This window comes from Lepus europaeus, chromosome 1, assembly GCF_033115175.1.
Source record: "Lepus europaeus isolate LE1 chromosome 1, mLepTim1.pri, whole genome shotgun sequence".
In the NCBI taxonomy this organism is placed as follows: domain Eukaryota; kingdom Metazoa; phylum Chordata; class Mammalia; order Lagomorpha; family Leporidae; genus Lepus; species Lepus europaeus.
Genome location: NC_084827.1, coordinates 101369635 through 102442492, shown reverse-complemented (window position 1 = coordinate 102442492; position 1072858 = coordinate 101369635). Strand labels below are relative to the sequence as shown.

Here is a 1072858-nt window from a genome sequence, read left to right as displayed (position 1 = left end):
GATCAAATGACAAACACACTAGAGAGCCTTAAAAACAGAATGAGTGAAGCAGAAGAGAGAATATCGGACTTAGAAGACAAAGCACAGGAAAGTATACAGTCAAACCAAAGAAAAGAAGAGGAAATTAGAAATCTAAAAAAATATTGTCGGGAATCTACAGGATACTATTTAAAAACCCAACATTCGGGTTCTAGGAGTTCCTGAAGGCATGGAGAGAGAGAAAGGATTAGAAGGCATTTTCAGTGAGATACTAGCAGAAAATTTCCCAGGTTTGGAGAAGGACAGACATCCTAGTACAGGAAACTCATAGAACCCCTAATAAACATGACCAAAAGAGATCCTCACCACGACACGTTGTAATCAAACTCACCACAGTGAAACATAAAGAAAAGATTCTAAAATGTGCAAGAGAGAAACTCAGATTACTCTCAGAGGATCTCCAATTAGACTCACAGCAGACTTCTCATCAGAAACCCTACAAGCTAGAAGGGAATGGTGAGATACAGACAAAGTACTAAGAGAGAAAAACTGCCAGCCCAGAATATTATATCCTGCAAAGGTCTCATTTGTGAATGAAGGTGAAATAAAGACCTTTCATAGCAAACAGAAATTGAAAGAATTTGTTGCCACTCATCCAGTCCTGCAAAAGATGCTTAAAGATGTGTTACACACAGAAACACGGTCATCAATATGAAAGAAGGTAAAGGACGGAAACCTCACAGCAAAAGATCACAGAAAGTGATCTAAACTAACTGATAGAATAAAAAAAGGAGAGAACGATCCAACATGAGAAGCAGGATACATAGCAGACTCATAGAATGGCAGATGTCCTAAATAGCACTCTGGCCTCAGAATCAGCCCTTAAGGCATTTGGATCTGGCTCAAGAGCCCATGAGAGTATTTTAGGCATGGAAAGCCAAGACACTCTGGGAAAAAAAAGGACCTAAGTGAAAGATCTCTGTGAGTGAGATCCCAATAGAAAGAACAGGGCCATCAATGTAGGAGGTACCTTTCTCTGAAGGGAGGAGAGAACTTCCACTTTGACTATGACCTTGTCTAAATATGATTAGAGTCGGCGAACTCAAAAGGCTTCCATAGCCTTGGCAACTCATGACAAGAGCCTAGGGTGATTACTGACACCATAAACAAGAATGTCAATTTGTTAAGTCAACAACAGGAGTCACTGTGCACTTACTCCTCATGTAGGATCTCTGTCCTTAATGTGTTGTTCAATGTGAATAAATGCTATAACTAGTACTCAAACAGTCTTTTACACTTTATGTTCTGTGTGGGTGCAAACTGTTGAAATCTTTACTTAATATATACTAAATTGATCTTCTGTATATAAAGAGAATTGAAAATGAATCTTGATGTGAATGGAATGGGAGAGGGAGCGGGAGAGGGGAGGATGGCGGGTGGGAGGGAAGTTATGGTGGGGGGAAATCATTGTAATCCATAAGCTGTACTTTGGAAATTTATATTTACTAAATAAAAATTAAACAAAAAATAAGAGAGGGAACAAGACAGGAAAGAGGAGGAAGGATGGGAACATGGGCGGGAGGGAGGGTAGGATGGGAAGTATCACAACATTCCAAAATCTGTATATAGGAATTATTGGAAATTTATTGACTTTAAAAAATACAAAATCAAAAAAAGAAAATAAAATGTGCTAAATATACACTATGGAATATTATTCAGCCATGAAAAGAAATGAAATCCTGTCTTTTACAACAAAATGGAAGCAAGTAGAAACCATTATGCTTAGTGAAATAAGCCAGTCCCAAAAAGACAAATACCATATGCTTTCCCTAATCCGTAGTTACTGAGTATAAAAAATGTAATTCATGAGCAAAATTGACATTCTGAGATTTGATTATTGTTTACAGCTCTTGTTTGTACTGTTGAAGAATAGTGCTTTTTGTTTTTCATTTTTCTTCTTACTATTTGTTGAATTCTTTATTTAGTGGAAGGTTAAGCTTATGATTATAAAATAAACTGAAAGTATGTCATTGTACAAATTAAAGAAGAAAGGAAGGAGGGATGATTGTGAGAGAGTGTTTAGAAGGAGAGTAGGGTGGGTAGTATTATCAAGCTCCTAAATCTGTGTATATGAAATACATGAAATTTGTTCACCTGATAGAAATTAAAAAATAAAAAAAGCAAAAGTGTAGGAGGAAAAGATTAGAGGAACTACAGATTGATGTCACCTTCCAAATCCTGTTCCCTGAAAATCTGGTAAATAGGCTGAAGTCTTGTAAGCTTCCAGTCGCCAGCTTGGGTGTGTCCGAATTTAAGGGAACAGTGGTATTGCTAGACATCAGCAGTGGGTTGCCGTCTCTGAGGTCACAAATCCAATATCTTGTAGAAACTCAAGTGCAGTGGCTCCTTACTGTCCAGTTACTTTTCTAGTGCCTCCCAAAAGAAGCGAATCCAACTCATGGAGCAGGGGACACCCCATCACCAGCTGGACCAACTCCTAAACCATGACTTAATCTTTAAATCTCCAAAACAAATACTTTGGGTTTGAAAGAATGAAATGGCAATAGGCTTGATGATCCTGATGAAGCAGTAAATTCTGCAGTCCCTATCCTGTTCTGTCCTCCAGTTGGCCCTCTGCAGCAGTGCCCCATGCTACGGAGCCCATCTCTCTCCAAGTCCTCACCTCCTGCGCCCCATCATCCCGCTGCAAGCTGCACCTGCTGCCAGCTCCCTACTCGCCAGAGGGAGAGGGGCCTCCTATTCTCAAGTCAAAGCACTGCTGAAATGTGATCTCCATGACCTCCTTGTCCCGCTCACCACCCTTAGTTCTGAACTTGAAATTTCATCCCTTGCTTAAGCTTCCACAAGCCCTACCCACCCTAAATGCCTTTTCACAGCCTTTGGAGGACTCACCTCTAGCCACATTCCATCTTGAACTGTAAAAGCTCAGAAGAGGGGCCATGGGGCCGGCGCTGTGACTCAGTTGGTTAATCCTCTGCCTGTGGCACTGGCATCCCATATGGGCGCCGGGTTCTAGTCCCGGTTGCTCCTCTTCTAGTCCAGCTCTCTGCTGTGGCCCAGGAAGGCAGTGGAGGATGGCCCAAGTGCTTGGGCCCCTACACTCGCATGGGAGACCAGGAAGAAGCACCTGGCCCCTGGCTTCAGATTGGCGTAGTTCCGGCCATAGCGGCCATTTGGTGGTGAACCAATGGAAAGAAGACCTTTGTCTCTGTCTCTCTCTCTCACTGTCTATCTGTAAAATAAAGAAGAAGAAGAGGGGCCAGTGCTGTGGCACAGTGGGTAAAGCCACCACCTGCAGCACCAGCATCCCGTTTGGGCACTGGTTTGAGTCCTGGCTGCTATGCTTCCAATCCAGCTCCCTGCTGATGTGCCTGGGAAAGCAGCAGAGAATGGCCCAAGTCCTTGGGCCCCTGCACCCATGTGGGAGACCTGGAAGAAGTTCCTGGCTCCTGACTCTGGATCGGCCCAGCTCCAGCTGTTGCAGCCATATGGATAGTGAACTGGCACATCAAAGATCTCTTTCTCTGTCTCTGTCTCTCTGTCTCTCTAACTCTGCCTTTCGAATAAATAAATCATTCTAAAAAAATCAGAAGAGTTCTGTCCTCTTGACTTTTGCCCCTTGTTTTTTTTTTTTTAATGATTTATTATTTATTTTACTTGAAAGTCAGTTACAGAGAGGGAGAGGCAGAGAGAGAGAGAGAAGTCTTCCATCTGCTGGTTCACTCCCGAATTGGCCACAATGGCCGGAGCTGCACTGATTTGAAGCCAGGAGCCTGGAGCTTCTTCCAGGTCTCCCACATGCGTGCAGGGGCCCAAGGACTTGGGCCATCTTCTACTGCTTTCCCAGGCCATAGCAGAGAGCTGGATCAGAAGAGGAGCAGCCAGGACTAGAACCGCTGCCCATATGGGATGCTGGCACTTCAGGCCAGGGCATTAACCCGCTGCACCACAGCACCAGCCCCCCCCTGCCTCCACTTTCAATCTAGCTTCCTACTAATACACTTCCTGGGAGACAGCAGGTTCCTACCACCCACAGGGAGACTCAGATTGAATTCCAGGATCCTGGTTCCAGCTTGACCCCAGCCAGGCTGTTGTGGGCCTCTGGGGTATGCCCTAGCACATGGAACAGCTCTGTTTCTTTGCCTTTCAAATTCATGACAATAAATACAAATTTAATCTATATATAATAAGCTTAGAACAATATATAAAAGATTTAAATGCAACTCAAAGAATCATTGTGAAATGAATACTTTTCTGATCCCCACACAAATCAGGAAAGTTTGTGGCCACCTCCATAGACCTTCCCCATTGCTTCACAATCACAAACACCTCTTCCCACGCAGCAAGAACTCCTCTGCAGACTCTATGGCACCCACTTCCTTGATATTATTTTTATTTTACCAACTAAATCTGAATCCCTAAAACAGACTGACTTCGTCTATGTTTGAACTTTGTGTAACTGGAATCATGCATTAAATATTTTGCTGTGTCTGGCTATTTCTGCTCAGTATTATATCCTTAAGTTTTACTTGTGGTTTTTTTGCATCTCTATTTTTTTATTTTTGTTGTTGTAATAGTATCCCATTGGATACACTTTATTGTTGACAGATACATGAGCTTTTTCTAATGTGTAGTTATTATGGGTGTGCTATGATGTCCATATCTCTTGGTACATCTGTGCATATATTCCTGGAGGGTATATGTGTAGAAGCAAATGTCTAGGTCATGGGCTATGCATAGCTTCAGGTGTCACAAAATAAGACCAACATGCTTTTAAAGCAGTAATCACTGTTAAGGTCAGATGAAATAACTTGCTTTTGCAAAGACACCTCTAGTTGACACATAAAGAGCAGTATTCAGAGCCTAGTGTGTTAAAGGGTGAGTACTGGCAAAGCTCAACAGTGAGCATGAGGGGCCGGCGCCGTGGCTCAACAGGCTAATCCTCCGCCTAGCGGCGCCGGCACACCGGGTTCTAGTCCCGGTCGGGGCGCCGGATTCTGTCCCAGTTGCCCCTCTTCCAGGCCAGCTCTCTGCTGTGGCCAGGGAGTGCAGTGGAGGATGGCCCAAGTGCTTGGGTCCTGCACCCCATGGGAGACCAGGATAAGCAAATGGCTCCTGCATTCGGAATAGCGCGGTGTGCCGGCCACAGCGCGCCAGCCGCAGCGGCCATTGGAGGGTGAACCAACGGCAAAAGGAAGACCTTTCTCTTTGTCTCTCTCACTGTCCACTCTGCCTGTCAAAAAGTAAATAATAATAATAATAATAAAATAAACAGTGAGCATGAGGGGAGTCCACATAGGATGGGGTGGCTCTGGGCCTAAACTATAACCAGATCAATGGCTTCCCGTGTAGAATTGTGTTGTCTTTGTGCTTGGAACACTGAAAAAGTGCTTCCATCCTTTTTTGTGAGCAGAATAAATTGGGTTTAGCTAAGCAAGGGTGTATTTCATGGTTAGGGAGCTCTGAGGCCTCAAATGTTGTTGCACTGGCTTCCACAGATGGCCAGGGTAGCGGGGGAGCTGACAGGATGCTCCAGAGCCAACCATTTGCTCCCCATCTTCACTGGTGCCCTGGGCTTCGCGGTTTCTCTCGCATTCCTGGCCTGACCTCAGCCATAATGTGTTCCTCAGAATCTTGACCCTTTGAGCCTAAAGAAGAGCTTTCCAAGGCTGGTGTTGCCATTGTTAAGGGAGGCATGGGCTCTCTTCCTGCTGACCTGTCCCTCCTGCTTCACCAACAGACTCAGAGGGCGTGCAAGTGGGTGAGGTAGTGCTTCTGGGGATGATTCTGAAGTTGAGGTTGTAGGGGTGCCTGTGAATCTCCCTCCTCCACTATATTGAGAAGTTGGGGTTAGGTCTCAGTCTTCACTGGGTTCTTCCCTTTGCCCAGCCCCACTCCTCGTGCCTCACACTGATCGGTACCTACCCTGCCACTTACTCAGAGAACGCACTTTGTTCTTGGAACTTTTTCTGCTAGAAAATGGTCAGAAAGACCAAAAACATCTACAAGGGTTATGTGAATGGTGCCCCTGGCGTTGTACCATGCACATATGCCTCAGGCTGTTTGATACAGAGAATCCAATGCTTATATGTGTTTTTGCCAATAACTAAAACTCTCCAAATGGGGTTACCAGAAGGACTAACAAGGAGCGATGATCTACATTAATACTACATTGTTACTACCTTTTTGTGGAAAAACCGCCAAAGCATTCTCTTTTTAAAAATTTGAGATACAGGGTCAAAGAGGGAGATAGACAGAATTGCTATCTGCCTGTTCACTCCCCAAATGCCTGTGCCAACCTGGTCTGAACCTAGGAGTCAAGAACTCAATCCAGGTCTCCACATGGGTGGCAGGAACCCAACTATTTGACCCATCACCACCACATCTCAGGGTCCACAACAGCAAGGACCTAGAATCAGGAACTGGAGCAGAGAATTGGACCCAGTGCTTCAACGTGGGACGTGGGTTTCTTATCGGCACCTGAACCACTAGGCCAAACATCCACGCTCCAGATATTTCTTGAGGTTCAGGTCAGCTAGAAAGTGTCAATCAAAGGGGCTTTAATGATGGAAGAGAACAGATAGTAATAGATTTGAATTTTGCAATGGGTTAATGAAAATTTTTCCATGTGGAACTAGAAGGCTTCTTATTTGCAGAATATAACCAACACAACATCAACATTTGTTGGAGGTAAGCATTTGAAGTAGTGATTAAAATACCACTTGGGATACCTGCATCCCATAGCCGAGTACCTGGATTTGAGTCCTGGCTTTGCCCCCAATTATAACTTCCTGCTAATGTGCATCTTGGGGTGCATCACATGATGATTTAGGTAACTGGGGCCCTGCTACCCACATTAAGAGATCTGTGCTGGCCTTGGTCTAGATCAGGCCCTGGCCTTGGTCTAGTCCAGCCCAAGCAATGCAGGCATTTAGAGGGTGAACCAGCAGATCAGAGATCTCCTCTGTCTCTCTATCTCTCTCTGCCTTTCAAAGAAATAATAATTTTTTAAAGTGTCTTTAACTTTGCGCATGATAGAGAGCTAGAGAGAGGACTGGCAGAATATTGGCTATCAATCAGAAGCCATCCTCAGGGTCACACACCCTGCATTTAACCGAGGAGGACAAATGAATTCACCACAGGCATCCAAAAGCCTATTCAACCCAACACAAGTCATCTTTTTCTCATCTGCCCACAGGGACTGCCTTTTTCTAATTCTCACCAAGACTGGTGCGGTGCAAGATGTTTAAATGGGACCACAAAGCTGAGTCTCACAGCAGCAGTTCCCTGAACTGGCATCTCTCGTACAATCCACAAAACCAATTGTCACTGGCTCGTTCTGACCATTGCTTCTTGCCTTCTATGTTAAATCGTTCGTAACCCTACGAGTCGATGAAGTCTGATGTTCAGGTTCAACATAGTGATTCTGTGAGCTGGGTACTCTGCTGGCTCCTGTAGATCATTCTCTTTTCCTCCTACATCTCAGGACATGGCCTTCAGGGGTGGCATCACGCAGACTTGCTGGCTGCCAGCTGTCATGGGGTTTAGGCCCAAGGGAGGTACTGGCAGAGCAGAAGCCAGTACCCAGGTTCTTCTCTATCGGCCATGGATTGGCTATGTCCCCCTCAGATTCGTGTGCTGAAGTCCTAACCCCCAGTATCTCAGAATGTGATTTGTCTATGAACGTATTTGGAGATAGGCCCTCGAGTAGGTAATTACCCTGTGATTAGTAGGTGAGGCCTTAATTCAGTATGGCCCAGTGGCCTTTTAGCAAGAGGGAATTTGGACATAGATACATGGACTGAGGGAAACCAGGTGAAGGCACAGGGAAAAGACAGTAAGTAGACATACTGCAGAAGAAAACAACTCTGTAGCCATAAAATAGACCCTCTACAAAGTCACTGCTGCAGGCTCTGTTCCCTTGTCTTGCACCCATAGTTCTCCCACCTGGTCACCTCCCTTCCCCTAACCCCTTCAGGCACAGAGACAAGTAGTAAAGGCTGCCTGAATTTACTTACCATCACTGTTGGTTTCCTCTACCTGTACCCATGCTTTGTTAACTGCTTTTATTAGATTTCCTTCAATTACCCTGTCCAAGTGCACCGAGTGTTGCTTGCATGAAGTTGGATACACTCATTTCACTCACAATGTGCCTGAGCTGTGCCTGCAGTATATTCCTACTACATAGCTGAAAACCAGAACTGCTCCTCAGGTTAGCCCCTTCAACCACATTACTGCATAAGTAGCATTTTCTAGAATTCCCATGCTGTCAAGAAGCTGTTGGATATCTAACCTAGCAGTTTAGCTCTGCAAAAATTTCTGACCACCTAAGGTGAGAGACATTACATGGTCTTCCCTCCACACCTAAGAGAGATTGTTTCCAGGATGCTGGTGGATACCACAGTATAAGGGTACTCCATGCCCTTAAATACAAAGCTGCAATATTTGCATAAACTCTACACATACACCCTGACTACTTTAGATCATCTTTAGATTACTTATAATGCCTCATACAACGTGGATACCATTGAAATAGTTGTTATGCCATATTGCTTATAGTGACAAAAAAAAGCCTGTACATGTTCAGTACAGATGCAGTTTTTCTCCTAATATTTTCAATCCACAGTTGGTTGAAACCATTTATGTGGAACCCATTGACAGGGAAGATTGAGTATACTAAGAAAGTGACTCCTCTGAGAGAGTAATCCATGCTATGGGGAAAACACTTTGAAGGTTTATATTCAGATCTGTTTCTACCACTATATAGATTTGCCAATGAACACACCGATATCTCTAATAAAAACTTGTATGTCTATATTTTTCTGAATGGCTTAGAAATATTCCAGGTGTGCAAGTTCAGAGCACTTTTGACCATATCTGCCTCTCAAGATCTCATCTCTGTCTATGTAGAAACAGTGCACACCAGACTTTGTTGCCTTCTAACTTTCTCTGGGTTTGGACAGTGGGAACCACATTTTGATCAGATTATAACAGCATTTGATGGATGCCAAAGCAGATGGAAACATACCAGTAAGCTTTCAACAGAACCTTTGAATAGATGATGGATGTGACTGAATCATGACTTAGTAACTATGGACAACAATGAGCTTCTTGCACGGTCTCTACAGCACTCTTTTTAGCTATGGCAGTCACTAAAACCAGGTATCAAAATAAAATAAGCTTAGAAGAATTTAAATCATATTGAAAATGTTATCAAGCTTTAAAAATGACAAATGTGGAATTCATTCCAATATAAAATAAAACCTTAATGGGATAGTAAAAAACAAAAAAATGTTTGTATCATCAATAAAATCAACAACTTGGGTCTTCTGGGAGTCAAGATGGCAGCAAAGTAAGTGGATCCAGCAACAATATGAACAGCTATTTGCACACCAAGTCACCTTCACTAGAGCTACAGAAGCCAGGTGAGACACCACGGTACCTTTTCTTGTTGTAATCACAAGTCACAATGAAGAAATCAAGATTCAGAAAGTCGGGGTCAGCTCTATGGCACATTGGGTTAAAGCCACCACCTGCAGTGCCAGCATCCCATATGGGTGCTGGTTCGAGTCCCAACTGCCCCTCTTCCTATCCATCTCCCTGCTATGGCCTGGAAAAGCAGTGGAAGATGGCCCAAGTCCCTGGGCCCCTGTACCCACATGGGAGACCTGGAAGAAGATCCTGGCTCCTGGCTTTGGACTGGTTCAGCTCTGGCAGTTGTGGCCATTTGGGGAGTGAACCAGCAGATGGAAGACACCTCTCTCTCTCTCTCTCTCTCTCTCTCTCTGTATCTCTACCTCTCTCTCTCTCTCTCTCTCTCTGTATCTCTACCTCTGCCTGTAACTCTTTCAAATAAATCTTTAAAAAAAAAATCAGAAAGTTGCCTGTGTCACCTCTCTCCCAGCTCAAGAGACACAGTGTGGAAGAAGACACCCCCACTTGGAAGGAGAAGAGCAAACTAAATCCCAGTGCCAGGCCCACTGTGAAAAATTCAGTGGGCGCCGGCACACCGGGTTCTAGTCCCGGTCGGGGCACCGATCCTGTCCCAGTTGCCCCTCTTCCAGGCCAGCTCTCTGCTGTGGCCAGGGAGTGCAGTGGAGGACAGCCCAAGTGTTTGGGCTCTGCACCCCATGGGAGACCAGGAGAAGCACCTGGCTCCTGCCATCGGAACAGCGCGGTGCGCCGGCCGCAACGCGCTACCGCGGCGGCCATTGGAGGGTAAACCAACGGCAAAAGGAAGACCTTTCTCTCTGTCTCTCTCTCACTGTCCACTCTGCCTGTCAAAAATAAAAAAATAAATAAATAAATAAATAAATAAAAATTCAGTGGGACTGAGCACCCTGCCCTGGTCCTCAAGCCCATACCTGTGGAGTAAATATTTGCAGCCTCCACAGCCAAGTCGCCTCTGGCACTCTTCCCCAACTGCAGGTAAAAAACAAAACTCTAGCCACACAAGAAAAGCCAGGAGAAGGGGCTTTTGTATTTCAGAGCCCAGAGTTCAGTCTATGGTACTTAGCCCCATCACCTGATGAAGCCCCAAGGCCTCTAGCCCTGGTCAGTACTCATAGGCTGAGCCTCTAGACTTGCCTGGCAGCAGGCAGAAACCTGAGCTCTTGACCAAGGCCAGGGTGGGGTGGGGTGGGGTGGGGTTGCTGTCAGACTCATTTTGGTGACTGTCACTGCTGGCCCCTGGTGAGCTGAACCACCCCCCTCCCTTGGGAAGTTTCAGGGACCTGTGACCATGGGAACCAGGTTTGACCAGCCCAAGGTTAGTCTGGAAGGCTAGATGGCTGACTTTATCATTCTCCTTCAACCTTGGGCAGACAGCAAGGGAACACAGGACTGTATGTTGAAAGCAGTGCTGGCCTAGTAAGGCCTAATTCTGGGCAAATCTTAATGGTTTCCACCCTGAGGCAAGTGCCTGTGGACAGTCTATGGATTTACCCTGTACCAGGCGCCTTAGTGAGACAGACTTATTTTGGTGTATAATCACCTCCAGCCTCTGACAGGCCTACCTAGCGTGCACTCCCAAGATTGCCCAGAGCCTGGTGACTATGAGACCCAGGTGTGACCTACCTAGGAGGTTGCCTGATTAGCTGACTCTACTACGCCTCTTACAATCTTGGGCAGACAGCAAGGACTACAGGACTATTTTGGGACCCAGTGCCAGGCTTGCAAAACTGAACATCCAGCAGATCCTACTAGTCTCGGTCCCCAGACCAGAGCAGCAGGCAGAGCCTCCAGACCTGCTTCAGTGCCCAGCAGTCCTTTGGTTCCAGTTGAGCAGTCCTCTACCAGAGCCAACATTACAGGTGGCTGACAGGTGAGTCAGAAAGCAGCAAACCTGCCTCAGCAGCCAACAGACCATAGCTGGAATGAGCTTTGGTCCTACCCCAGGCGGCGCTGGTCTTGGTGAGCTAAGGTATTTAGATGTGATCTAGCATCATAGCATGGATGGACACAGGACAGGGAATCTAAGCCTACCTCAGGCCCTGGAAGAGCAGGAACTACTCCTTTTTAGGCACTTTCTCAGGTCATACGGAATAGCACATCAACTGCAGAGTTGGAAAAATATTTTATTTTGGGGAGTATTATAAGGCTGAATAAATAAAAATATGTCAACAAAGGACCTAAGCAAACCACAACTTAGGGTGCTGTCTAGTGCCCCAAAAGCAGCCATGTCCACAGACTCAGAGAAAACAAAGACTCCCTAGAATTTCCAGGAGGACAACCACAAATGGAGACAAGTTGCCGTAGTTAATCCTTCCATATGCAACGTTGTACATCACGTATGAAAAACCAACAAGTACCAAGAACTTCCATGGAATCATGGCCTCATCTGAAGAGTCAATTAAATGGCCAGAAACTAACTATCAAGAAATGAAATTTCCAAATGCTTGAATGAAGATTTCAAAATAGCTGTCTTAGGGAGACTCAACACAATGCAAGAGAACACAGAGAAATGATTCAATATTCTAAGAGATTTGATAGGGAGATGGATGTAATTAAATCAAATCTAGGAAAAATCCTTCAATGGAAATGTATGCTAAGTAAAACTAAAAATGCAACAGAAAGCATCAAAGTAGAACAGACAAAAAGAGAAGAATCAATGAGCTCTAAGACAGGAGATTTGAAAAATACACAGTTGGGAGAGATAAAAAAAAAGAGAGGAGTGAAGAACGTTTATAGGAAATATTGGATAGCATGTCAAGATCAATCATTGAGGGTATTAGGATTCAAGAGAACCTTGAAAATATCAATGGTATGGAAAACATACTCAGAGATAACGAGGGGGAAACTTCCTAAACCTAGAGAAAGATACAACTATCTAGGTACAGGAAAGTCAAAGGTCACCAGACAGATTCAACCCAATAAGTCTACCCCAGATATATTATAGTCAAGCTCACCAAGGTTAAAGATAAAAGATTCTCAAAGCTTAAAGAGAAAAGAAGTAAATAATAAATAACACAAAACCACACAGAGAAGTTTGCCTGACTGTAAACTTCTTAGCAGAAATGTTACAGGCCAGGAGAGGGTAGCATCAAACTTTCACAGTACTAAAACAAAGAAAAAGATTGCCAGTCACTGGTGCGTCAGCAAAGCTACCCTTCAGATATAAGGGAACAATAACGACATTCCCAAACAGAAGCTGAGGGTATTTATCACCACCAGACCTGTGTTACAAGAAATGCTAAAAGGAGGTCATCAAACTAAAGGAAAGAGATACTAGAAACTAAGAATATTGGAAGGTACAAAACTCATTAGGAAGAATAACCATATGAACAAACTCATAATGCTCTAATTCTGTAAACATGGCACATAAACAGTTTATATCTTTACCATAAAAGCAAAAAAAGTCATAATCACTACTAAAATGCTAAAAAAAAAAAAAAAACAGGCAATAATGAAAGAGGTCAACTGTGACATCCAAAAATTGGAAATATAAGGAAGAATACAGCACTATTGTAGGGTTTTTGTTAGGACTTCTTATCTCTGCTTTTTGTTGGTCTCTTATCTTAATAATCAATGTTAAGTTGTTACCTTTTTCAGATAGCTTGTTATAGCCAAAAAAGTTTTTGTAAGCTCCATGGTAACTATAAAGCAAGAACCTTTAACAGACTACCAAAAATAAGCAAGAAATCAAAGTATACCACTGGAGAAAATCACTTGACCACATGAAGATTGTAAAACAAGAGGGAGGGCCATTATTGCACTGCAGTGGGTTCAGCCACCGCCTACAATGCCAGCATCACATAGGAGCATCATTCAAGTCCCAGCTGCTCCGCTTCAATCCCACTCCCAGCTAATATGCCTGGGAAACAAGTAGAAGATGGCCCAAGTGCTTTGGTTCCTGCCACCAGTGTGGCAGATTGGGATGGAATTCCTGGCTCTTGGCTTCAGACTGGCGCAACCCGGGCCATTGTAGCCATCTGGGAAATGAACGAGAGAATGGAAGTCTCCCTCTGTGTTTGTCTCCTCCCTCCCCCGCCCTCCATAACTCTGCCTTTCAAATCAATAAAATAAGTCTTCAAAGAAAGAGGGAGAAAGAAAGAAACAAGAAAATATAAAACAAATGTCAAAATGTTAGCAGTAAGAACTTACCTATTTTCAGCTACTGTGGAAGACAGTATGGAGATACCTCAGAAAGCTGAATATAGACCTACCATATGGCCCAGCCATACCACTCCTGGGAATTACCCAAAGGAAATCAAATCAGCATATGAAAAGGGTGATCTGTACCACCATGTTCACTGCGGCTCAATTTACAATAGCTAAGCTGTAGAATCAACCCAGATGTCCATCAACTAAAGCCTGGGTAAAGAAATGTATACATATATACACTACAGAATACTACACAGTTGTTAAAAAAATAAATCCTGTCATTTGCAACAAAATGGATGCAACTGGAAACCATTATAGTTAGTGAAATAAGCCAGTCCCCAAAAGACAAATACGATACAGTCTCTCTGCTTTGTGCTAACTAATAGAGTACCTAAAAGGCAATCTACAGGCACAAAACTGACACTTTGAGATGTGATGATTTTGAACAGCCCTTGTCTTCACTGTTGAAGAACAAAGGATTTTTTGTTAGTTAAAAAAAAACAAAACAAAACTGACCTATTGATAATTACCCTATTAAAAGATAGAGTCACTGAATGGATTAAAAAACAGGATCCAAGTATATGCTTTAAAAAAAAAAAAAGAAAAGAAACTCACTTCATCTCTAAGGATACATATAGACTGAAAGTAAGAGTATGTAATGAGGGGCCTGTGCTGTGGCATAGCGGGTAGAGCACCACCTGCAGTGCCAACATCCCATATGGGCACCAGTTTGAGTCTCGGCTGCTCCACTTCCAATCCAGCTCTCAGCTATGGCCTGGGAAAGCAGTAGAAGATGGCTCAAGTGTTTGGGCCTTTGCACCTGAGTGGGAGACTCACAAGAAACTCCAGGCTCCTGGCTGTGGATCAACTCAGCTCCAGTCATTGCAGCCATTTGGAGAGTGACCCAGCGGATGGAAGACCTCTCTCTCTCTCTCTCTCTCTCTCTCTGCCTCTGCCTCTCTGTAACTCTTTCAAACAAATAAATATATCTTTAAAAAATTTTTAAAAAGTATGTAATGAGATATTTCAAGCAAATGGAGCCGAAAGAAAGCAGGAGCAGCCATACTTCTGATGAAATATATTTTAAATCAAAAGTAGTAAAAAAAGATCAGAAAGATCATTATATAATAATGAAGGGCAATGGGTCCCTTTGTATATTTCTGGAGCAAGAGGAAATAACACAAATATAAATGCACACAATATTGGAGTATCCAAATACATAAAGCAAATATTAATAGGCATAAAGGGAGAGAGAAACTAATACAAAAATAGTAGGGGACTTTAGAATCCCACTTCCAGAAATGGACAGAAAATTAACAAAGAAATAGCAGAGTTAAATTTTAACCGACATCAGTTAGACCAAATAGACATCTACAGAACTTTCCATCCAATAGTTGTAGAAAACACATCCTTCTCAACAGCACAGGGAACATTTTCCAAGCTATCTATATGACACATCACAAAACAAGTCTCAACATATATAAAATAACTGAAATTATTTTGAGCATCTTTTCAGAACACAATGCAGTAAAACTAGAAATGAGAAAAACGTTTAAACTTCATAAAACATGAAATTCACCCCCCAAATGGCTGCTGCGGCCGGCGCGCTGCGCCAATCCAAAGCCAGGAGCCAGGTGCTTCCTCCTGGTCTCCCATGGGGTGGAGGGCCCAAGCACTTGGGCCATCCTCCACTGCCTTCCCTGGCCACAGCAGAGAGCTGGACTGGAAGAAGAGCAACCAGGACAGAATCCAGCGCCCCGACCAGGACCAGAACCCGGTGTGCTGGCGCCGCAGGTGGAGGATTAGCCTAGTGAGCCATGGTGCTGGCCCCTCCATTAAGCTTTTAAGGAAGAATTAAACCAATCCTTCTTGAATTATCTCAAAAAACAGAAAAGGAGGAAATTTTCAAATTTATTCTATGAGGCCAGAATTACCTTGATACCAAACCAGAAAGGAAACACAAAAAAAGGGAAAGTGACAGGTCAGTATTCTTGGTGACTATCAATGCAAAAATATTTAATACAATAAGTAGAATCCAACAGTACCTTCATTACAATCAAGTGGGGTTCATCCCAGGAAAGTAAGGATGGTTCAACATATGCAAATCAATACATGTGATGTACCCCATCGACAGAGTGAATGACAAGAATTATTTCATTTAAATAGTTGCAGGAAAGGCATCTGATAAAAATCAGCACCCCATTCAAAACAAAAACTCTGAACAAATTAGGTATAGATGGAATATACTTCAATGAAATAAAGGCCTTTTGTAATAAGTTAGCAACTAAAATCATCTGGAGTGTGGGAAAAGGTAATGCTCTCTGTAAAATCTCACACAAGAATCCCCACTTTTATCACTTTTGTTCAACATAGTACTGGAGAGCCTTGCTAGAGCAATTAGGCAAGAAAAAAATAAAATGCATCCAAATTGGAAAGTAGGCAGTCAAATCATAGCTGTTTGCAGATGACATAACCTTATATAGAAAGAACCCCAAAGAATTCATAATAACACTGCTAATAAACAAATTATTAAATTATTAAAATAAACAAATTATTAAAGTTGCAGGAACAAAGTCAATTCACAAAAATCAGTAGCATTGTTGCACACTTACAGCAAATCATCTGAAAAGCAAATCAACAAAGCAATCCTATTTCTAATAGCTACAAAAAATTTTACCTGGGCGTAAATTTAACCAAAGAAGTGGAATCTCTACAACAAAAACGATAAATCATTGATGGGATTAATTGAAGAGGACACAAAGAAATGGAAATCCAGAGGTCGGCATTGTGGTGTAGCGCCTGCAGTCACAGCATCCCATATGGGTGCCAGTTCGAGTTTAGGCTTCTCCACTTCCGATCCAGCTCTCTGCTATGGCCTGGGAAAGCAGTAGAAGATGGCCCAAGTCCTTTGTCCCCTACACCTGCTTGGGAGACCCAGAAGAAGCTCCTGGCTTCAGATCAGCACAGCTCCAGCCATTGTGGCCAATTGGGGAATAAACCAGCTGATGGAAGACCTCCCTCTCTCTCTCTCTGCCTCTTCTTCTCTCTTTGACTTTCAAATAAATAAATCTTTTTTAAAAATGGAAATCCAGGTTAACAGATTGGAAGAATATAATTAAAATGTGCTTACCATCCAGAGCAATTTAGAGATTCAGTGCTCTCCCTATCAAAATACCAATATTTTTTCACACAAGTAGAAAAAGCACTACTAAAATTTGTATGGATCCACAAATGAAACAGAATAGCCAAAGAATCTTACGAAAAAACAAAGCTAGAGGCATTACACCATGGGATTTTTGAAAGGTTTTTTTGTTTTGGTTTTTGTTTTTGTTTGGCAGGCAGGCAGGCAGAGTAGATAATGAGGGAGAGAGAGAGACAGAGAGAAAGGTCTTCCTTTTTGCCGTTGGTTCACCTTCCAATGGCCGCTGCGGCCAGCGCATCGTGCTGATCCGAAACCAGGAGCTGGCCTCCCATGTGGGTGCAGGGCCCAAGGACTTGGGCCATCCTCCACTGCCTTCCCGGGCCATAGCAGAGAGCTGGCCTGGAAGAGGGGCAACCGGGACAGAATCGGCGCCCCAACCGGGACTAGAGCCTGGTGTGCCGGCTCCGCAAGGTGGAGGATTAGCCTGTTGAGCCACAGCGCCAGCCTACACCTGGGGATTTTTTTTTAAACTTTTATTTAATGAATATAAATTTCAAAAGTACAGCTTATGGATTACAATGGCTCCCCCCCCATAACTTCCCTCCCACTCGCAACCCTCCCCTTTCCCGCTCCCTTTCCCCTCCATTCACATCAAGATTCATTTTCAATTCTTTTTTTTTAAATTTTAAGAATCATGTATTTGAAAACACCTCTTAAATATCTAACATGGTGTAGTTTGTTTAACCAGTAAACTTAAGCACAACCATATAAAATGTTTTTAGTTTCTTTCTACCAACAAGTTTAAAACATGATACACAGATTCAGGTCACACAAATTAAAATGTATCTTTGATTGATTTTAGCAGCTTAAATTTATGGACAATCTTATCTATAAGCCATTTAAAATAAAACTCTTAATAAAATTTCCCCACGTGGACATACAATATGTACACACATATAACATAGCATAATAGACCAATATAGCAATTTTAATAATAGCTTTTAAAATCTTTAACTCTTTTTGTAGATTGCCAATTGATTTGAATTGCTTTTTGTTTTTAGTAACCTCAGTTAACCATACTTTCTCTCAGCTGGCACTGTTAATACATTATTGGCTTCATCTGTTTACAAAGCCATCCCAAAGTACTGAATACAATAGAAGTGGCTGGAAAAAGTCCATAGGAACCTATAGGAGGACAGCTAAACACAGAACCAACAACACTTTAGTTTTATGAGCAGCAAATCATATATAACTGTGGATGACAAAAGACTTTAAGTCGCCATGTTTAAAATTATAAACTCATCAACCAACAAGAGGCACTTGCTTACTTCACAGTATTTTTGAAAGCACCTGTAGGATTTTACAAGTATTTAACCCTTTAGGCCTCTGGGGCTTTCTCATTAAGATAACTATCATGTCTAGTAACACAAGATCATTAGACTTTTTAATTCTCAAACATTTGTATTAATAGCATTTTCCATTATAGAAACTTAAAGTTTGGTACCACGTCACATCTTGACAGTACTTCTAATATAATCCAAATAGCCTGATTAGTTGGTGTCTCTATAAGATGAGAGTCATAGGTCCTTCGATTTTTTCAGTTGGGCCCAAACTGGAAAAACCAAAGACCAAGATTTACTGGAAATTTTAGAGTCCAGATTATTTGAAACTTTGATTTTTTGAATGCCTGTCAAGAATGCCAAGAAGGCTCAAAATCCAAACTATCTGGTTGAAATAAGATTCCTTAAAATCATGACATAACATAGGCCAAATTTGATCATTGTTACAAGGTGATTATTCAAATCTTTGAAAATAAGCACATATTTAAATAACCCATAGCTCTTAATAAAAATTCAGCTGTTTTTGAACAATTAGAATTTAACAGACATCAAGAGAACATAATAGATTACTTTAACACATTGCTTTAACAGAGCATGAGTTTAATTCTATGTCAAAGAGAAATTGAGCTTTCTGTGATCTTTTGCTGTGAGGTTTCCTTCCTTTACCTTCTTTCTTATTGATGACCATGTTTCTGTGTTTCTGTGTGTAACACATCTTTAAGCATCTTTTGCAGGGCAGGATGAGTGGCAACAAATTCTTTCAGTTTCTGTTTGCTATGAAAAGTCTTAATTTCACCTTCATTCACAAATGAGAGCTTTGCAGGATATAAATTCTGGGCTGGCAGTTTTTCTCTCTTAGTACCTGGGCTATGTCTCGCCATTCCCTTCTAGCTTGTAGGGTTTCTGATGAGAAGTCTGCTGTGAGTCTAATTGGAGATCCTCTGAGAGTAATCTGACGTTTCTCTCTTGCACCTTTTAGAATCTTTTATGTTTCACTGTGGTGAGTTTGATTACAACATGTCGTGGTGAGGATCTCTTTTTGGTCATGTTTATTAGGGGTTCTATAAGCTTCCTGTACTAAGACGCCTCTTTCCTTCTCCAAACCTGGGAAATTTTCTGCTAGTATCTCACTGAAAATGCCTTCTAATCCTTTCTCCCTCTCCATGCCTTCAGGAATTCCTAGAACCCGAATGTTGGGTTTTTTTAATAGTATCCTGTAGATTCCTGACAATATTTTTTAGATTTCTAATTTCTTCTTCTTTTCTTTGGTTTGCCTGTTTCCTTTCCTTTTCTCTGTCTTCTAAGTCTGATATTCTCTCTTCTGCTTCACGCATTCTGTTTTTAAGGCTCTCTAATGTGTTTGTCATTTGATCTATTGAATTCTTCATTTCATTATGATTTCTTGTCACTATCACAGTTTCTTGTTCTACTAGTTGTTTCATTTCATTTTGATTCCTCCTTAATATTTCATTTTCATGAGAGAGATTTTCTATCTTGTCCATTAAGGATTTCTGTAGTTCAAGAATTTGTTTTTGAGAACTTCTTAATGTTCTTATCAATTGTTTGAGATCCGCTTCTTTCATTTCTTCGATCTCATCATCTTCATAATCTTGAATTGGGGTGTCTTTTTAATTTGGGGGCATCATAGTGTCTTCCTTGTTCTTGTTACCTCGGTTTTTGCGTTTGTTGTTTGGCATGTTGGAGATATTTGGTTTCTTCACTGTGGTGTTTTTTCTTGTTACACTATGGCTCTATATTAAGTGGACTATCTACTTTCGGTGGAGCCTTAGAGGCTTGAGATGAGTGTGGCCTGAGAGCTGTGTTTGGTTCCTCAGGGTTGAGGATATGTCAAAGATGACACTCCCAGGTTAGGCGTGGTAAATCTCTCTTTCTTTCTTTTCTTTTTTTTTTTTGATTCAAAAGGGAAGTAATTCCACACAGCTGAATGTAATTGGAGGTAGTTAGCAGGCGAATGATATACCCACAGGAGCCAGAGATCGGAAGCTCTTTCCCAAGGACCACACAGGGAACCTGTGCTGCCCTCAGTGTGGGCTCCAATTCTCCTGCAGTCTCCCACTGGGTTGCCAAGTTAGATCCTAATCTCCTGTTATTTCACCCCTACCCCCAGAGTCAGGTTTTTCTGCTAGACTCAGGGCCGGTGCAGACCTGAGGTCGCCCTGCTTATGACGTATGTCCAAAATGGCGCCTGCTCTTTGTTTTGCTCGCCTTTGAGGGGTGAGCGGAGAGAGAGAAACTCGTGGCCGTATCGGTCACTTTTTTTTTTTTCCCCCTCTCTCTCTTCTAGTTAGCCTGGTGAACTTTTCCCCACGGAGTTTCAAGCCTTGTTCCCTCTAGCCTCCTCTTTCCGCTTGCCTGCTGGTATCTCGGGCTATTGAGGTTCGGCTCACCTCGCGTTCCAGCGCTGGTGTGTTGAGTCTGCTGCTGGTGTCCCGAACTTGGGCTCCCACGCTCTCCATGCAGGTCCACTGTGAATCACTAGTTCCAGAAGAGTTTCCTCTGCTGTTTCTTCCCCTACTCTTCCTTGACCCTGCAGTATCTCCACTTTTATTAACATGTGTCTTGCCGAACTCTCAATGCATTCCCTTCCTATTGCACCATCTTGCCGCTCTCCAGATTTCTCTTTTTTTAAGGGAAAGGGTTTACTGGGGGAAACCTGACAGACTGGAGGGAAGAAATGAAGAAGGAAAAGAGGGAGAAGGAGAGCATAAGAGAGAGATCCAGAAACAGACAGAGATCAGGAGACAGAGAGAAAAGGCATTTTCTTCTGTATATAAAGTAAAGATTTCAACAATTTGCCCCCACATAGCAACACAAAGTGAAAAAATACTGTTGGAGTACTAGTTATAGCATTAAATAACAGTGTACAGCACATTAAAGAGAGATTCTACATGATATTTTTTAAAAATTAATTTTCTATGCCATTTCCAATTTAACACCAGGTTTTTTTTTTTCTTCATTTCCAATTATCTTTATATACACAAGATCGATTCTGTATATACTTAGTAAAGATTTCATCAGTTTGCACCCACACAGAAACACAAAGTGTAAAAATACTGTTTCAGTACTAGTTATAGCATTACTTCACATTAGACAACACATTAAGGACAGATCCCACATGAGATGTAAGTACACAGTGACTCCTGTTGCTGACTTAACAATTTGACACTCCTGTTCATGGCGTCAGTAATCTCCCTAGGCTGTAGTCATGAGTTGCCAAGGCTATGGAAGCCTTTGGTGTTCGCCAACTTTGATGTTATTCCGATAGGGTCTTAGTCAAAGTGGAAGTTCTCTCCTCCCTTCAGAGAAAGGTACCTCCATCTTTGATGGCCCCGTTCTTTCCACTGGGATCTCACTCACAGAGATCTTTCATTTAGGTCTTCTTCTTTTTTTTCTTTTCCATGGTGTCTTGGCTTTCCATGCCTACAATACTCTCACACCATGGGATTTTTAAAATATTATGAAGCCACAGTGATTTTTTTAAATGAATTTATTTTTATTTTTAAATTTTTATTAGTTTCTAACAGATTCAATATAGAAAAGCTACAGTAATTAAAACAGCATGGTATCAGCATGAAAACAGATTAATAAACCAGTATAACAGAACAAAAACTCTAGAAGCAAAACCACACACTGCACTCAACTGATCTTTGACAAAGTTGCTGAGAACATGCAGTGGGAAAACATTTTTTCCTAAATAAACGGTGTTGGGAAAATTGGATATCTACATGCAGAACAACATAAGTAGACTAATATCTTTTGCCATGTAAAAAAAAAAATCAACCCAAAATGGATTAAAGACCTAAATACAAGACCTAAAACCTTGAAATTACTAGAAGAAAACACTTCAGAATATTACAATGGATATGGATGCTTCAATCAAACCCCTGAACCACAGGAAATAAAAGCAAAAACAGACAAATGGGATTTCATCAAACTAGAGGGTTTTTGCACAGCAAAATCAACTGAGTGAAGATATAACCTAAAGAATGGGAGAAAATACTTGCAGATGACAAAGAGGTTAATATTCAGAATCTATCAAGAACTCAAGGCCAGAGAGATCCAAGATGGCTGCTGAGTGAGAAGTTACACTGACCTCAGTCACAGGAGGGACCATGTTCCCAGGAGAAACAGAAATTGTCAATGGAAAAGTGACAGAACAAAACAAAGACCCTATGGGATGGTGAGGAAGAGGACAGACACACTGCCATGGACAGCCACCCTGACTCACAGCTAAGAAATAGCATCTTGCCAAGCCAAGGTAGGAAGAAGTTGCCATGGTCTCCCAACACTGGCAGCTTTAACCGAAAGAGAATTCCACAGTCGCCCCACTGCCTGTTTGTCCAGCCTGGAGAGCTGACTGGGGTCTCAGTGACTTTGCTCTAAAAGGGAAACTACATTACCTCCCTCCTCTCTCCCAACTCCCAAAGCGCCAGACTCATTTGGCTGTGAGAGTCATTACTGAACTCTGTTCTGACACAGCAGATAGCAAGCTGGTCCTGCTGCTACCAGAAGCAACCAGAGCCAGAGTCAAGGCAAGTTACAGGGCAGAACGTGTACGCCCTGCATCCTGCAGCTGTGGCAATTCTGGGCATAAGCCCTGGAGCTGTGTTCACTCACTCTGTATGATCTAGGCATGTTTCCCCTCAGTTTCTTGAGGCTGGCACCAGCAGCATCCCATAAAATATCTGAAATGGATCTCAGGAAGTTCCCTTTGCACCTCATGGCTCATGGTCCTGGGAGCCCAGGACACAAGCCCCAGCATCACCCTGCATGCCATGTAAGAGCAAAGAGTAGTTCTCTCTGTGCCTGGCAAAACCAGGACTGTTGATCTTGATATTGCAATCCTTGGAGAGACTCACACTCGTGGTATCTGGAGTGTTCCATCTGCTTCCGTCAGGTGTCTACCACCATCCTCAAAACCTGGCTCACACTGGAAGACCTGGGTCATGACCCCACCATACCCTCTAACACCAGGATTCTAATAACCAGTACTAATTTATTTGTCAACGCCCCCTCCCCACTTAGGTATCTACTTGGTGGCATCTAGGGAAGAACCTGCCTACATTCCACTTCTCTGGATCTACATCTGCTGGTACAAAATCTCCTGTATACATGTAGTCCCCTGTAGGTCTGGTTCAGGATTCATATCATATTCCCCAGGCTGGAGACTAGTGCTTTTGGTACTCTAACACCAACACCCATCACATTCTCCCAGATGGACCCGGGAAAGACCCTCACCACATCACGAGCCTAGAGCCACAGTTACAGGTGCCACAAGTCCCAGCATCACTCGGGCTTCCCATGGTCTGCACTAATTTTAAGTTCAGCCTGGGAAGCCAGCGGGGTGCTCCATGAAGGGAAGCCATGTTGTTTCCTTCTCTTATCCCCGCCAAAGCACTAGAATCAGTTTGCTAAGGTGATGCTTCAACCGACCTCTGTTGAGCTCTTGCTCCAGGGACAGGCCAGCCTGCAGGGCAGAGAATGGATCTCCTGCACCCTGTGATGGCGGGAATCCTGACAGTGTGAGTTCTACATAGGCCACAGAACTAAGAATGGAGTGGGGAGTGACTGGGTTTATGGGCACTCATGCAGTCTGATTCTGGAAGCTCAGAAGTCCCCTAGTGCTGTGAAGGGGACTTTTGGAGGGCTTGGCACTCACACTACAGAGTTCTGTGCAGTTTGTGTACCTGAGGGTGTGGGGGGTGCAGGCGTGTGACTCACTCTAGGGAGTAAACCATGGCACAGAAAAAGGCTAAAGCTGTGAACATTCCAGCCAGCGTTAACTTCCCTTCCCTCTATTAAGGACAGTCAGAGATCTACCACACCCAAGCTGAGTGTCACTCTGGACTCCTGCCACACACACAAACACTGGCCAGAGATCCCTGGCCCTACTCAGCATATACCTCTGGATATCCACTGTAACCCAAAGGTTCCCCCGAGCCACAGAGGCACACTTCTAAGAACAAAGCCTTCAAAGGAGATACCAACAAGTCATTCCACAGATACACAGAATTAATGTAGAAATACAAGAAACATAAACAAGGGGGACAATATGTCTCCCGAAAAGGAACACATTAATACATTGATTTTGAACTGTAAAGATGGGGAGACAGATGAACTGCCTGAAAAGAAATTCAAAAAAGAGTGATTGTAAGATTACTCAAAAAAGGCCAGTGCTGTGGTGTAGCTAGTAAAGCTGCCACCTGCAGTGCCAGCATCCCATACGGGTGCTTGTTCGAGTCCTGGCTGCTCCACTTCTGATCCAGCTCTCTGCTATGGCCTGGGAAAGCAGTAGAATATGGTGTAAGTCTTTGGGCCCCTGCACTCACATGGGAGACTCCTGGCTCCTGGCTTCAGATCGGTGCAGCTCTGGCCATTGCGGCCAACTGGGGAGTGAATCAGTGGATGGAAGACCACTCTTTCTCTCTGCCTCTGCCTCTCTGTAACTCTGCCTTCCAAATAAATAGATATTTTTAAAAAAAAAGATTACTCAAAAACAGAGAAGCAAATACATGAAATAAGGAAATGTATACATGACATGGATGAGAAATCCTGCAAGGATATGGCGATATTGAAGAAAAAAATCAAACAAAATATTAGAAATAAAGAATTCAATGTCAAATAAATTTAGTGGAAACCATCATAACAGACTCATTGAGGCAGAAGAAAGAATATTTGAGCTATAAGACAAGTTTTTTGAAATATTTCAGTTATACAAAAAAAGAAAAAATTAGAAAAACTGAAAACAGTATTTGAGAACTATGGGATATCATCAAATGACCAAATGTATGCATCTGAGGAGTTCCTGAAGGAATGACAAAAAATGGCTTAGAAAACTTATTCAGAGAAATAAGAGCAGAAAATTTGCAATTTGGAGAAAGATACAGATGTCCAAATACCAGAAGCACATCAAACTCCAGATAGGCATGATTGGAAAAGATCTTCAACAGGACAAATTATAATCAAACTTCAAAAAGTAAAACAAATAAAATATCCCAAAATGTGCAAGAGAGAAATGCCAGATTAAGGGATTTCCAGTTAGAATAACAGATTTCTCAACAGGTACCTTACAGGCCAAGAGAGTAGAGAGATAAAGTCCAAGACGTAAAAAAAAAAAAAAAAAAAAAAAAAACTTGACACACCAGAATACTTTACCCAGGACAAGCAAAATTGAAAGATTTTGTCACCACCTGGCCAAATTTTACATACTTAACGATGTGTTACACACAGAAACAGAGAAAGAGAATCAACACCACTAAAGAATGTGAAGGCAGAAAACCTCCTAGTAATAGCACAAAGGAGGTACAAAATAAACCAAAGGAATATTTACAGAAAAAATGGCAGGACCACGTCATTGCTTACCAATAATAACATTCAATGTAAACAGCCTAAACTCTCCAATTAAAAGATATCTGTATGCTGCCTACAAGAAACACACCTCACTAACAAAGATACTCACCAACTAAAAGTGAAAGGATAGAAAAGGACATTCCATGCAAATGGAAATAAAAAATGGGCAGAAGTAGCTATTCTCATATTAGACAACATAGACTTTGAAGCAAAAACTATTGAAAGAGACAAAGAATGGCATTATATAATGATTAAGGGATCAATTAAACAGGAAGATGTGACTATAATAAATGTATATGCACCTAATGCTGAGGCATGTAGATATTTAAAACAAATACAAATAGATCTAAAGTTAAATAGATCTAATATGCTCAATACTATAACAATGGGGGACTTCAACATCCCACTTTCATCAACCAGACCAAAAATAAATCAAAGAAATAACAGAGGAAATCTACCCTATCAACTAAGTGGAACTAATTGACATCTATAGACCATTTCATCCTACAGCTGCAGAATACATATTCTTTTCATCAGTACATGTAATATTCTCTAGGACAGACCATATACTAAGCCATAAAACAAGACTCAACAAATTCAAAGAACTGAAATCGTACTGTGTATCTTTTCTGACCACAATGGAATGAAGCTGGAAATGAACAACATAAGAAACTCTAGAAAATATATAAGCACAAGGAGACTGAACAGTATGCCCCTGGATGAATAGTGGATCATGAAGAAATCAAAGAGGAAATAAAAAAATCCTTGAAATGAATGAAAATGACAATACAACACATCAAAACGTATGGGATGAACCCAAAGCACTATTAAGAGGAAGTTTATAGCAATTAGTTCCCACATCAAGAAATTGGAAAGGAATCAAATAAATGATCTAACAATGTATCTCAAAGACCTAGAGAAACAAGAACAAACCAAACCTAAAATTAGAAGGAAGAATGATATAATAAAATACAGTATTGGATGTTTTAGCAAGAGCAATTAGGGAGGACAGAGAAATAAATGGCTTCAAAATTGGGAAGGAAGAAGTCAAAATATCCATGCATTAGACGATATGATGTTGTACACGTAAAAACAAACTAACCACAAAAAAACTATTAGACATGATAAACCAATTCAGGAAAGTTGCAGATTACAAAATAAACATATCAAAAAGTACCTTTTGTTATATATCAATGATGAACTCACTGAAAAATAAATTGAGGGATCCCATTCACATGAGCCACACACACAAACCCAAATCTTTAGGAATAAATTTAACCAAAGAAGAGAAAGATCTCTACAATGAAAATTGTAAAACACTAATGAAATAAATCAAGGACACAAAAAATGGAAAGGTATTCCTTGCTCATGGGTTGTTAATATCACTGTATTACTTATACTACCTAAAGCAATCTACATATTCAGTGTGATCCCTATCAAAATACCAATAACAATCTTTATGGAATTAGAGAAAAAAAATCCTAAAATCCATATGGAATCACAAAAGATCCAGAAGAGCTCAAGCAATCTTGAGCAAAAAAAAAAAAAAAGAAAAAAGAAAAAAAAATCAATTTGGAAGCATCACAACACTTGGCTTCAAAGCTTACAACAGGCTATAGTAATTAAAATATCATGGTATTGGTATAACACATAGAACAATGGAACAGAATAGAATGCCCAGAAATTAACCCACTTACAACCAAGTGATTTTTCCAAAAAGTGCCCAGACCACATAATGGAGAACAGATAATCCCTTCAATAAATGGTGCTGGCAAAACTGGGTGAATATAAACAGAAGAATGAAATCAGACTTTACCTCTCACCATATACAAAGATCAACCCAAGATGGATCTAAGACCTGATACCATGAAGTTCCTAGAAGAAAACGCAGGGAAATACTTCCAGACATTGGTGTATATGATGACTTCTTGGGTGATTCCCGAAGCACAGGCAACAAAAGCCAAACTAGACAAATGAGATTATATCAAACTCAGAAGCTTCTGTACAGCCAAGGGAACTATCAAGAGTGGAGGAGACATCTGACAGAATGGGTAAAAAAAAAAAATTCAAGCTACTTCTATGACAAAGGATTAATAGCCAGAATATATCAGCAACTCAAAAAACTCAGCAGCAAAAAAAAAACAACAACAACAACAAAAAAAAAAACCCACAATCCAGTTAATAAATGGGCAAAGGACTTCAATAGACAACTCTCAAAAGAAATGCAAATAGCCAACAAACATATTAAAAAAAACTCAACATCACTAGCCATCAGGGAAACACAAATCAAAACCACAATGAGATTATTGCCTCTCTCCTGTCAGAAAGGCTATTATCCAAAAGACCAAGAGCAAATAATGATGGTGATGATGTGGAAAAGCATTGAAGGGAATATAAATTAATGAAACCATTGTACAAAACATTATGGAGATTTCTTTAAAATCTAGAAATAGACTTGCCATGTGTTCCAGTAACCCCACTACTGGGTAAATACCCAAACAATGTGAACTCATTGTATCAAAGCGATACCCGCTATAGCAGCACTATTCACAATAGCCAAAATATAGAATTTACCAAGATGTCCATAATCAGATGAATGGAAAAATAAAATGTGATTATATACACATGTAAAATACATACACACAATATATAAATATAAATATATTATATATATATATATATATATATATATATATACTCCATCCATTCCATATTCAGCTATTAGAAAAAGAAATTCTATCATTTGCTCTAAAATGGTTGCAACTGGAAGACATTATGATGAGTGAAGTAAGCTGGATACAGAAAGACAGGGGCTGGTGTTGTGACTTAGCAGGTTAAATCTCCACCTGTGATGCCGGCATCCCATATGGGCGCCAGTTCAAGATCTGGCTGCTCCACATCTGATCCACCTCCCTGCTAATGTGCCTGGAAAACCAGAAGTACATGGCTCAAGTGCTTGGGCCCCTGCACCCATGTGGAAAACCTGGAAGAGGCTCCAGGTTCCTGGCTTCTGTCCAGCCTAACCCTGGACGTTGTGGACATTTAGGGAGTGAACCAACAGATGAAAATAGATCTCTCTTCCTCTTCCTCCTCCTCTTCTCTGTAACTCTGCCTTTAAAATCAGTTTTTTTAAAAAAAGATTTATTTGAAAGTCAGAGTTACACAGAGAGAAATAGAAGCAGAGAGAGAGAGAGAGAGAGAGAGAGAGAGAGGTCTTCCGTCCACTGGTTTACTCCCCAAATGGCCCCAACTGCCAGAGTTGTGCCAATCCGAAGCCAGGAGACAGGGGCTTCCTCCAGGTCTCCCATGTGGGCGCAGTGGCTCAAGGATTTGGGCCATCTTCCACTGCCTTCCCAGGCCACAGCAGAGAGCAGGATTGGAAATGAAGCAGCCAGGACTAGAATTGGTGCCCAGATGGTATGCCGGTACTGCAGGAGGTACCTTTACTTGCTACACCACAGCACCGGCCCCTAAAATAATTTTTAAAAAAAATAAACACTGCATGTTGTTCCTTAAATGTGAGAACTAATATTTTTAAAATCAAAACACAAAAAGAAAAAAATGAAAAATGCTTATATGTATCAATTTTGCTGCAAATATGGTATCCTGTCAAGCTTTGTTTTAAATCTTTGTTAAATTGTTAAGAATGATATACTATATTACAGTTTTAGCAAAGGAAAGAAGTCAAACCCCATTAAAAATAGTCAGTAGATATAAACAGATGTTTCTCAAAGGAGGGCATAGAAATGACCACCAAGTACATGAAAAATGTGCAACATCATTAATCATCTGGGAAATGCAAATCAAAACCTCAATGATTTATCACCTCACTCCAGTAAGGTTGGCAATTATCAAAAAGGCAAAAAGTAATAAGTGTTGGTGAGAAAGTGAAGAAAAGCAGACCCTTACACACTACTGATAGGGATGAAAATTGGTACAGGCATTGTAGAAAGCAGTATGGAGACTGCTCAAGTAACTAAAAATAGAACTTCCATTTGATCTAGCAATCCTTCCGCTGGGTGTATATCTAAGGGAAACGAAATCTAAGGGATATGTGCACTCTCACGTGTATTACAGCACTATTCACAGTATTCAACAAATGTAAGCCACCTAAGTGTCCATCCACCAATGAATAAAGAAAATGTGGTACCTATACGTAATGGAATGTTGCTCAGCCATAAAAAAGCTTGAAATTGTGTTATTTGCAACAACAAATGGATGGAAAAATCACTGTGTTAAATGAGATAAGCCAACCACAGAAGAACAATATTGCATGATCTCACTCATATGTGGAGTCTAAAATATAAGTGATCTCATAAAAGTTGAAAATAGAGAAGTGGTTACCAAAGGCTTGAGAGGGGAGTTGGGGGAGGAAGGAATAAATGCTTGACTGATGGGTTCTAGGTGATAGCTAGATAAGAGTAAATTCTGGGGTTCTGTTGCACAGTAGGGTGACTATAATGTTAATGTACTGTACATGTCTCTATTTTAAAAAATACAACAAAGGATTTTGGGTGTTTTCACAATAAAGAGATATTTAATGCCTAGAAGGACAAATATATTTACCTTGATATAGTATAACAATATGTACATATAATGAAACACCACATAATACCCAAAAAATAGGTACCATTTCCATATCTGTTAATGTTTTAAAATAAAAAGGAAATGAAATTAATACTATGTCATGTTTACCTTTTACACTTTCTGTACCTTAAATTTTCCTAAAATCAGTTCAGTAACACATATATATATATATAATTTACAAGTCAATAGCAAGTATTGGAAGAATCTAGTTAAAATTGGTTACTAATTTGGATAAACCTTTCAGAAGGCCTACCTTCTGTTTTTTTTTTTTTTTTTTTGATATCTTCACAGGATGGACAGAGGCTTTTCCAATTCAAACAGAAAATCACAAGACATATCCAAAGTCCAACTAAGGGACACATTGCCATGCTCTGGACTTCCAAGATCACTACAGAATGACAATGAAACCTCATCTATCTCTAAAACAACTCAACAGGTAGCTACTGCTCTAGGAGTTTCTCATCATTTCCACACCTCTTAGAGACCTCAGTCATTGGGTGAAGTAAAAAAAGTTATTCATAGTCTTACAAAAAGCCTAGCAAAGCGTTGCCAAGGAACCTCAGAAACATGAGTTAAACTATTGCCTATTGCCCTCCTCAGAATGAGGATAGCACCTAAGACCGCCCTAAAGCTTAGTCCATTTGTGATGCTGTATGGGAGGCCCTTCCTCAACTCTGACTTCTCTTTGATTCAGAGACTCAAGATCAGATAAAGTATATCCCTAACTTAGGTCAGGTACAAAAGGTTCTGATGGAGTATGCTAATAAAATTCTCCCAGTGTCAGATCTCGAGTCATGAGCAGCCTATCTCCCCAGCAGACTTAGTTTTATTAAAGACTTAAAAGGAAGGATCCCCATCAGATGAACTGCAGCCTAAATGGAAGGGACCCCACCAAATGCTGCTGAGCAGGCCTACTTAAGTGAAATTATAGGGCATCCCAGCTGTGTACATTTGTTAAGGATTAGACTTCTACCTCTTGAATCTTTGCAGGTGCACACAGAAGGTAAATCTGCCTACTCCTGTGAACCAATCAATCAGAGATCTCAAGTAACTCTTCAAAAGGCAAAAAGAAAGTGAGGCCTTTGCTTATGTCATAACAAGGCTGCTGCACTTTAAGGCAGACATATCTCACCTACATTTTCTTTCGATTCTCTATGGATGCTGCTACTGGTAGGAAGACTCCATAGTGAGTTCTATTATAATACTAGAGGATCCTGCTTTGTCACATTAAGCTAATTTTAAAACCTTGAACATGACTTAGGGTAACCAGGCATACGCCTCAGATCAACTTTTACAAGTACCCAAGTCCATGGATACTCTAAGGTAGTTATGGACAACCAACAGTCCTTAGAATACATACTGATAGGGGCTGGCACTGTGGCAAAGGGGACTAAGACTCCGCCTGTGGCATCAGCATCCCATATGGGCACCAGTTCTAGTCCCAGCTGCTCCTTTTCTGATCCAGCTCTCTGTTACAGCATGGGAAAGCAGTAGAAGATGGCCTAAGTGCTTGGGCCCCTGCACCCATGTAGGACACCTAGGAGAAGCCCATGGCTCCCTGCTTTGGATCTACCTAGCTCCGGCCGTTGTGGCCATTTGGGGAGTGAACCAGTGGAAGGAAGATCTTTCTCTCTGTGTCTACCTCTCTCTAACTCTACCTCTCAAATAAATAAAAAAATCTTTAAAAAATACACACATACTGATAGAGCAAGGAGGTGCGTATGCACTGATTAATGGAAGCTGTCACCTTTACTCTAACAGTAGTATGTTCACTGACAGAGACATTAAAAAATCTCTATACTCAGCCTAGATGCTTTACCATCTATACAGAGTTAGTCTGTCAATACCTACTATTTAGGAAACAATAAAATATTCTCTTCTTAAAGGGCACTCCGCTTGCCATTTTTTTCCCTAATTTTGTTCATAGTGATTCATTAACTTGTCTGTTTCAGAATCCAACAAATTCTCAAAGTAATGATGACTATGAGGGAGACAAAGCCGTTGGCAGTGACAGAGAATTCTCTGACTCAGAAGTCAGATCTGCTAGATGAGATAGGAAGATTTCCAAACCCAGAGTAGGAAGAGTCTATGCCTCTGGTCAACAAGAAGTAGATACAGAAGACATGATGCGTCTGTGTCCTTCAGCACTCCCTGAAGGTTAAGGGTTGGATGGAAGCCCAAGACTGGATGGCTTCACTGCTGAATTCTACCAGACTTTTAAAGAACTAATTCTAATTCTTCTGAAGATATTCAAATCAATTCATAGGGAGGGAAGCCTCCCAAAATCCTCATATGAGGCCAACATTACCTTAATTTCTAAACCTAAAAAAAGACACACCCAGACCAAGTGGGATTTATACATAGTATGTAAGGATGTTACAATATATACAAATCAATAAATGCAATCCATCACATTAACAAAAGAAAGAATAAAAACTGTATGATTATCTCAATAGATGAAGAAAAGGCATTTGATAAAATACAGCAGCCTTTAATGAGGAAAACCTTAAGCAAATTGGGTGTAGAAGGAACATTCCTCAACACAATCAAGACAATTTATGGCAAACCCATAGTCAGCATCTTTTTGAAAGGGAAAAAGTTGGAAGCATATCCACTAAGATCTGGAACAAGAAAAGGACGCCCACTTTCACCATTGCTATTGAGTAGGGCCCTGGAAGTTTTAGTCAGAGCCATTAGGCAAGAAAAAGAAATCAAAGGAATACATATTGCGAAGGGTGAAGTCAAATTATCCCTATTTGCAGAAGATATGATTCTATACATAGGGGAGCCAAAAGACTGCACCAAGAGACTGTTGGAACTCACAACAGAGTTTAGTAAAGTGGCAGGATATAAAATCAACACACAAAAATCAATAGCCTTTGTATACACAGACAATTTCATGGTTGTAAAAGAACTTTAAGATCAATCCAATTCACAACACCTGCAGAAAAAATTAAATACCTTGGAATACGTTTACCCAAGGAGCTGAAAGATCTCTGTGATGAAAATCACAAAACATTAAACAAAGAAATAGAAAAGACATCTTCCATGCTCATGGATTGGAAGAATTACTATCATTAGAATGTTCATACTACCGAAATAAATTTACACATTCAATGTGATCCCAAAATACCAATGACATTCTTCTCAGATCCAGAAGAAACACTGAAATTCATATGCAAACACAAGAGACCCCAAATAGCTAAAGCAATCTTATACAACAAAAAGCCAGAGCTATCATAATACCAGATTTAAAGACATACTACTGGGCTTTATAATAAAAACAGCCTAGTACTGGCACAAAAATAGACACATAGACCAACAGAGCAGAATAGAAATCCCAGAAATCAATCTGTGCATCTACAAACAACTAATCTCTGACAAATGAGCTAAACTCAATCCCTGGAGCAAGGACAGTCTCTTCAAAAAATGGTGCTGGGGGCTGGCACCGTGGCTCAATAGGCTAATCCTCCGCCTGCGGCGCTGGCACCCCGGGTTCTAGTCCCAGTCAGGGAGCCAGATTCTGTCCCAGTTGCCCCTCTTCCAGTCCAGCTCTCTGCTGTGGCCCAGGAGTGCAGTGGAGGATGGCCCAGGTCCTTGGGTCCTGCACCCTCATGGGAGACCAGGAGAAGCACCTGGCTCCTGGCTTCGGATCAGCATGGTGCGCTGGCCACAGCGCACCAGCCACAGTGGCCATTGGAGGGTGAAACAACGGTAAAGGAAGACCTTTCTCTGTCTCTCTCTCACTGTCCACTCTGCCTGTCCAAAAAAAAAAAAATGGTGCTGGGAAAATTAGATTTCTGCATGCAAAAGTATGAAACAAGACCCCTACCTTACACATTATCCAAAAATGGATCAAGGATCTGAATCTACAACCTGATACCATCAAATTACTAGAGAACAACATTGGGAAAACTCTGCAAGGCATTGGCATAGGCAAAGAGTTCTTGGAAAAGACCCCAGAGACACAGGCAATCAAAACCAAAATTGACAAATGAGATTAGATTGAGAAGCTTCTGCACTGCAAAAGAAACATGTAGCTAAATGAAGAGGCAACCAAGAGAATGGGAGAAAATATTTGCAAAGTATGAAACTGATAAAGGATTAATATCCAGAATCTGCAAGGAGCTCAAGAAACTCAACAACAACCAACAATCCAGTTAAGAAATGAGCAAAGGACTTGAATTTTCAAAAGAGGAAATTCAAATGGCCAATAGACACATGAAAAAAATTCAGGATCACTAGCCATCAGGGAAATGCAAGTCAAAACTATAATGAGGTTTTCCCTCACTTCAGTTAACACAGCTCTCACACAGAAATCAAACAATAAATGCTGCTGAAGATGTGGGGGAAAAGTCACCCTAATCTACTGATGGTGGGAATGTAAACTGGTAGAACCATTGTGGAAGTCAGAATGGAGATACCTCAGAAAGCTGAAAGTAGATATACCATATGACCCAGAAATCCTACTCCTGTGAATTTACCCAAGGAAAATGAAATCAGCATGTCAAAGAGTGATCTGTACCCCCATGTTTATTGCAGCTCAATTCACAATAACTAAGATATGGAGTCAACCCAGATTCCATCCACTGATGACTAAAGAAATTATGGGATATATTCACTATGGAATACTACTCAGCCATAAAAAAGAATGAAATCCTGTCTTCTGCAACAAAATGGATGCAAGTAGAAACCATTATACTTAGTGAAATAAGCCAGTCTCAAAAAAGACAATACCACAGTTTCCCTTGATCTATGGTAACTAGCAAAGTACCAAAAATGTAATGCATAGGAGCGAAATTGACATTTTGAGCTTCAATAATTGTGTACAGTCCTTGTCTCTACTGTTAAGGAACAGTGTTTGTTTCTTCTTACTATTTATTGAACTCTTTACTTAGTTTAGGGTTAATTCTATGAGTATAAAGTAAACTCAAAGTTTATCAATATAAAAATTGAAAGAATAGAAGAGGCAATAGGAGGAAAAGTAGGAGCATGGACAGGGGGCAGAACAAGGTGAAAGGCATCACTATGTTTCTAAATCTATATACATGAAATTTGTATATTTTTAATGAAATTTGAAAAAATCCAAATGCTCAGAATCTTAAGAGCAATATATATATATATATATATATATATATATATATATATATATACATACACACACACACACACACACACTTGGAAATCTCTGAAAGAGATTGATATGGAATAAGGTAGGTAGCTAAATTAGGGCCAGGAGCTGGAAGCCACACCTCCCCCACCTTACGTAATCCTATCAGCCTACTTGTTCCCAGGATGCACTGCCCCCCACCTGGGCCCCGAGGGTGGTATCACATAACCACTCCCCTTTCCAGCCTCATACCATGCTGACACCTGGGAGGTGCCCTCTCCCTTTTTCTGCACATGAGCATGAAACAGGGTGCGGCAGCATCAGCTCTGCAGTTCCCAGCCCCACCTCCTGGCGCACTCAGTTTCTAAACAATGCCCACATACATGTGTGTGGTGTGTGTTTTCTTCATCTTTTCAATAAAGTTTTCCACTGTGTGCATCATGAAAACCAACCAACCACAGAGCACTAAACTGTAAGGGGCCCCATGGCACCCAGAATCTTAGAGATTCAGATTCACAAATTCTGCCTTGTTTAAACTGACTTAAAGTCAGCACAGGCGGGAGGTCAAGCAGGACTGGCTAGCACCACGCAGTCTTCCCACATCGGCCACAGCACTGCATTCGCTTGGTTGAGGTGCAACCCCAAAGCAAGTTTTGGAAATATTTGGAATGTAGTAGAGCTAAGAGACCTCCCACAAGTAAAAACCCAAAGGAAAGCCTTCCAAAGACAACAGAGGGCAAGCGGGGGGTGGGGGGAGTGTCAGCTCTTCCTGGCCAGCGCTGAGCTGGGCAGTACAGCCACATTATCCAATGCTGCTCCTGAGCATCACATGGGGCTTCGCATTGGGAATGAACGTGACCACAGCACGCAGGATTTGGATGTGACAGAGAACACTCCAGTCACATCAGACAGCACAGCCGTCCGAACTAGATGGGGGAGGAGGGTGGAATACCCCTGCGAGTTTAACTGTTCACGTCTTCTAATGTCCCCAGTATAACAAGAGCCCAGCTCCAGGCAGAGCTCTGGATGATACGCTTATGTATTGTCTGGTCTTTCAGGCGAGTGGTCATGAAAATATGTTGGTGCGGAGAGGCGATGTCACTACATAGTTTTAAAGTCATAGCTGCCTCTAAACACTGGCTACTAAACAAGGGACCTGTGGGATGTTCAGCTCTCTGCTTCTCTGCAGATGTGTCCGGCTGCCTCCAGCTTTTCTCCTTAAAGGCAAGGTGAACCCAAATCACCGCCTCAGCACTGCAGGACACACCAAGGCCACCCCATATCTCTACAAAAGCCTCTGGCAGGGATGGCCCAAAGACTTGAAACCAGCCACCTTCACCATTGTCTGAAAGGAACTGGGTGATGCTAACAACGCATTCTTTCTGATAGACACACTCAGAATTCTATCTTTGAAAACTAAAAACTGGCGATTTGTTGCTTTGTTTTTTATGTCTGTTATAGGGTGGGGGGTGATTATGTAATGAGATTTTATAATCCGGGCCAGTAAACCCAGCCCTGGGCTTTATCAATCCCCATCATTCCGCCTACTGCTCAGTTCCCAATGGACCTCCTAACCACCAACATCCCCCAGCTGCATGGAAGCACCAAGGGCTCTGCCCCAAAGTTACTCCCTGTGGAACTGATACCGGCAGAACCTGCCACTTGATGACTGTGGCCTCCAAACTGTGGTCTCCTTCTTTGGCTTCCTACAAAGGGGGCACGTGGCCCCCAGTCATTTTCCCAAGATGACCTTCCACATGCTCAAGTGACAAACATGGAAGTGTTTGTCACTTATTCCACACACCCTGCTCTAGCCTGCTGTAAAACCAGTCTGCCTTCTCGCTGCAAGGAATGACGCACACACATTTAATCCATTGAGTTCTTTGAAAAATGAGGGTGACGCCTTGATTTACTGTGGTTTGCCTACCCTACTCTATAATGCCAACAGATTATTGGACCTGGTGGCAGCCTTGTCCATCATGTTTTATGGCTGGGGCCATTCCTGTCCTGGCTGGGGAGCTAAGAGTGGAATTTTAACTATGAATTTCCTCATGTTTAATAGGCTCAAGTCAAAAGGCCAGGTTCTGCCTTCAGATACGCATGAACAACTTCCAACTGGAGCTACCCATGTGTATCTGAGTTTAGTTAAACTGCTCCAACACCAGGCACTACTAAATCACATGCCTTTTTTCTTTTTAAATCTTTTTACTGTACATGTGGGAGGGTGAAACAGCATGTGTTCATTAATCAAAATTATTCACTCTTTTTATAGAAATGTTTGATTTTTAAGGGAATGAAGCCATTTAGACAATTTAATCTCCAGTTCTTCTTGGCCATTCCAGCTTTATACAGACCAACCACCGAGCCTCTCCAAGCTTATCTTGAAGGGCTCATTAGCCTCGACCCATCCTGCACAGAGGGACAGCTCTGGAAGGAGGAACATATGACAAGCCTGGATTCAGAAGAAGCAAGGGCAAATTCCAGCTCTGATAATTGTAGTCATTTCATCCTCCCTAGTATCTATTCATCTGTAAACCGTTGACTCTGGAAAGTTATTGCGTGAATCAAATAAATTACAAGTGTTAACTTTCTTTTCCAAGATTGTCTACTGTCCAAGTAAAAATGCAAACAAACAGAAACCCAAAAATGATGGAGACAGAATGGAGCAACCTACAAACAATGGTAGTGGAAGTATAAAATGGTTCAAGTTCTTTGGAAAGCATTTGCAATGAATGTTGATAATATTGAGTCTTTAAAATTGTGCTCTTTGATCCATCAAGTCCACATACAAAAATCTGTCATAGGAAATAAAATAAGGGGGAAATCACTAAATGTAAAGATTTTCTTGTAACACTTTCATTGTGGAAAATAAGTGGAAAAAACATAAATGTTAAGTAAACAAGGGAATGTTTATACATGCTATTATATTCCCTTAACAGAATGACAGCTTAAATTATTATGTTAAATGAATAAGAATTGGGGCCAACGCTGTGGCACAGAGGGTTAAAGCCCCAGCCTGCATTGCCGGCATCCCATATGGGCACCAGTTCAAATCCTGGCTGCTCTACTTCTGATCCAACTACCTGTTACATGCCTCAGAAAGCAGCAGAGGATGACCCAAGTGGTTGGGTCCCTGCACTCATGTGGGAGACACAAAAAAAAACCTCCTCAATCTTGGCTTTGGCCTTGCCCAGCCCCAGTTATTGTAGCCATTTGGGGAGTGAACCAGAGGATGGAAGATCTTTCTCTCTGTCTGTACCTCTCTGTAAGTCTGTCTTTCAAATAAATAAATCTTAAAAAAAAAAAAAAAAAGAATTGAAGCACAGTGTTCTGTATGATCACATCTTTGCAACAAAACCAATAAAAAAGTATAAGCATTGAAAAGGAATGGGGCCCGGTGCTGTGGTGTAGTGGGTACAGCCACAGCCTGTAGTGCCAGCATCCCATATGGGTACCGGTTCGAATCCTAGCTGCTCCACTTACTGTCCAGCTCTTAACTATGGCCTGAGAAAGCAGTAGAAGATGGCCCAAGCCCTTGGGCTGCTGCATCCACATGGGAGACCTAGAAGAAGCTCCTGGCATTGGATCAGCACAGTTTGGGCTTACTGCAGCCATTTGGGGAGTAAACCAGGAGATGGAAGGCCCCTCTCTCTGCCTCTGTCTCTGCCTCTCTGTAACTCTGCCTTTCAAATAAATAAATCTTAAAAAGAAAAAAGAAAAAAGAATGGGAGGAAATAGAGGAAAATCTTCAACAATACTTGATTGAGGAAAACCAGAAGATGCTTTGGGTAGAAGCAGTCTATGAACTTTTGCCCCCTTTGAATGTATAATACTATATACATTGGAGGCACTCAGTGTATACTAAATGACTCCTTATGAAGTGTTTTGCCTTTTTTCCTAATTAGCTAGGATAACCTCCCCAACTCACTTTCCAATTGATCAAAGCTTTACCCGAATTACCTCTGCAAAACAGTTTTGAAATATTTTTTCCAGTGGTTTTACCTTATTTTTCCACCCAGTTATCTAAGATCATATTTAGGGTAGCACATTTGGCATTTGGTCAAATAGCAAAAGCTTGGGTTTAACCATTGAATGTTTCAAGGCCCAACATCAAAGGCATTTTCTAACACTGCTCCCTACATACAGCATGGCCCATGTCATTTGATCCTCAAGAATGCAGAGCAGCGGAGAGGCTATGCGTGGTTGGAGAGCCAATGTATGTATTTCCATCAACAGGACAATGGGTGCACGCCAAACAAGCAAGTGGTGGTCCTTCCCAGAGTAGACAGCCATTTTCAGGGAAAGCTCATGGGCCTATTGAATTTTAAATAAATAGGGGGCTACAATAAATAAACTCATTAACTTACAGAAGTAGAACAAAGCATACAAAACAGGCAACCACTTGAATATTTGGTTTTCTCATTCATTGGATGGAACCTTTACTGCCTTCATATGAAAGCAACTGCAGTTGTTTTCTTTTGTGAAGATATTATGAAATACCATTTTTCACTTCTAGCATGTCCTACAGTCCTCTCCATGGCTCACTTAGGAAGGGGATGTTGTACTCAGCACACAGCGGAGTCATCCACCAGGAAAACCAAGAGACTGTGCCAGGGCAACCCACATAAGGTAGAATCTTACAGGGAGGCCTAATAGCTCTACGGCAGAAATTAACTCAGTGCTTGAATTTCACATGGAAACGTTTCTTCACATCTGAGTTCACTTAAGGAGCAAAAGGCCAAGCATGCACCTCAATTACAGGAAAATTAAAAGCTCCGTGAAAGCTCATGAAATCAAAGGTTAGAAATGAAAAGCAGTTTTAAAATCTAATACCCCACAACACACACGCATACACTTGCCCTTTTCATACATGAAGAGATGGTTCAGAGAGGTTCAGAAATTTTCCAAGATCACACAGCCAGTAAGTGCTACAGCCAGAATTCAAACCCAGGTATCTTGGTTCTTTGTTGTTCTTGCCTCAATACCCACCAGACACCACAGGGCTTGCAAGCTGCCAAACCTTGATCGGTTCTGTTCATCAGATGTCCAAGAAACAACGGGACATGATGGAAAAGGCTTTGGATTACATGGGAGTTTAAATTCTGATGTGGTCACTCATTACTGTGCAATCTTGGACAAGTGAACTGATGTCCCTAAATCTCAGGTCCACCTAAGATGCAAACAATCATAAACCCCACCTTGTGGTATGGTGGTGATGAGTCAATGTTTGTCAAGCACTGATCAGGAGGGGTGCACATCCTAGGAACTCAGTGAACAGTATCCATCCTTACTATCACACCACTGCCTTGAAGGCAGACCGAAATTTCTGAACTTTCAGCCTCACTCGGAAAGAGCACGGTCCAAACAATTCATCCTTGACAGACACTGAATGGATGCATCTCTTCTCGCACAGTTGGAAAAAGTCTAATTCTACCTGGGCCATTTAATGCTTGGCACCATTTTTAATACTAATCTCATCAGTTGTTGTTTTCAGTTTCTAGTTCGCACAAACACGCCATTTTTAGATGCTAGTGGCTTTAAACCAACGCACCCAGTAAAACAGACTCCTCTTGAAGATACAAGGATCCTCCGAAGCAAAGTCAAGATAAACACACCCGGGACACAGCAGTGATTGTTAAGCATTTGATCACTGGCTTGGACATGAACCCAACTGAGAAGTCACCCAGTACTATCTGGGGGCATTAATAACGATACGTGCTCACTCTCGCGGCACCCTGCCATCCACGAGGTTTCAATGTCCTTTATGGAATGAACTTGATCCTCCTGTTTCACTTTTGGTCTCTCTCCAGAGAAGTGAAATGCACTGGCATAGTTCTGCCATTTGTCAGCCAGAAGTCTGGCTACACATTTGCTCGTCAATCTAAACCTAACCTATTCTCATACGAGCACTTGGGATTTCCTGTAAGTCAACCAGACGTTCTGTCATTCACCGGCAATATCTCTCCCTAGGACGCTACACCCATGTGCCTTCATGAAATATCTCACTATGCCTGTGGAAGAAATATTCAAATGAAGGTGCTTTTTCAGGGATGGTGACACCAGAATGTTTTAAATCCGGTCATTACCACCGCAAGGATAAATGGCATTTCTGCCAAAGACTTGATAACGGGTGCAGTAACACACGTCAGCACTTTCTGAAATTAAAGATTCTGCCCTGAGAGGTGAGTAGTATAATGCATGGCTAATGAGCGCAAACTGCAATTTCCGAGCCGAGTGTTTGTCAGTGTCATTGATCGTTTCCAAAGCCTCTGCTTGGGGGAGTTCCCAGTGTCATTTCTACTCTGTAGACATTAATGTCCAGGTGAGTCTGACCCCCAGGTTTGCATAAGGACAGATCATTATTAACCTTTAGCATGCTCTATAGTGATTTTTATTCTACATTCAGTTTCACACTTGCTTTTAACAGCTATATTTCAAAAACAAATCTGGTTTAAGGACAGTATTTCATGAAAAAACTAGTAAAATATTTTCATAATCAGTTGAATAATCTCTTGTTAACATTTTAAAGTATTTGTTTCTGATTGTAGCAATTTACTTATTATTTAAAATATTGGTGATGAGACTCTGGCTTTATAAATCTTTTGGCATTTTCATGAGGCACAGCACAAAGGGACTGAGGAACTGGGAATTTCAACAAGGAAAACCACCATCAGTTCTCAGACCAGTGCATGACACTGGGCCAGCCAACTTCCTTGTCTCTGGATTGTTCAATGGTGTTTTCCTGTAACGATGAGAACTATGGAGAAAATGGGCAGAGGTGGGCTTCAAAGAGCGCATCTGATTCTCACAAGGGTCTGAAAATGTCATTCTATTCCTATTCCCTGTGAAAACGCCAAGGGTCATCACCAGCCCTAAGAATCCTGTGTATCTGTGAAAGGTGATTCATCCAAACGGTGGACCCTCTGACAGCAGCGTCTCACAGACAGAGCTGGACTGTATCGGCTTTCAAAATGCCCAACGTGGACAGAAAACATTTTCTGGTCAGAGAGCAATAGCTCTTCTCTAGTGTTTTGGATTCTGAACAGCCTCAGAGATCATGGACACAAATTGCTAATACTGGATTTTACATCTAGTCACTTTCTCAAGTGCCTGTGAGATTTTGTCGCCAGGAGATGCAGGCCGGCCCTCTTGGTCACAGTCCTCTCCTGTTCATTCCCATTCATTCCCATGATAGCCTTTTTCTTCTATCTGACTTACTCCCTCTAGTGTTCCCTGGAAGAAGCACAGTATCTGAAGTTCAGTTTACACACACAGTAATACCACTGCAATCTCTGGTTTCCCCAGTGACCGTACACTGGAGCAAGCTTACTACCAGATGTTTCGAACTGAGCTCTCAGTGACAGCAAGAATTTTTTTATCTGAGAGTCTCCAAGTTAGCGGAATCTCATATTTCCAATTTCAGATCCCCAGGGGTGGCATTTACTTCTGATTGTTAGGGATAGATTCCTTCTCTGCCTTTGAATCCTTGTGCTCTAATTTACTTTTATTGTGATATGTAGAAGGCGAAAAGATACTCTAATGAACTGAAGCACGCAAGCAGGCCCTCCTTGAGCCTATTTCCCAGGGGTAGAACTTACACTTTGATTCTTCCGAGTTACCCGAGAGGTTCAAGGTATTTTGACTGAAGCAAAAAACGATTTTTTAAATGGCCTTACAGAAACCATAGGCAAATTTCCAGCCGCAGGGCTCTTAGTCTAACTGGGAAGGATAATCACTTGGGAAATGTATTGCTTGTGGGCACTTTTTCTTTGGAGGAGAAAATACACTTCCAAAGCTGTCAGCTGCTATTGCTGCTACTTTGGAACTCAGCCACCGGCGATTGTGAGAGCTAACTTTAGGCCAAGGTCATCTGGGGATCCACCCAGCCTGCTTACAGGGATGGCACCCACACGTAGCCACAGAGCACGGGCCTGCCGATCTGGCTGGGCCAGCCCCGGTTGCTATTTTTGGTTGGAGTTCCCAACAGAAGGCCCTTGACTGTCCTTCAAGCTGCTGGCATTCAGTTTCACACTGAAGCGCTCTGAACCATTATCTGTGCTTCCTCCTTCCCTCTGCCCATTTTCCCCATACCTCTCATCATCACGCTGCTTGAAAACACCATTGTACAATCCAGAAACAAGAAGTTAGCTGGCCCACCATCTGCCTCTTGGGGGACCGCCACAGGAGGTTGGTGGACAGTGGATGCCTAATTGTAATTTTACACTACATCTTCTGCTTAGCCACACAAAGCTCACTCTCACACACAGCTCTGCTGTACCAAATTCCCTCAATCAATCAGAAGCCTGGGCAGGAAACCTCAGGCTTGTGCAGCTCTCTTCACTGCTGTCATCCCTCCGTCTCTAACCACTGCCATGCCATGTCCACTCTGAGTCACAGGGTCTGTGGGTCAGCCTCTCCTCTTCAACGTTCATTGTCCCTAGAGTTCATTCTCTTACCTCAACTTCTTTAACAGCTTCCCAGCTGACCTCCTCACCTCTGAGTCACCAATTTCCTAGCATCCATTGTCTTTCAGAACTACGAATCAGAACGTAACTCTCGTTTGTTTAAAAATCTTTCAAGGGTTGCCATCCCTTACAAGATTCCCAAGTGTTTAATTCCCTAACATCATAGTCCATTCTATGCTGCCAAATGGATGGGATTAACATGAGCAGAAATGTATTGGCTTACAGCTGTGGAGTCCAAGATCAAGGAGCTGGGATTTGATGAGGATCTTTGTCTGCATCTTCCCATTATGGAAGAGTCAAAGATGGCAAGAGAAGGCAAAAGGGGACCAAACTCATCCATTTATAAGGAACGCATACCAGTCCCATGATGACGACATTCCTCTCTCTTTCTCTCCTCTGTTCATAAAAATTCCCAATTGAGACATAAACTGAAACTGATAAACTTGACTTCAAGGTCAATAAACAATACAGTTCCTACCTTTGTCCTTCCTGGTTACTGATTTCCACACACACCCTTTTATCAGAGGCATGCATACAGGCAGAGGACTGACTTGGGGATGCAGGAGGAAGGAACTGGTACAGTATCCTTGCACTGAGTTCCTGTGACTGCAGAAGTATCTTTCCTATGGAGCTGTGTAGACATCATTTTGTTTGCATTGAGCAAATTGATACCAGCAAGCAGAATCTGGCCTCCTATTGGGTTGTGCAACATAGTGTGTTGTTTTTCTGTTGTTTTTCAAGCAATGATCATTTATTAGTTCAAATTGTGGCTGGCAATTTGGGCTGGACTCAGCTGGGCAGTTTGTCTGTAGGTCTCCTTTGGAACAGATTGTAGGCCTAGAACAAGCCACATTGACAGAGCCTGGCAGCCAATAGGCTGTCTGCTGGAGTGTGTGCCTCAGTTCTTCTTTCTATGGTATTTCTAGAAGACTAGTTTGAGCCTTTTTTTTTTTACAGGCAGAGTTAGAGAGAAACAGAGAGAAAGGTCTTCCTTCAGTTGGTTCACCCCCCAAATAGCCGCTTCGGTGGGTGCACTGATCCGAAGCCAGCAGCCAGGTGCTTCCTCCTGTCTCCCATGTGGGTGCAGGGCCTAAGCACTTGGGCCATCCTCCACTGCTTTCCCGGGCCACAGCAGAGAGCTGGACTGGAAGAGGAGCAACCAGGCGCCCCAACTGGGACTAGAACCCGAGGTGCCAGCGCTGCAGGCTGAGGATTAGCCAAGTGAGCCGCAGCGCCGGCCAGAGCTTATTTTTACAGTAGTCCCTTGCATCTAGTGTGGTAGGAGTTGGCAAGCTTTGGTGTACAAGTACTTTTCAAGACTTGACTTATACCATGCTTGTTAATAGCCTAATGGCCAAAATGAGTCACACTGCCAAACCCAGAATCAAGGAGCACAGAAATAGACTTCTTGATGGGAAGAGAAGTAGAGAAGCCAGAAGACAAGGAGGGGAGGCGCTTGCGAACATTTTGCAATCTGCCATGGAGACCTTTTCAAGGGTATCAATCTGTAACCCGGCTGTCACTTTGTAGGAACCACCTGCTTCCCTTAATCATCAGTACTCATGCATTGGTGCCCTGTTCTATGTGGCTTTGACTGTACCGTAGGGAGGGGTCTGTTCTGTCCCAGTGAGCCTGAGAATGAGACCATATCACTGCCCAGCAGCCGTGAGCAGGCAAAGCTGGAAGAACCTTAGCCTTCATTAAGAGCCTCCCATCCACTTGGGGGGAAAGGAAGAACTAAACAAACCTAAAAGAATCTAAGGGAGAAAAGTTACAATACCTCCCAAGATGTATTTGGGGAAGTACACGGTTTTAGAAGAGTTTGAAATCATATAATCAAGCTCCCATTCGCACGCAGCAATGAAGCAATATGGTGCTTAGCAAACAACTGCTCTCTCCCAATGGCCCACAAGCTCCCTACTTGGACATGGACCCATCACTTCCCTGTAGCGCTCCCCATGGTGCTTGCCTGGCATTCAGCTTGGCACTTACCCTACTCTATAGAAGAATCAAGGAAGATATTCTCACCTCCAGAGAGGCCAAGGGGACTCCTATTTCATGGAAGAAAGAATATTCCTGTGCTAAGCATGCATTCCTGTATTTACACACAAGGAAAATGTGACTGTGTAATGAAAAGAATGTGGACTAAGGCGCTGTTATGATGCAGCTTTGTCCATTCACTCACATTGCCCATGTGTTCACTGGGCACCATTGCCATTTCAGTTTCCCACTCTTTTGATCTTTTAAAGATTTATTTATTTGAAAGGCAGAGTGACACAGAGATCTTCCATCTGCTGGCTCACTTCCTAAATGGCTACAACAGCTAGGGCTGGGCCAGGCTGAAGTCAGGAACTCCCACATGAGTAGCAGGGGCCATCTTCTGCTTCCTGCCCTGGTGCATTAACGGGGAGCTGGATGAAAAGTGGAGCAACAGGAACTCAAACTGGCACTCCCACAGGGGATGCTGGTGTTGTAAGCAGTAGCTTAACCCACTGGCACCACAATGCAGGTCTCAGTTTTCCACTCTTCATGAACAACTATCTTATTTTCCAAGCTAGGTTCTGGATACCTTACAAGATTTTATTTCTTGTTGTACCATTTGTACTTCATGCAAAATTGGGAGGGAAGTGCAATAAATATTTGATTGACTAATTGAGAGCTTGAGTCAAGTTCTGGAAGAAGACAAATACTAGTGAAAGGGATGCCATTCTTCATGTGAATAATATTTGGCATGAGCCAAATGGCCAATTCACAGTCAATCATTGCGTCTTAACCAGCGACAGCTGGAGCTTGCTGCTTGCATCCCGCCTTATCATCTGTATTCCTTCTACAAAGGCAGGAAACAGAGAGCTATCCACTCAGCAGTCACGGACACTCAAAGACAAACCACTGACATGGGAATTGAACAAGAGAAGGCTCCCAGGTCCACGGCTGGCTTCCGGGAGACAAGTTCAAGCATACGCCAAATAGCGCCATCAGCAGCCTTGCTCTTCAATCCTTGGGGGTGGGAGAGACAGGGAGGTTAAGGAACAAGACTGCCTTAGTTTGCCCACAAATGACCTATTTCAGTGAAGTAAGAAAGGAGGAGCAGGTATGCGGCCGTCAGTTATATGCCAGGTTGTAGCGGTGTTAGTATTTTACGCCAGTAATTCTGTCTAACAGAAACTCATCCTGGCTTTCTTCCACTCCTCTTAGCAAGATTGCAGTTGTAAATCAGCAGGAGTGTCCTGGAGGCTGCTTCAGGTGGGTTGTCTGGAGGAAGAATCTGCAGAATAATTTAGGACATGAGTCTAAGAGGGAAGGTCAATTTTGCTATTTAGAACCAGAGCACTGTGCCAAACTCGGCTTTAGAGGGATGCTTTAAATGTCAGTCTTGGAATTTGAATTTAGAATATCTAAAAAACACAGTAATTCATACTTCTACTTCCATAAGGCTGAGCCCATAGTCTCATCTCTGACCTCTGCACAGCCTCTAAATTGGAGAGGCTACTTCAGTTATAATCCACTTTGGATTGGTAAAAATCCATTTTTGCTCATGCAACCATTTCAGTTGTCGCTCCAGGAGGAAAACAGGCTGGTTGTCATTCTGATCTGACAAGCATTATGAACAGAAATGACTTGAAAGGAGAATGCAGGTCCTGGTCCTACCTCCTAACAACCGTTAAGCCTTTTTTTTTCCCCTAAAATTAAGAAAATATGCTCATGACTTAATTAACTCTTAAAGGCCCCATCACCCCTCAATATCATTACACTGGCAATTAAATTTCATCCTGAATGTTGGCAGGGACAAACCACATTCAAAATATGTAGCAGAAACGATAGTGCAAGGAGATGAGTGGCCGAAGTTCCCCAACCAGCAGATGTAGAATCAGGGCTAGATTCTACCTTGAGCCATGTGCCATGACAGCATGCAGCCCAGCACTAGCTGACTTGTTAAGTGAACGCATACATGTTTTCCTCTCTGGTCAGGCCCCCCGAGTGAAGGATTAGATTGATATTAGGCACGAGTCAAGTATAGCACAGAAGGCTGGAGCCATCCACTTCCCAGAACCCTGGTTGTCTATGCTGGAATCTCTGCCAGATCTGTCTACCCCTAGCAAGTCACACGCACAGGCAGGATTCAGCAAGTGCTTATCAATGCAAAGAATCTGGAACAGGAATCTGTGGCCCCATTGCATAGAAACAACTCGTAGAGAAGACAGAGGTTGTTGGCTTGAGTGCAACTGCCTCTCCAAAGCTTTTTTTTCCCCTCAGCATAGTTGCTCCTTTCTTGGGCACCTAGGAATGCTTCCTCCTCACTACTGAGTGACACCAAGGACTACCCTCCCTTCCATCACCACCACATTCATTTCTGCTTTCCAGTTCCTCTGAACACTGCCCAACTGTCTGTGGACCCAAGAGAAAGAACATGCACCCTAGGGGCCAAAAACCAAACCTCTTCCTCCAAAGCACCATTCTTGGCCAGTCCCACACTAGCTTCCTCCTGTAAGAACTTACCAGGAAAGAAATCAACACCCCAAGTAATATTTAACTCTGATCACACTGTTTGCTTTAATTATTAACATTTGGCAGCCAAAGAAAACAGCAGGACTTAACCCAGACACTTGAGAAAGAAAAAGGGGTAGCTCCTACCCCAGCCTTTATAAGGTGTTTGAACAGTCATGTTGGATGGGTACATGCAGTCTTCACACACGACAGCAAACACTCATTTGGTAATGGCCGATTCATTCCTTTTACAAAATATTTATTGAATTAGCAAGGTTCTAGTTGCTGAGAATACATCAGTGAACAAAACAGACAAGAAGCCCTGTTCTTGTGAAACTTATACTCTACAAAGAGGTGGAGGAGGCACAGATTTAATAACAAATATATAATAAGGAAATGATATGGTATGTTAGAAAGTAAGAGAGGAAAACCCAGCAAGGTACAAAGAATGTGGGTGCTATGGGAGAGGGGTGGTCAACCAAAGGTCTCCCTAAGACGGAGACATTGGAGCAATGTTTCAAAGGGTGAGAACAAGTGAGCCAAGTGGACATCTGGAAATTGATGCTACAGACAGACTGCACAGCCAACGCACAGGCCCCAAGGAGGGAGCATGCTTGGGGTGTTGGTGGGATACTGAGGGAGCCGTGTGCCTGCAACAGAGGGAGAGGAGGAGCACAGCAGGGGAAATGAGGCCGTAGAGGAGACAGTGGTCACATGGGTAGGCCCTCAGAGGCTGATCTGTATATACTTAGCTATCTTTTAGAGGGATGGGGGCCAATAGAGTGTGGGGAGCAGAGTGACGGGATCTGACTCAGTGTTTAACAGCCGGGAGATTTCAGTGTACGCTCAGAATGAGTCCAGAGGGGTAGGCCATTTGCAACGATAACCACCACGTCACTTCTTTTCCCGCAAGATCGAGATCTCAGGCTGTCAAGACAGCACACTAGCATCCCCCATGGAACTCAACTCTGCTACGGTCCCCATTAGGAGTCCCTATCCCGTGGGAGCAAAGTTCCATCATCTTGAATCCTGGCCTCATGGGAGGTGGACAGAGAACAGGAAGCATCTCCTTGTTCTCTCTGTAGCAGAATTCCCAATAATTCAGACTCCACTTAGCAAGATCCATTAGAACTAAGTAACGACCCTCCTTTCAGGAGGTGTCTGTTCACTAGGACTAACTCTGGGCCAGAGACAGCAAGCTTGTTCCATTAGGGTTCTTTTTTAAAGTTATTATTATTTCAGCTTCGAATACTGGCATGAACTGCAGGTGAATTTCTGAAGTCATGTTACTTAGCTGTCACAACTAGTAATAGGAAAATTCAATTTATAAAGAATTAGGAGAGGCAGGAGAGGCACGCTCTTGGGTCTAGAACAAAGGAGATCAATCGTGACACAATGGCAGCATGACATCTGTGGACTTTGAAGATTCCAGGCTTTCTCTTCATTAATTAAGAGAGAATCAAGAGTTCTGGTCGTTAATTATTTGCAGAAATCATGCTCTGCAAAAGCAGATGCCAACTCACGCCGGCCACCTCCAGCTGCAGCTCTGCATGATAAGTAAACTGCACGTCAGCCCCGAACCCAAGCTGCTTGGCAGATAAACACTCAGATGGTCACTGCCATCACTTGCCATTGACCACCCATCAGGTGTAGATGGGGTGGTAGGACCTCCCGGCACAGAAACTTAGCAAGTGGAAGCTGCCCTGAGTGCATTATCCTGCAGAGGGAGTGCTTTTAAAACCAGCAGCAAGAAATGGAAGAGCCAAGTCACCTGTAACCTGCTGACGAGGTGCTTGCGTGCTGGGTTGAGGGCATTTCCCTGCCAGGGTCAGTTGGTGCTCTGTGTTGCTGTTGCTGTCAGGGCAAGTAATCAATTATCTTAGACGATAATCTGGCTTTTAATGTCTAATTACAAAAGGAATATATATTCTTGGTATCAAAGTTACACAACAAAGAGGTGTATAATAGAGAAACTGAGGGTTTCTCTGTGCCCCTTCTAGTCCCACCCTCCTGAGAGACACACTAGGTTTGAGGCCATGCATTCCAGACTCTTCTTAGGCTGCAAGTTGCAGATTTTGAGCTCTTTTCTGGCCAGCCAGATTCTGAATCTGATCATGACACCTTAGCAGCCATGTTTTCTGTACCCATGAGTACCTCGGCTCTCCTCAGACCCTGTGCTCCTGCAAGAGGCCACAGATTTACCTATGACTGCTGCCCTAGGCTTGGAGTCTTAACCTTGGGTTTGAGTGCACAGACTGGTGTGTGAATGCAGGGACCGTGTGCTTCCTTGTATAGTCTTCCTGTCTCTATGCAGAAAAGAGGAAGGAGGGAGGTCCAACACCTCCATCATGCTGTAAGCAACGGATCTGCGACTAAATTTCTCAAGGCCAATCTTTGACAGATATGGCTGGAGAGAAAACTAAAAAATAGGTGTATCGGAAAAGCCGTCAGCACGGCTGAAGTAAACATAGGCCTCCAGGCTGCTCACATCTCCCAGGGGAAAGGAATCGGGACGCAATGCTCCCCTTCCAGAAATAGAAATGCTGCTGAGGTTGGCCAGGGGCCTCATTTGCCTGGGTAGACAGGCAGTAGACAGAAAAGAGGCAGGAACCTGCCCCTCCCAGGCATCCATTTCTTTGGGATTTATCTCCACGACTTCAGATTAAAAGCAGGACAGGGCCTGGAGCTTCTGACCAACACGCAGGCTGACTTCCAGGTCTTTCCCCAAACACCCAGGTCACCTGGAGGTGCTCTGACATTTGTGGCCATTGGGACCCCATTTATTTAAAGATCTTGAACTCTCTCCATAGAGTAGCTAAGGTTTTAATAATAGCCTGGCTGACGTCACACCTTATCTTGGGTTACCAAGGTCATTCTGAACACTTCTAGGTTACCCAACCCTAAACAGCAGTAAGCAAGTTTTGTTTACCTCTTGGTTATACTACTTATTACAGCAGCTGTTAACTATCAGTCTGCCAGTGTGATTCCCTCAAAACTAAGTTACCTCCTTGATGGCAGGCACAGTGTTGTGAGCATTTTGGAGCTGGCACTCTGAACGGAGGCCAGCTGTCTGTGATTGGCTTTTTATTCTGTAGTTTCTTTGGTGGTAGTTTTTTTTTGTTTTGATCATAGTGGTTATGGTGGCCATGTCTACAGACATAATTTGATGTGGGATGTTATAGTTTGCTTTATGTCACTTTGGCTAGGTTACAGTTACTTAATGAAACACCAATTTAGGTGTTCTGTGAAGATATTTTGGATGTGATTAATATCTACAATCAGTTGGCTTTAAGTAAAAAGCTTTATAACTTAGGTGGGCTCAGTCTAATTAGTCCAAGGCCTTAAAAGCAGAGGTTTTCCAGAGAAGAAATTCTAACCTAAGACTACAACACCAATACTTGCCTGCATTTCCGGCTGCTAGCCTGCCCTGTTAATTTTGGTTTTTAGTTTCGTTTTGCTTTGTTTTGTGTTTTTTAAATTTTTAATTAGCTTTTATCAAATTCAATGTGATTTGTAGATACAAGAAGTTTAACAAGTGGAAGACCCTAGTTTCATGGGGATATAGACAACGGCTATAAACAAAAATAGAATGGAAAAGTGACCACATTACCCATATACAGTAAATTTTAAAGTAATCACATATCATTAAAACTATAGAAGTATAACTTTTTTTTTTGACAGGCAGAGTTAGACAGTGAGAGAGAGAGAACTTTTTCCGTTGGTTCATCCCCCAAGTGGCCGCTATGACCAGTGCCTTGAGGCCGGTGCACCGCGCTGATCCGAAGCCAGGAGCCAGGTGCTTTTTCCTAGTCTCCCATGCAGGTGCAGGGACCAAGGACCTGGGCCATCCTCCACTGCACTCCCGGGCCACAGCAGAGAGCTGGACTGGAAGAGGAGCAACCAGGACAGAATTCAGCACCCCGACCGGGACTAGAACCAGGGGTGCCGGCGCCGCAGGTGGAGGATTAGCTTAGTGAGCCATGGTGCCGGCCGAAGTATAACATTTTTAAGCATTAGATTGATTAAAGGTATAAAACAAAGTTTTACAAAACTATATTTGCTGCAATACCAATACAGACATTTCTTTTTTTTGTTTATTTTTTAAATTTTAGCTCCCATATATAAGGGAGAACATGTGCTAATGTCTTTCTGGGTCTGGTTTATTTCAATCAACATAATATGATATCTCCCATTTGCATCCATTTTGCTGCAAATGGTAGGACTTCCTTATTTTTTAAATAGATGATTAATATTCATATATACCTACATTTTTCTTTAGCCATTCATATGATGATGGACACCTTGGCTGATTCTAAATTTTGGCTATTGTGCCCTACAGATTTTGGATATTCCTTAAGATACCTGTCTCTGTGACTGCCTCTATCCAACCTGATTGGTCTCGTTTGGAGAACCTTGACACAATACTCACAACTCCACATAAAACACTTCATGCTTTCAGTTGATGCAATACTTATTTTCTGAGTGCCTACCACATGCAAAGCATGCACTAATTGCTAAGAATAATGGTAGGAAGAGGCAGTCCCTGATCTCTAAGAGCTGTTTGCTTTAAGGCAAGTCCAGGGTACTGGTGGAACTTTCCTAAAAAAATAAAGCCAGCCTGCTATCTACAGGAATGAGACTGAGATGATGAGTCACCTGCAGCTGCTGTGGCCCAGGGCAGGGACAGCCTGGATTGGCATGGAGCCAGGATGAATCAAACATATTTGCCCAAGAATCCAGGGCACCTACACTTCATTGCCAACAAGAAATGAAGCAAAGCTTGTGGGGACAGAGATAGTCCAGGAAGTATTCCTGGCTACAGGCTGAGAAAGCTTCCTTCCCTGCAGGTACCCATTCCTGAGAATTCCCCTCCTTGATGCAGTGCTATGACTTCACCATGACCTCGCTTCCTTTCCGGGAAGTCCTGGAAATTTCTCATCAGGCCAGCAGCTTCAGGGAAGACCTGTATTTGGGCCCACAATCAGACCGAGTGGAGTAGCTGGGGAGGGGAAGAAGAGCTTTGCTCTTTGTGAATCATCTTTTAAAATCAGCCTTTAGGAGTTTCCAAGATGGAGGAATCAGGAAGGTATTTACTGCTTTAGGGGAAGACAGTTTAAAAAAAAAAAAAACAGTGGATAGAATGCAATCTTAGGACAGAGTTAGGGAGAAAACTGAAATGGAAGCTCCATGAAAGGAAGAGGGATGCTGTGGCTCTGTGTGGAGAGTGTGGATGGGCAGCATGATAATGACACAATACTGGACCCCAGCAGCTGAGAGCCTCAGCACCAGCTTTGGAAAGTGAGGTGAGACCAGTCTGCAGCAACCCAAGCCACTGGCAATATAGCTCAGGGCTCCCTGATAGGCTGGGGTGGGTCACTGTGGTGGGATCCTTGCTCACACTGAAGACTGCACAGATCCTTTGTGTGATTCTTATGGCAGAACAAATGAATATTGTACCCAGTGGGGCTAGCACATGGGCATTGGTTGCCTCGAGGAGAGAATGTGAGGGTGAGACTATACAAACAGAGCTGATCAAACTCTCCCCTCTGATAATAAAAGAGATCTGCCATGCCTAACCTTGCATATTACCCCCACCCTGGAGCACTGAACAGAGCTCCATGGCTTCACCCAGCACATGCATCTGGGTATTCACTGAAAGAGCAGACACCCCACTAAGCCACAGAGGCATATTCCATCAGAGGGGAAAAAAAAAACTGAACAAGACTCTCCACAAATGCCTAAAAATACATGCAAAAATTTAAGAAAAAACAATAAGGAAGACAACATGACACCCCCCAAAGGAACACAACACTTCAGTACTAGAATGTGAAGATGAAAAGATTGATGACATGTTGCAAATAAAATTCAAAAGATTAATCATAGGATTACTCAGAAGCAGTCAGAAGCAAATCCATAAACTAAAGAAATCCATACATGACATGAATTAAATTTTTCCCATGAAATTGACATTTTTTAAGGAGAAACCAAAATGAAATATTACAAATAAAGAATTCAATAGGTCAAGTAAAATATGAAGTGGAAAGCCTTAACAAGAGACTCAGTGAGGCAGAAGAAAGAATATCCAAGTTAGAAGACAAATCTCTGGAAATTTTACAGTCATACCAAAAAAAAAAGAAAGAAGAAATTAGAAAAATTAAAAACAGTGTTGGAAAACATCATACTTAGTGAAATAAGTCCAAAGGGACAAATTGTCCAAAGGGACAAATACCATATGTTCTCCCTGATCTGTGACAACTAACAGAGCACCTAAAAGGAAACCTGTAGAAGTGAAATTGACACTGTAAGAAGCAATGACTGGAACAGCCCTGGTCTTAACTGTCAAGGAACAGTTTATTACTTTTTTTATTATTTTCTTTTTCTACTTAATACCATCGAACTTTAAAAAAAAAGATTTATTTTATTTATTTGAAAGAATTATAGAGAGAGGTTCTAATACCATCTTATGTATTAAAGTGATCATATTAACTGTGTAATTGATATATAGATAGGATGAAGTGCTAAAGGGATCACATAAATAAGACCAACTGTCTGATAATAACAGAAGATAGAATTAAAAAGGAGAGAATATTCCAACACGGGAAACAGTCCACACACACATTCATAGAATGACAAATGCCCTAAACAGCACTCTGACTTCAGAATCAGCCCTTAAAGCATTCAAATCTGGCTAAAAAACCCATGCGAGCATTTCAGGCATGGAAAGCCAAGACACTGTGGCAAAAAATGATCTACATGAAAGATCTCTGTGAGTGAGACCCCAGTGAAAAGGAGGGACCATCAAAGAAGGATGTACTTTTCTCTGAAGGAAGGAGAGAACTTCCACTTTGATTATAGCCTTGTCTAAATAAGGTCGGAGTTTGTGGACTCAAGAGGCTTCCATAGCCTTGGCAGCTCATGACAAGAGCCTCGGGTGATTACTGACATCATAAATAAGTGTATCAGTTGTTAAATCAATAACAGGAGTCACCGCGCACTTACTTCCCATGTAGGATCTCTGACCTTAATGAGTTGTACTATGAGAATTAACTGTAAAACTTGTTTTCAAACAGTACCTTATAGTTTGTTTATGTGGGTACAAATTGTGGAAATCTTTACTTACTATAGAGTTGGTCTTCTGTATATAAATTTAATTAAAAATGAATCTTAATGATGAATGAGATGGGAGAGGGAGTAGGAGATGGGATCGGAGTGGGGATGGGAAGGTGAGAAGGGGGGGTAGAAGAACCACTTATTCCTAAAGCTGTACCTATGAAATTTGTATTCACTAAATAAAAGCCTTTTTTTTAAAAAAAATGTTTATACAAAGAAAAAAAAAGTGTTGGAGAGTCATAGGATTCCAACATATGGGTCTTCCTGAAGGCATGGAAAGAGAATGGATTAGAAGGCCTCTTTAGTGAAATAATTATAGAAAATTTCCATAATTTGGAGAAATAAAGGGGCATCCAAGTACAAGAAGCACATAGATCTCCTAATGAACATGAACAGAAAAGATTCTCACCATGACATACTGTAGTCAAACTTTCCACAGTAAAACAAAGAAAAGATCCTAAGATGTGCATGAGAAAAATGCCAGATTACTTTCAGAAGATCTCCAATTAGGCTCACAGCAGACTTCTCATCAGAAACCCTACAGGATAAGAGAGAATGGCGAGATACAGTCCAAGTCTTAAAAGAAAAAAAACTGTCAATCCTGAGCATTGCACCTTGCAAAGCTCTCATTTATGAATGAAGGTGAAATAAAGACCTTCTATAACAAAGAGAAATTGAAAGAATTTCTCACCACTCATCCAGCTTTACAAAAGATGCTTCAGAATGTATTACACACATAAACATAGGTATCTCTATCAAAGAATTTGAAGGCAGATAATCTCCCAGTAAAAAATAAAAAGGAAATCCCAAGTAAGTAATAGGAATATTTATGGAAAAATGGCAGAGCCAAGTCATTACTTATCAGTAGTAACTTCGAATGTAAATAGCCTCAACTCTCCAATTAAAAAATACACCCTGGAAAAATAGATTAAAAAACAAGACCCATCTATTTGTTGCCTACAGGAAACACACCTCACCAAAGATATACACATACTAAAAGTAAAAAGATGGAAAAAGATATTTTATGCTAATGTAAACCAAAAAGAGCTGGTGTAGCATCCTAATATCAGAAAAAATAGACTTTAACACACAAACTAATAAGAGAGACAAAAAAGTGCACTATGTTATGATTAAGGGATCAATTCAACAGGAAGATGTGACTATTATAAAATGTATATGCACTTAATTACAGGGTGCCTCGCTATTTAAAAGAAATGTTAATGGATCTAAAGGGAGACATGGACTCCAAAGAAATAGTAATGGGGAACCTCAATACCCACTTTCAACAATGGACAGATCAACCAGACAGGAAATCAGCAAAGAACAACAGAGTTAATTGACACTATAGACCAAATGGTCCTAGTGGATATCTACAGAATGTTTCATCATACATTTGCAGAATGCACATTCTTCTCATCAGTGCGTGGAATTTTCTCTAGGATAGACAACATGCTAGGCCACAAAGCAAGTCTAAGCAAATTAAAAATAAATTGAAATCATACCATGTATCTTCTATGAACACAATGGAATGAAGCTGGAAATCAACAACTCAAGAAATCTCTAGATTTGCAAACACATGGAGACTGAACAATATGTTTCTGAATGAACAGTGCATCATAGAAGAAATCAGAAGACAAATCAAAAAATTTTTCAAAATAAATGAAGATGACAATACATCATAAAATGTATGGGATACAGCAAAACCAACATTTAGAGGGAATTTTATAGCAATTGGTGCCCACATCAAGAAATTGGAAAAGCACCAAATAATACATCTCAAGAACCTAGAAAATCAACAACAAACCAAACTTAAAATTAGGAGAAAAGAAATAATTATAGAATAAACACAATTGAGACCAAAAAAATACAAAAGTTCAGTGAAATGAAGAGCTGCCTTTTTCTTTTTTCTTTCTTTCTTTTTTTTTTTTTTTTTTTTTGACAGGCAAAGTGGACAGTGAGAGAGACAGAGAGAAAGGTCTTCCTTGGCCATTGGTTCACCCTCCAATGGCTGCCACGGCTGGCACATGGTGCTGATCCAAAACCAGGAGCCAGTTGCTTCTCCTGGTCTCCCATGGAGTGCAGGGCCCAAGGACTTGGGCCATCCTCCACTACACTCCCGGGCCATAGCAGAGAGCTGGCCTGGAAGAGGGACAACCGGACAGAATCCAGCACCCCAACCGGGACTAGAACCCGGTGTGCCGGCACCACTAGGCAGAGGATTAGCCTGTTGAGCCACAGCACCAGCAAGAGCTGCTTTTTTGAAAATAAACAAAATTGATACACCATTGGCCAAACTAACCAAGAAAAAAAAGAGGGAGAAGATCAAATCAATAAAATCAGAGATTAAAAAGGAAATGTAACAACAGATACCACAGAAATAAAAAAAATCATCAGGAAATATTACAAAGAGTTGTATGTCAACAAATCAGGAAACCTAGAAGAAATGGAGAGATTCCTGGACATACAACATACCAAAATTACGCAATAGAGAGACAGAAAATCTAAATAGACCAATAACCAAGACAGAAATTGAATCAGTAGTAAAGACCCTCCCAACAAAGAAAAGTCCAAGACCAGATGGCTTAAGTGTTGAATTCTACCAGATATTTAAAGAACTAATTCCAATTCTTCTCAAGCTATTCAAAACAATTGAAAGGGAAGGAAGCCTCCCAAACTCCCTCTATGAAGCCAGCATCACCCTAATTCCTAAACTAGAAAAGAAACAAAGAAAGAGAACTAGAGACAAATATCCCTGATGAATATAGATGCAAAAATCCTCAACAAAATACTAGCTAATCAACCCAACAATACTTCAGAAAAACCATTCATCTCAACCAAGCGGGATTTCTCCCTACTACGCAAGGATGGTCCAACATTTGCAAAATCAATCAATGCGATATATCACATTAACAAATTAAAAAGCAAAAATCATATGATTATCTCAATAGATGACGAGAAAGTATTTGATAAAATACAGCATCCTTTCATGGTTAAAACCTTAAGCAAATTGGTTATAGAAGGAACATTCTTCAACATAATCAAGACAATTTATGACAAACTCATAGCCAGCATCTTTTTGGATGGGAAAAAGTTGGAACCTTTTCCACTAAGATCCGGAACTAGACAAGGATGCCCAGTTTCACCAATGTTATTCAATAGGGTCCTGGACATTAGGCAAAAAAAAAAAAAAAAAAAGAAGTCAAAGAGATAAAAATTGGGGAGGAGGCTCTCAAACTACCCCTATTTGCAGATTACATGACTATACACAGGGAATCCAAAAGACTGCACAATGATACTGTTGGAAGTCATAAAAGAGTCTGGTAAAATGGCAGGATATAAAATTAACACACAATAATCGATAGCATTTGTAAATACAGACAATGCCATGGGTGAGAAAGAACGTCTAAGATAAATCACATTCATAGTAACTACAAGCATAATAGCTAAAGCAATCTTATACAAGAAAAACAAAGCCGGAGGCATCACATACCAGATTTCAAGACATACTAGAAGGCAGTTATAATTAAAACAGCCTGATACTGGCACAAAAATAGACATGTAGACCAATGGAACAAAACTCCAGAAATCAACCCATACATCTATAACCAACTTATTTTTGACAAAGGAGTTAAAATCAAACCATGGATCAAAGACAATCTCTTCAACAAAAAGTGTAGGGAAAACTGGATGTCTTCATGCAGAGGCATGAAACTAGACCTCTACCTTATACTTCATACAAAATCTACTCAAAATGGATCAAAGACCTAAATCTATGACCTGATACCAACAAAATACTAGAGAACATTGGAGAAAACCTGTAAGACATTGGCATAGGCAAAGACTTTTTGGTAAAGACCTCAGAAGTACAGGCAATCAAAGCCAAAAGTGACAAATGGGGTTTACATTAAATTGAAAAGCTTCTGCACCAGAAAACACTAAGGAAAGTGAAGATGCAACAGAATGGGAGAAAATATTTGCCAACACTGCAAACTATGCAACTGATAAGGATTAATATCCAGAATCTAAAAAGAGCTCAAGAAACTCAACAACAAAACAATCCAGTTAACAAATGAGCAAAGGACTTAGACATTTTTCAAAAGAAATTCAAGGCCAGTGCCGTGGCTCACTTGGTTAATCCTCCACCTGCGGCACCGGCATCCCAAATGGGCGCTGGGTTCTAGTCCCGGTTGCTCCTCTTCCAGTCCAGCTCTCTTCTGTGACCTGGGAAGGCAGTGGAGGATGGCCCAAGTGCTTGGGCCCCTGCACCCGCATGGGAGACCAGGAAGAAGCACCTGGCTCCTGGCTTTGGATTGGCGCAGCCCGCTGGCCGTAACGGCCATTTAGGGGGTGAACCAACAGAGGGAAGAGCTTTCTCTCTGTCTCTTTCTCTCTCTCACTGTCTATCTGTCAAATAATAAAAAAAAAAGAAGAAATTCAAATGGTCAACAGACACATAAAAAATGCTTAGGATCACTAGCCATCAGGGGAATGCAAATCAAAACCACAAAACCACTTCACACCCCAGTTCGAATGGCTGTCATACAGAAATTAACAAATAACAAATGCTGGTGAGGATATGGGGAAAGAAGGTGCGCTAATCCACTCTTGGTGGGAATGTAAACTGGTAAAGCCACTGTGGAATCCAGTACAGAGATACCTCAGAAATCTGAAGATAGACTCACCATATGACCACGCCATCCCACTTCTGGGAATTTACCCAAAGAAATTGAATCAGCATACGAAAGATTGATCTGCACCCCCATGTTTATTACAGCTCAATTCACAATAGCTAAGATGTGGAATCAACCCAGATGTCCATCATCTGGATTAAGAAATTATGGGATATTTACACCATGAAATACTACACAGTAGTGTACAAAAAAATGAAAACCTGTTTTTTTGCAATAAAATGGATGCAACTGGAAAACATTACATTTAGTGAAAGAAGCCAGTCCAAAAAGACAAATACCATGTGTTCTCCCTGATCTGTGGTAACTATTAGAGTACCTAAAAGGCAATTTATTGAAGTGAAATTGACACTTTGAGATGTGATGATTTTGAATAGCACTTGTCTCGATTGTTGAGGAATATTTTTTTTAAAGATTTATTTATTTGCAAGTCAGAATTACACAGAGAGAGGAGGGGCAGAGAGAGGTCTTCCATCCACTGATTCACTCCCCAATTGGCTGTAACGGGCGTAGCTGCACCGATCCGAAGTCAGGAGCTTCCTTCAGTGACTCCCATGTGGGTGCAGGGGCCCAAGGACTTGGGCCATCTTCTACTGCTTTCCCAGGCCACAGCAGAGAGCTAGATCGGAAGCGGAGCAGCTGGGTCTCAAACCGGTGCCCATATGGGATGCTGGCACTTTAGGCCAGGGTGTTAATCTGCTGTGCCACAGTGCCGGCCCCAAGGAATAGTTTTGTTTTTTTTTTTTTTAATACTATTTGTTGAAGTCATTCTTAGTGCAGAGTTAATATTATGTGTATAAAGTTAATTGAGAGTAGATTTTTGTGAAAAAATAATGGGAATAGGAGAGGGAGGAGGAAGAAGGGTAGGAGTGCAGGTGTGAAGAATCACTTTCTAAATTTGTATATGTGAAATGCATCAAGTTTGTATACCTTAAATAAAAGGTTTCCAGGTTTAAAAATTATTTTTAAAAAGGCAGTAACAGGAGTATGTTATCCTGGTGTTTGTAAACTTGAAAAGAAATACAAGAAAGCAAGGTGAAAACAACAGAAACCAGAAGATCCACAGAAAACGTGAAGGCTTACGACTCAGCCTTTCTTCTAAGCTAGTCGGCGCGGGGCCTGCCAGCCCAGAATGGCTGTCATCGAGCTCTCCTCCTGAGCACGAATGTGGCCACCCCTGTTCTCTCAACCAAGGGAGTAGTAACAAGAGGCTCCCCAGCCACCTCGGATGCTGGAGCAGCTCAGGGCTCATGCAGTACTAGGTGTGTCCAACAGCATCATTTATGCATGGAAAATAAAGTCACACTCTCCCAAGGCACTGGGCAGCTATCTGCCATACAAGGGTCTTAATCAACATGCAAAGCCATGATGAGTACGATTTCAAGACTGCCCTGACGGCGTTGCAAGGTGCAACCATGCTTGAGGGGCTGGGAACCATTTACATTTCCTCTTCAAAGCTCCAGGATCATGCCCTGGCCCTTTTTTTTTTATCAGGGAGCTGCTGTGTTGGCACTTTACCCTGTGATCTATCACGAAGGTGATTCTAAGCCTGCAATGTCTCCCCCTACGTGTGCCAGTGACCACCTGGGATTTCACCCATGCGCACTTCACAGCTCCACAGTAGGGGCAGGTCTGACGTGACACTGCTGGAAATTCATCAGTTCTGCTCTCTCTCTCACCCACCTCTCCATTTCTTCCCTCACAGGTTCAGGCCAAATGTGTGTAAGTCAGCTGTAACACCTGTTTACAAGTTTGTGGTCCTCACAAGGGTATGTGACTCCAGACAGGGAGCCACGTCAGCTCTTTCTATCCTCCTCATCTCCAATTGTCCCTAGCACTTGATAATATTTAATGTTAACATAACTCCTTGGTTAATATAAGGCAAGCAGCTTTTACAGTCATGAGCAAAGACCAAAAGGGTTCTGCTGGAGTCCCGAGTTCCGTGTGCACCCAGGATATCTGATTCAGACAAAGTGACCTCATAATTATAATATCTTACACTTACAGCACTTCACAGTTTACAGAGGCTACATACGGATACCTCACTGGATCTTTGAAACCGCTCTGAATTATTGCTAACATGCAAATTGCACAGTGGAGAAACCCCAGGCTCACAGAAGACAATAAAGAAGTAATAGAGCTGCCGTTCAAATCAGCTCAGCTGGCCTCAGAGTCCAGCCTTTTCCTCACCCACCAAGGCTGCCCTGGGCTGAGCGTGATTTTACAAAAGGCACCCACAGGCCCAGATCTCCCTTCGGAGCAGAGTTTAATCCCCATGGCTTTCCATCGAGGGCCTCCCCAGGAGTCATGTAGCTCTAGCGCTGTGGACATCAATGCTACACACACCTGCGACCCGTGGAGGACTGCTCCAGGTTCCCTTGATCATCTGACTCTTGCCTGCAACTTTTCCTCGAACTTCCAGTACAGTTTTTGACCCACAAACACCAGTACGCAAAACATGTCATCCGCTGGAAAAGCTGTAGCCAATTAGGATGGTGTCCCGTCCATCAAGAAGGCAGAGCAGACTGGACGTGCAGACCCAGTGACCCTGCTGCACTCCGTCCTCTGGGGATCATCTGAGGGATGCAGATGCCTGGGAGAGCCAAGCCCCTCCCCAACTGCTCTGGCCCTGGCCTGGCCACGTGGACACCACCATCCTCCCACAACAGCCTGGGTACTCGGCACACAGACCCAGAGACACTCTCTGCCTTAGTCCATTCATATCGCTCTAACCGATACCTGGGAACAGCTACTTTATAAAGTAAAGAGATTTTATTTTGGCTCACAGTTTTGTAGGTTGGAAGTCCAAGCTTGGGCAGGAATGTCTGTGGCGGTGTCACAATGGCACCTCGCAGGAGCTTGGCAGGAGCGGCCAGCAGCATACATCGAGGGCAGTCACATGACCAGCAAGCGAGGGGCGGCACCAGCCTCCCTTAACAACGTTTCGCTCTCATGGTCACTAATCCAGTCCAAGACCTAACTCACCTGAGCAAAGTCGGCATTCATCTCTTACAAGGGTGGGGCCCCGTGGCCTAATTGCAACCCTCGCACCCCGGACTGCCGGCTAAAGTCTCTACCACCTCCTAGTCCCGTTACATCAGGCACCAAGCTCCCATGGGGTGCGTGACCCTTTGGCAGGTGAATCACAACCAAACCACAGCACCTCTCCTCTCAGCCTTGCCTCTATCAGCTGGACTCGGTACCATGATCCTTTGGAGAGAGCTGGAGAAAAGGCTCACCTCTTCCTCCTCCCACTCTTCCGTTATCGGCCTGTTTGTGTGGGCTAAGGTAGAGGAGAAGCCTGTGGCAGCTGTGAGAAAGACTTAACGCAGGTTTAGGTAGGGCCCCTCTCCTAGTGCAGCAGGTGTGCAGCCATTAGCCTGCCCCTCTCTCTTGACGAGCCCGTGATACTCAACAAGTCCCACCTGCACTGGTCCACAGACCCGTTCCGATTTTATGCCTGGCGTCACAGCCTTGCTCATCACAGGGAAGACAGGCTGCTTTGATGTATGAGTGCCTTTAGGGACGCTGCCTTCGCAGCAGTCCCCAGCCGAGGCCTTGCCTCTGGGCCCTTTCCCCAGGCTTCTGAGGGGGGCTGGTGAAAACGGGAAGCCATATGGAAGCTTAACTCTTGACACATGATCGGGAGGGCGCTAACCAATCCTGGGACCATTTGTGAGCATACTCGGGAATAGAAAGGCAACATGCGGGTGGACCCCTCACTCACTCACTGCGTGGGGACTTCAGATGTTCATTATAGTTCTAGCTCCCTGAGGTTACTGAGAACTTAACATGGAAAGATGTGAAGTGCTGGATGCGTAGTGGGTGCACGGTGCAAGCTGGTTTCCTGCGCTTAGAAAAGTTTCATTAAAGTGCAAGTTCAAGAGCAGTCTGCAGGGTGTGCATCACTAGAGTGGGGCGGCTAAAAGACATCCCCTGAGTCTGCGGCCCTCATCTGTGACTTAACAGCTCTGGGGATTCAGCAGTTCTCTTGGCAGCTCTGTGTCTCATTTCTCCGCCTGTAAAATGGCCCTGATGAGGGCAGTACTTTCCTCATCGAGGTTTCTGGAGGATTTGATGACCTCTAAAGTAGTACCAGGTTTATATAGGTAGCATATCCATGTGGTACTGTTTACTATCTGACGTTATTACGCTGGTGGTTATCAATCTTTCTCTACATGTGCATGAATTGTAATGCTATCTGCAGGTCACTCAATTTCCTTCACAAATATTCTTGCATGTCACCCAGGAAAACACTGTGCAGAACTATAATTTCTCAGAATATTAACAGCTCTTCCGTGCATCAAGTCTGCTCTGGCCAGTAGACGAACAGCTGCAGGATGCCTATGCTGACCACGCTCCAGGCAGAAGCCTTGTCCCCCACAGACCCTCTCTCAGGATCCCTTGTCACCAGGACATGCTTTGGGAAATGCTAGCTTCAGATCTGCTCAGTAATTTGCATAGAAGTCGATGCAATTTTCTTCCCGGGCATGGAGGCACGTGAATGGGGAAGGCAGGGACAGAAGGACCCGGGGGGAGCGTCCAAGGGCAGAAGACAAGGAAAGCAAGGCTGGAAAGAACTTGGCAGGACTTGCCTGTGAAGGGTAACAGTTACATTGTTGTGAGTCCCCAGCGCCCAAAGGCAAATCAGACAGTAGCTCAGTGTAAGTGACAGAACACAGGGAGGGCAAGGAGGCTGGGATACCTTCCTTTCTTTCTTTTTAAAGATTTATTTATTATTTGAAAGGTAGAGTTACAGAGAGGGAGAGGCAGAGGCAGAGAGAGAGAGAGAGAGAGAGAGAGAGAGAGAGAGAGAGAGAGGTATTTAATCTGTTGGCTCACTCCCCAGATGGCCACAATGGCCGGAGCTGTGCCAATCTGAAGCCAGGAGCCAGGAGCTTCTTCCAGGTCTCCCAAGCTGGCGCAGGGGCCCAAGGACTTGGGCCATCTTCTACTGCTTTCCCAGACCATAACCAGGAGCTGGATCAGAAGTGGAGCTGCTGGGACTCGAACCGGCATCCATATGCGATGCCAACACTGCAGGCGGCGGCTTTACCCCCTCTGCGACAGCACTGGCCCCTACTTTGCTTTTAATACCTCCGTCCTCCTCACTCTGAAATCAGCTCTGGCTGAGCCCTGCTCTGCCCCTGGCACTGGCCTTGCTGCCGCATGCCTTGCGTGCCCAGGAATGCCAGCGCACCCAGAATGGAGCCAGGCTGAGCTGGGGCAGGACTCCACAAAGACAAGAGCCGAGCAAACCCTGGGCACCAGAAAGGGAAACATGCTTCAGGCAGGAGCCGGGGAAAACCCTCAGAAAGGGTACACTTGGAGCTGAGTCTTGAAAGAGGCTTTTGTCAGGTCAGGTGGAGATGAAGCATTCCGGGTCCCTTGAGCTGAAGTGCGATGGCACTGGTTAGGGTGGGGACAGGTGAGCAGGGAATTTGTTTAGTGTCCAGGGGGCAGGGCAGGGATAGTCATAGATTAGGGCTGGAGGGTTTTATCCAGACAAAACTACAGAGGGCCTCCAAGGCCATGTCTATATACTTTATTTATTTATTTATTCATTCATTCAATAAATATTTAGTGAACATCTACTAGGTACCAGGCACTAAACTAACTGCTTAGGGGATATAGAACAGTGATAAAGAGACGAAACTCCCACTCTCATAGAGCTCTGACTCTTGTATAGAGAAGCGATAAACAAGCAAGCATAGGACACCATATCAGGGGGCCCTAGGTGATACAGAGAAAAACCAAGCAGGTTTGGAAAATAGAGGGAATGGGGGTGCTATGTCTGGTGGGGTGGTCAGAGATGACTCAAAGGACGGAACACTCGAGCAGGGCCCCAGCCCTTCCTGGGGAGGGCAGGAAGAGATGGGCACGAGGTCAGAGCTTTTCCAGTGAACCCAAGGAGAGACTCTGGGCTGGGATGAGGGCAGTGGGCTGGAGCGAAGGAGATGAAGCCAACTTGATCCCCTGTGCTCATCCCTCTCAGTGAATGCACACTGGCGCTGCCCCCAACTAGCAGGGAACAGCATGCTGCCTGCCAAAGAGATGACCACCTTTGGGACTTGGGGGGCTGGTTTGATCTGGAGGATTGATCTGCATGGAGATAAAGAAAGCTGAAGAGCAATTTCTATTTGATGGGAGAACAGTATCGGGGGGGTGGAACCAGGCTCCTTTCTTTCCTCTCTCTGCTTAGGGCACATATTCAATGCCACCTCCAGGACTTCATTGACTACTATCTTCCCCTCACTCCACCAGCCTCACTCTTCTCCTCTGTGTTGACTGACTATACCAGACAGGCTCCTACCTCAGGCCCTTTGCACCTGCTGTTCCTTCTGCCATGAAAGGGCCACCTCAGATATTCATGTGGTTGGCCCTTCTCTGCCTCCAGGTCTTCCTCCAAATGTCCTCTTTCAATGAGGGCTTTGGAGCGGCTCTCCATGACAGTCCCAGTCTCCTTTTCTGTATCACCTCTTCTCTCCTTGACCCTTTTCACTACAGAAAATGACGCACTTTGATTTTTTTAAATTTTTAAAATTTTTTTATTGTCCATGAGAGCAGAGACTTCGGCTTGTTTTATATCCCCAGAGCCTGCATTAGTGCTTGGCATAGTGGGGCCTGCAAAGGGACATATGGAGCAACACAGGGCTTTTCCCCCTACAGCCACTGTCACAGGGTCTAGGGCCAGCTGAATAATGGATTACAGAGGGTCTGCACTGTGCAGAGCACATTTGGTGTGGCACATGTGCTGCTGTGAAAATGATTTCTGAAGCCTTTTTTTAGAGAGGCAGAGAGAGACAGGGACAATACTTCCACTTGTGGTTCTTTCCCTAAAGGCCCATGGTGGAAAAGGCTGCAGCTGGGAGCTGAGGACTCCATCAAGGTTTCCCCCATGGGTGGCAGAGACCCAATCACTTGAGCCATCCCCTGCTGCCTCCCACAGTCTGCCTTAAAAGGAAGCTGGAATTAGGAGCCACCATTGGGAATTGAACCCGGGCACTCCGACATGGGCATTGAAACCACTGGGCTAAATGCCCACTCCTGAAAATAATTAGTTTTTATCTTGATTTGTTAAAACACAAAAGCAGGGCCCAGGTGCTGTGGCGCAGCGGGTTAACACCCTGGCCTGAAGCACAGGCATCCCATATGGGCGCCAGTTCGAGACCTGGCCGCTCCATTTCTGATCCAGTTCTCTGCTGTGGCCTGGGAAAGCAGTGAAAGATGGCCCAAGTCCTTGGGCCCCTGCACCGTGGGAGACCCGGAGGAAGCTCCTGGCTCGTGGCTTCGGATCGGCACAGCTCTGGCTGTTGTGGCCATCTGGGGAGTGAACCATCGGATGGAAGACTTCTCTCTCTCTCTCTCTCTCTCTCTCTCTCTCTCTCTGCCTCTCCTCTCTCTGTGTAACTCCAACTTTCAAATAAATAAATAAATCTTTAAAAAAAAAACCCACAAAAGCATATGCTAAACAAAGTATGTCAGTGTACATGAATATGTGACACTTCCTTTGAGAGTGGCACCCCCGCTGCTCTGATTGGCCAGTAGTTTGCAAGTCACTGGGGTACAGTGAGAAATGAATCTGATAACAATGAGTTCTGTCGTTTGCTAGTTCTCACACTAATTCTAATTTGCATAACGTGCACTTGCATCTCACCCCAGTGTGCCACTGCACTTACCGACAGCTTCCAGCTAACAGACAAGTTGTATGCTTAAACTCACTTGCTTCAGTCACTGGAACACATTATCTTATAGATCCTGTGTGATATATGGAGGGGAGTTCCTCAGGCTGGGCCACGAAAGTCCCTTTAAGAGTAAAGCAATTGACACTGCCTAGATCTGAGCTGAAACATGTACGAAAGACCAGTGTTGGGTTACTGATATCAAACAACAGATGTATATTGAGTTAGAAGATGTGTTTTGTTTATTTATTTATTTGAAAAATAGAGTTACACAGTGAGAGAGAGAGAGAGAAAGGTTTTCCCTCCATTGGTTCACCCCCCAAATGGCCGCAATGGCCGGAGTTACGCCGATCCGAAGGCAGGAGCCAGGTGCTTCTTCCTGGTCTCCCATGCGGGTGCAGGGGCCCAAGCACCTGGGCCATCCTCCACTGCACTCCCGGGCCACAGCAGAGAGCTGGACTGGAAGAGGAGCAGCTGGGACTAGAACCAAGCGCCCATATGCGATGCTGGCGCCTGCAGGCAGAGGATTAGCCAAGTGAGCCATGGCGCCGGCCCCCCAGAAGATGTGTTTTTAAAATATAGATAAATGTATTTGAAAGGCAGAGTGACAGAGAGAGAGAGAGAGAGAAACAGAGGGGGAGAGAGGAGAAAGAGAACTTTGATCTTCTGCTTGCTCCCCAAATGGCCACAACAACCAGGGCTGGGCCAGGCTGTAGCCAGCAACCCAGAACACCATCCAGGTCTCCCACATGAGTGACAGGGGCCCAAGCACTGGGGCTATCATCTACTGCTTTCCGAGGAACATTAGCAGGGAGCTGGTTCGGAAGCAGAGCAGCCAGGACTCTCATTGGCGATCTGATATGAGATGCTGGTGTTGCAAGTGGCAGCTTAACCTGCTATACATCACTGGCCCCAGAAAATATGTTTTTATAGACCTTGCATGACTATGCTTGAGAGAGAATTTGAAGATGTTGGCAGACTCTAGATTTTCCCAGGGGTGCCAGCAGTCTCCATTTTGCTTCAGTGACCTCACGTTTGGTCCCATCCTGGTCCAGGGCCCTCTTCCCCCATTCCTCCTCCCCCTTGTCCTGTCTTTTCTTCCCCATTTCCCTTTCTCTTTCCCTTCTACAGGCCACACCCTTCTGCGTCCACCCCTGCCTTGGCTCTCTGACCGTGGACGCCTCTCCCATCCTTTTCTTGAGCTCTATAGCATTGCAAGAATTTCTCTCATCTTTACTTTTATTTTTACTTAAAATAGGAAAAGTGTGACAGGGAGAGCTTGTCCAAACCCCCTGGTTGGTTGCTCCTGTTGAGAAGAATGTGTCCACAGAGGGAAGACCTTCCTACACTCTTCAAGGGGACTGGGAATTGTGGCAAACTCTTTAGTCTTATTTACGTGGTTTTGGTGATTTGATTATTTACAATTCACATGATAAGCAACCTTTGTGACTTACACTGATAGCAACATCAGTGTGAAGGTAAATATCAGGAGGTCTGATGTCACCCCCAGATCATCTCAGGCAATGGGACCTCGTCTTCTGTTGTCATGGGGTTCAACTGTGTTTGCGAAGGAGCTGAAATTTCTCACGTCCTCGTCACCTAAAGTACAATAAAAATAAACGTCTGTGGGGCCCAGGAGACACTCTGCTCCTGTCGCCCAGGTGAGTCACAGAGTCACTCCCAGGAATCCACATGCTCATGTTGCACACAGAGACAGCGCCCTTGCTCTCACCATCTCACTAGACCGTTAACAGGGACTGACAGTAGAGCAGAAACGAGACTACAGTGAACACTGAAAGCTCCCAGAAACCACGGCGCTATACATGATCAAGACGTTAACTTTGCCCCTGTCTGCAAGGTTCTCATAACGTGGGTAATTATAAAGGCCCAGGCCTCATCAATAACCCAGGAAAGTTCCACGGTTTAAACAAGAGTCGAAGTCATGCAGAATCTGACACTTGTTTTGGAATAATTATCGATAACGTAAGTAGGCCGTTTAAGAGCTCTCAAGGTCTATTTGCAGAAGGAGAGGCAAAGAACAAATGCCATGCTGAGCAAATGCTCCCTTCCATAGCTGCCTTTTTTCTGCCGACTGGGTTAGGCCACTGGCGCTTTAGAACGCATTTGAGTGTCACCCAGACGGAGAGCTTCCTGTGTCAACTGCAGACTAAGGAAACTTGCTGCCCTGGGGCCTGGCGCAGGTGTCCAGAATGCCCATAAATAACAGGCGCGTTCAGCACTGCGGTTATTGTTCTCCACCTGGGTTATTTAGGGATTTTGGGTCACTCCAGGTAAACGGCTAGTGGTGTGTCCTTGTCCATACACGCTACGATGTGTGAGAGAGATTCGTGAGGGACAGCAACCATTTGGGCCATTCCCCTTGTCACGCAGAGACCAGGGTAGGCACAGCACGTTTTGTTTTCAGAGCCACTGATGCACCCAACAGAGTATTTCCGCCCACGGAGAGCCCTCCTGGAGGCAAACGTTGGGGCAGCCTGAAGACACCATCTGCCCTTTTAAAGGCTCTGTCACAGAGCATAGGAGGTTGATCTTGTCGTAAGGGAGTGATGGTGTGATTGCGACTGAGCCATCTGTCCCTTCTGGGCCCCAAATCCCATCTACAAAAAGAGAGGACTCTTCCATCTCCACAGGTGTCACGAGCCAAAGCCAGTGTGATAAGCACTATGTGTCCAGTTTACCCCATCTCACCAGGTGGGCCTTGGTACAAAGCCAAGGCCGAATGGGCCAAATTAAACTCTTAGGCAGACTTTATAGGCCTTTTTACAATGCTTGTTAAAAGTTTTCACTTCATTGAAAACCAGGGGATAACACGTAAGAAACAAGATTTCTGGCTGCTCTTGAAAAATCTAAAGATCTGTCCACATTGGGCCCAAATTCCAATATGTCAATGATTAGAAAGTGCCAGGTGGTAGCTATTAGCTTTGAATGAGGCATGTACTATTCAGTTGCCATATTCCTCACCATTCCCTACTGCCACCTATTCCTGGTCTACTTCATAATGTTCTCTCGGCCCCTGCAGACATTTGAAACTGTGACCCCTACCTCACTATCTCTCACCAATCCAGGTATATTATTCTCCATGATCAGTCCCCTTTCTAAAAGCAGACTTGAGAGGGATTTATACCTTGGCATGAAGCAGATGAGCAAAACACTGAATTCTAGACAGAAGGATCTTGGAATCCTTGTGAGAAAAAGGGTTGAGAGACCAGAGAAACTTGGGAAGAAGAAAGTATTAGGTAGTGCAGTTCTGTCCTAGAAATGTAATGCAAGGTACAAATATAGGCTACACATACAACTTAAAATTTTCTGGTAGCTACACTACAAAGAAACGAAAAGAAATAGGTGAACTATTCAACTTAAACCACCCCAAATATTTTAATTTCATTTCATCATGTAATCAAGTTAAAAAATGAGAGACTATTTTGCATCTTCTCTGTTGTTCCTCACATTAAATCCCTAAAACCCAATGTAAATTTTTTATGAGTAGCACATCTCCATTTGAGCTAGTGTAGCCACAGTTCTTGTGTTCAATCACAACATGTGATAGTGGCTGCCATATTGGACACACAGGGATAGAAAATCAAGAAATTGTTAACCAACTGACTAGTTGTGCCTAAAGTCCTCAATAACTACCTTATGGGATTTGGAAGGGAACCACATTTATTGAGTAGTCACTGTGTACTCTGTGTAATATCAACCTAATTTTAGTTGAGTGTCCCACTGAAAAGATAGCTAGAGCAGAAGTAAATTCCATCCAAATGACCCCAATATGCTGCCGCAGCTCTATTTCCTACTATCACGTGCCATTGGTGATTCTTAGCCTCAGTTTTCTCACCTCTGCAACTGGTAGTAATGATATCTACATAAGGAGACTATTGTGAAGTTCATGGAATTGCTTTAGAGCATGTACAGGTTTAACAAAGAGAAAAACAGCTGTTTATCACTGAATGCCAGTCTCTGTGCTAAGAATCTTGAATGTGTGTCTGTTATCTTTCTAGTCTCTCTATCAAATGTCATTATTAATCATATTTTAAAAGGGAATAAACTAGAGCCTATAAAATTTAAGCATCTTGTGTAGTCACATAGGCAGTAGTTGGCAGAGCCAATCCTGGCTTTGAAGACAGGTTATATTATGTTTGGGGAGCGATTCCAGTTACAGAGAGAACATGAAAGTGAGAGTTAGAAAGGGTCTTGTACCTTTCTGAGTTATTTTTCAAAAATATATTTCATTTGACAGGCAGAGAGACATACATAGAGTTCACATCTGTTGGTTCATTTCCCAAATGCCTACAACAACTGAAGCCGGGCCAGGACTGAAGTCGGGAGACTGGAACTCAATCCAGGTATCTGCGTGGGTAATAGGAATCCAAGTACCTGAGCCATCAGCACTAACCTTCAGGGTTACCTTAGCAGGAAACTGAAATCTGGCTCTGGAGCCCAGAACAGAACCCAGATACTCTGACATGGGATGCAGCCATCTTAACCATGAGGGTAAACACCCACTCCACCTTTCTGGGCCATTTTGATAAGTGTTTTAAAGATGAGGAGACTGAGACATTTTACCACACATATTGTAAATTAACGGCACAGGTAGACTTGGGATTGAACACTCTCTAGGTTTGTCATTCTATGTTTAAGTCCACAGAACCTCTGAGCTGAAGCAATCTCCTGATTATTGAGCTTATTTTTTAAACTCCCAGATAAAGAGCTAATCCCGCCAAGGTCAAACCTCTTCAAGGATGGAAATTAATGCATAAACTGGTAGATAAATTCATTCTCATTTGGTGACTCTACCTCCCATTTGCTCAAACAGCTTCAATCAGTACAAGGGATTTTCAAAAAGTTGACGGAAAATGCATACTATGAGAAACTATTCATTGATTTCAACAGTTTTTGCATCAAAATAAACTTATCTTTTAATTCAATTTTCCCACAAAATTTATGCAGTATCTTCATATTAGTCCATCCCAATTTCTCTTCCTATTTACCAGTTCTTTAATAAGATTTATCTTGAACTTTCCAAGCCTCAGCTAGCCTCATGCAAATATAGATAAGAAAGATTTGTAACCAAGTCCCTTCACAATTGCACACAGGCACAGTATGATCTAAGACATTACTGCCTCCAGAAAGATTTCACTGCTGTGCCAGCAAGTGGCACAATTTGCATCTACATTTTCTCAAGGTGTCCCCACTAAATCCCTCCAAGGGGCCCACGTGCTGCATGCACATCTAATCCTTCCCAGTGTGACATCTTTGTATGTGCTCTTCCCACTTAATGCAAATCCTTGTCCCTTGGTCTCTTCCATCCAAATCTTGCTTGTCCTTCTAGGATCATGTAGCTGAGGTCGGGGAACTGTCTATTTCAGGCACAAAATAGTCTTTGACTTCCAAGCACGTGTTGTCTGCACCTCTCATTTGAACTCATCTCACATTCCACCTTGTGCTGTTATTGAATTTGTTCATATGTGGTTTTGACCCAACTAGAAAAAAAGGTTCCTTGAGTACAGGGCCCTTCAAACTGTAGTGTTTTGCATATCAACCATCCTTGAAATATTTGATTGACTAAAGGTATGAACACACCTATTCTGTATAACAAGGCTGGATTTATAATAGGTATGTAAGAGCTGTGGAATTAAATAGATTTCAGCTGAAAAGCATGCAGATTCTTTCCGCTGGAGGTAGCAAAGCTCATTCGCAGGCTCAAAGTTTTTAATTGTCTTATTCTCCTTTCCTCTCTGCTTCATCTCTATAGCCCTTGAATGGAGAGTCACTGAATCTTCCTGGACTTCAATTTTTTTACATCTGTTTAAGAGCACTTTGATAATGCTACTCCCCACTTACAATCCATATTATTCATATCCTCAAGCAAAAGACTGAATTATCCTGCAAAGTGTATGATCAGAGTAACACGGAAAGCAATAAAATTAGTATGGATATAGAAAGACTTTGCTCTAGGTGAAATTGAAGACTAATTGAAAACTATGACTCAGCCGTCTGTATTTTTCCTGCTTTAACAAAGCAGCATAAAAAGTACAGTGGCCGTGAGTAAACTCTCAATGCCCTTTAAGGTAATGAGTAACCACGTGTGACTCAGACAGAGTGGAAAGAAAGTCTCAGACTTTTAATAAAGAACTTCCCACACCTGGCCAGGCCCGGGTACTCCCAGTTCTGGGAAGGATTATCATTTGTATCATCAACTTGAGCGACACTGGCACTCTTCTTTGTCAATAAGAACCCCTAAGAAATAGTGGGGGTCTTTAATTTCAGAATAATGACCAGGATAAAATGCAGGGCTCTGCCAGCTCCTTGGGCTCCTAGAGGGTCGTGTCTCTCCTGCTCTCACCCTTTGATGGGATGTCTGGGAAGTCAGCAAACACGGGGCCTGGTGCACGTTGGCAAGCAGACATTCCTTTAGGGTCTGGGTTTCCAGATGCTTGAAGAGTAGACTGGGCAGCCAGCTTCCATGAGAACGGGCACTCAGGTTGCTCTTTAAGTAAAACAAATTAAATTCCGATGTGAAGACTGTTATTAGAAATGCCCAAGCCCCGCCCAGCTCCTGAACTCTCCCTCTGCTGCCAGGGGCATTTCAGCAGGTAAACAGAACTGTGGGCCACTTTCATGTACTATACGAGCCTTGGGCTATGTTGCAGTTATTTGACTTTCCAGCTTGTGGAATTGGCTGTGGTTTGCTTTCAACAGCTGCCTTTTGAAATATCTGAAACTGATTCCCCCAGTTGAGTTCTTCCCAACATTTCTCCAAGTCCTTGCACATGATAGAAAAGCAGAGCTAGAATCACAGAGAGAGGGAGAGAGAAAGAGAGAGAGAGAGATTGCCAATACCCCTTTCTCCTCCCATGGAACAAGTCACACTCTGCAGCTGCCTTGCCCACGCCGCCTGCACACCAAGCCAGTGGGTGGCTCCTGGCTTCTGCTCTCACTGTCTGGAATTCCTGTGCTCTTCTCCTTTCCTTACTCTCCACCTCCAGTCAATCAGCAAGTCCTGTCAGTTCTGCCTCCAGACAGCCCAGATCTGCCCAAGCTCTCCCAGCCAGACATAGTCGCCCTGCCCAGTCCCATCCTCTCATCTGTTCTACCTCATCAGATTCTGGCCAGGGTTCGCTACTGCCTTTCTCGGGCCACTAAAATCCATTCCTCCTGGAGCAGCCTACGTTCTCAGAGCGTAAACCAAATGTTACTCCCTGTTCCAAACTCTTCCCTATATGCTTAAGGAAAAGAGAAGGCACCTCCTGCCTTACCAAGCCCACACTATCTCAGGCCTCTGGACTAACCCAGCTCTCGTGGTACCACCAGCTCCCTCCCCTAGACTCTAGCATCAGAGCCCAGCAAGCCTCCCACGGCCTGATATTTTCTTGTTTATGTTCACATTTTTTTAACCATCATCTTTTCCTCACTAAAATATCTCTGTCTTATTCATCTCTATCTCTCCAGTGCCTAGAACAGAGCCTTTCATGTAGCAGGTGCTTAGTAAATACTAATGAGTGCTAGGTCAAGAACACACGTCACGGCCACTGTTACTCAGCAGTGGTGTCTGCTGAGCATCGATGGTATGCCAGACTTAACGCATGGGCACGGCCATTGGCAATCTAGGTATAACTTTCACCACATTGTCTTATTTGACCTCTATGAGAAACAGTGTGAGGAAATCAAGGAAAAGGAATCCAGTACCTTGCTTGCCAAGCTGTAAACTGCTTTCTGTCGAAGGCCAGGAAAGAGTAAGACATCTGCCAGAGACTTGATGTTTTTGTTGTCCAGTGCTGGCTGGACCTAAGCAGAGATGAGACATGTGAGGCCCCAGGACCACACAGAGCCTGCACGCATTTCTTTGCATGGTTGATCTGCGTCATCTTGTGTTTTAGTGGCAGGAGCAAGGAGTTTAGTGGATGGGCGAATGGACACTAGGGACAAATTGGGAAGGGGTATGTACAGGACGGTGGAGGGAGGCCCATGGAGCTTGAGCCCCTGTGGTGAATCAGGCCAGAGGAGAAGGTGAGGGCTGTTTGCATGAGAGGAGTTTGGGTCCTCAGGCATAAGCAGAACAGCTTTGGGTTGTCAACTATAAAAACTGGCCCAGGGCACAGAGAAGGTGTTGTCCTCAGCTCTGCAAAGGATGGTCATGGTTGATGCATAAAGAGGAATGTGGGGTCCATAGTGCTCTGTGGAACTTTGCTGCTGGAGCAGAGGCCAAGGGCCAGCTTTGTGCCACTGGAAGACGGGATGCCACTTTATGACAGCAATAGAGAGAAGCATGTTGGTGCTCTATTCTGAGCCATGCCAACGTTGCAGTCTACCAAACACATCTCCAGGTCACTGGAGAGTTCTGCATAGATATAGCCCCTGAGCACTCATGGAGGCCACAGCCAGCCCTTGAGTCGCCTGGGCCAAGTGGGGCTGTGGCAGAGATGTGGGTCCTGAGCAGAGGAGTTAGGACACAGGGCGTAGACAGAGGGGCAGCTCCAAATAGTTGCCATGCCATGAGCAGCCAGGAGCTACAAACTGTAAGCATTCTTGATATGCCCTGTGGACTCCACAAGGAGGAAGAGAGACTTTGAGAAAAGGCAGGCTTGGAGGGTCAGAGTCATGTGGCACCTGAGGGAAAATGTGATCTAATTGGCAGCCTCAGGCTGAGGAGGCCTGGGGTAGGTTTGGCTCCATGCCTGCCCAGGAGGCTCCGCAAACAAGTCCCGACTTATCCAGCTGCTAGGCAATTAAATACCGAGGACAAGGAGATGCCAAAGGCAGCAGTGGGCAGGACAGCAGCCCGGTGATGGCACCCAGGCCCCCACAGGCTGCTGGGATGGTGCTCCAAGCCCCCCAGCCACCTTGCTCCTGGCATGGTCTGGTCATCCTTAATCACCAGGAGCTCTCTCTGCACACATGCACAAAACATGGGAAAGAGGTCAAAAGATGTGTGGGAAAAAGGGTTCCTTTGAGATTGGATCTCTGAAGGAATCTATTCCGGAGTTCAACATAAACACACAGAACTTGTCTTTCATGTTGGGGAAACCTCCCCTCAACTTTAAACTTGTCCAGTCTGATAGCCTGCAAAGCCCTACTGGGATCTCGCACATAGTAGGTCCTCAGGCTTTGTTGCCTGAAAGAATCCAATTCCAAGAAGAAATGTGTGTTCCCGCTGATTCAGGAGTTCATCAGCAGACAGAAAACTGGGGAGTGCGGCGCGAAGGAGACTCCTTCCTAGTATCACAGAGGGAATCCGCTCCATTCCCATTAACTCTCCCAGCAAACATCGAGCAATTCTGCTGAAATGCAGCCAAAGTCAAGTACAATCAGAAAGTAATGAAACAATTCTACCTCTTGTCATGGTCCAGCTGGCCCCACGCTGGAAAAGACACATCTGGTTTCATCCTGCTTATTGGAAACCTCAGTGCACGCATGTGTGTGTATGTGTGTGTGTGGTGTGACAGGTGTGTGCACACATTGTGTTTGTGTGCTGTGTTAACAGAATGACAGAAAGCGCTATAGTCTGTGGCCACAGTGGTGAGCACTTGGAGTGCTGCTGCCAATGCAATAGAATAAAAGCTCGTTGGTGGGTAGCATGGAGCCTTAAAAAAACAACGGGCTATTTATTAGCTATTGTTCAGTAATCCAGGAAACTCCAAACAGTTGCAAAACAAAAAAGAGCCCTGAGTCAATGGAAGGGGTAGGAAGGCAGGAAGGATCTTGGTGACAAAAGATGAGGATCTTGTTCACAGGGCAGGTAGATGGTGGCCACAGGAGGACAAGGAGCTTGCACCTGCATTGACGCTCCTCTCTGGGCCTCAGCAATAGACTGGCTGGTCACATTGGTCCATGTGGAATCCAGGCAGCATCACCACCAGCTCTGGGCAGCCTGCCAATCTCAAAGCTTGATGCCATCAGATGGATTCCCCAGGAGCTGTCAGGCACTGTGCTCAGTGGTTTGGGGATTGCACCATCTTGGCGCGAGGTGGTCATACTCTGATGGCCACTGGAGCACCATGCCAGGTGCTGTCACTGCATCCTTCAGGGAACACATCAGTCCTTAGGCTGCAGGGAGCCCTTCTAGATCATGCGGGCTGCCCAGGCCCCTGAGTTGGAATGTACATGACGTGTGGCATCTGTGCATCCAGGTTTCCTAGGACAGCAGTGGTCTCAAGTAACCTGCTGCCCTGCACCGCGGGCTTCACGGGAAGCCTTTGTCGGGGTGTGGTGCTTGCTTCACGTCAGGTGTGCGTAACTTCCTGTTTTGGCAGCAAAACTTTGGCTCCTTCCATCAAAATGAGGGTGACTCACCTGTCCTCACTGGCTTCAGAGGTGAACCATCAGGGTGACAGAGACAGCCACACAGACCTAAGGTCTTCAGGTGAGGAATGAAAGCCCGAGTCCCACATGACAGGAACAAACCCCAACTCCTCAGCCACCCTCCCTGAGCTGGGCCCTGCTAAGCCTTAAATACATTTAATCCAGTTTTTTTCCCACCACTTTTCATTTTTATTTATTACTACCCATTGAGCTAGCAGCCAAATAGTCAAAACACTTCCAGGGAAGCTGAATTTTCAGGGTATTTACAGTCAGCCTGGACACAGCAGGAAGTGGGATTTATAGATCTGCATTACCAGGCAGGCAATTTCCCACCCCTCAGCATTTGGACTTGTTTTTAATGGAATAAATGTGCAGGCTGTAATGGGACCAGATCTCTGAGTCCCTGGAGGGCTCCCCATAAATTGAGATGAGATCCTCAACCTCAAGGTGTTTGCATTCCCCCAGGGAACATGGACAGGTGGGCGTCGCAGAGCGAGAGGAGGAGGACTGGAGCGTGAAGCCAGTCCCTGGGAGGTGGGAGAGGGCTGGCACAGGTAGTGCTAGCCCAGGGGTGGGGGTGGGGGTCCTCAGGGCATGGGGAGCTATTCCAGCAATGGAAGGGCAGCATCAAGGAGTAATAAAAGCATGCTCAGGTGAGCGTTTGGCCCAGTAGCTAAGACACCGGTAAAGATGCCTCTGTCCGATATCACAACTCTGGTTTCTGACTCCAACTTCCTGCTAATGCAGACAGCGGGAGGCAACAGTCAGTGATGGCTTAGGTAATTAAGTTGCTGCCACCCACGTGAGAAACCTGAATGGAGTTCCCAGCTCCTGGCTTTGGCCTGGCCCAGCCTCAACTTCTGTGAACATTTGGGGAACAAAGCAGTAGATGGGCTTGTTTTCTCTCTCGCTCTGTCAGTCTCGCTCTTTCTGTCTGTCTCTCTAATCCTCAAAAAAAGTCTATTTTCATTTTAAAAAATTGAAAAGCACACACAGCCAATCCTCCAGCTTCTCTCTAAGTCCATGAAATTGGGGCAAGGACATGGTGAGTGGCAGGAAGGTCCTGCCTGCCAGGTGTCAGCTTGATCATTTACAGCCCAGAGCCACTTGGAGTAGAAGGGAGGGCCCTGGCTTGTGGCACAGGGCAGCCAATTGAGGCCCAGGGCTGACCGGCATAGGCCTTGCCCCTCTCCCACATTCCACTAGGCCCAGCCTATCCCATTGCACAGGTCCCCACATGGGACCCGCACAAGACTCCAAAGTCTGGAAACCAGGTCTGCGAGGACAGACTGTTTGCATTGCTCTGTTTGATTTGTCTGAAGAAAGGCATTCCAGTTATGGAGCTAAGAGAAAGCACACAACACTGGATGCTTGCCTCATGGAGGTCTGAGTGTCTGTGTCCTTCCCCGACATAGGTGCCACACCCTGGGCAGCTCCCAGCAGCTCCCGCTGCCTGCCTGCCACCCCAGCTCTTTTCTCCTGAACTCCCTACTCCTCCCGGGGAGGTGGAGCAGGCAGAGCTGCAGGGGGGTTCCTGGGAGCTGAGGCCTGAACTCACGACCTGGCACATGTGGGCATCCGTTTCTTTCTCCCTGCAAGGCTGCACTGATGCTGTCTACCCTGGCCACTCCTTAGGCCTGAACTCACGCTCAGAGGATGAGGGAAGGAGCAGGCCCTGCACCAGAGCTGTCTGCCAAGTGACAATGTGCACTGAGACGCCGGGCCAGGCAGGTTGTGAAAGCCAGTGGAGGAGGGAGACTCAAAACGGAGCAGAGACCGGGAGCAGTTATGACCAGGGTCACAAACTCCACCGGTTCCTTCAACAGAAAGAATGAAATGGGAATAATTAGGATATGAAGTTGCCAATTAAGCAAAAGAAAGCCTAAAAATATCAGGCTCAAAAGCCACCACCCCTGAATTACTAAAATGTCCAGCAGAGGAGGGTTCCCTGGGCTGGCATGGGCTCACTGGGTGGGCATGCAGGGCTGGTTCTGCAAGTGTTGAAAAACCAGCAAACTGGATTCAATTATTGCTACTGGAACGAGTCTACTGCCAGGGCCAGGAGCATTGCTGAGACTACTAGAACAGGAAGACAACAGGAAGCGGACAAGGGGCAGCTCCCTCCTCCCTCCTCAGACCTGCAGCACCCTCCCTGTCCCCCGACCCCCACTGTGGCCCCTGTTGGCAGAGCCTAATACGAAGCAGCTGGCAGGCAGCTGTGGTGTGCAGAGTCCCAGTGTGAGCACCACAGAGCCGTGTAGGGGGGCTGGGGCTGGAGTTTGGAGGCAGTAACTCCCAGTTAGGGCTAAATGTGTATGAAATGTTCCGCATGGTGCCACAGGCACAGGACCAGGGTAGATGCTAAATAACTCTCATCATCATCACCTCATTACCATCATGGGCTTGGCAGTTAGATAAAAGCAGGTTCTGTGATAGGTTAATTGTGAGTGGAGACTAATCTCTCCACTTTTTGCAAGGTTTCATTGAGGAGATGAGATTTTAGGCCTAATACAAATGACAAATGCGATATAAAGGAGCGGTAAGTCTGTGAATTAGTCATGTGACTCTGATCTCTAAGACTCAGCTCTTCGTTCCCATGCCTGCACTAGGCCACGCCCCCTCCCCCCTTGCCCTGATTCATGAATACGCCCCTCCTGTCTCCAGCCCATCTAAATCACTGCTACCAGTCCCATTTTCATTCCTACTGCACAGCTCTCATTTCATGAGAGTCCCACCACCTGCAGCTTAAAAGCTAAAACCCTGGTGTAAACATTTAAACAGACAGCAGTGGTTTGGGGAGCCCTGGAGAGACTACTTCCCCTAGGGTCTTGTACCCTTGTGCTCGAATCAGGGTCAAATACAGTCTTCAGGAGTGGGTAGAAGTCAAGGTAGGCCTGACTCCCAGGGAATCTCCCATTGGCTATCCTAATACTAGCTCTAACACGGAATGTCAAGAGGAGGATCACTGGGCCCTGGGCCCACCCCCCCCCCCTTTAATGGGGTCCTCATCATTACTGGGGTAACATTCTAATACCCTGAGCTCACATGGGGCTGCTGTCCTCTTCCTCATCACATCCTCAACGCCCTTCTCTCGCCTTTAATCTTCTGCATCCACCCGCTAAGGTTTAAATCAGCTGCAGTAACAATGACAAAACCTCCGTGGGTTTCGGTGGCAATGTTTACTACCCACAAATGCCGTGTGTTGGCTGTGGGCCAACTACAGCTCTGCTCTACACCCTATTCTCCAGGGCCCAGGTTGAGGAAACAGCTCCCATCAGAAACATTACTAGCTTCATGGCAGAAGGAAAAGAGGGTGGTGGGACCTGGAAGTGGCTCTTACACCTTCTGCTTGAAAGTGCCAAGGATCACATCCACTCTTATTTTGTTGGCTAAAGAAAACCATGAATTGTTATGAGTTCAAGAGGAAGAGGCTCATGACAGTCTTAAATGAAGGCACTGCAAGGCACTGCAAGCCTGACATTGGTGAGCATGAATCCTCTTGGAGATATTAGATGAATATCTTACTCAGACAATCTACCCCACTGTCCTATCACTTCAGATCTGATTTAGCAAATCCCACTGTGTGATGAAGCCAATTTAATCTGGCTCCAATAGAGATTAGCTCAGCTGGGGCCTCCCTGCCTAGTGTCTCCAAATTATGTAGATAGTGGAGTAGCTGCCATAATGTAATTTCCTATTATCATCTTGTCATCCCGTGCTCAGAACCTTCAGCAACTCCCTGTTGACTTCAAGTCTACAAGTTCTGCAGCCTCGTGGCCAAGGTTCCATCAACAGCCCTTGCTTTCATGTCCGGCTGTAAATTCACCCAAATCCTCAGATCCAGTGAGGAGTCTGAGAGCTTTCTTCACAACTGCTAGAAGCTTTTTCTCATGACATCTCTTTGCCAACTAGTGCACGTTCCCTAATTTCATTGAGCGTTGTCTCAAATCTCATCTTCATGAACATTTCCTTGAATAACTGTCCTCCCCACTTTAGACTCCTCAACAGAACTTATCTGTCAGCTCTTGTTTTATTTTCTGTTTCTAGAATCATTGTGTACTACGTTTTCAATTCCACACACATCACCTCCCTCTCATTTAGATGTGAGGAAATTGGAATTTAGGGAAGGAATGAGAATAAAAGTCATGTGCATTTATTGAGAGGCTAAGTTGGGAGGAGAATTAAACCTTCTAGCTCCTTGTAAATTGAAGCTGTCTGTCCAGAATCAGAGAGTCCTATTTTCCTGAAATACATATAAAAGTGAAGGTTACAAGGGGGCATGAGATGAGGGGGCACAGATTCTCTTCCAACCCCAGCTTATCATTTCCATCAGCTTCCTGGGGTGTGCTCTATACACGTGTTTACATCTTGTAGTTATTCTTCTCCTACATCAGTTTGCCTCTTTAAATTTATATCTATTAACCCAACCAGATGATAAGGTACTATAGGGTAGAGTTGCATCATTACAATATTTAAAACAAGACCCTTGACATGCATTATCTCTAGCAACATCCTTGCAAGGTGGCAATTATTCTCCTCTTACCAATGAGAAGCCTAAGGGTTAGAAAAGTCAAGAACCATGCCCAAGATCCAATACTCATTAAACGAAAAAGCTAAGATTTATTAAACACCTACTGTGTGTTTGTAGTTGTGCTAACTCTCAAAGAAACTGGAAAGCCATTTACTTAAAGAATAAATGCCAAAAATTCAACATAGCTCATGATAAGTACCAAATGAGTGATGTATTGATGTATATCAATGAGGGACATTCATATAGGGCAGACATTGCCGCCTAAGGTACAGGACAAGTGATTGGATGGGAACCTGGCAATAGGCATGCATAGGACATGTAACCTAAACAGATATGGTAGGTATATACAGAAACTTCCAACAAGGATAAGCAAGTGAATAGAGGCTGGTAAAAAATAAAATAATAAACCAAAGTAAAATAAAAATAAAATACAGAATGTTGGGCAATGGGGGAATATATGTTTGGCAGGAGACATTGTTTTCATAGGAGTATCATGCATTGTAAGTCACAACAGAAGATTGGGACAAAGTAAGAGAAAGCTTTGACAGCTCAGTCAAGGGATATGTATTTTGCTCTGTAGGTTATAGGCAGTCACAAGACATGGTTGACTTATAAAAGGAGTCTTTTATCCTGTTGTATAATATGTGAGTGGAAGAAAAAGGATTGTGAGATGAGAGACCACTTAAAGGCTGCTTAAAGTGGATTAAATACCACTTTAACCAGCCATTCATAAACTGAGAAGCTTGGCATGGGGGTGGGCAGGTTTATGGGGTGATAGTTAATATATTATTGGTGTTAGAATTATTGCTGTCATCTGGGGAGGTGGAAGTTGGAGAAATGACATCTAAAAATTTAAGCTGTCTGTTCAGAATCAGAGAGTCCTATTTTCCTGAAATACATATAAAAGTGAAGGTTACAAGAGGGCATGAGATGAGGGGGCACAGATTCTCTTCCAACCCCAGCTTACCATTTTCATCAGCTTCCTGGGGTGTGCTCTATACACGTGTTTACTTTTGTCCTTTTCATTGATAAGTTCAGTCAAACCAAATGTGCTTTTAATTCAATGACTTTCAAGTTATAGCATCTCTTCTTCTCACAAATACTGTCAGCACATTTATTTTTCCCATCTCATTATCTGAAAAAGTAAAACTTCATTTAACAAAACATTCCATTTATTGCCTGAACTTTGATAAAGAAAGATGGCATTATTCCCCAGAAGTGTGGCCATTCAGAGCTATATATATTGCCTCAAATTTAACATGCTCACTCATCAACTGGTGTAGGGAAATTCAGGTAAGTTACTGATGTTATGCCTTCTAGGAAGGAAAAAAGTGTGGGCTGAACAAAAGCTAAATTTATGATGTACTCACAATTCAATATATTAATTAGATGTTTAAAAATTCTCTAAATCCTTCCTTAAGATGTTTTGGTTTACAATCTTGGAACCATTGTTAGGACTCATTTCTGTAACCTCTCAAAACTAAGTCTCATTTCACTTTGAAGTTCAGAAAGGTCTATAAGCATCAGCCTAACCAACATCAAAGAGTCAAAAGTTGACCACAGTATTGCTTCAAATCCTTTTCACCCCAAAGGAAACTCAAGAATTCAAGTATGTTAAATGGGGAGGAGTAGTATGAAAGTCTTGTGCTTGTGTGCACACATCCGGCTGTGTGTCTGTGTGTTTAAACATGCAGATATCCATATTACTTGCACTTTTTTGATCTGGTAAGGCTAAACTTCAAAAGACACATCATACAAATGAACCCCAGGGCTGAGGAATTTATCTACCTTTAAAAATTGACCACATAGCCCCCAAATACTATATCCTACTCTGAAAATCCCAGGTTATGCTCATTTTCCTTTCCTTGGAACCAATTCATACAATTAGGTGATCCAGGAACAATTATGTGGCTTGCATTGTACAGCATGTATCTCAATATCACTTCAATGATAAGAGGATGAAGATTTCAGAAGGGGCTTGGGGTCTGGCAAAAGAGTCTTCAGAATCCTTTCCTTTCTTCAAGTTCTGAACTTTTCTTGTGTGGCACAGACCCGTTTGGCAGCATAATGAAGGGTATAGAACTCTTTTCAGAAAAAAAGTTTTAAAAGTCCTAAAATATATAATGCAATGAGAAAGAAAGTTGAAAAGATCAAAACTCAGTTGTAAAATACTGAAAAACAGAATTACGTTATAGCAACACATGAACTTGGCTATTAACACTTTAAACAACAAGGTCACTGGTAGATTTAATGACTACATGATTTTGACATGGTGCTGAGTGTCAAAATTTTGAGATCTATGCAACAACTACAAAGTGATAGGAAAATTTCATGTCAAGTGATTCCCCTTCAGTGATAGTTCCAGGTACTGCTAATCTTGCAGTGGTATATTGCTAACATTTATAATAGAAGGAAATGTTTACTTTTCTTGAATGAATATTCAATTCATTTTTCTTCAATGAATATTCTTCATTCTTTTTGAATGAAGATTCAATTCAAAATTATTTTTCCCCCTCCAAAGTCACAGATACCCCACCCCACACCCAAGTTCTGTCAGTAGATAGACCTCAGGATAAGAACATATATATTAAAGGATTGTTTCTAGATAACACACAAGCTATCAGCACTCACAGGAGACCACACAGACATCTACACAGGCTCTGTCAGCTCTGGGAGGAGCCTGTTGAGAGTGCTTACTACCAGGGCTGGCCCCTAGTATCATGCCTTGCCAGAGTAGATGTTCAGTGTGTGTCTCCCCAGCAACTGTTTGAAGAAAGGAATGAAGAGACAATGGGGTGGGGCTGGACTTGGCCATCGTTGTAGGGTGCTTCCTGCCTAGCATTCGGAGAGTCCGTGACAAATGCAGAAGGAATTTACCGAAGCCAGCTCAGAGTTCTGTGGCTGCCAAGAGTGACCGCAGGAGACAGCATAGGCAGGGGGTGGAGCAGCAATGCAATGTGTTGGGGTGGGGCAGAGGTTGATGCTGAGCTCAGGTTGGAATTCTGCCCTTCCAGAAAGATCCTAGGCAGAAAAGGGGAGTGCTGCATCCAGTGACCACAAAGGGTAACCAAAGGGCAGAGAAACAGCTGAGGCTGCCCAGCTGTTTGGTCTGCCGCATGTCTATCAATGTGGGCGATGGAGAGGCAACTCATTCGTCAGGACCCTGGCCTGATGAGGACTTTCTAAGCTGAAAGACCTTTTGTGTCTTTGACACATGTCATTTGCTGAAACTGTTGCCTGGGGATGGCACCCTCACCCCACTGCCACCACCAAGAAAAAGGAGAAGCGGGGCTAAATTCACTCAGCCTTGTGAAGTTCCTGGCAGGGCCAAGTGTTCAGTCCAGAAACTGCCAAAGACCATGGGAAAAAAGCATTTATCAAGACTAAAAATAGTCAAATAGACTGTGTTGACTGTCATGTTATAATCTGGCTAAAAAAGGTTAAATAAATTGGGCATAGGTGAATGAATTTATTTTATTGGGACATTTACTCTCTTTTCCATTGGGAGACTTCAAACAGAACAAAAGAATAACGATAAAAAGGGTCGTTATTTTAAAAACATGCCGACCATGCAGGTACCTTACGTAGTTTAACTTATTTTGAAATCCTCAAACCAACTATGTGCATGAGTAGGCCTTGAGTGAGTGAAATGATGATTGCATCCAAAAGATATATCTACCTCACGAGGACATGTGGATGGACTCTTATTTGGAAAAGGCTCTTTGATGATATAATTAAGGATCTTCAGATCTCGGACTTTTTTTTTTTTTTGATGAGCTGTAAATTCAGTGAAAGTATTCTTCTATGAAGAGAAAAACAGAGACAAGAATGTCCCAGAAGGCAGTATGAAAAAGAGGCATCATAATGATGTGTCTAGAAGCCAGAGTATGCCAGGGACCCAGCAGCCTGGAGAGACGTGGAACTGGTTCTCTCTCAGAGCCTCCAGATGGAACCAACCCTGCCAGCTCCTTGCTTTCACACTTCCAGTCTCTGGAACTATGAATCAGAGGATTAATTCCTGCTGTTTTAAGCCACTCAGTTTCCTTTGGGATCTCACCAAGGCTCTGAAAAGCAGAGGATTATTATTCTTTTGTTGAACACCACCCCTGTGACTCCGGCCAGCCCCAGACTACCGTGGACCCAGGTGCATCAGGTGTGCATACCACTCTGCTATGCTGCTGGCTGAACTGATAAATAAGTTGATCCAAGTTGAAAGAGCACTATCAGGTTAACAAGAACTTTGCCCAAAGGTTAGCCACACCTCTACACTCAGACTGCCTGGGTTGGAGGCCAACTTTTACATTAAATAGCTATGAGGCCATGCGCGAGTTATCTAACCTCTTTCTCTGTCACATTTTTTTTTTCTTCTGTAAAATGGGAAAATTGAAGAGGAGCCCAAGCAAATCTGACAATAAATGCAATGTGGTATCTTGCATGGGGTCCTTAACCAGAAGAAGGATATTAGGTAAAAACCAGGGAAATCTGAATGAAATAATAGGCTTTGGATAATAATGTATCAATAGTGCTTACTTAATGAATAATGTATCAATAGTGCTTACTTAAATGAAATAAGTATACCATACTAATGTAAGATGTTACCACTAGGGTGCAGGGTCTATGGGTTCTCTACTATTCTAAATCTGTTCTAAAACATTGTTTGTTGAGTGAAGGAAAAATCCTTACCTCACTTCAGAATGCAATAAAGATTCAGAGTAGTGCCTGGCACATGGTATGATTGTTTTAGTGCTATTATCAAGACCCAAGAATTTATATTTGCAATAGTTCATGAATCAGGTTAATTTCTTAAAAGTGAGATGACACTATAATAATAGATTATCTGAAAGTGCTATTGTAACTGTAACTTTATCTCATTTCAAAGCAAGGTATAGCCAAATAATGTCACTAGACATTGTTCCATACCACAGTATTTTTTGGTCTTTAAGTCTTTTCAGACTGTGATTTCTGACTACCATCCTACTACTTGCATACAGTTCAAGTGAATGAGATCTAGCTGATTTATCTGAGAAACACACACACACACAGACAGAAGACTTGCAAATTAAAAATATACCTTTGAAATTTATCTTCATTTGTTTCCTTCTCCCACCCCTTTCTGCTACTGGGTTCAATTTTTGAAAACATCTACACCATATTTTACTTTTTCTTGGAAAACCAAGCAGAATGGGTTGTAGTAACTCTATTCGATGTTTCACAGGGTAAATAAATATATTTACTTCTATTTCCTTGACAATGAAAGACTCACATATTTGATAAAATTGGTCTGTGTAGGACATGGAGAATTTTTTTAATGAGGATGCTGTTGTCAAGAAACAGATCCAGAATCAAGTATATTGTTCCTACCTTGCCTGATGCTAGCTGAGAAAGCAGCAAAATAAAATAAAAAAGTAAAATAAATAAACAAAAGTTTGAAACAAAATGCTGCCCACTTTGTCCCCTGAAGAGATGCTTCCAACCCCAGGCGAATGCTCCTGTCTTTGGAGAGCTGCTCTCTGTACCTTCTGCAAGGAGACAGGTGGATGGGCAGATGGTCAGATGAGAGCTGAGGATGGGCTGCCATCCCCAAAAGGCATAGGCCAAGGGCAGATGCAAGCAGCAACATCATGGGAAAGCCATGATCAAAATGCATTTCACAAGGGAAATTGCCTAGGTCATTCAGTCCTGAAACAGTAGATATCTGGGATTTTTTTTTTAAACTTTTAGTTAGTAAATATAATTTTCCAAAGTACAGTTTATGGATTACAATGGCTTTTTCCCCCTGTAACTTCCCTCCCACCCGCACCCCTCCCATCTCCCGCTCCCTCTTCCGCTCCCTCTCCCATTCCATTCACATCAAGATTCATTTTCAATTATCTTTATATACAGAAGATTGATTTAGCATGTATTAAGTAGAGATTCATCAGTTTGCACCCACACAGAACATAAAGTGTAAAATACTGTTTCAGTACTAGTTATAGCATTAATTCACATTGGACAACACATTAAGAACAGAGATCCCACATGAGGAGTAAGTACACAGTGACTCCTGTTGTTGACTTAACAATTTGACACTCTTGTTTATAGCGTCAGAAATCTCCCTAGGTTCTAGTCATGAGTTTCCAAGGCTATGGAAGCCTCTTGAGTTCTCTGACTTCGATCTTATTTAGACAAGGTCATAGTCAAAGTGGAAGTTCTCTCCTCCCTTCAGAGAAAGGTACCTCCTTCTTTGATGGCCCGTTCTTTCTACTGGGATCTCACTCACAGAGACCTTTCATTTAGGTTTTTTTTTTTTTTTTCCAGAGTGTCATGGCTTTCCATGCCTGAAATACTCTCATGGGCTCTTCAGCCAGATCCGAATGCCTTAAGGGCTGATTCTGAGGCCAGAGTGCTGTTTAGGACATCTGCCATTCTATGAGTCTGCTGTGTATCCCACTTCCCATATTGGACCGTTCTCTCCCTTTTTTATTCTATCGGTTAGTATTATTCAGACACTAGTCTTGTTTGTGTGATCCCTTTGACTCTTAGATCTATCAGTGTGATCAATTGTGAACTGAAATTGATCACTTGGACTAGTGAGATGGCATTGGTACATGCAATCTTGATGGGATTGTATTGGAATCCCCTGGCACATTTCTAACTCCACCATTTGGGGCAAGTCCAATTGAGCATGTTTCGAATTGTAAGATGTCTGGGATTTTTAAGCAGCCAAAGTCAAGGCCTGGTTCTGAGTCTAGAGATGTATATTAAGCGGCTCACTAGGCTAATCCTCCGCCTTGCAGCGCCGGCACACCGGGTTCTAGTCCCGGTCGGGGCACCGATCCTGTCCCGGTTGCCCCTCTTCCAGTCCAGCTCTCTGCTGTGGCCAGGGAGTGCAGTGGAGGATGGCCCAAGTCCTTGGGCCCTGCACCCCATGGGAGACCAGGAGAAGCACCTGGCTCCTGCCATCGGATCAGCGTGGTGCGCCGGCCGCAGCGCGCTACCGCGGCAGCCATTGGAGGGTGAACCAACGGCAAAAGGAAGACCTTTCTCTCTCTCTCTCTCTCTCTCTCACTGTCCACTCTGCCTGTCAAAAAAAAAAAAAAAAAAAAAAAAGAATCATTACCCCATGCGTATACCTAAACTGTCATTGAACCAGACATGCCCTTAGAGAATTTTCTCTGGGAAAACCCATCCTGAAAAGTCTTTGAATTGGACAATTCATTCAAAAGGCAGCAGACATGACTCCATGTCTGATGTTTCTTCAGAAATCTGGCTATAGTATCACCATGGGGCAACTTGTACTTGATTCTGGGTCTCCTTGTCAGTATGCTAGGTAAAATTCATAAAACTCTCAGTATATCTGTTCTCTCCTCTACCACCTCTGAAACTATATTAGGTGAAAATGGATGCAATCAGCAGATGAAGAAAAAAGTCCATCCCTATGAACATAGATTTGTCTGATCATTGCTATGGTTTTGATGGGATTTGTCATCTAGGGTTCATGTGTTGGAAGCTAAGAGAGGTGATAAGAGATGGTAGTAGAATCTTTAAGAGTGAGGCATGGGGGAAAGTCATTGGGTCACTGGGGCACAGCCCTTAGAAGGAATTAAGGTAGTGATTTAAAAAAATTTATTTTTATTTATTTGAAAGGCAGAGTTACAGAGAGAAGTAGAGTCAGAGAGGTCTTCCATCCACTGGTTCACTCCCCAAATGGCTGCAACAGCCAGAGCTGAGCCAATCCAAAGTCAGGAGCCAGGAGCTTCTTCTGGGTCAACCATGATGGTGCAGGGGCTCAAGGACTGCGGCCATCTTGTACTGCTTTCCCAGGCCATAGTAGAGAGCTGGATCAGAAGAGGAGCAGCCGGGACTTGAACCGTGCCCACATGGGATGCCGGCACTTCAGGCCAGGGCTTTAACCCACTGTGCCACAGCACTGGCCCCTTAAGGTAGTTCTTGTAAGACCTTGAATAAGTTTTTGAGAAAGCAAGATGCTATAAAAGAGTAAGACAGGGTTGGCATCGTGGGGCAATGTGTTAAGCAGCTGCCTGTGATGCCTGCATCTCATATGAGCACTGGTTTATGTCCTGGCTGCTCTGCTTCTAATCTAGCTCCCTGCTAATGTGACTGGGAAGGCAGCAGATGGTGGCCTAAATACTTGGGCCCTTGTCACCCATGTGAGAGACCAGGACGGAATTCCTGCCTTCTGGCTTTGCCTGGCTCAGCCCTAGCCACTGTGGCCATGTGAACCAATGGGCAGATCTCCTATCTCTGCCTCTCAATCTGTGGCTCTACCTTTCAAATAAATGAATAAATATTTAAGAAAAAGACTGGCCTGTACTCTCTCGGTCTTCCACTTTCACCATGTGAGCTCTCTCTCTTTCCTTCTCTCTCTCTCTTTCTCTCTGCTCTCTCTCTCTCTCTCTCTCTCACACACACACACACACACAGATATACACAAGCTTGTTCCCACCACTGTGCTCCCATCTGCCAGAAGGCTCTCACCAGAGCCAAATTGATGCTGGTGTCTTGCCCTGAAGTTTCCAAAACTGTGAGCTAAATAAAACCCTTTTCTTTTTAAAGTGCCCCACCTCAGGCATTTTGTTATAGCAACAGAAAGCAGACTAATGCAATTGTTACGCAAAGATAAGCAATTTTCTTCCCTATGGGATCTCTTAAAGTGTTTAGTAGATTAATGAGCATTGTGAATTTCTGGTAGGGGATAATATATTGAATAAGTATAGGAACATTTCATTATCAAGGTAAAGATTCACAGCTCTCTTCAGAAAAGAGTTTAGAAAACCATGCTTCTCCTCCAGCAATGCACATAACAATAAATCATTCTGTTAGCTGAGTTAACATTTAACTCATGTCCTCTTAATCCCTGATTGCCTGAAGTTTAAGCACTAAACCACTTCAAGACTTATATAGTGCAAAAATGTCCAATAATCCACCCAGGCCTGGACTGAGATGAGGAATGTCAACTGTGTTTTTCAGGCTATTGGGCATTGCCCTACTGATGCCCAAGATAACTTAATCTCATCATTTCTGAGAAATACCTCCCCAATACTTCCCACATATTTGCAAATGACAGTAATTTTCTTCCGTAAAAATTTTATTTGTTGTGCTTTGATTGGAACTTTAAATCTTTGAACTCTTTGACATAAGGAAAATGATTCACTTTAATAAAGCCGGAGTTGAACACTTTGTTACACTCTCACCTGCTAGGGGGCGCTGAAAGGGGGCCGCAGGGATTATCTGCAAGCAGGGTTCCAGCCAGAGTAGCCACCGCCAGGCAGCAGAGAGGCAGGTGGTGTGCATACTCCCTTAAACAAGGCTCTCACATCTGACAAGCTCATCACGGCCACTTTTCCTCTGTAAGTAATTATGACGAACCATATAGAGATTCAGCACTTCTGTCATGCTGTATAAATCCAGCCTGCCAACTTTAATTAGACGCCTGCTGGATTTGCTTTTAAAGGCTTTTCTTCCTTTTCCTCTTTCAGTTCTTGAAACATCACCAGATTAATGACATTTTGATTAGCTTGTGAGAATAATTCATTGCTTAGCCTTCTTCATGATTAGGGTGTTCCCGTCATGCACAATCCTTTATTCTATGATTTTGTGTAAACTTACTGACAGGATTCAGTGAGTGGGCATCAGAAACAATCCGAAAAGTCCATAAGATGTCAGCTGAGAGTAATACATCCTCAGCAGACCTCCACAGGGGTGTTCCCCGGGATCATCACGGCCATCACTTCTCCCTGCTTCCTAAAGGACAGCGACCCTCCCCAATTTGAAGCCACACACATTGCATCCAGAAGGTCGAGAGAAGCCTGACATTCTGCTTTGCGAGTTTTTTTTTTTTTTAAAGTAAAATATTCCTGTCTTACCCACCTCCTTACAGTGACCTAATGAGAAATACATTTTTTATAAAAGAATCTATTAGGGGAGACTTACTATGGAAAATGACCTCACTTCGCCTACCAGGGCAACTAGTGAGGACTATAGGATCAAGGGGATTTTCCAGGCTGTCTTTTGCTCCCCAAGTGCACAGTCATGGGGAATTCCAGAACAGAAGATGCCGGCTAATCAGACTTTCATCGGGCTACAGGAATGTTAACACAGCTTGGCAACAGGCTCACCGTGGAACACTTGCCTGCAGAGTGTCAATTTTTCAGTTTGGCCATGGAGTGCCCTCAGTAGAGTTTGACACCTCATGATGCCACAGATGATTAGAAAAGACTAAGACCCATGGTGTCTCAGATGACAGATAGATATTACATCCTGTCTCCCTGACACAGCTGAAGAAACCTGTTGGTGATGGTGGGGTTATCAGATAGAACCTCTGTAAGTCTTGGAGTCATTGCAACCTTGATTTCTCCCTTCCTTATCAGCACTCCATTATTGCATCCTGTTTATCTTGGAAGAATATCCGTGATCCAGCTACTTCCCACCATCCCCCTTGCTTCTACCAAATCTTCATTACCTCTGGCTTCCACTGCCTCTCCCCCTGGAATGTAAGACCCAAAAGGCCGAGAATTTACCAGTTTTAATCAGTAGAGTGTTTGTGCCCAGAACAGTGCCCAGCATGGGGTAGACTCTCAGCAGATGGTGGTTGAATGAGTGAATGAATAAATGAGTCAGAATCCATTTCTACTCGTTCTACCACCACCCACTGGAGTCCCAAAACTGAGATATTGTACTCATCAGAAAAATATTGGCTATGGGCAGCCTTTGGCGCAGCATGAAGATGGCACTGGAGAGGCCCATATTCCATTTCAGACTGCCTGGGTTCTAGTCCCAACTCTGTTCCTCTTCCAGCTTCCTGCTAATGTGTACTCTGGAAATTCAGCAGGCAATGACTCAAATACGTGGCCATTCATGTGAGAGACCAGGTTGGGTTCCAGAATCTCGCTTCAGCCTGGCCCAACACTAGCTACTCCCACAATATTTAGGAGGTGAACTACTGCATAGGAGATGCTTGTCTGTCTGCTTCCATCTTCCTTTCTTTCTTTATGTCTGCCTTTCAAATAAATGAAACTTTCTTTAAAAAAAAACATTTGCTCAAAACCAAGGAATCCCAACCCTTGATGGATTGCTGAAATTAACTTTTAAAATGAGAAGAAAAGGAATGCTTTGCTATTTTGCAAACTGTGTGTTACAGAATCACTTGTCAATCCATGTTTGCTTATTCACGGGAACTTGTGACCACGGCAAAACCTTGGCTTCATAGACAAGACAGGAAATAAGCATAAAGAGAGTCTCATTTTCAAAAGACAATTTAGAATCAACTCATACTTGCTGGTATTTTCTGAAAAAATGTCATCAGAGTTCAGTTCTTTGGAGTCAAAATAACTTCCGAGCCTTGAGGTGTGAGGGGCTTCTCACAGAGGCCAAGTGCACACACACATTTTCCTTTAGCTGGGACTGTGACCATGGGGCTGCAGTGGGAGGTGAGCCTGGTGAAGTAGAGATGGTGGCTGCGGCCGAAGGAACAGCAGCTAATCCTGAGTCACTCCAGGTGCACAAGAAGTGCCCGTGGCTGCCCTCATCTGCACCCACTGCCAGACCTGGCTCCCAACCAAGAGTTCCAGCTTCCCCTGAAGGGCCTGGCTGCTTGTTTTGTTTGACATTGTTTTTAAGTGATTTGTATTGGACTTCAGTCAGAGCAGCAATACTGGGGGACTCTCCGGCCCAGGACCACAGCTCTTTCTCATTTTTGGTGGTGAATGACCCACAGGATGAACCATATGGAGATCCAAAGGACACAGGGAAAAACAGCTAGAGGTAGACAAATGGAGACCAAAAAAGTTCGTTGTAGAATTTTATTCCTTGTTGATGGCTTTTTTAGGATTCCATGAACATCTCTTATGAACTCAAAGGCACTGTGCACAGTGATTCTGAACCCAGCTCGGGGGGTGGGGGAGGGGCAATGGCCTGTCTCCAGGGCTATGCTTCACTGGTAAGCTGTCTCTCAGCCTGGTTCTGTGCCTCAGTCTCCCCGTGCAAATGAAAGTGAAATAGTCCCAATTTTATGAGCATAGGGATTTTGTGAGAACAAAATAGAGCAAAACAAATAAGATATTTAACAATGCCTGACCCTGGGTTTTTGTTTGTTTGTTTGTTTTAAGTCCTCATAAGGTTAATCTCAATAAACATGAGCTCAGGTGAACCTGAGGGAGGTTTACCAGAAACCAGATGCAGCCTTAGCCCAGGCTCCAGACTTGCACAGGTGCCTGGCAGTGGTTGGAAGCTGCAGGGGGCTCTAGGTAGGGATAGAAAGCCAGATGACCATCAGGAAGCATTTCTAGTAAGCTTTTCTAGTGAATGGCTCAAGGTGATGTCAAGAAAAAAGAGATTGGAACTTCCAAGCCTTCAAGGATTTTTTTTTTTTTTTTGCCAATTCGTACCTTATTTTCAATTTTGCATTCTTTTTGTTAAGAAGAGTGCACCAAATTATTTAATCTTCAGGTCCCACAAAATCTGGATTCACCTCCAAATAGTGTAATTAAATATTCACTGAAAGTTGGATATGATCACTACTATTTCCATCTAAAAACTAAAGTGTTAAGAGAAATGCAACCCCCATAGCTAGACAGCAGGAACTCAAAATTTCCCTGGTACATTCAAGTTCATGGGCATGATGACAGCTTTAAAAAGTAAGCTTCAGCCTCAAACAGTTATTTATACACCAACATTCACAGCAGCACTATTGATAATAGCGAGGAGTGGAAATCACCCAAATGTGCCTTGACAGATGAATGGATAGACAGAATGTGGTCTATCTACACAATGGAATTTTATTCAGCCACAAACAGGAAGGAAATTCTGACACATGCTACAGCTTGGCTAACCTTGAGAATGCCATGCTAAGTGAAGTAAGTCCATTATAAAAGGCCAACTATTATATGATTTCACTGAAGTGAGGTACCTAGCATAGACAGAGGCTGTGTTCATCTGTGCTGTTATAACAGGATATGTGATACTGGGGCACCTATAAAGCAAAGAGGTTTATTTGGTTCCCAGTTCTGGTGGCCAAGGGTTCAGATGTATGGCATTGGTGTGCTGGAAAGGCTCCTTTGGCCATATCACAACCCCACAGAGAAGCGGAAAGGGCAACAGGTGCATGCAGAGGGGGTCCATGTGGTAAGAGGAGCAAAAAAGTAGGGGAGGGGGCTGGCTCACTCTAACCATAAAATCTCATTCTCACAGGAACCTATCCATTCCTGCCAGACCCAACCCACTCTCCAGAAACGGCACTAATCCACCAAACAAATTCGGTGAAGGCAGAGCTCTGTCACCTAATTACTTTCCACTGTGCCCCACGTCTTAAAGTTTCTACCACCTCAACACTACCACACTAGGGGCCAAGCTCTTTTTTTATGATTTTTTATTTATTTATTTGACAGGAAGAGTTACAGACAGTGAGAGAGAGAGACAGAGAAAAAGGTCTTCTTTCCGTTGGTTCACTCCCCAAATGGCCGCAACGGCTGGAGCTACACCGATCAGAAGCCAGGAGTCAGGTGCCTCTTCCCGGTCTCCCATGCAAATGCAGGGGCCCAAGCACTTGGGCCATCCTCCGCTGCCTTCCCAGGCCACAGAAGAGAGCTGGACTGGAAGAGGAGCAACCAGGACTAGAACCCGGCGTCCATATGGGATTAACCTAGTGCGCCACAGCACTGGCCCCGGGGCCAAGCTCTTAATACATGAAACCTTAGGGGACAAACCACATCCAAGCCATAGTGATGCAGAGACCGACAGCAGCATGGTGGCTGCAGGAGGCGGGGGAAGGAGGGGTTCAGAGTTAGGGTTAGGATTAGGGTTAGGGTTAGGGTTAGGGTTCAGGATAAGGGAGAACTTCTGGAGAAGTTTTGTGGGAAAGGTTGCACAACCATATGAATGTGCTTAATGCCACTGAACCACACACTTACATATCATTAAAATGGTAACTTTTCTGTTTATGTATGCTTTATTACAATAAAAGGCTAAGAAAGGAAATTTTAGCCTAAAATGAAACGCCCAGGTCACAAAAGAATTTCTCTAGCATTCATTATATCATAGTTATTATGCACTAGGATGGCAGAAAACTTAAGAACAAAGCATAAACAAAGGTATCCACTTCCAGAATCCTTGCTTCTCCAGTTACACATATCCACAAGTCAGCTGCAGAATTCTATAAATAACCCATGGTACAAGACATTGCACACAGTCACCCCAGCGTCAGACCCAATGACAAAGCACCTATGGATGCTGTCTTGTAGCTACTCACTCTAGAATATTCTCATAGAAAGGACAGCTGGAGGGAGGAGGCTTGTCACTGGTCCTTGAACCCAAGCAGGTAGCACCATAAGGCCTCCCAGGAGCTAACCTTGGTATGGAGATCCCCAGGTTCCAGCTGGGTCCCAGCCAGGTTTATTAAGTGTTTCCTCTCCCAGGAATATTTTTGAGGTGCCCTGGGGCTGGCCCAGCTGGACCCTAGACTGTCATTCTTTGTTGCAGGTGAGTGTCTGGGTCTGAGAGACCAAAGTTAAATACAGTGAGTCAGATGGATTCATACAATCTCCGGGAGCCAGGGATGACCAAAGAGCATGCTGCTGGGTCCCCCAAGGATTGCAAGGGTGCTGTTTCCCCAGGCTCGGTACTGCTCCTTCCCCTCCACCTGCCCCTTGACTCAGACCCCAGAACAGGGTCATACTCCCAAAAATCCAATCTGGAGAGTAGGATTCTATCCTCACCAGCCAGCCTGCTTGAAAATGGAAATGATGTAACAGGATCTTTCAATTCTAAGCAATCTAGAGACTCTCCACCACCCAGGAGAAATGTAAGAAGACACATTGTTCTACAGAAACAAGATTCTGGTGCGCGTGAGGAAGGGGTGAGCTGCAGAGCGATCCGGTGCAGAAGGGGCCTGGGCTCCCGGCCCTTGCCCTCTGCCCAGTGAGTCTGTGCCTCAGGCTCCAGTGTACCCCAGTTCATGTCGCTCAGAGCCCTTCTGCACTCATTTCACTTCTGCTGCCCTGGGCCCACCACCGCGTCTTCCATCTAGCACAGCTTTCCTCTGCTTCCACACAAATGCTGATTCCTTCTAACGCGGGCTCCTTGCCAACGCACACGTTCCCTCCCACCTGATGTCCGGTCACCCTTACTTGTCGTTCCCAAACTCCTGATTTTTCACCTGTATTTCCCAGCGCAAATTACACACGCAGCAGCCCTTCCTTCTCCACAGTTTCACATTCGATGGTTTCTATTTCCTGCAGTCAATTGCAGTCTGAAAATGTAAAGTAAAAATTCTGAAAATATGGGGCCGGCGCCATGGCACAGTAGGTTAATCTTCTGCCTGCGGCTCCAGCATCCTATATGAGTGCTGGTTCTAGTCCCGGCTGCTCCTCTTCCAATCCAGCTCTCTGCTGTGGCTTGGGAAAGCAGTAAAAGATGGCCCAAATGCTTGGGCCCCTGCACCCATGTGGGAGACCAGGAAGAAACACCTGACTCCTGGCTTTGGATTAGCCCAGCTCCAGCTGTTGCGGCCATTTGGGGAGTGAACCAGCAGATGGAAGACCTTTCTCTCTGTTTCTCCCTCTCACTGTCTGTAATTCTACCTCTCAAATAAATAAATGAAAATCTTTTAAAAATTTTCCAAAAATAAACAATTGATAAGCTTTGAGATGAGTGCCATTCTAAAGGTCTGATAAAATTCCATGCCATTCCCCTCTGTCTGCCCCAGGATTTGAATCATTCCTCTGTCCAGCGTATCTGTGCTGTATACGCTACCTACCTGTTAGTCACTGAATAACCCTTGGAATTATCAGATCGATGGTCACAGTATCACAGTGTTTGTGTTCAAGTAACCTTTATTTTACTTAATAACGGCCCCAAAGTACAAGAATAGTGATGCTGCTGGCAATTCAGATATGTCAAAGAGAAGCTGCTTCTTTTAAGTAAAAAGGTGAAAGTTCTTGGCTTAAGGAAACAGAAAAGAATTCACATGCTGAGGTTGCTAAAATCTATGCTAAGAATGGATCTTCTGTTAAATTATGAAGGAGGAAAAAGAAATTCATACAAGTTTTGCTGACAGAAGCTACAAAAGTTATACACACAGAGCACATGGAAGGTGCTTGGTTGACATGGTGGAGGCATTAAGTGTTTATACACATGTATGAGAAAAAACAGTGTTTATTAGGGTTTGACTCTATCTACGGTTGCAAGTACCCATTTAGGGTTTTGGACCACAACTCCTGAGAATAAGGGGAGAACTCCCTATAAGGATAAATCATCCAGCTGGGCTGTCTAGGAGATACATTTTTCATTTGGGGCACTTTGTAGGGTGCTGGCAGTGAGTGGGTTGGCTAGTCATGGGCCTCCCAGGGCTGTCTCCCTCCACAGTATGTGAATGGGGTAATTACCAGGAGAGGGCACCAGGCACCACACCTTCAGGAAATGAGAATATATCTTCCCTATGTCTTAGTACTTGGTACAAATTGTCCACAGCAGCGCCAAAATGAGAAAGAATAGACAGATATTTTCCTGGAACACTATTCTACTTTATCTGTTTTCTTCAATTCCTCCACCTTGCATTTTAAGCCCATTCTCAACTTTCAACCCAATCCAAGGAGGAATACATTTTCCCTCTCCTGATTGCATTACTTACTTTATTAAATTCATTTACTCATCTAATGACTTAATGCCATTGCATATCTGCTTTGTAACAGGTGACATGCTACCCAATGAAGACGCAAAATTCATCCACCTGCTCTATCAATATTTGTTGCTTACAAAGTCCCACACATAGAACTGCTTGCTGGAAATAGAAAGATAACTAAGACACAGTTCCTGCCTGGAACAGAGTGAGAGTTCAGTACTTCCTTGTTGAATAAATGAGTGTCTTAAAGGAACTCACAGCCTTGTTGGGGGAAGGGGGTAGCAAGCATTCAATAATTATAAGCAGAGTCAAAAAGGGTATCCTGGGAAATGGCTGCAGGAAGGGAGGCCTTGAGAGACCAAGACGTTGTTCCTGAAGACACATCTGCACTGAGACCTGGATCGTGAGCTGAGTTAGCTGAGTGGGCGCTGTGAGTCAGAGGTAAGGTTCTGTAGGCAGCACGGAGGGCATCTGCGACATGGAGGACGTGGGGAAGGGAATGAACACTGGAGAGGCTGCAACTGGGGACAGAAGAGAAGTAAATCAGTGTAGTTAGGATTAGAGGGACTAAGCTGGAAATTTCTACATGGGATAGAACGCAGATCAAGTTGGGTTATGGAGTTCTAAGATCTTGTTGCTGTCTGCCTGCATCATTAGAGGGCCATGAAGCTGGTTTGGAAATGGTGTACCCTACCCCCGTTCATATTCCATTGGCAAGAACTAATCATTGTGGTTCTATACACTGCAAAATAGCCCAAGAGAGGTAGTTTAACTGTGTCCCCAGGAAGAAGAGATTTTTTTTCTTTGGTGATGGCTAGAACCCCAGAGTTTTTAGTGAGTGGGCAGATGGAGAACTGGGCAGGCATCTTTGTTCCCAGCTCATCCAATGTACCACGCAGTGGCTTCCAGGGAGGTCTGTGGCAGACAACTTGGAATTTGGGAAAACCTCTGGAACAGCACTGGTCAGCCCAAGGTACTTCAGGCAATCTGTAGGATGCAAGATCTTTTCTTCCCAAGGAGGTGTGGAAGTTGCATGTTCAGATTATAGAAAGAATTGGGTTTTGAGTTAGAGATTGTCAAGAACTATGAAATATCTGAGCTTTTCACCTTGCTTGCAGGCTAAAACATCAACTTGTTACAGATTCATGGATACCTATAGACAGGAGATGTCTGGTCAGAGATAAATGACTGTATACTTCACAGCAACAGCAGTGGCCAGAGTGTCAGCACTTATTGTCACCAGTTCTCCAATCTCGGCTTCCACAGGATGACACTACAGGGAAGAAGTGACACCTGCTAGTGTAGAACGTGGATTTAGGGAACCTGAGCCTTTTATAAGGGGCAGTAAACATTCTTACTCTTTGTTCTGGAGAATGACACTATCCCTTTTTTCCAAAGCGGGAAGTCATTTTCTCTTTGCTCTGAAGAGAGTCACTATCTATTATCAAGAGTTATTCGCTTACCACATATCCTCAAAAAGATAGTCTCAAACAATGGCATCTAAGCCTCTCTGCTTGCAAGATGTACAAAAATGAGAGAGACACTTGGAAAACCACCATCCAGCAAAGACAGGTTCCTTTTTAGCAAGACAGAACATTCTTTAGACAGCAGCTCGCTTTGCTCGACTGGACCGGACCCTTCTCCTCCTGCTCTCTGGATACCAGTAGCCCCAGGGTTCAGTCCTCAGAGCATTCCCCAATTTACACTTACTTTCTTGGGTGATTTCTGTCAGCCTTGTATCTTTGAACACCATCAGTCTCATATTGTCAAATACATGCTGATGATCCCTAAATTTAGTTTATGCTTGGACATTGCCCTCATTTCCAGTCTCGGATAAAAAACTGCCTATCTGGCAACTTCACTTGCTGACTTCTGAGCCATCTCAAATTGATTGTGTTCTTGATTCTCATCCACGTGAAGCCTGCGCCTTCATCTATCAACCCCCTTCCAGTGCAGAGTGCCATTGGCTCAGTTGCTCAGGCCCAAACCTCCCTCTCTTTCATATTCACAGGCAACCCCTAAACATAGTCTTTTCTAAATTCATCCTCAATCTGACCTTCTTTCTCCTCCTACATCACCAACATCCTGGTCCCAACTACCATTGTCTTTGTCCTTGCCAATGGCCATAAATTCCCATCTTGCCCCAAACAACTGTAACGTATAGAGCAGTCAATTATTCTTTTAAAACTAAAACTAACTATCACTCCTCCTTTGCTTTCAGCATTCCAGTGACACTCCCATGTGTCTAGAATAAAATCGAGGTCAAGATTACATATGATCTGACCTCTGCCAAATCAGATCACCACCCCTCTCCCTTCTTATACTCTGCTTACTCTGAAAATGCCTAGCATTGGGTCTTTCTCAGGGCTTGTTCACTGTGCTTTGCTGTCCATCATTGAGAACTCTGTCAGATGACAGGGAATGAGGAAAAGCCTCTTTGACTATCTTAAATAAAACAGCAACAATCCCTACCCCTTTCTTTTTATTTGGTTTTGTTATGAGGATACTTCAAAAAATGTGTGGAGAATGAAACTAAAAATATGAGTTTATTTGGCACAAAATAATTTGAATCCATGCATACAAGAGGTCTTCAAAACTTCATGGATAATGTATATTATGGGGGAAAGAGTACGTATGTATTTCCAAAATTTTTGCACCAAAATATCTCTAAATTCTATTTTTCTACATAATGTTTGAGGTATCTATATTTTTCATAACACTGATTACTGTCTGATTTTCAGTCTGATCTCTCCCATTGTCCTCCAGCCTAGATATGCTACATAAGTCAAGAACTTGATTTTGTTTGCTGACAAAACTTTCTGCTTGACAAATTATATTGAGCACAAAGTAATTGCTGAGTAAGCACATGTTGAATGAATAGATGAGTGAATGAATAAATAATAGCTAATAATAGATTTAAAAATTGAGACAGTATCAGGGACACAAATAATGTGTGTCATAATCTTTCTTGTTCAAGCTAAACAGGCTTCATATAACTGTATTTCCCTCCCAAAAGGTGTATTTTCTAACACATTAATTAATTTTGGATTCTCAAGACAGGATGATTCTTGCCATATTCTTCCAGGTTCTAATGTATCATGGAGCTCAAAATTGAACCTCAGCTGCTGAGAAGAACTTACACAGTCTATAATCAGTTTTCTTCTCTGCAGGTTTCATGTGTTTGTCTAGAAACACACTTTTAAAAGATAATCTCCTAGGACATAAGTGCAGCCACAAAGAGGCTTGTCTAAGATCAGACAGTTCAGAAAACAACCAAGTGAGTACTGGATTCTTACCTATTTGCAGTTTCTACAAATCCCAAAACAACTTGCTGAATATGCTGGGATGGGGGAAGGAGCTAAAGGGGTGACAATAACTGTATATAGATTTTTGAATGGTAACTCTTTTATTTAACAAATAAATCCCTATCTCCTATGTGCCAGGTACCCATGTGAGTTAGAAGCTGTAACAGCACCTTGGAAAGAGAATTTGGTCCCTATACTGAGGGATTCAGAATCTGAGAACCATTATTTCTGTTTCCAAACTTGCTGTTGTGAGACTATCTTATTCTGATATAATTTGATTTTCACGTATTGTATCTATTTCCAATATCACTTTTTAAATTTATTTAGTTATCTTTAATTTATTTGAAAGGCAGCAAGAGACAGAGACAGACACAGAGAGATATTCCATCCTCTGGTTCACTCCTCAGATGACTGTAGCAGCCAACGCTGGGCCAGGTCAAAGCCAAGAGCCTGGGTCTCAATTGAGTCTTCCACATGAGTGACAGGTACCGAAGTACTTGAGCCATCACCTACTGCCTCCCAGGGTGTGTATCAGCAGGAAACTGGAATTGGGAGTGGAGCTGGGATGAGGACCCAGGCACTCAGTAAAGGATATGGGTGTCCCAAGTGGCCTCTTAACCATTGTGCCAGTGTCTACCCATAATATCACTTTTTAAATACAAATTCTATACTTATGGGAAAATATCTTTCATCCAATTTGAAAAATAAAAAAAACCCAGTGTTTTGCTTTCCCTAGCCTACCTTCTAATTTGATCGTAAAAAAATACATTTTTTATTTTTCAGGGTTCATTTCCGTTTTCTGCAAAAGATTTAACAATGGAATACAAAAATCTCAGGTATTTTCATTTATGAGTTCCTTACATATAACTTAAATACTTGAGTTTCACTTCACATAGTTACTATTTACATTAAATGAAAATTATTGTAGAAACAATCATACTTGATTTGCTCTGACATTTCATTAATCAATATTTCACTACAGATCTTAAACTTTCTCTGGACTACAGAGAGACTAACAGAATTTACACAAAAATTTCTTCTGAATGAATTTCCCCACCTTCTTGGTGATCGTACACCTGCCTTCCTTATAAGGAGAACAAGGAAGTAAATCATGTTGAAGTTGCTTTCAAACACAGCTTTTCTTCTTTACCTGTCCAGGTAGCCTCTGTTTTCATTTCAGTCTTAATGAAAACTTCTTAACTTACATCTCAAGTTTCTTTTCAAAGCAGCGTAAGTAGTATTTAAATTTTGCACTTCAAGAAAGAAAGACTTTCACCGATATTCCGCTTTAGTCTTGTAACGTGGAAGGTAATTCATTTTTTAATCTGTCTGCACAGCGAGAACTGAAGCGAATGGGGATTGAACTGCTTTGCCTGTTCTTTCTATTTCTGGGAAGGAATGAGTGCGTACAAGGTAAGACCTGAGTTCTCTGCAATGTTGCTTTCGTGGTGTGCTTGACAAACCTGTCATTTGGCTCAGAAACGAGATCAGAAGTCATTTTTTATTTGATCTGTTTGACTGCTCTTTTGCCACCGAGAGAACACTTTAACAAATTGCAGGCAAACACCGAGCTGTTCCCACAGTGAATGCTCCAGGCTTAAGGTAAATAAATACAAAGGCTGCATAGGCATTTTAATGAGGAGAATTAAACAGCATTACTGCACAATGAGACTTCTCAAAGCCACCGTGACAACCATTTTGGAAACGTTTCTAGTTTATTGTACAAGCCTTTTCACTTAAGAGTAATCTTGCGGGACAAAAAGGATTTATTTCAAAAGCCGAAATATCATGTTTAAGAGTGAAGTGCGTTTTATGAGTGTAAATAATTTTAAAAATTTATGTGTCATAGAGTGAATAAAAATAATTAGTATTCTGTACTTGTGAATGCTTATATATTTACATACTATAAGAAAAAAGAATATTTTTTCTCCTATAAGACATAGTTTCAATGGGATAGATATAAAATATAAACTCTCACGTGAATTGCTAATATTTGGGAACTGATCTGTAAAGACTGAAACAGACTTTGTTATGGTTTTATTCAAATAATTTAAGAGGGGTAAGTCTCATAAACAAAATGAATGAAAGTGTTCTTAACCCCTTGTTTCTTGCTGGGTGGAACACAGGTGGCTGTGCCCTGGGAGGTGCAGAGACCTGTGAGGACTGCCTGCTCCTTGGACCGCAGTGCTCCTGGTGTTCTCAGGAGGTAAGACAACCGACCTCAACCTGTTTTTAAAAATTATAGTTACACATATGTTAATTTCCTCAGGGATGGCTCTGCTAATGTCCTGCCTATTGGAGGATTATATGGGAAAAGCAAATCAAGAAAGGACAATATAAGCATTGGTGGTTCAAAATGGCATTCATACAATCACTTTGAAAACCTATTTGTGGAAGGGGTGGATGTCATGTTATTTTGAAAAGGGACTTAACTCAGAATTCTTTATTTAAAAGAGGTTCCTCCTATTATTTTAAAGCCATTTCTAACTGATTATATCTTATAGTGAAACCCTCTAAATAATCAGAAATGATGGAGGTGATATTTTCTAAAGTCAAACACATTTGACATCAGTACTATATATAATATTATATATTATTGCATTCCATCTCATAAGCAAGATCCTTCCTGAACCATTGCTAAGTTCGAAGAGAAGTGTTTGGGGTAAGCATTACTGTTCAGATATGGTCTACTTCTTTTAAAAATTACATTTTCACAACCTGAGTGACTATATCACACAGATAACAAAGCCCCAAACAGCCATTCCTTATCTGGTCAAACTGAAAACTATGTGAATGTAGTTTGAAGTTGATTGGGAAATATATAACAAGACATCCAAAGTCACTGCCTGTCCCGTTACCCCATAGAGCAATTTGTCAATGATTCATGGAAGAGGGATATGCATTAGCTTTCTGGATCTTAAAACAAGTCTCTGCCCACTGGATCTCATAAACAGAATTGAAACATAAATCAAACCATACAAATGCCAAGTTCAGCAAGAGCTGAGTAGCATGCTCAATGGGAAACAAAGCTAGACCTGGCTCCTACCACACCAATGCCTTGACTGCCGGGGCTGCAGAATTCAAGGAAAGTGTGCTTTTGTGAGCTCATATATCAAAAGCAATATATTAAAACATACAATGAGGACAAAATTCACATCTGAGGGGATATTGACTCCCTTAAAAAGACAGAATGGAGTCAAAGACATAATACGAATCAGCCTAGAATTTTATTTAAGTGCACTGTTTTAGCATTCATTTAAGAGAGGGTCCTGTGTTATCATGGAGAGCTTTACTTGCAGATGACACTTGAGAGTCAAATTATGATCAAAATTTAGGTCAGATTATTGTAAGAAGTCACTCTAAGAGTCAAAGTAGCTATCAGCATATTAACTGAGATAACTGGAGCAAAAAGCAGATTAAGTCTGTTTATAGCAGATAGAAAGTAAATTCCTTGGTTAACATCACCTCTGATCCTTTGGTAAAGGCTGTGAGTGCAAGGTCACTGTGGTGAGGGGGAGTCTCAGGCCTTGAGCAGCCATTGTTGGCCTCTGTGACACCCTGGGAAGTTGGAATTCGCCATGCCTGCCCCAGAGCCTCAAATATGCATAGGCAAAGACCAATAAATAAGTAGTAGTCTCACAAATCAATTTTAGAAGAGATGTTACTTTTCTACTCAGTGAACAGCAAGAGTAGCTTAGAATTCTAAAGGGTAAGGAAAAAAAACAGACACATTGGTTTGGTTCTCTCTAAGCGTGAGAATCCAAGTTCAACTTTGCCTTCTGCCAATCCTAGGGCAGCCCTGGTTATCAGATAAGACAGCATTTATCCCCCAGCTCCAGCTCCAGCTCCGTGGTCTGGGTATCGCAGAGTTGCAATGGCCATATCTCTGCTGGGAGACACAGTATCTCACTGCTCCTGCTATCCAGGTGGATCAAAAGGGGCCTGGGAAACCCCTGAGTCCTACCTAGGAAACGAGACTTTAAAACCATCTTCTCTTTTACTTCCCGTCCGTACTTCCAGAACACTTTATGACTTTGAGTTTAAAGCCCCCAAGAAGTCAGTTGTCGTGAAGTAATACTGTCACATGAGGGTAGCGCGCCAAAGACCCAAACTGGTACAGAGAGCTCGACAGGGAGATGTCCCAATCCCTGCCGTAAAGGAACACGCAGAACGTCTCTTTGTCACTAGCTTTTGTAGCAGGCACACTAGAGAGCTTGGATAGTCTCAGAATCCCAGTGACCCACAGATTGTCCTGAACAGACGCATTCACAGGGTGACACCAACTCTAGGAACCCAGTGATCAAGGATCTGACTCCACTTTTACTCCCAATTTTACTGGCATACTTCTCTGGGTATTCAGCCATAACTTCACTTTGGACCTATAAGCAATGTCAGTCATGGGAGGATATGATAGTACGGCAAGATGCATAACCAGCATATCAAAATATGTAGTTGCTGGAATTCTTTTTCTCTTTACTGTATTTTTTTTCTTTTTTAGAACTTTACCCATCCATCTGGAGTTGGTGAAAGGTGTGATACCCCGGCAAATCTTTTAGCTAAAGGATGTCAATTAAGCTTCATTGAAAACCCTGTCTCCCAAGTAGAAATACTTAAAAACAAGCCTCTCAGTGTAGGCAGACAGCAAAATAGCTCTGACATCGTTCAGATTGCACCTCAAAGCTTGATTCTTAAATTGAGACCAGGTATGTTATAACAGAAGAAAGGGGACCTCTATTCTGTGTTGGCTCATGTAAATCAATCTAATGTCTTCTGTGGTAATACTTGCTGCTATTACACCAACATATCTTGTACCATATTACACACCATTGATTATTATCACACAAATTTCTTATTCTTAGGAAAACATAAAATTGCTTGGTTAACTTTTTTTTTTAAATTCACAATGGCCATTTGCACCCAAATATGTTACTAAAGAAGTCTTCTCTAGTGGGAACCATTTGAATTACTGAAGTGTTGTTAAGGCTTGCCTTACTTTCCTCAAGAGCTGTAATGTAGATTTTAACTCCCTCTTATTTGGTTCTCTTTTTCTCAAACGACACACAAAAAAATTCAGCTTATCTCCCATCTAAATGGATGCTAGTTCTCCCAAGGAGATATAAAATGTCCTAACTTATACCTCCTTCAGGTATGCTAAACTCACTGCTGAAATATTGTCAGCGGCTCATTCATGTCTAAACTTCTTCATGCTGTTCGTGAAAGTGCATGGATTTTTTCAGTAAGTTCTAATTGAAATGAGACAGCCAGCTGACCCAGGGATTGGTTAGTCACAAATATATATCTCAGTGGGTTTTTATGGATTTGCTTTTCCTGCTGGGGCCTTGCAGGTGGTGAGCAGACTCTGCAGGTGCAGGTACGCCAGACTGAGGATTACCCAGTGGACTTATATTACCTCATGGATCTCTCTGCCTCCATGGACGACGACCTCAACACAATCAAAGAGCTGGGCTCCCTGCTTTCCAAGGAGATGTCTAAATTAACCAGCAACTTTAGACTGGGCTTTGGCTCTTTTGTGGAAAAGCCCGTCTCTCCCTTTATGAAAACAACACCCGAGGAGATCGCCAACCCTTGCAGGTAAGTAAACGATTCCTTGGCATCTCTGTGCACTGATTTTCTGCAGAGATACCCTGCTCTGAGGGCACTCGCCAGGAACTTGCTACCTCCCTGGCATTTCCCTCAGCTGTTTGGGTCTCAGCAGTTCTTTGCAGCCAAGATGGGGTCATTTTAACTCTATGGCTCTGCCCTTGTGTTCTCCTAGGATCTGCAGTGTCTGCCTCTGTGCTGGCTACAATGGGCCAAACCAGGGTTTTCCTTCCATAGACCAGGGAACCCAGTCTTTTGCTGTCGGTTCACTGGATTGTGCCCAGCCCCCAAGCCCTTAGATACTTCCTGTATTTAATGACTGTGCTTTCTGAGGCTATTTGACAGTAACCTACACTTTCTCATTGTCTGTCTCCACTGTCTGACTTCTGCCAAAATAATAATTGTTGCAGCTTTCTCTGACGTACTTTGGGAAATGTGGGTTCTCTTATTGCTTAGACAAGGGCTTTGCAGCCTTCACCACTATTAAATTCAAAAGGAAATGAGGCACTTGCTCCATTATAACATGCTATAATCAGCTATTAACACCATGTATTATGCAGGTGATGGTTGAGGTAAATTGCTTTGTGATGGCTTACCTGTACATCAGTGATATGTTCAAAATCAAATTATTTAATAATGTTCTATTGAAAAAGAACTACCATTTGTTCTGTGCCAGACCCTGTGCTCAAGGCTCTACATAAGATGGCCTCATTCAGCCTTCACTGTCACAGCAGGCTAAAGCAGGTTTCATGAACCCTATATTCAGAGGTAGCAACAAAAGTTCTGAGAGGTTAGTAATATGTGCAAGGCCGCATGACTCTCCAGTGATCTGTATTGAGATTTGGCTTGATCCAAAACCAAGCCTGGTATGTGCGAAGTGTATAGGAAATGATTTTCCAAATACATGCTAGCTTTTCATAATTTTATAAGCCAAAGGCATCCACCTGTATAATAAAAAAATAAAGTTGTAACAATGTCTTTTAAAAATATTTCAGGGCAGTTCCCAACCATAATCTAGCATAACTGAAAATAACTAAGAAAGGAATTTATCCCTGATTCTAACTCTGAGGGGTTGTGTTTAGTTACAAGTGGCTTAGAGAGATGTTTTTCTCTCATTTACATCAAACAAGTCCACAGAAAGGCAATTTAGGACTAGCAATTCAGCAGTCTTCCTGGACCATAAAGATAAAATCTAAGTGCCAACAACAGGCGGGGCCCTTTCTACCACTCAAATTTTATCTTTATGATCCAAGAAGTCTACTGGGGTGCTATTATCACTTCTTCATTCCTGGCAGGAAGAAAGGAGGAAAGGGGAGATGAGACAGACCAAAAAAGGGGCACCATCTTTCTCCCCCTCATGAACTTTTTTGATGTTATAATTGACAAGCCCTAAAGTGCACACAGAAGTGTTGAGTTTGATGAGTTTTGGCAATTGAACACACCAATGTAATCCACACTCAACACGTGATGTCCAATGTTTCCTCACCTCAGAAACCTCCCTCATGCCCCATGACAGTCAGTTCTACTTCTTCAGAGGCAACTATGTTCTGCTTTCTATAATTAAGACTGAATTTACGTACTCTAGGATTTCACATAAATGGAGTAATACAGTGTGTAATACCTTGTGTCTGATTTTTGCTCAGCATAATATTTTTTGTATTTATTCATGATTATGTCTGTATCAAGAGTTTGTCCCTTTTTGTTTTAATTGATACTCTATTGTATGGATTTACTACATTCTGTTTTTTCATTCTTCCATTGATGGACATTTGGGTGTTTTCTGTTTTTTGCTATCATGAATAATGCTGCCATGATCATTTGCATATAAGTCTCCATACAAAAATGTTTTTAATTTCTCTTACATAGATACCTAGACTGGAACTGCTGAATTGTATATGTCCTTTTCATTTTTTTTAAGATTTTGCTTATTTAAAGATTTATTTATTTATTTATTTGAAAGTCAGATAACACAGAAAGAGCAGGGGCAAAGAGAGAAAGAGAGAGAGGTCTTCCATCCGATGGTTCACTCCGAAACTGGCTGCAATGGCCAGAGCTGTGCCGATCCAAAGCCAGGAGCCAGGAGCTTCCTCCAGGTCTCCCATGTGGGTGCACGGGCCTAAGGACTTGGGCCATCTTCCACTGCTTTCCCAGGCCATAGCAGAGAGCTGTTAGAAGTGGAGCAGCCGGGTCTTGAACCGGAGCCCATATGGGATGCTGGTGCTTCAGGCTAGGGCGTTAACCCTCTGTGCCATAGCGCTGGCCCCTCTAAGAATTTTTTTTAAATATAGTCTGGATATAAATTCTTTGTCAAATATGTTTTACAAATGTTTTCTTCCAGTTTATTTCTTGTATTTTTATTTTGTTAGCAATGTTTTTTATCAAGTAAAAGTTTTTAATTTTGATAAGGTACAATTTATAAATGTTTTATTTTATGCTTAGTAAATTTGTTGTTTTAAAGAGTTTTTGCTTACCCTAAGGTCACAAAGATCTCTCCTATGATTTCTTCTAGAATTTTATGGTTAATGCTGTTACATTTAGGCCAATGATTTCATTGGCTTTGTATTTGGAGTAAGGGGAAAAAATTATCTAGGCTAATTTTCTGTTCCAATATAGCTATCTAGGTGTTCTAGTACTATTTGTCAAGGAAGAATTTCCTTCCAACATTGAATTATCTAGATGTCTTTGTTAAAAAGCAATTGAGTGTTTACACGTGAGTCTAATTCTGGACATTCTGTCCTATCTCACTGATCTGATGAATATACCCATGTAACTACTACTACCTCCCTGTTTTGCTTACTGTTGCTTTACAAAAATCCTGCAATCTTGTTCTTTGTGTTGGGTATCCTCGATCCTTTGCATTTCTATATAAATTTTAGAGTCACCTTGTCAATTTCTTCTAAAAATAAGCTGATATTTTGATTATGAGTTCATTGAAACTGAAGACCAATTTGGGGAGATTGGGCATCTTGAACATATTGAACCTTCAATTTATTTCACATGACAGGTATCTTCATTTAGTTAGACCTCATTTAATTTCTCCAATTGATATTTTATTGTTTCCAAAGAAGAGTTCTAGTGTATATTTTTCCCCTTATTCCTAGGGATTTTTAAAATTTCATTTTCCAAAGGCTTGTTGATAACATGAAAAATGTAATTGATTTTATGTTTGCTTTGTATTCTGCAAACTCAAAAAAATTCTCATTAATTCTAGTCTGATTTTTGTAGACTCCTGGCTGTTTTCTATGTACAAAATCATGCTATCTGTGAATAACAACCTCCTTCTCTTCAATATCTATGCCTATTTTTCTTGGTTGCCTCATTGTGCTGGCTAGGACCTCCAGTGTAATTTTAAATAGAAGTGGTGAGAGAGGACAGCCTTGTTGTGTTCATGATATTATGTTCACTACTCTTCAATCCTCACCATTAATTTATATTGTTAGCTGGTGTTTTTTTTTTTTTTAATTTCCTTTGTAAGATCAAGGAAGTTGCCTTCTATTCCTTATTTTGTTAAAGGTTTTTTTAAAATTATTAATGGATATTGAATTCTATTTCCCCAGTTCAAGCAGTTTTGCCAGAAAGTTTACCCAGAGTCTTAGACTTGATTCTTATTGCCATTGCCCCAAACTAAGTTACACCTGACTGCAGCTAGTGGCAAAGAAAATACACGCCGCTCCAAAATTCAGGATTTGTGAGTAAGGAAGGAAGGCAGATACTAGAGAGGTCTCCAGCAGTTTCTACAACACTGAACACAGATTTCCATCAAGTGTTTTAAGACTTGTACCCTTGAAAATACTGTATAATAAATAATAAGGTTTGATTATTAACTATTATTTGATTAATTTGTAAAAGGAAATAAGCTTAGTTCTTTTCTTTTTTAAAATATGATCCTCCCCTAAGGGAGTTTCTTTCTTTCTTTTTTTTTTAAGATTTATTTACTTATTTGAAGGCAGAGTTAGAGAGAGGCAGAGGCAAAGAGAGAGAGAGAGAGAGAGAGAGAGAGAGAGGTCTTCCATTCTCTGGCTCACTTCCCAGATGGCCACAATGGCCGGAGCTGCACCAATCCAAAGCCAGGGGCCAGGAGCTTCCTCTGGGTCCCACGCAAGGGTGCAAGGGCCCAAGCACTTGGACCATCTTCTACTGCTTTTCCAGGCCTTAGCAGAGAGTTGGATAGGAAGAGGAGCAGCTGGGACTTGAGCAGGCACCCATATGGAATGCTGGCACTGCAGGCGGCAGCTTTACCTGCTATACCACAGCGCCAGCACCTAAGCTTGGTTCTAACAACCTCTTTATTATCTGATATAAAAGCAGTTTTAAGGTTTCTTGATCTTTTTAAAATAATAAATAGTGTACCTGTCTAAAATGCATATTTATTACTTTGACATAGTATGTGTCCTTCTCCTGCAATGAACTTCAGTATGAAGACAAGAACAATTCCATCTAGAATGACAAAGTGCTACCTCTGCCTCAGGGTGTGTTTAAAATCATCCTTCCTGTTACAGGTACAGATAAGATGCAGTGCAATAACTCCATGGGAGACAATCAGTAGAGAAGGTTATCAGGAAAAAAAAAATTAAAATGAACAAGGTTGGAAAGCTTTGCAAAATTGGCAGCCCAGCATCTTGGCTTAATGGTGAGACTCTGTCCTTAATCAAATTTTAGGAAGTAAATCAGTAGATGGAAGATCTCTCTCTCTCTCTCTGTTTTAAATGATAATAAGCTTATTAATCAGGATTCTAGAAAATGAAAGCAGTATGGCTCTTATTTCGCTGTCTGTCATTCATTCATTCATTGGCTCAACACTAATTTACTGAGCAGCAACTATGTACCAAGCATTGGTAGCACAAACAGAAAGATCTGGTCCGCGTTCTCAAAGGAGCAGCAGTTTTCTGGGGGAGCCAGCACATGCCATGGCAAGGGGGTGAGTCCCAAGGGGCTTCAGAGGCAGCCCTGGGTCAGGCAGCCCTGATTCATCTGGGCACTCATCATGCACCTGCGGGTGGATTAGTTCACCCCTCAAGTGTGCAGTTGCTTCCTTTATGCTTTTGGAATATCTAGACTGATCACACAGAGTAACCGTGAGGATTGGCTGAGACAAGGAACAGGAACATCGAGCACTGGGCCTGACCATGAATGATGAGCTCTCAGTAAACCGTAGGTGCATAGCAGCAACAGAGTGTGCGTGCGGAGAGCAGAGCGTGGCACAGGGTGCAGCATGCGGGGACCCAAAGGAAGATCACGTAGTTGATCTCTTGGAGGCTCAGTAAATGCTATTTCCAAGAGTGCTCCTTTCATTCTTGCTGGCAAAATTTACCTTCAGAGTTGCTAAATCGCAAGGTTTATTTTTGTTGTTTTTTTTGTTTTTTTGGTTTTTTTTTTCTGCATGGTTATGTTTTCCTTTCCCCTGTCTGCCCTAATTCTCTCAGTTTCTCTGTCCAGATAGCACCACTCCTCCCACACAAGCACACACCGATCAAACTAAACCCCAAAAGTCAATCTTTTGATCGAACTAAACTTTATAATTATAACATAAAACCGTCTGTATTAGGAAGACAGTGAGAAGTCAGAGGGAAGAGCCACGGAATTTTTGTGACCTGGGTTTAAATCATAATCTTGGGCAAACAACTGGTTCTTTGAGCTCAGTCTCTTTCCCTATAAATGGTCATGATAGTGACCACCTCGTCCCCAGGGAAATCACAAAAGATGAATGACTCAGGATATACTAGAAATTCAAAAAAAGTATTAGTTTTCTTCTTTCTCTCACTAACACTTACTAATGTTTCCCTAGTTGCTGGAATCCAGGGGTCCTGAAGCACTTCACATCTCAAGCCTGCCTTACACCTAAAATTAAGCTCTGTTTACATGAGTTATACTCAAGTATAACTGTCAATAATCACCGTATTAGACAGAAAAGCTGAAAGCAAATGGAAACATCTGTTGATTCATCTAGTAATTAAAATCAAAAACCCATTGCATACGACTATAACATGCTTTTAATGAAAAATAACTGTTTTCTAAACAAAACACAACTTAGAAAGTCTTCTGTTCTAAAATAGGGTTGCACTCACATTTTCACATTTTTATAAATCTTTTAAGCATCTGCTTTAATAGAACATAACTGGATCTTGTATCTGCTTCTGCACTTAAATCCGTTGCAATCATTTTTATTTGAATTCCATGAGGAAAGTCAAACCTCACATAGAAATTTAGTTGGAAAAAAGAGAAGCATCTAATAGCTTTTTCCAATGACTAAGGACATTCTTCTTTGATATTACACTAAAACAAGACAGGTAAAAGTCAGCTTTAATGTGGAATGGAAAACGATATCAATGAATGCTTCATACTCTGTTACCTTAACATCCATCGCCCTGTCTGTGTATGCCTCTTTTACCAGTGTTTGATTTTGTAATATGATGCTTTGGTCATTTGGAAAATATCAGCTCACAATTCAGAATGTCCAAATTCCATGATCCAATATTAAAAGCTCAGATTTATCAATATCACCACCAATCTCATCAGAAAAGTCGAAGTATTGGGAAGTACTGGGCATATTGTTAATTGCGTGAGGAGCAGATGAAAATTTTCCAAAGTTATAATTTTGAGTCACCTTGAACTCTATCATTGGCAGCAAACACTGGTAGGTGTTTACCTTGAATGACAGTCTCACTTTGTTCACGTGGAAGAACACGTATGCCCAATACTTAAGCCGGAATAATAGTATGGCTGTCAATCATTCTTTCGTATTAAAATGGTGCTTTGTGAAAGAACCAGGTCAGCCCAAGCAATCACATGAATGCTTTTTTCTCTATCAACTTTGTACTTTGGTGTGTGACACAAATGTTCCGTGTATTTTTCCCATGCATGGGAAAAAAAAAATCCATGCATTCAAAGATGCAAACTTAATACAATTAATGACGTTTACTGCTTCATCAAGGATAATCAAGTGAAACTAGAATTTGTGTTTATTATGGTGAATTCTGGCTGATAAACAAAGAAGAGGACAACGTGTACAGTTTTGCGCTAGTACAGTTTAGAACTCCTGTTTGGTTTGTGCTGAAGCACCAACAATTTCACTCACTGCAGCTTTTGTATGGTTAGTGCAAGCGACAAGGGAAAGGACAGCTTAGCATTGCTGTGGAATAATTTGGACTTCAAGGCCTCCAGTGAGGTCTCAGACTCCCACAAGTCTGCACCACACCCTAAAAACCACCCTTTTAATCTAATCTCTAACACCTTTGGAACAGCTGGTTTCTTTTCTTTTTTTTAAACTGTGTTTTATTTTATTAAGATAAACAAATTTCATGTATTTCACATACGTAGTTTAAGGAGCACAGTGATACTTCCCACCCTCTCCTCCTTCCCACCCATGCTCTCACACTTCTCCTCCTTCCTCTCTTATTCTGTCTCTTGATTTTTTTTCTTTTTCTTTTTTATTTCATAAATGTGAATTTACAAAGTGCAACTTTTGTATTGTTGTGGCTTCCCCCCCCCAACTTCCCTCCCTCCCGTGGCCCTCCCCTCTCCCTCTCCCATCCGCCTTTTATCGAGTTTCATTTTCAATTACCTTCATATACTGAAGATTAACTTAGTATATACTAAGCAAGGATTTCAACAGGCTGCACTCACACAACCACACAAGGTATAGGGTATTGTTCAACTAGTAGTGTTTTTACGTTTCATAGTAAAACACATTAAGGACAGAGATCCTACGTGGGGAGCATGTACCCAGTGACTCCCGTTGTTGATTTAACAATTGGCACTCTTATTTGTGACGTCAGCAATCACTCGAGACTCTTGCTATGAGCTGTCTAGGCTATGGAAACCCCTTGAGTTCACCGACTCTGAACTTGTTTAGTCAAGGCCTTATCACAGTGGAGGTTCCTTCCTCCCTTCAGAGAAAGGCGCCTCTCTCCTTGATGGCCTATTCCTTCTGCTGGGGTCTTGTTCACCAGGATCTTTCATTTAGATTGTTTTTTGCCGCCATGTCATGGCTTTCCATGCCTGTGAGACTCTCATGGACCTTTTAGCCAGATCCGAATGTCCCAAGGGTTGATTCTGAGGCAGGAGTGCTGTTTTGGGCATTTGCCATTCTATGAGTCTGCTGGAATAGCTGGTTTATTTTCATTGCACAGGGAGTCACTAAAAATTGATTTCACCCTGGAAGAATGCTGAAAGTGTTTTACATTTTTACTGCTGTCCAAGACACAGAAACAAGCAAAAATGTTTTCTTTGTTTTATATTTTTACATGAGTTGTAACATGCCTTTAAAAATATTTAATAGAACAAAAATTAAATTTTATTCTTCTCTCAAACATTTTGAGGAATTTTCTTAAAACACCTTTCCACATACGCTGTGGTGTTTGTTTAGATTTCAAGGCCAACAGTAAGGGATTCACTGTAGTTCTGCAAAAGAAGAAACTGGACATCAAATGCTAAAGTGGATTTCCTGCATGTACACATAACAATATGAGTAAACTATAGTTTTTTTTTTATTGCAACTAGTAAGTTCATGTGAAAACACAGACATAAAGAAGAAAATGGAAATCATTTCTAACCCCACTCAGAAGAAGATGATGTTAGCTTTTGGTCTATATCAGTATAGCTTTATTTTATAGATTTTTTTCAAAATTATAACAAAAACTGAAAATGATATTCCTTTATATTTTGTTTTCTAATTATCCCAAATTTTAAATGCAAACCTATTGTCTAGGGACTCAAAATCAAGTCATTTGGTGAGAAACATCTACTTCCTTCCATTGCTATACCAAGAAAGCATCAACCAAAGATAAGCATGTGTTAGAAAAAGGACTGTGACTAAAACAGGGGCTGTCTCCACTCAAAATTCCTCCTATGACCCATCTCAGACATTTTGCTTTGTTCTAGCTATGGGCTTCCATCAGATGTTTATTATAATTTCATATCCCATTGAGTTATATTAATATAATTATAATTATCTTATTTACAGATGCAAATTTCTTACAAAAGATAGATAGTTCTTTAGCTCTGTGTTATTCTGGTACAATGTGAACCAATAGTCCTGAATAAAAGATAGAACAATTTCCAAGAATATTTGGAACCCAAGGACAATGGCACACTGAATGCAGTTGTATACTTTTTATCTCATATACTCTTCCCAGCAACTTTGTGAAATAGGTATTATTGCTATGCCCATTTTATGTATGAGGCCACTGAGACCCAACAGTGTTAATTCACTTGCCCAAGGACAGATAACATTCAGTCCCTCTATTCTAAATATAACACATTTCTACCACTCTACATCTACTTCAAGCTCTTTAGGGCTAATTGGAACAAATGCAAAATCATTGCCTTTATTAGGCTATTTTTAAAAAGCATTAGACTTCTTCCTCCTATTACACTTTAAAATAGCTCTCATATTTGAGGATGGGGGGAATTTGTATAAAATGTATTCAAGGTGCATATCCAAAAACATTGTAACCAAAACACATACTACAAAGACAAAATTAATATGCTGAGTTCATCAAATTAAATTAGAGAATAAAAATTATCCTAATAAGAAAATGAACAAAGGATATGAGCTGGCAATTGACAAAAATGGGAAGCATAAATCGGCAATAAATACAGACAACAGCTCAATATTAGTAGTAATAAAACAAAAATTAAAAATAACATTCAGATGCCATTTTAAACTAAGCAGCTGGCTCAGTTTTGTCTAAATGATGTAGTCTTAACCACTAATCTCAGAAATGGCAACCAATGCCAAATTTTGGCGAAGAAGTTTGTTAATACAGGTAAAATAGTAACTTAGTTGTCCTCATCAAAGAGTTTATGTTAAGCAAAGATATGGAGTACTTTGCACGGACGTATGGAGAGGGATCAGTATATTATTTAATTACAGAAAGATTTTCAAAATAATTTTCAGCAATAGAGAGATGATGAAAACTATGATACATCTCACAAGCATCAAAATGGGTATTTTAATTTTCACTTGCATACTTTTTATATGCAACCCAAATTTTCTTTAATGAACATACGTTATTATTTTAATTAGCAAAAACCATATGATTTCAGGGCTATCATCAGCCAAATCCATTATCTGTCCTCAGCTCTGTGCGAGACTCTGTGTGAAGTGAGTTATGTAAGAAACGACACTAATGTTTATTAAGCACTTACTCTGAAAAGCTCATTACACTGTGTGCTTTGCATATTTTATCTCATTCAAGCCTCACAATAACTGCACTATTAGATCCTATCTGTGGCTGGCTCTTTAGATTTTCAGTGAAACTTGATGTCTGACATTAAAAATTTCAGAATAAGATTGCCTTCTGAGAGTTATAGTTATGAATAATGAATCAGATAAGAAATATGAAAAGTGACCTGGAAGTGACAGGCTCGCTGCTGAGCTGACTACACCAGATAGCTGAACAGCTGAAAAACAGACAGTCTGGTGGGTTAGAAGATGGCAGAGAAAGAGGGGGTCATGCTGGCACAAGTGTGGGACACATCCATCCAGGAGCCTTAGGAAGGCACTGCCAGAGTTCCCGGACCTGCTGGCTGCCAGAGCTTCCGAAACTTCTGTTAGCTGGGGGAGTCAAGTGCAGGTAGAGGTTCAGGGGGTCTAGCTAAGGCCCCGAGCATGCATTCTGCAGGTGGCTGTCTTCGGACATCTTGGGGTGTGCCATTCAGGCACGAGTCCCCCAGCTCCCCCTGTTCTGAAACTTGGGGGGGGGGCATATTGGATTCTGACCTGACAGGAAGAAAATGACTACCATCACAGACACCAGCATTCTGGCCCCAGTGGGAGCATCATCACTCGGTGTGAAAGAATCCACAGCCATTCTGGTTACCATAGTCGCTTCTCATTATGCGGTAATCACAGTCCATAGACTCCAGGCGCTGAATTACCAGAAATTGAACCAATGCTCCTAAGTGAAGTGCAGGATTCTGCTCCTGCAAGCCTCTGCACACATCATTTTCATCAACCAGTCAAGATACAGCCTTGTTTTGTATGTTTCTGGTTGTAGATAACCTTATAGACAGATATTGTCCTTTCATTAACATTGGACACTCAGACAAGAGCACTACATATCATGCCTGAACAAAGCTTACCCCACCTGTATTTTCTCCATAAGGCATATCACAGACTTCTTAGGGACACTAAAGAGCACTTCAGCATTATCCTTGGGCAACATTTTAATCAGTGAGATTATCAATAAAAAGCAGAAAAATGAGGGCCGGCATTATGGAGTCGGAGATAAAGACACCACCTGTGATGCCAGCATCCCCTACGGGCAACAGTTTATGTCCAGCTGCTCTACTTCTGATCCAGGTCCTTGCTTGATGGCCTGGGAAAAGTAGTGGAAGCTGGTTCAAGTATTTGGACCCCTGCCACCCATGTGGGGGACCTAGATGAAGCTTCTGGTTCTGGTAGAGTTAGATTCTAGAATCAAGAGCCCTAGTTTGATTTGTGGTTCCTTGGCAGGTAGGGCTGGGCATACAGGAGGGAGAAGAGAGGTTCCCCTCTTTCCTTGCTAAAAAGTGGCTCATACTTGGTGACAGCTTGAGGTATCAGAGTACAAAGTCATTGTTGTCATCATGTATACTTAATGATGGATTTTGTTTGGGAAGCAATAGAAGGTAGTAATTACACACACACAGGAGGGGGAGTCTGACCACCTGATTATCTGTTACCTGAACTGGAGCCAGGAAGTGATAGCTACTATGGTCTAAGTAAGTCATCTGTGAATAAGTGTTGCTAGTCCAGTCAACACCGAAAGGATGAGAGAGAGGTAATGACAATAACCTTAACAATGTGGTTCATGGCTAATTTACTGTGAGGTCCTTGGGAAAAATTAATCTTCATTTATGGAAATATTGCTAGGCTCTCAGATCTACTAACTGTGTGTACATCATATTTTACCCAGAATATTTTTGTCTTACTTTGCAGTAGTATACCATACTTCTGCTTACCTACATTTGGATTCAAGCACATTTTGCCATTGACCAATGATGCTGAAAGATTCAATGTAATTGTGAAGAATCAGAAAATTTCTGCTAATATTGACACACCCGAAGGTGGATTTGATGCAATTATGCAAGCTGCTGTGTGTAAGGTATGCTGCGCACAGCAATGTTTCATGCTGTGACATAAATTTCATCTCTTATTAACAAATCTACTTAGAAAAATGTAGTGAATTTTACTTTCCCTTCAATCACTATACTTCTAAATTTGTTATTTTTCTTAAAACACAAAACCCCAGGGCAAGCATTTGGCCTAGAGGTTAAGACACCCATGTCTCACACTTGAGTGCCTAGTTTGGATTCGAGGCTCAGGCTCCTGATTCCAACTTCCTCATAATGCAGCCCCCGGGAGGCAGCAGCTGATGATGCAAGTAACTGGGCTCCTGTCACCCACGTGGGAGACCTGGATTGAATCCCCAGGTCCCAACTTCGAAAATCTTCATGAAATCATTGTTGAGGCTGTTGTGAGCATTAGGGGAGTGACCAGCAAATGGGAGTACTATCTGTCTCTCTGCCTTTCAAATAAATAAATAGCTATTATGAAAAAAACCTGAATTTTAAATTCAACCAAATTGTAATGGAGACCAATTTTTATGGCTAATATTTGAATAGTCTAAAATTGTAATAGTGTTGGGAAAACTGTTGTGTAAGTAATTTTTAAAGACAAAAATTGGATTAATTTTTGGCTTATACATGGTAAAAAATAAAGAGAAGAACATTAATGAAAAAAGTTAAAATGCACGGAATTAGTATTATACAGATGATTATATATCTAATGTTTTGAACCAATGAAATAAACATCAGAAGTCATCCTATCTCTACAATATCACAGGAACCCTTGACTATCTAACAAGTATCCACAAGAATGATTTCCTTGTCTTTAAACAATAGCTCTTCATAGTTAATATCAGGAAACAGAGCAGAAGCTCTGAGAAGGTAGGGGGAGGGGCAAAGAATTAGAGGAGGAAGGAAAAGGATAAGGTGGGATGGAGCAGCCAGGATGAGCTTCTGCCCAACTAGTTCCTGGACTAATCTTAATTAAAGGGAGAGCTCTGCTAAGGCACAGACAGCAGACAATCTTAATTAGCAGGACCTTGGAGCCATCCTTTGATAAACAATTCTTATCCTTGTATTAGGTTTATAATTCTTGGATGACATCATCAGAAAGAGAAATCTATGCCTAAATGTTGGGCGACATTTTAATGAAACAAGCTTCCCTCGAGTTTATTTTGCATTGCATTCTGACTCACTTTGCTTCAGCTTGCATTTGGATTTATCTGCGACCTCCTTACCCCTTCTTCTCATTTTTTTGGTAATTGAAAGCTGGACCATAGAAATAATTAACTATGTAAAAGCTAAGATCAACTGAATACTGATTATAGTGGAGCAATTTTTTCTGAAGTGTAAATCATCTGAAAATGTTAGCTGGGAAAAAGCAAATGTCACAGAATTTCATGTTTTTAATATATTATTATCATCAACTCATATTAGATTAAAAAAAGGCTAAAATAGATAGAACAGCAATATTTTTTAAATAATCTGAATGTGTCCAAGCATAGTTGACCCACACTTAAGAAATACCTGCCTGTCCTCAGTGCAACTTGGATGCTTCTTTCTCACTGTAGGAAAAAATCGGTTGGCGGAACGACTCCCTCCACCTCCTGGTCTTTGTAAGTGATGCTGATTCTCATTTCGGAATGGACAGCAAACTGGCAGGCATTGTCATTCCTAACGACGGGCTCTGTCACTTGGACAGCAAGAATGAATACTCCATGTCAACAGTCTTGGTGTGTATAACCTGCACTGTGTGCTGTTTGGGGGGTCACGGGGAGGCAAACATTGCTGTAACATAACAAGGAATACACACTTGGGGAAAGTGGTGCACATATTCTAATCTGGAAAGAACAAATTGCTCCTTTCTCAATTTTCACCACATTAGAGGTTCCTCCCAGAGCCCAGGTGGGTGGTAAGGCTATGAGAACTTTGAATCTCCTCTGACTCATGCCATCCCAGAAACTCCAAAACTTCTCAGAGGGCATGGGGCCAGCAAATAGCAATGCAGGCAGCTCATTCTGTCTGAACCACAGCCCAAGAAGGATGGCCCAGAGCAGGACAGTAACACCGAAGGGCTGCCATCAATGGTGATCCTGAAATCATACCATGCTTCCATGCACAATGGGCTTCCATGGGAAACTAGCACTCAGGTACTGCTGGGTTGGTGCTCAGGAACATTTGGCTTGTTTTCTGTCATTTAAAAAATGCCAGTGACATTCCAAGAAAAAAGCCCATCTGACTTTTGTAAAACAAGGTATAAATTCCGAGCTCCCTGGCTGCCTGATCTCCTCCAGTTCTCAGTAGAACCCCAGGTAGCCAGGCTTTCCCTAACAGATTAGGAAGTCGCTGCACTGGTGCACATCTATTTCCTCTGTCTGGAACACCCACCCCTCCCACCTGCTGGGAAACTCTTAACTGTCCTTGAAAACCCCGTTCCGTCATTTGTCATTTCTGCCTCCAGAAAGCCTTCCTTGGCCTCCAACAGGCCCCGGTGCTTCCATGCATCGCTTCTTCACATACACCCATAGAGGTCCTCTTGAAAATCTCTGTGCGGGAATGTGCCAGTGACATCACCTGTGTTTCTCTACCGCACACCCCTCAGGGCCACACTGGTTGATCTGTTTCCTGATAGCACAGTGCATGGAGCTCAGTGGGTGTCCACTAGTGTTTGAAATAGAAATGAATTATGAAGCAGCAACCTGGGAAGGTCATATTATCCCTCACATTACACTTGGGAAAATAAAGTTCATAGAATTTGTGACTTCTTAAAATGACTCTCTTGTAGAAATACATATAGGAGGGAGAGAGAGACTCAAACTTCTTTTTTATTTATTTTTATTTTTTATTTCATAAATGTGAATTTACAAAGTGCAACTTTTGTATTGTTGTGGCTTCCCACCCCAACCTCTCTCCCTCCCATGGCCCTGCCCTCTCCCTCTCCCTCTCCCATCCCGCCCTTTATCGAGTTTCATTTTCAATTACCTTCATATACTGAAGATCAACTTAGTATATACTAAGCAAGGATTTCAACAGGCTGCACTCACACAACCACACAAGGTATAGGGTACTGTTCGACTAGTAGTGTTTTTACGTTTCATAGTAAAACACATTAAGGACAGAGATCCTACGTGGGGAGCATGTACCCAGTGACTCCCGTTGTTGATTTAACAATTGGCACTCTTATTTATGACGTCAGCAATAACCCGAGACTCTTGCTATGAGCTGTCTAGGCTATAGAAGCCCCTTGAGTTCACCGACTCTGAACTTGTTTAGTCAAGGCCATATGAGAGACTCAAACTTCTAATGCCAACTGGAAAAATTATTCCCTCAAACTCTAATAGTTTAAAAATTACTATCATTCCTTGACCTAAATTTCTAAGTTTCAACTAGAATATTTTCCCTTAGGTTTTCATCAGTAGTATTTTCCAAACATTAAGTTCTTTAATCACATAATCTGCCTTTTTGTATTACAACATCAGTAAGGATAGGCATATTTTGTCTTTTAATCAAAGAAGGGCAGGAAACTGTGAGAAATGGCTTGCTCTCTCATGATTTTTTTTTTTTTTTTTTTTTTTTTGGTTTGCAACTTGTCAAATATCCTGTAAAACACCTCTTGAAACCAGCAAGATCATGGAAGCCAACACTTCTACTGCCTAACGTGATCTTCCCATCTAGTAAACAAATCAGGGTTGCTACAAGTGGACAGAAGCCATGGACCCTTTCTGTGCCTCCCTGGATTCTTTGAGCACTTTCTATGTACTCGAAACTAGGCTAGATTCCAGGAGCCACCAAATATTAGGACAAGGTTCCTGGTCCTGAACTTACAATGTAATTGCAGGGATCAAATGGACAGATCTGATTCAAATAGAAAGGCAAATGTTAGGTGAATTTTGTGGTATAATCTTGGCCACCCACATACAGAGAGAGAGAGAGAAAGTTGAAAGGTGCGGGAATATGTGGAGAGCAATGGCCAGCATCAGAGGGATTTAGGCTTTGGGTGAAGGATGTTTAATGTTTGGGCAGTTGGAAAGCAGAGGCAACTGAACATGTCAAACTCAGGAAGATGTACAGTATCTGATGTCTCTCCTAATAAAACCCAAATGTGATGGAAAGCACATATTACTCAGCCACAGGTGCAGTTGGATAACCTCCCTGAGTATTTTAGGTAAAATTATGCCTGTCTCTTCACTTGAACTTTGCACTTAAAGAAGACTTTGGATAAGGTATGAACACCACATTAATGTACAGGAGGGCTTCTTTATCAGTGTCCCTTTATTTTGGCTGACTTTAGTAGTGACTGACATATTCATAGTTTAATTATTTATAGGTCACTCCCTTTTTATACATTATCCACATTTGGACTCCCGTGATGACAAATGTGCTCCATGCTTTCCAGACGTGGAAAGTGAAGTCCATCTTCAAATGTGATAATCAATGACTTCATTCTTTAATTTCTTTCAGTTGGCACAAATGTGCCAATGGGATAGAAGAGCAAAATATTTTCAATTGTCTCATGAAAATATCACAGGAGCCTATACAAACAATTTGAGATATTAAAAAGGTGATAAGGCCAAACCTGAGAACAAATACAGGAATAGCTCACACCAGACAATGGAAATTGTATCAGTGTCATTGCTCAGCACACTGTCCTTCCCGCCACCTTCATGCCTCCTCACCCAATTCCAGGATGAGTTTCAGAACTGCAGGAGTCACTTCCGTGGCATACATCATGGTCTGACGGCCCCTCCCTCAACTACATTTCTAGTCTGCTGATAAGGACACCTACAAGAAGAAGCACTCCTCTACCCTGGGAAACATGACACACTCTAAGTCTTTAAATACATTTCAAGTCATCTGCCTACAACTGACAGAGCTTAATATGTCACTTGGACAGGAACAGACTCTTAAGACTAGGTGGACTTACTGGATTTAGGAAATAATTATTAAACCAACTAAATGAATAAAGATAATTCTACAAGTAATGCCTGTGAGCACTGAGATGCCAAACTCAGTGAAATATCTTGGAAATAAATATTGCTTGCTTTATTTTATTTTAGGAATATCCAACGATTGGACAACTCATTGATAAACTGGTACAAAATAATGTGCTCCTGATCTTTGCTGTAACCCAAGAACAAGTTCATCTGTATGAGGTAAGCAAACATGATTTGAGAAATTCCTTCAGGGAGATTATGTGTTGTGAAATTTTAAGGCTAGCTCTCTGAGCTGAACACACAGGAAGGTCTTTAGATAATCACTACACATATCAGATGCACTGGGCATGTGGCAAAGTGGATGCATTTACTGCTTGCAATCTAGATCATAGTCATGAAGGTGTTGTGGAAAAAGAATGGGGGGACAGATATGGTGGAACAAGGAATAATTATTATGGAAATGAGAAAGATGAGTTGGAAGACAGTACCAATAAACAGAGGGCCATCTACTTACAGGAAAAGGAGTCTATCTCCTTTTGATAGTTCATCTGATGAGAAGGGAATCAAAGGAACACAGAGAAAATGAGAATGGAGGGAGAGAGAATAGATTTTAAATTCTCTGACATTTGCAAATTAAATACATAGAAATGACACATGTAGAGGCACAACTCAAGCAACTGAGAAAATCAAAGGAAAATCTTTGTTAAATTGGGCCAAATAATGATTTCTCCATTAAAGTAAACTGATGTACAGTTTAGGAGTCTGGAAAGAAACACCCATTGTCAAGAGGGCACTGTTCCATGAAAAGAAATGTGTGAACCACACTGCATAAACTGTACAGGGAAGGAGCAAACAGAAGACTTCTATGGTTTCTTCCTAGCCTATCAAAGTTGATACATCAAAATGCTATGGGTCGGGCTACTCACAAATAATCTACCCCTACCCACTGTTCACAGAGAAGTAAGGCGTCATTAGCATGGGCCCTACAAAATGTAGAGAAATGCAGTGGTCTGCACTCCTATTAGAAGCTTCAAATACTCTTAAAGGCAGTCTGCTCCCCCATTGCTTTTAAAAGGCCCTCTTCACTTGTTTGGTGACTTTTTCAGTGCTCATGAAACTCAGATTATTTCACAGAAGGCTCTGATTAAATGCTACTCACTGCTAAGGACAGTGCAGCCCACGGACTTCAATCAAGTTCTGTGGAAAGGGTCCAAGAGGAGATGCTATCTTGCATGCTTAATGAGAGGAGGATATTGTACCCCCAGGTGCCTTCTGTGCAAACCAACCAAGTCCCCTACAGTCCAGCTTCACACTCGAGGCCTTTGTTCTACCCAGAGATCATGTGGGTTCACCTGAGCTAGGCGTTTTCTCAAGGCTCTTTAATATAGGATACTTGTTCCCAGTAGTTTTTAAGTAGTAGAGCTGCAGGAAAGATTCAAATAAAAAACACCTGCAAGTACAATAGCCAGCCTATTCTGTCTTTGATCCTTATGGCTGGAGGAGAGGACCCCAGGAGTCACAACACCTCCTCCACAGCGGCGATCTGGCTTGGAGTGGGAGGGAGAGTCACACGGAACTTTTCGAAGGGCAGTCCGGGGAAGCTGACCGATGATCAAGAACACACACCCCCATAACTCACTCTGTAATTGTCTTGAGACTCACAACTCATTTGTACGCCTCCCTCAAACTGCTATTAAAAAGGCAGAGGAAGATGAAAAATAACTCCGCGGCAAAACAGAATCCGTTGGAGGTAAGCTGTTGCATCCGCAGTACCCCGGTGCTAAAGACAGGATCGTTTCCAAGGAAAACGCCAGATTAAAGGCTGCCTCTAATGTTACAGCAGGGCATTTATTCTGCCTGCCTACTAATCTCATTAGGAGGCGACTCTATGTTCTGTCGTGATCCATGGTCTGTACCAAGCAGGCTCCACTCACTTCAAAGGGACATTTTCCGGGAGCCGTGCAGGGGAGCGGGTCAGCAGCTTCTCTCTGCTCTGGTCATTTCGGTATTTTATTTTTTGACGGGTGGGCTCCTCATTGCACCTGCAGCAGCGAGGGCAGGCGGCAGCCCAGAGTGAAGGTAATGACAGCAACAGTGCATTTCCCTGCGGGCTTCACGCAGCCTGCAAATGCTGATCTCTTGTTTCATTGATAATGAAAACCGAAAATAGACCAAAAATGGCTTGTGCTGCCTTTCCATTTAAAACTCATAGAAGGAGGCCGTGGTGTGCTGGGATCCTCTGCAACCCGATGTTTGGAGAGCTATGATATAAGGAACGTAACTACTGAAGAATCATTGAAAAATAAAACCAGTGATAGGAAAAATAAAGTAACTGAGTGGTTAGACCTAATGGATATTCCAGAAGGAAAATTATTCACCAGAGTTGTGTGTTGAGCCCGCTCAGCAGGCAGTAGATGGGTTACGTTCAATGTCAGCCCTATGTAGAAGCAAGTAAGATTCATGTTGCATGCTCACGGCATGCAGGGCAATTGAACTTTTTTTTTTTTTAAGTAATTTGGTAAAATGCTGTAGACAGCCCAGGTGGGTGGTGGTACTGTTGTAACCAAGATGCACAAACAACAGAAAGCATAAAGTAAGCAGTTCTGCCTTCGGTTCAGTGTGACTACAGTGTGCACCCCAGACTCCAGCAAAGACATGATTTTCAACAAAGTTATTATTATGAATAGCTTCCTGTTTGTCCAATTACAGGGTTCAAAACATAATGATAGATAATCGGCTGAGCAGTGGGTAGTATATTACATTCTAGTGCTAAATATCATTTTGAATCAGGATTCAATCACGCAAGATAAAAAAAAAAATTGTATCTCCTCTGTTGTTTTTAAACGTTGACTGCTCATTTACATTAAGATAGTATCAGGCTACTAACTCCCCACTGTCTAATTTGACTAGTCTTTCCTTTCCAGGGAGATGGTGAGATAAAAAGCAAGGTTCCTCACCATACTGTTAAGCCCTATTATTAATCACCTTGGGTTATTTGCAAAAACTTTAAAATACCCTGTATCTTTTCAAAATGTTTACATCTGGCTGGAGAAGACAACTTTTGTGAAGTTAATTACAATAATTATGATAAGACCTGGTATTTATGATGTCATGCTGAAACACAGCACTTAGAAAGTAAACAAAAACTAGATCCGTGGGGATACTTCCAGTGTACTCACCAGTGTCTGCGACCACTGAGTGATGTCCCCATGGTGAGTAGGACAGCATGGTGCAGTGACAGCACAAAGGCCAAGGGGAAAAGCAGGATTTTATACCACCACGGGGGCTTTTCCTCTGGAGACAAACACCCTTAATTATTAGCTCTTTGAGGAGATCAGTGGGTTTTGCTCAACTTTCTTTTCATCTTTTAAGCCAATTACTGATCACAGTAAATTCTCAGGAAACATTTATTATTTCTTCAAATCTAAAAATTTCAATATTTATTTATCTGAAAGGCAGAGAGGTAGAGAAAGGAACAGAAACAGACAAAAAAAAAAAAAAAAAGCCAACTTCCATCCGCTTCCAGTCACTGCAGCAGCCGGGCCAGCCTGAAGCCAGGGGCTCTGTCCTGCTCTTCCACGTGGGTGACAAGGACTCAAATACGTGAGCCATTACCTGCACCTCCCAGGGTGCACATTCGCAAGACATTGGAACTGGAAGTGGGGCTGGGACTCGAACCCAGGCACTCCAATGTGAATGCAGGCATCTCATGGGGCATCTTAACCACTATGCCAAATGCCTGCTCTACTATTTATTGAATGAATAAAAATGTATAATAAGAGCACCTCATCTTTTCTGAAACTGACATTCTAAACAGGGACTTGGAGTTCTGTGTTAAAAATACACTTTAGGGTTGAGGAAGGCCATTCACAGTGAGCAGGTGGAGCCGGAAGTGGAGCAGCTGGGATTTACCAACAGGCACCCCTAGGAGATATCAGCGTCCCAGGCTGCGGCTTAGCCCACTGCTCCAGGAGACCACGCCTCTGGAGGAGCGCACAGCCTGCTGGGTGGGCCCCGAGAGGAAACGCTGAACTACTTGCTCCTCTGATTGACTGATGCTTGTTGGACCTAAAAACAAGCATAGAGAGCAGCGGTGACGTGAAGGAACTTCAAAAAGATCGTGGGAAATGATTAAAGTATCTTTATTTTGGTGAAAAATCTTTGGAAATTGATCCTAAAGTCCCTTCATATGTAATAAGCCTGATGTTCTTGTGTGGCTTGTGAAAATATACAAGTTTCAATTTCCCAATATCAATAATCCAGTTTTTAGTTGGCTTCTTTTTTCTTCTTACTCTTTTGAGCCTTTCACTACAGCAAGAGAGGAAAGGAGGCAGGGAAAATAAGAGGGAGAAAAAATAAAAATTGGACCCCTTTGCTATTTTTAGCCTATCTCTTACTATTTTATTTTATGTCATTTGTTTGTTTGAGAGAGTGGTCCCATCCACTGGTTCGCTCCTCAAAGGCCCACAGTAACCTAAGTTATATCAAGGTGAAGCTGGAGCCCCAGTGTCTGTGACCCAGGAGGGTCTCCACGGACATTTAGTTAGCTGACAAGTAGCCAATTTTAGGGAACGGTCTATGAAGTTGTTATTTATCCTACCAACCCCAACCTGTAATGGGATATTCCTAACTCAAGATTTTTGTGAAAATAAAATCATCTGGGAATGAAAAGACTATTTCTGGATTACAAGACATTTCCAGAGACTTCCTAAATTGCTCTTAATTCAAATGTAATGGAAAGGATTTTTATTTCTCCTTAAATGATGGTATCTGGGAACAAAGGCAGGACAGCCCACTGCCTACACCTTCCTCATTAATGAAAATATCCCTCTGAGAGGCAGGACCTGGAAATAGAACCCATGCCTTCAGAATATCAGGTAGAGTTATTAGGAGACTTTTCCAGACTAATGAAGAAATCTCAACCATGAAGAATCAGCAATAGTCACCCCACAGATCACACCCAGAACTTTTCTTCTAGAGAACATAAAGAAAATAAACTCAAAGGGAAACAGGGCCTTAATGAGATGCCTACTGGGTCAACCCAGGTAGAAATATAAAATGGAATTTCGTGACTACAAGATCTACATGTTTCAAGATTCACACAACACCTGCAGTTCCTAGAGTATGCTACTGATTGCATAGTCATTTATTCATTCATCAAACATTTTATGAGCAACACTCATGAGCCAGGCCAGAGTTTGTGACCATGGAACAGACTAAGACACAGTGATTTCCTCAAGACATCTCCTAGAGCACTAGCCGACTGGCAAATAGGTGATTTGCCTGAAAACCAAAATGGGTGTGTTCTAGAGATTGTGTTCTGGGAGAGACCCCCGGGCAGAGTTTTGCAGAGGGGCCAGGATTTTCATGGCTGCTGTTGTTTGTACTCATTTCTCTTCAACGTCTTTGTTAGAGGGAGCAGTCAATTAATTTGCAATCCAATTTGATGCTAACAGTATCACAGTGTTGAACCAAATTCTTCACTTCATTGGGGTGAAAACTGACAGCCAGGATGATCTGCAGCCATGACAGCGATAGCAGTGGGGTAACAAGGAAAGTCAGCCAAGAGCTTGTTAGGTGGCAATCTGGAGCTTAATGCTACATGCTGATTTTATCACGCAATCTCCATCTCAGGGCTGCAGATCCCAGGGAAGCGAGTTGCTTATGAGAGGCAGGATTTGAATTCTGACCATCTGAGTCTATAACCTCAACACTGAGATAAGTAGTAATAGATCTGCTATCACGAAAGAATATGTAATGGATCTGCTATCATGAAACAATATGCTAATGGCTAACCATTAGACCACCAGAGAAACAGCCTTTTAAATAAAGGAACCCACTTTAAAAAAATTCCCTTGGAATGCCTAGACCAAGAGTGGAATGGAGCTGCCTGAAATAGGAATCAATAGATGAATTCATTTTGTTCTATTTTTTTTTAATCAGAGTCACACAGAGAGAGGGAGGGATGGAGAGGTCTGCCATCCGCTGTTTCACTTCCCAGAGGACCACAACAGCCATTTTTCTGTGTTGGTCCAGGTTGTCATCCGAAACAGTTGCATCAATTATGCTCCCATCAGCAATGCAGTGCTGAAGTGTGGTCAAAGCAAAACAAAAGTTTGAATTACTCTTTTTCTGATTATAAAATTAGTACATATTATTTGCCAGAGGGTGGGGGTACAAAAGAACACAAGGAAGAAATCAAAGCTCCTAAATTCCCCACTCAGACTTGGTAGCTAACCACTGTTGACATTTGAGCACAGCATCTCCTCTGTCTTCTTCCTTTTCATACAATTTACATATCTTAATGTATTCAGCATCTTACTACACATTCAAAAAATTTTTAATTTGTTTATATAACTTTATAATCTTAAAAGTCATAAAAATTAAATTACATGTAGTTTTACAACAATTTTATTGACAAAAAATAATGTTAGATGAAAGCAAAATCATCCTACAAAATTCTGAGCCCCTGCTTGCCATATTTATAGGATGTCTGCTTTAAAATAAAAGCAAACTAACCCACATCCACAAGCAGCCCTCAGACTTGCCCAAGTTACTATCTTTTAACCTGTCGGGTTGCTTTTTCTTGCATATCCACATGCTGTTTGGTTATTGTTTTCCATGTTCATGTTACGACTTTAATAGGACCCACACGTGATTTCTAGTAGTATTTCCTTATCCCCAAAAGCAGCCTCTTAGGGAGCACTGTGCATTTGTGAAGACTCCTCTCTGGACTGCAAAGTGCTCAAAGCTGTGCAACCCTTCTGGCCGCTTTCTCCAGGTCCTGCAGGACAAAGGGAGTCTTCAGTCACTCATCTGGCCCCGGGATGCCTTTGCTGTGCTGCCCTTTGGCCACCTGGGTTAGTGCCTTTGAGGATGACTCAAAGCACAGCTATGCTCACAGAGAACTCGCTCCAGCATGGCTCACCACACAGGAGCAGTATCGCAATCCAGCATTTTCCGCATGGCACAGTCTTTTCAACACTATTGATGGCATCAAGGCACGAGGGACAAGTTACACAGACAGCCACAGGACACGAGAAGAGTTGGGGAGTATGATATATGTTAATTTTATGCCTCGTTATGTGAAAGAATCCAAAATGTGCTATCAAGGGGCTCGTAGTAATTGAAAGACAGCTTAAAACATTTTACTGCCTCTGAAATATTGAGTCTTCAGAAAGTAAATAATTTTGGAAATCATTTATTGAACTTGAGCAATTTGCGCACATTTCATTCATGAATTCAGGAGTTACTGGTTTGTTTGTTTTTATCTATAGGGTTGCCAGATTTTACACATAAAAATACAGGATGTCCAGTTAAATTTAAATTTAAAATAAATAAGAGTTTTTAGTGCATGTTTATCCTATGTAACATTTGGGATATATTCATACCAGAACTTTTTCTTTTTCTGAAATTCAAATCTAACTCAGGCAGTGAGGGTCTTGCTGCTCCCTGTGGCATGGCGAAGGCATCAGGTAGGGGCATGAGGTCACACAGGGGCATGGCAAAGGCGTGGTCTTCCAGTTCACAATCTAATCGATTTTAGCCTGTATGCCTGCCTACTTCATTGGCTTGAGCCTGAACCTGAACCAACCCCAAGCATTTCAGACATCTAGGGGAGTGAACTAGTAGATGGGAACTTACTCTCTCTGCCTTTCAAACTAAAGATGAGCAAACAAAAAACAACAAGAAATCTCAGGCTTTTTGTCTAAAGGTACCTTTTTAAAAACTACCACTTTGATCTAAGTTTATGTGTCCCAGGTGTATGACAGGCAGGAAATCCTGTATGAGTTGTGATCATATAGATTTTTTTTGACAGGCAGAGTTAGACAGAGAGACACCGAGAGAAAAGTCTTCCTTCCGTTGGATCACCCCTCAAATGGCCGCTACTGCCAGTGTGCTGCGCCCATCCGAGGCCAGGAGCCAGGTGCTTCTCCTGGTCTCCCATGAGGGTGCAGGGCCCAAGCACTTGGGCCATCCTCCACTGCCTTCCCGGGCCACAGCAGAGAGCTGGACTGGAAGAGGAGCAACCGGGACAGAACCGGTGCCCCAACTGGGAGTAGAACCCGGGGTGTCGGCGCCGCAGTTGGAGGATTAGCCTAGAGAGCCGTGGCGCCAGCTGTGATCATTTAGATTTAAAAAACCTAATGCTTTTAACTTTCCAAATCGCCACAGCCCCTCCTGGACATAACATACTCTAGCAGTGGTGCTCACTATTAGATTTTGCTAGAGGGCTTTTGGAGGAAAAAAAAAAGTAACTCAATGACCAGATTGCACCCTGATCTCCCAGGTGCCAGTGGTGTTTAAAATCTCCCCTGGTGCATCCCCTGGAGATCTTGTTGAAATGCAGACACTGATTCAGAAGATCTGGGTGTGGCCTGAGATTCTGCATTTGTAACCAGTGCCCAGGGATACTGGTGCTGCCAGTCCACTCCAGTGTCAAGGCTGATGCGCTCTTCAGCAATCCTCGCACATACACCTGCCTGCTATTTTCTCGTCCCCTTCCTCGCCTTCCTGCTCGCCATCCTTCAAAGTTTTATTACCTGCCTTTTGGCCAGCAGAGCACATGGGCTGCTCCTGAACCCCTCTCTGCTTGCCATTTTAAAAGAGCTTTCTAAAGCTTTGGGGCTCTGCATTTCCCAGCCAAGGTCCTCGGCTGCCCTCTCTCCAAAGGCAGGGTAATCTTATTAAGAGAAGATCTGTAGTATTCTCAGGAACAGATACTCCACGAGGTCTCTTTGTTCTCCCCATTTCCATTCTCAATGCGTCCCCATGCATTTGTTTGTCTCAGAACAGTCACGCACCGTGGGTCCATTCGCCTTTCCTGATCACCCTGTTAGTGCCGCTGAGCGCTGTTCAGCTGTGTGCTACGGCTTTTTGGCTGACAAGATAATTACATTCAGGGCAGACCCGGAGAAAGACAGGTAGTGCTCAAAAGTTCTGAAGCCGACTACCTAGTCATTGCTAGTACAGACTTCAAGATTGAGCAGCTGATCTAATTAGCACACTCCCATCACTACCTGCCTGCCTGCGGAATGCTGACAATTGAAGCCCCAAGGCAAAGCAGATTTCATGCAACTCAGACACAGACATTCTTGCTCCCCCTGTGCCAGAAACAATTACATGGTCTTTTTGGAATCTTGGGTGTCCTAGTAACACAGTCAAGCCTAGGGGTAAACTTTCGCATAATACTAGGAGCCCTGCATTTACTGATAATGAACACGAGAACCAGCGGAATAAAACCCCACAAGAATGAAAGACCTCACGGGAAGAAAGCCTTCTGATTGCCTTCAGAAGCAGGCCTGATTTCAGTAGGCGCAGCCCGCCCCTAGCTCTGGAAGAAACACCCCCGGCTCCACCAAAGTGTGTCTTCCGCCAGCAAAGAGCTGTTTTCCTTTGACCGCATAAATAGCATGCAACAGTCCCCTGGGAATTTTATTTTACGGCCTTTATGTTTTTGCTATTTCCTACATTTCTTTCAAGATGCAGCCTTTGAGTTTGAAAGTCATTACAGCCACAAACCTTTTTTCTTCCTTTCTTTTTGCTCTGGGTAAGAAAGTTCCTATATGAGGGTCTTCAAAAAATTCATGGAAAATATGTGTTATGGTAAAACAGTAGTGCATGGATTTCAAAAATTTTACACCAAAATATACTTATCCTTTATGCCAGATCCATAAACTTTTTGAAGTACCCATATATATGTATTCATATATCCACATATATATGACATTATCATCTTAACTTTCTAATGGGACTGTCACCCTCACTTGCTGTTGGCATTTGCACCAGCTCCTCTGCAGGGACCTGGTAGGAAATAGCACTGGCTTTAGATTCAAAGCCTATTTCTTTTCTTTTTTTAATATTTATCTGAGAGGCAGAGTTATAGAAAGAGAGAGAGGAAGACAGAGAGAGGTTTTCCATCCTCTGGCTCACTCCTCAAATGGCTGCAAGGGCCAGAGCTGGGCCAATCCGAAGTCAGGAGCCAGGAGCTTCATCCAGGGAGCTGGATCAGAAATAAAGCAGCCAGGACTCAAAGTAGTGCCCATATGGTTTGCTGGCACCACAGGCAGAGACTTAACCTACTACAATATCATGGCGCCAGCCCCTCAAGACCTGTTTCGATCACTCATTACTTCTGTGACTAAGCAAGGTACTCACTTGTCCAGTCAAGCTAAGGGATGAAGGTTAAAGAAACCGAAAGATTCCTAGCCCAGTGTTATATGTTGAATCATGTCACCCAGAATCACGGAATTTGTCATTGTGGATATAAATTATTTAATGTAATATAAGGTCATACTGGAGTAGGATAGTCTATTATGACTGGCACCTTTATATGAAAAAGAGAAGAAACACAGATACATGATGTGGGGCACTGTGTGACAATGGAGGCAGATTGGAGTGGTGCCTGGAGGGACACAGGGATTGCTGGCATCACCAGAAGCTAGGAAGAGGCAAGGATGGCCTCCACCGGGTTTTGGGAGGCGTGCTGTCCTGCTGACACCTTGAACACCTTGAGTTCTGGCCTCCAGATAGTGAGATAATATAATTCTGAGGTTTAAGTTATCCAACTTGCAGTTGGATTTCAGATCCAAGAAAATGAACATTCCCAGTCTCTGGCTTAATTCATTAACCTCTCTCAGACTCAATGATGACATCATCAGGAGACCCACAGAGCCATTGTCAGGTACCTAACATGAGTCATCTGGTTGAGAGCACCAATGTTAGGGACAAGGATGCAGGTGGCATCCATTCTGCTACATTGTGGAGGAATGACCTCAGGCAAGTTCATGAAGTTCTCTGGGCCTCAATATCATGAGGCCCATATACCCCTGTCCCATACATGTATAACCTCCCTCATTATCAATAACTTCCCCTAGAGTGGTACCTTTGCTGTAAGTGATGATGATCCCATATCAGTATTTCATAGTTTACATTAGAGTTCACTCATGGTTTCACACATCCTATGCATTTGGACAAATATATTATGATATGTGTACACCATTATGGTGTCATACAGAGTAATTCCACTGCCCTAAACATCATTCACCTATTGGCCCCCATACCCTTCCCCTTCAACCCCTGACAATCACCGATGTTTTTACTGTCTCCATAGTTTCTACCTTTTCCACAGTGTCAGCTAGTTGGAATCATGGAATGTGAAGCCTTTCCAGAGCAGCTTCTTTTACTTAGTAATATGCATTTAAATTGCCTTGATATCTTTTCATGACTTGAGATCTGTTTTATTTTTAGTACTACATAACATTCCATTGAATGAATGTACCACAATTTATTTATCCATTTACCCACTGAAGGACATCTGGGTTGCTTCCAGGTTTTGGCAATTATGAATAAAATGGGCATTTGACTGCAGGGTCCTGTGGTCATGTAGTAAGTGCATGTGTAGTTTCGTAAGAAACTGCCAAATGTCTTCCTCCGTGGCTCTATCATTTGCATTCCTACCAGCAGTGCCGGAGAGTTCCTTTATCTCTACATCCTTACCAGCATTTGGTGTTCTCAGAGATCTGGATTTTGGTCTTTCTAATAAGTATATTGTAGTACCTCATTTTGTTTCATTTACATTTCCCTGATGACATATGATAAAAACATCTTTCTTTATGCCTATTTGCCATCTATATATTTTTTGTTGAGCTGTCAATGTCTGATTCACCTTTTAATTAATTTATTACAGTTGTTTTTCTTATTGTTGAGTTTTAAGAGTTCTTTATTTCAGATCACAAACTTCTATCAGATATGTCTTTTTTGTTGTATTCTTGGAATTGTACCTATGAAGTTAATGAAATCTGTTCTCTCTATATTAGTAAATTGAAAAATGTAACAATAAAAAAAGTAGTGACATCAGTGCTATATTAGTGAGGCTTCAGAGAAAGAGTTAAGAAGCACAGGATCTAAAGAGAAGTAGCTGGTTGCTCTAAGTGTTTGATTTTCCAAATTCTCCATTAACCTATTGTTAGGGTCTTGCATTTGATACAGCAGTGAAGATGTCACTTGGGACCCTCACATCCCACATCAGAGTTTGAGTCTCAGCTCTTCAGCTTCTGATCCAGCTTCTTGCTAATGCACACCTTGGGAGGCAGCAGGTGTTCACTCAAAGACTTCCCATGTGGGAAGCCTGGTTCGAGCTCTAGGCTCCTGGTTTCAGCCTGGTGCAGCCCTGACTCTTGTGGGGAATGAACCAGTAGGTGGAAAATCAATTAATCCCTCTCCTTCTCCCTCCTCCTCTTCTTTTTTTGCTCCCCCCAGTCTCTCTGCTTTTCAAATAAAACTATTTTTTTTAAAAAGAGGAAAATTAAAAAATATTTTTAAAAAATGGCATTAGCTGATATGTGGCAAGTCATCTTTGGCTGTTCTACCCTCTAATGAGGGGCCTGGGTAGTTCGATCTCTATAAAATGATGGCTAATGAGATCTAAGGTAATGCAGAGTCTATGAGACTCTACTAGAAACGTCACAAGACTAGGATATGTGGGTTCAGACTGGAGTCACCATCCGAGGCAGAAACCAAATCAGATCCCCAGCAAGCACACAGTTAATACTAAGCAGCCAGACTCTGAAGAGTTAACTAGCAGGAAAGAGGTCCTATCAGGAGTTGTCCCTTCCAAGGGTGAGGAGGCAAAGGGAGCATAAAAGCCAGGGAGGGTCTGCCAGGGTCCTCAGCCAGAGTCTCTTTGAAGAGAAAGCCAACCAGCAACCTTCTGCAGGTAAGGGAGGCAGCAGGTGTGTGGCTGCAGGTTCCCCTGCCCTTAGCCCAATAGGAGCGCACACCTGACAGCTGCCTCTGGCAGCCAGACCCTGAGCTCCATGAACTTGGAGACTCCCTGGGAGGAGCCCTAGTGTGAGCTGTGAATCCAGGCCCCCTCTGCTGTATCATTTGATGCCTGCCTGCTGAATGAGCTCCTGTTCTCTGTCTCACCCTCTCTCCCTGACAAGAAGGAGATGTGCAGGGAGCAAATGCAGACAGTCGGACAAATAAGAAATCATGTTTTGAAACAGGGCAGAGTAAACAAATAAATAGGCTTGAAGAAGGATGTTCTGAAAACTAAGGTCATCAGAAAGAATGCGAAAAGCAACCTCAGGAACTCCTGGGTGGCATGGTAGGGAGGAGGGGAGAAAAATCCATAATTAGGATAATCCAAAGAAAGATAACAGAGAGCTCAAGCCCAAGCACGGGAGCTTGTGTTTCTCATCAGCTCATGCAGCATCATGTTTACAGGGTTGACGATTTCTAATATCCAAGCGTCATCTTTTAGACTTACAATGCTATCATTCATCCCACCCGGGCATGCAAAATCATCCTTTTTCTAACATTAAACATGTTTCATCATGGCAATTTATAATAGCACTTTAGGACTTTAATGAAAGGAAGGCATTTGATACACGATATTTGCAGTAATCATAATACAAGGTTTAAAGCATATTTTTACAGTGCTAGATGAGAAAGCCACAATGCCTATGTTCTTAGTGAATTATTTGAAATGCTCTTGGTGAGGATCAACATCCAGAAATTAATTAATAGCAACTGTCAGTGTTAAAACTGGTTACTGCTACTGACTGCCAATTCCTTTATACCCTCACTCTAGTGGCAATCATCAAATGCTATTAATGTTAACCACTTGTCCTAAGAGCCAAATGCCAAATGTCATACCACATGCAGGACCATAATTATGCCTGAGCAAGTCGATGGATTCAGCTTTGTTAGCCAATAATTAACCCCAAGTTTGGAGGCCACTTGAAACAGTACTTGCAAAAAATACCCCATGATGTCTCATCCTTGGGGATATCAGGATGGTTTTCAAGGATCTTGGCGGTTTCATACAAACCTGAGAGCCCCAAAATACTTTTTCAAAAGGACCTCCACCTTTCTTTGTCAAGTTCCAAAGGTTCCCTCTCCGTTCCCTTGTGGAATCAGTCAAATTTACACACATTCCAGCTCCATGTGAGTGGAATTCAAGTTCCTCTTTAGGTATTCACTGGTAACCACAGGTTGTATGCTTCACAGCCCTTTCTGACATGTGTTTATTTGAAGAGTAAGTCCGTGAACCAGGCCTTCCTCAGACTTTACAAGTTCTACCTGGCTCAGGGAAGCAGAGGGGCCCTGTGTCAGCAGGCCGTGCCGTGGCGCATGCAGTAAGGTGAGGAAAGCTACCTGGATTTCTGCCTACGGCCCACTCAATGAGAAAACACAGAGCCAAAGCAGAGCAACATCTGACACACTTAAGAGTTCAGATTTCCAGCAACTTCAAACTTAAACAGGATCATTAACACTGAAATAGGGAGAACATTACAAAACTGACAAATCAAAAACCAAAGCTCATTTTTTTCAGGAGAGGTATAGAAAGCTTGGATATACCCAGAAGCCCTTCTTGTTCCATCTCATGCTCTAATGGCACCAAAAGTCTCCCTGGCATCACAAGTTCCTCCCCTGGGTTCCCTTTGTCCTGATTTATTTACTTAATATCACTATCACAATGAATGACAAGTATTAATGCTAATTTAGTTTTGTGAGTTTCTAATCCATTTAAATCTTTGAAATAAGAGAGGATATCAAAATGTTGTTTGAACTATTGCAGATGCTCTAAATCCTTTCGTCAAAACCCCTTTGCTCTTTTCTGCATACAATTTTAATGAACTCAGTCATGCAATTTCACAACACACAGAAACTTAGAAGGCCACAGCTGACAGAAAAAGCATAGTCTCTTATTGATACAGCACCGCACATGAAGCCTACCTAATGGATGGTGTTGGATGCAACAGTAAATGAATAAATGAGTAATTAGTGGGCCAGTGATACCTTAGTGCTTAACAAGGAGAAAGTTGAAAGTATTTAAAAACAAATGCAAGAAACAAAAAGCATAGCAATCAGGGCTTATTTGGTGTAGGTGTGACCTCTCCGAGGCTTTTCACAGCCTTTGATGGCTATAGAATGATAGTTAACATTAATAAGTATAGCTCTATGCCTTCAAGAAAAAAAATGAAGTATTCCTGAGAGTTTAAGAAGACAGGGATGCGTATTTCACACTTTACAAAACTCGTCATTTGAAAATCAAGTTTCAAAACCTAAAGTTTAAGAGACGGGCGATATTCAGCTGTCTGGAGAAGTCCTCTGCTTTGCAAAGCTTCCTTCCTAGGTCATGCTCTGGCTCAAGACCTTGAGCCTTGAACTGATCCTGTGAGTTCTCCCACTGGAGAATGCAGACGGTTTAACTCAATTAATCATGATGAGGTTGAGAGCATCCCAACCAGCCCCACCATGGTGCTGACAGTCCTGGTAGGAAAGGGAGCATTAACAGCATGCAGCCCATCATTCACTCCACTTCTCTACCAATAGATTAGTCTTTAAGGCCCCCAAATTGGAATGACTTACAGAGCACCTGTTCCCTCACTGCCCATACATGCCAAAGCACAGACTCCAACATTGCAAATAAAAAGAGAAATGTCTAGATACAGCCCCCAGTTTTTCGGACAAAAGACACTCTAGTAATGCAAGATGCTATATAGATGTTATTATCTGAGAATTCTGTTGGGATCTCAATCCCAATCCTAGACGAAGGCAGACACAGAGAGTAGATTTCCCCAGTGGCAGCTGGGGCAATCCATTGCCCCCTTGAGGCAGGAAGTGGCATGATGTATGGTGTCAGCCTTTAGGAGAAACATCATATTATTATCTGAAGCCATTGCCCACCCCACTGCACCGCACCCCACCCCACCCCCCCAGCCAGTGAAACGGAGAGGATCCGGGCAGCAGGCTGTGCCCGCCACTTTCTCAAGCCCCTCGAATGAAGACTGACTTCCTCTTCCTTTGTGTGCACAGAACTACGCGAAACTGATTCCTGGTGCTACCGTTGGGCTGCTGCAGCAGGATTCCGGGAACGTCCTCCAGCTGATCATCTCTGCGTATGAAGTATGAAGCTTTACAGCCTGCTTTTGTCTTTTTGTCTTATTTTTTCCATTCCTCTGGTTTTCAGAAACTAAGATGTGTTTCAGGCAGTGAAATGCATTCTCATTTGTTGGTACAGACCGTGTTTATCCAAAGAAAATGTCTCTGTGTTAAGGCAGCCAAAATATACATTATAAATTTTGGTTACATCATTTGTAGATCTTCCACCTGACAGGTAAAGCAAACAGAAGGTAGAAAAATCATGAACCCGGTCCTTAATGGAGATTGTTTTTATAATAAGAACCAACAGCAGCACTGTCCTTGGCAAAACTTTAATTTGACTGAAAAGGCTCCATGAGTCATACAATTAAGCTCTCTGTCTGAAAAAAAATTAAGTTTAAATTACCAGTGAGTAAAAGAGTTATGTGGAGAACTCACTCTGCAGGCTTAATGAGATGAGATCTTAATGAAAGCAAAAATACAAGCATTGGCTACACACCAAAACACTCACAGCACACCAGGCACACCATGTTTTAGGATCTCTACTTTGGGGAACCAGGGAATTTTGCCCTTGGTTTTATGAGTGTTTGTACAATCTTTTGCCTTGATTTAGTGAATTAATGCCCAAGGACAGAATTCCTCCTTAAAATAAGACCCATATCTGCAGGTGACTATTTCTTTGTCCCCATTTCATAATTCAATTAGTCACTGAAGGAGGGCCAACTGCCAACTCTTTTGTTTCCTAAATACCATCCCTTTCTTTGCCCTTATTTACAAAGGAAGATAAACAACCACACACAGAGAGATAAAAATGAAGCACTGAATTAGGATAGGCATGCAAAAAGTAAATTTTTATAAAGCAATAAACTCTAGCATTTGCTACAAACATTTGTTACCTAATAATGAATGAAATCCTCTTAATCTATGTTTTAAAATTATAAATAAATGATCCAAATGCAATATATGCCAATACTTAGCATACATGCACCAGTGTTCCCTAACTAAACATCAAAATCATCTGCGGAACACTTTTTCCCCCCTAAAGATTTATTCAGTTATTCGAAAGGCAGAGTGACACAGGAAGAATTACAGAGAGAGATAGAGAGAGGAATCTGCCATCTGCTAATTCACTCCCCTCATGGCTGCAACAGCTGGAGCTGGGTCAGGCTGAAGCCAGGAGCCTGGAACTCCATCTGGGTCTCCCATGTAGGTGGCAGGGTCCCAAGCACTCAGGCGACATTCCACTACCTTTCCCAGGCACATTAGCAGGGAGCTGGATTAGAAACAGAGCAGCTGAAACTCAAACTGGCACTCATACAGGATGCCAGCATGGGGGTGGTTCTGTGGCATAGCAGGTAAATGCCTGCGTCTCATATGGGCGCTGGTTTGAGTCCTGGCTGCTCCAATTCCAATCCAGCTCTCTGCTATGGCCTGGGAAAGCAGAAGATGGCCCAAGTGCTTGGGCCTCTGAACCTGCATGGGAGACCTGGAAGAATCTCCTGGCTCCTGGCTTTGGATCAGCTCAGATCTGGCCTTTGCGGCCAACTGGGGAGTGAACCAGAAGATGAAAGACCTCTCTCTCTCTCTCTCTCTCTCTCTCTCCCTCCCTCCTTCCCTCCCTCCCTCTCCTCTGTGTAACTCTGACTTTGAAATAAATATTTTTTTTTTTTAAATAAAGGTTCCTGGCTTCTGATCTGCACAGCATGCCAGCACCGCAAGGGGCCACTTAACTCATTGTGCCACAATGCCTTTAAAAAAAAAAACAGGTATAAAAGAGGAAAGGGACATTTGGCCTAGTGGCTGGGATGCAGGTTAGGACATGTGCTTCTCACATTGGGACATGTACCCACAGGGGCAGCAGCAATGGGTCGAGTTACTGGATCTCACCTGGCAGACTTTGACTTAGTTCTCAACTCCTGGCTCTGACCTGGCCCTGCTCTGGCCATTGAAGGCATCTGGGGAGTGAGGCAGCAGATGGGAGCTCTCTGTATTTGTATCTCTCTCTCACTCCCACTTCTGTCTCTCTCAAATAATTTTTAAAAATACATTTTAAAAAAGGCATGCCCGGAGTCCTCTTGTAGATGTCTTTAGAGAACTTCAGGGGAAATGGGAGCTATTGATTTGAAAAACACAAAACTTGCTAATGATGCTGTTTTTCCCCTCATCACCTGAAGGGGGAAAAGCAAGGTGTTCCTTCTCCAATATTTCATTTCCTTAAACAATAAAATACCGATGTGCCCATTAAAATTATAGGAGGGTGGGGTCTTTTAATACCACTGATGCCCTCAGAAATTTCTGTTTTCTCAGCTCGCATCAAAAATCAATCCCCACATTATCTCATGCTTGAAATTCTTCTGGACAGGAGAGCTTGTCAACAAAATACTGCAAAGACCTTTCTCCCTCACATGTAGTCATTAAAGTTTCAACGTGTAGAATCACTGAATTAGAACACACTCCACTTTCTCTAACTTGATACTCTGATACCCTGCAAAGTGTTGACCACTAACATCGTCAAAGACAGTAAGCGAATGCATCATCAAAAATATCTGCTCTTCTGTCTGACGAGCTCAGTCAGTGCCCCTGCTCGCACCGTCAGAAGCTGCAGCTCATTTGATGGCCCCAGGTCACTCATGTGATTTATGGGGTAGTTGAAATAAAGGCACTAAACATCGGAATAGAATCTTGTGACTTTATTTGCTATCACAAAATACGAAGGACGGGCATTTGGCATAGCAGTTAAGACACAGGTTGTGGTGCACACATCTCAACTCTGAGTGCCTGGGTTCAAATCCTGGCTCTGCTACCAATTCCAGCTTCCTGCTAATATGCACCTTGGAAGCAGCAGATAATGGCTGTGTGAGATGTAGATTGAATTCCCCACTCTGTCCTCCGCCTAGCCTGGGTCTGGTCACGTGGGCATTTGGGGAATGAACCAGCAGATGAGGGCATCCTGTCTCTCTCTCTCTGCCTATCAAATAATAAATGAATAGATTTATTTAAAAAATAAAAATACTAAACAAGTGTCCTTTGTTGTTAAACTAAACAGTTTTACTCAAGTTACCTTTGGAACTTGATGATTCAAATGGTGACATATGCAATAGATTGTGGCAATGTATTTTCTACTTTTTTTTTTTTTAATTTTTATTTTTTTGACAGGCAGAGTGGATAGTGAGAGAGAGAGAGACAGAGAGAAAGGTCTTCCTTTTGCCGTTGGCTCACCCTCCAATGGCCATCAAGGCTGGCGCGCTACGGCCAGCGCACCGCGCTGATCCGAAGGCAGGAGCCAGGTGCTTCTCCTGGTCTCCCATGGGGTGCAGGACCCAAGCACTTGGGCCATCCTCCACTGCACTCCCTGGCCACAGCAGAGAGCTGGCCTGGAAGAGGGCCAACCGGGAGAGAATCCGGCGCCCCGACCGGGACTAGAACCCGGTGTGCCGGCGCCGCAAGGCGGAGGATTAGCCTAGTGAGCCGCGGCGCCGGCTTTCTACTGTTATTTTTAAATGTATTCTAAAAAGACTTGAAAAAATTGGAACCCATTGAGTTTCTTTTCAGTTACAAAAGATAAAGGTAAGAAAATATACTGAGAAAAAAATCTAAAATCCTTCTTCTACCAGGGGCTACAAACTTTAAGTTCTTATCTTACAGTGCTGTATCAAAGTTTTTAAAAACTGGGACCTGTGTTGTGGCATCGGCTGTATCAATATTTTTGAAAACTGGCACCTGTGACACTGGTATCCCATATGGGTGCCAGTTGGAGTCCTGGCTGCTCTGCTTCTAGTCCTGCTCCCTGCTAATTTGTCTAGAACAGCAGTGGAAGATCGCCCAAAGACTTGGGAACATCTGTCCTGGCTCCTGGCTTTGGTCTGGCATAGCCCTGGTTGTTGCAACCATCTGGAGAGTGAACCAGGAGATGGAAAAATCTCTCTCCTCTTCTCTCTGTAACTCTTTCAGACAAATAATGTTTTAAAAAATTTTCACACCTTTAGTGCTGCCTATGTGTTCATCTGACCCTCGCTCACTCATTTCCTTCTTTCCCTAAGTACGCAGTAGAAGATGCTCAAAACTTAGGATTCCCATGGTAAGCTCTGCTGTTGACCTTTACATCCAGGACGGCACTGATTGGCTGGATTTGCCTGACTTCTAGGAGCTGCTCAATGAGTGGATAAAGACAATGATGAAAAATACAAGTTAACATTTCTATGCTTTCCTTGGGAACTGTATTTTAAAATACTCCTGGTTAAATTGGCAATTTGACGCTATCAGTGCCAAGGCTTTCTCCATGTAAGATTATGTCACTCACTGGTCTCATTATTGCTGTCATCTACAGACTTTCTGGTCATACTGCACTTGTCTCTTTAAGCTCTGAACCCGCTGTTCCATGGCCTCCAACATGCCTGTCATAATTCCTGATGATTTTAGTATGAATAGAATTTGGAGGACGTCAGGGTCCTTTTGCTATGGGGTGGGCTAGATCATACTTATGGAAAAGTCAAAGCTAAATGTGTTTAACCATGCCAACAGCATCCTCAAAACTTTTTAAATGAATTGAAGTATAACTTAATATTATTCTAACTTACTTTTTATATTAATTTGGTTATATCCCCCTAAAATACACTTTTATTTTGTAAGTGAACAAAGGATAGTAAAAAGTTAGATGATCAGCTTTTTTTTTTTTTTTTTGAGGGAAAAAATCCGGTCTTATTATTTCCCCAGAACTGACTCTACACTAAATGAACAAAAGGTACTAAATACATCCCAACAGCTTCCACCCACATTTCGACATCTGTAGAACTGGGATCCAGCTTGGAGTTAGCAATGTCTCACAAGCACCGTCTGCCAGGCGGCAGTCATGATGGAGCTTTCATTGACAATGTGATTGTCGTCACTTCCATTTGTTAAACACGTGTTGCTGCAAGAGTTAAGTTTAATGTATTCAAAAAGTGTCTGCCGCAATTCTATACTCAGATGAAAAGTGATGTATGCAGAAACGTACCGACACAGAGCAGCAGGGTGTAAATTTGATACCAGTGAGGAGATAGTCACTGTTGAAGGAATTACTGCCATTCTGCAGTCCTTCCAAAGCAACAACCAGCTGCGTTATGGGACCCGAGAAATGGTAATACTTACAAGTAAAGGAAGATGTTGTTTTATTTATCACTGAGATAGAAGCCAAAAAAAAAAAAAAACCTGCCTTTTATATGCCAAGCTGTGCAATTCCGGGGAGGAGAATTTGCCAAATCCCTCAGAATGGATAAAATAATTTTCAAAGCTAAATTGTTTTAGACTGATGGGTATAATTCATATATTGTGCAGAACTGTCTCCAGGTATCTGTCATAATTTAATTGTCATAAAATAATAGCAAATCTTATAATTGATGGCATCTTCGATTTGATAAAATATGAAATATATTGATTGCTCACTTTCTTGCTTGAGTAATGACACAATGAATTTATTTCAGACCCTATTTAATTTTATTCATTTTTAGTTTAATGAAGATGATTCACAGTTCCTTCTTCTGGCTGTATGTTATGGTTGTGACTTCATTTAACTCTCTGTACCTTAACTAAAGGAACTTCGGTCAGAAGTGGAACTGGAAGTATTAGGAGACACGGAAGGACTCAACTTGTCATTCACAGCCATCTGTAACAGCTCCCTCTTCCCACACCAAAAGAAATGCTCGCACATGAAGGTGGGAGACACAGTAAGTAGAGAGCCCATAGACCTGAAATAAATAGGCCAGGGTGTGAGAACTCAGCTGAGCTCACTGAAGCTTTGTATTCTTTCAAGGCTTTAAAAGATCTAAGGAGCATCTTTTTTGCAAAGCTGATGGATGCAAAGCTTGCAGCCTGGTTTCGCCTCTTGCCCGCTGGTGGCTGGAGGAAGCAGATCGTTCCTATGTTCTCTCGCAGGCTTCCTTCAACGTGACGGTGAGCGTAGCCAACTGCGAGAAGAGAAGCCAGCACATTGTCATAAAGCCCGTGGGCCTGGGAGACGCCCTGGAAATCCTCGTCAGTCCCCAGTGCAGCTGTGACTGTCAGCAAGAAGTGGAAGTAAACAGCTCCAAATGTCACAATGGCAACGGCTCCTTCCAGTGTGGGGTGTGTGCCTGCCACCCAGGCCACATGGGTCCTCGCTGCGAGTGTGGCGAGGACATGCTGAGCACGGACTCCTGCAGAGAGGCCCCCGGGCAGCCCTCGTGCAGCGGCAGGGGTGACTGCTACTGCGGGCAGTGCATCTGCCACTTGTCTCCCTATGGAAACATTTACGGGCCGTTCTGTCAGTGTGACAATTTCTCCTGCGTGAGACACAAAGGACTGCTCTGCGGAGGTAGGCTATGCCACGTCTCAATCTGTATCAGGCAGGGGCTTGGCATCATTTGCTCCGGCCACAGTTTCCTGGGCATAGCAGGTGCTCAGTAAACATTTGTTAATCAATTGAGTGACTTTATGTTTAGGCTGAGGGTTACTGAATCTTGCTTTGTTGTTGTTGTTTTCCTAGCTCTAACATTTACTCAGGGTAAGATCTCAGCCAACTGAATTTATATTTCTATTATAATTTCCCTAAAAGTAAGTAAAAAATGGCAGTATCTTCTCCCTAGCCATCCCCTAAACCTTGCAGAAATGCCTGTAATCTGAACTCCATTACCTTCTAGACCTTTCTGGATCAAGCCACTGAATGTCCCAATTCTTAAATGCCTATTACTTTGGAAAAATAAAAAGCTAGGTCACTAAACAGGTAATGCTGCCAAGGTCAAGGAGCACAGAATTACGCAGTGGACTTTGAGGGCCTTCGTTCACTGCACAGATATTTACTAAGCACCTGCCAAGTGACAGACATAAAGCTAGGGGTGTAAGAAAGATGGGTGAGGACAGGTGGGAAGCAGCCAATGGAAAGGATGCAATGAAAAGCTACCTGGAATTTCTAGAGAAATTTGAGAAAACTTAAAAATAGGAATATTTATGTTTTAATATTCTCTATACATGTAAAATCACTGTAGTTTAAGAATATACAAGGAAACCTCAAAAAGTTCATAGAAATGCTAAATTAAAAGAGTTTTGGGGCAACGAATTTTTAGTTTTTTCATAATACACATTTTCCATTAACTTTCTGAGGTACTCTCATATTACATATAACATGATGTACAATCGTTCTGGTATGTAGAAATATATATTTAAGTATAACCTTTTAGGCTATTATTATGTGTATGTTAATATATTTTTTTAATTGATTGATTTACTTATTTGAAAGGCAGAATTACGGAGAGGCAGAGGCAAAAAGAGAGAGAGAGAGGGGGAGAGAGAGAGAGAGAGAGAGGTCTTCTATCTGCTGGTTCTCTCCTCATATGGCTGCAATGGCTGGAGCTGCGCCAATCCGAAGCCAAGAGCCAGGAGCTCCTTCCCGGTTTCCCACATGGTTGCAGGGGCCCAAGGACTTGGGCCATCCTCGACTGCTTTCCCAGGCCATAGCAGAGAGCTGGATCAGAAGGGGAGCAGCCAAGACTCAAACTGGGGCCCATTTGGGATGCCAGCACTGCAGGTGGTGGCAGTGCCCGCTAGGCCACAGCACAGGCCCTAATATGCTTTTAAATGATAGAAATTTGTGCTACAATAGCAATAATAACTGCCGAATCTAAGCTGTAGTATCTCTGTTTTTTAGTCTGAAAGCAAACAGATCTTCAAAACCAGAAAGCCATTATCTTTATAGAAAAACTCAGCAGGTTGTATTTTCAAGCCAGCATCAGGAATATAGAAAAGAGTCTAATTTTCAGAAAAGAAAGACATGAGAGAACGAAGCATCAAGGAACTGCACGCCTTCTGAGCGCCAGTTGATGCCCTTTCACTTCCTCACTACCGCTGTGGCTGTGCGAAAGTGTAGGCTCTTCTGAGCAAAATCTGCCTTTTCCTGCCTTACTGACGGAACAATCTAGGGTCTGGCCCACCGGAGACCACTCCTCTTCCCTCTCACTCAGAGGTTTCTGTGCTGATTTATGGAGTGTATTTCCAAACCCGTATCAGTTCTCTTCCCACCTGATGGAAACAAGACCCAATCAGGAGAGCAGAAGCCAGCTCTGGCCGGCCCCACACCATAGAAAGCATCCATGTGGGAAAATCCCACATTCCATTTCTAGCAGAAGTCTTTTTTTTTAAAATAGGCGTTAAAAAGCATTTGAAATTATTTCCAAGAAAACGTAAGTGGATTCCAATAATAAAATAGTGTTACTAACATTATCTATGTTTCCCCCTTTAAATCTTGGCTCAGACAGATCTGACAGTATACATGGCTGAACTGTGTTTAGTAGTCTTTCATTCTATTTTGTACCATGAAAGAAGAACAGAAACTCAAAAAGAGATAACTCACTGTGCACTGCAGTTAGGAAAGTCTCACAATAGAGCCTTTCTTGGAATCAGATGCAGCGATTGCTACAGAAATTCCATTTAGAAAACACAATGATTTCTTCAGCTGGACTCACAAAACTTCACTCATGCCAGTTTCCTTCTTTCAGGTACTTTATGATGCTCAATTGGTCCTATTTCTCCCAAGCTGCTTTGCTTCCTAGCAGCACCACAAAGGATGTTATTCTATAATTAGTAACCTTCTCTTTAAAGTTATAATAACAGTAAGTGCAGTTACTCAAATTCAACATATGGTTAGGGAAGACCTACTATGTGCCTGGCTTTGAGCTTTGGAAGAGATAAAAACTGCCTGGGCCGGCGCCATGGCTTAACAGGCTAATCCTCCGCCTTGCGGCGCCAGCACACCGGGTTCTAGTCCCAGTTGGGGCGCCGGATTCTGTCCCAGTTGCCCCTCTTCCAGTCCAGCTCTCTGCTATGGCCCTGGAAGGCAGTGGAGGATGGCCCAAGTCCTTGGGTCCTGCACCCGCATGGGAGACCAGGAGAGGCACCTGGCTCCTGGCTTCGGATCAGCGAGATGGGCCGGCCGTGGCGGCCATTGGAGGGTGAACCAACAGCAAAAAGGAAGACCTTTCTCTCTGTCTCTCTCTCTCACTATCCACTCTGCCTGTCCAAAAAACAAAAAACTGCCTGGCACTGTGAACACGTCTGATGCTGCTGCTCCTAGTGTTTTCAACAGCAGGGCTAACGGTGCGGTCTCTTCACAACTTGAGTGGATCTCACTTGTTTGAAAACTAATAGACTCAGCATGTGCTGCTTTTCTCAAGATCTATTATCACAGGGTTCTTCATACAATTTCTTTCATCCAACTGTAAGCACTCAAAGATATAGGGCTCCATTGATTTTCTTTTTTCCTTGCCCAAATTCCATTAGTGTCTTCTATTTTGATTCAAAGAGCCTAGAAGCTCTAACAGGCAAATGACATTAGAGAAGAAGCTTCCTGCCATTATGCACTTACACCTATTGTCAAAGGCACCCCAGAAAAGAGCCATCCCTCTGAAAAAGAGCCTGGTAACTTCTTCTTGATCTTCGGTTATCACCTTGCCTCTACCTGAAGCCAGCACGATTGTGTTGCTGTGTGAACAGGTGTGTTAGATAATTGGTTGCTTGAGGATATCAGTTGGCAACTTCTACGATCAGGTTGATGCTTCTGGAAGGCTAGCAGATAAGATTTTTGTGTCCTGAAAAAGGGGTCCTTCCTGCTTGCACCACGCACAGTCCCTTTCTGCTGCTTCAGGCAGAGTTTCCTAAATTTCTGCCAAGTTATGCTCACAGGCAATGACAAGCTGGGGCATTCACAGAAACGTCTGGAAATACACATTTCATTTAATAATATTTATAAATCATATTAAGTTTTCAGAATAGACTATAATATAGAAGCTTCTATCATGAAAGTAACCTTCTCCTTTGCTGAGGAAGGGGAAAAAGACATTGTAGTTTAGAAGATTACTTACAGATAAAAATGAAATTAATGGCTTTGGCCCAAATGCCTTGGTTATTCTTGGCTTTGAATCAATTAGTTCAATTATGAATGACCCAGGTTCTGAAATGCAGTTGGACTATGTCTTGATGTCATGGATCTGGATAAACTTCATTCATTTTTCATTAGAGAAGAATGTCTTTTTAGTGTATAAACACACACATATATACAAGAGGATACCTCAAAAAGTTTGTGGAAAATGGAATTAAAAGATGTCTATTTTGGTGCAAAAAACCCCCAAAACCCATGTATATGATGGAATCTTCAAGACATTTGTGGAAAATGCATATTATGAAAAAATTAGGCATGGATTTCAATTTTTTTTGTACCAGATACACACACACACACATTCCAGGAGTAATCAGAATCCAACTTCAGATCCTTTGTGGTTGTCTTCTCTGTTCCGTGATTCTTTTTTTAACCAAACAGAGGATTAGGCCAAGGATTCTGCTAGTCCAAGTCCATTAAAATTCAGTCATGAACACTGAAAAGTAAGCAGTTACTAGAACAAAAATTATAAGAGAAAATCCAGAACCCTTTCAACAGTGAACTTGGCAGTGTCTCCTATTAATGGAAACCTGCCTCATTTGTGATTATTTTTACTTCTGCATTATTTTCAGTAAAACTATAGAAATTTTGATACTGATGGATAATTTTATTTATAGATTTTTCCCACTGGACATGTTTTGGAAGTAATTCTAGTAAGTTAAACATACGATGCTAACTTATGGCCAGGCACAGTTACGAACATGGTTCAAGTCATCTTAAATAATCCTAAATTGTGCTGGAAGAGCAAACGTTGGGAGGCAAAATGCTTCAATGCACATTTCTTCTTCTGAAGGAAAATATCAGTTATGAGAGTTGGTAAATAAATGTGATTTGTTCAGAACAGAAAGTGCCTATTTTAGTATTTTGGGCATGGAAGGCACCCAAAAATTAAGATAGAAAGAATGTACAAACCCATTTCCTGAAACAATTCATGACTTTAGAGAGTTTCACACACCATTGAGCGGCCAGATCCAAAAGGGACCCGTTCGGATTAGATATTTGTCTGCAGTGAGTGTCCACTTGCCTCCTTGTGGGTTTTTTTTTTTTTTTTTAGATTTATTTATTTATTTGAAAGTCAGAGTTACACAGGGAGAGGGAGATAGAGAGAGCGAGAGAGATCTTCCATTTGCTGGTTCACTTCTCAGATGGCTGCAACAGCCAGGGCTGAGCCAGACCAAAGCCAGGAACTAGGAGCTTCATTCTGGTCTCCCACATTTGTAGCAGGGGACCAAACAGATGGATCAACTTCTATTGCTTTTCCCAGGTGCATTAGCAGAGAGCTGGATTGGAAGTAGGACAGCCAGGACATGAACCAGCACCCATATGGGATGTTGGTTTCACAGGCGGTGGCTTAACCAGCTATGTCACAATGCTGGCCCCATATTCCTCCTTCTTTCAAGCTGTCTGTTCCCCAGCCTTCTGCAACATCACTCCTGTTCCTCTCCTACCTCTCAGTCTCTTCTATAAGGATCGTTTTCTCTGATTACATTTGCAATGTATGTATGTATGTATGTATATATGTGTGTATGTATTTGAAAGACAGCATTCCTGTCCCAAATTCCCACAACAGCTAGGGCTGGACCAGGACTGGAGCCAAGAACAAAATCCAGGTTTTCCAAATGGGTGACAGAAGCACATGTTCTTGAGCGTCACCGCTGCTTCCCAAGGTCTGCATTGGCAGGATGTTGGAGTTAGGAGCCAGGGCCAGGAATCAGACCCAGATATTCCAATGTGGACACCTTTTTCTGATGTCTCCAAAACCCACAGGTGCTTCCAAACCAGTAGGGACACAAGTGAGTGCATCATCTTTTCCATCCAAAGTTGTTTTTCCTCTCATGCTCAGAACCATCTGTTTATTTCAACAGCTGGGCTCTTCTCTGTGCTGAGCACTGGGGATAGAGCACTGACCATGAGCCAGCTTCCATTCTAGGTCAACGAGAAGCCACACCATCCACCCAGCTGTCCAGTCTGGTCACCTGGAGAGAATTCTGTCTCTCTTTTCCCAAATTCTGGCACCAGTCTCACCCATGCTCTGAGCATGCAGTCCCAGCATTGCATTGCCTTCATCTCCATTCCCCATGCTGCTACTATAGTTCACTGTCTCATCTCCTCACCTCTACTCCTGCGGGTGCCTCCGAACTAGTTGTCTTTTCTTTCATTTGACCCTGTCTACTATGGCTGGGGTATCTCTAAACATGTATCTATCTGTTCACATCTCTCCCTTACTTAAAATTCCATAACTTTTGGGATAAAAATTCCTCCTTTGGCCCGTAAGCTTTTTCATAATCTGATTTCTGACTTTTTGATGACTTTCCACCTGCCCTGCCATATGCACTGGGGACCCATTCATATGAACCTTCCATGGTTATTAAACAGGTCATGTGATCTCACTCTGCTATCATTGACCGACACATCTTTCTCTGCCTGAAACACATGAGACCCTCTTCTTCTATCTTCTCTGTGTGTCTTCCAAATGCACACCAGGTGTCTCATCCTCTGGAAACATCCTCCGATCTCCAGTCTAGTTTAGAAATTCTTTCTCTGTGCATGTAGCCCCTTTCACTCTGCACCGCATTTCTTAGTCCAGGAGTAGAATTTATTGGCCTGACTCCTAAACTGAGTCATAAATTCAGTGATCTTATCTTGTTTAATTTTCTATCCCCATGGCTAACACAATCATTGGCACATAGTAAATACTGAGTTTGTTAAACAATGAATTTGTTGAGTACTCACTGTATGCCTATGGGATATCATTACTAGAAAAGCAACACTGGGTAATTGACACATTATTTTATCTGACTACAACCAAGTGAAGTAGATTTTACTCCCTCTGTTTCATAGATAAGTTTTCATGAATGCTCAGCTTGAGTGAGGCAGAAGGCTGGGTATTAACCTAGGTCTGTCTTCATCTCAGTCCTATGGCACCTTAATTAAAAGTCCAATAACAATTAAATATACATGGGTACTTCAAAGGTTTTATGGGAAAATGGAATTAAAAGATAACTATTTTGGTGCAAAAATTTCTTAAACCCCTTCCTATTAGAGGTTTTCAAAAAGTTCATAAAATGCATATGATTAAAAAGCAAGGTATGAATTCCAAAATGTTTCCAACAAAAGAGGTTTATCTCTTAATTCTAATTTTTCACACACTTCTAAAAATCCTTTCATATACATATATGGATGCACATATACACACTGAGTGGCTATTATGGGCTTTCTGCATTATACCATTTCCTCTAGTTATAAATTCTGTTTCATATAACAACAGGTCATCATGTGGATCTTCAGGTACCAGACCAGATCAGTAAATACCGACAATTAGCAAAACACATTCAATAAAATAAAGCTCACCACTTCCCATCCTAACCCCAGACTTTTAGGGTTCATTTTTTTCTTCAGTCTTTTGGATGGTGTCTAATGACAAAGGGAAATGATTCTACACACACACACACACACACACGCCCTACATGTGCAAGTGGTTCTGGCCATGACAGGACCCGGGCTTTCTGTGTTGCAGACAATGGTGAGTGCGCCTGCGGGGAATGCGTGTGCCGGAGCGGCTGGACCGGCGAGTACTGCAACTGTACCACGAGCACAGATGCGTGCGTCTCCCATGACGGAGTGCTCTGCAGCGGGCGAGGGGACTGCGTTTGTGGCAGGTGTGTCTGCACCAATTCCGGAGCCTCGGGACCAACCTGTGAACGGTGTCCCACCTGCGGTGACCCCTGTAACTCGAAACGGTAAGAGCTGCCCTGTCTTCAGTCCCCTTGGCGGATGGATAGGTTTCACGTTGATCCAAGTTAGAATGACATTTGTAAACTCACACTGTGCATTGCTTTTGTGGGGTTTGGGCTCGTGGCATCCATCAAAATGCACAAAACCCAAGGCCCCTGTGATCCTCAGCTTGGAATGTTAGTCTCACTTGGCCTCTTTCTCAGTCCTGATCACCCAGAATCCTGATATGTCACTTTTCTGTTGGAGACTGGCCTGGGGACATGGAGCTAATGCCCTGCACTGATAACATCAGATGGCCTCTGGGTTACAACACCAGCCACACGGAAGGAATGCCCAGAGGGAGACTGGAGACACCCATGTGGTCAGCACTTTTCAGGGGAAATAGAGAGGCTGCTGTCTTATCTAGAGGTGTACAGGAGGGCAGCAGCAGAGACAATCTTAGCCTTCAGTTCTCACTCTCCTCTAAGCCACGCCCGCTCTTTGGTGCCTTCCTTTGGTTGTCATTCAGCTGTTGTGCATTTTCTTTTAGATCACATGAACAATAGCGACAACACAAAACCTCACAGTGTCTTATTTTCCCATAAGAAAACTCTCTGTGGCTGGCTGCTAATTTCTTTATCGAATGAGGAAAAATTCATAGATCAGGTGGAACAAGTCTCTAAAACAGCTGTGTTATGCCACTGCAGTAGATATTGTGTTATGTAGCAAATACGTTTAAGCACTTTGTATTTCTATTAACTCTGGTACCCACAAGGGTGAGAGTTGTATTTCTGATGTAAACAGGGTGAGAAAATCACTTCTTCACTCAGTGGCGTGTCACCATTCGTGTGTCAAAATCTCTCATAGTTCCTAGCAAACTAAGGAATATACTAAGAAGTCTGGGGATCTGGTTAGAATTATCGGCATAGAATTTACTGTAAAATAACATTTCAAAACTATTTCTTCCATCACTGATTTCATCTTTTCTCTAAATATGGTTCAATCTTAAATCAGAGTTACAAGATATGAAATTAACAAAGTAGTTGGATTTGGAAATCAGGTGGAATGACCTCCTTAGTGTTTATGTTAATTGTGAGACTAGTCCATTCTTTCATTTATTCCTGCATTTATCAAACAGATAATTAAGCTCCTACTGTATGCCAAGGATCATGTTAGGTCCATGGGCATGCAGAAAAGACTGAAACAGTTATAATTCCTGCCTTCGTAAGTGCATAAGAGTCTGGTGAGAAAGAAAGACTTAAAAGAATATTACAGTGATAACCAGGCTGACAATTGCGATAAGGCATATAGAAAGTTCGATGAGCTACTCTTTCAGGGATAGACAAGCTGTGCAGATGTCAGTGAGAGGCACAAAGGAGGAGGTGCTTTAAGGGATTCCATAATCTCCACCAGACCCCTGACAAGCCACTCCAGATAAAGCCCTATCTACATAAATGCACTCCAGTTGCCATACAAAGGCCACTTGAAGGCAAAACCTCTATTTTTCCTGTGGGCCTTCCACTGCAAGAGAACTAATAGGCCCAAGAGTGAGGGAAGGCTTGGCCTAGGAAGTGCAATGGAGCTGAGATTTCCCAAGGCATGATGGGGATGTTCCTGAGCACTTGAAAGAGCATATATCTCCATGACCATGGGAGAGAGAGGCAGCATGATGTGTGCCCACAGTAAGAAAAACTTCCTCCTTGAGTTACTCTAAACACAGTCTACTTGTACAGTGATTTTCAGCATGAGATGAACTCAGCTTCCAAATTTTACCCTGCTCTGCTCTATAGCCATCTTAAGAAAAGTTTCGGGCCAGCGCCACGGCTCACTTGGTTAATCCTTCGCCTGCAGCGCCAGCACCCTGGGTTCTTGTCCCGGTTGGGGTGCCGGGTACTAGTCCCAGTTGCTCCTCCTCCAGTCCAGCTCTCTGCTGTGGCCCGGGAGGGCAGTGGAGGATGGCCCAAGTGCTTGGGCCTTGCACCAGCATGGAGACCAGGAGGAGGCACCTGGCTCTTGGCTTCGGATTGGCACAGCGCCAGCCGTGGCAGCCATTTGGGGGGCAAACCAACGGAAGGAAGACCTTTCTCTCTGTCTCTCTCTCTCTCACTGTCCACTCTGCCTGTCAAAAATAATAATAATAATAATAAAAAAAAGCTTCATTCCTGACTGAACTATGTTCTTGGAAATAACACTTTTCTATAAGAAGCCATATTTTTAAAACACTTGCAGTCATGAGAATCTAGGTTCTAATCTTCAGTTTTTGGAAATACCCCATCAAGTCTTGGACATATTCAAAAGAGTTACAGAAACGTGAAAATTTTGAATGATTATATATGTCATATATGAAAACCACTAATGGTTCTTGGAATTCTGGTTACCATGTGGACCATTTGTGTTAAGAAATTCAAAGATTTGTCTAATCTTTAATTGTATTTCAGGAATATAAGTTCTTCCTAGGAAAAAAATAAAATGAAAATAAAGCTAGATCAAATATAAAAAAAGTTATTTTTGCTTAATCAATCAGTAGCAATCATTAGAGATAGGTAAACATAGTAGCTATTATCAAGGCTGGCATAAGAACATTGATGATTGAGTGGAATTCAGAAAAATTCAATGTCCAACTATCACTCAACTCTTTCTGAAAGTAACAAAAGACAACATCATGTATGAGACACTCCTATTAGCACAAGTTGCAACAACAGTAGTAAAGCAATAGTCTCGCTGCCTGTTTTCCATGAACATGAACTGATCAACTGTTGAATACCGTCCGCAGGAGCTGCATTGAATGCCACTTGTCTGCAGATGGCCAGGCCCGAGAAGAATGTGTGGACAAATGCAAACTTGTGGGTGCAACCATCAGTGAAGAAGAAGGTTGTCCTTGTCTTAAATTGCTTCTCATTTCCTTTCCATAGTTCTTGGGCAGAACCCCTGTGAATCTAGGGCAGTAGCTCAGCCTCATTTGCACTAAGGCACTAGCTCTCTCACATTCATTTTTTTTTTTTTTTAAGAGTCAGTGCCTTCCATAAGGCTAAAAACTTGATGGATTGACATATAAGCAATTTAGTCATGGCAATTTCATTTGACTTCAGCTCTGTTGACAAGTTCACTCTGCTTAACAAATACCACTAGAGAACTCCAGAATGCTGTATTTTCCAGAATAGAAATGGAAAAATTGAAGACATGGCTAAATGTTCACCCTCAAACTTGAAATAATCCTATTGTTGGATTACCTTATTTCAAGATAAGATAAGACCAATTATAAAACAGTGTTCTTGATAGCAGCTCCCAGATACTGGGATGTTCCTGGTCATTGGTTATTATCCTGCCTTTTCCCTCCATATGTGTCACTCTCCACCTCCCAAACAGGGTATTACATGCCTGCCCCCACCATCACCACCAGATCCCTGTTGCCTCACCCTCAAAATATAAGAAGAGCCTATTGTTTTAACTACTCCGCAAACTCTGCTCTTGCTTTCATCTGTCATGATAAATTTCATTACTTAAAACCAAACTCTTCCTAATGATGAAATTTCATCTCAAACATTTAAGTAGATTGTATTTTAGCTGGGAAGAACGTTTAGAAAATAATTTATGAACTCTGAAACAAAAAAGATGGCTGACTCTTCCTAAAAGAACAATCTGGGGCAATTTGGTTTTAGATCATCACAAACTCTGCCTTGTCAAACTGCTCATATGGAATTGCTACTCTGTGTGCATTAGAGATGTAAACAAGATGTATTACAAGTAAAGGGAAATTATCAAAGTAATATTTTAAGATGCTGTAGAATATATACCTGGAATAGTTAGAATTAGAATATGGAAATTAAATCCTTTCCAAAATGGAACAAGTTAATAACATTTATATCCTTGTGAAAATTATTGACCTGGTTTCAAAATTCAGAGTTCTGACTGTGCACAATGGAATTACTCTATGCAGGCATGATTAGTGATCATAAAACCTCCCATCCATACATTTCTGGTGACCAAAGATAAACACGCCAAACAGCAGTAAATGGGATGAAATAGTGTGTCCCTTCCACTAGCATGGAAGGTAAGATGCATTAAGGCGCTGAGTGAATCGGCCTCTGTGGGCTGTCATTAGTAAGTAGTCCAAAGTCTCAGCATGGCCTTCTGGTTCACTTCACAGCAAACAGTGGGTATATTTACCGCATAATTCTGAGAAATGAGTAAAGAGGACAGGAAATACCTTGCAAATGACTCAAAGCCAATTCCCTAACAACACGCATAGTCTGAGTGCCGAGAGGAAAGAGAGCACAGCCCGAAGCATGTAAACCACAATGGCAGTCACTGTATTAACATACAGTCTTCCAGGTGGTTTATCACAGGTGCTTGGCTTTGAGAGGAGGGCTAGGCACAGTGGCATCTAAAACATGGACATTACTGTGGACTGCAGTCAGTTATCTTCTGAGGAAGGGAATGTGATGATTTCTCACTCAGAAATTGAAAATAACAACTGAATTGCTAGTATCATCCAAATACTAATCTAGATGAACTTGAGAGAAGAAATATACATATTTGTCAGCCTGTGAGTTCTAAAGCCACCCTTCTAATGAGCCTTCTCATAAGTCCTCACCCAGTTACGTCATTGATCAGACCACCTTAAAACTATCACATCATTTTTGCTCATCCTCAAGGTCTTTCAGCGACCTACCCTTCTCTCAACAAGGACACAAGAAGTGAAACAAAAGAGGCCTAAGTCTGTAATTCATATGAATTAATTCTCACTGTGCCGTGGGCACATCTCAGGACATGTGGTTTAATGGTCTTCTTTTCATTTTAAGGGAAGATTTGTTTTGAATGTACCCCAACACTGTGTACTCACAGCATCTTTATTCAAAGTTTGTTCCGTGGAACACTAGTTGTGAAAGCATTAAATGGGAAAAAAGCACCTTGGGTCCTATACCTTTTGGAAATGGGAAGCTAAGTTATTTTTTTTTTCTTTGAAAGACTTCTGAGAGGTGTCTGGCACAGTGAATTAAACATGCATTGTGAATCATCCGAGAGGCCAGAGAAAGAATTATAGTAAAGGAGGGATTCCCAAACTTATCGACCATAGCGCTTTTTTTTTTTTTTTTTTTTTTTTTTAGTTCCTGGAAAAACGGTTTTCTTTGAAAGCTGCTAACTGACCCTCGTGCTGGGTCTTAAAATCCATGGTTGTCCTGACTCAGTCGTGAAGTTCTGATTCCTGCATCCTCCGGGCCCCTTCCCAGACTCCATGGCTTCGCCCTGTTCTCGCCTTTCTTGCTTCGCTGAGTAGGATTTCATGGACAGCCTGGGATCTCATTTTCACTGTATTATTCTAGAGCAGCACCGTGAGAGCTCCCACAGGAGGGTAGAAAAGAAAGGTCCATTTTTTTTTTTATGAACAACAAAAGAAAACCTTAGCAGCTAATTATGCAAATCTTTCATTGCATATTCGATAATAACGTTTCTATACTCAACACTACAAAACAGGCTACATCTATAGCTGTAACCGTCATGTATAGGAGTAGGGAAGTAATTAAAGCAACACAGGAGTTGGGACTCACAGATCATATTCACAGTTCCATTAAAACTTAAATAATCCTGGCCACATAAATTAAGCCTCCCTGTGCTTCAGTGCCACTACATAAAAGGAAATAAAAACGCAGGATTAATATTACTGAAAGGGGGACGATAAGCTGTCCACATTTTTTCTACCTGAGAACAAAGTGTTCCGTGAAGTATTTTCAAGAGGAGCTGAGCAGGCCTGTGCTGCCATGGCGGAGGGGGGAAGGAAGGAAAAGAGCACTCCAGGGAGAAAAAGCACATTCCCCCAGCCTTCAGGAACGCTAGTAAATTGGAGGGAAAGGTCAGAGGAGGGGTAGGGAAGGCCATCTAAAAATGACCAAGCTATGAATTATATATGCAATGTCATTTGTAATCCAGCCCACAAAATAATACAAAGTTTACTAATTAATCACTGCTTGGAGATTCCCAAATCTCTTCATCAGAATCACCTTATTAAAAATGCTTATTAAACGGTTGACCAGAAGGCCAAGTTCCTATGTACACATCCAGACTCTCAAGTTGGAATACCTGGAGTGGATCCCCAGAACTCACATTGTCAAATCTGGACATTTGGATGATAGTAGGCATTCTCAAATGACCAGAGGAAAATGATTCATGAGTATATTTCTTAATATTGCTATATAAAGTGATACGTCTACACTTGATCTTAACCAAAAGGCTGAGAAATGATACAATGGTACTTCTAATCAGTTAAAAATACTTTGAGCACTTAAATCTATCACCTGAAACCTTATTTATAGTGCTAAATGTTTAACTAGTCTTTTCACAGATGAGACAAAAAATACTTCTCACAGATACTGGCAAGTTTTTCTCTTAAAATTAAATGCAAAAACAACAGCAAACAGGAATTTAATATTTCTAACTTTGTATGAAATAGGCTATTTAGTTTTTCTTTGTTAGAATCGGAGAAACACAAGTAGATTCTGTTTTATTAACACCTTTTTATTTTTAGGCTAATGAGAGATAATAACTCTTGGAAGAGTATGTCCAGGATAATCTGGGACAGTCCCAGTTTTAATATTCTGATGCACCACATGACTACATGCTAATGACGGAACCACATCTATGTCTTCCAAATTTGCATTAAGAGAAAATAGTCGTTCTGCTTAAACAGTGTTTGTAACAATATCATGGAAAAGTCTGCAAGTTAGAATAGAAGGGGACTGTTAGGCAAGTTTCTGTTTTGTTTTGTGTTAAATAGGAAAAGGCTACGTAATTTTGGCAAAGGAGCTGAACCACTAGAATTTCTGATACATAGTACTAACATCTGAGAGTGGCCATTTCACTCTACTTTCCATTCCTATCATGACATTCATTTTCTACCTCTTGAATAAGCTTGACAAGGAAAAAAATTCCATTTGGAAAAGCTTTGAGAAAAACTGATTTTTATTGTAAAGAAAGGAGCTGTTCTGGATGATGGGCAAACTGTCATTCTGGATTCCTTTTAATATGAAGTTTACCTTTATCTTGCTGGTCCTGAGCTAAATAACAGCTCAGTTTCAGCTTCCTGGTATTAACTTTTATTTACTGCTGTGACAATACATGACCAGCAATCTTGACTATGCTTTTGAGAAAAAGGCCCATTTTAAAGTATCGGAAATGGGGCAGGCCAATTTGCCCATGTTTAACACACCAGTTGGGATGCCCTCACCCATGTCAGAGACCCTGGGTTTGCGTTCCAGCTCTACTTCCCATTTCAGCTCCCTAGGCATGCACGCCCTGGGAAGCAGCAAGGGATGGCTCCAATACTTGGGTTCCTACCACCCATGTGAAAGACCCAGACTGGGTTCTGAAGTCCTGGCTTTGGCCTGGCCCAACACCAGCTGTTGCAGACATTTGGAGAGAAAACCAGTGGGTAGGAGATCTCTGTCTCTGCCTTTCAGGAAAAAAAATGTCAGCTGGGACATCTTTTCCATTGCTGTTAGCAAAGAACATATAGCCCTCTCATCACCATAATCGCCCAGCAATGGGCACCTGCCCAGTGGTCCTTGCATTGCATTGAAATCCCGCCCACAATAGTTTGAGAGGTACACTGATGGGCTGTTCTTCTGAAATTGAACTGGAACCTCACTTGGTGGGAAAAGGCCTATGGCTTTGCTATTCCCATCCTACAATACTGATGATTCTTATTTGCATATTAAAACTCAATGCTACTTTGCTTTAAAAATAATCTCCCAGAATCTCATTTAACCTAATGAATGACTCTTTTATCTGCAGATTTCTCGAAGGATAGTTCTGTTTCCTGCTCTCTGCAAGGAGAAAATGAGTGTCTTATTACATTCCTAATAACTACAGATAACGAGGGGAGATCCATCATTCACAGCATCAATGAAACAGGTGGGTGGCTTGCCTTGCATGGCCGGTGGCACGTGATACTATACAGGCAAACAGACACAAACAGCCAGGCACTTTGGGTAGCTTGCCAGGAAAGTCATTCCTAAACTTCTCTTGGGAAGTTTCTCTACTTTCCTGTGAATTGAAAGTTACCCAGTATGAGGTTTGGTATGTTCCAATGTCTTTTTTGAAGACCAGCTAAAAGCTGGCTGGTATTTGCACCAATCATCTCTCTTTAGGTTGGCCTATGACTTGAGGAAAGGTGAACTGATTAAATGAAACGTAACAAAGGGTGTGTCTTCTGGAAAAACTAGCAGGGAAGAAGGAAGCAGTTTTTAACAACAGAGTTGAATCAGGAGACTTGGATTCAAATCCTGCGCCACCATTCCATCACTGCCTGACATTCCAGAAGACACTTGCCTCTCTGAGTAACTACTTTCTCATCTACAAGATGAACAAAGTAACAGTACATCCTTCTAAGTATTGACTCAAGGATGAACTGGGAAATCGCACATGAAGTGGCAACACATATAAGTTACAGTAACGGGTCATTAGAAGATAATGCTGAACCAGAAAGGACATGGAGCAGCCAATTAGGAAGGGTGTGGTCTGAAAAAGACGTCAGCATCTGTTGCTTCTAAGGATTTTCATCCTCATCGGTTTCTGGGAGTGGCTAGAGGACTCGGCTTCTCCCACTAGGACTAGGGAGAAAGAGCCTGACGCTCAGGGGCCTGGTGTAGAACTTCCCTGCAGCTGAATAATCTGTATCTGGGAACCAAAAGGAGGTACCGCAGCTCTGCTAATGACAGCGGGAGAGGCTGAGCCTATTTTACCTTCAGCCTCTTCCTTGAGGCCAATCTGCAGGAGTCTAGTGTGCATTACTGGACACATGGATGGACTAGGAGGGCTTTGCTGACTCACAGCCTTTGTGCAGGCTGGGCCTTTGGTTGAGAGCATTTTTTTCCTCCAGATAGCTCCCCGACTGGCCCCTTTCCTCCTTTAAGGATTCAATGTCAAGTCCCATTCTTAGCAACCCATGCCTTTTGCACCTTCTTGGTCCATAGTTATTGTCTGTCATAATGCTTCTTCATTTTCCTCCTCATATTAACCAGAATTTGAAATTATTTCTACAAACTTCTTTCAAATTTCATTTTCACTGGGACTTGGGAATCCCTCAAATGAAAATTCATATTCAGTGAAAGGGAGAGAGAGGTTGTAATAGAAAAAAAGTAGGGGAAACAGTATTTTTGTGGAGTTTCCAAATTTTAGTGAGCATCACATTTACTTGGGACCTTCTTAAAGCTTCCCAAACCCTGAATCAACAGACTTGATGTGTGGCCGAGGACTCTGCATTTTACCAGCTACCCCTTGGGACCTTGACAGTGATGGTCTCGAGATCTCTCCATGAGCAACAGCCCTAACGGAACTCAGAAACTCCCAGGTGCCTCCTTTTTGCTGTCATCAATTAATGAACGGCCCTCCCTGAATGGCTCTTGCACAATGACAGCTGCATCAAATCAGATCTTGTCAGCAACCTCCCTCCTTCCCCAAAAGCTTGGATCTTAGCTTCTTCCCCAGTCATAGCAAGAACAGGCTACAGGGCCAGTATGCTTATCCATGTGCTGATCAAATATTCAGTCTTAAGCGTGAAATGAAGGGTGTCAAACTGGCACTACTTAAGAGTGTGAAATTCAAAGCAATAAAGCAGTACCAAGTAACCAAAAGTAAATTTTAGACATTACAATCCAATCCAGAAAACACGGTCAGAAAACAGGACATCACAGCGCTGAGGGGGACAGAGGGTAGAGTTCAGCACAAACCAAGAAACATGAAGATGACTATGAACTTGGCCTTGAATCTCAACTGGGAACAGTGAGACTTGCTCTTAAACTTTTTTACGAAAATAAACTTTGAAATGCACACATGAAAAGCATCTTGTGGCCATTAGTTAAGGATCCTGCTTTGTCAGGAAGAACTACTTTATAAGACAAAACACCTGCCTCCTCATTATCTGTTCTATAAAGTCAGGTTCCCCAACTGTACCCCCAACCCCTGCCTGTGACTGTGGCAGTGGCTTTCATAAGTTGTCTTGAAACCAATACCATCTCATCCTTTATAATACTGATATTGTTGGAAACATAAATTCCCAACAACAAAAACAAGTATGCAGAACAGGCTCTTTTTTAAACTCAGAGGTTTTGTGTCTAGGTAGTGTGATTTGTTTCTATTTATTTGTTTTGTTTTGCTTTTGTGAAATGTGCTTTTGGTTGATAACTGCCCTCTCATTACTGAACAGCTGTCTATTTTATTCTTCCACACCTTGTGAGTGGCGCACGTCAACACACTCTTCAGCAGACACCCGGGAGCCCTGATACCTTCTTCTTGTGGTGTTTTTATTTTTATTTTTTTTTACCCCTATGCTTTTTGCAGTAGGAAAAATAACCTCTCTGAGCCTTAACAGATGTTACCTTAGAGCTCCAAGGATGTCTCTTTCTCCACAATGGTTGTATTCCTGGGTAGGCCTGGCGCTTCCAAGAGCCCAGAGAGCAGACCCTGGAAATCAGCGGTCCCTCCCCATCTCACGGCTTGAAGACCAGAGAAGTCCAAGGCAGCCAACTGAAGGTTTGAAAGAGGCAAAATGAAAAAGCAGGAAAGGAGGGGAGGCCAGTGGTTCCCAGTATCCTCCCAGCAAACTGGAAAAGGAACCAGGTGAAGAATCACTTCCTGAGCGCCTGTGGGCACAGGCAGAGTGGCCTTCATTTTCTTTCTTGCTTCTGGGAGAACTTGAGGGCCTAAAGGCCCCATCAGAGTCAAGGCAAGATGGCCGGGAACTGTTCCTGGCTGGAAGGTATCAGCAGGCTCCAGCCAGGAGGTTTTAGGCCCTGGGGGGTCCCAAGGATAGAGAAGGGGGAAGAATGCATTGGTTATAATGATGGGAACAGTAAAACTGATATAATAGCAGCTCCCATTTATGGAGCTATTATTCTATTATTATTTGCATTTTACAGGTAAAGACAACGAGGCACAGAGACGTTAAATCATTTGCTGGGTCTTGTAGTAATGAATTGCTACAGCTGGTTTAGGAACCACTGTGCAAGCACTGTGCTATACTGCCTCCCACTGGCTATACTAGCATAATAAACACATGAATTGCAAAACATGTTAGATAAGTGGAACTGTTCCACAAACCATATATGTCATTTAAAATTTTCTAGTGACCACAAAAAAGTAAAAAGCAACAGAAGACATGAATTTTATTTGCCATTATATAAAATACTGTCATTTCAGCATGTAATCAAGATTTAAAATTGTTAGTGATAGCTTGGTTTTTTAAATTATTTTTGTATTAATATGAAGAGAACAGATTCCATGTATTCAGTAGGTACAGTTTCAAGAAGACAGTCATACTTCCTCCCCTCCTCTCTCCTCCAGTCCTCCTTACCTCCCCCCCCCCGTTTTTTAAAGATTTATTTATTTATTTATTTGAAAGTCAGAGTTACACAGAGAGAGGAGAGGCAGAGAGAGAGGGAGAGAGAGAGAGAGAAAGAGATTGAAGTCTTCCATCTGATGGTTCACTCCTCAACTGGCTGCAATGGCCAGAGCTGTGTTGATCCGAAGCCAGGAGCCAGAAGCTTCTTCCAGGTCTCCCACGTGGTGCAGGAGCCCAAGGAATTGAGTCATCTTCTACTGCTTTCCCAGGCCCTAGCATAGAGCTGGATCGGAAATAGAGCAGCTGGGTCTCAAACCAGCACCCATTTGGGATGCCGGTGCTTCAAGCCAGGGTGTTGACCCACTGCACCACAGCACCGGCCACCCCACCTCTCTCTTGAATTATTGTGTGTTTTGCACTTCCAGTGTGAGCATAACCTAACTTGGAAAAGCCACATTTCAAGCACTCAAAAGCCACACACGGCAGAACTTCTGGATTGCACTGTGCAGCACTATCAGCACTCAGGACCTTAGAATTAAATGGAGCCCTGGCCCAGGCTCAACAGGTCACATTGCATACAGTGACACAAGCAATCCTCTTCCCCCACCTCAAAACACATCTTCAGAAACAACTCAGGGTGTTACTAACCTATTAGAGGCAGCCATGGTTCATTTGCTATGCTAGGATATAGTCTTCAGATCTCTACACTGTAGTAACTGTGTCATTAGCTCCTTGACTCATTTCTGCATAATCTCCTTCCACGGTTTTTTGGTCAAAGAACAAAAGTATGTGAAGCCATGCCTCATGCTATGAGGGGGTCATTAGTCTCACTCAAATTCAGATTGTCTATAGAGCCTTATCTTAAACTCAGCATCACTAGTCCTGTGTGTGTAACTCTTTTTATTAAATCTGTAAAAGCAGTATGTTAGGAAAAACCGAGCATCATTCATTTCCTCCTCACAAGAGATGATGTTTCTCATCTCTTGCAGAGGAGATGCAAATATTTATTGATGATTTTTGTGGCATTTTTTCTACAAAGGTCAAAGGAGAGCTTAACTATAATGTTTCATTCAGAAATATATCATGTCTTGGGTATACTGCAAGAATTATTAGTCATTGTGTTGTCAATGAGGGAGGGTAATGTATCATTGCACAATTATATTAATTCCAGCAGTACAGTAAAAGCAACATTTTTAAAAAGATTTACTTATTTGAAAGTCAGAATTAGAGAGAGGGACAGACAGTGGGGGAGAGATAAATCTTTTATCTGGTTCACTCCCCAGATGGCCGTAATGGTCAGAGGTGGGCCAGGTCAAAGGCAGGAGCCAGGAGCTTCTTCTAGGTCTCCCAGGTGGGTGCAGGGGCGCAAGGACCTGGGTCATCTTGCATTGCTTCCCCAGGCACATTAGTAGGAAGTTCGATCAGAAGTAGAGCAGCCAGAACTTGAACTGGTACCTATATGGGATGCTGGTGTCACAGATGGTGGCCTAACCAAGTACGCCACAATACCAGCCCCAGAAAACAACATTTCATAGAATATTCAGGTTGAAAGCACCATACAGAGCATCTAATTTCCCAAACTTCCCTGAAGATAAGGATGATTTGGAATACTTTAATAATAATAACAAAGCCTAGGGCCTCATCTAAAACCTACTGAATCAGAAACCTGGGAGGATCTAAGAAGCTGTGTGGTAGGCATGAGCTTATCATCAGGAAATTAAAGGGGACATTGAACTTTGTGGTACAGAGGAGAGATCGAGGGGCCTGATGGAATTCGCACAGCTACTCTGAGGGAATTGGACCCACCTCTCCCAACTCTAGTCCATGAACTTTCCCAGAAAATACAGCACTGCATTAGGGTTAAACACAATAAAACTGGAAGACATTGTTGTCTAAAGGACTTGTGGCACTTTTCCCCTCCTGTGCTTCCTCCTTCCCGCTCCCAGGCCCACATCCTCCCTATTGTCCAGATCCTTGGTGCCTAACCAGACCCTTCTCAACTCCTTGCAATGCAAAAGGCAAAACAGATAAGCTGCACAGGGCAGCTATGAAACAGATAAGGGGAAAATTCCCCGGAGACTTCAAAGAGCCCCCCCACCTACCCTTCTGCCAGCTGCCTTCTACAATCCCCCCCCCCCCCCCCCCCGCCAAGTTCCCTCCTAACCAGATAAAACCTGAATCCCAAATGTGCCCTGGGCGCAATCTCTTCTCAAGAAGACTGTCACCAACCTTTGCTTCCAATAAAGCAACCTGTCTCTGTTGAGGTCGATCTCCATCTCCTTTTTTCCATCTCTCCTTTCTGGGAGTACGAAAGACCAGAACCCCCAGCTATTCCAGACCTAACATTGTCTTCTTTCTATAAGAACTCAAGAAGCAAATACTCAACTTTTCAGGAGCTGGTTTTGGTTTATGTTTGTTTGTTTGTAATTTCTAATACAATCTCCTAGACTGCTCACGATTCAAGAAGTTCCATGAAAATTTAACTACATGCACCAAACCCACATATTCTATTTTTCTTTATCGTGAACTCAGAAGAGACCACCTTTGGGAATTAAGCCATAGTGTTTCCCATGGCCCTTTAAATATTTCATGTTCATTCATTGCTGCTCTTTTGGGTTCTAATTCTTGTTAAATTAGTCACCAAGTATGTAACCACTTACCCTTAATAACTGAATTTCTCCTTTATCTTTTGTTGTACTCCAAAGGAAGAAATGAAAGGCTCTCTGTTCACAATTTATTTTTTTAATTCATTCAGACAAGAAGGTGTCAATATTTACTCTGTACTGCAGAAAAAAGTGGGGATGGAAAATCCAGTGAGCGATGTCTTTCCTACCTCAAAATGTTGATTATACTACCTCTTAATGTAACTTTCGTTGTCTCCCCAGATTGCCCCAAACCTCCAAACATTCCCATGATCATGTTGGGGGTTTCTCTGGCTATTCTTCTCATCGGGGTTGTCCTCCTGTGTATTTGGAAGCTCTTGGTGTCATTTCATGATCGTAAAGAAGTTGCCAAATTTGAAGCGGAACGATCAAAGGCCAAGTGGCAAACGGTATGTGAACACTGGGGGCCACTAGTGGTCCAGAAAGAGCTGGCTGCAGGAGACAGGGGAAGGAGGGCTCAGCTCTCTTCTGCTCTAATAGAAGAGTTTCAATGGCAGGCTCTCTCTCTACCACCCTCACCATGACCCCCGCAGCTTTGTTTTCTGTTCTGCTGGGGGACAAAGGCACCTGTGTCCATTATCCAGGCCCAGGTGGGTGACATATATTTGTCTGTCAGTGCAGTGAGGATTTCCAGCACTCTGATAGCTCATGAAATGTGTGCTGTAGCTACTTAAAGACATCGAGGAAGAAGACTTCATTCAGTTCTTCCTCAGCACCACGCAGCTAACATGCAGGTGCTGTATTCAACATTTTGTAAATTGATGTGCTCTAGCTAATGGAAGATTGCTCATGAACAGTATGTCAATTCATGACAATTTCCATAGAAATGCTTGTTACTGAGAGAAGATTACAAAACAAAGTTGAGAAGACTTTTTAAATAACATGCAGTTCATTTTTCTGAATAACCTAAATTTTAAACAGCTACTTAAAAAAAGCATTAATCTTTAACTATACATATTCAATAAATATAATTTTTAAGGCAAACAGAAAACAGGACAACAGTTTTCTGTATTTCTTTTCCATGGGAGAAATAATTACATTTCTAGAGACCCACAGAAGCAATTTCATGGTTTTAATTTCATCTTTGTGTCTCTAATAGTGTGCCCAGCAATCTAATAGCAATTAGCTTACATTGCTGATTCTAAAACCAGTGTTATGACTGGAGAAAACATAGGCAAATACAATGCTCCTATAACTTTGCCCCAACAAATTGGTGTTAATGGTTTTTTTTCTCTAAATCTATAGTGATATCTTTAATTCCTAAAGCAAATGGAATTTTACATTGTGGATAAATTAATCTTGACAAAATATGTTTCTATTTTATGCAGTTATTCCAGACTAATTATATATTTGGTGCAGAACAATGAACATCAAAAATTTTCTTCTACTTGATCTTCCCATTAAAAACACCTTGAGACACAATCACAAATGCAATGGGTGGCTCTTGGCTGGACCCTGATTTGTTCAGTCTGAGAGCAAATATACAGTTGTGAGACAACTGGAAAAATATTAGTACATGGCCGGCGCCATGGCTCAACAGGCTAATCCTCCGCCTCGCGGCGCCGGCACACCAGGTTCTGGTCCCGGTCGGGGCGCTGGATTCTGTCCCGGTTGCCCCTCTTTCAGGCCAGCTCTCTGCTGTGGCCCAGGAAGGCAGTGGAGGATGGCCCAAGTGCTTGGGCCCTGCACCCCATGGGAGACCAGGAGAAGCACCTGGCTCCTGCCATCAGATCAGCGCGGTGCGCCAGCCGCAGCGTGCCGGCCACAGCGGCCACTGGAGGGTGAACCAATGGCAAAAGGAAGACCTTTCTCTCTGTCTGTCTCTCTCTCACTGTCCACTCTGCCTGTCAAAAATTAAAAAAAAAAAATAGTACACACAGGGTATTAAAATGATAACAAAGAAGCATGAAGTATGGTTAGTTTGATTAGGCATGATAATAACATTTGATAGAAAACACCCATTTTTTTAGAAATGTATACTGAAGTATATAGGAGTAGGGGAAATGAAGGCTGAGGTTGGTTTGAAATAATTCAGCCAAAAGAGGGAGTGAGAGGATGGGGTAGTTGAAGTAGGTATGGTGAAATATTGGCCTTGTTGGATCTGGGTGATAGCTTTATGGAGGTTTGTCACACAGCTTTCCTCATTTTGTGTGTGTACAAATTTTTCATACTAAGCAAAGTTCTTCAGCAAAGTAAGTTGCAGGTTTCCCATGAGTATATAACTGAGCCCTACTCAACCATGTGAAATGTAGCCTGACGGGTTACCTGGGTGACTTAGAAACTAGTGCTAATGAGGCCAAAGTTGTGGGCCAGCTCACTTCACCTGATCCCATGGCCACAGATGTTATTTTTAACTTTCACCAACTATCAAACAAATGCCTAGCCATGGTCAGAAGGTAATCAGGCAAAAGACTCTGCTTGCAATGGCACAAAGCAATGGCAACAATTAGTTGAGCAGTCATCAGCCCTGGGAAGTGGTTTTGGTATTCCCATTTTGAAGGCAAGGAAACTGGGACTCAGAGAGGTCAAGGGGTTCCCCAAACTTTGGACAAATGGTGGGGCTAAAACCCTGATAGCTCATTGTTCATCTAAGCACACCCTTTGGTTGACCCTCCTAGCAATAATAAGCAGGTGTTCCACAAACTAGCACTTGGGCAATTATGTGATGTCTGTCTACCAACCAGCACATTTTCATGTTCTCATACAAAGGCAGGAGTGCTGACAAATGATTAATATCTTTAAAATAACATTTTAATTAATGGTTAATTTCCCCCAAACATGAATTGTTCTCCCTCAGGATGTAGAACATGACTGAAATGCAAATGCTGAATCTTTGCCCATTCTTCTTCTAAAATGGGACAAAAACATGCATTAAACAGATAAAAGCATAAATGAAAAATATTATTCCCTTGTTAAATTGAGTTTCTTTGAATAACAAATGTTTGATGTTCCTGACTAGATAATGACTGGGTAATAATTATTCACTGGGAGGCAAAAGAGGTTTAATTCAAATAATTCAGTTCAAATTTCACTAATATAACTTTTTTCATACTGGAAAAAAATGTTGCTCAGTCAGTGCATACATTTAGGAGTCTTCTGTTTAATTCAGTTTTTATCTAAAACCTCTTTATTCTTCAAGAGGTGAGTTTGACTGATCTTCAAAACCCAAGGGACCTCCAGGGACAGTAGGACCATCATGCCTGTAAAGAAAGGTTACCTTTTTCTTGTGCTTTAAAAAACACCCCCTCCCTCTGCATATTCTTTATGAAAACACAAATGCAAGATATTTAAATTCATCTTTGATTAGACATTTTTTTCCCAAGATGACAAGTCATTAACTTGAGGCAAAAAGTGTTCAGCCTGACATTTCTTGCCGTCATGGATTGATTTTGTACTGTGCTAAGCAAATCAGGTCTGCGTTTGGCAGTTAGGCAATCATTAGGAAGCTGTGGGTCATGACAGGGAATGTTCTTATTATCACTTTTTCAAGCTTGAAAAATGTGCCATTGCATTCACCAAATCCACAACCTAAATTAGCAGCCACAGAGCCCTGGGGCGGGATCAGCCTCATGCCCCAGATGGTCAGGGGAAAACTGACCTTGTCTGAACAGTGCAGCACAGATTTGCCCAGAACAGAGTGGGAGTCAAGCCTGTGTCTCAGCAGCAGATCTTACACAGGGAGCTTGCCACCCAGCCGGTGCTACAGGGGACATTGCTGGACGTGGCCATGCTTCATCCTGCCAACTCTGAGGGCATGCTCGTGAGCTGTGATCCTCAGATGAGGTCAGATATAGCCTCCTGCTTATACCCCCAATGGCAATCTATACATGCTATTCCTCCCCTTGTATGTGTCTGCCTTACCCTCTTTCTAGGGTGGAGTTTGCTTGATCCATCACACCTCTCAGCAGTGCCTAGGTCCTACACAGAGAGCCCCCCAAATATGGAAGACCTGAATAAATGAAGCTGCTTTAAAACACAGAAGAGAAACTACACAATCAAAATGAGACAGTCAATGAAATATATACAAAATGGCATTGTGTTCTTCTGTCGATTGCAACTCAAGTCACCCCCTCATCAGTGCATAAATGATGTGGATTGCATTTTAATGCATTTAACATGATGAGGGGTGGGGCCCACTAAAAAGTACCTGGCCTGACCAAGATCAAAGCTGGCCCTGCTCATAGTCCATTTACTCATTCACTGTCCGTCACTAAGCCTCTCTCTTCTTCCAGGATCAGCTCCACTCCTCATTCTCAGCCTATACCTCTTGTTTTTGCAGTTGAGTCTTCAGTTGCATTCCTATTCTTCTTACCCACTAGCATCTGGTCTCTTAATAGAATTCCATATATTGTTTTTGTTCTACATAATTAGAAGACCATACCATTCTGTCCTTCACCCTCAAACCCCTAAATTCTTACAGCAGCAGGACCGAGTTCCCTCAGATCTATCCAGGTCGAGCTCAGAAGTAGGAGCAGTATGGAAACTTGGCCTTCAGCCACCAGCCACCACCAGCCAAGGAACAGCTTTTCTATTTGTTTTCATGATGCAGATAGCATCTCTCGAGAGAGATGAACAAAGGTAACATGTCACTCAGGCAGAGGTCAGGCCACTGGCTCTGAGTAACACGAACAGGTGCAGGTGTGAAGCCTGCTCACAATAAAGGCATCATGGCAAATCCAAGGGCCATGAGCAGAACAGGACAGGAACTGTTTTTCAACTCTGAGAGCTGAAATAAATGTACTGGGAAAGCAAATACAATCAGTATTTTTCAAATGTACATCTACAAGTTCCTACCACTACAATTCGTGGAATAAGAAGAGCGAAGTCTAGGATTTAGGAACACAGACAGTCACAGGTTCTACCTGGGCTCTACATGTACCCAGAAGTCAGCTTGGAAATACTAGTAGCACCAAAGTCCTAGAGGAAAATGTCTTCATAATCCTTTCTAGAACTAAAAGAAAAGTAAATCCCAAATGTGAAGACACACTATATGTAACAATGCGTAAGAAGAGGCCTTCACCCCTCAGATGACACAGGTACTTTGTTAACACAGATCAGGATACGAAGCTTTGGAACTGCTTCAGTGAGGTCATGCCATATAGTCGGATTTGAGCTCTGTCTGATGCCCAAACCTGCGTGGTCAACCTTGAGAAGCAGAAGAGAAGAAACTACCCCTTACCCAGATCACTTGCACTTGCCTAGAATAATTAGAGAGGCCTGGCCTTTGGGCCACAGCAGCACTCCTGTTGGTACAGGGAAATACCTCCGCAGCCCCAGTAGCACAGCTGAGCTCTCCGGGCTTCGGCACACAACTGCCCTCTGCCCAAGGCAAAGGGCCTGTGCCCAGCTGGCTGTGGGACCTCCATTGCGTCCTGAACCCAGAGTCCCACACTCCAGTCTCTTGTGCTGCTCTGCTTCCCTCAGTTCTATGTAGTAAGTAAAAGCTAACTGCTAAGTGAGAGCTGTCCAGGGCTTCCTTCCTGCTCCTCCATAGCAGCCCGTCGCTACTGTCTCCCTCTGAGCCTTGATCTCATTGTCCCAAGATTATCTGTGCCCCTGTCTGATATCACTCACCAGCAACACATTTCCTTTTTTTTTTTTTTGTCTCTGCTTTGTTTGTATTGACACATAATAACTATACAGACTATGAGACACAATATGTGCATTATATTTTGATATATCATTGTGTAATGATCAAATCAGGGAAGTTAACATATCCATTACCTTAAACATTTATAATTTCTTTATGGTAAGAACAGTAAAATGCAAGATTCCACATGAGTGAGATTGTACAGTGTTATTAAAGGCAAATATTATACAGCTCATTTCACTTCTCTACATTTCACTTCTGGTTCACCTATCAACATGCATTCTACTCATTCAATAAATACTGAGTGCTTACCATGGGCTATAGGCACTATCTCCATGCTGGGAAAACCACAGTAAACAAAACAGCTAAAGTCTTATTTTCTACCCTGAATTCGTACATTTCCAAAAGGGGTAAGAGTTTTAAAAATATACATAGGGGATTGGTTCTGCATATTTTAAGAAATAAATTGAAGACATAAAACTTAACATGCAGAAATCATGAAATAGTAAATGAATGGAAAACTATCCCAATGGTCTCCAAAGCTGAAGTTGACTCTCCTCTTCCGATCTGAACTACCTTTAAATTATAATAACAAAATGTACACACTTTCATTTGAACTTTTTTTTTTTTTCAGGGAACCAATCCACTGTACAGAGGCTCAACTAGTACTTTTAAAAATGTCACCTATAAGCACCGAGAAAAACAAAAGGCGGACTTTTCCACAGATGGATAGAACTGCTTTTCTGCATGGGAGAAGTCCATCTCGCTGATCGGAGATGTTAATGCACTATTGTATTTTTCCTTCTTTGTTGCTTCAAAATGCGGTTGGTTTAAGATAATAATAGGTCATTTGCAGATTAGTCACTCTCTGTATGAAGGTGAGAGACTATGTTGGCAGGTTCAAAAATAATCAAGAAGAGCAATATCCTTAGCGAAGAGGTGACTTTGGGGATCATTTGAGGAATACTAACTCTGTTGCATTAATGTTTCAAAAAATCATCAAAATGATTCATGGGGTCCTGATTTGCATTTGAAAAATGTTTGAAATTAGAATCTCATTTGTTTCAGGAATACAGCTACCTGAAGTCTGTCTCAGCAAAGTCACAAAGCCCATACGCTCATGTTGTATACCCACACTTGCCAGTTAATTCTCAACACATTGTAAATCTGCCCTGTCCTAAAGGAAGATTCTTTTTTTAAAAGAAAAGCCATTAGAAATGGTATCCTGATGCTATATAAGCCAAAAGGATGCAATCCTTCAAAAGGTATCTCAAACACAAGATTGAGAATTAAGTGTTGTTAATGCCTATGAATCGGTATGTACCTAAATGTCAGGTATAGAAATATTTCATTTTACAGTTAAAGAAGTAATTTTAAATGAAGAGGTCAGCAGTAAGAAACAAAAATAACCTCTCTCATTTAGCTCATTTTTAAATTACCTGAAAAAAATAATCTGAGTTTCCTTTTTGATCCTGACTTTTCAATTACTTCTCCCACATTTCTCAAGCCATTTTACCCAGTTGCACAGTCTTCTAAAACCCTATAAATTATCAGGAAGTTTTTCATTTCTTTTTTTTAAATTACTTTATATAGCTTGTTCAAAGAGAGGCCCAATAATACAAAAAAAGGAGCATGAGTTAAACAGAATAAAAATTTTAAATAAGACACATCAAGAGTACACAAGTCCCTCAATGCATTACAAACATTTCAATCTGTATTCTCTTCCCAACTTGCACATTTGAGGATGCAGTTACTTTAAGGAGTAAATTTTACTCCCAAAATACATGCAGGCAACTAGGCAGTTGATTGAAGAGATGGACTCTGTAGAAGGTTATTTCTTATGGTCACTACTGCTTTACAAAGCGCTTTCATCTCATTTGATCCTCATAGGAAACTAAGGCTTAGAGAGTGACTAGAAGAATTGGGTTCAGAATCTAGATCTTCTAGCTCCAAGTCATTTCCTCCTCCCACTGCACAAGACTGTCTCTTTTTCTCAGTGAAATGATAGATTGTATAAGTTAAAAAGTAATTGTCATTTGTTTTTAAAATGTTCTGAGAGTAAGCAAATGGCATTTAAACTGTTGGAATACAGATGAGATCCTGTACTTTAGTGCAACATGTCTTACCCTTGCCTAAATTATGATGTGATGCCTTTCACTGCCTGAATAGTTCAGTAGGTGGGTGGTGGAGGCCTTGTGCCTGTCCACTGACTGGTCAAAGCATTTCTTCAACTTTACAGGATGTATCTATGACACGTGGACACTTGGAAACATTTTCTCTCTCTGTTTCTAAATAATTCAGGTAAATCAGACATTTAGGGGTACACGGACATCCAGAAAGAATTATTAAACAACGGCCTTGGAAATCTGAGGGCTGGTGTACCCTCTTCGTGTCTGATACCCAGAACCTGGGAAAATCTAGAACAACATACAAGTTGCAACACTGATACACAGCAGGAGTAGTCACCTCTATTGGACTTTTTGTGGTACTATTCTATTATTACTGGGATGGGACTTAGAAAATAGAAGTTTCCTTTGTGTGCATTAGGGAAGGTAGAGAAAAATCTTCTGTTTTCTCTGAATACTGTTTTGACCCCAGGCAGGACCTTGGAAAGGCCAAAACATTAACAGTAGTACTTCTGTTCACTGAAGAGTTATGTTACATGAAGATAAAATGGTTTTTGTATAGATTGTTTTATTCTATTTTGTGTTGACATAAATAAACATGGTAATTTAAACAATGAACCCTAGATGGGTGATAATTTCCTTCATTTATTTGGTACAAAAGCCTCTTCTTGGGTTTCTGGATCCTGTTGGGACCTGCTCTGTCTTGTTGGACACAGTGTGGAGCCAAGGAAAGGAGCAGAAAGAGACGGGCACAGAAGCAGGAGGCAGCAGGGAAAGGGATGGGGCATGCTGCACGGTCACCAGACCTTTCCAAGCAGGCCTGGCCATCAGCCACATTTTGTCAAATCAAGTTCCTGAGGGTTCAAGGCGGCCTTGCACACAACCTCCTTCCTCCACTCCCCAGATTCATGTCTTACCCCTGGTATCTTAGAATGTGACTGTGTGGTTAGGAATAAGACCTTTGAAGGATTAATTAAGTTAAAATGAGGTCATAGGATCAAGCCCTACCCCAGTGAAGAGGAGATTTAGGACACAGACATGTGCTGAGGGGAGACCATATGAAGACATAGGAGAAGGGGCCGGCGCCATGGTGTCATAGACTAAGCTTTCACCTGCGGTGCCAGCATCCCATACGGGTTTGTGTCCTGGCTGCTCCTCTTCCAATCCAGCTCTCTTCTATGGCCTGGGAAAGCAGTGGAAGATGGCCCAAATGCTTAGGCCCCTGTGTGGGAGAGCCGGAGGAAGCTTCTGGTTCCTGGCTTTGGATCAGCCCAGTTCCAGCCATTGCAACCATCTGGGTTTGGACCAGAGGATCAAAGACCTTTCTGTCTGTCTCTCCCTCTCTCTGTCTGTAATTCTGCCTCTCAAATAAATGAGTAAGATTGTTTTAGAAAAAGAAGCACATTTCATTAATTAAGATACACACAGATTGAAAGTAAGAGGATGGAAAAGATATTCCAGGCAAACGGAAATAAAAAACAAATAGGAGTAATTATATTAATATCAGATAAAATAGACTTCAAGATAAAAAAAAACTGTTAAAAAGAGATAAACAAGGTCATTATATAATGATTAAGGGATCAATTCAACAAGAAATCGTGATTACAGTAAATATATATGCACCCAGTGCCAGATTACTTAGTTTTATAAAACAAATGCTAATGGATCAAAAAGGAGACATAAACTCCAATACAATAAAGATGAGGGACTTCAACACCCCATTTTAATCATTGGGCAGATAACCAGACAAAAAATCAACAAAGAAACAACAGCTCTAACCTACACCATTAGACCAAATGGAACTCAGTTATCTACAGAACACTTCACCCCACAGCTACAGAATACATATTCTTTTCATCAGTGCATGGAACATTCTCTGCGATACACCATACTAGGCCATAAAACAAGGATCAACAAATTCATAAAAATTGAAATCATATCATGTATCTTTTTTAACCACCAAGAAATAAAGCTAGACATTAGCAACAAAAAAAATATACAAACACACGGAGACTGAACAACATGCTCCTGAGTGAACAGTGGCAGAGACACAGATCGGGGTGGTGGGTAGAGTCCAAGTTCTAAAAGACAAAAAAAAAATACAAAAATACTTTACCCATAGAAGAAAGCAAAAGGGAAATAAAAAAAATTCCTTAAAATGAAGGAAGATGAAAACACAACATATCAAAACTTACGGCCTGCGCCGTGGCTCACTAGGCTAATCCTCCACCTGCAGTGCCGGCACCCCAGATTCTAGTCCCAGTTAGGGCGCCGGATTCTGTCCCGGTTGCTCCTCTTCCAGTCCAGCTCTCTGCTGTGGCCTGGGAGTGCAGTGGAGGATGGCCCAGGTCCTTGGACCCTGTACCCATATGGAGACCAGGAGGAAGCACCTGGCTCCTGCCTTCGGATCAGCATAGCTTTGGCCATAGTGGCCATTTGGGGGGTGAACCAACAGAAGGAAGACCTTTCTCTCTGTCTCTCTCTCTCTATTGCTAATTTTCACTGTCAAATTAAAAAAAAAAAAAAGAACGTATTAAGATCAGTCTCATTCACAATAGTTACAAAAAATTTAAAATATCTGTGGATAAGCTTAACCAAGAGTGTGAAAAATTTGTACAATCAAAATTTCAAAACATTAAAGAAATAAATAGAAGACACAAAAAATGGAATGACCTTCCATGTTTATGGATTGGAAAAATTAATGTCATCAAAATGTCCGTAACACCCAGAGCAATTTACAGATTCAATGTGATCTAAATCAAAACACTAGGGACAGCCCTGGCTGTTGCCATTTGAGGAGTGAACCAACTGATGGAAGATCTCACTCTCTGTCTCTCCCTCTCTCTCTAACTCTGTCTTTCAAATAAATAAATAAATCCTTAAAAAATAGAGAAAATCTAAACAGATCATTAAAAAGCTGCAACATTGAAACAGTGATTAAAAGTCTTCCACCAAAGAAAAATCCAAGACCTGATGGTTTACAATTAAATTCTACAAAATTTAAAGAATTAACTCCAACATTTTTACAACTATTCAAAAGTATTTTAAAAGATGGAATTCTGTCCAACTCTTTTTACAAGGTTAGCATTACTGTTATACCAAAACTGAACAAAGACACAACAGAAAACTACTTACTTTATAGTAATTCCTGATGATTCTTTTTATTTCTTTTTTTTTTTAAATTTATTTATTTGACAGGTAGAGTTACAGACAGTGAGAGAGAGAGAGAGAGAAAGGTCTTCCTTCCATTGGTTCACTCCCCAAATGGTCGCCACGGCCGGTGCTGCGACGATCCGAAGCCAGGAGCCAGGTGCTTCTTCCTAGTCTCCCATGCGGGTGCAGGGCCCAAGCACCTGGGCCATCCTCCCCTGCCTTCCCGGGGCACAGCAGAGAGCTGAACTGAAAGAGGAGCAACCGGGACTAGAACACGGCGCCCACATGGGATGCCGTTGCCGCAGGCAGAGGATTAACCAAGTGAGCCAAGGCGCCGGCTCCAATTCTTTTTAGGGAGTCCCTATGGGATGCCAGCACTGCAGGCGGTGGCTTCAACCTGCTATGCCACAGTACCAGCCCCCATAATTAATTTCACAAATAAGGAAATTGAGGCATAGAGATGTTAAGTAACTTCGGCATCCCATATGGGCGCTGGTTCGAGACTCTGGCTCCCCACTTCTGATCCAGCTCTCTGCTGTGGCCTGGGAAAGCAAAAGAAGATGGCCCAAGCCCTTGGGCCCCTGCACGCTTGTGGGAGACCTGGAAGAAGCTCCTGGTTCCTGGCTTCGGATTGGTGCAGTTCTGGCCATTGCAGCCAATTGGGGAGTGAACCAGTGGATGGAAGACCTCTCTCTCTGTCTCTCCTTCTCTCTGTGTGTAACTCTGACTTTCAAATAAATAAATAAATCTTAAAAAAAAAAGAAGTTAGTCTCCTACTTCCCACATAGACTGAAAGACAGGGGCTCTTCAGATGTGGATTGGAACAAGTAGTATTCTTTTGGTAGCTTTGAGTTTCCTCAGTCAGGTACTTTAATAGGGTTTATAGGGTCATTCTGTGTATGAGGTCTTGAGCTGTTTGTTGAAGTCTTTCTAGGCCAACAGTGAGGTCCAAATGAGAAGAGGGCTCAGAGGAGCCTGAGTGGAGTTTGATCAAGGAAAGAACCTTTGTCAGGAGCTAGTATTTAAAACCAAATAGCCTAGATTTGGAATGCATGCTCTGAACCACTGTGCTATACTATCTTACAAATCCCAGGTAAACACACAGTGATCACAAAGCCACCACATGCTGACTGTCTGCTATCACTGGCCTTATGAAAAGCGTATTGTGTATCTTAACACATCTATTTTTCAGTCTTGTATTGTTTTCCTCCACTCTTGGGAAACTGAGATTCAAGAAGCCTGAGGGATTTGCCCAGAGTTACTGAGTCTACAAATGACTGTGGTGAGGTGAGATTTCATTTCATTTCAATCATAATAATACATATGTTTCATTCCATTGTCCTCAGCCTTAAACCCTGTGCCACCCTAATGGTCCCTGGTAGGGCTCACCTTCACTGTGCCTCTTCTGAATACACAGGAAGGTGCCACCTCTAAGCTGTCCCAGTAGGATATGTCTTAAGTTGCTTTCCCAGATGTAGTAATAATGAAGTAATGTAAAATTATAATGCCATCTAGCTATGGGAGCAGGTGTTCAGCTTACTAGTTAAGATACTTGTGTCCCATATTAGAGCACCAGGGTTAGATCCTGGCTCCAGCTCTTGACTCCCGCTTCCTGCTAATGTGCATGCTTGGATACAGCAGTGATGGCTCAGTTAATTGCGTTACTACACATGCAAGGCCACATTGTGTAAATGCCCTGAATTAAAGTTTGTGAAATGTCTTAAACCCCCCAAAACAAAATCCACACATTTTAATGCTACTAATAAACTTCACATTTATTTCATAATTTTCCTTGACAAATAACTATTTTCCTTTATATTCTATTTTTTAAGTAAAAAATGTTATGCTTATTTTGCTTACCTCCTTCTGTCACATATTCTACTATCTTCTCTGCAGACTACTATTAGTTTTATAATGTTGTAGGATCATGAAAATTTAAATTAAATATACTGTTAAATGTATTTTATTTGGTTTCAGTATATTAGATTGATTCCAAAAGTGTACCATTTTTGGAAGCTTTTTTGCTAATAAGAGGGAGAGAAAAAATAAATAACATTGAAATCACTGAACATTTATAATAAAAGTTATGAACTTGTCACAGAGACAAAGGAAATCTACAATGTTTTCCTCTGAGCTTTCTGTCTTAGCCATATCATGTTCATTCATTGCTTGATTTAATCTAGCTTAATATTCATTTTAAGAGATAACCAACCCATGCCTTAATAAAATTCTATGATTCATTCAAAATCCTGAAAATGTTTTCAGTTCCAGATGGACACAGAAAAGCATGCATTGTCATTTTTATGTTTGGTTGCAGAGTAACTTTCTCCATAAGCAAAACTATCATTTAATATTCCAGGCTTAAAACGAGTCAGCACCAGGTTGTGAATGATTCACTGTGTCTTGACTTCACACACTGGGGAGTTCACAAGGAAAAGAGAGCAACCTGACTGACGGCTTACTTATGCTCAACCCAGTTCTACCCACATTTCTACTGCATCTTTCCCCATCGCTTCCCTAGGGTTGTTGTGAGAATTCAATGAAATAATATATGAAAGCATTTGTCACAGTATTCCCCCTAAATGGTAGCTGTGTTCTTTAACTGAGTGCCTCCAATAACCATCTTCTTGAAAAAACAGCAAGGTTGGGGTCTAAGTATGAGTGCAGGACTGGGATACAACAGCAGACAAGTTTCAAGGAAGAACAATAAAAATGTGCATGAAAAACTCCAAAGAAATGTCTCCAATGCCATGGATCACAAAACTCAAAACACTTTTAAGGCAATAAATTTTAAGAGGAGAATGCTGGATCTGTGCAAGTGTGAATTGTAAATGAGTAATATATACACTGGCCTGATCTAAATGCATGGGTCCCAAGCAATTCCATTGCCAGGGCTCTTTGAGATAAGGAGATCAGAGAAAAGAGGAGCTGCTTCCAAACAGCAAAGCATAGATAGATGGCTCATTGGCTTAGAAGACAGAGCATTTTGCAGTGGAGGGGAGGTGGGTGGCCAGTGGCACGGTGTCCCCTGCTGCTGGCTGAGCAGCACCTGGAGACCAGCAGCAGTGGGGAATGTAGTGAGTAATGGGAACTTTAGTGGGGTCCTGGAGGCAGGCCCCAGCACAAGTAGTGGAGTGTGGTGCAGCTTTCTGGGCCCAGGCATGGGACTGTGGAGGTTGCAATGGGACAGCCACCTAACTGAGCACCAACAGGGTGCCATGATGCAGTTGAGGTACTCCGAGAGGACCCCCAGATACTAGAGTGCAAGTAACTCTCAGAAGGGGCCTCTCAAGATCTGGCAAGTGGCATGGTAAGGGCTGGAGTTCACAAAATTCAGGCCTAAATGTTAAAAAGACGTTATTCATATCCACTGGGTAGTGACGCTTGGAAAGTTTTGGACTTGAAGGACAGATATATTTAACATGAAGATAGACAAAGGAAAAATAATTTTAAAGATTTATTTTCTTTATTTGAAAGGCAAAGTTGGAGAGAGAGAGAAAGAGAGAGAGAGAGAATCTTCCATTGCTGGTTCACTCCCCAAATGGCTGTAATGGCCGGAGCTGGGCCAATCTGAAGTCAGGAGCCAGGAGCTCCCACATGGGTGCAGGGGCCAAGGACTTGGGCAATCTTCTGCTGCTTTTCCAGGCACATTAGCAGGGAGCTGGATCAGAAGTGGAGCAGCTGGGACTCAAACTGGTGCCCCTATGGGATGCTGGCACTATGGGTGGTAGCATTGCCCACTACACTACAACACCAGCTCCAGGAAAAACATTTAAAAATTTTTTTCAAATTAACATCTGCAGATCCTTAGAGCTCATTGCTCAATTCTAAGTAATTTCACAATAATGTACTATACTCTGTCCTTTCCCTAGCCAGGCATTCCAGAGGGAGAGTCCACAAAATAGATGACAGATTTTCTGAGGAATAGGTTGAGCTGGGAAAACCGGGAGACAGAGTGAGGAATGGTAGAGGTCATGATGACCTACTGGCAAAAATAAGAATGCTGATGGGAAGAACAAAGCCACAACTATTTATACTAAGTAGCGAGCACAAGTGACAGACTTCAGATTTTAAGAAACTCAAGCAAACAAGCTAGGACCAGTTCAGATGCAAGTTTAGTCGTACTTAAAAATAACAAACAGGAATTTACCTGAATAGAATGCACAAGTTAAAACATAGATTTAGTTAAAAAGGATGCACAGGTTTTCTTAGGGCACGTGGGTGAGTCACATAACCCCTCTGGGAAGACAAAGGACCACGGAAAATTCCAGAAGGTGGAGAATTCTATCACAGCCAGGGAATGAGATGGTTAGGAAGTCAGGCCTGGGTGAATTGGTGTAAATGCAACTCATCACAGAGTAGAAGTGCTCCCTGCACAACCCCTGATTTGGAAATTCAATTACTTTGAAAGCAAAATTACCCAGAGTGAAAAGTCAGCACAATTAGATGTCATTAACTATTCATTGAAATAGCCCAATAAATCATTTTTTTAATACATGATTCAGGGAGATTTGGAAACCCACAAGCAAAATTCTGGCAACTAGAACAGCACTGAGATATGGTTTCTGCAAGAATGCTCCAAGACAATTGGTAGGATTTTCTACCGTCTGGTCTGAGGAAAGACAGTGTTCATGGAAGGCAAACAGTCTTCATGGAACCCAGGAAAGGAAAGAAGTCAAGATCTGGACTAAATGGAGTTTATTCTGGGAATGCAAGGTTTGTCAAACATGAAAAATCAGGAAATAGTTCACCATATTAACAAAATAAAAAAACATATGATGTTTCATAGAACCAGTAGTAAGTAGCTGATGACAGATGTCTGCTGTTCTACAGCATAGTAGCGTGATGATAGCTAATGATTTATCATGTTCCAAAATACCTAGAAGATTATGAAGGTTTCCAACACAAAGAAATAAGTGCATGAGGGGGAATAGACAAGCTGGCTACTCTGACATGATTATTATACATTACCTACATGTGCCATAATATCACACTGGGGGCCGGCGCTGTGGTATAGCGGGTAAAGCTGCTGCCTGCAGTGCCGGCACCCCACATGGGCACTGGTTTGAGTCTCAGCTACTCCACTTCCAATCCAGCTCTCTGCTATGGCCTGGGAAAGCAGTAGAAGATGGCCCAAATCCTTGGGCCCCTGAACCCACAAGGGAGACCTGGAAGAAGCTCCTGGCTCCTAGATTCGGATTGGCCCAGCTCCAGCCATTGCGGCTGTTTGGGGAGTGAACCAGCAGAAGGATGACCTTTCTCTCTGCCTCTGTAACTCACCTTTCAAATAAATAAATAAATCTTTTTTAAAAAAATCATAAAAATGTTTAATTATTTTGTGTCAATTTTTAAAAATCCATTCCTGGAGGGGGAAAAAACTCTCGTAGATATACAAGGGTACTTCTTTAAGCTAATAAAAGACAACTCCCAAGCCCCACAGTTAACTTAATGGTAAGAGACGCAATGAGTACCCCCTAGGATGATAACCACAACAAGGATTTCCACTCTGAACCACTTCTCTTCAACATAACAGTTCTAGTCCTGGAAGTTATAGATTGTACAACCAGGTCAGAAATAAAATAAAAGGCTTCCAAATGGACCTTTGACCAGAAAGTAAAATCTAAAAATATAAAAAAGGTGGTCTCTGTAACCATGGGTTAGGCAAAAATTCCTTAGACACAAAAGCATGATCCATAAAAGAACAAATTGATAAAGTAGGGCTGGCACTGTGGTGTAGTGAGTAAAGCTGCTGCCTGCAGTGCCGGCATCCCAGAAGAGGATGGTTCAAGTCTCAGCCACTTTACTTTAAATCCAGCTCTCTACTATGGCCTGGGAATGCAGTGGAGGATGGCCCAAGTCCTTGGGCCTCTGCACCCGCGTGGGAGACCCGGAAGCTCTTGGCTCCTGGCTTCAGATCTGCATAGCTCCACCTGTTGTGGCCATTTGGGGAGTGAATGAGCAGATGGAAGACCTCTCTCTTTCTCTCTCTGTGCCTCTGCCTCTCTGAACTCTGCCTTTCAAATAAATAAATAAATCTTTAAAAAATTTTTTTTTTGACAGGCAGAGTGGATAGTGAGAGAGAGAGAGAGACAGAGAGAAAGGTCTTCCTTTTTGCCGTTGGTTCACCCTCCAATGGCTGCTGTGGCCAGCACATCTCGCTGATCCGAAGCCAGGAGCCAGGTGCTTCTCCTGGTCTCCCATGGGGTGCAGGGCCCAAGCACTTGGGCCATCCTCCCCTGCACTCCTGGGCCACAGCAGAGAGCTGGCCTGGAAGAGGGGCAACTGGGATAGAATCTGGCGCCCCAACCGGGACTAGAACCCGGTGTGCCAGCGCTGCAAGGCGGAGGATTAGCCTATTGAGCCTTGGCGCCGGCCTACCCTATTTCTAAATAAAGTCATATTTACATGCCCTGGGGCTTAGGTCTTCAACAGCTTTCAGGGGTACACAATTCAATCCATAATCGGGAATACAAAATTATGCAACTGTTTTGGAAAACAATTTGGTGTTTTTTTAATAAAGTTTCTGGTCCCAAGAATTTTAGACAACACAAACTCTTTATTGCCAGTAAACCAAACTATTATTAAACAAACTACTGATGTATGTAACAACATTGCTGTATCTCAAAATATGCTAAGAGGCCAGATCATAAAAAAAAGACTGTGTCCCATATGATTCCACTTGTAAAAAATTCTGAAAATTACAAATAAATCTGTAGTGACAGAAAGCAGCTCAATAATTGGTTGGGTTTGTGGTAGGAGGGGTTTGAAGGAGAACCTATTATTTATAATTTATACTTTTTTTAACTTTCATTTAATAAATTTCCAAAGTACAACTTTTGGATTATAGCAGCTTTTCCCCCCATAACCACCCTCCCGCCCGCAACCTTCCCATCTCCCACTCCCTCTCTCATCCCATTCACATCAAGATTCATTTTCATTTATCTTTATATACAGAAGATCAATTTAGTATATACTAAGTAAAGATCTCAACAATTGGAACCCACACAGAAACGCAAAATATAAAGTACTGTTTGAGTACCAGTTATACAGTTAATTGACGTAGTACAACATAAGGACAGAGATCCTACACGGGGAGTAAGTGCACAGTGACTCCTGTTGTTGATTTAACAATTGACACTCTTATTTATGACATCAGTAATCACCCAAGGCTCTTGTCATGAGCTGCCAAGGCTATGGAAGCCTCTTGAATTCGCCACGTTCAATCTTATTTAGACAAGGCCATAGTCAAAGTGGAAGTTCTCTCTCTCTCTCTGGCTGGTGCCGTGGCTCACTAGGCTAATCCTCTGCCTGCGGTGTTGGTACTCCGGGTTCTAGTCCCGGTTGCTCCTCTTCCAGTCCAGCTCTCTGCTGTGGCCTGGAAAGGCAGTGGAGGATGGCCCTAGTGCTTGGGCCCTGCACCTGCATAGGAGACCAGGAGGAATCACCTTGCTCCTGGCTTCGGATCGGTACAGTGCACCAGCCATAGTGGCCATTTTGGGGGTGAACCAATGGAAGGAAGACCTTTCTCTCTGTCTCTCTCTCACTGTCTAACTCTGCCTGTCCAAAAAAAAAAAAAAAAAGTGGAAGTTCTCTCCTCCCTTCAGAGAAAGGTACCTCCTTCTTTGATGGCCCATTCTTTCTGCTGGGATCTCACTCACAGAGATCTTTCATTTAGGTCAGTTTTTTTTTTTTTTTTTTTTGCCACAGACAGTGTCTTGGCTTTCCATGCCTGAAATATACTCATGGGCTTTTTAGCCAAATCCGAATGCCTTAAGGGCTGATTCTGAGACCAGAGTGCTGTTTAGGACATCTGCCATTCTATGAGTCTGCTGTGTATCTGCTTCCCATGTTGGATAGTTCTCCCCTTTTTAATTCTATCAGTTAGTATTAGCAGATACTAGTCTTGTTTATGTAATCCTTTTGACCCTTAATCCTATCATTATGATCAATTATGAACTGAAACTGATCACTTTGACTAGTGAGATGGCGTTGGTACATGCCACCTTGGTGGAATTATACTTTAACACAGCTATAACAAAGGACTGATAATTTTATAACTCACTGGATCACTAGCAGTACAGATTATCACTCACCCAAAATCCTTGTGAAGTGGGAGAGATGGGATTTAATTTTAATCCAGGTCCTTGCCTTCTACTTAGAGAAGCATTCTAAATACAGGCACATATGCATTGCACAAAGAGGTAAAGTTCATCTAAAAGATGAGAATACACATACACATGTGGGCACAGTTGAAGAGTAGAGTGGGAGAAAAGGGGTAGAGGAGGGAATGTTGAGAGAGGGGCACCCTCAGTACCACTTCTCTCCCTGGTCTCAAAGCAGAGCCTCTCCCAATTGTATAAGGTTGGAAGGGGAGCAGTTGAATGGCACCTCCCATGTCAGGTTTCTGCTGAAAGAAGAGATAGGTACTGGGAAGAGGGCTATTTGGCAAGTAGGCAAGGGGATTATACAGCATGGGGCCTTAGGGCTTTTAGTTTGTGGCCTTAATCTAATTATCCCATATCATTTGGAAGCAAAAGAGTTGCAGATTTGAAACTTGTTGAATTGGGAATATTTGCAAAGACTTTGCTAACTGCGAATGCCTACTCTGAAGATCTGAGATCTGAAATATTCCAGCTTCTGATTTCAGAGCATTTGAGATTGCAGGTTTTTGCCTAGGGATGTTCAACCTGTATACTAAAGTTTTTATTTAGTCCATCAGTGCTGGTTTCAAAGGCTGGGGTTTCTGGCCTTTTATTAATAAATTGCCTTTTTTGTAGCATCAAATGTAATGGAAGCCATTATGCAGAAATAAAACTATACATTGATGGACAAGTTTTTTTAAAGATTTTATTTATTTATTTATTTGAGAAAGATAGAGAGACTTACAGAGAGAGGGAGAGACAGAGAGAAAGATCTTCCATCTGCTGGTTCACTCCCCAAAAGGCCATAACAGGCAGAGCTGGGCTTATCCAAAGCCAGGAGCCAGGAGCTTCTTCTGGATCTCCCACACAGGTGCAGGGGCCCAAGTACCTGGCTCATATTCCATTGCTTCCCAAGGCCACAGCAGAGAGCTGGATTGGAAGAGGAAGAGCAGGGACATGAACTGGGGCCCATATGGGATGCTGGCACCACAGGTGGAGGCTTAGCCTACTAGCCACAGCAACAGCCCCTTAATGGATAAATTTAACACAAGAAACAACAAAGTAATATTCATGGATTCCTGGTTCTTAGGTTTTGGGATTTTTAGGGTTCCAAGAAGGCAAGGAAGCACCCAGTTTAAGTAGAAAGGACTGTATTTCAGGGGGCTCAAAAGGGGGCTAAAGAGAGTGGGGTTGCAGCCTGCTCAGACAGAGAGCAGGGGTGTTGGAGCCAGGCTTCCTTCTGTTTGGGCAGTAGGCAGAGTTTCTCCTTAAGTTGCTCCCAGGGCAGGTGCAGAGGGCCACATGGACCCTGATAAGGTGGGTATGGGATGGGCAGAAAGGCTCCTTGTTCAAGTTTACAATGTTTATCTTAGCAGTTCAGAAGGTCCCAGGTGAGGGGCTTTCCTGAGCAATAAAAATGCCACTAGCATTTAGATGATCTGCACCCAAGTTCATTGGTTTGGGGTTTAGGCCTCAGAAGTTCTGTGTTCCCTTAACCATCTGCATTTTCCTCTTTTACAAAACTCACACATTTGACACCACTGTGATTCCTGTTTTTACTTAGTGAAAAAGCTAAGCTATGGAAAAGCTCTGTAGCCTGCCCTGGATGACTCCTCAAAGAACCACAGATAGAATGTAGATTTGCCAATTCTGCGGTGCTCTGCTACTTAGCTTTGTAGATCGTAGAAAGCTACACAGAACTTCTTTTTTTTTTTTTTTTTTTTTTTTTTTTTTGACAGGCAGAGTGGACAGTGAGAGAGAGAGAGACAGAGAGAAAGGTCTTCCTTTGCCATTGGTTCACCCTCCAATGGCCGCCACAGCCAGCGCGCTGCGGCCGGCGCACCGCGCTGCTCCGATGGCAGGAGCCAGGTGCTTCTCCTGGTCTCCCATGGGGTGCAGAGCCCAAACACTTGGGCCATCCTCCACTGCACTCCCTGGTCACAGCAGAGAGCTGGCCTGGAAGAGGGGCAACCGGGACAGGATCGGTGCCCCGACCGGGACTAGAACCCGGTGTGCCAGAGCCGCAAGGCGGAGGATTAGCCTGTTGAGCCACGGCGCCGGCCTACACAGAACTTCTTTAACCAGTTCCACTAAGAAGAGCTTTGTGTACAAGTTTCCTTTCATAGCCCCATGACTATCTTATGTCTGATCCCTATTATCTTGGCTACCCTAAGCATTAGCATTTTGAATTGCTTAGAAATAAAACTTGACAAAGTCTGGGGCAAGATAAGACAAGTGTGCACATGTGACATGCTCCTTGTCCCCGCTCCTGTGGGATAACTCCTTCACTCACCAAGGCTGGGATGTTGTTCTAGGGGGCCTGCTTTCTCCTCGCATCTTGGCTCACAGTATTTCTCCCCTTAAAACCACCCTACAAGGCAAGTTTTTATTGTCCTGCATATAGAGGAGGAAGTTCATCAAGATTATGTAATCTGACCCAGGTCACACAACTGAGAAGTAAAGGGAGAAGGATTGTTCACTCACCAGTTACACCCGCCTCCTTCTCCCCTTACCTACTCCTTCCAGGTGCAAAACACCCACAGATCCTGCTTCTATTTTTTAGGGGATACTTTCGACAAAATCAAAAGATGCTACCCCTGAAATTTTATTATTTTTATTTAAAAAGAACACTGGTAGGGCTGGTGCTGTGGTGTAGCGGGTAAAGCTGCCGCCTGCAGTGCCGGCATCCCAGCTGCTCCACTTCCAATCCAGCTCTCTGCTATGGCCTGGGAGAGCAGTAGAAGATGGCCCAACTCCTTGGGACCCTGCACCTATGGAGGAGACCTGGAAGAAGCTCCTGGCTCCTGGCTTCGGGTCGGTGCAGCTCCAGCCATTGCGGTCATCTGGGGAGTGAACCATCAGATGGAAGACCTCTCTCTCTCTCTCTGCCTTTCCTTCTCTCTCTGTGTAACACTGACTTCCAAGTAAACACACAGATCTTTTTTAAAAAAATGAATACTGGTGGTTATAAAAACTATATATTTTTCTTACAATTCAATGGAATGGAACATCTACATCACCAGAAAATGATTATCAGGTATTAAATAACTATTGGCTCACACTTCAGCCTGAACCCCTAAGTTCTAGGACAGGTGTAGATCCTGCAGGATAATAACTACAGATGCCATGCCTGGGAGCTTGGGTTCCCAAAGCCTTTTTCCTTCTCTCTTCGGAACTGTGACATAGCCAACTGGAAATTTTATTCTAAATCCAGCCCCTCCACCAGCTGACAGGCTTACTCTTGTTCTCCTTTCTTTTTGGTCCCAAGTATTACCTCCCCGCCCTTCTCTATCCTGAACACAGGACTTCAGAGCACAGGCCCAGCCCTTTTCCACCTTGCAGCAGTTAAATAAATAAATGCCAAAGCCTGTGCCCCTCCCTAGACCCCCTGGAGCAGAGTCTCTGGGCTGAGGGCCTGCATCTTGAGGGAGTTTCAAAGCTGTGCAGGTGACTGTGGCCTCAGAAAGGGCTGAACACGGCAGGGCCGACACAGATCCCAACAACATATGCTGCAGGTGCACGTTCTCTCCGTGGCGGTCACTCATTTCTTCTACAGATGCTTGCTCTTGGCCTGCTTCCCATCTGTACCCTCACAAATACCCGAAACAGGAGGGAAGGCAGGAACAAGCAGAAATCAGGCTCTGCCCATTGGCAGGCACAGAAAGACATCCTGTGCAAACGCAGGCAAGACACTGGCTCGAAGGAGATTTCTGAGTAGAACTTTCTTTCCAGCTAAGTACTTTGCATGGGGAAAACTGTTAATTAAATTAAATGGATATAAATTGCTGCTTGGACTAAGGTGGAAAGCTAGTTTATTAATTCACTACTGGCATTGGCCCTTAGCCCAGTGAATTTTCACTTCTTTTCACTCTTAGCACTCCAGCCACTGTGGGTGCTATTAGTTAAAATATCCTGGTGCTGCTAAATCACAACATAAAACAATATTTTGAACACATCCAGAAGTGTTACATAAATGGCTCAGAGAGAGCTGCTAAATATATGTTCCAAATAGGTTAGAAAAATTCTCTTACATAAACTCACATTCTCTTGTATCTGTGGCAGGGTTCTTTCTTATTGAAGTGGCTACTAGAGGAAGTTAATGGGTCATTCAAGGTCACTTAGCCTCTCAAGTGTCCTTATCAGTAAATAAAGCCTTACTAACACATCCTTCATGGTGTCATTGTTATGGGTATTATCTAACATAGTTACACTCACCACTTGCTAGGGTCTGGATGCTTCCCACACATTATGTTATGGGATAGATACTCTATTACCCCATTTTACAGAAAGGAAACTGAGGCTGGGCAGGTTGCAACGATTTGGCCAAGGTCATAGAGCAAATTCCCACCCAGGCAGTCTCACCTCTCAACCACCACAGCACACTGAGAGCATGATCTACACAAAGCCTGGCACATTTCCACACTCTGGGCATGGCAGCTAGTGAGGACAAGGATAACAAAATCAGGCTTTCCTCTCTCCCTAGCAGTGAACCAATTCAACACCTGTTCTTTATCTGTAAGATATTTGTTATTTGTTTTAAGCAATACCAGTGCATATTAAAAACTACCTTGGGTGGGTATTCACTGTGTCAGTCACGGTTTGAAGTACTTCCTCGGTATCCCCACAGTCAGTCTCCACATCAAGCTAGTGGGACAGGTGTTATTACCATTATTCCAATTTTGCTGATGAGGCCATGAAGCCAATTTTGCTGATGAGGTTGAGCAACTTGCCCAAGTCACAAGCCTGGGTCTGACTCAGCCTGGTCCCAGAGCCCCCCTCTGCCTGCCACCACTTGTCCATCTGTGTTGATAGAGCTGAGTCCCCTGAGACCCACCCCCAGGAACAATTATTCCCCTACCAATAGCTTCAATTTCCTGGTGCATACCATCCTGATTGGTCAACTGCAATGGCCTTCTGCACACCTTTCCCTGCATATAAAACAACACAAGCCACTGAAGAGTCACTGATCCCAGAGCACCTCTGGGCCTTGTGATTCCCAGATTTCTGAACATGTTTCCCCAGCAGCTCTCTCTGTTGTTCCATATTGGAGTCAGACTCACCCACTCCCCTCAACTCCAGTTCTCTCCCTCATTCTCAGCCAATGAACTTCCCGTGACGTCACAGAGAAACTAGAAGCTAGTAGACGAAAGAACTCAAAACTACCAGCAGGTAACTGACTGAAGCTCTGTCCACATCTATTATTGCCTTCATTCTGCTCTATGAGAGGCATCGTCTTCCTTTCTATAGTGGATTCTCTTCCTTTTTGTCCAGAAATTCTGCCTCCTCAAGGACCTTACACTGTGAATTTTCTCAGAGTATCTTTGACTTCTTCTTCTCAAATAGATCCTCTCCATCAGCATTGAGGGGTGCTCAAGCCTCTCACCTCATACAGCACCAGGACAACAGTCACAGCCTTCTGAGCTTCCACAGCCTCTGACTTGATCTACATACTTGCAACCGAACATTCTACTGTGTCCCCAGATACATGCCCATGGCCAGGGCAGCCTTTTTCCCCCACCCTGTTGAGGGAAAGAGTTGTCTACCTCTGCTGACTTGGCTCCTGGTCATTGTCAATCACCTGTGTATCTTTTGTCCCAGTCATTAAGAGCATTCTCCTCAAGGTCACAAGGACTTACCTTCTTGTCCCAAATCCAATGTACATTTCTGCCCTTGAATCCTTTGATGTTTCCTGAGCATATGAAGCTGTTGATGGTTTTCTCCCAGCTTGCAGAACACCACACTCTCCAGCTGCACTCTCCTACCTCTCTAAACTCATCTTGCCCTGCTCTGCAGCTGTCCCTCAGGTATTGTTGTCCCCGCTGATTCTGTTCAGGTGTCTCCTCTTCTCTTTCAACTTACACTCCCTGTGCAATTTCATCTACTGCTATGACTTTAATGATCAACAAGATAACCCCCAAGTCTGTGTTCATGGCCTGTTTCTGAACTTCGGAGCTATTTGTGCAATTTCCTCGTGGATATCTCTTCCTGGCTATCACCAAGACACTAACACAACCCACATTCACATTTCTTTTTCAGTGGATGGAGCCACTAGGTTGGCCATGAAATGGGACCTCATGCTTGACAACTCGCTGTCACCCCAACACACTTAAACACTAAGTCTCAATGATCTTTCCTCTCAAATATATTTTTAAGATTACTTATTTATTTAGATCGGTGGCAGAGAGAGATAGACAAAGAGAGAAAGTGAGCTCCCAAATGCTGGCTAACCCCCCAAATGTCCCCACAATGGGTAGGTCTAGGTCAGGCTGGGCAGAAGCTAAGAAGAAAAACACAATCCAGGTCCCTCACATGGGTGGTAGACAATTACCCGAGCCTTTGTCTAGTGCCTTCCAGGGTCTGCATTATCAGAGAGCTGGAATCCAGAGCTGCGGGTGGGTATCGAGCCCATATAAACTGATATGAGACATGGGCATCTTAACCTAGGTAGGCCAACTACCAAATACCCACCCCCTCTAAAATATCCTGAAATGTGTATTCACTTCCCTCCATCTCTCCATGCCTCCTTCCTAGTCCAGACAATTGCCATCATTTTATCCAGACACTGGCAGCAGCCTCCTGACCCTAACAAATTGCTCATCTCTGATCCATTCTCTGTACTATAGCAGGAACATTCTTTCTAAAATGTAAAACACAAATCCGGTCACATCAAGATTTTCAATTCTCTTCATATACAGAAAATCAGTTTAGTATATATAAAGTAAAGATTTCAACAGTTTGCCCTCACATAGCAACACAAAGTGAAAAATACTGTTGGAGTACTAGTTATAGTATTAAATCACAATGTACAGCACATTAAGGACAGAGATCCTACATGATTTTTTTTAAAAGTTGATTAATTTTCTATGTAATTTCCAATTTAACACCAAGTTGTTTTTTTTTTTTTGTCATTTTCAATTATCTTTATATACAGGAGATCGATTCAGTATATACTAAGTAAAGATTTCATCAGTTTGCACCCACACAGAAACACAGAGTGTAAAAATACTGTTTCAGTACTAGTTATAGCATTACTTCACATTGGACAACCCATTAAGGACAGATCCCACATGGGATGTAAGTACACAGTGACTCTTGATGTTGATTTAACAATTTAACACTCTTGTTTATGGCGTCAGTAATCTCCCTAGGCTCTAGTCATGAGTTGCCGAGGCTATGGAAGCCTTTAGGGTTCGCTGACTTCGATCTTATTCCAACAGGGTCATAGTCAAAGTGGAAGTTCTCTCCTCCCTTCAGAGAAAGGTACCTCCTACTTTGATGGCCCTGTTCTTTCCACTGGGATCTTTCATTTCAGTCTTCTTCTTCTTTTTTTTTTTTTTTCCAGAGTGTCTTGGCTTTCTGTGCCTAAAATACTCTCATAGGCTCTTGAGCCAGATCCAAATGCCTTAAGGGCTGATTCTGAGGCCAGAGTGCTATTTAGGACATCTACCATTCTATGTCACTCTTTCTTTTCAAAGGCTGAATGGTATCTATGGGCAAGGACCCATTCTGCCCCATCGTCTGTGGGTCCTCAGAACCAGGACAAAGACTGACAGAAGGAACTTATATTGGATGTTCTCTGCTTCTCTGGACACACTGCCTGAAGTTCTCCATGTGGTTCTATGCTCTGGGAAGCCGACTTCTGCAGACTTCTGCCCACTGAATTCCTGCTGAGCTTGGTCAGTGGGAAGGGATCAGAGGGGAGGAGAAGACACACGGAGAATTCATTCTCTTCGCTTCCTTCTTCAGGCTTCAGTTGATAGTAATTGCTCTTCTCCTGTGCAGCCAAGGATTTGGTTCTCACCGGGCTTAGGCTACCCAGTTTGTCACCACTGCCTGCCCCGGTTTCTTCAGGCCTAGGTGTAGTAATGGCCGCACCCAGCTCTTGCAGATACAGGGTGTTTCACTCTTGTTTTGGTTCCCTTCACTCTGCCCATGGTTACATCTTTATTACAAACTAGGGTCTCACCCTTTCTTCATTCACATAGTGCTGAGAACATTTGGTTAATGTGGACCCTCACCACAACCCACATATTAAGTGAGTTATTAATTCTTGAATTCTCTTCACTGTTTTCATTCCACACAATTCAGGTTTCTAATATTTTTCTCAAGTTTCAAATGACTCCAAAACATTATATTCCTTTCCACTTCCTTCCTTTCTTCTCCCTCCATCCCCTCTCTCCCTCCCTCCTTTTCTTCCTTCAGCAGAGAATCTAAGCACTTACAAAGCACCAGGAAGTGTGCTGCCCTGGAGATCCAAAGATAGGTAAAATGCCATTGATTGTCAAGGAACTCACAGTCAGGTGAGAGATAAAAATTAAAAAAAAAAAAAAAAGATAAGTAGTGCACTGGGAGGATGGCCAAGGGCTGTGCACCCAGGGCCCTCCTGCTTGGAGCCAGGAGACACAAGGCCCACCGGCCAACACTCATGCTGCCTCACCACTCCTCACATACTCTCAGCTCCCTGAAGCGAATCTTCATAAAATGTCACTGTGCTAAGCGCGCCACATTCATTAACTCACTTAACACAACACCACTCCAAGTACTAGCAAACACTTAGCAAACAGTAGCGTCCGCACTGACACAGAAGGCAACTGAGGCTAGAAGAGACTAGGAAGGTAACCTGGTGATGTGTGCGTGGCGTGGCTAGACCTGAAACATGGTAAGACCAGATTATACATAATGGTCATTTGCCCGAAGGCTGCAAAGCGCTCCACCTCCGATTTCCACCTCGAAGCTGCAGTGCTGCAGGAAGACATGAAAGCCCGTCGCTCTTCTCCAAGACCTCTGAAGGCAGGATGGGAGATGTGCTGTCGGAGGGCCAGGAAGCTGTCCTCACCTCTCTTCATTACGCTAATTGCTCTGGAGATGAAACACGGCGGGTTTCCCCTCTCCTTATCCTTCCCGTGCTCACAGCTCTGCTACTTCAGAATTGTGTCTGCTGTGGGTAGGCAGAGGCTTTGTTATTTTGTCCTCATTATACAGAAGATAAAACTGAAGCCTGTGGCAGGTGCATGACTCGGCCAGGTCCCACTGGCAGTGGGAGGTGGCCCAAGGTCCCAGGGACTAATGCGCTAACCTTTGCATTTTTTTTTCTCCCAACTTTGCACCACGCTAGAATGACCACCTCCTAGCCCCCACCTATCTGAACACACTTGACCTTCTGGGCCCACTCCAGCTCCTCCTGGCCTCTTGCACCTTTACTCTCACTGCCCTGCTCCTCACCAGAGATGATCATCAAGGCCTCTCTCTGTGACCTAATTATGATGCATGGGCTGCGCTTGCCTGCTGCCAGTGGTAAGTTTTGTACTTAGGGGATGTTCTCTAGCAATGCAATGGTGAGGCCCTTCCAGGGAGCCAACCAGTGGATGGAGGACCTTTCTCTCTGTCCCTCTGTCTGTGGCTCTGCCCCTCAGGTAGATAAGTAAATTTTTTTAAAAGATATCAACTGCAGAAGTACCAGAAAAAAATAACTCCTTTAAGGTCCTGCCAGCTCTCTTTTCCCTTTGTTTCCTTCCTTCCTCTATGTTTTATTAACTAACAGCAAGGTCCTATTTAGGGTAGGTCTTAGATTAGCCTATTCTCACGAAGATTAAGAGAGAGGTTCCAGGGTTCCCCCACTATTTCAAGGGCTGCAGTTGCAAGGACTACATTCTAGTTGGGGGGGGGGGGTTCTGCTTACTGGTTTAGGGAGATGACTGTACTGGCTGTACTGGATTGAAGAGTAATTTAGGGGTAGGGAGTTATTTTTTTTTAAACAGAAAGGGCAGGCATTGAGCAACAAAGTCACACCTGGACCCACATCCAGGTTGATTGATTCCCCAGACCGGTTCACCGGTGGATTCCAACTCCTCCACCCGACTCCCGCCCCAGTGCTGACCCTGGGAATCCTCAGTGTGGGCTCAAGTAATTGGGTTCCTGCCACCCACGTGGGAGACCTGGATTGCTTCAGCCCTGCCCAGTCCCAGCTGATACTGGCATTCAGGAAGTGAAACAGGATGGGAAAGCTCCGCTCTCTCCCTCCTCCCTCTCTTTCCTTCTCCCTTCCCCCCCCCCCATATACACCCCCCACTCGGATATTAAACATTTTTAAAACACACAGAAAAGCTCAAAGGGAATAACGTCGAGATTACTCTGGCGAGGCGGGTGGGGACGGCGAGGCGGCCCCCTAGGGGTCTCACGTGCGCCACATTTTCAGAGCCAGAGTCCCGGAGGCCCCCAAAGCGCCTGGTTCGCCGAGCAGCTCGGTTGACTCCCAGCTGCCCGAAGCCAAACCCTCAGTGTTTACCAGAATCGGAGGGTTTGCAAACCCACATGTCAGACTTCCTGTCCTGGAGATTCTCAACTCGCTCATCCCAACTCTTTCCTGGCTTTCCCCAGAAAGAAGAGAGCGGCGCTGAAAGCGGGAGGAGCCCCAGAACGCGCACACCCGCAGCCTCCCCCCTCCCCTCTCCCCACCCGCGAGGCAGGAATTTCTGGGACGGGCAGATGGGCCACCCCTTCTTCTCCTTCCCCAAGCCCGAGTAGAGAGGGCGGAGAAAAGCTCCCTGCTCGGCCTTCGCCAGCCCCGCGCACAGCCTGGAGCGGCTGCACACTGTGGATTGGGGCGCAGCGGGGGCGAGGTCTGGGACCGGTGCCGCGCGGAGGAGGCTGCGACCCCGCGGGCACGAGAAGGGGCGCGCGGCAAGCCCAGTGGTTAGCGATGCTGCTGTCGCTGCTGCTGCTGCTGGGAGCGCCGCGGGGCTGCACCGAGGGCGCGGAGGCAGCGCTCTCTCCCGAGCGGGTCCTCAAGTGGCAGGGTGAGTGTCGCCAGGGCGGGGGTGCTCGAGCGAGAGCAGGAAGGGGCGAAGCTGGGGTCTGGCCGTGTTTTGGGGTCTCGTTTCTGGATTCCCACAAAGGCCCCTTGCGGCTGGGGCGGTCCTGTACCGCCAGTGCGGCCCAATAAAAAAAGCCTCCCGGCCTCTGCAGGGGCGCGGCGAGGGGCGAGGCTGGGTCTCTGGCAACCAGGACGATTCCAGCACGGGAGAAGAGAAGCTGTTACAAAATGAAAACGGACTTGTTTATTTGCGATCCTCCCAAAAAAGATGTCTCCTTTCGTCCCCTCCCAAAGCAAGCACACGGGATGTGCGCAGCCACCTGCGGAATGGCCCCAGGTCAGGCCGCCCCTCTCAGCCCCTTCGGGACACAAAACAAGACTGTATGAAGGCCCCTCTGAGGTGGTGGGAGCAGAAGTGGGGATGGGACAGGGAGGACCTCTGCGGCCCCCGAGAAGCTAGGGGAATGGCGCAAATGACCCCTTTAGCGCAGTTTCTCTGGGCACGGCACACGGAGCGCACACTGATCAGCTCCCCTTTTACTGCGCACCTACTAAACATAAGCCCTCCGAAGGGGTGGGCAAGGAGCCCTGGTTTCTGGCCTGCAGGGGCCTGCAATCAGCGATGGCCACCTGTGAGGCAGAAAAGCCAAGTGTCAGGGCAAAAGCCCCTGTGTGAAGGGAGGTGGGATGCAGCGGGGAGGCAAATAAACCTGGAGGAGCACCAGTCCTCTTCCATCCTCTCCGTGTTGGGAGAAAGGGCCTAAACTAGTGTGATCCGTGCCTGTGCTCACTTCTTTGCCTTTCCCAGTACTCTGTGTGCACACTTTTGAGGTGGTCTTTTCTAGACCCCATTTCCTAGCACGCCTTGGAGGTTTAACAGGGGTCAGGTTTGACACCATCCTTAGTCTAAAGTAACCAAAGGTCAGACAGGCTCTTCTCTCCTTGGTCAGGTCAGTAAAAATTGTTTCTGTGGGATCACATCTGACCCCACTGTGTGGTACATTCCCACCAAGAGTTTACCATGCAGTAGCTCTTCCTGTGTATTTTAAACTCTGGGCCTGGTGGCCAGCAGCTGCCTTGTGATGCTGGCATCCCACTTGAGCTCCACTTGGAGTCCCAGCTAATCCACTTCTGATCCAGCTCCCTGCCAATGCACCTGGGAACAGCCGTGAATGGTGGCTTCCCTACTGAGGTCCCTGCCATTCATGTGGGAGAACTGCATGGACTTCCAGGTGCCTGGCTTCAGCCTGGCCCAGCCCTGGCTGTTGTGGCCATGTAGGGAGTGAACCAGCAGATGGAAGACCTCTCTCTGAAATTTTACCTTTCAAATATATAAAAATAAATCTTAAAAAAGAAGCAAAACATGCTGGCCTGATAGGAAGGCGGCAGGACAGAAGCTGAAACTGGGCCACACGGAATGCGTGCTGGTGACCCTCTGAGCCAGCAGCTGATGGGCTAATCCTTTCTATATCCAGCACACCCAAATCCTGGCCCACGACAGCTCCTAATCAGTGCCTGTTTTTAGACATTAAGGATACTCTGAAATAAGAACCGTCTGCTACCTCCTGTACCCTCCAGGAGCAGTTTGCAAATCTGAAGGGGGCTCACACGTCTGACGTGGGTGATTTTTTATTTATTTATTTATTTATTTATTTATTTTTTATTTCATAAATGTGAATTTACAAAGTGCAACTTTTGTATTGTTGTGGCTTCCCCCCCCCAACCTCCCTCCCTCCCGTGGCCCTCCCCTCTCCCTCTCCCATCCCGCCCTTTATCGAGTTTCATTTTCAATTACCTTCATATACTGAAGATTAACTTAGTATATACTAAGCAAGGATTTCAACAGGCTGCATTCACACAACTGCACAAGGTATAGGGTACTGTTCGACTAGTAGTGTTTTTAAGTTTCATAGTAAAACACATTAAGGACAGAGATCCTACGTGGGGAGCATGTACCCAGTGACTCCCGTTGTTGATTTAACAATTGGCACTCTTATTTATGATGTCAGCAATCACCCGAGGCTCTTGCTATGAGCTGTCTAGGCTATGGAAGTCCCTTGAGTTCACCGACTCTGAACGTGTTTAGTCAAGGCCGTATCACAGTGGAGGTTCCTTCCTCCCTTCAGAGAAAGGTGCCTCTCCCCTTGATGGCCTGTTCCTTCTGCTGGGGTCTTGTTCACCAGGATCTTTCATTTAGATTGTTTTTTGCCACCGTGTCATGGCTTTCCATGCCTGTGAGACTCTCATGAACCTTTTAGCCAGATCCAAATGTCCCAAGGGTTGATTCTGAGGCAGGAGTGCTGATTTGGGCATTTGCCATTCTATGAGTCTGCTGTGTGTCCTGCTTCCCCCGCAGGATGACATGGATGATTTAGACATGAAAATGCTGCTACTGAAGTCCTAAATAGCACAGAAATTTTGTAGCGATCCTCACGCAGGCTCCCCTCCCTCACTCCCTCACTCCAATCTCCCACACCTGTGGACTTTCAGGTGTCATCTAGCCAGCTTTGAAATCAGGTTTTCATTGCGCATTCAAAGATGAAAACCAACAAAATCTTAGCAGTGGAAAAGGCTTGAGACACTTGACTCCCATCGTCCATTCTTCAGATGTGGAAGCTGAAGCATGCCTACCACAGAGCTAGCTATGTTTCAATACTTCCGTTTACCTTGAGCCATGGTGGGCATCCATGGAACCACTGGGAGAAAAGTGCACACTCATTTTAGCTTCATATCCACTGATACTAGGTGTGTAATAATGCACAGAATATAGAAACAGTATTTTTCATCTGAAGTGTTTGACATGTATTATTTAATGTGTATTGGGAGGCAGATGATGGATTATATTGGATTCTATTGTGCTACATTTTCAATATTTATCAGTTTTATATGCAGAAATCAATATGCAGTGTCATACAGTAATTAAGTTCATGAGTTTCAGAGGCAGACTGTCTGAGTTCACATCCTGCTATGCCACTTACTAGCTGCATAACCTTAGGCAAGTTACTTAACCTCACTGTGCCTGTTTTCCTCATCTGTAGAGATGGGACTTACCCAAGTGTTGTATTTCTGTGGCACTGTCACCATGGCACCTCCTTCCTCTGGCAAGCCCAGACCATTTGACAGGTTGACAGGCTACACCAAGAGGTTTCATTGTGGCTTATTTTCCCTGATCTAGAATCTGAGCCCTTCTTCCATCTAGCTCTAAAACTTGACACTTCACTCAGCACTTCAGATACTGGAAGCATAGTAGGAGAAGGACGAAGAGGCAAGCAAACAGGTGAGAGGGCACATAGTCATCACTCAAGAAAAGTGAACTAGGGGCAAGGCAAAAGGTTTTGAAGATACAGCAAGGGCTGGAAGTCATGAATAGGAAATGACCCAACCAACCTGGTAGGAGAGTTTCCTTCTACAGTGCTCAGCTGGGCGGAGGCAGAAGTACAGAGAGGCCAAGGCTACATCAGGGTAGGCTTCCCTGAATGGGCAGTGGCCAAGGGAAGTGAGAGTGCTGATGAACCTGAAGTCAACATACTTGACCTGCAGTACTATCTGGAGTGAAGAAAGTGAAGCAGGATGAGGACAGGGGCCATCTCTTGACTCCCTATGCCAGTGAGAAGGGAGTGAGGAGCTCATGGCCTCAGCTAGTCACTCACTCTCTGTCAAGCTGAGTGCTGTGTGCTTTATCTCCGGTGCTAACTGGGTTCATCCAAGGCAGTCTCTGAGACAGGCATTTATTTAGGGGCAAGTAGTTTCTTTGGGGGAGGATTCTAGAGAACATGGTAAAGGGAGGGAGGAAATGAGGCTGAGAAGGGAAGAACTCCACTTTGAGCTACTGGGGCTCAAGTTCACAAAGGACCTTCTAAGGCACTGTTAGAACTCAGTCCCCCAAAGGAAACAAGCTGAGGTGCTGATCCGCAACCTCCCACCACCACATTGATTGAGGGATTGCTTTCCTTTCTGGGCCACTAATTCCCTGGTGTTTGTGGCCTCCTGAAATACTCTTAGCAGACACAGAAAGTCACAGTGCATAGGAACTGTCTGCAGGTGAGTGAGCTCCAGGTTCAGGGATGTGAGTAGGCAACCAACAGAATGTGCCACTCACTCTTAGGTTTGGGAGGTGAAAACAAGAGTAGTATATGACCCTGTACAAGTAGCAGAGCATCCAGAGACAGATACAGAAACACAGTTACCTAACAGTGGGTAGGTGTTGTAATAACATGGGATGCAGAGCAGAGGCTGGCCGGGGGAGCCGGAGACTTACAACAGGGCATTTGTTTTCTTGAAGGATGAGTAGGTAGCTGTCATAATACAGAAAAAAAAGGACACAGAGCATTCCTGGGAGATCTCTGAGCTTGTGCAAAGGCAAGAACCACATACGGAGCAACAATAACATTTGAGTGAGCTGACCGCTCTGGTTGGGTTCTTTCGGATGCAAAGAAAAACTCTCCTTGGAGGTCACCTACGCAAATGTGGGGCCAGTGGTAAGGGTTCCAGGGTTTTAAGGAGACTCAGGAACAAGTTGTCTTGTGCAACCAAGCCTCCTGGGAACTGACCACTGGGATGCAGCAGCTACTTGCTCTGTCCCTCTCTGGGAGTGCATGGTGGTCCCTGTTCAGGACTCCTTTGTACTGACTGGTTTCTTCTGTTTTGACTTGTAGGACCCTTCTTGTGTTGCTCTCACAGTTTCCTGGCAAGAACCCTTTCATGTACTAAGAGAACAATCTGGTTACCTGCCCCATATGCTGGCCAGTCCCTGTGCTCTGCACTCGAGTCAGAGACCTTCCAATGGCTAACTGGCCATTGTAGGGATATAAGGCACACACTGTGGATGGGATAGATCCCCAGAGTAGGTTCACAGGCAGGACAGGCGGAAGTGACACATCTATATTTGGAAGCATGAGAGACATGAGGAAGTAAAAGTTTGCCTGGAGGCCTTCTGCTTTTAGAAATCAAGTCAAGTTGAATGAATTGAGCATTGCTTTTGCTTTTGGATAAAGAAAATCAAATCATACACTAAAGTTGAGGAAATGCATGGTCAATTTTGTATTTGAAGAAGGGAATTCTGAAAGGTAGCAAAAGACCACCTGGAAGGTTAAGGCTGAGCTAAGTCAGTTTCAGTAGAATATTTCAGAGCAGGAAGTTTTGATTCAAGAAATTTCAAAGAAACTTTTACAACAGTAGACTCCATGAAAGTTAGAAAGTGGGAGAAGTTGCAGAATAGGAGGAATGGTAGTTATATGATGGAAATCCCAAGTTTGGGCAATGGGTCTGTTCTTGGTAGTGATCAGATTCAAGATGTGGTTGTAGGAATGGTTACAAAAGTGGGAGAACAGGTGAAGCTAGGCCTCATGGAAGAGGAGCATGAAGAACCAAATGTCAGAGCAGTGCTAGGGCCAGAGTAGAGTGCAAGACTCTTGTCAATGAGCCACAATAAGACATACATTTTACATAACACTCCACAGTATTCCTATGTGCGCCCATACACCAGTGTATCTCTGAAATTAAAGTTTTGTGTAAAAATATCCTTACATAAAGTGACATGGGGCTACTTTTCTATTCTGTCATTCAGGGCTGGGCATGATACACTTAATTGATTTCATGACCTTTAATGGACCACAAGCTGCAGTGGAGAAAGCACTAGACAAGAGTGTTAAGTCATCTGTGTGGAAGGTCAAGGCTTCGGGTAGGGGTGGGGAGGGAGACAACGGGAGCCTGCTGCTGTCCAAGCCATTGTGAACAGCAAGGAACAGCTGTTCCAAAGTTCACCCCATGGCTGAGGAAGGAAAGAGAAGGTGCCCTGCAGACAGCACTGGGGAGGAGCTGTGGTCCTGAGATTCTCCCCATAGTTTCCATTTATTTCAATACAAAGGTAAAGTGTCCCTCTCTATTGCTCCAAACATTTTCTAATGTCTGGTAAGTGGTTATTCTGTGCTGTTTTATATCAACACATTGAATCCTCACCATACCAAGGCAGGTAATATTAATAGATAATCCTTCTTTTACATATGAAGAAGTGTTAAGGAACTTGTGCTACAGGGGATTCAAACCACACACTCAGCACTAACTAAAAAAAGGGTATCTGGATGGTCTTGTGACCCCATGACCTATCTCTTTCACATCCCCCTGCATGATGGAAGCTTGCAATTTGGTTTTTGCAACAGGAGAACCAGGGTGGCAGCCTCCTGCTCTCTGGAACTCCTCCTTTCCAAACCCCTACACTTCCACATGTGGGGCTGAGTATTTTCATGAGGCTGAAATGTGCAAAGCTATTGATTTATTTCTTGTTCTAAGCACTTCCTACATCCTTAGGCAATGAGCCATTCTTCTAATGTGGAAATGTGGAATTTAAGTGAAGACATGGTCAGTGCTTAAGCTGCCAACTATCTGGACTTATTCTCTTGTCTTGCCTTGCCTGTCATCCCTCAGTTTCTCTTCCACTCCCAACTTTTCTCATCCCGTCTCCTCTGACTGGCTCTTTTTCTCAAAAGCCTTTGTGCATAGGCATGGATTTCCAGTTTTCCTGGTCCTTTCAACCCTTTCTCAGTAAGCTTCTAACCTCTTTTCCTATTATTGTTGATAAGCTGCCAAAAGAACTGATACCATACGTGCTGCTTCCAAGCCCATGGCCAGCAAGGTCAGTCCACAAAGATAGGTCAGTTATGTCTTGAACTCCCATTCCTTGACTTAACACTTGGCTTATCTACATCTGGTTTTCTGAGGAGATGGCTCCTTTAGGAATTGACTCTTCTGAACTCATTCCTTTTAGGCAAATCCTCATATAACCTATCATATATCTGAGACATTAACAGAGGCTTCCCTCCATTTTCTGTCAGAAATTATCCTTCAAAGACTTTTATGAGACATCCCAATGCCTAGCTAGGAACATAAATTATTGTTTGAGTTGATCAAAGTGAAAGGAATATTGTTCAAAATTGAAACAACCAAAAGAGTTTCTACTTCTGTGTGTGGCCATGTGACTCTTCAATTAATGGCTCTTTCCAGAACACTACTGTTAAGAAATAGTGCTAATATAGAAATTTTGCTATTTCTGGATTTTACCATCTCTTTCCAGTGATGAAAATACAAACAGGAAATTCAGAGTGATTATTTTGCTTATTGTGCTTTTTTGGGCATCATCTGTGTTCAGTGATAAGGTTTGCTCTTACTATTATTAATATTTATAATTGTGGCTGATGCAATCCTTACCAGGGTCCTATGGCACCGACACCATTACAAAACCCACCATGCAGATGAGGACACCAAAGCAGATTCTCTTCTAGCTTTAGGCACTTCTGCCCTAAGAGATGGGCTCTGCAGCTGGCCACAAGCTTTTTTCCATAGCAAATAAGAACAGGGAGAGCTTCCAGGCACGGAACCAGCACAGGCTCTGAGGGCTCAGAAGGACCTCACACTTAGGGTTTGATCATCTGTGGCTTGGCGTGTTCAGATTCCTAATAATTTTTGATAATTGAATTTGTGTGTTAAGCACAAAGTCCAACGGGACAGTGAAGCGTGGGCCAAAGGCTTGGTGCTTCAGTTCAAGTTCAGTTATGCCTGGTATCACTTCCTCAGCTCTCTGGAATGGGTTCTCAGCTGTCTCTTCCCAACTCCTGCCTGACTACCCTTGCTGCCTCCTACCCACAGTGCACGAGAGGATGGAAGCCTGGGGCTGGGAGTGGAGGCCTGTGGTGTCTCAGGTCAGGCATGGCAGCAGTTGTCCCAACTGGATTGGTAGCCCCACTGCATCTTCTACAGGGACTGAGTGGGAAGCTGTCACCTGTCCTAATCCAGTTACCCAGTATTATTCTGAGCCTGGTATGGCACAAGAGATGCACTCTTTCAAAGGCCAATGGGAAGGGAAATGTAATTTGATTTCCCCACATCCAGCTAGTGCCACACATTTTAATTTTACCTGGACCCTACACATTTTGTGGCCACCAGAATTAAGACAGATAGATGGGGCCGACGCTGTGGGGCAGCGGGGTAACGCCCTGGCCTGAAGCGCCGGCATCCCAGATGGGTGCCAGTTCGAGTCCCAGCTGCTCCACTTCCGATCCAGCTCTCTGCTGTGGCCTGGGAAAGCAGTAGAAGATGGCCCAAGTCCTTGGGCCCCTGCACCCACATGGGAGACCTGGAAGAAGCTCCTGGCTCCTGGCTTTGGATCGGCGCAGTTCCGGCCGTTGTGGCCAATTGGGGAGTAAACCACTGGATGGAAGACCTTTCTCTCTTTCTCTCTCTCTCTCTCTCTGTAACTCTGACTATCAAGTAAAAAAATTAATAAATCTTTTAAAAAAAAAAAAGGCAGATAGAGACTGTTAGGAATTCAGTTGCATGCTTCCACCTACCCCAAGCTCATATGTTGGAGTTCTAACACACTGTGAAACCAGAATGGGAACTTACTTGACAGTACAGTCTTTACAGAGAAAACCAAGTCAAAATGAGGGGATTAGGGTAATCCTAATCTGACTGAAAGGGAAAATTAGACACATAAATAAACAGAGAGAATAGATGATGTGAAGAAACATAGGAAGAAGGTGGCCACCCCCCAGCCAAGGAGAGACGACTAAGATCTCTCTCTCACAGTCCTCAGAAGGAACCAACCCTGCTGACGCCCTGTTCTCACATTTCAGCTTCCAGAATTGTGGGGAAATAAATCTCTGCTGTTCAAGTCAGTCTGTTATGCAACCTTTGCAAATTCATACAATAAATATATGATAATAATAAATGTACCATTAAAATATGTTTCACTTTTTAACAATTTCTACCTTATATTGGAGTACATGTCGTTTTTAAGGGGCACATTCTCCAAGTGGTTCCAGTAGGGAGCGCAGAGTCAGCACTTCTGCCTTCAGTGATGTCACCCCATTTCCAGAGCTGTTTTGGTTATGGCAGAGTTGTTTTCTGTTTTTGTTTGGGTGACCTAGTCTTTGAATCATTTCCACTGGGACTTCCACATTCAGGCATTTGTAGGGGAGTTGGACAGGGCCTGTCTTTGTGTCTTGCCATGACTGGCTCTTTGTGAGAGGGCTCCCTGGTACTGAGACCATATGTTTTCAGGGCAGTCTATAACATAATAGCCCAGCCACTGTGAGTAATAATGTTTGCCCCAGCAATGACTCATAGATACTTTCCAAGTAAATCAAGGGGAAATGATTCGGGAATAGACTCAAAGCCTAAAGGGAAATAGTCTTCAAAACTCACTGGTAAGAAAAGGCAATACAGCAAAGCACCCCAGGAGAGGTTAGATCCTCTGTAAGGGCTGTCAGCGCCTGCTAAATGAGAAGGGCAGAGAGGAGGCACTGGGGCGGGACAAGTGGCCTGGACGGTCCGAAAGGGTTAGCTACCTATAGGGGGTTGGTCACTGGCGATTTGAAGCCACACAAACTGCAACCCCATGAAGCTGATTAAGCTGGATTTCATTTTTCCCACATGTGAGCAACAGTATTCAGTGTCTCGTGGAACTTGGGGCGGCGATTTGGAGACTGAAGACAAAGCAGAAGGGACCACGTAGAGATTGAGCAGGGGCGTCCTGCGGGCCCGTGGGGGTGGTGATTGCCCAGGTTCAGAAGCTGCAAGGGACAAGGATGACTCAGAGCCAGGGACCGATGGCGTTCTGACAGGTCAGAGAAGGAAGTCCTAAGCCAGGGGGAGGAGATTTTTTTTTTTTTTAAATGTACTAAGGTAACTTTTTTAGTTGATTCATGGAAGGCAGTTCATGAGAACCCAAAGGCTTCTGATTTTAAGGGTCATACACTAAAACTCAGATGATCTGAGATGCAGGGTACCTCTTCATGCAGAGAGGTAGCAAGGGCTGGCCCCCTTCTCACTTTGTTCTATGGATCTGTTCTTTAAAGAACTCTGTTCAGGCAGCTTGTACAACATGGAAAATTCCCCCATTACTGGTCTGGAAAGTCATATTAAGTCTACAGATTCTCTGCATCACTCAGCCATGAATAGCAGCTCATGGCATCCCTTCCTGCTCAGAGTAATCTTCGGAGCACAATCAGATCTGCTCCGTTGTTCACTAGGTGGGGAAGACAGAGACAACCCAAATGTGTGAAACGGCAGAAGGTCGACACAGCTCCAGAGGGGTGAGCTGCTCCCTTCAGACTGGTTCCAGAAGAGAGATGTCCTCCCCTACTACCTCTGGACAGCCTCCTTTCCACAACTGAAACAGAATAGCAAGAAAATGGCCGAACTCAAGAGATGATGCAGGAAGTGGATGAGCCCAATGCTAGTAGTAGGGTGGATAAAGCTTTCAAACCCAAGGGCCTAGGGAAGCATATTGAAATTGGATTGCAGTGTTCCAGCTGTGGGTTAAACATTGCACTTGACATGAACTGTGCACTTGAACTTTTCCTTCTAGACCCCTCAGTATAGAGCAGTACAGAGGCCGACTTCATGTGTGTAATTGCATTGGATGATCATCATGGTGTAATTTATTAAATACCAGAAAGTCCTTCGTGAAAGCCAAAAATGCCACCTTAAAAAAAGAGTACTTCTTTGGTAATTGTTCTATTTTTGAGTGCTTTTTAAAGTGCAAAAGCCTCACTCAGACTTAACAGTTCAAACTTTGTCATATTCGCTTAATAGTTCAAACCTTCATTCAGCTTTGTTCTCAGAGGAGAGCTGTCTAAAGCAGAAGGTAGCTAGATAGAAGGCAGGTGGCGGTGATCAGAAGGGTTCTGAAAGTCAAGTGAAATGGCCTCAGGAGACTTTGTAGTGGTACCTCCAGTGGACACTGTCAGATAGACAGATCAAGCTGTCCAAATAGCCCCAGGTTTTACACTTCAAACTTAACGGCTTTCTAGGGATGGGCCACAGGCCTCTGACAGCCATTTGAATACCAGAAGCCAGAAAACCACTCATTGTAACTTCCTTTCCCAGAATCCTCACATTCCATCCATCACCTAATTCTGCCCTTTCTTGTCCCCTTGAGGTCTCACTCTATTGACTGCAGTCTAAGCATTCCCTCTGCATCACCATTGATTGACGCCAATGCCTTCAGTCCCTGCTCTGGTCACAGCAATAGTCTGCAAACTGTTCCTCAGGTCCACTCTTGTACACTCATGCACCATCTCATCCCACCTAAAAGAGATCTCCATGCGAGGCTTGGTGATGTGTCTTCATTTGTACCATCACCTAAAATAGCACAGTGGGTACCCAATAAATGTTTCTGTTGAATGACTCACCATTCTGATTCATCTTCTATGCCACTGGTTGTGTCTCCTCTTCTTCCAAAGCTCTCTTTTATCTAAAGAATCATAGACAGATTTTTGAGTAAGATGCAAGTCCTTCATAAAATGGCTCTGAATCACCTCTTTCCAACTCCATATCTTGCTATCACTAAAATCTTTAGCCAAGCCATCATCACCCCAGAGCTGATTCTTTTCATCATGTCTGAGCTTTGATGACATTCTCTATAAAGAATGTCCCTTCTCCACTATCCACAACACAGTGATGAGTACAGGCATCCATGCCTGTCTTGACCACTAGTGTGCTCCAATTCTTCCAAATGATAGGTCCCTAATATCTATTTGTTGAATAAAAATGTGGAAGGGAATGTTGAATTCTCTGACTGTCTAGAGTAACTCGACCTCTTCTATCCCTAGCTTTACTTTATTGTGCTTATATCTCTTATATCAAAATATGTTGTGGCATTAAGTTACAACTATTTCTTTACGTTTTAGTGATCCCCAGGAAGAACATGAGTTCCTTGAAGGCAAGCCTATGACATAAATATCTTCCTGCAGGATTCCAAACATGTCATGTGAGGCTTTCAATGACTGCTTATTTGAAATTTTACCTCCTACTTCAAAACGCTTGTCAATAATTCATAGCTGGCCGGCGCTGTGGCTCAATAGGCTAATCCTCCGCCTTGCGGCACCGGCACACCGGGTTCTAGTCCCGGTCGGGGCACCGGATTCTATCCTGGTTGCCCCTCTTCCAGGCCAGCTCTCTGCTGTGGCCAGGGAGTGCAGTGGAGGATGGCCCAAGTTCTTGGGCCCTGCACCCCATGGGAGACCAGGATAAACACCTGGCTCCTGCCATCGGATCAGCGCGGTGCGCCGGCCGCAGCACGCCAACCGCGGTGGCCATTGGAGGGTGAACCAACGGCAAAAAGGAAGACCTTTCTCTCTGTCTCTCTCTCACTGTCCACTCTGCCTGTCAAAAACTCTAAAATAAAAAAAAAAAATTCATAGCAGTTCATTTTCTTCTTACCAGGTTGTAAATGAATATATGTAAATAAAGTTAGACCTACAGTGGATATCATTCTTGCTTAGTTTGGTACGAAATTATTAAGACAAAATGGATTTGTTTAAAAAAAAATCTAAAGTTCATGTTCTAGATTCAGTTAGTCTCCTCTGCCTCACCCTGATTCCTTCCAGCTCTGGTCTGTTTGACCACCCTGGAAAATGGGTGAGTATTTATGTGTGCACCCATACTTCCCAGTCAGAGAGTCTGATGATACCAAGGAGTCCTGTCTACTCCCATCTGCCATCAGATGGGGGCCCAGTCAATTGTCTTATTTTCTTAAAAGATTTATTTATTTATTTGAAAGTCAGTTACACAGAGAGAAGGAGAGGCAGAGATAGAGGACTTCCATCCCCTGTTTCACTCCCCTGTTGGCCACAACCACCGGAGCTCTGCCAATCTGAAGTCGGGAGCCAGGAGCTTCCTCTGGGTCTCTCATGTGGGTGCAGGGGCCTAAGGACTTGGGCCATCCTCTACTGCTTTCCCAGGCGATAGCAGAGAGCCAGATCAGAAGTGGAGCAGCTGCAACTGGAACCGGCGCCCATACAGGATACTGGCACTGCAGGTGGCAGCTTTATCTGCTATGCCACAGTGTAGGCCCCATCAATTGTCTTAAAGTTTGACCCATTTCCCTGTTTTTTCTTATTTATTTTTAAGGAGTTATTTTAAGTGCAATTATAATATTTTCTTTGGGACTGATGGAACTCTTCCCTTAGGCAGGAAAATTCCCATGATTCCAGTAAAAATAGATACGGTTTCATAGGACAGAAATTTAGGCAGATAATTACCCCTCTCCCATTGCCTTACAGAGTGTCACCCACTTAACTGGCACCCCAAATAAATGCTCATTGGTTGGATGAATGAATGAATATTCCACTTGAAGTTATGAAAGAAGTGTCTTACTCTTCAGTTCAACAATTAATCAAGGGACATTCTCCTCTCATGCCTTTCAAGAGTATGTGTTATTTTATTGGGCCAAAGAGTGGGTCTGAAATGATCTGCTACAATGAACCAGGGAGGAGAAAGTAGAATCTATTGGCCATTGATTTTATCTTTTTATAAAATGGATAGCTATTAGCTTATAAGTTACTTCTAGTAAATCAATCCTTTTTGTCCCCCTGAACTTATAATTATAAAGGGAAATATAATAACATTTTCCTGCAAAGAGATTTAGTAATTCTGGCAGTACTTCATTAATCACTTAATCAGTGTTCAAGCAGAACTGATGTCCTTGAGATATACAATCAATCTTGATTCCTCCCACATTTGATTTTTATCTTTCATGAAATCCAACAACTATACACACTAAGGACTGGCAGCTTATTTTCACAGTATGGTCTTGTTAAAAACTATCTGTATGGGCATATAAGAACAATCAGAACATTGACACTTGCCTTGAATTGCCTCACAGTCCATTTAAAAACAATTGTTTTCAATGAATTTATGAATATTATCAGTGCTAGTATCAAATTTTATTATAACTTAATGGGAAAAGAGGCTCAGGTAATTTTTTAGCTTAATATAATTGGAGGTAGAATTTTTAAAAGATTATTTATTTGAAAGTCAGAGTTACAGAGAGAGAGGGAGAGGCAGGAGATAGAAAGAGACAGGCAGACTTCCCAAATGGCCACAATATCCAGGGCTGGACCATGCCAAAGCCAGGAACCAGATCATTTCTGGGTCTCCCAGGTGGACGGCAGGTGCCCACACACTTGGACCATCTTTCACTGCTTTTCCCAGGCCATTAGCAGGGAGCTAGATTGGAAGTGGAGCAGCCAGAACTCAAACTGGCATGTATATGGGATGCCGGCATTGTGGGCAGTGGCTTAACCCACTATGCCACGATGCTAGCCTCAGCAAGTTTATTGTTATGAATAAACCACAGCTATTGTTTATGATACATTCTAAAGAACTTCTCCAATGCTACATCATAATCGCAGCTGGCATGAAAATGTAACAGCATGGAATTGGGATTAATATCTTTGCTTTGGAAAGGTCTTTTTATGATCATGAATATGATCAATGAGTTCAGATTCTTTACTCTTTTTCTATTCATTCTTCCCACATCTTAGTGGTGTGTCATTCCCACGTCTGCTTCTTCACAGAACATCCATTCCCCTATCAGCACGCTGCTTGTCAACATCATGTATTTTTCTCTTTCCTATAAAAGAGCAGCAGTATAGACTTCACAGGTGGGCAGTGTGAAAGATCAACAGATAAAGACTTTTAGCTCATAATTGCACATGTATTTGAACAACAAGACAGGATTTTGTGTTCTGGTTGTTTGGAAGGTATTTTTTCTCCCTAAAATGTGATAGCATGGTGTTTCAGGATTGTTTATAGATAAAAGGTATGTACCTGCTGTGTGCTGCAGAAGTTAAAGTAACAATAAGCTTTTGTGCTAATAATGGAAAAAGAGAACTTTTGGGGAATGCTCATATTAGCACTAGATCTACAACTATATCTCCAAGAATCAGGAAGCCTAAGAGATACTTGGACCAACCCATATTTAATGGTATCTTCCTACTTCCCATGGTAATGTGGGGTGTGCATTGCATGAGTTATTTAATGGAATATCCTTAACATCCCTGAGAGATCAGTATCCATATGCAGCAGCTTTGCATTACTTTCACTAAAACACCTGAGGGGAGTTACATAGGAAGGAAGAAGGTTTATTTCAGTTTACACTTTTAGTAGTTCCCAGTCCAGAATTGGGCAGCTCATGCAGAGGGAGGATCATATGGTGATCCAGGCAGTGGAGAGAAACTGAGCTGAACATATATACATATATATATATATATATATATATAATATACACATACACACACACACACAGCCTCCTGGGAGAACTACCTTCTTAGCACAACACCCCAGTGAACTGAGTAGGCCTACCTCCCAGACACCATAACTGGATCAACCCTCCAACCATTAATCCTTCAACCATTAACAATAATCCACTAGAGACCAAACCCCCACTGCATTTACTTTTGGGGCAACCATCAAAATATTATCAAGACCATAATAGGATTATATACATCCCCAGTTCAAATTGGACAAATAAGGTTCACCAAGATCAAGCAGTCTCCCCAATTTTACACAGCTGGTCTGAAATCACTCTACCTAGTTCCAGAGCTCTTAACAACTAGCCAGGGCTACTCACTGATCTTGGGTGCATAAGCTGAGGCCCAGTTAGTAGGTTGCAGAGCTGGGTATATTTGAATGTATGTAATAGATAGAAGCTGAACTGCAGAACCATTATAGTAAAATAATTATCCTTTAATGAAAAATTAATGGAACTCTGGGCTAGCCAGAAAGTAATTAGTGGATTACAACAGAAATTAAGGTTAACATTCTACCCAAGCATGAAAAGGTGAAAAAGAGAGTTGGCAAGAAGGTTAATTATCAGAGTCCATATCACATTGATGAGAGGTAGATTTGATTTTGAATGACTATTTCTAATAACCATACAGACATGGCCTTCATTAGGAAAACAAATTTCCTGATCTTAATGAAATAGCCTTAAAACCATTCATTTTCCCCCAACCACTCACCCAACTCCTTTCTCTTTTACTCTGATGTATGGTGATTAAAGAAATTTTCTGACAACTAATTCAATTCTTCAAATACATGGCTATAAGTAAGGTTATTGATTATTAAATGAGGTATAACATTCATTAATACATTGACAGTCTTTTTAAACAGTGTCTTAAGTGATTCAGGCTACTGTAAATCAGTTCTCTTCAGCCTAACTTTGAGGAAACCAAAAGAACCAAGATGAAGGACTGTTCCCTTGCACTGATACCTGAGGAGGCTCCTTCTGCACTGTCCCAAGTCTCTCAGAGGCCCCTGCTCTGCCCCTACTGCATGGCACAACTTGCCCTAGACCCCAGCCATTTTTTATTCTTTGTATTTGAAAGTGAGATGGAAAGAGAGTAAGGAGTGGGGAGAATAAATTAGGGGGGGGGGAAGCAGGGAGATGGCAAAGAGGGGTGGCAAAGGGGAATTCTCCTGCTGTTTCACTTCCCAAATGCCCACAGAAGCCAAGAGCTGAGAACTCAATCCAGTCTCCCACGTGGGTGGCAGGAACCCATTTATTTGAGCCATCACTTGCTGCCTCCCGGAGTGCACATTAGTGGGAAGCTGGGGTTAGGAAAAGAGCTGGGACTCAAACCCAGGCATTTTGATACAGGACTCAGGTATTCCAAACAGCATCTTACTCAATGCACCAGACATCCACCCCAGCCATTTTAAGGAAGCCTGATAATGGACCTTCAGAGTTTCGACAACCAGGCAGGGACAGTGAGTTGTAGCACAGCTACCTGCAACCCTGGCATCTCCTAAAGGCACTGATTCATATCCTGGCTGCCCCACTTCTGATCTAGCTCCTTGCTAATGGCCTGGGAAAGCAGCAGAAGATGGCACAAGTGCTTGGGCTCCTGTACCCATGTGGGAGACTCAGAGGAAACTCCTGGTTCCTGGCGTCAGCCTGGCCCAGCACTGACCATTGGCAGCCATCTGGGGGAGTGAACCAACAGACGAAAGATCAATCTTTCTTTCTCTGTCATTCTGACTCCCAAAATAAATAAATAAATCTTTAAAAATAAAAAAAAGAATACACAGAAGTAAAACCTAAGAGAGGAGCCTCACCAGTGGGAGAACAAAAGAGCTCCAGGACCTCGCCAGACAGCTGAGGCAATAACAGGGGCCAAGCAGCAGCTGTGTTCAATCAGCCTCCTGCCAAGTGGTCAGTACCCTCTGTGCTTAGCTCACAGAAACAAGATGTAGCTCCATCTTCAAAACACCTGTGACGAAACAAATTGGCAACTGGTGTGTAATCAGTGTCTTCCAAGCCCGCAGATTGAGGTAAAGGCCAGGAGCAGGTAGGGGACTAACATGAACTCCCTGGTGCAGTCCCACCAGCTTTTTCCACAGGAGCCTCCCCCAAGTCACCCCTCCTGGCTGCATGGGGAGAGCTCAGGGAGATTTCACAAAATGCCTTCTTTCTCCATGTTTCCATGGGACCACTAGTTCCACTGCATGTCTGGAGCTGGGGTCTCAGCTGGTCTCAGCTGGTTCCTCGGGCATCCACCTGCCACTGCCAGTCCCGACCTACAGGGTTACTCATCCTATGAGTCCATCCCCAGTGACAAAGTGTGTCCATATTTCTACTCCCAATGGATGCAGCACAGACAGCCGATGTGGAGAAGCCCAGTTTGTTCACCAGCCTTCAATCCTCCGTGAGGATGCAAACTCAACTTTTGTCCCTTTGCTTTCCCACAGGAACTTGGTAGGAGAGATTTTCATTTCAGAGCTCTTGATGCAGCTGCTATGTGTCTAACACCCACACAGCTGTCTGAAGAAAACCACATCCCCAGCCACCCAGTGTCTTTCCTATTGTTACCAGCGCTCACCATATCTGAGTAGACTAACCAGGAAGCCCTGGTTCTTATATGGTTAAGGTGGTTATGTTTGTCCACTTCCTGTTGCTATCAATGAATACCACAGACTGGATAATATTTTCTTAAGATTTAGTTATTTACTTGAAAGGCAGAGTTACAGAGAGAAAGGGAAAGACAGATCTTCCTCCACTGGCTCACTCCTGGCTGGGCCAGGCCAAAGCTAGGAACCTGGAACTCTGTCCTGGTTCACCCATGTGGGTAGCAGGGACCCAAGTACTAGGGCCATGTTCTGCTGCCTTCCCAGGAGCAAGAGCATGGAGCTGGATTGGAAGTGGAGCAATCAGGACACAAACTGGCCCTCATATTGGATGTTGGTGTTGCAGCACTGGCTTTTAACCCCACAATACTGGCCCCAGGCTTGGTAATTTCGAAAGAGCAAAGGTTCATTTAACATACGTATCTGGAGGTCGGAAAGTCCAAGAGCATGGCACCAGCATCTGCTCAGCATCTGTTAAGGATCTCCTTGCTGAGTGAGGGTATTGCAGAGGGTGTTCACGCGGTGGGAGGGCGTATTCCAGAGATGCAGCCAAACCGGCTGTTATAACGGACTCACTGTCGAGTTAACGTATTATATATACCCCTAATCACCTCTGCAAGGCTCCACCTGACCGCACCTGTTATTGTCTCACATTGGGAATTAAATTTCACTGTGAGTTTTTATGAGAACACTCAAGCCATAGCAAGGTCTAAGGTCAGAGGTCTCGTTAGCTCTAATAAGTCCTTTCGTGCTTTGCAACAAACTCCTCTGTTTTGTGCAAATAAAGTCCTTCGTGACCCAACCAACTCCAGATCTGACCAGAAACACTGGCAGCTGCAACACAGCAAAGCTTACACCCTGGGATCCTCATGACACTCATAACTGTAAATGAAAATTTCACACCACCCCTTTTCTTGTTCTGTTGCAGAGAAAGGGATGTTCATCATCCAGAGTGAGAGCCTTAAGACATGCATCCAAGCAGGCAAATCTGTCCTGACCCTGGAGAGCTGCAAACAACCAAACAAGAACATGCTGTGGAAGTGGGTTTCAAACCAGCACCTCTTCAACATCGGAGGCAGCGGCTGCCTGGGCCTGAATTTATCCAATCCAGAGCAGCCCTTAGGCCTGTATGAATGCGACTCCACCCACGTTTCCTTGAGGTGGCGCTGTAACAGAAAGATGATCACAGGTCCCCTACAGCACACGGTCCAGGTGAAGCAGGACAACACCATCGTGGCCTCGGGGAAGCGTCTTCATAAGTGGATTTCCTATATGTCAGATAATGGAGACATTTGCCAGCATCTGCACAAAGGTAAAAATAATCTCAAAGTCCTCCTGGAGGGAGGGGTATATTGTCATTAAGAAGGATGTGTAAAGCATTGTGTGGAAGAAGTACATAGAACATCAAGGAACTTCTGATGAATACATTTGAGTTGCTTCTTTGATTTTGGTGAAAGGATTCCTGGAGTCTTGGGATGGACGTGCTTAATTTCGCTAAACAGAGCATCTCAGGATGTAAAGGCACTGGAGGAGAGACATCCAATTAGTTTTGGGAATCAATGGAAAAGAGGAGAGGGGAGAAGGGTGGGAGGAAACAAGGACGGTAGAAGAAAATGTTCTTTGTGGTGAAGACTGTTGTCCACACAGATATAATAACCTCCCTGCCACCGCTTCTCTCATTGTTGAAACTCATCCCCTTCTATGGAGGACTGTCTGCAGGCCACTGCAGATGCCCTGATGCCTGACTGGCATCCATGTGACAGTCATATCCCAAGGGACTTGAAGATGAAAGACAGACTACTCTCAGGGGTTATTTGGTGTGTGCCAAGCATGGTTTGTGGGGAAGCTCAGTTTGGGGGTAGGTGGGAGAGAAGGCTTTCATTTTCAGTACCTCTGCTATTTTGGGCACCTTTATGCAGAAAAAAATACCAATAAAATTAAGTCACATAGTTACATTCTATAACCTCAGACTTGTCCCCCAAGGTTTATTTTGCAACTTCTTTCACCCATTTACCCATCCTCCGTCCCTTAATCCATACACATTTATGGAGAACCAAATGTGCATCAGGTCCAGTGGGAGGCACTGGTTTACAAAGGCCAGCATGCCAGACGTGGTGCCTCCCTGCAGAATTGTGCTTCTGTGAGGACATATTCTCCTAGGATGCTACACTGTCCTACAAAGCCAAGCAAGGGACTTCTATGGTCCAAGGCAACACTTTCTTCTATCACCACAAGGAATGAGTGAAAAGAAAGTTGAGAGCAAGACATCTTCTAGATTCACAATAAATCAAGGTTGCAAACCAGTACTCCAAAAAAGCTACAGCTTCAAAGATGGACTTTATATGTGATGTTTTGCTTTATGTTAATGTCTCAGCTGTTGCACCCACAATGCACGCAGAGCAAAACTCTGGGCAACATATACTTCTGAGTAGAAAGAAGTGGGTACAAAAAAAAATGTGTCCTGAAATGCCTGTAGTTCCTAAGTAGCTCTAACCACTGAGGTTGACAATATGTGTGAGCTCAGTGCAGCCCATGCCATTGGTGGTAAAGTCATGGGAATCTTCACAGTTAGCCATTTTGCCCCAAGACCTATTGCCTTAATTGAGGGAAGCCCTGATCGCTTTATCATAGGAAGCCCCAGTTGAGTGATGAAAATCTGTTCTTGACCCTGCTTCAGGCCACGATGACTAATTATTACAATATACTGAGAAGGCAGCCAGTGGGTCACCTGTGCATGGTCATTTCTCTCTAGACTGCTGTGGAAGTAAGCCAGCCAGCCAGTCTGGCCTTTTTCCCATATGGGCTGTTTACCACACTGCACAGTGAGTGATTCTTTAAAAGCAGAACTCTGATCTTGTCACTTTCACATTGAAATTCCATCAGGACTTCCCACCACTTTGAGAGTAAAGGCCAAGAGGTGGTCCTGTGTGAGTGGCGGCTCTGCACTTCTGTGATCCCCTATCTGGCGGGGGTGGGGGGCTTGCTCTTCCTCTTTTTCTCAACATGCATTCTCGTCACAAGAACTTTATACTTGCTGTTCCTCTGCCAGACAACTCTTTTCCAACAGCTTGTACCTTTGTTTCTCCCAGTTCTTGTTCAGAGAAGTTTATGCTGACTGCCCTACCTAAAATAGTGCCCCTCTACCCATTCATGCACACACAGCTGCAAACACACACATACACAAACACAATCACACATCCATTCTGTCTTCATGCCCTATTTTATTTGTCTTATACCCCTTACCACTACCTAAAATCATGTTTATATGTACTTTTGCTTTCTCTTTGTCCCCTCAACATTAGAAGATGTACACAAAAAGTAGCTTCCGTTGGTTTGTCCACTACTTTATCCCCAGCTATGGGTACCTTAAAAGCAGCACAAATATTTGCTGAATGAGTAAATGAATAAACGCCTATGTTGAGGTTTAGATGCTGATGGCTGCTTTATTGGGGTGAATGGAAGATATTTTAAAGGATAATCTCCATTAAATTTTTCTTCTTATACATTCACAAAAACACATGCTAGTGTAGTAAATTCTAGTGTAGTAAAATGCTGTAGTAAATTCGCAAGTAAATGAATACGTAAAATAAAACCACCACCACTTTCTCTGAGTGCAGCACCTGGCCTAGCACTCAGCCCAGCACTCTACAGAGGGATGTGCCTGCCCACAGGGATTTTCAATCCATAAAAGATACATTAACTCTATGGCATTTTCCAAAGATGAAGCTGACGTCATGCTTACCTGACTTTGCACACTTCTTTCTCCTAGATCTGTATACACGCAAAGGGAATGCCCACGGGATGCCGTGTATGTTTCCCTTCCAGTACAACCACCAGTGGCATCACGAATGTACCCGGGAAGGCCGGCAGGATGACTCACTGTGGTGCGCCACGACCAGCCGATATGAAAGAGATGAGAAGTGGGGATTCTGCCCAGATCCCAGTAAGAATAAATACAGTCTTCTCTGTTTTCATGAATGAATCAAGGACAATTAGAAGTTATCTGTATCCAAAAAAAAGCACCAGCATTGATAAATTGAAATCTGGATAAGCACTCTGATTCCATTAATCCAGATTTTGATTTGGGGTTTGTTTTGGCCTTGAAAAGACAATTCTGATGTATATTCCTATTTACTTTATGTTCAGTAGATGTTAATTAGCAATTCTTCATTAGGCTCAGTGCATAAGGATGCTTTAACTGGAGACAAATTATAATGCCGTGTGATCTCATTAATCCCAGCTTCCCAGCAGGATATGTCAAATCAAATCTGAATGCATATAAAGCCCAGTTACCCTTCCAATCCACCACCTCTTATAAGCTGCCCTCATGTCTCCACATCCAGACTGCTTGTCTAATCCATTGTCAAGTCCTGCATCAGCTGGCCCTTAAGGCTCTTTCTAAAATCTCAGTTGCCCTTATTATCTTTCCACAATGGATTGTCATCTTGACTCACTTTTCTCACTATTCACTTTCCAGATCTAACCTCAAAATCTTTTCTTAACTTGATTTTCAAGGTTTTGTGATAACTCTAGTGTTCTTTTTTTGTTTCAGTTACTGCTCCATTTATTTTATTTTCCTGTAAGTCTTCCAATTGTTCCAAAGTATTGGGGAATATTTCTATACACCCTCTACTGTCTATATTCAGTTTTCTTTACCTTGTTTCTGGTGAGTCACAGAGTATAGCTTTTACAATTTCTTCATCTTCCATGCCTACCTCCCCTCCGCATATGTGATAAAATGCAGCAAACAAATTTGAAATGAAAGCAAATTGAAGAGATCACTTCCAAACAATCAGATTTATAAAATTATCTGAAAATTTGCCTTCTAATCTAAAAATCATTATGTCTTAGTAAAATATGTCTGTCTTGAAATCAGAAAAACCAAGAAGAGAATCCTACCACCTCCCAATAATGAGATTCAGAACACTCCCTCCATTTCTCTAAATCGCAGCTTCCTATGTCATCAAATGGAAATCAGAGCAGAACTACTTGGGTTGTTGTGTAAGTTCAATTAGATGATGCACAGAATACATCTATCTTGATACTGATTCATGGTAAACATTGCTCATCATTGTCTTCATTCCTAATTTGTCTTTTGAGCACACGCTTTTGAATCAATGGTCCCTCTTCTTCAGGGAACAAGCACGAAGCTAGACATAGCGGTGAATACAAAGAGTTTTAGGACTTAGGATCCTCCCTTCAAAGAACTTGGCATATAGATAGAAGACAGGGCAGACAGATTCATTCTGTGCCAGAAACTGTAGAGTGTATTTTGTAGGATACTCCAGAATCACCTAGGAGATGGCAAAAAAATGCACATATTTCCCAGAGATGCAGTGGGTGTGGATGTGGGACTCAAACATCTGCATTTTTGACAAGGACCTCTGTGACTAGTGATGCAAATTATTCTTCATTAGGCAATTTGTAACATGCAGGTAATTCCAAATAACATAAATCTACATATTTGGTTGAAAGTTAGCTTTGAACAGTCAATGTGACATTGTCTATTGACAATCCTAGTGGAAATCTTGGTGTGCTGGTAGTAACCTTTTAGCTGCTAGATCAGGTTAGGAGATGGTGCAGGGAAGTCTGGGGCAGCAGGGGGCACTCTAAGAGTTCAGGACTGTGACTAGTCACCAGTTAGCATGAAAGCATTTCATTATTTTATAGTTATCAAATCACCAACCTTCTCTACCTGAATGTGATAGGTCTAGGTGTATGTCCATGTGAACCCCCACAATCCTTGGACTCCTGATCAGGTCTTGTTTTATTTGCATCATCTTCTCTGTGCATTTCCATCTCCAATGATGACATCATTAAAAGTAAATGAATGAACCAATGCTAATAAAATTCACAGTGTTTTATGTGAACTCTAATAATAATAAAGCTTTCTTTAGAAAGCTGCATCATTCTCTTTAAGGTTCTGAGAAGAGCCTTGTCCCCATCCTCTGTCATTTGTAGCCACTTACGGATTTCCCCAGTGGAAGCCTGGATTTGGTGGTGCTCTGGACTGTACACTCCCTAGACTATCTATTTGTTCAGCTTCCTGGGCTTGTCAGCTTGCCAGATCCCAACTCTCCTGACCTTTACCATAGCCAGCAGAAAGCATGTTTATTTGTACAGAGGTAAATTACAGTTCCAGTTTTCTGCCTTTCTTGTTACTTTTGGTTCCCAGTAGCCAACATAACTCAAAATGATGTGTCAGAGACTGAACACGACGAGAGTTTTTTCCTTGGGGGTGTCAATGAGTGGATAGGACAGAGAAGAGTGAAGAATGAAGTTAAGGTTTGTACTGTGTATCTCTTCCGTGGAAATTTTTGTAATGTCACCATGTAAAATCACGCTGTTTTAAAAAAAATTGTTAGCAAATGAGCAAAATTGAACTTTAGTACTAATAAACAGAAACATACTAGCAGTGAAGGATGTCATATGACATCTCCAGGAATAAAGATGACATATTTGGGTTTGTATAAGACAATTCTGAGCCAGACCAAGTCTCTCTTGCTTGTTGGAGACTCACACTTAGAGATAATGCTAAGATAGCAACCTCTGGAAGGATTTCATTGTCCCTGCACCTTATTCAGTTGGTGTAAATGTAAGTTAGCAGGCAGATGAGTATCAATACAAATGTGTGATTTCCAGTTCCCCTTTGCTTCTGTGTGGATTGACACAGCTGGTGTGCTCTCTTGACATGCGACTCTCACTCCCCACCAGGACCACCCCAATCTCCCTATTCTCCTCTAATGTCAAACCATACCCTCTCCCCTTTCTCCCTCCTGATTCTCATCAGATAACCTCAATTCCCACTTCATAATGAAAAAGGATCCAATCGCAAAAGGGAAGTTTCGACAACTTGCAGCTCCCTAATCTTTAAGCCTACCTGGGTCTATACCTCTGGTTCTTCCTCTCTCCTACATGAGAGAATGTTCTTCCTCCCCTGGGTTCCAGAGCTACCCCTCCAACCTCTTTTAAGTTGCATCTCAGTGATTCTCAAACTGCAGCATCAGCATTCCCTGGGAGCTTGCTAGAACTGAAAATGATCAGAAACACCCCAGAGTACTCCATTAGAAATTCCGGACATTCAGCCCAGCAAACTATGTTTCAACAAGACTTGTACATGTTTCCAATATGTATTTCCTCTCTGCTGGGTCCTTTCTTTAGCAGTTAAACCTGTTCTAGGCATAAAATAACATCCTAAACATAACAGAATTCCTTAAATTCCATGTCTGTCTCTTGAAAACACCCATCTCTCTCATTTACCATATAGACAGACTTCTCAAAAGATCTGTCTATACCTCCTCACCTAGCTTTCACTACTCAATGTACTATTTCTTCCCGACCTCTATGAAAATTAATGACCTCCAATTCTACAAACCATTCACTCATTCATCAAATATGTATTGAACACATACTATGTGCCAGAGACTCTGCTGACTGCTGGGGCTATAACTGAATGTCAAAGATCAAAGTCATGGTGCCTACACTAATGAAATTCACATTAAAATATAATAATCAAACTAATATATAACAACAGTTTTTGATAAGATCTACTTTTAGGAAATTGGTATTGTAAGGAAGAAACCAAATTTAAATTTGACACTCAAATAAGACTTTCCTAAGTAAGTTGTATTTAAACTGTAGCCCAAGAGTTAAGCAGGAGTCATCAAGATGGAAAGTAAGGGAATACATGGTGCCAAGTGCCAAGCACAGAGTGAGGAAATGATCAGCACTGGATGCAGGACATTTAGGGACTAAATTATTTCAATAGAACTGAAAAATAATGAGACCAACTAAAGGTCAGTCTGTTAGTGATTCATCATGCACATGCCTTAACCATCCTAGCCAATGTCAGTGATGAAATACTCCCACTTGTCCAGGTTGACTGATCCCCACTTCATCCAACACTATCCTCTGCATGCCACTGGCCAGTGACTCAAGACTTTGAGGAGGGAAAGGGGTGATTTCAGTTTAGGATAGTGTAACAAGGGTGCAGTGAGTGAGGGAAAGAGGAACAGAAGCTTCTGGGGAAGTAGACAGATGTCAACTTATGCAGAAACTAGATAATGTAGGGTGTTATGAAGGTAAGGATTTACTTATTTTAGAAACAGAAGAAAGCCATAAGAAGGTTTATAAGCACAGAAGTGATAATTATTTTAAAAATGGTAATGATTACTTTGGCTCCTTCTCAGCAAGTGGCTTAGGAGGGAGTTATAGACAGATCCAGGAGACCAGTTGCAACAGTCAGGGCCAGGAATAGATTTAGATTTGGTGGTAGCAAGGGAATTGGAAAAAAGTGGACACACTGAAGATCTCCTTTGGAGATAGACTGAACAGGACCTTGTTGTCAGACTTCAGCTGTGCTGGAAAGGAAGAAAAGAAGGAAAAAAGAGAGAGTGGAGTTGTTAGGCGATAGAGCAGCTGATTAAATCAACAAGCAAAAAATGTAAGCATTAAACCCTTAATCATTGTTGTAATAGGATAAGCAGGAGTCTAAAACAATGCATTCAGCCATTGGTAGGATTTAAGGTCAGTATAAAAAATTAATTGTGTTTTTATGCAGTAGCATAGCAATAAGGAATACAGAAAAGATATTTTAAAATAATGCCATTTATAGTGGCATGAAAAACAATAAAATATTTAGGAAAGAATTTAACAACATTAAAAATTTACACTAAAAGTTACAAAACATAATGCAAAAAAATTAAACACCTAAATAATGGAAAGATATCCCATGTTCATAGATTGGGATACTTAATATGGCTGAGATGGTGCTACTTTACAGCAATCCCCATAAAAATTTTGGCTGAATTATTCATAGAAATTGACATGTTCTAAAATTCATATGATAATTCAAAGGACCAAAATAAATAAAAACAAATACAATGAATTTTATCATTAAAAAGAACAAAGTTGCAGAATTCACACTTTCCAAATTCAGAACTTACATAAACTTGTGGTAATCAAGACTAGAAAAATATATCAGAATTGAGAGTTCCTATTTATGTTCAGTTGATTTTTGACAAAGATGCCAAAACAATTTAATGGAAGAAAGAATCAGTTTTTCAATAAGTGGTACAAGGAAAATTGAATATCTACACTCAAAGCCATAGAATTGAAACTATCTCTTACCTTATAAAAAATTAACACAAAATGGAACCTATATGTAAATGGAATTGATAGAACTATGTAACTCTTAAAATATGGATAGGGTTAAAGTTTCATGGCTTTGGATATGACAATGAATTCTTAGATATGATACCAAAACACAATAATAAAAAAGTAAAAATGGATAAATTGGATCTCATCAAAATTAATAACTTAAATAAATAAAAATTAATAACTTAAATAAATAAAAATTATTAACTTATATTTTAGAGGATACTATCATGACAAATTTATTCTTTATTCTAATACTTACATATTTATGACTCTGTTTATCCAATTCTCTGCTGTTGGAAATTCTTTCTTCAGTCTTTCACTATTACATTTTTACCCCCAGAAACTTCTTTATTTAAGGAATACAAACTTCATACATTTCATAATTACAACTTTAAGAACATGGAGATTCTTCCCACCATATCCGCCTACCCATGTACTCTCCAACCCCTCTTCCTCCTCCCTCTCCTAGTCTCATTCTTGTTTTTTTTTTTTTTTACTAAGATCTATTTTCAATTAACTTTACACACATGTGATTAACTCTATGTTAACTAAAAAGTTCAATAGTATGAAAAAAAAAAAAAAAGCCAAACTGTTCTTCAAGTCAAGACAAGGGCTATTCAAAGTCACTGCTTCTCAAATTGTAAATTTCACTTCTATAGATCACCTTTTAGGTGCTCTGTTAGCTATCACAGATCAGGGAGAACATATAATATTTGTCCTTTGGGACTGTCTTATTTCACTAAGTATGATCTTTTCCAGTTTCATCCAATTTGTTGCAAATGATCGCATTTCATTTTTTTGTTTTTTTCTTTTTTGTTGCCTTTAAAAAAATTTTTTTTACCAGTGTGTAGTATTCTGTGGTGTACATATCTCATAATTTCTTTATGCAGTCTTTGGCTGATGGGCATTTGGATTGATTCCAAATCTTAGCAATTGTGAATTGAGCTGCAATAAGCATGGGGGTACAGATAATGCCTTCACATTGCTGATTTCATTTCCCTTGGGTAAATTCTCAGCAGTGGGATCAGCTGGGTAATATGATAGGTCTATATTCAGACCTCTGAGGTATCTCCATTCTGTCTTCCATAGTGGCTTTACCACCAACAGTGGATTAGGGTATCTTTTCCCCTACATCTTGCCAGCATTGGTTGTTTGTTGATTTCTGTATGAAAGCCATTCTAACGCATGGGAGGTGAAATCTCATTGTGGTTTTGATTTGCATTTCCCTGATGGCTAATGATCCTGAGCATTTTTTCAAATGTCTGTTGGCCATTTGGATTTCCTCTTTTGAAAAATGACTTGGGCCATCCTCCACTACCTTCCCAGGCCATAGCAGAGAGCTGGCCTGGAAGAGGGGCAACCGGGATAGAATCTGGCGCCCCGACCGGGACTAGAACCCGGTGTGCCAGCGCCACAAGGCGGAGGATTAGCCTGTTAAGCCACGGCGCCGGCCGATTACAAATATTTTCTTTGCTGAATGTTTATTTTGCAGTGCAGAAGTTTCTCAACTCAATGTAATCCCATTTGTCAATTTGGCTTTGATTGTGCTTCTGGGGTCTTTTCCAAGATGTGTTTGTCTATGCTAATGTCTTGCAAGTTTTCCCAATGTTTTCTAATAATTTGATGGTATTGGGTCATAGATTTAGATCTTTTGTCCATTTTGAGTGGATTTTTGTGTAAGGTGTGAGGTAGGGGTCTTGCTTCATACTTCATAAAACATGGAGATCCAGTTTTCCCAGCACCATTTGTTGAAGACTGTAAGTTTGGGGAAAATGGAATTAAAATGTATTTATTTGAGTCCAAAAGAAGTGAAATCCATGGATATGAGATATTTTCGTAAGGTTCATAAGAAATGCATATTATCAAAAATTTTGCTGGATTTCAAAAAATTTTGTATCAAAATGAACTTACCTTTTAAATCCAATTTCCCACATACATTCTGAATTATCCTCATTCATCTATCAGTTAGGAATCTATAGAAACTTTAGATTTATATGTGATTTGATAACTTCTGGTTAACTAACTGGGTTCTGGGGAATGTTTGTTGCAATAAGACATGAAAATGCACAGTCCACATTTCCAGGGGAACCTTTTAAGTATTTTTGGGGAAAAGAAAACCAATGAAAAAATGTTATTCTCAAGTAAATCTGAAGTATGGTGAATTAAAATTATACATGTTTCTTTACTACAAAATGTCTCATAGCCTTCAACATGAAGAATCTTCATAAATTCATGAGAAATGAATATTATGAAAGATATATATGTGAATTTTGTATTTCATAAATGTATTAATCCCATTCCAAATGAGTTTTTTGAAGTACCCTTGTATGCTAATGTGCAAATCTCAGAGGGTGCTATCCAAGTATATTCATCGTGTTCTGGATTTTCTTGGGGAGCCTCTTGAAGCTGTCTGACTCCAAGCAGTTCTCTTTGGAAAAGGCTGTTCTAGATTTCAGAAGGATGCCTGTCCCTAAGTCACAATCATACTGTACGATGGTTCATACTTCCCATACTTCTGAAATTATTTGGCTAAGTTTCATTTCTGGCATTTAACTCTGGCTTTTAGTTCACTATGAGATATAATTTAAATTTTTAGCAAAAGCACTTAAACTAACTTCTGATTTTGTGATATTTTCATAAACTTATTATTTTTCAGATCAAGATTTCATCCTTTATTAAATTACTTTTAAGCATATTATGCAATCTTTGACCAATGTCTTACAAGTGGATTTTATATTTTTTTCCTCTTGGTTGAAAGAACATTCTTAAACTGAATTAGCAACACTTTTGTGCTAAATATCATTTTGAAAACTTGTGTTCTTTATTGACATATTTCTACTGTATCCTTTTTATTCAATTGAGCATTTCAAATTTGGGGATAAAAGGCTTTTGAAACAACATTTGTGTCTCAGATATTTAAATTCACACAATTTTCAATGTAAAGTTCTAAATGATTACTTTTAAAAGAACAGATGGTATTTCCACAAATAATTCACTTCTATTTCCTTCTCTTTAAATTTGTTTCTGTTATTTTACTGGAAAGGATCAGATCTTTTTTATTGGCAATTTCTTGAGTTTCCTAAGGTAAGTCATGAAAAAGCTTAACAATAGGTGTCCGTGGGATAACAATGCAGATATCACCACAAAAACTCATGAAGAATATAGAAAACACTGAAGCTTTCAGGGTTGCACATTGGGATAATTTCATTCAAACTCATCTGAGAAATACGTTGCTGTGTAGGCACAATAAGAGAGTAATGGATGTTTACAATGAATTTTGATTTCAGCCTCTGCAGAGGTGGGTTGTGATGCTGTCTGGGAGAAGGACCTCAACTCACACATTTGCTACCAATTCAACCTGCTTTCCTCTCTCTCCTGGAGTGAGGCACATTCTTCATGCCAGATGCACGGAGGTGCTTTACTAAGTATTGTGGATGAAGCTGAAGAAAATTTCATACGAAGTAGGTAGATGGTGCATAATAATATTGATGTAATAAAATGGTAAAAATTATATCAGTGTATGAAAAAATGTATTGTGGAAAAAAAAGTTCCTTATAAAATATTTTTCTTTTTTAACATGACTCAAATTCTACCTAGAATTTTCACATGACCCATAAGCCATTCTATTTGACACCCATTCACGTCATCCTTGATGTTTCCGTCTTATAGAAGAGAATCTGAGGCCACAAAAAAGCACCCCATGCAAGCTGCAGCTCCAGTGGGTTGATCAGGGAGAGTCTAAGCTCAGGACTAATTCTTGCCCTCTGAGGGATCTTAGCTACACAACTTCCATTTATAAGCAGTTTGTGTACTTTATTAGTTAAACCTCATAATATTTATCACTCACTTTGTGCAGGTCTGGGGGATGCCAAAGAACTCAAAATTTAGTGGGGGAAAGAAAAGAACATAATATGTTAACAGGATTTGCTTAAGATATAGTATAAGATGTCAAAAGAATTGTGCTAGTACATTGGTACTTGCATTTCACCCATCACTAAACTGCCTTCTTCTCCTTTATAGACTAAATGTACTTTTTATATGGTATAGAAATGACTCTTTAAATGTTTTTGGTACATTAAAAATTGTCACAAAATTAGTCACTTTCATTAAAACTTTCTGACACTAATTTTTTCAATTTTTATTACACATGTAGTACATTTTAATTTTAGAATAATTTCTTAAATTCAGGTATACAGAGACAAAAATGAATGGATGTTCCATAAGTCTACAACAAAGAGATAACTATATTTTCTGAAAAAATACATAAAAGCATATGTGTACATATGTACAATGTATAAAAAAAGTAAATATTCTATGAAAACATGAGGTGCCTATTTCACAGTGGTTACGAGCAGGAACTGGAAAGCCACCCATCCAGGTTTGATTCCCACCTCCACACCTACTATCCAGGGTTACCCTAGCAAATGTCTTAACCACTCAGTACTCCCAGTTTCCCCTTCTACTATGTGGAAATAGTAACATGGCCTACTTCTTGGTGTGGGTTATGTTCCATAACTTATATGAAGTCTTAGGAAAGTTCCTGATACATGCAACACTCAGTATGTGCTAGCCGTTTGACAACAGTTATGCATAGCTTGGTAATCTGCTTACTTCATTTTCCTGCCTATAATGAACATCTGACCCTGTCTGTAAATATAAATATGTATCATGATTTTTAATGGTAACTGAGTAGCATAGGTTGACAGTAATATGTCCATCTAATCTCTTTCCATTCAGGATAGATGGAATTATTGATTTTGCTTTGTTTATTTATTTATTTTTACTATTATAGACCATCCTTGCATATATCATTATGCATGGATTCTAAATTATTTCTCTATATAATTGTAGAATTGGATTCACTGGATGGAAGACGAAGGATATTCTAAAGCTTTAAAAGTTATTAATTCCTTCCAGAAGATTGTAACCAGTGGGTGAATGGTGTAAGAGTGCCCTTTCCCCAGTCATGCAAAATATGGGAAATATCATTGAAACCAATTTGACTGAGTCATATTGCAGGAAAAATACCAATTTCTAAAATCATTCTAATCCTGTAATCATTTTTAGATAAAAATCTGCATACAATTTATGAATTTCAGTTATCTACCTTACATGCCAGAATTTCTCATGAGAGAGTAAGGACTTCCTCATCAAACTTGAGTAATAATTTATAAAGTAAGTTTGATTTAAATACCTCAATTCTATAATTAGCTTTTGGGGATTATTTAGGAAGATAACAGTTTTTTTTTTTTAAATAAAGATAGAAACCTATTCTGACCAAGATATTTTTAATGATGAGAATAGCCTAACATTTACTGCTGATCACTGATGAACATTAATTATGATATAAAGAACAATTAAGCTGTTGCAAGTACCAAGAAATAGCCAACAGTAATTAGGTTTAAAGTTGTTATTTCAGTATTTTGGGTAAATTTGGTTGTAAAGAAAAATCAATGTTTTATACATCTTTAAATACAGATTATAAATTACACAATTATTTTTATGTGTTATGAAAACAATTGGATTTCAAAATAACTCTAAGATGAGAATAATTAATATTTTAATTATGTTATTTAAAAATATCACTGGACAAATACCTGGATTTTAAATATAAAAATTTCTTGCTGTCTTGTCAATCCATGTTTCATTTTTCCTGTTGTCATCATAAATCCTGTTGGGTGATTTAATCAAATGATCTTAGGAAGAGACCCATGGCTAATGCCACAGGAAGCTGGAACTTTGAGGCCCATGTGTGTTATGCTGTTACTGTTAAATCATTTCTGGGGTCTCAAAATTATAAAGCAACATATTCTGTTTCCTTAAATGGGTTCAGTTTTTTCCATTCTCCGCTAATGTACTGAAATGTCCAACCACTGGGGATACTCCAGCCTTGTTATGTAAATCCACTGACCTCATAACCTGGGTAATCATACAGTCTACCATCTACCCTTAGACTCTTTGACAGTAAAAGGCACAGCAACTGATGATTATTCTGGAACTATCATGGTAAACCATGGGTTTTTTCAGGCAAACTAGGTCATACCTTCACCCTAATTTTTACTCTTATCTGTCAGGTTTTCAATCTCAGGGTAGGCCCCTGTATCTGTCTCAAAATAAATTGGGTTCTGAAACAAATGAACCATTAGAGAACAGTGCTCTCCTTTATAGATTAGATAGGTAAGTGGCAATATCTGAAAGTGTCATAAAATTTGCCATTTTTATAAAATGTTTCTGACATTTGTGTTTTTGTCCAAATTTTATTGCACAAGTCGCTCATGTTTTTCTAGTATAATATTTTAAAATTCAGGTCCATTGAAAGAAAAGGCAAAGAAAAATTGCTAATAATTCTACAGTTTCCATAGTACAAACCTGTCAATGCAAGTGTTTTCTCCTAATATCCATAACAAAATGTGTATCTTCATTTATTTTTATCAGGAAGGCAGAGACAAAGTTCTCTCAATTGTTAGCTTACTCCCAAGTGCTCCCAACAGCTAGGCTCACGAGCTCAGAATTCAATCTGGGTTACCCATGTGGGTAAGCACCCATGCAGCTACCTCCCAGGGTGCATATTAGCAGGAAGCTGGAATCAAGAGCCAAGCTGACCCTCAAATCCATGCAGTCTGATATGGACTGTGGGCATCCCATGCAATACCTAACCATCTGCTAAAAACTTGAGTTAAAATATGAGTGCTGGAGCCGGTGCCACAGAGCTAGCCTGCCATAAACCTCCCAGCCCAAGTGGTAAACAGCCTTGAGTTTGCCTCGCACTTGGCCTTGCTGTGAGGGACCTCTCTGGGTACTCTGGCCCCTTGGATTGGGCTGCCCCTCTAGACCAGATGGCCCCTACGGTTGTCACACTGCACAGCCCCTTGGCTGCTCTGCCCCTGTAGGCTGTCCTCACCTTTGAAAACGTGTGCTGTTCACTTTCTGAGAGTTCCTCTCCACCTTCCTGCACCCTCTAAAACCCTCAAGTGCATGAACTCACATAAAGAAGCCGGTTTAAAATCTGTGGCATCCTTAGACAAGGTTGCCAACCATTGTAAGACAACATTTCTGCATACTTGGATGAAGCACTTCACAACTAAACTGCAGTCAGGGGTCTTTAGGGGACTGCCTTGTTCCTCCAAATGGTGAAGGCACCAGGGTGACTCTGTGCTCCAGGAATAGGAAATCAAAAGCATTGCATTTTTTTTTTTTTGAAACTTCATGATGTCCATTTCAGAGCAGGTAAGCGGAGAAGCAGTGGAGCTGTGGACAGGTCTGAATCAGCTGGATGTGAATGCTGGCTGGCAGTGGTCTGATGGGACACCGCTCAGCTATCTGAACTGGAGCCCAGGTACCTCAGCGTTTTATTGACCTTCCACAAGCGGCATGGGAAATAGCCTTTCTGGTGCAGCCATGTTGTTATAAAAGTGGTTTATAAACATCTGAAGCCTTGCTGCATTCCTGCAAGGCAAGCTTCCCCAGACCAGAAGATGGAGACCAAAAAGGTAAGTTACTTAGCCAAGCTTGCAGGAAGGTTTGGGTCAGAGCCAAGACCGCAGTCTGCTCTCTTAAAAATAGCAACAAATTGCAAAACATTTCCCTACTATATAACAATAAAGTTGGCTCTTTTATAGCCTTTGGGAAATCACTTCATTGCCATGCCTGGACTTGACCTGCGAAATCATAGCTGTTAACAGTTCACTCTCCATGTGGAAGGGAGACTCCTCAATGCCCAAATCACCTTTCACATATATTAAACTCTCATTAACACACATGTTGTATTTTCAGAGATAAATTTTGAACCATTTGTTGAATATCATTGTGGAACCTTCAATTCATTTATGCCAAGGGCCTGGAGGAGTAGAAATTGTGAGTCCACCTTGCCTTATATTTGTAAAAAATACCTAAACCACGTCGATGATGAAATAGTTGGTAAGTGTTATTATTTTAAGTGACTCTCATATGTTGTTTGTCTTTTCAACAGATAAAAATTCCTTCACTTTTTATCTTAAAAAATCATACTTAAAACCTAGCTAAGTCTTGTTTGTATTTTTATGAATAAAAATGTATAACTATAAAAATCACTATTGTAAAGCCTCTATGAATCAAACATGCCTATAGGTTTTTACCTATTTTTTTTTTAATTTTTAAAAAATATTGCATTTTAGTCATTCTGTTTTAGAAAAACAACTATGCTCCCTTTTCTATTCTAGTTCTGAATTTTAGAGTTACCCTAGAAAGTAAGCATAAATTAGAGAACAATTTTATGAACTTCCTTACTTCATTGACTTTCATTGTTTATTAACTTTTTAAGCTGACACATAATTACAAACATTAGGCATACACCATGATGTTTGGACCCAGATATACCTAGTGTAATCATCAAAGCATGGTGATCAGCTTTGTGGTCAGAACACTCAAAGTCCTCTCTTCTAGCTACTTAATCACCCCCGCTGCACAACAGAACCTCAGAAATTTCCCTCCTAAGTGTCCATTTGTTCCATAATTCATTGATTTTCTAGCACACCTGTATCTCTTATTCATAACACATCCTCCCTGATGAAATAACATTCAAAACTTTTAGATGTCACGAAGGCTTAAATCATACCTAATTATAATCTAGTGCCTGAAGTCCAATTATTTCTGTGTTTAAGGTCTACTACCTCTTTTAGTCTCTGAGGGAGTTAATGTCTTAACAGAAAGTAGAGATACAAACATAGCCATCTTTTAAAGAATCGTTCCAAGAGTAATTAGAAACAACTCTAGATTTAAAATAACAAGCTAAATTAGCTATTTTGAATATTGTCCTTAACAAGTAGATCTTAACTTTTGTCTACTTTTAAGAAGCCATGCTTAGGAGTGTCATTGATTATGGGGTAGAGATTTTTCTACCATTGTGAGAACTCACTGGAATTGCTACTGGCTGTTATTGACCACATCCTTCTATTTTTGCCTTCTGTCCACCCTCCTTTCTCCATTTGTTCCTTCTTTCTGTTGTTGTTGTTGTTACTTTACTCTCCAGCATGCCCTCCTGCCACCTTTCTTTTATCCTGTTTTATTTATTCCTCTGACCGACTAATTGAAGTCAAAAGACCAGAATTGGGGGTTGTAGCCCTCAGCCTGTTTGGATTCTTTGTTGTTGCTTCAGCAAATTCTTTTGAAGATTGAGGCCAGTGCCTTCACACTGTGCTTCCAGGATCTCAAAATCCTTGCTTGTCCTGTCCTTGCTGAGGTCAGACCAGTTTCTCTATCTCTGCATCTCTCCTTTAGAGACTGAAAATTTCACCTTTAGAGAGTTCTATCGCTGATTTTTGTTAGATTGAAAAGTACAGGGGCAGATGATAACTCAGTGTTCTCACAGTCTTTATGAATCTAGTTGCTGTCAGAGTCCCAGAAGCAACTTTAAAAGGAATGTTTTGTTTTCCAAATAGCAGTGAATTCTTATCTAACTGAATTAGTTCTTAAGAGAGGCACTTAGCTGTGATTAATAACATAAGATTTTTAAATGCTGTTAACAGTTTGGGAACAAGCTCTTGGATAAAGAATGCCAAACACTGGCATGCACACCACCGTTTGCCCTTCCGGTGCCCAAAGCACCATGGCTTCAAGTTCCTGTAAGGGCAGCTCAGGGTCACATCAACCTAGGGTGATACCACAGGCAATCAAACCGACCTTCGATGTGAAACCTATTTGTCAGCCCTGCTCTGGAGGAAGTGCAGGCTCTTATCGGCTGACGATGAATATCTACCCATCCACACACTGTGTGTAAAGTCCATGCAATATGACTTAAGTTGTGTTCCAAAATGCTACTCCTTCTGCCATGTGAAAAGACTTCATAAATAGAAAACTATTCAATTTTGTATCTGGTCCTGACTTTCCATGTTCATTGTATGACTTTTGCCACATCCTCTACCCCTTCTTGCCTTAGATTTTTCATCTGGAAACAAAGTGCTGAGATCCATTAGACCCTAGATCTAGAACTAAATCATACATTAGACCTTTCTGAGTGCAGAATTTCTAGAATTCCATGATTCATTTCAGAGCTTTCTATTTTCATATTTTAAAGTAATCATGTTGATGATAATTTATATAAAGGCTATTAAGTGATGTTAAAATAATTGTGGAAAATGACATTGTCTTTTGTTGATTTGAAAAGAAAAAGATGCTTGGAAATACTACGCCACCGACTGTGAGCCTGGCTGGGATCCCTACCATCGTAACTGCTACAAACTTCAGAAAGAAGAAAAGACCTGGAACGAGGCTTTGCATTCCTGCCTCTCCAGTAACAGTACATTAATAGACATAGGCTCATTGGCAGAGGTGGAGTTTCTTGTCACTCTCCTTGGAAGTGGTGAGTGCCAACTTTGGCTTTGAGTTAAAAAATCTGAAATAGACTACAATAGCTATTTTTATTAGTAGAGTTAAAAATATTTAAACTTAAGAAAACATTTACCAGAAGGTCCAATGCCTTCTATAAATTTTAAGAATCATGTATTTGAAAACACCTCTTAAATATCTAACATGGTATAGTTTGTTTAGCCAGTAAACTTAAGCACAACCATCTAAAATGTTTTTAGTTTCTTTCTACCAACAAGTCTAAAACATATGATACACAGATTCAGGTCCCACAAATTAAAATGTATCTTTGATTGATTTTAGCAGCTTAAATTTATGGACAATCTTATCTATAAGCCATTTAAAATAAAACTCTTAATAAAATTTCCTATGTGGACATACAATATGTACACACATATAATATAGCATAATAGACCAATATAGCAATTTTAATAATAGCTTTTAAAATCTTTAACTCTTTTTGTAGATTGCCAATTGATTTGATTTGCTTTTTCTTTTTAGTAACCTCAGTTAACCATACTTTCTCTCAGTTGGTACTGTTAATACATTATTGGCTTCATCTGTTTACAGAGCCATCCCAAAGTACTGAATACAATAAAAGTGGCTGGAAAAAGTCCATAGGAACCTATAGGAGGACAGCTAAACACAGAACCAACAACGCTTTAGTTTTATGAGCAGCAGATATTCAAATTTTTGAAAAAAGCACATATTTAAATAACCCATAGCTCTTAATAAAAATTCAGCTGTTTTTGAACAATTAGAATTTAACAGACATCAAGAGAACATAATAGATTACTTTAACACATTGCTTTAACAGAGCATCAGAGTTTAATTCTATGTCAAAGAGAAATTGAGCTTCCTGTGATCTTTTGCTGTGAGGTTTCCTTCCTTTACCTTCTTTCCTATTGGTGACCATGTTTCTGTGTTTCTGTGTGTAACACATCTTTAAGCATCTTTTGCAGGGCAGGATGAGTGGCAACAAATTCTTTCAGTTTCTGTTTGCTGTGAAAAGTCTTAATTTCACCTTCATTCACAAATGAGAGCTTTGCAGGATATAGTATTCTGGGCTGGCAGTTTTTCTCTCTTAGTACCTGGGCTATGTCTCGCCATTCCCTTCTAGCTTGTAGGGTTTCTGATGAGAAGTCTGCTGTGAGTCTAATTGGAGATCCTCTAAGAGTGATCCGACGTTTCTCTCTTGCACCTTCACTCAGCCCAACTTCCAAAGTGACCACTGCAGCTGAGGGGATGGTCAAGTAGGGTCAGCAACATTGCAGGCAGAACTGTAAATTTCTTGTTAGAGATGCCCCCTGCCTTTACCTGGCCAGCTCTCCTCCCAGGCCAGCCAAGTAATGAAAGTCAACAGAGTGCCTTCCCCTAGGAGGTTCACACCTCCCTTAGGATATACCCCATGTGAAGAGATAGGTAGGTCTGGGCCTCTGAATTTACAAGGCCTAAAGCCCACCAGATTATTATCAAGCCCCTTCTATCAGGTTCTATTTGCCTCTCAATCAGAAAACTTCATTGTAGCTTAGACAGCACCTTTCTTAGCTCCTCTAATAATGACTCTGTCCTTTGTTCTAGGCCCTGTCTAGTGCACTTGGGCCTCATTCCTTTGTAATCATAACCTCTACTCTACCACCAATGGCTCTACTCCCAACATGTATGTACTGATGGTCCTCTTCCCCACTTAATGCTGCATAATTGTTCAAACCTGGTAAATGCCACTCTTAGGATCATTGGTTACTATCCTCACTGTCTTTTATGACCTTGTCTAAATATGATCAGAGTCGGTGAACTTGGAAGGCTTCCATAGCCTTGGCAATTCATGACGACAGCCTAGGATGGTTACTGGCGCCATAAACTAGAGTGTCAATTTGTTGGGTCAACAACAGGAGCCACTGTACACTTGCTCCTCATGTGGGATCTCTGTCCTTAATGTGCTGTACATTGTGATTTAATGCTATAACTAGTACTCAAACAGTATGTTTCACTTTGTGTTTCTATGTGGGTGCAAACTGTTGAAATCTTTATACTAAATTGATCTTCTGTATATAAAGAGAATTGAAAATGAATCTTGAAGCAAATGGAAGGGGAGAGGGAGCGGGAGGGGGGAGGGTTGCGGGTGGGAGGGAAGTTATGGGGGGGGGGGGAAGCCATTGTAATCCATAAGCTGTACACTGGAAATTTATATTCATTAAATAAAAGTTAAAAAAAATAAAATAAAAAAAAATATTTAAACTATTTAAAAGTGCTTATTTATGGCTCATAGGTTTGAAGTTGCTAAATAATATGCAAGAGTACAAATTCATTAAATTTTTACAAAATATGTGTTCAGAAACTTTGTAATGTTTTCACACATGCCAGATATTTTTAATTTGTTGTTAAAAAGCAGAGGTCATTTTCCAAAATTATAATTATAATAATAATAATTTTAAAAACCCTAAACCTGTAATTTAGCATTATGTCCACTAGATAGCAGTAATCTGTGGAAGTGATATAATGCAAGTAATAAAGGACATTCCTCAGCAAATGACCAAATTTAAATAACTGTGATTAGTAACCAGTGGATCGTTTATCTGGTGCAGTGTCCTCAGGCTGTGCCATGTTCAGAAGTTCCAGGCTGCTGCACCTCCACCAGATTTAGTCCATCTGAGCAGGTCTGCTTCTCCCTATGATGCACGTTTAAAATGCAAGTCTGCTGAAAACCATTGAAACCACTAGCTACATATTTTAATTTTTAAAAACAAAAGAAAACTCCCCAGACTCCATTTTGATGACCTTTTGAATGTTAGAGTTTAGTCTGGAGGGGAAACACAAACCCTTCTGTGTCATTTTCCCCAACCCTTTGCATTTGGGATTAAGATAATCCTGAGTCTCCCTTTATTTCAATAAGAGCATCTGAACATCTCTCCCAGACACCTTCTCATCCTACCTTGGCTGTCAAGCTTGAGTTTCCTTTCCAGAAACCCCATTGCTTCCTATTTCAATTGCAACAAAATGGGGGGAAAAATAGAAAAGGGCTAGCAAAAACATGTATTGTGAAGATAAGACTACTAGGGTCAGCGCTGTGGCATAGTGGGTAAAGCCACCGCCTACAGTGCTGGCATCCCATATTGGCACTGGTTCAATTCCCAGCTGCTCCACTTCCAATACAGCTCCATGCTAATGCACCTGGGAAAGCAGTGGAAGATGGCCCAAGTGCTTGGGCCCTTGCACCCATGTGGGAGACTCAGAGGAAGCTCCTGGCTCCTGGCCATTTGGAGAGTGAGCCATCAGATGGAATATCTCTTTCTCTCTGTCTCTCCATTCTCTAACTCTGCCTTTCAAATAAATAAATCTTTTTTAAAAAGCTAGGCTACTATTAAATGATTTTTTAACATGCCCTTTTCATAATATAGTGGAACTTCCCATTTTCCCTTTCTCTAGACAGAAGCAAAATCAGACATTTCAGGTCAACTTTATCTACAGTAGCAGGAACCAGAGTCCCAGGAATCTGATTTGCTTAAGTATTGCCCTTGCATTGGCTTTAGCTCACATTCTGCCTCACTTATAATGCCTTCATTGAGCCAAACTGGATGTTATGGGAGGGAAAAAGATTTAGATCTGTATCATATATTGAGACTTAACCAGATTTCATCACATGAAGAAGTAAAGAAGAAGTTACATGCAAAGTAGTATATTTGGGTAATAAGCCCAGTACAATATCTCCTTTGCAAATGTTAAGATCTTGCAAATAATTTACATTTATCTCTTACAGAGAATGCATCAGAAACATGGATTGGTTTGAGCAGCAACACATTTCCGGTCTCCTTTAAATGGTCTAATGGCTCCTCAGTCATCTTTACTAACTGGCACACACTTGAGCCCCAGATTTTCCCAAACAGAAGCCAGCTGTGTGTCTCTGCTGAACAATCCGTAAGCTGATTCATTTGTTCAGTGCTCATTTTGTTGGACTAATACTGAGGGTCACTTGTGCCAAGGACTTGGGCTATGGCAGAGACTAAGACAGGCACAGTTCCTGCTTCTCATGTGGCTTTTATGCTGGGCAGCAAACAAGGACACACAGAAAAAAACATGGTAGTTATTGTTGTGATGATTGCTCCAACAAAGCTGGTGCCAATGTGGTGAGAATCTTGGTTGTGACAAATACTTCAGAGAGATGGTCACTTCTGAAGAGGTGACATTTAAGCTGGGGCTTAAACAAACAAAAAAAAATCTTTTGAAGAACAGGGGAAGAAAATCCAGGCAGAGGGCAGCAAGTGCAAAGGCCCAGAGGCAGGCCCAGACTTGCTGTATTTAGTAGAGACCAGCGGTGAGGAGGTGGTAGGGGATGGGGCAGGAGAAATATGTAAGTGCTGGGCTTATAGACCATGGAGTAGCAGCCACTAACATGCTTCAGGGAGCCAGAGGGCATGATCTGAGGGCATGAGCTGACTTACGTTTCAAAAAGCAAAGGGGTGCTGCCTAGAGAATGCATTAGAGAAGGATAAAGTGGAAGCAGAAAAAACTAGTTTGAAAGCTTCTCCAGGGTGGTATCTTTGAAGAGAAATGGACAGATTCAAGGATGCTTTGGAAGACAGGACTAGTTCCTAAATTAGATGAGGGATGGGAGAGAGGTAGATCTCTGACTTGAGCAACCATCACTTTGGTGGATGGGAGTGCCTAGACCACCACGGCAATGTTGAGGAAGAGAGCTGAGGGTGGAAGATTACCCTGGGGAGTGATGATGTGTATGCTTACTATCTTATTAAAACCTAGGGTCTGAAAAGTATGGGTAAGCTCTTTGAAAACTCTGCATCGGTGGCAAATTTTGCTCTTTTCTTCACACAAATGGAATGGTCCCAGTGGTCTTACCTTCAGACTTATCCCCATGTTCCCATCTTTCATTTATCTAAATTCTCAGATTATACAAAATTAGTTTAATCCCAATCCACAAGGATAGATTATTATATGTTTAAAATAGATTTAATCTCCTTGATTTGATAGATAGCTGCTGATCGTACCAGGTGGATATTGTTGGGATTTGATGGACATCTTCATTCTTTCTAATGACAGGCAGAGTTAGACAGAGAGAAATGTCTTCCTTCCATTGGTTCACCCCCCCTAAATGGCCGCTACGGCCAGCGCACTGCGCCAATCCAAAGCCAGGAGCCAGGTGCTTCCTCTTGGTCGCCCATGCAGGTGCAGGACCCAAGCACTTGGACCATCCTCCATTGCCTTCCAGGGCCACAGCAGAGAGCTGGACTGGAAGAGGAGCAACTGGGACAGAACCTGGCACCCCAACCGGGACTAGAACCAGCGCCGCAGGCGAAGGATTAGCCAAGTGAGCCGCGGCGCCGGCTGATGACCAGTATTCTTACAAAGTCAAGTTCCCCCAAAAAGAAGTTTATGAAATGTAACTAAAGTAGCTTGACAAAGTAATTGTGCCAAACAAACATAGAAAATTCCTGACACTTAGGTTAGTGATACATTTCATTGTTTTCTCTCTTCAGGCTTTGTGGGCACACATAATCACATATGCAATTAGACGGTCTCTAAGTCCCATCTGAGGACGGAGAAACAATGGCCTCCCTAGATGTTTTTTTTGGGTTTGCTATGCAATCCACCATAGTTCATTCTGCAGTATTTGATGTTTTATTGATTTGTGGGTTAAATCCAGGTAAGGCAGCCTTCATCTCCTGTGGACAGACAGGGATATCTCACTTAGCATATTCACAGACCAGGAGCCAACATTTGGACAGAGTGAAAACAGGTATTAATAATTGTGGATGGGTCAGGACATCATACTATAAGTATAATGTTTTGGGGTTCCTTTTTAAACATTTTTTTTATTTTATGTGAGGGGCAAAGAGAGACGGACGGACAGGGTTCCTATTTGCCACTATACTCCCCAGATGCCTACAACAGCCTGGGCGTAAGCCAGGAGCCCACAACTCAACTTATGTCTCCCATGTGGTTGGAGAAAGCCCAATTACTCTAGCCATGACCTCTGCCTCCCAGGGTCTGCACTGGCAGGAAGTGGAAGTCAGGATGTAGAGCCGGGTATCAAACCCAGATACTCCAACGTGAGATGCAAACATCGTTACTGCTAGGCTAATTGCCCGCTCCACTGTGGCTCCTTTATTGGCGGCTCGGTGGCTCCTGAAGTAGTGGATGTGTACTAATTAGTATTTATCTGTATGAAGTGGAACTTAGTATGAATATAATTATTATAGTTAACAAGTTACCACATCCTGGTGGACACCTAAATTTGAGCATGAGAGCTAGGAAAGGGTTCGTTCTTCCCTCCATGTGACAGTTATTAAGCAGCTACAGTATGCCTGACACTATCTTGTAACTGGATAGTTTACTGGAAGACTCTATGGCAGACGGATGTGGGCTTGTGAACACAAGAGGTGTCATACCCACCTCCATGTAGTATGGTTCTGAATATCATGGCAGGGCTCCATATTTATCTCAAATCCTGGATGCCTCAAATACCACCTGAAATTCCACACCTAAATTAGGTGACTTTAGTCTAATGTTCTGATTTATGTTAAAATAAAAAATCCTTTTGAATAATAAAATTTTAGACTGTTGGCAGTTATGGTGTTATTAATGAAGGTCTAAGAGTAGCCTTTGGTAGAACTAGGAAAAGATATGGAAGTATCTGCCTACCATCTAAAGGGAACACGCTCTGAAGAAGGACTTTGGGAGTTGAACATGACTGCCAGCTATGGGAGTGTTATCTAGGATGATGCATGGTAGCTTCCAGGATCAGGTTTATACAGGAAAGCAGTAAAGCGTTCAATTGAACACAAAGAAGTGGCTGAAGAGAGGAAGTAGTCTTCCTTGATTAGAGGGATGGCTTCATCCATGTGATTCTCCAAGTATGGCCTCTGAGCCTGCGGTATCAATGGCACCTGAAGACTTGTTAGAAATGCAAATTCTCACATCCCATCAAGGCTGGGTCACTGGCTTCTCAGCTACCCCTCTGTGTGATTCTAGTGCATGTAGATGGAGAACCACTGCTTTATCCTGTCTGTAAAAGAAAATTTGAGAGCAGCTTCATAAAAAGCCAGCTTAACTTTCGTATCAATCCTTGCCCCTATTTTTGCTGTCTATGGGAAATTGTGCAAAATATGAAACCTAACCTTCAAGATGGGAATGATAATCCCTACCTCACAGGATCATTGAGATCACATGTGGAAAACACCCAGCATTATGCTTGGCACATAGCAGTCAAGAACATCTGTGTCTCTCTGTTTCCTGTCCACCCAACTCTGGATTGCATGCCTCAGATCCATGACACACTTGGGATGACTTCCTCCCTGCTGGAAGAGTGTCAGCCCATCCCATGGCAAGGCAGGATGCTGACACATCACCCCACTGGGAATCCCTTGTCACTGGTCATGTTTGTGTTCAGAAGCAATGGGCTCAGCCATCAGGGGTCAGTGTGGAGCACAGTCATTCAACTTGTGACATCTTTCTCCTTAGGAAGGACACTGGAAAGTTACAGATTGTGAAGAAACTCACTTTTACGTTTGTAAAAAGCCAGGCCATGTCCTTTCTGATGCTGAATCAGAATGTCAAGAGGTAAGTGTTGTTAATATTGGAAGACCCTGCAATTTAGATTCAGAAACTACATAACTAGAATAACACTTGTATATCTGTCAGTAATTTTAAGTAAATGTTCCTCTCTTGTCTTCTCTCTCTCACTCTCACTCTTTCTCTCCCCTCTCTCTTGCAGCACCCTCTCTCTGCACCTGTCCCTTTCTTCTCTCCCTTCCTTATTCCCTCCCTTCCTTATTCCCTCCCTCCGTTTCTCCCTCCCTCCCTCCCTCCTTTCCTTCTTTCGTCTCCCCTCTCTTGCTTCTTCCTCCCTCTGTTTCCCCTCCCTTCCTTCCAGCCCTCCTCTTTTTGTACTGAATGTGGACTACTCTTGACAAACCAATTATCAGCCACAAACACCTGAATAATGTGCAGCCTCAAGAAGGATCATTGTCTTCTTGTCCTCTTGGACCCAAGACTACGATTTTTGATGAGATAAAGTGATCCTGTACACCATCTGTACGGACACCTATTGTCACATGGTGCCCTGTCTCATATGTGGTTTGCATCATTCTCAAGTGGGATGTCAGAGAGAGAACGAATGCACTCCTTGGAGTCAGGCAGTGAGCCTCTGTACCCAGCATCTTGCCTGCCGTTCACCTTTCTTAAAATGAAATATTTGAGTAGAATACAATAATGGTGAGAAGTGCATGTTCGTAACATATTTATTATTTTGGAAAGATAGTTAAAATGCTTTATTATTTTTCTCTTCAAGTACGATTATTTATGCTCAAGCTAGATAGTGATCTATTTCATCTCTCTTATCTCTGTTCATTAATCAAGGTGTAAACCTATGAGCTACTATTCATACTCAAGCTGGACAATACAAGTGCCATAGCTGACATGTCCCTAAACATTTTATCAAATGATTACAGTTCCAGAATTAGTTATATAATCTCTAACTGATAAAAAAATACTGGGGGAGGGGCATGGAATTTATCTTATTGTGGCTTTCAAGGCAACTTAACATGGAATATGGTTGATTTTTGTTGGAAGAATAATTAACTTCTTACACAACAGAAAGGGAACTGGTGCTCTGTTCAGACTTTGGTCTGCTCCCTCCCTTTTCTGGTCAGCATTACCAGTGTTTAATGGTAATGGATTCCAAGTTCAAAGCCAGTTCTCTAGCTTTATAGGAAAATCCTCATTAATTTTATTGTACCTGAGTCAATGAACAAGGCTTCCAAAGTTTTCTTTCTTTTAGCCAGTTGTGCAATGCCAGTCAATTATTTGAAGGCAAAAAAAAGTGATTATTTTTCCTGCTAAGTCACATCTTTTAGGAGCAATTCCTTCAGTACTGTTATCATTACCCTTTCATTGAAAAATGAAGCAGTACCTAGTGTACAAAGGGTTAACCAATATGATCAATTATTCTTGCCAGTTTGATTTGTGATCATGGCCTTATAATAAAGAGTTTGTTTTTCTTAGCTACTAATGAAGGAAGAACATCTTAAAGGTCACAGTGTCAGCCCCTCTCTCTGCCTGTTCTTGCAAGCACAAAGCAATCTAATCTTCCTATCCTTGTCCCAGGGTGAGGCAAGGAGGGTCACTGTCTTGGGCTCCTGTTACTTGCATGGAGTGGATGGGGAATGAGGTAATGGCAAGTGATCCTGGGTAGCTGCATAAGGGAGCTCTTGTGAGCTGCATCTCATTCAATGATACAATTTAAACTACACTAGCTGATTTCTAGATTAAGGTTTTCTTTAATTGACTATGAGACTGAGACCTTTTCCAAGAAATATACTAGAAATCATTTTACCAGAGCAAAAGCTAGCAAGTATTGATTGACCTGGCAGTGAATGAAGTCCATTTGAAAGCCAGTGAGTGAGTAAAAATGGATAGATATAAGTGACGTGGTTCTGTGATAGTGTAAGAAAAAGAATGAAAACCACTCAGTTGAAATACAAAAGACTAAGGAGTGCATGTCTCTCACACTGCATGGTTTGAGAGGATAGAGCCACCTTTCTTTCCGCCCAGAGTTGAGCCACAGAGTTATACGTTTCTCATTTTAATCTGAGTGCTAAAGTTTGCTTTCTTTTTTCTAAAAAGGCAGGCGGTTCATTTAGAAATACTCTTCCAGAGAGAGTATTTGACACAGTGGTTAAACCACTACTTGGAATGTCCACATTCCATGTCAGAGTGCCTGGGTTCAGCTCCAAACTCAATTCCTGATTCCAGCGTCCTGTTAATGTGCACCTGGGGAGTCAGCAGATGATGGCTCAGGTGCCTGGGTCCTGCCACCCATATGGGAGGCCCACACAGACTTTCTGGCTCCTGGCTTCAGCCTGGCCCAGCCCTAGCTTTAGCAGGCACTTAAGGAGTCAATCGGCAGATGGTTCTTTCTCTCTCTCTCTCTCTCTCTCTCTCTCTCTCTCTCTGTCTCTAAGCCTTTCATATAAATTTTAAAAATAGATTTTAAAAATTAGAAATACTCTGTGCCATATATATCTATATCTATATATCTATATCTATATCTATCTATCTATCTATCTATCTAACTTTATCTATTGGCTGTTCTCTATTTGGAAGACCATCCTGGCTTATAACAGACTTGTGTTCCAAGCCCAGCTGATTCACTATTTGATTACTTTATCTAAGTCCCTAACCCAAAGGAATTCCAGTGGGATAACATAAAAGAATCAATAAGAAAGAAAGTTGAGAAAGTATATAACATTGTTTAGATCTCCATGTCCTCTTGATCAGACTTGGTCCATAGCTCTATTTTAAGATCTCCACTGCATTCTGTCCCTTTGTTTCTCATAGCAGCCCTGTGGATACTATTATTGTCCTCATTTGACAGAAAAGAAAAAAAGCCTGCAAAGATTAAATAAGGTCACGTGGTCCTGCAATCAGGTTTCAGACCCCTTCTTGCTGACTCCAGGGCCAGCATTCTTAACTTCTACCCTCCTGCAGGTGCGATTTGTATGAAATTCTGACAGTCTGGGGAGAGAGAGACTGATTTTAAGTGAGTCCCCTTTGTTTTCACTTGATTTGAAAGTTCAAAGCTAATTAAAATTTCTAGGTTTCAAAATAATTGACTAAGGGCATTATCAGGTTGAATAAATATAAAGATATGAAGACAAAAGTTTGAAGAGTTTTGAGTGATTTGGAGGAAAAGCTATGTAAGTGGTAAATGTGAATGTTCAAAATAAGTCCTTTGGTATTTAACTAGATTACACTGTGACCTTAATTTCCCTTTTCCTTTTTTCAAGGGGTGGGAGAGACATGGTGGATTCTGTTACAAAATTGACACGGTCCTTCGAAGCTTTGACCACGCTTCCAGTGGCTACTACTGTCCTCCCGCACTCGTGACCATTGCAAACAGGTGCATAAAAGTCTCTACTGGAAATGTTAGTGTGTGTTGATACGAGGACTCTTGCAATCTGACCATAATTAGAACTTGTCAAAACCTAAGGCATGCTGTACATTAGAGTATTGGATTATTTAAAGTAGTTGTCCAGATTACCTTAAGCCATTCTATGTTATTCCTAAAATTTATTTTTGAGTGACAAATAGTAAAATTTAAGGTATATTTTACTTTCCATACGAATTGAATTATCTAGCTTGGTCAAAATATTCAGTCATGTTGAGACTTTTATCTTCTAACTACTTGTACTACTTGTAATGAAAGTATGTTTTTTTAATAATTCAGTATTATTCTTTAATGTGCTCAAGCTGTGTAGGGATATTTTTAGCAGAAAAGGAAGTATAACTAAGATGTTGATGGTGTTCAAAGGCTTCACCATGGCCTCTTAGGTCTAATTTGTTTAGATTTAGACTTCTCCAGACACTGGTATCTTCCTGAAGGTGGCAGAGAGCCTGTGTGCATCTCCCAGTCCTTACAATTTACAAAACGCCACAGATGTGTAATAGGGGATAAAGGTGACCTTGTGTCACTACCAATGCCGCAAAGAGAGTGAGGTGGGGAGACTGACTTTTCTATGCTGAAGACTGAAGAGAACCAAACTCTTCAGCATCCCCACAAGAAACTACACTTGCAAAGCAAGTCACTTTTTTGCCTAGGTCATTGCCTTTGCAAATGTCTACTGATGGCGGGGTTTGTGGTGCAAAGGGTTGAGCCACCTCCCGGGACTCCCACTTCCCATATCAGAGTGCTGGTTCAAGTCCTGCCTGTGTGATTCTTTCTTTTTTTTTTTTAAGATTTATTATTTATTTGAAAGACAGAGTTACAGAGAGAGGTAGAGACAGAGAGAGAGGTCTTCCACCCACTGGTTCACTCCCCAGATGGCCACAATGGCTGGAGCTGCGTCAATCCAAAGCCAGGAGCCAGGAGCCTCCCCCAGGTCTCCCATGTGGGTGCAGAGACCCAAGGACTTGGGCCATCTTCTACTGCTTTCCCAGGCCACAGCAGAGAGCTAGATCAGAAGAGGAGCAGCTGGGACTTGAACCAACACCCATATGGCCAGGGCTTTACCCTGCTACACCACTGCGCCGGCCCCCTGTGTGATTCTATAGAGCTTCAGTGAATGATCCTGAAAATGTAGCAGATGATGGTCCAGGTATATGGGTCCTTGCCCTACTTCTGGCTCCTGGCGTCAGCCTGCCTACTTATAGTTGTTTCAAGCATTTGGGATTTGGGGAGTGAACCAGTAGATGGAAGATCTCTCCCCCTCTTCAAATAAATAAATAAATAAATAAATTTTCCAAATGTCTACTGAATACCAGGAAATAGGACAAACGGTGCTATGGTTTCTGTTTAGAGACTTTTCACACCTAAGTCTAACTGGTAAAATAATATGTGTCCTTTGTTCTCTCCACAAAAGTGACCAGTATTTTCTTTCTCCTGTTATCTTTTATTTTCCTACTTTCCGTCCCAGCCTTTACTCAAAAAAAAAAAACAAAACAAAACAAAACAAAAAAAACACACACAAAAAAAAAACCACAAAAAGAACAGGATGTACACACACACACACAGAAGAATGGATGGATAGCATTTGACAGACTAAATTGCCCCTTTCAGAGAATAGCAGTACCATTTTTTAAAATGCTTATTAATTTGAGAGAGAGAGAGAGAGAAGAGAGATCCCATCTGCTGCTGGAATCTCCAAGTGCTCACAATGGCCAGCACTGAAGCCGAGAGTCAGGATCTCAGTACAGGTCTCCCATGTGGATGGCAAGGATCTGACTTCTTGAGCCATCACCCACTGCCTCCCAGGATCTACATTAGGAAGCTAGAGTTGGGAGCTAGAGCTAGGAATTGAGCCCAGGCACCCCAACTGGGGTGCAAGCATCCTAACTGCTAGTCCAAACAGCCCAACACTACCTTCGGTGTATTTCAGTGTTGTCTTGAGTGTTTCCCTTCACCTTCCCAGGTCTAGTTACTAGGCTGAAAGAAGCCTGTAACCCCTTCACTTGGCTACCTACCCAAAGGGTTCATGAGGACATTGGGTTCAAGGGTCTGCCAATCAGGGAGTCAACATTGGATAGTACAGGGACCTGATTAGTCAAACTCTTTTATTAATTATAAGTTAAATACATTTTCCCACTGAAGTAAATAATCCTTTCACTTATTTTTTATGTCACTCTTTTTAAAATATATATTCTTTGGGCACCTATTACACAGATGACACTGTTAATTGCTTTTCATATGTCATCTGACCATGCAAAAATTAATAGTTAAGAGTTTATTAGAAAATTATTTATTGAATGTCTATTTTGAGAGCCACGATATTAAGCACGGCATGCCCTAGTAAAAAAGGCAAAGGCATGATGTAACTGCCCAGCATCTTTTGCAGCACGGTAGTCAAAAACAAAGGAAACAAGAGGATATGATGCAATCAATGAACATGTTAATTTCTAATCCAGATTCTTGTCTCCCACAGATGTAAAAACACTAAGTGGAGACTAGTACTGTGTGCAAATAGGATCAGAATTTATTTAACAGAGGGGGAATCAACGCACATTCATGTGTGTGTGTGGGCCACCCTACACAGAAATATTCAACATGAGTGGACCAAAGAGTTTCCTATAAATGAGAGAAAAAGAAAAAAAAAATGAAACAGTATCTGTAAGTGAGAATGGGAGAGTAGGATAAGATTTCCCAGACCAGTACATAGCAGAAAGAGAGAAAACAAGAGTGGTATGTCTGAGTGCATTCTGTACTGGAAAAATAATTCTCTCCTGCCTTCTACCTCCTTTTATGAGGAATAAGGTAGCACCCCAATTAGATAAACAACTGGGGTGGGATTGGAGCATGACAGGAGCATCCTGGGATGGTGGGTGTATAAAGCCCACCATCAAGGAAATAAGGTTACCCTACAGTGCTACAAGAGTTCCAGCTCACCTAGACTTGAACTCACTGTCTACTTGCACCTATCAGACAGACTAGCACAGTAAATGGCTAAACACAAAGTAACATTATAAGACAGCCCATAGTGCTAAAGTGACCCAAGCAAAGACAAGAAATCTGTTAAGAGTTCAAATGTTTGTTGCTCTACAAACCCTTTAGGGACATCCTACAAATGACAGAAAGTGTGGGGAAAAATCCATTTCATTTCCCCCAAAACTTGATACAAGATTATACTGTGAATAGAGCTGACTTTGAACAGCATGAGTTTGAACCGCACAGGTCCACTTACATGTGGATTTTTTTGGTTTGGGAAATCTGTGGCAACTTGAAAAACCTCACAATCCACATGATCTAGAAATATTGAAAAAATAAGTGAAACGTGTCATGAACATAAAAACTATATATAGATAACACCCTATGTTATCATATACTATCATAAATATGTAAATCTATTATAAAAGGTTAAAATTGATCAGAACTTACACACATACACACACACCATACATAGTATAATTTATAGTTGAGAAAAATGTTAACAAACACATGTAGTGGTAAATCATAATTTCATAAAATTAACCTTACCACATAGTGTACTACTGCCATAAGTTCTTAGCCACCTCCGTTGCTATTATGGGAAGTCAAAATTATGCACAGATGTTCCACGGCCACAGGGGCTCGCACCTCTACTTCTGCATTGTTCATGGGTCACCTGTAATTTATATTTGTTCTCTGATAAACTGGATTCAATAGGCAACACTCAAGTGTGAGCCAATTCTAAAGCAGAATTATAGTGCAGGTAAGTTTATTTTTACCCCAACCTCAGCCTCCTCAGTGGGCCCAGGTTGCCTTATGGGGCAAGCTGCCAGGTCAAACCCAAGCCCTGGCAGGACTCAGCATCATCAGCGACATGTCCTCTCTCCTTGTCAGTTGACACTCGAATGTGTGGAAAAGTGGATTTTAAAAAGGAAGTTTATTTTGGTGAAAAACATTTTTTAAATCCATGCATACTTTTTTTATAACACACATTTTCCACATACTTTTTGAAGCCTCCTTTTCTCCCCCGCACAATATCTACATCCAAAATAGTGACTCCAACATAGGACTTGCAAGTGGGGGAAAGGAAGAGCCCTGCTCTTGGTTTGTATTGCTCTCTGGTTGACGGGACAGCATCCTCTCACCACAGCAGCTTTTGTCTAAGAAGGTTCAGAAGTAGGTGGAAGGACTCCTTAGATGCTGGAGTGTCCACCAGCAGCCTTGGCAATCATTTTCTACCATTACCGATTTCCTGTTTGAGCTCAGACACTCCTGTCACTCTTCAGTACCCAAGCTTGTAGCTGCTAATTGATTTTCCACTCTTGTGCACAACTGAGTGACAGGTTTGATGGGCACAATTAGAACCACCTGCTACAGATTACTTATTTCTTTTGTTATTGGGCAACTGCTCCTAGTCTAGGACTTTAACACTTTGTAGATTAGAGAGGGTAAGAAAAACAGACCCTTCCTGCTAAATAACAGATATTTATTTGCATACCAAATGTTACAAAACTATTTCAGGCCTAGCCTCTTAGTTTCCAGACAGAGCAGGAACACAACACTTGAGTTTATGAGTCACCATGGATAACTGTCTAACTGCCTGTATATCTTATTCTTGAATCAATCAGCCATGGACTATTGAGCACCAAATAATATAAATAATATTTCATGTTGTGAATTTTGCTAAAAGTGATGAGAAATGTTAGGTTTAAATGTATGTCATTTTCCTTCAAGCATTTTACAGGTGTTCCATTTTCCTGCAACTGCCACATCCCTCAAAACATTTTTGCAGTTAACCTTTTTTTATTATGGTAAAATATCTGCAACTTAAAATTTATCATTATAGTGTACAGTAACATTAAGTGATTTTACATTGTTGTGCACCTACCGCACATATAAACTAATTAACAGATAAATTGCAAAACAACAGCATATTAATCGCAAAAACAATAACAGCTTATTTCCTGCACCCTCTACCCCTTCATCCCCTAACAACTACCACTTTGTAGAAAGTTTGGGTCTTCTGGATACCTCCAATTATTGGATTCATGCAGTATTTATCTTTTTAGTGCATGGTTTGTTTCACATAATATTTTCAAGATTTATCCATGAAGCCTATATTAGAATTTTCTTTCTTTTTAAAACTAAGAATCCATGGTCCATATATACCACTTTTAAAAAATTATTTATCCATAGATGGACATTTAGGGTACTTCCACCTTTTGGCTTTTTTGAGTAAGGCTGCTACAAACATGAGTGTGTGGGTATCTGTTGAGTCTCCGCTTTCAGTTCTTTTGGGTATATGCCCAGAAGTGAAATTGAGGGATCATATGATAATTCTATTTGTAATTTTTTGAGGAACTACCATACTATCTTCCATAGTGGTTGCACCATTTTACATTCCTACCAGCAGTGCACAAAGATTCGATTTCTCAACATTCTGGCCAATACTTATTTTCTTGTTGTTTTGACAAGAATCGGCCTACCAGGTGTGAGGTAGTATCTCGCTGTGGTTTTTGCTTTGCATTTCATTAAAGATTAGTGATGGTGAGCATCTTTTCACGTGCTTATCGGCCATCTGTGTATCTTTAGAGAAATGTCGATTCAAGTCCTTTGCCCATTTTCTAGTTACGGTGGTTGTTTTTGCTGTTGTTGAGTTACAGGATTTATATATATATATAGATATATGTGAATATATATGTATATGTATTTATATGTATATATATAAATACTTATATAAATATGTTTATATAAACATGGATTTATATAAATATAACCATGGATATATTCTGGATATTAATCCCTTATCAGATACATGATTTGCAAGTATTTTCTTCTAGGTTGTGGGTTGCCTTTTTATTCCACTGACAGTCTTTTTTACTTTTTATTTCAGAATAGTTTTAAATTTACAAAACAAAATTTATGAAGCAGTACAAAGAGTTCCAATATACCCCATACCTGCTCCCCCCACTGTTAACATCTTATGGTGGTATGATATATTTATCACAAGCTACAAACCACAGCCAGTTCCCCCGATTATTATCATCTCATATGAATGTAATATAATTATCATAACTAATGAACCACACCTGGCTTCCCCTTTTTGATAGTGTTATTTGATGCACAGAAGTTTTTCATTTTGATTAAGTCTGATTTATCCTTTTTTTTTTTATTATTAAGCTGCTTTGTTTCAAACTTGAACATTTCTTAGACCCATTGCTATAAATATCCCAGATTATAATTAGCCTACAGGATTAACCAAACTTTTTCAATTATTGAACAGTGCAAAGACGGTTTTGAAGTTTTTATTAACATATAAGCATTGTTTATATTTATGAGATGAAGTCTGATATTTCAACACATATATACAACACAGTGGTCAATCAGGGAAATTAGCATTTCCATTTCTTTATTGTTATTTTCTGTTTGGATCCCTATCTTCTAGTTTGTCATACAAATAAAATGTGCTCCCACTATGCTTTAAAGCACTAGAAATTATTCCTTATATCTAATGGTTTTGTTTTAAATTTTTAATTAACACGTAATGTTGTACACTTTTATTACAGTAGAGTATTTCAACACGTATAGACAATATAAACTGGTCAATTCAAACAGTTAACCTTTTCATTTTCTTATCTTTCTTTATGTTTGGACCCTAGTGGCTCCTCTTTTCTAGTTCTTTACACAGTGTATAATAAATTATTGTGAACTCTAGTCAGCCCACTATGCTGTGGAGCACCAGAATCCACTGCTTCAATCCGGCAGTTTTTTGGTTCATGTTATCCAATCTCCTCTTCATCCCTTCAACCTCTACTAATCCCTACTCTAAGCTCAGACTGACTTTTTAATTCACATTTAGTTTTATTTTCTTGCCTGTGCTTTTGGTGTCATATATTTTAAATCATTGCCAAATCCAATGTCATGAAGATTTTCCCCTATGTTTTCTTCTAAGAGTTTTATACTTTTAGATGTTATGTTTAGATCTTTAATCTACTTTGAGTTCATTTTTATACATAGTACAAGAAAAGAGTCCAATTTCACTACTTTTACAAATGGATATCTAGTTTACCCAACACCATTTGTTGAAAACTGTCCTTTCCCCATTTAATGGTCTTGGTATTTTTGTTTGAAATCATTTGGCCATATGAAAAGGTTTATATCTAGGCTGTGTTGTATTCCATTGGTCTATATGTTCATCTTTCTCCTGGTACCATATTGCTTTTATTACTGTAGCTTTTTGGCAAGTTTTGAAACCAAGAAATATTAGACCCTCAACTTTGTTCTTCCTTTTCACAATCATTTTAGATATTCATATTCCCCTGAAATTCTGTATGCGTTGCATGCATTTTAGAGCAAGTTTTTCTATTTTTTTGCAAAAAAATATCATTGGGATTTGATAGGTATTGCATGGAATATGTTGACCATTTTGAGTAGTATGGATATCTTACCAGTATTAAATCTTCCAAGCCATAACCATAGGAATTCTTTCCTTTTATTTGTGTGCTCTTTCATTTCTTTCATCAGCATTTTGCAGTTTTTAGTGTGTAAGTCTTTCACCTCCTTAACTTAAGTGTTTCATTCTATCTGATGCTATTGAATTTTTTTTATTAATATATATATATATATTTCCTTTTTGGATGGTTCATTTTTTTTTTTTAATTTGACAGGCAGAGTTAGACAGGGAGAGAGAGACAGAGACAGAGAGAAAGGTCTTCCCTCCATTGGTTCACCCCCAAAATGGCCTCCACAGCCCTCACTGCGCCGATACGAAGCCAGGAGCCAGGTGTCTCCTCCCAGTCTCCCATGCTGGTGCAGGGGCCCAAGCACTCAGGTGGATGGTTCATTTTTAAAGTATAGAAATATAGCTGATTTTCCTGTGTTGACTTTGTATCCTGTAGCTTTGCTGAATTCATTTGTTGGTTTGACACAGGGTATGTGTGTGTGTGTGTGTGCGCACGCATGTGTGTGTCTAAGGCAGTTAACTGGTTTTTTTAAACACATTTTATCCTCTTTAATATTATACAATAAAAATTCTCACTGTTTCAAATATAAGTAAATTGGAAGAAAATATTCTAATAAAATGAAAGTGGCCCCTTGGTCCCTCTCCCTTCCACTCCCAGTTAATCCCCTTCCTCTCCCAAAGGAAACTGCCATTCAGATTTTGGAATTTGCTCTTCTAGTTTTATTTTATTGTGTTTATATTAAGTATATTTTCTAAGTCTGTATTTCTTTCATAATCTTTTGTAAGAAAAAAATCCAAAAAATTAACATTTCTGAGGAATTTCACCAGAAATGTGTGCCATTAATGTTCATTATGTATGTTTCCCCTTTTAAAAACTACTGATATTTTATTTCCATTCTTTATTTAGTGGAAAGATATTCCATAGCAGAGAACCTGGGTTTGAGTCCTGGCTCAGCTTCTGAATACAGCTTCCTGACAGTGCCCATTCTGGGAGGTAGCAGGTGAAGGCTGAAGCACTGGGGTCCTGCCACTCACATGGGTGACCCAGATTGAACTCCTGGCTCCTGGATTCAGCCTGGCTCAGCCAAAGCTGTTGTAGGCATTTGGGGAGTGAACTAGTAGATGGAAGAAGATCAATTTGTGTGTGTGTGTGTTTCTTTGGATAAAGAAATTAATCACTTTTATATTAGTTGAACAACTAAGTCAGTTATTATATGAGCAAAAAGGCCATTCTGAAAATTGATTATTGTTGATAACTCTTGTCTCTACTGTTGAGGAACAGTGTTTTTTTCTTCTTACTATTTGTTAAATTCTTTACTTAGTACAGGGTTAATCTTATCAATACAAAATAAACTGAAATCATGTTATTTTAAAAATTAAAAAAAAAAGAAAATAGCACCAAAAATGTTAACAATCCTGTTTTTGGGAGAAATCCAGTGCAGTTACTCCGATTAAAGCTGAGCCTTCCTAACAGGACCTCCAGCCTCCTCATTATATTTAAGAATGTCCAGTATTTTTTCATCAAAATTGTTCTCAAGCAAAACTACTTCCAATGTATTACTCTTTGAATCCTTTGTTTTATTTGAGGTAATACAAGCACAGTCATTATAGTATAGTCTGTTAAGTATTGTGTTGTTCACAGACAAGAAACATCTTTTTTTAATAACATGTCTTTAGCTAAATCATTTTTTTAAAAACCAACACATGTTCAATTAGACATTAAGTATAAAATAATATCTTTCTAAGTGTGCATTTTGATATGTAAAATGTTTATTCTGAAATAAAAAATTGTCAATACATGCTTAAACTATATATTACTGTAAGTTGCATTTTTAAATTAAAATTTAAAATTTACATTAAAAATGCATTTTGATTTCTTAACTTTTTTTTAAGATTTTTATTGACTTATTTTAGAGGTAGAGTTATAGACAGTGATTAGGAGAGACAGAAAGTCTTCCTTCCATTGGTTCACTCCCCAAATGGCCACAGTGGCTGGAGCTGCACTGATCCGAAGCCAGGAGCCAGGAGCTTCCTCCGGGTCTCCCATGCGGGTGAAGGGGCCCAAGGATGTGGGCCATCTTCTACTGCTGACCCTAGGCCATAGCAGAGAGCTGGATTGGAAGGAGAGAAGCTGGGACTAAAACCGGTGCCCATATGGGATGCTGGTGCCACAGGCGGAGGATTAACCTACTGTTCCACGACGCCAGACCCAGCTTTCTTAACTTTTTAAAGGACTTGATTAGAAAGTTAATTTTTTTCTGATTCCAAGAATTATTTTCTTGTAAAGTTTGATTTTGTAAGTAGGTGCACATAAACAAAATATTTTCTTTAAAAAACAAACAAGTAATGCTTATTTTACTGAGCTGGGATAACAGATTAACATGCTATTCTGGTTATAATAATATAAAATATTTATACAAGGTCATTTCCGTTTCCTGAAATCATAACATTTGAATTAAACAACCACAGTGAAATCATTCAAAAATACCCAATATTGTGAAACTTTGAAATGTTCTCTTATGAATAATCCTAAAACACAGAGCCAGAAAAGACTTTGGAAGTCATTTACTCTATTACCATAAGTTAGAGTTTTTATAACACTTTCAGTGTTTGAAACCAAATAGCAAGGAGTAGTAGATATGAAATATCTTCTTGTTTCTTTACCTATTGGAAGCAAACCTGCAAGAAATTGCATGCTATTACCCAGACTTATTTTTCTTCTTTCTATTTTTTTTTTCTCATTTGAAAGGCAAAGAAACATAGCAACAGGCAGGTCCCTCATCTTCTGCTTTACTCCTCAAATGCCCTCAACAGTGCCAGGGCTGGGCCAGTCTGAATCCAAGAGTTAGGAACTCCATCTGGACCTCCTACATGACTGGCAGGAACCCCAACCACTTGAGCCATTACCTCACTTCCAGCCTCCCAGGGTGCACATTACCAGGAAGCTGGAATCAACAGGACAGCAGGGACTCAAATCCAGGCACTCTACCATGGGATGTGGGCAACCCAAGCGGCATCTTTACCAGTACACCAAATGCATACTTCCAGACTTATTTTCTGAGACTGTTGTTTAGAAGAAAGATACACTTGCTAAACTTCCTTACTAACAGGTGCCATCCTCTAAACTGGAACAACAGAAATAGAGTCCTGTTTTGATATCAGAGTTTTAGGATGTAATGCATGAGTATTATATGCTACTACTTAAGAGCTATACTTGCAAATCAAAAAACCAGAAAGTTTCCTTTGTTTTAAGCAAGAACAAATGGAGATAAAATAGAAATCTCAGTGGACTCAAAAGATGTACAACCAACAGGAGGCACAAGCAAGATACTGTAATGAATAATAATAACCAAGGCTAAGTTCACAAACAGCATCATTTCCCAGCCCTATCCAATAAATGCCATAATAAAAGGTAATGGAAGAACTGGCTTAGCACAGCGAGTACTGGTCCTGACCATAGCACCTGTGGTTCAATGCTTCGCTGGCTTACACCACAGTAATTTCAGGCACCAGCCGTGCCACTCTGCCTTAGAGGGGATCAGGAAAGCAAGCAGTACATTATGAGAGAACAAACCAACAGAAGTACATAAAAACAGCATCTAGGCAATTCAGTTACTACTGTCTACCTTGCTTTGGAAATACATTTGCATAAGGTTTTGCCAGTGCAATCTGGTTAAAAAAATGTTTCTCATTTCAATTGTATACTATATAGATCATTTATCAGGAGACAATATTTACTAAAGCATTATGAAAAGTTCTATGCACTGGAAAGATGAGCACCTTGGATGCCTAAGACCATTAAATGTTGCCACTGATATTCAGAAAGCAACCAAACATTTTATTTCTTTGTATTTTTTCTCTTTTCCTCCAATATTTCCTTGGAGACTCCGCTATTCTGGAATGACCCCATTGCTTTGGCTTCCCATAGCAAGTTAGGGAAAGATGATAATAACAAACAAATCGAAGAGTGGGTTTTAAAAGTCTGACTTGCTTTCTCCTTTTGTTTTCCTGGGTAATTTCATCAGACTTCCTTTCCCATTAACTCAGCAAGTCTGACCAGAAGTCACCACTGGTTAAATGCATGTTTCTAATTTCATATATTTTGAGAACTGATTTCTCAAGATGGCTTCAAATTTAGCTTAAAAGTTCGGCACTAGTTAAAATTTAATACTTGGGTTTCTCTTAGTAGTAGTGCATATGGAAACACAAGTTTTCTGGATTCTGCTTTTGCTGCGTTCTTGTTGGGAAGGTCACCAAACACTGACCACTAATTGAGTCAGCTGTTTGGGGGTGAGTACTGGTGGGTGCCCCACCTTGGGCAGTTCCTAGGGTTTAACTGTATCTTCAGTGAGAAGCAGACTTGAATACAGCTGAATAAGCCAAAGATTCCAGGTACCTGTGAACAAAATCGTTTGGGAGACACAAAGTTGCTACTCTAGTTCCTGTTCCTTTCTCACCAGGCAAGGGTGGTGGTTGGGTACATGTGAACTCCTCCTTGGTCAATGCTCATTCAGAAAAGCATAATGTCCCTATTCCACCTCTGGCCCATTGAACCCTATGTGTATTCTGGAAAGTGTGTGGTGTGTGGCCTGATTCCAATCATCCTCCTCTAAGAAATGTTTTGCTAGCTGTGTGGACTTTATCACCTACACTCTGAAACTGGATCTGGCCTCTATTCCTTGAAAAAATTAAGTGTGTCTATTTGAGTCAAATTCTCCTCACTAATGTATTTATGGGAATTTCACAGGCATTTGGTATTTATTAGTAAAGACCAGGGTCTTTGGGTATTTGTGCTCAGTGTTTTAAAGAATTAATGAGAAATGCTAATCTTGGTGCCAGTCTGTGCACTTCATTATGTTTTAATGGCACTTTTTATTGCCCAGAAATTTCACATAATCCTTTCCTTTTTCCCTTTCTAAGGTTTGAACAGGCTTTTATTACCAGTTTGATCAGCAGTGTGGTGAACATGAAAGACAGTTATTTTTGGATAGCCCTTCAGGACCAAAATGACACAGGAGAATACACGTGGAAGACAGCGGGGCAGAAGTCTGAGCCGGTGCAGTACACACACTGGAATGCACATCAACCCCGTGAGTAGGGTGGACCGTGAGAGGCTGCCTCTGTGCACCTCGTACTTCCATTTCTCTATAACCCAAATTTCTTCTAGCCCTTGTCCCACCTCTTCTGACTCTTTCTTAATGTTTTCTTTTTTTTTTTTTTTTTTTTTTTGGACAGGCAGAGTGGACAGTGAGAGAGAGACAGAGAGAAAGGTCTTCCTTTTGCCGTTGGTTCACCCTCCAATGGCCACCGCGGTAGGCGCGCTGCGGCCGGCGCACCGCGCTGATCCGATGGCAGGAGCCAGGTGCTTATCCTGGTCTCCCATGGGGTGCAGGACCCAAGCACTTGGGCCATCCTCCACTGCACTCCCTGGCCACAGCAGAGAGCTGGCCTGGAAGAGGGGCAACCTGGACTGGATCGGTGCCCCGACCGGGACTAGAACCTGGTGTGCCGGCGCTGCAAGGCGGAGGATTAGCCTAGTGAGCCGCGGCGCCGGCTTTAATGTTTTCTTAATGCCTAAATTAACTAAAATGATCATCATGGGGTCTTAGAGAGTTAATTTATGGCTACTCATTTTGTTAAAATTTTTCTTGATTAGCATGTAATACTTGCTCATTTCTAGGGATACAGTGTGATATTTCAACACATGTATGCACTGTAAACTAATAAAATCAGGCAACATGCATTTCTATATCCTTATCTTTTGGAACCTGCCAGCTCCTCTCTTTCAGTTCTTTATACAGGATATAGTACACTATCATGAATTTTAGTGACCCCCTGTGAGAAGCTATTACCTGTATCTAACTGTATTTGCAGGCATGTAGGAAGGAGCACTGTGGCCTAAAAGTGGAAATACCACTAAAGCATTATCAGTTTACATTCTCATCTAACAAAATCTGAGAGGGCCAGTTTTCCCATGTTTTGGTCAATACTGAATATGACAATCTTTTGCCTTTTTACCAGATAAGACATGTTTTATTATTATTTTAATTCATAGTTATGTTTAATAATTTGAGAGATTTTTCATATTTTCACTTTACATTTGTTTGTGGTTTTGTTTTGCTTTTCACCTTAGTCACCTGTTTGCAAAATTTTCTCACTTTCTGTGTTTATTTTGGACACCTTCGATTTTCTCAGTGATTTGTGGAAATTTTATTACATTCTGAAAATAAAGTCATAGGGTGAGTAACTTCTAAACAGTGGAAATGATTTCTCCCAGCTCTGGGTGCTGGACATCCCAGAACGAAGGCTCTGTCAGGTTGGGTGTCCAGTGAGTGCCGCCTTGCTGCATCTTCCCAGAGCAGAGTGAAAGGGCAAAACGGGAGCAGCGCTCTCCTCCAGCCTCCTCTCCAAGAGCACAAATCCCACGCCCCCACGACTTAATAACTTCTCAAAACACCCCACCTCTTAATAGGATCTCATTTGGTATTAGGTTCCAAAATAGGAGTTTTGGAGGGCAACATACAACCAAGTCATAGCAATATATAAGTGATATCAGAAGTACAAAACCAGTTTTTTTTAAAGACTTATTTATTTTATTTGAAAGGCAGAGTTACAGAGAGGGAAGGAGGAAGGAAGGGGGAGGGAGGGAGAAATATGAATCTTCCAACTGTTGGTTCACTCCCCAAATTGCCACAACAGCCAGGGCTGGGTCAGGCCAAAGCCAGGAGCCAGGAGCTTAATCCAGGTCTTCCAGTGGGGACAGGGGCCCATGGACTTGGCCATCTTCCACTGCTTTGCCTTGGCAAATTAGCAGGGAGCTGGATTGGAAGTGGAGCAGCCAGGAATTGAACTGCTGTCCTTTTGGGATGCTGGTGTTGCAGGCAGCAATGCCACAGTACCAGCCCCCAAACCAGTTTTCTGACAGTTAAAAGAAAGAATATCAATTTCCATTGGAGTTAAAAAAAAAAAAAGTCCAAGGAGAAAGTGACATTTTACTTAGGATTTGAAATGTGGTAGGATTTGAAGGACAAAGAACTAAAAAGAACTTTCTAAGCATGAGTGAATATATGTAGTAAAGGAAACATTGATTAGCTTTAAGTAACAGTAGTTCTGTGTACCAGAAAGGAGGATATATAGGAAGGAATTACGAAAGATAAGGAGAAAGAAGTGTATTGAAATCAGTTAATATTACAAGCTAAAGAGTTCCCACTTACTCTCCAGGTGTGGGATTCCATTGAAGGGTTTGGATCAGGAAAATATTAGGATCAGAACTGCTCCTCATTGTGGCTGTGCAATAGGCTGATGCTAAGAGGTATGAGACCACACTGCAGGACATGTGCATTGAGCACTTAATGACTATCAAGTCAGATTCAAATTCAAATCTCAGCTGTGTGACTTTAGAGGGGTTACTTAATCTCTCCATATCTATTTCTTCTTACTGTGAAGAAAGAGTATTTGTCTTTTGCCTAAAGCAACCATGAATGTCCTTGTTAGGCTTGTGGGATTCCTCACCTATATATCTTCTAGGATGTATGACATACCCTGTGCTTGCTTGCTTTTTTTGAAATGCACACAAACAGAGACAGAAGGAGACTAAGGGATAGAAGGACAAAGAGGTCTTCCATCCACTGGTTCATGCCCCCAAATGCCTGCGATAGCCGGGACTAGGCAGGACAAAGCTAAGAGCTGGGAACTCAATATGGGTCTCCTAGATGGGTGACAGAGATCCATCTACTTGAGTCTCACCCACAGCCTCCTTTGTGCACATGAGCCGGAAGCTGAATGGAGAAAGGAGCCAGGTCTTGAACCCAGGCATTCTGAAATAGGGTGCAGGCACCTCGAGCATTGACTTAAATACTGCACCAAACAGCTGCCTCTCATGCCCGCTTTCCAACAGAAATATTCTATGGCATGCTAACAAGCATCAGAGCCAGAGTTAGATATGGCAGGAGTGTTGGAATTATCAGGCAAGCACTTTTTAAAAATTATGATTAATGTTTTCAGAGGCTTAATGAAAACAGTAGCCAATCTGCACAAACAGATGGCTACCATAGCAGAAACATGGACATTCTATTAAAAATCTAAAGGACCTGCTGGAGATCAAAAACATAATAGCCAAAAGGAAGAATGCTTTTGCTGGGCCTCAGAGTGGAGCAGACACAACTGAGAAAAGAACCTCTGCGCGTGAGGATATAGAAAGAGAAACTTCCCAAACCGAACAGCAAAGAAAACAAGGGCTGAAACCACAGAATGGAAAATCCAAGAACTCTGACACACAGAGAAGTTGTAATGGAAATACAAGAAGGAGAAGAGAAATGGGAATGACACCTCAGTTCTCAGACACCCTGCAAGCCAGAAGCAGTGGTGTGAAATACACAAAGTACTGAGAGGAGAGCATCACAAACCGAGAATTCTACACTCTGTGACATTACCCTTGAAAAGTAGAGGGGAAATGAAGGTTTTATCAGATGAACAAAAATTGACGGAATTTGTTGCCGATAGATCTGTCTTACGAGAAATGTTACAGGAGGTTCTTCAGAGAGAAGTGACATGGCATAAAAACTGATGGCTACATAAAGGAAGAGCATCAGAGGACAAATATGTGACGGCAAAATAAATCTTCCATTTTTCTTATTCCTATGTTATCTAAGGGGCCAGTGCTGTGGCGCAGTGGGTTAACGCCCTGGCCTGAAGTGCCAGCATCCCATATGGGTGCTGAGTCGAGACCCGGCTGCTCCTCTTCCAATCCAGCTCTCTTCTATGGCCTGGGAAAGCAGTAGAAGATGACCCAAGTCCTTGGGCCCCTGCACCCACATGGGAGACTGGGAAGAAGCTCCTGGCTCCTGTCTTCAGATCAGCGCAGCTCTGGCCATTGCAGCCAATTGGGGAGTGAACCATCGGATGGAGGACCTCTCTCTCTTTCTCTGTCTCTCCTCTCTCTGTGTAACTCTGATTTTCAAATAAATAAATAAATCGTTTTAAAAAGGTTATCTAAAGGGGCCAGCGCCATGGCTCACTTGGTTAATCCTACACCTGCCGCGCCAGCATCCCATATGGGTGTCAGGTTCTAGTCCCAGTTGCTCCTCTTCCAGTCTAGCTCTCTGCTGTGGCCCGGGAAGGCAGTGGAGGATGGCCCAAGTGCTTGGGCCCCTGCACCCGCGTGGGAGACCAGGAGGAAGCACCTGGCTCCTGGCTTCAGATCGGCGCAGCTCTGACCGTAGCAGCCATTTGGGGGGGAAACCAATGGAAGGAAGACCTTTCTCTCTCTCTCTCTCTCTCTGTCAAAAAAAAAAAATTATCTAACATAATAGTATGTTCAAAATCATAATAAATAATATATCCGTAAATATAAATGCATATATATTTGCTTTTGTATATGTGAAATGAATGACAGGAAAGATGGATGGGATGAGAAGGACTTTGGACTGCTGTGGTGTGTCGATGTAAGTTTGTCAGTTTTAACAAATGCACCACTGTGGTGTGGAATGACTACAGGAAGGAGACTGGGAGCAGAGGGAGGTATTAGAATTGCGGCGCCGGCACACCGGGTTCTAGTCCCGGTCGGGGCACCGTTCCTGTCCAGGTTGCCCCTCTTCCAGGCCAGCTCTCTGCTGTGGCCCGGGAGTGCAGTGGAGGATGGCCCAAGTGCTTGGGCCCTGCACCCCATGGGAGACCAGGAGAAGCACCTGGCTCCTGCCATCGGATCAGCGCGGTGCACCAGCCGCAGCGCGCCAGCCGTGGCAGCCATTGTAGGGTGAACCAACGGCAAAAGGAAGACCTTTCTCTCTGTCTCTCTCTCACTGTCCACTCTGCCTGTCAAAAATTAAAAAAAAGAAACTCTGTACTTTGCAGTCAGTTTTGCTGTGATCTAAAATTGTTCTAAAAACTTAAATTTATCAGTTTTCTTTAAAAAGTTACACTTGTTAAAGATACATGCAAAGTGAAACTAAGACAAATTCAATTTCCTATCTATAAGCATCAGTTTAAGAACTCTGTTAAGAAACCAATGACTTTCCATAGCTCTAAATAAGTGGCATCACAATTTACTCAAGAGAACAGTCTCCTTGTTCTACAAATCTATGAATATTATTAAAATGCACAGTGTAGGAAAGTTCCATGTCACACTATATTGCATAAAAATAAAAGCTCAGGTATTATTTCTATGTACTCTGGAATTTGGTTAGGAATGTCTATACCTGTCAAAATAAATTAACACATTGTGAATAGACAAAATCCTTGGATTTTAATGTTAACTTCCTTGGGGCATATTTGGAGGTCTGAAATCTGGAATTGAAGCAGAGCTCCTTGTCATTCATAAGTTTCGGCTGTAATTTATTTGAGTGGCACTACTCTTTTTCTCTTTTCCCTGAAGCAAAAATAATGCCATGATGCTCAGTTTGGCTGCTCATGCTGACTGACACTGAGTAAATTGTCTCTGAATAAGATGAAAATGTAAATCTTTTTTTTGAAGAAAATAGCAATATAAAAGCTCCCGTGTTTCCCTTTTTCTTTTAAAATGCAGCCTGCAGAAGCACCACCCTAAATCACATTTTCCTCCCTGCCTGTCTCAGAAGAATCCATTAGCGTGGGCCCTCTGTCAGAATCTTAATCTAGCATAGACTGTGTGAATTGACCACTGAACAGGAAGCCTCCTTATGTCACCTGTCCTTATGTCATCGCAGCAAAATATTCAGCTTGTGGTGCAATCACAGTTCTGCCACCTTTTTCAACATTGCATTATGTTCATCAGATAGCATAACGGAGCACTGTGCGTCCTTCATCACGCATCAGCTATTTTCAGTCCATGGCAATCTTATTTGACCTATACTCCTGCCCTCTCCCCATATTCTTTTCATAGAAAATCCCAAACAGCATATTCTTTCATCCACAAATATTTCAGTATTACTTTTTAAGTAGACTTTAAAAAATCAATATAATTGTCACATCCAAAACTAATTACAAATCTGTAACTTCAAGTCTTCAGCTAATGATCAGATTTCTCAGTGACTTGTAAATATTATATATTTTGCAGTCTTTTTTTTTTTAACCAAGACCAAATGAGGTTCCCTTATTGCAATTTGTTGAGAGACCTACTGAAGCTCCATTTCAATCCTTAGGTTTCTTGGACCCTGCCCCATCTTTTATATTTTCCTAAAATGTAATTGTTAATGCAAGCTGATCGTTTGTGCTATAAATGTTCCTATAGGTTCTGTTGATTGTATCCTCATCATGTTGCTTAATATGTTACTCTATGCTATTTATTTTCCACAAAGTTGATATTTTTATTTAAAAAAATAGAATAAGCGGCCTGATCAGAATTCAGATTTTAATATTTTTAGAAGCAGATTTGTTAGGTAACTTTGTGTTCTGTCTGGAGGCACATACGTTTGTTTTTCTCTATTTTGTATTTTTAGCAGCTTTTGATGATCAATGCCTAGATCCATTGATGGGCTTGGAGTTTCTTCATTTAGAGCTATATAGCTTCGTTTATATTTCTATAAAAAAGCAATTTCCCTCAATTAGTGTTTTGGTTTCCCTGTGGTATGGGTTTTATAGGGAAAACAAAATAAATTCTGAATTCTTTCCCTTTACTAGTTTTCAAAATTATTGCCCCCTCATTTCCATTCTCCAACTGCAAAAAAAATAGGGCTTTTGTTTAGCATTTTTTAGGAAGTAAGCATTTCAAACATGTTTCATAGGTTTTAACCCACTGCAGTTACTCTGTTCATACTAAAACTGCCCCATCTTCGTGATGGGCATCTCTTCCAGGACGGCTTCCTGAGTCCTGCTGACGACAGGAGTAGCACTTGTCAGTGTCCTTCCTGTCTGGAAAAGCAAAATGTGAAGTTTTGCTCCAGATGTAGAACCTTGTGTCTCATTGAGGAACCCAGGTTCCTTTGATGGGATGTGGTATTAGTTCGGTATCACAATCTGGGCATTTGGTGCTCATTGTTTGTTACTGGTTTTTTCTAGGCCATTTCAGTGGACAGATCCAGAAAGTTTGTGTGTGTGTGTGTGTGTGTATAAGATGAAATACTTTCAATCTGAATTTAAACCTAGCAGTTTTTTACTTAACATTTTTTCTGTATGTCCTTTCTTTCATGCCAAAATTCTCTGTTGTCCAAACACCAGATAATTCCACTATTTCAATTTAAAAAACAACAAAAAAAGGAATTTGTGGCCCTCGGTATTTTAGAGAAGTAAAAATTTCAGGTGAAACAAGAAGAATGGTTTTGATTCATGCTAGCCATTGCCGCTGATTAAAGAGAAGCAGGATGAGTTAGCTTCTCACACGTAGGAACTAAAATGTGCTTTGTACTTAGATGAAAGATTTGATAGAAATGGAAGCTGTTTTCCAGGAAAGAAAATAGTTGAGTACAAACGTGGAAAGACGTTCAAAATCACTGCTCCCAGTTATGTTAGAGATCCATATGTGTCTAAAAAGAAACATTTGAGATCTCTAGTTTGCAGCCATTGTTGACAGAGACTCTGTGACAAAAGTTTTGCTTCTAGATACCGCTTGCAGAAGATGTTAGCTTCACTCCTATGGGATGGAATCCAGGGCACGTTTGCCCCAGATGTTCCAAGTCAGTGGAAACCTGCCAGTGGTAAGAAAAATTGGATTCCACTAGAGCAAGTCAGATTTGTTTTCTATTTTTAATTTTTTTTTTTTATTTGAAGGCAAGGACACAGAGAGATTCAGGCAGGGACAGATAGTAATAGAGATGGAGCTAGAGCTAGAGACAGAGACAGAGACAGGGATTTAGTTAGAGATAGGGATAAAGAGATAGAGATAGAAAACTCTCACCTGTTAGTTCACTCCCCATATGCCCACAACATCCAGTTAGGAAGCTGGGAACTCAGTCCAAGTCTCCCAAATGACTGGTGGGTTCCCAACTACTGTGCTCAGCACTGCCCCCTGAAGGACCTGCATTAGTAGGCAACAGGAGTCAGGAGGTAGACAAGTATTGAACCCAGGCACTCAGATGGGAGACACTGGCAGCTTAACCACTAAACCAAACACTCATCCAGATTTGTTTTCTTGGAAACGTCCTGCATATGGTGAGGAGTAGAAAGCTTTACAGTCAGCAGACACAACTAGACAGACCAGTCCATTTGAAGGCTCACTAGAGTTCTGAAATGAACCAGCACGTAAATGGGGACAAACTCAATCTTATTTCTGAGACTCCCTTGGACACTTCTATATCTTTTCATAGTCATGTAAGTAACTGTCATACAAGATAAAAACAAGATAGTAGATCTTTAAGGAAACTCTGTAGCCACGTGAGAGCAAGAGACGTGACCAAGGGAATGAGAGAGCTCCACGGAAAAGGAGAAGCATCATTTGAGGGGAGTTCATTCATTCATTCAGTGGTTTCAGTGGTTTTTTTATTGAGTGGCCACCATTCTGGACCTTGCTGTCATCTCACAATCGAATTATAGATCTGATTCCAAATCCTGAACCAAGTCCTCACTAACTGTGTGTCCTTTGGCAAGTTACCAAACCTCCATGCCTCAATCAAACCATCTGCAAAATTCAGATGCAAATACCTGCCCTTGAAGAGCCTTCGCTGTTAAATAAGGAAAAGACTGTCTACAACGCCTAGCACAGTTCCAGGGAAAGCTCACCTTCCCTGCCTGTGGAAAAGGAAAGGAAGAGGAGGAAGACGGGGTAGAGAGGGTGGATGTCTTGAGAGGGCTGTTGCAGGGAATGGGGAAAAACCAGAGACTGACGTAAAATCATTGTACAGAAACACTGAGGGCCCATACCATAGCCTTCTACCTTGACGCTGCAGGTAGCTTGGATTGGTTGGTTTGTGTTTAGGTATTTGGCCAGAGAGGTAGAAGGTGGAGCTTGCCCAGCTGAGCCCATTTAAAATGTCAAATGGAAGAGACTAGAATAATGAATTAAGAGTTTCTCAATTGACAGAAAGTTTTCCCAATCATGTTTGAGGGAAAGAGTGAAGGGGAATGAGTTGTAAGACAGCAAGGTGAATCCGTTGAACTGTGAGATTCACCACTGAGACATAGGCTGATGGGTTTTCTTCTCCAGTGGGCAGTGAGTTGTCAAATGCAAGAGCAATTTCCCTGGGAGGAAAACACATGGCCCTTGTGTTTGGCTTTGCAAGCATCCCCATGATATAGGCTTATAAATTCAGTTTATATCTCCCTTAGCCCAGTCTCCCTTTATTACACCACTTTACTGCTTCTTTGGGGCTGAGATTCTAAAATTTGGGTCAAATGTTTCATTAAGCTAACCACGCTAGAATACCAATAACACTCCTGCAGCACTTTTCATCTTCATAGTGGTTCACAAACATCTCCTTCTTCAATAATGAAGATGAGTTGAATATCTATAGCATCGAAAACCAAAGCTATTTAATCACTGTCTGATGTGAGGAAGTGAAATAAACTGCAAGACCAACAAAAAAAAAGTATATTACATTTTAAACTTGCTGATTCGAGCTTTAAAAAAAATTTTGAACATGCAGGCAGGCAGAACCCATGCCACAAACCCCTCATTTTTGTAATGAAAATGGCTATAATAAGAATAATAGCAACTTCTTCAGAGTGTTTTTAGCTCCTCACACTTTATAGAGTGCTTTTCTATACATTGTTTCATTTAATCTTCATGAAAACTCATGTGAAAGAAAGGAATAGGGATGATTAGCCCCATATTTTAGACAGAGATTATTGTGATTCAACAACATGCTTACAGTTCAAGCCACTAGATATTTGCACTTGGCCGAGAACCCCAAATGTCCTTTTCCAGGGACACCTGGGCTGTGCACTAACAGGAGGTCCAAAAGGACAGGGGATTAGGGCGTCCAGGGGAGCGCATGTTTTCCTTCCTCCTTCAAACAGAACAGCTTCATGATTCTAGGACATGTTGGACTTCCATGTGGATTTCCACGGTTCAATTCCATTGCCCAGAGATGACATCATCTCTACTGCTCATGACTCACCTACGTTGTGAGTTGCATTCCCAGATTCTATTCCTCCGTCCTGCAAAGCTCTGTTCCCAGCCAGGGTGACTGCGTACTAAAACCTTTCCCTGCCCCTTGATTGCCTTCTGACCCTCCACCTGTAGCACTAATTACCTGTTCCGGGCCAATGGAGCCATCTGATGGCCTTTGAACCAACTGCCTCTGGACTTCTTTCCTTCTATATGAGCCATATTGATGGGCTTCCTCCTTCATGACTGGCTACTTTACCCTGAGGGGCCTGCTGATGCTTCGGCACTGAGTGGCCTGCAGCAGGGAATGCCCCATCACCATGATGCCCATTGCCATAGGCCAGGTGTGCACCTAGGTTTATAGAAGATACAGGAATTCATTCTTTTTTTTTTTTTTGACAGGCAGAGTAGACAGTGAGAGAGAGAGAGACACAGAGAGAAAGGTCTTCCTTTGCTGTAGCTTCACCCTCCAATGGCCTCCGCGGCCGGCGTACCGAGCTGATCTGAAGCCAGGAGCCAGGTGCTTATCCTGGTCTCCCATGGGGTGCAGGGCCCAAGCACTTGGGCCATCCTCCATTGCACTCCCAGGCCACAGCAGAGAGCTGGCCTGGAAGAGGGGCAACCGGGACAGAATCCGGTGCCCGGACTGGGACTAGAACCCAGTGTGCCAGCACCGCAAGGCGGAGGATTAGCCAATTGAGCCATGGCGCCGGCCTAGGAATTCATTCTTTAGCTCTGTATTCTCCCTGCTCTTCCATCACATTCTTTTCCATTCCTCCAGGAGTTCTTTGCACATCTTCCTCAATTCCCCTCATTTTCATTCCTCATTGTCCTTCTCTTTGGTCTTTCTGGGAGCATAAAACAATCAAAATCGGTAGACAAAGATAATGCTAGTGAACTGGTGCCTAAAATAATTGGATCCATTGCTTCTTTTTTTTAATTTTTTTTGACAGGCGGAGTGGACAGTGAGAGAGAGAGACAAAGGTCTTCCTTTTTTCCGTTGGTTCACCCCCCAGTGGCCGCTGCGGCTGGTGCACCGCGCTGATCCGAAGCCAGGAGCCAAGTGCTTCCTCCTGGTCTCCCAGGCGGGTGCAGGGCCCAAGCACTTGGGCCATCCTCCACTGCCTTCCTGGGCCACAGCAGAGAGCTGGACTGGAAGAGGAGCAGCTGGAACAGAATCCGGCGCCCCAACCTGGACTACAACCCGGGTGCCAGCGCCGCAGGCGGAGGATTAGCCTATTACGCCGCGGTGCCAGCCTCCATTACTTCTGAAAGGAAATTACACCAGACAAATATCTAGCACCAGAGCTTTGAACACATCTTTACCATAGGACTTTACACATTATGTTTATTGCAATTGATTGTTTACGTGTTTGTGTGTTGCACTAAGAGTTGCTTTTTGTTTGTTTTGTTTCATTTGTCCTCTCCCTACATCAACTAGCTGGACTCACTGCAGGAGCACTTTATTGTTGTTGCCAAGTACTGATTTAATTAATTGAATAATCATCCTGGATTCCAGGAAAAAAGTGCAATATTTTTCCATTTTTATTCTGTTGTTGGGGGATTGTGTCTTACTGTCCTTCACTGAAATTTGGAGTGTATTTTTATGCCATCCTATGAACTGTATAGATTTTGCTGACAAACTTAAGAATCTTAATTTATTGTTTCTGTGAAAAAATGTACTTAATCCTCCAAAACGCTCAGACACAAAAGAATGGAGTTTTCTCCATATGTAAACAATCTATAACCTTTTCCAATATTTCACATAAATTATGAAAACAGTGGGGGGAAAATCTCTATACTTTTGCTTGTCATTTAAGTCTTTCTCTCTCTCCCCCTTCCCCCCTCCCTCCCTCCCTTTTCCCTGATGTCCACCCTGGTCTTTGTCTCTCAAGCTTTGCCTCATTTGGAGAACGTAGCTCATTCATTCTGTTTTCCCATGGCTTACAGTTTAGTTTTCCAGTGTGTACCTTGCAGTCTACCTGGAATCCATTTTTTATAAAAGTATTTTCCCCATTCAATGTAGTAGTCAGCGGCTGAGCACTATGCATTTTTCATTGATGATTTTTCACAGTGGGATTTCAAAGCTGGGCATTGAGCCATGGGAAATACTTGGGTTTGGTGTGGGAACAGCTCCTGAATTTCCATCATTTGCCATTTGAGCTCCAAATAGACAATGTCCAAATTCCAGAATTCACAGTCTTTCTTCTTGCACATTTCTCTCTTCTATTCTTTTTCCAGAGATAAAGAGAAATGAGACAATCATGTCGATAAAGCAGCCCTTTTCATCCTCATTCTTCTTGCCTGGGTGCCTCATTAGGAAATGTCGACGACAGAGCTGTCTTCTGAGCACAGAATGTTCTCGTTGGCCAGCATTTGAAGTGCTTGTGTTATGCTTTCAGGCTCTAGTGGCGGCTGTGTGGCCATTCGAGGAAGAAATCCTATTGGACGCTGGGAAGTGAAGGACTGTGAACACTTTAAGGCCATGTCTGTGTGCAAGCAGCCAGTGGAAACTCGGGAGAAGATGGAACATGAAGAGAGATGGCCCTTTCACCCCTGCTATTTGGACTGGGAGTCGCAGCCTGGTCTGGCCAGTTGCTTCAAGGTAATACAAGAGTTGTATGGACATTCACAACAGTACTAACAGTATTTACTAATTTATTACCAACATCGAATCCATGTGTCCCAAATTCCTTTATTCTAGCACCTTTTTTCCAGAACAGTACTGGCACAACAGTGCAGGCTGAATCAATGTCTCAGTCATTTCACTTACATCCCAAAGAATGTTTAAGTCAAAAATCAGCATATCTCTGGTGATACTGAAGGCCTCCTTGGGAAGACGTATATCTGTTAAGCAGAACACGTAGCACAGGTATTAATCCCTGACAGCGGAGACCAATGCACTGGTTATCAATCCTGCGGGCGCTGGGGCGAGCAGGGGGCTGGGGCAGCCTCTAAACACCTGATCAATTTCTGCTAGGGTTCCTGGTTCTGCTGGGAGGCTTGGCTCAAACTCAACTGCTAGAGTATGAGTGCAGTAAGAGTTGTCACACACGTCAGGCAGAGCAACTTCATTCTGTCTCTCACAGACAGGCTGCAGGAGGAAACAGAAGCCCAGGTCCGGGGCGAGTCGGTCCCCAAAGGCTCAGGAAAGTTGCCTGGAGCAAATGGAGCTTCAATGGCACAGGCCCCACTTGCACCACAGCCCACACTCAGGGATGCTGACAGCTCTGTGAAGTGACTGTTATAAGCACAGCACCCCTCGGGTTACTGAGTTCAAGTGCTGTGGGACATCCTGTTCTAGGAGGAAAAAGGACAGTCTCTCCTTGTCTCAGGAGGTTCCATTTTCAGTGCATTCTGTCCAAGAGTTGCAAGCAACAAGGTGAAGAGCTAGAACATTCCAGGTCATTCAGGTACCTGTCGTGCAAAACCAAGGGCCCCGTCAGCATTTTCACTGTCACGCTAATACCAAATGAAGGAGGCAGACATTCACTGGATATTGAAATGATACATTCCCTATGACTTGTAAGCCAGAGGAATAAAATTTTCATTACAAAATAATACAGCTCTATTCCTAAGGTTAGCTTTTACAGCTTGCCAGTAACTTGAGGACCAAACCGGTTAATACCAATTAATCAGGAAAATAAATGTATGTATATGTGTATATTTTATAAAATATTTGAAAAATGTCTGTTTGCAAATCAACTTGAGAACCTAGATTTAAATCAGTTCCCACAATCTTGTCAGAAATCCATTTTTTGAAATGTGATGTGGTTTTGTATGGTGGTTTTGTCTTGGTTCATTTTACAAATAGAGACTCCCCAGGTCTGGGAGAAAGTGCTTCAGCAGCTGGGTGCACGCAGAGCAGGGTGAGGACTCCAATTCCGAATGTGCTGCCATCTCATAGAACTTGTAAACACCTGTGAAGGCACTCAATTTCAGTGCACACATGTATACTCCTACACTAAATTCACACAATAACAGGCCCAGAAGTGACCCCACAGAGCAGTAAGTTAAACCTTAGAAATGAGTGAACTGAGGCCACGGAGATGAAGTGATTTGCCCAAGATCACAATTGCTTATTAACAAAAGTGGAATGTATCCCTGGTCTTGGGACTCCTGGTCCAGTGCTTTTTCTGCAATGTATCACCCTGAAGTGTCAACAAATACATGGTGTGTCTGCTGGGCACAGGGGTAGGATTTATGAATTTAGAGTGATTCGGAAAGAGGTTCCCAGAGGAGGTGAGTTTTGACACATAATTTAAAAGATGGAAAGGCTGTGCTGTGGTCCACAAAGTTTGGAAAGCTATGCATTCTGGTCTCAGCAAATCAGAGCCTGGTGAAGGCTGCCTACGCCGTGTTCCTGCCCGGCTTCAGAGGTTCAGGCTTAAGGCTGAGCACCTCAAACAGAGGGAGGTACAGAACCCAAAGATCAGGAACTTTGGGTCTTCAGTCCCTTACCCCACTTTTTTTTTGACAGGCAGAGTTAGACAGTGAGAGAGAGAGAGAGATAAGAGAGAGTTATAGACAGTGAGAGACAGACAGAGAGAAAGGTCTTCCTTCCGTTGACTCACTCCCCTAATGGCTGCCACAGCCAGCACTGCGCCGATCCGAAGCCAGGAGCCGAGTGCTTCCTCCTGGTCTCCTATGCAGGTTGAGGGACCCAAGCACTTGGGCCATCCTCCACTGCCTTCCCGGGCCACAGCAGAGAGCTGGACTGGAAGAGGGGCAACCGGGACAGAATCCGGCGCCCCAACCGGGACTAGAACCTGGGGTGCTGGTGCCGCAGGCAGAGGATTTACCAAGTGAGCCACGTCGCCGGCCCTCACCCCATCTTAAAAGCCAAAAATAGACCCTCCATCTGACTGACTGCTTCCTATGACCATGAGGACAGTGGAGAAGTAGTGAATTTACACACAGCTGATCTGCTAGCTTAGCTAAGGCCCTAGACTCTAGAGATACACCTGCCCTAAGTCCCCAGTCTCATTTCTCATTTTCTGCCACAGGCCAGCCAGATTCCTAATCATTGAGCACTCTGGTGGGGTGGAAATTCATGGACTCCTGAAGCAAGGAATCCAGGGTCTAGTCCCAGCTCTGCCCATTGGTAGCTGTGTGATCTGAAGTTCTCAGCCTCTCTTATCCTGACTTTCCTCATCTCGTGACAAACATTTGTTGAGAAACAAGTATTCGGTAGTCACAAGAGATTGGGGGAGGGGGGTAGTCCTCAAAGAGCTCATATATAAAATAGAACTTATCATATATTTGTTAATTTGTTGGGAAGATAAAATGAACTTATATTTTATCATGACTAGACACATCGTAGTTCAATAAATGCTATTTTCCCCAAGTCCAGCTATTAATAAAGAATGACAATTGTATTAATGTTATTTTCTTGAGTAGAATTAAACACCCTCACCTCATCCATAGCTATGTTAATTCTCTTTCTTACACAGGTATTTCATAGTGAAAAAGTCTTGATGAAAAGAACATGGAGAGAGGCTGAAGCGTTTTGTGAAGAATTTGGAGCTCATCTTGCAAGCTTTGCCCATATTGAGGAAGAGAATTTTGTGAATGAGCTTTTACATTCAAAATTTAATCGGTAAATACTTGTTAATTTTGAAAAACTTACAGTCAAATATTCCATCTCCTTGTAATGACTTTTTGGAGGTGAGTACCCAAATAGTTGTGTTTTTTTTAAAGATTTATTTTATTTATTTGAAAGAGTCACAGAGAGAGGTAGAGACAGAGAGAGAGGTCTTTCATCTACTGGTCCACACCATGACCAGGGCTGGGCCAGGCTGATTCCAGGAACCAGGAGCCAGGAGCTTCTTCTGGGTCTCCCATGTGGGTGCAGGGTCCCAAGGACCTGGGCCATTCTCCACTGCTTTCCCAGGCACATTAGCAGGGACCTGGATAGCAAGTGGAGCTGCCAGAATTCGAACCAGCATCTATATGGGATGCCAGCACTGCAGGCCGGAGCTTTTTAAGCCACTGAGCCACAGCACCAGCCCCAAAATAGTTGTTTAAAATTCTAGTATTTGTTTTAAGCCTAATACCAGCTAGCCATTAATTGTGAAAGAAAACACATTTACACATTTGGTTTTATATTTCTATTGCACTAAATTCTCATTCCATAAAACTAAGAACAAAGTTATAATTATTTTGCTATTTGAAATCTTTCTTTGTTCCTCAAATCAGATGTTTAAGCTCAGTACTTTTCCAAGTATTGTCTGAGGATCCTGAGGGGATGGAGCCCTAGGGGTGTGAGGGAGATAAGAGAAGGGACAGGGCTCCAACCAGCTCCACTGCTAATTATTTTGTATATAATAGGAGTTCATGTCAGATTTTGTTTGTAAAAAGAATCCCAGTGATTTGTTTTTAATTCTAATCTAGCCCCTAATTTTCCATTTGAGGAAACAGACATTCAGTTATCTGGGCCCATCTAGGAAATTTACAGAATGTTTCAGAATCAATTAAGTTTACATTGGAAGAAATCCAAAAGTTCTTGTGGTACATCCCACCCACGGCAGAAATTCCTTCTACCACCTTCTCATGGTCACCCAGTGTTTGCATAATTCCCTCCAGTTGCAGGACTTTCCTTAGTTGAAAGAAAGCTCATTCCACAGACAGAGTAGTTTCAGTGTTCCGCTTCCTAGTAAGCCTCAAGTCTGCGTCCCCTCAGTGTGGAGCTAGAGCAATGCGGAGCTCATCTAGTCTATTTTCAAAGGAGCAATTCTGTCTCCTGTTTGTAAGCCTTTCTATCCCTTGGCCTCTTTCTCTAGAATGTTCTTGTCAGTCAGCATCTATCTGGGGAGAGACCCAGTCACGCAAGAGACAAAATCCTGCCCCTGAGGATATCTTAGCTGAAGGGCAGCATGGCTCCGTGGCTGCAGACCTTCATCTAATGAAAAGAAACATAGGCCAGGAACTCAGTGTCAAGCTCTGGAGCACTGGAATCTCCATGAAACACTCATTTGAATCCCAGAGAAAATAAAAGACTACTTTGAGGAAAATCCTGGCCTTTCCCCATAAATGTCCTTACAGGGTGAATATATAATATTCATCAAGTTATTAATTCTCAACATCTACAAAATGATCTTAAAAATGGAACTTCTTGACATCTCCCAATGTGGGTCTTATGAGGTGTTCTGTGGGGTAAAGTGGAGGGGAGGGTGAGTGATTAAATATGACTTCAAAATGTACAATCTTGGCAATTTGTCATGTACATTCTCACTGTAAAGTCCTCTGGAAGGAAGCTCTTTCGCTGACTATAAGACCCTTTTCTTGAGAACACATTTCAATGTTCCTTGGGACTGCTGGTCACTGTTCGATACTGGCCTGAGACCATGGCTGCAGAGCCTGGATGCTCATCATAATCACTAAACACAGAACTCCCTGGGCTCACAGCCAGAAGCACACTGTCTGAGACTGAAGGGACATTTAGGAAGCTTCTTGGTCAAGTGGATTATTCTCCAGATGCAGGGCCAAACATAAAGGGATACGTGACAGTCTCCATGGTTCTAGGTTGCATTTGGCTTCATTACTTTAACCTTTAGTGAGGTTTGCTGCAGCAAACAACCACATGCAAATTGCTTTCCAAAGATCGAATATTAATTTTATAAAAGTTTTAGTCCCAAAAATTAAGGTTGGATGTGATTATGTCAGTTCTATTTACATAAATTCTACTCTTGAACTTTATAGTAGAGTTTAGTGCCAGGCATCTGTGAAATGATTTATCTTCAGCTTCTAAACATAAAAGCTACCAAATGTGTGTTACTATTTGCCTGCACAACCAGGGAATTCCATCAAATCATGTGTGTGTGTGTTTATTTTAAAATTATACAAATTTAGGAAATTGATGGCAAGAAAATAACTACCAATCTGTCATCTAGGAACCAGTATATAGCAGGAAAAAGGTAGAACCCTCAATTCAGTGAGAGAAGAATGACAAAACTCTCAGTGCAGAGATTTCCAGTCTTCCCCTGCAGATTAATGTGCCTGGCTTAACCTCCAGGTGCTCATTGTCCCCCTACACAACCTTCAGTGCAAATTGTCGTCACCACAGTGACCAACCAAGCACCTGTGGTGGCTCCAATTTTTGAGGTTGCATCTGACTGTAATTTGTATCGTTCAGGCAGAGGAACTCTGATACCTGAGCAGTGATGCTTCCGAACAGGCTGGCTTCCTGACTAAGGAAAATAAAGCATCTGTCATGACTTCTGAATCTTTTAAATCTTTAATTCTTCAAAATTATACTCAGAAAATTATCCTAGTGAGATGGGTCATTGTACGATTAGGCTTTATTGCTTGATTTATTGAGTACTCTGTGGTTTGACATATTTGTACTCTGCCTAATAGGAGGGAAGATGATTCTCTGTGGAGCTTCTTGCCAAGGCTAAACCAATGGTGATTTCTGAGGTTAATCTACCATGCCTTAGGCTGATTTGCTGTCGAATGATTTGTGTTGGAATCTAAGAAAAACCCCAAACCTTTTGTATACTCTTTATTATTAAGTAAAGATGGTGATGACTAATTTTCAGAAAAAAATTCATGAACATTTGACAAACTAAATCACTATAAACTAGTTTAAGTCATATGGTGGTAAAGTAGTAAATACATAATAAAGTGGTTTAAAAAAATCCTCTAAGAAGAAATGTTCGAAAATCTCTTATCCATTTACTAGCATATGTTCTTGTTTGGACCAAAAGGCATTGCCATTCCTGATGAGAAACTCATGTTCTCAGTATGCATTGACTTTTCCCCACATAACTGATGAACAAGTCACACAATGTAAGAGAAATAGGATGTGAGGCTATGTCTTCTCCATCCATTGGATAGCACTTCAAATATATCCAATAAATAGTTGTTGACTTGATCAACCCTGCCTGGTAACATCAACTGTTTCCTGCTTACATAAATACTTTAAAATATGTTTTGACTATTTTACATAAAGTTGTGTATTCAAAGGGGAAGGAATTATTTTTATTTCTTCTCTCTAGGTCAGAAGAAAGGCAGTTTTGGATTGGATTTACTAAAAGAAACCCACTGAATGCTGGCTCTTGGGAATGGTCTGATGGAACTCCTGTAAGTCTTTCCAAACTGGATGAAAGGAGGCAAACTCAAAGCAAGTGGCCCTAGAACCAGCACAGAGAACCTAGAAATAATGACCATATCTCCCATGACAAAACTGGGCCAAGAGAGTAATTTTGGAAAGATCTTGGAAGGCCTTTGCTAGTCAGATGGTTCTAAAGCCACTTTAGAACCTCATCCTGAAAAGGAATCAAAATTTCCAAAAACCACCCCCAAACCATCTCACATGTACACAGGCCCTCTGGCAGAGAAGGAGCTATTCTTTCAAATAACCCCAGGGTTCTTTACCCCAGCCTCCCTCTCCCACATATGGCCCTGATGATGGGAGAGAGGACCCTTGTCTGTGTCACAATGAGAAGCAAGCAGTTTATCTCACTCTAAAAGGACACAGATGCCAGCCTTACAGATAGCACCTTCTTCTTGGCCAGAGCGAGCTTTTCAGAAGGAAAAGACGTTTTGCATTTTCATTCAGCCTCATCCTTGGAAACATTTGTGAAGGAGACAGGGAACTCACTATTGCATTTTTTTCTCCATGTGCAATGAGAAAGTCTCCGTTTTTTCTCAATATGACAGAGAAAATAAATTGATGCCATATTCCAGATTGAAATGGGATCCAGCCTAGGGAGTGTGCAAAGACATCCAGGTGGTCAGCTTCACATGTGAGATGGGGACCAGCCAATGCCAGCAGGGAAAGTTTAATCAGTTCCTAGTAACTCAGCCGTTAATATTCCAGGCACACTCCTGTGTGCTTCTAGTTCATCTGAATCGTAACTTAGTGCAGTGGGCATTAGAATGATTAAGTAGTTTGTTTAAAACAGCACATGGCGGAGCCAGCATTTGCACACAGGTTGTTTGATTCCAAAGCTGCAATATTATAATATCTCCCAGTTGGCAAATTATGAGCAGCCAGACTTTGAAATAGTAAAGATCAATAGAGAATTACATAGATGGCTGCAAATTTGTGTCCAAAGGGATATAGATATATAGATATAGATGATATAGATGGCATAGAAATGGATGGATAGATAGATAGATAGATGCATAGATACAGACATAGATTGCTATATGCATATAATGGGAACAAAAATAATGATAAGGGCATGCTAGTTTTTTTAAATAAGAACATTTCCTTTCCAATACAGCTTGTTTGGAAAGAGTGTCAGAATCAGAGTGGGAAGAGATCTTAGAGATCACTCAGTCCCTTCCACCTATTTGCTGATGAGGAAACCAAAGCCAGAAAATGAACAGGCAAGGCAGGGACAATTAACCCCATAGATGGCAGCCACAGCACAGCACAGTTGGGTAGTTAAAGACAACGATAAGAATAAACAAATTGGTTCAGATTAAATGAGATAAGGCCATAAAGTAGTGGACTGAGTTCCTCTCTACCCACTCTGGACAAAATGAGTTCAAACTCAAGTTATTCTCTGAACCTGAGGATATACACATTTAAGTTAGCCGAATTGTTGAACAATTATGTTCACATCTAAGGAACAGTATAATATAGCGTTCAAAGATCTTCTTTTGTGCTGTGCATTTGGTGATGTAGTTGAGATGCTGATTAGGATATCCACAACTCACATTAGAGTACTTGGGCTCAAGTTCCAACTCCACTCCCAATTCTAGCTTCCTGTTAATGTGTACCCTGGGAGGCAGCTAGAGATGGCTGCAGTAGTTGGATCCTTGCCATCCATGTGGGAGACAGATTGAGTTCCAGGCTCCTGGTTTCTTCCTGGCACAGCCCCAGCTGTTGCAGGCATTTGGGGAGTGAGCCAGCAGATGGGAGCTAGCGCTTTCTCTCTCTCTCTCTCTGAGTTTGATTTTTAAATTAAATAATTATTTGTAAATCCTCTTTTTCCTAAAGTTTTGTTCCAATTTTACTTGCAGTCTATCCATTCTTCTGTCAGGTAGTTATTAAATAGTAGGGAAAGTTGATTCTTTAATGTTGGGGTGCACAAGTGAGAGAAGAGACAGGATACGGGAACTTTTCTTCCAAAAAGTGCCAGTGGGCCAACCCAGTGTGTTTTCTTTATTGATAAGGATTACAACAGCCTATTGTACAGGGCATGCATGTGAACATGTAACTCTAAGGTTTCTCTGTAACATGTTTAGTAAGACATATTAGTTAAGCATGTTGGGGAAACCAGCTGCATGTCCTTGTGAAGCCAACGTTCTCATAAGGGCCCAATGCTCTTCTTGTTAGTAGGTCATAAACTATCCTTAACCAGTCCTTGTGGTCACACTCTCTATTATAGGAAGAAAATATCTTCACTAAGAGTGCATTGGCAGAAATCTTATTCTCCACATTTCCCCCCTTTCTTGTTTTATAAATGTTTATTAGCAATATAATTTTGGCAGAAATTTTATTCTCCACACTTTAGTGCCTCTGTTTGCATGAAGTATGTGAGTTATGTGGAAAGTGAGGGATAGTTTCCTAATGAAAGGTGGCTACAGCTTAGAATTTAGTTAGCACAGACTAACAGTTTAGCATGTATGTAAAAGAATCCACATCAAAATTGTAACCAGAAAGAGAAACAACAGAAAGAGAGCTACAGACCAATATCTCTGATGAACATATATGCAAAAATCTTGAACAAAATACTAATTAAATCCAACAACATATTAGAACGATCATTCACCTAGAACATATGGGATTTATCCCCAGTATGCAGGGATGGCTCAACATTCACAAATCAGTAAATGTGATACATCACATTAACAAACTGAAGAACAAAAATCATATGATTATTTCAATAGATGCAGAGAAAGCATCTAATAAAATACAACATCCCTTCATGATGAAAACCTTAAGCAAACTGGGTATACAGGAACATTCCTCAACACAATCAAGGCAACTTATATCAAATCTACAACCAGCATCTTATTGAATGGAGAAAGTTAAAAGTATTCCCACTGATACCTTGAACCAGATAAGGATGCCCACTCTCACGATTGCTATTCAATATAGTCCTGGAAGTTTTAGCAAGAGCCATTAGGCAAAAGAAGAAATCAAAGGCATACAAATAAAAAAGGAAGAATTCAAAATATCCCTATTTGCAAATGATATGATTCTATATATAGGGAAACCAAAAGATTCCACTAAGAGACTACTGGAACTCATGAACGATTGCTAAAGTGGCAGACTATAAAATTAACACACAAAAATAAAAAACCAAACACACAATGCCATGGCTGACAGAGAACTCCTAAGATCAATCCCATTCACAACAGCTACCAAAAAAAATTAAATGCCTTGGAATAAATTTAACTAAGGAAGTCAAAGATCTCTATGATTGAAAATTATAAAACATTAAAGAAATAAATAGAATAAGACACAAAAAATTGTTAAAATCTTCCATATTTGTGGAATGGAAGAATTAATGTCATCAAAATGTCCATACTACCCAAAGCAATTTACAGATTCAATGTGATACCAATCAAAATACCAACAACATTCTTCTCAGATCTAGAAAAAATTACGCTAAACTTCATATGGAAACACAAGAGACTGTAAATAGCTAAAGCAATCTTATACAACAAAAACAAAGCCAGAGGCACCACAATTCCAGATTTTTAAGACATAAAACAGGGCAGTTATAATCAAAACAGCCTGGTCCTGGCAAATAAATAAATAAATAAACAAACACACAAACTAACATGTAGACAAATGGAACACAATATAAACTCTAGAAATTAATCTATGCATACACAACCAACTTATCATTGGCAAAGGAGCTAAAATCAATCACTGGAGAAAGGACAGTCTCTTTAACAAATGGTGCTGGGAAAAATGGATCCCTGTGTGCAGAAGAAGTATTATACAAGACCCCTACCTTACACCTTACACAGAAATCCACTCAAAATGCATCAGGAACCTCAGTCTCTAACCTGATATCATCAGATTACTAGAGAACACTGGGGAGACTCTGCAAGATATTGACATAGGCAAAGACTTCTTGGAAAAGACACCAGAAGCACAGGCAATCAAAGCCCAAATTGACAAATGGGATTAAGTCAAGCTGAGAAGCCCTCTGCACTGCAAAAGTAACGTTCAGCAAAGTCAAGAGGCAACCAACAGAATGGGAAAAATATTTGCAAACTATGCAGCAGATAAAGGACTAATATCCAATATCTATAAAGAGCTCAAGAAACTGAACAGCAACAAAACAAACAATACAGTTTAGAAATGGGCAAAGGACTTGAATGGCCATTTTGCAAGATTTTCAAGAGAGGAAATTCAAGTGGCCAACAGACAGATGAAAAAGTGCTCAGGATCACTAGCCATCAGGGAAATGCAAATCAAAACAACAATGAGGTTTCACTTCATCCTAGTTGGAATGTCTCTCAGACAGAAATCAACAAATATGAATGCTGGTGAAGATGTAGGAAAAAAGGTATCCTAATCCACTGTTGGTGGGAATGCAAACTGGTGCAGCCACTGGGGAAGACAGTATGGAGAAGATACCTCAGAAATCTGAAAAATATATCTACCATATGACCAAGCAATCCTGGGAATTTACCCAAATGAAATTAAATTGGAATATGAAAGAATTATCTGTACCTCCATGTTCACTGCAGCTCAATTCACAATAGCTAAGATATGGAATCAACACAGATGTTAATCAACTGATGATGGTATAAAGAAATTATAGTTTATATTTACATATACTATAGAATACTACTCAGTGATAAAAAAAATGAAACCCTGTCTTTTGCAACAAAATGGATGCAGCTGGAAACCATTATACTTAGGGAAATAAGCCAGTCCCAAAAAGACAGATACCATATGTTTTCCCTGATCTGTGGTAACTAATAGAGTTCCTAAACTATAATGTATAGGAGTGAAATGGACATCTTGAGATTCAGTGATTATTCACAGCCCATGTCTTGACTGTTAATTTTTCTTCCTACTATTTGTTGAAGTCTTTACTTAGTGTAAGATTAATCTTATGAGAATAAACTGGAAATAGATCTTTGTAAAAATTAAGAGTGGGAATAGGAGAGGGAGAAGGAAGAAGGGTTGGAGCATGGGCAGAAGGGAGGGTGGGGTGGGAAGTATCACTATGTTCCTAAATCTGTATATATGAAATACATGAAATTTGTATACCTTAAAGAGAATTTTTTTTAAATTCTTATTCACATCTGACACATCCCTGAATCTCTAAGAAGGTTACCCAGGACCTTCCAGCTAGACTTATCCTGTCAGTCAGAAAAACACTACAAGTTCAAAATGAAGCTTGCATCTGTTTTATTCCTTCTGGAGGAAGAAATAGCACACTTTTAAGAAAAAGCATCCTTGAAAAACAATCCTAAGTATTTATTACCTGGTTCTTCCCAAATATGGAAGAACCACTAATTGGAGTTCTGAAGCTTCCTCTGGAAGTCTATAATGGTTATGGGCAGGGCTGCTTTCTGATCTTTTGAATATTTTTGTGGGGATCATCATTAAGGAATAATGAACTTCATCTGCTGCAGGTTATCTCTTCATTTTTAGACAATAATAATTATTTTGGAGAAGATACAAGAAATTGTGCTGTGTATAAGGCAAACAAAACACTGCTGCCCTTGCACTGTGGTTCCAAACGTGAATGGATATGCAAAATTCCAAGAGGTAAAAATAAGGTCTTTCCTATCTATCTGATTCCTTGTGTAGCATGTCCCCATTGAAGAGCTTCAGAGATATAAAATTTAAGTACCCTGAACCACACAATTCCAACAACCTGCCTGATGAAGCAAATATCAATACATTAGTGAAGAGTGTGTCACAGGGAAATGAGAAATAACACCAGTGCAGTGTGCCAAGTTCATTCATTGGGAATGAAGGGAACAAGCTAACACTGAAGAATAGTTCATTGCACATATACATTCTTGAAGATATGTCACTTTGACTTTACAAGCAAACAGGATGACTTGTAAAATGCGTACGTAGAAGCACCTGGCACAGTGTGTAGCACCAGAAGGCCCTCAAGGATTGTTCATGGCCTTCCTTCTTTAACCCAAAGGCTTTCTGGTTCCTTCTCTTCCAGTAGGAGGACTTAACCATACAATAAAAACAGCACAAAATACCCAGTTTTTTTCCCAATTATTTTTTAAAAGGTAGAGTATAAAATAGTGTATTAGAGCAAAAGTAATTCAGAGACAATTCACCTCTGAAGAAAGGTCAATCAAGGTGATTTGCTTTTACTTTGCAGATGTGAGACCCAAGATTCCATCCTGGTACCAATATGGTAAGCACCATTCTTGCAGTTCCTAAATTTCTAATTATACACTATAAAAGTGCTATGAGGTACCATTATTGTGTTATTACATTCTTCCAATCAAGTCCCTTTCTCCTTATGTTCAAAGTAATGGTTAAAAGTCAAAAAATAAATTAAATAAGTGTTTATTAAATATGATTGAGGACTAATATCATAATTTACCTCTATTTTCCTGATGTGATTTTAAAATATCCTTGATCTTTTAATCTTTGAAGCTTCCATGTATGAGGAAGACTAAGGAAAATCAGCAAATTATGTAATTATTTGTGTGTGTGTGTGTGTGTGTGTGGAGATAGAAATTTAATGTACATTTTAAAATGCCAAGTGACCAAATTACAAACTGAGATCAAACACAGCATACCTTATTTAAAGTCTGCATTCTCTCTCTCTCAATAGTTTTGGCATCATTTGTGGTGGTTTTTTTCTTTTTTATTCAGATGCACCCTGGCTCTTTTATCATGACGCAGAGTACCTTTTTTATCCGCATTCCTCGGAGTGGTCCTCCTTTGAGTTTGTCTGTGGCTGGCTGCGCAGTGATATTCTCACCATTCATTCTGCACATGAGCAAGAATTCATCCACAGCAAAATAAAAGCGGTACTCAAACTCAGCTCATCAGGATAAAGTCAGAATGTAGCATATCTTCTGTCCTGAGGAGGGGGAGGGGGATGGTATTTGATGTTAGACATTGGTTTAATTTTCCTTAAAAGCCACAGAATTTTCAGAATTGTTTTAGTTCCTGTTCTAGAGATAATGAGAAAATAACAGATACAGGTTTACTATGTTGCATAGTCAGTTCACTTCTCTTCATTCTTTATTAGCAACAATGGTGAGTAAATCATTTTATTTTGTGAAGTTCATTTGCTCGTTCCACATGTATTTACTGAGAGGCTTCTAGGGATTAGGGTTCTATCAGTGATTAAAACAGACAGAAATTCCTGCTCTCATGGACTTGACAGTCTAATCTGGGAAGAAAGACCATAATCAATACATGTAAATAGAATTATATACTATATTAAAAAAAGGATAAATAGTCAAATGCTGTGAAGGAAAATAAAGCTCATGTGAGCATATGCAAGACTAGCAATACCTGGATAGGGGAGTAGTTTTAAAGTTTCAAATCTTTCTTCCTTTTAAATTTGTAGATACTCTATACAGAAAATGCTAAGTAGTTTTCCATTTCAAGTTCAGATAAAGGCTAGACTTAATCTTTCAAGAAACTAGGCTAATAAGTAAGGATTATTATGCAAGACCTGTTAAAATCACATACACTGCCAAGGAGTCATGTAGTTTTTTCATTGTATCCCTTCAATAAACATTTGTAGAGCATCAAGTACATTCTTGGCAATGTGATATTTGTTGAAAACACAAAAATGTAGGAGACACATTTTCTGCTTGAAATAAAGCTGGATATACTGATTTGAAAACATGTTGTACATGGTAAACACATACAATTTGATCTGTCAATTTTTATTTTTATTTTTTTAGTTAAAATTTTTTTTAATGAATGCATTTTTACATAGACACAACTTTAGGAATACAGTGGTTCCTTCCCCCATGCCCCCTACCCCGCTCCCATCCCACCTCCCATTCCCTCTCCCATCTCCTTCTTCATTATGGATCATTTTTAGTATGTCTTTATATACAGAGGACCAACTCTATGCTAATCATAGATTTCAACAATTTGCCCCCACGCCCACACACAACAGATAGAGTACAGTGTGGGGAGAGAATCTGCAGTTGATTCTCATATTGCAATTCAATAGGGACAGAGGTCCTACCTGGGGAGCAAGCGCACAGTGACTACTGTTGTTCCTTTAACAATTAACACTCTTTTGCTCTGTCAATTTTTAAAATAAAAATTGTTAATTAAGGAGTTAGAAATAATACACTCTTCTATGGTGTAGTAAATAAAAAAGGAGCCATGGACAATGATGACCTCACTCCCAACTTTCCTCCGAAAACTTTGAAAGCAAGAAAAGCCATTTTCTTTTTCTATTGTTTAAATATATGTCATGAACTCTAAGTTCTATTATCTTTTCATAACTTTGTAAGTTGATTGTTAAAATGAAGCTCTGTCTTGAAGCATCCAAGGCTTGTAGAGAAATAAACATCTGCACTGGCAGCTCATGGGGTTTCATCATCTTTGTATCCTTTTTCTTATTCATTCAGCCCACGAGGTTGATGCACATGAGGGCTCCTACCACATTTTGATGGAAAAACTGAGAAATAGAGAAGTTAGGTGACAACCCCATTCTCCCACAGAGACTCAGTGGCAGAACATCCTCTAGGATCCAGGATGTTTCCTACCCTCAATTCATATTCTGTTTTGCCACCCTTCCACTCCTACAAATGAAGCGCTCAATTCAAAATGAATGTTCACTATCAACAAATTACACCCTAGGACATCAGAAAATACATTGTTTCTTCAGCCTGTTGCTAAACTCCTCCCCTTAGGTGGCAATAACAAGAAGACAGGTGAATGGCTGAAAACAAGTCCATCAAGGTGCAAAATACATATCCCCAAAAGAGCTGCTACTTGGCCAATGTTTGCTGTAATCATGTCAGGCACTGTGCCAAATGCTAGCATTTAATCCCATTACTCTTTCCAAAAACCTTCTGTGGGAAGTCCATCATTAGTACATTTTATAGATGAGGAAGCTAAGACTCTAAAGAGCTTGGTTACACAGTAGTTAAATGGTTGAATTTGGAGGGGAAGCCAAGCCATCTGACTCACAAGATGATTTAAAAACCCCAAACAGTGCTACCTATGAGAGCAGAACATATATGTTGGGAGTATGTAAGAGTACAACGCCTTCTTTATATAAAGTGCTAGTTTGAAAATCCCTCCCCAAACAATGGCCGCCAACATGAACAATGAGGGGCATCTTTGATCTTTCCAGCAGCACTTAGCTCTCCTCAGAACCTCTGTAGATCTTCTCTTCACTTTTCCTCTCAATTTGCCTCCTTATATCTGAGGTATGGGAAGCCACTGGGGATAGCAGAGTTCATACTCCCTATAAGAGAACAGTAACTCTCTGTGGATTTAGCCGTTGGGAAGGCATAGCCAGTGACATGATCTAGCTGAGGACTATGACCTCAAATCAGACAAACCTTGTGGTGTCTTATATAGCAAAAATATTATTGAGCCTGTGACCAAGTTAATGTAGACTATCTGTCAGTGTTCTAGATGAACTGCTAACTGATCTAATACCCACTGTGCTACTAAAGAAAATTATTGGAGGGTATAGAATGTGCAGACTGAGAAAGGGCAAAGGGACTATATTAATCCATACCATAACCTGGGTGGCATATAAACAACAGAATATATTTCTCACAATTCTGGAGGTTGGAAGCCCAAGACCCAAGTGCTGGCAGATTGGGTGTCTGGTGAGGGCTCACTTCCTGGTTCAGACACAGGTGTCTTCTCCCTATGTCCTCATATGGCAGAGGGGCAAGGGAGCTTTCTAGCGTCCCTTTTATTAAGTGCACTAATCCCACTTGCAAGGATTCTTCCCTATTGATCTAATCACTCCCCCTGCTCCAAAGGCCTCACACTTCTCCTAATATATCACCTTGGGGGTTAGGATTTCAACATGTGCACTTGGGGGAAATACAAACTCTCAGTCTATAGCGTGGTTAAGGGGAAAGGGCATGAATTTATAAAGATGAAAGCTGTAGATGTCCAAGTTGTTGATTGTGCATAATTTGCGGCTATGTTGGGCACTTTCGGTTGTAGGTGGTAATGGTGGTATTTATGGTGTGCATTTACAGCTCATCAGTAATACCATTATTAAGCATATCATCCTGGAGTAGGGTCAGGTCAGGGGGAGGTAAGAGGAGCCAAATGAATAGAGGCCATGCTACTCACGTATATGACATGTCCATCCTGTACATGTAGGAAGACTTGGATAAAGTAATTAAATGTTTTAAATTATATGTATTTTGTATAGCACTCCTATGAAGAGTAGTGGCTAGAATTGTGAAACAGGAATAACACTTGGTTGAAGTGAAGAAGAGTTAATTATGAACAAGAAATCTGGATATGGTTTTGAAAATTTAAAGTAAAAAATGTTAACAAAGTGCTCTATTTTGGAAAAAGAATAAGTCAGTGTTTATTATCCAATTCTGAATAATAAAAGACCATAAGGCATGATCATAGTGAATTTTTTTTAATACAAATGGCCTCCATTTCTGTGGGTTTCTCATCAGATGATTAAACCAAACACAGATCAAGAAAAAACTGTTTTAATGGCACCTAGTACCAAAATGTACTGATTTTTTTTTCTGATTATTCCCTGAAAAATACAGTATAATGAAATTTACTTACATTGCATTTACATTGTATTATGTATTATAAGTAATTTAGAGATAATTAGAAGTATACAGAGGAGTGCCTAAATGATATATGAATATTATACCATTTTATAGAAGAGATTTGAGCATCTACTGGTTTTGGTACCCATGATACCCTGCAAATACTGAGCAAAGACTTTTTTTTCTTTTGGCTATCTTAGAGCAATGCTAAAAAAGTAAAAAGCAAAAAGCAAAAAGGAGATGTTATAAACTACTAAACAGTTAGTCCACTTGGCTAACATCTTTATACTATATTATACAATATTTGCACTTTGAAATGACAATTTACCAGTGTTTTTAAATTTCATTTTAAACACTTCTAAAAATGTGCATCAAATTTGTTAGTCCTCCTCTAAAGTCAAATATTTAAAAGCCTTAAAACAACTTGGTTTTTGTCATTTTTTGAGGGAAACAATGAAAAGATGATAGGTTGTTCTTCCTTACTTACATTGCTTAGTATTTTAATATATTGTCTACTCCGTTTTATTTCTTTCTGGTAAATGTTCATCCCACATGATGCTAACTATCATGACTGTATATAAAAAACAGAACTGATGTTATAAAGTGTATCTTCATATTGCTTTTTCTATATGAACACTTTTTTTTTTTTTTTTTTGGACATGCAGAGTTAGACAGTGAGAAAGAGAGACAGAGAGACAGAGAGAAAGGTCTTCCTTTTTCCATTGGTTCATCTCCCAAATGGCCGCTACGGCCGGCGTGCTGAGGCCAGCGCCGATCTGAAGCCAGGAGCCAGGTGCTTCTCCTGGTCTCCCATGAGGGTGGGAGTACTTGGGCCATCCTCCACTGCCTTCCTGGGCTACAGCAGAGAGCTGGACTGGAAGAGGAGCAACAGGGACAGAATCCGGCGCCCTAATTGGAACTAGAACCCGGGGTGCTGGTGCTGCAGGTGGAGGATTAGCCTATTGAGCCGCAGCGCTGGCCTATATGAACACATTTTAATAAGCTTTCTATTGTGTGGCCTTATACCTAAGTTAAAATTTAAAACATTGATTTTTCCATGGTATGCTTCAGTCCGGGTGCCTTGTGGCCTGTGCCATGAAGTTCTGTGCAATATTGCAACAGGTTGGGGTGTGCTGTGTAGAAGATTACCTCACCATAATTGAGGTGGTAATAAATCTGCCACTTAAGTTGTAGTAGTTGTAATTTGTCTTTAGCAGTCCTTAATTAGGGCAGTGAGCAGTCAGGCCACGATTTCCACTTCTGTTGCACGTTAAACCTCTTTACATTGAATGAAATTGCTGTGGTTCTCCCACTGAGTTCACAGTCGGTCTCAATGGACCCATTCCAAAGCCTGACAACAGAAATCTAAGTTTAGCATGTAAGAACATGTCCATGAAACAACACCTCAGGGATCCAAAATTACAGTTCTTCCATACTGTTTTATTCTCAAATTGCTGATATGGCTGACAGCCACGCTGTTTAAGGCACAAAAATACCTGTGTATAAATTAGAGTGTTAGAGAGCTATTAGATTCTGCTGTGTAATGTCCTGAAACTCATACGGGAAAATAATGTATCTTAAAATGTATTCTCAGGTCTTATAGAAGAAATGAAAGTACAAGCTGAAATTTATAATGCCTCCAAATTAACAAATCTTTAGCATAGAATAATTGTTACATTGTAACACAGACACACACGAAGAGTACACACATCATAAAATATATTGATTTAGAGGAGAGGTTTCTTTTTTTTTTTTTTTTACAGGTAGAGTTATAGACAGTGAGAGAGACAGAGAGGAAGGTCTTCCTTCCGTTGGTTCACTCCCCAAATGGCTGCTACAGCCGGCGTTGTGCCGATCCGAAGCCAGGAGCCAGGTGCCTCCTCCCGGTCTCCCATGCGGATGCAGGGACCCAAGCACTTGGGCCATCCTCCACTGCACTCCCAGGCCACAGCAGAGAGCTGGACTGGAAGTGGAGCAACCAGGACTAGAACCCAGCGCCCATATGGATGCCGGCGCCGCAGGCGGAGTATTAACCAAGTGAGCCACGGCACTGGCCCCAAGGAGGAGAGGTCTTAAAGAAACTTTTACTTCCTCTTCCTCCTTTATAGTTAAAGAGAACATTTCAATTTCCTGGGTCATAAGGCCAATATTACATCTGCTCTAATTCATGTATGTAGAGTGTGTGCACGCATGCATGCATGTTTTTGTTTTTCAATTTTATATTTTACTGTACCTAGTTCTGAATGCTTAGTAATTGTATAAGATTAGTGAAATATATAAAGGATAGTTTTTCATTCTTCAAACCCTGGGAATTCTGAGGTGTTCTTTAGTCTCATATTATGTCTGTCTATTTGAATGCTGTTCAAAGCTTTACAATCAAAGTGATAGCTAAAATTCAGAATCTTTACACACTCCTCAAGTCTTTGTACATTGGATAGTGGTTCAAATAGTTGTGACATCCGCAGTGAACTTCCATAAATAACTGAGAGGGTAAACTGCCATTCTGTTTAATCAGAAGGGAGTCTGGGGTGGGCATGCGGCACAGTGAGTTAAGCAGCCGCTCTGAATGACCACATCCTATATCAAAGTGCCTGGGATTGAACTGTACCTCTGCTTCCAACCCAGCTTCCTGTGGGAAGCAGCAGTTGAGAGCTCAAGTATGTGAGTCCCTGTGACCCACACGAGAGGCCAGGATGGAGTTTCTGGCTCCTGGCATTGTCCGATCCAGGCTGCGCTGTTGCAGACTTTTGGAAAGTGAACCTACAAATGGAAGCTTTTTCTGTGTCTTTGTCTTTGTCTCTGTTTCTCTCTCTCTCTCTCTCTCTCTCTCTCTCTCTCTCCTTCTCTCTGTTTCTCCCCCTCTACCTCCTCCACTTTTCAAATAAATAAAAACTGAATAACATGTTTTAAAAGGAATCCATCTTCTATTTTACTTTTCAATTCTTTTAGAAAAATTACTTTTCAAATTCTATGAACCTAAAAATTAGTTTCAGTGTTTGATTCCAATTTTCCTTCCAAATGAGGAGGGAATGTTTTACAATAACAAAGCATTAGGCTTTCACAACTTGCTAGGCCTTAGTTACTCTTCCTTAGGAAATCAGGTAAAATACTGAAGAATAGAAAGTTATTTGCAGCAACTCCATTCATCTTAGTAGTGAAAAAGGAAAACAAGTAGAATAAATGCTGCCATTTTCTTTTCTTTAATAGCTCTCTAAGTATGGTGCAAATTGGTGGATTGGACTTCAGGAAGAAACAGCCAATGATGAACTGCGGTATGAACCTGGATTAATTTGCATTCAATATTGTTTGATAGGTTTTATTTGCAAAATGACTTCACTAGATCTTAGTCATCATTTTGTTAAGTAGCCTTCAAAATTCTCTTTAACTTATAAATGTTCATTTCCCTAACCAAAGATATGAGTATTTTTAAGTCTACACCAAGGAAACCATCTCTACAATCTATGCTTAATCAGATCATCACCTCCAAATCTCCCCCCCCCACTTTATTTATGCATTTATTTATTTTTGTAATAAGAATATTGAAATTAAATCCACTTTCTAAGTTTTTAAGTATACAATATTGTTAATTTTATTGCTATTCTATGCATAAGGGCTTTTTATTTTATGTGAGGTTTTAGTCCGTGTATACATTATGTTATGTCCAATCAGGGTAATTATATGTATATTTTCAAACATTTCATATTTCCTTATAATGAAAGCATCCAAATCTTATCTTCTACTTTGTTTTTTAATGAGTATTTTTTAATTCAATAAAATAGTGTGCCTTCAACCCAAGGCTCAGAACTCCAGGGATGGTGTTAGAGATCGAACATACAGAATGAGAGAAGACCTTAGACTATTTTGTATTCCCACAGCTGGAGAGATGGAACACCAGTCATTTACCAGAACTGGGACAAAGAAAGAGATAGATTCATGAATAATCAGAGCCAGAGGTGTGCCTTCATTTCTTCCATAACAGGTTATTTCATTTATCCATTCGGGGTTTATCATACACACCACTAACTCTGAGGAGGCTTGACGTCTCCCTTTCATTGCATCAGTTCTGTGAGAAGGTTCCATTTTTTTCACTTTCCTTTTCAGTTGACTATGTTCAATTTTATTAGTTTAAGGCTTGAGGATGAGCATCCTTCTGTTTAACGCATGCATTTATGTTCCTGAAGCTAATTTAGATCTGGATAAGTCCTTCTTCATGAACCAAAACAGCACCAAAGTAAGCCTATGGAAAAATATGCCTGGGTGGGCCTGGCGCTGTGGCGTAGTGGATAAAGCCGCCACCTGCAGTGCCAACATCACATAGGAGCACCCCTTGAGTCCCAGCTGTTCCATTTCTGATCCAGCTCTCTGCTAATGGCCTGGGAAAGCAGTAGAAGATGGCTTAAGTCCTTAGGCCCCTGCACCTGCATGGGAGACCAGAAGAGGCTCCTGGCTCCAGCCATTGCAGCATTCTGGGGTGTGAACCAGCAGATGGAAGACCTCTTTTTTTTTCTCTCTCTCTCTCCCTCTCTTCCCCCCCTCTTCCTCCCTCTCTCTCTTTCTCTCTCTCTGCCTCTGCCTCTCTGTAACTCTGCCTTTCAAATAAATGAATAAATCTTAAAAAAAAAAAAAAGAAAAATATACCTGGAAAATACTATTCTCTATGAAATTTCAGTATGCACTTATTTTTTTAATTTTTTCCTAGTATCTAACTTATAACTAGCTGGATAAAATTTATTTCATTTTCACATTTAATATTCTTACTCAATTTGGCATTCTTTTTAATACTTGGCATTAATTGCTGCTTGCCTTAGATTAGCAGCTCTTTGCAAATTGGGTTTAGAAGCATATTTAGGTTGAAGTCAAGTCAGTACAGTGTTCTTTGAGTGGCCCATTTATGCTCACCTCACTCTTTCTAGTCAATAAAAGGTAATGCTAGCCTTACTCTGACAGATTCTTAACCAATGTGTGCCCCGAGTCAGGAGAGGGATAAATATGGGAAGCTATCCACGGTCCCTCTGTAGCAAGTTAAAAAAGGAAAGACCATGTGCTTAATCAGCTTGCTTTTGCCAGCAGGTGTCACAACAGCCTGCGGAAATGGCTGTTTTGAGCATGCAGGAGAATCTGCATTGAAATTGGATTCCAGCCCCTCTTTCAAATCCAATATCCTTTTAGTTCATACTCATGATGCTAGAAAACTGAATCTACTCTTGCAATTTCTATGCACCCTGCCCTGTTCTGGAATTTATGACTTGGATACTAATGAAATACATTCTGTAATTGTTAGCCTAAAACTAGAGCTTTCCTAAATTAAAAAAAAAAAAAATACAAAAGATTGGCTTTAAGAGGCTAAGAACTTGAGGATATATTTTACTCAGGGCATGGCTATATGTGAATCTGTTTCATTTAACCATTATTATTGAGAAATACCACTTTCTTAGAAGTTACAGAGTTAAATCTTTTCAAAGATTTATTTAATTTATTTGAGAGGCAATGTTACAGAGAGAGGGGGAGAGACAGAGAAAGAGATCTTCAATCTGCTGGTTCACTCCCCAAATGGCACGAATGGCACGACTAGAGCTGAGCTGATCTGAAGCCAAGAGCCAGGAGCTTCTTCCGGGTGTCCCACATGAGTGCCGGGGTCTAAGTACTTGGGACATCTCCCACTACTTTCCAAGGCTGTAGGCAGAGAGCTGGACTGGAAGAGGAGCAGCCAAAACATGAACCAGTGCTCATATGGGATCGTGCCGCAGGCAGAGGCTTAACCTACTAAGCCACAGCACTGGCCCCATAGAGTTAATTTGTCTAAATTACATTTTCTGAAGAATTAAGGTGTGGAAATGATCACCTATTTATTTATTTATTTTTTTGTGACCATCTATTTAGAATCTTTTCTCCCCTTTCTCTGTGTACATTGAAGCTGATTGCTTTCAAATAAAAATGCTCTACAAAGAATCATTTAGCTATCCAATTCTTAAGACTTTAATCAGTTCTGCTATTTCAATTGCAGTATTTGTTTAGATGTTTTTGTCTTGACATTTGCAAAATTTCTACATTCTTAAATTAGTATTACTAACTTGGTGCCTGGCCCAGTTAGCTGTTGCCACTAGAGAACTCCATGGTCAGTAAAGTTTGGTGATGTAAAAAAATAAACATGAAAAAACCAGAGCAGCTTTAAAAATAGTGGCCCATAGAGAATGCCTACAAAGAGTCACCATTGTTTCTAAACTTCTTCCACCCCGTTTTCTCCTTTAGGACTCTGGGACAGAGAAGAGTGTTCAGTTTCTATGCCCAGTATTTGTAAGAGAAAAACATTTTGGGTCATAGAGAAAGAGAAAGATACTCCAAAGCAACACGGAACATGCCCTAAAGGATGGCTATATTTTGACTATAAGGTAAACTCCTTTTCAAACTGTTGCTTATGTTTCTCTCATAGATGTTCATTTTGGAAAGTAATCAAAAAGTGGGGGTGGCTTTTAGAAAAAGCATGAGTTGTTCATAGGACCTGGAATTTTTTTTGTCAGAATTTTCCAGTTAGGAACCAATGTTTGGGATACAAAGCTTTTTATCAAAAATGCCTTGACATCACCTCTCATTTGTACATACAGTTTTTACCACTGGCACAGTCATTCATTGCACTAGATGAATGTTACACTAGGTATGTGTGGTCATGTGGGGGGGGGGTAGGTGGGGACTGGAGGAGAAAGAGAGAGAGAGAGAGAAAAGGAGAGAGAGAGAGAGAGAGAGAGAGAGAGTATATGCATGTTTGGCAATGTACCCAGCTCTGCTCCCAAATGAACTGTAAACTCCAGAGGGCCAGACTCCATCTTCTTTTGGGTCTTCCCTGCCTGCAACTCTGCTGACCTGCACACTGGTAGACTAACAACTTAGCTAGGTCAGTGTCATCTTGAACCTCCCAAAGCTGGTTCTTCCATGCAGACAGCAGGGATGTTGTAAACCAGTATTATTATTTATGACTCTATTTCTAGTAAGGCCTAGACTTTTTCCCCACTCTTTATGTTTCATAATAAAATATCATTATAGGCCAAAGTGGAAGTAATTAGAATGTATCCCAAATTATAATTGCTTAACTCCTAGAGAATTAAAAAGCTCAGATTGTGTCTTAATTTCCTAGACTAGTATGAAATTGTTCTTCAATTATGGGCAGGCTATTTTCAATCTAAATGTTCAGTTATGCTGGCAGGGCTTTCTCTCCTTCTTTGAAATCTTTCTCCCATTGTTAACTTGTGAAATGAAATCACTTGGATTGAGCACTTTCCATGTGGCACTGATTTTTTTTTAAACTTTTATTTAATGAATATAAATTTCCAAAGTACAGCTTATGGATTACAATGGCTTCCCCCCCCCCATAACTTCCCTCCCACCCACAACCCTCCCCTTTCCCATTCCCTCTCCCCTTCCATTCACATCAAGATTCATTTTCAATTCTCTTTATATACAGAAGATCAGTTTAGTATATATTAAGTAAAGATTTCAACAGTTTGCCCCCACATAGCAACACAAAGTGAAAAATACTGTTTGAGTACTAGTTATAGCTTTAAATCACAATGCACAGCACATTAAAGACAGAGATCCTACATGATACTTTTTAAAAATTGATTAATTTTCTATGCAATGTCCAATTTAAAACCAAGTTTTTTTTTTCATTTTCAATTATCTTTATATACAGGAGATCGATTCAGTATATACTAAGTAAGGATTTCATCAGTTTGCACCCACACAGAAACACAAAGTGTAAAAATACTGTTTCAGTACTAGTTATAGCATTACTTCACATTGGACAACACATTAAGGACAGATCCCACATGAGATGAAAGTACACAGTGACTCCTGTTGTTGATTTAACAATTTGACACTCTTGTTTATGGCATCAGTAATCTCCCTCGGCTCTAGTCATGAGTTGCCAAGGCTATGGAAGCCTTTAGGGTTCACTGACTTCGATCTTATTCTGACAGGGTCATAGTTAAAGTGGAAGTTCTCTCCTCCCTTCAGAGAAAGGTACCTCCTTTGATGGCCCCGTTCTTTCCACTGGGATCTCACTCACAGAGATCTTTCATTTAGGTCTTCTTTTTTTTTTTTTTTCCCAGAATGTCTTGGCTTTCCATGCCTAAAATACTCTCATGGGCTCTTGAGCCAGATCCGAATGCCTTAAGGGCTGATTCTGAGGCCAGAGTGCTATTTAGGACATCTGCTATTCTATGGGTCTGCTGTGTATCCCGCTTCCCATGTTGGAACGTTCTCTCATGTAGCACTGATTTTTTAAAATTTTTTACTTGTAGTAAAATACACATAGCACAGGCTATACCATCTTAAATGGTTTAGGTATACAGTCCATCAGTGTTAAATACTTTCCCAGTAAATCTCTGAACCCTTTTCAGCTTACAAAACTGAAAACTCCATAATTACACCATGGAACAAGAGCTGTTTGTTCTTCCCCCTACCTTCCCCCCAGCTCCAGGCAAACACTGTTCTATCCCTATGAATTTGACTACTCAGATAAATCCTGTAATGGGAATCATACAGTATCTGGCATTTTGTAACTGCTTTATTCCACTTGACACAACGTCCTCAAGGTTCATCCATATTGTAGCATGTAGCAGGATTTCCCTCCTTTTAAGATTGAATGACATTTCATTTTATGTATTTGCCACATTTTGTTTATCCATTCATCTATCAATGGACATTTTGGTTGCTTCTACTTCTTAGCTGATTTTGCTGAGTGATTTCTTTTTTTTTCTTTTCTTTTTTTTTTTTAGCCAGGCAGAGTTAGACAGTGAGAGAGAGGGAGAAGGAGAGGGAATGGGAGAGGGAGAGGGGGAGAGAGAGAGAGAGAGAGAGAGAGAGAGAGAGAGAGAGTTGTAGATAGTGAGAGAGAGACAGAGAGAAAGGTCGTCCTTCCATTGGGTCACTCCCCTAATGGCCGCTAGGGCCGGTGCTATGCCAATCCGAAGCCAGGAACCGGGTACTTCCTCCCCCAGTCTCCCACGCGGGTGCAGGGGCCCAAGCACTTGGGCCATCCTCCACTGCCCTCCCAGGCCACAGCAGAGAGCTGGACTGGAAGAGGAGCAACCAGGACTAGTACCCAGTGCCCCAACTGGGACTAGAACCGGGGCTGCCAGCGCCGCAGGCAGAGCATTAGCCAAGTGAGCCATGGTGCCAGCCGCTGAGTGATTTCATATATATTTCTTATTTCATTGAATTTTTATATATATACAAAATTATCCCAATTTTGTAGAGGAGAAGATCAAGTCTAATAAAATTGTATGAATTTTATGAAAGTTCATAGTAAGTAACAGGTTGAGAAGCAACATCATGTTTCCTATCCCAAAATCTGTCATCTTGTCTCCTCTACACCTGCCACTTCATAGAACTTAGGGATTGCTATTCTGAAATGACAAATAGAACAACACTGAGCTACTACCACACATCTATTAGAACAGCCAAAATCTGGAACACTGACACCAATTTGGTTGATTGATGGAGAGTAGCAAAAGGTACAGCTACTGTGGAAGACAGTTTGAGAGCTTCTTACAAAACTAAACATACTCTTAACATACAATCCAACATTCACACTCCTTGGTATCTGTCCAAAAAAGTTGAAAACTCATGTCCTCATGAAAACCTGCACAAGGATGTTTAGACCAGCTTTATTCCTAATTGCCCAAACCTGGAAGCAACCAAGATAGGCTTTAGTAGGTGAATGGATAAACAAACAATGGCACCTCAGGTAGTGAAATATTATTCAAAGCTAAAAATAATTCAGCTGTCAAGCTATGAAAAGACATGCAGAGCCGGCGCCGTGGCTTAACAGGCTAATCCTCCGCCTTGCGGTGCCGGCACACTGGGTTCTAGTCCCAGTTGGGGCGCCGGATTCTATCCCGGTTGCCCCTCTTCCAGGCCAGCTCTCTGCTATGGCCCAGGAAGGCAGTGGAGGATGGCCCAAGTGTTTGGGCCCTGCACCTGCATGGGAGACCAGGAGAAGCACCTGGCTCCTGGCTTCGGATCAGCGCGATGAGCTGGCCGCGGTGGCCATTGGAGGGTGAACCAACGGCAAAAAGGAAGACCTTTCTCTCTCTCTCTCTCTCTCACTATCCACTCTGCCTGTCCAAAAAAAAAAAAAAGAAAGAAAGAAATAAAAAAAAGAAAAGACATGCAGAAAATTTATACGCATATAAACAAGTGAAAGAAGCCATTCTGAAAATGCTATAATACTGTACAAATCCAGCTTTATGACATTCTGGTAAAGGCAAAACTATGGAGACAGTTACAAGATCAGTGGTTGCCAGGGGCTGGAGGAGAGAGAGTGACAAGAACACAGAGGTAGCAAAAACACCCTGTTATGGGTACGACAAAGAGGGACACATGTATGCTTGACCAAACTCATAGAATGTACAACACCAAGCTTGAGCCCTAATGTAAATCATGGTCAAATTGGGTGATTAGGATGCGTTAATGTAACAAATTTATCGATCTGGTGGGAAGTGTTGATAATGGAAGAAGCTATGAATGTGTGGGGCAGAAAGTATATAGGAAATACCGTACCTTCCCCTAAAACTTCCCTTAAAAAGTCTAAGATAATAAAACTCAAGAATTGCCACACATAGTCCCGTGATATGGTCAGCCTGGTGGCTGTGTAAGATACTGTCCAGGATAATATCATGATTCCTTAAAACTTTACTATAGTATTGAGATACATGATTTTAAATAGTTGATATTTCCCACTTCCCATTTTCTCAAACTACAAAATCTTTCTACCAGCTGAAAATTAATTTGACACCTCAGTGTCATAAACTTGTAGCTAATACCAACAAAACTTTGAATACTTTCTTTTATTTAAATCTTTGACAATTAGTTTTTAAAGCTTCTTCATTGTAGTAAATATATACAAAATATGTCACTTTAACCATTATAACACATACAAGTAAGTGGCATTAATTATACGCACAATGTTACACACTCATCATCTCTACTGATGTTTCCTAAACTTTTTCATTATCCCAAACAGAAACTCTGTAACCATTAAAAAAAACTTCATATTCCCCCTCTCCAGGTCCTGGTAACTTCTAATTTATTTTCCATCTCTATGAAGGCACCTATTCTAGATGTTTCATATAAAGAGAGAAGAAAATGAGTATTGTTCTTCTCTCTGACTTCTTACACTTAGCATGATTTCAAGGTTCATCCAGGTTTTAGCATTATCAAAACTCCATTCATTTTCATAACAAAATAATACTCAATTTATTCTTTCATTTCTTGATGGACACGTGGATAGTTTCCATCTTCTGACTATTGTGAATAAAATGCTGCAATGAACACTGACATAAATCTCGATTAGAATCTCTTTTCAGTTCTTTGAGGGAAAATATCTAGGAGTAGAATTGCTGGATCATATGATAATTCTATGTTTCACTTTTTGAGGAATTGACAAACGATTTTACACAGTGACAAAACTGCTTTACAGTCCTACCAGCGGCATATGAGGGCTTCAGTGTATCAGAGAAAGTGTTGTCTCTGTTCACACCTACCCTATGTTGAATCTCAATATCCAACATAGTTACATGAATGAATGAATAAACTGTGTGTTTGAAACCTCAGATAGTACCAAACCCTAACTATAGTATGCTTTTCCCTATATATGTACTTATGATAATGTTTATTTTATAATTTAGCACAGCAAGAGATTAGCAACAAAAACCAATAATAAAATTGAATAGTTATACTAATATTACTAATATACTGTCATAAAAGTTATGTTAAGGTGCTTGCTTCTTCCTCTTTCAAAACATCTCATTGCACTGTAATCACCCTTCTTACTGGCTAAAATAACTGAAACTGCTGAAAGTCAAAGCCAGATGAGGAGGGCTCATTTTTTTTTTTTTTTTTTTACAGGCAGAATGGACATTGAGAGAGAGAGAAAGAGAAAGGTCTTCCTTTGCCGTTGGTTCACCCTCCAATGGCCGCCGCAGCTGGTGCACAGCACTGATCCAAAGCCAGGAGCCAGGTGCTTCTCCTGGTCTCCCATGGGGTGCAGGGCCCAAGGACCTGGGCCATCCTCCACTGCACTCCCAGGCCACAGCAGAGAGCTGGCCTGGAAGAGGGGCAACCGGGACAGAATCCGGCGCCCCGACCGGGACTAGAACCCTGTGTGCCGGTGCCACAAGGTGGAGGATTAGCCTATTGAGCCGCGGCGCCAGCCGAGGAGGACTCATTCTAATGAATTCATCAGGTTATTAGAAAAGTTGGCAACAGAAGGGTTAATGGCTGAGAGGAGCAGCAAACCCTGAGTGGATGGTTTTCTTCCACTAGCACATAAAGCTACAGAAGGAAAAGCAGTAGATGAAAACCAAAGACCTAATTTCACAATTCTCAATGAGTCTCAATTTTATGTCCCATTACATTTTGCTTCCTCTTTATTAATTTCCTAGTACTAATTTTTATGGTTATTTCTAAGCAAAACAAATTAACCATTTAAGAGTTTTAAAATCCAAGTAGGGGCCAGTGCTGTAGTGGGTAAAGCCACTGCCTAAGGTGCCGGAATCCCATGTGGGCGCCAGTTCGAATTCTGGCTGCTCCACTTCCAGTCCAGCTCTCTGTCATGTCCTGGGAAAACAGTAGAAGATAGCCCAAGCCCTTGGGCCTCTGCACCTGCATGGGAGACTCCCGGCTTCAGACTGGCCCAGCTCTGGCCGTTGCAGCCGTTTGGAGAGTGGACCATCAGATGAAAGACCTCTCTCTGTCTCTGCTTTTGCCTCTCTGTAACTCTGTCCTTCAAATGAATAAATAAATCTTTTTTTTAAAAATCCAAGGATATGCCAAACTTAAACATATTTCCTTAGGTCTCATAAATAATTTTCTCCATGCTTGATGATATGGAAGAGGCTTGACCATAGTTTTCTCAAGGAATAACGAGTATTCTAAGACATTTGTCCTAGCAGACCTGTGGAAGAAATTCTCTGGGCTTGTGCGCATGTGTATGTGATTAACACTTGAGCTTCCACTTACAAATTTTTATTCAAGAACTTGATTGAATGCCAGTGGCTGCCTTGCACCATCTGGTTTGGAATTATCCAACATTTTATTTTATGCACAACATAAGTTTTCCTTAAAAAACTCTTCTGTTTTTGGAATTTAGTCTGATCTTAGCACTGTATTCATCCATTCATTAAACCATGTTGAAAACTGAGAATTCAGTGGTGAGGGAAAATGGACACAATCCTTTCCTTTTTGGAACTTATAGACTTAGCTTACAGACTTTGGAGCTTACAGGAGAACAAACAGCAGTAAATCAGTCAGGAAAATAACCACACAACTTAAAACTGTGATGTATGAGATAAAGGAAAAAATCATACAATTCTGTAAAAGTGTGTTAACAGGAGAACCTTGATTTAGATGGTGAGAAGGGCTGGGATCATTAAAAGTAGGGGAGCAGCATGTGCTAAAGTCTTTTGAGAGGTAATAATGATATTTAAGAAACTAAAGGAGGCCGGCGCCACGGCTCAATAGGCTAATCCTCCACCTAGCGGCGCCGGCACACCGGGTTCTAGTCCCGGTCGGGGCACCGGATTCTGTCCCAGTTGCCCCTCTTCCAGGCCAGCTCTCTGCTGTGGCCCGGGAGTGCAGTGGAGGATGGCCCAAGTCCTTGGGCCCTGCACCCCATGGGAGACCAGGAGAAGCACCTGGCTCCTGCCATCGGATCAGCGCGGTGCGCCGGCCGCAGCGCGCCGGCTGCGGCGGCCATTGGAGGGTGAACCAACGGCAAAGGAAGACCTTTCTCTCTGTCTCTCTCTCTCACTATCCACTCTGCCTGTCAAAAAATTAAAAAAAGAAAAAAAAAAAAGAAACTAAAGGAAGCATGGAGAGTTAGAATAATGAAAAGTATGACAAAAGAAGCTAGAATGATATCATGCTAGAGTTTCTGGTTTTTATCCTAAGAGCAATGGAAAACCCATGATGGGTTTTAAGGTGAAGAGTGACATGATTAGCCGGCGCCGTGGTTCACTAGGCTAATCCTCCGCCTGAGGCACCGGCACCCTGGGTTCTAGTCCCGGTTGGGGCGCCGGATTCTGTCCCGGTTGCCCCTCTTCCAGGCCAGCTCTCTGCTGTGGCCCGGGAGTGCAGTGGAGGATGGCCCAAGTGCTTGGGCCCTGCACCTGCATGGGAGACTGGAAGGAAGTACCCGGCTCCTGGTTTCGGATCGGCGTAGCACCAGCCCTAGCGGCCATTAGGGGAGTGAACCAATGGAAGGAAGACCTGTCTCTCTGTCTCTCTCTCACTGTCTATAACTCTCTCTCTGTCTCTCTCTGTGTCTTTCTCTCTCTCTCTCTCTCTCTCTCTCTCTCTCACTGTCTAACACTGCCTGGCAAAAAAATAAAAAAAGAAAGAAAAAGAGTGACATGACTATGACCAAATTTTGAAAAGCATCACTCTAGTTTTGGTTTTAAGAACATATTGAGGTTGGTGCTGCGGCTCACTAGGCTAATCCTCTGCCTGCGGCGCCAGCACCCCAGGTTCTTGTCCCAGTTGGGGCGCCAGATTCTGTCCCGGTTGCTCCTCTTCCAGTCCAGCTCTCTGCTGTGGTCCAGGAAGGCAGTGGAGGATGACCCAAGTGCTTGGGCCCTGCACCTGCATGGGAGACCAGGAGGAAGCTCCTGGCTCCAGGCTTAGGATTGGTGTAGTGCACCGGCCATAGCGGCCATTTGGGGGGTGAACAAACGGAAGGAAGACCTTTCTCTCTGTTTCTCTCTCTCTCTCACTGTCTAACTCTGACTGTAAATTTAAAAAAAAGGACATATTGAAGGAAGGCAAGGGTAAGAGCTGTTAGGAATCTATTACAGCAGTCAAGGAAGAGATTAGTGACTTGGACTAAGATGGTGGTGGCAGAGAACTTGGGGCAGTGGTCTAGGGGGAGTCAGGGGGTGCTCTTTGAGAAATTGGATGTCCAGATGGTGGAGCTGCAAGGTGGACAGAGTATAAGGGTGAGGTTGCCTCCCAAGTTTCAGGCTTGTATCACTGTGTGCTGACGGCAGCCATTCAATATCCAGAGAATTCTGGGAAAGGACTAAGCTTGAAGGAAAGATCATGAAACCTACTTTCAAGTGTAGACCTAGAAAAGACAAGAGGAATTTTATATTCAAAGCTTGTTTGAAGTACAGTAGGCCTCCTTAATTCACAGTAATAATTAGAGATGCATTATACTTAATCACATTTTGTAAATTACTAAGTAAATAAGCAAGTTAAAATTAAGGATGCTATATTTCATCTTGCTAACTTTGCTTTAATTATTAATGACACCATTTAAGAGTGTGTTTGTAAACATGTGATATTTTTAGAAACAATGAAGTTGTAAAAATGGAAGTCCACACTTCCATCGTGTCAAGCTAGTAAGTCTTGGCTGAGGCAAACATGTTGCAAGAGCAGGAGACAGAGTGTTTTTCTGGGTTTATTGAGGTAGCTGAACCAATAAGGTTCATTGGTATTTATGAATGGTTCATTAGTGTGACTATCTGAACACAAGGTGAATTCACATTAAATGATAAGACTTCCTAATAATTAGTATGTGCCACTCTTTGGAGTTTGTAATTAGAGAAAAAAGGCAAAATGAAAAGAAATAGATAAAAGCATAGTTGTTATAAAATTAAACTCTTTAAAGCCAATTTGGTTTCTTTGTGAAACAAACAAGGCAAAGAGGCCCAGACAAATGGAAAATGTTATTTCCTTTCTTACTTGGTAACTCTACTTCAAGCTATATCAGGGTTTCTGGTTTTCACGCTAGAAGCAATTGAAAACCCCTAGAGGGTTCAACTAAAGAACATTATGAGCAGGACTGAGTTTTGAACAGACTTACTTCAGCACTATTAATAGCTGGATAATTTTTCTCTGTGGGGACGTGATCTGACCTGTACAGCATAAAACTTTCAATAGCATCCCTGGTCTTTATTTGCTAGAGACCCTACCATTATAACAACCAAAATTATCTCCAGAAAAAGTGTCAAAATATCCCCCCAAGTGGCAAAATTGCTTATCTGAGAACAAATGGGCTAAATCTAGATTGCCTGAGTATGTTATTTGACAACCATTTTAGGATCCATTGGCTTTTATTTTGTTCCATAAATGTTTATTGGGGACTTTATGTGGTGTGATGTTCACAGACTTAGTCTCTCTGCTTTTAAGGAATATATGATGGTGAAGAAGGGGTCGGAACTAACAAATTCATAAGTTAGAGAATGACGGAGAAGGATGTCATCCCAAAGTAAGACAGGGAAGGATGACCTAGAATTATTCTGTAGCTGGGATTCTCTCCATGGCAAGATCTTGAGATCTGACCTGTCAATGACTAGGGCTGTCCTTGTTCAATGATAAGAGACTTGAGTGTGAGAGGAAACCCCAGCAAATTCCAGGTGAATTCCCTTTGCATAAAGTCTCTCTTGGCTTCTGGAATTTTCCTGATCTGTTATCACCTTTCTCTTCTATCGCTACCTCTTGCCTAATTCCTTATGGTCCTACTGGCACATTTTAATTTCACTGAGCTTTAAGGCTAGGAAAAAAATAAAAATCTTAGCTTCAACTCTGCTTGCTCTGCCTAGTATGGATCATTGAATTTCTCATCCTATCCCATAATAAAGAAATCTCTGCTTTGTTGTTATTCTCTCTTCAGTAACAGTCAACTCTTATCGCTCAATCCCACAGCCTCCCTTTGTGTGTGAGTTTAGAACTGATGGTTGACCTCCCCATTCATTTCTCCTCCTTTCCAGATTTCCTTGGTCCTGCTCTTGCTTCTTCTCCCACTGGGCTCCTTTTTTCTTTTCTGCTCTTCCAAGCAGACTTAGTGACTAAATGGCTGACTCCAAATAATTAGTGAACTTAAATACCTGGTGTGATTTGATTTCCCAGTATTCCTCTCACAGCTAAAGTGAGGAAGTATGTTTGTAAATAAAATCAAATGAAGCTGCTCAATGCACCCCCAGAATTGTTGTCTAGATTAGATCTTCCATTGTGAACACTGCAATCAGACTGGCAAGAATACTACTTTTCTTTGAGCGGAAGATATTATTCTTTTTTTGTTTCTTTGTTGTTTGTTTTTCTTGTTTATTTGCTTTATTCTTTTTTTTTACTTTTATTTAATGAATATAAATTTCCAGTGTACAGATTATGGATTACAATGGCTTCCCCCCCCCATAACTTCCCTCCCACCCGCAACCCTCCCCTCTCCCGCTCCCTCTCTCCTTCCATTTGCATCAAGATTCATTTTCAATTCTCTTTATATACAGAAGATCAATTTAGTATAAAGATTTCAACAGTTTGCACCCACATAGAAACACAAAGTGAAACATACTGTTTGAGTACTAGTTATAGCATTAAATCACAATGTACAGCACATTAAGGACAGAGATCCCACATGAGGAGCAAGTGCACAGTGGCTCCTGTTGTTGACCCAACAAATTGACACTCTAGTTTATGGCGCCAGTAACCATCCTAGGCTGTCGTCATGAGTTGCCAAGGCTATGGAAGCCTTCCAAGTTCGCCGACTCTGATCATATTTAGACAAGGTCATAAAAGACAGAGTGAGGATAGTAACCAATGATCCTAAGAATGGCATTTACCAGGTTTGAACAATTATACAGCGTTAAGTGGGGAAGAGGACCATCGGTACACACAGGTTGGGAGTAGAGCCATTGGTGGTAGAGTAGAGGTTATGATTACACAGGAATGAGGCCCAAGTACGTTAGACAGGGTCTAGAACAAAGGTCAGAGTCATTATTAAGAGGAGCTAAGAAAGGTGCTGTCTAAGCTACAATGAAGTTTTCTGATTGAGAGGCAAATAGAACCTGATAGAAGACGCTTGATAATAATCTGGTGGGCTTTAGGCCTTGTAAGTTAAGAGGCCCAGACCTACCTATCTCTTCACATGGGGTATATCCTAAGGGAGGTGTGAACCTCCTAGGGGAAGGCACTCTGTTGACTTTCATTACTTGGCTGGCCTGGGAGGAGAGCTGGCCAGGTAAAGGCAGGGGGCATCTCTAACAAGAAATTTACAGTTCTGCCTGCAATGTTGCTGACCCTACTTGACCATACCCTCAGCTGCAGTGGTCACTTTGGAAGTTGGGCTGAGTGAAGGGCTTTTCAGCTTAGAGCCAATAAGATCTGTGGCTCTGACCTGGGCATCCTTCGACTCCAGGGCAGGTCCATTTCCAGTGATCCAACTCTTGGCAGAGCTGCCAGGGCTCTTCACAAGCTGACTTCTGCTGAAGCCCAGGCTTACCACATTGAAAGCCACTGCAGTGGACTGGCCTGCTGGGTCTCCTTGAGGGCAGATCACTGTACAGATCAGCCATTAATAGGCCTGCCACCCATTGCTTCTGATGCCTAGCTTTCTTTTCCTCCTGGTTTGTGTTAAAGCAGACCAGAGGATGCAAGTCAAGGGAGTGCCCGTGTCCCATCTCTAATCTTCGGTGGCCTGAACTACAAGTCTATAGTCACAGGCATGTTCTGTAGTAGTTTTTCTAAGGTAGACAATGCCCATGAGGAAAATTATATTCTCACTTTAAGACTTTCTTTCCCTTTGGTCTGAAAGGGAGGTTTTTTCTGCTTACTGTATACTTTGCTGATGGCGAAGTGAATCTAGCTATGAGATTATTATTTAAGTTCTTATTTTGGCTATGCTATTACAGAAAAATGTTAGCCATCTCTTTTATAAGGTCTAAAGATTAAATTGTGCATCCTACAGATTCCTTCATAATAGAATTAGTTTCCTACCTTGAAGAGAATAGAGAAATGAAAGAACAAGTTGGGCTTAGAATAGAGAAATGAGGGAGCGAGTCCTAGATCGCTTGCTGACAATAGCAATATCACATGAATACTTAGCAAACAGTTTCAACCATTAGATAACAACTTAAGAAAACATTTACCAGAAGGTCCAATGCCTTCTATAAATTTTAAGAATCATGTATTTGAAAACACCTCTTAAATATCTAACATGGTGTAGTTTGTTTAGCCATTAAACTTAAGCACAACCATCTAAAATGTTTTTAGTTTCTACCAACACGTTTAAAACATATGATACACAGATTCAGGTCACACAAATTAAAATGTATCTTTGATTGATTTTAGCAGCTTAAATTTATGGACAATCTTATCTATAAGCCAATTAAAATAAAACTCTTAATAAAATTTCCCCATGTGGACATACAATATGTACACACATATAACATAGCATAGTAGACCAATATAGCAATTTTAATAATAGCTTTTAAAATCTTTAACTCTTTTTGTAGATTGCCAATTGATTTGAATTGCTTTTTGTTTTTAGTAACCTCAGTTAACCATACTTTCAGTTGGTACTGTTAATACATTATTGGCTTCATCTGTTTACAGAGCCATCCCAAAGTACTGAATACAGTAGAAGTGGCTGGAAAAAGTCCATAGGAACCTATAGGAGGACAGCTAAACACAGAACCAACAACGCTTTAGTTTTATGAGCAGCAGATCATATATAACTGTGGATGACAAAAGACTTTAAGTCGCCATGTTTAAAATTATAAACTCATCAACCAACAAGAGGCACTTGCTTACTTCACAGTATTTTTGAAAGCACCTGTAGGATTTTACAAAGCATTTAACCCTTTAGGCCTCTGGGGCTTTCTCATTAAGATAACTATCATGTCTAGTAACACAAGATCATTAGACTTTTTAATTCTCAAACATTTGTATTAATAGCATTTTCCATTATAGAAACTTAAAACTTGGTACCACGTCACATCTTAACAGCACTTCTAATATAATCCAAATAGCCTGATTAGTCGGTGTCTCTATAAGATGAGAGACATAGGTACTTCGATTTTTTCAGTTGGGCCCAAACTGGAAAAACCAAAGTCCAAGATTTACTGGAAATTTTAGAGACCAGATTGTTTGAAACTTTGATTTTTTGAATGCCTGTCAAGAATGCCAAAGGCTCAAAATCCAAAATATCTGGTTGAAATAAGATTCCTTAAAATCATGACATAATATAGACCAAATTTGATCATTGTTACAGGTGATTATTCAAATCTTTGAAAATAAGCACATATTTCAATAACCCATAGCTCTTAATAAAAATTCAGCTGTTTTTGAACAATTAGAATTTAACAGACATCAAGAGAACATAATAGATTACTGTAACACATTCCTTTAACAGAGCATCAGAGTTTAATTCTATGTCAAAGAGAAATTGAGCTTCCTGTGATCTTTTGCTGTGAGGTTTCCTCCCTTTACCTTCTTTCATATTGGTGACCATGTTTCTGTGTTTCTGTGTGTAACACATCTTTAAGCATCTTTTGTAGGGCAGGATGAGTGGCAACAAATTCTTTCAGTTTCTGCTTGCTATGAAAAGTCTTAATTTCACCTTCATTCACAAATGAGAGCTTTGCAGGATATAATATTCTGGGCTGGCAGTTTTTCTCTCTTAGTATCTGGTCTATGTCTTGCCATTCCCTTCTAGCTTGTAGGGTTTCTGATGAGAAGTCTGCTGTGAGTCTAATTGGAGATCCTCTGAGAGTAATCTGACGTTTCTCTCGTGCACATTTTAGGATCTTTTCTTTATATTTCACTGTGGTGAGTTTGATTACAACATGTTGTGGTGAGGATCTCTTTTGGTCATGTTTATTAGGGGTTCTATAAGCTTCCTGTACTAAGATGCCTCTGTCCTTCTCCAAACCTGGGAAATTTTCTGCTAGTATCTCACTGAAAATGCCTTCTAATCCTTTCTCCCTCTCCATGCCTTCAGGAACTCCTAGAACCCGAATGTTGGGTTTTTTAATAGTATCCTGTAGATTCCCGACAATATTTTTTAGATTTCTAATTTCTTCTTCTTTTCTTTGGTTTGCCTGTTTCCTTTCCTATTCTCTGTCTTCTAAGTCTGATATTCTCTCTTCTGCTTTGCCCATTCTGTTTTTAAGGCTCTCTAATGTGTTTGTCATTTGATCTACTGAATTCTTCATTTCATTATGATTTCTCGTCACTATCACCGTTTCTTGTTCCACTAGTTGTTTCATTTCATTTTGATTCCTCCTTAATATTTCATTTTCATGAGAGAGATTTTCTATCTTGTCCATTAAGGATTTCTATAGTTTAAGAATTTGTTTTTGAGAACTTCTTAATGTTCTTATCAATTTTTTGAGATCTGCTTCTTGCATTTCTTCTATCTCATCATCTTCATAATCTTGAATTGGGGTGTCTTTTTCATTTGGGGGCGTCATAGTGTCTTCCTTGTTCTTGTTACCTCGGTTTTTGCGTTTGTTGTTTGGCATGTTGGAGATATTTGGTTTCTTCACTGTGGTGTTTTTTCTTGTTACACTATGGCTCTATATTAAGTGGACTGTCTGCTTTCAATGGAGCCTTAGAGGCTTGAGATGAGTGTGGACTGAGAGCTGTGTTTGGTTCCTCAGGGTTGAGGGTGTGTCAAAGATGACACTCCCAGGTTAGGTGTGGTAAATCTCTCTTTCTTTTTTTGATTCAAAAGGGAAGTAATTCCGCACAGCTGAACATAATTGGAGGTAGTTAGCAGGCAAATGATATACCCACAGGAGCCAGAGATCGGAAGCTCTTTCTCAAGGACCACACAGGGAATCTCTGCTGCCCTCAGTGTGGGCTCCAATTCTCCTGCAGTCTCCCACTGGGTTGCCAAGTTAGATGCTAATGTCCTGTTATTTCACCCCTCCCCCCAGAGTCAGGTTTTTCTGCTAGGCTCAGGGCCAGTGCAGACCTGAGGTCGCCCTGCTTATGACGTATGTCCAAAATGGCGCCTGCTCTTTGTCTTGCTCGCCTTTGAAGGGTGAACGGAGAGAGAGAAACTCGTGTCCGTATCGGTCACTTTTTTTTTTTTTCCTCTCTCTCTCTTCTAGTTAGCCTGGTGAACTTTTCCCCACGGAGTTTCAAGCCTCGTTCCCTCTAGTCTCCTCTTTCCGCTTCCCTGCCAGTGTCTCGGGCTATTGAGGTTCGGCTCACCTCGCGTTCCAGCGCTGGTGCGTTGAGTCTTCCGCTGGTGTCCCGAACTTGGGCTCCCACGCTCTCCACACAGGTCCACTGTGAATCACTAGTTCCAGAAGAGTTTCCTCTGCTGTTTCTTCCCCTACTCTTCCTTGATCATGCAGTATCTCCACTTTTATTAACCTGTCTGTCCCCCAGACTAATCGTGTGCTCCGTTCCTATTCCGCCATCTTGCCGCTCCCCGGAAGATATTATTCTGACACTGCACATGGCAAAACACATCCTCCTTTTCTGCCTCATGCAAATGAAGGCAGGTCACTGCCTACCCTGAAACCTGCTCCTCTGTGTCTCATTTTAATGTCTTTAGTGCTGTTGTAAGAAAAACGAGTTCTTTCTGCCCAAGAAAAGCATGAAGCATGTTCAAGCCTGATCCCTAGTGTCTTTGGGAAACTTTTAATTCATTCAGGAAAATATGAAGTGAACACTCTGCTTTGACATTTTTTTATAGTGCCTTTTGGTGAATGTCCCCAAAGACCCAAGCAATTGGAAGAACTGGACACAGGCTCGAGATTTCTGTGTTGATGAAGGGGGGACACTGGTCGCCATTGAAAGTGAAGTGGAGCAAGGTAGAGAACTCAGTGTTCAACCACTTTTATTCTAAAGTAGCTGTTAAAATATTCCAAAAAGTTCTGACATTTCCACACTGACCTTTAAAAGACTGTATTTTTGATGACACAAATTTTATCCCAAATTTTCAGTTTGATCTAGAAGGTTTTATGTCATGACGTCGTAAAAGCATAAGGCATTGCTGATAAACTCTGAGCTTGAAAGCCTTTTGTTTCACCAGTAATAATAAGAAGGCAACATATTTATGGTCTGTATTTTGAAATGACTAAAATAATCTCAGGTATAGACTATATAATTGCATGGTATATTTTTAGATCTCTTTAGATTTATTTATACATATTTATTTATTATTTAGACAACTATATACCTTACTTTAAATGTAGGAGGTACCTCTTTTTTGTTGAGGGAGGCATTGACTGAATACTGGAAATTGTTTTGTTAATGATGTGATGAAATCTCAAGTAATCTAGCTAATTTCTCTCTATTTAAACTGAAACAAAAGGGAAAGAAACTGCATCACCTTAACAAAGACATACTCAATTCCTACAATTGATTCATAATTAAGTTTTGTTATCATTTAAATACAATCATAGTTATAAACAAAATTCAATGATTACTCAACTAGTTTATATGTAATAAATTAGATAATGGATTCCTCTTTTTCAGCTTTCATTACCATGAATCTTGTTGGCCAGACTACTGATGTGTGGATAGGGTTACAAAATGATGATTATGAAAAATGGCTAAATGGAAATCCTGTGGCATATTCTAACTGGTCTCCGTCTGATATAATAAATGTAAGTTTACAGGTTTACTTTTCAAAATCGTTTTAACAAGAGATCTCATTCAATATTTGTTTACTAGGCATTTTTTATTTCCTATATTTTGTAGGCATAGATTTATATTAGTTTGATAGTAATATATTAATTTTTAATAGTGTAATTTCATCTGTTCATGTGTTCCATAAATATAATTACTTTACTCATCACAGTAATTGTTTACTTTGTAGGTTATAAAGTGATTTGTGAAGTTTATTAAATACAAATAAAGGAATGAGGATGTTTTAATTTGAAAAATTATATCCTTTGTAAAAACTTCAATGTTATAATAATGTTATATGTTCCTTTATTTTTTATAACATATGTGTTTTTTAAAGATTCCAAGTTACAACACCACTGCAGATCAAAAACCCATCCCTCTTTGTGCCTTGCTGTCAAATAATCCCAACTATCATTTCACTGGAAAATGGTATTTTGAAGACTGTGGAAAAGAAGGCTACGGGTTTGTTTGTGAAAAAATACAGGGTAAGAACTGTTTGTTTGTTTGTTTGTTTGTTTTTTAAGATTTTTTTTTTGAAAGTCAGAGGTACACAGAGAGAGGAAGAGACAGACAGGGAGAGAGAGATTCTATCCACTGGTTCACTCCCTAAATGGCTGCAACAGCCAAGGGGGTAGGCCAGGCCAAGGCCAGGAGTCTGGAGCTTCCTCTGGATCTCCCATGTGGGTGCAGGGGCCAAAACACCTGGGCCATCTTCCGCTGCTTTCCCAGGCACATCAGCAGAGCTGGATCAGAAGTGGAACAGCCAGGTCCTGAATCGGCACCCACAAGGGATGCTGAAGTCACAGGCAGCAGCTCCACTCACTACACGCCAACACCGGCCCCAGTATTTGGTTTTATTATTCCTTTCATTTCCATGGCTCATCCTTCTCTTTCATATTTGTTATACACCACATAAAGCTAACAGCTTCACAGTTTGCAGTGTGAGCTTCTCACTCTGACTTTATATGTATTGATTCACTTAATCTCTTCTACCAAAGACTATGTCCTTCTGAGGGCTCAAAAGACTGCAGAACCCATTGAGTGATGACTGAGTTTATATATCCAGCTTAGTCATGTTTAGTCAAATTCTGCTTTGTTCTGAGATTATGTGTCTTTTTGGGTTTTGTGTGTGTGTGTTGTTGTTGTTGTTGTTGTTAAATCACTTAGAAAATATTGTAGAAGGATCTGGGAAATAAACCAAGTCATAAATGCTCCTTTCTTGGAACTCTAAAAAAGATCTCTGTGGCTAAAGATGGGATGCTGAGCAGACCCCCTTAAAGGATTCTGGTATGAAATACAAATGCCATTCTATCACAAACAGCCAATAGAGTGAAGCAGAAGTGCAATGCATGCTAAGTGGCATTAAGTAATAAAACCACCACCACAGCTTATGCTTTTACTGAGTGCTAAGCATCTTGGCACCATACCACCACAGAAGACCAAGATTTGTTTCTGGAACTGTATGGAACTGAGCAGCCCAAACAGGAATGCAGATGCTGATCTGGAGCATGACTTGTGCTCCTTAGTATCACACACATGTGAACTCTTTCATGATACTAAGTGGGGCCAACACTGTGGTGCAGCAGGTTGGGCCACTGTTTATAATGCCCATATCCCAATATCAGAAAGTTTGAGTTCTGTATGCTCTGCTTTTGATCCAGCTCATAGCTAATGTGCTAGGTAAGCAGAAGGTGATGACCCAGATGCTTGGGTGCCTGCCACCCATGTTGGGAGACCTGGATGAAGCTACTGGCTGCTGGATTTGGCCTGTCCCAGCCCTAGCTGCTGTGATCATTTGGGGAGTAAACCAGCAAATGGAATATCCCACTATGTGTGTGTCCCTCCATCACTCCCTGTCTCTCTGCCTTTCAAATAAATAATATTTTTTAATTTTTATTTAATTTGATGTATTTACTTGAGAGGTAGAGCTACAGAGAAAGAGATAGAGAGAGAGAGAGACAGAGACAGAGAGACAGAGAGGAGAGAGAGAGAGAGAGAAAGAAAAACAAAGTTCTTCCATCCACTGGTTCACTCCATAGATGGCCACAACAGCCCGAGCTGAGCCAATCCGAAGCCAGGAACCAGGAGCTTCTGGATCTCCCATGTGGGTGCAGGGGTCCAGGCTCTTTGGCCATTTTCCACTGCTTTCCTAGGCCATAGGCAGAGAGCTGAATTGGAAGAGGAGCAGTGGGGCATGAACTAGCGCCCATATGGGAGACCAGCATCACAGGTAGAGGCTAAGCCTACTATGCCACAGTGCTGGCCCCATAAATAATATTTTTAATGATACTAAGTATCAAACCATACTCAGAAAAGCAGTTCCAGAGAAACAGTTATCACTTGAGCATAATGGTCAGGAACTGAAATAAAAAAATAAATCTGTAATAGCAAGAGAAATACAGTAAATGTTGAGCTTGCTAGAAAAAGCACTGTTGTCAGTAGACTATGTACTTGGGTGGTCATGAGGTACCTGGCATTGTGACTTGGCTTTATGAGCATTATACCATAAAATTTTCATGATAATTTGTGAAGTAGGTAAAAGTTTCCCCATTTTACAGCTGAGAAGCTTGAAGCTTAGGAAAAATAAGTAATACATTCAAGATCTCAGTTAAATACAATGATTCTATTCTGCTTCCTTGATATGGGTTTTTTGTTGGAGTCTACCCTTGGATCATTTTCTTTCTTTGGTATTTTTAGGACTTCCCATGTTGATGTTCTTTGGCAATAGTATAGAGTAGGTGGAGTTGAGGAGATAGGACATGGAGGGCCCACCCTAGATTGATTCCCATCCCACCCCTAAATAAGTTTTAGTCAAGGGACTTATCTTCTATGAGATTTGATTTTTGCATCTTTAACATGTTGTAACTATCTTGGATGCTTTGTATAAATGCTTAGCATAGTTCCTACCATATGTTTAACAAATGATGGAGTTTTTAATTATTGTTGCTTGTGAAAACAACTTGTAGCCTGAGTGAATGCCCAAGTTCTGGTCCTCTTCTCTGTTTATCATATAAATATGTGCTTACGTGCACAGAGAATATCAGCTACTTTAATTATACTAATTGCTATTACTTTTAAATATTTACTTTGGTATTATATTGATTTTGCATGAATTACTGGGGACAAGGCACATAGACTGGCAAACAGACTTCTAACAATGACTAAATTGGTAATAAAAGTATGAACCATCACAATTTAATTGCCAAATGTATTAATTTCTCTTTGGTTTTATAATATATGTTACTGCTATATGAAGGTAACAGTCTTTAGTAAAAGTTAAATTCTAACTTCACCATTTTTACTGGGGGGAGTATAACCAGAGGAGGAGAAAGAAGCAATCAGCAAAATTTATTGAGCACCTGCTGTATCCCAGATACAATAGAATGCACCCTGTGTAGATATCTCATTGACTTCTACCCACCTTTAAGGGAGGCTGATCAATCTCTTCCAGAACAGAAATTTGATATTTAGAAAGATTAATTTGTCTGAATCACCTTGCCAGTTAAGGCCAGGAATTGGATTAAGTCCAGGTGTTTGCATCTAGCCACACTTCACTATTGTCTTCTCCAACCCCAACTGTAATTAAACTAGTACATGGAGAGAAATTTAAGTTACTTCGGACCAAAACATGGAAACTTGTGTTAGGTTTTCTGGACTTAGGCTATCCTAGTACACAACACAATACAGAACAAAGAAGCAAAGGTACATATTAAAGAGGACATATTGGGATATAAGACACAGGCTAGATTAGCATGAACAAGCAAGCACCAATGACCATATTGCTTTTTAATCTATAAATATTTTTTTTAAAAATTATTTATTGTATTTGAAAGGCAGAATTATAGAGAGGCAGAGGCAGAGAGAGAGAGAGAAGAGAGAGAGAGAGGTCTTCCATCTACTGGTTCATTCCCCAGATGGTCGCAATGGCTGGAGCTGTGCTGATCCGAAGCCACAAGCCAGCAGTTTCTTCCAGGTCTCCCATGCAGGAACAGGGGCCCAAGGACTTGGGACATCCTCTACTGCTTTCCCAGGCCATAGCAGAGAGCTGGATAGGAAGTGGAGCAGCCAGGACTCAAACCAGTGCCCATATGGGATGCCGGCACTGCAGGTGGCAGCTTTACTCACTAGGGCACTGTGCCAGCCCCTATAAATCTTGATTCTGACAATTTATCTATTAATAGTATCTACTTATAAAAATTTTGTGTATTTCTAAGCATTTACTAACCTAATTTTAAAAAATCCTTTTATAATTTGTACATGTAAACATTGAACATAATAGTGACTATCATATTCTCAAAAAGTATAATAAAGCATTTTATCTGAGAATATGTACTTGCAAAATTAGGGTGAGTATTTGGCCTAGCCATTAAGATGCCTGTATCTCACATCAGAGTGCCTGAGTTTGAGTCCCGGCTCTGGCTCCTGATTACAGCTTCCTGCTGATGGAGGCCCTGGGAGGCAGCCATGATGGGCTCCAGCCACCCATGTGAGAGGCCTGGATTCATTTCCTGCCTCCCAGCTTTGGCCTTAGCCCAGCCTCAGCCATTGTGAGCATTTGGGAAGTGAACCATCAGATGTGTATGCCCTCTCCCTCTCCCCCTCCTCCTCCCTCTCTCTCCCTCCTTGAAATACTTAAAATTTTTTAATAAAATAAAATTAGATTTCTAATGTAGTATGTGATTACATAATGACTCAGCAGTCTATTAACAAGTATTCATTTCTCCCTGAGCAGTGCGTTAGGGACAGTGTAGCTAGTAAGGGCATTATCATCTATTCTACCCAAAAGTGATCAATCTGATAAAGGATGGTCAGAATGGGAAGTCTTCCAGAAGTGGTCCAATCTATGCTTAAGTTTTTGAGGAAACACCTTCATTAAATTTTCCAAGTGTTCTAACTTATTAGCATCACCTATACTTTCAGGTAGTGTTCTCACTCTGAAATAGCCAATTTGGAAAGAAAAACTCTGATCAATATGGATCCATGCTAAATTTTGCCTCTTCCTTTCTCATCTAGATGCTACAAATGACTTTTGTTGTGTTCTTGTTTTAGATTCTTCTGGACATGAAGTAAATACATCTGTCATGGATCCAATCCCCAATACCTTAGAATATCAAAACAGAACTTACAAAATAATCAATGCAAATATGACTTGGTATGAAGCAATAAAATCCTGTCTGATGCATGGAGCAAAACTGGTCGGCATTAAAGACCAGTATCACCAGTCCTTCCTCACTGTTATCCTCAGCCGGCTAGGACACGCCCACTGGATCGGATTGTTCACTATAGATGTAGGTGTTCTAAGACCCTTGGACATCTTTGTGTTTCATGTCTAGCTCTTTAGTGACATCACATCTAAAATTAAAACAGGAAGAAAAAGTCCCAGAAATAATAGTAAATGTAACATGGAAGTAATTGGTTGATACAATAACTACTGATCAATTCTATGAAAAGCCTATGGCTATGAAATAGCGATGTACACCTTTTTTAGGATAAATTTCCACTAGCCTAATTCCTGGAAATACCTTTGAAAGGTTCCCTGAAATTTTCCAAGCCCCCCCCCCCCCCACTTCTGCCTCATGTGTGCCCTGGAACACATCTTAAACTGAAGCACTGTGTTTGAGTAATCTGTTGCACTTAAAGAATTCTCCAAGAAAAATTAATCATACTTCCTGCTTAGAAATTTAACTATTCATTAATTCAATACTCCTTGAAATTTAACACGTGATGTTCCCCCCTCTCCCCGCTCTGGAGATGTGATAGGGAGAATAGTATTTTTTTTTTTAATGAAAGTATTACACACTCAAAGTAGTGAGATGTAAACTCTGTTCTATCCCAAACCCTAGTTCTATTCCCCAGTGTTAAACCTTGTACACAGTTTCTTGGTATCTAGAAATTCTCTACATATACACATTTATATACAGATGATGAATGAATGCTATATAGTTTTTAAACACAAAGGAGATCATACTATATATTGCCCTTAAACTTGCCTTTTGATTTAATATATCCTTTACAGCTTTCAATGTCAGCACATAAAAATCTCACACATTCTTTGGAACAGCCACATAGTAGGATATACTCCTGCTTATTAAACCCTTCTCCTGTGAAGAGACATTTAGGTTCTCAGCGTTTCATGGTTACAAACAAGGTACCACAAATATCTTTGTGCAAATAGGACACATTCCCAAAAGTGAAACTATTGAGCACACTTGAAATTTTAACAACTATTGACAAATTGCCCTTCAAATGTTTGTATCAATTTATATGCAAACAACACAATAATGAGAGCATCTAGATTTTTCACTTCCTTGCCAACACTGAGTATTATCAAAATTTTGCTTGTGAGATGGATGAAAGAATGGTATTTTATGATTGTTTATTATATTTTCCTATTTTACAGAATGCTTTAACTTCAGTTGGTTTGGCTTTAGGCCTTTGAATTTTGGCATATAAAACATTTTAGCCAAGTTTTCTTTGATACTTACATGTTTCAATGTTATATTTGGTCAATTCGAAATTTATATCGGTGTAAAAAGCAAAATATTGACCCTACTTCCCTAGGACTACTTACTGGGAAATTATGATAACAAGAAGCCAAGAATTCCTTTTTAAAAAGGATATTATTTGTGGCATATACACCTATTTTTCAGGAAATATCCACAAACTGTCAAGACCTCCTGAATAAGGGGGTGGAAATATAAATCTGTGTGGGAAATGTGAGATGCACAGACAGCGTGGGGTCAAGCCACCAGCACTCTTGCAAGGAAATGATGGCTCAATTTCCCTCCACAGGATGGTCTTCATTTTTCCTGGATGGATGGCACCAAATCCTCTTTTACCTTTTGGAAAGATGAGGACTCTCCCTTCCTTGGTGACTGTGTTTATGCTGACACCAGTGGACGCTGGCATAGTACAGACTGCGAATCATTTCTGCAAGGTGCCATTTGTCGTGTGCCCACTGGTAGGTTCAGTTCCATTCAGTTCAGGAAATACATCCTGTGAAGATACTGCATACAAGGCAATATACTAGGCTAGGGGTGTGAGACTGAATAGTAACAAGTCTACTCTGAGAAAGTCTCTGGTCTGGTTGGTGATGTAAAGATCAATAACTGTTACACCAAGCAGGGCTACCAAATGATCTGAGAGAGGTAGCAAGTATTGCAGGGGTTATCAAGGGAAAGAATGTAGCATATCCATTTGGAGTAAAGTACAAAGGCCTCTCTTAAAAACAAAAAAGGATATATTTATTTATTGGAAAGGCAGAGAGAGAGAGAGAGAGAGAGAGAGAGAGAGAGAGAGAGAGATCGATCTTCCATCTGCTGGTTCACTCCCCAAATGGCTGCAATGGCCAGGCCTGGGGCACAGGCCAAAGCCAGGAGCCTCTCCCAGGTCTTCCACGTGGTTACAGGGGCCCAAATACTTGGGCCATCCTCACTGCTTTCCCAGGTGCATTAGCAGGGAGTTGGATTGGAAGTGGAGGAGCCAGGACTTGAACCGGCACCCATATGGGATGCTGGCACTGGAGGCAGAGGTTTAACTTTCTATGCCACAGCACTGGCCCATGAAAAGGCCTCTTGAAGGATGCAACATTGAAGATGGGCCTTGAAGAATGAGTTGGATATAAATGGGCAACAATAGGACAGAAATAGGCCTTCAGATGAGAAAAGCTGGGACAAAGCCACAGAAAGAAGGCAGAACTGGGCATGTGTGGGACAAAGCTGGTGCTGAGATTTGCCTGCGTCACAGGTGAAAAATCAAACTAGCAACAAAGGTAAGGAGTATGTGTGGAGGACCTTGACGGAGAATTTATGTTTAAATCAAAGACTAACAGGATTCCAGGGCCATGGATAATCATAGCTGACACTGTCTGGATATTTGCTATATGTGAGGCCCTGCGTTTTGCATAATACTCATATCTTCTTTATACTTACAGTTCACTGAGCCCGATCATCTCTTTATTGAAAACTAAAACTCAGAACATTAACAGTTTCCTAAGGATCTCACAGCTCTGTCAACAGTATGAGGATGGGAAGCCAGGTCCCCTCCCTCCCTGATGCGGTTTACCCCATTTCATCAGGCCCCCTTTCCCTAACCTGCTATCATGTGCTTGACAACAGTTCCCTAACTCTAGCTGATCTCTTAAATCTCTCTTTCAGTAAAAGTGCATGTGTTTACCTCCATTGTGAGTATTATGTCAAATAGCACACACATTAGGTAACCAGATCAAAACAATTTAGGAATAAACATAAATGACAGCCATATACATATGAAAAGCTAGTTCTGCTTCTAAAATACCATGAGAGCTCTCCTTTCCTTTTTGATAGCAGTGCATTTATTGAGTGCTTAAGAATCGTCAGGCCCTAACTCACTTAAAACATCTCAACATCTATCTTTTAGAGAGAGAAATGCAAGTGGAGGGTACCATGCCAGGACACGCAGCCAAGAAGTAGAAGGGATCTCTGACTCTTACACTTGCTCTGTGAAGTAAATTCCCTCCCCAATTTTCCTTATTCACATTACCTTGTGATACTTTGTTAAATGCATTATTTCATCTCAGAAGTTTATTAGCAGGTAAGGGTTTTTTAAAAATCTGTGATAATCAGCATTGCATAGAACACATTTTGTACATTTGTAGTCCCCCTTTGCTATCGTCATTTGCTGCCACTCTTTCTCGGAATCCCTAAATGACATCCTCCAGTTGTTCCACCTCTAGGATTCTCATTGCAAACATGAGAAAAGCCACCCTCACCAGGCAGCACTCAAACTAAACCTACAAAGCTATGGATTAATATACCCTGTTATGTTATGTAAAGATTACTTCTGCCAGAAATGCTATCAACTGATCCTAGTTTTATAATCATTTACATTAAACCAAATCTTTCAGAGTATTACCATGAAAATCTTATTACATATATTTATCTTGGTCTTTCATGGAATGCAATGTAACATTTATCTCAATAAATGACTCAGTCACCACCCTGAAATTATAATGGGTTTTTCTTTACAGAAACAAGCCCATTTGAAGACCCAGGGCTGTGCTCAGAAATATCTATTCCCTGGTTACAATTTAAAAGTAATTGCTACAGTCTTTCTACAATCGAGCACAGTGCAAGTTTTGAGGCTGCTCATGAATTTTGCAAAAAGGAAGGTAATTCTTATGTGATGGTAAAATGTTTTCATGTACTATCTCTTGACATTTCAGTAAACAATGTGTTTTTTTCATTTGTCTGATTATTTAGTGACTTTAGGAGAAACAAAAAGTACAGAAAAAGCAAACACTATTGAATCACTTCTTTAGGGGGCAATTAATGTATGAAACTCAAGTCCAATGTAGAACTTGAGAATAGAAGATATTGTCTCAGCACACTGGACTTCCCCAAGAAAATGTTGCTTTTTGAATGCAGCTGCATTATGAATATTTAATGTTCCTTAAAGTTAATATTCTATGTTTTACCTTCCTAAGTGAAGACTTGTGTCCTTTAATAAAATTGGTTTTACTTTAAAATTTTTAATCAAAATTAATTATTAATAATTGATATTTTTACCTTTCAAAGCCTGAGCTTTACAAATAATGGCATAGGAGATACTTTATAAATTATATTTATATATAAATACAAATATTTATTCACCCTCCACTTGTCTCTTCTATAGGAGCAAATCTTTTAACAATCAAGGATGAAGTTGAAAATTCTTTTATCCTAGAAGAGCTTTTTCCTTTTGCTGATTCTGTCCAGATGGTCTGGTTGAATGCTCAGTTCGATAGTAAGTGATTTGGGTGAGAAGAGGAGAGGCTATAAATAAATATAGTTGTTAAGGTTTGTGATAATGGCATCTGTGAGCCAGAAAATCCTCCTTGGGTACATTTGCTGTGGACACATGGGGCAGGGAAGCGTGAATTCTAAAGCCATTTCTTCCAAAAATAACATTTACTACCCTTTTCCATATACTCATATCCTTTACAATAATCCCAGAATACCAACAATTAAAACAAACAACAACAACTTGTCCTTAACCTTATTGTGAAGATGCTTGGCTGCACCTTTGTTGACAAGATTTATTCCAAAGATACCCAAACCATATTGTCTTGAAAATACCCTTGGTTCCTAAATGTTAGAAAATGGAACAATAGAATTACAGAAATGTTTCAGTGATAAACAATGCTGTTAGAATTTTTTTTTTTTTTTGACAGGCAGAGTGGACAGTGAGAAAGAGAGAGAGACAGAGAGAAAGGTCTTCCTTTGCCGTTGGTTCACCCTCCAATGGCCGCCGCGGCCGGCGCACTGCCCTGATCCGAAGGCAGGAGCCAGGTGTTTATCCTGGTCTCCCGTGGGGTGCAGGCCCCAAGGACTTGGGCCATCCTCCTCTGCACTCCCAGGCCATAGCAGAGAGCTGGCCTGGAAGAGGGGCAACCGGGACAGAATCGGTGCCCCGACCGGGACTAGAACCCAGTGTGCCGGCGCCGCAAGGCGGAGGATTAGCCTGTTGAGCTGCTGCACCGGCAGCAAATAATAATTCTAATTCTTGCAGCGCTGGCACACCGGGTTCTAGTCCCGATCGGTGCACCGGATCCTGTCCCGGTTGCCCCTCTTCCAGGCCAGCTCTCTGCTGTGGCCAGGGAGTGCAGTGGAGGATGGCCCAAGTGCTTGGGCCCTGCACCCCATGGGAGACCAGGAGAAGCACCTGGCTCCTGTCTTCAGATCAGTGTGGTGCACCGGCCTCAGCGCGCCGGCCGCGGCGGCCATTGGAGGGTGAACCAACGGCAAAGGAAGACCTTTCTGTCTCTCTCTTTCTCTCACTGTCCACTCTGCCTGTCAAAAATTAAAAAAAAAAAGAAATTATTATTTGTTATTCATCAAAATCAGAGTGTAATGCAATGGAAGCAGGCTATTCTTTTCATTATTTAATTGATGGCTATCAAAAAGTACTTGTAAAGAAAATTATTTTCATTAGTATGAGGAGCTTGTTACAGTGGTGTACCAAGGTGGGCAGAGAACCTACCCTTGTGAGGAGGTGTATTTAAATCCCTGAAATTGTGTAGAATTTCTAGCAGATGGAACTAATAAAAAGCAGATGGACTTTTAGTTACTTTTATCGTTAATTTTAAAATTCTTTCCAGACAATGCAACCCATTACCTACATAGGGCATGTGCTTTCCCACTGTCCCTACATGATGGGTTCATGACTGGCATGCTATTTAAGAAACTCAGTGTAAATTCCTTTAGAAAATTAGAATCTTGTAATGAATGATATAGATATTAGAACTTCAAAGGATCTTTCATTATCTTGGGTAGTTTAGCTTATTGAAAAATTCCTTAAATTGATGATAAACAATACGAATATTCCGAAATTCAAACTGTTTCATTATGAAAGATGATTTCCTAAGAGAACTAAATTAGAACACTCTCTGTAAAGTAAATGAGAGATTGTTTTAAAGGCAACATTATTAATACCTACTTTTTATGCTGAGTTCATAATTCTGTTTGCAGAGTTAAATACAACAGGTAAACAGAAAGTCTCACTAAATTCAGAGGCTGCTTTTTATGCCTCATTCCAGTCTTGGAATGCTTGATAACATTGTACAGGATTCCTAATCAATCAGCATTTTTTTTCCAAAGATGGAACAGTCAAGTGGTTTGATGGGACTCCAGCAGACCAGTCAAACTGGGGCATTCGGAAACCAGACATGGCGCACTTTGAGCCCCATCAGTGCCTTGCCCTGAGGATCTCGGAAGGAGTGTGGCAGTTCTCCCCGTGTCAAAAAAAAATGGGCTTTATTTGCAAAATGAAGGCAGGTGGGTGAAATCAGAGAATAACTCTTCACTTGGATTCTACCTTGACTGATGTTAACCCCCCTTGTTAGCAGTTATGGGTCTTAAAATCCAGAATTCAAAGTATTCAGATAGCTTCTCACATTATTTTTGTGTTCAATATCAATCAAGTCAGAGAACATTTCAGATTCTTCATTCTCTGATATGAACAGAAAAAAATCATTTTAAATGATCTCAAAGATCCTATAACTTTCTGTGTCACTCTGGCTATTAACCTAGTGGGCAAAAGGAAAAAAAAAAGTGGTTTACATAAAGAAATAAAATTAGAAATGTAAACAGAAAATTCCTTTCTGCCAACTGCTATGCAGAATTTTTAATTTTTATCTTTGGCCTCAGGAAATATAATCTAGGCCAGTGTATATTTACTGTAGACAAACAGATAGGATTCTCCATTACAATCATATCATACAACTCATTTTAACTTAATCCTGAGCAACATACTTAGTTTACAGTGACAAAAAAATTATTTTAGAAATGTCAGAAAATTCAAGTCAGTTGCAAACAATAGGAGAAATTTTTAAGGTACAATGTCGACAAAGAGTCCTGACAATAGGAAGGTGTTTATGATAATTACAACAGTTTCTAGATTCCAGTTGTATAAAAAAGAGGTCCATGTGGCCTGGAGGAGGCTTCAGAGAGATGAGACCTTGAGATCTTCAAGGATGAACAGAATTTTAGGAATTGGAACAGAACACAATAAGCCCACTATAACTAAAGGCAGCAACTGAGAATGAACTGAGGTTGGAGTGGAGTTCTCAGGGAGTGATGGGATCCATTCACAGAGAGCAAAAGACTCAAGAGTTGGCCTTGGTGGCCTTGGTGCAGGGTCCCTCTTGTGCTCTGCAGACATCCACAGTGGAGTTGCACTTGTCCAGGTGTTAAGGGGAGTGTTTGTAATTTGAGTGATAGAACTAGGAACAGAAAAGGAAGGGAATAGTGGGAAAAGAGAATCATCATTCTTGGTGACTGAACAGATACTGAGATGAAGGAGAAAAGCTGAATGAAGGGATGGACACCAATGTTTGAAATCTCCGTAGTGAGTACCAACTCTTGGGGCACACATGACAAAGTCTAATAAATAGCATGCCCAAGTTATCACCAGCATATAAGTATCTAAACAAACCAGGGAGTGGGTGTGTGGCATAGTAGTTAAGTCATCACTTGGGAAGCCCACATGCCACACTGCAGTACCTGGTTTGAGCCCTGGCTGCTCTGCCTCCAATCTAGCTTCCTGCTAATGCAGCAAGTGATAGCTCAAGTACTTGGGGTTTTGCCATTCATATGGGAAACGGATTGAGTTCTGGGGTCTTGGCTTGCTTGGCTCAGCCTGGCTGTTGCAGATGTTTGGGAATTAAATGAGGCAGATGATCTCTCTCCATCTTTATCTATCTATCTATCTATCTATCTCTACTTTCAAATGAAAATAAACTAATAAATTTTATTTTAAGAAGAACAAACCAGAAACACCTTATATCTGAATAGGACTTTAAATTTCCTATAACACATGACACTTCTTTGATCCTTCACGGCAACTTTCCGAGGTAGCAGAGCAGTTAAAACATTTCTATTCTACAGGTCAGCAAAATGCTTGCCCAGATTGAGGTTTTAAGGAGGAGTTCAAATTTTCTAAGTATTCCTTTTACATCTCTCACTGTCTCTATCCTGGGAATAAGTACTCTTTGATCATTTTTTAAAGAATATTTTCAACCACACCCACAATAATAGGGGTTTTTAATAATTTAATAGAAAATTACACATTATTTTTAAGTTACAAAAACAAGATTTTTTAATGTGATTTTGCTATCATTAACTACATTAATGTTTCTGTTAAGTCTATCAGAAAGATGTGCAAAAGACAGACACCAAGGCACTTCCTCCGTTCACAAATCCATTAACTCTTCTTCCTCTGGATCATTCACTCCATCTGTCTCTGGATCTTTACTTAGGAAAGTTGTTAGGGCAGGCATAGAGCATAATAGTTACAATGCCAATTGGGATGTCCACATCTCACACTGGAGTACTTGGGTTTAATACCTGGCTCCAAATCCTGATTCCCACTTCTTGCTAATGTGAACTCTGGAAAGCAGCATTGATGGCTTCTTGCCATTCATTCGGGAAACCTTAATTGAGTTCCCAGCTCCCATCATTGGTCCCTGACAAGCCCCAGTCATTACAGGCATCTGAGGAGGCAGCATTTGGGAACTGGAGTGCTCTCTTGTTCTCTCTCTCTCTCTCTCTCTCTCTCTCTCTTTCTCTCTGCCTCTCAAATAAATACTTTTATTTTTTAAAAAAGTAGAATTAAAATTTTGAGATAGTCTACTTGAAAGAGATATATTTTAACAATAGAAAGTCCTAAAACAGGAACCCCCTAACTTTTTGAACAGAGGAACTTTTGTTCATTTCCTAAGATCTCAAAACAACAAAGTTGAGAAAAATTGGTTGTAAAATCTTTGTATAGAGGCAGACAGGTTATCACTGCTGTACAAGCTCTGTACATCAGATCCCAACCAAACTGTGAGTTCTTGGCATGCAGAGCCTGCATCTTACTCTTATTGCTATTACCGACACTATGTTGAGATTGGATGGGAATTCTTCAGCTCAAAGAAGTAGTAGTATATGTTTGTAAGCATTAATAATGATGATTACCATAAATCAGGGATCCGCAAACTTTTCTTATACAGGACAGTAAATATTTCAGGTTTGGGGGGTGGCATGTGATCTGTGTCACACCGCCATCACAGCATGGAAGCAGCCATAGGTAATGCATAAATGAATAAGTGTGGTTGAGTTCCAAAAAACATTACTTAGAAAATATGCAACCAGATTGGATCCATGGGCTACTGTTTGCTGATCTCTGCTATAAATAATAGAATGATTTGCTGAAACAAAGGAGAAACTTCATTTATTTATTTATTTTTTGTATTTGGTTTTAGATATTCACACCGTAGAGGAGCATCCAGGAAAAGGTAGGCTGGGAACAGGAAAGATTTTATTTTTCTTTGGAATAGTAAAACAAAAAGCAGCTATGTGGCAATATCCATATCACTTCCTTGTCATGGAAGGCTTCCTTTTTCTCCTCTCTTTTTAGGACCAAGTCACAGTGTTGTGCCCCTTGCTGTAGCACTGACACTGGTGGTGATTCTGGCCATTATCACACTGTCCTTCTACATATACAAGCAGAACAGGGGATTCTTCAGGAGACTTGCAGGGATTGGGAATTTTTACTATCCTACAACCAACTTCAGTACCATACATTTGGAAGAAAATATTCTCATTTCTGATCTTGAGAAGAATGACTAATAAATAATGACGCCAGAGAAGGCTACAGCCATGAGGATGAGTGGAGAAGACACCAGGAAGTCTCCTCTGTGTTTGCACTGATACACCAGAGCATCTAAAGTGAACTGGGTCACTATTTCACTATTTTAATTATTCTTACAGCGATTATTGGCTTTGAATTGTAACCAAATCAGATTGGTTTTGATTTATTCATTTCCCTAAATTGCAATGTATCCTTTAAAAAGAGAATCTATGTAATGGTTATTATTCAGAAGGATAAGAAGTATTAAAAGAAACTCTCTATGGAAAATTCTCAAAGCAATGTAAATAATAATTTTTGCATTAATATTTTTCTACTAAAATTTCTTGGGAGTTGCCTATTCAGACATTTACTCATAGTTTTTCTATTAAGAGAGAAAGGCAGGATAAGAAAAAAATTAATCATGTTTATTAGAGGAAAAAGATAAGCTTCTGAGAGGTTTTGTTCGATTTTAGTTAAATCATTGTTAATAGCAGGGTTTGGAAAAAACTAGCTTCTAAGCTTAAAGCTCACAGTTCTGGACTCTAACAAATATTTAAGGTGATATTTGTCTTGTTAGTTCTGAAAAAAATATCTTTGTTTAAATAGTAAAGATTTAGGTTAGCAGTAGACTTTCAAAAGCAACCACCTCATTAAAACGTGGCCTGAAATTTCCTATAGCTAAATCATGACCAAGTTGAGATTTTAAAATACAGATGAGCTTACAGGAGTATACTGAGATTTTAGTACTATTAAAACACAGGGTATATTAAAAACTAAAGATATGCAATAATATATAATTCTGTTAACAAGAAGTTATAAATATATAACTTGAATTCAGAGGGAAAAATTGAAGATCTGAATTATTATCTCATTAGAACTAGAGGATATATTGAGAATAAATTATCTTCCAGTAGTAATCTAAGTGCCTTTATCATATTAGTAAGTTGATTTTAGGTGTTTTATTTAATAAACTATGATTTCTGGGAACCATATCCTCTCATACTACTAGTTAGTGCAGTTGGTAAACAACCATTAAAAGTATGATACTGGGCTGGCACTGTGGCATAGTAGGCTAAGCCTCTGCCTGTGGTGCTGGCATCCCATATGGGGGCTGGTACATGTTCCATGTTCCAGCTGTTCCTCTTCCAATCTAGCTCTCTGCTAATGGCCTGGGAAAGCAGTGAAAAGTGGCCCAAGAACTTGGGCCCTTGCTCCCACGTGAGATACCCAGAAAAAGCTCCTGGCTCTGTGCTTCAAGTCGGCTCATCTCCAGCCATTGCAGCCATCTGGGAAGTAAGCCAGAGGATGGAGGACCTCTCTGTCTCTCCCTCTCTCTGTAACTTACCTCTCTTATAAATAAATATTTTTTTAAAAGTATGATATTTCCTGTAAATAAGAAATCTCAGATTTGCTCTTCCTTCATGAATATCCTATAAAGGAAAATGGCTCCATAATCAATATTCAGAACATTACTCATCACAGAAATGTTTATTGAATTCAAACTATGCACAAGTTTATGAACTTGGGGTATTAGCGTGCCAGTGAGGTTTCTATTCTCATTGTACTTATTTTCTGATTAGGGAAACTGACAGTGACCCAGTACAGAAATGCGTAGTCAAAAATAGCAGGTGGTTATGAAAATCAAGTAAAGTCTCACCGCAGAGAAACAGGAGGAGCCTCAGGGCCTCCCTGAGAGTATGTTAATTACAGCCTCAGCCTCCACACTGGTGGCCACTAGTCACAAGAGGGAGCTCCGGGAGAAAGTATGAATGAGCATGGAGGTGGCAAACCATCACTAACAGAAATACAGTTTTAAGAAAACACCCTAAGAATAGAGTCTTTGAGATGCAAAAAGTCCCTACAGCACCCAGAAGCGGGTCTTTGCTACTGCTCTGTGGTTTATACACTGGGAGAATCTACTGCCATTTAAAAAAAAAATCTTAGAATTTCATTTTTTAAAAGGATACTATATTATGTGGCAATTAAATCATTATGACTCAAAAGAAGAACTGACTTGAACTAACCAGACAGTAGAAAAGCCAAATTTAGCAATCTGTTGGGTGAAATTAAAGTTCTGCTCTTTTCAGTAGACTTGGTAAAATCTGGTAACCAATTAGCCTTCTAGTCAAAGTACAAAGCCACACCTCACAGTTCAGCAAAGTGTGTCATTAGGAAAGTGATTTTGCAGAAAGAAACTCTATTGCTTGTCAATTCTCTATACTTTGATAGTTAATACTGAACTGTATCTCCAGACAATCTCTCCTCATGAACAAACCTTGCACTTCTTCCATTACTGAAATTCCAGAAATAAAAGGTACAGACATACTTTGCTTTACTCATTGATGTGTACTTTGTAAAACTTTTTTCTACAACTATTTTTAATCTGAGTTGATTTCATAGCTACAACATAAAAAGAAGAAAAGTAGCAGAATCACAACCTTACCCATAATTAAAGTGCTCCTCCCAAAACATCAGTTATTTTCTATGGCTGACCTGAGTCTATAGACCCTGGGTATTACAAAATCTTGGATTTTCCAATTAATGGTACCTTGTCTCTTCCAATGCCAATAATCTTCTTTCATGGTAAATCTTTCTTCATTCAGTTTCACTCCCTATCCAGGGTAGATTGGTTTATCTCTCTGGATAAACATTCACTCTTGGAGTTTCCTTTCCTTCCTCAAAATGGTTGGACGTATGAGAGCCTGCTGTGTCCTTGTGGCGTTGGGAGAGAAGTTCAAGGCTGCCTCTGATGTGTGTGATGTGAACTCCCCTGAGAGCAGCTGTCTGGCCCCATTCCTGGGAATTCTGGTGGCAACCACTGTAAAGTCTGTGGGTAGTGTAACTTCTGGTCTGTTCTCTCTGATTAGGACCTATGCTGGCTCTCTCTGGTACTGCCTTGTCTCCTGAGAACTGGTCATGACTCCCATGCAATTCTATCACTAAACTCTGTAGTTCTTGGTTATAAGGCCACTTAACCCCTGCAATGTTGAGACACTATCTAGCACGGGAGGCAAAAGGTGTGTTTCTCACCCTATCTACATGGGCTGGCAAAAGGATTTTTGCTTTATTCTACTATTCAAAAAGCCTTGAAGTTCTCCAATGAGTCTCCTACCCGTGGCAGCAGAAGTTAACTTAAGATCTATCATTGATGAAATAGGTGAGGTCTTCAAAAAGTTTGTGAAAAATGTGGTACTATGAAAAGTTTTGAATGGATTTCAAAAATATTTGCACTAAAATAAATTCATCTTTTTAATTATTTATTTATTTATTTATTTATTTTTGACAGGCAGAGTGGACAGTGAGAGAGAGAGAGAGACAGATAAATTCATCTTTTAATTCCATTTTTCCATAAAGTTCTTGAAGCTCCTTGGTACATAGCTTCTATGGACCACTGAAATACATTTTCTAAGTAAACAGTCTTCAGACGGGGGATACGTCCCCTAGGGTGCATAAAGACTTCCAGAGAATACAGAGCAGTGAATGTATTTTTAGGGAACTCAGTTTCTAGAGTCTTTAAGCTTCATGTATGTTCCTTCATAGACTGACTCCTAAGAACATCCCTGTGATCAAGGTATCATGCTGGCTCTTCTTTCTCACCTCTCTTTGCACAGTTGCCTTTCTCCACCTTAACAACAAATGAAATGACTTTTCACTCCAACTCTTACTGTGATGCCTTGAGAAAATGTTCCATGGAACCAAAGAAAAATATTCAAAATATTTATTTTACTGAGGCTTCTTTTAATAAAGGAATCATAAATCATAAATGTAGAACTTCATGTCTTGCCATGTGTTCAAGTATTTTTCTGTTAAGGATGAAGTGGTGAGGCAAAAATGAATTATTTTCCCCATATTCATATTCTGAATTAAGATGTATTATACAGTGTGGGACAATAGGAGTGCTAACTACCTTTGAGTTCTTATCTCGTTCATGACTTTAATAGGTCAAAGAATATTTCTAGAGGGGAAATCTGGGGAAAGCAAGGTGAAGGCAGGGTAGATGGGGCTAAGAACTTGATCTCCTATGTTATCCAGGGGAAATGTGCATGACAAAAGCTCTGTGCTTTATTTCTTTTGGGTTTCTAAGTGAGTTGTGAGGATGAATATTAATATGCTTATTTGAAACTAAAAAATGACATTAGATTTTTTTCTGAACATTACCTTACTTCACTTATTGATTTGGTAATAAAGCTTGGCTTTACAAATTAAGATTTATGATGAACCTTTTATTAACTGAATGGACTAAAGTGAAAGAGTTAACAGCATAATGAATACTTGTTTGAAAAATATTAGCAAAGCCTTTTCATTTTACTTCTAGGAAACTGACCAGATGAAATCCCTTTCATTACTAGGTAACAATAGTTTTGCAAGTTCAGTGTTTCCAGTTCTTTGCTTTAAGCAGAACTAAAGAAGGGGTGTATTCAAGTGGTGAGATGATAGAATGAAGAAAAATAATTTTTAGCTTCTGCCTAACAAGTGAAGAGATGACCTACCAAATGGGAAGAAGTATTTGAAGTTATACATCTGAGAAGGGTTAACAGCCAAAATATATAAAGAACTCAAAAAGAATTCAATAGCAAAAAGAAACAAAATAATCCAATCCAATTTAAAAATGGGAAGTGGATCTAAACAGGCATTTCTCAAAGGAAGACATACAAATGGCTAACAGGTACATGAAAAAAATGTTCAACATCACTAATCATTAAGGAAATGCTAGTCAAAACCACAATGAAATATCATCTCACTCCATTAAAATTGGCTATTATCAAAAAGACAAAAGAGGGAACCTGCGCATGTGAGTGAGGAAGGTCGGGTCCAGAGACTTTGGCTCTTTACTGCCCATAAAATGTCTTCACTTTCAGAATATGCCTTGGACATGACTTGTCTGAGTGCCTGGATATTTGGTGAAGTTGCCAGGCCCACTGATTCCAAATCCATGAAGACGATGAAACTGTTCAGCGAACAGCCTTTGGCCCAGAGTAAGGAGGCTTATGACTGGTATCCCAATCTCAACATGTATTTTGAGCTCATTGGGGATATTCTATTTTCATGGCCTCTAAAGAGATGAGCATCAGAATTTTAGGGAGGAGTGAATGTATCTAAAGAAGCTTCATAAAAAGAGGAAACCAGGCTGGCGCCGTGGCTTAACAGGCTAATCCTCTGCCTTGCGGCGCTGGCACACCGGGTTCTAGTCCCAGTTGGGGCGCCGGATTCTATCCCGGTTGCTTCCAGGCCAGCTCTCTGCTATGGCCCGGGAAGGCAGTGGAGGATGGCCCAAGTCCTTGGGCCCTGCACCTGCATGAGAGACCAGGAGAAGCACCTGGCTCCTGGCTTCAGATCAGCGAGATGCGCCGGCCGCAGCGGCCATTGGAGGGTGAACCAACGGCAAAAAGGAAGACCTTTCTCTCAGTCTCTCTCTCTCACTATCCACTCTGCCTGTCAAAAAAAAAAAAAAAAAGGAAACCGAGGAAGGGAGAAGGAAAAAGAACAACAAAAAAGAAGTAGTGCTGGCCTGTGGAGAGAGAAAACTTCTTCCTCAGTGATTGAGGGGGGAACGTGTATCTGCTGTCTTTGCGCATGTTGGAAGGCTGTCCTCTCTCTCAGTGAAGCTTATTTGGAAGAACAGTCATCTCTACGTTGAAGCTGAATCCAGTTAAATTCTGACTGGCTTCTTAAGCACACTCTAATGCTGCAAAATTATTCTGGTATTATTTTGCAATCTCATGTTTACCTAATTCTTTAATGAAATGGATACAGAAATTATTGTCTGATGACTTGTCTGGAGTGGGGATGGGATATTGGGGAGTAGGGGAGAGCCTCATTAAATGAGTGTTGGCATTTCCTCCTCTCTTCTCTCTTCTCCAGTAACTTAACCCTAAACTTTCACCTCAGGCCATTCAGCCACTGTCTCCACCACCAAGCTCACAAACTTTCTGTGCTTGTCCACATATTGCTTTGAGAATACATAGTAAGATAAATCTGTGGAATTAAAGGCTACACCTGAAGAAGAAAAAAAAAAAGACAAAAGATAACTGGTTTTGGTAAGGATTTGGAGAAAAGGGGACCTTTTCACAACAGCCAAGAAATGAAAACAACCTAAGTATCCATCAACTAACAAATGCATAAAGAAAATGCTGTATATATTCCCAATGGAATGTTATTCAGTCATCAAAAATGATAAAGTTTTGTAATTTGCAGCAACCTACAAGGAACTGAAGGCCATTATGTTAAATGAAATAAACCAAGCAGAGAAAGACAGGTACCACATGATCTCATTCACATGTGGGATCTGAAAAACTGATCTCACAGAAGTTAAAACAGTAATTACTAAAGGCTGAGGAGAGTAAAGAAAGAGAGATGGGAAACCTTGATTAATGAGGACTAATATATAGTTAGAAGCAAGTTCTGGTATTCTGACACACAGCAGAGTGGTTCTAGATAACGATGATGTTCTGTATGTTTCTCTAGAAGAAGAAAGGATTCTGAATGTTTTCATTGTAAGAAAATATTTAATATTTGAGGAGATAGATATATGTACCCTTATTAGACATTTTACCATATTTACATCAAAACATCACATGGTACACCATAAAAGTTTACAATTAGGGTGCCAGTTATTTTTTTAAAAGTAATTTCCAATGAAGTATTACTGTAATTTTGGACACTTCTGAGAAGGGAATTAAAAAACAAAGTGAGGTGGGGGCCGGCGCTATGGCGCAGTGGGCTAAAGCCCTGGTCTGAAGCGCAGGCATCCCATATGAGTTCTGGTTCTACTCCCGGCTGCTCCATTTCCATTCCAGCTCTCTGCTATGACCTGGGAAAGCAGTAGAAGATAGCCCAAGTCCTTGGGCCCCTGCACCCACGTGGGAGACCCAGAAGAAGCTCCTGGCTCCTGACTTCGGATAGGCACAGCTGCAGCCATTGCAGTCATCTGGGGAGTGAACCAGTGGATGGAAGACCTCTCTCTCTATCTCTACCTCTCTCTGTAACTCTGTCTTTCAAATAAATACAATAAATCTTTAAAAAAAAAAGTGAGGTTGCTACAACAATCCTTGTTTCATTCCTACCTACTTATTTTATATGAATAAAGTTTCTATATTAGTCATGATAGGTTAGTGTATGTACTGGAAACAAACAAAAATCCTGTAATTGCAGTGGGTAAAATAAGACTCAAAAGTTAATTTCCTTATGTATGTATATAATTTCTTTAAATATGTACATATAATTAATATATTTATATACTTTAAGAGGCAAAAGACAGAGAGTATATATTTGTTCCCTTCTGCTGGTTCACTTCCCAAATGCCCACAACAGTCAGGGCTGGGCTGGAGCCAAAGCTGGGAGCCAGGAACTCACCCCAGGTCTCCCACGTGTGGTGACACTGACCTGATTACTTGAGCCATCACCATTTCCTCTCAGGGTCTGCAATTAGCAGGAAGCAGGAGTCAAAAACCAGAGCCAGGAATCAAACCCCAGGCACTCGGGTGTGGGATGTGGGAGTCTTAACCAGCATCATCTTCACTAGATTACCACACTGGCGGTATACAGCCTGTCATGGTTCCACGGAGTCTCCACAGTAACTCACTTCAAAGCAGTTACAGACCCAGGTGACATTGCACCTCTGAACACGGGACTCCTACCACTGATATGGCAATAGAGAACTCTTAAGTTCCTGGGTTTAGAAGCAACAAATGGCACTTCCACACACATATCATTGGTCAGAACCAGTCACAAGGCCTAACCTAAGTGCAAAGAAGTATGGGAAGTCTTCCAGTGAGCTTAGGAAGAAGAGAATAACTGACTCTGCTTGGCATCAGCAGTCTCTATCTGACTTCCTAACATGACCAGTTATAAAAATAAACAAAGGAATAAAATTGATACTGAACCCTGACTCGATCTAGCAATTTGTAGTTAATATTAATTTTTACCTATGGTACATCCATTTTGTTGAGAAATGCATTTCATATAAATTTTAGTTTGACAGAAACTAATTTTTTAGTCTTTGTAACACATTTATATTGTCTTGATCAACTGAATTTATATTGTTCTAATAACAATTGAACTGACAATTCAATATAGAACAAATTTATAACAACCCATGTTCACAGGGACTTTTTAAAAATCATTTTAATATCACTATTTAATGCACACTGGTTCTAGAAATATCAATAAAACACCATTTCTTCCCTCAAGGAACTCAGTCTCAGGGGGAGAACAAGTAGGTGTGATGCAATGTGATACAAATAATCACCAGAAAAATAGAGTCAGAAAAAAAAAGAGTGGCATTTTGATAATAATAATAAAAAGTACAGAAAGAGACCAGGGAAAGAGATATCTATTTAACAGTGAGAAATTTTTGTTAAGCAGCTTTCTGTGCTATCTTTATGAGTTAGAAGGCAAGTTTTTAGTTTGGGGCCAATAACAAAGAAAAGAAGGGTCAAATTTATGTGCAGTTAATTTTTTAATCCTACGAGAAAAAGACGCATGTTATTATCTTTATACTGCGGTTAACCCCATTTAAAGCCAGCTTATTTCTAATGATTTCTAGTTAGTACTGGAGTCAATTAAAAAAGGCAAATAAATCTGGACTGTTTGATCATATACATCATTCAAATATTAACCTACATAAATAATTTCATTTTAATCATATGCTGTGGAGCAACATGATGAATATGTCTTTTGGCTCTCAGCATTCTTAGACATAAAAAATAATGGCTTACATTAAAAAACTAAAGCTTTTGTAACTGGACATTAGAAATAAGCTAATAAGAGTGGTGTCAACTTTAGAAATACTGACTTAGCTGGTTATAGTTCTCTAGAGCCTGATGGAACTTTTGATATCTTGGATTATTTACAACATATTCACAACATTTAGACTTTTATTTCCATGTTTGCAATTCAATACAAAGTGATCAAAATTCATGTTTGTTAATTCTTTCTGTGTAAAGTTTGAAGTACATACAATAGTTAATATGCAGATTTTATAATTCATCTACAATATGAGTATTCAGGCTCAGAAAAAAGTCAATATTTTAGGTTTACTTGTAAATCTGTTATACAGTTGTTTAATATCATGTCAATTTCATTATTTTATTGCACATTAAAATTTTTTAGAGAAAAATCAACAAGTGCACCCAAATCTAAAGTTCTGAACGTAAACATGAAAATCTGTACTTGTTTAAAATGCCCAATGATGAATTGTAATTGCAGAAGAAAAATCTATAACTAAAACCACAAACTAAGCCCTATGTAAACCAGTGACCTTCTTTACTCAGAGTTAATTAACACAAGCGCTTGCTTCTTGCAGAGCACTTTGCTGTAATTTAGAATAAATTAAGGGAAAAAAATCTTTCAAGTGCTGTTTTCTTCACACCATGAAGTGAGCCTGATGGACCAAAGTTAAGTCATTTAAAATATTATCATCCATTTCTTCTAATTATGAACAGCAATGCCATATCTTTTTTTAGGAAAAAAATAGACATCCTGCTTAACGTTATTGTTTCCTGTGCTATTAATGGAAATCGATTCTCAATATAAAATACCATTTTCTGTGTGTCTCTCATTAAGTCTTTCATTTACATTGGATTTAATGCATAATTCTTTTGATAGTTTTCAAATATATGTATTTTAAATTTAATATGAAAAAAAAATGAAAGGATCATTTTTATTTTCTCCTATGTCTTCCCCAGACCTGAAATTGTGACTTTATTATTTTCTCTACATGTGGTTTGGGAATTGACTTAAACTCTTTGAGTCCTATGAGATCGTGGCCCCAAAGGTTATTTAAACTTTACTCTTGGCCTTCGTAAAAGATAGAGCTTGGTAAGCACCAGAAATCCAACTCAGCAATGTAGGAATCAACAGAGCTCTTCTCCATGTAGAAGGTGGAACCTGGGGGGAGGTAAGATCATGAAATCAAAGGCAGAATAAAGAAAACTCAAAGAAAGGAGTAGGATAGGGTGACACCTAACAGAAATGTTACCTCGCGCCGGCGCCGTGGCTCACTAGGCTAATCCTCCGCCTTGCGGCGCCGGCACACCGGGTTCTAGTCCCGGTCGGGGCACCGATCCTATCCCGGTTGCCCCTCTTCCAGGCCAGCTCTCTGCTGTGGCCAGGGAGTGCAGTGGAGGATGGCCCAAGTCCTTGGGCCCTGCACCCCATAGGAGACCAGGAGAAGCACCTGGCTCCTGCCATCGGACCAGCGTGGTGCGCCGGCCGCAGCGCGCTACCGCGGCGGCCATTGGAGGGTGAACCAACGGCAAAGGAAGACCTTTCTCTCTGTCTCTCTCTCTCTCACTGTCCACTCTGCCTGTCAAAAATTAAAAAAAAAAAAAAAGAAATGTTACCTCGCTGAGTCACCTAAGACTTTGGAGTCCTGACTCAAACTGTGCTTGTATGGAGGCTGCTGAGAGCCAAAACTGGGCATGACTTAATAGATTTTCCCAAGCCATTGGTACTTGCAGTCTTTAATCAAGGGCTCCTCTGACCAAATAAGAAACTGTTTCATCCCCTTTTATTCCAGATGACACCCAAAGGTACAAAAGAAACCCATTCTCTGCACAATACCCAACAGTGCATCCAAATGCAGCAGTGCCTCCTGGCCCTGGGAAAGTATCACAGAGCTCAGTGAAGTGGTCATGTATTCACAGAAGCTCCCTGGAGTTGGTACTCCAACTTTACACTTTCCAAAGGAAGCATAGAGGAAAAAAACAGATATTAAGAAGGCCTACTGCCGGCGCCGTGGCGGCACCGGCACCCTGGGTTCTAGTCCTGGTCGGGGTGCCGGATTCTGTCCCGGTTGCTCCTCTTCCAGTCCAGCTCTCTGCTCTGGCCCAGAAGGGCAGTGGAGGATAGCCCAAGTGCTTGGGCCCTGCACCCCAGGGGAGACCAGGAGAAGCACCTGGCTCAGCGCGGTGCACCGGCCACAGCAGCCATTGGGGGGGTGAACCAACGGCAAAAAGGAAGACCTTTCTCTCTGTCTCTCTCTCTCTCTCACTGTCCACTCTGCCTGTCAAAAAAAAAAAAAAGGCCTATTTGTTTATGTATTGCTTTAGAAGATAACCTGTAATTGCATATTCATAAGCAAGTTACAAAATGTAGTTTCATGCATGGTAGCCATTACAATGATTACATGGTCATTCTCATTACTCAACACTGCACTTGAAATGCTCTAATTTAACTCAGTTGTGAATCAAAAGAAGTCAGTTAAAGCAAGGAATCATAAAAATCAGTAGTTATATACGTAGCGTAAACACTTTATTTTCTTTTATATCATATAAATATGCGATTATATACTAATCTTTTAGTGTAGGGACAGTGCCATTCATTTTAATATTGCTTCCTGTTGATCTCATGCATAAACCATAGTCAATCTCCAGTTTCAGTGTCATTTACAGGTGAAAATTTAAACAGGGATGTCAACTAATCTGAGTGCAAGCCTTAAGTTTGTAGCATTTCCTCCATTATGTGTAATTGCCATGCTCAATAGCAGAATTTTTAACTATTCACATATATTGCATCTGCAAAGCTTCTAGAGTAGTTTCTATAAAGGAGTTCTCTTTTCATACTCAAACTTTACATTTTGTAATTAAAGTGTAAAGTTACAATAGGGAGTGCAATTGGCATAAATGGATTTGGAAACAAACACAGCTGACTGGTGTTCCCTCTATGAGCAAAACAGCAGGCAGCAGCACAGCAGCCCAGCCCTCTGTGCTTCCCTGGGCTTGGCTCATCTGGCAGAGCACTCAAGTCATAAGCTGCTTCTTAGCTGTCAGTGCTTGCAGCTTCCTCCAGAATTTTCCCTCGTGAACTTTCCTCTGAATCCTCTCAGAACGGACCTTTGTATAAGAAGCAAAAGAGAAGAGCTCCCCAGGACACCTGTGCAGGTTGTGACTTGATGAAATACGTCTGCAGAAGGAAGGTGGGGAGGGACAGAAGCAGCTCCTATGGAGGGAGCTTCACAGAGGGATGTCCTCCACAATCCTGGGGGAAGGGAACTTGCACTCCCAAAGGCAAGGCTTCTGGGGACATAGCCAATGGGTTTTTGGGCTCCAAGGACATCTCTGCAGCGACATGGATGCACGAGCAGACCACCTCACGTTCTTCCATGGCATAACTTCCTTTGTTCTACTTCCAAGGTCACCAAAATCTGTAGTTAGGATTTTGGGCCTCTGTGTAGGTCTGCCTTGGGAATGTCTGATCTCCCAGACGTTGAGCATATTAGGCCTCTAGGAGAGTGACTGCCTATCATAAAGGAAATGGCTCATGATTGTGATTAAATCTTCCATGCAGCTTATGAGAAGGTTAGGATTGTGGCCAATGTTCTTGTACTCATTTTCTAATTGTAAATTGGTAAGTTGGCATTGCTATGCCTACTTCAGTCCAATGGATGAATTTGTTGCGGTAGTAGGAGGTCTGGAATGTTACTGGAGATGGCACAGGTGTGGGCAACGTCACTGGAAAGGTGGCCTAGACCCAAGGAAGTTGTCCTGGTGCAGGGATTCCAGAACAACTGCATAGCCTTTACTTAGATGAGAGCATGACCATACACTGACATCATAATACCTACTTCAGCTTTTATGTATGCTTTGGGCCAGGACATGACAACCTTTGGCCCTAGAAAAAAGTAAGTTTCTGTGGCTTAAAACCATGAACTAGGTCCTTGGACATAGTTGTGATCTTCAAGGTCCAGTTCATCACCATCAACTTTGCTTTTCTTTGAAAGCAACTAGGACATTTCGACCAGCTCTCATTCTACTTATTTCATATTAGTATTTACAAAATCACTAATTCAAGCACCATTTTACAGATAACAAAAGCAAGACTTTGAATATTCTTTGGTTTTATCAGTGCTACATGACTAATTTCCTATAAAGTTGGAATCAGAACCTAATCTCACAATTCCCAGTTTCAAGCTTCTCACCAATGGTCTGTGTTGCCTGCAGTACAACCGAGCACAGAGCGCCATTAAGAAAGGTGCGTGTTCTCTGATCGCTGCACCTGCGGTGGAGATAAGTCACCAGCTTCGAAAGGTTTCTGATCTAGAAGAGCTTACCCCACCAGAGTGTCTTTCTGACCTTCCACCGTTTTCAAGGTGTTTAATAGGGATAATAATAAAGTCTTCAAATGTCATCAGGTCGTTTTTAGATGAGCTAAAGGCCTGTGTGATTTCTGATGACGTTGAAGGCATTGTGTGCCTCACAGCTATTCTGCACATTATTTTGGTTATTAATAAAGGTAAACATAAAAGTTCAAAAGTGAAGGAAGTTGTAGCCACTGTTCACAGGAAGCTGAAGACATTCATGGAAATTACTTTGGAAGAAGACAGCATTGAAAGATTTCTCTATGAATCGTCCACTAGAACTTTGGGAGAACTTTTGAATTTATAACTAAGCCAACATCTTTGGATATGTAAAAACCGGGAGAAAAGACTCACAGAAAGTTGAATACATGTGTATTTTCTTAGTGTTTTTAATGTTAATAAGGAAAGGATGAGACTTCTTGGGGGTAGGAGTGAGTTGAAAACTCAGAAGTTCTTAAATTTTTGCCCAGTGCCTACATAAATAATCTATTTAATATAAAGGTTTCCAGGTTATCCGTGGTACAGAATCCATGGTGCAAAGGAAAACAAAACCAGTTTTGTAGCAAACATGGTTGTTTTAAAGATGACTTTTATATATGTCATATTGCATGTAATCTATGAGTAATAAAGCAGTGACAAGACAAAACAAAACAAAACAAAAAGAAAGGTGCGTGTTAAGAGAAGCAAGGGTCATGGTATACAGGAATGACAAAAGCAGCCATGCTATTGGGCAAAAAATCAGGGAAGGGCAAACCAACTTTTCCCCTAATTTAGACACCTGGGAAGGTAGGATGTAGTTGCAATTATGCTTTGGAATCCAAAAAGGTCTGGGAAGCAGGAAAGGAGCCCGAGGAGAGCTCTGAGTGTGGTGAATTGAAATAAGGAGGTAAGGGATTGGGAATCACAACCCCTAGAGGCTTGTTCAGCACACCTGACAAACAACAAACAGCCATGTTACCCACTTGTTGCTTCAGTTTTTTAATTTATTTGAGAGGCAGAGAGAGAGTGTGTGTGTTCTCATCTGCTGGTTTATTCCCCAAATGTCCACGACAGCCAGGATTGGGCTGTGGCTGAAGCTGGGAACCAGGAACTCAATCCAGGGCTCCCATGTGAGTGGCAGAGACCCAGTCATGTTGCCATCATCACTGCCTCCCAGGCTCTGCATTAGCTCAATTCAGGATGCGCGCATCCAAATGGGCATCTTAACCACTAGGCCAAATATCCACCCCATATTTTCTTTTCCTGATAAATCTTATGAATGGCTAAACTTTCTCCCAAGAATAGGTTGGTCTCCCCCCTCCTCACTGTTCTTATAGCTAATGCATTCTTATTAAAAGCTGCTGAGTTGCATCCCAGTCTGGTTACAGACACACACACACACACACACACAACTTTGAAAGTTACATAACCCTAGGAGACAAAGAAAACTGTAAAAGAGCCTTTTTTATTAGTTTTGACTGGAAAGCAGGAAATTTGGAACCAGAGGATCACTGAATTTAGATCCTCACTGGTCACATGCATATCAAACCAGCTTGTGAGGCCGGCGCTGTGGCGCAGTGGGTTGACCACCACCTACAGCACTGGCATCCCACATGGATGCCAGTTCGAGTCCCAGATGCTCCACTTCCAATTCAGCTCCCTGCCAATGACCTGGGAAAGCAGCAGAAGGTAGCCAAAGTACCTGGGCCCCTGCACCTATATGGGAGACCCAGATGAAGTTCCTAGCTCCTGGCTTTGGCCTGACTCAGCCCTGGCTGTTGCGGCCATTTAAGGAGTGAACCAGTGGACAGAAGATCTCTCTCTCTCTCTCTCTCTCTCTCTCTGTGTGTGTGTGTGTGTGTGTGTGTTTCTGCCTGTCCCTCTGTGCAACTCTGCCTTTCATAAGTATATCTTAAAAAAAAAAGAAACAACTTGTTAATGCCAAGTCATTTAGCTTCAGGGCCATTCATCACTCCTCACTCCCCGTCTCACATGTGTTCTGGCTATGCCCCCATGACTCTGTGTCTCACATGTCTTCCCTTGAATGTCTTTGCCCTCTAGCTTTGGTGGGGTCCAGCCCCATGGGATGTTGAGAGAGGAGATTCGAAGGTATAAACAAGGAGATCCTGCTAGCCCCTCCTCACCTTGCTGCAACCTAGCAGTGGTCACATTCCTCTTCTGGGGCACAGTGCCTGTCACTCCTCTCCCACAGCTACAGCATTTCCCAGATCCTGAAACACCAAACCCACTTGGCTCTTGAGGCCCGGGGTGATACAGCCCCCCTGCTGCATGGAATTCCCAGCACAGCCTCATCAAACTCTGCTGCTTCCCCTAACCTTCTTAACCTTTATTAACAGTCCCTTCATTACGCTCTCTTCAATTACCACCACTACAGTGAGAGCCCAATCCCAGTAAGCTTGCAAACTTAGACTATGCTATTGATACCAGAATGGTTCATTATTTAGGAGTCTTTTTTCTCCAGCTTTCAATCTGATGTTTGCATGGAGCTCTTCCAACACAGCATAAAATTTCAATGGAACACATGTTCAGCCCTACCAGACCCTACAAGCAAGCATGGTAAATCACCCCCCAGTAAGCCATTCTTGAGCTGAGAGTGGACATCATCAAGGCAAAACAAAAGGTTATTATAAGCCCACATGGTTAAATTATACTTTCATGACTGAACACAACTGTAATCCATATTATTATTTTAAATTACACTATAAAAAGCAGTCATTCCTCGCCTTTCCAAAACATAGTGATAATATATTACCAAATTATCAAGGGTCCTTCATTAAAGCTCTTGAATTTGATTTATAATGCACGATGTAGCTTATCCTTGAGAAAGATCTACTAAAAGGTATACTTAGTCTTAAAGCCAGTGAAATAAAATCTCTCTCTAATCAGCTGCCAGAAAGCTTCCGCTTCGATGCTTTGTTGATACTGCTGTCAGCAGGACATTAAAAGCTTGAAGCTTTTTATGTTTGATCAAATACCAACATTATGCTGAAGCAGAAGTATTAATTCATAGAGAGAAGCTTCTAAAACCTCTGCAGTTCTCCTTCATCCCTCCTTCCCCCAACAAAAAGGTCACTTCAGATCAGATATTTGGGGACAAAAAAAGAGAGGGGCATTTTGTGAGGGTTTGAGATACACAAAACCAGTCTAGAACTCAAGAGAGAGAAGTGCTAAAATATCCTTTTGTAGAAATGCCAGTCATATCTAAAAAAGGAGGAAGTAACTGGTGCTGGCAAATAAGGTGACCTGATTATTATTCTCATCTTATAATGAGGAATGGAGCACCAGAATGGGTCAGATCTTCGCCCTGAACTTTCACCTAGTGTTTGGAGAATCTGATATCATTGTCAATCTGACCATAATACTACGGCTCCTTGTCAAATAAGATCTCTCAACAAAGAAATTGGAAAGCTCCAAGGTTAAATGGTGGGAAGAAGTCATTTTTTCCTACAACTTTAAAATTTTTGCTTTGATTCTGGGTCTTCTAAAAGAAAATTTTTATTATACTACGAGTTTCACAAAAAAGTGGTCACAGGAAGAGACTGAATTTTAAGTGTGTCTCAGAAACCTGCAAGAAAGTGTCAGCAATATAAACGATGCTCTCAGGAGATTATTTGCAAAAAAGAACCCAAAATGTATACTGACACCTATGTGGTTGCTATAAATGCTAATTTTAATAATCTTTTATTTAGATCTCTCCCTCTCTTACATACACAATACACCAAAATTTAGAATTATTGCCCCCAGTAAAGCAATAGACAGAATGCAATCTGTAAGATGCCCACCATCATTGTAACACTATTAAGACATGTCAGACCCTAAAGAGATTATTTGATTTTTTTAGAATACTATTGCAAAAATCTGAGAGTTAACACCATTGCTTCTAGCAGGTATACAGGGGAGAAGAGCTTGGAAATTTCACTGCTGACATGGAGAAGCTCATGTATGTTGCAGAAAAGGGTGGCATGCACAAGAAAGGTCACTTGCATGTCTCTGAAAATTGCACATCAGAGAGTTGAAGAAACAGAAGTTGTCCACTTCTTATTGCCCAAATCCTTAGTGCCATAAACATGTGGACAATTCTTGGCACTATATGAATAATAGCACCAGACCAGACAGGAAATAGAATTGACTATAACATTATAACCAAATGTTATTCTTAATGAAATGTGGGATATGGGGAATATCTTTCTTTATGTTCCAGAATAGATTTTATATATATATATATGTATATATATGTATAATGTTTATATATAATATATATGCATATAAAGGAGTGAGGTATTATATATATATATATATTTACATATATATATATATACATACACAAATCCATACCTCATGCCTTTATTTTTTTACACTCTGCATTCCCAAGTCAAAGAAAATTTTTTTCCTATAACTGATCATCTTCCTTGTCAATACTGGCATGGCTTGAAATTTGGCACACAAGTATTCAGCAATAGGTACCTTCTCTCAGGTTAAAGATTCTGGCTGGTCCGTTTACAGAAGTTGTTGACATTTGACATATATGTGGCCACCTATCATCTTTGAACCCTCTCCTGACAGGAAGCTCACTTCCCAGCCTCTTCTGTGGCTCAGAAGCAGGCATGTGACTGAATTTCCACCAGTGAGATATGTATAAGCGACACTTTCACTGGGAAACAAGCAGCATGGTCCTAGGTTGAATAATACCCCCAATGAGATTGGGTCCTAATTTCCAGTATCTGTGAATGTTATATGGTAAAGTCTTTGCAGGTATCATTAAATTCAGGGTGCTGAGACTGGGGAGGTTTTCCTGCATTATCCCAGTGGGTCCTACATACAATCACATGCATCCTTAGAACAGGAAGGCCTGGAGGGATTCTCTCTCTCTCTCTCTCTCTCTCACACACACACACACACACACACACACGAGGAGGTGGCAATGTAAAGATGGAACACAAGGAGTTTTGAAGATGTTGCCCTGTTACGCAGCCACAAGCCAAGGAATGCCCATAACCCACAGAAGCTGGGAGAGAATGAATGTGTTATCCCCTTCCCTACAGGCTCCCTGCCAACACCCTGGTTTTGGCCTAGAGATACCTGATTTTGGACTTCTGGCCTCAGAACAATAAGAGAATAAATTTCTGTTGTTTTAAGCCTCCAAGTCTGTGGTGATTTGCTACATACTGCAAGTTAGTTCAAGCATGAAGAAGTAGGCCACACCCAGAGTCCATCTGGTGAGGGGGGCGGCAGACATAAGCAGCTTCCAGAAGCAGCAGCCACTGAGGGGCCAGGACTACCTTCTGGGGCACACTGGCTTGCAGAGCCTGGGCCCAGAGGCTGTGTGACTCTGCAGGGCTCTGGCACAATTTTTCCCTGGCTATTGCTGTGCAGTCTCTTAGCCTCTCAACAATCTTGTAAATTCCCCACTACACGTCCATAAACTGCTTTTCAGCTTGAACTAGGTTCAGTATTCTGTAGCTGAGAACCCTGACGAAAACCATCATTAAATTAGCATTCTCTTCAACACACTGAGCCATCCTCATTTACAGCAGATCCCATGTGGTGCATCCCCTCCTCCCCACACAGTTACCCACGGGAAATCCAGTTAAACTGAGACTAGGGGTGACCTCGGGGTGGAAAAGAAAAGGAGGTGAAGTCAGAAGCACATTCAATTCAAGTCCAACAAACTGATCAAGTCTCTGTATTCAACCAAAATAAAAATGCACAAAGCCCAGGCCCTGTCCTTAAGGAGACAAAATGAATACACTGAAGATTGCGGAGTATTGTAAATGAATCCTACATAGTTCGTGCTGTGGCATCTTGCCTATTGTTCAGTAAAAGAGCATGCCTCTCTCTAGGGACTTGCTACTCCAAGTGAGGTCCAGTGTGAACTACAGAGAAAGACACTCCAATTAAAGAAAATACTCGGGGCTGGTGCTGTGGCATAGCAGGTAAAGCCGCCAACTGCAGTGCTAGCACCCCATGTGGGTGCCGGTTCGAGACCTGGCTGCTCCACTTCCAATCCAGCTCTCTGCTATGGCCTGGAAAAGCAGCAGAAGATGGGCCAAGACCTTGAGCCCCTGCACCTATGTAGGAGACCTGGAGGAGGGTCCTGGCTCCTGGCTTCAGATCAGCGCATCTCCAGCAGTAGCGGCCAATTGGGGAGTGAACCAGCAGATGGCAGACCTCTCTCTCTCTCTGTCTCTGTCTCTGTCTCTCTCTCTCTCTCTCTCTGTGTGTGTGTGTGTAACTCTTTCAAATATATAAATAAATCTTTAAAAGAAGAAAATTCCCTAAGCAAAGGCATGAAGGTGAGAAAGCTTGGGACACAATCAGGCATCACGAAGTGTTTAAGACCCCCCCTACATACAGGCCAAATAAAAGGTTAGGATTAGACTGTGAGGGTCAAGTCTTAGAACCCCTACTTTAGGCTGAGACATTGAAGGTACATGAGGGGGCGGGAGGAAGGATTATTCCCCAGAACTGTGTTTCAGGGAAATTTCATCTGACCACACATGTTGTCAAGTAGATTCAGGGGTATGACTAGTGGCTGGAGCTCAGTAAAGAGCATACAGCTATTGTTCATGCAAGATCTAACTGATGACAATATGAGAGAAAGAAATAGCAGGGACCAGGAAGGACAGGATAAACAAAACCTGGCAGTCTGCTCCACAATGTAAAGGAGGGAGTGGACAGAGAAATGGAAAGTCTGGTTATCCAGAAAGGGAGAAAGAGAAACTTGGAAGAGAAGCAGATGTAAGAGCAAGATGGGAGCTGGTGAGTCAGAGTTCTAGTCTTGCTGATGTTGACGTCTGAAGGACATTCAGAGGATGCCCCTTTGGAAATGTGAGGTTAAACCAGTGCTTGAGAGAGGCAGCCCCTAGGGAAAGATTTGGGAGAAACTGACACAAAAGAGATAACTGATACCCAGGAAACAGATGAGCTTCCCCACAGAGAGAGGGAGGATGGAGGGAAAAAACGACTCCAAGAAAAGACCTGTCAGGAATATCTGCTCTTCGGAGATGGAAGGTGAAGAAAAGAAAATGCACTAGCCAGGGATCTTAGGAGCAAGCCACAGAGCCCAGTTGGCTCAGCCAAGCAGAAAGGGGGTTTACTGATAGGGTAGAGGTTTGCTCACAGATAACTTAGAGCTGGAGAGCCAGGCTCAGAAAACAGGAGGAAACCTCAGCGGGCAGGCAGCTGTGAGCTGGCCAAGTTCCCGCAGGCCACGGGTAACCTTTGATGACGACAGCAGCACAGCGCTGCCTGCAGGGGGCGCTCGGGGGCCCAGGCGGAACTGGGATCTCGGTGAGAGGGTCCCGAAATGACTGCCTCCTGCCCCACGCGGGAGCCAGCCCTGGGGGAGGGGGAGACACTGCCGCCACTGCCTCCACCCACGCACCATGAGTTCTGCTCTGCTCCCCGCCGCCACAGCCCCAACGACTTCCCCAAAACAGACAGAACTCTGGAAACTGGCAAATATCTGCTAAAGCCAGAAGGAAGGAAAGGCGGGGCAGAATCAGCGGTACAGCTCACGGGAGGGCAGCGCGCAGGGTCCACGTGGTCACCGTGTCAAACACCACCAAACACCTAAAAGGATGCCGACAAACCGGTCAGGGGCCAGCCAGTGAAGTCCCCGGGGAACCTGAAGAGGAATAAAGTCTGTGCAGTGGAAAGAAAGTAGAAGCCAGAATTAGAGACAAATAAAGAGTAGAGAAGTAGAGTGAAGGGGCAACAGGAGAGCTGTAGCCAACCATTTCGCAGTGTGGAAGTGGAAGACAGGAGAGCAGGAAGCTTTCGTCAGGATAGGGAACACGTGAGCATACTTCAGGCCCGTGGGCAGCAGTCTACAAGGGTGACTGAAAATCCCTGGGAAAAAAAGTGAAATAAGAGCCCAGAGGACATAGGAAATGTGGGGATCACGGAGGAGGTGGAGAGGAAGGGAGGTGTCAGGAAGAGAGAGGGGAAAGGGGACACAAAATCAGTGGTTCCTTTGTTCCATGTAACTAGCAAGACTGACGTCCTACGCAGGTATTATTGTGGAAACTCTGGGGCATATAAGTGTGGGTAAGGCAGGTCCTGAGCTAGTGCCCCATAGATTAGATGACCTTTAATGTTCGTTCATCCTCCAATATGCTAGAGCATTCATACTTGAATTGCAAATGTCAATGAATGAAAGAGGTGAGAATGTACTAAGATCAAGCAAGAAATAAATTACTATGGGAGTTCAGGGCGGGAAGCAAATACTTCCTACTGGAAGATTGCAAAGAAGAAGCTGAATCTAGGGACAGTGAACATTTGGGAGGCTAGCCGGGGAAAACAAAGGGTATCCATTATCACACACACACACACACACAGCGCATGTTAGAATAGACATTCCTGGGCCGGCGCCATGGCTCAATAGGCTAATCCTCCGCCTTGCGGCGCCGGCACACCGGGTTCTAGTCCCGGTCGGGGCACCAATCCTGTCCCGGTTGCCCCTCTTCCAGGCCAGCTCTCTGCTGTGGCCAGGGAGTGCAGTGGAGGATGGCCCAAGTCCTTGGGCCCTGCACCCCATGGGAGACCAGGAGAAGCACCTGGCTCCTGCCATCGAATCAGCGCGGTGCGCCGGCCGCAGCGGCCATTGGAGGGTGAACCAATGGCAAAAGGAAGACCTTTCTCTCCGTCTCTCTCTCTCTCACTGTCCACTCTGCCTGTCAAAAAAAAAAAAAAAAGAATAGACATTCCTGAATTTCATGGCTTTCCCTGAATCTGAATCCCTTGTTTGAGTTTCCTCCATCTATGAGGCAGAGCTATTACTCTGAACACTGAAGGTCAGATGTCAACTTTCACTGCCACCTCCAAGCCTAGAGCACAGCGGGGCGTGGCTTAGATCTATCTATCAGGCACATTCACCTGAGTGCAACAGTGGCAGTTGCTGCATCAGTTTTGCACCATGGTTTTGTCTGTGTCCCATCTACTGCTTAGATTCCTTCTCAGAGCCTGGTTCACTAGCCCTCCCAGCAATTACACAAGCTACTTAAAATTCTTTCCAAATGAGTTATGTTTTCTTTCTGTTGCTTGCAATGTAAAATCCTAACTGATACAGATGTGATAATCCTGACCAACAAAAACATGGTCATGGACAAGCTCACAATCCAGCTTGATTGAAGAATTGAGGGAGTGCATTAGCCGAGGTTATTTCAGGAAAACAGAAAACTAAGTGTGTCAGGTAAAAAGCGACTTAATATAGGAAATCAGGGGATTGCACACTCTGGAAAGTCCAGGGGAGCAAAGAGTCTATCCACTCTTAGAATTCAAGAAATTCAGAGTTGCATGGGTTATAGAAACCACTACAGGGATCTCTTTCTACACCACCAAAGGAAGTAATTCTCAGGAGGATGCCTGGGAGTCTGGGGCATCTCTGTGCTTTCTCATGCACTTGCCCATAGCTGCACATGGAGAAAAACGGCAGCTCCTCTCCCACGCTGCAAATCGCACACAGGTGTCCCTCACTGAAGGAGTCCAAACTGAAACTCTACTCACAAGGCAGTCTAAAATAAGTAATTTGCAAATTCCAGGTCCTGCCATAAAAGGGAAAGTTTGCCAAGATGACACCTGGGAAGATGGGAGACTATTGTTCCCCTTCTGAAGGTTAACATGTCTGGATCCAACTCTCTGTTTCCTTCCATTTCTTCACCCTCATGCTCCCCCTGTCAGCCAACCCAGTCATTTCATTGAGGCTTCCACTTCCTCCAGTCTATCAGTTCCCTCTCCATTTCTGGCAATCTTCCAACCATTGTCACCTCAATCTCCTTGTCTTCCAACTATTGTCTCCCTACACCCTGTAATACACAAACATTGTATCGATCTACCTGTTTGATTCTTAGGTTCAGGCTAGCAGGAAACACTAAGTTCAAGAATCCTACACCTTGGCTGCCAGTAATTTACAGCCTCTAACAGATCCCAAGTGAGGTACAGCTCCCATTCCCACAACTACAATTTGAAGCCTAATAATACTCCTAGCAACTTAGCTCATCTCCTCCCCTTCCCACACATTTGCTAAGCAGTGGCCTTGTCTCCTACAACACAGCAAAAATAGCAGGAACTTGGAATTTCCCACGTCTTTCTTCTCCAATTCATCACCTCCCATTAAACCTGCATATTTAGCCTGTTTCTAATCTGGGCACTTTCCTTATCCTCCTGCCCCAGGCAGAATTGACCTGTGCTACAGGTCCTTAAGGACCTTCTTAGCATTTATCATTTCTCTTGCCTAATTGCCTCAAGCTCTCTCTCCTGCCTCATTCCGTACATCATAAAGAATGCAGCTCATTGTTAAATTTAACTTTATCTATTTTTTAGGCAAGAGTCATCTTCTCCAAGTGTTGGGCCAGCACTATTTTATTAGGAGTTGTAGTTCTGTAGAATTTTGACAGGCAACAAGCATACAGTCCAAAAAAGAAAATACAAACAAAACTAATAAGAGCATAACAAATCAAGTTTGAATCACAGAACAATAAACAGGGTTATAACCCATTCACAGGTGTATTGCAGGTTTAGGTTGACTATTTGCATAAGTGCAGCAAGAAAAGTAATTTGTCATAGAGTAATCATAGATTTTAAGAAAACTCTCAAGGTTAGGAAGCCAAACCAAGTTTGATTTTATAGATTTTTACCTGTAGTTCCTAATCTTTTGAAGTTTAAGGGCCTACTCAAAAGTGACTATTTTATTTACTTGTTATAAGACTGAGAATCCTTAAAGTTAGGCATTTAGCCTATATTTTTAAGTATGCCATGTTTTCCATTGTGTCCTATTATGAAGAAAACAAATTTTTACTGGACTCATGTAAACACATTGCCATTGAAAACAAAAATACTAAACAGTTTTTTGAATTTTGGAGAAAGTAGGGAAGCAAAGGAAAATGCTTCTATCTATGTTTATAAAAGTATACTTTACTGAAGTGTTATAAACCATAGAAATCTCAGGGGAAAAAAGTTTTTCTTTTTAATCTTAGAAGACAGAAACATCTAACTATAGGCCGGCGCCGTGGCTCAACAGGCTAATCCTCCGCCTTGCGGTGCCGGCACACCGGGTTCTAGTCCCGGTCGGGGCACCGATCCTGTCCTGGTTGCCCCCCTTCCAGGCCAGCTCTCTGCTGTGGCCAGGGAGTGCAGTGGAGGATGGCCCAAGTCCTTGGGCCCTGCACCCCATGGGAGACCAGGAGAAGCACCTGGCTCCTGCCATCGGATCAGCGCGATGCGCCGGCCGCAGCGCGCTACCGCGGCGGCCATTGGAGGGTGAACCAACGGCAAAAGGAAGACCTTCCTCTCTGTCTCTCTCTCACTGTCCACTCTGCCTGTCAAAACAAAACAAAACAAAAAAAAAAAAAAAAGAAAGAAACATCTAACTATAGACTGAACAATAAAATAAAAGACAGAAACTACCAAGTATTTTTAAAATTTATTTTATTTATTGGAAAGACAGAGTTACAAAGAGAGGTAGAGACAGAGAGAGAGAGGTCTTCCATCCACTGGTTCACTCCCCACATTGCTGGCAACGGCCAGAGCTGTGTCAATCGAAGCCAGGAGCAAGGAGCTTCTCCCGGGTCTCCCACGCGGGTGCCGGGGCCCAAGGACTTGGGCCACGTTCTGCTGCTTTCCCAGGCCATAGCAGAGAGCTGGATGAGAAGAGGAGCAGCCGGGACTAGAACTCGTGCCCAGATGGGATGCTGGCACTTCAGGCCAAGGCTTTAACCCACTGCGTCACAGCGCCGGCCCTGAAACTGTTACCAGTGAGTGGCAGGGTTCTTCTCGCAAGAAAGAATTCAGGCGTGAGACAAAAAGTAGTGGAAAATAAAATAGCGAGGTTTATCAGGGTAGGGACATCCGTGAGAACAGATGGGCACCTCTCCAGACAGAACCTGAGAGAGAGTGCCCAGTCGCTCAGACTGGGGGAGAGCAGGGTTACATGGTTGAGTGGAGAGAGTACACCTGGGCAAGCCAGGTGGGCGGCTCAGCAGAGAGGCAGAGGTTGAGGCTGGGAGTTTTTAAGGAGATGGGTCTTTGTCTTCTCACATCTCCTGAAACAAAAGACTTTATGGGTGTAAATACTAGAAACTCCTATCTGAGTTTTTCCCCCAGAAGTTATCAGACAGGAGGAAACCTAGCTGGTGCCACCCTGGGTTTAGAGGACAAGTGAGCAAGACCCTCTGGAGGATCAGGATCCCAGTAGGATATTTGAAATGCAGATACTGGGCTGCATCTGGAAGATTATCAGGCAGAAGGGGAGGGGACCCCCACCTGGCAGGTTACTGGGTAGAAGAAGCAGGGCAGGATGCAAATACTGGGCTGCCCCTGAATTGTTATTTGGAATGACTTTGAGATGCATATGCTGGACCCAAATGTCTCCTTAGGCCTTTGTCACACACACATAAGCTCATATCTGACTTCCTACCTAACAAAACCATCAAGTATTATCAGTTCATTCAATCTCATGTAATTCTTGTCTTTTTTGATCTCCATTAGCAGTTTTATGAATCCACCAGTTTCTTTATAAGGATACAGGAATGTTCATTTAGTCTACTGATCTTAAAGTTATCAGGAACTTGTATATTTAAGTATACTTGTTAGGGGCTGGCATTGTAGCACAACAGGCTAAGCTGCCACTAGCAATCAGAGTGCCAATTCATGTACTAGCTGCATGTTCCTGGGAAGACAGCAGAAGATGGCCTAAGTATTTGGGCCCCTGCCACACATGTGGAAGACCAGGATAGAGTTCCTGGCTGTTGCAGTTATGATGGAAGTAAATCAATGGATGGAGGCTCTCCCCTCCACACCCACTCTCATTCTCCCTCTATCTCTGTCTCTGTCTCTCTCTCTCTCTCCCCTCCTCCCTCTGTTGCTCTGCCTTTCAAATAAATAAATAATTATTTTTAAAAAGAATACTTGTTGGAATCTTTTACATGAATTGGATTATAAATATTTTTAGAGAAGAATAAGAATCCAAGTGACAAAAAATTTAGGATAGTATGGTTAAAATGTTGGTAAGAGCTGCACAATTGACACAGAAATTTAGGTCTTTTCATTGTATATAGCATTCTAGAAAGCACCTTGTGGTCTTTTACGAAGTGATTCCATCCTTGCAGGCTTCTGGACCTGTGAAGGGAGGGCAGCCTCAAAGGTCTCTCAAATGCTCTGGGCTTTTTTTTTTTTTTTTTTCCAGTTAGGTAACAGTCATAACTGATAGTGTTAGATGAGGGCTGCCAGACTTTTCTACACTTTTTACATAATCCCCAGACTATTTATATCAGCAACATATCTGTAGTAGCATATCTGTAGATAAACATAACAAAAAATGTTTAGCCTCATTTCACAATTTGACAGTGCGTCCCATACTATCCAAATAAGCCTAATTAACTATTATCTCTACAAGATGAGCAGTATATCTTTTGAAGATAGTCAGGGGCCCAGCTGGAAATCTCAAAGCGTACAAAAATGGGGAGGGAATCAATTTAGAATTCTGATCCTTAGACAGCCTGCCCAAAGATATCAAAAAGTTTAAAACAGCTGGTGAAAATAAGAGCCCACATCGTGGTGAAATAGTGCTTCTGTATTTAATTTAGAAGATTTACCTAGAGTTATAGATTAGCCAATTATAAAATGATCATTTAAAACATTTAAAAATAAATGTGTTACTAAGAATCAGATTTTTCAAGCAACCAAACCTAAGAAAGCAGGCATTTAGCCTAGCCTTTAAGACATCCCTGTCCCACATCAGAGTGCCTGAGTTTGATTCCAAGCTCTGGACCCTGATTCCAGCTTCCCGCCAATGCAGACCCTGGGCTGCAGTAGTGATGGCTCAGGTATTGGATTCCTGCATGGATTTTGTCCTTGGTTCTTGGGTCTAGAACCAGCCTAGCCCAGCTGATGTGGGCATTTGGGGATTGAACCAGTGGGTGGGAGTGCTTTCTCTCTCTCTATGCCTCTCAAATGAATTTTTAAAAATTTAAAACCGATAAAGACAGCAAAAAACACAAGAGAGTAATTTGACACACACACAAAATCTTGGTTTACCTGGCCAGTTACCAAAGAGTAAAAAAGTATTTTAAAGAAACCCATAAGAATAATTAGCAATTGCTTTAGATGAAAGCAATTTTAATTTTAATTAAATTCAGATAGAAATATATCAGCATCTTAAGTCATTTAGGTGTAACTGCTAATTTAAATTGGGTAAAGGCAAATAAATAAACGGGTCTAAATGTAAACTTTCATATACTCAGCATGTTATATTATATAAAAAAACTATTGGGTTAGTTTATAAACTGCCTATGAAAATAGTTCAACACTGTTTAAAGCAACTCAGGCTGAAATTTAATGTGTTACCTTAATCTTACTCTGGAGATTTTTAACAGGTTATTTCAAAATGTAAATCAAGGACAGTGGCAGATGGAAAACATCACAAGTATACTAATCTGTTTCTCTTTGACATAAAATTAAAATCTGATTCTACGTTAAACCAATGTGTTAAAATAATCTATTATGTTCTGTTGATGTCTTTTAAATTCTAATTGTTTAAAAACAGCTGAGTTTTTATTAAGAGCTATGGGTTATTTAAATATGTGCTTATAATCACCTTGTAACAAGGATCAAACTTGGTCTATATTATGTCATGATGCTAAGAAATCTTATTTCAACCAGATATTTTGGATTTTGAGCCTTCTTGGCATTCTTGACAGGCATTCAAAAAATCAAAAATCAAAGTTTCAAACAATTTGGACTCTGAAATTTCCAGTAAATTCTGGACTTCGGTTTTTCCAGTTGGGGCCCAACTGAAAAAATCGAAGGACTTATGTCTCTCATCTTGTAGAGACACCAACTAATCAGGCTATTTGGATTATATTGGAAGTACTGTCAAGATGTGAAGTGTTACTAAATTTTAAGTTTCTATAATATAAAATGCTATTAATACAAATGTTTGAGAATTAAAAAGTCTAATGATCTTGTGTTACTAGACATGATAGTTATCTTAATGAGAAAGCCCCAGAGGCCTAAAGGCCACAGTTTTATATATAATTTGCTGCTCATAAACTAAAGCGCTGTTGGTTCTGTATTTATCTGTCCTCCTACAGGTTCCTATGGACTTTTTCCAGCCACATCTATTGTATTCAGTTTTTTTTTTTTTTTTTTTTTTTTTTTAATTTTTGACAGGCAGAGTGGACAGTGAGAGAGAGACAGAGAGAAAGGTCTTCCTTTTGCCGTTGGTTCACCCTCCAATGGCCGCCGCGGTAGCGCGCTGCGGCCGGCGCATCGCGCTGATCCGATGGCAGGAGCCAGGTGCTTCTCCTGGTCTCCCATGGGGTGCAGGGCCCAAGGACCTGGGCCATCCTCCACTGCACTCCCTGGCCACAGCAGAGAGCTGGCCTGGAAGGGGGGCAACCGGGACAAGATCGGTGCCCCGACCGGGACTAGAACCCGGTGTGCCGGCGCCGCAAGGCGAAGGATTAGCCTGTTGAGCCACGGCGCCAGCCTGTATTCAGTATTTTGGGATGACTCTGTAAACAGATGAAGCCAATAATGTATTAAAGGTACCAACTGAGAGGAAGTGTGGTTAACTGAGGCTACTAAGAAAAGAAAGTAATTTGAATCAATTGGTAATTTACAAAAAGGAATTCGATTTTTAAAAAAGCTATTATTGAAACTGCTGTATTGATCTATTATGTTATATGTGTATACATATTGCATGTCTACATGGGAAAATTTATTAAGAGTTTTATTTTAATTGGCTTATAGATAGAAGATTGCTTATCAATTTAAACTGCTAAAATTAATCAAGATACATTTTGATTCGAGTGACCTAAATCTCTATCATACGTTTTAAACTTGTTGGTAGAAAGAAACTAAAAACATTTTATATGGTTGTGCTTAAGTTTGCTAGTTAAACAAGCTACACCATGTTAGATATTTAAGAGATGTTTCCAAATATATGTATTCTTAAAATTTATGGAAGGCATTGGACCTTCTGGTAAATGTTTTCTTAAATTGTTATCCAATGGTTAAAACTGTTTGCTAAGTTTTCATTTGATATTGCTGTTGTCAGTAAGCAATCTGGACTTGCTCCCTCATTTCTCTATTCTAAGCCCAACTTGTTCTTTCATTTTCTATTCTCCTCAAGGTAGGAAACTAATTCTATTATGAAGGAATCTCCAAGATGCAAAATTTGATTTTAGATCTTATAAAAGAGATGGCTAACACTTTTATGTAATAGCATAGCCAAAAGAAGAGCTTAGATTATAATTTCATAGCTAGATTTACTTCGCCATCAGCAAAGTAAACAGTAAATAGAAAAGACCTCCCTTTCAGACCAAAGGAAAAGTAAGTTTTAAAATAAGGACATAGCTTTCCTCATGGGCATTGTCTACGTCAGAAAAACTACTACAGAACATGCCTGTGACTATAGACTTCTAGTTTAGGCCACCGAAGATTAGAGGTGGGACTTGAGCACCCCCTTAACTTGCATCCTCTGGTCTGCTTAAACAAAAACCAGGAGGAAAAGAAAGCTAGGCATTAGAAATGTAGAGGTAGGTGGCAGGCCTATTAAAGGCAGCTTTGTACAGTGATCTGCCCTCAAGGAGACCCAGCAGGCCAGTCCACTGCAGTGGCTTTCAATGTGGTAAGCCTGGGCTTCAGCAGAAGTCAGCCTGTAAAGAGCCCTGGCAGCTCTGCCAAGAGTTGGATCACTGGAAATGGACCTGCCCTGGAATCGAAGGATGCCCAGGTCAGAGCCACAGATCTTATTGGCTCTAAGCTGAAAAGCCCTTCACTCAGCCCAACTTCCAAAGTGACCACTGCAGCTGAGGAAATGGCCAAGTAGGGTCAGCAACATTGCAGGCAGAACTGTAAATTTCCTGTTAGAGATGCCACCTGCCTATACCTGGCCAGCTCTCCTCCCAGGCCAGCTAGGTAATGGAAGTTAACAGGGTACCTTCCCAAGGAGGTTCACACCTCCCTTAGGATGTAGGCTATATGAAGATATAAATGAGTCTGAGCCTCATAATTTACAAGGCGTAAAACCCACCAGATTATTATCAAGCCCCTTCCATCAGGTTCTATTTGCCTCCTAATCAGAAAACTTAGTTGTAGCTTAGATAACACTTTTCTTAGGTTCTCTAATAACAACTCTGTCCTTTGTATCCAGCCCACTTATGCCTCATTCCTTTGTAATCATAACCTCTACTCTACCACCAATGGCTCTACTCCCAACCTGTGTGTACTGAGGGTCCTCTCCCACATTTAATGTTGTATGATTGTTCAGAATTTCTCTACAGACAAACCCCTCTACCTGCAAAAGTTGAGTGGCCTTTTTCCCAGTCTCGGCTGGGATCAGCTTTAAACCACATCCATCAAACTGTCCCCACAAGGGTCCATAGACCCCCCCCCCCATTTCCTTTCCTCTAAGAAATCCTCTCATTACCTGATTAATGCTACTCTTAGGATCATTGGTTACTATTCTCACCCTGTCTTTTATACTACAGTGTCTGTTTCAGTGCTTCCAGCAGGTGATAATGGAACAAACCAAGGACTTCAGCAACCAGGCCATCAAACAAATGCTGCTACAAAAATATACTCAGCTCCCCACCCAGGAGACAGTGGCTTGAGACATCGCCCCAAGCCATCGAAGAGTACCTCGTTGCCCCATGTCAGCAGGAAGTAGCTCTAAAGAAAGATCATCGTCCCTCTACCCTTCTGGACTTTTGGGACTAATGTAATCCCATACAAATCCTGCTTTATAAAAAACAAAAGGGGGAAATGTTAGGAAACTGAGGCAGTTTTATCTATGGAGCAATCTACACCCTGATTTACATCCAAGCTCTAGCCCCCTCCACCATTCATGGAAGCCAGGTGGCCACATGGCCCAACCTCTGTGGTCAAGCTCTACCCCTATCCTAATGGGATTCACTGCTCCTGCTTCCCTGCCCGCCCTCGGGCAAAGTTTTAAAAGGACCTGTTCCTGAACACGTGGCTCTCTTGGCTCTCTCTCTTGGCTTTCCTCTCCTGCTCTCTCCTCTGCTCTTATCTCTCTTCTCTCTGCTCGATCTTCTCTTCTCACTATCGCCTCTCCTCTCTCTATTTTTTTTTTTTTTGACAGGCAGAGTGGATAGTGAGAGAGAGAGACAGAGAGAAAGGTCTTCCTTTTTGCCGTTGGTACACCCTCCAATGGCCGCTGCGGCCAGCGCATCGTGCTGATCCGAAGCCAGGAGCCAGGTGCTTCTCCTGGTCTCCCATGCGGGTGCAGGGCCCAAGGACTTGGGCCATCCTCCATTGCCTTCCCGGGCCATAGCAGAGAGCTGGCCTGGAAGAGGGGCAACCGGGATAGAATCCGGCGCCCCGACCGGGACTAGAACCCAGTGTGCCGGCACTGCAAGGTGGAGGATTAGCCTGTTAAACCACAGCGTCGGCCCTCTCTCTTTCTTATACTCTCTCTCTCTCTTTTTCCTTCGCCGCCCCACCCCTCCGGTCTGTTGGGTGTTCCCCAATAAACTCTTTCCCTTAAAAAAAAAGAAACGCATAAGCAATTTTAAAATCATGGCCAGCATGAACACACATACAAAAATTTTACATAGAATTATAACTTAGTAACTCTAATGCAGTCATAAATTTGTTATATACAACAATGTATAAAAACATATTAATAGATCTAAACGCTACCTTTTTTTTTTTAACTTTTATTTAATGAATATAAATTTCCAAAGTACAGCTTATGGATTACAATGGCTTCCCCCACCCCATAACTTCCCTCCCACCTGCAACCCTCCCCTCTCCCACTCTCTCTCCTCTTCTATTCACATCAAGATTCATTTTCAATTCTCTTTATATACAGAAGATCAGTTTAGTATATATTAAGTAAAGATTTCAACAGTTTGCACCTACACAGAAACACAAAGTGAAAAATACTGTTTGAGTACTAGTTATAGCATTAAATCACAATGCACAGCACATTAAGGACAGAGACCCTACATGAGGAGTAAGTGCACAGTGACTCCTGTTGCTGACTTAACAAATTGACACTCTTGTTTATGGCGTCAGTAATCACCCTAGGCTCTTGTCATGAGTTGCCAAGGCTATGGAAGCCTTTTGAGTTCGCCGACTCTGATCATATTTATTTATTTATTTATTTTTAACTTTTATTTAATGAATATAAATTTCCAGTGTACAGATTATGGATTACAATGGCTTCCCCCTCCCATAACTTCCCTCCCACCCGCAACCCTCCCCTCTCCTGCTCCCTCTCCCCTTCCATTTGCATCAAGATTCATTTTCAATTCTCTTTATATACAGAAGATCAATTTAGTATAAAGATTTCAACAGTTTGCACCCACATAGAAACACAAAGTGAAACATACTGTTAGAGTACTAGTTATAGCATTAAATCAAAATGTACAGCACATTAAGGACAGAGATCCCACATGAGGAGCAAGTGCACAGTGGCTCCTGTTGTTCACCCAACAAATTAACACTCTAGTTTATGGCGCCAGTAACCACCCTAGGCTGTCGTCATGAATTGCCAAGGCTATGGAAGCCTTCCAAGTTTGCCGACTCTGATCATATTTAGACAAGGTCATAAAAGACAGAGTTAGGATAGTAACCAATGATCCTAAGAGTGGCATTTACCAGGTTTGAACAATTATACAGCATTAAGTGGGAAAGAGGACCATCAGTACACACAGGTTGGGAGTAGAGCCATTGGTGGTAGAGTAGAGGTTATGATTACAAAGGAATGAGGCCCAAGTACCGCTAGACACGGTCTAGAACAAAGGACAGAGTCATTATTAGAGGAGCTAAGAAAGGTGCTGTCTAAGCTACAATTAAGTTTTCTGATTTAGAGGCAAATAGAACCTGATAGAAGACGCTTGATAATAATCTGGTGGGCTTTAGGCCTTGTAAGTTAAGAGGCCCAGACCTACCTATCTCTTCACATGGGGTATATCCTAAGGGAGGTGTGAACCTCCTAGGGGAAGGCACTCTGTTGACTTTCATTACTTGGCTGGCCTGGGAGGAGAGCTGGCCAGGTAAAGGCAGGGGGCATCTCTAACAAGAAATTTACAGTTCTGCCTGCAACGTTGCTGACCCTACTTGACCATACCCTCAGCTGCAGTGGTCACTTTGGAAGTTGGACTGAGTGAAAGGCTTTTCAGCTTAGAGCCAATAAGATCTGTGGCTCTGACCTGGGCATCCTTCGACTCCAGGGCAGGTCCATTTCCAGTGATCCAACTCTTGGCAGAGCTGCCAGGGCTCTTTACAGGCTGACTTCTGCTGAAGCCCAGGCTTACCACATTGAAAGCCACTGCAGTGGACTGGCCTGCTGGGTCTCCTTGAGGGCAGATCACTGTACAGATCAGCCATTAATAGGCCTGCCACCCATTGCTTCTGATGCCTAGCTTTCTTTTCCTCCTGGTTTGTGTTAAAGCAGACCAGAGGATGCAAGTCAAGGGAGTGCCCGTGTCCCATCTCTAATCTTCGGTGGCCTGAACTACAAGTCTATAGTCACAGGCATGTTCTGTAGTAGTTTTTCTAAGGTACACAATGCCCATGAGGAAAATTATATTCTCACTTTAAAACTTTCTTTCCCTTTGGTCTGAAAGGGAGGTCTTTTCTATTTACTGTTTACTTTGCTGATGGCAAAGTGAATCTAGCTATGAGATTATTATTTAAGTTCTAATTTTGGCTATGCTATTACAGAAAAATGTTAGCCATCTCTTTGATAAGGTCTAAAGATTAAATTATGCGTCCTACAGATTCCTTCATAATAGAATTAGTTTCCTACCTTGAAGAGAATAGAGAAATGAAAGAACAAGTTGGGCTTAGAATAGAGAAATGAGGGAGCGAGTCCTAGATCGCTTGCTGACAATAGCAATATCACATGAATACTTAGCAAACAGTTTCAACCATTAGATAACAACTTAAGAAAACATTTACCAGAAGGTCCAATGCCTTCTATAAATTTTAAGAATCATGTATTTGAAAACACCTCTTAAATATCTAACATGGTGTAGTTTGTTTAACCAGTAAACTTAAGCACAACCATCTAAAATGTTTTTAGTTTCTTTCTACCAACACGTTTAAAACATATGATACACAGATTCAGGTCACACAAATTAAAATGTATCTTTGATTGATTTTAGCAGCTTAAATTTATGGACAATCTTAACTATAAGCCATTTAAAATAAAACTCTTAATAAAATTTCCCCATGTGGACATACAATATGTACATACATATAACATAGCATAGTAGACCAATATAGCAATTTTAATAATAGCTTTTAAAATCTTTAACTCTTTTTGTAGATTGCCAATTGATTTGAATTGCTTTTTGTTTTTAGTAACCTCAGTTAACCATACTTTCTCTCAGTTGGTACTGTTAATACATTATTGGCTTCATCTGTTTACAGAGCCATCCCAAAGTACTGAATACAATAGAAGTGGCTGGAAACAGTCCATAGGAACCTATAGGAGGACAGCTAAACACAGAACCAACAACGCTTTAGTTTTATGAGCAGCCAATCATATATAACTGTGGATGACAAAAGACTTTAAGTCGCCATGTTTAAAATTATAAACTCATCAGCCAACAAGAGGCACTTGCTTACTTCACAGTATTTTTGAAAGCACCTGTAGGATTTTACAAGTATTTAACCCTTTAGGCCTCTGGGGCTTTCTCATTAAGATAACTATCATGTCTAGTAACACAAGATCATTAGACTTTTTAATTCTCAAACATTTGTATTAATAGCATTTTCCATTATAGAAACTTAAAGCTTGGTACCACATCACATGTTGACAGTACTTCTAATATAATCCAAATAGCCTGATTAGTTGGTGTCTCTATAAGATGAGAGACATAGGTCCTTCGATTTTTTCAGTTGGGCCCCAACTGGAAAAACCGAAGTCCAGGATTTACTGGAAATTTTAGAGTCCAGATTGTTTGAAACTTTGATTTTTTGAATGCCTGTCAAGAATGCCAAGAAGGCTCAAAATCCAAAATATCTGGTTGAAATAAGATTCCTTAAAATCATGACATAATATAGACCAAATTTGATCATTGTTACAAGGTGATTATTCAAATCTTTGAAAATAAGCACATATTTCAATAACCCATAGCTCTTAATAAAAATTCAGCTGTTTTTGAACAATGAGAATTTAACAGACATCAAGAGAACATCATAGATTACTTTAACACATTGCTTTAACAGAGCATCAGAGTTTAATTCTATGTCAAAGAGAAATTGAGCTTCCTGTGATCTTTTGCTGTGAGGTTTCCTTCCTTCACCTTCTTTCATATTGGTGACCATGTTTCTGTGTTTCTGTGTGTAACACATCTTTAAGCATCTTTTGCAGGGCAGGATGAGTGGCAACAAATTCTTTCAGTTTCTGTTTGCTATGAAAAGTCTTAATTTCACCTTCATTCACAAATGAGAGCTTTGCAGGATATAAATTCTGGGCTGGCAGTTTTTCTCTCTTAGTACCTGGGCTATGTCTCGCCATTCCCTTCTAGCTTGTAGGGTTTCTGATGAGAAGTCTGCTGTGAGTCTAATTGGAGATCCTCTGAGAGTAATCTGACGTTTCTCTTGTGCACATTTTAGGATCTTTTCTTTATGTTTCACTGTGGTGAGTTTGATTACAACATGTCGTGGTGAGGATCTCTTTTGGTCATGTTTATTAGGGATTCTATAAGCTTCCTGTACTAAGATGCCTCTTCCCTTCTCCAAACCTGGGAAATTTTCTGCTAGTATGTCACTGAAAATGCCTTCTAATCCTTTCTCCCTCTCCATACCTTCAGGAACTCCTAGAACCCGAATGTTGGGTTTTTTAATAGTATCCTGTAGATTCCTGACAATATTTTTTAGATTTCTAATGTCTTCTTCTTTTCTTTGGTTTGCCTGTTTCCTTTCCTGTTCTCTGTCTTCTAAGTCTGATATTCTCTCTTCTGCTTCGCCCATTCTGTTTTTAAGGCTCTCTAATGTGTTTGTCATTTGATCTATTGAATTCTTCATTTCAGTATGATTTCTCGTCACTATCACAGTTTCTTGTTCCACTAGTTGTTTTATTTCATTTTGATTCCTCCTTAATATTTCATTTTCACGAGAGAGATTTTCTATCTTGTCTGTTGCCGTTGATTTCTCAACAATGTTGCAGTGTGTTCGTTTCTGAGAGGAGCAGCGTGGTGGGGGCAAGAGGCGCAGCGTCAACATACAGACCCTGGGAGTCGGGTGAATGCAGGCTTGAGGCGAGCAGCCCGCAGACTCGTTTATTACAGTTGGTACAACAGCTTATATAGCCAAGACCAGCCAATCTGGTCAAGGGGTGGTCTATGCCCCAACCAATCACAGATGTTGCCCAGGCAGTTTCCAGAGCCATCCAATCACAGCCTGTCGCTAGGCAGTTTCAAATCCATCCAATCACAGCCTGTTGCCAGGCAGTTTCCAAAGCCAGGTGGGTTTCAAAGCCATTCCTGACTAACTGACGCTCACTTGCCAGTGGCCACCTTCGCATGGCCTTCTCATTCCCCTACACTTGTCCATTAAGGATTTCTGTAGTTCAAGAATTTGTTTTTGAGAACTTCTTAATGTTCTTATCAATTTTTTGAGATCTGCTTCTTGCATTTCTTCGTCTCATCATCTTCATAATCTTGAATTGGGGTGTCTTTTTCATTTGGGGGCGTCACAGTGTCTTCCTTGTTCTTGTTACCTCGGTTTTTGCGTTTGTTGTTTGGCATGTTGGAGATACTTGGTTTCTTCACTGTGGTGTTTTTTCTTGTTACACTATGGCTCTATATTAAGTGGACTGTCTGCTTTCGGTGGAGCCTTAGAGGCTTGAGATGAGTGTGGACTGAGAGCTATGTTTGGTTCCTCAGGGTTGAGGGTGTGTCAAAGATGACACTCCCAGGTTAGGCGTGGTAAATCTCTCTTTCTTTCTTTCTTTTTTTGATTCAAAAGGGAAGTAATTCCGCACAGCTGAATGTAATTGGAGGTAGTTAGCAGGCAAATGATATATCCACAGGAGCCAGAGATTGGAAGCTCTTTCCCAAGGACCACACAGGGAATCTCTGCTGCCCTCAGTGTGGGCTCCAATTCTCCTGCAGTCTCCCACTGGGTTGCCAAGTTAGATCCTAATCTCCTGTTATTTCACCCCTCCCCCCAGAGTCAGGTTTTTCTGCTAGGCTCAGGGCTGGTGCAGACCTGAGGTCGCCCTGCTTATGATGTATGTCAAAATGGTGCCTGCTCTTTGTCTTGCTCGCCTTTGAGAGGTGAGCAGAGAGAGAAACTTGTGTCCGTATCAGTCACTTTTTTTTTTTCCTCTCTCTCTCTTCTAGTTAGCCTGGTGAACTTTTCCCCACGGAGTTTCAAGCCTCGTTCCCTCTAGTCTCCTCTTTCCGCTTGCTCGCTGGTGTCTTGGGCTATTGAGGTTCGGCTCACCTCGCGTTCCAGTGCTGGTGTGTTGAGTCTGCCGCTGGTGTCACGAACTTGGGCTCCCACGCTCTCCACGCAGGTCCACTGTGAATCACTAGTTCCGGAAGAGTTTCCTCTGCTGTTTCTTCCCCTACTCTTCCTTGACCCTGCTGTATCTCCACTTTTATTAAACTGTCTCTCCCCTGGACTAATAGTGTGCTCCCTTCCTATTCTGCCATCTTGCCGCTCTCCTGGACTCTGATCATATTTAAACAAGGTCATAGTCAAAGTGAAAGTTCTCTCCTCCCTTCAGAGAAAGGTACCTCCTTCTTTGATGACCTGTTCTTTCCACTGGGATCTCACTCGCAGAGATCTTTCATTTATTTTTTTTTTTTTTTTCCAGAGTGTCTTGGCTTTCCATGCCTGAAATACTCTCATGGGCTTTTCAGTGGGATCCGAATGCCTGAAGGGCTGATTCTGAGGCCAGTGTGCTATTTAGGACATCTGCCATTCTATGAGTCTGCATATCCTGCTTCCCATGTTGGATCGTTCTCTCCCTTTTTTTATTCTATTGATTGTATTTTCAGACACTAGTCTTATTTATGTGATCCCTTTGACTCTTAGTCCTATCATTATGATCAATTGTGAACAGAAATTGATCGCTTGGACTAGTGAGATGGCATTGGTACATGCCATCTTGATGGGATTGAATTGGAATCCCCTGGTATGTTTCTAACTCTACCATTTGGGGCAAGTCTGATTGAGCATGTCCCAAATTGTACATCTCTTCCCTCTCTTATTCCCACTCTTATATTTAACAGGGATCACTTTTCAGTTAAGTTTCAACACTTAAGAATAACTGTGTATTAATTACAGAATTCAACCACTGAACGCTACCTTTTTATAGACTTTAAGAAGCCAATGTTTAGAAACATTTGTCTCCTTTATATTTACTTATTTTACAAATACATTTAGATTACTTATGAAAACTGAGATGTTAGTTTAATTTATTTTAAAAGGAAAAATCCTAGAAATTGGCATTTCATGCAGTGCTTAAGACATCCCTTGGGACAACCACATCAGCGTGCCTGGATTCAAGCTGGGACTTAGCAGGGCTCTGCTTCCTCCTACTGCCGATGATGGGTCAAGTATTTGTGTTCCTGCCACCTACAAGGAAACGTAGATTGAATTCTGAGCTCTTGGCTTCAGCCTAGTCCAGCCCTAGATGCTGCAGACATTTGGGGAATCAACTAGTTGATGGAAGACTTTGTCTCTGTGTCTCTCTGTCTCCCTGCCTTTCAAATAAAATTAAAATCAATAAAAATTTTATATGTGAAAAAACCCTAAAAGCTAAATTGTTGCACTGTATATGCAGGAAGCAATGGCCACTATAGTGTACTTTTATCTTCATTGTTTGTTTTAGGTCAAAACTATATTTTTATGATTTTAAATATCTAACAGAGATAAGTACAATTTTGCTTGACTTGCAAATTCAGAAACAAATCTATGTTAACAATTTTGGAGACAATTTTACTTTGTTTTTACTAACTAGTTTAAAACAGCTTATTTATCAAAGATACACTTAAATCACATGAGCCAAAAGGCAGTTGAGTTAATTTAACAGTTTTTACTTATGTGAGAACTCATTTATCTGAGTTTCAGACTAAAATGATTAGTGAATTTTTGGATATTTCAAATTCATAAAATAAAAAAAAAATTGATCTCTTCTTAATTCTTGCCTCCTCCTGAACCTCTTACTGTGCCAAATGGGATCATCACCTGCCAGTTGCCATCTCTCAAATCCCACTTTACACTTCTGGATATTATACCTTTCAATAGCTCTACAATATGTCACCTGCTTTCCTTACCTACCACTCCTGTTCTGATTTTGGCCCTGACTGAAACAGAAAATATGTTATGTTAAAGGCCAATAGCTCCATCTACAATGTAAAATTAAAATGAAAAGATAATTTGCATCATTAATGTATCATGCTAGAGTTACTGAGATCAACAAAATGGTCCAAAACAAAGACATCTGCTGTAAGGGGCATGAGCCAGGACTCAACACAATATTGTTTTAAGCTGATAATTACCTGGGATGCTGAACTGATTTTTTTTTTAATCTCATAATTTGGTATCTAGTGACTTAAGTATCTGGCTGTTAGAGAAAATCCCATTACTACTTGGCACACAATTTCAGACTGGATTGATTAACCATGAAATGAATGCAAGTGATTTGCACAGTTTAAATATGCACTTAATAGTTTAAATATGAGATGACATTGACAGCTTTCCAAATAGTGCTGATATTCTAATAGAGCAATTCACCAACACACATCAGGATAATTCTTACATATTACCATTTTACCATCCCATTTTTTCCTTTATACTTCCAGGATTTTCCATTCTTATCTTAACTGTTCCTAAATTCTTCATTCTGACAACTTTCAGGAACCATAAACCATGGAAGATGAAAGTTAAATTACAATGACCATCAAGAGACTGATGAGTTTATTCTCCTCTTCTAATACTTACAATGAGAATGGAGACAATTTAATTGGAAGGTGCAACAAAACTCAAGAACACAGTATACAATTTTAGAAAAATGCAAAGAATCTCAACTGTGGGGCCGGTGTTGTGGCATAGTAGGTAAAGCCCTCGCTGCAGTTCTGGCATCCCATATGGTTGCCAACTTAAGTCCAGGCTGCTCCATTTCCAATCAGCTCCCTGTTAATGTGCCTGGGAAAGCAGCAGAAGATGGCCCAAGTCCTTGGGTCCCTGCACCCATGTGGGAGACCCAGAAGAATCTCCAGGCTCCTGGCTTCCAGAGCCCAGCTCTGGCCATTGCCAGACATATGGGGAGTAAACCAGCAATGGAAGACCTCTCTTTCTTTCTCTTTCTCTGCCTCTCTGTAACCCTGCCTTTCAAATAAATAAATCTTTTTTTAAAAAGTGTCTCAATTGTACATGGATTGACAATTATTAAAATGAGAAGTTTCTTTAGAATCATTGGGAGGGTCTTATTGCATCATAAATACGTTATATTCCTAATCCTTTCAATAGCAGTTTATTATATTCCATGTCTTGAAAAGATCTTCCTTATCTTTTCTTTCCCTTCTATCCACATCTCCTGCCTAACAGCTGTTAAACTTTCCCTATCAACTTTAAATTTGTCCACAACAGCCAGAGCCATCTTATTGTCTTCTAAAAATGTAAATCTGATGTAAAATGTAAAGCCACTGTTTTGTGTCTTCATGACATCATAAATGCAGTTCCCATTACTGGAAGGGCCTTTACCCAACAGGGCAAACCCCGTATCCCTCAGTGTCAATATACTACCCCATTGCCTCCTACTCTGGAATATCCCCTATGACTGACCTGAGCAAAAATTAGTTACCCCCTCCTTTAAGCTATGAGCCTGGCTCTAACAAGTCTCTATTGTTGCACTGACTCCTACCCATCCATAAATGCTCTTTCACATGCTTCATTTCCCATTAGCTTCAGAGCTATTTGAAGAGAAGGACGATTTCTTGTCCATTTCTTCTATCTTCAATTTCAAGTTTAATATATAACAATAACAATATCAGTTATTATACACTTAAAGTATATTTCAGATAGTGATCAAAACACTTCCTTCATTTAATACAATAACCTTATGAAATAGACATTATTATTAGCCCTATTTTGTACATAAGAAAAATAAGACAGAATACATGCTCAGTAAATGCTAATAAATATTGTAAAAAATCAAATGTATTCATTCATCATGACTTCTAAGCGCCTAGATACTATTACAACTGGTAGTTGATATCTTGGTGCAGGTAAGGTGTATGCAATGACATGAAACAGCTTTTTGGTTTGGAAGGAGCTAGATTATCTGCCATTTTGAAGCTCCACATATACTAGGCTTCAAGATTAAGTGCTTTGTTTTTGTTCTTATTTTTGTCTTCATGTGTCGTACTGGTTTTGCAAACCACTTCTCCCTCCCTAATCTCATTTAAATCTGACCATTTTCTACATGAATGGTTAGCCTAGTTCTATTTGTACATTTCATTAAAAGGTCAGACACAGAGATAAAGTTCCTAGGCCTGGGGAGAAAAAAGTCTACCTCAATACACTAAGTGGGCTAATTAAAAGTTTACCTGGTTAGTCCTCTCTCCAGCAAGTCACATATGAAAGGGCACATTTGAGAGTTATCCTGGATTACAATACATAGTTGCCCTATAGAACCATAGTTTGGGGGCTGATGCTGTGGTGTAGCCAGTAAAGCTGCTGCTCATGGCTCTGACATCCCATATGGGCACTGGTTTGAGTTCCAGCTGCTCTGTTTCCGATCCAGATCCCTGATAATGTGTCTGGGAAAGCAGCAGAAGACAGCTCAGGTACTTGGGCCTTTGCACCCACATGAGAAACCCAGAAGGAGCTCCTGGCTCCTGGCTTTGGGCCAACCCAGCTCTGGCCATTGCGGCCATTCAGGGAATAAACCAGCAAATGGAAGATTTCTCTCTCTGTCTCTGTCTCTCTCTGTAATTCTGCCTTTCAAATAAATAAGTCTTAAAAAAAAAAAAAAGTACCATAGTTCTTTTGCTACAACATCACATACACTACATGAGATTAACTAACACGGATTATTAATAGAAAGCATTTGCATTTCAACAACTCCTATTAACATGCTGAATGTAAATGCATAACGAATGGGACAATTGCAGAGGAGGTTGAGAGGCTGGGTACTTGCAGTCCAAGGATTAGTGCCAAGTCATGGTTTTGTAAGCAACTACCTACGGCCGGCTGGGGTACTTGCAGTCCAAGGATTAGTGCCAAGTCATGGTTTTGTAAGCAACTACCTACGGCCCAAATGAAACTGGCTCTACCAGTAAGATAGAGGAAATGTTACAAGCACCTTCAGCTTCTAGATTAACTTCATCAAAGCTATCCATTAACACTCAATGAAAATCATAGAAGGCTGAGTGCAGTAATAGTCCAGTCAGTCCTCCCAAGCAGAATCCATCAATGCATATGCACAGGCACGGAAGAGAGAAAACACAAAGAAACAGAATAATGAAGTAGTTGAATCCAACCAGTTTTGGGGGGATAGTAGTGCCTGTTGGCCTTCATTTGGTCATTGCAAAAAGCCATGACAGAATAAGTAAAGACCGCTTTCCACAGGAAGTGAAATCACAAAACTCACTCTGATACACAGACTGTGCACTTTTTCTTATTTTCTATTATATTTTGTTATTTTCAACTCCCTCTGCTTCTTCTTGTCCCTGGGCCCTACTCCATCATGAATTCTTACTAATTCTCTGTATATCTTACATCTAGAATCCCTAAGAGAGAGGATCTGTTTAGTTTCATTCATCACAATAGTCCCTGCTGAGTGACAACTCATACTGGGCCTGTAGAACCTGATGGAAAATTCTGTGCAGATCCCCATTGATTGCTGTGCAATGCTTGTGCCCTTTTCCTCTGGTATGCTTTTACTCGCAACAACCAGCAAATGCAGCTCTTTGTTGGAAGGTTGCCTTCAGGTAGCATGAGGCCACCTTTCTCTGTATGCAGAGAGCAGACAGTGCCTGGAAATTTCTATGCCCCAGGTTCAACCCTTAGCCAATGATTGACAGGTATGAAAATATACATACTCTCAGTTCCATTAGCCCTTTTGGGATTGGTTGTAATGCAAACCATTTCTCTTTAAACCCAACCTTTCAGAATCGAGACAAAATTATCTTCTGTGAGGTTTCACTTGAGGTCCCACCTGCGTTAGTCTCACTTTTCTTCCTTGTCCATGTCACCCTCTACTCTAACAGCTTTTTTCCTGGGAAAACTTCCAGCCTCAAGGAGCCCTTTGTCGATAATACAAACTCCCTAGGCTTTATTTGTGAATTCTCTTCACCAGCGTATTTTCACACAAATCCTCCTCGGGGGAACTCATCCCAGAAAAGGCTACTCCAGATTTTTACTAAGCAGCCCAGACACTGCCTTTAAGATGGGGGCCCATCCCTGATCCCATCAGCAGTGATTAGGGTTGCAGGCTTGTGCAGAACAGAGCATCATTCTGACATTCACAATGAATGTATTCATTTTTGATGCAGGTTCTTGTGCCTAATGTCATGTGCACACAGGAACAGAGTTTATTTGGCAGTGAGGGAATAAATACACATTCCCACGTGAGCATGAACTGCCCCCAACAATGCGACTGGGCCAAAGAACTGACCATAAACAAGAGAGAAAAAAAAGTGTACCTATAACTTGGAAGGTCCATCGCGAGTGGGAGAGTGGAAGAGTAGGGAGGCCCCTCCAAGACTGCTCCACAATAGGAAGAGCACACACAATAACGAGATGTCCAACTGTGTTCTGCAGTGGAAAGAGAAATGAAAGCAGTACATTTAAGCAGGATCCATGGTGGAAAGAGAGCTGTCTCCCCTTCCATCTCTTTTTATAAGAAAGAGGGTGGTATCTCAATTGGAAATAGACACAGGGTGGGGTCCTCGCATTCCTTGTCTAGGAAACGACCAGTGCATCCTGGGAAAGTGGGTGTGTCAAACCAACAGTTAAGGAGATAGAGTGTCATGTCAGGGATATAGGAGTTCCAGCTTGCCTAAACTTAACTAACTGCCTCCTTACACCAGATCAATTTCTATACGTACCTTCTCTGAGGCTCTAGCTATGGGCCTGCGCAACCTCTTGGAAAATGGGAAGCACAAACCAGAGCTTTCTCCAGAAAATGCATATACGTGTGGGTAATGTCTGTTGGGCATAACTATGGCAAGGTGAAAATAAGTGAAAGCAATAGTTGTGAACAAATTGCAGAAAGTCAAGTGCTCTCTGTGCCCAGTGTGTAAACAGCAGTGTGAAATTTGCTATCACAAAGCAGTACTTTAAAATATGAAAGACAAGAGAAGATATTTAGAGTCCCAGTTAATGTTCCAGCTGAGATGCTTGCATCCCATATCAGAATGTCTAGGTTCAATTCCCGGCTCCACTCCTGATTCTAGTTTTCCGCCAGTGCAGACCCTGGGAGGCCGAATGTGATGGCTCAAGCAGTTGGGCGCCTGTCCCCTACGTGGAAGATTTGGGCTAAGTTCCTGGCTCCTACCTCTGGCCCAAGCCATTGAAGGCATTTGCAGAGCTGTCAGCAGATGGAAGCTCTCTCTTGGTCCTGTCTGTTCTTTCTTTCTTTCTTTCTTTTTCTATTTATGTGTGTTTGCCTCTCAAATAAAACAATGAAAGAATAATATAAGAAATAAATCTGGACATATTGCTTCCACTGAGAAACACACATAGATATTTACGTATACAGAAAAAAAAGAGAAAGAGAGAGAGAGAGAGAAACTTCAGAAATCAACACTTCTCACCGAAATTCAATATGAAATTGAATCACACTAAAGAACCTGCACAAAATCTCCTTAATTTTCCATTAACTCACAGTGGTGGTCTGACCACCCCTGGAGCAGAAACATATTATAGCTATTTATAAGCTAGCAACGGTCTACCTTTACTTATGGTTGCATTCTGGCTTTCATTTTTGCATTGTTAGGTATCAACCTTTCCTCTGTAACTGGCATAGAGTAACCTGGTAGGTGGCTTACAGATTAAATTATTTCACCATAAGAATAATATAGCACTAAAAAACTTTTAAGCTCAATAACTAACTCACACACAGATGTCATAATATTCTAGTAACACTGTCAAACAAACAATGAATGAAATCACAAAATATGTAAGGAATCCTTGAGGGCACTGAAGAGAAAAATATATATAACTATTCTACCCAAATTCATGTACAGTAACCTCACATATCACAGGGGTCCAAACCCTACCCCCACCCTTGCAAAGAAGAAAAACCCAGTGTCCTTTATGGAATAAACAAAAGCATTCACTTTTATTTTTGAATTATCATCAATTATTGCCTAACAATATTCTTTCCCTTGAATTGAAAGGAGTTGTGCCAGACAGTAGGGAGTAAAATCTGAAGACGTGGTTCCAGCTCCCAGGGGGGTGATAAGTCTGTACATCATTATACCACAAAGAAAACCTATCACGCAACCTCATTCTGAAGGCTGGCTTCATGGAAGGGCTGCACTACAGGAAACAACACAATTTTCAGGCCGGCGCAGTGGCTCACTAGGCTAATCCTCCGCCTGCGTTGCCGGTACCTGGGGTTCTAGTTCCGGTTGGGGTGCTAGATTCTGTCCCGGTTGCTCCTCTTCCTGTCCAGCTCTCTGCTGTGGCCCGAGAAGGCAGTGGAGGATGGCCCAAGTGCTTGGGTCCTGCACCCCATGGGAGACCAGGGGGAAGCATCTGGTTCCTGGCTTCGGATCGGCGCAGTGCACAGGCCGTAGCGGCCATTTGGGGGATGAACCAATGGAAGGAAGACCTTTCTCTCTCTAACTCTGTCAAAAAAAAAAAAAAAAAAAAAAAAAGGGAAACAATACAATTTCCAAAACAAGAGGCCATGAATAAGAAGCTCTAAGGGCTTACTCTGGTGGTTGCAACTTTCACTGCCTCAGTGAAAAGTTGAAGCGACCACTCCAAGTCTTAGTGTCTTTGTCTTTCAGATCTGCTCATTCATGTGTCTTTAAGCAGAGAAGCAGGAAGCCTGTCTGAGTCTTCTTCCAAAATTGAGTAATATTTTGCCTCTGAAAAGTCACCCACAGCTATCTTACATGCATGACCGCTGCTATCACTACAATTTAGACTTCCATTATCATTCCCCTAGACCTCTGCAAGAGTCTGGTCACTTTGTCTATCTTTAGTCTCCAATCAAATTTTTACCACTTTCAGGCTAATATTATTCAAACAAAGCTCTCTTGATGTCACTCTTTCCCCTAAGAAACCTTTAATGAGTTCCAGATAACTGCCACCTCAAGTACCTATCTCCCAGCTTAGCATGCAAACGGATGCCAAAGACCAGACTGAAGAAAAAGCAATCTCATGTTCTCAAAGAAGGGAAGACCAGTGTCATTACAATGTTCTCACTCTCCAAATTAGTCCTTACATTCAAGGCAGTTCCAATGAAACTTGACACATTAATTCCTAAGTCTATTTAGAGAAGTAATGCAACAGGAATAGCAAAAATAATTTTGAAGAGGAAAAACAAGTGAAATGTCTTATCCTACAAGAAATTAAGACTTATTCTAAAGATATAATATACAAAGATACTATACTACTATTGGTGCAAAGATGTGAGAAAATTATGAAGCTATCTAGACTCAGAACATAGTCACTTTCCTATGAATTTATGGTGTATATACATGGCATAATTGGCACTATGAATCAATACAAATGGGATAATATTCAAATATTTAATTAAGCACAGATTTAAATTATTCCTATGTCTCAGCATACAATCAAATGTACCCCAGGTGGATTAAGGAAATAAAAGTACAAATAAAACATTTTTTATGCTTACAAGAAAATTTAGAACAGTTTTGTGATCTTCAAGCAGAAAAGAATTTCTTAAATGAGACTGAAAAGGGGCTGGTGTTGTGGCGTAGCAGGTAAAGCCACTGCCTGAGATACCAGCATCCCATAGGGGTGCCAGTTTGTGTCCTGGCTACTCCATTTCTGATCCAGCTCCCTGATAATCGCCTGGGAAAAGCATCAAAACATGGCCCAAGTATCTGGACCTCTGCCACCCTTGTAGGAGAGACCTGGATGAAGCTCCTGGTTCCTGGCTTCAGCATGACCCAGTCCTGGCTGTTGCAGCCACCTCAAAAATGAATCAGGAATAGAAGATCTCTCTCTCTCTCTCTCTCTCTCTCTCTCTCTCTCTCTCTCTCTCCCTTTCTCACACTGTAACTCTGACTTTCAAAGAAATAAATAATCTTATAAAAAACACATTCATCACAAAGAAGAAGATGTATAGGGGCCAGCACTGTGTTGCAGCAGGTTAAAGCCCCAGCTTGCAGCACCAGCATCCCATATGGGCACTAGTTCAAGTCCTGGCTGCTCTACTTCTGACCCAGCTTCCTGCTAATGCACCTGGGAAAGCACCAGAGGATGGCCCACGCCCTTGGGCTCCTGCACCCACTTAGAAGACCCGGAAGAAGCTCCTGGCTCCTGGCTCCTGATCAGCTCAGCTCCAGCTGTTGTGGCCATTTGAGGAGTGAACCAGCAGATAGAAGAACTTTCTCTATGTCTCTACCCGTCTCTGTAACTCTTTCAAATAAATAAATCTTTAAAAAAAGAAAGAGGCTTATATATCTGAATAAAATATCTGTATAGGAAAAAAATTGATAAGCCTCAAATCTGGAAAATATTTTTATAATACACATATAACTGACAACAGCATGATATCCAGAATATATAAAAAAACCAAAACTCCCGAAAACTAGTAAGGGCAAACTGTGAAAATACAAAGGTGGGAAAAAAAAAAAAGAATATCAACTCAAAATACAAAATACAAAAATGTAGGCTCTGCCAACAACAACACAGAGCACTAGGCCTAGGAGTTTGAATTGGTGCAACTCTGGTGTGAACAATTGGCAACATCATCCTTAATATCCAGTACACACATGCCTAAGGATCTAGCAATTTCACTCCTAGCTGTACATTTTAGAAAAGCTTTTGTGTATGTGCCCAAGGAGTCAGATGACCACCAGTATCCCCATCATGTGTTCACTAAATAATAACATATCTCCACTGCTTTGTTTCATGCGGAGTTCTTCTAGTCCTCACTCTTCTCTGGGAGTGAGGCTCAGCAGGTGTGAGGGAAAGGATTGTTAACTGTCAAGTTTGCCCTGCACATAAGTATTAGAGTTAAGAGAAAAATTTTGTAGTGGCTCTTAGGGTCTTATCTTACTGAGTCGTAGCTCTGCCACTTGCTAACATCTGCTTATGGGCCAATTGTTAAAATCTCTCTAAACCTCACTTTCCTCATATGAATCCAATTATTTGCGACCCTTGTACTTGATAATAGCATACCCATGTTAATGAAGGCATAAGACATTAATAGCTACCATTTATGGTTCACTTACTTTGTACTAGGTAATTTAAGGTTTGAAATAATCCTATGAACTAAGTGATTTTTACCTATTCTTTTTTAAAGTGAGAAAAATACACTCAAAATAACTATCTGATAAGTGGTAGGGCAAGGGTCCAAACCACATGTGTCTGACTTCAAAATCCATGATGCAAATAAGGACCAACTTACTGAGCAAGAGTGCCCCAAATGCACAGTGTGGTTTCTAAACACCATTGCCTGCTAAAAAGAGGCAAAGATTCCTAAAGGAATGGCTTATTTCAGATCTGGGAAGGAAATACTCAGTTCGAGGCTGAAATACCTTCTATTCCAGGTGACAAGGAAATGATGGAAAGCTCCTATGGCCATGTCTGTGTTGGCCAAATATGGAATAGCGGGAGAATCAGTAAACACAGTAACTACAAGGAATTGAAACACATCAAATATGTCTAAAGGACAACACAATATAAAGATTTAATTGGCCACTTTTGGCTGATCATAGGGCATCACCTTCTTATTTTCAAAATATAGAAACAAATGGAAAGAATTCATCATTTTCCTATTTTTCCTATATGAGCTGTACCTTGGAGTAATCAAATAGTTGGCAAAGGACAGTTTGTCTCTAAAGAAGCATCCAGGATACGAGGGCGATCTGGCTGCAACATGTGTCACTCCATTGATTGCCTGGGCTGATTGGGCTGATCTGGTTGGCTGGGCGGGTGTCCCTTCCTCCCTCACCGCTCCGTGTGCATCCCTCCTAAAGCTGCGCTTCAGCTGAAGAGGACGACCTTCCCGGTTAGAGGAGGACTAGTCTTCAGCCAAGGGGATGAGGAGCTGCACTCCCCTGCTGGACCCTCCAAACAAGCTTTAAAGAAGCATCCAGCTAACAAATGAAGAAAAACTGATAGGATTAGAATGTTTATATTCCAACTCTTAATGAACTAATTTTCCCAGCTATGGAAATTGATGGTTGATGGCTATGGAAATTGATGGAAATTGATGGTATGACCCAATGAGAAAATATATGACATGATGTACATTCTGAGAGAAAAAGAACACATACAAAATAGTACTGTCAAGGGTAAATTGAATTTGAACCTCATAAAAATTAGTATAAATTCATAAAAACTTACCAAAATCAAAAACTTATCAAAATCAGACTATGAGAAACTCTTCAAATGAGCTGGTCTCACACAGAAAGATAAGGCATCTAGAGATTAAGACACACCAGAGACATATCAACGTGAAAACCTTACTCAGATTCTGGTTTAAACAAACTATAAAAACAAAATCTTTATAAGTCAGGAAATATGAGCACTGATGAATATTTAACAGTATTAAGGGATTATCATCATAACTTGTAGACAAAATTACATACTGTGATTATGAGATTCGTATATTTATGTATTTGAAAGGCATAGAAGTTCCTGTTTCCCGGCTTCAGTATGGCCCAGCCCTGGGGAGCCACTTGGGGAGCGAACCAGAGGATGGAAAACACTCGCTTTCTCTCTCTCCCTCCCTCCCCTGTAACTCTGCTTTTTAAATAAATTAACTAAATCTTCCAAAAAATAAAATGTGAAAGCTGACAACACATTCACGGTCTCTCTTTCTCTGATTCATGGGGAGGGAGAGGCTAGAAAGCCTGAGGAGGGAAGGAACATGGCTGGGAACACAGAAGACCTCTGTTGAGAGTGTGGGACTGGTTCTCCCTCCAAGGCAGAGCAACAGAAGAGGTGACCAACACAGGGAGACAGGGAACTCCATACCCGGAGTGAAGTCAGACATGAAACTGAGCTCCGAAGAGGAAAAGACTTGGACCATCCACTGTTCATAGGTATTAATGAGTCCACAAAAGGTCAGAAAAAGGTAATGTTGATAAAATGCAGTGTTGTCCTAACATAATTCTCAGTGATGAAATTTCTAAGCAGGAATTTTATTGTGCCCTTCATAAATGTTTCTAAGAATTAAGAATCTAGAATTGTTCATCTTACCCTTGGGCCAGGCACTGTGGTGCAGTGTGTTAAGCTGCTGCTAGGGACACCCACACCCCATTTAGAGTGTCTAGGATTGAGTCTGCCTCCACTTCTGATCCAGCTTCCTGCTGGTGCACACTCTGGGAGACAGCAAATGATGGTGTGACTACTTGGGTTCCCATGTGCCACCCATGTGGAAGATGGGGATGGAGTTCCTAGCTCCTGGCTTCAGGCTGGCCCAGCTCCAGCTGTCATAGGAAATTAGGGGAATTAATCAACAAATGGAAAATCTCTCTCTCTCTCTCTCTCTCTCTCTCTCTCTCTCTCTCTTTGTGTGTATGTGTGTGTGTTGCTGTATCTTTCAAATAAATAAAAATAAAGACAAATAAAGAAAATTTACCTTAGCTAACAGGTTAGGTGGTCCAGAACCTTGTGCCTAAGTTGCCAGTCAGTTTTGTAGAGGGTCACATCACACTGAATTCCAAAAGCTTAAAAATAGGGCCTTTGCTATCTTCTGCTAAAGTTGGGAAACTATTAGGGCCAGCGCTGTGGCAGCACCAGCATCCCATTTGGGCACCAGTTTGTGTCCCAGCTGCTCCTCTTCTGATCCAGCTCTCTGCTTATGGCCTGGGAAAGCAGAGGAAGATGACCCAAGTGTTTGGGTCCCTGCACCGGAATGGGAGACCCAGAAGCTCCTGGCTCCTGGCTTGAGATCAGTCCAGCTATGGCCATTGCGACCATTTGGGGAGTGAACCAGCAGGTGGAAGACCTTTCTCTCTGCCTCTTCCTCTCTGTGTCTGTAATTCTAACTCTCAAATAAATAAAATCTTTAAAAAAATAAAAGGTTGGGAAAATGTTTGTTCTAAAGTGCAAACCTGATCAGTTTCCCTGAGGGTCAAAGACTCCTGGGCTTTAATTATTTCTCATTCTAACTGTTGTTTTCTTGGAACAGTTTTGCAATGAATTTCATTAATCCTGAGGAAAGAGCCTCTAATTACATAAGCAAAAAGTCAAGCACATCACCTCAGATCCTTCCTCTTTGTGTTTCTGTCCAAGTCAGAACTTGTCCCCTCAGCACATTTCTCACACCCAAAAAATCATCTTTGAAATTGTTTCCTTATTCGCCAAGGTGTGCACATGTGATAAGCATTTCCTAGAGAATTCCCACTGTGCTGGAAACATTACACTCGTCCCCTAAACACACTGCTGATGCTTGTAATAGACTCCTACCAATACCTACATTCTCCTGATCAAGACCCACCCTTATATGCCCAAATTTCACTCTGCCCTATCAGAAGAGGGCAACCAGCCCTAGGGTGCTCTCAAGGATATGTCTGGACTCTTCCCATCAATCTCAGGGGCCTGCATCCAACCTGTCTGATGCTTCTCCTGTGCACAGTGGTCACGGAAGCCTCTGAGCCACAGCTTCCCCATCTGTAAAGGAAGAGGACAAAGAATGGGCTCCATGGTCTCTATCAGCTCTTTAACTCTGCACCTCTTGGTGTCTGTGCATGAAGCTAAGCTAATTAAGTGAGTAAGTCAGCCACACCCCCTCCTTGTCCTATTTCCTATGTCAATACTTTGCAGCTAACCCAGTAGGACATTTCCTCATCTAAGAATTCCACAATTCTGTGACGGAAGCTCAGGTTACTTCTGATAAGATGAGCCCTTTAATTTTGTTTTGTTCTTTAAGTGGTTGAGTTAGAACCATACGTTTGTCCTTTGGGGTCTCCCTGCATCTATGACTATAGTCCTCAAGAGTTTAGTTATGATCAGGAATAAACACAGATCTCCATTATTGTGGTGTAGTGGGAATTGCCTAGAATTTATTTTTAGGCCAAACTCTTATCTGAGCCTTCTGGGTCCTTGTTATATATCTGGGGCAAATGTGGGCATCATAACTGCAGTTGTGGCTCTGTTTATGCCACAACTCCTCATGCAGTTGAAAGTGTTTTATAGTTTTACTTATTTGTATGTAACTCAATTTTGATCCTGTCTAAGTAAAACTTTTCTTTATGTTGAATCAGCATCATCAAGATCCAGTGAGGAGAATAAAATCCATGCTAAGTAGTTTGACTGACGAAATTTAAATATATGTAAATACCGAAGTGTTGGAAGAACTCAATTTAAGTGCTAATAGAGTTACATAGAAAGTAGTAACTACAAGATGCTACTGCCACCCACGGGACCTGAGGGACAAGGAAGGGATGATGTTATCAGTGTAGGAATCAATGTAGTTACCCTGTGGGAGCTACAGCCTTGGAGAAGGTTCCAAAAGGAGCTAGAAGTATGGTGGGGCTCTCCTGATGGGAACTGAGGCACAGAGAGTGGAGCTTTCTGGGAGGAACTAGAAACACAGTAGAAAGAGCCTCTGCTTGATAAGATTTCCAAAACAGAAAGAAACACTCTGGGTTCTTCCCCTCCCAAACTCGCATTGCATGCCAGGAACTCCCATTGGCTGAACCTAACAAGAAGGCAATGGGAAAGGGATTCTGGGGAATGCAAGATAGCTCCTTGGGATTCAAAGCTGGTAAGGACAACGAATGGATCTAAGAGAAAACAGGCAAATAACTTATATAAGAATAGGAAGAGGAGATACAAGTAACCAGTAAACATAGGAAAATATGCTCAACTTCATTAGTAACCAGGGACATACAATTTTAAACAATAATCAGATACCACTTTACCTCTTACCAAAATGTTTAGATGTCAAATGTTGGTGAAGATATTCAGGGTAGTAATGCTGGTGCACATGTATGGGAGTGTAACTTGGAAAACACGTGGGTGTCATCTAATAATGATGATACTAAATCTATTCTGTGCTCCAGAAATTCCAGTTCTAGGAGAATTTCTGATAGTTGCTCAGAAAACTGTCACAATGTGCACCAGGAGAAGGCCCAAAAAATGTTCACAGTTGTACTGTGACAGGCAGTAAACTACCTACATGGAAACTACTCAGTTGGAAACTACTCAGATATATACCAACAAGGGAATATGCAAAGTGAGTTTTATTCTTATAATGGAACACTACATAAAAATGAACGAACTACAGCTATACACACCAACACAAATATATGTCACAGACATAACTTCGAACCACAAAGGCAAGTAGAAAAAAAAGCCAACCTTGGCATTATTCCATTTACATAAAAGTAAAAACCATGCAAAACTATTTACACTATTTAAGGAAAGAATTATATGTGGGAAAACTGAAAAGAAAGGAATGATAAGTAATTCAGAAGAGTGGTCCCCTCTGTGTGGGAGTAAACTGGATATGATTAGGAAAAGACCCACAAGCATAGCTACTCTTTTTTTTAGGTATGGTGTATTTTCGGATTAAAACCATGATTTCCAAAACTTCAAAAGCTTCCCCATCTTCCATAACTTTAATTGGGAAGACAATACTATCAACAGTCATGCAGTTCTAAATTTCCACCATGGCACTATCCTTACTTGCAACCATTAAGCTTGCCTAATTAATCCTGTTTCTTAGTTTCCAAAACTGAACAAATGAGGATAACAGCGCTACCTGGTTCAAGGACGATTACTAAGCAAGAAAACACATAGAAAATGCTTAGCACTGTGGCCTGGCATCCAGTGGGTGCCAGGTATCTAATATTTAGTTCACACTATTGCCTCAATGTGAAGTATCCCTCTCACCACCATTGTCTATTGAATGTCACTGATTCAGGGACATTCAGCCCAGTGCCTAAAGACTCCCTTCCTCATGAGCAAATTTCCCCCTCTTTTTAATGCGCAGGCCTCCTGTTACTTGCACCATTTATGAGGCATCTACCATATACTTATTTATTCATTTGTCTAGTGAATCACATGCCAGGTACTGGAAACACAGAAGTGAATAAAGCAGACATAGTAATTGCTTTCATGGAGTCTGCATTCTAATGAGGAAGACAGACAAATGAGAGCTAAGCACATAATTATATTTCACCCAGCTGTGCATGGTACAATCAGGGAAATGTGTGGGATGCCTTGAGAATCTGTCCGTATAAAGGAAGCTCACCTAGACTGTAAAGAAAGATGATTTCTCTGAGAAAGTGACATTCAAGGTGAGACCTGGAGGACACACTACTTTCTAATGTCCTATAGACAATAAATACAGATGGAGGATCTATAACCTAGATGGAGCATCAGGGCACCTGTCCTTAAAGAAAGACTATCAGTAGGAGGTAATACATGGTAATACCAAATGAAGATAATATGCGGGATTATATAGGTGTTTGGAGAATGGTTAATCCCCACAGCTAGGACCCCTCAGAGAAACGTTTTCTGTAAAATGTGAGAGTTTAGCAGAAACAGTATGGAAGGATAGAGCTAAGACAAGGGAAGGGATAACAAATATTCAGGATATAAATATGTAGGCAGAGACAGGAAAAAGCAAAGTTCAGACAGATTGCTTGAACCAAGGAGTCATGTGGGAAGGAATTTAACCAGGTTATGGAGGACAAAGCTTCAAGGAAGGCAACTCCTCAACTGGGCCTTGTAGGGATTTAATCACGTACATCTGGTGGGAGACAGTGACAGAATAGAAGCCGGACAATGCAAGACAGGGCCAGAAGACAGCCAAGAGTCCATCGTGGCACACTGTGGGGTGGGCAGGGGACAGACTGATTGATCTTGGTGAGGGCGTAAGTACAAATGATAGCATTTATTTTTGATAGAGTTTTCTTTTTGTATCATGGACTCCTTTGAGCCTCTCATGAAAGCACCAAACCCTTCCCCCTCAAAAAGTTGCATACAACTTATAAAGTTGCAAGAAATTTCAGGGATTCACAATACGTCTGAACACTCAACTAGGAAACCTTGCTACAAGCAAGAGCACTAAAAGGACTTGAATAGAATGGTGATGTGTGTGTTCCAAAGCATCTAGAATATCTTCCTGAGAGGATCGTAATTGTTGGCAGTGAGGGCATTTGAGAAATTATTGCAATAGGGCATAATGCAAGCAGGAGCTCCTATGACCCTAGGATATGGTGATAACTGTAAGAATTCAGTCATTAATTAAATCAACATTTACTTAGAGTTTAGTCTGGGACAGGCCCTCTGCTCGGGACTGGAAACATGACAGCAAACAAGACCAGACCACTTCCCTCAAGGACCTCCAAGCTGGCCAGGGTCAGAAAAAGGCAGGGAGCTACTGATGCAGTGGGCATCAGATCACTGGTAGGCTCTTACTTGGGGAACATCAAAGTCTTCAGTATCACAGTCAAGGTCCTTCAAAACAGCCACCTGTCATTTTTGGCTGTCATTTCCTCTTAGGCCTCAACACAATCTCTCTCTGCCTGTACTGTGCTGTCTTCTGCTCTTGTCTTGCATTTTCCTGCCTCTGACCTGTCACTGTTTCTCCCACCAGCTGTACCTGCTCAAATCCTGACCCCTTTTCAAGGCCCAGTTGAGATGTTTGCCTTCCTTGAACATGTGTCTGCTCTCCCATTTACTCTGCTCCGTGTTACTCTGTGTGCTTCAGCCTCCCTCAGCACCCACTAAACCCCAGCACCCACTAAACCTTGTTACTCTATTTCATGAAGTATCTAGTTCCTGTGATGGTAAATCTACTGAACTGTAAGGCTAGAGCCCGGGACAGCACAGAGCCAGAGTGGGTTTGGGAGCCATCAACGGAACTCTGGAATCAGGTAAGACAAGCAGACCATCACATCCTCAAGGACACTCACTCCTGGGGAACAGGGCTGGGACCACCTCTACTATACATGATCCACTCGGAGACTGCAGGGTTTAAATATACAGGACAGTCACCTCCACGCAAATTAGGTCATTAGGGATTCGGAGCATTTACAAAGATAGCATGCCCGCAAAGGAGATGTGGGACTTGCACCTTCTGGTTCTGGTTGTAGACTTCTACATTTCTCCTGGACGTAATAATGTGTTAAACTGTTAAGCAAAGCGCTTACTTAAGTGGTTATAAAAATGAATCATCCTTGCAAGTGTTACAGCGCCGCTAAGATAACTCTTGGTTTTAATTCTTCACAATCGCAGGTCAAACAGGAAGGTACCAATATCTCACCTGTGTTTGCGCTATCAAAATACTCCAGACGTCGCCCATGACGACTGAACACTTCGCCTTGGCTGCAGCCGCCACAGGCCCGGCGTGCATTTCCTCGTCTGGGGAAGGAGGTGATGTGGCGACCTTTCCAGCCCGGCAGTGGAATGAAAAAGTCAGCCTGGCCTGCGGTGCCCTGGGCCGAGGGCAAGGTCCTAAACTGATGAACCCACCCACCTGGGTGGTGCCAAGTCCCCACAAGCTCCGAGTCTCCTCAACTGTGCCGCTGAAGAGGTGAGGGCAGGGGTCACAGCCCCCTACCCCCGCCCCCGCCCAGTCCAGAGCCCTGGGCCGCTCTCTCCGGCGCCCTCGACGCCCGCTACGCCCACTTCCCGCTCTCTCACGCGTCCACACGCGCAGGTGTCTGCCGCGTCCTCCCCCCGCCCGCTCCCCGGGGCCGAGGAGACCGCGTCTGATTGGCCGAGGGCGGCAGGGGCGGTGCCTACGCCCCGTGAGGTCGGGGGCCAAGGCGCTGGCGCGGCAAGCCGGGCGCACCAGCAGCGGTGGGCGCAGCGTGCGCCCGAAGACCCGGTGGCACCGTCTGGGCTGGCTCAGGATGAGGACGCGCTGGGCGACCCCTCGCTGCGCTGCGGGGCTCCTCGCGCTGCTCCTCCCGTGCCTGGGGCTGGCGGAGCCCATTGGCCGCGCAGGTAACCGCGGGCGCGTCCGCCCGCCAGCCCGCTGGGGGGCCTCGACGCTGGGGGCTACCTTTGCCGGGGTGGGGACCGCTGCTCTCTGTCGGGTCGCGGGCCGGGAGTCGGGAGCGGGACCTGGCACCGACGGGGCGGGTCTAGGCGGACCTCGGGTGCCTCCGCGGTGGGAAGGAGGGCGCGGCGGGGCGTGGGAGGGCAGGGCCTCTCTGGCGCTGAGGGGAGGCAGAATGTCTCCCGAGTGTGTCCCTCGCCCCTCCCTCGCAGCCTCTGAAAAGCTGCATGCCTGGAGGATGGAGTTCTCCATCTCCCCCCTACAGTCCTGTCCGGCCCGTTCTCAACCCCCTTGGACCCCTTGGTCCTCTCACGTCCCGGGGCGCTTCCGCTCCTAGCGCCAAAGGTTCCCAGTGATTCCCAGGCTTCACCGCGCCCATGGTGCGCGTCAAAAAAGAAGTCAGGTTAAGCCATCTGCTCCAAAAGGGACCGCGACCAAGAACCAAGATCGGCTGTGACGCCCTCCCACACCACCCGGAAAAGCGACCCTTCTCTGTAAATGACTTTGCAGCGCCAAACGACACCCCCACCCCCACTCCCCGGCAGGCTGACAGCCTTACGCGGAAGCGCAGGTCGCTGACTCGGGGACCTGCCAGCCTCTCACCACGGAACCAGAGCCCGGACCGCACTTGACTAACGCGCAAGGCGGTGCCAGCCCCGCCAGCCCCCTGTGCAGCCACCGCATCTTGCTTTTACTTTCTCTTTTTGCCTTGACACCAGATGTGCCGAGGACTTTGTTTCTTGGTCGGCTGGCCCAGTAGTCAATCTATGGGCCACCTCCATCGACTGCTTCTCTTATCCTGCCCGTTATGAGGAAGGAACAGGCGGTGAGGGCCGTGTCTGAAACACAGAAGTTGTTGGTGGCTCTTCTTTGCTGCCAGGCTGTTACTGTCTGGTTCCGATGTTTATCAGAGAGTGATTGGGAAGAGGTTTTCCCGGAATGTGAGTGGCACCATCCTACTTGTGTCAAGGACCTAGTCACGGATCTTGCTTTCTCTCCCAGTTCTCCATTCTTCTTTGCCCCTCCGGCTTGGGAACTACCTAAAGAGCCAGTACTAGTACAATCCCTTATTGCTGTGAGAAGTCCATTCTGCCTCCCCGACAACCCAAGGAGAAAATTTCACGACAGCCCCTAACTACGGTGAAAACGCTAACCTTGAGATCACAAACCTCCTGGTTTATACCTAAATCGACTCTAGTCCTATATGTTTATTCTCCTGCACAACATTTCATATTTCCTTAGTTCTGGAAGCCTCCACAGTCCCCATCCGTTCTCTGTCTTCCCCAGAGTACCAGGCTGAACTAAGCACCTAGCACTAGGGTCCCACAGCTGTTTGTTATCCTACATCCTTCCTGGCTGCTCTGGGCTGCTCTGGTCAGCTGCCTTACCCAAAACCAGACCAGACTTGTAGCCTTCCTGGGAGGAGCCCTGGAATGGTGAACACCCAGCCATTGGGGTCACTTCTTTGGCAGTGCATCAGCTTCAAGATGCTGGTGATGGCGTGCCCCGGATCAGGTGTGCACAGCTAAGTTTGGTCCAAATGCTGAAGGAGCGCGTCTGTGTCCTTGGAGAGATGCCATATTTACTTACTGAGTTTACATTTTTTGCCTGCTTTTAGAGTTAACAGTTTGAAATGAAACAATCTTTTAGGGATTCCTGAGGTTCTTAACAGCCCATGCCAGTCAATCTGTGCTGCATGATTTTCTGATTTCAAGATGACCACCATGGACCGAAACGTTACTCCAGAACCTGTTTTTGAACTAGGAAACCCAGACTTGATTCTCACCTGCTGCACCTGTGCACTCTGCACACATGTGAGAGATTCCACAAAGGGCTTGACAGTGTGAGCTGTGGACATTTCTCTGAAACTATAATTGCTGCAGTATTCATCGCTCCTGGTTTCCCAAGCCATTTCCTTCTTCACTGGTGTGTGGTTAGCTCTTTGGTATAGGATTCATAAGACAGGAGTTATTTTGTAACCATAATATGCAAACACTGGGAGGTAGTTTTCCTTCAACAGATGTAAAAATACTAAAAATTCACTTTCAATTTATGATAATGCTACTTAAGCCATTTTCTCTTAACTACCACCTGAGTATTTGTATAAAATGAAGCATAGTGAAAATGCTTCTGGGGTAATGAGGCACCTTTTAATCTGCCTCTGCCTTTGAGGTTTGTCCCAATATTGTGTTTGGAGCATTAGAACTTATTGGAGGACTAGTGTGAAGTTACAAAATGAACAGATGCAGTATGAAGTGATCAGTAAGCATCTCTTTCTCTCTCTCTCTCTTTTTTTTTTTGCATTTCATAAATACAACTTCAAGAACCTAGTGACAGTGATTCTTCCCACCATACCCACCCTCCCACCCAGCCCCCTGTGAAATCCCCCAGCCAGACTCAGGCATCTCCTTTCAGCTGGTTGCTGGGTATGCAGGCACAAGCTGGCGCAGCTGTTACATATGTCCAAAATGGTGCCCGCCAGCTATCAGCTAGTTACAGGACACTGGTGCTGGGTGGTCAGGGAGGGAGAAGTGTGTCCCCTTTTTTCCCTGTAGATTGGTAGGTAAACTGACCCCCACAGGGCTCCAAACCAGACTCACACCAAACTCTTCCCACAGCTTTATCACCAGTGCCATGGGCTGCTGCAGTCTGGTCTCACCTTACTCTCCAAAGCTGGTGTGGAGGCTCTCAGCTTCTGGGGTCCTGAATTGTATATGTATATACCCTCCACATAGGTCCACAGTGTCCCTCTAATTTGTGTGGAGTTTCTTCTGCCATTTTCTCCCTAACTCTTCACAGAAACTATACTCTCTCCATGTTTTTTTTTTTTTTACTAGCTTCCCCTAAACTAGAGCAGTAAGCTCCCTCCCTATTACACCTCTCCGTGTATCTTAGAAATAGCTCTGTAATTACCTTTTCAAAGTTTAATACACCTCTAAGATAGTTTCTGTAACCTTTTGCATCAAATTTGTGAAGGAATTATTTTCATACTTTTCCAATGCTGCTTCCCACCATCCTGCCATCCCATAGGGTCATAAGACTGAAGCCAACTGAACAGCACCTGCTAGGGGTAAAAAGGATGTGGGGAAACACTGTGAGAAGACAGACTCTCCCTAGCTAATGTATTACATGTGAATGTTTATATATACATTATATAGGGAAGGCCATAACAAGTTACCTGAAATAATTTTAATATCTGTGCTAAGTGACCACTCTAAGTGTTAAACATTGATTTTGCATACTTGGTTCAAATACAAGTGTAGTCTGAGGCAAGAACTACATTTACAGGTGTTGCAATTTGTTAAGAAGTTGGGCAACCCCTCTTTAGCATAGCTACTCTGTGCTACCCATACTTCCCCTATAGTCTTTCAGAGTTCCTGCAATACTATAAAGACCACAGGTGTTCCAGAAGCAAAGTGTGTGTAGAAAAGAGGAGAGTACATTTTTCTCTTCCAAAGTGTGTTTATAAAGCAACACTGTCACTTCAGTGCACATGCCCAGTACAAGTGAGATTAGAATAAACCTGAAATACCACCAGCAGAAGCATGACACAAAATTGTGGACATCTGTTCACAGTGAGCTTGCCAAAGTCTAGAATAACCTGAATGACTAAGGACACTGTTACCTTGTGGAAACATAGAATGTTAACCCTGAAAGTGCCTGAGGTATCTTTAATTCTGCTGCTTTCATCTGTCATTTGGAGCTATGAAGACCCTGGGAGACCAAATAAATGACTTCTGCAAGTTCTCCCAGCTAACTGAGAACAGAGGTTGGTTTTCAGTATAGGACCTCCAACTGCTTGTCTCACTGCTCTTTTTGCACTATACGTGGTTGTAGTGCAGACTTCTTTTTTCTGCTGTCGTTCCTGACACTTTGAAATACAAGGTTAATTTTGGGCTGGCGCCGCGGCTCAATATGCTAATCCTCCGCCTGAGGCGCCGGCACACCAGGTTCTAGTCCCGGTCGGGGTGCCAGATTCTGTCCCAGTTGCCCCTCTTCCAGGCCAGCTTTCTGCTGTGGCCCGGGAAGGCAGTGGAGGATGGCCCAAGTGCTTGGGCCCTGCACCCGCATGGGAGACCAGGAGAAGCACCTGGCTCATGCCTTCAAATCAGCGTGGGGTGCCTGCGGCCATCGGAGGGTGAACCAACGGCAAAGGAAGACCTTTCTCTCTGTCTCTCTCTGTCACTGTCCACTCTGCCTGTCAAAAAAAAAAAAAGAAAGAAATACAAGGTTAATTTTGGAGAGGTGAGGCAGAATTGCTTGGAAGAGAGAGCGAGCAGGGGTACGACTGGTTATTGACTATGTGGAAGAAGGACATTAGAGAAAGTGTGAGTGATCATCTCTCAGTAAATTTTCTTTCTTCTTGCCTATCCCCCCAAACTATGTCTGTCAAGAGGGGTGCAGGATGGAGGCTGCTATGGCGACATACAAAGCTGTACTCTGTGGATCTTCTGAAATTCAAATCTGAGCACAGAAATAAAGTGTAAAGGTGTTTTCTGTTGTTATTCCTGTTGATTTTCTTTTTGCTTCTGTTCTTTTAAACAAAAGCCAAAAAAAAAAAAAATCCACCAAAGTTCAAGCTACAGTCAGAGTTAATTTTATAGTCATTATTTACATGATAAAATTTCCCCTTAAGTTGCTGGCCTCTAGTATGAAAATTTTTAAAAACCCATGAATTATTACTAGAAAAAGTGTTCAGTGTTAGTAAAAGCAGTGATAGTAAATTGTCATCAAAATGAAACTGCCTTTTGGGAACCAAAATTTGTTGTGTCTTTCTGCTGAACTCTGCTTCCCTGACATTGTTTAAGCTTGTCTAAAATATTTCAGCTTTCTTCTCATTAACATAATGATCTGTGCAATTATATTTTCTGATTTTTTTCCTTTGTAAAAGAACTGACCAGATTGTTCAGTTATAGTTTGTTATAACAGATGTGAATCTTGCGTCACAAACTCAGGTGTGCAAGAAACACTGCATTACTTTATTTTCAGAAAATCAAAAAATCTGATTTTGAGTTCCCAGCCAGGCTGACAAGACTTCAGTTTCTATTATTATTTGGGTCTCCTCCAGCTCATGCAAATTGTCACAGGGACATTCATGGAGATTTCCCTTTAGACTTCAACTCCCAGTGGTTACTTCTGAGTCTCCTGTCGTCCAGATCTGTTAGATGTTGACTCTGTAGGCTCATGGGATTCCAAGAGCTTAGGTGATCCATGCAGTCAACCCTCCAAGCCTCTCCCCTTCCTACAGGTAGTACTCTGGAGCTGGCTACAGGTCTCCCATACTCTCAGAACCAGATCCTGTTTCTGCTCGTTCCTTTACTCTTGTACCCTTTGAGAAGTCTCCGCATCTCCTGAGGTACCTCAGTGAATTCAGCCTTCCACAAAAGGTCCAAGGAGAGGTGGTCTACAAGAAAATTCTCCTTTTGCCTGGCCACACTCACTTGCCTAGGGTCGAGGCACACAAACACATGACTACATGCTTGGATCAGGAGAAAGGCACATACAGTGAGAACAAAGAATCAACTTCCTATTTAATGCATCTTCCTGCCACTGTAGCTAAAATGTAAGAATTGTACCAAGTAGGCACAGGACATTTTTCACTGCCTATAGACTACCTGCCTAAGGAAGATGAAAACTAAGGAGCTTCTTTATCTTACTAAACAAGAGGGAAAAGATCTTCCTTGCAATAGCAATAACACATACTGCTCTTTGCAGGTGCTTTGCAGGTGTTAGCTCATTCATGCTACATACTCTGTATAAAGTAATGAGAAAACTGAAGCCCAGGGGTTATGTGTTTTTCACCAAACACATGGCTATTAAGTGGCTGAGACAGAATGTGAGCCTAGGCACACTGGCTGCAGAGCCGATGCCCCTGACCCATACTAAACGGCCTTTCCAGCCACTGCTATGCCCCTGCTTTGCACAGGACTTTACAGTTTACCAAAGTCTGAGGGTGGAAACAGTCTGGGGGTATGCACCTACTCCTTAGCAAGCAGGGAGCAAGGCACATTGGCCACGTAATTCAGAATCCTGAAATGTCTTTCCTTCACTATCCATCTTGACTCAGGTAATGAGCCATTCACCATTGTCAACGAAAACACAGGCAAGTGCATCAAGGTACTGGATGACTGGATAGTAGCAAAAGATTGTAATGAAACCGAGGACATGTTATGGAAGTGGGTGTCGCAGCATCGGCTCTTCCATTTGGAGTCCCAGAAGTGCCTTGGCCTAGATATCACCAAACCCACGAACTCTTTGAAAATGTTCAGCTGTGATTCCCAGGCCATGCTGTGGTGGAAATGTGAGCACCGTCATCTGTACGGTGCTGCCCAGTACAGGTTGGCTGTGAAGGATGGATATGCCATAGCGAGCACAAACGTGTCCGATGTCTGGAAGAAGGGAGGCTCGGAGGAAGGCCTGTGTGACCAGCCTTACCATGGTGAGTACTGGGGAGGGATTTTGACCTGTTTTTCATTGTGCCTATTAAATGTGACAGTAAATATGCACAGTTGCATAAAAATAAAACCAGAGCGGTAAGGCCAGCCAAAAAGCCATGCAGTTCCAGGCACTGTGCCGTGACTGTGAACCACACACCTGTGAGGGCAGTCACATCTGCCCCTCCTCCCGCCCTTTACAAGTAAGGCAAGGGGAGGTTAAGCGACTTGTCTGGGGTCACACAGCAGTAAACTTAGCCTTTCAGATATTCTGGAATCTGAGCACATTTAGCTCCTCCATTAACACTCTGCACTCTGGAAGAAAGGAAAGGTTAGAGTAACAGGAAACTTACAGGCCAAAGGTCAAGAGGTCGAAAAAATGGATCTTAATTCTAAGTTAAAAAGAAGAAAGAAATGGGTATTTTTCCTTGTGTACAATTTTGATATAATGAGAACATCTTAAGCATCTCATGTGGGCTTGTTATTTTCATTTTTGGCATGTTTATCACACATGAGGTTTCTGTTTATGATTCAACATTTTGAGGGTGGACTTATCAATTGCTTTCAAAAATAAGTGTATGAATATTGCCTTTGGAGGAGCAGACCATGAACTATACTCTGAATCAAGGAACTGGATTGTAATGAATTTCCATGTTTAAAAAGAATGAGTAGGATGGCGCCGCGCCTCACTAGGCTAATCCTCCGCCTGCGGCGCCAGCACCCCAGGTTCTAGTCCTGGTTGGGGTGCTGGATTCTGTCCTAGTTGCTCCTCTTCCAGTCCAGCTCTCTGCTGTGGCCCGGGAGTGCAGTGGAGGATGGCCCAAGTGCTTGGGCCCTGCACCCCATGGAAGACCAGGAGGAAGCACCTGGCTCCTGGCTTCAGCCATAGCACCCACTTGGGGGGTGAACCAACGGAAAAAGGAAGACCTTTCTCTCTGTCTCTCTCTCTCTCTCACTAACTCTGCCTGTCAAAAAAAAAAAAAAAAAGAAAAAGAATGAGTAGATTTATTTTTCAAACACTAAATGTAATCAGCTGTTACCCCAGCAATCCTTTTGTTGTATGTCCTAAATTATACCAAGTGTTTATATATCTTATTTAAGTACTATTATTTTGCCTTTTAAAAAAAGATTTATTTATTTGGGAGTCGGAGAGAGGGAGAGACAGAAACTTCCCATCTGCTGATTCACTCCCCAGATGGCCCCAACAGCCAGTCAGAAGCCAGGAGCTTCTTCTGGGTCTCCTTTATGGACACAAGAACTTGGGCCATTTTTCACTGTCTTCCCAGGCACATTAGCATGGAGCTGGATTAGAAATGAAGTAGCCAGGACTCCAAACAGGCATCCTAGCACTACAGGTGGTGGCCAGCCCCCTTTACTTTCTTTTTAAAACTTATATTATTTTCTGAAGGTTGTCCTCTTAAATCTCTTTCAAGCTAATTTTAGCCTCAAATTCAGGATAGCTGCTTTACTTCCCACTATTTGCAGAGGTTTTCCTCCTAGTGAAAATGCACAAAATCTGAGAATGTCAATATATCCTGTTGCAGAGGCCAGTGCTGTGGCTTAGTAGGTTAAGCCTCCCCCTGCAGCAACAGCATTCCCATATAGGCACCGGTTCAAGCCCTAACTGCTCCAGTTTCAATCCAGCTGCCTGCTAATGGTCTGGGAAAACATGGAAGACAGTCTAAGTGCTTGGGCCCCTGTACCTGTGTGGGAGATCTGGAAGAAACTCTGGCTCCTGGCTTCACATCAGCCATGCCATTTAAAGAGTGGACCAGCAAATGGAAGACCTCTCTCTCAAATAAATAAATATATAAACCTTTTAAAAATGTACTGTTGCAGACATATATTAGAGAATTGCAGGTGGAACTGACCTTTTCTTTAATCCCCTGCCTACCTGTAGTTCAATAAATCTGCCTCTGTTGGCCAGCTTCCCCCTAAATTTAATGTGGTTGCTTCAACTTAAAACAATTGCTTTCTTTAAAAATAAAAGGAGGGGGAGTGCAGAGGGCAGCGCTGTGGCATAGCGGGTAAAGCTGCCGCCTGCAGTGCTGGCATCCCATATGGGTGCCAGTTCAAGTCCCGGCTGCTCTGCTTCCAATCCAGCTCTGCTATGGCCTGGGAAAGAAGTACAAGATGGCCCAAGTCTTTGGGCCCCTGTACCCATGTAGGAGACCCGGAAGAAGCTCCTGGCTTCAGATTGGCACAACTCTGGCCATTGCGGCCAACTGGGGAATGAGCCAGCAGATGGAAGATCTCTCCCTCTCTCTCTGCCTCTGCCTCTCTAACTCTTTCAAATAAATAAATCTTTTTAAAAAATTATGTATTTGAAAGGCAATTAGAGAGTTTCAGAGAGGGAGAGAGAGAGAGGTCTTCCATCTGCTGTCACTCCCCATATGACCTCAATGGCCAGAGCTGGGTCAATTTGTAGTCAAAGCAGGAACTTCTTCCTGGTTTCCCACCTGGGTGCAGGGACCCAAACCCACTTGGGCCATGTGCCTCTGCTTTCTCAGGCACATTAGCAGGGAGTTGGATCAGAAGTGGAGCAACTGGAACTTGAAATGGCACCCATGTGGGATGCCAGCACCACATTTTACCCACTATGCCACAGCACTGGCCCCAGCAATTGCTTTCTTGATACCACTTAAGGACCTTTAAATTTCTTGCTACAAAACCTGTTTATAACATGGCAACCAAAAGAAAACATGGAACCAGACAGAATGTCTTCCAAACTGAATTTAACTTGTTTCATTGTTTTTTTCAGGGACCTTCTTGACAGGATTGTTTCTGTCTCCTGCCCATAGTTCTTTTGAGGGATGTGGTTTATTATATTCTTAATCACCTGTAGTTGGCAAAATGTGTTCATTTAATAAAATATTAAGTCCTGAGAGTTCTACTTTTTTAAATTGATGTATAGTCCTTCCTGTTCTTAGGGACTGCTGGCTCAAGTCAGGGACTTTGTCTTGGACTGCTCTGTCAGACTACTGATACTGGTCCTTACCCTCCTTTCTTATCTAGCTGTATATAGAGATAAGAAATATGAGACACCTGAATCCCAGCAAGTGAAGTTCAAGGTTACCCAATTTATTATAGCAAAGCAAGGGCTCAAAAATCAAGATTCCTTTCCCCAAAGATGGCTTCTTTTTTCTCCCCTGATTTTTGCAATGTACAAAAATATTTCTAATATATGGACATTTATGTATTGTTGAGTCTTAGTTGGGTCATCTTCATTTTAGGGAAAAACTTTTTTGGGGGCCGGCACCATGGCTCACTTGATTAATCCTCCGCCTGTGGCGCCAGCATCCCATATGGGGGCCGGGTTCTAGTCCCAGCTGCTCCTGTTCCAGTCCAGCTCTCTGCTGTGGCCTGGGAGGGCAGTGGAGGATGGCCCAAGTCCTTGGGCCCCTGCACCTGCGTGGGAGACCAGGAAGAACCACCTGGCTCCTGGCTTCAGATCGTGCAGCGCCGGCCGTGGAGGCCATTCTGGGGGGTGAACCAACGGAAGGAAGATCTTTCTCTCTGCCTGTCTCTCTCTCACTGTCTATAACTCTACCTGTCAAATAAAAAAAAAATAAAACTTTTTCAGTTTTGTACATTTTATGAGTGAACTACTTTTGACCAACACTCACATATTCATTTATATCATTATTATATCTTGGTCTCAATGGCAGTTTTCAGATTTTGAATGTTTGGTGAATCATGCAGAGGAAATGGAACTATCTGAATTTTGGGGCAACTCCTAGAAGGCTGCCTATCTCTTCCACCATGGAAGCTTTTTGACTCATGTTCTGAAGAAACTAGTTTGTTTTCCACAGAAGCACCTCATCTCACGAAACGTTGCCTATTGCATAATAAGCTGTTGCTTTAAAGATATTTGGACCACAAATTCACATGTTCAGCTAAGATTCATCTTGAAAAGCCAGTCTAGCTAAGGAAACTCATGGGAGTTAGGAGGTCCAGCAACAGCAGAGAATGTGTGGGAATAAAAGTCTTAGTGAACACTTAGCATAGCTTAGCTGCTTCTGTTTGTGATTGTTGTATGTTTATCATGCTTCAAAGCTCACTGTGACTGAGAGCCTTCTAATTGAAGCCTAGCTTTGAGCTAAGAATTGAAACCTGAGAAAGCAGCCACTGATGTCAGAAATTGCCCTTGTGTGTCAAGGCCTCTAATCAGAGAGCCTGTTCTCAATCCTGTCACTTACAGCTGAGTGACCGAGTAGTTCACTTAACTACTCTGCAAAAAGAGTTTTTCACAAACATGTGTAGCAGTTGCCCTACTGACCTCACAGGTTAATGGTTAAGAGCAAGTGAAAGAAATGTGTGTAAAATCACTTTGTATTGCAGAAGTAAAAGGTTTTCCAGGAAAAAAAAAAAAAAAAACAAACAAAAAACTAATGGTCCTACAAGTAACAGTATTCAGGGACTGTCTTCTTGGTGTTGTAATAAAGGAAGGGAAATTGGTCACGAACTGTTGAGACTTTCAAGTGTGGTAAGAAACAAAGCAAGAATTCACAAAATAAAAACAGAAGTACTAAATTCAAAACTATTTTCATGACATAAAAAACAAAACCAGTGGTCCATAAAAGATTGCTTGCAAAGAAAAGTATCCCCTTTTTCTTACCTTGTGCTGAATGGTTGCTTATAATGTTCCAAACTGTTAAATTAAATCTCACACTTCAGTTAGATGAATGCTCGAGAATAATGAACGATATAGAATCAAATACTGTCTTAAGCACACTTTTAAGCAAAGTCGCGAGACATTCTGAGACTCTAATAGACTTGTGAAAGATGATGAGATTGATTACTGTGCTTTACCTAATAGCCTTGATTTTATCTGATGAGGATCAGGATTTTAAATATACTGAGGGTATAGAGAAAGGTAATAGGAATTGATGCAGGGTGAGCTGTTCTATTAAAACACCATTGGAAGAAAACTATGGACAAAAATATTGAACTATGGACAAAAATATTTGAAGTTGGAATCATTTTTCAGTGGCCCTTTGTGTACCCCAGAAAAGTGACTAAAATGAGAAGCTCAGTCTGCTCGCCCACTGACCACCAGCTGATCTCCTGACTGCCCCTTTGAAGACTTTAGGCTCTCATGTTCTGTATTACCATGCCCTGCCCCCACCCTGTTTCTTCTCACTTCCTCAAAATCCAGGCCCCATTCTGCCTCTGGTTTCTGAACAGCAGACTCTTTAACACCGGGGGTGTTCCCAAAGCTCACACTCACCCTCAGTGACTCCATGGTATTTTTCTAGCCCCACACTTACCAAAGAAAACAAAATGTAGGTGAGTTTAATCTCAAGGCACCTCTATAGTGAAGTTCTCTACCACCCACAGTAGTCAGTCGATCCTTACTTGATCAAGCCAGGATCTTTCAGCTTTTCATCACACCACGGTAAGTGAAGCTTTATGTGCACTTTCTCACTGAATCATCACCAACAATCCTTGTGATAAGTATGACTATTCCCAATTTTCAAATGCAGAAACCAAGGCTAATGGAGTTTAGACAGATAGCTTGCCCACAGCCACGGAGCCAGCATTCAAGCCCAGACCTGAGCAGTCAGCGTCCCTGCTCTCAATTTCCATGCTATGCAGCCTACTTGGATAGAGGTGTTCTTGTGAATCAAACAGTAACCTTTCTTTAAAAAGTTTTAGAAGTTTGCTGACTGAAGCTCATTATCCAGCTTGTAACTCTGTTTTCCTCTGCTTTCTTCCCAACGCACAGAGATATATACCAGAGATGGGAACTCCTTTGGGAGACCTTGTGAATTTCCATTCCTGGTTGATGGGAAATGGCATCATGAATGCATCGTTAGTAAAAATCATAGTGGGCCATGGTGTGCCACCACCTTAAATTATGAATATGATCAAAAGTGGGGTATCTGCTTAAAACCAGGTATGTATGGGCTGCAAACTATGTATAGCACAGAGAGAGTACTATATATGTGAGGCAAAAGGGAGAAGGAAGAGTTCAGGATGACTCAAAAGTTACTATAGCCAATACTATTCCTAGATAAGAAGTATAGGCTTGGAGAAAGAGCAGTAATGTGTAGTTACGTATTTGCTTTCAGAATCAGGTCAGGAAGGAGAGACCTGAGACAGGTTATGTCATGGAAGACAAAGGAGAGAGGGTGTGATAGGTAGCCCCCGTAGCTCAGAGAAGCATGAGCAGTTGGGAAATTGCTGCTGACCTTTAGCAGAGCAATTTCAGAACATTAGTGTGAGTAGAAGCTGGGTTAAAGTGAACCAAAGTATGGACAGGAGAGTGAACCCTGTATGAATCATGGAGAAGAAAAAGAGTGATGGTTACCATGAGGGAAAATGGATTGCCAAAAAAGTTCTAGAAAGGTGGTGAAGAGTATGCCGAGTGTGGAAGAGAATGGAGAAAGATAGGCCTGGCCTTCTCAAAGTGAGTGGCGTTGTTTCCCCTGCCATTCCTGTGTGTTAGTGCACTTTTTCTAGTGGCTTCTTACTAGAAGCAAACCACTCAAGTGGTGCTGAAGAACTCACTCTTCCTTATAATGAGAGGTGAGACCAAGGCAGCTGTTGCATCATTATCTGGAAAGTAGCTGAGACAGTTTCTCCCCAATTAGGTGAGAGTTATAGGGAATCACAGACCTGACAGGTGATAGGTACTTAAGAAGTATTGTTAAATGGGTAATAGGTTGAAAGACTTTGTAGCAATGATAAAAGAAAGAGCTCCAAACCTATGTAACAGTAGTTAACACTTACATGGCCCTGCAAGATGACAGGTACTTTTCTAAGCTCTCAATGAGTGTTAACTCATTCAGTCATCACAGCAACCCCATAAGATAGGTAACATAATTTATTTCCATTTTGTAGATGAGCATGGTGAGGCATAGGGGAGCTACCTAAGCTGCCTAAGGTCATACAGCGAATAAATATCAGGAAATCCAGCTGTGAAGTTCTTTTCCTAAAGAGCTACACTATTCTGCCTCACTAAGTAGCCAGCCTGGTGGTATTCATAAACTAATCCTCCGTAAAGGAAACTGGGACTTTAAAATACAGATTGCTAAGCAACTTAAAGAGGTGATACTGGACCAGTGGCTTTCTAACCCCAGCATTCCACAGAGTTCCCAGGAGGGTTTGTTAGGATGTAGGGCCCATCTCTACAAATTCTGAATCAGTAGATTTTGGGCAGGTAGGAGGAAGCATGAATTTACAGCAAGTTTTTAGGTAGTTCTGATGCTGCTGCTGTGGGGAACCATGTCTTGAGAAGTACTTACCTAGGCAGAGGTGTAGATTTTTCAACACCTGGAACCTACTGAAATAGAAAAAGCCAGTATTTGCTTTAGCTGTAATTGATAACAAGCAGCATTTGATCAAGCAGGTACAACTGTGGTTTGTATCAGAAGTCTCAGATGTAAAAAGGAGTTTAGAGGTTGTACAGTACAAAGACCTATTTCTCAGGTGAGAGGCAGCAGGTGCAGGTTGATGGAATGACCTGTCAGGGCCAGAGCACATTCATGGCAGATCTTCATTCCCCAGCATATTTACCCAACTCCACCTTGCTGCCTAATTTGGGATTATCCACCTTTGGGTAGTGAGATGTTAATGTATTAATGTTGACCCTAGAGGCAGCTTTTATGGAAGAAGCAAGATTGTGAGTTTTGGAAGCCTGACAGCTGCTAACCCATGAGGATTGTGTTGCATGGCAAACACACTGCTATCCCACTGGAAGCTTCTGGATTTACAAGTGTAGGGCCTCAGTAGTAATGGTAAACCTTCAGGAAATGCCTGCAAATCTACCCTTTTTGTTTCCACCAAATGTCACCATCTCTGTTGTTATCTATGCCATAAAAAAGAGGCCATTCAGAAGACCAAGTCCAAGCTCAGAGATCAGTGATCTGATTATAACTCAGTCACAAACACGTCTAGATCTTTGTTCCCATCTCTAAAGGAGAGCAATAGACAAGGTGATTTCTAAAGACCTTTCCAGTTTATAGGTCCAAGAATCTAGCATTTGATATGTAACTGGTCATGGGAGGCCATTTGAAAAATCCCTGAGTATCCTGTGTTATCACACTTGACAGGCTACATTGGTTTCTCCCTTCTTGTTAGGAGTGCATGGGAGGCTCTGAGTGTACTTAAAAAAATTTTTATTTGTTTATTTGAAAGGCAGAGTTACAGCAGAGAAAGAGGAGAGACAAAGAGATATTCTATTCACTGGTTCACTTCCCAAATGGCCACAACAGCCAGAGGTGGGCCAGGCTGAAGCCAGGAGCTTCTTCTGGGTCTCCCACGTGGGTGCAGGGTCCTCTGCTGCTTTCCTAGGTGCCTTATCAGGGAGCTGGATTGGAAGTGGAGCAGCCAGGACTCAAAACAGCAAACATATGCAATGCCAGTGCTGCAGGCCATGGCTTTAACCTGCTGTAACACAGCACCAGCCCCTGAGTATACTTTTGAACTAGTTATCTGAACACCTCAACACCTATCTCATCCAGAAAATAGCCTGAAGATTCTTGGGAATTATATATGCTTTTATATAGCTGTTAAAGAATATAATGTGTGCATTAAAGTACATACATGTTTGTAAACATATGAATATATAATGAATATATAATGTGAATTATATAATGTTGATTATCTATCATAAGTTCAATCATCTGCTAAAATGTTAAAGAGAAACCTGGGCTTAGTTCCCCAAATTTGGTAATCCCTTGAGCTCTGTGTCTTGGCCATTTCAGCAACATGTGTGCACACACATACCAGGCGTGGTTTCTCTGCCAGATCTGAGCAAACCCTCTGCAGTTGACCACTATGTTCAAGTTAGCTTGTTTTCCTCTGGCTCACTGCTCAACGACCTGTGCATGTTGAGACTCCTACCTTCAGGCCAAGGACAGGCAGGATCATTGGTGAAAATATCATATTGTGGGGCCAGCATTGTGGCATAGCAGGTAAAGTCACCACTTGTGACACCAGCATCCCATATGGGTATGGGTTCAGGTCCCAGCTATTCCATTTCTGGTCCAGCTTCCTACTAATATGCCTGGGAAAGCAGCAGAAGATGGCCCAAGTGTCTGAGCTCCAGCCACCGATGTGGGAAACTCAGATGAAGCTCCTGGCTTCTGGCTTCAGCCTGGCCCAGCCTTGGCTATTGCAGCCATTTGGGGAGTGAACCAGTGAATGTAAGATATATTCTTCTCTCTCTCTCTCTCTCTCTCCTATAACTCTGCTTTTCTAATAAATAAACCTTAAAAAAGAAAGAAAATACAACTTTGTAATTAATAAGGGTTAAAAGAAAAGCAAAACATAAAGGGAAATGGAAGTTTTAACTAGACAGTGTCATTTGGTGTCCTCTGATTTCAATTTCATTGTGTAACCAAAGGATCAAAATGTAGGCTAAAGAGCAAGAGCAGCCTCCATTTTGGAATACCCTAAGTCTATGCACATTGAATTGCAGTACTTGTAAGCATTCCATGTAATAGAAACCATTATGCCCTTATTCTATGATCACTAACATATCTTTTTATCAACAGAAAATGGCTGTGAAAATAATTGGGAAAAGAATGAGAAGCTTGGAAGTTGCTATCAATTTAATATTCAGGAAACTCTTTCTTGGAAAGAGGCTTACATCTCATGCCACAATCAAGGAGCTGACTTACTGAGCATCAACAATGCTGCCGAATTAACTTATCTCAAAGGTAGGTTTAGCTTGCATGTTGTCGGCAAATTGCTGAAATTGTAAAGATGCTATGAAGGTGTGTTCCTGTTTTCATACCCGAGTATGTTATTTTGTGTGTATCTTTTCTGGGTTCTCTTGAAATTTCAGCACTGAAGCCCACAGGCAAGAGTACTTAATGTAATCTTTTTCTATCCATTGAAAATGCATTGTGTGGTAGAGAATAGAGAGAGAGGGATGTTCAGAAAATGAGGTAGGGTGGCATGGTTAAACTGCTACCCTAATCCCAAGTGAAAGGACTTGGAGGAAGGTCCACCACATTAAGTTCTTTGAACATTGAAAAGTAGAGAATTCAAGGAAGCTAAAGCAGATGGCTGAGTCATACCAAACGGCCTCAGTAAGAAGTCCCCACGCTGGAATGGAGTGCAGTCCTCTGGAGCAAGGACAGTGTTAAGAAGTCTTAAAGTGGATCTAATAACAAGGACTTGTGGAATGCATAGGATTTTGTTTTGTTTTGTTGGCAAGGTAGTAGTGATCATTTTAAATGTCTTAAGTTATCAAATTTTAAATCACATAGGCAAAAAAAATAACTTTAAAGAGACCATTTATTCTTCAATATGATTTTAAGGAACCACCCTTCAGTTCAGTGAAAATCACTATGGAGGCTTTGATTGGAATTGTATTGAATTATTATTTAATTAGGAAGATATTCCTGTCTCTACATTGTCTTCTCATCCTTGAAAATTATATGCCTTTCTACTTTTTTAACAGTCTCTGGTGGAGAGCAGTGGTTCTTTTTTTCTTTTAAATATTTATTTATTTTGAGGCTGGTGCTATGGCGTAGTAGGTTAAGCCTCCGCCTGTAGTGTCAATATCCGCTATGGGCCATGGTACAAGTCCTGGCTGCTCCACTTCTGATCCAGCACCCTGCTGATGGCCTGGGAAAGCAGTAGATGATGGCCCAAGTCTGTGGGCCCCTGCACTCACCTGGGAGACCCAGAAGAAGCTCCTGGCTCCTGGCTTCCAGTCGGCCCAGCTCTGGCTGTTACAGCCATTTGGGGAGTGAATCAGTGGATGGAAAACTTCTCTCTGTCTGTAACTCTGCCTCTCAAGTAAATAAATAAATATTTAAAAATCTTTATTTACTTGAGAGGCAGAGTTATAGAGGGAGGAGGAGAGACAGAGACAGAATCTTCCATCTACTGGTTAATTCCCCAAATGGCCTCAACAGCTAGGGCTGAGCAAGGCTGAAGCTTTCTGGCCAGGGCTGGGCTGGAGCCTGAAGCTTCTTCTGGGTCCCTCACATGGGTGCAGGAGCCCAAGGACTTGGGCCATCTACTGCTTTCCCAGGCCATCAGCAGGGAGCTGTATCAGAAATGGAACAGCCGGGTTGTGGGTTGTGAACTGGCACCCATATGGGATGCCAGCACTGCAGGCGGAGGTTTAACCTGCTATGTCACAACGCCAGCCCTGACCTCTCTGTTTTTTAAGAACTTCTTTTATGTACTCAGTAAAATAAATAACTTTTTCTATCAGTCTCACAGTCTTTAAAAAAAACTTATACACAAGTGTTGACTTTTCTTTTTAATCAAGAGACCTGAGCTACTGGGACTCTGGTGGTTTGTTCTCTGAATGAAAAATATAAAAGCACTATTTCAAGGGGTATTTGAAGAGGTCACAGGAAATGTGTATTGTGAAAAAAATGTATGTGGATTTCATTTTTTTGGTCCGAAATAAAGTTACTTTTGAAATACTATCACAGTAATGATGTTGTTCCAGTTAGATTATTAAATGCTTTTCACGCACTAAGTTAATCTCATATAACCACTCAGTGAGGCAGTTATTACTAGCATATTCACTTTTTACCTGAGGAACTTGAGGCTCAGAGAGAAAATGTAACACGTACAAAGTCACTCACAATTAACGAAGCCTGCATTTGAACAGTCTGACTTAAAGCAAATTGTTTTGGGAATGTACCTGGATTGACTTTATAAGACTGTTAAGTTCTTTAAAGACAGAGATGAGTTTAATGGGTTGTTTTGTACTTTTGCCCAAAAGTGTAGGCATAATTATTGCATATTAAGCAAATATATATTGACTATGATGAATAAATCCTGTCACACTGTATTGTTTATATGATGTCAGAACTATGAGGAAGACACTATATCTCTAGAGAAATAAGTTAATTAGCACCACAGCCTCATAAGACTAGTGTAATCCTCCCTTGATAACAAGGGAGGATTGATTCTAGAACCTCTCATGGATACCTACATGTGTAGATGCTCCAGTCCCCTGTATAAAGTTGTGTAGTATTTGCATAGAACTTTTGCACATCTTCCAGTATGCTTCACATCACCTCGATATTACCTATTAAACCTAATACAATGCAAATACCATGTGAATAGTTGTTACACTATATTGTTTAGGAAATAATGATGGGGGGAAAAAGGTCTGTACATATTCAGTACAGACACAATTTTTTTTTTCAAATATTTTTGTTCCTCAGTTGGTTAAATACAAAGATACAAATAAGAAGGGCTAGCTGTATTTTCATCTACACATAAGGAAATTGATCAGGAAACTGATGCTTTCATCATACAGCTATGGAATATCAAATTGAGATTTGAATATTAAAATACAAAACTGCAGAATACTTTATTTCTTATTATACTACTTGCTCTTCTTACATATCTTTCTTTTTTTCTCAATCCTGCTAACTTACAACTTTGCCTTTACAAAAATTTTTATTTTCATTTTTATTTGAAAGGCAAAGAAACAGAGATAGAGACAGAGATCTTCCATCTGCTTGTTCACTCCCCAAATACCTGCAATAGTCAAGGCTGTGCCAGGCTGAAGCCAGGAATCCTGGACCTCCATCCATGTCCCCCATGTGAGTGGCAGGAGTCCAAGTATTTGAGCTGTCATTAGCAGGAATACTGAAATCAGAAATAGAACCAGGACTCAAACAAGTGTATCAAACAACATCTTTACCCCTGTGCCAAATGCCTGCCTATAACTACTTTTTTCCTGTGTTGATCAAAGCTTACATAATCAGACCCTAGAATAAGAATCTGTCAAAAGGCCAATGGGCTGATATTTGGCAATAGAATTCTATTCTGACCCTAAGGAAGCCTTGTAGAAAATATTGTTCAGAATGAAAGCTCCAGTGTATTGCAATCCTCTAGAATATTGACATTTGGAAAGTGATGACTACAGTGAAGTGTCAAAGTGCAACTGTTAACACCCTACCAAACAATCTAATGATTCCTTTTGGTTTTAAAGATTTTATTTATTTATTTGAGAGGCAGAGTTATAGACAGAGAGAGGGAGAGACAGAGAGAAAGGTCTTCCATCCACTGGATCACTCCTCAAATGGCCTCAATGACCAGAGTTGGGCTGATCCAAAGCCAGGAGCCCAGAGCTTCTTCTGAGTCTCCCATGTGGGTGCAGGAGCTCAAGCACTTGGGCCATGTTCTATTGCTTTCCAGACCATGGAGAGAGCTGGATCAGAAAAGGAGTAGCTGGGATTGAACCGGTACCCATATGGGATGCTGGTGCTGCAGGTAGAAGCATAGCCTACTATACTGCAGCACTGGGCCCTAATGATGTCTTTAAAGGAATGCATGGTACATGATTCTTTATACATCAGTTTTCTTCAATAATTCATAAAAGGGAAATATATTGTTAAGAATCTTATTTTTCCCCTATTCCAGGCCAGCCATTTCCCACAATTTATGCACATCAATACTTTTAGAGGTTCTATTTGTCTGTTTCTAATGTTCCAAGCTCCTCTTTCAATTTGAAAGTTGTTTAGGCTTATTAATAGGCATAATTGCAAATTCTGTTTTCCTAAGACCCAAGAAAGCTATGAGTTAACATCTAAACTCAGAGTATCTAAATCTTTTTTTTTTTTTTTTTGGACAGGTAGATTTAGACAGAGCGAGAGAGAGAGAGAGAGAAAGGTCTTTCTTTTTCCATTGGTTCACCCCCCAAATGGCTGCTATGGCTGGCACACTGTGCCAATCCGAAGCCAGGAGCCAGGTGCTTCCTCCTGGTCTCCCGTGCGGGTGCAGGGCCCAAGCACTTGGGCCATCCTCCACTGCCTTCCCAGGCCACAGTGAGGAGCTGGACTGGAAGAGGAGCAGCTGGGACAGAATCCGGCACCCCAATTGGGACTAGAACCTGGGGTGCTGGCGCTACAAGCGGAGGATTAGCCAAGTGAGCCGCGGTGCCAGCCGAGTACCTAAATCTTGAACAGAAATTTCTATTCAGCATCCTTTGAAAAAAAAAAGATTTATTTGTTTATTTGAAAGAGTTACACAGAGAGGGAGAAACAGAGAGATCTTCCGTCCAGTGGTTCACCACCAATTGGCCGCAACAGGTGAAGCACCGATCCAAAGTCAGGAGCTTCTCCTGGTCTCCCATGCAGGTGCAGGGCCCAAGGACTTGGGTCACCTTCCACTGCCCTCCCAGGCCACAGCAGAGAGCTTGATCGGAAGAGGAGCAGCCGAGACTCGAACCGATGCTCACATAGGATGCCAGCACTGCAGGTGATGGCTTTACCTGCTACACCACAGCACCAGCTCCTATTCAGCATCCTTTTACTGAGAACTACCATGTGTAAAATTGGGCCAGGTGTAGTGAGGCCAACAAGAGTGAATCAGACACAGATTTAATAGCCAAAGTATTTGATCTAGTTGGATAAACAAGAGTTGAACATAATATGGAGCACAAAGGAGAATATTATTTACAAAAAAAAAATCTTTGGATTAGCTAGTTGTTGATTGTGACTAGGGAATATTCTGCCATAAGTAAAAGCATACAAAACCTCCTTGAAAATAAGTCTCATGTAGTCTAAACGAGCTTTGTTTTTCCTTTCTGCCTACCTTGTACTTGCTTAGTTTTCTTTTTTCTTTTGTTTTTACTAATACAAGGGCCTAGAGATCTAAACTGGTATCTATGTACTCTCTGGCTTGTGTTTGGAAATCAACCCAGGCTGTGGTCTTTCCAATCCATCTAAGACCTAAAAAGAGACTCAGCAATCTCCAGAGCAGAAACATCTCATTTCCATTCTTCCTTATTCGCGTCTATCCTAAAAGATTAATCATTTGAATTCACTTTGACAAGTGTCCCAAAGTGAGGATGCTTCTGGGTTAGGGTCTCCACTGGCTTTGGCTTTTCCTAGACACATGACTGTTATCAGACCCTGTGGCTTCTCATTGTGGGAGAGGTATAGAAGCATAGGATCAGATCTGAACACTCAAGCAACATCTTCCTCAGTGGACTCACTCTCTTGATTTAATTTGGGGTTTTTTTTTTAATTTTTATTTATTTATTTATTTTTTATTTTTGACAGGCAGAGTGGACAGTGAGAGAGAGACAGAGGGAAAGGTCTTCCTTTTGCCGTTGGTTCACCCTCCAATGGCCGCTGCGGTAGGCGCGCTGCGGCCAGCGCACCACGCTGATCTGATGGCAGGAGCCAGGTGCTTCTCCTGGTCTCCCATGGGGTGCAGGGCCCAAGCACTTGGGCCATCCTCCACTGCACTCCCTGGCCACAGCAGAGAGCTGGCCTGGAAGAGGGGCAACCGGGACAGGATCGGTGCCCCGACCGGGACTAGAACCCGGTGTGCCGGCGCCGCAGGTGGAGGATTAGCCTAGTGAGCCGCGGCGCCGGCCTTAATTTGGAGTTTTATGTTATCAACCATTTGTCTCTTGATAAAGATAAAATGTAAAGAAAAAAAGTCTAGTTACAGATTGCCCATGGCATTTAAGAAATCTCTGCCCCTTATATTTACCAAGCAGGACTTCTGTCCATTTCCCATTCACTTCTACCTGGCAAACACACTTAAGAAACATTCATATTTGCCAACACAGTCACAATTTCAGTCTTATGATTCCAATGAAGTCTTCAGTCAAGTCACAAAGAACACTAGAATGAAGCAAAACATGAGGAGTGTCAAAGCTACAGTTTATTCCATTATAAATGTGTACCTGCAGTGCACAGTAGTGATAGGATGTTCAAAGGGATCAGAGGGATCAGTTATTTCCTACTGGAGGCGATCTGGAAAGGCTTCTTGGAAGGGATGGTATTGAATTGGGGAGGGAGTGGACAGATTTGTCCTCAGTACTATCTCCAGTAAAAAGAATCACAAGAATTATGAACATCAGGGTATGGTTGAGTCTGGAGTGCCCAAAATATGTCATAGTTTCCAGGCTTCCTTAGGGATGCCCGAAAATCATTTAAAGAAAAACTTACATTCAATTAAATCTGCAAAGTCTTCGTATATCAGTCCTGGCAGCCCTTGCTTCTATTTAGGAGATGAAAGAGAAGGATAAATCCAAAGTTTCCTTCAGTGCTGTCCTCACCCTTTTTTTCTCAGCATCTAGTGCCTTAAGAAAAGTGATGTGAACCCTGGTTTCTCATGCCCATACTTAACAAATTTATCCTTATCATACTGTCAATCCTAGTTTCTTCCTGGTTAGCTCCTTCCCCCAAGCTCTTTGTATCCATGTCAGCTGTTCTTCTCCTATATTTTCACCTACACTTACTCCCCCCTCACTCCTCCCCATTTGGCTATAAACTTGTTTAAATGCTACCATTAAAAAATAGACATAGGTGGGCCAGTGCTGTGGTGTAGAAAGTTGGCATCCCATATGGGTGCCAATTCCAATCCCGGCTGCTCCACTTCTGATCGAGCTCCCTGCTAATGTGGCTGGGAAAGCAGAGGAAGATAGCCCAAGTCCTTGGGCCCCTGCACCCATGTGGAGACCCAGATGAAGCTCCTGGCTCCTGGTTTCAGCCTAGCCCAGCCCTGGCTGTTGTGGCCATTTAGGGAGTAAACCAATGGATGGGAGATCTCTCTTTCTCTCCTCCTCTGTATGGCTGCCTTTCAAATAAATAAATAAATCTCTAAAAAAAGAAAATAGATGTAGGGATCGGGATTTGGCCCAGCAGTTACAATGCTGCTTTGGATGCCCGCATCCCAGGCCAAAGTATCTGGGTTCAAATTCCACCTCGGGTATCACTTTCAGTTTCCTGCCAACATTGCATACTGAGAGACATCCAGTGATGGCTCAAGTAATTTAGTTCCTGCTACCCATGTAGGAGACCTGGATTGAATTCTGTGCACAGCTCCATTGCAGGCATTTGGGGGAGTGAGCCAGCAGATGGGAACTCACTCGCTCTCTCTCCTTCTCCCTTTCTCTCTCTCTCTCTCTACCTCCCTACATCGCCCCTCTCCTTCCCTTCTTCCGTCCCTTCTACCCTGCTGCCTCATCTCAAATACAACTTATTTCCTGGATCCTGCAGCCCTACCTCTTTCTTTCACAGCCAAGCTCCTTTGCAGTCCTCTCCCAACTTCACATTTGCTGCTTAGTGGAGCAGTAATTACACCTCTGTTCCCACCATTCCCTTTCAAGACTCCTGCCCATCCTTTAAAAGTTGTTCTCCAAGTAGTAGCTCTTGGTTTGTTACTGACAATGACCAAAAGAAACCAAATGGCACTCGAGGCTTCGGGAGCAAAGGCACACAGTTGATTTACACATGCGGGTTCAGTTAGACTTGTGCCCTCTTTCTTTTCCTACTTTTATATGCTAAATTTAGCAAGGCAGGAACGATGCAGTTTTGAGGCAGTTTCAGGGCAGTTTGGGGGATCACACTGCTACCTTACGCCCACAGGGATTAACAAGTCACAACTGCAAGGTAAGATAGTTTTAAATATGGGAATGGGTGAATTGTAGCTTAAAGACAGTTTCAGGAGGCACGCAAGTATCTTATCTTAGGTAGCAGACTGGGACTTTATGGCAGGTGTGTAACCAAACTGGTTTCTAAGTCAGTACTGATTTGCTTAGACCCAGCTGGCCCTTTGATAACAAACAGGAAGGAGTCTGTAGCATGCCCTTGAACCGGCTCCTTAATGCCAAGCAGGAGGGCATCTGTAGCAGTTTCTCTGCTGCTGCTATTTTTCTTCCACCCAGGAAAGCCCTTCCCTTCCATTCCCTGGGTTTCAGTTTTGGTGAAGTCAGCTGTTTTATGCATCTGGGTTCGAGAATCTGCAGTAAGGCAAGGTTGTGTGTAGCAGAATTACTCTTGGAAGCCGTTAAAGTATGGACACAGTTTTCTGTTTACATACTACACCATTCATACACATAGTAATAGTTTTCTTCATAATACATGGTTTCCACAAACTTTTCGAAGACCTTTCCTGTGCCTGGATTTCAAAACTTTTTTTATTGAAAATAAACTTATCTTTTAATCACATTTTCTTTGAACCTATTGAAAGGTAATGCAATAGTATATAATTTGTAGGAAGGATTTAAGAAACTGTTATCAAGTGCTTTACTTCTGGGAGTTTTTCAACAGATTTATGAAGATTTCAATCTGTTAACTCTTCCTGTTTATCAGCATCAAAGCTGTCCTTGGTAATCATTTCACCAGTTGTTCTATCTCTTAATTATTATTATTATTATTATTATTATTATTATTATTTTGACAGGCAGAGTGGACAGTGAGAGAGAGACAGAGAGAAAGGTTTTCCTTTGCCGTTGGTTCACCCTCCAATGGCCGCCGCGGCTGGTGCGCTGCGGCTGGCGCACCGCGCTGATCCGATGGCAGGAGCCAGGTGCTTATCCTGGTCTCCCATGGGGTGCAGGGCCCAAGCACTTGGGCCATCCTCCACTGCACTCCCTGGCCACAGCAGAGAGCTGGCCTGGAAGAGGGGCAACCGGGACAGAATCCGGCGCCCCGACTGGGACTAGAACCTGGTGTGGCGGCGCCGCAGGTGGAGGATTAGCCTATTGAGCCGTGGCGCCGGCCCCTTAATTATGTTTTTAAAAGATTTACTTATTTATTTGAAAGGCAGAGTTACAGAGAGGCAGAGGCAGAGAGAGAGCAAGAGACAGAGAGGCAGAGAGAGAGAGAGGGGTCCTTCATCTGCTGGTTCACTCCCCAGAGGGCCACAATGGTTGGAGCTATGCCTATCCGAAGCCAGGAGCCAGGAGCTTCTTCTGGGTCTCCCACGCAGGTGCAGGGGCCCAAGGACTTGGGCCATCTTCTACTGCTTTCCCAGGCCACAGCAGGGAGCTGGATCAGAAGTGAAGTAGCTGGGACCAGAACCCGGTGCCCATATGGGATGCCAGCACTGCAGGCAGTGGCTTTCCCTTCTATAACACAGCTCGGACCCCATGTCCCTTAATTAATTTTTTAATTCTCCCTTTGTGTTGATGAGGTCTTCCAGGTTCCTGTAGATTGCTGTTGACTTGCTTTAAAAGTGTTGACATTTCTTAGAATCATTTGCACATTTTTTTCATTATTTTTCCAATATACATGGACCTTTACAAGCATGATTGCATCTGTTTTTTGTGGGCATATGCACATTGAGTGACATATTGGCAATTGGTCTTGCTATTTAAATTATTTCTGCTTTTCTATCTTCCCATCTCTTTTTTGCTGATGGAATCTGGTTGTCAAATAATAAATTGGAATGATCCATCTCCACTGTAGCACTTGTATTTATGTGTGCCAGGGGAGGGGAGCCTCATTTTTTTGTTTTTAGCCTAAATGTTCCTTTGGACCCTAGAGCCACATATTCCCTTGCCTACAAAAACCAGCTCCTATACATTTTTCTGACCCAGTACCAAAAATACTGTACCATTCAGGGATCTGTATCTGTTTCTATTACATTGACATTCTCCTAAGGACAGGGACTTTGTCATTTTGGTTTTTATATCTCTAGTACCTGACAGATAATATGTGCTTTACGAATTTAAACTATCAGTCTGTCATATAATCAGGTCTTCAAAATCTATACATATACATTGGGAACTAATTTTGCTAAGTCTTCAAGATCAGTATAAGAGGTTAAAAATAGTGAAAGAACTTCACTGTATTCTTGGCTTAGAAGAAAAGAAATTGGACAAGCCAGTAGGAAAGTAGAATTGAATTAACTTATCAGCCTTAGGGATTCTCCATAGTCTGAAGTTTGATGTCCATCAACATCAGCTGCCTGTGTTGCATAGACAGTTGCCAAATGAGCTCCTGCCTTAAAATCAAGCCCTTCATGTTTTTGCTTTTGGTAGAAATCTAGGTTTGATTTAGATAGTAACAGATAATTTTGTCATTTTTTAAATTATGTGATTTTTCCAGAAAAAGAAGACATTGCTAGAGTTTTCTGGATTGGTTTAAATCAGCTGTACTCTTCTAGAGGCTGGGAATGGTCAGACCACAAGCCATTAAACTTCCTCAACTGGGACCCAGGTAACTGCTTCTTTTCCCACCTATTTTGCACAGAGCAAATGTTTCAAAAAACAAAACCTCCCACTTACTGAGAGTTTATAAAAGCTTCAAGTCTTTTTTTTTATTTAGTAAATATAAATTTCCAAAGTACAGTTTATGGATTACAATGGCTGGCCCCCCCATAATTTTCCTCCCACTGGCACCCCCCCATCTTCCGCTCCCTCTCCCATTCCATTCACATCAAGATTCATTTTCAATACTCTTTATATACAGAAAACCAATTTAGTATATATTAAGTAAAGATTTCATCAGTTTGCACCCACACAGAAACACAAAGTGTAAAATACTGTTTCAGTACTAGTTATAGCATTACTTCACATTGGACAACACATTAAGGACAGATCCCACATGAGAAGTAAGTACACAATGACTCCTGTTGTTGACTTAGCAATTTGACACTCTTGTTTATGGCGTCAGTAATCTCCCTAGGCTCTAGTCATGAGTTGCCAAGGCTATGGAAGCCTTTTGGGTTCACCGACTTCGATCTTATTCCAACAGGGTCATAGTCAAAGTGGAAGTTCTCTCCTCCCTTCAGTGAAAGGTACCTCCTTCTTTGATGGCCCTATTCTTTCCACTGGGATCTCACTCACAGAGATCTTTCATTTAGGTCTTCTTCTTCTTCTTCTTTTTTTTTTCCCAGAGTGTCTTGGCTTTCCATGCCTAAAATACTCTCATGGGCTCTTGAGCCAGATCCAAATGCCTTAAGGGCTGATTCTGAGGGCAGAGTGCTATTTAGGACATTTGCCATTCTATGAGTCTGCTGTGTCTCCCGCTTCCCATGTTGGATCGTTCTCTCCCTTTTTGATTCTATCAGTTAGTATTAGCAGACACTAGTCTTGTTTGTGTGATCCCTTTGACTCTTAGACCTATCAGTGTGATCAATTGTGAACTGAAATCGATCACTTGGACTAGTGAGATGGCATTGGTACATGCCACCTTGATGGAATTGTATTGGAATCCCCTGGCACAAGTCTTTTTTTTATGGATTTATTTTATTTATTTGAAAGACAGTTACAGAGGTAGAGAGAGAGAGAGAGAGAGGTCTTCGATCCACTGGTTCACTCCACAGATGGCTGCAATAGCCAGAGCTGTGCCAATCTGAAGCCAGGAGCCAGTAGCTTCCTCCAGGTCTCCTGTACGGGTGCAGGGGCCCAAAGTCTTGGGCCATCTTCTACGGCTTTCCCAGGCCACAGCAGAGAGCAGGATCAGAAGAGGAGCAGCCAGGACTAGAAACATGCCCATATGGGTTGCCGGCCCTTCAGGCCAGGGCTTTAACATGCTGCACCAAAGCACCAGCCCAGCTTCAAGTCTTGACAACTATTCTTGTGGTTATTTCTCAAAAGAATGTTTTCTTAAGTCGTCCTTAATTTTGCTATGGTTACAGCCACCTGAAGCATTCCAAAGGCAACTGATCATTTGTCCCTGACCGTTAGAGCAACCTTGCACTTTCAGCTAAGAACAGAACGAGCCCCACTGCTTGGCCAGGAGCCAGCCTGTCCTGTAGGAGACTTGACACACCTATGATTTGCCCATGGCGTGTCTCATCTGCTGCTTAATCCTAATGCAGACACATTTCCACATTCTCAAACTCCAAGGTCTCCCCACTGTATCACCCCCAAATTACTGACAACATAAGGGTTTTATTTTCTTACACAAATAAATACCTCAAAGTAGATCTGATGGTGAATAAAACAAAATTTCTACTTAAATAAATGAATTTTTCGCTAAAAGAAGGGATTAGGTACCTTTTAAAAAATAAAACCTTATGCTTCGGACAGATGTAGAACCTAAAAGTTAACATTAACTTCAGTACAAAAATATTCTGTACACATAGAGGAAAAACAAGTTGTGTTCAATAAAATACTCGTTAGTAATTTTAGTTAATTAAATTTCTTCATTGATAAATTATTACTCTAATATTTCAGTGAATAGGATCTTTCAAGTTAATTTAATCTTTAAATCCTTAATGGCATTTTAGAATAATTAATTATTTTACTGTATAGAGTATCAGATTAATGGCTTCTTATCACAGGATATGACATGGATGTTGTCTGGGGCAGAGGTTTGTTTTTTGTTGTTTAAATTAACTACAATATGAGTATATCATAGTGCCCTCCCAATATCCTGTATTTTTAGAAGAATTTAAGCACATTGTTGTCTATAAGGCTTTGCATTTCAACTTACTTAAAAGTTTAAACTATACTTTGAGTTCCCATCAAAGCAGAATTATGAATCTGAATTATTTTTTGTAAATACCAACCTGGTCCTAACCTTGTTCTTCAAACTGAAAATCCTTCCTCTTAAGACAAGCCCAGTGCACCTACATTAGGTGGGTCAAGCTGTGTGAAAATGGATGCTGAGTCCGGTCTATGGCAGAGTTATTCCTGTGAGGTTCTACTACCCTACGTCTGCAAGAAACCATTGAATAACACCACGGAGTTAACAGGTATCTTTCTCATAACAAACAGATAAATCTTAATTAAATTCACAGTGTTCTGAAGTCAAGTCAATCTGTTTCGAATGTCTATTCCCATCTTTCCTTTACCTGATATTACCAGTGTAGAACAGTCTTAAATTGTTGACCCCGGGACAAGGTATTAACAACTTCACCCAAATAAACCTTTGGCTGAGACACTGAAAATATTAGGTAAAAAATGCATATATGTCATAAGAAGGCAGAGATGTTCTAGATAAGAAATACATTTCTATTCACTGGTATCTCTTTTTCCTCTAAAGTAGTTGTTTTCAATGTGTGATCCACAGAGCACAGCAGCACCTATGCCTATAGAAATGCAGATTCTCTCATTTTGAAATTCAATGATTGTTCACAGCCCTTGTCTCCACTGTTGAAGAACAGTGTTTTATTTTTCTTCTTACTATCTGTTGAACTCTTTACTTAGTGTAAGATTAACCTTATGAGTATAAAGTTAACTGAAAATCGATCTTTGTAAAATTAAGAGTGAGAATAGGAGAGAGAAGAGGAAAAAAGGTGGGAGAATGGGCAGGAGGGAGGGTAGGGTGGAAAGTATCACTATGTTCCTGAATCTGTATATAGGAAATACATGACATTTGTATACCTTAGATAATTTAAAAAAAAAAAAAAGAAAAGAAATGTAAATGCTCAAGACCTACTCAGATTTCCTGTATCCTGAACTCCAGGAATGGGTCTAAAGATCTGTGTTTCACAAAGCAATCTGTGTTTTCTGATACAGGTTCATGTCTGAGAACCACTGCTATAGGAATAGGGCTATACATACTGTACGACTCTGTGATGATTTGAAAACTGTGGATGCAAATGTATTCCCAGGCTCCCCCCCAACACACACACACAACACCTGGCTATTCTGCACCCTTCCTTGTCAGGCTGGTTCTTTAGGTCTTTAAGTTGAACAATTAGGTAGAAAAGAAGTGCAGAACATTGTATGGACAAGGAGGAGGCTTTTCCCAAGAGCTTGGAGGTGAGAGCACAAGCAGAGCTGACGTTTTTGAGGAGCAGAGAAGTTTGAGGAGTTTTTGCAAGAATAGAGAAGAACAGGACTCAGACTGTCAAGGACAGAGCCTGATGTATACCTGGGATTCCAGTGAATCTCCATGGAATGAGAAACTGAGAGTGAAATAGGTGAATCTAAATGTCCTGCTCTAAAGAACTATAGAGAAAGAGAATAAAGCATCCAAATTTCTTATAATCCAAAAAAGGAGCATAAAGCAACTTTTAAAGAAAAAAAAATAGTTGTATGTAATAAAAAATGTAGAAGGATGTTTTAAAATAATGGAGGAAGGAAACATTTATCTTCCAAGTTAATTCAAACCTAATTTAATCCATACAACAAAAGTCATAACATAAGAGACAGCACAAATGAAAATAAAATAGAGTGACTACTGAAAGATTAAGTATATATCTCACAGTAGTGATTATTAAGTAAATCATGATGTTTCCAAATGATTGAATAATATGCATTTATTAAAATAACTGTGCCAGCAGGAAAATACAAAGAACAGAACAAAATGATATGCCTACTTATCATTTTAATCTTGTGAAAATATGTATCCTAGAGATAAGGACTAGAATTTGAAAATGATTAAGTTTGATTATGTGTGATTTTCCCTCTGTTCCTTTATCATACTTGTAAAATACGTCAGTAATAAAAAATATTATTTCAGAGCTTTAAAGTTAATTGAGTTATCTTGCAGTTGTGAACCTGGATTTTATCCTTTAGTAAAAAACAAACTTCCCAAATCTTTAAGAATTTGTGTTTGTTTTCATACAATGAACTATCCAGCTGATTCTGAGCCAATGAATAACTAAACCACTTTCTGGTTTGTTAACAAAAGTAGAAGTGTGTTGTATGGTTTTACGCCTGACCCTTCCTGTAGACTAGAAAGATTGGACCTTCCCGTTGTGTTCATCATGGTCAAGATGAAGAATCTAGTCCTATGATGTCTGTAGGTATAGCAAGAGGGCATGAAGAGGAATCCCAGATGCCTTTTGGTCCTTTCCCTCTGAGCTGCCATCTCTTGGGTGTGATTGTATAAATGTCTATTTTGTTCCTTAAATCTCTGCCTGTCATTTGCTCAATAGTAGGCATTAGTGCGCATCTCCTTGCTAAGCTCACCATGGAACAAGAGGGTTGGCCTCATAATCTTCTCAAAGGCAGAGACTGGAGGGGAACCTAACAAATTGGATGCCCAGGAAAAGATTTGTCAGCAGCTGGTTCACTCTACACCTTCCTTTTCTCTGTTAGGACCAGGGGCAATCTCTCCCTACATGGTGTCTGTGCCCAGCTGTGCAGCACATTTGCATCCCATTAAAGTCACATCAGTATCTGAATCTCTGCAGGATTCTTATGATGCCATGTATGCAGGAGGGACTACATAGATTGATGTCGCTGTTGTATCTGGTAGCCCATCCCCCAGTGTTCCAGCAGGCTTATGATTCAAGAAAGAAAAATTTGCAGTGTTATTGATTCAAAGTAAATATATCTTTACTGGAGTATAAATAGCCGCTTTTCTGGCAGATGTTTGGACATATTCAGATACCCGCTGTGATGCAGACTGGCTGCCAAATAATGGATTTTGCTATCTGCTGGTGAATGACAGTGACTCCTGGGACAATGCGCATACGGAATGCAAAGCCTCCAGTAGTGACCTCCTGAGCATTCATTCTTTAGCAGATGTGGAGGTGGTTGTCACAAAGCTCCATCATGGAGGTAAGTTTTAAAATTTATACTCTATATGAGGCTTAAGATATTGTAAAATGGGCCTATTTTCAGACTCTTGGTGGAATTGAAATTTGATCCAAAAATCAGCACTGTCCCTTAGGAGTTTCTGTGGTGCTGGAACTGTTCACCAGCTACATGTGCAATTGAAATGTAGCTAGGGCAACTGAGGCACTAGACTGTCACTTTATGTGGTTTTAATTAATTTACATTTGGGTTTAAGTAGCCACATATGCCCAGTGGCTATTGACATTGTTCTGTATTGGCAGTACAAGCAATGATCAAATAATCTCCCTGTTCTCATAAACTAAGTTCTTTAAGTTCCTCCAAAAGCCTCAGTGATGATTTTACTTTTCTAATTATTTGGAAGCTAAAGACTGGTAAACCAAAATATACTAGACGACAGTATTACGACCTATTCCTTGGATTCACTAATAATAGTAAGTGCCTATTCTGTGCTGCCATGGTGCTAACGTTTCATTTGTGAAGGCAGCAGTGGATTGTATTTCTGTTCTAATTGGAACATCTACAGTTGTATTCATAGAATTCCCTAATTCCTTTAAAGCCAAGTTAATTTACACTAGATATCAAGAACACCACTCTACAAACCATAGTGTAACTGCTATAGCTGTATACTCTGTTTGCATAAGTGACTTGAAAGGCCTTCACCACACAACCTGCCTGCTTTATCAACATTTTAATAGGCTAATTAAGAATACCTTAAAGGCTTTTAAAACTACATCAGAATGTAAAAATGTACTTAGTGTGTCACTAAGTAAAACTAAACAAATGGGACATTTTTCTTTCAGATGCCAAAGAAGAAATATGGACAGGCCTGAAGAACATAAACATGCCAACTTTGTTTCAGTGGTCAGATGGCAGTGACGTGACTCTAACATATTGGGATGAGAATGAGCCAAATGTTCCCTACAATAAGACTCCCAATTGTGTTTCCTATTTAGGAAAGGTAGGAAACCTCCCTGGTTTATTTCTATTCTTATTGTAACACCTAATGATAATACTTCGATTGGGATATTTGTATATGAACAAGGAAAGAATATTAAGAACCTTGTATATGATCTTTATGGCATCTTCTGAAAAAAAAAAAAGTAAATTACAGCAGTTACTAAATAATCTGCTTCCTGCCTGAGCGCAGAGAATCCCTTTAGAACTCAGACCCTTGTGCCAAACTGGTCCTAATAACCTGTTTTCTCATAGGACCAAGGTCTCCATCCTGCTTCCTACCATTGGTGTGATATTTGTATGTAGCCATAATCTAACCTAAAAAAAAAAAATCCCATTTTACGGGGCTGGCTTTGTGGCACAGCAGGTTAAGTAGTTGCCTGCAATGCCAGCATCCCATATAAGCACTAGTTCAAATTCCAGCTTCTCTCTACTTCTCATCTAGTGCCCTGCTAATGTGTCTGGGAGAGCAGCTGGGTTCCTGGCTTCTGGCTTTGACCTGGCCCTGGCCCACCCCCGGTCTTTGTGGCCATTTGGGAGTGAACCAGTTCATGAAAGATGCCTTTGTCTCTGTCTCTGTTTCTGTCTTTCTGTAACTCTGCTCTTCACATAAATTTTTTCAAAAAAATCTTTATGAATTTATGTTTAGATCAAGTTTATATTAATCCTACTATGAGAAGTGAAAAAAGTGTGTTTAAAATTAGATCTGAATTTGTTCAAAATGCCTAAACATTTATTGAACATATTTTAAAACCAAAATATAGGCAGTATCTTGATCAGGTTGGGCACATGTCCTTCTGTGTTTTATTTGTATCAGTCTCCTGTGGGCAGTTGTCTCTTAATTGGTTGTGTGGGTGACTGTGTCACCCAGCCATCTGAAAAGACACAAGTGGGAGCAATACACAGCATATGTATTTAGAAGAATTTCCATGATAAAGATGTGTTTAGAAAGGTATCACATTGGTGCTGTATTTAAAAGAATGTGCAAAATGCTTTTTTAAAAAGAGTATCAGAATGGAAATTAGGTGCTATGGGGAAGAGTGAACTAATGCCATACCTAAACAGCATCCTAGTGCTCAGAACTGCCCCTTCTCATGCCTTATTTACTTAAATTTAACTGGTAGAAAGCACAGTGATTCAGCCAGATAAGCAAAATTAATGTTAAGCAGCATATTTGAAAGAAAACGTTCAAGTCTTGGCTGAGGTAGAGTTGAAAGAAAATTGTGGTCTAGAATTCATGGAGCACAGCTGTTCTACCATCATCACTTTACATATGAGGAAACCAAGCCAAGGAGGGAGTTGACTTCCAATAGTTTTAAACTGGTCATGTCATATGGAAGATTGGCATACTGGCTGAGTTCTTCCTTCAATGTCTTTACCCAGAGTCCTATGTTGATTTTATTGTTGGTCTTACAAGAAAAATGAAATTCATCCACAGTGTGACCTTCAGGTGATGCTGAGATAACAGGCTATGAAACACAACCATGCAGGCCTGTTTGCATTTTCTGAGAGTGTTTTCTCACAACCAGTTATTCACTACGTTCTCTTCCTCTCCTTCTTCCCAGCTCTCCCCCAACCCCAGACCTTTCTCATAGTTTTTGTGAATTCAGTTCTAAATGTATGGCAAATAATTTCTTTTGTGAGCAAATATGTTTGTCTCTTTTAAAAGCTAGGTCAGTGGAAAGTCCAATCTTGTGAAAAGAAACTTAAATATGTATGCAAGAAAAAAGGAGAAATAATAAGTGATCCCAAGTCTGACAAGCTATGTCCTCCAGATGAGGTATGTAAACTCACTGTGTAAAATATCCTAAGCTATAGTGCACCTTCTTGGTTAGAAATGATAGTTGAGACTTAAACAACTTAGACCTGTGAAATAGAAGAAATCACTACCTATTGTTCATTTACATGACAGCAAACCAGAAGGCAGTGAATCATAAAATATTTTCATACTTGCAGAAGAAAATGTCAATTTTTTCATGAATTTTTATACAAATAAATATGATTACTATCTATGATGCTGATTTTTTACTTCCCCTACTATTACTGTTCAAAAATAACTTAGCTTACATACTTTTATGATGAGCCAGGCACTAATTTAATTGTCTTTAATTCATCCTCTGTGAGTCCACACATGTGATCAGGGTGGGAGGTGGAGTTTGCCACGCTTATCACATGTATGAGTTCACTGGTCATAGCCTCAATTTCCACAAGTTGTAAGATGTCATCAGTATAACAGAGACTTGCTTGTCAGAGAGGAACGTCATCAAGTCTGGAAAGCATTGTGACAGCATCTCTTCTCGGATTTAGGGCTGGAAGAGACATGGAGAAGCCTGTTACAAGATTTACAGCGATGAGGTCCCCTTTGGAAAGAACTGCAATCTGACTATCACCAGCAGGTGTGACTATTAGTGCATTCTTAACTCTCAGCTCTTTTGTGAAATAATTTTCCTTAGAAAAAAGTATATCTTCAAATTAATCCAAACATTGGAAAACATTTGTACATTTGATGCTTCTTTTGTAGTTTTGAGCAAGAATTTCTAAATGACATGATGAAGAAGTATGATAAATCTCTAACAAAATACTTCTGGACTGGCCTGACAGATGTAGATTCACATGGAGAGTATAGTTGGGCAACTGTTGGTGGAATAAAGCAGGCTGTAACATTTTCCAACTGGAATTTTCTTGAGCCGGGTGAGTGTCTTGGCCTTTCGTGTAGCAGAATGGAGTGGCTAGTGAATGCAGCATCTTTCCCAAAGGTGTTCTTCACTTTTAAAATATGTAGGAAATGATCTTCAAGGATCTCTCTCTTTGCAACCAAAGGTAGAATCAGAGGCAATGTCTTTCCTACTAAATCCTTGGGAATAATCCATGAAAGAAGTTGGAAAACTCATTCCCCAAAGCTACCATCTAACAGCATAGAGCTAGAATCACCAGTATGGGTTTTTTCCTCTTGATACGTATGTCTCAAACAGAATCTAGCAGCTTTTTGTGTTTCACTTTACATATTCAACTCACTGCTTATCTTCTTTTTCCAAAATTAAGTATGTTTCTTGTCTTCTCGATGGTTAATAATTAAGCAACATATTAAAGATAGTGTTTAATCTAAAAGTTAGTTCATCTGTCTCCAAAAATCCCAAAGCATCAGCCATGATTGTCTGTAGAATCAGAACATTTTTTAAAACTTTTATTTAATAAATATAAATTTTCAAAGTACAACTTTTGGATTACAGCAGCTTTTTCCCCCTATAACCTCCCTTCCACCACAACCATCCCATCTCCCATTCCCTCTCCCATCCCATTCACATCAAGATTCATTTTCAATTATCTTTATATACAGGAGATCAATTTAGTATATACTAAGTAAAGATTTCAATAGTTTTCACCCACACAGACACACAAAGTATAAAGTATTGTTTGAGCACTAGTTATACCATTAATTCACATAGTACAACACATTAAGGACAGAGATCGTACATGGGGATAAGTACACAGTGACTCCTGTTGTTGATTTAACAATTGACACTCTCATTTATGGCGTCAGTAATCACCCCAGACTCTTGTCATGAGTTGCCAAGGCTATGGAAGCCTCTTGAGTTTGCCAACTCCGATCTTATTTAGACAAGGTCATGGTCAAAGTGGAAGTTCTGTCCTTCCTTCAGAGAAAGGTACCTCCTCCTTTGATGGCCCATTCTTAAAATCAGAACATTTTGGCCAGAAAGGTTATCAAAAGTCCCTTCCAATTTTGGGGTTGGGAAAATGGAAGTTTGGAACTGTGATTTACTTAACAAAGGTCATCTGTTTATTTAATTAGTAAAATCAAGATTTTCTGCCGGCGCCGTGGCTCAACAGGCTAATCCTCCGCCTTGCGGCGCCGGCACACCGGGTTCTAGTCCCGGTCGGGGCACCGATCCTGTCCCGGTTGCCCCTCTTCCAGGCCAGCTCTCTGCTGTGGCTAGGGAGTGCAGTGGAGGATGGCCCAAGTCCTTGGGTCCTGCACCCCATGGGAGACCAGGAGAAGCACCTGGCTCCTGCCATCGGAACAGCGCGGTGCGCCGGCCGCAGCGCGCTACCGCGGCGGCCATTGGAGGGTGAACCAACGGCAAAAGGAAGACCTTTCTCTCTGTCTCTCTCTCTCACTGTCCACTCTGCCTGTCAAAAAAAAAAAAAAAAAAAAAAAAAAAAAAAAAAAAAAAAGATTTTCTGATTTCCAAGCCAATAATTTTTAGAGGAGTTTGGCTTTGAATAAGACATCTGTTATAAAGCATCACACTTTTCTCCCCTTTGAATTATTTACATTTTTGTGCATACTTTGCTAATGTAATCACGAAAATATATTTTGGAACACATAAGTTGGAGTGTGTGAGCTCATAATTGAACCCAATATTTGAAATAATGCCCACAAAATTTGTAACACATGGTCATCACCACGTGGCATGAGTGGTGTGGATTGTAACAGTTATCTTTTTACTTGCAGTAGAGAATACAGATGCTAATCTTGGTTAAATCTCATCTGAGATTAGAAATATTTTAATAGATAAATCACACAAATTTCTCTAATAGTCATTCAGATAACTTAGGGTAAATGTCACACGCTTTATGGATAAGCCTTAGTGATTGGAGGGGTGATGAGGAAGTAGCAACTGTGGCTACCACTTCAGTTCTGTGATCCAGGCAACTGCCAGTGAAGTGTCTTTACCATTATTACTCCCAGCATCAGCCAACTTGGGCTACATGAGCAAGCAAGCCATGAATAGGAGCACAGAACAAGGGAAACAACAGCATGCCTACCCAGGGTAGCATGGCCTTAGTTTCCCTCATCCCTTGTTCTCCTTGCTGTCCACACATAAGACATATGGCTTCTGCATTTGGTGGGGTGGAAGTTGTTCTCATTATTTTCCACTGTGCGTGACTCTTCTTGTCTCCTGTCTACTTCAGGCAGTGTGGCATAATGGAAAAGGAGCATGATTTTTTTACAAAACAAATTCTAGTTCAAATCCCAACTCCATCACTCCCCAAGTATGAGCATGGGCAGGTCACTCAGTCTTCATCAGGAAAAAGGATTGGATGGTACAAACCACCTTTTAGTGTTGTATGAATAAGTAAAATTGTAGGCATCATAAGATAAATAGTAAACAAGTATGTGTTACCACATATCACCTTCTGCCTTTATGGTACCAGCCCTACCTTTGGGTCTGAATCTAAGAGTTTTGCCTTGAAGTTTACTTTTAACAGCTTCTCAAAGTTGTTAACCTGACTTGAGCCCCTGTCCTGAGGAGTGTAGTGGCTTAGGATGCTATACTAAGAAGCAGCCTACATGGATTTAAGTCACTGAATACTTATTGTACCTCAGTTGCAAAAGTAGAATCCACCCTATATCCTTGTTGTAAGGATTATTTAATTGAATCCTTTTAGAATAGTCTCTGACAAGTTGCACACGCTTTTGTATATTACTCACCCTTATTATCATCATGATTATTCTGAATAACATTTCTTTTTCTCCCTTTTCTCCATTTTGTTGCATATTCTGTCTGCCTGCCATGGCTCAAAGTAAAAACATGATTGAACTTTAATTTAAAAATTTAATTTTTTTTAACTTTTATTTAGTAAATATAAATTTCCAAAGTACAGTTTATGGATTACAATGGCTTCTTCCCCCCCCATAACTTCCCTCCCACCCGCACCCCTCCCATCTCCCATTCCCTCTCCCATCCCATTCACATCAAGATTCATTTTCAATTATCTTTATATACAGAAGATCAATTTAGGATATATTAGGTAAAGATTTCATCAGTTTGCACCCACACAGAAACACAAAGTGTAAAATACTGTTTCAGTACTAGTTATAGCATTACTTCACATTGGACAACACATTAAGGACAGATCCCACATGAGAAGTAAGTACACAGTGACTCCTGTTGTTGACTTAACAAATTGACACTCTTGTTTATGGCGTCAGTAATCTCCCTAGGCTCTAGTCATGAGTTGCCAAGGCTATGGAAGCCTCTTGAGTTTGCCAACTCCGATCTTATTTAGACAAGGTCATAGTCAAAGTGGAAGTTCTCTCCTCCCTTCAGAGAAAGTTACCTCCTTCTTTGATGGCCCATTCTTTCTATTAAACTTTCCAATTAAACTTTCCAATTTAATCCCAGCTTCTCCAGGTGGGTGTGTAGCTATGTCTACTGGGAAGTCTCTTGGAAAGTGGGAGGTGAAGGACTGCAGAAACTTCAGAGCACTTTCAATTTGCAAGAAAATGAGTGGACCTGTTGAACCTGAGCAAATAGCTCCCAAGCCAAGCGACCCCTGTCCTGATGGCTGGCATAGTCTCACCTCCGGTCTTTCTTGCTATAAGGTAAAGTAACCTTGTCATTCACTACTTCAGCAAAGTTAACTTTCTACTCTCCTCATTTCTGTCTTTGTACAGATTATGTTCTTCCTCATAGACATTTGTAATCTAAAGTGTTGGAGCCAGGGGTCTTAATGGGCATGAACCTCAAGTGGCAGGTGGCTCAGTCCTACTCCCTGCACAATACTGTCTGAAACAGAAGCCAAAGCCACAACGGAGTTATTTCCTTCTGGGAAGTCCGATAAGTGGCATGCCATGATGGTACTCATCTTGGAGCTCTCAGACACTTCTTCTTTTTTTGTTTTTTGACAGGCAGAGTGGACAGTGAGAGAGAGAGACAGAGAGAAAGGTCTTCCTTTTGCCGTTGGTTCACCCTCCAATGGCCGCCGCGGCCGGCACGCTGCGGCCGGCGCACCATGCTGATCCGAAGGCAGGAGCCAGGTGCTTCTCCTGGTCTCCCATGCAGGTGCAGGGCCCAAGCACTTGGGCCATCCTCCACTGCACTCCCGGGCCATAGCAGAGAGCTGGCCTGGAAGAGGGGTAACTGGGACAGAATCCGGCGCCCTGACCGGGACCAGAACCCGGTTGCCGGAGCCGCAAGGCGGAGGATTAGCCTGTTGAGCCACGGCGCCAGCCCTCAGACACTTCTAATGCTTGTTGTCAGATTAAGAATTCTATCACTTCTTAGAACAAAAAAATTTATTTTCATATCTGTATCCATCAGGTAGTCTCACAAACCATTAGATACCACCCCAAAATTCAATGGCAATGACAACAGTCTGCAGGTCAGTTGGGGTTTCACTAATCTAGTTCAGGCTTGAATGGTCAGCTGTGCTGGGCACCAGGCCATGACGTGAGATCTGTTGCCATTCAATCATGGGATGAAGTTGGGGGGTAGCTGCTATCAGAGGCTTGTTTTTCTTACAGTAAATCAGTGAAGCCCAAGAAGGTAAATCCAGCCACATAACCCCGTTTCAGACCTCTGTTCACTTCACAGCCACTGTTGTGCTGTTGGTCACAGCATAAGGCACATGGTCACTTACGCAAGCCCCATAGTGAGGTGTAAAGGTGTGTATTCACCCAGCAGGAGGCCAGGACAGTGAGGTATAAAGGTGTGTATTCCACCCAGCTGGAGGCCAGGACAGTTATACATTATTACATCCTAGGAACTGAAGACTTGGGACCAGTGATCAGCTTACCGTTATGTCATCTTCTCTTCCTGCACCTCCCGTTTTACCACCGTGGTTCCTTTGGCTTAAAATTAATCATCACAATCCAAAGAAACAGTCCAAAGTAGTAGGTTTTGTTTTGCTACCTTCTGTCAATGTTCATACACCAGAGCAAATTGCTCTTTCTCTTTATCGGAAAGTAGTTCTGTTCTTGTGTAGGTCTCAGTGGCATATACTCAAAATCATACTGTTAGAACATTATTGTGCAGAACTGTCCCAAAATATTCATATGCATTGTCTTCCCTCCTAGTTCATTTCAAGTCCTAGGAACATGGGAAAACACGGTATCTTGCTGGAGCAATACCCAGCCTGGCTGAGGAAGGTCTTCTCTGTGACAACAGTGGCTGGCACCTGTGTCAGCCTTTAGTTGACATTTTAAGCAAGAATTAGCTGTGTCTCAGTACACATATGCACTTATTACACTTGTAAGAATGTATTTCAGGGATGCACACATTTAACTCTAATTGTCTTTTTTAATTTAATTTTATTTATTTGAAAGACAGAGTTACACAGAGAAGGAGAAATAGAGAGAGAGAGAGAGAGAAAGATCTTCCATCCACTTGTTCACTTCCCAAATGGCCGCAATGGTCGGAGCTGGGCTGATCCGAAGCCAGGAGACCCATCCAGGTTTCCCACGCAGGTGCAGGGGCTTAAGGTCTTGGGAAATTTTCTACTACCTTCCTAGACCATAGCAAAGAGCCGGATTGGAAGTGGAGCAGCAGGGACTCAATTTGCGCCCATATGGGTTGTCAGCAGTGGAGACTGGGGCTTTAACCCACTGTACCACAGCACTGGCCCCTGTAATTGTCTTGGAAACTATGAATACTTTCAGATTGTATCAGAAAACAAAATAACATTTTATTTTGTTCAGGTATTCCATATAGAAAGAGTTGTGAGAAAGAGGAACTGGGAAGAAGCTGAAAGATTCTGCCAGGCACTGGGAGCACACCTCGCTAGCTTCAGCCATATGGATGAAATAACTGAGTTTCTTCAGTTATTAATGGACCAGTTCAGGTAATACTTCTAGAATGAGAGCTTCTGTGCTAATTGATGTCCTCCACATATTTAAAGTGAACAGTTTTTGTTATCTAGAAGGCCTTTCAGTGCTTAGCATTGTGTAACCTCATGTGCTCTTATGTGCAAGACTCTGAAGGATCTGGAGAGTGAGATACCATCCCCACCCTTTGTGTGCAACAAGGTCCAATGGTGGGGATAAGAAGAGTGGGACCCAAAATCTAGAATGTAGTTAAGGAGGCGCCTTGGGAATTCAGAGGCGGGATGAAGCGTTTCTGGGAAGTGTAATCAGGGGAATACCATGAAAAAGGTGGATTCTCGGAAAGTAAATTATATGTTTAACGGTACACTAGGAGAAAGTACCAGAGAAAACGGAACATAGGCAAAGGTTCTGAGACCAGAATGTTCAAATATGGTAAAGGAGAAATGAGTTTAGCTATAAATGGAATTTAGATCCAGAATTGGAATGTCCCTGCTTGCCAGGGAAGGAGTTTGATCACAAGTCAGGAAGCAGTCTTCTATGTGCAGGATATATTCCAAGACTCCCAGTGGATACCTGAAACTGTGGTAGCACTTAAGCCTATATAGAATAGTTGTTCCTGTGTATATATATACCTGTAATAAAGCTTTATTTATAAGTGGGGCACAGTAGTATGTTAGCAACAATAACATAATAAAACAGAACCATTGTAATAATACACTGTAGTAACAGGGATGTGAATATGCTCTTCATCTTACACTGTCTTCCCCCTCTTGTGATGACATGATCGATTCAGCACCTGTGTGATGACGTGACCAGAGGTGAACTGTCCTAGGCATTGCGATACAGCCTCAGGCATCTGTTGACCTTTCCGTGATATGTCAGACGGAAGATCAGCTGCTACATTTCAGAGCAGGACAGCCTAAGATAAATGCTACTCAGAATGGCATATAGTTTAAAATTTAGGAACTGTTAATCTCTGGGATTTTCCATTTAATTTTTTCAGACCACACTTCACCGCTGAGACCATGGAAGTGAAACTGCAGATAAAGATGAACTACAAAAGACGCTTCAAAAAGTTCATGTAAAATAGAATTAAAAGATGAGTTCATTTTGGTGCAAAAAAAAAAAAAATTGGAAATCCACACATAATACACATTTTCCATGAACTTTATGAAGATTCCTCTGCATGAATGTCATTTTTTTGGCTCCAAAGTAAGCTTATGTTTTAATTCCATTTTACATGAACTTCTATAGACAGGGAGGATTAGTAGGGAGATGCAGGACAACTAACTTGAAAGGTCTTAAAGCTGCTTTGGTGAAATACTACATTGAGGAATGGCAGTAAGAATCGGAAAGTTGGAAGTGATCAGAGAATTAGAGAAGTGACAGCCATTGAGACTTTGCTGTCAGGGTGCAAGGAGGCTCCCTGAACTATCTTCTGATGTTCTTAAAGACAATATGGAGGGGCCGGCGCTGTGGTGCAGTGGGTTAACGCCCTGGCCTGAGGCGTTGGCATCCCATATGGTCGGCTGGTTTGAGACCCAGCTGCTCCTCTTCCGATCCAGCTCTCTGCTATGGCCTGGGGAGGCAGTAGAAGATGGCCCAGGTCCTTGGGCCCCTGCACCCATATGGGAGACCCAGAAGAAGCTCCTGACTTCGGATCGGTGCAGTTAGGCTGTTGCAGCCAATTAGGGATTGAACCATCAGATAAAAGACCTTTCTCTCTCTCTCTCTCTCTCTCTCTCTCTGTAACTCTGACTTTCAAATAAAGAAATAAGTCTTTTTTTTAAAAAAAAAAGACAATATGGAGAGATATGGGCCAGGCGCTGCAATCATAGGAGGAAAATCTCTCTGAAGCTCTAGGAACAATCAGAACTGTGAGGAACTTCAATTATTTTTCTCTTCCCTCACTTTTCTGCACTGAAAATAAAACTCAAAGCTATAAATCACAGATTCAAGGAAAAAAATATAAAAAAAAACCACCACCTGAGAATATTCTAGTGAATCTTTTCCCCAGTCATTTTGAACCCAACAAAAACTTCAAAGAAGAACAAAACAATTTACGAAACATAAAGAAAATCTAACTATCTTTTTTTTCTCTGGGACATTTAAGGAAGAAGTAAGAAGTTTGAGCTCAGAAAAGTTTGCTATGTTTCAATTTTAATAACCAATAAATTTCATTTGTGTTGAGAATAATTGATATAAACTACCTATGTTTATATGAGTTTTCAAACATATATTGCAAATGAGAGGTGGATTTAAAAAAATCAGGAGGCCAACATCATGTTATTTGTGATGCTGGTATCCTATATCAGAGCGCAGGTGCCAGTGCTGGCTGCTCTGGTTGTGATCCACCTTTTTACAAAAGAAGATGACCCAAGAACTTGGGCCCTAGCCACCTATGTGGGATGCCAGGATGGAGCTCCTGGATCCTGGCTTTGTCGGGCCTACCCCTGGCTGTTGTGGCCATTTAGAGAATGAACCATGGATGGAAGATGGATCGATTTCTCTCTGGCTCACACTCTCACTCTCTTCCTTCCCCCGTCTCTCTCTTTCTCTCTCTCTCTGCCTTTCAAATAAATAAATAAGCTAAATGCTTTTTAAAACTTCAGAGCACTTGAATAGGTAGTCTATTAGAAATGAGTTGGAAATAAGTATATAACATGAAAACATAGTCCCAAATCTAAATAATTATAATATATATAATTATAAAAGTAGAACATATCTTAAATCTTGAAAGAGAAATATAAGCATTTTTAATAAAATCAGGTGTTTAACTCATTTAAAAATAAAAACTGGGATGCGGAAATACAAAATAATTGCAAAAATAGAAATATTAAATAACTTTCTCATTTTGCCTGGAAACCAAATTTAACAATACAGATTTTTTTTTTTTTTTTGAGAGACAGAGAGACAGGAAGAGAAAGGCAGAAAGAGAGCTTCCATCCATTGGTTCAGTCCTCAAATTTCTGCAATAGCCAGAGCTGAGCAGGGCTGAGGCTAGGGGCTAGAGCCATTAGTCTGGAGTGAAATTCAGGTCTCCCACATAGGTGGCAGGGGTGTAACTACTTAAGCCATCACTGCTGTCTCCCAGGATCTACACTGGTGGGAAGCTGTTGTTAAGAACTGGATCTAGGAGTTGAACCCAGGCACACAATTGTGGGTTACAAGCATTGTAATTGCTAAGCTAAATGTCCCCTCTTTTGTACATTTTTAAAATTTTGTGATAACATATAGAAGAATTTAAGAGAATATTTTTCATCTATTGAATATGCAATGGATGAGGGAAAGTCCATATAGAAAATTATAAAGAAATAAAATAAAAGGATGAATTTCAGCATAAAGCAAATCATCAAAAGATCCATCTTATCTGTTATCAGGTTTTATTAAGTCCAAGTCTGCAAATTTGTTCAGTAATGAAATCCGACTGTATGCTGTTGAAAAGACTTACAAGTCTTGCCAGTTAGTACCTGTCCACCCCAAAGAGCATGATGTTTTCTCTCAAAGGAGATATTAGCCATGAAGTATTATAAAATTGAAAAATTTCAATAAAAATACATCTCTTTACAAATTAAAATAACTAGTAACATTTTCATGTTGCAGCAAATAAAGGTAGTGCTGGGAAGCTGGTGGCCCACTCTCCAGTTTGCTGTGGTCACGAATTTACTACTTGACCTGTTTCACTTGCTCAATTTGCATACTTCTCCCATGTTAACTCAAGCAGCAGTACCATATGATCACCTTAATAGATGCTGAAAGTGCATCTGGTAAAAATCATTATTCATTTCTGACTAAACATATAAATATAGACTTGACATATGTAATGAATAGAAATACTATGTAAATTCTTAAATTAAGAGTAAAAGAATAGGCCGGCGCCACTGCTCAATAGGCTAATCCTCTGCCTGCAGCGCCGGTACCCCAGGTTCTAGTCCCGGTCGGGGCACCAGATTCTGTCCCGGTTGCTCCTCTTCCAGTCCAGCTCTCTGCTATGGCCCAGGAGTGCAGTGGAGGATGGCCCAAGTCCTTTGGCCCTACACCCGCATGGGAGACCAGGAGAAGCACCTGGCTCCTGGCTTCAGATCAGCGTGGTGCGCTGGCCGCAGTGTGCTGGCCACAGTGGCCATTGGGGGGTGAACCAACGGTAAAGGAAGACCTTTCTGTCTCTCTCACTGTCCACTCTGCCTGTCAAAAAAATAAAATAAAATAAAAACCAAAAAGAGTAAAAGAATAGGTTAACCAATAGATTGTCATGCTTAATGATGAAGCATTAAAAGCACTTCCATGAAAGTCAGAAAAAATGTAAAGATCTCTATTGTCAATCACTATTGTTGATCTTTGGAATTTAGTCCCAGTGCGTTAAAATAACAATAATACTATAAAGTGCAAGTGTTTATAACATATTTACTATAGGCAAAGGCAGATTATAAATGGGTAAAATATACTATTTACATTAAAATTTGACTGCAAAAATGCTTCAAAAAAGGTAGTGATTGTTACCTTTAAAAATTGAGTGATTAAGAAAAATGTTTAAATTTTCACATTTTCCAGATTTACTTTAACATAGCCACAACCATGTTTTTCTCATTAAAGAAAGTGGTCTCACTACTGCATATTGGGAACCTGATATAAAATACAATACCTGTGTTCCATAAATATTCATTTATTAAGCATCTATTGTAGAGTTTCGAATATTCTAGACTTCAATACAGATTGATCTAAGCCAACTTAGAGATGCTAACTCTCAGGTTCTTTTGAAATGAGTGTTAGCTACTCTCTTACACCCTTGAGAACATATTATAATGAATATAAAATTGAGCCCAGATCCTTTCATAAAAAACACATTTATTACACAATCATGGAAGCAGGTACAAAATTTTTCAAACAGGTTGTTTCAGGAAGTTGACAGCATCCCAGCAGGGTGTCCCTTTATGTGTTCTAACTACTACCTTGCATTGAAGGTTCACTTTAGGTAGATGTGAAAATGTTCCAGGGACACAATTCTGTCAATGCTATAGTTGGCATCAGCCTGTTTGAATCACTTGATCTGGTGCCTGGATGTGGGTCCAGTTAAGGATGGAATTCTAGATGACATTTCAAAAGATACAGGCTGCCAAACTCACAGGCTTCTAGTATCCCTTCATGAAGAGTGAGAATTTCTCTAAATGTTTTAGCTAATTCTCACATCTTGAAAAATTTACATTTCACTGATGAGAGTCCATGTCTGACATCACAATGATTAAAAAGCTTCTAATTTCACTGGTAGAAACCCATGTCTGACATTCACTCTACTAATGGCCAAAGTCTCCGTGTGGCTTCTGTGTTGGCCACCTCTGGAGCATGGCCTTCTGATGACTGCAGTCTCCCTGAGGGGCGAATCTCCAGCAGGCGACTTCATGGCCCCTGCATCTCAAGCTTGACACACACACTGTACAGTCGAGGTAAAGTATTTTAAAGTAAAATGCTGATGTAACAACCTCTAGATTCCAAATAAGGAGAAGTAACTAACTGAAACAGGAAGCTATGAACATATACAAAGCAATGAGGTTATAGATATTTGTGAGAATCAATTATGAGAAAGTTGAAATATCATATGTGATAGATATGACCACTTAGAGCATCTATGCACAGAACAGGTTATACTAGGCAACAAAACTAGTAATTAAGGAACTTTTCTTGATTAATTTCTTTGTTTCTGAGCATACTTATTGAGCACTACCACATTAAAGAAATCAATATGAGACTGGCGTTGGCACAGCAGCTAAGATGCCACTTGGAACACCTGCAGTCTGTATCAGAGTGCCTGGACTTAGGTCTTGGTTCCACTCGTAAATCCAGCTGTCTGCTAATGCCCACCCTGGGAAGTAGCAGCGATGGTTTCAAGTACTTGGGACCCTGCTACCCATGTGGGAGACCCAGATTGAGTCTAAGGTTCCTTGCCCTTTTTTTTTTTGACAGAGTTAGACAGTGAGTGAGAAAGAGACAGAGAGAAAGGTCTTCCTTTTTCCATTGGTTCATCCCCCCAAGTGGCCGCCACGGCCGGCGCATTACGGCCGGCGCACGCCGATCCGAAGCCAGGAGCCAGGTACTTCCTCCTGGTCTCCCGTGCGGGTACAGGGCCCAAGCACCTGGGCCATCCTCCACTGCCGTCCTAGGCCACAGCAGAGAGCTGTTCTGGAAGAGGAGCAGCTGGGACAGAATCCAGCGCTCCAACTGAGACAAGAACCCGGGATGCCAGTGCCGCAGGCGGAGGATTAGCCAAGTGAGCTGCGGGGCCGGCCTGGCCATTTTTTGATCCAGCATTGGCTATTGTAGGCATCTGGGGAGGGAACCACCAGATGGGAAATCTCTCTCTGACTTTGTGTCTATCTCTGACTTTCAAGTAAATAAAAATAAATAAATAAAATACAAGTACACTGTGCTCAGTGTTTAAAAAATTTAATGCAAGGGGCCGGTGCCGTGGCTCACTTGGCTAATCCTCCGCCTGCGGCACCAGCATCCCATATGGCCACCAGGTTCTAGTCCCGGTTGCTCCTCTTCCAGTCCAGCTCTCTGCTGTGGCCTGGGAAGGCAGTGGAGGATGGCCCAAGTGCTTGAGCACCTGCACCCACGTTGGAGACCAGGAAGAAGCTCCTGGCTCCTGGCTTCTGATCAGTGTAGTTCTGGCCATAGCGGCCATTTGGGGGGTGAACCAATGGCAGGAAGACCTTTCTCTCTGTCTCCTCTCTCTCTCAATGTCTAACACTATCTGTCAAATTAAAAAAAAAAATTAATGCAAGTTCACAGTGTAAAATTTGGAAAATATAAAAAAAGAATAAAGAAAATAAAAATCATATCCTGGCTATAATATATGATATATATTATAATCTAGTTAATATTTTGTGTAAACTCTTTTGCATTTTTTCTTGTCCTATACTTGTAAATTTTGCAAAATTTATTTTTCACAGAGCATACTGTTCAATTTTCTTCTGATCACAAAAGTAATCCATACTGAATTTAGAAAACAGGACAGCAGAGGGAGAAAACAAATCTGCATAATCCCTTCACTCATAGGAACCATGTTTTATTTGTTCTCCTATCCCAGAAATTAGCACATTACCATAATGAAGCAGACTGTGTTGTCTGTTAATTAAGTGCTCTGTTAAAAAATAAGAGAGATAATTTGCCTCTGCTATGCTAAGGAAGAGAGTATATCCGAAAACTAAAATTGAAGCCATGGCTTAAGAGAGAGAAGGAAGCACACCCATTTGTGTTAGAAAATGACTCTAAAGCTTACTGCTTCACAGTTTAGCTTGTCATTGCAGGAGCTGACCCTTCTCAGCAAGATATCCACTTCCCAAATTGTGTATTGCATGCCAAGGAGTTAAGTCAGATTACTGCTATACTTCTCAGAATCTAAATTCCACATCTCTATTTGTATTTCAATGAAAAGACTTCATGGTGCACCAAGTCATTAAGGCTCTGGGATCTTTGCAACTCTTAATGGCAGCCCAACAGGGAAAGCCATTGTAGAGCAAAAATAGCCATGGGATTAGAGAAGAAAGCCTTGTTTGCTGTGCCATGTTGCTGTGTACAATCCCTCCTGTGATGTGCATGAATGGATTTAGATGTAAAGCTAAGGCTTTGCAGACTCAACACGCTCATCAGATAGTATTTATTGGAGGTTATGGCTGAGGTGCTCTTCTCCTTAGCAACAAGATGCAGCAGGAAATTTTATTGAGAATAAAATTTTTTACACAGTTATACATATTAACTTTTTATGCAATGTCTTCTTAACCTAATAGCTTTAAAATCATATACTTAAGTGGTTGGAGTAGGTGAAATCTATAAAGAAAGAAAAATTCCAGCTTAACTTGATTCCCTCATTATGATTAGGTGCATTTTTTTCCCTACAAATTTTCTAAAATTGGAAGAGAGTAGTGATTAATGTAGCTTTCAATTTTTTCTTCTCGTTATTTGTCTATAGCTAAACCAGGTCAAATCAGCAACAGATAAAGTTCAGGAAATCATTTTAACCTCTGACCACACACACTCAAAAATTGCCCACCCATAAGTAGCTACGATTTTCTGTGTTCATGACACACAAACGAATCTCTTGAAATGAAGCTGAAAACTGTAAATTTATGAATTGAAATGAAGTTTAATCTAGTGGGGATTAGAAATGTTAGACAGGCAAACTTTCCTCTGAAAAATTGTTCTTTGAGGTGCAGCAAAAGAGCCAGAAATGGGCTTGGAAGCAGAGAAGTGAGGGGCTGGCATTGTGGCATAGCAGGTAAAGCCGCTGCCTGGACACTGATGCGGGCATCCCGTATGGGTACTTGTTCAAGTTCCTGCTGTTCCACTTCTGATCGAGCTCCCTGCTAATGGCCTGGGAAAAGCAGCAGAAGATGGCCTAAATGCTTGGGCCCCTGCATCCAAATGGGAGACTGGCTCAGCCCTGGCTGTTTAGGAGAGTAGAAGCTTCTTTGGGCCTGAAATACTCACAAGAAATGCCCTTTCACAGTATGAATCTTTAGAAAAGATGCAGATTCATCATTATTAGTTTAATTCTACATTGCAGCCACTTGGGGAGTGAGCCAGCAAATGGAAGATCTCTCTCTCTTTCCGTGTCTCTTTCTCTGTAACTCTACATTTCAAATAAATAAACAAATCCAAAAAAAAAAAAAAAAAAAGAGGAAGAAGCAAGCAAGTTTCTAAGAGGAAGGAGGGGAAACCTTTGGTTAAGAGAAGACTGGGTAGGATCCTACAAAAAATCTGCCAGTGGGAGCCTCTGAAAGGCTAGAGACAGACATAGGATCTCTGATCTCTGATTGTCTTTCTGGTTGTATTGCTGATTGTGTAAAGAAGAAAAACTATCTAATGCTTACTTTAAGAGAAACACAAAAGTCTATACACAAATTTCCCAGCCCCAAATAAATAAAAGCTTTGGATGAAATGAAGTTGTATTTGTAAAAATGAGAACGGAAACGTAACCTCCTCTTTATTTTAGTAATCTGATTTTAACTGCTGTGTGGCAGTTATCTAGGCCCTGTGGTTTAGAGATTCAGCACTCAGAGTGATACCTTCAAAAACAGGAAAGTTCTGATGAATTGAAGACACGAACTGCAAATTCCTGTCACAGCTACTACTGAAACTGGATGTAATTGCCTCCACTGGATTTTTATTTTATTTTATTTCTTTGACAGAGTTAGACAGTGAGAGAGAGAGAGAGAGAGAAAGGTCTTCCTTCTGTTGGTTCACCTCCCAAATGGCCGCTACAACCGGCACTGTGCTGATCCAAAGGCAGGAGCCAGGTGCTTCTCCTGGTCTCTCATGGGGTGCAGGGCCCAAGGACTTGGGCCATCCTCCACTGCACTCCCGGGCCATAGCAGAGAGCTGGCCTGGAAGAGGGGCAACCGGGACAGAATCTGGTGCCCAAATGGGATGCCGGCACCGCAGGCAGAGGATTAACCAAGTGAGCCACGGCACCGGCCCAAATTTTTATTTTAAGTCCACAAATTGGTGAGCATTTTCAATGAACAGTGCTAAAAACCAAGTAAAACAATAAAAACCAATAAGTTATGGTCCTCATATTTCATCATTGCAGTAAGTCGAAAAACTTGAGTTTGAAATGATGAAAAGGTACTTAAAATATGAGGGAGTGCTGCACAAAGGAAGAGATAAAGCAATTATTTTATTAAAAAGAGAGAATAATTTCAAATTTAGTCTGGACCAACTTTTGGTTCACTAGTAAATTCTGTAAAAATGCAGACTTAATTCTTTCCCAGTAGTATGTTCCATATAGTCCACTAACTCTGTTAAGCCTGAGAGTAGGAATTGTTCTTAGATCTGAATCCTAACCCTCCTCTAATATGCATTGTTTATATGTATATTGCATTTGTAAACATGTTATGAAGGCATATGTATACTGACACACACATACACACACACATGCACTGATCATCTATTCATGTGCCAACAGAGGTTAAATTATATAGAATAGAGTTAGTCTACTCAGTAAAGCCTAAAAGGTGTAATAAAATTTAGGAAATATTTACAATTGGAATTAGAGGCAGAGGCAATTTCCTTTGGATGTATTACTTCTATTTATGCTGCATATTGTAGATTCCTGGCTAGAAAAAGAAAAGGATCACTAATGTCATGTCCTGCCTCCATGTGTGTAGCAGTGTATTCTTGGAATGCCTGTCCCCTCCTAAAGGCCAGTCTGACCCCTGGCACATGGTGCTCTCGGAAACACTCACCACCCTTCGAAGGCTGACTTGTGCTGCTCCTTTCATAAAGCGTTTCCTCACGTCCTGCAGTCCGTAATGACCTCTCCTTTCTCTGAACGTTTATTACACTTAAGATTTATATGACTTACTTGATAGCTTTCATAAATAATTGTGTCATATTTTCTTTGCTCATATATATTTTGTTTCCATAACTATTTTATAGTCCACTTGAGGATGGATATTAGATCTTATACTTCTGCATATTGTCTTTGCTACAGCTCAGAGTCTTGTATATGAAAGTATAATACTTATGAGTGTTAAGTATAATCATTTAGGTGGTTGCTTACTTATAATTCTCTGGTATATTTCTTTGGCACTTAGAAAATATTCAAATTCATGTTTAGTTTAAGCATAATGGACAGTATTAATTAAATAAGTGTTAAAACCTTATTTAATGTAAGTATAGCCAGATAGTTTGTTTTTCATTTTAAAGAAACAAATTCAATAGTGTTATGGACACCTTTAAGTAAATGCTATTGCTGTACTTGGATATATCTAAAAACATTGTCTAATATTAAAGCACTTTAGTGAAAGTTTTAGAATAATCACAAATTTTATTTCCTCTTAAGATTTAAACCAGAACAGCTCTTGTCTCTCATATGAAGAAAATAACTTAAAATTTAGTTTTTAAAATGATTGTTCTTTTTCTATAGGTACTCCATATTAAGGGTCTAGTTTCATTTCAACACTTCTTTATATGGATTGAAACAGTGTTCTTCAGTTAGTGACAAGATCTGAATAAATTTACAAGTCTGAAGCACTTTAGACATGTCAGTGATAAATATATTTACCCAGCATTCTTCTCAAAAAATTTTAATACTTTTTACACAGTGATCATCGATGGCTTTGGGTCGGTTTGAATAAAAGAAGCCCAGATTTAGAAGGATCCTGGCAATGGAGTGATCGTACACCAGTGAGTTGAAACTTTCTTTTTTGGGTAACATAGAAAAAGTGTTTGTTTAAGTAACAAGTAAATTGATTGTTAAGTAACACACTCATGTAAAATTCCTGTAGAATCACAAAAGACCATGAATAGCCAAAGCAATCTTGAACAAAAATAACAAAGCTGGAAGCATCATATTACCTGACTTCAAAATATACTGCAAAGCTATTAGAACCAAAAAAGCGTGATACAAGCATAAAAACAGATTTGTGAAACAGGGAACAGAATAAAGAGCCAGGGCCAGCACTGTGACATGGTGGGTTAGGCCGCAGCCTGCGACACCCCCATCACATATGGATACCAGTTCATGTCCTGGCTGCTTCACTTCCAATCCAGCCCCCAGTTAACGGCCTGCAAAAACAGCTGAAGATGGCCCTAGTACTTGGGCCCCTGCATCCCATATGGGGGACCCAGATAAAACTCCTGACTCCTGGCCTTGGCCTGGCCTAGCCCTGGCTGTTGGCAGCCATCTGGTGTATGAACCAGAAAATAGGAGCTATCTTTCTCCTCCTCTGTTTCTCTCTCTGGGTGTAACTCTTTCAAATAAATAAATAAATCTTTAAATAAATAAATAAAAGTAGAACTACTATAAATGAACTAGCACTCCCAACTGTTGGGAATATAGCCAAAGGAAATCACATCAGTATATCAAGGAGATGTATGTACTCCCTTGTTTACTGCAGCACTATTCACAATAGGCAAGATAGAGAATCAATGTTAAGTGTCCATCAACAGATGAATGGGTGAAGAAAATGTGGCATATGTGTATACAATGGAATACTTTTTAATCATTAAGAAGAATGTAATCCCATCAATGTAAGCAACATGTATGAACCTGAAGGGCTTTATAAGCCAGGCACAGAAGGATGCCAGTGTTCCCACTCACAAGTGAAATCTAAAAAAAGATGATCTCATAGAGCTAGACACTAGAATGGTGATTGCTAGGGACTAGTGCAGTAGCAAAGAGGGAGAGATGTTGATCAAAGGATGCAAAATTTCAGTTAGATAAGAGGAGTAAGTTTAAGAAATGTATTGTAAGATACTGACTGTAGTTATCAATATATTATATTCTTAAGAAATACTGAGGCTCAATATATAGTTTTCTTGCCACAAAAATAGTAACTATGTGAGGTAATGAATAAGTTAGTTAGACTTAGTCATTCCATAGTATATATATACTTCAAAACGTTTTATGTGATATATACATATAATTTTTTCTGAAAATTTTAAAAATAAGATTAATATATATGCATATCATATAAGCACTAAATTATACATTTTTATTGAAATGGATTCACATGTTTGTAGTTGGGAAAAATATATGTAGTAAGGAAAAACAAGTTATTAATATTTTTTATTTAAAAAGAAAATATGTATATAGTCCAAAAAAGAGAGAGATATGAATATGATGGTTGTCTTTGTATAGTACAAATGATTTTTCCCCAAAAGGGGTTTTTTGTATTGTTTTTAAATGTCCTTTTAAAAAAGTAATGTGAAACTTTTCCCTTTTTATATAACAACAGTTATATGAAAAGAAACCATCTTTATCGAGGGAAATAATTTGTTTGGATAACCTTTAAAAATTCTTAAATGTTATTTCAGTTGTTTATATTATCCAAAAGGGAGGATTCATGTAACACTTTTAGGAGCAAAATGATTCTGGAATTTTCAGTATTTGTTCTGCCACAGTACTGTCAATTCATTTTGTGTTCTTTCTAAATATAAGACTCCTTGACTTTTATTTTCAAATTACAACATAAATGAGATTAAAAAAACAACTAGCACTTCATCACATGTAAAACAAAAATATCTTTCCAAGCTCTTGATTCTGTGACTCTAGTGATGAATTTCATACACCATTAACCTCTACTTCGAAACTATGTCTTCCTTTGTTTGGATACTTATGACATTTTCTAAGTCCTCTCATGATTTAGCATCCTGGTATAAAAATGAGATGAAAAGGTTTTCTTTCTGTAGCATGTGAACATGCTTGAATTATTAGAGCTGCTTAAATTACATCTAAATTGCAAATATTTATATGTCAGTCTTAAATTCTCAAGCCTCTCTCTCTTTTCAGGTGTCTACTGTTATCATGGAATATGAGTTTCAGCAAGATTATGACATCAGAGACTGTGCTGCTGTCAAGGTCAGTACAATGCCAGAAAGTCTGCATATTTAAAAAACAAATCTGGCATCGTATGTGGTCAGGCAGCAGATCCGTGGGTGCCTTTTGTGTATGAAGCATAATGTTAGGTGCAATGAGTGATAAGCACATTCCTGGCCTTACCAGCCTAACTTGTACTTAATTTGAAAGGATAAAACTTATATTCAAGAAAGGCATTTATGAAAATAGTCAAAGGGTACTGGGTTATTGGGGAAATCATATAGTTTAGGTTTTATTCCAGTCTAGCTGTGAGATATATCACATAGTAAGTTGAAATCAAGACGCAGGAATTGAAGAGGAAAATGTATATAAAAAAGAACAAGTATGCAAGAGCTGGATTTGGGGGAACTGCTAACATAAAAAGGGAATGATGATGAGAAAGGAGGCTGCTAGATACAGCTTTACTTTGTATCCCAAGAAAAAGATTCAAGAAGACCAGAAATATTACAGGAAGGGTGCGGCAAGTAAGAACTGACAAAGTCATCAGAATGCGCTTTTCTCAAAGTAACTCTTCTAGTAATAAACCATAGTGTCCTGCCTTTTAACAGAATTTCCAGGTTAACCCTAAAAAGGTAAAAAAAAAAAAAAAAAAAAAAAAAAAAAAAAAAAGTCTAGTGAAGCTCATGAAGCTCTTAGGAGTCCTTATAAGTGGAGAGACTTGAAAATTCGCAAAATTAAATAAATAAGGCTGGCACTGTGGCTCAATAGGCTAATCCTCTGCCTGCGGCGCCGGCACACCGGGTTCTAGTCCTGATGGGGGGGGGGGGGGTCGGATTCTGTCTCAGTTGCTCCTCTTCCTGTCCAGCTCTCTGCTGTGGCCCGGGAGTGCAGTGGAGGATGGCCCAAGTGCTTGGGCCCTTTTGTAGATTTTTACTCAGGCATTACTGTGTAAACATGCTGCTCATTCATGTGTTCATTTACCAGATATCTTAGGTACTAAAGGTAAAATGGAAACCAAGGCTCTAGGGCTCACAGTTTAGTGTTTCCTAAGCACTATACCAACTGCAAAATATTTTGCCATCGTTCTCTTCCTCTAGGTCAATCAAAGGCCCTGGCGAAGAAGGTGGTATTTCTATGATGAGAGAGAATTTGTGTATTTCAGGCCTTTTGCTTGTGATACAAAACTTGAATGGGTGTGCCAGATTCCAAAAGGTAAGTGATGTGATGGTTAATCCTTTTCACAGCTTTCTTATGTTCTTAATTTTAACATTGTTTATATGTTAACAGTGTGAAAGACTATGAAGATGCAGTTAATATATTAAGTACCTCCCTGTTTGACTTCTGCTCTTGATAGAAGGCTACTTTATTGAAAATTTATGCTACCTTACTCTCTGATTGTGGAAGAATTTGTATAGAAGATAAAATTTAGGTTCAGTGGGGCAGGCACTATGGCATAATGGGCCCAGTCCACCTGTTGCAGCCAATTGGGGAATGAACCAATGAATGGGAGACCTTTCTGTCTCTCCCTCTCTCTCTTTGTAACTCTACCTCTCCAATAAATAAATAAAATCTTAAAAAAAAATTAGGTTCATTTACAGAGACTAGATTGTAGAATGAAAGATTATTTTAAGTAAAGGGAGAAATGTCATAGAAAAGAATCATTTTAGTTTTTTTTAAATAACTTTTTTTTTGACAGATAGAATTAGACAGTGAGAGAGAGACAGAGAGAAAGGTCTTCCTTCCGTTGGTTCACCCAGCAAATGGCCGCTACGGCTGGAGCTACGCCAATCTGAAGCCAGGAGCCAGGTGCTTCCTCCTGGTCTTCCATTCCCAAGAATCATTTTAGTTTTAATTTAGATGCAAAATGAAGATAATCTTGGAAGAATGAGGCAAAAGTTTAGAAATCAGAATGTGGCAGTTCCTGTAAAATTCAGAAGCAATTTTCAGTGAACTCCAAAATTGCAAATATTTTAGATAAATCCAAATTCTAGAAACTAGTTAGATTGATAGTAGAACCTTTGATTCCAAAAAGGAGATGAAAAAAATCTTAGCGTTTTACTAGGAGACTATTAAGGAAATAGTAAGAAAAGTATTGCATGAGTTATACTTACAAATTATTTTAAGCAGCAATTGGGCATATTAAATTAGTGGCAAATACACAGGAAGTTCTAAAATGAGTTTAAGAAAAGAGGGAAGGAGGGACGGTCGGGTGGAAAGTTTATTATGCTCGTAAACTGTATATATGAAGTACATGAAATTTGTTCCCTTTTTATAAATAAAACAATTTTTAAATTAAGATGAAATGAGTTTCTGAACTGAATGTAAACAGGTCATTGAAACAATGGGTATATATACTCCCACAGATTCTCAAAGAACTCGTTTTATGTCATGGAAATGCCAGTTAGAGGGTTGTTCTTTTTCCTAAAAAAAGTGTCTATCATGTTACCTTTAAAGGAGTTCCAGGGGTTGACATTGTGCCATAGCAGGTAAAGTCACCACCTGCAATGCCAATATCACATATGGGCACCAGTTCAAATCCTGGCTGCTCCACTTCTGATCCAGCTCCCTGTTAATGTGCTTGAGAAAACAGCAAAGATGGCCTAAGTGCTTGAGTATCTGCCACCCCTATGGGAGACACAGAAGCTCCGGGCTTCATTGTGGCCATCTGGGCAGTGAATCAGCAAATGGAAGATCTTGCTCACTCTCTCTGTCTCTCTGTCTCTCCCTCTATCTGTGTACTCTGACTTTCAAATAAATAAATAAATAAATCTTACAAAATTAAACAGCTTCTGATATTCTATCAGGTACAGTAACTGGTGAGTCTCTCCCAAGGTGAACTGTCAAGCTGCTAGTAAAAGGGAGTCAGGGATTCAGTCCTAAAGGAGAAATATGGCTGAGTTATTCCTGATTATTTGATTAAACCTTAAAAGGGGGCAATGAAAAACCAGTTTGGATACTGTTAGATAAGTGGCATAATAACTCATGCATATAATTCTTTAAACTTTTCTCTTTTTTTAATTTTATTGATCTGTTTGTATTTATTTGAAAGGCAGAGACAAATCTTCCATTCGCTGGTTCATTCCTCAAATGGCTACATTAGCCAAACCAGAAGCCCAAAATTCCATCTAGGCTTCCCACATGGGTGATAGGAAAGCAATTACTTGAACCATCACATGCTGCCTCCCCGGGTGCAATTAAGAAGCTGGACAGGAAGCAAAGCAGTCGGAGCTCAAATCGGGCACTCAAGTAAGGGGTACAAATGTTAGATATGGGGCCGGCGCTGTGGTATACCTGCCACCTGCAGTGCTGGCATCCAGTATGGGTGCTGATTCGAGTTCCGGCTGCTCTACTTTTAATCCAGCTCTCTGCTATAGCCTGGGAAAAGCAGTAGAAGATGGCCCAAGCCACCTGCGTGGGAGACCTGGAATAAGCTCCTGGCTTTAGATCAGCACAGCTCCAGCTGTTGTGGCCAACTGGGGAGTGAACCAGTGGAACTCTCACTTTCAAATAAATCAATAAATCTTTAAAAAAAATGTTAAACATGAAATCTTAACCACTGTGCCAGGGACCTACCCTTTGTGTGTATAATTTATTCAGACTGTCCCTGGTTTGAAGTATTAGTGTGACCCTCCTATCACTTTGCCATTTACTAGCATGCCACAGAAAGTGTCGTTGCTCCCTCTAACGCGCCCTTGTTGGTAGCTGCTTCTTCCTTTGAGATTAAATTAAGGGCAGCCTTAGAAATGACAAACCTGTAACGACAGGAAATAGTATGAAGAGCATATGATTTTTCTTGTATATATACACGGTGTTTAAATTTTTTATTCATTCCTTTGGGAGACAAAGAGAAATAGAGAGCTCCCAAATACTGGTTCACTCTCCAGATACCACCACAGCTAGGACTGAGCCAGTAATAAACCAGGAGCCAGGAACTCAATCCAGGTCTCCCATGTGGCTGGCAGGAACCCAATTACTTAAACTATTACCACTGTCTTCAAGAGTCTGTGTTAGCAGGAAGCTGTAATCAGGAGCAGAGCCTAGTATCAAAGCCAGGCACTCCAATATGGAATGCAGGCGTCTTAACCACGAGGCTAACCACCTGCCTGTATTTATCAAATTTTAAACTAAAGAGACTGAGTCACAAAATAAAAATCACTTAATCAAAGAAATACATTTTCTAAATAACTGCACCCCCATTTCCCCAAGCAGAAACAAGATAAAAAACTAAACTACTCCCTATCTGAACCTCATCCCAGTCATTTGAAGCAATCAGTGATTGCTTGATCCGGGGCCTAAATATTACATTAACTCCCCTTTGACAGTACCTAAATTTCTAAGTTGCAATGTGTCACATTCACTTGGTTGTATGTTTCCTTGATTATTACAGCAGCAAAAGTCCATACTTTCTGGTTTTCTTAAGAAAATTTGCCTTTTCTGTAGCCTAAATCACCACTTCTTGGGCTCTTGTCTGTTTATTTCATTACTATTATTTTATTTTACTATTAGTTTCCACTTCTTTAAAGTGAATATTTTGCAAAACATATAAATTTTTAGTAGCCACAACCACTACCACTATATATACTTTTAAATATGCCTTTTATGATTGAACTATGTAAACAATAAAGGTCATAAAAAAAGTTTTCAGTAAAATTACTGTTACATAGCTACCCAAACACAGCTGTGTTTATTTATGTCTTGATTCCTCCAACATACAAATGATCAGAAGTTTTTGTCAAGATTACAGACAAGACACTACATTTTTAGTGGGCTTGCAGCATTATCAATGGAAATTATCCAACATAAAGGGAAGTGGCTGAGAGAAACCAAAGATACTGAGAATGCAGGCAGTCCTCTGAGTAGGATCTTCTATGCCTTAGGCTCTGATACCACAGCAAAATTAAAAGCAGCTATTCTGCCCAGTGATTGCTAAGATTAAGTGAGTTATATGTTCGACTTAAAGCCAGTGTGCCCTGGGGCCAGAATGAAAAGGGGGAGGAATACAGCTGGGATCCTGGGAGGAGCTGTCTAGGTGCTTCCTTAGAAATGATCACATGATTGCCATGCTTCCCTGTGAGTTCAGTGGTAGGGCCTCATTTGTATAGAGTAGAAAATTGAACATCAGGGAATTAAGTAACTCATCCAAAGTACCACAACAGCAAAGCAAATGAAGGCATTTGGACCTTGGCCTCACATCTTTGAAGCCCATACTTCTGTGTAACATACCTTATTTCCTCCATTTGCATCCAGGAATCCTGAGGAATTATTTTTTCCCCAGTTTTCTCATATTCTCCAAAAGTTCAATACTGAGATGTCGAATATTTTTTCCAGTGGCTTCTTGGAGGGACAATAAACTCCACCAACATAGATTTACAGAACAACCACTCAGATTCCACTGGATGGAGAAGTCATTCTTAGATATCCTCATCCAACAAGGAGGATTATCTTGGTGCATATTCCTTAGTGATTCTTTGTAATGCATACAATGTTTTTTACTTTTTATTGTTTTCTAATGATTGCATTTTATCCATCTGGTACTTCAGTTACAACTTTTATGATAGCTAAAGGACTGCTGATAATACTGGTAACGTTTTATTCATGATCACTAAAGCAGTTTTAGCATAGGCCCCACAAAATTCAATTAGGGGAACATAACTTGAAATGAAATGATTTGGCTAGATACAGATGAACCTCAGCAATACTACAAGTCCCTTTACACTACATTAAAGGGCCTATTTATAGTTTACCATGATCTGTAATTGCATATTACATTTAAGTTACTTGCTTTCTTCCTAAAACAGGTCATACTCCAAAAACACCAGAATGGTACAACCCAGGTGAGTTAAGAGAAATGAAATTTAGCTGAAGTGGTTTTTTTGTTTTTTGATACTGTACAAGATAATTGTGTAAGTACCAACTTCTTGTCTATCATATCTTCAAATGAAACACACATACACACACACACACACACTACAGCAGCAAGCAGGGAAGGTGGGTGGCTTGTGTGGGATGAGGGGGTGAGGCTGGATTTTTCCCATTCTGTGAATGGCTCAGGAACCCTTAGTTCTTCCCATCAGTACTGGTCCAGCTAGAGAGATCTACAGTCCGGATTAGTTACTCTTCATAAATATTTTAGAACATAAACCTCACATTCCAAGAGTAGAGTTTGCTTTGCACAACCCTAACTCCAATCTTCTTGTTCTTCTTTAGAGCGTGCTGGAATTCATGGACTTCCACTTATAGTTGAAGGAAGTGAATATTGGTTTGTTGCTGAGCCTCACTTAAACTTTGAAGAAGCTTTCCTGTACTGTGCTAGCAATCACAGCATTCTTGCCACTATCACATCGTTTACAGGACTGAGAGCCATCAGGAACAGAATAGCCAATGTAATTTCAACGAATGCATTTTAATATAATTTTAATTTTTACATTTATTCCATTAAAATAACAGAAGGGGTCTTCAAAAAGTTCATGGAAATGTGTATTATGAAAAAAAACCTGTACATGGATTTCAATTTTTTTGTACCAAAATAAACTTTTTTTAAAAATTTATTTGACGGTAGAGTTATAGATAGTGAGAGAGACAGAGAGAAAGGAAAGAGAGGCCGGCGCCGTGGCTTAACAGGCTAATCCTCCGTCCGCCTTGCAGCGCTGGCACACCGGGTTCTAGTCCTGGTCGGGGTGCCGGATTCTATCCCGGTTGCCCCTCTTCCAGGCCAGCTCTCTGCTATGGCCCGGGAAGGCAGTGGAGGATGGCCCAAGTGCTTGGGCCCTGCACCCGCATGGGAGACCAGGAGAAGCACCTGGCTCCTGGCTTCGGATCAGCGAGATGTGCCGGCCGCAGCGGCCATTGGAGGGTGAACCAACGGCAAAAAGGAAGACCTTTCTCTCTGTCTCTCTCTCACTATCCACTCTGCCTATCAAAAAAAAAAAAAAAAAAAAGAAAGAAAAGAGAAAGGTCTTCCTTCCATTGGTTCACTCCCCAAATGGCCGCTACGGCCCCTGCTGCGCCAATCTGAAGCCAGGAGCCAGGTGCTTCTCCTGGTCTCCCATGCGGGTGCAGGGGCCCAAGCACTTGGGCCATCCTCCACTGCACTCCTGGGCCACAGCAGAGAGCTAGACTGGAAGAGGAGCAACTGGGACTAGAACCCGGCGACCATATGGGATGCCGGCGCCGCAAACGGAGGATTAACCAAGTGAGCCACGGCGCCAGCCCCCAAAATAAACTTTTAATTCCATTTTCCATGAACTTTTGGAAGTCTTCTCGTGTTTCAAAAATTTTGCCAAAATATACAAAACTTAAATGTTCCTCTAAGATAAGTTTTGCTTCACAACATCCAAAATTCAGTGTTTCACCTTAGAAATGTTAAATAGAATTGCTTGTTTTAAAATATGTAAGATTAATAGTAGGTGTAAATTTATGAGATGAATATTAGTAAGATAAATGATCCTTATCCCTTGTCATATTTTTAATAAAGTTACATGTCTAGTTAACTTAAGTTTGGGTTTCTACTAACTAATAACTGCAAAATAAGTTAATTCATTTATTTTTAAATTTATCACTTAATTGTAATAAAACATTATGTGTCCAGTTGAAGTGTCAGTCCAATTAATAATTATTTACTTATAGTAACCATATTTTCTGTTCCAAAATAAGACTATTGAATATACAAAGAATTTTCAAATTACTTATTTTGGTGAAAGTGCTTATTTGTGTAATTTTGAGACCAAAGTAGTAGTATATCTGGAAATTTTATGGTGCGTAGTTATAGTAAGACAGGTGTTTACTTAGAGAATGCAGCACATGTAAGGATGGATGTTTGGTTTGTGTTTCAGATCTCTGGTGATGAACAGAAGTGGTGGGTGAGAACAGATGAACGGCTAATAGATCATTCTTTTTCACTGTATGTAATGTACTGATTCTGCCTTTGTAAAGTTGCCCCTTAAAGCAGTATAATTTTCCCTTTACTGAATGTACAACTATTTATAAATAATTTTGAACATTAATCTATAAATTGTCTATATGAGAAAAAGCCAACTCTCTTTGTATATTAGCATCAAGAAAAGAGTGGTATAAAATGCTATCATTATTGAATTAAAATAATAGTAAAGAGTGGAATAGAATATCTAATGATATGATGAATTGTCAATCTCTCGTTCTCTTTCAGCTCATATCATCGATGGCACTACTTTCCTATGTTTTGGGAGGAATGCTTGTACATGTCTGCCAAGACTTGGCTTATGGGTAAAGCTAATTCCAAACCCTTTACTGTTGATTGTACACTATGTCAGCTCTAGGTTCAGTTACAATCTTAATCTTGTTTTCCTTCTGATCATTTGTTTGGTAGCATCATCTTATGCTGATTTATTGTTAATGATAACAGCTCAAATTCCAAATGCAAATAAAGGTGATTTTTACTGTGAATACTTTAACTTCCTTTATCCTAAAGCAGTTACTTAGAAATGAGCTAACCATTATCATAACTGATAAGCTTATTGACAAATTTACAAAGTTAAGCAGGTGGTAGTTCTAAAATACATAGTTTAGGTCCTTTTCTCCCTTATTAAATCTCCCCTTTGATTTGCTTCCTGTTTCCTGTCATCACTCCTTGGATGATGTGGTAGCCAGCTCAAATATGTGCTTTTTTATAGGCAATGTTTCCTATGCTACAGCCTACTAAATGAATACTAATAGATGACTGGAATGGAAAGGGAATATATTTTACCATTTGGGAAAGATTGAGTTAAAGCCTTTCTTTACCACTGGATTATTTTTTAAATGTGCTGAATGAAAAATTCTCACCATAGTAATTCTGCTTTTCATTTTTCAGACTTAAATAAACCAGCAGACTGTAATACCAAGTTGCCCTTCATCTGTGAAAAATATAGTGTATCTTCATTAGAGACATTCAGTCCAGATCCTACAGCTAAAGTACAGTGCTCTGAGAAATGGATTCCTTTTGGGAATAAGGTAAAAGAGAATTGCTTCATTGTGCACACAATGATTGCTTTCACCTTGCTTGTATGGCCTAGTGGAGAATGACAGCCAGTCAGACAACATCCCTAAGATCTCCTCTGCATACTTGGATATTCCACATGTCACTGTTTATTGCCAGAAACCATGGGTGGAACTAAGAGTTAACTCTCAAGCTAGTCATGTCCACAGATAGGTCTTTCAAAATGCGACATTTCTATGCCCTTGCTACTAACACTGAAATTGCTAAAGTGGTTGGCCATTGGATGGTAATCCATTGAATAGTCAGGACTGTCTCTGTATGCAAATAGGAAGCTGAATTAATTTCTAACTGAAGTTTTCTTTCCTCCATCAAGCAGAACATCCAAGCAGTACCTTCCAATCAAATTGGACCAGCATTTCCCAATCTACCTTCTAGGGACTCCACATATGCTACGAAATGTTAGCCATTGATTCTGTCTCCATATAGAGGTTTTATGATTAAGTAGGTTTGGGAAATGTTGCATTCTCTATCTGCCTCTTTGAGATGCATAATCCATATTGGCATATGTATCTGTTAGGAAATGCATTTGGCTGCTAAAGAGAAATTGCCACAGTATGTTAAAACATTTATTCTCTTGCATAAAACAAGTGTGAAGGTTAGCAGAATGTGCTGGTGTCTTCCAAACAAACTACATTTGTTTCTATTCTGCCATCTTTAATATAAGGTTTCCAAGCTCAATTTCAAGTTGTTCTTTATCTAGAGTCTTCTAGAAACTACCCAGTGACTTTCTTGGTATCTCATAGGCTTCTTAAATCTGTAAGAAGTCTGAAAAAAATTTGTAGGGTGTTTCAAGGAACACAGTTTAATATGTACTATTTCAAAGATGGGTGATTAGTGTAGTGGGTAAGTCTTCACTATCAGAGTACTTGAGTTTGAGTCCTGGCTTCTGGTCCTGTCCCCAGATAGGTCCTGCTGATGTAGTTCGTGGAAGTACTTCTGTCCCTGCCACTCACGTGGGAGACTTAGATTGAGATCCTGAGTCTTTGCTTCAGCGTAGCACAACCCAGGCTATTGTGGGCATTTGGAGAGTGAAACAGCAGATGGGAGATGTCTGTCTGTCTGTCTGTCTATCTATCTCTCTATATCTATTTCTGTCTATTTCTCTGCCTTTCAAATAAGTAAAAATTTTTAAAAGATATACCATTCTATACTAAACTAATCAAAATAAAAAGGGAAAAGAAAGCTGCCAGCTGTAAACATCTATAATAAAGCATGTATTTTTTTCTCTTTAAAATTAGGAAAATTTTTAATTCCCCAAGATACAAAGATTCTTAATTTGCATAATTAATATACATGTTAACTAAAATATTCTGCCAAGAGATAGAGAAATGATTTTTTTTTTTTTTTGACAGGCAGAGTGGACAGGGAGAGAGAGAGACAGAGAGAAAGGTCCTCCTTTTGCCATTGGTTCACCCTCCAATGGCCGCTGCGGCCGGCACACCGCGCTGATCCGATGGCAGGAGCCAGGTGCTTCTCCTGGTCTCCCATGCGGGTGCAGGGCCCAAGCACTTGGGCCATCTCCACTGCACTCCCTGGCCACAGCAGAGAGCTGGCCTGGAAGAGGGGCAACCGGGACAGAATCCGGCGCCCCAACCGGGACTAGAACCCGGTGTGCCGGTGCCTGAAGGCGGAGGATTAGCCCACTGAGCCACGGCGCTGGCCGAGAAATGATTTCTGTTAAAATGTAGGTTTTTTTAAAGATTTATTTTATTTATTTGAAAGGCAAAGTTACAGAGAGAGATCTACCATCTGCTGATTCACTCCCCAAATGGCTGCAACAGCCGATGCTGGGCCAGCCTAAACCCAGGAGCTAGGAGCTTCTTTCTGGTCTCCCACAGTGGGTACCGAGGCCAAAGGATTTGGGCCATCTTCCACTGCTTTCCCAGGTGTATTAATAGGGAACTGGAAGGTAGTGGAGCAGCCTGGTCTCAAACCAGCACCCTGCATTGCAAGTGGCACCTTAATCCATCATAGCACAATGCTGGCCCCAAATTTTGTTTCTTGATATAATGAGGTAATGATTAAGAGCAGACATTGAAGTCAGATGGAACAGAGGCTTGAATGCTAACTGTACTACTGTGTGGCTACTTCACTTATGGAGTAAGTTATTTAACTGCCCTGTGCTCCAGTTTCCCCATTTGTTGTGAGAATTAGATAGCACTATACAAATTGCTTAGCATGGGAATTACTCAATAAGTTGAAAATGTACACACAAATATATACTTCAAAGGATTCATGGAAAATGAAATTAAAAGATGAGTAATTTGCTACGAAAATTCTTGCATAGTTCTATCATAATATGAATTTTCCATGAACATTTTGAAGAACCTCATATCATAGTTTGATAACCTCCCTTCAGTCGTTTAAACTAAAGTATATAAACCAGAATTCTTTAAAAGTTTTTATTTATGTTAAAGAGAGAGAGAGAGAAGCAGAACGAACTTCTCTCCACTGGTTCATTTCCTAAATGGCTGCAACAGCCAGGACTGGTCCAAATGATAGGAGTTGGGAACTCCGTCCTGGTCTCCACATGGGTGTCAGGGGCACAAGTACATGGGCCATCTTCCACTGCTTTCCCAAGCACATTCAGCGGTGGAACTGGACAGAAAGCCAAGCAGCTGGGATTCCAACCTGCACTCTGATAAGGGATGCTGCCATTGCAAGTGGGGCACAATGCTGTCCCTAAGCCAGAATTCCTGTCGTACTACTTTGTACATTTCCATATCTCATAGACTGAAAATTAGAATCTCTCTAAGAGAAAAGACATTTACCTCTTTTGTGAACTTTCCCTTGTCTGTAATCTTATGCTTAATTTATGTCTTTGTTTGCAGTGTTTTCTAAAGATCACACCCCAGTTTCTTACATTTTCTCAAGCCAATGATGTCTGTCATTCCTATGGTGGCACCCTTCCTTCAGTGTTGAGCCAGAGTGAACAAGGTACCAGAATTGTTTGGGAAACACATTTTATTTTGATTTGAAATCCAAGTTTGCTTGCAGAAGCTGTGGGGGATTAACATATAATCTTATTAAACTACTGTTTTGCAGAGTAGGAAAAAGGCTATCTTGATGGATAAGCAAAAATATTCAATGACATCTTTAGTATATCTTTGAATAAATCAAATATCTTTTTTAAAAATCTCCTTTTAACAGATTTTATTACATCCTTGCTTCCGGATTTGAAAAGTACTTTATGGATTGGTTTGCGCTGGACTTCACAGGAAAGGATAAACAAATGGACGGATAACAAAGAGCTGACATACAGTAATTTTCACCCATTATTGGTTGGTCGGAGGCTGCAGATACCAGCAAATGTAAGTTTTCTAAAAATCAGCAATGTATATAACTCTGTGAAATTCCTAATCCTCCATAAGTTATTAGATTAAGAACAAAAGCCTATTGCATGATTCCATTTATATCAAATGTATAGAAGAGACAAATCTGTAAAGACAGTCGCTAAGTAGTTTCTAGAAGCTAAGGAAGGGGGCCGGCATTGTGATGCAGCAGGTAAAGCCAGTTCCTATCCTAGCGGCTCCACTTCCCATTCAGCTCCTTAGTAAGGGAAAAGTATCAGGAAATGGCCCATTGGCTGAAGCTTCTGACTCCTAGCTTAAGCCTGGCCCAGCACTGGCCATTGCTACCAGCGTGTAACAGAGGTTCTTTCTCTCAACCTCTCTCTCTCCCTTCCTCTCCCTCCCTCCCTCCTTCTCTCTCTTTGCCTCTCCCTCTCTTTCTGTAACTCTGACTTTCAAATAAATAAATCTTAAAAAAAAAAAAAAAAGCTAAGGTGAATGAAGGGGTTGAAGGTAATGGCTACTGGTTCTGGGGTTTCTTTTAGAGAGAGTGAAAATGTGCCACAGCTGATTGGGTGTTTGTTATACAACTCTTGAATACACCAAAAACTATTGAAATGTGTCATTTGAATTATAAGTTCAATAAAGCTGTTACAAGAAGAACATGTGTTTCTCCACCCTTCAGATAGTTGCCCTGGTTTTGCATCAGATTCCATTGTAATTATTTTATAACCCTCAGGTAGTAAGTTGTAAATAGGAGCTTAACATGTATGAGCTTTGAATTGTTAGCCTCTGTATCTTAAGCAAAAAAGTACGTAATTGGTGATTGGAGATTATATTTTCCTAAGAGTGGAACACAAAAAACTGTAGGAGAGAAGAGGAAATTGCACTGACGATACTTAGGTTGACAGCATGTTATTCCCCACTGCGTGTGTCTTTACTGCTTTGTTGATGCAGAACACCTTCCACACAAAGGGCAGTGACTAAGACATTAAAAAGACAAACTCCACTAATATGTCCTAGATAGTAAGCAAGTGGTGTTCCTAGTACAATGTTAGTTTGCTCAAGATTGGTGTTGGGAGCAAAGGGAACTCTGAATCATGTGTAACCATATACAAAGTAGACAAAAATAATACTTGGTTATCATAGAAAATGTGGAAGCTGTAGAAGACTAAACACAAGGGCTTGGAGCTGTACTGTAGTAGACTAAGCCTTCACCTACAGCACCAGCATCCCATATGGGTGCCAATTCGTGTCCTGGCTGCCCCTCTTTAGGTCCAGCTCTCTACTTAGAGCCTGGGAAAGCAGTAGAAGATGGCCCAAGTGCTCTGCAGCCTCCTGGGAGACCCTGAAGAAGCTCCTGGCTTCAGCTCCAGCTGTTGCAGTCATCTGAGGAATGAACAGCAGAATTTGAGGAATTTGAGCGGATGGAAAACCTTTCTCTTTCTCTCCCTCTCTCTGTCTGTAACTCTACCTTTCAAGTAAATAAGTAAAATATTTAAAAAAAGAAGACTAAACAAAACAAAAAGTCAACTTTAATCTCTCTTAAACTTCCAACAAAGGCTTTTAAACTTCCTTTCTTTAAGGTTTTATTTATTAACTTGAGAGGCAGAGTTACAGAGAGGGGGAGGGAGGGGGTCTTCCATCCACTGTTTCACTCCCCAGATGCCCACAATGACTGGAGCTGAGACTATCTGAAGCCAGGAACCAAGAGCTTCTTCCAGGTCTTGCATGTAAGTACAGAGGCCCAAGTTCTTGGGCCATCTTCTAAAGTTTTCCTCTCAGGCCATTACATAGAGCTGGATCAGATGAGGAGTAGCTGAGACACGAACCAGTGCCCATAAAGGATGTCAGTGCTGCAGGCAGAAGCTTAGCCTACTAGGCTACAGCACCGGGCACCAGGCTTTTAAACTTTTAACAGTAGGGCTGGTGCTGTGGCTTAGTGGGTAAAGCCGGCATTTGCTGTGCCAACATCCCATATGGGCTCCGATTCAAATCCCGGCTGCTCCACTTCCCATCCAGCTCTCTGCTATTGCCTAGGAAAGCAGTAGAAGATGGCCCAAGTCTTTGGGCCCCTGTACCCACATGGGAAGACCTGGAGGAAGCTCCTGGCTCCTGGCCTCAGATAGGCGCAGCTCTGGCTGTTGCAGCCAATTGGGGAGTGAAACAGCAAATGGAAGACCTCTTTCTCTCTGGTTCTCCTTCTTTCTGTGCAACTCTTTCAAATAAATAAAGCTTAAAGAAAAAAAAAAAAACGTTTAACCATAACCTATATATAGTAAGAAATACAATTAAATCACTAGCCAGGAGATAGACAAATATAATATTAAATTGAACTAAGAGTTTTAGGAAAAATAATTACTCTCAGAGATTATCCACACTAATATTTTCATTCTGTTCCATTCCATTCTTCTTTGTTATCCTATCTTATCCTATTCTGCTCAATTTCATAATCTCAAATATTAGACAAAATCTGCTGAATTAATTTCATGACCTACTAAATGGGTCTTAAGCTATTTTTGAGCTCTGACTCAGGCAATCACAATGAATATTTCAGCATTTTTTTTCCTAGAACTTTCCTATATGTTGTTTTCGTGACATAGATGAGATCATAGTATATAACTAGAGTACTCTACTTTTCTTACTTAGTGTTTTCTTGCCTTTTTACTTTTTATTTTAAATAGTTTAGATAATATAGAGAAGTATAGAGTTCAGTGAGCATACATAGATTTAACAATTTTTAACATTTTGCCATATTTGCTTAATACATAAATATATGCACTATTTTTCTTGAAAGCAATGATTCAAATACTTTTAGAGGAATTTTTTTTGGAGATTTATTTATTTGAAAGTCAGAGTTACACAGAGAGAGAAGGAGCAGCGGAGAGAGAAGTCTTCCATCTGCTGGTTCACTCCCCAGTTGGCTTCAATGGCTGGAGCTGAGCCGATCCAAAGCCAGGAGCCAGGAGCTTCTTCAAGGTCTCCCACGCAGGTGTAGGGGCCCAAGGACTTGGGCCATCTTCCACTGCTTTCTCAGGCCATAGCAGAGAGCTGGATCGGAAGTGGAGTAGCTAAGACTCAAACGGGTGCCTGTATGGGATGCCAGCACTGCAGGCAGCAGCTTTACCCACTATGTCACAGCGCCAGCCCCTGATTAAAATATTAATGTCACATAATCTGGGATCATGACTGAATTACATTCCTTACATGATAATACAGCCAGGGGCTGGCGCTGTGACATAGTGGGTTAAATGTTAAATAAAAGAGCAAATAAGGCTGTATTATCATGTAAGGAGTGTAATTCAGTGAAGACAAACATTTATAAATATCTACATAACAATAATAATATCTACATAACAAAATATATGTTCATCACACATTTTATTAACTTCTACATATGAGAGAAAACCTATGATATTTGTGTTTCTGTGTCTGGATTATTTCACTTAGCATAATGATCTCCAATTCCATCCATTTTTCCATCAAATTTATTGCAAATGTCAGGATTTCAAATCCTTTCAAATAAATAAATGAATCCTTTCTTTTTTTTTAAAAAAAGCTACTTTTAATTGTTACACAATATCTTTTGAGCTAACCCATCATTTACCTAACATGGTGTATATGAAGTTGATCTCAGCTTTATACATTAAGAGATACTGTGGCCATGAGTGTCTTGGTGTATAATCTTTGCTTATATTTAAATTATTTTTTACTTTTTTAAATCGTGAAAAGTCATCTAGCCAGATTAAAGGTTATAAGTAGTTGTAAAACTCGGTTACCAAATTGCTTTCTAGAAAGACTCGCAAGTTTGTGTTGCCGTCAGTAGTTTATTGCCCATCTGTCCTCACCAGCACGTTAATAATTTTAACATCTATTAAGCAGTTAATGTGTGGGGAACTCTCCTAAAATACACATTCATTATTTCATTTAATGTTCATTATAGCTGTGAAATAGCCATGTTACTCTTACCCTACCTTAGAAATGTGAAGACAGTCACAGAGAGCCAGGTCACTTGCCAGAGAGTGTGCAGCCCACATGTGGAGAGTGGGGATTTAAATCCAGGTCCCACAGTCTGCACAGTTCTCTCACCTCTCTACTCCATTGCCTGCAATGAATATTAGCTTCTTAAAACTTGCTAATTTCCCACTTTAAATGATGTGTTTTCAGTGATATTTCACTAATTTCTTCTCATTTTAAAACATCTGTTTATTTGAAAGGCAGAATGGCCAAGAGAGAGAGAGAGACAGTGGGAGAAAGAGATCTCCCATCTGTTGGTTCACTCCATAAATGGCTGCAACAGCCAGGGAGGAGCCAGGCTTTATAAAGCCAGGATCCAGGGACTCCATCTTGATCATCTACATATGCAGCTCTTGGGGTGTCCTCCACTGCTTCCCCATGTACATAAGCAGTGAGCTGAATCAGCAGTGGAGCAGCCTGGATATTGGATGCCATTGCCATAGACAACTGCTTAACACCTGCTGCACTACAACATTTACCCCACACATTTCTCTGGTTTCTAATGAAAATAAACTTCCATAGGTTATATAACAATTTTTATCTCATCAAACTTGGATGTTTTTGCCTTTGTATATTTATCTATCAAACCCTTCATGTATTTTTATTGATTTCATGACTTTGAAAACAATAAATATTCTGGCCCCATGTTTCATGTGTTTATTACAAATATTTTGCTAGCTTTTTTTAAAAAAAATGTTCAAATATCAGAAATATTACAGGTAAGAGATTTGGCTCTTTTTGGAATATGTTCAAATCCATTTGTTTCCCTTTTTTTTTTTTTTTTTTTTTTTTGATAGGCAGAGTGGATAGTGAGAGAGAGACAGAGAGAAAGGTCTTCCTTTTTGCCGTTGGTTCACCCTCCAATGGCCGCTGCGGCCGGCGCATCGTGCTGATCTGAAGCCAGGAGCCAGGTGCTTCTCCTGGTTTCCCATGCGGGTGCAGGGCCCAAGCACTTGGGCCATCCTCCACTGTACTCCCGGGCCATAGCAGAGAGCTGGCCTGGAAGAGGGGCAACCGGGATAGAATCCGGCGCCCCGACCGGGACTAGAACCTGATGTGCCGGCGCCGCTAGGCGGAGGATTAGCCTGTTAAGCCACGGCTCTGGCTTATTTCCCTTTTTCTATCACCTGTAAGTTAGAGAATTTATCATGTAAATGTTAGTTAAGAGTATAGCTATATTTTCTGCTAGTTCAGTTTCATGGGTGCCCTTTGTTTTTCTGATAGTGTGTTATATATTTCAGCATATGTATGTACTATCAATGAATGCATAATCCTTTTGCCTAATCCTAGCCACCTGTTCTGGTGTTATTTATTGCATATATACTTCCATTTGTTGAAAGTAATATAGGATGGCCGGCGCTGTGGCTCAACAGGCTAATCCTCCGCCTGTGGCGCCGGCACACCAGGTTCTAGTCCCAGTCGGGGCGCCGGATTCTGTCCCAGTTGCCCCTCTTCCAGGCCAGCTCTCTGCTGTGGCCTGGGAGTGCAGTGGAGGATGGCCCAAGTACTTGGGCCCTGCACCCCATGGGAGACCAGGAGAAGCACCTGGCTCCTGCCTTCGGGTCAGCGCAGTGTGCTGGCTGCGGCGGCCATTGGAGGGTGAACCAACAGCAAAGGAAGACCTTTGTCTCTCTCACTGTCCACTCTGCCTGTCAGAAAAAAAAAAAAAAAGAAAGAAAGAAAGAAATATAGGAACTCTCCTTTATCATGTATTAAGAGTGTGTGTGTGTGTGTGTGTGTGTGAGTGAGAGAGAAAATAGCTACCACAGTGATACATAAAATAGTACCATATTGCCACTTTTTATTTATTTGAAAGGCAGAGCTACAGAGAGAGAAAAAGAGAGAGAGACTTTCTTTCCTCTGGTTCATTCCCCAAATGGTCACAATAGCTGGATCTAGAACAGGCTGAAGCCAACAGGCCAGATCTTCAACCAGGTTTCTCAAATGGGTGGCAGGTACTAAAGCGCTTGGGCCATCTTCTGCTGCCTTCCCAGGTACATTAGCAGGTAGCTGGATTGGAAGTTGAGCAGCCAGGACTTGAATCAGCACTCTGGTATTGGATGCCAGTGGCACAAGAGGCAGTTTAACCTACTGCATAACACTGGCTCCAATTTGACTATGTTTTAAAAACTATAAAAGGGGGCCAGTGCTGTGGTGTAGTGGGTAAAAGCTGCCATCTGCAGTGCCAGCATCCCATATGGGCACTGGTTCAAGTCCTGGCTGCTCCACTTCCAATCCAGCTCTCTGCTATGCCCTGGAAAAGCTATGGAAGATGGCTCAAGACCTTGGGTGCCTGCACACACATGGGAGACCTGGAAGAAGCTCCTGGCTCCCGGCTTCAGATCCGCGCAGCTCCAGCTGTTGCAGCCAATTGGGGCATGAACCAGTGGATGGAAGACCTCTCTCCCTCTGCCACTCCTCTCTCTCTGTAACTCTGACTTTCAAATGAATAAATAAATCTTTTAGAAAAAACTGTAATAGGATCAGTTGTCCTTTATTATATGCCTTTGAAAAAATGTTTTACTGTTCTTATCCATTAGTTCCAACCACTACAATTAAATTTAAAAACTCCTGATGATGACTGGACTACATTTTCGGGATAACTGTTATTTTTTTTTTTAAATTTTCTAATTCAAGTATGTGCTCACATTATTTCTCCATTTGTTTGAATCATCCTTTTGATTACTCTCTGAAGTGCTGTAACCTCTTTCTCACTGCTTTTGAGAATGGCAGCCTTTTTCTTGATTTTCTTACTGGTATATGGGAAGGCTATTGTCTAGGGAATTCATATACCTTTTTCCATAAGCATCATTTTACTAAAAGTTCTTACTGCTCTTCAGCGCTATTCATTAGATTTTCTTGGATTTTTTACTAGGCTAACTGTAGCCTGCAGATAACAGTGGCCCCCATTTCCACAGTTACCTCTGTCATACTCATTTTATGCCTCACTTCACATGCGAGGACTTTGAGAACCATGGCAGACACCAGGAGCAGTAATCACCATCCTGACTGCACCCGAACCTTCGCAGTATCCTTTCCAGTCTTCCCTTGTTGAATATTATGTTGACTCTGTCTGTGATATATCTCTCTTGGATTTTTAAATCAGGAATAACTACCAGACTTAGTTAAACTTGTTTCATCTGATAAAGCTGTCATACAGTTCCTTTTAGGCCTATTGATATGTGCTATATTACAAATACATTAGTAGTTGTTATGTGAAACTATCTTTTTATTCTTGTCATAAAATCTGGTTAAGTGTGCATTATTATTTTGCTGTTGAGTTCGGTTTATTTCATCTCTGCCAGAGAGTTAATTTTTTATGCTGTATTGTCAGATTTTTTCTGATCACTCTAGCTTTGTAACATGAACTGTGTGGACTTCTGGCTTTTCTATGTCCTGAAATTATGACTCAGCTTGGGGAATGACTTTTCACTGAAAGTTTGGAACAATTACCTACAAACTGTTAGAGTTTGTTTTAGAGATCATTACTTAAAAATAAAGATTTGGGGGCAGCCATTTGGCACAGCAGTTAAGATGCCACTTGGGATACCTACATCCCATATTGGAATGCCTCGATGAGTCTCCCAGCTCCTCTGCTTCCTGTCTAGCTTCCTGCAATGTGTACCTTGGGAGGCAGCAAGTAATGCTCAAGTGCTTAGGACTCTGCCACTTGCATAGGGGACATGGGTGGATTTCTGGGCTCCTAGCTGTGGCCTGGCCCAGCCCTGGCTGTTGCAGGCATCTGAGGAATGTACCAACAGATGGAAGAACTCTCTCTCTCTCTGCTTTTCAGATAAAATAAAAACAAATAAATAGGTATATGCCATTGGTTTTGTCCATCCTCTTCTCTGTCACTACTCCTGTTGCTTGATGTAAGTTTGTGAAAGCTACTTCTGTATTTTCTATCCTGTTTTTCTTAGTTATGACATTTTGGCATTGTCAGATCTATATTAAATTCTTAGTTCACTTTTCCTTTAAAAAAAGAAAGACACAATAATACACATTTACCTTCTCAAAAAGTATTACCCATATACCTTTTTCTGTATTTCTGATCTTATTTTCTATAATTATTTTATTTCAATGTTCATTTAATATTTATTGAGTAATAAAGTAGTGTTAGCATTTTCTATCTGTAGTTCCTATGGTAAGCTAACTTTTCTTATTTTTCTAAGTGTGGTATGTCTCAAACATAGAGAAAAATACAGGGGCAATATACATTGAATAAATTTTTATGTCTGATATTGATTTGTGATCAGAAAATGAATCTAGATGCTTTTATTTTAATATAATATAAGGGGTCCTTTTCTAGTGACTAGTAAATATCAGAGCTTTAAGGTGTATTCTCTGTTGTGTCATTATAAAAAGTTTATAAACATCTAAAAAGTTGGCTTAATAATTATATTTTGCTGACTTGAACTATCAAGGCTGATCACAGTGTTAAATATTACTGTAGTTGTGTTTGTCTTATTTGTGGTAATTTTTATGTTTTAAAGATATATTTATCAGTCTTGCTACTGTGTTGTTGTTTGTTTCTGAAGTTAATTGCCCTTTCACCAGCTTTGAAAGTTTGTCAGAATTTCCTTAGGAATGTCATGATTATGTCCTACATTGGGATTGTTTTTACAGGGGAAATTCCAATCTGGAAACTAAAATTTTCTTGCCAGAATCTTCAGGCCGCTAGTTCCCTGATTATTTGTACTGGTTTGTCTCTTGTTTAGATTTTTGAGGAAGATTCCCACTACCACTGTACTATTATGCTCAACCTCCAAAAGTCACCTTTTGTTGGAACGTGGAATTTTACTTCCTGCAATGACTTCCATCCTGTCTCTCTCTGTCAGAAATATTCAGGTACCAATTATTATCTAGATGACTATGTTGTTAAATGTATATGTTTCCTTTACAACGAAATCTTACAAATGAATTCATAAGATACAGCTTAAAATTTTGGCATGGATCAATCCACATTGACTCAGTGAGTCAGAGAGTCTCAAATGGAGTGTGATTATTTTCAAATATCATTGCCACACGTAATATTAAAAATTAAGTAATGGAATATGTTAATTGTGGTTGTCTAACGGTAAAACTGTGGTTGAATTTTGTTTTCCTTTCAATTCTGGCATTCTTCATCACTGGAAAAGGGAAAAAATGATTAATATTTTTAAATGAGTCCAATATAAACATTCACTGTTAGATTTAACACTAAAAAAATGAGAATGTAAAGCATTACAAATGAATCATTGTCTGTGCCTTTCTGTAGTACAAATAAAAGTGAAATAAGTGTTTAAAAACAGAAACCATCTATTTGATTAGGAATCATATCCATTTGAAAACAATATTTTTAAAAAGATGTTACATTGTTTCATTGACCCTCAATGAATTTTAACAAATAATTATGAAAAAATTATTTGCATAGTGAGAACCTTAAGTAGATATTTCATGTGCTGTAGCAGAACCTTTTTGCTAGATTAATCTTTATCCATTTATCCCACACTTTTTAGTTAAAACATTATCCAAGAAGTACTGCAAAACAGTGAGTCAAATATATCCTCTTGAGGGTGGCTTTGTGCACTTTTTCATGGTAGTTCTCCCAGATGAAAATTTTATAAGGGAGCATGGAAAGCCTTCCCTGTCGAAGCAGTGCAAGTGAAGGGCAGTTTGGCAGCCACCGTGAACTGGCAATCATATCGCAGGCTGTTCACCTATAGCTTCCCTCCTTCCCAAATCAGATCAGCTGGACAAAATTTTGTCCTGATTTTAGAAAACAAATGTTGCAGCTCTCATATTTTACCTACAATATACAGTAGGACATACCTAATTCTCCCACCTCCAATCTAAAATAAATAAGTAGGTAGATAATATCTAAAGTAGAAAAAATTATAATATAGATTAGCATGGGGAAGAAATTATAGAAAAAACATCCCATAACCTGCAGAGTGGGGAAGTTTTTGTGTTGTTGTTTTCTTTTATATACAGAAATTAAAGGCAACCAGACCTTGCAGAATACTTCAGAAACTATAAAGTATCAAAATAACTTATACAAGATAATCCTGAAGAGGCTGACTTGGGAACAGGCTCTGATAGAGTGTCTGAAATATAACATGCACCTGGTGAGCATCACGGACCCTTATCAACAGGCATTCCTCACCGTGCAGGCAATCCTTCATAACTCCTCCTTGTGGATTGGGCTCTCCAGTCAAGATGTAAGTTTTTAGCACTAGCTGCTTGACCTGGGTGATAGAATGTGACTGTTTTTATTGCACATAACATCTCTCTCATCAAGCTAAAAGAAACCAGAGATTTTTTTTTAATTTGTTTGCTTATTTTTATTTTATTTGAAAGAGATAGAGGCCAACACACAGGGGGATTTTTCCTTCTGCTGGTTCACTGTCCAAATGCCTATAACAGCGGGGGTTGGGCCAGGCCAAAGCCAAGAGCCTGGAACTCAAGGTGGGTGTCAGAGACTCACATTACTGCCTCTCATGTGACATTAGCAGGAAACTGGATGGGAAGCAGGACTCAAACCAGGCACTTCAGTATGGGGTATGGGCATCCCAAGCAGTGGTTTACCCACCGCACCAAACATCTTAAAACCAGAGATCTTGGCTGGCGCCGTGGCTTAATAGGCTAATCCTCCGCCTTGCGGCGCCGGCACACCGGGTTCTAGTCCCGGTTGGGGCGCCGGATTCTATCCCGGTTGCCCCTCTTCCAGGCCAGCTCTCTGCTATGGCCCGGGAGTACAGTGGAGGATGGCCCAAGTGCTTGGGCCCTGCACCCGCATGGGAGACCAGGAAAAGTACCTGGCTCCTGGCTTCGGATCAGCGAGATGTGCCGGCCGCAGCGGCCATTGGAGGGTGAACCAACGGCAAAAAGGAAGACCTTTCTCTCTGTCTCTCTCTCTCACTATCCACTCTGCCTGTCAAAAAAAAAAAAAAAAAAAAAAAAAGGCCGGCGCCGCGGCTCACTAGGCTAATCCTCCGCCTTGCGGCGCCGGCACACCGGGTTCTAGTCCTGGTCGGGGCGCCAGATTCTATCCCGGTTGCCCCTCTTCCAGGCCAGCTCTCTGCTGTGGTCAGGGAGTACAGTGGAGGATGGCCCAAGTACTTGGGCCCTGCACCCGCATGGGAGACCAGGAGAAGCACCTGGCTCCTGCCATTGGAACAGCACGGTGCGCCGGCCGCAGCGCACCAGCCGCGGCAGCCATTGGAGGGTGAACCAACAGCAAAGGAAGACCTTTCTCTCTGTCTCTCTCTCTCACACTGTCCACTCTGCCTGTCAAAAATAAATAAATAAATAAAAAATAAAAATAAAAAAAAAAAGAGATCTTAGAATTTACCCTAGGGACTGACATTGTGGCATAATGGGTAAAGCCACTTCCTACGATGCTGGCATCCTATGTGGGCACAAAGGTTTGAGTCCCAGTTGCTCTACTTCCCATCCAGCTCTCTGCTGATGTGCCTGAGAAAGCAGTGGAGGATGGTGCAAGTCCTTGGGCCCCTGCACCCATGTCGGAGACCCCAAAGAGGCTTCTGGCTCCTGGCTTCAGTCTGGCCCAGTTCCAGCCATTGCAGCCATCTGGGGAGTGAACCAGATGATGGAGGACATCTCTCTCTGTCTCTTCTCTCTATTTGTAATTCTACCTTTCAAATAAATGAATTAATCTTATAAAAAGAGAGAAAGAGAGAAAAGAAACTTATTCCAAAAATTCCAAAAAAGCTCATGGAACATGTGGAATTTAATTATCTTTCCACTGTTGAAAGGTCTGCTTTATTGTTTAAGTGAAGAAAAGTTTCTGGGTGGATATAGATATTTGAGCACTTATTTTTATTTATTCTAATTAAAGATGGAACTAGAAACAGGACTAGCATATCTTTTTAGCAAACAGAAAATGAGAAGGGAAAGTCAGATGGAGTGGCCATTTGAAAGCATTGTAGATGTTATTGAAGAATCCTTTCCATTCCTTTCAAACTCATCAGGGTGAGATTAAGCTGTTCTAAACCGGGATTAGAATAATGTTTCACCACATCTCAAGTTCTGATCCCGTGTAGATATCCTTGGTACTTATTCATTTTTTAGCTCAGCAAGGAATGCAAATCTCCTATTAATTCCTATCACTAACCCATGCACACGTAGCACAACCAGGAATAGTTATGTACCTGAAACTTTTGGCTGTAATTAAATAGGGATGGATGGATGGATAGATAGATAGATAGATAGATAGATAGGCAGACAGACAATCTGTCATTTTCTTCTAGACAGTGTAGGACATGTTTGCCTCTTTTCTCTGCCACAGGATACCACAGTACCAAGATGGGTGTGGGACTGCATGGAGAAAATGTGATTGAAGACAATTTAGTCTTAGCACAAACTGAGAACTGAAGTAGAGAGTGTATGAAAAAAACAAAATTGTTATCAGAAGGTCAATTAAAAGTAGCATCTAGAAATGGCTTGAAGAATAGTCTCTCAGACCCTCTGGCTATTCTGCGATTGACTCTAGAGCAAGCCAGGTGGTCAGGAGTTGCTCACCCAGCCCTCACAGTATCAGCTTGTTCATAGTGTCACTTTTACTTGCTTGCTCTTCAGCATTAGGTATTCTGCGAAACTCATCTTTGTGTCCACGGTGAGGGTCGTGATAACTTATTCTGTTTCCTGGTTTCAGTCACCCTAATTTTCTTGAAACAAAGCCAATATGATCACTGTAGAAATTTGTAAATTCTTGTAACTTTAAAGAAAAATATTAAAGTCACCTGTAATACAAGTATCTAAAAACACAGTTTAATATTTGGTATGCATCCTTCAAGTTATTTTTCTACATACATATACTTGTTTTTAAGATAGTTGGGATTATACTGTTTGTTACTTTTTTCTCCCCACTTAATGATTTTGGTCTTACTTCTTGCCCTACTATTAGTGTTCACCTATGGTTCTCTTTATTCCTTTCACCCGTAATGTTAACATATTCAGGGTAGCTATTTACTGTGTATCTTCCTAAGCTGCTTTAAGTCTTTGGAACATAAAAGGATATTTATAAATAATACGTTACATCAAGTGCAGTGGGAAGAGGTTGAAAGACTTTAAATAGAATAGTAACAATATACTATTTTTACTTCAGTAAAATGACACTGGGTGGGGAAGGAACCAGGTAGAGATAGTTATTTTAATATAAATGCATGCAGGAATTGGTGTAAGCCTGAAATAAGGCGTGTGTACAGTATGTGAGGTGCAGCAGTTCTGGGTCTACCAAGTCCAGAGTGTGACTGTGGCAGTGAGTTACTCAAGCATGTAGGAGCAAAAGTGCAGAGAATTAGAAGAGGTCAAAAGGCTTGGGAACAGGGTGGGTCCTCCACATGAACACCAGTGATCATAATTCAATGATAGGGCTAAGCAGGCTGAGCAAGACTTGGTACATCTGCTTAGTGAATGTTGCAGGCAGACAAGGATTCTGCCTGTTTGCAGTGACAAGAAGGGAGTAAACCTCCTAGGAAGTCACTGAGAGATATGAACATTCCTACTACCTACTTCTTAACAACCCTTTGGCATCTTAGAGTGGAAGAACAAATGGCCTTCCCTCCTGGGTGCTGAAAGTGGATTATTTTCTTAGAAAAGTTAGGTCAAGAATTTTAATAAAGACCAAAATTAAAAAAAAAAAAGAATTTTAGAGGCTGGTGCTGTGTTGCGGCAGGTAAGGCCACCACCTGTGGTGCCTATATCCCATATGGGCACCAGATTCAAGTGCTGGCTGCTCCGCTGCTCCACTTCTGATGCAGCTCCCTGCTAGTATGCCCAGGAAAGCAGCAGAAAATGGCCCAGGTGCTCAGTCCCCTGCACCCATGTAGGAGATAAAGCTCCTGGCTCCTGGCTTTGGCCTGGCTCAGCCCTGGCTATGTTGCAGGAATCTGCTGTGTGAACCAGCCAATGGGAGATATTGTCTCTTCCCTCCTCCTCCTCCTCTTCCTCCCTCCCTTCCTCTGTCTGTCTATCCTTCTGTGACTCTGCCTTTCAAATGGATAAAATAAATTTTTTAAAAAGAATCTTAATAAAGAGATATTTATAGTCTTAATGAAGAGATGCCATATTCAGTAAAGAGACAGATATGGGATGATTTATCTACAATGAAATGGAAGTTTCAGAGGTCCAGGGATGGGGTTGGTGGTAAATGCAGCAAAGGAGAAGGAATCCAGGGCAGTGCAGATAAGAATGCAGGCAAAATCACAAAATCACAAAGAATCAGTCTCCAAAGGGTCACATTTCAGACCACAGCAGGTTAGGGATTACCTGGTCTAAGAGGACAAGTAGAACTCTGGTTGAGAGCATTTCAGAATGAGACCTGGTACTCTGCTGGCAGAGTGGAGAAACTCAAACAGGCCTGGACCCCACAACCCATTCTCTGGATTTGTGCACCTCCGCTGTAAGCCTATCTCAGGATAATGGGGTGATCCAGTCCTTGTTGGAATGAAAAGATAAATGTTTACAGACTTCTGGCACACAACAGCATACATTGAATGAAAAAGCCTCTCCCTCAGACAAGTGTGAGAACAGCAGTGTGGGATCTACCAGGCCTGTGGCATTAAGAAGAGGGAAACATATATTCATGTATCTGTGTGCCACTCAGCCCCTGGGTTATGCATTTTGCATATGTTATACCATTATTCCAGTCCCATTACATTAAGTGTCGGGCCTATTGAACAGATCAGTGGGTGGAGAGAGAGCCAACAGATTAAAAGCCAGTAGCAACTTGAACCAGGCTCCTAAACCAGGTATGCTCAGCTCCAAAGCCCATGTTTTCTCCACTATGCCATGATGTCTCCAGTTTAATCAGCACTTATAGTAGTCCTTATGCCATTTAGCTTTCTGGTTTCTAACAACCAGCAGTTCCAATTATGTGTGAGGCAACATAGCATAATGGTGAAAGCCATAGTCTCTAGGAACTGACACCCTTGATTATAGTTCCAGTCCTGTGGTTTAAATTCTGTGTGACCTTGCACACATTGTGTGTCTTCATTTTCCACATCTGTACAATGAAGATACTAATAGTACCTATCTCGTGTGGTTGTGATGAGTTAAATAAATTAATATTTGTAAAGCACTTGGAATGACAGTAAGTGCTATGAAAAGTGTGTTAAGTATAAAATTAAATTATAGGGGCTGGCACTGTGGCATAGTGGAGTGGAGCCACAGTCTACAGTGCCAGCATTCCACATGGGCACCGGTTAGTGTCCCAGCTGCTCTAGTTCCGATCCAGCTTTCTGCTATGGCCTGGGAAAGCAGAAGATGACCCAAGTGCTTGGGCACCTGTGCTCATGTGGGAGACCCGGAGGAGGCTTCTGGCTCCTGGCTTCATATCGGCCCAGTTCTGGCCATTGCGGCCATTTGGAAAGTGAACCAGAAGATGGAGGATCTCTCTCTCTGCTTCTGTCTCTGCCTTTCTGTAATTCCATCCTTCAAATAAATAAATCAATAAATAAATCAATCTTTAAAGCCCTGGCCTGAAGCACTGGCATCCCATATGGGCACTGGTTCTAGTCCCAGCTACAAAATGTGTTGCAAAAATTCTAAATCTTTAGGTTGATCATGAGGGTCAAAATAATTCAAAAAGGATAAGATGAAGATTGGCACTTGGGATGTATTTCTGTCCCTTACAGGATGAACTCAACTTTGGTTGGTCAGATGGAAAACATCTGCATTTTAGTCGCTGGGCTGAGAATAACCACCAGCTTGAAGACTGTGTAATGTTAGACAAGGATGGATTCTGGAAAACAGTTGATTGTGAAGACAGCCAACCGGGTGCTATTTGCTATTATCCAGGAAGTATGTAAATTTCAAATATTTTGATTCTTAAATTACCCGTCTCATGAATAGTAGAACTGGAGGGAGTGGTTTTTTAAAATCTGGTTTTAGAATTGTGAAGAAGTTATAGTAGTGTCCCTTTTGCAAAATGTGTTGCAAAAAATTTATATTCTAGTAGAATTGTTATTTCAAATATTTTGTGATTAATTTTCGGTTTTGGACATGTTGGCTTTTTATGTCAGCTGACAATGGAGATTGACACTTAAAATCCCAATGTTACTAGCTTCATTTTGCATAGATTTCTTATTTGTATCATTATAGATAACTCTGGTGGCTTGTCTTTCCTGGATCTTAACAGTAACAACTAACATTATTTTTAAGAGTCACTGTTATGATTCAGTTGGTCACAAGTGACAGCAACCAGTTCAAGCTAGCAAAACCCAGAGGGTGGGTCAGAACCCCAAAAGCTTGGAAAGAGCTGAGCCCCCTGGAGAATGGACACTGGGGATCCTGAGGCACTGTCCTCCCCTGTCGTTTCTGTTCCTCTCCGTACATGTGCGCTCTTCTCTGGGTACTTCACTCCATACATGGTGGAGTACGGTAGCTCAGCATCCCCAACTGGATATGCGCTGTCAATTTCTAAATTCCACTATTCAAATCTTAGAAATTGATGGACTCAGCCTGAATCAGGTCTGCAGTCCGTAGCCCCCTCACTGGAAGATGGTTTTACAACTGTCAAGTTTGTGGTGGAAAGTCAACACTCCTTCCCAAAGGGGCTTGTTGTGCTGGGAGACACACTGGGTGGTCCTGGCCACATACTCAGTCAGTTTGATCTATCTTGAGTAGAGCTTATCTATATTTGCATCATCTTGAATCCATGACCTTTTCATAAGATGAAAAATATCAGATTTTTTAGATGCCATGTCTTAAACAGTATTTCCATCTGATTTGGCTAAAGCAATAGCTTATTTAGAATACCAGCTATTTTATTAAAATGAGCCTTTAAAATCAGAGACATCAGTAAGCAGAACCTTGAAAATGAATTTTCAAAGTCACAATTAGTGCCTATTATTAATTTATATGTTCATACAGTTTGTCTGAGTTGGCTCCTTGTACTTGACATTTGCTAATGCAGGAAGACAGAAATTGCATTTAACCTCATTTCTTACATTCCTTCACTTCACAACAGGAGTAAGAATATTGTGTCAAATAATCCCTTTGCTATAGAAAGCCAGCTTTCTATCCACTATGTATATTTGTATATACATAGAGAACACACCTCAGCAGGGTGTTACTTGTTGGGTCCCTGAATATTTCCTACAAATCAAGTATAATGACTAGAAACAGCATTTAACATTTATATCTGAAATTAGAATTCTTATCATTACTTCTTTTCTAGATGAGACTAAAAAAGAGGTCAAACCAGTTAACAGTGTTAAATGTCCATCCCCTGCTCTAAATACTCCATGGATACCCTTTCAGAACTGTTGTTATAATTTCATGATAACTAAGAATCGACACATGGCAATAACACAGGATGAAGTTCATTCTAAATGCCAACAACTGAGTAAGTATATCATACTATCATTAATATTATACGGTAATTTTTTAACATCTCATTTGTGTTACATAAATATTTCTAATTAGCACAAGTAACTAGATATCAGAAACATCTGTCTTCTAATTTCTATATTATCAATGACAAAGTATTAAAATTTTTGTTAAGTCAAAGTGGAATGTATAGGAGTGACCTCTTTCTTTACATGTCCATTCAAAAACTAGTCTGTCTGTATGCATGTAAGCAAGATGGTTCTCCTTCACAAGCAAAGGAAGACCAGAAGGCTGATGTTAAACCAAGCAAAGCTGCGAGTAAAGAAAATAGGTTAGTTTGAGTGTTTGAAAGCTTAGGTATGCCACTAAGAAGCAACTATGCTGAAATACACATTTCACACTTACAGCCCTCAAGACTCTTCACACATTTTCTAGGAAATCCACCAAAAATTTGTGACTTCTGAATGACTGATAGAACGATGAACTTTGTGGAAAGTTCCTACAGAAAATATCAAGCTATTATTTCAAAGTGTACTCTGTATAACACTCGTCTTGAGAGGTGTTCTGGAAAAAAAAAATCCTTAGAAACAGAACAGGTTTGAACAACACTAGACATGATAGCCTCCTATTGGACATTATCCAGTGTACACTTACCTATATTTTAAGCAATACTGGCATAAGCGAACTTTGTATAACTTTGTTTAATCTATTGTTTGCAAACTTTTTATCCATGTAGACCTTTTCTGAGGCACTCTCTATTAAATAGGACATATTGAACTTTTTGGCCTCTAAAATAATAGTAACCACTAAGGAAAAGGAACATCTGTCTTATAGCCCATCCAAGAAGTTTTACTTATTACACAATAGTCTTGGAGAATATATCATTAATATGAGTGGATTTGTGTCAACCAACAAGGATCTTTAAGTCGGGAGGTGGGGGAGTAAAGTGAATCAGTGTTTTACATTTTCTATTCAGTTACTAGTTTTCTACTAGAAAACCAATTTAAAGTAAAAATATTTGAAAATTTCTTAACCCATGCATTTTAATACAAGGAGATAGTGTGAATTCATGTTTTTCTAACTTTCCATTCTTTCAGTTTTAGAATAAATTGAGAATAACACTTTTGAATCTGTTTACATAAAATATTTTGAATGACTATTAAAATTATTAACTATTTTATATAACAGATCCAAAATCACAAATGCTAAGCATTCGAGATGAAAAGGAGAATAACTTTGTTCTTGAGCAACTTCTACACTACAATTATATGGCTTCATGGGTCCTGCTAGGGATAACATATGAAAGTAAGTTGGGCATTGCCAATTTTCTCTGTGTATATTCATACTTTATTATAAATATTTATCAAACCCCAAAAGTTTAGTTTTTCAAAGGATATGTTTTTAATATATAAAAGTGAAATTCTGCAGTTAGTATAATATAAACACCAATACAATTTTTGCATCTCTTCTCTGCCATTAATATACCTTTACTATCAAGCTTTAGTTAAATAGAGGAAAATAATTTCTTTCTGCACTCTGCCTTCTAGCAACCCAAAACTAACCAAAAATGAGTACTCCTGTATAAATCTCCAATACTTACTTTATATCTTATCTAAGTATATGAAATGAATGAGCACACAATCACATTTCTATTAATATTCTACCTTTGACTTGATGTATACATACATAAGCATAAGAGAAATGAGACAGGGCCAGGCATTGTAGTACAGCAGATTAAGCCAACTTGGGATGCCTGCATCCTGTATTGGAGTGCCGGTTCCCATCCTGAATCCTCCACCTCCAGTCTAGCTTCCCTAATGCACCTGTGAAAGCAGCAGGTGATGGCAGGTGTACTTTGCTCCCTGCTATCAACATAGGAGACCCAGATGGAATTTCTAGCTCCTGGCTTTAGCTTAGCCTGGCCCCAACTGTTGTGGGCATTTAAGGAGTGAACCAACAGATAAAAACCACTTCCCTCTTATATTCATTCATTCTCTCCCTCCCTCCCTCCCTCCTCTCTCTCCCTCTCTCCCTTCCTCCTCTTTCTCCCTTTCTCCCTCCCTTTTCTCTCTCCCTCTCTCCCTCCCTCCTCTCTCTCACACATTGCCTTTCAAAGAAGTAAATAAATCTTCTAAAATTTAAGAGAGAGAGAAAGAGAGAGAGATACATTGTATGACAGTAGAGTAGAATATTTGAAATTTGGACTGAATTTTACAAATCCAAACTATTACTGCTATGAAAAAAATTTTAAACGTAGAGTTTAATATAGGAGAAATGAGACCATTTTGAAAGATACTCAGAAATGTCTTGAAAATCAGCAGTTTTGAAATTAGAGAAAAGAGAATCAGTATGTGAGCATAAAGCACCGAAAGCAGACATTTATCTTTTTTTTTTTTTTTTGACAGGCAGAGTGGACAGTGAGAGAGAGAGACAGAGAGACAGGTCTTCCTTTTTCCGTTGGTTCACCCTCCAATGGCCGCCACGGCCGGCGTGCTGCAGCCAGCGCACCTCGCTGATCCGGAGGCAGGAGCCAGGTGCTTATCCTGGTCTCCCATGGGGTGCAGGGCCCAAGCACTTGGGCCATCCTCCACTGCACTCCCTGGCCACAGCAGAGAGCTGGCCTGGAAGAGGTGTAACCGGGACAGAATCCGGCGCTGAAAGGTGGAGGATTAGCCTATTGAGCCGCCACAGCGCCGGCCCAGACATTTATCTTAAAAAGGATTTAATAAGGGGCACTGGACAATGATAGTGAGAAATGAGGTAAAAAAGCAGCTCACTCCCTCAAATGTGACCAGTTTAAAAATAGGATTCTCCTTTGTTGTCTACCCTGTTTCTAACGGCTGTCAAGATTTTCCTTGAATGTTTATCACTAACAGATTAATTAATGAAAATTGAACTATCAAGCAATAGGTAAGGCTTAGGTTGTCAGTTGAGGGTGAGTTCATCATACTAGGAGTTAGTTGGCCCAAGACTTTTCTCCAACGGTACTTGAGTGCCCTTGCATTTAATAGTGGAGAAAAATAGGGTGGTAGTAGTAAACTTCCCAACTTTACTTGAAAGTGACTGAAGAAACCATGATCTTGTCCTGATATCTAAGACATAGAGATCTGAATTTTACCCTGTGAAATTACCAAATTACCAGGAAAATGGGCATGTGTAGTTAATGATATCATTCTTTGTACCAATTTTTAATTTTAAAGGCTTAGCAAAACTTTTTTTTCAAAAGCTTTACTGAGATATATTCCCATACCAAACAATTCAACCATTTGAAATATATAATTTAAGGGGTTTTAGTATACTCACAGGTTGTGTAACTATCACTAAGAAACACAGTGCCCATCAGCATTCCCTCCCTGTCTCTTACTCTATTCCTAGTCTTTAGCAACTACCTACTTTCTGTCTCTCCAGATGACCTACTCTAGACATTTCATACAAATGTGATCATATAATAAGTATGATACAATATGAATGGCTTCTTCAATTTAACATGAAGATTTATTTCAAGATTCATTCATATTATAGCATAGAGTAGTATGACATTCCTTTTCATGGCTGAATAATACAGTTTATGGATATATGACATGTTATTTATCCATTGATCAGTGGATAGAATTAGGTCGTTTTAACAGTGGTTACTATGAATCATGCTTCTCTGAATGTATATAAACAAGTTTTTTGTGGTGAACCTATATTTCCATTTCTCTTGGGTATATACCTAGGAATGAAATGGCTAAGTTTTTAACTAACAAATTTGAAGAACTATCAAATTGTTTTCCAAAACAGCTGTACCATTTTCCATTCCCACCACTAGTATATGAGAGTTCCACTTTCTGTATGTGTATGCCAACATTTTTTTTGCAGCAGCCATAAGTAAAGCTTTACTGGAACACAGCCACACACTCATTTTTTTAAAAGATTTATTTATTTGAAAGTCAAAGTTACACAGAGAGAGAAGGAGAGGAAGAGAGTGAAGGAGAGGCAAAGAGAAAGAGAGGTCTTCCATGTGCTGGTTCACTCCCCAGTTGATCACAATGGCCAGAGCTGCGCCGATCCAAAGCCAGGATTCAGGGGCTTCCTCCAAGTCTTCCCACATGGGTGCAGGGGCGCAAGAACTTAGGCCATCTTCTACTGCTTTCCCAGGACAAAGCTGAGAGCTGGATTGGAAGTGGAGCAGCCAGGACTCGAACCAGCTCCCATATGGGATGCCAGCACTGCAGGCAGCATCTTTACTTGCTACGCCACAGTGCTGGTGCACACACTTATTTTAATATTGTAAATTTTTGTTTTCAAGCTCCAGTGGCAGAATTGAGTATTTGTGACAGAGCTATATTTGTCTTTGTCTTTTCATTATACCCATCCAGTTAGGTGTAAAGTGATATCTCATTGAGGTTTTTATTGCATTTCCCTATAGCTAATAATATTAAGCATCTTTTCATTTACTGACTATTCATAAATAATCCTTCAAGAAGTCTTTATTCAGAACCTTTGTCAATTAAAAGAATTTTCAAAGATTTATTTGTTTATTTGAAAGGCAGAGTTATAGAAAGGAGGAGGCAGAGGTAGAGGTAGAGAGATCTTCCATCCATTGGTTCACTCCCCAGATGGCCACAACTGCTGGAGCTGGACCAGGAGTCAGGTGCTTCTTCTGGGTCTCCCACATGGGTGCAGGGACCGAAGCACTTGGGCCATCTTCTACTGCTTTCCCAGGCCATAGCAGAGAGCTGGATCAGAAGTGGAGCAGCTGGGACTCAAACTGGGGCCCATATAGGATGCTGGCACTTCAGGCAGTGGCTTTACCCGCTACACCACAGCACTGGTCCCAATTAAAAGAATTTTTTTAAAGAGTTATTTATTTGAGAAGCAAAATTACAGATATAGAGAGGGAAATACAGAGAGAAAGAGAGATTTTCCATCTACTTGTTCACTCCCCACATGGCTGCAATTGGCATAGCTGGGCTGGTCCAAAGTGAGGAGCCAGGAGCTTCTTCTGTCTTCCACATGACTGCAGGGGCCCAAGCACTTGGGCCATCTTCCACTGCTTTCCCAGGCTATTAGCAGGGAGCTGGATTAGAAGTGGAGCAGCCAGGACTCGAAGTGGCACCCATATAGGATACTGGCACTACAGGTAGAGGCTTAACCTACTAAACCACAGCACAGGCCCCAAAGAAAATTTTTTGAGAAACAGGTAGGAAAAGAATGAGGGTGCTCCTTCCCATTAGTTTATTCCTCAAATGCCCATGATGGCTGAGGCTGGGCATGGCCAAAGCTGGGAGCCAGGAACTCAATCTGGTCCTCTCACCTGGGTGACAGAAATCCAATTACTTAACACACCACTCTGCCTCCCATGGTCTGCATTAGCAGGAAGCTGGAAGCAAGAGCCAGAGCCAGGCTTGAACCTATGTTTGCCAATGTATGATGCAGCGTCTTAACCAGAGTCTTAACCAATAGGCTAATTGACCCTGCATCTTTAATTTTATTTATGACTGGGAGACAGATGGACAGAGCGCTCATCTACTGGCACAGTCCCCAAATGAATTCTGGGGCTGACTTGGGCCAAAGCCAGGAACCAAAAGATTAATACATATCTCCCACATGAGTAACAAAAATTCAACTACTTGAGCCATCATCTTCTGCCTCCAGAGTGCGTATTACCAGGACTCTGTAATCAAGAGCAGAGCAAGGACTTGAACCCAGGTGCTCTGATATGATATGTGGGCATCCTAAGAAGTAACTTAGGCTAAATACCCTCCCCTGCCCATTTTTAAATTTGAGTTGTCTTTTTATTATCAAGTTGTAAACATTCTTTATATATTCTGAATAGAAATCTCTTGTTGGATAAATGATTTTCAAATACTTTTTCCCATCACTTTCCTGTTAGCATAAATTTTTAACTTTGATGAAAATCGTTTTTTTCTTTTGCCACCTGTGCATGTCTAAGAAGGTTTTGCCTATCCCAGGGTTATGCAGACTTTGACACCTATGTTTTCTTCTAAGAAAACTGCTTTTACATTTAGATCTATGATCAATATTGAGTTGATGTTTGTGTATGGCGAAAGAAGGGGGACCACCTTCAACTTTTGCATGTGGACATGAAGTTTTCCAATACCATTTGTTGAGCAGGGTTGTTCTTTTCACACTGAATTGTCTTGATGATTTTAAAAGTCAGTTGACCATGGGGCCAGTGCTTTGGCGAAGTGGGAAAAGCCATTGTCTGCAATGCTGACATCCCAGATGAGCACCGATTCAAGTCCCAACTGCTCCACTTCAAACCCAGCTCCCTGCTGGTAGCCTGGGAAAGGCAATGGAAGATGGCTAATGTTACTCATGTAGGAGACCAGGAAGAAGCTTATGGCTCTTGGCTTCAGCCTGGCCTCATCCTGGCCATTGCAGCCTTCTGGGGAGTGAACCAATGAATGGAAGACCTCTCTGTCTCTTCTCCCCTCTCTGTATGACTCTGACTTTCAAATAAATAAATAAATCTTTTTAAAACTTGGCCATGAGTATGCACAGTGTGTATAGTTTAGGTCCAGAGAAGAGATTTCTGTCACTAATTTTTTAATATGCCAATTTTAATAACATAGTTATGTTCATTTCCAGTTAAACACATAAACAAATGTAAATTTGATGAAAAACAATAAAATCTTATTGAAGAATAACATTAGCCTTTAATTTTCATGTTTATAATTTGTGGTTTCCAAATGAAAAATAAGCTTGATTTATTGTTTTACTCAGGAACTATTTTGAAAGGATATTAATAATCATACAGTCTTTTAGAAAGTACGGAAAGGCACAAGAAAACTAGTCAAGTTTGAAATAACTGGAATTCAAGCTTTGATTTAATCTTTAAGCATAGAAAAAATGTGTATTCTCTAGATAATTCTCTTACGTGGTTTGATAAGACTACGCTGTCATATACACACTGGAGAGCAGGAAGACCAGCTGTAAAAAATGACAAGTTTTTGGCTGGCTTGAGTACTGATGGCTTCTGGGATATTCAGACCTTTAACGTTGTTGAAGAAGCACTTTATTTCTACCAGCACAGCATTCTTGCTTGTAAAATTGAAATGGGTAAGTATGCTAAGGTGGAGTTTCAACTCCAGGGAAAGAGAATATAAGGCCATTAGCTTCACTAGTGGCAGTCATGCTGTGTGCGTGTGTGTGTGTGTGTGTGTTTAATGCTTCAGTCCTGTGTGAAGTCTACAGAGGTAGGAGCAGGCATGGTCCCTAGTGTCATGGCCTTGGCCTCAAGGAACAAAATGTATTTGAGGAAATAGCCTTAAATCCCTATCTTATGTAGGCTAGCCTTAGATTATTAGGTACAGACTTGAATATATAGAGAAGTAAAAATAAATTAGGGAAATAAAGAATAATGAAATAATGAAAACAAATAATGCCTTCAGAAGAAGGTGAAACTTGGCTGGACCTTAAAGGATGGAGATGACTTATATGAAGAAGAAAGTGTATTTGCTTATCATTTCAACAATCCAGGAAAAATGAATGTCTCTCCAACCTTGACTAACTCTGAAATAAATCTATTACAATCCATGTTAGTTTTTAAGACTTTTCTAGCCTAAAAATGGTTATTACTGCCCATCTTTACAAAGTCTTCAGTCACCAGAGCCCATCACAGTGACATCCAGGCTGATGGCCTCCCCTCACAGGGCTACAAAATAACCATGAACATCATTCACTATTTTGCTCAAATTGTTCCAGGTTTGGCCATTAGGAGCTCTTTCACTTGGCTTCTGTGTCCCTTTGAAACACCCTCATCATGGTTATTTTATTGTTTGTTTTTAACACTTCCTTACTTTTTGGTTACTTTATTTATTTTTAGTCTTAATTTCACCTAATCCTAAAATCTGGTTTATCAAACAGACTTCCTGACTCCTGTATTTCAGATGAATCTCTCTTCTACTCAAACTTACATATACTAGTGGTTATTAGTTTTGCCATCATTTCAGATATAGTCATTGTCTCCAACTAATATGTGAGCTCCCTTAATATAAGACTGTGTTTATACATTTTAATCAACCATGCCATTAATATTTAAGAGCCTGTTACATATGCTGTAACAAGCAAAAAAGGAAAATGTATATTTGACTTATTTGATAATGAATCTAGTTGTATTTAACTTATGAAATGATTGTATATCATCTTATTGAAAATATATAAAATAAATTTAATCACTAACAATTTAAATATTACAGTGGATTACAAAGAAGAATATAATACCACACTGCCACAGTTCATTCCATATAAAGATGATATTTATAACGTTATTCAAAAAAAGGTAACATGGTATGAAGCATTAAATGCATGTTCTCAAAGTGGAGGTCAATTGGCAAGTGTCCATGATCAAAATGGCCAGCTCTTCCTGGAAGATATTGTAAAACGTGATGGATTTCCACTGTGGGTTGGGCTCTCAAGTCATGATGTAAGTCTTGCTTTGTTTTCTAGAAATTTCCTAAATCTGTTAATTTGAGGTTTAGAAATTTGAGCATAAAATATTAATTCAAAGTGCAACACTACATTAAGTCCTGAATCTCAGTTTGCATAGCATGGTGCTTTTATACTGTTTACAACACAGAACAAATTAAAAACTAAATTTGTAGAATGCAGTAGGCTACCCGAGACCAGTGGTTTAATATTTCAACAAAGCCTCTGAAGCCTATTCGGGGTACACATATAGAAACTAGCAGAGAATCAGAAAATCCTGAGTTTTAGCAGTAGCAGCAGGTCTCCTATTTACTTGTTGGGTAATTGTGAGCAAGTTATTTAACCTTTGCAACCTCATTTCCTCACCTGTAAAATCAGATAACAGTATTTTGTTGAGATTTTAATATAAAATTTTATGTAGGATGCCAACTGAAATTTTAACAAGCTTAGAATTCATAAATGTGTAAGGTCTTCCTACTTTTCCTCTAGGAATTAGCAGTAGTTAAAATTAGTCTTCTGCTGGCAAACATTCTTCTGTGTCACTACTTGAATCTCATTAATGAGTATATTTGTATAGTTATAATAGTGCTTGGCATAAAAAATCAGCTATTGAAATTAGAGTTTTAGGCCTAATTTAAATAGTCTTAAGAACAAAGGATGGAAAATAAACAAAATAAAGGATAGCAAGTTAAAATTCATCTTCTCATTATGAGTTCCTTGGGAAGTATTTTCATTTTCTAGTCTCCTGCTGTTTGATGTCCTCTGTCATGTGAAAGTTGTAGGCAGAGACTCAACCATAAAACTATGAACTATAGGAAACAATATTCAGAATACTGTGAAGGTTGGAACTGTAATTGTGACAAAAGGAAGCCACTTGACTGTCATTTAATTTCAAGTGTTACATAAATTCATGATTAAAGGCCGGCGCCGCGGCTCACTTGGCTAATCCTCCACCTGCGGCGCCGGCACCCCGGGTTCTAGTCCCGGTTGGGGCGCCAGATTCTGTCCCAATTGCCCCTCTTCCAGTCCAGCTCTCTGCTGTGGCCCGGGAAGGCAGCAGAGGATGGCCCAAGTGCTTGGGTTCTGCACCTGCACGGGAGACCAGGAGAAGCACCTGGCTCCTGGCTTTGGATCGGCGCAGCGCGCTGGCTGTGGTGGCCATTGGGGACAGTGAACCAACGGAAAAGGGAGGACCTTTCTCTCTGTCTCTTTCTCTCTCTCATTGTCCACTCTGCCTGTCAAAAAAAAAATTCATGATTTAAAAACATAAATCTAAGGACAGAGGATAATAACTCTATTATAAAGTTTAAAATCTTTATTTAATTATGGCAGAACAAATAGATCAGTGCATCTACAATACTTGTAAGCAAATAAAACTAATTCTCTATTCCAATATTTCTTAAAGTATGTATGTTGTTCCTTGTGTTCTTTTTGAATTCATACGTCTGCATTCAGCTTATCTCTTTACTCTTGAAACAGGGCAGTGAATCAAGTTTTGAATGGTCTGATGGCAGTGCATTTGACTACATCCCATGGAAAGGCCAAAAGGCACCTGGAGATTGTGTTGTCTTGGATCCAAAAGGAATTTGGAAACATGAAAAGTGCAGCTCTGTTAAGGATGGTGCTATTTGTTATAAATCTACAAAATGTATGACTTCATTTCCAATAATTATGTTTACTAAAATATAGTATAATGTATGCACATGGTTAAATACTTAATGGAAATTTTAATAGATTTTAAATGCAGTTGATCTACAAGTTATATAAAAATAATTTTGATACTTGGTTAATAGAAACAGATACAGTATGTGCACTCAGGGAATTTGTTCCCAAAGACTTTCAATTATTGTAGCACCAAGTAAATTTTACTCCTGACAGACAGAGAAGAGGTTTTGTGGCAGACAGGAGGCAGGCAGAGATCTTGCATCTGCTGGTTTACTCCACAAATGCTCACAACAGCTAGAGCTGGGCCAGGGTGAAAGCCAGGAGCCTGGAACTCAATCCAGATCCCCACATGGGTGGCAGGGACCCAAGCACTTTAACCATAATCTGCTGCTTCCTAGGGTGCCCATTAGAAAGAAGCTCGCCCAGAAGCAGAGTAGCCAGGACTTGAAATAGGCACTCTGATATAGGATGTGGGCATCCCAAATGGCAACTTAATGACTGCACCAAACGCTTGCCTGAGATACTCCTTTAAAGAAACAGTTAATAAACTGACTTCTTAGTGGTTAGCTACTTGAGAAAATGTAATTTTTTTCATGAATACATGAAAAATCTGATCAGGCATGCAACAATGAAGAGCACATGTGTCTGAGGCGTCACAGGATGAAGGAGAATGACACCACGTTCACACTCGGGCTGGGCTCTGTGCTGGGTTGAACAGTGTCCCCTCACCCCAATTCTGTTTACCTAGACCCTCCGAATGTGACCTTATTTATAGAGTATGCATGTGTAATTAGTTGAGATGAGATCATACTGGATTCGGGTGGGCACTAAATCCAATCACTGGTATCCTTACAAGAGGGAAACACAGGCACACAAAGGAAGGAAAGCCGTGTGATGACAGAGGCAGACTGCAGGGAGCTACAAGCCGAGGATTACTAGCAAACCCTGGGAGAGAGCAGAGAGGCATGCAACAGCCCATCTCAGTGTCAGACTCCTGGCCTCCAGAACCATGAGGGGGCACATTTCTATTGTGTTACGCTGCCAAGTTCATGGTAATTTATTATGGCAGTCCTAGGAAACTCGTAAGAGTCAAGTTGAAAAGTGGACCTTCAAAAGTAACACAGTTGATGAGGATGTAGAAAAAGTGGAACCTTTCTGCATTGTTGGCGGAAATATAGAAAAATATACAGCCATAGTAGAAAATAATATGGCAACTCCTCAAAATGTAAACCTAAGATTACTAATATGATCAGTAATTCCACTTCTGGGTAAATATTCAAAAGGCTTGAAAGCAGGCCCTCAAATAGATATCCGTACAAACATGTTCATAGCAGCATAATTAATAATAGCCAAAACAAGGAAGCAACCCAACTGTCCTCTGATGGATGAATGGATAAGCAAAATATAATACGCTAACACACAATGGAGTATTATTCTACCTTAAAAAGGAGGTTTTGACACAGACTGCTACCTGAATGAATCCTTGAATACAGTATGCTAAGTGAAATAAACCAGTCCCAAAAGGAGAAATGCTATATAATTCCACTTATATAAGGTACCTAGAGTTTTCATATTCACTGAGACAAGAAGAGTAGAATGGAGGTTACTAGGGACTAGAGGGAAGGAGGTATGGGGAGTTGTAGTTTAATGGCTTAAAAGTTTCACTTTTGAAAGATGAAAAGTTCTGGAGATGGATGGTGGTGGTACGTGCATATGAATGTACTTAATACCTCTAAACTGTTCACTTAAAGTGGCAAAGATGGTAAAGTTTACCACAATATAAAAATTGGGGGGCAGAGTGCTAGCACAGCAGGTTAAGTTGCCACCTGCAATGCCAGCATCCCATATTGGAGTGCTTGTTTGAGTTCTGGCTGCACCACCTCCCATCCAGCTTCCATGGCAGATGATCATGCAAGTACTTAGGACCCCACCACTCATGTGGGAGACCTGGATGGAGTTCCGGGCTTCAGCCTGGCTCAGTACTGGCTGTTGTGGCCATTTAGGGGAAGTAAACCAGCAGATGGAAGATCTCTCAGTCCCTCTCTGTGTCACTCTGCTTTTCAAATAACTATTTTAAAATTTTTTTTTAGATCTTCTTGAATAGTAATATAACTTTACCACAATGTAAGCCCTCGGGAGAAAAAAAACCAGAGGAGTTGAAATCAAAACTTCATGAAGAACAGGAAGGAAAGAAGATATATGCACCTTAATGCAGCCCAGTTGCAGATTGTAATAGAAACAGATTTTGATGATAAAGTGTCTCCATAACATCCTAGTGCAATAAAAATCTCCAAAAAAAAAAAAAAAGACCACATCATTCAGGAAAGTCCATCATCAGTGAGACTGAAGTAGCCAGTAATCAATGTATTTTGCATCCCATGGATTACCACACAATTAAGCTCAGTGCAACCATGCAGTAGTCAGCAATATTCCTTTTGCAAACCAACTATTTTCATAAGATGAAAAAACAAGGACTTGGTAGTAAGATCTCCTCCCACTGGCAGCATCAAGAATTTATCAGAAATTTAATAGACTTTGCAGATGAATTTGGAAAATAAGTTTTTTTTTAAAAAATATTTATTCAAAAGGCAGAGTTATAGATAGAAAGGAAGAGATGGAGAGAAAAAGAGATCTTCCATCCTCTGTCTCACTCCTCAAATGGCTGCAATGGCTGGGGCTGACCCAGGCTGAAGCCAGGAGCATGAAACTCCAGCCAGGTTTCTCACACAGGTGGCAGGGGCTCAAGCAATTGGGTCATCTGCTGCTGCTTTCCCAGGTGCGTTAGAAGGGAGCTGGGTCAGAAGTGGAACAGCCAGGACTTGAACTGGTGCTCAGATGGGAGACCCAGGGTGCAGGCAGCAACTGTGTTACAACATCCGCCCAGAAAATAAGTTTTGATCAGCAGCAGCTGGGAAACTTAGGTAGGCATCAGCTGCTAAACTAAAGAAAGACATAGAGGTCAAATTGGTTGTGGAAAGAATGGAGTCAAGAGCCAATCAAATAACTGAACTGTGAAAAGACCAAACCTGACTTCTAACAGAAGGCAGTCATAGGAGGAGGAATTACGGATCACTAGAAAAGTCTCTCAGGGAAGAATGAAATGGCAGCAGCCATCCTTCTAGAATCATAGAGACCACAAGCAAGTGCTCCACAAAACTGAGACCAGGAGAATAGAGCAGAAGAGTCTTCAGTTCCTGATGGGCATATGGACCTTTGAGTCAGATCACCTGTACCTCACCATTAGGATGCTGGCAATTTACTTTCCAGTTCTTGGATGCGCTTCTGCTGGAATTAATAACAGGTGTCAGGAGACACAAGCTTCATCATGCAGGCTTCTTGTGTTACTCAGCACAGTTAAAATTTATCAATTTCAGTAGGAACCAGGGCATTTTTAAGAAGCCATACCTATTCTGTATTTGTTTGTGAGAGATTTTGGTTTGTTAATATAGTGCACTTTGTAAAACAAATGAACAATATTCTGCTTGAAGGTAAAATCTTTAAAAATGGCATCTTGTATGTCTAGGTGAAACTGATTTAAACTTTCAGAATAAAAGGGAATCCAGAGAAATAATTTTAGTTATTATTTCAGAGTACTTTCAGGTCTACCTGACTGGTCTTTGCTTCTTTTTCTGTCTCTCTTTATATTTGTTTTTAACTTTAGTCTGAATATTGTCTCGTTTTTAGAATGATATTCTTAGATCGTAAAGAGACTGTATGGGCTGTGTCTTTCTCTGGTTATGTAGTGAGTGAAGTGCTCTTTACCCAAAAAAGCAAGAGTTTCAAATAAGAGTATTTAATGATATTTGGGAAGGTAGTCATTTTTCTGTGCATTATTACAGCTGTGTCTAACTTTTTATAGCTAAAGAGCTGTCCTCTTATACATACTCACCAAGATGTCCAGTGGAAAAAGAGAATGCATCACAGTGGATCCAATACAAGGATCACTGTTACACTTCTGACCAGGCACTGCACAGTTTCTCAGAGGCCAAGCAGTTGTGTTCAGAACTGGGTGAGTTAAAATTCATTGATTTTTCTTTGACTCAATGATTTACTTCTTAGAAATGCTTCCTAAAGAAATAATCTGAAATAATGATTGAATTTTGAAAATATTTTTAAAGCACTCACTCTTTATAATAGTTTTATAATCTAATTTCCCAATGGTAATCACCCACTGTAGAAATAGTTAAGTATTTTATGACAAAGGAGCTCAGTGGAATTTTGGGATAGCTGTTAAAAGTTATTACTGTAAGAATAAGTACATGGAGAATGAAAGGGGGAAGAAGTATCACAGAAGAAGCTAAGTGAACTGTTAAGTAAAAATACTGACAAATGAATTGAAATGGCTTTAAATATAGCTAGATATGCCTAAATGATGAGGTAAAATTTTTATAAAGTTAGCTAAATAGTATAAATAAAATACAGATTTTCATTACCTAGTTACTGATCAGTAATCTTAGCCTAACCAAGGCAACAAAATTAAAAAAGCATGGGCACTAAGGTTTCTGCATGAAATTAACCCATATCCTCTGGACATCAAAAGGGACCAGGCTTTTTGTCTTCAGATTTTACTGTTTTAGAGAAAGCAGCAGTGATTGGCTCTGGCCCATGATAAATGTCTCCTATAGCCAAACTATAAAGTGACCTCTAAACAACCCATCTAGAGTATTTCAGAGACCCAAATTGTTCACCTGCCTCCTCAGCTAGTAGTTTAGCCAGACAGATGCCATTTATTTATTTTGCTAAGTGTGATTAAAGTGTCCTAGTTATTGCAGAACTACACAGTGGGAACTGTTGTGTGTTATGCCTATGCTCCCATGATGGCCACACATATGTATGTTCCTCCTAAAAGAGCAAATAGAAAGGTTTGTTATAAATACAGTATATGGATTAAACACTGAAACCTTTGAAGCAGGAAGGTCTGGGTTCAAATACCAGTCCCCACAGGTCCTAGCAAAATGACATTTACATAATTATTTTGCTTTTCTCATCTGAACCATGAGAATGAAAAGAGCCCTTCCTTCCAAGGTTGGTGGAGGCTGGGATGTTGTAATGAAAACAGATACTGGACACTGTGCCCTGCAAATAGTGAGCTCTCAAAATCTTATTAGAAAGGTTGAGCTTGACTTTCCGTTTCTGTAACTGGCTAGCTATATAAATGAACAACTTACTAACACACTTGAGTTTCTGTTTTCCTCAACTGTAAGACAGTGATGATACCATCCCCTGTAGGGTTGTATGATATTAAACAAGGTTTATAGAAAGCATCTGCACGGTGGTGGTCTGGAAGATGCCCCACACCACAAAAATGACGGTTCAAATAAGGCTAAACTTTTTGCAGTTGAAGACTATTTGATTCCACCTGTGATTGTCTTCCAAGTCTAGTTATTATTTTATTTCTATTATATATCTCATTCTGGTGAAAATCCGTATTTTCTCTAGATTTACCTAGCGAACTCCAAGAACACTCACTCACTCACTCAATTCCATACTATCTTAAGGAACTTACAATGGTCCTAACCAAGTTTATTTATGTGTAAGTTAATACTAAAAGGAGGGCATCCCAAACCTATTGGCTTTTTAAAATTTATTTTTTGACAGGCAGAGTTAGACAGTGAGAGAGAGAGAGAGACAGAGAGAAAGGTCTTCCTTTTTCCATTGGTTCACCCCCCAAGTGGCCGCCACGGCCGGTGCGTTGCTGATTCGAAGCCAGGAGCCAGGTGCTTCCTCCTGGTCTCCCATGCGGGTGCAGGGCCCAAGGACCTAGGCCATCCTCCACTGCCTTCCCAGGCCACAGCAGAGAGTTTGACTGGAAAAGGAGCAGCCGGGACAGAATCCGGAGCCCCGACTGGGACTAGAACCCGGGGTGCTGGCGCCGCAGGTAGAGGATTAGCCTAGTGAGCCACGGCGTCAGCCCCTATTGGCTTTTATTTTCATTTACCATCACAGGTTTAAAACTAAGTAGTTAGACAAAAAAGAGCTGTTGAAGTGAGAGTACTGAAAATCCTTAAGATACACTTTTTCATCACATATTCTCTTTTATTATGACTAACTTTTCAAGCACAGAGGTCTCACGCTTAGGCAGTGCCAAGATCCAAAACTATTGCCAGATAAATATTTTGAAAAAAAGCAGGGAATTTCTTTATATAAAGTTTTAACCTGGAAATATTTCTAACTTTTTTTTGGAAGTACTTTTAAAATTTTGGTATGAATGCCAGTCTTTAAAAGCAGACGCTGTGTAAAGCTTGAATTTCTGAATGATTCTGTTCATAATATTTTTTCCATGTGGCTCATTAAGAATAAATAACTTTCCTAGTTTTCATAAAGCTAATTAATTGGTTTGTTTTCCTCCAGCAGATCATTCTGCAACTATTGTTACCATAGAGGATGAAGAGGAGAATAAATTTGTGAGCAGACTGATGAGGGAAAATAATAATATTACCATGAGAGTCTGGCTTGGATTATCCCAGAGTTCTGCTGGTAAGCGACACATTAGTGTGCACAGTTAAAAGAATTCAGACTTGTCCCAAACACCAAGTCAGTCCTACTGAAGAATGTCAGGTAGTTGTCTGCTCTTACTGATAGCTTCACCAACTCTACCAGCTGTTCTAGAAGTCTATCAATTTTAAGTGAGTATAAACTTATTAGTGATGCTAGAGACCACTAATGAAATAGGAAATCAGGATAAGTCCATTGGAATTGTTGGAGGGGTTTATTTCTAAGATCTTTGGATCAACCCCAGGATTTTTTTCCTCTTCCGAAAATGTCTCTCTTGCCTGTCTACCCACAAGAAACCCATGACTGACTTCCCTTACAGCTCTCATGGCTGTCACCCCATAGTTGTAGCTCATAATTCTATTATTTGAAAAGTTACCTTCTTGTCATCCCTTTATCTCTCAAAATATTTTTACCACAGATAAAAATTAAGCCTTAGTAGAGCTTTTTTGTAAACAAGCTTAGTTAAATCACAGGAAATTAACTCAAAGGGAATTTATGGGAAAATTTTCCAGTAAGCAATAATAGATATTAGACTGAACTTGGAATTGATAATGAATTTGAGTATAAATTTGATAGAAGAGTGGGAAATATTTTATATTTTGTACAAAATTTAATTTAAATAATTTAAATATTAATTCTAAAATGTTATAGACTTGTCAAAAATGATTGAGTTTGAATTTGGCCAACTGAATGAATTAAAAATTGCGCTTATTCTATCACCACAAGGTGGTGCCGTCTCAACCAGAAAACAAAAATGGAGCCATGGAGGGATGGGGGCTTACCTTCCTGGGCCACTCTAGACCCTTCTTGTTCTGCCAGTATATCTAATTATATGAGTCTTTTAAATGGAGAAGAAAGAGCAAGTCCTTAAAAATCTATCCCTGTAGGGCTAGTGCCATGGCTCATTTGGTTAATCCTCCGCCTGTGGCACTGGCATCCCATATGGACACCAGGTTCTAGTCTCGGTTGCTCCTCTTCCAGTCCAGCTCTCTGCTGTGGCCCAGGAGGGCAGTGGAGGATGGCCCAAGTGCTTGGGCCCTGCACCTGCATGGGAGACCAGGAGAAGCATCTGGCTCCTGACTTCGGATTGGCACAGCGGGGACCATGGTGGCCATTTGGGGAGTGAACCAAAGGAAGGAAGACCTCTCACTGTCTGTAACTCTACCTGTCAAATAAAAAAAAAAAATCTATCTTTTGTAATCCTCACTTGAATTGAAATACTATGTTCTATGTCAGTGCTGTGCAGCAGAATTTTGTGCAAAGAAAGAAATGTTCTATATTTACCCTGTCCAATATAATAATGACTAGCTACATGTGACTTTTTTTTAAAAAAGATTTATTTATTTATTTATCTTAAAGTCAGAGTTACAAAAAGAGAGAAGGAGAGAGAGAGAGTCTTCTATCCGTTGGTTCATTCCCCAATTGACCACAATGGCTGGAGCTGCACCGATCCAAAGCCAGGAGCCAGGAACTTCTTCCAAGTCTCCCACATGGGTGCAGGGGCCCAAGGACTTGGGCCATCTTCTACTGTTTTCCCAGGCTATAGCAGAGAGCTGGATTGGAAATGCAGCAGCTGGGGCTCAAACTGGCACCCATATGGGATGCCAGCACTGCAGGCAGCTTTACCCACTATGCCACAGTGCCAACCACGTCTTTTTAAAAAAAAAAAAAAAGATTTACTTATTTGAAAGGCAGAGTTACAGGGCGGGGGGTTGGGGGGAGAGAGATGAGAGATGAGAGATACCTTCCATCCACTGGTTCACTTCCAAAATGGGCACAACGGCCAAAACTAGGAGTTAGGAGTTTCTTCTGGGTCTCCCACATGGATGCAGGAGCCCAAGCACTTGGGCCATCCTCTGCTGCATTCCCAGGTGCTTTAACAGAGATCTGGATCAGAAGTACAGCAGATGGAACTCAAACGGGTGCCCATGTGGAATGCTGGCACATAACCCGCCATATCACAACACCATCCCCCAACACATGACTCTTGACCACTTGAAATATGACGAGTGCAACTAAAGAACTGAGTACTTATTTAAACTTTTTTCCCTTTTTAAGGAATTTCATTTTGGATAATGGCTATCATATTGGACAGTACAGTTCTAAGTAAAATTTAGTAGTTTTGTGGCAATAGATATAGTAGTATTTAATTTGTTTGTTCAGATCAATCCTGGAATTGGTTGGATGGATCAGAAGTGACGTTTGTCAAGTGGGAAAATAAAAGCAATAGTGATGGTGGAAAATGTAGCATTTTGTTAGCTTCAAATGAAACTTGGAAAAAAGTTGAATGTTCTCCTGGCTATGGAAGAGTGGTCTGCCGAGTTCCTCTGAGTAAGTATGTAACCTGTCCTGAAGAAAGCTTCTTGCAGAACAGGTCAGGAAATAAATGTGCAGTCCACTTATATGCAGAATACTGTACTTGGCCCTGAAGTCTTTAGTCCTGAAAGTGTATCCAAACACCTGCATAAAAATTATACTGCAAGAGACAGTAAACGTAGAAGATGTCCAAAGCTCCCAAATGAAACTATTCAACAATCTAAACTTTGGATAGTTCTTTTCTGACTATTCTAGATTAAGTTATTAGGGAAGATGTATAAGAGCAGAAAATACTGAAGCTGAAAACTGAAAGGTCATCTAAATAAAGATTAGGGACAGGTGGAGGTACCAGTTGGCGCAGATAACCTTTAGTAGATGGAGCTTACTGAGAGCTGAAGGAAGAGCAGGAAGGTGGGCAGCTGCTAGCTACACAGTTTTTGATGCAAAATCAAGAGTTCTGGTTTTTTCCTGAGAGGCATGAAAAGCAACTGGAAAAAGTAGGGGGTTAGAGTGGTGTATTTCAAGAGTTCTGTTTTGTCCATGTGGATATGAGAGAACCATGTGGAGATGCCTAGTGTGCAGCTGACATAGAGAAGGGAGATCAGCTCAGAGGTGTTAAGTCACAGTGCATCTGTGCAAAATGCAGAGAAAGAGATGGGACCGTGTTTGCATTTGGATAGCTCAGGACTAAATTATGTCATCCAAGGGCTTAAATCATTTTAAAGCAAATAATACTCTATTTGTCCCTAGCCAAGTCAAAGACATTTACAGCTTTAAGCAATTTGCTATCAAGTTAGGAGTAATATTCAAAAAGTGATAGTCCCAAAAGCATGTTGGAAGGACAACTGAGAATAATGAAAATGCTTTAATTTATTTGGAGGAAAATTCTTAAGGCAGTGAAGAGAATTTTAATGGAAAGGAAAACATTTTAATTCGAAAAGAAAGCACTTGGGTATTTGATGATGATTTTGAAGCTATGAAGCAATCCCTTTTCATTGTATCTAATTTGTACACAGCTTAAGGCTGTGTCACACGCTTCATGTATGAAATTAATAATAATGATTACTTTTGCATTCTCCCTTCCAATGCCAAACCTTTCCCCGTTCCAGGCCCTGACTACAGAGGAATAGCCATCACATTTGCTGTGCTCGGTGTCCTAGTGCTTGTCAGCGGACTGATTTGGTTCCTCTTCCTAAGAAACCGTTTCCACTGGAGAGGCTTCTCATCAGTTCGGTATGAACAAGGAATGAATGAAGAGGAGATTGTGCTTCCTTCTTTCCATGACTAAATTCTTCTGGAAGTTTGCTAATTTGCACTAATGTGTAAGAAAAAATGAGCCACTTAAAAGTGTCCCAGTGTCAGTATTTACTCTGCTCCAAAGTACAAGTCTGAAGTACTCTTCAGTGGTTCAGTTGCTGTGCTGGTATCCACAAGCAACTGGCCACCAAATGCCATGTTTACAAACTCTACTTAAATAGAAAACAGGTCTCAAGCTGGAACTAAAGTCTGAATGCTTTGTAGGGTAATAAGTCTAACGTGCATCTTCTCTGTGAGTATGTGGTGGTAACCAGGATGATATACTTTAGTAACATTTTCAACATGTCGTGGAAAATTTAAACAGGCATAAGTACTAGGTTATCCAACTACCTTCTAATTTTAAGAGCATCTGGCCAAATGCAAACTTAGAACCTCAAGATAAAAGCCCAACTGTAAATAATATTGATTTTGTTTCAAAAAAAAGCCATTTGTAGCATTTGGGGAAAATTATTGAACAATAACATTTTCCTTTTGTTTAGGAAAATGATGTCTTATACTATTGCTTCTTATACTATTCCAAAGATATTTTATACCAGTGTAATCTAAAGGCAAATATTTTTATCCATAATTCATAATAAAACAACTTTTACATATTTAAAGTGAGTATATTATTGTTAGCTTGCTTAGGTACCCTGTAGTAGTGTATTTTGTCTTTTCTGATGTCGGACATATGAGTATTTGTTTTCTAAAGAGATTCAATGAGGATAAGAATGTTTGAAAAGCTCACAATTTATATGCAAGGATTTCAAAAAGTTTGTGGAAAATGCCTATTATGAAAAAATTATGCATGTTTTGTGAATGGATTTAAAAAAATTTTTGGCATCAAAATAAGCATAATTTTCAATGCTATTGTCCACAAACTTTTTGAAGTATCCTCACTTGACACAACCTGCCAACTTTTGACCAAAATGTTTTTATTACTTTGTTGCCTTTTTACATGAAATAAACAGGAGAGCAGTCCATGAAGGAAATTGTTTATGTAACTTGCACTTGTAAAAATGAGATTTTTTACAATAAATCTCTAAGCCCTGAAGTTACTACTAAAATATTTTAAATTATGAAAAATAAAACATTGTTTTGTAATTATCACTTTAAATTTTACCACCTAGAATATATTCTTAATAATAATAATAAGGGAGGAGATGTACAATTTGGGATATGCTCAAGCTGAGTTGCCCCAAATGGTGGAGTTAGAAATGTGCCAGGGGATTCCAATACAATCCCATCAAGGTGGCATGTACCAATGCCATCTCACTAGTCCAAGTGATCAATTTCAGTTCACAATTGATCATAATGATAGGTCTAAAAGTCAAAGGGATCACATAAACAAGACTAGCGTCTGCTAATACTAACTGGTAGAATAAAAAAGGGAGAGAATAATCCAACATGGGAAGCGGGATGCACAGCAGACTCATAGAATGGCAGATGTCCTAAACAGCACTCTGGCCTCAGAATCAGCCCTTAAGGCATTTGGATCTGGCTCAAGAGCCCATGAGAGTATTTTAGGCATGGAAAGCCAAGACACTCTGGAAAAAAAACAAAAAAAAACAAAAACAAAAAAACCTAAATGAAAGATCTCTGCGAGTGAGATCCCAGTAGAAAGAATGGGCCATCAAAGAAGGAGGTAACTTTCTCTGAAGGGAAGAGAGAACTTCCACTTTGACTATGACCTTGTCTAAATAAGATCGAAGTTGGTGAACTCAAAAGGCTTCCATAGCCTTGGCAACTCATGACTAGAGCCTAGGGAGATTACTGACGCCATAAACAAGAGTGTCAATTTGTTAAGTCAACAACAGGAGTCACTGTGCACTTACTCCTCATGTAGGATCTCTGTCCTTTATGTGTTGTTCAATGTGAATTAATGCTATAACTAATACTCAAACAGTATTTTACACTTTATATTCTGTATGGGTGCAAACTGATGAAATCTTTACTTAACATATACTAAATGGATCTTCTGTATATAAAGAGAATTGAAAATGAATCTTGATGTGAATAGAATGGGAGAGGGAGCGGGAGTTGGGAGGGGTGCGGGTGGGAGGGAAGTTATGGGGGGGAAGAAGCCATTGTAATCCATAAACTGTACTTTGGAAATTTAAATTTACTAAATAACAGTTAATAATAATAATAATACCAACTGGACATGATGAATGCTTTATTCAGTGTTTATATTTGTACTTTAGAATATTTTTCTATAAAATTCATAGCTTTATTTTAAATTTAGTTTTTATACTACCATAAAGTTGTAAATAATTTTCTAAGATAGCTTTAAGGTAGCCTACAATTCCCTTAAGTATTTTTCATTGAATTTGTTAGACTAGTTCTTTTGCCCTGTGATCTGTAAAATTTTAGTCATTAAGATGTAAAGTTTTATCTTTTAAGTAAACATGTTGCTGTTGATCCTTATTGAAAAAAAACCTCTGGATTGGGCTTCATTATTTTAGGCATACAGTGTAACAAGAAATAAAGTGCCCAGCTATTATAAGTAGAACATTGTTTAGAGAGTTTGTGTTTATTTAAAAAAATTTATTTGAGAGACAGAGAAACAGAAAGAGCGAAATATCCCATCTGCTGTCTCATTCCCCAAATGCCCACAACAGCCAGGGGTGTGTCAGGCTGAAGCCAGGAGCTAGGAACTGCATCTGGGTCTGCTACACATAGGTGGCAGGGCCAATTACTTGAGCTATCACCTGCTGCCTGCCAAGGTGTATAACAGGAGGCTGGAATAAGGAATAGAGCCTGGACTAGAAGGCAAGCACTCCAAAATGGAATGCAAGCATCCCACCCAGTGTCCACTGTGTGCATTCTTTAAAGAATAACTATTATCATCCCTACATTGTTGAATGTTTGATTGTAGTTTCCTTTCCAGATTCCTGTTGCTCAATATATCAGGTTCAGCATGGGTCCCATCTAGGTTCTACTTTTTTCTCATTCTTCATGCTCCTCTTAGAAGATATGTCCACCCTTTCACATCCCTTCCAAGGCATTCAACAACCATTTCTACACTCATAGTTCAGACATACAGTTCTAGGATCATACTTCCAACTATCCATTGGACATGAGAGTGCCTCTCAGCCTGTTCAGAATTTCTCATAGTGTTTTTCTGTCCTCATTTCCCCTGTTCCAGATGTGTCAGGAGAACTAGAGACAGCCCATTTCTGTTTTTCCTAACTAATCCAGCTATTTCACATTGACAGAATTCATCGCTTAAAACAAGGCAGCAGGGCTGGGCATTGTGGCCCAGTAGGATAAATTGGTGCTAGGGATTCCCGAATCTCATATAAGAGTGTCAGATTGAGCACCAGCTACTCTGCTTCTGATCTAGTTTCTTGCTGATGATTCCTGGAAGGCAATAGATGATGGCTCAAGTGCTTGGGCCCCTGCTACCTCCATCAAGCACACAGATGGAGTTTTGGGTTTCTGGCTTTGGCCCGGCTGTTATGGGGATTTGGAGAGTGAACTGGCAGATGAATGATATTCTCTCTCAGTCTCTCTCTCTGGCTGTGTATGTATGTGTATGTGTGCCTTTCAAAGAAAATGAAAATAAATAAAATTTTAAATTTATTTGTACTCTAATTATATATACAACATTTTTTTAAAAGACAAAATGGCAAGTAGACCTAATGATGAAGTATAGGGACAAATATAGAAGTGGTACCAATAATCACTCATCTTTTTCCTTCCTCCCCAATTGCCTGTCCCCATCCTTGATCCTAAGACTAGATATTTTCATAATTTTGGGTATTTTCTCCTAAAAGTGGATACTGCAGTCTTAGTAACCCCAATTTTCCCCCCACTTCTGAGATTATTTTTCTGGAGATAGAAGTTCAGATTCCTTTCACTTTGGCTCATTTAGTCCTAAAAACCTCTTATAAAAGCAAAGATCTAATTGTTATTCATTGGTCAACACTTTATCTTTCTTCAGAAGACAAATTCTGACCAGTTCTCAAAGTCTTTTTGACTAGATCTTATTATCTGTGGTGTTATCTCTAATTCCCTATATATTGTAAATTAAATTAAACTGTAAACCATATCTACATCTCAACAAATTTAGGGTACAAACATGTACTTCTTGTTTCTCTCAAGCCAAATTAGTCACAAGCAGAACTTGATAAGTTTATTTCCTATTACCACTACCACTTCTTCTTTTATTCTCTTATTAGGAAGAAACTGCATCTTCCTTGTCTCCCAAGCTAGGAGTCAGAAGTCATTGTCAAATCCCCTTTCCCTTCTCCCAAATCCAGCCATACTGCCAATTCAATGTCAGATGCCTCACAAAGCAGGTTTTTGCCAATGTCCATTTTCAGGTTTTCTTAATCCCCCCTCCATTATTTGTAACACCTCTCACTTTAGTGGCCTTTCTCTTTCATCTGTTTCCTGCCTCCTGGACACAGGGGAGCTGAGATACACAGAGGAGAACTCCCCCTGTTTGGCTCTAAAGTCATCTTGGCCTCGCTCTCTCAGACCAAAGATGTGTTCAGCAATGCTAAGCCCAAGGGCCTTTCTCAAAGATCTTACATAAAGGCTTGGTGATCACCAAAGCTAAGAAATCTTGGGGCCTTGGTTCCTTGGCCAAATGCCCTTTTGAAGCCATATAGGCTCAAGTCAAGATTGATCTCACTGCTTAACAATAGAGAGGTAAAATCTCAGATAAAACTGCGCTCTAGAAATTAGGAAACCACTGGTTATCTCAGCTAGTGAGAGTGCAGCAGCGCAGAGCAGCCAGAATCCAGATGGGAGTGAGCCAAAAAACAAAAGAATTATGAACATGGGGAATGTGAGATTTGGAGGAGGATGTGGAGAGGGAAGGAGGGGGTGGAATGGGGTCACCTCCGGAGGGAAAAGGGGCACTGATGAAGGGTGTTTCCCCAAAAGAGGGAGGAAAGAGGCTTAAAGGTTTAGAAACTGAGAGGAAAAACAATAAGAGCAAGCAGTGGGGAGAAGTTGATGAATCAGGGCAGACAGGGCGTCTTTAGTGGAGGAAGATGAGACAAGGGGTTAGTTTCAAGTCCACAGAAAAAGGAACTCAGGCTTGCATGGGATGGGGAAGTTCGCCTTCCTGTGTGAAGCCACTAAAGGATGACCTGCCTGAAAGAGAAAGGAGAGCAGATCAGTATTTGAAAACATTTATTTATGCCCAAGGGTCCCACTTTTCTTGTGGAGCAGAAGGTGAGGTCTTCTGTTGAGAAAGACAAAGCCAAGTGACAGGGTCTCAGCTCAAAAAGAGTAATAAAAGTGAATTGTCTTGGCCAGCGCCGTGGCTTAACAGGCTAATCCTCCGCCTTGAGGCGCCGGCACACCGGGTTCTAGTCCCGGTCGGGGCACCGGATTCTATCCCGGTTGCCTCTCTTCCAGGCCAGCTCTCTGCTATGGCCCGGGAAGGCAGTGGAGGATGGCCCAAGTGCTTGGCCCTGCACCCGCATGGGAGACCAGGAGAAGCACCTGGCTCCTGGCTTCAGATCAGCGAGATGTGCCGGCCACAGCGGCCATTGGAGGGTGAACCAACGGCAAAAAGGAAGACCTTTCTCTGTCTCTCTCTCTCTCTCACTATCCACTCTGCCTGTCAAAAAAAAAAAAAAAAAAAAAAAGTGAATTGTCCAATGAGAGGAATAGGTAAGCGCAATAAACAAGATTAAATTAAGTAAGAGGGTCACAGAAGAGGTACACCAGGGCCCAGATGAAATGAAGAGCTGTATATTTGTAGTGACAACCATCAGGAGAATTCATTGATTTCCTCTACACATCAGTAAAGTTGAGGAAAGTAGACTGTGAAGAAGCAAGAAGAGACTCCAGGCTCAGGGCTGGTCTGCTGGGTGCCCTGGAGAGAGAGAGGGATGGAAGCTTCCAGGCTGGACTGAGAAGGGAGAACAAAAGGCTGGGGAAAATGAAGTCAAGGGGCTGGAGGCTGGAATGAGACCAAAGCAAGTTGGAGCAAGAGTGAAGTGAAAATCTAAGGTCTGACCTGTGATTGGAAAGAGGAGTATCATGAGCTTTTAGTATCCCATTATCCCATATGGAGGGTAAGTAGCGTGTTTTAGCATCTTAGCATAAAAAAAGAGTCCACAGGCACCAGATTAACAATGGAAAAAATAGACTTCTCCTTAGTTCACATGACTTAGAAAAATAACACTGTTGAAGTGGGGCATTTGCCTGAAGAAGATTGATGCGTTAGGGTGCCAATTCTATGGTAAACCTGAGAAATAGTTTAACACGATGTAAAACACATTAATAAAATATAGTTTGGTGCGTGAAGTAGGGATGAAGAAGACTTTCTCAACTGCATGGAACTGGTCATTTTATTTGTATAGTTGGCAAGGCAAAGGAGAACTAAGCTGTCACAATCTTTGTTTATAAACAAAAAGTACCTTTGCAAGGATTCACTTTGGGTCTGGGTTTAGTATGTAAACTCATTGTTGAAAGTTTGAAAGGAAGAATGGAAATACATGAACAAGACCATAAAACTGGACTCTGGGAGAGTCCAGCAGAAGACCTGGGCTATGGTTCTTTTTTCTTTCTTTCTTTCTTTCTTTTTTTTTTTGGCATTTACTGTGTGCCCATGAGTAAGTCACATTCCTTCTGTGTGTCCCAGTTTGCTTATCAACAAATGAAGATGCTCCCACCACCTCTACCACTCTGCAACTCTCATTATATAGACCCTGTTGGTCACATTTCCATTTTAGACTGTCAAAGACACAGAAAGGGTTTGAACACATTCAAAAGAGTTAGAGTGTTAGAGACTAATCTTTGAGCAGTTTTAGAAAACTTTAGTTTATAGAAAAATTGAGCAGAAAGTAAAGAGAGTTCCGATGTACCTGCTTACACATGCAGCCCCAGCTTCCCCTATTATTAACATCCAACATTAGCATGGTGCATTTGTTAATGTACTACGAGCCAATAACAATACATCATTATTACTCTAAGCCCAGAGTTTACACTAGAGCTCATCTGTTTTGTACAGTCAGTGTATAGTGATACACAGCCACCATTACAGGACCGTACAGAATAATTTCATTGCTGGAATAATATACTCTGCTCCACCTGTTCATCCCTCCCTTCTTTTTTGTTCCCAACCCCTGGCAATCACTTGTGTTTTTACTGTCATAGTTTTCCCTTTTCTGAAATGTCATATAGTTAGAATCATACATTATAAAATCTTTTCAGACTGGCTGCTTTCACTTAGATGTGTCTCTTATTGGCTCGATAGCTCATTTATTTTTAGCACTGAGTAATATTTCCCTACATAGAGGTACCACAGTTTGTCCTTCACTTGTTGAAGGTAGTCTTGGTGTTTCCAGGTTTTGGCAATTATGAATAAAAACTGCTGTAAAGCAGTTTTTCTGTGCGTGTAAGTTTTTGACTCCATTTATGCAATACTAAGGAGTCAGATTGCTGGATCATATGATGAGAATATGGTTAATTTTAGAGGTGAGGACTGTGACAAAGCCATCAAGCTGCCACTGCGGATGCCTCCATCCCATATCTCGGGGCTGCAGTTTGAGTCCTGCCTCTGCTTCTGATCCAGTTTCCTGCTAATATGCACCCTGGGAGGCAACAGTGATGGTTCAAATACCTGGCACTCATGTGGGAGAATCAGCATTCCCAGCTACTAGTTTCATCCTGAAACATTCCTGGCTGTTGTGGGCATTTGGAATTTGAATCAGTGGATCAGATTCTCATTCTCTCTCTCACTCTCTCTCATTCTGCCTTTCAAATAAACAACTAAGTAAAATTTTAAAGAGAATGTTTACTTTTTTGTTTACAAAGCAGCCAAACTGTTCTCCACAGTAGCCCAATCATGCTGCATTCCAGCCAGCCATGAACAAGAGTTCTTATTGTTCCACATCTTCACCACCGTGCATTGTCAGTATCTGAGTTTTGGATCATTTTGATAGATATGTAGTGTTATTTCATCTTTAATTTGCAGTTCCCTAAAGACATACAATGTTGAGCATCTTTTCCTATGATTTCCCATCTATATATCTTCCTTTTTGAGATATCTGTTCAGATTGCCCATTTGTTAATTGGGTCATTGTATTCTTGTGTTTAGACTAGATTTGATGGAACTCTTGCCAATGGCATGAAGCTAAAACAAGCCAAGCTTTGTCTCTCTCTCTCTTTTTTTTTTTTTTTTTTTGACAGGCAGAGTGGACAGTGAGAGAGAGAGATAGACAGAAAGGTCTTCCTTTTGCCGTTGGTTCACCCTCCAATGGCCACCGTGGCCGGCGCGGTGCGCTGATCCGATGGCAGGAGCCAGGTGCTTCTTCTGGTCTCCCATGCAGGTGCAGGGCCCAAGTACTTGGGCCATCCTCCATTGCACTCCCGGGCCACAGCAGAGAGCTGGCCTGGAAGAGGGGCAACTGGGACAGAATCCGGTGCCCCGACCGGGACTAGAACTCGGTGTGCCGGCGCCACAAGGCAGAGGATTAGCCTGTTGAGCTACGGCGCCGGCCTAAGCTTATCTCTTGTCTGGTTCCAGAGGCTCTCAGGGGCTAGGTTACAGTTGTATGGTTCATAAAGACTTTTTTTTTTTTTTTTTTTTTTTGCTGTGATCATGATCACCTTTTTCAGAATAAATTAAGATATTAAATAGTATTTTACATAAAGCACTAAAAAGTACAACCATTCAAATTCAAAAATCTTCCAAATTACCATGACTATTCTACTCACCAAATCCAGGAGCTGGGGACAGAGTCCTAAGAGGAATGGTCGAGAAGGGAGTTTCTGGTGGCCAGACACAATGTCACCAGAGATGAGACGTAATGACAAGGCGTCTCTTATGCACCGGGCACATGGCTTCTGTGGCCCTGTGGCCAGAAAAGCATGACCCGAATCCGATCCGGAGGAAATATCAGACACCCTCAAACTGAGGGGCACGCGACACTACCACCGGCCAGCACCCTTCCGTCGTGTTTAGTCATGAAAGCCAAAGAGTGACAGGGACACGTCCAGGGTTTGAGGAGACGGAGCAAACTCGGTACCTCAGTGCAGTGACTGACCCTGGGTTGGCTTCTGAGATGGAGAAGCCGTAAAGGAGGGACCACCGGCAAAAGTGCTGTGGGCTGTAGATGAGTTTAGCGGTGCTACACCAGCGCTGATTTCCCGGTTTTGATCTTTGGACCGGAGTTACATAAGATGTTAATATTCAGAGACGCGGTCTGCAGGGCTACGGTACTGCGCTGTTTTTAAGACACTTTTAGAAAGTCCGGGATTGTCTCAACTCAAATAACAAGTTAGAGACGTTGAAGAGACAAGTTCCAGAGGGCCCGCGCCTGGCCCAGCCGCAGACCCCGGCCCCGCTAGCGGCGTCCGCCCTCCTCGGCCCGGCGCCAGCGCCCGCCCGGGGCCGCGGTGGGAGGGGTCGGCCCCGCGCTCCGGACTTCCGAGAAGCGCCGCCCCCGGCCCGCCGCCGCCGCCCGCCGCCCGCTCTCGGCGCCCGTCGCAGCCGTCATGCCCCGGGCCGCGCTGCCCACGCTCCTGCTGGGCCTCGCTGCTGTCGCCGCCGCGGGTAAGCTGCCCTCGCCGTGCCCGCGCCTCGGCCCGCGCGCGGCCGTCGTCGCCCCCTGCCTCGCGCCGGAGGGGGCGCGCGGGGTCCGCCTTCCGCCTCCTGGCCGCTGGCGCAATGCGCCCCCGCGGGCCCCGGAGGTCTGGGGGCGCCCGCCTGCACCGGGGCCCCCTCTTTCTCTCTCGCACCACGTCCCTGGGCGGGACCCCAGAACGGGACTGAGTGCGCGGAGAGAGGAGGGCTGAGTCCCACGGCGGCAGTGGTGTCCGAGCCCTGTGGCGGTGACTGGAGGAGCGAGGAGTTGGCCCCGGAGGGCTCCGGGCGGGCGGGCGGGCGCGCGGCCGGGGCGGGGGGCTCCGGTGGGGCCGAGGCGGCGGTGTTTGTCCGCCTGGTTGGTGGTCAAGTGTGGGACCCAGGAAAGCAGTTCAGCCAAATAACGCCTGAGGCGAGAGGGACGTGAGCGGGCGAGGGCTCGGGTTTCGCTCAAGTCGTGGGGTTGGAAAATCCTGGGAGTGTGGTGCCAGCTGCATCCGAAGAGACTGCACGACTAGTCATGTCCACTCCTGAGGAAAACAGTTCTACCCGCGTTTCCTGTGAGTATGGAAAACAAAACAAAAACAGGGTTTCCACACACGCGTGTCAAAACGATGACGGGGGCACTCTGGGGAAGACTTCCATCCAAAAATTCCGGGAATTAAAGAGCAAAGTCAACAAGAAGACCGTGCTGGAACAAAATGATTGTGCAAGCCACTTTCCCCCGCGTCCCTGGCAGGTGATGTGCGCTCCCGCTGGAAGCCTGCTGCGGGGCGCGCGGGCGTGGAGGCTGCGCGCTCACCACCTGCCCGGTGCCTGCGCGCTCTCCGCGGCTCTCCTGGACGCTTTTGCGGACCCGCGATGATGACCAGTTGTGCCATCTGCTGCCAACTGGAGGAGCAGGATGAAGACGCGCTGCTGCTCCCGCCGTCTAGACTGAGCATCTGCGTTTTGTCCAAGACAGGACTGGCCTCAAGGCTGGGCAGGCTGAGCTGTTTCTGGAGGGTATGCGCTCCGCTTATGCACCCCCCAACCTCCCTCCCCTGCTATAATGGGAGTGCCTATTTGACCTACCCTCTTGGCTGCCATGCGTTTGTGCTTGAGGCTTGTGGGAAAAATACCAGTTTCTAGATTTTTTGATATCCCTCTTATTCAGTGAAGCTACTTTGAGCAGCAGAAGACAGACTTTTCTGTGGAAAGTTTTGTTCTTTTCCTTTTCTGAGTTCATTGTGGATAAATGGGCGTTTTAAGGGCTTTAGAAGAAGTGCAGACATTGAATAAATTAATGCTGTTAATCGCCTCCTCTTGGTCAGGGGGCTTTAAAGATTAATTTAGAAAGCACATGAGCTTTGGCCTTGCTAGTTACCCAACTCATCTCCACTTAAGTACAATGGATATAATACTCACAGGGCTTTTGTGAGCAAGCATTAAATCAGAAGCCTGTGTCTGGTACCTTTTTCAGGCATGCTGTCTTGGTTTCCATCCCTTTGTTCTCTTAATACAAAACGAGAGGAAATAACTGCAGCTAGAAAACTTGAGTACCACTGCATGTGTTTTGGATGTTGATGTTCATTGGGCATCACGTGCATGATGGTATAGGGGCTGAAAAACTACTTATATGTTTTTATCATGGTATCTCACTAATAATCTATCCAGACAAGATCAGGAGTCAAGAGCTTTATTAAGGTTATCATGAAATTAGCTGAATAGTGAGATCCTTTTTTTTTTTTTAAGATTTATTTATTTATATGAAAGAGTTACACAGAGAGAGAAGGACAGGCAGAGAGAGAGAGAGAGGTCTTCCATCCGCTGGTTTACTCCCCAGATGGCCGCAACAGCTGGAGGTGCGCCAGTCCGAAGCCAGGAGTCAGGAGCTTCTTCTGGGTCTCCCACACGGGTGCAGGGATCCAAGGACTTGGGCCATCTTCTACTGCTTTCCCAGGCCATAGCAGAGAGCTGGATCAGAAGTAGAGCAGCCAGGGCTTGAACATGGTGCCCATATGGGAAGCTGGCATTGCATCACTGGCCCTGAATAGCGAGATCTTAATACAAAAGCTCTTATTGGAATTACTTTAAAAAAAATCAGTGTTGAATTGGAAATCATCATTTTTGTTCTTTATTACTTTGGAGTTTATTAGTGAAAATGATCTTACGTGATCCTGAAAATCACAGTGGACAAAACTTTCTTTAAATTCCTTGAGTAAGATTCCATTGCATGTTTTTTTTTGTTGTTGTTGTTGTTAGTTTTTTATCTTTTTAAATATTTATTTGAAAGGCAGAGTTACAGAGAGTGAGAGAGGTCTTCCGTCTGCCCGTTCACTCCACAGATGGCCACAATGGCAGGAGCTGCGCCAATCCAAAGCCAGAAGCCAAGAGTTTCTTCTGGGTCTCCCATGCCATCTTTTACTGCTTTCCCAGGACAGAGCAGAGAGCTGGATCGGAAGTGGAGCAGCCAGGACTTGAACCAGCGCCCATATGGAATGCTGGCACTGTAGGCAGTGACTTTACCCATTACGTCACAGTGCCAGCTAGATGGTCAGTACGTGTTCATCGGGTTAGTGATTTCCTGTGGGTTAGCTGGAAGGAGTGAATCGAAGCATGTTTAGACTACATCTTCATTCTGTGGTCATCTTGTAGATGAGAATCCAGGTATCTAATTGAACAGCTGGAAGGTACAGCCATGGTTGGGTACCCCTGCCTTTCTCCCTTATCTCATACCTTACCACCCTTCCTGCATTTTCTCTCTTCATCCACACAGACCTTCTGAGCACATGAACACCTGTTGGACCTTCTTCACAGACCACATGCCCCACCCCCATCATTCAGATCATTATTTGTGGGTCACCTTCTGGGGCTGTGCCTGAACCCCACAGGCCTTCTCTTTCACGTCTCCATGTTTTATCTTCAGAGTACTTCTGAGAGCATCTTGTTTGTTCATGTGTCTTCTGGTGTGGCTCATCCTACCAAGAGGGAGCCCTGAGGCAGCAGGGATTCTACTTTCTTGTGGAGTTTTTTTTTTTTTAATTTTCACTTTTTTCTTTCCGATTATGTTACCTCTCCCATGAACTCATCTCATAATTGAAATCAAAGCATTAAATCCTTTCAATCTTTTGATGTCACTTTCTCTGACCTGTGTGAATGGCACAGCTATGTTGCAGGAAAATTATTTCAGATTAAATATTGTGTTTTTTTAAATTTTGAAATTTGTCTATTTTTCTTCCAATCAAAAAGCAGAATTACAGTTAGGTATTATTTCAGGACTTTTTTCGCTTTTGAGATACTTTTTAACAGTTTGCATATGTGTTGAAAACTAGTTTCATAGTTTTTCATTGTAAATATTAAGTATTTCATTTCTTTTGTGGATTATAGATTTTGAAGATAAATCTCGGGACCAAATCTGTAAAACAAAGGGCCAATGATGTCCCATGAGAAAGTTGCAGATGAGCACTGGCATGCTCCTCTATGGGTAAATATGACAGCTGTCTGTAGGGAGAAGAGGGAGGTGGACATCTTGGAAGCTGGGTGGGGAAAGGTGAGGTGGAGACTGTCAGAGAGCTCCATTTCCTTGAAACATGGGGAGATCTCACAGCCTAAAGTAGCCTTAGAACCTTCTGGATAGTCAGGGATTTAGAACAGCTAGCTACAAACATAGTATGTGCATATCCTATACATAGTAAACATAATGAACAACTCTCCTTCTTCCTGGGTCTCTGCAGATGACTACTGCTATCGTTACGGGAGAGGAGCAAAGGTCTTAGTATTGACAAGGAAAAAGAAAATCTTTGCCCTTTGTTAATATTTAGAACAAGTATGTCCCAAGGATCACTTCCTCTTGTGCTGTGCCTGCTGGGTAAAAAGAAGAACTTACAACAGAACAGCAAGTTCTATTAGATTTATCTGGTCATGCAAAATATGCCTGTGATTATGACATTTTATTCACTTAGCACGTGGTAATTTTAGGCAGCAGAGCTATATAGAAACTTTAGGAGTTATGTTAAGTACAGCTTTTAAAATTTTTATCAGACTCCTAAATTTCTGTACATATTAAATTAATAGAATTATGAAATTATAAATCCCTAAAGAGTCACTTAGCTGCATTATTAATAACAACCTATATTTTAGGACTGCTATGAGGAAGTAAAAGCAATAGAAAGTCACTTTGTAGAGAGTTTTGTGGGTAGGTTTTTAATCATTTCAGGGTTATAGCAAAGATACTTAGCTTTGTAGACAACATAGTATAGCCTTCCACTCACAAGATGCAGGAACTGCAACAGCTTTCCCCCAGGAGTTCTACAGCTTCTATTTCAACGCTTGTCTTCTCAAGCTAAGATGGATCTCCTTAATGGTGCTTAAAGCCTGTTTCTGGGGCACACACTGTGATCTGCAGCATGCCAATTCGAGTTTCTGCTAATGCTGAAATGAGCCTAAGGAGAAGGCAGTTGAAAGTGTTGGAGAAGGGTCTACAGTCTGGTGTCTGTTTTTCTGCACATAGCCTTCTTTTTTTTTTTTTTTTTTTCATTATGCAACTTGTATGAAAAAATTGACAAGTCAAAATGAACTATACACAAATTTGATAAAATAGAGTTTTAAATTTATTTTAAAATTTTATTTTATAGACTATTTTCTTTTTCAAGGATCTTCTACTTTAATTAATTAATTTGTTACTTATTTGAAAGAGAGAAAGAAAGAGAGAAACACAGAGAGAGAGATACACACAAACACACACAGATGACAAAGAAGTCTGGCTAATTCACTTTCCAAATAGCTCCAAGTCTTGGGGTCGAGTCAGCCCAAAGCCATGACTCAGAAATATAGCCAGTCTCCCACAAGGACAGCAGAGACCAACTTCTAGAACACTCTGCTGACTCCCAGAGTGCATTGCAATGGAAGCACAAATCAGACATTGTATTACAGGATGTGAATGTTCCTGAGTGGCTTCTGAACTGCTGTGCCAGACGTCTGTCCCTTAAACAGTATTTCTTCTCACATACACTTATTCAGCTATTCAGCAGTGGTCTTGTTGCTAATCATTGTCATTGTCTCATTATCTCCCTTGCCAGGGGTCTTGTGTTTGCTTTTCCTTCCGCCTGACCTATCTATCTATGTGACTTTTTCCTTCAGCTCCTTCACATCTTTTTCTTTCTTTTTTTTTTTTTACAGGCAGAGTGGACAGTGAGAGAGAGACAGAGAGAAAGGTCTTCCTTTGCCGTTGGTTCACCCTCCAATGGCCTCCGCGGTAGGCGCGCTGCGGCTGGCGCACTGCGCTGATCCGATGGGAGGAGCCAGGTGCTTCTCCTGGTCTCCCATGGGGTGCAGGGCCCAAGCACTTGGGCCATCCTCCACTGCACTCCCGGGCCACAGCAGAGAGCTGGCCTGGAAGAGGGGCTACCGGGACAGAATCCGGTGCCCCGACCGGGACTAAAACCTGGTGTGTTGGCGCCACAAGGCGGAGGATTAGCCTAGTGAGCCGCGGCGCCGGCCTCCTTCAGATCTTTATATATCACCTTTGTAATGAGATTTTTCCAAGACATCATTGTAAAATTGCAACCCTAACCCTGGCCCCACACTCAGTCTTTCTTCTCTGGTTTTTCTCAACACTTACTAGTTCCTGTGGTTGCCAGCCTCTGTGATGACCACATACTCTTGTGTAGACCACTCCCACATATAATAGGGCTGACCTGCGTAATTGGGATGGCTGATTTTATGTGTCAGCTTGACAAGGCTTAAGAATGCCTGCAAGACTAATAAAGCATTATTTCTGGATGTGTCTGTGAGGATGTCTCCGAAAGAGATTAGCATTCAAGTCAGAGAGGCTCCGTAAAGAAATTCCACCCTTATCAGTGTGGGCAGGCATTATCTATATAGTCACTTGAGGTGCTGGGTAAACCCCCAGGCTGCCAGGTTCACTCTCTCTGCCTCAGTGGAGACATCCATCTTCTCTTGCCCTTGGGCATCATTGCTCCTAGTTCTTGGGCTTTTAAGAACAGAGCAGGAAATGATGCCTTACATAATCCAGTGAGGCACATAATCCAGTGAGGCATCTTGCTTGCATCTTGCTCTGGTTTGAATCACTAACTCTGGGAGAAGCCACCTGCCATGTCATAGGGACCCTCAGGCACCCCTGTGGATGAGTCCATATGGTTAGAAACTGAGGCCTCACCATGCGTCTGAGTGAACTTTTTGCTGGCGGATCCTCCAGTCCCACTTCAGTTTTTAGGTTCTGCAGCTCTGGCCAACATGTTGAATACAACTTCATGTCAGACCCCAAGCCAGAATCACCCAGCTAAGCAGCTGCTTCCAAATTCCTGACCTAGAGAAACTGGGAGATAATAGGTCTCATTTTAAGCTGTTAATTTGTTACATACCAATAGACCACTTGTACACCATCTAACATACAATTTTGCTTCTTTACCTTGCTTTTGTGTATCTACTTTAACTAGAATATAAGCTCCAGGAAGGCAGCAATTTCTTTTTGTTTACTGTGGAATCCTGGCACCCTGGAACAATTTTCTCATCACTCTCCCTCAGATAGGTACTAGTATTATCCTCATTTTACAAATACAGGAAATTGAGGCATAGTAAAATTACATAACAACCAAAGATCATGTTGTCCAAACCAGACTTTATTTCACAGTCTAATATACTTAACCACAGCCTTGTACTGCCATACATTTATTCATGTTATCCTGTGGCATGATTTAAGATAGGAGGATACTTTTTATTAAGGGTGCAGTTAGGGGCTGGCACTGTGGCTTAGTGGGTAAAGCCACTGTCTACAGTGCTGCCATCCCATATGGGTGCCGGTTCAAGGCCTGGCTGCTCCACTTTCAATCCAGCTCTGTGCCATGGCCTGGGAAAGCAACAGCAGATAGCCCAAGTCCTTGAACCTCTGCACCTGTGTGGGAGACCCAGAAGAAGCTCCTGGCACCGGGCTTTGGATCGGCGCAGCTCTGGCCATTGCAGCCATTTGGGGAGTGAACCAGTGGATTGAAGACCTCTCTTTCTCTCTCTACCTCTGCCTCTCTGTAACTCGGCCTTTCAAATCAATAAATATATCTGTTTTAAAAAAGGGGGAGGTGAACGTCGTCTCTTTTGTCATACAGTTAACAGTCCAATTAGGAAAACAAAACAAGTCAGCTACTCTGTAGAGCAGGGTGTGATGAGGGCTATATGAATGTATTTGTGTCACCAGAGAACAACACAGCCTCTTTCCAAGAAGAATGGCTACCTATGGGTCTTATGCATAGTTCCTATGGTTTGCGATATATTGTGAATACTACCCTAGGCAAAATAAGGATAATTTCCTAAATCAGAAGCTGAGAAGGAATTGCCAAGAAAGAAGAACAAACCTGAAAGCACTTTACTACTTAAAAACATACTACAAAGCTGTAGTGACCAAAGCAGCTTGCTGCTGGCATGAAAACAGGCTCATTCAATAAGTAGAACAAAACAGAATCCAGAAATAAATCCTCACATTTACAGCCAACTGATTTTTTTTTTTTTTTTTTTTTTTTTGGACAGGCAGAGTGGACAGTGAGAGAGAGACAGAGAGAAAGGTCTTCCTTTGCCGTTGGTTCACCCTCCAATGGCCTCCGCGGCTGGTGCACTTTGACCAGCGCACCGCGCTGATCCGATGGCAGGAGCCAGGTGCTTTTCCTGGTCTCCCATGCGGGTGCAGGGCCCAAGCACTTGGGCCATCCTCCACTGCACTCCCGGGCCACAGCAGAGAGCTGTCCTGGAAGAGGGGCAACCGGGACAGAATCCGGCGCCCCGACCGGGACTAGAACCTGGTGTGCTGGTGTCACAAGGCGGAGGATTAGCCTATTGAGCCACAGCGCCGGCCCAGCCAACTGATTTTTAAATTTTGAGAGAGAGAGAAACTTACAGATCTCCAGTTTGCTAGATCACTCCCCAAATACTTCAACAGCTACATGAGTGGCAGAGACCCATTTTCTTAAGCCATCAGCTGCTGCTTCACAGGGTGTGCATTAGCCAGGAGCTGGGATTAGGGTGGGACCTTGACATGAACCAAGCATTATGATCTAGGATTCGGATATGCCAACCAGCATCTTAACCTCTACAGTAGCAGATGCCCACCCCAGCCAGCTGATTTTCAGCAGGCAGCAAGTGTATACATTGAAGAAAGAGAAATCTCTTCAGTAAATCATGCTGGGAAAATTGAGTACCCATATTCACAAGAAAGATAACAGACCCCTATCTCTTACCATAAACAAAATGGATCAAAGACTTAAGTATAAAATCTGAAACTTTGAAACTGCATTAAGAAAATATGTAAAAACATTACCAGCCATTGATCTGGGAGAAGGTTTTTTTTTAATACGATCCCAAAACACAGGATACAAAAGTTGACAAATGGGATTACATCAAAACCAAAAGTTTCTGTAAAGTAAAGCAAAGCAAACTAAAGAGACAGCATACAGAATGAGAGAAAATATTTGCAAACTATTCAAACAATAAGATGAATTTTTGAGATATTAAAAAAAGAACTCAAAAGTAAAAAGAAAAATGCAATTAAAAGGAGAAAATAACTTGAAGATATTGTAACCCCAGTTAGAGCTATTATCAAAAGTAACAAATGGAGGCTGGCACTGTGGCATAGCAGTCAAGCCACTGTCTGCAGTGCCGGCATCCCATATGGGCACCAGTTCAAGCCCTGGCTGCTCCACTTCCAATCCTGCTCTGTGCTGTGGCCTGGGAAAGCAGTAGAAGACGGCCCAAGTCCTTGGGCCCCTGAACCCACGTGGGAGACCCAGAAGAGGCTTCTGGCTCCCGGCTCCAGATCAGCACAGCTCTGGCCATTGAGGCCAATTCGGGAGTGAAGCAGTGTATGGAAGTCAGTCTCTCTCTCTCTCTCTCTCTCTCTCTCTGCCTTTCCTTCTCTGTGTAACTCTGACTTTCAAACAAGTAAATAAATTTTTTAAAAAAAAGTAACAAATGCTGGCAAGGATGGGGATAAAGCCACTATGGAAGTCAGTCTGGAGATTCCTCAGAAACCTGAATATAACCCTACCATACAACCCAGCCATCCCACTGCTTGGAATTTACCCAAAGGAAATTAAATTGGCAAACAAAAAAGTTGTCTGCACCTTAATGTTTACTGCAGCTCAATTCACAATAGCTAAGACCTGGAATCAACCCAAATGCCCATCAACAGTAGACTGGATAAATAAATTATGGGACATGTACTCTATAGAATACTATACAACAGTAAAAAACAGTGAAATCCAGTCATTTGCAACAAAATGGAGGAATCTGGAAAACATGCTGAGTGAATTAAGCCAGTCCCAAAGGGACAAATATCATATGTTCTCCCTGATTGGTGACAACTAACCGAGCACCAAAAAGGAAACCTGGTGAAGTGAAATGGACATTATGAGAAACAGTGACTTGATCAGCCCTTGTCCTGACTGTTGATGTACAATTTAATACTTTATCCCTTTTAGTATTTTTTTTTGTTCTACTTAATACTATTGGTTGAACTCTGTAATTAACACACAGTTATTCTTAGGTGTTTAAATTTAACTGAAAAGTGATCCCTGTTAAATATAAGAGTGGGATTAAGAGATGGAGGAGATGTACAATTTGGGACATGCTCAATCGGACTTGCCCCAAATGGTGGAGTTAGAAGTGTGCCAGGGGATTCCAATACAATTCCATCAAGGTGGCATGTACCAATGCCATCTCACTAGTCCAGGTGATCAATTTCAGTTCACAGTTGATCACAAAGATAGGTCTAAGAGTCAAAGGGATCACACAAACAAGACTAGTGTCTGCTAATACTAACTGATAGAATCAAAAAGGGAGAGAACGATCCAACATGGGAAGCGGGATACACAGCATACTCACAGAATAGCAGATGTCCTAAATAGCACTCTGGCCTCAGAATCAGCCCTTAAGGCATTCAGATCTGGCTGAAGATTATTCTTATCCATTGTATATATATGTATTGAAGTGCCACACTGTACTCCTTAAATATATATTATCACTATCTGTCATATATACATATATACTGAGCATATATATATACACACACATATATATATATATGGGGGGGGGAGGTATTTAGTCTCATTTTAAGATGCCTGCATCCCATACCAGAGTACCAGGACTATTGAGAGGGTAGATTTTTTTTTCTTTTCTTTTTCTTTCTTTCTTTTTTTTTTTTTTTTTTTTTTAGTTTATTTGAGACAGAGAACTCCCATTAGTTGGTTCACTCCCTGAGTGTCTTTAACCTGGTAACTGAGTTCTCACACATAGGGCAATAGAATGTCCAGTGGAAGTTCAGAGCAACCAGAGACTCAGGAGGGTAAATGTTGCACACTTCACTGAGAATTGATGTATGAGCTGCCACTGAAACAAGAGTGAGCGTGGATCAGTAGCTTAGAGGTCAGAAATCATTTTAATGTAAAAGGCATAAAAACTACAAGTGTACAAAGAAGTAATGTAAAAATTTTGCTTAAGTGTTGATAATTTTTGTGTGTGCTTATTAGGCTTTATTTCATACAAACTATTTTAAACATTACTCATTTTTGGTATATTCTTTTGTCTATAGCACTGACTAGGAATAATACAAGAAAGCATTTCTCAACCCATGGTTCAGGAACTTCAATGATTTTAAAAGTGTTTCTGCTGTTGTTAAATATGGTAATGGAGACTGTTTCCATTTTATTTTATTTTCTCAGTTCCATAAGACTGAAGAAAAAAGAGCAACATAAGGAATCAAAAGAAAATAGGAACGGTGGGAATTTGGCTTAGAGGTTTAAGGTGCCACTTGGGACTCCTGCATCTGCTATAAGATTACCTGAATTTGAGTCCTGGCTCTTCTCTCCTGCTACTGCACACCCAGGAAGGCAGCAAGTGATGGTCCAAGGATTTGGATCCCTGCCAGCCAAATGGGAAAACTGAATTGAGTTCCCGACTTCTGGGTTTGTCAGGCCTAGCCTTTGCTGTTGCGTGTATTTCAGGAGTGAACTAGCAGATGAGCATTCTCTCTCATTTGGTGTTTCTCTAATAATTAAAATAAGCGTTGTTTTTTTTTTTAAGTAGAAAGGAAAAAAGTAAAATAATAGTCAAAGCTTGCACTTCAGATTTTCTGCCTTTATCACATTCACTTTCAGTTACATTCTGGAAATGCTTGTTTTTGCTAACCTGTCCCAATATATAACATTTTCTTGAGATAGGGAGGCAATAGGGGGAGAAACTTGCCTTCATATACTGTATGCTTTATGATATTCCCTCTTTCTGGGCTCTTTCTGTATGGCAAACTCTCATTAGTGAAATGTACACGTTTACATTTTAAAAAATGGTTTTATGCACCCCATGGGAGACCAGGAGAAGCACCTGGCTCCTGCCATCGGAACAGCGCGGTGCGCCGGCCGCAGCGCGCTACCGCGGCGGCCATTGGAGGGTGAACCAACGGCACAAAGGAAGACCTTTCTCTCTGTCTCTCTCTCTCTCACTGTCCACTCTGCCTGTCAAAAAAAAAAAAAAAGAAGAAGAAAAAAAAAATGTTTTTTTTTTATTTGAAAGAATGACAAAGAGGGAGAGACAAAGATTTTCCATCTTCTGGTTCACTCCTCAAATGATCACACTGGCAGGGCTGGGCCAGGTAAAAGCCAGAAGCGTGGCACTCCAACCAGATCTCCCGTATGGGTGGCATGAGCCCAGGTACTTGGGCCATCTGCTGCTGCTTTTCCATTCTTGATGATGGGGCCTCATAGCCTAATCACCTCTTAATATTTATTATTTGAAAGTCAGCATTACACAGAGGAGAGGTCTTCCATCTGATGGTTCACTCCCCAGATGGCCATAACGGCCGGAGCTGGGCTGATCCGAAGCCAGGAAGGAGCCAGGAGCTTCTTCCCAGTCTCCCACGTGGATGCAGGGGACCAAGGACTTGGGTCATCTTCTGCTTTCCCGTGCCATAGCAGAGAGCTGGACAGGAAGTGGAACAGCTGGGTTGAGAACCGGCCTCCATATGGATGCCGGCGCTTCAGGCCAGGGCATTAACCCATTGTGCCACAGTGCCAGCCCCAAGCATAATCACCTCTTAAATGCCCCACACCATCTCCTAATATGTTACAGTGGCAATTATCTTTCCATGTAAGTTTTGGAGGGGGTTTCTCAAACTACAGCAGGCAGTAATCCACTTCTAGATGAGAATACATACATAGAATTTTCATAGTAACATTCATTGTAATGGTCATGAACTAGAAACTACCTCAAGTATTTAATAGAATGGACACATTTATAGAATAGCAGATAGCAATGAGAGAAAAAACCAGCAAGTACTCACTAACTATACCTTGAAAAAAGGATATATTGGGTATGATTATATTACTGTAAAGTTCAAAACAGTTAGAACTAATCTGGAGTGTTAGAAGTTAGGATGGTGATTACCTTTGGAAGGGAGTGGTGACCAAAAAAGGATCTGTGTTTTGTTTTCTTCATTTGTTGATTACTATATGGGTATGTCCATTTTATGAAAGTACACCAGGCTATTTGTTTATGACATGTGCATTAGCCTATTGAGCTGCGGCGCCGGCCTGGATGCTCCACTTATGATCCACCTTCTTGCCAATGAACCTGGGAAAGAAGCGGAAGATGGCCCAAATACTTGGACCCTTGACACCACATGGGAAACCTGGATGGTGTTCTGGGCTCCTGGCTTCAACTTGGCCCAGCCCTGGCCGTTTTGGCCATCTGGGAGTGAACCAACGGATGAAAGATTCTGTCTCTCTGTCACTCTTTCCTTTCAAATAAATAAAATATATTTTTGAAGATAAAGTTTGCCTTTTAAACAATATACCAGTAAAGGCATTAGATTCAGCAGCAGGTGAATTTAGTTGTGTTGTGAATTCAGAGTATTGTATATTCAGATATAAGAAACTTAAGATGCTTCAAGGAAGAAGTGATGGATCCTGTAGAGGAAAGGGATTAAGATGCTGAACAGGTGATAATTAAGGTACTTAAAAATGAAGAAAAAGACTCAGCAAAATATTTTAAGTCCCTATTATAGTATAAGAGCTATCTGAGGTATTGGGGTTCCCAAGAGCAATAAGATTCAGTCCTTATTTTCAGAGTGCTCACTGTCTAGGGGAGAAAGATACCAGGAATCAAGGTGGTTACTCAAAGCTCCGTATTTGGAGTTCTTTACCCTGGGAACTGTGCTGTACAGTTTTGCAGCATTTCTCCTAATTTTTATAATGACCCAGTGAGATAGATACAGGTATTATACCTTTATTCATGAGGAAACACAAGAAATAACATATACTATCCAAGGTCTCACCATCAAGACACAAACCCAAATCTGTCTCACTTCAAAGCTGTGTACTTCCTGGTCATTCACCACTGATGATAGCTTTGGAGAGAGAACTGTATGGTGTCGCTTCAGGCAAAAGCTGAAGTAAATTCAAGTGGTGAGTTCTTGGACAAGGTGTAGAGACAGAGGTCTGGACTTCAAAGGATAAACAGAACATTTGATGATCTGTTAGTGGATTCGAAGAAATGGAAATTGTTCCTCTGAGTAAAGGCCAGGCTTTCAAAGAAGGTGGCAGAAATGTATAGTGCACCTGAGATGGCTGAGTGCTTTTCTCAGGAAGAGGATACGAGGATGCAGCTGCTTCATGCACAGGTTTTGGATTAAGAGCCTTGTTTTCAGGGTGTTTGAATCTACCTCCTTAATCTTTTTGAACTTTCTTGTGTTATGAATATTGGAAAATTATTGCCCATTTTGTTTACTTATTTGGAGGGCAGAGAGAGAAACAGAGAAAGCTCCCATCTTCTGATTCACTTCCTAAATGCCCACAATGTCCAGAGGTAGTCCACACCAAAGCCAGGTAGTGGGAATTCAATTTAAGTATCCCAGGTAGGTGACAGGAACTTTGAGCCATCACCTCTGCCTCTCAGAGTCCACATTAGCAGGAAGCTGGAGTCAGGAAACAGAGTTGGTAATGGTAGGTATGGAACTCAGGTACTCCAATGTGGTGTGGTCATCTTATCCCACTAAGCTAAATACCCACCATAAATACCCATTCTGCGCATTCCATTTTATAGCTAGGTTTTCTTCCTTATTATTTAATTGTGAACATTTTCCCAAAGAAAGTGCTTGTTACCAAAATGTCTCTATTTGGCTAATCTTTATGCCACCATACTGTGAGAGTTCTGGGTACTTGCCAGATTTTAAGCCAATGTAATCATACATATAATGCAAGTGTTTTCATAAAACTGCAGGAAAGCAAAACACCTACAAATGAAGTAAATTGTATCTTGGGCCATCTACACTTACCCCAGTACATCTTGGATAGTTTAGCCACTAAATGTGGTAGAGTGAGATCAGAGAAAGCTCACATTTCACACTGTGGCATAATCTTTTTTAAAGATTTATTTATTTATTTGAAAGTCAGAATTACACAGAGAGAGGAGAGGCAGAGAGAGAGAAAGAGAAAGGTCTTCCATCCGATGGTTTACTCCCCAGTTGGCTGCAATGGCCAGAACTGCACTGATCCGAAGTCAGGAGCCAGGAGCCCCCTCTAGGTCTCCCATGTGGGTGCAGGGGTGCAAGGACTTGGGCCATCTTCTACTGCTTTCCCAGGCCACAGCAGAGAGCTGGATTGGAAGAGGGGCAACCGGCGACTATATGCTTCAGGCCAGGGTGTTAACCTGCTGCGCCACAATGCCGGCCCTTCTGGCATAATTTTAAGTGGCATGTTGTATTGATTACATTATTGGTCCAGCTACTATAAAAGTGATCTGAATTAACAATAGCTTAACAGTATAGTTTATTTTTCTCTCTCATTATGATCTGAGTTGATATGACTGCTCCACCTAGGATTCTTCCCCTTTTGTTGTCCTGTTATTCTGAGAATGTTTCAGTGCCCACACAATTAAAAGTGGTTAATACAGTTTAACCAGTAGGAAAGGAGAAGTGTGGTGTAAGGAGTATGTGCTTTCCTTTGAAAGGCAAGATCTGTATGATGAACATTTTGTTTCTGCTAACACCTCATTATCCAGAAATTCCCACAGGACTGGGAAATCATCTAACTTGGTGGCCTTGTGCTCTGTGCTGTGAGAAACCGAAGTCAAGCGCTAGCAATAACTATTCTGAGCTTAGTAAAACCAAGAGTATCAGGAAATTTAGATTAACATAGCTGATTGGTATATTCTGATCTTTGTAATAGGGCATGCTTCTACTTGCTTTTTATTATTATTATTATTATTATTATTATTAAAGTTATAATATAGACAGAGCTTAAACACCAAAATGTAGGGCTGGTGTCAGGGCCAGTGTGTGGCACAGCAGGTGTAGCCTCTGCTTTTGGCTGTGGCATCCCATATCAGAGTGACAGTTCAAGTCCTGTCTGCTCCACTTCTGATCCAACTTCCTGCTAATGTGCCTGGGAAGGCAGTAGATGATGACTCAAGCACTTGGGCATCCTCACCCATGTGGGAGACCCAGGTGGAGTTCCTAATTTCTGGCTTCAGCCTTACACAATGCTGGCTGTTGTAGGATTTGGAGACTGAACCAGCAGATGGAAAATGTCTTTCCCTCTCTGTTGCTCTACTTTTCAAATAAATAAGCAAGTTTTTTTTAAAATGAAATAAAACTATGTAGGTAAAATCACTGAGATAGGTAAGAGCACTAAGATTTTGTCTGTATAAACCTAAGAGAATATGGAAGCTTAATTCTTTGTGCTCCATTATTCACTGGGATTAAGTTAAATCCTCTTCTGCTTCCTCTTTTTTTTTTGCCAGTGAAATTAAGCTCTTGCATACCTATGCTTATAAACTATTAAAAATTCCAGGGATCGGCATTGTGGCAGACTACGTAAAGCTGCCACCTGCTACTCCTGCATCCCATATGGCCACCAGTTCATGTCTCATTCGCTCCACTTCCAATCCCTACTGATGGTCTGGGAAAAGCAGCAGAAGATGGCCCAAGTGCTTGGGCCTCTTCCACCCACCAGGGGAACCCGAATGAAGCTCTTGACTCCTGGCTTTGGCCTGGCTTAGCCCTGGCCATTGTAGCTGTCTAGGGAGTAAACCAGCGGATGGAAGATCTCTCTCTCTGTCTCTGTCTCTTTCCCTCTCTCTAATGGCTCTGACTTCCAAGTAAATAAATAATTTTTTTAAAAAAAATTCCAGATTGTTTGCTTAAAAATGCACATCATCCTAATGAACAAAAGACAACCAAGGTAGAAATGATGGAGACACCCTCTGCCTTACTCAGCAGAGGAAGAGTTCAGTGACAGGAGTAAGTTGAAGAGTCTCCTTTGATGAGGTGTTAAGGACATTCACCAGAACACCAGCCTTACTTTTCTGAGCTGTGTGAAAGTATCTGACGATTCATAATCTAACAACTTGTTCCCCTCTCTGTTCTTTGGGGTATCACTTGAAGGAAAGACCTTCTAAAACTCTCAGACCTTTGAAATGATACACTGCAAAGACAACCTTCAAAGAGAAGCCTGGAATTCTGATGGTCTCTCTTCCTTGTTTGTTTCTTTGGTAAGAGGGCTGTAATTTATGTATCTGAATTCCTAAAAAAAAAAAAAAACTTATTTGAGTCCGTAGCTTTGCTCTGTCTGGTCAGAATAGAGTCATTTCCACATTTCTCTTTTCCACAAGTATAATGGATAGAGACAAGTTTGCATTACACTGATTTCTTGTTTTAACAACGATTTAACAAGGGAAACTGCGTTTTTGTGTGTGGGGAAATTTAGTGTCTAATGTCCTTATCTTCAGGAATTTATGTAGTTCCTACTCTGAAGTTAATGAATGGTGTTTTTCTGTTTCCATGTAGACTGTCCTTCTTCCATCTGGGTTCAGTTCCAAGACAACTGTTACATCTTTCTTCAAGAAGCCAATCAAGTAGAAAGCATAGAGGATGCCAGAAACCAGTGTACTCATTATGGTAAGGGAATTTCTCTTCTTTGTTTTTTCCCCAGTTAGTTACTGATGTTCACTGATTTCTTTTTAAAAATAGTTCTCATATCTCACTTTAAGTTTGGTCCTTAAAATTAATGTAGAACTTTTGTTCTACAACACAAGCCACAAGCAGAGAGAGAGAGGGAATATATCATCTACTGGTTCATTCCCTAAGTGGCTGCAACGGCTGGAGCTGGACCGGGCCAAAAAGTCAGACTAGGGTTGGTATACTGCTATGTATAAAAAAAAAGCATAAGAAATACTAGAATATTTATATTTGGATAAAATCTTCACCATCATATAAAATCATATCTTTTTCTAAAAAAGATTTTTTTTTTTTTTTGACAGGCAGAGTGGACAGTGAGAGAGAGAGAGAGGCAGAGAGAAAGGTCTTCCTTTGCCGTTGGTTCACCCTCTAATGGCCGCCGCGGTAGCGCGCTGCGGCCGGCGCACCGCGCTGTTCCGATGGCAGGAGCCAGGTGCTTCTCCTGGTCTCCCATGGGGTGCAGGGCCCAAGCACTTGGGCCATCCTCCACTGCACTCCCGGGCCACCGCAGAGAGCTGGCCTGGAAGAGGGGCAACTGGGACAGGATCGGTGCCCCAACCGGGACTAGAACCCGGTGTGCCGGCGCCGCAAGGCGGAGGATTAGCCTGTTGAGCCACGGCGCCGGCCAAAGATTTATTTTTTTGAAAGGAAGTTACAGAGAAAGAGAGAGAGAGCTTCCATCTGCTGGTTCATTCCCCAGATGGCTACATTGGCCAGGACTGGATCAGGCCAAAGCCAGGAGCCAGGAGTTTCTTCCAGGTCTCCCACATGGATGGCAGGGGTCTAGATACTTGGGTCATCCTCTGCTACCTTCCCAGACCAGTAGTGGGGAGCTGGATCAGAAGTGCAGCAGCTGGGACTCAAACCGGTGCCCAAATTGGATACTGGCATACCTGGTAGTGGCTTTACCCACCATGCCACAATGCCAGCCCTACAAAATCATATCTTAAAACTACCATTTGGCTACAGAAAATAACTGTATATAAATATTCCCAGTACTTTGTGCCAATTTATTTGATGTGCTAATGTATTTATTTATTCCTTTTAATTATTCATGGGGCTTGCACTGTGGCACAACTGGTAAAGTCAACGCCTTCAGTGCTGGCAACCCATTTGGGCGCGGATTGAGTTCCAGCTGCTCCACTTCCAGTCCAGCTCTGCTATGACCAGGAAAGCATAGAAAATGGTGCAAGTCCTTGGGCCCCTACACCCACGTTGGAGACCTGGAAGAAGCTCCTGGCTCCTTGTTCCTGGCTTTGGATCAGCACAGCTCCCGCTGTTGTGGCCATTTGGGGAGTGAAGCAGCAGATGGAAGACCTCTCTCTCTCTCTCTCTCTCTCTGCCTCTGCCTCTGTCTCTGCCTCTGCCTCTCTGTACTCTGCCTTTCAAATAAATAAATCTTTCAAAAAATATTACTCATTTGAGAATGTAATTATGAGATGCTAAAATTTTTCTTATTTTGTAACATTTACTTTTTCTGGTATATAAGCCATGCCACTAGGCATAAAGAGAATTAAAGACCCAAATTGAATCGTAGTAGATAATGTCACTGGTAGTGCCTTGTAAAAAAGAAAGAAAAAGTTTTCCTGAGCACTTGGCATTCTTTGGGGATTTATGCTGTTGTTTGTTCAAGAAAGTAAAAGTGTGTCTTATTTGCCTGACATCACAATTTGAGTCTATAAGTATTTAATTAGATTACAGTGTCAAAAATCATTAAAGTTCCATTGGTTGCCACAAGGTCAGAGAACAGGATACAAAAACCACCTCAATTCTAGATACAAAAGCCTAAATTATAATCTGGTTATATACGAGGGTACTTCAAAAAGTTCATGGAAGTGTATTATCAAAAATCTATGCATGGATTTTAGAATCTTACTACAACAAAAATAAACTTCTATTTTGATTACATTTCCTATGAACTTTTGAAGGACCATCTTACTTCCCTTGAGGATTTCCCCAGAATAGCAATTTGATCACATTTCACAATTAAGTACTACGGTAAAACAGATTAAAATCGCTATGACATTTAACAGACAAGAGGTAATAGCAGCTGGAACTGATTAAAAAAAATCATAGCATTTTTAAAAAATAGAGAACTGACCCAGAGAAAGAACCTTGCTGAATTCTGACTTTGGACTAATTAAAATATTAAGTATTTTAAAGGTCAATCTTATTTTGTAAAGATTCTTCCTGCACAATGCATGATCACTGTGGAACATTTAGATCACATAGGCAAATATTTCAAAAATAAAACAAAATCCACCCTAAATTCCAGTACCCTAAGTTAATGATTAACATTTTGATAACTATGCTTCTAGATTTTCTATGTAAAAGTATTTTAATAAATCTTTTTAAAAATAAAAATGGGATAACACTAGGCCCACTGTTTATAATCTGCATTTTTGCTTTAAAAGTGTCTCTCTATGGCAGCAAATAGAGAATATATATTTCCTAGTAACCGTATGTTATCCAGCTATCCAGCTGAACCTTAACTGATTAATTAGGACTCTTAACACTGGTTGTTCCAGTGTTTCAGTGTCACAACGTGATGATTGGGCCTGTTTGTGATTCGTGGACACAAATTTGTATTTGTGAACATGGGGTTAATAATTGTGTCTGTTTGAGTATAGAGCCAGTGATTACCAATTAGGAGGTAGTGATTACCATGAATTGTTAAGGATTGATGAGTCAAAGAATATGGGATTTTTAAAGTATTTTGCCAAATCCTCTCCAAGACTACTGATTTTTCACTCTGAATAACTTATTAGATCCTATTTTTCTACTCTGAAGGCCAGCACTATTTGATCTGCAATTCTGAAAGTCTACTTATTTCAATTTTTATCTTTTTACCAGTAAGATTGAGTTTTTCACACATTTTTAAAATTTCTTTTTATGAGGATGAATTGCCTTTTAACAGTCTGAGACCAATTTTTTTTCTTTATAGTAGAGCTATTAAAGTGTCTTCAGTTTGTGACTTTCTACTTAAACAGTACATGGTGTATATGGGGGAAATTTTTGGTACTAATGTTTTCTTTTCCCTTATTAAATTGGAGTTTTTATAGGTCTCTTTTTAAACATATTGTATGAATAATAATGCATAATTTTTGAGTAGCTCATGATTTTCATTGATTCTGGAATATGTTGGCTTTTTTCTCTTTAAAATAATTTCAGGAGCAGATATGATAAGCATACATAATGAAGAAGAAAATGCTTTTATACTAGATACTTTGAAAAAGCAATGGAAAGGCCCAGATGATATCCTACTAGGCATGTTTTATGACACAGATGGTAAGTGACATTTATCTTGTGAAACATGACTTCTTTCTTTTCCTTTCCTTACTATTAGTGGTAAGTCATGGCTTTTGGAATTTTTAATTCTCTATTTCAAATTCAGCTTGCCTGTGGCCTCTATTTACTGCATTTCAGTATGCACCTACTCGTACCATACCTTTTCCCTGAACAGCAGTGTTTCACAATGAGAGCCACAATTGAGCCTCTTTTCTGGATTAAAATGTGGTTCTAAGCTCACTGTTTTTGTAATATGGCATAGTAAAAAAATTAGTGTTATTGTCAGCAATTAATAGATGAATTATAAAAGCTATATTTATGTAAATGTGTTTAAAATCAGTATAAAAAACTAGAAACCACATATATGCATTTTCAAATGGAGTGAAATTACTAAAGTTACTATTAACATTTGAAATTTTTCTTGTCTTTTTGCCCATAAAAAATGCTTTTTACTTTACATACAGGGGATCTTTTTAAGAACTCTCTGAAACTAATGATTTGTGATGATTTTCCTATTCACATATATTCCCTTCCTAATTTTAATACTGCAAGTTTAGACCAGACATACTTTAGTAACATTCTCTTTAATCCTAGAACCTTTGCTTTGACACCTTTTTAAATTGTCTTCTTTCATTGTGAACATGTCATTTTTAATCTTTTTAAATTTAAATTCTAAATTTATTTCACTTCCAGTTGACATTATGCCCCCCTCTTCCCCGAAACCTCTTATTTAAAGTATGCAAACTTCATGCATTTCATAAATACAACTTTAGGAACATAGTGATTCTTCCCAACCTACCCACATTCCCACCCTTCATCCTCCTCCCTCTCCTATTCCCATTCTTATTTTTTACTAAGATCTATTTTCAATTAACTTTATCCACATATGATTTTCTCTATACTAAGTAAAGAGTTCAACAAATAGTATGAAAAAAGAAAAAATCATTCCTCAACAATCAAGACAAGGGCTGCTCAAAGTCATTGCATCTTGAAGTGTTAATTCCACTTCTATAGATTACTTTTAAGTGTGCTATTAGTTACCACAGACCAGGGAGAAATATGTTATTTGTCCTTTTGGGACTGGCTTATTTCACTAAGTCCTAATGTCTTCCAGTTTCATCCATTTTGTTAAAATGACAGGATTTCATTTTTTTTAACCATGGCATAATATTCCATATTGTACATATCTGATAATTTCTTTATCCAATCTTCAGATGACAGACATTTGGGTTGATTCCTTATCTTCTTGGCTATTGTGAACTGAGCTGCGATAAATGTGGTTGTACAGATAACTCTTTCATCTGCTGATTTCATTTCCATTGGGTAAATTCAATTTCTAGGAGTGGAATGGGGTGGGTCATATGGTAGGTTATATTCATATTTCTGAGGTATCTCCATATTGTCTTCCACATTGGATATACCAATTTATATTCCCAACAACTGTGGATTAGGGTACCTTTCCCCCCAAATCCTCACCAGCATTTGTTGTTTGTTGATTTCTGTATGAAAACCATTCTAATGGGGGTGAGGTGATACATCATGTGGTGTTGATTTGCATTTCACTGATGGCTAGTGATCCGGAACATTTTTTCAGGTGTCTGTTAGCAATGTAAATTTCCTCTTTTGAAAAATGTCTAAGTCCTTTCATAACTGGGTTGTTTGTTTTGTTGTTGTGGAGTTTCTTGATCTCTTTATATAATGTGGTTATTAATCCTTTATCAGTTGCATAGTTTGCAAATAATTTAACCTATTCTTTTGGTTGCCTCTTTTTGCTGAGTGTTTCTTTTGCAGTACAGAAGCTTCTCGATTTGATATAATCCTATTTGTCAATTTTGGCTTTAATTTCCTGTGCCTCTGGGGTCTTCCCAAGAACTCCTTGCCTATACCAATATCTTGCAGGGTTTCCTTAATGTTTTCTAATAATTTGATGGTATTGGATCATAGATTTAGGTTTTTGATTGATTTTTTTTGTCTTTTTTTAAAAATTTTATTTAATGAATATAAATTTCCAGTGTACAGCTTATGGATTACAATGGCTTCCCCTCCCATAACTTCCCTCCCAACCGCAACCCTCCCCTCTCCTGCTCCCTCTCCCCTTCCATTCACATCAAGATTCATTTTCAATTCTCTTTATATACAGAAGATCAATTTAGTATAAAGATTTCAACAGTTTGCACCCACATAGAAACACAAAGTGAAACATACTGTTTGAGTACTGGTTATAGCATTAAATCAAAATGTATAGCACATTAAGGACAGAGATCCCACATGAGGAGCAAGTGCACAGTGGCTCCTGTTGTTGACCCAACAAATTGACACTCTAGTTTATGGCGCCAGTAACCACCCTAGGCTGTCGTCATGAGTTGTCAAGGCTATGGAAGCCTTCCAAGTTTGCCGACTCTGATCATATTTAGACAAGGTCATAAAAGACAGAGTGAGGATAGTAACCAATGATCCTAAAAGTGGCATTTACCAGGTTTGAACAATTATACAGCATTAAGTGGGGAAGAGGACCATCAGTACACACAGGTTGGGAGTAGAGCCATTGGTGGTAGAGTAGAGGTTATGATTACAAAGGAATGAGGCCCAAGTGCACTAGACAGGGTCTAGAACAAAGGACAGAGTCATTATTAGAGGAGCTAAGAAAGGTGCTGTCTAAGCTACAAGTAAGTTTTCTGATTGAGAGGCAAATAGAACCTGATAGAAGGGGCTTGATAATAATCTGTTGGGCTTTAGACCTTGTAAGTTGAGAGGCCCAGACCTATCTATCTATCTCTTCACATGGGGTATATCCTAAGGGAGGTGTGAACCTCCTAGGGGAAGGTACTCTGTTGACTTTCATTACTTAGCTGGCCTGGGAGAAGAGCTGGCCAGGTAAAGGCAGGGGGCATCTCTAACAAGAAATTTACAGTTCTGCCTGCAATGTTGCTGACCCTACTTGGCCATACCCTCAGCTGCAGTGGACACTTTGGAAGTTGGGCTGAGTGAAGGGCTTTTCAGCTTAGAGCCAATAAGATCTGTGGCTCTGACCTGGGCATCCTTCGACTCCAGGGCAGGTCCATTTCCAGTGATCCAACTCTTGGCAGAGCTGCCAGGGCTCTTCACAAGCTGACTTCTGCTGAAGCCCAGGCTTACCACATCAAAAGCCAATGCAGTGAACTGGCCTGCTGGGTCTCCTTGAGGGTAGATCACTGTACAGATCAGCCATTAATAGTCCTGCCATCCATCGCTTCTGATGCCTAGCTTTCTTTTCCTCCTGGTTTGTGTTAAATCAGACCAGAGGATGCAAGTCAAGGGAGTGCCCGTGTCCCATCTCTAATCTTCGGTGGCCTGAACTACAAGTCTATAGTCACAGACATGTTCTGTAGTAGTTTTTCTAAGGTAGACAATGCCCATGAGGAAAATTATATTCTCACTTTAAAACTTTCTTTCCCTTTTGTCTGAAAGGGAGGTTTTTTCTACTTGCTGTTTACTTCGCTGATGGCAAAGTGATTCGTGCTATGAGATTATTATTTAAGTTCTTATTTTGGCTATGCTATTACAGAAAAATGTTAGCCATCTCCTTTATAAGGTCTAAAGATTAAATTGTGCATCCTACAGATTCCTTTATAATAGAATTAGTTTCCTACCTTGAGGAGAATAGAGAAATGAAAGAACAAGTTGGGCTTTGAATAGAGAAATGAGGGAGCAAGTCCTAGATCGCTTGCTGACAATAGCAGTATTACATGAATACTTAGCAAATAGTTTCAACCATTAGATAACAACTTAAGAAAACATTTACCAGAAGGTCCAATGCCTTCTATAAATTTTAAGAATCATGTACTTGGAAACACCTCTTAAATATCTAACATGGTGTAGTTTGTTTAACCAGTAAACTTAAGCACAACCATATAAAATGTTTTTAGTTTCTTTCTGACAACAAGTGTAAAACATATGATGCAGAGATTCAGGTCACACAAATTAAAATGTATCTTTGATTAATTTTAGCAGCTTAAATTTATGGACAATCTTATCTATAAGCCAATTAAAATAAAATTCTTAATAAAATTTTCCCATGTGGACATACAATATGTACACACATATAACATAACATAATAGACCAATATAGCAATTTTAATAATAGCTTTTAAAATCTTTAACTCTTTTTGTAGATTGCCAATTGATTTGAATTGCTTTTTGTTTTTAGTAACCTCAGTTAACCATACTTTCTCTCAGTTGGTACTGTTAATACATTATTGGCTTCAAGTGTTTACAGAGCCATCCCAAAGTACTGAATACAATAGAAGTGGCTGGAAACAGTCCATAGGAACCTATAGGAGGACAGCTAAACACAGAACCAACAACGCTTTAGTTTTATGAGCAGCAAATCATATATAACTGTGGATGACAAAAGACTTTAAGTCGCCATGTTTAAAATTATAAACTCATCAGCCAACAAGAGGCACTTGCTTACTTCACAGTATTTTTGAAAGCACCTGTAGGATTTTACAAGTATTTAACCCTTTAGGCCTCTGGGGCTTTCTCATTAAGATAACTATCATGTCTAGTAACACAAGATCATTAGACTTTTTAATTCTCAAACATTTGTATTAATAGAATTTTCCATTATAGAAATTTAAAATTTGGGCCGGCGCCGCGGCTCACTAGGCTAATCCTCCGCCTTGCGGCGCCGGCACACCGGGTTCTAGTCCCGGTCGGGGCACCGATCCTGTCCCGGTTGACCCTCTTCCAGGCCAAATCTCTGCTGTAGCCAGGGAGTGCAGTGGAGGATGGCCCAAGTGGTTGGGTCCTGCACCCCACGGGAGACCAGGAGAAGCACCTGGCTCCTGCCATCGGATCAACGCGGTGCGCTGGCCGCAGCGCACCTACCGCGGCGGCCATTGAGGGTAAACCAACTGCAAAAGGAAGACCTTTCTCTCAGTCTCTCTCTCTCACTGTCCACTCTGCCTGTCAAAAAAAAAAAAAAAAAAAAAAAAGAAAAGAAACTTAAAATTTGGTACCACGTCACATCTTGACAGTACTTCTAATATAATCCAAATAGCCTGATTAGTTGGAGTCTCTATAAGATGAGAGACATAGGTCCTTCGATTTTTTCAGTTGGGCCCAAACTGGAAAAACCAAAGTCCAAGATTTACTGGAAATTTTAGAGTCCAGATTGTTTGAAACTTTGATTTTTTGAATGCCTGTCAAGAATGCCAAGAAGGCTCAAAATCCAAAATATCTGGTTGAAATAAGATTCCTTAAAATCATGACATAACATAGACCAAATGTGATCATTGTTACAAGGTGATTATTCAAATCTTTGAAAATAAGCACATATTTAAATAACCCATAGCTCTTAATAAAAATTCAGCTGTTTTTGAACAATTAGAATTTAACAGACATCAAGAGAACATAGTAGATTACTTTAACACATTGCTTTAACAGTGCATCAGAGTTTAATTCTATGTCAAAGAGAAATTGAGCTTCCTGTGATCTTTTGCTGTGAGGTTTCCTTCCTTTACCTTGTTTCATATTGATGACCATGTTTCTGTGTTTCTGTGTGTAACACATTTTTAAGCATCTTTTGCAGGGCAGGACGAGTGGCAACAAATTCTTTCAATTTCTGTTTGCTATGAAAAGTCTTAATTTCACCTTCATTCACAAATGAGAGCTTTGCAGGATATAATATTCTGGGCTGGCAGTTTTTCTCTCTTAGTACCTGGTCTATGTCTCGCCATTCCCTTCTAGCTTGTCGGGTTTCTGATGAGAAGTCGGCTGTGAGTCTAATTGGAGATCCCCTGAGAGTAGTCTGACATTTCTCTCTTGCACATTTTAGAATCTTTTATTTATGTTTCACTGTGGTGAGTTTGATTACAACGTGTCATGGTGAGGATCTCTTTTGGTCATGTTTATTAGGGGTTCTATAAGCTTCCTGTACTAAGATACCTCTTTCCTTCTCCAAACCTGGGAAATTTTCTGCTAGTATGTCACTGAAAATGCCTTCTAATCCTTTCTCCCTCTCCATGCCTTCAGGAACTGCTAGAACCTGAATGTTAGGTTTTTTAATAGTATCCTGTAGATTCCCAACAATATTTTTTAGATTTCTAATTTCTTCTTCTTTTCTTTGGTTTGCCTGTTTCCTTTCCTGTTCTCTGTCTTCTAAGTCCGATATTCTCGCTTCTGCTTCGCCCATTCTGTTTTTAAGGCTCTCTAATGTGTTTGTCATTTGATCTATTGAATTCTTCATTTCATTATGATTTCTCGTCATTATCACAGTTTCTTGTTCTACTAGTTGTTTCATTTCATTTTGATTCCTCCTTAATATTTCATTTTCACGAGAGAGATTTTCTATCTTGTCCATTAAGGATTTCTGTAGTTCAAGAATTTGTTTTTGAGAACTTCTTAATGTTCTTATCAATTTTTTTGAGATCTGCTTCTTGCATTTCTTCGATCTTATCATCTTCATAATCTTGAATTGGGGTGTCTTTTTCATTTGGGGGCGTCATAGTGTCTTCCTTGTTCTTGTTACCTCGGTTTTTGCGTTTGTTGTTTGGCATGTTGGAGATATTTGGTTTCTTCACTGTGGTGTTTTTTCTTGTTACACTATGGCTCTATATTAAGTGGACTGTCTGCTTTCGGTGGAGCCTTAGAGGCTTGAGATGAGTGTGGCCTGAGAGCTGTGTTTGGTTCCTCAGGGTTGAGGGTGTGTCAAAGATGACACTCCCAGGTTAGGCGTGGTAAATCTCTCTTTCTTTCTTTCTTTTTTTTTTTTTTTTTTGATTCAAAAGGGAAGTAATTCCACACAGCTGAACCTAATTGGAGGTAGTTAGCAGGCGAATGATATACCCACAGGAGCCAGAGATTGGAAGCTCTTTCCCAAGGACCACACAGGGAATCTCTGCTGCCCTCAGTGTGGGCTCCAATTCTCCTGCAGTCTCCCACTGGGTTGCCAAGTTAGATCCTAATCTCCTGTTATTTCACCCCTCCCCCCCAGAGTCAGGTTTTTCTGCTAGGCTCAGGGCCGGTGCAGACCTGAGGTCGCCCTGCTTATGACATATGTCCAGAATGGCGCCTGCTCTTTGTCTTGCTTGCTTTTGAGAGGTGAGCGGAGAAAGAGAAACTTGTCTCCGTATCGGTCACTTTTTTTTTTTTTCCTCTCTCTCTTCTAGTTAGCCTGGTGAACTTTTCCCCACGGAGTTTCAAGCCTCGTTCCCTCTAGCCTCCTCTTTCCGCTTGCCCGCTGGTGTCTCAGGCTATTGAGGTTCGGCTCACCTCGCGTTCCAGTGCTGGTGTGTTGATTCTGCTGCTGGTGCCCAGAACTTGGGCTCCCACGCTCTCCACGCAAGTCCACTGTGAATCACTAGTTCCGGAAGAGTTTCCTCTGCTGTTTCTTCCCCTACTCTTCCTTGACCCTGCAGTATCTCCACTTTTATTAAACTGTGTCTTCCTGGACTATCAGTGTGCTCCCTTCCTATTCCGCTGTCTTGCAGCTCTCAGGTTTTTGATTGATTTTGAGTGAATTTTTGTGTAAGGTGTAAGATAGGGGTCTTGCTTCATACTTCTGCACGTGGAGATCTAGTTTTCCCAGTACCATTTGTTGAAGAGACTGTCCTTGCTCCAGTGATTGATTTTAGCTCCATTGTCAAAGATAAGTTAGTTGTAGATATATGAGTTGATTTCTGGACTTTCTGTTCTGTTCCATTGGTCTATCCATCTGGTTTTATGTGTACAAGGTTGTTTTGTTTATAATTGCCCTGTAATATAACTTGACATCTGGTAGTGTGATGCCTCTAGATTTTTTGTTGTGTATGATTGTGTTAGTTATTTAGGGTCTCCTGTGTTTCCATATGAATTTCAGCATCGTTTTTTTTTCTATATCTTAGAAGAATGTCCTTGGTATTTTGATTGGTATTGATTGAATCTGTAAATTGCTTTCAGTAGTATGGACATTTTGATGATATTGATTCCCCCAATCTATGAACATGGAAGATTTTTCCATTTTTATGTGTGTCGTCTTCTCTTTGATTCATTTGTAAATGTTTTGTAATTTTCATTGTAGAGACATTTGATATCCTCGGTTATATCTATTCCAAGGTATTTACCTTTTTTTTTGCAGCTATTGTGAATGGGATTGATCTTTCTCAGCCATGGCATTGTCTGTGTACACAAAGGCTATTATTGATTTTTGCATGTTAATTTTATATCTTGCCACTTTACCAAACTCTTTTATTAGTTCCAATGGCCTCTTCTGGATCCCCTATATATAAAGTCTTGTCATCTGCAAATAGGGATAGTTAGCTTCCTCCTTCCCAATTTGTATCTCTTTGATTTCTTTTTCTTGCCTAATGGCTCTGGCTAAAATGTCCGGGACTATATTGAATAGCAGTGGTGAGGAGGGCATCCTTTTCTGGTTCTGGATCTTAGTGAGAATGCTTCCAACTTTCCCCCATTCAATAGGACACTGCCCGTGGGTTTGTCATAAATTGCTTTGCGTGTGTTGAGGAATATTTCTTCTATACCCAATTTGCTTAAAGTTTTCACTATGAAAGGATGTTGTATTTTATCAAATGCTTTCTCTGCATCTATTGAGATAATCATATGGTTTTCATTCTTTAGTTTTCTAATGTGATATATTATATTCATTGATTTGCAAATGTTGAGCCATCTCTGCATCCAAGGGATAAATTCTACTTGGTCCGACTGAATGATCTTTCTGATGTGCTGTTGGGTTTGATTGGCTAGTATTTTGGTGAAAACGTTTGTGGCTATGTTCATCAGGGAAATTGGTCTGTAGTTTTCTTTTTCTGTTGTATCTTTTTCTGGTTTAGGAATTAAGGTGACACTGGCTTCAAAGAAAGAATTTGGGATTCCCTCCCTTTCAATTGTTTTTTAATAGCTTGAGAAGAATTAGAGTTAGTTCTTTAGATGTCTGGGAGAATTCAGCAGTGAAGCCATCCAGTCCTCGGCTTTCCTTTGTTGGGAGGGTCTTTATTACTGATTCAATTTCTGTCTTGGATATTTGGCTGTTTAGGTTTTCTGTGTCTTCCTGGTTCACCTTAGGTAGATTGTATGCGTCCAGGAATCTATCCATTTCCTCTAGGTTTCTTGATTCATTGGTATGTAGATTTTTGTAGTAATTCCTGATTATTCTTTTTATTTCTGTGGTATCTGCTTTTATATTTCCTTTTTCATATGTAATTTTATTGACTTGGGCCTTTTATTTTGGTTAGTTGGGGCCAGTGATATGTCAATTTTGTTTATTGTTTCACTGATCTTTTGTATTTTTTTTGTTTTCATTTTGTTTATTTTTCATAATTTTAATTACTTATTTTCTCCTACCAATTTGGGATTTGGTTTGTTTTGGTTTTTCTAAGACCTTGAGATGCACTGATAGCTCATTTATTTGGTGCCTGTCCAATTTCTTGATGTAGGCACTAATTGCTATAAACTTTCCTCTAACACTGCTTTTGCTGTATCTTATGTTGTTTAAAGTTATTTTATTTATTAGAGAGAGTTACAGAGAGAAGTAGAGACAGAGAGAGGTCTTCCATCTGCTGGTTCTCTCCCCAAATGGCCGCAATAGCCAGAGCTGAGCCGATCCGAAGGTAGGATCCAAGAGCTTCTTCCAGATCTCCCAAGAGAGTGCAGGGGCCCAAGGACTTGGACCATCCTCTGCTGCTTTCTCAGCTGCATCAGCCGGGACTTGGATTGGAAGTGGAGCAGCTGGGATTTGAACCAGTGCCTATATAGGGATGCTGGCGCTGCAGGCTGGGGCTTTAACACACTGCACCACAGCACTGGACCCTCCTATGTTTTGATATGTTGTACTGTCATCTTCATTCGTTTCCAGAAATTTATTTATTTTTTTGATTTCTATGACCCAGTGTTCATTCAGGAGCATGCTGTTCAGTCTCCATGTGTTTGCATATGTTCTAGAGATTCTTGAGTTGTTGATTTCCAGCTTCATTCCATGATGGTCAGAAAAGACGCATGGTATGATTTCAATTTTTTTGAATTTGCTGAGACTTGCTTTATGGCCTAGCATGTGATATATCCTAGAGAAAGTTCCATGCACTAGTGAGAAGAACATGTATTCTGCAAACTGTAGGATGAAAAGTTCTCTAGATATCCATTAGATCTATAATCTCAATTAACTCTGTTGTTTCCTTGCTGATTTTCTCTCTGGTTGATCTGTCCATTGCAGATTGAAGTAGGGTATTGAAGTCCCCCATTACTATTGTATTGGAGTCTGTGTCTCCCTTTAGATCCAGTAACTTTTCTTTTAAATAGCCAGGTGCCCTGTAATTAGGTGTATATACATTTATTATAGTCACATCTTCCTGTTGGGTTGATTCCTTAATCATTACATAGTGCCCTTCATCTCTTAACATTCTTCATATTAATGTCTATTTTGTCTGATATTTAGGATGGCTTCACCAGCTCTTTTTTGGTTTCTATTAGCATGGAATATCTTTTTCCATCCTTTCACTTTCAGTCTGTGTATCTTTGTTGGTGAGATGTTTCTTGTAGTCAGCAAATAGGTGGGTCTTGTTTTTAAATCCATTCAGCCACTCTGTATCTTTTAACTGGAGAGTTGAGGCCATTTGTATTCAATGTGACTATCAATAAGTAATGACCTGGCCCTGCCATTTTTCCATAAATATTCCTATTGTTTACTTAGGATTTCCTTTGTACTTTTACTGGGAGATTTTCTGCCTTCATGTTCTTTCATTCTTTTTTGTTGTTGTTTTTCCCCAGAAACCTTTTATTTTGGGAACACAAACTTCATGCTTTTCATAAATACAACTTTAGGAATATAGTGATTCTTCCCACTTTACCCATCCTCCCACCCACACCCTACCCCTCTCTCCTCCCTTGCCTGTTCCCATTCTTATTTTTTTACTAAGATCTACTTTCAATTAACTTTACACTCATAATTAACTCTATACTAAGTAAAGAGTTCAATAACATCAACAACAAAACTATTCTTCAACAGTTGAAACAAGGGCTGTTCAAAGTCATTGCATCTTGAAGTATTAATTTGACTTCAATAGATTACCTTTCAGGTACTCTAATAGTTATCACAGATCAGGGAGAATGTGTAGCATTTGTCCTTTTAGGACTGGCTTATTTCACTAAGTATTATGTTTTCTAGTTTCAACCATTTTGTTGCAAATTACAGAATTTCATTATTTTTTTAAACCACTATGTAGTATCACATTCTTTCATAGTGATGAGTATGTCTATGTTAAGCATCTTTTGTAATTCTGGATGAGTGGTGAAAATTTATTTCCATTTATCTTAGTTATGGAAGGTCTTTATTTCACCTTCATCCGTAAATAGGAGCTTTGCAGGGTACAGTATTCTTGATTAACATTTTTTTTTTTTCCTCTTAAGACAAACCTGTAGGGTAGGGTTTCTGATGAGAAGTCAGCTGTGAGTCTAATTGGAGACCCTCCCAAAGTAATCTTTCATTTCTCTCATGCATATTTTAGAATGTTTTATTTATTTCTTTTACTGTAGAGTTTGACTACAATATGTGGTGAAGATCTTTTCTGTTCATGTCTATTAATTCTGTGTGCTTCCTGTACTTGGACATCCCTTTCTTTCCCCAAATTAAGGAAGTTTTCTGTAATTATTTCACTAAAAAGGCTTTCTAATCCATTCTTTTTCCTCGCCTTCAGGACCTCCAAAGACCTGTGTATTGGGTCATTTGATAGTATCCCATAAGTCTCCAGCACTTTTTTTTGGCTATTCTTTCTTCTCCTGAGTCTGTCGTGTTGTTAAGGTTTTCCACCACATTTTTTAATTTGTTCTATTGAATTCTTTATTTCCAGTATTACTTTTGATTTCTCTTTAATATCTGTTTCACAGGAAAATTTTTCATTCATGTCATGTATTGATTTAATTTGTGGATTTGTTTCTGATTACTTCTAAGTAATCCTGTTTATCAATTTTTTGAATTCTGCTTCTGGCATTTCTTCAGTCTCTTCGCATTCTAGTATTGAAGTGTTGTGTTCCTAAGGGGACATCACGTTGTCTTCGTTAGTCTTGTGTCTTGAATTTCTGTGTTTATTTTTAGGCATTTGTGGACATAGTTGTTGCACTCCCCCCCAATGGCTTTTAGCTTTAGACTATGCCTCTGTGGCTTAGTGGAGTTCTGCTCTTCCAATGAATACCCAGAGGCTTGTGCTGGGTGTGGCCCAGAAGCTCTGTTCAGTTCAGTGCTCCAGGATGTGGGGAGTATCAAGGTGGCACCCAGGTTGGGCATGGTAAATTTTTTTTTTTTTTAACCAGAGCAGGGAAGGTTTGATTAGCTCTGTTGGCTTGGTCCCACACTCACCTCTTCTCCAAGGAGACCAATTCCCTGGGAGCTAGCCCCAGTGGGTGCAATATTCTTCTGTGCTGCCACAGAACCACACAAAGGATCCATGCAGTCCTCAGTGTGAGCATGGGTCCCACAGCAATGACCCTCACCAGGCAATCAGAGAGCCCTGATCATGTGGAGCCACCAACAGTGACTGCTCAGAGACCCAGCCACACCCTGCCCCCTCCCATGTAGCCACAGTGTTTTCACAGTCCATCCCATACACGAGGCTCCCACAGTCACAAGTGCCAAGCCCCTATCAATTCTCCCAACTAGACTTAGGCATTTCCTCTTAGCTGGTTGCTGGGCACACAGACACAAGCTGGCACAGCTGTTAGATATGTCCAAAATGGCACTCACCCTCTCAGCTAGTTACAGACTACAAGTGCCAAGTGGCTGGGGAGAGAGAACTGTGCTCCCCCCTTTCTTTCCCTCTATGTTGGCAGGTACACTGTCCCCCATTGGGCTCCAAGTCAGACTCAGTCAGGCTCTTCCCGCAGCTTTATCACCAATGGCTTAGGTTGCTGCAATCTGGTGTCACCTCACTCTCCAAAGCTGGTGCTGGGGCTCTTAGCCACTGGGATCCTGAATTGTGCACATCCTCACCCTCCGTGTAGACCCACAGTGTCCCTCTAATTTGTGTGGAGTTTCCCCTAGCCCAGAGCAGTAAGCTCCCTCCATATTCTGCAAATCGTCAACAGAAATCTCTTAAACTGTCTTAATGTTAATATTCCTTAACTGACAGATGCGAGTTTCAAGTGGTTTGACAATTCAGATATGACATTTGATAAATGGGCAGCCCAAGATGACGGCGAGGATCTAGTTGACACCTGTGGTTTTCTGCATACCAAGACAGGTGAATGGAAAAAAGGAAATTGTGAAGTTTCTTCTGTGGAAGGAACACTTTGTAAAGCAGCTGGTAAGTGTGACTGAAAATCTTTTTCCATTCTAACAAGAGTGGGGAAAGGGGGGCTGTGTTTCAGATAATTCTCTTTGAGGTTAGTGTGCCTCATTAAACAGAGGGAGCAAGGCTAAAGATTATTTTGCTCCCGGGTCTTTTGGAAGTCAAATATGTAATTCTCAGACTTCAGAGTTAGGGTCAGTTCATGTGAATGAGGCATGATTTTATTCTGTCTCATACAAGAGATTCCAAACACTTCTGTTGTGGAAAGGGATTATCTTAACTTCTTTATATGTGCTTTGATTGAACAGAAGTGGTAAAGAATAATCATATGTCATTTCAGAATTCTAATGTTACTTTAGAAATAAGATTCTCCTCCAAGGATATCTGCTAGGCAAAGAAAAATTACATTATGGTTTACCATTTATTCTAGATTAAAATATAAATTTTTTTCTGACCCATCCAAATGTTTTTTAAAGAACAAAATTATCCTGGTCCACAACAATATTTTGATGTAATTTGTTAAACATTACACACAATCTTGTTCTTCTAAATTTAGATACTAAATGTTTTCTCATTAAGGAACTTACAGTTCCAAAATATGAATTTGGTATGCTTGAAACATGATACAAACAGCCATTTTATCTTCTTACCTCTTTAGTATCTTCCTCTTGAACTCTAAAATAAAACTATACATCTAGCTCTGATTATTTCCTCTATTTACATCTGGAATACACTTAATTTATCTATATTTAAGCTATATAGGCAGGTAGAGCACTCCTACCCAAAACTATACATCTCACTCCAATTATTTGCCTTCTTGTCTGGAATTATATCCATCCATCTGTACATGCATTTATTTATGGCAAGGGTCCTGACTGCACTTAGTTTTACAGTGATATGTAAACATTTCTCAATAGATTTTTAGTAGTTGCATACAATTTTAAATATCTGAATTTTTAAAAACTGGTGTTTTTTGTGCACTGTGCCTCTCAGAGTATCATTATATGAATCAAGTTTTTAATTAAACAATAACACCAAAAGATCAGAAAGTATACACAGCTCCATGTTAATGAGCTAAGGCCACAGGTGTTTAATTTTACTATTTTTTTTCTACAGACTGCAACCAGAATCATCTTACTGCCTTACTTTGATTACTGTTCTTTTTCTTGAATTCTCTTATTTTCCTACCAACAAGCTAATAGATTGTATTTGATATCTCTTTAAAAATTAAGTTCAAAGTAAGTATAAAAGCAACAATATAAATATTAAGCTACTGAAGTGTTCATTTTTAGTAACTTTAAAATCCAGTTAAATTTATTAAATTTATTTTTACTTTCTTTTGTTTTTAGTACCATATGAAAAGAAGTATTTATCAGGTAAGTTAACAGTCTGGTCTTAAAATTATTTCCACAATTAAAGATATTTTAAAATTCTGATGATAAAATCTACTGTAAACCCTTTTCAAAAGTTAATTATCAGGGCAGGAACACAGCATTTTTTCATTTTATTACCTTCTAAAACTATGACTTTTTGTTTAGGTTTATTTGAAAGACAGAGAGAAAGATAGAGGGGTCTTCCATCTGCTGGTTCACTCCCCAAATGACTGCAACAGTGGTAGCTGAGTTGATCCAAAGCCAGGAGCCAAGAGCTTCTTCTGGGTCTCCCACATGGATGCAGGGACCTAAGCACTTGGATCACCCACTGCTGCTTTCCCAGGCACATAAGCAGGGAGCTGGATCAAAAGTGGAGCAGCTGGGACTCAAACCAGTGCACATATGGGATGCCAGCCCTGAACTATGACTTTTTTAAAAAAAGATTTTCATTTGTTTGAAAGAGTTACAGAGAGAGGAGAGAGAGGTAGAGACAGATTTTCCATCCTCTGGCTTACTTTCCAAATGACTGCAACAGTGGTAGCTGAGTTGATCCAAAGCCAGGAGCCAAGAGCTTCTTCTTGGTCTCCCACAAGGGTTCTGGGGCCCAAGCACTTGGGCCATCCTCTACTGCTATTCCAGGCCATAGCAGGGAGCTGGATCGGAAGAGGAGCAGCCGGGGCCAGAACCAGCACCCATGTGGGATGCCAGCACTTCAGGCCAGGGCTTTAACCCGCTGCACCACAGTGTCAGCTGAACTATGACTTCTTTTTTTTTTTTTTTTTTTTTTTGACAGGCAGAGTGGATAGTGAGAGAGAGAAACAGAGAGAAAGGTCTTCCTTTTTGCCGCTGGTTCACCCTCCAATGGCCACTGCGGCCGGCGCATCGCGCTGATCCAAAGCCAGGAGCCAGGTGCTTCTCCTGGTCTCCCATGCGGGTGCAGGGCCCAAGCACTTGGGCCATCCTCCACTGCCTTCCCGGGCCATAGCAGAGAGCTGGCCTGGAAGAGGGGCAACCGGGATAGAATCCAGCGCCCCGACCGGGACTAGAACCCGGTGTGCTGGCGCCACAAGGTGGAGGATTAGCCTGTTAAGCCACGGTGCCAGCCTGAACTATAACTTCTAAGCTATGTACAAGTACACTCCAAGGGGAGGGAGAGTATATATAAATTAAAATGTCTAGAGAAAACAGCAGATAGGTCTTCAACTCCCCAAAACTGTCATTAATAGTTGAAAATCTGGGAGCACTTGGCTTTTAGATTCCAGGAAGCTTGAAACTCATTCAAAAAGTAGATATGTAAATCTGCAGTACTTAAATGTGTGTAGTGACTACGTGCCGAGATTTCTTCTGATGTGAGACACTGAACACAGAGCAAGGATTCTGCTCTCAAGCTCACCTTTTAGTGGGAAGGGTCAAACAGCAGCCATATAAATACATGTCAGGCACAGACATGTACTGTTGGGAGAAAAACACAATAAGGACATACTGAGTACAGGAAGGCCAAGGCCATATTTGAGAATGAAGACCTAAACAGAGTGAAAAGGATGTTTCAAAGGCTGTCATAAAGCAAGGGTTTAGGCCTTAGGGAATAACAATAATGGCTTGAAGCAGAGAGGTGACAACAGTTTAGTGTAGTGAGGATCCTGGCTAACAGATCCCTTTCATACAAATGCAAACTGGAAGACTCCCTTGAAAAGAACAATGTCAAGAAAATGCAAAGGTGTATTCATGTGGTAAGCACACAAGAAAGGTAGCCCAAGCTCACTTCATGGCATTTATTTGCAATGATGCAGGGTTTAAATTTTAAGGGTAGATAGGCATTAGGTAGGAGAGGAAAAGCCATGTAGGCAAATGAATCAGCATTAATGAAGGTGAAGGGTTGGTTTGTCCTGTCACTAAATGGACTTGGGCATCACATACAGTTGGCATGCCACAAATTAACCAATCAGTGGTTATTCTAAAAGGTACTATGTAGTTTCTATGAGGAGCATTATGTAGTTTGGGGATCAGATGATCAAAATAATGTCTGATGGTGGCAGGAAGGTGGTCACTCAGCACAGAAGACGGACTAGAAAGCATGTGCAAATTTGATGACTCAACAGCAAATGCAGAGATCTGGCTACTCATCTGCAGAATTCAGGAAGAATTTGGGAGTAAAGTGGGGAGAAGCACTGGCTATAAATATACACATCTACAGATGTACACAGACTTCAATGGTCGAGGTCCACCATGCAGTTTTGATTCACAAATATGATTTAAGTGCTCTGGAGGCCAGCGTTGTGGTGCAGAGGGCTAAGCACCATGTATACTAGCATCCCATATGGGAGTGCTGGTTTGAGTCCCAGTTGCTCTGCTTCCAATCTAGCTTCCATTGGGAAGGCAGTGGATGATGGTCCAAGTACTTGGGCCCCTGCTACTCACATTGGAGACGTAGAAGCTGCTCATGGCTCTCTGGCTTTAGCCCAGCCCACCCCCTGCCACTGCAACCATCTTGGGAGTGAACCAGCAGATAAGAGCTTTCAACCCCACCCCACCCCCCCACGCACAGACACACATTAAGGTAAAAATCATCTAAAATATTGCTATTCCTTGGAAGGAGAAAGGGAGTATTTTATTTAATGGACTATATTGAACCTGTTAAAACCTAAAAAATGAATAAATAAAAATTTGAATCTGCTGTTCCTGAAGAGAGCAGTAGGTCTGAATTTATAGTCTTAGTTCAGGAAGGAAAAGACAAGACAAATAGGATTGTGGTATAGTTCCATTTTAGGACGCTCAGTACAGAGAACTCCAAAATGAACTTGGAATTCTGAAGCACAGCCACTTTTCAAACTGAGAAATACAAGTCTTGAAAACAAATATTTTTCTCCTCAATGTGGGAAACTCTTGATATGATATACTTAACACAATGAAATTACAATTGTGTACTCCAAAAGTGCAATATTTGCAGCTTGTGTACCCTGACCCCCACATATTTTGTCTTTTCCTTTTCAGATGACCACATTTTAATATCAGCTTTGGTGATTGCTAGCACAGTAATTTTGACAGTTTTTGGAGCAATCATTTGGTTCCTGTACAAAAGAAGTTCTGAATCTGGTTTCACCACAGTTTTTTCAACGGCACCCCAATCACCTTATGATGACGAATGTGTTTTAGTAGTTGCAGAAGATGAGTGTGCTGTTCAGTTTCACTAACTTTTTGATAATCTCAGACTAAAACAACAAATGCCTTGTAAGTGGTTCCTGTGCAACATCTTTTAGTATGAAACAAGGACATAAAAAATTATAGGTTTATGGTATCCCTTATTCCAATAATGGTATTTTCATGTACTCATTGTTAAAAATTAATCTTTTGATTCATTATAAAAACTGGTTTTAGAAAAGGAATTATCAGACCTAATTTAGTGGTTATAACCACTCTTCAAATGCAGCACCTTTCATGAGAAGGAAAGCTAAACAACAAAGTACGGTAGATAAAACTCCAGCCTGCTTTACTTGCTCTATTTTCCCTTCCATGTAGTTTAATTACTTATTCCTCGTGATAAGAATAAGCCTAATTTTTAAGTAAATACTATACATTTAAATATCCTAGATACTGGTTATTTTGGCAGGTAACAATTCCTCTCCTATCTGTATTTTCCTTTAAGATTTAGATAAAAATTTCACAAATTTTTAACAGCCTGTACTATATTAATTTTACAGTCTCACTACTTTGGTACCCCATTTTGAATCACATGTAGTATTTGGTGCTGATCAAAAGTGGTTACATTTTTAATAAAAATTTAGGCTGGTACCGCAGCTCACATGGCTGATCCTCCGCCTGCAGTGCCAGCACCCCGGGGTTCTAGTCCTGGTTGGGGCACTGGATTCTGTCCCGGTTACTCCTCTTCCAGTCCAGCTCTCTGCTGTGGCCCGCGAAGGCAGTGGAGGATGGCCTAAATGCTTGGGCCCTGCACCCGCATGGGAGACCAGGAGAAGCACGTGGCTCCTGGCTTCGGATCGGCACAGCACGCAGGTAGCGGCCATTTGGGGGGTGAACCAACGGAAGGAAGACCTTTCTCTCTCTCTCTCTCACTGTCTAACTCTGCCTGTCAAAGAAAATAATAATAAAATAAAATTTTCTAAATTTTTTGAAATAAAAAATAAAGCTGTATCTGGGAAGGCAGAAGGCTGGCCAGAAGGTTAAGAACTTGTTCTCTTAGCACCTTTTTCTGTACAACCTGTCTCAGGCTCCCAAAGCATTTATAAGTTTTATACCTAAAGACATGAGATCTGTGTAAGCAAAGACTAAAGAAAACCAGTAGGTATGACTACAATAATGATGCTCTGAGTTTTCAGTGTGTTTATACTGTAAGGCAAGGTGAAAATAATCATTTAAGAAGCAGAGAAAAAGCAAGCTGAAACAAGTGATTTTCTGTAGCATCTTTCATAGCTCATTAACAGTATTTTAAAAGATAAAGTGCATAAATTACCAAAAAATTATTTAATATGCCTGAATATGTAAATAATCTGTAACTTGCACCTCATCAATTACATTATGAGGAATTTTCTTACTGGGAAATGGAACTCTAGTTTGACAAATGGCAGCGGAAATCAGTTTTTTGCCATCTGTTTTCACTGATAGGAATCAAAAGCATCTCTTCAAAATTAATGGCATTATTAAAGAAACAATTATAAAATGGTGACAAAAAACTAAGCAGTATGGCTATGTTGTATTATATACACACATCATACTTTCCAAGAGTTTTAAATTTGAGAATCTGTATTTAACTGACACATCTATTTTACTGTTTATGGACTATAATAATGCCAACAGTGGACTTTAGCCTGAAATTCCTATTGCTCTTCCTACTCAGATTCTACCACTACTTTAATAACTTACCACTTCCCTAAAAACAGTTATCTCAAATATCTAGAATTACAATATCCAGTTAACTATTAGCTACGTGAAGATATCCTAAGTTAAATATAGTTTAAAATTCAGTTCCTCAGTTAAATTAGTTACATTTCAAGTACACAAATCACAAGTGGTTAGTGGTTACCATATTGTACAGTGTACCATACATGCATTACAGAAATTACTGGAAATTGCTGCTTTAGACTATCCCCTTCCACGCAACTAATTTTCTTCTATGTCTTTTGACAATCTCTTAGTTAATGATACCCCTCTCAGAAAAGGTGTTTTAAAGTTATTTAACTTTAGGCTGGTGCCGTGGCTTAACAGGCTAATCCTCCGCCTTGTTGCGCCAGCACACCGGGTTCTAGTCCCGGTCGGGGCGCTGGATTCTATCCCGGTTGCCCCTCTTCCAGGCCAGCTCTCTGCTATGGCCCGGGAAGGCAGTGGAGGATGGCCCAAGTGCTTGGGCCCTGCACCCGCATGGGAGACCAGGAGAAGCACCTGGCTCCTGGCTTCGGATCAGCGTGATGTGCCAGTCGCAGTGGCCATTGGAGGGTGAACCAACGGCAAAAAGGAAGACCTTTCTCTCTGTTTCTCTCTCTCACTATCCACTCTACCTGTCCAAAAAAAAAAAAAAAAAAAAAAAAAGTTATTTAACTTTAAATATTCTATTTCATCTTCAACAGGTTTAAAGGCCATAGTCACCAAGTGCTAAATCACATTTACATTTCAGATTGTCTTATTATTATATTTAGAATACAGAAATTGCTTTCTTTAGCATTTTCATTCTAGGTAATGATGACAATATAATTCTTATGTTTGGCAGGTACCTTGGAAAAAACATTTTAAGGTACATTTTCTTAGGAATTTGTATGGCATTTGAAAGTGATAACCAATGAAAGACATTCCTCTTCTGTAGTGTCACATTTAAATGAAATCACAAGCTAATGACAAGTGGGTCTATGAAACTACAAAAAAATTACCTCTGTCACATAGCATTTAATGACACAAGTAAATATAAATAAATCATACACACAAGTTTCCTACAATTTAGTCAACATTTTAAGTTTAATTTAAATTTTTTGTTAGGCAGAAGACTTTTCATATTGAATTCTAAGTAATTCAGAGCATCCCTTAGGATCCACAGAAATATACTGAAATTTTTTATTTGTTTTAAGTCAGGCAAAGACAGTCAAGAGCTGAACAAATGTTTTAGAAGTATTTATATTCCTGTATGAAACAATTTGCAATTTTAATAAAATTCTTGGCTATGAGGTGTGACGGCTTCTTTGGGCACCAGTTTAAAAGGAAACATTTCAAACTGTAACATAAATTAATCAGTATGTACTTTATTTCAAGCCAGGGTTTTACATAAGACCAACAAACTAAGTGTGGGCAAACTGTTCATTCACATTTGAGAAATAACACGGTTTCTATTTAGGTTCTGAAAAAGTAGTTTGCTGCCATAACATTAGACTTTATCCTAAAACCACCTGAAAGTGTTTTAAGTGTTTCTTAAGGGTGTCGACAGAGGGGAAATACAGTGTTACGGAAGTACACACATCTCATGACCATGGTGTAGGCCCATTCATGGTGAATAGGTAATATTCATCTGTTCTCTGAAGACAGTGAAAAATATTAATAATCACTAAATAAATGTTCAGAATTACCAACGAACAGTTAAAAACAACCAGGATCCAAACAAGTTATTTATATCATATTATCTATAAAGAAGTGACAACACTAAAAAACACATTGAAAACCAGTGTTTTAAACTTTGAATGTGGGATTTAAAAATATTCCATTAACGTGAGATTGCAATAATTTTTTTTAACCAAATAGCATTTGACTGCAATTCGGATCTAATTTACAGCTGTAATATTCCTAAAAGGAATATCTACATACTATGGTCTAACAAATATAATCTCCATTTTGCAAATCAATACAAAAATTTAACCATCATTTTTACATATTATATTTTTTAAAATTAGATTTTATTGCTAAATGAATTTAGAATTCAAATTAAATTTGGAAACCTAATACAGTGCTCTCTATGACCTCCCCATTCTTTAAAAATTTTTTTCTGAAACACTGGAAGAAAATGATTATCAAAATGTGACTGCAACTTAAGGCATTTTAAATGGAAAAATAATTAGATACTATTTGGCATTTTATTTCAAAAGCAAGTTTTGTTCCACTTTTCTCACTAGCAAGAGACTAACACGAACCATTTTTCATAAATATGACTACGGTAATCAAAACACAAAAAAGGGCTGATGGGCATTGTTTAGATCTTTAAAACAAGGGTAACACTTTCCCACCCGCCTAAAAGAAAAAACTTTTGATTACCAGTTTATAAACATCAGATTTGCTGGCCATGTTAAAAGGTCCAGCGGATTTTAATTAAGCAACACTGGAGAATAAATATACATACACACATGCACATACATATATATGTGTATGTGTGTAGATATATTCATTTTATATAGTCAATATATTTAACAGGCATTCCCCCACAAAATTAAATCACACTTAATTGCCACTTATAATAAACACTTGTTCACAGACCATCCATTTGTCTTATATGAAGTTAGGCAATATCAAATGTTCTGTTATGATCTCCATCTTCTTCGGACTCATCCTCTGAAGCTGTTGAAAGAAAACAGGATGATCAAGAATGATTTTAAGGGGAAAGAGAACAGGAGGTATAAATATGAAGCCAGAACAGCAATGACTTGTAAAACAAAATTCCCAATTTAGTATATTGTTTGGTCAAAATGATAAGCTATCATGACAGGGTTAGGGTGGTTTGATTGTGGGTGATGCTGATCCACAATGCCCCCGCCCACACACCATTTGTGATGTTATTTATAGTTTTATAAAAATGATAATGTTTAAAAATGTGGTTCAAGAGCATGTTCTAAAAAGTTTCTGAGATCAATCTGTGTTCATAGTAGCTAATGATATACACACTAGAGAAAAAGTGAATGTAAGGCAAGTGCTCTCACACACCTGAGTAGAATCTGGCTTATTACCGCTGCATGTTTGATGCATCCGATGAGAATGAAAAAAAATGTACATAAAATAATAGGTTATGGGTGTTCTTGCAATTTACATCAAAGCTATGTCTATACAATGCCAAGAAAAAAATCGATTTAGTAAATCAAAAAAAGCTTTATATAGACACAGCCTAAGTTAAAATAATTGGATTCAGTGAAAATCTTATTCTCCACTTATCACCCTGTAACATCTCTGACTTCAAGTTTTTCAAGAGTCATTAGTGGTTCAAAATTTAGAATAAAGCATCCTAGAATGTTTGTATGAAGGACAGAGTAAAGTATAAAACTATATATTCTGTAGATTGTTTTGAATGTGAAGAAAGCTAAACTAAACATTTAACCAACATCTTCCCTATTTCTAAGTAAAGAAAGATTTAATGTACTCTGCTTAAATTAGTATTGGACAATTTAAGAGTATCCAACAAATGGAATCAACCTAGCAAAGCACAGGAAAAGTATATGCAACATTTATAGATGTAGTTCATTTCTAATAAATATCAAGCATACGGCCTAGCTTCTAACTGAAATAAATTCTATCTAAGTTTTACAATAGATTGTGGAAATATATCAAACTAAAAAAACAGAATAGTTTTTTAGGGAACTTCTGTTTGCATAAAGGAGAGGAAATTATCAGGTGGAACCAGTTTTCAAAATGTATTAACGTTCTGGTAATTGTGTGTTAAATGGTAGCACCCTTTATCTTTCACTGTCAGCATTTACCTCCTCCTTTTCCCTCTCTCATACTTTCAAGGCAGACATTGTTGTGGTTAGGGAACCCAATGTTAGTTTTGGAATGTTAGTTTAAAAAAAAAAAAAAAGAAACCTGGGGAAAATGTAAACCAAAACATTATTACTGTCATATCTGACAAAGCATAAATTATAATTAAAAAAAAAAGATGAGGGGGCCGGTGCTGTGGCACAGCGGTTTGTTAAAGCCCCGGCCTGAAGTGCTGGCATCCCATATGCGCACCGGTTCTAATCCTGGCTGCTCCGCTTCCGATCCAGCTCTCTGCTAGGCCTGGGAAAGCAGTGGAGGATGGCCCAAATCCTTGGGCCCTTGCACCCACGTGGGAGACTTGGAGGAAGCTCCTGGCTCCTGGCATTGGATCTGCGCGGCTCTGGCCATTTCGGCCATCTGGGAAGTGAGCCAGCGGATGGTAGACCTCTCTCTCTGTCTCTACCTCTCTTTGTAACTCTTTCAAATAAATAAAATAAACCTTTAAAAAAAAAAAGAGAGAGAGACCTTTGTATTAGCCAATATAAGTGATCTGAGCTAAGAAGATATAAAATACTAATTAACAATGTGAAAATGTGTTGTCTGGTTTTCTCTCAAATCCCTTTGAAAGTTAAAAGTAGGAGAAACTTAAGGACAAAAATCTTTGTCTTAGAATATTCAAGGAATTAAAAGGTTCTTACATGAAGTCCTCAAACTGACTTCAAAGGAAACTGAGCTTTCTCTAAAGATAAAATTGTTAGGCTTAACACTAAGAATTCTGAAGATGACTATACAAAGTAAAAGAATACATATTAAAGGACTTCTCAGAGAGTGCTGTGGAGTGGGAAGCCTATTGCTGTGGTTGTAAAATTAAATAAGGGTTGAGTGGAATAATCTCGGATTCCCACAAACTGCTCTAGAGCCATTATTACCTGTGTGCCCATCTGGATGAAGCACCTAAGATTGGAATGTAAATAATACTGCAGCTGCTGGAGGAGCTGGCTGCTTATTAAATCAACCTATAGCAAACCTATTAAAGGTCTTTGAAGATCTGAATAAGGGGCAAAAAAAAAAAAAACAAAAACAAAACCACCAACTACCACCACCAAGGAAACATCTATAGCTCCTGCTATAGATTCAGGACCCTTTCTCCTCTACTTTCCTGATACCTTACACAAGCCCAGGAAAAACATGTTATGATCTCACAAAAGCTGAAAAAAAGTATTATTTCTTAACAAAAACAAATTTAAAAACCCCAGAACTAATAGATTAAGAAGTGTGGTTTGATTAGTAGTTAAACTTAGTATCTTTCTAATTACAAGTGCTAAAATCAAAGTGAAACAATTATGGTTAAAATTATATCCCCTGTATCAAAATAAATTTGTTTGCAAACTATGAGTCTTTTAAAAAATTCATGTCAATTGCCCAACCCATATTTCCCAAGTCAATCCTTTTGCTTTACTAAGCCTATAAATGAACCTCTAATTTGGCAGAAAAGAATATATATACTTAGATTGTACTCTGTGGGTTTAATTTGCAAGAGTAAATTCAACAAGTCTGGGGAGGGGGAATTCCACCTACTTTCGAGATCTTCCATATGTGCCTGAAGCGTTCTTGCAAGGTTAATAAACTAGAAACAATGCAGAAAGAAATACAGTAGTTTAAATGTTGCAAATGGATCTAATGATAGAATCAGTATAGGAGATTTCATTTCCACTAAAGTCAAACACCATTTTAAGCCTTTAAATAGGGGCCTTTCTCCCCTTACCTCAAAAAACTAGAACCTTAAGGGTATTACAATAAAAATGTTCTATATTATCATCATTAATCATGTAAAACCAATTTCTTGAAATTAGAAGCAGATACAATAGAGTAATTTTATGTCGTTGTATTCTATCTTTTTGTAAAACACTTAAAAAAATTATGGGGGGTGGATCTTAACCCATGCTATTGCAATTTTAATGGTGAAAGGAAAAACAACCAAGTATTTTCCTGTCTCAATTTGTAGAAGTGTAGGAATATGCATTTAATATCAACTTTCTTATGGAGGCATGAATTCAAAAGACCTTATATCCTTTATAATTTACTCAATCATTTACTCATTCTAAAGAGTTAAGATACCTTTTTAGAAATCGTTCTGTGGCATTCACTAAATTTAGAGGCTGCCAATTTGTAAAATATGCAGAAGTCAAGAGATCTGCTCAGATTCTGAATGCTTTTGATAGTCTGTTTTTTCTCAAAGATAATTATCTGTCAATTAGTTCACTGTTATGTCCACAGCATGATAAAATATAAAAATACAGCAAAGTATTTTACAACCTTAGAAGCACTTTTATTTTATACCTTATTTATTTTATACCTAAACTGCAGCTGTTTCAATATTCAAAATAAAAACACTGTACCTTAACATGAACTCTACTAAATTTATCAAAGTGAATATTTATATAAAAAATAATTTGAAGAGTACATTTATGAACACGTATAAGGATAAAAAGTGTTCATAATGCTATAGTAATGACAGATACAGGCTCAAGCTCATGCTACACAAAACAGCCAAGCCAGCAGAGCAGAAAGTTTCCTCTTGTACACTAAAGAGCATCATTTCCTTACACGTATGTAACAGCTAATCTAAACCAACTAGTTCGTATTTTAAATAGTTTGTAATATAGACACAAAAAAATTAGTATATCAGTAATCTATAGGACAGAAATAACTAAAGTTAATTTCTCTTTCTCTTTTGGCTTTCAGTGTTCAATTTCAGTTTTCTAAACTTTTAACAGTGAGGTGGAGGTTTTTGGTTTTTATTTAAAAGAACATTTTTTCCAATTCTGTCCCTATTTGTCACTGAAATATATTACAGTAACCTTTAAGAGCTAGTCAGTTACTTCTTTAACATAGCTTCATGAGAAAATTAGGCTGCTTGTTATAGAAGGAAGACAGAAATCTCCCAAGACAGAAATCTCCCATTACATCTAAAGTATTTTTATTTTTAACAAACATTTTAAAATAAGAGCTCCCCAAAAGAAAAGGATGTGAACACAAGGAAATTGCTTTCTGAGGCAAGCACTGGCTACATCACACCCACCCCCTCTCTCCCACTCCAATATTACTTACTCGGACACGTGTGCTTGGTTCATTAGTATTTCCCATCATGTCAGAAAAGCTTTGTTCACACAAGTGCAATAACACAACTAGGTAGAGACCAGAGCTGATAAACTCATACTCAGCCTTCAATAGGGAAGCCAACAAAAGAAAAAGAGAAATAGAGAATAAAAAAATTAGTAGGATAGAGATTGACATTCATAGAATATTGATAAGCTAGAGGAAATGTACTCATATCTGGTTCCTTGAATGGGATATAGTGCTATCTACTAAAATAAGAAAAGGCTGTCCTTCATAAATTCATAAAAATCTTATTAATGTCATATAATGAATCCACATAGGTGTGACTATCCATTCTCACAGTTCTCCTTTATGTAATGATTTATATAAAAGTGGAAAATTTAAATCATTTGATAATGCTTTTTCTACAAAGCCAATATTTCTTTTTACAAAGAGCTGTAGCTACATGTTTACTTAAAAATTGCCATTTTATTTACAACTAAATAAACTATTATAGCTAAAACCTATTCTGATAGCACAGGTATTTCTTGTGTAATACAGTTAACCTAAAGGCAACAGTAAACACAAGAATGAATCAATAAAAGTAACCTAGTGGCCGGCGCCGTGGCTTAACAGGCTAATCTTCCGCCTTGCGGCGCCAGCACACCGGGTTCTAGTCCCGGTTGGGGTGCCGGATTCTATCCCGGTTGCCCCTCTTCCAGGCCAGCTCTCTGCTATGGCCCGGGAAGGCAGTGGAGGATGGCCCAAGTCCTTGGGCCCTGCACCCCATGGGAGACCAGGAAAAGCACTTGGCTCCTGGCTTCGGATCAGCGTGATGCGCCAGTCGCAGTGGCCATTGGAGGGTGAACCAACGGCAAAAAGGAAGACCTTTCTCTCTGTCTCTCTCTCTCTCTCTCTCACTATCCACTCAGCCTGTCAAAAAAAAAAGTAACCTAGTAACTCCAATCATCCTCAAGAAATTTGTAATTGGTAAAAACAGTACTATAGCCCACAAGTGCTCTGCAGTTTTAAAGCTATGAATACAAAGGCACTAAAAAATCTAATCTGTCCTATAATTTTTACAAAGTAACTATCTAGAAGTTCTACTTTTCTTGGGTAATTAACTCATCTAAAGTTAAGAATTATACATTAATTATAACCTTACTGAGTACTATGTATTCCAGAAATTTAAAATCTATTGTTTCTTTAAATGCTTCATACTTAATTTCAATTAAAAAAAATTTCAGAAAAATTTAAAAACTTAAGTTATCACCTTAAGATGATACCACTGGATAACAAAGAGAAAAACTACACTGAACTAATAACTCAGAATGAGGGTAGCTTATAGGCCACTAGAATCCATGACTCACACAACAAAAACAAATTAAGGGGGCCGGTGTTGTGGCCCTGCGGGTTAAAGCCCTGCCTGAGTGCCAGCATCCAATATGAGTGACGGTTCAAGTCCCGGCTGCTCCACTTCCAATCCAGCTCTCTGCTGTGGCCTAGGAAAGCAGAAGATGACCCACGTGCTTGGGCCCCTGCATCCGTGTGGGAGACCTGGAAGAAGCTCCTGGCTTCAGATCAGCTCAGCTCTGGCATCGTGGTCATTTGGGGAATGAACCAGCAAATGGAAGACCTCTCTCTCTCTCTCTGGCTCTACCTATCTCTTTGTAACTCTTTCAAATAAATAAATAATAAATCTTAAAAAAAAATAAAAGCCAAGAAATTTAATTAAGGGTGTCACTAACAAGTGCCAGCTAGTATTTCCTAACACTTCAAAATTGTTGAAGAATGTGGGCCTTTAAAGGCTTGAAAAACAACAAAAACACTCCTGGCTCAATTGAGGGGGGGAAAAACTGCCTTTCAGAGACAGAATTAAACAACTAAGGGAAGACGGCCAGAAGAAAAAATGCCCTTAAAACCTCTCATTTTAGAGGACAATATAGATATGTACTTTTTTTCCTTTCCATACTGTTTCCTCTATTAAGATTTTATTTATTTATTTGAGAGGTGGAGTTACAGACAGAGACAGAGAGAAAGGTCTTCCTTTTCCATTGGTTCATTCCCCAAATGGCCACAACTGCGCTGATCCAAAGCCAGGAACCAGGAGCTTCTTTCCGGTATCCCATGCGGGTGCAGGGGCCCAAGCACTTGGGCCATCCTCCACTGCTTTCCAGGCCATAGCAGAGAGCTTGACTGGAAGAAGAACAACCGGGACTAGAACCGGTGCCCATATGGGATGCCGGCGCTGCAGGTGGAGGATTAACCTAGTGCACCACGGCGTCGGCTCCCTCCCCTATTCTTAAAAATACCAGTGCTCAGTGTTCTAGAGACTATTTGAATATTTAAGACATCTCCTAGCTGAAATTGATAGAATAAAACTTCCTAATAATTTAACATAATTTAGATCAGTGACTCCTAAAAGCCTGGCGCTAAGTAATTAGTTTCAAGGGATATAAGAATTCCTTCTAGAGTTTTTAAAGGTGTGCTTTCTAAGATGAGTCCATACTTTTTAATCAGATTTTCAAAGGGTATCCATTATTCCCACATTTTAAAAGTAAAAGCTGTTGACAAAAGATGATACATTATGTATGATTTCATTTATATGATACTTAGAATAGATAAATCTATAAAAGCACAAACTGGTGCACACTAGGGACCTGGAGAAAAACAAATGGGGAGCAACTGCTTAATGGATACAGGATTTTCTTGTGGAGTGATGAAAATGTTTGATTATAAAATGGAAATTAAAAACTTACAGCTCTGGGGAAGTAGGCTGGCATGCCTAATCTGGGACTACTTCCCTAGGCTTACATGGTGAATTTTAAGTCTAAAACTTTGACTTGCTTTTGTCTTTCATTCAAAAAACAGAAAAATAAAGATAAATTATAAAGGACCCAGTGCAGTAACAGATTATGTTAAGAACACTATTATTATTTTAATGCAGAGTTTCTGACCATGCTTCAACCTTTTCTTCAAGAGCTGTCCTTTAAGCATTGAATAGACACTTACCAAATTAGGCAAAATATACTAACTTGTTCATTTGCATGAGCTCTATGTAGTTCATGAATATCAAAATCCTCCAGGTTAAGCTGCAACTTTTCTTTACAGAGTTCACAGGTGGTTACGGCCTCTAATGAAGAACCTGGTAAAAATTAAATTAATTAAATTACAAATCAAGCTCAGCTTTCAATGTCTTCACATTTTTCTATTAAGTTTTCAGCTTAAAACAGAGAAAATCCTACTGAATAAGAAAAAAGAGACTGTATTATTATTCCAGTAACCAATCATATATCCTAAAAGAGCAACCAATAATACACAATGACCATGTCAGGTCATACCCTATGGTATTTAGGGCTCTACCCATCATTTAAGTACAAATTTTCCTCCCACATACTCACTTTGCATCCTGGATTGTGGGAAGCTGACAGAGGCAATGGAATGTCATCTGTACTTCCTACTATGGCATAAAAACAATGTTTAATCATAAAACAACTCAACTAAGTTACATATCCAGGCCACTTTATTTGCTGTGACAGCGCAATACCTAAGACTTTGGGAATCTAAAGAATGTGCCTGCCCTAAGGGTTAGGAAAGTAAAGAAAAAAAGGATCTACCTTTTAGTCCAGATAAAAGCAATTCCTTCCAATCATGAAAAGAATTAGTCCTGATAGATACTAAAACATACCTGAACCTTGAAAACATTGTGCTCAGCAAAACTATTCCAGGGACAAAAGGACATAGTTCATGATGCAAAAGAACAAGTAGTATATGAAATATCTAGAATAGAGGCCGGCGTTTTGAGTTAAGCAGCACAGGCCCGACTGTTTCACTTCCAATCCAGCTCCCTGCTAAAGAGCCTGAGAGGGCAGCACAAAATGGCCCAGGTGCTTGGGTCCTGACACCCACATGGGAGACCTGGAAGAAGCTCCTGACTCCGGTCTGGCCCACTTGGGGAGTGAACCAGCAGATGGAAGATTCATTCTCTTCCTCTCTCCCTAACTCTGCTTTTCAAATGAAATAAATCTAGAACAGGAAAATTTAAAGAAAAAGTAGACCAGAAGTTGCCATAGACTGGGGAGTTACTGCTTAGGGGGTATAGTTTCTGTCCAGGGTAATGAAAATTTTTGGAAATAGACAGTGGTGATGGTGCACTACATTCTGAATGTACTGAATTATGTAATAAAATATAGTCAATATGGTAAATTTCATGTTATATATATTTTACATTTCATTATAGTTTGAGAGGCAGAATAACAAGAGACACAAAGAGAGCTTCCAACTGCCAGTATACTCCCCAAATGCCCACAACAGCAGGAGCTGGGCCATGCTGAAGCCAGGAGACAGAACTCCATCCAAGCATCCCACATAAGTGGCAGAGATCTAAGTATATGGCGGATCATCTGCTGCATCCCAGTGTGTGTATTAGCAGGAAGCTGGATTGGAAGCTAAGATCGAATTCAATTCTAGGCACTGTAAAATGGGATGCAGGCATTCCAAGCAGTATCTTAACCTACTGTACCACAGCACTTGCTGCATCTCTGCCCCCCTCCCTTTATAAAGAACTTCAGTTTAATATGCATTCAACAATTGATTACTTGTAAACCTGGTTCTAATATAGTAGGTAATAGTCTTTTTCTTTCCTGTGTTTATTTTTAGATTTAGCATCAAAGTGAAAAGCGTCATAACCATTAAAGTTGTGTGAAAAACAGGCTAGAATTTAAATTCAACTGTTGACTGACTTGTATACACCAGGCAATAATTAAAGATTCTGGAGATTCATAAAAGAATTAACTAGTAGTAGCGCCTGTCTTTAAAGAACTCATAAAACAAAACCAGTGTTATTTAATAACAATTTCTTTAAATGAGTAAAGTCTGAGGGCTAGCACTGTGGCACAGGGCTTCTCAAGCCACCACTTGGGACAAGCGCATCCCATACAGGAATGCCCAGGATCAAATGTCCAGCTTCCGAGAGGCAGACAATAGCCGAAATACTTAGGTTTCTGTCACCCACATGGGAGACCAGGATGACTGGTCTCTGTCCTGGCTCTTGGCCTCTGTCTAGCCCAGTACTTGTTATCCTGAACATCTGGGGAGTGATCCAGCAAATGGAAGATCTCTTTCTTCCTCTGTCATTCTGCCTTTCAAATAAACTAAAGATTATTTCAAAAAAAATCCTTTTAAAAGTTTGACATGAAGTCCAAGACAGCACTAATACCTATGTGCATTTCCTAGAACACAGCTGAAAGGAGAATGAGTTCTGTTCCTAGGAGCCATGTTGTTTCAAAAGTTGAACTATACCAGATTTTCACTAAGGTCATGCACTAAATTTAGGGCGGTTCAAGGAGCCAGTGCTGTGGTGCAACACATTAAGCCACCGTCTGCAGTGCTGGCACCACATATGCACACTGCTCCAGTCCTGATCCAGCTCCCTGCTAATGGCATGGGAAATGCAATGGAAGATGGCCCTTGGGCCCCGCACTGATGTGGGAGACCTGAAAGAAGCTTCTGGCTCCTGGCTCCAAAAGCCCAGACCCACTCCTGGCTGATGAGGCCATTTGAGAAGTGAACCAGCAAATAGAAGAGCTCTCTAACTCTGCCTTTCGAATAAATAACTCTTAAAAAAAAAAAAAAAAAAAAAAAAAAGGGTTGTGGGGCCAGCGCTGTGGTGCAGTGGGTTAAAGCCCTGGCCTGAAGCACTGGCATCCCACATGGATGCCAGTTCTATTCCCGACTGCTCCTCTTCCAATCCAGCTTCTCTGTTATGGCCTGGGAAAGCAGATGGCCCAAGTCCTTGGGCCCCCACACCCACGTGGGAGACCCGAAAGAAGCTCCTGGCTTGGGATTAGTGCAGCTCTGCCCGTTGCGGCCATCTGGGGAGTGAACCAGTGGATGGAAGACCTCTCTACTTCACTCTCTAACTGTCTTTCAAATAAATAAAATAAATCTTAAAAAAAAAAAGGTGGTAAGACAATGACAGATTGCATGTATTAGAATGGTCTCTTAAGGCTACAATGAAGCTAAAACATTCACATTGCCTAATGACACCCTAGCCAATATACATAGCATCAATGCAATCCATCACTCATGTATCTGTGGTAAGCTGGTGTAAAAAAAAAAAAAAAAACAACCTTGCACTACCAAACATACCAAATATAAAGGTATACAGAACATGCAATTATGTACATAATACCTGATAAAGATATGAACAATTATCTTATTGGTTTATGTATTTACTATGTATGTTCTCTTGCTTATATATTTAAAAAAGTTTACTGTAAAACCATAGTCCCTATTATGGCACCATCAGCTTCATGTATCTGTGCTTACAGCCCATCTTGAATGCACCATGTTCTTTTATGTCTGATTTAATCTCATGTTGTTTTGTTCGCTGTGGTCTCAGAGCAGTATACACATACACCAAACAGCCTAGGGGCAGAGGGGGCTCTATAGAAGTTTCTGTAAGTATACTCTATGATATTCCCTTGCTGATGCAATTGCCTAATAATGCATTTCTCAGAACACATCTCTGTGCTGTGCAATCGATGACTGTATTTCAAGTATGAAGTCAGTTTCTTTTTTTTTTTTTTTTGAGTACAAATACATGAAGATTAAAAAGAAATTAAAATGCATTTGGAACATTTTCTTAATTACCACAAGTCACAATTAAAAATCACTGAACAAAATTCAGGACAAATCCATGTTATGATCTGAGAAAAAATGAGAGAGATTTTAAACTATTCTCAGAAGCAGGAAAGTATTAATAATCATAAAATAAGAACTTCAGAGATCACTTTAGTACCATTCATTTTTATCTTAGGGCTTCATTTTTCTCTTCCATGGAATGAGAAACCTACCAAAGGTCATTCAAAAAAGGTCATCACAATGCTATAACTAGTACTGCAATAGTATTTTTTCACTTTGTGTTGCTATGTGGGGGCAAACTGTTGAAATATTTACTTAATATATACTAAACTGATCTTCTGTATATAAAGAGAATTGAAAATGAATCTTGATGTGAATGGAAGGGGAGAGGGAGCGGGAAAGGGGAGGGTTGCGGGTGGGAAGGAAGTTATTGGGGGGGGGGCATTGTAATCCATAAGCTGTACTTTGGAAATTTATATTCATTAAATAAAAGTTAAAAAAAAAAAAGCATGCTAAATACTTTACATGTACTACATCTTAAACCCTAGGGCAATGAACGATAAAGCCTATGTGGCTACCACCAATACCGCATAGCCAAGAAATAAGCTGTTGCAAGTGAGATGGAATTATCACAGAGCTTTGGGCTTAGCCAGGCTTAGAAAAAACAAACTGCTTCCTCCCTCACATCCCAAATGAGTCTTATGCCCATACCTGCACCACATCACTGGAAACAGCAGAAAACAGTTCAATCACATTTAAGTAGATACCCATCACACAGATTATGAGAACAAAAATCAGTGCCATTATACCTCAACATATTTGCCTATGTCATCAGCCCATAATTATCAGACCTTTAATCTCACATAATCATGCACATTTACTAATCTTACCTAGTTTCCCACCTTTCTTACCCTATTAGTCATTCCCACTATATCCTGTGGCATTCATGGTCTACATATCAGTAAATTCTTCTAATAACATGACTTTTAAGTTTATTTTTTTTTCATTCTTTTTTTTTTTTAACTTTTATTTAATGAATATAAATTTCCAGTGTACAGCTTATGGATTACAATGGCTTCCCCCTCCCATAACTTCCCTCCCACCCGCAACCCTCCCCTCTCCTGCTCCCTCTCCCCTTCTATTAGCATCCAGATTCATTTTCAATTCTCTTTATATACATAAGATCAATTTAGTATAAAGATTTCAACAGTTTGCACCCACATAGAAACACAAAGTGAAACATACTGTTTGAGTACTAGTTATAGCATTAAATCACAATGTACAGCACATTAAGGACAGAGATCCCACATGAGGAACAAGTGCACAGTGGCTCCTGTTGTTGACCCAACAAATTGACACTCTAGTTTATGGCGCCAGTAACCATCCTAGGCTGTCGTCATGAGTTGCCAAGGCTATGGAAGCCTTCCAAGTTCGCCGACTCTGATCATATTTAGACAAGGTCATAAAAGACAGAGTGAGGATAGTAACCAATGATCCTAAGAGTGGCATTTACCAGGTTTGAACAATTATTCAGCATTAAGTGGGGAAGAGGACCATCAGTACACACAGGTTGGGAGTAGAGCCATTGGTGGCAGAGTAGAGGTTATGATTACAAAGGAATGAGGCCCAAGTGCGCTAGACAGGGCCTAGAACAAAGGACAGAGTCATTATTAGAGGAGCTAAGAAAGGTGCTGTCTAAGCTACAAGTAAGTTTTCTGATTGAGAGGCAAATAGAACCTGATAGAAGGGGCTTGATAATAATCTGGTGGGCTTTAGGCCTTGTAAATTCAGAGGCCCAGACCTATCTATCTCTTCACATGGGGTATATCCTAAGGGAGGTGTGAACCTCCTAGGGGAAGGCACTCTGTTGACTTTCATTACTTGGCTGGCCTGGGAGGAGAGCTGGCCAGGTAAAGGCAGGGGGCATCTCTAACAAGAAATTTACAGTTCTGCCTGCAATGTTGCTAACCCTACTTGACCATCCGCTCAGCTGCAGTGGTCACTTTGGAAGTTGGGCTGAGTGAAGGGCTTTTCAGCTTAGAGCCAATAAGATCTGTGGCTCTGACCTGGGCATCCTTCGACTCCAGGGCAGGTCCATTTCCAGTGATCCAACTCTTGGCAGAGCTGCCAGGGCTCTTCACAAGCTGACTTCTGCTGAAGCCCAGGCTTACCACATTGAAAGCCACTGCAGTGGACTGGCCTGTTGGGTCTCCTTGAGGGCAGATCACTGTACAGATCAGCCATTAATAGGCCTGCCACCCATTGCTTCTGATGCCGAGCTTTCTTTTCCTCCTGGTTTGTGTTAAAGCAGACCAGAGGATGCAAGTCAAGGGAGTGCCCGTGTCCCATCTCTAATCTTCGGTGGCCTGAACTACAAGTCTATAGTCACAGACATGTTCTGTAGTAGTTTTTCTAAGGTAGACAATGCCCATGAGGAAAATTATATTCTCACTTTAAAACTTTCTTTCCCTTTGGTCTGAAAGGGAGGTTTTTTCTACTTACTGTATACTTCGCTGATGGCAAAGTGAATCTAGCTATGAGATTATTATTTAAGTTCTTATTTTGGCTATGCTATTGCAGAAAAATGTTAGCCATCTCTTTTATAAGGTCTAAAGATTAAATTGTGCATCCTACAGATTCCTTCATAAAAATCAATTGGCAATCTACAAAAAGAGTTAAAGATTTTAAAAGCTATTATTAAAATTGCTATATTGGTCTATTATGCTATATTATATGTGTGTACATATTGTATGTCCACATGGGGAAATTTTATTAAGAGTTTTATTTTAAATGGCTTATAGTTAAGATTGTCCATAAATTTAAGCTGCTAAAATCAATCAAAGATACATTTTAATTTGTGGGACCTGAATCTGTGTATCATATGTTTTAGACTTGTTGGTAGAAAGAAACTAAAAACATTTTATATGGTTGTGCTTAAGTTTACTGGCTAAACAAACTACACCATGTTAGATATTTAAGAGGTGTTTTCAAATACATGATTCTTAAAATTTATAGAAGGCATTGGACCTTCTGGTAAATGTTTTCTTAAGTTGTTATCTAATGGTTGAAACGGTTTGCTAAGTATTCATGTAATATTGCTATTGTCAGCAAGCGATCTAGGACTTGCTCCCTCATTTCTCTATTCTAAGCCCAACTTGTTCTTTCATTTCTCTATTCTCTTCAAGGTAGGAAACTAATTCTATTATGAAGGAATCTGTAGGACTTTTAAGTTTATTTTTAAATTTATTTATTTTGAAAGTCAGAGTTACAGAGAAAGAGGGATACGGAGATATCTTCCATCTGTTGGTCTACTCCCCAGATGGTCACAACAGCTAGCACTGGGCCAAGCAGAAGCCAGGAGCTTCTTCAGGTCTCCAATGTGTGTGTCATGGGTCCAAACACTTGAGTCATATTCTGCTGCTTTTCCCAGGCCATTAGCAGGGAGCTGGATCAGAAGTGGAGCAGCCAGGACACAAGCAGATACCCATACGGGATGCCAGCATTGAAGGTGGCAACTTAACCTGTCACACCACAATGCTGGCCCCCTCAGTATTTTTTTAGCATTATGTATAAACCACAGTGCCCCTGACTGATTAGATACTCTGACAGCCATGTTTTTCCAGTCTCTCTTACCTCAGGAACAAGAAATAGGTACACCTCCCACCCACCCTTTTCTGTTTTCAAACCTTAAGTACTCCCTCATCATTAATGACTTTACCAACTTATTTCTACTCCCTTACCAATTTATTTTGTGTTTATTTCAACATCCATACAGACCATTCACTTTGGGTCCTTTCTCTATATCCTTGCATTCTGTATCACCCCCACTCAGATACCCATTGTAGGGTCATACCCTTGATCTTGTCACAATTTACTATACTACCCTGAAATCTGTATTTTAAGCAACCTTTCCTCTTGTAACTACAAATTACCACTGTAGCTTACCCACTCTGATAAGTGTGCATCATCAGTGAGTCTCAAAAATACTAACTTTTTCATCATGCACATTTGCTGTCCTTACTACCTTCCTGATTTTAATTTCCTATAATCACCACAATCATGTCTTTACACTCTTAACTCTATGACATTTTCTTGGCAAAGGACTCAAGTCCACCAAACACCAATGCTTATCTGTATCCATGTTTCTGAAAAGTGCTTTGAAAAAAAAAAATGCATGTGTCTCAATTTAAAATCACTTTTACAGACACTAATATGACCTGGAAATCCTACCATAGGAGTTTTCAAAGTTACTGGAAGATGCATATTATGAAAAAACTATGCTTAGATTTCAAAATGTCTTCTGCACCAAAATAAACTTAGTAAATTTCCATTTTTCCTCAAACTTTTGAAGTACCCTTATAAATCCTTATGTTATTTTCCTTATACCTCAAAACCTCCTAACTTGTCCTAATCAGCTAAATTTGTTTTTAAGAAAAGAGAACCAACTATATAAGAAGCTATGCATCTTCCCATCAATGTAACAACTGATCCACAACTTGCATCTATAGCTATCTGCAGGTGAAATGTCCTTTATCCTATCGAAAGGTTAAGTAGTCAACCAGTGCTCTGGATCCCTTCTTTTTCTTTCTTTCCTTAGTTTTTCCTCTTCCTGATCTCTCAAAAACATGTCTAGGAGTAGACATTAAGCCTGGCAGTTAAGACAGCCACATCCCACACTGGAGTGCCTGGATGTCATACTGCAACCTCTAGTCCTAGCTCCAAGTTCCCATCAATGCTGATCCTAGAAAGCAGCAGTGATGGCTCAGGTAATTGGGTACCTGCCACCCACAGAAACCAGTATTGTGTTCCCCACTTTGGCCCTGGTCACTGAGAGCATCTGGGGAGTGAACCTAGAGATAGGAGCTCTCTGACTGTGTCTATTTGTGCAGTAGTGTAGCAAGTTAAGCCATGGCCTGCAATGCAGGCATTATATGAGTACTGGTTTGAGTCCCAGCTGCTCTGCTTCCCCAGTTCCTTGGCTAATGTGCCTGGGAAAGCAACAGGAGGAGATGGCCCAAGTGCTTGGGTCTCTGCTACCTATGTGGGATATGTGGATAGAGTTCCAGCCTCTGCTGTCACTGCCATTTGAGAATGAACCAGTAGATTAAAGATATCCATCTCTCCTTCTGTCTCTGTAACTCTGCCTTTCAAATAAATAAATCTTTTTTAAAAAGCCTTAAAGTTTCATACTCCCAAATAAAACGTCCTTTGAACCCACAAAACTCTCTAATTTCTGCCCCCATCTCTAAATTCACTGACAATAAAGTTTGTTGAAAGAGGGGCCTAAGTTGGGGCCCCCCTTTTTACCTCACTTTTCTTCTTAATCCAGTCTTACTAGGCTTATGAATCCACTTCACAGAGATAGAAGCCATCAAGGATATCCATGCTATCAAATCCAATCATCATTTTCTTTATTATTATCTTACTTCTCAGAGGTACAGAGTTGTTCACACCTTCCTTAAAATATTTCATTCTTTTAACTTGTACAATATAACATTTTCTTACCTTTTTCCTATCTCACTGCATGTGGAGTCTGCACTTTAAATCTTCTTTTCCCCTCTCACTAAATGTTTAGGTGCTACAGGGCTGTGTCCTGGGTCTATTTCTTTGATATGTGATCTTCTTCTAGTTGACCTTGTTTAGTTCCAAAGCTTCAATTGTTACTTCCATTTTCATAATTCCCAAGATTTCTCCCAAAATACCAGGCCTGTCCAGCTAACAGACTATGTAACATTTATGGTCATCTAATAAATAGTAAGTTCAAATATAGCATGTGCAAAACCTATCCCATTTCCAGCTTCCTTATTTCAGTAAAAGGCACTACCATTCACTTAGCTTCTTAAGGAAAAAAACATTAATTTCCCTATCATGTTCCTTCTACACTATACCACATCGAATCCATTGGCAAGTCCTATAAGAATCCACCTCCAAAACAAGGAAAAATCCATTTCTATTGTCACTAACAGCAACTCAAAGAAGCACTACTATAATATAATAGACTTCTAGTTGGTCTCCCTGCTCCCACTAATCCGTTCTGTATAGTTCAGCCAACTATCACTAAGAACACATCACATCCAGCTTCCAGTGCTCCCTACACTGCTTCTCCCCCAACCCCCACTTCAGTGCCCTCACATCACACTTAGATGAAAATCTAAGCTTTGGACCTTGGCTATAAAATTCTTCCATGAGCTAGCCTCTGCTAATCTCTCATCTCAACTGTATCACTCCTTCCCCTCACCCACTAATTATGTACCAGCCACACTGTGCATCATTCAGTGTCACAAATACACTTAACTCATTCCCACTTTGAAGTCTGCATTAGAGGCTGGCGTTCTAGCACAGTGGGTAAAACTGTCGCCTACAATGCCAATATTCCATATGAATGCCAGTTCATGTCCTGGGTGCTCCACTTTCAATGCAGCTCCCTGCTAATGGCCTGGGAAAAGCAGTGGAAGCTGATTCAAGTGCTTGGGACCCTGCCATCCATGTGGGAGGCTTGAAAGAAGCTTCTTGCTCTGGCCAAGCCCAGAGCTGCCCATCACAGTCATCTGGGGAGTGAACCGGCAGGTGGAAGATTTCTATCATTGTTTTTACAATAAAGAAGTGAATCTTAAAGAAAAAAATCTTTGCACCACTGTTCACTCTGCCAGAATGTTCTTCCTATTATTTAAGAATAGCTAATCCCTTATTGATCAGCATGAAAGTCCTCACCTCAGAAAGGCATTCGCCTAATAACCTGTAAGCCAATGCCTTGTCTGTCTTGTTTACTGTGCTATATCCCACACATGAAATTGTACCTGGCTCTATAACAGGTCCTCAATGAACTGAACATCTACAATAGATGAATCCTAATCTGCCAGATAACAAACAGCATCAGAAGCAATTTTCTTTCTAAGGACACAAAGCAGACAAACACTGTCATTTTTGCGATTCAAAAGGATTTTTCATGATATGCAAAAGAATTTTGCATGATATAAGGATGATCAATCAAAAATACAATTATACAATGTATGAAGTAGTTTGTAGGATAATAAAATTTGGGAAATAGCAACAAATTTATGAAACAAGATTACTGTTTAATGCTTTTGTTTGGACTTCAAAAATGATCAAGGTGTTTTGATGAGTCTAAATTTAATAATCAATAAATTATTACAAATTTATCAGCCAAAATGCATATATATATGCATCTCTTAGAAAAATTCTGAAAACAAAACACAAAGGTAAAACTTACCGGAGTTAATTTTGGCCTGTAACCACTTTTTCATACACTCTTGGTGGACATACTGTAAACTTCCAGTGCACTTGCATGGCTCTATCAGTAAATTAGATGATGATGCAGCTGCCATCTGACAAATTCTACATAAGTCACCTTCTTCTTCTTCAGAGTCCTCTAACAGGAGGCTGGAAAAGAAAGCACATTTTCCAAACAGAGCTATTATAACTCATCCTGGTTGATTATTTACCATCATATAAAATCCCAAGATGCTCTTGTTATTCCTACTTACACAGTGAGTAGAAAAGCAAAAAGTAACAACAAATAGCAACCACCATGAAAAGCCATGTCACTGAGAAGAAAAACTGTAAGTATTTTAAAGGTAAATAAACTATTCTATCAGTTTTCTTCAAGTGACTTTATTTTGTCTTCCATAGCAGCGCTTAAGTTCTGTATTTTTCACTGTTAAGTACACCTAAGAAACAATTTCTATAGTATCTCAGACTACTTCAAGTCCAACATTATAAAGATTAACATCTACTCATCACTTTTGTCCCCTACCTCCCAACTTAACGACTCTATAGTTGAACTAAATACATCTTGATCTACAGTTTCTCCTTTGGATGTTATCAGAACCATATTTCAACTTACCAACTTTTTTTTTTTATTAGATCACAGCAAAAAATTAAAGATTAGACTTTTTAATAGTCCCTTCACTTCAGCCCCAGCAATCTTATTAAATCATCCTGATTTCTATAACGTAGGATTTTGACGTGTGAAAACTATTTCCACTAACCTCTGTCCTCTACTTTACAGGTCAATTTGAACTGATTAATTTAAACACAGGAACAATAGTTATGTAGAAAGCACAGTACTCGTGTTAAAATCCCTACTTTGTTGGTCCACAGCTGGCATGAATATGGCACTCAGTAATTTAATAATAGTGAATGCTGAACTGCTAATGAAATAGAACTTGAATTACATGGATTCCTAAATAAACTTAACAAAAGATTTGTGGAAAGATACAAACTAAAACACAGCTGTTGGGTGACTTTCATGCTTAAGCTTAATCAGAGACATGAAGTTAGGCACAAATATTTTGAAAGACTGAAAACATGGTATTTATGTCTTTACTTTTCTTCACTTCATAAATTCAATTGAATTTTATGTGGCAGATTCAATTTTATATATCCTAATTAATTTTACTGTGTAATTCTTAAAATCTTCATGTGTGAGACAAAATACAATAAAAGAATATACACACATACACACACAAACTCTATGGCAAAAAAAATTCAGTGAGTGCTATTTTTAAAAACTCTAACCAAACACAGTTTTGTTGGTTTTATCTGTTTTTCTTTAAAGATCACAAAGCTCATGTTTTGCCCCTGCTTACACTACTGCACTCATATTTCCCTAAGCCTGACAGCAGGAAAAGGTATTATTTACTACATTCCTCAGCAGACAGGTTATAATCAGATGGAGTTGCTATAATAAACAACCATTAAAGCTAACTCTACCAAGGTAGAGCAAATCTTTTAAAAGAAAGCAAAAATATTGAGCTTAAAATCATGAAGAGAACAGCCTAAAGGTAAAATCTATGCTGTAGAAGGCAAAATGGGAATATAGAATCCTGATGCCCAACATCACAGAAAACATGTCAAGCTTCCTTTATCACCAGAGTTGGAAGCAAATATTTCATTAAAGCATAAAAATATCCAAAATTAATCATAACTCTGTCTCTCAATAATTCTATTAGGCATTTTATCGAAAAATATTTTTAAAAAAACCACTCTACAGGGGCCAGCACCCTATATTGGTGCCGGTTCAAGTGCCAGCTGCTCCATTTCCAATCCAGCTCTCTGCTATGGCCTGGGAAAGCAGCAGATGGCCCAAGTCCTTGGGCCACTGCACCTATGTGGGAGACCCAGAAGAAGCTCTTGGCTCCTGGCTTCACACTGGCTCAACTCCAACCATTACGGCTATTTGAGGAATAAACCAGAAGATGGAAGACCTCTCCCCGCCCCTGTAGCTCTGTCAAATAAATGAAACAAATCTTTAAAAAAAGAAAAAAGAAACTGTTGGGGAATGAGTGTGAAAAAACACTCTCCAACTTTAATGTCTTTTCTTCACATTTAAGCAAAAAAGTTATTCTAATACCCTGGAACTATATTAATATGATAAAATAACCAACCAAGTAGGGAATAAAAACTGGTCATTCATCTTCTTTGCCTTTGTTTTCTATATTCTCACTCTTACCAGTGAGTTTTACATAAAATTTAATTCTACAAAAGATTTTTCTTTTAAATTTTATTTATTTGAAAGACAGTGTTACAGAGAGGTAGAGACAGAGAGAAAGGTCTTCCATTTGCTGGTTCACTCCCCAGATGGCCACAATGGGTGGAGCTGTGCCGATCAGAAGCCACGTGGGTGCAGGGACCCAAAAACTTGGGCCATCTTCTGCTTTCCCAGGCCATAGCAGAGAGCGGGATTGGAAGAGGAGCAGCCAGGAAAAGAACCAGCACCCATATGGGATGCCAGCGCTTTAACCCACTGCACCACAGCTGTGGTCCCCCGAAAGATGTTTTTATGAAAACATTCTAATGCCTGAATTTAACTGGTATTTCTGTCAAATAATCTTAATATAAGGAATATTCAATATTCTGATTTTTTTTCATTCCATAAAATACAAGGTAGGGGCCAGCACTGCAGTGCAGCAGGTCAAGCCACCGTCTGCAGTGCCGAAATCCTATACGGGCACCAGTTGAGTCCCAGCTTCTCCACTTCTAATCCAGCTGCCTGTTAATGCACCTGGGAAAGCAGCGGAAGAGGGCCCAAGTCTTTGTGCCTCTGTACTTTTTGTAGGTGACCCAGAAGCTTCTGGCTTCTGGTTTCAGCCTGGCCTACCCTGGCCATTGCAGTCATTTGGGGAGTTAACCAGCAGATGGAAGATCTTTCTGTCTTTTCCTCTAATTCTTTCAAATAATAAATAAATCTTAAAAAAAGAAAAAAGATATGAGGTAGGGCAGGCATCTTACACAATGGTATAATGCCACTTAGGATACCCACATCCCACACAGGAGGGCCTGGTTTCAAGTCCCAGATCCACTCTTGACTCCAGTTTCCTGCTCACACACACCCCGAGGGACAGCACTCGATGGCTCAAGTCATGTTCCTTGCCATTTACATTGAGATTCAGATTCAGTTCCTGGTCTAAACCCAGCTGTTTTGAGCATCTGGAGAGTGACAAGATAGGAGATCTGCCTCTTTCCCTCTCTGCCCTTCAAACTTTTAAGATTTATTTACTTAAAAGGCACAGTTACAGAGACAGACACAGATCTACAATCTGCTGTTTCAAGCTCAGAATGGCCATAAGGGCCAGGGCTGGGCCAGACCAAAACCATGAGCCAGGAGCTTCTTCCAGGTTTCCCACGTCTGGGCAGGGGCCCAACCACTTGGGCCATGCTCTACTGCTTTTCCCAGAGGCATGAAAAGGAAGCTGGATCAGCAGTGGAGCAGATGAGAAATGAACTGGCACCTGGCATCATAGGTGGTGGCTTTACCTGCTATGCCACAATGCCAGCCCCAATCTTTAAAAAGATTTGCACTTAGAAATAAAAAAAATAAATGGCAAATAGATCATGTTACTAAAGGCTAAAACAGATGTAGTGATAATCCACGATGACTTGACTTCTTTTACCAATCCCGCTTAGCATTAGTCTACCAAAGGATAGAGTAAGAGACTAAGATTTTTGTTGTTGTATGTGTATATATCCAAAGTTGGTTAAAAATGACCTTTAGATTATTTCTTGATGCATTCACAACCCCAGTGCCTGCCTCAATTGAAAATGTTCATCCATTTATCTCTGGGTGAGACACTAACATCATGTTAGATATAAATATGACAGAAAGAAAGTTCAGCATATATTCTAAGAAGTCACTTTAGAAAGAGTTCTTCTTTCTGCTCTGGTGCGGGAGTGCAGTGGAGGATGGCCCAAGTGTCTGGGCCTTGCACCCCATGGGAGACCAGAAGCACGTGGCTCCTGGCTTCGGATCAGTGCAGTGCGTCGGCCAAAGTGCGCCAGCCGCAGCAGCCATTGGAGGGTGAACCAACGGCAAAGGAAGACCTTTCACTCTGTCTCTCTCTGTCTCTCTCTCACTGTCCACTCTGCCTGTCAAAAAAAAAAGAAAGAGTTCTTCTTTAATCCATTCTTGCTTTATAGGCTTAAAACAGGTTATTCAAAATTTACCTCTCTTTAATTTTCTGCAGTCTTTCTGGATCTCTGGAAGATGCACTTTTAGTTTTTTCACTTTTCCCATCAGCTGAATTCCAACCTGAAGGAATAATATCTACAGTGATCATAACATTGTCAGTCAAGTTACTTCCAAGTGACGGAGGGACTGCAAATCGGAATAAAGAACCAGGAAGAATCCCTGTTATGCCAGTATTTCTTCCACTTTGAGTAGAATCTGATGTAGAGCCACCTGTGGTAGCACTGCTCGATGCTGCAGTTGCTTGTGGTCTGTTGCCAGCAGCCCCAAGAGGATCATTCTGTGCTTCCAGGTGAACTACTTCATTTGATTCTCTCCTAAAAATATGAGACCTAGATGGTATATCAGAGGTAGATATCCTTGAAGATTCATCTCTTCCTTCTCGCCTCCTTCTAGAGAACAAGGGAGTACATCTATTTCTAAATGAGGAAGATAACCACGGTCCTGTATTTCTACCTTCAGATTCTTGGTTAAAATTTTCTGAATCTGGTTCAGAGCTATGATTTTGGCTAAGAGATGACAAACCCCATCTTCGCCTAAGAAATCGAAATCCCTGAGGAGCTTCAGACGACCTATTATCAGGAACTTCAGAAGTAGATGTTGCAATACTACGAGATTGTGAAGTTGTCAAAATTCTTGGAGACATATAAGAGTTTTCAGAACTCAATGACCTTGTATTCAAGGAATCCTGACTAGATCTTCTTGAAAAAAATGTAGATGACATACTAGAAGCTATACGTGATAGCAATCTCCTCGTTGTACGCCTACCTTCATTGTCAGAAGATTCTTGAAATGATCTTTGAGATGAACCAACCCTTTCTGAACTGCTTATAGTTGGAGTTTCATCTCTGCTTGGAATAAAAGAAAATCCAGACTGTGTACTGCTTCGGGGAGATTCTGATTCTCTTGAAGAAAAATGTGACCTAAAAGAATTTCTGCTGTAGTCCCTAGAACTTGGTATGGTTTGATGTTCAGAAGGCAACTGGTGGTGGTTTGCGGACGATGTATTCAACTGTAAAGCGCTCAGTGAGTTCTCTTTTGGTCTTGCTCCCTGTGAATATGAAGAAGGAACTCTGTCTTGAGCATCTATTTTTGAAAGGAAGGAAGAGTAACCAATTATAGGAAATAAATCTCATTAAACTTGCATATATTAACTACTAATTATTGTCAAAATGAAACATTAGATTCAAAGTGTGTACTGTTACATTTTAAGTATAGGATTTAGCTATGATTATAGAAAAACACAAATGTATTTTATCTACCTAGTCACACTGGTAAAATCCAGTACTGCTATATAAAGTCAATACTACAAATTCAAAAGAAAGAAATGTATCATGAACTTTTAAAAAGCAGAGAGCTGATGAAGATAAACAGTTGAAAATTAATCAGAAATAAATGTGGTAGATTAAATATCTAAACAGAGAATTTTAAATAATCTAAATAATACAATGTAAATGGTTCTTAAAATGACTGAAAGCAATACCATCCTAGGGAGACTGTTTTGGAGATTTTTCTTATTAATGGAAATAAGTATAAAAGTGATTTTATGTAAATACTAAATGCTTATAATTTTATGGCAAATCTTGCTAACAGTTAAAAGTTTTTCCAATCTTTTTTTTCCCCAACCGTAATTTTTCCAATCTTCTATCTTAACAACAGTGGTTCTTATTTCTGCTTTCTCGTTAAATATACTATAGCATATGGATTGGGAGATATGAATCAGAATATAGCACTGGCATCTGCATTTTTCTTTCTTTCTTTTTTTTTTTTTAGTGGGAGGTAAAATAGCAAGGTTTATTAGGGAAGGGACATCCGTAAGGACGGATGGGCACCTCTCCAGATAGAGCCTGAGAGACTAGGGGCAGGGGGGAGGAGCGGAAGGAGCGAGGTTACATGTTGAGTGGAGAGATTACACCAGACCAGGCCAGGCGGGCGGCTCAGCAGAGAGGCAGAGGGCTGAGCGCGCAGTCCGGTTGAGGCCGGGGGTTTTTAAGGAGATAGTATATGTGCTACCGAAGCGAGCACGGCATCTGCATTTTTCAAAGCGTACCATAACTGGTGTTTGAGTCTTCAAATGGAGTGAGAAAACACTCAGATTCCTTTGTGATGAAGATATCCATACTTTTAATGTAATAGCTACGCCTCTATTATAACAATACATGGAGCCTCATGAACAGATAAAACTATTAGAGTGTAAATCTTATTTCTTTCCTATACTTTTATATTCCAAAATATCTAGAAGCTAATGATACTATTAAACCTCCTCTACCAAAGCCAAGCACATACAAATATGTTTTCATTTGTTTTAAAGTCTTACTCCAAAATAACTTAAACCTTTAAAAACAAAATCATTTTCTTCATGTAAAACAAATTCCACTTTGTCTACTATATTACTGAACTTCAATTAGCACTTCTTTCTTCAGTTACTTAGGATAGCTTTATGATGCTTACTTTTGGAAATCTTAAAGTTATGTACTTTGATGGAAAATTGTGTGGTTCTTTAGACCAACTTAATGACAATGAAGGTGCTCTTGTAATATTAAAAGTATTTCTAAATTATGCCTTAAGAGGATGATTTCAACCTTCAGTTATTTCAAAATTTAACTGAGTATTTATTTTCAACATTTGGTTATTTCAGAATTTAATTATTTATTGAACTATATCCCAAGCAAATTATGTAACAGCCATATTTAGCAGACTTTACACAGCATATACTTTATATAACATATCAAGTACATTCCTCAGGGAAAAATGCAAGTAAACAATTTTAAAAGCAAAATCTAGACACTCATGTACATCTGTTTTATTTTTAACTATTTACTTTTTTTAATGCATAACATCAAATAAGGTATCTGAAACCTATCACAGTATTCTGAAATCTTCATCTGGATGTAAGATTCACTTCATTTATTCCTTTGTATTGCTATTTTAACAACATGAATAAAGAAGAAAATGTAACAACATTAGATGAGCTACACTTAATAAGGTGGTTTATACATACATGATGAAGTTGTAAAATCACCACTTCGGTGACTATAATCCATAAGATTACTAATAGAGGAATCCGTTCTTCTCTCCAAATCTCTCCTCTCTCTCATTAAGTCTGTTCCAAACGACCCAAGTACCACTGATGAAGACCTGGGGACTTGACTATGCCTCCAAGAAGAATCTTAAAATAATTGAAGAAAACTTATTTCAAAGAAAATTTAAGGTTTGTGATGGTAATACATCTTCAGCAACACAAAGCAAGTTTATTTTTATAACAGGAATTCCCAGTTACATATTGCCAATCCGAAGTAAAATTTAGCGAAAAAACAAAAAAAAAACACAACAAACATGTTCACTAATAAACTAACCACTTCTAAAATAATTTCCTACCCAATTATTGACACTAAAATCTACCCACCCTAAAAGATGTTAATGTCTTAGTCACTTCCCCATAAAAATCTGACCATACAATGTAAATAGATATAAAGTAACTACAAAGCAAAACTAAGTCTTGCCAAAGATGCAGAATTTCACAAAGTCAATGAGTGATGTGGTAGTATTGTCATGACCAAAATCAAATGGAAGATGCTTTGTATGTTGTAATACAATTTTATCAAAAATATGTTTACTACTACCACATTTGGCTCACTGTATTCTAAAAACTAATACACTGTTATGATTATCTAAATTTTATTAGATATGATTTCACTTAATAATAAAGTCTCAAACTTCTTTTCCTCTTACTATTTATCTTGAAATTTTGGCTCTTCTTTTCCTAGTCCCAATAGCCTTAAAAATTCCTCTTCATTAAGAGAAGTGGCCCAGTGTATTTTATACTAATCTTTCACATAGCAGAAGAGAACAAAAATATCTCTGCACAGTAGTATTTGTCTACAAAGTTAAGGTCAGTCTGCTCTTACCCATCACACTACTCTTAATATCCTTCAGATGGGCAGTGTCTTTCCCATGGTGGTCCTGCCTATCAAAATAGAAAGGAATCGCTTACACTAATTCAATTGGTAATACATACACATTTTAAGAATTTTATCTCCAACTGTTATCATCAGTTTTGTCTCCCTTTAAAAATATTTCAAGCACTGGCTAACATTTCATTTGAGAAGTATAACTAAGGGGGAAGTGGTTAAGTCATTTGCACAATGCCAATCATCTAGTTAGAACACTAATTCCTTGCATAGAACTCTACTGGAGTATCAGCAATTTTTTTTTAATTGAAGAGTTTCCGTATTTTTTGAAAATAAGTATAATATACCAAAATGCTTATCATTTACAAATATTCCTAGGAAATATTTGCAACATACATGAGATTTGGATTTCCTAGTAATATTTTAAAAATTCATCTCCCACTATAATCAAAATTGCTTTTATCATTTTATTATCATATATACCAGTTTAAAATCTAATTAAAGTCTAATAATATTATTCTGTGTAGGACATTAGTGCCAAATACAGAGCAAAATGCAAAAGGAAAGTTAATTTAGTTCGAGTAGTAGTTTAAAGTAAGATTTTGGAAACTGTACTACATTTCTGACTCATTGTCTTTCATGCACTCTACCTGTTTCATCCCAAACTTAAGCACAATGATGCTACATCTTAGGTAAGGGGCTTTGGTACAAAGTACATTTACAGTGACTCTTACAGAAATTTCTTACCTGATACTGTATTTAAACCATTTCCAACATTTCTTGCAGCTGAGGTAGATGTACAGTTTGTACAGGAAAGTTTAGGTCTTTTTGAATCATGATCTCGTTGTTGGTTCTGCGATCTTGAGCGTGCTCCCTGAGTTAACTCAGACTCACTATACCATGTGGATTGAAATGGTGATGCAGATGCTGATGCAGACTGGAAGTCAAAAAAATTTTTAGTGAAACAAAAAAGTGCTTGCATTCAATATTAAATTAAGTAGCAATGCTTTAGTAAATTCCTAAGGCTGGTTTATTCCTCACACGTATCAATTCTTCCCCTTTACGGTTTTTTCTTAATCTTTGTTCCCTTTGGCCATCGGTCCCTTTACTATCTATTATTATGATTCATACTTTGCTAGGTTTTCATTCTGGCTGAGACTAAGTATTCCTTGTAAGTACACATAAACATTTAGCTGAACACTAAAGGGTGTCAAACAACCATTATGAAAAGATGTACAAACTACTCTGTCACTGGATTTCTTCTAATACACTACTACTTACACTGTCTTCAGACTTCAATTATGAGAAGGACATTGCATGCATTCAGGGAATGTATTTGATCATGGTAACACTGAAGAATAAACTTTGTATGTATATGGAAAACTATTAAGATGCACCGTTGAAAAACAGAAAAAGGCTAGACTGGGATTTCACCAATATTTGGCCCAGGGAATATTTTAGAAATTGAATACAGCACTCTTCAGCTTAGCACTAAAGTTGGCCTTACAAGCCCTCTCTAACGAATACTTCGTGGAGACTCAATAAATTGGAGCCACTCTAAGAAATAAAACTTACTAGGTATTTTCAGAACAAAACTGTTTTATGTGAAATTATCAGGGTATTTAGGTATCTTATCTGACAGGCCAGTGGTAGTAAGACTTTTGGATGCCAGAGAGCAAAATCAAAAAAGTCTTAAGTAAAATAAACCTTTAGATGTCACTTTTGACCAGTAGGATATCTGAAATAGCAAATACTACCTAAACCTGTCCCCCCCCCCTTTTTTTGGGGGGCAGCTAGACAGAATTTATTCAGAAAAAATAAACTTGCATAGGTGGACCAACTGCCAGTGTGTACATAGATCCAACACGTGGCAGAGGGTCCAGAAGATAGGTAACCAACTGCTGGTGGGCACAGACCCCAGTAGGCTGAGCTTTTTTATGTCTTAGGTGGGCTAGGGGTTGGGGTGGAGGGCTGTAGGTGGGGGTAAGCTTCTCCATGCTAGTTTTTCAAGTTTGGTTCACTGGCTCCCAAACCTGGGGAAGACAGTTGTGGGTGGGGTGGGGAACAATACGGGGTATGAGATTGAACTGGTCTCTTGATAGAAGGCAAGGGTAACAAGAACCTAAAATGGCTGAGGCTTATGTCCTTGTTCTATCAATCCTGACTCTGAGTATAGAAAAGGAGATGGGGCACCAGTTTCTTTCTGGCTACTTCCTGCTGATAAGAAGCATTGACACAGGACGAGGTTATCTATATTCTGGACCAAACTGACTGAAGAGCAGTCTTGTGTTCCTGCACGATTGCTTGGGATACAGCAGCCATTCCCTCTTCGAGGATCTTTGGAATAAGTTAATTATACATGGTAGAAATAGGAGCGCCATGTTTATGAGGATAAAAGGAAATATTAGAGACATTGCCCAGGGTGGAAAAGATGGTCAAAAAGACAAAGGGAGAAACAGGAAATCAAGAGTCCTGTCTGGCCCGCTTCTAGTCCTGACCTCCTTCATTTCCTCCCTCTGCTTATGGAAACCCTGGCTGCTGTCAGGGGTTTGATCAGAGACTGAAGCTGAATTCTTCAAGCTGAGTAGGGATGGAGTAGAGATCCGTGGTCAAGACAGGGTTCCAGTAGCATAAACCTGTTTTGAATTTTAAAAAGGGCATTTAATTTACTCCCAATACTTAAAAGACATCAGATTAACAACTTTAAAGAAAGACACTTAGAATAGCGTGGGAGATAAAATGGGTAGAATGAACACAAAGTAGGAAAAACAACCAGTAAGCCACTGGACTAGTAAGAGAAGTTCCCATGACAAAAATGATGGGAATAGACAGCAACTATTAAAGATAACTAGAGATGTGAGAAATGAAGAAAAAATGTAAAATCACTTCACATTTTTTATGCAATGGCTAAGTCATTTATTAAAAATACTGACTACAGGGTCCAGTGTTGTGGTACAGCAGGTTAAGCTGCCACCTGAAATGCCAGCATCCCATAAGAATGCCGGTTCTAGTCCTAGTTGCTCCACTTCTATCCAGCTCTGTGCCAATGTACCTGGGAAAGCAGTGAATGATGGTCCAAGTACTTGGGTTCCTGGCACTCATGTGGGAGGCATGGATGGAGTTCCAGGCTCTGGCTTCAGCTGGGTCCAGCCCTGGTGGTTACAGCCTTCTGGGGAATGAATCGGCTAAGAGAAATATCTGTGTGTGTGTGTGCGTGTGTGTCCTTCCTGCCCTCCCTATCTCTGCCTTTCAAATAAATAAATAAAAAAACTTATAGATAGATAACAGTGAAAACAGCTTGTCATTAAAAACTATCTTTCCACTCACATATGAAAGCTCAAATTTGGGAAATTTATAGAAACAATGCAATTAATGGTTGCTTAGCACCAGCTAGGGGAAAAGGGGATGGAGTTGGTACTGTGACAGCTAAAGATTTAAGGTTTCTCCTTGAAATAAGTGCAGAAACTGTATACAACTTTGTGAAAACTAAAAATCAATTAACTATACATTTTAAATGGGCAAACTGTATGGTATGTGAAAATATAACTCAATAAACTATTTTTTTGAAAAAGAATTAATGATCATTGCAAATGTAATCCATCTTATCTCCTAGGAAACACTTAATCAAGGGAAACCATGTAACGCCCAATAACTGAAGCAAGCAGAGAATGACATGTTTTTCTTAGGCTATTATTTCCATGAACCCCTTTCCTGTGATGAATCCTACTTTGAAAATTTTCCAGATCAAAATTTTACCTTAGCCAAAGCAACAACTTGGAGCTTCGAACTTTTCATTGTTTCAGATATTCATGTGGTAGAGGATTCATCATCACACTAATGTGGAAGAAACCTATATTCTAGATTCTAATCAGAATGGGTGGTGCTCTTAATTTTCATGAGAAAAGACAACAGCCAATCTTAGGGGTATATGGGTCCATTCATGCCAACTTTGAGAAATCTAGGTAAGAAACCTTATACTTATAGAAGATGGAAGGACTTGGGAATCTAACTCTCAAGACAAGTATAGTCTCTGGATTAAGAGAAGACTACCAGAAAGGTAAGTATTCAGAAAATTGTAAAGAACTGTTTGTGCTGAGCTATATTTTGGCATTATGGCCTTTACTTAACAAGTTTACTAAGACAAAGTTTCACTAAGCATATATTAACAGGAGGTATGTTAACTGAGGACACTACCCACTTTATCATTTCACTGTCCACTTTTTGACCAATCATCGTACTTTGCTGCTTCTTTTCCTTATGAGTAACACACACACATTACAGAGCTGGCTATGCTTTCCTGTGATATTCTTAATATCCAAAGAAGAGTTCAAGTTTAACTTCTGAAACACTTCAGGGTTTATGTAGAATCTATCAAGGGTACAATCTAGACACATTCTCAGTCTTTTTTCTTAACTGTATACGTGCACACACACACTTACATATATTTACTTAATTCCTTCAAAACTACTTTTATATAGAGTTACAAAAAAAAAATCACTGTTTCATAAAAAAAGCCTCCTGTTTTATTATTTCATATTAAAAGTAACAAATTCTCCTACGAAGTAAAAAAAGTAACAAGTAACATTGGACCAGTGGTTGTTTAAACTACAGAAAAATATACAAAAGTAACACAAAAATGTACATATTCATAGGACACTTTTAACACTGAATCTAAAGAACTAAAAATTCTTTTCAAAATAATCTAGAATTTTTCTTACTACTACACATAATGATTATACTTTTTCAGCTATCAAATTATAATGATGCTGGAGTTGCAAGCAGTGCCTTAACCTGCTGCACCACAATGCTGGCTTTGGTTTTAAGCTCAAATATATTACATACTAATTAAAGTACAGAAAATCATTTATGTCTACAGATTTTAGATCCTTACCTAAAAAATGATGCAAGCATCTGTCAGCTAAACTTAAAAGTGAAAAATGTCAACTGCTATTAAAAAAGACATTTCTATATTATTTAATCCACAACAAAACTGAAATCAATGTAGCATGTCCTAGCCCTGACACACTTTGTTGAAGTTTCAGCTTCACTAACTGCCTGGTATAAGGAGGGAGTTTTTACAGCTTGGGACAGTTACATGAAAGTTTCAGTAATTTTTTAAAAAATGCTACTTTTGACATTTAGGTCTCTTTCATTCAATAAATACTTTTGCTAAGTAACAGTAAGCCTGTCAAATAAAATTAGCATTTGCAATATATAATTTAAATACTCAGACAGCATGATACTATCTCCCTAGGATATTACCTACGTAAAGCAACACAAAGCTAGAAAATATAACGGAAGACATAATCATCATAATTATATTAATTGTAACATCTCAACCTTTACTATGTTTCACAAACTACTGTTCCAAGTACTTCACATATATTATTTCTTCAAATCGATCTTAACAATAACTGCATGAAGAAGTCATTATTACTATGACCATTCTATGTTGGAGGAAACAAGAGTGATATAAAATACTTTGTTTTTTTTTTTTGACAGGCAGAGTGGACAGTGAGAGAGAGACAGAGACAAAGGTCTTCCTTTTCCTTTGGCTCACCCTCCAACGGCCGCCACGTACCGCGCTTATCCGAAGCCAGGAGCCAGGTGCTAATCCTGGTCTCCCATGCGGGTGCAGGGCCCAAGCACTTGGGCCATCCTCCACTGCCTTCCCGGGGCCATAGCAGAGAGCTGGCCTGGAAGAGGGGCAACCGGGACAGAATCCGGCGCCCCGACTGGGACTAGAACCTGGTGTGCCAGCGCTGCTAGGCGGAGGATTACTCTTGAGCCACGGCGCAGGCCAAAATACTTTCTATAAGAACACAGGTGTTCCATTTCTAAACCAAAACTAGAAAACTAAAGTATGGTAAGAGTTAATAGATAATTGAAGTACTCCCACAATCCAGTAAAAAAAAAACTGCAAGGAATTTAAAGCGACTGAAAAGCCTTAAAGAAATACTTCAAAATTTACAAAACTTTTTTTTAAATTTTTTTTTTTTTTTTTTTGACAGGCAGAGTGGACAGTGAGAGAGAGAGACAGAGAGGAGAAAGGTCTTCCTTTTGCCGTTGGTTCACCCTCCAATGGCCGCCGCGGTAGCGCGCTGCGGCCGGCACACCGCGCTGATCCGATGGCAGGAGCCAGGTGCTTCTCCTGGTCTCCCATGGGGTGCAGGGCCCAAGCACTTGGGCCATCCTCCACTGCACTCCCTGGCCACAGCAGAGAGCTGGCCTGGTAGAGGGGCAACCGGGACAGGATCGGTGCCCCAACCGGGACTAGAACCCGGTGTGCCGGCGCCGCAAGGCGGAGGATTAGCCTATTGAGCCGTGGCGCCGGCCAAAACTTAAGAGTAAAAAATTTTATTGGTTTGGTTTTTGGATATTGGCAAATCATTTCTAGATTTAACTTTGGTATTTATTATATCAATATTATATTATTTATATTTCACTACGTTAAAATTTTTGGACAGAAGGAACAACAGTAACAGGCTCCTACCACATTTTAGGTGGAGTCATTTCATGATAATTAAAATGCAATTTAAGTGATTTTTTAATGCTTGTATTAAACAATGCAAAATGAGATTTCTGTGATAATGAACAAATTTGGGAGAAAAGTAGAATAGTTTGAAAATAGATCTATCTTAAAATGAATGTCAATAAATCTGGCAAATATATTCAAGACTAACACCTAAAATATTATTGTAACAATCACTATAGTTACAATAAAAATACAACAATAGCTAATACTTATATAGTGTTTATCATATGCCAGAAACTATCCTTATTCTACATAAACTAATTCATTTAACTGTAACAACCAGAGCAGGGTAGATGATATGAAAGGATAAGACAAGACTTGTAATTTGTCCAGGTTCACACCACTACAAAGTAGTGGGATGGGACTTCAATCAGGTGATTTAGTCTGGTTTCAGAGTCTATGATCCTCATTAATAGGCTATATGAAAAAAAATTAGGCCAAGTCAGCAGAAAAAATTTTGTAAATACAGAGGGAAAAAAACAATTCTGTGATCTTTGTCACAGAAGAGTTCTACAGAATGCAAAACTGCATTACTCTGTTGCCTCTGTTAGGCATATACTTATAAATTAACAAAATAAATAGAAAATCAGTATCATTCAACATCTAAAATGAGACTAAATAGCTCTTATAACATCAATGAACAAGAGAGTAGTAGATATTGTAAAGAAATTATTTTTTACTTCAGTCTTTGAAAAATACTTATTACTACACAAGGATATTTATAAATAAGACATTTATCATACATTACACCACAACATATAAATAACCAGAAACCTTCACTGAAGGGTTCTTTACATTCAGTTACCTCAAAACTAAACTTTTCCAAATGATGCCATTTAATCAGCTATTCAGCCAAAAACCCAATGAACTCAAATTTCAAAGATGAGCAAAAATAAACAGCATTATAGCTACAAATCAGGATGTCTGAGATTTACAGTTTCATACTGAAAGTATTATGTTACAACACTAACAAGTCATTTCAAAAAGCAACAAGCTGTCGGTCCTAAGGAAAACCAGCTACATAAAGAAGGAAGAAATGAGTGTAAGCTTATTATTCATCATAAAAAATAAAAACCAAAATTCATGGAAAAGGCTATTAGTAATGTGCCTTCATAAAAAGTTTGTTAATCATCCAACAATAAAAGCAAAATTCTGACAATTTGTATTCTCAAAGAAAAACACTTAACAATCATTATTCCACCACTGCTTTGTGTACAATCAGAAGAAGGATGACAGTGTGACAACAGAGGAAAAGGATAGTTTTTGATCCTTTGATAAAACCACCCACAATGACTGGTTTGGTCAAATTTATGCTTAGGAGGTTTCTGGACTAGCTATGAGATGTTCACATACCACAACAAAGTACCTGGGCTCAGCTTCCAGCTTCTGCTACCACAGACTGGGAGGTATCAGTGGTGCCACAAGTACTTGAGTTCCTGCCACTCATGCAGAAGACCTCAACTGACTTACCAGCTCCCAGTTTTAACCCTAAATCCCTTGAACTGTTGCAGCCTTCTGGAAGTGAACCAGCAGATGAGAGCTCTCTTTATCTTCGCTTTCTGCCTCCTAAAAGGTGTTTCTTTTTAATTATGTTTAAGTTGATACTAAAACTAAAAACTTGTTGATATTTGGAAAGTATAGTTTAAGACCACAACTCCTGATCCGTAACTCAAATTCAAAAAGTTCAAAAAACATTAGCCATTTGACTACAATTATCACAATGTTTTAAGAAAGTCAAGAGGGCTTGACACTGCAGCACAGAGAGCTAAACTGCCACCTGCAATGCTGGCATCCCATATCACAATGCAGGTTCGAGTCCCAGATGCTTTGCTTCTCCATCCAGCTCCCTGCTAACGTGCCTGGGAAAGCAGTATACTTGGGCCCCTGCTATCCATGTGGGAGGCCCAGATGGACCTTCAGGTTCCTGACTTCAGCCTGGACCATCCCCAACCACTAAGGCCATTTGGGGAGCCAAGCAACAGATGGCACATCCCTCTTTCTACCCTTCAACTTAGTATTTTTTTTTTAAAAAGGGTAGATTAGCAGAAAAAAAGAGAAAAAGTGCCCTGAACTTGCTGGTTCACTCCCCAAACCCAAATCCTACAACTGGGACTGGGCCAAGCTAAATCCAGGAGCCAGAAACTCAATCTAGGACTCTCATGTGGGTGGCAGAAACCCAACTACCAAAGCTATCACTGCTGCTTCACTGGATCTACATTAGTAGAAAGCCAGAGGGGCCCAGTGCTGCGGCGTAGCAGGTAAAGCCGCCACCTGCAGTGCTGGTTTGACCTGGCTGCTCCACTTCTGATCCAGCGCTCTGCTAGGGCCTGGGAAAGCAGTAGAAGATGGCCCAAGTCCTTGAGCCCCTGCACCCGTGTGGGAGACCTGGAAGAAGCTCCTGTCTTCTCCCTGGTCCAGCCATTTGGAGAGTGAACTAGCAGATAGAAGATCTCTCTCTCCTTCTCTAAAACTGCCTTTCAAATACACAAATCTTAAAAAATAAGAGACAGAGAATGGCATAAGTGTTGCTGTCAGTAGAAAATAGGACAAGGTTGAGGACTTAAGTACTTAGGAAGTATAGTAACACAGAAATATGGGACCTGGTAACATACAGGCCCTGCCAAAGCCAAAGATTCCTCTTTGGCATATTTAGTCATGCAATTAAAAAAATGAAATCATTTATTTATTTAATTATGTGGAAGCAGAAGACACACACACACAGACACAGAGAGGAGAGAAGAGGGAGGGAGAGGGAAAGAGAGAGCGGGAGAAAGGGGGCAGGGAGACAGAGAGAGAGAGAGTTCTTTCATACAGTGCTTTACTTTCCAAATAACTACAACAACCAGGGCTGGACAGGCCCAAGTCAGGAGTCATAAACTTCATCTGGGTCTCCTACAAAGGAGAAAGGAACTCAAGATCAAGAACTTGGACCATCATCTACTGCTTCCCATTGTATCTATTAGCAGAAAGCTGGATTGGAAGCAGTGGGAGGACTCTATCTCAGGCATTCTGATATAGAAAGTGGATGTCCCAAGAGGTGGCTTAATCCAATGTGCCAGAACACCTGCCCAGCTAACATTTTTTTTTTAATCCAAAAGGATTTTTAAAAGTCCCAAGGATTTTTAAAAAGAATATATACATATATTCCAAATCAAAATGTTACCTGATACTCAGAATCCAGTCTAAATGAAGAATCTCTTGAGTGATAGGCATCATTAAAACTACTTCCTCTGCTTCCAGACATCATCCTAGCGCTTAAAGAGCTGGAGGGCTGAACAGAAATTCTTCTTGGAATCCTTGAAGGTTTAGACTCCATTCTTAAGATTTCCTGTGAAATGCAAATTTTCATTAACTGCCTTTGGGGAAACATGCAAGCCTTTAATTCTTAATCCTTCTTAATCAGCAGCTCAAATCAAGAATTAACCATGCAAATTAACCATATCTGACAGGGTAAACTGTGAGACTAACATCAGCTTTCTTCTGCAAGGCAAAGGTCTCAAGTTCATCAAGGGTTTCCTATTGTCCATAAAATGAAGGAAACAAAAGTGCAATGAGAAACTGTGAGGTCTATTGTTTCCAATGCCTGGGCCTTTTTCTTTATTCAAAAGAAATAAAATCCTACATGAGATTTGCTCTTGACTCTCTTGCTATTCTTCTCTATTAGTGTTCAATGCTCATACCTACTGTACTATTTGCATAGCCTATACTATCTGCATATCAAGTAACACAATATGCTTTAAGAGGCCTTTGTACAGGAATTCTACATACTCTACATACAATTCCTGGTCATCAGTTTAAACACAGGAATCCATCCTTCTTTCCTGGGTTTCCAATTGGTACATACTTTTAAGATACCATACGATCTTACACTGTAATTTGTTTACCTATTTCCCCCCTCAGTCATGATTTCCTCTAGATCAGTATCACTTCAAAACTATCCCCTAGAATACTAAATAAACACAAGTTAAAATATAATGAATGAATGAAATGTATTTACCTTTTATTTATTATTGACAGGATCTCTTTAATTTTAACAACAAAAATAACAATAGGAGCTATTTATTGAGGGGGATAGGCCTTTTGATTATTTAGTTCACTGAATCCCCAAACCAATTCAGTGAGGTAGGTACTACATTATCCTTACTTAACAGGTAAGAAAACTGGCACTGAGAGATTAAGCAATTTACAAATGGTTGCCTAGTTATAAAATACCTCCTGGAATGTTTCCAAAGAATGTTCATTACACAATTGGAAAATGTTAATATATTAAGTGGAAAACTAATTTATAAAACTATACATATGGTATTATTCTAATGATGTTAAAAAATCAAAGAAAGGAAGAAACTTCTAGGGAAACAAAAGCTAAATTTGGCTTAGAGAAAATATGAAATTCAGTTCCCAACTCTTTATAGAAGAGTAATTTTTAATTTTTCTTCATTCAACACTTCTCAACCCATGACAAGAGTAACTATTAACTAGCTATGCCTGAGTATTAACTATACGTAAGTGGAATCATATAGTAGGTACTTGTTGTGTCTGGCTTCATTTGATCAAACTTATATTTGTGAGATTCATCCATGTAGTTAAAAGCAATCATACTAAATTCACTCTCTAATTTGTGGGAGTGTACATAATTTACTTTCTTATTCTACAGTGAATGGACATTAGATTGTTCAATTTGGAGGCTATGGTAAACAGCACTGCTATAAGAATATTATTTTCACAAATTAAGAAGACTTAAAATTTTCTGGGGCAAGAATTTTGAAGGTCCTCTCTGAATAACTGAGATGTTATCAGTCAACAGAGCAGAAATACAAGGAAGATTAAAAAGATATCAAAACAATCTCTTCAACGTCTAGTCACACATTTTTCAAAGCCAAAAATTACTGATTCCTTTATTATTATATGGGTGCAGGTTCAAGTCCCAGCTGCTCCACTTCCGATCTAGCTCTCTGCTATGGTCTGGGAAAGCAGAACATGGCCCAAGTCCTTGGGCCCCTCCCACGTGGGAGACCAAGAAGAAGCTCCTGGCTTTGGATCAGTTCAGCTCTGGCCATTGCGGTCATTTGTGGAGTGAACCAGCGGATGGAAGACCCCTCTCTCTCTCTGTAACTCTTTCAAATAAATAAAATAAATCTTTAAACAAAGAGAGAGATATCTATAGTTAGTTTTGCTGTTTTGTTTTTTTCCAACAGCAATAATGCTCCTTAGTTATACATCTCATAATTATACTCATGTTCATATTCCGTTCCTACTTGCAGAATAAAACTAACCTAATAGGAAATCTGCTTAAAACAAACCTCTTAGGAGAGGCAAAGAGGCAGAGTCCTCTGAGAGAGATAATTTGATATTGTATGAAACTATTTTTGGTAACTCCTCTACAGAAATTGATTGAATTTTGACAATGTAGGTGTTGCATGAAACCTTATGTAATTTTGTTACATAAGCTGTAGGTCATAAGCACAAAAGACAGTGGAAAATAAATGTGAAGTCCTTGAAAAACTTCTACCAGACCACTTGCAAGGTTTTGAGGCATCTCAAGTTCAGTAAGACATTTAACAGATAGTTTCTTAGATACTTTCTGAACATACAGAGCCGGCTCCTACAACGACAACTAATCTAATGGGCAACACATGCTACAAAAAGAACAACATTTAAATAGTTATAAAATTAATAAAGGAAAAAGTGTAAGCAAAAATAACATACTACAGTGGTAGGCAAAAGGTCACTGAAGCTTGCTGCATTTAACCAAGACTTTTTTTTCTTTTTCTTTTTTTTTTTTTTGACAGGCAGAGTGGACAGTGAGAGAGAGAGACAGAGAGGAGAAAGGTCTTCCTTTGCCGTTGGTTCACCCTCCAATGGCTGCCGCGGTAGGCGCGCTGCGGCTGGCGCACCGTGCTGATCCGAAGCCAGGAGCCAGGCGCTTCTCCTGGTCTCCCATGGGGTGCAGGGCCCAAGCACTTGGGCCATCCTCCATTGCACTCCTTGGCCACAGCAGAGAGCTGGCCTGGAAAAGGGGCAACCGGGACAGGATTGGTGCCCCAACCGGGACTAGAACCCGGTGTGCCGGCGCCGCAAGGCGGAGGATTATAGTGAGCCGTGGCGCCGGCCCCTAACCAAGACTTTTTTAAAAGAGTACTGCACAGCACAAAAATAAAGTTTGCAGGCAGTCTTTCCTCATTGGCCAACACAGCTCATTCAGTGTTCTGTCATTATACAGTGTTTCTTTAAATTCAGATTTGATTACACCACCAGGGCTGGTTTCAAATGTGATGGAACTGCACTTCACTAAAAGCTCTGCTGTCCAGCACGAGTACTGGCCTGGCAGTAAGACACCAGTCAGAACACCTCCATTCCATGCCAGCCTGGGTTCAATGCCTACATCCAAAACTTGACTCCAGCATCCAGGTGATACAGACCTTGGGAGACAGAGGTAATGGCTCTGGAACCCTGTCACCCAGGTGGCAGACCGAAGTGCCCAAGTCCAGTTATAGAATGAACCAGGGGACAGAAGCTCTCTCTGCCTCTCAAATAAGTGAGTCTGGGAAGGGGCTTGTAGCATACCAGGTTAGGCTGCTGACTGGGTTGCAGAATGCCTGGAATCAAGTCCTGCCTCTGCTTCTATTCCAGCTTCCTGCTAATACACCAAGGGAGACAGTACTTGGATTCCTACCACCCATGTGGGAGACTTGGATAGAGTTCTCAGCGCATGGCTTCAGCCTGGCCCAACTCTGGTTTTATGAGCATCCGGGAAGTGAAACAGCAAACAGCTCTCTCTGTGCCCCCATTTTAAACAAGTATCTTTAAAAAATTAAAACAAAAAACAAAAACCCTCTGCTGTTACCTTGACGTTTCTTATAATTTTATCTTCGAACTTCTGTTTCATAAGTTACCTCTATATCTAGCAGAGAAACAAAATTTGAGTTTACTTTGAGTAGGCCTGATAGCCAACTGTATACTTTCTATCTGGTCAGCCTTAGCATACCTACCTCTCCCTCCCACGTACTATTTCTAATTAGAATCAGGAGTACCATAAAAAAGTAAAACTTCATGCAAAGTAGAAAAATACCTCAAATGGGACAACAGAACAAGACCCTGGGCAGAGAAATATGTGTATCAATGCTTTCCCACTCAATCTGCCTACAGCATTCATCACTGTTACCCAACCTTCACAATACAATTCGTATTCTCTTTGAGACTCACAGAAGATATGAGAGATCCACTGGAATTTGATGCTTTGTGGTCCTCATCAACACATCTATGACAGTAAGGGCAGGAGGTACTTCAGAGCTCTAAAAGGACACTTTCTGCTCTCTAGAAACTGCTCAGCATGTATAAAAAATGAGTCAAACAATCTTAAGATTAATATTTGGGATTTTCGTTTTACTGAACTTTTCAACTTCTGAGATGACATCTATGGATGAAGGTTCTCTGAAGGTGCTATTTACCTAACCAGCTATACTTTACTCTGTCAAGTGTACCCTTACTTTAAGGCATTTTAATAGTGGCTGACAAGAGTAACAAGAGTAGAAAACAGATATTCATACCAACTTCACAATTTATGTGGTCTGTTCATCTTACAAAACTGTGGCTTGCTTTAACTACTTTAAAAAAAAATTAACTGCTTATTTTATAGGTAATTTCATTCTGCCAGGCTTCCTAGGAAACCCTGAAGGGCTCTTTTGAGCAAATTCATGTTTTGGGTGGCCTGCTGAACACTACAACGATATTCAGATTAAAAAAAGTTTTTCTATCCATGAGCTGTATTCACTCAGTAAGTGGAAATAATCTTGCCTTAATGTTTCTTTTAGTCCAGGTAGGAGGCCTAAAGGAATTGTGTCCTAACTGACACGTAAAATTCTGAAATTAATTCTGCACCTGATATCAAGATCTCTCAGTCACCACTGAAAAACTCAAATTTTCCTAGGATATAGACAAATCTAATTTGAATTTTACAACGTTACTCAGCAAGGCTTTCCTTGGGCTATATATCAGGCCTACTCAAAGTAAACTCAAGTTTGTCTCTATACTAGGTTTAGTCTAAAGAGGAATTCATCATTAATAGATATGTTTCCTGGGGCTGGCGCTGTGGCTCACTAGGTTAATCCTCTGCCTGCGGCACTGGCATCCCATATGGGCGCCAGATTCTGTCCTGGTTGCTCCTCTTCCAGTCCAGCTCTCTGCTGTGGCCCGGGAGGGCAGTGGAGGACGGCCCAAGTGCTTGGGCCCCTGCACTCGCATGGGAGACCAGGAATAAGTTCCTGGCTCCTGGCTTCGGATCGGCACAGCACAGGCTGTTGCAGCCATTTGGGGAGTGAACCAACAGAAGGAAGACCTTTCTCTCTGTCTCTCTGTCTATAATTCTACCTGTCAAATAAAAATAAAATAAATTTTTTCTTTTATATTTCATCCTTCTGTGAATGGTTCCTCTCCCAATCAAACTTTCAATTGCTTTCCATTTTATTAGACTATTATAGGTTGAATGTGTCCCACCAAAATTATGTGTTGGAAACTCAATCCCCAATGTAACAGTGTTAAGGAGTGGGGCCTAAAAAGGTATGCTTAGGTCATGAGGACACCATCCAGTGGATTAATGCCAATTATAAAATAGCTTTGAGTTCTCTCTCTTCCCTTCCTGCCTTTTACCATGGGATAATATAGCAAGAAGCCCTCATCAGATGCAGTGCTCAATTCTGCAACTGTTAAGAAATTATCCAGTTTTATAACTGTTATAAATTATCCAGTTTTAGGTACTGTGTTAAAGCAGCACAAAACAGAATTAAAACACAGCATAAGGCCAGCATTGTGGCACAGCAGGAAAAGTCACCACCTGTGATGCTGGCATCCCATATGGACACTGCTTCGTCCACTTCTGATCCAGCTGCTCCACTTCTGATTCAGCTTCCTGCTAATGTGCCTTGGAAAAGGAGCAGCAGAAGGCTCAACTACTTGGGCCACTCACTGCCACCCATGGTGGAGAACTGGATGAAGCTCCTGGCTTCAGCGTGGCTCAGCTCTGGTCATTGCAGTCATCTGCAGTCCGCAAGTGGACAAGCAGGTGGAAGATTGATCTTGATCTCAATCTCTCTAGCTCTTTCAAATAAAAATCAGTGGAGGATGGCCCAAGTCCTTGGGCCCTGCACCCCATGGGAGACCAGGAGAAGCACCTGGCTCCTGCCATCGGATCAGCGCGGTGCGCCGGCAGCAGCGCGCTACCGCGGCGGCCATTGGAGGGTGAACCAACGGCAAAAGGAAGACCTTTCTCTCTGTCTCTCTCTCACTATCCACTCTGCCTGTCAAAAAAAAAAAAAAAAAAATTAATAAATTTTACAAAAAAAAAAGACACAGTCCAAATTCTTTTCCCTAACATCCAGAACCTCAACTTACCTATTCCTTTTAATTTACAAATGTCACTTTAAAAAAATCCTATCTCCAGTTTCACTCTTTTAAAAAAATTTATTTATTTATTGAAAGGCAGAAATACAGAACGAGAATGAGAAGAAGCTCTTTCATCTACTGGTTCCCCCACCCCTGGAAACAGCCACAGCAGCCAAGGCTGGGCCAGGCCAAAGCCAAGAGCCAGGAGCTTCTTTCAAGTCTTCTCCACATGGGTACAGGGGCCCAAGGACTTGGGCCATCTTCTGCTATTTTCCCAAGCCACTAGCAGGGAGCTTAATCAGAAGAGCAGCAGCCAGGACTCAAACTGGTGCCCCTATGGGATACTGGCACTGCGGGTAGAGGCTTAACCTATGTCACAGCACTAGCCTCTCCAGTTTCACTCTTAAAAGTTATTTAAGGCCAGCACCGCGGCTCAATAGGCTATTCCTCTGCCTGCGGCGCTGGCACACCGACCGGGTTCTAGTCCCGGTCGGGGCGCCAGATTCTGTCCCGGTTGCCCCTCTTCCAGGCCAGCTCTCTGCTGTGGCCCAGGAGTGCAATGGAGGATGGCCCAAGTCCTTGGGACCTGCACCAGCATGGGAGACCAAGAGAAGCACCTGGCTCCTGGCTTCGGATCAGCACAGTGTGCCTGCCGCAGCGGCCATTGGAGGGCGAACCAACGGCAAAGGAAGACCTTTCTCTCTGTCTCTCTCTCTCTCACTGTCCACTCTGCCTGTCAAAAGAAAAAAAAAAAAGTTACTTAATACCTAACAGACTTTATTTCCTGAAACAGTATTTCAGAAATGAGAGGAATAGATGGAATAGACAATAACCATCCTAAAGACTCTGAGCACCAACAAAAGAGGCAGCACTGAGTGCTTACAAGACTGAAGGCAAGCAGAAAACTTGGAAGAGGCTCCCTCCTCTCTACAGCATAAACACAGAGGACCTGCCTATGTTTAAAAGAAGTGGAAAATCTGAAAGACAATCATTCCATGTTCCAGACCCTACACAAGATGGCAATAAGCTGTTGTTAGGGGAAACTTCAGCCACCTGTTGGACTTCTGCTTGTACTGTATACTTTCTATCTGGTCAGCCTTAGCACACTCCTCCCCTCCCACTTATAGAATCAGGAGTACCATGAAAAAAATCAGGAGTACCAGGAAAACATGTGGAGCAAAGGGATTCTACCTATTACTTTTCTTAAGTGTAAAGCTTCCTGTATCCATTACTGTCATAATTGCCTACTATGTTGGTCTCAGATTTGGCTTTTTGAATTTGGAAAGTTGCAAATTTCTAAAAGTAGAGAAATAGCAGTTCTTATACAACATGTATCCTCTCATCACTCTACAGATTACTATGTCCCATTACTACAATAATGGTCTTGTTCAGATATCTGTAAAGGGTCACAAAGTAGCCCAAACCAAATAACAGGCCTAACAAAAAAAGCTCCAGCCCTATCCATGTTAACAAAGGCCATTTCCCAAACTCTTAACAGTCTTTTCCTGTATTTTAATATATCCATTAACATATTTAATCCATTTATCAGTAAAACTGATTTATTGTTATTTTCCAAAATAGGAGACCAAGGACAGGCAGGAAACAAACTAAGCATTACCTAATTTTTAGCACATGAGCCAATTTCCTACTACTTATAGAAGTATAATAAAAAATGCAAGCGTTAAAAGTTTGTCCCTTAGTTTGATCCTATAATTTCCTTACCAACAAAAAAGATGGTAATACCAACTTCACAGGTATATTGGGAGCTTTGCTGGCACACAACATGTGGTCAGCAAATACTATCAATTATTAAGTAACGCCATCAATATTAAAAATTTCAAACACCTTAGTAGAAATTCTATGCACTTTTTCAATATTTGAAATTTATCCTTAGCACACAATAAAAAAAGACTAAAATTTTTTATATTTTTCAAAATATTTATTTGGGAGGCAGAGTTACCGACATAGAGAGGGAGGGAGAGACAGAGGTCTTCCATCTGCTGATTCACTCCCCAGATGGCCACACCAGGCAGAGCTGCACTGATCCAAAGCCAGGAGCCAGGAGCTTCTTCTAGGTTTACCACATGGGTGCAGGGGCCCAAGCACTTGGGCCATCTTCCACTGCTTTCCCAGGCCATTAGCAGGGAGCTGGTTCAGAAGAGGGGCAGCCAGGACTAGAACTGGCGCCAATATGGGATACCAGTACCACACACAGAGGCTTAACCTGCACCACAGCACCAGCCCCAAAGGACTTAATTTTTAAAGTCATTCAGATTTATATACATGATATTCCCTGTAGGGTAAATAAACACATACAAGCTTACCTACATATAAGCAATAAAAAACTGGAAAGAGTGAGCCATTATTCAGTTAACTGTATTTCTGGGTGATAGCATTACTGGCATACTTTGTGTTCTTATACTTAGCTTTCCAAAATTTCTTTGATGTACCTGCTTTTACATTGCTAATTAAGGGAAACATTTACAAAAGAAAAATATAATTTTAATAATTTATATTATAATAAAATCCATTGAGAACACCTAAGAATAATTGCCTTTCTAAATTGCTGGCTTACAGGGGCAGACATTGTGGCAAAGTGCTTAGGCTACTGCTTGGCACACCTGCATCTCGTATGCCAGTGCAAGTTCAAGTGCTGCCTGCTCTCCAGCTTCCTGCCAATGTGTCTGGGGAGGATGGCTCAAGTGCCTGGGGACCTGATACCGACAAGGGAGACCTGACTGGAATTCCAGGATTGAGCCTTTGGCCTGGTCTAGCCCTGGCTATTATAGGCATCTGGGGAGAGAACCAGTAAACACAATTTCTGTGTGTGTGTGTGTGTGTGTTTTGCTCTGCCTTTCAAGTAGATGTAAAAATAAAACTTTTTAAGCTGCTGGTTTACAGTCTTGGCTTCTACATACCACAAAGTTAGTAATAAGCACTACACAATCATGTACCAAACAGCAATCTCTAATAGCAATCAACATTTGACCAATTTTCTTGTTTATCAACCATTATATTATGGTAAAGTAATGCCAATCATGACATTTTAAAGAATTCTTATCTTTACACTGGTCTAAATGTGTGGTAATTCATAAAACAAGACTACAAATACCCTACATTTTAAATATGCAAACCCCTCTGCAATGTAATATTGATGGACTGCCCAGGACAATGTTCTCCTAACATTGTACCTCTTAAGTATGGGATAACCTAGTGAAACTGCAGCTAACAAAATGCATGGGAAGGGGCTGGCACTGTGGCATAGCAGGTAAAGCCGCAGCCTGCAGTGCCGGCATCCCATATGGGTGCTGGTTCGAGTCCTGGCTGCTCCGCTTCCGATCAAGTTCTCTGCTATGGCCTCGGAAAGCAGTAGAAAATGATCCAAGTCGTTGGGACCCTGCACCCGTGTGGGAAGACCCGAAGGAAGCTCCTGGCTCCTGGCTTCAGATCGGCGCAGCTCTGGCTGTTGCAGCCAACTGGGGAGTGAACCAGCGGATGGAAGACCTCTCTCTCTGCCTCTCCTTTTCTATGTTAACTCTGCCTTTCAAATAAATAAATAAACAAATAAATAAATCTTTTTAAAAAAATGCAGGGTAAGTGACATTAGCAAAAGTTGTTAAGAGGGGTGGGCAATTGGTTTAATGGTTAAGTTGCCTCTAGGGACACTCCCATCGCAGAGAGTACTTGGGTTCAAGTATCAGCTCTGTCCCAATTCCAGCTTCCTACTAATGTGCACTCTGGAAGGCAACAGATGGTTCAAGTAGTTGTGCCCCTGTCATCCACCTGGGAGATCAGGAGCTTCTGGTTCCTAAGTTTCAACCTGGCACAATCTTGGCTGTTGCAGGCATTTTGGGGAGTGAACCAGCTGATAGATTTATCTGTTTGTCAAACAAATAAAATATGGGAAAAAAAAGAGAAAAAAGTATTAGAGCTTCCATTTTCAAACTCTTAAGAGTACTACCCTGACCCATGTCATAAAAGAACCACATGGAGGGGCCAGCGTTATGGCCTCTGCCTGCGATGCCGACATCCCATATGGGCACAGGTTCAGGTCCCGGCTGCTCCATTTCTTAACCAGCTCCCTGCTGATGCTCCTAAGAAGGCAGCAGAGGATGGCCCAAGTCCTTGGGCCCCTGCACCCACATAGGGGACCTGAATGAGGCTCCTGACTTCAGCCTGGTCATTCCTGGCCATTTGGGGAGTGAGGCAGTGGATGCAGAATCTCTGTCTGTAACTTTGCCTTTCAAATAAAATCCTTTTTTAAAAAAAAGGAACATGAGCAAAATCAACATGTCATCCAACACCAAATGTTAAGACATAGGAGTGAAGCCATCTTGAACTTCCCAGTCTGGGAAAGTCTCCGGCTAAATACTGATATAGGAGTGAACCCAGGTAATATCAGTACTACTGACTAAAAGACACATAAAACCCAATAAAACAGTAAACAGTTGTTTTAATCCATTGGGTTTTGAGATGGTTTTTCATGTAGCAACAGAACAAAACTTCATAATGCACCCTAATTTTACCTTCCTACTATTACCATACCATTATCTTATGCCCCATCTCCATGAAAAAACTGGCTGTAATTGAGTCTAAATCAAAAATCTGTCTTAAATGTCAAGTGAGGTTGCAGGTATTGAATTACATTACTATATGATAAATTTGTAGCATAAAGAGTATGAACACAAAATACAAATGTATTTCAACACTCAAGAATCTTCCAGAAATAGTTAATTCCATTATTTACTCATACTCTGTATATCCTTTTGTTTTCAAAAATCTACTTATAGAGAATTTTTCTATTTTTTTTTTTTAAAGATCTATTTATTTTTTGAAAGAGTTACACAGAGAGAGGAGAGGGAGGGAAGAGAGAGGGAGGGAGGTTGCTTGGTCGGTCCTCCATCTGCTGGTTCACTCCCCAGATGACCAAAACAGCCGGAGCTGTGGCGATCTGAAGCCAGGAGACAGGAACTTCTTCTAGGTCTCCCACGTGTGTGCAGGGGCCCAAGGACTTGGGCCATTTTCTACTGCTATCCCAGGCCATAGCAGAGAGCTGGATCGGAAGCGGAGCAGCCGGGACTCGAACCAGCGCCCATATGGGATGCCGGCGCTTCAGGCCAGGGCTTTAACCCGCTGCACCACAGCACCAGCCCCGAATTTTTTTTTCCTTAATGGGAGTATTTTAGTGTTTTATTCCTAGTGAACATGGACAAAGGAGGTAAGGGGTGGTCAAATGCTGGAAGTGCTTTATAAGCACAGACTCTCTTGGACCTTTAAAAAACAATCTCTTGAGTTTTAGCTGACATATATTTAACACACAAAAATATAAGTTTTTAACAACAGAAATATGGAAAAAAATCTAACATCTCTGAGAAAAAAGGACTATGTTGATAAAGGACACTTCAGTAAGATAACTTGTTGTCATTAAAGTGAATTTAATCTGTAGGTATCACATTTCAACCTTCATTCAGTAACTGAAAACCATTTTCTGATTCTGGAAAATGAGAAACATGTGATAACTAGCCTTTAAAAGTTCAAAACCTTTTATCTTTAAAGCTATTGGCAAAAGATGATCTTAAAATCAGGTGTTCAGCTTAGCCTAACCACTAGAGTCACAGAGAAATGTATTTGGGAACAGGAAAAACCAGCTCTGACAACTTAACCTCATGCCAGATGACACAAGGTAAAAATTAAGCACCAGTCAACGCTCAAATTATGAAATAATTTTATCCCCCTCAACCTTTTGGGGCTCATCTTACAATTAGCACTATATTAAAGACAGAATTTCTGTAATAATGGATTTGTGAGAAGATAAATTATTTCATTATATTGAAATTCTGCTTTGATGAATTCAAGGATTCTTAGTGGCAACTCATGATCTTATTAATTTTAAACTGTAATCATTCTAATATGATCAGTTCAGTTATTTAACAGTTAAAAAGACTCATTAACTTTACTGGGCCGGTGCTGTGGCGCAGTGGGTTAAAGTCCCCGCTGCTCCACTTCCGATCCAGCTCTCTGCTATGGCCAAGGACAGCAGTAGAATATGGCCCAAATTCTTGGGTCCCTGTACCCAAGTGGGAGACCTGGAAGAAGCTTCTGGCTTCAGATCAGCTCGGCTCTGGCTGTTGCGGTCATTTAGGGAGTGAACCAGTGGATGGAAGACCTCTCTTTCTCTCTCTAGCTCTACCTCTACAACTCTTTCAAATAAATAACAAAAATGAGGTCTAATATAAGCCTGTGCATTTCACTTCCCCATTTCCCACTGCTCTTTATTACTGGCACTTAAATATTTGTATTAACAGAAGAATGTATCATCAAAGATAATCTAAATGTCATTTATTTGGCTCCTCCATTCCACAGCACAGAGCACAACTTTCCAAGCGAATACAGATCTTCCAGGTCAAGCTTTCATCTCCTATTCAATTTATGTTTCAATTAGGGGGACCAAATTTTCATTTTTCTAAAAACAAACCATGGTATCATGACGCTGCAGTTTCTTTTTCCAAGTCCTACTCATTCTTCCCATCTTAGTTCAAGCATCACTTCCTGCAAAATTTTCCAAGATTAAGCAACTCTCCTGAATGCTCATCCTACTATATGAAAACACAAGTACATAACACCGGTTGTTTATACATGAGCCTGATGACAACACTCTGAGTTGTAAAGGATAGAAGCTCTATCAAAATTCATTCTAGTAATGTGAAGATCTAAAATCTACTAGCCAGGCTAAGAGCAATTATCAAAAAATGCTTGCATATTATTTCTTAAATCTGCACAATAAAACTATTTTCCTAAAACAGTATTAAAATTTGACAATTTTTGAACACACACTAGATGATCTGTGTGTGAGGTAGATATCGAGTGGACTAAAAATTGTCTACATGTAAGTCATGGATGATGTTTTTGGTCCAAGTTGACAATCTGACACTTTAATGTAGAACCTAGATCAGGAGTCTTTGTGGTTTAACTGGGAAAATAAGCCAACATGGCAGAAAAAAGAAATCATTTGTACTCAAGAACTCTTATCCAATGAGTCATCTGACCCAGCAGGAAACTGAAGAAAGCAACCCCAAGACTATGCACACTGACCCTGCTTACATCTTTGATAGAATTTCAGGTAAGACTTGTAACAACAACAAAAAAAAGTTCTTACCTAGAAAACGTGGATTAGAGAATTATATAAATATATGTTCTTGGTGCAGGAAGCAGTCAGTACTAGGGAGGACATTACTGGTGGAGGAAATTTCAAGCATTTGAACAGAATTGTTGGATATAAACACCTGGACTCGAGCTTTCAATTCCAAGTGTTTGTGCTCAGTAAAAAACTCACGCTATTCATGTGCCCCAATGTTGGCTGCTTCACACCCTAACCTCATCTAACTTTCTCTTCACCTCAACTCTAGGAACTAACTATTCCTGAGGAAACCTGGAGAGGTTAAGTAACTATGCTGAAAAACAATTATCAGACCTCGTTCTTCAGACTCCAGTGCTACTGTCTCATGCACCACTCTTTCACTAAATGCTGTACAGCTGTTAAATGAAACACTGACCTCATTTCTGAAACAAAACTGGTACTCCACGAAAAAACCCTAGTTACACTAGGTGCCAACCTCCTTTCCAAGAGAATGCGCTTTGATTTTTTTGCAATTTAACTTTCAGTTTTAACCCGACCTCTTCGTATAAAGGGAGATGGAAAATAATTTAAAAAATGAAGGAAAAGTCTTACCAAGCCTTACTAAATTCAATTTTACTTGGCACATTTACTATTAACGAAGAGTGCCGAACAGTGGGCGAGAGAGGTCTTCCGGTGGATGAATACTGACTTCTAGAAGCACGCAGAGCCAAATATTAAGGAAAGTATCTGCCGGTGTGTGTACACATGCATCGCCACTACGCAGTTCCACCCAAAGCAGGGAGTAGTCTACTACTACTCGCGTCTGCCATTTTTTTTTTCCTTACTTCTTCCGCCAACAGGTCGGCTGAGGGTACAAGTCACCACCTCGTTCAATCTGAGGGAAACGCCACTTCCCACGGCACGAGCAGCACTCCCCAAGTGTCGCTCCGTGCAAGCACTGCAGCTGTGAGCACGGAAGTTGGGGGGCGGGGGGAGGCACAAAGTCGCTTCGATTCGAGGCTGGGTGGGCCGAGCCCTGACCGCCTTTCAAGGCGCACTCACCCGATCACCTCACTCAGGACACCCCCGGCTCGCAGGGCCCCCGCAGCCCCCTGCTGACCCCCAGTCGAAGGCCGTCCAGGCCCAAGTCGCGCTCAGGCCCCTTCCCCGCCACCCGTCCGAAACGAAGACGCACAATCTGCCCCTTCCCCCGTCACAAACTAGCGCACGGGACGAAAAGCAGTAGGCAGAGGAGCCCCGCGCCAGACGCCCTTCGGACCCAGGGAGCCCGACCCCGCTCCTCCGCCCCAGGTTGCGAGAGCGCGGCCCCCGCCGCCCCAGGCCTGCGCCTCACTTCGTCCCCTCCCCCACCGGCGGCCTCGCCTCCAAGCAGCTCCCCCGGAGGGTGAAGGCCGAGCCCCGCAATGTGTTACCCCTGCTCCGGAGCCGGCGCTGAACAGGGCGCGTCGCGCTCGCAGCGACCCCACCGCCTCTCTCCGACTCGCACTTCGAGGCCTCTGACTGAGGAAGAGCAGTCAACAGCGAAGCACAATGGCGCCCGGCCCTCTCCCGGATCCGGCGCAGAACCAGCCGCCACCGTTAAGTGCCCCTCCCTTCCCCTCCTCCCCGACTTCACGGACTCCCTCGGCTTCTCGCGAGAGTGGTGGCGCTGCGGGAACCCGAGAGCTGCGGGCGGGCTCGACGTACCCCACCGCGGGGTGGTGCTCTGACTGCGGCAACCGTTGACGGGCTGCCCCCCGGGAGGCAGCGAGGCGCCACTGGTAAGCGGCTGCGGTCTGGTCGGCCGGCTTGCTGGCGGCGGGGCCGGCGAGTGTGCGGGCGCCGGGAGCGGGGCTCCGGAGGCCCGGCCCGGCGTGGCCGTCCTTGCCCAGCCGGCGAGGGGCCTCTGAGGCAGCCTGGTTGCTGTCAGGCGCGCATCCTCGCCCCCAGGCTCTGGCCTCTCGGACACACCTGCAGGGCCCAGTGTTCAACATACCACCTGCCCTTTTTTACCTTTTTCTTTCTTTCTTTTTTTTTTTTTTTTTTTCATTTTTGGCGCTTACTGAGTGGCGCAGTGAGTGTAGAATTGAATCAAGCACTGCCCTTCCCGACCTCCCTGCCCGCCCTGTTGGGTTTGCCTGCAAATCCCCCCCTTCAAGGGTAGCAGCCTTGTGGTAATGAGGTCTTGGTGGGGGGGTACTTTTTACAAATCATGTCTTTGGGAATCGTGTTGGTAACCTTGCGATAAAAATTCACGTATTCAGAAAGAGGCGTAAATGACCAGGTGAATGTTAGACGGAACTTTACAAAAACTAAATGTGGTGAACTAAGATGGTAAGGAGTACTAGTAATAAGGAATAGGTTGGAGGAAATGGACACATTTATGTGGATTTGGAATAATGTGTCAGTTCTTTAAAGGTAAGCGCAGCTGTGGAAACTTGGAAGCATACTGAAGACACTTGATTTTTTTAAGTGACCTATCTTGTTAAAACCAGCCCACTGGGTCCGGGTAACTCCAGAAAGTGAAGTGTGAGGTTTACGTGTATTTGCCGTTTGATCGGAAAGGAATGCAGTAGCAGTCACTGTTATCCCCATTTTACTGTGTCTTGGAGACTAACACACTACCCATGCTTCACTATGATAAATTGTAAAATGTTGTAAAATTTAAAGGTTAAAAGTTAGATCGTTATTTAAAGTTGATACACAAGTGCCAGTCTACACTGTAGGGAATCAAATGAAGATTAAGCTTCGTTAATGGGATAAAGTGAGCCTGGACTACTTGGGAGAACATTACTTTTTTCCTTTAAAGAAAAATACTTTTTCTAGTGTATTTGAGTGACCCTATAGGATTATTGTTATATATTTGTGCGTATGTGTGTGTGTGTGTGTCCTGAAGAACCAAAACTGCATAGGTTCAAATCCAACCCTGTCTCTTACTATTTTTATTATCTTGAGCAATTCCTTAACCTGCTTAGCCTATGCCACTTGTGTGAATTGACTTAATAATTGTTAGGAAACTGGCGCAGTTTTAGCCGCCAGGTGGCCGCATGGCCCAGCTACCTGAGCCAGGCTCCACCCCCATCCTAATGGGATTCCCTGCTCCTGCTTCCCTGCCCTCCCTCAGGCAAAGTTTTAAAAGGGCCTGTTCCTGAACACATGCTCTCTTGGCTCTTCTCTCTTGGTTCTTCTCTCTAGCCTCCTCCTCTAGTCTCTTGGCTCTCTCTCTTGGCTCCTCTCATCTCTCTTCTCTACTTGCTAGCTCCTCTCCTCTCTGTTTCTCTCTTATATTATATTTCTCTTTCCCTTTGCCGCCCCTTCACTCTGGTCTGTTGGGTGTTCCCCAATAAACCCTTTCCCTTACTCCGGTGTTTGGTGTGTTTTGTGACGGCTAATATATGTATAATATTATATATATATACATATATATATATCCATATACGGAGAGGCAGAGGCAGAAGCAGAGAGAAAGAGAGAGGTCTTCCATCCACTGATTCACTCTCCAAATGGCTGCAATGGCCAGAGCTGCGCCAATCCAAAGCCAGGAGCCAGGAGCTTCTTCCGGGTCTCCCATGTGGGTGCAGGAGCCCAAGCCCTTGGGCCATCTTCTACTGCTTTCTCAGGCCATAGCAGAGCGCTGGATCAGAAGAGGAGCAGCCACGACTCGAACCAGAGCCCATATTGGATGCTGGCACTTCAGGCCAGGACTTTAATGTGCTGTGCCACAGTGCCGGCTCCCAGATAATGAATTTCAAAGTTCCTGTTTTCCCCCTTTTTTATCATCCTAGAACCCAACTTTCTAATTAACTTCTCTATGGCAAAAGCAATCAGGTACATATTCTTTACTTTGCATAAATGGTGTGATGTTGAAGAGATGTGGTTATATTAGCATTTTGAAAATCCTATCATTTCCAATTGCAGATTATTTCTTAAACCTTGGAAAACTAGGAAGTAATAACCATGATGAGACAGGAGAGTTTATAAGGTGAGGTCCTTCAGTCACAAACAAGGATGCCAGTTTATTCTCAATTGGGAAACCTACTAATCCATAGAGAACAGAACCTGGTGTTACTTTAGATTGAGGACCCTGACTTCTAAGAAATATGTTACTTAAAAGTCCTTTGCTTTTAAATCTAAATATATAACTTTCAGGTCAAAAATATTATAACCCTCACTTAGTGCTTTTATAAATTGTTCCCCATATCAAGTTTTATTGAAAGGTACTAAATTTAATAGATGAGCATCCAAAACATCCTGTTGGTTGGTTTTTTATGGGTTACTAGCAAAAAACTTTGAATACCCAAAGCAAATAGTTAAAAGTATATAGAAATACATAGGGGCCAGCACTGTGGCACAGCGGGTTAAAGCCTTGGCCTGAAGCACCGGCATCCCATATGGGCTGCAGGTTCTAGTCCCGGCTGCTCCTCTTCCGATCCAGTTCTCTGCTGTGACCTGGGATAGCAGTAGAAGATGGCCCAAATCCTTGGGCCCCTGCACCCATGTGGGAGACCTGGAAGAAGTTCCTGGCTCCTGGCTTCAGATCAGCGCAGCTCCTGCCATTTCGGTTATCTGGGGAGTGAACCAGTGGATGGAATACCGCTCTCTCTCTGTCTCTACCTCTCTTTGTAACTCTGTCTTTCAAATAAATAAAATAAAAATCTTAAAAAAAAAAAAAGAATTTGCCTTTAAAAAAAAACACATAAAGAGACTACCATCTTGAAATCCTGTCTAAGAAACCTCTCTTACACTTAAGCTTACAGTCTAGATCTCACTACTTCTAAGGTCTTTTCTGCTCATGGTTGCTCCAGAACATCTAACCTAGCCGGGAACAGTTCTCAATTTATGGGATGCTTGAAACCCATATCTGAAGTACCTCTCACACAGTGTGAAACCCAGGAAATGCTTAATACAGACAGAGGTCTTCTACTATTGGTAAAAAATAGGAATTGAAAAACTAAGGTACTTAGGCCAAATCTGCTTCACCACCCATTACTGTAAATAAGTACTTTTATTGAAATATAGTCATGTGCATTAGTGTATGTATTATCTATGTAGGAGTGTTCTCCAATAGTATATAATATATTATCTGTGTATCTATCAACATATTGATTGAAGGAATTGGCTCATTCAGTTATGGAAGCTGACAAATTTGAAATTTATGTGACAGATTGACAAACTAGACTCAACTAAGAGTTGATTCTACATTTTAAAAAAATTACCTATGTAGGGGCCGGCACTGTGGCACAGCAGGTTAAAGCCCTGGCCTGCAGCGCCTATATCCCATTTGGGCGTCCATTTGAGTCCCAGCTGCTCCACTTCCAATCCAGCTCCCTGCTTTCCTGGGAAAGCAGTAGAGGACAGCCCAAGTCCTTGGGCCCCTGCACCAGCATGGGAGACCTAGAAGAAGTTTCTGGCTCCTGGCCCAGCTCTAGCTGTTGCTGACATTTGGGGAATGAACCAGAAGATAGAGGATATCTCTGTCTGTCTCACTGTCCCTTTGTCTTATAAAATAAGTAAATTAAACAAACATAAAAAAGGTGGTAGGAGTGGGGGGAGGGGATAGAGTGGGAGAAATATGTACAACATCTTCACAGCAATGTCTGGATTGGTATTGATTGGATTACTGGATAGTCTAGCACCTTATGGGGTGCCAGCACTGCAGGCAGCAGCTTTACCCACTATGCCACAGTGCTGGCCCTGATCATACAACTATCTTAGTATAGTCCTTTTCTTGTCCCTTTTTCCTCATTTTTTTTCTCTCCTTTAATTTTTCTCTTTAATTTGGCTCCCTTTGTCTATTGGTCCACAAACATCTTTTGCAACATCAGTTGCAAATGACCATGTATATCTCCTCTTTTTTATCTGCGTGGTTACACAATAGTAAAATAATTGTGTATGTATCATATGTATGTAAACAGACATATAGATACAGTTGTTTTTACCATTTATTTTATCAAACAGGATCAAATTTAAATATATACCTTCACCTTTTTTTTCAAAAGACTTTTTTTTTTTTAATTTTAGAAGTAAAGTTACAGAGAGAGGGAGAGAGAGAAAGGTCTTCCATCTGCTGGTTCACTGCCAGAAGCCAGGAGCCGGAAGCCTGGAGCTTCCTCCGGGTCTCCCACTCAGATGCAGGGGCCCAAGCACTTAGGCCATCTTCTATTGCTTTCCCAGGCAATAGCAGAGAGCTGGATTGGAAGAGGAGCAGCCAGAACTTAAGCCAGCCCCCGTCTTCATCTTTTTTTACTTGATAGTACCTCTTCTCTGAATCCTGATTTTTTTTTTAAGATTTATTTATTTATTTGAAAGGTAGAGTTACAGAGAGAGAGAGGGACAGAAAGAGAGGTCTTCCATCTGCTGGTTCACTCCCTAAATGGCTGCAACAGCTGGAGGTGGGCTGATCTGAAGCCAGGAGCTAGGAGCTTCCTCCGGGTCTCCCACTCAGATGCAGGGGCCCAAGAACTTGGGCCATCTTCCACTGCTTTCCCAGGCCATAACAGAGAAGTGGATTGGAAGTGGAGCAGCTGGGACTCAAACCAGCGCCCATTTGGGATGCCAGCACTGCAGGAGGAGCTTTACTGGCATATGTCACAGCACCAACCCCCCTGAATCCTGATTTTTAAAATTGTTTATCTTTTCTTTTGAAATTATAATAGACATTACCATTCTACTACCTTCACAGTGCTTTTTCAGCTCTGTTGACTTGGCATTTTGTGTGTTTTGCTGTAAAAAGGTTTAAATGATAAAGTCTGATTTCTTTTGTAACTTCTGGGTTTCCAGTTTAGCTTAAAAAGTGCTACCTTATCCCTGGATTGTATCACATAGTATGCTACATTTTCAGATTTCTTTACTAACCTCAATTAATCTCTTATGTTTTTAAAAAAAATCTCATTTAAAAAATTTCATTTTTGTATATGGAATAAAATAATACAGCCAAATTTTATTTTTTTCTCAATAGAGAACCAGGTGTGCCAGTAACATGGGTACTTTCTCATTTCTTAAGACTATTTTGCACTTCTGTCACCTACTGATTCAACCAAAAGGAATGCTAATTACTGTTTCCTCCAGAATCACCCAATATGTGTAACTGGTTTTGTTTTACACAGTGCATGTTATTCTACCAGCCTGCCTAGAAATATTTATTTTACCTACTATTCTTATTCTACTTTCTCAGCAGTTTGCTAAAAACACTAATATAAACTTTAGTTATTTAAAAATTGTACGTCTACTTTTATATATAATTTTTCAAAGCCTGTATATATACCCACATGCATCCTACTTAATTATTTCTTAAATAACCCTGTTTCCTAACCTAGAGTCCAATTTAACATTCTTTCATGGTAAGAATGTTAAACTGGACTCTAGGTTAAATGGTAAAAACTCCTTTTTTTTTTTTTTTTTTTTTTTTAGGATTTTATTTATTGTATTTGAAAGAGAGTTACAGATAGAGAAAGAGAGGCAGAGAGAATGAGAGAGATCTTCCATCCTCTGATTCACTCCACAAATGGCTGCAATGGCCGGAGCTGGGCTGATCCAAAGCTAGGAGCTGGGAGCTTTTCCCAGGTCTCCTATGTGCTTGTAGAGGTCCAAGTACTTGGACCATCCTCCACTGCTTTCCCAGGAGCATTAGCAGGGAACTATATCAGAAATGGAGCAGCCAAGACTTGAACCAGTGCCGGAGCAACTTTACCCGCTATGCCACAGCCCTGGCCCCTTGTTTAGTTTCAGAGATGTTTGAAAGGCAGGGCATTAGAGAAAGAAGAGAGATATTTCATCCTCTGGTTTGCTGCCCAAATGTCCACAACAGCCAGGGTTCAGTCAGGCTGAAGCCAGGAACCCAGAAGGCCACTTGGTTCTCCCACATACAGGCAGGGACCCAAGCACTTTGAGCCATCCTCCACTACCTTCCCAAGTACAGTAACAGGAAGCTGGACTGGAATTAGAGCAGATGGACTTGAACTGGTACTCTGATAGGAGATGCCACCATTGCAAGCAGTGGCTTAACCCACTGCACCATAGCTCTGGCCCTGAGCTATAAACTGTCTTGACAACAAGTGTGCCTTTTGTACTATGGACAATATACTGACATACCTTAAATGTTTAGTTTATATTTAATGTTTATAATTCTTAGATTTAGCATAGCATGGTGGTGGTAGTTGTTGATTTTTTTGTGGTTTGAATATTGTTCTCTTAAAAGTTGATAGCTATGTACTTTTTTTTTTTTTTTGCCAGGCAGAGTTAGTGTGAAAGAGAGAGAGAGAGAGTTATAGACAGTGAGAGAGAGACAGAGAGAAAGGTCTTCCTTCTGTTGGTTCACTCTCCTAATGGCCGCTACAGCCGGCGCTGCACTGATCCAAAGCCAGGAGCCAGTACTTCTTCCTGGTCTCCCATGCGGGTGCAGGGGCCCAGGCACTCGGGCCATCCTCTGCTGCCTTCGCAGGCCACAGCAGAGAGCTGGACTGGAAAAGGAGCAACCAGAACTAGTACCCGGCACCCCAACCGGCACTAGAACCTGGGGTGCTGGTGCCATAGGCGGAGGATTAGCCAAGTGAGCCATGGTGCCAGCTGATAACTATGTACTTTTAAAAATTATATTTTAACTTAGTAGGATATACTCATTTTTTTTTCATTTGTTTACATAGAGTAAATTTTGGCTAAATTTGTGCAAGAGAAATTTTGCTGGGAAAAATTTTTCTTGTGAAAGTAATTATTTTATTGTTTTCAAGTCCATTTACTAAGGTATTTTTCTGGGCTTATGTTCATCTCAAATAGTTACTTGACTGGAAAAGTTTGAGTATATGTTTGCATACTAGAATCCTAGGATATCAACGAAAATATAAAAATGAATTTTGATGAATATGTAATTCCCTCTTTTGCCAATTAACAATTTTGTAAGTATACTGGTACCACTTTTCGTTAGGCTTTACTTTCTTAGGTTAATAACTATTTTCCTGGTACAAAATTATTTTTATTACTGATAACAGTCCAAATTGCTAGAGTAGTTGTGAAATAAAATTATTTTTGTGAAGTTGTGTTTCAGAATTTTAATGGTATTTAAATAATTCTTAATCTGAATAAATTAGACATCAATTTTATTACAGAATTAAAATATTAATCAGGCAATGAAAATTTGTTTCTAGAAGGTTTGGGTAAGGAGTTTTTCAGTTCTGTTTTAATAATCTTCTTAATAATGTCCAGAAATAAAAACTGGTAGTGTTTAGTCTTATCTATGGTCGAAAGAAAGCTTCATAGAAACAGTAAGCAGCTAGTTTCTTTATTAAAAGAAAAATGTATAGAAAGAAATAAAAGTACTACATGCTTCTAAATGAACCAAAGTAGGAGAAAATTAACTCTCAGACCCTGAATAGAATATTTATTCCTTATTTCGAAAAACTTTTGTTTTCTTGCTATCAGAAGCTAGCAAGAAATTTTTGTTTTGTTTAAGTAAAATTGGCACAAATAATTTTTATATTGTTCTTTATTCAGACAAGGAATGCAGGATGTAAAAATTAATAATATAATTAATTATATTTGTTAGTAATTTAATAGGTGGATGAAGAAAGAATATGGCTTTTTTTTCAGATTTATTTTTATTTATTTGAAAGGAAGACTTACAGAGAGAGGAAGAGGTAGAGATCTTCCACCCACTGGTTCACTCCCCATATGGCCACAATGGCTGGGACTAGGCTGGTCCAAAGCCAGAAGCCAGAAGCTTCTTCCAGGTCCCCTACATGGGTGCAGGTTCCCAAATACCTGGGCCACTTTCCACTGCTTTCCCAGGCACATGCTAAGAAAGCATGTCCCTTATGATACAATGCCAAGAAAAATTTTTTTAAATATTTATTTACCTGAGAGGCAGAGTTACAGACAGAGAGAGGAGGAGACAGAGAGGTCATCCATCCTCTGGTTCACTCCCCAAATGACCGCAATGGCTGGAGCTGGGCTGATCCAAAGCCAAGAGTTAGGAGCTTCTTCTGTGTCTCCTGCATGTGTTCAGGGGCCCAAGCACTTGGACCATCTTCTAGTGCTTTCCCAGGCCATCAGCAGGGAGCTGGATAGGAAGTAAAGCAGCTGGGACCCACACCAGCACCCATATGGAATGCTGGCACCACAGGCAGATGCTTAACCTACTATGCTTCAGTGCTGGCCTCAACCAAATATTTTCAAGGAAAGTAGAATATAAACTAGAATGAGGGGCCAGTGCTATGGTTTAGCAGGTAAAGCTCCTCCTGCAGTGCTGACATCCCATATGGGTGCCAGTTTGAGTTCCAGCTTCTCCATTTCTGATCCAGCTTTCTGCTATGGCCTGGGAAAGCAGTAGAAAATAACCCAAGTGCTTGGGGCCGTGCACCTTCATGGGAGATGCAGAAGAAGCTCCTGGCTTCTGGTTTTGGAAAGGCCCAGCTCCGGCCATTATGGCCATTTTGGGAGTGAACCAGTGGATGGAAGACCTCTCTCTCTCTCTCTGCCTCTCTCTCTGCCTCTCTGTAACTCTGCCTTTCAAATAAATAAATAAATTTTTTTTAAAAGCTAGAATGAAGGACCAGTGCTGTGGTATAGTGGGTTAGGCCACTGCCACAGCACCGGCATTCCATATGGGTGCCAGTTCAATTCTTGGCTGCTCCACTTTCAGTCCAGCTCCCTGCTAATTGCCTGGGAAAGCAGCTGAAGACGGCCATGTGGGAGACCCAAAGAAATGCCTAGCCCTGGCTTCAGTCTAGCCCAGCTGGCCATTGCAGCCATTTGGGGAGTAAACCAATGGATGGAAGATCTCTCTATGTCTCTCTCTCTCTCTCTCTCTCTCTCTCTGTAACATTGCCTTTCAAATAAAAAATAAATCTTTTTAAAAAAAGTAGAATGAAATTTTCAAAAAGTTTTAACTGACGCTTACAAATTGTACATATTAATGGGATAACATGTGATTTCAATACATATCTATATATTCTATAATGTCTAATCAGGATAAACATCTGTATCTCCCCATTTAACATTTCTTTATGGTGGAAATATTTAAAATCTTTTCTTGTGTTTTTGTATGAGAAATACACAGTGTATTATCATTATCTATAACCACCCTACTGTGCACTAGAACACCAGAATTTCTTACTCCTGTTTAGCTTATTATAAAACTTATTACCCATTAATTAACCTTTCTTCCTCCTCCCTCTCCCTTGAACCCCTGCTCTCCCTAGCCTCTGCTGATCATCATTATACTTTCAACTGCTATGAGATCAATTTTAGAACTTTCAAACACAGATATAAGTATTTAAAAACACATGTAAATATTTAAATACTAGTTAGAGACTGTTTCTCTTTTTCCTGAACTTTTCTTTTTTAAAGTTTTATTTATTTATTTGAAAGGCAGAGTTACAGAGAGGCAGAAGAAGAGAGAAGAGAGACCTTCCATCCTCTGGTTCACTCCCGAGATGGTCACAATGGCCAGAGCTGAGCCAATCTGAAGCCAGGAGCCAGGAGCTTCTTCCTGGTCTCCCATGCGGGTATAGGGGCCCAAGGACTTGGGCCATCTTCTACTGCTTTCCCAGGCCATAGCAGAGAACTGGATCAGAAGTGGAGCAGCTGGGTCCCAAACCAGCACCCATTTGGGATACTGGTACTGCAGGCAGTGGCTTTGCCCGCTACATACAGCGCTGGCCCGTTTCCCTGAACTTTTAAAAAATTATTTTGAATTTATCACCTCGTGAATTCTTTTTTTTTTTTGACAGGCAGAGTGGACAGTGAGAGAGAGAGAGAGACAGAGAGAAAGGTCTTCCTTTTCCATTGGTTCACCCCCTAAATGTCTGCCATGGCTGGCGCTGAGCCGGTCCGAAGCCAGGAGCCAGGTGCTTCCTCCTGGTCTGCCATGTGGGTGCAGAGCCCAAGCACTTGGGCCATCCTCCACTGCACTCCCGGGCCACAGCAGAGAGCTGGACTGGAAGAGGGGCAACTGGGACAGAATCTGGTTACCAGACCGGGACTAGAACCTGGTGTGCTGGCGCCGCAGGCGGAGGATTAGCCTATTGAGCCGTGGCGCCGGCCCCTTCCTTTCTTTTTTAGATATGGCAATTTCAAGCATAAGTAACCAAAGAAAACTAGTGATGTAAACCCTAATATCTTGTTTCAGGAAGCATGTGCTGCTATTCCTTACTGTGGAGTCCCGAGTTTTCCCACTGTTCTCTTTGGCAGGCAGTCCCTAATGTAGCCCACCTCAGAGGCAGGAGATAGGAGGGCTCAGTCACTTCCCCTCCTGAAAGTGTAGTTCCTGTATATGGTACACATGCTATAAGGAAGATTTGACTCTCATTTATTTTTAATTTTTGTATTTTCAGTATGGATGTAATTTTTGGGGGGGTTGTAATAATGTAATGTACTGTTATTTATTTTGTCACTCAAAATGTTACAGCACTGGCTGCTTGGAGTTCTTCTTGTAGACTCCTGTGGCCCTTTGGTGTGACCTCATACTTTTGTTTTTTGAGCATTTCTTTGCTTTCTGGTACTGCTTTCTACTGCTTTGTCTCATTTTTTTTTTCCTGCTCCAGCCCCATAATCAGGTATTTATTCAAGGATCCTTTGTTTTCTTTATTACATAATGTTTAGAACCCAAAATCTTAGGAGTAGCTGGTTCATACTATTTTTCATCTTTATGTAAGCCTCTAAGTATTCTAAATAAAACTTTTTAAAAATTAAAATCTGAAAGTAAGATCCCATTTATTAAGTATTATACCTTAGTTAAACTGTAATGTCTATTATCAGATGTTACCTTTTAAAATTCATAAATGCTTATTTCTAAATAAAAATTATTTTTAAACTTCAATTAGTATTTGGAAGTTATTAATATTAATGATTCTAATCAGTTATACTACATCCTCAGTAGAACATTTTGGTGTATTTTATTTGTAACTCTTCATATGGGATGGAAACACTGTCATATTTCCATGTCCCTATGAAAAGCATAGCAATCTATGAATAAATTCATAAAACTTTACATAACCAAACTAATCAGTAAACAGTCTAGTTTAACATGCAGGCATAAAAGGACATGGCAAAGGCATAATGAAGGAGATCTAGGTAACTCCTTTAAGCAATGATAACTCCACCCTCAAATTCCACTTTGGTGAATAAGCGTTATATAGACAGCGTGACCTGTTTAACAGGAAATGTTGTACATGAACTTGGAGTATTTCTTATGGGAGGCTTTAAAAATACCTCTTTGATCTATGACATAAGGTTACTACTGAACCAGATGATTCTGTTCTTTCTGTTCTATATCATAGAATCATCATAAAAAATAATTCTTTCAAAATATAGGAATGAATAAAGAAAGTATAAAAATAAAAATACAGCAGTGCTTTACATTTTAGTGATGCTTTAAAAGCATATTACCAAATAATGTAAAAGAGTATATGAGTAAAGGCAGTTAAAGTATAAGAAAAATATGGTTTGTGTGGTCTGATCCTATTTTTTTAATGAAAGATGTGCATACATGTTTAGACATGCCTAGAAAATTTCTCAGTCACTGTCCATTTGCTAGTTGCTAGCTACTGGTGTGTCACAAAAGCAACTTACTTTATAAGCTACAGCCAGCATCTTTTCAGGTTAGCTAAAACAGAGCAGTCAATGTCAGATTATTGGCACATAATTGTAATTACTATTACTGAAACATTTATTTCAGGTGTTTATGTATGCTAGTGAGTGAGTGTGAGTAACTCCTGGATTATGGTGCAAAATACATTCCTTATCTTGGGTCTGGGTCAAAAAAAGAATGCTTGGAAACTATGGCTGGAAAACCAAAAACACTTCAGAGTGGATTTCTCAGAAGAAGAGAGATTTGGACAAAAGAAGGATCTGGGGGAAAAGATCTGGAGACTTTAACTTCTTTTATACTCTTTTTTCCCTCCACAAACTGTGTAGAGAATGTAGTTTACAAAACCTTACAAAGTTGTGGTTTCTAATTTGCAGCTTCTAAAGTACAGTTCTGTTAGATCTCTTCTGTGATGTCTCTAACTATCACTATGCTAACTTCTGGAGCCTCACCTGACTGTTCCTCTTACTCTGCTACTTAAGGTTTATTCCTGGCACCTAGCTGACTCTGCTACTGGGAGTGTTAGGTTAATACAGCATGTGGACTAATTTTCTAACATCCTCCCTTCTCTCAAGAACTCTGAATCCTGAAATATACCTTGTCCCAATATTTCAGAAAAAGATTGTAGAGTTTTAAAATTATTAATGTCTAGCCTTTCCTATTGTTGGTGAGATGTCTATGGTCAGTTTTAATTTTCTTTCTTTTAAGTAGTCTATTTATTCTTTTTAATCTATATTTCTTTTTAAGATTTTCCTCTTTAATCCTCAAGATTCATGTTTTCATTAAAAAGTATCTGGGTGTGACTGATTTCATTGGTATTCAGACTGTATCAGTCTGTAGACAAATATATTTTTCCCTCAGTTCTGGAACTCTTTTGGCTATCTTCTAATCAGTGTCATTCTGCCACTATTCTCTGTGTACTTTTCTAGAATTACTATTACATAAGTGTTGAAGTCTTTGTGACTCATGATCCTCTCTTTAAAAAAAAGATTTATTTATTTACTGGAAGATCAGACTTACGCAGAGAGATATTTTCTGTCTATTGGCCTATTCCCCACATGGCCACAATGGTCAGGGCTGGGCCAGGCTGAAGACAGGAGCTTCTTCCAAGTCTCCCACATGGGTAGTAGGGGCCCAAGTATTTGGGCCATCTTCTGCTGCTTTTCCCAGGTGCATTAGCAGTGAGCTGGATCAAAAGTAGGGCAGCCAGGACTGGAACCAGTGCCCATATGGGATTATGGCATTATAGGCACCTCTTAACCCGATGTGCTACAATGGCAGTCCCTTGATCCTTTCTTTTAAATGTACATTCATGGCCGGTGCCACGGCTCAATAGGCTAATCCTCTGCCTGTGGCGCCAGCACACTGGGTTCTAGTCCCGGTCAGGGTGCCGGATTCTGTCCCAGTTGCCCCTCTTCCAGGCCAGCTCTCTGCTGTGGCCAGGGAGTGCAGAGGAGGATGGCCCAAGTGCTTGGGCCCTGCACCCGCATGGGAGACCAGGAGAAGCACCTAGCTCCTGGCTTCAGATTAGCGCAGTGCGCCGGCCGCAGCTGCTATTGGAGGGTGAACCAACGGAAAAGGAAGACCTTTCTCTCTGTCTCTCTCTCTCTCACTGTCCACTCTGCCTGTCAAAAAAAAAATGTACATTCATATTTATGTTTCTTGGTTAAGACTTCATCCTGTCATTGTGGTGGATACTGTGGTCCAACCAAAAACTATTTCCTTCACTATTACTAATTCCACTTTATGTTAGTTTACATAACAAGTACTTCACAAAGAATACAAGAGATACAACCATATTAGAACACTGTTTGCCAGTTTCTTAGAAAGTGAAACATGTGCTTAATATACAACCCAGAAATCCCATTCCTTGTTATTAACCTAAGAGAAATGAAAATTTTATGTCCACACTAAAAATTGCACATTAGTTTTCATAGCAGTTTTATTCATAGTTGCCAAAAAACTGGGAAATATACAAATATCTTTCAGCTTGTGAATTGATAAACAAAATGGTACATCGATGAGGTAGAATATTCTCATTAGTACAAAGAAATAAACCACAGCTGACCTTCCACATCTACAGATTCAACAAACTGCAGATTTTTTCACAGAAAATACTACGTCTCTATTAAACACACAAACTTTTTTCCTTGTCCTTATTCACTAAACTATATACTACTTACATAGCATTCACATTATATTAGGTTTTATAAGCAATTTAGAATTGCTTTAAAATACACAGGAGGGGTACTGGCATTATGTCGCAGTACGTTAAGCCACTGCTTGCAGCACCAGCATCCCATATCCAAGTGCCCCTTTGAGTCCTGGCGACTCTGCTTTCAATCCAGCTCCCTGCTAATGTACCTGGGAATGCAGCAGAAGATGGCCCAAGTACTTGGACCCTGCCACCCATGTGGAATACCAGGATGAGTTCCTGGCTCCTGGCTTCAGCCTTGTCCAGCCCTGGCTATTGCAGCTATTTGGAGAATGTACCAGGAGATTGAAGATCTTTCTTTTTCTGCCTCTCCCTGTATCTCTGCCTTTCAAATAAATAAATAAATCTATAAATAATCTTTTTTAAACATAAAAGATATCAGAGAATGTCCATAGGTTAAATGCAAAATACAATGCTATTTTAAATAAAGGACTTGAACATTTGTGAATTTTGGTAACTGTGGGAGTCCTGGAACCAATCCCTCATGTATAATTAGGAATGACTGTACTGATTAAGGCAATATGGATGAATTTCAAATTCAATATGCTGAATAAAAGAAGCCAAACTCAAAAGACCACATACTGAGCCGGTGCCGTGGCTCAATAGGCTAATCCTCCGCCTAGTGGCGCCAGCACACCCGGTTCTAGTCCCGGTCGGGGCACCGGATTCTGTCCCGGTTGCCCCTCTTCCAGGCCAGCCCTCTGCTGTGGCCTGGGAAGGCTGTGGAGGATGGCCCAAGTCCTTGGGTCCTGCACCCCATGGGAGACCAGGAGAAGCACCTGGCTCTTGCCTTCGGAACAGCGCGGTGCGCCGGCCACAGTGCACTAGCTGCGGCGGCCATTGGAGGGTGAACCAACGGCAAAGGAAGACCTTTCTCTCTGTCTCTCTCTCACTGTCCACTCTGCCTGTCAAAAAAAAAAAAAAAAAAAGACCACATACTGCCATGATTATATTTATGTGACATTCTGGGAAAGGGAAACCTATAGGGTACTAACAGAGCAGTGGTTGCCAGTTGCTGGGTGACACAGGGGTTTCCTACTCTGATTGGCTGGATGTTGACCTCTCAGAGATGTCCATGTCCAAATTTCTAGAACATGAAGGTTTTACCTTATATGGCAAAAAGAATTTTACAGATGTGTTTAAGACATTGATATGGAGCAATCATGTTGGATTGTCTAGGTGATTCATAAATTTAATCAGAAGGGTTCTTATAAGGAGGTGGCCAAAGAATGAATATGGGAGAAGATGGTTAATGTGAGGGCAAACCACGGACTGTAGTAATGTGTTGAGGAACCAAGGAATGCTGTCTCTCAAGGCTGCAAGGGGCAAGGAATAGATTCTTCTCTGAAGCCTCCAAAGGCAACCAGCTCCATAGACACCTTAATTCTAGACCCATGCAGCTTGTTTCACACTTCTGGAATGCAAAACTATAAATCCATGAAGGGAAACCAAGTTTTTGGTAATTTGTTACAGCATCAACAAGAAAACTGACAACTACAAAGGGCCACAGGGGACTATTATATAGTGATATAACTGTTCTGTATCTTAGTTGTGGTGGCACACAGTGTGAATTTACTGTGTGGAAATTATACCTTAATAAATAACTTTTAAAAAAATGTTTCATTCAGAGTGTATTTTCTCTTAGAAAGAAAATTAAACATGCTGGTGGTTGTCTTAGGCAGTTGGGAGAGTCCATGCAATTGTCAAAAGTATAATACAGATGGAAAGTCTGTGTAAATAAATAGAGCATAAATAATATACAACATGAATAATAATGCTCTGTGGAGGAAATATACTCAGAATTTTTATTCAGTAAGATAAAAACCTATAAAATGTTTAAAAAGAGGAAGAAGATGACAATTTTAAGGGAATATCTGCTGGGAGTACTCCTAGAAAGAGAATATATGCACTGTGTGCATTTGTGTGTGTGTGTGTGTGTGTGGTTTTAGTTCTCATAAGAAGAAACAGTTTATATTATACTCTTCTAGAATGATTACAAGAAAAAGTAGTGTTTGGAACTTCTAAACAAGAAAAAACTGAAGGAACTACAGAGAAATTGAACTATCATTCTTTTATTGAGCTGATGAATTAACACAAGAACTGTTCTATTTTCTGGTTAGATGAGATAACCAGTGTTTTCCCTGCCACACTCACTTCTAGTTGGCTTTCCTATTTTATGTTGCCAGAGCTGTCTGTGCCAGATTTCTTCTACTTCAGTATTCTCAACCCCATACTCTGTTCTGGGTGGCTGATCTGTATGAACAATGTATGTGGGCATTTTGGCCTTCCAGTCTCCAGTGGTTTAGTTAATACAAAAAGCCTGAGGGAATCAGAGGGGAGGAAGAAAGTGAGGTTGGGATATTTATTCCCTTGCTCCTGTCTTGTAGAATTGCTTTGGTTGGTTATATCCTTTGACTGAAAGTCACAGCTCCTCTTAAGGCAGCACTCTCTTCACCACTCTTTCCTACTTAATACTTCCATTGTTGCATTATTCTCTGTAGTTTTCCTGTGTGCTTTATTAAATCCTTGAGCAACCTTTTAAATTGGGTGTGTCTTATGTTTAATTGCTGGGACCCTGAATGTATGGTATCCAAACTTATGAAATTATCTTTCAATATAATTCTTTCAATCTAGTATTTATCAACTACATTAAGTTTATCTCAGTGACTACAATTTTCATTTTTAAGATGTCTAATTTGGCCGGCACCGTGGCTCAACAGGCTAATCCTCCGCCTAGTGGCGCCGGCACACCCGGTTCTAGTCCCGGTCGGGGCGCCGGATTCTGTCCCGGTTGCCCCTCTTCCAGGCCAGCCCTCTGCTGTGGCCTGGGAAGGCTGTGGAGGATGGCCCAAGTCCTTGGGTCCTGCACCCCATGGGAGACCAGGAGAAGCACCTGGCTCCTGCCTTCGGAACAGCGCGGTGCACCGGCCGCAGCTAGCCGCGGTGGCCATTGGAGGGTAAACCAACGGCAAAGGAAGACCTTTCTCTCTGTCTCTCTCTCTCTCACTGTCCACACTGCCTGTCAAAAAGTAAAAAAAAAAAAAAAAAAAAAATGTGTCTAATTGTTTTTTAATCCATATTTTTTTTTAGCTTTTTTTTTTTTTTTTTTTGACAGGCAGAGTGGACAGTGAGAGAGAGAGACAGAGAGAAAGGTCTTCCTTTGCCATTGGTTCACCCTCCAATGGCCACTGCGACTGGCGCATCACGCTGATCCGAAGCCAGGAGCCAGGTACTTCTCCTGGTCTCCCATGGGGTGCAGGGCCCAAGGACTTGGGCCATCCTCCACTGCCTTCCCGGGCCATAGCAGAGAGCTGGCCTGGAAGAGGGGCAACCGGGATAGAATCCAGTGCCCCGACCAGGACTAGAACCTGGTGTGCTGGCGCCGCAAGGCGGAAGATTAGCCTGTTGAGCCACGGTGCTGGCCTTAATCCATCCTTATTTTATTTCTACTTTGTATTATTTTGTAATTTATTACCCTATTTAGATGGATATCATTTCTTTATTATTTTAAACATCTTCTTTTAAAAAGATTTATTTATTTTAAAAGCAGAGTTACAGAGAGAGAGAGGGAGAGACACAGAGAGGCACAGAGAGAGGTCTTCCATCTGCTGATTCAGTCCCCAAATGGCTACAACATCTGGAAAGCCAGAAACCTGAAACTCCACCCAAGTGGGTAGCGGGGTCCAAGCACCTGGGGCCATCTTCTGCTGCTTTTCAGGTGCGTTTTCAGGGAGCTGGGTGGGAAGTGGAGCAGGCAGAACTCGAACCAGCATTTGTATGGGATGCTGTCATTGCAGGTGGCAGTTTAACCCGCTCTGCCACAACGCCAGCCCCTATTTTGAGCATAGTAATTACACTTAAGCATACTTGTTTTTAAAATCTTTGTCAGATTTGCATAAGATTAATTTTATATAAGTCAATGTTCTGATTGTTAATTTTGATAGCTGTTTCAGCTTAAGATTTTCTAATGGCTTTTGGAATTTTGATTGGCAGACTCATTTCAAGTGGAAAGAAATTTTGTGTTCTGCTTTCCCCTTTCTCCCCTACTCATGCTCTGTGCTCACCCATCCCTCCCTAGCAATCTTGATGTTACATTACTCTAAGGACCCCTCCAGCTAGGGCTGTTGTACTGCAGTGTTGTTGGAAGATATTGCTGATACTGACACCAGTATCATAAGGTTATTTTTTTTTCTTTCTCCTTGGGCTTATACCTCTCTGTAGAACTGGCACCCCATGAAATAGGTTGGTAGCACATTTTATAACCTCTTCTTGGAGTGTGTGTTGGGGGGGGGGGGTGGACAGCCTGTGTGAGTATGTGTAGATGCATATACACATATACTCCTGTCCTGACTTGTCTCTAGTTTCAAACAGTGAGCCTGTTTCTGATATGGTATTAAGTTTATTGAGAATTATTCCACAGAAGCTGAATTTTCAGTTGTCACTGCCTTTCTTTGGACTGGGACTAGAATACCTGGATATTAGCCCACTCATTAATTAGCATTACTCTTCAATTTTTGTCCACAAATATGTTATTTTGATTTTGAACCTGATTGTACCTTTTGGTTTTCTACTTTAAATTTTTATTGGCCTTAAACTTATTTTTAATTGCCATATAACATTTGTATACTTATTTATGAAGTACAGTATTATAGTTTGATTCATGAATACAATGTGTAATGATCAAGTGATTGTGATTAGCATTTCTTTCTCCTCAAATATTAACAATTCCACATGTTGGAAACTTTAAAAATCTTCTCCCCTAGTTATTTTGAAATATATAATAAATTTTCCTGAACTATATTACTCTACTGTGCTGTAGAACATTAGAACTAATTCCACCATGTAACTGCACTTTGATACCTGCTATCCAGTCTGTCAGTTTCCTCGCTTCCTAGTCTCTAATGACCTCTATTACCTACTTTATGTGTCCAACTTTTCTAGCTTCCACTAATGAGTGAGAACATGTGGTGTTTGTTTTCTGTGCCTGGTTGAATTCACTTAACATAATGTCCTCTAGTTCTGTTCAAGTGTCCACAAATGACAGGATTTCATACTTTTTATGGCTGGATAGAATGTCATTATGTATATATGCCACATTTTCTTTATCCATTCATCTGTTAGTGGACAGGCCATCTGTCAGTAGGTTCCATATCTTGGCTGTTGTGAGTAGTGTTTTAGTAAACACGGGCATACAGTTATCTCTGACACAATGACTTCATTTCTTTTGTGTATACCTGGTAGCGGGCTTGCTGGATCCATGTTTTGAGGAACCTCTATACTCTTTTCTGCGAGGGCTATTCTAATTTCCATTCTCACCAACAGTGGATGAAAGTTCCTCTTTCTTTATATCCCTGCCAGTATTTGTTATTTTTATCTTTTGATTAGCCATCTTAACTGATGTGAAATGACATTATAGTTTTGATTTGCATTTCCCTCATAATTAGCGATGTTGAGGAGCATTTTTAATATCTTTGTTGGCCATTTGAATGTCTTCTTTTGAAAAATGTTCAAATCCTTGTTTATTTTAAAATCAGGTTACTTTTCCCCTTGCTATTGAGTTCAGTTCCTTATACATTCTAGGTATTAATCTCTTGGCATGTAGATAATCTGCAAATTTTTTTTCTCATTCCTCAGTCTGTTTCTTTTGCAGTACAGAGTTTCTTAGTTTGATGTAATTTTTTTTCTGGTTTTGCTTCTGTTGCCTGTGCTTTTGGGGTCATTTCCAAAAAAAATCTTTGCTTTTCCCAATGTCTTAGTGTTTCCTCCAGTGTTTTCTACCAGTTATTTCAGTTTCAGGTCTTACATTTAGATCTTTGATCCATTTTGTTGAATTGACTTTTGTATATGGTGAGAAATAAGGATCTAGTTTCATTCTTCTGCAATGTGTATTCAGTTTTCCTAGCGCTACAAATTGAAACAACTATCCTGTTCTTGCTGCTTTTTTAAAACAATTAGTTGGCTCTAAATGTGTGTGTTTATTTTTGGGCTTTCTGTTGCTTTGGTCTATATGTTGGTTTTTATAGCACCACCATTTTTTTAGTTACTACAGCTTTATAGTATGCTTTGAAGTTAGGTATGCTAATGCTTCCATCTTTGTTGTTCTTGCTTAGAATTTCTTTTGCTATTTGAGGCATTTTGTGGTTCCAGATGAACTTTGTGATTATTTTCACAGTTCTGTGGATAATGCTATTGTCATTTTTATGGAGATTGCTTTGAATCTGTCAATCACTTTTGGTATTACGGACATTTTAACCATATTAATTCCTCCAATCCATGAGCATAGGATGTCTTTCAGTGTTTTTCAATTTTATTTATAGAGACATTTCCTATTTTAAATTTATTCTTAGGTATTTTATATTTTTTTGTGGCTGCTGTGTCTTAAACACATCATTGATTCCTTTTTCAGTCAGTTACATTTGAAACATAGGAAGTAAGTCCAAGTACCTATATATACACTTACTTAATTAGAATCTAACCCTGATATCTAGCAAATAGGTATTATTCTCTTTTCCCTTGTGTACTTTGGATTTTGTTTTGATACTGATTGAAACCTATTTAGAACTGTCTTATCAAGTTTTTCGTGTTCAATCTTGTTAAAAATAATATTTGTGATGTAGTAGGCCTATGATTAAAAATGTTATGGAACATCATTTTTCCCTAAAGCTAAAATATTTTTTGTAGCTACTGGAATCTATTGAGGATAATTTGTCCTTAAGCCAGAGATGGAAAATGTGTTTTCTGAGTCCCAACTCTGGTTTCAGTCTTGGTATTCACTTTTCCCATATACAAGTGGAGTGATTATCTTCTAATGCTAATTCTTAAATACTGATGAAGTAATTTAGGCATTAAAAGCATTTATTTAAATTATTACTCTTAGGAGAGTTATATTTTCATAGCATATCCTGTATTAATATCAGAAAAGGGAGGTTTATAATAGTGAATCCATTACATTTAAAAATTAGAACAGAGGTTAGACACATGCTTATGCCTACTCTATTCATAATCATCCCAAACTGGAGACCCCAAATTTTCTTCAGTGGCTTACCTTTAAGCAGACTGTGTTATTATACTTTATATCATAGTATGCACTATCCAAAATAATATATATTATACAACACTGCTCAGCAATACAAAGGTATTAACTATTGATATATTAAGCAGCATGAGTGAATTTCAAAGTCATACTGAATATAAGCTGTTCTCAAACAGTTATGTTCTGCTTAATTTCTTTTATAAACTATTCTTGACAAAAGAAACCTTAACAGAGCAATGGTTGCCACAGAGTAGGGATCTGTGTGACTTCAAAGGTTTGTAGAACAAGAGGTTTGAAGGAGAAGCTGAGAAAAGTGTTCTGTATCCTTGTTATGGTGGTAGTTACATCAATCTGCACAGTTTTTTTTTTGACAGGCAGAGTGGACAGTGAGAGAGAGAGACAGAGAGAAAGGTCTTCCTTTTGCCGTTGGTTCACCCTCCAATGGCCGCCGCGGTTAGCACGGCGCGGCCGGCGCACCGCGCTGATCCGATGGCAGGAGCCAGGTGCTTATCCTGGTCTCCCATGGGGTGCAGGGCCCAAGCACTTGGGCCATCCTCCACTGCACTCCCTGGCCACAGCAGAGAGCTGGCCTGGAAGAGGGGCAACCGGGACAGGATTGGTGCCCCAACTGGGACTAGAACCTGGTGTGCCGGCGCCGCAAGGCGGAGGATTAGCCTAGTGAGCCGCGGCGCCGGCCAATCTGCACAGTTTTTTTAAGTGAGGCTAATAATGATTTTTTTTTTAATTTGAAAGAGTTACAGAGAGAGAGGTAGAGACAGAGAGAGATAGAGACAGAGAGAGAGAGGTCTTCCATCCTCTGGTTCACTCCCCAGATGGCCACAAATGGCCGGAGCTGAGCCAACCTGGAGCCAGGAGCTTCTTATTGGTCTCCTACGTGGATGTAGGGGCCCAAGCGCTTGGGCCATCCTCTGCTGCTTTCCCAGGTGCATTAGCAGGGAACTGTATTGAAAGTGGAGCAGCCAGGACTTGAACCGGTGCCCATATGAGATGCCGGTGCTGCAGGCCAGGGCTTTAACTCGCTGCACCATAGCTTTGGCCCCAAATCTGCACTTTTTTTCCAAAGATTTTATTTATTTATTTGAAAGGCAGAGTGACAGGGAGGGAAAGACAGAGAAAGACATCTTCCACCTGCTGGTTGACTCCACAAATGGCCACAACTGCTGGGGCTGGGCCAGGCTAAAGCTCAATCCAAGTATCCTATGTGGGTGGCAGGAGCCCAATCAGTTGCGCCATCTTCTGCTACTTTCCCAGACACTTACAGGGATCCTGTTCAGAAGTGGAATAGCTGGTTATAACAGATGCATTATCTGATATGGGGTACCAGCACTGCATGCAGCAGGTTAACACACTACACCACAATTTCAACTCCAGATTACATGTTTTTACATTCATAGTGCTATCTGTCCCCCCAAAAGTTAATTTTGTTTTCTAATTTTAAATATATTTTTAGAGGCCAGCATTGTAGTGTAGCTTGTAAAGCCACAGCCTGGGACACCAGCATCCCATATGAGTGCCAGTTTGTGTCCTGGATGCTCCACCTTCGATCCCGCTCCTGCTAATGCCCCTTAGAAAGCAGAAGATGGCCCAACTCCTTAGGCCCCTGCCACTCACATGGGAGACCTTGTAGAAGCTCCTGGCTTCAGCCTTGTGGCCATTTGGAGAATAAACTAGCCGATTTTCCGATCCCTCTCTCCCTCTCTCTCTGTAACTCTGCCTTTAACATAAATAACTCTTTTTAAAAATTTAAATAGATTTTAGATAATGCAAGTAGTATTTTGAGTTATCTTCAAGTTTCACTACGATGTGAAGTGAAAGGAAAATTCTGGGAATTCGAATAAAAAATCCAAGAAACTAGATGCAAAGAAATGACAATGTATTTCATTTTGGCATTTGGGGTTAGTATTTAGTGACCCATAACCTTGGTTTATATTTGTAATGAAAAAGGTATAAGAAGGTATAAAAGCATTATTAGCACTGCTGTGTCTGGTTGAGGAAACTTGATCAAGTAATTTAATTGCTCAAGTCATCAGGTTATTTTTATATAGAATGAGAAGTGTAGATTCTATGCTTCTCAAACTGAAATACTCCTAAAAACATTTATTCCCAAGCTTGTTGGCATTTTTACAAAAATGTTTTTAGTTTATTTAGCATTAAATAAAATGGATGCTCCAGAAAAATACTGTGTGATTTTTCTGGTGGTTTCACATAGTCCCTGGAATATACCATTGCATCTCATAGTTGTAATGGCATGAGTCTAGGTAATATTATAATATCTTTGCTAGCCATAAAGTTTTACTTAGTTTTAATATTTGCCAGATGACATTTTCCGAGTTTTCATTTTCAAGTGTTCCTTTTTAATACTATGAAGAACAGAAATTTAAGACCACTAGGTGGGGATGTAAACATTACAGCCATTTGTTGTTTTTCTTGTGCTCCAAAGTAATTTGATAGTCTTAAGTATAATTCCTGGAAAAGAGGGTAGAAAAGAAAGAACAAATCCATGAAATACTCCTTTATCCTTCTAAATAAATTGAAGTAGTAATCTGAATTTGAGAACAATTAAGTTTATGAATTAAGAATGAAGTCATCGATACTCAAATAACGTTGTGGAACTATAGCAGGAATGACTGAATCTTTGACTCTCCATTGTCACAACATGTGACACTTTTCTTTTTTTGACAGGCAGAGTTAGTGAGAGAGAGAGAGACAGAGAGAAAGGTCTTCCTTCTGTTGGTTCACCCCCCAAATGGCCGATGCAGCTGGCGCACTGCGCCGATCTGAAGCCAGGAGCCAGGTGCTTCCTCCTTGTCTCCCATGCGGGTGCAGGGCCCAAGGACCTGGGCCATCCTCCACTGCCTTCCCAGGCCACAGCAGAGAACTGGACTGGAAGAGGAGCAACCGGGACAGAATCCAGTGCCCCAACCCAAACTAGAAACCGGGGTGCTGGCACCACAGGTGGAGGATTAGCCAAGTGAGTCATGGCACCGGGCCTGACACTTTTTGTTTTTAAGGTTTTTTTGATACATGTTTAATGATAAATATGAAATCAGGAATAAAATTTAACAGTTAAGAAACAATGTAATTATTTTCCTAGTTTTTTTCTTCTTTTTTAAAAAATGATTTCTTTTTTATTTATTTGAAAGGTAGAGTTACAGAGAGAGGAGGAGAGGCAGAGCAAGAGAGAGATATTCCATCTGCTGGTTCATTCCCCAAATGGCCTCAATGGCCAAGGCTGGGCCAAGTCAAACCTAGGAGCCAGGAGCTTCTTCTGGGTCTTCCATATGGGTGCATGGGCCAAAGGACGTGGGCAGTTTTCCACTACTTTCCTAGGTGCACTAGCAGGGAGCTGGATTGGCAGAGGAACAGGCAGGTCTCAAACTAGCCCCCATGGGATGTCAGCATTATAGGCAAAGGTTTAACCCATAATGCCACAATGCCGGCCTCTCATCCTCTTTTTTTAATTTATTTTATTTATTTGAAAGAGTTACAAAGAGGCAGAGAGAGAGAGAGAGAGACAGACAGACAGACATCTTCCATCTGCTGATTCTCTCCCCAAATGGCTGCAATGGCTGCGGCTGGGCCAGGCCAAATCCAAGAGCCTGGAACTCCTTCCAGGTGTACCAAGTGGGTGGCAAAAGCACTTGGACTATCTTTTGCTATTTTCCCAGGTACATTAGCAGGGAGCCAGCTAGCAAAAAGAGTGACTGGGATTCAAACTGGAGCTCATATGGGAAGCTGGACATCACAGGCAGCAGCTTAATGTGCTCTACCATGATGCTGACCCTTATCTTCCTTAATACTATGAAGGAGTGAATGAAATGGACCTTTAGCCTAGCCATTAAGATGTCTGCATCCCACATCAGAGTATCTGGGTTCTCTTCCCAGCTCCATTCCTGATTCTAGCTTCTTCCCGGTAAGTACACTAGGAGACAGTGGCAATGGTTCAAGTGGTTGGGTCCCTGCCGTGCATGTGGAAGATCCTGATCTGAGTTTGTGGCTCCTGGCTTTAGCCTGGCCAAGTCCTGGCAGTTGCAGACATTTTAAGAGTGAACCAGCAGATAGGAAATCTCTTTCTGTCTCTCAAGTCACTCTGCCTTTAAAAGAAAAAAAAAAAAAAAAAAAAAAAGAATGATCATTTACCTCTTTTCAAAAATACTCTTAAATATTATATGAATTTCATTACTTGTTGTTCTATATATCGTTAGCAAAAATGTAGCTACACAAAATATTAAGGATGTCTTCAAAGAGCTGTTTTTTAAATAAAACACAATTGTGATTTTTTGCAGTCTTTTAGAGTATTTAAACAAATTGTAAGGATTTTTGTTTGTTTTCCTTATCCTTTCTTATATCTAAAATGAAAGCAATTGTATATATTCAGGAGTTAGAATTCTTAATTCTTTATAATTATCTTTTCTCTTACAACTTACTTTTTTTTTTTTTAAAAAAAAGGGTCTCCTAAGCTTTCTCTTTTTTTAAAAAAAAATACTTTTTAATTTTTTTTTTCAGTTATAGAGAGAGAGGGAGGGAGAGATTGAGAAGAGGTCTTCTATCTGCTGGTTCACTCCCCAAATGGCCATAATGGTTGGGGCTGGGCCAGGCCGAAGCCAGGAGCCAAGAAAAACTTTCAGGTGTCCCACAGGGGTCAGGGGTACAAGCACTTAGGCTATTCTCTGCTGTTTTCCCAGGCACATTATCAGGGAGCTGGATTGAAAGTGGAGCAGCTAGGACACAAACCAATGCCCATATGGGATGCCAATATCACAGGCAGCAGCTTAACCCACTGTGACACAACACCAGTCCTATTTTTTTTTTTAACTTTTCAGAAAAATACAAGTGCTTAATAATGAAAGTTTATCTGGCTTTTGCTGTTTATACATCATTATCACTCTTCCTAAATAGTTCAGGACTTTTTTCCAATAAGAGCTGACACTTTTGAGAAGGCTGTCATAGGTTTTTAGGTTACTCAGTGCTTCATCTTCAGTATTTTGACTCAGCTAAGATTAAAAGGTTTTAACATATTGATTATAATTTAAAAGATTTTTCCAACAAAGAAAACCATGCAAATTTCTGATATAAATGGGGAATGATTATAGATTATTATGTATCTGAAATTCTTAGGTAAAATATAGCTCAGAAATCATGGTCTTTGACTATAAAATATGAAATATATTTTAGCTAAGAAAATGAAGCAGTTTTCAAGGGAGCAGATCGTCTTATAAGAATGACTCAATTTTTAAAAATTATAGTTAAAATATATGTATCTATATAAAACATAAAATTTACTACTTTAACCATTTTTTAAAATTATAATATGTATATCATAAAATTTTTTAATTTTATTATTATTTATTTGAAAGACAGCATTACAGAGAGAGGTAGAGACAGAGAGGTCTTCCATCTGCTGATTCACTTTCCAAATGGCCACAGTGGCCAGAGCTGAGCCAATCCAAAGCCAGGAGCCAGGAGCTGCTTCTGGGTCTCCCACATGGGTGGCAGGAGCCCAAGCACTTGGACCATCCTCCACTGCTTTCCCAGACGCATAAGCAGGGAGCTGGATCAGCAGTGGAACAGCTGAGACTTGAACCCATGCCCATCTGGGATGCCGGAGCTGCAGGCTGGGGCTTTAACCTGTTGTGCCACAGCTCCAGTCCTAACATAAATTTTTACCCTTTCACCACTTTTAAGTGTCTTGTTCAGTGGCGTTAATTGCATTTGTATTATTGTACAAATATTCACTGTTTCCCAGCTTTCTCATCACCACAAACAGAAACTCAGTAACCATCAAGCAAGAGATCCCTATTGCTTCCAGCTTCTGGTAAACTCTACTTTGTTTTTACGAGTTTCCTTTTAATTACTCAATTTTACTATGACTATATATTTGGAATAAAAAATTTGGAATAAAAAATTATGGTAAAAGTGTGCTATTATTTAGGGAAAACAAAATATGTAATGTTTTATGACAAATAAAATATTTTATAAATATGTTTTTATAAGTAAAATATTTTATAATAATAAAATATATGCAAACATTCACTTACACATAAGCTATGCAACATCACCAAGACACTAGTATCACTAAACTTAACAAACATCTTACTCATAGTTTGGGTTTCCCAAGTGTTATCAGGGGAAGCTCACGGTTCTTTTAGTGTTATAATATGCTTTATCTTAGAACAAACATCAGGAAACATCTTTATATACAAACAGACATAATGAAGACCTCCATTTTATTCATACTATGCTGATAAGTGTAGTGAAATAGTGTAACAGTGGTGGGTGTTGTGGCACGGTGGTTAAACGCCACTTGAGATGCCTGTGCCCCATAGCAGAGTGCCTGGAGTTGAGTCTTTGTTTCCAATCCAGCTTCCTACTAATGCTCACCCTAGTAGGCAGCAGGTAGTAGCTCAAGTACTTGCATCCTTGTCAACTAATATGGGAGACCCAGATTGAATTCTGGGCTCCTGGTTTCCACTGGCCCAGCCCAATACTGTCTGTTGTGGACATTTGGAAAGTGAGCCAGTAAATGAAAGACTGATCTCTGTCTCTGTCTCTGTCTCTCTCTCTTTCTGCCCTGTTTGTCACTCTGGTTTTCAAATAAATAAATAAATAAAATTAAATAAAAGTATATAAATTAGAAGGAAAGAGAATTGTAAAGTATCTTTCATTTTAAAGTTTGTTTATCTGGTTATATATAAGACACTTTAAATAAAAATTATAAACAGAAACAACAAAATATATAAAAACATTTTTGCAGATATTAAGAAACTGCATCTCTAGTAAAACTAGTTCTAAAGGGGGCTTGAACTGTAAGCCAAACATGAACACTGGAGTATTTTTTGAACCAAGGTAAATAGAAAATTCTGAAGACTGGAGTCAGCTATGAACTGTGTACTACTTGAATTTATATGAAGAGGAAATATAGTGACAATTTATCATTTAATAAAAAACTTCAGATTTTGGTGTTGCTAAATAGGAAGAGTCACAGTAAATAAACAAGTGAACAAAAATCTTTCTAGAATTTTCTGTACTAAAACTAATAGTTTGGGGCTGGCACTGTGACATAGTGGGTAGAGCCTGCAGTGCTGGCATCCATATAGTCGCTGGTTCGAGTCCCAGCTGCTCCACTTCCCATCCAGCTCTCTACTATAGCCTGGGAAAGCAGCAGAAGATGGCCCAATTCCTTGAACCCCTTCACTCACATAGGAGACCCAGAAGAAGCTCCTAGCACCTGGCTTCGGATTGGCCCACCTCCGACCATTGCAGCCACTTGGGGAGTGAATGAGCGGATGAAAGATCTCTCTCTCTCTCTCTCTCTCTGCCTCTCTGTAACTCTGCCTTTCAAATAAATAAATAAATCTTTTTAAAAAATAAAATTAATAGTTTGATTCATATCGAACTGTTTTATTGAGAACCCTGGTAGATAATCAAAGCCTTTCACTTAAGCAAGCTATTTTATCATATTATCTAATGAGATAATACTCTAGTAAACCTAAAAATAGGTGAATGTTAATTAAATCAGTTGGGAAAATCTGGAGAATAATTTTTCTTACCTTATTTTAGATAAAATTGTACCTTCCCTATCCCAGAAAAATAATTGAATCCAGCGCCCTAACCAGGACTAGAACCCGGTGTGCCGGCGCCGGGGGATTAGCCTGTGAAGCCACGGCACTGGCCAACAAGGCTACTTATTATAACTTATTTTTAGTACTGATAGACTGGAAACAATCCAAGTGCCTTTGAAGAGGGAGTGGTTGACAAAATCATGGCATATCCACAATTGTGAAACACAGGACTATAAAAAAGAGAGAAATATCACTGTATGTGCCAGAGTGATTTCTAGAATATTTTGTTAAGCAAAAAAAAAAAAAAAGAACTTCAGAAGATTATATATCATATATTTTTCTATATTTTATCTAGGAATAGTTCAGAATAACTGGATGATAATAAAGTTCAGATAGAAATGAGGATGGAAAGTACACAAAAGAACTTAAGAACCATGTAGGACATGGTGCAGAGATCTAACAAAAGACAATTTGATAATGTCTGTATATTTGGAAATTAAGCCATGTACCTCTTAAATTTTTTTTAAATTTTTATTTATTTGAGAAACACATAGGGAGAGAGAACTTCCATTAGCTGTTTCACTCCCCAGTTGCTTGCAACAGCCAGAACTCAACCCAGGTTTCCCAGATAGATAGCAGGAACCCAACTATTTGAACCATCACCAGCTACCTCCCAGGTTCCACATTGGCAAGAAACTAGAATAGGACTTTGGAGCTAGGAATGAAACCCAGGTACTCCAATGTGGAGCATAGGTGTCTTCAGCAGCATCTTAGTCAATAGGCCAAACAACCAGAAATTAAAGTTTCATGAAGTTAAAGAATGAATTATGTAAGCCAGTCCCAAAGAGAAAAATATCATTTGTTTTCCCTGATCGGTGACAACTGAGCGCCAAAGGGGAAACCTGTTAAGTGAAATGGACACTATAAGCAACAATGAACTGATCAGCTCCTGTCCTGACTTTAGATGTACAATGTAATACTTTATCCTTTTTAGTATTTGTTGTTGTTGTTGTTGTTGTTCTAGTACTATTGGTTGAACTCAGTAATTAACACACAATTATTCTTAGGTGTTTAAATTTTAACTGAAAAGTGATCCCTGTTAAATCTAAGAGTGGAAAAAGAGAGGGAGGAGATGAACAATTTGGAACACGCTCAATCGGACTGGCCGCAAATGGTGGAGTTAGAAATGTGCCAGGGGATTCCAACACAATCCCATCAAGATGGCATGTACCAATGCCATCTCACTAGTCCAAGTGATCAATTTCAGCTCACAATTGATAGCTCTGATAGGTCTAAGAGTCAAAGAGATCACACAAACAAGACAAGTATCTGCTAATACTAACTGATAGAATCAAAAAGGGAGAGAAAGATCCAACATGGGAAGTGGGATACACAGCAGACTCATAGGATGGCAGATGTCCTAAACAACACTCTGGCCTCAGAATCAGTCCTCAAGGCATTCAGATCTGGCTGAAGAGCCCATGAGAGTATTGTAGGCATGGAAAGCCAAGATATCATGGAAAAAAAAAAAAAGACCTAAATGAATGATCTCTGTGAGTGAGATCCCAGTGGAAAGAACGGGGCCATCAAAGAAGGAGGTACCCTTCTCCAAAGGGAGGAGAGAACTTCCACTTTGACTATGACCCTATCGGAATAAGATCAAAGTCAGCAAACTCTAAAGGCTTCCATACCCCTGGCAACTCATGACTAGAGCCTAGGGAGATTACTGACGCCATGAACAGGAGTGTCAAATTGTTAAGTCAGCAACAGGAGTCACTGTGTACTTACACCCCATGTGGGATCTGTCCCTAATGTGTCGTCTAAAGTCAAGTGATGCTATAACTAGTACTGAAACAGTATTTTTATACTTTGCGTTTCTGTGTGGGCACAAACTGATGAGGTCTTTACTAATTATATACTGAAGTGATCTTCTGTATATAAAGAGAATTGGAAATGAAAAAAAAAAAAACAACCTGGTGTTAAAATGGAAATGGCATAGAAAATTAATTAATTTGAAAAAAAAATTATGTAGGATCTCTGTCTTTAATGTGCTGTACATTGCTATTTAATGCTATAATTAGTAATCCAATGGTAGTTTTTTCACTTTATGTTGCTATATGGGCAAAATGTTGAAATCTTTACCTAATATATACTAAACTGATCTTCTGTATACAAAGAGAATTGAAAATGAATCTTTACATGAATGGAAGGGGAAAGGGAGCGGGAAAGGGGAGGGTTGCGGGCGGGAGGGAAGTTATGGGAGGGGGGAAGCCATTGTAACCCATAAGCTATACTTTGGAAATTTATATTCATTAAATAAAAGTTTAATAAAAAAATATAATGCATTACCAAAAAAAAAGAATGAATTATGGTAGAAATTAAAAATGTTTTAGAATAAATGATAACAAAAATGAGATATCACAATTTGTGAGGTGTGTTGAAATTTACACTCAAAGATCAAGAGCCTTATATGCATATATTATAAAGAGGAAAACCCAAAAAACAATGATCTAAAAAAATCTATTGTTATATGTTAACAAAAATAATGGCAAGGTAAATTCCAGGAAAATGCAAGATGGAAATAATAAAAATAAAAGTAGAAGTTAATGGGATAGCAATTTGGTGCAGCAGTTAAGCTTCTATGTAGGATGCCCACATCCTGTGTCAGAGTGCCTGCTTTCAAGTCCTACGTTGGCTCTCCATTCTAGCTTCCTTATACCACACTCCTTGGGGGAAGCAGGTGATAACTCAAGTAGCTGTGTCCCTACAACCCACCTGAAAGACAAAGAATGAGTTTCTGGCTCCTCACTTTGGCCTGACTCAGCTCTGGCTTTTTCAGGCATTTGGGGAGTGAACCAGCAGATTAGAGATCCCTCTCTGTCTTCCCCTTTGTCTGTCTCAATCTGTCTTTAAAATAAATACATGTTTGTTTTTTTTTTAAGTAGAAGTTGATAAAATAAGAAAATATTACAAAAATTGAAGTTATAAGTTCATTCTTTGTAGATTGGGCGTTGTCACAGTGGGTAAGACACAACTTGGGATGCCTACAACCCCTATCAAAGTGCCTGAGTTCAAGTACTGACTTCACTTCCATCCATCTTCCTGCTAATGCACACCATGGGATGCAGCAGGTGGTGGTCCAAGTACTTGGGTCACAGTCACCCATGTGCCAGACCCAGGAAAAGTTCCAGGATCCTGGCTTTGACCTGGTCGAGTTCAAGCTTTTGTGAGCATTTAGAGAGTGAATCAATAGAATGAAGATACTGGTCTTTATCTGTCTGCCTTTCAAATAAATAAAATATTAATATATTTTTAAATACATTATTTGGAAAGGTTATTAAAGTTCTTAAATTCCTAATAAAATTTCTCAGGAAAAGAAGAGAAAAACTATTTAAGAGTATATGTAGGTTTATTAATTTTTCTACTATTCTAAATATTTGGAAATTTATATAATAAAGACTTAAAAATACCCAAATAAAAAATACTTTCTGCTTAAAATATCCAGAGAACTTATTGTTTCCTGCAGTTGGATATTGATTTATATGGTATTGGGTGTGACAGAGACAGATAGGCTAAGAACTAGGAGTGTTCTCATGGAAACTATTTGCACGTAGGTTATTATAGGAGAGTGAGTGGATAAAAATCTCCAACAGGTACAGTAAAATGATACAATGTTTTTCTCATCAGAAGAGTGTATTGCCCCATCAATGAGAGTTTCATCAAGCCTGAGAATCTGGCAACACATCTCCCTGACTGAACATGGATAATAATTTGACACACAAATTGAGAACTTTTGATATTGCTGATATATATATATATATATATATATATATATATATCACAATATATGATATATATGCCACGATAATCCTCTAAGAGAGCAAGTACATTTGCACACTAAAATCATATCCATATGAGTCAATCAAATGGCCCAGTTACAAAACATACAGAAGTAAGCCTCAAGGTTACTGGCTAAAGGTTCACTCACTACTGTTCAATGAGTAAACTAGAGACAAAGGTTTGTGATTGTCTTGAGGCCTGGCTCAGTGTAAGAACAACCCAAATACAAGTGTATTTTATTGTATTTACAGGGAACCTTCAATAATGTATTTGATCTAATTCTGGACAAATATTCAATGAAATTTGTAATTTGACTTAATCACCTGCGTTTCAGGAAACTCCCAGATATATCCTACGTGTCTATTCTATACTTAGACCAGGTTAGTTGGCAAGCAATCTCCAGAATCTCATGTAATCGAAGGAGTCATGGACCTAAAAAGCTTTCTCACTCCAAAAGAATGAAGTAGGTGCTGCTTATACCTAGGGACACACTTCACTGTAGTTAGTATCTGGTAACTATACTTCCATAAGGATTCTGAGGCCTGCAGATTCTGTACAAAATAAGGTATTGTCTAATTTCTATATTTTGTATTTTAATGAAAATTGTATATTTCTATCTTTTTGTGTTTATCTTTCACTCTTGTGAGATTTGTAGGAAAAAAGATTTACAGTTGTTGAAGATTAGCTTAATTAAATTGTACACTCATAGTTGTTTACCATTTCCTCCTCAACATTTTTTAAAGATTTTTTAAATTTATTTGAAAGCTAGAGTTACAGAAAGAAAGATATCTTCCATCCACTGATTTACTCTCCAAATGGCTGCAACAGCCAGAGCTGGGCCCATCTGAAGCCAGGAGCCAGGAGCTTCATCCACATCTCCTACATGGATGCAGGGGCCTTAGTACTTGTATCATCTTCTGTTGCTTTCCTATGTGCATTATCAGGGAGCTAGATTGTAAGGGGAGCAGCTGGAACTTGCACTGGTGCCCTTATGGGATTCCCATGCCTCAGGCAGGGGCTTTACCCTCTACACCACAGCACCAGCCCCCCTTGTCAATATTTTTGAAATATGTACCACAAGCCCTAATTTTCTCAATTAATTAAGGGCAGATTCACATTTTATTACAAAGTTAGGGAGATTGGATTAAGATGATGGAGTAGGGAGTGAGCTTGCTGCTCTAGTCTAGGAGAAGATAGCTTTAAAAAAGTGGAAAGAGTTCAGACTCAGGGAGTAATTAGGGAGAAAACAGCAGAGGAAACTACACAAATTGGAGGGACACAGTGGATTTATGTGGGGGGGCATGGACATGCACATCTCAGGACCCCAGAAGCCAGAGCCTCTGCACAAGTGTTGGAGAATGAGATGAGACCAGACTGCAGCAACCCAAGCCACTAACAAAAAATATGCATGAAGAGCCCAGAGGGAATCTGGCTTGGAGCCACATGGGGGGATAGTATACCTGCCAAACTAGAAAAGAAGAAACAAAGTGGGGCACGTTTCTCTCTCCCTAATCACCCTGCAACAGCATCCTATAACAAACTGATAGAGAGCAGGCACCATTTTGAACATACATAACAGCTGTGCCAGCCCATGTCTACACCCAGCAACAAGCCAAGCAGAGACTCCTGAGTTCTGGTGGGGCAAACAGACAGGGGACTGGGTTCTCGTGACTGTGGGAGGCTTGTGTGCCAGGACTGTGAAAACACTGAGCCTATGTGGGAGGACTCAGGGTTTGGCTGGGACTTTGGGGAGTTACCGTGGGAGGCTCCACATGCTTAGGGCTCCCTGTTTACCTGGTGAGGAATATTGTTGGGGAATCTTAGTTTCCATTGAGGACTACAAAGATCCTTTGTGGGTACTTGTGGCAGAATGGATGAATAATATACCCACTGGGGCTAGCACCCAGGCATTGGTCTCCTTTGAGGAGAGGAGCTCAGCTGAAGCTACACCAACAGACAAGAACAAACCTCTTCTCTAATTAAAAAAGAGAGAGAGTGAGACAGATTTACCATGCTGAACCTGGGTCTGTTACCACAGACACGACCTTCACCCTGGAGAACTGAACAGAGCTCCCTGGCCACACCCACCACATGCCTTTAGGTATTCACTGAAAGCAGATGCTCCATTAATCTACAGAGTCATAGTACAAAGATAAAACCACTAATCTACAGAGTCATAGTACAAAGATAAAAGCCAACACAGTGGAAAAAACAAAGAAGAAACTAACAAGTATCTCCACAAATGCCAAATAACAAAGGCACCAATTCAAGAAACAAGAATAAAGAAGACAACATGACACCCCCAAAAGAACACAACACTTCAGTACTAGATTGTGAAAATGATGAGACTGAAAAAATGCCAAAAATAGAATTCAAAAAATTGATCATAGGATTACTTAAAAAGAATCAGTAGCAAATGCATGAACTAATTAAACCCATACATGACATGGAAGAAAATTTCACCCATGAAATTGTGATCTTAAATCAAAATGAAACCTTAGGAATGAAGAACTCAATAGAACAAATAAAAAATGCAATGGAAAGCCTTAAAAACAGAATCAGTGAAGCAGAAAAAAGAATATTTGACTTAGAAGACAAAGCACAGGAAATTATAGAGTCATACCAAACACAACAAGAAGAAATTAGAAACTAAAAAACACAGTTGATAATCTACAGGGTACTATCAAACGACTCAACATATGGATTCTAGGAGTTCCTGAAGGCCTGGAAAGAGAAAAGATTAGAAGCCTGTTTTGGTGAACAAGTAACAGAAAATTTTCCTAATTTGGAGAAAGAGAGACATCCAAATATAGGAAGAAAATAGAACTCCTAATAGACATGACCAGAAAAGATATTCAGCATGACACATTGTAATCAAACTCTCCAGAGTAAAATCTAAAGGAAATATTCTAAAATGTGCACAAGACAAACACCAGATTACTTTCAGAAGATCTCCAATTAGACTCACAGTAGACATCTCATCAGAAACCCTACAGGTTAGGAGAGAATGATGAGATGTATTAGAAGTCTTAAGAGACTAGAACTATCAACCCACAATACTATACCCTGCAAAGCTCCCATTTATGAATGAAGGTGAAATGAAGACCTACCATGACAAACAGAAATTGCAAGAATTTGTCACACCTGTCCAGTATGGCAAAAGATGCTTAAGGATGTGCTGCACATGGAAACAGAGAAAGATAGGCATCACTATGAAAGAAGGTAAAGGAAGAAAATCTACCAGTAAAAGTACAAAGGATTTCTGGCCGGCGCCGTGGCTCAACAGGCTAATCCTCCGCCTTGCGGCGCCGGCACACCAGGTTCTAGTCCCGGTCGGGGCACCGATCCTGTCCTGGTTGCCCCTCTTCCAGGCCAGCTCTCTGCTGTGGCCAGGGAGTGCAGTGGAGGATGGCCCAAGTGTTTGGGTCCTGCACCCCATGGGAGACCAGGATAAGCACCTGGCTCCTGCCATTGGAACAGCGCGGTGCGCCGGCCGCAGCGCGCTACTGCGGCGGCCATTGGAGGGTGAACCAACGGCAAAAAGGAAGACCTTTCTCTCTGTCTCTCTCTCACTGTCCACTCTGCCTGTCAAAAATAAAAAAATAAAAAAAAAGTACAAAGGATTCCAAAGTAAAAAATTGGAATATTTATGGAAAATGGCAGGGCAAAGTCATTACTTATTAATCGTCACCTTGAATGTAAATGGCCTCAACTCTCAAGTTAAAAAACACACACTGGCTGAATGGATTAAAAAAGAAAATCTATCTATTTACTGCTGCCTACAAGAAACACATCTCACCAACAAAGATGCATGCAGACTGAAGTAAAGGATGGAAAATGATATCCCGTGCTAACAGAAACCAATATAAGACAAAATAGACTTTAACACAAAACTGTGAAAAGAGACAAAGATGTGCACTATGTAATAATTAAGGGATCAATTCAACAGGACGAAGTAACTATTATAAACATATATGCACCTAACTACAGGAAACATGGCTACTGAAAACAAACGTTTTTTTTTTGTATTTTTTTTTTTTTGACAGGCAGAGTGGACAGTGAGAGAGAGAGACAGAGAGAAAGGTCTTCCTTTTGCCGTTGGTTCACCCTCCAATGGCCGCCGCGGTAGCACGCTGCGGCCGGCACACCGCGCTGATCCGATGGCAGGAGCCAGGTGCTTCTCCTGGTCTCCCATGGGGTGCAGGACCCAAGGACTTGGGCCATCCTCCACTGCACTCCCTAGCCACAGCAGAGAGCTGGCCTGGAAGAGGGGCAACCGGGACAGGATCGGTGCCCCAACCGGGACTAGAACCCGGTGTGCCGGCGCCGCAAGGCGGAGGATTAGCCTGTTGAGCCACGGCGCCGGCCTTTTTGTATTTTTTTTAACTTTTATTTAATGAATATAAATTTCCAGTGTACAGCTTATGGATTACAATGGCTTCCCCCTCCCATAACTTCCCTCCCAACCGCAACCCTCCCCTCTCCCGCTCCCTCTCCCCTTCCAATCACATCAAGATTCATTTTCAATTCTCTTTATATACAGAAGATCAATTTAGTATAAAGATTTCAACAGTCTGCACCCACATAGAAACACAAAGTGAAACATACTGTTTGAGTACTGGATATAGCATTAAATCAAAATGTATAGCACATTAAGGACAGAGATCCCACATGAGGAGCAAGTGCACAGTGGCTCCTGTTGTTGACCCAACAAATTGACACTCTAGTTTATGGCGCCAGTAACCACCCTAGGCTGTCGTCATGAGTTGCCAAGGCTATGGAAGCCTTCCAAGTTTGCCGACTCTGATCATATTTAGACAAGGTCATAAAAGACAGAGTGAGGATAGTAACCAATGATCCTAACAGTGGCATTTACCAGGTTTGAACAATTATACAGCATTAAATGGGGAAGAGGACCATCAGTACACACAGGTTGGGAGTAGAGCCATTGGTGGTAGAGTAGAGGTTATGATTACCAAGGAATGAGGCCCAAGTGCGCTAGACAGGGTCTAGAACAAAGGACAGAGTCATTATTAGAGGAGCTAAGAAAGGTGCTGTCTAAGCTACAATGAAGTTTTCTGATTGAGAGGCAAATAGAACCTGATAGAAGGGGCTTGATAATAATCTGGTGGGCTTTAGGCCTTGTAAGTTAAGAGGCACAGACCTACCTATCTCTTCACATGGGGTATATCCTAAGGGAGGTGTGAACCTCCTAGGGGAAGGCACTCTGTTGACTTTCATTACTTGGCTGGCCTGGGAGGAGAGCTGGCCAGGTAAAGGCAGGGGGAATCTCTAACAAGAAATTTACAGTTCTGCCTGCAATGTTGCTGACCCTACTTGACCATCCCCTCAGCTACAGTGGTCACTTTGGAAGTTGGGCTGAGTGAAGGGCTTTTCAGCTTAGAGCCAATAAGATCTGTGGCTCTGACCTGGGCATCCTTCGACTCCAGGGCAGGTCTATTTCCAGTGATCCAACTCTTGACAGAGCTGCCAGGGCTCTTCACAAGCTGACTTCTGCTGAAGCCCAGGCTTACCACATTGAAAGCCACTGCAGTGGACTGGCCTGCTGGGTCTCCTTGAGGGCAGATAACTGTACAGATCAGCCATTAATAGGCCTGCCACCCATTACTTCTGATGCCTAGCTTTCCTTTCCTCCTGGTTTGTGTTAAAGCAGACCAGAGGATGCAAGTCAAGGGAGTGCCCAAGTCCCATCTCTAATCTTCGGTGGCCTGAACTACAAGTCTATAGTCACAGGCATGTTCTGTAGTAGTTTTTCTAAGGTAGACAATGCCCATGAGGAAAATTATATTCTCACTTTAAAACTTTCTTTCCCTTTGGTCTGAAAGGGAGGTTTTTTCTACTTACTGTATACTTCGCAGATGGTGAAGTGAATCTAGCTATGAGATTATTATTTAAGTTCTTATTTTGGCTATGCTATTACAGAAAAATGTTAGCCATCTCTCTTATAAGGTCTAAAGATTAAATTGTGCGTCCTACAGATTCCTTCATAATAGAATTAGTTTCCTACCTTGAAGAGAATAGAGAAATGAAAGAACAAGTTGGGCTTACAATAGAGAAATGAGGGAGCAAGTCCTAGATTGCTTGCTGACAATAGCAATATCACATGAATACTTAGCAAATAGTTTCAACCTTTAGATAACAACTTAAGAAAACATTTACCAGAAGGTCCAATGCCTTCTATAAATTTTAAGAATCATGTATTAGAAAACACCTCTTAAATATCTAACATGGTGTAGTTTGTTTAACCAGTAAACTTAAGCACAACCATATAAAATATTTTTAGTTTCTTTCTACCAACAGGTTTAAAACATATGATACACAGATTCAGGTCCCACAAATTAAAATGTATCTTTGATTGATTTTAGCAGCTTAAATTTATGGACAATCTTATCTATAAGCCATTTAAAATAAAACTCTTAATAAAATTTTCCCATGTGGACATACAATATGTACACACATATAACATAGCATAATAGACCAATATAGCAATTTTAATAATAGCTTTTAAAATCTTTAACTCTTTTTGCAGATTGCCAATTGATTTGAATTGCTTTTTGTTTTTAGTAATCTCAGATAACCATACTTTCTCTCAGTTGGTACTGTTAATACATTATTGGCTTCATCTGTTTACAGAGCCATCCCAAAGTACTGAATACAATAGAAGTGGCTGGAAACAGTCCATAGGAACCTATAGGAGGACAGCTAAACACAGAACCAACAACGCTTTAGTTTTATGAGCAGCACATCATACATAACTGTGGATGACAAAAGACTTTAAGTCGCCATGTTTAAAATTATAAACTCATCAACCAACAAGAGGCACTTGCTTACTTCACAGTATTTTTGAAAGCACCTGTAGGATTTTACAAGTATTTAACCCTTTAGACCTCTGGGGCTTTCTCATTAATATAACTATCATGTCTAGTAACACAAGATCGTTAGACTTTTTAATTCTCAAACATTTGTATTAATAGCATTTTCCATTATAGAAACTTAAAATTTGGTACCACATCACATCTTGACAGTACTTCTAATATAATCCAAATAGCCTGATTAGTTGGTGTCTCTATAAGATGAGAAACATAGGTCCTTCGATTTTTTCAGTTGGACCCAAACTGGAAAAACCAAAGTCCAGGATTTACTGGAAATTTTAGAGACCAGATTGTTTGAAACTTTGATATTTTGAATGCCTGTCAAGAATGCCAAGAAGGCTCAAAATCCAAAATATCTGGTTGAAATAAGATTCCTTAAAATCATGACATAACATAGACCAAATGTGATCATTGTTACAAGGTGATTATTCAACTCTTTGAAAATAAGCACATATTTCAATAACCCATAGCTCTTAATAAAAATTCAGCTGTTTTTGAACAATTAGAATTTAACAGACATCAAGAGAACATAATAGATTACTTTAACACATTGCTTTAACAGAGCATCAGAGTTTAATTCTATGTCAAAGAGAAATTGAGCTTCCTGTGATCTTTTGCTGTAAGGTTTCCTTCCTTTACCTTCTTTCATATTGGTGACCATGTTTCTGTATTTCTGTGTGTAATACATCTTTAAGCATCTTTTGCAGGGCAGGATGAGTGGCAACAAATTCTTTCAGTTTCTGTTTGCTATGAAAAGTCTAAATTTCACCTTCATTCACAAATGAGAGCTTTGCAGGATATAATATTCTGGGCTGGCAGTTTTTCTCTCTTAGTACCTGGTCTATGTCTTGCCATTCCGTTCTAGCTTGTAGGGTTTCTGAAGAGAAGTCTGCTGTGAGTCTAATTGGAGATCCTCTAAGAGTAATCTGCCGTTTCTCTCTTGCACATTTTAGGATCTTTTCTTTATGTTTCACTGTGGTGAGTTTGATTACAACATGTCGTGGTGAGGATCTCTTTTGGTCATGTTTATTAGGGGTTCTATAAGCTTCCTGTACTAAGATGCCTCTGTCCTTCTCCAAACCTGGGAAATTTTCTGCTAGTATGTCACTGAAAATGCCTTCTAATCCCTTCTCCCTCTCCATGCCTTCAGGAACTCCTAGAACCCGAATGTTGGGTTTTTTAATAGTATCCTGTAGATTCCCGACAATATTTTTTAGATTTCTAATTTCCTCTTCTTTTCTTTGGTTTGCCTGTTTCCGTTCCTGTTCTCTGTCTTCTAAGTCTGATATTCTCTCTTCTGCTTCGCCCATTCTGTTTTTAAGGCTCTCTAGTGTGTTTGTCATTTGATCTATTGAATTCTTCATTTCATTATGATTTCTCATCACTATCACAGTTTCTTGTTCTACTAGTTGTTTCATTTCATTTTGATTCCTCCTTAATATTTCATTTTCACGAGAGAGATTTTCTATTTTGTCCATTAAAGATTTCTGTAGTTCAAGAATTTGTTTTTGAGAACTTCTTAATGTTCTTTTCAATTTTTTGAGATCTGCTTCTTTCATTTCTTCTATCTCATCATCTTCATAATCTTGAATTGGGGTGTCTTTTTCATTTGGGGGCGTCAAAGTGTCTTCCTTGTTCTTGTTACCTCGGTTTTTGCGTTTGTTGTTTGGCATGTTGGAGATATTTGGTTTCTTCACTGTGGTGTTTTTTCTTGTTACACTATGGCTCTATATTAAGTGGACTGTCTGCTTTCAGTGGAGCCTTAGAGGCTTGAGATGAGTGTGGCCTGAGAGCTGTGTTTGGTTCCTCCGGGTTGAGGGTGTGTCAAAAATGACACTCCCAGGCTAGATGTGGTAAATCTCTTTTTCTTTCTTTCTTTTTTTGATTCAAAAGGGAAGTAATTCCACACAGCTGAACGTAATTGGAGGTAGTTAAGCAAATGATATACCCACAGGAGCCAGAGATTGGAAGCTCTTTCCCAAGGACCACACAGGGAATCTGTGCTGCCCTCAGTGTGGGCTCCAATTCTCCTGCAGTCTCCCACTGGGTTGCCAAGTTAGATCCTAATCTCCTGTTATTTCACCCCTATCCCCAGAGTCAGGTTTTTCTCATAGTTTCAGGGCCGGTGCAGACCTGAGGTCGCCCTGCTTATGACGTATGTCCAAAATGGCACCTGCTCTTTGTCTTGCTCGCCTTTGAGGGGTGAGCAGAGAGAGAGAAACTCGTGTCTGTATCGTTCACTTTTTTTTTTTCCTCTCTCTCTTCTAGTTAGCCTGGTGAACTTTTCCCCACGGAGTTTCAAGCCTCGTTCCCTCTAGTCTCCTCTTTCTGCTTGCCTGCTGGTGTCTCGGGCTATGGAGGTTCGGCTCACCTCGCGTTCCAGTGCTGGTGTGTTGAGTCTGCCGCTGGTGTCCCGAACTTGGGCTCCCATGCTCTCCACGCAGGTCCACTGTGAATCACTAGTTCCGGAAGAGTTTTCTCTGCTGTTTCTTCCCCTATTCTTCCTTGACGCTGCAGTATCTCCACTTTTATTAACCTGTCTCTCCCCCGGACTAAATGTGTGCTCCCTTCCTATTCCGCCATCTTGCCGCTCCTGAAAAGAAATGTTAAGGGATCTAAAGGGAGACATAGATACAAATCCAGTAGTAATGGTGGATTTCAGTACCCCACTTTCAGCAATGGACAGATCAACCAGACATAAAATCAATAAGGAAACAGCAGAGTTAATTGACATTATAGACCAAAAGGACCTAACAGATATCTACAAAACTTTTTTTTTAATTCATAACTTGTTTATTATTATTTTTTATTTCATAAATGTGAATTTACAAAGTGCAACTTTTGTATTGTTGTGGCTTTCCCCCCTCAACCTCCCTCCCTCCCGTGGCCCTCCCCTCTCCCTCTCCCATCCCGCCCTTTATCGAGTTTCATTTTCAATTACCTTCATATACTGAAGATCAACTTAGTATATACTAAGCAAGGATTTCAACTGGCTGCATTCACACAATCGCACAAGGTATAGGGTACTGTTCGACTAGTAGTGTTTTTACATTTCATAGTAAAACACATTAAGGACAGAGATCCTACGCGGGGAGCATGTACTCAGTGACTCCCGTTGTTGATTTAACAATTGGCACTCTTATTTGTGACGTCAGCAATCACCCGAGACTCTTGCTTTGAGCTGTCTAGGCTATGGAAGTCCCTTGAGTTCACCGACTCTGAACTTGTTTAGTCAAGGCCGTGTCACAGTGGAGGTTCCTTCCTCCCTTCAGAGAAAGGCGCCTCTCTCCTTGATGGCCTGTTCCTTCTACAGAACTTTTTATCCTACAGTTTCAGAATATACATTCTGCTCACCAGTGCATATAACTTTCTCTAGGATTGACCACATGCTAGGTGATAAAGCAAGTGTCAGCAAATTCAGAAAAATTGAAATCATACTGTGCATCTTCTTGGGTCACAATGCAATGAACCTGGAAATCAGCAACTCAGGAATCTCTACAACATATGCAAGCACATGGAGACTGAGCAACATGCTCCTGACTGACCAGTAGGTCATAGAAGTCATCAAAAGAGAAATAAAAAATTTCTGGAAAAAATGAAGTTGACAATACAACATAACAAAACTTATGAGATACAACAAAAGCAATGTTAACAGGAAAGTTTATACAGTTGGTGCCTACATCAAGAAATTGGACAGGCACAAACAAAATGAGCTATCACTACATCTCAACGATCTAGAAAAACAACAGCAAACCAAACCCAAAACTAGTAGGAGAAGAGAAATAATTAAAAGTAGAGAAGAAATCAACAAAATTGAAACAAAAAATACAAAATATCAGCAAAATGAAGAGCTAGTTTTTTGAAAAAATAAACAAATTGACACACCATTGGCCCAACTAACAAAAAAAAAAAAAAGAGAAGACCCAGATCAATAATATTAGACATGAAAAAGGAAATGTAACAACAGACACAACAGAAATAGAAAGAATCATCAGAAATTACTATAAAGAGCTATATGCAACAAACTGGGAAACCTAGAAGAAATGGATAGATTCCTAGACACATTCAACTAACCTAACTTGAGCCATGAAGATAGTAGAAAACCTAAACGCTCCAATATCCAAGATGGAAATTGAGTCAGTAATAAAGAATCTCCCAAGAAAGAAAAGCCCAGACTAGATGGCTTCACTGCTGAATTCTATGACATTTAAAGAAGGAACTAACTCGAATTCTTCTCAAGTTATTCAAAACAATTGAAAGTGAGGGAATCTTCCTAAATTCTATGAAGCCAGCATCACCTGAATTCCTAAACCTTAAAAAGACACAACAGAGAAAGGGAACTATAGACCAATTTCCCTAATGAACATAGATGCAAAAATCCTCAACAAAATTCTAGCCAATAGACTCTAACAATACATCAGAGAGATTGTCCATCCAGACCAAATGGGATTTATCCCTGGTATGCAGGGATGGTTTATCCTTTACAAATCAACCTGATACATCACATTAACAAACTGAAAAACAAAAACCATATGATTATCTCAATAGATGCAGAGAAAGCATTTAATAAAATACAACACCCTTTCATGATGAAAACTCTAAGCAAATTGGGCATTGAAGGAATATTCCTCAACACAATCAAGGAAATTTATGACAAACCCATGGGCCAGTGTCCTATTGAATGGGGAAGGGTTGGAAGCATTCTCACTGAGATCCAGAACCAGACGAGGATGCCCACTCTCACCATTGCTATTCAATATAGTCCTAGCAGTTTTAGCGAGAGCCATTAGGCAAGAAAAAAAAATCAAAGGGTTACAAATTGGGAAGGAATAAGTCAAACAATCCCTATTTGCAGTGACGTGATTCTTTTTATAGGGGATCCAAGGAACTCCACCAAGAGACTATTGAAACTCATAGAAGAGTTTGGTAAAGTAGCAGGATATAAAATCAGTACATGAAAATCAACAACCTTTGTATACACAGACAATGCTATGGCTGAGAAGGAGCTTCTAAGATCAATCTCATTCACAATAACTACAAAAAATATCAGATACCTTGGAACAAATTTAACCAAGGATGTCAAAGATCTCTACGATTAGAGTTACAATTCATTAAAGAAATAGAAGAAGATAAAAAAAATATAAAAATCTTCCATGTTCAAGGATTGGAAGTAAAATATCATCAAAATGTCCATACTTCCAAAAGCAATTTACAGATTCAATGCTATACTCATCAAAATACCAAAAAAATACCATATGCTTCTCAGATATGGAAGAAATGATGCTGAAATTAATTTGGAAACACAGGGGACCTCAAATATTTAAAGCAAACTTATACAACAAAAGCAAAACTGGAGGCATCTCAATACCAGATTTCAATGCATACTACATGCAGTTTTAATCAAAACAGCCTGGTACTGGTACAAAAATAGATGGATAGACTAATGGAACAGAAAATAGAAATGCCAGAAATCAATCCAGGCATCCGCAACCAACTTATATTTGACCAAGGAGCTAAAATCAATCCCTGGAGAAAGGACAGTCTCTTCAACAAATGGCATTGGGAAAACTGGATTTAACATGCAGAAGTATGAAGCAGGACCCCTATCTACACCTTACACAATAATCCATTCAAAATGGATTAAAGACCTAAATCTAGCACCTCATACCATGGAATTATTAGAGTACATTGGGGAAACCCTGAAAGACATTGGAACAGGCAAAGAATTCGTGGAAAAGATCCCAGAGGCACTGGCAGTCAAAGTCAAAATTAAGAAATGGGATTACATCAAATTGAGATGCTTCTGTACTGCAGAAGAAGCACTTAGCAAAGTGAGGAGGCAACTAACAGAATGGGCGAAAATATTTGCAAACTATGTAACTGATAAAGGATTAATAACTGGAATATGTAAAGAGATCAAGAAACTCCACAACAACAAAAGAAACAACCCTGTTAAGAAATGGGCAAAGGACTTAAATGTTTTTCAAAAGAGGAAATCCAAATGGCCAACAGACACATGAAGAACTGTTCAGTATCACTAGTTGTTAGGGAAATGCAAATCAAAACCACAGTGAGGTTTCACCTCACCCCAGTTAGAATGACTTTTATACAGAAATCAACAAACAACAAATGCTGGTAAGGATGTGGGATGAAAGATATTCTAATCCACTCTTGTGGGTGTGTAAACTGGTAAAACCAATGTAAGACAGTATGGAGATATCTCAGAAAACTGAATATAGACCTAGCTTATGATCCAGCCATCTCACTCTTGGGAATTCATCCAAGGGAAATAAAATCAGCAAATAAAAGGGTTATCTGCACCTGCATGCTTTTTGAAGCTCAGCTCACAATAGCTAACACATGGAATCAACCCAAATTTCTGTCAACTGAAGGCTGGATAAAGAAATTATGTGATATGTACTCTATGGAATACTACACAGCAGTAAAAAAAAATGAAATCCTGTAATTTGCAATAAAATGGATGAATCTGGAAAATATCATACTTAGTGAAAGAAGCCAGTCTGAAAGGGACAAATACCATATGTTCTCCCTGATCTGTGATAACTAATAGAGCACCTAAAAGGCAATCTGTAGAAGTGAAATTGACACTTTGAGAAGCAATGACTTGAACAGTCCTTGTGTTGACTGTTGAGGAATAGTTTTTTTTCTTCTTCATACTATTTGTTGAACTCTTTACTTAAAATAGAGTTAATCATATATGTACAAAGTCAGTTGAAAATAGATCTCAGTAAAAAATAGGAGTGGGAAGCAGGATGCACAGCAGACTCATAGAATAGCGGATGTCCTAAACAGCACTCTGGCCTCAGAATGAGCCCTTAAGGCATTTGGATCTGGCTGAAGAGCCCATGAGAGTATTTTAGGCATGGAAAACCAGGACACTCTAGGAAAAAAAATGACTTAAATGAAGGATCTCCATGTGTGAGATCCCAGTGGGAAAGAACAGATCATCAAAGAAGGAGGTACCTTTCTCTGAAGGGAGGAGAGAACTTCCAATTTGACTATGACCTTGTCTAAATTTGATTGGAGTCGGTGAACTCAAAAGGCTTCCATAGCCTTGGCATCTCATGACAAGAGCCTAGGGTGATTACTGATGCCATAAACAAGAGTGTCAAATTGTTAAGTCAACAACAGGAGTCACTGTGCACTTACTCCTCATGTAGGATCTCTGTCCTTAATGTGCTGTACATTGTGATTTAGTGCTATAACTAGTACTCAAACAGTATTTTTCACTTTGTGTTTCTATGTGGGTACAAACTGTTGAAATCTTTACTCAATATATACAAAACTGATCTTCTGTATATAAAGAGAATTGAAAATGAATCTTGATGTGAATGGAAGGGGAGAGGGAGCAGGAGATGGGAGGGTTGAGGGTGGGAGGGAAATTATGGGGGGGAAAGACATTGTAATCCATATGCTGTACTTTGGAAATGTATGTTCATTAAATAAATGTTAAAAAAAATTGGAGTGGGAATAAGAGAGGGAGGAGGAAGTTTGTAACTATAAAGCTGTATAGTTCTGCATACATTCCTGTGGTCCTCTTTTTTTCACCCTTTTTTTAATTTAACTTTTATTTAATGAATATAAATTTCCAAAGTATAGCTTATGGGTTACAATGGCTTCCCCCCTCCCATAACTTCCCTCCCGCCCGCAACCCTCCCCTTTCCCGCTCCCTTTCCCCTTCCATTCATGTAAAGATTCATTTTCAATTCTCTTTGTATACAGAAGATCAGTTTAGTATATATTAGGTAAAGATTTCAACATTTTGCCCATATAGCAACATAAAGTGAAAAAACTACCATTGGATTACTAATTATAGCATTAAATAGCAATGTACAGCACATTAAAGACAGAGATCCTACATAATTTTTTTCAAATTAATTAATTTTCTATGCCATTTCCATTTTAACACCAGGTTGTTTTTTTTTTTTTCATTTCCAATTCTTTTTCACCCTTTCTTAAAGACTTGTTTATTCATTTGAAAATCAGAGTTGCACAGAGAGAAAAGGAGAGAGATAGACAGAAAGAGAGAGAGAGAGGTCTTCCATCTGCTGGTTCATCCCCAAGTGGCCGCAATGGCTAGAGCTGTGCTGAACTGAAGCCAGGAACCAGGAGCTTCTTCCCGGTCTTCCCACGTGGGTGCAGCGGCCCAAGGACTTGGGCCATCTTCTACTGATTTCCCTGTCCATAGCAGAGAGCTTGATTGGAAGTAGAGCAGCTACAATGCCCATATGGGATGCTGGCACTGCAGGAGTAGCTTTACCTGCTATGTCCTGGCACTGGCTCCCAGACTTAATTCTAAGGGTACTGTTTAAAAACTTGCCATGGGTCCCCAATTCCCATTAAGCTGGGTGGTAAAAATGCCATCTTAAGTGTTAATGTGATCATATTAAGTGTTGAAATGATCTTATAGATAGGATAAAGTGTTAAAGGAATCACATAAATAAGAGCAAGTGTCTGGTAATAATGGATAGAATTAAAAAGGGGGGAATGTTCCAACATGGGAAGCAGTCCACACAGCACTCACGGAATGACAATCTTTTTAAATATCACTATTACCTCAGAATCAGCCCTTAAGGCATTCCGGTCTGACTGAAAAGCTCATGAGAGCATTTAGCAGGCATGGAAAGCCAAGACACTGTGGCAAAAAAAAAAAAAAAAATGTCTTTCATGAAGGATCCCAATGAGAGAGACCCTAGTGGAAAAAAGTGGTCATCAAAGAAGGATGTACTTTTCTCTGAGGGGAGGAGATAACTTCCAATTTGCTTATGGCCTTGTCTAAATACTGGCAGAGATTGTGAATTCAAAAAGCTTCCATAGCCTTGGCAGTTCATGTCAAGAGCCTTGGGTGATCACTGACATCATATGTAAGACTGTTAATTGTTAAATTAACAACTTGGGTCACCGTGCACTTACTTCTCATATAGGACCTCTGTCCTCAATGAGTTGCATTATGAGAATTAACTGTGAAACTTGTTCTCAGTTTTTTGTGTGGGTGGGTGGGTGGGTGGGTGCAAATTGTTGAAATCTTTATTTAGTATAGAGTTGGTCTTCTGTGTATAAAGTTAATTGAAAATGAACCTTAGTGGAAAATGGGACTGGGAATGGGAGGAGGAGGAGGAGGTGTGGTGGAAGGGCGGGTATAGTGGGAAGAATCACTATATTCCTAAATTTGTGCTTATGCAATTTGTACTCCTTAAATAAAAGGTTTCTTTAGGAAAAAATATAAAATAAAAGTAGGGAGCACATGTATTGTCAAGTGATTGTAACACCCACATCCCACTTCAGAGTACCTATGTTCAATTCCTAGCTCTGGCTCTTCACTTGTTTCCTGATAATGCAGACTCAGAGAGATAGCAATGATGGTTCAAGTAACTGAGATCCTGCCACCCATGTCTAAGATTCAGATTGAGTTCCTAGGTCCTGACTCCAGCCCAGGGCTCAGCCCTGCTTTTTTTTGACATTTAGGTGGAGTGAATCAGTGGATGCAACCTCTCTATTTCTCTGTCTCTTTCTCTCTTCCTCTCAAATAAATAAACATTTTAAAAACCATAGCTTTAAGAAAGCAAAATTATTGTTTTCTTACCACTAGAAAACTATTTTTGTATACAAAATTGTAAGGATGTAGAAGATGAAATGATAATCTGCAATATAACATGATATCAATATATACGAATGAAGAAAAGAATCAAAGGTTCTCTGGAATAAAAAGGGAGTGAAGAGTTTTCAGGTCACTCTGAAGGCTTACAACATGGTATATTCTTGGGAAGCTCCCATAGAGACTTTTTTTTAAGAGTTGTAAGATAACATTATATACTATTAGGATTAGTTGTTTTAGAAAAGAATGTATTGATATGATTATAAACTATAAATGTACATGAGAAGTGGCCTTTAGAAGGAAACACAGTGTACTTCACAAATCTGAAATCTGTTAGCATCATAGTTTGTAGTCTTTAGTCTATTTGACCTAAAAATATCAGATTATTAACTAAGAGTATGTGAATTCTGTTTCTACTAATGACCTAAATATCCCTGAACAGGAGTTCATGTTCACTGATTGATCAAGCCCCTGATGACTTCAGAAGGCAACTGTTCCTTTTGTCTAATTGGTGAAATCACTCCTTAAATAATAATTATTGTATCTGAGATATTCTCATTTTTAAAAATTAGAACTTTAACTCTAAACTCATTTTTTTAAAATTACATATTTGGACTCACTTTCGAAAGAACTTATGGTGGTTCCTTCTAGGAGTTGGTTCTTCATGTCCAACGTACCTACTAAGTATTTTCTTTCTTAATGTGTATCTGTCTTTCATGCATTTTTTTAAAGTTGGAATTATACTCTGGAAGAATAACCATTACAGAAAATAATGGGATGAAGCATGTTGAGGTGTAGTTTAGAATCACAAAGACTTTCTTGGAAAAGCAGACCTAGATACATTATAATTTAAGAGAATATCTGAAAGACAGATAGAAAAAAAACTGTTTTTCATACCAAAGAACACCCAATAATTAAAATGCCATTATTTTTCCTGAGGAAGCATAGAGGACAGGAGATGATAAAACATCATCTTAAAAGCTAAAAGAGTAAATCAGTGAGCCCCAAATTTAGTGCCCAATGGAAGTATCCTTCAGGAATGATGGCAAAATTAAAATTATTTTGCAAATGGAAAACTAAGAGAAACTTATCTCCAGCAGACCTGTACTACAAGAAATGATAATGGAAATTCTTCAACTGGAGAGAAATGATACTAACCCAACACTCGGATCTTCAGGAGCAACAGAAGAACATCTGAAATGGTAAATATCTGGATAAAAACAAAACACTGTTTTTATCCTTTTAAGTTCCTTAAAAAGTTCCTTAAAAAGACCTATGGATATTTAAAGTAAAAATTATAACACTGGGGTTTTTGATGTATGCTGACAGGATTCACAAGTATACAATAAAACTCATGTATAAAACTGCTATAAAATACATGAAACCTTAAGAAAGGATAGTGTAGGAGGGAGGTGGTTAAAAGGACATTCATGCTTGCAAGTTGTCTGTATTTTACATGAAGAGGTATCAAGCTCTGATTGAACTGTGCAAGATTAGAAATGTATATCGTGATCCTTAGAGAAACCACTAGAAACAAAAAGCAATAAACAAAACAAGGAGGGTAAAGCTCATGAACCAACAGAATTATCAGAGGAGCAACAAGAGCTAGTATAACAACAAATAGAGGAACCACCCTGAATCAGATAATAAAAGTGCTAAATTAAACTGATGATAATGATTATATTAAATATTTATACTGTAAATAAAAGGAAGATTGTTGGAATACATATAAAAGGAAGACCTAGCTCTACTACCTACATGGAATAAACTTTAGATGTTAAAAGGCATGTTAAATAAATGAATAGACAAAACTACCAGGCAAGCAGTAAACATGAAAATTAATTAAGTCTATATTAATATCACATGAAATATATTTTAATACTGAAGACATTATGTGAGATAAAGGGATATTTCATAATGTTATAGACAAATTTTAGTAAGAAATAATTGTAAATGTCCATGTATTTAACAGTGCCTTAAAAATACAAGAAGCAGGGTGGGCACTGTCCCTCAGCCTTCCTGGGTTGCCCTCATCCCATACCAGCTACTTTAATTCTGATCCACCTCCCCACTAATAAACTTGGGAAGCAGCAAATGATGGCTCTAGTACTTGAGTTCCTGCCACCCACAAGGAAGAACAAATGGAGTTCCTCGCTTCAGGCTGGCCCAGCCCCAGCTATTGCAGCCATTAGTGGAGTCAACCAGTTTCTCTCTGTGTGTCACTCTGCCTTTTAAATCAATGGATAAATCTTTAAAAAAAATACATGAAGCACAAATTTCTCTGTAACTGATAGAACTAAAAGAAAAGCCGAAAAAAAAAAAACATAGACAAAAGATTTGAATAACACTGCTTTAATCTTGCAGTTATTTATGTAACATTATACCCAACATCTGCCAAATACATATTGTTTTCATGTACACCTGGTATGGTCCCATGATAGACCATAAAACACATCAATAAATTTGAAAACAATGAAGTTATACAGCATATGTTCTCTTATCAAAAGAATTTAAATAGTAGTCAGTAACAATATGAAGGGGAAATACTAAATATTTCAGATAAATACCTCTGAATAAAACATGTGGCAAAGAAGAAATCAAGGAGAAAATTAGAAAATACTTCCCCTTTTCTTTTTCTCTACCATCCTGGACAATGTACCTTTTTGCCATGTTTTTTCATAAGACTTTGAAGATCAAGTGATTCCTGGCCAAAAACAACAAAATCACTCATTCCTCAATGTGTTCTGATGAAAATTGGTGATAAAATCAGGTATAACTCCAAAAAGAGACATTGAAGAAGAATCAAGTCAGATTTATAAAGAGTTGCACATCATATGACACACATATTTATGTTGTATCAAGGTCACTATCATCTTCTTTTAAAGAACTTATTTAGGGGCTGGCTCTGTGGCTTATCGGGTAAATCCACCACCTGCAGTGTTGGCATCCCACTGGGGCACCGGTTTGAGTCCCAGCTGCTCCACTTCCAAGCCAGCTCTCTACTATGGCCTGGGAAAGCAGGAGAGGATGGCCCAAGTGCTTGGGCCCCTGCACCCACGTGGGAGACCCCGAGGAAGCTCCTGGCTCCTGGCTTCAGATCGAACTAGCTCTGGCCATTATGGCCATTTGGGGAGTGAACCAGAGGATGGAAGACCTCTCTCTCTCTCTCTCTGTCTCCCCCTCTCTGTAACTCTTCCTTTCAAATAAATAAATCTTTTTAAAAAATATTACTTGTTTGTTTATTTGAAAGGTTCAGTAACAGAGAGAGGGAAAGAGAAAGAGATCTCCCATCCACTGGATCACTTTCCAAATGCCCACAATAACCAGGACTAGGCCAAGCTGAAGTCAAGAGCCAGGAATTCCTTCCAGGTCTCTTGCCAGAGGGGTGGCAGGAACCCAAAAATGTCACTATCATGTTAACCATACCAAGCTGAACATGTCACCACTGAATAGCCAGACATGATTAATTGAGGATGCGATTTTCTCTTTGTTTCTCTGCCCTGCACTGGTGGTTTGGTTCAATAATATAGGAAATTTTTAGGAAAAAGTTAAGTGAATTAAGTAAAAATACAATATATCAAAATTTTGGGAATGCAGATAAAGTAGTGCTTAATGGATAACACTGCTTTAAGTCCTTAAGTTAAAAAATAAAAAAGTTCTAAAATTAATGACCTATGATTCAACAAAGGACATTAGAGTAAGAAAAACAAAGTAGCCCAAAGAAAATATAATGAAGAATGAAAAAAACAAACAAACAAAAAAAACCAAAAACAAAAACAGGGGCCAGTGTTGTGGCATAGCAGGTAAAGCCACTACCCACAATGTCAGCATCCCATATGGACACCAGTTCACATCCAATCTGCTCCACCTCTGATTTGCTAATGGCCTGGGAAAAGCAATGGAAGATAGTCCAAGTGCTTGGGGCTCTATACTCCCATGGGAGACCTGGAAGAAGCTCTAGGCTCCTGACTCCTGGCTTTGGTCTGGCCCAGCCCTGGCCATTGTGGCCACCTGTGGAGAAAATCAGTAGATGGAAGATTTTCTCTCTCTCTCTCTCTCTCTCTCTCTCTCTCTCTTTCTAATTCTTTGAAATAAATAAATAAATGTTAAAAGGAAAAAAAAGAATAGGGGGCCAGCACTGTGGTGTAGTGGATTGAGCCTCCACCTTGGGCACCAGCATCCATTTGACCAGTTCATGTCCCAGCTGCTCATCTTCTGATCCAGCTCTCTGCTTATGGCCTGGGAAAGCAGCAAAAGATGGCCTAAGTATTTGGGCCCCTGGACCCATGTGAGAGAACCAGGAAGAGGCTCATAGCTCTTGGCTTTGGATCAGGTCAGCTCTAATTATAGCCCTAATACCAAAACCTGACAAAGACATTACCAAAATAAGCATTTCCATAACTGTATAACTGTGACCTCCTGAACCTAAATACGAAAAAACAAACAAAAAACACTTGTGCCAGCATTCTGACCTAGTGGGTAAAGCTGCCACCTGCAACACCTGCAGTGTCTCAAATGGGCACCAGTTCCTATCCTGGCTATTCTGCTTCTGATCTAGCTCCCTGATAGTGTGTCTGGGAAAGCAGAAAATAGCCCAAGTACTTGGGCCCCTGCAGCCATGAGGGAGACCCAGATAGAGTCCCAGGCTTCTGGCTTCGGCCTTGCCCAACCCCTACCATTGTGGCCATTTAGGGAGTAAACAGTGCATGAAGATGCTCTTTCTATGTCTGTCTCTTTCTTTCTCTGTGGCTCTGCCTTTAAAATACATAAATAATTGTTTTTATTTTTTCATCATTTTTAAAGATTTATTTTTTTTTATTTAAAAGTTAGAGTTACACACAGAGAGAAGGAGAAGCAGAGAGAGAGAGAGAGAGAGAGAGAGAGAAGTCTTCCATCCATTGGTTCACTCCCCAATTGGCCACAATGGCCAGAGCTGAGCTAATCCAAAGTCAGGAGCTAGGAGCTTCTTATGGGTCTCCCATGAAAGTGCAGGGGCCCAAGGACCCAAGCTATCCTCCACTGCTTTCCCAGGCCATAGCAGAGAGCTGGGTTGGAAGTACAGCAGCCGGGACTCGAACTGGCACCCATATAGGATGCCAGCACTGCAGACGGCAGCTTTACCCACTACACCACAGCACTGGCCCCAAAAGTAATTGTTTTTAAAAAACACTTTACAAAATAGCACAGTGAATTAAGTATTATATGAAAAAAGTGTATAATGAGCAAAGAATTTGTTCCATGAATGCAGGACTGGGTCAACATTCAGTACTTTGTCAATTTTAGTTCATTATATTAATAAAATAAAAGAGAAAACACATATGATCATTTAAAATGTGCAGAAAAAGCAGCCAACAAAATTCAATCTGTGTTTACAATGAAAACTCAGTAAGCTGGTAATAGTAAGGAAGTTCATAATGTGATAAGGGGTATCTATTTGAAAACCCTTGGAACGTCATGCATGGTAGTCAAGGACAGAGTACTTTATCCCAAAGATTAGAAACAGAAAGAATGGAGCCAACACTGGCATATCAGGTAAAGCTGACGCCTGCAGTGCCAGCATCCCATATGGGCACTGGTTCCAGTCCCTGCTGCTCCACTTCCAATCCAGCTCCCTGCTAATGAACCTGGGAGAACAATGGAAGATGGTGCAAGTGCTTGGGCCCCTAGACCCCCCCTGAGAGACCTGGAAGAAGCTCCAGGCTCCTGACTTTGAATCAGACCATCTGTACCTGTTGGAGAGTGAACCAGAGAATGGAAGACCTCTCTTTCTTTCTCTGCATCTGCCTCTCTGTAACTCTGCCTTTAAAATAAATAAATAAATCTTTTAAGAAAATAAAAAGAAACAGAAAAAATGCCCACTTTCACCACTTATATTTAACATCATCCCAAAAGGCTCTAGGCATTCCATTAAGGCAAAATAATAACAATAATAACAATGATGTACATAATGGTCATGAAGAAGGAAAAACCCAAGGAGTTTGTGAGACAAATACTATAAGTGAGTGAATTTAACAATGTTAGAAGACACAGATTTAAGATACAAAAATCAGCTATATTTTTTATATACTAGTAGCAAACTATTGGCAATTTTTTAAAAAATTGTCCAAAAGGATAATCTTAGGAGTAAATATAATGAGAGATACACAGTCTCTACCCTGAAAACTATAAAATATTATTAAAATTTTAAATTGTCTAGGTTAATAGAAAGATATTCCATGTTTATGGATTACAACACTCAAGATTATAGAGATACTGCTTTTAACCAAATTAATCAGTGTAAGCTATATAATTTCAGTTAAAACATCAGTAGACTGCTTTGGGAGAACATGACAAGCTGATTCTATAGTTGATGTGGAAATTAAAAAAAAAACAAGAATAGGCAATGCAGTTTTCAAAATGATAAATAAAATTTGAAATTGGAATCAGACCTTCTCTGATTTCAAGATTTAGCATAAAATTACTGTAATCATGATGATTATTGTTCAAACAGTAGCCCTGAGGAATAATGGCACAGAATTGAATCTTAAAATTAGGCTCATACATATATAATTAATTTTCATTAATGGTGCCAAGGTAATTAAGTGAGGAAATGGAGAATCTTTCCAATAAATGGTGTTAATACAACTGGCTGTCCATGTAGGGAAAAAATTTATTAAAGCCTACCTCACAACATGAACAAAAATAAACTCAAAATGAGCTATAGACTTAAGGGGAAAACTTACACTATAAATCTTTGAGGAGAAAAATCTTTGCTACATTGAGATGGGAAAATTATTTTTAATTAGAACTCAAAACCAAAAGAAAATATAACAAATTGACTTTTAAAAGATCAAATTGAGAACTTTAGCTCTTTGAAAATACTTTTAGAAAAATGAGTCTTGGCTTTGACTGTTTGCTCTGGCTGTTGTGGGCATTGGAGTAGTGCAGATCAAAATTCTCTGTCTCTGTGTCTCTTTCTCATGCTTTCAAATACAATGAAAGAACACACACATTTTTAAAACAACTGAAAAAACAGGAAATGAAATTTCAGTATATAGATCAGAGAAAAATATTTACATATATATCAAAGGACTTGCTTCCAGGATATCTTATAATTCACCAATAGGCAAAATGATCCACTAAAGAAATAGCAAAAACTTTTGCCCAGACACATAACAAAACAATGTAAGAATGGGTATATAAACACATGAAAAATATAATCAACACCGTCAGTGAACAATAAAATGCAAATTAAATCAAATGGAGACCCATTTTAAAGATTTATTTATTTATTTGAAAAGTACAGGCATAGAGAGAGAGATCTTCCATCTGCTGGTTCAGTCCCCAAAAGGCCACAGTGGCCGGAGTTGGGCCAGGATGAAACCAGGACCCAGGAGCTTCTTGTGGGTCTCCCATGTGGGTGCAAAGGCCCAAGGACTTGGACCATCCTTCTCTGCTTTCCTGGGCACATCAGCAGGGAGCTGGATCAGAAGAGGAGCAACCAGGAACTGAACCAGCATCTACATGGGATGCCAGTGCTTCAGGCAGCAGCTAAACCTGCTGTACCACAACACCAGGCCCAAAATTTTGTGTTTTAAAGAACACCATCAAGGAGGTGAAAAGGCAACAGAATATGAGTAATATTTGGAAATCATTTATCTAATAATAAACTTTTATCTTAAATATATCTATATACATATAGAAATAACTTGTATCTTGAGTATATATCTTTTTTTTTAAATAAATATTGTTTTATTAAACTTTTATTTAATGAATATAAATTTCCAAAGTACAGCTTATGGGTTACAATGGCTTCCCCCTCCCAAATTTCCCTCCCACCCACAACCCTCCCCTTTCCCGCTCCCTCTCCCCTTCCAATCACATCATGATTCATTTTCAATTCTCTTTATATACAGAAGATCAGTTTAGTATATATTAGGTAACGATTTCAACAGTTTGCCCCCATATAGTAACACAAAGTGAAAAAAAATACTGTTGGAGTACTAGTTATAGCATTAAATAAGAGTGTACAGTACATTAAAGACAGAGATCTTACATAACATTTTTTTTTAAATTAATGAATTTTCTATGCCATTTCCAATTTAACACCAGGTTTTTCCTTTTTTCATTTCCAATTATCTTTATATATAGAAGATCGATTCAGTATATAATTAGTAAAGATCTCATGAGTTTGTACCCACGCAGAAACACAAAGTGTAAAAATACTGTTTCAGTACTAGTTATAGCATCACTGCACATTAGACAACACATTAGGGACAGATCCCACATCGGATGTAAGTACACAGTGACTCCTGTTGCTGACTTAACAATTTGACACTCCTGTTCATGGCGTCAGTAATCTCCCTAGGCTCTAGTCATGAGTTGCCAGGGCTATGGAAGCCTTTAGAGTTCGCTGACTTTGATCTTATTCCGATAGGGTCATAGTCAAAGTGGAAGTTCTCTCCTCCCTTCAGAGAAAGGTACCTCCTTCTTTGATGGCCCTATTCTTTCCACTGGGATCTCACTTGCAGAGATCTTTCATTTGGGTCTTCTTCTTTTTTTACTTTTCCATGGTTTCTTGGCTTTCCATGCCTACAATACTCTCATGGGCTCTTCAGCCAGATCCAAATGCCTTAAGGGCTGATTCTGAGGCCAGAGTGTTGTTTAGGACATCTGCCATTCTATGAGTCTGCTGTGTATCCCACTTCCCATGTTGGATCTTTCTCTCCCTTTTTGAATGTATCAGTTAGTATTAGCAGACACTTATCTTGTTTGTGTGATCCCTTTGATTCTTAGACCTATCAGAGCCATCGAATGTGAACTGAAATTGATCACTTGGACTAGTGAGATGGCATTGGTACATGCCACCTTGATGGGATTGTATTGGAATCCCCTGGCACATTTTTAACTCCACCATTTGGTGCAAGTCTGATTGTGCATGTCCCAAATTGTACATCTCCTCCCTCTCTTTTTCCACTCTTAAATTTAACAGGGATCACCTTTCAGTTAAAATTTAAACACCTAAGAGTAATTGTGTGTTAATTACAGAGTTCAACCACTAGTACTAGAACAACAACAACAACAACAACAACAACAAATACTAAAAAGGATAAAGTATTACATTGTACATCTAGAGTCAGGACAAGAGCTGATCAGTTCATTGTTTCTTATAGTGTCCATTTCACTTGAACAGGTTTTCCCTTTGGTGCTCAGTTGTCGCCGATCAGGGAAAACAAATGATATTTGTCTCTTAGGGACTGGCTTAATTCACTCAACATGATGTTTTCCAGATTCCTCCATCTTGTTGCAAATGACTGGGTTTCATTGTTTCTTACTGCTGTATAGTATTCTATGGAGTACATGTCCCATAATTTCTTTATCCAGTTTACTATTGATGGGCATTTGGGTTGGTTCCAGGTCTTAGCTATTGTGAATTGAGCTGCAATAAACATTAATGTGCAGATGGCTTTTTTATTAGCCAAATTGATTTCCTTTGGGTAAATTCCAAGGAGTGGGATGGCTGGGTTGTATGGTAGGGTTATGTTCAGGTTTCTGAGGAATCTCCTGACTTGACTTCCATAGTGACTTAACCAGTTTGCATTCCCACCAACAGTGGGTTAGTGTCCCTTTTTCCCCACATCCTCTCCAGCATCTGTTGTTGGTAGATTTCTGAATGTGAGCCATTCTCACCGGGGTGAGGTGAAACATCATTGTGGTTTTGATTTGCATTTCTCTGATTGCTAGTGATCTTGAACATTTTTTCATGTGTCTGTTGGCCATTTGGATTTCTTCTTTCGAAAAATGTCTATTGAGGTCCTTGGCCCATCTCTTAAGTGGGTTGTTTGTTTTGTTGTTGTGGATTTTCTTGATTTCTTTGTAGATTCTGGTTATCAACCCTTTATCTGTAGTATAGTTTGCAAATATTTTTTTCCATTCTGTCGGTTGCCTCTTCACTTTCCTGACTGTTTCTTTTGAAGTACAGAAACTTCTCAATTTGATGCAATCCCAAATGTTAATTTTGTTTTTGACTGCCTGTGCTGCTGGAGTATTTTCCAAGAAGTCTTTGCCTGTGCCTATATCTTGCAGGGTTTCTCCAATGCTCTCTAATAATTTGATGGTTTCAGGTCATAGATTTAAGTTTTTAATCCATGTTGAGTGAATTTTTGTGTAAGGTGAAAGGTATGGGTCTTGCTTCAAGCTTCTGCACGTGGAAATCCAATTTTCCCAGCACCATTTATTGAATAGACTGTCCTTATTCCAGGGATTGGATTTGGATCTTTGGTCAAATATAAGTTGGCTGTAGATGTTTGGATTGATTTCTGGTGTTTCTATTCTGTTCCATTGGTCTATCCATCTGTTTCTGTACCAGTACCATGCTGTTTTGATAACAACTGCCCTGTAGTATGTCCTGAAATCTGGCATTGTGATGCCACCGGCTTTGTTTTTGTTGTACAGGATTGCTTTGGCTATTCGAGGTCTTCTGTGTCTCCATATGAATTTCAGCATCATTTTTTCCAGATCTGAGAAGAATGTCTTCGGGATCTTGATGGGTATTGCATTGAATGTATAAATTGCTTTTGGGAGAATAGACATTTTGATGATATTGATTCTTCCAATCCATGAGCATGGAAGATTTCTCCATTTTTTGGTATCCTCTTCTATTTCTTTCTGTAAGGTTTTGTAGTTTTCATCGTAGAGATCTTTAACGTCTTTAGTTAAGTTTATTCCAAGGTATTTGATTGTTTTTGTAGCTATTGTGAATGGGATTGATCTTAGAAGTTCTTCCTCAGCTGTGGCATTGTCTGTGTATACAAAGGCTGTTGATTTTTGTGCATTGATTTTATATCCTGCTACTTTGCCAAACTCTTCGATGAGTTCCAGCAGTCTCTTAGTAGAGTTCTTTGGGTCCCCTAAATAAAGAATCATATCATCTGCAAAGAGGGATAGTTTGAGTTCTTCCTTCCCGATTTATATCCCTTTAATTTCTTTTTCTTGCCTAATAGCTCTGGCCAAAACTTCCAGAACTATATTGAATAGCAGTGGTGAGAGTGGGCATCCCTGTCTGGTACCAGATCTCAGCGGAAATGCTTCCAACTTTTCCCCATTCAATAGGATGTTGGCCGTGGGCTTTTCATATATTGCTTTGATTGTATTGAGGAATGTTCCTTCCATACCCAGTTTGTTTAGAGTTTTCATCATGAAAGGGTGTTGTATTTTATCAAATGCTTTCTCTGCGGCTATTGAGAGAATCATATGGTTTTTCTTCTGCAGTCTGTTAATGTAGTGTATTACGTTGATTGTTTTGCGAATGTTGAACCATCCCTGCATACCAGGGATAAATCCCACTTGGTCTGGGTGGATGATCTTTCTGATGTGTTGTTGCATTCTATTGGCCAGAATTTTATTGAGTATTTTTGCATCTATGTTCATCAGGGATATTGGTCTGTAATTCTCTTTCAATGTTGCATCTTTTTCTGGCTTAGGAATTAAGGTGATGGTGGCTTCATAGAAAGAATTTGGGAGGATTCCCTCTTTTTCAATTGCTCTGAATAGTTTGAGAAGAATTGGAGTTAGTTCTTCTCTAAATGTCTGGTAGAACTCAGCAGTGAATCCATCTGGCCCTGGGCTTTTCTTTGTTGGGAGGGCCTTTATTACTGTTTCAATTTCTGTGTCAGTTATTGGTCTGTTTATGTTTTCTACGTCTTCCTGGCTCAATTTAGGTAGGTTGTATGTGTCTAAGAATCTGTCCATTTCTGATAGATTTCCCTGTTTGCTGGCATACAAGTCCTTGTAGTAATTTCTGATGATTCTTTTTATTTCTGTGGCGTCTGTTGTTATGTTTCCCTTTTCATCTCTGATCCTATTGATTTGGGTCTTTTCTCTTCTTTTTTTAGTTAGTTGGGCCAATGGGGTGTCAATTTTGTTTATTTTTTCAAAAAACCAGCTCCTTGTTTGGCTGATTTTTTGTAATGTTTTTTTTGGATTCAATCCTGTTGATTTCTTCTTTGATTTTAATTATTTCTCTTCTCCTACTGGGTTTGGGTTTGGTTTGCTGCAGATTTTCTAGATCCTTGAGATGACTTGAAAGCTCATTTATTTGGTGCCTTTCCAATTTCTTGATGTAGGCACCTATTGATATAAACTTTCCTCTTAACACTGCTTTTGTTGTATCCCATAGGTTTGGGTATGTTGTGCTGTTATCCTCATTTACTTCCTGAAAATTTTTGATTTCTCTTTTAATTTCTTCTATGACCCATTGTTCATTCAGGAGCATTTTGTTCAATCTCCATGTGTTTGCACGTGCTCTAGGGATTCCCGAGTTGCTAATTTCCAACTTCATTCCTTTATGGTCTGAGAAGCTGCATGGTATGATTCTAATTCTTTTGAATTTGCTGAGATTTGCTTTATGGCCTAGTATGTGGTCAATCCTAGAAAAGGTTCCAGGTACTGCTGAGAAGAATGTAAAGTCTTTAGATGTAGGATGAAATGTTCTGTAGATATCTGTTAGATCCATTTGGGCTACAGTGTCATTTAAATCTACTGTCTCCTTGTTGATCTTCTGTCCTGTTGATCTGTCTATCTCTGAGAGTGGAGTATTGAAGTCCCCCAGTACTATTGTATTGGTGTCTAAGTCTCCCTTTAAGTCCCTTAACAAGTCTTTTAAATAAGCTGGTGCCCTGTAATTAGGTGCATATACATTGATAATTGTTATATCTTCCTGTTGAATGGATCCCTTAATCATTAAATAGTGCCCCTCTTTGTCTCTCCTGACAGTTTTTCTGGTAAAGTTTATGTTGTTCGATATTAAGATGGCTACGCCCGCTCTTTTTTCATTTCTGTTGGCATGGTATATCTTTTTCCAGCCTTTCACTTTCAGCCTGTATGGATCATTGTTGAGAAGATGAGTTTGTTGTAAGCAGCAAAAAGATGGGTTTTGTTCCTTAACCCAATCAGCCAATCGGTGTCTTTTAACTGGACAGTTCAAGCCATTAACATTCAATGTGACTATTGAGAAGGAGTAACTTTGCCCTGCTATTTGCCAAAGATATTTTCTAATATATGGTTTGAGATTCCTGTGATCTTTTGCTGTGAGGTTTCCTTCCTTTACCTTCTTTCATATTGGTGACCATGTTTCTGCGTTTCTGTATGTAACACATCTTTAAGCATCTTTTGCAGGGCTGGACGAGTGGCGACAAATTCTTTCAATTTCTGTTTTCTGTGAAAGGTCTTTATTTCACCTTCATTCATAAATGAGAGCTTTGCAGGATATAATATTCTGGGCTGGCAGTTTTTCTCTCTTAGTACCTGGGCTATGTCTCGCCATTCTCTCCTAGCTTGTAGGGTTTCTGAAGAGAAGTCTGCTGTGAGTCTAATTGGAGATCCTCTGAGAGTAATCTGGCGTTTCTCTCTTGCACATTTTAGGATCTTTTCTTTATGTTTCACTGTGGTGAGTTTGATTACGACGTGTCGTGGTGAGGATCTCTTTTGGTCAAGTTTATTAGGGGTTCTATGAGCTTCCTGTACTAGGATGTCTCTGTCCTTCTCCAAACCTGGGAAATTTTCTGCTAGTATCTCACTGAAAATGCCTTCTAATCCTTTCTCCCTCTCCATGCCTTCAGGAACTCCTAGAGTCCGAATGTTGGGTTTTTTGATAGTATCCTGTAGATTCCTAACAGTATTTTTTAGATTTCTGATTTCTTCTTCTTTTCTTTGATTTGCCTGTTTCCTTTCCTGTTCTCTGTCTTCTAATTCCGATATTCTCGCTTCTGCTTCACCCATTCTGTTTTTAAGGCTCTCTAATGTGTTTGTCATTTGATCTATTGAGTTCTTCATTTCATTATGGTTTCTTGTCACTATTACAGTTTCATATTCTACTAGTTGTTTCATTTCATTTTGATTCCTCCTTAATATTTCATTTTCACGAGAGAGATTTTCTATCTTGTGCATTAAGGATTTCTGTAGTTCAAGAATTTGTTTTTGAGAACTTCTTAATGTTCTTATCAGTTTTTTGAGATCCGCTTCTTGCATTTCTTCTATCTCTTCATCTTCATAATCTTGGATTGGGGTGTCTTGCTCCTTTGGGGGCATCATAGTGTCTTCCTTGCTCTTGTTACCTCGGCTTGTACGTTTGTTGTTTGGCATGTTGGAGATAATTTATGTTTTTTGTTTTTGTTTTTGTTTTTGTTTTTTTTTTTGCTGTGGTGATTTTTTCTCGTTATACTATGCCTCTAAGTGGGCTGTCTGCTTTGATGGAATCTTAGAGGCTGTGATGGGTGTGGCCAGAGAGCTCTGCTTGATTCTTCAGGTTTAAGGCTGTACAAAAAGTGACTCACCTTGCTCCTTGCTGGATCTCTCTCTCTCTCTCTCTCTCTTTTTTTTTTTTTTGACTCAGTTGGGAATTAATTCCAAATGGCTGAGTGGAATTGAGGGCAGTTGAAATCTGGCCCCTGTGAGTATTCGTTTGAACTACCCCTGGGACCACACATAGAGTTTATGCAGCCTTCAATGTGTTCTCAAGTTTCACCTTAGACCCAAAGTTACTGTGTTTGTGTACTCATTGCCGCTTTACATATGTAAAATGGTGCCTGCTCTTTGTTTTGCTTAAGTGGAGGGAGGTGCCTCTGCCTTTCCCCACTAATGTCTCGTGTTTCTGGGGCTTTTGTCTTACCTCCCCTTGGTTCCCGCGCTGGGGAGTTTCTGAGGCTCGTCTCCCAAGGTTGGATTTCCACGCGGTGGGCTCCTTGTAGGTCCTCTGTGTCACATCCACTAGATCCAGAAGCGTTTCCTCTGCAGTTTTTTTCTTGAATCTTTTCCTGAGGCTCCCGTTGGTTCCCGTGCTGCGAAGATTCTGAGACTGGTCTCCCGCGGTTGGGTTTCCACGCGGTGGGCTGCCTGTAGGTCCTCTGTGTCACATCCACTAGATCCGGAAGCGTTTCCTCTGCAGTTTTTTTCTTGAATCTTTTCCTGAGGCTACAGTAATTCCACTTTTATGAAACTTTATTTTCCCAAACTACGGTGCACGTCCTCACTATCCGCCATCTTGGCTCTGCCCCCTTGAGTATATATCTTGAGTATATATATTGAGTCAATAAAAGGGCAATCCATTTTTGAAAACTAGATAAATATCTGAACAGACATTTATCTAAAGAAGGTACACAAATTATACCTTTGTGTATGAAAAGTTGCCATCAGCCATCAAGGAAATCCAAATCAAAATGACAGTGAGATACCACTTCACACTCACTAGGATGATTTTTTAAGTCAAAAACAAACATTAAAGGGAATGTGGAAAATGGCAAATTCTCATATATTGTTGTTTGCAACGTGCAGTGATACTGCCACTGTTACAGTTAAACAGTGCCTACAAAAATTTAATGGAATTATCATATAACCTAATAATTTTCCTCCTAGATACATATCTCAACGAATTGGAAACAGTTACTCAAATACTTGTACATCAATATTTATAGCAATTCTATTCACAATAGCCAAAAAGAAACAAGGAAAACAACCCAAATATCCATCAGTAGATGAATATATGAAATATTCATCAGTAGACGAATATAGAAATTGTGGTATATCCATATAATGGAACATCATTCATTCAATGAAGAATAATGTAGAGATACATGCTACAAATGCAGACAAGCCTCAGTACCATTATGTTAAGTGAAAGAAGACAGACAAATGGCCCCTTTTTTCCATTTTTTAAAGATTTATTTATTTACTTGAAAGTCAGAGTTACATAGAGAAGGGAGAGGCAGAGAGAGAGAGAGGTCTTCTGTCCGATGGTTCACTCCCCAATTGGCTGCAACGGCCGGAGCTGAGCCAATCCAAAGCCAGGAGCCAGGAGCCAGGAGCTTCTTCCAGGTGTTTCATGTGTTTCATATATACAGATTTAGGAGCATAGTGATACTTACCATCCTACCCTCCCTCCTGCTCACACTCTCACTCACCCTCTTTCTTCATTTCTTTTTTTTTTTTTTTTTGGTCAATCTCTGTTTTTTAAAAAGATTTATTTCTTTCTTTGAAAGGCGGAATTACAGAGAGGCAGAGACAGAGAGAGAGAGAGAGAGAGAGGTCTTCCATCCACTGTTGCACTCCCCAAATGGCCTCAACATCTGGAACTGGGTTGATCTGAAACCAGGAGACAGGAGCTTCTTCCAGGTCTCCCACGTGGCCTGCAGGGGCCCAAGGACTTTGGCCATCTTCTACTGCTTTCCCAGGCCACAGCAAAGAACTGGATAGGAAGTGGAACTGCTGGGACTCCAAACAGTGCCTATATGGGATGCCGGCACTGCAGGCAGCAGCTTTTTCCTGTTAAGCCACAGCACTAGCCTTCCTTCATTTCTTATTTAATCTTTTAATTTTTACTGTGACATACTTTCAGTTTATTTTATAATCATATGCTTAACCCTCCAGTAAGTAAAGAGTTCAACAAATAGAAGAAAACAAACCTCACTGTGGTTTTCATTTTCATTTGCCTGATGGCTAGTGATTTTGAGCATTTTTTTCTTTTAATTTTAATTATTTGACAGGTAGAATTATAGACAGTGAGAGAGGCAGAGAGAAAGGTCTTCCCTCCCTTAGTTCACTCCCCAAATGACTGCCACACCAACACTGCACCGATTCTGAAGCCAGGAGCCAGGTGCCTCCTTCTGGTCTCCCATGCGGGTACAGGGGCCCAAGCACTTGGGCCATCCGCCACTGCCCTCCCAGGCAGCAGCAGAGAGCTGGACTGGAAGAGGAGCAATGGGGACCAGAACCTGGCACTCAAATGGGATGCCAGTGCCGCAGGTGGAGGATTAACCAAGGGAGCCATGGCACTGGCCCCCTGAGCATTTTTTCATGTGACTGTTGGCCATTTGAATTTCATTCTTTGAAAAATGCCTGTTTGAGCCCTTTGCCCATTTCTTAACTGGATTGTTTGCTTGTTGTTGTAGAGTTTCTTGAGCTCTTTATAAACTCTGGTTATTAATCCTTTATCAGTTGCATAATTTGCAAATATTTTCTCCCATTCTGTAAGTTGTCTCTTCACTTTGTTGAATGTTTCCTTTGCAGTGCAGAAACTTCTTAGCTTGATGTAATTCCATTTGTCTAATTTTGTTTTTATTGCCTCTGCTTCTGGGGTCTTTTCCAATAAGTCTTTGCCTATGCCAGTGTCTTGCAGAGTTTCCCCAATGTCCTCCTCCAGTAATTTGAACAAATGCCTCTTATATGGTCCATTTATATGGGCCACAATAGGTAAATCCAGGGACAGGAAATAGGTAAATACAGAACCTGGAGTTTCTGGGGCTGGAGGATGGAGGGAATAAGGAACAACTGTTTCCTGAGTATAGGACTTTATTTTGGGGTAATAAAAATATAGTTAGATAAGATGGTGGTTCCACAACATTCTGAGTGTACTGCCACCAAATTGTTCTCTTTAAGATGATTAATTTTATGTGCTGTGAATTCTCACAAAAAAACACAGACACAAATTCACATGTTGAGATACCTCTACACACAAACTACAACTGTTAAAATTAAAAAGCCTGGCCTACCAAGTTTTTACATGTTTGTAGAAGAAAAAGGATATTTGTTCACTGCTGGTGGTAATATAAAATTATAAAATAACTTTGGAAAGCAATTTGGCAGTTGCTTAAAAAGTTAAACATATACCAACCACATAATTTAGGCATTCTATTCTTAGGAACTTGCCCATGGCGGGGAGAAGAGTGTATGTCCTCACAAATTCTTGTACTTCAATTTTCTCAGTAGCTTTATTTGTATTCCCTAAAATAGAAACATCTGAAATGCCCACCAATAGGTTAATGAAGAAAAGAAATTATCACATATCCCTAAAATGGAATTATAGTTAGCAAAAAAGGAGAATGGACTGTCAGCACAAATGTCACAATATGGTTGAAGCTCAACATTATTTTTCAAGTAAAGGAACTCAGACAGAAAGGATACAGACTAATCTACAATGATAAGAAGTACGTAGTTCCCCGGGGACAGGGATGGAGGTATAAAAACAGTGAAGGAATTTAAAAAAAAATGCGAAAATATTTTGGCGTAATGGATATATTCACTATCTTGATAATGGGACTGTTTCACAAGTGTGTTCATATGCTAAAACATCAAAGTGTACCCTTTAGACATATGAGGTTTATTGTATGTCAATTACAGTTCAATAGCACTATTTTTTTAGGATTTGTTTCATTATTTAAGAGACAGAGTGACAGCGACAGAGGGAGGAGGAGAGAGAGAGAGACAGAGAAAAAGAACGAAAGCTTCCATATGCTGATTTTTTTCCCAAAATGCCCACAACAGCCAGGGCTAGGCCAGACTGAAGCCAGGAGCCAGGAACTCCATCTGGGTCTCCCATGTGGTGGCAGGGACGCATGTACTTGGGACATCATCTGCTGCTTCCCCTGGTACAGCAACAAGAAGCTGGATAAGAAGTGGGACAGCTGAATTGGCACTCTGATATGGGATGCCAGTGTTGCAAGCAAAAGCTTAACCCTCTGGGCTACAACACCAATTCTACTATTTTTATTAACTTTTATTTAATGAATATAAATTTCCAGTGTACAGCTTATGGATTACAATGGCTTCCCCCTCCCATAACTTCCCTCCCACCCGCAACCCTCCCCTCTCCCGCTCCCTCTCCCCTTCTATTAGCATCCAGATTCATTTTCAATTCTCTTTATATCCAGAAGATAATTTAGTATAAAGATTTCAACAGTTTGCACCCACATAGAAACACAAAGTGAAACATACTGTTTGAGTACTAGTTATAGCATTAAATCACAATGTACAGCACATTAAGGACAGAGATCCCACATGAGGAGCAAGTGCACAGTGGCTCCTGTTGTTGACCCAACAAATTGACACTCTAGTTTATGGCGCCAGTAACCACCCTAGGCTGTTGTCATGAGTTGCCAAGGCTATGGAAGCCTTCCAAGTTCGCCGACTCTGATCATATTTAGACAAGGTCATAAAAGACAGAGTGAGGATAGTAACCAATGATCCTAACAGTGGCATTTACCAGGTTTGAACAATTATACAGCATTAAATGGGGAAGAGGACCATCAGTACACACAGGTTGGGAGTAGAGAAATTGGAAGTAGAGTAGAGGTTATGACTACCAAGGAATGAGGCCCAAGTGCGCTAGACAGGGTCTAGAACAAAGGACAGAGTCATTATTAGAGGAGCTAAGAAAGGTGCTGTCTAAGCTACAATTAAGTTTTCTGATTGAGAGGCAAATAGAACCTGATAGAAGGGGCTTGATAATAATCTGGTGGGCTTTAGGCCTTGTAAGTTAAGAGGCCCAGACCTACCTATCTCTTCACATGGGGTATATCCTAAGGGAGGTGTGAACCTCCTAGGGGAAGGCACTCTGTTGACTTTCATTACTTGGCTGGCCTGGGAGGAGAGCTGGCCAGGTAAAGGCAGGTGGCATCTCTAACAAGAAATTTACAGTTGTGCCTGCATTGTTGCTGACCCTCCTTGGCCGTCCCCTCAGCTGCAGTGGTCACTTTGGAAGTTGGGCTGAGTGAAGGGCTTTTCAGCTTAGAGCCAATAAGATCTGTGGCTCTGACCTGGGCATCCTTTGACTCCAGGGCAGGTCCATTTCCAGTGATCCAACTCTTGGCAGAGCTGCCAGGGCTCTTCACAAGTTGACTTCTGCTGAAGCCCAGGCTTACCACATTGAAAGCCACTGCAGTGGACTGGCCTGTTGGGTCTCCTTGAGGGCAGATCACTGTACAGATCACCCATTAATAGGCCTGCTGCCCATTGCTTCTGATGTCTAGCTTTCTTTTCCTCCTGGTTTGTGTTAAAGCAGACCAGAGGATGCAAGTCAAGGGAGTGCCCAAGTCCCATCTCTAATCTTTGGTGGCCTGAACTACAAGTCTATAGTCACAGGCATGTTCTGTAGTAGTTTTCCTAAGGTAGACAATGCCCATGAGGAAAATTCTATTCTCACTTTAAAAATTTCTTTCCCTGTGGTCTGAAAGGGAGGTTTTTTCTACTTGCTGTTTACTTCGCTGATGGCGAAGTGAATCGTGCTATGAGATTATTATTTGAGTTCTTATTTTGGCTATGCTATTACAGAAAAATGTTAGCCATCTCTTTTATAAGGTCTAAAGATTAAATTGTGCATCCTAGAGATTCCTTCTTAATAGAATTAGTTTCCTACCTTGAAGAGAATAGAGAAATGAAAGAACAAGTTGGGCTTAGAATAGAGAAATGAGGGAGCAAGTCCTAGATCACTTGTTAACAATAGCAATATTACATGAATACTTAGCAAATAGTTTCAACCTTTAGATAACAACTTAAGAAAACATTTACCAGAAGGTCCAATGCCTTCTATAAATTTTAAGAATCATGTATTTGAAAACACCTCTTAAATATCTAACATGGTGTAGTTTGTTTAACCAGTAAACTTAAGCACAACCATATAAAATGTTTTCAGTTTCTTTCTACCAACAAGTTTAAAACATATGATATACAGATTCAGGTCACACAAATTAAAATGTATCTTTCATTGATTTTAGCAGCTTAAATTTATGGACAATCTTATCTATAAGCCATTTAAAATAAAATTCTTAATAAAATTTCCCAATGTGGACATACAATATGTACACACATATAACATAGCATAATAGACCAATATAGCAATTTTAATAATAGCTTTTAAAATTTTTAACTCTTTTTGTAGATTGCCAATTGATTTGAATTGCTTTTTGTTTTTAGTAACCTCAGTTAACCATACTTTCTCTCAGTTGGTACTGTTAATACATTATTGGCTTCATCTGTTTACAGAGCCATCCCAAAGTACTGAATACAATAGAAGTGGCTGGAAACAGTCCATAGGAACCTATAGGAGGACAGCTAAACACAGAACCAACAATGCTTTAGTTTTATGAGCAGCACATCATACATAACTGTGGATGACAAAAGACTTTAAGTCGCCATGTTTAAAATTATAAACTCATCAACCAACAAGAGACACTTGCTTACTTCACAGTATTTTTGAAAGCACCTGTAGGATTTTACAAGTATTTAACCCTTTAGGCCTCTGGGGCTTTCTCATTAATATAACTATCATGTCTAGTAACATAAGATCGTTAGACTTTTTAATTCTCAAACATTTGTATTAATAGCATTTTCTATTATAGAAACTTAAAATTTGGTACCATGTCACATTTTAACAGTACTTCTAATATAATCCAAATAGCCTGATTAGTTGGTGTCTCTATAAGATGAGAGACATAGGTCCTTCGATTTTTTCAGTTGGACCCAAACTGGAAAAACCAAAGTCCAGGATTTACTGGAAATTTTAGAGTCCAGATTGTTTGAAACTTTGATATTTTGAATGCCTGTCAAGAATGCCAAGAAGGCTCAAAATCCAAAACATCTGGTTGAAATAAGATTCCTTAAAATCATGACATAACATAGACCAAATGTGATCATTGTTACAAGGTGATTATTCAACTCTTTGAAAATAAGCACATATTTCAATAACCCATAGCTCTTAATAAAAATTCAGCTGTTTTTGAACAATTAGAATTTAACAGACATCAAGAGAACATAATAGATTACTTTAACACATTGCTTTAACAGAGCATCAGAGTTTAATTCTATGTCAAAGAGAAATTGAGCTTCCTGTGATCTTTTGCTGTGAGGTTTCCTTCCTTTACCTTCTTTCATATTGATGACCATGTTTCTGTGTGTAATACATCTTTAAGCATCTTTTGCAGGGCAGGATGAGTGGCAACAAATTCTTTCAGTTTCTGTTTGCTATGAAAAGTCTTAATTTCACCTTCATTCACAAATGAGAGCTTTGCAGGATATAATATTCTGGGCTGGCAGTTTTTCTCTCTTAGTACCTGGTCTATGTCTCGCCATTCCCTTCTAGCTTGTAGGGTTTCTGATGAGAAGTCTGCTGTGAGTCTAATTGGAGATCCTCTAAGAGTAATCTGACGTTTCTCTCTTGCACCTTTTAGAATCTTTTCTTTATGTTTCACTGTGGTGAGTTTGATTACAACGTGTCGTGGTTAGGATCTCTTTTGGTCATGTTTATTAGGGGTTCTATAAGCTTCCTGTACTAAGATGCCTCTGTCCTTCTCCAAACCTGGGAAATTTTCTGCTAGTATGTCACTGAAAATGCCTTCTAATCCTTTCTCCCTCTCCATGCCTTCAGGAACTCCTAGAGTCCGAACGTTAGGTTTTTTAATAGTATCCTGTAGATTCCCGACAATATTTTTTAGATTTCTAATTTCCTCTTCTTTTCTTTGGTTTGCCTGTTTCCGTTCCTGTTCTCTGTCTTCTAAGTCTGATATTCTCTCTTCTGCTTCGCCCATTCTGTTTTTAAGGCTCTCTAATGTGTTTGTCATTTGATCTATTGAATTCTTCATTTCATTATGATTTCTCATCACTATCACAGTTTCTTGTTCTACTAGTTGCTTCATTTCATTTTGATTCCTCCTTAATATTTCATTTTCACTAGGGAGATTTTCTATTTTGTCCATTAAAGATTTCTGTAGTTCAAGAATTTGTTTTTGAGAACTTCTTAATGTTCTTTTCAATTTTTTGAGATCTGCTTCTTTCATTTCTTCTATCTCATCATCTTCATAATCTTGAATTGGGGTATCTTTTTCATTTGGGGGCATCATAGTGTCTTCCTTGTTCTTGTTACCTCGGTTTTTGCGTTTGTTGTTTGGCATGTTGGAGATATTTGGTTTCTTCACTGTGGTGTTTTTTCTTGTTACACTATGGCTCTAAGTTACGTGGACTGTCTGCTTTTGATGGAGCCTTAGAGGCTTCAGTTGAGTGTGGTCTGAGAGCTCTGTTTGGTTCCTCAGGGTTGAGGGTGTGTCAAAAATGACACTCCCAGGCTAGATGTGGTAAATCTCTTTTTCTTTCTTTCTTTTTTTGATTCAAAAGGGAAGTAATTCCACACAGCTGAATGGAATTGGAGGTAGTTAGCAGGCGAATGATATACCCACAGGAGCCAGAGATTGGAAGCTCTTTCCCAAGGACCACACAGGGAATCTCTGCTTCCCTCGGTGTGGGCTCCAATTCTCCTGCAGTCTCCCACTGGGTTGCCAAGTTAGATCCTAATCTCCTGTTATTTCACCCCTATCCCCAGAGTCAGGTTTTTCTCATAGTTTCAGGGCCGGTGCAGACCTGAGGTCGCCCTGCTTATGACGTATGTCCAAAATGGCGCCTGCTCTTTGTCTTGCTCGCCTTTGAGGGGTGAGCGGAGAGAGAGAAACTCGTGTCCGTATCGGTCACTTTTTTTTTTCCTCTCTCTCTTCTAGTTAGCCTGGTGAACTTTTCCCCACGGAGTTTCAAGCCTCGTTCCCTCTAGTCTCCTCTTTCTGCTTGCCTGCTGGTGTCTCGGGCTATGGAGGTTTGGCTCACGTCCCGTTCCAGCACTGGTGTGTTGAGTCTGCCGCTGGTGTTGAGAACGTGGGCTCCCACGCTCTCCATGCAGGTCCACTGTGAATCACTAGTTCCGGAAGAGTTTCCTTTGCTGTTTCTTCCCCTACTCTTCCTTGACCCTTCAGTATCTCCACTTTTATTAACCTGTGTCTTGCCGAACTACCAATGTGCTCCTTTCCTATTCCGCCATCCTGCCGCTCTCCTCTACTATTTTTAAGATTTATTTATTGATTTGAAAGGTAGAGTTACAGAGAGAAAGGGAGAGACAGAGAGAGATCGTCCATCTGCTGGTTCACTCCCCAGATGACTACAACTGCCAAGGCTGAGCCAGGCTGAAGTCAGGAGCCAGGAATTTTCTTCCAGGTCTCCTTCTTGAATGGCAGTGGCCCATACACTTAGGTCATCTTCTGTTATTTTCCCAGGCCATTAGCAGGGAGCTGGATTAGAAGTGGAGCAGCTGGGACACAAAGAAGCATCTATATGTGATGACTTTGTCAGAGGCAGCAGCTTTACATGATATGCCACAACGATAGCCCAATGCTAAGTTTAAAATAACAAATATTGGCAAAGTTGTGGAAAAAATCAGAACCCATATATACTGCCTGTGGGAGTGAAAAATGTGCAATTGCTTTCTAAAAACAGTTGGGTGATTCCTTAAAAAGTACCCTGAAATTCAGTTCTACATCAGCATATGTGCTCGTGAAAATGAAAACATACAGGGCTGGCATTGTGGCATGGTGGGTAAAGCCGCCGCCTGCAATGCCAGCATCCCATATGGGTGCTGGTTCATGTTCTGTCTGCTCCACTTCTTTTTTTTTAGTAAACATTTTTTTAATAAATATGAATTTCAAAAGTACAATTTTTGGATTATAGCAGTTTTTCTCCCCATAACCACCCTCCCACCTGCAAACCATCCCATCTCCTTCTCCCTCCCATCCCATTCTTCATTAAGATTCTTTTTTTTTTTTACTTTTTGACAGGCAGAGTGGACAGTGAGAGAGTGAGAGACAGAGAGGAAGGTCTTCCTTTCCATTGGTTCACCCCTCAATGGCCGCTGCGGCCGGCGCACCGCGCTGATCCGATGGCAGGAGCCAGGTGCTTCTCCTGGTCTCCCATGCGGGTGCAGGGCCCAAGCACTTGGGCCATCCTCCACTGCCTTCCCAGGCCACAGCAGAGAGCTGGACAGGAAGAGGAGCAACCAGGACAGAATCCGGCACCCTGACCAGGACTAGAACCCGGTGTGCCGACGCTACAGGTGGAGGGTTAGCCTATTGAGCAGCGGTGCTGGCCAAGATTCATTTTTAATTATCTTTATATACAGAAGATCAACTTAATATATGCTAAGTAAAGATTTCAACAGATTGCACCCACACAGAAACACAAAGTATAAAGTACTATTTTGAATACTAGTTTTACCGTTAATTCGCATAGTACAACAGAGTAAGAACAGAGATCCTATATGGGGAGTAAGTGCACAGTGACTCCTGTTGTTGATTTAACAATTGACACTCTTATTTATGACGTCAGTAATCACCTGAGATTTTTGTCATGAGCTTCCCCGGCTATGGAAGCCTCTTGAGTTCACAGACTCTGACCTTATTTAGCCAAGGCCATAATCAAAGTGGAAGTTCTCTCCTCCCTTCAGAGAAAGGTTCCTCCTTCTTTGATGGCCCATTCTTTCTGCTGGGATCTCATTCACAGAGATCTTTCATTTAGGTCATTTTTTTTTTTTTGCCACAGTGTGTAGACTTTCCATGCCTGCTGCTCCACTTCTGATCCAGCTCCCTGCTGTTAGCCTGGGAAAGCTGTGGAAGATGGCCCAAGTGTTTGGGCCCAAGCACCCACATGGGAGCCCCAGATGAAGCTCCTGACTTCAGCCTGGCCCGGCTCTGGTCATTGCAGCCATCTGGGAAGTGAACCAGTGATTGGAATATTTCTGTGTGTCTCCCTCTCTCTCTGTAACTCTGATTTTCAAATAAATAAATCTTAAAAAAAATTGAAACATATGCCTACAGAAGTCACATACTAATATTCACAGCTGGATCAATCAAATATATAGAAGTTACTCAATTTCATCAAATGAAGAAAGGATAAACAAAATGTGATATATCCGTTTGATGGAATATTACTGATCTATAAAAAGGAATTCTACTGATAAATAGCAGTGCAACAGGGCTGCTTTTTCAGAATATTATGCCAAATACAAGAGGACAAATTTGTTATGATTCTACTTACATGTGTTATATGAATACCAAGTAAAAACAAACTCTAGATATAGAAAGAATACAGGTTACTTTTGCAAGTGGGAGGAGAGAATGTGGAATTATTAATGACTACAGAGTTTCTGTTTGGGATGATGAAAATTTCCAGAAATGGAAAGTAGTGATGATTGAACAACATTATAAATGTGCTCAATACCGCTGATTATACACTTAAAGAGGGTTAAAATGGGGGCCAGCATTGTGGCATAGCAGGTAAAGCCACTGCCTGCAACACCAGCATCCCATATGACACTACTTGAAGTCCTGGCTGCTCCACATCTGATCCAGCTCCCTGCTAATGCATCTGGGATAGCAGCAGCAGATGACCCAGTTCCTGGGCCCCACACCTACATGGGAGACCCAGAAGAAGCTCCTGGATTTGGCCTAGCCCAGTCCCAGACATTGTAGCCATTTGGGGAGTGAACCAGCGGATAGAATATCTCTCTCTCTGTAATTCTTTCAAGTAAATAAAAATAAATGTTTTTTAAAAATGGTTAAAAATGATAATTGATGTTGTGTTTATTTTACCATAATTTTAAAGTCTTAGAAACTAATACATGCAGACAATACATTGAGAAACATTTATTTCTGAAACGCTGCCTCAATTTTGGATATGAATATCAAGAGTCTATGACCTTATTTTCTGCAGCTTTTTCTATACCCCCTACTACATAGAACTTGCTGGATAAGAATGGTAGTTATGCCGGCTTTTGCCTGCCTATTAAAACTATCACAACTGATATCAGAGGAGTGCAAAGTTAGGACTGGGAAGTAAAATCTATGCCTCAGCCAGCTAAAATTGTCAGATTTGGTTGGAAATGGAACTGGAACTGCAGATATTTGAATGGAGAACCTGGTAATGAAATACCTATACAGGGTATCAGCTAAGCTTTCCACATATACCTGGCTAACTAGAAAACTACACATGTGTGCAGAACTCCCCAAGAGCGCCTGGCAAAAAGTAAAAAGATAGAATAACAAGTTGGTTCAGACTCTGTGTTCCTCAACCTGTGCACAGATACTTGGCAAAAGGCAGAAATCCTATTAGGTCAAGGCATTACAGCACATCTGGCCAAATCACTGGCTGACCACTGAGTTATGCAGAAAACAAACTTTTAGGAAGCTCGGTTACAAAATAAGGATAGGAGTAAATAAACTGAGCAGAAACATTCAGGAGATAAATTACACCAATTCTCTACAGTTTCATTCAGAAAATAAAAACAGAGGAAATACATCATAACACATTGTATGAGGCCAGCATTACCCCAATATCAAAGCCAAAGACATTAAAATAAAGCAAAAGTACAAGTCAATATTTCCCAGAATCATAGTTGTAAAATCTTCAATTGAATTTAACAAATAAAATCCCATAATGTATATTAAGAATTATATACCAGGCCGGCGCCGCAGCTCACTTGGCTAATCCTCCACCTGTGGCGCCAGCATCCCATATGGGCGCCAGGTTCTAGTCCTGGTTGCTCCTCTTCTAGTCTAGCTCTCTGCTGTGGCCCGGGAAGGCAGTGCAGGATGGCCCAAGTACTTGGGCTCTGCACCCGTATGGGAGACCAGGAGAATGCACCTGGCTCCTGGCTTCGGATCGGCACAGCGTGCTGGCCGCAGCAGCTATTTGGGGGGTGAACCAACGGAAAGGAAGACCTTTCTCTCTGTCTCTCTCACTCACTGTCTAACTCTGCCTGTCCAAAAAAAAAAAAAAAAAAAAAAAAGAAACAAAGAAACAAAGAATTACATACCATGACCAAGTGGGATGTATTCCAAGTATGCAATGTTGGTTCACCATTCAAAAAGCCGCTAATGTAATCCATTACATCAACTGGGAAAAGAAGAAAAATCATATGATCATCAGTGGATGCACATGAAGAATTTGAGAAATGGGGCTGGAGCTGTGGCACAGCGAGTTAACACCCTGGCCTGAAGCGCTGGCATCCCATATGGGCGCTGGTTCAAGACCTGGCTGTTCCACTTCTGATCCAGCTCTCTGCTATGGCTTGGGAAAGCAGTAGAAGATGGCCCAAGGGTTTGGGTCCCTACACCCGTTTGGGAGACCTGGAAGAAGCTCATGGCTCTTGGCTTCGGATTGGCCCACCTCCGGCCATTGCAGCCACTTGGGGAGTGAACCATCAGATGGAAGACCTCTCTCTCTCTCTCTGTCTGCCTCTGCCTTTCTGTAACTCTGCCCTTCAAATAAATAAATATTTCTTAAAAAAAAAGAATTTGAGAAAGTCCAACATCCATGATGATAACAATTCTAGTCAAGCAAAACAGAAGAACTTTCTCAACTTGACAAAGGACAGCTACACAGAAACTGTGGCTATCATACTTAATGATGAAAGACCTGATACTTTCCAGCAGGATCAGGAGCAGGACAATGATGTCTACTCAAACAACTCCCTTTCTGCTTTATACTATAGGACCTATTTATAGCAACCAACAAAGAAAAGAAATAAGGTATATATAGATTGGAAAGAAAGAAAACTAATTGTTCACATATTAAAAGAATCAACCAAAAAAGTACAGAAAACCTGGCACCCAATTATAATAAAACTGCAGGATGTGAGGTTAATAACAAAAATCAGTTGCCAGCAATGAGCAATTGGAATTTGAAATAAAAACCATAGTACTTTTCACATCACCACCAAAAAATGAAATATTTAGTTAAAAATCTAGTTAGGACTATATGAAAAAGTATAAAACTGTGATAAAAAAATCAAAGTTGTAAATAAATTTAGAGATACTCTATGTACAAGGATAAAAAGACTCAACATTGTCAAGATGTCTAGTCTTTCAGACTTTGTAGGTTCAACTCAGTCCCAATCTGGATCCTAGCCAATTATTTTGTAAATAGCAATATCTGATTCTGAAGTACACAGAAAGGCAAAGAATACAAAATAGTAAATAAAGTGTTGAAGAAGAAAAAGTTGGATAACTGGCATTCCATGACTTCAATACTTACTTGCTGACATATATAGCTGTAAGTTTTTTAGTAGGATGTTTGTTCTCTTTTTTCATATAAATCATCTATTTTAAGTATTTTTCAAATACCGTTTACATTTTTTCTCTTCATTCTGTGAATTTTTTTTTTGACAGGCAGAGTTAGACAGTGAGAGAGAGAGAGAGAGAGAGAGAGAGAGACAAGAGATCGGTCTTCCTTTCCATTGGTTCACCCCTCAAGTGGCTGCTACGGCCGGCGTGCTGCAGCCAGTGTGCTGTGCTGATCCGAAGCCAGGAGCCAGGTGCTTCTCCTGGTCTCCCATGCAGGTGAAGAGCCCAAGCACTTGGGCCATCCTGCACTGCCTTCCTGGGCCACAGCAGAGAGCTGGACTGGAAGAGGAGCAACTGGGACAGAATCCGGCGCCCCAGCTGGGACTAGAACCTGGGGTGCCGGCACCGCAGGCTGAGGATTAGCCAAGTGAGCCATGGTGCCGGCCATTCTGTGAAATTTTTAAAAAATATTTATTTTATTTACTTAAAGAAAATGTCAGGGAGTGGTTTGTGGAGACTGACTGAGAGAGAGAGAGAGAGAGAGGTATCTTCTGTTTGCTGTTCACTGCCCAAATGGCCACAATAGTCTAGGCTAGGCCAGGCTGAAGTCAAAAGCCTGGAATTCCATCCAAGTCTTTCACAAAGGTGGCATACTTGGTCCATCAACTACTGTTTTCCCAGGCACATTAGCAAGAAGCTGGATTGCAAGCAGAGCAGACAAAACTCCAACCTGCATCCTAATATGAGATGCCAGTATCACACGTGGCAACTTAATCCACTGTGTCACAACACTGGACCTGGGAAATATTCTAAAGTCTGTTTTCCATATCTTTCTTTAGTTCAGTCTGTAAACAAATACATGCTTATTTAATTTATAAATTTGAATTAATTTTTTATACCAACCAATTGCTTTTGAATCCAGATTGTCTCTTTATTTCAGTTTCTCTCCTTGTCTGTCCTATTATGTATTCTTTGAGGTAATCAAGCAGTTAAGCAGAGGAAAACTTTTGCAGAATATATGGCATTTTTACATGCCTTTTTCTAAATATTTATTTACTTATTTGAAAGGCAGAGAGAGAGAGAGAGATCTTTCAAATGCTGCTTCACTCCCCAAATAACTTTAACAACTCAGGAAGGGTCAGGTTGAAGCCAGGAGCCAAGAAGTCAATCTGGGTTTCCCACGGAGGTGGCAGGAACTCAACTACTTGAGCTATCATCTGCTGCTTTCTATGAGCATTAATAAGGGACTGTACTGGAAATGGAATTTCTGGGACTCAACCAGCATTCTGAAATAGAATGTGGGCATCAGTAGCTTAACCCATTGTAACACAACACCTGCTACTTTATACATTGTTTGTTTGCCTGCGGAGTCTTTTCAAAACATTCTCTCCCTTTGTTTTTCTTCCCATATTTCTTTTCTTTTTTTTCTGCATGAAAAAACATTTTATTGCACTTAAGTAAAAAGAAAATGAAATTTCTAAGTGAATCAAACCATAAACAATCCATTTAATGTTGGTTTTCCTGCCACATGTTAGATTGTTATATAACTAAAATTGACCAACTTAAATCTCATTGTTTTAAACCAGACCATAAAATAATATACACAGGCCGGCGCCGTGGCTCAACAGGCTAATCCTCCGCCTCGCGGCGCCGGCACACCAGGTTCTAGTCCCGGTCGGGGCACCGATCCTGTCCCGGTTGCCCCTCTTCCAGGCCAGCTCTCTGCTGTGGCCAGGGAGTGCAGTGGAGGATGGCCCAAGTGCTTGGGCTCTGCACCTCATGGGAGACCAGGAGAAGCACCTGGCTCCTGCCATCGGAACAGCGCGGTGCGCCGGCCGCAGCGCGCTACCGCGGCGGCCATTGGAGGGTGAACCAACGGCAAAAGGAAGACCTTTCTCTCTGTCTCTCTCTCTCACTGTCCACTCTGCCTGTCAAAAATAAAAAATAAATAAATAAATAAATAAAAATAATATACACAAAAAATATACAAGAGGGAGAAAAATGACAACTTATCTTTTCTGCCACTGCCTTCATCTTTTAAAATATATATTTTTTATTTATCTAATTTCAAAGGCAGAGATAGAGAAACAGGCCGATAGATCTTCCATCCACTTATTCATTGGCCAAATGCCCACTACAGCTAGGCCTGTGCCAAGCCAACATTAGGAACCAGGAACTCAATCCAAGTCTCCAGCATGAGTGACAGGAACCCAAATACTTGAGCCTTCACTTGTTGCTTTTTAAGGTATACATTAGCAGGAAACTGGAATCAGGAGCAGAGCTAGGACTCAAATCTAGTACTCCAAATGGCATCAACAACTAGGGCTGGGTCAGTCCAAAGCCAAGAGCCAGGGACTTCATCTGATCTCCCATATAGGTGGCAGGGTACTAAGCATTTGGGTCACCTTCCACTGCAGGCCATTAGCAAGAAGCTGGAAGTGAAGTAGAGCAGCTGGGACGTGGGCTGATTCTCAGGTGGAATGCCTATGCCACAGGTAGCAGCTTTACCCACTACGTCACAATCCAAGCTCCTTGATTTGCATTTCTTTGATGGCTAGTGATGTTGAGTATTTTTCAAATGTTTGTTGGTGATTTATATTTCTTCTTTTGAAAACTGTCTGTTGAGGTCCTTTTCAATTTCTTAACTGGATTTGCTATTTTTGTTCTTGAGTTTTTTGAGTTGCTGATATGTTATAGATGTTACTCTAGCTACCTGTGGACAGGTAGCTCACAAATGTTTTTTCCCATTGTGTTGGATCTCTCTTCACTCTATTCATCATTTCCTTTTTTGTGCAGAAGCTTCTGCATTGGGTATAATCCCATTTCTTAGTTTTGCATGTGTTGCCTGTGCTTTGGGAGTCTTATCTAAGAAGTCATCACTTACACCAATGTCCTAAAGTATTTCCCTTACATTTTCTTCCAGTAACCTGATGTCAGATCCTAAATTTAGGTCTTTGACCCATCTGTTGTTGATTTTTATATATGGTGAGAGGAAGGGATATAATTCAATTCTACATATATACATCCAGTTTTTCCAGCACATTTTGTTAAGCAGACTCTCCTTAATCCAATGTATTGTCTGAGTACTTTTTTTTATTTCTCTTTTGATTTATTCTGTTACCCACTGCCTGTTCTGACAGGCAGAGTTAGACTGTGTGTGTGTGTGTGTGTGTGTGTGTGTGTGAGAGAGAGAGAGAGAGAGAGAGAGAGAGAGAGAGAGAGAGAGAAAGGTCTTCCTTCCATTGGTTCACCCCCCAAATGGCTGCCACAGCTGGCGCACTGTGCCGATCTGAAGCCAGGAGCAAGGTGCCTCCTCCTGGTCTCCCATGCGGGTGCAGAGCCCAAGCACTTGGGCCATCCTGCACTGCCTTCTGGTGCCACAGCAGAGAGCTAGACTGGAAGAGGAGCAACCGGGAAAGAACCAGCACCCCAACGGGGACTAGAACCCGGGATGCCAGCACCACAGGCAGAGGATTAGCTTAGTGAGCCACAGTGCCAGCCCCCACTGTTCATTTAACAGCATGTTATTCAATCTCCATGTGTTTGCATGTTTTCTAGAGATTCTTAAGTTGTTAATTTCATCTTCATTCCATTGTGCTCAGAAAAGATCCATGGTATGGTTTCAATTTTTTTTTTTTTAATTTGCTGAGACTTGCTTTATGGCCTAGCATATTGTCTATCCTAGAGAAAGTTCCATCACTGATGAAAAGACTGTATGTTCTTCAACTGTGGAATTTAAATGTTCTGTAGATAACAGGTTCATTTGGTCTAGGGTTTAGATTAGCTCTGTTGTTTCTTTGTTGATTTTATGTCTAGTTGATCTGTCCATTGATGAAACTGGGGTGTTGAAGTCCCCCAGTACTATTGTATTGGAGCCTATGTCTCCTGTTAGATTCATTAACATTTGTTTTAAATAGCCACATGCCCTGGCATTGGGTGCATATACATTTACTATAGTCATATCTTTCTGTTGATTTGGTCCCTTAATTGTTACATTATATAATGCTATTCTTTGTCTCTTTTAGCAGTTTTTTTTAAAATTTTATTTTATTTATTTTTATTTGACAGGTAGAGTTATAGACAGTGAGAGAGAGAGACAGAAAGAAAGGTCTTCCTTCTGTTGGTTCACTCCCCAATTGGCTGCCACGGCCAGCACTGCACCAATCCGAAGCCAGGATCCAGGTGCTTCTTCCTGGTCTCCCATGCAGGTGCAGGGCACAAGCACTTGGGCCATCCTCCACTGTCCTCCTGGGCCACAGCAGAGAGCTGGACTGGAAGAGGAGCAGCCAGGACTAGAACCTTGCGCCCATATGGGATGCCGGTGCCACAAGGTGGAGGATTAACCATGTGAGCCATGGCGCTGGCCCCTCTTTTAGCAGTTTTTGTGTTAAAATCTATTTTGTCTGATATTAGGAATCTTACACCTTCTTATTTTAATTTTCCATTAGCCTAGAATATGTTTTTCCATCCTTCCACTTTCAGTCTGTGTGTATCCTGGTTGGTGAGATATGTTTCTTGTAGGCAAGAAATATATGGATCTTGTTTTTTAATCCATTCAGGCAGTTTCTATCTTTTAATTGGAGAATTTAAGCCATTTACTTTCAAGGTTACTATTGATAAATAAAAAGTTGGCCCTGCTCTTTTTCCATAAGTATTCCTATTGTTTACTTTGGATTTCTTTTGTACTTTTACTGGGAGATTTTCTGTTTTTACATTCCTTCATAGTGATGACTATCTTTCTGTGTTTCTCTGTGTAGCACACACTTAAGCATCATTTGTAGCCTGGATGAGTGGTAACAAATTCTTTCAATTTCTGTTTGTTATAGAAAGTCTTTCTTTTAACTCATTCATAAATGAGAGGTTTTCTGGGTACAGTATTCTGAGTTTATGGTTTTTTTTCTTTTAAGACTTGGAATAATATTAGCATTGGTTCAATGGTTAAACCTCCCATTTGCTCTGCCAGCATCCCATATGGGTGCTGCTTCAAATCCCAGCTGCTCCACTTCCAATCCAGCTCCCTGCTAATGCACCTGAAAAAGCAATGAAAGATAGCCCAAAAATCCTTGGGCCCCCTACTACACCCACATAGGAGACCCAGATGAAGCTTCTGGCTTCTAGCTGAAGCTTGACCCATCCCTTGCCATTGTGGCCATTTGGGGAGTAAACCAGCAGATGGAAGATCTCTCTCTGTCTCTCCCTCTGTGTCTCTGTAATTCTTTCAAACAAAATAAATAAATCTTAAAAAAAGAAGACTTTGTCTATGTGTTTCTAGCCTGTAAGGTTTATAATGAGAAATCAATTGTAAGTCTAATTGGAGATCCTGTGAGAGCAATCTGGCAGTTTTGTCAATCACATTTTAGAATCTTTCACTTTTGAAAGGTTGACTAAAATGTGTCATGGTAAAGATTTTTTTCTGGAAGTGGAGCAGCCAGGTCTTAAACTGGTGCCCCAGTGGCCCTGCTATGCCATAGTGCTGGCCCCCCTCTCGATGGATTTTATCTTTTAACTAGGCCTCTTTGCTTAGTGGAGCATCTGCTCTATCAGTTGCTACCCAGAGGGATTGTGGTGGGTGTGGCCAGAGAGTTCTGGTCAGTGCTGCAGGGTAGGGTTAGTATCTAGAATGACATCCAAGTTGGGCATAGTAGATCTCTGTTGTCAACAGAGGAAAGAGTATGATCTCCTCTGTTGGCATAATCACACCCTTACCTCCTGTCTTCCAAAGTGATCATTTCCCAGAGTTATCCCACAATGAGTGCAACACTTACCTGTGCTGCTGCATGAACCACACAAAGGATCTGTGCAGTCCTCAATACAAACACGGAACCCACAGCAATGATCCACCCCAAGCAGTCACGGAGCTCTAAGCCTCTGACACCAGACACAGTGATTGTCCATAGACATAGCCACATCCCATGCTTTATCGTGGAGTTATAGGATTCCCACAGTCACAGTGAGTATGGCTCCCACAATCACAGGGTACAGACGATCTGCTCCATCCTGTTAGCTTGTCCTGTCTGTGGAGAAAGCAGAGACATTCCCAGAGCCCACTGCTTGTGGGTGCTCTACCTTGGCAGTTGAGCACCGGAGCCTGTGATATGTTGAGAGGATGGGAGTATCTCATAGTCCTACATAAGTGCCCAGCCCCTGTCAACCCAGCCAGCCAAACTTAGAGTCAGCAGGGAATATATTTTTTCCTCTGATAAAATCGCCTGATCACACGCACACATAAGAGCCATGGCAGCTACTACTGGTATCAAAATGGTGCCTCCACCCCTCAAGTTTCCTGGTGCCATTGTGGGGAAATGGGGAGAAAGAAACATGCATCTTTCTGCTGGATTAGGATAGTACCCTGCCCCCATTAGGGCTCCAGACTCAAAGACAGAGTGGTCCACACAACTCTCCTTCAGGCAATATCGCCAGCGGCACAGGCTGCTGCAGTCTGTTCTCACCTCACTCTCCGAACCTGGGGTGTCCTCCAGTTCCCAACTGCAGGGGTTGCATGTGGTTTCCCTGCTTGTTGCTGTGAGTCACTTTCCACTCTGACCCATGGCTTCCCTCTTCCTTCTGCAGAATTTCCACTGCAAACTTCTCTTTAACTCTACCTTGGGAATGCACTTCCTCCACTTTTCTTCTGCTATTTTCCCGTCATCTAAGACAGTATTTAGCCATCTGGGTATCCTCTCAAATTCTCAACATTTTTTAAAAAGCGGATATTGGGTAGCTGGCACTTAGCCTAGTGGTTAAATGCCAGTATCCCATATCAGTGTGCCTGGGTATGAGTTCTGGCTCCTGGATTTGATTCTGAAGTCAGGAGCCAGAGCCAGGAATCATACCTGGAAGACCTGGATTACCAGTGCAACTCGGGAGGTAGCAATGATGGCTCAAATAACTGGATTCCTGCCACCCACATGGAAGACCTGGATTCAAGTTCCTGGCTCTAGCCCCAGCCCAGCCTTAACTGTTAAATGCATTTGGGCAGTGAACCAGTAGACAGGAGCTCTCTGTCTGTCTCCATCTCACATAAATAAATAAATAATAATTTAAAATACTTTTAACATAATGTAAATTTTCCATAAATTCTTTTAAACTCTTTTGTTCTTGTATTTATGAGGTAAAGTGTGGTAATTTGATACATTTGATACAATGTGTAATGAAGTAACCAGGGTAATTAGCATTTCTATTTCCTTAAATTTTTTCATTTCTTTGTGTTGGGAGCCTTCAAACTCCCCTCTTCTAGCTATCCATAAAATTTATAATGGAATTGGAATTTTTTAAAAGATTATTTGCTTATTTTGAAAGTCAGAGTTACAGAGGGAGGTGGGGAAGGAAGGAGAGAGGGAGGGAAGGTGGGAGGGAGGGAGGAAGGGAGGGAGGGAGGGAGGGAGAGAGAGAGAGAGAGAGAGAGAGAGAGAGAGAGAGAGAATGAATCTACCATCTCCTGGTTCATTCCCCGGATGGCCACAACAATAGCTAGTGCTGGGCCAGGGTGAAGCCAGGAGTCAACAACTTCATCCAGGTCATCCACTTACATTGCTAGGGACCCAAAACTTGGACCATCTTCCACTATTTTCCCCAGGCCATTACTAGGGAGCTGGATTGAAGGTGGACTAGCCAGGACATGAACCAGCACCCATATTAGATGCCGGAGATGTAGGTTGTGGCTTTACCTACTCTGATAATGTGGATCCTAGATGGGCATTTGGCATAGTGATTAAGATGGCAATTGAGATGCCCAGGTCCCATATTTTGCCTAGGCCAAATATTCAGGGAGTAAACAAGGGGATGGAAGATCTAGTTCTGACTCTATTTCTGTCTCTCTGTTACTCTGTGTCTTAAATAATAAATAAATAAAGCTCAAAGGAAATAATTAAGTGTGCAGATCAGTGCTTTAAAATATGTATGTTTGTGTATGCTAAATTGTTGTAAACTCAGTTAAACTGCTATACTACAGAATATTAGAACACATCCCTCCTTTCTATCTGTATTTTAGTATCTATTATCCAGCCTGCATCTATCCTTCCTTTCCCTCTCATTTGTTGCCTTTACTGACCACTATTCTACTTCTACTTCTATGAAATGAACTTTCAAAGTTTCCAGATGTGAGACTGTATAGAATGTCTTTCTGTGTCTAGCTTAATGCACTTAACATAGTGTCCTCTAGTTCCATTCTTGTTGCTGCGACTGACAAGATTTAATTGTTTTTATGGCTGAATAATATTCCATTGTGTGTCTATATATATATGTATATATATATATATACACACATACACACACATATATGATATTTTTTATCCAGCCATTTTACAGTGGACATTAGGTTTATTATACATCAAGGCTATTGTGAATACTGCTGCAGTAAACATAGGAGTACAGCTATCTTTTTGATATATTGATTTCATTGCATTTAGATATCTTATGTACCAAGTAGTATGATATCTGGACCTAAAAAGGATTTTTTAACAATTAGAAAGAAATTAGTAAGGACTTCTGTTTCTAGACAAGATGGAGTGATCTTGACTTGGCAAGATTTACCCTTCTATCTGCAATGACTGAAGTTAAAAAGAAAAAGAATATGTGAAACAGATAGTTTTCAAGACAATGGATGTTACTCAACAGAGGATATTGTTTCCTGAAAGAAAGGAATCAAATAAGATAGGCTTTATTATTGTCCTGGCTTACTGCATCCAGGAACTTTCCAGGCCCTGTTGCAGAAATGAAGAACGGAGGTAGAGCTCAAAGACTTCTGACTTGAGGAGTCATTGTTGATAGTCTCCAGAGGCTAAAGGCATTAGAATTCACAAGGTAGAGTACTGGAACAGTAAGAGTTAGTAGAAGAACTACACAGATTTGCAGAGGAAACCCCCTCAAGTTTTAAGCGAAGTACTGATCAGTTTGTGAGTAGGGGAAGCTACCTGAGGCTGGGGAAAGAACTGAAAAACGTAGGAAGAGGGAAAAATGTGTGATGTTTTCACACAGGAATAGGAATAGTGTCTTTTCTCACATGGAACACTAGAAAACCTTACAATTCGAGGGGCATTTAATAGAGAATTTTAAAATGTCTTGGGGTTGTCAATGTGGCAGAGTGTGCTAACTTCCGGCTAATCTGCCTGGGAGTTAACAGATGATGCCCCAAGTGCATGAGACTCCGCTACCCATGTGGGAGAGACACATGGTGTACAAGGCTCCTGGCTTCAGCCTGGCCCAATGCTGGCTGATTGGGCATTTAGGAAGTAAACCAGCAAATGGAAGATCTCTCATTCTTCCTGTTTGTCATTCTGTCTTTCAAATAAATAAATAACTAAATATCTCTTGCCTTAGTAGTAAGGAATACTTAACTTTAAAAAATGCTGCTCTAGTTGTAGCTAACAAATCTTTTCATAAAAATTTTATTTTTACTTGCTTACTAGAGAGAGGGAGAGAAAGAGAGAGTTTCTATATACTGGTTGACTCATCCAAATGCCCAAAATGGCCAAGACTAGGCTAAGGCCAAGGCTGGGAGCTAGAAACTCAGTCTAGGTCTCCTATGTGAGTGGCAAGAACCCAGTTGCTTTAGCTATCACTATTGTCACTCAGAGTCCATATTAACAGGAATGCTGGAGTCAGTAGCCAGAGGTGGGTATCAAACTCAGGCATTCCAATATGGCACATGGCCTTTATTTACTTATGATTTATTTTATATATTTTGAAAGAGAGACAAAAAGAGAGAGAGAGAGAGAAGCAGAGACAGAGATATCTTCCATCTTCTGGTTCACTCCCCAGATGACTACAACAGCCAGCATTGGACCAGGCTGAAGCCAGGAGCCTGGAGCTTCGTCCAAGTATCCCACATGGATGGCAGGGCCCCAAAGACTTGAGACATCTTCCACTGATTTTCTCAGGCCATTAGCAGGGAGCTGGGTCAGAAATGGAGACCTCAGGACTTGAACCGTTGCCCATATGGGATGTCAACATCACAGATGTGGCTTTATCTGTTATACCACAACATCAGCCCCAAGTGACATGAACATCTTAATTGGCATCTGACTGCTAGGCCAAAAGCTTGTCTCCATCTAACGAGTTTGGTTTTTTAAAATTCTTGGTCCCTGGTTTTTAAAATTTTTTTAGAGAGAATAGTAGTTATTATTATTTTTTTAAGATGTATGTGTTTAGGGGCCAGTGCTGTGGCGTAGTGGGTAAAGCCACTGCCTGCAGTGCCAGCATCCAAAATGGGCACTAGTTCAAGTTCCGGCTACTCCACTTCTCATCCAGCTCTCTGCTATAGCCTGGGAAAGCAGGGGAGAATGGTCCAAGTCCTTGTGCCCCAGCACCCATGTGGGAGACCTGGAAGAAGCTCCTGACTCCTGGCTTCAGATTGGCCCAGCTCTGGCCATTGTGGCCATTTGGGTAGGGAACCAGCAGTTGGAAAACTAACTCTCTCTTTCTTTCTCTCTTTTTCTCTCTGCCTCTGCCTCTCTGTAACTCTGCCTTTCAAATAAATAAATCTTAAAAAAAGATTTACTTATTTATAAGTCAGAATTACAGAGAAAGAGAGAGAGAGAGAGAGAGAGAGAGAGATCTTCCATCTGCTGGTTCACTCCCCAAATGACAGCAATGGCTGGGGCTGGGCCAGGCCAAAGCCTGGAGCCAGGAGCTTCTTCCAGGTCTCTCATATGGGTGCAGGGGCCCAAGCATTTGGGCCACCCTCCGCTGCTTTCTCAGGCACATTAGCAGGGAGCTGATCAGAAGTGATCAGCTAGGACTTGAACCGGCGCCTATATGGAATGCCAGGGCTACCGACAGTGGCTTAACCCCCTGCACCACAGTACCAGCCCCTTATGAGTCTTAAAAACAAGACCTGAAACTATCAAAATTGTTTCCAATTAAGTATATTCCAGGAAAAGAAGAGCAAGTATATTTATAGTACTTAAAAAGTGCTTGGCACCTCACAAGGTATTTTTCGTTATATCTGACACCCCATAAAAAATTTGCAGGCATTCAGGGGTAGAAGTTTGGCCTAGCAGTTAAGCTACAGGTTAAGATGCCCACATCCCATATTGGAGTATCTGGGTTCAATACCTGGCTCTGGCATCTGATTCCATCTTCCTGCTAATGTGGATCCTAAGAGGCAGCAGTGATGGTTAAGTAATTAAGTTCCTGCCACCTATGTGGGTAACCAGAATGAGCTCCTAACTCCTGGCTTTGACATCCTTTCCCTTGTGGACATTTGAGGAGTCAGTTAAATGGGAGCTTTCCCTCTGAGTGTGTGTGTGTGTTCATGTCTCTCTACCTTCCAAATAAAAACATAATGTGGAAATACATTGGCTAATTACAATTGACTCAGAATTAGTTCATGTGGTAGAATTAGCAGATAAGGATATCACTGGCCAGAAGTTATTATAACTATATTCCACATGTAAAACACAGCTAAAGGAAAGATTAAATGTAATAAATAGAAAAATGTAAGACAGTGAAAAGACCCCAGACTTCTGATGCTGATAACTACAATGTCTGAGATGAAAAAAACAAGAGATAGGATTAACAGCAGATTATATGCTATAGAAAAAAAGATTAGTGAATCTGAAGACGTAACAATAGAAGCCATTCAAAAGATAGCACAAAGAGGAAAATGAATTATTAAAATATGAATAGAACTTCATTATACTGTGGGACAACTTCATAAATAACAGATGCGCATCAATTGTATTCAGTTACAAATCTGGCCTAATATGAGTATATTTGTAATTAGATTTCTCTAAGGAGGAGATGATAGAAAAAAATTGCTTTAAAAAATTGCTGAGTTTTTCTACATCTGATGAAAGCTTTAAGCTCAGTGAAATTCAAAACCAAAGAGCATGAAGAAAACAATATCAATGTGGATTATCATTAAATTGCTCAAAACTAGTAATGGGGAAAAAAATCTTGAAAGCATTTTGAGAAAAACAGACTTATGACATACAGAGCAACAAACACAGATCTCAGCAGATTTATCATCAGAAGCAATGAAAATGAGTAGGCAGTAGACCAGTATCTTTAGATACTTAAAGGAAACAACCTATTTACCTAGAATTCTACACTGAATGAAAATCTTTCAAACATAAAAGTGAAGCCTTTTATAGACATGCAAGTAGATGAACTACAACTGATTCTTGACAAAAGTGCAATCAGGTCAGTATAGAAAGGATTGCTGAAACTTGAAAAATTGGATATTGATAACTTCCCTGATATTTAAAAATTATCTCAAAATATACCATCAACCTAAATGTAGAAGGTCAAACTGTGAAATTTCTAGAAAAATATATATATGAGGGAGAACGTATTTGTCTTTTTCTACAAAGGTTTCCTATATAAATCACCATAAGCTAGATTTATAGGAATTGATTTCAGTTTCATCAAAATTAAAAATGAACTCTGTTCTTCAAAATATAAAGGGAGAAAAGATCAAATATAAGCTGGGAGGAAATACTGCAAATCATATACATAGTAAAGGCCTTGAATCTAAAATATATAGAGAAATCTCAAAGTTCAGTGATGAGAAAACATACAACCCAATTTAAAAATAGGAAAAGATCTGAACAGATGTTTCATGAAAAAAGAAGGAAAAAAATAGCAAATAAACATGCAAAAAGTATTCAATGTCATTAGCCATTGGAGACTGCAAATTAATACTATGGATGATATTATACATCATTAGAATGGCTAAAATTTAAGAAAATAGACCATCCCATAATTGGGCTAGAATGCCAAAGATATGGAGTGCTCATTCACTTCTGGTGGGAATGTAAAATGGCATAGCTACTTTGGAAAATAGTTTGATATCTTCTTATAAAATTACATGTATACCTATCTTATGATCCAGACATTCAACTCCTTGGTTTGTATCCAGTGAACTAGTGACATCCATCTTTATAAAATTTGGAAACAAATATTCATAGTAGCATTACTGGTAATAAGTAAAAAGTAGATATAATCCACATATAAAAAACTAAAGAATAAATAAATCTGGTGTCTCTACAATGGAAAACAATTTAACAATAGAATATAATGAACCTTTGAACATGCAGCAAAAAGGGAGAATTTGAATATAATAATACTGAATGGAAAAAAACAGATTTAAAAATACAATACTATATGGTTACACTTTAAAAAAAGATGTTATTTATTTGAAAGGCACAGTTATGGAGAGGCAGACAGAAAGAGAGAGAGAGAGAGAGAGAGAGAGAGGTCTTCTATCCACTGGTTCACTCCCAAATTGGCCACAATGGCCAGAGCTGCACCAATCCAAAGCCAGAAGCCAGGAGCTTTTTCTGGGTCTCCCACATGGGTGCTGGGGCACAAGGACTTGGCCATCTTCTACTGCTTTCCCAGGCTATAGCAGAGAGCTGGATGGGAAGTGGAGCAGCCGGGACTTGAACCAGCACCCATATGGGTTGCCGGCACTGCAGGCAGTGATTTTACCTGTGCGCCACAGCATTGGCCCCACTATATGGCTATACTTTAAAAAATTCTAGAAAATATAAATGAATTTGTGATTGAAAGCAAATAGGGGAGCGGCAAGATGGTGGAATAGGAAGGGAGCACACTGATAGTCCGGGAAGAGACAGTTTAAAAAAATTGGAGATACTGCAGGTTCAAGGAAGAGTAGGGAAAGAAACAGCAGAGGAAACTCTTCCGGAACTAGTGATTCACAGTGGACCTGCGTGGAGAGCGTGGGAGCCCAAGTTCGCAACACCAGCGGCAGACTCAACACACCAGCACTGGAACGCGAGGTGAGCCGAACCTCAATAACCCGAGACACCGGCAGGCAAGCAGAAAGAGGAGACTAGAGGGAACGAGGCTTGAAACCCTGTGGGGAAAAGTTCACCAGGCTAACTAGAAGAGAGAGAGAGAAAAAAAAAATGACTGATACGGACACGAGTTTCTCTCTCTCTCTCTCTCTCTGCTCACCTCTCAAAGGCGAGCAAGACAAAGAGCAGGTGCCATTTTGGACATACGTCATAAGCAGGGCGACCTCAGGTCTGCACCGGCCCTGAGCCTAGCAGAAAAACCTGACTCTGGGGGGGTGGTGAAATAACAGGAAATTAGGATCTAACTTGGCAACCCAGTGGGAGACTGCAGGAGAATTAGAGCCCACACCGAGGGCAGCAGAGATTCCCTGTGTGGTCCTTGGGAAAGAGCTTCCAATCTCTGGCTCCTGTGGGTATATCTTCGCCTGCTAACTAACTCCAATTCCATTCAGCTGTGTGGAATTACTTCCCTTTTGAATAAAAAAAAAAAAGAAAGAGAGAGAGAGATTTACCATGCCTAACCTGGGAGTGTCACCTTTGGCACACCCTCAACCCTGAGGAACCAAACAGAGCTCTCAGACCACACTCAACTGAAGCCTCTAGGCTCCATCAAAAGCAGACAGTCCACATAACCTAGAGCCATAGTATAACATGCCAAACAACAAACGCAAAAACCGAGGTAACAAGAACAAGGAAGACACTATGATGCCCCCAAATGAAAAAGACACCCCAATTCAAGATTATGAAGATGATGAGATCGAAGAAATGCAAGAAGTAGATCTCAAAAAATTGATAAGAACATTAAGAAGTTCTCAAAAACAAATTCTTGAACTACAGAAATCCTTAATGGACAAGATAGAAAATCTCTCTCGTGAAAATGAAATATTAAGGAGGAATCAAAATGAAATGAAACAACTAGTAGAACAAGAAAATGTGATAGTGACGAGAAATCATAATGAAATGAAGAATTCAATAGATCAAATGACAAACACATTAGAGAGCCTTAAAAACAGAATGGGCGAAGCAGAAGCGAGAATATCGGACTTAGAAGACAGAGAACAGGAAAGGAAACAGGCAAACCAAAGAAAAGAAGAGGAAATTAGAAATCTAAAAAATATTGTTGGGAATCTACAGGATACTATTAAAAAACCTAACATTCGGGCTCTAGGAGTTCCTGAAGGCATGGAGAGGGAGAAAGGATTAGAAGGCTTTTTAGTGAGATACTAGCAGAAAATTTCCCTGGATTGGAGAAGGACAGAGATATCTTAGTACAGGAAGCTTATAGAACCCCTAATAAACATGACCAAAAGAGATCCTCACCACGACACGTAATCAAACTCACCACAGTGAAACATAAAGAAAAGATTCTAAAAGGTGCAAGAGAGAAACGTCAGATTACTCTCAGGGGATCTCCAATTAGACTCACAGCAGACTTCTCATCAGAAACCCTACAAGCTAGAAGGGAATGGCGAGACATAGCCCAGGTACTAAGAGAGAAAAACTGCCAGCCCAGAATATTATATCCTGCAAAGCTCTCATTTGTGAATGAAGGTGAAATTAAGACTTTTCATAGCAAGCAGAAACTGAAAGAATTTGTTGCCACTCATCCTGCCCTGCAAAAGATGCTTAAAGATGTGTTATACACAGAAACACAGAAACATGGTCATCAATATGAAAGAAGGTAAAGGAAGGAAACCTCACAGCAAAAGATCACAGGAAGCTCAATTTCTCTTTGACATAGAATTAAACTCTGATGCTCTGTTAAAGCAATGTGTTAAAGTAATCTATTATGTTCTCTTGATGTCTGTTAAGTTCTAATTGTTCAAAAACAGCTGAATTTTTATTAAGAGCTATGGGTTATTGAAATATGTGCTTATTTTCAAAGAGTTGAATAATCACCTTGTAACAATGATCACATTTGGTCTATGTTATGTCATGATTTTAAGGAATCTTATTTCAACCAGATGTTTTGGATTTTGAGCCTTCTTGGCATTCTTGACAGGCATTCAAAATATCAAAGTTTCAAACAATCTGGTCTCTAAAATTTCCAGTAAATCCTGGACTTTGGTTTTTCCAGTTTGGGTCCAACTGAAAAAATCGAAGGACCTATGTCTCTCATCTTATAGAGACTCCAACTAATCAGGCTATTTGGATTACATTAGAAGTACTGTCAAGATGTGATGTGGTACCAAACTTTGAGTTTCTATAATGGAAAATGCTATTAATACAAATGTTTGAGAATTAAAAAGTCTAATGATCTTGTGTTACTAGACATGATAGTTATCTTAATGAGAAAGCCCCAGAGGCCTAAGGGTTAAATACTTGTAAAATCCTACAGGTGCTTTCAAAAATACTGTGAAGTAAGCAAGTGTCTCTTGTTGGTTGATGAGTTTATAATTTTAAACATGGCGACTTAAAGTCTTTTGTCATCCACAGTTATTTAGGATTTGCTGCTCATAAAACTAAATAATTGTTGGTTCTGTGTTTAGCTGTCCTCCTATAGGTTCCTATGGACTGTTTCCAGCCACTTCTATTGTATTCAGTACTTTGGGATGGCTCTGTAAACAGATGAAGCCAATAATGTATTAACAGTACCAACTGAGAGAAAGTATGGTTAACTGAGATTACTAAAAACAAAAAGCAATTCAAATCAATTGGCAATCTACAAAAAGAGTTAAAGATTTTAAAAGCTATTATTAAAATTGCTATATTGGTTTATTATGTTATGTTATATATGTGTACATATTGTATGTCCACATGGAAAAATTTTATTAAGAATTTTATTTTAATTGGCTTATGGATGAGATTGTCCATAAATTTAAGCTGCTAAAATTAATCAAAGATACATTTTAATTTGTGTGAACTGAATCTCTGCATCATATGTTTTAAACTTGTTGGTAGAAAGAAACTAAAAACATTTTATATGGTTGTGCTTAAGGTTACTGGTTAAACAAACTACACCATGTTAGATATTTAAGACGTGTTTTCAAATACTCGATTTTTAAAATTTATAGAAGGCATTGGACCTTCTGGTAAATGTTTTCTTAAGTTGTTATCTAATGGTTGAAACGGTTTGCTAAGTATTCATGTGATATTGCTATTGTCAGCAAGCGATCTGGGACTTGCTCCCTCATTTCTCTATTCTAAGCCCAACTTGTTCTTTCATTTCTCTATTCTCCTCAAGGTAGGAAACTAATTCTATTATGAAGGAATCTGTAGGATGCACAATTTAATCTTTAGACCTTATAAAAGAGATGGATAACATTTTCTGTAATAGCATAGCCAAAATAAGAACTTAAATTATAATCTCATAGCTAGATTTACTTCGCCATCAGAAAGTTTTAAAGTGAGAATATAATTTTCCTCATGGGCATTTTCTACCTTAGAAAAACTACTACAGAACATGCCTGTGACTATAGACTTGTAGTTCAGGCCACCAAAGATTAGAGATGGGACATGGGCACTCCCTTGACTTGCATCCTCTGGTCTGCTTTAACACAAACCAGGAGGAAAGGAAAGCTAGGCATCAGAAGTAATGGGCAGCAGGCCTATTAATGGCTGAGCTGTACAGTGATCTGCCCTCAAGGAGACCCAACAGGCCAGTCTACTGCAGTCACTTTCAATGTGGTAAGCCTGGGCTTCAGCAGAAGTCAGCTTGTGAAGAGCCCTGGCAGCTCTGCCAAGAGTTGGATCACTGGAAATGGACCTGCCCTGGAGTCAAAGGATGCCCAGGTCAGAGCCACAGATCTTATTGGCTCTAAGCTGAAAAGCCCTTCACTCAGCCCAACTTCCAAAGTGACCACTGCAGCTGAGGGGACGGCCAAGTAGGGTCAGCAATAATGCAGGCAGAACTGTAAATTTCTTGTTAGAGATGCCACCTGCCTTTACCTGGCCAGCTCTCCTCCCAGGCCAGCTAAGTAATGAAAGTCAACAGAGTGCCTTCCCCTAGGAGGTTCACACCTCCCTTAGGATATACCCCATGTGAAGAGATAGATAGATCTGTGCCTCTTAACTTACAAGGCCTAAAGCCCACCAGATTATTATCAAGCCCCTTCTATCAGGTTCTATTTGCCTCTCAATCAGAAAACTTAATTGTAGCTTAGACAGCACCTTTCTTAGCTCCTCTAATAATGACTCTGTCCTTTGTTCTAGACCCTGTCTAGCGCACTTGGGCCTCATTCCTTGGTAATCATAACCTCTACTCTACTTCCAATTTCTCTACTCCCAACCTGTGTGTACTGATGGTCCTCTTCCCCATTTAATGCTGTATAATTGTTCAAACCTGGTAAATGCCACTCTTAGGATCATTGGTTACTATCCTCACTCTGTCTTTTATGACCTTGTCTAAATATGATCAGAGTCGGCGAACTTGGAAGGCTTCCATAGCCTTGGCAACTCATGACGACAGCCTAGGGTGGTTACTGGCGCCATAAACTAGAGTGTCAATTTGTTGGGTCAACAACAGGAGCCACTGTGCACTTGCTCCTCATGTGGGATCTCTGTCCTTAATGTGCTGTACATTGTGATTTAATGCTATAACTAGTACTCAAACAGTGTGTTTCACTTTGTGTTTCTATATGGGTGCAAACTGTTGAAATCTTTACTTAATATATACTAAATTGATCTTCTGTATATAAAGATAATTGAAAATGAATCTTGATATGAATGGAAGGGGAGAGGGAGCGGGAGAGGGGAGGGTTGCGGGTGGGAGGGAAGTTATGGGGGGGGAAGCCATTATAATCCATAAGCTGTACACTGGAAATTTATATTCATTAAATAAAAGTTAAAAAAAAGGAAAAAAAAAAAAGAAAGCAAATAAGCAGTAGCCTGAATCCTGAAGCCTGAAGGAGGAAATCTAAAGGATAGAAGAAAACTTTTGTGGGTAATGGATATGGTTATAATCTTGATTCTGTTAATAGTTTCAAAAATGATCTAATTATATACTTTAAATCTGTGATTTATTATATATAAATTATAAGAAATCTTCATTTTACATTGTTCCAATATGCACAAATTTCAGTCTGCATGGTTCGTTTAAATCACACCTACCCCCTAAAAATGCAGTTTAACTTACCACAGAATATTCATGGTAAGTAACTATATAAAGAACAAATTTTGCTAGCTCTTAAGTCCACAAATGATTAGAAACAACAGATACATAGTATGATCAGTGACCAGTCACATTACTGTTTTCAATCTGGTGGTGATTTTCACTACACATCTGTTTAGTTCGTGCATAGACAGCAAATCATATAGTTGGATTGCTTCCTTGTCTCTCAGTGATCAACTCATGTGACATTTTACCAGAATGGATAATCAAGAGAAGGAATGGGTTTATGTGATGGTTAATGTTATGTATCATCTTAGTTATTTTCACTGTTTAGTATTTTTTGAACTTGCATATTTGCCTGCCTCCAGCTTTGTTCTCCTTACTCAGCATTGTTTTGGCTATATGAGGTCTTTTTTGTTCCATACAAACTTTGTGATTATTTTTCTAGATTATTTGTGTCTTTTCTAGTTCAGAGAATCATTGGTATTTTGATAAGAATTTAATTGAATCTGTGGATTATTTTGGGTAGTATGGAGATTTTAATAATATTGATTCTTCCAATCCATAGATGTGTTATGTCTTTCTACTTTTTTCTGTGCTACTCAATTTGTTTTATCAGTGTTGTATAAATTTCATTGCGTGTGGCAAGCATTTGTCACAGCAGTTAAGTTGCTGCCTGGAACATCTACATTCCATGTTGAAGTAACCAGTTTGAGTCCCATCTGTTCTGCCCTGGATCCAGCAACCTGCCAGTGTGCACCCTGGCAGGTGGAAGATGGTAAGTCAAGCACTTGGTTCCCTGCCCACCAAGTGGGAGATCCAGGTGGAATTCCAGGCTCCTGACTTTGGCGTGGCCTATCCCTAGGTGGCATTTGTGGAGTGACTCAATAGATGGAAGAACTCCCTTTCTCTCTCTGGAACATTGCCTTTCAAATAAATAAATAAATAAATATAAAAACCAAACAAAAAACATGCCATTTTGTGCATTTAAGAGAGAGATGTGACACAGTCTGATATTGTCACTTGGCCAAACACCAACCTAGGTCTGTATTGTTGTTTTATTTTCCCCTGTTCTGGTTTTGCTATCAGTTAAGCTGGCCTCATGGCATGAATTTAGAAGGGTTCCCTCCCTTTCAATACTTTGGAAGAATTTTGGAAGAATTTGCATTTGTTCTTCTTTAAAAGTTTGGTTAAGGGGCTGGCATTGTGGTGCAGCATACTAAGCTGTCGCTTGTGTTGCTGTGCCTGTTCAAGTCCCAGGTGATCTGCTTATGATTCAGGTTCCTGCTAATGTGCCTGGAATGGCAGCAGATGATGGCCTAAGTGCATGGGCTTCTGCCACACATGTGAGAAACTCAGATGAATTTCTTGCTCCTGCCCTGGGCCTGGCCCAGCCTTTTCTGTTACAGCCATTTAGCGAGTGAACCAGCAAAAGATGCCACATGGGTGGCAGGAGCCCAAACAGTTGGGCCATCCTCCATCACTTTCCCAAGTGTGTTAGCAGAGAGCTGCATCAGAAGTGGAACAATTGGGACTCAAATTGGCACTCATATGGGATGCTGCCATTGCAGGCAGCAGCTTAACGTGCTGCACCACAGTACTGGCCCCTATAATCTTCCCTCTTAGTACTGACTTGCTTTGTCTCATAGGTTTTGATATGTTGTTTTTAAATTTTCATTTGTTTTGGGGCTGGCGCTGTGGTGTAGCAGGCTAAGCCGCCACCTGCAGTGCCAGCATCCCATATGGGCACCGGTTTGAGCTCCACTTCCAAGCCAGCTCTCCACTATTGCCTGGGAAAGCAGGAGAGGATGGCCCAAGTTCTTGGGCCCCTGCACTCAGGTGGGAGACCTGGAAGAAACCCCTGGTTCCTGGCTTCAGATTGGCGCAGCTCTAGCTGTTGCAGCCAATTGAGGAGTTAACCAGCGGATGGAAGATTCTCTCTCTCTCTCTCTCTCTCTCTCTCTCTCCCCCTCACTCTCTCCCTCTCCCTCTCCTTCTCTCTCTCTCTTTGTAACTCTGATTTTCAAATAAATAAATAAATCTTAAAAAAAATTAATTTGTTTCAAGAAGAACATTTTCCTTTTGACTTCTTCATTGTTCAAGAGAATATTGTTTAATTTCCAGGTATTTGCACAATTTCTAAAGTTCTTCCTTGATATCTTTTTAAAAAGACTTATTTATTTATTTGAAAGGCAGAGTTACACAGAGAGAGGAGAGGCAGAGAGAGAGAGAGAGAGAGAGAGAGAGAGAGAGAGGTCTTCCATCCAATGGTTCACTCCCCAGTTGGCCGCAACGGCCAGAGCTGCGCCGATCCGAAGCTAGGAGCCAGGAGCTTCTTCTAGGTCTCCTACGTGGGTGCAGGGGCCCAAGGACTTGGGTCATCTTCTACTGCTTTCCCAGGCCATAGCAGAGAGCTGGATGGGAAGTGGAGCAGCTGGGGCTTGAATCAGAGCCCATATGGGATGCCGGCACTGCAGGTAGTGGTTTTACCTGCTACGCCACAGCACTGGCCCCCTCCCTATTGATTTCTAGTTTCATTTCATTACAGTCGGATAAGATATAGTGATATGATTTTAATTTTTTAAAATTTTTCTGAGACTCATTTTGTGGTCTAACATATGGTATAGCCTGGAGAATATTCCATGTGCTGATGAGAAGGATATGCAATTTGTAGCTATTGATGAAAAATTCTGTAAATGCTAGATTCATTTGGTCTGTGGTATAGCTTACCTTTGATGTTTCTTTGTTGATTTTTTCTAGATAATTGGTTGATAAGAGTGAGGTGTTGAAGTCCTCAAGTTTTTGTGCTATTAATTGTCTATTCCACCTTTTAGACCTAATAACGTTTGCTTTATTCAATTGAATGTTCCAGCATTTGAGTGTATTTATATTTATAGTGGTATTTCCTTATATCCCTTCATCATTATACAGTCTTACTTGTTTCTTCCTTTAAAAAAGATTTATTTATTTATTTGAAACGCAGAATGAAAGAGAGAGAGAAAAAGAGAGAGAGAGAGAAATATCTTATGTCCTCTTGTTCACTCTCCAAATGCATGTTAACAGCCAGGACTAATTCAGGCTGAAGCAAGGAGTATGGAACTCCATTTGGATCTCCTACCATCTGCTGTCTCTCAGGTGCATTAACAGGAAGCTGTATCAGAAGCATAGAGTGTCTGGATCTTGATCCAGGGACCACAGTGCGGGATACAGGCATCCCAAGTGGTGGTTCTACAGCAATACAGCTGCTGTCATCTGTATCTTTTAATTGGGGGTTTTAATATGTTTGTATTTAGATTTATTGCTAAAAAGTATAAATATAGTCCTGTAATTCTATTTTTTTCTGACAGTTTTGTATATCCTTTCTTCCTCTCTTGTTCATCTATGTGGTTTGGTAGTTTTCTGTATTGGTAGGGTTTAATTCTGTTTCTCTTTTGTGTATTTTCTATACTGTTGAGATTTGTACTTTCACATGTTTTTGTGATGGTATTTATGACCTTTATACTTGTTAAAAAGCACCCCTTAAGTACTTCTTGAGGGCCCACTCTGGTGGTAATATGCTCCTTTAATTTTGGTTTGTCATGGAAGGTCTTTATTTGTCCTTCATTTATGAAGGATAGCTTTGCTGGGTATGGTGGTATTCCTCTGTGGAAATTTTTTCTTCCATTATATACTGCTTTCTCCTGTCCTTTAAAGTTTCTCCCAGAAATCTTTTACTACTCTAATGAGGATTCTTTTTTTTTTTTTTTTTTTAATTTTTTTTTTTTTTTTTTGACAGGCAGAGTGGACAGTGAGAGAGAGAGACAGAGAGAAAGGTCTTCCTTTTGCCGTTGGTTCACCCTCCAATGGCCGCCGCGGTAGCGCGCTGCGGCCGGCGCACCGCGTTGTTCCGATGGCAGGAGCCAGGGCCTTCTCCTGGTCTCCCATGGGGTGCAGGACCCAAGGACTTGGGCCATCCTCCACTGCACTCCCTAGCCACAGCAGAGAGCTGGCCTGGAAGAGGGGCAACCGGGACAGGATCGGTGCCCCGACCGGGACTAGAACCCGGTGTGCCGGCGCCGCAAGGCAGAGGATTAGCCTGTTGAGCCACGGCGCCGGCCATGAGGATTCTTTATAAGTGATTAGAGATACATTTCACTTGTTTTTAGAATTCTCTCTGTATTGTATTTTTTACAAAGTTTGACTAAACCTTGCCTCAGAGAGGATCTTTTCTGACTGAATCTAGTAGGTGTCTTTTTGGATTCTGAACCTGGATGTCCATATCTTTCCCAAAATTTGGATTGGTTTTGGCAATTATTTCACTGAATAGGTTTTGTATGCCTTTTCCCTTCATTTCTCTTTCTAAAAGAAATATAAATCACACATGTTTGCTTACTTAATGGTTTGCCATAGATCTAGAAGTCTTTGTTCTGGGTTTTTCTTTTGTTTTGCTTTTGTGGTTGTGTTTTTTGTTTTGTTTTGTTTTTTTGCTTTCTTAATGATTTATTTCAAAAGATCTCCTTTAAAGCTCAGAAATTCTTTCTTCTTCCAGCTCAATTCTGTTTTTGAAGCTCTAAACTGAATTTTTTTTAAGATTTATTTATTTATTTATTTATTTGAAGGAGAGAGTGACAGGGGTGGGGTATGTGGGAACAGAGAAAAAGATATATCTCCCAACTGCTGGTTCATGCCCCAAATGGCCACAATGGCCAGGGCTGATTTAGGCTTAAGCCAGGAGCCCAGAGCTCCATCCAGGTCTCAATTCTGTTTTTGAAGCTCTAAACTGTATTTTTTAGAAAGATTTATTTATTTATTTATTTATTTGAAAGAGAGAGAGTGATGGGGGGTGCAGGAACAGAGAAAAAGATATATCTCGCAACTGCTGGTTCATGCCCCAAATGGCCACAAGGATCAGGCCTGGTTTAGGCTGAAGCCAGTAGCCCAGAGCTCCATTCAGGTTAATCATGTGGGAGGCAGGGTCCCAAGCACTTGGGCTTTCTGCCACTGCTTTCCCAGACACATTAGCAAGGAGCTGAGTAGGATGTATAGCAGGTGGGACTCAAACTAGTAGCACACAGATATGGGATGCCAGAATTGCAGGTGGCAGTTTAGATGAATGCACACCACTGGGCCCTTAACTGTATTTTTTTATTTATTTGAAAGATAGAGTTACAGAGAGAGGTAGAGACAGAGAGGTTTTCCATCCACTGGTTCATTCCCCAGGTGGCCACAATGGCTGGAGTTGTGCCCATCTGAAGCCAGGAGCCAGGAGCTTCCTCCAGGTCCCCCATGTGGGCACAGGAGTCCAAGCACCCGGGCCATCCTCACTGTCTTCCCAGGCCATAGCAGATAGGAAGAGGAGCAAGCTGGGTCTCGAACCAGCACCCATATGGGATGCCAGCGCTTCAGGCTGGGGCTTTAACCACAGCACTGGCCCCTAAACTGTATTTTTTTTGTTTCATTATTGAGTTCTTTTGCTCCAAGATTTCTGATGGGTTCTTTTTTCATAATCTCTCACTTTTTTTCTGTATTCCTCATTTATATACTAAGTTGTCCTCCTAATTTTGTTGAATTGTCTGTGTTCTCTTGTTTTTCACTATGTTTCATTAAACTCATTTCTCTGATTTTATTAAAAATTTATTTATGTACTTGAATGTCAGAGTTAAAGAGGGAGAAACAGAGAAATATCTCTCATCTGCTGATTCACTCCCCAGATGGCTACAATAGCCAGCACTGGACCAGGCCAAAGCCAGGAGCCAGGAGCTTCTTCTGGGTCTCCCACCTGGGTGGCAGGGGCTCAAACACTTGGGTCATCTTCTACAGATTGTCCCAGGCCATTAGCAGGGAGCTGGATCAGAAATGGAGTAGCCAGACATGAACTGGTGCCCAGCGTAACAGGCAGCAGCTTTACCCACTACACCACAACACCAGCCCCTTGTCTGAATTCTTTGTCAGGCAGTTTATTCAGAGAATTTAATCAATTTCCATTTATTTGTGGTCTATTGCTAGAGAGTTACTGTGTTCTTTTGGAAACACAATGTTAACTTTTTTTGTTGTTTGCTTCTTGTTTCTCTACATTGATGTTTATACATCTGGTGGATCAGTTGCTTTTGACAATTTTGTAGTGTGGTTTTGTAGTAAAAGACTTTCTGCTGGTGACATATCCTATGGTCTTGGTTGGATATGCTGCAGTAATATGGCTGTGCTTTTGGGTAGCTGCTTTAGTGTAGCATCCATATAGCTGCTTTAACTCTCATGAACCTTGGTGATGTCTGCTGGTGTCTTAGTATCATAGGTTGCTGGGATTATGGGATTTCACCATGAATGGAGATGCAACTCCATTAGATGGGGCCGTTTTACAGGTAGCTGTTGTACACGGTATAGCTCACCCCAGGTGTGTGCACCCCTTGCTTTGAGGCCCCAGGAGCAACCCCATCTACCCTCTTGCTGCTGCATAAGAAGCTGGGTGGCCCTGATCATGTATTCTCACCCTGAAGACTAATCAGGCAGCCTACCTATTAACAGTGCAGCAGGAGGTGGGTAGGACTACCTGCATGTTTTCTGTTGGCCTCTTTGGGGTAAGACACTGAGCATGTGTTGCCCAAGTTTTGTCCCAGTAGTGTACAGGTTGATCTGGAAGAGCGAATAGGAGCAGCTGCCCAGATTCTGCACAGGACCCCAGATGGGCAGGATCTCCAAATTGCTCTGTGCAGCAAGACCCTTGGTGGGACAGGGTATATTGCAGAGTGGGCTTTGCCTCTGGTAACCTGGCAGTTCCCTCATACTGGGCTCAGGACCTGTGAGGGTGGCAGGGTTCTCCAATGGTTATTGCCTCAGTTAGTCTGTGGTGTTCATAGATTGGAAGAGCTATTAATATTGTTTTCTTTCCTACACAAAATAATCTATAGATTAAATCAAGCCCTCATCAAAATAGCAATGACAGTTTTCACAGAACTAGTAAAAAACAATCATAAAATGCACATGGAGTATTACATTGTACAATGTAATACTTCATCCATTTTAGTATTTTTTCTCTGTTTTGTTCTAGTACTATTGGTTGAACTCTGTAATTAACACACAATTATTCTTAGGTGTTTAAATTTTAATTGAAAAGTGATCCCTGTTAAATATAAGAGTGGGAATAAGAGATGGAGGAGATGTACAATTTGGGACATGCTCAATTGGACTTGACCCAAATGGTGGAGTTAGAAATGTGCCAGGGTATTCCAATACAATCCTATCAGGGTGGCATGTACCAATGGCATCTCACTAGTCCAAGAGATCAATTTCAGTTCACAATTGATCACACTGATAGGTCTAAGAGTCAAAGGGATCACACAAACAAGACTAGTTTCTGCTAATACTAACTGATAGAATAAAAAAGGGAGAGAAAGATCCATCATGGGAAGCGGGATACACAGCAGACTCATAGAATGGCAGATGTCCTAAACAACACTCTGGCCTCAGAATCAGCCCTTAATGGATTCGGATCTGGCTGAAGAGCCCATGAGAGTATTTTAGGCATGGAAAGCCATGACACTCTGGCAAAAAAAAAAAAAAAAAACCCTAAATGAAAGATCTCTGCGAGTGAGATCCCAGTGGAAAGAATGGGGACATCAAAGAAGGAGGTACCTTTCTCTGAAGGGAGGAGAGAACTTCTACTTTGACTGTGACCCTGTCGGAATAAGATCGAAGTCGGCAAACTCAAAAGGCCTCCATAGCCTTGGAAACTCATGACTAGAGTCTAAGGAGATTACTGATGCCATAAACAAGAGTGTCAAATTGTTAAGTCAACAACAGAAGTCACTGTGTACTTAATTCTCATGTGGGATCTGTCCTTAACTTGTTGTCCAATGTGAAATAATGCTATAACTAGTACTGAAACAGTATTTTACACTTTGTGTTTCTGTGTGGGTGTAAACTGATGAAATCTTTACTTAATATATACTAAATCAATCTTCTGTATATAAAGAGAATTGAAAATGAATCTTGATGTTAATGGAATGGGAGAGGGAGCAGGAGATGGGAGGGGTGTGAATGGGAGGGAAATTATGGGGGGGAAGCCATTGTAATCCATAAACTGTACGTTGGAAATTTATTTTTTCTAAATAAAAAATTTTTTTAAAAAATGCACATGGAAGCAAAAATAGACTCCAAATAACCTATGTAATCTTGAACAAAAAGAGCAAAGCTGGGAGCATCATACCACAGATTTCAAAGCACACACAGAGCTATTGTAACTAAAACAGAATGGTACTTACATTAAAAATAAACTCATAAACCAATGGAACAGAATTGAAACCCCAGAAATGAATACACACATACAAAACCAGCTTATCTTTGCCAGAGTTGCCAGAAATATGCACTGTAGCAAGGACAGTCTGTTCAGTAAGTGGTACTGGGAAAACTGGATCAACTTGTGGAAGATTTAAATTTAACACACATACACAAACACATGCACATACACATGCTTCTCACCCTATACAAAAATTAATTCAGAAAGTATCAAAGATCTAAGCATGAGACCTGAAACTATGAAACTAGGGGAAAATTTCATGTTAGTGGTCTAGGCAAGGATATTATAGATTTGACTTCAAAAGCACAGGCAAAAAGGCAAATATAGACAATGGAAATACATCGAAGTAAAAAGCTTCCACACAACAAAGGAAACAATTTATAGAGTAAAGAGACAATATATGCATTGGAAAAAATTATCTACAAATACAAACCATACATCTGATAAGGGGTTAATATCCAAAATCCCAAGGGGAGTTCTACTCAGCAGAAAGAAAACAGTTTGACTGAAAAATGGTCAAGGGGCCAAAATAGCCATTTCTTAGACAAAGACATACAAGTTCATCATATAATAAATGCATGAGAAAATGCTTGGGTTAGGTGTTTGGTGCTGTGGATTAAGTCGCCACTTGAGTCACCCACATTCTGTGTCTTAGTTTGTATCCTGGCTATTCCAGTTCTGATGCAGCTTTCTGCTGATGCACATCCTGGGAGGTAGCAGGTGATGACTCAGGTGCTTGAACCCCTGCCACCCACATGAGAGACCCAAGTGGAGTTCTGGACTCCTGGCTTCAACCAGGGCCCAGCCCTGGCTGCTGTGAGCATTTGGGGAATGAATCAGTGAATTAGTAGATGAAAGATTCTCTGTGTGTGTGTGTATGTGTCTCTCTGAATCTCTACCTTTCAAATAAAATGAAAGTATTTTTTAAATGTATAACATTACTAATCATAATGGAAATGCAAATTTAAACTACAGTGTGATATTACCTCACACCTGTCAGAATGACTATTATCTGAAAGATGAAAGAGTATTGGTGAGGATGTGGAAAAAAGGGACTGTTACACAGTGTTGGTGTAAATGCAAATTAGCATACCTATTTGGTTGTACTGGAGGTTCTTCAAAAAACTAAAAATAGAATTACCATGTGATTCAGTAGTCTTACTTTTGGGTATTTAGACAAGAGTATATCAATGACATGTCTGTATACCCATGTTCAATGCAGGACTATTCAAAATAGCCAAGTTACATAATCAACCTAAGTGTCCAGTTGTACAGATAAAGGAAAATGTGGCATATATACTCACTAGACTATCACTTGATGTTAAAAAAGAAAGAAATTTTACAACTTGCAACATGAATGGGGCTGGAGAACATTATGCAAAGTGAAATCCCAGTCCACAGAGACAGATACCACAGTTTTCAATTGTATGTGCAATGCAAAACAAACTTAGAGAAGCCGAGTAGACTGGTGGTTGGTTACCAGAGGCTGGTGTAGTGGTATAGATGGTGGACAAATGCCTCAAAGCTTCAATTAGATAGTAGGAATGAGGTTGTCTTTGCTTCTTGAGATATACTCATATGGCATAATATAGTTAATATGGTAAATAATAATATACTATGCATTTCAAAATCACTAAATTTCAAATGTTTTCACCACCAAAAATGGGAAATATTTGAGATGGTGGATAGTTAATAAGGTTGATCTAATTATTCTTCATTATACTTAAAAACTGTGACATCCCTTTATACACCATAAATAAAAAGTATAATTTGTCTAGTTACAATTAAACATTTAAAAAGTCAATGTATGAAGCATTTCAAAAAATGATTTTTTCTCAAGTGATTTTCATGTATGAAAAGAACACAATGATTTTCTCAAATTATTGTGGGATCAGAGAAGTAGCTCTCTCTCAAGCCCTTGTAGAATAAGAATTTACAAAAAAGTCATAACTGACTTTTTAAAACTCTCTTCATTAAAGCAGTTAGGTCAGCTACATTGCCAAAGTGTCCATTTTCAATCTTCATTTTAGTTAGCTTATCAATGGCCATTGAAAAATACATCACAACATTCTTCTTAAGCATATTTTGTAGTTAATTTTTAGAAAATTATTCTTGATTTTTAACTCATATCACTGGCCATTCTATTTTTTTTAAGATTTATTTATTTGAAAGTCAGAATTACACAGAGAAGTAAAGGCAGAGAGAGAGAGAGAGAGAGAGAGAGGTCTTCCATCCGATGGTTGACTCCCCAGTTGGCCGCAACAGCCAGAGCTGCTCCAATCTGAAGCCAGGAGCCAGGAGCTTCTTTTGGGTTTTCCATGCAGGTGCAGGGGCCCAAGGACTTGGGCCATCTCATTCTGCTTTCCCAGGCCATAGCAGAGAGCTGGACGGGAAGTGGAGCAGCTGGGATTTGAACCAGTGCCCATATAGGATGCTGACACTGCAAGTAGCGGCTTTACCCTCTATGCCACAGTGCTGGTCCATAACCATTCCTTTTTAATTTCCTTTCCTGGTTTTTCTTTAGTCTCCAACTTCTAAGCACCAAGGGTATAGTCTGTTTGTACTTACTCTTTTGTGATTTCAGCCAATTTGTGGCCTTAAATACTGTAATCAAGCAACTCCCAAATTTCTATCTCTAGCCTGGACCTTTTGCCTGAACTCCATTTCACCTGGATTTTTTTTTTTTTGTATCTTTAACTTAACATCTTCAAACCAATTCATTGGTTTATACCACCAAATTCCCTCAACCAATTTAGCTCATTTTGCAGTCTCCTAATGTAAATAGTTTTTTAAAACTTTGCAAAAAGCATACAGGCCTTTTGGTATCAACCACAAAATGTTTACAGCCTGGAGTTGGGCCAGGTGTAAGCCAGGAGCTGGAACTCAATCCAGATTTTCCATGTGGGTGGCAGGGACTCAACCACCATCAATCACATTGTTGCTTCCCAAGGATGCACATTTTCAGGAAGTTGGAATTTTGAGTACAGCCAGGACTTGAACCCAGGTACTCTTGATATGGGATGCAGTTATCCCAAGTGGCATATTAATTGCTAGGCCAAATGCTCACTTCAGCTTTGTTATGATGCATCATTATCATCTAAAAATAATTATTAACATGCTTTCAATTAAGCATATTTCCATTTAATAAAAGTGACTTTTATGTAAAGATAATTGAAAGAAGCTACAGAAATTTTCTCCTTTCATACCTAATGATAGGAGCTACAATAATTCAGAAATAAAGATGAAGGTAATACACAGCAGACTCATAGAATGGCAGATGTCCTAAACAACACTCTGGCCTCAGAATCAGCCCTTAAGGCATTCGGATCTGGCTGAAAAAGCCCATGCAAAGCCAAGACACTCTGTCAAAAAAAAAAAAAATGACCTTAATGAAAGATCTCCGCAAGTGAGATTCCCGTGGAAAGAACAGGTCATCAAAGAAGGAGGTACCTTTCTCTGAAGGGAGGAGAGAACTTCCACTTTGACTATGACCTTGTCTAAATATGATAAGAGTCAGTGAACTCAAAAGGCTTCCATAGCTTTGGCAACTCATGACAAGAGCCTAGGGTGATTACTGATGCCATAAACAAGAGTGTCAAATTGTTAAGTCAACAACAGGAGTCACTGTGCACTTACTCCTCATGTAGGATCTCTGTCCTTAATGTGCTGTACATTGTGATTTAGTGCTATAACTAGTACTCAAACAGTATTTTTCACTTTGTGTTTCTATGTTGGTGCAAACTGTTGAAATCTGTACTCAATATATACTAAACTGATCTTCTGTATATAAAGAGAATTGAAAATGAATCTTGATGTGAATGGAAGGGGAGAGGGAGCGGGGAAGGGGAGGGTTGCGGGTGGGAGGGAAGTTATGGGGGGAAGCCATTGTAATCCATAAGCTGTACCTTGGAAATTTATATGGATTAAATAAAAGTTAAAAAAAAAGATGAAGGTAATAACAGCAGAACCATAAAATAAAAGAACAAAATACCAGCTGCAACCAGAAATAACAAACGAGGCAGGTGTTGTGACACAGTGGGTTAAGCTGCTGCTTGTGGTGTCCACGTCCTGTACCAGAGTGCCAATTTGAATACCAGCCGCTTTGGTTCCAATTCAGCTTCCTGCTAATGTACTTGGGAAGCAGGCTATTATGGCTTAAGTACTTGGGTCCCTGCCACCCATGTGGGAGACTTGGATGGAGTTCCTGGCTCCTGGATTTGGCTTGGGGCAGTTTGCAGCCATTTAGGAAGGGAATCAGCAGATCAAAGATTCCTGTTTCTCTCTCTCTCTCTCTCTCTCTCTCTCTCTCTCTCTCTCAAATAAATGAATTTTTAAAAATAAACTGCATAGAATCTCATGTCACAAATTTGGAAAAATGATAGCCAAAGAAAGAAACAAAGTATCGGCATCCCATATGGGCGCCGGTTCAAGACCCGGCTGCTCTTCTTCCCATCCAGCTCTCTGCTATGGCCTGGGAAAGCAGAATGAGATGGCCCAAGTCCTTGGGCCCCTGCACCTGCGTGGAAGACCCGGAAGAAGCTCCTGGCTCCTGGCTTCGGATCAGCACAGCTCTGGCCATTGCGGCCATCTAGGGAGTGAACCAGCGGATGGAAGATACCCCCCCTCCTCTGTGTAACTCTAACTTCCAAATAAATAAATAAATCTTAAAAAAAAAAGAATATTCTGAAGCATAGTATGGCACCCAGGCCCACATACAGCAAAACTAGAGATCCTGAAACTTAAACACACCTAAATTAGAGAAATAGATGTATGGAGTTTCTGTAGCACTTTTGTTTTTCTTACCATGTGAAAGTAAGACAGCTGCTGGGAAGAGATAATTAAAAGCTGAATAGTGAAAGATTAGGTCTGATTTGGCTGAAGCAAAAACTGAGGACCCCTGAATAGAGAGAATGATCTAAATTCCAAGGGCAATTTCCCTGTGGGAATAAGATGTGTTCCTTCTGTGGGGAGACAGAGTGAACCTCCCAGAAAAATCTCAAAAGAACTGATCTCAATTGCTCCAAAAAGGTTGCACATACAAGTTGCCACAGAATAGCAGATAACTTGTCTGCCCTCTCTTCCATATGTTAGTCATATTATTGTCATTTTTTAAATGCAGTGTATCACCTTGTTGCCAAATGATTTCTGTCTTTTTTTTTTTTGCTTCTCAGAAAGTAATTTGTCTCCCTTTGAGTTATCTTCTGTCATTAAATATATGGAGAAAGAAAGAAGTTATAAAAAGTAATTTTAATCCATTAAGGCTATTGATATTTTAAAAGTCATTGACTTTCTTTTAAACAATTACCAATGACTTTTTTAAAAATTGTATTTGTTTATTTATTTGAAAGCCAGAGTATCAGAGGAGAGACAGAGAGAGAGAGAGAGAGAGAGAGTGAGCTGCACTATCCTCTGGTTAATTCCCCAGATGTCCACAATAGCTGAGAACAGTCTCAGACAGGCTGAATTCAGGAGACAGAAATACCATCCGAATTTCTCATGTGGGTGGCAGGAACCCAAGCAGTTGGGCTATCACCTGCCTCTTCCCAGGGTGTGTATTAGCAGGAAGCTGGATCAGAAGTAGAGCTGGGACTGGATTCTAGGCACTCCAACATGGAATGCTGATATCAAGCAGAAGGCACCACAATGCCCACCTCCATCCCCAATTACTTTTTTGGTAAACAGTTTTGTTAAACAAGTCCCAGAATAAGTACAAAAAAATCTCCCTAGATTAAATACAAATAATGCTTTCTAGTATTTTTCTCTCTAAAGGTAGAGAATAAACTAAAGCTAAGGAATATTCATTCAATGTTGCATCAGAGTAAAAAGAAATATAAAACCACAGGGTTGCCAAGTTTATTAAACCAGCAGAAAAAGAATAAAAATTATGTCTGGAGTAAAGGCAGAATCGAATTGTTGAAATTCCTTTAACTCTTGATATGTTTTGATACTTTTGGAATATATAATATCAGTGATATAAATGCATTCTGAAGGCATAGTTACTCCGACATGTGCATACTAATAGATGATACTTAGCTTTACAGTTAGATGTGATTATTCTATGAGAAGAATGTGAATGAAACTGTTCTACATGCACTCAAGTAAGGAGAAATGCTTGAGAACTTCTTGTTCCTTTTGCATCTTTGATAACCCATGCAAAAAAAAGGCAAAGAGATTTTTTAAATTGGTTTTTGATTCTTTCATGAGTCAAAAAGTTTTCTGAAAAAGTGGGGCTTTGGGATCAGAATTGACAGCTCCAGCTACAGGACAGAGAATATCACTGTATTAGTTAGAGATTCCTCATGAATATTAATTCCTGCACTGAACTATTCCCAAAGCATAATTGTTGAGAAACAATATGAACCCTGACCTTGATTCACTTGTTGAAGGAAGTAGTGAAAATTGTACTCAGGATTGAATTTTTTTTTCTTAATGCTGTGAAAGTACATGGGCAGTGAGTTAAAAACTAATGTTCAACTGAAACATGCCTCCTGTTAAGATGTTTATATCAATTTTTGAAATTAGATGTAAGATAGAACATTTCTTTATGACCTGGAAAAAGACTTTTTCTGTGATTTCAGAAAGTTCGCCCAAATGGCATGTGACAGTACCTTGAATAGTTTGAAACTGTCCTTTGCTAAATTATTATGAATTTTAATGTTAAAGACAATATATGTATGAGCTCCAAGATGGCGGAACAGGGAGGGAGCACACTGATAGTCCGAGAAAAGACAGTTTAATAAAAGTGGAGATACTGTAGGTTCAGGGAAGAGTTAGGGAAAAAACAGCAGAGGAAACTCTTCCAGAACTAGTGGGACATGGTGGAACTACATGGAGGGTATGGGCGCTCACGGCTTGGGACCCCAGCCACCAAATCTATGCACCAGTGCTGGAAAGGGTGGTGAGGCAAAACCACAGTAGCCCAAGACACTGGCAGGAAAGCGGAAGGAAGAGCCTAGAGGGAACGAGGCTTGAAGCCCTGTGGGGGAAAGTTCACCAGCCTAACTAGAGGAGAGAATATAAATATATATATATATATATATATATATATATATATATATAATAAAAGAGACCAGTACAGACACGCTTCTCTCTCTCTACTCACCTTACAAAGGCGAGCAAGACAAAGAGCAGGTGCAATTTTGGACATACGTAAAAGCTACGCTCGCCATCAGCCAAGCAAGCAAACCTGATTCTGGTGGGGAGGAATAACAGGAGGTTAGGACCTAGTGAATGTGTGGATCTAATGAACTGAGACTGTGAAAAAAAAATAAGAGTGTGTGAGAGGACTCACGGAGTACGGGAGATGTGAGTACTCTCCTGAGATGCCACAATCTCGGTAACTTTGGCAACCCGGTGGGACATTGCAGGGCAATTTGAGCTCACACTGAAGACTGCACAGATCCTTTGTGTGGTCCTTGGGACAGAGCAGACGAATATTATACCCACAGGGGCCAGAGCTCTGACACTGATTGATTCAACTCCGCTCAGCTGTGCGGATTTAATTCTCTTCTGAATAAAAAGAGAGAGAGAGAAGATTTACCACGCCTAACCTGGGTGTGTCACCTTTGGCAAATGCTTAACCCAGAAGAACCAAACAGAGCTTGCTGGCCACACCCATCACAAGCCTCTAAGGATCCATCAAAAGCAGACAGTCCACTAAATCTAGGGTCATAGTATACCGAGAAAAACCACCATAGCAAGGGAAAAAAGAAGAAACCAAAGAATATCTCCACAATGCCAAGCAACAAACGCAGAAACCGAGGAAAGAAGAACAAGGAAGACATTATAATGCCCCCAAATGAACAAGACACCTAAATTCAAGATTATGAAGATGATGAGATAGAAGAAATGCAAGATACGGATTTCAAAAATTTATGATAAGAACATTAAGAAGTTCTCAAAACAAATACTTGAACTACAGAAATCCTTACTGGACAGGATAGAAAATCTCTCTCACGAAAATGAAATCTTAGGGAAGAATCAAAATGAAATGAAGAAACTAATAGATCAAATGACAAACGCATTAGAGAGCCTTAAAAACAGAATGAGTGAAACAGAAGAGAGAATATTGGACTTAGAAGACAGAGCACAGGAAAGTATACAGCAAAACCAAAGAAAAGAAGAGGAAATTAGAAATCTAAACAATATTGTCAGTAATCTACAGGATACTATTAAAAAAAAAAAAAACATTTGGGTTCTAGGAGTTCCTGAAGGCATGGAGAGGGAGAAAGGATTAGAAGGCATTTTCAGTGAGATACTAGCAGAAAATTTCCCTGGTTTGGAGAAGGATAGAGACATCCTAGTACAGGAAGCTCATAGAACCCCTAGTAACCATGACCAAAAGAGATCCTCACCACGACATGTTGTTAATCAAACTCACCACAATGAAACATGAAGAAAATATTCTAAAATGTGTAAGAGAGAAATGTCAGATTACTCTCAGAGGATCTCCAATTAGACTCACAGCAGACTTCTCATCAGAAACCCTATAGGCTAGGAGGGAATGGTGAGATACAGACAAAGTACTAAGAGAGAAAAACTGCCAGCCCAGAATATTATATCCTGCAAAGCTCTCATTGGTGAACGAAGGTGAAATAAAGACCTTTTATAGCAAACAGAAATTGAAAGAATTTGTCACCACTCGTCCAGCCCTGCAAAAGATGCTTAATAGATGTGTTACACACAGAAACACAGAAACATGGCCATCAATGTGAAGGAAGGTAAAGGAAGAAAACCTCCCAGTAAAAGATCACAAGAAGTTCAAGGCATATATTAGAAAATATCTTTGGGGCTGGCGCCATGGCTCAATAGGCTAATCCTCTGCCTGCAGCGCCAGCACACCAGGTTCTAGTCCCAGCTGGGGCACCAGATTCTGTCCTGGTCGCTCCTCTTCCTGTCCAGCTCTCTGCTGTGGCCCGGGATTGCAGTGGAGAGTTGCCCAAGTCCTTGGGGCCTTCACCCACATTGGGGACCAGGGGAAGCACCTGGCTCCTGGCTTCAGATCAGCATAGTGCGCCGGCCACAACGCACCGGCCACAGCAGCCATTGGGGATGAACCAACGGAAAAGGAAGATCTTTCTCTCTGTCTCTCTCTCTCACTGTCCACTCTGACTGTCAAAAAAAAAAAAAAAAGAAAGAAAGAAAGAAAGAAAGAAAGAAAGAAAGAAAGAAAGAAAAGAAAATATTTTGGGGAAACTGGCAGGGTAATGTTACTACTTATCAAAAGTCACATTGAACGTTAATGGCTTCAAGTCTCCAGTTAAAAGACACAGACTGGCCGGCGCCGCGGCTCAATAGGCTAATCCTCCGCCTAGCGGCGCCGGCACACCAGGTTCTAGTCCCGGTTGGGGCACCGATCCTGTCCCGGTTGCCCCTCTTCCAGGCCAGCTCTCTGCTGTGGCCAGGGAGTGCAGTGGAGGATGGCCCAAGCCCTTGGGCCCTGCACCCCATGGGAGACCAGGATAAACACCTGGCTCCTGCCATCGGATCAGCGCGGTGCGCCGGCCGCAGCGCGCTACCGCGGCGGCCGTTGGAGGGTGAACCAACGGCAAAAGGAAGACCTTTCTCTCTGTCTCTGTCTCTCACTGTCCACTCTGCCTGTCAAAAAAAATAAAAAAAAAAATTAAAAAAAAAAAAAGACACAGACTGGCTGAATGGATTAAGGAACAAAACCCATCTGTTTGCTGCTTACAAGAAACACATCTTTCCAACAAAGATGCATGCGGACTGAAAGTGAAAGGTTGGAAAAAGATATTCCATGCCAACAGAAACCAAAAAAAAAGCTGGCGTAGCCATATTAATATCAGACAAAATAAACTTTAACACAAAAACTGTTAAGAGAGACAAAGAGGGGCACTATCTAATGATTAAGGGATCAATTCAACAGGAAGATGTAACTACTATAAATGTATATGCACCTAATTACAGGGCACAAGTTTATTTAAAAGATATGTTAAGGGACTTAAAGGGAGACTCAGATTCCAATACAATAGTACTGGAGGACTTCAATACTCCACTCTCAGAAATAGACAGATAACCGGACAGAAGATCAACAAGGAAGCAGCAGATTTAAACGACACTATAGCCCAAATGGATCTAACAGATATCTACAGCACTTTCAATCCTACATTTAAAGAATTTACATTCTTCTCAACAATGCATGGAACCTTCTATAGGATTGACCACATACTAGGCCATAAAGCAAGTCTCAGCAAATTTAAAAGAATTAGAATCATACCATGCAGCTTCTCAGACCATAGTGGAATGAAGCTGGAAATTGACAACTCAGGAATCCCTAGAGCATATGCAAACACATGGAGACTGAACAGTATGCTCCTGAATGAACACTGGGTCATAGAAGAAATCAAAAGAGAAATCAAAAACTTTCTGGAAGTAAATGAGGACAACAGCACAACATACCAAAACTTATGGGCTACAGCAAAAGCAGCGTTAAGAGGAAAGTTTATAGCAGTAGGTGCCTACATCAAGAAATTGGAAAGGCACCCAAATAAATGAGCTTTCAATGCATCTCAAGGATCTAGAAAAACTGCAACAAACCAGACCCAAATCTAGTAGGAGAAGAGAAATAATTAAAATCAGAGAAGAAATCAATAGGATTGAATAAAAAAAAATTACAAAAAATCAGCCAAATGAGGAGCTGGTTTTTTGAAAAAATAAACAAAATTGACACCCACTGGCCCAACTAACTAAAAACAGAAAAGACTCAAATCAATAAAATCAGAGTGAAAAAGGAAATGTAACAACAGACACTACAGAAATAAAAAGAATCATCAGAAATCTACAGCCAAATTATATTTGATCAAGGATCTAAAACCAATTCCTGGAGGAAGGACAGTCTATTCAATAAATGGTGCTGGGAAAACTGGATTTCCACATGCAGAAGCATGAAGCAAGAACCCTACCTTACACCTTACAAAAAATTACTCAACATGGATTATAGTCTAAATCTACAACCCGACACCATCAAATTATTAGAGAACATTGGAGAAACCCTGCAAGATATAGGTACCAGCAAAGACTTCTTGGAAAAGACCCCGGAGGCACAGGCAGTCAAAGCCAAAATTAACATTTGGGATTACATCAAATGGAGAAGTCTCTGTAAGGCAAAAGAAACAGTCAGGAAAGTGAAGAGGCAACTGACAGAATGAGAAAAAATCTTTGCAAACTATACTACAGATAAAGGGTTGATAACCAGAATCTACAAAGAAATCAAGAAAATCCACAACAACAAAACAAGCAACCCACTTAAGAGATGGGCCAAGGACCTCAATAGACATTTTTCAAAACAGGAACTCCAAATGGCCAGCAGACACATGGAAAAATGTTCAAGATCACTAGCAATACGGGAAATGCAAATCAAAACCACAATGAGGTTTCACCTCACCCCGGTGAGAATGGCTCACATACAGAAATCTACCAACAACAGATGCTGGCAAGGATGTGGGGAAAAAGCGACACTAACCCACTGTTGGTGGGAATGCAAACTGGTTAAGTCACTATGGAAGTCAAGTCAGGAGATTCCTCAGAAACCTGAATATAACCCTACCATACAACCCAGCAATCCCACTCCTTGGAATTTGCCCAAAGGAAATTAAATTGGCAAACAAAAAAGCGGTCTGCACATTAATGTTTAGTGCAGCTCATTTCACAATACCTAAGACCTGGAATCAACCTAAATGCCCATCAATAGTAGACTGGATAAAGAAATTATGGGACATGTACTCTATAGAATACTATACAGCAGTAAAAAAAAACAATGAAACCCAGTCATTTGCAACAAAATGGAGGAATCTGGAAAACATCATGTTGAGTGAAATAAGCCAGTCCCAGAGGGACAAATATCATATGTTCTCCCTGATCGGTGACAACTAACGGAGCACTAAAAAAGAAACCTGGTGAAGTGAAATAGACACTATGAGAAACAGTGGCTTGATCAGCCCTTGTCCTGACTGTTGATGAACAACTTAATACTTTATCCCTTTTAGTATTTTTTTGTCCTACTTAATACTATTGATTGAACTCTTTAATTAACACACAATTATTCTTAGGTGTTTAAATTTAACTGAAAAGTGATCTCTGTTAAATATAAGAGTGGGAATAAGAGAGGGAGGAGATTTACAGTTTGGCACATGCTCAATCTGACTTGCCTCAAATGGTAGAGTTAGAAATGTGCCAGGGGATTCCAATTCAATCCCATCACGGTGGCATGTACCAGTGCCATCTCACTAGTCAAAGTGATCAGTTTCAGTTCACAATTGATCATAAGGATAGGATTAAAAGTCAAAGGGATCACATAAACAAGACTAGTGTCTGCTAATACTAACTGATAGAATTAAAAAAGGGAGAACGATCCAACATGGGAATCGGGATACACAGCAGACTCATAGAATGGCGGTTGTCCTAAACAGCACTCTGGCCTCAGAATCAGCCCTTAATGCATTCAGATCTCGCTCAAGAGCCCATGAGAGTATTTTAGGCATGGAAAACCAAGACACTCTGGAAGAAAAAAAAAAAACCTAACTGAAAGATCTCTGTGAATGAGATCCCAGTGCAAAGAACGGGCCATCAAAGAAGGAGGTACCTTTCTCTGAAGGGAGGAGAGAACTTCCACTTTGACTATGACCTTGTGTAAATAAGATCAGAGTTGGCAAACTCAAAAGGCTTCCATAGCTTTGGCAACTCATGAGAAGAGCCTAGGGTGATTACTGACGCCATAAACAAGAGTGTCAATTTGTCAAGTCAACAACAGGAGTCACTGTGTACTTACTCCCCATGTAGGATCTCTGTCTTAATGTGTTGTACTATGTGAATTAATGCTATAACTAGTACTCAAACAGTATTTTGCACTTTGTATTTCGGTGTGGATGCAAACTGTTGAAATCTTTACTTAATATATACTAAGTTGATCTTCTGTATATAAAGAGAATTGAAAATGAATCTTGATGTGAATGGAATGGGAGCGGAGCGGGAGATGGGAAGGTTGCGGGTGGGAGGCTATTATGAAGAGAAAAAGCCATTGTAATCCATAAACTGTACTTTGGAAATTTATATTTATTAAATAAAAGTAAAAAAAAAAAGACAAATTATGAAGACAAACTATGATTAAAATGTTTAATATTGAGAGGGAGTCTAACAAATTGAGGCTGTGCATTCTCCTCTCCTAAATTGAGCACGTTGAAAAAGTAATAATTTCATCTTTTTAAAAATTTATTTTTATTTATTCAAAAGACAGAGTTACAGAGAGAGGCAGAGAGAAAGAGAGGTATTGCATCCTCTGGTTCACTCTCCAAATGGCTGCAAAGGCCCTAGCTGAGCCAAAACAAAGCCAGGAGCCAGCAGCTTCTTCTGAGTCTCCCACATGGGTGCAGGGTCCTAAGCCCTTAGACCATCCTCTGGTGCTTTCCTAGGCACATTAGCAGGGAGCCGTATGGGAAGTGGAGAACCTGGGACTTGAATCGGTGCCCATATGGGATGCTGGTGTTGCAGGCCAGGGCTTTAACCCACTGCCCCACAATACCAGCCCCAATAATGTCTTCTAATGTGTAATCAGTCACTTTGAATATATCTATTAGAATAATTTTAACATTGGATCTGATATTGTGAGGTGCCAGTGCCTCTCAGTGGGACTGTGTACTCCTAAGGTCTACCAATTGTGCTGCTTTTTAGTAGATGTATGCTGGTAAATCTTTAAAAACCTAGTCATGGCAATTAAATCATGAATTTACATGTTGTATGCAGGGATTTCAGAATTTTTTTGCATCCAATCAATGTCTTTTAATTCCATTTTCCACTGAACTTTTTGAAGTACCCTCCTACATACACACATTTGTAAATTTTACTGATAAAACATATCTGTAGCATGCAATTTATAAATAACAATAAAATATGTAATATTCTACTGTAAAATTCATATTGCCCATTTAGTTTATCAAAATCTTGTGTCTGTAGCCCTGTTTCTCATGAGTGTTTATTGATATTTTTGTTCAACTAAATGAGTTAAGATGAAAGTGAAATAACTATGATGGATGTTGGGACTTCACTTTTTCATCAGTGATATCACAGACTTCTTGTTAAATCACTAATTGTTTTTAAATATTGGAAGGTTACTTCCCTGTTTTTATGTTATTTATAATGTATCACTTTAAGTTTAAACTGCATTATTTATGTTTCATCACTTTGTCTAGGCTATCAACAAAACACTAAGTTATGCCACAATTTCTAGTGTAAACATATCCATGACGTAAACATTCTCACCAAGGCTGACTGCAAGCTACTCACATGACATCAGTCAGCACAGACTTGGAAGAGATGAAAAGCAGCACACTACTATGTCATGTTGTTCTTGTTTGCTGTACTATGGAGGACATACATAACTTCAAACTCATAGATAATAGTAGTGTAGTAAAATGAGAAGTGATGAGTTTTGAGGTTTTATTTGCTTTTAATATAACTCATTTAATTTTAAGTTTAAAAATATTTATATTTTTAGTAATGACTGTTTAACAACTAGTTTGCTATATTCCTGAACCTAAACATTTGACTCCCATGAGCTGGTCTGAGTCAGGTCCAACATATTACTGCTCCTGGAGTGGTTCTGTGTGTAATCTACACAGTGTATGCGCTGGATTCAGGAGAGCAGCAGCCTTATAATCAAGTTAATTTAATCAGCTAAGTTCTATTTGTTATGCCTTTGGTTTTCAGGGAGGATAAATATGGTAAAGACTATCCAAATGATGTTTATGCATCTGCCATAAATTACTTTAAAAGTTCTCTGGTGTTACTTCAATTTATTTTAAAATTTATCTTAATGAATCAGTAAGTTCATACTTACCTATAAGTAGAATGGTATCATATTCTCTGTTTTGTCTGCCTTGAAACACACAGGTAAATTGTTTACAATTTACCTTTAACTACAGGCCAATAATGTTTTATTTTTTTATTTTTCAATGGTATTTTTAAATTTCTTTTTCAAAAATGAAATGTATATTGAAATCTTGTTAATTTATATACATACACATATACATACATGTATACTTATATGTACACTTTCAAATTTGGTTTCCTGTTAATATTTAATAGGAAATTATTAATTTGTTCCATTAAAGTACCAGTTTTCAAAAAATAAGTTGATTTCTTAGCATTTTCAAAGATGAACTATTGAGTATTTTAAAGGTATAATTATGAATTCATATTAAAATTTGCTTGTTACATTTCAAATTATTGCAATTATTTTATTTTAAGATTTATTTATCTATTTGAAAGGCATAGTTGCAGAGACGCAAAGGCAGAGAGAGAGAGAGGGTCTTCCATCTGCTGGTTCACTCTCCAAATGGCAGCAATGGCCACAGCTGAGCCTATCTGAAACCAGGAGCCAGGGGCTTATTCCAGGTCTCCTGCATAGGTGCTGGGACCAAAGGACTTGGGCCATCTACTACTGCTTTCCCAGGCCATAGGAGAGAGCTGGATTGGAAGTGGAGCAACTGGGACTTGAACTGGTGCCCCTATTGGAATGCTGGCACTGCATATGATGGCTTTACCTGTTATACCACAGCGCTGGTCCCTTCAATTATTCTTAATAATGTTCAAATTGTCTCATATTTGGCCAGTGGGAGCCACTTCACATTGGCCTCTTCAAATTGTCTCCCAAGTCTTTGAAATTATACTGATTATCTTTGGTTGTCTCTATGTATAAGAAGTGTTCAAGTATTACAAGTTCATATTGAATATTTCCTGTCCCAATCTTGGAATCAGTCATTGACTCAAGGAATTCTTTTCAGGAGCAGACAGTGTTTAGAGACCGTAATCTGGGTACCATGAGTTTGTGCATGTTGCTACTGCATTGCTCCTCATTTCTATGCATTTACAGTGGACAGATTTAAGAAACAATGTATTTTTTTATTTTTTATTTTTTTTACAGGTAGAGTGGACAGTAAGAGAGACAGAGACAGAGAGAAAGGTCTTCCTTTTTGCCGTTGGTTCACCCTCCAATGGCCGGTGTGGCTGGCGCATGGTGGCCTGCACACCACACTGATCCGAAGCCAGGAGCCAGGTGCTAATCCTGGTCTCCCATTGGGTGCAGGGCCCAAGCACTTGGGCCATCCTCCACTGCACTCCCGGGCCACAGCAGAGAGCTGGTCTGGAAGAGGGGCAACCGGGACAGAACCGGTGCCCCAACCGGGACTAGAACCCGGTGTGCCGGCGCCGCAAGGCGGAGGATTTAGCCTATTGAGCCGTGGCACTGGCCGAAACAATGTATTTTTAATATAAACTGTATAATGAGCTCATTCCAATATATCTATTTCAATTCAGGATCACAGGGTTTTTATGTAACTTAAATCTTTCATGTTTCTTTTCTATGCCACACCAAAATTAATTTTCCCCAAAATCAATTTATTTATTTGCTTTTTCTCAGACTATATGTACATGATTATTACAATAATAGTACACAGATATGGTTACTGGTAACAATTTAAGTTGCTGTTTTATTGTGGCTTTGAAGTTCTTTTTCTTAGTTTATAGATCATAAGGAGTATACTGTTAAGGGAGTGTGTGTGATTTGTGTATGTGTGTTTAACTGTTGTGTTTAAAAATTACTTGAGATAGTCGTTTGTATGGTTATGCCACCAGCTCCATATACAATTAATTTATTTCATTTACTATTCATTGTATGGCATTTTTAACTTTGTTCTTGTTTTACAGTAACATAATTTATTTTATATGGTTCCAAAATCACATCTGCAAGACAGGTTTTAAGAAAATCCATGTAGTATCCCTATGTTTGCTACCCTGCTCCCTTCATTCTCCTAGGTAACCCTGTATTTTGAAGATTTTAATTCATCCTTTCAGGAAAACCAAACAGATAAATGTAAAAATGGGTGCTGGCATATTGTACACGTTTTTCCCCAACTTGCTTTTTTCACATCACTCTATACCAGATTTCACTGAGAAGTACTTCATACCACCTATGTCCTTCATTCCTTTTCAGAAATTGCATAGTACTCCACTGTGTGGATGTACGATAATTAAGTCATTTCCCTATAGTGAACATTTTATTTATTTCCAGGCTTTTGCTGTAACAAATATAACAAATACTGACATACTTCAAAAAATAATTTCCTGTATACCCATTTTCATGTTTTTGTCAGTGTTGGTCAGATTCTTGGAAGTGATTAGATATTTGCTAGTCAAAAAATGAATGCGTTTGTAACTTTGTATATACAGCCAAATTCTTCCTTGTTGGGGTTTTTCCATTTTGAACACAAGTAAAAGTGTTCCTTTTCCCAAGAGCTTCTCTAATAGGCTATGTTGTGAAGGTTGGATTTTTGCCAATCTGATGAATGAGAAATAGTATCTCAATGATTTGCGATTTGCATTTCCCTTATTATGAGCAAACTTATGAATGTTTTCATTTAAGGGGCATTTGCATTTCTTTTTCTGTAAAATGCTTGTTTTTATCTCTTGCCATTTTGCTACCAGGTTTTGGTACCTTTATTCTCTATTTTTTTGATATCCTTTATAAATACAGTTATTAAACTGTCTCACGTAACTTGAAAGTATTTCTTTAAAGATTTATTTTATTTATATGAAAGACAGAGTTACAGAGAAAGGGAGAGACAAAGAGAGAGGTCTTCCATCTGCTGGTTCACCTCCAGATGGCCACAACAGCCGGAGCTGCACTGATCCAAAGCCAGGAGCCAGGAGCTTCTTCCGGGTCTCCCACGCAGGTGCAGGGGCCCAAGGACTTGGACTATCTTCTTCTGCTATCCCAGGCCATAGCAGAGAGCTGGATCAGAAGAGGAGCGCCGGGACTTGAACTGGCACCCATATGGGATGTCGATGCTTCAGGCCAGGGCTTTAACCTGCTGCATCACAGCGCCAGTCCGAAAGTATTTTTCACATTTTTTTATTTGTCTTCATACATTGGTTGTGGTAGGTTTTCTTTTTTCTTTCTTCTTTTTTTCTTTCTTTTTTTTTCTTTTCTTTTTTTTTTTTTTTTTTTTGTGCCATACAAAGCTTTTTACTTCATGTAGTGAGATTTACCAGTATTCTACTTTACCATATCTGGTTATGACCATTGCTGGGAAAGCTTTTCATACTTTCCAATGATCAAGGAATTCACCTAATATTTTTTTCTGGTACTTGTATAGTTCATTATTTTATCTTTATACCTTATCTCTTTGAAATTTATTCTTGGAATGGATCCAAATTTATCTTTTAAAAAATACATATATATATATATATATATATATATATATATATATATATACCCAAGGGGCTGGCATTGTGGCATAGCAGGTTAAGCCTTTTGCCTGCAACACCAGCATCCCATACAGGCACTAGTTGGAGACTCAGCTGCTCCACTTTAGATCCAGCTCCCTGCTAATGCACCTGAGAAAGCAGTGGAAGATGGCCCAAGTGTTTGGGCCTCTGCATTCATATGGGAGACCTGGAAGAAACTCTGGGGTCCTGGCTTTGGCCTGGCCCGGCCTGGAACTCTCTCTTTCTCTCTCTCTCTCTTTCTCTTCCTCTCTCAGCCTTCTTTTATCACCTTCATCTCTTACCATTCCTTGCACTGAATATTCCTATTATACTGAATTATTTACTAATGGATGGACACCAGCTGAATGGCTCTGCATATTTACATTTAGAGTTTTTTTTTTTTTTTCACTTAGAATACCACCATCGATATCCCCAAATTCTTTGCTTGGTAAGCTCTCAGTATTTGAGATGTAATTCATATGGTATCTGTTACATAAAGCCTTTTTTCAGTCTCCCAATCAGAGTTAGTTGCCCCATCTTCTTCATTGTCACGAAATTTTATTGTTTGCATCTTTATAACATGATTTACATGAATTTCTCATCTAGGAATTTTACATTTTGAAAATCAACCAGGATGTGTTTCTCATGTTTCTCCAGCCTCTAACATAGTGCATGGCATGTAGCAAGCACTCAAATGTTTGTTCAGGGAATGAAAAGAAATAAAACTTCATCAATCTGTAGCGACTGAACCAAAACAAGATATGATAGTAGCCAGCTTGTTACAATATTAAGATCTTAGATCGGGGCCTGCACCTTGCCCAGCAGGTTAGAGTCCCAGCCTGCAGTGCCTGCATCCCTTATGGGTGCCGGTTAGAGTCCTGGCTGCTACACTTCAGATCCATTCCCTGCTAATGCACCCTGAGAAAGCAGAGGAAGATGGCCCAAGTCCTTGGGCCCCTGCACTCATGTTCAAGACCTGGAAGAAGCTCCTGGATCCTTGGCTTCGGATCAGCCCCGTTCTAGCCACTGTGGCCATTTGGGGAGTGAACCAGTAGATGAAAGACCTCTCTGTCTGTACCTCTCTCTTTCAAATAAATAAAATATATCTTGAAATTTTTTTGAGTTATTTTTCTATGTAGTCATCCCTCATAGACTTTGTACATGGCAATTCTTTATTCTTCAAGGAATCATTTATAGTATCATACTTGTAAATTAAGTATCCATCTATCTCTATAGCTACCTGTTTAAGGTCTGCCTCGATCCTAAAAACAGATGCTGTTTTACAGAAGAGGGTGGAATAATTCAGCCCATAGTGGTGGCATAATCTATCTGTGGGGCACATATGTATTATAAATAGAATAACTTGCCACTAAAATTAGAAAATATGGTTGACCATTAAATTCCTTCAAAATTCTGTATATGATGAAGTACTAAATTAGATAACCTTATAAGGAAGACCAAGTATTCTGAGAGCCATATTTTATCAATAGTAGGGAAATTCTTTGATTTTTCCTCTCAATTCTAATTATGTTGTAACCTCTGAGGTGATTAAGTGTGATAACATGAAAAAAAGGGAAGAAATCACATTAAAAATTCTAAGCATAATGTTTTAGAGAAAATAAAATACTCAGAATAATCTAGTTTAAAATTTTAATTTTTAAGCCAGTTTAAAATAATAGATTAAATTAGATAATGTGTTTAGTAATACTAAATTGTTTTAAAATGTTTCAATATAAAATTAAAACTTTTTTAGTTATATAAATATAGGAATTTATTTCAAGAATTTTAGATATCTATGTTTTTCACTATTATGTTCTCATCTAACTCCATTTTTGACAGTATCATAAAAGTAATTCCAAAACTATATAAAGAGTCCTTCATAATAATAAAATACAGTTTTCAAATGTTTTAAGAAGACATCGAGTTCAAGTTCTTCCACTTTTATCCTTTATTCCAATCTTTTGATGATGATATGGCTTATAAGTTATTCTATCATACAATCTGTGAAAATAACTGTGTTAAATGTGGCTTCAACTTGAAATTATATGTACTTGTACATACTGTTGTAAAAAATTTTGAACTAAAATCATTCAGGAGAATGGTAAGAGTTTTAATGTAAGTTAATCACTTTGATTACACATTTATCTTTTTCTGTAATTACATATATTTCCACAATTTAATGAATTTTATGTCAAATTTTCCCCCCAATGTGTTTTTTCTGTAAAAACTAGACAATGTAAACCCATTGTCTGTGAAACAAATGTGCTGTCTGTAAACTCAATATTACTTTAGAATATTACTGAAAACAAAAGTTTAGCCACCTTTTGTAGTGTATTGCTTGAAGAGCTTATGTGAGAGAGATATTCTTAGTTATTCATTTTAAGAGAACTTTTTGTGGAATCAAGACACCTTGGATCAGCCCTTTTTCCTTATCCTTTCAAAATTAAACATTTTCAGTAGTAATGCTAATTTAGGTAAGGAGTCAGTAACAGATTGTTAAAATATTAATATTATAATACTTTATATATAAAAATATCAGTGAATTCCATTGCTTACTTGCAAATATTTTAGAATGGTATTTATTTGGGTGATGGCTACTATTATAGAATAATACATGAACCTCTCTGCCTGTGACTTGGAATGCAAGTCTGAATGCTAGCATTCTTACTGATAGTTTAATCTTAGTTTCTCTTCTTGAACATTATTAGTAAATTTTGAGATTGTAGAACTGTTGACCCACTCATACATGTATAGAGCTTGGCCTCTGAGTTAATTAAATATGAGTTAATAATATATTATAAGGAAATTATTGTCCTTATTACAGTTATTAGGTAGTTACTCAAATTATAGCTTGAAAGGAATGCAGAGCATGGAAAACTCAGGATTAAATTATGCATTTGAACCTTAGGCCAGCTTTTACTGTAGAGACAGTTTCCTGCTAAAAGAGAAATTGTATGTCATTGAAATTAAATGCTTTTCTGGGGATGGAAGATTCCAGTTTTTAATGAAATTACTGAGTGTGGTGTAGTGAAATGATTAAAATCTGTATTCCGGGAATGTGTCAGGGAAAAAAATCAATAAGTGCTAGCACAGCTTTGCTGCTCAATGTGAATCGTGAGAATGAAATAAACTACTACAAAAATAATAATTAAAAACATATCAGCACATTAATTTATTTAGCATCAGTCTCCTGAGACGTCATCTTCACTAATTTTTAGCATACATTTTACTATGTAATGAGCAGCCTTCTTTTCAGATATCCCTATTAGACAGGCAGTATTTCTGCCCTTCCCCCAGTGCTCCTGCATTGCAATCATTGTACTTGCACTTATTATGTTACAAATGACCGAGGTAAGGCTGACATTCTCAGTGCATGCAAAAAGACCTAGTCTGCCAAGCTTTTTTTTTTCCTAATGAAGCAGCTTTGTGAAATCTCCCCATGTGTTAATACTAATGAAGATCCTCCAGCACAATTAAAATCACAGCCAGTGGCTGAAGAGGAAACATAAAACAATAGCATCTTTTATGATACATTCATCCACATACGTATGTGCAAAATATACATGTGATCAAATTATTTTCTTATAGCTTAATTTTTACTTGTTCTTCATCCTGAAAATTACACAATTGCTAATTATATGAACTTTGAGACTTTAATGTGTTCTGAAAAAAAACACTACCTCAATTTTTAAAAATTACATATCTATATGGGTAATAAAGTGATATAAAAGTTAGGGCTTTTTTTTTTTTTTAAAAAAAAAAGCGTGTTTAGGAAGCTGTGAAGTGAGGTGCGGGAAGGAATGGGGTGCACTTCACCTTAAGTTTAACTTGATTGGTTGCGAGATGTGGGAATGGGGGAGGGGGAAGTGGAAGGGTAGAAACAGAAAAGTTTTAAGAGATTCCAGGGACAGATAAATATCGCATGGCTGCGTGGTTTAAAGATGGAGTAGTGGGCCACCAGTCTTGTAACGTGATTTTTTTTAAAGTGTTCAGTTCCTAAATTAGTTATCTTTTTAGCCTCTCAGAAACTGAAAAAGAAAAAAAAAAAAACTATCGCGATTACTTTTTACAGTTTGTGCATACAGTTTTTAAACGACTTATTATTTTCACGTCTTTCATTTAAATTTCATTTTACCTTAGTGTTAAAACATTACATGAGTTTAGCCTGTGGATGGCCAGTACTATTTTATTCCGGGACCATGCTGCATCCTGCTTTTTATTTTGAGTCCTAACTTCCACACATTCTGGGGCATTAATTTAGTGGGTTTGTAGACCTCAACAGAATTCTAAGATTATGCACAAAAAAGTTTCGGTGGAGATGGCTGATCTACGTTCCGTAATTTCTCGTTTCCATTTTTCAAAAACGAAGTTTTCCATTCTGTTTTCTGTGCCCTCTTATTTTAAAATCAAAACAAAACATTTAAGTTTCTTAACTTTTTCCTGGGACAAGGAACGGTGCAAACTCAAAGCTACAGTATTCTTGGAAGGAAGAAGCACCCCTCCCTTGGCTCCTTTAGGAGCTGATAGGTCATTTATTATTGGAACCGAAATGGTATAAACAATTCTCTCTCTTTTTTCCCTTGTTAACAGCAACTTTCATTGTTAGAGAGAGGAGAGAGAGAGAAGCCTTGTTGGTTGACGTCACTTGGTTCATGAAGCCTTCGCCTAGAAGTGAAGCTGCTGAACAAACCTTGAGAAGAATCATCCCCTGCTTCAATCTGCTGCTGGATAGGAACTAATCAGAGGGAGAGAGGCGGAAGACGGAGCAGGAGGGCGTCCAGGGCTTTCCCGACCACAAATCTCACCTCCACTCCAACTCTCTTTATACTTTTCTTGCAGAAATTGTAGTAGAAATAAGGAGGTGGTGGGGTTTCCAAAAATCTTAACCTTCAGCCATCTGGGAAAGGCAAAAATCCCATCCACCGCAACTCTCAGTTCGAAAGTAAAGGTGAGTTAAAAATCCGCGGGCGTGAGGGGTGCGGGTGTAGACGAGAATTCCGAATGTTCCGAGGCCGGTTGAAACAGAAAAGGAGAAACTGCGCTCCTGCGAGCGGGAGGACTCCGGAGGCGCTGCCCGGACGCGCTCGCCGCGGCCGCCCGGCCGCCCCGCCGCCGCTGTTTACCCTCGCCGGTCGGTCGTCCCTTTGTTGTGCTGCCTGCGAGGCTGGGGTGACTGTCGGGGTCCCGAGTGGAGTTTGGGGGAGGAGGGCGCGGAGATGCGCGGCCCCGGGTGGGAGGCGGGGGGTGCGGTCTCAGGAGAACGTAAACTTTATTCCTGGCCGCCCGGGCGGGACCCTGGCGCAGTGGGGCCGCGGGCCGCGCCGGGCACGGGCAGCCGCGCCGCGCCACTCCGCGTCCTTTGTGCCGGCCGTCCTTCGCGGCCGCAGGGCCGGCGTCTCCTCCTCCCTACGGGCTTCCAGCGTTCAGGCCGCCGCCAACAGTTTTGCTTCTTGAAAAACCACCTCTGGCAGCGCCGCGGTCGACGTCCCTACCCCGGAACAGGCGCCGCTGCCCCGCTCCCCGGCGGGGTAGTTTCGAGATCCCCCCCCCCCCCCGCCCTCGCCTCCCGCTGCCCTTTCTGCCTCCGCCCCCTCTTCCCGCTCGGACTGACGGAGCGGCGTCGGCCACCCCTCCCCAGGTCGGGCCTCCTCGGCTCTCCGCGCGTAGCTGGAGGCTCCCGAGTTTCCTGAAAATGCGCGGCGGCGGCGGCGGCGGCGGCGGGGTGGGGGTGGGGCAGGCGGCACTGGGAAGCGGCGCGGCTGCCTGGGAAGGGCCGTGTCCGCGCGGAGGCGCCGAGCCGGCTTCCCACCGCCGTGACCGCGCGTGGGCCTCGCGCGCCGGCCTGCCCGGCCCGCCGCGCCGCGCCGGTTCCCGGCTGCGCTGCGCTGCGCCCGCCGCTCGCCCGCTCGGCCGCCTCCCCGCGAGGAGTTCCACGAACCCCAGAACTGGGAGTGGGGAAGGGCAGAAGTGTTGCAGGAGTCCGAACTGGCCCTGCTGTCCGGGAGATTTTCTCATCTTTTCTCTTTCCGTCTGCATTTATCTTTTGTGTGTCCCTTCTTTATAAAGAGAGAAGCAGCTGCAGCCCTTGGCCGAGTTGTTGAAATTTATCTCTTTGTGTATATTACAATATCCTCCATTTTTTTCCCCCTGCCCTCTAAACAACAAGCGTTTCGCCATCTTGGGCAATTTTTATTCCCAAGTCTCTGTCTCTCTCTCCATTTTTATTTTTTATTTTTCAAGAAAGGAAAGCAGCCTCTGAAAGGCAGAAAGTGCGTCTGAATATAGCTCCAAGTTTAGGCACTGTTCAGGGGGCCTAGTGACGTCATGTCAAGTTTATCGAGAAATTTTCCCCCAGAGTGAATTTTTTTTCCTCTTAATTTTGCCCTGGTTTAAAGGATCGTGCAACTTTCAGGCTAACTATGAGTTATGTGGCTTATTTTTTTGTCTTTTGCTCTCAAAATGAATTGGCAAAGTGTTCACGTTTTGTGTTTAGGTAACAGGTGGAAGATCATGTGCAAAAAAAGGTATAAACTTTTGTGTTAGTTGGTATTCACCTAGCTTTTATGTTCATTTTTTAAGATTTCAAATCTTTGCAGTGAGCATATTTCCGTTTATTTGCTCCAATCTCCCATGTGGCTTTTTAAAAATTGGTTCATATATATGTATAGGTTCAGTACTTATTTTAGATTGCCAGCTCCCTCTTGTAATTAAAATTTTTTGGGTAAATTTCTTTACCTTTTGAAAAATTTATTGGAAATACCTCTAGGTACTGGATACTTTTTAAAATACTAGCAGATAGGATTAGGTCAAAACAGTGGCAAAAATGTAGTTAGTAAATAAAAGGCAGAATTGATTTTAGAAGATAGTTTATAATCTCTTGCTATAAAGTCTTTGTCAGCCATTATGCAAAGATGCACAATAAAAACCAAGTGTTTTAATTTGCTTGTCTAAAATACTTTTTCATCTCATAAAAGTTGGGCTGGTCACATGACCCACTTAATGATACGCTGACTAGTATATAAATAAGAGGTGCTGTAAATTGAATGGGAAAGTAGAATTCTGTCTCCTGTAGTCATTTTCAGTCTGCATATTTACATCTCTTCTAACAAGGACATGAAACTGTCTGTATTTAATTTGCATTCTCTTTGTCTTGTGGATTGGGGAAAAAACGTTGACTACAATTAACTTTAAAAAAAACTAATAGAAATAGTTCTGAATACACTGAAAAGGTTTATCTAATATAGAAAGTTTCATTGTGCTGTGTTTTTATTTCTGTAGTAGTCTTCTTCGGTGTTAGCTGCTATTTATCCAGGAATTTGCTTTATATAAAATGCTATATAGAGAGCTTGAGTGAATTGAATGTCTGCCATTTATGTGAATTGTAGGTAGGTGAAAAATGTTTAAATAGTTAAAAGCACATAGAACAGATGGTTCTAAATTATACATGCAACAAAGGACTAGAAGATTTGGCAGATTATAAATGGCAAGCAACAGAGGATAAGCAGTTTAAGAAAATGGTAGTTAAGTACATTTGATGTCTCACACCTATTGTAAACACTGTACATATTATTGTCACTATGCTGCATAATCAATAATTTAGACAACAGAAAGGCACTTGTGTATTTCAGATAGGAAGAAAAGATTTAACAAGTGTTTGAAATGAATGGGTCAGTGTAAAATTATTCTAATCCTATGGTGACAAGTAAGAGTCTTTATTTTTGCAAATCAAATTGTGTGCTTTAAAAACAGGATATTATTTTTGAGAAGTGAACATGTTCATATCATGATTTGGATAGGAATAGGAGTAGGTACCAATTTTAAAATCCAGATAATAGTATCTTTACTGTTCTCACATGTTTAAACTAGTCCTGAACTGTGGCACCATTTGCTCTTTACAATACTGTGGAAAAACATTTTTAGACTGTTCATTCTTGGAACCTCATTTGTTAAAATACTGTTGGCATCGATTACTAAATACTTACTAAATGAAGAAAGGATATGTTTTAGTTTTTGAATTTTGTATATAACATTGTGGTACTGATTTTACTTGACTATAGTTTACCCTGAACTCTTAAAGTATATGTTATGTAGTTTTTGTCATTCAAGAATAATATATGAATAGTTTTCCTTAGCATTTTCAAAATATTTAGAATAACTCAAAATATCCAACTTGGTAGAAATTTGTTTTATTTTTTATAACCCATTCATTTAAAATGCAAGTAAGGACTGTAATGGAAACCTTGGAATTTTAATTCTGTTGCCCTTTCTCCGATTTCTTTGTTTGCATGTTTATTATAGAACTGCAGTGTAAAGGAGCAGATGTTTTGCCAAACATCCTGATGTGTTGCTTTTTCTTGTGGGAGTGCATAACTGTTCCTTCTGATGCATCAACTTGACAGCTGGTTGATTTCATGGAGCTGCTAAGAAGCCATTAGTGGTGTCATTGAATTGAAACAGAACAGTCACTCCCAGCTTGAACTGCAATTGTTAATGTCTTTGTTGCTACTTTTGTGTTACTATACAAGATGTAAGATATAACAGTTGCCTGAAAAGTTCAGAATTTCTGTCTCATCTTCCTGAATTAGTCAAAGTATATGTTAGAACTTGATTACCTTTGCATTTAAAGATTTCAGAAAGGGATTTTATGTTGTAATTTCTGGGTTTTTGAACTAGTCCTAGTTAGAACTACCTAAAGAAAAATATGATTTAGCACAGAGAAACTAATATGGTGATTTTGACCTTTAAATGAATTTGTATCATCAAAGTTTAATGATTTTTAGGATACCTGATTTCCTCAGGGATTAATCACATTATCTAGTTAGGTATTTTAAGAGGTTTTTGATTATATAAAATTAAATATTTTGCATCATGAGGTCTTAAAACTATTGTGCTTTGTTTTGTAGACGTTGACTCATTTGGTTTGATGTTTCTTTAAACTTTTGTTATGGGAGACAATCAGAAAAGAAATAATTTTGAGGGAAACTGGCCATTTTGTGTTTAATTTTCTTTTATAATGAGGCCCAAATGTTACTTAAAAGGTCAAACAAACTAAGAGCTAAAATATTTCGCTAGCAGCCATTTACGATTTTTAAAGGAAGTTATATTTTTATTACAATAACTTTTATTGATTTCAGCTATCATAGTTATCATACTGTTGTGCTAAAATGATGTCATCCCATCAATGCCTAAGTGTTTTCTCTTTCTGATTATTTACATGGTTTTTATTTGCTGGGAGAGGAGGTGGGAAGGAGGAAAGAGGAAGAATAAAGAATAATCCCAACAGAGAAAAACACTTTTTAAAAAAAATAATTTGCGTAAAAGACTTTAGGATGGTAAGGTTTAAGGATATAATATAATTTACTTAATACTATGAGACTTTTTCTAGTCCTGATATGTATTGATTTTTAAATTTTAGATCCTTATGTTTATTTAATCTTCAAAGAGCATAAAATTTGCAACATTTAAAATAGCTTGCCTTTTAAAAAATACTTAAATGCGAAATTGGTGATTAGAATGTTTAATTTGATTAGGTGAATCCCATTAAAAGAACTTCTTATATAATATAAATAAAATTTTAACATGATAAAACTGAGTGATTCCAGAATTATGATTTCCTAAAATCCTGTTTATGGAGACACTTCCCTTTTAAATAGGTCCTGTGTTACTGTGACTAAGCTATCTATTCAGATAATATGCTTTCTAAACTTTTTTTATATAAGTCAGACAACTCCTTTAAAAAAAAATCACTACATGAACTTAGACTGGGACTCAGTTTTTAAGAAGTGTATTTACTCATCTCATACTTGTGTCAAGGCAGATATTTATATGAACCAAATTATGGTAAACATTGAGTTGCGTATTAAATGTTAACTTTTAAATAATCTCAATGCTTAGTCTAATTTTTAGAGCTAATATAGTTTTAATTGTAGTACAGATATGCATTCTATTTATTAAGTAGGAATTTTCAGAATTGGATAGTTGTTAAAGGAAGGTAATTCTGAAAAGAAGTCATAAAAAGTTGAAACTTTGGTTCCTAAGTTTTTATATTGCATGCTAACTTTGAAATTATGCGTAATAAATAGGTTTAATTAATTTACACCTAGGTATGGAATTATAAAATATTGGCAAATATCTTTACTGAAACTAAGAAAACTAAATGAATTTATATGAGTTTTAAGTCCATTTTGAATGCTGTTTGATTTGTGGCAAGTCAGGAGTTTGAGGTGTAAAATATTTAAGTCTAAATATTTGTAAGATAAACATTGAGATTTTTTAAAATAGGCTTCTATAAAAATGTGAGGTGAAAACAGTTTTTATCCCTCAAATTTCATTTTTACTATGTAAGATAATTTTCATTTATTTTTTAAAATTAATGCCTTTCAAATGGCTTTTAAGCTATTTAAAATATAATTTTGCTTGACTTTTGAATGCCTTTCCTGAAAAAAATTATTGAGTATCCAGGATCATAATGATGAAAATAAGAAACTTTACTAATTTTGTGTGTACATGTGTATGTGAGAAAAAGGAGCATTTGGCTTGAAGACAGTTATTACATTGGTACTTAAACGATGTGTGGATATAATTGTGTGTTTTTCCTGTTTTCTACTCTTTACACTTTTCCACAAACATGCACTCATTAATCAAAGACGGTGCACTCCTGCTGAGGGCAGAGAGGTTCATCAAATTGGCAGTCAGTTTGGTGTAAAGAACGGTGTACTGAAGCTCTTAACTCGCTGGGACATAAATAAATCTAAGGTCTTTGTATGCAAACCCTGGAGGTTAATACTGTATAATTCAATGTCCTGTCTTTGTTTTTATGATTGATGTTTTTAAATGTTTCAAGCTTGGTGCAAGTCTTCTAGTAGGTCAGGTCTGACAATCTGATTGGCTCTAGTAAGAAAGCATTAGGTTGTCAGAAGGACTTTGAGTATGCTGCAGAGATTTTTATTTTTTTCTTCCTACAAGATCATTGTCATATTGCCTGAGCTGTTATAGGAATGTACCAATGATTGACATTCCCTGCTGTGATAATGGACCTAGTGCATGAAATGCCAATAGTTTGGTCCTATTTGTTCGGAAGCTTACTGCTATTTGTATCCTTAACAGAGCTAACATGTAGAACAAGCAAAACTACTGGGATTTCTCTGTAGAAATAGTGCTGGGATTTGGCTTTAACATGAATTGGTTGCATATTCATAATTTAAGAACAGCTGGTTACAGCATGCACATAGTCATTTGCAAGCTATTATAAACCATTCCACTCACACATGGAGCCTGTGCTTGGTGAAAAAAAAAATTTTTTTTTTATTGATCTACCTGCATTTAAAATCTGGTCACTGCTGCTACAGAAGCTCTTCATTTTAGCTGTGTTTGCAACACAGAATAGCTTCAATTTTAAATATTTAATTTAAACTAAATGCTGTATAAAATGAAGCTCTGAAGGAAGCAAGTTTAAGAGGTCATGTCTTACCTCTCATATACTTAATCTTGGCTCAAAGTAAACAATCAAACTTAGATTTCACAAGTATTGCAGTTTTTGGAAAATAATGCTTTATGATTATTTTCTGTAGAATTAATAACTAAATTATCTCTGATCAAAAATGTTATTGTTTTCTTTTGTTATATATAGTTTTAGAAAGCAACAATATAGGAAATTAACAATAGATTGTGATTAATTAGCCTGTAAAAACAGTGTCATCTAATATGTATAAGAGTAATAATACTTTTAGCATTAGTGGTATAAAAATAGATAGAAAGGGAAATTGATAAGATTCTATGATTGGATTACAACGATGCTAATCCTAAAACTATAAAGCTGCCCTAATTTTTGGAAGGAATCTAATGAGTCTCTTCTGCTTTTTGAGTGACTTCTGGAATAGTAAGTGTAACTGTGCTCTTGCGGTATCTGAATGGTAGGTCAGTCCAGCTGTAAAAATTTCCTCATGTTATCAGTGGAGCTTTTCAGGAGAAAACCTCTGAATCTTAAGCTTTCAATGAGAAGAGAAGGAAAAGAAAATGTCAAATACTGTATTTCAGATACCACTTTAGGAATCACAGGGAACTATGCCTTGATTTGTGTATGTTTAAAGTAAGCAAATACCTCAGTGATTTATAATGATACAGTTATACCAAGCTGTCCACACAACATGGTATTAGGTTCACATGTGCACACTGTGTTTGTCCCTGCACTAGATGATGAAGTAGCTCTCAACACTTCAAGGTTGAGTACCAGTCCAAAGAGTGCATTTTACTCTTTCTTTGCTTCACAAATGACTGGATATGTTGGTAATATAACAAAATATATGGCCAAATTTAATCTAGCTGATAGTAGGCTGTACTTTTTTTTCTAAATAATAAATTCAAAGGTTATTAAAGGACGATGTGTTACATTTTAGTTTTGAGTTACATGGGATCATAGCTTTATATATTACAGATAACTTACCATTATTAGAGGTTACATTAGTCATTTTATGAATTATTCTATGTCCTTTTTGCACTCCCTTTTGACTATTGTCCTTTTTGTTATTTCCTTGCTGTTTAGCATCTCATCACAGAATAAGCAGAAGAAGTAAAAAGAAGGAAAATCTAAATAAGTCTGTTTTTCTCTTCCTTTCCCTTTATTGATAGATCAGATGGAGAGAAGTTCATAATTTTTTGAAAAGCTATAATAAAGGTTTGGGATCCTGCTTGTCAACCTTTCCTAGTTATGTTTAAAACAGTTATATTTGGAAAAGAGGAAAGATGAATTATTGAACATAATTTTTAATAGTAACTCAGCAAGACAAAATTTAACAGTTGCTTGAAAAATGGATTGACTCAATACACTAACTACAAGAGAATCACAGGTGTTTGATTCACTTTTATTTTTTTATGGGACAGCTATCTAAGTTTATTTTGAATGCTTTATCTAAATGTCCTTTTAGAGCTATGTATGAAAGTTAGTGAAAATTCAGAATATCAGATAGCTTCAGGTAGCATCATTGAACTAGATCAAGAAGAATGAGTAAACTTTGAATGTTCAGAGATAGGAAAGGAAAGAACCAATGGAAGAAGGAGAGCATGAACCCCCAACCCCTACCCTGGCCCATAAAACACATACATTACAGCTACTCCATTGGGTTTCTGAGGGTATTCTGCAGTCCTTTTTATATTTTTTTAAGATTTATTTTTATTTATTTGAAAGAGTTAGAGGCAGAGAGAGAGAGAGAGAGAAAGAGAGAGAGAGAGGTCTTCCATCCGATGGTTCACTCCCCAAATGGGTACAATGGCCGGAGCTGAGCCGATCCAAAGCCTGGAGCCAGGGGCTTCTTCCAGGTCTCCCATGCAGGTGCAGGGGCCCAAGGACTTGGGCCATCTTCCACTGCTTTCCCAGGCTATAGCAGAAAACTGGATCAGAAGTGGAGCAGCTGGGACTTTAACCAGCGCCCATATGAGATGCCAGCACTGCAGGTGGCAGCTTTGCCTGCTATGCCACAGCGCCATCCCCTCTGCAGTCTTTTTGAAATCCCTTCAATGCATACCCCTTCATAGGACCCTTCTTTTCTTCCATTGCTTTCAAAACTGGCTTTCTGTGAAGATGGGCTGTAATCAATTTCAGATCATTCTTCGATGATAGATGTGTTTGTGAAGGCCAGATTTAAACTGAAGAAACTGCCCTTTCTGGTCAGAGGTATTCAAATCTCTTTTGTTTGAAATTAACCAGAACTCCTCCCTCCCTTCTGCTCGATTCTTTTACTGTGCTTCTGTGAAGGACTTTTCTTGTAATTTAACCCATGATCTTTCATAGCTGTGAAGATTAGTGACCCTGCAGCTGAGCAAATATCACTTCTGTGTCCCTTTCCCCAATTTATTGGCAAGGATCTAGTTTTCTAAGTAGATTTGATGGTGTTGACTCAAACATATATGTTTTTTAATTTAGTTCTGTTGCATAATTGGGGAATACAAGCAAATTGGCTGGACTACCATTAATAAGCATATCCATTAAGGAAAAAGTAAATAAACACACAGCCTTTATTTTCTTTTTTGTGACTTTTTTTGAAAAATAGAGTTATAGAGAGAGAATGAGAAAGAGGGAGGGAGGGAGAGAGAGAGAGAGAGAGACAGAGAGAGAGAGAGCACATTTCAGCTTCCATCCAGTGGTTCACTTCTCAAAGGGCTGCAACGGTCTGGGCTGGGTGAGGCTGAAGCCAGAAGCCAGGAGCTTTATCCAGGTCTCTTACACTGGTATCAGGGGCCCCAGCACTTGGGCCATCTTCCACTGCTTTCCAAGGCCATAGCAGAGAGCTGGATCAGAAGTGGAGCAGCTGGGGCTCAAACAAGTGCCCATATGAGATGCCAGTGCTGTAGGTGGTGGCTTAACCCATTGTACCACAGCACCAGCTCCCCTTTTTTAGTTTTTGAAATAACATTTTAGATTTATATTACAGTAAAAAGGCTTAATACTTCACACAATAAAAAAATTAGCAAGTAAAAACCAAAAAGACTCTAGTGGGAATATAGACATAATTGAATAGAAAAATGACCATTTCACCCATATACAGTAAATTTTAAAGTAACCACAAATCAGTAAAACTATGGTAATATAACATTCTTAACCATTGGTTTGAAAAAGGTATAAGACTTAAGTTTCACAAAACTGTATTTGCAGGAATACTGATAGACACAGGCATTTCTTTCTTCCTGTTTTTTTTTTTTTTTTAATTTTAGCTCTTAATATAAGGGATTTGTCTTTGTGTTGGCATATTTCATTCTACCTCATGTCCTCCAGTTGCAGAAAATGTCTTTTTACGTAATTTTTTGGTGAAGGACAGTAAGTTTCAGTGGTTAGGCTTTTTCTAATTTCGTTACTACTGCCTAATAATAGTGACACTTATTATCACTACATAATAATAAAATTTGTTTCATTTTCTTTATTTGCAGTATCATAATGAACATTTACTTTCACAAGACTTACCATCAGAAAAACTGAGCACTTTTACATAATCATTTCTTCCCTTTACAAGGAGAGTTTTGAGGTAAATTAAAGGTATAAAGGGGTGAAATAAAAGGCTGTGCAGTGTATTAAGTTTAGAGAGAAGGCATACTTACTATTTTCTGGTTTTCGTGATGATATGGTTGTTGAAACATATGTCTGATCTTCCATGGGAAAAGCGTTACTGCTACCTTAAACTATTGACATAAGAAACAGCTGAAAAAATCAGGAGCAGCTTGTAAGTTATAGGATGACATTTTCTCCCTGTCTGGGTTGTTAGTTCAGCATACTGAAAGAAATAGGGTCTGCAACACAACACTAAGTGATAGAGCTTGTGGGTCAGATTTCTTCATTTTCAAAGAGGAGTTACTGAATAGCTTAAGAAAGTTGTTAGAGTGTGGGCAGTAGCAACAACAACAAAAAAAGAGGATTTTTATTTATTTTATAATGTATTATATTCATTTTATTTATGTTTATTTTATTTCAAAGGCAGAGAGAAGAGAGATCTGCCATCTTTGGTTCGCTATCTATATGTCCATAACAGCCAGAGTTGGGCCATGCTGAAGCCAGGAGCCCTGAGCCCCATTAGCGTCTCCCCTTTGGGTGGCAGAGAACCAAGTACTTTAGCCATCATATGTTACCTCCCAGGACGTGCATTAGGAGCTCACAGGCAGAGCCAGGACTCAACCAGATATTCCAAGAGGCATTTGAATTACTGTGTGAAAAGTTTGCCGCTAAAGAGGACTTAAATTTTAAATGCGGTTCAGAATGTAGACCTGGATTGAGTTTCTGGCTCCTGGCTTCAGTCTGGTCCAAACCTGGCTGTAGTGGGCATTTGAGAAGTGAACCAGTATTCACAGAAAACTCTCTCTGTCACTGTATCATTGCCATTCAAATAAAATGAAAATAAATAAAGTTTTAAAAAAGAATGGAGCCTTTGTAATTTGGTTGAGTGTGGAGATTTTGTCCGTGGTTGGCCTCAGTATCTTAGCATTGAATTTCTGTGCATTATCACTAATAGTTTCAGCAACTTGTTGGGGAAATAAATCTTCCCTGTACTCATACCTTGGAGGTTTGAAGTAGAACATTGAAGGGTTAGGGAAGGGCAGTGCAAACAGTAAACAGTTGGTCAAGGAAGAGAATAACTTTGGACAGTTGGGGAAAAGCTCTGTTTACCCTTCCCCCTCCAGAAAGCCTGGCCTTAGGTGTACTTGCCAAAACTCACAAAAGAGAAGTGTTTTAGAGAATGTGTAAATGTTTTTGTACTGTGTGTGAAATGGGAGGATAGGAGCGAGGTATGCTCAAGGGACAAAAAAGCTACATAGAATGTGAACAGAATTTCACTATTTTTTAAATGAAGTGTTCCGTGACATGGTATCTTGAATTTCACCATTTTAAATTTAATAAGACTGTAAGATAACACCTTTTGTTATACAGGTCATTTTTTGCAACTTTTTTTTCAAATATTTTATCCTTTCCTGGTAGCATTTAATGTATTGCAATACAAGTCCAGCAGGTGCCAACTAAATGAATTACATATACCTGGGTAAAAGTGTGCATTTGTTTTTGTGTTTGTAATCTCAGCACTTCATAAGTGAGCTAAAAATAATTCTACAGTTACCCATAGAAACAAACAAAAAAATCACTTACCAGTTCCTCATGTTTAGTTCTGTAATAATGTGCTAAGAGTCCCTTATTAGCCCCAGTGGTAATTAATTAAATAAATTGATCATTAAATTGAGAGCAAGAATCAGGTCAGCATCTATTTCCTAATAATGAGAAACAATCCAGGGTGCTCAGAAGTAAAATATGTGGCTCACGTGCTGCAGGAAATCACACTTTACTTAGGAGGGAAAGATGTACATGAATTTCATCTTTTGTGAATTTTACTCATAGAAATACAATTATTTATATCAGGAAAAACAAACAACCTAGGTGTGGGGAAAGGAAAGCAGTTTCAAAAACGCTCAGTAAACTTAAGCTCCAGGCAGTATGAAAGAATTGGACAATAAAAGAGGACCACAAAGTACTGCCTCAAATGGGCCACTTTGGCAAGTGGGTAAATTGGAACTGAAAACAATTGAGACTCAGCAGATGCAGAAGGGAGTCTTCTTGGAGCTTCCCTTATCTGACTAAAAGCAGAAACTTCTGAGAAGTGACACCTGTCACAAAGCCCCTCTAAGGGGTGTTTATGGTCATAAACAGAAGGGCAGGCTGTCTTCCATGTGTTTCCTGACACTATGGAGGGAGGGTAAATCAGAAAGTTCGTGGAAAATGAAATTAAAAATACAGATTTACTTTAGTCTGGATTTAAAAAAGAATTCACGTGTAAGTTTTTTTATAACATATTTTTGATTTATTCTGAAAGATTATTATATTTTTAAACCCAAACAAAGCCCTATTTTTAATTCTTTTTTCATGAATTTTCTGAAGAACTTTCTCCTTGACATCCAGAGTCCCTTTTTCCTTTCTCTAGTCATTTCTCTACAACTTACCATCCATTCTTAAAATAGTTTATAAGCTTCTGAGGCTAACAGCTTCTTTGGGTTTCCACATAAAAATGTTAACATCAGGTGTGGGTGTTGTGGCACAGTGGTTAAGCTGCCGCTTGGACACCTACATCCCATATCAGAGTGCCTAGGTTTGAGTCTTGCCTTCACTTCATATCCATCTTCCTGCTAATTGATGCACACAACTGGAGGCTGCAGATGATGTCTCCAGCACTTGGTTCTGTGCTACCCTTGTGAGAGGCCCAGGTGGCAATCCTAGTTCCTGGTTTCAGCTCAGCTCAGCCCTTTGCTATTGCAGGCATTTGGGCAGTGAACCAGCAGGTAGAACACCCCCCATTCCCCCCTACTGTTTCTCTCCACCTTTTAAAAGTCAATCAATCAATAAATAGGGGCTGGCATTTGTGGCACAGTGGGTTAGGCCACCACTTGAATGAAACCATCCCATAAGAGCACAGATTCTAATCCTGGCTGCTCTGCTTCTGATCCAGCTGCCTGCTAATGCCCCTGGGCAGCAGTGGAAGATGGTCTTGGTCACCTAGCACTCACTTTATAGATATGGTTGGAGTTTCAGGTTCCTGGCTTCAGCCTGGCCCAGCCTTGATCATTGCCATTTGGGGAGTGAACCAGTAAATTTCTCTCCCTCTCCTTCTGTCTCTACCCCTGTAACTCTGCTTTTCAAATAAGTAAAAATCTTTTAAAAAATAAATTTTTAAAAATTATTAGCATTAATGAAATATATTGTTTTCTGCTAATCTGTCAGTTTAATTTGTAAACCCCCAAGTCGTTAATTTTGAGAGATTATATAAAATTTTTTTTCTTATTTGTAGTTTTTCTATAGTTCACCTCATAGCATGAGTATCTTATACTAAGTGTGACACTCAAGACTCAATTTAAATGTCTTTATTTTGAAATACACACACACACACACTCCTAAATGCAAGCCAGCAAAGGGTATCTGGACCTCAACTACAGAAATGATGTATGTTTCAATACTGACAGTGAAACTGGCTATGTTGGATTGAGAAATAGTATTTTGATACCAAGTATGGTACCTTGTCAAATATAATGCGAATTGCTATATTTCAATACAACTTGCCTATTGAAACTTACTCCCCCACTCCCACCCCAATGAGGTGAACCTCTTCTGTATATGAAGGGAATAGGATTCAACAGTTTACATATTTAAATATTACTATTGCTATCCAAAATTTTTTTCTTAATTAGTTTACAATTAAAGCATCCGAAGAGATAGTGGAACTTCAGTTGGGACTTGAAAGAAGTAGGTATTAGAGTTTAGCAACCTATACAAAGGAGATGATATAGGAAAACCTACCTTAACTACAATTTATTTGATAATAGTGAGAAGGGGCAAGTGTTTAGCCTAGCATTTAAGAAGGCCACATCCTGCATTATAGATCCTGGGTTCAAGTCCCTGCCCTGCTGTAGATACTAACACACACCCTGGGAGGCAGCATGTGATGGCTCCAGTCCAGTCGTTGAGTCCCTGCCACCCACATTGAAGATGCAGATTGAATTCCCAGCTCCTGTCCGCTGTTGAATAATGAATTAGAAGATGGATACATTCTTTGTCTCTCTCTTTGATAATCAAGTAAAATAAAGAAAGATACATATGGGCCGGCGCCGCAGCTCACTAGGCTAATCCTCCGACTTGCGGAGCCGGCACACCGGGTTCTAGTCCCGGTTGGGGCGCCGGATTCTGTCCCGGTTGCCCCTCTTCCAGGCCAGCTCTCTGCTATGGCCCGGGAAGGCAGTGGAGGATGGCCCAAGTCCTTGGGCCCTGCACCTGCATGGGAGACCAGGAGAAGCACCTGGCTCCTGGCTTCGGATCAGCGAGATGCGCCGTCCGCAGCGGCCATTGGAGGGTGAACCAATGGCAAAGGAAGACCTTCCTCTCTGTCTCTCTCTCTCACTATCCACTCTGCCTGTCAAAAAAAAAAAAAAAAAAAAAAAAAAGAAAGATACATATGGAAGAAATCTGTTGAATGTATAAAAAGAGATTATTAAAAGAAAGACCAGTGATTTATTCAGTAAATTCCAACATCAGGTGGAGGTAACTAGTCTGAAAGCAAAGTGAATGGATAGAGGGATAAATATGAGGGGCATAATAATTTAAAGGAATGGGTTTGGGCAGCTTTGGGAAGTAGAAAATTTTGTTACCTGACATTTCAATATAGTTCATGTAATCATCATAATAATTTGAAGTAGTTGAACACTTAACCCCTCTTTTCAGGTTATTTGAGAACAGACCAGTTGGCTGTGGCTTACCGCTTACTAAAGGTTTGATATTCTTTCTAACACATCATACAGTGTCACGGTGAGTTAGCTTAAGGCAAACCCTTGTGTTTTTTAAGTCCTCTACTTTTCTGCTGGTATATAACATTATATGAATGACAGAGTATATAGATGAATAATCGCACGAAAGTAACCTAATCTTTTTCATTTGCATTTGTTTATTGTTGTGTATGTTTATGTGTTTACATTATTCCCAAATGCTAGTTTCTGAAAATTGGTGGGTAAGGCAGTGTTTTATTAAAAATATTGCAGACATATCATACTTGTGTGTATGTATCCTTGAATATAGCCTTTCATGATTTGGTGATTTTTCGTATGATGTTCCATGGCTGCAATTGTTGTTCCTATTTTTTCTTCAGTGATTATGCTTTCCTTTAAGATACCTACCTGAAGAGTTGCTTTTGTGAAATTTTCCCAATTTTCTATCTGCTCAAAGGGTTATCTGATTCTTTTCTTGTGCCCCAACGGTCTGGTAGCTGGTGGTAGCATATATGGTTGTGTGTATCTCCCTCCTTCCCTTCTTACCTTCTACTTACTCAATATTTTTATGGACAATGCTTTTATTTGTTTGATTTTTTTTGTTTCTTTTTTTTTATTTATTTAATGAATATAAATTTCCAAAGTACAGCTTATGGATTACAATGGCTTCCCCCCCATAACTTCCCTCCCACCCACAACCCTCCCCTTTCCCACTCGCTCTCCCCTTCCATTCACATCAAGATTCATTTTCAATTCTCTTTATATACATAAAATCAGTTTAGTATATATAAAGATTTCGAGTTGTTTGATTTTTTTTTAGGATTTATTTATTTAAAAGGTAGAGCAACAGAGAGGGAGAGTCATACAGAGATCTTCTATCCAAATAGAGTGATATCCAAATTTCACTCTCCAAATGCCTACAACAGCCAGGGCTGGGCCAAGCTGAAGCCAGGAACAAGGGACTCCATTCAGGTTTTTTTATTTATTTATTTATTTTTTGCTTTTTATTTTTTATTTTTTTGACAGGCAGAGTGGACAGTTGTTGCAGTTGATTTCTCAACAATGTTGCAGTGGATTCATTTCTGAGAGCAGAAATGTGGTGGGGACAAGAGGTGCGGAGTCACCACACAGACCCTGGGAGTTGGGTGAAAGGGGGCTTGAGGCAAGCAGCCCGCAGACTCATTTATTTCAGTTGGTACAACATCTTATATAGCCAAGACCAGCCAATCTGGTCAAGGGGTGGTCTATGCCCCAACCAATCACAGCCTGTTGCCAGGCAGTTTCCAAAGCCATCCAATCACAGCCTGTTGCCTGGCAGGCTCCGTTGCCAGGTGGGTTTCAAAGCCATTCCTGAGTAACTGACGTTCGCTTGCCAGCGGCCACCTTGGCATGGCCTTTTCATCCCACCACATTTCCCCCTTTTCATTTATTTTTGAGCAATGGGAGGCATGATTCTTGGCCATACCATTGTTGACCCTGTTTCCATGTAGTCTCCGTACGCAGCTGTGCCTGTCTTAGGTTGTCCCCCAGGGGATCTTACCCGTCATTGACTAACCAGCGCTCAAATCGAGAGACCACAGGGTTGCTTGCTAAGATAGGGGCAGGAATGAGGAATAATGGTTATCAGGAATGGCATAACCGCACACAGGCTGTGGGCCGTTTAAGTGGCTGACCAGAGTTAGTGGGGTACAAAACAGTAACAGATATGGCTATGGGCAGTTTCTCAGGGTAGGATAACAGGGCAGGTGCATCTGCTAACAAGGCAGATTCTCAGTCTTGTTCAGCTGATTCTGGTTGACTGTCAGTTGCAGGCTTGATGTTTCTGGCTGGTGCCCAAATGGGCTGTTCCACATTCTCTGGAAAGACACAAGCATATCCTCAACCCTTGGTTAGCAGAGGGTGTGGTCCTTTCCGTTCTCCTGTCAGGGGGCCTTTCCACCTAACCATAGGGGCTTGGGTCTGGGATGGAAAGGATCCCCAGTGTTTATAAGCTGGGCTTATCCCTTGGGAATCAAAAGTAAGAAAATTGATAGTGAAAAGGACCTCAGTCAAAGCAAGCTGTGGGTCTAAGGGCATATGATTGTTTTTTTGTCTTGTAAGAGATCTTTAATCGTCCTATGAGTTCTATCAATGATTGCCTGTCCCTGTGGGTTGTATGGGATACCTGTGGCAGACTGTATGTTCCAAGATTTCAGGAAGGAATTAAATTCCTGTGATGTATACTCTGGCCTGTTATCAGTCTTTATGGTCCAGGGGACACCAAGGACCAGCATGGCTGATTTAACTGCCTTTATCACATTAGTAGCCTTTTTTCCAGATTGGGCTATTGCAAATACAGCCTTTGAATAAGTATCTACCACCACATGGACAAACTTAAGTTTACCAAAGGAGTTAATGTGAGTGACGTCCACTTGCCATAGCTTATTAGGAACAAGGCCTCGCGGTTTCACTCCTGCTTGTTGCAGTGGGCCTAACGGAGCGAGGGGTGCACAATTCTTGCAAGAGTGCACTAGATGTTTGCATTGGCTCATTGTTAGCTCTGGGAAAAACAATTTTATGTTGCTTGCTGACATATGAAATTTTTGGTGTAAAATACGGGCTTGTTCTAAGTGTCCAGTGGAAGCCATGTTGCAGGATATAAGACGATCAACCTTTCTGTTGCTTTGGAAAATAAAGCCAGGTAACCCAGTATGTGATCTTACGTGTGAGATATACCATGGGTATTTTCTGTTCTCAGTTAGCTCTTTAAGTGTTGTGAACATCTGGTCAATTGGCTTATTGGTCGGGTTAAAGACTGCAAAAGGGATTGTCTTTGCTAACTGTACTGAGTATTTGCTGTCTGAAAATATATTTACCGGTCCATTTTGGCTAAGGAGTAGAACCTTGACTATTGCTCTTATTTCTCCCAACTGTACTGATGCCCCTTGGGGTTCTACATGGATCTTTTTCTATTAAAGATTTGATCACTATTCCAAACAGTGACTTGTTGGCATCTGTAAATGCACATGGTGCCATGGGTATAGGTTGATTAGCAGGGAAAGCATGTTTTGGATAGTCTATTTCTAAGGTTTGTAGTGTCTGGAGTAGCCTGTCCACTGGCAGGTGATTGTCAACCTGTCCTGGGAAATTTATCATTAAAGTTTGAAAGAGCGTGCTATTCTGCATCAGTGTCGACAGTTCTAATTGTGATAGTGGTAGAACCACTATGCCTGGCTCTGTGTTAAATATCTTATTGGTATACTATCTTAATTTAAGTCCCATCATAAGGATGGCATCTACTTTGTTTACTATTTTAGGACAATCGCTCCAGGCTATCGCTCCAGGCTATGTCTTCATTACGGACTGGGGCAATTGCTGCTTTTGCCTCTTTGGTAGCACCTTCCCAAGCTAATTGTTTGACCAAATTGTCTTGATCGGGGCCAGGCAGTAATCTTTTCTCTACAGCCCGCAAGACTCTGGCAAGGAAATCGGGGAACCATTTGCCTGGGCCTTGAACTAGATTTCTAAAGAGCTGACTTTAATTAGGAGGATTTATATTTTTTAAGGCTTTAAGTGCCAAATCTCTGACCTGATCAAAATAGGCAACTACTATGAATGCGGGCCTGTTCATGAGGATATCTGTAGGTGCCACGGCTTGTAAGCATATCAAAGGTTACTGCTATTCCATAGGCAGCATTATTCCTTGCCACAGTTTCAGCCTCTTCCTGATAGGAGGCTTTCCACTGTAAAAACTGTGGTCTTGAAAAACATGCTTTGAGCAGTGCAACCCAGTCAAAATGAGTTTGAAGGTTTGCTGCCCATTGTTTAAGCACTTGTTCAAAGTAGGGAGAGTCAGGACCTGACTCTTGAGAAGCCTTTTTTAGCATAGTAAGGTCATTTACAGGTGTTAGAATCCAGGGCCTGAATTCTGCATCCACTCCTACATTAACAGCAAATGTGCAGGTGGGATGGGGTCTAGCGGCTGCCCTAAGAGCTTGGCGTGTCCGAGTATTGCCACAAATGTGGGATCCTCACTGGGTGCGGATGGGATGACTTCGCACGAGTTATTGTCTCGAGGTCCTCTAAGTTCATCCCATGGGTATGTAGGGGGTGGCTGACTATGCATTGCTACCTCGTTTGCTACATTGTCATTTTCACTGTCAGAGCTCTCTCTCTCTAAGTCATCAACTGTTGTCTGTGATAGGGACCTGGAGTGTCAGGCCCTTATCACTCACAGATTCATTATGTTTGGTAATCTGCACAGAATTCTGAGAGAGGGGTATCTTTCCCTTGTTTGAGTGCTTAAGAGTGGCACGACACGCCAACTCTAGCCAAAGGAAAGACACGCACAGCACTGCTACCATAACAAAGCAAATTCTTAGCACCTCGGCTGTTGATGGCATTTTGCAGGAGGTTTCTCTACGTTAGACAAACAGATAGTGGTGTATTAGATCGTAAGTATATCCTGTGCTTAGTGGGGGACTTTGTTGATTCGTTAGGTCAAGGCCGTATGCCCACATGGTGTCTCCGGAGCGTCACCTCTCTCGAGTGAGGGAAGATGACTTGGTTCCGAATTCTGGGATGATCATTCCCTTATGTGAATTCACTGGGCGAACCGAAAGTAAAAGGAGGAGCCAAGAAGCGACGTACGCTTCTGGGCAGTGCGTGCCTAACCTGGGGTCACTTAGACTGAGGACAAGGACAAGGAAAGGGGCATAGGAGGGAGTTCTGTGCTCACCCTCACAGAACCAAACAGCACACAAAACATCAAGAGGCCTTCTTGCCGAAATCCAGGGGGACCTCGCCGACACCCTGTCTTTCTCTCAGTCACCTTGGCGTGCCAGATGTTGCAGTTGATTTCTCAACACAGTTGCAGTGGATTCGTTTCTGAGAGGAGGAGCATGGTGGGGACAAGAGGCACGAGTCACCACACAGACTCCGGGAGTCAGGTGAAAGCAGGCCTGAGGCGAGCAGCCGGCAGACTCATTTATTTCAGCTAATACAACGTCTTACATAGCCAAGACCAGCCAATCTGGTCAAAGGGCGGTCTATGCCCCAACCAATCACAGCCTGTTGCCAGGCAGTTTCCAAAGCCATCCAGTCACAGCCTGTTGCCAGGCAGGAGGCTCTTGTTGCCAGGCAGTTTCTGAAACCATCCAATCACAGCCTGCCATCAGTCAGGCTCTGTTGTCATGTGGTTTCTGAAACCATCCAATCACGGCCTGTTGCCAGGCAGTTTGTGTTGTCAGCTGCCATCTTGGCATGACCTTTTCACCTCATTCCACCACAGAAAGTGAGAGAGAGACAGAGAGAAAGGTCTTCTTTTACCGTTGGTTCACCCTCCAATGGCCGCTCGCTGATCCAAAGCCAGGAGCCAGGTGCTAATCCTGGTCTCCCATGGGGTGAAGGGCCCAAGGACTTGGGCCATCCTCCACTGCACTCCCTGGCCACAGCAGAGAGCTGGCCTGGAAGAGGGGCAACCGGGACAGAATCCGGCACCCCGACCGGGACTAGAACCCAGTGTGGTGGCACTGCAGGCGGAGGATTAGCCTAGTGAGCTGCAGTGGCAGCCTCCATTCAGGTTTACCATGTGGATGGCTGGAACCAAAGTACTTGGACCATTGTTTGCTGCCTTCCCTGGTGCATTAGCAGAAAAATGGATCTGAAGCAAGGTAACCAAGACTTGAACTAGTATTCCAATATGGAATATGCAATATGGTATCCCAAGCAGTAACTTAACCTGCTATGCTTCAGTTCCCACCTCACTTGATATTATTTTCAAGTGGTAAGTTCCCAGAAATGTGATTAGGCATTGCAGGAGGTGGCTTTACCTGCTACAAAAGAACATCAGCTCCTATTCTTCATTTGTAGTCCTTGCCTATTCCACAGATATCTCATTTAATTTGCATGTCCTGGACTAGAATGAGCATTTTTCAGTACCTATTTTTAAAAAGATTTATTTTATTTATTTGAAAGGCAGAGTGACAGAGAGATAGAAACAGAGAGACAGATAGACATAAGGGGGAGGGAGGGAGGGCAGGAGAGAAGAAGAGAGAGACATTGATCTTCCATCTGTTGGTTCACTCCACAAATGGCCATGATGTTTGGGGCTGGGCTAGGCCAAAGCTAGGAGCCAAGAACTATATCTGGGTCAACCACATTGGTGACAGGCATCCAAGTACTCAGGCCATTTTCTGCTAACTTGCCAGACACATTAGCAGGGAGCTGAAGGGGAAACAGAGCAGCCTGAAATCTAACCTGTGCCATATGGGATACCAGTGTTGCAGGTAGCAGCTTAACCTGTTGTGCCACAATGCCGGCCCCACTTTTCAGTATGTAAACCTGTTGAATTTCTCCTTAGTGATTTGTCTTTTGCATTTGTGTGTTTATTCATTGAGATATTGGTATTATTTATTATAAGATGCTTATAAATTAAAGATTGATGTTATATCTTTGCATTTTTAAATTTAATTTTTAGTAGTTAATATATTCACGTGGTTTACAAATTATATCTTTTTAAATTTTTATTTCATTTGAAAGAGAGACAGAGATCTTCCATCCACTGGTTGCCTCCCCAAATGGACAAAACTCAATCTGAGTTTCCTTTGTGGTGGTAGAGACCTGAGTACTGAGCCATCATCTGCTGCCTCCCAGTGTGTGTATTTGCAGGAAGCTGGATCAGAAGCATACCAAACACTCTGATATGGGATGCAGGCGAGAAAAATGGTGGCTTAGTCTGTTGTGCCACAACCCTCTCCTCTCTTTTCTTTTTTTTTTCAATGACTTTAAAAAAAAGATATATTTTGTTTATTTGAAAGAGTTATATAGAGAGGGAGAGACAGAGAGAAAGGTCTTGTATCTGCTGGTTCACTCCCCAGATGACCTCAACAGCTGGAGCTGGACCAGGCCAAAGCCAGGTGTCTTATGTGGGCAGCAAGAGCCCAAGCACTTGGGCCATCTTCCAGGGCTTTTCCAAGGCCTTTAGCACGGAACCGGATCAGAAGTGGAGCAGCCAGGACATACACATCCCATATGAGATGCTGGTATCACAGGATGTGGATCTAACTGTTACACCACAATACTGGTCCTATTTTTAATGATTTTTTTCAAAAAGTATTTTAGAATCATGAAGAGAGAGAGAGATAGATGGGAAGAGACAGAGACAGAGAGCAAGTACTTCTTTGAGTTGGTTTATTCTCCAGATTTCTCCAGTGAATGAGCTGGGACCTGAGAACTCAATCCAAAAACTCATTTTAGTTTTCCCAAAGTGGGTTGTCCAAACCCAACTACTTGAGTCATCCTCACTGCCTCCCAGGGTCCACATTAGCAGGAAGCTGGAATCAGGAGCTGGAGCTGGGATTAAACTCAGGTGCTCCAGTGTGGTTGTGGACTTCCTACCTGGCATCTTATCTACAAGGCCAAAAACCCCATCTTTTCCTTTTTAAGCTTAAAAAATCCCTCTCACGAAAGTTTTTATGGTTCTTATATTTTTGACATTTAATTCTTGTACATTCCTTTCTGCTAGTAAAACTATTTATGCCAATGTAAAGGCTCAACTTAGCACTTATTTTCTGTACCACATTTCCATCTTATGTTGTGTACTCTAAAATTCCCTGTTACAGGGAATGTTGAGCTAGATAACTAAGGGTCAGCTTTTTAAAACTTTGCCATTTTCTTGTTGTAATTTTATTTTGACCTCTTGTGGTAGAATCTTTCTGAAAATGTAAATTTTAACATTATTACTGAGCACACTAAAATATTATTTTCCTTGACAAGGCAGAGTTATTGCGATAAGCAATTCTGTTACCTTTTAGATGCCTGAATTAAGACTATTCAAGATGGGGCCCACGCTGTGGCACAGCGGGTTAACGCCCTGGCCTGAAGCGCTGGCATCCCATATGGGCGCTGGTTCTAATTCCAGCTGCTCCTTTTCTGATCCAGCTTTCTGCTATGGCCTGGGAAAGCAGTAGAAGATGGCCCAAGTGCTTGGGCCCCTGCACTTATCTCCATGTGGGAGATAAGGAAGAAACTCCTGGCTCCTGGCTCCAGATCGGCACATCTCCTGCCGTTGCTGCCATCAGGGGAGTGAACCATCAGATAGAAGACCTCTCTCTCTGTCTCTAGCTCTCTCTGTAACTTTGTCTTTCAAATAAATAAAATAAATCTTAAAAAAAAAAGACTATTCAAGAATATGAGTTGGGGCTTTAAAAAATAAGTTTTCATATCATCTTATATCTGTGTCATTTGCTTGCTTATGATGAAATGTATATGGAGGTCTACACTTGCCAGTTTTTCCTTCTTGCATTTGTGTTCAATATCCTTGACTTATCTTTGTTAAAATTAAAGGTAAAGGGGCTGGTCCTGTGGCACAGTGGGTTAAGCCATGGCCTGTAGTGCTGGTTCGAGTCCTGTCTGCTCCACTTCTGATCCAGCTCCCTGCTAATGCGCCTGGGAAAGCAGTGGAGGCTGACTCAAGTCCTTGGGCCCGTGCACCCATGTGGGAGACCCAGAAGAGACTCCTGGCTCCTGTCTTCAGCCTGGCCTGGTCCCAGTTGTTACAGCCATTTGGGGAGTCAACCAGTGAATGGACGATCTCTCTGTAACTCTACCTTACAAATAAATTAATAAGTCTTTTAAAAAACCCAAAAAACAGGCCGGCACCGCAGCTCACTTGGCTAATCCTCAGCCTGTGGCACCGGCACCCCAGGTTCTAGTCCCGGTTGGGACACTGATTGTGTCCCGGTTGCTCCTCTTCCAGTCCAGCTCTCTGCTGTGGCCCGGGAAGGCAGTGGAGGAAGGCCCAAGTGCTTGGGCCCTGCACCCGCATGGGAGACCAGGAGGAGGCACCTGCCTCCTGGCTTTGGATCGGCGCAGCATGCTGGCTGTAGCAGCCATTTGGGGGGTGGACCAATGGAAAAGGAAGACCTTTCTCTCTGTCTCTCTCTCTCTCACTAACTCTGCCTGTCAAAAAAAAAAAAAAATTAAAGGATTATTTTCACCATAAAATAGTCATTAAAATTTTGAAAAATACAGAAAAGTTTTAAGTTATAAAAATGGCCATTGTCCAAAATTCTGTTTTTCAGAGGCTACTACTGTGTTACTTTAGTTGTTTCTTTCATGCTCAAGTATTTTTACCGAAATCAAAATGCTCATGAATGAAACTTCAGGTTAATGTCATGAACTTTTCCCTACAAAAATGCAACAGGGAGAGCTAGGTGTGGCATGAAATGCTTGTGTGATATCATATAAAAAAGAATCAAAACAATCCATTGGATTAAGTGACTACTGGCATTATTAATTTCAGTGGAGTGGTTTGTGGTTTGGACTGAAGCTAAAGAACAGGAACATGGAGTTTGGATGGATTTTTGTTTGTTTGTTTGTTTTTTAAGGGGAAAGAAAAGAAAACAGGCTGTTCCTGGGAAGGAAATGTGGGCTTAAACACGACTTTCTTAATAAGAAGAATAAAGATACAGGGGAAGAGAAAGAAATTCAGAGATTCTCTGAGAATTAGGAAGAAATGGGTTCCAGACCAATGTTAGAATGGCTAACATTGAATAGAAGGAGGAGCATGTATTTCATTGTAACCAGAAGGAAGGAGAAAATGTAGGTGTGCACAGTGGAGAAATTGGATCTCTGATGGAAAGAAATTTCAGCGTTCAAGTTCTATACATGAGAGATTCTCTAACCAGAAATGGCTCTATGCTGTTTTTTCAATGAAACATGCTAATCATTCTTCTATGTAAATATGTGTGTTTTTACAAAATAACCATTGTTATATAATTTTATATGCTATGATTTTCATTTTAATTTTTAATCGTTTGGATTATATCATGAGCATTTTCTCATGTCATTAAATATTTTCAGACAGCATATTGTCATTTATTCAACTATGCAATTTTTGACATTTAAGTTTTTTTATCATGTATTGTTATATAATGGAGTAATATAACAAGGTTTTATGTGTAATACAATTTATCTTCTTAGGTTCTGTTCCTAGAGTTGGAATCGCTGGGTAAAAGGATATGCATATTTTACATATATAATATAGTATTCTGGAAAATATTAACAAGTGGCTGTGTGTATGCAAAGGAAGCCCTGATTTTGTAGTCTTTTCTTTTCCTTGTGTAAATACTCTCATCATGGTCTATTTCAGTCCAACAGCCCAATGCCACTGAACAGTTGAGAAATGTAGTGGTACCACTATGATATAGTATTTTCCCTTGAGACAATAGATGTAAACATTTTTACAATGTATATAATATATAGTAAAATCATTGGGGAGTTATGAGTTTCTAGTGTTTATTACTTTATATTAAATATAATCTATTTAAATACAATTTTATAATAATGATTGTGTTGAACAGCTGAATTGCAAAATTCCTGAAAATTTAAAAATTTAATCTGGTGAAACACCATAATCAAGTTCTAAGATAGCCCTACTTTATTGTCTTTGGGTTCTCTTTTCTTCTTTCTGCTGCTACTCCTACTTCCCACCCCTTTTCCCCATTTCCGATACAAATGGTGGCATTTTTTTGTCCCAAGATTGTTATTCTCAATACTGAAAGAAACACATATAAAAAAGACCACGTATCCTTCATTTCATTTATAGCTCCTTGCTTTACATTTGAATCTTTGTCATAGATGGGATTTGTTTTAAGTGAAAAAAGTAAAGTGTAGATTCTTTTTCCCCCAAAATACTATTCAGTTTTTCCAAAACACTATTGAGTAATTCATGCTATTGACTGCATTACTCAACTCTCTTACTGTTTCTAATAATTTTCCAATTGATTCTCTAAAGTTTTCCAAATATATTATCAAATCTTATATAAATATAATTTTGCAATCTTGCATCCAGCATAGTCTTTTATTTATTTATTTATTTTTTTGACAGGCAGAGTGGACAGTGAGAGAGAGAGACAGAGAGAAAGGTCTTGCTTTTACCGTTGGTTCACCCTCCAATGGCCGCAGTGGCCGGCGCACCCCGCTGATCCAAAGCCAGGAGCCAGGTGCTTCCTCCTGGTCTCCCATGCGGGTGCAGGGCCCAAGGACTTGGGCCATCCTCCACTGCCTTCCCGGGCCACAGCAGAGAGCTGGCCTGGAAGAGGGGCAACCGGGACAGAATCCAGTGCTCCGACCGGGACTAGAACCTGGGGTGCTGGCGCTGCAGGCAGAGGATTAGCCTCCTGAGCCGTGGCACCGGCCCCAGTGTAGTATTTTTAACTTTACATTTCTGTGGCTAGTACTCATGATGCAATATTAACATCTGGCACCCTTATCTTTTTCCTGACTTGGAAATTACTATAATACTTCATCATTATCTATGAAATTGCCTTCGGTTTGTTATATGTTTTAAAAGATAATGTTTAGCAAGTAATCTATATATTGTATTCTATTAATACTTTAGATGTTTATTTTATTTATTTCCATCTACTTGAAAGAGTGACAGAGTGAGAGAATGAGAGAGACAGTGAGAGAGATCTTCCATATACTGGTTCAGTTCCCAAATGCCTGCGATATCCAGGGCTGCCCAGGCAGAAAAGGAAGCCCAGAACTGCACCTAGGTCTCCCAGGTGGGTGGCAGAAAATCAAGTACCTGAGCCATCATCTGCTGATTGCAGGATGCATTAGCAGGAAGGTGGATTGGGAGCAGAGCAGCTCCAAATGTGGTGTCCCAAGTAGCAGCTTAACTTACTGTGCTGCAAGACTTTCCAAATCAAAAAAGTTACATTTCATTAGTGCATGAGCAGCATGGTGATTTTTATTGACCTTCATTTCCTTCAGTGTTGTTTAAGGTTTTTTGTTTGATGATTTAAGCTTAGAGGTTTAGATTTTCTTTTTTTTTTTTTTTTGACAGGCAGAGTGGACAGTGAGAGAGAGAGACAGAGAGAAAGGTCTTCCTTTGCCGTTGGTTCACCCTCCAGTGGCCGCCACGGCCAGCGCGCTGTGCCCGGCGCACCGCGCTGATCTGAAGGCAGGAGCCAGGTGCTTCTCCTGGTCTCCCATGCGGGTGCAGGGCCCAAGGACTTGGGCCATCCTTCACTGCACTCCCGGGCCATAGCAGAGAGCTGTCCTGGAAGAGGGGCAACCGGGACAGAATCTAGCGCCCCAACCAGGACTAGAACCCGGTGTGCCAGGGCCCCAAGGCAGAGGATTAACCTACTGAGCCACGGCGCCAGCCTAGATATTTTTTAAAAGATTTATTGTATTTGCTTGAAAGGCAGAGTTACAGAGAAAAGAAAGAGAGAGATTTTACATCCACTGGTTCACTCCCCAAATGGCCACAACAGTCAGGGCGGGGCTATTCAGGAGCCAGGAGCTTCTTCTGGGTCTCTCACATGGGCACAGAGGCCCAAGCACTTGAACCATCTTCTGCTGCTTTCCCAGATGCAGTAACAGAGTGCTGGATTGGAAGTGGAGCAGCTGGGACTCGAACTGGCGCCCATATGAGATGCTGACACTGCAGGCAGAGATAACTTTCTATACTACAGTGCCAGCTCTGAGGTTTAGATATTGATGGTTTTGCATATTTTGACCAAGTGGCAAGATCAGTTGGGCAATAGGAAATATAGTTTGGATATGTTTCTTCTAGAACTTGAATCGGTCAAGATCTTTGCTTTGGGGGCTCCTGTAATCCTGTATAGGAGGATAGGGTTGACCTCTAATTTTAACAGTTTGCCTGGTTTAGAGACAGCCTGTTGCACCTGTGGATGGGGCTGAGATGAGGGAAGAATGGCCCTCTAATACTCTAATAATAATGGATTATGAGTTTTGTTTGATGTGTCAGACCTTATGTCTGCTTAGTCAAATTTGTTCAGCACCTTCAAAGCTCGCTCCTTTTCAACCTGTTAAAGGAATAACTGACAGCAGTTATTTTAACAAAGTTTACTTTAGCAAGGAAAGATAGCATCATAGACTAAAGATGTCAGAATGCCCCCTTTAACTATGTGGTGATTTACTTTATAACCAAAAGATAAAAAATGAGTTCTTATGGAGATCACTTTATTTAGCCTTTTCCTTCTATGGACACAACCTGGCAGCTTTCTGTCTGAGATTGTCTGAGGGGCCAGCTGCTTTCACTGGTGTGGCCTGAGTTCCTTAGTTACAGGAGTATACACTTAAATGAAGTTACAACCTGCTTGCACAGTAATCTAGGTTGATTACTATAATGGAGGCCACTTTGGACCATGCTTACCATTCAAAATAGAGTCTTGTTTAGGCCAAATTTATTTTGATTCAACAAACCTTAATAACAACTCAAGAAAAATCGAAACAGTAAGGTCAAAAGGTAGCTCTTTATTTTCTTCCTGTTATGTGAACCTAGATATGAAGCTTTGTGATCCCTACTTCTCTTGTAGGCCTGCCATGTCCTTTAACTTCAATTCTGCAAGTTATGGGTTAGGGCATTTCAGAATATTCTCACTTCCTTAAATCTACACCTTGTAGTCTCTGGACATACACTTGTGGAATCATAATCTTAGTATAATATTGGTATTTTCCCCAGATTCTTTGATTATGGCATTTGCCTCACTAGTTTTGGTCCTTTTTAACCTGTTTGGTGGAATTTAGGGAGGGATCATGTGAATGAATATTATTCAAGTTTTTAAGCCTCTTTTTACTTATCCACAAAACACTCCTCAGAAGAGATTTACCATTTTATATTTCCGCCACTGAAGTTTGAGCGTTTTTCCCCCCTTATATTCTTAATTGGAATAAGTTTTTTTAATGTTCTTGTGTCTCTCTTGGGGTGGGGTGGTAAAACTAGCATAACCCCCCAATATTGCCCCTCTCCTCAAGGGTCCAATCTTTTCACGCCCATTCTAGGAGGGTTGGGAGGGGCCCAGGAGAGGTTGAGAAGTAACCCCCCCACCATCCCAAACTGTTTATGGCTTCTTTTCTCTGGAAGCCAGCCCCATGGGAGACACACTAAGTATTGGGTCTGAGGCAGTACACAAAGGGAGTGGTCCTTCAGATCTGAGAGAGTGACATTAATTCTCACTTCCTTGACTGGCTCACCCCTTTTCTGGAGTCAGGACAAGGGTACAGATCTGTTTCTGAGGTACCAATCAGGCAATTATAGCTCCAGGGTGGTTGTAGGTGGGTTCAGCTCACCCCTGATCCCAGGCTTACCCTCCACATTGGTTCTCTTGCAGTGAGCAGGGCAGCAGGATGGGAATGAACATCAAGTGCATTACCTGGAAGTAGTCAAGGGGTTGCCTGGGGCCAAAGTGCAATGAGGTGGCAATGCACCCAGGCAGTGAAGCCATACAGAGACAGCTCCATGGCGTGCCCATGGTAGGCCAACAAGTTGATCTGCTGCCTCTGCTGCAAACCTCTGCTGCTTTTGCAGCCTGATTTTAGCTCATCAATGGCAGGTGCAACAACAATTAAAGAGGGTGTGAACCGTCTAGAGCAGCCAGCACTACCTGAACTCCCACCAGCAGGTGCCACTCTCATAGAGATGAGATTGATTCTTGGCTCCTGGGTCCAGCTCTTAAAGCTACTGTTGCAGTGGTTGACGTGGCCCCCATATCTCCTCACTGCCATTCCCACTGCTGGCCAAAGCTGTGCTTCTACCTGCAGTCCCTGAAGCCCACAGCCTCCGCTGCTGCCATCTCTGCTGCCAGAGTCTTGACTGCTTAGCCCCTCTTGACTGCCACCACCATCGCGTCACAGCTGAGCTTCCTTCAAGGGAGAGTTCCACTAGCTAGCAGCCATAATATCGTTTTGTTTTGTTTTTTTGACAGGCACAGTTAGACAGTGAGAGAGAGAGACAGAGAGAAAGGTCTTCCTTCTGTTGGTTCACCCCCCAAATGGCTGCCATGGCACGCTGCACCAATTCAAAGCCAGGAGCCAGTTCTTCCTCCTGGTCTCCAATACAGGTGCAGGGCTCAAGCACTTGGGCCATCCTCCACTGCACACCCGGGCCACAGCAGAGAGCTGGCCTGGAAGAGGAGCAACTGGACAGAATCTGGCGCCCCAACCGGGACTAGAACCCAGGGTGCCGGCGCCACAGGCAGAGGATTAGCCTAGTGAGCCACGGCCCTGGTCTGCCATAATATCATTTTAATTTGTGTATTCTTTTTTTTTTTAACTTTTATTTAATGAATATAAATTTCCAGTGTACAGCTTATGGATTACAATGGCTTCCCCCCCTCCATAACTTCCCTCCCACCCGCAACCCTCCCCTCTCCCGCTCCCTCTCCCCTTCCATTTGCATCAAGATTCATTTTCAATTCTCTTTATATACAGAAGATCAATTTAGTATAAAGATTTCAACAGTTTGCACCCACATAGAAACACAAAGTGAAACATACTGTTTGAGTACTAGTTATAGCATTAAATCACAATGTACAGCACATTAAGGACAGAGATCCCACATGAGGAGCAAGTGCACAGTGGCTCCTGTTGTTGACCCAACAAATTGACACTCTAGTTTATGGCGCCAGTAACCATCCTAGGCTGTCGTCATGAGTTGCCAAGGCTATGGAAGCCTTCCAAGTTTGCCGACTCTGATCATATTTAGACAAGGTCATAAAAGACAGAGTGAGGATAGTAACCAATGATCCTAAGAGTGGCATTTACCAGGTTTGAACAATTATACAGCATTAAGTGGGGAAGAGGACCATCAGTACACACATGTTGGGAGTAGAGCCATTGGTGGTAGAGTAGAGGTTATGATTACAAAGGAATGAGGCCCAAGTGCACTAGACAGGGCCTAGAACAAAGGACAGAGTCATTGTTAGAGGAGCTAAGAAAGGTGCTGTCTAAGCTACAATTAAGTTTTCTGATTGAGAGGCAAATAGAACCTGATAGAAGGGGCTTGATAATAATCTGGTGGGCTTTAGGCCTTGTAAATTCAGAGGCCCAGACCTATCTATCTCTTCACATGGGGTATATCCTAAGGGAGGTGTGAACCTCCTAGGGGAAGGCACTCTGTTGACTTTCATTACTTGGCTGGCCTGGGAGGAGAGCTGGCCAGGTAAAGTCAGGGGGCATCTCTAACAAGAAATTTACAGTTCTGCCTGCAATGTTGCTGACCCTACTTGACCATCCCCTCAGCTGCAGTGGTCACTTTGGAAGTTGGGCTGAGTGAAGGGCTTTTCAGCTTAGAGCCAATAAGATCTGTGGCTCTGACCTGGGCATCCTTCGACTCCAGGGCAGGTCCATTTCCAGTGATCCAACTCTTGGCAGAGCTGCCAGGGCTCTTCACAAGCTGACTTCTGCTGAAGCCCAGGCTTACCACATTGAAAGCCACTGCAGTGGACTGGCCTGTTGGGTCTCCTTGAGGGCAGATCACTGTACAGATCAGCCATTAATAGGCCTGCCACCCATTGCTTCTGATGCCGAGCTTTCTTTTCCTCCTGGTTTGTGTTAAAGCAGACCAGAGGATGCAAGTCAAGGGAGTGCCCGTGTCCCATCTCTAATCTTCGGTGGCCTGAACTACAAGTCTATAGTCACAGGCATGTTCTGTAGTAGTTTTTCTAAGGTAGACAATGCCCATGAGGAAAATTATATGCTTTCAAAAATACTGTGAAGTAAGCAAGTGCCTCTTGTTGGTTGATGAGTTTATAATTTTAAACATGGCGACTTAAAGTCTTTTGTCATCCACAGTTATATATGATCTGCTGCTCATAAAACTAAAGCGTTGTTGGTTCTGTGTTTAGCTGTCCTCCTATAGGTTCCTATGGACTTTTTCCAGCCACTTTTATTGTATTCAGTACTTTGGGATGGCTCTGTAAACAGATGAAGCCAATAATGTATTAACAGTACCAACTGAGAGAAAGTATGGTTAACTGAGGTTACTAAAAAGAAAAAGCAATTCAAATCAATTGGCAATCTACAAAAAGAGTTAAAGATTTTAAAAGCTATTATTAAAATTGCTATATTGGTCTATTATGCTATATTATATGTGTGTACATATTGTATGTCCACATGGGGAAATTTTATTAAGAGTTTTATTTTAAATGGCTTATAGATAAGATTGTCCATAAATTTAAGCTGCTAAAATCAATCAAAGATACATTTTAATTTGTGGGACCTGAATCTGTGTATCATATGTTTTAGACTTGTTGGTAGAAAGAAACTAAAAACATTTTAGATGGTTGTGCTTAAGTTTACTGGCTAAACAAACTACACCATGTTAGATATTTAATAGGTGTTTTCAAATACATGATTCTTAAAATTTATAGAAGGCATTGGACCTTCTGGTAAATGTTTTCTTAAGTTGTTATCTAATTGTTGAAACGGTTTGCTAAGTATTCATGTGATATTGCTATTGTCAGCAAGCGATCTAGGACTTGCTCCCTCATTTCTCTATTCTAAGCCCAACTTGTTCTTTCATTTCTCTATTCTCTTCAAGGTAGGAAACTAATTCTATTATGAAGGAATCTGTAGGATGCAAAATTTAATCTTTAGACCTTATAAAAGAGATGGCTAACATTTTTCTGCAATAGCATAGCCAAAATAAGAACTCAAATAATAATCTCATAGCTAGATTCACTTCGCCATCAGCGAAGTATACAGTAAGTAGAAAAAACCTCCCTTTCAGACCAAAGGGAAAGAAAGTTTTAAAGTGAGAATATAATTTGTGTATTCTTAATTGTTATAGGCACTCTTATTTGTTAGTAATGTTATTTCTTTCTGAATTGTTTAGAACAAATGATTTAGGTAAGATTTTTGGAGGGATGTGAACCTAATTATCTTAAAGGTATTTTCTTGATACTCCAAAACAGGCTAATTTCATGAAACATGGCTGATTTGTTTTCAGAAGTGCAGCAAAAGTGTTCATTAACGTCCTATAGGCCTCTTTGAATTTACTTTTATTTAGAGCCTACATACTACTGTACTAGGTACTAAAGTTACAGAATTGGCTTTGTAACTTTGTGTGAAGAATCTGAGCAAGAACATATATAAGCACTATTGTTTACTTTTACCTGGCTAGGAAACAGCCTGGGGCTCTTTGCAGTAGTTCCTTTAAATATCTCTTGAATTTCCTAAGATTCTTGGTGTGCCAAAAAGTGACCTTCCTTATCACCTTTGAGGCTGAAAACTTGCCAGGGCTGGGCCAGTTGAAGCCAGAATCCCAGAACTAAGTCTGTGTCTCCCATTTGGGTGATAGTGACTGAAGTACTTAGGCCATCAAATGCTGCCTTCCTAGATGTATTAGCAGAAGTTGGATTGGAAGTAGAATAGGGGGACTTGAATGGGCACTCTAATATGGGATTCAGGTGTAACAAGCAGAGGTTTAACCTGCTGTGCCACAACACCCACCCCGCAAGCAACATCTTAACTGCTATGCCAAATGACTACCCATAAGTGTTAACTTTTTTGAAATTTTAATTTATTTGGAAGGCAGACAGAGAGATAGAGAGACACTGTTCAAATACCTGCAACAGTTAAGGCTGGGCCAGGCTGAAGCTAGGAGTATGGAATTCAGTTCGGGTCTCCCACATGTGTGGCAAGCACCCAACGGCTTAATTCATCACCTACTGTCTCCCAAGATGCACATTAGCAAGAAGCTGGAATCAGGAGAAGGCTGGGACTCAAACCTAGGCACTCCAGTAAGAGATGCAGGCATCCAATACAGCATCTTAACCACTATGCCAAATTACTTCCACTAAGTGTTTAATTTTCTTTTTAACTTTTATTTTATTTGAAAGGCAGAGAGGCAGAAAGAGAGAGGAAGGTAGAGAGAAAAAGGTCTTCCACTTGTTTACTGGTTGTTCATTCCCCAAGTGCACACAACAGCCAGGGCTGGGCCAGGCTGAAGCCAGGAGTCAGGAACTCTATCCAAGTCTCCCACAGGTGTTGGAAGGAGCTAAGTTGTCACAGAGAAGGCGGTTGCAGGATCGAATTTCGTGTGTTCTTTTCCTCAGCTCAGTATAGAAATAAAAAGCCAGGAAACAATTTGCAAAGAGGCAGAAATTTTTATTTGACAGAAAAATGTCTGGTCTGAGAGGAGACCAGGAAGAGTCTCCTAACGGGACACTGGCTTTCAGGAAGTACCCAGGGTTTTTAAGACATTCTGTGGATGGAGAGTTTCACATACTGTATGTTGATTGGCTTGGGGCTCATGGAGATAGCAGGGGTCTTCTGGAGATAGCTCATCTCCTTAGGGGCTCAGCCTCCTCCTCTGCTAGCTCTGGGTGAAAGATTGCAACCACCCTGAAGGTGTGATTTAAAACCATAAGGTCACACATGGAATGTAAGAAGCTATTAGTGCGGGAGATGCCTGTTGGTCTGGAGACAGACTTTCCAGCCAAAGCTGGCAGCCTGCTTGCGAAGGACATTCTACCTGTGTCTGGGGCCCACAGATCCCCTCAGTACTTGAGTACTTGAGTCATCATTTGCTGCCTTCCTGGGGTGAGCTCCATCCAGCAGGAAGCTGGGTTGCAAGCAGAGCTGGGACTTAAACCAGGCACTGCAATCTTAACCACCGTGCCAATCACTCATACCTAAGTGGACACTTTTACCTTGTAATTGTTACCAGAGTAATATATCATAGAAACCAAATTATATTCATCTACTCAATTTTTATGCAGTGAAAGAACAAACGTTTTTGGTTTTACTGAGGCACTCTGGGAAATCTCAAAGACAGTTTACTGTGCTATGAAAGTTTTATTTTTTCTATATTTAGGATCTGATTATGGAATGCAAAATTGAGGGCTGTCAGATGATATCTGGTACTTGATTAAAATAGAATAACGGGCTCCTGAGAAATAATACTTGGTTGCCTATTTAATCAAAGTAAGAATAAAAATAAACATAGAACACAACACGTTAGCTGTTTTTAAAAATGAGGAGAAATCTATTTTTCTTTGGCTAATCAAGGACATAATAAAGTTAACATACAGCATGAAAAATTACTCTGGTAGGACACAGAGTTTCTGCTCTTAGGTATATTACACAGCAGACGTCAAATAGGTTTTTACATTGAACATGAAGGTGTTAGTACCCTAAGGAAGCAAGCCCATCTGTGCTGAATGAAGTTTTCTAAAGTTTAGAATGTTTCATATTTTCCTTTCAGAGTTGCCTGTTAGAAATTAAGGCAAATAAAATTCACTTCCCAGGTTAGGCCCTTCATTATCATCTTTCATTTTCTGGAACAGACATTTTACTTTAGATCGATGTTTCTCTCTAAGGGGATCTGCAAGGTCAAAACTATTTTCATAACAATGCTAACATGTTACTTGTGTTAATACACAATGCATTAATCATTGTTGACTTCAAATGAATCAATAAATAACCATTTAAAATACATCTTAATTTCCAGTATGGTAAACATCAGTAGTTATGCCAAGTAAACTAAAAGCTCTTTTGGAGTCATCAGTAATTCCTAAGAGTGTAAAGAGACTAGGGCACCAAACGCCCAATAATTATGACTTTAGGACCAAACTTTTTTTTTCCTTGAAAAATGAACACATATTTCCTATTATATAGTCCCTCTGACTTGTACTAATTGTAACTCTCACCCTTTCCTTCTTGCTCTGCCTTCAAATAGATGAAAAATAGTTGAAATGGTAAATTTTGTAGTATGTATATTTTACCACCAAAAAGGACAAGAAGGACAGTAAAGGCACAGATAACTTTGTACAATGTGCTAAACAGAATATAGGTAATGCATTTTTTGGTCTTTGTTAAAGTCTATAATCGGTTTCTCAGGAGTATGGCTTGAATTGGTAGAATAAATAAAGGAATATTCTAGAGTAAACAAAAGTGAGATACAGAGATTTGATTGAAGTTTACATGTGATAGGTAAGGGTAAAAGTAAAGATTTTGGACTATAGAGTAACAACTACTCTAGTTTCCTGGTTGTATAGAGGATTACATTATAGGTTTTATTAAGTGAACATTTATTTTCTTTTTATTATTTCAATTGCCACATGGAGTTGGGGTATTAAATTTTTCTTTCCCTTCTCTGTAAAGCATGCCCATTGGTATAAATTTTGGCCAAAATATGTCACAAATCATACTGCTTTGCTTTGTTATTTGCTTATTATGTGTGTGTCTGTTCTAGGCAAGAAACTCTATAGAATTGGGATTAGGAGGAATAAAATGGTGAATAAGATACTTTGTTATCTAATTCTGTTCAGTAAAATATTTCAAACTTTGCAACTTAAAAAACCAAATTTTGTTATTTCAGTGTCTGTGGAGTCAGGAGTCTGGGAGTGGTTTAGTCAGGGGGTTGTGGCATGGAGGTGTCTCATGAGGTGATCATCAAGCTTTCAGCTGGGACAGCAGGCAAGGCTCTGCTGGGCCTGGACGATCTGCTTCCAAGCTCTCCTGGTTGTGGCAGGCCTCTGTTCCTTGCTGGCCCTTGGTAGGAGGCCTTAGTTCTTTTCACATGGTCATTCCGTGATGTTACTTCTGACATGCCAGCTTTCTTCCCTAAGAGTGAATGATGAGGCGGGCGCTGCAGCTCACTAGGCTAATCCTCCGCCTGCGGCGCCGGCACCCCAGGGTTCTGGTCCCAGTCGGGGTGCCGGATTCTGTCCCGGTTGCCCCTCTTCCAGGCCAGCTCTCTGCTGTGGCCCTGGAGTGCAGTGGAGGATGGCCCAAGTCCTTGGGTCCTGCACCCGATGGGAGACCGGGAGAGGCACCTGGCTCCTGGCTTTGGATTAGCGTGGTGTGCTGGTCGCAGTGGCCATTGGGGGGTGAACCAATGGAAAAAAGGAAGACCTTTCTCTCTGTCTGCCTCTCTCTCACTGTCCACTCTGCCTGTCCAAAAAAAAAAAAAAAAAAAAAAAAAAGAGTGAATGATGAAACAGGATAGAGACATAGACTTTCTGGAGTGAGAATATTGTGAGAGAGGAAGAATATATTGTACACAAAATGACTTGAAAAGCAATAGACAGAATAAAGGGTCTCTTAAAATCATGATATTGGGTACTCACAGGTTTAACATGGCCCCAGAATTACTTAGTAAATCTACTAAGGAAATTTCCATTTGAGACATTATGTATAACTAATTGATATATATGGGAAGTTCATATCAATATTAACATAAGGTTCATTTTCATTCTTTAAGTTAGTTACTTTGTTTGGCTTAAAAGGTCATGTTAGAATCAACTATTTTAAAGAAAAGCAAAAATTTAGACTAAATCCCTAATTGAGATAATAAAATATGACTTCCAATATTCTGAATTTTTGGCTAGAAAATGAATTTGTACACATGTGATTTCAGTTTTTGTTTTGTGTTGTTTTTTGGCCACTCATAATAGTACTGGAATCTAATTTTTAGACATGTTTTAAGTAAAATACTGATATGGCAGGGTCCTCCCTTTGAGTATCTTTAGATTTGTATAAATTGCAGTTTCTTTTTTATATTTTAGATATTTTCTTTAAATTACTGTATATACCATTCAAAACATTGACTCTTTAGCTATTATCTTAAAGTGTTAACTTATGTTTTTCTGATCCTACCTTTGTTACCATAGAAACAGAAATGGACTAGGGAACCGACAAGGCAGCCAACAACTGAAATTAATGATAATTTTAATTCCTCACCTATAGTCGCTGTGTCCCATTACCACTCCTGGATAATGGAAATAAGCAAGCAGTATAAGGCCTGTTGACCAGAACAAGAAAACCCTGTAACCTAACTTGCATCCATTTCAGAATTGTTCATTTGTCTAGAAACTGTTAGGAAAGAGCTTTTCATTCTTATGAATGGATAGACTGCTGTCCATCCCTTACAATTAAATCTTTTTTAAAAAAATATTTATTTATTTGAAAGGCAGAGTTGCAGAGAGGCAGAGGCAGAGAGAGCAAGAGTGAGAGCGAGAGCGAGAGAGAGAGAGAGAGGTCATCCATTCGCTGATTCACTTCCCATATGGCTGCAGATGCCGGAACTATGCTGATCCAAAGCCAGGAGCCTGGAGCTTCCTCCGGGTCTCCCATGTGGGTGCAGGGGCCCAAGGACTTGGGCCATCTTCTGCTGCCTTCCCAGGCCACAGCAGAGAGCTGGATCAGAAGTGGAGCAGCCGGGACTTGAACCAGCGCCCATATGGGATGCCAGCATTGCAGGCTTTACCTGCTATGCCACAGTGCCAGCACCACAATTAAACCTTTAAATGTTAATAATGTGCATTTTATTCATAGTATTAAAATCATAAAGTAGTCCGCCTTTATCTGCAGCTTTACTTTCCACAATGACAGTTTCCTACAACCAACTGTAGTATGAAAATATTAAAAGAAAAATTCCAGAAATAAATAATTCCTAAGTTTTTTTTCTTTTTCAAAAATTTAATTTAGGACACAAAGAGAAAGAGATACAGATGGAGAGACAGAGAGAGTTTGCATCTGTTGGTTACTCCCCAAATGCCCACAAAGCCTGGGGCTAGGCCAGGCTGAGGCCAGGAGCCAGGAGCTCAATTCAGGTCTCCTACTTGGGTGGCAGGAACTATTTGACCCATCACCTGTCTTCCAGAGAGTGAGTTAGAGGGAAGCTGGAATCAGGAGTAGAGTCAGGAATTGAACCCAGATACTCTGATGTGGGACACAGACATTGTAACTACTAGACTGAAAATCTCCTCCGTTCACAAGTTTTAAACTGCACAGCATTCCAAGTAGCCTGATGAGATTCTATGCTGTGCTGTTCCATTCTACACTGGATGTAACTTATCTCCGTTTTTGTGGCAGATTGTTTATCTGAGCATTGTACTGTTTGTGTTCAAGCAGTCCTTATTTTACTTAGGAATGACCCCAAAGTGCAGCAGTCATGATGTTGGGAAATATGCCAGATACGCCAAAGAGAAGCCAAAATGTAGTTCCTTTAAATGTAAAGAAAAGGGGCCGGCGCCGTGACGCAGTAGGTTAATCTGCCTGCAGCACCAGCATCCCATATGGGCGCCAGATTCTGTCCCGGTTGCCCCTCTTCCAATCTAGCTCTCTGCTGTGGCATGGGGAAGCAGTGGAGGATGGCCCAAGTGCTTGGGCCCCTGCACCCACATGGGAGACCAGGGAGAAGCACCTGGCTCCTGGCGTAGCTCCTGCTGTTGTGGCCATTTGGGGAGTGAACCAATGGAAGGAAGACCTTTCTCTCAATCTCTCCCTCTCACTGTCTGTAACTCTTCCTCTCAAATAAATGAAATGTTTTTTTAAAATGTAAAGATAAAAGTGTTGACCTTAAGGAAAGGAAAAAAAAATCTTACATTGAGTTTCCTGAGATCAATGGTAAGAAAAAAAATCTATCCATGAAATTGTGAAGGGAAAAGAAATCTGTGCTGTTAGGGGCTGGCACTGTGGCACAGTGGATTAAGCCGCCGTCTGCCGCACAGGCATCCCATATAGGTTTCGAGTGGAGTACCAGCTGCTCTACTTTTGGTCCAGCTTTCTGCTAATGCCCCTGCGAAAGCAGCAGAAGATGGCCTGGAGCAGAGGAATATGGCCCAAATATTTGAGCTCTTGCACTCATGTGGGAGACCTGGATGATGCTCCTGGCTCCTGGCTTCATTCTTGTCCAACCCTGGCTGTTGTGGCTATTTGAGGAGTTAATCAGTAGATGGAAGATCTCTCTCTATCTCTCTGTAACTGTGCCTTCAAATAAAATAATCCCCCCCCCCAAAAAAAAAAATCCATACTGGTTTTGCTGTTGTACCTCAGAATACAAAAGTTACAGCTACAGTGCGTGATAGGTGCCTCGTTAACATGGAAAAGGTATTAAATGTGTATATGTATGTATAGGAGACAACATAGTGATACAGGTTTTGGGACTGTCCACAGTTTCAGGAGTCCACTGGTGGTCTTGGGCTATAGCCCCTACAGATAACTGGGGACTAATGTGTATGTTTCCTTCCTTCCTTCCTTCCTTCCTTCCTTCCTTCCTTCCTTCCTTCCTCTCTCTTCCTTCCTTCCTTTCTTTCTTTTCTTTCTCTTCCTCTTTCTCTTTCTTTTTTCTTTCCTTCTTTCTTTCTCTCTTTTTCTTTCTTTCTCTCTTTCCTTCTTTCTCTTTCTTTTCTTTCTTTCCATCTTTCTTTCCTTCTTTCTCTCTCTCCTTTCTCTCTTTTTCTTCTCCTTCCTTCCTTCCTTCCTTCCTTCCTCTTCCTTTCTTTCCCTCCCTCCCTCCCTCTTTTTCTTTCCTTTCCTTTTCTTCTCTTTTTTTCCTTCCTTCTTTCTTTCTTTTCTTTTCTTTTCTTTTCTTTTCTTTTGATTAATTTATTTATTTGAAAGCCAGAGTTACAGAGAGAAAGGGATACATAAAGATCTTCCATTTCACTAAATGGCTGCAATGGCCTGAGCTGGTCCAGGCTCAGGCCAGGAGCCAGGAGCTTCATCCAGGTCTTGCATGTGGGTACAGGGGTGCAAAGACTTGGGCCATTTTTCACTGCTGTCGCAGGTGCATTAGCAGGGAGCTGGATCAGAAATGGAGCAGAAGGGATGCAAATTGGTGCCCATATGGGATGCCAGCATTGCAAGCAGTGGCTTAACCATTACACCAGAACACTGGCTCCAATGTGTATATTTTCTAGGGGATGAGATTGCGCATTATTTCATGTCAGCCCACTGTAGTCAAAATGTTTTCACACATATTATTTATGTGAACACTGAAAAATAGACACAGGTATTGTCATCTGAAAAGAGTGCATTAAAATACTATTAAGTATAAGCAAATCTATGTTGCATGTTTATTAAATCAAGAAATAAATGTTTTAAATAATAAAAATTTTAAATATAAAATGGTTTTTACTTGAGGTTAGTTAGAAGCCTCTTTTTCTTTAAGAAAAACTTTAAAACCTTAAAAATATTTTTTATTTTATTTGAAAAGCAGAGAGTGAGAAAACAAGCGAGGTCTTCCATACATTTTTTTGATCCCCCCAAATGCCTTGCAACAACCAGGACTGTGGGCCAGCCCACGGACAGGAATTTGGTACTCAATCCAGTTACCACTGTGGATGGTGGGGATCACCAACATTTTTACTAATAGGGAAACATAATCAAATAGGTTATAATTATAGAAGACTATAGTCTAATTATCATGTAGTCTGAGAAGAATTTCCTACAGCTTAAACTGAATCATATTTAAAGTTAATACAAAAGACATCTAGAAAGAAGCATGTATATGTATGTTTATGAATTATATAAATTTACTAATATTTTATATTATATACTAGCAAATATAAATGAAAATAGGATGAGATAAAAATGATCTAAATAGTATCTTGAGATGGGTATTGTGACACAGTGGGTTAGGTCCTTGCTTCAGAGTGCCTGGAATCAAGTCCCTACACTGCTCTTGACCCAGCCTCCTGCTACTGCACCTGGGGGGCAGCAGAGGATGGCCCAAGTGTGTGGATTCCTGCTTATCACATGGGGACCTGGATGGAGTTTCTGGCTTGTGACTTCTGCCTGGCTCAGCCCTGACTGTTTTGGGTATTTGGGAAGTGAACCAGTAGATGGAAAATATCTATATTTCTCTTACTATTAGAGAGACTGAATTGGACTAAACATAATCCTAGTTAATAGAATCAGAAGAAACAACATGAAATGTCTTGACCCTTCTGCTCCTTATTATCCAAATTGTGAGGAAAATACTGATCATCTCAGCCAAAAAGAATTACAAATTTAAGAAGAAATTATTTGAATTATGGTATCTATTCACAACTAGCACCCTAAGTGTCTACTTATAGAAATTGACTAATCAGAATATAAAGCCTTGATATTTAGCAAAACATCATAATATACCTTTTGTTACTTGTTAATTAGTTGTTGATCTATACTTTGTGGTAATGATTATCATTAGAATTTCACATCTGGCATATATAAAAGAATTTGAGAGGATATCAAGATTAAAAGTATTGTATAACCCCTGAAAATATATGCTTTCATTTTGTGATCCACAGAATTTTGCTTTTGTTGTTGTTGTTGTTGTGTTTTTTGGTGGGGGGGGGTGGTATTAGGCCATTTAATAAATCTGCTAGGTAGAAATAATCAAATCATCTAATTCTACACACAACTCAGAATTTTTCTTTGCAAATTACTATTAAGCTTGCTATCAAGCTAAAGCATTTCAAGTAATCCTTAGTTAAATCAGTTTATCAGCTTCAGGCCTGTAAGTTTCTCCTCCCTGTTTTGTATCCAAACACTATTGGTATAAATAAATGGCTGTTTTTAACACTGAAGATCTTAAGGAGCAGGTGTTAAGCCTAACCATTAAAATGCCCATATCCCACAGTAGTATATATGGCTTCAATTCCTGGCTCCAGTTCCTGATTCCAGATTCCTGCCAGTGAAGACCCTTGGAGGCAGCAGAGTTGACTCAGGTAATAACTAACTGGGTTTCTGTCACCCATAGGAGACCTTGATTGCAATGGCTCCTGGTTCTGGCCCTGGCCCAGCCTTGGTTGTTGGGGTTATTTGGGCAGTGAACCAGCAGGTAAAAGATTTCTTTCTCTGTCAAAAAAAAAAAAAAAAAAACTTAAAAATCAATAAACATATCACTAAAGAATAGCTGAAAATGTATTGAAAATTAAAGTTTTTCAATATAAACATATTTAGGCTTACATAATGTAAACTCTAAAGCAAAAAGAATATTAACTAATTCTGAAAGCTTGAATTTAGACTTTCCAATAACATTTTGCTGTTACAGGGTCTTACATATCTTATATTCACTGCAAGAAATCATAGGGGCCGGCACTGTGGCACAGCATCTTAAAGCCCTGGTCTGCCATGCCAGCATCCTATGTGGGTGTCACTTCAAGTCCCGGCTGCTCCAATTTCAATCCAGCTCTCTGCTGTGGCCTGGGAAAGCATTAGAAGATGACTCAAGTCCTTGGGCCCCTGCACCCATGTGGTAGACCTGGAAGAAGCTCCAGGCTCCTGGCTTTGTATCTGCTCAGCTCTGGCCATTGTGGTCATTTGTGGAGTGAACCAATGGATGGAAGACCTCTCTCTCTCTCTCTGCTTCTGCCTCTCTGTAACTCTGCCTTTCAAATAAATAAATAAATCTGTTTTGTAAAAAAAGAACCCACACAGTAAAAAAACAAAAAACAAAAAACAAAACCCTGAACTCATAACACCTCATCCCTTAACTACATCCTCCACAATGTTAATAGATAACCTCCAAAGTCTAAACATAATCATGTCTATCCTTCTTTCACACGACTTAATGTAAAAACAAAACAGAACAAAAACGCTAATGATATCCCATCAACTCCAGGTTTCTTCATTGCTGTCTAAACTTCATCTTCCCACATCAGTTGCTAGTGCTTCCTATAGGTCCTGGACTTAAGCCTGCCTGTCCTTTCCCACATTTTCCAATTTACTCTTCAAAAATTTGCTAAGAAATGGACTTTTTAAATAAACTGACACTTGTTGATTACACTGAAAAGTTTAAGATCCAGTGTTCTATGTGGTGAATATGTAGCTCTTGGAAGAGACATGCAGTCCTTGCCCTCAAGGAATAGAACAGTCTGGTGACTTTTTCATGAAAGTGTTTCCCCTTGGGCTATCTCTTTATAATAAATCTAATTGTCTGCAGGTACTTTTCATACCCTCCAGTATGCTTTCCCCTGTGGACAAGATTAGTGTGTTATTCTCTCACCAGAACCAGCACCGAGCCAAACAAATTGCCAATGCTAGTTCTAGTATAGCATGAGAAAAAACCCTTACCAAATGAAAATGTCCTTTACTGCAATGCCTTGATGTTATATAATCACCTTTGAATGAGCTCTGACTTGAATCTATGGTATAAGAACATATATACATACATAATAGGTATATTTATGAGTGAATAGTGGATTATCTTAGCAAATAGTAACTCCAAAATAAGACCTTAGTCCAGTGTTTCACAGGTGTGACCTGTGTCTTGACAGGAAAATTCTTCACTGGAGTAAGCTGCCCAAACCTTGCAGACTTTTAGCATTGCTGGCCCTGCCCTCTGAGTGTCATTAGCTCCCTTCAGTCATTGTGAAAACTCTAAACTTTCTACACATTTGGAAATGTCCCCCAGGTGAATCAGCAGTCAGCCCCTGAAAAAGTAAAAAAGTTGAAAGTGGAAAATCATAAAAAAAATGTAAACATTCATAAAAATTCATATTCATTTCCCATTTTTTTATGTGTCTGTGTGGGGCCAATTAGTATCTTTTCTTTGAGGGTGGATTGTCTAATTGGATATTGCTGTCTTTTTGTATAAATGCCTCCAAAGTTGAAGTTTCATGTCAGATTATTTGGAACAAGAAGTGAGACATTTAGACAGCTTTTAGGGATGCAGAGTCCTTGTTCATTTTTATAGTGTTTCGTGCCACGGTTTTATAGTTGTCTTCCTAACATCTAATTTAATAATAACTGTAATGATTAACCTGCTTTTGTCAAGTTTTTAAGAAACATTTCATTTTCAGGTAAATAGTCCTTCTTTTTACACTCTTTTCATTGGTTAATACAACAGTATCAAATATTACTAGCCATATTAGATTTGAGAACCAGTCTGACTTCATAGGTATGCAAATCAAGTAGTAGAAACAAAAATTGGGAGTCCATCCTCAAAGAAAAAGTACTGATTGGCAAGGAGACTACAGCTGGCCCAGAATGAAATAGAGGAAGTATACTAAGAAATGATGTAAGAGAGGTATGGTGCTGTGAGGAAGATCATACGGGGCACTACAGGGCATGGTAAGGACTCTAAGTTACACGGAGATTTGAGTATAGGAGGATGTGATCAGGTTTTAAAAGGATCACCTTGGCTGCTGTGTTAAAAACAGATTTTCCAGAAAAAGATCGGGAGACCTCTAGAAGGCTACTGCAAAGAATCCAAGAAGTGTGGGTAACCTAGGCTCTGAAGCAGTAGAAGTGAAAATGGGAGTGTATTTTGGGAGAAGAGGCATCACAATTTGCTGATGGACTGCAACTGGTGTATAAGAGGAGTCAAGATACCAAAAAGGAGGAGTCAAGAATGTGGGGAGGATGAAGTCAAGGATGAAGTTTCCTGTAAGAACAAGTTGCCATTATGTAATATGAGGAAGACTGTGGAAGGGCTCCATACGGGAGAGTAAAGTCAGACGTTTGCCATTAGGTGTGTTAAGTTTGAGATGCCTAGGAGACACACAGAGTTAAAAAGACAGTTGCCTGAGAGATTCAGAGTTCCTTTTAGTTTTCTGGATTCCTTTTCTTTGCTGGGTTGCCTTCTCTTTCTCCCCTGGCTCCACATCTTGGTCTTTGGACTGTTTCTTTTCTTGTGCAATAATCATTTGCTTGTAATAATTCAGTCCTCTGGGTTTGGATAACATCTAAATGCCAAATTTGCTTATTTTCAAAAAATAGACAAAACTTAAAATTGCAGATTTCTTTGAACTCAAATTCCCACAGCTAATGTGAATGGGAAGCTCTAGCCTAGCTACAATAGCCTCCTTGCTGTTTCTTGTCTGATACACTCTTGCCTTAAGGCATTGATATTTGCTGTTACTTTAAATAACCCTGTGGTTTGTTCCCTGTTAATTCTCAGTGCATTTATGTTTTTTTCTTGGCTACTTGTTTGTATCACAAAAAGTTTATTTTATTAAGAAGCACTCAAATCTATCAGTGCATAAAGTAAATATATACCCCTTGGCCCTGCCAATTGTCATTTCTGGAATTGCTTTTCAAAGGGTGTTCTATATACTTTTAGACTTTTTGTATGCACAGGAACACATGTACATATGTATACATTAATATATTTTTTAAATTTGGTAATGAAAGTATTGTTCTGTATTTTGATTATCTTTTGTACCTGTGTCACAGGAATGTACCCTGTCAGTAGTGTAAAATGTCTTCCTTATAAAAGTTAGGGATTGCTTTATAATCAGATTTTACTGATTCATTTATTTAGGACATTTTGTTTGCCTTGAAATTTGGAAAACAGTGGCCTATACGGAATTAAATATTTTCTTTTTTAAAAAACATTTATTTTTACTTATTTGAAAGGTTGGGGGTGGAGAAAAGGGAAAGAAAGAAATAGGAGATTTGAGATCTCCCATCAATTGATTCATTTGGGGAAATGTGTGTAACAGCCCTAGCTGGGCTCACTCAGACCTCAATCCTGGTCTCCTCTGTGGATGGCAGGGACCTAAATACTTAAGACATTATTTGCTGCCCCCCCCCCCCGGGTGTGCACTAGCATAGATTGAAATGGAGCAGAAGCTCAGACCTAGGCACAAACAAGGACATAGGATGTGGGTGTCCCAGGTGGGGCCATATCCATTGAGTCAAATGCTCACAGCTCGAGTTACACTTTTTTCCCCATCATTCAGTGCGTTGTGGATCTCCAAAGAAGGTAAATAGTGTGCTCAATTTTCTGAGCTTATTTCACCACAGAACTTTTTGTTCATGGACCATGTAATTTTCCCAAAGAGCATGTCCTGTCACTGTTGCTCCATTAAACACATTTGGAGTTCTAGTCAGTACTCTTATTTTACTTAGAAGGAAATTAAATAAGACTAAGTGGAAAATTAGTTTCAGTTTCTTGACTCTCTTATTTCATGTTGCTTCTTTTTCTTTGAATTTAATCTTCATTTAGTACTTTTCTTGAATTCAGATAGGAAAATTAAGCACTAGAATATTTTAATGAGGGGAAAGTTTTCATGTGTTGGTAGAAAGAAAAGGTAACGTTTGTATGTCTTTAGGTTTTTCTTTTTGTCAGCATGTAGCACTCTGGTAGGTAATTAGTGACAAGTGAAAACAAGATAAATTTCAGTCCCTTTGATTTAACTTTGTTTAAATCACTTAAGTCTTCTAACATAAATGAACCAATTCTTTTCTCATGTTGGGTAACTCTTTCAATTAACTTTAAGAATAAGAGTCACTTGAAAAGCAGTATTAAGTTTGAATGTGCCTAGTAAATTTCTCAGCTATTTCTTTAGCCTTTCTCTTTCTCATTTGAGTTCATTGTTTTATTTTCTGTAGTGCATAGGAGAACTGATCGATCTAGATTAATATATATGTTTTAAAATAGGAATACTGAAAAAGACGTTTAGCCTAGCAGTTAAGATGCAGGGGTGCGTCCACAGAGTACTAGTGTACTAGAGTTCCCTTCTTGGATTCCAGCTTCCTGTTTATGCAGGCCCTGGGATGCAATGGTGATGACTGCAGTAATTGAGTTCCTGCCACCCACCTGGGAAACCTGGATTGTTTTCCTGGCTCTGACTCCTGCTATGTTGGGTATTTGGGAAGTCACTAAGGGGATGGGACTCCTCTTTCTCTTTCTTTTTTATTCTCTGTCTCTCTGCCTCTTAAACAAACAAGTAAATATTAAAATAGAGAGAGTGTTAAATCTCGTTACAAAAGGGTTTGCTCTTGTCATTAATTGCCTAGACTGTCAGGTTTGTTCCTTCAAAGCAGTTTTGCCCTCCCTCACATAACATTTGCTGAGCTCTTTTGTTATGTGTAGTGAAAACAATCATTTCGTTAGCAATTGATAATCCTCTTTCAATTGTTCTAAAATTTAATTTATTAAAAAAATGGAAATCTTTTTTTCTGATTATAAAGGTAAGGCATACTGATATAGAAAGTTTAAGTAATGCTGAAAAAAATTTTCTTAAGAAAGTTAAATTACTTAAAATTCTACTATCTGGAGGTCATTACATTAATACTGTGGTAAATGCTTTTCTCTGTCAATACACATATTTGTAAAAATATACTCATCCTCTGTAGGTTCATAAATTGCATATTTTTATCCCTAGTATATTGTGGAATGCTTTCTTTTTTCATGAAAATAGAGAATGTATATATAGATCATTTTATGGCTATACTATAATTTAATTTCCATTAATAGACTTTTAGATGATTTCTGTTTTCCAAATTATGAGAAGTTTCATGTTGAACATTTTTGTGGATATGAATTTATACCCTTGTAATTATCTCTCCAAGATAAATTCCTAAAAAGAGAAATTGCAGGATCAGAATGTTGGTACTCCTTACCAGACTGCCTTCTAGAACAATGGTATTAATTTAGACTTCCTCTGAAACTACCAATTTTTTTTTAAAGATTTATTTATTTACTTGAAAGTCAGAGTTACACAGAGAGAGAAGGAGAGGCAGAGAGAGAGAGAGAGAGGTCTTCCATTCGCTGGTTTACTTGCTAGATGTCCCTAACAGCCAGAGCTTTGCTGATCCGAAGCCAGGAGCCAAGAGCTTCCTCCAGGTCTCCCACGCAGGTGCAGGGGCCCAACGACTTGGGCCGTCTTCTGCTGCTCTCCCAGGCCATAGCATAGAGCTGGATCAAAAGTGGAGCAGCCAGGGCTTGAACCAGCACCCATTTGGGATGCCGGCACTGCAGGCGGTAGCTTTACCGGCTATGCCACAATGCCAGCCCCACTACAAATTTTTTTTAATCTTTGATAATCTGTTTGGTGCATAATGATGATCCACATCCTGATTTGCATTTCTCTTATCATTAGTAGGATTTAATATCTTTTCATGAGTTGATCATTTTTATTTCTTGTATAAATTAACAGCTTTTACCCATATCGATTTTTTTTTTTGACAGGCAGAGTGGACAGTGAGAGAGAGAGACAGAGAGAAAGGTCTTTCTTTGCCGTTGATTCACCCTCCAATGGCCATCGCGGCCGGCACGCTGCGGCCAGTGCACAGCGCTGATCCAAAGCCAGGAGCCAGGTGCTAATCCTGGTCTCCCATATGGGTGCAGGGCCCATCCTCCACTGCACTCCCAGGCCACAGCAGAGAGCTGGCCTGGAAGAGGGGCAACCGGGACAGAAGCGGTGCCCCGACCGGGACCAGAACCCGGTGTGCTGGCGCCACAGGTGAAGGATTAGCCTATTGAGCTGTGGCGCCGGCCTTGATATTGTCTTATTAGAACTTTCCATGTTTATTTGTTTAATTCTCAGAAGAATTGAGGCATGACTGTGCTTGTATTTGTCCCACATTATGGTTGAAGAAACTGAAATATGGTTAAATCATTTGCCCAAGATTACTCAGTATATGTAAACCTAGGATCCAGACTCAACATTTTCCATACTGATTCTTAGGCCATCCAGGATGAGTTGATATTCTGTATATAATTTGAGGGGCTAAGTTATGTGGTTGGTAATATTGTAAAGTTATTTATTGCTCAACTTATTTCAGTTTTTAGATCTTAAAGAAAAACTATTTTATTAGTGCATGTGAATATTGGTCCTAGCATTTTAGGCTACAATTTGTAGAATTTAACTTAGTGTCATCATAATTTCACATTCTCCAGAATCAGTTGCTATGAATGAAGGAAATTTCATATGTGTGTGTGTGTGTATGTGTGCATGTGTATAAATATATGAACTAAAAGTGTGCTTTTTGTGGTTTTTGACCTAGTGTGTCAACATTATCTTGACCAAATTTTGGAAGTGAAGGGCCTATAGTCAACATTCCTTGTTTTACAGGTTGGGAACCTTGGACAATGACAAATGCTGTGGTTCAACCTTAAGCAGCAATTTTACTGATTTCATTTGGGACATTTGAGTGTTTCCTTGTCTGGGGGCAGAAGCTTGTTAAGCCTTCCTAATAAATTCTTCAATCTATTTATGTTTACATGCTTAGTACCTAATTCTGCCTGAAGTATAGTGAGCACTTGGGAAATGCTTGTTGAATCGAATTCACTTCTGTTTGTTCCTCATTTTTATTTTAACCTCTTTCAGCTTAGTAATTCTTTTCTTTTGAATGTTTTAAGTTTGTTTCGTACCATACTTCCTTTAGGTAATATGGTAATCACTCTTTTCATTTTACAGCTAAATCTAGAAAACAAGAACCTAGACATTCTTTGAGTCCAGTGCCCTTTTAGAATTCCATGCTGAATTTACTTGTATAGATGTGGATGAAAAGGTTTAAAAGTGTTATGTCAAATAATAAACATGTAGAATTTTAGAATATGAGTAAAGATGCTTATGTATTTCAGAACTTGCATTATAGTACAGAAATGATAAAATGGTAGGCTGTATTAATGTAAGATTAATTTAACTATAGCTAAAGTTTTATAGCTGAATGAAATCTCTGAAAGCACTTTATTTATTCTGTCAGGCTTCAAAAAGTGAGACTATTTATAATTTCTCTCTGAAAGCAAAGTAATATTGTTTAGAAATACTTTATAAATATCAATGTTGCTGGTTCTAGAGCTTTATACAGTGATATTCCACAGCAATAAATGAAGCCAAGTCAGATGACTTTTTGTAGTTTACTTATTCTCGAGTTTCAAAAGTAGATGGATCACAGAGTTTCTAAACCACATTCCAGTGATCATTCACTTGTGGTTAATTTTCTAACTTCATTGCTAAGTCATGCATACTATTGATTAAATTTTCAAGAATAAACAAAATACTGAAATGTTCACAGCCAATTGTGGAAATTGATCATCTCTGTGCAATTTCTTCTGAATATAGGGATAGACCTATAGGAAAATGCAGTCATTCATTGTTTAGTTCTTTCGAAGTTAAGTTTTTAAACTTGCTCTTTAATTTTTTCTTAAAAGTAATCGAGATTCATCACAATGATTTAGAATCTTTGTAATTTAATTCAAACTGGTAGGAAGTTGTCTTAGAGCCCAGACTATGAAAAACACAGATGAATAGCTCTGTTTAATATCAAGGCCCATATAACATGATAATGAGTATAGAAACATCAATAATACATTATATTTATGGAACTATAGATAGTAACATAAACAAAAAAGAGTGTTAATTTTCACTGGGACCTATGGAAAAGATTTGTAGAGTTGGGCTGTGTGACCATTGATGATAATCACACTGTTGAATTTGGAAATCCTGTTAGAGGTTATGGCAATGGTTGAGTTGAAGGGGTTTGGGACTACAGATGAAGGGAGGCTTGAAAATGATTGTCATTATTGAACTCTAATGCAGTCTTTTATTCCCATAACTCCATGGAAGTGTTTTTCTTGAGGAAAGTCAGTAACAATTATTTATTCCTAAGTTCTGTAAAAGAAAATGGCATTTTTCTATGTGAAAGATTTTCATTTTGTAAGTCTTTAGATCTATTTTTCTTTTTCTTTACAGTTTATAGCTCTGATGTTATTAGAATATAGGCTAACCTGTTAAAGGAAACAAAAATCCAGTGGTTTCTAATTAAACTATTTCTCTCACACATCATAATCCTGAGGGAGTGGTCCAGGTATGGCTTTGTCATCCCCATCCTGTCAAGTATATCTCATCTGTGTCTCTAGAGTGTCTTCTTTACCAGTTGTTGCTTTCTTCCAGCAACAGGAAGGGAGAAAAAAGTGGGCTTATTTTGTGAAAGTTTTCTAGAAGATGCACAGATTGTGTCATTCATCCAAGGTTGTCCAGAACTTGACACACGGTTATAGGAGAACATTAAGAAATGCAATTTCCATCTGGATGACGAGGTGCCCATTAAAATTTGTGTTTTGTGTGGTGGTAGTGGAGGGCTGGGTTCTTTCAGTAAGAAGGTTAGATGGGGGACACTTGGAGGCAATGGGCAGTCTGTGACACAGGGCCCAAGCCTGGAAGGAGGATATACTTTCTGCTAAGGAGATAAAAAATCTTTCTGTAAGTATTTTTCAGTGATTTCCTTTTATTCTGATTTGGAAATCTGAAATCATTAACTATGGATCCAGTTTAATTTTTCTCTTAAGCTTTTGTCCCAACACTATTTATTGAATAATTATTTTTTCACAATATGAAATATCACTTTTAAAAATTTACTAAGTTTTTTTTTACTTTGTGTTTCTTTCATCATCTTATTTCTTTAGTATTGCTAGTGGAATACATTTTGACATTTTGTATGGCATATCTCTCATCCTTGTTCATTTATTTCAGCATTCTGTTGCTTAATTTTTCAGGAATGTTTTGACCATTTTTGTCAAATCTCAAAAAATAATCCTTTGAGTTTAGAAGGAGATTGGGTTAAGTTCATAAATTTTGATTTGTTCTTTTTGTTTTTGGCTTAATACTTCATGAGAAAGTTTTCTTCAATTTTTCTGGGAATATAAAGCAGTCACATGTTCTTATTCACTGTAATGTATCTTTTTCATTAATCTTTCAAATACTAAGTTTATGCCTTTTCATGATAGAATTTTGTCCAGTGTCCCTTTTTTCTGGTTAATTCAATCCCATATAAGGTCTGATTTATATAATAGTCCTGTTAATTTACCTAAGAATATGCAGGGGGATTCTTTTTTTTTTTCCTTATTCATCTGTAGCCCCTGAAGGGAAAAAGAGTCTTCAAAAAATTTATGGAAAATGCATATTATGAAAAAAGTATATATGGATTTCAAATTTTTGTTCCAAAATTAACTTATCTTTTAATTCTATTTTCCATGTACTTGAACTACTCTCTTATTCTGTGTCCTATTGCTTTGAATATAAGAACATTGGTATCTATCTCTGCTATAATGTTTTTCCTTCTACACTGCCATTGTTTAAGATTCTATCTCCAGCCCCAGTTCATACTCCAGAGCAAGATCTAACTACTCTTTGGAATCTAGGTCAGAAATAAACATTGTGGATCAGCTGTGTTCATTCTTTTCCAGCTGGGCTTCTGCAACAGTGAATACTTTGAATCAGTAACAAGCAGAAAGGTATCCCAATGGAAAGGACCTGTGTTTTCCGTGGCTCTCCTGTGTCTGTGTCTTGTCATTATCATAGTTTGGTTCTGTGTTTTCTTGACTCCTGGTTTTAATTACAATGATTTAGGCTAAAAGTCCTCAGTGATGAGATTACCTTGGGAGAATCAGAAATGATGTATATTATGACATTATTTACTATTTATTTATTGGTTGCATTTCTATAACTACCCCAAACAAAGAGACTTAAAATTACTGTTTGATAGATGGGTGTTTGAATAGTATGTCTGCATCCCATGTTAGAGTGCCTGGGTTTGAATCCCAGGTTTGTCTCCTGATATCAGCTTCTTGTTTATGTAGACTCTAGGAGGCAGTGGAGATACCTCAAGTAGTTGGATTTCTGCCACTTACATGGAAGACCTGGATTGACTTCCTGGCTTCTGGCATTGGTTCCATATCCATTGAGAGCATTTGGGGAGTGAACCTGTGGGTAGGAGCACTCTCTCTGTGTGTCTCTCAAATTAAAAAAAATGTAAACATAAAATCACTACTAGATTCAATATTTTTGGTGTAGTAAAATTGTTAGATCTCCTTGGATAGTGACATAGCCCTCTTACTTTTGGTTTTGCAAAACTATTTCTTGTATTTTCCTTCATCTGCTCTTGTCACATGAACAAGAGAAGTCCTTCCAGTTGTTTAGATTTGGGCATGTTGACATTTTCTTAAAAACTTACTAAGGCAGGGACTGGCTATGTGGCATAGCAGGTAAAGCTGCTGTCTGCAATGCTGGCATCTCATGTGGGTGGTGGTTTGTGTCCTGGCTGCTCTACTTCCAATCCAGCTCCCTGCTCATGACCAGGGAGAAGCAGCAAAAAAATGGCCCAAGTACTTGGGCCCCTGCACCCCTGTGGGAGATCTGGAGGAAGCCCCTGGCTCCTGACTCTGGCCTGGCCTAGCCCTAGCCATTGTGGCCATCTGGGGAGTTAACCAGAGGATCGAGGATCTTTCTCTCTGTCTCCCTCTCCCTGTGTAATTCTGACTTTCAAATACATACATACATACATACATACATACATACATCTTTTTTAAAAAACTTTCAAAGACCAAAAGTTTATTTAGTTCATAAATTAACATTTAAGTCCTTATGGTCTGTTACTTTACTGTGTAATTTTGAGTGAATTATTTAATCACACTGAGCTTCAATTTTGTCTTCTGTGATGATACTTCAGCCATATACCTCACTGATAAGTTGTTAAGAATGAATACAAAAGTATGTATAAATTATCTTCATAAATTATAAAATTCCATTCATAAAATACAGATTTGAATAGGGTACTAGAAAGTGATGACTGGAGACAGTCTTGAGTTCTATCAGAATATTCTTTTCTACCAGCATATTTTCTGTAATCAAATGAGGCCATTAGGCCCTTTCATGAATATAAAGTCTCACTCACCTTCTTATGATGTGTTTTATATCATTTGTAAAGCTTATGTAGTGGTTACGTAAGGCAAAAACTAAGGCTAGTGTATAATACAGGAAAGCATCACTAAGTAATCTAAGCATAGTATCTGCATAAATCTATTAATATTGTAGGAATGTGTTTTAGCCTGAATATGTAAGTTCTAAATTACTAAGGCTCAGATTTTGTAGAAACTTAATAAATATAGAATTGAATGGAAAAAAGACTCCAGTCTACTATTGTAATATGTTCATGGTGTGTATCACCCATATAATTGGGCTTCCTTCCCATTGTTTTGAACCATTGTTATTTAAAATAATAAATAAGATAAAACATAAAATTATAAGGCAGGAATTGTGGTGCACTGAATTGAGCCACTGCTTGAGGTGCCTATATTCCATACTGGAATGCATGGTTCAAGTCCCAGGTGTTCTGCTTTGGATCCAGCTTCCTGCTACTACATATTGAAGTAGCCAATGGTCGCTCAATGTGTGGGCCTCTGCTATCCAAATGGGAGTCCCTGAGGGAGTTTCAGACTCCTAGCTTCAGATTGTCATAACCCTGACTGTTTCAGGCATTTGGGGAATGAGCCAATGATGATGGCTGGATGTGGATCTGCCTTTCAAGTAGATGAAAATAAATATATAACAGGGATTAATGGTGTGGCATAGCAGATTAAGCCATTGCCTTTGACAGTAACATCCCATATGAGCACCAGTGCAAGTACTGGCTTCTCTTCTTCAAACACAGATCCCTGCTAATGCACCTGGGAAAACAACAGAAGATGACCCAAGTGCTTGGACCTGTGCCACCCATGGGAGGCCAGGATGGAGTTCCAGGTTCCTGGCTTCATCCTGGCCCATCCTGTCTGTTACAGCCATTTGGGGAGTGAATCAGTTGATAGACGATCTCTCTCTCTCTCTCTCTCTCTCTCTCTCTCTGTCTTTCTCTCTTTCTGTAACTGCCTTCAAAACCAATCAATAAATGTTTTAAATATATATAAAGCATTAAAAATTGCAAATTAAAAGAAAAAGTATGATAAGTATGATTAAAATGAGGAAAGAATAAAAAGTCTACTGAAAACAAAAAAATGAATAAATCAGCGTGGCAGAAACTAAAAATAAAAGTAAAGTGAAAGAATTTCAAAAGGATAAAATAAAGTATTGATGTAGTTTCATATGTATAGACACAGAAGTTAACATTTTATTTATTCAGCTATTACTGAATTATATTAGCCATCAGTATACAGTCTGCTTCAACAAAAAAACCACTTACATGGTTACAGTCAGTAAGCATGAAAGGTTACTGAAAGCTATATTTAATGATGCAAAAAGTATTTCAGTATTTGTAACATAAATAATCATTGCTAGAGGTAATTTTGCACAAGTATTGAATATTAATCAAATTACTAAGATATTGAATGCCCTGATGTAACTGACTTCATTATGTTTATCCAGTTTGAGGAAAGGCATTGAAGTTCACAATTTAGGTGTGATTGCTGACAGTGTGTTGAAATTAATCTATAGATTAAGAATGAATTTTAACTCTGTGTATAATTTCAAACTTAAAGAAAATATGAAATAATAGAATCATATAGCTTTACCCCTCATACTACAATTTACTCATTTTGTTGCAGTTTAGTTTTAAAACCATTTAAGAGCAGTGCCCCTATCCCTAAATGCTGTAGTGTATATTTCTTAAAAATAAGGGAATAGTTATCAGCTTCAAATATTTAAAAGTGTTGTAAAACTCTGATCTCCTCTCATATTTCATTTTTTGTCAATTGACCAATTTCCTTTATGTTTTCCTCATTTAATATGGGATCTAGACTAGGATCAGGTTTGGCAGTTAATTGTCATTTCTCTTTGGTTTCCTTTAATTTGGAACTTGTCTATGGTTTTCTTTGTTTTCTTTGATGTCAGTGTTTTTGGAGAACATATCACCTACTCCCTACTCCCAACTTTTTTTTTAATAGAATACTTCTAATTTGGGGTCTGATGTTTGTTTCCTCTGGTTAGATTCAGGTTGCGCATTCCAGGCCAGGATTAGTACAGAATACTTGCATTGTAAGTGACCACTTTTGTGTTTCACTCACTGTGATTAATGATTGAACTTTCTTTTCATTTTGCTGTCTTAGTCACTATTTATACTCCATATAATCAGGGTGTTATTTAAGGTCTCCTCAAAAAACACATGTTGGAGCTAGGTTTTGGATTTTTATGAAACTAATCAACAACTAGTATGTAGTAAATAGTCCTATATGTATACTACATCCCTTGAAAATTCTAGTTATTTTATAATTAGTAGCACCATTATCATTAAAAAATTTCAGAGGTGAGAGAAACAGCAACAGATAAGACACACACAGAGAGAGCTCCTGTCCACTGATTCCTTCTCCAGATGCTCAGGACTAGGTTGGGCCAAAGCCAGGAGCCAGGAACTCAATCCAGGGCTACCACATGGGTTGTAACAAGTTCTACTCCCTATATATTAGGCAACAAGCAAACCATTTAGTTCTAAAATCTCTTTTAAGATAGAGGACTGACAGACCACTCTTTGGAATGAATATATATGTAATGTGTATATATATATATATATACACATACACAAATCATATATTATAATTTAGTTTTATGTATGCACACACATATCTATGCATACATATAATGTATACACACACACATATAAAACTATGGGAATGTCCACACATTATGATTAAAAAATGCCAAGATTTGGTAAGAGGTCACTGGGTTTAAAAAACAGGATATAACTCAGAACACAAAATAACTATTTCAGTGGGTTGATGTGAATAGAAGAAAAATGACCTTTATTCATATGAAAATAGTAATACAGTTTGAATTTCTTATATTTAAATACTACTTGACTAATTCTACTAAGTGTTAAATAATAAGACAGCAACCTGAAAATCTATATGAACATACTGTAGTTCAATATACAAGGCAAATTATGGTACTAACAATAATTTTAAGTAATTGTATTTCATATGTATTTTATAAGACAGAGGTATTAAAAGCAGGATAACTTCTTTCTAAAGTATAATTTGTAAAATTTTTGTTTATTTGATTTCTGCCCTGAAGTAGTAGGAAATACCTAACTATTTTATGAATGCTGAAGATGAAAACTCCAAATTGCAAGGTGGTTGGTAAGGAGAGAAGCAAAATAGTGTACCAACAAAGGAAAATCAAGTCATATACAAAATGAAATTCATTTATGTACTATATTAGCTATTAATTAAAATTGGAGAACATTTGGTCCAGTGATTAAGATGTTAGTTGAGACACTAACATATAATATCGAAGTGCATGGGTTTGTGTCCTAGCTTCTCTCTTGATTCTAGCTTCCTGCTAGTGCATGCCATGGGAGGCAGCAAGTACTTATTAGAGTACATTTTTCACCTAATTCCTAAGTGAATTAAATATTATCAGATGTAACATTTTTATCAGACTGGTTATTAAATGATAGCTCATTGTTAATTTTATTTTTCTATCTGGTTGAAATCTTTCATTTGTTTACTAGTCATTTATTTAGATTTCTTCTTTTGTAAATTACCTGTTTATATTCTTTACCTACTTTTAAAAATATTTGAATATATTCTAGTTAGTTATATGCTATGAAGATGTCTTCTCTCAGTCATTTCCTTGTCTTTTCATTTTGATTAAAGTGTGTTTTTGGTATAGTAGTTTTAATTAAAATTATTAGTTTTTTACTTTATGATTTTGCTTTTTTTAAAATCTTTATCTATTATTCAAGTACATAACCCAAAACTTAGTGGCGTGGCACAACAATAATTATTTCATCATGTTTCACGGTTTCTGTGTGTTAGGAATTTTAAGAGCTTAGAAGGGTTGCCTTGTCCCTGGGCCACAGTCCTCAGACTGGATGACTTAAAGTCTGAGGATATCTTAACAGCTGTATTTTGTGGTTGATGTTTGTTAAATAGAGTTCAGCTGGGCTGCCAGCCAGACATGCTACATACTTTTCTGTTCCATAGAGTGGGAACTCAAGGACAATAGTGAGTAAGAGTATTGAAATATTATTTTTTTCTTGACCATAATGGGAATACAAATTTTTTTCAAAGTTTTATTTACTTACTTATTTGAAAGGGTGAAACAGAAGGAGGGAGAGAGAAACACACATGAGAGAGAGAGAGAGAGAGAGAGAGAGAGAGAGATCCTCTATCTACTGGTTTACTCCCCAAATACCTACAACAGCCACTGCTGGGTTAGGCTAAAGCCAGGAGCCAGGAACTGCACATGTATCTTCCACATGAGTGGCCTGAGCCCAAGTTCATGGGCCATCATTTGCTGCCTCCTGGGTGAATTAGCAGGAAGCTGGATCTGATGGAGGCAGGACTTGATACCAGCTTCTCTGATATGGGATGCTGGCATGCCAGACAGCAGCTTCACCAACTGAGCCACAAAACCTGCCATAATAATGCTTTTTAAATTTAATGTATTTGACTATTTTTTTAAAGACTTATTTATTGGGGCTTGGCATTGTGGTGTTGTGGTTAAAGCCGGTGCCTGCGATACCGACATCTCACAAGAGGGATGGTTAGAATCCCAGCTGCTCCACTTCACATCCAGCTCCCTGCTAATGGCCTGAGAAAAGCAGTGGAAGATAGCTTAAGTGCTTGGGCCCCTGTAGCCATGTGGGAGACCTGGAAGAAGCTCCTGGCTCCTGGCTTTGTGCTGGCCCAGCTCCAGATATCATGGCCATCTGAGGAGTGAACCAGCACATGGAAGATTCTCTCTCTCTCTCTCTCTCTCTCTCTCACTCTGCTTTTCAAATAAATAATATGAGTCTTTAAAAAATAGATAAATAAACATGGCAATAACTAGGCAAGGCCAAAGCCAGGAGCCAGGAATTTCATCTGGGTCTCCCAGGTGGGTGGTAGAAGCTCAAGCACTTGGGCCATCTTCTCCTGCCTTACCAGGCACATTAACAGAGAGCTTGATCTGAAGAAGAGCAGTCAGAACTTGAAGGAGCATTCCAATATGGGATGCTGGCATGCAGAGATGTGGTAGGTTAATGCACTGCATCACAATACCACATCCTGTTTATGACTATCAATGTGTTGTCATGTTGAAGAACTTTCATCTGTTCCTCCAAGTTGGGTAAGAGTTTTTAATTATGACTTTTATTATATTACTTTTTTTAACTTTTGAGATAATTTTCTTTAGTGATTCATATTATTAGCTTTTTTAAAAAAAGATTATTTACTTATTTATTTAACATAGTTACAGACAGTGAGAGGAAGAGACAGAGAGAAAGGTCTTCCTTCCATTGGTTCACCCCCCTGAATGGCCGCTACAGCCGGAGCTATGCCTATCCAAAGCCAGGAGCCAGGTGCTTTTTCCTGGTCTCCCACATGGGTGCAGGGGCCCAAGCACTTGGGCCATCCTCCACTGCCTTGCTGGGCCACAGCAGAGAGCTGGACTGGAAGAGGAGCAACCGGGACTAGAACCCGGTGCCCATATGGGATTTTGGCACCGCAGGTGGAGGATTAGTCAAGTGAGCCATGGCGCCAGCCCCAGATTATTAGCTTTTAAGAAGTATATCTGTCTTGGCCGGCGCTGTGGCTTAACAGGCTAATCCTCCGCCTTGCGGCGCCAGCACACCAGGTGCTAGTCCCGGTTGGGGCGCCAGATTCTATCCCGGTTGCCCCTCTTCCAGGCCAGCTCTCTGCTATGGCCCAGGAAGGCAGTGGAGGATGGCCCAAGTGCTTGGGCCCTGCACCCGCATGGGAGACCAGGAGAAGCACCTGGCTCCTGGCTTCGGATCAGCGCGATGCGCCGGCCGCAGCGGCCATTGGAGGGTGAACCAACGGCAAAGGAAGACCTTTCTCTCTGTCTCTCTCTCACTATACACTCTGCCTGTCAAAAAAGGAGGAGGAGGAGGAGGGGGAGTGGGAGGAGGAGGAGATCTGTCTTTGTATTCTTTGGATGAAACTTCATCATGACATGTTAATGATATTTAAGTATTTGGAGTGGATTTGATTTGCTGGTATATTTAGATTTTGTGAAAGAAATGTCTTTGGTTTTGCTGCTTTTTTAAAGCTTTTTTTAAGGATTTATTTTTAAATATTCATTTATTTATTTAAAAGCAGAGATACAGAGAGAGAGAGAAAGAGAGATCTTTCATCTGCTGGTTCAATCCCCAAATGGCTGAAACAGCCCGGGCTGGGCCAGGCCAATGCCCGGAGTCAATAGCTTCTTCCATGCCTCCCACATGGGTGCAAGGGCTCAAGTTCTTGGGCCATCCTGTGCTGCTTTCCCAGGTGCATTAGCAAGGAGCTAGATTGGAAGTGGAGTAGCCTGGACTTGAATTGGCGCCCACATGGGATGCTGGCACTGCAGGTGGACACTTACCTTTCTATGCCACAGCTCTGGCCCCGACAAAGATTTATTTATTTGAGAGGCAGGATTATAGTCAGAGAGAGGGAGAAACAGAGATCTTCTGTCCTCTGGTTCACTCCCCAGATGGCCTCATTGGTTGGAGTTGAGCTGGATTGATCCAAAGGTAGGAACCAGAAGCTTCTTCTGGGTCTCCCAGGTGGATTCAGGACCCAAGCACTTGGCCTATCTTCCCCTTTATTCCTAGGACATTAGCAGGGAGTTGGATCAGAAGTAGAACAGGGGGGTAGCGGGTAAAGCTGCCACCTGCAGTACCAGCATCCCATATGGGCACCAGTTCAAGTCTCAGCTGCTCCACTTCCAATCTAGCTCTCTGCTATGACCTGGGAAAGCAGTAGAGGATAGCCCAAGTCCTTGGGCCCCTGCACTCACATAGGAGACCCAAAAGAAGCTCCTGGCTTGGATCGGCTTACCTCCAGCTGTCATGGCCAACTGGGGGAGTGAACTAGCAGATGGAAGACCTCTTTCTCTCTGCCTCTCCTCTCTCTGTAACTCTGCCTTTCAAATAAATAAATAGTTGTTTTTGTTTTTTTAAATGGAGCAGCTAGGATTCAAACTGGTACCCACATAGGATGCCAGTGCTGTAGGCAGAGGCCTTACCTACTATGCCACAGTGCTGGCTCCATGCTGCTTTTTGTTTTTTAATTAATTTATTGGCAAGGCAGAGTTACAGAGAGAGAAAGAGAGATCTTCTGCCCACTGGTTCACTCCCAAAATTGTTGTAATGGCCAAGGCTGGGCTGTGGAGAAGCCAGGAGCCAGGAGCTTCTTCCAGGTCTCCCACTTGGGTGGAGGGGCATTAGCAGGGAGCAGGATCAAAAGTAGAGCATCCAGGACTCAAACCTGCATCCATATGAGATGCCAGCGTCGCAGGTGGTGGCTTTTACTTACACAGTGTCAACCCCTGATTTTGCTTTCAGAATCATACTAACTTCATAAAGTAAGTATTTTCTTCTTTGTCTTTCTTCTTTTTCATAAGAAATAATCTAAAATAAGTCAGGAAATAAGAAAAAGAGGAACAAAAATAAGTCTATATGTAATATAAAACAACTAGCAAGATGGTAGATTTAAATCGAAATATTAATAATTATATGAAATATAAATGGCCTAACTGCCCGAATTAAGAGAAAGAGATTGTCAGATTGGATTAAAATGTGAGACCCTGCTCTGTGTTGTCAATAATGGCTCAAGCACTTGGCCCATCCTCTGCTGCTTTCCCAGGCACATTAGCAGGGAGCTGGATCAGAAGTGGAGCAGCCAGGACACAAACTGGCACCCACATGGATGCTGGTCTCACAGACATTAGCAGCCTAACCCACTATTTCAGAACGCCAGTCCCCTGCCTTCATTTCTGATTCAACTTCCTGCTGACGCAGCCTGGGAGACAGTAGATGATGACTCATATGCTTGAGTACCTGCTGTCCACGTGGGAGACCTAGAGGGAGCTCCTGACTTCTGACTTTGGTCTGGCCTAGTCTCATCACCCCCACCTCAAACCCCCACCCCTGTTGTGGCCATTTGGCTAGTGAACCAGCAGATGGAAGACTTCTTTCTACCTCTCTCTGTTGACCTGCCTTTTAAATAAATAAAAAAAGAACAAAAAATTAAATTATCTTTTTTTTTTGGTTGTTTTGAGAACAAATCTGAATGGTATAATTGTGTAAATCATTGATAGTAAGTATCATTGGTAATTTTACAGATGCGTCATTGATAATATCACAAGTATGTATTTGTTGAAATTATAAATCAATATATAATTTGTTATGGAATAGATGTCATATCTTAATTGTTAGTAAATGCTATTTGTTGCATCAATAGGAAGAAAGAGAGGTAATTCCAGGTAATGTTAGAGGGAGGTCACGGAAACCCAAATATAAGGAAAAGAATTGCAAATGGTATAGTAAAAACTCATTTATTATGATATTAATAAATTAAAAGTCATATCATAAAATTTAGCTATTCAGGTGATTAAGCTGGCCAACTTTTCTTGATCTTCCTCTTTTCCCGGTAAATCGAGTATTGCTTTAAATTGCAGCTCTTGGGGCCAACATTGTGGTGCAGCAGTTTAAACAGCTGCTTGCTTTTTTTTTTTAAGATTTATTTATTTGAAAGGCAGAGTTACAGAGAGGCAGAGGCCCAGAGAGAGAGGTCTTCCATCTGCTGGTTTACTCCCCAGATGGCCGCAACAGCTAGAGCCAGGCTGACCCAAAGCCAGGAGCCAGGAGCTTCCTCTGGGTCTCCCACACTTGGGTCATTCTCCACTGCTTTCCCAGGCCATAGCAGAGAGCTTGGATGGGCAGGGGAGTAGCTGGCACTTGAACCAGCGCCCATATGGGATGCTGGAACTGTGGGCAGCGGTTTTACCTGCTACGCCACAGAATCAGGCCCTGCTGCTTATGACACAAGTGTCCCTTACTGGAGTGCTGGTTGGAGTCCTGGTTGCTTGGTTTTCAATCCAGCTTCCCTGCAATTGTGCCTGTGAAGGCAATAGAAAATGGCCCAAATCCTTTGTCTTGAGTTCCTGGCTCCTGGCTTATACTGGCTTGTACCTGTAGTGGCCGTTTGAGAAGTGAACCAGCAGGTGGAAGATTCTCTTTCTCTCTCTATCTCTCTCTCTCCCTTTGTTGCTTTGCCTTTCAAATAACTAAGCAAACAAATCTTTTTTTTTTTTTTTAATTCCATCTCTTAAGAATCACATTCAAGGGAGGGAGTCATTCAACACAGTGGTTAAGACATTGCTTGGGATCCCACATCCCATCTTGGATTGCTAGAGTTCCAGTCCTGGCGCCACTCCCGATTAGAACTCCTGCCAGTGTACAGCCTGGGAGGCAGTAGATGATGGCTGAAGTGTTTAGATTATTACCACCCTCATGTGAGATCCAAATTGAGTTTCAGGCTCCTGGTTTTGGCTTGGCCCAGTCCCAGCTGTGGTGAGTTTTTTGAGGAGTTAATCAATAGATGGAAGATCTCTCTTTTTTTGTTTGTCTCTCTACCTTTCAAAAAAAAAAAAGTGAAAATAAATAAAACTTTTTTTCAGAAATAATCACAATCAGGAAACTCAGAAATGTATTTTCATCATTTTGAGCGTTACTTTCTGCCACTGATGGAGTCTGATTGATTAGCTCAATCATGTATTAGTATCTTCTCCTCATAGAGCTTTAAAGAAAACATTGCCTTTTCAGTCCAGAGCAATCCAGACACTTGGTATATTATTGGCTACTGTTGAAAGAATCAAAGTAGCATTACCTTTAAAGTTCAAAATAAGAGTTCATTTAATTTTTAACTTATCCATCAGTATGAAAAACTCCTTTCTTAGAAATGAGGACTCCTTTAACTAATTCATAGTTAGAGACATATGAATAAAAATTTGATTATTTTCAGCAGTTAGCTAATCTAGGAGATCATTTTTGCTGTTGCTGTCTTCCTTAGTCCAGTGAAGATGGAAAAATTATATAAATTTTCTTTCTTAAACTCTGGTCTGTTGAAATTGAAAGTTTCTGTTGAAATTCTTAAAAACTTGTGTAATTTTTTCTGATTTTGACAATTATAAGTTTTTGTTAGATGTTAAACAATTTGCTTTTCTGTTGACACCAACTGTTCACTAACTAGGCAGTACTCCTGTTGAGTGAGGATGAAGGGAATTCATTAGAGGTGGTGCAAGGAATAAAGAATTGGTGTGGTGTTTCTTGTGGGGGTGATAAAATGTTCTGGAGTTAGGTAGTAGCAACTGTTGCACAACACTATGAATAGTAAGTACTGAAACCTCTGAACTGTACCCTTTATACTGGTGAAAATGATGAGTTTTAGCTAAAAGAGTTCATTGTCACTAAAAAAATAACTGTAATATCTTAGGGAGGAATACCTGAAATGTAGGGTGTTGCTCTGGATAGTTAGATCTTACCCTCATTTGAAATGATGGGTGACAGACTTGACCAGTATTGTTTTTGTGCTGAGACCTTCAGGCACTATGCCATTGGCCATCTCTGAGGGATGTTAAAAAGAAATGCTCCTAAAAGATGTATTATTGGCCGGCGCTGTGGCTCAATAGGCTAATCCTCCACCTTGCGGCGCCGGCATACCGGATTCTAGTCCCGGTTGGGGCTCCGGATTCTGTCCTGGTTGCCCCTCTTCCAGGCCAGCTCTCTGCTGTGGCCAGGGAGTACAGTGGAGGATGGCCCAAGTGCTTGGGCCCTGCACCCCATGGGAGACCAGGAGAAGCACCTGGCTCCTGCCTTCCGATCAGCGCGGTGCACTGGTCGCAGCGCGCCAGCCGCGGCGGCCATTGTAGGGTGAACCAACGGCAAAAGGAAGACCTTTCTCTCTGTCTCTCTCTCACTGTTCACTCTGCCTGTCAAAAAAAAATGTATTATTATATTTATTGCTGGGATATTTTTGACAACTCAGCAGAACTATATTCCTCAAGTATCAGTAACAAGAACTTTTCTTCCTTCAAGAAAAGAATTTTCTTCCTTCAAGAAAATGATGTATTAGTATTCTTATCAATACTATGAAAAATATACATAAATAAAAACTACACATGACAGTCATTTCTTCATTTTATTATCTTGAAAGTCATGTTCTTTTTTTATTTTAAGATTTATTTATATATTTCAGAGGCAAAAATCACAGACAGGGTGGGGAGAGAGAGAGGCAGGCCTTCCATCCTCTGGTTTACTCCTCAAATGGCCTCAACAGCCAGGGATGGACTGATCTGAAGCCAGGAACCAGGAGCTTCTTCCAGGTCTCCCATGTGGATGCAGAGGCCCGAGCACCTGGACCATCCTAGGCTATCAGCAGACAGCTGTATAGGAAGTAGAGCAGCTGGGACTCGAACTGGTGCTCAAGGGGGATGCCAGTGCCGCAGGTGAAGTATTAACCTACTAAACCACAGACTTAGCCCCTCAGTCATGTTTTTTTGTCCCCAGGTTTAAAGTGTCTTGTGGCATACATTTTCAAAATCAGTTTTATTCATGGCCTCATCTTATTTTTATCATTCTGAATTTCTTCATTTCTCATTTTATTTTGTATATCATATTCCTTACCACATTACCTCACATACTCTTTTAGAACATGACAATATAAAAATGCGCACGATGGGGGTAGGTGTTTGGCTTAGCATTAAGACACCACTTGGAACACCTGCATCCCCTATTGTAGTGCCTGAGTTGGAGTCTCAATTCCAGCTTCCTGCTGTTGTGAACCCTAGAGGATTCACATGTGAACTGGATTGAGTTCCTGGCTCCCGGCCCAACCCCAGCTGTTATGGCTATTTGGGGAGTCAACCAGCAAAAAGGGTATCTCTCAGTCTCTCAGTCACCTTCTCTCTCTCTCTCTCTCTTTCTCTCTCTCTGTCCACACTTTTCCTGTCCTCTCTGTTTCTCTGCTTCTCAAATAAGTAAATACACAAAGTGAAAAAGGATCTTAAAATTGGAGGAAAGATGTTCAGGATGCGTATGTGTGTTTGAGCGATTTATCTAAATTAATTTACACTAAAAGATAATTAGTTAATAGTCCTTATTTCTTTGAAAATCTTAAATGTTTTAAGGAGGTAAGGAAAGTGATAATAAAAGGGGACTCTGGAGATGATGATTTTTATAAATCTATGTGAATGATTTCCTGTTTTGAGTAGGTGATTGAAATAGAGAATAGAGGGATGCTAAAATCCAAAAATGAAAATGATCAACACAGAGGAGAGACAAGAGAAAGCATAGTGGAGAATTTTTTTTTTAATTGCTGGCTTTACTCTTTGTCTAACATTATCCTATCTAAATCCCACTGTGCATAATCAAATAAAAGCTGTGCATGGCATTATTTTTATACTGTGCATCTGCATGTGTGTAGCCTTAGAAGGGCATTGCTGTCACATCACAAGATATATCAACATTGTTTTGCATAATATTTTTAACATGACAACCTTATTATAAAATAATATTATTTCTAAAGGATTTTTAATTTAATTTTATGTGGTATGTTGTAATTTTCAATATAGTTTCCACATAATTCTTTGATTAGTCTCATGTCTTGTATGTATTTATTATCTTTGGATTTCCAGCAGCAAGGACAGATTTAGCATTTACTAGATGCTTAGTAATCATTGATTTTGCTTTTGTAATTTTTCCATCATCATTTTTTCTTGCTACCATCTCATCAGCATATAAATATGCTATACTTTCTCCCATTTCAATACAGAAAATTTTCAAAACAGTAGTGCTTCTCCACTTATCAGACCATATCTTCACTATTTGTTGTAGCAAAGCTCCTTCACAGCGTTGTTCGTAGATGCTGCTTTCACATCATCATCTCACCTTCTTTGCTTGACTTAGCCTATTTAGGCTTTTCTCCTCACCACTATACTAACAGCATTCTTGTCATTGGCTCCAGTGAAATCTTTCTTACTAACCATAGTAGCCATTTCTCAGCGCCTATGGTAAGAGCATTTATCACAGTCCATCATGTCACCTTTCCTGGAACCCTTCACTTGAATACTTAATTTTTCCAAAATCGAACTCTTGATCCCTTACTACTGTCACCTCTGCCGCCACCACCACTCCTCTTCCTGCTCCAGTGCTCTCTATCATATGTTTGACAACATCCATTCATTCAGTTGATCTGACCAAAATCTTAGAGTCATCCTAACTATGCTTTTTCTTTTATTTACTCCACTAGCAACCGAATATATAATTCCTTCTCACCACGAATGAGGCTACCACAATAGCCACCTCATTTCTGCCTGACTTACTATACATAGTCTGTACATTGATCTTTCTCTCTCTCTTTTAAAGATTTATTTATTTATTTGAAAGAGTTACAGAGAAATATGGAGAGAAAGAAAGAGAGAGACATATCTTTCAGCCGCTGGTTCACTCCCCAAATGGCTGCAAAACCAGGACTGGGCCAGGCTGAAGCCAGGAGCCAGGAGCTTCATGCAGGTCTTCCAGGTGGATGAAGGGTCCCAAGCACTTGGGCCATACTCTGCTGCTTTCCCACGCACATTAACAGCAAGCTGTGTCAGAAGTGGAGCAGCCAGGACACTATCCAGCAACCATATGGGATGCCAGTGTCACAAGTGGCAGCTTAATCTGCTATACCCCAATGTTGGCCCCATGATCTCTTTCTTTAGATTCTTCTTTTCTTATCATTCCGGGATGATTCTGTATACAATAGCTAGAATGTCTTTTTTTTTTTTTTCATCCATAAATCAAAGCATTCTATAAGGCTTTCAATGCACCTGGAATACCATTCAGACTGTATACTGTTGCTGTCCAGGCCATCCATGATACTGCCTAGGTGTCCTACACTATGTCTTCCAATTAGTGTGCACCAGCTCTGGACCTTCTTGTCATTTTTTTTTTTTTTTTTTAACACCAACTGTTTCCACCTCAGGGCTTTGATACATGCTATTGTCTTTATTTGGAGTATTCCTTCTTCTTCTTTTTTTTTTTTTTTTTTTTTGACAGGCAGAGTGGACAGTGAGAGAGAGAGACAGAGAGAAAGGTCTTCCTTTTGCCGTTGGTTCACCCTACAATGGCCGCCGCGGTAGGCGCGCTGCGGCCGGCGCACCGCGCCGATCCGATGGCAGGAGCCAGGTACTTATCCTGGTCTCCCATGGGGTGCAGGACCCAAGGACTTGGGCCATCCTCCACTGCACTCCCTGGCCACAGCAGAGAGCTGGCCTGGAAGAGGGGCAACCGGGACAGGATCGGTGCCCCGGCCGGGACTAGAACCCGGTGTGCCGGCGCCGCAAGGCGGAGGATTAGCCTAGTGAGCCGCGGCGCCGGCCTGGAGTATTCCTTCTTATGTTTTTTTGGTGTCAGGCAGTTATCTTCTCAGAGATGCCACCTTGTCATTACCCTATCTCTTTGCCCTTCAGTGTATACGAGTCTTTGGAGGAAAGAATAACATTGTTGTTCTTTTCAGTTGTTTTGTAGGTATCTAGTGCTAGAATGAAAGTTTTGTGAAGACACAGACTGTCTTGTTCACTGCTGTTTCCCAGGTCTATACAGTGTCTGCCACATAGAAAACACTTAAAAATATTTACTGAGTGCATAAACAAGACAATTATGTGATAAATGTTTTAATCAGTGAATTAGTCAATAAGAAAATTTTTATATTGACTTGTAATAAATATTCTGATTTTCACACTTGCCAAATTTTTATTGCCATGAAATTTATGTAGCTATAAATTTGTAGTTCTAACCATTTTAAAATATATTAAGTGCCATTAAGTACATTTATATTGTTGTGCAGCCACCAGCATCCATTTCCAGAACTTTCTTTTTCTTTAAAACTGAAACATTGGGCAAGCATTTAGTGCTGTGATTAAGATGTGGCTTGGAGGCTGGCGCCATGGCTCACTATGCTAATCCTCCACCTGCGGCGCCGGCACCCCAGGTTCTAGTTCCGGTTGGGGCGCCAGTTCTGTCCCGGTTGCCCCTCTTCCAGTCCAGCTCTCTGCTGTGGCCCGGGAAGGCAGTGGAGGATGGCCCAAGTGCTTGGGCCCTGCACCCGCATGGGAGACCAGAAGGAAACACCTGGCTCCTGGCTTCAGATCCGTGCAGCGCAGCACGCCAGCTGTAGCGGCCATTTGGGGGGTGAACCAACGGAAGGAAGACCTTTCTCTCTGTCTCTCTCACTGTCTAACTCTGCCTGTAAAAAAGAAAAAAAAAAAAAAAGGATGTGGCTTGGAATGTTCACATCCCACGTCTGGGAGCCTGTTTGAATCCCAGCTGCATGCCTGATTATACCACACCTGATTATATCTTCCTGTTATTGCATGCCCTGGGAGGGAGTGGATGATGGCTGCAATACTTGGGTCTGCATAGGAGACCAGGATTGAATTCCATGTTCCTGCCTTTGGCTTGATGAAGCCCTAGTTGTAGTGGGCCTTTGGGAAGTGAACCAGTGGATGGAAGATCTCTTTCTGTCTCTTTCCCTCTCTAGGCCTTTCAAATAAAAAAATTAATGGAAAAAAACTTAATGCAAACTCTGTACCCATTAAACAATAGCTGCCAACCTCCCCTTCCCTGGACTTTGACCTCTACCATTTCACTTCATGTCTCTGTGAATTGGATGGCTCTAGCTACCTCATACATGTATGCCTAGGACGATACTATATTTTTCCTTTGTGACTAGCTTATTTCATTTAGCATAATGTCTTTAAAGTTCATCCATGTTGTTGCTGTTAAATGTCTTTAAGTGGCATTTTTTTCATCAGATACTTGGCAATTAATTGTATGTATGCCTAACAACTCTTTCATCTGTGAACCTCAAAATATTTTATAAGCATAATTAACTAAACTTCACAATATTCCTGTGAAGGCAATAATTATGGTATAGCAAACTGAGGTCCTGACAGATTGCCTGAAGTCCATAATGAATAGATGCTGAAATTCTGAGCAACAACCAGGGTTGTAAATCCTTGTTGTAAGCATTAGACCCTCTTGTTGATGATGAAAGATCATTCTATGAGTTCTTAAAAAAAAAAAAGAAAAGAAAAAGAAAAAAAAACAAGCAACAGGTAGCAGTAATCATTATTTAATACCCCTAAATATTCACAGCCAACTATTTTAATGGAAAATAATGGAAAAAGTTATCTGTAATCTAGTATTTGTTATTAGTGATAGTATCTTCAGTTATTTGATCTAAATATTTCTTTGACCTGTATATTATTGATGCATAACTACTGATAAGTCTGAACAGCCAAAGTCAGAAATTTACTTTTAAATATTGTGCTGGCACAGATAATTTCTTTTTTGTTTTTTAGCTATTGACATAAAAAAGATAACATCTGTGTTTCTATTTGTCTTAATTTTTCAATTGAGTTGTTTTAAAGATAATCTTTTTTTTAAAATATTTATTTCATTTATTTCAAAGGCAGAGAGAGAAAGAGAGAGAGAAATCTTCTATCTGCTGGTTCACTTCCCAACTGGCTACAATGGCCAGGGCTGGGCCAGGCTGAAGTTAGGAACTAAGGGCTTCATCACCATCTCCCACGTGGATGACAGGGGCCCAAGCACTTGGGCTATCTTTTGCTGCTTTCCTAAGCACATTAGCAGGGAGCTGGATAGGAAGTTGAACAATGCCAGCGTTTTTTAAAAATTTATTTTATTTATTTGAAAGAGTTTTATATATATATATATATATATATATATATATAGAGAGAGAGAGAGAGAGAGAGAGAGAGAGAGAGAGAGAGAGAGGTCTTCCATCCTTGGGTTCTCTCCCCAAATGGTGCAATGGCTGAAGCTAGGCCAATTTGAAGCCAGGGGGCCAGGAGCTTCTTCCAGGTCTCCCATGCGGGTGCAGGGGCCCAAAGACTTGGGCCATCTTCCACTGCAGTCCCAGGTCATAGAAGAGAGCTGCTCCAAGTGGAGCAGCTGGGACTTGAACTGGTGCCCATATTGGATGCTGGCACTTCAGGCTAGGACTTTAACCCTCTGCACCACAGCGCCGGCCCCAAAAGGCAATCTTTTAAGTGAAAAGTTATCTGTTGATTTAGCATTTTTTGCCAGGATTAAAATGGACTCCAGTTTTGATATTAAAAAAAAATGACATTTCCCCTATTGAGATGATGTGATTTAACTTGATTTAACTTAAGTTTTTCAATTCCTAAAGGCTTAACCCAATGCTCTGCGTGTTGCTACAGATTGACTTCCCTTAAGAATTCTTGTTTAGAGAAATGAAAGTATAGCGAAACAAATACGTTTTCTCAAATGAAACTTCACTATATTACTCCACCCAAGTGATTGGTTCATTCTTGGATGTTATGTGTATATTAACCTCAAGATTGTTTCAACACTAGTTGGAACTGCTACCACCTTCTTCCTCTCCTGGATGCCCATTTATGGCTCTGTAGTGGTAAACTGTGAGCAAGTGAGGAAAGATTTTGAGAAGTGCTAATTAGTGTTGAGAAAACAGTGCTGAAAATAGTGTTGAGAAAAACAGTAAAGTTTGGGGGACAAAGGCAGCTTGTATGTACTTAAATGTTTCTTTTTAATTTATTAAATCCAATAGCCTGTTGTGTTTTCTTTGTTTCCATAGGTTTTTTTTTTTTTAATCACCAGATAATAATGAATTTATCTGAGCAATAGCTAAATGTTGTGTAATAAACCTTTGTTAGTTGTCTAAAAATTTTGTAATTCAGCCTATGGGAATTATAATTTTTCTAAAGAATTTTTAGTCACAGAACAATAGACAAATAAGCAATATGATAGATACATTTTGAGAAAATATCAGTTTTTTTATGAGATAAAATAGTGATATTATTTGAAACATTTTACTAATTTATAAAAATGTGAATTTATTATCTAACACAGGAAAATCTTTGGTAATACAAGAAGTGCTTTTAAAATATTTTTATATTGGGTTTTACCTGATTTAGTACTGCTGAACAAGGAGTTGCTTAGTTCTAGAGAGCAGTGGTTTGAAGAAGATGACCGAGAAAAATTGTTTCTCTATAACTCTATACTCACACAGCACTTCTGACACTAAATGTATAGGTTATTTTTCTACACAAGCAGTCCGCCAACTCTGGATACCAGCTGGGTGTCCTACAATTTAATTCAGTTTAACTCTATGCTACCTAATGATGCTCAGGTGAATAGTGGACCATGTATAACACAGTGCTCCCATAAGATGGTAATAGAGCTGAGAAATTGCTGTTCCCTAGTGATGTTGTAACTAGGTATTATCCTAGTGCAACACATTACTCACGTGTTCATGGTGATGCTGGTGTAAACAGACCTGTTATTCTGTCAGCCATATAAATGGATAGTGCATACAATTATGTCTAGGACATCATACTTGATAATGATAATAAATGACTATTTTATTCTTTTATGTCTTTACTGTGCTTTTATAATCATTATTTTAGAGTGTATTTCTACTTATATAAAAGAGTTTACCAAAAATAGTATGTCATGTTACCCTGGCAGCAGCCTCAAATATCTTATGTTTACCAAGTCTCTGGGGTACATCAGCAGGCTATGTGATCTCTGCCATCTAGGTTTGTTTAAATGTACTCTATGGTATTCGTATGATGATGAAATTTCCTAATGACACATTTCTCAGAATGTGTCCTGGTCATTAAGTGACACATGACTATACTTAAGAGACAGGTCAGTTCCCACAAGTAAAGGGCTCAGTCCCACAAGACTGCCCTGACTCAAGTCCCACAAGTTGGGTACTTCTGACCAACCAGCTATAAATTGGGGATTCCCATGATATCCTCCTTGGGCTCAATAATTTACTAGAATGGTTCACAGAATCCAGGAAAAAGTTTTACTTATGTCTGTTTATTACAAAAGATACAGATGAACAGGCAGATGAAGACACACTTAGGGTATCCCGAAGAGACCCAAACCCAGGCCCTTCCATCTCTAGAGAGCTGGGCTGCACCACCCTCCTGGCTCTTCAGCTCTCCTCCTTCAATAGTTTTCGTAGTTTAATCTGCAGCCCCTCCCCTTCCCAGAGGTCAGTGGGTGGGCATAAAGGTTCCAACACTGGAATCCCTTGGTCTTTATGGTAACTGGCCCTATTCTGAGGCTATCTAGGGGCCCCACCCTAGGTCACCTCATTAACATAAACTCAAGTGTGATTAAAAGAGCATGTCTGTGAATAACAAGAGACACTTCTAACAGGAAATTCCAAGAATTTTAGGAGTTCTGGACCAGAAACAGGGAGAAATACCAAATATATTTCTTAGGATACCACCACTACAACAAGGTAGAATCTTGATAAATTGTCTCTTAAAGAAATTGCACCGTGGTTCTTTTGTTTTTTGTTTGTGACTTTTTTCCTTTTTTTTTTTAATTAATAATATATAAAGAGCACATTTCATGTATTTCCATACAGTTCTAAGAAGATATCCATACTCTTCCCTCCCTCCCTTCTGTCCCTCAGTTGCCTCTCCCCCCTTCCTCCCCTTTTTTTCCTTTAATTTTTGTGATAACATAATCTCAATTTACTTTACAATCACAAGCTTAATGCACCCCTAACCGTAATGTTCAACAAGTAGAAAGTAGAAAGATCACTGTTCCACAGGATTATTTGCGTTTGACTTTGTTGAGTACTTAAGGCAGCTCTCTTACAGGCAAATAATATTCTTAAGGAATCTTAACTTTGTTTGAGGTTTTCTTATGACAAAATTAGAGGTTTTAAAATGAGAATCTGTCATTTGCTTTATTCCTAAACTTTTTTTTAGAGGTAATGGAAACATCACTTTCTAACTCTGTTAGTGTTTGCAGTGTAGATAGTGGGTCTCGAATTTTTTCCAATGGCAGGTATTGAATTAGAAGTTTATTTTTCCTACCAGAAAGTCTGGTGAGGTCTCTAATTCTAAAAAGTGCTCAGGAGATAGAACCTTAACACTTTTATTGGCTTTGTTAATTAAAAACTCACAGTCAAAATAAAAACTTATAGATTTGAATTGGTCAATCTAGCAAGATACTTGTAGAATTTTCTGAATTTTCTTTTAATGCTACAAGTATTTGAGCACTTTATTTCAGGGCATTTGTCAGTGTTCAGTTTTGAGGGTAAAAGCCTCCATCTGTGATATCAGTTTCAGCGTATCTTAGCAAGGATTTTCAGTAGCAAGAATCATTGGAACTACTGCCTTTAGTCCTCTGAACATTAAAAAAAATATATATGATGCTTAACTACATACTATGCATAGACTACAGTTAAAGTTAAAACTGAGGGCAGGAAGAATTCAGTGAGTGTCAATCACCAAAAATACTGCTTGGAATGGAAACCTTCATCTATCAACCTGCCTATTTTTCTTCCCTTCTCTATCTTGGATGTGTTATTATTATTATTATTATTATTATTATTATTATTTAATTGGGAAGCCTTGAGCCTAGACCAACTCCAGGGCTTGAAGTTCCTGCATAAGCACACCAAAGCCCTAGGTAAACAGTACAGTGGAGCTAGAGATTTTACCATCAGAAACTGCCAAACACCTTCTAACTGGGACCTTCCCGATGTAACCAATCAAATATCCTTCCTTCCTCACCCTTCCACTTTCAGTCTGCGACACATCACTGCCCACACCGCTTCAGTGGAGCTCTGACCTTCTTCTGATTCTGATGCAGCCCTATTCACAGCTAATATTCGCTTAAACGAACTTTGTTAGTTATTTTGTCTAATTTTTTCCTTTTAACAAATATCTTCCCTCATTAAATCAAGAAACATCTTTTAGCCTGAGTACCAACATAGTGAGTGTTCATTCAGATTCAGGAAATTATCTGCTGTCACTTTAAAGCTTTGTTGCATATAGATTAAGTGCTTAGGTCAGTATGTTTCTCACTTGACAAAACTGCTTGGCATGATATTAACAGAACTTTTATTAATGTTATATACTATCTTCTATTTTTATTTTTGCTTTAAACTATGGTGGATCATCTTTTTTCCTTAAAACATAGTAAGAGGAAAATAATAGATAACAAGTGAGATTCCTAGAGATGAGAACTATTACAATTGGTTTTACAATTGTTTATAAATTTTTTCTATGTTCTCTGTTGAAGTTGTTTTTTGTTTGTTTTGTGTTTTTTTTTTTAACAGGCAGAGTTAGACAGTGAGAGAGACAGAGAGAAAGGTCTTCCTTCTGTTGGTTCACCCCCCAAATGGCCACTACGCCAATCTGAAGCCAGGAGCCAGGTGCTTACTTCTGGTCTCCCGTGCGGGTGCAGGGCCCAAGGACCTGGGCCATCCTCCACTGCCTTCCCGGGCCAGCAGAGAGCTGGACTGGAAGAGGAGCATCCGGGACAGAATCCTGCACCCCAACGGGGACTAGAACATGGGGTGCCGGAGCCGCAGGCGGAGGATTAGCCTAGTGAACCGCAGCGCCGGCCTCTGTTGCAGTTTTAATCATAGCAATACATTAATAGATGAAATGAGCTCATGTACCCATTTGAACAAAGTAAAGCAAATTGAAACTTCAATACCAGGCAATAGTCATATGAATTGAAGAAGTGTAAAACTCAGCTCTCTAAATCCCACAAATATTTCTGCTCATAAGAGCTATTAGACATTAATTGTTCTATGGTAAAATAAACTCCCCTCTCACCACCACCCCCATACACATAAACATGAAAATTATTTAAAAATAGAGCAGTTTCTGTTCTCTGGCTTTGGAACAGTTTTACTGGAATGAACATATCCTATAGATAGAGTTTATAGGTTTTTTTTTTCAGTTATAAAAACTAGAGAAAATAATGTTACAGATATTTAGGAGCACCAGTTCACTGTTCAATTCTGATATTGGCTTCAAACATCAAGGGCTGCTCAGTAACCACACCTTGACTTTGCTTCAAGAAAGAAATCAGAAGTGAGTCAGAAAATAGGTAATAGTGAGCCACAAGTGTTCTATTGAGAAAGCAAAGACACACAATCCACAGACAAGAGTGGAGCCTACTTGGAGGAGATTGGCCCTGTATCTGAACCGTGTTTAATATTAGATGGATCTTTTAATGAAAGAAGTATCTTCTAATGAAGGGGGGATATATTCTAACAAGGGAGGAATATTCATTCCTTTTGATGGGAAGAAGGTGGTGATTCCCTGGAATCTAGCTTCTACCTCTTTTTGCTCCTTATATGGTCTGATGTTTCCTGTCACAAGGCCTAGTATTAGCATGTCATTTAGCATGCTCATATATTACATTGAGTGTATAATGAGCTGTCAGTCATTCTCTGGCAGCTTTGGCACCCAGAGCAACGGGAATCAAACTCATATCCTGTAGATCTTAAGATAATAGTGACTATTATCTTCAGGTGGTTCAACTGCTTCCTCTGCCTCCTCATCTCAGTATGATCTCAGAAATGCATAGTTATACCATCTAATATAATAACTGCAAGTAATGTAGCTATTTAAATAAGTTAGAATAATTAAAATGAAATCCTATGTAGATGTCAGTTCCTTCTTCACACTAGCCTGTTGCAAATGCTCAGTAGTCACCATTTGGCCATAGGCTACATATTGAACAGTGTAGACACCTGACATTTCCATCATTGCACAGCACAGAATAGATCACATTGTCCCCAGTTTCCCCAGTGTATAGTTTTTGTTATTTACAAATATCCTCTTACTCTCAAAATATTACATCGAATTATATTCCTAAATAATAGGGAAAAAAAAGTAAAGCTCAAAATTTGAAATGCCTAGATGCTTGTAGAAGCAAGTTTGGATTTTGTACTCTTTTATTAAACCTTAATATATGCCAAAATATATGTAGTTGGTACTTTAAAAAGAGAATGACAGAGACAACCCTTACTTTTTCCATTTATTTGGTTTTTATCATTTTGAGAATTTTGTAACTTTTTAAAATTTACTATTTGAATGAGAGACAACGCAAGATTTTCTGTTCAACTCTTAAAACCTGTACTAGCCAGGACTGTGCCCGGCCAAACCCAGGAGCCCAGAAATCTTTCTGGGTCTCCCATGTGGCTGGCAGGAACCCAACCATGTGAGTCATCACCTACTGCCCCCTGGAATATATTAGCAGAAAGCTGAATAGAAAGCAGAGTAACCAAGACTCAGACAGCCTTATTTAGCTTGTTGGGTCCCAAGCCCCCCCTTTTTTTTGACAGGCAGAGTGGACAGTGAGAGAGAGAGACAGAGAGGTCTTCCTTTGCCATTGGTTCACCCTCCAATGGCCACCACGGCTGGCATGCTGTGGCCAGCGCACCGCGCTTGGTCCGAAGGCAGGAGCCAGGTGCTTCTCCTGGTCCCATGGGGTGCAGGGCCCAAGCACTTGGGCCATCCTCCACTGTCTTCCCTGGCCACAGCAGAGAGCTTGCCTGGAAGAGGAGCAACTGGAACAGAATCCGGCGCCCTGACCAGGACTAGAACCGGGTGTGCCGGTGCCACTAGGCGGAGGATTAGCCTATTGAGCCATGGCGCCGGCCCCAAGCCCCTTCTTAACTGCAGTGCCAACAGCCTGCCCCAGTTTTTCTATTTCTATAATCCAGTATTATAACACTGAAAGAAGCTACAAATAGCTTATGATTTATGAGATTATTTTTTCACATGTGAATTTGGAGAGAACTTTCTTAATTGATTAACCACACCTTGAGAAAAGGACACAGAAAAAACAGTGGCTAGTACTTTAAATAAAGTAGAGTTCACATTTATTTCCATGTTTGGATTCATTGAGGTGAGGGAAAGTAGCTATTTTGTTCATTTCTTTGAATCTTTTCAGAGAGTTAGGTGAGGATTTTAGACATTTATACTTCCATAGCATTATTAAGACTTGAGGATGCTGAAGTTGATTACATAAAGAGATTTTCTTATGTTTTGGTGCAGAGGAAAGGGAGAAATAAAGGTAGTACATGCCAACTGCTGCAAGTATTCTCATAGGATGGATATCATGACGTAAGATTCTTTTTTTCACAGTGATAGGTGGGTAACATTGGTAGATTTTTCTTAGTGTAAATATAATTGAGGTTTTCTGTGTGTATATGTTTAATAAAATGATGACTTGTAGAAAAAAAAGCACATAACCAAGTTATTAGTTGAATTATATTTTTATAAAATGTAACATTACTTTTTATATGTGTAATTTGATACGTTTCCTAGTTTCAAGATGATTTTAAAGATTTACCCTTTGCTAGTAAAAGCCAGTTAGGATTTTTATGAGGAGCTTTAAGATTTTTCTGTCTTTATCCTCTAGTGTCATTTTAATTTCACATTTTTCCCTGCATCCAATTGCAAGTATTCAGTAAGTCATGTGTAAAAATTGCTACCCTAAGAAAGAAATGCCTTTATCCTTTTTTTATACTATGAGCGTTAAGGTTTTAAGTAAAATATATATTTATGTTTAGTCTTATTTATCTAACAATATTTTCTAAAAAATCAAAAGTTAAATGCAACATTTACTTTTATATTTTTATACACTTACAAATGTTATTTGAATTTGACTACAAAAATATTAGTATGCCAGTAGCTACTAAAAATTTAAATACCTCGGAATAAATTCAACAAAAGAGGTGAAAGATCTGTACAATGAAAATTACAAAAGATAAATAAAAGAAGATACAAAAAAATGAGACTCTTTCATGTTGTGGATTGGAGGAATTAATATCATCAAAATGTCCACACTACCCAAAGCAATTTACAGATTCAGTGGAATCGCAATTAAAATACCAACAACAGGGGCTGGCAGGTGCTGTGGTGTAGCGGGTGAAGACACTGTGCTGGCACCGGTTGGCTGGAGACCTGGTTGCTCCACTTCCAGTCCAGCTCTCTGCTATGTAAATATAGGATTTACATGTATGATATACATATCATATATATATATATCATATATGTAAATAGACAAATATATATGATTTACATATATAAGAAAGCAGCAGAAGATGGCCCAAGTGCTTGGGTCCCTGCACCCACATGGGAGACCCCAGAAAAAGCTCCTGGATACTGGCTTCAGATGGGTCCATTTCCAGCCGTTGGGGCCATTTGGGGAGTGAATCAGTGGATGGAAGATCTGTCTTTCTCTACCTCTGCCTCTCTCTGTTTTTCAAATAAATAAATCCTTTAAAAAAATAACAAAAACATTCTTCTCAGATCTAGAAGAAAGGATGCTAAAATGCATATGGAAATACAAGAGACCATGAATAGCTAAAACAATCTTAAACAACAAAAGCAAAGCCAAAGGCATCAAAATACCAGATTTCAAGACACACTACAGGTCACTTATAATCAAAAGAGCCTGGACTGGCACAAAAATAGACATGTAGACCAATGAAACAAAATGGAAACTCCACAAATCAACCCACACATCTATAACCAACTAATCTTTGACAAATGAGCTAAAATCAATCTCTGGAGAAGGGACAGTCTCTTCAACAAATGGTGCTGGGAAAACTTGATCTCTATATGTGGAAGTATGAAGCAAGACCCCTATCTTACACCTTATACAAAAATCAACTCAAAATGGATCAAGGATATAAATCTATGACTTTAATCAATCAAATTACTAGAAAAAACATTGGAGAAACTCTGCAACACATTGGCATTGGCAAAGACTTCTTAGAAAAGAACCCAGAAGCACAGGCAATAAAAGCAAAAATGGTCAAATGAGATTACATCAAGCTAAGAAGCTTCTGCACTGCAAAGGAAATGCTCAGGAAAGTGAAGAAGCAACCAACAGAATGAGAGAAAATATTTGGAAAATTATGCAACTGATAAAGAGTTAATATCCAGAACTTAAAAAGAGCTCAAGAAACTCAACAACAAACAAATAATCCAGTTAAGAAATGATCAAAGGACTTAAACGGGCATTTTCCAAAGAATAAAATTCAAATGGCCAACAGACACAAGAAAAAAATGCTCAAAGATCACTAGCCATCAGGGAAATGAAAATCAGCACCACAGTGAGGTTTCTCCTCACCCTAGTTAGAACTACTGTCATAGAGAAATCAAAAAACAATAAATGCTGGTTAGGATGTAGGGGAAAAGGTACCCGAATCCACTGTTGGTGGGAGTATAAACTAGTACAGCTACTATGGAAGACAGTATAGAGATTCCTCAGAAATCTGAAAGAAGATCTAACATAAAACCTAGCCATCCCACTCTTGAGAATTTACCCAAGGGAAATAGAATCAGTATTTGTAAGCATTATCTGTACCCTCATGTTTATTTAAGCTTAATTCACAATAGCTAAGCTATGGATTCAACCCAGATGTCCATCAACTGATGAGTGGATAAAGAAAATGTGGTATATATACACTATGGAATACTACTCAGCCTTAAAAATAAGGATGATATCCTGTCTTTTGTAGCAAAATGGATGCAAGTGGAAACCATTAAACTTAGAGAAAGAAGCCAATCCCCAAAAGACAAATATCATATGTTTTCCCTGATCTGAGGTTATAGTAGAATACAAAAAATGTAATATATATGAGCAAAAATTGATATTTTGAGAATTGATTATTGTTTACAACCCTTGTCTCTACTGTTTACGAACAGTGTTTTTCTTTTTTCTTCTATGTGTTGGATTTTTTTTACTTAGTGAAAGATTAAACTTATTATTATAAAATAAACTGAAAGTGTGCCATTTTAAAAATTAGAAAAACAAATAAGGAAGGAGGAGAGAAGATGGTAAATCAGAGAAAGCTGAAGTGCCTTCCTATTAGGAAAATGAATAAGCATATCATAGATATCAGGAGACTGATGATAGAACTTAAAACTACAATAAAATTCATTAAAAATATGGACAGAACAGAGAGTAATGTGGGAAGTATCACTATACTCCTAAATCTGTATATATGAAATACATGAAATTCATTCACTGTATATAAATATAAAAAATTATAAAAATTATTTGATGGGTATGGGGAAGAGAGAGAGAGAGAAAGAGAGAGAAACATCTGCTGGTTCAATCTCCAAATGTCTGCAACAGCCAAAGCTGGGTTAAAATGAAACTGGAAGCCAGGAACTTAATCCAAGTTTCCCACCGGGATGGCAGGGACCCATGTACTAGAGTCATCATCTGCTGTTTCCCCAGGTGTGCAGGGAAATCTGAAAGCTGAAGCAGAGCTGGGTCTCTGACCCAGGCTGTCTGAAATGGTATGCAGCCATCCCAAATGCTGGCTGAACTGCTACACCCAATAATGCCCACCCTAGTGTGTTACTTTAAACAGTAATCATGTAAGAGCTCATCTTAAATTGGGTCTTTCTGATAAAGAAGCTTCTCTTCAGATGTCACAGGAATAAATGTGAAACCATTTATAGCTTACAAAATAGTTTAACTTTTGAATTTCCTTGAGTTTATTGTTTATACTAGATTCTTCCCAGTGGTATTTTCATTCTTTGATAGTTTCTCACTATTCACAAGGATTAGCAAATGGCAATTTCTCCAAATAAAGTAATGACATTTTGGCTCTAAGCTGTCCTCTGTTTGTGATATATTTAAGACATTGTGGTTCTCTTCTTAGTAAGTATTTAAAAACAAATAAAACTTGTAACCCAAACATTCTATAGTTTTTTTATGTGTTATTTTAGTTAACCCAAGTGTATTGCTGATTATAAATGAAAACCTGTTGGGGCTGGTGTTGTGGTGCAGTAGTTTAAGCCACTAAATGTAGTACTGGTATCCAATGGACACCAGCTCCTGTTCTGGCTTCTCCATTTCCAATCCAGCTCCTTGCTAATGCACAGGAAAGCAGTGGAAGGTGGCCCAGATGAAAGTAGCTCTGTTGGCTTTGACCTGGCACAGCTCTGGCTGTTGTAGCCAGCTGGAGAGTGAATTGGTGGATGGAAAATCTCCCTTTCTGTCTCTCTTTCTCTGACTTTTAATTTAAAAAAGCTGTTAAAAAAAGAGAGAAAGAAAACAAATTTGTCATGCTATAAAATATAAAACATAATGATACATAGTAAGTTCTATGTATTTGTGCTTATTTGGGTCATGTCAGTTATATTTCCTGATGTTCAATTTAAATCTGATTTATGACATCAAGAAAGACAAAAGTTGTATACAAAGTTTCATTTATGGAATTACTAAGTGTGAAGTAAAGATTGCTAATTCTGTTTTCCTGTTGCAGGTTTCTCAACAGTAATGTCACAAGATTGACTACTTTGATCACAGTAAGACCAAAACTTTTAAGGTTTTTATGTCTCTGAGAATAAGAATTGAGTTAGAAAATACTTTTTTTTTTTTAAATTTTTTTTTTTATTTTTGACAGGCAGAGTGGACAGTGAGAGAGAGACAGAGAGAAAGGTCTTCCTTTTGCCGTTGGTTCACCCTCCAATGGCCACCGCGGTAGCGCGCTGCGGCCGGCGCACCGCGCTGTTCCGATGGCAGGAGCCAGGTGCTTCTCCTGGTCTCCCATGGGGTGCAGGGCCCAAACACTTGGGCCATCCTCCACTGCACTCCCTGGCCACAGCAGAGAGCTGGCCTGGAAGAGGGGCAACCGGGACAGGATCGGTGCCCCGACCGGGACTAGAACCCGGTGTGCCGGCGCCGCAAGGCGGAGGATTAGCCTGTTGAGCCACGGCGCCAGCCAGTTAGAAAATATTTAAAATTTTAAATTATTTTTGTTTCTTTCACTAGCCAGTTGAATATTTATAATTTTCATGAATCACATCTCCCACTAAATTACTTAAACTTTTAATTGCTTTAAGGAATATAAAACTCTTATAATGAAAATTACTTCTAACTCATAATATTCCTGATTATGTTGATATATTTCAGTGTGAAAAATACTCTGCATTATCTGATTTGTTTTTACTTAATAAAAGGGAAAAAGTTTAAAGTAATTGGCAAAATATAAAAAATAAAATTATTTGAGACTGTAATGAATAATTGAGGAAAGATTATGAAAACATAGTATTAATAAGAATTCTTAGGCTTCTTGCTTAACTTTTTAACTGATAATTAAATAAATTATAAAGAGTTCCATAAAGAGTTCCAAATGTAGAAAGTTGTTTGAACAAAAGATAGTTATTGTGTGTAATTGACAGTTTTCTTCTTTGATTTTAAGTGTTTATTTTGATTTTGTGTAATAATGTTAGCTAATAATGTTGTGAAATATGTTAGCTAAAGGAAAACCTTATCTAAGGCCTTCATCTACAATATTATAAAACTTTAACTTGTGAAATCTAAATTAGTCATGAGAATTTACAGCATTTTTGAAAAATCCTTTTATTTAACAGAATTACATGTTAAGTAAATTACTCAATAATATGTTTTAATTGCTCATTAAATATAAAAGCAGTAATCATCAGAAGTGTAGATCTATATATAGTCAAAATTTGTATTTATGTTTGAACATGTCTTTTGAAAACTGATTCATCTGTTAAGTTCAACATTGTTCAAAGACTGGAAAGAATTTTATTGTATTTTTAAAAACTTTGTCATCATTCTCCTGATATCTATGGCACGTTCATTCATTTACCTGATAGGAGGACATTTTAGCTTTCTCTGATTTGTAGCTCTGTGCTTGTTTGCTATTTTTTTTTTTTTTTTGACAGGCAGAGTGGACAGTGAGAGAGAGAGACAGAGAGAAAGGTCTTCCTTTGCCATTGGTTCATCCTCCAATGGCGTGCCGCGGCCGGCACATCGCGCTGATCTGATGGCAGGAGCCAGGGGTTTATCCTGGTCTCCCATGGGGTGCAGGACCCAAGGACTTGGGCCATCCTCCACTGCACTCCCGGGCCACAGCAGAGAGCTGGCCTGGAAGAGGGGCAACCGGGACAGAATCCGGCGCCCCGACCGGGACTAGAACCCGGTGTGCCGGTGCCGCAAGGCAGAGGATTAGCCTAGTGAGCCGCGGCGCCGGCCGTTGTTTGCTATTTCTTAATCAGAACTTTATTACCCTAACTAGATATTTTACAACAAAATATTAACATATTTCTTGTAATTATCTTTTGTTTAACATCTAATGCCTTACAATCAAGGAAGTTAAAATTAGCATTGCATGAAAAGGTTTTTGTCATTTTTTCCCCCTTACTTTAAAAGTGCTGTCTCTCACAGTTCATTTTTAGGATAATATTAGAGAATTCATTGCAGCTGCTCTAAATCCAATAATTTCAATATTATCAAATATTAAATAAGTTAAAGATTAAGAAGTATTCATATGAGAGGTTCATAACTGAAACCTTTATTTTGTCATAATGTCAGGATTGTGAGGCTTTCTCCCATTATCTTGAGATAAGGAGAGAGGATGGATTTCAACACTGACTGCGATTGAGGGTGCTCCTGAGAGGGCAATTCAAGTGTTGCTGATGACAGAGTAGTTGAAGTGAAGTGAGACCAAGAAAGGGCTGATTTATTAAAAGAAAATAGAGAAGTCAAAGTCAGTGTAAGCTGGTGTGATGCGATGGCATTGTAAGAGCCAACACTGTAGAATATTGTAGGCAGAGAGGGGATAGTTCAGACTGTTTCAGAGCGGAAGCTCTAGCAGATATTTATATATTATATAATATACACTTTATTTTTTTCCTTAAAAGTTTTCCAAAGTTAAGGAATTTCTTTTTTTTTTTTTTCTGTGTATCACAATCCACTGAAATGTCAAAACCTTTTAACTGGTCTCCTTTCTTTCTGACAGTCATCAGTGCCATTGAAACTTGTACAGGTTCCTCAATTTAATCTTATTAACTCTTGCTGTATCTATTCCTTTTATTTTCAACTTGAAGGGATTTTGTGACTTTCATATCTTAGTGGATCAAAATAAGACTTTCTAACTTGATACTAAAGATCCCTTCTTTAATTCCAACATGTTTTCCAGCCATACATCCTAGTAACCAAGAGCAAGAAGCTTACATTTTGCACAATGTAGATTACATATTACAACTTGAACATACATTTGGGCTCCATACTTACATTCACACATTCCCTTTACCTCGATATTCCTTTCCTTTTTTATGCTTTCAAAGTTTCTTCTGATGAAATCAAACCTCTGCTCCAATGCCCTGCCCACATATAATCATCTCTCTCAGACCGTCCCTCATCAACCTAAATGAGAATGTTTGTCCCTGATAGTTGGGCATGCTTCATTTTTATTACACCCATGTTACTGATACCATATTATCAGTTTATATTTTGCATATTTCTTTTAATGCATATCTTATCACAGTAGTCAGCAAATACTGATAGTGCAGTCATTGATACCTCTAGAAATCATGAAGTCAACTGATAACTTTGGTTTTCTTATGTTAAAAATGAAGCAAGGATATTAATACATGAATTTCTGTAATTAAATAATATGTAAGATGTGTATTAAAATAAATATCCAAAATATAAGGAAGCATATGGCACTGGTAACATAGGAATAATAAAAATTAAGCATCACTCAACTCTTAGGGAGGAAGAAGCACTTTCAATTAGGATGATGAGGGAGGGGCTTACAGAGATGATTATACATGGGTAGCACATTAGAGAGGAGGTTTTTTATTTCATCAAGTGAAGAGGGGTAGATAGAAAAGAGCATTTGTTTTAGAACCAGATAGAGTTCAAGTACTGATTCACTGTGTAACATCTATTGCAAGTCATCTGTGCCTCAGTATGTTCACTGTAAAATGATATATTATATGAGAGGGTCTTCAAAAAGTTCTTGAGAACTACATAGCATGAAAAAACTATGCATGGGTTTCAAATTTATTTGGAATTAAAAATAAACTTATTTTTTAATTTCATTTTCCATTAATTTTTGAGACATCCTCATATATTTAAAAATATTGCTTGAGATTTAAATATAATGTTCATTTACCATTCTTCTGTCTTATTCATGTCACTTCGTGGCTTGCTTTGATAGAGACATACAGAGGGACATGAAATTAACCATCAACATCAGGAATTTATCCCAGACATCCAAACTGACCAAACTTACACATTGTGGCCCTTTTGTTGATAGTTTTAATAAATGGACTTCTACTTTTTGCATTATATACATTAGTAGTAACTATACAGGCTTATGTAAGTTCCACTAAAGAAGCTAAGGAGATCTTTTAAAATAATGTCCTTTTATTTGGGAAAGGGGGCAGACCTCATTAGAATGCCAACATTTTAAAAGGCCAAAATGAATTGTATTTATGTCTATGTATGTATGTATTTTTTAAAGATTTATTTATTTACTTGTTTATTTGAAGCTCAGAGTTAGAGAGAGAGAGAGAGAGAGAGATCTTCCATTCACTGGCTCACTCCCCAAATGGCCCTATTGGCTGGGGTGGAGCCAAGCCAAAGCCAGGAGCCAGAAGCTTCAACCTGATTTCCCACGTGGGTGGCAGAGGCCCAAATTTGCTGCTGCTTTTCCCAGGCCTTTACCAGGGAGCTAGATTGGAAGTAGAGCAGCCAGACACAAACCAGTGCCCATATGGGATGCCAGTTGTCACAGGTGGCAGCTTTACCTGCTGTGCTATGCCGGCCCCCAGAATGAACTTCAGAAAAGTTTAGATTGTTTTATTTGAAAAACAAACTTTCTTCTGCTCTTGCACCACCACAATCAACACGTACGTCTTCTGTGACCTGAGAAGGAGTAGGGATTTCTCCCCATCAGCAAGCATGCAGTTCTGTAGAGGACACCAACTGGGTGCCCTCTAATTCAATACAATCTTAATGCTACCACCCTAGAGATGTAGTGCTAGAGCCACAAGCTGAGAACGTATTCCTCAGGGGCTGTTGCCTCCTTCATCTACCAATCATATGCTCCAGGTAGTTTTAGAAAATGACAATAAATTGGGGTTTCTATCCTCTGTTCAGATTCTGTTACTTTGCTCAAGTGGCTCAGAGAATTCAGGGAAACATTTCACCGTTACTGGTTTATTATAAGGATGTTTTAAAAAGGATACACATGAAGATATGCATTGGGTGAGATAAGGGAGAAGGGATGCAGGGCTTCCATGCCCTCTTTGGGGCACTGCCCTCCAGGAACCTCTATGTCTTCAGCTAGTCAGAAGTTCTCTGAACCCTGTACTTTTGGGCTGTTACAGAGACTTCATTGCATAGGCATGGACAGCTATGTCAAATGTGATTGGCCAAAAGGATGTGATCTGATGCTAATAGACAACCCCAGCAAGGCTAGTCTGTCCATATTCTTCATCTCTCTGTTCAGCCTTTCTTTCTTCAGAGTATGCAGTGGGACCCCTCTGACCTGTGGAGGTTCTTATCATGTAGATCAGACAAGGTAGGGTCACAAATTTCATTACGGCTGGTAGCTACAAGGTGAGCAGATTAGACTTGCCTTGGTAAAGAGAAATCCAATATTAATGGTCTAGCTGCCTTGGGGAATAAAGGACAAAGTGAGAGGAGAGCAGGAAAGAGACTTTGCTTTCTGAGACTTAATGCTCTTAAACTTTATTTCTAGTCGCTTCAGAAATAACAAGGGCTTAGGAGTAATGAGCTGGGAACTGTGGATGGAAACCAAAATATTACAACTGTACACTACACCCTGTAATATAATGGATAAGAAAATAGTTTGATGGGAGGTAACATGCATAATAGTCAGGAACATGGACTTGGGGTCAGGAAAACCTTTTAAGGTTTTGGTCTGCTGATTATACACGTATAAGTGTTGTGCTCTTGAGGCAATTACTTACTCTAAGATCCGGAGTTTTCTTCTCTGAAGTAGAGCTAATATTTATATCTCAGGGGTATTTATGATATTGGGTGAAATAATGCTTATGAAGCGTTTGGCACAGTTGATGGCACATACTAAAGTCCTTTTACCCTCACCATCACCACAATCATCTGTAAAGGTACTTCCTTAAAATTATAGGATGAGAAGTTAGACTCAACCTAATTTTGCTTAGTCTGTTAGAACCTAGTCTGTTTTGATTTTTACAGTTCTGGTTTTTTTGTTTGTTTGTTTGTTTGTTAGGTTTTTTTTTGACAGGCAGAGTTAAACAGTGACAGAGAGAGACAGGGAGAAAGGTCTTCCTTCCGTTGGTTCACCCCCCAAATGGCTGCTACGGCCGGCACTGCGCTGATCCGAAGCCAGGAGACAGGTACTTCCTCCTGGTCTCCCTTGCAGGTGCAGGGCCCAAGCACTTGGGCCATCCTCCACTGCCCTCCCAGGCCACAGCAGAGAGCTGGACTGGAAGAGGAGCAACTGGGACAGAATCCAGTGCCCCAACCGGGACTAGAACCCAGGGTGCCAGCGCTGCAGGTGGAGGATTAGCTAAGTGAGCCGCGGCGCCGGCCTACAATTCTGTTTTGTGATTGACCCTTTCTTGATTAAAAAGATCTAAAAATCATTCATAAAAAGTATAATGAAATTATTCATACAGTTTTCTTCTCCAGTCTCTCCAAAGCTCTGTCTTCTCTGAGAGTATTTTGTGTAAATTTTTCTATAGGTATTTCTTTACTACAATGGCAATATTTTATTTTCAAACATTCTTATTTAATATTTTACCATATTATCTATGACAAAACAACCTTTAAATAATTAAAGTGGCCTTATCTGTATGCATTAAAATTCCTTGGGGCAAGCATTTAACATGGCAACTAAGATGCCAGTTAAGACCCCCACATCCTGCAGTGGAGTGCATCAGTGTGAGTCCTGTTTCCAGCTCCTCATTCCAGCCTCCTGCCAGTGCAGGCCTTGAGGAAGTACCTTTACAATGGCCCAAGTAGATGGATTTCTGCCACTCATGTAGGAGACCTGGATTGAGTTCCTGTCTCTGGCGTTAGCCTCAACTGTGCTGTGAGAGTTAACCAGCAAATGAGAACTCTTTGTTTCAGTTTCTGTCTCTCTCAAAAAAATTCAATATTTTATTTTCACTAGTTTTATCACTAATATTGCAGAAATTTTATAGAGATAAATCTCTATCAATAGAAACATTTAACTTAATTAAGGTTTAGATTGAATTAGCATATGCTTTTGTATTGCACACACTTAGAAATACTGGTAGTAGATAATAAATTTAAAATGTCAATTAGGGGCCGGCACTGCGGCTCACTAGGCTAATCCTCCGCCTGCGGCGCCAGCACCCCGGGTTCTAATCCCGGTTGGGCAGCCGAATTCTGTCCTGGTTGCTCCTCTTCCAGTCCAGCTCTCTGCTGTGGCCCGGAAGGGCAATGGAGGATGGTCCAATTGCTTGGGCCCTGCTCCTGCATGGGAGACCAGGAGGAAGTACCTGGCTCCTGGCTTCGGATCGGTGCAGCACACTGGCCGTAGCGGCCATTTGGGGAGCGAACTAATGGAAAAAGGAAGACCTTTCTCTCTCTCTCTCTCTCTCTCTCTCTCACACACTAACTCTGCCTGTCCAAAAAAAAAAAAAAAAAAAAAAGATTAAAAAAAAAAAGTCTTGACTTTTTCCATTTCGTTTGTTTTATTGAAACTGCTTACATTTAGGAGTAGAATGAAAAAGAATGATTCACTGTGTTAGAGGGGAGCATGGAAACCTTTACAGAGGAGAAACACTGCTGGGCTAGGTTTTTGAAGTATAAATTAGAAAAGAAATCTGGGAAGAGGAAGGAAATAGTCATATAAATTTGAAAGGATGTATGTGCAGCGAGATGCAGATATTTAGTCCAGTACTGATAAATTGTAAAATTTGAGGAAGGCAATGAGCATAAAGATTAGATCTTATAGGAATTTATAAACCAAACAGTTTAGTAATTGCAAGGTCCCTGATGATAAACTCTTTAGCATTAATAATTTCAATATTATTTATGATCTTTCCATCACATATTTTTAATAAATATATTTTGATATAAATGTTAAATAAGGTAGAACAAAGCTAACATTTAGTTGCTTGCTGAATTTTAAAACGCTAGGTAGAGGTCAACTGTGGTATGGCAGGTTAAGCTACCACCTGCATTGCCAGCATCCCATACCTGAGGAGCACCAGTTGGAGTCCCAGCTACTCTGCTTCCAATCCAGTTCCCTGCTAATGCACACCCCAACGACAGCAGATGATGGCCCAAGTACTTGGGCCCCTGCCACCCACGTGGGAGGCCCACATGAAGTTCCTGGCTCCTGCCTTGTGGCCATTTGGGAAATAAACCAACAAATGAAAGATCTCACTCTCTGTTTCACTCTGCCTTTCAAATAAGTAATTTATCTAACACCAGAGGTAGAGTTATAATCAATTTTAAAATGTCTTTGATAAAATATAATAAGGACCAAGTCAGAAGTAAAATATTACATGGTAATTTCTATATTTGATGCCACCTAATAAAGCTAAAAATTTTCAATTTAAAAAATATTAATACAGTAAAATTAAAAACTGTATCTTAAATATTTTATATTTCTGGAGTTTGAATATTTTGAATGCTATCTTCAAAATTGGTATATACCAGACATTTAAATTACTTCATATAGATCCACTTTCCATTGTTATGCCTACATGTATATTTGAATAAAAGAAACCCTCCATCACCCCTACTGTAGCTTCTTCAAAAGTTGTACTATTTTAACATTAAATAATTCTTTGAGGGACTGTAGAAATAAATGTTACCCTGCAGCCAAGGCCCAAGTTAAACTTCTTTTGGAGAAGTGAAAGTGTACGGTGTTGTACAATCATTTGATTTAAACATTAATTCTTTTTTTTAAAAAAAAAGATTTATTTATTTATTTGAAAGAGCTACAGAGAGAGAGGGAGAGACAGAGAGAGAACTTCCATCTGGTGGTTCACTCCCCAAGTGGCAGCAGCAGCCAGGGCTGAGCCAGGCCAAAGCCAGGACCTGGGAACTTCATCCTGGTCTCCAATGTGAGTGGCTGAGGCCCAAGCATTTGAGCCATCTTCTGTTGCTTTCCCAGGCACATTAGCAGGGAGCTGGATTAGAAGTGGAGCAGTCAGGACTAGAACCAGTACACATATGGAATGTTGGCATCACATCTGGAGGCTATACCTGCTATGCCACATTGCTGGCCTCTAAACATAAATTGTTATTTATCTGAAAAATTTAAGTGAGCTACTGTTTAATAAATCTTCCTAAAACAGAAAAAGTTTTAACAGATTTAGATAATTTTAGAAGCATCAAAGGATATAAAAGAAAAGCCATTTTTTCCCTTTGGTTTGATATTTTCTGATTATAATCAGCAAAGAGTCTAGTACCTAGATGAGATAAATATTTTTCATTTGGCCTATAAATTGTTCTTATGCTCTCACTTTGTACACCAATACCCATTTCTGCTCTGATATGTACATTTGCGGAAATGGTAGTCAAGGAGTACCTAAGAAACAAGTATGCTCTGCAAATACTGTTTAGAGATGAGAAGAAGGGTGATATAATCTGAGTTGCAGGATTATAACATTTACCTTTTTTTATAAATTTATAAAGCAAAAATTAACAGAGAGAGGATTTTGACAAAATGGCAAATTTTTATTTCTATACTTAAAATTCTGTTATAAAGCATCAAGAGAGTACCTAAGTTAGTAGAATGTCATGGGTATTAAAAAGAAGTCTACCAAGTACAAATAATCCAGATGCTGTTCTTATAATGATGCATTTTATTTATTCTTTTTTATTAAAAATTTATCATACATAAAACATTATGCATGGGTATGGGGTACTCTAAGATGTTTTGCTACACATATAGACTGTGTAATATCCAATCAGGGTAAAAATATTTTTCCTTTCAAGCATTTAACATTCCTTTATAGTGAAAACTTCCAAATTCCTATCTTCTAGTTTTTTTTAAAGAGAAATATATGTTAATATTATCTATAGTTACCCTAGTGTGCAATAGAACCCCAGAACTTCTTACTCCTATCTAGCTATGATCCTAGTACCTGTCTATTAATATTTCCTCCTCCCTCCTTACCCACATCTACGACCTCAGGTAACTAGCATTATATTTTTTAATTTCTATGAGATCACCTATTCTTCAGACACCATTTAAGAGTCAGATGTGATATTTGTCTTTCCATGCTTGGCTTATTTCAGTTAACACAATGACTTCCCATTCCATTCATGCTGTTACAAACGACAAGATTTCATCCCTTTTTTAATGGCCAAATAGTATTTCATTGTATATTATGTACCACATTTTTTTTATCCATTCATTAGTGGATGGACATTTAGGCTGTTTCCATTTCCTGGTTATTCTGAATAGGGCTGCAATAAACATTGGAATGCAGACAGATCCCAGGAATGGGATTGCTGAATCATGTAATAGTTTTATTTTTAGTTTTTTGAGGAAACTGCATACTATTTCCACAGTGGCTATACTCATTTACATTCACACCAATCGTTGGCAGATGTTCCCCTTTCTCCACACTTGTTTTCTCCACACCAACATTTGTTTTCTTCTGTGTTTTTTTGACTGAGGTTTTGATTTGCATTTTTTGATTGAGGTTTTGATTTGCATTTCCCTGATGATTAGTGATATTGAACATTTTATTAAGTACTTGTTGTCCGTTTGTATGTCTTTCTTTAAGAAATATATATTTAGGCCGGCGCCGTAGCTCAACAGGCTAATCCTCCGCCTTGCGGCGCCGGCACACCGGGTTCTAGTCCCGGTCGGGGCACCGATCCTGTCCCGGTTGCCCCTCTTCCAGGCCAGCTCTCTGCGTGGCCAGGGAGTGCAGTGGAGGATGGCCCAGGTCCTTGGGTCCTGCACCCCATGGGAGACCAGGAGAAGCACCTGGCTCCTGCCATCGGAACAGCGCGGTGCGCCGGCCGCAGCGCGCTACCGCGGCGGCCATTGGAGGGTGAACCAACGGCAAAAGGAAGACCTTTCTCTCTGTCTCTCTCTCTCACTGTCCACTCTGCCTGTCAAAAAAAAAAAAAAAAAAAAAAAAGAAATATATATTTAGATCTACTACCCATTTTAAAATTGAATTCTTTGTATTTTTTATTAAGTTGTTTGAGTTCTTTATATATTCTAGATTTTAACCTCTTGTCTGATTAATATCTTGTAAATACTTTCTCCCATTTTTCACTCTGTTGATTGTTTCCTTTGCCTTTTCATTTTTTTGAATTTCCATTTGTCTATGCTTTCATTTCCTATGCTTTGGTGCTCTGATCTAGAACATTCTCATCTATTCCAGTGTCCTGAAGTGTTTACCCTATGTTTTCTTCTAATAGTTTCAAAGTTTCATGTCTCACATTTAGATCTTTAATTCATTTTTGAGTTGATTTATGTCTTTGGTGAGAGTTATAGATCAAGCTTCATTTTTGCTGCTTGTGAATATCCTGTTTTTCCATAACCAATTATTGAAAAGACTATTTCCCAATGCATGTTCTAAGTACCTTTTTCACAGATCAGTTGGCTGTAGATGTGTTGGTTTAATTGTAGGGTCTCTCTTCTGTTCCACTGGTCTATGGATTTGTTTCTGTGCCAATACTATATTGTTCAGTTACTGTAGCCTTGTGATATATTTTAAAGTCTGGTAGTATAATATCTCCTATTTTGTTATTTTTGTTCAGGATGACTTTGGCTATTCAGAGTCTTTTGTGGTTCAATACAAATTTTAGTAGTGGTTTTTCTAGTTCTGTGAAAATTATTGTCAAAATCTTTGGGATTTTGATAGGGATTACATTGAATCCATAAATTCCTTTGACTATATTGATTCTTGCAACCCATGAATATGAAATGTCTCCTTGTCTCTCTCTTTCATGTATCCTCTTCAATCTTTCATTAGTGATTTATAGTTTTCATTGTAATGATCTTTCACCTCCTTGGTTCCATTTATTCCCAAGTACTTAAAAATTTATATTTTTGTAGCTATTAGAAATGAGATTACTTTCTTTTTTTTTTTCTTGTTTTTTTTTTTCCCAGATGATTCATTATTGGTGAATACCAATGCTGCTGATTTTTGTTTATTGACTTTGTATTCTGCAACTTTGCTGAATTTATTTATTAGGTCCAACAGCTTTTTGGTGAAGTATTTGGGGCATTCTAAATGTAAGACCATGTCATCTGTGAACAGGGACAATTTGACTTCCTCTTTTCCACTTTGAATGCCTTTTATTTCATTCTCTTGCCTAACTGTTCTAGCTAGGACATTAAGTCCTATGTTGAATAAAAGTGAAAATAGGCATCCTTGTATTGCTCAAAATCTTAGAGAAAAAGCATTCAGCTTTTCAATATTATATGAAGTATTGGCCTTTATAGTGTTGAAATTTGTTCCTTCTATGACTAATTTGATCAGAGTTTTCATTGGGAAGCGGTGTTGAATTTTACCAAATGCTACTTACTTCTGTATCTACCAAAATTTTTTTTACAAATTTTTTTTTGTTTTTACTTATTTGAAAGAGTTACACAGAGAGGGAGAGATAGAGAGAGATCTTACATCCTCTGGTTCATTCCCAAATGGCTGCAATGGCCAGAGCTGGGCCAATCAGGAACCAGGAGCTTCTTCTGGGTCTCTCATGTGGATATAGGAGCCCAAGGACTTGGACCATCCTCTGCTGCTTTCCAAGGTGCATTTGCTGGGAGCTGGATTGGAAGTAGAAGAGCTGGGACTTGAACCAGTGCCTGTGTGAGGTGCTGGCGCTGCAGTGTGGGGCTTTAACCTGCTGTGCCACAGCACTGGCCCCTCTACCAAAACTTTTGTCCTTCATTCTGTTGATGAGGTGTATCACTATTGATTTCTCTGTGTTGAAGCATCCTTGCATCCCTCCATGATCTGTTTAGGCATTATACTTTCTTATGTTTCAATCTTGGTGAGATATATGTGTTTAAGAATTTCTCCTTTTCTTTTAGGTTATTGAATTTGTTGCCACATACTTGTTCTTACTAATCTGTAACAATACTTTGTATTTCTGTCAGATGTAATATCACCATTTTTAATTTCTGATCCTATATATTTGAATCCTCTTTTTTCTTCATTAGTCTGGTAAGCATTTATTCTTTTTCTTTACCTTTTCCAAGAACCAGCTCTTCATTTCATTGATATTTTGTAGGTTTTTAATTTTTTTAGTATCCATGTCAGTTATGTGTGCTCTGAATGTTATTATTTCTTTCCTTCCAGCAATTTTGAACTTGATTTGTTGTTTTTCTGGTTCCTTGAGGTGCAGTGATACATTGTGTATTGGATATCTTTCTGATTTTCTTTGATGAAGGCATTGATTGCTATAAATTTCCCTCTTACTACTTCTTTTAATGTATCTCATAGGTTTTGGTGTGTTATGTTTCCATTTTTCATTCAGGAAATTTTGAAATTTCCTCTTTGATTTCTTCATTGATCTACTGGTTATTAATGAATAAATTGTGTAATTTCCATGTATGTGTGTATTTTCTAAAGTTTTTTCTTATTGTTGATTTCTAGTTTTATTGCACTGTGGTGAAAAAAGAATACTTGATATGATTTCTGTTCTTTTAAATTTGTTGAGACTTGTTTTGTGACATGCCATGTGATCTATCCTGGAAAATGTTCCCTGTGCTTATGAGAATAATATTCTGCAGCTGTTGGATGGAAAGTTCAGTAGATATCTGTTAGGTCCAACTGATCTAAGGTACAATATAATTCTGCTATTTTTTTTTGGTTGATTTTCTGTCTGGATAATGTGTTCATTTCTGAAAGTGGGGTGTTAAAGTCTCCTACTATCATTGTATTGGAGTTTATCTCTCCTTGTAGGTATACTAGTATTTGCTGTATGTATTTTGATGCTCTGACATTGGGTACATATGTATTTATTTGTAAGTGCTATTTCCTCTTCCTGAATTCAGTTCTTTATCAATATATAATGACCTCCCTGGTCTCTTTTTATTATTCTTGCTTTAAAATCTATTTTATCAGATAGAAGGGTGGCTACACCCACTTTCTTTTGGGTTTCATTGAATGAAATATCCCGTTCCATGCTTTTACTTTCAGTCAGTGTATGTGCTTAGAGATGAAGTTAGTTTCTTGTAAGCAGCTTATAGTTGGATCCTGTTTTTTATTTCATCTATTTATTTTTTTAAGATTTGTTTATTTATTTGAAAGGCAGAGCTACAGAGAGGCAGAGGCAGAGAGAGAGAGAGTCTTCCATCCACTGGTTCACTCCCCAGATGGCTGCAATGGCTGGAGCTGAGCCCATCCGAAGCCAGGAGCCAGGAGCTTCCACCAGGTCTTCCCACGCGGGTGCAGGGCCCAAGGACTTGGGCCATCTTCCTCTGCTTTCTCAGGGAGCATTAGCAGGGAATGGATCTGAAGTGGAGCAGCCAGGACTCATAACTGGCGCCCATGTGGGATGCCGGCACTTCAAGGGGCTGCTTTACCTGCTATGCCACAGTGCCAGCCCCTTCCATCTATCTATTTTGATTCAGTAATTTAACGTTTAAGGTAATTATTAATAAGGCAAGGCATTACTACTACCATTTTATATTTGTTTCATATTTTTTTTGTAGTTCCTTCTGTTTTTCTCCCTTACAGCATTCCTTTAGTGGTGTACTTTGATTCTTTGCTTACTGATTTTGATAAGTGTTATAGGTTTTTATTTTGTGGTTACCATAGGCTTATGGCTATAGCCAGCTGTCTTGATATGATATCACCTTAACATTGACGGTAAAAATAAGGGAAGAGACAAACAAAAAAAGAGATAAGAGATGCTAATAAAGAACTCTACATTTATGTTGCGGTACCCCCCACATTTTGAATTTTTCATATTGCATTTGACCTCTTCAATATTGGTTGTTTTAAAATATTTTAATACAGTGGTTATAGTTTTTGTGGTAAAATATAAGTGATTATATAAGTAATATAATGTAATATACAATTATATAAGTAATATAAGTAATTACAATTGAATGTATTTTATTGTTCATAGTTACTCTTACCATTGAGTTCTCTACCTTCTGATTTTTTCTTTTGTAGTAGTTTCCATCTTTTCCTTTCTGTTTGAAGAACTCCCTGTAGCATTTCCTGTAACACATCTAGTGGTGTAAATTCTATTAGCTTTTGTTTGTTTGGTGATATCTTTATCTCTACATCTTATCTGAAGGAAAACTTTGCTAGATGCAGTGTTCCTGGCTGGTATTTTTTTCCCTTTACTATGTAAAAGTATCATTCCATTTCTTATTGGCTTTTGAGGCTTCTGCTAAGTTTGCAGTCAGGTAAATTGGGACCCCTTTGTGTGTTATTTGCTTTTCTGTTGCAGGCTGGAATATACTCTCTTTATCTTTAACCTTGGAGAGCTTGACTATAATATATTGTGAAGTAGACTTAGTTGGGTTGTGTCTTTCTCTAGATTGGGAAGTTTCCCATCATTACCTCTTTGAATAGGCTTACTTTGGCAATCTTAGGTCCTTCTTGAGTAATAACTCAAATATTTGCTGTTTCTAGGCTGTTCTGTATTTCCCATATACTTTCTTCATTCTTCTTAATTCTTTTCCTTTTCCTTCCTCCAAACTATGTATTTTCAAATAGACTGTTTTGAGCTCATTGATTCTTCTTGACCAATTTTGCTCTTGATGCCTTCTGTCATGTTTTTAATTTCACTATCTACCTTTTAGTTGAAGGATTTCTGCTTTATTTTATTTAATTACTTCCATCTCTATCAAAATTATATTCAATGTTGAATTATGTCTCTGTGTTCTCTTGAATTCAATTGAGTTTCCTTAAAACAGTTACTTTGAAGCATTTGAAAATTTCAGTTTCTAGATGGTTGATTTCTGGCACCTTATTTTGCTGTTTAGGTGAGGTCATGATTCCCTGGAAGTTAAATTGATTCTTGATGGTCTGCATACTCAAGGATGAGGTATACTGAGCTGCCTTCATTTGTGGCTGTCCCAGAAGTTCTAAGAAGGCTGTTTATTTTTTAAAATTTTTTAAAGATTTATTTATTTATTTGAGAGGCAGATTTACAGAAAGGCAGAGAGAGAGAGAGAACGAGAGAGAGAGATCTTCCATCTGCTGGTTCACTCCCCAAATGGCTGCATTGGCCAGAGCTGCGCCGATCCAAAGCCAGGAGAAGGCTGTTTATTTTCTCTAGGCCTATGGATACTTCTATTTCAGCACTAAAATTCTCCATCCTGTATTGAGATTTTCCCCAGATGTGCCCCAGATAGTTTTTAGTGATTCAGTCTTAAAATACAAATAAACTCAAGTCTGTCCCAAATCCACAGTGATGTGTTACTCAGTATGAATAGGGGAAGTGCCTAAAAAGGAATAGTCCATCCCCACAGGACTATTCCAGGGCTTGTGATAGACTCAGGCTCCTTGACTTGTTTCCACCAATGCCATAATTCTGGATCATCACCAGAGCCCTCAGCCCACCAAGATCAGTGTGTCCTATGGGTAGGACCAAAACTCAACCCAATGTGGTCCATCTGCTGCTGAGATTGACTAGCTGCTCAATGCTGTACTTATTAGCCATTGGTGATGCTGGCTGTGGCATAAGACCACTCAGCTGGAACCACAGACCTCTCAATCAGGTCCAGAGGCTTTGGCTGCAGGCACTCATCTGGGAACAGGGATTAGCCTAGCATTAAGTCCAAAAATAGGCCGGCGCCGTGGCTCACTAGGCTAATCCTCTGAGGCGCCAGCATCCCGGGTTCTAGTCCCGGTTGGGGCGCCGGATTCTGTCCAGGTTGCTCCTCTTCCAGTCCAGCTCTTTGCTGTGGCCCAGGAGTGCAGTGGAGGATGGCCCAGGTCCTTGGGCCCTGTACCCCCATGGGAGGCCAGGAGAAAGCACCTGGCTCCTGGCTTTGGATTGGCGCAGCGCGCCGGCTGTAGTGGCCATTTGAGGGGTGAACCAATGGAAAAAAGAAGACCTTTCTCTCTGTTTCTCTCTCTCACTGTCTAACTCTGCCTGTCAAAAAAAAAAAAAAAAAAAAGTAAAGAAAGAAAAAAAAAAGTCCAAATATAGTCCTGTGGTTCCTTTATGTCTGTCCAAGGTTGTAAGAGGATAGTTACAGGCAGACCCTCAACTACTCAGGCAGGCCCTCAGTGGGTCACACCTGCATCTCACAGTCACCTGGCCCTGTGCAGTCTTTGGGGATACACACCAGGCCTGCAAGAGTCTGGTGGTAACACACATTAAAATAAGTTTGTCTTACCAGGACACAGGTATCCACCTCATACTGGTGAAAACCTAGAGACTCTGTCCACAGGCATTTGCTTCGAGATAGAAACTGTTAGGATCTGCCTAGTGTTGGGCTTTATCAGCCCATCACTGAGTCCCAAGATACAGTCCTGTGGCCCCTTATTGTCTGCACAAGGTTGGAGGAGAGTGATAGAGACGGCCCTCACTGGTCACATAGGCTGTCCCCAGGCTGGTCACATCTGGGTCCCACAGTCACAGTTCTCTACAAACTCCCAGGGGTGTCCACCAACCAGTTTTTACCCACTATGCCATGATACTGCCCCTCCCCCCATTCTTAAACTAAGATAAAATTGAAGTTTGCCACATCGTTGACTGTTCCTTTGTGACACATTCTCTGTAACATGTGTTTTGTTGCATTCTAAAATAAGCAGAATTTTCTTCAAAAGAGGCGTCAATCCTCTAAAAACTCTGCTGTTGCTTTGTCAACTAAGTGTATTTAATATTTTTAATCCTTTGTTATCATTTCAACAGTGTTTGTAGAATCTTCTTGAGAAATAAATTCCACCTGAGGAATCTTTGCTCATTCATAACAAGCAGTTCGTCGTTGGTTATTAAAGTTTCTTCTTGAGATTGCAGGAATTCAGTCATATCTTTGGACTCTACTTCCTATTTGATTCTCTTGCTGTTTTCACCATATCTGCAGATACTTCCCTCACTGGCATCTTAAAACCTTCCCTATCTCCCCTGGAGTTTGGAACGAATTTCTTCCAAACTCCTATTAGATATTGATGTTGTGGCCTCCTGCTGTGAATTAAGAATGTTCTTAATGGCATTTAAATGGTACCTCCTTTCCAGAAGTTTTCTCTGTTCAGATTCATTAGAGGAATCACCATCTTTGGCAGCTATAACCCCATGAAAAGTGTGCTGCCTTTGCCACTAACAAGAGAGTCTGCCTGTTTTTGGATGCCGGGCTGTGACTTCTCCTCCCTAACTATGAAAAGTCCCCAATGGCCTCTTCTTTCAGTGGGACATTTTGTCTACATTGAAAATCTGTTGTTTAGCATAGCCACCTTCGTCAATTATCCTATTAAGATCTTTGGGATGACTTGCTGCAGCTTTTATGTCAGCTCTTGCTGCTCCTCTTGCACTTGCAGAGAGAGATAATTCTTTCCTTGGATCCCATAAACCCACCTTTGTTAGATTCAGACTGCTCTACAGCTCCCTCCCCACGTTCAGCATTCATAGACCTGAATATTGGGGCCTTAGTCTGGATTAGGCTTTGCTTAAAGTGTTATGGGTGGTTTGATCTTCTGTGTAGACTGTAAAACCTTTTCCACATTAGTAATAAGGTTGTTTTGCTTTGTTATCATTTTTTAGTTCAGTGGAGTGGCACATTTAATGTTCCTCAAGAACTTACCTTTTTCATTCACAAGTTGGCAGTCTGGTGCAAAAGACATAGCTTTTGGCCTGTCTTGGCTCTCAGTATGCCTGCCTGGCTGAGCTTGGTCATTTCTAACTTTTGATTTAGAGATCTGTACAACCCTTGCTTTTACTTGAAGGTCTAGAGCCCATTGTACGGTTTTCATTGGGCTAACTTCAATATCATTGTATCTCAGGGAATAGAGAGGCCTGGGATGAGGGAAGGGTATGAGGCTATCAGTGGAGCAGTCAGAACACACATAGTATTTATTAAGTTTGCTGTCTTATATGACTGCAGTTCCCAGGACCCCCAGACCATTGAAATAGTTGCATCAAAGATCACTGATGACAGATCATCATAACACATTTTGTAATAATAAAAATATTTGAAATATTGAGAGAATTACTGAAATGTGACAGTCATAAAGTAAGCACATGCTGCTGAAAAAAGGGCACTGATAGAGATGTTTGATGCATGATTGTAACAAATCTTCAATTTGTAAAAAAATGCAATATTTGAAGTACAATAAAGCAAAGCAGAAATAAATCAAGACATGCATAAAAAGGATTGTGGCAAGAGAACAAAAGATGCCATGTTGGGCTACAACTGAGTATGGACATGTAACCATAGCTCCAGGGAAAATAGTGCATCAGTGCAAAAATCTAAGTTTTGTAGTTAGGGCAGCTAAAGAACATTGGTTCCCCCAGAGAAAAGCAGAGACTGGAAAAGGGATGGGAAATGGAAATGGGAGGCTACTAAAGGTACCATAACTCACCTTTGCAGGTATGGTTGAAAGCTTCAGTGCCTAGTAAACATTCCCTTTAATTTAAATGAAAGTAAAACTGACATAAACTCTTCTGGAATAATATGGCAAGTACACTTTTTCTGTTTCTCCAATTCTATTTGGTTATATTTCTATATATTGTTGCCACAGCCTAGAGTTCTGCTATTTTGTTCTCTTCAGTATCTTATTTCCTACTGTGATTGAGTTAACCCATACATGAATTTAAAACCATTTAAATTTAGCTTTGTCCTATGTAAATTAATTTCCTTCTGATTTCCAATGTATATTATAGTCAGAACACTTCTTTAACCACAAATACAGTGATGCATGCATGTCTTGTCTTTTTTTTTTTTTTTTTGAAGTGCTACTACCTCTCCTATGGTCCTGTGCTCTTTTCTGACAACTGAGCATTTCATTAAGTTCACCTTCTTCTCCATATTTGATTTTTAGCTACAGCTCCCCATGCCCAAACCTGGTTATTGTGGCCATTTGGGGAGTGAAACAGTTGATGGGAGATCTGACTCTCTGTCTTTCCCTCTGTGTTTTGTCACTGTCCCTTTTAAATAAATAAATAAATAAATCTGTTAAAAAATTTATAGATAAGAAGATGTCTATATTGACTGCATATTTAGTATTAAGAATTGTTGGGGCCAGCACTGTGGCATAGCAAGCAGGTAAAGCCACTGCCTGCGGTGCCGGCATCCCATATAGGAGCCAGTTTGAGTCCTGGCTGCTCCACTTCCAATCCAGCTCTCTGCTATGGCCTGGGAAAGCAGTAGAAGATGGCCCTGTACCTTTGTGGGAGACCTGGATGAAGTTCCTGGCTCCTAGCTTTGAATCAGTGCAGCTCTGGCCGTTGCAGCTGTCTGGGGAGTGAACCAGTGGGTGGAAGACCCCCGCCCCCTGCCTCTGCCTCTCTGTAACTCTGCCTTTCAAATAAATAAATCTTTTTTTATAAAAAGAATTGTTAAAGCATTATTTTATTTATGATTATAATTTTGGATTATTTGTTTATAGTAAAAAGTGCAAGTCTGTTCCACAAAAGGATAAGCATCTCTATCAGTGAATGAATTTGAGAAAAAACAGTATTTTGCCAGCCACTTAGTTTTTCCTCCATATCTCTGATAAAGGGTCTGCTAAAGGACATGACAGAACCTAATACCATTATCACACTGAAAATAAATGTTCAGGATTTTCCTAATCCACACTTCTCCTGCAAACAAAAATTTGTTATTGTGTCATACTTTCTCAGTATTCAGTGTTTGTTTCATAGGAATATGGGAAATTCAAGGGTATAAATTACAGTTTAGACACTCTATAAAAAGAGTAATGGTTATAATAATGATAAGTTAATAGTCAACATTTGGCTGCTTAATTATGTACCAGGCACCCTTTCATGCGTTTATAGTTTTAACTTATTTCATCTTCCTAACAACTTCATGAGTGAGAAGAATCATTATTATTCTCATTTTACAAGTGGGAAAACTGAGCTATGGAGAAATTAAGCAATTATCTCAGGATCATGACAATCAGTGATGTTCAGAGTTCAAACTCAAGCATTCCACATGGGGTTTGTGTCTTTACTGTGATGCTGCTGGTTGCTTTTAATATTAATCTTATTTATTCCATTAATCTGGAAATGTATTGCTGAAAATTTCTCATTTTTATTGACTTCTTAAACTTTTATTTATTTGCTTATTTTATTTCTCCTTCATTTTTGAAGTATAATTTTGTCAGATAAGACTTCTTGATTGACAGGTTATTATTACTATTTTTAAAGAACTTAAAAATGTCCATCCATTGCTCTCTGGCTTCCATGCTCTCAGATAAGAAGTTTGCTGTTAATCTTCTTAAGGATTCTTGGTGCATAAGTTGCTTTTCTCTTGCTGTTTTCAAGATATCCTGTTTGGCTTTCAAAAACAGTTGTTCAAAATGTGTCTCAGTGTGAGTCCCTTTGAGATTCTCCTACTTGTAGTTTGTTGATTCTGTTAAGTATGAAGATTTATGTCATTTCTCAAATATGGGGAGTTTTCAGTCATGATTTCCTTAAATAACATTTATTCTTCTTTTTCTCTTCTCATTTTGGCATGCTAATAATACATATATTATTATATACGATAATATCCCATATGTTCTCTAGGTTCTCTTCATTTTTCTTATTTTTTCTTTCTGCTCCTCAGACTGTATAATCTTGATCCATCTTCAAGTTTGCTCACATCTATTGCTAATGTTGCTAATTAATGTCCACTTACTCTTTTTTAGCTCCAGAATTTCTATTTGGTTCCTTTTAAAATGTTATGCCCCTTTATTGGTATTCTTATTTTTTGATATACTCCTTTCATTCTTTGCCCATGGTTTCCTTTAGATCTTTGAACATGTTTTAGAAAGCAAATTTGTTGCTAGTAGACTTGCCTTTTAAGAAATGCTAATGAGTGGCTAGCATTGTGGCATAGCAGATAAAGATGCCATCTGCAGTGCTGGCATCCCATCTGGGCAGTGGTTTGAGACCCAGATGCTTCACTTCCAATCCAGCTCCCTGCTAATGGTCTGAGAAAACAGCAGAAGATGGACCAAATGCTTGGGCCCTTGTACCCACATGGGAGACCTGGAAGAATCTCTTATTTCCTGGCTTCAGCCTGGCCCAGCCCTGGCCATGTGACCATCTGGGGAGTGAACCAGTGGATAAATATATAAAAAAAAAAAAATGCTAATGAGAGTTCTTCAGACTGAAATGGAAGGGTACTAGATATTAAGTTGAAGTTATCTGAAGAAATAAACACCACTGTAAGCTTAACTATATAGGTAAATGGATAGTAAACATAGAACCTTGAAGGTAAAAATAGAAGTCAATGTGGTTAAAGTTTGAGATAAATAACCAGAAGAGACAGGACATAGTAAGACAAAATTAGGACTTTTTTTTCTTTACCCTATGAGAAATGGGAAATGTTTGGAATATGGTCAGCAACCCAATTTTACTTGAGGCTGATAGAGGTTAAGTTATTCACTCAGGGTCATGAAGTGGTAAAACAAGGATAATAATTCATAAGAGTCTGGTTCTAACATCTGTTTCACCCATTTCTTGGAAATAGAAATTCTGGAAATATGTAAGAGATTATAGGTTTCAAATTTCTGTGATCCGGAGTTTACTTTATTGTTATAATGGGTAAAAACTGAATGCCTGCTGTGTTTGAGGGATGTGGTTTTACCCTTTGCAAATGTAGTCACAATTATATAAATTTTGTTAGCTTTGCCTATGATAGTGGCTATTAGAAAAAAAGATATTTGCTGTGGTCTTATGATTTCTTCTGTCTTTCCATTCTTGTGCTCTAAGAGAGAACTAACAGTGAGGGCTAATTATTTGCCAGATAGTTTTCATGTAGCATTTTATTAGACTTGCTGAAATTTAATTAACTGTTGCAAGTTGACATAATTAGTAATGGTCATAACTAGGATTCAAATTCATGTTTTCCTAAGTAAAGACTATAATATTTCTATTATAGTAAAAGTATGTTTTTTATTCAAAGAATATAAAGTTCCTTTTTTGTTTAAGAAATAATAGTGCATATTTAGAATAGAAAGCATAAAGCTTTAACATAAGCGTAAGAGTATAATAGCATAAGAGTTGCTGATTGAATAACAAAAACAATATTTTATAGAAAAGATGTCTAGAATTGGCCAATGTGCTATGAGTTAGATGTCCCCTCTAAAACTCATGTTGAAATTTAATTGTCATTGCAATTGTGATGATATTGAGAGGTAGGATCTCTAAGAGGTGATTACGTCCTGGTGGTGCAGCCTTCATGAATAGATTAAGGCCATTAGGATGGATGTTTGTTAGTTATAAAAGGTGGGAGTTTGGCAGTCTCTGTAATGTGCTCTCTTGCCATGTCATGCCTTCCACCATATTATGATGCAGCAAGAAGATGCTCACCATGTACAGTGCTTCGACCTTGGACTTCCCAGCCTCCAGAACTATGAGCCAAATAAACTTGTATTGTGTATATTTTGCCCAATTTCTGGTATTCTGTTATAGCAGCAGCAAACAGTCTAAGACAGTATGCTCTGAGGTGATTTTATGGAACATATTTTTCTATCCATACAGCCAATGTCTCTCTTATTTATTTTTATTTTTGTATACACAGAATTAAACTAAATAAAGGCAGAGACACAAAGCAAGCTATAAATTGGAAAGTTGTTTGCTCTCAAAGATTCTATCTGACAAAGCAACACCTAGGTAGGAATTGTGAGTCATTCATATGTTTATTTAATCAATATATAGTGTGTTTCACATACATTCATTCAATACATATTTATGGAGTCTTGACATGCTTCACAAGAAAAAGTTTCTTCTGTCATTAAGTTTGTTTTCTTGTAGGAGAGTCAAAGTGAACAAATACATAAGTAAAATATTCTCTAATATTTGTAAGAACTCCAAAGAAGGAAAGGGATGTAAAATGTGATCTTGTGTACATGGCATGGGATAGAATGGGATAGAATTCAGGGCACAAAACATGTAAAAGTTAGGGGAGGCTTCCTGATTAGGTGACAGTTGTGTTGCAGATCTAAGGAAAATGGAATCACAGTGCCATTGAGGCTGAATCATTGTGAACTGGGGGAACAGAGATATACAGGTGTCATCAAAAATACTTACAGCTTTGTTCTAAAGTGAAAAGAAGTCACTGGATTTTTTTTTAAGCTTAGTTGATTTTATTACCCCTCCCTCCATATGTAATTTGAAAATGTTTCATATTCAATTTTTCTCTTATTGGAGGCTTTTAAAGAGAAAAATATGTCTAATTGCACTAGTGGAATTAAAGCATCATTATGCGTTCTTTATGCTTTCTATGTCTTTCCCCTAAGTTATATACTCTACTAACAGATTTAAAATATTTCCATTATCCTAAAGAGAATTTTACTATTATGATTTAATCCTTCATTCAATAAACTTTGTGGTGTACCTTTTGAATTACTTAAGAAGCAAGTACATTGTTAACTCTTCTCGTCTTTAGGAGCTTATGGTCTAGTAGAGATGTATATACATAAAGCAGCCATTATAGCTGTGTTAGATCCCACAATACAGATGTATGTAAAATGTTTTTTGATATAGAAAGCATGGTTGATTCCCTAGTAGTGAGAGCCCTTATCAAATATACTCAGTCCTCAAAAGATTTTTTCCACCCTACTTTTTGAAGTACAAGATATTAATGCTACCACAAATAAATAAATCTTAACTGTTTATGATTTTCAGCTGTATGCTAAAATAAACAGATGCTATCTGACATCATACACTTGAGAAAGTTGAATTTCTTTAAGTGGAGAGTAGAAAGCATTGTTACTTTTCTAGTGCAGGTGGTCTCTGACTTACAGTGGTTTGACTTAGGATTTTTCATCTTTATGATGTTGTGAAAGTGAAGTGCATTCAATGGACACTAGTACTTTGAGTTTTGATCTTGTCCCTGGCTAGAGGTAGGCAGTAGAAGTAGAGTCTTTGCATGTGATGCCTGGCAGTGGCTGTAAGCTCAGCTTCCACCCATCTCATACTCTACAGTGGAACAGCCCTTACTGCAGTATAGTATGTGGCTATTTTAGGATGTTTGGGAGGTTAGGTATATTCAATGGATTTTTGACTTACAGTATTTTCAGTTTACAAAGAACTTATTGGGAGGCAGGGTCATAAACCCTTCATAGACTAAGGCATGTCTATTTTGCCCTTTTCTTGTTTTTTGTTTTTTGGTTTGTTTTTTTTTTTTTTTCTCATCCTTTATCCTCAGTATTTGTGAGTTTACATGAAGTGGGAAGAAGTTAAACTGTTAAAAGTTTTGAAGGAAGGAAGTCTTCATAGCAAATTTTGCTAGTTTGCTTTTTATAGGTAGGAGAGTAAGTTTTTTTTTTTAAGACTTTATTTATTTATTTGACAGAGTTACAGACAGTGAGAGGGAGAAAAAGAAAGGTCTTCCATCTGCTGGTTCACTCCCCAAATTGCCACAAAGGCCAGAGCTGCGTCGATCCTAAGTCAGGAGCCTGGAGCTTATTCTGGGTTTCCCATGAGGGTTTAAGGGCCCAAGGGCTTGGACTATCTTCCACTGCTTTCCCAGGCCATAGCAGAGTTGGATCAGAAGAGGAGCAGCTAGGACTAGAACCGGTGTCCACATCGGATGCCGCACCACAGGTGGAGGATTAACCTACTGTAACCACAGAGCCAGCCCCTGTAAGATTTTTTTTTTTTTTCAAAAAGGGAACGGATTCATTTCTAAGCAGGTGATAACATTTCTTGATGATCCTGAACTGGGAGTCTACATCCACAATATTAAGCATGTACTCTCATAAATAAGACATAACAAGTCAATATGAGATTAGTACCAGTACAACCAGAGTGGGCAACATGACCATTGATGTGTGATTTGTAAATCTGTTGGCTAAGAATCAGAGAAACAGCATTTAGAAAGTTAAATTGTATGAGACCTAGGCAGATGCTAAAGCAAAAGTCAAAGTCAGAAATAAATGCAGAGTACCCTCATGCCAGAATATGACATGAGAAGTGAAATCATCACAACATAATTTAGGATACAAGTATGCTGAGAGATTGAGAACTGAAAGAGAAAGTGTTATTTCTTCTTTAGTAGTTAATGTATGTATTCAATCAAAAAGGACAGTGTTGTAGAAAGATTTAATACACAGAGTGAGTATAAAAAGAAATGATAAAAATAGCACCACCAGCAGCAGAATTTCATACAAGCATAGTAAGCTTTTGTTGAAAATTAACTTTTAAAGTTAACTATGGAGATTATTTATCCCTGAAACTAGCATCTTACAAAAGATGCTGTTTATCTTTTTTTAATAAATATAAATTTCCAAAGTACAACTTTTGGATTACAGTGGCTTTTTCCCCCCAATAACTTCCCTCCCACCTGCAACCCTCCCATCTCCCGCTTCCTCTCCCACTCCATTCACATCAAGATTCATTTTCAATTCTCTTTATATACAGAAGATAAATTTAATATATATTAAGTAAAGATTTCAACAGTTTGCATCCACACCGAAATACAAAGTGTAAAGTACTGTTTGAGTACTAGTTCTAGCATTAATCCACATGTACAACACATTAAGGATAGAGATCCTACATGGGGAGTAAGTGCACAGTGACTCCTGTTGTTGACTTAACAATTGACACTCTTGGTTATGGCATCAGTAATCACCCGGGGCTCTTGTCATGAGTTTCCAAGGCTATGGAAGCCTTTTGAGTTTGCCAACTCCTATCTTATTTAGACAAGGTCATAGTCAAAGTGGAAGTTCTCTCCTCCCTTCAGAGAAAGGTACCTCCTTCTTTGATGGCCCATTCTTTCCACTGGGATCTCACTCACAGAGATCTTTCATTTAGGGTATTTTGTTTGTTTGTTTGTTTGTTTTTTGTTTTTGCCAGAGTGTCTTGGCTTTCCATGCCTAAAATACTCTCATGGGCTCTTCAGCCAGATCCGAATGCCTTAAGGGCTGATTCTGAGGCTAGAGTGCTGTTTAGGACATCTGCCATTCTATGAATCTGCTGTGTATCCCACTTCCCATGTTGGATCGTTCTCTCCTTTTTAATTCTATCAGTTAGTATTAGACGACACTAGTCTTGTTTATATGATCCTTTTGACTCTTAGTCCTATCATTATGATCAGTTATGAACTGAAACTGATCACTTTGACTAGTGAGATGGCCTTGGTACATGCCACCATGATGAGATTAAATTGGAATCCCCTGGCACGTTTCTAACTCTACTGTTTGGGGCAAGCTCGATTGGATGCTGTTTATCTTACACATATGAAAGACTGAGACTGAAAGATAGTAGGCTTCTAAAAAAGAAAATAGACTGAACATACACATTTACTTCCACCAACTGTTAAAGTCCCCCTTATTTGATGGACAAAAAGGATTTTTTTAAAAAGCTTAAGTGAAGAAAGGAGATGCATGAACAGCAATAGAATTTTGGAAACTGAAGAACAGTGGATGAGGAGGAACTGAATTATCAAATAGAATTGAGGAACTGAGGAACTGAGTTATAGGTTAACAATGAGGAAGGCCAAGAAAGAACACACTGGGGGGGGGGGGGTGAACCAATGGAAAAGGAAGACCTTTCTCTGTCTCTGTCTCTCTCTCACTGTCTACTCTGCCTGTCAAAAAACAAATATATATATATATATATATATATATATATATATATATCAACATGTATAAAATATGTGAAATCTTAGGTAGAACTAAGACTATTTCAAATGATTGCTTGCCTCCACAACTTCAAGTTTGTGCAGAAATTAAGATAATGTATTATATATAAAGCTGAAAAGAATCTTAGAAGTCATCTTAAATCCAGTATTCTCACTTTGGAAAAGCAAACTTCAGAGGGATTTGTTCAGTGTTCAACAGCTGGTTTAAAGCAGAGGGTGTTCAGTATCAGTATCTAATTCCTAGTCTAATGTTCTTTTTCTAAAAGCCAAGTGTGTTTTTTTCCCAATGTTTGCTATTTTTTTTATTTTGCTTTAGAAAGAGGGTCACATTTCAGGCTTATTTCTGCTGTAGTAATATCGCCATTTCCTGCTTCATGATTTGAACTCTTGGTATCACTGTAGATTACTCTCCTTTCTCTGACTCCAGATAATCAAAACTTAAAAGTACCTGTGGTCTGTCTTTCATATCATTTGCATTCTTTGTTTCCCTTTCATTCCCACCACTATCCTATTCAGTTCATGCTTGGATTGCTACAATAGTTAACTATTTCTCTGTTTCCAGTAATATGTCTCTTTTTCTAACTTATTGTGGATGAAATTGCCACATTAACATATCTGAAATCATGATTTTTTTTTTCCACAGCTATGCCATTCCCTTTTTTGGGAAGATTCTTTTCCTCTCTCTTCATATGTATTTAAGTACTGCACATCCTTCACAACCTAACTCAGATCTCCTTTTTCTCCCAGTACTAGTCATACATACCTAAAGGGCATACAACCTGCAAAAGGTGGGGCCAGGTAGTATCTGAAATCATTTGATGTCTAGGCATGGGGTATTCTATTATCCTAGAGTGCCAAAGCAGGAAGAGACTTTGGATGTCACTTAATTTAGGCATCCCTTTTTAAAGGTGAGTGAGTGGTTTTCCTGTAGTGAAATGATTAACACAAGTACTTACAAGGTTCAAGTCAGAAAATTCCCTCTGTGTAACACACTGTCTCTCACTGTAAAGTGCCTTGATTTTGTTTTTATTTATTTATTTATTTATTTTTGTTTTTTAAGATTTATTTATTTGTTAGAAAGGTGGAGAGACGGAGAGAAGGCTCCCATCTGTTCGTTCACTCCCCAAATGGCCACAACAGGGGCTGGTTCAATGCGAAGCCAGGAGCCAGGAGATCTCCCACATGGGTACAGGGGCCCAAGCACTAGGCCATCATCTACTGCTTTCCCAGGCCATAGCAGAGAGCTGAATTGGAAGTGGAGCACCTGGGACTGGACCTGGTGCTGATATGGGATGCAGGTGCTGCAGGCAGTGGCTTAACCCACTACACCAAGTGCCACAGTGCAGGCCCAATCACCTTGTCTTCTTAAATGCTTTTTCATGAGTGCCTCCATTACTTCCTCAGTTAGGGGCAAGAATCTTATTTAAAACTATTTTGTGCTTTCTTTGACTTTTTGCAAATCAAAGGCCTTAATTCATTCTTATTTATTGGATAAAGGATAATTACTTTGAGATAAAAGTCATATTTTAAATCAGATTTTATATAGATATTTATGGCAAGGATTACCAAACAAATAAAGAATGAATTAAGGCCTATGCTGTGCAAAATGTTAAGGATAGCACTGCCTGAATTTAAAGGGGATGACAGAAATGGTTTTTTTCCTCCAAAGAAGCCTTTTATTTAAGAAATAAATAAAGATTAAGAAATACAAACTTCGTGTATTTTATAAGTAAAACTTCAGGAGTGCAGTGATTCTTCCATCATACCTGCCCTCCTCCCCACACTCACACCCCTCCACCTCCTCCCTCTTTAGTTCCCAGTCCCATTCTCCACTATGATCCTTTTTTTTTTTTTGGACAGGAAGAGTGGACAGTGAGAGCGAGAGAGACAGAGAGAAAGGTCTTCCTTTTTGCTATTGGTTCACCCTCCAATGGCCGCCGCGGCCGGCACGCTGCGGCCGGCGCACCGCGCTGATCTGAAGCCAGGAGCCAGATGCTTCTCCTGGTCTCCCATGTGGGTACAGGGCCCAAGCACTTGGAGCATCCTTCACTGCACTCCCGGGCCACAGCAGAGAGCTGGCCTGGAAGGGGGGCAACCGGGACAGAATCCGGCGCCCCAACTGGGACTAGAACCTGGTGTGCCGGTGCCACTAGGCGGAGAATTAGCCTGTTGAGCCACGGCACCGGCCATGATCCATTTTTAATTAACTTCATACACAGAAGACCAACTCTCTACTAAGTAAAGAGTTCAACAATTTGCATGGAAGGAAAAAAAAAAAAAACTGTTCCTTAACAGTGGAGACAAGGGCAGTTCAAAATCATTGCATCTTGAAGTTAATTTCACTGACAGAAGTGTTTTTAATAGTTCTTGGTAGTAGGCATCAATTCCTAAGACATTACCAAACAAAAATAGTGGAAATAACAAAATTTAATTGAAAAATTCTTGGGCTCTGTTTACCCTAAGTCAATGGGTTTCACGTATTTACAACGTTAAGACAATGATTAGAGAACAAAACTAGAAATTTTGTGAATATTCATCATCATTTCAATGTTTGCAGTTTCTAATAAAATCAAATATTTTGTAAAAGTAATTTTGTAGCACATGAGATTAGATGGGCATATGATATAGTTCTGTTGCCTTAATTATTAAGCCAATGCTGAAAATACCTGGTACTGTGCTCTTAGATTTTAAAGTTTTTTGAATATACACCTGACTTAAAGTATGTGCTTTAAGTAACAAAAATTATAGGAAATATGTATATACACATTAAAATTATTTTGCAATTCAGCATGAATAAAAATAGTACCTTAGAGGGCAACTTAAATACCTATCAAGTGAATAAAGGATGGGCTTCATGCTTGGAGTTGGGGATCTATGTATCATCTGCTGTAGATGTATTACAGAGGTGATGTCAAGGTGAAAGCAGGCTTGCAGAATGGTTGGAAATCATTGATATTCTGACTTAGAGGCTGTAAATGGCTCAGTGGCAGATGGAGTCTTTGTCAAGGAAGAAAAATGGCAGCTTTGGAGCACATAGATGTTTTGCTAGCAACTCTGCACATGGGCTGTGACCTTCTAGCATTCGGGAGTCTTTTCTGTGCTCTAATAAATTGTCCTCAGCTTTTATTCACCTAAAGTAGATAAATAGTAGTCATCACATTTCAGTACAAAATTGAGGTGTTTCATTATGAAGAAACGTAAATATATTTTATTGTCTATTCTTTAAAGAAGCCAGATTTTAAGGGAACATGCATTTCTTGGTATGAGAAGTACTTCTCAGTTGGTCTGCAAGAGTAAAATCACCCAATAGAGTTTTATGGAAAAGATATTTTTTTAGAATCACGGGATGTTAAAGCTTGAAAGTGTACCCCAAATCCTCAACCAACCCACTCTTATTATAAATGAAGAGACCAGGGATCAGAGACTATTACTGAACAGAAACCACTTAGCTAGTTTCTTTCTTTTTAAAAAATATTTATTTATTTATTTAAAAGGCAGAGTTATGGAGAGGCAGAGAGAGAGAGAGAGAGAGAGAGAGACGGAAACATCTTCCATTCGCTGATTCACTCCCCAAATGGCCTTAATGGCCGGAGCTGGGCCGATCTGAAGCCAGGAGCCAGGAGCTTCCTCCAGGTCTCCCATGCAGGTGCAGGGGCCCAAGCATTTGGACCATCTTCCACTGCTTTCCCAGGCCATAGCAGAGAGAGCTGGCTCAGAAGTGGAGCAGCCAGGACTTGAACCGGCACCCATATGGGATGCCAGCACTGCAGGTAGTGGCTTTGCCCACTACACCAGAGCGCCGGCCCCTTAGGTAGTTTCTGAAACTTAGATTATGACTTTTTTTTTTTGACAGGCAGAGCGGATAGTGAAACAGAGAGAGACAGAGAGAAAGGTCTTCCTTTTTGCCGTTGGTTCACCCTCCAATGGCCGCTGCGGCCGGCGCATCTCGCTGATCCGAAGCCAGGAGCCAGGTGCTTACCCTGGTCTCCCATGCGGGTGCAGGGCCCAAGGACTTGGGCCATCCTCCACTGCACTCCCAGGCCATAGCAGAGAGCTGGCCTGGAAGAGGGGCAACCGGGATAGAATCTGGCACCCCAACCGGGACTAGAACCCGGTGTGCGGCGCCTCAAGGCGGAGGATTAGCCTGTTAAGCCACTGCGCCAGCCAGATTATGACTTGTTTTATTTATAAAATATCTTCTATTATGAAGGTAAATTCCCTTTACGTCAAGCTTAGAATACCACAAAATGCACCTACTTATACATGACAGCTGCAAAATGAGAGTGCATCATTTCAGAGGCATTTATTTACTATTCAATTTTAGATATATTTATTGCAAAAATTTAGTTTTTTTTTTATTCTAGTCTGTCATAACTAGATTGCTATATAGAAAATTTTTGTTGAAGCACCTATCCTGGATTATAAAGGTATATGTGTCTGAGCTAAGTTGCTATGTTCTTATTCCTTAGTAAATATTTTATGTGAATCAGTACCAATTGAGGTATAAATACAATCACCTACTTATAATGGTTTCACTTAGGATTTTTCAAGTTTATGCTAATAAGAAGCAATATGTAGTCAGTAGAACCCATACTTCAAATTTTGAATTTTGGTCTTTCCTTGTCTGCTGATAATGTGGTATGATCTTTCTCAAGGCTGGACAATGACAACAAGCCACAGCTCCTGGTCAACCACAAAATTACAAGGGTGTACAATGATACTGTGTAGTGTATGGTATCACAAGGCTGTGATGTTTGATAGGTTGGGTATGCAGTTTTAAAGGCATTTTCTACCTAATGGTATTTGCACTTACTATGGATTTATTGGGACATAATACCATCATAAGTCACAGAGCATCGGTATATCTTATATTGACTTATTTGAGTATTTTCTTTTTTTTCAAAGAAATATTGCATTTTATATTAAGATATTTGATTTTTGTGTATTATATACTAACATATTTTGAAAATGATATATTTTCTATGAGCTCTTCTTTCAGTTTTTAGAATATATATCCCCATGAGTTTATATTATTAAGTGGAGTACATGCATTTGAACAGATAATTTAAACTGAAGAACAATTCATGGCTACATTAAAAGTGAAAGCAGGGGCTGGCACCTGGCTCACTTGGTTAATCCTCCACCTGCGGCGCCGGCATCCCATATGGGCACCAGGTTCTAGTCCCGGTTGCTCCTCTTCCAGTCCAGCTCTCTGCTGTGGCCCGGGAAGGCAGTGGAGGATGGCCCAGCTGCTTGGGCCCTGCACCTGCATGGGAGACCAGGAAGAAGCACCTGGCTCCTGGCTTCGGATCAGCGCAGCGCCGGCCATGGCGGCCATTTGGGGAGTGAACCAATGGAAGGAAGACCATTCTCTCTGTCTCTCTCTCTCACTGTCTATAACTCTACCTGTCAAATAATAATAATAATATATATACACATATATATATAAAGTGAAAGCATCAAACACCTAAAATTTACTAACGTACTGACAATTGCTAAAGTTATGGAAGAAAACACTGTACAACACAGAATCAAATTAATCTTTGAGTTTGCCACATTGAATACTTCTAGTTGTAGTCTTTTGCAAGCCAGTGTCTAAGAAGTACAGTTTACAGAGACATTTTATAGTAATTTTAGTAAAATGCTGTCTGTACATTTGCTAAAGATAAAATTACACAATTTTACAGTTGTTTTTGATTAAGAAAAAAATTTGAAAACTCAAAGCTATAGGCTTCCAAAATAATTGGTTTTTAAGGATAGAACTGGTTAGAACTCTTGTATACAATGTGGGGATGAGAAATAAGAATTACAATATCATAAATACAATTACCGTTCTTGTTAGTAGATATGTTGATCTGCAACTATTTTACTTATCATCTGCTTTTATATGAAATAAACTCAGATGGTAAATGATGTTCACCAAATTTTCAACAACTAATTATTAAGTGCTGAATTACATGCAAGTGCTAAGGAAAAAGTGCTGAACAAAACAGAGACTCTGCACTCATAGTGTTAAGTGGAGTATATTCATTTGAACAGATAATTTAAACTGAAGAACAATTCATGGCTACATTAAAAGTGAAAGCAGGGGCTGGCGCCATGGCTCACTTGGTTGATCCTCCGCCTATTCTTTTGGGGAGAGAGCTAAGTTACTGTGTTAAACAGTATGGCAAAAAATAAAACAAATTAAGAGTCATGAGTGCCAGGAGTATGAGGTAGTATTTGTTGTAAAGCAATTATAAAAGATCTCTCTAATAAGATGGGAATTTAGCAGAAAACTTAAGGATGTAAGGAAGTGAGTCATGAAGATACCTGGGTGAGTTTTAAAGAAAGTAATAAATACCAAGACACTGAGGGATTTTTGCTTGGCACATTCAAGAACAGTAAGGAAACCAGTGTGGCTGAAGTTGTGTAAGTGATGAGAGAGAGTCATAAATGAAGCCGGACACTTTTCACATAGAGCAGCGTTTAAATCTTTCTTTTTTTTTTTTAATTAAGAGAAGTTTGGAAAAATTATCTTCTTTAAGCTTAACAAAAGTCTATTTATTGTTGTCAAGCCAGTGGTCCCCAAAGTAGTTTTGGTATTGTTTGTATGAAATATTGCATGAAAAATGGTTCCATGGTCAAGTAACTTTGGAAGACTTATTTTAAATAAAGGTAGATGGGTTTTATCTATCTAACAACTGTTCCTGAACATCATTTAATGTGCTGATATGTTTTGCGAATCTCAGACTTATTTGATCCATCCTACAGGAACATCATATGGGACTAATAATTTTATTCCTTAGTGAATACTGTATTGGAAAGTCCTTTTGGTTAACTAGAGGCTAGTAAAAGGATTTCCCACAAAATCCTTTTATTATTTCATAACTTCTCTACTCTCCTTAAGGCAACATCAGTCTTTGACTGCTTTTTCAAAAAAAAAAAAACAGCATTTCTTTTTCCCCTTCTAAGTATCTCAAATCCATCCTTTCTTTTCTATTCACAAAATCTTAGTTTAGGTTTGCAGTGTGTGTCACCTAGAATGTCCCAGTGGTCTTCTAACCGGTGTCTCTACCTCTGCCTTGCCATGTCCACCTTCATCATCCTCTCACTGATGATTTAACTGGCATCACAATCCACCTAGGTTATTCACTTACTTTAAATCCTTTGCTAGCTTCCAGTCACTACAGAATACAATTTAATCTGATTTACAGAGTATATGAAATCTTTTGTAATCTGTCCCCTGCCTACATCTAAAATTATGCCTTAATGTGCTGTTGCTTAATGCTCTCCAAATTTTAAATCACTTATGCTTTCTTAAAGCAGGCCATAGGTATACAGTCTTCGTGCTTTTCCCCTATTATCTTTTCTTGGCTTAGCCTCCTGCTGTGAATAGCCTAATTCTCCCTTAGACTTCAGGGCAGGTATAACTTACATAAGAATACTCTAACCTCTTTTGGGGTAAGTCAGGTACACTCATGTATAGTTCTAGAAAAACACTTAATAAAATAATAATATGTATTTGTGTTTTCTCCACTGTTTTTTTAATCCTATAACATGTAACTGTCTTAAATGCCTAATACTTTAAGTGGATACCCTACACATGTTGAAATTAATTTGACTGAATAATTGAAAGCCTTCTGATGAAAATATCAATCCATTTCTTTTTTTCCCTACTTTAGAACCTATTTGGATTAACTGTAAAATAATAAAACTTTGAGAGGAAAACACAAGGGAAAATCTGCAATACCAAACTTGGCAAAGAGTCCTTACACATGACACACACACAAAACAGATGGTCCATAAAAGAAACCAGTGAATTGGACTTTATCAATATTAAAAACATTTACTTTGCAGAAGACCCTGTTAATATGATGAAAAGATTAGGGGCCTGTTGTTACAGCACAGCAGGTTAAGCCACCACTTGTGATTTTAGCATGCATGCCATTTCATAGCTCTGATTTGAGCCCCTGCTGCTCCACTTCCAATCCAGCTTCCTGTTAATGCACTTGGGAAGCAATGGAAGATGCCCCAAGTACTTCCAACCCTGCAACCCATGTGGGAGACCTAGATGGAGTTCTGGCTCCTAATTTCAGCCTGGACCAGCCCCAGCCATTGCAACCATTCAGGGAGTGAACCAGCAGATGGAAAATCTCTATCTGTACTTCTTTGTCCCTCACTCTGTCTTTCTTGTTCCCTCTTGATCTGTCACTCTGCCTTTCAAATAAATATTTTTTGTTTTAAGAAGGATAAGGAAAAGACAAACTACATATTGAAAGAAAAAATTTGAAGGGCACTGTCTGACAAAGGATTTATATCTGGAATATGTGAAAACTCTCAAAAACAATGCAGGTTGAGTATTTTTATTCTAAATTCTTGGGACCAGAATGTTCTGAGTTCAGATTTTTTTCCAGATTTTGGATATTTGCATAGATTTTACTAGTTTAACATTCCTAATCAAAATCCCAAATGCTCCCAACCCTGCTTGAGCTCAAAAAGTTTTGGATTTTAGAAGATTCCATGTTTTTGTATTAGAGATGCTTAACCTATGGTAAAAGTGCAAAATAGAGTTAGAAAATGGGCAAAACAAATGAAGAACCATTTCACCTAGGGGACATATGGATTTAGATGAGAACATGAAAAGATACTCAGCATCGCTAGCTGCCTTGGAAATCCAAAAATGACTGTCTCCACATCCCATAAGAACAACTAAAATAAAAAAAAAATAGTGACACTACCAAATGGTGGTAAAGATGTGGAGAAATTATGCTTTTATACATTAGCAGTGGTAAAGTAAAATAATACAGCTACATTGGAAAATAGTTTGACAATTTCCTTAAAAAAACAAACAAAACTAAAGACGTTATTGGTAACCCCACTCTTGGGTACTTATCACAGAAAAATGAAAACACATATACTTAGGAACCTGTACTTATTCATAGAAGTTTTATTTGTCATAGCCCAAAACAAGAAATAACCAAAATGTCTTTGAATAGGTGAATGGTTAAACCATAATATAATATATTCATACTTGAAAGTCCTCTTAGAAATAAAAAGGTATGAACCGTGATACCTACAGTTACTTGAATGGGTATTAAGGGCATTAAACTAAGTGAAAAAAGCCAATCTAGAAAGGTTATTAAATGATTTTATTTCTGTAGTAGCTCAGAATGACAAAATTAGAGAGGTAGAGAAGAAAAATAGTTGTATATTTTAAAAAAAATTATTTAGTTAACTTGAAAGGCAGAGAGATAGAGAGCACAGATCTGCTGGTTCACTCCCTTGCAAAGACCAGGGCTTGCTTGGCTGAACTGGATAATGGGAGCTGGGAACTCAACCCAGGCCCCATATGGGCCAGAGGAACTCCATTATGTGAGCCGTGACTACGTTACGAGGAAACTGGTGTCAGGATCCAGAGTTTGGAACTGAACCCATATCAATAGGACACTGGCATCTTTTAACAATTAGGCTAAATTCCCACCCCTAGTTAAATATCTTAAAAAAAAAAAGATTTATTATTTATTTGAAAGATAGAGTCACAGAGAGACAGAGAGAGAGCATCTTCCATCCGATGGTTCACTTCCCAAATAACAGAGAGAGAGAGAGAGAGAGAGAGAGAAAGAAAGAGAATATCTTCTATTCGATGGTTCACTCCCCAAATGATTGCAACAGCCGGAGGTGAGCCCAAGTGAAGCCAGGAGCCTGGAGTTTCTTCCACGTCTCCCACGTGGGTGCAGGGGCCCAAGGACTTGTGCCATTTTCCACTGCTTTCCCAGGCCATAGCAGAGAGCTGGATCATTAGTGGAACAGCTGGAACTCGAACCGATGCCTATGTGGGATGCCGGCACTGCAGGCAGTGGCTTTACCCACTATGCCAAAAGGCCGGCCCCTAGTTAAATGTCTCGATTGCAGTTTATTCCATGAATCTTCACATGGTAAAATGGTATAGAAGTACACATACATGTTGGTAGTTAATTTCATTGCTTTGCTGTTATAACTTACAGCATCATATAAGGACTTTTAATTCAGGAAAACTAAGCTGATGGGTATGTGGGACCACATTGTAGTATTCCTGCAACTTTCTGTAAATCTATAGTTATTTCAAAATACAAAGTAAAAACAACAAAAACCTATTTATTTTTCTTTTATGTCTCCACCCATATGTGTGAGGAAAAAAAAAGTATTTCACTTTCTCACCAAACCTAATACTTTATTCATGCTTTTGGATATTTATCCTTTTCTGCAGAGACTTGCTTCATTGATCTTTCATAAGACATATCCATTTTCATCCTCTTGTGACTGGTTTATTTTATTACTACCTAAAGGATTGTTCTAAATAAAACAATAAACAGAAATACAAACAAAACCTACACTTCCCTCAAGTGGTTGTGTTTGGCATATATATATATATATATATATATATATATATATATCCATGCTAACATGTGTAGCTCTAGTCCACTGTTACAACTGTGTTTATTCTTTCATTATAAGAATATATCACAATATTTCTATTTCTTAATTTCCCAGAATTTCACTGTACAAAGAGTGCTGTAGTTTACATTCTTGTACAGGACTCCTTATGCATATGTATGGGAACTTTTCTGGGTTCACTATCTGGGAGTGGAATTATGTGTAATAATTTCCATGCAGCTTTGACTCTATATTGCATGATTTCTTTCTATAGTGATTGTACAGGTTTATGCCACCAGCACAGAAGAGATTTCCTGCTCAACATTTTTGACATTTGTTTGATTTTTCCTTCCTACAACTTCTATATAGAACCTCCTGTGAAGTCCAATAGATTTTACTTTTACAATGCAATTAAAATTTCTTGTTCTGCTTGGACTATACAAGAAATTATAAAAAATTAATTTCAATTCATCTTGGCTTTTTTGCCAGGTCTTTATATAGAATCTTGCTTTTGCCTAAACCATCTCAATAAACTGAATATTGCAGCACTCTACCAGAGATCTCTTCCTGCTCCAATTCACCCCATTTAAAACTGCTAGATCAATATTTCTAATTCAAGTAGTTTGCTATTGTTTGTAGCACTAAATTTATAGAGCTTAATGTGGTATTCAAGGTCATCTCCAATAATGTCCTAAACTATCTTTTCAGTTGTATATCCCTGCCACCAATTTCTATACATACCTGTGTACCAAAATGACTACATTACTTACATGGATTTGTTGCTATTTTCAAATAGATATGTAATGAGCTCTTAAGTTTTACTGACATATTATCACTGGAGTTTCACAGGTGCTGCTGTTAAAGAATGAGTAAGTTGTGATTCTTGTTATTAGGGAGCTGGTAAGCCACCTGAAGCTGCTCTTGGCAACTTTATCCACTATACCAACGTGGACCCCTATTCTGCATCTAAATATGAATGTTTGAGGAGTTGTTAGAATATTGCAAGTTTCTGAAATTGTATATTTATTGTCAGATACACTGAAGAATCCTTTAGATGAAGGCTTCTTGAACTTTAATGTGCAGAAGATTCGATTTGGTTGGTCTGTGCTGGGGCCTGAGTTTGTGCGTTTATAACAAGTAATTCAGTGTTGCATCTGAGTAGCACAGAGCCAGATGGCCTTTCAAAGCCCATCACCATATTTTAGAATTGTATCCTGTACCCTGGTGAAAGGAGGTTTTAGGTATTGCTGTAGATATTTGGTTAATCTGTCTTGTTGTTTACAATCTGATTTCTATTTTGCCATTTAAATAGAAATTTCTGCTTTATTAGAAAATGCATTGCATATGGATTAAAGATTGTTCTGTGATAATGTACTTCTTTGCTTAAAATCATCCTTCAAGTTTTTTTTTTTAATTTGAGAGTGAGAGAGAGTCCCATCTGCTACTTCATGCCCTAAATGCCTGCAATGACTGAGATCAAAGACAGAAACTCAGTCGAGGTCTCCCATATGAGTGGCCACAGTCCAATTAGCTGAGTATCTCCACTGCCTCCCAGTTTCTGCATTAGCAGGAAACTAGAGTCAGGATCCAGAGCCAGATATGGAATTCCAGTAATCCAGTGTGGGACAAAATGACTTATCTGCTAGGCTGAACACTTCCCTATTTTTCAACATTTTATGAGTAGCCTCAAAAGCTATTTGACTATCAGTGGAAGCTCTCAGTTTAAGTTTGATAAGGAATATCTAGTTAGTTGGTTTGCCTTGCTAACAGCTGTAAATCATATTATCTTTTTAAATTGTTACACTATATTAATGATTTGATTAAAATGTTAGAAAAAATAAAAATAGTAAATAATCTTCTGTTTGACTTTAGAGGTTTTAGTTTGTGTAAGTATTGCTTTTTTTTTTCTTCAGATGTTATTATCATGAATTAGTATATACCACAGAGGTTAGGCTGTTATCCGTAGCACAAGTGAATTGAAAACCTTATTTGTGTGAATGGGCAACCAATAACTTAGATAGCTTTGCAGTTAAATAGCTTATACTCAAAAGGATATAAATTGATATTAGGGGGGATATCAAAACTTTAGGATATATAATATGAAATACTTTTGTTAAAAGATTTATTTATTTATTTGAAAGTCAGAGTTACATAGAGAAGGAGATGCGTAGAGAGAGAGGTCTTCTATCTGCTGGTTCACTCACCAGTTGGCCACAACAGCCGAAGATGCACTGCTCCGAAGCCAGGAGCCAAGAGCTTCCTCTGGGTCTCCCATGAGGGTGCAGGGGCCCAAGGACTTGGGCCATCTTCTACTGCTTTCCCAGGCCATAGCAGAGAGCTGGATTGGAAGTGGAGCAGCTGGGACTCGAACCAGTGCCCATATGGGATGCCAGCACTGCAGGTGGCGGCTTTACTCGCTAAGCCACAGCGCCGGCCCCGAAATACTTTCCTAGTCTATAAAATTTTAATTATTAACTTATAAATTTTTAAGAAAATTCCAAATATTTCTTATTTTTGAAAAATGGAAATCGGTGGGGTCGGCGCCGTGGCTCACTTGGCTAATCCTCCGCCTGTGAGCCAGCATCCCATATGGGCACCAGGTTCTAGTCCTGGTTGCTCCTCTTCCAGTCTAGCTCTCTGCTGTGGCCCGCGAAGGCAGTGCAGGATGGCCCAAGTGCTTGGGCCCCTGCACCCACGTGGGAGACCAGGAAGAAGCACCTGGCTCCTGGCTTTGGGTCAGCACAGCGCCAGCCGTGGTGGCCATTTGGGGGGTGAACCAACGGAAGGAAGACCTTTCTCTCTGTCTCTCTCTCTCACTATCTCTGTCAATAAATAAATAAATAAATAATCAAAAAGAAAGAAAAATGTAAATTGGTAATCCACATTTGCAATCCAAAAGAGTAGCACATTTTTTGGAAGGGAAAATGTATTGTATTCATTTAAAAATGTTAGAAAAATTTTCATGTTGTTAGTGATTATATCATCCCTATGTTATTTCATTTAGTAATTATCAGTAATAGAAACTGCTTGAGGAATTAATTATTACAAAGTGACTTTAAAATATATTTCTTATTTTTTTCTTATTTTGTAAGTACTTACCTTGCAATAAAAAGTTTTCATATGGAATTTATGTCAAATGTTGATATAAAAATTTTTTGGACCTAATCCAACAACTCTGTATAGAAATAAACCTCCTTTGTTTCTTCTGGTTGCATCCATTGATTTTTTTTCTAAAGATACATTAATACTGCTGATAGAAGCAGAACAATTGGAATTTACATTAAAAGTAAATGTGTTGAATACAAAGCAATACACTGTAATATTAGAATCTTGATTTTGCTTTACCAATATAATCTTAAAATCCAAAGGACAAAAATACTGAAAAGATCAAGAAAAAATGAAAGAAAAAACAAGCGATGCAAAAAGAAAATGACACTGAGGTCTTGGTTTAATACATATGTATTTCAGGTTGATGGTTGATTTCATTAGCAAATCTCATTGTTATGCAATGTCTGTTCTTCTGCAGCAAAATGAATATTGTATTCTCACAGGCTCTGAGTGTATCTATTATGTCACAATAAATGAAAATATATACATTTGTAGCTATCTTTGATTTCCTCTTTCCATTCTATTTTTAAGTAAAAGACAGAAATTGAATTATTTTGTTGTTAAATTTCCCCCAAAGTCTTTGATTTATATTATGGATATGTTTCCTACTTTTGTTCTCTGAAGTACGGGATTCTAAGGTAGCTAATAATGTAACCATATTAATTACCCGTTAACTTTTTAAACAAATAGAATGTAATCTTGATTGATTTAAGCTAATGATTAATATGTACTCTTTAAGCATCTGTGTTCTAGCTTTCTTAAATATTAGGAGTGTTTTGCTTATTGCAAGACAATATGTTAAGCAAATGCACATATTATGCTAAATCTAAGGGCTATTATCTTTTGCTATAACAAAACTTTTATGTTGAGATTACTATATTAATATTTAAATTTCCAAAAAATAGGAAATTAGTAAATAACAAATTTCAGTGCCTATATAATAGAAATATCCTTTTGATAGTAATAAAATTTTAGGCTGCATATTTCTTATAAAATGAGTTTAAATATGGACACATTTGTATTGGACACAATTGCCATTTAATTTTAGTCATTTTAGGGTCTGACATTCGTTTATTAAGTCTATTTGGTTATGAGCAGTATTCTCAAAAGTTGTCCTCACAACTGAACATTTCTTGACAAACTTAAAAATACAAAAAGCCCAAGGTTTAATTAAATACAAGTTGATTTTATATCATACAGAAATTATCTGTATGGCCAGAATTGTCGTTCTGATTCTCTTGATGAAATCCTGACCAATGTCTTAACTGTGTTGAACAAACATGAGCTATTAATAAATATGTGTTTATTAATGCATCATATTAAATTAATTTGCACTTAGAGTGTTTGCTACATGTTGAGTGTTTTATTATTCACAGTGAGTAATAGGAGGAATGTCGAGATCTCATAGGGTGATCTCCAAAATAATTTTGGAGTACTAAAGAGCTACTTCAGAGAGAAAGAGAGGAGAGAAAGAGAGATTTTATGGATCCAAATAACCAGGCTTTGAGAGAGGCTCTTCCTGGAAGTGATAAGATCTAAACTGATAAGGAGGTGGGGAAAGCAATGGGAAGCTACCTGTGGATAATCTGGAAAGTAGGAGAACATGAATTTAGCGTCTTTTGGGCGACAGGGAGGAGACCAATCCAATTGTAATAAAGTTATGATTTGCTACTGCCTCCTTACCTCACATGAAAATCCGAGTGTTGGACTGTTACATTTTAGCAGTGTTCAGGCTAGCAGTGTTGATGTTCATTGACAGTGCTACTGTGGTGGACCCTGTTTCTTCTTGTATAACAAAATGGGAGACAGGAAATTCCCTTTATGTCAGAGTAAATGCATTGAAAGTGTGCAGATGTGCATCTAAATTGGTGCAGACTGAATGAGAAGACAGCTTTCTTCTACCATAGTTAGAAACACCAAACTGAGGAGGAATAGAAATCATAGCTTAAGTTCCTTGGCTTTTGAATTGAGCAGAATCATTGAAAGTCACCAATGAAAAGAGGGACTCTTAAATTAAAAACAGTCCCTTTGAAGTGTCTGCATCTGTCTACTACTATCTTTTCGTATGCCTCATAGAAACCGTAGTTATCTGTTGCATGCCTACCTTGTATACCTACCTAGCAGAAAAACTTGAATTTGGAAAATGGAATATGAATTTGGAGTGTGAAAATGGACTGTAAATTTTAACAAAAAGATCCTGAGGGGATCAGGTGTTTGGCCTGGCAGTTGATCTCTGTGTCCCACATTGGAGTACCTGGCTGGATTCAGTACTGGCTCCTGCTTCTAATTCTTGCTTCCTGTTAATGCACACTCTGAGAGGCAATGGTGACGACTCAGTAACTGGGCTCCTGCCACCCACAAGGGAGACCTGTATAGCATTCCAGCTCTCGGCTCTGACTTTGGCCCCGACAGACCCTGCTGTTGGGGAGTGAACCAGCAGATGGAGTTTCTTCCTCTCCCACTTCCCTCTTTCTTCTCCAATAAATTGGCAGGGGTGGGGTGGTGGAGAAAAGACCCTGGGAATTGCTGATGTATGTTTAACACCCAAATCAGGTAACTTGCAGAAGAATTTTTTAGCTAGATGGCTTATTTTCTTTCTTTCTTTTTAAAAATTTATTTATTTATTTGAAAGTCAGAGATACAGAGTGGGGGAGAATCAGAGGCAGAGACAGAGATCATCCATCTGTTCGTTCACTCCCTAAATAGCCACGATGGCCAGGACCTGTCCAGGCCGAAGCCAGGAGCCAGGATCTTCATCTGGGTCTCTGCCGAGTTGCAGGGACCGAAGCACTTGGGTCATTTTCCAACGCTTTTACATGCGCATTCACAGGGAGCTTGATTGGAAATGGAAGAGCTGGGACTCGAACCTGCACCTATATGGGATGTTGGCACTGCAGGGAGCTTTACCTGCTACACCACAGCATAGGCCCCTAGATGGCTTATTTTTTAGGTAACCTTTCATTGTGTTATGATTCTGATTTGTATTGAGGAAATGTTGAAATTTCCATAAAAAATTTGTTATTTTGATTGCTGTAATGATACTGAGAAGCTGTTATTTTTCTCTAACTTTGCATTATGAAAAGCATAAAAGAAATTTCTTTTAATTCCAAGTACTAGGAAAATCTTTGAGTTTCTGGAGAATAAGAATTTTGTAATTTGATCTTCTTACCCACTTCCTTTGATTGCTAGGAAGCTCAGGGCTAAACTACCCGTGTCATAGACTTGTACAAGACCTCATGATAGGTGTTTCTGTCTTCAAGCTTTACCTGTGTTTTGTCGTTCTTGCTGCTTCTTATTTTCCTTTTATATTATAGTTTAAAGGCATTTTGTTGTATCCATATTTGTTGAGAGAACAATTCAGATTGAAATACAAGAATATGGGGCCAGCACTGTGGTGTAGCAGGTAAAGCCGCCACCTGCAGTGCCGGCATCCCATATGAGCACCGGTTTGAGTCCCAGCTGCTCCACTTCTAGTCCAGCTCTCTGCTATGGCCTGGGAAAGCAGTGGAAGATGGCCCAGGTCCTTGGGTCCCTGCATCCGTGTGGGAGACCAGGAAGAAGCTCCTGGCTTCGGATCAGCCCAGCTCCGGCCGTTGTGGCCATTTGGGGAGTGAACCAGTGGATGAAAGACCTCTCTCTCTCTCTCTCTCTTTCTCTCTCTCTGCCTCTCTGTAATTCTCTGCCTTTTAAATAAATAAATAAATGTTTTTTTTTTTTTAAAAAGGAATACAAGAATACACTAGAGAAGGAAAAGATGCCTTTTTTTCATTTGTCAGTTCAGAAAGGGAGTCTTTCTAAATCACAGGATGTCATATATATATTACTATGCATACATATTTATGTATATATTGCTTTGTGACTGAACTGTGAACTTTTTTAAAGATTTATTTATTTATTTGAAAGGCAGAGTTACAGAGAGGCAGAGGGGGAAGAAAGAGAGAGAGGAAGAGAGAGAGAGAAAGAGAGAGAGAGAAAGAGGTCTTCCATCCCATGGTTCACTCCCCAAATGGCTGCAACAGCTGGAGCTGGGCTGATCTGAAGCCAGGAGCCAGGAGCTTCTTTCTGGGTCTCCCACACGAGTGCAGGGACCCAAGTACTTGGACCATCTTCTACTGCTTTCCCAGGCCAAAGCAAAGAGCTGGATCGGAAATGGAGCTGCTGAGACTTGAACCAGTGTCCATATGGGATGTGGACACTGCAGGTGGCAGCTTTACCAGCTACACCACAACACTGGCCCTGAACTGTGAACTCTTAATACCGAAACTTGGTGACTCTTGATAAAAAGCACCTTGAATGAAATAGCATATCGAAGTTATTTTTGCATTTTTATTTCATTCTCCTCTATATTTGATCAATGATGGGCAAGTAAGAGTCATGGGTCTTTGAAAAAATTGAAATAAAATTTTCTAATTTAAATTTTGTTTTGTTTTGGTATATAAAGTACTTATTCAAAGCTGTCTATGTCATAGGAATTGCATTTTAAATTTTCTGGCCGGCGCCGTGGCTTAACAGGCTAATCCTCCACCTTGCGGCGCCGGCACACCGGGTTCTAGTCCCGGTTGGGGCGCCGGACTCTATCCCGGTTGCCCCTCTTCCAGGCCAGCTCTCTTCTATGGCTCGGGAAGGCAGTGGAGGATGGCCCAAGTGCTTGGGCCCTGCACCCGCAAGGGAGACCAGGAGAAGCACCTGGCTCCTGGCTTCGGATTAGCGAGATACGCCGTCCGTAGCGGCCATTGGAGGGTGAACCAACGGCAAAAAGGAAGACCTTCCTCTCTGTCTCTCTCTCTCACTATCCACTCTGCCTGTAAAAAAAAAAAAAAAAAAAAAAACACACAAAAAATTTTCTATAATGGGAATAAGCACTATGTTTTGCATTTCAAATATTTAAGTTATTTGACCATGAAATTCAACTGAGACTGTTAACTCCTTAATCACAGTTTTCTGAAAATTGGTGGTCTGTTTCATGTGTTATAGTGATGATTAGTACTGTCAGTGACTTGTGTTAGTGTGATTCATTGCTGAATAGAGACTACTTTAAAATGATACACATTACGTTTTTCTTCAGAGACCTTTTCCAAGATTCTGCACCTTTAGCACAGTCTTACCTAGCTTGGATGTTCTGTTTGTTGTTATTGATTTCAATGTCATTTTGTTTTGTTGTGTTTTATTTTTTAGTACATTAGAACCTTATTTTTGCAAACTGAGTTAATATTAACAATACCATTTTGATGTGATTATATTACTGTAAAAAGTTCCATCAAGGTCTTGGCATTAAAAGCAAAGCATACCATGTTCATAATAGGACATAGAAGCATAGCCTTAGTAAAGAGAATTTATAAGATAAATGCAAATTATGAAAATGTTTAAATCACAAGAATATTTTAAAGTAGTAATTAGTTTATTATTTTTGATGGAGCTGTGTTTCTTGTTTGTTGTATGCCAACAGTTAATTTAAATCAACCCTCTTCAACTTTATTTGAAATTTCAGAGAGCAAAAATCCTGGTAATTTGGGGATGGGGAGAACTAAAGATAAGGAAACTAGTTTCTTAAACTAACAATCTTTTTCTTTTTTAAGAATTCACAAGGAAGCATTTTGTTTTGTTTTATTGTTTAAAATTACACAGAATATCTTCAACTTATGTAAACTTTTTGATTCATATGACTGAGATGTTTTATTCAAACATTTCTACATTAATTTATATAGTTGTCTTATTTTGCAGGAGGCTGTCCTTAAAAAATGCATTTAGCCTCTGACTAAAAATTTTTAATTTTGGTCTTTTACTGTAATTCAGAAATTTTTTATTCTACTTTCTTGAAGCAATTGAAATTTTAAACACCTTTGTTAATATTTAGCGGCAGGTTTTTTAGCAGTTATTCTGACCTATTATTAACAAGCATTGCCTTGTTTCTACAATTTGCTTGCCAGAACTAATTTTTAGAACCTGCTTAAACCGTGCAGGTTTGTAAGCATTAAGCATTCCTTATTATCGACTATGAGTTTCTGCATGTCAGGAATAAACGCTCCTATAAAAAGGAAGAAAGAAAGAACTCTTTATTGTCTGTTTTGACGTTAATAAAATTAAGAAAAGAATAATTATTTGAGACATCCTGCTTACCTGGTTTAGTTTTGTCACGTGAGCGTTCACGGTTACTGGTGATCTAAGTGCTCCACCTGCCTTTCAGTTTGTTTACCAGGAAATCAAGATGTGTAAACTGCAGGAAGTACTATTTGACCCTCTCCGACAGTATCTCATTACAATAATTGCTAATCTCTGAATAAGACAGCCATGTTTTGTGAGTAACTGAGAGAGAGAGGTTGTGTTAGGTAGATTTTAGGTGTTTCAACAAATAGAGCTTTGTAAATGCTTACTTGGATTATGTTTTCACGATAGCTTTCGATAAAAGACATATGGTGACCTTTGGGGTCAGCAAAGCTAGGACACAATAGTAGGTATTCTTTCATGCCTTTTAACTGAAAAATATCACGGGGCTTGTTGTTTTGGAGTGCTGTCACTGCTCTGAATCGAAAGGATAATGGCTACTTCCTGATTAAACCCACTCTCCACAGTAAGCTGTTAATGTTATCCTGTATGTCTTTTTCTCCTGTAAATGCAAGAGTGTTTGGTGTTTTCTTTACTTTTTATCATTGTCTTTTCATAGATAAATCTCTTAGAAATGTATCCTGAAGTTGAAGTTTATGATTAGAGTAGAAACTACTGTTTTAAGTTTGGAGAATTTTTTTAAATGAAAAATATTTCTGTTTGGTCTCCTAAATCCAACCATCTCATATACTTACTGGAGATTTTGGTTAAAGAAATTAGCTGTATTAAAAGTCATTGAAGTGATAAATTATATTAAGCTGCCACTTTCTTGGTTCTCTAAGCAAAATTTTAAAAATAACTTCTGTAGCAAATCAGATTAATTTCTGAGAGAGTATTATTTGGATAAACTAATATTATTTTGATTTAATAAATTTCCTAATTATATAGTCATGATATGTTGTTGCTTACTTAAATTATTGCATTAAATTATTGTTCTTAAATTAGTTAAGAGATCCTTGTGACATAAAAACAATGTTAAGTGTTCAGAATATAAAGAGGGAATAATGAGCTTCTTAGTTTTAATCCTAAAGCTGACAGTCACTCCATCTGTGGTCCTGGGACAATCATTTAAACTGCTTACCTCAGTTTTATTGTCTACTACTCATACGCATGCTTAGGTAAAATGTATACGTTTATTTCTTTATGGAAGTACAAACCATAAGGAAAATAAATTTTATAAGTACTTGTATTTTGTAAAATGAAGAACTAGCTTTGCAGATAGGGCAACATTGGGAATCACAGTACACAGAGAAATAATGGAAAAAAATTTTGTGGCTTTAAAAGAAACACTTTTAGGTTGGCCTTTTTATTGGAACAGAACTCTCAGTTTTGCTTATTCTTTAAGATAACATTACCAAATGATACATATTGGGTTCATGATTAAAATGAGAAGTGGAAAACTTAGAAGTAATTTATTAAAGACCCACAAATATGCTTAAAATTATTTTAAATTTTCTCAAAAATCTTATTTCTGGAAATGAGATTGTTCAGAATAAAGAATGTATGTGTGTATGTTAATGTAGGTGATATAAATAGTATGATATAAATAGTATGATGTTTAATTTTTAAGCTCCATAATAGGTATTTAGTTATACACAAGAAAACATTTTTAATATGTTAAAAATGTAAAGCAGTCACTAAAGAAGGTTATAGACCCTAACATCTAAATATATTTTAAACTATTCTGGGATAATGTAAGTAGAATCTCACTACCGTTGAGAGAATTAAGGTACTTTCTTTTGCAAAATGTTTATAAGGTTATTTTAGGTAACTCAGTAATTTTTAATATAGATTACTGGTGCATCTTAAGAAAATTCTTAAAGGTTATGGTCAGTGAATATTCTTGCTTAGGATATCAAAGTAAAGCTTTTAGTAGTCTTTATTTTAATTTGTAATAACAAGTAATAGATGTCACTTATTGAATGCTTACCATGTGTGAATCTCTGAGCCAATGCTATCATTTAATATTCATATATTCATCATATGAGGTACAGGTACCATTACTAGTAACATTTTTAATGGTAAGTAAATAGCTATAGATTTAAGTAGTTTGGTCAAAGTCCTTTAATCAGTAAGTACTAGAGTCAAACTGAAAATCCTACAATTTGGAACCCTGAACATTTTCTCCAGTGTCAAACCCTTAGGCAATGTGTTTTTATTTTGGAGATAGTAAAGGTAGTTATACCTTTGATTCAGATTCTTTTTTTTTTCATCAATTTGTCAAATATTGCAAAGTGCCTACCAAGTGTCAGGCATTGTGAGGAAGGACAGCAATAACAATAGAAAATAAAACAAAATCTCTTGTCTCAAGAAGCTTATAGTCTCCTAGGCTGTTACAGTACTAGTGATAACTAAGAAAATAGAGGTAAGCACAAATGCTAAAGAAAGCACAAAGGAGAGCTGTCTGGTGTCTTGCTTTATTTATTTAATGTGTTTTTATGTGCTGTTCTAGGTAATTGGGAAATATCAGTAAATAAAATAAAGACCTCTGCTTTTGTGGCACATACACTTGAGTAGGTGTGGAGATAAGCAAACATAGTAAAGTATGTACTGAGTGAGAAGCTGGTTAAGTGTTGTGAAGGAAGGATAAAGAGAGCAAGATGAGAAGGATGTGGTGGTTCAGGAATTAAGGAAGGAGAAGGGAATAATGAATAAAGAATAAGGAAGTTAAATATGTGGATTCCTTTGGGAAAAGCCTTCTAGGCATAGGCCAAGAGGGAAGAGCTTGTTGAGATTGACCTAGAGTAAGAGAAAGGGAAATTTGGAGGGGGTAGTGTCAAAGGTAATGGGTGGGAGGGTTATTCAGGTAGGGCCTTCCAGACTAATGTAGGGATTTTGAGGAGCTCCTGCGAGGCTTTTCGTAGGTCTGGTTTATATTTTTAAAAGAGCTCTTCAGGGGATGGCACTGTGGCATAGAAGGCTAAGCCTCCATCTGCAGTGTTGGCATCCCATATGGACGCTGGTCGAGTCCTGGCTGCTCTACTTCTAATCTAGCTACTTGCTAATGCTCCTGGGAAAGCAGCGGAAGATGGCCCAAGTACTTGGGCCCCTGTAACTATGTGGGAGACCCAGAAGAAGCTCCTGGCTTCAGTCTGGCCCAGCCCTACCTGTTGAGCCATTGTATGGAAGATCTCTCACTCTCTGTCTCTCTCTTTTTGTATCTCTGCCTTTCAAATAAATGCTACTAGACTATGGAGAGGCATGGACCACCAGTTGGAAGGCTTTTACAGTAACCTAGGTGAGAGATGGAAGTGACTTGGAAGTAGTCTAAAAATCCAAAAAGATTTCTTGATGGACTGGATATGAAATATAAGAAAAAGAGGAGACAAGGTTACTTTAAACTTGTGGCTGAACTTCTGAAAGGATGGTGTCGCCATCAGCTGTGAGATGGGGAAGGTTTCTGAGTAGAATATATTTAAGATGGTGGTGGAGAATCAGATTTTTGTGCTGGGTATGGTAGATTGGAAGTTTCTAATGATTATTCCCATGAAGATATTGGAAAGCTGTACAGAGAAGGAACAGTCTGAATTGAGATTGAAGAATGAATTGTAGTTATCCGGTCAACGAGGTGGTTTGTAATGATTCACAAGCCTTCACTTTATATTTAAATGAATCTTAGAATGATATCTGTTACATAGTTACTAACATATAAAAAGTAATCACATTTACAAAATAATAAAATTGTTCACCTCAAAAATAAATTATTATTGGTAGTCAATTTTCAGATTATTTTAGTAACAAATATATTCCCAAGTTATACTGGATGCTTTTACATATGTTGACTCTCACCATATTACTGTAAGGAAAATAGCACCCTCATAATATACTTGGAGAATCTGAATGTGAGCATAAGGTCATTGCTATTTTGGGTGATGATTATGGATTCAAATCCACGTCTTTAGCTTCCATTGATGATAGTCCTGTTTAAAAGTTGTGTAATGTTAAAGTTAAAAAACATTTTAAACCTTTGTTTGAGATCTCTTTTGAACATTACTGTTCTGTATTGTAATACAGGGATACTCTTGGGACATAAGGTTTATAGGTTCTTAATCATGCAGTCAAGCCACTTACTGGTCATTCTTAAATTCAGTACAGACACTCCCTCCTAATGTATAGTGATTAATAAGTGCTTAGAAATCGCAGCTGGTATCATCAATATCTTTATTCCTCTTTGTAACGTGCTGTGACCTTGGGGATCACAACCCAAGCACCTTGGAATCATGTGTGCATTATGAAACTTAGTAATTAGTAGAGAAAGAGTTTTAACCTGTGTTTTGTCAGCTTAGAGACCGTTTTTGTTTCCTTCCCTTTTTTTTGGACTGTTATCTGGGCAAATGACTTTGCTAGATAGCTGTATTTCTGACTGGAAAAGCAATAATATCTAGGGTGCCAGTGGGTATTTTCACTGAAAAAGTAAACATAAGTTGTTTTACTTCAGTAAGGAATAGGAATATAATTGTTCTTTCAGACAAGTTTATTGTGAGATAATGATGCCATATCTTAAAAAATTAAGCTTTTTGCCTTCTTGATCAAAAAACATTTTTTTTCTTTTTTTTAACTTTTATTTAATGAATATAAATTTCCAGTGTACAGCTTATGGATTACAATGGCTTCCCCCCCCCCATAACTTCCCTCCCACCCGCAACCCTCCCCTCTCCCGCTCCCTCTCCCCTTCCATTCACATCAAGATTCATTTTCAATTCTCTTTATATACAGAAGATCAATTTAATATAAAGATTTCAACAGTGTGCACCCACATAGAAACACAAAGTGAAACATACTGTTTGAGTACTAGTTATAGCATTAAATCAAAATGTACAGTACATTAAGGACAGAGATCCCACATGAGGAGCAAGTGCACAGTAGCTCCTGTTGTTGACCCAACAAATTGACACTCTAGTTTATGGCGCCAGTAACCGCCCTAGGCTGTCGTCATGAGTTGCCAAGGCTATGGAAGCCTTCCAAGTTTGCCGACTCTGATCATATTTAGACAAGGTCATAAAAGACAGAGTGAGGATAGTAACCAATGATCCTAAGAGTGGCATATACCAGGTTTGAACAATTATACAGCATTAAGTGGGGAAGAGGACCATCAGTACACACAGGTTGGGAGTAGAGCCATTGGTGGTAGAGTAGAGGTTATGATTACAAAGGAATGAGGCCCAAGTGCGCTAGACAGGGTCTAAAACAAAGGACAGAGTCTTTATTAGAGGAGCTAAGAAAGGTGCTGTCTAAGCTACAAGTAATTTTTCTGATTGAGAGGCAAATAGAACCTGACAGAAGGGGCTTGATAATAATCTGTTGGGCTTTAGGCCTTGTAAGTGAAGAGGCCCAGACCTATCTATCTCTTCACATGGGGTATATCCTAAGGGAGGTGTGAACCTCCTAGGGGAAGGCACTCTGTTGACTTTCATTACTTGGCTGGCCTGGGAGGAGAGCTGGCCAGGTAAAGGCAGGTGGCGTCTCTAACAAGAAATTTACAGTTCTGCCTGCAATGTTGCTGACCCTGCTTGGCCGTCCCCTCAGCTGCAGTGGTCACTTTGGAAGTTGGGCTGAGTGAAGGGCTTTTCAGCTTAGAAAAACATTTTTTTTAATTTTATTTATTTATTTGAGAGGCATGAAGAGAGACCAAGAAGGAGAAAGAGAGTACTCTCATCTGCTGGTTCAATTACAAGTGTTTGCAATGACCAACGCTGTGCCAAAGTCAAAATAGAAAACCAGGAAGTCAGGTCTCCCACTGAGTGGCAGAAATCTAATTACTAGAACTATTGCTGCTGCCTCCCAGAGTCTTCATAAACAGGAAGCTGGAGTCAGGAGCTGGAGGTGGATATCAAGCCCAGGCACTCCGATATGGTGCCTGGATCTCTTAACCGCTAGGTCGAATGCCTGCCTCCTAAATACTATTTATTTTATTTTATTTTATTTTTATTATTTATTTATTTATTTTTAAAGGCTGAGTTACAGAGAGACAAGGAGTAACAGAGAGGGAGGGATCTTGCATCTGCTGGTTCATGTCTATTATGTTCTTGATGAATTGATGAGGTAGGGGGCTGCGAGGTCCTAATTTGAGTCTGATCTTCTAGTTTGGTAAATAAAATACAAATATGAAATTTGGGAATTGACTTGATAATTTGAACAACTGATCTAGATTTGTAAGGAAAGCATAATCAGATATTAAATGTGTTTCAGTAATTTAAAAACACAAGATGCCCCAAAGTGGATAAGATTAATTACTAAAGAGTGATATAAATAAGCAAAATACTGTGAGTTAACAGTAAGGGAAGAGTCCCTAGAGTGACCAGGGAAGGTTCCTTTAAGGAAAAGATGGTCATGCATTAAAGACTCCAATCATTAGTTTTATAAAATAGCTTTATTGAGATATAATTAACGTATCATGATTATGCTTTTTACCCATTTTAAGTATACAGTTCATTTGTTTTTGGTGTATTAACATTATTCATTTTTTGAAGTTGTGGTATAATATACATGTCATGAGATATGCCATTTTGATCATTTTTATGTACAATTCAGTAGCCTTAATTATATTCACATTATTATATAACCATCACTACTATTTCCAAATTTTTCATCACTCTGAACAGAAACCCTGTAAGCATTTTATCTTTATTTGAAAGGCAGTTATAGAGACAGAGAGCTCTTCCATCCACTGGTTCATTCCCCTGATGACCTCAAGGGCCAGGGTCTGGGCCAGGCCAAACCCAGAATCCAGGAACTTCTTCCTGGTCTCCCATGAGAGTAGTAGGAGCCCAAGCACTTGGGATATCCTCCACTGCTTTCCCAGGTGCATTAGCAGGGAACTAGGTTGGAAGTGGAGCAGCCAGGAAATGAACCAGTGCCTGCATGGGATGCCAGCATCAAAGATGGTGGCTTTAACAGCCCTGCAACAACGTGATTTCTCTGTATAACCATTAAGTAGTAATTTCCCATTATCCTCAAACCCCAGCCCCTAGTAATCTAATTTCTGTTCCTATAGACTTTTCTAATAAGTAGAATAGTATAACATTTGTCATTGTATTGGTCAGATATATTCACTTAGCATAAAGTTTTCAGGGTTCATCCATGGCGTAGCATGTTTTAGAACCTAATTCTGTTTATGTCTATTATATATATGTGTATATATATATTATATATATATGACAAATATAACATAGTTTATCCATTTGCCTGTTGATGGATGTTTAGGTGTGCACATATATCTTTTACAGTCCCTGCTTGTAATCCATATAGTAAATTTATGTTTAGCTTTATGTTTAGGCAAACTATTTTCTTTTCATTTTTTTAAAGATTTGTTTATTTATTCAAAAGACAGAGTTACAGAGAGGCAGAGAGAGAGAGAGGTCTTCCATCCGCTGATTCATTCCCCAGATGGCCACAACTGCTGGAGCTGCGCCGATTTGAAGCCAGGAGCTAGGAGCTTCTTTTGAGTCTCCCACGCAGGTGCAGGGGCCCAAGGACTTGGGCCATCTTCCACTGCTTTCCCAGGCCATAGCAGAGAGCTGGATCAGAAGTGGAGCAGCTGGGTCTCAAACCAGCACCCATATGGGATGCCAACACTGCAGGCGGTGGGCGGTGGCTTTAGCCGCTGCGCAACAGTGCTGGCCCCTGCAAACTGTTTTTTATAGCAGCGGACTCACACATTAATTTTATTCTGTTAGAGTGTTTAAAAGTTTAGACTGGACAAATACTAACTTTAACATGTACCAGTATTTCTTTTAAAAGAAAGGAAAACAGTTGTGTGTGATTTGCCTGAGAACATGTTTATGTGTAAAGAGCCACTTCTTAAAGTGAATTTTTACAAAATAATTAAGCCTTGTGATTGTATGTAATCCCAGTTTTGCTATAATATTTTACAGAACATGGTCACTGAATTTGAATTTCTCAAGCCCTAGGGACTGCATTATTAAAGAATAAGTCTGGATGTTTCCACAAGTAATTAGTGTAACTTAGTCCATTTCTCCCCATTTTTGAGCTATTTATTTTTAGTTGCCTTTTTTGCATTATAAAGTGAAATCACTCATTGATATTTAACTGAAAAGTATTCCCAAATTTTTTTAGTTATTTTGTATTTACTTATTTTCCTTCAGATTTCCTATTGAGAAAAACTATAGGCATTTCAGTTGGCATTTTTGAGATAACTCTCAAAAGTATAAATTCTGGGAATTCAAGTGAATTAGGAGAGCAGTGCTTACCTGTCTTTCCATAGGTCAGTGAGGGGCTGCTAAGCCAAATGGCAGGGCTGAATTCAGTGACTTGATAAGCATTGGACCAGTAAGTGAAAAGAAATATTGGAAGAAGGGAATTATTTGAACTAATTACAAATTTCCTTTGGAGGGATCTATAATTTATCAGAACCACAATTAATAATGAATTATACTTGTAGATTCAATAGAGAACTAAACAGTAATACCAGAAATAATCAGTCATCCTGATGAGAATATTGTTTAAGACATTTGAGAGTAATTTCTAGAAGACTATTTGGAAATTTCCTTTAAATTTCTTGTCGAGAGGTATACATGGAATATTTGATGCATAAGGAGTTTGAAATAACTAGCTATTTTGAGAAAGTGGACATGATAGTTCATGGGCATCTTTTTCGTTTTTTCTTTTTTGGAAAATCCCTATGGCAAATTACCTCAATATTGATTTTTTTTAAAAAATATGAAATGCTTCATGAATTTGCATGTCATCCTTGTGTAGGGGCCATGTTAATCTTCTCTGTATTGTTCCAATTTTAGTATATGTGCTGCCAAAGTGAGCACCTCAATATAGATTTGAGTCTAGTGAGTTTTCTTACATTTAAGTAGGAACTGAGAATGAGATTATGAGTTGTCTAAATTATTAGCAAAGGTTAGACTTGAAGAAATCTTTTGAGAAATAGTTTCCTCTTGGTTAAAAGTAAAATTTCAGTAGTCCATTAGCACAGAATTGTCATGGACACAGTACTTCAAATGGCTTACTGAATACAAATTAAATAATTAAATAAAATAGTTTAAACATTTTTTATTTTGGCATTGCTCATCTGGCAAGATAAGCGGTCAATGGGATCAAAAATTAAATGAATGAGAAAATTTAAAGAGGGTTAGAAAATACCAAAACCAGCCTGTCTATCTGCCTTCCTTCCTTCCTTTCTTCCTTCTTTCTTCCTCCTCCCTCCTTCCTTCCTCCTTCCTTAAGATTTTATTTATTTACTTATTTGAAAGAGATACAGAGAGGCAGAGAGAGATAGAGAGAGGTCTTCCATACTCTGGTTCACTCCCCAAGTGTCACAACTGCCAGAGCTGAGCTGATGTGAAGTCAGGAGCCAAGAGCTTCTTCCGGGTCTCCCATGGCAGATGTAGGGGCCCAAGCACTATAACAGAGACCTGGATTGGAAGAGAAGCAGCCTGGACTCGAACCAGTGCCCATATGTGATGCTGGCACTGCGGGCAGAGGCTTAGCCCACTACATCACAGCATCAGCCCAACCAGCTTTCATTTCAATGAACTTACTGAACACTGGTGACTGGAGTTTCTATTACTAAGGCTGTGTAATAACTCACAGAAATCAAATCTCATGTAATGCTAGTACTGTATTTGATAACATCTCTACTTCCAGTTGAAAACAGAATAGTCCCTTTTGAACCTTAGTTTTTAAATTTTTAAGTTACTCTTTTTTTGGAAGTAATTATACCTTTAATATAACTAATTCTTATCTACTTTGTCCATTTTTATGTAATTTTTAAGAAATTCTTTTATCATTCAGTTTAGATTACTGCTTATATGGTAGGAAGTCTCAAATGAATACCAGATCTATTTTGATTTCTAATATTTTAATGTACTATATGAAAAACATATCTGATTTTCCAGAATCAAATTACTCCCTGATGCACAAGCAGATACACATACACATAAACTTAATGCTGTAGAACTTTCTGCCACTAGGACATGTGAAATTCAAATTCAGCTTTGTTAGATGTTTGATGTGACGTTTCCAATCACTTGAAAGATTTTCCAAGTCCCCAACAAAGATAGGATTAGAACTGGTGTCTCTGAAATATTCTACCAGTCTACCACATCTATTAGTCATTCCAGGACACTACCTCATCCATGTTTTGAGTAACCTTGTAGGATTGGATGGAGGACTGTTTCATGTCCTCCTATGCAATCTTTCCTAATATTACAACAAGTGTAGATGAACTAGACAACTGGGGAGTGTCTCTGACTTCTTGCTGCCCTGAAATGCTTTTTCTAAGACTATCCAGAATTATTCTTATCTCCTTACTCTCTTGTAGTGGTTTGAAGCTTGACTTTAATTACTGAGCTAGCTGTTGGTCCTGTTGCCTAGTAAAATTTGTCTAGATTCATAGCATATTTCTCTTAAGTTTTGTACCCTCTCTTTAGTATATCTGGCTATACATTAGACAGATGGAATTGGTTATGATACAAGGGTACTTCAAAAAGTTTATAGAAAACTGAAGTTAAAAGATTTAGTGCAAAAAATTTTGAAAACCATGCATAGTTTTTTCATTGTATGTATTTTCATTAGCTTTTCAAAGATCCTTTGTATGCAAGCATTCCAGAATTTTTTGTGTCACCATCTCTCTTACTGTGTTCCTTAATATTTGTTGTTCTGTTTGAAGTGATAGATTAAAGGAAATGTGTAGTCCTAGCAAACATTTTTCAACTTCTGAAACAGAAAAATTGACATTCAGTTTATTCAGATACTGACAAGAATATTTGTAAAAATTTAATCCAAAGTTATTCCTAAATAAAGTTGTAAGATATAAGAATAGATTTTTCTGAATATTAGATTTCTTACTTGTTTTTTAGACTAACAATTAATATGTATTAACTAAGAATTCCCTATTTTTAAAAAGATTTATTTTATTTATTTGAAAGACAGAGTTACAGAGCCAGAGAAAGAGAGAGAGATCTTCTGTCCACTGGTTCACTCCCCAAATGACCACAACAGCCAGAGCTGAGCTGATCCGAAGCCAGGAGCCAAGAGCTTCTTCTCGGTCTCCCACGTGGGTACAGGGGTCCAAGGACTTGGACCATCTTCTACTGCTTTACCAAGCCACAGCAGAGAGCTGCAACATCCAGGAGTAGAGTCAGCACCCACATGGGATGCCCACACTGCAAGCCTGGGCTTTAACCCACTGCACTACAGTGCTGGCCCCATGAATTCCTCATTTATAAAATTCAAATAATATCTGACCTACCTACTTCAAGATTTGTTGTTAGAATAAAATGAGAATATGTATGCACACTGTTTTTTTCTGCAAATTTCTGTAGAAGTTTTTTAATGATTATTATGGATTTCCATTCAAGACTTTTACTAAGATCTTATGTGAATGCTTTAGGCTTTAAGGATGACATTAGGTCTGATTTTTCAAGGATGTCACAGTGTGGTAGGAAGCTAGAGATCAAAACAGAAAATTGCTATAGAGTACAATGTTAGAAGTGCTCTAATTAGGGAATATCCAATAGCAACAAGAAATGAACACTTAAAGCTTCCTTGTGGATCAAAATGGTTCTCTAGAAGAGGCAATGCCTGAGAGGAGACCAAGAATCGGTGTCGGAGTTTGGCAGGGAACAAGGGACGGACACTTGGAGGATAGGAAACAACATGTACAAAACACATGGCATGGATGTAGGGAAAACTGTAATGTACTTGTAAATGGCAAGTTTAGGCACCTACTATATGAAAACAGACAGTGAAAGGAGGCTGAAGTAAAAGCCAGAGGCCTATTAAGAAAAGGTTCAGGGCCAGCACAGTGGCACAATGGATAAAGAAGGCTGCCTGCATTGCCTACATCCTGCTTGGGCACTGGTTCATGTCCCTGCTGCTCCATTTCCGATCCAGCTCTCTGCTAATGGGCTGGGAAAAGCAGTGGAAGATGGCCCAAATGCTTGGGCCTCTGCTAACCCTGTGAGAGACCTGGATGAAGCTTCTGGCTCCTGGATTCAGCATGGCCCAGCCCTAGCTTTTGTGGCCATTTGGGAAAGTGAACCCTCCAGAGAAAGAGAGAGAGAGAGATCTTCCGTCCACTGGTTCACTCTCGAAATGACCACAATGGCCAGAGCTGAGCTGATCCGAAGCCAGGAGCCAAGAGCTTCTTCTGGGTCTCCCACGTGGATGCAGGGGCCCAAGGACTTGGACCATCTTCTACTGCTTTACCAGGCCATAGCCTGGTAGATGGGAGATCTCTCTCCCTCTGTCTATAACTCTTTCAAATAAATAAATAAAATCTTAAAAAAAGAGATGTGTTTTTTATGCCAGGCATAAGATCTGAGATTTATTCATACAGGTGACATAGAGACATTGGGATTTTAAGGAGGGGAGTGGCAGAATTGGTGTGTATTAAAAGGATTATTGCTTTAAAAACACACATGATTATTGTTGGCTGTGGGGAGGAGGATTGCAGAAGACAGAAGTAGAGATCTCTTGGAAGGCTATTGCAACATTTTTGGTGAGAACTAATTTAGGATCATACTAAAATGATTGTGGGAATAGAAGATATTTAGGAAATCGAATTAGCAAAAGAGAATGTTTAGTTTATGTGATTCAGCATCCCTGGCTTTTTTATCTCTATTAAATCCTTTTTTTGTATTGCAATCTGGCCTGTCACGTGACTATGGGAATGAGGTGGCCAAACAAGTTTGACAAGTACTTAGGTACTTAAAATGTTGGATGAACTTATTAGTCTCCAAACTGAATTGATGTAACTTTAGCAAGTTGTTTTCTTTCTTTCTTTTCTGAAAAATAAAAAATGCAAAATGGAAATGTAAGACTAGCTAAATGGATGAGTGCCTCAGAGATTTTGGCCAGTGACTTGATTTGTTGTCTTAAGATGTCTTTCTTCACCTAATATATGAAAAGTCATACTAGGGACATGCTACATTCTGTCTTTTAAATTTGTGTTTGTTTGTGTGTACTTAATTTGCAAAGCAGAGGCAGAAATTAAGACCAAGAGACAGAGATAGTCCATCCACTGGTTCACTCTCCAAATGCCCACAACCAACAAGCATGGGCCAGACTGAAGCCAGGAAACCGGAAATACCTCCGGGTCTCCCATGTGGGTGGCAGGGATCCTAGCGCTTTTGTAATGATCTGCTGCCTCCCAGAGTACACATTGACAGGAAGCTGGATCAGAAGCAGAGGAGCAGGGATTTGAACCAGGCACTCTGATATGGAATGTCAGTGTCTCAAGCAGTGTCTTACTGTGCTAGATGCCCTGCCTTCTGCATTCAGTCTTGGAATAGGGCATATTGACTTTAACATTTCAGTAGGCCGGCGCCGCGGCTCAATAGGCTAATCCTCCACCTAGCGGCACTGGCACACCGGGTTCTAGTCCCGGTCGGGGCACCGGATTCTGTCCCAGTTGCCCCTCTTCCAGGCCAGCTCTCTGCTGTGGCCTGGGAGTGCAGTGGAGGATGGCCCAAGTGCTTGGGTCTTGCACCCCATGGGAGACCAGGAGAAGCACCTGGCTCCTGCCTTCGGATCAGTGCAGTGCGCTGGTCGCAGTGCGCCAGCCGCAGAGGCCATTGGAGGGTGAACCAATGGCAAAGGAAGACCTTTCTCTCTGTCTCTCTCTCTCTCTCTCTCTCACTGTCCATTCTGCCTGCCAAAAAAACCCACACATTTCAGTAGACACTTCCTTAAGTCAAGTAGCACTCCATTATGAAGAAATACTAAACAGAATCCGGCGCCCCGACCGGGACTAGAACCCGGTGTGCCGGTGCCGCTAGGCGGAGGATTAGCCTAGTGAGCCACGGCGCCGGCCTAAACATTCATTTTTTAAAACTCAAATAGCTTGGGCAGGTGTTTGGCCTAGCAGTTAAGATGCTATTTTGGACACCTACCTCCCATGTCATAGTGTCTGGGTTTGAATCCCAGCTCTGTTCCTGATTCCAACTATCTGCTAATGCCAGTCTAGGAGGGAGGCAGCCCTGATATTGCAAGTGGTTGAGTCCCTGCCACCCTCATGGGCCTAGATTCTGGGCTCTAAGCTTAAATCTTCCCAGTTCCATCCAGCCTTGGGGGCATTTGGAGAGTGAACAAGAGATGAAGTTTTTCTATCTCTCTCTCAAATTAAAAAAAAAAAAAAAACACATAGATTTATGGAGATAAAGTTCATGTGCCATAACTTCTCCCATATAAAGTATTCATTTCAGTTTTCAGTGTATTCATAGTGTTTTGCAACCATTACCACAAACAATGAAAGCATTTCATCATCCCAAAGGGAAGCTAAGTACCCTTTAGTAGTCCCTCCTTATATTCCCCAACCTACTCGTAGCTCTAGGCAGGTACTATCTGCTTCCAGTCTCTATAGGTTTCTTTTTCTAGAAAATTTGTATAAATCGAGGCATGCGACCTTTGGGCATTTGTGACTGGCTTCTTTCACTTACTCTAATGTTTTCAAAGTTTTGTTACATGTAATGCATCTTAATGTTGCTTCCCTTTTTGTTATGGGATAATATTTGAATGCATGGGTGTAATATACCTTATCCACTTATCAGTTGATGGCCATTTATGTCATTTCCACTTTCTGGCTGCTATAATAAATAATAGTTGTAATTGTTCATGTATAAGTTTTTGTATAAACATATGTTTTTATTACTTAGGTACCTACCCAAAGCAGGAATAGAACTCTATATAGGAGTAGAATTACTTAGTCATGTAAATATGATAACTCTCATGTTTAGACATCTGAAGAGCACAATTTTTCAAAAACTGTATTTATCTATTTGAGAGGTGGATTTCCCAGCCACTCATTCACTCCCTGAATGCTCACAACAACCAGGGTTGTGCTAGCTCAAATGAGAATCCTGGAACTCAACTCCATTCTTCTGATGTGGCTGACAGGGACCAAAGTACTTGACCCATCACCTGCTGCCTCCCTGAGTGGAATCTGAACGGAGCCAGACTCAAACTCAGGCACTCTGATATGGGGTAAGAGCGTCCAAAGTGGCATCTGAACCACTTTTCCAAATGCTACTCCAATTGAAATTTTCCTGTGTTTAATGCAGGTCATGTTAAGGCATGTTTGGGATATATACTTTGGAACTTCTAATGTGAGGGTGGTTAATTTATCTCAGCATTATCACAGAAGGTGTTGATGCTTCCAGATAAAGACTGGAAGTATTGGCTGGCGCCACGGCTCACTTGGCTAATCCTCTGCCTGCGGCGCCGCAGCCCAGGTTCTAGTCCTGGTTGGGGCACTGGATTCTGTCCCGGTTGCTCCTCTTCCAGTCCAGCTCTCTACTGTGGCCTGGGAGGGCAGTGGAGGATGGCCCAAGTGCTTGGGCTCTGCACCTGCATGGGAGACCAGGAAGAAGCACCTGGCTCCTGGCTTCGGATCGGCACAGCGCACCGGCCATGGCGGCCATTTGGGGGGGTGAACCAACGGAAAAAGGAAGACCTTTCTGTCTCTGTCTCTCTCACTGTTTAAATCTGCCTGTCAAAAAAAAAAAAAAACAAAACTGGAAATATTAATATTTGAGCATGTCAATGCAATAAGAAAAGGACAAATGTTTACAAGTCAGAAAACAATAAAAATTATGAGTAGAATGGACAGGACACCTTTGAATAGATAAGTTAATACCTAATTTGACTAAATTTTATAGTTAAGGGAATGATAGAGGGGATGATACTACTATTAGTGGATATTTGGAGATTATCAGTATCACAAAGGAGAAAACTTGGTTCATAAACTACTGGAAAACAGAAAAATCATATTCTGAACAAATCAATTTTTTGTTATAATGAAGATTGTAAAGTTATGTATTAACGTCTTGAGAAAAAGCTGTTTTAATAATTTAGTCATCTAAAAATGAAAATAAAACTGTCACTCTCATCCAAAAGGAAAACTTCAAATTATACAAAAACTAAAATCAAAATGGCACTCATCTGATGGCCTGATTGACAGGGAATAGTTATTATAATCTTAAACATCTCTTCAGGTTTACCTGTGAAAGAAATCTGCTTGGAATAGAAAATTCTCTTGATATTTTAAACTTTTTTTTCCTCATGATAATTTATACATAAAGAAATAATGTTGACTTTTATTGAGCTATTTTCCCACCCTAGCGCCTTCAGTCTGAAGGTAATAAAGGTATTTTCTTCTCTCTATTCTTCTGGCTGAACACAGGAAAATAAAGCTGGTAGCAGGAAATGTGCTAGGCTCTCTCTCTCTTTTTTTTCAATAGCTCTTTGAAGTAAGTGTAATTAATCCCACTTTCCTGATTCAGAAACTAAGGCTCACTAGACATACTGGCTGTGTATTGAATAATACAGTGGATTCATAAAACAAATACAGAGCTGTAAAAAGTCAATGTAACTATCAGCTTCCTCTGTGGAAGCTAAGCACTCTGTAATTCAAAGATGGGAAGTTGTGACCTAGGATTAGTCAGATTTTATGGTACTGACTCCTGCCCCTGTATTTAATGGTATATGGTATTTAGATTATTATAAGGAAAACCAGAATGTGTCTCAGTAGTGGTAATAGCATGAGCAACGATGAGAAAGACAAGAGTATGTATGACATTTATTAGGAAATTTTCTGTCAGCCTTTTTATGTTGCAAGAAACAGTAACCCACTGAAACTCAAGAAAAGGATAGATATCGGAAAGCCCACAGAGAAGTCTCAGGGACTATTGAGCAAAATCAAAAAGGCAGATCTGAGGAAAAGAACCTGGTATTAGCCCTACTCTGATCTCTGTCTCAACACCACAGAACATGGGTTCAGCCATCGTTATTCCTAACACACTGTTCATTAACTTGTGTTTTCTTAGTCCCACAGCTTTAATGATCTCCAAGCCCAGCAACAACTTCCTCCCTTTCTTTTAGTTAAAATGTCTGTATCAGAAGGAATCCAATTAGAGCATCTTTCTGAGGTAACTAACCTATGGGTTTCTGGCCCACCATTGCTTCCTTAGGTCATGTCTGTTGCAGATAGCTTTGACCACACTTGATAGCATCCTACAGCCCACTGCTACAGAACTAGAATTCCATCAGCAGCACAGGTCCTATCAGCTGGGTTAGACGGTTTATAAAAGGGAAGCATCAGTGAAGCATGAGGAAAGTATAATGGGTCATGAACCTTCCTACTTCCTGGATGGGTGTGGAAGACATAGCTTTATTTTCATGAAAACTGTCATCATTTAAAAACTATGTCAAGGCAAAGGTCTTTTTTAATCCTAGCAGTCTATCAATGATGTTGCCTCTCTCCAAAACTTTAATGTCATTTTCTCCCTCCACCTTTGTTCCCCCCCTCCTCCCTTGCTTCCTCAGCCTCCTCAGCTTGTCTTTGCAACCGCTTGTAACTTCATTTGATCCTAACGGCAAGGAGAGAATGGACAAAAAGTCTTCATTGTCTCAGCATTAAGAGACAACAAAGACATGTCCTAGTGCTCAACATATATTCAAAACTCAAAGATTATAAATCATGGTTTGTGAGGAGGTGGAGTTACTGTATTTTCTTTACATTAAAAAATTTTCTTTGAATTTTGAAAATGAACACAGACATTTCCATTTATTCAAAAAAATATTAAGATTTATTTTGTTTCTTTGAAAGGCAGAGTTACAGAGAGAGGGGTTGAGGGAGGGAGAGATCTTCTATCCACTGGTTCACTCCCCAGATGCCACAACAGCTAAGGCTAGGCCAGGCCTGGCCAGGCCTAAGCCAGGAGCCAGGAGCTTCTTCAAGATCTCCATGCAGGTGCAGGAGCCCAAAGACTTGGACCATCTTTCACTGCTCTTCCAGGAGCATAAGCAGGGAGCTGGAGTGGAAGTGGAGCAGCCAGGACTGGAATCGACACCCATATGGTCATAGGCAACGGTTTAACCAGTTATGCCACAACACTGGCCTCTCAAAAAATTTTTAGATGTATAGTAATTTACATTTGAGTTGAATTATGAACAGTATGAAATGAAAAGCAAAATTTATTAAAAAATTTAAATCAGAATTATTACATGATGAATTTTTATAACAAAAAGACTGACCTTCTTTTTTATTTTCTAACAACTCAGCTAGCATATAGGTTTGTAGTAGATGCCCAGTAGTAGTTTGTTACAGTATAAATAGTGGACCAGCTATTTCAATTACAGGAGGCAGAGAATCTTTAATGTATAATATTTTTTCTTGAAATTTTATCAGAATTCTTAAATTTCTCACTGTCTTTAATTTCAGTAATATTAATTTTTAAAAGTATTTCATCTTCGTTCAAAGCACTTTAGTACAATATGCTATCATTTCTATAGATATTAAAATTCACAAAGGTAGATGAGATATTAATATAATCATTAGAAAATAGTTTATATAATATCCAGTATATCAAAAAACAATTATGTATCTATACTTAATATTGTATTCTAATGTGGCAATTTATTTTCAAAATACTTTACTTTTTCACATTAAATTTTCTATATTTTTCGGAGTTTGAGAAAATGTGTAATGTTTAATAAAGATACCCGTAGACATCAACAAATAGTAAAGATAATATTTTCCCAAAGCATATCTAACTTATTTTCCTGATTTCTGTATGCTTATCAAATACAGAGCCCCCACAAAGGCCGCCCCATTTCCTGAATCTATATCATCTTTCAATACTTGATACGAAGGTCACTTAACTCAATTTATTACAAGAAGAATCTTTGAGGATGATGCTTTGGCACAGAAGGTTAAGCTTCCACCTGCAGTACCAATCCCATATGGGTATCTCTGCAGAAGTCCTATATGGGCACTGGTTCAGGTCCTGGCTGCTCCACTTCCTATCCAGTTTCCTGCTACTGTACATGAGAAAGCATCTGAGGATGGCCCAAGTCTTGGGGCTCCTGCACCCATGTGGGAGAACTGGAGGAGGCTCCTGGCTTCTGGCTTCCGCTTAGCCCAGGCCTGGCTGTTGCGGCCATTCAGAGAATGAAGCAGCAGATGGAAGCGCATGCTCTCTCCTCGCTCTCTCATTCTCTCTCTCTCTCTCTCTCTCTCTCTCTCTCTCTCTGTGTAACTCTTACTTTCAAATAAATAAGTCTTAAAAAAAATCTTTAACTTGGTTTTGACTAGGTTTTTACCATTGCTCCAAGTTCCTAGAGTATAAACCTTTTATATATAATACTTAACCTGACTTATTCATTGTATCCCAAGCATGTAACATGTTTCCATGAGTGGTTAAACTTTGTATAATTTGTGTCACTTGTAGCATATGTGTAAAATAACTGATCTATCCTTAATTAGCTGAGTGAACAGAGTAAAAGACTAGCATTTAGGTGCCCAGCTAAATTAATATCCAATATTTCTTTGTCATACACTGGATGGTTAAGAGTATTTGACCCTTGAACTTTAGAGGAATTCTACAAATTTGGCATAGTTCTCTCACATCAATGGACTATGTGCAAAAAAATCTGGATTCTGCTGGTATAGTGTTAGTAGTATGATTAGGAATTGAAACATCTTTGCTTCCCTATGGAAACCATATTTTACTAAGAAGCCAAATAGATAGGTGCTTTTCAAACTTCTTTGCCAATAACCCAGAATATTTCACTTTTCTGTGTCTCACTATTAAGATTTCACAGCCTCCAATGGGTTGTGTCCTACAGTTTTTTTTTAAAGATTTATTTTATTTATTTGAAAGTCAGAGTTACAGAGAGGCAGAGCCAGAGAGAGAGAGAGGTCTTCCATCTGCTGGTTCACTCACCAGTTGGCCACAGTGGCCAGAGCTGTGCCGATCCAGAGCCAGGAGCTTCTTTTGGGTCTCCCACGTGGGTGCAGAGGCCCAAGAACTTGAGCCATCTTCTACTGCTTTCCCAGGCTATAGCAGAGAGCTGGATTGGAAGTGGAGCAACCAGGACTCAAACCGGTGCCCATATGGGATGCCGGTGCTGCAGGCTAGGGCTTTAACCTGCTGTGTCACAGTGCTGGTCCCTGTGCTATAGTTTTTAATGTATTGTTGCAGCTGGGACTAAGAAGCTCAATATATAAAAATACCCTACAGTTTTTGAGTTGGTAGCCAGTGTTTCTTGTGATTATTTATCTTTCCCCTGTTGAGTATTAGGTTCTTCTGGGATTCTAAAGTAAATTCTAACATAAAAGAACTGTGGAATACCAAAGCTTCCGCTTCTTTTCTTACCCTGTTTCTACCCTTTTTCTCTGGTGCCATCTTTTTTTTTTCCCATTAATTCTTTCTAGCTAAATACATTGACAAATTACAGCAGGTACATGTTTATGTTTATGGCCTCTTCTGCAATAGTAACTGAACCTATAACATTGCAGATAGAACAAAACTCTTGTCATTTGTGGTAGGGATATTTTGGTGGAATTGTTTGTGAAATAATGAAAGATGTAATGAGAGTTATTTGAGATTATTTTCTGAGTAAAGCTTTTTAAGTGGATACTTTACAAATAAGCTAAACTCTACCTCTGTTAACCTCAAATTGATTTTAATGAAATTCCCAATATTTTGGTATGGTAAATAGATTCTGAAAAAAACCTGATGGTATGAAAATAGTTTAAATTTCTACCAACTCATAACTTCTTGCACATCAACCTTCCTCAAGAAAACTTTAATATGGTAGTATCTGCCCTAAAGCCATCATCTCATGCTTTCACAGTTTTAATAATTTATTTACTCAATATGAAATAGGCTTCCATAGTAAGTAAGAATATTTCAATATCTGAGGGAAGAATATTATTTAGATTAGCACTATACAGTATAACTTTATGTAATGATAGTATAAAGATATTTAATGCTTGAAATATGGTTAGTGTGACTATCACATTTTATTCAGTTTAAAAAAAGTTTTAAATTATTTTCATTTTGTTTGAAAAGCAGAGATACCGAGAAAAATCTTCTGTCTGCTGGTTTACTCCTCAAATACCCTCACCAGCTGGGGCTTAGCCAATCTGAATTGGGGGTGCCAATATAAGCCTTGCACGTGGGTGACAGGGACCCTATTGCCTGAGCTGTCACCTTCTGCCTCCCAGAGTGCACGTCAACAGGAAGCTAGCATCAGCAGTTGAGGCAGGACTCAAACCCAAGCGCTCCCTCTGATATGGGATAGTGCATCCCAAGCCATGTCTTAAACTGCTGCTTCAAATGCCCACTGCCATTCAACTTTAATTTGTTTAAATTTAATTTTCTGTATATGGTTAATGGCTATTTGACAGTACTGATTTAGATATTGCTTTTGATATAGTGAATTTTTTTAATTTTTTTTTTTTAATTTTTTTTTTGACAGGCAGAGTGGACAGTGAGAGAGAGAGAGACAGAGAGAATTCTGGTCTTCCTTTGCCGTTGGTTCACCCTCCATTGGCCGCTGCGGTAGGCGCGCTGCGGCCGGCACACTGCGCTGATCCGATGGCAGGAGCCAGGTGCTTCTCCTGGTCTCCCATGGGGTGCAGGGCCCAAGGACTTGGGCCATCCTCCACTGCACTCCCTGGCCACAGCAGAGAGCTGGCCTGGAAGAGGGGCAACCGGGACAGGATCAGTGCCCCGACTGGGACTAGAACCCGGTGTGCCGGCGCCGCAAGGCGGAGGATTAGCCTACTGAGCCGCGGCGCCGGCCGATATAGTGAATTTTGGTTTATCAAAATTGCTTGTTGTCTAACTGAATACTGTCCTTAACCATTGGAATGAATGTCATGCCTAGACCTGATTTTATATTTTGTTGAACATATAACTATACAGAGAAAAGAACTTTTTAAAGTGACTTTTTTAAGAAAAGATTTATTTTATTTATTTGAAAGACAGAGTTACAGAGAAAGGTAGAGAGAGAGAGAGAGAGAGAGAGAGAGATCTTCCATCTGCTACTTCACTCCCCAAATGGCCGCAACGGGCAAAACTGAGCCGATCTGAAGCCAGGAGCCAGGAGCTTCTTCCTGGTCTCGCACGTGGGTGCAGGGATCCAAGGACTTGGACCATCCTCCACTGCTTTCCCAGGTGCATTAGCAGAGAGCCATATGGGAGTGGAGCAGCCAAGACTTGAACCAGCACCCATTTGGGATTGCGGCACTGCATGCCAGGGCTTTAACCCCTGCACCACAGCGTCGGCCTCTAAAGTGCTTTTAAATACTGTAGTTTGACCATCTAGCCCTAGTGGACTACATTTTCAGGATCTGAGGTCTGTGTTTTCAGTAACCCTCTTGTTGGGTTTGTGTTGAAATTGTTATTCTGAGCCTATTGGTCCTATATTGTGTCATAAATTACATAGTGGTTCTATGATGAATGCCAAAGTGTCAGGAACTGAGGTTTTTTGGTAAACAAACTGAGATTTTTAGCAAGTTATAAGCAGACAATACAGATGTAAAAATTTATATGATTCAATAAAAATCCTATGGTTTTTTAGTTTGACTTGAAAATGTGAGTCTGACCTCTGTTAGAGAATGAAATTCAAGTATTTTATAGAATTCTGTTTTTGAATTATACCTGTGACTTTCAGATTATTATTAATGAGGAAGGAGGGAGAGAGAGTGAGAGTGCTTCCATTCTCTGGTTCACTTCCCAAATGCCAGTAAACAGCCAGGTCTGGACTGGGCTGAAGTCCTGAGCCAGGAACCCAATAGATCTCCATGTGGGTGGCAGGAACTCAACTACTTGATGGCTGCCTCCTAGGGTGCAATAGGACAAAACTGGAATCAGAAGCAAAGTCAGGACTTGAACCCAGGTACTCCAGTATGGGATGCAGGCATCTTAAACAGCATCTTAACTACTATGCCAAATATCTATCCCAATATCTGTGATTATTTTGGAACAGATTTGATAGAATATTAGTTCCAATATTGGGATTTAAAAACTTAATAGAATATTGCTTTTTTCTCCCTCTATTCCATATCTTTATTTTAAAATATATTAGTAAATTAAGGCATGTAAATAATTAATACTTATGTACATTTATTGAACAGATATTTAATTAGCAACTGTTTGGGGCACAATACTCCACTAAGACTCTGTGGAAAAATACAAACATGATTTATACTCCCATAGCAAATTGTTATGCAGATTCATCCACATTCATAATAATACAGAATACAATAATTTAAGTGCATTTGCCAGTTTCCTTTCATTTATGGAGACCTAAGAAAAATGAAAGTCAATCAGGAATGCATGCTGGAGCTCCAGAGGTTAGCAGTGAGTTGGCCAAAGCATGGTTTAATGTGTTAAATGTGATAGTGATCAACACCAGCTTTAAAATCTTCAAAATGTCTTTGTGATTTTGTAGTCTTATAGGAATTAGTATGAAACAGTAAGACTAAGATCTGGCTTCTGCCACCCACGTGGGAGACCTGAAGAAGCTCCTGGCTCCTGGCTTCCTCCCAGCTCAGGCTTGACCATCTGGTCATCTAGGAAATAAACCAATGGATGGATGTGTGTGTGTGTTTGTGTCCCTCCCTCTCTCTGTAACTGTGACTTTCAAATAAATAAATCTTAAAAAAAAGAAACTTCAATGCCTTTTGTGAAAGCATTGTATTAAGTTGAAAATTGTTCAGTGTTGAATATAATGTTTTTCTTTTGGATAAACCTAGGTTCTTTTTTTTTTTAAGATTTTATTTATTTATTTGAGAGGTAGAATTACATACAGAGGGAGAGACAGAGAGAAAGGTCTTTCATCTTTTGGTTCACTCCTCAAAGGGCTACAAAGGCTGGAGCTGCGTGGATCCGAAGCCAGGAGCCAGGTGCTTCCTTCTGGTCTCCCATGTGGGTGCAGGGGCCCAAGGCCTTGGGCCATCTTCCACTGCTTTCCCAGGCCACAGCAGAGAGCTGGATCGGAAGAGGAACAGCCAGGACTAGAACTGGTGTCCATATGAGATGCCAGTGCCGCAGGTGGAGGATTAACCAAGTGAGCCACGGCACCAGCCCCAAACCTAGGTTCTTGAATCTTTAGTGTTTTTTTTTTTTAATCTTTTACCAAAAATGATGTTTTAGTATACCTTTAATCCTTTTCTTAAGAGTCTGTTCTTGGTTTTTGTCTCAACTATTGAGGAAGTTTTTGTTTTAATTTTTGTGCAAATTGTTGAACTCTTTACTTAGTATAGAATTGGTCTTCTGTGTATAAAATTAATCCAAAGTGGATCTTAGGAATGGGAAGGGGAGGGGGAGGAGAAGAAGCAGTGGGAGGGTGGGTGTGGTGAGAAGAATCACCATATTCCTAAAGTTGTACTTATGAAATGCATGGGGTTTGTATTCCTTAAATGAAAGGTTTCTTTGGTAGGGGGAAAGCATCAACAACAACAACAAAAAGAGTCTGTTCTTAAACATTAGATCTTTTGTTATTGTCCCAAAGGTCCCTGAGGTATTATTATTTTTCAATGTCTGTTCTCTCTGTTGTTAGGAAAGGATAATTTCTGTTGCTCTAGTTTCAAGTTAATTGGCTCTTTTCTGTGTCATCTTCATTTTACTATTGAGTACATCAGTGAGTTTTTAAATTTGGCTTATTGCATTTTTCAATTCTAAAATTGCCATTGAGTTGTTATAACGAACTTCTTTCTTACTCCTGAAACTGTTTTTCCATTTGTTTCAAGTATGTTCATGATAGCTTAAATAGTCAGCAACTCACTTATGTTTTATATTTGCCAACAAGAAATAAGAATCTGTCATATAATAAGATATACATTCATTATTAGAACAGTATAAATGAAAGGAAATTGGCTATATGATTTGATATTATCTTTTAGTTAGTAAACATAATCTAATCAGCCAACAACACTAATAGTTTGTTTCTCAAAATATATGTGATTCCGCCGGCACCGCGGCTCAGTAGGCTAATCCTCCGCCTTGCGGCGCCGGCACACCGGGTTCTAGTCCCGGTTGGGGCACCGATCCTGTCCCGGTTGCCCCTCTTCCAGGCCAGCTCTCTGCTGTGGCCCGGGAGTGCAGTGGAGGATGGCCCAAGTCCTTGAGCCCTGCACCCCATGGGAGACCAGGAGAAGCACCTGGCTCCTGCCATCGGATCAGCGCAGTGTGCCGGCCGCAGCGCGCCTACCGCAGCGGCCATTGGAGGGTGAACCAATGGCAAAAAGGAAGACCTTTCTCTCTGTCTCTCTCTCTCACTGTCCACTCTGCCTGTCAAAAATTAAAAAGAAAAAAAAAGAAATATATATATGTGATTCCTTACTGAAAAATTATTTCTTTTTAATGCCTTTTGTGATTTTGTGAGTTATTTGGTTAATGACAACTGAAAATGAAGCTCCAAAGTTTGTGACCACTTCATCTCCTTTTGGACCAGACAAAAGATCGAGTGTGAATCATCTTCTTAAGGTCCCTAACAAGGACAGATTTTACATCTAGAAAAGAGCTCATTATGTTGCTGATCACCTGTGATCAAGAATTTGTCCTATGCCAGATTTACATTTTAAGGTCATTTCTTTCCCTTAAAAAATAGAAAACAGGTGTTTTTAATTTCTGTATAGTAGTTACTAATGTGGGAAATTGGAAGACTGAAAAGCATAGGAAGAAATGGAAGCCACTCATAATTTCACTATTTTGAAATAATTATTGTTAACAGTGCCTTTCCCCCTTCACATTATACCATTGATTTTTTTCTTGTGTTAGATATTATTACTATTCACTTAAATAAATATTTTAGTGTATTTAACCAACCTATTTTTTGGTTATAGAAATTCTCAGATTTGGATATGCCATTAGCCCTCTTAGGGTTTTTTTTTTTTTTCATAACTTACTTATTTTATTTGAAAGCCAGAGTGACAGAGAGAGAGGGGGAGACACAGAGAGATCTTCTATCTGCTAGTTCATTCCCCAAATGGACACAGTGGCTAGGGTTGGGATAGACTGAAGCTAGGCTCCTGGAACACTATCTGGGTCTCCCACATCAGTGGCAGGAGCCTAAGTAATTGGGCCATCTTCCACTGCCTTCCCAGACACATTAGCAGGGTGTTGAGTTGGAAACACAGCCAAAAGTCCCTAAGTCTAAACAGTTTTTATTTAGTCTTTTTGTTTTTATCAAGAAGACACTCATCTTTTTCTTCATTTTTTCTTATATTTTTTATTAAAACTTACTTTGTATCACAATTTAATTGTTCACAGTGCCTGAGATCTGCTTCTTCCTTTTACTTCTTAAAATTTTTAAAATCATAGTGTCCAGAACTTTATGTCCTAATATTATCCTAACACAGGTTATAATAAAATGACTTTTTTTTTTTTTGACAGGCAGAGTGGACAGTGAGAGAGAGATAGAGAGAAAGGTCTCCCTTTGCCTTTGGTTCACCCTCCAATGGCCGCCGCAGTAGGTGCGCTGCGGCCGGCGCACTGCGCCGATCCGATGGCAGGAGCCAGGTGCTTCTCCTGGTCTCCCATGGGGTGCAGGGCCCAAGGACTTGGGCCATCCTCCACTGCACTCCCGGGCCACAGCAGAGAGCTGGCCTGGAAGAGGGGCAACCGGGACAGGATCGGTGCCCCGACCGGGACTAGAACCCAGTGTGCCTGTGCCGCAAGGTGGAGGATTAGCCTAGTGAGCCTCGGCGCCGGCTTAAAATGACTTTTTAAACAAATTTGAGGCGAGAGAGCCAGAGAGCACCCCCAATTGCATTACTCCCCAAATGATCACAGTGGCCAGGGCTGGGACATGTTAAACCTGGGAACTGGAAACACAATCCAGGTCTCCCACATTACTGGCAGGAATCCAATTACTTTGAGTAATCACCACTGCCTCCCACGGTATGTGTTTATGGGAAGCTAGATTCAAGAACCAGAGTACAGAATTGGACCTGGACACTGACATGGGACACAGGTGTGTCAGCCAGTATCCTAACCACTAGGTCAAACATCCACCTCATATCAAAATGATTTTTTAAAGAGGTGGAGTTAGGTCAAACTTCTGTCTCTGATACTTAACACCATTTGGGTATGGCAAGTTACTTAGTCTTTCTAGGTCTGTGTTTCCTCATTTGTGAAAAGTATTATTAATACTCATATTTACAGTTGGAGTTTGCTTAATATAATTAAGTTAATGAAATGAAAATGCATAGTGATACTTTTTTTGGGGCAGATAGAGATATAGACAGTGAGAGATAGAGAGAAAGGTCTTCCTCCCGTTAGTTCACTCCCCCAATGGCCGCTACGGCCAGTGCTGAGCCGATCCGAAGCCAGGAGCTGGGTACTTCCTCCCAGTCTCCCATGCGGGTGCAGGGACCCAAGCACCTGGGCTATCCTCCTCTGCCCTCCCAGGCCACAGCAGATAGCTGGACTGGAAGAGAAGCAACCGAGACTAGTACCCGGTGCCTCAACCGGGACTAGAACCCGGGGTGCCAGTGCCATAGGAGAAGGATTAGCCAAGTGAGCCACAGCACCAGCCCAAACTTATTCTTAAGCGTGAGTTGATATTTTAGGCTCTGTGGATCTTATGGTTTCTGCAACAATTGCTCAACTCTGCCATTGTACAAAAATGATCACAGCAGTAGCCAGTAACACTTGATTTACAAAAATAGGCACCCTGGCTATAGCACATTGTTTGCTGAACCCTTGCTCTTGAGAAAACTGTGAAAGAAATAGATCAGGGTGGTGGCTATGGAGATGGAGACAGTGGATCAATTTAAGATTTATGATGTAAGTGAAATTGAGACAAACTGGTGATGGATTGAATGTGGTGGGTCAGGAGAGTAAACATACTCCTGCTAATACATCCTCCTATAGGGGATTCACACATTGACATATGGGGTTAGTTTTGTGGTTTAGTTCCAAGATTAAAGATACAGTTACATAAAATTTTCTGATTTGTGCTTGTAATCTCCCAATTGAATTGCTGCTGATTTTGTACTCTCCTGATCAAATTGTTGTCAAGTTATAACAATGCTATTTATCTCCTGGTTGAATTCTGTGTTCTTTTCATACAGGACTGGAGACTCATTCAATATGATTTTGCTTAATTTTTGTGCCTCATTATGGCAGTGGGATCCCAGCACTGAAGTCACATGGTGACATGTTAGGGAATTAAATTTAGAGAGCCAGACTTGAGTGAATGAAATTGTGAAAGGATGGTAGAAAAGTAGAAACTCTCTATATAATTAGTTTTAAGAATCTTAATTGAAATGAGACAGCTAAATTGGAATGAGTAATCAAAAAAGGAATTTTGTTGTTGTTGTCTCTCAAGATTAGGGATGACCAAAAGGATCCAGTAGAGTAGAGATGCAGAAAACAAAACAACGACCAATGGAAAAGATCCCTTACAAGCTTTGAAAAGATAAATTGAGGGAATGAAGGAATATACCTCCTCCATTTTAGCAGGAAGGAAGGAAAGGATGGATATGTGCCATTAGCTTTTAGATTTTAAGAGGCAGAAAATTGTCTTTCTACAGTGTTTGAAGTTTGTTACTTGGTTAGCCACCACCCCCACTAGTAGATTCCTCATAATTAATGTCAGTGCTTATTCTACAGTTATCTCATTCTTATTCTTTTGCTCTCCTTCTTTAAAGAAACAAAGAATAGAGAGAACTGAGCATCACAGGGAGATTGAAAAGGAATAGTACACAGATAATGAGATGCATCACTTACAACCTCCCCACATAGGTCATTGACTCAACTAGTCTCAGTCTGGGTATTTGGGATGCAGCATTAGGAAGATGTCCTCCATGAGGGAATAAGATGTAATTCAAAGATACATTATACAGTGGTTTGAAATTAGACCAGGGAACAATGAAAGTGCCTCCTTGAAGCTGAGGACTCAGATGTTGAAGTCACAGTAAATAGATTTGGACAGATGGCCATGTTATTATGAGCTGGAACAAGACAGATATCCATTAGCCCAATGCTGTGCAAGCTTATTTTATAGTAGTGGGGCTCTTTCTTCAAACAATATCATACATTGAATCTCAATAAACAAAACACGTTAAAGAAGACCTTTGATGGAAGCAGGTAGCATGGGGGCCAGAGCCAGAGCATCTATTCCCAGGTACTTACAAGTACCCTGAAACTCTTTGGAGCATTCTGAAAGGTAATTTCAAGCAGTAACAGGCATTTACAAACCTTTTTCTTTTATTGATTTAATTATCATTAGGGCGAGCATAGTGTAAAATGCCCAGGTGATACCAAAAGATACCCAGTGAAAAAGAATTCTCCCATCCCAGGATCTTAATTCCCCAGTCCCTTTGCCTAGAATTATATTCAGTTACTGGTTCCTTGTATGGATTTCTTCTAGAAATACTCTTTTTTAAAAAAAGATTTATTTTTTATTTATTTGAGAGGCAGAGTTAGAGAGAGAGAAGGAGAGAGAGGTCTTCCATCCACTAGTTCACTCCCCAAATGGCAGCAATGTGGTGTGTGCCAGGCCAAAGCCAGGAGCCAGGAGCTTCTTCTGGGTCTCTTATGTAGGTGCAGGGTCCCAAGCACTTGGGCCTTCTTCAGCTGTTTTCCCAGGCTATTAGCAGAGAGCTGAGTCAGAAATAGAGCAGCTGGGTCTCGACCTGGTGACCATTTGGAATGCCAGCATCACAGGTGGTGGCTTCACCTGCTATGCCACAACACCCACCCCACCTAGAAATATTTTATGCACATACAGACATAAGAATGTATCCCCTCCTTTTTTGTCTTTATCACAAATTAGAGCTCACTGTGTATATTCTTCCTACCTTGCTCATTCATTTTGAACCTTTGCTCAGATGCATCTACCTCGTTCTTGTTAAATAGCTGCATGGTAATATAAAGTTTTTTTTTTTTTTTTAAATTTTTGACAGGCAGAGTGGACAGTGAGAGAGAGACAGAGAGAAAGGTCTTCCTTATTGCCATTGGTTCACCCTCCAATGGCCGCTGCGGTAGGCATGCTGCGGCCGGCACACTGCGCTGATCCGATGGCAGGAGCCAGGTGCTTCTCCTGGTCTCCCATGGGGTGCAGGGCTCAAGGACTTGGGCCATCCTCCACTGCACTCCCTGGCCACAGCAGAGAGCTGGCCTGGAAGAGGGGCAACCGGGACAGGATCGGTGCCCCGACTGGGACTAGAACCTGGTGTGCCGGCGCTGCAAGGCGGAGGATTAGCCTACTGAGCCGCGGCGCCGGCAATATAAAGATTTAAAAATCTAATTTAATGATTCTTTGTTGATAGAAATGTACATTTTTAAAAGTTTTTTGCAATTACTGTTTTAATAAGTATCCTTGAAATTTTTTTTTTTTTTTGACAGGCAGAGTGGACAGTGAGAGAGAGAGAGAAAGGTCTTCCTTTTTGCCATTGGTTCACCCTACAATGGCCGCCGTGGCCAGCACATCGCGCCGATCCGATGGCAGGAGCCAGGTGCTTCTCCTGGTCTCCCATGGGGTGCAGGACCCAAGGACTTGGGCCATCCTCCACTGCACGCCCGGGCCACAGCAGAGAGCTGGCCTGGAAGAGGGGCAACCGGGATAGAATCCGGCACCCCAACTGGGACTAGAACCCAGGTGTGCCGACGCCACAAGGCGGAGGATTAGCCTGTTGAGCCACGGCGCCAGCCTGAAATGTATCTTTAAGAATATGTGTGAATGTATGTCCAAGATAAATTCTTTTGAAAACATTTGAGGAGGAAAGTGGCAACATTAGAAAGACAAATATAATATTAGCATGATCAGAACAAAGTGGTTTTCTTTCTTTGCATGGTATTTACTACATCTCAGCCTCACTTTGTTCTTTAAGAAATATATCATGTGGCAGGTGTTTGGCCTAATGGTGAAGACATCTTGAGACTTCTGCATAGCACCTCTAAGTGCCTGGGTTCAAGTCCTGGCTCTGCTGTCAGTTCCAGCTTCCTGCTGTTGTACGTCCTGGTAGGGAGCCAGTGATGGTGGCTCAAGTGGTTGGGTTGCTACCACCCACAAGGCAGACCTGGATTGAGTAGCAGCTTATGGTTTCAGTTTTGCCCAGCCCAAGCCATTGAGGGCATTTGGGAAATGAATCACCGGAAGAGGATGATTTCTCTCTCTCTCTCTCTCTCTCTCTCTCTCTCTCTCTCTCTCTCCCTCCCTCCCTCCCTACCTCCCTCCTCCTCTCCCCCTCCCTCCCTCTCCCCCTCCCTCTCTCCCTCTTTCTGGCCCCATCCCTGTCTCTCTCCATCCTTCCTTCTCTCCTTCCCTCTTTTTTCTCCCATCTCTCTGCTTATCAAATAAATTTATATACATATGTGTGTGTTTGTGTGTGTGTACATATACATACATATATACTTACAAAAGAAATATGTTGTTTTCCCTATTGTATAAGTTCTTCCTCCACATTAAAGGGAGTTTTTATTTTGGTGCCCAAGACACTTAGTGGTTAGGATCTTTGTTTCCTGGGCTTCTGATATGCATGTGTATTTTACAGAGTACTGTAGTTTCTGTTTGATTCATTGGTTTTTTATTTTGTTTTGTTGTTGTTGTTGTTGTTCAGCCTCTTTTGTGTTGGCCTCAGTTGTTTTCCAGATTCAGTTTTAATTGTTTTTCTTAGTTAAGCAAACTTCAGCTCCTTTCCCTGTTCTTTGGAGTTCCTTGCATTTGTAGATGAAAGAATCAGTTAATCCCACATTGACTTTCTTTTTTGGTCTTTATAACCTTTGTATCCTTGTTAGAAATGTCTGAGTCTAGTCAATATTGAATTCATAGGTGGTAAATCTTGCTCACATCTTCCCTTTATATTCTTGTATGTGTTTTCCACATGTCATAGGATAACCTCTGCCCCCACAGATCTCTCATGGCAATGGAAGCTCCCTGAATAGATTGTTTACTGAGCAGGATGAAAACCATGCTTTACTCTGGGATAGTTTTCTCATCATCAGGTCTCTTGAGGTATAACTAAGATGAGTAAATCTTTAAAAAATTTAGCAGAAATCTATAATTTAGCATGACACACATTTATTTATTTATTTATTTAACAGGCAGAGTAGATAGTGAAACAGAGAGAGACAGAGAGAAAGGTCTTCCTTTTTGCCATTGGTTCACCCTCCAATGGCCGCTGCGGCCGGTGCATCTCGCCGATCCGAAGCCAGGAGCCAGGTGCTTCTCCTGGTCTCCCATGGGGTGCAGGACCCAAGGACCTGGGCCATCCTCCACTGCCTTCCCAGGCCACAGCAGAGAGCTGGCCTGGAAGAGGGGCAACCGGGATAGAATCCGGCGCCCAACCAGGACTAGAACCCGGTGTGCCGGCGCCGCAAGGTGGAGGATTAGCCTGTTAAGCCATGGCACCGGCCATGACACACATTTAGATACAGAATCGAGCCAATGACAGGAAGGATATGTAAGAAAATAGAGTCAAACTATTAAATGTGTTAATGCAGTATGAATTTGTGAGTATATATGTGTGTTGCTGTGTTTGTTTCTTGTTGCGGAGGTTGTTTTTTAACCACTAAGTTCATAAAGCTCTGTTAGGGACTTGGATTTAGTTTCATTCAGTCCCATCATTTTACTGGTAAGGAAACTAGAACTAGTGAGTAGGGGAGTCTGAGACTTGCTCCAGATCACTTTTTAGAGCATAGAGTATCTGATAGCCAGACAGCTTTGTTGGAGGGTGTAATTAATTGAATGTTTACAGTGGTGGTTACATGTGCCCCATGACAAAGGATATCAGTCCACTTCATATATTTGTGTCTTAAGCCATAATATACTATACTTCATTTCTTGAAATAACTTTCTGAAAATAATGGTAAATAAAGAGTATATAGATACAATTCTTTTCCTGCTAACATGTTATATTCAGAGAATGATTTTCTCTGCTCATAAGGTTTTTCTGCCTCATCTATTTCCCAAGACCCCTTAACAGAAAATTTGTTTTTGTTTTGCTCCTTTGTATCTTGAATTATTGTATATTCAAATATTTAGCAACCTGGAAGTTATATAAATAAATAGTTATACACAACCTTTGTTAGAACTGTTTTATCCAACCTAAAGAAGAAAGATAGTTACTATCTACTCTTCCTATTTAGGATATTTCAATTGAAGTTACTTTATAAGGAGAAGGGACTCAGTGCTTTAAACTTCCACAGAAAGTAATATCTAAGTCTATTCTTTTATGTAATTTCTTAATTGAAGTATCTGGATCTATTCTACAGCTGTACTTTAAAAACTAAAACATTAGCGCAACTGGAAGACAGGGAGCTGATCATGTTTACTTTTCTTAGTTAACATGCCATGCCCTCTCTATTTGCACCTGTTCAGGTTTACACCTGCCAGCTGTCAGTATTCATAAACTATGATTACACAAGAAAGGAATATTTGATATACATGAATTTGAACAGTATTATCATTAACAACTGATCACTGAATTTTTTTGTAGTACAAAGAAATCATCATGCAGGAAAGAAATTGTGTTCTTCATTTTCATAAGTTCTGATTTTTGTTTTTAGAATTGTTATAGATAAATATTATTTTAGTAAATATAGCAAGTTTTTTGCCCAGTATAAGTGAGCATTATGATGTTCATTCATTGTGTATTACATTAGTGGTTTTAAGCAATTTGGAAAAAATGTGAAATCTAGAGACTTTTAGAGGTGTGATAACACAAAAGACATGTTGAATATAATTTTATCATTTATTAGAGTGGGCCTGGGTCATCTGAATTGGCTTGAATCATCGAACTATTGTAGTTATGTAAAATTGCTACTTAAAAGAAAGTTCCAAGCCAGCACCATGGCTCAACAGGCTAATCCTCCGCCTTGCGGCGCCGGCACACCGGGTTCTAGTCCCGGTCGGGGCACCGGATTCTAGGATTCTATCCCGGTTGCCCCTCTTCCAAGCCAGCTCTCTGCTATGGCCCAGGAAGGCAGTGGAGGATGGCCCAAGTCCTTGGGCCCTGCACCCCATGGGAGACCAGGGTAAGCACCTGCCTGGCTCCTGCCTTCGGATCAGCGTGATGCGCTGGCCGCAGCAGCCATTGGAGGGTGAACCAACGGCAAAAAGGAAGACCTTTCTCTCTGTCTCTCTCTCTCTCACTGTCCACTCTGCCTGTCCAAAAAAAAAAAAAAAAAAAAAAAAAAAAAAAGTTCCATCTAGATGAATTCTAAATAGTGCAGTTTTTGATACTTTAGGTCAGGGTTTCTCATCCTTAGCACTACTAACATGGTGGGTTGGATAATTCTTTGGGGAGCTCTCCTATATTCTGTAGCATTTTCAGCAACATCCCTGACCTTTACCCACTCAATTTGTGCCCTCTCAGTTGTGACAATCAAAAATGTGTCCCAAATATTCGTTGGTAGAAAAAGTAGGAAGGTGTCTTAAAGTTCTCCCTGGTTGAAAACCACCGCTTTAGATCATGGGAAGAATCTATAAAGAATCAAATCATTTGCAATCTCTTTTATTCTGCACATTTTCTTTCACTGTTCATGACAAGTTTGTTTTTCCCAATAGTGTTTATTTTCAATGATAGTCCATTTATCCTAACTGATTAGCTTTCTAAAGAAATAATTATGGGGACAAGGGTTCTGGTACAGTGGACAGAGCCACTGCTTGAGACACCTGCATCCCGTATCCAAGTGCTCGGGATTCAGTCCTGCCTCTGTTTCCAGTTCAGCTCCTGGCAGGCAGCAGGTGATGGCTTCAATACTTGGGTCCTTTTCACCCACATGGGAGAACCAGATGGAGTTTCTGGCTCCTGGCTTCAACCTGGCCTGTCTCAGTCTGTTGTGGGCTTTTGGGAAATTACCCAGTGAATCGGAGATCTCTTGCTCTGTGTCTCTCCATATCACTCTGTCTTTCAAATAAGTGAATAAACTTTAAAAAATACTTCTGAAGTTATACATTAAAGGCTGTAATCTCACGAATGGTCTTAAGTTAAAAGATATACCTGCTAGATATTCTTCTATGGGAGGGGAGTCTATATGGGTACAAAATTACATTTTGTCAAATTAAAAGTAAGGCACTAATTTTTCTCTATACTTACAGTTTATTTGGAAAGTTTTAAGATAACACACCTTGGAGCTGGCATTGTGGTTATGCAATGCCAGCATCCCATATGGGTGCCAATTTTAGTCCTAGCTGCTCGATTTCCCATCAGGTGCCCTAATGTGCCTGGGAAAGCAGTGGAAGATGGCACAAGTGTTTGGGCCCTGTACTCACGTGGGAGACCTACCTCCTGGTGGGAGAAGCTCATGGTTTCTGACTTTGCCCCGGCCCCACCCTGGCTATTGCAGCCATCTGGGGAGTGAAGCAGTGAATGGAAGATTAATTTGTATCTTTCTCTGTCTCTCTCTCTGTGTCTCTTTCTGCTTCTTTCTTTCTAATTCTGCCTTTCCAATAAATAAATAAATCTTTTATAAAAAAAAGATAACACACCTTGTTGATACCTATACAATTAAAAGGTATTTGTATTAGGTTCTTTCTCTCTTTTTCTTTTCTTTTTTCTTTAATTCCTTTCTTTCTCTTTCTTTCTTTCCCTCTCTCTCCTTCTTTTCCTCCCTCCCTCCCTCCCTCCCTCTTTCCTTTCTTTCTTTTCCTTCCTTCCTTCCTTCCTTCCTTTCGATTTGTTTATTTATTTGAGAGGCAGAGTTACAGAGAGAGGGAGAGCTAGAGAGAGAGGTCTTCCATCCACTGGTCCAGTCCCCAAATGGCTGTAGTGGCCAGAGCTGGGCTGACCCAGAGCCAGGAGCCAGGAGTTTCTTCTGGGTCTCTCACGTGGGTGCAAGGGCCCAAGCACTTGGGCCATCTTTTGCTGCTTTCTGAGGCCATTTAGCAGAGAGCGGGATTGGAAATGGAGGAGCTGGGATGTTGGCGCCGCAGAAGGAGGTTTCACCTACTAAGCTACAGTACCAGCTTCTATATTAGATCCTAGCACTATACCTAACTGAATAAAAATACAGTGCCATGGCAAGGATATCTGTATATAACATATAATTATAGGCTGGCACCGTGGCTTAATAGGCTAATCCTCCGCCTGCGGCGCCGGCACACCAGGTTCCAGTCCCAGTCGGGGCGCCGGTTCTGTCCCGGTTGCCCCTCTTCCAGGCCAGCTCTCTGCTGTGGCCCAGGAAGGCAGTGGAGGATGGCCCAAGTCCTTGGGCCCTGCACTCGCATGGGAGACCAGGAGAAGCACCTGGTTCCTGGCTTCAGATCAGTGCAGTGCGGCAGCCATTGGAGGGTGAACCAACGGTAAAGGAAGACCTTTCTCTCTGTCTCTCTGTCTCTCACTGTCCACTCTGCCTGTCAAAAACAAAAAACAAAACAAACAAACAAAAAAAACAACAACATATAATTATAACTCTGAAATACTCATTTTAACACAAAAACTCTAGAAATACTTTTTTTTTTCTTTGTTTTGTTTTTTTGCTGCCTCCTCTACACTAGATAATACACACAAAGATGTTTGTTGAGAACAGTTACTGGGGTGAGTGTTGAAATAGTGGTTAAAATGCTGCTTCCTGGAGTTGAGTACTGACTCCACTTCCAATTCCAGCTTCCTGCTACTGTGCACCCTGGGAGGCAGCAGGTGATGGCTCAAGGACTTGCGTTCCTACCAGTCATGATGGAGACCTAGATTGAGTTTGAGAACCTGGCTTCAGACTGGCCCAGCCCTGGCTGTCGTGGGCATCTGGGGAGAGATGCAGCAGATTGAAGATTTCTGTCTGTCTCTTTCTCTCTGCCTTCCAAATAAAATGCAAAGGGATAAATAAAGTTTAAAAACTAACAATTATTGAATGATAGGTACTCAGCACCTTACATAGTTTATTTCATTTAATCTTCCCAATTATATCTTTAGATTTCTCATGAAGAAACTGAAAAGTCAGAGAAATTGCATAGTTTCCAGAGTCACAATTATCACATACCTCACTGACACAATCAATATAAATTTATCTGCATTCCTTCCGTGCTTCAATTTCCACTTGTTGGCCACAATGCATATGTGCATATATATATATATATATATATAGAGAGAGAGAGAGAGAGAGAGAGAATTGCTATTGGCATACGCTGTGATTTTTTTTTTTTTTTACTTTTTTGAAGTAATTGTAGACAAAGATGGAAAATACGGAGTTAAATATTTTTTCTCCTAATGTTAATAATTTATATAACCATAGTACCTTTATTGAAATTATAGTTACCAGGAAATCCGCAATGATACAATTAGCAGAACTACTGACCTTAAATTTATTTTGTCAGTTTTTTTCTTTAATGACTTTTTTTTCCAGAACCAACATAGGATCCCATGTCACATCACACTTAGTTGTGTCTCCTTGGCCTTCACCCTATGGCAGTTCCTCGGTCATTCCTTTTCACTCATGAGTTTGACATTAATTCGGATTTATATGAAATCATGGTTCAACTAAGATCATTTATTATTAGGAAGAATTCCACAGAAGTTCTGTGCCCTTCTTGGGGCATCAAAGAATACCTGCTACCTTACAGGCAATGTACTTTGTCCACTATGGAGTTATTCTTCCCTATTTTTATTTTTTAAATTTTTTTTATTTCAAGATTTATTTATTTATTTATTTAAAAGGTAGAATTACAGAGAGACAGAAAGAGAGAGCTCTTCCATCTGCTGGTTCACTCCCCAAATGCCCACAAAGGCTGAGGTTGGGCCAGGCCAAAGCCAGGAGTTTCATCTGGGTGTCCCACATGGATGGCAGAGGCCCAAGAACTTGGGCCATATTCTGCTGCATTCCCAGGTGCATTAGCAGGGATCTGGATCAGAAGTGGAACAGCCAGAACTTGAACTTGTGCCCGTAGGGGATTCCTGTATTGTGGGTGGCTTAACATGCTGTACCACAATGCCAACCTCCCTCCCCCAGTTTTTATGTAATAAATATTTTGGAGGAGCTACTTTGAGACTACGCAAAGACTTTGTGTCTCCTCAGACTTTGACATGCTTCTCTTACCATCCTGTGGATTGCTTTGTGGATTGTTCACAAGAGAGATTGCCTTACCTTTTAACTTTCATGTTGATGGCCAGGTTTTCTTTCAGAGCTACACGTGTACTTCAGCAGATGATAATAAATAAAATCTGGCAACAGTAGTATTTAATTTAAAAAGGACATTTGAAAAGCTAATCCTTATTAATTCAAGCATAAGGCTATTTTCAAAAGTTTATTTATATTTTATTAAATCGAAAAGTAGGATATTAGAGAGAGGGAGAGACATTTTCCATCTGCTGGTCCACTCCTCAAATGGCTGCTACAGTCAGGGATGTGCCAGGCAAAAGCCAGGATACAGGTACTCTATCCTGATCTTCCATGTTGGTGCAGGGCCTATTTACTTGAGTCATCTCTTGATTGTTCCCAGTTACATTAGCAGGAAGCTGAGTTCAGAAGCAGAGCAGCCAGTACTCAAATCAGCACTCTCTAGTATGTGTTACCAGTGCTGGCGTGGCAAGCAGCAGCTTTACCAGTTGTGCCACAATAGCAACCCAAACAATTTTCTTTCTGGAATAGCAAAGGTTAGAATAGGTTAGATTTATTAAATTTTTATAAGATATAAAAAAGAGTAAGTGTATGATGAACATGGAAAAGTTGGCTATATTTTGGCTTACTAGAAGTAGGAAACTCAAATAAAATATGAAGAAAAAACCTCAACAACTTAGGGCCAGTTTAGAAAAGAACAGTACTTTGCATACAAGGAGAATATTCACCTACCTAGGAGATCATACTGGCTAACAACATGTATCTAGGATCAACATAATTGAAATAAAATAATAAATGAATAATAATGCATGTAATAGGACTTCTAAGTAAAATGGCTGCATGCATACACATGTGTTTTTTAAAAGTCTTTTCTCACTTACGTGAACAAAAAGAACCCAGAAATAGAAAATTTACTTTTCCAGAAACTAAAAAGGTCCCCAACTGAAACTGCTAGCTCTAGTTCCACTCTTTCTCATTACAGGTTAAAATTTTATTTTTATTTGTCAACGATGCTATAACAAAGAAATTCCTTACTTCCTGGTACTGTATTTCTGCACAGTGGATTCTGAAAACTAGAATTGCAAGATCCAAGTGTGTGTGTACATATATATAAATATATATTATATATACATATATAAATAATATATGCTTATAAATATGTATATATATACAAAGATAGATGAAATTTTTAATAAATACTTTCAGATTACTTATTCAGGAAAATAATCTCCAGTGAGCAGTATGTATATGAGACTAATTACTTCACCTTCCAGATTTTCCTTATTTTAGTTTTGAATAAAGTTATATGAACAAAAAAATGCCTTAACTTCAAAGCATATTAAACTATAAAAATGGTAATAATTATTATTTTTTGAGGTCTTGTACACCAAGTACTCAGCTGAAGTGCTTATCTTGTTATTGCCACCAAATTATTTTTGCTGTGGAGCACAAAGGCAAATTTAAAAAATACTTCCACTACTTTAAAAATAATACATTTATTTTTGGGATAATGAGGTTATCAGCTATAAAGAAAAATACACCCTTTTTGTATAAAGTCTTTCTAGGTACATAATATACACTTATAGATTTAGTGAAATGAGGCAATGAAAATAATTTATAGAGAAAGGTTATTAGCCATGGACCTTACCATCAGTCAGTAACATGTCTCAGAGTTCATTAGTGATTGTTGCTAACCCAAAATCAGCCCTTTAAACATTAGTTCTGTGTGACACAGAACAACTTCTAAAACTGGTAGCAAGAGTTGCTACAGATCCCCTAAAACTGGTTCTGCTCACCCATCAGGTGGTGAGCTAGTCACTGGCATTGCGTTGGTGGAAGCAAGGAGGTGTTTCTTGCAGTACAGAGCAAGCAGCTGGGCAGGTATTGCCTAATTCCTGGGCTCCCTGAGGGTTAAGGAAGAAGGTTCTTATGGACTGACACTGGGGCTGAGAGATGCATGTTGGGTTCCTGTTCAAGTTCCTAGTGGTCAGTGGTGCTTGTTGCCTTCATTTGATCAGGAGGACTGTGTTCTTCAGGGAATTTATATAATGGGCTTCAGTCTGGGGCTCCCTGCAGGTAATAGTTATTTTCTTCTCCCTATCTGAAATTCCACAAAATGAAACCCCTCAAAGCAATACCGACAATGAAGGTGTTACCTACTAGAGAAACAAATGACCTCATGAGTCCAGGGACTAGAACCTTGTAGGGCCAGCTGCACCACTCCTTCAGTTCAGTGAATTGATGTTAGCAGTGGTTGATTTGCCTTCAGACGGCAGGGCAAGGGCACTTTAAGGTAAGGGAAGGAGGCTGGGAGACTGGAGCCTGATGATATCTAGCATTTGCATTCAAAGTACTGTCCAGGGACTCGGTTTCACTTGCAGCCATCAGTAGTAACTGTACCTTTCCTGTGAGAAAATTTGATACAGGCAAGAGATTTTATAAGAATATGTACATACTTATTATAGCTGCACCATAGTTTATGGAAGTGATTGATAGCAGTTCCAGAATATGAAAAGAAGTTTTTGAATTGTAAATGATTGTTAAACTCATTGAAATGGTCTTACTGATGATACTTTGTGCCAATCCAAAGTTAGCATCCCCATATGTATTACTCTTATGAAAAAATTTATCCACATACTTTATGGATTCAAGCAACATTTAAACATTTAAACATTAATATTGCATTATTATAATTAGTCAATACTTTGAAATGCAATTCAACTTTTTCATAGAAAATATAGTCATTATATGAGTTGGCTATAAAAGTCAATATAGAAATCTTTCCATAGATAGGGTTTTTTAAATGGTGACATTTTACCTGTGGCTTATAAATTCACTTATAGATGAGCAGTACACCATAGATTGTGTACTCCTTAAAACATTTTTAAACTTCATGATTTCTTTGCTTAATTGTGGCATCAGTGCATCCACAGAGTATTAAAATCATAATAGCCTATTCTGGATTTTTAATGTCAACATTGTAACTCTTACAAGTTTTATTCGCTAAGCAAATAAAAATGCTTAGAAGTGGTTTGGTCATTATAAATAGGTGATACTAAGGTGATTTTGAAATTATAGTTCAAACTTGACTTTAGAGAACATCCCATAATGTGTATGCCTTTTTGAGGGGGGGTGGAAGTACTCACTGTATTGGGGATTGCCAGGTCAGATTCTTCTAGTTTATTTTTTTAAGATTTATTTATTTGAAAGGCAGAGTTATAGAGAAACAGACAGAGAGAGACAGAGGAGAGATCTTCCATCCACTGGTTTACTCCCCAAATGACTGAAATGGCTGCAGCTGAGCCGATCCGAACCCAGGAGTCAGGAACTTCTTCCAGGTTTCCCACATGGCTGCAGGGGCCCAAGCACTTGGGCCATCTTCCACTGATTTCCCAGGCACATTGGCAGGGAGTTGGTTCAGAAGTGGAACAGACTGGACTAGAACTGGCACCCACATGGGATGCCAGTACCACAGGCAGTGGCTTTACCACTGTGCAACAGCACCATCCTGAAATTCTAGTACTAATAAGACATGCATGTATATCACTGTAGATTTATAAAACAAGCTGCTATACATTCAAATGTAGTTTTTTGGTTTGTTAAGATACTATGGGAATTACGTTGCAAGTGAGTAGATGATGAGATGATTTGGGAGGAATAAGAACATAACATGTTAATTTCCCTAAAGTTGTGACAACACACATTTGTATGAAATTACTATATTCAAATCTGACAATTAATTTTTTGGATGTAAGAAAACTCTGCAATCTTAGGATAAGAGAATATAATATACTTAACATTAAACTTATTTCATAAATTGGTATTTTTCTTTGTCTATTTTCTGTTGATAAAACAGAATACTTGAGGCTGGATAATTTATAAAAAAAAAAGAGATTTATTTGGCTCATAGTTCTGAAGGCAGGGAAGTTCATCTGCATCTGATGAGGACCATGAGCTTCATCAACTCATGGTTGGGAAGTAGAAAAGTAGAAAAGGAAAGCACAGGACATGGCCTCCTATAACACACACTCTTGGGAGACAGCCAGGCCTTTAAGAAAGGCATAAATCAATCTTAACAACTTCATCACCTCTTAAAGGTCCCGTTTACTAACACTGTCACTCTGAGGAATTTAGCCTCAACATGAATTTTCATGGGAACAACCCATATTCAAACAATAGCAGTATTATTAATTATTGTTTGTATATACTCCATATTTTACCTTTCTGAATAACATGGACTTCTAAGTTTGTTTAAAAAATATATAAAAGGCGGCCAGCGCCGTGGCTCACTAGGCTAATCCTCCGCCTGCAGTGCCGGCACCCCGGGTTCTAGTCCTGGTTGGGGCGCCAGATTCTGTCCCAGTTGCTCCTCTTCCAGGCCAGCTCTCTGCTGTGGCCTGGGAGTGCAATGGAGGATGGCCCAAGTGCTTGAACCCTGCACCCGCACGGGAGGCCAAGAGGAGGCATCTGGCTCCTTCCTGGCTTCGGATTGGCACAGCATGCCGGCCGTGGCAGCCATTTGGGGGGTGAACCAACAGAAAAAGGAAAACCTCTTTCTCTCTCTCTCTCTCTCACTGTCTAACTCTGCCTGTCTATATATATATATATATATATATATATATATATATATAAAAGGCTTAAAAATGTTTAAATCTTGGGCCGGCGCCATGACTCACTTGGTTAATCCTCTGCCTGTGGCGCCGGCATCCCATATAGGCGCCAGGTTCTAGTCCCGGTTGCTCCTCTTGCAGTCCAGCTCTCTGCTGTGGCCCGGGAAGGCAGTGGAGGATGGCCCAAGTGCTTGGGCCCTGCACCTGCATGGGAGACCAGGAGAAGCACCTGGCTCCTGGCTTCGGATCAGCATAGCACCGGCCATGGCGGCCATTTGGGGAGTGAACCAACAGAAGGAAGACCTTTCTCTCTGTCAAATAAATAAATTCAAAAAAATGTTTAATTCTTGTGAATAATTCCACTCACTAATCAGAGAATTCACATTTTCTCCCCCTCTTGTAGATATGGAGTCTGGAGAACGGTTACCATCCTCCACAGCCTCCTCTACGACACCAACTTCATCTTCTACACCTTCTGTGGCTTCAGCAGTTTCAAAAGGCGGCCTTTCCACTGGAGCTGCTTCACTTAGCTCTACAATCAACACATGTGGTGAATACCCTTCATTCACTCAATTTTAGAATACTCTGCTTTTATACTTGTTGCATCATAATGTTTTATTGATCGCTGAATAAAATATTCTCATGACCTCCAGGAACCTGTTGAACAATGGCTCTTAAAGATCTCATCTGTTTGCTTTTTTCTGGATTTTGCACTGAAGTAGCACTTATTATTCCATGCTTGTTAGAAACTCTTTTTGAGGTAGGCCAGTCGCCCGCGGAGCCTGCCAGGCTCCTGGCTCTAGGAGGCTGCCCAGGCGGCGCTGCCAACCGACCCCAGGTGCTAGCTAGCAGCAGAGGGAAGCCTCGGGAGCACACCTGAGGGTGTCCCCGGGTAAATATATATATATTAAAAAAAAAGAAACTCTTTTTGAGAATTTAACCTTATTGTCTTAATTTGTTTTGCCATTTTAACTAATAAACTAGCAAGGGTAAAGTCTTTTTAAACAATAGGCCCATAAGGAATCTTGAAGAAATACAAAGGAGTCCTTCTTAGTAAGGACTACACCAGTGCTATAGACCCTTTGCCCTAAATTTGTTTTCCAGTATTTGAAATGACCATCACAAGCTCCATTACCCCAGTTCACAGATGTATACTAATATACGTCATTTACTTGAGGGGAAAAATTTTTAAAACTTGGAATATGACAAGTTTCTTTTAAGTGTGAACAAAGTTTATGTTACTAAAAAGACCTATGGTAAAAATATTCTCAATTTTGATTAGTTATGTACATGGTATCTTTAAGGAATGTCCCAAATATTCTTTGCCCTTTTACACAGGTTTGTTATAATATTTTCTGTTGTTTTTTCTTAAATATCTAAACTGGATTAACTCATTCCTTTATTAGTAGGAAACACTTTAACCTTAATTTTTTTTTTAATTTTTTAGATTATTTCATGTTTTTTTAAAATTTATTTTTTGATTGGAAAGGCAGAGTTACAGAGAGCAAGAGAGAGAGAAAGAATCAGTCTTCCATCTGCTAGTTCACTCTCCAAATGGCCACATCAGCCAGGGTTGGGCCAGGCTGAAGCCAGGAGCCAGGAGCTTCTTTCAGGTCTCCAATATGGGTGTAATAGGCCCAAGCACTTGGAACATCTTTCACTGCTTTCCCAGGCCCTTAGCAGGGAGCTGGATCAGAAGTAGAGCAGCCGGGACACAAACCAGCACCCACATACAGGATACCAGCCTTGCAGCTGCAGGCTTTACCCACTACACCACAATGCCATTCCCATTTCATGTTTATAAACAATAAAACTAAATGATATTTTACTTTTTAAAGATTAGGTTTATAATTTTTATAAATAAAAAAATAAAATACAGAATCTTTACTTAAAAATATCCTAGCAAATTTTCATAGCTAAACTTTCACTTATTTTGTTTTGTCTAATCTATGGAATGATAAAATGGGTGTCCTTTTGTCACTGGATTACCACAGAACAATTTTTAAAAATTGTTTTGTAATTATGATTATAAAATAACTAAAATGTGGTTTTTAGAATTAATATAGCCCATTTTTGCCTACAGCTTGTAAAATCTTCATCAAGTACTTCAACAAATTTTATTTAAAATGATGGTTTGACCTTAAAGTTCATTGATAATATGCTATGCTCAAGATATTGATGCCACAATTGATGCTTTACTGTAGAGTGATTGTCTAAATCTTTGCACCCTGTTGCACTATTGTAATTACTCTTTCATTTTTTATAAGTCTTCTTCTTTCTTTTATTGTCAGTTCCTTTCTATGTGTTTTTCTAATTTATTCTCTTCCTTTAGATTTATTTCTAAATCAGTCATGGTATTTCTGGAGAAATATCTTTATAATGCTGAAGGTTTCCATAACATCTTTGAATATGCAACCTTGAGTTTTCTGAATTCATGATGCTGGAATTTCTTAGAATTCTTTTTAGTCATATGTGGGGCGCTGTTCTTTGTTACTGGTGCTTGGAAGCTGCATAAGGGCTGGGGTATGCTACTGGTACCTACAGAAATCTTGTCCACAAAGATTTTTTTTATCATTTATTTGCTAATAAAAGAGTTCAGCTTTTATGTTAAGATGCTTACATTGAATGATAGCAGTTTATTTACTCAGAAATATATCACTTATTAACATTACATTTTTAGCACCTTCAGCATGAGTTTTTCACTTTCTTGGTTACATGATTTTTATTTAAACTTTCACTATGTTGTAGTTCATGTTTAAAATGCAGAATTTCATTCCCTCCCAAAACACATAAGTTACTTAACAGAACACTTGGTTGTCATGTATAACTCACTTTATTATATTTTCCTTTCTTGTTTGATTTGTTATTTTTGGCCTATATATTGCCTGAAAACTCTCAGTATTTTAAAATAAAGTAAAAAAGCAATAATGGGCCCAATCATTCTTTATTTTATAATAAATATGTATACTATTTTACTTGAAAACAGGGATATTAAAATTACTTAAGAGAGAGTTGATGATAGTGATCCAACCACTTTATGTTAAACAATTTGATCTCCAGTGTTTATGGTACGTAGAAACAACAAAACAAAATTTTTGTTTTTAAAATGCAAAACCTCAACAGTTTTCTACTGGGCCTTCTGATATCATTCTGTTTTAAACAATTATTTTCTTTTAGAGAAACAGTAATTTCTCAGTCATCTTCATTAGTAGTATGTCAGAATTCCTCTGAGTTATAAAGGATATAATTCAAACCTGCTTTCAATTTTTAATTGATCAACTATTTTCTATTGAAACAACACCTTGTCAGGATCAAGACTATACCTACTTAGGATTTACTCTGTTACCATAATAAATGCTGGCATAAGACCTGAGACTCCTAGATCAGAGATTCTGTTGCTTGTGGAACAACAAACAGCAAAACACTAGAATTATGTTGACATCAATTATCTGTGTCCATCTAAATGCCTAAAAACAAATGCAAAAATTCAAGAAACAAGAATAAGGAAGAAACCATGATCCCCCCAAAAGAACACAACAACATTTCAATATTAGAATACAAAGATGAAGAGATTGAGGAAATGCTGAAATGGAATTAAAAAATTAATCATAGGATTACTCAGAAGCAATCAGAAGTAAATCCATGAGTTAAAGAAAACTATAGATGACATGAATGAAAATTTTCCCATGAAATTGAGATTTTAAAGACAAATCAAAATGAAATATTAGCAATGAAGAATTCAATAGAACAAATTAAAAATGCAGTGTAAAGCCTTAACAGCAGACTTGGTGAGGCAGAAGATTATCCAAACTAGAAGACAAATCTTTGGAAATCTTACAGACAGACTTAAATAGATAGATAGACAGATAGATAGATAGATAAGAGGAAGAAAATAGAAAACTTAAAAACAGTGTTGGAGACTTTTGGGTCAAACAAGCCAACATATGGGTTGTACAAGTTCCTGAATGTGTGGAATGAGAGAATGGGCTACAAGGCCTATTTAGTGAAATAATTTCAGAAAACTTGCCCAATTTGGAGAAAGAAAGGGACGCCCAAGTAGGGGAAGTACACAAACTCCTAACAGGCATGACCAGAAAATATCTTCACCATGACACATTATAGTCAAACTTTCCACAGTAAAATGTGAAGAAAAGATTCTAAAGTGTGCATGAGAGAAGCACCAGATTACTTTCAGAGGATCTCCAATTAGACTCACAGCTGACTTCTCATCAGAAACCCTACAGGCTAGAAGGAAATGGCAAGACATAGTCAAGTCTTAAAAGAAAAAAAAAAAAAACCTGTCACCCATAATACTGTACCCCACAAAGCTCTCATTTCTGAATGAAGGTGAAAGAAAGACCTTCCATAACAAACAGATGTGAAACAATTTGTTGCCACTCGTCCAGCCTTACAAAAGATGCTTAAGGATGTGCTACACACAGAAACACAGAGATAGCCATCATTATGAAAGAATGAGAAGGCAGAAAATCTGCCAGTAGAAGTACAAAATACAATGTAAACAATAGGAATGTTTATGGGAAAATGGCAGGGCCAAGCATAACTTATCAATAGTCACCTTGAATGTAAATGACCTTAATTCTCCAGTAAAAAGATACAGACTGGCAGAATGAATTAAAAAACAAGACGCATCTATTTGCTGCCTACAAGAAACATTATCTCACCAGAAAAGATACATGCAGACTGAAAGTGAAAGAATGGAAAAAATATGCCATGCTAACAGAAACCAGTGGTGTTGCCATCTTAATATCAGACCAAATAGATTTTAACACAAAAACTGTTAAAAGAGACATAGAAGGGCACTGTGCAATGATTAAGGGGTCAATCCAACAGGAAGATGTGACTATAATAAATGTTTATGTGGCCGGCGCCGCGGCTCAATAGGCTAATCCTCTGCCTGCGGTGCCGGCACACCAGGTTCTAGTCTCGGTTGGGGCACCAGATTCTGTCCCGATTGCCCCTCTTCCAGTCCAGCTCTCTGCTATGGCCTGGGAGTGTAGTGGAGGATGGCCCAGGTGCTTGGGCCCTGCACCCGCATGGGAGACCAGGAGAAGCACCTGGCTCCTGGCTTCGGATCAGTGCGATGCGCCAGCCGCAACGTGCTGGCCGCGGTGGCCATTGGAGGGTGAACCAATGGCAAAAAAGGAAGACCTTCCTCTCTTTCTCTCTCTCTCTCTCTCACTGTCCACTCTGCCTATCACAAAAAATAAATAAATATAAATGTTTATGCACCCAATTACAGGGCACCTGGCTATTTAAAAGAAATGTTAATGGATCTAAAGGGAGACATAGACTCCAATACAATAGTAATGGGAAACTTCATTACCCCACTTTCAGAATGGACAGATCAACCAGACAGAAAATCAGCAAGGAAACAACAGAGTTAATCAACACTATACATCAAATGGACCTAACAGATATCTACAGAACTTTTCACCCCACAGTGGCAGAATACACATTCTTCCCATCAGTACATGGAACTTTCTCTAGGATAGAACTTATGCTAGGCCATAAAGCAAGTCTCAGAAAATTCCAAAAAATTGAACTCATACTATGCATCTTCTCTGACCACAATGGAATAAAACTGGAAACCAACAACTCAAGACTTCTTAGATCGTATGCAGACACATGGAGACTGAGCAACATGGTCCTGAATGAACAGTGGGTCATAGAAGAAATAAAAAAAATGCTGGGAACAAATGAAGATGACAGCACATCATATCAAAATTTATGGAATACAGCAAAAGCAGTGGTAAGGAGGAAGTTTGTCGCAGTCAGTGCCTACATGAAGAAATTGGAAAGGTACCAAATAAATGAGCTATCAACGCATCTCAAGGTCCTAGAAAAACAATAAGCCAAACCCCAAATTAGTAGGAGGAAAGAAATAATTTAGAGATGAAATAAATAAAATTGAAACAAAAAATACAAAAAATTAGTGCAATGAAGAGCTGGTTTTTTGAAAAAATAAGCAAAATTGATACACCACTGGTGCAACTAACCAAAAAAAAAAAAAAAAAAAAGAGGGAGAAGATATAAATCAATAAAATTGAAGCTGAAAAAGGAAATGTAACAACAAATACCACAGAAATAAAAAGAATCATCAGGAATTACTACAAAGAGCTGTATGGCAACAAATTGGGAAACCTAAAAGAAATGGATAGATTCCTAGACACATACAACCTACTAAATTATCTATGTCCAAATCCCATAGGGATGATAAGGCTAGGCCCAGTTGAAAATTCTACGCCGTGGATTTGTCACAGCTGAGCTTGAGGTTCAGTCCCTCAGCAGCCTATGCTTGATCATGGCCAGACCCAGAACCTCAATCCAGGTCTCCTACATGGATTACAGGGCCTCCACTACTTGAATCATTACCTTCTTTCTCCAAGGTTTGCATGAGCAGGAAGCTGAAGTCAGAAGCCAATGCTAGCAATTGAACCCAGGCACTCTAATATGGGAAGCAGGCATCCTAATGGACATCTCTACCACTAACTACTTTGTTATAAAGAAAACAGGTTTATTTAGCTCACGATTCTAATGGCTAGAAAGTGCAGACAGTGTGGCACTACCATCTGGAGATGGCAGCCCCTGACTCTATCATAACACGGCAGAGAAGTGTTAAGGAAAATAGCTATCTACAGAACAGGTCAAGCACATGAAGTGGCCTCACTTTATAGTGACCCACTCTTGCTAGAACTACCTGGTCCTGTGAGAACTACATTAATTTCTTCTGAAGTGGTAGCCCCAAATAACCATCTGATAGGCCCCATCTCTTGAAGATCTACCAACTCTTAATACTGCCACCCTGGGGACCAAGCTTCTAACATATGAACCATAGCAGTGTGGTCTTGGTCTCGGCTTCAGAGATGGCACCTTCCTGGCATGTCCTCACATGACAGTGATCTGAATTCAGAGCACTGTACCTCCCCTTTAGAATTATTTTGGAAAGTACATGGTTATTAGCTGTCAGCCCAGTGTGAAAAACTGAATTTGTCTTTGGTTTTGGAATTCTCACCAGTTTGGGCTCTTGGTTAATGTATCAGTTCAGCTAGAGATAACAAAGATCATTAAATTATTTTTAAGTAAAAAAAAATTTAATATAAAGAATCAGATACTTTAAAAATTATGGAAGAGCTGGTACTTGGCCTCCACATCTCACTGACCTGCTGAGGAAATTACTTCTGGTTCATTCAGGACACCACTGTACCAACTGCTGCAATCTAGTGATACGAATCCACTGACAGAATGGGCTCCAGAGCTGGCCTGTGCTTTCTGCTAGATCTGAACCAGCAAGAAAGACACTTCATGTGTTACCAGTCACTCAGCTCAACTGTTTTTAATTCTTTTCAAATACATCTGATTGACAGCATCTAAATTACTTCCAGAACCCTGGCTGCAACAGACTGGTAAATGTAGTTTTTAGCTTCCAGCTCCTCCATCACAGGAAGGCACACTAAATGGAGGTTGAAATATATGTTGGATGAACCAGTTGTCTACCGGCTTCAGTTCATATGGTTTTAGTCCCCCTTCCATATCTGTATTGTAATGAACTTTTCTGATACATACATATGAGGTTTATTCCCATTCAAATGGTTCATTCATAATATTTCAGCAATGCATCAAATAGCTTCTGTATAATTACTAAAAATCTCCTTTGACATACCATTCTATGGGAGAATATAAATTAAACCAAATAGAATAAATCCTTAACTTAAAGTTATATGGCTCTTAACTCTCATACATAATAGCAAACATCTATACTGTTTACTTTTTAGAGTATAGGACTTTTTTTTTTTTTTCAAGAATTTCATCCCTTCTACACAGTATCATTCTTTATATACTGGGCCATATCTATAAGTATAAAAACATGTTCTTAACATCATTCATCCTAAAAAAAATAGTCCAAGGGAACTTTAGAAAGTTTGTGGAGGAGCAAGCCTTTAGCCCAGTGGTTAAGATGCCTGGGTCCCACAGAGTGCATGAATTCAATTCCTGGCTCCAGATCATCACTACAGCTTTCTGCCAACACAGAACTTGGCAGGCAGCAGTGATGGCTCCAATTATTGGACTATTGCTACCCATGTGGGAGGCCTGGATTTCATTCCTGACTTCTGGTTCCAGCCCTGGCCTTGGTCCAGCTGTTGAGGGTATTAGGGAGTGAAATAGGAGATGAGAGTGTTTTGTCTGTCTGTCTGTCTCCCTATTTCTCTCTCTATCTCTCTCTCTCTTAAATAATTAAAACAATTAAAAAATTTTTTAAACACTTAGGGAAAATGGAATAAAATGACAGGTTTATTTTGCTGTGAAAAAATTTCGAAATGCTGGCCAGGCATCTGCATTCAGTCTAGCAGTTAAGCCTTCAGTTGAGATGCCCATGGCCCATATTGAAATACCTGGGTCCAATGCCTAGCTCTGGCTCCCCTTTCCAGCTTCCGCCTAATGCAGACCCTGGGAGGCAGCAATGATGGTCCAAATGATTAGATTCTTGCCACCCACCTTTGAGACCTGGATTGAGTTCCTGGCTGCTGACTGCCTTCCTCCCCCTGTTGCAGCCATTTGGGGAGTGAACTAGTGGATGGGAAAACATCTCTGTCTCTCCCTCTCTCTGTTGAATAAATAAAATAAGTAAATAAATAATTTGAAACCATGCATGCAGAGAGAGATTGGGAAAATAAAATTTGCATCAAATAAAGTGAACTTTTAACTCATTTTTTTACAGGAGCTCATATATACCAAAAACCCTTATTTAACCTAAATACTCCTCTGTTTATTGCCCTGTTTGCCATAGTTTTTAAAGCCCAGCTTCTTTGTTGTTGTGTTTTTTTGTTTGTTTGTTTGTTTTGAACAGGCAGAGTGGACAGTGAGAGAGAGAGACAAAGAGAAAGGTCTGCCTTTGCCATTGGTTCACCCTCCAATGGCCGCCTTGGCCGGCGCGCTGCGGCCGGCACACCACACTGATCCGAAGGCAGGAGCCAGGTGCTTCTCCTGGTCTCCCATGCGGGTGCAGGGCCCAAGCACTTGGGCCATCCTCCACTGCACTCCCGGGCCATAGCAGAGAGCTGGCCTGGAAGAGGGGCAACCGGGACAGAACTGGTGCCCCAACCGGGACTAGAACCCGGTGTGCCGGCGCCGCAAGGCGGAGGATTAGCCTGTTGAGCCACGGCGCCGGTCTAGCCCAACTTTTTAAAAGAGATACCTACATATGCTTTCTCCTCCTTGTTTTTTCATGTCTATCTCAAACCACACCAATGCCATTTTTGCTATCCTGTTATCAGCCTTTCAGAATTTGACACAGTTGACCACCCCCTTCTTCTTGGAAATCTTTTATTTTATCTTCCATGGTACACTCTTCATTTTTCTCTGATATATCTTGCTGCTACTTCTTAGTTTTCTTTGCAAATGTCTTTGTTCATAAATGCTGCATTTCCCAGGTCTTGATCCTGAGGCCTCTTATCTCTTTGTTTAAATACACCAATTCATTCAGATTTTTGCCGATTCATTCAATAGCTTAAGCCATAAAAATAGTAATCTCTAGATTTTTCTCTTTCACTTTCACAGCAGAATCTTATTGATTTTACCTTGAAAATAACTTGAGGGAACAGGCATTTCGCCTAGTGGTTAAGTGCCTGTGTCCCGCAAGGGAGTCCTGAGTTTCATTCCTGGCTCTGGCTTCTGACTCCAGCCTCCTGCCAGTGCAGATGCTGGGAGGAGCAGTGATGACTCAAGTAATTGGGTTTCTGCCACTTACATGGGAGACCTGGCTTGTGTTCTTAGCTCTTGGCTTTGGCCTTGGCCCAGCTGCAGCTATTGGGGGCATTTGTGGAGTGAATCAGTGCTGGGAGCTCTCTCTGTTTCTTTCTCTGTGTCTCTGCCATTCAGATAAAATAAATAAAAAAAAAGCTTGACTCTGTAAACTCTGTCTCCACTACCACAGTCTATACTACAATCTCACCTGAATCATTAAAGTTCATTATTAACTGGATTCTTCAACTCCATGCTTGTCTTGCTTTAATCAGTTACTCTCATTACAGAGTGAAATTGATTGTGCAAACCCCTACTTCTAGTTTTATTTAAGAGTGACTTGTATACAGTAAAATTAACTTTTAAGTGTATATGCTTCAATGAATTTTGACAAATATATCTATATATATAGGTAGATTGATAGATAGATATACTGATATAACCTCAGGGATATATAACACTCTCATCACCTCCAAAATTCGCCTTGTATATTTTTGAAGTCAGGACTGTTCTTCCATCCCTGCTCTGACAATCACTGAACTGCCTTCTATCACTACTGTTTTAAATTTCCTTGGATTTCATGTAAATGAATCACATTGTCTTCTCTGGTTTATCCTGGCTTCTTTCACTTAGTATAATGCTTTTGAAATTCCTCCACATCATTGTATGTATCAATAATTTATTCCTTTATATTTTTGAGGAATTTTCCATTATATGGCTGTGCTTAAGTTTGTTATTTACTATTGATGGATATTGTACTATTTCTGTTTGGGGCAGTTGTGAATATTGAAGTAACAAGTCTTTGTGTAGATAGGTGTTTTTATTTCTCTTGAGTAAATACCCAGGAATGAAATTGCTGGAGAATATTATAAGCATATGTTTTATTTAATACACATGTGTGGATGTTTTTCCAAAGTTGCATTAAAATTTGTTATTCCCCACCAGCAGTATATGAGAGTTCTCATTACTCTGTGTCCTTGCTAACTTGTCAATCTTACTAATTTTAGCACTTTTAGTGGGTGTACAGTGTGTTTTGTTTTTTTAAGTACATATAGACAGTTTTTTAAAGATTTATATATTTTAAAGGCTGAGTTAAAGAGATGGGAGAGAGAGAGAGAGAGAGAGAGAGAGAAAGAGAAAGAGAGAGAGAGACCTTCTATCCACTGGTTCACTCCCCAAATAGCCTCAACGGTCAGGGATGGGCCAGGCTGAAGCCAGGAGCCAGGAGCTTCTTCCCACATGGGTGCAGGGGCCCAAGCACTTGGGCCACCTTCTGCTACTCTTCCAGGCTCATTAGTCAAGAGCTGGACTGCCAGTAGAGCAGCCAGGACTCAAACCCGTGCCTATATGGGGTGCCAGCACTGCAGATGGTGGTTTTACCCACTGTGCCACAGCGCCAGACAAGTATAGACTGCTTTTACAAAAAGACTTACTTATTTGAAAGGCAGAGCATTGGGGGCAATTGGGGGAGAAAGTTTCTAAAGTTTCTATCTGCTGCTTCATTCCCCCAAATGCCTACAACATCCAGGTCTGGGCCAGGCCTAAGCCAGGAGCAGTAACTCCATCCTGATCTCCTACAAGGGTGGTAGGGGTCCAAGCACTTGGTCTATCTTGTGCTGCCTTCCCAAGCACATTAACAGGAAGTTGTATTAGAAGTGAAGCAACCAGTACTCAATGCAGCACTCCAATAAGGAATGCCTGCATCATGTGCAGCGTTTTAATCAGCTATACCACAACACCATTTCCTGGTTTGGATTTTAATTTCTCTACAGACTGATGATGTTGAGCAAATTTTCATACACTTATTTGCCCTTCCTGTACGTTCCTTCTTAATTTATCTATTAAATTACTTTAAAACTGGGCTGTCTTTCTTTCTAATCAGCATACTTTCTTTTCCTTGCAACAGTGAATTGGTACTGTTTAGTATAAGGGTGAACAGAGGTGATTGCAAGGGCTGTCATTGGCACAGTGGTTAAGGAGCTTGTGGGGATGCTGGCATTTCATATCAGAGTGCCTGGGTTTGAGTCCAGGCTTTACTTCCAATTTTAGCTTCAGCTACTATGCATCCTGGGAGGCAGTGGTGATGGTTCGAGCACAGGGTCTCGCTCGCTCTCTGTATGTGTGTGTGCACGCACATGTGCACACCAGATAAAAAGCAGATATTGCCTATCAGTATTTTTTTCTGTCACACATATCCAAATGGTCTCACAAATGCACAATTCCTGTGACCCACACTGAAAGTTAAAGTTTACCTATTACATTCTTGACTGGATTTTCTGAAATCACAATAAGCATAGTTTGGGGAAACTGAGTTTGTGTGTCTGTCTTGTCTTTTCAAATAAATAAAAATAAATTTTAAAAATGCTAACAGACACCATTGCCTTGTTACTAATCCTAGGGGTAAATCATTCATTCTTTCACTTCTTAGTCTGGTGGTGTACCTTTTTCATAGATGCTCCTCATCAGATTGAGAAAGTTCCCTTCTATTCCTATTTTGCTGAGATTTTTGTTTAAGATTTATTTTATTTATTTGAAATACCAAGTTACATAGATAAAGGGAGGGAGAGAGAGAGAGAGATCTTCCATCAGCTGGTTCACTCCCCAAGTGGCCACAATGGTCAGGACTGGGCCAAACCAAAATCAGGAACCTGGAATTCCACCCTGGTCTGCCATGTGGGTGGCAGGGCCCAAGTACTTGGGCCATCATATACTGCCTTCCCAATTGTATTAGCAGGAAGCTGGACTAGAAGTGAAGCAGCTAGGACTTGAACTGGTGCTTGGCATTGCAGGCAGCGACTTAAACTGCTGTGCTATGATGCCAGATCTGAGTTTTTTCTTACTATGAATTGGTATTGAATTTTGTCACATGCTTTTTCTGCAACTATTTAAATGATTATTATAGTATTTCATTTTTAATTTGCTAATATGGTGAATTAAATTTATTTTTAAAAACTTTTAGGTTGCCGGCGCCGTGGCTTAACAGGCTAATCCTCCGCCTTGCGGCGCCGGCACACCGGGTTCTAGTCCCGGTTGGGGCACCAGTTCTGTCCCGGTTGCCCCTCTTCCAGACCAGCTCTCTGCTGTGGCCCAGGAAGGCAGTGGAGGATGGCCCAAGTCCTTGGGCCCTGCACCCGCATGGGAGACCAGGAGAAGCACCTGGCTCCTGGCTTCGGATCAGCGTTGCGCCGGCCATTGGAGGGTGAACCAACGGCAAAGGAAGACCTTTCTCTCTGTCTCTCTCTCACTATCCACTCTGCCTATAAAAAAAAAAAAAAAAAAAAAAAAAAAAACCTTTTAGGCCATCACATTCTGGGATTAATCTCAATCATGGTGTATCATCCTTTCAAAAATATTATTGGATTTGATTTGCTAGAATTTTCTTAAGGATTTTTGCATCTATTTTCGTGAGGTCTTTTAGGCCTGCAGTTTTCCTTCCTTGTCATTACTTTATTGGAAATGATTTGGGAAGATTCTCACCATGTTAGTTTTTGGAAGATTATATATAGCATTGATGTACTTCTTCCCTAAATATATAGTAAAAATTCATAAGTAAAGTCATCTGGGCCTGAGCGTTTGTCTTTGCTTGAAATCTTTTAAACATCTTTTAAAATATAGATATGTAGTAGAACTATTCAGGTTTTCTTCTTCTTGAGTAAGCACTGGGTGATATCTCTAGGGGAACTTGTCCATTTCATCTAAGCCATTAAATTTATGGGCTCAGTTTTTCCAAATATTACCTTATCCTTTCAGTGTCTGTGTGATCTTCAGTGATGTCTTCTGTCTCATTGTTGATACTCATTATTTGTGTTGTTTCTCTTTTTTTCTTAGTAAATAGAGGTTTATCAATTGCATTGGTCTTTTTGAAGAATTAGCTTTTGGTTTCATTGAATTTTCTCAGTTTTGTTTTGTTTCATTATTGTTTCCTTCTATTTTTCTGTTAGTGAATTTGTCTTCCAACCTCTCCCACTAGCCTAGTTTCTGAAAGAGAAGCTTAAATCTTTTTATTTGAAGCCTTTGTCCCTGTGCATTTTATGTCGTGAATTTCTCTTTTAAATGATGTTATTTACTCAAATTTTTATATTTTGCCAGTTTATAGTTCTAGTAAAATAATTTCTGATTTCTTGTGTTCTTTTTTGTCTGATGAATTGTTTAGCATTTAAGTTTTTTTTAATTGATGTGAATTTTAGTTTCATTGTAGTTGGAAAATGTAGTGATGATATCTGCTGGGTTTGTTGTTATTGTTGTTGTTGTTGTTGTTGTCTTTTATGGCTAATTTTTGCTGTAAGAAGTAAATTTTATTTTAAGATTTACTTATTTGAAATTCAGAGTTTCAAAGAGAGAGGGAGAATGAGAGAGAGAGAGAGAGAGAGACAGAATCTTCCATCTGCTGGTTTACTCCTCAGATGGCTGAAACAGCCAGCACTGGGCCAGACAGGTGGCAGGAGCCAGGAGCTTCATCCAGATCTTCCATGTGGTTACCAGGGGCCCAAGCACTTGGGCCGTTCCCTACTGCTTTTCCAGGTGCATTACGAGGATCTGTATTAGAAGCAGAGCAGCCGGACTCGAATTGACACTCATATGGGATGCTCTTGTCATAGGCTTAACCTACTTCACCACAACGCTGGCCCCTCCAGATATTTTCTTAGCCCTGAATGTTAACATCTTGTACCTCTGGTGGATACACCTGCTGGTTATTATTCCACCAATATCTGTCATTATAGCTGTGAGCTTTAGGCAGCATTATCAGACCAAAAAGTCACATTTCTTATCCCTTCTAGCCACCATTTTTCTGGATTAAAACTCTTCAGTGGAATTTCTCTGTTTTTGGATGCTTTCCAGTATTTTTTAATAACATATTTATGGTTATCTATGGAGTATTTATGTTCCCACTGCACTACTACACCATAATCAGAAGTTGTCTCTCCCTCTCCCACCAAATAAGGCACTTTTATTTATTTATTTTTTATAGATGTTTGTTTATTTGAAAGGCAGGGTTGGAGGGCAGGAAGGCAGAGACAGATCTTCCACCTGCTTGTTTACTTCCTAATGGCCACAATGGACAGGGCTGGGTCAGGCCAAAGCTAGGAGCCGGGAGCTTCCTCCAGGTCTCCCACATGAGTGCAGAGGCCTAAGCACTTGGGCCATCTTCTGCAGCTTTCCCACACACATCAGCAGGGAGCTGGATTGGAAAGAAGCAGCGTGGACTCAAATCAGTGCCCATATAGGGTGCTGATGTGATGATGTCACAGGAAGCAGCTTGACCCGCTATGCCACAGCACCCGGCCCCAGTCACTTACTTTTAAAAAACTTCTTATTTAAAACTTCACAGAGGGCATGTCACCACCCAACCTAGCCAATCCACACAAGAGCAACTGCTTAAGGAAGGAGCACATGATGCAAGACAGACTGATTAAAACCAAAGGGATGCCATTCTGAGATTTGTTACTGGTGCTGGAGAGGAAGGATACCTGTTTTTCTTCCCCACACTCCTGGAAGGAGTGGCCCACCTGAGCCAAGAAAGGAGAGAGAAATTGGATTTTGGTAAACCTTATGTCCAACTTCTTTATCTAAAGTGAACATTTTTCTAAAGCTTTTGTGCCATGGGATTCATTAAACTAATGTTTTTCACCTAGCCGTATCGAGTTAGATCTATTTGTACTTTAAACAAATATTTATTTTGCTTGGTTTAAAGACAGAGAAAGAGGCAGAAACAAAGACAGAAATTTCCCATCTGCTAGTTCACTCCCCCCAGTGCCCACAACAGCTTGGGTTGGGCCAGGTCAAAGCCAGGAGCCAGGAACTCCATTCAGGTCCCCTACATGGGTGTCAGTGATCTAAGTACCTCAGCTGTCACCTGCTGCCTTCCAGGGTGCACATTAGCTGGAAGTTGGAACTGGGAGCCCCGCCAGATCTCCAGCCCAGGCGTTCTGATATGGAATGTGGGCATCCCAAGCAGAGTCTTAACTGCTGGGCTGTATGCCCATGGCCTCCCATCCCCATGTGTCCTGTTAAATGTTAAAATGTAAGGTTAACTATCTCAAAACATTCTGAGAATACAGGAATGAGTTGAAGATTGCTTGAGGAGAAAGATTTATCACTGTTCATTCTAGAATTCTTTCCACTTATTCTTTAATCAAAATTCAAGTCATATATTTTGAATTTCAAAGTTTTTAAAAACTAACATATTTAAGTATTTTAATATGTAAGCCAGTAATTTGAGTATGTTTTTTCATTTACAACCATTCTGGTGATGTTCCCTTTGGTTTATACACCCAGTTATTATTGGTGTTAATTAAAGTATTCATAGAGTTTTATTTGAATACACTACAATTTTTGGTGATTAGCAGTTTGTACAACAGAGGCTGATTTTGCAATTCTGTAAAATTTCTTACAGTTTTAAGGAACTAGAAACAAAAATTAGAAAATATGTTGTAACAAGTTGGGGTAACACTGAAAGATTAAAAATATTTTTAGCCTATGAAAAAGCATTATGTAAAGTAATATAGTAAGCTGTCTCTTTTAGTTTTTGAAAGATCAAATGCTTTAGCAGACTTATTTCTTACAGTTTTTTTGTTTTAATTTTTTTTCTGGACTTTGCCTTAGTTAGAGGACAGTTTTTTCACTGGTGATGGAAGTGAAGGTGTTACTTTAGTATTTCTACTATTTAATTTTTGTGAGGGGAAAAAACCTTATTGTATTATTCATTAATAATAATAAAAACAAAGTTGCTAGGCCTTGTTTACTGACATATTGGTATCTGTGTGCTGCTTTTAACTAGTCCCGGTCGGGGCACCAGCTTCTGTCCCGGTTGCCCCTCTTCCAGGCCAGCTCTCTGCTGTGGCCAGGGAGTGCAGTGGAGGATGGCCCAGGTCCTTGGGCCCTGCACCCCATGGGAGACCAGGAGAGGCACCTGGCTCCTAGCTTCGAATCAGTGCGGTGTGCTGGCCGCAGCACACCGGCCGCGGCAGCCATTGGAGGGTGAACCAACGGCAAAAGGAAGACCTTTTTCTCTGTCTCTCTCTCTCTCACTGTCCACTCTGCCTGTCAAAAAAGTAAAAAATAAATAAATAAAAAATTAATCACTTTTATATTCTTGACTGGTAGAATTTCAAAAGCTTTCCTGAAAAATATTCAGCTTCTTATAATTTAAGAATTCAGGCATTTTAGATATGTATTAATTTTCATTAAGCAAAAATATACACATTGTTTCCCATCCTTTAAACCAAAAATGAAAATAATTTTTTAAAGATGTTATTTATTTCTTTGAGATTTAGAGCTACAGGCAGAGAGGGGGAGAGACAAAGTTCTTCCATCCACTGGTTTAATCCCCAAATGACTGGAAAGGCCAGAGCTGCGCCAATTAGAAGCCAGGAGCCAAAAACTTCTGCGTCTCCCATGCAGGTGCAGGAGTCCAAGCACTTGGGCCATCTTCCATTGCTTTCCCAGGACATTGGCAGAGAGCTGGGAGAAAGAGGAGCAGCCAGGACTCGAACTGGCATCCTTCTGGGATGCCTACCAACCCAAAATGCTGGTCCTGAAAATAAATGTTTCACACCTGATACTGAACCTGTATTTGAATGTTAGTATCTATTACAAATGAATTGTTCTAGTCTTCTAAAATTATTATTTTATGAGTTTACAAATGTTTTCTCTAGAAAAACTTGAAGAAAAGTTTTATTTGGGAATTCTGCTGATATTGAGTATATTAATGTAGGAGCATTCTAATTTCCAAATAGTTTTGTTTATTATAGTTGTAAGGTTAGTAGAGCCTTTTTGACTTGTGTTATATTTTGTTTTGTGTAAAAATGTATCTTTCTGCTATTTTGTTAATACAGAATATGGTTTGTTTTAGATATTATAGGATTCACTGAACTATCACCAGTGAATGATCAAAAATAACCTTGTGAACAGTAGCTTGAAAGTTTAAGATAGTTGAAGGCTTAGTGTGTTGTTCAAATTGTTGTTCAAATGCAACTAAAGGTTTAATCAAACCAGCACCCCTGGTATATAAAAAAATTAAAGCCACAACATAGAAGTTTTTAAATTAGCTTCTAACTACCCAATGAAGATTTAGTAACATTCTGTGTGTTTTTCAATTGAAGAAGAGAAAAGATAATACACCTTTAATCATTTAAAGAGTAATTGCTGATTATTCTAGCCTTTGAATTGAAAACTTTCTTGGAGTTGCCCACAGCAGGAGTCATAGAATGTCTCTGTCCTCTGTTAACAGTTTGCATTGTGCAATGTTTTATAACAGGAAAAATTATAAGAAATAGGGCCGGCGCCGTGGTTCAATTGGCTAATCCTCCACCTGCGGCGCCGGCACCCCGGCTTCTAGTCCCAGTTGGGACGCCGGATTCTGTCCCAGTTGCTCCTCTTCCAGTCCAGCTCTCTGCTGTGGCCTGGGAGGGCAGCAGAGGATGGCCCAGTGGAGGATACTTGGGTCCCTGCGCCTGCATGGGAGACCAGGAGGAAGCACCCGTAGCGGCCATTGGGGGAGTAAACCAACGGAAGGAAGACCTTTCTCTCTGTCTCTCTCTCACTGTCTATTACTTTCTCTCTCTCTCTCTCTCTCTCTCTCTCTCTCTCTCTCACTGTCTAACTCTGCCTGTCAAAAAAAATGATAAGAAATAACTACACTCTATTATTGGTATGATAAATGATAGGTTGTGGTGGCACATGTTTGGCCTGGTGGTTAAGATTCTGGTTAAGATGGCCATGTCCCATATTGCAGATCTTGGCTCCTGAGTTTGATACCCAGATCCAGCCCCTGGCACCAGCTTCTTTTGCTAATGCAGGCCTTGGGAGGCAGTGGTGATAGTTTAAGTAACTGGATTCCTGCCACCTTTGTGGGATACCTGGATTGAATTCCTGTCTAGGGGCTTTGGAAGCCAGAGACCATTGCAGGCAAATAAGGAATAAACCTGTAGATAGTAATATATCATGAATGTTCAAAGAAAGCCCAAAACTTATCTGTCTGGGAGACTCCAAATACTTTGGGACAGTATGTTCTTGAGGCAATTAGTAAAGAATGGGTATGATAAAAAAAAGGACAGAAGTCAAAGAGCATGTGATATAGACATTGAAGTTCTGAAATGGAAGAAATAACATGACCAAAAATACTACAGTGGAAGCAGTGGTCATGCACTACAGTGTTTCAAATTGTGTCCAGTACTGGGCATACTGAGATGAATAAGATTAAAGTTTTGCTGTCAAAGAGCTCAAATAAAATCCTGGCTTAGAATTTATTTGCATAGAGGTGACTGGTAAAAACAATGGAACCACGTGAAATAACTGAGGGAGAAAACATGGAGAAAATATAACAAGTGGCTGCACAAAACCTTTAGAAATGCTTACATTTAGGAAAAAAGGAAAAAGAAAATCTGATAAAGGGAGCAATAGTATTATTGAAAGATACACAGTTAAGAATATAGAGAGTTTGGGACTGGTGCTGTGGTGCAGCAGGTTAAATCCTGGCTTGCAGCATTGGCATCCCAGATAGGCACTGGTTCAAGTCCCAGCTGGTCCACTTCCAATCCAGCTCCCTACTAATGCTCCTGGGAAAGCAGTGGAAGATGGCCCAAGTCTTTGGGCCCCTGCACCCACGTGGGAGACATGGAAGAAGCTCTTGGCTCCTGGCTTCCGATTGACCCAGCTCTGGCAGTTACTCCTGTTTGGGGAGTGAACCAGCAGATAGAAGACCTCTCTCTATCTCTACCTCTCTCTGTAACTCTGTCTTTCAAATAAATATATTTTTTTAAAAAGATAGCATTACATGTCTTGCAGTTTAATGACTCTTAATAAGAGAGAGACAATCAAGTATACCAGACTTCTAGGGACAGAATAAGGATGAGAAGAGTAACAATTAGTTGGCTATAACAATTAGGAATACTTAGTGCCTTTACAGACCAAGCGGAAGGGAGGCTTGGAACTTGGCTCAAACATTAAAAAATTCTGAGAAGTGCAGAGGAGGTAGACATAGCAGGTCAGAGACTTTTCCCCCCAACGTAAATATCTGTAGACTGGAGTGAGATGGAAGGAAATAAATGGTAGAAACCAGAGACTGTGCTGAGAAATAAAGGAATAGAAACGTAGAAATTGTAGTAAATGAGTGAAAATTAAGACCTCAGAGATGGTATAATTTTGTGTGATCAAACCCATCATTGAGGTAAATGGAATCGAGGAAGATTAAATAGCTAAGTGGTAATTTAAATAAATATATATATAATATACACATATACATACATATATGTATGCATCAGAAACAGGAGTTGATGAAGTAAGACAAAAGAAACTAAGAAGCATATTTCTGTGTTTGAAAAAAGACTCCAGACCTGTTCTGATGGAAGCTCTTTGGAATCATGGATATTCCTCTTCTACTCTAAATAAGTAAGGAGTTCATTCATTCAAAAACATTTCTCATTTTGAAATTTTTTTTCATGTTATTTGAAAGGCAGCTGAATGCTCCATGCTTTAATTTTGTTAATGGTTTATTTAATTATTTGAAAGTCAGAGTTACAGAGAGAGAGAGAGAGAGAGAGAGAGCTCTTCCATCTTGCTAGTTCACATCCGGGGCTAGGCCAGCTGAAGCCATGAACCAGGAGCTTCATCTGGGGCTCCCATTTGCATGCAGAGGCCCAAACACTTGGGCCACCTTCCATCTTTTCCCAAGCCATTAACAGGGAGCCAGATCGGAAGCAGAGGAGATGAGACACAATCTGCCACCCATATAAGAAGCTGGAATCCCAGGTGGCTAACCCACTAAGCCACAACACTGGCCCCCTTGCTTTGATATTTTAACCAAGAATTTTAGAAGAATAATAAAGTGGAGTAAAGTAGCCTCGATTTGAACTCCTGTCTCTGCAGTATTGCCAGGCTTAGATGGAATTCTGTGTACACATCTATACATTTTTTTTTTTCAGTTGAATCTGTGGTGAATAAAACTCATATTTTGTTGATGTTTTCTACATAGCTGCTTTTAGAGATTACCCTTTTTAGAGTTAAAAAAGAGCTTTTTTTGTTATCAAATTATGTATGATTGGTTTGTAATTGTTTTTGCAAGAGTTTTTGCAAAGTTCATTTAGTTATGTTTCATGTTTTCTGCTTGGGGGGTCTTCCAGGTAGAGCTCATTTTCTTCTTCACAATAATAAAATTAATGTCTGTACTATACATCTGAGAATTTTGCTTACAACCAATTCATTATTTGTAGAAGTATTTCTGTTAGTTTTCATCTGTGATCATCTCAGTCTCTCTGGATTTGTATAGTATTTTCGTACAGTTTTGGTAATTTTGAGTTTATCCCATTAATGTTTTTGTAACAAATTGTGAGTACATACATATAATTGGCAAGTATAATTTTAAATTATTATTTTGTGAATTTAAATGACACATGATTCTCTAAAATCCCCAGGACTGGAATGTTTAGTTCCACTTGCTTGCCAGGAAAATTGATAGAGAAGGAAATATGACAAGTCACAGTATGTTTATAAATAAAACATTTGATTAATCCCATTTGAGCCAGGAAGTTGAATTGATTGGCGACAATTGTAAATTTTATATAAGCACAAATGAAAACAAACATTGATATTTTTAAGTCACAAGCTCACTATTTAGGAAAATTAGCTGGGTTTCTGAGAATTGACCGAAAAAAGGTGAAACAGTCTTTTTGGGGGCATATTAATAATCTTAAAGATACTGATGTTTGTGGTAATCTGTTCTGCGGTCATGTGCTCTATTTTATTTGGACTCAGCTTCTGCTAATACAGTCCGGGATGTAAAAGTACCAATTCACCAATTTTCTAAATAAATTTTTAAAAATTTATTTACTTATTGGAGAGGCAGAGAGAAATATAGACAGAAAGCACTCCCATCCACTAGTTCACTCCCCCATACCAGCAATGGCTAAGACTATGCCCAGACCAAAACCAGGAGCTAAGAACGCAACCCAGATCTCCCAGGTGAATGGCAGGAACCCACTTATTTCAAACAAAACCATGCCTCCCAGAGTCTGTGTTGTTAGAAAGCTGGAGTGAGGTGCTAGAATTGGAATCAAACCCAAGAATTCCAATGTGGGATGCAAGTATCTTAACCACTAGGCTAAATAACCCACTCCCTATCTTTAGACTTAGGTAAACAAAATAGAAGACTGCCTGATTTAGAAAAGACGCTTAAGTTTCTTTTGTTATCTCACAGTTTCTTCATAGGCCTTCTTCGTAACTGTAATGATTAAGATGTACTTCTTGGGTTTGTTGTGTTGGAAGCACTACCCTGAATCAGAACTTCTTCCTTAGAGGTTGATATAAGACATATTTACAGCAATTTATTTAAATCTTACTTAAAGGCATTTAAATCTTCCAGTGGAGAATATAGCATATTTCAGTGAAGAATTTAAGATTTAAATCTTTGTGCAGGTACATTCACAATATTTAGGTTTTCAGGGACCAAAAAATCAGAAGGCAGGCATTTGGCACAACAGTTAAAAGCTTCCTTGGGGTGCCCACATCTCATATCAGAGTGCCTGTTAGAAGTCACTACTCCTGGCTCCTTCACTTCTGGTCCGGTCTCCCACTAATGTATACCCACGAAAGGCAAGGAATGATGGCTCACGTACTGGGTTTCCTGCCACCCACAAGGGAGACTGCATTGAGTTCCTCGCTCCTGCCTTCAGCATGGCCCAACACCAGCTGTTATGAGCATTTGGTGAATGATCCAGTATGTGGAAGTAGCTCGCTCTCTCTCTCTCTCTCTCTCTCTCCCTCTCTCCCTTTCACATAAGTGAAAATGAATGAATAATTTTTAAAAAGAAGAGCAAACAGGAGAGACTTGCTAGATCATTTAGTAATGATGGGGAAAATATTTATTTTCAACGTATATGTTTTAATCTCTCACATCATTTTAATTGAAATTTAATACTAATTAAATTTCAATGCATAGGCAGAATGAATATAAACAGGAGATAGTAAGGAAGCTTCATTCTTACTTTAAGGTAGAGCATGATATCTTTTACAAGGGAAGTTGTTTTGATAGCCTGGAATATGTGATTTGATATCCTATTTTCAGAGTAGCAAGCCAGGAAATGTTAATTATTTCCTTCAAGAAAGGGAAAAATTCCAAGTATTGTTCTGCTAAATCTCTACACAATATTAAAATATATAATGTATATTTTTATATAAATAGATATATAACATTCCAGCTAGGGATTATGAAACTTAGTATTAATTCTATTTATAAAGTAAAAGTGGAGATTGAAAAGTTATATGCATTTGAATTGAATATTGTGTTATGATCAGAAAGTTCAATAATAAGCATTAAGTTGGTAACCATCCATGAATGCATTTAGAAATCTCTAGTAAGTTTATTCCTTAATTTCTTGTTGGTATCAAGCTATTCTTTTCACCTATGGGGTATTACGTGGAATACTGAGCTTCAGTTCTGGCACATGTCTAGAATGTATGTGAATTTGAATAATGACTTGGTAACAGATTATGGGCTTGAGTCCTTGGTTTTCAATATGAGATTAATGGATTTTTTCTTTCTTATGTGTAAAAAATTTTGATAATTTATTAATGTGCATGTATTAACAGAAAATTGGCCTCATTTTCTCAGGTCAAACTATTTTAATTAGTGAAAATTAATTACTTAAAACATTGGTTCTCAAATTCAAAACAACATATTATTCATTTTAATTACTTTTAGAGTATTTTCATGTTTCTGGAAACATTTTGTGGGTCTTAAAAGAGCAAAAATGAAGAAGAAAATGTAAAACAAAGATTTAATAAGAAATTATTATAAATTTTAACTATGAACGCTGACATCAGATAAATCTCACCTGTTTTTATAGCACAACTTTAAGTGTGTTTTTTTCCCTCCCAGGACATTTATTCAGAGCAGCTGGGGATCAGCCGTTTAACCTGTCCACAGTGTCGAGTGCCTTCCCAATGGTCAGCCACCCAGTCTTTGGTCTACATTCAGCCAGCTCAGGGCATTCAGAATTTGGTGGTTTGGGGACACTTGGTACACCCACAGCCTTAGCCGCACATCCCCAACTAGCATCTTTTCCAGGTAAACATCTGTTACAAACAGTGGTCAAGGAAAGGAGAAAAGCTTGAAATGTTCAGGCAATAATTTGTTTATTATACAGAACTAAAGAAGAATAGTCTAATGCCTGATGTGTTAAAACTTTTGTGCAAGAATTGGCTGAATCCTATTTGTCATAAACAAGAGTATAAAATACACTATGTGTTAGGTTGGAGAGCAATTCATTAGGTATCTAGATGTTTAGAAGGGAGATGAGCCTCTGTTACAGAAGAGAAGAATTCAGCCAAATTTTCCTCATGTTTTTCCTTGAAGCATGGTATAACATAAAGAAAAGTGTACTTATTGTAAGTGTAGTCTGTTGAATTTTTCTCAGCTTTATTTCATTTAAAAAACTTTTAATACATAATGTGAAACTGAAGTCTTGTTCTTATAGTAAATATTTCTGCACTTTTGAGTCCTTCCTTCACTTTGTAAAGAAAATGAACTGTATTCTTAAATTTTAGCATTTTTCCAGATTTCGTCAACTATGGAGATACTATAGAGCTGCACCACTTACTAGTCAAAAGAACCAGTATTATCTGAAATTCTCCAGGTTATGAGGATACAGTAGTTTAGTATGGTATTCCTTAAAGCTTCACTTAGAAAATCATGCTTTAATTTGTCTTGTTACTCAAGTTTTAAATGTGTTTCTCAATGATTATTTTACTTTACTAAATTTTGATGAGATGCGTGTTTTAGTGGATATAAAATCATTTAAAATATTAATATTTAATTCTAAAGACAAATACATCCAAATTTAAATTTGACTTTCTCACTGCATAGTTGTGTGACCTTGCACAAGTTATCTAACGTCTCAGTCTCAGTTTTCTCATCTGATAAGTGAGGATAACAATAAAAGCTGGCTCTAGGAGTTCTTGTGAAGACTGACAGAGATAAGCCATGTTCAGTGCCGAATATGGTGTCTTGCACACACAATTAGTCCATAATTGCTAAATGTCATTATTTGCTCTTGCCCACTTTAATGGTTAATGAATTGTCAAGTGCTGCTTTAATGGAAATACATATCTTATTTTAACTATACATCTGGAGATGGTTAAATCTGTATTTCAAGTACTCTTTCTTGAGTCATTTCTTTCATTCAGTTGTCTGAGAGAGTGGAGGGTAGAGAGGAAATAATGAAAGTAGACAAAATCCAAAACTAAATCTTAATATTTCCTTTTAAAGTATTAACAGGAACTTATTCCATTAGGTTTTTAGCATGGTTGTTTAACAAGATAAATATTCAACCAATATTTACTGTAATGTAAGATTGCTGAATAAAAATCAAAATAGGTAATAATGTAGTTACTATAATCTTAAATATTTTATTGGTTTATCACAGTTTAATTATAGTATTAATTTGGGCATTTCTAACCAAAATGTAATTTCAGTATTGTTAAAATCAAATACCTTCTGCACTGGGTTGTTAGTTAACAAATGTAAAAAAATACCTCTCTAGACTTCACTAATGTTGATCCTTCACTGCATAGAAAATATTTAATAATGTGTCCAGCCTACACAAACTGTTTGCTCATTCACTTAATATACAAAGTTCTTTGAGTATCTATTGTATTCTGTGCACTAGACCAATTATTGAAAATTATACTAACAGTGTATTTTATGTTGCTTATAGTTTTTAAGAGATGAATAAACAGATGCCTACACGACAGTCTTTAATGATAAAAGTATGCCTATCTGAGCATACTATTTGTTTTTTTCCAAATGAACAGAGGTTATGCTTGTTCTAAAGGACAAATGTGCTTAATTAGTAGATTTGGCACAATAACTTAAGTATAAATTCTGTGTAATTGGTTTTATTCAGAAGCATAACCAAAATGCAGAAGTTTTTAAATCACACAACAAATAAGGGAGGACACACAAGGAAAACATTAGTTGAAATTTTAAATGAGAAATAATTTGCTTTTAAATTTTATATGCTTGTAAAGTATTCTGCATTTCAAATTAAGTCAAGAAATATAAAATTCTTTAGTGAACATTAGTATAATAAAATTATTTCCATTTTATATTGAAATAGCATTTCATGGTCATTTATTTTAAAATATTTATAATTTTTGATCATTATATTTTATATTATATTACCTTTGATTTTTGTGAAGTATTTGGCTCTATCATATTTGGAAGATTTTAAAATTCTGCTCAAACTTCTAGAGTCAAGTTGAGATTCATATCCTCTGAAATATTAGAATATTTCCATTGAATATGATTAATGATGCTTTTCTTGAATATACTTAGACATTCATCACGTGTGGATTTATGTAATCCTTTTTTGTGTTTTTCATTTTATCATCGAACTGTTTTATGACTAAATTTGTTTTTTATTTTCCTAAATTTGGAAGATAAGTAAACTTGTCACTTAACTAAAATTATATTATTGCCTGTGAAGTAATCCCAGACTTTTGTAAAATTGATGTTCAGAGGCTCTGCCATGTTCATCTTTTTATTTAATTTGTCATATTTATTTGTTTCCTGTTTTACTCTGTGGTGTCAGCTTATTTATAACACATGCTTTCCCAGTGTTAAATCTCTACTGTGTACTTCTTTCTTATTGACATTCTGTGGTACATTTTTATGTTTATTCTGTTTGATTTTGTCTGTTATACTTTGATTACCTTAACAATTTGGCTGTTTTAAAGTCTATGCATTCTAGGTTAATGCTCTAATTATAGAATCTGTGTTAAATAAATATCTTAGGGAAACCTCAGTCCCTTCTTATTACTTAGGAAGAACCTAGTTTTCAAACATGTAAATAACACTATGAAATTCCAACTGTGCTGATGCAAGCCCAAAATACACAAAAAAAATTTCTGTCTGTCTAGATGAACGTCTTTCATCTAAACAGTGGATGAATAATTAATACTTTTGTGTAGTTATTTTTGGTTCAATGCCCATCATTCAGACACAGCTGAATATATGTTGGTGTCATATCATTGGGAACACCTTCCTGCACTGCAAAAGAGTAGTTTTCACAATCTTCTGCTTATTACTGTTTTTTTAGAACTTTGAGAATGGCAGCTGCCATGAACATTTCATTTTTCAAAATCCAGATTTTGCTATTAGATGATGAAGGTGCATATCAATTCACGTTCTCTTTTTCATGAATGAATATTCCTCAGACTTTAAAGATCATATATAATATGATCTTTAAATATATAATATATATATAATATTCACAGTATTGAGTTTTTCCCACACTATATTGTTGTGGTTTGTTCTCTAATTTCCTTGTGATTGTTAAACTCAATGAAAAATACACCTTTTCTTTGGAAAGATTGGCCTGAAACACTAAGTGGTTTGATAATCTAGTGGGTTAACCAGTTGGAAAAGGTTGTTTCTGAGATTTTAGATGAAGCAATACAAAGGTGTCCTTTGGATTATTTCCAATTCTCTAATCTTTACCGCTCCTTGAAAAATGCCTTTTATAAAAATTGGCTTAAGTCCTTTTCAAAACTTTTTAACTAAGAGCTACTGTTTGAATATATAAATTGCATTCAATTTTTAAATACTCATATTATTAAAATAATGATTGTTTTCTGTAATTTTTATGTGAAAGGGACAGAATTCAAACTTTCTGCATTAACTTCAAGGGGAGAAATTTATAAATCTTCCATTTTTTTTAATATTTTTATTTTTGACAGGCAGAGTGGACAGTGAGAGAGAGAGAGACAAAGAGAAAGGTCTTCCTTTGCCTTTGGTTTACCCTCCAATGGCTGCCGTGGCCGGCGCGCTGCGGCCGGCACACCGCGCTGTTCGGAAGGCAGGAGCCAGGTGCTTATCCTGGTCTCCCCTGGGGTGCAGGCAAAATTATTTGTTTTTGAAATCTCAAAAACTTATTTGTTAGACCAAAAAAACAAAAAAAAATGTTGATTTTGTTGTATTTATATTTTCATTTGACAACAGACTGTTTTCTTTCCTGAGTGCATTTCAGTTGTCCTGGATTATGATAACCTTATACTATTATTTAGACTACTTGATTTATCACAGCCAGATTTATATTGTATATAATTTGGGGAAATTCTTAACATAGTTTGTAGATATAGCCTTAAATTCCACAGTTTTAAAATATATTAGTATAAACTGAAATATTTCCTTTATAAATTTAGAAAAAATGTGATGTAAGTCCTTAAAAAGTCAAATGGTTCTTTAATAAGCAAAGAGTTCAGTTTCAGTTGTTAACCTATGTACTACCATTGTTCTACATAAATTTGAACTCTAGAAGATCCTTGGATATTGGCCTAATGAGAAGTGGGATGAGTGTTCAAGCTTTAGTCAGCAGTTCATAGTGCGAAAGATGATCAGAACTGATCACAATTAGAGAGATGATCAGAACTGTATTTTGACATTTCTGTTCCAAGATGAAAATGGAAATATTTTTCTTAGGAGTAAATTATAGAAGGCAATTGTTACATTAATTACAAGGTTAACTCAATTATTTTTACTTGGTTTGTTTATTTTGAGGTACAGAATGGTGGCGAACAACAGATGTTCATACTCGCACAGGGGCAACCTTCTTTCCACCATTACTGGGAATCCCACCACTGTTTGCTCCTCCAGCCCAGAATCATGAGTCGTCTTCATTCCATTCAAGGACTTCAGGAAAAAGTAATCGAAGTGGTCCTGAAAAAGGTACCCGTACTACATAAGTGTAGACCTTCCATTCCAGAACCAATTTTTAGTAGCACTGAAGTTTAATATGTTTATAGCTAGACTCTTTCACATTGTCTTGCTTAATCCTTATAATCTCTAAGATTATAATATCTTAATCCTTAAGATTAGAAATATTCTCATTTTGTAACCAAGGTTAAGTAAGTTGTTCAAGAAAGTACTGCTTACATATGGATGTGGTAGAGTCAGAATTTGAACCCAATTCTACTGCTTTTTGCTCTATATCTTATTACCTCCCTGTTTGCAACCCAATATAGTGTGTTACTTCTTGTACTATTTAACTGTTGTTAGAATATTATTTGAAATTTTTATAATAGCTTTTTCACTGGTTTATTTTTTTTACTTGAGTAAATATTTTAGGGGAGTTTGCTCTAAAACTAAATGAGTATAAATGGATCAATAAATGGAAACATACATCATCTGTAATTGGTACCAACAATTGGGAATATTTACATTTAATCATAATTCTTAACTTGCTTTTAATTGAAGTGAATTCATACATCATCACATTAAATACTTTAAAGTGAACAATACACGGACCAGCACTGTGGCATAGCGGGTAAAGCTGCCACCTGCCTTACCGGCATCCCATATGGGCACCAGTTTGAGTCCCAGATGCTCCACTTCCAATCCAACTCTCTGCTATGGCCTAGGAAAGCAGTAGAAGATGGCCCAAGTCCTTGGTTCCCTGAACCTACATGAGAGACCCGGAAGAAGCTCCTGGCTCCTGGCTTCCAATTGGCACAGCTCCGGCCATTGCAACCAGTTGGGGAGTGAACCATCAGATGAGAGCTCTCTCTCTCTCTCTCTGCCTCTCTTTCTCTCTCTGTATAACTCTGAATTTCAAATAAATAAATCTTTTTTAAAAAGTAAACAATTCAGTGATAGTTAATGTACTCACAGTTTGGTACAGCCATCATGTAACTTGTTCCAAAACATTTCATCATTCCCAAAGGAAATCCTTACCTATTAAGCAGTTGCTCCTCCCCCCTGCTGGCATCCACCACTTTCCACTGCATTACTCAGATTGTCAACATTTCATATAGATGGAATCATGTACTATGTGACCCTGTGTATAGCTTCTTTAACTAAAAATGTTTGTGAGTTTTATCCACGTTGTAAAGGCAAGGGCACTTTCAAAAAGTTCATGGAAAATAGAATTAAAAGATAAGTTGACCTAGTGGTTAAGGCACAAGGTGGGATGCCTGCATCCTCTACCATAGTTTCTGGATTCAATTCCTTCTTCCACATCCAGTTCCTGCTTCCTACTAATGTATACCTTAGGAGGTGGCAGATGATGGCTCTAGTGATTAGGTCCTTGTCATTCAGTAGGAAGACCAGGATTGAGTTCCCACCTCCCAGGTTCAGCTTGGCCAGCTCTGACTGTTGTGGGAATTTTGAGAGTAAACCAGTGAATGGGAGTGCCCTCTGTCTGCCATCTGTTTTTGTCCCTCTCTGTCTCTGCCTCTCAAATAAACAAAATAAATAAATTTTTAAAACTTTTGATATGTTTATCTAGGTGCAGAAAAAGTAAAATCCATACAGAAGTACTCTTTTTCATAATACATGTTTCCATGAGATTTTTGGAAACCTCTTGTATGTTAGTACTTCATTCTTTTTTATGGTTGAATAATAATCCAGTGTATGAACATGTTTGTCTTCCAGGTGTAAATGGTTCAATAAATGGAAACAGTACATCATCTGTAATTGGTATCAACACATCTGTACTTTCTACTACTGCTTCAAGTTCCTTGGGGCAAACTAAAAGTACAAGCTCAGGTGGAGGAAATCGAAAATGTAATCAGGAACAAAACAAAAATCAGCCTCTGGATGCTAGAGCTGACAAAATAAAAGATAAGGTAAGTTATTCTTGAATAACAGATATACAGCATAGCTCTGCATATAAGGTAAGCATTCTGAAGTTCAAATAACAGGATTTATCTCCTGTGTTTACAGATATGTGTGTTTATGGTGTGATAGTAGTATTAAATATCTTAAGAAAACTGTCAACACCAGGATAAATAATATAAATAAAATAATAATAGCTAAAATTTATTGGGAATGTACTACATTACCAGTTCTACTCTAATTACTTTGTGTGTAATATCTATTCCAACTCTCTCTATACCCCAGATAAGATGGCTACTATTATTACAAGTGGGGAAACAGAGCACCTAAATAACTAGCCTGAAGTGCTTAGTCAGCATTTGAAGCCAAGCAGTTTGACCCCAGAGCCTATACTTTAGAAATTAAAATAAATAAAAACAAGAAAATATTTTATTATTGAAAACTTAATCAAAGTAAACAGAACAATCCTGTGTACCCATTATTCAGCTTCAAAAGTTTTCACATCATGACTAATTTTATTTCATCTCTATCCTCAATTTCAAATGCATTTTTATCTCTAAATTCACCCTTCTGTCCATTACCATCTGGTACAGTGTAGGCCTTGTCAGTCCAGGGTCCAGGAGCAGCACTGAAGGAGGAAGGGATTCATGTTCCTGCTTGCAGTGTTTTCTTCTTCCTCTTGTGCTGCGGTGGTCAGTGGGTGACTTCCTTGCCAGCTCAGGCTTCTCTGTGGGTTGTGTTCAGGAGACCCAGTGTCACCTATCATCTAGTAAGTGTCACGGGCCTCCCAGCAGGGAGCATACCAACAAGTTTTGCCAGGAAACCAACAGGTGGCAGATTTACCTGCTATGCCACAACACTGGCCTCAAATGTAGGTGTTTTAGATTAAAAAAGTAAAGTAAGTATCAGACTAAAATATAAAATATACAAACCTATAGCTTGTTTAGAAAAACTAAAACAAAGTTGAATGAATGTCTGAGTGTCAGCAGAATCTGTCACATCTGCTGAGAACAAAGAATGAGGAAGAAGCGGCGGGCAATTTACGTAATAGTTTCCAGACCCAGGTGGATGGATGATCTGGTTAGGAGCTGTTGCAAGATTATTTTCTGCACAGAGTGCCAGGCAGAGAAAAATTTTACTCATTTGACAAAACACTGGGGAGCTGGGGAAGAAGATTTTATTACAGTATTCCTTTACTTATGGTTTAGGAGTTAGCCCCTCAGGCATCCTGGTAGTTTTCTTGACCTCATGAGGAAGGCTTAAACTTTATGGTGGCACCAGGTCAGCTTGCAGGTGGCAAGAGCCCTTCTGAGAGAGGGGTCAAAATGGAGGTGTGAGACCCAAGATGGAGGACTACAATGTGCTCAGTCATTCCCACTCCTGCTGCCCTACAAGTTGTTGTTCCCATGCAATCAAAATAGTCTTTTAAAAACTATGTTATTTTTCTATGGTTTGAAAATATTATATGTTAAGAAAAAGAAAATGGCATAGCCCCTTGTGAGAAACAGCTTGGTGGTTCCTCAAAAAATAGAATTACAGTACAATACAGCAATTCCATTTCTGGGTATAGACCCAAAAGAATTGAAAGCAGGCTCTCAAAGAATGTACATACATCCATGTTAGCGGCAACAGTATTCACACTGTGTAAAATGCAGAAACAGCCTGAATGCCCATCCACAGATGGTAGAATCATGCCCAGCTTTAAAAGCAAGGGAAGTTCTGATATTTGTTACAACTTGATTGAACCTTGAGGATATTGGGCAAAGTGAAATAAAGCCTGTCACAAAAAAGGCAAATATCACATGGTCCCACTTTCATGAGGTGCTTAGAGTGGTCAAAATCATAGAGATGGGAGTAGAATGGTGGTCACTGGAGTTGGGAGGAGAGAGGAATTGGAAATGAGTGTTTTTTTTTTCTCAAGATTTATTTGTTTATTTGAAAGGCAGAGTTACAGAGAGAGCACCATCCCACCTCCAGAACACTTCATTTTGTAAAACTGAAACTCTGTTCTCATTAAACATGAATTACGGGATAGCATTGTGTTGTCATCCCTTATCAGAGCACCAGTTTCAGTCCTAGCTGCTCCACCTATGATCTAGCTCCCTGCTAATGCACCTGAGAAGCAGTGGAAGATGGCCCAAGAGCAGCCACTCTCAGAGAAGACCCAGATGGAGTTCCTGGCTCCAGGATTTGGCCTGGCCCAGCCCCCACCATTGCAGACATTTGGGGAATGAACCAGTAGATGGAAGATTTTCTCTCTCTCTCTCTCTCTCTCTCTCTCTCTCTCTCTCTCCCCCCACCTCTCCCAACACATACATTCTCCCTCTGTAACTGTGTTTTTAAATAAATCACTCAATCTTTTTTAAAAAAAAAGAAAGAAAAAATACATGTTATTACTTCCTTTAGTAGTTTATTGGTTCATCTCTCCCTGTTCTCAACTAGGTAGAATTGCTGTCTGTTTCTCATACCCTTAAGCACCTAGAGACTTGAGCAACTTTACCTGCTATATAATAACCTTGAATATGTATTTATTTTGTTATTGAATGAAATAAGTATATAGTGAAATGAAAGTTGAAATAGTTTTTAAAAGCTTTCTGAGATCAGATGGGGAATATTAATAATGAGCTCTTCTTTGATCATTTTATGATGAACATAATAAGATTTATTTTTTAAATGTTTTAAGTGAAAGAAAAATAACATACTACCTAATTATGTGTGAGTAACACACACTCACAGACACACACACACGAGCCCCAACAAGGGATTAAGGAAATCTAGTTGGTGATATCCAGATCCATTTCCCCCTAAAACTCATGCTTGTTTTCTCACTTCTCCCTATTAAAAAAATGGGTACTAATTTTGCTACCTTACAAAGGTAAGACTTTGCACACGGTCAAAGGTCAAAGGATGCTCTCCCGAGACCTTCCGCATCAGAATCAGGAAGTGCTTCTTAAGGCTGAGCCCTATTGCCCTATTTAGAATTGAGACACAGGAATCTGCTGATCTCAACCAGTTTCCCAGGGAGTCTTATGTACCTTAAAGATTTGGAACCAACACCCCTATAATCATTCCTGGGGAGTTTAGTCTCCATTTCTCAAGCCAAATTCAAATAAAATGTTCCATACAGATTACTTCAGCATGGACATAGGAGCTTATTTTCTCTTAAATCAAAATAGCTCCCTTGTTCCTTTCTTTGCCCCCACTAAAACAAAAGTGAGACTTCAGTTTAGACTCCTGTTACCAAGTATAGACTTGCTGTGCATACTTAGAAATGCACCATAAAATTTGGTCATGAAGAAGGAGCCTGTTTCTTGGTCAAATAAATGGGAGACTTAATATACCGTTCCTGTTTTCCTTTCATCTCCCTACCTTAAGTCTTCCTCATCTTTTGTTCCCGGGTTATTCCAATTCCATTTCCGGGCCTTCTCTGCTCTCCTCTGAGCAAAGGAGGCAGCCCAGGACACGATGATGATGACTGATAGTCTGCTTACTGAAGGGTGGACTGTGGAGGAGGCTCTCTGGTGGTTAGAGTAGAGCATTAACACAGAGGCACGGCAAGCTGATAGGCACTTTATTTTATCTTTTAAATTTAAATATTATTTTATTTAAGCCAGTTTTCAGAAGGCACAAAAGAAAGCAGTTGCGATATGTAACTGTGACTTCAGTTTGGCTTCTTGTTGTACAGGTGTATTAATCTTTCAGTCTCCAAACCCCAGTAGTCAGGAAAGCCTATATTTCCCTAAAGACCATAACTTTCACAATTTATTGCTTTTGTAATTGTAACTGCTTTTTCTGTATTTTGTTCTTTGTTTTATCTATCAAATAATATCATAGAAATGCTCCTAAGTAACTATAGATTATACTTAAATTTATTGCTATCATTTCAGCATTTCTCCTTCTCAATCTATTGGCTGCATTTTAACTCTTCTGTTGTTACAAAGTTGTTTAGTTATAATTCATCTGAATATTTCCTTTTTATCCACTACTATTTTCTATTCTTTTTTAAAGATTTATTTGAAAGGCAGAGTGACAGAGAAGTGTGGAGAGAGAGATTTTCCATTATTTGTAAATACCTACCATAGCTAGGATTGAGCCAGGTAGAAACCAGAATCCAGGAATTCCATCAGCTCTCCCACATGGGTGGCAGGGTCCAATTACTTGAGCTATTTCACCTGCTGTCTCCCAGGATGCACTAGTAGTAAGCTAGATAAGAAGCAGAGTAGCTGCAACTCAAACCATTGCTCAGTTATAGAATGCAGGCATCTTAAGTGGTAGCTTAATGCACTGTACCATAATGCCCACCTCTATTGTCTGGGTTTTTTTTAAATTATTTATTCAAGAGCAAAGAGACACAGCTACCATTTGCTGATTTGTTCCTCAATGCCCACGACAGGTGGGCTAAGCCAGGCCAAAGCCTGGAGCTAGAAACCCAATCAAGGTCTCATGTGCATAGCAGGGACCCATCCAGTTGAGCCATCACCTGCTGTCTCCCAAGACCCACATTGGCAGGAAGCATGAATCTGTAGCCAGAACTAAGAAATAAACCCAGACAGTCTAGAATGGAGTGTGGGCATCTTAAGTGCCATCTTAACCACTAGGCTGAATCCTTTCTGTTATTCCCTATTCTCTGGAACAGTAAACTTGACTTTTATGTGACCTAATATCCCTTTCTGCCAGCTTTGAGTTTTGATTTTGACATACAGCCCTAAATGTCCTCTGAAATATGTCTTTCTCCTTTATTGTATTTTCATTTTTTGGCAAGAAATATATTTATTCCTGAACTGTAAGTAAAGCAGCTCATAAGTGTTTCATTCACTATTTAATTAATTATCTCTACAGCACTTATTACTTTATGTAATTATTTACTTTTATATTGGGTGTCTGTCTACCCCACCACCACTAGAATGTAAGGTTCTTGAAAGCTCAGGCATGGAATGCAAGCATCTCTTATATTGTCCAGCACCTAGAAAGATGTATTTGTCATATTATAGCTAAATACTTGACTACTGACTATCTGCATAAAGAAAGATTAAAGCTAAATGCATACCTTCAATGTATGTGTCATAATTGGAGTTATTATTTTGTGAGCTTTTCAAAAGTCTTTCACATTTTAAAGCATGCCATTCATTGCTAAGTCTGTGTGTATACCATGTTGATGTTTTCAATAATCCATTTCTACTTGTTGGTAAATTCCTTTCAGATAAGTTAACTTGATCAGTTTGCATAAAATTACCTTTATAACACATAACTTTTTCCATTTTCCTAAAATGACATTTTGAGATGGAAAATATCATTTGAATATTGAAAGAGCACACTTTTTACTGAAAACTTGATTTTTTCCCCCAATTAAAATCTTGCTAAATACCGTCTCTTTCTACAGAAACCAAGGAAGAAAACTATGGAAAGTTCTAGCAACAGTGATAGTGATTCAGGCACATCCTCAGACACCTCCAGTGAAGGCATTAGTAGTAGTGATTCAGATGACCTAGAGGAAGATGAAGAGGAGGATCAAAGTATTGAAGAAAGTGAAGATGATGATTCTGAATCAGAGGGTGAAGCACAACATCAAAACAACAACCAGGTATAATTGTCTCATAGAGGGTATCCAAGTATTACTCATACCTAGGAACTAGCTGGGTTATCTCTAGTTTTAAAATTAGTCATGACCTTGAGTTCTTACTTTTTCACACAAAAGCGCTGGAAATGGTGAGACATTTTTAAGGGATAAGTAATATATTTTTAGTGTATCACAAGTGATTAGGATCCTTTTCTAAAGTACACTTTTTTCTCTTAAGTTTTACAGCTTAATGTTGTTTGTCTTAAGTAAGTATTCAGAAGTTGCCTTTCATTTTTATTTCCAGGTGCTATTACATGGTATTTCGGACCCAAAATCAGATGGACAGAAAGCGAATGAAAAAGCCCAGGAAAAAAGAATACACCAGCCATTACCTCTTGTGTCTGAATCCCAGACTCACCCATCATTCCAATCCCAGCAAAAGCAGCCTCAGGTTTTGTCACAGCAGCTTCCATTTATTTTCCAAAGCTCTCAGGCAAAGGAGGAATCTGTGAACAAACACACCAGTGTAATTCAGTCTACGGGATTGGTGTCCAATGTGAAGCCCTTATCTTTGGTAAATCAAGCCAAAAAAGAAGCTTACATGAAACTCATAGTTCCTTCTCCTGAAGTACCTAAAGCAGGGAATAAAAATACCTCTGAAGAATCTAGTTCTTTGACCAGTGAACTGCGATCCAAACGGGTGAGTTAAAAATTATTTTTACAAGAACATTATGATTAGCAAAAGAGCTTTTATAAACAAGTTTAAATTAACTAAATTCTCTTCTTCTTTGATACCATCTTAGTCTCCAGGATTAGAATATATATCTGTTGAATATATATTTGACAGTGGAATCATATCGTTCCCCATTCTTCTTCCCCTCACTTACCGCCATCACTTCCCAGGTCTAATGACTTTTTTTTTTAAGATTTATTTATTTACTATTTGTTTATTTGAAAGATAGAGTGATAGAGAGCTAGAGGGAGAGAGAGAGAGAGAGAAATCTTTCCTCCATTGGTTCATTCCCCAAATGTCTGCAATAGCCAGGTCTGGGACAGGGCAAAGCCAGGAGCCGGGACCTCCATTCTGGCCTGCCATTTGGGTGGCAGGCCATCTTCTGCTGCCTTCCCAGGCATGTTAGCAGGAAACTGCTTTGGAAGTGGAGCAGCTAGGTGCTCCAGAATGAGTTGCTGGCGTTGTAAGCAGAGGCTTAACCCACTACGCCACAACACTGGTCACCCAGGTCCAATGATTTAGCAGGAAGGGTTTAAGTATGTTTGAATAAGACAAACTTCATGATTAATTTTGTTTAACATAAATGTTATTTTTTCTATTATCAATATGTTGATTTTTAAAGAAATGATCTCTTGAGTAATTTATCTCTGTAAGTCCTGGAATTTATTAAGTAAAAATCCTTTGTAAAAAATCCTTTTCCTTTGCTATCCTTAATGAATTATGTGAAGTGTAACTTACTTAGACAAGCACCAGGACCACTCTTCAGAGAATTTTTTCTCTGCTTTTGATTTTACATTACCACATTCTTTGTCCAGTACAATTCTAATAATTAAGTCAGCATTACTTTTTATTTTAGAATCAGCTCAGATCAGGGAAATATTTTTGAGCACAATATCCTGTCTCTTGATTACAAATATTACCGTTTGGTACCCTAATCATTAGATAACCCTTGTAGAGTGCTTCTGTTTGGCAGCCTTTGTTTTAAGTGCTAAACATGAATTTACTCACTGGATAGTAACCTCTATGATGCTACTAATATTATTATTATTATTTATGGTGATAAATGGAGAGTTATTCTCCCAAGAACTTATCTCTGGTTAGTGTTGGAACTAGAATTTAAAATATTTATTTATTTATTTATTTATTTTGACAGGCAGAGTGGACAGTGAGAGAGAGAGACAGAGAGAAAAGTCTTCCTTTTGCCATTGGTTCACCCTCCAATGGCCGCCGCAGCCGGCGCACTGCGGCCGGCGCACCGCGCTGATCCAATGGCAGGAGCCAGGTGCTTATCCTGGTCTCCCATGGGGTGCAGGGCCCAAGCCCTTGGGCCATCCTCCACTGCACTTCCTGGCCACAGCAGAGAGCTGGCCTGGAAGAGGGGCAACCGGGACAGAATCCGGTGCCCCGACCGGGACTAGAACCCGGTGTGCCGGCACCACAAGGCGGAGGTTTAGCCTAGTGAGCTGCAGCACCGGCTTAAAATATTTATTCTTAACAACTATGATATGCTGCCTTTCTTTTTTTTAAGATGTATTTAATTTTTTGAAAGGCAGAGTTACAGAGAGGCAGAAGCAGAGAGAGAGAGAGAGAGAAAGGAAGAGAGAGAGAGAGATCTTCCATCCACTCGTTCACTCCCCAAATGGCCACAGTAGCCATAGCTGGACTGATCCAAAGCCAGGAACCAGGAGCTTCCTCCAGGTCTCCCACTTGGGTCTAAGGACTTGGACCATCTTCTACTGCTTTCCCAGGCCACATTAGAGAGCTGGATTGGAAGGAGTGCAGCTGGGACTCAAACCAGCACCCATATGGGATGCTGGCATTGCAGGCAATAGCTTTACCCCCCACCCCACAGCACCAATCCCAACTGCCTTTCTTTCTTGAAACACACATAATGTCCTTGTCCTTTGAGTCTCAGAATAATTTATGAGCTGAATCGAAAAAAAAATGACTTGAAGAAATCAGCCATTTTTGATAAACTAAATTTGTGGATCTAAAACCCAAGTATAAATTAGAATCACTTGGGAAATTTATGGATGATACCCTTCAGAATAATTAAATCAGAATCTCTTGTGACAGAACTATATTATTGAATTTTTTTTAAAAAAAATCCCAGGTGATTCAAATGTACAGCAAGATTTGAGAACCGCTGATTAAATGGAATGGCCAGCCAATGGTATGAGAATATCACTCATAAGACTTGTGTTGCATGGATCAAACATGAGAATGTGGTCCCTTGGAGCAATTGGTTAAGCCATTGCTTGGGATGACCGCATCCATATTGGAGTGCATGGTTCAAGTCCTGACTACTCCACTCTTCTAGTGCAGCTCCCTGCTATTCCATCTAGGAAGCTGCAGATGATTGCCTACAGCCATCCTTTCACCCATGGGCTTCTTTTACCCTTGTAGGAGACATCAGTGGAGTTCCTGGCTCCTGGCTTCAGCATGGCCTAAACTTGGCTGTTGTAGGCATTTGGTTATTGAAGTAGAAGATGGAACATCTGTCTCTCTGTCTCTATGTCTCCCTCTCTGTTACTCTGCTATTTAAATAAATAATTAATTAGAAAAACACAAGGAGATAGTATCAGCATCACATTATTGACTCTCCATCTGTAAAAACAACTATTAAGAATTCCACTGTTTGGGTTATTTTAATTTTTCATTAACATATTGTTCTATTTTAAGATAAATGAATTTACAGAATCACATCAAGAGTTATTTGTATTCCAAAGATCCCTTAATACTTTCAAATACTTATTCTCAAAATAAGAATTTCATATGACTATATATTGGAAGTCCTTTATTAAATATTTGCTTAATAAATATAGCTAATGTAGGGTTTTACAAATAGGATCTTATTTAATCCTTACAAAATCTTGTGAGGTAAAGAAACTAAGGCTTAGGGTTAAGTGACTAGCCAACATCATAAAACAAGCTAAAAGCAGAGGAATTTAAACAAGCATTTTAAATTCAATGTCCATGATTAAGATTTTAAAAAGTGTGATGCTCTTTCTCTCTGGAGATCATTCAGAAATTATAGAACAAGTTATCTGAAGTGATAATGGTAGTTAATGGATGATATGTTGTGTGAATGAACATATATATTAGACTCAACTCTGAGCAGTGTATTCTTTATCAGTGCCTACTATTGATTTAGAGGTTATTTTAGAAATACTTCTCTTACAATATTTATCTTTATATGACAATCTAACATAACATTTTCTTTTATTTGTTATGATAATCTTATTTGTTTCTTTCCTGCTATCTGCTGTGTGTACCCTCTTTCGTTCATGAACGGTTTTCATAAATGTTATTTAATCACTGTATCCTTTATTTTATAGACATGTAGTTCAAATCAGTACTGTTAGTATATATGTATAAATCAGTGCTGGAAAAGTAGATGTTATGTCAGTTTTCTTTTATCAAGTTATCTGGAGATTTTGTGGTGTGCAGAAACCAAGGTGGGGGCCCTGGGGAGTAAGAGCTTGGAGGTAGGACAGACCTTTGAACCTCTCTGTTTTGTTATCGATACTACTGCTGTCCGAATGGATATCTTAAAGCAGCAAGAATTTTACTAGTATATTGGTCTTAATTTTATCCTCATCATCTTTTTAACACATCATCCTTGATATCAAAAAGGATGAAACGTGCACTGTAAAAGAGTAGCTGGGGTAAAATACTGTCATCTTCAGTTCTTCTTGAAAACCTATAGTTGCTATATATGGAAAATGATTCTGCAGTAGTATAGTGAGAAGCAATTGCAAGGCATTAAAATGTAAAATTAAAGGGAAAATTTTTGTTGTCATGGTCCTTTTGATATTGTTTATTTAGCAGGAAAATAAAAAAAATAGAGTACACAATGATTATACAACATAATTATGTACTAAGAGATGAAAATATACGAAATTTTTCTGCTGAAATTTATTTCTTCTATAAAAGTATTTTGTTTAGGAATTCTGCTGTAAAATTACTTTTAAAAGGTAAACCCAAGTATATAGTCCAATTTTCCATGTTCTAATCACTGAATAGCTATAAATTAGACACCTTGTCTTGTCATGCTATTGCCTTAGGTGTAATTATTGCATGATATTTTTTGTTTATAAAAACATCTTATTAACTTTATTTTCTAAACTAATACAATAAAGACGTAAAGGAAGACAAGGATTTTATTTGAAAATTCCTCATTGCTTCTTACCATGACTGCTTTAAACCATTCCCTAAGTCACTTTGTATGGCGCTGACACTTGGGTAGGTCCTCTCAGAAATCCCTGCATTGGGGCCCAAGTCTGATTCAGGCCAAACTGCTGACTTCCATTTCAAAGCCGGCTTCCTCAATGCCGAATTTTACTATAGGTTAGGAAATTCAACTCCATTACTGTTATCTTAAAATATTTTGAGGGGCCAGCGTTGTGGCGCAGCAGGCTAACACCCTGGCCTGAAGTGTTGGCATCCCATATGGGTGCTGGTTCAAGATCCAGCTGCTCCACTTCTGATTCAGCTCTCTGCTGTGGCCCAGGAAAGCAGTGGAGGATGGCCCAAGTCCTTGGGCCCCTGCATCTGCATAGGAGACCTGGAGAAAACTCCTGGCTCCTGGCTTCAGATAGGCACAGCTCCAGCTTTTGCGGCCAATTGGGGAGTGAACCATCGTTTGGAAGACCTCTCTCTCTCTCTCTCTCTGCTTCTCCTCTCTCTGTGTAACTCTGACTTTCAAATAAATAAACAAATCTTTAAAAAATATTTTGAACATTCTAGTTCCATTTTTTATATATTATTTTAATAATACTGATTTATGGGGCCAGCATTGTGGCACAGTGGATTAAGCTGCCACCTGTGACACAGACATCCCATATGAGCACCTGTTCAAGTCCTGGCTGTTGAACTTCCAATCCAGCTCCCTGCTAATGTGCCTGGAAAAGCACCTGACAATGGTCCAAGTGCCTTGGTCCCTGCCATCAACATAGGAGAGCTGGATGGAGTTCCAGGTTCCTGGATTGGGCTTAGACCAGCTCTGGCTATTGCTGCCAGGTGGGGAGTGAGCTAGTGGATGGAAGATAGATACCTCTCTCTCTCTCTCTCTCTCTTTCTTTGAAGTAAATAAATAAATATTTTTAAAAATAATAATTTAGTAAAAATTTATATGATATTTTGTTTCAAGGAGATGCCAATAGCTGGATAATTTTTCTTTTTTTTTTTTTATTATTTTTGACAGGCAGAGTGGACAGTGAGAGAGAGACAGAGAGAAAGGTCTTCCTTTTGCCGTTGATTCACCCTCCAATGGCCGCCGCGGTAGCGCACTGCGGCCGGCGCACCGCGCTGTTCCGATGGCAGGAGCCAGGTGCTTATCCTGGTCTCCCATGGGGTGCAGGGCCCAAGCACTTGGGCCATCCTCCACTGCACTCCCTGGCCACAGCAGAGAGCTGGCCTGGAAGAGGGGCAACCGGGACAGGATCGGTGCCCCGACCGGGACTAGAACCCGGTGTGCCGGCGCCGCAAGGCGGAGGATTAGCCTGTTGAGCCACGGCGCTGGCCAAAGATAATTTTGTTTTCATATTTATAGCTGTAAATTTTGTGACTTAGTAGTATATGAACTAATTTTTCCCAAGAAAACTATTATTTTTCTAAACTGGGTATTCTTTCAAATGTTAATATCTAAAGGCAGTCAAAAGTATATCCCACAGAATATGGAGCCATCATTCCCACCAGCTTCTTCTCATAAACCTTGACTTCAAAGAAGTACTTCTTGGCCGGCGCCGTGGCTTAACAGGCTCATCCTCTGCCTTGCGGTGCCGTCACACCGGGTTCTAGTCCTGGTCGGGGCGCCGGATACTATCCCGGTTGCCCCTCTTCCAGGCCAGCTCTCTGCTATGGCCAGGGAGTGCAGCGGAGGATGGCCCAAGTGCTTGGGCCCTGCACCCGCATGGGAGACCAGGAGAAGCACCTGGCTCCTGGCTTCAGATCAGCGCGATGCGCCGGCCGCAGCGGCCATTGGAGGGTGAACCAACGGCAAAAAGGAAGACCTTTCTCTCTGTCTCTCTCTCTCACTATCCACTCTGCCTGTAAAAAAAAAAAAAAAAAAAAAGAAGTACTTCTTGTTTGCAAAATCATTCATTCAGTAATCTAGAATTGTCTTTTGAGTGCATTCCAAATGCAGGCTCCAAACAATATTATGGGAAGATCATAAAGATAAATAAACAACTGTGTAAGATGTGAATGTATTCTCCATAGAGTGGGAATGTAGAATGTCTGGCCCAGCCTGGCCTGGGAAATCATTTGGTCTGGTGCTGTCAAGACAATTGCAGGTAGGATTCGAAATTGAAGAAATCTATAACAGGCGAATATTTAAGTTGACAATTTTGTGTGACCCACAGATGATGTTATAAATATTCAAATGGACGTTAGCAGAACAAAATGTTCCCCACCCCTGCCTAAAAGGCTTAAGGCACATAGGCATATAGTGTGTGTACTGAACGTCATCTGGCTTTGAATATAAGGAGCTAAAAGAGACAAAGGAAAGGGGCAAAGAGGACTTCTGGCCAGGACAAACATAAAAAGCCTCTTGGGTTAAATCTTCAAGAATGAACATTATTTCATCTGCTTGAAATGTAGAAGAGGAGGATATTCCATGCAGACAAAATGGTTACAAGAAAATGTGGAGGTGGCGAAAATATGGCAAATAGTCTCCTGGAAGAGTATGCTAGTGCCTAATTGTAAAATAATCTGAGTGTCATTCTGAAGGGTGGGCTTTATAAAGTTAGCAGTGCTCCAAGTGGGTAGTATAATCAAATAAGGCTTACTCGAAAATAAAACTGACGTTGGTATATAGCATATGTTGGAAGTTAGGTGGGAAGAAATAATGGCTTTGCTTAAATCTGAGCATTATTTCAGTGAAGGAATCCAAAGGCATGGTAATATGTCTGACATAGAAAAAAAGAAACAATATTTTCAGGGCTTCAGATTTGGAATACTGTTAGAATGGGAGCAACAGTAAAGAGAAGGGGATAATCAGGAAATAAATAAATACACATACATATATATGTGTGTATATTATACATATACACACGTGCACCTATATAGAGGAAAAGATAAGTAAATGTTAAATATATTAAGTCTAGCCAAGTTTCAGCAACCAACTTGTCATTACTGTCAGTCCTTGTACAGCACTTGTAGATCATGATTTAAATAAATAAATATATATATATATATATATATATGAGAGCAGCTGTTTTCAGATATTGAGAGCAAATAAAAGCTATCTTCATTTTTATGCTACATTTTGTTTTGTCTCTTATGTTTCAACAGGAACAGTATAAACAGACATTCCCATCACAGTTAAAGAAGCAGGAGTCATCCAAAAGCCTGAAGAAGGTTATTGCAGCTTTGTCAAATCCAAAACCAACCTCTAGTTCACCAGCACATCCAAAACAAACATTAGAAAATAACCACCCTAACCCATTCTTAACAAATGCACTTTTAGGTAATCACCAACCAAATGGAGTTATTCAGAGTGTCATTCAAGAAGCTCCTCTAGCACTTACTACCAAAACTAAAATGCAGAGTAAGATCAATGAAAGCATTGCTGCTGCAAGTAGCACCCCTTTTTCCTCACCTGTAAATCTGAGTACAAGTGGGAGAAAAACCCCTGGCAATCAGCCACCTGCAATGCCCTCTACCTCTCCTATACTGCATAATCAAGGGAAGGAAAAAGCAGTTGGCAATAACGTGAACACAGTGAAAACACAGCATCTCACCCATCCTGCACAGTCTTTAGTGGAACAGTTTAGAGGAGCAGATTCAGACATTCCCAGTAGTAAAGATTCTGAAGATTCCAATGAGGATGAAGAGGAAGATGATGAGGAAGAAGATGAGGAAGATGATGAAGATGATGAGTCTGATGACAGCCAATCAGGTTATTTTCTCTTTTAAAATTTGAAAGATTTCTCTAAATGCTGTGTGAACCGAAACATTTAAGAGCTTCTTAATCCACATACCTATAATCATGTTCATTTGCTATGTTTCACAGCTATGTGCATTTCTTTAATGAGCTAGTAAAATACAAGAATAATTGATATTGGAAATTCCAAGTTAAATTCTCAGTTTATTCATCTATTAAATAAATAATAACTTTGAAGTGAATATAAATTCATTAATAAAATTTCATCAACTTGCTTAATGTGCAATCAGAACCATTTATTGAAAACCATTTTTTACATCTTTGCTTATTAAAATGTGTAACTGTATATATTGAACAGAAGTAGAATTACTGTTACAGACTTTCACAAAGTACCAAAAGCCTAAATTCTTAAGAATGTCCATTGGTAACACAAGATTTATGAAATGTCTTTGGAGTTATGGAGTACTCTCTGACTTAATTTTTATTCACTTTGTAGTTTCTTTTTTTTAAGAGAAGGGTTTGAAAACATAAAATACAAGGTCACTTAAATGTCAAATACAGAGATGAAGTACACATACTAAAAGTTTGTGCATTTGTTACCAGTCAGCCACAAATTCAACTGTAAATTTTTTTTAGAATATGAAAAGGAAAATTTAGTCAATATATAATTTAAAATGTCTGTAAGTTAAAAAAAAAAAAAAAACTACTTTCTCAGGGAAAAAAGAATTCTTCCAGATAATATTTTTCCTGGGGTATCCAGGGGGGGGAAAACAGGTAATAAATATGTGTGATAGACAGATAAATGTAACTTTCAAAAACTAGTTTTTATTAGATTAATGTAAGCAGATAGTACTAAATCGATCAAAACTCCACAAGAGTTGTTGTTCTAGGAACTTTTTAGGGTGCAGTCCGAGTGTGAGTCCAATTTATCAAGTGTAATCCAGTTAGAGGTTTTATGTATTTGGAAGAACGAGTGCATTACACCTAGGACTGCATAGCTAGAAGAAACTTAAATTTTTCAGTCACTATATTGCCCTACCATAGTTATTCCTGTAAGGCTGGTTTTCTGAGAAACCTGATGAAATCTTGTACCTAAATAGAAAAGCTGCCGCTGAATAAACCAAGAATATCCCTTAGAAGGTTTTACCCTGAAGTCCGAATGATAGGATAATGATAGATCCAGACTTCTTTTTCTCACTCTGGACTTAGTTCACATCTGGAGGCATTGAACTCTGTTAATGTGGATAGCCAGTTATGTTCTCTCTTTTACCTTAGTTTCTAACACAAAGTTCAAAGTGTTTTTGAAGCCATTAAGCAGAACTCATTCATGACTAGTGTCATGTGAGAATTCTTTTATTATTAAAATGTGGAGTAAAACTGATACTTTTAAAAGAATTTTGAGGATTTATCGCCTGCATACACTGTACTCAAACAGTTTATCAGATAGTAATTTTTACATTTATTCTTTGGGAAAGTTGCTTGAATTCTCAGTTGCAGACACTGGTTCCTGAGCTACTCCATTGAGATACAAACTGCGAAGTATTGGTTATTATCTAGTTATAATATACAAGTGCTTCTTTTACTTCCCAGAATCAGATAGTAATTCAGAATCAGAGACAGAAGGATCAGAAGAAGAGGATGATGATGATAAAGACCAAGATGAATCAGATAGCGATACAGAAGGAGAGAAAACTTCAATGAAACTGAATAAAACAACTTCCTCTGTTAAAAGCCCTTCCATCAGTCTCACAGCTCACTCAACACCTCGTAACCTCCACATAGCAAAAGCCCCAGGCTCTGCTCCTGCTGCCTTATGTTCTGAATCCCAGTCACCTGCTTTTCTTGGCACATCTTCTTCCACACTTACTTCAAGTCCACACTCTGGTACCTGCACTTTATTTTTATTATTGTAAAGTGGAAGTCAAACCATGGCAAGAGTTTTTATTTATACAGTGTTCTGGAGATGATCTCATTGGAATCAAGTTGTTACAGCTAGATTTTAGGTTGGCAAAGAAAGGTCAGCATGTGTTTTCAAAGGATATGACCCATTTCTGGTTGTTGGTTTTTTGGATTTTTGTTTTTTGGTTTTTGTTTTTTTCTTTTCTGTGCTTCCAGTTTAAGAATCTGGTTGATGACAGCTCTTGATTTTGAATTCTTTCCTGCTTTTGTGTTCAGTTTGTGCTTCTAGAATATAGAATTCGATTGACAATTGGACTTTCTGTGCATTATGAAAAAGCTCACTTGGTTACTTAAGCTACAGTTGTATTTCTGCCCAACACATAGCCAGTGTCAATTCTTTCAGTGAGTAGCATTCTTATTCCATTAGCATGCCGCACCTTTTTTCTGTTTGACTTTTTATAAACTTACAGAGGTCATTATTAAAAATGTCTACATTTATATTCTAAAACTATTCTCCTCATTCAATATCTTAGAAAATATACATGGATATGAGAAAATATTTTCTTGTTTTACATGTTTCTCTTTCTTCTTGGCAGTTTCTAATTTTGCTTTTAGTTACCACAAACCAGGATGATGTCCTACTAAGCTAAGACGAATTTATTTGTAACATGAAACTTGATATTTGTCTTTGAAAATCTTTGCATATAATCATAATCCTATTCCTTTGTGCTTTAGATTAATTAAAAGACCTAGGATGTATATAGCCATAGAAATTAAATTGTCTGAAAATGTATGCGCCAGCTGATGAGATTTTCCAGCCTCTGGACACACTTTCAAAGAAAATGACTGTAAATAGGCTTGTTGAAACCTCTATCTGCTATTTCCCTCTGACTCCTTAAGCCATTTCTTTAATAACAAAATCAGAAGACAGATAAATATTGATACTTTGGAGGTTTTTTTGTTTGTTTGTTTAGAGAGAAAGACAAGTTATTCTAACATTCAGAACAAAAGAAAGGAAAACAACCCTGTGCCTTATACAGTATGTTTTGTTGAAAAGCCATCTAAAATAATGTATAAATTGTAGAAATACACTTATCATCCAAATCATCAAGTGTGTACTTTTTAAAGGAAGAGTTTCTAAATTATCAAGAAATTGTTATCTGTATAAACTAATCTTTTATATCAACTGGTTGAATTCTCTTAAAGGCAATTCCAAAAGAAGAAGAGTAACAGATGAACGTGAACTGCGTATTCCCTTGGAATATGGGTATGCAGAATACAATTTCCTTTTTGCCTTTCCCCCTGTGTTATGCATGTTTGATGTATACTATATTTCTTTTCTATACTGACAATAAAATAAGTGCATATAACACATAGAATTTATTAGAGCAGAAGAGCCAGGGCAAAGAAGTTGATCAGAACACAGAAATTAAGCCTAATTGCTGCATGGACAGATGGCAGAGCCTAGATGGGATCATGCAGCCACATGGGGAACATGCCTGAAAAAGAACCAGGAGCAAGCTGCCTGGCAAAAAGCAGGATACAATTAAGACTTTCAGGAGTGTCTGTGAAGATGGAACTCAAGGGTTGTAAAAGGCACTGTGGTCAGAAGTGAGGGACTTGAGCAGAGTTTGCCTAAAATGGTTTAATTGGAACTGAGAGATTTCAGATTGGACATGCAGAAGCCCCAAGCAGCAGAGAGCTACATTTACTTCATGCTTCTCACCTAGAGCATTTCAGATAGGATCAGTACTCATTGACACGTGTTACTGAAATATCTCAGTACCAAAAGTCACTTCAGTTATGGTTTCTAAAAAATGTAATGGAGTTTAATATTTGTGAATTGAGCCTTTGATTAATGTTTTAGTTGAAGTATCTAAACTAAAACAAAAAAAAATCTGTCTTTTTAATGTAAATGAATTTGTGTTGTGATTAGAGATTTCTTTTTTTCTGTTTGCTAAAGAGCATGCATACTTTAACTTTGTAAGTTTGAAAGGCTTTTTGAAAATTAAGTATGTTGTAACCCTCATTTCTGTTATGTGTAGCTGGCAGAGAGAGACAAGAATAAGAAACTTTGGAGGGCGCCTTCAAGGAGAAGTAGCGTATTATGCTCCATGTGGGAAGAAACTTAGGCAGTACCCTGAAGTAATAAAGGTACATATTTTTCACCAAGTAGCATACATTTGGTGCCTATTAAGCATGCTTGTATAAAAAAAATTGCACACCTTTCTCAGATAAAATTCCTTGATACAAAATATTCTCTTGTGTGGGACTAATGTACTTAATCTAAATGGATCTGCTATAAATCCATAGCCCGTTTACGCAAAACGTTAGTGTCCTGAAGCTAGCTGTACTTCAAAGCTGGGTTGTCATTATTAAAACCTGAAGTGGAAAAATATGTGATTTTTTCAGTATCTCAGCAGAAATGGAATAATGGATATCTCAAGGGACAATTTCAGCTTCAGTGCAAAAATAAGAGTGGGTGACTTCTATGAAGCCAGAGATGGACCGCAGGTATCCACTTTTTCAAAAGTACAGTCTTTGAACCAAAAAGTAGTACCATAACCTAAATGAAGTAAATTTCACTACACTCTGGAGCATTGCATTTTGTTAGTTCATTGGTGTAGCTATACTAAAGCTTCGTGGTAACACTCACTAAATCCTCAGGTAACTATGTTTCAGTAACAAGGAGCTTTGACATAATAGATATCTTTTTTCCTATTTCAGTAAATGGTTTTCTGTTTATTAGTTCAATCAGTTTTATAGTACATGCCTATATAAAAGGATCTAAATTTAAATTGGAAAAACAAAAAGTATCAGTTCCCTGAAAATTAAACAGTTTTTAAAAAAGCTAATTTGGGGGCGGCATTTGGCACATTGGTTAAGATGCCACTTGGGACTGTGCCTCCCGTATTGGACTGAATGGTTCAAGTTCCAGCTCTGCTTCTGACCCAGCTTCCTGCTAATGTGCACTGAGGAAGGCAGCAGGTGATAGCTCAAGTACTTGGGTCCCTGCCTCCCAAATGGGAGACCAGAATGAGTTCCAAGCTCCTGGCTTTGGCCTGGTCTGTTGCTGACAATGGGGAGGAGTGAACCAGCTAATGAAAGATTCCCTCTCTCTCTGTATTCCCTCACCTCATATCTGTGACTTTTAAAATAAACAAATAAGAAAAAAAATTTAGAAAGTTAATTTGAATAGGTAAACTGTAGCTATTATTAACAAGTTCAAAAGAAGATAAATGTACCCCTAGAATCGGGGGAGGATCTTGTGCATTTGATTCTGATACACTACATAATGCATTTTCAGAAGCTTGGCCATTTTTCTGTTGTTATTCCTTAAAATTAGGTGAGTAAAATATCTCTTTTTTGCAAAAATTGAAATTTTAAACCAACCATGCACATACCTGAACCTCAGTCGCCACAGCTGTCCTTCATCCTGTGGGTTAGGATCACCTCCTCATCAGTCAGCAAGTGAATCCTTCAAGGAGACCTCATTTTCAGGGTTTCTTTATGGTTTCTCCTTTGCTCTTCAAATCATTCAGCTCTATATAGTTATGATCCCTTTTGTTCAGCTTTATCAACTCCATTGAAAGAGGTTCTGGGAGATCCAGATTCTTATTAATCCATGAAATATTTTTGTGATTCCTAACATGATAAAATAATGCCTCTTTTCTTTTCGAATTCTTTTTCTGACAAATGGGAGCATAATAATGCTTCTGCCTCAAAGATTTATGGTAGTGTTAAAAATGAGATCATATGCATAAAAATGTTTTTGAGAAGGTTAAAGGGCACAGCCACCTGAAGTTGATGGTTTCCTTCTTGATTGGCATTTCTCTCTTTTAGCCTTTCATAATACACAGAAATGAATTTCTCCTGCCAATTAATATTTTCTTTTCAAATAGGCAGACTTCTTTCAATCTATATTACCCTCTAATGCTATAGTTATAAAAAAAAATTTTTCATTGTGTGAGAGGTTTGAGAATTCAGAAGATTAAGGGAATTTCCCAAATTCACACAACCTCAACAAGGCAGAAAAATAACTAGAACTAAAGATTTCTGAAAAAGTGTTCTTTCAAGGCTGGCGCCGTGGCTTAACAGGCTCATCCTCCACCTTGTGGCGCTGGCACACCGGGTTCTAGCCCCGGTTGGGGCGCCAGATTCTATCCCGGTTGCCCCTCTTCCAGGCCAGCTCTCTGCTATAGCCCGGGAAGGCAGTGGAGGATGGCCCAAGTGCTTGGGCCCTGCACCCGCATGGGAGACCAGGAGAAGCACCTGGCTCCTGGCTTCGGATCAGCATGATGCGCCGGCCGCAGCAGCCATTGGAGGGTGAACCAACGGCAAAAAGGAAGACCCTTCTCTCTGTCTCTCTCTCACTATCCACTCTGCCTGTCAAAAAAAAAAAAAAAGTGTTCTTTCACATACATACATAATCCATTTTCCTTTGGCAGCCCCAACTTTAAAGGGACAAGTTATGTTCAGATCTATTTGTTTCCATGTGAGCAGTTCTAAAATGAGAAAATATATTTGGCTGAGGTTTAACTTCTTTAAGGAAATATATTCTTAAATTTTTATATTTTTCTTTTTACCTTTTACTTAAGTTATGCCTAAAATGTCAGGAGTTATTAGAATTTTAGTGAACTAGTACTATTTTTTGCATTCCATGCGTAAAGGATCAGTCTTTTTTTGTCACAAAACATATTAAAAGGCAACGTTTTTCCTTCAAAGTTCTTTCTGTTTGTTAATCTTTTGGTTAATGGTTCCAAATATCAAACATTGCTTTTTGTTTTAGGTTCAGTAGACTTTTATTCTGAGAGGAAAGCTAATTGCTATTCAATACATAAAGGATTTTTGGTTTTGTATCACTGATAATTAGACTTAATCTATAAAGCCTCATTACACAAAGCAGTATGTTCTTTGACATCCATTCACTTTTTATTAAACATAATCAGTGTTTTCCAAATGCATATTGTCTTGTTGAGATCAATTCCAATCAAGGAAATATGGTAAATTACTAAAGTCAGAATATGTTAAGCTGCCAACATTTCATAAGGGTGCTAGGGGAATTATAAGCAATTCTGAGAGCGCTTCTCTCAGTTAAAACAATTAGTAAGTTGGATTTACTCTGGATACTTTTAGAGAACAGTTAAAGGTAAGTAATCCCCAAAAAGTATTTGCTAATTAATTAGAGCTGCATAAAATTATAGAACCATATACATTTTATATATTATATGATTCATATGTATAAGCATATGGTTAATTGGAAACATGTAATTATAAAAGTTTATTTTATGAAAACAAATAATTACACTTGATTCTGATACACTGAACTGAAGCATGAAATAATTTTTATATTTATTATTTTGTACTTGTTTTTCAGTATAAAGAGAACAGATTTCACATAGTTCATAGATACAGTATAAAGTATATAATGGTACTTCTCTTGCTCCATAACTTCCTCCCTCCTCCTCCTTTCTTTATTTTTTAAGTTTTTGTGATAGCATATTTTTTGTTTACTTGATAGTCACAGGCTTAATGTTGCACTGAAGAGTTCAGCAAGTAAAAAATAGAAAAACCATTGTCCAACAGGAATATAGACAAGGGCTATAAACAATAAGCAAATCCCAAGATGTCAGTTTTGCTCATATACATTACATTTTTTTTGTACTATATATATTAACTACCAGAAATGAGAGAAAATGTGATACTTGTCTTTTTGAGTCTGGCTTATTTCATTAAGCGTAATTATCTCCAGTTACATCTGTTTTGTTGCAAAAGACAGGATTTTCATTCTTTTTTTATGGCTGAATTAAGTATTACATTGTGTATTTGTACCACATTTTCTGTATCCAGTCATCAGTTGATAGACATCTGGGTTGATTCCATATCTTAACTGTTGTGAATTGAGCTTCTATAAACATGGGGTACAGGTAACTCTTTCAAATACTGATTTCATTTCCTTTTACTATATTCCCAGGAATGCGATGGTTGGGTCATACGTTAGAGCTGTTTTCAGATCTCTAAGGAACTTACATACTGTCTTCCATAACAGTTATACTAGTTTACATTCCTACCAACAGTGTATTAGGGTACATTTTGCTCCATGTCCTTATCAGCATGTGTTATTTTTTTATTTTTGGATGATAGTCATTCTAACTGGGATGAGGTACAACTTCATTGTGGTTTTTGTTTGTATTTCCCTGATGGCTAGTGATCCTGAGCATTTTTTCATGTGTCTGTTGGTCATTTGTATTTCATCCTTTGAAAAATGTCTGTTCTTGCCCTTTGCCCATTTCTTAACTAGATTGTTTGTTTTGTTGGAGTTTCTTGAGCTCCTTATACATTCTGTATATAAATCCTTTATTAGTTGCATAGTTTGCAAATATTTTCTCCCATTCTTTCAGTTGCCTCTTAACTTTGTCGAGTGTTTTCTCTGCAGTACAGAAACTTCTTAACTTGATGCAAACACATTGGTCTATTTTTACTTTTATTGCTTGTGATTCTGGGGTCTTACCCAAGTAGTCTTTGCCTATTCCAATGTCTTGCAGCATTTCTCCAGTTTTTTCCTGTAGTAATTTAATGATTTCAGGTCTTATGTTTAGATCCTTGATTAACTGTGAGTTTATTTTTGTATATGGCATGAGGTAGGGGTCTTTTTTATACTTCTGCATGCAAGATCCAATTTTCCCAATATTGTTTATTATGAATATCTTTTCTCTGGGGAATGATATTGTTTGTGAAAGATTAGTTGGTTACAGATGTGTGGATTAATTTCTGGGGTTTCTATTCTGTTCCACTTGTCTACATCTCTATTTTTATGCCAGTACCATGTTGTTTTGATTGTAATAGCTCTGAAGTATCTCTTAAAATCTGGTATTGTGATGCCTCTGGATTTGTTTTTATTATTTAAGGTTGCTTTGGCTATTTGGAGTCTCTTGTGTTTCCATATGAATTTTTTAAAAGATTTATTTATTTATTTGAAAGTCAGAGTCACACAGAGAAGGAGAGGCAGAGAGAGAGACAGAGGTCTTCCATCCACTGGTTCACTTCCCCAATTGGCCACAATGGCCAGAGCTGCACCGATCCAAAGCCAGGAGCCAGGGCTTCCTCTGGGTCTCCCATGCAGGTGCAGGAGCCCAAGGACTTGGGCCATCTTCTACTGCTTTTGCAGGTCGTAGCAGAGAGCTGGATCAGAAGTGCAGCAGCCAAGACTCGAACCAGCACCCATATGGATGCTGGCACTGCAAGCGGCAGCGTTACCTGCTACACCATAGTGCCGGCCCCCCCATATGAATTTTAGTATCATTTTTTTCTAGATCTGAGAAGAATGTCCTTGGTATTTTGATTGAAGTTGCATTGAACTTGTAAATTGCTTTGGGTAGTATGGACATTTTGATGACATTAATTCTTCCAATTTAAGAACATAGAAGATTTTTCCTTTTTTGAGTTTGTCTTCTTCTATTTCTTTCCCTAATGTTTTATAATTTTCATTGTAGAGATCTTTCACATCCTTGGTTAATTTTATCCCAAGGTATTTAAATGTTTTTGTAATTGTTGTGAATGGGAATGATCTTACAATTTATTTCTCAGCCATGGCATTGATTGTGTATGCAAAGGCTATTGATTTTTGTGTGCTGATTTTATATTCTGCAACTTTACCAAACACTCTTATGAGTTCCAATATTCTTTTAGTGGAGTCTTTTGCTTCCCCTATATATAGATCATGTCATCTGCAAACAGGGATAATTTGACTCCCTCCTTTCCAGTTTGTATCCCTTTGATTTGCTTTTCTTGCCTCATGGCTCTGGCTAAAACTTCCAGAATTATACTGAATAATGATGAGAGTGGGCATCCTTCTCTGGTTCCAGGTTTTAGGGGGAATGCTTTCAACTTTTTTCCATTCAATATGAAGCTGGTTGTGGGTTTGTCATATATTGCCTTGATTTGTTTGAGGAATGTTGGTGTGAAATAATTTTGATCAGCCTAATTTATAGAAGACATAAAATGTAGCTTGAAATAAAGACATTTTTTCATTATGCTGATGGTCATATGTGCTTATAATATTTCTGCCTTTTTACAAATTGATGGCTGAATATATGAATATATTAAAAAATAAAACTGTGAATTTTAAAACACTAGAAAGAAATATGCCAAAACTTTAATAATGATTGTAATAAATGGTGGTACAGTGATTGTTTTTGTTTTTTTTTTTTTTTACATTCTTGCATGTTTTGTATTTTCTAAAATTTGTGTTATATAAATAATGTGAAAACCAATTTCCTGGCTTTTGAAAACACTTATAGCCTTGATAATCCAATAAGGTTAAAAGTCCATACTTTTCCGAAGGCAAATAGGTTGTACATAATGATTTTAAAAGTTACAATTTTCCAAGCTTCATGAGAATTTTAATAGAAAATGAAATGTTATATTCACAGATTCATTAAGATTCTTAACGCTCTCCCAAATAAAACATTTTCCTTGGAAATATTATGGTATTTATCTCTTAAAGCATGCCAAAAAATAACCAATAAGTTCAAATTTGACTTAAGGTATGTGATATATTACATTAGCAGCATTCCAAAGCCTTTATTTTACAGGTGGAATTTAAGAGATAATCATTTATACTAGAAGATAATATATGCAAAAGAGAATCATTTTTTGTATATGTTAAGCATTTTTGATTCAGTATATTTTTGGGCTTAAACTCTACTTATATATTTATTAGTAGCAAGCATTTGTTGAAAAATATTGACTGTATACAATAAGATGAGATGACGAGATGTAGGAGAGCTTATATTTGAAATTTAAGTAAATTCAGCATTAAGGACAGCAGTTTAATAATTATCTTTTTTCAAAAAGAGAATTCATTAATTTAAGTAAATAAAGTTATAAAAGAAATAGAAAAAAGGAGCCCTTACTGTTAATTATCAGATTTATTTATTTTGGTCTACAAATATGCTGAAATTTGAGAATGAAAGAGTTGTAGAATCAGCTGCTTGGCAGTACTTACAGATGTTAGATACTTCTTAACAGCTTCCATAACAACCTTGATTTTAGGGGTGATAGACTTGGAGGTACATAATGAACTACAGTATTCTGTAAGTCCATGTTTTACTGGCTACCTGCCTTCTGGTGGATTTATTAACTGTTTTAGTCCATTTGAGATTATTTTGAAAAAGTGTGTGATAGATTTTTTTTGACAGACTTTGCTCCATCACATTATAAACAGCTTATTGCACCTAATGTTTACCATTGTTTTTATTTTCAATTGCTTTTATTTATCAGGATGGTAGAAAGGGAGATTGAGCTAGACAGATTTTAGAAAACATGAAATTTGTTTATTTTTATTCACTTAACTGTGATATTAAGATAAAAGGTATTCACATTTCTTAGGACCATATGAAGGCTTGAGAATCAATTGCTAAAAGCAAAGATCACTTTGGATTATATGATGATCTACTAAGAAAATATTTTTTATGAGATACAGAAATCAAAACACGTAAGAGCAAAACTTACTATAATCTGTTATTTAATATATTATTTAAATAATTTCTAATATGATTTATAATAATTTACATTATATAAATATAATATTTAAATAAATTAAATATTATTTAATTTAATATAATTTAATGTTAATATTTAATATATCATTGGGGTTATTTTTTCCACCAGGAAGTTCAGGAGGATTTAGAGAACTGAATGTCTACTGCATTCAAGCCAAAGAAATGCAAAAAAAAAAAAAAAGGAACAATGCAAAAAAGAAACTAGTTAAAAACAACTCAGAGAATGTTGTTTTTTCTCTCTGAAATGTATTTTTTAAAATTTTCTTAATTTTGATGGCATTAGACCATAAGAAAAGTAAAATATCTGTAGCTTATCACTGAAGAAAGCCTTTTTTCTTACTTTTGTAAGTCAATAAATATTTGTGGGAAACACCTAATGTGCCAGGCATTTTCTTCTCCAAATAAAATTCCCCTAAATGTACTTTTTTCATAAACTAAATTATAAACACACCTTTTTCTACAGAAATGAAGTTGAAATCCTGACTTTGAGGCAAAACTAGTGTTCATAGAAAACCTGAAGAGTACAAAGTTTTATAAATTATGATCACTGATGTAGAGAAGTTTATTCTCTAGGGAAGATAAACACTAGGTATGAGAGTGTCTTGCTAAAATTAGGATTCTGTTAATAAGGGAGCCGACCTAGGGCAGGCAACATGCAGTTCTTGGCACAGCTGTAATGCTAGTAATTATTTCAAATTAAGTAAAGAACAAAAAGATGGGGAGCCAACAACCAGGGTTCTAATTCAACTCTGCTGTTAACTGTCATACCTAATACAACATAGCTATGGGCACCTAGGGACACTAAGAACATGAAAGATCAGTACCAGAAATCTGAAAGCCTGAAAATTTATGTCACTAATCTTCCAGGTAGGATTTTTGTGGCTTGGCAAGGCTTATGGGAGGCCAATTGTATGAATTCAAGCGTGTAGCTAAGTAGAAGCTACTGAAAGTCATGACTCTTACAGGGTAACCTACCATGAATAACTGGAAAGCAGAGTCAGCATTATGGAAGCAATTGTGTCAACTCACATCTTAACTGTCTTTAAAAGATGATAACCCTTTCCTCCTATAGCTAACTGTTCTTACTCTTTCATATCTGTCAGATGCTATTCAATGTATGATGTTAATAAGATGTGTTACTAAGGTGAACTAAGAATCTCTAATGCCATAATTTTTGTAGTATATCAACCTCTTACTACCAACCTCTGGATCTTTATTTATTTAAGCTGTGGTTAAATGTACAGAAAATGGTATGGCCAGAAATTAATTTGATAAGTGATCAATTCACTGAGTGACTCTCAGGCCTAAAATTGCCAGAACAAATACCTTAGTCCAGATTTAAAATGTATACCACAGATACTTTACTGCCAGAGCAGGAACTGGGATCCAAAAATATGAGTAGAATAGAATGTTCATCCATTCACTGATACAACGTTGAGCCTATAAGAAGTCCTAGAGCTCTCATACATTAACATGGAAAATTGAGGTTTGGTGGCTAAGAACTGCAGATCTATGGTGAAATTGCTGCAGCGAAGCTCATATTATAACTTAGAAAATTATCAGTAACTGGCAAATATATCATTTAGTGTGTTGGCTTTGTGTGGACTGGTTTCTTGCATTTAGTTGTAAGCTGCTTTGTCCCCTAAATAAATCAGCTTACAAGTATATAAAATCAAACAAAATGTGAGCAACAAAAGAAAAATAAGGACATGCTAGGATATAAAATTGAAGTGGGAATGAGATTTGAGAACACATCCCATTAACACCTAAACATGTTACTGCTAAACCACAAATTGACTCTCTCAGTGGAACATGGAAAACCAGTTAATTAGGCAATTAAGTGTTTACAAGAAAGATGGAAACCCACCAGTTTCTCATGAAATGTTCGGCGTTACGTTGGAGTGTAGTAGAAAAAGTACCAGAAATGTTGGAAATTAGAAAGATCATATGGAAATTAAATTTCCTAATATCTCTTTTGAATTTCTGGATATTAAAAATTTATAAATTCATTCATTCATAAAATAAGTGTTTTGTGTAAAGATGTTTACTTTGTAAGTCATGAATGCTTTGAAGAAATACATTTATTTGCCAATTTTCTCAAGTATTTCTCCATCCTTTAATTTAACTGTGGGAAGAAAACCTCTATTCTATCCTTTTTCCATGATGCTTAGAGATTATCAGAAACTTTAATCATCTTTTTGGTCTACATTCAGGTTTTCTCCATCACATTCAAGCTGTCTTTAATTGCAGACAATTGTTGTTAATATTTTTGTTTATTTATTTGAAGGGTATAGTGACAGAGATACAGGGAAAGAAAGAAATCCTCTATCCACGGTTCACTCCTCAAATGGCCCCAACAGCCAGGTCTCAGCAAAACTGAAGGCAGGAACAATGAACTCTTTCCTGATATACATGAGTAGCAGGGGTCCAGGTACTTGGACCATCTTCTGTTGCTTTCCCAGGTGTATTAGCAGGGAGCTGGATCAGAAGTGGAGCAGCCAAGCCTTGAACCAGTCCTCCTGTATGGCATGAGAGCATTGTTAAGCTGTGGCTTAAACCACTGGACCACAATGCCATCCCCAATTCCACGCATTTCTGTATCAGAAAACACCAGTATTTCCATCTTCCTTTCCAATTCTCATTCCCTTGCCATAATCTAGACCTTCAGAATTTTTATATTAACAAATGAAATTCCATTGCAACCTCTGAACTCTTTCCAATTTATTATTAATGTGTGGTCCTTTGATCACCTGCTCCGCAATAACCACAGCCTGAGATCCATGTGAAAATACTGTTCTCTCGGGGAAAAGACTCTCTAGCTCACCTACTGATAATGTTAGGCCTTACGCAGAGTCGGTGCCTCAACAAACATTTAAATAATAGATGACAGTCTTAGAGTGTACTTTCACTCCTTATTTACATTGATTGTGCGGTTTCTTTTTTCCCTTGTATATGTGGCTTTTAAAGAAGTGAATATGTTATTCACCAGGATATAAATTAGTAACTCTTTTTAAAAAATTTTTTTATTTATTTATTTGAGAGGCAGAGAGAGAGAGGTCTTCCATCCACTGGTTCACTCCCCAAATGGCTCCAACAGCCAGAACTAAGCTGATCTTATGCTAGGGGCCAGGATCTTCTTCAGGTCTCCCACACTGGTTCAGGGACCCAAGGACTTGGGCCATCTTCTATTGCTTTCCCAGGCCATAGCAGAGAGGTGGATCAGAAGTGAAACAGCCAAGACTCAAACCAGCGCCCAAATGAGATGCCAGCACTGCAAGTGGCGGCTTTACCTGCTACACCACAGTGCCAGTCCCATAAAATAGTAACTCTTAAAAGTGAAATTATGGGGCTGGTGCCGTGGTGCCACAGGTTAAAGTCCTGGCCTACAGTGCCAGCATCCCATATGGGCACTGGTTCCAGTCCTGGCTGCTCCACTTCCAATCCAGCTCCCTGCAAATGCACCTGGGAAAGAAAAGGAGGATGACCTAAGTCCTTGGCCCCTACACCCACATGGGAGACCTGGAAGAAGCTCCTTGCTCCTGGCTTCAGATCGGCTCAGCTCCAGCCATTGTGGCAAATTGGGGAGTGAACCAGCAGATGAAAGACTCTCTCTATCTCCCTCTCTCCCTCTCTCCCTCTCCTTCTCTCTGTAACTGTCAAATAAATAAAGTGAAATTATAATACAATGAGCATAATTAACTAAAATATTTCAATGGTCCATCATGTTAACCATCTACTTATACCTATATCTTTTAAATCTTGGTCAAGAAAGATTATTTCCAGAAAACAGTTACTATCTTAAGTTTTAGAAATTAAGAAGAAAAGAATCAATACTTTTAATAATTTTGATTAAAGACTAATAGCATATGAATCAAGTCATATAATATTGCTTTACCTGAGGCTAAGTTTTCTGAGAAAAGTATCACTTATTGGCTGGCGCCGTGGCTCACTTGGCTAATCCTCCTCCTGCGGCACCGGCACCCCGGGTTCTAGTCCCGGTTGGTGTACCGAGTACTAGTCCCAGTTGCTCCTCTTCCAGTCCAGCTCTCTGCTGTGGCCCAGGAAGGCAGTGGAGAATGGCCCAGGTGCTTGGATCCCTGCACCCACATGGGAGACCAGGAGGAAACACCCGGCTCCTGGTTTTGGATCGGTGCAGCGCCAGCCATGGCAGGCATTAGGGGAGTGAACCAATGGAAGGAAGACCTTCCTCTCTGTCTCTCTCTCTCACTGTCTATAACTCTACCTGTCAAAAAATATCACTTATTCCTACCCGCAGTTATTTTGTCTAGTCAGTGAATTAAAGCTGTAATATCAACTTCAGATTTTTCTGACCATCCTTTTCTCATGTGCTAAAATCCAGGTGTCAGAAGACGTAATATGTGACCCAATATATGCAATCCCCTTACAAAGTATTTACCTTCTAAATGCTAAGGGCAAAAATGGATAGGATATGTCACTGTAGCTGTCTAATACCTTTGGGGCATCAACATTTCCTAGTCCTTTTTGACACAAGTATATTTTCCTAGCTGAATAAAAATACAACTATTCAAAAATTTTGTCTACATAAGAAAAGATAAATTGATAGGGCCTTTTAGTCTTGGCCTAAAATTGGTATTGCTATTAATAATATACTTCAAATTAACAATGCAAATCTATTAGTCCCTTCTATTCCGAGTGTCCATGAATGTCACTTTTATTTATTTATTTATTTTTTGACAGGCAGAGTGGATAGTGAGAGAGAGAGACAGAGAGAAAGGTCTTCCTTTTTGCCGTTGGTTCACCCTCCAATGGCCGCTGCGGCCGGCACATCGCACTGATCCGAAGCCAGGAGCCAGGTGTTTCTCCTGGTCTCCCATGCGGGTGCAGGGCCCAAGCACTTGGGCCATCCTCCACTGCCTTCCCAGGCCATAGCAGAGAGCTGGCCTGGAAGAGGGGCAACTGGAATAGAATCCGGCGCCCCAACTGGGACTAGAACCCGGTGTGCCGGCACCGCAAGGCGGGCACTATATTTTTAAATTGATAAATCTGCCTTGATGCCTTAAGAGCCTAACAGTCAGCTGAAAACATAAACTAATCAAAGATTCCCATACTAGTGAACATAGCTTAACCTAACATAAAAATTTTGTGATGGCTTCCTTCTTAGTGGTTTATTGCCTTAAAAATGTACTTGGTGGGGCTGGCATTGTGGCATAGCAGGCCTGTGATGCCGGCATCCCAAAAGTGTGCTAGTTCAAGACTCAGCTGCTCCAGTTCTGATCCAGCTCTCTGCTAATGTGCCTGGGAAAGCAGTGGAGAATGGCCCAAGTGTTTGGGCCCCAGAACCCACTTGGGAGAACCAGAAGAAGCTCCTGGCTCCTGGCTCCTGGCTCCTGGCTTTGGCATGGCCCAACTCTGGTCATTGTGGCCATTTGGGGAGTAAACCAAAGGATGGATGATCTCTCTCTCTCCTTCACTCTCTGTGGCTCTGCCTTTCCAATAAACAAAACCTAAATCTTTTTTTAAAAAATGTACTTGGTGGGGCCAGTGCTGTGGCAAGTGGCCTGAGCCTCCATCTGTGGCACTGGCATCTCATATGGGCGCCGGTTCTAGTCCCAGATGCTCCTCTTCCAATCCAGCTCCCTGCTTATGGCCTGGGAAGGCAGTGGAAGATGGCCCAAGTGCTTGGGCCCCTGTACTACATGGGAGACCCAACAGAGTCTCCTGGCTCCTGGCTTGGAATCGGCTTAGCTCCGGCCGTTTTGGCCATTTAGGGAGTGAACCAGCAGATGTAAAACCTTTCTGTCTTTCCCTCTCTCTGTTTGTAACTCTACCTCTCAAATAAATATCTATTTTTTTAAAAGTACTTGGTATAATAATCATTGTTCCTATTGATTTGAAATCTCAACAGAACATTTTCATTTTCCTCAATTTGTTTTAACATGGGAATTAACTGAAAAGATTTAATTTAAATATTATTTTAATATATAGATAATGATCATACACATTTTTTTAGTGTGACACAGCCCTACCTTGATACAGTCTTGGCTGTGCTTTCATGGCTGAATGCATTGATCAGTCACTTACCAAGTATGTCTTTGTAACATCATTTAAGTACAGGTCCAGAGCATAGGTTGAAGAGTGAGATGGTCATGGGTTTGAGTCACAGTTCCGTTCCTTGCTGTCTCTGTATCTCAAGCAAATTATTTAACCACAGTGAGGTTGGATTCCCTCAGTTACAATTGGAAGGACAATAAAACTGACCATATGAGATAGACAAGTTATGAAAATTAAAGTATGGGGCCAGTGCTGTGGCGTAGCAGGTAAAGCCACCGCCTGCAGTGCCGGCATCCCATATGAGCACCAGTTTGAGTCCCGACTGCTCCACTTCTGATCCAGCTCTCTGCAATGGACTGGGAAAGCAGTGGAAGATGGCCCAAATCCTTGGGCCCCTGCACCCGCATGGGAGACCAGGAAGAAGGTCCTGGCTCCTGGCTTCGGATCGGCGCAGCTCGGGCTATTGCAGCCAGTTGGGGAGTGAACCAATGGATGGAAGACCTCCCTCACTGTCTCTCTCTACCTCTCCTTTTTCTCTGTGTAACTCTGACTTTCAAATAAATAAATAAATCTTAAAAAAAAAAGAAAGAAAGAAAATTAAAGTACGTAAGGGGAAGAGGTATTTAGCATAGCAGTTAAGACCCCTACTCTGGATGCCTACTTCTCATGTCTGGGTGCCTGGGTTTGAGTCCCAGCTCTACTTCTGATTTCAGCTTCCTCCTAAGACATACACTGGGAGGCAGCGAGAGATGACTCAAGTGTTTGGGCCCCTGACACCATATAGGACACCTAGAATGAATTTCCTGCAACTGAGTTCAGCCATGGCTGTTATGGCGTTAGCAGTGTGAACTAGCAGATGGAAGATCGATGTCCCTATCTCTTCCCCTCTCTCTGTCTCTGCTTTTCACATAAAATGAAAATACATCGTTAAAATGCATAAAATGAAAGGAAGTATATGCATATACATCCTCTTTAAAGGTAAACTATATAATGGATTCAAAGTGCCTGAAACAAAGTACAACTCCTGGATGTAGCTACACAGGCACTTAAAAAAATTTGCACTGGTGATTCTAAAGAAAATTGAAGTTACATCATTGTAAAAATTAAAAGAAAAATAAGAAACGGAGGAGGAGGAAGGATTGGAGTGTGGGAGGAAGGGAGGATGTGGTGGTAAATATTATTATGCTCTTAAAACTGTGTATATGAAATACAAAAAATATGCCATTGCAAAAATTTAAAAAAAAAAAAGGAAAGAAGGAGGGTGTTTTGAGGGAGGGAGGGAGGGAGAAAGGGTGGGAGGCAAGTATGGTTATCTTCTGAGAATTTTATCTATGAAATACGTGAAATCTGTTATCTTTATGTTAATAAAATTTTTAAAAACTAAATTCTGTGGAGAATAGAATAAAAATAAAAGTTTATTTTTGTGCAAAAAATGTTTGAAATCCATGCATAATTTTTTTAATGTTTCTTTTTTTTAAAGATTTACTTATTTATTTGAAAGTCATAGTTACATAGAGAGAGGAAAGGCAGAGAGAGAGAGAGAGGTCTTCCAATCAATGGTTCACTCCCCAACTGGCCTTGACGGTAAGAGCTGCGCCAATCAGAAGCCAGGAGCCAGGAGCTTCTTCCGGGTCTCCCACATGGTTGCAGGGGCCCAAGGCTTTGGGCCATCTTCTATTGCTTTCCCAGGTCACAGCAGAAAGCTGGATCAAAAGTGCAGCAGCCGGGTCCTGAACCGGCACCCATATGGGATGCTGGGGCTTCAGACCAGGGCATTAACCCGCTGCACCATAGTGCAGGCCCCAAATGCATAATTTTTTTGTAATATACATTTCTCATGAACATTTTATAGAACCTTTGAATACATGGATTTCCAATTTTTTGCCCCAAAATAAACTTCCTTGTAATTGTATTTTCCACAAACTTTTTGATGTGTCCTTTAAGGTAGCAATAGTAATATTCGTGTTTTTAGTGTCAATTGAGATATTCATAGATTCCCTTGGCCCAGATTAGGAATCATATTATAAAATATAACTCAAGAACTTTTGATTGTTTTTGGTTGCAGAATTTCTTCCAATGATTCGAGCAAAATTGCTACTTGGTTTTGGAGAAAAACATACTTAAGAAATTTCCTTCAACTTTACATTGCTGAATTAACTCCTCTTTAAAAAAACATAAACCATAATAAGAGAATTATCTTAAAACTTTGCTTATCCTGTATCTGAAGCTATTATTTTGGACTGTATGTAATGGAATACAGAATGATGTTTGTTATGATTGGCATGTATAGGGTATATGAAAAGCAGACTCAGATTGTGTTTATATGCCAAGCAGGATTATTCTGAGAATACACTAGCATTATATTAGTGTGCCTGTTTCCATCAGGAGGCTTAAAATGGGAAATGTCAAATGTGCACACAAGTAGATAGAATAATATATGCCATGTGCCCACCATCTGCCTCAGTAATTGTCATTATGGCAATATCGTTTTACATATACCACCATCTACTTCTCCTATTTCAAAATTTGTTGAAGCAAATCTTATAAATCTTGTTTTATCTATAAATGCTTCCTTTTGTATTTCTCAAAGATAAGAGCTGGTGATATTGTACCTCTTGCTTTCCATCTCTATTACCTGTAACATTCCTATATAGAGAATCTTTATTTGGATAACCTAATGTTTTGGCTGAACAGATAACCCACAATAACAATCCACAGATGGGTCATCAGACAACTAGTATTTTAAACTGTCTGCCAACTTTTATGATCATTATAGATCATAAATTGTGATTAAAATAAATACCTCTACATTTTTATAGCTACGGATACAAATCTCTATAGACATCTAAGTAATGTTTAAATTGTTAAAGTGAGAACACTGAAGATATGCCAAAGGCCGTGAACATTTATAAATCTGAATTTAACTTAAAAAAAAAAATCCTAAAATTTACCTTGAATTTTCTGACATGTTGATCTCTTAGGTTTATTCTGTTTGTAATGTATTATTTCTATGAAATATTAATTAAAAGGGAATGCAGTGGTGTCTTTTGAAAGAAGAAGATGTCATTCCTCGTATCAGGGCAATGGAAGGTCGTAGAGGAAGACCACCCAATCCAGATAGACAGCGAGCAAGAGAGGAAGCCAGGTTGAAACGTCGAAAGGGTCGACCTCCAAATGTTGGCAATGCTGAATTCCTAGAAAACACGGATGCCAAATTGCTAAGAAAACTCCAAGCTCAAGGTAAGAAAGATAATGTATCTGACCTTGTAGGAATCATGTAGGAATGTTTAGCATTGCTCTCAACTTCTAAAAAGTAGGCATTGTATTAGAATGAAAAGAGAAAATAGGGAGTCCCACTGGTAACTGGAGTTCTTTGATTAGGTAATCTTTGAAAAAGCATTTTCATAAACCCATCCTACCCTGTGTGTTTAGAATTACAAAGATGGGCTTACGCTTAAACAAAAAGGGAATCAACCAGCACTTGGCACATGCCTTAAGGCAATGCCAACCTTCTGGCAATTCTCATTGTAACAGCTCCCGATTCCTCGAGGTGGTACATGAGAATAACCAAAATAAATGGATCTGTGGAGTAAATTTTCAGTCAAAGAACTCCAATTACTGGTAAGTAACCCCAGGCTTTCAGTTTGAGTTCTCCTGTAATCTGCATGTGCTGTACATATTTTCAGAATACCCCATTAGCAGATTTAAATCAAATCATATTTTAAGATTACCAGAAGATATCATTTAGGAAGCTCAAAATGCTTGTAATAACCTCAAATACATTTGTGATTCAAATTAAACATAAATTATCAATGTGATAATTTATGCTATGTGTGGTCATACTATGTGTTATCCAGCGAATGTTGACTACAATAAAATAGTTTTGTTATGCAGTTTGAGTTACTAGTCGCAAACTGGATCCTCTTAAGGCCATTTGAATATATCAACATATCTGTACATGTTTGCAAGCATATATGTAAAGATATGATAATGTAAAATAAGGCTTAATAGGAAAAATTGACTTAAAAGACTAACAGATTTTTCCTTCCCATAGATTTTTTTTTTTTACTATCTCTATAAATACTATGAAAATCTAGGGGAAATGACTGAAAGACATTTCTATTTATTGTGAGCACAAACATAGTATTGACTTTGTTGTTACTGCTTTTTTAGAATTTTAAAACAAATGTCCAAGAAAAAGCTCATAGAACAGGATGTTTTAAAATAGGAGACTTTCTCTTTCTCACTGATCAGTGAAATCATTAACAAGTTTTTATTAGTCTTTCCAGAAACATATACACACATAAATAAATACATTCAAACACTTGTACGTATATCTTTTCTGATTTTTAAAATAAATGGATTTGCAGTGTAAATGCTATTCAGCTTGCACTGTTTTCCCACTTTAGCTTGAGTATATTAGCATTTATAAGTCAAACTCAATTTTTTTTAATTTTATTTTTATTTTTTTTAAATTTTATTTAATGAATATAATTTTCCAGTGTACAGCTTATGGATTACAGTGGCTTCCCCCTCCCATAACTTCCCTCCCACCCGCAACCCTCCCCTCTCCCGCTCCCTCTCCCCTTCCATTCACATCAAGATTCATTTTCAATTCTCTTTATATACAGAAGATCAATTTAGTATAAAGATTGCAACAGTTTGCACCCACATAGAAACACAAAGTAAAACATACTGTTGGAGTACTAGTTATAGCATTAAATCACAATGTACAGCACATTAAGGACAGAGATCCCACATGAGGAGCAAGTGCACAGTGGCTCCTGTTGTTGACCCAACAAATTGACACTCTAGTTTATGGCGCCAGTAACCACCCTAGGCTCCCATCATGAGTTGCCAAGGCTATGGAAGCCTTCCAAGTTCGCCGACTCTGATCATATTTAGACAAGGTCATAAAAGACAGAGTGAGGATAGTAACCAATGATCCTAAGAATGGCATTTACCAGGTTTGAGCAATTATACAGCATTAAGTGGGGAAAAGGACCATCAGTACACACAGGTTGGGAGTAGAGCCATTGGTGGTAGAGTAGAGGTTATGATTACAAAGGAATGAGGCCCAAGTGCGCTAGACAGGGTCTAGAACAAAGGACAGAGTCATTATTAGAGGAGCTAAGAAAGGTGCTGTCTAAGCTACAATTAAGTTTTCTGATTGAGAGGCAAATAGAACCTGATAGAAGGGGCTTGATAATAATCTGGTGGGCTTTAGGCCTTGTAAGTTAAGAGGCCCAGACCTACCTATCTCTTCACATGGGGTACATCCTAAGGGAGGTGTGAACCTCCTAGGGGAAGGCACTCTGTTGACTTTATTACTTGGCTGGCCTGGGAGGAGAGCTGGCCAGGTAAAGGCAGGTGGCATCTCTAACAAGAAATTTACAGTTCTGCCTGCAATGTTGCTGACCCTACTTGGCTGTCCCCTCAGCTGCAGTGGTCACTTTGGAAGTTGGGCTGAGTGAAGGGCTTTTCAGCTTAGAGCCACTAGGATCTGTGGCTCTGACCTGGGCATCCTTCGACTCCAGGGCAGGTCCATTTCCAGTGATCCAACTCTTGGCAGAGCTGCCAGGGCTCTTCACAAGTTGACTTCTGCTGAAGCCCAGGCTTACCACATTGAAAGCCACTGCAGTGGACTGGCCTGTTGGGTCTCCTTGAGGGCAGATCACTGTACAGATCAGCCATTAATAGGCCTGCCACCCATTGCTTCTGATGCCGAGCTTTCTTTTCGTCCTGGTTTGTGTTAAAGCAGACCAGAGGATGCAAGTCAAGGGAGTGCCCAAGTCCCATCTCTAATCTTCGGTGGCCTGAACTACAAGTCTAGGCATGTTCTGTAGTAGTTTTTCTAAGGTAGACAATGCCCATGAGGAAAATTATATTCTCACTTTAAAAATTTCTTTCCCTTTGGTCTGAAAGGGAGGTTTTTCCTCTTACTGTATACTTCGCTGATGGCGAAGTGAATCTAGCTATGAGATTATAATTTAAGTTCTTATTTTGGCTATGCTATTACATAAAAATGTTAGCCATCTCTTTTATAAGGTCTAAAGATTAAATTGTGCGTCCTACAGATTCCTTCATAATAGAATTAGTTTCCTACCTTGAAGAGAATAGAGAAATGAAAGAACAAGTTGGGCTTAGAATAGAGAAATGAGGGAGCAAGTCCTAGATCGCTTGCTGACAATAGCAATATCACATGAATACTTAGCAAACAGTTTCAACCATTAGATAACAACTTAAGAAAACATTTACCAGAAGGTCCAATGCCTTCTATAAATTTTAAGAATCATGTATTTGAAAACACCTCTTAAATATCTAACATGGTGTAGTTTGTTTAACCAGTAAACTTAAGCATAACCATATAAAATGTTTTTAGTTTCTCAAACTCAATCTTTTTTAAAAAAGCTTTATTTATTTATTTATTTATTTATTTATTTATTTAAAAGGCAGGGTTACAGAGAGGCAGAGGCAGAGAAAGAGAAAGAGAGAGGTCTTCCATCTGCTGATTCACTCCCCAAATGGCTGCAATGGCCAAAGCTGAGCTGATCTGATGCTAGGAGCCGGGAGCTTCTTCTGGGTCTCCCCTGTGGATGCAGGGGCCCAAGGACTTGGACCATCTTCTACTGTTTTCCCAGACATTGGCAAAGAACTGGACTGAAAGTAGAGCAGCTGGAAATCCAACAGGCGCCCATATGGAATGCCGGCATTGCAGGAGGCGGTTTTACCCACTATGCCACAGTGCTGGCCCCCAAACTCATTCTTTTAATGTTTGCATAGTGAATTGTGTGATTCTACCACATGTCATTTACAATTTATTTTAGTTGAGAGGCAAGCAGAAAGAGACCTCCCATCTGTTAGTTTACTCCCACAAAGTCCAAGAAATAGGAACTCGGTTCAGATCTCCCACGTGAACAATAGAGACTCCACCACCCAAGCTAGCATCTGCTGCCACCCGGGTTGTGTCAGCAGGATGCTGAAATCTAGAGTGGAGTCAGGCCTCAATCCCAGGAACTCCACTGTGGAATACAGGCACCCACTGCTGCACCAAATATCTGCCCCTATGTACTTCATTTAATCATTAATTAGTGTCTTGGGAAGAGTGTTTAAGCTGTTTTTAGAATTTACTATCACAAACAGTGTCGCAATACATACAGATGTGTGTGTGCATATGCATATATATATATATATATATATATATTATATTTCATTTTTAGCTTTGGTAGATAGTAGGCAAATATATTCTCCAAAAAGGTTGCATCAATTAATAATTCAACCAGTGGCACCTAAGTAGCTGCCTACCATGTAACTTAATATCATGTAATTTTTTTCCTGACTATATACTAATAAGATATTTTTATAATATTTAATTCATATTTCTATTATTTTATTTATTTTATTATTGTATGACTTTCATCTCCCCCAGATACTAATGAAGGTTAAAAAGAAAAAAAGTTAATATATTAGCAGACATAGATGAGTCCTAAAAATTATCTTTGTTAAGAAGCTCTTGATTCTTCTGCAGGATGTATAGTAGTGAGGAATATATGCATTACTTGCATAAACTAGAAAAGCTTGAGATTAACTGATAATCCAAAACATGGGCTCTTCATGCATGATTTGTGAATCTTATAAAAGTATCATTACTTGGTATCTAAAATAGCAAATATGAATTTACAAAATTATCTGTACTTTTAGTATAAATGGTACTGAGAATAGCCTCTAATGAGGATTGAGAAAAACGTGATTTCGGAGTTCTATATGAGATACTTTGGCAATTTCTCCGGGAAATGAACATGGCATTTTCTATCACACCACTTTCCTCCTTGGTCCTTTCTAATCTTAGACAGTTTGGTTAGATGTTATATGCTTCATGATGATATAGTACCAATTTCACACAGTTACTGTTTTAGGTTACCAGTTATGTAAACATGTTAATAATATTCATTTAAATTTTATATTTTTCAGAAATAGCCAGGCAAGCAGCACAAATAAAGCTTTTAAGAAAACTTCAAAAGCAAGAACAGGCTCGGGTTGCCAAAGAAGCTAAAAAACAACAAGGTGGGTGACAACACAAGCCTGAAGGGGAGTGTTGGGAATGAGTGAGGCTGCTCTTCTTCCTGCTTTGTCTGATGATGGCTGTGCTTTGGTTTCCCATCATAGCAATAATGGCTGCTGAGGAAAAGCGAAAGCAAAAGGAACAGATCAAGATTATGAAGCAACAGGTATGTGCATGCATTGGAGCTGACTTGTCAAATGTGACCCTTATTTTGAAGATCTGTTTATATATGTACATTGTCTTCATTTGGATTTCCTAAACAACTGTATTTCACATTTATGTTATGGACCTAACTTAGAATATTGTCATTTTCCATTAAAGTTTCATCTCACTTTCTAATTAAATCTTCTACTTTCTTTTTTTTTTTAAGATTTATTTTATTTATTTGAAAGACAGAGTTACAGAGAGAGGTAAAGACAGAGAGAGAGAGAGAGGTCATACATCCACTGGTTCCCTCCCCAAATGGTTGTATCAGCTGGAGCTGAGCTGAGCTAAACTGAGCCAAAGCCAGGAGCCAGAAGTTTCTTTTGGGTCTCACAAGTGGGTGCAGGGGCCCAAGGGCTTGGGCCATCCTCTTCTGATTTCCCAGGCACATTAGCAGAGAGCTGGATCAGAAGTGGAGCAGCTAGGACTCGAACCGGCGCCCATATGGGATGCCGTTGCTGTAGCCCAGGGCTTTAACCCACTGTACCACAGTGCCGGCCCCAAACTTTCTAGATTGTTTTCTCTCTCTCTCTCTATCTCTCTCTCTCTTTTTTTTTTTTTTAGGACAGGCAGAGTGGACAGTGAGAGAGAGAAACAGAGAGAAAGGTCTTCCTTTTCCGTTGGTTCACCCCCCAATGGCTGCTGCGGCCGGCACACTGCGGCCAGCGCACTGCGCTGATCCGAAGCCAGGAGCCAGGTGCTTTTCCTGGTCTCCCATGCGGGTGCAGGGCCCAAGCACTTGGGCCATCCTTCATTGTGCTCCCAGGCCACAGCAGAGAGCTGGCCTGGAAGAGGGGCAACCGGGACAGAATCCGGCGCCCCCACTGGGACTAGAACCCGGTGTGCCGGCGCCGCAGGCAGAGGATTAGCCTAGTGAGCTGCCATGCCAGCCTACTTTCTAGATTTTAAAGAAATGATTATCAAACAGTAAATTTGTTTAAATACTTTTAGTATCCTGGTAAACTTTGAATATAAGCTGACATCTTGAACAATTTTCAGACTTTTAAAATGTTATACCATCAAGTAAAGGCATTGCTTAAATGTTCAAATTTTAATAAGAAAATTTATTGTTCTAAAACATGTAAAATATTAGTGAAAAATTAAATCCAAGTTATAGAATAAGATTTGTCCTCATTGATTCTGATGATTTCAGAGTTACTTAAAATTACTACTGCAAAAAAAAAAAATGACCAGAGCATTATTCTAGCATATCCAAAATTCTTTCTTATATCTTCAATTTCCCTCCCCATGTGGTTTTCAAAATTAATTTTAGATTAATGAATTAATTTTTAAATCCCTATAGGTAAGTTATTAAAGTGACAAAGAATTCAGCTTCATTTAAGGTGGGACTGTGTGAACTACTCTCCTACATACTCTATATACTCATATAACATTAAAACAGAAAAAACATGGGGTGGAAGAGAATACCCTTCATTAAAATTTTTTAAATAGCAAATTTTTTCTGAGTATGACACAAAATCAATTGTGTTACTACATGAATAACTGCTAAATAAATGGGTTTGGTTGAATTTTATGGGGTTATTTTTAAGGTTCCTTCCAGTATAAACTAAAGCAATATTCACACAGAATTAGAGTCAGAATTTGAAGTTTGTAATCAGGCAACATAAATATGGGCTTTCCTACTTAATAATTTTGTGAACTTAGATGAATTATTTAACTTCTTTTTTTAAAAAGATTTATTTATTTATTTGAAAGTCAGAGTTACACAGAGAGGGGAGAGGCAGAGAGAGAGAAAGAGAAAGAGAGGTCTTCCATCTGATGGTTCGCTCCCCAATTGGCCACAACGGCTGGAACTGTGCCGACCTAAAGCCAGGAGCTTCTTCTGGGTCTCCCATATTTAACTTCTGAGTCTCTATTTCTTCCATTGTAAAAGAAGATAGCTGCAATATCTAAGGATTAAATGAAATAATGAACATAAAATGCCTACCATAGAGTGCCTGGCACCAAACAAATGCTCAGTTTTTAGAAAAGATATATGTAAAACACCAAATTGTAGACTAATCTCTTTTACCATAAATTAATCAACTGTAAACTTGAATTCCTTCCATAGTTTATTGTGATTGCTAAACATTGAAAGATTTACTGAAAATATCAAAATTAATGAATATATTTATTTAAATATTCAAATATATACTGCATATATCTATAAATTATATAAATTTATATATACAAATTAATATCTCATTGAAAGTGAAACACTGCTATTTCTGTTAAATTCCTTATAGCTTATGCATTTCATAATAAGTAGTAGTACCTCTCACATTCCATCAGTACCTTAAATTTAGCTTTGTGAACCCAGCGTCTTCAAGTGACTACATCCACATGGTCTTTGCTCCAAATTGCAAAAACATTAGGCTCCAAAGGTTCCAAAAGCATGAATGCAAATGAGCTGGTCTTAGATTCTTATGAATACATTTATCTGAGCTAATCTCAGAATGCCATCTAATTTATTCCTCCTGCCAACAAGATATAGAATAGTTCTACTCACATAATCTGTTATTATAGTGCCTGTTTTAAATTGAGCATTATATCTAGAGAAAATTAGTAGCCTTACTTCTCATATCAGTGTTATTTTTTCCCACCCAGTAAACCAAAAAACCAGGTAGACCTCAGGTCGGCTTTCTGGAAGCCTTCAAAAGCATTGTTATAACACAGGAGGAGCACAGGCGGTACAATCTGTCCAGGGCTCTGGATTTACTAACCATTGGGCTTTAAGAAAATATTTACTCATTGGGAACCTTGGTTCTTTCTTAAATAAAAAGATAATGTCAATTTTTCTGACATTTCTTATGATCAATAAGATATTTAATTTAAAGCTCAGTGGTTGGGTACTCAATACAATAAGGTAATCCTAAAATAATTTATAAGTTTACCTACATGCTAATGACCGAACTACCAAATATATATTTTACTTACACATAAATAACTTGAAAAGGTAGGATAAAGCTCTAGGTAGTATCCTTAACCCCAAGATTCTTTGTCTATGCACACAAGAGAACAATGAATGAATGCTGACTTGAGAGCATAAACCTTATCATCTTATGAATGACAAGAGCAGAAAACTTGGAACAAGACCATTCTTTTCCTAGACTTCAAGTTATAAACTAAATGAATGCTTCAGATACATGTCAAGAATAATTTTCTCTAAGACTTGGAAATAGCACAAAAAATTACTTAGGTTAGTATTTTAGCAACCTGTAATTAATACTCAATATCAAGATAAGATGACCAAAGGCAAAATCATAGAAATGCAAACAGTCTTATGAAATTAGAATAGTAATTTTTAAAATCTCATTGTCCTGCAATAGACTCTTGGGTGAGATCAATAACATCAGTATAAAGAAAATAATTTAAAATTATTTAAACTTAAAATTAAAGCATAGCTTCAAAATCCACAACAGGATCTAGAAGTTAGATAGATATTGTAATATACAGCACAGTACATTGCATTGCCTCTGCAAATTCTAGGATGAATATAATTTGAAAGCAGGAAACTTCTGGGCTTTGTTTTGGAAACTGTATTCATTCTGATCAGTGCCAATTTGGGAGTTTGGAACTTTCAAAGAGATTATGGACATGAAATTGCTAATAATCTAGTTATAGTATATGAGATAATTTTTAAATCAAAATATCAACTCTTATCAAAATATAAATGATCAATATATTATGGAACAAAATAACCAGTTCATTAAATTTAGACAATGTCATACCAATTATGTCATATGAATCATTCTCTGGATTATTAAATTATAAGTAACTCATTTAAAAATAATGTTACAGATTATTTCTGAAATAGACTTATTGTAGTAGAAGAAATGTCCTGTTTTATTATTCAGCATGTAAAATTAATTTTAAAATGGAAATTACTAATCTGTTAATTGTGTCACTATATACTTTTTAAAGCATTTTTTATTTAGTCATGATAACATGAGAAAGGGCAAGTATTTCTCCCTATTTTATTGAAAAGTAGTTAATGTTTACTCAAGACCATTCAAGAAATGTCAGTAACCCAGAGCCAAGCCTTATATTTTCTGGTACACTGCTTTTTCTACTGTTCTTTCTATATTTATTTCAAATTAAGCAGTATTTATAATTACAAACATAGGTTATATGAATTTAATTAGCTTGGTTTGCCTGGTTTTTGTATATTTATTTAGCATTTCTATTTCACAAATTATAAATTTTTTAAATGATTCAAAATATTAAAATACAGTAATTATATTACATAATTAAACTTTTATATTGAAGATGCCAGCTTGTGGTACAGCAGGCTAAGCTGCAGCCTTCAACACCAGCATCCCTTGCTGGCGGGCTGGTTCAAGTCCCAGCTGCTGTGCTTCTAATGCAGCTCCCTGCTAATGTGCCTGGGAAAGCAACAGATGATGGCCTGAATACTTGGGACCCTGCCACTCATCTGGGAGACCCAAGATGCAGTTCCTGGCTCCTGATTTCAGCCTGGTCCAGACCTCATTACTCTGGCCATGTGGATAGTGAACAAGCGGATGGAATTTCTGTGTGTGTGTGTGTGTGTGTCTTTCTCTCTCTGGGTTGCTCTGCGTTTCAATAAGTAAATAAATCTTTTTTTTTTTTTTTAAGATTTGTATCCTGCTGGACAGCCTTTGTTAATTTTGTGTTTATATCTTAGAATTATTTTATTCTACTTAAACATTTGTCACCTACACATTCAGTTAATTTTATCTTATCATGATTCTTCCTACAGGAAAAAATTAAGAGAATACAGCAAATAAGAATGGAAAAAGAACTTCGAGCCCAACAAATTCTAGAGGTAAAATTCTTAAATTCAAAATAGTTCAAGTAATATAGTCATGTGTTTTAGCCTGCAAAAATTTTTTAAAAAAAAGTTGTCTACATGTTTTCTTACCCATAAAATTAATATGTCCATCATAAATTCTCTTTAAACATCATGTAGAGTAAGAACTTATTTGAACCCTAATTAGCAAGTTCGTCTAATCCTCCCGGCACAAACCCAGGGCATGAGAAAAAAGAAATTTTAAAGACAGAATCTGTGAGCAGCCGGTATAGTTGCCATAAAGTTCACCTGCTAAAACTGGTGCTCTTTACTTTCAGAGCAGCGCTTAGACCTTTCTGTAGTCAGATATCTACCTCTACTTTGGAAACAATTGTTTGTGAAAGGAAACATTCAAAAATTGAAAGTGAATTTTAAATGTAGACACAGTTTTACCAGCTGGGTTTTGGGGTGTCTAGCATACCCTTCTTCACCGGAAGCTGATCAAAGTAAGGATAAAGGACATTTATTGGCAACAACAAAAGTAAAAGCTGAAGACCAGCAAGGGGAAGATAGAGAAAAACTCCAGCCTAGCAAAAGTCTGCATTCTTGGTTGGTGCAAATTTCAGCACCTTCCTAGCCCATACACATTACTCTCTGGCGTTCTGCTGTATAACTGATGCTCAGACTCATTGTCCTGAGTCATCAGAAAAAGCCAAATTATGTTTGCTTCACTGTGTCGCAACAGGCATATGCCTCAAAAGTAATTCTTTCTATGACAGGGAAAATAAACTTTTTAATGCTTAAAATTATTGTTACCTCTCAGCTAGTCAGCAAACTGCTGCTTTATAGAGAGAGCACTTTACTCCCTGAGGGTTCCAGATAGCTGAGGTTTTTCATGTTATAGTTTGTTTTTTTTTTTCTTTCGAGAAACACACATATATTCCTTTCCTCATTTCAAATTAATTCTGAAATTCCCAAATTGAAAATATTTCTGCACTAAAGTAAATTGGCAATAACTACTAGCTGGTTATGAAACTACTCCATAGTTTAATGACTTCAGATTATGAAGCTCACATTTGATAACATGATCTTGATAGTCAAAACGTGCTTCATGAATGATTGCAAGCTTGCATTGTACCAGAAAAAAGAGACTCCTGTCTTTAACTGCAAGATAGAGAAAGGAAAAATCAGATTTAATATGTTTCATTGAATGGATATGCTCAAATAATAGATTTATTTATCTTAGTGTTTTTAAGTACTAAAAAGAAAGAAATATGATTTATTCTTGAAATAATTTTTATTAGATAAACTATTTTCTAAATTTTTATGATGATTAAATAACAAATATTCAGTTATTTCCTACTTCTAACAGTTTTTGTAGGTGATTAAAATTCTTGTTTAGTTCTTAATGAATTTAAAAACTTTTTTTATATCCCAGTGCTAAGCTATAAAATAGACACAAAATTAATATGTTGAATATAGTGTTACCTGGGGGGAAATGTGTAATTGTCTACATATATGTTGCATATTGTTTTGTACCTCGTGAGGCATGTAACTTCATTTCAAGTCTGAGATTATTTGTAAGTTGTAGTGGTTGGTTCTGTTGCATGACTTTGAGACCTGTTTTGCATGCACAGGCTAAAAAGAAAAAGAAAGAAGAAGCGGCAAATGCCAAATTATTGGAGGCCGAGAAACGAATAAAGGTTAGTTTAGATGAGAATCAGTTTTTATTTTCCAAAAATAAAAACTGTATGTTATACTAGCATTAATTAAATGAAAAAATATAGAGCGTTCTTCAAAATGACCATCTAAAAATTGGTTTTGCAGATACAATGTGTAAATGTGTGCTTTTATTTGTGTGTATATTGTATGTATACTTTTTCTTTCATTATGTAGGTTGTATGTGATGCTTTGAGTTCTTTAAATTAGAGGCATCAAAACAGAATGCAAAACTATTTTGTAATACGTATATATAGTTTTGTTGGATAGAATTATTGCCCCAAAACTATTTTGTGTGTGTCATTTATGTTTGTTTTGAACTGTGTTCCAAATCTGATTGTGCCCTTATAAATCTTTATTAATGTCTAGCAACTGTTTGTCTATTAAAAATAAAAAGCTTACAGAAGCAAAATCTGAGTGTTATTAGCTGTAACTGATTACTCAAAAATTAGTCATTATTGATTACTATAACTTGAAGTGCTTAGGAGGTTTGGGTTTTGATTTTCTATCATGAAGTGTAAAAGAGCTGTCTCCCTCCCCTCCCCATGCAGCCCTGACTTTCCTCTTCTGATAAGGTTACTGAAAGGTGGCAGCTCAGTGAACCTGCTGTTGTTAGAAACAGCCGTCACAGATATATCTCATAAAGCCATGGAGTTGTTATCTTTTCTTCATAGACTCTCTAATATTATCCCATATGTTTCTACCCCTTTTCATTCTTGTCTTTAATATTAATTTCATCTACATTTCACCATTCTAAAAATAATGAAATTGGAGACATTCTTAGAATCATTTTCATTAACCCCCAACCCCTTGGGGTGATGCCCTGAATCATAAGTGGACCTGAAAATCTAAACCGATCACATAGCTTTTGGCACTGTCATTCATCAACAAGTCTATAGAAAGGAAATAGATGCTGCTAATTAAAGAGTATCCTTGGGAGTTCATATCCAGAGAGAAGAGAGTTCTAGTGAGCTAGATTTGAAAAGTTGTAGCATAATGTCTTGAAAATAGAAAAAATACACTTGAAAATTACATCAGATATGCTGTACTACCTGGCCAGCCAGTCCAGTGGATGTGCCATTAAATTGTGTTGTGTTATGTCATTCATTGAATTTAAGTTAAAAGCTACTGTAGAAAGACCTTTGTTAGTATAGCTTAATGATTTCTATCTATGTATTAGCTAGGACCATGTGCAATTGAATTAGCACTTTATAATTTAAAAAATTGAATATTGGTAATTCTATATGGTTTAACCTAGTGGAAGACTACTTAATCTCAGAAAAGTAACTTTTAGTACTTTTAGCGTGTTCTATATCTTCCCTAACAGCTGTATATTAAAAGTCTCTTATTTTTAAGGAAAAAGAAATGAGAAGACAACAGGCTGTTCTTCTGAAGCATCAGGTCTGTATACATATAGTTATATGTCTGCTGAAATGTACATTTTATAGTTTTGCTTAACCTTTTTGGGGGAAAATCTTCAAAATATTTTCTTTAAAATTTCTAATATAATTCCTGCTTAAGTGTTTTCCTTCATCTTACAGTTTATTGCCTTGCTTTGGTATTGGTGTCTTTTGGGGGGTTAAAAATTGGTTTTATGACTCTGTGATTTCTGTTTCATAATGTTGTGCCAACTCTTTCTACCAGGAGTTGGAGAGGCATAGACTAGATATGGTATGGGTATGTTTATTTTTGTACATCTAACACCGCATTGTGATTTGGTTGTGATATGGTTGTCATAGCAATGCATAAAGTGTAGCACTGGCTGCTGTCATATTACATACTGCTGCATGGCTTTACAGCACAGTGCATTGCATACATCTGCTTGTCTGTCCATAGAGAAGTATGATACATTGCTAAGATTTTTCATTGAATTGTGTAAGCCTTAACTAAGGCTGTTGCCTAAAAATTTACATTACTGATGTCACAAGGAAAGTTGGATCACTGTACAATTGAATGTAATTGTGACCCATATTCTCCCATCATTCTAGATGCAAAACTGCCATTGAGTACAATGGGAATTTTGAGTTTGCTTGATGAGAGAATATGAAAATATATTATGGTTTTATAGACAAATTTTAGAAATAACTTTAGAAATAGCCCCTTGGGGAGAACAAATATATTTAAACAAAAAAATCTCTTAAGAATTATAAATATGTGATTTTTAAATTTAAAAATGATCAAATTAAGCATATGTTCACCTTATTTTCATTTAGATTCCACCTATTAGCCCCCTGGTGCAGCTTTTATGGCTTTAAATAGTGCATCAAGTGGCAGACATCAGTAAACAGGAATATCCCATTTTATTGGTATTTGTATATAAACCAAGACTAGTTTAACTAAATTGGTATAAAAGCTGTAAAATGAACTTTCTAATTTGTTAACAGCTTATTGAATTTACAAAGTGATTTTGTTCTTGAAATTAAAATAACAAATTCTATAACTATAAAATGAAAGTGATTATAAATCCATTTCTGCCTGATCTAAAAATTTAAGAACAACACAACCATTAGTTGAATTGGCTATAGTAAGTATTTGTGGTTTTTCTAATAGCAGATGTAAGGTAACTGACCTGTTCCAGCCAACCATTATGCTTTTTGTTCTGCCAGCTTTTGAAGGAGCATCACAACTGACCATAAGTAAATCTTGTATGCTTCTGTTTACACTGTCTCCATGTTCATTGCTTTACCTTTTTGCTTTTGATTGTTCTTGTTATTTGCTTTCTAAACCTGAACTAAAACATGCACAGACTGGCCATTCTTGTCTTATATTTAGTATTTACCGTGACTTGTCTATAAATGCTAAACATGCTATACTGAGTTTTGGTTTTTTGTTTTGTTTTGTTTTTTTTGTTTTGTTTGTTTTTTTTTTATCCATTTGAAAATCAAACTGTTAACTATGGTTGAGTTAGTTTCCTAATTTTATCTGGCCTAATAGGAACGAGAACGAAGGCGACAGCATATGATGCTTATGAAAGCAATGGAGGCTCGTAAAAAGGCAGAAGTAAGTCTATGTTTCTAAAAAATACTACCTTATAAATTTAGCATTTTTTCTGAAGCTTTGGCTCTTCTAAATGTGAATCTTTCAGAGTATGGTTTTGTCATCATCTATTGGCTCTCATTAACCAAAGGTTTAGAGGAGACTGTGTATTAGAACATAAAACGATATAGGAAGGATTCCATTGTATGTGTTAGTTAATTTTCATGCCTGAAATTTTTGTTATCTTTTTTAAGCATAGTGAGTGGTATAACTTTGTATAAAAGTAACTGTATATTAGCATGTCCAAAAAGTTTCGCAAACCATGATCATAGCTTACCTAAATAAACTGTGTGTGTCCTTACAAACACGGATCGTTCTAACCATTGACTTCTTCTCCCCTCAGAACAACTTTTGTCTTTTTATGGGCAAAGTTAGGTGCATGAGAATAGGATATACTCCAGACTACAGATACAGTGCTTCCAATAAAACTTAGAAAGATGTTAGAAACCAGGTATAGCAATCCTTCTGCTTTGTCCTGAAATGAAAAGAAGCACCAGTAGCTTATAAAATGGTCACCCTTACAGACAAAACAGGTATCAGATACAATGAGAAGTGAATGGATAATGAACCCACTTCTACTAAAGCAATACAAGCACTTTAAAATATTTTACTCTTTTTTAGTTATTTATTCATTTTATTTGAAAGGCAGAGAGACAGAGAAGAGAAAGAGAGACATAGGAAAGATCTTCCAACAACTGCTTCATACCCCAAATGCCCACAGTAGCTGAGCCTGAGCTCAGTGCAGGTCTGCCACATGATGGCAGGGATACAGCTTCTTTATCTATCACCAGCTGCCTTCCTAGATGCACATCAGGAGGAAGCTGGAATCACAAATGGCGACAAGACTAAAACCCAGGCACTCAGATCTGGGAAATGAGCATCCTAAATGGCATCTTAACCATTGTATCAAATGTCCACTCCAAGACAAGTTCTTAATAGGGTTGCCCATGTCGTAAGCAATTGGAAAAGAAATGAAAAGGCAACCGTGTTAAAGTATGAAACCCCAATAAGTCAAATATATCCATATATACATAAAGAATTGACATAGGTCATGGTAACTCTAAAGAGCCCCATTTCCCCACTTTCTTGTTGCTCTCCTCAGCATTCCCTGTATATTTTCCACAGAACAGCCAGTGATAAACCAGATTATATCTTAATATTATTCAGTGGTTTCTCATTGTAACCTAGTAATTAGTCCAGATTCCTCACCCTGATGTAACAGCCCATTTGCTCTGACCTCTGCCTGCCTCTCCTTTGCATTGTAATCCAGACATCTTATTATTATTACTAAACAGTCTTTTGTTTTTTAAAAAATGATTTATTTATTTATTTGAGAGGCAGAGTTACAGACAGAGAGAGGGAGAGACAGAGAGAGAAGTTGTTCATCCATTGGTTCACTGCCCAGATGGCTTCAACAGCCGGAGCTGGGTTGATCCAAAGCCAGGAGCCAGGCGCTTCATATGGGTTTCCCATGTGGGTGCAGGGGCCCAAGCACTTAGGCCATCTTTGACTACTTTCCCAGGCATATTAGCAGGAAGCTCTATAGGAAGTGGAGCAGCCTGGACTTGAACTGGTAGCCATAAGGGATGCCAGCAGCACAGGCGAAGACTTAACTAGCTATGCCACAGTGCTGGCCCCAACATAGTGTTTTTACCATTGCTGTTCTTCCACTAAATGATCAAATTATTCCTATTTCTCACTCAGTCATGTATCAGACACACATCAGATTTTTTTTATTTGACAGATAGAGTTAGACAGTGAGAGAGAGAGAGAGAGAGAGGTCTTCCTTCTGTTGGTTCACCCCCCAAATGGCCACTACGGCCGGAGCTACGCCGATCCGAAGCCAGCTTCTTCCTGGTGCTTCTTCCTGGTCTCCCACACTGGGCACAGGGGCCCAAGCACTTGGGCCATCCTCCACTGCCCTCCCGGGCCACAGCAGAGAGCTGGACTGGAAGAGGAGCAACTGGAACTAGAACCCGGCACCCATATGGGATGCCAGCGCAGCAGGTGGAGGATTAACCAAGTGAGCCATGGCGCCGGCCCCCACACATCGGATTTTAACTTGCCAAATACCCTAACCTCTGGAACTGTATTCTATCAGCTATCATTTTTTACATTTTTATTTTATGTTATTTTTTCAACATAATGTAAGATCAATGAGGACAGGACTATTACCTGCCTTATTTGTTGTTGGATCACCAGTGCCTGTATTAGATCCAAGAAATAGTAGGTGTTGAGAAAATTATAGTTGAATGAATGAGCAGATGAGTGAGACTGACAGTTACAGAACCAAGAAAATTAAGAAAAATATGAGCTGGCCTTGTGACATAGTGGGTAAACCTGCCACTTATGATGCCAGATCCCATATGGGCACCAGTGTGTGTCTTAGCTGCTCTGCCTCCAATCTACCTCCCTGCTAATTGCCTGGGAAATAAAGCGGAAGATTGCCCAAGTGTTTGGGGCCACTGCCCCTATGTGGGAGACCTGAATGAAGTTTCTGGCTTCCGGCGTAGGCCTGGCCCAGCCCTGGCTGTTGCTGCCACTTGGAAAGTCAACCAGCAGGTGGAAAGTATCTCTCTGTCTTTCCTTCTCTCTCTCTTTCCTGTCAAATAAATAAATAAATCTTAAAAAAAAAACTGTCATACATTATTATGTTTTCCACTTATGTAGTTGTATTTTTATAATAAAAATGAAATCTTGATTTTTTTTTTCATTTTACTCCGAGTGATTTTCTTTAGTTGAAGCCAAACTTTCAAGGAATTATTATTTAAAATAATAATAGAATAACATATGTCACAAATAATCCTTGATCAAAATGTTTGAGAGAAGTTTTAGATAAAATGAAATTCTTAAAATATTACCCTCTGATTTCAACAGTTTGCACGCACACAGAAACACAAAGTGTAAAGCGCTGTTTGAGTAGTAGTTATAGCATTAATTCACATTGTACAACACATTAAGGACAGAGATCCTAGATGAGGAGTAAGTGCATAGTGACTCCTGTTGACATAACAATTGACACTCTTGTAAACTGTTCAAATCTTTACTTAATATACACTAAATTGATCTTCTGTATATAAAGATAATTGAAAATGAATCTTGATGTGAATGGAATGGGAGAGGGAGCGGGAGATGGGAGGGTTGCGGGTGAGAGGGAAGTTATGGGGGGGAACCACTGTAATCCAAAAGCTGTGCTTTGGAAATTTATATTTATTAAATAAAAGTTTTAAAAAAATTACCCTCTGATAACTGTAGACCTCTGAAGAGGACTACACACAGACTGGGTAATTTTGTCATTCTGATTTTTTTTTTTAAAGATTTATTTATTTTATTTGAAAGAGTTACAGAGAGCAGAGGCAGAGAGAGAAAGAGAGGTCTTTCATCCACTGGTTCACTCCCCAGATGGCCACAATGGCCAGAGCTGAGCCAATCCGAAGCCAAGAGCCAGGAGCTTCTTCCAGGTCTTCCACACAGGTGCAGGGGCCCAAGGACTTGGGTCATCTTCTACTGCTTTCCCAGGCCATAGCAGAGAGCTGTATCAGAATGGAGTGTCCTGGACTCCAACCAGTGCCCAAATGGGACGCTGGCGCTGCAGACGGCCACTTTACCCACTACACCACAGCTTCAGCCCTGTCATTCTGATTTTAAATTGGGTTCCTCTAATGAATGATGCCTGTAGATCTGTGATGAACTGAGTTATTTTTAAAATTTCTTAAATTGCTATTCGTATGCCCAGCGTTAAATTACATACAGTGGGAAAATCTAAAAGAACATGACATCCAAGATGTGGTAATTATATCAGAAAATTTGACAGTGTAAACACTTCAGCCATAAATGAACCTTACTTTGTAGCACATGATCCAACTTTGACCCAGTCTTTTAAATAAGCTTGCACTTCAGTATTGACAAAACATTCTTATGTGTACTTGCTCATTTCTTCATTATTATTTAACAAGCACAAGATGTATCTAATGCAATGTCAGTGGGCATCTCAGCTTAATATTTTGCCACTTGTTACAATAAATACAAATCTGTAATTTTTTCTCTTATTAAATATTAAAAGAACAGCCTTAATATACAGTGAAGGCCATATGATACTTAGGCAGGGCTAGTTTAGAAATGTGAACTGGCTTATGTGCAGCTATTGATTATAAACATTAATACCTTTAGATCTTTAATTATTAGATTGTGAAAAAGAAAAATAGGGGTGAGGGGTAAGCCAAAAAGCAAGCATTACAGTAGTGTTTAAAGAATGATGAGACTAAAAAACAAATTACTTTTGCATTATTAATTAAAAACCTCCTGTAACAGCTGAAATTGTTCCAGGAAACTCCCCTATCATCAAATGCAGGAGGTAACACAAACACCGCTTGCATGATTTTTTTGTGTACATTAGACTGATCTCACTTTTTTCCACACTTCCCTCACTCCCCTGCTCTAGGTCGACAGTTTCTTTCTTTTAGGACTTGGACTATGTCTCTCCATTCTCTCCTGGCTTGTAGGGTTTCTGATGAGAAATCAGCCGTTAGTCTATTTGAGGATCCTCTAAAGTTACTCTTACATTTCTCTGTGCATATTTCAGAATCTTTATGTTTCACTGTTGAAAGTTTGACTCAGAGTCAGTGGGAAATGCAGATTTATCCCCCTGATGAAGTCCCCTAGTGGCACATGTATGAGAGCTGCCGCAGCCTCTACTGGGGTTAAAATGGTGCTTTCTCCCTGCTTGTCGCCAGGTGCCCTTTCTGGGGGATGGGGAGAAAAAATGTGCTTTTCTTTCATCGTATTAGGTAGGTGCCCTGCTCCCCGCTAGGGTTTCAGATGATACTCAAAGTCAGTTTGATCCACAAGGTTCTCAGGCAGTATCACCTGTGCCTCTGGCTGCCACAGTCTGCTCTCACTTTGCTCTCAGCAACTGGCATCTCCTCCAGCCCCTGGATGTATGGGTCACGGGTAGTGTCCCCACTTGCTGCTGCATATCTGCACGTGTGTCTCTGTTCTTTCTGTAGAATTCCATTGTAAACATCTCTCCAACTCCCCCTTGGGAGTGCTTGTACTTTCTCTGATTTTCTGCTACTGTCTTCCCCTGGTCAAAATCAACAGGTCCTTTGATCTTTTTGATTTAGTATTACCTCTGTATTTTTCACTTAAAAGAAAATCCCAAGTTTCTATGACTTGCTAGTGCAGAAATCTAATTTGTATACTTTTTCCTTTATATAAATCTATAATTAGTAAAACAAAAAAATCAGATTAATGTAAATTATCTCAGTAGTTTATCATCATTGTTCATTATTATGTTCTAGCATAATATAAGAAAGAATAGTCTTTAGCCTCAGATGAAAAAGGCTTATTATTTCCTAGAATAACTTAAGTAAAATGAGGTAACACTTCACCTTAGTGTAAGCCATGTGAGGAGTTCAGAATCTCCTGTTTCAATCATAAAAACTTCAAACTATACCAGCCACAAATTTATCATCACTTTGCTCATATTAACTGAATAATCAACTACAGTAATTGTAGCAGAGTCTTTTGTATGTCTCCCCAAGGATCAGTAAACTACAAAAGATTGTTAAACATGCGTCCATCACAGAAATGATTGTGTCAGCATTTTGGGAGGCAAAACCATAAAATGAAAGAAAATAAAATAGTTCAGGTTTCAGAAGTCGTCTAATAAACAATTTGAAAGCAGAAAACATGCACAGCTCTCCAGAGATTAAAGTCATGAACATATTTTATAATCCTACTATACCAGTCATTACTTAAAGATGAAAAGAATCGCATGTATACATGATTTGTTAAGCAAACCATTTTTCAGTTGAAGACATAGTAAATATACTTAACCAGTACTAATACACACTACTTTATCTCAGTTTTAAATTCAAAATGGTCCTTAAAACAAATGTAAAATTATTTTATATTAACTATCCAATAAACTGTTAAATGTCATTTAACGAAGTAGATTTTGGGAAGCAATATTATAATATCATTTGGATATATTAAAAGCTATCTGACTCAAAAATTATTAAAAATTTTATAACAGTAACTACTTGACATATATTTAAAAATTTTTAATATAAAGAAATACTTTTTCATATTCAGTGGGTTTTAAGAAGGCATGATAATGAAAGATTTTATTGTTTTTAGATATAGTTTATACCTATGAAGTGTAAGTACTTTTAGAGTTTCTTCAATTGTGTGATTTGAAATTTTTTTCTGTATTTAAATTTAATTTTAGTAATATTTTAAATATAAAATTAAATGTAATAGATTCTTTTTAAAAATTGCCCAGTTGTACTACTCATATTCAATATGCGACCCCTCATTTTGTTCTCTATATTTGTCTTCTCTAAATGGCTTGTATTATTAATTTTATTTATACTTTTTTCTTCCTTCACCCTGAGGTAAACCTCTGTCTCTTAAATTATATTTATATCTTTTAAATTTGAGTACAAGTTGCTATCAAAAGAAATATGTTCTCCTAATTACGCCCAGAACAAATACCTCAGAGACCCAGTAGAATCGTAAAGTACAGAAACCATAAGCATCTCTACAGCATGGCCTCTTAAAAATGGCCTGTTTTGCAGTCTTGTAAGTTGTGAACTTTAAAATATGAAGTCATTTTACTGCAGTCATTGTTTGGCTTTTAAACATATAATTCTAAAATAGGACAATTTATTCATACATTTATTGTTGTACTCTAGAGTTCTGGAAGTACTTTGGTGTATCCTTATAAGGTCCACAAAATCATTTTTTCTTATTGTATGAAAAGCTAATTTTTTACAAAATTTTCAACTATGTATTTTGTACTGCTCAGGATAATCTAAATTTAATACATTAGCTATCAATAGATATTTCTACTATGAAATGAGATTTTAAGTGACTTATTACTGGAGATATTAGTAACATTTGATACAGAAAAATGTCATCACTGTAATTAGGATGATGAAAAGATGTTTTGTTATAAATGACTTAGAATCCAAGTACCCACATTTGTTTCAAGAATTTCTATTTCTGGAAAACTAAAGCTTGGGAGAAAGCAAACAAAATTGTGGAGAGACATATTGATTGATTTGTAATTATTTATGTCAGTCTAAAATATACTTTGGAGGTATACTTTATAATTATTTATGGTTATTTTCCTGCAGTTAACCAATATTACCACAAAATGCTTAATATTCTTTCATATTGTAAAAAGATTAATGTCATTGGTAGATCAAAGTTCCATCTTGAAATAACCTTGGATAACTAGAAAGTTCCATTGTGAAGTCTTAATTTTGACATAAAAATATAATATAGAAATTAGGTTAGAATCAAGTATGGCAGCTTAATTTTCTAAAAAAAAAAAAGGTTTAGATAAGGAGTAAATATATTGCTTTTCACAATGTTAAGTCTAAAAGGAAGAATACAAGTTTCCGTTATCTTCAAATTTGGTCTCAAGTTTTTTGTCACTTGAAATTTCAGTTTCTGGAAAAATTATCAGATAATAAGAAGTCTTTAATTTTTATATAGAGGCAGGTCTATTTGCAATCAGACCAAATCACCGGACCAATCACTATGTATACCATTGAAATGCTCGAGAAATTAATTGTGTTGGAATTGATGCAAGAAATACATCTCGGGGCCTGTGCTGTAGAGCAGCGGGTTAAAGCCCTGGTCTGAAGCACTGGCATCCCATATGGGCACCGGTTCTAGTCCCGGCTGCTCCTCTTCCAATCCAGCTCTCTGCTATGGCCTAGGAAAGCAGTAGAAGATGGCCCAAGTCCTTGGGCCCCTGCACCCACATGGGAGGCCTGGAAGAAACTCCTGGCTTCAGATTGGCGCAGCTCCAGCTGTTGCAGCCATCTGGGGAGTGAACTATCAGATGGAAGACGTCTCTCTCTGTCTCTACTTCTCTCTGTAACTTTGTCTTTCAAATAAATAAAATACATCTTTTTTAAAAAAAGAGATGCATCTCTAAATTCCTAAATTAAATATTAATAATAACTATAGTAAGCTCCACTTTAAAGTTTAAGATTTGTGTATACTCAAAGTAGAAGATCGCAATGAAGTTTGTCCACAGAATGAAATATAAAAGGCAAAGAATTAATTACCTATTAAATGTGTTTAAAGACTAGAACAAATGTTACCCCATTTATTTTTGTAGCTTTTGAAGAATTGACCATTTAACAAATTAATAAATGCCTAAATAATTCTTATATGCCATGGCACACAAAATATACCATTAAAGTCCTTTGATAACTATTCTTTTAACAGTGTTTAGACCAGGGAGGCCAGTGGGTGAATGCAGTCTTGCAAGTCAGGGAGGAAGGTAAAGTTACTGAAAACTGTTGAAATGTCCAGCCATTCCAACTGCTGGGAATTGAATAGGCCTATGAGGAAACGTGAATGCATTCATTCCTGTGGAAGCTCACACTTAAGTGAGAGAAGTCAGCTTTAAACAAGTCATTGCGACACAATGTAGTAAATGCTATAGTAAGTTGTATGGTAGCTCAAAAAAGGGGAAGTTTTTTTGTTTTTTTTTTTAATTTTTTAATTTTTTATTTTTTTTATTTTTGACAGGCAGAGTGGACAGTGAGAGAGAGACAGAGAGAAAGGTCTTCCTTTTGCCGTTGGTTCACCCTCCAATGGCCGCCGCGGTAGGCGCGCTGCGGCCGGCGCACCGCGCTGTTCCGATGGCAGGGGAGTATTTAAATGCCTAAAATAATTATGGGAAGAATTATTTTTTAAAACAGGTTTTATACAGATTCTGTATAAAAAGAGACGGAGTTAGGGGTTCCAGGCAGGTAATGTGACACAAAGGTACAATGTTGTGAATAAACAGGATCTGGAGCGAGGTACAAAAAGGAGCTGGCCAGTGTTAATCTTACATATAACACCAGTCTTGGCTTTGTTGCTTCATCATCATCACATTCAAAGCAATGATTTAAAAATGACCAGGCTGCCTTCTCCACACAGGTGTGTCACATGATGTGCTTGTAGTGTAGGGAATTCACTGAAACTCTTGAGATGAGAGAGTAAAATTGTATGGGGTTTATATGCCATTCTAAATATTGGCTGGTGGTTGAGGGCCCCCTGGAGGGCTGTATGTATCCCAGGATTGCTACCATTGGGAAGTTAGCAGTGAAAAGAGCAACTATGACATATGAGTGTTCTCCTTTTGAAAAGAAGTCGTAGCTGTTGTCAACAGTTTTAGTGAATAGTGTAGTGTCACTTATAATTGTTACTGTGAACATCATTAAAAAGTCTGGATTAGTGTGTTTTCTATTGGTGATCCTAATTTATTATTCTGGTGAGGAAACAAAAAGTAAAATCCTCCTCTCTTCTAAGAAAGTTCTTAAAGCAACATTTCATGCTTAAGAATTGAAAAGCCGCTGGCGCCATGGCTCACTTGGTTAATCCTCCGCCTGCGGCGCCAGCATCCCATATGGGTGCCAGGTTCTAGTCCTGGCTGCTCCTCTTCCAGTCCAGCTCTCTGCTGTGGCCCAGGAGGGCAGTGGAGGATGGCCCAAGTGCTTGGGCCCTGCACCCGCATGGGAGACCAGGAAGAAGACCTGCTCCTGGCTTCAGATCGGCACAGCATGTGCCATGGTGGCTATTTGGGAAGACCTTTCTTTCTGTCTCTCTCACTGTCTGTAACTCTGTCAAATAAATAAATAAATAAATAAATAGAATTGAAAATCCAACTCTAGAGGGAAAATTGTTCAGTGATTCTGCTGCCCCATTGTAAGGATTGGTAATAATAGTATTTCAGGCTTTTTCCCAGTAATCTGGTTTGAAAATCTGTACTATATTGTGAGAATGTTGTAAGTTATCTATGTATATCTCCTGTCATTAGACTCTCAGAAATAACTTTTTAATTTATTATTTATAAAAATTAATTGCAGAATTCTTTTGGTGTCAGTGGTCTCTTAAGCTTCCTTATCGTTTGTCTTTCTAAAATAATCTGCATAAATCAGTATCCAGAAATTCAGAGACAGAATGAAAAAGAACAGCAATTTGTCCATGTAAAATAAAAGCCCACTGTGATCTAGCTTCTGATGCTGTCATAATATTCAGCAACTATTCAACCTGCAGCCTGCACTCCAGTCCTGAGACTACTGTCAATTTTTCCAACATACTACACATGCTTGATTCTCTGGCCAGATGTTCTTCCCTACTCCTGTGTCTCCCTTTGGCCATTCCCTCCCCCAGCAGTCACTCACTAGTGGTAATTTAAATGGAGATGGTTAGGATATGAGCAAAAATACTAATATATTTTAGGAAGCAGTGAGTGCTGTATTAAAATTATACTTAAGGGCTATGAGAATTAATAGAAATTGGCAATATGGAGAACACTGTGGTGTTACTTAGGCTTTAGATAGTTGTAATGAACTTCTGGATTGGAGTGAACCAATAAAAGAAGATGAGGAAACAAGCATTAATCAAGAATAGTAAATTGTTTGGCTAAGACTATGTGGAATGTAAAAAGTAAGAGATATGATTGGACAAGAAGAGACTCTTGAATTCAACAGTAAGGAATTGCTCCTTATTTTCATAGTAAATGAAGATTTTTTTAATCAAGGAAAAGATATTATGAATGTTATAACCTAAACCCATCTGTAGTGTGTAGAGTGTGAGAGGTATTAGATTAGAATTATCTGGTGAGTCTACTATTATTTCTCTAAATAAATGAAAATTGTATTTGAGGTTTGCATTTAAAGATCCTGATCCAGTATTATAATAGGCTGGCTGGGCCCAGGTTCTTTTCTCCATTGCAAGGTGGAATTCAAGGAGGCGACATAGATAAAGATCAGCAGAAAAGCATGATTTATTTACAGGCAAAGTGAAAGTATGTACTCAGGAATGAGTTCTGGCTAAGGTCACAAAATAAAGAGCTGCACTCATCAAGGTTCAGGGCTGTCCCTTTACATGACCCGGATACTTGGTGGGATGGGGCTGGGGGTGATGGTTGAGGGATGTGGCTGAATTGAGTATTCAAAGAGGGGGGCTTTTAAGGGGGTCTGGGTACTGCCCTTCTTGTTGTGGAAGTCAGAAGTGTCATGGTGGCAGGTACCTAACTGGAGTGGGAGTGTCAGCCGTGGGAATTTTATATGATGAAGTAAACATCAGCATGGGACATAACCTGTAACCATATTGGGTGTTTTTAGCTGGCACTGATTCTAAGTGGCAACAGGACAGAAGCTAAGGTTTTCCATTGTACTGCAGTGTTGAGAGTCGGTGGTGGTAGCAGTCGGGTAAGATCACAGAAAAGGGGTTTTTGGTGGTGTACAGACAGGGAAGGGGGATCGGTCAGCACAGTGCTTCAGACTGCCATGCTGCAGGCCGGACTGTGCACATGCCTGGTAGGCAGGGCTGGCAAACCTCAACTCCCCCTTGTTAACCCTACCTCGTTGCCTCCGTCAGTATTATAATAAAAAATCTCTTCATTTCTCACAGTATGTTATTCCCTGCAGCAGGGAGATAAGATGGTTTTTTCCTTATTGTTGCCATTACCAAAACATTTTTAAATGCTTTAGGAATTGCCTTCAGAACCCACTTTACATTCTCTTAAGTATTGTTTATGGTGGCAAATAATATTTCTATTTCATCACAGGTGCTATCTTAAGACCAGCTAATTTATTTCGAAAGAGCTTCTTCGCAGATTCAAATATGCCGCTTCCATTTTTCTGCTGTAAATCATCCTTTACCTCCTGGAGACACACAAAAATGTGTGTTAATACACGTTAGCTGTATTTTATAACTATGTAGTGGCCTATGTGCATTCTATATGACTTCACTTATCAGTAAATATCTTATTCTTATAACCTGGTAAAGGGTTGAACAAATTTTGTGTAATAATATAGTCAGTTAAATCTAATATTGACATTAAATATTTACAGTCCCAAGATTATTTTGAAATTCAAACAGTGAAAATAACAAAAAGCAAAATATGTCATGGTTCCTTTATAATTGTGAATGTATCTCTAAACTTCCTAAGATAATTCTGTTCATGGAAATAATAACACCTTGATTACTTTTTAAGTTAACTGGATTTTTTTCAAATATATTTAATGATTAAAGAGGATATGTGGACACGATTTTCTTTTAAAGGAGAAAGAACGGTTGAAGCAAGAAAAACGTGATGAGAAAAGATTAAATAAAGAACGCAAACTTGAGCAACGAAGATTAGAATTAGAAATGGCAAAGGAACTAAAGAAGCCTAATGAAGACATGTGCTTAGCAGACCAAAAGGTAATTTATATATATGTTAACCATTTCATTAGTAAATTTAATTTTTCTAGTTTGTCATCTTTTTCATTTGTAAGGGCTGTTATTACGACAGCTTTTCAGGATTTTTGTTATTTTGTTGTTTTTTTTTTTTTAAAGATTTATTTATTTGAAATAGAGACAGAGAGAGGAAGAGAAAGGAACAAAGAGATCTTCCATATACTGGTTCACTTCCCAAATGGCCACAATTGCCAGGTCTGGGCTAAGTTGAAGCCAGGAATCCAAGATTCATCCAGGTTTCCCAAGGGGCAGGGGCCCAAGCACTTGGACAGGGGTCAAAGCACTTGGGCCATCTTCCACTCTTTCCCAGGCACATGGGGATGTTGTCTTATAACTAGAGTTGCTGAGACTTAAACCAGTACTCCAATATGGGATGCTGGCATCACAAGCTCTGGCTTTAATCCATTATACCACAATGCCCAACCCTCATTTGTAAATGGAACCATGAATTCCTAAGTCTAGGTGAATTTTTAGCTCCTCAATAGCCACCAATAAGCCTCTCTGGACCTCCTGTGCTGATAATGGCAGTTCTTAGAATATAAGTAGAACAGGGTGGGCATTGTCATCTGTCATCTAAGATGGGTGCCAGTTTGAGTCCCAACTGCTCCACTTCCCATCTAGCTCCCTGCTAATGGCCTGGAAAAAGCAGCAAAGGATACCTCCAATGTTTGGGCTCCTGATATCTACTTGCAAGACCTGGAAGAAACTCCTTGCTCTCAGTTAGGCTTGGCTCAGCCCTGGCCGTTGCAGCCATCTGGGGAGTGAACCAGCAGATGGATGGTCTCTCCCTCTTTCTCTGTAGCTCTGCCTTTCAAATAAATAAATAAAAATCTTTTTACAAAAAGAATATAAATAGAACACTGCACACATTTTTAATGTTAGTAAAAATACCACAAAAATCTACAAAAAAGAATTGTAGAAGTAGATAGGACTTTCAGGTTTCTTTGATCCTTCCCAGATATTCAGGCACAGATAGATGTACCTTCTCCCCATTTATAATCTGTAACCTCCTTCAATGCTTTAATAATGGCCACTGATATTTGTTGGGTATATTTATTATGTGCAGGCTCTATGCTAAGTGCCTGTATGAATTCACCCATGTTTTGAAAGATTCTATTTATTTATTTGAAAAGCAGAGTTACAGAGAGGGAGAGGCAGAGGAAGACAGAGAGAGAGAGAGAGATCTTCCATCCACTTGTTCACGCCCAGATGGCTACAACGGCCTGAGCTGGGCCAGCCCTCTGAATTCATTCATTTAATCTTCAACATAATCCCTTGGAGTTAGTATTTATCGGCATTTACAGAGGAGAAAACTGAGGCACAATGTGGTTTCAGAGCATACTAGGAGAAATTTAGAAAGATCATAGTGATCATGGCAACTGGCAGGATTTCATATACTTTTGAGTAGAAGTCAATTATGTTTTGACTGTAGTTAAGATGATAAAGGGGTAAAAGCAAGGGCTGGCACTGTGGCATAGCAGGTAAAGCCACTACCTGCAGTGCCGGCATCCTTTATGGACATTGGTTCAAATGCCAGCTGCTCCACTTCCGATCCAGCTCTCTGCTATGGCCTGGGAAAGCAGTAAAAGATGGCCCAAGTCCTTGGGCCCCTGCACCCACATGAGGGACCCAGAAGAAGCTCCTGGCTCCTGGCTTCAATCTGGCCCAGCTACAGTCATTGTGGCCATTTAGGGAGTGAACTAGTGGATGGAAGATATCTCTCTCTCTCCCTCTGCCTCTCTGTAACTCTGCCTTTCAAATAAATAGATAAACCTTTGTTTTTCGTTTTGTTTTTTTTTTTTAAGTGGTTAAAGCAGCCTTTCAGTAGCCTAGTGGGGATTGAATTATATTAATATTCTATTTATTTAACATAACTTTTTAAATAAAAATGAAAGTATACTTAACAGTTTTAGTTATTTGTATTAGTTAACACATTTAATAAGCTCAGAATGAGCAGGTGTCTTTTAATCCTAAGTGAGCTTTGTTACTTACATCTTTATTTTGTTTAAATCCATATTTACTATGTCCAGTATATTAGTCCCTTTAAGCCATATTTTATTAGATTTGTTATATAAATTTTTAGAATTTTATGAAATTGTATATGTCTGATATGGTACAGCAAAAAGGGAGACTCAGAACTAACTGATTTTCAATTGGAACACAAAATATTTGTATGATATCAGCAATCCTTAGTTCTTTTTCTTCATTATTTCAGTAGTCCAGGGTGGAGAAACATTTTTGAACAAGAACCAATTCAGATAAATAAAAATGTGTGTAACTCACTGTTTTTTCCCAATTAAATTTTACAATATTTTTTGTTCTCATCCATGAACAAAAAATGGTTTTAATTTAGATTTTCTGTTTATGGTATTTTTTTAAATGTCTATGACAATTGGTACCATAATCTGGTCATTAAAATGTTAATATATGAACATACTTGAGAAGCAGCAACAGAGACAGCTTTCTAATTGTAATACTGAAACTTATATTAATTAATGTTTCACAAATATTTGGAAGCCTGAAGACCTTTAGTTTCGTTAATTAGGTTCATGTTCAGAGTCATAAGTTCTGGTCATGTGAATGGCATTCATTAGCCATTGATGTTACCACTTTTTCCGACCATAGGCCCCATAGATGCATTCTGCTAGTTTCTGAGTTGCCAAAAAATTAGTGTGAATCTTAAATGTCTCCATCATTAGAAGTGAGTGCACATAACATTGACATGTCCATGGGAAGATAGTTTTGAAATATTTATTTCTTACATTATTTAACTTTTACTCCAGCTATATATAACCCATGCTTTGTCAGTATGTAAGCTAATTAAAATTAGTTGTCCTTTTCGCATAGATCTGAGTTTATATTGAGTTCATCCAAAATTTATTGATGGTTACTTATCTTTATGACATTATGCTTAGTGCCATGGGGATTGCAGAAATGCTCCCAGGGAATTTGCCATCCAAAGGGAAAACCACTGCTATGGCCCAAGAGACAGAAAGGTAGCAGCTTATTTTTTTCAGAAGTCAGAAAATAATGGCTCTTAAAATTTGTAAGTTCTTTTTAAATTTCTGCATTTATTTTATTTTCAGCCTTTGCCCGAATTGCCTCGTATTCCAGGACTTGTTCTTTCTGGAAGTACATTTTCCGACTGTCTCATGGTGGTACAGTTCTTAAGAAACTTTGGTAAAGTTTTGGGCTTTGATGTGAATATTGATGTTCCCAACCTGAGTGTTCTTCAAGAGGGATTACTAAATATAGGAGACAGCATGGGTGAAGTACAAGACTTGCTTGTGAGACTCCTCTCAGCTGCTGTATGTGATCCAGGTCTAATAACAGGATACAAGGTAAAAATATGTATATTAATTTTTTTTAATTTCTACTGTTAGTTTCCTTATAGCTAATGTTTGCATTTTAGCAGAAGATTGTACCCTCTGATCCAGTTTTTTCCCACATAATATCTTGGAAAGTGAAATATAGATTTGTATCATATTATACTTGATACAAGCATAGAAAAACCTGATTATAAAGCTTAAGGAATGTGGAGCATTCTCAAGTTACTCTTTTTCCTCTATCTGTAGGCCAGGACCAAGCTAAATTAAGGAAGTACTTGAATGGTTTTTGTCAAAAACAGAGAATGTATAATTCATAAAACAAATAGAACTTGTCTGTGCCTTCTGAAATTATACCCTGCCATCTTTCAAATCATTGTGAATAACTGAAACTAACCATAGCACCTAGAGACTAGCACATTAAACTCTTTACTGCTCAGTGGATTCTCAGTAAATTCAAGTTTATCTTAATCTCAATTAAAACGCACATTACTGTTCACTTGGCTCTGTATAATATTATAGAAAGGGAAACTGTGGGATAAACCTGTTAGTTTTTCCTCCGTCTCCCTGCTCATTCAGTGTACCAAGCAATAAAACCTATGCTGCAGTAAAGCTAGAAAATAATGGTTTTGAACCTCATCTCCTTGCCATTACTGATAAAATGTCTATGAACAGCCTGAGAAAAGCTTGTAATCAGAGAAAGTTTGACAGATTATTAAAATTTCTGCTACCCCTGAGTATACGTACTCATCTCTTTGCCTGACTTTAAGTCCACTAGTTTGGAGGAGAAACAGAAAGATACAAGTACTTGATTATGCATCTGTGGCCGATTTTTGTTTCAACTTGATCGAAAATGTGAATGAAGCCCTATCAGTGATATCCAGAAAATATAATACCAATATTTTTGATCTCACTGTTTTTATGTCATGTACCGTTATAGACAATAATTATAAAAATGTCATCCTTGTATAGGCCAAAACAGCTCTTGGAGAACATTTGCTGAATGTTGGTGTGAACCGGGACAATGTTTCCGAGATTTTACAGATCTTTATGGAAGCCCACTGTGGACAAACCGAGCTTACAGAGAGCCTAAAGACAAAAGCTTTTCAGGCCCACACACCAGCGCAGAAAGCCTCAATCCTGGCTTTCCTCATCAATGAACTGGCGTGCAGCAAGAGTGTGGTGAGGTGAGCACATGCCCCACTGTTCTGGTGATTCTCTTTGGTGCTGGATTTGTCTAAGCCCAGAATGAGAAAATTGGCAAGTTTCAAAAGAACACAAAGAAAAGAATTAAAATCCCTCATCATGTGAAGATGGTCACTGATAATGTTTTTGTGATTTTTTTTTGCAGTCTTGAAAAAGCATTCAGATCATTTAGTCTATATATAATCTCTAGTTTTTCTCACCTGGTTTGTTTAATGCTTTTGTTAATTCTTTAAATTGTGGTAGGTGGTTTTTTTTTTGTTTTTTTGTTTTTTGGGTTTTTTTTTTGCTTTTGCACCAGAGTCTAGCAACCATGATAAGAATCCAGAATTTTTTTTCCTTGCCATCTTTCAAGGACATTTGACTTTTTGACTTTACTTAGTAGCCATTCTTAGAATTATCTATCCTATTTTTATCTTGTTATATGCTAACGTGACCTTACACTATTTATCTATGTATTCATATCTTTTTTAAAAGTCCTTAATCTTATTTACACATCAAAGTAAGTCCTCCACTCTAGTACTTGTTACTGATGAAATACTAATACTCTAGTATTTCAAAATATGGTACTAAGACTATGTTTATTTTGTTCTTGCTTTCATTATTTTCCAGTTTTAATTATTACTTCTAGTCCTTTCCCTTTATAGAAAGAATAATCAGTCTGCATATTAAGAGCCATGCCTTTCTGTACCTGTCTTAACTACTATACTATATTCATATACTTTTTCATTTTTTGCAATTAATTGGAAATAACTCAAAAAGTGTGATATTTGTTTTATAATTTCATGAAATAGTAATTTCGTTAAGTATGAGCATGTTGACAAATAGTTAACGCTGAGTAGCATTTATTTAAAACTCACATATATGTACAAAAATTCAAAGTAAAACATACCCTGTGGTTTCTAAGACAGAGAAAAGCACCACTGCTTACTCATTACCATAACTTCATGTTATTCTTAATGTTTGGACATTTATATATGCACACTCGGGGGACAATGCTGTGGCACAGCAGGTTAACACCCTGGCCTGAAGCACCGGCATTCCCATATGGGTGCTGGTTCTGGTCCTGACTGCTCCACTTCCAATCCAGCTCTCTGCTAGGGCCTGGGAAAGCAGTAGAAGATGGTCCAAGTCCTTGGGCCTCTGCACCCACATGGGAGACCTGGAAGTAGCTCCTGGCTCCTAGCTTCGGCAGCTCTGGCTGTTGAGGCCATCTGGGGAATAAACCATCGGATGGAAGATCTCTCTCTCTCTCTCTCTCTCTCCCTCTCTCTCTCTTTCTCTCTCTGCTTCTCCTCTCTCTGTAACTCTGACTTTCAAATAAATAAATAAATCTTTTTTTTAAAAAATATATATATATGCACACTCGGATAGGTATTATATATACATATATATCTACTTTAATAACTAACCATGTGTGTTCTGATTTCCTGCTTTGATTTTAATTATATGCAAATCAAAAATAGAAATACTTTCTAAAGCAATTGGCAGATATTTCCTTTCTTGCTTTAAAGTAGAAATCACATTGAAATTTCTAATATTAATGTTGTATTCAATGAAGACTGTTGCATGCATGTATAAACCCATAAATACATGTATGTATATATATTTACATACAAGATCAATTGTATCATTTTCAGCTACCAAAAATACATTAACTTGCCAACAAGTTTAATGAATTGTACAAATGTATTAATTTATGTCTTTCAATAAATTTTTGCATTGACAGTGAAATTGACAAAAACATTGATTATATGTCAAACTTGAGAAGAGATAAATGGGTGGTAGAAGGTAAACTCCGCAAGTAAGTCTGATTTTATTGAAACTAAAATAGTGGGTTCCTTTTGTGCAAATATGCAGTAAAGCACATGAATTGTAATGGTAGAATTTAAATTTTATTTTATCTAAAGAAAAGTCAATGTTTAACTTATGTGGGACATGAAATGAATAAAACTTGCAATTAGAATTTGCAGTGGACAAAAGATATGAGATTCATTAAGTTTATTTGCTTCAAACTTAAAAGAAAGTCAGTTTTTCTTTTTTTTTTTCCCAAAGAAGTTGAGCAACCACATTTTCTAATATTGTTGCCATCAGGTAGGCTGTTTTTGTCCTAAATACAAACTGGAACTACCACTTTTTTCCCTTGATTGCTTTCTAATTAAAATTTGTTCTCATGATATTCTAACCAAACCTTTATTCGTCATTAAAACTTAATGATCTTCCTACCAGGAATATCATGCAAAAAATATACAACTTCCATTTAAGAGGATACTTTCTTTGAAGTAATTTTAATTAAAATTTACTCATTTTGGTAGTATGGGATCAGGAGTTACCATGCTTCCATTGTCAAAATTAATTTTAGCATTCATAGTTTTCTTTAAAAAGTGTTCTAATTCCAGTGAGATATCCAGAATAACTCATGAGTTAATATATTCTGTAATTTATGTAGTCATGTTTGTTAAATTTCCTTACTTCTAATTTTTATTGACATTGACATTATTGTTCACCATGAGAGAAATATGAGGTATTTTTGCTTAATACTCATGTTGAGTTCTTTAAAGTTATAAAGAAAAGACATCTAATTCGTGTCTTTATTTTTTTTTTTAACATTTAAAGGCTCAGAATCATTCATGCTAAGAAAACAGGCAAACGAGACACTTCAGGTGGAATTGATCTTGGGGAAGAACAACTTGCCCTGGGCACACCCACTCCAGGACGCAAGCGAAGAAGGAAGGGAGGAGATAGTGACTATGATGATGATGATGACGACGACAGTGATGACCAAGCTGATGAAGACGAAGAGGATGAAGAAGATAAAGAAGACAAAAAAGGCAAGAAGACTGATATCTGTGAAGATGAGGTAATCAAATTTAGGTTGATTTTAGGACAACTAGAATGGCATAGCATATTGCTAAATAACACAGAATTTGGAATCAGATAGACTTGGATTTGAATTCCGTTTTGACATGTATTTGCCTCAGTTTCTTCATGTGAAAAATGAATACTGTAATACTTATGTCATAAAGATTTTTGTGGTGGTTGTGTGAATATTGATAGAATACCCATATATAGAAAGCACTTAGACTGGCCGGCGCCGTGGCTTAACAGGCTAATCCTCCGCCTTGTGGTGCCGGCACACCGGGTTCTAGTCCCGGTCAGGGCGCCAGATTCTATCCCGGTTGCCCCTCTTCCAGGCCAGCTCTCTGCTATGGCCCGGGAAGGCAGTGGAGGATGGCCCAAGTCCTTGGGCCCTGCACCCGCATGGGAGACCAGGAGAAACACCTGGCTCCTGGCTTTGGATCAGCACGATGTGCCGGCCGCAGTGGCCATTGGAGGGTGAACCAACGGCAAAAGGAAGACCTTCCTCTCTGTCTCTCTCTCACTATCCACTCTGCCTGTCAAAAAAAAAAAAAAAAAAAAGAAAGCACTTGGACTAAATAAAAAGTTTCACTTTGTGTAAAATTGTGAGTTATTTGAGAACTCTCTGAAAAGCTATGCATGTTCTTCATTTCATGTGTTCTGTTTCTACTAACAGTCTGTGTTGAATTTCTATGGGACTTCACGCCTTAAAAAATGTTGTCAGGCTTAGAGAAAATAATGTGTTTCTGAAACACCAGTTAGCCTATCTGTGGCTTTAGGCCCATTTTAGTTTTTATTTATTATTTTATTTGAAGGATAGAGACAGACAGACCTCCTAATTACTGGTTCACTCCCACAGTGTCTGCAGCAGCTAGAACTGGGTCAGACCAAAGCTGGGAGCCAGGAACTCAGTTCGGGTCTCCCACATGAGAACCAATAACGCAGCCACTTGAACCATCACCTACTGCCTCCCACAGTCTACATTTTCAGAAAGCTAAAATCAGGAGTGGAGCCAGGACTTGTACCCAGATACTCTGATATGTGATATGGGCGTCCCACACACCATCTTAATTAACCTCTATGCTGTAAACCTGCCCCATTTTAGGCACTTTTCATCAAAGCTGCATAAGGATCTGAAAGTCCCTTCTCAGTTTACAGTTTCACCGAAGATTTGCCTTGGTAGGGGTATCTGCAATGTGCTAATCAGGTGTAAAGGAAGGGCATTTAGATCTTCTGAAACATGAACTCCCATGAAGGGTTTATGGCCCTATTCAATGAGGCCACATGCTGGGCTCAGTGTTAACCCAGGGAAGAATGCAGGCAAGAGTGTTCCAGGAAGAGGGAATAGCATGAGGGTGGTCACAGAAGCGTGAAACAACAACGTGTTTTAAGGGAATCTAAATTATAAGTGCTTCATCGTGGCTGGAGAGTCTTGTGTGTGGCAAAAACAAACTGCGGTTTTATACTTTTTTAGGACTAGGAAGCCATTGAGTTCTTAAGTGACTTGCTCTGGTATCTTTGTAAAAGATAAACACAGTTGGTCAAGATCAGAAGTGTGAAGACCAGTCAGGATATGGCAGTATTTTATGTGAACTGTGAGGAATCTGAAGTAGAGCAATAGTGGTTGGGATAAAGGAGGAAAGGATTAAAAAATTTAGGAAGAATGGGCAGGACTTGAATATGTCCCTTTTAGGTTGATGGAAGGTTAGGATTGATCTTGATCTGTTTGGGGAGACTTCGTGCTTTTGTTGGCATTAATTAAGATGGGGAAGTCATCAGAATAAGTAGATGATTGAGGGGAAAGTTAGGTCAGAGGACAGATTGTTAAAGACAGGAAATGATGTTATGTTTACTTACATTTGAAATACCTGTGCAGATGTTCAACTGTTTGTTAGATTTAGGAACCTGAAGCCTAAAGAAGAATTCTGTCTTGGAAATACAGATCTGGAAGTTATTAGCATATAGACAGTAGATTAAAATAATGAGGTAGATGAGTTTGCACAAAGTTGGTTTAGTGATTACAATAGTGGACTGAGGTTGGATCCCCAGGGAACATCAGTATTTAACAGGAGAGCACAAGGCCTCTTGGTCAAGAAAGAACAGTCAGAGTTAGGAGATTTCTGTAATGGGCCAGAGTCCCCAAGACTACCTCTGAAGTCAATGATTCACTGGGATGAACTCAGCACACGCTTGTGCTATGGCTGTGAATTATTGTAGTGACAGGAAACAAGGCAAAAATCAGCAATGAGCGAATGGAGCAAGGTCCAGAGGAACACAGTCTTCTCCCAATAGTCAGGCAGCATGAACTTGCTTTCCCCAAGATCACCTTGTGGCATCATGTTGACATACTGTCTAAAGGGAAATTCACTGGAGATTCAGTGCCCAGATTTTTTTGGGGGGGTTGGGTGGTCTGACTATATAGTACTTCTGCATAGCATGTGCCAAAATTCCAGACTCCCTACAGAAAAGTGCATGTTCAGCATAAACCGCATGGTTAGCACATTCAGTGTGCACCTGATGTGAAACTCTTAATCAGTTTGGGTGAGGAAACCTTCCCAAAATCCAGATTCCCGGATGCCAGCCATGGATCAGCTTTATCAGCAGGCCTTTCAAAAGACAGCAGTTGAGCCTGCTATGTTAAGTCTTTTCTATACATGTGGTAGTAACAGAAATCAAGAAAGCTGAACATTTCAAAAAGGAAGGAGTGATAAACAATGCTAAAGCAGCAGGAGCTTAGTGTGCTGAAGACTGCCAAGTACTTACTGATTTAGCAACACAGAGGTCACTGGTAACCAGAGCCAGCACTGCCTGATTAGAGGGGTGAGAGCAGATCCCAGGCTACATGACTGATAGTGATAGAAAGTAAAAAAGTGAAGATGACTATTTCAGGCAGTGTGCCTCAGAAGAAAGGGTAGTTTCTAGACAAAAACAAAGAGCCAAGATCTTTTCAAATGTAAAACATTTGAGATGATTTCTGGTTGAAAGGAAGGGGTGAATGAAATGAGAGAAGGGATTGAAGATAAAGAGATAAAGAGAATTATTAATGGGGTAGGCATGTGTTAGGTCACCCACATCTCATATTAGACTGCCTGGATTTAATATTCACCTGTGACTCCTGACTCTAGCTTTTTGTTGATGAAGACGCTTGGAGGCAGTGGTGATGGCTCAAGTATAATTGGGTTCCTGACACTTGCATGAGAGCTGTTGATTGAGTTCTTGACTCCCAGCTTTGGCCTGGGCCTAGCCCCAACCATCATGGGCATTTCAGGAGTGAACCTGATAAATTTTTAATGAAAAAAAAAATAAGAGAATTGTTAATGGTGTTAAGGTTCTAAAGATACTTGAAGGATTTCAATCAAGGTGAAAGAGCTGCCCTTGAAGAGTAGGCCACAGGAAAGAAAGTAGTATCATCGAGGTGTGTGCGTGAGTGCAGTTAGGCGTATTTAGGGAAAGCTACCATAAACCATGGAAATGGACAGGAATAAAAGGTTGGAGTTCACCTTTTACCAGAATAGAATGCTAGAAATGTTGATATGCCCACAGATGGCACCCAAAAATATATATAGCCAACTATTACTTCTACCCCAAGAGCAAGGAGTATTTAGCTAAGGACATCTAGAAAGAACCCTTTTCCTTCTTTCATCAACTCAGTACTTTTGGAGAAATAAACAAGGCTTGGAAGGATGAATTCAGTGGTAGAATTGTGAGGACAGTATCTAGTTGAGACCAAGGGTAAATTGCTGAATCAAATTTATGGAAAATAATATAGAAGAATCTTTAAGATAATGTGCTACTTGAATCTCTTACATAAGTAAAAATAGCATAAATTCAAAATATTTTCATAAATGCTACCTCACGAATGTTATATTTTAAACCAGGATGATAAAATCATTAGAGTGAGCTTTGCTTCATTCTCTCTTATTTTATTCTTTGGTAAGAGCCACCCTCTTCATAAGTTTTAAGTTTACAATATATAATATTATTAACTATAGGCATGAAGCTGTACAGCAGCTTTCATGAAGTTATTCATCTTGTATAGCTGGAATATTATTCCTGTTCATTAGTTATTCCCAAATATCCCCCTCCTCAAGTCCTTGGCAATCACCATGTCTACTCTCTTTCTATTTTAGATATCTTATATCATTAGAATCACATAGAATTTAACCTTTGGTGACTGGTCTGCTTCACTCAGCGTTAATATCCTCAGACTAACCCATGTTGTCATATATGACGGGATTTCCATTGTTTCTTTGGCTGTATAGTCTTCCTTTATATGTACTTGTGTACACCATATTTTATTTACCCATTCACCCCTTGATGGATACTTGAATTAGTTCCATCCTTTGGCTATTGTGAGTAATTCTACAGTGAGCCAAAGAATGCAAATACTTCTTTGAGATACTAATTTTCATTCTTTTTGAAAAATTTCCAAAAGTGAAATTGTAGGATCATCAATAGGTAGTTCTATTTTTTATTTTTTGAGGAAACTTCATACTATTTTTATAGTACTTGAAACATTTTACATTTCCACCAACAACATATAAGGGTTCCAGTTTCTGTACATTCTTGTCAGCACTTACTTTTCTGTGTATGTGTGTGTATAATAGCCATTGTAACAGGTGTGAGGTGGTGTGTCATGTGGTTTTGATTTGCATTTCCCTGATGATTAATGACATTAGGCATATTTTCATGCACTTCTTGGCCATTTGTCTTCATTGGAGAAATGTGTATTCAGGTCCCTTTTGCCCATTATTTAAATCAGATTATCTTGGTTTTGCTATTGAATCATAGGAGTTTCATATATATTTTAGATATTAGCCCCTTATCAAATAGATGGTTTTCAAATATTTTTTTCCCATTCTGTAGGTTGTGGGTTCACTTTGTTGATTATTTATTTTATTGTACAGAAACTTTTCAGTTTGATATAGTCTCACTTGTCTCTTTTTGCTGTTATTGCCTGTGCTTTTGGTGTCATATGCAAAAACTTGTTGTGATGAATTTTACATTCATATTTTTAAGACTAGCAATCTGAAAAGGAGACAACATTGAGATTCCTTGAATAAACAAATTATTTCATAAAATAATTTTGAAACCACTGGATTGGCCAGCGCCACAGCTCACTTGGCTAATCCTCCGCCTGTGGCAACGGCACCCCGGGTTCTAGTCCCAACTGGGGCACCAGATTCTGTCCCAGTTGCTCCTCTTCCAGTCCAGCTCTCCGCTGTGGCCCAGGAAGGCAGTGGAGGACGGCCCAAGTGTTTGGGCCCTGCACCCGCATGGGAGACCAAGAGGAAGCACCTGGCTCCTGGCTTCAGATCTGCACAGTGCGCCGGCCACAGCAGCCATTTGGGGGGTGAACCAACAGAAGGAAGACCTTTCTCTCTGTCTCTCTCTCTCACTGTCTAATTCTGCCTGTCCAAAAAAAAAAAAAAAAAAATGAAACCACTGAATCAGTAACTGATCTTATGGTGCATGGGTTAAGCCATACCTCACTTTCAATAGGCATCCCCTATTGGAATGCCGGTTCAAGCCAGCTGTTCCCTTGAAATCCATCTCCCTGCTAATGTGCTTGGGAAAACAGCAGAAGATTACCCTTGTTCTTGGGCCCCTTCCACCCACATGGGAGACCAGCCTTGAATTCCAGGCTTCTGACTTCAGCCTGGCCCAGAATGAATGGAAAATCTCACTGTGTCTTAAAATAAATAATTTTTTTAAAAAATGAAACCACTAGATCATACACATTTCCCCTGTGACAAATAATATGAAAGGTTTGGGGTATCAGAAATATAATTATACTAATATACCATGTATAATTAGTTTGCTTCATTTAGCAAGTAGAGGTGTTATTAACAGGAACTAAACATTTCTGATCAAAATTAGTCACCTTTTCACAGAATTAATATCCCCTTTCCCTTTCAACACTTAACATTATGAATTATTTTACAGAGTTAACTCATAAATTTTACAACGCAATGTAGGGATTTGAGTGTTTTCTACTAGGTAGTTATTCCACTAAATTAAAATTTACTTACAGAAATTATTTGTTTCACCTGGCTTCTTTTCAATTCAGAGAATTAATAAACCATATATTTTATTCTTTACACATAGACTATTTGGAAATCATTATGTTTCTCAGAGGAAAGATGTCATTTAAAGAAGTATTTAACATTTTTATGAGTGTCAAATTTTATAGAACATCAATTGTGGGATTTCATTGGCAAGTGTGTATCTTTTCATTATTATTATTATTTGAAGGACGGAGTTACAGAGGAAGACACACACACACGCAGAGAGAGAGAAAGAGAGACAGAGAGACAAGAGAGATCTTCCATCTTCTATCCACTGGTTCACTCCCTAAATGGTAGCAATGGCCAGAACAGGGCCAGGCAAAAGCCTGAAGTCAGGAGCTTCTTCCAGGTCTCCCACCTGGGTGCAGGGGCCCAAGCACTTGGGCCATCCTCCACTGCCTTCCCATGTGCATTAGCAGGGGGTCAGACAGGAAGTGGAGCAGCAGGGACTGGCACCCCTATAGGATGCCAGCATCGCAGGTGGCAGCTTTATCCACTACACCACAATAACAGCCCCACCAAGTATGTATCTTATGGTGTGAAAAATAATTTTAAAATTTATAAAAATGTTTAATATTCTGGGACCTAAGAAGCTAAATTAGCATCTCCTTTAGGTGATTTGGGTTTTTCTTTATAATGAAGAACGGGAGATATTTATCAGTTTACTAAATCAGTAACATTTGGACAATTTAGTGAACATGACTGATAACATAGGCATATTAGTTACCCAAAAATAGATTTAGCCTCCTGATTTTAGGTTATAGATAGGCAGTAGTTAATGTTCCCTAAGGAATCTTTGCAGGAGCTTTTTCCATTGAGATCCTATGATCCCTTTTGATTAGAAGATACTGACCTTGACTAAGTAATAACCCTTTGTCTCAAAGATATTTTCCTCTTCTCGTCTCTTCATTCCTTCAAGACAGGGAGGCTTCCCATTAATATTTAAATTTGTATTGAGACCTGTGACCTGTGTAAGCTTTTAACCTCTCAAGTTAGCACATGAGAGGTTTTGTGGACAATTGCATTGTGACATATAGAGACAGATAATGGCCTTTTTAAGTTGCAAAACCATTTCAGGAATAGATTCTGTATTCTTAGTTTTATCGCTGTTGCCACTTTTCTCTCCACTCTTTTAAGTTCTTTTACATCCTTGAAAATTCTAAGTACAGTTAGCTAAAACTTCTTTTTATTTTTTTAAGATTTATTTATTTGAGAGGCAGAGTTACAGAGAAAGGGAGAGAGAGAGAGAAAGGTCTTCTACCTGCTGATTCACTCCTTAAATGGCTGTAATGGCTAGAACTAGACCGATCCAAAGCCAGGAGCTTCTTCATGTCTCCCACACAGGTGCAGGGGCCCAAGCACTTGGGCCATCTTCCACTGCTTTCCAAGGCTGTGAGCAGGGAGATAGATCAGAAATGGAGCAGCCGAGGCTTGAACTGGTACCATATGGGACGGCAGCACTGCAGGCAGAGACGTAACCTGCTATGCCACAGCACTAGCCTTGAACTAGAACTTCTTAAAACAAAACTTCAGTAGACATTTTATTTCTTTCTCATCATAGAAAAAAATCTTAAAAATTGCATTTAGTTAATTGGTTGGTATATGGCTACTTTGATGTCTTATTTTAAATATTTATTGATCAAATGTTATGTTTGCATTAAACAAACACTTGTCCTGCTGATCAGTAGATAACTGTATCTACTGACACAGTAGATCTGCACATGGGGCCAGCACTGTGGCGTAGCGGGTAAAGCCGCTGCCTCCAGTACTGGCATCCCATATGGATGCCGGTTTGAGTCCTGGCTGCTCCTCTTCCAATCCTGCTCTCTGCTATGGCCTGTGAAAGCGGAAGAAGATGGCCCTAGTCCTTGGGCCCTGCACCCACGTGGGAGACCTAGAAGAAGCTTCTGGCTCCTTGGCTTTGGATCGGCCCAGCTCTGGCCATTGAGGCCATTTGGGGAGTGAACCAATGGGTGGAAAACCTTTCTCTCTCTCTTTCTCTCTCTCTCTCTCCCCCCCTCCTCCTCTCCCTCTCTGTAACTCTGCCTTTCAAATAAATAAATAATAATCTTAAAAAAACAGAATCAGTATATAAACATCCAGTTGGAGTCAAAATTTAAGGGTCTCCAAGATTGTTCTGTTGTTCTGTTTTGTTTTGCTTTTTAATAGTTGAAACGCAGAGCAGGTGAAACAGAGAGCTTCCATCTGCTGGTTCACTCTCCAAATGCCTGCAGTGGCCTAAGCTGAGCCATATTGAAGCCGGGAGCCAGGAATCCAATCCATCCAATCCGGTCTCCCATGTGGATGGCAGGAACCTAATCACTGGAGCCATCCCTGCTGCCTGCCAAGTGCACGTTTGCAGGAATCAGGAGCCAGAGGCAGGCACTCGGATGTGGGACGCAGGTGTCCAATCTGTGTCTTCGCCAGCAGATCAGACGCCTATCCCTAGTCTTTTAACATTTCTCTGAATCACAAATAGAGTACATTTTGTTAGCACAAATAATATTTCTAAAGAAAGTGAAAAGAAGACCTCAATAGTTTTACCAATGTCTATCATTTATGCACTCCTTATAGAAATTTAAGGAACTAAGTTATAAAAGCATTTTCTTTACCTCTCTCATCTCTCTCTGCCTCATATCCATGAGTTACCAGAACTTAATAGTTTTCTAACTATGTATTAGATCTTATACCCACTTGTTTTTTTTCTGTTTTTATTTTTTAACCCATTTTCCCTCTGTCTTAAGTCATTGCTGCATTCAAGCAGCTAGTTTTTTCAGTTTGGGTCCTTTCTCTGCTCCAGGCCGTCTGACGACTATTGCCAGATCAATCTTTGTAAAGCACAGTTCCAGTATTTAACCACCCTCACAGGATCGTACTATTGTCCATTGCCAGCACTTACAGCTCTTCACAATCTAGTCCTAACCTCCTCTTGGCTCATCTCCTACTTCCTCTTCCTGCACCTTTCATGTCAAAATCTGTCAAGACTGTTGTTGGAATGCCCTGTCCTCTTTTCTCTGATTGATAAATTCCTAATCATGCTTGAATAGCTCATTTAAACCATGATTCTTCCATATGGCCTCTCTTGGCATGTATTCCTACTAGAAATAATCTCACCCTGCCCTAAACTCCATGGCTGCTAATCTCTAACTCTTTTTGTGGTTCTTGCAGATTCCTAATATCTGGTGTTTTTTTCTTAATGTAATGTCTTATGTGTCTCTCTACCAGGTTGTGCTTATAGAGAACAAGAACTAAGTCTTACTTGTTTTCAGGATGCCTCTCCAACTTAGTACTTAGCATAAAGGAGGCTTTCATGAAATATTTGCTGATTGATTGAATAAATAATTTTAAAAACAGACAATTGACACTCTTTTGTTGTATATAGGATGAAGGTGACCAAGCAGCAAGTGTTGAAGAGCTAGAAAAACAGATTGAAAAACTGAGTAAAGTAAGATTTTTTAACATTAATGTTTATATCTTTTTAAGATTAACGTTTTAAAAATCTGTATTATATAGGATTAGTTTTTCTGACTGCTAAGTAAAAAGCTTTTTTTTCAGTAATTAAAATGAAAAGCTTTAGAAACACCATCACAATTAAACCTTAATAGTTTAAAGCTAAGGTTAAATGCAAAGTTTAATGCCTCCAAAGGCATGATATTGAACTTAATCAGAGTTTGTGAAGAAATGATTCTGTATTCTTGAGCTCTTCATATAAACACAATGAAGGCATGATTTTATCCCTTGGAATAAATTACTGAAAAAATTCCGTTGAATTTCAAAGTAAGAGCTTTAGCATCTTTGGTTTTACGTTTATGGATTTTATTTGCATTGGATGGGCAAACTGTACATATGTACCTTTCATTGGAAACCCAATTTCAATAGAATTAGTGAAATTTAAGATGAACTTTTTGTAAGGAAGAAAAAAAATTATTCCTTAACACTATTATGAGATACTTGTGTATTGTATCAACATATTCTTCACAGATCTATCCCAAAATTTAGTCATATGTGGCCTACTATTATATCATCAGTATAAAAATACGTAAATATAGATTTGGCAAATTATATGCAAACACTGTTACATACTACAAATAATAGAATTGAGCTAATTTGCTTTGGCTCAGTGGTATAGTTGACCACATTTTTTATTATCAACTATAAAATATATCTTTAGTATAAGATAACTGATAAAATAAAATATTTTTATACATGGCAACAAAACTATCCCAGTTATTCTTAAAATGATTTTTATGTTATAAATATTACTGAAATTACAGTCAACTATGTAATATTAAGCCCTTTTGTGATCTTTTCCCAGAAACAAATTATTTGTTCTAAAAGCATAAGCATAAATTTACTTATATATTAATGTTTAAAGCACTTATCTATAACTTAATATATGCTATTTTTAACAGCAACAGAGTCAGTACAGAAGGAAGCTCTTTGATGCTTCTCACTCATTACGTTCAATGATGTTCGGCCAAGATCGTTACAGACGCCGGTACTGGATTCTTCCCCAGTGTGGAGGAATTTTTGTAGAAGGCATGGAGAGTGGTGAAGGTAGGCACTATTAATCTATGACTACTATGTAGGGTTAAATAAGAGAAATTTTAAAAACTGTTACTTATATAGTTTGTGCTTTCACAGTCAAGGCTACTCTATTGATAAACATTATGAAACCTTGATTCACTTTCCTTTTGAACTCATAGTAGGTGCCCCTTTTACTGACAGATACTTCCCCTGCCCATGACTTTTTCCTACCACCCTTTCTGACATCAAACATAAGCTATTCTGTCTCTTATTTACTGTATTGTAGTAGCTGCTCTATTTCTCTTTCTTGCCATTCTCAAACTTTTCAGCGTATGGTTTATTTAATTTTTTAACAAACATTCCTCCTGACAGTACCCCCTCAGAGGTCACTTGTTTAAATCTAAGATCATTATCATTGTCCTCATTCATTTTGGAGTCTTGCCCATGTTTGGAATTTGTGAATTTCTTGAATTTTAGGTCGCCCCCAGTATTCAAAGTTCTACCTTGGGACTATTCTTTTGCTGCCTCATTTCTGTAACGTAAGCTAGTATAGTACTTTGTATGCTTAAGTGCGCAGTAGCACTGCTTGAATTGAGTTTTTCAGAACTTTAGGTCTGACCATTTCCAAATGTCTAACTTCTGATGGTGCCAAAGTGTTATGTCAGCGCCTACAGATTTTGGAATGTTGGTAGTGACCTACAGTTACACATGGTAGCAAGAATGTCTTTGAATACATCTTTTGATTTCTCAGCACTGCAGGAAGCAGAAAGTTATATCAAATCTAATCCACATCATGTAGAGGTTTATGGTTCTTTTGCAAGAGATTGGTTAACCCACACTATACCTATAATACTTATAATAGAAATTATAAATAAAGCAGTTGTTTTAAAGCTTTTCAGTTTCAGCAATGGAATCACCCTTTTTAATTGAGAATTTTGTGATCCCTATATCATAACAAAAACTGATAGATCTATTTGAGGGAACTCATAGCCTTTCCAAATAGATCTCTGTCCTACACATTTGCTTTCCAATCTGGATGGACCAAGAGTGAACTCTAATTAGTTTTAGGACTCTGAAAATCAAAGAGTGAACTCAGAACCTTCAAAAGTTTAAAAGCGGGGCCAGCATAGCAGGTAAAGCTGCCACCTGCAGTGCCAGCATTCCATATGGGCGCTAGTTTGAGTCCCAGATGCTCCACTTCCAATCCAGCTCTCTGTTATGGCCTGGGAAAGCAATAGAAGATGGCCCAAGTCCTTGGGCCCCTGCACCCAGGTGTGAGATCTGGAAGAAGCTCCTGGCTCCTGGCTTTGGATTGGCATAGCACCAGCTGGGAAGTGAACCAGCAGATGGAAGACCTCTGTCTGCCTCTGCCTCTCTATAACTCTGCCAATAAAATAAATAAATCCTTAAAAAATTTAAAAGCAAAATCTCTAGAAGTGTCAAAGCAGGAAGATGCTATATAGCCTCCTTAATATTTTTTTCACAAGTTTTGGTACACATGGCCATCTCTGCCGCTGGACTGTGAGCTCTTTGTGGAAAGAGACTAATTTAGGCAGCAGACCTACACTAAAATATCTGGGAGCAAAGTAAACATTAGATTGGGGTAAGAAGGAGTAGAGAAGCCCACTGTGAAACCATTCTAATAGCCCAGCTAAAAATTAGAAAAGCCATTAGTGTCAATGTTGTGGCACAGGGCTTAAGCCGCCACTTGTGACATCAGCATCCCATATCAGATCCCCTGCTGTGCTTCAGGTGCATCTCCCTGCTAATGTTCCTGGGGTGGCAGTGGAGGATAGCTCTTGGGAAATGAACCAGCAGACAGAAGATCTCTGTCCCTCTTTCTGTCACTCTGCCTTTCAAATAAATTAATTGTTGTTTTTAAAAAAGTTATAGAGGCCCTAAACTCGGGTACAAACAGTTCTGTAAAGGTAGAAGGTGAAATGCTGAATGTGGAACTACTATAACAAATTACCTACTATAATGTAAGAAAAGTGGAATAAGAGATAAATTTGATGACTTCATCCTCAGTAGAAAAATTGTGATGCTTGAACAGAATCAGAGAAGTCAAGAGAAATTGTTTGGAATGGCATTAAATGAAAGTTGAAGTCAAGACTTTGAATTTAAAATGACAAAACTGGGTCACTTGGAGGTGAAGAGCCTGGTAAAGTGGAAAAGCAAAGAAATGCCCTAGTGAGGGTGATTTACTTTTGCTGTAACTAAAATCACCTGAGAAGTTTAAGAGACCAACCTGAATCCTGCCCCAGACCAATTAAATCTTCAGGTTGAGTGAGGAGTACACCATTCTCAGTCGCCTGAGTTTGTGAACTTGAGGTTACCCAGCACATCAGGTTTTCTCTCAAAAAGTCTGCAGTCACTTTGCACCACTACTTCAGTCAGTTCTTTATTATATCCCTGGACTATCGCCAACTGTCCTCAACTTCTGTACATACAACCCTCCTATTTTCGTCACTAGAAGTCCAATGCGCTATCCATCGAGCTACAGAGCCACCTATCGCCCTCCTTCTATTTTGTTCTGTCACCATGCTGTATCTTTCATCCAAAATCTTAAATGACTTTCTGATGCCTTTAGGATGATGCAGTACATTTTTACTTTAGCCTACCCTTCAAGACCCTGAAAAATCTGCCCTCACATTCTCTTTAGGTGTTTTCTGATATGAGTTACCCTACACTACTGTATTCGTGGTCACTCACCACATGTGTGTTCTCCATGTCTTTTGTAAATAATGCTTCTTTCATTATAATGATAACTTACCTTTTCTGCAATTCTAAACAGACCATCTTTTTCCTTTCACAGATTATCTAAATCTGCAACCATCTTTCTTGGTCAAACTCAAATCCTAGCCCTTTATAAACTTCTCCCACTTATTTATGTGGAATTAATCTTTAGTGTATGGATTCCCCTATAAAACCAAAGAGTTGCCAGTGCCGCGGCTCAATAGGCTAATCCTCCGCCTTGCGGCGCCAGCACACCGGGTTCTAGTCCCGGTCGGGGCGCTGGATTCTGTCCCGGTTGCCCCTCTTCCAGGCCAGCTCTCTGCTATGGCCAGGGAGTGCAGTGGAGGATGGCCCAAGTCCTTGGGCCCTGCACCCACATGGGAGACCAGGAGAAGTACCTGGCTCCTGGCTTCGGATCAGTGCGGTGCGCCGGCTGCAGCGCGCCAGCCACGGCGGCCATTGGAGGGTGAACCAACAGCAAAGGAAGACCTTTCTCTCTGTCTCTCTCTCACTGTCCACTCTGCCTGTCAAAAAATAAAAATAAAAATAAAAAAAAACACCAAAGAGTTAATTATACCACTAGTTTGGCACATTTACATATATACTATGACACTTTTTAAAAAAATATTTTCCCTGCCTGGGACTGGGACAGGAAATGTCATATTTGGAGTTAGTACATCTTGAGACTGATGTATGCAGGGTAGACCTTGTTATTTTGCACTTTTTTAAAAAAGATTTATTTATTTGATTGCAAATTCAGAATTGAGAGAGAAAGAGAGATCTTCCATCCACTGGTTCACTCCCCAAATGGCCAATAAGCCAGAACAGGATCTGGGCCAGGCTGAAGCCTGTTTCATCCAAGTCTCCCAGATAGTTGCAGAGGCCCATGGACTTGAGCCATCTTCCACTGTTTTCCAAGGTACATTGGTACAAAAGTTGGATTGAAAGTACCCGCAGCCGGTACTCGAACTGGCTGCTGGCATCACAGGTGGCAGTTTAACTCACTATGCCACAATGCCAGGCCCAAAGCCTTAAAATTCTCATCTGTACAACCTTTTATTCTCCATGGTGTTAAGCATACTACTTTACATACCACATACACACTAAAAATATCTTAATTAATGTAAATAAAATACAGTTATGTAACACTTAATGATGACAGGGATATGTTCTTAGAAATTTATCTTCAGGTAATTTCATCATTATGTGTACAATACAGTGTACTATGCAATTCTAAATGATATAGCTTCCTACATACCTAGGCTACATATGGGATATATATATATATATATATATATATATATATATAAATAGTATAGCCTGTTGCTCCTAGAGTCATAATGAACAAATCAACATGACATCAAGTCAAACACTAGAAAATATTATGCAATCAAGAGACACAGGAAGCAAGGAATGTATGAAGCTGCTGTTGTGTAATGCAGCATACTGTTTCAAGTGAGCATGTTTTTAATTAAAGGAGTACACTCTAAAATAATAGTAAAAAGTATAATATAGCAAATTCATACACCATTAACATAGTTGTTTATTATATTGGTTATTATGTACTATCTGTAATTATATGTTCTATACTTTTATATGACTGTTAGAGTAGTGAGTTTGTTTATACCAGCATCACAATCATGAGAAATACATTGCCATGCGATGTTATAATGTCTATGTCACCAGTAGGTGATAGGCATTTTCAGGCTCATTATAATCTGATGTGACTACTGTTGTATAAACAGCCTGTAGTTGATGGAAACATCTATGCAACACATAACTGCAACTAAATGTTTTTATGAGGTTCGCAGAATAGCTTGCAGGAGACTTTGTTTTAAGTTTTAGGCCTCTCTGATTAAATAAGATCGATTGAATTTGTAGTTATTAGACCCTAGCTTCCCTTTAGGCCCTACCACTTAACCTCTCTGGATCTTGATTTCTCTCTGTACAAAAGAAGAATCTTAATAAGCTCTGATACATTCTTTCATTGTTATAAGGATTGTGTAAAATAGTAGATCTGAATGAGCTACAAAGTGATATAAACATTAATTGAACTTATTTGTGGTCATTGCACAATACATGGTGAAAGTCCTAATTTTTCATTTAAAGGTTTTTCCTCATGAAGTGTTTTTTCATTAATAGATACACATCTGCTATATTATTCTAAGTACTATTTGAAGCTATAAAATAAATGGCAAATGTATATGCCTTCTTTTTACCTTACAGCTATTTAAAATAGGACGGCGACCATGATTTAATCAATTATTTGATTTGTGCCTATGTTATGCCTTGTACTAAGTGCTATGGAGTTGCAGAAGAATCTGTGCCTATTCACAAAGTTCGCAATCTAATTAGAAAGACATAGCTTATATGCAGACAAAGAATGAGAGCATATAAATGTGTAATATAAATGTAGATTATAAGCAAGTACTGTGTCTCAGAGGCAAGGCTGATAAAGATGAATATGTTCCAACTGGTGGAAACTGCAATAAGTAAATGTATATTAAACATTATTACAGTATTAACAGTGTACATTACTTCCTTTCTCATATTCATAATTTTTTAAGTTTCTTTAAAAGCACAATGTATTCTTAATAAGGTTAGCTTTAACCTTCTTTTATTTAAAGGCTTAAATACATGTTTTTAACAAAAATCCTTTTAACAACATGATCATCAATTACTGTTACCTAGAGAAAATATACCTTGGATTACCTCCAAAGAAAAATATATTAGGTTAAATTCATGTTGTATGGGAGCCCATACCATAAACAGTATTTGTGGTGCTAATAATAATTCATTAGTGATGGTAGCATCAAGAGCAGAGAAGTAACGAGTTACACAGGATCTCCTGAACCCCTATAGTGGTTCTGCAGGGGTATGCAAACTGAACAAGCAGCCAAAGTGCCTTGAGAGACAGACCTGCTTTCAGACCACTCTGCATTTTTAGATACTGTGGATGTAGCTAGCCAATGTCATCAGAAAGGCAGGCAAGTATCCATCCATTGCTCTATAATATGAACAACACAAACCTTTTCCCAGCCACTTGTCAAACCATGACCAGTATGCAAAAGGAGACAAATACTCAGGTCCTGGCAGAGCAAGTAGATTCTTTATCCATTTCTGCTCTTTGACTCCTGGGTACCAAGGAATTTCACCTAAGTGGAGGGACCTTTATGAAGTAAATGCAGTGTTCAAAGTGTAAACAGCAGAAGGCATCCAGACCAGATGATCTTACATGGTCCTGGCTGAAGGGGGTGATGCAGCTGTCTATCAGAATGCTGTTCCAGAGGCCGCTGCTTGTGATACCAGCATCCCATATCCTGGAGTGCCAGTTCGGTTCAAGTCCCAGCTGTCCACTTTTGATCCAGCTCCCTGCTACTGTGCCTGGGAAGGTAGCAGCAGATGGCCCAAGTACTTGGGCACCTGCCACCTTTGTGGAAGACCAGAATGGAGTTCTGGGCTCCTGGCTTTTGCCTGGCCCTAACCTGACTATTGCAGCCATTTGGAGAGTCAACCAGCAGATGGAAGATCTCTCTGTCTTTCCTTCCCTTTCTGTCACTCTACCTTTCAAATACATAAAAGTAAATAAATCTTTTTTTCTTTAAAGAATGCTATTTAAGCATTCTGTACAGTGTGTATAAAAGGGAGTGAGGAACAGTCATACAACCATGTTAGTCCATTCATTGCTGAGTAGTAGCAGCTATGAAAGTAGTTTCATTGTTTGATTGCATCATATCAGAAAACCCAAATATATAATAGATTATGTCACAGTCTTAATATTATGTATATTATATGCACAAGCAAGAGGCTCAGCAACTCCATAACCAGAAATGGTGTACAGCTAGAGGAAATCAGATACCCAAGAACTAACAAATGCCATAGAGTCTCTTTGCCTTCCACAGTCATAGACCCTTATAGTTCTGTAGTCAAACGCGGTTAGCCAAATAGGGTTGTTAAATTGTGAAATGATGTTGCTCAGTACCCCTGCCTGAATCTGTTCTTGTATAAGAAATGCATCGGCCAGCGCTGCGGCTCACTTGGCTAATCCTCCACCTGCGGTGCTGGTACCCCAGGTTCTAGTCCCAGTTGCGGCAGCAGATTTTGTCCCGGTTGCTCCTCTTCCAGTCCAGCTCTCTGCTGTGGCCTGGGAAGGCAGTGGAGGATGGCCCAAGTGCTTGGGCCCTGCTCCCGCATGGGAGACCAGGAAGAAGTGCCTGGCTACTGGCTTCAGATCGGCGCAGTGTGCCAGCCGTAGCGGCCATTTTGGGGGTGAACCAATGGAAAAGGAAGACCTTTCTCTCTGTCTCTCTGTCTTTCTCACTGTCTAACTCTGTCAAAAAGAAAGGAAGGAAGGAAGGAAGGAAGGAAGGAAGGAAGGAAGGAAGGAAGGAAGGAAGGAAGGGAAAGAAAGAAAGAAAGAAAGAAAGAAAGAAAGAAAGAAAGAAAGAAAGAAAGAAAGAAAGAAAGAAAGAAAGAAAGAAAGAAATGCAATCTTTTTTTTTCTTCCAAGTGTGCAACATTGTTGCACAACATTCGCAGGTGCTGGTAGTATATGTGGCTTTTGCAGCAAACCTGGTCAACAGATAAAAAAGCTGCCAGCCGAGGTCATCATAAATATGTCCAACTGATACATAGACTTATGTCTGCAAGATCTAAACATCCCAGTATTCCCAAGCAAGTTATGCAAACTGATAAAGTAGTAACTAGAGATCACATGGAAGGTCTGAAAACCTTTGCAGTGATTGTGATTCTAGTCTTTTGGCCACAAACTATACCAATTCCATACCCCCATATAGCAACTGGTGTGCCAGAGCTCTTTTGGGGTCTATAACAGTAGATCCTTGGTCTCTCATTTCCATCAAGCCCATAAATGCTTGAGGCTCTTCTTGGCAGCACAGTGAGATCTAGAGTACATGGTTAGTGATCCCTTGGATGTGACCTCAGGAGATGGAGCCCAAATCCAGACCTCCTTAAGTTTGAAAAAGCTCACATCAGAGAACAAAGAAGCCTGGCTTCAGGATTTGAATCAAACTCATGAAGTAGAGCTGATGATTGAGTCTTCTTGCCAGAAATCCTATTTCAAAAGTCAAGATGATGTACACTATTTCCCACTGCTGTATCCTACAAATCCTCTTTTTTTTTTTTTTTCTTAAGTAGCAGACAGACAGAGTTCAATCTGCTGGTTCACTCCCGACATGCCAACAACGGCTGGGCAGGGCTGGAGCCAAGGCCAGATCCAGGAGCCAGGAATGCAATTCAGGTCTCCCATGTGAGTGGCAGTAGCCCAATATTTGGGCCATTGCTTCTGCCTTACAGTGTCTTCATTGGCAGGAAGTTGGAGTCAGGAGCTGGAGCTGGGAATCAAATGCAGACGTATCTATATGGGATGTGGGCATCTAAGCCACTTACTCATTTCCAATTCCTTTTTTGAAGAGTCTAGAGGCTGTGAGACCTTACCGTGCAGTTTGCCAGGATGAGGTTTAATAGCCCTAATTTCTAAAGAGATTCCTCCTCAGGAAACTTCTCTACCTAATCTCCTCGATACTCCGCCTCTTCTAGCAATCATTCACGCCTGTGACCCTTTTGATACTCCTCACATCTCACATGTGTGCCTTCCACAGTGTAAGTAGCTCTTGCAAGTTTATTAAAAGGACCACACTCTAGGATTAGGCACTACCTCAATTTCTGTCTTTTTTTTTTTTTTTTTTGACAGGCAGAGTTAGACAATGAGAGAAAGAGAGACAGAAAGGTCTTCCTTTCTGTTGGTTCACCCCTCAAATGGCTGCTACGGCCGGTGCTGTGCTGATCCGAAGCCAGGAGCCAGGCACTTCCTCCTGGTCTCCCATGCGGGTGCAGGGCCCAAGCACTGCACTCCACTGCACTCCCGGGCCACAGCAGAGAGCTGGACTGGAAGAGGGGCAACTGGGACAGAATCTAGCACCCTAACTGGGACTAGAACCCCGGGTACCGTTGCCGCAGGCAGAGGATTAGCCAAGTGAACTGTGGCGCTGGCCCTCAATTTCTGTCTTATCATCGCTTCTGTTTATGAGCAACATCACATTTATTGATGCGAAGGAGACTTCAGAAGTCTAGCCCATCTATCTGCTCCCTTTTTTCTTTCTTTTTAGTTAGGACAGAAACCTATGCCACTCATTAGGGTATCTCATTCCATTTCCTTCCCTCAGATAGGGATCACATGATCTAAAAGAACTGCTTCATTCCTAACATTGCCTCCCAGGTGAAAGAATAAAGTCAAAGTTCCTATCCACCTAGGAGGACCTGCTAGCACAGTAGCTTTTTCAGAGCAGCTGCATTTCTGGATCAAGTCTAGGTCTCACGCAGGAATCTCTAGAAGGAGTGAGTACGCAGCCCAGCAGTTAAGATGTGCATGTCCCACATCCAAGTGCCTGGGTTCAATTCCTGGCTCTGGCTTTTGACTCTAGCTTCCTGCTTATGCAGACCCCAGGAGGCAGCACTTGATAGTTCAAGTTGTTGGGTTCCTGCCATCCACACTGGAGACCTGGATTGCTTTTGCAGCTCCCAGGTTTGACCTGACCCAATCTTGGCCATTGGGAGTATATGGGGAATGAACTGAATATGGAACTTCTCTGTCCTTCTTTCTCTCTAAAAAATGAAGAGGAATCACCCAGATGGGGATTTGTATTACCAGGGACACCAAGCAACTCTTTTAGAAATAGAGGAGCCACATCTGCCCCAGTGTTAATAGATAATCCAGACTGACCATTCCTTACAGGGGTATGTGTTTTCTCTTTCTCAACTTCATTTAACACTACTTGTCCCCTCATCACACAAACAAGAAAGCTAAGCCTCAGGATTTTTATGGTGGCAGACTCGTTGTGAGACCTAACCCTTGCTCTATGTACTGCTGATTTACTCCTACTGGTCTTTTCACCTGCGCTCCTGAATAACATGCCTCAAAATAACTGACTTCCTGTCCACACCAACCAGATGCTTCCTATGTATTTTAACAGAGAAACAGTGGGAGTTTGCCATCACCCTCTCTGATTCACTCTTTCTCTTAGGACTCATGAAAATTGCTAAACTGGGGGCCAGCAATGTGGTGTAGCAGGTGAAACTGCTGCCTGTGATGCCAGCATCCCATATAAGGGCATTGGTTTGAGTCCCAACTGCTCTGCTTGCAGTCTAGCTCCCTGCTAATGTGTCTGGGAAAGCGGCAGAAGAATGGCCCAGGTGCTTGGGCCCCTGCCACCCACATGGGAGAACAGATGGAGTTCAGGCTCCTGGCTTCATCCTGGCTTAGCCAGGGTCATTGCGGACATTTGGGGAGAGAACCAGCAGATGGAAGATAGCTCTCTCTGTCTCTCTCTCCTTATCCTCCACTCCCATCACTCTTCCTTTCAAATAAATAAATGAATTTCAAATAAATAAGTAAATAAATCTGAGTGATTCTGAAGAAACTCAAGGAGACAAATGCTTTTTCCTAGAGAATAATTCTCTTTTTTTACTTTTCTCTACTGTGAGGTTTTTTTGTTTTTTTCTGTCCACTTTTAAGATTTTCCCGGTCATTGGTTCTGAGTACTTTGATTGTGGTATATGTTAGGGTTTCATTTGCCTGAAGTTTGTAGTTTCTTGGATCTGTGGGTTTATAATTTTCACCAAATTTGGGAGTGATTTTCAGATTTTTTCACACACAACGTTCCCTGCTAATTCTGCTATCTTATCAGTTCTGACTGATTGATTTTTCTAATTATATGTCATACTTTCCTGCTTCTTTGCATGCCTACTAAGTTGCTGGCTTTTGGCAGAGATTGTGTTACCTAGTTAGGTCCTGGATTTTTTTTTTAATTCCTGTAGGTATTCTGGGGCTTTGTTTAACTGAGACACAGCCAGGTTACCTGGGGAAAGTTTGATCCTCTCAAGTCTTGCCTTTAACATTTCTTAGGCAGAACTACAACAGTGCTCAGTCTAGATCTGATGCACAGCAGACTGAAGTTAAATCCTACGAGTGCTGTGCCTAACGCTGTGGGTGCTGAGCTTTCTGCATCTGGTTGGTAGGCACAGACGTGATTCCTAGCTGGTGTGAGCACAGGCACTGCCCACCGTGGTCCTTTCAGCTGTGTTTTTCTCGGCCTCAGCTTGCCTGTACGTGATGGCTAATCACGCCTCCCCTGAATACTCAGGGGACCCGTCTGCAAGCCTCCAGAGTTGTCTGCGCAGTTCTTTCCTCTCAGAACGCGCTCCCAAGTGCTCTCGCCACGGTGGTTTCCCTGGGCTCTCGGTTCCATTTCCTCATCTCAAGCAGTTCGCCAGGCTCCACCTGGATTCTTCTGTGCTGTGGCATGGAAACTAGCCCAAAGTAGTGTGCTGGCGCCATGGGAGGGCTTGCTGCGTTTGTTTTCCATCTTTGTTATTTGATGCCCAGTTTTTTGCAAACTATTGTTTCATGAATTTTCTGTTTTTGGTTGGTTTACACAAGGGGATAAATCTAGTCCTTGGTACTCTATATTAGTCTGACATATAATCTGACATGCAGAATTTTAGTTTCTATTAGGAACTATTTTCAAGAGAATGATATGAGAGCAATTTGAAACATTAAAGACTAAATAATGATATACCCATACAATATAATGTTATGCAGCTGATTTAAAAAATGAAATATGCTTTTAAATTTTGCCTTAGAAAGCTCTCTAATGTATATTGTTTCTGAAAATATTAAATTTATCCTTTTATGTCCTTCAAGGAATATTTATTGAGCTCCTGTTTTATAGCAGCAACTATGTTATGCATTTGGGATCCAGTAATAAGCAAGACTGGCATTGCTGTGCCTTTTAGTAGAGCTCATTGATTTAAACTCTAGTGTGTAGATATGGAGGGAATAGAAAATAAACATTATCATGTATAATGATAAGTTCTGTAAAGAAAAAAATACAAAATAATACTGTGAGATGAATGGGAGGGGGACCCTGTTTTATATGTGGTGACCGAGGAAATCTGTGAGGAAATGACACTTAATCCGAGACATGAAGGATAAGGAGCCAGTCAGCAAAACAGTGTCCCAGCCAGAGGGAGTGGCAAGTACAAAGGCCCTGAGAAAGGAGAAAAGATGTTTGAGCAAGGTTTTCAAGGACAGGGGTTGTGTAGAGGGCAGAGAGATCTTCAAGAACCAGATCATAGACAGTGTTGCAGGCATTGGTCAGAAGTTTGGATTTATTCTAAACTGTAGAAAAGTAAATATTCATTTATCTAATAGTAAAAGTGATAGACATAGATAGAGGATATAAGATTTCTGGAGTGGTATATATACATGATTAATCATGGTTACCCCCCCCCCCAAAAAGAATAGCAGTAGAGGCTGTGAGGGGAGCAGGGCTGAAAGGGCTTTACTGCCTGCTTTAACCCTGAATGTGTATTACTCTTCAAATTGAATAAAATAGTAGACTTCTATTTTTTTTAACTTTTATTTAATGAATATAAATTTCCAATGTACAGCTTATGGATTACAATGGCTTCCCCCTCCCATAACTTCCCTCCCACCCGCAACCCTCCCCTCTCCCGCTCCCTTTCCCCTTCCATTCACATAAAGGTTCATTTTCAATTCTCTTTATATACAGAAGATCAATTTAGTATATATTAAGTAAATAATTCAACAGTTTGCACCCACATAGAAACACAAAGTGAAACATACTGTTTGAGTACTAGTTATAGCATTAAATCAAAATGTACAGCACATTAAGGACAGAGATCCCACATGAGGAGCAAGTGCACAGTGACTCCTGTTGTTGACCCAACAAATTGACACTCTAGTTTATGGCGCCAGTAACCACCCTAGGCTCCCATCATGAGTTGCCAAGGCTATGGAAGCCTTCCAAGTTCGCCGACTCTGATCATATTTAGACAAGGTCATAAAAGACAGGGTGAGGATAGTAACCAATGATCCTAATAGTGGCATTAACCAGGTCTGAACAATTATACAGCATTAAGTGGGGAAAAGGACCATCAGTACACACAGGTTGGGAGTAGAGCCATTGGTGGTAGAATAGAGGTTATGATTACGAAGGAATGAGGCCCAAGTGCGCTATACAGGGTCTAGAACAAAGGACAGAGTGATTATTAGAGGAGCTAAGGCATTCTTATAAGTTTTTTAAAATGTTAGGTAAACTATGAACCAGAAGTTCACAAAGAAATATCAATAAAGTTATAAAAAAATTTGGCCTCACTAGTAATGACAAATAATACAGTGTAGATTTTCATCTCCCAGATAGTGGCTAAGATCAAAAATATTATTAGGATCCAGTTTTGTTGGGAATGTAGGCCAACAGTGTCCTCCTGTACTTCTGATAGGTGCCTATATTGGTCCAGAGTTTTTAGAGGGCAGTTGGACAATATTTCAAAAACTCTAGGGGTTGGCATTGTGGTGGAGGGCATGCCAGCATTCCATACGGGTGCCCGTTTGAGTCCTCCACTTCCCACCCAACTCCCTGCTGATGTGCCTGGGAAAGCAGCAGAAGATGGCCCAAGTCCTTGGGCCCCTGCCACCCAGGTGGGAGACCCAGATGAAGCCTCTGGCTCCTGGCTTCAGCCTAGCCCAGCCCTGGCCTGTGTGACCATTTGGAGAGCGAACCAGTGGTTGGAAGATTTCTGTGTTGTGTCTCTTCTCCTCTCTCTGTAACTCTTTCAAAAAAATAAATAAATCTTAAAAAAAAAAAAAAAAAAAACTTCCGAAAAGTATGTATCTTAGGACTTTGAGTTTTTTCCCTGGAAATGTATCCTAAGGAAGTGAACCAGAAATTTTAAAGTTCTAAGATGCAGAATGCTAGGTCATTCATCGTTTACAGCATTGTTTATAGTGGGGAATAATTGGGCCCTGTTGATGTCTATCGGAAGAAGATTCTTTTTTTTTTCTCTTTTTTTTATTTTTTGACAGGCAGAGTGGACAGTGAGAGAGAGAGACAGAGAGAAAGGTCTTCCTTTTTGCCGCTGGTTCACCCTCCAATGGACGCCGCAGCTGGTGCGCTGCGGCCGGCGCACCATGCTGATCCAATGGCAGGAGCCAGGTGCTTATCCTGGTCTCCCATGGGGTGCAGGGCCCAAGCACCTGGGCCATCCTCCTCTGCACTCCCAGGCCACAGCAGAGAGCTGGCCTGGAAGAGGGGCAACCGGGACAGAATCCAGCGCCCCGACCGGGACTAGAACCCGGTGTGCCGGCACCGCAAGGCGGAAGATTAGCCTAGTGAGCCACGGTGCCTGCCTAAGATTCATTTTTTAATTAGGATATAGTCCATTGAATACTCTGTAACCATTAAAATTTATTATGTGGTTGTATAGTTATTTATATGTTAAGATATGTACAGAGTATTAGCAGGAAAACAGATTAGAATAGTATGTTTATGAGGGATCTTGAAAAATTCATAGAAAATGGAATTAAAAGTTAAGTTTATTTTAATGCACAAAAATTTGAAATCTATATGTAGTGTTTTCATGATATGCATTTTCCATGAATTTTTGAAGATCCCTTATATAATATGATTTTTAATAGTTCTATAGCTGTAAGTATATTTGTATTACATGGACAATTTCCAGAAGATTTATTTTAAAATGTTAGCAGTGAATTTTGCTGTTCATAGTAAGATCTCTATATTTTAATTTTCTCTAATGAATATACGTTAATTTCCCAAGGAGGAAAAACTAATTTATGAAAAAGGATAATGTGAGGACTAGTAGGTAATCTAGAAATATTTAAATATTTATAATTTAATTTGATAGTGATACAATTTAATTTCAGTGTTGTTTCATCTGTTATAACTTATTATATACTTTTCTGTTTTGTAGGACTAGAAGAAATTGCAAAAGAAAGAGAAAAACTAAAAAAAGCAGAAAGTGTCCAAGTCAAAGAAGAAATGTTTGAGACATCTGGGGACTCTTTAAATTATTCAAATACAGATCACTGTGAACAAAAGGAAGATCTTAAGGAAAAAGATAACACAAATCTGTTTCTTCAGAAACCTGGCTCTTTCTCCAAATTAAGCAAGCTTTTGGAAGTAGCCAAGATGCCTCCTGAGTCAGAGGTCATGACCCCTAAACCAAATGTTAGTGCAAATGGGTGCACGTTGTCTTATCAAAGCGGTGGAAAACATTCAACAGGCAGCAGTCAATCAACAGCCACACAAAGCAATGTGGAAAAGACAGACTCTAATAATCTGTTTAATACTGGCTCAAGTGGTCCAGGGAAGTTCTACAGCCCTCTCCCCAACGACCAGTTGTTAAAAACGCTAACTGAAAAGAACAGACAGTGGTTCAGCCTTTTGCCAAGAACACCTTGTGATGACACATCACTCACCCATGCTGAGGTACCAGCTGCTTCTGTGACTCCTCAGTCTCAGCCACCATCCAAGTCGCCTTCACCTGCCCCAGCCCCTCTTCTTGGATCATCTTCTACTCAGAATCCTGCGGGTCTAAACCCATTTGCTTTACCACCTCTTCAGGTTACTACTGATACCTATAACTCATTTTTATGCTGCTTTATTTAATCTTTGACCTGTGAAGATTTTCATTCAAGGGGGCTCAGTTGAATAGTTAAAATATTCCACAGTTTGAAAACCAAAGCAAGTCAGAATTTTTGCACCCAAGCTTCTTTAGAATTACTGATTTCTAGCCTTTATCTAAGTCTTCTGTCACTAGTTTTTTTGTTTGTTTGTTTGTTTTTGTTTTTGTTTTTTTGACAGGTAGAGTTAGACAGTGAGAGAGAGAAACAGAGAGAAAGGTCTTCCTTCCCTTGGTTCACCCCCAAAATGGCCACTATGGCTGGCGCTGTGCCAATCCGAAGCCAGGAGTCAGGTGCTTCCTCCTGGTCTCCCATGCGGGTGCAGGGCCCAAGCACTTGGGCCATCCTCCACTGCCCTCCCTGGCCACAGCAGAGAGCTGGACTGGAAGAGGAGCAACCGGGACAGAATCTAGCGTCCCAACCGGGACTAGAACTTGAGGTGTCAGCGCCGCAGACAGAGGATTAGCCTAGTGAGCCGTGGTGTCAGCCTTCTGTCGCTAGTTTTTAACTTATTACTATTACAGTATGTTTAAAAGGGAAACTACTTTGGGAAGCAAATGAAAACATGCAATTTAACGTTGTTGGTGATGCATTTAGTTTTCTCTAATTGTGATAAGGGAAGGAATATCATTTTTGAATTTGAAAAATAATTTCAGACTCTATATGTTTTTCCTAACTTCTTTGTAAATGTTTTCATTTTGCAGATGAAAAGTGGAGTATCTGTGATGGGACTTCAGTTTTGTGGGTGGCCCACTAGCGTGCTTACTTCCAATATTCCATTTACATCACCGTTACCTAGTCTGGGACCCGGGTTGGGGTTATCAGAAGGAAATGGTAGTTCATTTTTGACTTCCAATGCTGCTTCAAGTAAAAGTGAATCTCCAGTACCACAGAATGAAAAGATGTCTTCAGTTCAACCTGCAGCTGTTGAAGTAGCAAAACCAGTAGATTTTCCTAGTCCAAAACCTATTCCAGAAGGTAAGTACATGGAGGTGGTTTATAGCCACTTATTCTGTTCCATTATTGTGAACTCTCATAACTGAATCTTCGGTGGTTTTATATACAGTTAATAAATCTTTAAATTTGTGTTGTGCCATAATTTCCCATTAAATACTTATGGGTTAGGCATATGGCCTAGCCATTAAGATGTTGGTTGAGATGCATACATGCTCTTTCAGAGCACCCAGCTCTGCTTCTGATTCCAGCTCCCTCCCAATGCACGTCTTGGGAGGCGGAGATGATAGTTCAAGTAGTTGAGTCTCTGTCACCCATGTGGAGACCTGATTTGAGTTCTGGCTCCCTGTTTCAATCCTGCTCAACCCTGCCAATACAGGCATTTGGGAAATAAATAGCAGATGGAGATCACTTTGTGTGTGTCAGTCTCTCCTCTCTCTCTGTCTCTCTCCTTTCCTCCCTCCCTCCCTTCTACCTTTCCTCTCGCCTTCCCTCCCTTCCTCCCTCCCTGTCTCTTCTTTCCCTCCCCCTCTCAAATTAATAAAGAATTTTTAAAGAATTTAAAAGATCTACATATTTATGTTGACTTAGAGATGCAGTTTGGTTGGTGGAGAATTATTGACCCAGAGGACCTAAAAACGTTGCTCAAAGTCCTGCATCTGAGAGGAATAAGAGAAAAGGCATTACAAAAACAAATTCAGAAACACTTGGATTATATTACTCAAGCCTGCATCAAAAATAAGGATGGTATGTACCTAGAAGAGATTTCTGCTCTCTTGCCTGGTTAATGAGAATCAATTCTTTTCTCCCTAAACATATTTTAGCATGTCTTATTCTTATTACTAGTGTCTTCTATTTTGTTCAGCAAACAATGACTATTTGTATTTCTTAAATTGATATTATTTTCTTATAATTTTTGTGCCTACTAGATATATTGTTCTTAGAGTGCTTCTGTTCTTAAGAACAAGCTGCCAGCGCGTGCACACGCACCTGTGTATATGAAGTCAGATGTACAGGGTTCCCCTGGAATTCTTTCACTTGATGGAAGAAATCACTGAGGTGAAAAACTTACTGAAAGTGGATTTTAAAATTAATTTCTTTTCAAATTTAGTTGCTATTATTGAATTAAATGAAAATGAAGAAAACCAGGTAACTCGAGATATTGTGGAGAACTGGTCGGTAGAAGAACAAGCAATGGAAATGGATCTGAGTATCCTTCAACAGGTAGAAGATCTAGAAAGGAGAGTTGCATCAGCAAGTTTGCAAGTAAAGGTAAAATTGACTTTGAATAAAACCTGTTTTTAGGATAATGGAAGGTAACTAATATTTATTACATATAAATGTTTTCAGTTTATCTCCTGTAATTCTCAAAATGATCCTGAATTAATTTCTCATCTTACAGGTAAGGAAACAGGCTTACAGTAAGTAACCTACCAGTGGCCATATAGTAAGTGGCTGAAGGTGGATTCCAACCAAGTCTGGCAGACTCCAGAGCCATTGTTCTTTTTACCAGATCTTACTGCCTCCTTAATGGCATTCAGAAATTCTTTCTGCTATGCAGTTCTCTATCACGAACAGAATGTCATAGTTTTTACGTGATAAATATGTTAGTTAGAACACTCCTACTGTAGTGTTCCATAAAGGATCAGGAGCTACCTTGTACACAGCCATGTTATATGTTAGACTGTTATCCCGTGTGCTTTAAATTGGGAGCACAAAAGGAATGTGTCCAAATACATGACTTACTAGGTACACAGACACAGGTGCACACACCCTACATATATGTGTCCGTGGATGTAGTCTTTATTTTATACGTTTACTGGGCATCGCCATGTCACAGGAAGTAGTCAGAACTGGCTCTCAATGAACAAACAAAAAGACAGCTTTACCTCTGTGTCAGAATTTTTGGTTTTGTTAAGAAGTATGTAGAAGTCTTCTCAGTTTTACTAATAGTTCTGAGAACAAGCAGATAGTTAATAAGTAGGCACATAATAAACAGATGCATCCAAAGGTGGAGGAAATTTACTCTCTGTGTCATTTGGTTTGATGTTTTGTGATTTATTTAGAATGAAACATTTTTGACAGAGTACTCTCCTCGCCAAGAATTAAACTTTTGCTTCCTAATTAGTATAGCATAAGCACTTGGACACTTTTGAAGATCTCCAAAAATGCTATTTTATAGAGCTATTAAGATATTCCTCTCATACTCCAAACACAATTACTAATGTTGGGAAGCCAAAATGTATCATTTGCTGAAACTATTGTGCTAACAAACTATATGCCTCCTCCTCCTGGTAAAAATGCCTCATTTCCCTGTCAACGTCAACAAATGAACTCTTCCACAAAGTTAATTTTCTGAAGAAATGAAAATTATTCCATTTAGTGCCATAATTTTTAACATGTACTTTGAATCTCTTATGTTACACATTTCACTGCCTTCTTAAACTGAGAGTAATGGGTATAATTTAAATTATCTTCGTGACACAGGATAATCAGGATGAAGACCAATTAATAGACAGTGCTTCCCTTGGGAAATACAAAGAGGTTTATTTTCCCCCATATGCTGAATGATTTTAGTGTGCTTTGCTATTTAAACTATTACGTTTGCTTTCTATCATTTGTCCTCTCACATGATCAGTTGTGACTACTTGCTAAGCTAAATATGACTGGTTCTATTTTCTTCCAACTTTTTCCCACCTGATTTGCCAATTCTAGCTGACTGATATGGGAAAGCACATCACCAAGCTATTTAAAATTACGTTTCAAGTTACAGTGTGGTCCAGGAACATTTTCCCGGTAACATTTCCCAGTAACTCTGATTTTGGCACATTGACCTTATCATATTGCTAGCTGCTTTACATGATCTTGGCTGTGTTCTTAGTAGCTGAGTGGAATTTGCTTTTTAAGTGAGATGTTTTCATATCCTGCAATAAAGTATTAGAGTTATTCTGTACTATTCTTAAAAAAAAATTAGGTGTAATTATATTAGTCGTGAAGCATCTGAAAGCACAAGTGATGAAAAAGGTGATGAAAATGACCACACAATAGTATTTTAACATTTATAGAGGAGTTGATTTTTTTTTTCTAGCTTCAAGAACTGGCCATTGTGAAGGTACATTAAACAGGTGGTATATGTCTATGTGGATGCATTCACTTCCATTTTTAATATTAAAAATCTAGAAGTTCTGCTTTTTTTTTTAATCATAGGAAGCTGATGTGTCCTAGCCTGATTACTCTTCCAGCTGCTCTAGAGACAGCTCCATGCCTTGTCTGAAGTGTTCTCTTTTACAATCTAATTAATTCCTTCAGCCATTAGTCCTGTGAATGGTTCCCAAGCCCGTAATTGTTTTCTGGATAAGTACTGGTGTCAAATGTCCTCCTTAATGCTGTACTCGTTGCTGTACGTAGAGTTGTCTGAATGTATGCACAGGACTTTTTGCTTGTTTTAATCTGGCACTTTTTTTTTTTTTAAAGATTTATCTATGGCCGGCGCCGTGGCTCAACAGGCTAATCCTCCGCCTTGCGGTGCCGGCACACTGGGTTCTAGTCCCGGTCGGGGCGCCGGATTCTATCCCAGTTGCCCCTCTTTCCAGGCCAGCTCTCTGCTGTGGCCAGGGAGTGCAGTGCAGGATGGCCCAAGTGCTTGGGCCCTGCACCCCATGGGAGACCAGGAGAAGCACCTGGCTCCTGCCATCGGATCAGTGCGGTGTGCTGGCCGCAGCGCGCCAGCCGCGGCGGCCATTGGAGGGTGAACCAACGGCAAAAGGAAGACCTTTCTCTCTGTCTCTCTCTCACTGTCCACTCTGTCTTAAAAAAAAAAAAAAAAAAAAAAAAAAAAAGATTTATCTATTTACTTGAAAGTTAGAGTTACACAGAAAGAGAAGGAGAGGCAGAGAGAGAAGGGTCTTCCAACTGCTGGTTCACTCCCCAATTGGCCACAACAGCCGGAGCTGTGCCCATCCTAAGCCAAGAGCCATGAACTTCTGGGTCTCCGATGTGGGTGCAAGGTCCCAAGCAATTGGGCCATCTTCCACTGCTTTCCCAGGCCATAGCAGAGAGGTGGATTGGAAGTGGAACATCCGGGATTGAACCGGCACCCATGTGGGATGCTGGCACTGCAGGCAGTGCCTTTACCTGCTATACCATAGTGCCAGCCCCTAATCTGGTACTTTTAATCTGACACTGTACTCCCATTAACACTACTTGAATTTGTACCAGCTTTTTAGCCTCTGCATCATCCTATTGCTGTACTGAAAATGTACTCTAACAAAAATCTCTAGGCCTATTTCAAAGTACTTTTAAATGAATTCTGTCACTTTTGGTATTTCTGTGTTTAGTAGCTTAAACTTCAAAACTGAAATTTGCATTCATCATTGTGTTTTTATTAATTTCATTTCAATATTATTTTCAGTATATGGATATATTTTTATCTTAGTCTTGTCATCCAGAAGATGAATTTTACTTCTTAGTTTTAAGTTACCTATAGATGTTTAGCAGTTATCAAAATTATCCATAAATATATCAATGGGGCACACCCAACACATAGAGACTTTGGATATTGGCATTGAGGACCCTTTCAACCCTTTCACAGTGATAAGCTCTGTTAATTGCCATTTTTACAAAATTTTATCAGAAATTGTATTTTACTTTTATTTTATTACATTTGTAATTTTTAAAATTTTTAATCAGTCTTGAATAGATTCAGTATGGTTTGTAGATACAAATCTAAGAATAAAATGATATTCCCTTCCTCCCTCCCCCTTTCTCACTCTCACCTTCCTTTGTTATCTTTTTCTGTCTTTTTTTTTAATTTTTGAGATAACATGTTTTAACTTTACATTACAATAAAAAGGCTTAATACTTCACTAAAATGTTCCTGAAGTTGTTTTTATGAAAAGCATGAAGTTTGTATACCTTAAATATAAGGTTTCTGGGTCAGGGGAAAGTCTAACAAGTAAAAAGCAAAAAGACCCTAGTTTAGTGGGAATATGCTATAGACAATAATTGAACAGAAAAATGATCATTTCACCCATATACAATAAATTTTAAAGTAATCACGGACCATTAACAATATAATAGCATAACATTCTTAACCATTGGTTTGACAAAGGTTTGAAAAAATTTCACAAGCTATATTTGCAGCAATACTGATACAAACAGGCATTTCTTTCCATTTTTTTAATTTTAGCTACCACATTTAAGGGAGAACATGTGGTATTTGTCTTTCTGGTTCCAGCTTATTTCACTCAACATGATGTCCTCCAGTTGTATCCATTTTGCTGCAGATGGTAGAATTTCGTTACTTTTTATAGCTAAGTAATATTCCATTTTCTTTATCCATTCATCTGATGATTGACACCTTTGTGGTTCTACATTTTGGCTATTGTGAACAGTGCTACTATAAACATGGTGCTACAGGTATATCTTTGATACACTGTGTTCAAGTCTTTTGGATATATACCCAATAGTTGCTGATATATTTGCAATATTAATCCCTTTGTTGGATAGGTAGCTTGCAAATATTTTTTCCCATTCTGTTGAATGTCTCTACACTCTATCAATCATTTCTTTTGCTATGCTAAAGTTTCTGAGTGTGATACAGTCCCATTTGTTTAGTTTTGCTTTTGTTGCCTGTGCTTTGGGGTTATTGTCCAAGAATTCATCCCTTATCTTAATGTCTTGGAGTATTTCCCCTACGTTTTCTTCCAGCAACTGTATAGTCTCAGGGCTTAAATTTAGGTCTTTGATCCATCTTGACTTGATTTTTGTATATGGTGAGAGGTATGTAGCTGATAATTTCATTCATTTATTCATTTATGTATATATGTATATATCCAGTTCTGCCAGCACCATTTGTTCAAGAGATTATCTTTAAAGCTCCACTGTATGGTCTGAGCACTTTCTCAAAAATCAGTTGGCTATGGGACTAACACTGTGGCATAGCAGGTAAAGCTGCTGCCTGCAGCGCTGCATCCCATGTGCCTGGGAAAATAGTGGAAGACCCCTGCACACATGTGGGAGACCCGAATGAAGCTCCTGGCTCCTGACTTCGGCCTGGCCCAGCATGGCCATTGCGGCCATTTGGGAAGTGAACCAATGGATGGAATCTCAATATCTTTCTCTTGCTCGCTCTCTCTCTCTCTCTCTCTCTCTGCCTCTCCCTCTGTAACTCTGACTTTCAAATAAATAAATAAGTTTTTTTAGAAAGCACAATTATTTTTTTCTAATATTTATTTTATTTATTTGAAAGAGTTACAGAGAGAGGTAGAGACAGAGAGAGAGGTCTTCCATCCACTGGTTCACTCCCCAAATGGCCACAATGGCTGGAGCTGAGCCAATCTGAAGCCAGGAGCCAGGAGCTTCTTCAGGGTCTCTACTTGGGCCATCTACTGCTTTCCCAGGCCACAGCAGAGAGCTGGATTGGAAGAGAAGCAGCTGGGACTAGAACCAGTGCCCATATGGGATGCCGGTGCTTTAGGCCAGGGCTTTAACCCACTGCGCCACATGCCAGCCCCCAACACAATTCTTTTTTAAAAATCATTTTACTGTATGTTTGTGGATTAATTTCTGAACTCTCTGTTCTGTTCCATTGATCTATGTGTCAGTTTTTTGCCAGTACCAAGCTGTTTTGATTACTATAGATTTGTAAAGCTTTGAAGTTGGCTATTGTAATGCCTCCACCTTGATTTTTCTTGCTCAAGATCACTTTGGCTATTCTGGATCTTTTGTGATTCCATGTGAGTTTTGGGATTTTTTTTTTCTATCTCTGTCAAGAATGCCATTGGTATTTTGATAGAGATTACATTATTAAATCTGTAGATTGCTTTAGGTGGTATAGACATTTTAATGATATTGATTCTTCCAATCCATGAGAAGGGGATATCTACATTTTTTGTGTCCTTGATTTCTTTCATCAATGTTTGGTATTTTTCATTGTAAACATCTTTCACTTATTTGGCTAAATTTATTCCTAAATATCTGATTTTTGTGTGTGTGTGTGACTACTGTGAATGGGATTTCATTCTTGATTCCTCTCTCAATGAGTTTATCCTTAGCATATATAAAAAAAGGTGTTTTTTGTGTGTGTGTTTATTTTGTAACTCACAGCTTTACTGAATTGGCTTATCAATTCCAACAGCATGTGCAAACATCATGTCATATGGAAACAGGGGTAATTTGATTTAATCTTTTCCAGTCTTGATGCACTTTATTTATTTCACATCCTAATTGCTCTTGCTAAAACTTCCAGTTCTATATTTAATAAGAGAGGTGAAAGTGGACATTCTCATCCTATTCCAGATCCGAGGGAAAATTCTTTCAGCCTTTCCCCATTCAGTATGATACTGGCTGTTGGTTTGTAGAACATGGCCTTTATAATTTTGTGGAATGTTCATTTTATACCTAATAGAATGTTCATTCCATACCTAATGGCGAGTTTTTATCATGAAAGTGTCTTGAATCTTATGAAATGCTTTCTCAGCATTTATTGAGTTGGCCATATGGTTTTTGTTCTCTGTCCTTTGATGTGATTTATGACATTTATTGATTTGTGAAGGTTGAACCACCCTTGCACTTCTGGGATAAATCTCACTTGATTGTGATGCATGATCTTTTGGATATAATATTTTGTTGAGAATTTTTGCATATGTGTTCATTAAGGATAAAGGTTTCTAGTTTTCATGTTATGTCTTTGGTTTTGTGATGCTGACTTCATAAAAAGATTTTGGCAGAGTTCCATTCTGTTCAATATTTTGGAATAGTTTGAAGAGAATCGGAGTTACTTCCTCTTTGAATTTTTGTAGGATTTAGCAGAAAAGCCACTGGGCAGGGGCCCAAGGACCTGGACCATCCTCCACTGGCCTCCCAGGCCATAGCAGAGAGCTGGATCAGAAGTGAAGCAGCTGGATCCTGACTGGCGCCCATATGGGATGCCGGCAGTGCAGGCAGTGGCCTCACCTGCTACACCATAGCACTGGCCCTAACATGCAGTTCTTCACAGTACTTCCTTATGATCCTTTGTATTTCAGTGGTGTCAATTATAATGTCTCCTTTTCCATCTCTAAATGTATTTATTTGAGTTTTTTCTCTTTTTCTTTGTTAGTCTGGCTAGAGGTTTATATATTTTGTTTATCTTCTCAAAAAAACCAACTTTTGTTCTGTTGATTTTTTTTAGTTTCAATTTCATTTATTTCTGTTCTAATCCTTATTGTTACTTTCCTCCTGTTGATTTGGTGTTTGGTTTGTTCTTGTTTTTCTGAATCTTTGAGATACACTATTAGATATTTAATTTCAGATATTTATCATTTTTAATGTAAGCACTTAATCCTACAGACTTCCCTTTTCATACTGCTTTTGCTATATCTCACAGATTTTGATACATTGTTTTTTCATTTTCATTTACTTCAAGAAAGTTTTTGGTTTCTTTTTTAATTTCTTCAGTGACCCAAAGATCATTCAGTAGCATGTTGTTTAATTTCCAAGTTTTTATGAGTATTTTATTATTCTTGTTGTTGACTTCTAGTTTGGTTCCTTTATGATATGTGAAGATACATGGTATGATTTCAATCTTTTAAAATTTTCTGAGACTTGATTTGTGGACTAATATGTGGTCTATCTTAGAAAATGTTTATGTATTGAGGAGAAGAATATGTATTCTGTAGCTGTTGGATGAAATGTCCTATAAATGTCTGTTAGATCTATTTGCTCAATAGTATGTTTCAGCCTCGATGTTTATTTATTGATTTTCTGTCTGAATGATCTGTCCATTGATGAGAGTGGGGTGTTGAAGTCACTCACTATTATTGTATTTGAGTTTATCACTCCCTTTAGGTCTAATAGTATTTGCTGTATATATCTTGGTAATCTTGTGTTGGGTGCATATATATTTATGATTGTTAGGTCTTTTGCTGAATTGAACCTCTTATCAAAATATAATGTCCTTCTTTATCTCTTTTTACAGTTTTTTTTTTTATTTAAAATCTGTTTTATCTGATATTAGGACAGCTACTGCTGTTCATTTTTGGTTTCCATTTGCCTGATATATCTTTTGCCAGCCCTTCAGTTTCAGTCTGTGTATATCTTTGTGAAATGAGTTTCTTGTAGGCAGCATCTAGTGGTCTTTTATCCATTCAGCCAACCTAAGTCTTTTGCTTGGAGAATTTAAATCATTTACATTCAAGGTTAGTATTGATAGATAAGCACTAAGTCTTGTCATTTTGCTGATTGGATGATGATTCTACCTGCTCTGTTAGTGAATTTGGTGGTGTCATATGTTTTCATGATGTTTATTTCTAATGCTGGACTCCCTTTAGAATTTCTTGTAAAACTAGTCTGGTGTGGTAAATTCTCTCAGTGTTTGCTTATCTATAAAATAGTAGTAGTTAGGCCGGCGCCGTGGCTTAACAGGCTAATCCTCCACCTTGCGGCGCCGGCACACCGGGTTCTAGTCCCGGTTGGGGCGCCAGATTCTATCCCAGTTGCCCCTCTTCCAGGCCAGCTCTCTGCTATGGCCCGGGAAGGCAGTGGAGGATGGCCCAAGTCCTTGGGCCCTGCACCTGCATGGGAGACCAGGAGAAGCACCTGGCTCCTGGCTTCGGATCAGCGCGATGCGCTGGCTGCGGCCGCCATTGGAGGGTGAACCAACGGCAAAGGAAGACCTTTCTCTCTGTCTCTCTCTCTCTCTATCCACTCTGCCTGTCAAAAAAAAAAAAAATAGTAGTAGTAGTAGTACTGCTGGTGATAGGTTAAGCTTCCACCTGTGGCGCCAGCATCCCATATGGATGCCAGTTCAAGTCCCAGCTGCTTCACTTCCAATCCAGCTCCCTGTTAATGGCCTGGGAAAGCAGCGGAAGATGGCCCAAGTTCTTGGGCCCCTGCACCCACCTGGGAAGCCCAGAAGAAGCTTCTGGCTCCTGGCTTCAGATCATCCCAGCTCAGCCATTGTGGCCATTTGGGAAGAAAACCAGTGGATGGAAGACCTCTCTCTCTTTCTCCTTTCTCTCCATCTGTAACTCTGCCTCTCAAATAAATAAAATAAATCTTTAAAAAGTAAAAACTACTTTATTTCTTCTTCACTTTTTAAGGATAGCTTCACTTGGTATAATATTATTGATAGGAAGGTTTTGGTTTTTTTTTAAAGCCTTGGGTGTATCATCCCACTTTCTTCTAACCTGTAGGATTTCCACAAAGAAGTCTGATATTAATCTAATTGATTTTCCTTTATATGTAACTTGACACTTTTCTATTGCTATCTTTAGGATTTTCTCCTTGTCTTTAACTTTTGACAATTTAACTACAATATGCCTTGGAGAAGATCTTTTTCGGTTGAGTCTGCTTGAGATTCTTTGAGCTTCTTGTACCTGGACATTCATGTCTCTTTCATGGGAAATTTTCAATTATTACTTCATTTAACAGTCAGAGACCAGGGAATGCCTTAGTAGGAAGTGGGAACAGCATGAGCAGAGCACCAGGTCTGAGAAGTTTTTGACAAGTTTGTGGAGTACCAACTTATGGAATCGGACTGCAGCATAGGATGCATGCACAGGAACGTGAAGAGAGAGGTAGTTGAGGTAGTTAGGCCATGATAGATATCTGGAACTTTGTTAACCAGTGGAGGATCTTTGAAGACTTTTGAGTTAGAAGAGCATTATAAACAAGCTGAGTTATAAGATCATTCATTTATTCTTTCAACATTCATTACTCTTTCAACAATATATGTATTGAGTGTCCATTATTTGCCTTCATTGTGCTAGAGATAAGTGAGTAAAAGCAGACATTGCCCCTGCTCTTTTGGAAGTAATGATCCCACTTAGTGTAAAATTGTGACCATGACAAAGCTAAGAAGCACTGTCTGGTCCTGTGAGAGTCTGTAATAGGGGGATTTACCTCCTGAAAGAAGTCAAAGAAGGACTCTCCTGGGGGAATCCTTCCATGTTAAAGTGAATGTGAATATGCAGGATGAATGGAGTTAACTGGGTGAAGAGGAGCAGAGAAAAACTGTGCAAATATAAGAGCTTATATAGAGCCCCTGCAGCTCGAGAGAAAATGGTGAGTACAAGGATGTTTGCAGAAGAGTGCTTAAAGGAACAAAAACAGAAAGACCAAAGTTCATAGGCTACTGAGACATTTCCATTTAAGTCACTCCATGAAATTAATAAGCATTTTGGTCTAAAATCCTTCAGAATACTTTGCTGAGTTTTATTAAACCTTTTTTAATATCAAAAGTTGATAAATTTTGTTATTCAAACTTCCTACAACTGTTTCTTGTAACTTTTTGTTCTTGTTTCTACCAAGCCTTAGGAAAACACACGGTAAAAACGTTTAGTAAAGATCCTTGAGATTTCCCGGTACCTGCTGGTGTATTTAAGTAAAGGTAAATGCACCCATCTGGCATTCTAAGAAGAAACCATAATAATGCTATTCTCTTAATATATAGGGTTGGATGTGTCCAGAGCCTGCATCAGAAAGGGAGGACTTGGTATATTTTGAACATAAGTCATTTACTAAATTGTGCAAGGAACATGATGGAGAATTTACTGACGAAGAAGAAAGCAGTGCACATGCACTAGACCGGAAGAGTGACAACCCCCTAGATATAGCTGTAACCAGACTGGCTGATTTGGAGCGGAACATTGAAAGAAGGTATCTGAAGAGCCCCTTAAGTACCACCATTCAGATCAAACTGGATAATGTGGGCACAGTTACTGTCCCTGCTCCTGCACCATCCATTAGTGGTGATGGTGACGGGTAGGTTATTGAGATTAACTTGAAAAATTATTGTGCTTCTTTGCTAATTGGAGCCTATTTTCTATTGCCTGTTATCTATGTATCTTCTTGTATGTCTGTGATCCATATGGATCATGCTATTTGCATGATGCTTTGTAAAAACATTTTTTTTTGTTATGTGCATTGATAATCCTGCAAAGTGCTCTTACATTTACCTGGTTGTGACTAAGCTCTGAGGCACGTAGCCACAGTCTGTGCACTACATCAGATTTAGTTGCTTAAACCTTATACTTATTGGCTGTTACATGTTTTTGTCATTGCTTGGCTTTCAGTGTGATGATTGTTTCACATTCAGTAACCGTAAACGTGGACATGACCTACATAATTTTTCTATATTTCAATGCAGAATTGAAGAGGATATTGCTCCAGGGCTCAGGGTATGGAGAAGGGCATTGTCAGAAGCTCGCAGTGCTGCACAGGTAGCTCTGTGCATTCAGCAGTTACAGAAATCAATAGCATGGGAAAAATCAATTATGAAAGTTGTAAGTGTTTTTATTTAAGAAATACTATAACTAATTTCCTTTGTCTTGCTTTTTTCCAAACCTCAGATCTTGTAATTATACATTGTTTTAATTGTATATGCCTCACTTGAGAGATTTTATTTCTTAAATGCTGTATAGTTTGATACTTCTTCCTTATTTGAGCTTTTTGAAGGAAACTACCAAATGTGTCATCTTTTATTTGTTTTTAAATCTCATTTCTGACTCCTTTGAATATTGTTTGTATCTTTAATTGAAATTGTCTCCTTTATTTTTGTCAGTATAATAGTTATTAATTAAGTATTTTGAAAGCCTTTTTCTTCTTGTAAACATTGCTAACATTATCTTATTTGTTACTGCATTCCTAAAATGTCTATATTTTTCTATCAGGTTTCACTTTTTTTTTTTTTTTTTTTTTACTGCTGAGAGACACTTAGATAAGTACAAAATAACAAGAGAATTTGTGTGCACTTTGTAATGTGTGTGATATGAGATGTGGTTGACGTGAAAAGCAGATCTTTTAGTCTTCCTGTAATAATTAAAACTAGCTTTTTTACCATCTTTGTCCAGTCCCAATTAGTTATTATCATATAGTAAACCTCTACTTTGTACCAGGTGCCAAAATCCTGTATGTTCAAAATAAGACCTACAGTTCATATATTTCCACAGAGATATTTATTTTAAATCCTATGCAAGAGTCTTTCTTGCTTCTTTTATGTGTCACATATAGGAGCATCTTTTAATGTATATAATCTTATAAAAATTTTGAAGAGAGAAAGAGAATGCTCCCATCTGCTGGTTCACTCCTCAAATGCCTGCAATAGCCAGGGCTGGGTCAGTACTAGAGCTAGGAGCTGGAAGCTCAATTTAGGTCTCCCACGTGGGTGGCAGGAACTTGGTTACTTGAGTCACCACTGCTACCTCCTAGAGTCTGCATTGCAGGAAACTGCAGGCAGGAGCCGGAACTGAGAACTGAAGTATACCAGTGTGTGATGCCCACATCCTCACTGCTAGGCTAAGCACCCACTTCAGTTTTTGATGCAGACTTTTATGAATCACTTGAACATTTACTTTTGAATTATAGACTAAATGTAAAATTCACCTATTTGAGGTTTGTTTTCATAAGTGGCTAAGGGTTAAATTCCTTTACTTAAAATAGTCATTCCCTTAAGAAAAGTAGTGACCCTGAAATAATTCAGCGTTCTTTTCATCATTTTTACTTCTATGCTTATACTACTCAAGGCCTTACTTATTCTCATTACTCACTCAATTTGATTTCTTCCATTGTTTTTCTCTTCTTCCCAAAATGTCTATGGAATAATGAATCTGAAATTTTTATAGTATGCTTGAATGTAGCTCACTCTCTCAAGTCAAATTAGAATTTACTGTAAGTTTAAGGTATTGTTCAGTTCATCCAATAGCATTTTTACCTGGTAAAAATGGGTTTTTTTCTGCCGGCGCCGCGGCTCAATAGGCTAATCCTCCGCCTTGCGGAGCCAGCACACCAGGTTCTAGTCCCGGTCGGGGCACCGATCCTGTCCCGGTTGCCCCTATTCCAGGCCAGCTCTCTGCTATGGCCAGGGAGTGCAGAGGAGGATGGCCCAAGTGCTTGGGCCCTGCACCCCATGGGAGACCAGGAGAAGCACCTGGCTCCTGCCATCAGATCAGCACGGTGCGCCAGTTGCAGCGCGCCTACCGCGGCGGCCATTGGAGGGTGAACCAACGGCAAAAAGGAAGACCTTTCTCTGTCTCTCTCTCTCACTGTCCACTCTGCCTGTCAAAAATTTTAAAAAATAAAATAAAAATAAATAGGTTTTTTTCTAAAAATTACTAAAACCAGTTTGAAGTCACCTTAGGTGAAATTAAAGTTATAATGGTCAAAAAAGATTAAGTTCCTATTAAAAAATAACTGTGCACATTTTTTTCTTATTTACTCCATGATCTAATCAGTTTTGTTAGAAACCTACAACCAAGAAATCCAAAAACTGTACAAAACTTTCTTTTATGTTATTATACTTACTAAAGTTGTATTTCATTTTTGCAAATTCTTTAATCTTTCCTAATATACATTTGTCATCATTTAACTCACAATCTTCATTTTAAAAATGGTTTAATAATACATAATTTGCTATGAAACTGCCTTGAAAAGAAGGCAGAGTTTCATATACAAGATTAATGACTATTTTTAACCTTCAATTAGTGATCAAACAGTGCCTATAATGATCTGTGTAATTAGTCCAAACAAAATATGAAAGTGTTCAGTGTCTTGAGAAGTAGCCAGAGACCAAGTTCACCAGAAAAGAAGGCGCTGTCATAGTTGCCTCTGCATAATTCTCTGCCCACAGTATGCTTTATATTGTTGTTAATGTTAAACAATAGACAACACCCACTATTTTTTTATAGTAGCAAAGGGATTAAAACAAACTATTAATACACTTGCTGTAACATATTGTGAGCTATTTTGTAATATTTTTCAGAAGTGTTATGAGTTTGACATCTGTCACCCTCTCTTTAAAAGTACCAGAAAATAATTTTATTTTTAAGTTGTAAATGTCAGATGTAAGACAGATTTTGCTGTATTTTTAGTGATCTTTTGAAGAAAATGAGAATTTACTTACATTCATGAATCTGATTTTTAAGTTTTATTGTTGCAAAGATTTAAATATAACCTTCAAAATGTTATTTCTCGAATATCTTTACACTAGAAGTTCTATAGATGTAGCTCACTTTTGGAGAAACAACTTTATGCTGTTTTAAAGGATTTCAGGATGTGCTATTAGCACAGGTCATAAAGTAGATATTTATTGTTGGAATGTTAAAATCTGCTGCTTTTGCTCTTACTATTCATGACAATTTTGGTATTATGGATATATTTGATAAATATTAATTAACTTGAATAGTTTGCCTGCCATTTTGATAAAATTCTTAAACTGTCGTTGGTGTAGCCATATTGAGTTATGACTATTTTATACTTTCCTAGACTGATACGATGTTGTTTTGCAAACTTTTAAAGTTTGAACATTTGAGCCTATATTGTTTTTAAGAGTACATAAATACTTAATTTTAAATTCCTGTGAGTTATTTTCAGCTTAAATGTTTTGATTTTTGTAAAATATTGATTGCCATTTACATTTTATACTGTGAATGGAATATGAACTGTCAAAAAATAATGTTAGTGTTTACCATTTTTAAAGGCTATCTTGAAAGTTTTTACTTACCTAACATTTCTTTCACTTTGTGAAACTTGCTACATAGAATAAGAATATATGTGCATGGAAAAATATATTCTCTTTGCAGATTTAAAGTTTGCAATGGTATTGGAAATTTTTCAATAGAGGCAAAATTATTGTTCACTTTAGATAATAAATCATAATCTCTTTTATCATAACCTCTTAATATTCTTTAATTTATTAAATCTGGCTTTTTCCCTTAGAAATAACTTTGTAGGATCTATTATCTACACTTATCAGACATGTTTGATTTTCAAAGCTTCCTGGTTTGGACACATTTTTCAATCATGAAACGTAGGTGAATAATTAAATCAAAATCCAGGGATATCTTTGTATTACATTGTAATTATGACACTAACACAAGTTTCCTAATTTTGATATTAAAGGTTACTCTGACTCTTATTTCTTTCTCAGGATATCATGAGGATACTAAGATAAGCTAAAGATGAAATGCATTTTTAAAAATCACCATGTATTAAAGCTCTTCATTGCTGTATGTGCTCTAATGTCATGTTAATGATTTCATATGTTAATGTGTACATGCTTCTGAGGTGTGTGCAGGCATTCGACCTCCAGCTTTGTTCTTTGCAGTGTACCTGAAATGTGCATTTACCCCAATAGAACTGCTCACCCCGTCATGTGGTCCGTATCTGTGTAATGAGAGATACATAGATGTGTATGGCTACTGTGTATTTGTTAGCAAGCGGAATGTTCATTACTAATATAATTTAGGAATTGTGGTATGTTTAACATCCCAGTAACTATTATTCATAGCAGAAGGATAATCTTAAATGATCTTTTATGTATTATAGTACTGCCAAATCTGTCGGAAGGGAGATAATGAAGAACTACTTCTCCTTTGTGACGGCTGTGACAAAGGCTGTCATACCTACTGCCACAGACCTAAGATTACAACCATACCAGATGGAGACTGGTTCTGTCCTGCTTGCATTGCTAAGGTAAGATGCCTCTAAAATTGCACTTTTTAATTAGGAGCTCAAAATGTAGGATTTTTTCAGATATAATTAGTGTGCTATAAAATTCACCTTTTAAACAAGTGGGTTTTTTTTATGTACTCACAAAGTTGTACAACTTCCTGATTCCCTAAAAAACCCCTCTTATCCATTAGCAGTTACCCCCCATAAGCCTTCTCTCCCCAGCCTTTGGCAACCATTAACCTGCTTTCTACTCTGTGGGCTAGTCTTGTGTATTCCATTGTATGGAGGTATCTGTTCCATTTTATATTCTTTTGTATGGACTTGCCACATTTTGTTTATCCCTTCATCAGTTCACTAGACGTTTGTCTGACTTGTCCATAACTTCTGGCTACCGTGAATAATGCTGCTGAGAGGGTTCATGCCCAGGTTTTTGTTTGAATGTATGTTTTCAGTTCTCCTGAATCTATACCTAGCAGTGTAATTCCTAGGTCGTATTGTGTTAAGCACCTATATTTAAGCCATTTTCTAGTCATATTTCAAAGAGAAAACTGAACTCTTCATACCAATTGAGAGAAGTAATAGGTAAAGTAGAAATGGTTTGGGGAGTTAAAAATACAAGGAGTAAGAAGTGTAAGAGGATCAACATGTATTGCAGGCCAGACCCTTTGCTAGAGCTTGTTGGAACCCTTGTGGATAATGTCACAAACAGGAGAGGCATACCCCATTTGGATGTGGTAGTCCTTACTCAACTCTAGCCATTTGTTGTTACGAAGGAATATGGGCCCAGTGTTCTAGGATCTTTTATTTTTTAATTAATGCTATAACTAGTACTGAAACAGTATTTTACACTTTATGTTCTGTGTGGGTGCAAACTGATGAAATCTTTACTTAATATATACTAAATCGATCTTCTGTATATAAAGATAATTGAAAATGAATCTTGATGTGAATGGAATGGGAGAGGGAGCAGGAGATGGGAGGGGTGCGAGTGGGAGGGAAATTATGGGGAGGGGGGGTCATTGTAATCCATAAACTGTACTTTGGAAATTTATATTTACTAAATAAAAGTTTAAAAAAGAAAAGTTAGAATTCTAGATTTTTATATCTGTTCTCCCAAATAGTAAATGTTGGAACAAATTCAGAATATTTATAAGCATTGCGTGGGCCAAATAACACATTCCGAGGACTGTTTACAGCCCGTGAGGCACCAATTCACAGCTTCTAATCTGTAAATTATTATAAATAAATCTGATAAGTTCTGGTTAAGACCCACTGACAGTCCTCTTTGATTTGGGACTGTAGCAAGAAGGAAATGAGTACAGGTGTAAAAGCTTGTTCCTTCAATAAGCTTATGAGTACCATCTACTAAGGTAAGCTGAGGAGATCAAAAAATCCTAAAATTCACATGCAAACACATAAGGTCTCAAATAGCAAAAACAATCTTAAACAATAAAAATAAAAAAAAAGAAACAGAAACTTCATTATCTTGCTTTGAAACATCACAGAAGTCTTGATTCTGTGATTTCAATTGTATATTTTCTTACTGTGAATGTTAAATTCATTCAAAAAATTCCAAATATTTCAAATAGGAACCAGAACTTTGAGCCTGTTGTTGAAATGTTGTTCTTTTAAAATGACATAACTAATAATCTGATTTTATAGTCATTAAAAGGACTTTGTCTTTATTATATTAAGTTTCTCTTTTCTAATGATTTTAAAATGCTAAAAGCTCAGTGTAATATGAAAACCCAAAATAACCAGATTTTAGTGAATAAAAATTAAAGTAAATGAAGAAAAGACTTAGTAAAACATTTCAATTATTTCGCTTAGTGACATGGTAAAATTCTTTGATATGAAATGAGTCAGGTGTTGAATTAATGGCTATTCTTCTTATTTTAGCCAATTAAATTATCTGCTTAACTGTACTTTTAACAGTTAAGAGAACCAAATAATTAAACTGCTTGACTTGGAGCATTTTTTAATAATATTGCTAGCAGGGGTCATGATAACTTCAAAGAAATTGCTGTGAAATACTTCAAAGAAATGTTTTCAGCCAAATTCATTGCAGGAAGACAGCCCACATTAAATTATGGCTGATCTGGTTATATGGCCTGGCAGTTTAGGATTTAATAGTCTGAGTAAAGGAAAAGTAGTTTTCTAAAGGAGTTTGGTATGTACTGTTTGGGAAAATAAAAATAAAACCATATATTACCAGTGACTTTACATGTGTCTTTTTTATGGTGTATTTATTAGAACATTTACCCTCAAAAGATAGACTTATTTCCCCATTTCTCAACTGAGGATGGAGAACCCTCTTTGTGACACCAATGTTTTTGCAATTTGTGGTTTGATTACATAAGCAATGTGACATCATTTGATTTTTTTTCCACATAGTTCTTGGGCTAGAATGACCCCAGCAAATATGTAGCTTATCTTTCTTATTTGACCGATGAGAACACAGGGCCTCTGATACTTTTACTGAAAGTCTGTAGCTAGCTAGTGAGAAAGCCATAGCTGGAGTTCATATCCTTTAGTGACCAATCTGCTCTTCTTCATAGCTTTTCTTTTTATTTTGTTTTCCTCAAAATACAGGCATCATTCTCCCTCATCTTTTTCCACCAGTGCTTTATTCACACCAGGCAGCTACAAGCTTATAATATTCTGTTCTTATTGCAGATGGTTTTTATTCTTTACCCAGAAACTAAATCCCAATTTCTAGTATATTGTATCACTTAAAAAGGACTTCTCTACATATTTGACACTGGCTTGTTATTACCTCCTCGACTTTCTTAATAAGCTCTGTATTTTTGTTTATGTTCACCTTTGTTTTTAATATTGTACTCTAAAAAGGAGTTCTGGGGGGGGCCTTTAGATTTCACAGTTAAAAATGCCGGTTCAGATGCCCATGTCCAAGATTGGAGTGCCTTGGTTCAATACTTGCTTCCTAATCCTACTCCTGCTTCCTGCTAATGAACACCCTAGAGGCAGCAAGTGATGATTGAAGTACTTGTGTCTCTGCCACCGGTGTGGGAGACTAGGACCAAGACTTGGCTCCTAGCTTTGGCCTGGCCAAATCCTGCTATTCTGGGCATTTGAGGAGAGAACCAGTGAATTAATACCGATCTCTCTCTCTCTCTCCTTCAAATAAATGAAGAAACAACTGTGTTCTTTTGTGTCTTTAAACTCAGTCAGTGATCTATAGTAAAGAGATTTTGGTGGTAAATTCTGTTGTACCAAAGATGGATTACAATGAGATCAGCCTTTTCAACTTCTCGGAATTATTTACATGAATACACTGTCCATGCTGGGTAGATGTTAGTCTTATATTATGGGAGAGCAAATTCACAGACCTCTCTTGAAAATACTAGAATTATCTACCTTCTAAATTAGAGTTAATATCTCTTTTTATGTATTTGTCCTGTCAGACCTTTACAATTTAAAACAGAAGGTTTGTAGCAGTTATTCTCTTACATCTCATTTATGTATATTTTTAATTAAAGGCAAGTGGTCAAACTCTAAAAATCAAAAAACTTCACGTCAAAGGGAAAAAACCCAACGATTCAAAGAAAGGCAAGAAAGTAGCTTTAACGGGGGATACTGAGGATGAAGACTCTGCCTCCACAAGTAGTTCGCTGAAAAGAGGGAGCAAAGACCTCAAAAAAAGAAAAATAGAGGAAAACACTTCTGTTAGCTTGTCAAAACAAGACAGCTTTACTTCTGTTAAGAAACCTAAAAGAGATGACTCCAAGGACCTAGCTATTTGCAGGTATTCCAGTTTTCATGTTCTATATGTAAATAGTATCCCATTTTATTGTTTAAAAACCTCTTATCATGCTAAAGGTTATTTTCTGACATTAATGTAAATAAAATATAAAGTTTAAGGAAATGTATTCTTTTATCTATTATAATTTACATTGATATTTTGCTTGGAAGATTACAATAGAATGCTTTTCTTAATAAAAATATCCAATGCTGAAAGTATAGATCAGGATTTCAAACATTTTTTTTTTTTTCAGTATGATCCTGACTGAAATGGAAACTCATGAGGATGCCTGGCCTTTTCTACTTCCTGTAAACTTGAAACTTGTTCCTGGTTATAAGAAAGTTATTAAGAAGCCTATGGATTTTTCCACGATCAGAGAGAAGCTAAGTAGTGGACAGTAAGTCAGTCAATTTAGTTCAGTATTTATTGAATGTGTGATATGTGTTGAGTTCTTTTCTAATGAGTTGAAGATATTTTAATTAACAGCAAAGGCATAGGGCCCTTCCTTTAGAGTGGTATGTGTGTGTGTGCATTTGGTATGAGACAAGTCAATTAAAAATGAGGAAAATTAAAAAGCAGCAAGATCAACCTGCTTTTGACACTGGCAGTGCATCCAACCCAGATAAGTGGTAAGAAAACCGTGCCTCCCCACAGTAAGTAACCTGTAACCTGTATCTTGTACAGGCATCCATGGAATATTGACACCAATACATGTGGCTGTAGCAAAATTTGACTCTCAGTGTTTTCAACTTACTGTAATGTAGAAATAGAAGATCACTGGAAATTTTAATAGTTTAAAGCTTTATTATGAGTTGTTGGAGAGTAAGAAAAATCCATTTACAAATGTGGACGAAAACTACAATTTGCTCCTCTCTACCATACTTTTTTGTGACCCTATCCTAAAAGTAAAATGACTTCTTGTCCACAGTTAATGGTGTTTGTTAGACCTCAAGCTCCTGCCAAAGCAAGACCGCTATTAGCAGGAGTTAGTTGGTTCTGGGCAGTGGCCCGCTTTGGATGCACAAGAATGTGGCTGTTCCCTTGCAGAACGGGCCCACACTAAGGCATCCACATGCAGATGTCCAGCAGCTGCGCAGCTGTCTTCCCTTTTCCATTCACCCCTGCCTCCTGTCTTCCTTTACTGCAGCTTAGCTTAATGTAGCTTGGGCCAATTACTGCAGGCAATTTTATCAAAAAAAAAAAAGGGGGGGGGGATAAGGAACTACATTTACATTGAAAGAATATACAACATATACCAAGGTACTTCAATAAGTTTGTGGAAAATAGAATTAAAAAGTATGTTTATTTTGTTGCAAAAATTTTTGAAATCCATACTTTTTTCATATATACACATTTTGTGTGAATTTTTTGAAAATCTACTCATATTATAACTGTATTATCATTATTATTATTGTTATTATTATACATTAAACTTAGCTCTTCCTGGACATTCTTTTTGCTGAAAATCAGTGTGTTCCATGATTTACTTCCAGTTTACAAGGGTTGAGCAGAACTCAAAATGATCAGTGTCTCTCATGTGAATCAGGTGATTTACTAGATTGGTCAAATGACTAATTCAGCTCTCAAGGCTGAGATAACAGCCTTTCCAAAAGATTAGGTGTTTCTTCTCTCTCTCTCTCTCTCTCTCTCTCTCTCTCTCTTTTTTTTTTTTTTTTTTTTTGATTGATTTATTTTCATTTTATTTGAAAGACAAGGAGAAGTTTTCCATTCACCAGTTCACTCCCCGCCATGGCAACAACAACCATATGGGCCAGGCCAAAGCCAGGGGCTTTGAACCCAATCTGAGTCTCCCACATGGGTGGCAGGGACAGACCTGAGCGGGAAGCTGATTGGAAGCAGAGTAGTCAGAACTTGAACCAGGCACTCTGATACAGGATGTGGGCATCCAGAGCAGCTTCTTAACTCCTGTACCAAAGGTCCATCCTGTTTAGTTTTGTTTCTTTAAATACCAAAAGGACAGCCCAAATTCATGAAGCATTTAGAACCACTAAAACCACTGGTTCTTGTTTGAACCAAGCAGCTGAAGCTGTCTAGATCAAGAGTAGTTCTACTTTTTCTATCAAATTAAATGTGTAGTAGGGGTAGCACAATGGAATCAAAGACTTCCTTGGTGTTTAAATGAATCTCAGCTTCAATTTCCATAATTCTCTACTTCCTGGATAGAAGATGAACTTAAATATCAAAATCTCCAACACAAATAGACTTTGAAATTATCACTAAATAAGCAAAAATCCCCCCAAAGCACAGCTCCCTTTTGAGAACGAATCCAGTGAGTGGAGGTGGCAAGGAGAGGGAAGCAGTGTACATGAACCTGTTTGATGCCAGCTGCGGGTTAATGCCTCTCTAATTTGGGACTATTTTATTAAACTCAAACTACCGTGTTGGAACCAAAACTCAAATGATATATTCAATTTTTTAAACTTTATAGAAGAGGGAAGAAAGTGTGTGCTTTAATGAATCTTTCTGAGTTCTGATAGCTGCCCCAACCTCCTATGAAAAGGAAGGCTACAGAGGAGTCTTGTCCTTATTTTACCCAGAATCTCAGCTGGAGGAGGTGGGCCCATACAGCTGTGGGGGTGAACTGCTTCTACACTGCCCGCTTAAACACAGGGATCTTACTGTGTGTGGATTTCTTCTCCTCAGTAAAACCTAAGTAAACATGAAATGTTTTAGGTCAGGTTAAGTGCAGCTTTCCCCCTCTTTTTCTCCTTTCAGTCTGACTTCTTATCTTGCCTTTTGTTGCTTCTTGGCCGTGTGAGACCCATCTCTGCGTTTCTGTTTTCTTCCAGGTACCCCAACCTGGAGACCTTCGCCGTAGATGTCAGGCTTGTTTTTGACAACTGTGAAACCTTCAATGAAGATGATTCTGACATAGGCAGAGCTGGCCACAGTATGAGGAAGTATTTTGAAAAAAAGTGGACAGATACTTTCAAAGTGAGCTGAAGTTAAAATAATCTTTTTTTTCCTTTTAAACAAGGACAAATGAGACCAGCAATGTGAACTATATTTACATAAACGTGCAAGGCACATACATAATGACTTTGTTTTCCTTAAAATAAGTATCAAAAAAAAATCAGAAAAATTTTTAAAGGCTTCACTCCTACAACAGCCAAGGCCCTTGGTTATTGGTTTGTGTGATTTATCAGCTAATTTAGGTAGAACAGGGAAGCACACCCAAAGAATTTTCAAAGTAAAGGGTGTGAATAGTGCAATAGCAATTTAAAAATATATCAAATCGCACTGAATATTCAACACCAGAGCTCTAATGCGGGAAATGGTTCTCCTTTCCCTCTCAATAAATATCTATTTTTCATTTTTTTACTTTGTAGTTTATTTTTTAGTGAATGTATTTAATTTTATGAATTATTTATGATTAAACCACATCCAGAATCTTCGTTTTCTGTGAAAAGGAAGAACTAGAAAATTGCTTTAAATCTTGAAAATACAACAAGGAATGTTTTAAAATATAAAACAAAGCCAAGTTAAACTGTTTACACGGATGTGCTCTAAAAGCACCAAAAATAAACTTTACTGTAGAGTTACAAGTACATTTATATATATATGTTGCTGCATCACTTGTGTAGTTAAATTGTATTTCAAGACAGTGAAAAGAATTGACATGTACATACTGTTCATTATTGTTTATATTAAGTCTTGTTTTAAATATGTATTATGTGTATATATTGTTTGCAGACATTATTGTTTATGCCTTAGGAGGACCGTAGCGTTTTATTTTAGCCTGAAGGTAATTATAGCTCTACAGCTTGTACAGTAATTATCCTCTACCAACACTGTGGCGTCTCCTTAATCTTGGTAGTGCCTGCCTTTGAAACAGGGTGTAGGGGATATTAGTTTTCCATTTTTCTATTTTGTTATATAATTTTAAGCCACCAGGGCCTAAATTAAAGTATAATCATTTGTATCCATGTGGAATAAAATTGTGACAATTTCCTACGCACACAGTATTTTTTCATAGAAACATTTCCCTCCCATTTGCCTTGCCTCAGAAATAAATTTAAAAGACATTTGTAACCACTGTGTTTTATCTCCTGTGTGTTGTGGTGGCCTGTTGGAGGCAAATAGATCAGAATTTTTTTTGTATTTCTATGTAAGAGTACTTGAAGTTTTATTTAAAATAAAATGTTGTGGAAAAGGTAGCATTCTTTTTTTTAGGAGTGTTATTTTTCACTACTATGTGTGGCACGGATACAATAAAAGACTTTTACAAACTAGCTTTTTAGTTTTTCTTAATGAGCCTGAAAGTACAGTCCTTGCAAAAAGCCAGTGAATTTAAATCGGAGCATTTCCAGAGTCCTAGAAGAATAGCAAGTGGAGTGTGGTTCAAGGTGTGGCCTGGGTGGAGAGGGGTGGGTTAGGAAGAGGACCTGAACTCCCTTATGTCTCCACTTCCCAAGTCCGTAACCTTTTTTTTCTCCCATCTGAAAACATCAGAGTACATCTGTTTCTCTCTCTCTCTCTCTCTCTCTCTCTCTCTCTCTCTCTCTCTCTCTCTCGATTTGTTTGTTTGTTTGTTTATTTGAAAGGCAGAGTTACAAACAGAGAGCAGTCTCCCATCTGCTGTTTCACTCCCCAGATGGCCACAAAGGCCAGGGCTGAGGCAACCCTAAGCCAGGAGTCGGGAGCTTCAGCTGGGTCTTCCACACAGGTGCAGAGACCCAAGCACTTGAGCGATCCTCTGCTGCATTCCCAGGCCATTAGCAGGGAGCTGGATCAGAAGCAGAGCAGCCAGGACATGAACCGGTTACCCATATGGGATGCTGGCAACGCAAGCTGGGGCTTTAACCCTCTGCACCACAGCATTGCCCCCGCGGTACATCTTTAAGGCTTGTTCTGATCTGAGCAATGTCTGCCTTGGTAGACACTTAAGCTGGTTGTCAGTAAGGAAGACTGACCACGTAAAGTAGCTCAATAAGCCCAAGACACCAGCTCAGGCTGCCAGGAAGTGCACTTTGATGGCGCTGGCTGCCCGGGTCTCTGGACCGTCAGTGGTGAGCAAGACAGGCCCTGCCCTCACGGAGCCTTGGGTCCAGTCTACTGCCCGTCATAGTAAAGGGAGGATAGGAAAGTTGGAAGAAAATATTCCCAAGCTGGCAAAAGTCACAGAGTATTTCCAGACTCTCTAGAAGACACATCTGAAAACCAGCGGTCACCAGGTAAATGTGTCCATCTCCAGCAAGCAAAGATGGCAGGGGCTTGATCAAAAATACCTTGGAGGGCAGAGAAGGAGGCAGTGTCTACCAGGCGCTCCACGGGGATTCCTCTTCAGGCCAGCTCTTTGCCTTGGGAGGGATAGCGACCTGTGTCAGTTTATAGTCATGGGAGGGCTTGGATAATAACATGGCTGGCGTCTGAGGAACTCATAAACAAGAAAATACGGAGAAGCAAGTTTTTCGTTTTCTTCTAAAAGTAACTTAAGTCTGGCTACTTTGGACGGCTGTCTTCATTGCAGCAGGTACACCAGGTGACTATTGTTAGATACGTGTGTGATTAACTCGTTACATAAACGACTCGCACATTCGCAGAGCCCTCAGTTGGGCTCCTCCATAAAACTGTTCTCATTGTTAGCCCCAAATATTAACAAAAAAACTTATCCTAATGCTCTGCTATCACATAATTGTAAGTAGATACAGAAAACTTTTATAAATTAGGCTTTACTCTGAACCTTACCCATTTTAGCCCTAAGTGCTCTGTAATTTATTTATATATATGTATATATATGAGTAAATATAGATATGAAAAGTATGTATATATTGATCTGTTAACCACACTGAAAAATAGGTGAAATGTGTCTCTATCTATATCTATATATCAAATATATATGTACCTTGAATTCACAAGAAGTAAATTACCAAAAATTCAGATGACCTTTTTCTTGTTCCAAACAAAAGTACAATTTGTTATATGCACTGATTTTAATCCAAATTCTGAAAGATCTGGTCTGTCTTTGGTACCTTCCTTCCGGCATCTCTGTGTGCTTCTTAATGCGCCCCCTAGGGCCACCACCATACCCTTTGGGAAACCCCAAATGCTGTTCCTTTGCCTTTGCTCATTAAACACAGGGGGATCTGATAGCAATCATTTCCTCTTTGTTGTAAATTTCGTTTGTGGGCTACCTTGCTCAAAGTTTTTTACATTTTAAATATCTCCAATTGAGAAATGATAGAAGTTTGTGTTTTGTTAAAAGAATTTCATTCCAACAAGATAATAAAGGAGGTATTTGAAAATAACTGAAATTCTCTTCCACAAAGATGTGACTAATAAGAAATATATAAATAACCAATTTTAATATTTTTCCCATTGAACTTTTATGTATTTATTTAGCAGTATGTTTGCTCTTTTTTAAAAGATTTATTTATTTATTTGAAAGTCAGAGTTACACAGAAAGAGAGGCAGAGGCAGAGAGAGAGAGGGAGAAAGAGGTCTTCCATCCGCTGGTTCACTCCCCAGCTGGCCGCAACGGCCAGAGCTGCACCGATTCAAAGCCAGGAACCAGGAGTTTCTTCCAGGTCTCCCAGTGGGTGCAGGCGCCCAAGGACTTGGACCATCTTCTACTGCTTTCCCAGGCCATAGCGAGAGCTAGATCGGAAGTGGAGCAGCCGGGACTAGAACCAGCGCCCACATGGGATGCCGGCACTGCAGGCGGCAGCTTTACCTGCTATGCCACAGCACCAGCCCCAGTATGTTTCTTTTAAAAAATTTTATACTGAGAAAAACATAAATGCACAGTGGTTTTTAAACTTCTATCAGTTGCATTTATGCTGTGAATCTGTTTTATTCTGTTTCATCTGATTGGGAAAAATGCATAAATCTAGTCTCATTACTTTTGAGTGTTGCAAGGCACTCCATCACAAGCATACACCACATTTTACTTACAAATTTCTCTAGGAATGAAAACCTAAGTTGTCTGCAACTACTTGTCACTGCAAATAATACTATAGTGAAGATGTGGACCTCCTGTGGAAACCAGTTTCCAAGGCGGCCTTCTGGTGTTCAGGCTCTCGCGTAATCCCTTCCCCTGCTGTATCGGAGTTAGATTGTGCAACCAACATAATGGCAGGGCAATGGCATGCGATGTCCCACACTAAGCCGTGAAATACACTACTGCTTGTGCCTTGTTCTCTTGGATCACTTGCCCTGAGGAAAGCCAACCATTAGGCTGTAGGACATGTTAGCAGCCCCAAGGAGCAGCCAGTAGCTAACACCAACTCACCAGCCAAGTGCTAGAGGCACCCTAGAAATGGATCCTTGACCCCAAATTAAACATTGAGGTGATTGGAGCCCCCCCCCCCATCATCTTGACTGCAGTTCCATTAGGGATGCCAAGCCAGAACTAACCAGCTAAGCCCCTCCTGAGTCGACCCACAGAAACCACGAGATAATAAATGTTTATTGTTGTAAACCACTTAATTCTGAGTAATCTGCTACGCAGCCATGCACAGGTAAGTATGTTCCCAGGATCTAAACACACATCCCCAAGTTGTTAGATGTGTGCACACTTCACCTCCCGATTGTTCCATGCTATTCCCCAGACAGGGCCCAGGCCACGCTCCTACAGCAGTGACGGCAGTGGGGGATCCTTTCCCCTTCCGCAACCAACGTTGAATATCTGAATTACCTCTCAGTAATAACATATTATGAATTCTGAGATTTGAAAAGTGTCAAGCGATTTTTCTACACCTATGAGCAGCTTCCATTTGATGTGCCTTTTTGTAGCTTTTGTCTCATGCAGTCTTCTGTTCCTGTCTGCTTTCCAGGCACTGTAGAACTGACATAATTTTTTTTTCAGCCAGTGATATTCAAGAGAGGAAACATTAGCGTTTGCTCTGGTTAGTTGGGTAAGCTGATATTGCTAAGGAAAAAAACTCAGGTGTATGCAGCTTAAAAAATATTGAAAGTTCTTAGGTATTACTCAGATAAGGAAAACTAATTTAGATTTTCAGCTAGACCTTTATTGACAGAGAATTTTGCATCTTGGCGTTTAACCCTATGGAAAGGCACTAGCAAAGTTAATATCTCTTTGTAATTTCTCTCTCTTAGCTGGAAGATATAACTGGTGAACATACTGCTTAATGCCATTTAATGGTTAAAAACTGATAAATAATTTAGATGTGGGTTACTTTCACATGTACTGTGTTAAGTAGTTTTTTAAGATAGAAACATTCTCCATGTGGAAGACACTTCAGTTGCCAGTTTGGTAGCTGTCTTCTCTCCCTTCCTTCCCTCCACGCTTTTTAGGGGCTTTAGGATCTAAATCTTGACTAGTGAACCAGCCATGGCAGTTCCATCCTTCTTGCAAGTGATGGCTTAAAGACGACACACGATACCCTTCTGGGCAGTGACACAAGAGGGAACAGCTGCTGGGAGACTTCTGGAGACTTGTCCGGGGGAGTGCTTGTGTGCAGCGGGGACAGACCCTTGCCTTGGGGAATGGTTGTGGGAGGCCATGAGGCTTGGAGCAACTGCAGCCGTCATGACAACGCTGAGGGTGGGCATGGGTCAGCAGGGAGAAAGAACTTGGGCTCTTGATAACAGGAGCCACCAGATGAATTAACTGTGGAGCCACACTGTCTCTGAATATTTCTCCAGGTGAAATATAAATTTGTTTTATTGTGTAAGCCATTGTGATGTTAACTTTTGCTTCAGGTCACAGCATCTTGACAAAACCTGAACTGCTGCTTTGTAGCCAATTGGACAGGCTCTGTGCTGTACTAGAGGATGCCATTCAGGTAGATCAGGCTACACAGCCCATTTTACAGATGAAGAAACTAACACCAATACCACTATTAGTCATTGCCACTCAACTTAAACTTTAGTCAGGACCCAAACGTCTCTCCTTGGCCTTTAAAAATAGCATTCCTCAGAACATGATGAGACTGATTTTTCTTGATGACTTCAAATATCCTGTGAATGCATGATTCCATCAGAATATTCCAAAAGTGAACTGAGCATTTGGTGATACTTCAGAAAATAGTCAATTTGATTATTTTTGAGAGGTGTGTACTTTCTAGTTTATTTGGAAATACTTAAGTTGCTTTGAAAGGAGAAATCTAAAAAGAAGAATGAAAGCTAACTTTACTTCTCTACCTAAGAAAGGAACTGGGACCAACATTCACCTACTGCTGTAAGTAAACAGACAACAGGACAAAAATGTGTACACATTAATTCCTGAAATAAGAGTAATAAATTAAGCTTACCTTATTTTTACCCAGGCTTCGACCTAAAGGCACTTTCTGGATTTTAGTGATAGTCTTCTGCAGAATACAGGAATTACATGGAAGATTGCAGTGCCTAGCATTTCTGAGGTGTAATATCAGAAGGAGAGGAAGCTACACAGAGAATGTTCTAGAACTCATCTGCCTGGAGGCACTTGAGGACCACTAACCTGCATATGCATAGACTGAAAGCTCTCCAAAGCCAGGCAGAGCTCACAAAGGACCTGGAGACATTGAGTTTAACCAACTGAAGTAGATGATCTTCATTGAACTCCCAGGAATTACACCTTAGAAGTAAGACTGATGTAGCCCTGGAGAGAAGGCCACTATATCCCACCCCTAGCAAAGAACAAACAAGCCTCAGAAGGATCCAAATGGTCACCAAGGAATTTCACTAGAAAAAGTCCAGTGCTCTTTAGGGAAGATGGTAAAATTCAGCACTCAGCAATGTAAAATTCAGTATGACTATCCTTCAGTTAAACATTACTGGACCTGGACTTGACATGAAGTAAGAAAAACATAATCCAAAACCAGAATCAAAATGAGGCAAGTGAAACAAAACCACCAACGGCAGAGATAATGGAATTCAGAGAAAAAGACCTTTGACATCATAAGTACATTGAAGTATTTAAAAAAAAAAACTGAAGACAATGAGGAGAGAATGAGGAAAATCAAAAAGAAATAAACAGAAGCCCTGGTGATGAAAAAGTCAATATACAAAAAGAAACTACATTGTGACCAAGTGACGTTTTCACAAGAATGAAAGTTTAGTTTAACTTTTGAAAAACACCATAGTAATAGAACTATTAGAAAATTTACTGTATTAACAGAATTTAGAAATGAAATAATCTTTATTTAAAAAGTCCTATGTAAACTCTGTAAGCATGGCTTTGCATTTTTAAAAATTTTTAAGGATTTATTTTATTTATTTGAAAGTGTAACAGAGAGAGGTAGAGACAGAGAGAGAGGTCTTCCATCTGCTGGCCACAACGATGGCAGGGCCCAAATATTTGGGCTATCTTCAGCTGCCTTCCCAGGTGCATTCGTAGGGAGCTAGAATGTTAAGCAGAGCAGCCAGGACTCAAACCAATATTCTGATACAGTCCAGTGTCACAAGTGGCAGTTTAACCCATGGCATCACAACACCAGCTCCCAGATTATTGTAGCTCCATGTTGCCGTGCTGAAAAGTAATGGCATTTAAAAAAATATGTAGCTTATGCGATTTCATTATGGTCACATGTACCGTTCATTTGAGGCCATTTGGCACACTGAAAGTGCTCTGAGACCCTTGTTTGTATACTCAGTGATGTGGAGCAGCTGGAAAACTTGAGGCTTGCTTATCCCTGATGAGTCTGCTATCAATACACACTGCATATCCTTCTGACCTCAAACTATCTTCAAACCTCTACCAGGACATACAAACTCAACCTAACTCGAATTGAGTTAATAATCTTCCTACTTTCAGAATTTTTCGTTCCCTGTATTCCATATTTTGGTCAACAGAATCAACAAATATCCAGCCACCCACAGGAGAAAGCTCAGAGTTCTTTAAATTTCTCGCTTTATTTCACTTTGCCACAACACCCTGTTGAATCTTCCTCTACAGTTCCTATAGGGTGTATTCATTGCAACTTGCCATTCCCACTGCCAGGCCTCACCATCTACCGGATACCGGTATCACTTTTCCTAGTCATCCGCCTTTATTTTTTTTAAACTCTGGTGTAACATGCACATGTAAAATTCACCATAATTATCATTTTTAAGCCTACAGTTGGGTGGTAGTAAGTACCTTTACATTGTTGTGCAATCATCACTCCCATCAACTCTACACCCAGTAAACAGTAACTCTCCATTCCCCCAGCCCCAGCAACCATCATTCTACTTGTCTCTATGAATTTGACGGTTCTATTTTTTTAACTTTTATTTAATGAATATAAATTTCCAAAGTACAGCTTATGGATTACAATGGCTTCCCCCCCATAACTTCCCTCCCGTCTGCAACCCTCCCCTCTCCCGCTCCCTCTCCACTTTCATTCACATCAAGATTCATTTTCAATTCTCTTTATATATAGAAGATCAATTTAGAATATATTAAGTAAAGATTTCAACAGTTTGCACCCACACAGAAACACAAAGTGAAACATACTGTTTGAGTACTAGTTATAGCATTAAATCACAATGTATAGCACATTAAGGACAGAGATCTCACATGAGGAGCAAGCATACAGTGACTCCTGCTGTTGACCCAACAATTTGACACTCTAGTTTATGGTGCCAGTAACCACCCTAGGCTCCCGTCATGAGTTGCCAAGACTATAGAAACCTTCCAAGTTTGCCGACTCTGATCATATTTAGACAAGGTCATAGTCAAAGTGGAAGAAGTGGAAGTTCTCTCCTCCCTTCAGAGAAAGGCACCTCCCTCTTTTTTTTTTTTTTTTAAAGGAAAGGGTTTATTGGGGAACACACAACAGACTGGAAAGCTGATTCCAGCCAAGACTGGGAGAAAAGTCACTCATCTTTTGTAGGTACAGGGGTTTGTCTGTAGAGAAATTTTGAACAATTATACAGCATTAAGTGGGGAAGAGGACCATCAGTACACACAGGTTGGGAGTAGAGCCATTGGTGGTAGAGTAGAGGTTATGATTACAAAGGAATGAGGCCTAAGTGCGCTAGACAGGGTCTAGAACAAAGGACAGAGTCATTATTAGAGGAGCTAAGAAAGGTGCTGTCTAAGCTACAATTAAGTTTTCTGATTGAGAGGCAAATAGAACCTGACAGATGGGGCTTGATAATAATCTGTTGGGCTTTAGGCCTTGTAAGTTAAGAGGCCCAGACCTATCTATCTCTTCACATGGGGTATATCCTAAGGGAGGTATGAATCTCCTAGGGGAAGGCACTCTGTTGACTTTCATTACTTGGCTGGCCTGGGAGGAGAGCTGGCCAGGTAAAGGCAGGTGGCATCTCTAACAAGAAATTTACAGTTCTGCCTGCAATGTTGCTGACCCTACTTGGCCGTCCCCTCAGCTGCAGTGGTCACTTTGGAAGTTGGGCTGAGTGAAGGGCTTTTCAGCTTAGAGCCACTAAGATCTGGGGCTCTGACCTGGGCATCCTTCGACTCCAGGGCAGGTCCATTTCCAGTGATCCAACTCTTGGCAGAGCTGCCAGGGCTCTTCACAAGCTGACTTCTGCTGAAGCCCAGGCTTACCACATTGAAAGCCACTGCAGTGGACTGGCCTGTTGGGTCTCCTTGAGGGCAGATCACTGTACAGATCAGCCATTAATAGGCCTGCCACCCATTGCTTCTGATGCCGAGCTTTCTTTTCCTCCTGGTTTGTGTTAAAGCAGACCAGAGGATGCAAGTCAAGGGAGTGCCCAAGTCCCATCTCTAATCTTCGGTGGCCTGAACTACAAGTCTAGGCATGTTCTGTAGTAGTTTTTCTAAGGTAGACAATGCCCATGAGGAAAATTCTATTCTCACTTTAAAACTTTCTTTCCCTTTGGTCTGAAAGGGAGGTTTTGTCTACTTACTGTTTGCTGATAGCGAAGTAAATCTAGCTATGAAATTATAATTTAAGCTCTTATTTTGGCTATGCTATTACAGAAAAATGTTAGCCATCTCTTTTATAAGGTCTAAAGATTAAATTGTGCTTCTACAGATTCCTTCATAATAGAATTAGTTTCCTACCTTGAGGAGAATAGAGAAATGAAAGAACAAGTTGGGCTTAGAATAGAAAAATGAGGGAGCAAGTCCTAGATCGCTTGCTGACAGTAGCAATATTACATGGATACTTAGCAAATAGTTTCAACCATTAGATAACAACTTAAGAAAACATTTACCAGAAGGTCCAATGCCTTCTATAAATTTTAAGAATCATGTATTTGGAAACACCTCTTGAATATCTAACATGGTGTAGTTTGTTTAACCAGTAAACTTAAGCACAAACATATAAAATGTTTTTAGTTTCTTTCTACGAACAAGTTTAAAATATATGATACAGAGATTCAGGTCACATGAATTAAAATGTATCTTTGATTAATTTTAGCAGCTTAAATTTATGGACAATCTTATCTATAAGCCAATTAAAATAAAACTCTTAATAAAATTTCCCCATGTGGACATACAATATGTACACACATATAACCTAACATAATAAACCAATATAGCAATTTTAATAATAGCTTTTAAAGTCTTTAAACTCCTTTTGTAAATTGCCAATTGATTTGAATTGCTTTTTGTTTTTAGTAACCTCAGTTAACCATACTTTCTCTCAGGTACTGTTAATACATTATTGGCTTCATCCGTTTACAGAGCCATCCCAAAGTACTGAATACAATAGAAGTGGCTGGAAAAAGTCCATAGGAACCTATAGAAGGACAGCTAAACACAGAACCAACAACACTTTAGTTTTATGAGCAGCAAATCATATATAACTGTGGAAGACAATATACTTTAAGTTGTCATGTTTAAAATTATAAACTCCTCAACCAACAAGAGGCACTTGCTTACTTCACAGTATTTTTGAACACACCGTAGGATTTTTACAAGTATTTAACCGTTTAGGCCTCTAGGGCTTTCTCATTAAGATAACTATCATGTCTAGTAACACAATTAGGATAACATTTTAAATAAGGTAACACAAATTTTAGCCTGAGCTTTTTTCATTTCTGTTGGTATGGAATATCTTTTTCCAGCCTTTCACTTTCAGTCTGTATGCATCTTTGTTGGAAAGATGTGCTTCTTGTAAACAGCAAATAGATGGGTTTTGTTCCTCAACCCAATTAGCTAATCTGTGTTTTTTTGTTTGTTTGTTTGTTTGTTTTGACAGGCAGAGTGGACAGTAGAGGGAGACAGAGAGAAAGGTCTTCCTTTTTGCCGTTGGTTCACCCTCCAATGGCCGCCGTGGTAGCGCGCTGCAGCCGGCGCACTGCGCTGATCCGATGGCAGGAGCCAGGTGCTTCTCCTGGTCTCCCATGGGGTGCAGGGCCCAAGGACTTGGGCCATCCTCCACTGCACTCCCTGGCCACAGCAGAGCTAATCTGTGTTTTTTTAACTCTACAGTTCAGGCCATTAACGTTCAATGTGACTATTGATAAGTAGTAACTTTGCCCTGTCATTTGCCAAAGATATTTTCTAATATATACTTTGAGCTTCCTGTGATCTTTTGCTGTGAGGTTTCCTTCCTTTACCTTCTTTCATATTGATGACCATGTTTCTGTGCTTCTTTGTGTAACACATCTTTAAGCATCTTTTGCAGGGCTGGACGAGTGGCAACAAATTCTTTCAATTTCTGTTTGCTATGAAAAGTCTTTATTTCACCTTCATTCACAAATGAGAGCTTTGCAGGATATAATATTCTGGGCTGGCAGTTTTTCTCTCTTAGTACCTGGGCTATGTCTCACCATTCCCTTCTAGCTTGTAGGCTTTCTGATGAGAAGTCTGCTGTGAGTCTAATTGGAGATCCTCTGAGAGTAATCTGACGTTTCTCTCTTGCACATTTTAGGATCTTTTGTTTATGTTTCACTGTGGTGAGTTTGATTACAACATGTCGTGGTGAGGATCTCTTTTGGTCATGTTTATTAGGGGTTCTATGAGCTTCCTGTACTAGGATGTCTCTGTCCTTCTCCAAACCCAGGAAGTTCTCTGCAAGTATCTCACTAAAAAGGCCTTCTAATCCTTTCTCTCTCTCCATGCCTTCAGGAACTCCTAGAACCCGAATGTTGGGTTTTTTAATAGTATCCTGTAGATTCCCAACAATATTTTTTAGATTTCTAATTTCCTCTTCTTTGGTTTGACTGTATACTTTCCTGTGCTCTGTCTTCTAAGTCCGATATTCTTTCTTCTGTTTCACTGACTCTCTTTCTAAGGCTCTCTAATGTGTTTGTCATTTGATCTAGTGAGTTCTTCATTTCATTTTGATTTTTCTTCACTATCACACTTTCCTGTTCTACTAGTTTCTGCGTTTCATTTTGATTCCTCCTTAAGATTTCATTTTCTTGAAGGAGATTTTCTATCCTGTCCAGTAAGAATTTCCGTAGCTCAAGCATTTGTTTTTGAACACTTCCAATTGTTCTTATCATAAATTTCTTGAAATCCGTATCTTGCATTTCTTCCATCTCATCATCTACATAATCTTGGCTTGGGGTGTCTTGTTCATTTGCGGGTATCATAATGTGATTTTTGTTCTTGTTTTCTCGGTTTTTGCGTTTGTTGCTTGGCATTGTAGAGATATTCTTTGGATTCTCCTTCCCTCACTGTGGTGTTTTTTCTTGTTATACTATGACTGTATTAAGTGGACTGTCTGCTTTTGATGGAGCCTTAGAGGCTTGAAATGGGTGTGGCCTGAGAGTTCTGTTTGGTTCCTCAGGGTTAAGGGTGTGCCAAAGGTGACACTCCCAGGTTAGGCATGGTAAATCTCTCTTTCTTTCTTTCTTTTGTTTCAGAAGGAAAGTAATTCCACACAGCTGAATGTAATTGGAGGTAGTTAGCAGGTGAATGATATACCCACAGGAGCCAGAGATTGGAAGCTCTTTCCCAAGGACCACACAGGGAATCTCTGCTGCCCTCAGCGTGGGCTCAAATTCTCCTGCAGTCTCCCACTGGGTTGCCATGGTTACCGAATTGTAGCGTCTCTGGAGAGTACTCACGTGAATTCCCTGAGTTCTCTCCCCCGCTGTCTCTTTTTTCACAGTCTCAGTTCATTAGCACCACACATTCACTAGGTCCTAATCTCCTGTTATGTCACCCCCACCCCCAGAGTCAGGTTTTTCTGCTTGGCTGAGGGCGGGTGCAGTCCTGACTTAGGTCGCCCCTCTTATGACGTATGTCCAATAGGGTGCCTGCTCTTTGTCTTGCTCGCCTTTGAGAGGTGAGCAGAGAGAGAGAAACTCGTGTCCATATTGGTCACTTTTTTTTTTCTTCTCTCTCTCTTCTAGTTAGCCTGGTGAACTTTTCCCCACAGGGTTTCAAGCCTCGTTTGCTCTGGTCTCCTCTTTCTGCTTGCCCGCCGGTGTCTCGGGCTATTGAGGTTCGGCTCACGTCGCGTTCCAGCGCTGGTGTGTTGAGTCTGCCGCTGGTGTCCCGAACTTGGGCTCCCACGCTCTCCACACAGGTCCACTGTGAATCACTAGTTCCGGAAGAGTTTCCTCTGCTATTTCTTCCCCTACTCTTCCTTGAACCTGCAGTATCTCCACTTTTATTAAACTGTCTCTCCCCGGACTATCAGTGTGCTCCCTTCCTATTCGGCCATCTTGCCGCTCTTCGAATTTGACAGTTCTAAGTATTTCATACAAGTGGAATCATACAGTAGTTGTCTTTCTGTGACTAGCTTGCTTCACTTAGCACAGTCTCCTCAAAATTCACCCATGTTTTAGTGCGTGGTGAGATTCCCTTCCTTTTATGTTTTTTATTTGTATATTTAATTTTATTTGATATATAGCACTATGAGCTTATTATAGCTGAAATCCATTACAAGATTTTTGTTTAATGATTAGTCATCTTCACAAAGACAATAATACTGCTGTGGAAGACCTAAGGGGAGGGGGCAAACTGATACATTTATTTACAATTCCCTGTGTTGTAGACATTTAATCTATATATTGTTACTAATTTATAATGAGAGTTTTACATAAACAAGAAAATGATTCCCTCTATTTCTATGTGTATTCAGCAATAGTATTTTATAATAGAATATATATTGATATTGATATATATTATATCAAAGTGAAGAACATCAGATGTTCTTTTGCATTAACGTTATGTTTTCTTTAGACAATTATAGCTAAATTCTCAAAAGAACTAAATATATTCAAATGCTACACAACTAAAACTAAGCCAACATATTTGGCTTATAATATCATTTTTAGAATCATTTAAAGTGCTATAAGCAATCTGGCAATCAACACTTTCTATGAGAATAAAACTATAAAACTATCTTTAAACATTGATTTACAACATATACAATGTTTATCTGTAATAGCTGAAATTTCAGCACAAAGTCACCATCAACATGGGTAACAGCAGGATTATCTTTGTTTTTTTTAATAACATGAAGCTTTGAAATTTAACTGAAGAATTATTGCCACAATGACTTATTTACTGACTTCCTACAAAAGAAGATAAGAACTACCAATGTTTTCTATCTTTTCATTTTTTGTGAAGTCACTTGACAGTAAGTTTGCATATTCAACAAGTCTACTCAGTCACAATATTGTCTACTATAATCATTGCCTTTTATAAGAGCAAATGCTAATAGTAATTAATAACAACTGAAAAAAAAACACAAGATTTTTTTTTCCTTGTGAACAGGAATAACCTAAATTTTGGTTAAAACAACAAAACTATAAAATAGTATACGTGACACAGTATTTGAAGACATATGCATCTGTTTCATAGTCTTTGTACTTATCATAATGCCCTATGCTAAGCTACAGATTTGTAAATATTTTCTTAATATATTAAAACCAATAGAACCATTAAGTTCCCATACTCCTTTGTCATTTTATAACTCTTTACCAGATAATTCAGTGATGAAAGCACGTACCCAAACCTGCAGATCTTGTGCACTGTGGTCTGTGGTCTGTTCTCAAATCCCATTTTTATTAAAATGAAACTGAGAATATTTTCAAAATTAACAAAGAGAATGTTGTAGGATAAATCAAAACTGTAAAATTCAGTAGTTACAAAATATGTATTATTTTGGCATGTGGCTTTTTTTTTCATAAGATGGGCATGTCCAAATATTACCTTTACTAACTTCACAGACACATAAGTATCTGGATTTCATGTCCTCAAACCCTCAATTAGACTGCTCTAGTAAAATAATTAGAAAAAAAGAAAAGAAATATACGTTCAAACAAAGAGCACCATCCTGTTAGGAGACTATACTAACATGAATTGAAAATGAGGTTGTCACTATGATCAAAATACCACCAAATTTCTTTTTTTAAAGATTTAGTTATTCATTTATTTTAAAGTCAGAGTTATACAGAGAGAAGAGAGGCAGAGACAGAGAGAGAGGTCTTCCATCTGATGATTCACTCCCCAGTTGGCAGCAACAGCCAGAGCTGCGCCGATCCGAAGCTAGGAGCCAAGAGCTTAGTCTGGGTCTCCCATGCGGGTGCAGGGGCCCAAGGACTTGGGCCATCTTCTACCGCTTTCCCAGGCCATAGCAGAGAGCTGGATGGGAAGTGGAACAGCTGGGACTCAAACCAGCACCCATATGGGATGCCGGCGCTTCAGGCCAGGGTGTTAACCTGCTGCACCACAGCGCTGGCCCCTTGCCAAATTTCTTAAAACATCCTAGTCAGCAGACTACACAGAACCAGACCATGGTCTAACCTTAAATAATTCTGGAACACAAACATGATTTGAAAACAACACCAAAATTATAGCAGTAAAAAAAAAAATGGTGATGCAGACTAATTTTAAAGCACAAGTGACATGTTACATTGTATTGCTTCTTGAACTTTCCAAACACTGCTTGTCCTTATGAGGTTTGGGCCATTACCCTGCTAAGACAGAGAACACTGCATTTATTCAAAAGCCCAGATCTCAATGTCCTGGATAACAAAATTGTCTTTCGCTGAAAGTGTATGACTCCCAAATGTCTTACAAGAATGGCTTCTTCCATGGTAGAGCTCTCCATCAAGCCAACGGGCAAATTCTCCTCCTCCACCACCAAAAGCTAGGGAATCCATGTCTCCTCCGATAAAAAACCTACTGCCTTTGTCCACTGAGAGACCTCAAATTCTAGACAGAATGTAAAAACAAAGGTCTCTCCTGTACAGTAAAGGCATCACTCACTTTAAAAGGCTCGGATGCCAATGCACCAAAAACCTGCCCATCACTATCTTTCATCACCATCAGCACTGGGGTGTCCAAACCTGTCATGGTTCCATAAAGGGTCTTCAGGCTTGTACCACACTTTCCAGTGCCAGAAACAAGAGTCCGTGGGTAGCCAGTGGTTCTTGGTGGAAGGTGCGTGGTCATCTTTTCAATTTGATCTGGCAGTAAGAGTTCCTGGGATCACCTAGGTTTGGTCGAAAAGATTCAGACTCCAGGTCTGCTTTCACTGGAGCTACTTGCTTTGAATTAACGTCTCCCCTTGCGGTAATCCCCATTCTCTGGCTGCTGCTCATTAGAAGAATCCTTATTTGTTTCAGACTCTTCAGTCTTCTCTACTTCTATGAATATAGGTTCTCGGGCATGTTCACCAGTAGCTTCTGCATTTATTTCTGGACTCCACTGAATGAAGAAGGCAAACAAGTGGTCTGTGCTTTCTTGTGGTGTGGCAAACCAATATTCATGTTTCTTATCTCTCTGTGCACCCTGTTGCATTGTATCACTGGCTTGTGATACAAATGTTTTCCTCATTGGTTTTCCAACTCTGAGACATAAGAACTGGTGTAATCGATGTCTTCTCTTTCTTTTAAAAGCACAGAACTTTCTACGTGTCCGTCAGGAGACGCAATTTTACGCTTAGTTTCCTCTTGTGACGCGTGCTGCATAGTTTCTCTTTGCTCTTTGGTTTGTTGCATAGTACGGCTTTTCCAGAGTTGGCGTAGCTCTTCTACCTCTGTCTCTGAGTCCTGATTTTACTCCTTCCCCTGTTTTACTCTGTTAACAGTTTGCTGTTGTTTAAGTTCTGTTGCTTCCCCACAGGGCATATTTTCTTTTCCATCTTCTTCCTGGTCTAATGAATTCTCATCACAAAAAAAAATCTTTATCTGCATTGCCTTTCCTGTTTGTGCTTTGTTCTTTAGGGCATGGTATTTCTTTCTTTCTCTCTCTCTCTCTCTCTCTCTCTCTCTCTCTCTCTCTCTCTCTCTTTCTTTCTTTCTTTTTCTTTCTTTCTTTTCCTTCCTTCCTTCCTTCCTTCCTTCCTTCCTTCCTTCCTTCCTTCCTTCCTTTCTTTCTGACAGGTAGAGTTATAGACAGTGAGAGAGACAGAGAGAAAGGTCTTCCTTTTCCGTTGGTTCACTCTCCAGATGGCTGCAACAGCCAGAGCTGCGCCGATCCGAAGCCAAGAGCTGGATGCTTCCTCCTGGTCTCCCATGCAGGTGCAGGGGCCCAAGTACTTGGGCCATCCTCCACTGCACTCCTGGGCCACAGCAGAGAGCTGGACTGGAAGAGGAGCAGCCGGGACTAGTACCTGGTGCCCATATGGGATGCCGGCGCCACAGGCAGAGGATTAACCAAGTGAGCCATGGTGCCAGCCCCATAGGGGCCTGGTATTTCTTCAAAGTTCTCTGCAGTCCGATCTTTAGTGGCCGTTTCATGATTATTTAAATCAGTGTTATTAGATAAAGTCCCAACTTCGTTTGTGGACTGTCCCGAATCAGATGTTAAGTGACCAGGAGCACTAGTGGACTCTTGACTCCCAAATGTGCCACCTCAGCCTGACTGACAGCTCGCACGATCCTGAGGATGCACCAGATGATTTGTCTTCTCGCAGCTCATCTGCAGACAGAAGCTCTTCCCTATGGGAGACGGGGATTCTGTGAGCACATCTTCAGAAGTAGATTCCTCAGTGCTCCAAGGAGCAGTGCTGGCACTGTCATTACCTGCATTGCGGATTCGGGAGTCTACCTGCTCAGTGTTGCCTCCTTTCATTCTCTTTGAATGGCAGTAGTCCCTTCTTGGTAACGGATCTATTTCTATGGGTAAGGGTTCCTTTATTTTGCTGCCCAAAATCTCTTTGAACATTGCAGCTGACATCACCTCTTCCACTGGACACACAATGCCGTATTCCTCACAGCCATTCTTTTGAACCAAAGGGTCAGTTTTATGTGGATCAAACGTTATATGATTTGGCATAGCTAGCAGCACACCACTGACTGTGCCCTTGCCACTTGTTATATATTTGCAATTAATTTTAAGAAATGTCTCAGTAAATGCTTCTTCTTCCTCAGAACTTGAAGATACAACTCGTGCAGGTCGAATATCAGTAAAAGCAGATGCGGGAGCTGCTTCTTTCGGGTGGACTACATCAGGATCATGGGGCTTAGAGATGGAGAACTCTCAACACTGGAGACATATTCAGGATCACAAACATAAAATTAGTCCAATAACAATTGCTCCAGAAAATAACTTATTGAGTTGAACAAGTTCATTGGGTGTTGTATCAAATTTCAGGGTCATGCTAATCAACGGACCCCTTGATTCAATTGTGTATTCAATAGTCCCTTTAGGTTTCTGAAAAGACATTTGTTTCCCATCTTCCTTGAATAGGGTCTTCTTTTGGCCAGTGTCAGGTCCCTCCAGGCTGGATGGCTCTGGAAATTGATGGGGCAGAGACTGGCACCCAGGGTCCCCTTTGGTGGGCTCCCTCAGGTAATCCTTGAAGCGCACCTGCTGGGCTTCACCACCACCCCCATCCCCCACAGGACGTTGGTGGTGCCCCACAGAAGGCACCTGCTCTCTTCCCGGTGAATGTGGTCAAGTTGTCCCTGCTGTCACGGGGCAGGCTGCGGGGTAGGGGCCAAAGAGGTCCACGGTTTCTGCGGCTGCTGCCACAGAAAGTACCAGCCCTCCCGCCTGTCCGACCCAACCCGGGCATCTTCCTTTCAAAAGCTAAATAGCGTTCCATATGTGTGTACCACATTTAGACACTTGGGTTGCTTCCTTTGGTCATTGAGAAGACTCCACCATAAACATGGAGATAAAAACATCTCTTTGAAGATTTTATTAATTTATTTGAGAGGTAGAATTACAGATAGGGAAAGGGAGAGACAGGGAGAAAGGTCTACCATCCGCTGGTTCACTCCCCAAATGGCTGCAACCCAGCCAGAGCTGGGCCGATCTGAAGGCAAGAGCCAGGAGCTTCTTCTAGGTCTCCCACGTGGATGCAGGGGTCCAAGCACTTGGGCCATCCTCTATGGCTTTCTCAGGCCATAGCAGGGAGCTGGATAGGAAGAGGAGCAACCAGGACTTGAACCCGCCCCACAGGAGGATTAACATACTGTACGATAGCGTAGGCCTCCAAAACAATCTTTTTTTTTTTTAATTCTTTTTTTTCTAGGCATTTCTTCCTCAGTTTATTTTTTTTTTTAACTTTTATTTAATGAATACAAATTTCCAAAGTACAGCTTATGGATTACAATGGCTCCCCCCGCCATAACTTCCCTCCCACCCGCAACCCTCCCCTTTCCCGCTCCCTCTCCCCTTCCATTCACATCAAGATTCATTTTCAGTTCTCTTTATATACAGAAGATCAGCCAAACATCTCTTTTTGAAACCCTGTTTTCAATTCTTTTTCCACCCAGAAAGGGGATTGATGGATCACAAGGAAATTTTATTTTTCATTTTTTGATGAACCACCATACTCTTTTCTGTAGTAGCTGCACCATTTTACATTCTCACCAACAGTGCACACAGTTCCAATTTCTCTACAGCCTTGCCAACTCTTTCTTTATAGTAGCCATCCTAACAGTTGTAAGGTGGTGTCTCACTACAGGTTTGATTTACATTTCCCTGATGATCAGTAATGTTGGGCATCTCTTTATATGCTTGTTGGCCATTTGTGTATCTTCCTTGAACAGTGTCTACTCAATTCCTTTGCCCCTTTTTTGATTATTGATTCATAGCTGTTACTTATGTATTCTGAAACTTAACCCCTTATCTGTTCATTGTGTCCTTTGATGCACAAAAGTCTTTAACCCTGATATGTATATTTTTCTACTATTGTACTTTTGATATCATATCCAATATATCATAGCAAATACAGTGCCATGATGTATTTCCCCCTATGTTTTCTCCAAAGATTTTTATAGTTTTAACTTATGTTTAGATCTACGATACATTTTGAGTTAAATTTTGTATATGGTGTGAAGTGAGGGTCAAAATTCATTCCTTCACATGTGGATATCTAATTTTTACTAGACTACATGTTGAAAAACTGCTACCTCATTGATAGTAGGTCAGTCTGAAACCGGAAGACAGGAACTCAATACAAGTCTCCTATGTGGGTGTCAGGATCCCAACCATTTGAGTCATCACCCATCCCTCCCAAGGTCTGCACTGGTAGGAAGCAGAGGGCAGGAGCCAAAGCTGGGTATGGAATCTGGGTACTTGGGTGTGAGACTCAGGCACCTTAACCAGCAGGTCAAATGCCCATTCTATGTGCAGTATTTTATTGGATCATCGTAACAGTCCTTTGAAATATGCATTTTAGTTTTGTTTTATATATGAGGAAATCAAGGCTTATTATAAATGCTTGGTGACAGTGTTAGTTGGGAGTCAGAACCACAGTGCAAACTCATAGTCACTTGGCTCCAAGCCTGTGCTGTTATCATTCAGCTATACAGCCATTAAGGATGAAAGGCTGGCGAATACAAGGTTTGTGGAAAAGTGGAATTAAAAGATAAGTTTATTTTAGTGCAAAAAATTCAAATCTATGCATAGTTTTTTTTTTCATATTACAAATTTCCTGACAGCTTTCTGAAGTGGGATCTGGTGACTCACCTCCTTTGTGACAGGCCTGGAAGTGATTTCATCAGGACCCTCAGAGTCAGGGCTGCTGCTCTGTGTGCCAGTCTCACCAAGGAAACCATAAACAGAACATCAACTACATTGTAACAGGAGGGATGCCTTTCCAATGACTAAGGCACCCTGTCCTGGTTTCCAACGCCATGGTGTCCTTGAAGGAGAAGGCATCACCTGAAAGCAGCTAGGTGAGCACAGAGTCGGCACGAGGAACGCCTGCTTTCTCCAGGCGTCGGTAAGGTCAGGTGTAGCAGTCCTTCTCTACTACACAGCAAAACCACAGTGGAGCCTCCATCCGGATCTGACAGCGTCAGGCGCTCTCTCCCAGACTGCGCATACCAAACAGCACATGTTGCCCCTCAGACTCCTTTTTGCTTGGTTCTGTGATGCTTAGCTCTATTTTTCGTTTCTGAGAAATTGAAGTTATCTTAGCTTTCTTGATTGTCACATTTTCTGGTTCTGCCTCTTTAAAATTACATCTGGCCACCTGATTGTAATTATGGATATTTCCAAAGCTCATCATGAAACATGTGTTCATTGACATGCTCTTGGTGTATGCATAGACATTACGCATGAATTTATTTAGCTTCTTCTTCTTCTTTTTTTTTTTTTTTTTGCCTTTCATAGTTCCTGTGAGCACTTCTAGAACTGATGTTTTTCCATAAATAGGGATATTGCCATTATGGGCTGTATATACGCCAGTCTCACCTGACAAGATTCCTCTAGATTGTGTCATGTATTTTAAAATATCTGCTATTTAGCATAATATAGAACATATTAAAGATACTAAGTAAAACTGTGCCAATGAAGTCTTTACATCAAGAACAATATTCCAGGGGCCAGCACCGTGGCATAGCAGGTAAAGCCTCTGCCTGCAGTGCCAGCATCCCAAATGGGCCCCAATTCGAGTCTTGTCTGCTCCACTTCTGATCCAGGTCCCTGCTAATGTGCCTGGGAAAGCAGCAGATGGCCCAAACACTTGTTTTTCTAACTGTAGTGCATGCAAGGGGGGCCAGCTGTGTGTGCAGATTCTTCTCAGTCTCAAACACTTGGGCCCTTGCACCCACATGGGAGACCCAGAAGAAACTCCTGGCTCCTGGCTTTGGATCAGTTCAGCTCTGCCCAATGCGGCCATTTTGGGAGTGAACCAGTGGATGGAAGACCTGTCTCTCTGTGTGTCTCTCTCTCTCTAGCTGTGTCTGTAGTTCTGTCTCTCAAATAAATCCTTAGCAAATAATATAAGTTGAATCTTGGAAACACCATACTAAGTGAAAGATCCACTCACAAAGGACTACATGTTCTGATTCCATTTACGTGAAATGGCAAATTTACATGAAATAGGCAAAGCTATAAGAATAAAAAATAGAGGTGGCTGTTTGGCTTAGTGGTTAACATGTGGCTTGGGACACTTACATCCTATAGCACAGTGCTGGTTCAAGTCCTAGTTCCACTGGTGATCCAGCTTCCTACTAATGTACATCCTGGGAAGCAGCAGACAATGGTTCCAGTACTTGGGTCTCTGCCACCCAAACCTGAGACCAGATCGGGTTCTGGGCTTCTAGTTTCAGCCTACTTCAAACCTAGCAGTTCTTTACATTGGTAGTAAACTACTGAACAAGTGGGTAGAAGATCCCTCTGTGTGTGTGTGTGTGTGTGATTCTGCCTTTCAAATAAAAATTGAAAGTAGATTTGTGTTTGTCTATGGTTGGAGGGATTGGGTAGTAATTTATAATAGGTATGAGATTTCCTTTTGTGGTAAGAAAAAAATTTGTGGGGTATGGTGGTATAGTGGGTTAAGCTACCGCCTGTGACACCAACATCCCACATGGATGCTCCATTTACGATCCTGCTCCCTGTTAATGCACCTGGGAAAGCAGCAGAAGATAGCTCAAGTGCTTGGGCCCCTGCACCCACGTAGAAGAACTTGATGAAGCTCCTGGCTCTTGGGTTTGGCCTGGCACAGCCCTGGGTGTTGTGGCCATTTGGGGAGTGAATTAATGGATGGAAGATTCTCTCTCTCTCTGCCTTTACAATAAATTAAATAGAAAAAATGTTCTAAAATTAGATTGTGATGGTGATGTAACAACTCTCTGAATATACTAAGAAACCACTGAATTTTATAATTTGAATGAGTGACTTTTATGGCATACAAATTATATGTGAATTTGTAAAATACAAAAGACTCAACTGACTTACTATCGAAATTCAAAGCCTGTTGGAAAATCCGGCCATTTGCCTTCCACTCTCACAGCACAACAATCACGCAGGAGGCTTCTGTGATCCCAAGATGTATGAGGATTGCTCCCCACCAGCAAGCCAGCAGTCAGTTCTGCAGTGGACACCAGGTGGGTGTCCTCTAATTCAGTTCACTCTCCGGAGATAGCATCAGATCCCACAGGGTAGAGGCTCAGTCCCAAGACTGCCCCCACCCCTGCCCACTCCAGACACCAATCACAAACTCCAGGTTTGATTCATTTGCTCAGGTGGCTCACAGAACTCAGGGAGATGCATTTACTAATTCATTATGAGGGATACAAATAAAGAAATGCATAGATCCAGGTGCAGGAGAGGCAGCGTGGAGCTTCCATACGCTCTTTGGATCCGCCACCTTCTAAGAACCTCCACCAGAAGCTTGCCAGACCCCATCCTTCTGGGTTGTTATGGAGACTTCATTGCAGAGGTATGATTAAATCATTTACAGGCATGTCGAGATGCGATTGGACACAAAGGGAATGATCCAATGCTAATAGACTGAAGGGGCAAAATCAAAGACATCAAAGGGTCCCTTTTTGCTGCCTCACATGCTAACAGTCTATAATAGTCATTTGCCCACTGACTGCGTAATACCATATCCCACAATAGTTGTCTTTGCTAAAAATCTGCCGAGCTGTCTTTGAAGGGTCCCTCATGAGACCAGATAGAACCAAGATGCAGCCAGAATTGAGACTGCCACCTGCACCAATCAACTCAGGCTGACAGGAGAGTCATTTTCTGGCTCATGGTCATGTTGAATGCCACACCCGCCATGACGTTTCAGGAGCCGTCTCTGAACATGCGTTGCATGGAAACAGAAGGTTTGTTAACATGCATACCCAGGGAACTTTCCTCACCCCATTCTGCTGCACCTAGCGTGTTCTGTCCCATGATTTCACCCAGCTCTGCACCATTTACCCCAACACCGTAAGTTCCTAAAGCCCTTTCTGAACGGGCAGGTGACTTCGGGTTTGATGAGTTTTGCTTGTCCCCTCGGCTACGCACCTGGTGCTCTTCTAAGTGTAGTGCATGTGAGGGGGCAGCTGTCCAGATTCTTCTCAGCCTCTCTGTACAGTGCTCTTCCTACGAGGGGTGAGATAGGACGCCTCTGAAATGGAGGCTTTATGATCTCCTATCCAACAAGATGGGTCAGAGTACCACAGCAAGCTCCAAGTCAGAAAGGCAGGGGGAGGTACAGTTTCTATGATCTGCTCTGAGGAAGAGAAATTCTAGTTTCTGTGCTTGCCTTGGGGATGTGGTTATGAGCCAAGAACGGTGAAAGAAAAACAAAATATCTACACAGAAGTTTTCAAAATATTTTTGGAAAATGTGTATTATGAAAAAAATTATGCATGGATTTTCAATATTTTTGCACCAGAAAAATTCATCTTTAATTTCATTTTTCATGAAGTTTAAAATCAATTTTATTTATTCAAAAGCCAGAGAGAGAGAAAGACTTGTATATACTGACATATTCCCCAAATGGCTGAAAGAGCTGGGCTGGGCCATGCTGACACCAGTGACTGGGAACTCTGTTTGGGTCTCCCACATGGGTGGCAGATGAAATTATTTGAGCTAGGGGCTGGCGCTGTGGCACAGCAGATTAAAGCCCTGGTCTGCAACACCGGCATCCCATATGGGCACCGGTTCGATTCCCGGCTGCCCCTCTTCTGATCCAGCTCTCTGCTGTGGCCTGGGAAAGCAGTGGTCCAAGTCCTTGCTCCCCTGCACGCATGTGGGAGACCAGGAAGAAGCTTCTGGCTCCTGGCTTCGAATCGGTGCAGCTGCAGCCGTTGCAGCCATCTGGGGAGTGAACCAGCAGATGGAAGGCCTCTCTCTCTGTCTACCTCTCTCTGTAACTCTTTCAAATAAATAAAATAAATCTTAAAAGAAAAAAAAGAAATTATTTGAGCTATCACCTGCTGCTTCCCAGGCTGTGCATTAGCAGGAAACTGAAGCCAGACTAAGTCAGACACTATGATATGGCTATGGGCAGCCCAAGTGGTGTCTTAACCACTGTGCCAAATGCCTGCTCCTCATCTTTGTAAGAACTTTTTAAAGTATGCTTGTACGACTGAACATAATTTAGAATGGGAATGGGATCAGTTGGTAATTATTCACCTTTGGGTACAGAATTGTTCTACAATTTATCTAATAAATATACTATTCTGGCCCATTTCAGAGCTTTCTGCAAAATCAGCCTTGACGTCTGCTGATTAAAAATAACCCACAAAAGAACAATAGTTGGCATGAAGGGAGCAACCAAAGGAAGGGTATTAGCAAGAGAACTGAGAGATGCCTAACTTCCCCATGCAGTTTGGAAGGTAGGCAGTTGCCATTTAGTGATTTCCCGCCTTCATAAAGCAAGTATTTCCCAAAAGTGTATCCCATGGGACTCTTCCCCTGAGATGTTCATGGAAAACTGATCCTAAAATAAAGTTTGGGAAACACTGCACACGACATTTCTCTTCTAAGAGAATTATGGAGATTTGTGGGAATAAATTCTAAGACATTCGTCAGTACAATCTCTTTGGGGTGGCTACATAGCGTGGCCGCAGCACCTGCTGCTCCATCAGGAGAGGCTTGAGGTCAAGTTAAAATGCAACTGCTGCAAAGAAACCAGGAGCAGAAGTACCATTGGTAGATTTTCTTTTCTTTCCCTTTTTTTAAAAAAAAATGATTATTTGTCTGAAAGGCCAAGATACAGAGAGAGGAGGAGAGAGAAAGAGAGAGATCTTCCATCTGCTGGCCCACTCCCCAAACGGCTGCAAGGGCCAGGGCTGAGCCAGGCCAAAGCCAGGAGCCTCCTCCAAGTCTCCCACATCAGTGCAAGGGTCCAAGCACTTGAGTCATCTTCTGTTGCTTTCCAAGCACATCAGCAGGGAGCTGGATCAAAAGTGGAGCAGCTGGGATGCTGGCACTGCAGGGGGAGGCTTAGCCTTCTACACCACAGCACTGCCCCCCCCCCCCATTTGTAGATTTTGATGGCGTCCTCTATGGAGACAAAACAAAAATGATGGCCAGTCTTTCTGTGAGATTCTACAAGGATCTTTGGACACATGGTGCTGTTGAGTTCTCACAGAGGGTGTATAAATCAGGGTGGGATGAGAGTCTCTTTGTGATAGGACCTTGAAAATCTGCCTGCACCCGGAGATTCCATCCTACACCAGGCTGGCCTGTTGAAGCAGAATTGTTTTGTCTCTGTCTTTGACAAATGCTTCCAATTCCAAGATGGCCCAGAGGACCGGAACAGGGCAGTTATCCATCATGGGGGCGATGAGATCATGCAGGACAAGTCTTGACAAGACAGAGTAGTCTTCTCACAGGGTGTAGGGTGAGAGCGATGTGTTCACTGCAAAGGTGTCTGTGCAGGACACAGAGCTCCACAGGGCATCTGCAGTCACAGGGAGCCTGCGGTGGACCCGAAAGACCTGGTGCTGCTGGGGGTGACACCAGTGGCTCTATCACCTTCATGCTGTTCCCTGCTCACGCCGACACCAGCATTCAACACCACCCTCAACCTGACACCAGCATTCTGTTCCAGGTCTACCTGCACCACCTCAACAAGTGCTCTAAGGCCCATATTCACCTGTGATGTGGGCAAAACCATCTGGCTTCCTCAAGGTGCCACCACGCAAGCCCAAATGCTGAGAAAAAAGAAATGCAAATCATCACAGGGAGACGTTTTCATACCACTGACTCTTGGGAAGGAAGCAGCTGGCAACTGAAGTCTGGAGCACTTGCCACTGGATCATTATAACTTTCAATGTTGCACCTTCAAGTTCTTAGGGGAGTCTCCATTTAATGCATGCTTGGAAAATTATCTGCAGAAGCAAGCTGTGTTTGCAAGCACTTCATAGTTCCCAAGGATTAAAAAAAAAAAAAGTTCCACTTGATCAATTTAATTCTTTTTATGTTAAATTCCTCCCTCACTCCTCTGCTCTCCCACCCTCTTTTCCAAGCTGTTTCTCTTTGCAGCATGTCACTGGTGATGAGTTTCAAGATTATGCATTTTTAAAAAATTATTTGAAAGTCAGAGTTACAGAAAGGCAGAGGGAGGGAGAAAGGGAGGGAAAGAGAGAGAGCGAGAGAGAGAGAATGTCTTCCATTCACTGGTTCACTCCCCAGATGTCTGCAATGGCTGGAACTGGGCCTATCTGAAGCCAGGAGCCAGGAGCTTCTTCTGGTTCTCTTGCATGGGTACAGGGGCCCAAGCACATGGGCCATTCTCTGCTGCTTTCCCAGGCACATTAGCAGGGAGCTGGATCAGAAGTGGAGCAGCCAAGACCCAAACTGGCACCCAAATGGATGCTGGCACCGCAGGTGGCGGCTTTACACACTACACCACAGTGCTGGCCCCCAGGCTTATACAATCTTGTTTTCTTGTTTGAGTTCAAAACTTCTGTATCCAGGGGCTGGTGCTGTAGCATAGCATGTTAAGCTGCCACCTGTAGTGCCAGCGTCCCATATAGGCCACAGTTCGAGTCCTGGCTGCTCCTCTTCCAATCCAGCTCTCTGTTGTGGCCTGGGAAAGCAGTGGAAGATGGCCCAAGTCCTTGGGCCCCTGCAATCACATGTAGGAGACCCAGAGGAGGCTCCTGGCTCCTGGCTTCAGAATGGTGCAGCTCCAGCCTTTGTGGCCATCTGGAGAGTGAACCAGCAGATGGAAGACCTCTCTCTCTCTCTTTCTCTGCCTCTGCCTCTCTGTAACTCTGCCTTTCAAATAAATAAATAAATCTTGAAGTTTGAGGAGGGAAGCCAAGAGCTGTTTTGTGTTCTCCTGACACCACTCTGTCCACCACAGAGTTTATGCTGGGGGGGAGGGGTGCACGTGGCAGTAGGAGCCTAGGGAAATCAGCTTGGAGGTTATCATGGCAGTGTAGAGAATTAGCTATGGGGGACTGAACTTGGGCAGCAGAGGCAGAGCTAGAAAAGAAAGGACTGGTTCGAGAGAGACACGGACGCCGGTCTGATCAAAGCTTGGTCACTGGGCGGCTGTTAGCAGAGGGGGTGGTCCCTAGGCTAGGGGGTTGGGTGACTGCATCTGTATGTATGGCAGCCCCGTTAAGAACAAGACATTCGGGAGGTTAGTCTGAAGAGAAAACAATCAAACGACAGACATGTAATCATCATTGCCCCCCACCTCGGAATAGTAGTTTTCTAAACTTTAGGCAAACCATTATGAGTCTGAGGTTAATGTACTTCATCTTAAGCAAAAGAAAACGTGCACAGTTACGTTTGGTTATTAGTTTACAGAGGTGACAAGGAATCCGGAACAATGTGAAGCTCTGCCTTCAGTTACTGCACTTACAGCTCTGAGGCGTCTTCCAGCTGTGGAAACCAGCCGCTCCCCTGCAAGCCGCAACAACGACAACTCAGAGGCTCAACGCAACAATCTTCTGTGAGGACAGGACCCGACAGGAAGACTCCTGATGCTCCATGTGGCATCAGCTTTGGTGGCTCCGCTGAGTCAGAGGATCCTCTTCCGAGGGAAATTTTTTAAAAAGGGTTTTATTTATTATTTATTTGAAAGGCAGAGTTACAGAGAGAGAGACAGAGAGACAGAGAGACAGGGAGGGAGGGGAGGCGGGAGGGAGGGAGGGAGAGATCTTCCATCTGCTAGTTTAATTCCCAGGTGGCTTCAACAGCCAGGCTGAAGCCAAGAGCCAGGAGCTTCATTCAGGTCTCCCATGTGGCGGGGAGAGGCTCAAGCACTTCAGCCATCATTCATTGCTTTCCCAGGCCATTAGCAGGGAGCTGGATCAGAAGTGGGGCAGCTGGCACATGAACCCGGCATCCATAAGGGACACTGGCGTAGCTGGCAGCAGCTTACCCTGCTAAGCCACGATGCTGGTTGCTTTCTGAGGGGATTTACTCCCAGGTTTTCGGTGTTGGCTGAAGCTCGGCCTGGGTCCTCTCCATGTGGCCTGGGCTGCCTCACAGCATGGTAGCCCGGTGCTAAGGGAGAGTGACCCATGCGCTGTATTGCCTTTTACAGCTGAGCTTGGGAGGTTGCATGGCACTCTCTATTATGTGAGAATTGTCATAACAACCAACCTACATCACAGGAAGGGGATGTAACCTCCACCTCTTGATGGGTGCATGGAAAAGTTCCAGGAGCACACGAGGGCTGAGAACTGTCGTAGTCATTTCTGCAAAATATTATCTGTTACAATATTTATGACATGTTAGCACAATCAGATTTGACAATTGTCCTTCCTTTGTCACATTTCAAAGAGAAAGTAAAACCAAGGAGTAGCTTTACTTTCCTTAGGCAAAAGTCAATCAGCTAGCTTGAAAGTCACTTGGAGAAACATTACTGCCACATGATCAGGTTAAAATAGAGACTTACTGTTACATGGCAAATTAACTGACAGGAAATCTGGGATGTGAAAGACCAGTATCCCCAACAGAGTGTATGCTAGTCTACCATGGAAACCAGCTTTCCTGATTCTGTAAATGTACTACTGTTAAGTGACCTTGATTCAGCAAGGCCTAGGATATCTTCTTATGTAACCAAAACCATAAATCTGGAAACAAAAATGCATATTTTTCAAAAAGCGCTTGTAACATCTTGAATTCTCTTGAAGATTACTAATACTGTAATATTGTAATATCTGAGAATGTAGGATGTGAGACAAGGAGACAGAAAAAAATGAGAAAATAAACAAAAAAATTTTTTAGAAGGTTAGGGTTTAAAATTTAAGAAACAACAGCAGGCGATTTGTGCACTGGCTAAGATGCCACCTAGGACGTCTGACTCCTGCAGTGGAGTGCCTGCGTTGAGTACTGCTTCCGCTTCTGATTGCACTTTCCTGCTAATGTGCTCCTGGGAGGCAGCAGGAATGGCCCAAGTACTTGTGTTCCTGCGCCATGTAGAAGACTTGGATTGAGTTCCAGTCTCCTGGCTTCAGCCTAGCCCAGGCTGAGCTGCTGTGGACATCTGGGGAGTGAATCAGTGGGTAGACAATCTCTCTCTGTCTCTGTCCTCTGCCATTCAGTTAAAAAATAAAGAGAAATTAAGCCGGCGCCGCGGCTCAGTAGGCTAATCCTCCGCCTTGCGGCGCCGGCACACCGGGTTCTAGTCCCGGTCAGGGCACCAATCCTGTCCCGGTTGCCCCTCTTCCAGGCCAGCTCTCTGCTGTGGCCGGGGAGTGTAGTGGAGGATGGCCCAAGTGCTTGGGCCCTGCACCCCATGGGAGACCAGGAGAAGCACCTGGCTCCTGCCATCGGAACACCGCGGCGGCCATTGGAGGGTGAACCAATGGCAAAAAGACCTTTCTCTCTGTCTCTCTCTCTCACTATCTACTCTGCCTGTTAAAAAAATAAAATAAAATAAAATAAAAAATAAAGAGAAATTAAAATTGAATTAAGAACAAACAAACAACACAATTCCGCACCACAGTGGAAAAGCAGCTGAACTGCAGAATTTCTTTCGTACATTCCAAATGACCCTGCTTCCTGGTAGTCTCACTGCCAGCCACACGGGCTTGCCCTGTGGTCAGGCAGTTCTCCCTGTGCCCAGTACTCACCGTCTTCATGTTTTTTTAATTTTGTTCAGTAGCCCTGGATCTTTGCTTTCTCTGAATGAATTCCAACTCACACCAGGTCCATGGAAAGATGGCCAATTATAAAGTGTAAGGTTTATTTAATAGCAAAGGATAAGGGGACATGAGAGAAGGTTTCACAGTGCAGAGCATAACCCAGCAAGCTCCCAGACAGTATGGCTTAGGGCTTTCTGGATTCCCAGAGTTCTCTCTGGGGAGGAGTGCTATGGGTGATAACAGGTGCGATTGCATCAGATAGGATGCAATCCCTGGGCAATTTTCTTTCCTTTTTTTTTTTTTTTTTTTGTTACTACATCATTTGTTATGATAACCAAAAGTGGAAACAGTCAAAGAGCACAGCAACAGAAGGCAGTTATACAAAACATCCATACAACCATTAGAAATATTTTGACGGGGCAGGCTTTGTGGTACAGTGCATTAAGACACCACTTGTCACACTAGCATCCCATGCTGGAGTTGGGAAATTTTCAAAGATGCTTCAGAAAACTTTTTAAAAGCATAAGAGATGGGGCCAGTGCCATGGCATAACAGGTAAAGCCACTGCCTGCAGCGCTGGCATCCCATATAGGTGCCAGTTCAAGTTCGTTCGGGCTGCTCCATTTCCAATCCGGCTCTCTGCTATGGCCTGGGAAAGCGGTAGAAGATAGCTCAAGTCCTTGGGCCCCTGCACTCATGTGGGAGACATGGAAGAAGCTCTTGGCTCCTGGCTTTGGATTGGCCCAGCTCCAGCTGTTGCAGCCATCTGGGGAGTGAACCAGTGGATGGAAGACCTCTCTGCCTCCGCCTCTCTGCAACTCTGCCTTTCAAATAAATAAATAAATCTTAAAAAAATTATACATAAACACAAATGAGTGCAGCATATGTGTCAAGTTCAGTACATTTTCACAACCCAGACGCCTCCAGGGAGTTTTTATACTTTGAGCTCTTCCTCACCCACCTGTTCTGAAAATGCTGACATTGGGTTCTTGAGCATTTGCTGTGATGCTGGGTGTATTTCCCCAGCTCACCTCTTAGTTGGCCCAGGCTGCAGGTTTATTTAGGACCCGTATCTGCCTTCACCTTGGCCAGTTTTGCCAGTGTCCATCAGCCCTCTTTCTCCATTCAGCTCTTGTTCACCCTCAGCCACACATGCTAGTAAGCAGTGGCCCACTAATTGCTTTATGCCCCTTCTAATGCATTGCAATCATATTTTTTAAAAAAAGATTTATATATATATATATATTTATTTGAATGGCAAAGTGTTAGGGTGAGGGGGTGATTGTCCATCTGATATTTCACTCCCCAAACTGCTGCAAGAGCCAGGGCTGAGCCAGGCCAAAGCCAGGAGCCAGGAACCCCATCCAGGTCTCCCAGGTGGGTGAGAGGAGCTCAAGGATTTGAGTCATGATCCTCTGCTTTCCCTAGCACATTGGCAGGGAACCAGCCCAGAAGCAGAGCAGCAGGGACTAGAAATTGCATGCTAGTGTCACAAGTGGGGGCTTAACCCACTGTACCACAATGAGAGCATACTAATGAGAGCATTCATAGTAATTGAAAAATTAATTTCCCTTTATTTTTAAAGATTTATTAACTTATTTGAAAGGCAGAATTGCAGAATGAGAGGGAGAAAGAGAGAGAGAGAGAGAGCTCTTCCATCTACTGGTTCACTATCTAGCAATGGCTAGGGCTGGGCTAGGACAAAGCAAGGTGCCTGAACTCCATCCAGGTTTCTCATGTGAGTGGCAGAAGCACAACTACGTGGGCCATCTTCTGCTTCCCAGGCACATTAGCAGGGAGCTGGATGCGAAGTAGAGCAGCTGGGACTTGCAGTGGCATCCATATGGTATGGGGGCATGGCATGCTGCATTGCAGGTGGAAGCCTAACCTGCCATGCCGCAACATGGGATCTTAATTTCTCTTTCAATATTTCATTTAGTTTGTTTTCCATGGGGCTGGCCCTTTGGTGCAGCTGGAAAAGCCAACATCTGTGGTTGCCAGCAACCCATATGGATGCTGGTTTGAATCCCAGCTGCTCTGCTTCCGATGCAGGTCTATGATAATGGACTGGGAAAGCAGTGGAAGATGGCCCAAGTCCTTGGGCCCTTGCATCCAGGAATTAGCTCCTGGCTCCAGGATTTGGCCTGGCCCAGTCCTGGCCATTGCAGCTATTTGGGGAATGAACCAGTGGATGGAAGATCTTTGTCTCTCCTCTCTCTCTCTCTCTCTCTCTCTAACTCTTTCAAATAAATAAATAAGCCTAAAAAGTTATTATTTTTTTTTCATATTCTTTA

The 1072858-nt window shown here is 40.2% G+C and overlaps 6 protein-coding genes, 1 non-coding gene and 2 pseudogenes across 32 annotated transcripts; 6 read left to right on the top strand and 3 right to left on the bottom strand.

Moving 5' to 3' along the window:
* Window positions 1-103696: 103696 nt before the first annotated feature.
* Window positions 103697-176776, top strand: ITGB6 (integrin subunit beta 6). Of its 2 annotated transcripts, XM_062199919.1 has the most exons (15): window positions 103697-103766; window positions 104480-104559; window positions 106852-107056; window positions 107699-107945; window positions 119878-120043; window positions 121577-121738; window positions 125063-125158; window positions 140768-140857; window positions 146404-146535; window positions 146744-147161; window positions 154291-154513; window positions 157261-157358; window positions 162276-162395; window positions 168708-168874; window positions 174710-176776. In XM_062199919.1, the coding sequence occupies exons 1-15, from the start codon at window positions 103706-103708 to the stop codon at window positions 174806-174808; spliced, it is 2364 nt and encodes a 787-aa protein (XP_062055903.1). In that variant the 5' UTR covers window positions 103697-103705; the 3' UTR covers window positions 174809-176776. The 2 variants fall into 2 exon arrangements, with proteins under 2 accessions (XP_062055903.1, XP_062055910.1); XM_062199926.1 differs by lacking the exons at window positions 154291-154513; window positions 157261-157358.
* A 21205-nt stretch (window positions 176777-197981) lies between these two features.
* Window positions 197982-329384, top strand: PLA2R1 (phospholipase A2 receptor 1). Its single transcript, XM_062187249.1, has 30 exons — window positions 197982-198291; window positions 216925-217308; window positions 219766-219939; window positions 228443-228616; window positions 232378-232491; window positions 232929-233072; window positions 235297-235491; window positions 239254-239411; window positions 242973-243071; window positions 246299-246411; window positions 258812-258981; window positions 271250-271452; window positions 274301-274446; window positions 277847-277931; window positions 283413-283548; window positions 284129-284164; window positions 284632-284789; window positions 291717-291781; window positions 292385-292488; window positions 294759-294898; window positions 310993-311110; window positions 311778-311908; window positions 312268-312415; window positions 316980-317218; window positions 318723-318891; window positions 320938-321078; window positions 321582-321692; window positions 323546-323722; window positions 326692-326724; window positions 326847-329384. Exons 1-30 carry the CDS (start codon window positions 198195-198197, stop codon window positions 327056-327058), a joined length of 4374 nt encoding a protein of 1457 aa, XP_062043233.1. The 5' UTR covers window positions 197982-198194; the 3' UTR covers window positions 327059-329384.
* A 2518-nt stretch (window positions 329385-331902) lies between these two features.
* On the top strand, window positions 331903-332561 carry LOC133766186 (small ribosomal subunit protein mS33-like; annotated as a pseudogene).
* A 6122-nt stretch (window positions 332562-338683) lies between these two features.
* On the top strand, window positions 338684-340595 carry LOC133763006 (condensin-2 complex subunit G2-like). Its single transcript, XM_062196108.1, has 2 exons — window positions 338684-338941; window positions 339932-340595. The coding sequence occupies exons 1-2, from the start codon at window positions 338684-338686 to the stop codon at window positions 340442-340444; spliced, it is 771 nt and encodes a 256-aa protein (XP_062052092.1). The 3' UTR covers window positions 340445-340595.
* A 43504-nt stretch (window positions 340596-384099) lies between these two features.
* LY75 (lymphocyte antigen 75) lies at window positions 384100-539189 on the top strand. Of its 4 annotated transcripts, XM_062187232.1 has the most exons (39): window positions 384100-384204; window positions 390327-390698; window positions 396422-396592; window positions 400197-400361; window positions 410484-410594; window positions 412939-413079; window positions 415649-415840; window positions 416659-416816; window positions 418482-418592; window positions 419120-419208; window positions 419334-419503; window positions 422962-423161; window positions 425256-425398; window positions 436484-436565; window positions 438673-438741; window positions 439797-439911; window positions 444498-444533; window positions 444907-445082; window positions 446532-446599; window positions 446864-446940; window positions 447527-447666; window positions 450544-450649; window positions 450863-451023; window positions 459738-459867; window positions 460993-461219; window positions 466659-466824; window positions 468203-468370; window positions 469543-469659; window positions 475228-475422; window positions 476562-476788; window positions 478270-478438; window positions 482315-482464; window positions 484810-484932; window positions 487114-487281; window positions 514938-515048; window positions 518280-518396; window positions 531491-531664; window positions 532999-533025; window positions 536014-539189. In XM_062187232.1, the coding sequence occupies exons 1-39, from the start codon at window positions 384111-384113 to the stop codon at window positions 536211-536213; spliced, it is 5616 nt and encodes a 1871-aa protein (XP_062043216.1). In that variant the 5' UTR covers window positions 384100-384110; the 3' UTR covers window positions 536214-539189. The 4 variants fall into 4 exon arrangements, with proteins under 4 accessions (XP_062043216.1, XP_062043212.1, XP_062043209.1 ...); XM_062187228.1 differs by lacking the exons at window positions 514938-515048; window positions 518280-518396; window positions 531491-531664; window positions 532999-533025; window positions 536014-539189 and adding an exon at window positions 488376-490581; XM_062187225.1 differs by lacking the exons at window positions 514938-515048; window positions 518280-518396; window positions 531491-531664; window positions 532999-533025; window positions 536014-539189 and adding an exon at window positions 488376-490581 and having other exon boundaries at window positions 484807-484932.
* A 55-nt stretch (window positions 539190-539244) lies between these two features.
* On the bottom strand, window positions 539245-591470 carry MARCHF7 (membrane associated ring-CH-type finger 7). 3 transcript variants are annotated; one of them, XM_062187237.1, is made up of 10 exons: window positions 591296-591470; window positions 576531-576695; window positions 567580-567769; window positions 565923-566090; window positions 562900-564007; window positions 558668-558837; window positions 547827-547936; window positions 544804-544917; window positions 543271-543319; window positions 539245-540564 (listed from the first exon to the last, which is right to left on the bottom strand). In XM_062187237.1, exons 2-10 carry the CDS (start codon window positions 576681-576683, stop codon window positions 540506-540508), a joined length of 2121 nt encoding a protein of 706 aa, XP_062043221.1. In that variant the 5' UTR covers window positions 576684-576695; window positions 591296-591470; the 3' UTR covers window positions 539245-540505. The 3 variants fall into 3 exon arrangements, with proteins under 3 accessions (XP_062043221.1, XP_062043223.1, XP_062043218.1); XM_062187239.1 differs by lacking the exons at window positions 576531-576695; window positions 591296-591470 and adding an exon at window positions 566830-566888 and having other exon boundaries at window positions 567580-567669; XM_062187234.1 differs by lacking the exons at window positions 543271-543319; window positions 591296-591470.
* Window positions 591471-591617: 147 nt separating this feature from the next.
* BAZ2B (bromodomain adjacent to zinc finger domain 2B) lies at window positions 591618-1041283 on the top strand. 20 transcript variants are annotated; one of them, XM_062187176.1, is made up of 40 exons: window positions 591618-591643; window positions 641719-641823; window positions 719252-719609; window positions 801336-801378; window positions 890948-891094; window positions 914177-914365; window positions 918857-919024; window positions 920729-920922; window positions 926292-926492; window positions 926773-927168; window positions 934498-935104; window positions 936680-936973; window positions 938195-938255; window positions 939034-939142; window positions 939401-939502; window positions 955614-955824; window positions 960556-960648; window positions 960751-960812; window positions 965592-965657; window positions 967259-967324; window positions 968697-968741; window positions 968985-969017; window positions 970275-970340; window positions 982464-982604; window positions 985727-985981; window positions 986939-987153; window positions 988899-988973; window positions 989786-990029; window positions 999479-999541; window positions 1000509-1000653; window positions 1015171-1015688; window positions 1016587-1016860; window positions 1017428-1017583; window positions 1017948-1018108; window positions 1028271-1028581; window positions 1028967-1029102; window positions 1033142-1033288; window positions 1036768-1037033; window positions 1037284-1037427; window positions 1039841-1041283. In XM_062187176.1, exons 5-40 carry the CDS (start codon window positions 890950-890952, stop codon window positions 1039992-1039994), a joined length of 6513 nt encoding a protein of 2170 aa, XP_062043160.1. In that variant the 5' UTR covers window positions 591618-591643; window positions 641719-641823; window positions 719252-719609; window positions 801336-801378; window positions 890948-890949; the 3' UTR covers window positions 1039995-1041283. The 20 variants fall into 20 exon arrangements, with proteins under 20 accessions (XP_062043160.1, XP_062043144.1, XP_062043166.1 ...); XM_062187160.1 differs by having other exon boundaries at window positions 1015171-1015823; window positions 1028271-1028476; XM_062187145.1 differs by having other exon boundaries at window positions 591619-591643; window positions 918863-919024; window positions 1015171-1015823.
* LOC133768452 (U6 spliceosomal RNA) lies at window positions 856839-856945 on the bottom strand. Its single transcript, XR_009866969.1, has one exon. It is a non-coding gene; the product is annotated as a U6 spliceosomal RNA (small nuclear RNA).
* Window positions 1041284-1055816: 14533 nt separating the features above from the next.
* LOC133766169 (oxidation resistance protein 1-like) lies at window positions 1055817-1058661 on the bottom strand (annotated as a pseudogene).
* Window positions 1058662-1072858: the final 14197 nt, after the last annotated feature.

Bases quoted from the DNA above. Each gene is read 5' to 3' on its own strand.
- ITGB6 (XM_062199919.1), top strand. From the start codon at position 103,706: ATGGGGATTGAACTGCTTTGCCTGTTCTTTCTATTTCTGGGAAGGAAT. The intron at 103,767-104,479 runs GTAAGACCTGAG...GGTGGAACACAG, and splicing joins AAGGAATGAGTGCGTACAAG to GTGGCTGTGCCCTGGGAGGT. The intron at 147,162-154,290 runs GTAGGCTATGCC...TCTGTGTTGCAG, and splicing joins CAAAGGACTGCTCTGCGGAG to ACAATGGTGAGTGCGCCTGC.
- PLA2R1 (XM_062187249.1), top strand. From the start codon at position 198,195: ATGCTGCTGTCGCTGCTGCTGCTGCTGGGAGCGCCGCGGGGCTGCACC. The intron at 311,111-311,777 runs GTAGAGAACTCA...CCTCTTTTTCAG, and splicing joins TGAAAGTGAAGTGGAGCAAG to CTTTCATTACCATGAATCTT. The intron at 318,892-320,937 runs GTAGGTTCAGTT...TTTTCTTTACAG, and splicing joins CATTTGTCGTGTGCCCACTG to AAACAAGCCCATTTGAAGAC.
- LOC133763006 (XM_062196108.1), top strand. From the start codon at position 338,684: ATGGATTTGGAAACAAACACAGCTGACTGGTGTTCCCTCTATGAGCAA. The intron at 338,942-339,931 runs GTTGTGACTTGA...TTTCCTATAAAG, and splicing joins TCCCCAGGACACCTGTGCAG to TTGGAATCAGAACCTAATCT.
- LY75 (XM_062187232.1), top strand. From the start codon at position 384,111: ATGAGGACGCGCTGGGCGACCCCTCGCTGCGCTGCGGGGCTCCTCGCG. The intron at 416,817-418,481 runs GTAGGAAACCTC...CTCTTTTAAAAG, and splicing joins GTGTTTCCTATTTAGGAAAG to CTAGGTCAGTGGAAAGTCCA. The intron at 446,941-447,526 runs GTAAAGCTAATT...TTCATTTTTCAG, and splicing joins TGCCAAGACTTGGCTTATGG to ACTTAAATAAACCAGCAGAC.
- MARCHF7 (XM_062187237.1), bottom strand. From the start codon at position 576,683: ATGGAGTCTAAACCTTCAAGGATTCCAAGAAGAATTTCTGTTCAGCCC. The intron at 544,918-547,826 runs GTTAGTATATTT...TCCCTATTGAAG, and splicing joins GAGCTCATGCAAATGAACAA to GCTGAGTATGAGTTTATCAG. The intron at 543,320-544,803 runs GTAAGTAATATT...CATTGTTTCTAG, and splicing joins AACCAAGCACACGTGTCCGA to TTTATTAACCTTGCAAGAAC.
- BAZ2B (XM_062187128.1), top strand. From the start codon at position 890,950: ATGGAGTCTGGAGAACGGTTACCATCCTCCACAGCCTCCTCTACGACA. The intron at 970,341-982,463 runs GTAAGTCTATGT...TTTCTTTTAAAG, and splicing joins AGGCTCGTAAAAAGGCAGAA to GAGAAAGAACGGTTGAAGCA. The intron at 1,018,109-1,028,270 runs GTAAAATTGACT...CTTAATATATAG, and splicing joins CAGCAAGTTTGCAAGTAAAG to GGTTGGATGTGTCCAGAGCC.